This window comes from Vulpes vulpes, chromosome 13 (assembly GCF_048418805.1).
Source record: "Vulpes vulpes isolate BD-2025 chromosome 13, VulVul3, whole genome shotgun sequence".
NCBI classification, from domain to species: Eukaryota; Metazoa; Chordata; class Mammalia; order Carnivora; family Canidae; genus Vulpes; species Vulpes vulpes.
The window spans coordinates 137,320,806-138,474,238 of record NC_132792.1 but is presented as its reverse complement, the minus strand read 5'-3'; the positions used below and the strand labels follow the sequence as shown (position 1 = coordinate 138,474,238).

General features: G+C 41.4%; 4 protein-coding genes, 2 long non-coding RNA genes and 1 other non-coding gene across 11 annotated transcripts; 3 read left to right on the top strand and 4 right to left on the bottom strand.

Annotated features, from left to right (window-relative positions):
* Positions 1 to 135,665: 135,665 nt before the first annotated feature.
* LOC112921754 (protein S100-A10) lies at positions 135,666 to 136,300 on the bottom strand. Its single transcript, XM_072733677.1, has one exon. It carries the CDS (start codon positions 136,230 to 136,232, stop codon positions 135,939 to 135,941), a length of 294 nt encoding a protein of 97 aa, XP_072589778.1. The 5' UTR covers positions 136,233 to 136,300; the 3' UTR covers positions 135,666 to 135,938.
* Positions 136,301 to 375,990: 239,690 nt separating this feature from the next.
* Positions 375,991 to 439,295, top strand: LOC140594995 (uncharacterized). Its single transcript, XR_011996348.1, has 3 exons — positions 375,991 to 376,172; positions 437,025 to 437,146; positions 438,973 to 439,295. It is a non-coding gene; the product is annotated as an uncharacterized lncRNA (long non-coding RNA).
* Positions 439,296 to 442,506: 3,211 nt separating this feature from the next.
* Positions 442,507 to 565,933, bottom strand: BRINP2 (BMP/retinoic acid inducible neural specific 2). Of its 2 annotated transcripts, none has more exons than XM_026001244.2 (8): positions 565,098 to 565,933; positions 508,084 to 508,424; positions 479,246 to 479,436; positions 477,778 to 477,986; positions 467,282 to 467,387; positions 464,389 to 464,625; positions 461,355 to 461,577; positions 442,507 to 459,700 (listed from the first exon to the last, which is right to left on the bottom strand). In XM_026001244.2, the coding sequence occupies exons 2-8, from the start codon at positions 508,350 to 508,352 to the stop codon at positions 458,584 to 458,586; spliced, it is 2,352 nt and encodes a 783-aa protein (XP_025857029.2). In that variant the 5' UTR covers positions 508,353 to 508,424; positions 565,098 to 565,933; the 3' UTR covers positions 442,507 to 458,583. The 2 variants fall into 2 exon arrangements, with proteins under 2 accessions (XP_025857029.2, XP_072589196.1); XM_072733095.1 differs by lacking the exon at positions 565,098 to 565,933 and adding an exon at positions 532,939 to 533,013.
* On the top strand, positions 459,700 to 461,806 carry LOC140594996 (uncharacterized). The gene is made up of 2 exons (XR_011996349.1): positions 459,700 to 460,441; positions 461,175 to 461,806. It is a non-coding gene; the product is annotated as an uncharacterized lncRNA (long non-coding RNA).
* A 5,671-nt stretch (positions 565,934 to 571,604) lies between the features above and the next one.
* Positions 571,605 to 872,426, top strand: ASTN1 (astrotactin 1). 4 transcript variants are annotated; one of them, XM_026001246.2, is made up of 23 exons: positions 571,605 to 572,405; positions 683,149 to 683,336; positions 711,727 to 712,120; positions 713,860 to 714,006; positions 715,033 to 715,140; positions 719,434 to 719,583; positions 720,568 to 720,735; positions 728,692 to 728,776; positions 770,880 to 770,954; positions 777,514 to 777,651; positions 778,101 to 778,251; positions 787,105 to 787,271; positions 789,986 to 790,180; positions 791,698 to 791,825; positions 797,642 to 797,746; positions 799,965 to 800,153; positions 836,332 to 836,600; positions 841,524 to 841,657; positions 845,297 to 845,448; positions 846,499 to 846,634; positions 854,660 to 854,760; positions 864,724 to 864,907; positions 868,793 to 872,426. In XM_026001246.2, exons 1-23 carry the CDS (start codon positions 572,123 to 572,125, stop codon positions 869,028 to 869,030), a joined length of 3,885 nt encoding a protein of 1,294 aa, XP_025857031.1. In that variant the 5' UTR covers positions 571,605 to 572,122; the 3' UTR covers positions 869,031 to 872,426. The 4 variants fall into 4 exon arrangements, with proteins under 4 accessions (XP_025857031.1, XP_072589195.1, XP_072589194.1 ...); XM_072733094.1 differs by having other exon boundaries at positions 571,611 to 572,405; positions 778,134 to 778,251; XM_072733093.1 differs by having other exon boundaries at positions 571,680 to 572,405; positions 720,568 to 720,759; positions 778,134 to 778,251.
* A 19,212-nt stretch (positions 872,427 to 891,638) lies between these two features.
* Positions 891,639 to 1,152,050, bottom strand: PAPPA2 (pappalysin 2). The gene is made up of 22 exons (XM_026001248.2): positions 1,150,176 to 1,152,050; positions 1,116,476 to 1,117,547; positions 1,056,504 to 1,056,649; positions 1,035,768 to 1,036,061; positions 1,033,306 to 1,033,498; positions 1,029,810 to 1,029,931; positions 1,026,216 to 1,026,705; positions 1,023,102 to 1,023,230; positions 1,019,560 to 1,019,651; positions 1,015,709 to 1,015,899; positions 1,013,662 to 1,013,808; positions 988,772 to 988,907; positions 988,357 to 988,573; positions 968,767 to 968,938; positions 965,230 to 965,407; positions 963,852 to 964,065; positions 942,052 to 942,220; positions 940,513 to 940,648; positions 938,297 to 938,406; positions 926,029 to 926,100; positions 894,377 to 894,475; positions 891,639 to 891,787 (listed from the first exon to the last, which is right to left on the bottom strand). The coding sequence occupies exons 1-22, from the start codon at positions 1,151,065 to 1,151,067 to the stop codon at positions 891,713 to 891,715; spliced, it is 5,346 nt and encodes a 1,781-aa protein (XP_025857033.1). The 5' UTR covers positions 1,151,068 to 1,152,050; the 3' UTR covers positions 891,639 to 891,712.
* On the bottom strand, positions 1,051,309 to 1,051,415 carry LOC112921881 (U6 spliceosomal RNA). The gene has a single exon (XR_003235325.2). It is a non-coding gene; the product is annotated as a U6 spliceosomal RNA (small nuclear RNA).
* Positions 1,152,051 to 1,153,433: the final 1,383 nt, after the last annotated feature.

Sequence of the window (1,153,433 nt, the reverse complement as noted above, 5' to 3'; positions counted from 1 at the left end):
ATTTATCATCCCCTACAGGTTTTTATACCTTTATTCCACATACTGCATGTGTACGTTTATAAGAGCACAAAGTATTGCTTGCTCTCAAGCTCTGTATAAATTTTAGCATGGAGTGTATGTATGCCTGAAGCTTCCTTTTATTCATATATTTTGTTTTTAAGATTTATACATGTTAACATAATCAAGTTTATTTTCTTTGTTGTATGCATATTTACCTCAATTAATGTATCCATTTTCCTATTGATGAACTTTCAAGATGTTTCCAATTTTTCCTGATGACAAATAATACTACAGTAAACTTCCTGGTATATGTTTTCTTGTATACACTTGCAAGAATTTATTTCTCTAGGCTAGGGTTTCTCAAACTCAGAAAAAGGAAGAGATGCATTTTATGTTTTAATTTAGTAACATGCACATTTGCATAATCATGTACACGGATACCACAAATAAAAGTTTTATGGAAACAATACATCCTTATATCCTTGAAGCACTGTGATATACACATTGATATCTATCCCATTCTGTCATAGTCTATCCTTTCTACTTATTCCTTTTCCTATTCTATTGTGTGTGTGTGTGTGTGTGTGCACGTGCACGCATATGTGTGTCTTATAAAATTGATACCATGAAAAAACACTGTTCTGTAATATATTACCAAGAAGTGAGAACTTTGGTCATCTTGGATTTTACTTAGATATTGATAAAGTTGTTCCCCTAAATGGTATACTCTTTATTCTAAAATTTCTGGGTGTTTTGTTTTAGGTGTATCTGTTTTAAGCAATAATAGTCAGGTTTAAAACAAATTCCAATACACTATTCTTCGATGTTTTCTTGAAAGTTTAATCTGTATATACACATAGTGGTATATTTGGACTTACTTTAATGTTTTCATTTTGTGTTTTTATCATTTTTTCCCTTCCTTTTATTTTTTTTCCCTTCTTGCCTTCTGTGGATTGATCAATTTTCTTTATTTCCACCATCAACTTCTTATATTATTTCTGTTGGCTTAGAAGATTAAGACTGTGGTCCTGCTCTTTTATCATTCACTTCCTTTACCCTTTAAAAAAAAACACAGTTGACTAGAAGCATTTATAAATGATTTCAAGTTGCTAAATAATTTTATCCTTCTTTTGAACATAATATGGACCTAGTACCCTTTTCTGATGAGTACAACTCTTGTACCGTTTCATTATTGTTGTCTAAAGTGTGAATTTACCTGCTTTTTTTTTTTTTTACAGAAAAAAGTGTTATTAATGTTTATGGCCAATAGTTAATTATTGACTTAAATTATTTTCTGTTCTCATTTTTAGCTTCCCACATTGCCATGATTCTCTTCTGTGTTCATTTCTGTTCTTGTTGAAGTACATCCTTTTGTGCATTTTTTAGTAAGGAGATACATATGATATATTTTTTGCCCTTTTGTGACTAAAACTTGCCTTTGTTTTGTTTCCACTCTTGAACAGTATTTTAACTGGGTCTATAATTCTAGGCTGACATTGTTTCCTCAGCTTTTCAAAGACATAACCCCATTGTCATCTATCCTCTTTGTTGCTTGTGAGAAGTCTTCTGTCATTCTAAATGTCATTCCTTTGTAGGCAGTCTCACTTTTCTTTTGGTAGCTTTGAAGTATTTTTCTCTCTTTTCTTCCTGATGTTCTGCAGGTTTACGAGTGTTGGATATGGATTTAACTTTATTTTTCTTGCTTAGCAGTCACAGTGCAGTCTTGAGTTGGTGACTCTTGCATCACTCATTTTGGAAAATTCTTAGTTGTTATTTGTTCTGGAATAGCATTAGAAATCTCTCATTCCAGGAGGTGCCTGCTGAATGGCTCAGTTGGTTAAGCATCTGACTCTTGATTTCAGATTAGGTCAAAATTGCAGGGTTGTGAGATCCAGCCATGCGCTGGGCTCTGTGCTCAGTGGGGAGTATGCTTGGGATTCTCTCCCCCAGCCCCTGCCCCCACTCCCACATGTGTGGGCTCTCTCTTTCTAACATAAAAAATCTTTTTTTTAAAAGAAAGAATGTAGAAAACCCAAAAGACTAAACCCCAAAATTGCTAGAACTCATACAGCAATTCAGCAATGTAGGAGGATACAAAATCAATGCACAGAAATCAGTTGCATTTCTATACACCAACAATAAGACTGAAGAAAGAGAAATTAAGGAATTGACCCCATTTACAACTGCACCAAAAACATAAGTTACTTAGGAATCAATCTAACCGAAGAGGTAAAGGATCTGTACTCTAAAAACTACAGAACACTAATGAAAGATATTGAGGAAGACACAAAGAAATGGAAAAACTTTCCATGCTCATGGATTGGAAGAATAAATCCTGTTAAAATGTCTATACTACCCAGAACAATCTACATATTCAATGCAATCCCTATCAAAATACCATTGACATTTTTCACAGAGCCAGAATAAATAATCCTAAAATTGGTATGGAACCAGAAAAGACCTGAATAACCAGATGTTGTAAAAGAAAACCAAAGCTGGTAGCATCACAATGTCTGACTTCAAGCTATATTACAAAGCTATGATCATTAAGAAAGTATGGTACTGGCACAAAAACAGACACATAGATCAGTGGAACACAATAGAGAACCTAGAAACGGACCCTCAACTCTATGGTCAACTGATCTTTGACAAAGCAGGAAAGAATACCCAATGGAAAAAAGTCTTTTCAGTAAATGGTGCTGAGAAAGTTGGATAGGAACATGCAGAACAGTAAACCAAACCATTCTCTTACACCACCCACAAAGATAAACTCAAAATGGATGAAAGACCTAAATGTGAGACAGGAATCCATCAAAATCGTAGGGAACACAGGCAGCAATCTTTTTTACCTGGGCTGCAGCAACTTCTTGCAAGACATGTCTCTAAAGGCAAGGGAAACAAAAGCAAAATAAACTATTGTGACTTCATCAAGATAAAAAGCTTCTGCACAGCAAAGGAAACAGTCAACAAAACTAAAAAGCAAACTACAGAATGGGATAAGATATTTGCAAATGACATATCAGATAAAGGGCTAGTATCTGGGATCTGTAAAGAACTTACCAAACTCAATACCCAAGAAAAAAAAATCCAGTCAAGAAATGAGCAGAAGACATGAACAGACATTTCTCCCAAGAAGACATACACATGGCCAATAGACATAAATCAAAACCACAATGAGATACCACTTTGCACCAGTTAGAATGGCTAAAATTAACAAGACAGGAAACAACAAATGACGAGAACGAGGAACCCTCTTACACTGTTGGTAGGACCACAAACTAGTACAACCACTCTGAAAAACAGTATGGAGTTTCCTCAAGAAGTTAAAAATAGAGCTACCCTACAACCCAGCAATTGAAATATTGGGTATTTACCCCAAATATACAGATGTAGTGAAACTAAGGAGGCACCTGCACCCCAATGTTCATAGCAGCAATGTCCACAATAGCAAAACTGTGGAAGGAGCCAAGATGTCCTTCGACATATGAATGGATAAAGAAGATATGTGTGTGTGTGTGTGTTTGTGTGTGTGTGTGTGTGTGTGTATATATATATATATATATATATATATATATATATATATATAATGGAATATTACTCAGCCATCAGAAAGTATGATGACCTACCATTTACATCAAAGTGGATGGAACTGAGGGTATTATGCTAAGTGAAGTAAGTCTATCAGAGAAGGATAATTAAAGGACAATTACCATATGGTTTCACTCATATGTGGAATATAAGAAATAGTGCAGAGGACCATAAGGGAAGGGAGGGAAAACTGAATGGGAAGTCATCAGAGAGGGAGACAAACATTGAGAGACTCTTATCTCCAGGAAGCAGAGAGGGTTGCTGAAGTGGAGGTGGGTGGGGCGATGAGGTAATTGGGTGATGGGGCAGTAAGGGCACATGATGGGATGAGCACTGGGTGTTATACAACAACTAATGAATTATTGAAAGCTATATATGAAACTAATTGATGTACTATATGTTGGTTAATTAAATTTAATTTAAAAAAAGAGAAAGAAATCTCTCATTTCATTTTCTATATTAACTGCTTTTAAATTTAATTTTTGTTGCCAAAATAAGTCTACTTAATATCTGTCACCACACATAGTTACAAAATCTTTTTTCTTGTGATGAAAAGTTTTACTCCTTTAGAAACTTTCAAATAGGAGTGCATGGGTGGCTCAGTCAGTTACATATCTGCCTTTGACTCAGGTCATGATCCCAGAATTGAGCCCCATTTTGGGTTCCCTGATCAGTGGGGAATCTCCTTGTCCCTCTCCCTCTGCCCTACTTGTGCTGTCAAATAAATTAAAAAAATTTTTTTAAAAAGAAACTTTAGAATACATAGTTAAGTATTATTAGCTATCATCAAGCTATACATTACATTTTTAGGACTTATTTTATAACTTGAAATCTATACCTTTTGAACTTCTCATCCATTTCTCCCTTCCCCCTTATCCCCCTGCCTCTGGTGACCATCAGTCTGTTCTATGAGTTCTTTTTCTTTTTTTAAAGATTCTATATGTAAATAAGATTATACAGTATTTGTTATCCATGTTATCACAAATGGCAGGATTTCTTTCTTTTTTATGGCCAAATAATTCCATTTTATGTATATACCACATTTCTTTATCCATTTACCTGTTGATGGACACTCAGGTTGTTTTAATATTTTGGCTATTGCAAATAAAATGCAAGGAACATGGGGCTGCATATATTTTCAAATTAGTGCTTTAATTTTCTTCAGAGAAATACTCAGAAGTTGAATTATTTCCCACAGTGGTTGCATCAGTTTACATTCCCACCAATAGTGCTCAAGGGTTCTGTTTTCTCCATATCTTCATCAAAAATTATTATTCCTTATCTTTTTGATAATAGCCATTCTAATGGTTAGGCCTCACTGTGGTTTTGATTTGCATTTTCCTGATGATGAATGACGTTAAGCATCTTTTCATGTACTTGCTGGCTAATACGTATATCTTCTTTGAAAAAATGTCTCTTCAGCTGCTCTGTCCCTTTTTAAAATCAGATTATTTGCTATTGAGTTGTATGACTTTAAATAATTTGGATATCAGTCCCTCATCAGATGTATGATTTGTAAATATTTTTCCCCATTTGTAGATTGATTTTTCATTTTATTGAAAGTTTCCTTTGCTATGTAGAAACGTTTTAATTTGATGTAATCCTACTTATTTTTGTTTTTGTTGCCTTTGTTGGTGTCAAATCCAGAAAATCATGACTGTCAAGACTAATGTCAAGGAGTTTACTGCTTGTATTTTCTTGTAGAAAGTTTATGGTTTTAGGTCTTATAGTCATGTTTTTAATCCATTTTGAGTTATTTTTTTCCATATGATGTAAGACAGTGGTCTACTTTTACCCTTTGCATGTCTGTCCAGTTTTCCCAACGTCATTTATTGAAGAGATTGTCCTTTCTCTATTGTATATTCTTGGTTCCTTTGTCATAAATTAATTGACCATATATGCATGACTTTATTTCTGGACTCCCTGTTCTGTTCCATTAATCTATGTGTTTGTTTTTATGCCAATATCTTATTGTTTTTATTACTCTTTGTAATACAGTTTGAAAGCGGGGAGCATGATGCCTTTAGCTTTGTTCTTCTTTATCAAGATTGCTTTGGCTTTTTGGGGGTCTTTTATGGTTCATATTAACTTTAGTATTCAAATTATTGCTTAACACTTTGATATCATGCTCATTCCATTTGTGAAATTCTGGTATGGGCTTTATGTTACTTCTGAATGATCTGGCTTGAGAGCTTCAGGGTTCTCTTAACTCATCTAGGTTGGTGTAGTCATGTGAACTCTGTGATTTGATATGGGTCTGAATCTCTGGAGTAACCCATTCAATGGCTGTGACATCTCGGGTAAGTTACATAAATTCTACGTCTTAGTTTCCGCATGTGTAAAATGGAGATACTAACTGAACTGGTCACAAGAATTTATTGTATGGATTAAATGAGATAATATCTATGAAGTACTTACTTTAGTTTCTTGACATGGTAAGCTCTCACTAAAAAAAAATGATGGCTAAAAAATAAATAAAATAAAATAAAAAAATGATAGTTATAATAACTATTCTTCCATTTACAGATGACCCTCCACATGGTCTAGCTGGATGAGAAGATTGCTGGAGAACTGTTCTGATTATAAGATGGGGACAAGCAAAGGGCAATTGTAAGGAAACCAACAGAGTGAGGAAAATTTAGGGAAAAGAAAGTAACAAAGGGATGTCCTCTAATGCATTCATCTCCTAAATTTTACTAATTCTTCTAACATGAGAGGCTTTTTCATATTCTACAGGTAGCAGTTAATAAGAAAAAATGACATTCTAGTTCTATTAGACCAAAACGTGAAGCTTAAATCTAAAGGCAGTGGGGGATGGTGGAAAGAGCACTGTTTTTGGTAAAGAAAGATCTGGGTTTGAACCAGGCTCTACTTCTTTGGATCAATCATGTTTCATGCTACTTCTTGAAGCTTTAGTTTCCTTATCTGTAAAATGTAAATGGTAGTCCTGCTGCTTAGGGCCCTAATGAGGACAAAAAGAGATAATGTGTGGGTAAATGCAAGATAGCTAACAAGTTCTCAGTGATATTGTAAAAAGAGAAAGTAGAGTGATTGGATAACTTATGCCCAAAGCACTGCCTCCCTGGATCTCAACTTCAACTCATATTTGTATAACTCCACCTGTAGGCTGGCTCCCCTCCACTTCTCTAAAATTTCTGTTGGTAGGAACCAATATAGGGATGTTGTAAGTTGGTAAAGAAGTGTGGTAAAGGTGGAGCCCCATTTCACATCTGTATGCTGGATTCTGCTCTGTTGGAAAAATGGTGCTGCATCAGGTTTTGTGTGTTCAGAGATGGGAATGATCCATGGACATCCCAAAGACTTGTAGTCAGAGTGCTAGGGATTGAGGCATATGGTGTATCCTATTTTCTCTCTGAGGTTTTTTCTTTCCTAATGTCAAATTCGATTAGGATTCTTCTCAGTACTGTTCCTTACAGGATTTTTACCCTCCCTTCTATCTTAGCTTTCCCTCAGTTTTCTAAGTCTCCTGTTTAATTTCCTTTGCATTGAAGAGCACACAGAGGGTTGGGGAGGGGGGGATAGACCTCTGTGAACATCCAGGAAAGGGACCCTTTCATGGTCTTTGAACAGGGAGCATGCCAAGTTCTTATTCAACTATTTTCCCCTTCCATTGTATTCCTGATTCTAGTGTGTTCTCACTGCAGTATACCTGTCTGGTGCTATTTCCAAAGGGAGTTATGTGATCCTATTTCAACCCTAACCCTAGCCCTAAACTTTTTCTCAGAATCTTCAACACAGACTTTCTCTACTTATAAATAGGACATGCTATACGTGCCGGGGGTATTTAGAGGGGGATGCTAGGGAAGAGGCATCAACAGTTCAAAGGTTGGACACCATTTTGAAAGAGGATGGTTGAAGGACACGACTTTAGAAACTAAGGCATTGGGGATCCCTGGGTGGCGCAGCGGTTTAGCGCCTGCCTTTGGCCCAGGGCGCGATCCTGGAGACCTGGGATCGAATCCCACATCGGGCTCCCGGTGCATGGAGCCTGCTTCTCCCTCTGCCTGTGTCTCTGCCTCTCTCTCTCTCTCTCTGTGACTATCATACATAAATAAAAAAAAAAAATTTAGAAACTAAGGCATTCACACCTATTAATGCAAGAGAGAAATTGTCAAAATAAGTGCTTCCCCAAATCAGCTATGTATCAGAATATTCTGGGGAACTTGTTTTAGCTTCAGATTCCTGGTCCCTACTTCAGATTTACTGAATCAAAATTTCCGCGGATGGGCCCTGGTATCTGGATTAAAATGGGACATTGAGCAGGGCACAGGTGATTCTGATGCAGCCTGTGGTTGAGGAATCCTGGAATAAGTGATCCTAATATCTGTCAAAAGTGTTACACTGAATTCTCTGAGTGTACACTGAGTTTCACAGAGTCTTATTTTAAAAGTATTTTGCTCTGTTTCATTTTGGCCAAAGGAAAGGTGAGTTGGTTCATGTAATATCCTGACAGTTCACTGAAAGATAAAAATCTTAATTCTCAAATTGACTAAAACCAAAAACTAATAAAAAAAAAATCTCAATCTATCCAAAGCTAGGCGAATTGTGAGTAGAACTGGACTCTCACCCCATCGGAGAAGAGGAAAAGCCTATTGTTTGATGAGGGTAGGGAAATGGGATGATAAATTTATTTCAGACATTAGAGCAGTTATCCTCAACCTGGCTGAATATTAGAAACATTCTGCAGAGCAATTAAGTCAGAATCACTGATGTTGGAGCCCAGATGTTGTTTTTTTTTTTTTAAAGAGCACCCCCAGGCGATTCTAATATGTAACTGGGCTGAAAACCACCGCAATAGAGAAAAAGACGCGCTCCTAGGGGAAAGTAGAGAAAGACAGGTTGTTAGAGCAACACAAGTGAAATCTCCTCGGCTAAGAATAGCACCTCCTTTCTCATTTGAACAATCAAGGTGGGTGAGCTGATTCTCTGGAAACTCTGAGAGGACTAGGCAGGGACTGAGAGGCAGAAGAAATGAAACGGGACATGATTTGCACTTTAATTTGGAAGGAAGCTAGGAACGCTGGATGAGCTCCTTCTAATGCCCTAAAACGTGTCCCTGTCCTTATTCACACCCACCCCCCACCCCCACCCCAACTCCTAAGTCAACGACTCTGAAGTTTAACCCAACGTCCAAGAATCCAAAGCAGGACAATATTTATAATAATTATGCTGTGAAGCTCTTTCGATGAGGCTAACCTAAGGCCGACTGCAGGGAATATTACTGTTATATTCTGCCCCCCCCCCCCCGCAATAAAGCTTTACCATCTCCACTTGGCCCACGGCTCCGGAGAGGGTGCAGGGGGTGACACGGTGCCCGGCGGGGCAGGGAGAGGCTCGGGCAGAGAAGCCCCGGCTCCCGGCGGTGAGGCGAGGCCGGCGGGGCGGCTCCGGGCTCGCAGCCTGCGGGAGGGCGCCGGGCCGCAGCCTGAGGAGCGGCGCCGCCTCGTGCCGGAAGTGGCCGCCCGGAAGTCACCGAGCCCTCGGGGGCGCCTCGTCGCCGCCCAGCGGACGCCGCGAGGGAGCAGCGTGCGAGGCCCACAGGTGCTGGCGTCCTTCGGGTGAAGCCGGGAGCTCGCGGGCCATGGCGGTGATGCCGACGACGACGAAGCTCACGACGCCCCGCCGGCTGCTGGCGGACAAGGTGCTTCTGGAGGTTAGAGGCCGGTGGGAGGCGGGGAGAAGGGGCGGCCCTGGGCCGGCGCCCGGGTCAGGGGGAAGCCAGCGACAGGCCCAGAGGACCAGCAGCTGCTGCCTTACCCTTACTAAAAAAAAAAAAAAAAAAAAAAAAAAAAAGAAAGAAAGAAAAGAAAGAGCAAGCTAAGCAAAGTATGGAAGAACAGGGTTGGGGCTGTTGAAATAAATTTCTGATCCAAGATGGAACCGCTCCTGCCCAGGGTGCCGCCTCAGCAAATGGGAATTTCAACAACTTCCTTGTACTTACGAATGCTGGGCTGGATCAGAAACTGTGTCCAGTCGTCAATCTGCAAATACGAAGCCGACTCTGGGCCTTCTCACCCCAAACAAGGTTGGCTGTGTGACCACAGCCAATCGGATGTTTTTTACGTCTATTATTAGTCTCTTCCTTGTATTTTTTTTTCTTTCATATCCTATAAAATCTTCTTATCCCCCCCCCCCCCCAATTTTGCAGTTCTCCTCAAGGAGACTGTTCACTTCAGCAAGTGTGAAAGTTTGCATCACCTAAATTGTTTGTTTATTTATTTATGTATTTATTTTTTAAAACAGTTTTTGTCCATGAGGAATGGGATCTGAAGCTGGCTACAAATGGCATTGGGGGGACACACAGGCCAGGCGCCCCGGAACCCTTTCGGTTCACTGTTCTCTCCTTGTTACCAGGGCAGGGCTGTGGGTAAGTGGCTCTAGGATTTGAGGGCGCCCCCTTACATGATGAGAACTCTTAAGATCTACTCTCTTAGCAACTTCCAAGTGTGCATGACAGCATTATTAACTCTAGTTGCCACGCCGTGCATTATATCCCTGTGACTTACTTATTTTACAACTGGAAATTTCTACCTTTTGACCCACTTTACCCATTTCTCCCACCTCCACCCTTTGGCAATCACTAATCTCTTCATCTGTTCTCTGTATCCACATGCTTGTTTTTGATTTTATTTAAGATTCCATACACAGGTAAGATCATATGATATTTTTCTCTGTGTGACTTACTTCATTTAGCATAATGCCCTTGAGGTCCATGCATGTTGTTGTAAATGGCAAGATTTCATTCTTTTTTCATGGCTGAATAATATTCCACCATGTACATATGCCATATTTTCTTTTATCTGCTTATCTGTGATAGACACTTAGGTTGTTTCCATGTTTTGGCTATAATGCAGCAAACATGGGAGTGCATATGTCTTTTTGAGTTTGTGTTTTTTCCTTTAGCTAAATGCCCAGAAGTGGACTTAACCTAAAAATATTTAGTTTTTTTTTTTTTTTTTTTTAAAGGAACTTCCATACTGTTTCCCAGTAGTGGCTGGACCAACTTACATTCCAACCAACAGTGCACAAGGGTTCACTTTTCTCCACATTTTCACCAAAAATTTTTATTTCTTGTCTTTTTGATAATAGCCATTCTAATGGGTGTGATGTCTCATTGTAGTTTTGATTTGCATTTCCCTCATGATGAGTGATGGTTGAACATCTCATGTACCTGTTGGTCAGTATGTATGTCTTCTTTGGAAGAATGTCTCTTTGGATCCTCTGCCCTCTTTTTTAGTCAGATTGTTTATTTGCTATTGAGTTGTATGAGTTCTTTATGTAATTTGGATATTAGCCCCTCACCAGATATATGATTTGCAAATATTTTCTCCCATTCTGCCTTTTCATTCTGAGTCAATTTTTGTGGATAGTGTAAGACAATGGTCCAGTTGCATTGTTTGGCATGTGGCTGAGTTCTCTGACTCTGCTTTGGCAACAGTTCTCCATTGATCCCAGCTCTGGTCACCCACTTTAGCTGCTAATACTATTTTTTCATGAGGAAGCAGAACGGAATGTCTACCATCCTTTCTTGGCCCAGCGCGAGCCTCAGCTTCCAGGATGGCATAGCCCTCAATGAGTGTAGCAGCACCACAGGACAGCTTGATGGGAGGTGCTGATGGCACCCTTCTCTCCATTAAGCTGTAGCAAAGTAAAGCAGTGTGCTTGTGCTGGCTGGGCAGCTGTGAAACAAGTCGTAGCCTAGGTCCTCTCTCCATGTCCCTACCATATAGATGTTCTGGAGCTTCTTTCTACCTCTACCACCCCCATTGCCTCTCCTGAACTCCGTTGTATGGAGTCTACGAGTCTACGGCACACAGTTTTGTCCTGTTAAATGCTGCCTGTGGTTGTATTATGTCTTTTCCCTTCAATGGCTGTGCGTGGAGGGCAGGGAACTTGCTCCACCACCTTGTATCCGACTCAAGCTGGGCATGCTTGCTGGTGGAATGGACTTCCCACTGTTGTCCTGTCTTCATTTCTTCCTTCCAATTCTTGCTTCTGGTCTATAGTAGCAGTCTGCTGATAAAATGCTCACTTCTAGCAATGCTGTTTCAACCCAGGCTGATGAGAAGAGGTTTGACCTGAAGAACATAAAGACCTAGCTGAGGGGAGAACTTGACCAAGAAAATGTTAATTACCAGTTGAGTCACTATCACACCATTGCATTGTGACTGCATTGAGGCTCCCATTGGGGGGACTGCAGAAATAGTTTTCTTTTTGAAGGCATTGTGGGAAAGAGGGTGATGGAGCTGAGGCAGTACCCTGGGTTGGGAGCAAGCTGGTCTTTAAAGACAATGAAAGGCCAATGAGAAATACACAGGAGCATTGAAGGCTGAAACCAAAGCATCCCCTCCAAACTGGAGTTCCCTGAGTATGTCTCAGAGAAAGGCTGTGCTAGCAGGTTTGGAGAGGAAGCAAAGATGCTAATGAAGCGTGAACTGGCTGCTTTCAGCAGAGCCTTCTGGGCACCACGCCACCATCTCGCTTTCTTTCCTACCCATTTATTTATTTATATTCTTAATTAATGGAAATTTCAACTCCCATTAGATCAGGAGAAGTCAGTAATAAACAGCCACAGCTTTAAGCAGGCAGAGCTACTGGGGAAGGGCAGAGGCTTCTTTTTCTGCTCCTGGATTCTAGTCACATGGCTGGCCTGAGCTCAGGAGAGAGAATCCATATGCTAGTTCTGTGTAGGAGAGCCAGGAGCCTGTGATGGGCCACTGACCTCCATGGTTATCTATAAGGTTTTTTTTCTTCAAACATTGAGACTTTCCCTCTTAATTCCCCTTGTGGAATCAGATAGCCCAGGTTTGAATCCTGCCTCCCTTTGCAACCTTGGGCAAGTTAATTAACCTTTCTGTGTCTCAGTCTTTTCTGTTAAAGAAGGTAATAGAACCTATTTCATAGGGCAGTTGTGGGTCTTAAATGAGGGAATATGGGTGAAGCACGTGGCATAGTGCCTGGTCCATAGTGAATGCTCACTGAATGTTACCTATTTTCATCATCGTCATCCAGAACCCATATGAACACGTATGAACATTGCTTCTCTCTCACGGGCCTCAAGCAGCCCAGTAGAAGCCCCTTCCAGGAGCAGGGCTAGTGAGCACCCTCTTTCAGGAACATCCTGACACTCCCTGCTCTGAGTTCTGGCATCTGATTTGAGAATAGCATTCTGAGTCAGGCTAAAGGAGCTGGGGTGGGGGGTGGGGGGTGGGGTATGGGTTTGAATCCAAAGCCCTGAACCTCAGAATTGTTGGTACCACTTATAAGTCCTGAAAAGCTCTGCTTGGGTATAATCCAGGGCTCAAATGTTAATGTGGGTCTTAGGTATAGCCCAAAAGCCCTTGATGGGCTGAGACATGGTAGAGTGATGAGAGCTGGAAGAAATAATGAGTATCCCATAGTGAGAGGAAAGCTCCTAGCCCAGTTTTAAAGGAAGGATGCAGCAAGCTCCCAGATAGCTGGCTGAGTCTGCCGACTCAAGCCCAGGAGGGAGAGTGAGTGTCATACCTCTTTGGTTTGATCTCCATCTGATGTCATACCTCTTTGGTTTGACTCCTGGTTCCACAACTTTCTGGCTGTGGGACCTAGGACAAATCTTGTAACCTTTGTAAGCCTCAGTGTCCTGACATGAAAAATGAGCATGAGAATAGCTGTGTTCTCCTCATAGTTGTGGGTAGGATGACGTGAGATACCATATGAAGTGATTTATAGAATGCCTGGCAAGCTCTCAGAAACTGGTAGCTGTTATGATTAGATCTGTTTTATTTATCCTTGTGTTTTCAATGCCTATGATGGTGTCTGCTTATAGTGAGTACTCAAGAAATATTTGTTAAGTAGTCAAATGGAGAATGGCATACTTGGGACAACCCAGTAAACTTTTTGGGCTTGGTAGCCCTAATAGAGAGTCCTGCTGGATGGCCTTGAGTGCCATATCCAGATCCAAATACCAGGATTCGGTGCCAAGTGCACAGATGCCTTCTGGGCCTAGGATTCCTGGGCTTGAGAGTTAGTATGCTGTTTTACTTCAAGGAAAAAATTTCTCTTTTTCTTGTGAAGATGACATTACATATTGACAAAGAGCAAAGTAGCAAAGGTCCCAGTTACCGCTGGAGAGAGAAATTTAAACTTCTGAGTTTGAGTCTTAAATTACTGGCACCCTTTTGGGTAAAAAGGATCTACTAGTTATCTTGAATACACTATTGGATTTCATTTCTAGAGGGAAAGAGTAAGCCAAAAGGTGAGCAAGACATTAGCCAGCATTAAGAAAGAACCAGAGCACAATTGGAGAAGAATTGTTACTCTATTGGGTAGATTTGCACTCTCTCCTCACCTTGACTACCTCTTTCACTTTGTGGCTCACCTCATCTTAGATAGGACACAGCAGAAATAGAAAAGGTCCCCAGAAGGGCAGAACAGATGGATATGGGGGGAGGGGCGACTTCCGCACCAAGAAAGATGAAACATTTCACTCTGAAGGGAGCAGAGGAAAGGGGTGAGCACTTTCTGAGGTGGCGGTGTAATGAATGGGAGCAGTGAGCCAATTGCAGGCTCCTCTTGCCCTTTCCCCTAATAGGAGAAAGAGGCCGCACTTGACAAAATTAAAAGGGAGCAAATTTAGAACTGATGAAAGGAAATGCTCTCCTCTCAATGTGTAATTAACCTGTGAAGGAACCTAACCTGCTCACTATTAACTGAGGCAAGCCGTTATCTGGGCTTTCAGATGGCTGGAAGAATAACAGCCATTTTGGCAGTTACACTGGTTAAGCCTACATTGCCTGAGGCAATTCATCCTCAGTGCTCAGACATGACATGATGGCCAGGTTGAGAAGAGGCACATCCCCTGGGATACAAAAAAGGTGGAGGTGAGGTTGGGCCTGTAGGCAGAGAGGACATTAGCACCTAGGAGGCTGTGAGAATGATCCAGGAAAGCTGGCAGGCTTAACAGAGGTCACACAGCTGCTTTGAGGCAGAACCCTGAGCCCCAGCTTCCTGCCCTGAGCCAGCATCCTGTCCCTCATGGTGTGTGGCCCCTGGAGGGGCTTAGGGGGTCACTGTGATGACTCTTGGTCCTCCCCCGCCCGCCCTTGCTGCTTTCCACTCCTGTCTGTGCTCACTGCATGGTTAGTGGGCAGCGGCCCCCTCCTGAAAGGGATGGTCAGAATCTAGGCCTGGGAAATCAGGACCATGGATGTGGGGAGCAGGAATTCTGACCCGCTTCATGTCCATGAGACCTTGAGTCTCTTGGACAGAGCAAGCAAGACCATAGTACAGAACAGAGTAAAAGAAAGCTCGTTTTTTTTTTTTTTTTTTTTTTTTTTGTGAGGACATCAGTAATACTGGTTCAAATGTTATCTCACTTCTTCCTAGATGTGTGACTGTAGGCGACTTGCTTCATGTCCCTGAATCTCAGTCTCATTATCTTTATTTAATACTGCCTTCTTCATACACATCTGGGGCTTCACTGAAAAGCATGTGGCATGCAGTGGCACACTAACCATTCAAAAATTGGCAGGTAGAATTATTAGAACTGGAATTAGCACAAGCTGACCCATTAGGAGAAAACCTTGCTTTAATCGTTTAGATTTGTTCTCTCTCTATCCTTTAGCCTCTCATTCATTCAACTTTTTGAACACCTAGTATGCACCATGTTAGGTACTCCATATCCAGTGGTGAATGAAGTATGGTGCCTATCTTCCTGGAGTACATAACTAAGTGGAGGAGACACTCAGGCCTAAAGAAGAAAAAAACACACCAAAAGCTGCAGTGCAGTAGACACATGCTGCATTGGAGGTGGAGATTTCTGAAGCACTGTGGAGTCCTAGAAGGAGCTTTGCCCATTAGATAAATATTTATTAAGCACTAAGTGCTAAGTACTGTGATAGGCATTCATCAAGTCATTCACTTGTCAGGGAAATCCCACCCTCAGGAAAAGTGACGTCTTGGAAAGGCATTCTGTTACTTATTGGGAATTCCAGAAAACATTCCAAGAATCTGAGCTTACGCCAGACAGTGTAATCAAACATAGCTCCAAGTGAGCATTATTTATTACCCGAGGATATTCTGAATCACTCAGAAGTGGTTCCAGATACTTTTTGTTGTCTTGGTGAAAGATGCTGGTAGGAAGTCCCAGAAAATGATCAAGAGGGACCCTGTAGAATAGCCAGGCCCCTTCTCAGAAGTCTGTGCCCTATGCCCTCTTACCCATGAAGACTCACCCTCGATCTTCTCAAATATCCTAAGTCTATGATAGAATCTGAAATGCCTACACAGACCCCAGTAAATTTCTCTTTTTTTGCTATTAAATTAAAATTTTTTTTTCTAATTTTGGTTTTAAAACTGTTTATGATGGGTGAATTTTAGAAATTACATCCATATTCAAGAATTCTCATGGGATGAGGAATCTTAAATGATTTTCTAATATAATGACTTTTTTGATGAATACTAAATTGAACAATTAATGGAGTCGACATAGTATTACATCTTGTAGACATTCAATTAAACACTTAATTTCAATTTTACACTTTTTGTATTTGGAGCCACTTTTGTTTTTTTAAGGAAGGTCTGAGATATTTATAAGATATTTGGGAAGTTTTCAGACTGGAGGCTCCATTGAAGCAGCAGCAGGCATCTTCTTGCCAGCTGGTAGCTCCCACCCCTTGTTTCACCCTTGAGGACCCCTGGAGACTGCTGTTAGTGAGCCACACCATGGTAGATCTAGGTCCTGTGCCTGCGTAGAAACGTGGGTGGCAATTGTTGGTAAGGCCTTTTTTCCCCAGCTCTCAAATGGAACTGATCCTCCATTCTCTTGGTCCATTTTCCTCCCTATTTGTCCTTCCCCTGTTCTGCTGCTTTTCATCCTTTCTCTTTTACCTTCTCTCCTGCCTGTGGCTTTGTCTATGACTAGAGTAGCCAATGGGTTCCCTAGACCTGCCCCACTTTGTTGATGCCTTTGAAGTCATTTCTGATCCCAGTGAGAGCATCACAGAAGGGGAGGGTTGGCCGAAAACTCCCACACTTGCAGAATTTAAGACAATAATGGAGACACTTGGATTAAAACTGGGAATCTAAAGTACCTGCCATGTATTTCTTTACAAAACCAATGTCCAGTATCTTTTCAAAGTAGCCAGTCTGAAATGAATGGCTGAGCTTTTGTCCCTGGTAAAGTTTTACCGAGCAGAGAGACTGCTGGAATTTTCTTGTTAGACTATATCCAAAGCATCATTTGCTCTAAAGCTGTTGCCTCTGTGCAGAATGCCCTTCCCCTGTCTGCCTCATGACTCCTTTCCTCACATCTCAGCTGTAGGTCATCTCCCAGTGGGCCCATTCTTCACCTCCCTGGGATGATCTGAGTGCTCTTTCTTTGGGGTTCTACTACACTTAACAGTGTTCACACATCCATTAAAGCAGTGCCCATCTTCTATCATAATGGTTTGCTTTATTGTCATATCCGACTCCCACTGTAAACACTGTTTGTGGCCAAAGGCCCTACCTACCTCCATCTTCATACCTTCAGCTCTGAGCACAGCATTTGGCATATAGTGGATCTAGAGTAATGAGATAAATGGTTGGAACCCATGGACCCTTCTTTTTGCAGGATTATGAATCCTTTTCAACTTTGTCTAGCCAAACCAGGAAAGACTACATGCTCGCTCTGTCTTTAGGAGAAAGTCATGATGAACATCTATTCACCTTCAGTGTCCCTTCCTTCAAATGTCCCCAATTATGAATCATTAGCTCCAGGATCAACCACCACCATAGATATTTTTAAGGCTGGGATAAAGAAGCATGGGTGTAAATAGGAATAAATACCTCTGGCTGTAAAAATAAAATAAATCAATATCACTTCTCTGTGGCCAGAGTTGCTTAATACGCAAAGATTGCTGCCAGATTGTAAAAAATGTGTTTAGCAGGTGCTGAGGGCAAATTTAAGCTATAGGAATGAATAGCCCAACTGCTTTTCTCATCCTAGAATGAAATGACTTTTTATTTAGCGTTAGATGATGAATCTAAGTCTGCATCCATGGACTTGATTCTGAAAGTACTGGTTTTACTTCTAGACCTAGGCAGTGTGAGCTGCTCATGGTCATGGGCTGCTTTCAGCTGGAATTGGCGATGCCTTCCAGGTACTTTTGTTGGCCTGGGGGGCCCCAGAAATCTACTATGAGCTCCTTCAAATGCATCTTCTCACATACTGTCACCTGATTAGCATAGGATAAAGTGCCTGCTGACCCCCTTGTCTACCTTCCCAATCACCATTTCAAACTCCTTTCCAGGCATTTCCCCCTTAGGACCTCTGCTCAAGTCTCACGAGGCTGCTTGGACCTTCCCTGGATGCGCTGTGGGTATTCTTGCCCATCTACCTCTGGGTGTGTCTCTCTGTCAGCCTGGAATGTCCTCTTGCCTCACCTGAAATATGGACTTGTTCTTTGAAGCTCTACCCAAGGTCATGTTACTGTATTTCAGTGCTCTTATGGCTAGAAACCCTCTCCTTCCTGGAGGAACTGATTTCTCCTTAATCTTTGATCTTAGATGACCTTATGTATCTCTTAATTATGGCTCTTACCACATTCTGTCATAATTGATTTCTACGATGATTATAATAATTATTCCATCAACAAATCCTGTCAGCTCTACCTTCAGAATATATTCCAAGTTCGATTACTTCCCACCACATCCACCTCTACCACTCCAGTGCAGACCACGGTCATTTCTAATCATGATTACTGAGCTCTGTGTGACCTGATCTCCTTGCCTCCATGTCTGCCTAACTACAGAGTATCTTGCACGTGGAAGCTAGACAAAGATGAATTAAACTGTGTAACTCTTTGCTCACAACCATCAGTGTTTCCCATGTGTATTAGGATTCTCTAGAGAAACAGAACCAATGGGACGTGTCTGTGTATAGAAGGAGGTTCATCATAAGGGATAGCTCACATGATTATAGAGGCTGGCAAGTCCAGAATCTGCAGTGTGGGCCAGGGGCCTGGAAACTGAGGAGAGTTGATGGTACAGTTCTGGCCTGAAGGCCTGAAGCCCAGAGACCCAGGAGAGATGACAGAAGGAGTCTGAAGGCAGGCTGCTGGAGAATTCCCTCTTGCTTATGGACGCTGTTTTTTTTTTTAACCATGGATGGCATGTTCTTGCACCTCAGGCCTTCTCTCTGCTCTCAGATAGTACTAAAGGAACACTCTCCTCTCAGATAATAGCATCTGTCTTTCTCCTCTCAGATGTCTGTATTCAAAGGACACCTCCCCAGGGAGGCCTTCCCTGCTCTATTTCTGCCACATTATTAATACCCCCGCTCCACACCACTACCCTCCCCCCCTCCCCGCCCCAGTCATTCTCTAGTTTATTACTCTGTTTTATATTTCTTCATGGTTTTTATTTATCTATTCATTTTCTGTCTCTTTATCTAGAGTGTAAACTCCATGGGGGCAAGGGACTTCATCTGTTTTGGTCACTCTTTTTTTTTTTTAAAACGAGATGAGGGTTTTATTTGTTGTTGTAGTTTTTTTTTTTTTTTAAAAGATGTTATTTATTTCTTCATTCATGAGAAACACAGAGAGGAGTGAGAGAGAGGCAGAGACACACGCAGAGGGAGAAGCAGGCTCCACGCAGAGAGCCCAATGCGGGACTCGATCTTGGGTCTCCAGGATCATGCCCTGGGCTGAAGGCAGCACTAAACCCCTGAGCCACCCGGGCTGCCCTATTTTGGTCACTTTTATATCCTTAGTACCTAAACCAGCACCTGGTACATTAGAGGCAGCCAACAAACATTTGTTGAATAAATGAATGTTTTGAAAATATATTAATAGCTAACACATATTAAATGCTTACCATCTCTTTTTATGTTTATAAAAAGCTGTGGGGTAGACTCTGATCCTTGTGGAAGGATCCATGAAGCCTAGACTTTGTTGGTCTTGCTCAGTTTGTTTCCCAACAGCTAGAACAAATAATATATACTCAAAAGTAATTTGCTAAATGAATGCATGAACAAGGCAACATTTTATAGAGTGACATAACCTGTCTAAGCTACTCTGTAAGTAAGTGGAAGAACTAGGATTTCAACCTGGATAATCTAACTCCCATAGCACAACCTTTACTGCTATTTCCTGACTCAGCTTTGATCTCTATGCTGATGGTGGCTCAGCTTGTCCATCTTTATTCCCCCAGCTTGTGGTACAATGCTGATACTAAATAAATATTTGTGAATAGAATGCATTCTGGTTCTTTGATCTTCCAAGCCCTACTGTGACTGAGGTAGACCCTGAGGGCTCAGAGGGCAGAACTCCTAGAGGGTGACATTGCACTCACCCTCTCATTGAAGCCTGAGTGCCAGGGACTGGGTGATACCACCACGGGGTGGGGGTGGGGGGATGGGGGATGAAGCCCACTCCCAGCACCATGGGTGGTCCCGGGTTTGACCCTTCAGTCGGGCTCTGCAGTCCAGAGCTGGCACCGGACCAGTGCCCCACGGCCCCTGCCCCTGACCCCCTTAGCCAGCTAGCCCTGGGCCCGTGCACCTGCTAGGCCTTCTCCTGGCCCTGGCCGTCTCACCTTGTAGCCCTAGAGCTTTCTCCCAGCTCCATCCCCGGACTGTGCTCTAGTGGTTTGCTGCTGCAAGCTTCCACCCTTCACCCGGCCTCTCAATAAATTTATTATCAACGGCTAAAAAAAAAAATGCATGCATAGAAAAAATTCTCATGCATGCATAGGGGTGGAGAACTCAGACTTTGCTGTGGAACAGACATAGGTCCTTCTAGTGGTGTGATGTTGGATCTCAGGTTTTCTATCTGCACAATGGGGATAATAGTAAATGTCTACTTTCAAGGATTATTTTTAGTCTGAACCAAAATAATATATATAAATCTTTTAGCTCTCTGAGCCTTACACACTGATTGCTCAACAAATGCTAGCTGTTATTACTTGCTGACCTTCTTCCTCTGACCTTCTGCAGCACATGTCTTGTTATTTGCACCCAGTATATCACTCCTCAGATACCACAGTACATCACTGGCTGCATTATGGGCCTCTGGAACATGGAGATGGATGGAGACCATGCCTTACACTTTTGTATTTTTGAATAGAGTGGTAGTGGTGCTTTGTACCTTATGGTTGCTCCACACTTAATTTATTCCTGCAGCTTCCACAAGAGCTCTGTGTCTCCAGATCTCCATGACGCTTCCATGAAAGTCAAAGGCAAGTTTCAGCTGACAGAATTGGCAATTTTTGTCTACACCGGTATTCTAGGGAATCTTGGATTGGGCAAGAGTAGTTTAAGTGGCCTGAAAACAGAGTAAAAATGTATCCCTCAGCACATTCCTTGAAGCTCCTGTCAGGCATTTCTGTTTACTCGTGGGAAGAATCATAGTAATGCAAATGTCAAACGGAAATACTGAAAAATTCTGCTTTGACCTAATTCCCAAACACTTGAGAGAAAGAGCACCTGGTATTCCAAAGTAATCTAGACTATATTCACAAGAGGGGTGTGGATGAGAAAATAGGGAGTAATGGAGGAGAAATATTCTGTAAAATGGTCAGGGAAGGAGTCATTTGAGCAGAGATGTGATTGATATGAGAAACCAAGTTATGCAAATCTAGGGAGAGGGAGAGCAATCAGGCAGAAGGAATAGCAAATGCAAAGGATCTGAGGTATTGAATGTTAAGTATGTTTGAAGAACAGTAAAGAGGCCAGGGTGGTAGGAGCCTAGTGAGCAAAGGGATGTGGTTGGAGATTAGGAAGCTAAGAAATTAGGAGGCGAGGCCACCTAGAGCTTCACAGGCTATGGCAGGGATTTTGGATTATGGGCAGTCACTGGGGAGTTCTAAGAAGAGGAAAGACATAATATGATTTATGTTATTTACTTTTCTTAAAGAAGTCTGGCTGCTTTGTGGCTTGCAGGGAGACCAGAGTGAAAGTAGACAGACCAGGAAGCTATTACATAGTCTGGGTAGGAGACTGTGGTGGCTTGGTAGGAGTGGCAGTATTGAGAACTGGTTTGTTTTGAACTGTATTTTGAAGGTAGATCCCATAGGATTTTTGGGTGGATTTGAAGTGTGTAAAGTGATGTACAGGAAGAAAAGAGGAGAGCTTTTTCCCCCCTCCCGTGGAGCAACTGAATGATTTGATTCAATGAAATGGTGAGAACACAGGAAGGAAAAAGCTTTGGGGAGACAACAGGTGGAAACCATCAATTTTGGATATGTTAAATTTAGATATTCCCAAAGAGATATTGAATAGGAAGTTGGTTAAAGAAGCCTGAAGGTCAAGGGAGAGGACAGAGGTAATGATCTACATTTAAATCTCATTTTTGGGATTTAAAACCATAGGAGTGGATGAGATTAGAGAGTGAAAAGAAAGAAAGGAGGAGTGATAAAGCCTCATTCCTGGGGCACCAGGAATGGAAAGAGGAGGAGCCAGTGAAGGAAACTGAATAGCAGCAGTGATGTTGGAAGGAAACAGGAATGTGGTGTCAAGTTAAAAGACAAGTTAAAGTCAAGTTCTGTTAGAACTTCATTTTAAGGAGGAAGTGATTTCCGCGTCAAATGTCTCCAGGAGGTCAAGTAAGGAGAGCAATGAGAATTGACTATTGGGGTCAATACAAGAACCATACAAGAGTGCTCATAGAAGCACTGTTTATTTTTAGCAAAATATTGGAAGCATTCCCAAATGTCTATCAACAGGAGAATGAGTAAACATACTGTGCTATGTTTGCAAAGTAGAATTTTATTCTGCTGAAAAATGAATGAGAATCATGTGGATAAATCCCACAAACATGGCAGTGAGGAAAAAAGTTGAGGAATATGAGCAGTTGAATACCACTTACAAAGTTTAAAGCATGCAAAACAAACATTGCTTAGAGGAACCTACATAGTAAAAGTATAAAGAAATACATGGAAATACAATGTAGGAAATTTAGGATACTGGTTATTTTAAGAGTGGGGAAAGAGAGTGATTCAGTAGGGATGCACGGGAGACATTCAGCAACATAGGTAATATTTTGCTTTTTAAGCTGGGTGGTAGGTACACAGATAATCACTGAATTATTTATACTTTTTGCATGGTGTAAATATTGCCAAAGAAATTCTAAATGAAAAGAAAAACAATAACTTAACCACCAAATTTGTCAATATGGGAGTGATTTGTGACTAGGACAGAAGCATTTTCAGTGAAGCATTTAAAGGGCAAGCTGGTTGAAGTGGGCTTGAGAATGAAAGGGAGAGGGAAAGTGGAAATAATAAAGACAGATGACTCGAGTTCTGCTTACAAAGGGGGCAGAGAAATGGAGTGGTGGCTGGAGGAGAATGACAGATAAAAGAGGGTTTGATTGACAGAATGACTCCGGATGTAAAGTTTGCTAAGGCCAAGTAATATATGAAATTAAAATATAGTTTATGCTTAATTATCTATCCTTAGGAGATAACCCAGACCCCCTGGATTCCCTTTGGTATTTTGGCATTTGACTATCGGTGTTCATTAGCATCTTCACCAGAGGAGAAAGAACTCAGATCAGTCCCTTTGGATACTGGTGAAAATAATTTAGTAAAAGCCTCAGTTGGGGAGGAGTTGGAAACAACTCATTTAAATGAGGTTTGGGATTAGTTGTGGATTAATACAGATAGAGCACTGAATAAAAACATCACACAGAATATGAAAACTAGTTCAGGTGTTTTAGAGTGTATGGTCTCTGGAATTAGGAAGTTTGTTCAAAATGGTGTGCAAAGAAACTTAAAACCACAATTTACAAAAAGATTTCACAAAGAAGGTGGGTTTAGGGAGGCTTTTAATGTAACTGTTATTCTGCATATAAGATCTGTTACCATAGTACTGTGATGGTGGTTATTGTTATTTTTCTAGTCGCTGGTGGGGATTGATGAAGATTCTTTCACCATATATCTGGAGGCTCATTTAGATCAAGGATACCTACTAGCAAGATAATTATTATAATAACATATAAATTATACTGAATATAATTTACAGAGAACCTGTTGTGTGCCATGCACTGTTGTAGGCATTATGGATGATTTCTCAAACTCTTACAGCCTTCATGCAGAGTAGTTTTTATCTCCATGTGACAGGGAAACTGAAGGAGAACAGAGTTCCATAGGGCAGTAAGTTCTAGGGCTGGAATCAGAACTCTGGATGTCTAATTCCACAGCCTGGGCTGTCTCCATTAGGTCCTGCACACCATCAATTTAACTCCCTCTATGGGCTGCCGTTGCTGACCAAGAGGGTCAGTCTTCTTGCTTCTTGGTGTGTTGTGTTGCTACTGACCATGAGACAATTGGGTAGGAGTGACCACTGTAGGAAATAAAGCAGTACGTCAGCTGGATGTTTTGAAGATCTGCAGTGAATTGGGAATAAAACCGTGACCGTACATTTTGAGGCCTTTTACTTTGCAGAACATCCTGTGTTTCTAAAACATCCACAGTGACTGTTGTTCTATATTATTTAAATGAGCAAATGCCCTAGTTTCAGGAGAAAGAGATTTGTTTTTTTTTCATCAAATTTACTGCACATCTGTTTAAAGAATGTGGCAACAATGTGCATAAATCTCCAATCAAAATATTACAGAACAAGCCAATTTTATCATATTAAAAATGTATGGCCAGACACAATGTGCTGAAAATATGAAATTACCACGTGGTACCTTTTTTTGCTTTGCTTATATTGGACTGTTTATCCCCAAATTAAATCTTGGGCAAAAATATACCAGACAAAAGTTAAACTTGGCCCTAAACAATTATACTGATGTTATAAAAGTATATCTGTATAATATTATAATATGCCAACATTGCAAATATGTTTTTATAGCAATAGAATTTTTGTAATATCTTAGATTTTGAAACATTCAAATTATAAATGCTGTTACATGTAATGATGTTTTATGGATATTGGATAATATTATAATATAGATGAATTTTGAAACTCCTTTACTAGAAAATCTTCAAATATTTTCTAAGTAACAAGAAATTTTCCTTTGGAGGATTTCTAGTACTAATTGGTATTTTGTTTCTTTTGGGTAAATCAGCAAATCAGTGAAGATCCAGCTAGACTTTTATATAAGCAGGCTAAATAAAAACCTTCAGGTTTCAAGATAGGAATATCATCTTTTTTATTAGGTTTTTAATTTTAATTCCAGTCTAGTTAACACATGGTGTTATATTAGGTGTGCAGTAGGGACATCATATTTACCTTCTCTCATGGAATAGCACCACGACCATCGCCATCGCATCATCTCTAGATTTGTGAGGCCTTCTCGTCAGAAGTACACTATTAGTCATCCCCTATACATTTTATTCTCAAAATGGCTTTATGAGATGATCTTTATTAGCCCATTTTATAGATGGAGAAACCAAAGTGTCGAAAGTTAATTGATTGGTTCTTGGCTAGACACCAAGATTTCTGCCTTTGAGGGGCTGGCATGTCTGTAATGTTTGATGATTTACAGCTTTATTTTAGCTGTATCACTTGGATGGTTCTCACAGCAGCGCTGCTCTAGATGAGGCAGCTGAGGTATCCCCTCAGAAAAGCCAAGTGGCTCTCTCTCAAGGTCACCAGAATTTTCTGCCAAGCTTCACAGAAAACTTCACCGTGAAAAGAGAGCCTTTTATTGACTGGGTCTGTGATTGGCTCCAGGGGAGACATGATGACAGAGGTTGGGAGTGGGGGAGGGGAAAGGGCTCAAAGAAAGATCACTTTTTGTGAGGCTTTCTCTGCCAACCAGTCTTCATAGCCTTATGGCTGATTCTTATGAAGAGAGATTGCAGACAAAAAGTATAATGTGGATTTCACACAAACCCTCTGTGAAATGTTGGGAATACCCAAAAGCTCTCTTTAAAGATTACATGAGATCATGGTTCCCTGGGGTATCCTGTGAAAAGGGAAGCTGAGGAAGCAGCTCAGAGTGGTACAGGCAGAGGAATCCTGGGATAGAATCACACATGGGAAATGGCTCTGTCCCTGGGAGTGGTGTGTCAGTGCATGGTGCGTGTGACCAACCACTGTGGGCAGGATGGGGAAAGGACAGCAGACAAGGCTCTGGGCTATCCCTGGGCTATCCCTGGGCTCTTCCCGCAGAAGCTGGCATGACTCTGGGGAGGCATGGCACTGAGCTGGCTGTACAACAGTAATTCAGGACACACTCACCCACACCAACCCCTAACCCTGCCTTTGGAGGAAGAGAAAAGTGTGGTGTGTTGGAGACACAGGTGGGAAGTGAGATCAGGGTGATAAGAGGATACTAAAAATGGACAGGAACTGAGGAGGATAAGACCAGAGAGGTGGGGTGGGGTGGGGGAGGTTCTGGAATACGAGTCTCAGATGGGTGAAGTTACTTTGCTAGGCAATGGGTGTTGCTTGACAATACGTGAGCAGAGTAGTAGAGTAACCAGAGCTCAGCCTTAGGCAAATGATTAGGAATTGAGGTACTAGGTGTTTCAGAGTGGAAAGAATATTAGAATAGTATGATACTGATTAGGAGTCTTTTGATAATACAGAGATACTCCATTTGGCACAGGGCATGGGTTTCTGAAAATGGGAGTACTGACTGAATTGGTTCTACAAAGACTCAGTATAGCATGTCAGCCAAAGAGTGATTCAAGTAATGGATTACAAAGTATAGAATGCATGGGGAGTGGGGAGGAGTTGAGGCGAGATTAGTGAGGTCCATGGACTGGAAGCCCCAGGAAGGAGGAAGAAGTGGTATGATGTGAGTGAGGAACTGGATGGATGGCATGTTGTATGATTATAGGGTATAGTCTTCAGAAATAAAAGAGTTTCTGGTGGAGATAAGAAACTAGATAGAGAAGTTCTTGGGAGTTTGGAAAGTCAAAAACTTACTCAGAAGTCAGGGTGTTTGGGGCTGGTCAGGATGGTGGCAGACTTGGGGGAGGCTCTGCAGATTTCAGCAAATGAAGCACAGTGTCCATTAAGGCAGTAGGTGACCAGGCTGAGGACTGCTCAACTGCCTCAGGGGAGGGAGTCAGGCTGGATTATGCAGGAGAGTGGAATGATGGTCTGGGAGTTGCTGGTTACAGGGTTTTGGACTGGCTGCAGATCTTGAAGAAAGTGTTAGGTAAACAAGAAGACTCCACTTGAGATGGCTACAGGGGAAGTAGGGTTCTCAGGGGAACAGCATGTCTAGATAAGGGAGAAAAGGGACATGTGGTGAAGTTGCGAGTGCAAGGGTATTTAACAAATGGACAATCTAGAGACATAGGGCAAGGATTTAGGAGAAATGTGAGTGCCAGAAGTTGGATCAAGGGAGAAGAAACACCCAGCTGCTTAGAAATAAGGAAAAGAAGAGGCATAACCATCATAAGGGCCTCAACTGAGGAAGACTGAGTCATATGGCCTACATTTGCTAAGGCAAGAGGTCCTGACAGTCTTCTGGAGGTGAGGTGCAGCTTGCTCCCCAGGACTCATCTGTAGCCTGAAAGGGAGGTCCAGTCTCTGGGCAGCAATGGGTGGAGAGGCATTCAACAGGCTGGCATGCTCTGGGTACAGAGACAAAGCTGGGTGGGTGACATGCTCTGGGCATTTGAGGCAGGATACCAGGCCCTGAGATGTAGGGCTTGGCTCTGATAGGGTGATTTCACTACCCCCCCCCCAAAACATCTGTGTCACATCCGTGTACAGAACTTCTCCTTTCTTCCTAAAGTGAAAGTACTGTACCATAGTTTACAAGCCCCCCGAACATCTAGCTCTTGCCTCCCTCTAAACACTTTTGTTTTGCCTCTTCCCTCATAAAGCATGTTTCAACCATCCTGAGATGCTTATAATTTCCTGAATGTTTTCTGCAGCTTCTGACTAGAATGCTTTCCTTCCTATACACCTTCCTGTCTCCTCTGCAGGCCTATGGCTCCACAGTCTCCACTTGGAAGATTTCACTCAAGAATCTCCTCCTCCAGGAAACCTCCTGATCACCTTATGTTGGAGGAGGTGTCTCTCCTAGATCCTTTGTTATTACCAGGCCCTACTTCTTAGCTTGGTCACTGCACTTGCCACATAATGTAATCTCCTTTTTATAGAAAGCCTCATCTGACAACTCTCAACTCTGAGAAACTTTTGAGCAAGACTCATGTCTTATTCACCATCACATCCTCAGCATCTTTCATGATACCTGACACATAGGAGAGTCTCAAGTTCTCAGAGAATGACTGGGATAGCAGGGGCTGAATTCGTTTATCCAGGGGGAAGAATCAAATGAAAGCATGGATTCCAGAGTCATTCTGAAAGAGAATTGACAAGCATTAGCAAAATTTTTATTTTTATTTATTTATTTTTGTGTGTGTGTGTACACTTTTGAGTTTAGTGGAGGAGAAAAGAAGGTCTGAGAGCTGGGTCATAGGTAAGATTGCTGTACCATTAGCAGAAACAAGGAAAATGGTGGAGACAGAAGTTGGGAATGAAACTGATTTCATTCAGGATTGAGGCTCAGAGTAGCCTAGGGTGAAGGGCGATGCATACAAAGTAATGAAAATCAGGGGAGAGGAGAGACAAGAGGAGGTGGCTGATAGTGTCATGACAGAGGAGCAGTCACTGGAGATTCACCCTCTTCAGACATTTAGTAGAACAGAATACTTGTTATTATCCTTCTTAATGCTCGAATGCCACAGATTGATGTAGGCTTTTTTTTTTTAAACATAAAGCATAATCATCTCTGTTATTGTCTCTCAACCTCCCAACAATTTTATGGGGGTAGATATCCCTATTTTGCAGTTGACAATGAGACACAGGGTTATCACAGTCTCAGGAGGGGCAGAACAGACAGTAGAGTGGTCCTCCCAATTTCTAGCTCTTGCTCATTTCCCAGGACCACCCTTCTTCCCCTCAGTGGGAGGTCTTTCCTGCCCTCCCTGCAGCCTCTGTCATGGAGAGAAGTCACACCAGCTATCTGCCACTCTGGTGGCATGTGGCCATTTGTAACCACGAGGCCAGCAGCTTCACAGTTTCATCCTTGAGTTTTGTCAGACCCTGGGTGGGTGCCATCTACTCCTGGTAATTTATTTGGTTCTAAATTTGTCAGTTAAGTTTAAAGCATCTAGTGCTTTAACACCACATTTTCTTTTTTCCTAATCTCTAGGTTCTGAGAGACAATTTGTGGCTAAGACTTTCTTTAGCATATTTTTCAGTAAGTACTTTATAAGTATAGTTGGGGTTTATGTAGGCCCAAGATTCAATTTTTATTAGGTCAAAACTCAGAATATTTTATCTATTGTAGTTTATATCCAGATAGGAAGAGTGGAGATATATTCTTCTTCTGTCAAAGGTTGTGGTTGTGGTTGGGGATTGTGATGGGTGATGTTTACCCCCTTCCTCCCTTTACTCATCATCTCTGTTATCCCCGTCCTTCTACTGAAACCATTATAAAAATCTATAAATGACCTCCTGTGTATCAAACCTAAATGGCTGTGCTGGTATCTCTTTTGTTCCACTGGAGTTTTTTGTGACATTTGACACTTTTTTTTTCCCCTCCAAATCCCAGAATTCATCCTTGATTCTTTTTTCCTTTATATTTCCAATGTTGATAATCACCGGTTTTGTTTTTTTTCTTTGTTTGTTTGGTGTTTTGCTTGTTAATATGGTGGGTTGCAAAATCAATGCCCAGAAATCAGTGGCATTTCTATACACTAACAATGAGACCGAAGAAAGAGAAATTAAGAGTCAATTCCATTTACAATTGCACCCAAAAAGCATAAGATACCTAGGAATATACCTAACCAAAGAGGTAAAGGATCTATACCCTAAAAACTATAGAACACTTCTGAAAGAAATTGAGGAAGACACAAAGAGAAGGAAAAATATTCCATGCTCATGGATTGGCAGAATTAATATTGTGAAAATGTCAATGTTACCCAGGGCAATTTACACGTTTAATGCAATCCCTATCAAAATACCATGGACTTTCTTCAGAGAGTTAGAACAAATTATTTAAAGATTTGTGTGGGGGCAGCCCCGGTGGTGCAGCGGTTTAGCGCCGCCTGCAGCCCAGGGCGTGATCCTGGAGACCCGGGATCGAGTCCCACGTCCGGCTCTCTGTATGATGCCTGCTTCTTCTTCTGCCTGTGTCTCTGCCTCTCTCTCTCTGTCTCTATGAATAAATAAATAAAATCTTTAAAAATAAATAAATAAATAAATAAATAAAGATTTGTGTGGAATCAGAAAAGACCCCCAATAGCCAGGGGAATTTTAAAAAAAAAACCATATCTGGGGGCATCACAATGCCAGATTTCAGGTTGTACTACAAAGCTGTGGTCATCAAGACAGTGCGGTACTGGCACAAAAACAGACACATAGATCAATGGAACAGAATAGAGAATCCAAAAGTGGACCCTCAACTTTATGGTCAACTAATATTCGATAAAGGAGGAAAGACTATCCACTGGAAGAAAGACAGTCTCTTCAATAAATGGTGCTGGGAAAATTGGACAGCCACATGCAGAAGAATGAAACTAGACCACTCTCTTTCACCATACACAAAGATAAACTCAAAATGGATGAAAGATCTAAATGTGAGACAAGATTCCATTAAAATCCTAGAGGAGAACACAGGCAACACCCTTTTTGAACTTGGCCACAGTAACTTCTTGCAAGATACATCCATGAAGGCAAAAGAAACAAAAGCAAAAATGAACTATTGGGACTTCATCAAGATAAGAAGCTTTTGCACAGCAAAGGATACAGTCAACAAAACTAAAAGACAACCTACAGAATGGGAGAAGATATTTGCAAATGACGTATCAGATAAAGGGCTAGTTTCTAAGATCTATAAAGAACTTCTTTAACTCAACACCAAAGAAACAAACAATCCAATCATGAAATGGGCAAAAGACATGAACAGAAATCTCACAGAGGAAGACATGGACATGGCCAACATGCACATGAGAAAATGCTCTGCATCACTTGCCATCAGGGAAATACAAATCAAAACCACAATGAGATACCACCTCACACCAGTGAGAATGGGGAAAATTAACAAGGCAGGAAACATTAAATGTTGGGAGAGGATGAGGAGAAAAGGGAACCCTCTTACACTGTTGGTGGGAATGTGAACTGGTGCAGCCACTCTGGAAAACTGTGTGGAGGTTCCTCAAAGAGTTAAAAATAGACCTGCCCTACGACCCAGCAATTGCACTGTTGGGGATTTATCCCAAAGATTCAGATGCAATGAAATGCCGGGACACCTGCACCCCGATGTTTCTAGCAGCAATGTCCACAATAGCCAAACTGTGGAAGGAGCCTCAGTGTCCATCGAAAGATGAATGGATAAAGAAGATGTGGTTTATGTATACAATGGAATATTACTCAGCAATTAGAAACGACAAATACCCACCATTTGCTTCAACGTGGATGGAACTGGAGGGTATTATGCTGAGTGAAGTAAGTCAATCGGAGAAGGACAAACAGTGTATGTTCTCATTTATTTGGGGAATATAAATAACAGTGAAAGGGAATATAAGGGAAGGGAGAAGAAAAAGACTCCTAACTCTGGGAAACGAACTAGGGGTGGTGTAAGGGGAGGAGGGCGGGGGGTGGGGGTGACTGGGTGACGGGCACTGAGGGGGCACTTGATGGGATGAGCACTGGGTGTTATTCTGTATCTTGGTAAATTGAACACCAATAAAAAATTAGTTTATTTAAAAAATATGGTGGGTTGCATTGATTTTTATTTTTATTTTTATTTTTATTTAATTTTTATTTATTTTTTGATTGATTTTTAAATGTTAAATCAATATTGCATTCCAGGAATAAATTCGACCTGGTCATAATGTATTATCCTTTCTATATATTGTTAGTTTGTTAACATTTTGTTTGGAAATGTAGCATCTGTGTTCATGGGGCTGTTGGTCTGTTGTTTGCTTTTCTAGTGGTGATGCTTTGTTTGGAGTATCAGGATAACATTGTCCTCATAGCCTGAATTGAGAAATATTTCCTCCCCTTTAATTTTTTGGAGGAAATTTGTTTTAGAATTTATGTTATTTCTTTCTTCAGTGTTTGTTAGAATTTATCAGTTGAGTTATCTGAGCCTGGAATTTTCTTTGTGGGAAGGTTTTCAAGTACAAATTAAATTTCTTTATTAGAAATAGGTCTATTCAGGCTACGTATTTATTTATTTATTACCTAATTGTTTTATTTTATTGAATTATACTCCACATATTTACTCTTGAGTGATATTCTTAGTTTGTGTCTTGCAAGATATTTGACAATTTAGTCTAACTTGTTGAATTTATAGGCATATAGGTGTTGATATTATTATCCTTTTGTTATCTGTATAATCTATAATGATGTCACCTCTCATACCCAATATGGCAGTTAGTATTTTCTTTATCTTTTTTTCCTGATCAGTGTTACTAGAGGTTTATCAATGTTGCTGATTTTTTTTCAAAGAACCAGCTTTTGGTTTCATTGCTTTTTTTTTATTTTCCTGTTTCCTGTTTCATTGATTCCTGTTTTGACCTTTATTATTGACTTTATTCGCTTACTTTGGGCTTAATTTTCTCTTTTCGTTCTTGTTTATTAAATTCGAAACTGAGATCATTGATATATGACTTTTCTTTTTTCTAATATAGGTGTTTGTTTAGTGCTAGAAATATCCCCTAAGTATTATATTACTAGTATCCCACAAATTCTGGTATGTTGTGTTTTCATTTTCATTCTGTTCAAAATTCTTTCTAATTTCCCTTTTAATTTGTTATTTGACCCATGGATTGTTTAGAATTGTGTTACTTAGTATCCAAATACTTGGGGGATATTTTCCATATCTGTAATTGATTTGTAATTTAATTCCATTGTGGTCATGGAACATACTTTGTCTGATTTGAATCCCTTTAAATTTATTGAGACTTGTTTTATGGTCCCAAATGGTTTTTTAAAATCAGAAGAACTAAACTTTGGGGATCATATTTGTGATGGTCAGTCAGCAATGCCCTTGTTAGCAATTTACTGCTTTTCAGTGGGCATCATCCAATTGGGCTGCTCCTCATAAAACTCCTTTTGCTTCCTTGCTTCATCTCTTCAACCCTTTATATCCTTCAACCTATAGGACTCTTCTAGAGGAAGCATGAAATTTGCTTGCCTTATTTGATAGAGTGGGAGGGAGAAGTGTGGACTTTAGGCTGCATAAAGTCAGTCGGAAGAGAGGGAGAGAGGACAAATAAAGAAGTAATCCAAGGAAGGCTGAGCTGTGGCTATAAAGAGGCATTTTATTATTTGGTTCATAAACTGACTCTGAAGGCTGTTTCAAAAATGTTTTGAGCAATGACAACATTACTGGATTAACAATTGTAGCTTTGGAGATTACTTTGAAGGACAGTACCATTTGCTTGTATGACTTCTTCAGTGCTTTAGAAAAAATTAATCTATTATTTTTAGCTAAATATGTATTGTTTTAGTGAACATTCCAGACTCATTGCAGTATAAGCATGAAGCAATTTTCCTTTCTTTGATCATTGCTTTTGACCATATTTGTCCAACTTTCCTTTCTTAGAATGGTATCATAGATGTTTTCCTGTAGCTTTTTGGCCACTTTCAGTTATTAAGAGTCCACAGTCTTGCTTTGCTAGTCCCATTTCCTGGACTGCCCATGGTGAAGGGATGTACCGTTGAGGAAGGGAAGGTCCCTCTTCAGCATTCCTTTTATCTTCTAGCATGTTGGAAAGAGAACCAAGATGAACAAATGGACATATGTATCCTATTCAGCTATTGCTTACCGTCTTGCTCAGCCAAATTAAGTTATTTTGGTGACAATGGAGGAGAGGGCCCCAAAGAATCAATTATAGAAACTGGGGGAGTCTGTGTATGGGGAAGACTGGCATCATGTGTCCCAGGTGAATGTTTGCTTATGGTGAGTGTTATGGTCTTAATGATCTGCACTTAGGTAGAGTTAGCCCGGGTAACCTGGAAGGTCTTTTCTTTTGACCCATAGGAACCTCTCACATCCTTGGTATCACGGTGGATGTTTAGTCAGCTGAAGTCCTACTACCTCTCTCTCTGCTTTGCTGCCTCCTCGTTCATTTTTCACTTGGTCAAATAGGCAGCAAATTTGTTGCATAAGCAGATAATTTAACAGAGAAAAAGAGGCCATTCTCCTATTTTCTTCTGGTATCCTTGGTCTCTAAAAATACTTCTCTTTAAGCTCCCAATTTTGGCGTAGAGGATGATAGGAACATCAGATGGAAATGAGGAGAAAATTGTGTACTCTTTCTTCTAATGTAATAAGATGTGCTACATTCTGTTGTGGTAACAAACTCCCCTAAGCCTTGGGAGTTAAAGGCAACATGGAAAAAAATCTTGTTTAAGTTACTTCTCTATTGTTGGTAGGGAGGCTCTGTTTATCATTACTGAAAAGGAGCTACCCCCTGAATGGTGCTGGCCACTATGTCAGAGGGAGGAAAAGAAGCTCTGGGTGGCCCCACACTGAGCTAGAAGTGACACATGAGTTACACAACTAGTCCCATGGTCCTATCCTCACTGAAGGGTCAGGACCTACTGTCTTCCCTAAAGGGAGGAGAACCAGAAATGCTCCACTGATAGCACAGGTGACCACCGTGTTAGCCTCCATGCCTTGCTTCCCAGTGTTCTCTTTCTCTCTGCTCTCATACTTCCCCTCATGGTTGTCTGCTTTCATAGGCAGTTGGGAGGTGGGGGTGGCATATAGGTGGCAGAGGCAATGATTAAGGAAGGCAGAATGTTATTCTACATATTGTTACACAGACATTCATGCAACACATTCATATGCATATGAATATGAATGACAACTGTTCTAGCAAGGCAACGCTCAAGACTAGTTACAGGGATGGAATAAGTTGGGTTTGTAGATTCATTATCTAACTAAACCCTGGGCCTATTTGAATGCAGTTTCTATTATACAGTATAGGTATTTGCAAAAGGTTTTGTGGAAAACAATGTGGCCAAGGCTAAAGGGATGAAGTAGAGAAGATTCAGTTTATACTGAATACATTATACATTTTAAGACCCACATATGTTTCATGTAGGATAAGGGTCAGTGTGAATCCAGCAGCTGAGGTGAGGCTATAAAATTTGATGACATGGCAGTTCAAGAAAACTGAAATCCTTTTTACTTTTAAAATACCTGACTGGTAAATAATATGATTGCAACATCTATGTTTGTGACAGGGATTTCTATTAAGAAAAGTGGATAAAAACAAACATTAGCAAGCAGCCAGTGAAAAATCCTCAAGCCTTTTAAAATTCTGTGTCCTAAACAAGGGTGCTGTGCACCTTCTCATTTGTTGTAGTTAATATAAAACCATAATGCCATTTTTCCCTGCCAGGCATCTCCTCATACTTTGATGTCTTTGTTCCAGGACATTTTGCCCTCAGAAAGGTGGGCTCCCTATATGAATCTCCCCAGACCACTACAGCCCACTTTCATTCTTCTCCTCTTTGAACCTTTGTACTTGGGGTCATTGCCACACAGCTGTTCTCTCTGTGATCCTCAGTGGCTGAGCTCAGTAGTGATTTGAGGGCAGGGAACACACTGTATTTGAAACACTAATAGTGCAAGGATTTTATGGATATCAGAACAAGTGAAGGATAAAAGAGGATCTTTTGGGGGTGTTTGGGGCCTAACAGGATTGCTAGACAGACAGACTACTCACTGAAGCAGATTTTAGTTATAAGACAGACATTTCAATAACATTTTAGCTTTTGTTGGGAGTGGGAGAGTGACATGTTAATTTTGGAATCTGGGCTTTATTAATTTTGGAATCATGGATTTACCAGGGTGTTGAAGTCAGCTCAGGGAGCATAGATGTGAGGGTAGAGAAACTGAACAAACCTTAATCTCTTACAATTCCTATATTATAGTGTTTCAGCAAATATTTTGCCAAAGGATTTTCTGGATGAACTTCAGACTGTAAGAGGTTCACTTCGTGGCTCAAAGAGCTGTGCAAATAATTTTATTTTATTTTATTTTTTTAAGGAAATGAACATTGTTTCAACTGACATTTAAACCTCTATTCTCTTTTACTAGCCTGTCACATTGCTTCATATGTTTTGGTCAGACATGCTTCCCAGAAGAAGAAAATGATATACATAGGATTGTAGGACTGTAATATGGAATCCTGGTATCTGTCATTTTCTGCTTATATAAGAATTCTAATAATAGAACCCTGACCAGCTTCTGCCTCTCTTTTGGATTTGGTACCTCCCATGGAAGTAGCAATTTAAAAAAACTAGTAGAGTTTCAGAAGAATAACTCTACCTAGAAATCAGTTCAGTCCTATCTCCTCCTCTTGCCTGGAATTCGAGACACTAAACTCAAGGGTTGTTTGAGACTGTTTTGGTTCTTTAATCTATTCTTTTGCTCACTACAATACACTGGAATTTTTCAGGCTACACAACAAGATTTTTGGGTCTGTAAACAAAGTCTTTATAACAAAGAGTCCTTCAATGCAGCAGACTATAGCCCATGAACCAAATCCTGCCCACCACCTATTATGGTAAATAAAGTTTAATTGGAACACAGCTATGCTTGATCTTTACATACTTTCTGTGGCTGCTTTCTGGTTACAGTGGCAGAGTGGAGTACATATGTGTTCTTATGAAATGTTTATTTTTGCTTTGTGTGTATGTAATTTTAGTTTTCGAAAGAAGTATGTCTTGCATTATGTATCGCACATTTCTGACTTTTCCACTAAGAACTATTCTTTTTGATCTCTTCATGTTTGTATGTATATAAATACCTGCTACATCTAATGCTGCATGATACTACATAGTGCGCATCTCCACATTTGACATACTCTCCCAGTCATGGATGACCAAGTTCAGGCCATTGTGTATAGCCTACCAGGTTGTCACCTGTACCATTCTAGGAGTTGCCAAACAACAAATAATCCTTATAGCATATCTCTTGAACATGTCCCCTTTTGGACTTCTGTGAAAATTTCTTTTAAGTACATAATCTAGGAACAGACGTCCTAGATCATAAAATATGTACCTTTAGTTTGTGTGGATAATGCAAAACTGTTTCACCTGAAAATGGCATTGGTCTGTATACCCACCATCAATGCAAGGGAATTCCAGTATACCTGCATTCCCTGCTTCAATGCTTGGCATTATCCAGTTTTCTAATTTTTGCTAGTCTAATTGGTATAGAGTGAAATCTCAGTGTTGTTTTAATTTGCATTTTTCTGACTACTGATGAGTTTGAGCATCTCTTGATATGCTTCTCAGGTTTTGGATTTCCTCTTTATGAATTGTGTGTTTATATTAGTTGCCCATTTTTCTAATGGAGATGCTCTCATTGATGTTAATTTATAATCCTTCTAGATTCTAGATATTAATTTTGTACAGGTTTAAACCTTGAAATTATCTGTCTTCTAACTAACTTTATGGTGTCATTCGATGCACAGAAATGATGAATCTTGTTGCTGTAAAATTCATTGAGTTGTTTTAGGACTTAACCTTAGAAATTTTATTTAGAAAGTTCTACACTCTACATGACAATAATATTCAGCAGTATTTCTTCTAAGTGATACTAATCAGGGATGCAGTTTTATTTTACTCTAATGAATCAACTTCTACCAAGTGACTAAATAATTCCCTTTCTTTAATGATTTATAATACTTATTTACTGTATATTTCTATCATGTCATAGTTCTCTCAGTTTTCAGTCCCTTTGGTCTATTTACCTTTTTTTGTAATACCACAGGGAATTTTTTTTAATTTTAAGATTTATTCTCTTAGCAACTTTCAAATATTCAGGACAGTAATATTAACTATAGTTGCTATGCTCTACATAGGGTATTTATTTATTTATTACATAGGGCATTTAAAGAAATTATTATAATAATGTTTTGCAGAGAAAGTACCACCCCCCTTTTAGTCATTTCTTTTCATGATGACGTATCTATTAGTAGAGTTATTTTTCCATATCCAGTTTACAATATGCTTATTGTGTTTCACAGAAATTTAACTTAAGATTTTAATTCAGTTGTCTTAATTTATATATTAATTCAGAGATAACATCTTTAAATGGTTAAATCATTCTATCCAAGAGCGTGGAATCTTTTCACTTATTTGTTGCATGCATGGTGTATTTATTTTAGAGAGAGAGTGTGTGCGCGTGCACAAACAGTGAGAGGGGCAAGGAGCCAGAGGCAGATAAGCAGACTCTCTGCTGAGCAGGGAGCCCAATGCAGGACTTGATCTCAGGATCCTGAGATCATGACCTGAGCCAAAATCAAGAATCAGAGGCTTAACTGACTGAGCCACCTAGTTGCCCTTGTATTTTTCTCTTTTTAAAATGAAATTTTCTAAGTTAGGCTTTACTAGTATAGAGAAACTATTTTGATTTTTTTTATGTTAATATTGTATCTGGCAGCTGTTAATTGTATAAGTTCTTCTAGGTAGATTAACAAGTACATCTTCATAGAATACAATTTAAATATTTGCATTTCAATCCTTATACCTCTTTTTTTTTTTTCACTTTTTTTAATAACTGATCTCTATCCTAAGTTAAAATAGTGAGGATGAGATGCCTTGTCACTGGTGTCAAACCTTAGCAAATGTACTTTCTGTATCAGTTGGTTATTATAATTATTATATCCTTTATTGATAAACTTTTAATAATTTATGTATAGTTTCATTATTTTTCTTCATTCCAAATGTGGTAAATTATGCTGTTGGATTTTTGATTTTTGTTACATTCATGGGTAACATCATCTGAGATTGACACACACACAATATTGTTGATTCTGTTAGATACTTGGTATATTTGTATCTAAATTTATAAGTGAAATAGTTCTAGAAATGTCTCTTCTTATACTATATTTATCTGGTTTTAGGATCAAGATCATATTTTTCTTATAAAATAAATTAGGTGGGTTTTCTTATTTATTTATTTATTTATTTATTTTTAAACAGTGTTTTAAAATTGGAGTTCATCATTACTTGAGAATCTTGTAGCACTCCCCCATAAAATGGCTAGTTTGGGGGCAGGAAAATAATGCATACTGTTTCTAGCTCTTTTATATATTTGTTAGTCTCTTTAAGTTGTCAAAATCTTGTTATAAATTTTGGCACTTAAAAATTTATTTTATCAACTATATTCACTTTACAGCTATTTTTCTTAATTCTTCCCTTCTTTCCATCCTTTTTTCATGGGGAAGGCATTTAGTTTTTTTCTTTTTTTTGACCAGTCTTGCCAGAATCTTTATATTTTATTTTTATTAGGAAACAAGCAAAAAAATCTTTTAAATTTGTTACTCTTTTGTTGTTGTTCTTCATATCATTGATTTTTGCCTTACTGTTCCTATTTTTATTTCTTTGTGTTTGCTCTTTCTTCAACATAGTTGTAGGCTTAGCTAACTTATTTCTAACTTTTCTTGCATCTTGATAATTTATTTAAAACTATAAACTTACCTATGTCCCACAGATTTTGACAGGTGGTGTTTTAATTATGCAGTTTTGACTATTTCTTAATTTCCTCATCTTTTCCTGTTTAACCTAAGAAATAGTAAAAAGTGATTTCATTTCCAAATATTACTTAAGTTGTCCCTTTGTAGATAATTTCAATTTCATTTTCTATTTCATTATTGTTGAATATAGTCGGATGTTGCTCATTAGTAATTTATTGAAATTATTTTAATGATCTGTATGTGGTTTACATTCTAACAGGTGTGATAAGAACTATATCTATTGGGGCAGAATTCCCATATATATTCTTTATATGCTTGCAAGAATTTACTAATTATGTTATTTAGGGTTTTGATACCTGTGCTGTTTTCTTCTGTTTGTATATTGACTTCTAATATGTCTACCACAACTACAATTGTTGATTAATCTCTTTCTTTCTGTAGTTTAGATGATTTTCCTTTATATATTTGAAGCTGTATTCAATGCATACATGTTTATATTGGCTATGCCTTTTTAATTTCCTTCTCCCTTTTACATTTTATGAACTAGTAATGTTCTTTGTTACTTTCAAAATTATTTAGCTTTAAATTCTATCTCATCCAGATAATATCACTACTAAGCTTTCTTTTGGTTCCACGTTTTAGTAATACATCTTTTACATACTTTTATTTCTAATATGTCTGTATATTTTTTAAAAATATTTTATTTATTCATGACAGACAGGCAGAAGGAGAAGCGTCTCCCCGCAGGGAGCCTGATGCGGGCAGAACTCAATCCTAGGACCCCAGGATCACACCTGAACCAAAGGCAGATGCTCAACCACTGAGCCACCCAGGCATCTCTATCTGTGTATTTTTAAGTCTATATCTTGTAGTCAATATATTGTTGGATTAAAAAAATCAGACTGGTTCTATATTTTAATTAATGAGTTAATTTGTATTCTAATTACTATTATGTTGGAAATTAATTCTATCATCTTATTAATTTTTTCCATTTACTGTCCTTTTTTTTCTCCTTACTTTTCACTGGGTTCTTTGGTATATTTATAATTTTGATTTTGTGTTGGTTGCTTGTTAGACCCAAACCATTTATTTATCCCTATTGGTTTCCAAAGCCTTTCTTCTTCCCTTTCTCTTCTTTCACTCTTTATCTTTCCTTTCCCACTAAGTAACACAAATACATTGGCATGCTCTTACATCTTCAGTATCTTAACTCCCCTACCTCCTAGGTTGTTGTTAGGGTCAGTTGTGATAATATGTGAAAATACCTCGCACAAATTTGGTATCTGATAACATTTTTTCCCTTTCCCCTGTCAAAGAAGGAGTTTTTCTATTGTTGTCCCCAAACTAATGCCAATACCTGAAGAATTTTTTTCTGTTAAAACAATCAGTATCAATGTATTTACTGAGCTCCTGTGTGTTATACTATACAGAAAATATAAAGTGGCATGTATGCATGACATCTGAAGAACAGTATCTCTGTGCTGTTATTTAAATATGATGGGAAATTTCTATAGTAGTTCAGATGACTTGGCATATTTAAAGCATAAACATGAAAACAGGGAAGACAGAGAGAGACATGGAGCTTTAATTCCTCTTTCCCTTGGTTCTTGGGTCTTCCTCTGCTCACTCAACAATGGATAGGTAAAATCTCTTTTAAAATCCCTTGTAGTAGATCTAATGATAATTGAGATTTAAAGTTAAGTTACTGAGCTATATGTTATCTATTTTGACAAATGCATCTTCTATGGAAGATGTCTAGAGTAAGTGTCTTTTGCTTGTAGCCAAAGGATCCTAATTGATAACAGGCATTCTGGTACACATAATGGGTTTTATAGCACAAACTGTTTTGAGGTTTCTAACGCAGGTTAGAATTCTCACTTTTACTCATTATAATAGCTCCTTGGAACCATTTTAGTAACCAGGTGCTAATTTAGTCATAAGGTTTTTAACCATGAGCATTTGTGAATATCCTGTTATAAGCGTTAATCATTTACTCCTTTACAACAATCCCGTAAGGTAGATGTACAATCCCAGTAATTCAGATGGAGAAACTGAGGATCAGAGTGGTTAAGTGATTCATCCAGTCAGGTACCTAGTATGTGACAGAGGGAGGACTTGAACCTGTCTGTGATGAGGCTGGTATTGTTCTTTTTTCCATGGTACCAGAGCTGCTCCAACATGGCTTGAAAAAAAAAAAAAACAAAACTAAGGGGAAAACCCCGTACATTGCTGAATCCTCCCTTTTTTTATTTCAACCCACTGAAAGGGGCTCACTTAGATAACTTATCAAGGACACACAGGTGGCTAAAAGGTCAGCATCCATCTAACTCATTTCACTTGTGATTCAAAATCATATTGAAAATCTGATCTCCTGAGAGATGAAATGCTGGTGGGTTATTGCATTTCTTGGTTTTCTTATTTAAAAATAATTAATTTTGTCCACAACTCCTCATCTCTTTTGCTTTCCCTAGTGCTGAGGTGGTGGACTGGGCTGGGTGCCTGGGGGAAGGAACTAGGCAGGGAGGCAGGTCCATCTTTGCTTTTACTGGCGGGGAGGCCGTTAATAACATAGGGAGAATGGGCTCCCTTGCTGAACTTTGCTGCCAGCACTGCCTCTGAGAAGGCAGGGGGGTAGGGTTGAGGCATTCTGGGGCCATGCCTTAGATTGAGGGGAGAGGATGCTGGGGCAAATGATAGCAAGAGGACTCTTTCTTTCTCTTTATTACCAATGGTCCCAAAAGGTAAATGCAAGAGAAGGAGATTATTGTGGAGAAAAGTGGACAGCACAGCCTGGAGTACAGGCCCAGCTTGTCAGGGACTTTCTGTCTGTCCCAGGGAGGTTGGTGCCTTCCCTGCCTCTTGCTCCCAAAGCAGATCTTTCTGGTTCAGATCTCCCAAGAACCAAAGAGTGCAGTACATATTCCTGAAAGTCACAGTGATGGGTGGGAATGTGGCCAAATGTCCCATACCATCTATTCATCAATCCCTGTAGCAGGCTGCTGCTGTACGAGGTTCTTGTGGGCCAGCTTGTTCCAGCCAGCTCCTTAGTATCCTCACTTCCTTTAGGGAGCTGGCAGGTTTACCTTGACTGACCTTGGGCTGGGGTGGTGGAGAGTTTCCAAGGAGTTGATCAGCTTTGTCAGAGGACCTGCCTAATGTTTTATTTTTTGCTGCATGTACACAATAAGCTCATTTCATTTTCAAAGTAACTTTACTTAAAAATAGGTACAGGGATGCCTGGGTGGCTCAGCAGTTGAATGTCTGCCTTTGGCTCAGGGCATGATCCCGGGGTCCTGGGATCAAGTCCCACATCAGGCTCCCTGCACAGAGCCTGCTTCTCCCTCTGCCTGTGTCTCTGCCTCTCACTCTGTGTCTCTCCTGAAAAAATAAATAAAATCTTAAAAAAAATAGTTACAATTTCCCCTATTTTACAGAATCAAAAATCAAAGTCTAGGAAGTTAAATAATTTCTCTCTAACCCTACAACTAGTAAGTGATGAGTGGGATTCAAATTCATGTGTGGTTCCTTATTTTTTTGATGACATTGATCCCTCTCAGCTGTACTCATTACCCTAGTTGAGAGGACAACCTCTCCCTTGGCCTTTAGAAATGTGATTTATGATGATAGTGATGAACAGGGATGGTGATATTCCAGGAAGAACGAATAGACCTTCCATTGGAAGCTTTTGCTTATGTTTGAATTTCATCTTGTCTGAGTTACAGAAATTAATGAGCTAGTAGATCTGGACCTGGTGTGCTTTGATAAAAAGACTTATTTTTAGTGCCTTCGCATTTAAAAGGATCTGTTATAATTTCATGCTTAAATAACACTAAATAAGGGTCTGTGCTTGTCTAGCATAATTGGAGAAGCAAAGGAAAAGGGAAACAGATAGTTTCAAACAAATGGCATGAATGCATCTTGTGAAAAACTTGAAGATAGAGAAACCACCAAACAAAACAAACATGGTAGGTTTAATTATCTTCCTTGGAGAGTATTTCCTAAGGGTCAGAGATGGCTTTCAAGAACAGGAGGACCTGTAGGCTAGGCTGGAGATGTGTGGGGTCTCAGTGGGAGTTAGCTGCCGAGGGCAGGGTTGCCTCTGTTAAAGAGAGATCCTGTCCACCAAACAACCTACCTGAGTTGCCTGAGGAGGGGGTGAGTTTCCCTCCCTTTTCTGACTCTCTCAGGGACGATTTGTTGACTTGTCCTTTTGCCTTTAACATCATCCTCTTGGCTTCTGTGACCACCTGTCTCTAGCTCAGCCATTGAGGAAAAGTTGGCTGCAATAAAGAAGTACGGAACAAAGTAGAGCCAGTGGTATAGTAAAAGAACTGCTCTCTCAGACCTCTGGAGGGGCCCACAGTCACTGAGTCAATTTCCTTCCCAGCGCTAATTGCTTTCCCTGCCTGGGAGCCTCTTAGTGGAGCATCCTCTCATGCGCAGCACCTCTTGGCCCCGCCCTGTTCATAGCCACGCCTCTCTCCGCTCAACCTGCACCCAGTCCTGCCTCCAGCCAGCCCTTTTCTCCCACAGTAAAATTTTGCTCTCTTTGTGCATTTGCATTTCTGCTGACTGCAAGGATCAGTTTAATTTCATGGGTGTCATTTCCTTCAAGAAATCTCTCTCTAAGCAGCGGCCCATCGAATCCCCGATAAAACATATTTTCCTACAGTAATGATTTTATGGGCCCATAAGTCATGAATTTATTATGATCTCAGCCCCTGCTGCTGATTGCTGTAAAATGCAAAGTAATTAACAGCGAGCGGTAGCAGTTATTCCCACCTGGTAACGTGTTCCTTCGTTCGCTGATGGGTTTGATTAAAGTAATGACTAAAGAGTGAAGCCCGGCTGTAAAATATTAGCATGATTAATGCTGTATCCTAAATAAGAAACAAAACTAACGGGCACAGGCTGAGAAATTAAAAAAAAATACACAATCCTTCCCTTTCCACCCTCTCCCCCCTTTAAGCAATTGTTCCGGCTCATTTAGAATATGTCTTCTTTCCCATTAAATAATGTATGGATTCCAAGGCCAGGGGCTGGCTCGCAGAGCATGTCACACAGTTTCCATAACATCTTAAGTGCTAGTGTTCATTTTTTCCCCTTTCCTCTTGGATTTGCAGAATGGAGCGTATATGACAATGTACCTTGAGCTAGAGCCTAAATAGCTGCTGCAGGGCTTCTTTTGTTTCTACATGGGGCTTGGGTCTTTATGGTCCACATGGTGCATGAGTGAAAGAGGCTCTGGAGACTTTACTGGAGCTGGGAGAAAGCTGGGGGTCAGGTAAAGGATTAGTAAGACCAACCTCAATCAGAGAGGGATGATTAAAGTTGCTGACCTTCAATTCTACCCTTCACAAAGTCAGGAAAAACTTGTTTCTAGTGTCACTCTGGTCTGGGGACAAATAAGAACTCATAAAAATGCCTACAGTGGTGCTTAAATACTTAATCATCCTTATTCTGGATGCTGTGAAGACCTACAATTTTCTTGCAACCACACCTTCCCTGGAGGGCCAGGGCAGAGGCCCTCTTGACTGTAGTCTTGGAGGCAGTCCTTCGAGTGGAACTCCAGAGTGTCTTGCCCTCTCATCTCTGAGAGCACCCCACATTCCAAGAGAACCAAGAGGCTGTAAATGAGTATAGCCCTCCTGAAGTAAGCTGTCGGCAAGTAGAGATAGGCAGGGGCTGGCCTGGGCTGGTTGGAGGAGGTGGCCTGCTGAGGAGGTCCTGGAATTAATTTCACAATGACCTCTGTAGGCTGGGACAGAAAGAGACAAAGGGAGGCAAATCAGGATTCGTAGGAGTATGTGGATAGTTGGAGAATCTTCCAGTTTTGTCTCTGGAAAGATTTAGGAGGGTCTTTTTTATGAGAGGGTTGTTTGGCCAAGATTGGGGTTATGGGAAGACAGTCTCATTTCATTAATTTATTATCGGGCACCCACTGTACACCAAGCACAGGGATACAGTCTCTGCCATTAAGAAACTTCCTGGCTAGAAACTCAGAAGAGGACGAAGAAAACCTCACTGACAAAGGACAGGAGTAAAAGGAGAAATGAGAGTGCTAGGAAGGGCCTCTTGGCCATCATGGCCTTGGGGAGAGGTAAAGGTGAGGGGCTAGAGATAGAATGTCACCCTGCTACGTAGGAGACAAGTGACTCACAGAGGTGATACACTTTGCGAATTTGGAAGGCAAGAGACCACCTCTTATGGGAGCAATGGGCATCATTATTCTGGCTCATAGCCATGAAGAGCAAAGAGAACAGTGCCGTCAAGTATACATTTCTCCTTGCTTCAGGAGAGCCCATAGCATTGTAAAATGCAGCAAGATGCAGCAAATGAGACATGAATGGAACCATCTTAAGGATTCAGGGACCTAATTATGAAGAAAGAAATGACTGGTCCAGAACCTCTCATTGAGGGGTCAGACCCTGTTAACCAGTGCCCATTTGCGTAGTGGATTGTGTTTCCCATGCCACGTTTATGGAGGGTGTGCTTCCACACTGACAGTAATCTGGCTGTGTTTGGGCAAACTATAAACAATGGCAATTTGCATAACTCTCCTATCAGTCCCTGGAATGTCACCTGTGCTGCCCTGGGAATGTATCCAACAGAAAGACATCAGTTTTTTCCTGCAGCAGAAAGACAGCTGCTTTCCAGGTGGGGAGTATTCCCACATTTTCCTAACCAGGGATGAAGCAGTGATGAGGTTGAGGTTGTGGGTCAGGTGAGAGGAAATATATAAAAATATTATTTTAACTTTCCTCTTCCCTTCTTAATAAATTTGAAAAAATACTCTTGTTGCCTGAAGTTTCAGAAAAAATATAATAAACATGGGCCTTTCTGCCTTTATTCCTCCAGCCCTTGCTTCTCGCAGGGGTAGATGAAGGAAAAGTTATTGGGATCGAGGTGCTGGTACCAGGAAGATAAACGCAAAGCCCTCCCTCTCTCCACCGCTGAGCAGGTCAAAAAATGATTGCGTTGGGCATGAAGGATTTATGTCTGCCGTGAGTCAGTCAGAGTGTCGGGGTAAATCAAGGCTGACGTTTTTAGCATCTGGGAAAAAAAAAGCAATTGCATTTTATGTCTACATTTTGCTCGGCTAATCAAGGTACGGAAGAGACAGTCTGCCTGGGGAAACTTTTCCACTTTTTATTATTTAGGTAGGGTTTGGTTTTCCCCATGGAAATATGGAGAAGGTCTATAAAGGCTTAAGTTCAAAGTTGAGAAGAAAGGGAAGGCCCTCCCTGTTATATTTTATTTGGAGAGATAAGTTGGCTAAGGAAGGGGGATCTGGGGTGGGACTGGACATGGGGGTCATCTAAGCCATCTTAGAAGCAAGGAAAAATTTCTCCTGTCCATAGGTCTCCAGCAGGACCTCTGATATAACTGCACTATTAGGAAAAAACTGGTTCAATGCTTTTGACTAAATTGGCCAGCTATTAATTGACTACTAATCAGTCCTTTAACTGAAGGCACCAGCAAAATAAGTAGATCACTTAAAACTGTTGAACTAGCTGATGTATATTGACATAGTTCAAGATCAAGCCACAGTTAATGTGTACAAGGGGAAAAGAAAAATGTGCAAATTTACTAGTGATATTTCTTTTTAGCCTTCCATTTCCAAGGCTAATTATCGGTTTATCTAAGTGCTTTGCCTTAGTAAATGAGGATGTATTTGGATTTCAGAAGTCTTCTATTTTGCACCAGGGACTAGATTCGGCAAATATACTTTCTCTTTATTTATTTATTTATTTATTTATTTTTAATGATTTTATTTATTTATTAGAGCACAAGCAGGGGGAGGGACAGAGGGAGAGAACAGGCAACCCACTGAAGAGGGAGCCCAATGTGGGGCTCGATTCCAGGATCCTGGCATCATGACCTGAGCTGAAGGCAGCGGATGCTTAACCCACTGAGCCACCCAGGTGCCCCAGCAAACATACTTTCATGTATTAATGTGTAGTAATCATGATAGTTAATTTTTTGAGGGGGAGGGGCATCTGCCATCTCATTAAATTTCCAGTGCCTCAGGAGATAATTATGATCTCTGTTTTACAGACAGGGAAACATGAGGCTTGGAGATAAACCTCAGGTATATACTCCAGTACTAATATACTCTAGTTTCTGTCCCTTTTAGAAATACACTCCATGTTACATCCAGCTCTTCCTAGCCAGTAGGAGCTAGAGAAATTCTTTGAACAGAGGCAATTCGCCTTTAGGATTTTCATCCCTAACTTCTGTGCCTGCTGTTTCAGGTTTAATCAAAGCAGAGGTGCCCAGTTGTTCTAACAATGTTGAGAACAAGAGGCTCAACAGAAAATGGATTTCATGAATGACCAGATTTTTCTTTTCATGACACTGAAATAGTGTGGGAGCCAGCCACTGGTCCTGAAAGTGTGTACTTAGAATGATAATTATAGCTAAGATATACTACCACCTTGCCATGTGCCAGATGTCATGTTAAGCTTTTCTTATGTCATTATTGATAGAGGTACCACAGAGTCCTAACAGGTGTGCCTGTTATAAACCTATGTTCCAGATGAGGAAGCTGAGGGCTGGAGAAGTTTAGAAACTTTCCCATGCATTTACTTAAGAAATGACGCCAGGATAGGAAGTCAGACAGATTGACCTCAGAGCTGGTGGAGAGTGCTAGGAACAGCTTTGCCAGGCCAGATGTAGTTTTGGTGAGACTAGTATTGGCAGTGGTTAGTTCTTTGTCTGCCTTTGTGTGCATGTGTGTGTGGTGTGTGTACACCCACAGCAATGATGTGGGTGTACACAGCAGAGGTTTCTCACTTTTCTTTTAAACCCTTCCTCTTTATTTACTTTTAAAAGAATGGAGTAGGAAATAATCATCTGAAATTTCAGTCATTGCCTCTGCGCAGAGCTGTAGGACCCTTAGAAGTCCATTAGGAGGGTGATGGAGACCTTAACGTTCTCTTCAGTATGTTAACAAGGCAAACTAAAATTGACTTACTGATAACAAGGCATCAGGGTGTAACTCACATGGAATTATATTAACTCTGTGAGATAAGGTGGATTATTGAACACTGTTCTTTGATGAATAAAGATAGAGAAATAGAATATTCTTTAGTAAAGATTGTCAGACAAAAACAAAAATAAGAAACCTTGTAGGGAAAAGAAAAAAGGGGTCTTCAGTGATAGAAAACCTGGAATCCCTGATACACTGGGTTTTTTTTTTTCTTTTTTGTTCTTTATAATTTGGTTATTTGTTGAAATGTTATCAAAATATCTTCAAAGTCCAATAATTTATGTAAAGTGTTATGCGGATACTAGTTTTTTGTTATTAATATTAACAGTAATTATGGTAATGATCTTGCTTTGGAGCAGGTGATTTCAGGTAACAATTGTATAAAGACATTTATTTTAAACTTTTCATTTCCTGAGGTTAGATTGATTCTCTTCTTCACCAAATACAGCATTAGCATAGATGTACCCTCAGTGCTGTGGGCTCTGTGTGCATGCATACATGTGTATGCTGTGTGTGTGGGCATGTGCAGTGCATGCACACATGGTTGTGTGTTATGTTGCCTATGTCACCTCCTCTGTCTTGTGCAGCTGCACATTAAAAAACTCTTTGTTCAGAAAACTTGTTTGAAGGGGTGATGAAGCAATTGGGTTGTGATGTGGGTTTTTACTCCCACATTTTGCCCTTAATTAGACAAACCTCACCACCAAATCTTCTCCTACCTCTGTTGGGGCCGAAGGGTCTGTGAGAAACTAGGTTTGAAAATCTGGCTGTCATTGTTTTGGGCCTGTGCCTATGCACGTAAGGTAGTTTGAAAGTCACGAAGAGGTTGTGAAATCAGGTGTCCCCAGGTATGTCCCCAACATACCCACCTAATGCCAAAAATGGGTTTTACTTAATCTTTTCTTTTTAACTGGTTGTTTTGATGCGCTTTGGAGACAGTCTGAGTAACACTATTAATTGGGCAGAGATTAGCACATAATCAAATCACATCTTTAAAAAAAATCAGAGCCCTCTTTATTAAAATAGAAAAAAGTGTAAATTGATCTGTAGCAACCTAACTCTGTACTCGTGGTTAAAAAAAGGATATCAAGTGGAATAAGATTGGCTCTAATCTTTAATTGTTATCAATCACTTCATATTCTGCCTCTGTACTTCCTTTATAATGTTTCAAAGAAAGCCCTAAACATCCTTTTGTAATCCTGTGAGGTTTACACAGTCCATCTGTGGCTTCTCTGCCCACCTCATCCTTTCCTTCCACTGCTGCTTCATCTGGCCCAGTTCTAGGCTCACACTGCCGCAAGCCAGGGGGGCCTCCTGAGCACCCTCAGTTCATTCTCAGGGTTCATTTCTTACTCCAAATCTTTCCTCTGCTTCTCCCTTTTGCATAAACTATCTTCTGTTGGTGTGGCTTGGGTAATAATGGTCTCCTTATAACACCTAATGCGGGGAGACATCCCTCCCCACCACCCATGTGCACGTATGAGCAAGTTGTGTTTCAGCTTAGGATAGCCCCTTTCCTGTCATGCTGTGTCATTTTTTCCTTGCTTTTTAGCTCATTATTTATTATTCACTTTTACATAGACTAGGCCTCTTCTATAACACCATTTTTTCACAATGTGCCAAAGAAATTGCCAGGGACTTGAAATAATTCCACCCACATCTTATTTCCATTACTTACATTGAAGAGGGTGGTTAAAATCACAGTGTATAGTGGTTTCTCACAAAGAGAAACCTCAACCATGGCCTTCCAGGGGGCTACAGGCAGCTGTTTCATAGGTCAGGGATTGAGCTAGATGGACCCAAGTTGATTTGAATTGGTATTTTTCTTCATGGCAATCTCTGTAGATTTAGGGACCTGGGGCATACAAAGAATAAAATGGCCAAAAAGATATGCCAAGAGACCACTGCCTGTCCACTTGGCAACCTGGCTAAAGTAGGAAGGTTTTAGACTTTAGAGGATGACATGAGTTCAAATCCTGACTCCCTCATTTATTAGCTGTGTGATCACTAAGCCTCAGTTTCCTAATCCTTAACCTGAAATGATGAAACCTACCTTACAGGTGTTATGGGGAATAATGAGATGGCAAGTGTAAAGCAGTTGGCAGAACGGATAGTAGGTCCATGAATGTCATGTGCTGTAATAGATTGGCTGAGTTGGATATTCTTGGGGTATGTGAAACTTAACAGTTATTAGTGCAGTCATGCTTCAAATGAATTCTGAACACTGATGAGAATAGATAAATAGAACTGTGAGAAATAAAGTTTCTAAGGAGATCGCAGCCTTTACACTGAGCCCCTTTTTTTTGGTTGTTCGGCAATGGATGCTCAGGAGACTTTGCCCATTAGGTGGCAGTGAAGCAGGAGGGATAGAGCTATTCCACGTGAGTTCTCTGCCTTTAGGCAGTGCCTCTGGTAGGAAAGAAAGACATGACTCAAATCTTTAGAAGTTGGGAGAAGGGAACAGAAGATAAGTCTCTAGGAAGAACTGAGAGTCAGAAAGAGACTTAGAAGAACCCCAGACAAGTAACTTCATAGAAAATCAAGTGTAAAGATGTGAAGGTTGAAACATGGGGTAAAAAGAAAGATGCAAACCTAGGGAGACTGGAGGCACTGTACCTGTTGGAACTTTGGTGAAAATCAGTAAGATAATAGGAATACAGGAGAGTCTTACACTAACTTAGGATATCACTTGCAGAGGTGTGTGTGCGCGCGCACACACACACACACACACACACACACACACGGCAAGGGTGGTGATCACTCCCCTTGACAAAGGCTAGTTCCTACAGATGTGCCCTGGATCCCATTATGTCTTACCTCCACAAGGTCTACGGTTTTCTCTTCTCTTAGCATCACGGATTATTCCCTTTCTTACTGCGTTGTTCCTACTTGTTCACACATGTAATATTTTCCAAGTTAAAATCCAGTCAAAATAAAATCCTGTCTTGACCCGTATTCACATCAGCCAATGCCTTAATTCTCTGCTTCCCTTCAGAGCCAAACTTCTACAAGTTGGCGAATCATGTTGATTTTCTCTCCTCTTTTTTGTTCATTCTTCAGTCTGCTCCTTTGCCCTGCAGATGGCTTAAGCTCACTGACAGTGGCCTTGTGCTGTCCCAGGGAAACTCTTTAGTCTATATTCATGGGTCCCTAGCCACCATCTTCAGGGCTGGCCACATATCTTCTCAGTACAGCCCCCTCTTGGCTTCCATGACTCCACACATTTCCTGGTTGTCCTTTTCCCTGCTGGCTACTCACTTCAGTCTGGCCTCTCCAACTGTGGCTTAGCTCTGGGCCCTCTCATGTGCCTACATTTCCTTCCTACTTGATCTCCTCTATCCCTGTAGCTCTCCATGCCATCTATATGCTGGTGGCCTGAATGTTCATGTCTTCCATCCAGAAATCTCCTCTGAGATTCAGACTCATGTATCCACCTGGCTGCTTGACATCTTTACTTGGATGTCATCACATCCAAGATGTCTCAAAAGACACATGTTAAAATGGAATTGTTCATTCCCGCCTCCCTTACCCCTTCCTTTCCCAGAATATCCTGTTTCCATTAAAGACACCAGCCTCAATGCCATTGTTCAGGCCTGCAGCCCTCATTTCACGAGTAAGTGCTGTCACATCTTTTGCATTCATTTGTTCAATTAGCATTTATAGTCAATATTCGTTATTTGAGCGAGTTATGTTCTGTAAAGTTGTGAGAACACAGATTTAGGGAATACTACACCATTGCTCCTAGGGAAAACATGGAGTTAGGTTCTTGTGAGCCTCTGTCACTACATTTTTGTCAGCTGCTCAATAAATTTTATGTGTGTTTCTGTTAGAAGAAACCTTTAATATATATTGTTGACTCGTTAACATTGAACTCAGAGTTGGCAGCGTTATTGTACTCATTTCTGAACAAACTTTATTGAATAGATATTTTCTCTGCAAGGCCCATCATGGCCATTTGGCACTAAGGAACACTAGAAAACTCTTTAGCACTTAGGGACCCCTTGAAACAGTAGAAACACCAACAGAAAGCACAAAAATGCAAAGAATGTGGCACTAAGTATCCAGTGAAAAGGACACCTATTTATGAGGCATGAGAGCTGAAACAAAGAAGTGTTGCCTTCTTGGACCTCAGCTAGGAACTTGTGTGTTAGGCAATTATAAGTTCTTTCCTGTCTGCATGTGTGCATATCTGTGAGTGATGGCAAAAAGGCCACAAATACTGATTTTGGGATAAAGTTTAGTGAGTAGGCAAATTCACAAATATGGAATCTGTGAATAGTGAGGATTGACTGTACTATATTTCTGTGGCAGACACCATGCTAGGGAAGTTACACTGCTACACAAAACAGATGCAGTCTCTCTTCTTATGCAATACACTGAATTATAACTCAGTGTATTTTGAGTTTCTCTGCCTTTATTGGATTCTTCCCCCAAATACCCTAGTTCTTATCATTAGTATTTCTCATTTGGGCAAATACTAAGTAACCTCCTTCAGTCTTGCCCCTTTCCATTCTATTCTTCAAATATAGCCAGAGTAATCTCTTCAAACATGAATTATTCAGCTTTCTGCTTTTTATCCTTCAGGGGCTTCCTATTCTAATATTTACTGTGACAGCAGTCTCGTCTACCTCTGTGGCCTCATCTCAAAGCACAGCCTCCCTTCACCCACACTCCCACTACACTGGTGTCCTTTCCAAGTCTCGTCTGTGCCAAGTCTTTGTTGCCTCTAAGCCTTTGCATGCGCCTTTTCCTGTACCTAGAGCACTCAGTAAACTTCTATTCACCTTCAGATCTCATGTTTTAGCTAATGAATGGCTTAGAGTGTATACCAGCTTGCATCAGCTAAGGTAGAAAAGCCTCAGCATTGTCTGTATCCAAATTTATTTTGCTGTTTCATCTTTTTTTTTTTACATTTACATCAGTCTGTATTGCTCTACACATGATATTTAGTACTCAATTAAAAATAAGACACTAAAAAAACTGGGGGAAATGAACAAGTTTCAAAGCAATTAACAAAACCAGCTTCAGAGATGAAGCTAATATTATGATTATAAAATAAAAATTTCAAAATCGCCATGATTAATTATACTAAATGCCCTAGTGGAAAAGACAGACAATATGAATAGATGGAAATTTTCAGCAGAAAGATGGAAACTATATAGAATAGTCTTATTGAAATGGTGGACCTAAAAAAGAGAGTAATAAAGATGAAGAATGCTTTTGGTAATTCTTTAGGTAGACTCAAGCTAACTGAGGCAAAGAAATCAATGAATTAGATGGCAAGTCAACAAAAATGACCCAAATTGATACACACAAATTTTAAAAAAGAAATTCCTTGCTGGATATTGAATTCTTGGTTGTTAGTCTGTTTGCTTCGATACTTGAAGTATTATACTCCCCTCTCTTCTTGCTTTCATGGTTTTTAACAAGAAATTTTGTGTGATCCTTATTCTTGTTCATATATAAAATTGTGTACCCAACTCTCTTCAATTTTGTCACCTCCTTTCAAGTCATTCTCTTTGTGTTTGCTTTTCCCAAATTTGAATATGATATCTCTGTCTAGTACTTTTGATGTTTATTCTTCCTGCTGTTCTCTGAGATTTCTTGGTCTTTAGTTTGGTGTTGATCATTAATTTGTTTTTTTTATATGTATGTTTTTTTATTGGAGTTCTATTTGCCAACATATAGTATAACACCCAGTACTTATCCTGTCATCTTAAGCAGTTTTATTCTAGTTCCTTACCCTGGACTTATCATTTAGCATTTTTCTTAGATTCAGGGTCTACTAATAAACAGAACCAGGCATTTGCCACTGCAACCTACCTTCTTGACGCAGGTTTCCATGGCTCACTGTACCACCATAGCCCTATAAGGTATTCCTGATGCTCTCCTAGCTAATCAGTGCCTTTGGGGGCTCTCCCCAGGCAATCCCACGTGTTAGCACACTCATCAATATATCTAGCTTATATTAGGTCCTTACACAGATGAGCAGAAGCCATCATGTGGACCAAGTTGTCATCATTTTTTTAAAGATTTTATTTTATTTTAGAGAGGACATGCATGTGAGTTGAAAGAGGGACAGAGGGAGAGAGAGAGAATCTCAAGTAGACTCTATATCCAGCATGGAGCTTGACATGGGACTCAGTTCCACAACCCCAAGATCACAACCTGAGCAGAAACCAAGAGTCAGATGCTTAACCGACCAGACACCCCAGGGATCAAGTCTTCTAAACCACCGTCTGAAGCTAAGCTACCCTGTCAGTTGTCTGTGACACAGCCATAGGCCCTGAAATATGGAGTTGCACATAGGAGAACTGGTATCAATGGTCAGATATTTCAGAAAGTCCTGTTAAAACCCCGTATAATGAAGAACTTTTTAACATTCAGCTGACTCAAGACAAAATAGGCTGCTTGAGTGCATAGTGAGCATGCACTCCTTCAAGGTGCTAGAGGACTACTATTTGGAATGCCGCAGAGAGTATTATTATATTTGATGAGTCAATAACTTCAGAGTTTTCAGACTGTGGTCTGTGGATTACTTGCATCAGAATCACACGTGGATGCTAGTGGGGCAGAGGAATTGAGTGGTACATTGAATAATTTGCACATCCCCATGTGGAGGCCTTGGTATGCTTATAAATAAAAACATTTCCCAGACTGCACCCAGCCCTTGATATGGATGCTCCAGAAGATGAAGAATTCTGGATTATTCTCTAAAGTTATGTTCTACCTTCAGATTTCGGCCCCAGGATCCCATAATTATGTATTCAACATCCACTCAACAAATGATTATTGGAAGCTTCTAAGTATCAGTTAGTGTTCTTGGATTTAGAGGTTGTGATGGTTAACTTTATGTGTTAACCTAGCTAGACCATGGTACCTAGTTATTTAATTAAACACATACCTAGATGCTCCTCAAAGGTATTTTGTAGGTGTGATTAATTCCAGCTTAAGTAAAGGAAATTGCCTTTGATAACATGGATAGGCTGTTATCTAATCAATCGAAGGCTTTAATAGTAAAGACAGGTTTTCTGGGGAAGAAGAAATTTTGCTTCAAGACCGAAGCAAACTCTTGCTTGAGTTTCTATCCTGTTGGCCTACCCTACAGATATTGGACTTATCAGCTCTCACAATTGCATAAGCCAGTTCTTTAAATCTATATATTAATACATACATATGTGTATACATACACATGTATACATACACACTGAAAAGTAAAACATTTATATTATATAAGATATATGTAATAGATAATATATAGGTATGTATCTCTTAGTAGTCTGTTTCTCTAGAGAATCCTGTCTGATCCAGAGAGATAGCAGAGAACAAAAAAAGTCTCCTATGGAGTTTAAATTTTAGGTTCCACAGAGGGCTATTCTATTTTCAGTGGTTTAAAATTTATTGAAACTTCTTTTATGACCCAACATATGGTGTATTTTGATGAACATGCCATACACACTTAAAAGAAGAATATGTATTCTTCAGTTGTAGGTCAAGGTATTTGAAAAGTATGATTTAGCTCACCTATGTTACTACTGATTTTTGTTGTTGTCTAAAGAGTTCTATTAGTTGTTAGGAGATGAGTGTTAAAATATTCTACCATTGTAAAATTATGTTTTTCTCTTTTAATTCTGTAAATCTTTGGTTTATGTGCTTTGTAGCTCTGCTACATGTAGGTAGATGCCACATTGATGATTATTACATCCTCTTGATGAATTGAACCATTTATCACATTAAAATGTCCTTTATCTTTAATGATACTTTTTATCTTGAAGTCTGTTTTATCTGTTATTAAAATAGCCACTCTAGCCTTCTTATGTTTTGCTATTTGCTTAGTATATATATTTCCACACATTTTTCTTTCAACCTCTTTCTTTCTTCCTTTTTTTTAATTTCAAAGTTTTATCTAAATTCTAGTTAGTTAACACATAGTGTAATATTGGTTTCAGGAGTAGAATTTAGTGATTCATCAGCTACATACAGTACCCAGTGCTCCTCACAAGTGCTCTCCTTACTACCTATCACCTGTTTAGCCCATCCTCCTACCTTCCTCCCTCCAGCAACTCGGTTTGCCCTCTATAGTTAAGAATCCATTTTATGGTTTACCTCTCTCTCTCTTTTATTCCCCACTATGTTCATCTGTTTTGTTTTTTAAATTCCATAAATGAGTGAAATCATATGGTATTTGTCTTTCTCTAGTTTATTTCATTAAGCATAATTTACTAGCTCCATCCACATTTTTGCAGATGGCAAGTTTTCATTCTTTTTTATGGCTGAGTAATATTCCATTACACACACACACACACACACACACACACACACACACCACTTCTTTTTATCCATTCATAAGTTGATGGACATTTGGGCTCTTTCCATAATTTAACTAATGTTGATAATGCTGCTATAAACATTGGAGTGCATGTGCCCCTTTAAAAAATTTGTTTTTTTGGTATCCTTTGGGTAAATATCTTGTAGGGCAATTGCTGGGTCATAGGGTAGTTCTATTTTTAACTTTTTGAGGAACTTCCATACTATTTCCCAGAGTGGCTGCACCAGTTTGCATTTCCAACAACTGTGTAAGAGGGTTCCCTGTTTTTATTTAAAGTGGAATCTCTTACAGGCACCATATGGTTGGGTCTTGCTTTTTTTTTTTTTTTCTTTAGAATCTCTGACTTGTATTGGAGTGTTTAGTTCATTAACATTTAATGTGATTATTGGTATGTTTGGATTTTGGTTTGTCTTTTGTTTTCTCTTTATATACTTTCATTTTGTTTCTCTGTTTCTCCTTTCCTGCTTTTTTTTGGATCAAATACATTTTAGAATACCACATTAATTTATCTTTTAAACTATTTTTTTGCATTTTTACTGGTTATTCTAAGGACTACAATATAAATTCTTTTCATAATCAGCTAAGAGTTAATATTGTACTGATTCATGTAGAAAATTTGCAACTGTTTAGATTCATTTACCTCCTTCAACCCCAGTAAGCCATTTATGCTGTAACTGCCATATGTATTAAATCTATATAAACCCTATAAGACTATATGATATAATTATATAACCCTATAGAATTTTTCTTTTCTTTAAATATTTTATTTATTTATTCATGAGACACAGAGAGGCAGAGACATAGGCAGAGGGAGAAAGCAGGTTTCCTGTGGGGAGCCTGATGCAGGACTTGATCCCAGGACCCCAGGATCATGACCTAAGCCAAAGGCAGACACTCAACCACTGAGCCGCCCAGGTGACCTATATTATAATTTTCCTTTGGTCATATGTATTTTATAGAAATTAAAGAAAAAAAGGGCATTTTATATTTACTCATATATTTGTTATTTCGAGTATTCTTCATTCCTTCCTAAGGATATGAGTTTCTTTTTCTTTCTTTTTTTAGGATATGAGTTTCAATCTGGTATCATTTTCTTTTATCCCAAAGAGCTTCCTTTAACACTTAATATATTGCAAAAATGAATTGTCATTTTTAGAAAATACCTGAAAATGCCTTAATTTTGCCTCATTTTTGAAGAGTTATTTTGCTGGATACAGAATTCTGGATTAACAGTTTTTCTCAGCACTTTATTTATTTTTTTGTTTTAATTTATTTTTTATTGGTGTTCAATTTGCCAACATATAGAATAACACCCAGTGCTCATCCCATCAAGTGCCCCCCTCAGTGCCTGTCACCCAGTCACCACCACCCCCTGCCCACCTCCCTTTCTAGCACCCCTTGTTCGTTTCCCAGAGTTAGGAGTCTCTCATGTTCTGTCTCCCTTTCTGATATTTCCCACTCATTTTTTTCTCCTTTCCCCTTTATTCCCTTTCACTATTTTTTATATTCCCCAAATGAATGAGACTATATAATGTTTGTCCTTCTCCGACTGACTTATTTCACTCAGCATAATATCCTCCAGTTCCATCCACGTCAAAGCAAATGGTGGGTATTTGTCGTTTCTCATGGCTGAGTAATATTCCATTGTATACATAGACCACATCTTCTTTATCCATTCATCTATCGATGGACACCGAGGCTCCTTCCACAGTTTGGCTATTGTGGACATTGCTGCTAGAAACATCGGGGTGCAGGTGTCCCGGCGTTTCATTGCATCTGTATCTTTGGGGTAAATCCCCAACAGTGCAATTGCTGGGTCGTAGGGCAGATCTATTTTTAACTCTTTGAGGAACCTCCACACAGTTTTCCAGAGTGGCTGCACCAGTTCACATTCCCACCAACAGTGCAGGAGGGTTCCCCTTTCTCCACATCCTCTCCAACATTTATTGTTTCCTGCCTTGTTAATTTTCCCCATTCTCACTGGTGTGAGGTGGTATCTCATTGTGGTTTGGATTTGTATTTCCCTGATGGCAAGTGATGCGGAGCATTTTCTCATGTGCTTGTTGGCCATGTCCATGTCTTCCTCTGTGAGATTTCTGTTCATGTCTTTTGCCCATTTCATGATTGGTTGCTTGGTTCTTTGGTGTTGAGTTTAATAAGTTCTTTATAGATCTTGGAAACTAGCCCTTTATCTGATATGTCATTTGCAAATATCTTCTCCCATTCTGTAGGTTGTCTTTTAGTTTTGTTGACGGTTTCTTTTGCTGTGCAAAAGCTTCTTATCTTGATGAAGTCCCAATAGTTCATTTTTGCTTTTGTTTCTCTTGCCTTCATGGATGTATCTTGCAAGAAGTTACTGTGGCCGAGTTCAAAAAGGGTGTTGCCTGTGTTCTCCTCTAGGACTTTGATGGAATCTTGTCTCACATTAAGATCTTTCATCCATTTTGAGTTTATCTTTGTGTATGGTGAAAGAGAGTGGTCTAGTTTCATTCTTCTGCATGTGGCTGTCCAATTTTCCCAGCACCATTTATTGAAGAGACTGTCTTTCTTCCAGTGGATAGTCTTTCCTCCTTTGTCGAATATTAGTTGACCATAAAGTTGAGGGTCCACTTCTGGATTCTCTATTCTGTTCCAGTAATCTATGTTCTTACAGCACTTTAAAGATATTGTTCTATTATCTTTTGGTTTGCAAAGTTTCTAAAAAGAAGGCTATGGTAATTGTTATATTTTGTTCTTCTGTATGTAATAGGTTGTTCTCCTCTGCTTGCAAGATTTTCTCTTTTGTAATTTGATTATGATGTGCATAGTTTTCTACAGAGTTATCTTATTTACATTCCTGAGATTCTTGAATTTGTTTATCATCAAATTTGGGAAAATTTTGGTCATTATTTCTTCAAATGTTTTTTCTGCTCCATTGTCTCTCCTATTTTGGCCCTCTTGTTATGCATATATTAGATGTTTTGATACTGTCCCCTAACATTGAGGTTCCTGTCCATTTTAAAATAATCCCCCCCCCCGCAATATTCAGATTGAATAAATTGTGTTGATCTATCTTCAGGCTCTCTGACTCCTTCTTCCATCATCTCATTCTGCTGTTAGGTCTATCCCATGAGTTTTAAATTTTAGAATCTGTATTTTTTCGTTTCTGAACTTCCAGTTTTAAAAAAATAGTTCATCTTCTGAGATTTCATATCTTTTCTTCATTGTGAGCATATTTTACTTCATACTATTGAGCAGAGTTTTAATAGCTGCTTTAAAATGCTTCCCTGATAATTCTAGTCTCTGGGTCGACTTATTGTTAATCTCTGTTGATAGCTTTTTTTCTTGGTCCTTTGAATTTTCATGGTTCTTAGAATGTCAGATATTTTCTTTTATTGAAATATAGTTGACACACAGTGTTAACGTTAGTTTTAGGTGTACAACATAGAGATTTGATAACTCTGTGTGTTATACTATGCTCATCACAAGTATAGCTACTATCAGTCTTCATACATCACTTTTAGAGTATCATTTACTGTATTTCTTATACTTTGCCTTTTTTTTTGTTTTGTTTTGTTTTTGTTTTTTTTTTGTACTTTGCCTTTTATTCCTGTGACTTATTCATTTCATAACTGGATGCCTGTATCTTCTGCTACCCTTCACTCATTTTGTCCATCCTCCACCCATTCCCCTCAGGTAACCATTAGTTTGTTCCCTGTATTTATGGGTCTGTTTCTGCTTTCTGTTTGTGTGTTTTGGTTTTTAGATTCAATACATAATTGAAATCATATTGCATTTGTTTTTCCCTGTCTGACCTATTTAAAATGTCAAATATTTTTGAATTTATTCTCAATACTGTTGATTTTATTGTGGACACTCCAGATTCGGTTATATATCTTAGAAGAAGATTGACATTTTGTTTTATCAGGTAGTTAATTTGATTGGATTTAAATTGCACATCCTGTCTGGTGGCCAATAGCCAAATGTAGTTCTTTTATCCTTAGCTGAACTTCTTTTTTTTTTTTTTTAATTAATTTTTATTGGTGTTCAATTTACCAACATACAGAAAAACACCCAGTGCTCATCCCGTCAAGTGTCCACCTCAGTGCCTGTCACCCATTCCCCTCCAACACCCGCCCTCCTCCCCTTCCACCACCCCTAGTTCGTTTCCCCGAGTTAGGAGTCTTTATGTTCTGTCTCCCTTCCTGATATTTCCCAACATTTCTTTTCCCTTCCTTTATATTCCCTTTCACTATTATTCATATTCCCCAAATGAATGAGAACATACACTGTTTGTCCTTCTCCGATTGACTTATTTCACTCAGCATAATACCCTCCAGTTCCATCCACGTTGAAGCAAATGGTGGGTATTTGTCGTTTCTAATTCTTAGCTGAACTTCTTTTGAGTCCATCTGGTAGTAGCTAAAGAGTGAGCCAGAGGTTTGGACAGGGTAGTTAAAGAGTGAGTCAGAGGTTTGGGCAGGTTTGAGTTTGCACAGAATTTGGGGGACCATCTATCTAACTTTGTTTTATTTCTGTGATTTTCTCTTTCCAGTGAGTATAAATATGCCAAACTCTGTCTTGTGGTTCTTCAGGCCAGAAAGACTATGGTTTTCTGTTTTGACTACTTTAGTTTAAAGTACCCTATAAAATTCTATTTCTTTCTTAAACTTGTAAGAATAGGAAACTTACTTCATGCAAATTGCCTTCTTCAAAGTCTTGAAACCCTTCCAGAATCTACCTGTTTGGTTTTTACTCTTCAGAGTCTTTAGATTATTCTTAAAATTTTTCTTTCTGAATGTTTTTCCAGAGTTTATTATTTCTGGGAAGATTAATATGACAGGAGTATGGTGTTTACTGGGCCACAGTGGAAGTGACACTCTGAGATTTACCTTTATTTTTGAAGAGACATCATTGCAGGCCCTTGTGAAACGTGCCTCTTAGAATAGATGCAAATGAAGGACAAAGTCAGAAATCAAGGTTTCAGTGGCACCACTGCAGAAGGACAAAAGGCACTGCTGACTGTCATGCCCGCCATCCTATAGAAATTGATGAAGAGGAAAGTGTCTCTGCTTTCTGTGTGTGATGGTAATTGGGATTAGAACACTCTTGGGCTTGGCAGTGACAGTGATGCAGATCAACTCTGTGCCATAGCTCATCTGGTCTATGATGCGAAGTAGAAGTTATCTAAGATTCCTCACTGGAAAAACTGATGTAATTATACCTATCTGCAGTGGTTGTAAAGATTCAGTGGGGTAGAATGCTTCAAGGCCTCTGGTACCTACAAGGTACTAGACATACTTTCTCCCTCTTCTCTGTACTTTGGAAATGGCCTAGTTTACCTTGCAGTGCACATCTTATAGGATCTTGGGAAGAACTGAGGTTAAGCCAAGATCATTGATGATTAAAAGAAATGTTAGGAATTTATTGAGTTCTAGAATGAGTTTTTAGTAGTATTATTTTTATCATATGGTAGTTGTGCATGGACTGTGAAGTCAGACCTGGGTTTGAATCCCAGCTCTGCCAATTATACATGATATAATTTGGGCCAGTTATTCTGGCTGAGCTGCAGTTTTCTATCTATGAATAGAATGATAAAACTTGCCTCGTAGGGTTTTCTGCAGATAACATGAGAGAATGTACATAAGGTTTCTAAAGCATCCACTGGGGCCTGTTCCATGGTAGGCATCCAGTAGATGCCAGCTGTTGTTGTCATCATTGTTACTATTAAATAAAAATGGGGCTAACATAAAACTACTGATTTTTAGGCTAAGAAAGATTCACTGGGAGGAAGGGGGATCTGCAGGAAGGTGAGGGTGGGGGTAGGAGCAAGTCTGTTTCATAAGTGGAGAGAAAGTGGGGTGCATTTTGAGGGTGAGGCTAAACTATCCGTGGGAGAGAAATTAATGTGGGAAAATCCTGTGGAGTTTGGCCAGTGAAGTAAGTCAGGCCCACTCTGGACCTCAGCCTCCAGGGTTAAAGATGAGATTAAATATTTAATATCCATTCATAATTAGGTCCTTAGGAGCCCTGTGGAGCATTTCATGCCACAGTCATTTTTCTCTCTTTATTTACATTTCCAGCTCTATGGGAAAAGAGCATTGATTCTGCAGTCTGATGTGCCTGTGTACAATGAGAGTTCCCCAGCAACATCAGAGCCCAATTATTCATTTACAGGTTTAGAGGATAGAGGGTGGTTATGGTGGCCTAGGGATCTGTTTGCAGCTCAGGGCCAGGACTGGGGGGGCTTGAAGGAAGCACAGCACATTTTCAGGTTGTTGAGAAAGTGGATCTCTTTTAACCTGTGTGGCATACAGATGGCAGGAGAAACAGGAGAAGGGTCTGAAGAAAGAATCACATCTGAGAATGAGAGCACTGATAGCAGGACCAGGATGCTCCATGTCCTCATAAAGAGGAGCAAGAGATAGGGGGAAGGGGCTAAATTGGCCAAATACAGCCTTCAGGGCATATGGGCTCAGCCTTCAGCTGTCCCCATTCTAGCAAGGCCTTTGGCACATATCAAGCCTGAAGATAGCAAGTTAGCTTCAGTAGCCTCAGATTTATTAATCTATTTTGACTTATTGATAATATGTCTCTAGCTCTGGAGCCTCTGGATCTACTACCTCAAACCACTACTTGGCATATAATGTAAAATCAGAAATTCCCTTTGATAAGGATGCCAGGTCAGAAGGTTGGAGGTTTGGACCAAAACCTGGGGACACAGCCATGAATTTGCTGTGAGTCCTTGAGGAACATCCTCTTTTCATGTCATGCCTCAGCCTCTCTGCTTCTCAGTATCCTGCCTGTCCACCCTTGGGTACAGGGTGCCTGATGACCATCTGACTTCTCTGTCTCTCTCACTTCCCACAGGCACCTGATTCAACTGATAAAAGAAAAACTTAGTGTGCACTATGGACCTCTGTCTCCTCTTATGTTTTCTCTCATCAGATGGTACCACCATTCCCTTCATAGAAGCATCTTGTTTGACTCCCACTTCTCGTGTATTTTTGTTGAGTCTACCTCATGTGGATTTCTGAATTTATCTACTTTTTCTTAAATGCCACTGCTACTAACTTGATTCAGATTAGAGTCATTCCTTGTTTAGATGACAGTAGTTTCCTAATTATTTTCCTCATCTTTGCCTTGTTCCCTGTACCCCATACTCTCCCAGCCTGAGTGATCTTTCTACAATGTGAGTCTCATCTTACTGGACCTTGCTTAAAGCCTTTAGTGGTACACAGCTGCCACCAGGTTAAAATTCAAACACCTTGCATGTTAAATTCCCAAAGCCTTGGATTGGTCACCTGCTGCCACCTTGGGCCCCCTCTCTCATAATATCCTGCCTCCCTCCTGCCAGGCCCACACTGGACTCCAGTCTTGAGAAACCATTCACAAAGATCTTATTTTATGATGGTTCGTCCACCTGGACGTCTCTCCCACTCCATTTCTTTTAGCCTAACTTTTCTGTCATCTAGAAGATTTCAACTTAGGAATGACTTCCACAGGGATGTTTTTCCTGAGTTTTCAAAGCCTGCATGCAGTGCCCCTCTTACATGTGTTTACATCCTGGGCTTCTCTTGTCATTGTTGTAAGTGCTCTTGTCTCGTCTGATCTCTTCAACAAATAGTGAGCCCCTTGATGGCCGGGGCCATGTCTGCCTTGGTCATTTCCACATGTCCACCTCCTAGCACTGTGCCTGGTGCAGAAGAGGGGCCTGGTATGTATATTTAAATAAGCAATATAAAGAGTTACCCAACTGTAAGTTTATGTTTTTTTGAGGAAGCTTGTTAGTAAAGAAGAACCAGATAAGGTTATTTCATTCCAGAAGATCATTGGCATTTCTCCAATACCATGTGCCCTTTTCCAGAGTTAGGAAGGAGGCTACATTGGTCACTTACTCCTGAAAATATCATCTAGAAGGCCTGTTTCATATGATTGGCTCTATTAGTCTGTGAGGTCTAACCTTGCAGGCAGAAAATGGCTTTTGAGAAAATGCGTGGTCCAACAATTCTTTGTTTGCTTGTCTGGTAATTCTGAGAAGGAGGGTCCGGGAGAAATGGGCTTTCAGTGGACCAGAGTGATCGTTCTAGGACTGTAGGAAACTGAGCTCAGAAAGGGTCTAGTTTCCCTGACTACACCCAGGGAGCATGTGCTGAGCCTCAGAACAAGCCTGCAGCTTGGTTCCCTCTGTTCCTGGATGATGAGCCTGCACCCTCAGGCTCCTGATAGGCTGCCAATCTTATCCATAGTGTTTGAATGCTGCCCTGCTGCCAGGAGAACAGAAAACAGTGCACATCAGCATGGAGCATAGGCCCACTGGGAAGACAGGAGTGGGGACAGAAAACTTTTTATTCTGTCACCTGATGTAAAAATCAAGGTGACACGGTGAAATCATAGGAACTAGATTAAAGGAAATATCTCTGGCTCTTTTGTGTGCTGTAGAACTGGTCTAACTGTGGCGACAATATTATAAGTTTTTATAGCGCCTTTTTTCCTAGGGCACAAGGCACTTTACTGTCTATTAACAAACAGGCTTTCAATTGAATGGGTTCTCCCAGGACCTCAGTTCTGGTGTCATTTATTTACTTTGTAGCATTCATTTTTGTTTTTGTTTTTTATAGTACATGAAAAAATGGGTTGAGAAATAGTCTGTACTGGCACAAACAGAGCACTAGATTGGGGTGTGTAAATGTGTCTGTATTAAATTCACCCATTAAATATGTGGAATAGGAAGTATGTAATTAATAGGAGGGGACTAAAGAAAGAAGAACTGGGGCAGCCTGGGTGGCTCAGCGGTTTAGTGCTGCCTTTAGCCCAGGGCCTGATCCTGGAGACCAGGGATCAAGTCCCACGTTGGGCTCCCTGCATGGAACCTGCCTCTCCCTCTGCCTGTGTCTCTGCCTCTCTCTCTCTCTCTCTTTCTGTGTCTCTCATGAATGAATAAATAAAATCTTTAAAAAAAAGAAAGAAGAACTGATTTTGTACAAAAATTACAATCCATTTGGAGCATTGTTGGGAAATAGAGCCAGTTTATTCTTTGGAAATGGTAAATAATTGGAAGAGGAGTTTCTTTCTTATGTACAAAGATCATTTTATCCCCCCAGGAGAAGACCTTCCCTTATTTTTGTAAGTCATCACCAAATGTGTAAATATTAAAAAAAACCCCAAAAAACAAAAAAGAAACATGTAAAATGGACTTAGAATGAGGCCACCAAAATGTTTCAACCTTTGTTTCTGGTTCTTGAAACAAACTAAGCCAGCACCAATGATTTGCCTCTACTAAGACTTCTGTAATAATGTGAGTCACAGATGGTGGAAGCCAAGGTAAAAAGAAAAGCAGTAAGCATTCATGGTGTTTTCGTGAAACTGTTTATAACATGAAGAAAAAATTAATGAAACAGTAATATATTTAGGTGCAGACTAAGAAAGGTTGTTCAGAATAACTTGACGCCGTGCTACTGGAAGACAAAAGGACAGTCTATGGCAAATAGTCATGAAATACTTAGGGGGATGGTCCTCAGATGAGGTTCAGTAACAGTTTCAGTTCAGGTGGATCACTTCTGCTTCTGGCCAAGATGGAGTAACAGAGCCTAGATTTACCTACTCACATGAAACAGCTAAGCAGTTGGACAGTAGCATGAAACAATGGTTTATACGTAAGATGTTAGGCATCAAAGAACAGGGATAGTGATCCCTGGGAGAGAGAAAACAAATGATGTGAGTCCTCTGATTATTCCTATGTTACCAAGAGAGACTTTCCAGGCCATGGCATAGGGAGGGGAAATGCAGAAAAACCTTTGGCTTCTCCTTGATTTAAGCAGGGAGAGTTGATAGTCTAGGGAGGCCAGTGTACCTGGACTTTGCAGGGCAGATGCTCTCAGGAGAGAGCTGCATAGAGAGCAGACTTCCTTGAGTCTGCAACTGGGTACTGATCAACACGTGCTTATAAGGAAACTCTTTGAAGCTGGGAATGGAATAACTTGAGAGGATTGGAAGGGACAGTCTCAAAACTCAAACAAGACTGGGAATATATTCTATTCCTACCAGAGTGGAAAAAATCCTAAATTGTGAGACATGGGGTAGAGTAATTAGAGGGGTTCTGCTCCAGCAGTAGGTTGAAATTAGTTCTAGACAAAGCACTGCTCTGGTCCTGCCTAGCAAAGTTTAAAAGAATGGCCAAAAAGGATCAAACTGCTTCCAAGTAAATTAATGGTGAAGCAGAACAAAACTCAAGATTATTAATAGAAGTACGAAAATATCCAGCACCCAACAAGATAAAATGTACAATGTCTGGCATCCAATAAAAAATTATCAGGCAAGTAAAGAAGAAAATAGATGATCCATAATCAGGAGAAAAATCCATCACTACCAACCCAGAAATGGCATAGATGACAAAATTATTAGACAAAGACATTTCATATGCTCAAGAAGCTAGAGGGAAGATGGAGCATATTAAAGATCATATTGTAGGAAATATATTTAAAAATTCTAGAGATAAAAACTTTAATTTCTGAGATGAAAAATACACTAGGTAGGATTAATAGCAAATTAGACAATGCAGGAGAAAAGATTATTGAACATGAAAACACAGTAGAAACTATCCAAAATGAAACACAGCCTGGGGAAAATAATGAAAAGAGCCTCAGTTAACTGTGGTGTATACTTCCAGTGGCCTGAGATACATGTAATCGGGGCCCTCATAGAGAGGAGAGGAGAGAAGCAAAAAAAAAAAAAAAAAAAAAAGAAGGCATAGTGACCATTGTCCAGATTTGATAAAAACTGTATGTAGATCTATAATTTCAAGGCTCATGATTGCACAAGTAATGTGAAGAAAACCACTGGAGCACATCATAATCAACTCTGTAATAGTCAGTGATAAAGGGAAAAGTCCTAAAAGCAGCCAGAGAAAAAGGGATACATTATGTATAGAGGAACAAAGTTAAGGATGACACAGATTACTCATCAGAAACAATAGAAGAGAGTGGGTCAACATTTAAAGTACTGAGAGAAGAATAACTGTTAACTTAGAATTTTGTACCCAGTGAAAATATGTTTCAACAGCTAATGTTAAAATATTAAAAAACATGTTTTTCAGATGTACAAAAACTGAAAAAACTTGTTATCAACATATTCTTACTGTAGAATAAAAATGTCCTTTAGACAGAAGAAAAATGATACAATGGAGCTGTGAATCTATACAAAGGAATAAAGAGCATCGAACATGGCAACTATGTAGGTGAATGTAAGCCTTTAAACAATTAATTTCTTTGAAAGAAAATGATCATTGGAGTTTATAATACATAGAAGCAAAATATATGGTTAGTGGTATCATTGTAATAGCCATTGTATGGTGACAGATGGTAGCTACACCTTTGGTGGGCATAGCATAGTGTATAGAGTTGTTGAATCACTATGCTGTTTAACTGCAGTTAATGTGAAATCTTGCGTCAACTTTGCTTTAATAAAATAAATAATTAAAAATGTATGACAACAGTGTCACAAAGGTTAAGAGAGAAGAAATGAAATTTTGATTGCTGAATTCTTGAACTATATATGAAGTGGTACAATATCACTTGAGGGTAGATTGTGATAGGTTAAAGGTGTATATGTTATATAAACTTTAGAGCTACTACTGAAATAAAACTACAAAGAATTCTAGCTAAAAATTTGACAAGGTGGGTAATATGGAATCATAAGGGATACTCAACTAATCCCAAAGTAGGGGTGATGGATATTAATGTTATCTTGATTGTGATGATGATTTAACAAGTATATACATATGGCAAAGCTTATCAAATCACACACTTTAAATATGTGCATATTATTGTATGTAAATTTTACCTTAATAAAGTTTTTAAAAAAGATAAGATAGATTTAACTACTCAACATATCGAAAATATTTATTCTTTTTTTTTTTTTTAAAGATTTTTTTAAATTTTTATTTATGATAGTCACAGAGAGAGAGAGAGAGAGGCAGAGACACAGGCAGAGGGAGAAGCAGGCTCCATGCACTGGGAGCCCGACGTGGGATTCGATCCGGGGTCTCCAGGATCGTGCCCTGAGCCAAAGGCAGGCGCCAAACCGCTGTGCCACCCAGGGATCCCGAAAATATTTATTCTTATTTATTTTTTAAAAGGATTTTTATTTATTCATGAGAGACACACAGAGAGAGGCAGAGACACAGGCAGAGGGAGAAGCAAGTTCCCCGCAGGAAGCCCAGTGTGGGAATTGATCCTGGGATCAGGCCCTGAGCTGAAGGCAGATGTTCAACCACTGAGCCGCGCAGGCATCCCAAAATATTTATTTTTAAATGACAAAGTGTTTCATAGTTCAGATTAATATACTGGAAATAGAACTTCACAATTTGGAAGAATAAATTGGAATCAGAAGCATGGCATTTACAAGGGCTAGAAGGTGTCTTAAAAATCATCTAGCCCTCATTCTTCATTTTACTTCTATGAAAATGAAGGTCCAGATAAATGTGAGTTGCTCTAACTTATTATCAATCCTCTAACATGAGGGTGAACAACCATAGGAAACAAGATTTGTTTATCTTTCCATGAAACTTCCTGGGTGCAGGTCCTCCATGGGTTATAGGCAAAACCCCATCTGTCACAGTGTGTCCCAGGACAGGGACAGTTTAGTGTTTTGATTAAGATGCTGGCAACTCAGGCTTCGAGTGGAATAACGCTAGGACTAACTAATGGGAATAGCAACAGCTGAATTACGTAGTTAAACCCAAGGCAGCTGCCTTGTTACCAGTAATCATGATCTTCTTGAATTCTTTAAGTAAGCAGTGGCTTCAAAGACCAAGGGTATTAAACTTCAAAAAAGCACATTTGGGGAATTAATCAATCTAATAAATATGGTGCAGAGGGAAGACGTATTAAAATCTATAACTGGATGGAATTTTGAACACTGAATAGACACTATAATTAAAGCATAGTGGATTACAATTGCTCTGGAAAAGAAGATTGGAGATTGCTTGCTCTTTGCAAAGTGGATTTACAAAGGGTGGCTTAAAAACCTATGAGCAAAGAAAAATCTGACTTGGAAAGGAAAAGAACAGGAGGGAATCAAATGAGAATATGCAGCACAAGTTAGGGCAGCCAAAGAGCAGGGTGAATTAATGTGAGCAAATGAGAATGAGAAAGGCTTTTCTGAATAACCAGGAAAAAAACGGAGGCAAGGGAAAAGAGAGGCTGGCTGAAGGATGAAGGCGATTATAAGATTAAAGATGAATTTGAAGGCTGCTGAGGTACAGCTACATTCCCTGTCGCCCCCTCTGCCAACTCTGCTTTAACAAGACCGATGAAGGAAATAAACTCAGACAATTAACAGGCAATGAACACTCCTCCAAAGGAGTATTTGATAAAAAGCAGTGAAGGAAACATGTTACACCTTTGGCTTTCCATTAGGAAATAGACCTGCTAATCAAAACTGGAAGGCAGTTCAGGATGAGGAGCTTGCCTTAGGAGAATTTTTGGTGTTTGTATAGAATTTAAATAAACTTGGAAAAATATCAGCCTTTTGAAAAGCTAGAAGCACCTTCATAATAAATGTCTGCCAAAGCTGATGTCAGTGTTTAGCAGAATAGTGGAATTGATTTGGACATAGAAAAAAATCTATAAAAGTATAAAAATAAACATTGCCATAGTTGTTAAATAGCCTGGGAGTTTAGGTATTTAAATTAAATTAGTCATGTCATGCTTTAACTCTTAAGCAAAATTAAAAAGAGAGACTATATGGCATGAGCAGGATAAATAAAATGATATGTCATAACCTCCTTTTCTAATAGAAGTGTGAAAATAACTCTTGCTTGTCCTTTTTCATTCAAGGCTTTTAGGAATTTGGACAACAAGCCCACATAATTCTCAGGCATCTTCTACCTACTTTGCTTAATATTGGGGATCTATGAATCCCACTTCCCCTAAAGTACTTCCTTCTCCATCTGCCAGGAAGCTTGAGATTCTCCAGGTATATTTCTCATTGGATGAAAACATACTTGCAGGCTCAGTGTAGTTATATTACCTGGGAAAGTTAAATTACCTGGCAAGATACATTGCCCTTAAATACTGTTTAACAGAGAAATTGGTTTGGGTTGGTTTTCTTAAAGAATAACTAAGAGATATAAAAGCTTAAAGAAAGAAATAGTAAGAGGTAACATTTATGGAGTGTCCCAGGTCCCATGAGAAGTGATTCACATAGGATTATCTCCAATCTTCCGGTCAGTCCTTTGAAAAAAATATAATATCCCATTTTGCTGAATGAGAAAACAAAGGCATAAAGAAATTTAGACAGTTGCCTAGGATCAAACAGCTGATTTAGAAGGATAGGGGACAGGATATTATGAAGCAGAAATGGAACCTGTCAATAAAGGAGGGGACCCAAGACCAAAAATCCCACCTCTTAGAAGTGTCCTCTGATTTTCCTGCACTGGGATAGAGATTGTATGTTCCTGTGTTATGGTTATATCATATACACCTAAAATTCTATGGCTCTACAGTTCTATTAGCAGAGTCCTAGAAGAATGGGTGGATTTTGGTGGGAAGTGGGCAGGAGATTGAGGAAGTGACATAAACTGGGACAGGGTCCCTGCAATGAGAAGTCTAGAGCCCCTCAAGGGCTCTTCTTGGTGGTTTCACTCCCTTACCCATGCTGGCATGGAACTCTCTACCACTTTCTAGATAAAACTCTTTCTCACAAACATAGGAAAAGACTGTCATCACATATTTTTTCATGAAACATCAGTGTATTTTCTCTAAGGCTCTGTGCATTTATGAACCTTTCATGTTGCTGGGGCCCAGGGAGGAAGCAGGTGATGGAGGTCTGTGTGAGAGCTGAGAACAGGCTTATGTGGGCAAGACTGGGGACTCAGGTTGAGGGTGGGGACTCATGGTAAGCCAGGCATGAAGGGGCCTGTGGGAAGACATATCTGGATGGCCTAGAGGCTCTTGGTAGTGTAGGTAGAAGCTGGGTCAACCATCTGAGACCTCATTAGGAAGACCCGTTAATACCAGCAACTGATCTCTTCAGTTCTAAAGCTCTTGTGGTCCTATGGTCAACTAGATGTTCCTCAGTCCTCCTTGCCTAGTAAATTTGTTTTAAAACATTTTGAGATAGGTTCTTCTCCCCAGGATGGGAACCTGCACACTCTACTGGTTTGCCAATGATCTTCTCAAAAGAGGTCTGATTTTATTTTATGTGGCACAAGTGGTGGTTGTAGTTCTGTCCCCTTCATGGGGCTGGACAATGATGAGCTAGGTGAGCAGTACTGGGAGGGTGCCCACTGGAACCAAAGAACAGAGTGTGCAGTGGGGAGGGTACTGAGGTACCATCTGAATGTGCCTGTAGTCCTCAGCAACAGAGCAGGGATTAGTCCTGAGCTCTGAGGCAGCCTGGATGGTTCCCAGAAGAATGATCACTGAGTAACCAGGAGGAGGAATCTGAGCCAGTGCCAGGACCATAAGAATCTAGAAGCCCAGGTTATATCACTTGGGCAACAGGAATTTGAAAACAGAGGTAAGTAGGTGGGGATGCTCAGCATTGGATGCAAGAAGAAACTAGCACAGCAAACAACCCCCTAATATGTGATGCACATGCACAGACCTTGCCAGAAAGAGCTAACATTGTCCAGGGTGGGTTCAGGCATGGGCAGGCAAGGGTGTATGGTCAGGGCTGAATGTATTTAGAGAGGGTGGGGCAGGGGATGGGAAAGTGCCTGTCTACAAGGGACCAGAATGAAGCAGAAGCCAGGGTGGGTTAGGCTAAACTTGCCAGGACAGCCAGAGGAGAGGTCAGCCCTGATTGTGTGTTGGGGAAAGCCTGTGCTCTCTAGATAGGACTCTGAGATTCATTGCAGATAGTCATGGGTACAGAGAGCAGGATGTGGTGTTACCTGAGGTCAGCTAATGGAGGATCAAAAGCTCAGCAAATTCCAAGAAGGTAAAGAGGTTCAAGTCTGATTAATAATAAAATACTCAGGAGAATGCTAAAGGAGCTCTGGCTTAGACAAGGTGCCCTGCTGGGTGAGGACTACTCTTTTGGGCAGCTCTTAAAAATCCAGTTGTCCCTTACTTGGGATTTAGCAGAGGCACTAGAGGATCTCAGATGATTAGGGGAAGCTCTGTTTCTCTTGGGGAATGAGGGGAGGGAGGCATTGTTCCCATTCATCTTGATATATTGGAATCTGAATTCTGAGGGAGGGCATAATCTTTGAGTAGAGTTTATTTCTGGGGTCTTTTGGGGCTACATCCTGGAAAGGTGGTGGTTATCCTGTAGGGACTCAAATTTCTCTTTTAATATCCAGTTCTTTCCTATCTTTCTATGATACAAATAGTGACCCAGTCACATAAACTCTCAAGGAAACAGTAACATTGATTTATTGATGTATTCCTTTACTCATGCATTCAGTGAATATTTATTGAAAATGTATGAGGGTGTGGTGCTGTGGATATGATGGCCAACTAGTTGGTATAGTCCTTGCCCTCCAAGCACCTTATAGAAAAGGGGGCAAGATAGAAGTGAACAGCAATTATATTGCTGTGAGATTGGTGGGATACAACAGAGATATACATGGGTGTTGTGGGACCACAGGCAAGAGGTATCTAACTCTACATGGAGGTCAGAGAAGATTCTAGCAAGTGGTCAGTCTTGGACTCTGAAATGCTCTTGGGGCCTCTCTCCCTCACCCATTCTTGCACCAAATTCTCTACTTCTTTCTAAGTGAAACCCCGTCCCATAAACAGGCAAGAATGTTATAATCACACACATTTACCTGAAAACACATTAATGTGTTATCTCTAAGGTTCTGTGCATTTGTAAACCTTTTATCTCTAATTGTGGAATGAAAGATTATTTCTTGTTCAAAGGAATTTCAGGCTTCAGCAAATGGATATAATGGGTACTTTTTCTATATTTTGAAAAAATTGTGAGCAGGAGAGTATGCTTCATGGAAAGTGAGCACATGAAGTGTGATTATGAAGGACCCACTCAGACCAATTTCTTCTGTGGAGTCTAATACACCATCAAAATTAAAAGACAAATTCCAAACTGGAGAAAGTATTTGCAGCACATGTAGTAGACAAATTCTCTCCTAAGTGCATAAAGACTGTTTAAAAATTATTAAGGAAAAATATAAACAAGCATGTAGATATGTAGGACTTGAAAAGACAGGGTAGTCCTGCTAATTTATAGTTTTTACTTGCACAATTTTTGCACATGAGGAAAGCTCAAGAATTGTTATGGAAAATTTACAAGAAAGTTAATCTGACATGTTATAGCGATAGACATATTATTATTGTGTTGCATGATAATTAGAGTTAATTTGCATAAAGGCTGTAATTAGTATTACTTTTAGCTAGCCAAAGTTTCAGTTCCTTTTCTCACTTTTAAAGTTTCTTGGTAACTATAATTATTGTCAAAGATGTCAATTTTCCCTCAACATCCTCATGTTCTCTCTCTCTCATAGACACACCTACGTATGAAGGGAAAGTGGTAAATAGCCTGGATCAGGTTCCCCTGTCTCTGTTGGCTCTACCTCTCCCATGACTGAAGCTTCCTCTGTGACCACCTAGGCTCTACTACCTCTGGAGCTGATACTTGTTGACTAATGGGAAGTTTCCAGCTCTTTCACTCCTCCCACACTTCCAGATATCCCTTTGTTAAAGACCTCAAGGCAAAGGACTCTGTGCTTTGAGGGAGTGGATAATCTTTCTAGAGGGAAAGTGGCAGCATTGGGGGACATTTGGTGAAGGGGCACAAATAACTCAGTGAATGTGGCCCTGGGGAGGAGAGATGGAGGGACAGAAGGACTGGGCTGTGTAGACTCACGGTATTAGGATGAGAGAGGATCCTAGAAGACCAAGGAAGGGGAGGGAGCTCATCCTCTGTTTCCAGGACCAAGGGCTGCAGTACCAGAAACCAGCAATTCCAGGATTTTTTTCCCCTTAACCATTGTAGAAGAGAGCTTCTTAAGAAGCAGTGCACCTGAGAACAGCCAAGTGAGCAAGAAAGCAGAACAATCACCCTGACTCACCTGTCTCCTTTGACTTCAGCCTCTCATGTTCCTGAAGTGGTGTCGGCTCTGGATCCCCCAGGACTTAGCATGATTTGTAGGAGCCCTAGGAAGCTCCCCTCTGCCTCTACCCTGCACATGGCTTAGTTGATGCGATAAATTCCTTTCATGGCAGATAAAATCCTTAATTCTACAATTAAAGATAAGAGGCTTAAAATTACCTAGGAGAACAAATGAATTATTATGGTGTTTTATCAAGTTGTAAAAGACTTGAGGTTATGGAATCCTCTTCTGGTTTTGATGGAAGCAGTGAGAAGGCGGAAGGACAAGATGATCCTTCTCATCCCAAGACTGGGCAGATGACATTGGAAAGAACCACATTAGGGTAACTGTTATCCTGGAATCTTAACCAGTCAGCAAGCGTCTTTAAGAAATGAAAATGCCTGAGGCCCAGTGTCCTTCTGTCTCATATTATAGAAGTGATGTGTCATCAAGCCAAAGCCAGGGCAGCAGGTGAGGAGAGGTGGGGATGATAGGTAGCAGGCTACACTTACTAACAGTAAACAACTATGTCTGTGCCCCCACCCCCTTATACTCAGGATCCTCTTTCCAGGGCATCTGAAAACTCTGAAGATCAGAAGCTCGCAAGGTTGTAAGGATCTCATTGCCTTGCTTTTTTGGTGGTAGTTCTTAGCATGGTTGTTGGCTCCTGCATTTTCTGCTGAAGATAACTGGGAGGGAGTGAATGTAGATGGTTGTGGGTGGGGAACCAGCTGCCCAAGATCAGTTTTTCTGTGACTTATGTTATCATCCATATATAGCCTCCTCTTTATCTTATGCCCCCCCTTGATGTTTTATAGTCCTGTAATTACACAGGGACTGGCACACTATTTGAGTATGTGTGAGGACGTGCCCATTCTGTTATTTTAGTCTATGCAATAGTTTGTATTAAGATTATTGAATAGAAATTATCAGACCCAAGAAACAGGAACTGGAAGGTTGAAAAGGTTAATGAGAGAGCCATAAAGAAGCTGGTGGACTGTTTACAAACAGTGCTTCACACTGAGGTTATTTAGAAATTTGGAACCTATATGAGTCCCTGGAGGGAAAAGGGGATATTACATGCGCAGATATTTTATTTATTGTCTTCTCCCCAAACAGTAAGTAATAAACAGATGAAACCACAAGGTTATAGAATTGTATTACCTTTTGGCTGTGGCCAAGTAAAACTTTAATTTTCTAGCTAGAGATAACAGACAACTCCTATTACTCAGAGGCAGGGGAAGGGCTACTGTAAAATCTTCACATAAGGGGATTTGTTCTGGGCTTTAGTGGCTCCTGGGGAAAAAATGCACAGAGGACTGGATGATCTGGGGAGAGTTTCATGGATTAGGGTAAGCTCCCTTCCAGAGACAGGCTAGTCAGGTTTATACAGTGATGCCTGAACATGAACTGAGCATTCTAAATTCTGGCGGTAGACCATGGCTTATTTTCCCATTCCCACATCTTCATGTTCAGCCCTTAGCCTCACATTAAAAGTTCAAAAGGCCAGTAGACCAGTGCGTGATTTTTCTCCTACTACTCATGTCCTGCAGGATCTGAGGTTATAGCTATTCCTTGCTATACAAGAAAGGACAATGGTGGAGATTACATATGTATAAATCATGTTGGATTAAACCATGCTTCAGTAACAAACAACCCCAATATCACAGTGGTTTAACAACAAGAGTTTATATTTTGCTTCTGCAAAATCCATTGTGATTTCCTGCAACTTTCCAGGAAGCTCTCACCATCCATCCACTTACCCATCCATCCACCCATCCATCCTGCTTCAGTAATTTTGGCCCTCCCGTTGAAGTACATGGCCCCCAAACTCTCCAGCAAGGGGAAAGATGGAAGCTGGAGAATGTCACTGAGACTTTTTGCTGCCTTATCCTGAATAACTTGTCATGTGGTTTTACAAACTTCAAGGTGGCTAATTTCATGATCTTACATGTGCCCAGGAAGGAAAAGAACTGCATATTGGCAAGCACTACTGCAGTTTGCCTTGGTAATCTTCCCATGTGCCATAATTTTGAAAACTAATTTTAGGAGCTATCTATGTTATATCTGGAGTATATTATTATACTCTGTTTTTCAGAGTAGGACACTGAGATTCAGAACAGCTGAGGACTTGCCAATGAGCCACTGGGTCAACATTCAAGGCAAGTCTGCTTGACTCTCATACACAGGATGTTTGGTTTTTGCCTCAGGTAAAGGAGTGGCTTGTTCTTGTTCCTTTGTTTTTATAAAACGTGTATTCATTTGAATGGCCTATGTTCTTTTTTTTTTTTTCAATTTAGTCACAGTTTTGATTTATATATATATGTATATATGTTATATATATATATATTTATTTATTGGAGTTCAATTTGCTAACATATAGTATAATACCCAGTGCTCATCCCATCAAGTGCCCCCCCTCAGTGCCCGTCCCTCAGTCACCCCATCCCCCTGCTCACCTCCCCTTCCACTACCCCTTGTTAGTTTCCCAGAGTTAGGAGTCTCATAATACCCTCTCTAATTTTTCCCGCTTATTTTCTCTCCTTTCCCCTTTATTCCCTTTCACTATTTTTTATATTCCCCAAATGAATGAGACCATATAATGTTTGTCCTTCTCCAATTGACTTACTTCACTCAGCATAATACCCTCCAGTTCCATCCATGTCGAAGCAAATGGTAGGTATTCGTTGTTTCTAAGGGCTGAGTAATATTCCATTGTATATATATGTTATTTCAACTGTGACATGCCATCTCTCAAAATTCATCAATGACCTCTGGCAAGACCTTATAGGCATAGTGAAGGGAAGAGGGAAACAATTATTAGGTAAATGTAGTCACTTTATACAATTCAGGCAGAAGTTCCCTATTTTCCCTGCAATAGTCTGGGGTGTTTGTTTCCCTTTTAATAATGTCTCCAGTTGCCCCAATCCTATGTTTTGCCTCTGCTAGTCATAGTTAACCTAAGACAGGGTAATTAAAGAATGTTTCAGAGCCTCAGTTTTACCATCCATGAAATGAAGCCAAGAAGAGTTTCCCTGTACCACTAAGGGATGTCTTGATGTTTAATTGCTTAAGTAGGCAATCTAGAAAGAGACCCATGATTTCCTTGGAGGCTAGAGCTTTACAGATAATCCTATCATCCTTATTTTCCTTGTGACAGGTTTATAGCCTGTGGGACTCACTTGGTACCTGTCACTTACCTTCCTCTTGATCCTTTCCTACAGAGCTTTATCTGTCATTGCATCTCAGGATCAAAAGAGTGTATAAAATCGGGCTCATGGGGATGGCACTGGCAATGCATTGTTTTCTCCAGGACACTGTAGGTACTGGGCTGCCTTTGGCAGCAGGAGTCATTTTAGGAAAGGCTGAAGTTTGGTCTACTTGTGGTCATCTAACACTGTGCATTACTGTATTAGAAAATGTGAATACTTTCCCAGATAAGAGGACCTTATCTTATTTGTCTGTCTTTCTTTCCTAGCTATTGGCTTCCTTGTCCAAACTTTCTAAAATAGCACCCTCTATCACACTCAGTTGGGTCATTTTTCCCCCCTTAACACTTTCATACTACATGACATCTTATGTATATATTTATTATTTGCTATCCCTTTCCCCCACTCTACCCAACAACATAGACAACTGGAATATAAGCTTCATGAGACCAAGGATTGTTTTATTTACCTCTTTACTTCTCAGGGCTCAGAGAATGCCAGGAACATAGGATGCATTTGTTGTGTGAATGGTTGGTAGGCACTCTTGAACACTGCCTCTTCTGTGTATCTGTCCCATGAATATATGTGTGTGTGCATTGTGTGTGCAGCAGGGAGAGTATATAGAAAAGTAACACCAATACCTTGCCCTAAGTAACAGTGTAGTTAGGGAACAAGGCCACATTGCAGGAGATGGAACTCCACAGCTCTCCCAAGTGATTCTAATTATATTCATTGTACTGTGCCTTCTAAACTCCCCTTGTGCAGTATTTGTCGGCAGGCCATTTTTCTTTATTCTCTTTCTTAAATTGAGACTTTTTGCTCTAGCAGTTAACAGCTGTGGTGTTTCACCTCCAAGTTATCTGGCACCCAGTAGAGTGGTGAAGTGATCCCTGTGTTAGCTTATCTCAATATCCATTTGGTATATTTGTCTTGTGGACTAGCTCCTTCTCAGCCTGCCCCAACTATTCTTTAACCCTCTAAGTCATTTTAATCTGAGGTGCTCTGCAGATGGAAGTTATGTATGCCACATATGCCATATAAATTAATATTATGATGCTGAGACCATTCCATTTGTCTAGGGATTTGCAATGATTTACTTTTTATGAGTAAAGTTTTATTCAACTCTTAACAGTGAAACATAAAACTGTTACAATTGTAATGAAACCTATAAAAGCAGAGTGTAGTCTCCAGCAAAATATCCCAAAGGGGGGCGGTGATGATACCTCTGGGAACAGATTGAGGAAAGCTTTGGTCAGTTATTTTCAAAGGTCCCCTCGGCAGATTTTGGGTGATACAGACCAGGACCCCAAACAAATATGGTTTATAACTTTGATTCACAAACTCTAAGCAACATCAAAATTTGAAACTCTTGAGTGTTCACAGAGGGCTTAAAAATGGTTCTCAAAAAAAGATGAACTTCTTTCTAGGATAAAAAGAGTGTATAACCCTTTTGCAAAATATGGAGCAGGTCATGGCTGCAGTAGGAAATAGGTGGCAGGATTACATTAGAATAATTTTAGGAGGTTTTTACTAAAAGAATAATTTTAAATTATTGTATGGCATGGTATGATGTAGGAAAAGTAAGCAGTATACCAGAGGCTAGCAACAGTGGACTCCAGTACCACCCCACAGTCTAAGGGAGTGGGGAGACTAAGTGGCTCCTGGAGTCCTGGGATGTCCGGGGCTTCTGGGAGCATCATTTGACTATAGCCAAGATCACTGGAACACAGATAGATTTATAAGATATCTTCAGTAGGAGAACTGGGGGGAATTCCTCATTGTTCTGGTTTCCTGTCCTTACTCCTGATTGACTGAACTCCACTGGAAGCCAGAGGATAAGGGTACCCATGGATGTAGTCTACATAGGTTAGAAGTTGAAGGAGACCATGTGGAGCATAATTATAAGAGTGAATCTGTATTGCAATAGCAGGTGTGGAAAGGCCTTCTTTATGGGGAGGAAAAGGTCAGTGCAGGATCTCAGCCATTGTAGCAATGAGGATAACTTTTCAAGTCGCTCTAAACCCTGGCAAATGCACAGGTCCACTAGGTCTTCTTAGGCTAAAACCAGTTATATAATTTTTGCTTCCTGCCTGGTTTTCTGAATATGTGAGAGCAGAACAGAAGGGCAGGAGAAAGAAGAACAAGAACCCTGGGAAGGTTGGACTCTACACCTTAGGGTAAGGCTATTTGGAGATTTCACCAGTCATTAGTGTCCCAGATTTCACCATTAATTAAAGATTTTACCTTTTTACTTCCCCATAGACGTTAGAATTCCAAAGCTGTATTTTGTACTTTAGGGTTAAGGAAGTGTTTTGGCACCATGGCAGGTCTTTGATTTTTTTTTTTTGTTTTTGTTTTTTAATTTAAATTCAGTTTGCCAACATACAGTATAACACCCAGTGCTCATCCTATCAAGTGACCTCCTCAGTGCCCGTCACTCAGTTACCCCATCCCCCTACCCACCTCCCCTTCCTCAACCCTGTGTTTGTTTTCCAGAGTTAGGAGTCTCTCATGATTTATCTCCCTCTCTAATTTTTCCCACTCAGCTCCCCTCTTTTCTGTTTTAATGTCTTTCGCTATTTATTATTTTTTAAAGATTTTATTTATTTATTCATGAGAAACAGAGACAGAGAGAGGCAGAGACACAGGCAGAGGGAGAAGCAGGCTCCATGCAGGGAACCTGATGTGGGACTCGATCTCGGGTCTCCAGGTTCATGCCCTGGGCCAAAGGTGGGTCTAAACCGCTGAGCCACCCAGGCTGCCCGTCTTTCACTATTTCTTATATTCCCCATATGAGTGAAACAATATGATGGTTTTCTGATTACTACTAATTTTGAGCATGCTTCATGTATTTGGTAGCCATTTAGATTTCTTCTTTATGAATTATATGATCCAGTTGACTTACTTCACTCAGCATAATACCCTCCAATTCCATCCACGCCAAAGCACATGGTGGGCATTTGTCTTTTCTGATGGCTGAGTAATATTCCATTGTGTGTGTGTGTGTGTGTGTGTGTGTGTGTGTGTGTCCATATACACATACACACACACCACATCTTCTGGCAGGTCTTTGCAATGTTCCTGGTATGAATCATCATTTGCTTGTGTCAGTCTTCATCAGCCTCTCATAAAAAGCTGTGTACATCTTCCTAGACACTCAGAAAGGATTTAGAGAGATGAGAATAAGCAGGAGTGGGCAGGGTAGGTGCTTCTCAGGGTCTCTCGTCTTGATGAAGAAAGCGGTCCAGAAACCAAACAAGGGTGTAAACCATAAACCAAAGCCAGAATTTTCAATTTTGGTTGTTTGTTTGCTGCACATAGCTGATTTTGCCTTGCCCCACCTCATCTCTTCACTGTTTATCTCTCTTTAAAATGCCATCAGACATAGTACTTGTGGATTCCTATTTATTCATTATGAAACCTAATGGAAGGTTAAGTTATTCATACCCCTCTGTTCCAGATACATTATCACTAATCCCTGTAAGATTAGTTATTAACTCATTCATTCATTCATTCATTCATTCATTTCTTTTTACCTCATTTCCTTCTCTGTACTCGTAAGCAACCATTCTAAAGTCTAATGTGCATCCTCTTGTTTGGATATATTATCTTCAAATGTAAATTACTGTTTCATATCCATGTGTTTTCAGTTTACACAATTGTATTATATCAGCACTGTATTTTTTAGATCCATCCATGTCACTGAATATGTACATTCATCTAGGCAAAGAGTGTCATATTGATGGTACTCGCACCTTAATGGATAACATACCACAGTTTGCCTAGCCACTCTTTCATTGATGGGCACTTGGATGATCTCTGCTTACCATCTCAAGCCATACTTCAGGGAGTATCCTTGCACAGTGCTCAAGGGTTCTTAGAATCCCACACCTTTACTAACACTTTAAGCAGCTTTCTAATTCTTGCCACTTTAATTGGTATAAAGTGACATCCCATTGTTGCTTTAATTTATGGTTTTCTGATTACTACTAATTTTGAGTATGCCTTCATGTATTTGATAGCCATTTAGATTTCTTCTTTATGAATTATATGATCCTGTACTTTACACATTTGCAAACTGATGTCCCTGTATACATATTTTTAATACTGGTTTGTTATGAGTGCCTTGTATATTCCAGATAGGGTTTTTTTTTTTTTTTTTTTGGTTTGAGACATTGGGAATATATTCTACTAACCTGTTATCTCTTTATAAACTTTTCAATGCCCTTTTTAAAAAAATAGATTTTATCCATTTATTTGAGAGAGTAAGAGAGAGCAGAGGGGGTTGGGGAGGGGCAGAGGGAGAAGGAGAAGCAGACTCCCTGCCAAGCAGGGAGCCTGGGGGAGCTCGATCATAGGACCCCAGGATCATGACCTGAGTTGAAGGCAGACATCCAGCTGACTGAGCCACCCAGGTGCATCTGATGCTTTGTTGAATAGAGAAATATTTAGTTTTGTTTTTTTTCTAAGATAGCTTTTTTAGAGCAGTTTTAGGTTTATGACAGTATTGGGAGGAAGGTATGGAGATTTTCTGTATATACCTCACAACCATGCATAGCCTCCCCTACTATCAATAGCACTCATTCGAGTGACATATTTGTTACCAAGGATGAGCCTACATTGACACCCTGAAATCACCCAAAGTTCATAGTTTACCTTAGTGTTCATTCTTGGAGTTGTTCGCTCTTAGAGTTGTACATTCTATGAGTCTGACATAGATATGTCAGGTGTCATGACATAGATACGTCATCCACTGCCCTGAAAGTCCTATATGCTCTGCTTCTTCCTCCCCCTACCCAACTCCTTGAAACCATGGATCTTTTTATTATCTCCATAGTTTTGTCTTTTCCAGAATGTCATACAGTTGGAAATATATAGTACATAGCCTTTTCAGATTGCCTTCTTTCATTTAATAAAATGCATTTAAGTTTCATCCATGTCTTTTCATGACTTGATAGCTAACGAGCTTTTACTACCAAACAATATTCCATTATCTGGATGTACCACAGTTTATTATCCATTTACCTACTGAAGGACATATTGGTTGCTTTCAAGTCTTAGTAAATTATGAATAAAGCTACTATAAACATTTGTGCGCAGGTCCTTGTGTGGGCATACATTTTCAGATTCTTTACGTAAATACCAGGAAGTACAATCGCTGGATTATATGATGAGATTGTGTTTAGTAGTTTTAAGAAACTGCCAAACTGTTTTCCAAAGTAGCAGTATCATTTTTCATTTCTATCAGTAATGAATGAGAGTCCCTGTTCCATATCATCAACAGCATTTGTCAGTATTCTAAATCTGTGCCATTCTAATAGGTGTGTAGTGGTATCTCATTGTATTTTGTGGTTTTAAAATTTTTAATTTAAACTCTAGTTAGTTAACATAGAGTAGAATATTGTTTTCAGGAGTAGAGTTTAGTGATTCATCACTTATATACAACACCCAGTGCTTATCATAACAAGTGCTCTCCTTCATACCCATCACCCATCTAGCCCATCCCCCACCCACCTCCCTCTATCACTCCTCAGTTTGTTCTCTGTCATTGAGAGTCCCCCCTCCCGTATGTTCTTTCTGTTTTGTTTCTTAAATTCTACAATGAGTGAGACCGCATGGTATTTATCTTTCTCTAACTGACTTTGCTTAGTATAATATACTCTAGCTCTATCCATGTTGCAAATGGTAAGATTTCATTCTTTTTGATGGCTAAGTATTATTCCATTGTATATATACACCACATATTTATCAATTTGTTAATTGATGGTCATTTGGGCTCTTTCCATACTTTGGCTATTGTGGATAACGCTGCTATAAACATTGGGGTACATGTACCCCTTCAAATCTGTATTTTCATATCCTTTGGATAAATACCTAGTAGTGCAATTGCTGGGTTGTAGACTAGTTCCATTTTAACTTTTTGAGGAACCTCCATAATGTTTTCCAGAGTGGCTGCACCATTTTGCATTCCCACTAACAGTGGAAGAGGCTTCCCTTCTCTCCTTGCCAATATCTGTTGTTTCTTGTGTTAATTTTAGCTATTCTGATATATGTGAGGTGGTATCTCCTCATGGTTTTGATTTGTATTTCCCTAATAATGAGTGATATGGAGCACCTTTTCATGTATCTGTTAGCCATCTGAATGTCTTCTTTGGAAAAGTGTCTATTCATGTCTTCTGCCCTTTTCTTTCTTTCTAGATTATTTGTTTTTTGAGTATTGAGTTTGATAAGTTTTTTTATAGATTTTGGATACTAGCCCTTTATCTGATATATCAGTTGCAAATATCTCCTCCCATTCTGTAAGTTGCCTTTTAGTTTTGTTGTTTTCTTTCACTGTGCAGAAGCTTCTTTATCTTGATGAAGTCCCAATAGTCAGACACTTAACTGATTCTTGATTTCAGCTTAGGTCATAATCTCAGGGTTATGAGATCAAGCTCTGAGTCAGGCTCTGTACTCATCAGGGAATCTGCTAGAAATTCTACCCCCCACGCCCTTGCTTTCCCTCTGCCCCTCTGCCTCCCTCTCTCTTGCAAATAAATTAGTAATTTTTTAAACAACTTTTTTCAATGTTGACTTAAATATTTGTGGATTTTTAATTTTCCATATAAGATTTCAAATGAGTTTATGGAGTTCCAAATTCCAAATGGTATTTTGAATGAGATTTCATTGATTTTATAGATTAATCTGGGAGAGAACTGACATTTTCATGATATTAATATCCTATTGATTTTTATAAATTGATCTTGTACTTTACAAACTTGTTAAATTCCCTTTTTAATCTGTCTGCAAATAATGACATTTTATCTCTCTCTTGAAATGCTTTATTTCTCTTCTTTCTTTTTTTATTTCTTTCCTTATACTGTTGGCTAAGACTTCTAGTACTATATTAAAAAGTGGTACTGCTAATGATTACTTCCTTTTCTTGCTCCCAGTTTTACAGGGAAAACATGTAAAATTATCCATTAAATATAATGTTGCTATAGGTTCTTATGTTATGACCTTCGAAAAGTTAAGGAAGTTTATTGGATTTCTGATTTGATATGAATGTATTTTTTAAAATGTCATTATAAACAGAGGTGTTGAATCTTGTCAAATACTGTTTCTGCACCAATCGAGATAATCTTATTTTTATTCTTAAGTCTGTTACTATTGTGAATTACATTTATAGACTTCTCTGATTTTTTGAAACCACTATTTCAGTACTGGAATAACTATTCATAATCAATTTTAAATTTTTTCTTATGCAAATTAAAAGGTACAGAGAATAAGATAACCATTTCTTGTATACCCACCACCTGGGTTCAATAATTATCAATTAATAGTCCATCTATTGCCGTTTCTTGACATCCCTCAGACTGGATCATTTGAAGCAAATTCCAGACATTGTATCATTTTATTTAAAAAATGCTTCAGTGGGACACCTGGGTGGCTTAACATTTGAGCACAATTGTTTTTGTGCCAGTACCATGCTGTCTTGATGATTAGAGGTTTGTGATATAGCTTGAAGTCAGGCATTGTGATGCTACCAGCTTTGGTTTTCTTTTTCAAAATTCCTCTGGCTTGGAATGCCTGGGTGGCTCAATGGTTGATCATCTGCCTTTGGCTCAGGGCATGATCCCGGAGTCTGGGATCGATTCCCACATCGAGCTTCTTGTGGGGAGCCTGCTTCTCCCTTGGCCTATGTCTCGGCCTCTCTCTGTGTGTCTCTCATGAATAAATAAATAAAATCTTTAGAAAAAGACTTTAGATATGTATCTTTCAAAGAAAAGATCTTTAACACCGTGCAGTTAACTGTATTATTATGATGTGTTTGTTTTATCATTTAACTAGAATTTTACTTAGATTTTTTTCATCCACATTTAACATGATTAATTTCTTACATTATTTTTATTTAGTTTTATTTTTTATAAGATTTTATTTATTTATATATTTTATAGAGAGGGGGAAAGAAACGGATGGGCAGAGGGAGATGGACAGAGAGAATCTCAAGCAGACTCCCTGCTAAGCATGGAGCTGGACATGGAACTCGATCTCAGGACCCCAAGATAATGACCTGAGCCAAAATCAAGAGTCAGACACTAAACGGACTGAGATGCCACTTTTATTTGGTTTTAAGGAAAATACTGACTATTGTTGCCTCATTAAATTAGCTGGGTGTTTTTTGCTTTTTCCTTTCTCTTGAAAAGTTTGTATAACTTAAGATATAACTAATCCTTAGAATTTTGGCTAATCTTTTAGAATTCACTTCTATAACAATCTGAACTTGGGGATTATAATTTATTTTAGAAGGGATGTGTTTAGCTTAGATGTTACCTTTTAGGTATACTTAGTTGGTTATTACTCTATTTCACTTGCACTAATTTTGGCACTTCACATTTTCTGTTTTTTTAGGTCTTAAGGTTATTAATATGTAATTGACAATATTATCATTTGAATTGTTGTATTTATAGTTGATTGCTGTTTTCTCCCTGTATTTTATTTATTGGCATATTTCCAATATATTTTTGATTAGTTTTACCAGAGTTTTCTTTCTATTGCTTATTTGTTCAAAGAACCAGCTTGAACCATAAACATCAGGATATTTAACTGTGTTTACTTTATCTCTTGCAGCATTTCTACTTTTTTTCTTATTTGAATATATCCTGCAAGATTCTTCATAGTGGGGAATTTTGTATGTCAAGCCTCTTGAGTCTTTTATAGTTGAAAATATTTTTATGCTCTCATATTTGAATTATCATAACATTCAGATTTGAAATTATTTTTCCATCAATGCTTGAAAATTATACTCCATTATCTTTTTAAAAAAATTGTATTATTCTCTTGCTTTCATTGTTCTTGAAACTATTAGCCTGACTCTTGCTACTTCACAGGGGACCTTTTTTCCCTTTCATTTGGAAGCTTTAAGTGTTTTTCTGTGCTTTAATATTTTAAAATTTTATTACAATATGAATAGGTATGGATTTTTCCTTATCTGTCCTTTAAGAGCCTTTTCATTCTAAAGGGTTTTATCATTTATTAATCTGGGACTATTTATCTACATTATTTTAAAAAGTATTTTCCTTTTTCTATTTCTTTACTCCTTTCCCTCTGGGATCCTAACATCTGGATGTTAGTACTTCTGCTTCTATTCTCCATATTTCTTAGCTTTTAAATTTTTCTCTAATTATATTTTCTGTCTATTCTTTCCTGTTGTTTTTATGAAGAATTTCTCATTCTGATTCTTCAATCCACTAATTCTTTCTTTAGCTCAATTTCATACTGTTATTTTTCCCAATGACATTTTTTTATACCTAGTATTTCACTTGATTCTTTTTAAGATATTTTATTCTTACTTTACTAATATCATCCCACATCTCCTTAAGCATAGTTATCTTACTAATGCCACATTTTTCCATTTCTTGACATGGTTCTGCTTCAGAGAGTATCAGATGTTCTGTTTTTGCCTTTTTTTACTAGACTCTAGTATTTGAATTTATAAGCTTATGCTTTGCTGTGGATATCAGGTTCTCTGCCTGGTAATGTTTGTTGGAAAAGGCTCTAGTCTCTATTTTGACACATTTTATTTATTTATTTTTTAAATAATAAATTTATTTTTTTATTGGTGTTCAGTTTGCCAACATACAGAATAACACCCAATGCTCATCCCATCAAGTGCCCCCCTCAGTGCCCATCACCCAGTCACCCCCACCCCCCACCCTCCTCCCCTTCCACCACCCCTAGTTCATTTCCCAGAGTTAGGAGTCTTCATGTTCTGTCTCCCTTTCTGATATTTCCTACCCATTTCTTCTCCCTTCCCTTCTATTCCCTTTCACTATTATTTATATTCCCCAAATGAATGAGACCATATAATGTTTGTTGTTCTCCGATTGACTTATTTCACTCAACATAATACCCTCCAGTTCCATCTACATTGAAGCAAATGGTGGGTATTTGTCATTTCTATTGGCTGAGTAATATTCCATTGTATACATAGACCACATCTTCTTTATCCATTCATCTTTCGATGGACACCGAGGCTCCTTCCACAGTTTGGCTATTGTGGACATTGCTGCTATAAACATTGGGGTGCAGGTGTCCCGGCGTTTCATTGCATCTGTATCTTTGGGATAAATCCCCAGCAGTGCAATTGCTGGGTCGTAGGGCAGGTCTATTTTTAACTCTTTGAGGAACCTCCACACAGTTTTCCAGAGTGGCTGCACCAGTTCACATTCCCACCAACAGTGCAAGACGGTTCCCCTTTCTCCACATCCTCTCCAACAGTTTTGGTTTCCTGCCTTGTTAATTTTCCCCATTCTCACTGGTGTGAGGTGGTATCTCATTGTGGTTTTGATTTGTATTTCCCTGATGGCAAGTGATGTGGAGCATTTTCTCATGTGCTTGTTGGCCACGTCTATGTCTTCCTCTGTGAGATTTCTGTTCATGTCTTTTGCCCATTTCATGATTGGATTGTTTGTTTCTTTGGTGTTGAGTTTAATAAGTTCTTTATAGATCTTGGAAACTAGTCCTTTATCTGATATGTCATTTGCAAATATCTTCTCCCATTCTGTAGGTTGTCTTTTAGTTTTGTTGACTGTACCCTTTGCTGTGCAAAAGCTTCGTATCTTGATGAAGTCCCAATAGTTCATTTTTGCTTTTGTTTCTTTTGCCTTCATGGATGTATCTTGCAAGAAGTTACTGTGGCTGAGTTCAAAAAGGGTGTTGCCTGTGTTCTCCTCTAGGATTTTAATGGAATCTTGCCTCACATTTAGATCTTTCATCCATATTGAGTTTACCTTTGTGTATGGTGAAAGAGAGTGGTCTAGTTTCATTCTTCTGCATATGGCTGTCCAATTTTCCCAGCACCATTTATTGAAGAGACTGTCTTTCTTCCAGTGGATAGTCTTTCCTCCTTTGTCGAATATTAGTTTACCATAAAGTTGAGGGTCCACTTTTGGATTCTCTCTTCTGTTCCATTGATCTATGTGTCTGTTTTTGTGCCAGTACCGCACTGTCTTGATGACCACAGCTTTGTAGTACAACCTGAAATCTGGCATTGTGATGCCCCCAAATACGGTTTTCTTTTTTAAAATTCCCCTGGCTATTGGGGGTCTTTTCTGATTCCACACAAATCTTTAAATAATTTGTTCTAACTCTCTGAAGAAAGTCCATGGTATTTTGATAGGGATTGCATTAAACGTGTAAATTGCCCTGGGTAACATTGACATTTTCAGAATATTAATTCTGCCAATCCATGAGCATGGAATATTTTTCCATCTCTTTGTGTCTTCTTCAATTTCTTTCAGAAGTGTTCTATAGTTTTTAGGGTATAGATCCTTTACCTCTTTGGTTAGGTTTATTCCTAGGTATCTTATGCTTTTGGGTGCAGTTGTAAATGGGATTGACTCCTTAATTTCTCTTTCTTCAGTCTCATTGTTAGTGTATAGAAATGCCACTGACTTCTGGGGATTGATTTTGTATCCTGCCACACTGCCAAATTGCTGTATGAGTTCTAGCAATCTTGGGGTGGAGGCTTTTAGGTTTTCTATTTAGAGTATCATGTCATTGATGAAGAGGGAGAGTTTGACTTCTTTGCCAATTTGAATGCCTTTAATGTCTTTTTGTTGTCTGATTGCTGAGGCTTGGACTTCCAGTACTATGTTGAATAGCAATGGTGAGAGTGGACATCCCTGTCTTGTTCCTGATCTTAGGGAAAAGGCTCCCAGTGCTCCCCCATTGAGAATTATATTTGCTGTGGGTTTTTCATAGTTGACTTTTAAGATGTTGAGGAGTGTTCCCTCTATCCCTACACTCTGAAGAGTTTTGATCAGGAATGGATGCTGTAGTTTGTCAAATGCTTTCTCTGTATCTATTGAGAGGATCATATGGTTCTTGGTTTTTCTCTTGCTGATATGATGAATCACATTGATTGTTTTATGAGTGTTGAACCAGCCTTGTGTCCCGGGAATAAATCCTACTTGGTCATGGTGAATAATTTTCTTAATGTACTGTTGGATCCTATTGGCTAGTATCTTGTTGAGAATTTTTGCATCCATGTTCATCAGGGATATTGGTCTGTAATTCTCCTTTTTGGTGGGGTCTTTGGTTTTGGAATTAAGGTGATGCTGGCCTCATAGAACGAGTTTGGAAGCATTCCATCTCTTTCTATCTTTCCAAACAGCCTTGGTAGAATAGGTATGGTTTCTTCTTTAAACGTTTGATAGAATTCCCCTGGGAAGCCATCTGGCCCTGGACTTTTGTGTCTTGGGAGGTTTTTGATGACTGCTTCAACTTCCTCCCTGGTTATTGGCCTGTTCAGGTTTTCTATTTCTTCCTGTTCCAGTTTTGGTAATTTGTGGCTTTCCAGAAATGCATCCATTTCTTCTAGATTGCCTAATTTATTGGTGTATAGCTGTTCTTAATATGTTTTTAAAATCGTTTGTATTTCCTTGGTGTTGGTAGTGATCTCTCCTTTCTCATTCATGATTTTATTAATTTGAGTCTTCTCTCTCTTCTTTTTAATAAGGCTGGCTAATGGTTTATCTATCTTATTAATTCTTTCAAAGAACCAACTCCTCGTTATTTTGACACCTTTTAAAGAATGTGGGATGTGTTGAGCCCTAGGCCATAGCACAACAGGCACCATCAGAGCACTTCCTATCATTGCCTTTTACTGTCTCTTCCCCGGGCAACTTTCCTGGGGAGGGTTCCCCCCTTAAATTGAATTACTGGGGAGAGGCAGAACTAGGATGAATTATTCTCTGCAGATTGTAATTCCTCCAGGCATGGGAGTTTGGAGGAAGAGTAAGTCAGGGTCAGGATAGTGAAGGGCTAAGGCTGCTGCAGGTGGCTCCAGCTCATGGGAAAGTGGGAGCAAATGCTGCTGTCTACCTCCATTCCCAAGCTGTGTATTGTGGTGTGAGGCCCTGCCTATGTGGAGGCAGGGGTGCCTTTCCCTAATGCATATAGCGCCACATATACCAGCAGTGGCCTTTCAAGAGTGTCTGGTCAGCTGCCCCTGCTTTTAGCATCTCCTCCCCAAAGCATGCATTTGCATTGCTTAACTTTACCACCAATGATAATTGTTTGGAATGGAAAAGGGCTTTTGCAGGAAAGAGGCTGGTGATATTTTCTCAAAACAATCAGGAAGAAAGTTAAGAGCTACAGCAAAAAGCTTTTCTCCAGTCTACTTTCTTACTGCTACCTCTCACAGCCTTTTGTCTCAGAATACAATATACTCCCCACCTACTAGTTCAAAGCATCTTGCACCCTCCCATGAGATTCACATGCCCTTTTATTAGCTCCAAAGGGTCACATGTCTCACCTTTTTCATATACTCTACTCCAGCGTTGAATTTGAAGGAGTCAGCAAGTACTAGGTTATCGTTTCTGTAAAAATCAGAAGCTGAAATGTATCTCTTTAAAAATATTACTCTATGTGACTTTTCCTTTGAAAAAATATTTTTGGGGGCTATTTCTTGAAGACCTTTAAGGCAATTGAAAAAAACCCCTCAGTTGTCCCCAGGTGAGTGTCAGTTGGTGTATTAGTCAGGATTCTCCAGAGAATCAGAACCAAAATAAACAAATAAATAAAGGAAGAGATTTATTATGAGGAGTTGGCTCATGTAATTATGAAGGCTGGGAAGTCCCACTGTGTACTTTCTGCAAGCTGGAGACTTGGGGGCACAGGTGACATAATCCAATCTGAGCCTGATAGCCTGAGAACTGGCGGAGCAGATGTTAGGTGTAAAGCCCAGTGCAGGGGCATGAGAAGACTAGTGTCTCAACTCAGATGGGCAAGTAGGAAGCGAAAGAGGTATATTCCTCCTTTCTCCAGTTTTTGTTCATTGAGGCCCTCAATGGATTGGATGGTGTGCACCCAAACTTGGGGAGGGCAGTCTGCTTTACTGAGTCCACCAATTCAAATGCTAATCTCACCTGGAAGAAACCTCACAGACCAAGGAATAACGTTAGTTTTGGCCCAGTCAAATTGACACCTAATATTAACCATCACAATTGGGAACTATGCTGTTTGAGGTGAAATTGGGTAGAGAGAAATGGATGCTAACTGTCTGGATGACAAAACACAGAAGACCATGACTCCATTCTCACCCAGTCACTCTACCGTCATTTCTTTGTCTCTGAATTGGGAGTAAGAATACATGCCCTGTCTCCCTCACATGGTCGTTGTGCTGCTCAATGTGATAATATCTGTGGAAGGCACTCTGTACGCCACTACACACAGGAAGAGAGACAGCAGCAATATTTAACATGAACCAAAGAGCATTTGAAATGATATTAACTCTCAGGAGACAGGATGTTCTTTGGCTGGGAAGGCAGTAATCCCTCCCCTCAGCGACCTCAGTGAATTTCAGACAGATCTTCAAAGCAGATCAGGTCTCTGCAGCACAGAATGGTGAAAATATTCCAAATTCTCTGACCTCCCTGAGCTGGAGAAGGTTGGCATCAAGGACAAAAGCTTTCAATTGCATTGAACATGGCCTGGACAGGTTCCAACTAGGTAATTACTTTAAGTTTACTTAAAATTTCCCCTTCAACATCGAAGGATAGAGCATCCCTCACTTCCTGGACTCATGGGCTGTTCGGTGTTGCTAGGCATATGTTGAACAGCTGCCCCCAGTCACCCACCTCAGCCGACACCACATTTTAGTAATGAAGTCAGGGCTCAAATTGGGAAAAGACGGGAGGACATTTCTTTGATTAGTGTGCAGGACAAATGTGGCCTCTCTTTGAACGGAAGGAAGGGCATTGAGCATGTTTTTCTTTCCCATCAGAAGCAGGAGGAAACTGAGCATGATTTTGAAAGCCAGCTTTGAGAGGTGCTCTGATATGAATCAAATTAAAATATATTAATTTTGTCATGATCAATATCCACATCAGTTACTCTTTGATTATGAAGAATACATGCTCTTGAAAACTAGGGTAGAAAACAAAATTTAATGTAAAGAATGGTGTCCTCTGAACACATGTTATAAAACTGAGGATTTTTTTTTTTTTAGGCAGAGAAATATCTCCAATCTGTGGGGGTGAAGGCAGGGTCTTGGCAATGAAGGATTTCATAGGACTCCTGATCAGAAGTTTATTTTGAGTAGTCTTCAATATGCTATTCCTCTGCCTCTCTCCTACTCCTCATTTTCCCCATGTCTAGTTAACATAGTGATTTTGGTGTAGGTGCTTAACTTTTCTGGAGCAGCAGGTTGTTTCATCCACAAAACAGGGATAATATTGGTGCCTATCTTGTAGGGCTCTTGTGACAAATAAAGGAGTTTAATATTCCTGACACTTGGAAAGAGTTGAATAAATGTTAGCAATTATTACTACTATTGTTATGTTTCATCTTTCAGGTCTTAGTTTAAATATCACTTTCTTTGTTACCAATAACTTCTGCCCCTGTTCTAAGACTAGGTTAGGCCAATGGCTTTATGCTTCCACAGAACACCTTGTGTTCCTTATAAAAAGAAACAATATATTTTCTGAGTATATTCCAGGTTTTCTGCACTATTTGAATTGCTTTCCATGTATATACTACTACCCTATTTTAGAAATAAATGAACTTAGGTACTGAGAATTCATATAGCTCATGAAGGGTGGAATTTGAATGTCGATATTTTTATTTCAAAGCTCATATGCTTTACTATGACATTTATCACGTTTTTTGGTGATTGTTCTGTAATTTTCTTTTCTTTGCTAGACAGTAAGTAAGCTCTGTATGTCCACCAGCCCCTCATTCTTTCCAAAGCCACCACTAACTTATGTGTGGTATCCTTCTCTCCAAAACCCATTGATGTCCACAATTTTCTTACCTTTTGACTCCTCAGTTTCACCTCAACCAGTAACATCTTTTTCTGTGTTCTCTATTTCAAGGTCTATTACATCAATAGTGCCCTTGCTGACAACTAGATATGCTTTCATCCTTCTGACCATTTATCATACCGTGTATATCAGTAAGGAGTTTTGATTGCAAGTGATAGAAACCATCTCTGTTAATTTTAACCAGAAAAGGCATAGATTGGAAAGATATAAAGGGCTCAGAGAATTGATGAGATCAGGAATAAACTTAGAAAATTAGAAGGAACCAAGGATCCTGTTACTCTCACTGCAGTGTCCACCAGTTCTCACCTCCCTGTCTTATGTGTTCTGGATTCGAAGTCCTACATCTGATTGGCTAGCATAGGGCCTAGTGCTTCTTTTCTAGGATGGCAAAATGTGCAAGGAACTAGGATCTGGGTTCTTTCAGCTTGTAATGGAAGGTGGTAGTGAAGTCATTGTGAATCATATATACACAGGTGAAAGGATATTTCCTCACAAGGATGAATGCTTGGCAGCAAAAAAAAACTACATTTGTTCACTGCACATTTTAGCTGTTACCTGTGGTCACACCACCAAACTGGAGTTTCCCAATTCCAATTTCACAATATCAGAAAGCTTCTCAGAATTGACCCTGGGTTCACTAATATACCATGTGATCTCACTTAAGAAGCTTCCTTGTGCTGCATTCTTTGTGTCCTTTTGATACCTATACTATATGCCCTTATAGAGACCTACTTGATTCCCTAAACTGAACACAGGCCTTAAAAACTGAGGACAGAGAATGCCTTTTGGGTTGTCACAATTATCCTATCTTATTTACATTTCTCTTTTCAGAAATACCTTGGTGTCTACCTGCATCGGACCGATAGTCTTTACTTCTGTGCACTCTTATGATGATTATTTTCACTCCCCTGTCTTTGTGGTTCTAGATCTAGTTCATGAGTCTTGATGTAGCTTTACTCTGGCCAACCAGATCATCTTGAATTCTATATCCAAACCCATCTGCACCGTGTCCTGAGCCTATACATTGTCACTGCTGGCTCAATCCTTTTGGAGTTTGCAAACTTGTGTTGATTGGGTAGGAGATATTAACTTAATATGATCCTTGTAACTAGTTAGAGGCCCAAGATCAGTCATGCTTTTAAGTCCTAGCTGTCTCTCTCCCCCAAATTCTAAGAAGTGGCCTACTCTACCTCTTCCTCAAAAACTAATCTTCAGAATGAGTCTCAGTTCTAGTGTAAAGCTTTTGACTTTTATTCTCTTTGTGCCAGTTCTGTTTGGTAATACCTCATTGGTTTCCAGGACTGTGAACTTGTCTTGTGTTAGATCCTGACATTGACCTTGAGTCTTACTGGCTGTGACACACTTCTCTGGTGCCACCTACTTGTTTGTTGATTCCAAAGGCCAGTGCATTTTTAAAATGTTCTAGGAAGAAAATGGCTGCAGTTATGGATGGCTTGATAAAAATATAGCCAAATATCCTAGGATGTTGTGAAATACAGAGTTCTCTGAACTTCAGTAGTTAGAACTCTAATTCCTATCTCCTTTTCTGGAGAAAAGAGTTTGCTTCAAAGTTCCTGTTCTAGTCTCCACTGTTCAGCTTGGTCTTTACCTTTTTAATTACGTACTGAGCATTTCTCTCATATATGCTGGGATCTGATGAAACATTTCTCTGGGTTTTATTTTCCTTCGTGTCTCTACTACTCTACCATAGGAAGCACTTGGAGATACCTTTGCCTTCCCTGTCAGTATTCTTTGTTAGCCTGTCTGGGAGAAACCAGCCCAATCAGTGGAAGGTTTTATGTTATGTGTCCCTTGTATATCTGCCCTATTTTTGCTGAATACAAGGACATCGGACATAGACCATGTTCCAAGAAAGGACACTACTGCATGTTAGCTCTTCCAGATCTCCCCCACTCTACTTAAGGTTCCCACATTCACAGTCTTCTCTTGCTCTCAGCAAATGGACCTGCTTTGTGCTTTTCTGAGACCATGGAAGCCATCTGGTGGTTTCTCCTTCTCCACCTGCTCCCTCAAAGTCTCTGCCTTTATCCTTCCTGTCTTAGAGGAGGGGGAGTAGTCACCCTTTGCGAAGCTCACTTCTGGCTCCAGTAGATACTGCTGGTTTCTATCTCCTCTTTCAGAATGATGTTCTTTCTGCTTTTCCTGGGCATTTTAAATCTCTCTTCCTCTCAATGGGATCTTTCCCATCTGCCTTTAAACAAGTTTGATCTATTACTTCCAAAAGAATGGTCCCCTCTTCTCTCCTTGCCAAACTTATGAATATATGGGCTTCACCCATGGCCTGGGTTTCTTCACTACTGTATCACTCCAATGCCCTGCAATCTGGCTTCTCTTGTCACCAAATTCTGAAGTTCCTCTCTCAGAGTTCACTGTTAACCTCTTAACTGCCAAGCATAAAGTCTCATTCTCAGATTTTATATCTTCTGTTTTATCAACAACACTGGTACTGTTAAAAGTTAACCCTATCTTTCCTGATGGAAATTATTTTTTCTATATGACCACCTTATTTTTGTTGAATATTTAAATGCTATTTAGATTTTCCTATGTTACTTTTCTCTGTCTTCTTGCCAGCTAGATGTTATGTTCCTTAAGGCTGGGAGCTGTATGTTATAGATAGATATACATTATTGTTTAAGAGCACCTAACATCATGCTATGTACCTAATAGGTGTCCGACAAATATTTTCTAAAGGAAGAATAGCACTATTCAGAGTGAATTATTCATTCAGCCATTTATTTATGAACAAATTATGAACAAGCATTATTTATGAAAAAGCATTTATGAACAAATGCTTAGTATGTGCCCAACATATACAGATTGTTATATGCTATGATGTAACAACTCATAAGTCATACATAATTCCTACTTTCAGAGAACTTATAGTCCAGTGAGGAATGTATACACATAATACACAATTATAATAAAGAATGGTAAGTGTTCTGATGGGGAAATACTTAATTGGAGGAGTAGGAATCAGGGAAGGTTTCCTGGAAGAAATAATATATAAACTAAGAGTTAGGAAGACAAAAGGAGGGAAGAGGAAGCGAGTGTTTCTGGAAAAGAGAACAGTGTATTCAGAGGCTAGAGCACATGACATTTTCAAGGAACTTACTGAAGGGAAGTTAGAGCCATAGAGTATAGTGAGGGAGGAAGATGGAGCAAATAAGTAGGTGGGTTGTGTCTAAATCGAAACTGGCATTTTTTTGCCCTTCCCCATTTTTAACTATTTTATCATTGTTTACTACTCAATCTTTATAGCCTTTTGAGGAGTAGGTGACAGCTGTTTTACAGATGGAGAAACTGAGTTTTGTAGAACTGAAACTCATTAAGTCAATAGGAAGTCTGAATATATCATCAATTCTTGATGCAGCGTCCTTTTTAATTGGCCACAAACAGGATAAAATATGAAATCATAATTAAAGAAAATGCGTAAGAGCTGAAAATGCAAAGAAACCTGTGTGAGTTATATTTGAGAGGAAAGGAGAGCCATGGTTACATGTCCACTGGGAGGACAGTGGGAAAGGGAGAAATCTACCACAGACAGGGGTAAAGAGAAACCAAGCTGATTGTCCATGGATTTTTAATGACCACATAGGTGCTGGTGCAATGGTATCCCCAGTCATAGAATATGTCAGTACCGCCTGCCAACTCCATCTTGAATCTTCAGGAGGTACACAGAGAAAGAATTTCAAAGGTAGGAACTGGGCAAGAAAGCTGAGAGAAATTTCCCTGAGAAAAGGGTCTTTCCTAAGTAAAAGGTGAGAACCTTCTCCCGGTACGATGAAGTGTCCTGATGAATACTGAGGGAGGGCATCTGAACTGAACAAATCCTCCACCTAGATGCTTCGGGCCTTCCCTGAGTGCAAAGTCATGGTCCACTGAACACTGTCATAAGGGTAAGAGAATTTATGGAATTCTCTAGAAGGCTCACTAAATCTCTCACTGGCCCTTCCCCAGATGCACTAAAGATGCTCCCTGAAAGCTGGAGGAAGAGCAGCATGGGTGGAACAAAATCCCTCCTAGGCACTTCCGTTCTTTATCACTGCTACTACAGTCCTCTAAAGACTGGAAATGACATCAGAATGCAGAGTGATCTCCTAAAAGTACAGAAAGTTAGAAGTGGGCTAGAAAGGAAAGAGAACTCCCCAATGACCCAAAAGCTGGTGGCCAAGCTGCAAAGCAGAGATCACTGTTCTGAAAATTGGTGACTGCGATACAAAGTGTAAAAAAAGTCTCCAGAGTCTCCCTGGTGTTCAAATCCCAAGTTTTACTAAAAGAAGAGTTCTAATCCTGCTCTCAAAATATTTAAATTCATTTGTAAACTGAATTTAAGTAAACCTGGAACAAAGCCCAGTTTAATACAGATGGAAGTAGTAGCCTGACAAAAGAAGGGATGCACTGTTTTCTGGGAACAAATATTAACTTTTCAGTCCATTTTTTTTTTTTTACACATAGTGTCTGGCAGAGTAAAGAATTATGGGTCAGTGGAAGAAGTAAGAACATAAGACATGTAATCAAAAGAAGAAGAATGAATAAAAATAGACCTTCAGATGGCCAAAATGTTGAAATTATCAAAGAATTTTAAAGTGACTATAATAAATACATTAAAGGACCTAAAAACAAAGGTGAACAACATGCAGAAATAAATGGGGCATTTCAAGGAGGGAAGGAATCTCTAAAAAAGTGGACATACTAAATAAATAAATAAATGAATAAATAGATAGATAGAAGAATTTATTCAACCAGCATTTCAGTTATCTATTGTTGCATGACAAAGTGCCACAAGCAGCTTTAAATAATAAAAGCTTAAATTTTTCTTATTCTGCTGTCTGGGCTGGGCTCAGTTGGGCAGTTCTTCTACTCCATGTGGTTTTTGCTGGGCCTCAAATGTCCAAAATAGTTTCTTTACTCATATATTTGGTGCTCAAAATTGTGGTTCTTTCACCATTATAGTTTTCCAGAAGGGTTAGAGGCTGACTGATCTTATTTCTCTCATTCTGTCAGGCCTCTCCAAGTTGCTAACTTTGGCTTTCTCACAGAATGAAGGTCCTAGGGTAATTGGGTTTTTAATATATGGTGCCTGATTTACAAGACAGAAGATGTGGAAGCTGCAACTTCTCTGAAGGTCTGGACTTATAGGTCCTAGAACCCAATTTATGGTACATTCTTCTGTTCAGAGCAAGTCTCAAGTTCAGCCTAGATGTCCCCACTTCGTATGTGGAATAGCATGTGTGTACAGGAGAGGAAATGTTGGTGGTAGGCATCTTGGAGACCATCAATCCCATTCTTCCCTCTGGTCACAATAATTCACTTCCTCCCCATGTGAAAACTACACCACAATCCCCCTTTCAAGGTCACCAAAGTCCAATTATGACATCAGGCTCAACTCCAGCATCTCATGATCTACATCAAGTCCAGATGTAGATAAGGCTCTCAAGTGTACTTCTCAATCTGGTGAAAAAGTTACTGCCCCCATCCCTATTACTGATATAAAACAAAATAGTAATAGAATAACTGTAGTAGTCACTCCTATTTAAAAAGAAGAAAGTGGAAGGCATATAGCAGACAGTGGTCCATAGCAATTATAAAATTCAGTTGGGCTATGTCCACAGTACTCCCTGCTCTGGGGACCATGGGATATTCCATGATTAAATGCACAATTATGGTCTTTGAGATTGGTTTTCTGCAGCTTTTGGCTCTGTCTTCTGGGATCTGGGTTATGATCTCTGAGGTATCCTTAGGAAATGGTCTGATTTTTCAAGTGAGTTTTCTTAGCCTTTTTTTTTTTTATGTCCATAGGAGTTTTCTTTCTGTGCATTTTGGTCCAAACTTGTGTTGCTTTTTGTAAAATTATTTTTAAAACTTTATAAGTATTCTATGAATCTTACTGGTGGTTCATTTTTTTTTAAAGAGGAAATTTATTTTATTTTTTTATTCATTTATGACAGTCACAGAGAGAGAGAGGCAGAGACATAGGCAGAGGGAGAAGCAGGCTCCATGCACCGGGAGCCCGATGTGGGATTCGATCCCAGGTCTCCAGGATCGCGCCCTGGGCCAAAGGCAGGCGCCAAACTGCTGCGCCACCCAGGGATCCCCTTACTGGTGGTTCAATTCATTTTAGAAAGGCACCTATAAATCTCTTTGAGATAGGTCTGTTTCCAGTTTGAGCTCAAGTCAGGTGCTTTGGTATGATGTCTGAAAGATCCTTAGAAGGGTTTTTGTTTAGTTGAGGGTGTTTGAGACAATGTCATAAATCCTTCTGAACTCGGTAACAAGAAGTCTTATAGCCACTCATAATTTGATCTTTACCTTGAGGCCACATTGTACTGGCAGTGGTCTTTGCCCTGACTTTATTCTTACTTAAAGAACCTTTACCAGCTGAAAAAGAGCTGAGAACTAAAAGACCATCAGTAGAGTAAATATCTCTGTTCATTGAAATGGCTCAGAAGTAGTAATAACCCAGCATCTATGAGCACCCCTAGTACCTAGTCTGTGTTCTCTAAATACTATTCTAAATTCAAAGAAACAAGGACTCCTTGGAGAAATACTAATTCCAAGTTTAGAGCAATAAATGTACAAGATTATTTTGAGCATTGTGTTGTGCCAGAAAACTGGCAAGCTGTCCAAGACTAATTGATCACAATGGTGAGAATGTGGAGAAATTAGAGCCATTGTGCATTGCTGGTGGTAAAATAGTTCAACTGCTGTGAGAAACAACTTGGCAGTTCCTCAAAAAGTTTAACATAGAATTCCCATATGACTTATCACTTCCACCCTAAGTATACATATCCAAAAAAATAAAAAATAAGGACTTAAACAGATACATGTATGCCATTGTTTATTGCAACAATATTTACAATAGTTAAAAGATAGAAGCAATTCAAGTGTCCATTGACAGATGAATAGATAAACAAAATGCAGTCTGTACATACAATGAAACATTATTCAATCATAAAAATGAGTGAACATAGGTGGATACATGCTACAACACAGATGAATCTTGAAAACATTGTTTAGTGAACTAAACCAGACACAGAAGACAAATATTGTATGACTCCACTTATATGAAATATCTGGAATTGTCAAAATCATAGAGATTGGTTACTAGAGGCTAGGGGTATGGATGAAGAGTTATTGTTTGTTGGGTACAAAGTTTCTGTTTGGAATAATGGAAAAGTTTTTGAAATAGTGGTGATTATTGCACAATGTTGCAAATGTAATTAATATCACTGTACATGTAAAAATGCTTAAAATGGCAAAATTTATGTTATATATATTCACCACAATAAAAATATTTTTTAAAAGCTATTGGTCATGTCAAAAGAACAATGAAGTCAACTTGAGGCTTACATTGGGAAAGTTGATCATTAAAAAGAATAATAACTACATTTAGGGGATCCCTGGGTGGCGCAGCGGTTTGGCGCCTGCCTTTGGCCCAGGGCGCGATCCTGGAGACCCGGGATCGAATCCCACATCAGGCTCCCGGTGCATGGAGCCTGCTTCTCCCTCTGCCTGTGTGTCTGCCTCTCTCTCTCTCTCTCTCTCTGTGACTATCATAAATAAATAAAAATTAAAAAAAAATAACTACATTTAGTTAAAACACATGAAACACAAGAACTCATAGCTTCAAACTGATGATAAAAATGGTCACTCTTGAGCCTTTCTAGGACACAATTCATTACTGTGAAGACTGGTTAAAAAAATGGGAAAGAGGCAGTTATCTTGCCTTTCCTGTAGGAACTATATTCAGGAAAATCAAGAGCTGACAAACACAGGTCTGTCTTTACAGAATCCCAGTTAAATGCAACCTCTAATGAAACAGTGGGTCATCAATTGATCAAGTGATGCATAATTATTAGGTGAAAGATTAACAAAGAATATTATAGTGGAGGGATCCACTGACCCCATTGTTCAATCTCAGCATCACTAAAAATGAGACTCCAAATACCATGTACCTTATGAAATTATGCAATGATAGGTATACAGTCCAATATGTGAATGCTTTTCATTTAAAAAAAACCCTGAAAAAAAATTAAAAAAACCCCTGAACTTGAATCTAATCAAACTTCTAGCTTTAACCTCCAGTTTACAAGAAATATGGAGGATAGAGGAACAAGTTCAATGACACAACAAGGAAGCAATCTGCCAAATTTGGGATATAGGACATTTTAGAGAAGAACAAATGACCCAGTTTTACTGACTCTTCTGGGAAAAAGGATGGCAGTGAATAAAGTAAGGGAGGAGTGTTATAAAACTAATAACCAAATGCAATGTGTGCACCTTATTTAGAAGCCAAAAAGAAAAACCAATTGTAAACTGAGAACTTTGAGACAATCCAGGAAATGTGAATATGTTCACATTATTTGATGGTAATACACTTGTCAATTTTTAAAGGTTTAATAATGGCATAGTGGTTATATAGGCATAGATATATAGTAATATTCTTATCAGTCAGAAATACATATTAAATAATTTGCAGGTAGAATAGCATGATGTCTTGGTTTTGCTTCAAAATATTCTAGAAAAAAAAACAAATTTAGGGAGATAGATAAAACAAGATTGTCAAATAGTGACAGTTAAAGGAAAATGTGTGTGTGGATTCATTATATGCTTTTTGCTTTTGTGTTTAAACACAATAAAAAGTTTTCAAAATAGTATATCTTCTTCTTGAATAAGATAATACCGTCCAAAAATAAAGATTAGGACTGTGCTCCCACCTTGCCTGGTTTTAAAGCCAGAGTAAAAGTAATCTGAGAACCATTAGCAGGAACGACCTGTGACATGTGGAGGCTCTGCTTGGGAACACAGAAATTATTTGAGGAGCTGAGATCGAATTGAATTAAAAGACACTGCCTACATACAAACAGTTGGATCATGTCAGTGAGGACTTTATGTTCCTTTTGTGCTTCTGGCCTGCCAGTCCCTTCTTTGTGCCAACAACTCTGTCTCTCACAAGCTGGAGACCAATTCTTCATTTAGTGAGTTAATTTTAAATGAAATGAAAACCCAAGTCATAATGTTTGGTTCACTACACAGGCAACAGGCACTATCTGCCTCATTAATGATTAACACAGCAGCTGGTAATGTCTTGCAGCTGGTTGACCAGTTTAATGATGCCAAAATTTGGCTACACCCTCCTCTTGCTCTGACCAATACAGGAATCAGCTTTCTTTACGGTGGTCAAGCTTGGTGCTCAGTGGATACCTCACCTACTAATCCATATGGGTTATCAAGAAGGAGTAGTATTTCTTGTACTGGGACCAACTCAGGAACAGAGGCCATAATGTTTTTGCTGGACAGACACAAAGAATGCATGACCCAGAATGAATTTATCTAATGTTGGAAGAAGCAGGATGTTAGCTACCCTAAGAGGCAAAATTGAGTTTCAGAAAGAGTTAAGGGTCATTGTTATTATATTCTGTCTCTGGAATGTCTAGGAGGTCTCAGACAAGAAGATAATTAAGAACTTACTGTTCTAAGAGGTGCATAAAGGGTCCAGAATGGAAGGTTAAAGAATAGGTTGGGGCAGGCAAAAATTTTGAAATCCAGGCTCCAGTTAGCTGCAACAAAGATGCAGTTTCCACAACTCTGTGATATGAATACCGAAGTTACTCATATTTCTGCAAAGTCCCAGATCTGAGAAAACTGGAATCCAGAAGTGTGCATGGGGAAGTGCTTTCAGCTGACTGTGGCCAATCATGGCATCGGAAGGCAGGCAGAATGGAATGAAGATGAACAGGTAGGCTTTGACGTCAACAGCCTGAGTTGGAATCTTAGCCATTCTATTTATTATCTGCAGGACTTTGGACAGGATTCTTAACCTTTTGAGGTTCAGGTTCAGTTTCCTCATGTGTAAAATGAAGCAAAGGATCAAATAGCTAATAAATATAATAAATGGGAGCTATTATGAATATTTGGAAAATCCCAAATATTAGCTTTGTTTTTTTTTGTCACGTGTATATGTTTATGCATACCTTATCTCTTATTTATCTGGGAAAAAACCCCTAGGATAGTGATACTATTATCTTGATAGTATGGGTGAGGAAACGGAGGCTGGGGATCTGTCCTGTCACTCCCTGGAAGTAGGGACTAAGCTAGTAGTGCTTTCTGAACCTCTCACTGACAGTTCAGCCACAGCACCAATTTCTTAGCTTCTCCTAGTATGACTGTTAGCTCTGGCATCTCTGATGATCTTGACCAGATCCTCTTGGGCCACTTTGTAGAGTAGCTCATGATTTACAGCAGTGTAGCATGGCTTGCTAATCTAAGGTCCTATATCAGTGAGAACAGAGCTCCAGCGTGGGGCCATCTTTGTCCTGGCTGTTTGACTTTCTTTCTTTCTTTCTTTCTTTCTTTTTTTTTCTGTTTGACTTTCTTGATGCCCCTTATTAAGATACACTGTCGATGTTCTAGACCATGAAGACTGATTTTGAGTTAACTACTTGTGCACTTAATATGCTTTTACCTGATGCATGTTGAGACTGTGCTATGTGCCTGTTCTGTGACCTAGGCTATTTGTTTTTGAGCATTAGAGTTTGCAAAGACACAAGAAGAGAGAAGGGTTTTAGAGATCACACTTTCTGCCATCCCTGCCCCAGCCTCCTGCTCACACAGGCACACAGACAGGTGCACACATGCATATGCAAGCCTCCGCCCTCTCGTGTTGGAAGGAAGCCTTCCCGGTGCCAGAACAGACACTATTTCACTTAGAAGAAGTGTTTCATTTCTACCCTTCTGCAACCTTGTCAGGATAAGGAAAATGGAAGCTGTGACTTTGCAATGCCATCTGCTAAGTTAGATTGAGCATCAGCACCAGGGTGTGTATCTGTTGTGCTGAAACAGGCCTCTCTAGGACTGACATACCATGGGGCTATCCAGGAAAAGGGGCATTCCTGAGCCCTGCCTCACTGGGAGGAGTGTCAGGAATTAGCCACCCACTCCTGCCCCAACCATCACTGTCACCTTTTGGATGCATTCATCCTCACTGAGCCATACATGTGCTCACAGTCCCACACCACTTGCCCATGGGCCTGGCAAAGCCCTAGTTCAACTAACGAGGAGTTTTGTAATCCTTGTGCATGCCAACGTGGGGCCAGAACATCTAGGTCCTTTTTATCCAACCCCAGGCAATTTTCCTTTGTTTCCACAGTAGCACTAGTAGAACCCAGCTGATGGCAAGTCCTTGCAATGAAACCCATTATCACAGTGAAATTTGAGGATGAAGAAAGCCTTCCTCTCTGTATCCTCTAGCAAGGATGACTCATCCCTCTACAGCAGTCAGAGCTGAATGATAAAATGAACAAGTCCCCAGCCCAGGAGGAGACAACAACATCTGCCAGTGAGGCTGGCAAGGTGGCAGTGCGTGGTCACTTCAATGTCCATGTGCCCTGGGGTTCTGGAAGGAGAGGAGTGGAGGCTGTGTAAAGCCAGGCTTCCCTCTCCACCACCAGCCCTAGGCATGTTTGGCCGACTCTACAAACTTTCCCTCAGATGTGCTTCTGTGCCCCTCCTCCAGCCATGTCAGGGGCAAATGCTGCAAGCCTAGAGCTCCTGCCTATGACAAGACACAGTCTGTTGGCAGAGGCTAAGCCCAGAGCCTAATTATTGCTGAGAGAGAAGCTTTAGATGGTGTGGTGGCTTTGCAGTGTGTGGACTTGGGCAGGTAGAACTAGGTTTCCCAGAACTCCCTTCCCTGGAAGTCTGATGAAGGTAAGCCGGAGGGGAGATTCATGCAAGTGAAGGAGGGTGCAAGTGACCTAGCAGCCCTCCTGTAGCTCCTGGACACTGTCAGTTCGAAGCAGCTGCTGGCCTGCATTTGTTCCACCTTCTTGATCGCTCAGGCTTCCTGACTCTGAGGCCAGATGTGTGTGTTTGGCCTCATGATAAAGGAGCCTGGCTTCAGGAGAGCCACACCACTGAGGTCAGAGGCAAAACTGACATGCCTTTTGGTCCATCCTGTGGCTTCCAAGCTCCTACTTGTTCTTACTTTCCCCACTGTCCTGACTGCCTGCCCTGTGGTCTCCAGGCTCCAGCATCAGCTGTAAAGATGAATCCTTTTAGCCAGGTTTCACAATTGCATCAAGTCAAGTCCTTGTAACAAATTTGTCCATCTTTCCATCTGTCTGTCGGTCTGCCAGCCTGTCGATGTATCTATCAGCTCTTCTGGTGGTTCTGTGTCTTTGAACCCTGACTGATAAAGATAGGAATAGAGACATGAACCCCTATGAATTCCCTTAAGACTCCTGTCTAGGGACTTGAGGACAGTGTCCTTGTGATTGGGCACACTCAAACATGTCTTTCCATTTTCTGTCCGGGACCCCAAATCTTACACAGTCCACACATACAGAAAGTCACATTTGCTGGGGGAAAAATGTATTAATATTGCAAAAGTCTCTTCCAGGGACCTATCGAGTGTCCCCCTTGCTGTATATGGTTTCCTCCTTTTTCATCCCACTCCCTCTTCTTCATTTGAATCTTTGGGAAATTTGAGATTGTCTGGTCCTGAAACATCCTAAGCCTAAAAGACCAACTTCTCTGCAGGAGCCAGGTGGGTGGGAGACTTCAAGGAAAGGGCTCAGCTGGGAAGTTAGTGCAGCAGCCCCTGATAGCAGCCCCTCCAGCGTGGGGCAGGCAGATGAAGGAGGGAGCATCATTTGCTTTCTCCTACTGCAGTGTGGGAGCATCACAGACCTGTCGCTCAGTCCAAGATCAGAGGAAGTTCCAAACAAGAAGCCAGCTAGGTCCAACTGTTTCCCCTGGCCCCCTGCTGACTGCTGGGAGCTAGCTGGGAGATGAAGGCTGACACTTCCATCCCCTAGCCCAGGCAGCAGAAACAGCGCCTCTTCTCTCCCATCATGGAAGGTAGAGTCTGAAAACACTGCTATCTTTAATTTGCCCTAAGTCCCTTGTATAGGATATGAAGTGTGTTTTGCATTTTGAGGTTTGATGGGTAGGTCGATGCCTTCTGGTAATTTCTCAGCACAAAATAGTGACAGCTTGAATGAAATTCAACGGTTATTTTTCCCCCCAGCTCTTAGTTATTGTTTTGTGCCAGCTCATTACTTCCCCTACTTAGCACTGGTAGCAGAAACAGAAGAGGTGAAATACTACCGGGGGACTATTCCTTCAGTGTCGATAGCAGGTGTCTCCATTAGGCTTTTCCTAAGAGCCACATCCAGGTGTAGCAAATTAGTTAAGAGGGCCATGGGTTCATTTGCATGTGATCTACACATGGTTTCTGAGTACCTAGATAAACAGTGCTTGTGCATTTCAGGCAATTCTAAGTTTAAATTTTGTTGCTTTTTCCTTGGTCTTTCCCTCTTTGTCCTTTTCTCTTGTTTCCTACCCACAACTCCATGATATTTGGCTTTACACCAGAATCCTCACAATCCCATACATGGAAGGAAGTTGCAAGGGTGGAGATAGCACAGAGAGCTACACATGGAAGATGTCTATGCTGCTGTGCCCTGGGGTCTGTTAATGTAGAAGATATCAGGTGAGGAGGGAAGTCGGAATTACACACGCCTATTCTTGAAGGGTTTTCTCATCTGAAAAACCAACAATGATGAAAGTGGTGTTGATGATGATGATGTTTATGACAATAATAACCACTGAGTCTGGCATGCCCTGAAGTTCCCACCTCTCCAGGCCCAAATTACACTCAGGATTCATCCATTTGATTGCTACATTAATGTAAATACTGGTTTAAGTCACTGATCCACAGCCGGCATGGAAAAGTCAATGGCTGAAGTCAGTCAGTGCCGAGTATAATTGGGTAAAACAACACTCTGCATTCAAAGGATTCTTCTAGGATTCTTTAGGGAAAATCCAGTCATCTCTCCCACCTCCCCCGCTCTCCTATCCTCACTTTCCTATCCTTTCCTCCTTGCTACCATCAGATTCAGGGGCTGTAAAGAGGTTTATTTTCCTTGCCAACAGCCTGCGGGCTTAAAAACACAAGCTCGCTCTTTCCTTTGGCTGAGCTAAAAGAACATCTCCATCTGATTTCCTTAGGGACTCGGTACAGTTCTCTCTAACTTTTTCTTTTCTCTGTCTCTGCCTCTGTCTCTTCTACATCTGTCTTCCCTTTCTGTTACAGTTCCCATCCTCCCCGCCCCCTTTCTGCACTGTGAGCAGAATCACACAAAACTCAGTCCACCTGGCATGACAGTGATGGGGAGAGGAGCAGAGCAGAGCCGTGCTAGGGACAGCCCTGCAGTGTACAGGGCAGTGAGGGTGTCACACGTCGTGTTAAGGAAACTGGAGCCGTGGAACGATGGGCACAAAATCCTGTGATTACACACTCCATAAAACCTGCCCTGCTGCAGCTGGATTCCATGCCAGGAGGATTAAGCAAGTTTTGTTAAGACCCTTAAAGAAGCAGTGAGTGGCAGCAGTTACTGGAGCTGTAGGAGATTTGTTGGGAGTAAAGCACCATGAGGCTGCCTGGCCTGGCTGGAGGGAGGAGAGAGCCATTATCCAGACCTACATTAAAGCCTGGACCCTGGAGGGACATAGAAGCCAGGATGCCAGGGTGTGCTGGGATTAATTGACCAGTCTTCCAGTACCAGAGTGAAGCAGGCTTAATAGCAGACTCCAGGGAGTCTACAAAACAACCTTTTTGTATTTTTTTCTGTTTGACTTGTGTTTAATTTGTTCTTTCTTCAGATAGCTCAAAGTACCTTCTATACCCTACACTGTATTCAATTGATCCCATTTTATCCTGCATCTCCAGTTGAGGATGGGTGTGGAAGATGCCAGACATTCTGGATGAGGTTGTAGGAACCCATGTTTAGTTCCTGTGAAGTCATCTCTAATCCAGGTCAATTCTATATCCTCTTAGAGGAGTAGAAATGATTGGCTGCCTCATCTTATTGATAGGCAAAAACACAAAGGGGAAAAGGGACATTTGCAGAGTTCTTCTCTGGCAGAGACCTATTCTAAGAACCTGGGAGACACTTTAGTAATATAATTATATGATTATACATTTTGGCTAGTAAGGTTTTTAAAATTATTTTTATTAAAAAAAGTTTAAAAAAATTGTTTTTAACCATAATTGGTTAAGATTGCTGAATTTTTCAACTCTGTTTTACTTCCCTTATAAAGGGAATGCTGGAATGTCTCTGGGCATTTTGGAATGCTAAAGAGAGGCTGAGGTGAGACCTTTAGTTTGTGTTTAGTGGGTATGTTAATAGGTTCCTTGCATAGTTAATTATTGCCAGCTGCGCCAGTATAGAACTGGCTTCCAGGAATATTTTTGCCACCTTCTGTACCATCACCAGCCTCCAGAATTGTAAGGCTGGAAGTCTTATCACATGAAGATGTGAAGGTGTGCTATTTTGCCTAGTACTCCATGTACGTGGAGGATAAACAAATTTCGAAATGGACAGAGTTAGAAGCTAGTCTATGGAAAAATCTTTTAAATCTCTCAGATCACATGAAAGAAACTTGACAGTTTTCCCGAATTTGCCAACAATCCTAAAAATTTACATGATATTGCTAATTACAAGTATGAATCTGAAAGAAACTTCTCTAAATTATTAATAAGAAATGATCACCAACTGTAGAAGAAAGACTAAATTGTCTTTCTATTCTCTCTGTAGAAACTTATAACTGCCATATGAAGAGGTGATTATGCATTTAATAATATATGGAAAAAGAATGTAGAGATTTTTCTCTATTTATTACAATTAATAACAGTATTAGGTTATTTTCTAAAATTTGAAAAATTGTTGGTATTTGTCAGCTTTTTAAAATTTATACTTTGTTGTGATTTCTCATTCTAAACATTTACTTTTACACTCACTTAACTTTGCGTTTGTCATTTTTTCTTTGTTATTGTTGTTTATTTTTTAGTAATCTCTATATACAGTGTGGGGCTTGAACTCACAATCTCGAGATCAAAAGTTGCATACTACTGACTGGCCAGCCAGACAACTCCACCATGCGAGTCTGTCATTTTGTATTCTTTTCTAAAACAGGAATTCCCAAATTTATAAGGTTCAGGCTTGGTAATCCTGAATCTGCCCATGAGTGTTTGACTTTGGGAATCCAGGCTCTTGGGAGCTCGTCTCTTTTCTAAGGTAGGACTCTGCCTGCCTGACTGTAAGACAGGCATTAAAGCCACAGGCAGATCTAATGAATGGACCCTCTCAATCTCTTGTTTTGTACAGAATTAAAATCCCCCGAATATCTTGCCTTTCGTAAGTCTTCTCTTTCCTCTCCGTCTCCCCTAGTCGTAGTAAAAGCCTATGAGACTAAATGGAAAGATCCCTGGGATAATCTGATTCTAGTTGGAAGTCAGACACTATCTAATTGGCTGAATTTGGCCAAGTCATTGTATCTTTTTAGACCCCAATTTCCTCATCTCTCATCTGGGCATAATTATGATAGCCTAGTCTTTCTTATGGTATTATAGTAGGTGCCACTGAGATTAAATGAGAGGCTAAAATTGTCAAAAGTACAGAGTGCTTTGCAACTAGAAGGAATTATGTTTTATTTATTAGGTCAAAGCAACCATCTTCCAAACTTGAGATTTTAGATGCTTACTTTGGGATTCCACCTGAGTCAGTATTCTGCATTTGTCCTGACAGTCACAACCACTATGCATTTTATAGGTCTGCTACAGAAAGCCATGGCACCTTGGTGGTAGCATGTGGTGATGGGGCAGGGAAACATATATCTTAGATGTTGGAGGTTGTTGGAGGACTTGGTATCAGAGGGGGCTTAATTCACATCCTCAGGGGGCTGCTCCTTTGAGGTAGGCTCCTCCCCTGTGCACTGAATCCTCTGATGCTTCCAATTGCCTTGAAAGTATCTTGTCTCTCTTTTGAAATGTCACCTAGTCCTTTTCAAGTGCATTTCCAGGCAGTCAGGATCAATAACTTGTTAAGGTTAAGCATATGAGATAGAGATTGACAGACCACATATGAGTGCAGGCTTCACTCTCTGCATCAGTTCTGATATCAGATGCTGCTAAAGCCCATTCATATCTTTGAATGGATCAATGATCTAGAAGACAATGTCTTGAGAAGAGATGTAGTATAGAGTGGAGTTTATCACAGCTGGTCTTTAGGTTCAAGCTAGCTAGAGGGTTCAGGATTCAAAGTCAATTCCAATTAAACAACTTGCTGGGTCTCTGTTTTGTTCTAGACATTGTCCTGTACCTGATGAAATATAAGGAAGATCAGGCTTGTCCTTATTTGTAACGAGCTTACAGGATAGTCAGGAGTTAAGACACATATACGGCATACTCATGTTAATTGAGTAGGGCTGTAACAGCAGCAGTAGAAAAAAGGCTTTCAAGATCCAAGGTGGTAGAGAATGTCCTATCTATTTGGCCTTCATTTTTCTTTATTGGAATAATGGGAAAAACTTGAGTAAAAAGAAACTTAGGTTGAAGCATTGCAAAGTTAACCCTTTTACCAGCTTAGGCAAGAAATGAACCTATTTCTCCTCTTAAATGATCACTCGTTTTGTAATGTGTTTGTCATTGTACCAGGTCCTGCCAGGATTAAAGAATATTCACTCCATGACTTCAAGGAGAACATGGTCTGACTCTGTGGTCTTTCATAGAGGAAGATAATATGCTGGCCCTCCGGGATAGGACATAAACAGTATTGTGGAGCATTTGTGTTCATCTATGTCCACTTTCCCATTCAGTTCTTCCATGTTCACTTACTTTGGGTTGCAAGACAGTGAAACAGCTTTTGAGGGTGTGTCTGTGGACCTGGACCACCATAATCTGACCCAAATGAGAAGTGACATGCAACCTTGGCTTCCACATGTTTATGGCTCAGTCATCTGCCAAACTGTTTTCCAGAGCGGCTGTACCAGTTTGTGTTCCTACCAACAGTGTAAGAGGGTTCCCCTTTCTCCTCATCTTCACCAACATTTGTCGTTTCCTGTCTTGTTAATTTTATCCATTCTACCTGGTGTAAAGTGGTGTCTCTTTGTGGTTTTGCTGTGTATTTCCCTGATGACAAGTGATGTGGGACATTTTTTCATATGTGTATTGGCCATGTGTATGTCTTTGGAGAAATATCTGTTCATGGCTTCTGCCTATTTCTTGACTGGATTCTTTGTTTTTTTGGATTTTGAGTTTGATAAGTTCTTTATAGATTTTGGATATTAGTCCTTTATCTGATATGTCATTTGCAAATATCTTCTCCCATTCTGTAGGCTACCGTTAATTTTGTTGACTCTTTCCTTTGCTGTGCTCTTTATCTTTTTTTTTTCTGTGCTCTTTATCTTGATGAAATCCAAGTAGTTCATTTTTGCTTTTGTTTCCCTTGCTTTTGGAGAAATGCCTAACAAGAAGTACTGTGGCCAAGGTCAAAGAGGTTACTTCCAGTGTTGTCCTCTATGATTTTGATGGATTTTTGTTTCATATTTAGGTCTTTAATACATTTTGAATTTATTTTTGTGTATGGTGTAAGAAAGTGGTCTGGTTTCATTCTTCTACATGTGGCTGTCCAATTTTCCCAGCATCATTTATTGAAGAGACTGTCATTTTTCCATTGGATATTCTTTCCTGCTTTGTCAAAGATGAGTTGACCATAGAGTTGAAGGTCTGTTTCTGAGTTCTCTATTCTGTTCCATTAATCTGTGTGTTTGTTTTTGTGCCGATACCATGCTGTTTTGATGATTACAGGTTTGTGATATAGCCTGAAGTCAGGCATTGTGATGCTACCAGCTTTGGCTTTCTTTTTCAAAATTCCTCTGGCTTGGGATACCTGGGTGGCTCAATGGTTGAGCGTCTGTCTTTGGCTCAGAGTGTGATCCTGGAGTCTGGGATCAAGTCCAACATAGAGCTCCTTGCAGGGAGCCTGCTTCTCCCTCTGCCTATGTCTCTGTGTCTTAATCTCTCTCTCTCTCTCTCTGTCTGTCTCTCTCTCTTTCTCTCTGTGTCTCTCATGAATAAATAAAATCTTTAAAAAATATTCCTCTGGCTACTTGGGGTCTTTTCTGTTTTCATACAAATTTTAGGATTATTTGTTCTGGCTCCGTGAAAAATGTCGATGGTATTTTGATCGGGATTGCATTGAATGCATATATTGTTCTGGTAGCATAGACATTTTAACAGTATTTATTCTTTTAATTTATGAGCATGGAATGTTTTTTCATCTCTTTGTGTCTTCCTCAATTTCTTTCATTAGTGTTCTGTAGTTTTCAGAGTACAGATCCTTTACCTCTTTGGTTAGGCTTATTCCTAGGTATCTTATGGTTTTTGGTACAATTGTAAATGGGATGGATTCCTTAATTTCTCTTCATTCTGTCTCATTGTTAGGGTATAGAAATGCAACTGATTTCTGTGCATTGATTTCATATCCTGCCACATTCCTAGATTGCTAAATGAATTCTAGCAATTTTGGAAGGGTGAGTCTTTTGTATTTTCCACATAAAGAAAACTTATAAACTCTTTCTATGTGGCCAACATTACCTTGATCCCCAAACCAGACAAAGGCCCCATCAAAAAGGAGAATTACAAACCAATATCCCTGATGAACTTGGATGCCAAAATACTCACCAAGACACTAGCTAATAGGATCCAAATATTAAAAAGATTATTCATCACAACAAACTAGGATTTATTTCTGGACTGCAACGGTGGTTCAACATTCACAAATCAGTCAACGTGATACATCACATTAATAAAAGAAAGGACAAGAACCATATTATACTCTCAATTGATGGAGGAAAATATTTGACAAAATACAGCATCCTTTCTTGATTAAAACTCTCCAAAGTGTAGGAATAGAGGGAACACACCCCAATATCATAAAAGCCATCTACAGAAAGCCTACAGAAAATATGGTTCTCAGTAGGGAAATACTGAGAGCTTTCCCCCTAAGGTCAGGAACATGACAGGAATGTCTACTCTTACCACTGTTCAACATAGTGCTAGAAGTCCTAGTCTTAGCAATCAGACAACAAAAAGAAATAAAACGCATTCAAATTGTCAAGAAATCAAACTCTCACTCTTCACAGATGACAGAGTATTTTGTTAAAACAATTTTTATTTAGAACTTCTAAGCTTCTGAATTTTTAACAAGCTCTCAGATGATGCTGGTGTTCCTGATCCACAGACCACAGTTTGAATAATAAAGGTCTAAGGTACCCAGAAAAGGGCAGGAGACAGAGGGCAGCATGTTGAGGAAAGAGAATAGGATTGAGGATGTTTGGTTTCTGAGTATCTCTGAGGTCAGGGACACAGACTGAGGACAGTGCTGCTGGAGGCTTTGTAAGTTCCCCAAGTTTATTATTTTTTTGTAATTATGGTTAAACAACTGCCTTCCTATAGAAATATGGAAAAACAGATTAAATAAAAAGGTCACAAAGGTTGTTTTACATCGTATTGTAAGATGAGATTCCATTCTTCCTAGCAGTCAGTGCTGGAAGAGAGGAATCTTTGTCTTGTTCTAGGTATGGCATGGCAGGTCTTGAGAGGACCTGAATCTTTAGGTTCATGGAAGGAAGAAGGGGAAGGTTGTGGGAGGCCTAGGGCAGAGTAGTGATCATGTATGGATTATATTTTGTGTGATCTGTTCAGTCCCTTTGGATGGTTGCTTCCCCCAATTTAGTAGATTATAAACTTGTTGAAGAAGATGGACTTCAAGTAGAAATAATTTGTTTCCTTTTAGTACTTTCTTAATATTCATGCCACTTGTGGTATTAGAGCTTATTTAGGACCAGATATTATTTCATATAATCTGTATGGCAATTCTCAGAAATAGATGCTGCTTTATTCTAAGACTATTCTTACCATCTAACATACTTCGTTTTGCTATTTATTTTGTTTGTTGTCATCTCCCAAGCAGACTGCAGGCTCCGTGCTACTTTGTTCATTGCTTCCCAGTCCCTATTATAGCACCTCACACATAGTAGTTGCTCAATATGCACTTGTCACATAAGTGATTGAATGGGTGAGAAAAATCAAGAATTAATGAGGTTTGCCTTAGGTTACCCAGATAGTAAATGCTACAGTCCAAGCCCAAATCCTGTATAGCCAGCTCTAATGTTCTTAACCCACTCTGTTGTGCACTCTCCCTATCATTTTAGCTGCTTCCTAATCTCACTGCCATAAGCTTAGGTAGTGAATCCTATCACCAAGTTGAGTACTTGGTTGGTAAGGCCAAAATGCCAAGGGTACCACCTCAATACTTAACTATCAATCAGTGATCTCTGTGAGGCCCCAGGAGGACTGATTGGTAAGCCAGCCCTAGGTCATCTTTGCTCCCAGATAAACCAGGGGAAGATGCTTCGAGAAAGCACATACCCCAATATGCTAGCAGCCAGCTGAGTGAGGTATTCTGTAGAAGGTCCATAGCCTCTTTTTCTTTATGAGGTTTGCCACTTATTCAGCCCCAGCAGAGGATTTGATTATTCACTATTCCTTTTGGCTCCCAAGGAAAATGTTATAGGGTGCACGTTTGAGTCAGAGGGGAAGCCGTCAGGCAAGCCTCCCAAGTGACACAGATTCCACATGCAGAGTGTCCTGCTTTCCTTAGTACACACAATAGTTGGATGCTGACAGTGGTCCTTCTGTTGAACAATAGGCACTGCTTTAAGATATAATCAGAGACTTAGGATGGCAGCTTTAGCAGAACAGCAGAAAACAAAATCAACTCATTTCCTAAAGCTAAATTCTTGAGTCAAAATGGGCATCTCAGAAACTCCTGACAAAGTTACACAGAGCTAGGTGACCTTTATTGAGCAAGGCAGTCACATCCTGCCATACCACAACCTGGGGCTAAGGATCCAGAAGATTGATGCTGGCGATTCCTTCTCAACTATGCTCAGAGGTATAAAAGTGCAAGTGATTACACCTGCCACTTAACACTTTCCAGAATGCCCTTGAACATAACTGGGCACAATGGGCATGAGGCCAGAAATGGGATCCAAATTGATAGAAATGAAATGTGCTATGCCCTGAGATTGTTGTAATCAGGAAAGGAAGGAAGAAAAGGATGCTGTTCTGTGCCAGAAAACAGAAACTTTCCATTTTGGCTATTTTAAATAGCTTATTCTGTGATGGAAGCCATGATTCATGGAAAATCAACATCAGAAAATTACCTAGGCTTTTATCATGTAATCAAGACAGGACATCTTCTAATTGGTTCATTATGCCATCTACAGTGGCCCCGAATGAAATGCTCAATTTTTAATGGCTTTATCCAATGAAAAATAAGTTCTATTGTTTTTATTATGTCCTTTAACAGAAAAGCCTGTCAAATTATCCGTGTGAGAAAGTTTTGTGCCTAAGTGGCTTCATGAGTTTAGAAGAAGGACTTTCAAATTCCTATAACCCAGTCTAAAACAGTTTCCTATGGCTTAATGTCTTGATGAAGGGGTTAACTTTCAGAACCTTTCTCAATATATAGTAAATATGGAAATAAGAGCAAGGAAAAAACTCTCAAATTTTGGAAGTTCCGTGGCTCATACCTTACCTTCAGCTCATGAGTTCATTTTGTAACAAAGGGTTGAGGAATTTTGTGCTTGAGGTACATACATCACAACAATCTCCAAACCCAAATGAGGGCCTAGCTCCATCAGGAATAACGAATGTCCAGGCTTTTTCAGATCATAATTTATTTCTGTGCCCAGAGTTCATCACATGATCAGCCACTACTGCTCATTTTCTGAAAATAATTTCTCTCGGTGTCCATGGGCTTCCAGCTCTCATCACCCGGAACAGTAAAGAATAGTCACATCACCTCACATAATTTATCCCAGTGTCCACAAATCTCTCCAGGTTTTCACAAACAAAGCAGAATGCAAAATGCAGAATACAATTGTTCATCAGTGCATGGGCATGCCTCCAAGTGCATAATAGAAAATGGGAATAAAGGAGAAAATTGTGGGCTTGGGGCTTTTAACTGGTGGCTCTGATTTTACATTTGCCTCACTCTAAACTGAATGGGATTCTGGCTACAGGAAGACTCCCCTTGTTTCTAGTATGAACTCCCCATTGTAGATGGTCTAATGTAGCTTAATCTAAAATCAAACCGGTATCCTATCTCTGTTGTCATGGGAAATACAAGAGGAAGTAAACAGAGTAAGGATCATGTTGCAGACCATAAATAGGAAGTTGAGTTTAGACCTTGCAAGAAAAGTATGTCCCACAACCATCTCCATGTATGTCTGCTTCAGTGTCATTTGTATTTATGGTAGGTACCAAAGTTATAGGAAAGAGATAAAAAGCCAGGAAATAAGGGTATCACACCTTGAGTCAAGGTGATTACATCTTTTCTTTGCAGTTGCTTTTAGATAAATATTATGTTAGAGAAGCTTGAGGGGGAAAATTATAGTGGAAAATTCGCCAGAAGTATCATCAAGCAAGTCCCATGGAAGAAGTCATTCTAATGTTGCTTTTATGTTTTAGGGAAGTAAATTAGATAGAGCCAGGGAATACTGGGGAAATAACTATAATCATTATTTGGGAATTTGTTCAACAAGAACCAGTTAGGCACCAAGTTCCCACCTATACAGTTCCTTCTCCTATTTCAAGCCAGTTATAGGTCATAAGTAAAGAGTGACCATTGACTTTTTGACTGCCTCTCCTATCCCTCTACCACCACTCCATCTTTCCAACGCACCTTCTCCATCAGCCAGAGAATTTATTCATCCCTTTTGTCAGTCATGCTCTCTTGTTCTTGTCATCACCCCAAAGAGCTCACTATTTTGTAATTATAAGCACCTATCTCTCTCTCTTATTTGACTGTATATCAGTCATGTTTGCAACCCTGTGCCCAGCACACTGCTAACCACATAGCAGGAATTTATGAAAGTTTGTCAAACAGATATATTTGGAACTAGGGAGAAAATCCCATTTTCAAATATTTTTTTTCAAAGATTTTATTTATTTATACATGAGAGACACATAGAGAGAGAGGCAGAGACATAGCCAGAGGGAGAAGCAGGCTCCCCGTGAGGAGTCTGATGTGGGGACTTAATCCCAGGATCCTGGGATCACAACCTGAGCCAGAGGCAGACGCTCAACCACTGAGCCACCCAGATGCCCTCATTTTCAAATATTCTGTGCATATATTTATACTTATAGATTTTGATCTATTAAGATTAAAGATTAAGATTAATAGATAATCCCTAAACTATCTTTAATAGATTGAAATCTATAAATTAATCATTAGCTGTACACAATACACAGGACTCTTAGGTTTTTTTTTCTTGATTATAAACTTACTGTGTTTAGACAATTTTTAAAAATTATTTTTTCTTCTCATATGTTTCTATTGCAGTGCTAGCAATATGTGAATTGGAATGGAATTTAAGAACAATATTCCATCTAAAAAAGTCAAACCCATATAAACAAAGTATAGGGATCCCTGGGTGGCGCAGCGGTTTGGCGCCTGCCTTTGGCCCAGGGCGCGATCCTGGAGACCCGGGATCGAATCCCACGTCGGGCTCCCGGTGCATGGAGCCTGCTTCTCCCTCTGCCTATGTCTCTGCCTCTCTCTCTCTCTGTATGACTATCATAAAAAAAAAAAAAAAAAAAAAAAAATTAAAAAAAAAAAATAAACAAAGTATAGAACGATGGTTGCTGGCGACTGGGGAGTGGGGGAAATGGGAAGATATGGGTCAAAGAGTACAACCTGCCAGTTATAAGATGAGTAAGTTTTGGGGATCTAATGTATAGCATGGTGGTGATAGTTAACAATACTTTATCATATGCTTGAAAGTTTCTAAGAGTGTATGTAGATCTGAAATGTTTATCCCCCACCTCCCACACCCCTACAAGGTAATTATGTGAGGTGATAGAGTTGTAACCCTATTGTAGTAACCATTTCACAACATATATGTATGTCATTGTGTATTTTAAATGTATACAATGTTATATGCTAATTACATCTTAAAGCTATGGGGGTTGATAGAGGAGAAAGAAGAGTTTTTCCCTCTGGAAGTAATCTTGTTTTCTCTGTGAGTTACATTTTCTCTTTTCAAGGTGTTCAGAATACTCTCTTGCGTCCTGGAATGAACCATTTACTTAATAATGCCTTTTGCTGACAAATCCCAACTTTTCCCTAGAAAAGTATTGTTTTCTTTTTGTAAGGTGCTTATATAAAATTCTAAAAGTTCTTAAGTCAGTGAGGAACTGTGAACATTATTTGAGCAAAGGGATTCACAACAAGTTGAGGCAAAGGGATTTGTCTTAGGCCCAATTATCCACCAGTTTACCCTGGTTCTTTTCTCATGAAGCCTTGTCCTGGGCTGTCTAGAGTTATGAAGGCCTGAGGCTTAGGAGGACCTCACACCTTCAGGGAAGGTCATTGGACTTTCTTTCATTTGTGTTTCTCAAGTGTCCTAAAGCCTCTTTTCTCTTTCTTCTTTTACTTCAGGTGCCCTAGAAGAAATGAAACAAATCCCCTCCATCTTCCCTTTCTTTGACAGTGTGGACCTATTGTCTCCTGCTGCGAATCTCTCTGAAATTAAGGGGTTATAAATGTATATCTAAGCGGCCACTGCTGTGCTTTTATGATGGGTGGTAAATTAATTTCTTATCTGTTGGTGTTGTACTACCCTTTTCACATGCCAGGGATCAGAAAAATGCTGTAATTCTCTAGACTGCTGTGCTAAGTTACCTTTGTCTTTTCCTTGCTCCTTTTGTCTGTCTCCCTGACTTTGTGGTTGACCTTGAATAGAATGCTTTCTTGAGTGTTGTAGGGCTCATCATATGGGTTGCCAGTGGTCGTTGGATGAGTTGCTATCCCCAGTTCCCTTATTTCCACTTCTTTTTCACCCTCAATCTATAAAATATTATTGTTTTTTTTTTTTTTTTCAAGAGGATGAAGTGGATCACGTCTTAAGAATGGGTGCCAACACATCTGGTTAGTTTTCAGAAGATTGCTTTTGTTACGCATAGTCACTGTCCTCCTTCCTCCTGTGTGGATGTGGGAGACTCCCAAAGGTACAACCTTGGGCTGTAAGAATCTCTGTCCAGCCTTAGGGGGCTGAAGATATAGCAGTAGCAGGAAATAGAAGATTAGAGACAAGACACAATAAAGCCACATCAAGTGTTACTCTTTTCACATGATAATCTAAGACAATTTAACCCAGTTATTTTGTTAACTGTTATTTCCTTCAGGATGTATCCAGATACCATCCCCCCGCCATTGGTTTTTTTGGCCTAGAAAGAATGTAATAATAACTAATTTTGGTATAATACTTTGCAGTTCCAGTTCACTTCAGGATATTCTCTGTCATACTATTTTCAAAATAGTCCTGTAAGATAGGCAAGGCTGGTAATATTATCACTGTGTGCACACTTCCTTTGTCGTGCTTTTGCTTTCTATATTTATACATCAAAATCAAGTGAACTTTGAGCTAGCTCTTGCCATTTTGCTCCACAGGTAAGAAAACTAAGCCCAGGGAAGTGAAATGACTTGCCTAGAGTCTGTGGATGAAAGTTAAAAAAATTCAGGTCTCAAGCTCATGCTGTCCATACACTTTCTAAAAAAATTAACTATTTTATTTTGAAATGAATGTATATTCACGTGCATTTGTATAAAATAATGCACAGAGAAATATATTATCCTTCTTTATTTTTATTTATTTATTTATTTATTCATTTATTTATTTATTTATTTATATTATCCTTCTTTATCCAGTTTTCCTCAATGGTAACATCTTCCAAAACTATAGTACAGTATCACAAGCACAATATTGACAGTGATTTGGTCAAGATACAGAACATTCCATTCCCATCACCACAAAGATCTCACTTATCTCCTGCCCTTCTCCCTCCTTAACTTATTTTTAAAAGATTATTTTGTTAATTTGTTCATTTATTTATTTGAGAGGATGAGAACTTAAGAGCAGCGGATGGATCAGAGGGAGAGGGACAAGCAGACTCTGCACTGAGTGTGGAGCCCAACACAGGGCTTGATCCCACAACCCCCTGAGATCATGACCTCAACTGAAATCAACAGTCCGATACCCAGCCAACTGAGCCACTCAGGTGCCCCCCATCCTTAACTTCTGACAACCATTGATCTATTTGCCATTTTTATAATTTTGTCATTTCATAAATTGTCATGTAAACAAAATAATGTAGTATGGGACCTTTCAGGATTGGCTTTTTCACTCAGCATAATACTCTGAAGATGTATTCAGGTTAATGCATATATAGTTAGTTTGTTTCTTTTTATTGTTGGGTTCCATGATATGGAAGTACCACTGCAGTGTGTTTAACCGTTCACCCATTGAAGGACACCTGGGTTGTTTTTAGTTTGGAATATTAGTATAAAGCTGCTATAAATGTAGATAGGTTTCTGTGAACATAAGCTTTCATTTCTCTAGAACAAATGCCAAGGAATGCATTTTCTGGCTTATATGGTAGTTGCATGTTTAGTTTTTTAGGGAGGTGCCAAATTGTTTTCCAGAGCTGGGTGTACGATTTTACATTCTTGTTAACAGAGCATGAGTGATCCAGTTTTTCCACATCCTCTCAGCTTTGAGTGTCACTATTTTTTATTGAAGTCATTTTGATAGATGTATAATGATCTTCTTGTATTTTAATATGCATTTCTCTAATGACTAATGATGTTGAACATATTTTTACATGCTTATCTGCCATCTCTACATCCACTTTAATGAAATGTCTACTTATGTCTTCTGTTTATCTAATTGTATTTTTGTTTGTTTTAATTTTTTTTTACTGTTGAATTTACTTACTTGTATATTCTACATACTGGCTCTTCATTAGATATATGGTTTGCATATATTTTCTCCCAGTTTATAGCTTGTCTTTTCAGCCTCTTAACAAGATCTTTTGTTGAGCATAATTTTAAAATTTTGATCAAGTCCAATTTATTAGTTTTTCCTTATATATCATGTTTTGGTATCAAATCTAAGAACTCTTTGCCTAGCCCTGGATTCTGAAGATGTTACATTTTACATGTAAGTCTGAAGATATTTTACATTTAAGTCTGTGATATATTTTGAGTTAAGTTTTGTGGAAGGGGTAAGACCTACATCAAGGTGGGTTTTGTTGTTTATTGCTAATGGTTGTGCAATTGATCTAGTACCATTTGTTGAAAAAAACTTCCTTTCATTGAATTATTCCTGCACCTCTGTCACAAATAAATTGGGCATATTTATGTGGTCTGTATCTGGGTTTTCTTTTCTGTCCTGGTGATCCATCTGCTGAGTTTTTCACCAGTACCACAGGATATTAATTACTGTGGTTATATATTAAGTCTTAAAATCAAGTAGAATATTCTTATTATTCAAAACTGCCATTAGCTATTCTAGTTCCTTCACTTTTCCATATAAATTTTATAATAATCTTGTCTATGTCCACAAGATTTTTTAAAAATTTTTGGTAGAAAATGCATTAAACCTGTATATCAATTTGGGAAAATTGGTTATCTTTACTATGTTGAGTCTTCTGATTTATGAACATGGTATGTGTCTCCAATAATTTAGATCTTCTTTGATTTATTTCATCAGAATTTTACAGTTTTTAGTATATAAATCCTGTATATATTTTGTTAGATTTTTTGAATTATTGTAAATAGTACTGTATTTGTAATTTTAGTGTCTGCATGTTTATTGCTGGAATATAGAAATGTAATTGATTTTACATGTTTATTTGTATTTTCCAGGTTTGGTGAACTCACATTAGTTCTAGGAGTTAAAATATTTAAAAAATACTTCTTGGAAATTTATATCAATATAGTCCCATCATCTAAAAATTAGAAATAGTTATATTTCTTTCTTTCAATTAGTATGTATTTAACTTCATTTTCTTGCCTGATTGCACTGGCTAGCATTTCTTGAGCTATGCTGAATAAGAGTGATGAAAGTCATATTTGGAATAGCTAAAGCATTGCAGAGAGGGAAATTTATAGCACTAACAACACGTACATTAGAAACGAGAGTCTCAAATCAAACATCTAAACTCTCTTCTCAGGAATCTAAAGTAAGAAGAGCACATAAACCTAAAGCATGCAAAAAGAAGAAATAATAAAGAGCAGAAATCACTTCACAATTTATTTTATAAAGTTAATATTACCTTGATACCAAAACTAGACAAAGACAGTACCAAAAAAACTGCAGTCAGGCATCCTTTATGAGACTATCCTTAACAAAATATTAACAAATAAAGTTCAGCAATATAAAGAATTATATACTATGACCAAATGGAGTTTATTTTAGAGATACAAGACTGGTTTAATATTAAAATATCAATTGGTGTGATAGTTACACTTGTGGTAAACATAGCATAATGTATAGAGTTGTAAAATCACTATGTTGTACACCTGAAATTAATATAACATTGTGTGTCAACTATACATCAGTAAAAAATTTAAAAAATAAAGTATCAATTTGATACTATATTTTTGGTTATCTATATTCCTTCCCTCCCTCCCTTCCCTCACTTTCTTTCTGGTATTCCAATATTCCTTTCTTACCAGTTCTTTTGTGTTTAGAAAATTTTTTTAACGATTATTTTTAAGATAGATGTACTGGTGTCAAATCTTTAGTTTTCCTTCATCTGAAAAGTCCATGATTTTCCCTTTATTCCTGAAGGAAATTTTCACTGGATATAGGATTCTGAATGGATGGTTCTATTCTTTCAGCACTTGAAAATGTTGTGCTACTTCCTTTCACCTCTGTGGCTTTTGAAGAGATATATCATTCAGATGGTTTTTCTGTCTGTAGACAAGTTATTATTATCCTCTGGCTGCTCTCAAGATTAATTTCTTAGTTTTAATTTTCAGAATTTGACTATAACATGTCTTGCTGTAATTTTCTTTATGTTTATCCTTTGGGGGATTTACTTACTTTTTTATAATGGTGAAATATATATAATGAAATTTTCCATTTTAATTTTAAGTGAACAAGTCAGTGGCATTAATTACATTCATAGAATTACACAACCATAATTACTATCTTATTTCTAAACCTTTTTATCACCTGTCTTTCCTCCTCCTCCCACCCTCTGGTAGCTTCTAATTTACTTTTGGTTTCTATGAATTTGTCTATTCTACATATTTTATGTAAGTGGAATCATGTAATATTTGTTTTTTTATGTCTGGCTCAGTTCACTTAGCACAATGTAATCAAGGCTCATCCATCTTACAGTATTTATCAGAACTTCATTTTTTTTTCTTTTTGGCTGAATAATATTCCATTGGATGGCTAGTCCACATTTTGTTTATCTAGATTCAGTTTTTTTCATATGTGTATATCTAGTTACTCTCCAGCCCCATTTATTGAAAAAACTATCTTTTTTCCATTGTATTACTTTGTCAGATAGGTTGACTCTAATTATGTGGGTTTATTTCTGGACTCTCTGTTCTTTCTTCCTTTCTATTCTTTCACCACTGTGTTTGAATTACTATAGCTTTTTAGTAAGCTTTGAAATGGGATGGAGTCAGTCTTCCACCTTTGTTTTTGTCTTTCAATATTGTGTTGGCTATTTTGGGTCTTTTGCCTCTCCATATAAATTTTAGAATGAATTTGTCAACATCCACAAAATAACTTGCTGGGGTTTTGATTTGGATTGCATTGAATCTGTAGATCAAGTTGGGAAGAACTGACATCTTAACAATATTGAGTATTCCTATCTGTGAACATTTGTCTCTACTTAGTTTGTGTTTAGCTTCTTTCCCACCAGGGTTTTGTAGTTTTTCTTATACAAATCTTGTATATATTTTGTTAGATTTATACCTAAGTATTTCATTTTTAGGGGTGTAAGTGTAGATAGTATTGTGACTGATTGATTGATTGACTGACTGATTGAAGGGGGGGGGGGTTTGAGGGAAAGAGATAATCCATAGCAGACTCTGTGCTGAGTGGTGCATGACACAGGGCTTGATCCATGACCCCAAGATCATGACCTGAGCTGAAATCAAGCATCAGAGGATGCTTAACTGACAGAGCCACCCAGGCATCCCTATTTATCTATTTTTTAAAAAAGATTTATTTATTTATTTTAGAGAGAGTGAGAGCATGTGAACATGGGGAGGGGCAGGAGAGGGAGAGAGAGAGGCAGAGAAGTTGACTCACTGCTGAGTATGGAGCTGACACAGGGCTCCATCCCAGGACCCTGAGATCATGACCTGAGGCTGAAACCAAGAGTTGGAAACTCAACCAACCAAGTTAGCCAAGTACCCCAGTAGTATTGCATTTTAAATTTCAAATTCTGTTTGTTCATTGCTGATTTTTGGAGGACAGATAAATTTTGTGTTTTAACTTTGTATATTGCAATGTTCCAGGAATGTTTTGTTGATTTTTTAAAATATTCTACCTAGGTGATCATATTATCTGCAAAGACAGTTTTATTGCTTCCTTCCCAATCTGTATATCTTTTCTTTTTTTATTTTGCTGCATTTGCTAGGACTTCCAGTATGATATTGAAAAGCAATGGTGAGCAGGGACATCCTTATGTTATTGCTGAACTTAGTGGGAAAGCTTTGAGTTTCTCACCATTAAAATGTTATTTATAGGTTTTTAATAGATTCTCTGTATCAAGTTGAGAAAATTTCTCTCTATTCTTAGTTTACTGAGATTAAAAAAAAAATCACCAGTGGATGTTGGATTTTATGTAATTTTCCTGAACATGTTGAGACATTCCTGTGATTTTTTTTTTCTTTATGGCCTTTTGATATGTTAGATTACATTGTTTTTCAAATGTTGAACCAGCTTTACATACCTGAGATAAACCACACCTGATTGTGGTATATACTTTTTTTTTTTTACATTGGTAGATTCAATTTGCTAACATTTTTTTGAGAGTTTCTGCATCTATGTTTATGGGAGATTTTTGTGTAGTTTTGTAGTTTTCTTGTAACTTCTTTGTCTGGTTTTAGTCATAGAATAATACTGGCCTCATAGGATGAGTTAGGAAGTATTTCTCGGGATCCCTGGGTGGCGCAGCGGTTTAGCGCCTGCCTTTAGCCCAGGGCACGATCCTGGAGACCCGGGATCGAATCCCATGTCGGGCTCCCGGTGCATGGAGCCCGCTTCTCCCTCTGCCTGTGTCTCTGCCTCTCTCTCTCTCTCTCTCTCTCTCTCTCTCTCTCTGTGACTATCATAAATAAATAAAAATTAAAAAAAATATATTAAAAAAAAAAGGAAGTATTTCTCTGCTTCTGTCTTTTGAAAAATATTATACAGAATTGGTATAATTTTTTCCTTTAAATGTTTGGAGGAATTTACCAGTGAATCAGTCTGGGCCTGGTGCTTTCTATTTTGGAAAACTATTAATTATCAATTCAATATCTTTAATAGATATAGGCCTATTCAAGTAGCCTACTCCTTATGTGAGTTTTGGCAGAGTATACTTTATAAGGAATTGATCCATTTCATCTAGGTTGTCAAATTTGTGGGCATAGAGTTATTCATAGTATTCCTTGATTATCTAAATAATGTCCATGAGGTCTGTAGTGATGTCCCCTCTTTTGTTTCTGATATTAGTGATTGTGTCCACTGTCTTTTTTTCTTAGTTAGCTTGGTTGGAGGCTTACTGATTTTATTTATTTTTTTTCAAAGAATAGGTTTTAATTTCATTGTAGTTTTTTTCCGATTAGATTTCTATTTTCAATTTTATTGATTTCTGATGATTTTTATTATTTTTTTTTTTCTTTTGCTGACTTTGGATTTAATTCATTCTTCTTTTCCTATTTCCTAGGATGGATGTTGAGGTGATTAATTTTAGATCTTTTTTCTTTTCTAATATTTGCATTCAATACTATAATATCTCCCTAAGCACTGCTTTTGTTGTATACCACAGTTTGGATAAGTAGTGTTTTTATTTTCATTTAGTTCAAAATACTTAAAAAGTTCTCTTGAGATTTCTTCTTTGACCTTTGTATTATTTAGAAGTGTGTTGTTTAATCTCCAGATACTTTGGGATTTTCTAGCCATCTTCCTGTTACTGATTTCTAGTTTAATTACACTGTAGTCTGAAAGCAGACATTGTATGATTTCTATTCTTTTAAATTTGTTAAGGTGTGTTTTATGGCCTAGAATGTGCTCTGTCTTGGTGAATGTTCCATATAAGCTTAAGAAGAATGTGTGTTCTGCTGTTTTGAGATGAAATAGTCTATAGATATCCATTATATTCAGTTGATTAATGGTGCTATTGAGTTCAACTATGTCTTTACTGATTTTCTGCCTGCTGGTTCTGTCCACTTCTGATAGAGGGGTGTTGAAAATCCAACTATAATAATGGATTCATCTATTTCTCCTGGCAGTTCTATCAGTTTTTGTCTCATATATTTTGACACTCTATTCTTAGGTCCATACATGCTAAGGGTTGTTATGCCTTCTGGGCGAATTGACCTCTTAATCATTATATAATGCTCCCTCTTTATCCCTGATAACTTTCCTTGTTCTGAAATCTGCTCTTTGTGAAATTAATGTAGCTACATAGCTACTCCTGGTTTCTTTTGATTAGTGTTAGCAAGGCATATATATTCTCCATCCATTTATTTTTAATCTATATGTGTCTTTATATTTAAAGTAGATTTCTTTTAGGCAACATATAACTGGGTCTTATCTCTGATAATCTTTGTCTTTTAATTGTTACATGTAGATCATTGACATCCAAAGTGACTATTGGTAGTTATATTAATATCTGGCATAATTGTTACTATTTGTTGCTCTTGTTCTTTGTTCCTATTTTGTCTTCCACTCTTTTTTCTGATGTTCATGGTTTTAATTGAACATTTTAAATAATTTCACTTTCTTTGTTTCTTAGCATATTATTTATACTTTTTTTTAACTTTTTTAAGTAGTTGCTCTACTGTTTAAAATATACATTTACAACTAATTCAAGTCTGCTTTCAAATAATACTGCCGTATCACATGTCAGTACTTTATAGTAACAATAATCTTGATTTCCTCCTTCCTATTTCTTCTATTTTCTCTTCCATTTCTCTTATACTTAGGCATACATAATTCTCACTATATGTATTAAATATGGTAATATTTAAATATAGTAATATTAATTATGTGTATGTAAAGCACATATAATCAAATATGTTGTGGCTATTAATATTTTGAACCGACTTATCTGTTGGATCAATTAGGAATAAAAATCTTCTATTTTATAACTTGTTTTTATTTTATCACTTATTTCTTCTCTGATGCTCTTTATATGTGTAGATTTGAGTTTCTGATCCTTATCACTTTTCTTCTGATGAACTTCTTTTAATATTTCTTGCAAGGCAAGCCTGTCAACAACAAATTATCTCAATTTTTGTTTGTCTAAGAAAGTCTTTTTCACTTTTGAATGATAAATTTTCAGGGCACAGAATTCTGGGTTGGTGTTTATTTTTCCTCTCAATAGTTTAAATATTTTACTTCATTCTCTTCTTGCTTACACAGTGTCTAAGGAGAAGCCAAATACAATTCTTTGCTCTTCTGTGGGTGAGGTGCTTTCCTCCTCTGGCTTATTTGAGGATTTTGTTTAGTTTTAATTTTCTGTCATATGAAAATGATATGCTTTGGTGTATAATTTATTGTGCATGATTTTCTGTGAGCTTCTTAGATCTGTGGTTTGGTGTCTGAAATTAATTTGGGAAAATTAACAGTCACTATTGTTTCAAATATTTCTTCTGTTACTTTCTCTTTTTTCTTTTTGTAGTATTCTCATTACGTATATGTTAAACCTTTTATAGTTGTCTCACAGTTCTTGGATATTCTGTCCTGTTTTTTTTTTTCAGTCCTTTTTTTCTGTTTGCTTTTTGGTTTTGGAGGTTTGTATTGAGATATCCTTAAGCTCAGAGTTTCTTTGCCTCAGCGTGTCCAGTCTACTAAAAGCTTATCAAAGCCATTCTTCATTTCTGTTACAGTGTTTTTGATCTCTAGCATCTCTTTTTGGTTCTTCCTTAGAATGCTTCTCTCTGCTTACATTGCCTGTATGTTCTTGTATGCTCTCTGCTTTTTCTGTTGGAGCCCTTAGCATATACATCATGTTTATTTTAAATTCCTGGTCTGGGGATCCCTGGGTGGCACAGCGGTTTAGCGCCTGCCTTTGGCCCCGGGGCGTGATCCTGGAGACCCCGGATCGAATCCCACGTCGGGCTCCCGGTGCAGGGAGCCTGCTTCTCCCTCTGCCTGTGTCTCTGCCTCTCTCTCTCTCTCTCACTGTGTGCCTATCGTAAAAAAATAAATAAATAAATAAATAAAAATAAAAAAATAAATTCCTGGTCTGATAATTCCAACATCCCTGACATATATGAGTCTGGTTTTGAGGCTTGCTTTGTTTTTTCAAATTGTGTTTTTTAAAAAAATCTTTTAGTATGTCTTGTAACTTTTTTCTTGGTAGAAATGACATGACATACTAGGTAAAAGAGAGTACTGCTAACAGGCTATTAATAATGTGCTATTAGGAAGTATCCTATAGTCTTATGATTAAGTCTCAGCCTCTAGGAGAATTTTAGTTTCTCTAGACTGTAAACTGCACATGTGTTTCTCACTCTCTCCCCTCCCCCTACTGCCTTTGATTGGGATAGGGTGGTTAGAATGTGCTGGAGTTGGATACTTCCCTTTTCTCATGGGGAAGGTATGAGGGGGTGGTGTTGAGTATTTCCCTTCATCCATGTGAAAGGCTAAAAATGGCTATTTTAAAAAATATTTCTTTTTCCATGGAAGAGTTAGGCTCTGATAAAACCTCAACAGGTTAGGCTCTGGTTAAATAACTTCTTCTGAGGGCAGGCCTTGTTAAGTAGGACAGAGCCCTCAGGCATTTTCTAAAATGATTCCTTTTTCCTTCCCTTGCTGGAAGCATGAAAGGGATTTTGTCTGATATTCACGGTGAAAACCCAGTCAAGCTCCTGGAGGTAAAACTCAGAAATATGTGAGGCCTCCTAGGAATGCATCTCCCTGGAGTTTTTAGCTCTCAGGAGTTGTGCACACTGAACCTCCAGCAGTTATCAATTATAGTTTAGGCATTCCTACCTGAGCACTGGTTTCTTTGGAAGTTTAGGCTCCTGGGTATCTACTCAGATAAGTCATGATTCTCTGTATTTACCTGCCAATCTCTGCAGTTTTGAGGTCATTGATGTGTCTTCTAACCTCATTTCTCTTCAGGATGGAAGAAGAGCTATTGATTTTCTGAGTTTTTTTTCTTTTTCTTTTTTCTTTTTTCAGCTTTTTTACTTATTGTTAGGGTGCAATGGCAACCTATAAACCTATTATATATTTGACCAAAAGCTAGAAGTCAATGATGTTGTGTTCTTTTTTAACTTTCTTTTTTTTAATTGAATTTTTAATTTTAATTCCAGTACAGTTAACATACAGTGTTATGTTAGTTTCAGGGTATAATACAATGATTCAGCAATTCTGTACATTACTCAGTGCTCATCATGGTAAGTGTACTCTTAATTCTCTTCATCTATTTCACTCATCCCCCCAGCTGCCTCCCCTCTGGTAACATCACTTTGTTCTCTATCATTAAGTTTGTTTCCTGGTTTCTCTCTCTTGCTCTCATTTTTTCCCCCTTTGCTTGTTTGTCTCTTAAATTCTGCATATGAATGACTTTCTTTCTCTGACTGACTTCTCTTGTTCTATGTTCCAGTTCATTGATTCTGCTGTTAAATTTTTATTTTGCTGCCATTAAATTTTTAAATTTTGTTTTTGTGCTTTTCAGTTCTAAAATTTCCAGTTGGTTCTTCTTTATATCTTCTATTTATTTGCTGAAGATTTCTGCTGCTTTGTCTGGATTTTATATTTTTTTCATTTGTTTCTAGCATGCCTATAACTCAGAGTTGAAACATTTTTATGATGGGTGCTTTAAAATATTTGTCATATAATTCTGGCATCTCTGTTATCTCAATGATGGCATGTATCATCTTTTTTTTTTTTTTTATTCAGTTTGATATTTTGCTGCTTCTTGTCATGATGACTGATTTTCTACTTAAACCTGGACCTTGTGGGTATTATGTTATGGGACTTTATGTTATGTTAAAACTCTTAGTTTTAATTGGTGTCCTATGAAACCCCTCTGGAAGGGGAGGGAAGTTTACCAACTCATTACTGCCATATGGGGGTAGAAGTTGAGGTCTCCCGCTAAACCTCCACTGACAACAGAGCAGAAAGCTCCTTGTTAATGCTGGGCAGGGGTAGGAATTCTGCCTTCAGTCTGATACCTCTCTGGCTGCAGGAAATTAAAGCTTTTCACTCTTTATTCCCCACATGGTCTGTACTGCATAGGGAGGGTGGCCTTGTTACCACTCAACAGTGATAAAAGTCTTCACTAGGCTTCCCCTGATACTACCTTAGTGGGAAGGGGAGGTCTGCCTTGGTACCTCTGGGTAGAAGTAGAAGCCCAGGCTTCTCACCATATCTCTGATGTCCCTGTAGGTAGACAGGGTTGAGAGGAGCTCATTACCATCCAGTTGGGATGTTCTACTCATCCATCTCTGACATCCCCCCATTAGGTTAAGGTGTCTTGTGGATTAAACTGGGTTAAAGCTCAACCCACTTTAACTTGTCTAAACTTTCTACTTGACCTTTGCTAACATGGATGGAACTGCAGTTTTACCTGTTATCTTTGGCATAGAGTGATTATTATCTAGAAGTCTTATGTCTTTATAGTAGTCACCTTTCTTGGTCCTCAGTTTAGAGAGAGTTGACTTTGTGCACACTTGCTGCCATTTCCACATTGCCAGCTTCTTCAGCTTCAAGTCTGAGTTATATGAGGCAAAAAGAAGACCAGAGAATTCAGCAGTGTCATTCCTTGGGTCCCCTAGAACCTAGCAAGTCTGCCTTCTCTTCACCTTTTCTTATGAATTATTTCATAAGGATTTTTTAATGTTTATTTCATATATAATTTCTAGACTTTTTAGTTGTACTTAGTAGGAGAAATAGGGTAAAGTGCATCTTTTCTACCTTACCATAACTGTCCATATACTTTTAACAAAATTTAAACTTTTAATTACTTTGAAGTATGGTTTTCATATTCTCCTTTTCCAGACTAGTAGCTCCTTATTAAATACCTGGATCAGTACTTTTAAAACTACAAGCTGTGACCCATTAGTGAGTCATAAAATCAATTTGATAGGTCATGACCAGCATTTTAAAAAAATGAAGTAAAATAGAATAGAGTGGAAAACAAAGTACCTCATACATAGCAAGGGAAATGTTGCCTCACATTTTTGATCATTGTGTGTATGTGTTAATACTGGGTTGCAAAGTAACATGTATTTCTTATCTGTGGGTTACATTCAACAGAGTTTGAAAGCCAGTCACTGGGATGGCAAAGAATGGTGAGAGGGAGAGAAGAGAAGAATTATTTAAGCTGCTTTAGAGAAAACCTCCTGCCCCCGTAGGCACTGGCTGGGTTGGGGGATTGTATGTTAGCTACGTACAGATTGGACAGAGGGTCATGTTTGCTATTTGAAAGTACTCTCTGGCCCAGAAGGACTTGCTTTAGGTTGAAAGGAAGAGAACTCCGTGTCACTGCTAGCTGTGGACCTGCTTTCCTTCTAGCCCCTGAGCTTGGCAGCAAGTAGGTTCTTACAGAGAATATTTGGAGGAGACGAGACATCTTTGTCCTCCAGACATGGATTATTCCAAGCAGATTCTTTTTTTTGTTTTGTTTTTTTTGTTTTTTTGTTTTTTTGTTTTTTTTTCCAAGCAGATTCTTTTAGGAAGGGAAAGTAGATTAGTGCCATCCACTGCAGTCTCAGACACCTGCCTCTCTAGTTAAAAGCAAAGCCTTACTGGGTACTCCTTGTGTTCTGTTGGCACTGAGTGAGACAGAGGCAGTAGGGAGAGACAGGAAACCAGAACTCTGGTGGAGAATCCACAGGGCTGTTCCTTGGTGGAGAGAATAAAAGTAAAATGTCTCAAAACAAAATACTAGCAAGTTGAACTGCAAGACCTATATTACTGAAGGATAAGCACAGGAGGTTGGGTGTAAATCAGGTAAATCTTAAATGGCCAGAATATCTTAACTTGTCATGGAGTTCTCCATATTATTTCGCTTTGGGTTACTCAGTGTAAATTATCAACTCGTGTGATCTCATGCTAGATGCATTGTGCATGCCCTGGAGATTCTAATAAGAGAATTTTGGTTGCCTATTTTGGGCTGGCTCAATGCTAGGCACATCTACATGGGTACCGTACTGACTTCTAAGAATTACCCTGTGAACAAGTATGATTAGCCCTGGTTCACAGATGAAGGTGTTGAGACTCAGAAAAGTTAAGTAAATTTGTCCAAAATTAGAGTTTGAAAGTGTCAGAGTCAGGATTTAGGGCCTGATGAACAGAGCCGAGGTCCAGCATGTGTTTGACTGTGCCACATTTGCTTTTGTGAAATGAGGCTGTGAGAGAATGCAGGCAGCCTCCCTGAGAACGATGTTTTAAAGGTCTGCAGGACCCACTGTTAATATGTAGGCCAGTGAGGAGGCTTCGTGATATAGGACTCTTTCTGCAGTTTGACTATTTAAAGAAAATGTATCATCTTCCCTAAAACAAATTTTACTGGTTAAAAAGAGATCACCATGAAATCTACCAAAGCATAAAACAAAATGTGAAAATGTGAAATATGACAGGAGATGTAAGCTATTTCATCTAATACTGAATGGTGCATTTTCAGAAACAGCTGTAAATTAAATAAAGGAGCACATATTTGAAACTGTTTAAACCTTTAACAAATATTTGGGACAGTGAAACTGTTATGGAAACTTACTGTTGGTGATAAAAGAACCAGAAGAGATAAATTCTGGTTAATAAATCCTGTCATTTTGTCAATGGAGTAGAATGTACTTTCAATAAGAGGTTCATGATGCAGGACACATCCCAGTAACCCTCTCTTCAACATCTGGACTAGGTGGCATGGTTTAAACCCCAAAATAAGCCTGCTGCTACCATTTCTCTTCTCCTCCAATGTTAAACAACCAAAGAAAACCCAAGCGGTACCTGAACCGTCCCTACCCCAGCATCAGAAATAGCAAAGTGGTTCCTGAGCAGATTAATAGGGACAGTACTAAGGTGTAAAGTGCAGACTGAGCAATACAGGTAGGAACCTCAGTAATTGACTCTATGTCAGCTCTGAGTCACTATAAAGGATTCTTTGGGGACGGTGTTTTATAAGGCAACACAATTGCTTGAATCAGCTAGACTGACTCTCTTAGCTGAGGTGGTGATGGGGGGGTGGTGTTGGGGGAAGATTTGAATGTCTAAATCAGGTGCGTTATTCACTGTGCAGAAGTTTAATTAAAAAGGAAAAAAATCACATGCTGTAACCTTATGTAGTAAAAATGACTTTTTTTAAAACCATCATTCCAATGACACCTGGATCATTACAGCAAAGAAGAATTTAGAATCTAATTACCTACAGGGTGTTTACATATGTTATCTCAGGAGCTTGGAGAGCAAATCAAGATAGACCTAGGTGCTTTTTACTTAACCTGCAGCCAGTCTTGTCTTTTCAGTTCCTCAGATGCAAATACAATATCATTATGGAGGTAACTCAATTTACATAGATGTATTCCTGAAAACCAGATGTGCTGTGTGAAAGCCAAATTGTTGTGGATCAAATTATGTTTTATATCCTAAGGGAACTTGTTATTTAAGCATCTGTGATGCTTGCTATGACTTAAAGCATTGGCATTTATAGGCCAAATGGTTGGCTCTGTGCTAAGATGGTGTGTCTGTGTTGTAGTCAGGGTCATGTTAGGCTGTGCTGTGGGGATAAAAAGTGCCATTGACATAACACAACAAAAAATTATTTCTTGTTTTTATCAGAATATGATGCAGATTGGATTGTTCCCACTCCTGGCTCCATGCTGCTGTCTTCCAGGGACCCAGCACTCAGCAGCTCAGACTTTCATTTTCTTAACTCTGATATTTCAGTTTCATTTGATCACAAATAAATGTACAGAGGCAGAAAGATAGTAAAGTGAGTGTCCAGTAAGTTGAAAATGGTTTGGTGACCACGGTCTGCCACCCTGGTATTAATCACTGTGATTGCTTCTGTGGTTTTTGGGAACATTGGTGGGCCTTTCTGGAATAACCAATTGATGTTCAGAGCTCTTGGTATATTACACATTCAATAATATTCTTTGTATACAAATATAACGTCATTAAGATAACGATAAAGACGATCTCTTTGAAAGAATATATTGGCCATCAGATTCAGGAACCAGAGGAAGAGAATCTGTGAGAAAGGGGTACAGGCCCTCAAATGCTGGCACAAAATGCTGTCTGTGTAGTATCATCAGTCATGCAGTGCATGCTTTCTAGTTTCCTTTACCTTGGTTTCATAGTAACCACTTAGATTAGTCTTAGATTGCTCTTCTGACTCTAGTCCTCCTGTGTACTTGTGCTTTCCTGCATATTTCTGACATGACCTCCAACCTCAACCTACAGCCCTGGTCGTTACCTTCATTCTACATCCATGGTTTGTAACTTGCTTATGTGGCCTTGCCAATCAATATCTGACTATTGTCCATATTCTCCCATAATACTGTTCCCGTGTAACATATGCTACTATATTACTGAAAGCCTGCTTGAAGATATCACTCTGGCAATTCTCCGCTTCTCTTCCATCACCAAATTCCTCCTCTCTCCTGAACATCCTCTGTCTACTGCATTTTCCTAAAAGAAGGAAAACCCCTGTCAAACTCTATTCCCATTCGAGTAACTACTATCTCCTTCTCATTACTTCAAAGCATCTTACATTTTAAAAATTAATCTCTCTTCCTATTTTCATTTTTTTAAATTTTTATTTATTTATTTATTTATGATAGTCACATAGAGAGAGAGGCAGAGACACAGGCAGAGGGAGAAGCAGGCTCCATGCACCGGGAGCCTGACGTGGGATTTGATCCCGGGTCTCCAGGATCGTGCCCTGGGCCAAAGGCAGGCGCCAAACCTCTGCGCCACCCAGGGATCCCCTCTCTTCCTATTTTCACTTGAAACTACCCCATTCAGGCCCTCGCTACCACTATCCTCCTGAAACTATACTTGTCAAGGTCACCCTTGATTTCCATGTTGCTGAATCCAGTGGTGATTTTCAGTCTTCATCTTACTTAAAATCTCAACAGCACTTGACACACAGCTGTTCACTCTCTTCTCTTTGAAACTCTTTCTCTTTTTGGCTTCCAAGATAAACATACTTGCCTAGTTTTCCTCCTAGCTTTATAAATGCTTTTTTTGTCTTTTTGTTTTCCCTGTCCCTACCCTCCATTATTTCCTAATCTAAATATTGGAATACTACAGTGCTCAGTCCCTGGATCTCTTCATTTTTATCCATTGTTACTCTGTACATGATCTAGTCTAGATTTATGGCTTTATTTTTTTTTTTTTTTGAGGAACTAAAAAAGGAATTTGTTTATTGAGGGTAAGAGGATGCAATAAGCAATATAAAAATCAAAAGCTTATCTGGCTTTCTTTTACTGACTTTTCTTTCTCTGCTTCTCAAATGGGGGTTGGATTTCATTTGTACATTTTCTGAGGGTCCTGATCTGCTCATGGAATCCTTTATACAGGGGGAAGCTGTGGGACAGATTCCTTGAGACCCTTTGGGACACCTCACTCCGGGCGGAGTGTTGCTCAGTGGTGCCTATTTCTTGCCCTTCTGCTTCATGTGTATTACAAAATAGTCATTGCATGCAATGGTGAGCCCAGCAATTAGTGAAAAGAAGCTCTGGAAGCCCACTTTGCCATCTCGGCACTGGTCGAGGTCCTTCATTATTTTGTCCACGGCCAGAGGGTCTTTTTGATTTTCCAAAAATCCTGGGAATTCTTTTTCCATGAGTACTCTCAGGTCTTCCTTTGTCAAGTATCCTTTATCCCCAGCAAACTTGTGAAACGTGAACATCATGGTTTCCATGGCATGTTCCATTTGAGATGGCATCTTGGTGAGGTCTGTTGAAACCTTGGCGTGAGGCGCGGCGGGCACGCTCAGCTGGCGGGGACCCTCGGCCAGTCGATTTATGGCTTTAAATAGCATCTCAGTATTGATATTATCCAAATTATTCAACCCAATTGTCTTCTCTGATAAGACCCATATATCCTACTGCTTACTTGACATCTACACTTGGATGTCTGATAGAAATTGCAAATTTAACATCTACAAAGCTAAGGTCTGAATCTTTCTCCAAACCAGGTTTTCTTACCTTTTTCTCCATTTTCAGTTAATGGAACTTCATCCTTTAAATTGCTAGGATAAAACAATCTTGATACTTAGCCTTCATACTCTTAACTCTTCCCTTTCTGTTGCATCCTTTATTGATCTGTCAGAGAATTTTGGCAAATTCTTCTAAAATTTGGCTGCTTCTCATAACTCTCATCATGTCTCACCTATGTTATCACATAACTTCCTACCTGATGTCTTGCCTCTGTGTTTGTTCTCCATACCTCCCCTCAATCTATTCTTATCAAAGCATCCAAAGCAACCCTATGAAAATATAAATCAGGTCATATCACTCTTCTGCTTATTACTGTCATTGGATTCTCATGTCATCAGACTGAAACCCAAAGTCCTCATGCTCACCTATGGAGCTCTGTGTGACCTGGCTCTTCCCACTTCAGCCATCCTGCATCACTGCTGCCTTTGAACATACCAGGCAGTCTTCCCCTTCTAGCCCTTGACCTTGATGTTTCCTCTGCCAGGCATACTCTTTTCTCAGCTTTTCACATGGCTCACTTATTCACTTCTCTCATATTTTTACTCCAGTCCATCATCTCTGTGAGGCCATCTCTGATCACCTATTAAAAAATTGCAACTAATTCCCTGATATTTTCTATCCCTCTACCATGATTTATTTCCCCCATACCATTATCACTTCAAACATACCATATTTTTAAACTTATTTCATCTTTATTTTTTAAAGATTTTATTTATTGAGAGGGAGAGAGAGAGAGAGAGAGAGAGAGAGAGAGATGGAGTGATCGAGCACACACACAGGGAGAGGGAGAAGCAGACTTCCTACTGAGTAGAGAGCCTGACATGGGGTTCGATCCCAGGACCCCAAGATCATGATCTGAGCTGAAGGCAGACACCTAACTGACTGAGCTACCCAGGCACCTCTTATTTCATATTTTAATTTTATCTTCCCCATTGTAGCATAAGCTCCATGAATGTAAAATATCTGACTTATATGCTTACTGTTATATCTCTCCTAACTCAAATAATGCCTGAGATATAGTAAGTGCTCAAGACTCATTTGTTGAATGAAAAAACAAATTAGTGATAGGATTGTGTTCTCACAGGTAATTTGAAATTCTGCTATTGAGAACACTATTCATATTTTCTCACAGAAATAATGAGATTCATGGTAAGTAAGTTCTGTACCATTGGGTCAAAATTTAAGTTCTCCAGTATGGTTAAAACTGGGGTCATTAGTTGAGATATCATACAATGTTCCCTAGCTAGCTGTTGCCAGTGAGACATACTTGGAAACAATTGATCACAATATATCATTGTGAGGGCCATAAAAGAGGAATCACAGAATCCAATGGAAAGCTCAGAAGGAGTGATTTTGTAATTATTTCACAGAAGAAATGAGTTTGTAAGAATGAATGAAAGTTTGCTGCAGAGAGGAAAGGAAGGATATTTAATAGGCAGAAGATATCAGATGTCACAAGAATAGAAGTATATGAAACATTCATAAAAAGGAGAACAAATTTTGTGCAACTAGAATATTGGTGAGAGAGGTAGATGGGTAAAGTTGTGGAAAATGCCATGAGCCATGTTAGGGAGCTGAGATGTAATCTGTAAATGCTAAGAAAGATTTCTGGATTGAATGGAGATTTGGAGACTGGTAAAGAAGCAAAGCTCATTGCCTCTCTTAGAAATTGTCTTAGCATTTTATGGCTTATTAGTTGTTGGGTTCTCAAATTTCCTTTGGTTACTAAGTAATTAAAATGACGGATTGGGCTACTTCAGAGTTTAGGTCATTACTAGCATCTAATATTTTATGTACTTTTATTCATTGTAATAAGTAATATGCTCACTTACACCTTATTTTCAGAATGTCTGACTTCTGGAAGTCCAAATAGAAATTTCTCAAGTTTTACCCAGACATTATCTTTATAATATCCACATGCATGGTGCTTAAATACTGGTATGTTGGGCACCCTTGGTGGCTCAGTTGGTTAAGCATCTGACTCTTGATTTCAGCTTGGGTCATGATCCCAGGGTCGTGAGATGGAGCCCCACATTGGGCTCTGTGATCACCATGGAGTCTGCTTGAGATTCTCCCTGTCCCTCTGTCCTTTCCCCTGCATGCGCTCTCTCTCTCTCTCTCTCTCTCTCTCTCTCTCTCTCTCTGTCTCTAAATAAGTAGATCTTTAAAAAATACTGGCATGTTATCTTTATAGTGATAGCTACTCAATAAAGTCAAATTTGATCTTTAGGAAGAGACTGGTGACATGGATAAAGGCACAGGAGGTTTGCCTATCAAAAATACAGGTGCTAGAGTCCTGGGAGAGATAGCCAAGGCAAAAGATGAAGGAATAAAGATTCAAACTTATCTTGAGCCTGAATGCTGAGGGCTGAGTCTATACCAAGTAGAAAAAAATTAAATACAGAAAGCTTAATGTCCTGAGTTTAGGTGCAGAAATTTAATTATGTGAGTTAAGACTGGGAAGGCTTGAGCTGGCAGCTGATAGGAATCTAAGTACCAGAGCTCTGTGCAAATTAAATAATTTAATCCTAACAGCATCCCTATGAGGTAAGGGCAATTATTCTTCCCATTCTACAGGCACCAATATTTTCCCAATATCATATAATCATCAAATGGTAGAAGTAGGATTTGGACTAATAGTGGTTACTAGGCTATACTCCAAGGCAACAGTTTGTGTGAAAATTGTACTCCGTTTTTTTTTGTGTTTGTGTGTGAAAATGATAGAATATTAGGGCTTGAAGGAAACTGAGAGATCAGAATGTTCATAGATTCTTCCAGTTTTCTGGGCAATGCCTTAGGAGTGCCCTTCAAGAACAGTGGGGTGAGTAACTGAGTGGGCAGGGATCCAATGGGGCAGGCAAAACCAGCACTCTTCCATTGGTTCTTTTTCCATGTTGGTGATATAAATATGGTCTCATTTGAAGTAAGAGTTCATGCAACTTCTTTAAAAAGTGCCTTTGATCTTGTAGCCTAAGTACTTGTTTTGTTGATGAGGGTGCCATGGCCACAGTGATGAGTATGATATGAGCTAACAGTGAAGTGGGGCATCTGGAACATAAAGCCCATTCTTCTTTTTAGTATGATTCTATTTTAAAAAATTATTATGATAAGGACACTTAATGTGAGATCTAACCTCTTAAATTTTTAATGGTTCGTTATTGTTGACAATAGGTACAGTGTTACACAGAAGATCTTAAGAGCTTATTCATCTTGCTTAACTGAATCTTTATGCCTATTGACTAGTATACTCCCTCTTCTCCATACTCTTCTCCCATAGATACCACCTTTCCACTCTTTGATTCTATGAATTTGGCTATTTTACATAACCCAAGAGAATTATGTAGTATTTGTCTTTCTGTGATGGGCTTATTTTACTTAGCGTAATGTCCTGAAGGTTCATCTGTGTTGTCACATATGGCAGAATTTCCTTCTTTTTTTAAAGGTGGAATAGTATTCCATTGTATGTGTATACCTAATTTTCTTTATCCATTTATTTGTCAATGGGCATTTGGGTTTTTTCCATGTCTTGGTGATTACAAGTAATGCTGCAGTGAGCATAGTGGTGCTATTATCTTTTTGAGATCCTGATTTCAATTATTTTAGATAAATATCCAGAAGTAGGATTGGTGGATCATATGGTAGTTCTATTTTTAACTTTTTGAGGACCTTCCATATTATTTAGCAAAAATCTGCATGATTTGTGTTCCATCTGACAGTGCACCAAAATTCCAGGTTCTTCACATACTTGCTAATGCTTATTGCCTTTTTAAAATAATAACCATTCTGACAGGTGTGAAGTAATATCTTATTGTGGTTTTTATTTGCATTTGCCTCATGATTAGTGACAGTGAGCATTTTTTTTTTATACCTGTTGGTCATTTGTATAAATCTTCTTTGGAGAAATGTCTATTCAAGTCTTTGGTGACCTTAAAAAGGGCATTGTCTCCCATCTACTAGGGAGGGAGACACCATTTTTGGTATACTGTACTTAATCAGGGGCTACATTTAACTCACCTAAAAAGTGATTCTGAGGAAGGCAATTAGGATGCTCTGGGGTCTGGAAACATACATGGAGTGACTGAAGTAAGGATGTCTAGCCTGGAAGAGAAGTTAAGGAGAAGGCTGATAGTTGTTTCAAATAAGAAGGGACATTTTATTCAAGAAGGATAAGTTTTAGGATTTAAAAACTTTGGTTTCAAAATAAACATAAGTGTGTGCTTTAATAATAGAATTCCAGAAATGAAAAAGGCATCCTCTGAGGTAGTTAGGTCCCTGTCATGAGATATATTCAAGCCAGGTGTGAGCACTGTATGAATGCTGCAGAAAGTGGTTCCTTCAACAGTTGGGAGGTTTGACAAGTTAGCTTCTGAGAACACTTTAAACTGTAAGAATATATGAGTCTAAGAGGTCCTTAGTCCAAAGGGTAAGCCGTTAAATCTTTACACTCCATTTGATGTTACAAATACCATTTTAGATTATATTCTTTATCCAAGGTCATTTACCATAACCCTTTATATAAATCAATAGATGATGTGATTTTAGCAATTCCCCGCTGATCTAACAATATATCAATTCTAAACATAGAATACACATTAGATTTGGTTCACAGATCAAAGAGTTTTAGAGCTATGAGCTATGAGGTCCTTAGAGATTGTCTGATCAAATCCTTTTATTGTAGGATGACAAAATTGAAACTAAGAGGCAGTGTGTCTGCTCCTGCCTTACCTAGCTCTTTACAGGGGCATAAGGAATGAACAGGCTCAATTCTTCCCATTTCTAAGCCAGTATGAACTAGGTCAGGACACTTAGTAACAGCCTTTGGTGCTCATCTGGGAAGGCATAGAATTTGTTGAATAATGATAGCCGCGGTTTATTAAGTGCCAACTCTGCACCAAACACTATTATGAGTGTTTTGTAAACAATATGAAACTTGATTCTGAGAGCAGGGTTATCATTTTTATATTACAGATGAGGAAAGTGAGGCTATGTCATACAGCTGGTAGGCTGGCCAATTTCAGATTCAGGTACACAAATGTTTGACCCTAAAGTCTGTGCCCTTAACCACTTCACATTGCCATTCAGTCATAGCCCATACCTGCCCACTTCACCTGGGGCACTATCTTTGTCCACCAGGTTGGATCTTCCTAGTGTAGGCATTCTTCTGGATCATGCCTGATCTCATTGCTCTTTTTGCATGTAGTATAACCATCAGCCTGCTCCTCAGGACCAATCTTGGCAGCCAGGCCATCACCCTACCTTTGAGGTTGTGATTTTTACATAGTTTTCACCTTGAGTTAGGTAGGACAAGTGAAGTAACTTACTCAAGGATACAGACAATATAAGAGAGATCTGGGTCATGGACCCCATAATTCTGTTACCCAGCATGGTGTATATTCCTCTGTCCTTCATTCTATTTTCCCAAAGAGCTGTAAATAAGATATATACTTTGTAATTTTTAATTCAAGTTTCACAGTAAAAAGTAAAAAAGTAAAAAAAAGCCATGAGTCATGCTCCATTGTCTTCTGGCACTGACTGTTGCTGTGAAGCTATCCAGGATAATGTGGTTCGTTTCTAATATCCTTGTAGAAAACTCAATATTTTTCTCCTTGTATAAGGTCAGTCTGTAGGTTCAAGCATTTTCTCACTAATGAAAGATTTTAAAGTATTTATTCTGGACCATTTGGTATATTCTATTTGTTATAAATGATGAATCATGTATATGGTTGATCTCCTTTGTCTTCCATAGCTATCAGCTTCTCTTGAAGCATTTTTATAAAAGATTTCTATTCATTTCTTCATTTATATTTTGAAACTACTTAAAACAATTATAGAGTGTTGAAGTTTTAACTTCAGTTGTGTGTTTGTCTATTTCTCCTTTCAGTTCTGTCAGTTGCTACTACAGAAATTTTGAAATTCCGTTACTAGATGCATGCACATTTGATTGTTCTCTCTTATTGAGCTCTTCAGATTAAAAATGTCCCTCCTAATTCATAATAATGGTCATTGTTCTGAAGTCCCCTCTTCTGATATTAATATAGCTACTTTAGATATTTTATTCTAACTGATGCATATCCCTTTTCATTGTTTTACTTTTAACCAATTCATCCAGTTTACTTTTTGTTTAACATTAGCATTCTGTATCTTTTTATATTCTCTTATTTTTGAGATATCTGTGGTGTTATTTTTTTAAAAAGTTTATTTATTTATTTATTTATTTATTTATTTATTTATTTATTTATTTATTTGAGAGAGAGCATGAGTGGGGGGTGGGGCATAGAAAGAATGAGAAGTAGACTCCTCACTGAACAGGGAGCCTGATGCAGAGCACCCAGGTGTCCCTGTTTCATTGTGTTTAAAGTGAGTTTCTTGGGGCACCTGGGTGGCTCAGTCAGTGAAGTGTCTGCCTTCATCTCAGATCATGATTCCAGGGTCCTGGGACTGAGCCCTGCATCAGACTCCCTGCTCAGCAGGGAGCCTGCATCTTCCTCTCTCTGCCCACCCATGCTCTCTCTTGCTGTCTCTCTCTCTCAAATAAATAAAATCTGAAAAAAAAAATAAACTTAGTTTCTTATAGACAACCATAGTTGGGAAATTTTTTAATAAATTTACTCTGTCCATTTCAATCTTGTAATTAGTGTACTCAAATCACTTATCTTTACATTATTTATATATTGGACTAAGTCTGCTCTCTTATTATATTTTCCTGGTTGTTTCTTCTGTTATTTTTTGAAGTTTTATTTAAATTCCAGTTAGTTAACATACAGTGTAATATTAGTTTCAGGTGTACAATATTGTGATTCAATGCTTCCACATAATCCCCAGTGCTCATCATAGCAAGTGCACTCCTATCACCTATTTCACCCATCCCTACGGCCACCTGCCCTCTGGTAATCATCAGTCTATTCTCTGTAGTTAGAGTCTATTTCTTGGTTTGCCTCTCTCTTTTTTTCCCCTTTGCTCATTTGTTTTGTTTTCTAAATGCCACATATGAGTGAAACCATATGGTATTTGTCTTTCTTTGACTTATTTCACACCTAGCATAATTCTCTTTAATTCCATCCACATTGTTGCAAATGGCAAGATTTCATTCTTTTTTATGACTGAGTAATATTCCATTGTATTTACACACCACATCTTCCTTATCCATTCATCAGTTGATGGACACTTGGGTTGCTTCCATAATTTGCCTATTGTGGATAATGCTGCTATAAACATCAGGATGCATGTATTTATTTGAATTAGCATTTCATATTCTTTGGATAAATATCCAGTAGTGCAAATGCTGGATTATAGGGTGGTTAAATTTTTAACTTTTTGAGGAAGCTGCATACTGTTTTCCAGAGTGGTTGCACCAGTTTACATTCCCACCAATGGTGCAAGAGGGTTCCCTTTTCTCTACATTCTTGCCAACATCTGTTGTTTTTTGTGGTGTTGACTTCAGCCATTCTGACAGGTGTGAAATGATATATCGTTAATAGTTTTGATTTGTATTTCCCTGATGATCAGTAATAGTGAGAGTCTTTTCAGATGTCTGTTAGCCTTCTGGATGCCTTCTTTGGAAAAGTGTCTCTTCATGTCTTCCACCCATATTTATTGGATTATTTAGTTTTTGGGTGTTGAGTTATAGAAGTTCTTTATATATTTTAGGTACTAACCTTTTATCAGACATGTCATTTGCAAATACCTTCTCCCATTCCATGGGTTGCCTTTTAGTTTTGTTGAATGTTTCCTTTGCTGTGCAGAAGCTTTTATTTAATGTAGTCCCAATAGTTTATTTCCTCTTTTGTTTCCCTTGCCTCTGTTTCTTATAGTGAGTTGGAATGTTCTGCAGATAACAGATCAAGATGGTTGTTAGGATACCTCATGTCTTCATTGACTTTTTATTTTTTCTGTGCTTTCTGGAGTCCCTTATGTATTCTCCTTTGCATTTGCATGTGAATTTTGGAGTCATTTATTACATTCCTTGGAAGACTGCTGACTTTTAGCTGAGATTGCATGAATTTACATATGAAATGTAGGACAACTGATTTTTCACATTAGAGAGTATCTGTAACTATGAATATGATATACATTTCCATTTATGTAGTTCTTTTTATTGTCTTCCTCTTTTGGTTTATACTTTCTCCATAAAAACATTGCCCATAATTTGATATGTTTATATTCAGGTATTTTAAAAATTTTTATGGTACTTCAAATATTTAAAAATATTTTGTTTATTCCTGCTGTATAGAAGTACAATATTTGTATATGAATTTTAGTCTAGCAACTGCTATATTTTCTTATTAATTCTAGTAATTTGTCTGCAAAACCATTTGGATTTTCTTTTCTTTTCTTTTCTTTTTTTATAGTCACACAGAGAGAGAGAGAGAGAGAGGCAGAGACACAGGCAGAGGGAGAAGCAGGCTCCATGCACCGGGAGCCCAATGTGGGACTCGATCCCGGGTCTCCAGGATCACGCCCTGGGCCAAAGGCAGGCGCTAAACTGCTGCGCCACCCAGGGATCCCCCCATTTGGATTTTCTAAACAGATCATCATATCTCCTTTTCGTATCATCCTAATATTTATAGCTTTTATTTTCTTTAATACTATTATATGGTTGGGCTCTCTAGTGCTAAATAGGAGTTCTTTTATTAGGAAACTTTATTATATTACTAATTCTATAGAAAATAATTCTAACAATTCTCTATTGAGATGATGTTTCTTGTAGGTTTTTGGTAAGATGCCATTTACTAGGTTTAGGAAGATATAGTATACACATACTGTTCATGTCTGTTTTCAAAATTGAGTTAATACCAATCCAATAATATGAACTGAGTCTATTCTATGCCAGAAATTGCTCTAGAGATTCGAGATATAGCACAGAACAAAACAGATAAAAATCTTTGCCTTTATGTTTCTTATATTTTGTTGTCCTTTAACTGGACCTATTGAAATGGTTTTCTAATTTGATTATCTTTTTTTTTTCTACTGTGATTAATTTATTCTTTTTACATTATTGTAAAGCTTCTTATATTTATGTATCAGTGTTCCTTCCTGATTTTAATTCCCTTCCTTGAGGAATTGTTACTTTATCAAGTTACCTCTCCTTCCCATTTGTTCAGTTTGGTTTGCCTTCCATAAGGTAATAGGCTTTCTGTGTATATCTGATAATCTTTGGTTGTATATCAATGATTGAGAGCTAGAGCTGAAAAATGTATTTGGAAGCTCTCAGCATTTGGTGGGGTTTTCAACTTTGAGTATTACTATGGGCCAAATAGTAGGAGCTGTCTGTTGGGGGAATATATTTGTAATAACCTTGTTTCTATTTTCATAATTTTTCTCTGTTAATTATTTTCTTATATTTTATTTGGGTCTATTCTCTTGTGTTTTCCTCCTTCAGTTCATACGTTGTTTGCTTACCTTATTAGGTTTCATCTTTTCCTCTTTCCTAAGTATTTAAACATAAAATTTTTTCTAAGCATCATTTTGCCTATGTTCTACAAAGTTTGATGAATGGCAGTAGATTCTTTGCTATTCAGTTCTAAATATTCTATAATTTCCTGGATGCCTTTGTCGCACAATCAGGTAAGCATCGGACACATGGTTTTGGCTCAGGTCGTGATCTCCAGGTTGTGAGACTGAGCTCCACATCTGGCTCCACACTCATTCTGGAGTCTGCTTGACTCACTCCCCCTCTCCCTCTGCACATGCCTTCACTCTCCTATCTCTCAAATAAATAAATATCTTTTTTTTTTTGAAAAAATATATTTATTTATTCATGAGAGACACAGAGAGAGAGGGCGGGAGAGGCAGAGACAAAGGCAGAGGGAGAAGCAGGCTCAATGCAGGGAGCCTGACATGGGACTCGATCCTGGGTCTCCAGGATCATGCCCTGGGCCAAAGGTAGCACAAACCGCTGAGCCACCCAGGCTGCCCTCAAATAAATAAATCTTTAAAAAATATTTTATAACTTCCAGAATATTTTATAACATTTTACCCACAAATAATTTAGAATCTTGTATGTGTACACACACACATGGGCACACCCTGTTTTCCATTCATATGTTTGCTTTTTGAATGGCATTGTGTTCAGAAACATCTGGTCTTTGTGATAGTAATTATTGAAAATAGTTGGATATTGCTTTATAGCTTCGTAAATGATGGATTTTCATAAATATCCCCTGTATATTTGTGAAAAATAGTTATCAAATTGTTGGTTGCAAATCCCATATGTCTTATACAACCCAATATATGTTTTTTTAATAAATTAATTTTTTATTGGTGTTCAATTTACCAACATACAGAATAACACCCAGTGCTCATCCCGTCAAGTGTCCCCCTCAGTGCCCATCATCCATTCACCCCCACTCCCCGCCCTGCTCCCCTTCCACCACCCCTAGTTCGTTTCCCAGAGTTAGGAGTCTTTATGTTCTGTCTCCCTTTCTGATATTTCCCACACATTTCTTCTCCCTTTCCTTCTATTCCCTTTCACTATTATTTATATTCCCCAAATGAATGAGAACATACACTGTTTGTCCTTCTCCGATTGACTTACTTCACTCAGCATAATACCCTCCAGTTCCATCCACGTTGAAGCAAATGGTGGATATTTGTCGTTTCTCATGGCTGAGTAATATTCCATCGTATACATAAACCACATCTTCTTTATCCATTCATCTTTCGATGGACACCGAGGCTCCTTCCACAGTTTGGCTATTGTGGACATTGCTGCTATAAACATCGGGGTGCAGGTGTCCCGGCGTTTCATTGCATCTGAATCGTTGGGGTCAATCCCCAACAGTGCAATTGCTGGGTCATAGGGCAGGTCTATTTTTAACTCTTTGAGGAACCTCCACACAGTTTTCCAGAGTGGCTGCACCAGTTCACATTCCCACCAACAGTGCAAGAGGGTTCCCCTTTCTCCACATCCTCTCCCAACATTTAATGTTTCCTGCCTTGTTAATTTTCCCCATTCTCACTGGTGTGAGGTGGTATCTCATTGTGGTTTTGATTTGTATTTCCCTGATGGCAAGTGATGCAGAGCATTTTCTCATGTGCATGTTGGCCATGAATATGTCTTTGTCTGTGAGATTTCTGTTCATGTCTTTTGCCCATTTCATCATTGGATTGTTTGTTTCTTTGGTATTGAGTTTAATAAGTTCTTTATAGATCTTGGAAACTAGCCCTTTATCTGATACGTCATTTGCAAATATCTTCTCCCATTCTGTAGGTTGTCTTTTAGTTTTCTTGACTGTATCCTTTGCTGTGCAAAAGCTTCTTATTTTGATGAAGTCCCAATAGTTCATTTTTGCTTTTGTTTCTTTTGCCTTCGTGGATGAATCTTGCAAGAAGTTACTGTGCTGAGTTCAAAAAGGGTGTTGCCTGTGTTCTCCTCTAGGATTTTGATGGACTCTTGTCTCACATTTAGATCTTTCATCCATTTTGAGTTTATCTTTGTGTATGCTGAAAGATAGTGGTCTAGTTTCATTCTTCTGCATGTGGATGTCCAATTTTCCCAGCACCATCTATTGAAGAGACTGTCTTTCTTCCAGTGGATAGTCTTTCCTCCTTTATTGAATATTAGTTGACCATAAAGTTCAGGGTCCACTTCTGGGTTCTCTATTCTGTTCCATTGATCTATGTGTCTGTTTTTTTTGTGCCAGTACCACACTGTCTTGATGACCACAGCTTTGTAGTACAACCTGAAATCTGGCATTGTGATGCCCCCAGCTATGGTTTTCTTTTTTAAAATTCCCCTGGCTATTCGGGGTCTTTTCTGATTCCACACAAATCTTTAAATAATTTGTTCTAACTCTCTGAAGAAAGTCCATGGTATTTTGATAGGGATTGCATTAAACATGTAAATTGCCCTGGGTAACATTGACATTTTCACAATATTAATTCTGCCAATCCATGAGCATGGAATATTTTTCCATCTCTTTGTGTCTTCCTCAATTTCTTTCAGAAGTGTTCTATAGGTTTTAGGGTATAGATCCTTTATCTCTTTGGTTAGGTTTATTCCTAGGTATCTTATGCTTTTGGGTGCAATTGTAAATGGGATTGACTCCTTAATTTCTCTTTCTTCAGTCTCATTGTTAGTGTATAGAAATGCCATTGATTTCTGGGCATTGATTTTGTATCCTGCCACGCTACCAAATTGCTGTATGAGTTCTAGCAATCTTGGGGTGGAGGCTTTTGGGTTTTCTATGTAGAGTATCATGTCATCGGCGAAGAGGGAGAGTTTGACTTCTTCTTTGCCAATTTGAATGCCTTTAATGTCTTTTTGTTGTCTGATTGCTGAGGCTAGGACTTCCAATACTATGTTGAATAGCAGTGGTGAGAGTGGACATCCCTGTCTTGTTCCTGATCTTAGGGGAAAGGCTCCTAGTGCTTCCCCATTGAGAATGATATTTGCTGTGGGCTTTTCGTAAATGGCTTTTAAGATGTCGAGGAAAGTTCCCTCTATCCCTACACTCTGAAGAGTTTTGATCAGGAATGGATGCTGTATTTTGTCAAATGCTTTCTCTGCATCTAATGAGAGGATCATATGGTTCTTGGTTTTTCTCTTGCTGATATGATGATTCACATTGATTGTTTTATGAGTGTTGAACCAGCCTTGTGTCCTGGGGATAAATCCTACTTGGTCATGGCAAATAATTTTCTTAATGTATTGTTGGAATCTATTGGCTAGTATCTTGTTGAGAATTTTTGCATCCATGTTCATCAGGGATATTGGTCTGTAATTCTCCTTTTTGGTGGGATCTTTGTCTGGTTTTGGAATTAAGGTGATGCCGGCCTCATAGAACGAATTTGGAAGTACTCCATCTCTTTCTATCTTTCCAAACAGCTTTAGTAGAATAGGTATGATTTCTTCTTTAAACGTTTGATAGAATTCTCCTGGGAAGCCTTCTGGCCCTGGACTCTTGTGTCTTGGGAGGTTTTTGATGACTGCTTCAATTTCCTCCCTGGTTATTGGCCTGTTCAGGTTTTCTATTTCTTCCTGCTCCAGTTTTGGTAGTTTGTGGCTTTCCAGGAATGCGTCCATTTTTTCTAGATTTCCTAATTTATTGGCGTAGAGCTGTTCATAATATGTTTTAAATCGTTTGTATTTCCTTGGTGTTGGTAGTGATCTCTCCTTTCTCATTCATGATTTTATTAATTTGAGTCTTCTCTCTCTTCTTTTTAATAAGGTTGGCTAATGGTTTATCTATCTTATTAATTCTTTCAAAGAACCAACTCCTGGTTCTGTTGATCTGTTCCACAGTTCTTTTGGTCTCGATTTCATTTAGTTCTGCTCGAATTTTAATTAACTGTCTTCTTCTGCTGGGGGTGGGGTCCATTTGTTGCTTTTTCTCTAGTTCCTTTATGTGTAAGGTGAGCTTTTGAATTTTAGTTCTTTCCAGTTTTTGAATGGAGGCTTGTATTGCGATGTATTTCCCCCTTAGGACTGCTTTTGCTGCATCCCAAAGATTTTGAACGGTTGTATCTTCATTCTCATTAGTTTCCATGAATCTTTTTAATTCTTCCTTAATTTCCTGGTTGACCCTTTCATCTTTTAGCAGGATGGCCCTTAACCTCCATGTGTTTGTGGTCCTTCCAAACTTCTTGTTGTGATTAAGTTCTAATTTCAAGGCATTATGGTCTGAGAATATACAGGGGACTATCCCGATCTTTTGGTATCGGTTCAGACCCGATTTGTGACCCAGTATGTGGTCTATTCTGGAGAAAGTTCCATGTGCACTTGAGAAGAATGTGTATTCAGTTGAGTTTGGATGTAAAGTTCTGTAGATATCTGTGAAATCCATCTGGTCCAGTGTATCATTTAAAGCTCTCGTTTCTTTGGATATGTTGTGCTTAGAAGACCTATCTAGTATAGAAAGAGCTAGATTGAAGTCACCAAGTATAAGTGTATTATTATCAAAGTATTTCTTCAGTTTGGTTATTAATTGGTTTAAATATTTGGCAGCTCCCACATTCGGGGCATATATATTGAGGATTGTTAAGTCCTCTTGTTGGATAGATCCTTTGAGTATGAGATAGTGTCCCTCTTCATCTCTCACTATAGTCTTCAGGGTAAATTTTAATTTATCTGATATAAGGATGGCTACCCCTGCTTTCTTTTGAGGACCATTTGAATGGTAAATGGTTCTCCAACCTTTTATTTTCAGGTTGTAGGTGTCCTTCTGTCTAAAATGAGTCTCTTGTAGACAGCAAATAGATGGGTCCTGCTTTTTTATCCAGTCTGAAACCCTGCGCCTTTTGATGGGGTCATTAAGCCCATTCACGTTCAGAGTTACTATTGACAGATATGAGTTTAGTGTCATCATGATATCTATTCAGTCCTTGTTTTTGTGGATTGTTCCACTGAACTTATTCTTAAAGGGGAATTTTAAGAGTTCCCCTTAAAATTTCTTGCAGAGCTGGTTTGGAGGTTACATATTCTTTCAGTTCCTGCCTGTCTTGGAAGCTCTTTATCTCTCCTTCCATTTTGAATGAGAGTCTTGCTGGATAAAGTATTCTTGGTTGCATGTTCTTCTCAATTAGGACCCTGAATATATCCTGCCAGCCCTTTCTGGCCTGCCAGGTCTCTGTGGAGAGGTCTGCTGTTACCCTAATATTCCTCCCCATAAAAGTCAGGGACTTTTTTTCTCTTGCTGCTTTAAGGATCTTCTCCTTATCTTTGGAATTTGCAAGCTTCACTATTAAATGTCGAGGTGTTGAACGGTTTTTGTTGATTTTCGGGGGGGATCTCTCTATTTCCTGGATCTGAATGCCTGTTTCCCTTCCCAGATTAGGAAAGTTTTCAGCTAGGATTTGTTCAAATACATATTCTGGCCCTCTGTCCCTTTCAGCGCCCTCGGGAACCCCAATTAAACGTAGATTTTTCTTCCTCAGGCTGTCATTTATTTCCCTTAATCTATCCTCATGATCTTTTAATTGCCTGTCTCTTTTTTCCTCAGTTTCCCTCTTTGCCATCAACTTGTCTTCTATGTCACTCACGCGTTCTTCCACCTCGTTAAGCCTCGTCGTTAGGACTTCTAGCTTGGATTGCATCTCATTTAATTGATATTTAATTTCTGCCTGATTGGATCTAAATTCTGCAGTCATGAAGTCTCTTGAGTCCTTTATAGTTTTTTCTAGAGCCACCAGTAGCTGTATAATAGTGCTTCTGAATTGGCTTTCTGACATTGAATTGTAATCCAGATTTTGTAACTCTGTGGGAGAGAGGGCTGTTTCTGATTCTTTTTTTTTGAGGTGAGGTTTTTCTTCTAGTCATTTTGCTCAATGCCGAGTGGCCAAAAACAAGTTGTATTGGGAAAAGGAGAAAAAGAGAGAGAAGGAAAGAAAAGAGAAAAAGAAAAAAGAGAAAGAAGAAAAAAAAGGGGAAAAAGAGAAAGAAAAAGAAAGAAAGGAGGAAAAAAGGGGGTGGGGTGGAGGAAGCAATCAGAAATCAAGAAGAAAGAAAGAAAAAATGCACAAAACAAAACAAAAACAAAAAAAACAAAAACAAAAAAACACGGGGGAGTATCTTCTGATTCTGTATACTTTAAGTCCCTTGACTTACCCTGGAACTTGTCCGTCTAGCTGGTCTTCTGGGGGAGGGGCCTGTTCTGCTGATTTTCAGGTGTTAGGAATTGGGGGAGGTGCTCTGCCCCCTGCCTGGTGCAGGGCTCAGTGGGGGTTGTTTACCCCGTGAGGCCCCTGGAGGAACAACCCCAGTGGCAGAGGCCAGCTCTGGAGCCCTGGAGTCAGCTCCCGCAGTAACTCCGGGGCTCTCCGTCTGCAGGGCCTGGGGGCTCCGGGGCAGGGCCGCTGATCTGCTCAGCTCGGGGCAGGAGCGTCCTTGCTGTCCTGGGCCCTCCCGGCCTCTGCCTGTCCTGGGGGGAGGCCGGATCCTGGGCTGTGTCCAGGCGCCCTGTGCTCCGGGGTCTGCGCTGTTGGATTCGTGCTCCCGGCGGTGCAGCCCCCTCCGCGGAGCCGCCGCCCGAGCCCCTCAGAGCTGCTCCGGGTCCCGCCGTGTGCGCTGTAGCCCTTAGGGAGCTCGGCGCACTCTCCCGGGGTGCAGCTGCCTGTTAGTGTCCCAGGGAGCCCGAGGGCATCCCCGCCCTCCTGGGTCCTGCTCCAACTCCCTGCGGGCCCCTTTCCGCCCGGGAAGGTTGGTGCAGCTCCTGCTCCTCCGGGACGGGGCTCTCCTGTCCTGGGGACACTCGCCCCGGCCTCAGCCCGGCTCCTCGCGGGGCCCCTCCCCCTTGGAGGCCTTTTGTTTCTTTATTTCTTTTTCCCCGTCTTCATACCTTGATAGAAGCACGAACTCTTCTCACTGTAGCATTCCAGCTGGTCTCTCTTTAAATCTCAGGCCGAATTCGTAGATTTTCAGGATGATTTGAAAGTTTTCTAGGTAATTTGGTGGGGACAGGTGATTTGGAGACCCTACTCTTCCGCCGTCTTGCCCCTCCTCCCAATATATGTTAACTATATTGTCCAAATATTTCATACCCTTACTATCAATTTCTGAGAGAGGTGTGTTAAAATTTCACAATACCATTGTAGATGTTCTTTCTCCTAGTAGTTCTTTAATTTTTTGCTGTGTGCATTTTTAACTATTTTTGGGTATATTCACATGTAAAATTTTATCTTTTTGAAGAAGTGAATACTTTTGTCATTATGAAATTATTCCCTATTTCTAGTAATGCTTTTGCTTTAAAGTCTGTTTTTGTCTTATTTGAACAGAGCTATATGATTTTTCTTTTCGTTTGTTTACATGTTATATAATTTTTCCTAATTTTTACTTTAATTCTTTTGTGTATGTTTTAGGTATATCTCTTATAAACACTGCATAGCAAAAATCCTTTTTGATAATTTATGCCTTTTAACCAGAGTTTATTTTTGTTTATTATAATTATTGATATATTTAGCTTTATTTCTTCTATTTTATAATTCCTTTTTGTTTTGCTCTTGCTGTGTTTTTTCCTCCTTTTTTGCCTTTATTTGAATTGAAGCAAGTATCTTTTTTTTTCTTTACTGCTTTTGCAGATATTTTTATTTCAATTCTTTAAGTTGGCTACCTTTGGAATTTTTAAAATAAAATTTACCTTCCTCCTCCAAAATATAAGACTTTGGAATGCTTTAATTCTAGTCATCTCTCCCAGTGTCTAGATGTCCACCCTTTTAGCTCTCTATTTTTTATTAGATCATAAATTAGATACTTTATTATTCTTTTATAGAGTCACCTTTTATATAAATTTATATATTTACTTTTTATTTCAGTATATATGCTGCTGAAGTGAGCACAATATATTTACTTTTTATTTCAATCATAGTCCTCCTTGTATGGTAGAACTACTTTTGCTATTTTCTTTCTTTTTGAGACACATACTTTAAAATTTTCTTTAGCATGGGTTTTAATAGTGGTTAAGTTAAAGTTAAAGGTCTTTATTTCATCTCTTTCCTGAGATGTAGTTCATATAAATGTACAATTTTAGGATGGTGCAGTAAAATTCAAACAAAATGCAATAAGCATGAGCCCAAATACTCATTTTTATAAAATGCAGGGTCACATTATTTTAAGGTTGAGATAATTTATATGAACCTATCTGGCTTTGAGTTCCCAAGTTCTATGTAAATCTCAGAATTATTTAGACACAATCTGGTGGCTGGATGTTTACTTCAGCTTAAATATTGATGGAGTAATTCTGGGTCCCATGGCAGGTTGAGATTTCCAAGAGAGTAACAGTGATTGTAAGGATCTCTTAGTTGGGGAAATTGGGAATCCTCTTTTTTCCACTTTTCTCACCTCTTTAACCATTAATCTGTACATGGTAAGAACTGGAGCCAGTGAAGGAGCCTATCTTCAATTGTATTATATATGTATCTACTTTATTAAGAGATGCATTATTAGGGAAGATTGCAATATTATATTGTCTTGTGACTCCACTGCTGCTGTTGTGATATTAGCTATCAAGTTAATTATTATGACTATGCAAGTAATCTCTCTTATCTCTGGTTGCTTTTGAGGTCTTTGTTTTTGGCATTCTGTAGTTTTACTCTGATGCATCTTGGAATTGTTGAGATTTCTAAAATGAGATTTCATGTCTTTCAAGTTCTGGAGAATTTTCACCCATTGGTTTTTGAATATTGTCTCTTTTTTTGCCTTCTAGTCTGTGTCCCTGTGAATGTTGGACTCATTAAATCTGTGTTTGGTCTTCTGACTCTGTACTCCTGAATTTATTCATTTCTACTTAATGTTTGCTATTTTAATAATATATCCTAACAGCATTTTGCATTTTTCTTATTCTCTAATTTTCTCCTGGATGTATTTATTTTGTTTAATCCTTTCAATGAGATTCTTTTTAACGGAAGTGTGTTTAACATACAATGAAATGCACGGTTCTTGTGTATTTATTGACGGATTCAGGCAATGTATGTACTCATGTAACAACTACCCATAACAAAATAGAAAATCTCACAATTACCCATAAGGTTTCTCAGTCTCTATCTAGTCACTGTTGTTGAACTTCCCAGTCATTTAATTGCTAATTTCAAGAAGTTATATTTAGTTGTTTTTTAAATCTCCCTGGTTATATTTGATAGTCTGTTTCTCTTATTTTATAAATTCCTTTCTCTAATTCTTTAAACATACTACAAATAGTTATTTTATAATTCTCTATCTGATAATTCCAATATCTAGAGTCTGTATGATTATTGTCACTATTGTTCCTAGCTGATTTTCACAAGTGGTGGCTTTTTTACCCTGAGTTTTGTGAGTTTTATTGTGAACTTATATTTATTGGAACACACTCTGTGGGGGGTTTATGGGCCTGAGTTGAAGGAATTTTGCCAGCACACTCCCTACCCCCCAGGGCATTTTGTGTTTGCTTTTATTGTTTTATAATATTCTGTCAAACTCTTATTTTTCTCCTTTGAATGTATGCTTCAATTTTTTTAAATTATTATTTAGTAAGAGAGATATCAGTCGTATATAAGTTTTTGAAGATAAGAATGGCATTTTCTCTCTTTTGGTGATTTCTTTTCAAATGTATACTGTAATTTTCATGTGTTTCTGTTTGTATTCCTTTACTTAATTCTTTATTTTGGTCTGGGGGGTCATAGCTGCCCATAGTTTTCAGCCCATAGTTGCCCATAGTTTTCAGCTTTTAAGATGTTGGTTCAACTCAGAGTAAAGTCTCAGAAATTACAGGCTTTCTGTCTTGTGATTTGGTATCCACAATCATGGTGTCTTCCTCACCAGTTTCACTCCAGTGACATTCTGGGCAGGAGTTAGGGTCAGAGCCAATAAAGTAGGATGTAAGTTTTGTTTTTCCTTAAATGTCCCCTCTCTTGAGTACCATCCTGTTCATCTGCTTCTCTCAAACATTTCTTTTTCTCATTTTATTAATTTTTTATTTTAAGTTTTAATTTTAACTCCAGTTAATTAACCTACAGTGTTAATTATATGTGTACAATATAGTGGTTCAACAGTTTGGTTCATTACTCACTGCTCATCAGGATAAGTGCGCTCTTACTTAATCCCCTTCATCTGTTTCACTCATCCCGCAACCCACCACCCCTCTGGCAACCATCAGTTTGTTCTCTATAATTAACAGTCTGTTTCTTAATTTGTTTCTCTCTCTCTTCCCTTTTCTCATTTGTTTTGTTTCTTAAATTCCACATGTGAGTGAAACCATATGATATTTGTTTTTTTTCTGACTTATTTCACTTTGTATAAGTGAAGCTTATATGTAGTTCCATCCATGTCATTGCAAATGGCAAGATTTCATTCTTTTATATTCTGAAAAATATTCCTGTGTGTGTGTGTGTGTGTGTGTGTATACATATATATACCACATATTCTTTATCTGTTTCATCAGCGGATGGACATTTTGAGTTAATGTTTTCATATTCTTTGGGTAAATACCCAGTAGTGCAATTACTGGATCATAGGGTAGTTCTACTTCTAACTTTTAAAAAATGTAATATGCTACTTTTGTAAAATGTAATCTGTACCTTTTTAAAAATGTAATTTTAAATTTAGTTTAATTAACTTATAGTATATTATTAGTTTCAGAGATAGAATTTAGTGATTCATCAGTTTCATTTAACACCCAGTGTTCATTACATCACCTGCCCTCCATAATGCCCATCACTTGGTTACCCCATTCCCTCACCACCTCCCTCCAGCAAGCTTGTTTCTTATAGTTAAGAGTCTCTTATGGCTTGTCTCCCTTTCTGTTTTTACCTCATTTTTCCTTCCCTTCCCCTATGTTCATATGCTTTGTTTCTTAAATTCCTCATGAGTGAAATCATATGGTATTTGTCTTTCTCTGACTTATTCTGCTTAGCATAATATCCTCTAGTTCCATCCATGTTGTTGGAAATGGCAAGATTTCATTCTTTTTTGATGGCTGAGGAGTATTCCATTATATACATATATTATATACACATATACACCGCGTCTTCTTTATCCATTCATCTGATGATGTCTGGGATTTTTCCATGTTTTAGCTACTGTGGATGTTGCTGCTATAAACATTGGGGTGCATGTGCCTCTTTGAATTACTGTTTATATCCTTTGGATGAATACCTAATAGTGCAATTGCTGGGTCACAGGGAAGCTCTACTTTTAATTTCTTGAGGAATCTCCATACTGTTTCCAGAGTGGCTGCATCTATTTTTAACTTTTTAAGAAACCTCCATACTGCTTTTCAGAGTGTCTTTACCAGTTTGCATTCCTGCAACAGTACAAGAGGGTTCCTTTTACTTCACATCTTTGCCAACACTTGTTGTTTCTTGTGATTTTGATTTTAGCCATTCTGGCAGGTGTGCTATGATGTTACACTGTAGTTTTGATTTATATTTCCCTGATGGTAAGTGATGATGAAAATCTTTACATGTGTCTTTCAGCCATCTGGATGCTTTCTTTGGAGAAATGCCTGTTTATGTCTTCTACCCATTTTTAATTGGATTATTTAGTTTTTGGATGTTGTTTTTGGATGTTGAGTTGTAGAAATTCTTTATGTATCTTGTATACTAACTCTTTATCAGAGATATTATTTGCAAATATCTTCTCCCATTTAATAGGTTACCTTTTAATTTTGTTGATTGTTTCCTTTGCTGTGCAGAAAATTTTTATTTTGAAGTAGTCTTGGTAGTTTATTTTTGCTTTTGTTTTCCTTGCCTCAGGTTTCCCAAATATTTTTTATCACTAGCTTATTAATTAGTCTTTCCTGGATAACTACTTCTAAGGATCTTATTGAGGAACTGAGGAACTGCGCTAGCTTTTAGAATCCTCCTTCATCTTGGTCTGCCTTTCTCAGTATTTGGAACATATGCCTTATTGTTTATAGTTGTTTTCTTATTTCACAAAGTTAAAAAAAATTGTTGTTGTTCAGTTTAAAAGGAAATTTATGGAGTAAAAAATGCCCTTACTTTTCCAGCTTTACATGAAAATCCCCTTATGATGTTTACTAGCTTAACAATTTATCAAAATTAAGTAACCAGTTTGGGAATAGGCACTGTGGGAAAAGCCAAATGATTAAAGTATGTTGGGTACTTTAATATTGTTTTACCTCTTTTCTGGAGTCACTTATCTCTTCACTAACACAAAATAACACTTGGACCACTATATTTATAGCCTGGCTATATAAGGGTTATATAAGGGTTATAGCTATAAGTTGGATCATCCTGGTTTGCTTTGGTATCTATTTCTGTGGTGGAGATGGCAGATTAACCCAAAAGTCATGTTTGTCCTTCCATTGTGGTAAATTGTATATCATTGTAAAACTGGAGCATTTCCAGAAATTATATTTCCCCATTCCTCTGCACCCAGTAAGGTCATTTACCTAATTCTCACCAATGGAATAGAAACAAAAATAATGCCACTTCAAGACCAAGGATATTAAAAAGAGGTGTGACTTTTCTACCTTCTATTTTTCCATCTGCCAGAGTGGAACAGATTATTTCCAGGCCCTAGAGGAATAACAAAGGTACAAGGTGTTTTATGGAATGTGGGTCTCTTTCAATCACCAAAAGGAGAAAAGCAGCTTATCTATCAAAAACTCCTATGTTGGAGTTGATATTTAAGTGAGAAATGTGCTTTTATTTTGTAAGGGTACCAAAGTTTTGGAGTTGGTTTGTTATAGCTGTGTGCATTACCCTAATTTACATAATCTAGGTATTCATTTTGAGAGTCCTATTCCCATTTTTTTATATTGGTGGTCAGAAATATTAGGAAATCATCCTAGATGATCTGTGTTATGTGATTCTAAGCATATCAAGACATTCCATCATCTTTAATGCTCATCCAGTTTTTGAGTCCTTAATGAAGTTGCCTTTTGACACATGACTTTATATAATGACATGAATCTCTTTATGATTTTATTTTATTTGTTTAGTATATTCCCTGGGATATGTTTTCCTAATATAGTAATTAAGAAAGTGCATTCTTAGTCCAGAACATTTTTATGGAAGGGCAGAAATGCATCTTATCTCTCTCTTGAAACATTTTATAAAATCCTTTTTTAAAATCCCAGAAATTTTACATGTTTTATGTCTGCTATATTTTTCTGTACCAAGAGTTGTTTTTATTTAATTTCTTCCTAAGACTTGATACATGGTCTAAGGCTATGATTTTGAACCCTGTAATATTCCTTTTCAAGGGTTTTGATGAAATGTTATGTCCTTCTCACTTTTTTCCTGATTCTGAAGTGAGAGCACAGTGGGTCCCTGGCAGAGATTTCCCTATCCATACAACAGTCACTTATCATGATAATTTTAGGAGAGGATAGTCAGTTGTGGACTCTTATCATAATTGGATATAAACATAGGGTTTCATTGACTTGATCAGATTCCAGGCTCACAAGTTCGTGCAAGTAGGAGGGAAGAGGAGTTAGAAATCTTACTAGCTGTTTTGAAGTGGGAGGGCTGCTGGACTCTGTTTCTCTGACATTCAGAACTCTTCCTGCAGTCACTGTTCACAGCAGGCTGAATGTCCTGAGAAGATGAACAGGAGAATGGATTGGGTGACAGCAGCCAGGAATTTTCTTATATGCCTTTATGCAGTGACTGAGTGGGTGTGAGATACTGTTCCTGGCACTGAGACTTAGCAGGTGCAATAAGACAAAAGGGGGAAATTTGTCCTAGGAATGATAGAGGGCACTGACAAAACTTGGCACAAACAGACTTAGAAGAGACTAGTTCTGCTTGTGCCCTGGCAGTTCGTATAGTCTTTATGAGTCTCTCTGGAGCAGCTAACATGACCCACATGCTCCCTAGAACTGGTACAAAGGAAGTTCATGCTCTATTCTGCCTCCTTCAGGATTATGAAGGGGCCACCCATTCTTCCCTTTTAAAATTTCATGTGTTTGATTCGTGAATCTCTCATCTTAAAGCATTTCCTACTGAGTTGACAAAGCACAGGGGTTAATTAAAGCTGCAGAAAGAGGCAGGCTGTTTGGTTCATTCTTACAGCTAGGCTGGGAGGCTACTACAGTCTGGCTGTTTTGAGCACAAAGTTGGAGGGCCTCCCAACTGGAAGGGAATCAAAGACTTCTGTGGCTTCAGGTTTGTTTACTTTTGGCATTATCCAATGTTTTCTGGCCCTCTGGTTCCTAGGCAAGAGGTTCTGAATGGCCCTGACCTAGAGTCCTAAAGTTTAGCACTGGGAAGAATTAATGCAATTGAGACTAGCAACATCCTGGTTGTTTACCCTGAAACACATAGGGGGTGAGGGCTGGGCCAGCTGTCTGAGACATCCCCTGGAACTCCCAGTGCAGCTGGATGTTCCCCTCCCTTGTGCCAAGCAGACCTATCATTATTAGATCACATTGCTCTGGGCCATGTGACAAGCATACTATGGGGCAAATAATACAGTAAAGAAGAATGGAAAAGGAACTGCATTTGTTTTCTTTCATTCTCTTTGCATAAAGCCTGCAAGTGTTATGCTAAAATCTGTGTATTGATTTGGGTATAAATAGACCCCTTTTTCTAATCCAGATGCGACCATGTGCCCCTCTCTTCAGGGTTGGTGATTCTGTGTTGTGTCTTGGGAGTAATAAGAAGATTCCACTGGAAAGAATGCAGGCAAATCAGCCCAGCTGAGATTACATAAAGGGAGAAGGAAAATTGGAGAAACTATGTAATAAACCTCAGTATCTAGTTGAGTGTGATTTTTAACAAAAGGCTCTTACATTTAGCTCAATGACTTAAGATCTTTAGATAGTAACTAAATACATTTTATTCAAACTTTTCCAGCCCTGAGCAGGAGCCATTTCAGTAGGCAAGGTAATTCTACTGGAAAGGCATAAGCTGCTAAAATCAGAGGCTTAGGGGTAGATTTCAGCTCCTTGGTGATTTGTATTTAGAACTTCAGAGCCTTGGGCCCTGCTAATGAGCAGCTAGGCATCTTATGGGGAAGTTCTACTTCCCAGATCTAGGAGAGAGGCCTCTTGTCTCAAAAGATCTGGTAAATCTTTGATTCATCCTTATATTTTTACTCTTCTATAGCTCTGCTATTTTTGGACTCCTATGGCAGCCTTTTTTTTTTTTTTAATCTTAGCCTCTGCTTTACTTCTCCAGTGCTACCCATAGCTCTTTTTCTCCTGTCCTTAGATATTTTGGCCTTGTAGAAAAGCATTTTCCAACATGTTCTCATCAGATCTATGAGACTGCACAATAAAAGGCTTTATGGTTAGTTTAGATTGAGAAATTATGCATACCTCACAACTCTTTTGGAAATTTATAATGCATTTTGTAAAAAGCCACTGAAGGAAAATTGCTTTTAATTTGTTTATATGAATATATGTATATTTACTTATTTAACATCAAAGTTCTACTAGCTTCCTAAGAATTACTAGTTTTTAGAATTTGCTTTCAGAATGTGACACTATAATACCCATAGGCCGAACAATCCGTCTAGACCAGTAAAAATGCAAGTTACTGAGAAGTGGCCATGGATCATCAAACCTCTGAAAAAGCTTACTTTTAAAGGCAAAGGATGATAATTGACTAATCATGTACATAGAAATGAAAGGAATCAGGGATGCCTGGGTGGCTCAGTAGTTGAGTGTCTATGTCTTTTTTTTTTTAAATATAACAAGACGTGATGTGTGTTATCTTATTGGCCAAGACCTTAACAAGTTCTCTGTTCTGTCTGCCATCAAGACATATGCAGCAGAGGAACCCATTTAACACCAGGAATCTGGGTCCTTGAACTATTGTAGTCAATATGCCTAACACTGACCAGGAACATCTACTGTGATTCTTACATGAATGAGAAATATACTTGCATTGGAATAAGCCACTAAAATGTTGGGGTTTATTATTAAAGTGGCTAGTAAGGCTTTTTAGTTCAGGTTGTGATCCTGGAGTCCTGGGATTCAGTACCATATCAGGCTCCTCTCAGGGAACCTGCTTCTCCCTCTGCCTATGTCTCTGCCTCTCTATCTCTGTCTCTCATGAATAAATAAATAAAATCTTAAAACAAAAAAATAAATGAAAGGAATCAAATGTTCAGTAAAGCAGACTAGCTAAAGTAAGCCAGGTTGGCTGCTGTCCATTAAGGAGGTGCTGAAACAGGGATACTCTTGGTCTTTTTTTTTTTAAAGACTTTAGTCATTCATTCATTCATTCATGAGAGATACACAGAGGGAGAGGCAGAGACACGGGCAGAGGGAGAAGCAGGCTCCATGCAGGGAGCTCGATGTGGGACTCGATCCCAGAACTCCAGGATCACACCCTGAGCTGAAGGCAGATGCTCAACTGCTGAGCCATCCAGGCGTCCCACTCTTGGTCTTGATAAAAATGAATCCCTGACAGAGCTCTTAAAAAAGAACTACTTGGAGAGTGAATTCTCCATGCTACATGGAACATGTAGTTACAAAAACGATGTTATATTAAGTATACAAGAGACAATATGGGGTAGAAGAGGCACATACTGGATAGATAATTAAAAGGCATGGAGATTTGATCTTACTTCTCCTGCTAATTAGATATGTGAGCTGGGGCAAACCATTCAATTTCCCCAAGCCTTATTGTCAAATAAAATGACTAGACAGGATTCCAGTTCACTCCAAGCTCTAAAAGTCATAATATATAATGACTCTCCAAGTTGATCTTTATGTAAGCATTGTGGAAATCAAACTGGTACATACTAGCCCCAGGTCCCTGGGCTTCTCTGGTCCCCTTTTATTCTTGGGAGAAGAGATACATCTCAGCCATATGAGTTGCACTAATTGGTAAGAATATTCCATTCTGAGTCAGTAACAAATCACAAGTTTGGGAAGGAGAGAGTGCCTGAGATAAGAATGTTATAAGCAAATTTCAGTTACCTCTATTGAGAAGAAAGTTCTCCTTCTGCAGTCTAAAAGGAGGCATTTTAAAAAATAATGTGTATAGCAAATATTTAATTAATAGATACCTATTATGTACCAGGCTCTGTTCTACATACTTGGGGGTGCTGTGTGTGTCAAAAAACCCCAAAATGTCCTATTTCATGGAGCTTATATCTTAGTGAAGGGAGACAGATAATAAACAATATACCCAATAAGTAAGTAAAATATATAGCAAAAAGTAAATTCTAGACTATGTTAAAAGTTACTAAATTCTGTGGACAAAGGTAAGGGGGAATGAAAGGTTGTAATTAGAAATATTAGGGTAATTCTCATTGAGAAAGAGACTTTCAAGCTAACATCTGAAGGAGGTGAAGAAGTGAAAAATGCCTATCTGAGGAAGAAGGATGCCGGCAGCAGAAACAGTGCAGAGGCAAGAGTGTGCCTGACAGGTTCTAGGAATAGCAACACAGCCTATGAAGTTGGAGAGGTGTGAGTAGGCAGGTATGTTGAAAAGGAGGAATCTAGGATGGTTGGTCTGGCTGGATAAAATACCACTGAGCCTACTAGAGCAACTTCCATACCCAACAGCAGCATAACCTGGCCTCAGACTTCTTGTAGAAAGCCTTGTCGGAGTCTCAGGAATGGGACTTCCTGCCTGGCCTGAGATACCGAGTTAGCAGAATATCAATCCTCTCCCCAGCAAAAAAGCATTGAGCCTTTGCATCTGTAACAGTCTTCCCTGTAATTTATGCATTCTATGGTGAGTTTAAATGCTGACTCTATCATTATCTGAGTTTATTACCATTGCCATTTGCGTATGTTTGATGAGGGGCGGGGAGGAGGCAGGAAACCTCTGGACAGATTCCAAGTTGAAAGTCTGTATCTCTCTTTGCTCTTACTTCTCCCCTGGTCCTCTGCCTTCCCCAAGGCCTGGACCGTGGCCAGCTGTATATAATGCTATGAAATAGGCAAGTGTTCTCAGTGGCCCTGTTACCCTCTTCTGTGTCTGCCTTCTTTTTTTTCCCTACCATGCCTCTCCCAGTGTCCCTGACTTCTAAGAACCCAGTGTGGTATGGTGTATCTGCCCCTTTCTCCACCCTCATGAAACATCAATACTGACTTTCAACCAGGAACTGATAAATTTGCTCATATTAACATAAGCCTGGTGATTATCTCTTGGGGTTCTGATTTTTGACAGGGAATAAAAAAATTACTCTTTCATTTTACCATTTCATATGTCAGCAAGTTAGAATGGAGAGGATATGGGGGTGATAGGGAGGCTTTACAGCATCCTGAAACCCTGAAAATTATTACCAAATGGTAGGCAGCCACCTACTCAGAGAACTGCCCACTTACCTCCAGCTCAGCACTACCTGCTTTCAATAAATCACCTTTCTCCAGGATTTCACTGCCTTTTTTTCCTTTTTTTGGCTAAGAAACCTTCTGTAGATAGTAAGATATATAGTGAAGTGTTTGTGTGAGCCTCTGAATTACTCTTCCTCTTGGGAGCCAGGAAGCTGCTCAAGCCCTAAGGGAGGGGTGGAAGGAACTGTTGCCCAATGACCAGCAACCTGGTTTATTTCATAAGCTTATGTTTTCCATGTTCCTTCCAGTGTGAAATAGTGTGCACAGGTGCCCCCATTTGATTCAATTTCAACTCTCCTCATGATTGATAGTCCCACCTGATCATAGCCAGATCACTTTGCTGTTCACCCCTGTCTGCTGTGCTGCAGTCTGTGAGTGGGGAGTCAAAGCCAGACATTTTAAGGGCTCAGGATGAACAATCATGTTTGTCTCTCCCTTCTCTCCAAATGTTCACCTATTTAGATATTTTTATTCAATCAACAAAAGTCTAACCCACATTTCTTCGAAAAGAGGCACTGTCAGAGCACAGAGAGTATTAAACTGAATGGAGGAGTTAAAAGTGTTAGACATGCAAAACCCCTGGAAGAGCTAAATGAGTAAGAGGGCATTTTATGACCCATCTATGACCTTGTGTCCCCATGTTCACACCGTCAGTTATCAATTTGGCATCGTCATCAGTTAACACAATAGCCATCAGTTGTTGAGTATTTATCATGTCACTTTTACAAGTATGAGAATAGAGTATGTTTTTTAATTCAGTGTTTTTTTTAAAGGTTTATTTATTCATTCAGAGAGAGTGAGAGAGAGGCAGAGACACAGGCAGAGGGAGAAGCAGGCTCCATGCAGGAAGCCCAATGTGGGACTCGATCCCGGGTCTCCAGGATCACTCCCCGGGCTGCAGGCGGTGCTAAACAGCAGCACCACCAGGGCTGCCCCGAGAATAGAGTCTTTAAATTGTCTTGAAATTATCTTAAAAAGTCACTCTTATCCCCCACATCTCAGATGATGAAACTCAAGTTTTAGAGAGGTTTAGTAACTTGCACTATGTCTAAGCCAAGCACGTAGACGGGGATCCCTGGGTGGCGCAGTGGTTTGGCGCCTGCCTTTGGCCCAGGGCGCGATCCTGGAGACCGGGGATCAAATCCCACATCGGGCTCCCAGTGCATGGAGCCTGCTTCTCCCTCTGCCTGTGTCTCTGCCTCTCTCTCTCTCTCTCTGTGACTATCATAAATAAATTAAAAAAAAAAAAAAGCCAAGCACGTAGGCAAAAGTCTCAATAACTAAATAGTTAAAATGTGTGTATATATAAATGTAGACATATTTGTAGGTAGTAATACACCTTAGCAAGATTCTAAAGAGCTTCTTTACATAGGAATGTTTCCTGATGCCCTAAGATTGGATTCTATCACACATTGCTCAGGAACATATCTCTCCTGCTCAAATAAGCCACCACTGCATCCCTCTTGGCCCAATGCCTCCTCTTTCTTTGTTGGATCTCTTTCTCTGTTATTTGCTTTTGTTGTTTTTTTTTCTTTTTCTAACCCAGTGGTCACATTTGGCTACTCCAGGGAAGGTGCCTGTGAACAAAGGATGCAAAGACTTCTTTGTTAGTCTAAATACCACCTCCTCCGAGAAGCCTCCCTATCACCAAGGCATAGATCTCCTTCCTCTGTTCTTGCAAAGCACTTTGTTTCTTGTTCTGTTAGTAAGACTGTTCCTATTATTAATACTATGTTCTATGCAATGCTTGCACAGCTCTTCCTGGTAAGTGCCAAGCTTTGTTCTAAGACTTCAACATGTACTGACCCATCCTCCCAATAACCCTACAAGGCTGGTATTATTGCTCTGATACAGATGAGAAACTGAGGTACAGAGAGATCAGTAACTTGTTCAAGGTCATCTAGCTAGTAAGTGGCAGGGTCAGAATTATGGAGGTAGGCAGTTTGGCGCCAGCAACTGGGTCTTAATCACATTCCCTTTCCATGTTGGGCCTGTTCACAAGGATGTTGTCCTAATTCGACTGCAGCCTCAGAGGCAGGGAGCATCTCTTTGTCCTCAGCTCTGGGCACATCGCCTGGCACCTAGGAGCACCTGGAAGTTATTTGCTATGTGATTGGGTGAAGGAAGGGTTGTCCTGGAGAAGGACTGAGAGGCAGCCAGGGTGAATCACCCAGGTTTGTCTCTGCTTTAAAACACTAAATCGCTGCCTGAACCCTTAGTTTCAGGACAGAGAAAATAAGAGGCAGGGGAGGTATTGAAGAACAAGCCTTGTTTGACTCAGACCTTCTCTGACACTGTCCATTCTTGCCTGTCTTCTGTTTGCTTCTAAAAACCTACTCCGGTTTTTCCCCACATGGCCTGCATTTACCTCATTGTCCTTTGTCCTGTTAGTTGTCTCTCCATGTGGCACCTGTTATGCCTTGTCTCAACAATCTCTGTGTGTCTGTTGCTCCTTCTTCCCCACCACCCTGACAATGAACTCCTTGAGGGTATGACCTTGTCTTCATCAGCTTGTACCCAGTGACTGGTGCAGAGTCTGGCCCACCACAGACCTTCAAGGCATGATATCTACATGAAATGTTTAGCCATTGCTAGACCTGGTACAGGTGGGTCAAGAAAGTATAAGAAGGAAGGGATTGTTACCCATTTGAAAAAAAAGTAATCTCTGGCCCAAGAAATGGAGAATCATTTACTTTTTTTCATCTTTCCTCTTTCCTTCTAGCTCTTGTCTTTTGATAAGCAATGCGGACAAATTCTTCTCTTAAGACTGGTTAAGAGAGGATGGAAAGGTGGTTGGATTGGGAGGGGGAGGTAGGGAGTTAGAGGAAACATAAAACAATAAAGATGATTTAATTTATATCTGATCACAGCAACCAGCTGGCTATGCCATCAATTATTACACCCCAGAAGTTATTAAAGAGCACCTCTGTCATAGGTACCTTATTAGCTAGGGATTTATGGAGCACAGAGCCACAGTAGGAAATATTGATATTTCTCTCACAACGTCACTCATGGATATCTGGGTTGTTTGTCTCTCAGCCCTATCTCTTCTCATGTATACTCATGCTTAGGCCCTATAGAGTCAGGCTCAAATCCCAGAATGTTTTGCTCCTAAACCATATGTGATGGGAAAAACAATCTCACTTGTGCTTCAATTCATTTTGTGTGTTTCACACTTGTGGCTATTATATTCCTGTGAAATATTCCTGAGCTCATTCATACTTCTAGAGTTTTCTGTGTCATAAGTCACCTCCTTTGTTAGGATCTCTGGTTTCAATCTATTTTTAAGAGAAAAAAAAACTAGACATCAGATCTCACTTTATATGCCATGGCGTGAATCCCAGAACCCAAGCCCTTAGTTTCCTTGGCCTTTGCTCTGTCTTCCTTGAGGCTCCAATACAAGGGGTCTCAGACTTCACCTAAGGAAATTTCCAGGTTCCTTACTCAGGTCTCCATACTTAATATAAATAAATAAGTTGCCTTGACATAAAAGGCACATTTCTTTTTAACACAATTAGATGCTTTTCTCATCCCTAGAAGCAATTTATTCCTAATTATAACCAATTATTATGTGTGATATTAGAAAAAAATCCACCAAATTGCATTTTAAAATTTGGAACCTGGGTAGGGAAGAATAACAATATGGAGTCATTCATGTCAGTTCAAGTCAGTTGTGGAATTTTTCCTTTGAAGATAACATTTTTAAGAACTGAAAGAGTTTCCACATTTTGATCTTTTGAAGTACCAAAGTGACAACACAGGCAGGAAGAGATGACACAAGAAAAGTAGCAATTTAGTTATTTACCCAGAAATGCAGAGTTGGGTATTATTAATGAGTGGCTAGATCACACTTGACATTTTACAAAGTGACTTACAATCACACCTGTGCGTGTGGGTGCATATACACACACACATGCACGGACTAAAATATATGCACCATATGTGGAATAGAATAAGAGGACAAAACTGGGTCTTCTTCCCTAGATGCAGAATCAACTATAAATAGTGCCCATTTTGGCAAGATGGGATAGGAAAAGTGCATGCATGAAATGGAGACTCAGGAATGAAATCCATGAATGATGAACACTAGCTTGGCTAGCTTAATATGCGTACACATCAGTCATTCTGTTTATACAAGTGTATGCATTTATATCCTTTTACAAGTCCTCACTGGGTCTAGATTACTATTGCTCTAGTAATAGGGTTGAAGGAATCAAGCTCTCATCTTAGGGTTGAAAGAATCAAGCTGTTCATGGGAATGATGTCCAAAGTAGTATTAGATGTTAGAGCTCCAGATATTTATGCTTTTGCTCAGTTGCTTAGCTCATGGTGCCTTAAACATCAGCAAGGTGAAGTGGGTAGTGGGTTCATCTCTTTATTATTTTTTCCAACTTTATTGAAGTATAACTGACAGATAAAATTTGTATATTTTTAAGATGTATAACATAATTTTATGTACAGTAGTCCCCCTTTATCTACAGGAGATAAATTCCAAGACCTCCAGCAGATGTCAGAGGCCATGGATAGCACTGAACTCTATGTATATTATGTTTTTTCCTATATATACATGGCTACAATGAAGTTTAATTTATAAATTAGGCACAGTAAGGGATTAACAACAATAACTAATACCAAAGTAGAACAAATATAACAATAGACTGTAATTGAAGTTATATGAATGTGGTCTCTCTCTCTAAATAGATTAATGGACTTACCTTTCTTCTTTTTGTGATGATGTAAGATGATAAAATGCCTACCTGATGAGGTAAACTAAGGCAGATGACCTAGGCATTGTGACATAGTATTAAGCTACTACTGATCTGATGATATGTCAAAGAAAGATCATCTGTTCCTGGACCATGGGTAAGTAAACCTGCAGAAGTGAAGCCATGGAGAGGGAGGGAACTACTGTACATGTAAATTATGAAATTATACCACAGTGAAACTAATCAACATGCCCATCATCTCACATAGTTACCTTTTGTGTGTGTGTGTGTGTGTGTGTGTGTGTGTGAAAGTACATAAGATCTATTTTCTCAGCAGATTTCAAGTATACAGTACAGTATGCTACAGTCACCATGCTGTACATAGATTCCCCAGAACTTATTCTAGTATTTCATTGAGTATTTTTGCATTTATGTTCATCAGTGATGTTGGTCTATACTTTTCTTATGGTGTTCTTAATTGGTTTTGTGTGAAGGTGATCTTGGCCTCTTAAAATGAGTTTGGAAGTGTTTCCTCCTCTTGAATTTTTTGGAAAAGTTTGAGAAGGATTGGCATCATTTCTTTGAATGTTTGGTAGAATTCACCAGGGAAGGTATCTTGTCCTGGTGTTTTCTTTTTGGGAGGTTTTTGATTACTGACTCAATCTCTTTACTCGTAATTGGTCTGTTCTTTTTGGGAGGTTTTTGATTACTGACTCAATCTCTTTACTAGTAATTGGTCTGTTCAGATTTTCTGTTTTATCATGATTCAGTCTTGGTAGGTTGTATGTTGTTAGGAATTTGTCCATTTTTTTCAAGGTTTGTCCAATTAGGTGGTGTATAATTGTTTCTAGCAGTTTCTTATGTATTTCTGTGCTATCAGCTATCTCTTTATTAATGACTCTTGAGACTCCTAGGTGTGATCCTTTCACAAAACAAGTGACCAAATGTATTAAAGCCAAAAGGCTCTGGGTCTAATTCTCTCCTTTTAAAAAGAGGAAAATTGGGTCATAGGGGAGCCAGATCTGTTTATGGTCTTGTAACTTCTCAGTGCCCGAATTCAGACCTCCCTATCATTGCACGGTACTTTCTAGGCTTTCAGGGCTTATCACTCTCTGTCAGTTTCTCCATCCTGGCCATGGCCATCAGTTATGTTGGTTGAAATCAACATCATTACATAGTTCCTCTTATTTCAAAGCAGTCAGATGCACTGCACTCCCTTAATAGATCAAGAATTGTATATACCTGTACCCTGAGTACACAATACACTATAGAGCCCCCAAAATGGAACTCTCATCCATTCAGGAAATATTTGTTGAGTTCCTACTCTGTACCAGGCTCCTTTCATGTATTATAAATGCAGCAGGGCATATATGAGACAACGTCTCCACCCTCGTGGAACTAATTTTATCATTAGGGAGACAGAATTCACAGCAGTCACTGGCTGTAGATGAGCAGCTGCTCATTTTAGGGAGGTGTGTTGCCCCTGTGTTTCACTGTAGCTCTTGGCATTCATTTGAGACATCGGTATGTCCTAATACCTACTGGCTAATCTTATTTCAGTTTTTTGCTTGGCCTCTGATTTTTAAATTTCAGATTTTAAGTTTAAACCCCCGTGTTACAACTTTACCTTCATAGAGTAAGGACCTGATGACTTTCAACAGTAAAAACAAGCATGATTTCAAGTTCCCAAACCTCATCCAGCTGGGTTCAGTATCTGGATGTTAGAGGATGAAATAAATCAGGCCTGTGATCAGGACAGATGCATGAGGAGACAAATTTAGACTAAGCAGGGGATACCTTAAGTCACAACTGAGGGACGTCAGAGGTGTGGATGCTGGTAGAGAAGGGAGGGCAACTTTAATCAGAGAGAGTGATTATGGAATCTAATTAGCCTCTCATTTTCATTTGCAGAAGGAACATTCAATTCACTTAACAACGCCACTCCACAGATCCTTCTACTCTCATCTTTACCCAGGGGAAAACAAATTCCAATGTAATAGAGCATTTGGACAGCAGCAGACTCTAGCAGAGAGAGTGTGTAGCTGAAAATGAGGGGGCCTGGGTTTCAGTCTTGGCTCTACTGCTAGTAGCTTTGTGACCCTGAGCACAGTGCCTCACCCCGAGGGGACCCAAGGCCCATCTGCTCGGTATGGAAATTGGATTAAAACATTTTAAAGGTCTCTTTAGCTGCAAAATGCTATACCTGTTTTTTCATTGCATATCTCCATACTCTGGCCTAGTAAAGCATGCACTTACCATTTTGGAATGACTCATAATAGTTCTGTTGATAAGAGCTTGAGCTTTGGAATCAGGCAAACCTGAAGTCCAGTGCTGACCCTGTCCACTTAGCTTTGGACCAGTTACTTAGTCTTTCTAATCTTCAGTTTATAGAACCAGAATAACAATACTTGTTTTATAGAATTGTTCTATGAATCAAACAGGCTAAAGCATTTCAAAGCACTTTGAACCATGCTCCGGGCATAGTAAGATTCAATAATTGCTTAGCTGGTTAACTAAAAGTTTTAGAATAACTTGGTTATTTTATCTAATTTTTTAAAAAATATATGGGGCGGGTCTCTTAAAAAAAATTGATGATATGGCTGGGGAGATTTAATGGTGGGTAAGCTAAGTAATGGAGTGAGACAGAAATAGCGCCACAGAAATAAAGCATTTAATGTGGGAATAAATGAAGTTGCCACCCAGAACTAACAGCCAGAGTCCTGGATGGGCTGTAATTAATGAATACGATGACCAAGATTTATAAGGATATTTTAAGAAGTAACTGCATTGCATGGAGCCCTGGGTTTTATACCTGGGCTGAAGTAAGATCAATGGGAAATCCATTCAGTTCACGATTTAATGGGTAGGAATGAGGCTTTGTCCCCAGAGTGGGGGCTTTGTGCATAGTGGCTACCTGGGATGTTTTCTCTGGCTGGAGGACAAAGGATTGTGAAAAAAACTTGTTGATTACTTGGAGCCAGGAGAGAAAAAATGATAGCCCACACCTCTTTCCCTGTTTGAAAACACAGAGAAGCAACCCCCAACACAAATTTTCCCAGAAGGCCTTCTCTTTTAATACCTTTGATATATCCCAGCTAGAAAGTAGGATGTTTCCCCTACCTTTTTTCTTGAGGAAGACTTCAGACAGAACCTCACCAGGTACAGTGTACCTCCCATTGCCAGAAGCTTGGGCATCCCAGGGAGGAAATGCTGAATCCTTGAGATGGCAGAAAGCAGACCACAGGTCTCTGCAGATGGCTTTGCTATTGGCAGGGACAGCCAATGCTTGTCCAAAGTTCATTCCAGGTGGCCATTTGCACCACAGGGTCCTACAGTAAGCTGGGATTTTGTAACTTGCCTCATTTTTTTAGGAGCAAAGAAAGGTAGCTCATAATGTCCTTCTAAGACTTCTCCAGTGGAATTTAGGGGTAAAAATGTACATATCTTTTCAGTTCCCCTTTCACTTTGTGCTCAAGGAGGACTAAAGAACCAGAGTACAGCTTGATGAATCTCCCTGGACTTTACTTCTGAGTATACAAGGCCAGAGAAATGTCTAATTTAGGCTCAACCCTGGGAAGGTGATTTTCCATATTCTCTTGGTCCATGCTGAGCACTTTTTTGCTGTACCAGCTATGTTCATGTGGTTCCTTCTGTCTTCATGTTCTTCTCCTAGGAGCCCAGCTCAGCTCCTTTAAGGATCCTCTCCTGGGCTAGCAGTGACCTTGGCTGAAGATAAACCTACACATTTTGTTCTTATTGTTCATGGATTTAATACCTAGCTCCCTGCATGTCACTTGCTTGCAATTTTTTGTAGCTTCATAGCCTTTTCTTTTTTTTTTTTTTTTTTTTTTTTTAGGTTTGTAACCACAGTTTATTAATTTTGATTTTTACGATTATTGCATTTGTTATTGGGAGAGTAAGGTAAATTTTTTTTTAAATTAATTTTTATTGGTGTTCAATTTACCAACATACAGAAAAACACCCAGTGCTCATCCCGTCAAGTGTCCACCTCAGTGCCCGTCACCCATTCCCCTCCAACACCCGCCCTCCTCCCCCCTTCCACCACCCCTAGTTCGTTTCCCCGAGTTAGGAGTCTTTATGTTCTGTCTCCCTTCCTGATATTTCCCAACATTTCTTCTCCCTTCCTTTATATTCCCTTTCACTATTATTTATATTCCCCAAATGAATGAGAACATACACTGCTTGTCCTTCTCCGATTGACTTATTTCACTCAGCATAATACCCTCCAGTTCCATCCACGTTGAAGCAAATGGTGGGTATTTGTCGTTTCTAATCGCTGAGTAATATTCCATTGTATACATAAACCACATCTTCTTTATCCATTCATCTTTCGATGGACACCGAGGCTCCTTCCACAGTTTGGCTATTGTGGACATTGCTGATAGAAACATCGGGGTGCAGGTGTCCCGACGTTTCGTTGCATCTGAATCTTTGGGGTAAATCCCCAACAGTGCAATTGCTGGGTCGTAGGGCAGGTCTATTTTTAACTCTTTGAGGAACCTCCACACAGTTTTCCAGAGTGGCTGCACCAGTTCACATTCCCACCAACAGTGTAAGAGGGTTCCCTTTTCTCCGCATCCTCTCCAACATTTGTTGTTTCCTGCCTTGTTAATTTTCCCCATTCTCACTGGTGTGAGGTGGTATCTCATTGTGGTTTTGATTTGTATTTCCCTGATGGCAAGTGATGCAGAGCATTTTCTCATGTGCATGTTGGCCATGTCCATGTCTTCCTCTGTGAGATTTCTCTTCATGTCTTTTGCCCATTTCATGATTGGATTGTTTGTTTCTTTGGTATTGAGTTTAATAAGTTCTTTATAGATTTTGGAAACTAGCCCTTTATCTGATATGTCGTTTGCAAATATCCTCTCCCATTCTGTAGGTTGTCTTTTAGTTTTTTTGACTATATCCTTTGCTGTGCAAAAGCTTCTTATCTTGATGAAGTCCCAATAGTTCATTTTTGCTTTTGTTTCTTTTGCCTTTGTGGATGTATCTTGCAAGAAGTTACTGTGGCCGAGTTCAAAAAGGGTGTTGCCTGTGTTCTCCTCTAGGATTTTGATGGACTCTTGTCTCACATTTAGATCTCTCATCCATTTTGAGTTTATCTTTGTGTATGGTGAAAGAGAGTGGTCCAGTTTCATTCTTCTGCATGTAGATGTCCAATTTTCCCAACACCATTTATTGAAGAGACTGTCTTTCTTCCAATGGATAGTCTTTCCTCCTTTATCGAATATTAGATGACCATACATTTCAGGGTCCACTTCTGGGTTCTCTATTCTGTTCCATTGATCTATGTGTCTATTTTTGTGCCAGTACCACACTGTCTTGATGACCACAGCTTTGTAGTACAACCTGAAATCTGGCATTGTGATGCCCCCAGCTATGGTTTTCTTTTTTAAAATTCCCCTGGCTATTCGGGGTCTTTTCTGATTCCACACAAATCTTAAAATAATTTGTTCTAACTCTCTGAAGAAAGTCCATGGTATTTTGATAGGGATTGCATTAAACGTGTAAATTGCCCTGGGTAACATGGACATTTTCACAATATTAATTCTGCCAATCCATGAGCATGGAATATTTTTCCATCTCTTTGTGTCTTCCTCAATTTCTTTCAGAAGTGTTCTATAGTTTTTAGGGTATAGATCCTTCACCTCCTTGGTAAGGTTTATTCCTAGGTATCTTATGGTTTTGGGTGCAATTGTAAATGGGATTGACTCCTTAATTTCTCTTTCTTCAGTCTCATTGTTAGTGTATAGAAATGCCATTGATTTCTGGGCATTGATTTTGTATCCTGCCACGCTACCAAATTGCTGTATGAGTTCTAGCAATCTTGGGGTGGAGGCTTTTGGGTTTTCTATGTAGAGTATCATGTCATCGGCGAAGAGGGAGAGTTTGACTTCTTCTTTGCCAATTTGAATGCCTTTAATGTCTTTTTGTTGTCTGATTGCTGAGGCGAGGACTTCCAGAACTATGTTGAACAGCAGTGGTGAGAGTGGACATCCCTGTCTTGTTCCTGATCTTAGGGGAAAGGCTCCCAGTGCTTCCCCATTGAGAATGATATTTGCTGTGGGCTTTTCGTAAATGGCTTTTAAGATGTCAAGGAAAGTTCCCTCTATCCCAACACTCTGAAGTGTTTTGATCAGGAATGGATGCTGTATTTTGTCAAATGCTTTCTCTGCATCCAATGAGAGGATCATATGGTTCTTGGTTTTTCTCTTGCTGATATGATGAATCACATTGATGGTTTTACGAGTGTTGAACCAGCCTTGTGTCCCAGGGATAAATCCTACTTGGTCATGGTGAATAATTTTCTTAATGTGTTGTTGGATCCTATTGGCTAGTATCTTGTTGAGAATTTTTGCATCCATGTTCATCAGGGATATTGGTCTGTAATTCTCCTTTTTGGTGGGGTCTTTGTCTGGTTTCGGAATTAAGGTGATGCTGGCCTCATAGAACGAATTTGGAAGTACTCCATCTCTTTCTATCTTTCCAAACAGCTTTAGTAGAATAGGTATGATTTCTTCTTTAAACGTTTGATAGAATTCCCCTGGGAAGCCATCTGGCCCTGGAGTCTTGTTTCTCGGGAGGTTTTTGATGACTGCTTCAATTTCCTCCCTGGTTATTGGCCTGTTCAGGTTTTCTATTTCTTCCTGCTCCAGTTTTGGTAGTTTGTGGCTTTCCAGGAATGCATCCATTTCTTCTAGATTTCCTAATTTATTGGCATACAGCTGTTCATAATATGTTTTTAGAATCGTTTGTATTTCCTTGGTGTTGGTAGTGATCTCTCCTTTCTCATTCATGATTTTATTAATTTGAGTCTTCTCTCTCTTCTTTTTAATAAGGTTCGCTAATGGTTTATCTATCTTATTAATTCTTTCAAAGAACCAACTCCTGGTTCTGTTGATCTGTTCCACAGTTCTTTTGGTCTCGATATCATTTAGTTCTGCTCGAATTTTAATTAACTGTCTTCTTCTTCTGGGGGTGGGGTCCATTTGTTGCCTTTTCTCTAGTTCCTTTATGTGTAAGGTGAGCTTTTGAATTTGAGTTCTTTCCAGTTTTTGAATGGATGCTTGTATTGCGATGTATTTCCCCCTCAGGACTGCTTTTGCTGCGTCCCAAAGATTTTGAACGGTTGTATCTTCATTCTCATTAGTTTCCATGAATCTTCTCAATTCTTCCTTAATTTCCTGGTTGACCTTTTCATCTTTTAGCAGGATGGCCCTTAACCTCCATGTGTTTGTGGTCCTTCCAAACTTCTTGTTTTGATTAAGTTCTAATTTCAAGGCATTATGGTCTGAGAATATACAGGGGACTATCCCGATCTTTTGGTATCGGTTCAGACCCGATTTGTGACCCAGTATGTGGTCTATTCTGGAGAAAGTTCCATGTGCACTTGAGAAGAATGTGTATTCAGTTGAGTTTGGATGTAAAGTTCTGTAGATATCTGTGAAATCCATCTGGTCCAGTGTATCATTTAAAGCTCTCGTTTCTTTGGATATGTTGTGCTTAGAAGACCTATCTAGAATAGAAAGAGCTAGATTGAAATCACCAAGTATAAGTGTATTATTATCAAAGTATTTCTTCAGTTTGGTTATTAATTGGTTTAAATATTTGGCAGCTCCCACATTTGGGGCATATATATTGAGAATTGTTAAGTCTTCTTGTTGGATAGATCCTTTGAGTATGAGATAGTGTCCCTCTTCATCTCTCACTATAGTCTTCAGGGTAAATTTTAATTTATCTGATATAAGGATGGCTACCCCTGCTTTCTTTTGAGGACCATTTGAATGGTAAATGGTTCTCCAACCTTTTATTTTCAGGTTGTAGGTGTCCTTCTGTCTAAAATGAGTCTCTTGTAGACAGCAAATAGATGGGTCCTGCTTTTTAATCCAGTCTGAAACCCTGCGCCTTTTGATGGGGTCATTAAGCCCATTCACGTTCAGAGTTACTATTGATAGACATGAGTTTAGTGTCATCATATCTATTCAGTCCTTGTTTTTGTGGATTGTTCCACTGAACTTCTTCTTAAAGGGGAGTTTTAAGAGTCCCCCTTAAAATTTCTTGCAGAGCTGGTTTGGAGGTTACATATTCTTTCAGTTCCTGCCTGTCTTGGAAGCTCTTTATCTCTCCTTCCATTTTGAATGAAAGCCTTGCTGGATAGAGTATTCTTGGTTGCATGTTCTTCTCATTTAGGACCCTGAATATATCCTGCCAGCCCTTTCTGGCCTGCCAGGTCTCTGTGGAGAGGTCTGCTGTTACCCTAATATTCCTCCCCATAAAAGTCAGGGACTTTTTTTCTCTTGCTGCTTTAAGGATCTTCTCCTTATCTTTGGAGTTTGCAAGCTTCACTATTAAATGTCGAGGTGTTGATCGGGTTTTGTTGATTTTAGGGGGGGATCTCTCTATTTCCTGGATCTGAATGCCTCTTTCCCTTCCCAGATTCGGAAAGTTTTCAGCTAGGATTTGTTCAAATACATATTCTGGCCCTCTGTCCCTTTCGGCGCCCTCGGGAACCCCAATTAAACGTAGGTTTTTCTTCCTCAGGCTGTCATTTATTTCCCTTAATCTATCCTCATGGTCTTTTAATTGCCTGTCTCTTTTTTCCTCAGTTTCCCTCTTTGCCATCAGCTTGTCTTCTATGTCACTCACTCGTTCTTCCACCTCGTCAAGCCTCGTCGTTAGGACTTCTAGCTTGGATTGTATCTCATTTAATTGATTTTTAATTTCTGCCTGATTGGATCTCAATTCTGCAGTCATGAAGTCTCTTGAGTCCTTTATGGTTTTTTCTAGAGCCACCAGTAGCTGTATAATAGTGCTTCTGAATTGGCTTTCTGACATTGAATTGTAATCCATATTTTGTAACTCTGTGGGAGAGACGGCTGTTTCTGATTCTTTTTTTTGAGGTGAGGTTTTCCTTCTAGTCATTTTGCTCAGTGCAGAGTGGCCAAAACCAAGTTGTATTGGGAAAAGGAGAAAAAGAGAGAGAAGGAAAGAAAAGAGAAAAAGAAAAAAGAGAAAGAAGAAAAAAAAGGGGGGGGAAAAGAGAAGAAAAAGAAAGAAAGGAGAAAAAAGAAAAAAAGGGGGGGGTGGGGGACGCAATCAGAAATCAAGAAGAAAGAGAGAAAAGAAAAAAAAGCACAAAACAAAACAAAACAAAAAACAAAACAAAAAAAACACGGGGGAGTATCTTCCGATTCTGTGTTCTTTAAGTCCCTTGACTTCCCTTGGAACTTGTCCCTCTAGCTGGTCTTCTGGGGGAGGGGCCTGCTGTGCTGATTCTCAGGTGTTAGCACTTGGGGGAGCTGCTCTGCCCCTGCCTGGTGCAGGGCTCAGTGGGGGTTGTTCACCCCGTGAGGCCCCGGGAGGAAGCCACAGTGGCGGGGGCAGCTCTGGGACCCTGAAGTCAGCCCCCGCAGTAGCTCCAGGGCTCTCTGTCTGCAGGGCCTGGAGGCTCCCAGGCGGGGCCGCTGATCTGCTCAGTTCCAGGCAGGAGCGTCCTCGCTGTCCTGGGCCCTCCCGGCCTCTGCCTGTCCCGGGGGGAGGCCGGATCCTGTGCTGTGTCCCGGCGCCCTGTGCTCCGGGGCCTGCGCTGTTGGATTCGCGCTCCCGGCGGTGCAGCCTCCTCCGCGGAGCCGCCGCCCGAGCCCCTCCGAGCTGTTCCCGGAGTCGCGCCGCCCCCTCCGGGCTGAGGTTCTTCCTCCGCCCGAGCCGCCGCTGCCGAGCTGTTCCCGGAGCCGCGCCGCCCCCTCCGCGGAGCTTCTTCCTCCGCCCGAGCCGCCGCCGCTGAGCTGTTCCCGGAGCCGCGCCGCCCCCTCCGCGGAGCTTCTTCCTCCGCCCGAGCCGCCGCCGCTGAGCTGTTCCCGGAGCCGCGCAGCCCCCTCCGCGGAGCCGCCGCCCGAGCCCCTCCGAGCTGCTCCGGGGCCCGCCGAGCGCTGCAGCCCCTAGGGAGCTCGGCGCACTCTCCCGGGCGCAGTTCCTCTGTTACTGTCCCAGGGAGCCCGAGGGCATCCCCGCCTTTCTGGGGATCCTGCTCCAATTCCCCGGGAGGCCTTTCCCCCGGGAAGGTCGGTGCAGCTCCTGCTCCTCCGGGACGGGGCTCTCCTGTCCTGGGGACACTCGCCCCGGCCTCAGCCCGGCTCCTCGCGGGGCCCCTCCCCCTTGGAGGTCTTTTGTGTCTTTATTTCTTCTTCCCCGTCTTCCTACCTTGATAGAAGCGTGAACTCTTCTCACTGTAGCGTTCCAGCTGGTCTCTCTTTAAATCTCAGGCTGAATTCGTAGATTTTCAGGATGATTTGAATGTTTTCTAGGTAATTTGTTGAGGACAAGTGACTTGGAGACCCTGCTCTGCCGCCATCTTGCCCCTCCTCCTTCATAGCCTTTTCTTTTTCATAGTTCACCCTATTCTTTAATCCTGCCTCTTACAAAAATACCTTCTTTCTGAAATACTCATCAACTACTTCCAAGTTTGAATTACAGATCTTTAGTTTTGTTTTCCAAATATGATTCTTACATTTCTTTCTCAGTTACTCCATGAGCAGAGCACCTAGTGATGATATTTAGCCTTCCCTTAGTCCCAAGGATATACTCCATGGATTTATATGGAATTTTACATTTTATTAGTAATTTAAAAATGTAGCTCATATTCAAAATCAAAATTTGGCCTCAAATTTTGGCCACAATACTATAAAGTAACTATCATTATCCCACTTTTACAGATGAAGAAAAAAAGAAGCCCAGGAAAGTTAGGTAACTTGCCTAAAGTCATCCAATTAGAAAATAGGAAATTAAGACTTGATTGAATATGAGTCTTTTGATTTTAAGTTCAATTTCTAATCTATTGCATCATGAAGCTGGCCTAAGAGATTGAGGCTCCTGTGTGTTTTTCTCATCTTCTATGACCTGTAATCTCTGGCTTTAATTTTTATATCAATTTCAGTTCCGTTTTTTTACTGTTTCTTCATCTCCTTGCTGAGATGCCACAGGTTCAGGCTACAGAGCCTTTGCCTTTCTCATGAAAAGTCAGGCAAAAAGTGTGGACTTATCCTAGAGATAGGGCATCTAAATAGATTCCATCCCAATCAGTTCTCTCTGCTTGGTATCAAGAAGACAACTGAGTAGAATTGTCTTACTAACAAATGCAACGAATAATCTCCGTAAAGAACAGATAGTCTTTATGTCTGATAGGTTAGGAAATTACCCAGTGAACCAGCATTTACTTTGATGAGCAGTATTTATTACATATCCACTGAACACCTAAGTATTAGGTACCATTGGACAAGGGCGCAAAGAAATAACTATAAATAGTTGTTGAGGCTCCTGGAACTTGTCTTATTGAATCATAGTCAGTGATGGAGGAGGAGATTAAAGGAGATAAATACCTATTAAATGTTATTACATAGTGTGTGTAGTGTATATACATATACATCTTGGAAAGGTGTATTTGAAGGGCAAGTCTGTCTGTTCATCCCTCTCTCCCCAGTGCCTAGCATGGTGCATGGCACATAGATGCTCTCCCCAGCTCTTCTGAGAGCAAAGGAATAGGACCATGGAAGTAGAGAAGAGAATGATTTCCTTGGAGATGTGTGGAGAAAGGGGATCAGAAAAAGACTTTGTACACAAGGTGATAGTTAAAGTGGGTCTCTACAAATAAGTAGGAATTTATTTTGGGAAGAAGGGTGAAGAGAGGGGAATGTGGGTTCTGAAAGAAGAGGACATGAGAGATGTGACTAGAAAGGGAGTTGGGGCCAGGCAATGAAGGGCCTTGGGTATCATGCTGAAGGATTTGATTCTGCTTACTAAGTGCTGGGAAGCAGAGAATGTGTTAAGGCTGGGAAGTGACAGGATTAGGCCTGTGTTCATAGAGAGGCAGAGACTGAAGGCAGGTCTCCATGAAGGCACCATGGGCTTCTTCACTGAAGCCTTGTGGGTGTTTCCAGGACAGCACAGGATAAAGCATGATTGATGAAGATGCTATTAACTGAGGTGGGAAATTTAGAGTAAAGAAGGGTTGTGAACATGGAAGCAAGGGAAAGTAGGATGGAGGTCATGAATTTCAAATATATCATGCTGAATTCAAGATACCTTTGGGAAATCCAAGGGGATGTATTCAGGAGACAAGTTGTGACAAAAGACTGGATTTATGGAAAAAAGTGGGATCTAGGAATTTATATGTAAAAGCTATCAGCATATAGGAATTATGTACTACTGGTATGAATGAAGTCATCTTTGGGAAGAGCATTAAGAGGGATCAGTAAATGCTTCTTGGCATTAGCCATCTCTTAGACTGATAAAGCAGTCCAGAGTATTGAGTCCTCTTTGTCTAGAAGCATCTTTTCTGATAAAATTAAAAAGACCCATTTTTATCTCTGACTCAGTGAGGTAGAAAATCTTGAGATTATGAACTTTATAAGGAGTCTCTTATTCAGTTCTTCATCCTCACTAATACCATGCAAGTTAATTCAACACCCTGGCCAAGCCGTATTTTATGAGAGTCACTGTATTAGGTATTGTACGGTTTTCAAAAGGAGTGAACCCTCTCTTCAAGGAATGTCTAACTTCTAGAGAACAGTAAGCAAATTATTATTATTATAAGCAAGTTTGTTATATTAAACTGAATGCTCTGAGTATTCAAAGATGAAAGGATTCATATGTTTGCAGAGGTCAGGAAATGTTTCATAGGGCAGGTGGTCTTGAAGAATGAACAGATTAATGATCAGCAGATAGTAGAGATTAGTGGTAGAAGAAACAATAAAATCAAAGCAACAGAGGATGAAGTTCAGCTGGTTTGTAGGAAATGTTGGGCAGTAAACCTGAGAAGGTGGATTAAGATCTTGAATGCCAGGGTAAAGGGATTGTATTTGATTTCATAGTTCGAAGAACTCAAACTCTTTCAACAACATTTCAGAAGTCAGTGGTAGGACTTCCCCAGTTTCTGAACAAATGAGTCTTAGAAGAACTCTTTTTTCAAGGAGAAACTTAATTGATTGGTATCACAAAGTCATCATACCTGGTCAACCAAAATTGAAAGCCACTTCTGAAGACAGATACTGTTTGTTTAGGATTAAGCCACAGACCCAATTCCCATTCCTTTAGATCCAGATCTGTATTTTCTTAGCACACGATTCCCTTGAGGGGACTGTTCTTCTTTTTCTCGTGAGTCATTTGTTATCTTAAATATTGGCATCTGTGAGATAAGAGTTTTCTAAATCACATTTACAGAATGCTTGTAAACACTTCTCATGTTTAGAACAGGTTTCTTCATTGACCTTGTGCCATTGATGTGCTTGAAGCTATTTCAGGGCATTAAATTCTCCAAAGCTTTACCATGGAAACATACTCCCAGGTCATAACTCTTTCCTCTGGCTGGGTGTGGGCCCCAAACGTTTATGTGGCAGCTCACATAACCAATCCAACAGGATTTGCAGTAAAACCTGAGCTGCCATAGGGATACAATATTTCTTTTCCTAATTGCTCATCATTTCATCCTATTTCTTCTAACAGCAATTGAAGATGACATTACACTCCCTTTTATGTCAGTTGATAATGCATAATTCTCTCCTAGAACAGCCAACGACTGTATTTACTAACATATTAAAAAACATTGATGTGTATTCAGGCCATAGCCATTTTTACACCAGTATTTTATGTGTGCATCAAATGGTGGAATTTTGAAAAGCGGCTTCATTCTTATAAAAAAAACATCTACCCTTGCAGACAGAATGTACAGCTGAAGGCCTGTGAATAAACAGATGTACTGGTTATTCTCTGTGCCATCCCCCACTGATTCTCACCCTAACCCAACTCCATTTTCTGTCCTTCTCTGCCTGGATCCGTCCTTGGGAAGTTGTCCACTACAGACATCACCAGACCTCCCTGCCTACTGGCCCCTGATTGGGTTTGGCCGGTGGGAGGCTCCAGCAAAACATCAGAGGACCAAAGGAGAGAGATTATGGTATTTCTTTCTTGCTCTCTCCCTGTTTTAGTGCAGTGTTTCTGGCATTAGCTATCCCCTGCCAGGACTTCAGCCATCCTTGGGTTTTGGGTTACAATAATTCTTCCCCTTGTCCCTTCTGCCCTGGGAGCATAACAGCTTTCATTAGTTGCCTCAGTATCCCCATCCATCACTATAGGTAACCCCATCACATACATCTCTTTATTTGAGCCATTTGGGATATATTGCATTTTCCATTGAGATTCTGATGGAAATACCAGATATTACAGTTTCCAAATAAATTATTTGGCAGATAAGCTCTCTGTTCACCTTGCCCATATCCTGTCTGGACCTTTCTTTCATGGCCATCAAGGAGCCCACTATGGAAATATCAAAAGTAATTAATTATAGAAAATTGAAGCTTACTTCTAAAAAGTGGGGCCTGAATATTCTTCTTTGAATGAAGATACTATACTGCAGGTTTTATACATAACTTATGGGAGCAGATAAGATGATAAAGTTTTGATGTGAATGATGTGTTCACTAATGAAAAAAGGTCAGAGGAAGAGGCATAGTAGATCAACTCCATGTGATTCAGCAGAAACAGATTTTTAAGTGCGAAAAGAAAAGGTAGGGTAGATGGGACTTTGAAAAATGCCAAAAGCTTTTCCTACATTTACTGGTTCCTGATAAAGGGTTGCTATTACTGATCTGTGTGATTAGTGTAGGATGGAATGCTATGAAATTACACCCAATTCCTAGTGCTCTTTCGTAAGAAAGCATAGATGCTCAATGTGAGAATTCTGGAGATCTAGATACATTCTCAGTTCTACTGCTCTGAGGACTTCACCATGTCATTGAGCCTCAATTTGACCATGGACAAATTGGGATAATTATAACCATTTTAGCTATTGCACAGGATTGCTGGTAATTATAGACATGAAAGCACTGGAGTATACACACATGCTATCCACTACTAAAATAAGATCTTAATATATTTTATCTTATTAGAAATTAAGCCTAAATGTTTTTCTTCCTTTAATGTGAAAAATTTAAATGATTTGGAAGCCAGCCTTGTTGTTTGAGGCTATATCTCATGGGGCTCAGTAGGACCCAGAGCTCCAGATGTAAAACCTGAAACCATTTTGCCTGTTTGATGTCCTATACACAGAAGAGGCTCAATACCTGTTTGTGAATTATATTTATTTTAGCTAGATTGGTCTGGGTGCAATGAACATTTTAATGACTACAATGGCATAGATCTAGGTGACTCTTCCTACAACACCTTAATTTTGATTGGATTACAGCTAAATTAGTGGGCATGTTCTCATTTTCAGCATAAGCACTGAGAGATAGTTCTCACTGGGCTTCCATATGATTAACAATACAAAAAGTGCTGGAAACTGTTGTGTTCAGTGACTCTGTACAGCAGCTCATGGGGCAGTATGAGGAAAATTCTGAATTTGGTAGAAACAATAGGTTTTTTTTTTTTTTTTTTTACAATAGGCTTTTAAAAAAGAAAAATGAATATAATTGAGGTAATCTCTCCTTATCAAAAATGAGAAAAGAGAATATTTACCATAAGAGAAACATTATAAAAATCATTGAAATAGCATGATCTCTGGTATCAGAAAAGTCTTTATCACTAACTGCTTGACCTTGGAGCAGCTTTTTTGTAAACCTCTATGAGTCTCAATTTCCCCATTTGTAAACTGAATTTAGAATGCCAAGGATGATATATATTAGTGCTGTCATAGATAAAGTGCTGAACACAGTACCTGGGATAGAGAAGATCTTTCATAGCAATTATTATCAGTGAAAACAATAATCTGACTTCAATTTGCCATCTTTTCCCCAGAGTGTATTCATCAGTATATGTAACAGAGTATGAATACTCTGTTAAAGAAATAAACTTTAAACTATCTGCGGCTTAACATGAGAAAGTTTTATTTATTTGTTGCCCATATCATATTCTGACATGGATTAGGTGTTTCTCCTTTAGGAGGCGATTCGGGGATCTGGGGTTCTTCCATCATGGTATTTATGTCAACTAGGACCCATGGTTTCAATGGAAAGAGAAGCAAGAGATGGAAAATACTGGCATGTGGCTTTTAAGGGCCAGGACTGGAAGTGGCTTTACATATCTCCCATCTACTTTTCATTGGCCAAAACAAAGTTGCATGGCCTCTGACCTAATTGTAAGAAAGGCTAGAAAATTTAGTTTTAATATGTCCCTAAAAAACTAAAGATGATGTATCTCTGCTACACATGGGAGGTATAGATTCACTGATCCTAAGAAAATGTATTGATAAAATATTTCTTTTGTATATTTGATAATTTTTCCAATTTTTTATATTACTATATATCAGGACTATGGTTTGTAAAACCCCTAGCCCTTGAAAAGGATCAAGCATGTTCTAGTCTGGCATGAAAAGTATAGTGTGAAAATTACTGAGGCTTGAACTTCTTCCTGCCTCTGCCCTAGACAAGCAATGGTAGAAAAAGTAGTGAAGGTTATCAGCCTGGATAATGGGGAACATGTGGCAAGCAGTTTGGCTTTAAGGATCTGCCAGGAAGCACAGATGATGTAAAGCTGCTTTAGGCTTTAGCAGATGAAGCAGGAGGCCAAGAAGATCCTCAGGGATTAAGAAGAAAAAAGATGTCTCAGTGATCAGGGGTTATCATGGAAGCTAAAGGAAGAGAAGCTGTCAGGGCCCCTTGTCGAGGGTGGGGCTCTACTGACAAGGTAGTGTCAGAGTCATGACTAATAGTAAAAATCTCAGAAAATAGCCATTCTGAAACCCATGAAGAGTCTTTAACTTAGAAAAAAAAAAACTTTAATTGTCCTGTACCTTTTAAAAAATTATGTTGGCCCAAATATATTTTACAACTTTTTAATTATTTTTACTACCAATAATGTTTACATTTGAGACATTACTGGTGATAGGAAGATCTCTACTTTATATTTGACATTTTATTAATGATACAATTTTCATGTAAAGTGGAAAATTTGGGTCTCAAACTCATAAGCATTGCTTACTCCTATCTATGCATTTGTGTATTCCAATCTTTCTTAAGCCTCTAGCTCAAGTGCTGCCTCTTCTAAAGCCTTCTCTGGGGATTCCTGTCAACAAGGTCTATGGGTAACGAACTAACTTCCATGTGGTATTTCCAGACATTTAGTCACACATTACCTTGTAAATTTATTGGTTTGTTTCATGTTATTTAATTCTAGGATTATTATTGAGCTTCTATTGTGATCCTGTCTAGACTCTGCAACCTGAGCCCCCAGTGCAAAGCACATAGTAGGTGTTCCATAAATGCATGCTGTGTTGATGAATATGTGCCACAACCAGACAAGTTAGAGGTAGAGGCTGAATTATGTAGCAGAAAATGAAAACATGCTCCCAAGCAGAATTGCCTTTGTAAGAGTTCAGATTTGGGAATGTGGTATTGGAGTTCTCTGTGGGTACTTTTATGCATCATTGAGAGGAGAGATGCTGTTCACAGATGCATCATCCTTTCTTCTTTTGGTAAGTGAAGTGGCAGGGAATTAAGCTGGAGCCTCATCAAGCACATCTAGAAACACCCAGTTGTCAATCTCCTATTGGGAGAATGAATCATACTCTGTACTTTGTGATTTTATGAGGAAATTAACTCTATAGACATATATTATTTTTTCTGTGGTGGTTGTTATTATTCTTAGGATAAATATAAATGGATTTTCACTCTCATGAGTAATAGGATTTTCTGGGGACACCTGGAGATTGGATAAAGAGAAAGCTTGTGGGGTAGGCAGGCATCTATCTACCTATGTAACAGCTCAGGTTTCTCCAGTGCCCACTGGGTTTAAAATCCTGCAGCTGACTGTGGCAGGCCTGGTGCAGTCCCAATGCTCACTCACTTCTCAAAGCAGCAGCTCTCTTTAGGCTCTGATCAGCATCAGAGGGAGCAACCTGGCCAGCCACCCACAACTTCCGACTCCTCTGCTTTTAGTTGGATTGAATAAAAATATATTGGGCACCAAGTGCATGCCAGGTACTGGGGGAAGAGAGCTAATTTGGGCCCCAGTGAAAAGGCACATCAGAGAACATTAGTAAAATCACAGTTTTTAGAGTCAGAGCTAAGCCTCAGAATCCTAGAGCTTTACGTTCTATTTGCTATTTATTATGAACAGTTCTTTTCTCGAGTACTTACTATGCATTGGACACTATGCTAAATTACATTTATTGTCTCATTTAATAAATACAGTATTCTTATTCTTCTTACTCATTTATTCAACAAATATATATTGAGCACGTATCACATGCCCAGTGATGTTCTAGGCCAGGAGTACTATAGTGTTTCTTATAGAAAAAAATATCACCTCATATTGTCCCTACATTCTGGTAGTTGAAACAGGTAATAAGCTAAATAAATAAGTAAGTAAGTGTGAGATGTTCATAAGGTTTAAGGAAAAATAAATTAGTCAGGGAAGGACAAGATGGCCAGGAAGTCTTCAGAGAGAAGGTGAATGTTGAATAAAGACCTGGAGAGAGAGAGCGAGCCATGTAAGTATTTGTGGAAAGGAAGATTGCAGAGAGAGGAAGCCTAAAGTGCAAAGCCCCAGAGAGCAGCAAAGAGGCCCTGTGGCTATAGTGGAAAGAGCAGAGAGCAGAATACCTGGAGACAAGATCGTGATGCCTTATAGGCAGCCATAAGGAATCTGGCATTTATAGTGAGTGAGGTGGGAAACCATCAGATGATTTGAGTTAAGTGAGAGATGCAATCTGACTCACTGCTAATGGCTTGACTGAAGGTGTGGCAGAGACCATTGGGAAACCCATAGAGTAGTCTGCATGAGATGATGATGGCTTAGACAAGGACTTTAGGATTAGGCTTGGTGAAAAGAAGCTGTGTTTAGAATATATTTTAAAGGTAAAGCACATTGAATATGAGGTATGAAAGAAAGATGATAAGAATGTTTTAGGTCTGATCAGTTGAAAGATGAAGATGCTAGGTAATTAGATCAGAAAAGAGGATGGGAGGAGCAAATTTAGGGGAATATCCTATGTAAATAGGTTCAGTTTTAGGTTCTGGTGAGATATCCAAGTATAGATGTGGAATAGAAGATGTAGAAATAGGGCAGTCCGGGTGGCTCAGCGGTTTAGCACTGCCTTCAGCCCAGGGTGTGATCCTAGAGACCTGGGATCGAGTCCTACATTGGGCTCCCTCATGGAGCCTGCTTCTCCCTCTGCCTCTGTCTCTGCCTCTCTCTCTCTGTGTCTCTCATGAATAAATAAATAAAATCTTAAAAAAAAAGAGAGAAGATGTACAAATAATGAGTTCAAGGAAGAAGTTCATGTTAGAAATACAAATTTTGGCATCATTAGTATGTGGATGGTGTTTAAAGCCCTGAGCTTAGATAAGATAGCCAAGGAAATAAAAATAATCATAATTATAAAAAAGAAGAAGGATCATGTAGCAATGGCAGATCAGGATTTCAGTCTGCATCTATGTGACCACCAAGCCTGTGCCCTTCACCAGTGGCATATCCTGGCTTCTTTGATGGCTGGATAAAGTTTTGATGTGAATGATGTGTTCACTAATGAAAAAAGGTCAGAGGAAGAGGCATAGTAGATCAATTCCATGAATTCTCTGAACTCGACCAACTGGAGAGTGGGGAATGATGGCAGAAAAGAATGATCTATTGGAATTGGAAGAGTTCAACATTGAAAAACCAGAAAGACTTCTGCTCCTTCCCCACTTCTCCTGAACATATTAGCGCTAATACCTTGCATGTAAAAAATACTTATAGTATATTATACTAACAATCCTCAGTCTTTACTCCTTCTTGTACCTATGCCCTTTGCCTTGGAACATTTCAGTTTCACCCACCACAGAGGCAGATCATGCTCTTCACCCCTTCAGGTTCATTTATTTTGGCCAATGGAATGCTGATGGGCATGATATGAGCAAAGGCTTGTGTGACTGGACTTGCTCTCTTATGGCCATTACATGGTCAAGGGAAGAACATGCCTGGGCTAGCCTGCTGATTTCAGGAAAAGGATGAGAAACATATGGACCAGAGTTGGTCTGCCTCTCTAGGCCCTGACTAGACCATTCGACTCCAATCTGACCACAAGACACATGAGTGAAGACAGCTAAAATTATGAAAGCTGCTCAGTCAAGCCTGCTGAACTCAGTCTGGATCAGCTAACCCACATGTCAGAGAGAAGAAACTAATTCTTTAAGTCATTGAGTTCGGGAGTGTTTTGTTATGTTGTACATTTTTTTTTTTTTTTTTTTTTTTTTTTGGCAATAGCTAGCTGATACAGCACTTTAACAAGCATGTCCATGGACGCTGCCTCATGTAAACTCATGGTAATTTTGTGAGGTAGAAATGATTTCCCCCTTTATACCTCTGGAGGAAGCTTAGACTAAGAGATGTCTTCTGACTTGCCTTACAGTATGTAGCTAGTAATTGGGAGAGCAAGAATACAAGCAAGGATCAGCATCTGGTAAAGTCTCCTGTCCCCTTGAGTTCACTACTTTGTCTTCTTATTTGCCAATCAGAGAGCCTGGAGCTGACCATTTGGGAAAACACTTTGCTTTGATGAGATCCTGGAAGAAGCATCTTCCTTGTCAATCTAGAATTCCTGTTTTATATAACTAATTCTTGATTTATTCTACTGGTTCTTGGTGACTCACACATGTAGGCACCAGTGTGTGCACATACCTGCTTGCTTGTGCTCATTCACTCACTGGGTGAACCAAATCCTGGTCTTCTCTTAATGGCTTAGGTGACTATCCAGGGCAATGACAAGGCGGAGAAAGCATCTGAGCCCTAAACTCAAGGAAGATTCTACCCCATTCTCAAAACCCCATGACTGAAAGCTTTATTTTATTTCCATGGGCTCTGCTCCTACACATCCCACAGAGCTTGCATCTAAGTCCAAAGACCTCTATGTTTCCCAAAGCAGTTCTCCTGGGGAACATACTGAATTCTGGGAAGACACTTTGGTAAATGGCACAGTGGTTTGTCCATCTCATGATCCACTGTCTGAAAATTAAAGTCATCCTTGAATGTCCTGCCAATGAAAAGTGGCTAATATATTGTTCAGGGCAGCCTTTATTCTTATTTGTGTTCATTCATAGGATGCTCCAAGTCAGAATATGATGTATGACTTCAGACAAATGAAAATGGTTCCTCCTGACAAAAATATGGGAGTTATTAATAGATGTTAAGAGTAACATCAGCTCTCTGTGGCTGCAGCAGTGGGTGCTGGGTGGGGCTGGGGCTTATCCTCATACCCTGGAAGACAAGGCACCTTTTCAGCTTCAATTCCCACTTTCCTACAAAACAAAACCCCACTCCTGCCAAGTGAGCCTCCTTACTGCCTCCCTTCCTACCACACCTGGTGGTTTCCCACCTTTATGATTTTGTTCACACTGTTCTCCTGCCCCAGCACTCTTTCCCACCCCAGTTATGGGCCAGGCACTGTTTTAGGTGTCGCACAAAAATAAAATAGTCAAGAACCTCTTCCTTTATTTAGCTTACATTTAAGTAAGTAGAAACTTCTTATAAGTAAGTAATATGTCAGTGATTAGAGGTGATAAGAGGAGGTGATTAGAGTTACAGAGAAAGATAACACAGAGATAGGTAGTAGAGAGCTGTTGGGGAGGGGGCTGCCCTGAGAAGATGCCATTTGAGCAATGACCTGAAGGAGGTAAGGGTGAGCCAGGCAGTCATCTGAGAACTCCAAGAGTGTCTCAGGTTTTTTTGGAGAATATTAAGAGCCTCAGTGTGATTGAAACAGAGTGAATGAAGGGGGATGGGGTAGGAAAGTAGTAGTAGATGAAGGCAGAGGGCCAGATCACGTGAGCATTGTAGGGTACTTATAAGGATGAAGACAAGAAGCCAGAAGAGTGACATGTCTGACTTAAGTTTTAATTGGACCTTCCTGATTACTGTATGGAAGATAATCTGTAGTAAGGGAAAGCCCAAAAGTGGAGAGACTAATTAAGAGGCAATTATAGTTGTTATCCAGGTGGGAGATGATGTATTTGGCCAAGAGGTAGCAATGGACATAGGAAGAAGTAGTCAGGTTCTATACCTATTCTGAAGGTAGAGCTAGTAGAATTTGGATGGGAGTATAAAACAATAAAGAGTCAGGGATGACCCCAAGATGTACAGATCTGCAAAGTGATATCTGTCCTCCTTCAAGGGCTAGCTCCACTTGCCACTACTCTAGGAAGACTTTGTTGAGCACTTCAGAGATCTCTCTACTAAACAAATATCATTTATGGGCCATTTATCAAACAGTGTTTTGAACCAAGAGCTTTTTCTTTTTAACGTTTATTCTTATGTCTCCTCTTCCCAAAGAGTTTGTAACCTGTTAAAGAGTGTCTGATGCTTCTTAGCACCTCCCAAAGTTCAACAAACAGTGCCTTCTAATTATGAATTGCTATAAAGTTATGGAGTGTTAGTATTCCTATCCTACAGACTTGTCACAGCCACAGGAATGGAAGTGTGTGGGTGTGCAGAATCCAGGGACCAGACATAAATGGAGGGGACTCAGGGTAGTACAGGCACACCAGCTCTCATAGGAGAAGCTATGACAGCCTTTTCCTATCCGATTGCACTTGGCTGTGGTCCGTGTGCTATTATTAAAGGGAGAACTTTTCAGCAGTGGTAAATAAAGAGAAAAAATACAAAAACAAAACAAAATGGCTCCAAGCAAGGGCTAGAGTGATCTCTAGTTGGTCTTAGTTTTAATTCTCAGAGTGGTTCAAAAGTTATATTTGCATTAAATGAGTCCTCTAAAACTTTGGGTTCCCAACCATTTTTTTAGAGTTACTATTTATTATCTTGAAACCTTGTGAAATGTGTGTGTGTGTGTGTGTGTAGTTAGGCTTCAAGAATGACTGGTCATTTCTCATCTGCCACCAGTTCTAAATAGCCAGATAAGGAGGCAGATGGATGAGGCTCCAGGAGGTGAGAGACATGTGACTGCTCAGTCAGTATTTGTCCATAGGTTGTTAAATGACCCTCAGGACTAGGAAGTGCGATCCCATTCTCAAACTCAGTTGAGAGACTTAGAAAAGGAGGAACCTCCTTGTGGGCTATTCAGCTTCAGACCAGTGTTTTTTATCCTCTGGATTGAGATATATTAGTGGATTATGAGATCAATTTAGTGGGCTGCAACAAGCATTTTTTAAAAACGGAATACAACAGACTATAAAATACCAAAGTGTCTTCATGAATGATGGTTTTATTTTGGCAAACTTTGTTTCAGTATTGTTTATTTATGGATGTGTATGTGAATGCCCTAAATAATGATGTAAAATCTATTTCAAAGAAGTTTAAAATAAAATTTAAAGAAGAAAAACCACTATTCAGGACAATTGGGAGGCAAGTGAAATATCGAATTGAGAGGAAGATGCTTCACTCCTGTAGCCCACTCCCCAAATGAGAAACACAGTGAGTCCTGAGTTTTCCAGGAGATAGCCAGCCACATGGGCCCTGCTCCCATATGTATCTCTTAAAGAGAATGACTGCTTGCTACAGTCACAGGCGATAAACACACATGTGCCAGCACCTAGGCACACCTTCACTTGGAAGAGTTCTCTCCACCCTGGGAGATATCCTGAAGTCCTGGTAGATTCTCAGAAGTCAGGGTTCATCCAAGGATAACATTCAAGAAAGGGACTGTCGGTTTCTTTACTGAAGCTGCCCGTAGAGCTTGATTAAAAAGGTCTCTTCTTGGAATTCCTGAGTGGCTCAGAGGTTTGGCACCTGCCTTCGGCCTTGGGTGTGATCTTGGAGTCCCGGGATCGAGTCCCACGTCAGGCTCCCTGCATGGAGCCTGCTTTTCCCTCTGCCTGTGTCTCTGCCTTTCTCTCTGTGTGTCTCTCATGGATGAATGAATAAAATCTTAAAAAAAAAAAAAAAATCTCTTCTCTTCCCTCCCTGCACATGCTACTGTTTCCTGGAACCATGCACGAGCCCTTATTAAGCATGCACTTCTAAGCAAGGAGCATTGACTTCCTCTTAATTGAGGCATAATAATTAGAGCATTAGCACATTAGGAGGGTGAGACAGCATGTTTAGCTTTTGTGATTAATTATCTGAGGATTGTAATAAGTTGTTAAGACATTAATTACGCTGGCATGTTTACTGCTCTAGGTTGCACAGGCAATGCTTTGCCATGGCAAGTTGTAACATGTCTAAGGAGGTAGCCGTGATGGGCGGTACGGGCGGGTTGGGTCACATAAGTGTGTCTGTGGAGCACCACAGCCCTGTCTCAGAGAGCTGGAGTCAATGCCTGCTGCTTTTCTTCCTGGCCATGTGTGGACTCAGGATGTAGCAGAATTTGCTTTTCTTTTAATGTTGACTCAGTGAAACGAAGACACTGAGCTCTCCAAATTCAAAGCTTTTTTGACCTTAGAGATCAGTTAAAATGTGAAACGTCACACTATAGACAGGTACAGGCTTGTGAGTCTTCCCCTCAGGCACAAGGGTACATCTGTCTTGTATGGGCTTAGGGCAAAGGAAGATAGTGGGGAGAAGCCTGGACTCCTAAACTGGGCAGGAGCAAGAAGGGAGGGCCTGGAACTTCTGGACAGAAGCATGAGGAAGAAGGCACTCTTTGAGCTATTTCCAATGTCACGGGGTAGAGCCACATGTGCTGGAAGGTGTAACCATAAGCTGGGTGTGCAGAATGTGATGGAGGCAGATGACAGTCCTTGTAACTTAGAAATAACAGAAACTTATTACCAAGGGAGAAGAGCAGTGTGGGGAGCCTACCCCTGGAGAGATCCCTTACTAATCGTTTTAGGCTCTTTGTATAGACTTCCTTGGGAAGTGGCTACATTCTTGCTGACAGGGGAGGTCAGGAACAGAAGCCCAAGAGGTGCATGGAATTCACATTTTGGCCTAATGTTGAATAAAGGCACCACCAGGTTATAAAACTATGCTCATGCTCAGCTTAAGTGAGTGGACAAGTAGGAAGCATAGCCTCAAAGAAAGTAACTAAATAGCCAATACATTTCTTCCAGATTATTTTGTTTAATGTTATAAATGCAAGAATTTTTTAAAAATTAGAGAAGATTAGAAATACAATTTTATGTAATCTCTATTACTCTGCCTTGAATGGTTATTTATATTGTAATAAACATCTGTAGTTGTGGGTGGGAGGATGTAGTGCTCTTCCTAAAATGGTCCAGATAATACACTCATATTAACTCTCCATTAATTTTCTCATTTTCCCATTTATTTAGCAATTTGGAAGTTCTAAATAATTAGTTTTGTTCTTAAAATTAACAGCTTTCACAATCACCATTAATTTTTGAAGCATTTTACCCTTGTGGTAACGAATGTACATTTAAACCATGACTGGCTGGTAGATTCAACACATAAAGTACATAAGGAGATACTCATTTCAAAGTCCATGTGCAGTGCTTTATTGTATTTGAAAGTAAATATTCAGATGTTCACAGTAAATTCAAATGGCATATTTTTTTTTAACTCAAGGGATTATCTTGACCAGAATAGCTGATGAACGAGGTGATTATACAATCATTGATCACACATGCATCAGGGAGCCTGGAAATTGAAGCGGGCCTTTGGTTACTTAGTCTTTCCATGGCCCTGGTCGAACAGAATAGCAGATTCTGGCTAAGTGCCAAGTTCTGAGGCTGATTTGGGTACATCCCAATCTCCTTTGTAAAAATGCAGTGGCAGCTTCTCTATACGATGAATTACCTTTATCAGGAATTTGGGGTCAGTGTCTTTAGGGCAGGGTTGAGAAAGCATCATTTAAACTGAGAGAACTGGACATCTGGATGGCTCAATGGTTGAGCACCTGCCTTTGGCTCAGGGCATGATCCCCGGGTCCTGGGATCGAGTCCCGCATTGGGCTCCCCAGAAGGGAGCCTGCTTCTCCCTCTGCCTGTGTCTCTGCCTCTCTCCGTGTGTTTCTCATGAATAAATAAATAAAATCTTAAAAAAAAAACTGAGAGGACTGATATCCAAGACCACACCAGGAGTTAGGGGTAGAACCTGGACTTGAGCTGCTCACCCCAGCTGCAATCTTGCTGTATAGACAAGGGAAAGGCTCTTTATCCAGCATAGTCTGGCCTGGGGAAGGAAGCAGAGGAAGGTGATCTGTCAGCCTGAGCTGGAACTGGTGGGTATCACCAGCCTTCAGAGCCCTCAGAAGGCCTGTAGCATGGAGATGTGGGGAGGAATGAGGTGGTTCTTGTACCTCCTCACCACAGAAAGTGTCCTTCTCATCTCTTCTTAAGAATGTTCTAAATGCAGAGTGAGTCTTTCTGAGCCAGTTTACCTTGGGGTTATGAAAGTCTGCCCTGCTAGGCTAGGTCAGAGAGAGATCTTTTAGACCACAGAATACATCTCTGATTTGCAGGTGGAGGCCTAATGGGTCTCAGATCCTACAGAGCATATATTTTTTTCTCAGCTCAAGGCTTTCCCCCTCACTTTCCTGTTCTTTCTCATTGCCTTATTCTACTCAGAGCATTAAATGTGCTATAGTCTGCTTATATCCCACTATACTACCACTAGAGCTTGGAAGGTGGAAGTTATTGTTACTAAATACATTTCAAGTCTTCCACACATATCTGAGCATAGCAAACATTAAAAATTAATGCCTCTAATAATAAAACTCAGAATAAAAATGCTGTTATTACTAACTGTAATTTATTGCAAACTGGTAGTGTGTTAAGTGCTCTGAAGAACATAAAGGTAAAAAACAGCCTTCTCTGAATAGGTGAGTGGGATGAATGATTTCCTCACTTCTGAGATTCCCTGTACAATGATAGTTGCAGAGCTATCTTCAGGAACACCTTCATGGTTATAGGCCAGGTCTGCCTCTTAACAGTGTGGGAAGAAGAAGGAGATCTTTGAACCATTTAAAGGGGTGATGGTAGCCATTCCATCCTGTGGTCCATGAGGCTATTATTCACATGGCTGGTGTCAGTTGGCATTTGATATTATTAGTTATCTTTTCATATATGCTGTAAATTTCTCTACTTAAGTAAAGTGTCACTTGAAATTTAGACTGTTTTATATCTTCCAGTGACTGTTACAGTGTCTTAATATGCATTATTATAAGTGCTCTTCAAAGGAATTGTGTGTGTGCCCCTACTAAACTGTAATCTCTTTGAGGTTAAAGACAATGTCTTTCATCTTTGTATTCACTATTTTTAGCAGTATCCTATCTTCTCTACCAACAAATATTAATTGGTCATATATTAAGCTATGTTAACTTTTCTCATAGCTCTGATATTCTTAAACATTAGACATGTGATTCTCATTCATGTGTTCGTTTATCAAACACAAATTTTGCATTATACTAAGGACTATGCTACAAGGCTATAGAGGCAAATCAGTCCCAAGTACCTCTTGGGACTTATTTTCTGATAGGACAGACGATAATCAAATAAGCATGTGAACAGGCAGGATAACTTCCAACCACAGTAAATGCTGGTAGGCAAGTTGTGAATCAGGGGCAAGGAGAAGTGGGGGAGGAGGCTACTTCAGAGAAAGCAGTCACAGAATGAAGAAGGAACCCAGACTGTGGCTCACTTGGTATCTGCTCAGCTCCTGGCCCAGGGCCACTGTGTACTCAGCCCTCAGGGACCATCTGTGCAACTGCATTGAATGGAAAGGGTGGAATGGAAGCCGCAGAGAGGAAAGAAAGCGGGAGGACAGGCAGAGAGCAGAAGTCACTGCAAACTTGAACAGTTTAATGCTTTAAATAGGGCTCTGGTCAGGGACTGTACAACAGCCTCGTTCTTCATTTGAATTTACTCCCTGCAGAATTAATTGCTGAAGTCCTTCAGAAAGCAGCAGGGAAGTATTACTTGCCCAGAAAACATTCTGATTTAGTGAAGTTTGTGCTTATGACATATTTCTGAAAGGAGGAACCTGATTTTTTAGCCTTAATATTTCTTGCAGAGCCTATTAAAGTACTTAATTTAGACACACACAATACCCACGTGTGTGTGTGTGTGTGTGTGTGTGTGTGTATTTGGTTGTTTGATTGACTTCAGGTCTAGAACCAAAGAAGGAAAAGGATTTTTGGTTTCTAAAAGGCTGTACTTTCTGTCCCCTAAAAGAAGATGTGCTGCAAGAATGTCAAAAGACAGTTTAAAAGGAGAAATGCAGGATTATGTGTTCCTTCTGGTTATTGCATATAAATTGCTTCTTTTCCTGAAAGATCATGTTCCGTGGGGACCAGCAAGTGACTGCCTTAATATTGTTGGTCCCTGTGCCACAGAGTGAATTGAGTCCTTCTCCCCAATAGTAGGATGATTGTGTCTAGAATACCAAGCACAGGAGGTGGGCATTAATTAGGGCTAACAGCCCATAATTGGAGTTGCCTTTATTCCTCCTTCCATTCTCAAGCCTGAGACTGTCAGAAGGCTCGTTTTCACTGAAGCGTCATAATTAACGCAGAGCCTAATGTGAAAGGCAGATGAGGTTGAAGCCTAAAATAGCTCAGAGCTACCCAAGGGTATATGTGTGCAGAGCTGTGGGGAGCAGGCATGGGAAAAGAGGAGACTGGCATGTAGGTTGACCTCCAAATGTTTTCCCTTCAGAGAGGGGGCTTGGGTGTCAACACTGCAATCTCCCTTTTAACATTCGTAAAAGAACTCTAAAGTAATGAAATGTTCACTGATAGACTAGGATTTCAGAATCCTGGACTCCAGAAGTTGCAAGAACCACACCTGGTGGGTCTCAAAAACTCTGCTTTGCTTTTTTCTTGTTTGTAAGGGAAGATTTCCTCCCTTGTGGGGCTGACATCATTTTGGGGTGGAAGCACTGAGACCTGGGAGGTTTGGTAAATGTAATAATGTCCACAAAGCCATTGGAGTGCCTTGAAAGAAAATTCAAGGTATTTCTCTTATTAATGCTGGTCTTCCAATTCCCCTGAACTCTGAGAACCCATTTAAGTGATTACTTCATGAGGAGGCTAGTAGAAAAAGCAAGACTAATACATTTCTTCACCTGCAGCTCCCACACAGCAAAGGACCCTAAGTGCACTTACAATCACTATCATATTCTACTCTTTCCCCCTTGGTTCTGCTTAGAACATAATGAACTAAACACCTGCAATTTATCTCATAAGAACAGCAGATTTTATGAACTTTCCAGCAGGTGGCTTGTAGCACCCCTTGCACACATTTACACATATTTACTTAATTCCATGCCATTGGAGAGCTGGGAGAAAGGTAGGATGGCAAGGAGTGCCTCTGTCACATTCCTACTCCAGGTCCCCAGGTAGGAAAGAAGGACAGTGGTCTGGGTTCTCTACATCAGACTTCCTTGGAGGTTTCAGACAAAAAGTCATTGGCTTAATTTCCATCCTGAGCAGTTTATTAGAAGGGTATTCCTAAGTGTATTCAGTTCTCCTCTTCCCATTGAGGGGGGAGGGACCAGAGGAGTGTCACATGATGGTAGATGCAAAGAAAAAAAGATCATGTTTGCTAACTTGAGTTGGGAATTATTGGCATGTTGGGGATATTGTCCTAGTGTACTCACTGCTGTGAGGTGACTGGGAACCTCAAGCCATGCAGCTCCTCTAGTGAAGATGGGAAATGAGACCCAGATTATTCACAGCCAGCTGCAGATTCACAAATGCTGGAGGCACCCACATGTAGAAACCAGCTGCTTTGTTTCTATAGAGTGCTTGTTTGCCCTAGTGGGCTTTAAAAAAAAATCCTTTCTCTTAGGCAGTAATCTACTAAATCATTACATTGCTTTATCAATAGAATTCTCTGGATTATTTGGGTTTTTATTCTAATGCTTGCCCATATTGGCAAAATTAGGGATAAATCACTTCCCCCATCTCAGAGTAATCAGGACCTGAATTATTACAGACATTGTTTTCTGATTTTTCAAACTTCCACTGACATTTAGTAATTTACCTGGGCTGAGATGCTTGCAAGTACAAATAATATGAGCCAAAGCCAGCCAATGTAAATTTCTTAACATAACTTGGGAAAAAGTCACTGAGTAACTGTGATTGTGAGCTTTGGAGCTGACTGGGGATATGCAGCCAGGTGGAGGAATGGTGTTTAGCTGGCACACATTGGCAGATGTGGCCATACTGAATGTCTTCTGGTGAGTGGGTACCTGACATAATAGTTGTTTCATTGCTTGAATATTATATCTGCATGCAGTCTGCCCTGGTTTTGACAGTGACACCAAGGTATTTTGAAGGAAAGGTGGTACTGCTGTCCGTATACTGAACCTTAAAAGGCTGGAGAGATGTGCCTTAAATATATACAATTTTTGTGGTTTTTTTTTTTTTTAACTCTGAGTATAAAGCTCCAGATCTCTCTGATTTCTCTGTGGTAAGTCTTTTTTTTTTTTTTTTTTCTGTGGTAAGTCTTTAGTAGGCTAGCATTATTCACTATTTTTTCCCCCAACTTTTCTAAAATGTTAGAAGCTAGAGAAGCATGAGAAAACAGGCGGTTTTCAGGAAATCACAGGTTTTAGACAACTGGAGACCAAAAAGACACATGGGAAGAGATTAGCAGATTGATTGGGCAGTTAGTAGGCCAATTGTGCAGGGTACTGAATATTGTGCTATAGTTGAATGGGAAAGAATACCAAGGACGTGAGTTAAAGTGTAGGCTCCATTTGTTGTCCGTGTGACTCTGGAAAAATCACATCAGCTCTCCATTCTCAGCTCTTAATCTGTCAGATGAGGAGAAGACCTCACTGAAAAGACCCAGGTTCTTTCCATAGTTCCGTTCTGTATCCTCAGACTACCAGATTATCTCTTCTCATGGTTACAGTAGGGCTGAGATGCAGCTCCTAGCATCACAGAATCATACACAAATGTCTGAAGGCAAACACAGAGCCTGCTGTATTCCACAGATTCTAAGGTGTCGTTGGCTGTAAGATGCACCATTGTTTTATATAGCACCACAAAAGAAACAACACTGCCAATTAGATTATGACGGGCTATTTATTGTGAAATGCATCCTGAGTTATCCAATCGATGAAATACAATATACAATACGTTTTCCTTGTGTCTCTAAGAATATCCCTAAAAACTCTTGCCTTACCACTTCCCCTCTATCAGCAGATGTTCCACATGCCAGCCCTGAAACCAGTCCCTGGAAGTTCCACTGTAGCTTCCTTGTTTTGTATTTGTCCTCTTGTTTTCTTGCCTCCTGGGCCCTTGGATATTTGCTGCCATGGCAGGACCCTGGTCAGTCCATGTAAGCCCATGCCATTTTTTTTAAGTCTCTGGCTTCTCCTTATGGGCCAAGCTCTTAATCCGTGGGAGCCAGAGATTGGGAGTATGTAGATGTTCTGCCTGTGATGGCCTGTTCTGGAAGCACAGGTTTTGGTGTAGCTTGTCTGGAGACATCTGGAGTGCTTCAGTAATTTTGTGTCTCTTTGTGAAATGGTGACCAACCCAGAAGCATCAACTTTTAGTCACTTCCCTTCTTCCCTGCGTCACTTCCCTCTTCCTTCACCCCTTATGCACTGGTATCATACCTCCCAATAACATGTTCACGCTTAAGCCTTGCCTCATAGCTTGTTTCTGGGGAAACAGGATGATAAAACCACCACCATTTACCTCCCACCAGTCAGGACTAGTTCTAGCTGCTTGGAAGAGGAGTGGACTTCAGAAGAAAACTAGGGCTTTCCCACATGGAACAGAAATTACATGCTTATAGGGTGAACAACTAAAAGTGTTGGATTATTGTCTGCCCTGCTTTACTGAGTTAAGACTTAAATGAGATAATGAGTTGTGAAGCATTCAGTCAACCATAAAGTAACAGAAAAATGTAGAGCTGTCATTAGACTTATGAGTCTTCACAACTTCTAAAGAATTACTATTAATTTGCTCATTTAACAAAAATTGTCCAAGGAACACCTACTATTTGCCAGTGGCTGGCATAGATAATACCAGAGCTTCTGCCCTACAGGAGTGTCTTGCCTATAGGGGAAATGAGCAAATAAATTACATGTGATTACAGTTTTCTAGAGGGAAGTAGGAGTGTTGTAAGTACTCAGCTTGGGGGAATCAGATGGAGCTTCTGGGGAAAAAATGGCACATTAGCTAAGAACTAGAGGATGACTAGGGGATGGGTGGTTGAGGGTGGAGAGATGTTAGAGGTAGAAGGAAAACCATATACAAAGGGGGAAGAAGTCAGAGAGGGCTTGCTATTATTCTTTTTGGCTAAAATGGTAAATGCTGGTTTATAAAGCCTGGATACCAGCAAGTTTATATTGAATCATGAAGGCAATGATGAACCACTGAATTTTTTTAAAGATTTTATTTATTTATTCATGATAGAGAGAGACACAGAGAAAGGCAGAGACACAGGCAGAGGGAGAAGCAGGCTCTATGCAGGGAGCCCGTTGTGGGACTCGATTCTGGGACTCCAGGATCACACCCTGGGCTGAAGGCAGGCGCTAAACCAGCGAGCCACTCAGGGATCCCGAACCACTGAAATTTTGAAGAAGAGTGATTTTAGGAAACTCTCCTCAATAATGGTAGAATGATTGGACTTTTGATGGGGAGGGGAGGCAGGATAGGAAGCAAGGAAGTAGAGATACCACTATGTAATGTGGTGTTTCCTTTTATTTGTTTAAATAAATTTTGAGGAGTTTTTCTTACTATGAATGTTTTTCATAATTTAGGATTTCTTGAATATTATAGACCCCACATAAGTCCTTAATATCCCCATATATTTCTCCTAAAGGAGAGGTTAACATTTTCAAGTAAAGGGAAGGGATCTTTGTGACCTTTACCCCAGATAGTCATCTGCTTAATGGATCTTTTTCATTTGTGCTGTTAGTTCTGATTAGACTGAGGGGTACTGAGGAGTGCAAGGTCAATAATGTGACTCCCCAGGAGAGCCAGTTATGCCTGCAGAGAGAAGAACCACACAGTGGATTCTGTTTGTGGCTGATCATCTGCAGCTCTGAGCCATTGGTTACAAAGTGTACAAGGGACATATCATCCCTACTTTTATTTATTCATTTATTTGTTTATTCCTTACTTCCTGTCTTAGCTCAGCCTTCCATAACAAAATACTATTATTGAGGGGCTTAAGCAGCATACATTTATTTTCCTACTGCTCTGGAGGCTGGAAGTCCAAGATCAGGGTGCTGAATCAGTTCCAGGTGAGGGCTCTCTTCCCAGCTTGTAGATAACTACCTGTGTGCTTGTATGGCCTCTCCTCAGCACACATGGAGAGAGTGAGCACGCTCTCTGTTGTCTCCTTATAAGGACACTAATCGCATCAAGGGGGCCCCACTCTCATGATCTCATCTAACCCTAATTCTCAAAGTACCATTTCCAGATATAACATCTTGGTTAGGGCTTCAACATGTGCATTTTAGGGGCATATAAACATTCAATGCATAGCACGTCTTTTTTGATTTCCTTTTTTCTTTCCTTTTTCCTTCATTTTTTTTCATTTAAACTGCATGTATTAAATATCTTCTATGGGTTAGCTACACTGTTAGGCACTATTGGCACAAAAATAAATTAGCAGAGACCTTGCTTCAAAGAGGTCTAGTGGGGAAAGAGAAGTGAAAAAAAAACCAAAGGTGCCAGTGTGGTGTGAGAGCTATACAAGAGTGATACATGAAGTGCTATGAAAGTACAGAGAGTAAATATAAATATATATTCATAAACATAACTTTCATGGTGGGAGGAGCAGAGAAATGGAAGGAAGAGTATGAGGCAGCATAGTACTGAGGAGAGAGCATTAGGAAGGAAATTGAAAGAGGAGAGATGCTTGAGCACAGTGTTAAAGCAAAGGAGGTATCATCAGCCTGGCTGGGGTGTTGGAGGTGGGGCTGGGTTTGGTGCTCTAGCTAGAGGGATCCCTCAGGAAGAGTATTAAAGTATGACAGCATGACGTGTGCAGGGAACAGCAAGCTTCCCATGGAAGGAGAGCCCTGAGTGATTGTGGGGACAGTCAGCAGATGAAGCCAGAAAAGTGGGCAAAAAGTAGATCATGAGTGTTCCTCTATGGCATGGTATAAAGTTTAAATTTATCCTGAAGTTAAGAAGCTCTGAAGGTTTTAAACAGGAGAGTGCCATAAACATTTGCATTTTTGGAATGTGGGTGAATTTAGGAATGCGGAGGGTACTTGGGCAAGGTGGAAAGGAAAGAATTACAGTGGTACTCATCCATGAATCTACTCTGGGTGTTGTTGGTCTTATTAGTGGAGGATCAGTAGCAGTATTGGTTTTGCCCATGCAGGATGTTACATAGAGATGGAGGATTGAAACTGCTGGGGTTTAGATAAAATAATGTATACAGACAATGTTAAAGAGAAGATGATCGCTATATGTAGGGGGTAGTTTGTAGAAGGCTTGATGACTGTAGAAATTTATAGATTCTCTAGTGATGTTCACCCCCGGGGTGCCTGGATGGCTCAGTGGTTGAGCGTCTGCCTTGGGCTCAGGTGTGATCCTAGGGTCCTGGGATTTAGTCCTGCATCAGGCTCCCTTCTTTCCCTCTATGTCTCTGCCTCTCTCTGTGTCTCTCATGAATAAATAAATAAAATCTTAAAAAAAAGTTCACCTTTTAAACACTTCATTATTTAGCATATGTTTTTTCCCCCTCTAGTTGCCAAAATCAGGAATATCAAGAATTCTGAAAGAATGCTATATCTAGGTTTGAGAAAGGACCTATCTCCCTATGTCAGAGAGAACATAGCTTATCACAATAGATGGTGACTAATATATTAGGAGGTCAGAACTGTGAGTGATGGTGATGACATGGTCATAAAAGTTTTCTTCTGACCTTGAATTGTGGAACTGAAGAATAAATGAGCATATTATTAGATTTTCCAAAATTCCTGAACAAGTTTCTATTTTGGATTCACAAAATTAATGTGACATAACTCAAAGCTTCCTATTTTTCAAGTGAACATTTACTCAATGGGATTTACTACCATATAGATAGGTAAAATTCCAGTGAATGATATTTCCTTTCATGTTGTTCAGAAAAAAAAAGTACTGTCCACTCATCCCACCCTCCCTGAATGAGGAAGAACATTTAATCTACATGTCATTTTCATTTGCCAGAAGTCAGTAACCTCTAGTATTTTTAGCTCCTTTGAGAGTCCATTAGTAATGTTGCTTTTTTTTTCTTTTTTTTCTCTTTTTTTTTGAGACCTCTCCTGCCTTATGTACTGACATCAGCATATTTCTGACATTCTGCTTGGGCCTGTGGGAGAGTGTCTGGGATTGTTCCTCTTTCATTTAACTTCCTGTTCATAAACACTGACTAGACTTTCTTAAGTCTCTTCCTGTCTTTCTGATTTTTATTCATTAGTTCCTGTTCTCATCTTAATCCTTTCTTAATGGTAGAGTTGTTTCTAGAATGTACATCTTTCTAAATAGACACCCACAGATGTCTCAGATTCAGGCTCTCACACCTGTTTCTCTTCACTAATTGTGTGACCACCTCGTAGAGGTGGGATGAGAGGGCTGTGTGGATTCATAATGCACTGATATCCAGAACTTGTAGGCACACAGTGATGAATGCTGTATTCAAAAGAGCTATAATTCTGCTCGACAGAGTGTGATTGCCTGATTTAAAATCCAGACAGATTATAGGGTGAAAACAACTTCTGGTGGCAATGTCTTAATAGTTTATTTATTAAGCACTTAAGGGGAACTTAAAAACTTAATATAGAACAAGTGGTGCCAATTCGATTTGCTTCATCAGTTGAAATTGGGGTTTACTGTTTGTGGTGTGAGGTCAGAGAGAAGCAAATAAACAGAATGGTTCTCACTCTCCTAACTGTTCGATCTGCTGTGTTATCTGCAAGAGAGATGATGCCCATTAGGTGCAAGCATAACGCACATATATTGGCATTAAAGAGTTAAAGAGCAAAGCCCTAGTAATACATCAATAAAGTGAATTAAGGCTACATTTTATCATATGTAATGGCTTTTGACTTCAGTCTGTAGCTGAGGACATTTATTATGTGAGGCAGGAATAGCCAAAGATGATCAGGTATTGCAGTAATGAGAATTTTTCCAGGCAGTCCAGAAAATATTTATTCCTCATCTAGAATCATGCAAGACTTAAAGTGAAACAAAACAAAACTACTCTCTTGTGGAGGAGGAGGAGTAAGCATTTGATGAATTATACAGGTAAGTCAGGTGTCCTATTAGCCTGCATTGCCAGTATCTGGACAGTAGCAAGCAAGAGGTAGAATTAGGAGAAGAGTATTGGAAGTAGACATGGCACTTCTGCGTGAGCTGATGAAGTAGCTGCCTTCAGATGGAGGGGATTATCAGTGCACTACAGTTTCAGTACTAGAGGGCTTTTTTCTTTCTTTTTCAAAGACCGACTTCATTATCTCATTCAAAATATATGATACATTTTAGATGATTCACTGATATACAAATATTAGGATGAAAACTTGTTGCAAAGAAATGTTAATTTTAAGGAATTATTTGCTTTGTAAAATTTTTCTAGTGTAGCTTTATTCTATTTGATGAAGCAGAATTTACATAATGTGAGATTTACAAATTTTCAGCATTCATTTTACTGAATTTTGGTAAATATTTACAACATCACAGTCAATACGTAGAACATTTTCATCACCCACAAAATTTTCTCATGACGAGTCTAGTCAGTTCCCACATCCAACTGGCAACCAGCAACCTGATTCTATTACCAAAGCTTAGTCTTGCCTGCTCTTGAGTACCATATAAGTGGAATCACACATGAGGGTCACTCTTTTCTTTCTGGCTTCTTCTACACAAGGCAATTTTTTGGATTTGTTTTGTTTTTAAGTTAAATTCGACTAATGATTTAGTATATGTTAGCTAATGTTTTAATATTTATCCATTTTGTGTGTTTCAGTAGTTTGTATTTTTAGCAATGAGTAGTATTCCATTATGTGGATAAATTAAAATACTTTTATTTATTCTCTTGCTTAAGGATATTGAGATTTTTCTTTTTAATTTTTGGTTTTTGTGAATAAAGCCACAATAAGCATTCTTATACAAGTCTTTTTGTGAACATATGTTTTCATTTATTTTGGTTACATGTGTAACATTGAAATTATTAGATGTGGGTATGTGCATATATAAATTTGTAAGGAACGGGCAAACATTTTTCTTGAAGTGATTGACTATTTTGTACTTCTCCTAGCAACAGTGCATGAGAATTCCAGTTGCTCCACATTTTCAGCAACATTTGGTGTTGTTTTTTTAATTTTAGCTCTTTTTGTTGGTTTGAAATAGTAAGTGGTATTCCATTGTCCTTTTAACTTGCACTTCTCTGATAAAGAATGGTTTTGAATACCTATTTACATGCTATGTGCTATTTATGTGTTATATGGTTTCCTCATACCTTTTTTTGTGTTTGTATGACATACCTGTTCAAGTCTGCAGTCTACTTTGTAGTGGGGTTGTTTATCTCTATTATTAATTAATTTATATTTTTTAAAATATTTTTTTATTTAAGTTCAATTTGCCAACATACAGCATGACACCGAGTACTCATCAAGACAGTGTGATACTGGCACAAAAACAGACATATAGATCAATGGAACAGAATAGAGAACCCAGAAGGGCCCTCAACTCTATGGTCAACTAATATTTGACAAAGCAGGAAAGACTATCCCCTGGAAAAAGGACAGTCGCTTCAATAAATTGTGCTGGGAAAATTGGGCAGCCACATGCTGAAGAATGAAGCTAGACCATTCTCTTACACCATACACAAAGATAAACTCAAAATGGATGAAAGATCTAAATGTGAGACAAGAATCAACCAAAATCCTAGAGAAGGCAACATCCTTTTTGAACTTTTATTATTAATTTATAGAAATTCTTTATATATTCTGAATACAAATTCTTTGTCAGATCTATGTATTGCAGATATTTTCTACCAGATTATGACATGCCTTTTTATTTTCTTAACAGTTCTTATATATGAATTTTTTTTCTTATACATGATTCTTGACAGTACTAGTGCGTTATTTTGTTCTCTGTAAGAAATATTTGGCAACCACAAATTTGTGAAAATATTCTCATGTCCCTACTTCTAGGAGTAACAGACACAAACATAATATAATAAATATTATTATAATATAATAAATATTATTATAATATAATAAATATATATAAATATGTATATATATATATAAATCTTCTTGAATTGCGTTTTTGTTTATAGTATGAGGTAGGGGTTGAAATGTTAGTTTTTCTTAGATATTATCCAGCTGATCCCGCCATGTTTGCTGAAAACACTTTTCTTCAAATTATCTTGGCGTTTTTGTCAAAATCAGTTGGAGCTATCATGGAGTTTCTCTTAGTTCTTCTCCATCCTGACACTTCAGCAGCCCTTCTCACCTGCCCCTCAGAGGGTTTCTTCTCTCCTGCTCTGACCTCAGTCTTTCTCAGAATTACTCGTAAAGGCCCATAGAAAAGGTCGAGGATGAGTCCAGACTCTTCTTGAGTCTGAGGCTTCCAGGAAGCATCATTTGCCATGCCAGCCCACACTTGAGTTTTAAAAATATAAATTCGGCTATTTTCTTCTTTCTCTTTTGACAGCAGCTGCCTCTTCCTGCTACTTCTCCAGAAGAATGCAAGCAACTCTGGGTTCCTTCTGAGATCTTACAACCCTTTGGACTTTATTTTACTATATTTTTAATGACTTCAATTTTGATTTTGTGGATTATGTGGCAGAAGCCACACTCCCAGTAAATTATTTATTTCAGATACTTTACCATTCGAGTATGTTCTCTAGATTTTCTATTTGATTTTTAGATTTTATTTCTATGCTGAGATGTCCCCCTTGGTTCACATATTAATTCCATCTTTCCTTAATATCATTGAGCATAATGTTAGCAGCTGTTTTAAGGTCTTTTTATACAATTTCCAGCATCTGTTGCTATTGACTGCTTTGTCTCTAGATTAGTCACATTTTCCTGCTTGTTCATATGTCTAATGATTTTAAATTTTGATGTAATTTTGATTTGTATTTTTGTGATACAAATTTACCATATTTTACATCTAACCTATTTCTGTCCTTATATTTAAAGTGGAATTCTTGTATACAACATGTAGTTGGGTCTTACTTTTTTATCCAATTTGACAATTATAGTGTTTAGACCATTTACACTTAATGACAATTGATACAATTGGGTTTAAGTCTGCTGTGTTGCTATTTGTGTATTCCATCTGTTTCTTGTTCTTTTTTTCTTCTTTTACTCATTTCTTCTAGATTAATTCAGTAATATTTATAATTCCGTGTTAGCTCCTTATTTTTTTTGGTTTGGTTGATTAGCTGTAATTCTTTTCTTTTGTAGTCATGGCTTTAGGGTTTATAGTATGCATTTTTAAGTACTTTCAAGTAATATTGTTCCTGATCTCATATAGTGTAAGAGCCTTATAAAGTATTATAGTTCCATTCCCCTCCCCCATCCTTTTGATATTATTTTCATATATTTTAGTTCTACATATGTTATAAACTCAACACCCTCCTCTTATTTTTGCCTATTAAATAGTCCATTATCATTTAACAGGATTTTAAAATTAAGAAAAAGTCTTTTTGTATTTATCCATACATTTACCATTTCTAGAAATCTTCTTTCCATTGTATACATGCTGATTTCCATCTGGTATTTTCTTTCTGATTGAAGGGCTATCAAGCTTTCTTAGGTGGCACCAGAGAATTTTTATCTAGGCATAACTTTCACCATTCCTACAGCAGTACTCTTGTGAATTATGAAGTTTTTCTACTCTGGCATTGGGAACATGACTTATTTCTGACCATGAGTGAGCTCTGAGATTTTTTTCCCTCTGTTTCTTGTGGATGTTTCTTTTCCCAGCCTTGAGTCATTTCTTTACATGCATACTCTGAGAGTACTCAGCTGAACACAGGGCAGTTCTCCCTCTTTTAGTGAAGATCCTCTTCAGTACATTGTCATTTTGAACCCTGGTCACATTAGCCTTCCTGGTATCTCCCATTTGTATCTCTTCAACTCAGGGAAACTACTGGGCTTGGGCTTTGGGCTTGGTTCCCCCTCCCTTGCCCTGTATCTTAGAAGCTAACTCCAGGCAGTAAAGTGGGAGAATTGTGATTCTCCCCTGATTTATCTCCTTTTTCTCATGCACCATTGTCTTCTACTGCCTGATATTCTATGTTCGAAAACCATTGTTTTATGTATTTTGCACATTTAAAAAATAATTTCAGGTGAGAGGGTGGATCCAATCCCTGTTACAGAAAAGTTCTAGAAATACTTTAAGGTATTTTCATGTACCTTTTACTCATTTCCACCAATCATTTATATTTTACCATTTGCTTACATATTCTCTCTCTCTCTCTCTCTCTCTCTTTCTCTTTTTTCCTGGAAAAAATTTTGAGAGCAAGATCAAGACATCACGTCCCTTTATGCTTAAACATGTCAGGGTGCATGTAGTAAGAACAAGGACATCTTCTTACATAACTAGATTAGAGTTATAAAAACCAGGAAATTTGATATTAATACAATAATGTCATCTCATCCTTTTTATCAATTGTTCCAATAATACCCTGAATAGTAACTGTTCCCAGTCCAGGATCAAATCCAGGATCCTGAATTACATTCAGTTGTCACGTCCCTTTAGTGTCTAATTTAGAACAGCTCTTCAGCCTTTCTTTGTGCTTTTTGACCTTGATATTTTAAAGACTTTAAGCCATCTGCTTTGTAGAATGTTCCTCAGTTTTGATTTGTCTGATGTTTCTTCATGATTAGATTCAGGATATGCATTTTTGGCAAGAAGACTACTGAAGTGATAGTGTATTCTCCTCAGTGAATCTTATTAGGAGGCACATAATGTCAGTTTGCTCCCAAATTGGCTGTGTTAGCTTTGATGGCTTGGATAAAATGGTGTTTTCTAAGTTTCTCTACTTAAAAAATTTCCTCTTTGTAATTAATAAGTAACTTTAGTGAAATATTTTAAAAATGTATAAATATACAGCTATCATCAAAAACTTTTACCCACCAGTTTTAGCACCCAATGATAATTTCTAACTCCATCAATTTCTCTATATTTATCGGTTGGATTTTACTATAAGGTAAAACATTCTTTGGTCTCCTATTTGTATGTTTTTATTGATGGCAGACTCATGGATTTTTAGATTTTATTAATGGATTTGTCACATTATATTCTTTATTTACTTAGATATTAGAATCATCCAGATTTGAGGAGTGGAGAATCCATCTATCTTATTGTTATCTTTTAATAGGTCTTTATATTTCTTTGAGTATTTTTTCAATTTTTTTCCCAATGAGATACTCCAGACTTTGCTTATACCTTCCCTGTATTAGCTTTGGAATCATCACTTCTTTCTTCTTTTCCTTTCTTCCTTCCTTCCTTCCTTCCTTCCTTCCTTCCTTCCTTCCTTCCTTCCTTCCATTATTTTAAAGTAGGGCAGCCCTGGTGGCTCAGCAGTTTAGTGTCTCCCTCAGCCCAGGACATGATCCTGGAAACCCGAGATCTAGTCACACATCGGGCTCCCTGCATGGAGTCTGCTTCTCCCTCTACCTGTGCCTCTCTCTCTCTCTCTCTCTCTGTGTCTTTCATGATTAAATAAATAAAATCTTAAAAAAAAAGATTTTAAAGTAGAAGACAATGGTGCATGAGAAAAAGGAGACAAATCAGGTATTATGTATATATGTATGTAGATTGCAAATGGGATAGGGTCAGAGGGAGAGAATCTCAAGTAGACTCTCGCTGAGTCAAAGGCCAAAGTGGGGCTCAGTCTCATGACCCTGAGATCATGACCTGAGCCCAAATCAAGAGTCAGAAGCTTAACTGATTGAGCCACCAAGGCATCTCTGGAATCATTTTGGAATCATCATTTCTTTATGAGGTTTTTGGTTCATAGTAAGGATAATAATATTTAAAAACCAAGATATGGGCACAGTGTGTGCTCATTGTTACCAGTGTGCCATCACTTGTAGGCCCGCCAAGTGACATAGTTTGGAAAACAATACATACACACACATTCTTAATTCTACTTTTATCTATTAAAAAGCATGAGTTTATTATTACACTTTCAATTCAAATCAAATGCCACAGGATAGATCTTATTTTTCCTTTTTTTCATTTTAAATCTATTCTCCAACAATGGGAAACTTGGTTCCAATATCTTCAATATATTCATTAGTAATATACAGGCAAATGTTTAACAAATTGTTCTTCAAAAACAAAACAAAACAGATTTATAACATTTGCTTATTTTCATAGTGTGAATACTTTTCCCATGGCTAAATTCAATCAACTAACATGACTGTATCAGCGAATATAGAATTGGGAAAAGATGTTCACAGTTGAGAACCTAAGCAACCTAGGCAAAACCTAAACAACATAGTGTACAAGAAGTGGTATTATAATCGCAAACCCATACATATGTAAAAAGCAACTATATTAAGAAGAGTTCAATATTTTATAACTTTTTGAAAATGTACATATAATGAAATAAACCTTATATCTACAATGTCAATGAGTTTTCATATGTAACTAATATATATGTTAAGAAACAAAACATTTTTATCACTCTAAAATGTTTTCTGATGCCTTTTCCTGGTCAAATTTCTGGTTCTAATTTTTTTCATCATAGATCAGCTTTGACTGTTCTAGTTCTTCACTATAAATAAATGATATGATGTATACCTTTTAAAATCTGGATTTTTTTTCACTCAGAAAAATACATTTTGGATTCATCCCTATTGATGCATATGTAAGCAGTTTTTTATGTTAGTAGGTAGTATTTAATTTTTTAAATATACAATAATTTGTTAATCCATTTTCCAGTGATGAGTATTGGTATTCTTTTTACTTTTTTTGTTTTTATAAGAAAAGTTGCTATACATGTTTCCATATAATTCACTTTGTAAATAAGTGTTTTTCTTTCTCTTTGACATATATCTAAAAATGAAATTACTGGTTCATAGGGTAGATGTTTAATTTTATGTGAAGTAAATAATTTTTTTAATGGTCTGTAACATATACAGTCCCATCAGCAAAATCTAAAATTTTGGGCCAAAGTTCATTCAGTTTTTGCAGACTTTTTATTTTAGCAACTCCAGTGGGTGAATAGTAGTATCTTCTGGATTTATTTTGCATTTTACTAACTACTAGTGATGTTGTGGACTTTATATGTTCTCATTGACCACTGCATGTATCATTTAAGTTTTTTTTTTTTTAATTTTTATTTATTTATGATAGTCACAGAGAGAGAGAGAGAGGCACAGACACAGGCGGAGGAAGAAGCAGGCTCCATGCACCGGGAGCCCGATGTGGGATTCGATCCAGGGTCTCCAGGATCGCACCCTGGGCCAAAGGCAGGCGCCAAACCGCTGCGCCACCCAGGGATCCCCATTTAAGTTTTTAGAAATGTAGTGCTATAATGTATTTTTCATAATATTTTCTTAACTTCTTTTTAATATTTCTAGTAGCTATAGTCATATCGATTTTTCATTATTTCTATCGGTAATAAATTATTTTAGCTGCTTATTTCTGCAAAGGCTATTATCTGTTAGTTTTTAAAAGATATTTTGCTAGATTTTGAGTTTCTAGTTTTACAGCAATATTGTTTCACTATAAAGATTTACTCCATTGTAAGATGACTTGCATTATTTCTGACAAAAAATTTCTTTGGTAATTCTTTTATGTTTGCTATATATGTCTTTTAAAAACAATTCCAGTAAAGTTACCATACACTATTATATTAGTTTCAAGTCTCTTATATTATATAAGAGATTCAATACTTCCGTGCAACACCTGGTGCTCATCATGGCAACTGCACTCCTTAATCTGCATCACCTGTATAACTCATCTCCCCACTCACCTACCCTCTGGTAACCATCGTTTTGTTCTCTATTGCTAAGAGTATGTTTCTTGGTTTGTCTATCTCCTTTTGCTTTTGCTCATTTTTGTTGTTGTTCTCAAATTCTACATATTAGTGAAATTACAGTATATCTCTTTCTCTGATTTATTTCGCTTAGCATTATACTCTCTAGCCCCATCCATGTCATTGCATATGGCAAAATTTTGTCCTTTTTTATGGATGAATAATATTCCATTGTGTATATATACCACAACTTTTTATTCACTCATCTATCAATGGATACTTGAACTACTTTATAGTTTTGCTGTTGTATATAATAGTTCTATAAACATAGGGGTTCATGTATCTCTTTGCATTAATGTTTTGTATTTGTTTAGTAAATACCCAGTAGTGGGAATACTGGATCATAGGGTATTTTTACTTTTAGTTTTTTTTGAACTACCTCCATACTGGTTAGCATAGTGGCTGCTCCATTTTGCATTCCCACCAATAGTGCACAAGGGTTCCTTTTTCTTCACATCCTTGACAACACTTGTTGTTTCTTGTGTTTTTGATTTTAGCATAAGTGTGACATGATATCTCAATGTAGTTTTGATATGTATTTCCCTGATGACATGTGATATTGTGCATCCTTTTATGTGTTTGTTGGTCATCTGGGTGTCTTCTTTGGAGAAATGTCTGTTCATGTCTTCTGCCCATTTTTAAATTAGATTATTTGTCTTTTGGGTGTTGAGTTGTATAAGTTCTTTATTTTAGATACTAATCGTATATTGGACTATGTTTGTTAGCATTTTGTTGAGGATTTTTGCACCTATGTTTATCAGAGATATTAGCATTATAGCAGAGATATATATAGCAGAGATATTAGCATGTAGTTTTTTTTGTGGTGTCTTTTTCTGATTTTGGTATCACGGTGATACCTCATAGAATGAATTTGGAAGTTGTCCTTCTTTTATTTTTTGGGATAGTTTGAGTAGAATTGGTATTAATTCTTCTTCAGGTGTTTGGTAGAATTCATCTTTGAAGTTATCTGGTCCTAGACTTCTCTTTGGTGGCAGTTTTTTGATTACTGATTCAACTCCTTGTTTAAAATCAGTCTAATCACAAGAGTCCAGGGCCAGATGGCTTCCCAGGGGAATTCTATCAAACGTTTAAAGAAGAAATCATACCTATTCTACTAAAGCTGTTTGGAAAGATAGAAAGAGATGGAGTACTTCCAAATTCGTTCTATGAGGCCAGCATCACCTTAATTCCGAAACCAGACAAAGACCCCACCAAAAAGGAGAATTACAGACCAATATCCCTGATGAACATGGATGCAAAAATTCTCAACAAGATACTAGCCAATAGGATCCAACAACACATTAAGAAAATTATTCACCATGACCAAGTAGGATTTATCCCTGGGACACAAGGCTGGTTCAACACTCGTAAAACCATCAATGTGATTCATCATATCAGCAAGAGAAAAACCAAGAACCATATGATACTCTCATTAGATGCAGAGAAAGCATTTGACAAAATACAGCATCCATTCCTGATCAAAACCCTTCAGAGTGTTGGGATAGAGGGAACTTTCCTCGACATCTTAAAGGCCATTTACGAAAAGCCCACAGCAAATATCATTCTCAATGGGGAAGCACTGGGAGCCTTTCCCCTAAGATCAGGAACAAGACAGGGATGTCCACTCTCACCACTGCTGTTCAACATAGTTCTGGAAGTCCTCGCCTCAGCAATCAGACAACAAAAAGACATTAAAGGCATTCAAATTGGCAAAGAAGAAGTCAAACTCTCCCTCTTCGCCGATGACATGATACTCTACATAGAAAACCCAAAAGCCTCCACCCCAAGATTGCTAGAACTCATACAGCAATTTGGTAGCGTGGCAGGATACAAAATCAATGCCCAGAAATCAATGGCATTTCTATACACTAACAATGAGACTGAAGAAAGAGAAATTAAGGAGTCAATCCCATTTACAATTGCACCCAAAAGCATAAGATACCTAGGAATAAACCTAACCAAAGAGGTAAAAGATCTATACCCTAAAAACTATAGAACACTTCTGAAAGAAATTGAGGAAGACACAAAGAGATGGAAAAATATTCCATGCTCATGGATTGGCAGAATTAATATTGTAAAAATGTCAATGTTACCCAGGGCAATTTACACGTTTAATGCAATCCCTATCAAAATACCATGGACTTTCTTCAGAGAGTTAGAACAAATTATTTTAAGATTTGTGTGGAATCAGAAAAGACCCCGAATAGCCAGGGGAATTTTAAAAAAGAAAACCATAGCTGGGGGCATCACAATGCCAGATTTCAGGTTGTACTACAAAGCTGTGGTCATCAAGACAGTGTGGTACTGGCACAAAAATAGACACATAGATCAATGGAACAGAATAGAGAACCCAGAAGTGGACCCTGAAATGTACGGTCATCTAATATTTGATAAAGGAGGAAAGACTATCCACTGGAAGAAAGACAGTCTCTTCAATAAATGGTGCTGGGAAAATTGGACATCCACATGCAGAAGAATGAAACTGGACCACTCTCTTTCACCATACACAAAGATAAACTCAAAATGGATGAGAGATCTAAATGTGAGACAAGATTCCATCAAAATCCTAGAGGAGAACACAGGCAACACCCTTTTTGAACTTGGCCACAGTAACTTCTTCCAAGATACATCCACAAAGGCAAAAGAAACAAAAGCAAAAATGAACTATTGGGACTTCATCAAGATAAGAAGCTTTTGCACAGCAAAGGATACAGTCAACAAAACTAAAAGACAACCTACAGAATGGGAGAAGATATTTGCAAATGACATATCAGATAAAGGGGTAGTTTCCAAAATCTATAAAGAACTTATTAAACTCAACACCAAAGAAACAAACAATCCAATCATGAAATGGGCAAAAGACATGAAGAGAAATCTCACAGAGGAAGACATGGACATGGCCAACAAGCACATGAGAAAATGCTCTGCATCACTTGCCATCAGGGAAATACAAATCCAAACCACAATGAGATACCACCTCACACCAGTGAGAATGGGGAAAATTAACAAGGCAGGAAACAACAAATGTTGGAGAGGATGCGGAGAAAAGGGAACCCTCTTACACTGTTGGTGGGAATGTGAACTGGTGCAGCCACTCTGGAAATCTGTGTGGAGGTTCCTCAAAGAGTTAAAAATAGACCTGCCCTACGACCCAGCAATTGCACTGTTGGGGATTTACCCCAAAGATTCAGATGCAATGAAACGTCGGGACACCTGCACCCCGATGTTTCTATCAGCAATGGCCACAATAGCCAAACTGTGGAAGGAGCCTCGGTGTCCATCGAAAGATGAATGGATAAAGAAGATGTGGTTTATGTATACAATGGAATATTACTCAGCAATTAGAAACGACAAATACCCACCATTTGCTTCAACGTGGATGGAACTGGAGGGTATTATGCTGAGTGAAATAAGTCAATCGGAGAAGGAAAAACAGTTTATGTTCTCATTCATTTGGGGAATATGAATAATAGTGAAAGGGAATATAAAGGAAGGGAAAAGAAATGTTGGGAAATATCAGGAAGGGAGACAGAACATAAAGACTCCTAACTCGGGGAAACGAACTAGGGGTGGTGGAAGGGGAGGAGGGCGGGTGTTGGAGGGGAATGGGTGATGGGCACTGAGGTGGACACTTGACGGGATGAGCACTGGGTGTTTTTCTGTATGTTGGTAAATTGAACACCAATAAAAATTAATTAAAAAAAAAAAGGGGAAAGATAACCTACAAAATGGGAAAAAAAAAATAAAATAAAATCAGTCTAATCAAAATATCTGCTTCTTCTTGTTTCCATTTTGATAGGTTATGTTTCTAGGAAGTTATACATTTCTTCTATGTTGTCTAAGTTGTTGGTGTATAGTTTTTCATATTCTCTTATAATTGTATTTATGTGGTGGTGACTGTTATTTCTCCACTTCTATTGGTGATTTTGTTTATTTGTGTCCTTTTTATTCCTGCCTTTATCCCTTCCCTCCTTCCTTTTTTATGAATATAGGTAGAGATTTATCCATTTTGTTGATCTTTTCAAAGAGCCAGCTCCTAGTTTCATTGATCTGTTCTATTTTTGTTGTTTTATTTTAGTTTCTATATCATTTATTTCAGCTCTAATCCTTATTATTTCCTTCCTTCTTCTGGCTTTGGGTTATGTTTGCTGTTCTTGTAGAGCTCCTTTAGGTGTAAGGTTAGGTTGCTTACTTGAGCTTTTTCTTGTTTCTTTATGTAGGCCTGTATTGCTATAAAGTTCCCTCTTAGAACTACTTTTGCTGCATCCCAAAGGTTGTGGGCCATTGTGTTTTCATTTTCATTTGTTTCCTTGTAATTTTTAATTTCTTCTCTGATTTTCTTGGTTGACTCATTCGTTGTTTAATAGCATGTTACTTAACCTCCATGTATTTGTGATATTTCTAGTTTTTTTCTAGTAGTTGATTTCTAATTTCATAGTATTGTGGTCAGAAAAGATGCATGGTATGACTTCAATCTTTTTGAATTTGTTGAGACTTGTTTTATGGCCTAATATGTGACTATTCTGCAGAATATTCCATATGCACTTGAAAAGAACATGTATTTTGCTATTTTAGGATGGAATGTTCTGAATATATCTGTTAAATCCATTTGGCCCAGTATGTCATTCAATATCACTATTTCCTTGTTGATGTTCTGTTTTGGGTAATCTGTCCTTTGATGTAAGTATGTAAGTGGGGTATTAATGTTACCTACTGTTATTATGCTATTATCGATTAGTTCTTTCATGTTTGTTGTTAACTGTTTCATGTATTTAGGTGCTCCTATCCTGGATGCATAAATATTTACAAATGTTCTATCTTCTTGTTGGATTGTCCCTGTATTATTATATAGTGTTCTTCTTTGTCTCTTTTTACAGACTTTGTTTTAGTCTATCTTGTCCAATAAAGGTATTACTACTCTGGCTTTTTCTTGGCATCCATTTGCATGGTGAGTGTTTCTCTGTCCTCTCACTTTTAATCTGCAGGTGTCTTTAGGTCTGAAATGAGTCTCTTATAAAGACAGCATGTAGATGAGTCTTGTTTTTTTACATGTACTGTCACTCTATGTCTTTTGATTGGAACACTTAGTCCATTTACATTCAAAGTAACTCTTGATAGATATGTATTTATTGCCCTTTTGTTACTTGTTTTGTGATTGTTTTATAGTCTTTCTCTCATTCTTTCTTCTCTTGCTCTCTTTCATGGTTTGCTGGTTTTCTTTAGCATATACATGGGTTCCTTACTCTCTATTTTTTTTGCTTATTTATTACTGATTTTTTAATTTGTAGTTACCATTCAGTTTATATGTATTATCTCCTGCATATAGCATAAGCTGATGGTCACTTATTTTTGAATCATTCTTTACTCCTCTCCCCTTCATATTTCAGATATTTGGTATCATCTTTTACTTCCTTTTACTTTGTACATCCTGTTTTTCTTACTTTTAGTTATGGTTTTTGTTTTTTACTCACAGAATTCCCCTTAACATTTCTTGAAGGGCTGGTTTAGTGGTCATAAATATTATTTTAAGATTATTTATTTTAGAGAGAGATAGAGTGTGTGCAAGGGGAGAGGCAAAGGGAAAAGGAAAGAAGCTGACTCCCCACTAAGCATGGAGCCTGACATGGAGCACAGTCTCACAACCCCAAGATCATGACCTGAGCTAAAATTAAGAGTTAGACAATTAACTGACTGGGCCATCCATGCAGTCTGGTTATGAATTCTTTTAACTTTTGTATGGGAAACTGGGAAACTATCTCTCCTCCTATTCTGAATGATAGCCTTGCTGGGTAAAGTATTCTTGGCTGCGGATTTTTCTCTTTCAGCACTTTGAAGCCATCATGGCACACCCTTCTGGCCTACAAAGTTTCTGCTGAAAAATCAACTGATAGCCTTATGGAATTTCCTTTGTATGTAACTGTGTTCTTTTCTCCCACTCTCTTGAAAATTCTTTCTTTGTCACTGTTTTTTGCCATTTTAATTATTATGTGTCTTGGTGTGAACCTCCTTGAGTTGAATTTGTTGGGTAATCTCTATGTCTCTTGAATCTAGTTCTGTTTCCCTTCCCAGGTTTGGGAAGTTTTCAGCTATTATTTCTTCAAATACATTTTCTGCCCCCCTTTCTCTCTCTTCTTCTGAGATACCTATAATGTGAAATAAATTCACTTGACAGGGTCTCTGAGTTCTCTAAGTCTATTCTCCTTGTGTCATATTTGTCTCTCAACTGTTCAGCCTGATTGTTTTCCGTTGCTATCCTCCAGGTCACTGATACATTTCTCTGCTTCTGTAGCCTACTATTTTTCTATCTGTTGTATTTTTTTTATACAAATATTTTATTTATTTATTTATTTATTTATTTATTTATGAGAGACACAGAGAGTCAGAGACATAGGAAGAAGGAGGAGAAGCAGGATCCATACAGGGAGCCCAATGTGGGACTCAATCCAGGAACTCCAGGATCATGCCCTGAGCCAAAGGCAGACACTCAACCACTGAGCCACTCAGGCATCCCCTGTTGTATTTTTAATTTCATTTATTGAGTTCTGCATCTCTGATATATTATTTTTACCTCTTTGTCAAGGATGTAAATGTTATCCTCTAGACCCTTCTCTGAAGTCCAGTGAGCATTTTTATGATCATTATTTTAAATTTTGTAACAGGCATATTGCTTATTTCTCTTTCATTTAGATCTCCTGCTGTGATTTTTTTTCCATGTTCTTTCATTTGGGACATATTTACGTCTCCTTATTTTGTCTACCTCTCTGTGTCTGTTTCTCTATGTTAGGAAAGTTAGCTATGTCTTGTGCTCTTTACTAGTGGCTTTATGAAGAAGAGGTCTTGTAGTGCCCTATAGCGCAGTGTTTCCTGGTCCCCAGAACCTGGCACTGCAGGGGATTTTCCTATGCATGTATATTGCATCCTGCTATTGTGTTCAAGTTGCTTTTTTCTCAGTCCAGATGTATGCACTAACTCTTTGCCTCTTGTGGTCTGTGCTTGCTCTCTGCAATGTTAGTGAGATCCAGTCAGGCTGGCTCTCAAGGGCCTGACAGTAGAAATGCTCAGTGGCAGGGTGGTGCTATTAGCAGAATTTGCACTGAGCTGCTAGTCCTGGGCTGATCCTCTGAAGCATGGTGGCTGTGGAGGCATGGCAATGCAGAGGTATTAGCTCTGCTGGGCACACACGGTATTAAGAAAAAATAAAAAGAAATAAGTAATAAAAAAAAATAAAGAAAAATTGCACTGAGCCCAGGGCTGAGGCCAGCGGGCTTGGAGTGGGAAAATCCTCGGGAGAACTCCTGGGCAGTTTGTACTGCTAGCAGGTTAGATAGCAAATGTTTATGCAGTGTCACCTCCTGCAAGTGGCTCTGTGTATGTTGTGGAATTGGAGAGAAAAATGGTGCCTACCAGATCCTTTGTTCCTAAAGAAGTCCCCCAGTACACTTCAAATACAGTGTAAACATATCTCCCTCCCATTGTGCAAGCTATTGCTTCTATACTGCCTCTCCTCGGGCAACAGCTCTCTTCAAGAGTAGAGACCTAGCTATCACTTGCTCTCCTTGCTCATTCAGGGATGAGTCAGATGACTCTTACACCTCCATGCTCCAAGTCCTGCTGGTTATACGAACTCATAAAATTTAGCCCCTTTGGTCTTCAAGGCCAGATATTATGGGAATTCATTTTCCTCTGTGGGCTCCCTGTCGTTTTATTTTCTTTGCACACATAGCTCCCTCCTTCCTGCAGGCAGCTCCTGGCCACTGTTTCTACCCTTCCTAATCTCTCTGATACAGCTTCTTTTCTATATTTAGTAGTGGAGTTTGTTCTACCAGTCTTCATGTCCAGTTTATTGACTTGGACATGAGTGATAACTAGTTGTGAACATGGACAGGGTGAGCTTAGGGTCCTCCTACTCTACCATCTTCTGGCACATCTTATTTAATGTCTTTTAGTCTCTGGATGCCTTTAAGACACTTTCTGTATCACTGATTTTGAAAACTTTGATTATAATGTACTTTTTTGTAGTTTTCTTTTTTGTGTGCTTAGTATTCATTGAGATGCTTGAATTTATGGGCTTATATCACTTTTATCAAATGTGAACAAATTTCAGTATGATTTATTTTAAATTTTTTTCTGTCCTTGTTTCCATTGAGGACTCCATTTCTGTATATCATAGGATGCTTGAAGTTTTCCCACAGCTTACAAATGATCTGTTCATTTATTTCTATTTCTAATAGTTTTTATAGCTATGCCTTTAAGTTTACTAATATTTTCTTCCATGTTGTCTAATATGCCATTATTCATATCTAGGGTATTTTCCATCTCACATATGTTAGGTTTAATTTCTATAATTTTGATTAAGCTTCATAAAACATCTTCCAAGCCTAGAGTAAACATTTGAATTTTTCCTCTAGCTTCTTAAATATGGGGCATAGAATTATAATAACTGCTTAAAACACATTATCTGCTAATTCTGTCATCTGTATCTTTTGGGGAGATAGTTTGGATTGATTGTTTTACTTTTTTTTTATTGCCACCAGTCTTCCACCTACCACTCTGCTCCTTGCATAGTTCTAATATTTGATTGGTTTTCATACATTGTAAACTTTACTATTATAAGTACTATTGAGATTTTTTTTCTGACACCATTAGTTTACTTTTAAGTCTTGACTTTAGTTTCTGTCATTGTCGGAATAGGACAGTGTTTAGTCTTGGGCTGATTTTGCTCTACTATTGAGGCAACACAATTCTTATAATTCTACCCAATGCTCACTGGATTATGAGGTATTTACACTTTGGCAAGTAAAACTATCATCAGACCTAAGTCAGCTCTGGGGACTATTTTCCTAGGTGCTTCTTTCCCTAACCTTGACATGAATGTTAGGATATACATTCTGAATATTTGGGAGAGCCCTCTCACTCTTGTTCTCTCTCTTTCAGGTCTCTTCTTTGCGATATTCTGACCTACGAACTCTAGCTATTCTTGACCGCCCCCCCCCCCCCCACCTCCAGCTTTGTCTCATCAATTCTCAATTCAGAAAGACCAATAGGTTCTGTCTAGGTTCTTTATTCTTCTTACCCACAAACCAGGAAACTCTCTCCAGGCACTTGGCTTAAGATTTCATAGGGTTTACTTCATTTGTTTCCATTATCTCAAGGATCTCTTCTAGTCACTGTTTTATATCCAGTGTCTAGAAAAACATTGTTTCATATATTTCCTCAGGTTTTTAGTTGTTTTTAGTTGTTTTAGGAAAGCAATTGTATCTTGGGTGAAAATAGACACTTTGTGTCTTTTAAAAATTTAAAGTGAGAAGTAAAATGGTAGAGTAAGTAAATCCAGAAGTCTATTGTTCCAAAAAAATCAATGAAAAAAAACCTTAAAAATTGTCTGGATCAACATTTTAGGAGCTCTGGAAACTAACTAAAAGCTTGCATAAACCAGGGAGTACTTACTCAAGAAAACCCAACTTGATCTAAATAAGTACAGTGAGCTTTGTGATATTTTAAACTATTCTCTACCTCAGTGGTACCCTTGAAAATAACATTCTGAATTCTGGCACCACAGGGAGCAGAATGGACTTTATTAGCAAAAAGTTGTAATGCTTTTGATCTATCTGTTGCCTCCTTGGTAGGTCAGTTTAAAAGGCTTTCCTTTATCTTGCTAACACAGGATTATCTGTAGAGATTACCCAGGGTGCATTTGTCAAAAATGTTTATAGGCAAAGATACTTAGTATTGCTGCCAGAAACAATAGGTAACAGTTAAGTTAATCAATATAATTAAAAACAGTTGGGAGGAGAGATTTAGAAATGAGATGTTTTGGAGAATAAGAAATCAGAAAAACTCTGACATATTGTTGAAAATACACATGCTCAGTTCTATGCATACACTCAAAAAAGACCTGAGGAGGTTCTGAGCTCTCAGTTCTGTTTATTTTTCTGGCTTGGTTCAAAAAGGAAGGGAAGGTTAAGGAAGAGTTGTAAATTATGTGGTTGAATGTGGAAGACACACACATAGTTGCTGCTGCACAAGACTGGGTGGTTTTCTAGGCTCCACACCTTTAGGAAAATCCATGTCCCATCACTAGCTGGCTACAAAGCTAATGGAACAGAGACTTTAGTGGCCACATATGACAAAACTTACAGATTTTACAAAGTTAACTCAAAAAGTCACTAAACAAGCAACTAGCAATAACTACAAAAAGCAGCAGATGCAAATCTATGGAAAGAGGGGGTGAAAATCTGATTACCAGAGTTGCTGTATCATAGTATTCAAAATGTCCAGTGTTCAATAACTAGAAGTCATGCAAAGAAATGAGAAAGTTTTACTCATACAAAGAAAAAGAAAGTTGATCATCAGAAACTGTTTTTGAAGAAGTACAGACATTGGACTGACTAGGCAAAGACTTGAAATCAGGTATTTTAAATTATGTTTAGCTTAAGGAAACCATTTGCAAAGAACTAAAGGAAATTATGAGAATGATATCTCAAATAGAATATATTAGTAAATGGAAAAATTTTTAAGGAAGAAAATAAGTGTTTTGGTATAGAAAATTAGAGTAACTGAAGTGAAAAACTCACTAGAGGGGCTCAACAACAGATTATATCAGCTAGACGGAAGGATCAGTGAACTTAATGATAGGTCAATTGAAATTGTCCAGTCTGAGGAATAGAAAGAAAAAAGAAGAAAAAAAAATGGTCAGAACCTAAAAGACCTATGAGATACTATCAAGCATAACAACATATGCATAGTAGGAGGCCTAAAAGGAGAGGAAAGAAAGGGGAAGAGAGAGTATTTGAAGAAATAATGAGTAAAATCATCCTAGAATTGATGATAAATTTGAATCTGCAATCTGAGACTCTCAGTGAACTCCAAGTAGATCCACACTAAGATGCATTATAATGAAACTGTGGAAAGGCAAAGCATATTGAAAACAGCAAGAGAAGTGACTCATTATAAATCAAAAGGCTCCTTAATAAGATTAGCATCTAATTTCTTATCAGAAACTATAGAGGCTAGAAGACATCAATATGATATATTCAAAGTGCTGGAAAAAAAGTGTCAACCAAAAATTACATCCAGCAAAATTATCTTTCAAAGATGGGCAATTAAGACATTTCAAGGTAAATAAAAACTGAGAGTTCATTGCTAGTATACAGTAACTTGACGGGAGACTAAGAAACAAAGAATACTAGTAATGGTAACTACACGTGAAATTATAAAAGTTGTATTAACGTATTTTTGTTTGTACTCCATTTTTCCTTATATATAAATGATAGCTACATGAAATTATTATTATAAATCTATGTCAATGTTCTCACAATGTATAAGGATATAATTTGTGACAAGAATAACATAAGGAGGGGACGGAACTATATAGGAGGAAGTTTTTGTAGTAGGTATTGAATTTTAAGTTAAGATTGTAATAAAGTAATATTGTTATAAAGATGTTAATTATAATACCTAGAGCATCTACTAAGAAAATAACTCAGAAATATGTAATAAAAGAAATAAAAATGTAATTTAAATGATACACTAGAAAATATTTGACAGAACATAAGACAGTGTTGGAGGAATTGAGGAACAAAACTGATATGACATATAGAAAACAAATAGCAAAATGCAGAAGTCCTTATCAGGAATGATGTTAAATGCAAATGGATTAAACTCTCCAATTAAAAGGTAGAGATGAGTAAATGGATTAAAAAAATCATGTTTCAACTGCATGCTGCCTTTAAGAGATGCACTTTAGATTTAGATATACAAATAGGCTGCAAATAAAAGTATGGAAAATACACTTATGAAAACAGTGTCTAAAAGTCATCTGGAGTAGCTATACTAATATCATACAAATGACTTTAAGTCAGAAATTTAAGTCATTTAAGTCAGAAATGAGGGACAAAGAAGGATATTAGATAATGGTAAGGGGGCAATTCATCAAAAAGATACAACAGTTATAAACAATTAGGAAGCTAACAACAGAGCTACAAAATATCTGAAGTCAAAACTGACAAAATTGCAGGGAGTAATAGTTTACCAATAATAGTTGGAGGCTTCAGTATTCAATTTTCAATAATGGATGGAACAACTTGACAAAGTCAGCAAGAAAATAACAAGGTAAATGAACCACATTATAAACCTACTAGACCCCAACAGACATTCAGACATGCTTCTGAAGTACACATGGAACTTTGTATATACACAAGATAATTGAAAACATATATTCACATAAAACTTGTACATGAATGTTCAGTATTATTATATAGCATAATCAAAAAGTGGAACCACCCAAATATCTATAAATTGATCAATGGATAAACAAATAGTAGTACATTTATACAATGGAATATTATTTGTCCATAAAAAGGAGTGAAGTACTACTAAATGCTACAACATGGATGAATCTTGAAAATATTATGCTGTGTGAAAGAATCCAGACATAAAAATCCACAGTATATGATTCCATTTATATGAAATGTCCTGAAAAGGCATATCCATAGGGACAGAGAGTATATTAGTGGTTGTCACAGGCAACTGTAGGAACAAATGGGATGGCAAACTTAAAAAAAGTTTCTCTTGGGGGGTGACAAAAATATGAAAATACACAGTAGTGATGGTTGTATATCACTGTGAAAAACCTCCAAAGATTATACTCTATAATGGCTAAATGTGAATATTATGTTCTTATGAATTTTATCTCAACAAAAAATTAATTTAAAAACTTAAGCAAAAAAAAGAATAATCTTTTATATTTGCATTTTTTGATGGTTATTATCTCTTTGTGTAGATCTGAGTTTCTGACTGTTTTCATTTCCCGTTTTCCTGAGGAATGTTTTTATTCTCTAGTACAGTTCTGCTGGAGATGAACTAACTTAAGAACTTTAAAAAATATTTTGTCATCATATTTGAAGGACGTTTTCATTGGATTTAAGATTCTGGGATAACAATGTGAATTCAGCATTTTAAAGCTATTATCTGGTCTTTATTTTTCTAATATGAAGCTAGCTGTAATTTATTTTGCTCTTTTTTTCTGGATATTATGTATCTTTTTTCCCAAGACTATTTTTAAGATTGTATCTTTATTTTTTGTTTTCACTGGTATGATTATGATATGCCTAGATAAGTTTCTCTTTGTGTTTACCCTTTTTGGGATTTTGGAGGTTCTTGGTTCTGTTACTTATTTTTCCTAAACTTGACAGATTTTTGGCTATTATTTTTCAGGTATATATTCTTAGCATTTTATATTTCTTATCCTTCTGAGACTTTAATAAAGAGAATTAAGCAGATGACTGTTTTTCTACATTTCACTTAACATGTTTGTTTATATCAAATTCTTTCTGTTCTTCCTACTAGATTATTTGTATTGATACATCTTTAAATTAACTGACTTTTTCTTCTTTTCCCAATATGCTAGTAAGAATTTCCATTAGATTTTTCATTTCAATGATCATACACTTTAATTCTGGTATTTTCACTTTAATCTTTTTAATGGTTTCCATTTCTCTGCTGAGATTGCTTACATGAACGTTTATCTCATATACTTTTAAGTCCTGAACATCTTTTTTTTTTTTTTTTTTCTGAACATCTTTTATTCAGTTGATTTAAAATCCCTATTGGCTGTTTATACCATTTGATTCTTTTGAATATCTGTTTCTTTTTTTTTTTTAAGATTTTATTTATTTATTCATGAGAGACACAGAGAGAAAAAGAGAGAGGGAGAGAGAGGCAGAAACACAGCTAGAGGGAGAAGCAGGCTCCGTGCAGGGAGCCTGATGTGGGACTTGATCCCGGGACTCCAGGATCAGGCCCTGGGCCAAAGGCGGCACTAAACTGCTGAGCCACCCGGGCTGCCCCTGAATATCTGTTTCTATTGAATGCTTCCTCTCTTGACTCTAGGCATATTTTTTTTGTTGTTTCTTTTTAAGTCTAGTAATATTTTATTCTAAATTGAACATTGTGTATATGATGTTTTAGAGAATTTGAATTCTGCTATTTTCCTCTGTTGAGTGCTGATTTTTGTTCTAGCCACTTCATTGGGCTGGATTTAAACTCCAGTTTATTCCATGTTGTGTTCAACTAGTAAAATATCCTTTCAGACTTTTTAAGTTCTGTTTTTAACAAGTCTCTTGATGTTTTCCCCATGAATGTGTATTCCAATGAGTATTGGTCAAACTTTATATTCAGATATAGGTGCTTACCCCACTCTGTGGTGCCATTCTTCATATAATTTTCTTCCTAACACTTCCAGGGGTTTTGCCAGCCCTAGTTTCTTCCTCTGATTCCTCAATCTATAAGACTACAACTTTCTTCTACTCTATACCATATATACTGACAAATGGCCTTGAGTGAAAACTCACATATACAAATCTACCCTAGTGGATGTTGCTCTCCAAGAGTCAATTCCTAAAAAGTTTCTGGCTGCTCTTGATTACTTTATTAGTTTTTCAAGGATGCTGTAATGAAGTACCATAAACTGGGTGGCTTAACCAATAGAAATATATTGTTTCATAGTTCTGGAGGCTAGAAGTGTGAGATCAATGTGTTAGCAGGGTTTGTTCCTTCTGAGGGATGTAAGGAAGAATCTCTTCCATGCTTCCCTCCCAGCTTCTGGTGGTTTGCTGGCAATATATGGCATTGCTTGGCTTGTGGGTGAATCAAACTATGCCTTTATCTTAATATGGTGTTCTCCCTTTGTGTGGGTCTCTGTCCAAATTTCTGGCTTTTGTAAGGACACCAACGAGTCCTATAGGATTAGGGTCTATCTTTATGACCTCATATTAACTTGATTATCTCTTAAGGTAATGTAACTAGCATAGGGTTACCTCCTGAGATATTGGGGGTTCAGGACTTCAAATAATCATTTTTGGGGGAGGCACAATTCAGCTCATAACAGTCACTCTCCATTGCCTTCTACTAGTTGTTTTTAAGATGTTTTGTCCAGGTTTTATAATTATTTTTTCCCCCATTTTTGAAATCTCTTCACCCCCCTCCTCTTTGGTGAACATTAGTTTATTAGTACATTTTTTCTGTTGTTTGGTTGGTCAGTTGGTTGTTTTTTTTTTAATTTCACATATAAATAAAATCATATGGTATTTGTTTTTCTCTGACTTATTTCACTTAGCATAATATCCTCTAGGTCCATACAGGTTGTTGCAAATAGCAAGATCTCATTCCTTTTTTGGCTGAGTAATATTCCATGGTATGTATGTATATGTATGTATATATACACACACACCACATTTTCTTTGTCCATTCACCTATCATTGGACACTTGGGTTGCTTCCATGTCTTAACTATTGTAAATAATACTGCAGTAAACATAGGGGTGCATATGCCTTTTCAAATTAGTGTTTTCATTTTCTTTTTATAAATATCCAGTAATAGAATTACTGGATCATATGATATTTCTATTTTTAATTTTTTGAGGAACATTCATACTAGTTAGCATAGTGGCTGTACCAGTTTTCAGTCCCACCAACAGTGCACGAGGGTTTCTTTTACTACACATCCTCTCTAGCACTTGTTTCTTGAGTTTTTTATTCTAACCATTCTGACAGGTATAATATTATATCTTATGGTTTTCATTTGTACTTCCCATATGATGAGTGATGTTAAGCATCTTTTCATGTGTCTATCGGCCATTCATATATCTTCTTTGGAAAAATATCTATTAAGGTACTCTGCCCATTTTTAAAATTGGATTATTGTTGGAGTATTTTTTTTTTGGTAGTGAGTTGTGTACACTCTTTATTTTGGATATTAATCCCTTCCTGAGTATATAATTTTCAAATATCCCTTTCCATTCAATAGTTTAACTTTTCATTTTGTTGTTGATGGTTTCTTTTGCTGTCGGGTTTTATAATTGCTCTCTGGGGATAGTTTGCCATTATTGGAAATGAGAACTGTGTGAAAATTTTTGTTGGTAGGTAGACATTGTGGATGGCATATGTTAGACAGTTTAGTTTATCTTGTCTTCGTTTATACAGTGCTAGTTTTGTTTTGGCAGACAGTTAACTACTGACTGTCCTTAAAACTTTCAGATTTGGTTTTATACATTTCTGGATAGGACTCTCTCTAATTTGTTCTTATGGTAGGCCATGGCCCTTAATGTAGGCAAAGGGTCTGTAGATTGTGGCTCATGGGGCTAATCTGACCCGGAAAACTTTTTTTGAAAGGCCCATAGCTAAATGTTTTTTACATTTTTAAGGAGTTGAAGAAGGAGGAGGAGAAGAAACAAAGATGACTGTATGTAGCCTGCAATCTCTAAAATATTTAGTATCTAATTCTTTACAGAAAATATTTGACCCCTGCTCTAAGGCTTGCTCCTTGCTTCTAAATTATAGACTTTTTAGAGTCACAAATAAATAAAGAGTGCTCAGTGAGGTCTCTCCACCTAGGTTGGGTTGAAACTTCATCTCCCAGTACCATATCACCTTGGTTTCTCCCTTCAACTTTTTTTTCCTGTAGCAGCCACTTTGAGAGGTCTCATGGAATCTCACATTGTGCAAGCTCAGTCCAGCTTTGACTAAGAACTAGAGGGGAGCCTCCCTCCAGATTTTGGGGCTGCATTATCTGTACAATTTGTTCCCCCTTTATAACCTTGCCTGCAAATTCAAGCTACTGCAACTGCCATAAACTCTCATCTCTACTTCCTCAGCTGTAAGACCTTTGTTCTGCTTTGACTCTACTTCGTACATATTCACCTGACAACTGTTGTGAATATAGGCCCAACTAAAGTGTTTCCCCTCCTTCAAGGTTCACAGTTCTATTCTGCCTATTGTTTGTACCCGTAAACAGTTGCTTCTTATATTTTGTTGAGTTTTATAGTTCTTTAGGATGGAATGGTAAGACCATTTCAATTCTACCTTGACCTCCTACAATAAAATCTCAGGTATTAATTTTTAATATTTATGAAGGTACAAAAGATGAAACTTTGAACCTAAAAGAGGCAAATAACTGGGACTAACAGTCCTTGTCTGAACATACACAAACACATATAAAGTAGGAAGTTTGAAATGGTATAACCTTAGTGAAAATGTACAATATAAAAACAATCTCCCTAGGATCACAGGGAGATGATAAGTACATATGTATGGCTCAGCTTGGCTTCTGGATGCTAAAAAGTCCTATCTGATTTATCTTAAGCCTGGGCCAATGAATCATAGGGGTGGTGCTTTGAATTTATAGGAGGTTCTTGTCCTGAGAGATGCCAAATTAAGAAATTAACATAAAGTTCAGTCCTGTGCTATTGATATTCTGGATATGACTAAGAGAATCCAATGTAAAACCATTCTTAAGATTTCTGGGAAGATGGTGGAGTAGGAGGATTCTAAGTTCATCTCATCCCATGTATACACCTAGATAACAGCCACATCAATGAAACCAATCCATTGAAAACTGGCAGAACAGACTTTCCAGTTAATCATAGAGAAGAGGCCATATCGAAAAAACTACAAGAGAGTAGAGACATCCTAGGGAGTCAAACTCTCTGTGAGACTAGCCACCAAAGAGAGGAACACCACAAGCATGGAGAAGGGATAGAAGCAGACTACACACCAGTCACTTCAGGCACAAGGGACCTGCACTGAGATGAGTCCCCATAACATTTGGTTTCGAAAACCAGTGGGGTTAACTTTGTGAGTATTTACAACCATTGGTGCTTAACTCTAGGTACTTTAAAAATCAGTGGGCTTGACTTGGGAGAGCCAGAGGGCAATAGGAAACTGAGTCTATGCCATTAGAGAAACAATCCTACTAATATATAGCATAGAAGTAGAAGTTTGAAAAGCACCTGGCATATATGTTAAGGAGATTTATTAATCTCAGAAGATATTCTAGAGGTGGGGAGATCTTTAGGAGACTTCTGCAAGAACAAAAGAACTGGTGGCAGCCATTTCTCTCCCCCCTCCTCCCAAGGCTAAATAGTTAGACACCTGTGGAATCTAGTGCAAACACCCCCCGCCTGTCTTGCTAATAACACCACATATCCCACCCCTATATTCTCCTACAGATTCACTGCATCCAACTTGCCCCACTTGGCAGGAGTCTCTCCAAAGCAGCTCCTGCCATGTTGCATCATGCCAGCAGACCTGACAGGGACCAGCTCCACTTCAAATGACTCCTGGGTAGAGGGGAAGATAATCACACACACCAGGTTCACTGCAGCCCCAGAAGCTTGACCATATAACCAGTAGTGCAGAGAGAATGTCCTGCCTATCATTATACCTGCAGCCCTAGCACATGGATTGCAGGCAGGTATCTGATCTGACTGCCAGCCTTACCACTAACACCAGCCTCTCAAGGGACAACACACAGAAAGCCCTCTGTAGCTAAATGCAACTATAGCTCCAGCAAATGGGTCAAGGGCAAGCATTTGACCACTTACACTGCCCAACTACAAGCTCATAGTGACCCCATACTGACAGGGATCAAACCTGCTCACAATAGGCAAAGTGGGCCTTTGTAGTCAAATGGGCTGAATACAAACAAGGGTCAGTCCAATAATAGAGCACATGCAACCCACATAGGAAACTTGAAGCTTCTGGTTTTGATGAATAGGAGACATTGTGCTAGAGTGCACTACAGGAATTCTTTATAAGGCCATTACTTTCAAGAACAGAAGACATAACTGACAACTGACTTTCCTGATATATAGGAACAAACACAGAGAGGTAAACAAAATGAAGAGACAGGGGAATATATCTCAAATTGGAGAAAAAAAGGACAAAACCATAGCCAAAGCCTTAAATGAAATGTAGATAAGCAATATGCCTGATAAAGAATTCAAAGAAATCATTATAAAGATACTAGACTTGAGAAAAGAGTGGAGGACCTCAGTGAGACCTTCAACAAAGAAAGAAAATTTAAAAAGAACTAGTCAGATATGAAAAACTCAATAGCTGAAATTAAACGTATACTAAAAGGAATCCATAGTAGATTAGAGGAGGTGGAAGGAAGGATCAGTGAACTGGAAAACAGTAATGAAAAGAAGCCAAGGTGAACAGCAAAACTAAAAAGAGAATAATAAAAAATGGGAATAGTTTAAGGGACCTTACTGACACAATCAAGCCAGGAAGCACAGAAAGCTCCCAAAAAAATCAATCCAAGCAGGTCCACACCAACACATATAATAATTAGAATAGCAAATATATATATCTCTCTAAAATAAATAAATAAATCTTTAAACTCTATATATAATGCATAAATAAATCTTATAAATCTTTAAAAAGCAGGGGCATCTGGGTGGCTTAGTCAGTTAAGTGTCTGATTCTTGATTTTGGCTCAGATCATGACCTCAGGATTGTGGGATCAAGCCCTGCATTAGGTTCCATTGCTCAGCAGGGAGTCTGCTGGAGATCCCCCTTCTCCCTTTCCCTTTGCCCTCCCCCTTTCTAAAATAAATAAATCTTTAAAAAGTAAAATAGCAAAAAGTGATAATGAGAGAATTTTAAAAACATCAAGAGAAAAGAAAATGGTTGCATATAAGGGAAACTCCATAAGGCTGTCAGCTGATTTTTTAGCAGAAACTTTGCAGACCAGAAGAAAGTGACATGCTAAAAGGAAAAAGTACTCAGCAAGGCTGTCATTCAGAATAGATATAGAGTTTCCCAGACAAACTGAAGTTAAAGAAGTTCATCACCACCAAACCAGCCTTACAAGAAACATTAAAATAAATTCTTTGAGTAAAAGGAAAGGCCATAATTAGGAGTAAGAAAATTGTGAAAGGAAAAAAATTTACAAGTAAATACAAACATAATGAAAATAATACATTAATAACTTATAAAACTAGACAGAGGTTAAATCACAAAAGCAGTAAAATCAGTTATATCTATAAACATCAGTCAAGGGATTCACAAAATAAAAGGATGTCAAGTATGACATCATATGCATAAAAAGTGTGTAGGAGAGTAAAAACTTAGTACTTTTAGAATGGGCTCAAACTTAAGGAACCATCAGCATACACAACACAGTGGTCCAAAATCTTCAGATTGCAGCAAAAGCTGTTCTGGGATAAGATTACAGAATACAGGCCTACCTCAAGAAGCAAGAAAAATGACAACTAAACAGCCTAATCTTACACCTAAAGGAACTAGAGAAAGAAAAAGAAAACCCAAAGCCAGCAGAATGAAGGAAATAATAAAGATTAGAGCAAAAGTAAATGAAATCGAAACTAACAAAATAATAGAACAGATCAATGAAACCAGGAGCTAGTTCTTTGAAAAGATCAAGAAAATTGATAGACCTTTAGCCAAACTCATCAAAGAGAGGGGGAGAGAGAGAGTAAAAGAGGACTCAAGAAAAAAAATCAGAAATGAAGAAGGAGAAATAATAATCCACACCACAGAAATAAGATTATAAAAAAATATTATGAAAGATTATATGCCAGCAAATTGGACAGCCTACAAGAAATGGATAAATTCCTAGAACATGTAATCTAAAACTAAATCAGGAAGAAATAGAAAATTTGACAGATTAATGACTAGCAATGAAATTGAATCAGTAATCAAAAGACTCCCAATTAACAAAAGTCCAGGATCATATGGCTTCACAGGTGAATCCAACCAAACATTTATTTTTTATTTTTTTTAAGATTTATTTATTTATTCATGAGTGACACAGAGAGAGAGGCAGAAACACAGGCAGAGGGAGAAGCAGGCTCCATGAAGGGAGCCTGATGCCAACTCAATCCCAGGACTCCAGGATCATGCCCTGGGCCGAAGGCAGGTGCTAAACTGCTGAGCCACTCAGGGATCCCCCCAACCAAACATTTAAAGAAGAGTTACTATTCCTCTCAAACTGTTCCAAATAAATAAATGATTAAATAAGAAAAGTTTCCAAAGTCATTCTATGAGGCCAGCATTACCCTGATACCAAAAATCAGATAAAGACACTACAAAAAAAAAAAAAAAGAAAGAAAAAGAAAAAAGAAAAGAAAAGGAAAAAGAAAGAAAAGAAAAGAGAAAAGAAAAGGAAAGAAGGAAAACTACAGGCTAGCATTTCTGATGAACATAGATGTAAGAATCCTCAAAAAAATTAACAAATTGAATCCAACAATACATTTTTAAAGTGATTCACCACAATCAATTAGGATTTGTTCTTGGCATGCAAGAGTAGTTCAATATTTGCAAATTAATCACATCACATTAATAAGAGAAAGGATAAAAACCATAAGATCATCTGCATAGATGCATCTGACAAAGTACTACATCCATTCATAAAAACTTCAACAAAGTAGGATTAAAGGGCCCAACATAATAAAGCCATTTATGAAAAACCCATAGCTGAGAGTTTTTCCTTTAAAATCAGGAATAAGAAAAAAGATATCCACTCTCATGACTTCTTTTTAACCTAATACCAGATGTCCTACCCATAGCAATCAGACAATTAAAAGATACAAAAGCCATCCCTATTGGTAAGGAAGTAAAATTTTCACTGTTTGCAGATGACATGATACTATACATAGAGAATCCTAAAGACTACCAAAAAACTATGAGAACAGATAAATGGATTTAGTAAAGTCACAGGATACAAAACTTGTGTACATAAATCTGTTGCATTTATATGCACTAATAATGAAGATGAAACAAAACTTGTGTACATAAATCTGTTGCATTTATATGCACTAATAATGAAGATGAACTAATAATGAAGTAGCAATAATAATGAAGTAGCAGAAAGAGAAATTAAGAAAACAATTCCATTTATAATTGCACTAAAAAGAATAAAATACCTGGGGCACCTGGGTGGCTCGGTTGGTTAAACCTCTGCCTTCAGCTCAGGTCATGATCTCAGAGTCCTAGGACTGAGCCCTGCATTGAACACTACTCAGCAGGGAGTCTGCTTTTCTTCCTCTTCCTCTCCCTCTATGTTCTCACTCACACTATTTCTCAAATCAATCAATCAATCAATTTTAAAGAAAGAATAAAATACCTAGGAATAAACTTAACCAAGGAGATGAAAGATCTATACTCTGAAACTATAAAACATTGATGAGACAAATTGAAGAAAACACAAACTAAAGGAAAGATATTCCATGTTTATGGATTTGAAGAACCAGTATTGTTAAAATGTCCATACTACCCAAAGCAGTCTACAGATCTAATGTAATCCCTATCACAATACCAACGGCATTCTCACAGAATGAGAACAATTAATCCTAACATTTGTTTGGAATCACAAAAGAAAAAGGTTCTTAAGGAATAGATCTTTAACCTTGGCTGCATTGTATTTCCACAGTTAAGAGTCTATTGAAAATTAAATAAAATTTTAAATTATATAATACAGGGGAGCATTCCATCATATGCACAAGTCAGCAAATACAGCAAACATCAGGGAAATGGGTTGTTAAGAATTTCAGATTATTGAGTGAACTGAGAGGTATATGTCTACAATGGTTAAATAAATGAAAGGAGAAAATAAAACATAGAAGAGCAAGATGCTATAAAAAAGACTAAGCAGTTTCAAAAAGAAAGTGATTAAAACTTACATATAAAGCTAGTTATATAAGATAAAACTTAATTGTTCTGTTAAATAACTATATCCTGCTCAGCTGAAAAGATAATTAGTGAAATTAGAAAAAAAGCTTCTCAGTGGGATATAAAATTTGGAAAATATGACAAGTCAAGAGATGTAGCAAAGAGAGTATTCTGTTAAAAATTATAGAGCCAACATTCCTGAAATAAAACAATTACAGTAAGTAAAATTTTTAAAATGCTAAGTCCAAAAGAACAAACAACTGGGGAGGAGATGGTTGGTAAAGAGAAATAGCAGCACAGCTAGGAAGAATAAAGATGAATGAGTATTAGCTAATATAGAACACTGGAGAAAGACAATGTGTCCTAATGCAGTTGCCATAAGTGAAGAAGAAGGAAGATTATTGACACTACAGAACCTAAGAAAGTCTTTGGAATTGAAAGTATCAAATACATCTGAAGGCCACATGGGGATATGGAGTGGTAACTAGGAAGAGATTGCAGTCCAGAAAGACTGGACTCAGAAACAAAGTACTGCTTATAGGGTGTTAGTGGTATGCACATGGTTACTCAGTCAAGTCTTACATAGTGAATGATGAGGTTTCTACCTCACTGGCCAAAGCACTGGCAGTTGGGGTTTTATGCTATAAAGAAATACAGTTCATGAGCCTGGTGCCCCTGATCCTCAGCAATTTGGTCAGTGGAGACTTCTAGATGTATATCTCTGTGTCATCTCTTAGTACTCTCAGCTATTTTAGCTTCCCCTAAATGAGTCAAGCTGTAGCACCTCCTCCAACATGGCAGGAGTCAAGGCAATTCCAGCACACAGTCCCAATTCAACCCAACTCAGAAAGACCATCTACAAAGTCTCCACTAAGTTTCTGGCTCTTCCAAAACCTCTTGCCTGGTATGGTAGTAGATCAGGTTATTGTAGGGATGAGACAGTTGGGCGACCTACTATGGTTGTGCTTAACTTACATGATGAATAGTAGTTGAGCCCTGGTGAGCAGAAAGAAAGGGAAATTCATGTTATGAATAAAGCTGCTATGAATCATCTTATACATTATTTTGAAGGGGCATAGGTTTTTGTTCTTCTGTTCATTTGTTCTTCCTAGGAGTGGAATTTCTTGTCTATAAGGTAGATGTATATTTGCTTTTATAATAAGCTGCCAGGTCTTTTCCCAAGGTGGTTGAATCACTCAGTATTTCCACTGCAATGTGTATGAGTTCTAGGTTGCCACCATTGAGTATTGTCTATTTTTTTAAATATTCTTTTTTTTAAGATTATTTATTTATTCATGAGACAGAGAGAGAGAGAGAGAGAGAGAGAGAGAGGCAGAGAGAGAAGCAGGCTCCATGCAGGGAGCCCAATGCAGGACTTGATCCTGGGACTCCAGGATCACACCCTAGGCTAAAGGCAGGTGCTCAACCGCTGAGCCACCCAGGCATCCCGAGTATTGTCTATTTCTTAATACTGTGATAGCATTGTTTTGTGATATTCTGTGTATTGTGATAGCTCTATTTGTAGTAAGCATGGCATATATAATATATATATATATATATATATATTGCATCAGTATGTTATATACCTGAAACTAACGTAACATTGGTAACTATCATCAAATAAAAAAATTTAAAGAAACTTCTGTCTACATACAGAAAGAAAATAGTTAATATCATCATTGTATCTATTTTTTCTTGATTGTGTTTTTTTATGGATGAGCAGTTTTTAATTTTGAGGAAGCCCAATTTATAAATTCTTCTTTTTTTCAAAATATTTTATTTATTTATTCATGAGAAACAGAGAGAGACAGAGAGAAAGGCAGAGACACAGGCAGAGAGAGAAGCAGGCTCCATGCAGGGAGCCCGACGTGGGACTCGATCCCGGGTCTCCAGGATCACGCCCTGGACCGAAGGCAGCACCAAAGCACTGAGCCACCCAGGCTGCCCAAATTCTTTCTTTAATGGTTATTAATGTCTATATTCAGTCTAAGAAAACTTTGCTTACCTCTAAATTGCAATGCTACTAATAGTATAAAAAGTAATAATGATTAATAGTTTTAGCTTTTACTTTGGTATTAGGAGTCACAGTAAATTAATGTTTGTGTATTATGTGAAATACGCATTGCTTCTCATTTTTTCCATGTTTGTATATTTAGTTATTCATAGTTTATTAACTTATTGACTCCAGTGCCATTGCCATGTTTTTTGTACATGGTCTTTATAAATCTGAAATCATGTGGTGCGAATTGTGTAACATTATTCTTTTAAAATATTATTTTGGATAGTTAAGTCTTTTGTATATCAATAGACATTTTAGAATCCAATTATCAATTTCTAGAAATAACTTGACTGAGATTATGATTGAAATTGCATTCAAGCAATTTGTAGGGTATTTTGGAGATTAAACTGTGCAGAATTGGTAATTTTACATATTTAGTCTTGCAATCCATGAACATGGTATATCTTTCTACTTGTTAGGTCTCAAATTTCTCTGCATTGTTTTCTAGTTTTCACTTTGCCTCTATTCCTAAATTTATTCTTAAGTATTTTATGATTTTTGATGATATGAGGAAGAGAGTTATTTTTCATTGAATTTTATAGTTGCTATTACAATGCAAAATACCATTGATTTGTTTTATATTACTTTTAAATACTACAGTTTTGCTAAATCCACGTATTTGTTCTAATACATGTTTTGCAAATTCCTGTGTTAATCTTGATATAATTTGCAAATAGACAGTTTTACTTCTTATTTTTATGTGTTTTATATCCTTTTCTTCACTTATTGTCTGGGCCATCACCTCCAATAAAATGTTGAAGAGGAATTATGAGAATGGACATCTATGTCTTCTTGATAATCTTATGAAAAAAAAAGTGTTAAATTATTTATCACAAAGTATTACAATATGTTTTGTTTTTCATAGATATCTTTTATCAGATCAATGAATTTCTATTCTATTTCTAGTTGGGGAGCTTTTAAAAAAATCATGAGTTGGCATTAAAATTTGTCAATCTTTTTTCCTATATCATGATTATATTTATATATCAGTGAATCCATTTTAGTTAACATTTTTAGTTTACATTTTGCAATTTAGTTTACATTTTACATTTTAGTCAGTAATTCTTGTTCTTTTTGTCTCTCTTTTTGTAGTGTCTGTGTCAGGTTCTGCTATTAGCATTATTCTTGACACACAAATTTGGTTGGAAAATTTTCTCTTTTTTTCTTAAAGAGGTTGTTAATGTTTGGTTTTATTTCTTCCTTATATGTCTGACAGAATTCACCTGGTGTTTTCATTGTGGAAAAGTTGGGTTTTTTTAAATAATAAATTGAATTTCTCTAGCAGATATATGGGTTTTCCAGTTTTGTTTTATCTTAGTTTAGTAATGTGTGTTTTTTGAGGAATTTGTCCACTTTGTTTAAGCTATAGAATTTCTTAGCATAAGATTTATAATAGTCCCCTATTATCCTTTTAAATGTGTGTGCAGGGTAGCCCCGGTGGTGCAGCGGTTTAGCGCCACCTGCAGCCCGGGGCGTGACCCTGGAGACCCTGGATGGGGTCCCACGTTGGGCTCTCTGCGTGGAGCCTGCTTCTCCCTCTGCCTGTATCTCTGCCTCTCTCTCTCTGTGTGTCTCTATGAATAAATAAATAAAGTTTAAAAAAAATAAATGTGTGTGCAATCTTTAGGGAAATCTACTTTTTTGTTCCTGATACTGGGAATTTGTGTTATGAACTTTTTTTTCTTGAGGAGTATATCCAGGTTTTTATCAACTTTATTTTTAAAATTTTCTGTTCTAATTTTTATTATTTCCTTTTATCTTAACCTTATAAGCAAGTTTCCTTAACTTTACTATTATAAATTAGAAATAGGTATACCTCAAAAAATTTTACAAAAATTAAATGAGAAAAAATTTTTGGCACATAATACTAAATTAGTGGTATTTATTATAATAATCATAGAGACTTCCCTGGTACTTTAGGTGAGTTTTCTCTAAATTTCTAGTTAGCAATGATTGATATTAACTATTTTCTTTCTGTATGTAGACAGGAGAAATTTCTTTAAATTTTTTTTTAATTTGAGGATAGTTAACAGACAATGTTATGTTAGTTTCAGGTATATAACATACCTGAATACTGATTCAGTCTCTCTCTATGTTATGCTCACCAAAAATAGAGCTATCATTTGTCACTATACAATGCTATTACATCCTCACTGACTATATTCCTCATGTGGTTGGTCCTTTTATTCCCATGATTTATTTATTCATTCCATAACAGGTATCCTGTATCTCCCACTCCCCTTCATCTATTTTTTTCCATCCTCCCATCCCCCTTTCCTCTGGTAACCATAAGTTTGTTCTCTGTATTTATAGGTCTGATTCTGCTTTTTGTTTGTTTATTAATTTGTTTTTTCAGACTCCACGTGAGTGCAATCGTATGGTATTTGTCTTCATCAGTCTGACTTATATACATCTAGATCCATCCATATTGTCACAAATGGCAAGATCACATCCTTTTTAATGGTTGGTTGTGTAATATTCCTGTGTGTGTGTGTGTGTGTGTGTGTGTGTACATACACTACATCTTCTTTACTTATTTGTCTGTCAGTGGACATGTAGGTTGCTTCCATATCTTGACTATTATAAATAATGCCTCAGTAAACATAGGGTGCATATATCTTTTTGAATTAGTGTTTTCATTTTCTTTTGGTAAATACCCAGGAGTGAAATTATTGGATTATATTCTATTTCTATTTTTCTTCTTTTGAGGAACCTTCATACTGCTTTCCACAGCAGCTGTACCTCTATATTCCTATCAACAGTTCATAAGAGCTTCTCTTTCTCCACATCCTTGCCAATGCTTAGCTCTGGTCTTTTTTATTTTAGCCATTCTGACAGGCTAAAGGTTATATCTCATTGTGGTTTTGATTGGCATTTCCCTGATGATTAGTGATGTTGAACATCTCTTCATGTATCTGTTGGACATCTGTTTGTTTTGGAAAAATGCCTATTCAAGTCCTCTGCCTATTGTAAAAACCAGATATTTTTTTGATGTGGAGTTGTATAGGTTCTTTATATATTTTGGGTATTAACCTCTTATCAGATATGTCATTTTACAGTACTGTACTGTTTTGATTACTACGTATTTGTAGCCTATCTTGAAATCTGGAATTGTGATACCTACAGCTTTTTTTCTTTCTCAAGATTGTTGTGACTATTCAGGGTCTCTCATGATTCCATAAAAATTTTAGTATTATTTGTTCTAGTTCTGTGAAAAATGTCATTGGTATTTTGACAGAGATTGCACTGAATCTGTGGATTGCTTTAGGTGGTATGGACATTTTAACCATATTAATTTTTTCAATCCACAAGCATAGAATATCTTTCCATTTGTTTGTGTTGTCTTCAATTTCTTTCATTAGTGTTTTACATTTTTCAGAGTATGGGCCTTTTACTTCCTTGGTTAAGTTTATTCCTAAGTATTTTTTTCCTTCTTGATGTATAGATGGAATTGTTTTCTTAATTATTGTCTTATTAGTATATAGAAATGCTACTGATTTCTAGGTATCAATTTTGTATCTTGTAGCTTCACTGAATTCATTGATTCAAGTAGTTTTTTTGATAGTCTTTAGGATTTTCTTTTTTTTAAAGATTTTTTATTTATTTGAGAGAGAGAGAGAACATGAGCAAGGGGAAGGAGCAGAAGGAGAAGCATGCTGAGCAGGGAGATAGACATGAGGCTTGATCCCAGGACCCCTGGATCATGACCTGAGCTGAAGGCAGATGCTTAACTGACTGAGCCACGTAGGTGCCCCAGGATTTTCTATGTATAGTATCATAGCATCTAAAAAATAGTGATAGTTTAACTTCTTCTTCACCAGTATGGATGCCTCTTATTTCTTTTTGTTGTCTGATTGCTATAGCTAGGACTTCTAGTAGTATGTTGAATAAAAGTGGTGAGAGTGGACATCATTTACACAGGAGAAATTTTAACCAGGTGGAGCACAACAGTCTAATTGTTTGAGATCTTTACTGAATAAAGTCATTAACATTTATAAGACTGTTATGTCCTTCAAAATGAAAAAATAGGGACTGTTCCTACCTGAGTAAGATGATCTTCTCTTAAACTATGGCCTTAATTGCTTACTATCTGATGAAATTTTTATAGAACTATGCTGAGTCAGCATGCCATTTATGTACCTTGAATGAGATCAGCCTTCTTGGAAAAGAGGTAGGGATTTATAGAACCTGGTATCTATGGCAGCCTTGAATGGAGGAAAAAAATTCATAGAAGATTGGAAAGTCAAGAACAGGGAGGTGGAATGGAACTATTTCTAGTTAAAACCCAACTGTGTTGATGGGCCCATGCTAGGACTTTATATGTATTTTATCACTGATACTTCTAATATTATGTGATGTAGATTATCATCTAATTTTAGAAATGAGTATATCCAAGGTTTTGTGAGCTATAAAATGGGATTCTAATTTAGGATTGTAGACCAAAACACCTATTTCTTAACACTGCATAAAGCTTATACATAGCCTTCCAAAGTAAATAAAAAGCCATACACTTATTCAGTCATTGGTGTGGTATCAAATAGTGGTATCAACCAGAGTACTGATTAAGCATAGTTGTTAATATATGGCATGATACAAAGTGAGAAAAAAGGCCTACAGAATCTCAAAAAAGAAAGAAGAAAGAAAGAAAGAAAGAAAGAAAGAAAGAAAGAAAGAAAGAAAAAGAAAGGAGGATGCAGGAGGAGGTGTATACAGTAAAACAACTATAGGCCTTTATGCACTGGATGCATTAAGTTGAATATAAAGCTAATGTTTGTACATCAAATCTCTTTTGACATAATTTTGATATTTTACTCCTGTTAGAAAACACAGTCACTTAAATTCAAGGTCTTGAATACAAGAACTAATAAAAGCAACTCATAAACATTCTAACATTTACCTCAGAAAAGCATTTTATTTCTGACAGTATGTAGTCTACGGTACATTTAATTCTCTGAGGAAACAAACTCCTGTGAGCAATTGGCTAAATTGTTAATCCAACTGATCTTGCCTAGTTCCATTAAAGTATTGTTTCAAGAACACAGACACTGCCTCCCACAATGGAGATTGCAGGGAAGATGGCAAGCAAAAGCTCCCATCACTGGGGCATGCTTTCCGACCTCACTTTCCTTTATGGTATGAATGTCAGGAAGATGGCAAAAGACAACCAATTTGCTCCTCTACATGATGAGTCTTCTGTTTTAAATCACGTGCTGCCTTGCATACCAACTCCTCATTGCATACCAACTCCTCAGTGGTTTTGTCTCTTAATTTCTCTCTTACTTTCTTTTCCTCTTCCTCCTGTGTTTCCCCCCTACCCCCCACAAGGCTACCTTTGATCATTTTGATGAGAGTTCTCAATAAATGACATTAGATATATCTTGACTGTGTTGGTTATAATCTTACTCCAGAACCAGTTCCCAAAGATCTTAGAAACTGAAAATGCTATAAGATGCTGATAAAGGCTTTCTGTTTTAGAGATAGATTGAGCCATAACTCTTATTCATTCATTCAACAAATAATTTATTTCATATCAGTCACTGTTCTAGATTTTGCAACAGGGCAGTAAAAATAAAAGGAAGGAGAGGCACCTAGGTGATGCAGTCCATTAAGCCTCTGACTCTTGGTTTTGGCTTGGGTCATAATCTCAGGATCATGAGATAGAACAACAGGCAGGTATCTGTGCTCAGTGTGGAATCTGCTTGAGACTCTCTTTCCCTCTCCCACTGCCCTTCCCCATTGCATCGTCTCTCTCTCTCTCTCTCTAAAATAATTAAATAAATCTTTAATTAAAAAGGAAGGAACAAATGTATACCTACAGAGATTTATTCTTGACAGGGGATAGAGAGATAAATAATTAAAAAATAAATTATGGGAGTGCCTAGATGGCTCACTTTGTGAAGTGTCCAACTCTTGATTATGGTTCAGGTCATGATCTGAGGGGTGAGGGAGCCCCTGTGTGGGGCTTCATGCTCAGGGCAGAGTTTGCTTGAGATTCTCTCTCTCTCCCTCTGCCTCTGCAACCTCGCCCCACTTGCTCACACATGCTCTCCAAAAATAAGTAAGTAAGTAAATAAATAAATAAAATCTTTTTAAAAATTATGTAATATGTTGAAGATGGTAAGTGCTATGGGAAAATGGGGGAAGGTATGAAGGATGGAAGTGCTGTAAGGTTAGTTTTAAAGAAATGTTTTAGGATTGGCTTTGCTGAGTTGGTAACATTTGAACAAAACTTGATGGAAGAGGAGGTGAAGGAGTAAACTGTGTTTTTGTCTGGGAAGATTTGTAGAGGAAACAGCCACTGAGAGAAGAGTACTATTAAAGTATTTGGTAGAAAGCAAGGATATCCATAGAGTTGGAATAGAGTAAACAGGTCTGAATTTCCCAGTAAAGTTGCTATTGAACTTTTGTGTGTAATTTCTTGGGTGTTTAATAAGCATTTGTTGATACTAAAGACTGATTAATTGATTTTAAAAATGAGCTCTTACAAGTTCAGAAAGTACATAGGTAGCTAAAACCAGAAGGGGCATTTGACAGGTTGTTGGAATATCATTGAAGGTTTAGGGAGGTGAAAATATGAGGCTGATTACAACCACTTTATCAAATGTTTGCACATTAGCTCTTTTGAAGCAGGCTGCATACCTCTAGTAGGTGAAAAGCAGGAAAACAGCTAGACTTATCAAGATCAAGAACACATTTTCTATATTTTATACCTTGTTTTCTTCCTTCTCAGACTTTTCTCTCAGCAAATACCTCTAATGTTTTTGAAAAGGTCATGGCTCTATGATCTTAGCTTCCTCACCTTTACCTCCATCTAGACTGGTTCCAGTAGGTCTTTTTTTCCTTCTTACAAGCATACTCTCTATGCCTCCCTTACCCCAGCCTTTTTTGGTGTTGATCTCAAACTTCCTACTCTCCATAGAAATGGCAGATTTCCCCATTTGATGAAATCCTTTCCTCTGCTTTCATATGGTAGGAATTTGTTTGTGTTGCTTGCTATTGGATACTCAGAACCTGGCACTTCCTGGTATCAAGTACACATCCCATAAATATTTGTGAGTGAAAAGAATGATAGTTCTTTCTTGTCTTAAAGAAAATCTTAATCTGCTTCCAGAGATAGTGAGAGGCAGATGTGGTTATGGATGAGAAGTTTCCCTTCCTCTTTCCATCTGTCTCCTGACCTCCACTTTCTCTAAAGAGCAAACCTTCCTGGTGCCCTATACCTCAAAGTTGCACATGTGTCAAAGTTACCCATGTCTTGTTTTCCTCAACCAAAACCTCTGTTCCCTCAATGGAGGACATTTTCCAAGAAGAAAGGAGGGAAGTAATCTGATTAAAGTAATTCACTTTGATGTTCCAATAGTTACACCAAAGCCTTCTTGGGAATATTTGAATTTTCAAAAGAGGAGGCTTGTTGATCTACATGCTATTTTTATCTTAAAAATATGAAAAACTACAAGTGAGTTTTAAAAGATGTCAGGTAGTTTGGAAAAATTATTGCCCTGAGAGATATTTCCTTAGGATTTTTTAAATCTTTGTTTTCTTTTTTGTATGTGAACCTGCCTTTTTTCCTTCAAAAGATTTTAAATGCTCTGTCTGTGGGTCTCATCATGGTTATTTTCAAACATCCATTTAGAGATATCTTTTTTGTGGCTGAGCATTTCTGAGTGACATTTCCTATCAGGTCTGCAGGTGCATCTGACCAGCCTCTGTGATTGTCCCACATCCGTGCCATGAGGGCCAATAAGGCTCTGTGATTGTGGAGTAGCAGGCAATCCAAGCCAGTGGGCTAGCTCTATTTCACTCAGCATGCTCTTCAGCTAGAAACTCCTATTTTAAGGGTTACTCAAGGGGCAAAGGATATTGGGACAAAAGTGTAGCTTGGCAAATCAGCAGTTCCATTATTTGGTAGAGAACCATTTCCAGTGGTTTGGGAATCACGGCAAGATATATCTATCCTGAAAGGCCTGACATGACTGAAGTAACTGCAATGGCTCTCTAAATAGTAGAAACATTCACAGAATAAGGCCATGTATACAGGAAATATAGACACTTTGAAATTACTTTAACTTCTCTGGTTTCCTGCCAGATTGATTTCTTTCATTAGGGGAAGTTACTACCATCTACATACCATTCTAGCCTCAGGAGGTAGGAGACTGATTTAGTGGTCTTAATTTAGGAGTGTCCTGAATTTTCAGGAATTTATTGTTTAATATTTGAATGCCCATATGTGACATTTGGATTAATTGACTTGATTTGGGTATAAGTCTTTTGTGAGTTACGCCTCAAGTTGAATTTGAAACACAGTTTCCAATTAGTGGTGCCACCATCTTGGACATCAAGCCTAGAGGTAACAGATTTGAACACTACTTTCAGCACAATCCCCATTTAAGACCAATAGTAGCTTTTTATTTCCTATTTTCTCTGTCTTAATTTCCTTAGTTTCACATCAGGACCCTAGAATAAAGGTTGTCTGACCTCTTTTCTGACCTCATCTCTCTTAACTCTGCTTCAATAGCGGCATTACCACTCCCTACCTATCTCCAGGTAGAGATTTGGAAGTATGGGGGAATATTAAGTCACTATGACTTGGGGGCAGGACCAGCACTTGATGGGTGGAGTTTAGAGATGCTGAAAGTCCTGTGGTGTGTGGCAGTCCTATAAATGAATAATTGTTTCCAATACCAAAGGCTACTCATTGATAAACACTACTTGCCTAATTATTGCTTCTTTCAGTAGCTTTATCAGGATCTCATTGCCCTTACTTGTGTTCTTTGTCCTCATTCCCTATTTGTATCAGTGTTACCCTCTCTTTTTATTTTTTTTTAAGATTTTTAAAATTTACTTATTCATGAGAAACACACAGAGAGAGAGAGAGAGAGAGAGAGAGAGAGAGGGAGAGAGGGACAGGCAGAGGGAGAAGCAGGCTCCAGGCAGGGAGCCCAACGTGGGACTTGATCCCAGGACTCCAAGATCACGCCCTGGGCCAAAGGCAGGCTCTAAACCGCTGAGCCACCCAGGGGTCCCACCCTCTCTTCTTTACATAAACCTATCCCACCAAGATATATACTCATACTGTCTGCCTCCTAACCATCTTTAAAGGCTCAGCATTATTTTCACATATCTTAAAACCTTTCCTAATCATGCCACCCTGAATAACCTTTCAATGCCATGAGTCCCTTTTCACCTTTTTATGCTTCACTTTCAGGATAATCAGGCACATTCTGTTGTTTGTTTTTAAACCTTTCATGTGTGGTTGTCCTTCCTCCCTAAGCTCCTGGAGAGCAGTCTTTTGTCTTTCCCATCTTTGATTTAGTCTATTTCTCTAACCCTTTGCTCTAGCCAAATAGGTTGACTTTCCTTTTCCTAAATACAATGTGGCAGAAACTGCTGTGTGTTTATCACCACTCAATTCTTTGTCTTCCCTTGCAGTTAGGTGTGGTGTTGGGATGGAGTTCTAGCCAATGGAATGTGTGTAGAAGTGAAGGATATCTCTTCTAGGCCTGCCTGTGAAAAATTGCCATGTACAGTCCATTCTCTTTACTCTTTTTCCTACCCACCAAGTAAAGAGAGAGGACTCTGTAGACCTAGCAGAGGACAGAGCCACAAGATGAAAAGAGTTGTGTCCTTAAATGACCTATCCTGTGGGAACATCTAAATTAGACTCTATAAGAACAAGAAATAAATTGTTAATTTTATTTAGCCATTGAGATTGTTACATTTTTGTTGTGGTAACAAGTATTACTAACCTACATGCCATTTACTTTCTCATCTACATGAACTTACTTGCATTGTTCCCATTACCCTGAATTTCCTTTTCACAATGCTTAAATTTTATGTTTCATCTAATATCTAGATCAATTCCTACCTCCTTCATGAAATTTTCTATAGTTTCACCAATCCAGGATGATTTCTTCCTCCCAAAATTCTCAAAAACCACACTGCTTTACCACTCAATCAGCAAATATCATGCTGCACATATTTTTATTTAGCTCTAATGTGTATATTCTATCTTCTCTGGTAAATGTTAAGACCTTTCAAAGCAGTGCTTTTTGTCTTCTTCACAATATTAAGGATGTTGTAGGTGCTTGGGGAATAATTGATTTTAAAATGAATAAATTGACTTATTTTACTCAGGCCCTTTTTTACATCTCATCTTTTCCATTTGACACAGATTATACTGTAATATTTTGCCCTTAGATGGATAGTTTTAATGACACTTCTTGCTTTTTTGTTTACTTCTCAGTTAGAAATATTGATGGAAGAAAATTACACCTTCCAATATACCTCCTTATTCATCCTAATTTACTTCAGTGCTACCTACTTGTGTAGTACATGTTAGTTGAATAAACAAATCAAATTCTTTCCTCTGAATATAGGAAAGAATATAGGTAAAGCATCCTGAACCTCCTGTGTTTAGAGATATCAAAGAACTGTATCAGATTTCTTTATTTGCTTTGTTATTATGTGGGTAATCACATATAGGCAGCTAACTATTGTGAATGAGGTGAAGCATTACTGTATCAACTTTTGCCTAACAAAAGAAATAATTCTTGGGTCTGTTACTGTAATGTGATCCTCAGTTTTGTTGGTTTCATCTTTCGGAGTTAATATATTCTCATGGATACGCATTTTTCAAGTTGGTAGGGTAATCTGGTGAGACTTTGCTTACAGGGATTTGTTTGTAGGAAAGCCTACTGAGGCAAAGGCTTTGCCAAGAAATCAAGGTTAACTCCGCTCTCCTTTCCCCCCCAACTGAACCTTGAGGCTTCAGTCAATAATCAGTAGTGACCATACAAGGGAGATACACTGGTCAAGTGTTGGGAGACCTGACCTCTTATTCCAACAGTTTGATCCTCAGCAGCCCACTTCTTTCTATATCACTCTGTCCCCAGAAAAGTGGGTAAGTATATTTCTCACTTCCTTTTTGGTTCTTATTAAAGTCAGTGTGGCAATATTAAGAATCATATAAGTAACTTTTGACTAATGGAGAGATAGTAAGCAGAAAGTCCCATAATATGTTGGCATTAGAATCTTTTTGAATCACTATTAAACAGATGGCTTAAGTCTCTAACTAGTCTCAGTTACTTGGATGTATTACATTGTGGTTCTAATAACAGATCTGCTTTCTTTGCTAACATCTCTGAGTTTCTTTCAACCCTGAAGTGGGCAGATATTAGTATGGAAGGGAGAAGTCCAGTGAATGAGAAATTCCTGAGCAGCCAAATGAGAAGGCTCTTTCAGTGAGGAAGTGAGCAAGGAGTTAAGCCAGGGCTCCAGTGGTTGTTCCTGTCAGGGAGAGTCATGGAGGAAGGAGACATTTGTGGCAGAGCATAGGAACAGTGATGGGGGTAGGAAACATCCAGCGTCTCAGGACAAAGCCATACAAATTTATTAACTAATTAGAGTTTTAATTTAAAGACTGCCTGTACTTTTCTATAAATTGTCTCATTTACTAATTATTTTAATATGTCTATTCAATTTAAATATCTGCTTATTATGGACAAGAACTAGACTTGTTTAAGTCAACATTGTGTGTATTATGATGTCAACACAGGGGAAAATGTTTTGTACACATCTGCCAGCGGATTGCTACCTGGTCTTTTTTTTTTTATTTTTTATTTTTTTTTGCTACCTGGTCTTTGTTTCTGTTTGCTCCATTCTCTTTTGGTTCAGATTCTGGGACATATTTTCACGGCTACATTTAGGTATTGATTCCCTTATTCATTCAGTGGTTTTGTATTAAATGCCAGTAAGAGCTAGAGATATAGACAAAGTTCATACCCTCACAGAGTTTACATTCTTGGGCAAGGAGAAAGTCTGTGTGTGTATACATATGATGTATATATGTGATATTTAAGCAGAGTCCTGAAGGAAGTGAGGGAGGAAGCTATGCAGACTTCTAGAGGGAAAGAATTCCAGGCAAAATGATTGCTTAGTGCCAGAGGGAAGGTATGTGCTTGCTGTGTTGGAGGAGTAGCAAGGAGGTTATTGTGACCAAAGTGTAATGGCAAGGGAGAAAGATATAGGAAATGAGATCAAAGACTTAGATTGAGGCCAGATTATTTAGTATTCTTGGGCAATGATAAGGACTAGGATTTATTCCAGATGAAATGGAAAGACATTGAATGGCTTTGAGTAAGGGAGGGAGCTAATTTGATTTCCTTCTCAAAAGGATTATTCTGGTTGCAGTGTAGAATACAGACATAAGGGGACAAGGGTGCAAAGGGCTTCTTGCTTTGGTCTAGAGAGAAATGATGGTAGCCTGGAGTAGGGGATAGCAGTGGAGGTGGCCTTCTCCATAGTCACTCCCAATCACTGTCAGGGTAGAAAGATCTATTTCACAAATGTGAGTGCCTGGTCTAAATACCATATTGAGAATACAGCATCCTGGATTTTGCTTTTGAAATTGTGATCTTGTTATTTCTAGGGCTTCAGATCCTGATCAGAGCTGGATCTGGAATCTAGGAGTACAAAGGAAGTAAGTAAGAAAAGTTGAAGAAGCAGAAATGGAGAAAGAGGAATAGTGGGATCTGGTTTCTGGCTACGGGGACCCCTGACAATGACCTGTCAGCCCTGAGGACATAATCCAAAATGGACGCTGGAGGCTGTATTGTCACATTCTATTCCCTTCTCAACCCATCGGCTTCCACACCCTTCAGTGTGTTAGATGCCTGCTTTGCCATGTCAGCAGTAATGTCTACATGGGCATTCAACATTGCATTTCATTTATCACCTTCCTTGACTCTGCAGCACTGGGCACTATGTCCTCTCCTGGTTTCCAGAACACCACACTCTGCCATTCTGCCTTCTACTCCCCGCTTTCTCCCTCTCCTTTGTAAGTTCTGTCTCTAGCTTTTCAGTATTGCTGTTTCTTAGGAGTTTGTTCTCTGACCTTTTATTGTCTCACTCTTTCCACTGCCCATGGGACTCCCATCCAGTTCTGGGGCTTAAACTATTGAATATGTGCACATGCCTCCTTTTCCCCCATGTTTATTCCTAGATCTAACTTCTGAATTGAACTTCAGACTGCTATATGGGCTGCCAGCTGGTCACTGCTATTTATCTGTCCCAGCGTCACCTAAAATTGAGTATTTCTAAACTGACTTTGTAGTCTCAACCAGATTCTCTAGGCTTGGTGTGCTTTTCTCCTCTTATCTTGCTTCTTGGTTTGTGGAGCCATCCTGCATCCCTTCTCCTTTCTATCCAGACCCTTCCTCTATCTGTCATTCACCCGATCTGGGTGAGTTTTACTCCTTCCCTGCGCCTCCTTTCCTGCAGGCACTACCCTAGCTGAGGCTCTCATTATGTCTTTCCTGGGCTCCTACCTGATCTCCTCGCTCCACATCCATTGTCATAACTCCCTCAGGGATCTGCCTATCCTGCCACCTGATCCTGTTACTCCTTTGTCGTGAACTCCAAAGGGCTCTTGTCACATGTAGTGTACTGTCCATTTCCTCGACCAGGCAGGGTTGATCACCTGATCCTTGCCCGTCCTCCAGCAGGATACCCTGCACACCTATCCCCATCTTCCACTATCTTGTATGCTCTTGATCATTGTATCATGGCAATACTTCTTTTTTTTTTTTTTAAGATTTTATTTATTTATTCATGAGAGACAGAGAGACAGAGAGAGAGAGAGAGAGAGAGAGAGATGCACAGACACAGGCAGAGGGAGAAACAGGCTCCATGCAAGGAGCCTGACATGGAACTCAATCCCAGGTCTCCAGGATCACACCCTGGGCTGAAGGCGGTGCTAAATCTCTAGGCCATCAGGGCTGCCCTCATGGCAATACTTCTTACCACTCTCCAGGCACATCAGGTTTCAGGCCGGTGCTCATGCTACATCCTCTGCCTAATAAGCGCTTCCTCCTCCTTTCCACCTGGATAGTTCTGAGTCTTTAAAACTCCATTCAGTGACACACATTGAAGGGGATGCCTTCTTTAGTCTCCCCAGGATAGGTTCTATGCCTTTCCTTCATGTCCCTGATGCCCTCATAGCATCCTGTCCTCATAATTATAGCATCAACAATCATAGTGATATGTTTATATGTGTCTGTTTCCCTTTCTGAGCCTTCATTTCCTCATCGTAAAATGAGGATAATAATAGCACCTATCTCAGAATATCATATGAAAGGTTAAATAAGGTCATCCATGCCATGAATTTAGAATAGCAACTGGCGGATAGAAAACCTGTTTATTAATAGTTATAATGATAATCATATTATCAACAACTATACTATTATGCAATAATTAAAATAATCAAATAATTAATATTATTGATAATAAAATTAGCACCTTATTGATGAAAAGGAACCCCCAACAGCACTTCTCTAACATACTGTTAGGCAATTTAAGAGTGATATCACAAAGTGGACATACCTGAAATAATGTGAGTTTTTCTTTTTTCTAAAGTCAGCTGTGAAGAGTTTTACTTACGGGAGAACATGAAGAATAGGTAGAGATGAAAAAACAGAATGCTTCCAGCCCCTGGCTGCAACACAAAGCTCTTGGCCCAGTAATGGGAAAGGCCATAGTTTTCAAATCATGTTTCTAGTTCCTGAGAACAACATCACAACAAGTTAAACAGGTATCAGAACCAACTAAATTACTGACCCTGAAGGTCTTGGTGTCCTAGGAATAAATGCATATAAGAATTAAGTCTCATACCAGAAACTATGCTTGACTAGGAAAAAATGGAGGAAGGGAAGATGTAATGACTATTATGTACTAAGTATTTTATATATATTTGTCCATTTAATAATCACAGTTCCATGAATCAACTAATATTACTCTGCTTACTGATGAGACACAGGGAGGCTTATAAGTTGTCCTGCATTATAAAGCTAATTTTGTGATGCTGAGTGAACCACTTGGCTTCAGTGGTCAGCCTCTCTCTGCTTTCCTCCTTTGTCCAAATTCTTCAAGATGTTTAAGTCCTTCCTCAGGAAATTTCCAAACTTGGCCATATACACTGTTATAATTGTATCCTGAGCTTGTAGCTTTTATCATTCTGTAATTTAGTGTGACTGACTATTCTGCTCGGTTTATAAACCCCATAAGGGTGGGTAGGGGCTGTATCTCTCTGGTTCACACCTTTGGGACCAAGAATTAGTACAGCACCTGACTTGTAGTAGATGCTCAGTAGATGCTTGTTTAGCTTTCTCATCTTTTAAAAGAGGTATGTGGAGAATGTGACCCATGAAGTTCCCTCCAGTTCTGTGTTTCTAGTGCTAATGTTCAGACCTACCAAAGCAGAGACCTGAATAAGACTTTGTGTCCCGAGGCAGCTGATACTATGCCGCAGGAAGGGGCATGACCACTGATGCTATGGGCTTCAGTTCTTGTCAAAATTTCCACCTAGGTTTATTTGCTTCTAAGCAGGTGCTGCAGGTGACTCTTCATCTTTTTTCTCCTTCATGGAGAGCCTAGAGACAGCCTACATTTGCTTTCCTCTTTAGCACTCTTGCTGCTCACTCCATCCTTGACATCCTTCTCTCCTCAGATCTGGGTCGGAAGTGGGGTGTAGTCTTCCTGCAGAGACACATACAGCGCCTCTCACTGTACAGAGTTTTACATGAACTGGCACAAAGGCACAGTTGGGAGTACTGAAATAGTAAATATAGGGAAGTTATAAAGCTTAAAATAACCTTTGTTAATTATCAAGACATAATTCTTGGTTTCTAGCTCTTGCCTATGACTGGCCGCTCTGGGCTGTTTGTCATCTGGTCCTAAGACTGCCTGGTTCTAGCTCTTGGAACCTCAGTTCCTCATCTTTAGAATGGGGGTAATGGCATCTAGTAGATTGAGAAATACAAATTGCCGTTTTGGTAGGTCAAAAGGGTCAAATATTGACAATTTCATAAAGCTCAACATAATACATCATAGGATTGTTGTAGGTGAAATGAATAATGGATGTAGAGTACTTATCATAATGCCTGTCACAAAAGTACTCAATACATGCAAGCTATGATGATCCTAATGATTTTTATCTGAGACAGTGACTGAAGTCTTATTGGACTTCTGCCCTCAGTTCAATTTTTCTAAGTGGCACCATCCAAATAAATGCCTGGCTCTATCTCATCATTGCCAAAAGAGCAAGCAGGCAGCCCTCGAAGGCACTTTTCCCAGTATATTGCCCTGTATATGATACTGGAAAAGAATGGCAAGAGTCTCATGTCCCAATCTCATGTTCAATCTCATGTTCAATCTCATGTTCAATCTCATGTTCAATCTGCAAAGCCCTCTATAGTGAAAACAAACAATTCCCTGAGCATCTCTATACACTGAATGGTCACCTCAAAGGCATTTCCTCACACTGCCCACTTAATATTGCTGTGACCCCAACTGAGTCACTTAATATTTGAATGATAGATCATTCATTTTCATTTTCAAATATATATTATTTGCCTGATTTCAGGTAATGCCATGCTGCTTTTACGAACAGAAATTTATCCTCATAGTAATATTGTCACTCATTTCTCATCCATTCCACAAATATTTATTGAGCATCTATTAAATGTCAAGGCTTATAATGATAGATAATGGATAAAAAAGTTAATGAAATTAAATATAGTTTCTGGGAGCTACTCTGGGAGTAGAGATAGTCTACTAGAAAGGATAGACACTAAAACATAATCTTATGCAAGTAAATATAAAATAGAAATTGTGGGAAGTATTATGAATGAGAATATATGGTATTATGGCAGCAAGAAATAGAGTTTTGACCTAATTTGGGGATATAGGATAAGCTTCTAACTCACACCACACTTTTTGTTTGTTTGCTTTTAAAAGACTTTATTTATTTATTCATGAGAGACACGTAGAGAGAGAGGCAGAGACATAGGCAAAGGGAGAAGCAAGCTCCATGAAGGGAGCCCAATGTGGGACTCAATCCTAGGACTCCAGGATCACACCCTGAGCCAAAGGCAGGCACTTAACTGCTGAACCACCCAGGTGTCTCTCACATCACACTTTTGAGAGAATTAGATAAAGATGTCCTAGGAGATGCAGGTCTGTGTCAGAATATAGGGATTGTGAGTTGAGTATGACTCAACATCCACCCATTACCTGCCCCTTAGCCAGTGCTCTTGTGTGGGGAAACCTGCACAAATGTACACAGTAGCTTGAGTTGGGGAGCTTCTTTGAGGAAGTGATGTTGGAAGTCTTATTTTTGGAAAAGGGTAAACTAGTTATAAATAAATGAAGATGCATACTTGTAGTTGGTATAGTTGAGAGTTGGAGTAATGCTCCAGACAAAGAAAACTGTGTGTAAAGGCCCTGTGGCAAGAAAAAGGGATCCATTTGAAAACCAGAAGATACCCAATGAAACTGGAGTTCAGAGGAATAGAGAGCAAAATGGGAAAGGAAGCGGAAAAATAAGAATGGATTAGAATTTGTGGGTCTTGGAAGGGATTTTTGTCACCATCATGGGAGCAATGAAGAATCCCTTAACTGTAGTAGATGACAGTAACAGAACTAAATTTTTGTTTGTCAAGATCACTTTGGATGTTAGGAGGAAAATGGATTTGAAAAGAAGTGGCAAAAATGAATGCAGGCAGACCAGTTGGATGTCAAAGGTGAGAAATGATGATACTTTGTAATAGTGTGATATCCAAGGAGATGGAGAAAAGGAGATGGAGTGCATATTCAATCAATATTAGGAGATAAACTTGATAGAGCTGCTGATGGATTGAATATTGTGGATAAGGAGAAGAAGCAGTCAAGAATAATATGGAAGTTTTTGGCTTGTGGAATGACCTGGGTGGCAAACCCACAGCCTGAGACAGAGAAGGCTGGGAGAGGGCCATGTGAGGTGGTGGAGGGACTGCACTGGGGTTTCATTTGCAGCGTCCAAGTGGAGTTGCCAGGTTGGCAGTAGCACACATAGATCAGTAAATCAGAGGAGAAATCTGTGTCGAGGAGAGAAATCTATGAAGTATCTGTGCAGAGATGATGTTGGAAGCCATCAATGTGCTTGAGACCACCAAGGAAGGAAATGTAAATAAGACAGGAAGGCTTAGAAATGAGCCTGTAAGAATCTTAAATATACTGGCCAGATAGAAAAGTAAACCTGCAAAGTTGTTTTTATATCCATTTTCTAGAAACCAAGAAGGCTCAGGGGAGTCGAATAATTTGCCAAGGCAAATAGCTAGCAAATGGTAAAGGTGGAACTTAAGTCTGGATCTTTTATATTCTAGAATTCTCACTTTCCTACCATGTCACATTTTTCAGTCTTAAACAATTCGTTTAAAAAAAAAACTTCAAAGAATACTGCCATTATTTCATTTAGCATTGAATAACTCTATATTCTTCAATACAACTATTTTTTTAATACCCTAAGAGATCCACACAACTGAAGGTTGAGAAGAGAAAGGCAAAGTGGGTGCTATAAGGAAGGATAAAAAACAGAAACTCACCAGCCCGTGGGAGCCTGGAGTTCACCAACTTGACATAATTAGCTGTTCACTTAACACTCAGGAATTAAATGACTTTACACCAGCTTCTTTATGAGAGAAAAAATTAGTGTGAAGTGCAGCAGACACCTTCAGGCTCTTTCACAAAACCGGTCTTCATTACTGGGTTCAGGCTGGCTCCAGCAGAGCTACTAACTACACTGTCACACCTCTATGGAGCACACAGGCACTCCTCTCTCCGCATCTCAGGCCAAAGAGCTGAGAAACGGGTCCCAGCAAGTTCTGGGAATGAGGTACTGAACCTCTGCTGGGTCTGTGGCCTGCAGTCACTTCTTTCACTAAAGCAGATTCCCCTGGCAGTCAACAGTGTGAGAGTTAAATCCAGAGTTCTGTGAAATAAACTGGGACCTATAAAATTCTGGAAGGAGATTTCTAAATCTACACTGTCCTCAGATAACTGGATGACCTTGAGTATGTCTTACAGATTCCTTCAGATTTCTCCCCCTTCTTTGTAATTAAATGTCAGAAAAGGATTCTGGCTTGGAAACAGCACAAAAAGGAAAAAAAAAAAAAAGAAAGGGGCTTAAATTACATGGTTCCATACAACCACAGGCCTAAACAGGCTGAAAATTTCACTTTACTTTCTTTAGGGCAGGAAAATGATTTCAATAAGTGCCAGGTAAATCCAAACAAGTTATTCTCACCTACCCACCCACTCAGACAAACAGCAAACTAGATTTTAAAATTTCTTACCTAGAAATAGAATACTTGAAAAGAGTCCAAGTTGGGCAAAATTGGGGCTTCACAGAAATTGCAGACAAAGGTGTCCCCTGGGATAGCTACTTGGCATTCCTTGCTTTGCAGCAGTTCTAATTAATATTTAATCACCATGGAACTGTCCTCTTCTCCCAAGAGCTCACTGGGAATCTGAAACTACTTCTGCCTAAAATGACTAATTTTCATTTGGTAATGATAACTTTGGTTGGCTTGCCACAAAAACATTAGATCTCAGAACATGGAAGTGACTAGGAACATTAGGCTGTTCATTGCCTTTAGGTTCTTTTAGCATCTGTCAGTGGCACTAATATGGTGATGTGGGTGGGATGCAGTGATGAAGAAAATGCTAGGTGTGGAGGTCAAGGACTTTAAATTTTAGTCCTTGTCCCACTATTTTCCAGCTGTATGACCTTGGCTAAGTCATTCAGTTCAGTTAACCAAATATGAATTGAGTGTGACTAGGGAGCTTGACCACAGCTAAATAATGGGGCCTTACAGGCTATTTTGTTAAGGAATTTGGTTTTTTTTTAAAGGACAATGGAGCCAGAGGACCATCTTGAGCTGGAGAATGACATGATCAGATGTATACACTAGAAAGATCTCCATAGTGTTGGTGTCTAAGATGGATTGGACAAAGATAAGGACAGACACAGGAAACCAACCAGAAAACTTCTGCAGTTATCTAAGCAAAAGTTGTGAATGTAAAAACTGGGGAAATGATAACAAGCATGCAAAGAACGTGATAGATATAAGGTGTGTTAAGAAAGTAGAAAAGGGAACACATTGTGAAAGTTGAATATGAAGTTAAAGCAGAAGTAGAGGATGATTTACAGATTATTGGTATGGGCTACTCCATAGATATGGCTAGCTTCATTAAGTTAATAAATAAAGGAGAAGGACCAGATTTTATGGTTGGTTATAATGAATTTGGTTTGGAGAACACTCAGTTTGAGGTTTCTATAGAGGATTCTAGATGGAAATATATGGTGAACAGCTTTGGTAGAAATCAGGAGAAAGTCTGAGTAAGAGGTGAAGATTTTGAAGCCATGTATTTATACATAGTAGATGAAATTGTGAACACAGAAAACCTCATGCAGAGAGGGTGTACAGAATGAAAAGAGAAGAAGACTGAGAACAAAACCCTCTGGGAACATTAAGCATTTATGAGGCAGATGGTGGAGGAAGAGCTATGAAGTATAATAAGGAGCTATCAAAGTAGGTGAAGGAGAATCAGAAGGGGTAATAAAGAATCCCAGAGAAGAAAGAGCTTCAAGGAGAGCATGGCTAACAGTGTCAAAGTCACCAAGAATTCATGTGTGATAAGAACTTAGAAATGGGTGCCTGAGATGGGTTGACAAGAAGAAATGCGAAGTATGTGGAGATATTTTATAAGTTCACTTGTGGAAAAAAAAAAAAAGACAGATTATGTGATAGTAATTACTAATGAATGAAGGGATAAGATATTTTTATTCAGATAGAAGAGACTCTAGCCTACTCATATCCTCATATACTAGTAAGAAATAGCCAATGAAGGAGGATTTGGATAGAAGAGTCTATTGATGGGGGTGGAGTCATTAGGCTGGAACCTTGTTTAAGGAGGAAGGATGAGCTTTAAGCAGGTCTCTTTCTTCCTCTAAGACCAATGAGAGAAAGAGATGAGAATGGTTGTAGATTTAATTATCTGTAACAGGGTAGGTAAAAATTCATGGGAAATGTTACCCAGTGACCACTATTGTCCTTATCATGAGGATGGGAAGTAAAGTCAGTTTCAGAGTGTATAGGGGAAAAGGGTAGATTAGGAGTGCAAAGAATGTGGCAGTTTGTAGTAGCTATGAATTGGACAGGCCCAAAGAAGAAAATGCACAAAGATTAAAGTATATCAGTGAAGATTCAGCAGGGGTGATGGCAGAGGTGGCATCAATCCAGAGAATAGTGGATTTTCTCCATGAGCACCATCTGCTGGAGTCTGAATATGCAAAATGTGGATCTTTAGATGGACCTATTTAGGGGATTTTCTTTAAGGTAGATAGCTAAAGAACCAAGGTAGAAGGAATTCAAGTTACAAGCCAACAAGGTGTTGATTGATGAACCAAACAATGTACAGGCTCTATGTGAAAGGACAGAAGTTCACAGACCTAGGGGACCTGGTAGACCTGGAGAGAAGCGATGTATCAAGAGGTAGGATATAACCCATGATATTGGAGGATAAGGATAATGGGAAAAGGAAAGCTGGGCATTTTGAAAGTCGAGGTTAAAAAGGGTGGAATTTAAAATTTGGCATGGAGCATAGCAGGGTGTGCCACAGCAGAGCAGTAGGAATGGGTTGTTAAGTAGAGTGAAAGAGATGGCTCTTAGAGTTAAAGGGATCAAGGAAATCTGGAGCAAGGTTACTGAGTTGATGGTCCATAACTAGAGGAATATAGGATCATGGAGGGACATGGAGATGAAGAGAGGGATTGCTGAGATGCCACATGGAGATGGGGGTATCACCTTCAAATAACTGAGTTATAGTATTAGGAGTTTAATGGGACCCCATAATATCATCATTTGTTCAGTCTAAGTTGAAAACCAATTAAGAAAGAGATAAGAATTAAAACAGCAATAAAGAGTCTATCTTTATCACTATTCATAGATTTAATTTTGGATAATATGGCTTAAATCTGCAGATACATCTACTCTGTAATATGGACCATAGGCTTAGCCACCCAGGCTTAGGAAGCTGTGGACCCCTGAAGACTTCTGGGGAGTCACAGGAAGATTATCAGAAATTTCAGATTATGAGAAAAAGGAAAGAAGATGTGCTCTTTGAAGAGAGGTCAGCTTCTAAAAGGAAGACAGGAAGAGACAAATATATGCATGCCTACATCCACAGACAGACTCATAAATCACTTAGATCACCCCACCTCAGGCAGAAGAAAAAAAGAATCTAGGTGTATAAAGCTAGTAATACTTTCTCTGCATGAAAAAGTATAAGGATTAAGGACAAAGACTTTTTCCCTTCTAAAATCTTGAATCAGAAAAACAGAAATAGTTCTAGGCATTCCAAGTAGAAAGACTTTTTTCTTTAAATTGAGGTCATATTTATATACAGTAGACATGCAGAATAGGAATCTTGGAAATAATAGCAAACTTCTTTGCCATGTAAAAAGGGATAACAATGATGGTGAATTACAATAGATAATTCAGCACATCCCCCTCTTAGTATATAGCAACAAGAAAGTGATGCATATAGTGGTTGGTTTATATGTCAAAAGAAAGTTCTGTGGTGAGGGGGAAACACTAAAGTGGTACAAGGGAGCTTGGGAGAATGACGATTCCTTCTTATGGCCTTATGGCACTTATGATACAAGAGTGAGTCCTTTCTTCCTTGAATAAACTGAAAATGATAACATGGCTTTCAGAGACAGCCTTATTTCCATTTAGTAAGAAATAGAGCAGTTTAAAAAGTAGAGATTTTAATTTTCCACAAAATACAGGTTCCAGGGTACAGAGTTGAAAGAGCTGACTGGGAAGAAGGACAGTGGAGGGAGTATATGTCAGTGAAAAATGATGGAGGATGGAATGGAGATAATGTGTTTAGCTTCTATCACAAGACAGGATGATCAAAGTTGGTCCAGCTTGATCTACCCAACTAGTGGGTCCTTGCAGAGCATCAGTGTGGCCCCACTAAAGGGGGAATCTAAATAATTTTTGTCAGGGATATCTTGGTAATAAGAAATAGAAACCCTCTGAAACTACTTGAGAGAAAGAGATCAGAGAAAGCTTACAAAATTCAGGGGCAAAAAGGAAAGCTAGGTCCCAGGAACTAGAAAAATTGAAGCCTAGGCTTCTCTGTCCATCTCTCTGCAACAAGTATTCCCACCCCCACTTCAGTCAGCACATTTGCCTTGTTCTTTTCAAAGAGATAAGGTCTCTTTGCTTTGGCATATATGAGGTTGGAAGTGGATTTCATGGCTATAGTTTCTACTTGACCTTTCAGATTCTATGCCCCCCATCTTCTTTAATTTTTATTTTTTATTTTCATTTACCCACCATATTTTTAATTTTTATTTTTTATTTTCATTTACCCACCATATTTTAACTAGGTTCTCAATGTCCCAACTTCAAATTCCTAGGAGAGATAATATGGCTGGCTCATTCTGGGTCAATAATCTATTCAAGATTTAGTCAGCTGTGTCGTGGGACAGAGGAAGGGTCACTTGGTCCCACCCCTGAGGTGGGGTGATCTAAGTGATTTATGAGTCTGTCTGTGGTTGTAGGCATGCATATATTTGTCTCTTCCTGTCTTCCTTTTAGAAGCTGACCTCTCTTCAAAGAGCACATTTTCTTTCCTTTCCATGGAAGGTTGGTTCACACTTCAGCAGGGTTGATGGGTCATGGACAGTCCTCAGAGAAAATAGCAAGAGCTAGACATGAGTCCAAGAAGTCTCTGTAACACAAAGTCTAAAAGAAAAGTATATATAGATCCTGGGGCAGGATGGACACAGGAAAAATAAGAGATATGGTCATAGAACCTATCTATCTACTTAGTTATCTCTGAATTCTAGGATGAATTTATCAGTCTTCTGTTTAGGGTTGTTTTGAGAATTCTGTAAGAGAAGTAATATGAAAGTGGGACATAAGTATAAGGTTATCTTTTAAGACTCGATTACGTGATTCTCTTTTTTTTAATAAATTAATTTTTATTGGTGTTCAATTTACCAACATATAAAAAAACACCCAGTGCTCATCCCGTCAAGTGTCCCCCTCATTGCCCGTCACCCATTCCCCCCCACTCCCGCCCTCCTCCCCTTCCACCACCCCTAGTTCCTTTCCCAGAGTTAGGAGTCTTTATGTTCTGTCTCCCTTCCTGATATTTCCCACACATTTCTTCTCCCTTCCCTTACATTCCCTTTCACTATTATTTATATTCCCCAAATGAATGAGAACATACACTGTTTGTCCTTCTCCGATTGACTTGCTGCACTCAGCATAATACCCTCCAGTTCCATCCACGTTGAAGCAAATGGTGGGTATTTGTCATTTCTAATGGCTGAGTAATATTCCATTGTATACATAAACCACATCTTCTTTATCCATTCATCTTTCGATGGACACCGAGGCTCCTTCTCAATCCAGAAAATCTGAAGTCATCTAGCTGTGTTCTAGCCTCAGTTGTTCTTGGGTTTCCAGTCTCTTTCTTGGCCTCAAGTATTGAGAATCTTTTGGAGTCACATATTTTACCTCCTAATCAGTATTTTTTGTCTTTGTCTTCTTGATAAATGTATCTGTATTGTTATACTCTATCTTTGTGGGTGGGGTTGGGTGGGTGAGTGTGGGTGTGTGTGTATTTCCAGGCTCAGATCAGATTCTTACTTAGAGCCATTAACCAAGACCTTTCCAGTACTCTGGGAATGGCAGGATCCCTTTTTTCTCTGCCACCAGATGGAAGTGATCCTCAATACCCCCATTGGCCTCATAGTAGACCTTATGCTTTGAGAGTCTTCTGCACATAGTCTATAGTCCTAACAATGTAGTGATTCACAGAGTGAGGCCACTGATGATCACCATGTTCCCCCACCAGTCCCATGCCTGACAGAAACCCCCATGGTGATTAGTGCCCTTCCCTATTCCTGAATATGATCATTCCCGTCTTCTCACTGCATATATTAGAACTCTGATAGAAGTTCAGGCAACACTTTTCATGAAGAATGCACTGAGACAGTGCAGAACAAGAGTACCTAGAATCCACTAACTTGTTATCTCACTAACTTGTTCTTGTATACACAGGGGCTGGGGGACCGCTGCCTCATAGTTTAGGACTTTGGAAGAGATCCACATGAGTATACCCTCTCTCCTGACATCTCTTTACTTCCTCAGTCCCCTCTTGTCTTCTTTATGCTTCACTCTTCAATGTTTTTTCCCTAAATGTGGGGTTGCCAATCTGCTCTTTCAGAAAACCCATGAGAAAAGCCTCTATGTCTGCTTGCATTTTGGAAATATTGATAGTCCAGATTTCAAGTGGATACAAAGTAGATTCTTTCCTCTGCCTTGGGGTTTGTTGACTCAGTTGGGACAGACTGGCGCTTTGAACAGTGATGGTGAGCAAGATGCTTTGATTCCAGTTCTACACTGCTGAGGATTGGGATTGTTTTCTTCCTGAGATTCCCAAATTTAAACATTTCTTGGTACAGTAAGTTGAAGACAGTTTAGTCCCTGAAAGCATATTTTTCCCATTGACTTAACTTTAAGTCTACATCTTCAGAAATAAAAAGCCTAATAATATTGTGTAAGGAGCATTGTGTAGGACTCCTTTTATAGCCTATTTTTATTACAAAGAACCATCACATTAATGGAAGGTGACATCATATAGGACACAGATGAAAATGGCACTCCCAAGTAGATTTTTCTTGGCCTCTAAAGTTTTGATTTCATAGAAGAAAGCCTACATTAAAACTCATTCTTTTGGAATATCCTGTGTCTCCTGTATATGTGTGATTGTCATCAAATCCCCCAACAGGTGAATCTTCCTGTGTGGGGCCCTACCTTTTGGCTTTGTTGCTAGCCCTCATGAATGAAGCTGTGGCTAGGTCCTGAAGAAAGTTCAATCCTTCAACATTACTCTAGCTGATATAGTTTCCCTCACATTCTGTCCCTATTCCTTTTGTGGGTAAATAGTGTAAATGTGCTCAATCTCAGTAGTGTCTGGAATCTTCTTCAGTCTGCTGGAATGATCTAATGGATGGATGAAAGATATGAGAAGAGAAGAAAAAAAGAGAAGAAAAAGGAAAGAAAATTAAAGAGCTCAGAGTTTGAGTTAATTTGTCAATAGGAATTACATTCAAATTGAAAGAAATCCAATGCAGTTTAAAGTAATGGATCAAATGAATATTCAATTCAAAATACACTGATGATATGCCTCATTGCAGAAAGAATAAAGTTTGTCTATTATGACCTGAACATTTTATGGGAAGGACAGGTATTTGAGGAGAGTCAAACTCTGCCCATAACCATGTTAAATAGTATCAGGATTGAAAAATAAAATAGGTAACTCAGTTCTGGTCCTAAAGGAATGTAATTCTTGAGATTGTATTCATGAAAGGAACATATAGAAAATAGCATGAGTGAGTCATGTTAAGCTTTATGTAAACAAGAGCCAAAATGTAGACTATAAACTGTGGGATAACAGGAGGGAGCAAGGTGGGTGGCCCTTTGGTTTTTTTCCTTAAGATGAAAGATATATATCATTGGAGAAATACACTTCTGGGTTCAGCTGTGAGTTTCTGGATTCTATCCGTGGGCCAGCAGTTTTGTCTTTGTTGTATCAATGGCTGCCACTGTCACAGAGATGGTGGCCAATACTCATGGGTAATTCCTTCTCTGTAAACTCTACTTTTGGCAAAATGCTGTGTTTCTTATCCTTTTCTTTCTTTCTTTTTCTTTTCTTCCTTTTTTTTCTTTCTTTCTTTTCTTTTTTTTACTAACTTGCTTGCTGTATACCTTCAGCCATTTCAACTTCTTGTTCTTTTTTGTTCTTGAGCTATTCACTCTAGGGCTTATGATCAGCAGGATAATACTGAAAGAAAGAATAAGAAAGAAAAAGAGAGAAAGCTAAAGTTTGCTTATAAGCTTTTGCTTATAAGCTCCTACATGCAGTTCTAGGGTATTTAGAATATTCTGCACAGTGTGTTATGGTAATTGATAATGGTGAAGCTGTACAGTAGCTTTAAATGGATGTCAGTAGAATAAGAAGATACTATCTGCTCCCTGTTTAGTTTCTAATTCTCTATCATTCCTGCTTTTTTGGTTGCTCCAAAGCTGCTGTCTCCTCCAGGTGATGTTTAAGCCTGTCCCTCTCCTCCTCTCCCATACATTATGAAAAATGGTTGTGCCATCTGCAGCTGTCAGGAGGCTGTGGAGTAGGGAGTATGGCTCAATGAATATACAAATGTGCAGCTGGACCACAGCCCCTTCCAGAAGGCAGCTGGAATATAAATCACAGTTAGCTCACACTTCTCAAGTAGCAGGATGGCATTGGGGGGCTGCCATGCATAAGGGACTGGAGAAAAATAAAAGAATGTGAGATAGGTCTCAGTGGAAATAGGCCCTGCAATATGTGGAGAGGTTGGCTGGAAAGACAGAGCCAAAAGTAGCATGTTCTGAAAAATCTAATTGCTTGGGCTCATGCAGATCATAGAACAAAGCTAAGCACAACATGGGGTTTATTGAGTTTTAGTATATTTGCTTCCCTTTGCGCTGATGGAGTCTCTTAGAATCTCTTCCTTCTTCCCTCACCCTTGCCTCTCTCAGCACTTCCCATTTGCCAGCACTGTGCAAGGTTCTGGAGCCAAAGTTGTGGTTTTTCAATCAAACAAAATCTCTGCCTAATTCTTAATGGTGGAGGTGCATGGGGGTTAGCAGTGGTGATGGGGAAACAGACTTTATACTGATGACAGATATAATTAATCAAAATGCAATGTGATGAATTATAATGGAAATAGATACCAGAATCTGTGAGATGTCAAGGGGCAGAATAGGTAAGTCTGCTTTGGATTGTTTTTTTCAGAGGTGACATTTGAATGAAATCTCCCAGCTTGGGTAGACATTCCTTAGGAAAATCCAGATGCAGCAGAGAAACAGTGGATGGCTAGGGGCAGGAAAGAATGTGCATTGACTCTCTTTTGTGGCCAAAATTTTAATCAGTCCATATTATTGAATGTTTTTCTTCAAGTCTTTCTTATTAAAGTCAGTGCAAATAAATTCTACTTGTGGACTTGTCTTTTACACAACTGGCTTCACCGAAACACATCTGGTCCATGTACTCCTGGCTCCCCATGAAAATAAACCAAATAAATATAAATTTAACTACTTTTCTTCCTCTCTCTCTCTCTCTCTCTATATATATATATATATATATATATACATATATATATATATCTTTCTCTTTATATATATAAATATATATAATTTCTTTATATATATAATTTCTTTATATATATAAATATATATATAAGATGCACACACACAGACACACACACACACAGACATACATACCAAGGAATGTGGGCAGCATCTAGAGATGGAAAAATCAGAAATTAAACAAAACAGATTCTCCTTAGAGTCTTCAAAAAGGAACGCAGCCCTGCTGACACAAAAAACTTGACTTTAAACCCAGTAAGACCCATTTCAAACTTCAGACATATTGAGCTGTAAGATAGTAACTTTCTGTTGTTGTAAACCATGCAGGCTTTTGTAATTTGTTGCAGCAGCAATAGAAAATTAATACAAACAGTATCTGGAAGTGATGTGCTACTATAACAAATAAAAGTGGAGAACTGGCTTCTGAATCAGGCAATAGAGGCTAGGATAATAAAGTTTTTAGTAATAAAAATGTGTATATTAATGATTCTGTTAGTGATGGCTCAGAAAGAAGTGAGGAGTATGGTAGGAAAGGCATATCTAAATTGTTATGAAAAGACTATTGGTAGAAATATGGGTATTGAAGTCACTGTCAAGGGAAGGAGGACTGGAAAGCAAAGTGTACAAGCAGTAAACTTGAATGTTCAACTAAGGAGATATCAAAGCAAAGTGTTGAAAGCATGATCTGATTATGTTGCTGCTTAAATAGCAAAATATGAAGGCAAAGAGATAGATTGAGGGAATAATTATTAAACAAGAAGGTGGTGGGCCTTGATAATTTGGGAAATTCTCAGCCTATCGGGATTATAAAAGGCAGTGAAATTCAGTGATTCATTGTCAGGAGGTATGTTCTTAGAGAGAAAACTTTTGTCTATGCCTCTGAAGGTGAGAGTATCTGTTTACACCAAGGGCTCTTCCAAGAGATTAGGTATGTGAATCCCTTCAGCCATCTCAGGAGAAGCCAGGAATATAAATGAAATCATCTAGGAAAGATTTGTGAGGGAACCCTTTGTTTAATGGAGTGAGTTCTTATGACATATACAGGAGCTACACCAAATATTTGAGAATTTTATGCAGAAGCACTGCTACCTTGGACTGAAAAGAGCAGAGGGGGTACAGAATGAAAGAACGTCATTGTATTCCCAGAATTCTGCAGGCGAGAAACTGGCTGGTAAAATTACTTGGCCGTAAGTCCATGCTACCTTTCATGAAGATGGAGGGAAGACTGAGAGGGTAGAGCCTTAAGGCCAAAGGACAGAGCTGGCAGTCACCATGGATTATTCCCAGGTCGTGAAACCAACGGAGGTTTCCTGCTTGGATTTTGAAATTTCTTAGGAATGGCAATTCCTTTTTTTTTTTTCTTCTTCTTCTTCTTCATTTCCTTCCTTTTTTGCAAGTAAATGCCTGTAACTGTCATCTTGTGCCTTTCCCAACATTGTCTTTTAGGAGCAGGTAACTTGTTACTTGAATTTCACAAGATGATGGATGGATTATACTCTGACCTTTCATTCATACCTGATTCTGATGAATTAGGATCAGTGTTTGGTTTCACTGGTTTTTGTTTGTGCTGTTTTCAATTTCATTGGTTTCTGCTTCAGTTTTTGTTATCTTATCCTTCTGTTAGCTTTACGCTTCAATACTCTTCTCTATTTTCCTAAGGTGGAGGCTCAGGTTATTGATTTTAGATCTCTTTTCTAATACACACCATTAATGCTACAATTTTTCCTGTATATGCTGCTTTCTCTTCATCTCACAAATTTTGGTAAGTTGTATTTTCATTTAGTTAAAAATATTTTTAGTTAGGTTTCTTCTTTGACCCATGTGTTATGTTGGAGTATGTAGTTAAATTTCCAAATATTTGGGGATTTTCCAGCTATCTTTCTTTTTTCTTTTCTTTAAGATTTTATTTATTTATTCATGAGAAACACACACACACACACACGAGAGAGAGAGAGGCAGACACATAGGCAGAAGGAGAAGCAGGCTCTACTCAGGGAGCCTGATGTGGGACTCAATCCTGGGACTCCAGGATCATGCCCTGGGCCGAAGGGAGGCACTCAACCACTGAGCCACCCAGGCGTCCCTCCAGCTATCTTTCTGTTGCAGATTTCTAGTTAAATTTCATTGTAATCTGAGAACATACTTTGTAAGATTTCTCATCTTTTAAATTTGCAAAGTTATGCTTTATGACTGAGAATGTGGTCTATCTTGGTCTATCTGTGTCAATGTGTATAAAATGTATATTCTGCTGTTGTTGGATAGCATACTCTATAAATGGCAATTATCAAGTTGATTTATAATGCTGTTTAGGTCAACTATATCTTTACTTATTACCTGCTGGCTTAATTTCTCAAATGCTGAAAGAGGAATGTTCAAGTCTCCAACTATAATAGTGAATTTGCTTACTTCTTTCTTTAGTGATGTCAGCATTTGACACTCTGTTGTTATGTGTGTATACATTTAGGATTGCTCTGTCTTCTCAGACAATTGACTCTTTTTCATTATAAGATGCTTTTCTTTATCCCTGATAATTTTTCTTGTTGTAAAATCCAATTTAACTCATACTGAAGTAACTATTCCATTTTCTTTTGATTATTGTTAGCATGGTATATCTTTTTTTTCCATTAAGAAAGACTATACGGGTATTTATATTTAAAATGTGTTTCTTGTAAACAACATATAGTTGTTTGGGTCTCTGTCTTTCTCTCTCTCTCTCTTAAATCCTTTCTGACAATCTCTGTCTTTTCATTAATAAATTTAATTCATTCACATTTAAAATTACTGATTTAGTTGAATTAATATCTATCATATTTGTAACTCTTCTCTATAAGTTGCATTTGTTGTTTTTTCTCTTTATCTGCTTCCCTAGTTTTAACTGAACATTTAAAATGATTCTTGGTATATCAATTATACTTATGTAAAAAAAAAAAAATAATGGTCATCCTAGACTTTGCAGTATACATTTTTAACTAATCTAAGTAGATTTTCAAATAGTGCTATGCTATTTCACATGTAGTATAACTTCCTTATGACAGACTCTTCTCAATTCCCTCCCCTATCCACTATAACATTGTTGTCATTTATTTCACTCTATATGCTATGATCACCCAATATGTTATTAATATTATTACTTTGAACCACTAACTTTTCCATCAATTAAGAACAAAAAGAATGTAAGATGTTATTTTTATTTTATTCCCTTTTTAATACTTTTCATTGCATTATGTAAATGTGTGTTTTGATGTATATTATTTTCCTTCTCCTTGAAGAACTTTAAAAACTTCTTTTAGGCAAGATGTGCCAAAGGTATATTTTCTTAATTTTTGTTTGTTTAAGGAAGTTTCTATTTCTGATTCACTTTTGAAGGATATTTTCACTGGCTATTGGATATTGGGTTGGTATCTGTTTCGTTTTTTAACACTTTAAATATGTCAGTTTACTCTCTTCTCACTTGCCTGGTTTCTGTTAAGTCCACTGTAGTTCTTAGGGAAGGTGATATTCTGATTTCTTTTGAGATTTCTTCTTTGTCTTTGGCTTACAGATGTTTGAATATGACATGCTTCAGTCTAGTGTTTTTGTTATTGTTCTTATTATTTATCTTGCTTGGTATGTTCTGAGATCACTGAACCTATCATGCAGTGTCTTTACTTAATTTTGGTAAGTTCATTATTTCTTCAAGTATTTCTTCTGCTTTTTTTTCTCCTTTTTCTCAGCTTCTGGTATTCTCATTACTTATATGCTGCATATTCTGAAATTGTCCCACAACTCTTGAATGTTATATTATAGGTTTGTTGTTCTTTTTCTTTTCTTTGCTTTGTAGTTTGGGAAGTTTTTATTGACCTATCTTCAACCTTACTGATTTTTTTCTTTAGTTGTATAGTTTACTTATGAGCCCATCAAAGGCATTCTTTATTTATATTACATTGTTTTTGATTTGTCACATTGCCTTTGGATTTTTTCTTAGTGTTTCCATCTCTCTGTTCATATTACCCATCTGTTCTTGCATACTGTTTACTTTTACATTTGAGCCCTTACTGTATTAATCATAGTTGTATTAAATTCCCTATATTAAATTACCTATTTGATATTTCTGACATTTGTGTCATATCTGAGTCTGGTTCTAATGCTTGCTTTGTTTCTTCAAAGTTATGTCTTTTTTTTTTTCATGCTTTATATATTTTTTGCTGCAAACTGGACACGTTGTATCAAGTAACCTACTATTGAGGTATATAGGCCACTAGTGAGAACATTTATGTTAATCTGACTATAAGTTAGTCTGTGCTCAGTATTTTCTGTAGCTATAGGTGCCTTGAGACTTCAGATTCCTCAAGTGTCCTTGTTATTATTTCTCCTCTTGATTTTGGAATGCCTTAAGTACTCCTCTTGAGAGAGAGTCTACATCTTGCAATTCTTTTCAGCTGTAAACTACTGTTCTCTGGATCCCCATTGTGTGTCAGTCTGATACTGGGGAAAAGAAGCTTTCTACAATCTCACAACTAAATTTGAGTCTTTTACTAGGCTTGTGGCTCTGGATTGTGACTATCACAAGTGTTTTTTTCCTGTGGTAAATATTTGATTTTTTTTTTTTTTTTTTTTTTACCCCTAAAGTGAGACAGGAAGGCTAGAAAGGGCTAGGGTGGGAAGAATGCTCTCTCCCAGCTGCGATAAGGCTTTGGTTAAATATTTCCCTGGATTGTAGGTCTTCATTATAGAGAACACTCAGGGTGCATTTCACAGTGATTTTCTCCTCTCTCCACCCCTATAAGACCCACAAGTGTATTTTTCTTGGCTCTTCACTGTAAGAACCTGGAACGATGCTTGCAAGTAAAACCCATGAACATATGGAGAACCCCTTAGACTGTGAACTCTAGGATTTTCTCATTCCCATGCTAATCCACACTCAACTATCAACAATTCATCAAAATTACCATTTAAATGTTCCTATCAGTTGCTCCAGCAGTTTCTGCCTCAGGTAAACAGATCTTGGATGTGTCTCTGAATGAGCCTGTGTATGCAGACTGTGGGGTGGCAGCCCCACAAAATCAGTTCTTTGCTGGTTTTAGGAAAAGTCATTGATTTTCAGTTTGTCAGACTTTTTCTATTCATAAGGACAAGTGGGACAACTCAACTTTTTACATGTTGGAGCTGAAAGGGGAGGTTGTTACTGTTATTTTCATTGCCATTTTTATCCCAACTCTTACTATAAGGTATATTAGTTTAAGGGAGATGAAGCTGCTACTCTATATTTCTCCGGTCAAATTTATTTTTGCCTTTAGTGTGCCAAAAAGAAAAGATCAGGTTTTGATCATTCATTCCCCTTATAAGTCTCACTTTGAACTTGATTTATCATCAGAATGACTATGCACACATTGAAAAAGTTATAGTTTTGGGGGATTTTTCTGTTTGTTTGTTTGTTTGTTTTTGCCTTTCTGGAAGTCAGCTGCCTAGCAATCCCATCTCTTTGGAGTGCAATTGAAAAACCAGAAAATAAGCAAAAAGTCTCCTAAATAGTTAATGTCACAAGTACAGGTACTGAATTTCTTAAAATATAATTTTGATAGAAGCAAAACTATATGCAGTGCATATATACATTATGAAGCATAATAATATACTCGTCAACTGTGACTCTACCACCTGTCATAAAAGCTAGAGCATTAACAATACTCCGAAAGCTCTCTTTTATCTTCAGGATTGCTAACCTCCTGGAGATGACTACTCTCCAAAGTTTAGGTATATAATTCATCTATTCTTTGGAAAACATTTTCTTAAATATATATTCCAAAACAATGTAATCCTGAGTGTTGTTTGGTTTTTAGTTTTATTAAAATAACATATCATGCTATATGTAGTCTCCTAGATTTGTATTTTTTCATTTAATTAATTAATTTTTTCATTTAATTTAATTCTGTGCTCAGTGTCCATGTCTGCAAAATGGAGGTAAAAATAGTAGCTATCTCACTGTATTTTTATAAGAATTAAGTAATAATATTTGTAAATCACATAGAACAGTACTCGGCATGTAGATCATGCTTTATATGTTTGTTAAAGAAGATCTACAGATATTCATTTATACTGTTGATGTATTTAGAGCTTATCCATTTTTATTGCTATATAATATTTTACATATACCATCATTTATTAATCCATTCTTATATTGATTGGCATTTCAATGATAATCCAGCTTTCTGCTGTGGTGAATAATACCAATTTGAACTTTTTTTTTTAAAGATTTTATTTATTTATTCATGAGAGACAGAGAGAGAGAGAGGCAGAGACACAGGCAGAGGGAGAGCAGGCTCCCTTCAGGGAGCCCGACCTGGGACTCGATCCGGGGTCTCCAGGATCATGCCGTGGGCTGAAGGCAGTGCTAAATTGCTGAGCCACCCAGGCTTCCCCAATTTGAACATTTTTATTCATGTGTTGTCATATGTCTCTATGAGAGTTTCTCTAAGAATGTATTGACAATAGAATTGCCATGTCATAGGTTTTGAACATATTAAGCTTGACAAAATAACACTTTAGTGATTGTATACTTTTGCACCTCTGTTAGAAAATAAGAGATCTTGCTATTCCATATCCTTGCTATCCCTTGGTATTATCAAATTTAGTAGATTTTGCACTCTGGATGGGGTAAAACATGATTTATTTTGTGTATTTTCAGAATTTCTAATGATATTGAGCATTTTCAAATGTTTGTCCTTCAAGTTTCTTCTGTAAAAGAAGTATGTTGTTTGACCACTTTTCTACCATGATTTTACCCGTGATTTTTTATATTTTATATATCTTTATATTTTTCTTTTGTCAGGTAAATATGTTGCAATAATCTCATAGTCCATGCTTTGTGTTTTTACTTGCTTAGCAATTTATTTTAAAGATAAGGTGTTAATTGTAAAGTGGTCAGATATTTTTCACATGCTTACCGCTTTTTATATCTTCATCAGAAAACTCTTTTTAGCCCAAGTTAGAAATACATTCTCCTGTATTCTAAAATGTTTAAAATTTGGGGTTTCATATTGAAGTCTTTGTAATTCATGTTGTAAATGGTATAAGGTATAGATACAATTTTAATATTTTCTGGTGAATATGCTTGTATCCTAATATCCCTCATTCCTGTCTTTTGAACCATTCATTTTTTTCCATTGATTTGCAGTGACACCCAAGTCATATTCAAAGCTTTCATATTTGCAAAGGTCTATTTTTGAGTCCTATATTCTCTTCCTTTGGTTAAATTGTCATTTTTTAAAACATTTTATTTTTTAAAGTAATCTCTACACCTAACATGGAACTCCAATTTACAACCTTGAGATCAGGAGTCATATACTCTACTGACTGAGTCAGTCAGGTGCCCCTGAATTATCAGTTTCAACATCAGTACCACACTAACTTAATTACATAAGTTTTAAACATATCTTGATATTTGTATTATTCTCTTTTACAGGAGTGCTTTGGCTATTCTTCCCTTTCCCATACTTGTTCTTCCATACGAATTTTAGAATAGGCTTTCTAAGAACTTCTGTATTTTATTGGAATTACATTGAATATAAAGAGTTAGAAACTTAACCCAACTGAGCCACCCAGGTGTCCTGTCTTAATGCTGGTATCTCAAGTTGAGCTCCCTCTCTTCCAAGCTCCATACCTTGCAGCACATTCTAGCTGCAGCCTCATGGTTTTAGGCTGTTATTGGCATTTGTCACCACGATACATCTGAATTTGCAATTGGCTTCTGTTCACCAGTTGAATTTCAGTGCTCCCACCTCCCCCGGCCCCTTACTTCTATAAAAGCCCAGCAATGCTTTTAAAATAATATTACAGTTTATATACAGTATACTTCTCTCATAGTAGAAGGGCTTTCAGGGTGTCTAGGCATAGCATTAATACAGTCATTACCTTTTATTCATTTTACTCATGGCAGAGGCCTTAGACCCTTATTTTGCACTCATTTTTTAATATTTTATGCTTAATTGTATGATTTTCTAAACATCAGCTGATTCAAAGCATTAATAAAGGAAGGACAGTTTCTAGAAGCAAGCTAACAGGGAATATAGCACCTAAACTTGTAAGAGAAAACAAAAAAATAGGAAAAATAACAAAAAATCAGAATAAGAACTCAATAATGACAGAGATTTGGGACTATTTGGTAAGAGAATGAATAACGCACAGGTATAAATGCAGAAGAGGTAGGATGGCATGGATTGGGCCACACATGGGCAGGGCCCGTACCCTGTCTTAACATGCCCCTGTGTCCAGCCCCTATCCTGAATTTTCCTGAAATACAAGAGGAAAATATTGAACTTGTTGGAGATATCATAGAAAATCAGTGATACAAATTGTGAAACACAGGTGATGATTACCTCTTTATGGGATTATTAAAAATCACATTTTTATAAAGGTAAAGAGCAAAATCCTGGGTGTCATCTTTTGAGGGAGAACAACAGCTCATACCACTCTGGTTTCTCTCTGTAGACCTCACTATTACCTTGAAGTCTTCATGTGACTATAGCACAGTGTGATCATTTTATGTCTGCTTTATGATCCTGAAGAAAGGTTAAATCATGTTCTGTGCATTCTGCTAAAGGAAAAGGAAAGTGCATAATGGCTTTTAGAAAAATTTCTGCCCAAGATAGCAAAAACAGGCAACCCTTACAAATTTTTTTCTGGAAAATTCGGAAAATTTTTTTTCTGGATGATATACTTCTGTAGGAATTCTAAATAATGATTTTATTATGCACTTTTTTCCAATCACCTTTCTATCAGTTTTTGCAGGATAACACGCTACCTTAAAATTTAGTGGCTTTAAACAACTGTCTTTGTTTTTGTATTTTTTCAGTTTACAACTTGGGGCTAGGGTCAGCTGAGAGTTTCTGCTGGTCTCAACTGGCTTCTTGTGCTTCACCTGGCAGTTAGTGCCTCACTTACGTTGTCTGGTGATTGGCTTGTGGTAAACCGAGGTAGCAGGCCATTTGTCTCTTGTCCAGCAGGTTAGCTGACCTGGTTCATGTGGTAATGATTTCAAGGTTCCCAAGGGCTCCTGAAGCTCAGGCTCAGAACTCAGGCAGCATCACTTTTAGTCAAAGCAAGTCACAAGACCAGCCAGATTCAAGGGTTAGGGAAATAGACATCTTTTTATGGGAGGAGTCACAAAGTCTCGTGGCCAGTTTTACAACCTAGCAGTAGCAGAACAGAACCCTCTACCTAACCGTAGGCTCTGCAGTCTATCATGGGTCCTTCATCAGGGCTCTTCACATTGCCTCTGCTACTGCACTCCCACCCTTATAAACACTGGCTCATGTGGAGCCTTAAGGTTAACTCTGGTGGTAGTTCTAGGTGTGTAAGGGGAGGAGTTCAGACAGCTGGACCTGATTGCAAAAACTACTGGCTCTTCAGAATTTTCTCTTGATCTGGAGGTAGACGCTCTTTGATTTGAGATCACTACATCCTCTGTAGGTTGAGTGTTAGTAGTTCCAGGGGAGAGCTAAGGGGTGCATTGTGTATAATAAGTTCATTTATCTGAAAAAAAAAGGTTCATTTATCCGAATAGGAACAACATGCTGTACAGCAGAGGTGAGGGGTGGTGGGGGAGGGGAGGAAGGAAGTGTAAGGACATAACCTCCCTACTTCCGGGCCTGCTTGCATTCTGCCTCTTTAGATTACTTTCCCTCCTTCCCCACTCTGGGTAGTACCACATGGTGGGAAATCACAACTTGTCACTTCTTTGAGTGTGATAGCAAAATCTTGATTCCTTGAATAGAACAGTTTAATGTTAATTTGCAGTCAAAGAGGAACTGTAGATGTGTGTGTGTGTGTGTGTGTGTGTGTACTCACACGTGCATGTGCGCAAATGTTTCTGGGGGTGGAGGTTGATGTTCCTGAGACTGGATTCCAACTAAATCATGCTGCATCTCTGCTAGAAGAGACATTCACCTAAAATCTTCCCAAATCCTCTTCCCATAGGATAAGCACAAACAGACCATCATCCCCCACTCCCAGCACTGGCCTTGAATTTCTTCCCTCTCCAACTAAAATCCAGAGAGATCCTCTTCAAATTTCCTCAGGCAAATCCACCCCCACAACGCAACTCTGATTTTCTCTAGTTACAGTTAGCAAACTCTGCCCTCGATTTCTTTACTTTTCCCCTCTTTCTAACCACCTTGAATCTCAACTTTCTTTTTCTTATTCTGTGTACATTGTGATCATTTTTTTTTCCTGTAATACACTTCTAAATAAACAAACAACAACGGAAGATGGAAGAAATAGCAAAATGCTAAGCAATATTTTTGACAGGTTTTTGTTCCTTATCAGAGCATTAAGAATCTAGCTATAGGCAGTTCTGTTGTAGGTAATGTACAAAGCAAGTTACACAGATATGATCCCCGGTACTAGAAATTTAATTCTTCTAAGGTATGTTCTCCTTGTATATCTCCTAAATTCAGAGTAGCTTATGGGCAGTTATTTTATTAGATTGAATTGTGTGAAATTGCTGGTGTTCAACAATTATTGACATTACAACAATGGCAATTTCATATGGTTCAAACTATTTTGCTAGTCCACTAATATTTTTGATCAGTTATTTGGTGAGGCATTCTTCTGCTCAGTCTAGATTAAACCAGAAAAGAGATCACTTCTTTTTCCATCTTGTCTCTTCTATTGCAATAGCTTCCTATATGGTTTCTTTGCTTCTGTCTGAACCCCTGACCACCTTCTAATCAAATCACTGCCCTCATTAAAAGCATCAATGATACCTCAGGATAAAAACTAAGTATTTATCCTGGCATACATGCCTCTTCTTGTATGAGGCCCCAATCTGCTTCTGCAGCCTCTTATGCTATCGCTCCGTTCTATATACCTTTGACTTTAGCTACAGTTCTCCAAGAACAGATGGAACACATCAAGGCTGCCCCATATCCGTGAATTTGTTTGTGGCTCCTTCTGCCAGAGTTCTTACTCATTGTCTTCTTGAGAAACCCCTACTTACCTCAGGAAGCCTCACTTCTAACTTCACCTACTTTTCTCTCCTTCCTTGACCTACCCCAGAGTGGATTAATTACTCCTTTCCCTAGATTCCCATTATATGGTACTCTTAAAACTGTTATACTATATTCCCATCATATTACACATATTTGTGAGTATATATGCTTTGATGGTTTTAGGTCTTCTAAAGACTTGGCCTGTATTTTAATCCTCTTGCATTGCTTGGCATATGGCAAATGCCCCATCAGTGTTGGTGAAATGGATTCCTTGTCTGCAAAAAAATCATCAATATTTTCTTTCCTGTTCAGTATGGAGAAGGGGACTCGGAGGCAAGCAAGTTGCTAATATTAAAGTTAATGAGCTTGCAAACATTCCATTTAAGTTTGGATAGAGAAAATACTTAGGGCAGTTTTGTTTTCCCTAAACCTTTACCTATCCCAGCTGTGATTAGTTATTCTAGAAAAGATTAATATATCTTTAATCCAGTGACATCACATATTTCTCACTTATTTTAAGCAGCAGAGGACACCTTTCAGGTTTAATGTTGAAACACAATAATTTCTATTTAAACATCACTTTATAAGCAATGAATTTTTGTTTTCTCCATTAATCAAATTTAACTTAATCCTCACAGTACCTCAAGGGAATGTAGCTGGCTGAGAATATAGTGGTTTGTTTAGGTGATGAAACTCCTGCTTAGTTCTGAGAGAATGAGATTTTTAAATTCAAATTCAAATTCAGTTTGGTTTAGAGCTAACCCAAAATGTTAAACCCTGAATCTTAGGGCTCTTTTGCTTTCTTTGACTGCTGAGTCTTAGCAAGTGCCCGAGAAAGCTATCTGTTTCAAAGTTGGAAGAGTTCAGCCACAGGAGGGACCTAAGCCAGTAAGACTGTGGCTAAACTTCCCATGGCCCTGCCAAGGGCACTTAGAAGCCCTGGGACCTGGGATGCAGAAAAGCAAGGGTCTGACCCAGTGGGATGCTACAGACTGATTCTCCATCTTTTTCAGAGAAGGCTGGAGGATAGTTTGGGGGTGTGGGCACATGGTGGGAGATCAGAACAGCTGCCTGCAGGCTAGAGCTGCCAACAACAGCAGCCATAGCAGCGAGACTGGTGGGGGGAGCGCCATTGCCAGCAGCTCTGAGCTAACGATGCCCTCCTCTCCCCACTCAGCACTAGCTCAGAGGCAGAAAGCAACAGAACAAGTGTCCCAAAAGGGATCTGTGTGACTGCTCATTTTATGCAGTGTTTTTCCATTCTGCCCAATATATTTTTATTAAAAGAGTATAGAAACTAGTATTCAGGCTGTGGCTCTGGGACCATTTGTGGGGGAGATCTGCCCCACCCTACCCAGTATTCCCCCTCATTTCTCACTTCAAATCATCTGGATCATCTCTTGTAGAAGAAGAGCAGAGGAAGAGAGTGAGTGTTGGAAGTTGCATTGATGATAGGGTTTCTAAAGCTTGGAGATTTAGACCAACTGGTATACTGGGCTTGCCTGAGGGACCTGGACATCATTGTGTTTCTAAAAATTTGCTTAAGAATTACAAACTCTTAAGTCCATGCTTCAAATGTGCCAAAATATAATCTATTTTTTGTAACTTAGGTTAATTATATCATATTTTCACTGATAAAGAAATTTAATATTGAACAATTCAAGATAAACTCAGTCAGTCTAGAGTTTCTGCCCCTTCTACCTCTCTCCTTGGGGCATATAAGCTTCCAGGAGCCCACATAATATCAGCATAGTTGGGGTTGTGTCTGACCTTTGGTCTTTGCCACATTTTCCCGGCATCCACTGAGAATTTTGCATGTTCACATGATCTGGGATAAGTGCTACACTTGGATCATTCTGTCCCTTCTCATGGAAACTAGAAGGCTGCTGAAATTCACTGGTCCCTTGTGAGCTACTTTCTCAGGTCTCTTAACCTGAAAAAATTCCATATGCTTCTCCAAAGATACTTCAAGGATGGGGAAATCAGGACAGGGTGGGGGGCACTACTTCAGGACCTTCCTTTCTATGCACTCACATTCATTTCTACCCTGATGCTGCTGTGTCTAGGATCTCTGATACCTTAGCACTTTCCTGGGTTCTATCTGGCCTATAAGGCACAGGTCCTCACTGATCTTAGACTCCCAAACTCTTCTGGATTTTTTAATCCACCTCTTCATGGAAACATGGCATAGGGTACAGGCCAGGACTTTTTCTTAGCAAGCCCTTAGCGTCTAAACTCATTTATTCCCCTTTTTTGATTATCTCTTCCCACCCCCAGTGATGGGGTAGTATGGTCTGATCTTTCATTTGCTCTCTCCAAACCTGTATTTGTATGGAAAAAACTTCAGTCTCAGAATCTTTCAGAACTTTGGTTTTTATACTTGAAAGCCAAGCTTTTGGAACATAAAAGTATTTTCTCAAACAGTTGACTCTGGTAATCATTTCGAAACATTGTTTGAGACTCAAAAGCTATGCTGTCCTTTAGTATTTCTGTTGTAACAATCTGCCCTTAATGTGAATGTGTATTTCTACTAAATGGAGGAGGGACTGGGCAATAAGGTCATTGGAGGTGCAGGGGAAGCACAGATAATAGCTCAAATTGTTATTTTGTCACACTTGTATTAAGTTCTCTCTATGTGTTTATGAGAGCTACAGTGAAAAATCACTCTTCTGGATTCAACTTCTGAGATGGTCTAGGAAGCATTATACACTGTTGTAGTAATCACAGGGAATAGGATCATGGAGGATCAGGTCTCTCACAAGAATGACTTCTCATTTCAAGCAATGGGATGTAAATATTGCTTGTTTTTATGAGTTTCCACATTGCATTTGACTCACTACCTTGCTCTCAAAGTAGACACCAGAAGAAGCTAAAGTATAGCTTCAAGAAGAGCCATTATCATCCTACCCATCACTAGAGCTTCATGAGACAATGATCAGGAACTTATCACTGGGGGTGAGTGTTCAGGCCACTACTTCTGTATTCATTATCTCCTAATAAATATATAGTTCACAAAGAAGTTTATATTAAAAGAGACAAATTAGATAAGAAGAATTGGGAAAAGCCATTTCCTGTATGCATGCATTTTACCACCTGTGACAGGAAATAATGAGAAGGGAGTTGGTGATTGGAACGAATGACCAGAAAGAATATGTACAATGAGAGGAGAGCAGGACCAAGGATGGAATGCCAGCAGTGATAATATTTAAAAGGAAGAAAGATCTAGAAGTGTCTATGAGAGGAATCCAAAAATGGAAAAAGAGAGCCAGAACAAAAGATCTGCTACAAATATCAAAGAATACATTTCAAGATGGAACAAGCGACCCACTTGTTAAATGCCTCAAATGAGTCAAGCAAAAGGACTGTGGGTATAATTACTGATCTTACAGCATCAATAGAATGCTGATGTTGGGAATGAAACTATTGAGGAGTAAAGAATAGGGAAGGGACAGGTGAATGTAAGTCAATATTTCCCAAAGCATGTACTTTGCTATTATTGTGCCAAGCAGTTTTCCATGAGAAGAGGGGTTCTGTTTGGTTTTGAATGTCTTTAATTGTAGCATACATTCAAATGTTGGCTTCCTCATATAGCTACATTTACAAGTTCTTCAGAGACCGACCACTGTCTCATTGCCAACCTGCCTAAATATTCCCACCGGTCACTTTTAATTCTTTCTCAGCCTCAATGACAAATCTAACTTCTGGTAACCCACCCACTATGCTTCTGTTTATTGAGGTCACTTCATTTTCCTAGTTTGGTTGAATTTTTGCGTGAACTTTCAGGTTCAGCTTCTTCCCACAGGGCAGATGTGGTCCTTGAACAACATAACATCTTTCTCTGATGACAGTGGCTCCCTTTGGAGGGCTCTCTCCTTGCTCTGTGGGAAGAGGAAGTACCAGTTTGCCTTTTGGCTTTACCAGGAAAACTCTAATCAGGATTAGGGCTTCAATGGTTCAAGCAGTCTGGCAGGACTCTGGGACTCATAAGACTGAGTAGATAACCTGAAACAGAATCCTAGTCAGATTGACAGATGTGTATGTGTGTGTGTGTGTGTGTGTGTGTGTGTGTGTGTGTGTGTATCTTTTTAAAAGATATTTATTTATTTATTTATTTATTTATTTATTTATTTATTATTATTATTATTTTTCTTACTTGAGACAGGGAGTGCATGCACACGCATGAGCAGGTGGGGGAGGGACAGAGTAGACTCCCTGCTGAGCAGGGAGCCCAAAAAGGGGCTTGATCCCAGGACCTTGGGATCATGACCTGAGCTGAAGGCAGCTGCTTAACCAACTGAGCCACCCAGGTCCCCCATGTGTGTGTCTTGGCCAAATTGTTAATCCTGACATGTTAACATGACAGAAGATGTGTGTGTATGTGGTGTGTGTGTGTGTGCGTGTGTGTGTCTCTCAGTCAAATTACTAACTAGAACATTTGTGGTGCCAACATCTTTTGGTAGTTTTCTTTGTATTCAGTTGACCAAATCATTTATCCCAACCATATACAAAAGATCCTGGCTTTTGTGATCACGTTTCCATAGTCAGAGAAATCTAAGCCTGGAAGTTAGCTGTAGATTTTTATGCTGGTGGCTGTCCATAATAATTTTGTAGCACATTCTCCATCTTTGGATTTTGAATCTCCCAAAGTATTAATTGTGACATTTATTTGCTTGTTGCTATTGTGCCCTAAAATTTCTACTTCTCTAGATCATCATGGTTTGAAGTATCTTCCTCAAATCAAAATGGAGAATTACAAATCTATGAGAAGTGTGTGCTACTGGCATTTATAGTCTTTCTTCTAGTAAAGATACTCACCAAAATAGCCCTTTTATTGGCCACAAAGCATTTGAAAGATATTTTATTTTTTATCACCATACACTAACTGCTTTTTAAAAGTCTGACATCTTCTTATCTTGAATTTTACATCCAGGTGTATGTGTATTTACCCAACTGTACTTTTATTCCTTGTTTTGAGTTTCTGGAGAGTTTTCTGGGTTCAGGAGTTTAGAAGTTGTGAGAGTATCATTCATCTATGCCTAAAATGTGCAGAATGTTCCTTCTGCAGCCTTCTTCTGGGCTTTGTCCTTCCTCTTCACTTTTCCTTTCCCAGAAGCCAGGACATACCACAAAGAAGCACTTCTCACTGTGAACCTCATGATCTGCTGATCCGTTTATGCACCCTCTCACCCTGACTGTAGGCTTCATGAGGATGAATAGCTCGTCATAGTAATTTTTTTTAATTTTCTGTATCAAACGAAAGGCCTGACATATAGTAGGTGTTCACTGAATGCTTTACTAAGGGATTGGATTTCATGTTGGTGGCCCAGTGTCAGGGCTTAGATTGCAAATACTCCCATGGCTAAGGACCACTTGGAGTTTCCACTTATAGATTGTCATAGAGAATGGTGTGGTGTTTGTGTGTGTGTGTGTGTGTGTGTGTGTGTGTGTGTGTGTGTGTTGGGAGAAGTGTTATTTTTGAGAAGGGACTAAGGGGAGAATTAAAGAGAAAAGAGAATAAAATTCATTGGCCTTCCTTATAAATTGAACTGAGAAGAACATGAACTTTCTCCCTACTCTGAACTCCCTCTGCACCTGCTGCTGTACCACTCATCTTAGTACTTAATTAGCACATTGCCTTAAATTAAAGTTGCCCAGGATCATAGAAGGGTCTAATCTGCATAGTTACCTTAGGAATTCTGTGATGTCATAGCAGGTTACATGGGGTTCTGTTTTCACCAAGGCTCCTAAGTCACTGGGGAAAAGCTGTGATGGGAACTTTGGAGACCCCAGGAAAGAAGAGCAGGACAAGGTCTGCACTCCATTCCCTTGGAAAGATGTCCCAGGAAGTCAGAAAATGTATCCCAGTGTGGGAAAAATAAGAGGACTGTGCTGGCCCTCAGTTCTCACAGTGAGGAGCAAATGAGCAAGGATCCTGGTAGATTTCTCTGGGATTGTACCAACTCATCCCTGTCCAGCCCGTATCAGAAATCAATGGATTTACAAACATTTAGCAATTGAGCCTGGCTGCAAAAGCCATTCCCCTGGGTGGGAAAACCTCCTTTTCTCTTGGGAAAGGAGACACAGGCATCTTTAGCAGACACAGATAGAGGGAGTCTCCAGGGGACAGGAACAGCAGTGTAGGTGGTGTGGGTGGGCCCCAGAGCCAAGGTAAACAGGCTGGCTGAAGCCTGGAGACCACCACTTTGCTTTTACTTCTTTCATTAAGTTGATCTGACTGAAAGAGGTGGGTACACTAAGGCCCTTTTTAACCTGAAGGCCACCAGTGGTGCTACTAAGTGAGCCAAGGGAATTCTTGATATAAGCTTGAGTCAACTCCCTCAGTCTGAAATGGACTGAAAAATTAAGGTGACAGTTCTTACTTAACCAGTTCCTTTAATAAGTCTAGAAACTGTAAAATAACAACCCAAACCAGCATTTTAGTGAAGTCATCAGGACCTAAATCCTAAGCCTGAGCTTTTCTGTGTTGTTCTGTTGTGATTATTATCATCATTATCTTTCTTGGGCTTTCTCTGAGCAAGTGACTCTACCACTTGAATTTTTAAAAACCCCAATATAACTGATATATATTAAACAGTTACATCTTTTAACCAACACGTATAATTAAACATACAAAACACTCCCTCACACTGGTTTGCCAAGGCAGTTGCTGGGATGCAAATTACTGCCCAACACATCTTCTATCTATTTCCCTCCAGAAGCTTGTCCTGCTTGTGTTGCCTGCTATTGCATCTTCTCCTTCCTTTTGCTTCCCACAGCCATGGTGGGGAGTAGTGCATGTATAATTTTCAGATAATCTACTACTTCTGATTATCTGCACCATTGTTTCCCAACCTTAGCATGTATACTCAAGCATTGACTTGTATTTGTCCATTGTGCCTCCTCAGTTAAGTTCACAAAGGGCAGAGGCACTATCTGATCTGTTGAGCACCTAGGATGGTGTGGAGCCAATCATGGTTGCCTGGTACATGTTACTTGGATGCCAGACTGAATGCCAGATGGCAGCTCTTTGATTTGGCACCTCCCAAGTCTATTTAATCACATTTCACTTCCATTGGGATTTAGATCCCATTTTATAACCCACATTGAAGAATCTGATCTTGGTGTGAAGAATGTGCTGGAACCATTCTTGACTATGATCCACATTAATATTAAGAGCCTCTAACAGTGGACAGAGGCAGAGATGAGCTAGGATTTTCCATTCCTGGGCATGAGGACAGTTCAAGTGTATTAGTCTATTTCCTGTCTCACTTGTGACTATGATGTCCCCCCCCCCCACTAATGTGCCAGTCTTTTTCTTTCTGGAATGTTATATTTTCGAAATGTAAATACCCCTGATAGGTAACACAGTAAGTAGTTATTAGTTCCTTTGTGTAAATCGGCTGAAGTACCAAACTCAAATGGTATTTTTAAGATGAGAACTTAGGTGGAAATTAAATGTTTGAATATCTATGGCCTAAAGCCCCATTCTACATGAAGTGGAGACCAAGAGACATGAAGGCCACTCATTGTGGAAGGCCACTTGTCGTCTTTAGGGACGAACATGGTCCAAGTTTTAACTAAAGGGTAGTCAGTCTAAGTAGATGTTGTGGGAGGTCCAACTTCAAAAATAAAAACAAGGAACAGAAATCAAATGTTTTCAGTTACCATCTTAAGGGGAGCCATAACTATAGCCTAGAGACTAATGCTGTAGAAACTTTGAAGGATTTCTTAAGATGTAACTTCACTGTATTTATTGTCAGTGTTAGTTTTTGGTTGTTTTTTTTTAGTAGTTATTAAAAATAAACTCTTAAAACCAAAACCACGATATGGTTATCATGGGGAAAACAAGGAAGGGGAAATAGCTGAGCAGACTGTTTTACACACCACTGCCAGATCTTTGGGAGAAAAAAAAAAAACAGATTATCCATAGAATGAAAAGAACAGAAAGGGAAGCAGACGAAGCAGACAGAAGCCTAAGAAAACTGGGCTTAACAGTAGAAGGTCCCATTTGGGGGCAGAAACCAAAGCTTTCTACATCCTCCGGAAGCTAGAACAAAGCCATGTTGAAGAGCAGGTACCGAAGTGAAGGGGGAAGTCTAGGCTGGCAGAAAAAAACTAGCCAGGAGCTAGGGAGCTACCCTTTCCCATGCTGCTCAGTTGAAGGCCGGCCTCCAATAAAGCACAGGGGAGTAACTTCCCATGAGGTCCAGGGGCCTCCAGAGTGGAAAGAAAGCTCTTGGTTTCAATTCCAGGCATGTACTTTTCTTCTTGAAATAAGTTTAAATCACATTTCAGCAAGTGTCCTCCTGCAGAGAAAGGTCTTCATGTTAAAAATAAAGTTCACTGGAGACACACTTGATATTTCCAGTGGCATTTCTACCTGTCCAGCCTAGGGAGGTCTTAGCTCCATTGTCCATCACTGCCTCACCACACTCCCTCATGCAATTCAAGTCGCTGGGTTTAATCTATAAAGTTTTAACAGTGTGGAGCCTAATTGTTTCTGAGGTCACCCCTGACACTGTGCATCCCCAGCTGGATGGAACCACATCCCAGTGCTGATTTGAACTTGAGAAGAATAGAGCTGGAATGTTTTTGATGTGGGGTGAGAGGATGATGGGTGGGGGGTGAAGAAGTATCTTTCAACACCCTTTTCTTCCCCATATGTTCAAATTCCTGATGTGCTACAGACACATTGCTTGTTCTTAGGCAGCGAGGTCAGGAGCTTGGTATCTCAGTTTATCTGCTTTGCTATAGGATTCACGACAAGTTGGGGTTTTTTGTTTTGTTTTTAAGAAAACTGAATAGAGTGAAAATATGGTTTAGTTGCCTCATATCAGACTTCTATATAGCTGATTGGATATGCATTTTTCAGTTATCTGTTGGTAGGCACAAATGTTCCCCAGCAACTTTTGATAAATATAATTCACTTTAACCTGGGTTGAATATTTTGGACTTCCATGCTAAAACAAAATCATAACCAATAAGTACTTTAAACATGCATACTTCCCAAATTTTTCAATGAACTTTGGATTTTTATAAAATGTGATATATTAGCACAGACTGTAAAAATAAATGTGAGTATAGTGAATGCCATTCATAGAATTCCATCCTTTTGAAACTGAGTGGCACTACAGTGTTCCACTTTATTTCTTCCTGGAGGCATCTTTTGAGAATATCTTGGGGATGGCTGCCCTTGATTGGATTGAGGGCAGATTTGGACATGCACAGATCCTGTGAAGGATACAGATGCTCAACTGCCCCACCTCTTGGGATGGGAACTGAAACTTGTAAGATCTGCCTAAAATGGCAGCAAACTAATTAAATGGAGAGGCAGAGTTACACAATAAATCTTGCCTGGTACAAAGGAGGCTATGTGTAGGAGGGAGCGGGGGAGCCCTGTGGAGGGGTGGAGAGACAGTCAGGCCAATTTAGCAGAGATGGCACCATGGCAAATTTGATGAAGATGCTCTCAGAAGTAATTGTCTCTGTCGTTTTTGAACCCTATGAAAAAATAACCTGCAGCACCAAGAGAAATGAATTTTCCCTAAAGTCACTAAGTGAAGAAATCCTCAAAATGATGATTTTATTCCTCACAGTGGAAGAGAGAGAAAAAAAGAAAAAGAATAGGAAAGAAAGTATTTTGCTTTCTTCTGCTTAGGAGTTTGAATAATGAGACCCACAGGCAGGAAGGGAAAGTAACCAGGTAGTGGGGATAGACCAAAGAAGGAACTCAGATACTCAGATGGGCCAATATCTGGAGTGATCTCACTCTAATTTTCTACATGAGTGAGAATACCACACAGGACCATCAATCACAGTCACAACCAGCTCAGAATGCCACCTTTCGCTGCCACTACTCTCACCTCCTCCTTCCCATCCTCCTCCCGCTTTGAAAAGCAGGTGTATTATGTATGACTAGAAATTTGACCTGCTATTTTGATGCTATGTAATTTATTTTTTGTTGTGGTAGTGTTTTCTTTAAACTAGTCTTACGTTGCAGCTCACCTGGGTATTTCTACTTCTTTCCCTTGAATCTCAACACAGAATTCTTGCAGACTCACTCACAAACATGAATTGAGCAAGAACTATACTGCTCTATTAAAACCTGCTTATAAATCCTTCTTACTGAGGTCTAAGTGGCCACTTGCTTAAAATGCCACTTCTTGGAGATATCTGCATTTTCAAAGAGTTTGAGGACTTGACTTATGCTACAGTCTGAGAGAACAGAGACTTCCAGGGGCAATTTTTGCTGGGTAGAGTATTTGAGGTCAGGATTCTCCCTCAACTTCCAGAATGGCAGAAAAATAGCCTCTGTCTGCTCCCTAGGGGAGGAGTTGGGGAATAATGAGACTGCACTGTGGCAGGAAAGCAAATTCCTTGTCTAAGACCAACTGACTGGGGTTTTACTTTTTAAGTCACTGCTTCATTAGTACATCCCTGTCTGTCTCTCTGATTTTATATTTCAGTTTCTGGCAGGTTCATCAAGATGCTATAGCTAAATCATCTGTGGTCCATGGGACACTGGCCACTTTCAGACACATGGCCGTGCATGAGAGCTCTTTGGCTGCACTAGTTATATTCTGCCCTGGTGGCCATCTCCCACAGCCCCGCAGCTGCTGGTTACCATGATCACCTCCCTTTGGTTTTGTTCTCAGAATGTCACAGTGACCAGCTTGCAGGTGGCATCCTGCTATAGATGCTGGCACAGATTTTCAGCCATTATGCTGCCTGTACTGATTTTTTCCTAGTATTTGTTGCCAATGAGAGTCATTTTGATCTACCTCTCCCTCCTCCTTTTCCCTTTCCCCAAGCATTGGGCTCCTTTGGAGTCACTCAGGCTCAGTAACTAGAGAAAGAAACACTTCCTTTAATGCTAATCCTAAAATTTTTAGATTTCTCCAGACTCAAATTCTACAATGAGCAGCCTGGGCCCCACTGCATCTTGCTGACCCCTTCCTCCCTCTGTCCCTAAGCCCATGCCCTGTTCCCCATCCCCAGTCTTCCTTGCATCATGCTCAGTACAGACATGATTTTTAGTGCTTCTCTGCTGCTGAATCTTCTAGATGTGAAAATCACATGGATCCCACTGATATCAGATCTTGGGCTGTAATACTCCAGAGCCACAAACCCCTGAACAGTCCCATGGTCCTTACTTCTCTTGCTGCATTTCATCAGGAACAAGTTGATTGCATGTTGAATAAATGGGTTTTGCAGGTGTTGCAAATAACACTTGTCTGTCAGTGGGAATATGAGTGTGGAATGGAGTTGAAAAGGACTTGTTTAGATTTGGGGGCACATTCAAGGCTCTGTAAGGAATGAATATGATTTCCTATGAGAAATAGTGCAACAAAATGAGTCCTTCAGAAGTCCCAAGAAAATTCTCTGGGCCATGTGGGAAGGATGTAACTTAGGTTCTAAGAGTGAACATCAATGAAGTAGTGAGGAAGTGATGGACAAGCAGGATAAGAGATATATTCATCCAATAGTTGAGAGTTACTTTGTGCAATACTCATTCTAGCAACAATAGAACATGAATACAGCCAACATTTACTGGGCACTTACTGTAAGGCAGTGTTCTAAATATTAATGCATGCTTTGTCATTTAATTCTATAGCCATGCTACAGTGGAATACTGTAATATCTCTATTTAAAGAAAAAGAGCCCCTTATCTAAGATGATATAGCTAGTGAGTGTTGAAACCAAACTTTGAACCCAGATGGTCCATTTCCAGACTTTCATTTTTAACCTATGTTAATTCCATTTAATGACAACACTTCTATCTCCGTGCCTTTTCTAATGCTAGCATATAGTATGTTCAATGCATATTTGCTGGAAGAAAATATTTTCTTGAAAAAGAAAATAAAGCCAGTTCAATCTTATCAGAGGAGGGAGTGAAGGATACAAAATGCTGTCAGCAGTGACTTTGTCTCCCTGGGATTATAGTGTTAGCTGGGCAGGGTGCTAGGGGTCAGGATTACACAGCACTGTGGAAGGGATCAAGATGTCCCCTCCATGTTTCAAAGGGTCACAATCTCAAAGTTAGGACACAGCTTCTCCACTCTAAACACCTCAAACCTAATACTATTATTTCTTGGCCACACCATGCATAGTCACCCCTCTACATACTGGCCTTTGTCTCCATTCCTTGCATTGCACTCTCCTTTTTTCTCCACAGGACAAACTCTTGATCATTGTCTAAAGATCACCACTTCTCTGTCATCTTCTCTGACTCCTGCTTCACCCTCTTGATTCAGTAGTAGCTAACTTTTGACATTTCAGGTTCTATAATTGTTTGTATCTGGCCTCATCATCTTCCCATATAACTGTTTGTTTACAATCTGTTTTTCCCACTCAGATGAGTTCTTTACAGGCAGAGTCATATTGCATTCACCAATGTAGTCACAGTACCAAGAATATCTGTGATACCAAGCATAGTGCTGGATACATACTGTGTATTTATTAATACATTTAACACTGAATTGGGTTTCTTCTTTGCTGTGCTTTTCTCTAGTACTCCAAAAGCTTAGCATGCATGCATGGGTACTCAGTACCAGAACAATTACAGGAACCTCTTGTCTTAACTGGTCATCAGCTACTTGCTCCATGGGAAGGTCAACTTGATTTAAAGGTATAGGATTGAGTGGACAACAGGTACATGAAAAGATACTCAACATTGCTGATCATCGAGAAGATGCAAATAAAAATGACAATGATCTATCACCTCACACCTGTTAGAATGGCTATCATCAAGAAGACAGGATTCAATAGGTACTGGCAAAGATGTGAAAAGAAAACCCTTATATACTGTTGATAGTAATGTCAGTTAGTCCAACCACTATGGAAAACACTATGGAGATTCCTCAAAAAAAGGAAGAGTCCAAATGTCCATCAACTGGTGAACGGATAAAGAAGAGGTAGGGTGTGTATGTATGTGTGCTTATGTATATATATGTATACACATGTATGTATACATACACACAATAGAATGTTACTCAGCCATCAAAAAGAATGAATTCTTGTCATTTGCAATGACATGGATGGAGCCAAAGTGTATTATACTAAGTGAAGTGAGCTAGTCAGGGAAAGACAAATACAATATGATTTCACTCATATATGGAATTTAAGAAACAAACCAGATGAAGACAAGGAAAGGGGAAAAGAAAGAGAGGGAAGCAAACCATAATATTCTTTTAACTATAGAGACCAAATTGAGGGTTGCTAGAGGGAGGTGGATAGGGTATGGGCTAAATGGGTGATGGGCATTAAGGAGGGCACTTGTTGAGATGAACACTAGTGTTATATGTAAGTGATGAATCACTAAATTCTGCTGGAACCAGTATTACCCTATATGTTAACTAACTAGAATTTAAATAAAAACTTGAAACAAACAAAAAAAACATAGATCTGCCGTATACTCCAGCAATTCCACTTCTAGGTATACACCCAAAGGAAATAAAAACAGGATTTCACCAAGATATATCCATAGCCACATTTATTGCAACATTATTTATAATATCCAAGTTTTGGAAACAACCCAAATGCCCATCAATGATGAATGGATAAAAGAGATGTGATACATATACATAATGGAATATTATTCAACCATGAGAAAGGAGAGTATCCTACCATCTATGACTACATGGATAGACCTGAGCACATGATGCTAAACAAGCTAAGAGAAAGACAAGTACTCTATGTTGTCACTTACAAGTGGACTCTAACCAAGTCAAACCTGTAAAAAAACAAAAAAAGCCAGAGTAAAATGATGGTTACCAGGGGATGTAGGATTAGGGGGTGGGTAAGACTGATGGTGCTAACAGGTGGTACAAACTTGTAACAAGTGTAAGTAAGCCATAGAGATCTAATACATAGTTGTAATGAATATAGACAATAATGTAGCATAATGATGTGATAAGTATTGCTTCAATGGCAGTCATATTACAATATCTAAATTATCAAAGTAATACATTGTAAACCTTAAATTTACAAAATGTAGCATATCAAATTTATTAAATACCAAAAAATAAAGGTGCAGGATCGAGGGAGAATATGTCATGAATTGGACTGAATGATTTTCTTAACCAGTGTCGGCCCATTGAAATGTCCCTTAAATTTTAACTGTTCCATCAAGCAAACAGCTTACTCAGCTTTTCAGGGGCCTATTACTTGATCTGAAAACACTGGCAACATTTTGACCTCCAGTTTGACTTTAAGCCTGTTATAGATAATGCATTTTCTCAGGATTAGGTGACGTGTGTTGGTTGTATTGGAGAAACATCAGTTATGTCTATGTCTTGGCTAGTATCAGCCAGAATTGGGAGTGTGCCAGCTTCCACTTCATTGCTAACAGACTCCCTAATTAACCTGCTAAATCTAGTGCACGATTCACTGTTGTTTTAGAAGTGACATGCATAATATATACACTTTTTCTTCCTCTACACTTTTTTTTTATTTGTTCAGGTTATTAGATAGTCAAAATTCTCTTGGGTTGTGTATTAAATCTTCTCAAAAGAAGTGAAGATTTGAGAAACACCCAACGGGGTTTGGTTTCTTTTGACATATCTTGCTGTTGCTACAACCACCCCTTGATAATAGAGTTCTTCTTTGCCCTAATATTTAAATACATCAACTAACTTAATCTCAGGTATCTCCTTTCCTTGTAAAGTCCCCATTCTTATAAACTACTATTTGTAAAATAAAAGGCTGGAGAAGCCCTTTGGGACGGTTTTCCTTTAAAAGACATTTGTATAGTGAGAGTAGAGGCCATGGCTTTTCATGGTTCTTGGGCTTTGCATATGCATGCTTCCCCTTTGTCATGCCTGAAATAAATTTGCTTCCTGTGTTTTTACTTCATGCTTTGCACATAGTGTCCCAAATTGCTACTCCTTGGGAGGCTAAGCCAAGGACGCTGTGTTCCATTTTCATGATGAAATGCAGATTTCCCATTGAACCTAATCAACCTTCATTTCAGAAGGTTGACAAGGCAGATACTTAAAGAATTCAGTTGGTTAAATTTATGGTACTGAAAAAGAGTCCATTCCAAGAATATTCTCTGATTCCTAAGCTATGGAATTTTTATTTGATTGTGAATTAAATTACATTTTTATTCACTTCAAGTCCTTGCTTCACAATTTTGTGTCCCTCAAAGAGAGACAAACTTGTTGACAGTCATCGATGGTCTCTGTAACATTCTGTTCCAGATTGAAAAGATCTATAGTTGGGCAGTCATGCTTCTCACTGGTTGATTTTTATACCAGCTAATGGAACTGAGATTTTCGCATAAGAGAGCATCATATCTTTATAGTCAGGAAGGAGAACGACATACCTTGTGTTATTAACCATGTGCCAGGGACTGTGCTAGATTCTAATATGTGCTAAATCATTTTCTAGCAACTCTGTGTGGGGGTGCTATTATTCCAGTTTCACAAATAAAGGTATCTGGACTCAGAGAGCCTTTTAAGTTCTTTGCCTGAAGCAGATACTTAGTGGAAGAGTCAGCATTCAAACCTAGACTTTTCTTTTTACAAAGCAGTTGCTTTTTCTTCATACTACCAAACTCTTCCTTGAAAATCCTTGTTAGGTTGGGCAGCCCAGCAGCACAGAATAACAAAGGAGACAAAGCTTTTACCTGATTACCCTTGATGTGACTTCAGAACCTCTTATAACACGGAATCTAAGTAGCCACTACCAACCAATTAGTGTTAGTATTGCACATTGAGTTATTTGTCATTCATATCTCGAAAGTTATCTCTAAAGTGTGCAGGTATGGACTTTATTTCTACACTATAGGATCATAACCCTAACCCACTCTACCAGAGAAGCAGCTCTAATGAAAAGGGGATGCTAATGTGGAGACACAAATTATGAAGCCACATTGACCTAGGGAAGCAGAGTGGATGTCAGCAAAAGGCAACAATGACATAAACAAGTGACACACAAGAAAATCATGTTGTCATTCAGCCAATTTTGAGCTCCTTCTAGTAAGAGGTTGATTAACTTTGGAACTCTCAGAAAGGCATATCAATCAGACTTTTCTCCCAGTCTAATTTATTCTTTCAGGTTAAATATGATATATAATCATTTACCCATATCAATCATACATGATTGCATGTTTTTCATATTGTTTGCCCATGCTTCTTGATACCACTGTATATTTGGTTACCCATCCCGGATCCATTTTCTCTTTTTTAGATCATGTCAGCGTCCCTTGCTCACCTCTCCCTCTAGTGACATCAGCATCCTAGTCACAAAACTTGTGCATTGGGTCTTTCACTAGCATGAAAGGCTTATCCAGGAGTTTAGCAACCAGGATATTTTAGACTGTGGGTGGCTTATATATGGCTTGATTCCCAAGGCCAAATAACATGGTTTATGGATAACATGAAGAATAAAAATATACATGCCTTTCTCCTCCACACACACACTTCTAGAACTCTTGACAAACTGTATCTGCATAACAAGAAGGTTTATTTCTCGCATAACTCAGACTGCTTCCAAGTAGGGTTAATACTGTCAACAGCAAGGCCTTGGTTTTTCTGAAGTGTAGAATAGGCGTGGTTATGTGAAGCTGAGGGTACAGTCCTGGAGCCAAGCAGAATTGCTTTGCATAATGAAAGAGAAAGAAAGTTGAAGTTTCTGGGGCAAAGAAAAATGCAGGAGTACATGACAGGCAAAAGGGCAGTTGTGGAATCATAGGCAGAGAAACCTTCAGGATTAACATGGCTAAGAAGGAAATTTGAGCTACAGACATGTTCCAGTGGGGACATTTAAGAAGTTTACAATAAGATATTACATGTAAAACTCCTTTTTTCATCATTTGTTAATGCCAGCTCCTATTTCAGGGGGATTGGGATTTTTGGTGGAATTTAGAAAGCTGCTGAGTTCTAAATCGAGGATAAGGCAAAAACAGAGGGAGTAGGTTTGTGTGAAGGAGCTGTAGGAATTGAGGAAGGGAGGGCTCAAACGATCAAAGAGACACATTTTAGAGTTTGTATGGGATTGTTTGAATCAGGATATTTATTATCAGGTACAGCCTTTTCCAATCTAACTTTCCTTGCCTAAAGCATAGAAGGCAGAAAATGATTTTAGGAAGTTTTTTTCTAAGGTTTGTATGAGTAGTATTATTTTAAATCCCTTGTGGATGCTTTGGGCAAGATTTGTCAAAGTAGTACTTTGACAAGGTACCACATTTAGCCTACTTCCCATTCTTGCAACAGAATCCCTTCCATTTGTTTATATGTTGTCTATGACAGCATTCATGCTACAATAGTTAAGAGTTGCGTGTTTGAACAGAGAATCTATGGCTCATTGTTTTGTGTTCCTTCATGAGATGGTCAGGTACTGCCACAACAGGAGCCACATGAGAAAGACAGCAGGGTGGGTGGTAAAGAGGCTGGAGACGGGGGAGGGTGGAATGCGTAGGTCACTGCCTTATTATGTTTTCTGCTGGAAAGGCAGAGCAGAGTGAACAGTTTAGGATTAGCTAGTTTGAATAATTTCAGTGGGCTTCGTGCTGTTGGGTTAGTCTCTAATTGTCTGCTTCCTGGACATGAGATGATTAAAGCAGAAACAAATTGTCTCTTGGGGAGTGCTGGCCAGATAGAGGAAATATGGCTCTGGAGTGCTTGGTTTACATGGCAAAAGCATGTTCCCAGTTGGGCCCTTTGCTTTCTCGAAGAATTGGCTCTCTCTCTATCAAGAAAGGCTTTTAAAGAAGTGAAAACACTATAATATTGGAGAAAATTAAAAATATATACAATACACCAACAAAATCTAAATTATGCTCTATCTTTCTCTGATGAGAAACTTTGTCATCACATGCTTTAGGGCAGTAAGTCTTCATTACATCTTAATTTTTTCCTGAACCCCAGTTGAGGAAGGCTGACCTTGTATAACCAGTAGCATCTTAGATGAAATAACCAACTTAGAATTGAGATGGGAATGTGTCCTCCCCAAGAATGCCAAGATACATACTACCAGGGAGTAATTATTATCTATGCAGAGAATGCTGACCATCTCCAAATACAATTATTGACACTTAGTCATATCTGAAAGAATCTAGACCAAAAAGAGGGAAAGATCATGGTTGCATCTTTGCCAGGATTTTGCTCAATTTTGCCCTGACTTGTGAATTTAAACTCAGCTGAGAAAAGAACTCCCTTGAAGGAGTCCGTCATGGTGGTAGGTTTATCAGAGCTGAGGGAAGCTCAAATATACATGTAACCCCCTTTCTCAGAAAGATAGGGTTCATTTTCCAAGTGTATACAGATGTGGTGGTAGCAGTCCCAAGCATCAGTTTTATTTGAGATTCCTTTTTATCCATCTGGCATAAACAAAACCCTTTATTTTGCCTTTTCCCATTGGAGCCTTTGTATCTGGTGCCTATGGACAAAGTTGGGTATGGGCTCTGTTTAGAGATCTAACCTCACTGGGGCTTCATGTGCAGATACTTATCATTCCTGGGCCTCAGCGGCTCCACTGATGCCTTTCTCTGGGGTTTTGTTTAATCCTAAGAAATTGTTTTTTTAAGGAAGGTTTTCACCCTTGCCCTAGTATCCCTTTTAGCTAGAGCATTACCCCTGGAAAACTAAACTGAAAGTTGTAGTTGTCATTTCTGAAGTCCGTGCCCCTAAGCGTATCTGCCATGTGATTCTTATTCTTCCTCTGCATTTGGATGTTACAGGCCTTAAGTAATGTTTCTTTCTCTCATAATTTTTTTTCTGCAATAATGGGATATGCCTCCAGTGCTTCCTTTTCCTTGCTAGTTCCCCTGTGCCTTAGAAAGTCCTCACTAAGGCTTTGACAGTCTAGCCTTCTTCTTTAGTGAGTTTCTTTCCTTCTCTATCACATGCAAGGCTGGTGAGATTTACTGGGTGGAGCATGCTCTTTCCTCTCCTTTTTGATTTCTGGCCTAAACAGGAACAATACTCAAATATTCAACCTTCAGTATAGCACAGGCACCAACCAATCAAAAGAGATGCTGGCTGAATGAGGCATAAGGGTGGGTTGTTATATACCAGTGCATTGTTGCTAAACAATCAGCCCAGCCCTAGACATAGGCTTTTAAAAAATTTATGCTTGTATGTTTTTTTCTTTTGGGAGCCCTTACAGTGAAACATGAAAAGTCTGTGTGTTCTAGACAATTAGATCGTCTATTTTCAAGCGAATTATCATTCAGCTTCTTAACCCTGAGTTGATTAAACTCACTTAGGAAGTATTATCACAGCAGACCAATATCTGAAGCAGTCCAGGACTCAGTCTTGTCTTTTCTAGGTCCCTGTTCGTATGTTTTATTTGTTCCTCTCATTTCCTTAGAGGCCAAATGTCACACAGTTTTGAGTCGACTCCAAAAACTGCCGGCCCTCAGTGGTGTGCTGGAGCTGGCTCACACAGGCTCACCAGAAGTTTGATTGTGCACATCTCTTCCCAAATCCATGTTCAGTGATATTGTATTGAGTGCTTGAAATCAGCCATGGAGGGAGCATTCAGAAATTGGCAAACACTACAAATGAGGCCTTGTTATTTTTTTTCTGCAGGGTGTGTTGTTAAACATTAACCATCACAGTACTGCATCCCCATCTACAATAACTGAGTGACATTAAACTGACTCCCAGTTAATGTTGTACTTATGCTGGTATTAATTAAATTTGTCTTTTTTTTCCTGAAATCCTTTGTATAACTGTCTCAAGAGTCTCCAGTTGCTCTTACAAGTAGAGACTGTCTTGGACTGAGCAGTGAAAGTGAGCATTTTCTGTATCTAGATTTCCTTTAGGGAAACCCTACAGGAAGGGCTGTGCACTTGTTCTCTTGCTCTATGGAATTTCTTTGGACTAGAACAACCTTTGTGTGATGAGAACATTCTTTTCCCTTTTATAATCATCTCTTTTTGAGCCGCTTGATCCAGGAACATCTCTTTTTCCCTTTTATATCTATTAATTGCCCCCAAGATTTTATTTTCATATTTGGATTGGTGTAGGTAGTCCTCTAAGATCTCCTAAGGAATCTTTTCTTTCTTTCTCCTAGAGCTTCTGATATCATAATAAAATGATGCATATTTTTAAAGCAAACTAAATTTCTTTCCTGAGCAAACTTGATTTCTTGGAACTATTCAGACACAGGCCTTTTTTTGAGATTTTTTCCCCCAATTCCTAAATGTAAGAAGATTATCCTTTATGAAATAAAAATGTCCATTGATAAAATCTACCAACTGGGGAATCTAATGTATAGCCTGGTGATTATAGTTAATAATACTGTATCACATATTCAAAAGTTGCTAAGAAAATAGATCTTAAATGTTCCTATTACAATTAGGAAATGGTAATTATGTGACCTGATAGAGATGTTAGTTAGCACTATGGTGGTAAACATTTTGCAATATATCTAGTGTACCAAATCAATGCACCATATAACTTAAACTTACACAATGTTATATATCAATTATATTTCAATAGAGCTGGAAAAAATCCATTGTCCCTCTGGGTGAAGGCAAAGTTTGGGTCTTTAAAATCTGAAGCCATGGTCAAAAATTATATATTTAATAAATCTGGAGCCAAACCAATATCATGACACAGAAGTTAACCATTGAAAATATATAAGCCTGCTGTATAATCGAGAAGGTGATCCCTCCTCACTTATCATACTTGGCTCTGAATACCATTCAAAATAATATAAAAGAGCCAGTTTCAAGGGGTAGTGGAAGGGAGATGGGCAGGGGGTTGGGGTGGCTGGGTGATGGGCACTGAGGAAGGCACTTGATGGGATGGGCTCTGGGTGTTATGCTATATGTTGGCAAATCGAACTCCAATAAAAAAAAATATACAAAAAAGAAGAGCTAGTTTCTAGAATGCACATTCACCTCTTTTCTTCGAATCACCTTTCAAGTTTAAGCTCAAATATCACCTCTAAAAGACTTCTCTGACTCCCCTGCCAGAGTCTTCCCTGTGTACTTTGTCCATTCTATTTTATTATACTTGTTATCATTTAATAACTCTTTCTTTCATTCTTCTACAATACTAAGAAGTCATCTTAGATCAGATACATTTTATTCTTCTTTATATTCCCAGGACTTAGGACAAGTCCCAGGCTGGAACTTCATAAAGTTTGATTAATGACAGAATGCAACATTTTTTTTCTAGTATTTATAAAGTTTACATGAAATTTAAGTGTCATGGAAAACTAAAGTCATTGGATTTAGTGTTCCATTTGAGAGCTGCTGGTCCTTTTGTCTGATCCAGAGTAGAACAAACTAAAGATAGTTGTGCTAATATTGAGATGAATCTTTTGGTTGTCTTGTCCCTCTGTAGTGGGTCAAACACGTATTTTGAGTTTTACAACCCTGGTTGTGGTGGTGGATAGGTACAGAGTAGCATCTTGCTTTGGTGATCCAGTGCTTTAGCCTAAGTGCTTAGAATACCCATGCTTTTCTTTTTCTTTTTCTTCCTTTTTTTCTATATAGTTTATTGGAGTTTGATTTGCCAACATATAGCATAACACCCAGTGCTCATCCCGTCAAGTGCCCCTCTCAGTGCCCGTCACCCAGTCACCCCAACCCCTCACCCACCTCCCCTTTCACTACCCCTTGTTCATTTCCCGGAGTTAGGAGTCTCTCATGTTCTGTCACCCTGATATTTCCCACTCATTTTCTCTCCTTTCCCCTTTAATACCTTTCCCTATTTTTTATGTTCCCCAAATGAATGAAAGCATATAATGTTTATCCTTCTCCTATTGACGTACTTCACTCAGCATAAAACCCTCCAGTTCTATCCATTCTATCCATGTTGAAGCAAATGGTGGGTATTCATCGTTTCTAATGGCTGAGTAATATTCCATTGTTACATAAATCACATCTTCTTTATCCATTCGTCTTTCGATGGGCACCGAGGCTCCTTCCACAGTTTGGCTATTGTGGACATTGCTGCTATAAACATTGGGGTGCAGGTGTACTACCATTTCACTGCATCAATATCTTTGGGGTAAATCCCCAGCAGTGCAATTGCTGGGTCGTAGGGCAGGTCTATTTTTAACTCTTTGAGGAACCTCCACACAGTTTTCCAGAGTGGTTGCACCAGTTCACATTCCCACCAACAGTGCAGAGGGTTCCCCTTTCTGCACATCCTCTCCAACATTTATAGTTTCCTGTCTTGTTAATTTTCACCATTCTCACTGGTGTGAGATGATATCTCATTGTGGTTTTGACTTGTATTTCCCTGATGGCAAGTGATGCAGAGCATTTTCTCATGTGCTTGTTGGCCATGTCTATGTCTTCCTTGGTGAAATCTCTGTTCATGTCTTTTGCCCATTTCATGATTGGATTGTTTGTTTCTTTACTGTTGAGTTTAATAACTTCTTTATAGATCTTTATAGATAACTAGCCCTTTATCTTATATGTCATTTGCAAATATCTTCTCCCATTCTGTAAGTTGTCTTTTAGTTTTGTTGACTGTTTATTTTGCTGTGCAGAAGCTTTTTATCTTGATGAAGTCCCAATAGTTCATTTTTGCTTTTGTTTCCCTTGCCTTCATGGATGTATCTTGCAAGAAGTTGCTGTGGCCAAGTTCAAAAAGGGTATTACCTGTGTTCTCCTCTACGATTTTGATGGATTTTTGTCTCACATTTAGATATTTCATCCATTTTGAGTTTATCTTTGTGTATGGTATAAGACAATGGCCTAGTTTCATTCTTCTGCATGTGGCTGTCCAATTTTCCCAGCACCATTTATTGAAGAGACTCCTTTTTCCAGTGGATAGGCTTTCCTGCTTTGTCGAATATTAGTTGACCATAGAGTTGAGGGTCCATTTCTGGCTTCTCTATTCTGTTCCACTGATCTATGTGTCTGTTTTTGTGCCACTGCCACACTGTCTTAATGACCACAGCTTTGTAGAACAACCTGAAATCTGGCATTGTGATGCCCCCGGCTCTGGTTTTCTTTTTTAATATTCCCCTGGCTATTCGGAGTCTTTTCTGATTCCACACATATCTTAAGATGATTTTTTCCAACTCTCTGAAAAAAGTCCATGGTATTTTGATAGGGATTGCATTGAATGTGTAAATTGCCCTGGGTAGCATTGACATTTTCACGATATTAATTCATCCAATCCATGAGCATGGAATATTTTGCCTTCTCTCTGTGTCTTCCTCAATTTATTTCAGAAGTGTTATGTAGTTTTTAGGGTATAGATCCTTTACCTCTTTGGTTAGGTTTATTCCTAGGTATCTTATGGTTTGCAGTGCAATTGTAAATGGAATTGATTCCTTAATTTCTCTTTCTTCAGTCTCATTGTTAGTGTATAGAAGTGCCACTGATTTCTGGGCATTGATTTTGTATCCTGCCACATTGTTGAATTGCTGTATGAGTTCTGGCAATCTTGGGGTGGAGGCTTTTGAGTTTTCTGTGTAGAGTATCATGTCATCTGTGAAGAGGGTGAGTTTGACTTCTTTGCCAATTTGAATGCCTTTTATTTCTTTTTGTGGTCTGATTGCTGAGGCTAGGGCTTCTAGTACTATGGTGAATAGCAGTGGTGAGAGTGGACATCCCTGAGGTGTTCCTGATCTTAGGGGAAAGGCTCTCAGTGTTTCCCCATTGAGAATCATATTAGCTGTGGGCTTTTCGTAGATGGCTTTTAAGATGCTGAGGAATGTTCCCTCTATCCCTACACTCTGAAGAGTTTTGATCAGGAATGGATGCTGTATTTTGTCAAATGCTTTCCCTACATCTATTGAGAGAATCATATGGTTCTTGGTTTTTCTTTTGTTGATATGATCTAACACCTTGATTGTTTTACGAGTGTTGAACCAACCTTGCATCCCAGGGATAAATCCCACTTGGTCATGGCGAATAAGCTTCTTAATGTATTGTTGAATCCTATTGGCTAGTATCTTGTTGAGAATTTTTGCATCTGTGTTCATCAGGGATATTGGTCTATAATTCTCCTTTTTGGTGGGAATTTTGTCTGGTTTTGGAATTAAGGTGATGCTGGTCTCATAGAACGAGTTGGGAAGTATTCCATCCCTTTCCATCTTTCAGAAGAGCTTCAGTAGAATAGGTATTGTTTCTTCTTTAAAAGTTTGATAGAATTCCCCTGGGAAGCCATATGGCCCTGGACTTTTGTGTCTTGGGAGGTTTGATGACTGCTTCAATTTCATCCCTGGTTATTGGCCTGTTCAGGTTGTCTGTTTCTTCCTATTCCAATTAGTAGTTTGTAGTTTTCCAGAAATATGTCCATTTCTTCTAGATTGCCTAATTTATTGGCGTATAGCTGCTCATAGTATGTTTTTAAAATCATTTGTATTTCTTTGGTATTGGTTGTGATCTCTCCTTTTTCATTCATGATTTTATTAATTTGAGTATTTTTTTCTTTTTAATAAGGCTGGCTAATGGTTTATCTATCTTATTAATTCCTTCAAAGAACCAACTCCTGGTTTTGTTGATCTGTTCTTAGAGTCCCCCTTACTATTTCTTGCAGAACTGGTTTGGTGGTCACATATTCTTTCAGTTTCTTCTTATCTTGGAAGCTCTTTATCTCTCCTTCTATTCTGAATGAGACCCTTGCTGGATATAGTATTCTTATTTGCATGTTCTTCTCATTTGGTATCCTGAATATAACCTGCCATCCCTTTCTGGCCTGCCAGGTCTCTGTGGAGAGGTCTGCTGTTAATCTAATATTTCTCCCCATATAAGTTAGGGATCTCTTGTCTCTTGTTGCTTTAAAGATTTTCTCTTTATCTTTGGAATTTGCAGAGGTGAGGTGTTGAGTGGTTTTTATTGATTGGGGCGGGGGGGGATCCTCTCAATCTCCTGGATCTGAATGCCTGTTTCCCTCCCCAAATTAGGGAAGTTCTCAGCTATGATTTGTTCATATATGCTTTCTGGCCCTCCAGCCCTCTCGATGCTCTCTGGAACCCCAATTATTCATAGATTTTTCCTTCTGAGGCTTTCATCTAGTTTCCTTAACCTTTCCTCATGGTCTTTTGTTCTTCTCTTTTTTCCTCAGCTTCCTTCCTTGCCATCAACTTGTCTCTCATTCTTTCTTCTACCTCATTAACCCTCGTTGTTAGGACCTCCAGTTTGGATTGCATCTCATTTAATTGATTTTTAATTTCAGCCTGTTTAGATATATATTCTGAAGTCATCAAGTTTCTTGATTCCTTTATGCTTTTTTCTGGAGCCACCAGTAGCTTTATAATTGTGGTTCTGAATTGGCTTTATGACATCAAATTGTAATCCAAATTCTGTAACTCTGTGGCAGAGAGTACTGTTTCTGATTCTTTCTTTTGTGGTGAGTTCTTCTTTCTAGTCATTTTGCTCAGTGCAGAGTGGCTGTATGAGCAGGCTGTCAAGAATATGAACCACGACCTAAGTAAATTTCACTCTAGATGATTCTGCTGAGGTCAGAAGCCAGAAACTGAAAACAAATATCGGAATGAAATAAAACAAAAGGACCACTAAAGTGAAAAACAAATTTTAAAACAAAGTAAAAAATAAAAGGCCAAGAATCCCAAAGAAGAAGAGAAAAAAAAGAAAAAAGAAAAAAAGAAGAAGAAAAAAAGGGGGGTACTGGGAGGTGGTGGTGGTGATGAAGTTGTAGTGGAGGGAGAATGTAGTCTACCTGAGGGGTTCTAGAGGGTGATCTTCTTGGTTCTGGGTATATTAAGTTCTGTATGTTAGAAGATGCTCAGTCCCGAATTTATATAAACCAGAAATACTTATAGAAGGCCCCAACATTGACCACCAAAACATAAATTAGATAAAAGAGGGGGGCAGAATGGGAATGAGGAATCTCACAGAATGAACCAGCACGGTATACCAGTTGGTTCTGGGTGCATGCCGGTCATGTTTTAGAAGGCATTAACCCCTGCCATTGTAGAACAAAATGAGGCAGAGAAAAACAAAACAAAACACAAAACAACAAAAAAACCACATATCTTGTATATCTCCCAAAATAGTTGAGTATGTTGAAGGGAATCTAGAAGTGGAAAATATATCTAGGACCTGTAATTGTAGAAATATGAAAGTCAAAAAGGTAGAATCTTAAAAATGAAGAGGTGGTAAAATATTGTAGTTAAGGTGGGAAAAGAGAAAAAAATTGGAAATTTACAGTCTGATATAAAAACGAGTTGTACCGGAAAAAGGAAGAAAAAAATAGGAGGGGTACCCTCTGGTTCTATATACTGTAAATCCCTCGACTTCCCCTGGAGCTTTCTAGCGCTGCTCAGTCAAGAACTAGCTCTTCCCCTGTCCTTCCAGCGGGTCTTCTGGGGGGAGGGGACTGCTGTGCTGATTCTCAGGTGTGTGCACCTGCGGGAGCTCCCCCACCCCCTGCTAGGTGCCGGGCTCAGTGGGAGCTGTTTACCCCGTGAGGCCCCTGTTCCCTAGCGGCCCCACCCCTCCCAGGAACAGGGTGACACAAGAGGAACAAACACACGGGTGGGCCAGCTCTCCAGCCCTGGCGTCAGCTCCCACAGTAACTACCACAGCTCCCAGTCCACACTGGCCTAGGTGTTCCCAGGCGGCAGGGGCGCTGCTCTGCACAGCTCCGGGGCGCCCGGGGACAGGAGCTTCTCGCTGTCTTGTGTCCTCCCCGCCTCCACCTGTCCCTGGGGGAGCGCAGGATCCTGGGCTGTGCCCCCTGGTGCCCTGGGATCCGGGGCCTGCACCGCTGGAATCGTGCTCCCGGGGCAGCGACTCCCGAAGGCAGCAGGGCGCAGCCCCCTCTGCCAGGAGCCTCCGGCTGACCCCCCGGCTTCTCCCGAGGCCCCACCGGGGGCTCTAGCCCTGTACTGAGCTGGGCCCGCAGTGTGGTGTGCTCTCTCTCCCCCGGGTGCACTTCCTCTCCTAGTGACCCCGGGAGACTGGAGGCTCCACTGCCCTCCTGCGGTTCTGACCAATTTCCCTGCTGAGTGCCTTTCCCTCTGGGAAGAATCCAGTGCGGATTTTTAAAGTTCCTGCTTCTCCAGAGCTGGGCTTTCCTGTCCCAGGGGCTCTCGCCTGGGCTTTAGCCGGGTTCCTCGCAGGGCCCCTCCCCCACTTGATTCTTTTTTATTTTTTTCCATCTTCCTACCTTGTTAGAAGCGAAAATCCTTCTCTCTGTAGTGGTCCGGCTGTTCTCTTTTTAAATCTCAGGTTGAATTCGTAGGTTTTCAGGATGGTTTGAAAGTTATCTAGGTAAGTTGGAGGGACCAGGTGACTTGGGAACCCTACCCCTCCACCAGCTTGTCGCGCCCCCTCCATACCCATGCTTTTCTGGCCTATTGAAAAGAGTTTGCAATTTCAGTAAGTCTGGGTTTTCTCTCTTGGCTGTGCCAATTAACATTTATATGTTCTTAATGCAAGTTGTCAAATTTTGGTGAGTCTCTGGATCCTTATTCCTAAAATAGGCTTAATAATATCCATATCCATGAGTTAATTTGAGGATCATACAGGAGACCTTGTAAACATTTATTCTCTAAAAATCAGTGTTTTTATATGACTGAGTCCTGTTAGGGTCAGCTAGAGTTAACTGTAGATGTGGATTCTGAGCAATACAGAAACTCTATGTAATTATGAGCCGTGTGCCATTTCTCCTCTGACATTTCAGGATATTCATCTTTCTCATCACACAAAAAGAGTTAACCTGGAAATGGCCATGCTTCATGGCTCATCCTGAAGTGAGTTATTTTTTTTTTCTTTTTCAAAAGTTTGAACTGATACAATATCACCAGCTTTTCTGCCTCTAAGACCACACAGGCTTTTTGTTTTTTTCTCCCTCCAAGTCCCCCTTCAAATAAAACACTTCAATCTCTTTCTTGTGATTGTGTAACTCAGAAATGTCTAAAGCTATAAGCTTCAATCTTGGCAGGGTTGTCATCTTCACTATGAAAGAAAAAACAAGGAAAATTTGAAGGAGAAGATTTTCACTGTATTTTTTTTCTTTTCAGTTAGTTAAATGTAAAAAATAACGTGGAGTTGTTATTTACATGTTTTCATTCTCCTTGCTAATAACATCATTGTATTGCCTGAGGAGATTTCAACATCACCATCCTATTGACAAATAGAATAGAGACATAGTCCTATTCTAATCAGGGATAGTATATAAAGCTTATTCTAGTCTTGCAAGCAGTAAGTGTTTCTCATCTTCTGTTAGACTAATTTTTACTCAGGTCTAATATCAAAGTCAATTATGGTAAGTAAAAGAGGTGATTGTCTTCAGGGTACCACCCCACCCCAGAATCCTCCCCTACTTTTAGCAAAAATGAAATTCTAACTCCAGAATTTCCCTTATCTAGACAGCTATATTTTTTGCAAAGAGGCAAATGGCAGTTATTATCTGTGGACCGCTCTGAACTAATAAAGAATCTGAAAATAATTTTGACGGGAGTTGGATGAAGTTGTGTATATAGACTATGTGTCTGAGGATTAGCAAGAGGGGGCTCAGAAGGTAGAACAAAGAGGATGAAGCTGTTACCATTGAATTGACCTACTTTATAGATGAAGGAAGGGACATACTCAAATGTAATTCACTTATATGGAAGGAGAACTCCAGAGGGCACTCTCAAAAGCATAGGGTCTTCCCTATGCTTATGTAAGAGAGTCTGGTCAAGAGTCTGGCATAGATAAAGCAACATGGAATGTGAGATAAAGAACAAAGAGATGTCCAGTAGATTTACGTCTTTGTCTTTGTCCAGGAGTGACACACATGTGAGGCATGGCAAGTTTGGCTGGCTGAGGTTTCCTACAGAATTATGCTTAGTGTCTTTAGGAGATTGAATCAGTAGCCAGACCTCCATGTGTTGAAGACAGAGGAGATGGAGGTCCAGGTGACTAGCTAACCTCCAGGTTAGTCTTTTCTTAGATTTCCTCATCAGGAGCAATTCACAATTTGTATTTGCTAGAAAGAAACAAAACAAGAGAGAAATTTAAAAACAGATAAAGTGCAATTGCTGGGTCATAGGGCAGATCTATTTTTAATTCTTTGAGGAACCTCCACACAGTTTTCCAGAGTGGCTATACCAGTTCATTCATTTGGGGAATATAAAAAATAGTGAAAAGGAATAAAGGGGAAAGGAGAAAAATGAGTGGGAAATATCAGGGAGGGAGACAGAACATGAGAGACCTAACTCTGGGAAACCAACTAGGGGTGGTGAAAGGGGAGGTGGGCGGGGGGGTGGGAGTGACTGGGTGATGGGTGCTGAGGGGGGCACTTGATGGGATGAGCACTGGGTGTTATTCTATATGTTGGCAAATTTAACACCAATAAAAAATAAATTTATTTTAAAAAAAGAAAAAAAAACAGATAAAGTGTTGCAAAAGACATGACTTACAAATTCTGGAATTCTAGAATTTTATATATGGGGGACTTATAGTTGAAAAAGAGCATTGGGTACCTGGGCTACAGGAAACTTGCTCAAGTTGTCTTAGTAGTGGAAATTTCTTGAAAGGGCACACATGGCAGTAGAGAAGACAGTATGCTCGTGGGAACCTAGGTACATCGATTACCCATGTTCCTAGATAGTGCTGAGCACTAGAGTCATCTCTGTTCCCCTAGGAGCAAGAATCTATAGATCTGCACTCTGACACCATTAACAAGTCTCTGTTACTCTCTGTTTATGCCTCCCCTTGTGTCTTTTTCTCATTGCTTGTCAACTCTTTGGAGATCCACAGTGACAAGACAGACTCTGGAGTTAAAATACCCCATTTCAAATACTGACTCTATTCCTAACTGTGCATGTTACCTAATCTCAGTCTTCTCATCAGTAAAGTGGGGATAATGGTGGTACTTACCTCACTGATTGTTTTGATAATGAATGAGTTCACATATGTAAAGCCCTATTGCTAATATATTTTTTCAGGTTCCCCCGGTTTTAACTCTCGAGAAAGATACTAGATGTCTTAGAAAATTATATTACCTCTATCATTTAGAGTTTTTCTTGCAAGAGTATTAGATGGATGGTGACCCAGTGACTGACCACATTTGGGTCAGATTTCTGTGAAGCTCAATTCATGGCCAACCCTTGTTTGTAAAAGACCATGAGGCTATTTGCCTTAGGAAAAGGCTGTGGGGAGACAGTTTTCCTTAAAAGAGGTGGTGAATGTGGCAAACTCTGACTGGCAAGCCCATTCTGGAGGGATTAGTGTAAAGAGGATGCTTTATCTAATTAACTAAATTCATCCATCATGCTGCTATTACAATCTCTGACCCTTCTTTCTTTCTCATTTAACTCATGTAATTACTTCAATTATGCACTCCTTCAATTATTATAATTATGTATTTTTTATTGAAGATGTTCTTAGATGGTATGATGTTGGCAAGATGATCTCTAAGCTTTCTTTCTGTCTTGATATTCAATTAGGATGCCTTTACAATGATTCCTGTTAGTTTGGAGGACAAGGTCCCTGTCTTCTTGTTTGCAGCTATATTCCTAGCATTAGAATAGTGCCTGACATGTGATAAGTGCTCAATAAATATTAGTTGAATGAATGAATAAAAAGATTTGGAAGAGGGAAATGGTCAGAGTGATTCTGGGCATACATTTTATGGTCTTTCTCTAATGTTTAATGTCTGATGTTTTTCTATTATAAGAGAAAATTATCCATCACTCATATTTTACTGGTGTAGTTTTCTTACTGGACCAAAATAAACCCTCTGGAGGTCAGTGCAATGAGCCAAGGCAGGCACTGAACAGGCAGGAATAGGGGATGGAGATGTTTACACCCAGACGTTGAACTGGCATATTGCTGATAACTAGAAAAAGCATCACCAAAGTCACTCTGCAGTTGCCATGGATACTATCTTGGGTGCTCTGAGGTGTCATTACACAGTGGAAAGAGTCATGCAGAGTTGGGCTCAAATCCCAAGTCTGCTCTTCTTTGGCTTTGTGTCCTTGCAAGGTTATCTAAACTCTAGAGCCTCAGTTTTCTTATTTAGAAAATGCATAGTTGGATTAAAGATGATAATGGCACTTACCTAAACATTTCCATGGTAAAAATAGTAACATTTTCCATTACCCAGCACTAAGCCTTCTCAATTATTCTGTGCAGTAGGTGTTATTATTCCTATTGGCAGATGAGACAACCAAGGTTTAGAGAGGCAAACTGATTTGTCAAAGTCATACTACTGATAAGAGGTGGAGCTAAGTTTTAAACCCAGATTTGGCTTGAATCTCATATCTTGAATACAGATAATTTATGTAAAGTGCCTGGCACATGCAGACATTTAATAAGTGGAAATGTTAAGATTATTTCTCAATGTATACTGCCATGAGGACTTTCTCATCCTCATCATTTCTTCCCAAGTCAGAGAGCTTTAAATACCCTCCTTTCCACCCCAACCTATTTCTGTACACAAACTCATGAACTTCCAAAGATCTTGTAAAATGAAGTAAGACAACAATGAACACAACTGGCTACTTTCTAGACAGTGTTAGGAAAGGACAATCCATTTCCTAGGTTTGAGGATCATTTAGGGATTAATATATACCTTATACTGACATGCTTAGATCCCTGACAGCTGGGTAAAAATGGGTCAGGTGGGCTTTTCTACCTAAGTAAACACAAAAAAGTGGGTGTTCAAACCTTTCTCCCACTCACCGTCATGCATCAGTATTGCTTTTTTTTTTTTTTTTAATGTTCTGAGCTATAGCCATGAGAGATTCTTTATAAAACCAAATTTGATTCTGTTCTCTAGATCAAAGAAATGATTACACCCTGGAGGGCTAAAACTATTATACAAGAAGAAAAAGAAGAAGAGGGTAAACGCTGAGATGGGGAATAATTACTGCCAAAGGTGAAGGAGATTGACTGGGAGCATGATACCTGTATAATTGAGGCAAAGTGAATATAAAAATCTGTGCTTGCTTCCAGCATGCACATTCAGAGGTCCTTGGCGACTGGTGTGTACAGCAGGTGGGGTGCTTAAATGTTTGCTTCTCTTGGATCTTTGCTTTTATAATCTGCTTTTACAAGGCCTATTTAAGGAGTCCACTTTACTGCTAGCAGGGGAGTGGAGCACAATAAAGCTATATTTAAAAACAATCCCAGTTATCTTAAATTTCTTATGACATTCTTTGAGTGTTAAATCTGCAGATGAAGGTAATGGCAACTCTCCTGTCCTTAAAAAAAAATTTCTTGTAATTGTTGAGTTTCCCAGCATAAGCTCAGATAGTGGGATGAGTGGAGTGGGAAACCAGAGAACCTGACCTGGACCTACATACATAATTTCCTGCCTCTTTGGGTTCTGTTCTTTATTAGAAGCTGGAGGTTTGTTTTTTCTGATTTTCCTAGGAACTTATTTCAGGGTCTCTTTCTGAACTCTAAGGGAGTTACATCCCAGCCAACAAGCTGTATTAGACAAATAAGAGGCAGGCCAGGGTTGTAGTTAAGGAAATTCTACCTCAGATCTTGGCTTCCTCACCTGCCTCCATTCTCTAGATTGCCAATTTCATTTCCATGGTGAGACTAAGCTCAGTCTGGATGTAATATGGTTTATTAAAGGGAGTATGCTGCGCTTCTTGAAGTTCTGAGCTCAGCCTGGTTTTCCCTGACCAAATTTCCTCCTCTCTTCCTCTATCTGGCAGCCCTGCTCCTCCTTCTCTTCATCTACTTCCCCCTCTTTCTCTTTTTCCCCTTCTTTCTTTGGTGTCCCTGTCTACACTTTCATTTTTCATCTATTCTACTTTCTCTGCTTTGTATTTTACTTTGTTTCTCTTCCTCCACATTTCAAACCTAACTCATCGTTTATAGCTTTGTCCTGCATGTATCTTCCTTCCCCCTCTATGATATTTTCCATTTTTTTCAAAGTAATATTGTTTATCACCTTTTCAAAAGAACGTGCATCGTTAATGGTCATGAAACCCCTGGGGGACTGAAGTGAAAATGAAAAGCTCTGTTCCTCAATACCCAGATGGACTGACAGGAGGGAGGATATACCGCACGAAAGACTAGCTCCAGGGGCCCAGACAAATTAGTCTGGGCTGAATTCTGCCTACTTTTCTCTGGATGGCTCTCCTCTGTTGGTTCCACTCAACAGGAGACCATTTTATAAACTGTCTGACCCTTTATACCAAAACTTTCAATTTATTTATCTGTTGGTTTTTGTTCCCACCCCCAATAAGTCTGCAATTATTTGCTTTTGAAGACAAACATTAATACTGTTAAAAGCCTCCCATAGGTGCCTATCCATTCACCATGCTCAGAAACATAACTGGAGTGGCAGCAGAGATAACATTGCAGATCATTGTTAAGGAAAGCTTTGATTCTGAGAAAAGCAGAAAATCAGTAGTGAGAGCTAAACAAAATATCTGAGCACTAGTCAGCAAAGGAAGAAAACAGCATTGGGTGCAGACCCTGTGAAAAGTACCATGGAATGTACTCCAGCCAGAATGAGCAAAAAGACAGGAGCGAAGTCCGTGCGGGTGTTGAGGGACTGACACAGATGGGCAAAGCAGGAAGGGAAAGACTGGTGGGCAAGAGGGCTGAGTTTATGATATACTTAGGGAGAGCTATGATATACTTAGAAATGTACTCCCCAGACTTTCTTCAAAGAAGAAATTGTTGCCTCGGCTTCAGGGAATGCTCTTTCTGCAGTCTTCAGCTCTAGATTCATTAGAATCTAGAGATTGAATCAGCTGCAGACAGCTTCTTGTCAAAGGCCGCATCTTTCTGAAATGTCCTATATCTAATGATTGGTAGATTTGCAAGTTAAAGGCTCAGCCACTTCATGCCAATTCAAGACAACTCTGTTGGGACACTTTAGGCCTAGTTCCCCATGGGATTGGCCAAGGCTATCTTGTGTTTATGTTGTAGCTTACCTTCTCCCACTACCCAGTCTTTCTTTTTTCTCCCACAGATGCTTCCCCAATGAGTATCCTCCATGCTAACCTCCATCTTAGTCTGTTTTCCCAGAAAACTCAGCTAGTGACAGTTGATATCCAGTGGTCTAAGAAAGCAAGGATTAAGATGGAATTTTGGAGCCAGCTGACTTATTTCCCACTTGGTAAGGAGCATTCCATCAATAAAGAGCACAGATAGCTTCTGGCACAAGGAGGAAGTTCAGTTATTAAAGCTTTGAGCAGGATTGGATGGTGTACCAGTGGAAAGAAATGCCAGGTACTAAGGATTGGAGAAATTGTAACTAGAAAAACAAGGGAATTGAGTGGCTATTGCTGAGCTCAGTGGATCCACTAAACTATGGGGTAGCAAACCATGACTCATGGGTGAAATTCTGCCCATTGCCTGTTTTTATAAATAAAGTTTGATTGGAATACAGTCACACTCATCATTTATATATTGTTTATAACTGCGCTTTTACTATAAAGGTAAGTTAAGTAGTTTTGATAGCAATTTTATGGCCTCAGAGCCTAAAATGTTTAGTGCTATGTACTGTATAGCCCTATGAAGATAGTTTCCTGACACTGCATTAAAAAAGAGAGAGAGAGATAGAGATAAAGAGTTGGAGTGACTAATAAGCAATTGCAAAACCAAACATAAAACCCAGAAAGCCTTTTTGACAGACTACAAAGGTTTCATCCCTGGTAGTGGGAGAGCAGAGAATGCTATGGAGCTAAACCAGAACTTAATGTAGTAGCTGAGCTCCAAAGAAGGTTAAACTCCTAGCCAAGGGAGGTATTTTATACTAAGGTCAGGGCTCTGGTTAAGAAAGAAGGAAACACTAACACATTGGATAGGGACATCTGGATATCAATATAATAATAATAATATTGAATTTTCAGATTCTTCTGAACTCTTTGAGCCTATTGAAGTAGGCCAACAATCCTTCATTAAAAACAAACACACTCCTTTTCTTGCTTGAAGAAAATGCAAAGACCTCTCCCTTGAGAAACAACATGTACTCCCTTCAGGATCTGCCCCATCTTCCCTTTTAGCCACTAAACCTATAACTAGCAGCCAGAAGTATGCAAGGCCTGCAAGGGAAGGAGAGACTATGCTTTAAGGGAGTGCAGAATCAGCCAGCACGTACTGGCAGAAGCAGGGAGGATGTTTGTGGGCCTGGATTCCTGGGGTGCTTGAACAAAATATATGGTTAGATATGGTTAGATAATTTATTGAATTAGGAGTATTATTCTGAGACACAGGATTTAATACTGTATCAAAGACTCAGCGATATGGCAGACTTGTCACAAAGTCTGGAAGCTGAAAAATGAGTAGCCCACACTGAGTGAGGCTGAAATGCCAGAATCTGCATGGAAGAAGATGGAGGAAATTATTTAAAGACCCAGGGAAATAGCATGCTAAAGTGGCTGAACTATGTAAAGCCAAAGACATATGCTTTCCATATGCATATCCACCAGATGCTTATGTTCCACTGGAGGACCCAGGAAATATACCACTTACCAAGCCCCCAAGGAAAGGTTGATGAGATGGTCAACAGCATCAAAAAGTCCTCTGAGGCCTCTCCTTTATAGGCCGTAGAGAATGATAGGAGAAACCATTACAGAACAAAGTTCACTGACAACAATGGTCTGATTGGACTCCTAACCCAATTGAGGCCAGGTAGCAGCACTTAACAGTCAGAAACCAGGTGTATGTAATTTTCATGAAGAACAGCAAGGTTGAAACGGCAGACAAAAGATGTGATCTACATAGAGTTGTGAATTGTTAAGAGACTGTAATATCCCTAGGAGTAGAATAGATGTATATGCACCAAGGATTATTCAACTTGTTGAATGATGATCCAAGGTTGGATTTTTAAGAGGATGTGAACAGTCACCCCAATAAAAAGTCATGGTTCTTGCCCATTTTCTGGGCCAGAACCAGTTTTTAAATCCCAAACTTATTTAAAGAAGAAACAGAGTCTCTGGGACAAAAGACTACAACACCATGACAACATATGCAGTAATGATTCTTCCCGTTCTTCCCAAAAAAGATATATAGCAATATACTCAGGGCATTGTGAAAAGATGATACCCAAATATTTCAAGGACTGTTAGACACATTGTAAGTTAACACTGATGCCTGAAGACTTGAAATATTTGCATAGTTCTTTTATTAAAATAGAGATTTATGAGGCCCAGATAATGTGGACTTTGACAGAAGTCTAGCTGATTGTATGTCTTGGGTTTGTGAATCACCCTGTACTAATTTCCCCAGTCTCCAAAAGTGTAATTGGACTAGAAATACCTGGTAATTGGTGCAGTCTCCTCAATTATGGTTCTGGCCAGTGAGGAAAGAGCTATCGGTAATAATGAGGAAGGTCAAGTACAAGTGCCTAAACTTCCCTACCTCTGACAAGATAGTAAGAATGTAAAAAATTTACATTCTAGGGGATCCCTGGGTGGCGCAGCGGTTTGGCGCCTGCCTTTGGCCCGGGGCGCGATCCTGGAGACCCGGGATCGAATCCCACGTCAGGCTCCCGGTGCATGGAGCCTGCTTCTCCCTCTGCCTGTGTCTCTGCCTCTCTCTCTCTCTCTCTGTGACTATCATAAATAAATAAAAATTAAAAAAAAATTTACATTCCAGGAGTGAGGGGAACAGAAGTTAGTGCTACTCTTAATAATATAAAGGAATCAGGAGTGGTGGTCCCTATCATATCTTCATTTACATTCCTAGTCTGATACCTGTAGGAAAAATAGACTGATCCTACCAAAATTCAACCAATTTGTAACCTTGTGGTATGCATGCAACATGCCAAATGAGGTATTGCTTTTTAAGAGGTTACCATGGCCTCAGGTGCATGGAATATGTCCATCAATCTGATGAATGTTTGCATTCCTATCCTTGTTTAGAAAAGAGAATCAGACATTGTTTGCATTTCAGTGGATTAGATAGCAATATGTATTTGCATTTTAATTCTAGGACCATTTCTATTTTATGTCATAATACAAACCAAAGAGATTTAGGTTATCTGGTTACCTCAAAGAACATCATATTGCTATACTATATCAAAGACAGTAAGCTAATTGGATTGAATAAGCAAGAAGTGGCTAGCACGTTGGAGATCTTGATAAGACACATGCTTTCAAGAAGGTGAAAGATAAACTCTTTGAAGAGTCAGGAACCTGCAATATTAGTGAAATTTGTAGGAGTCCAATGATCAGGGGCATTTTAGGGCACTCCTTCCAAAATTAATGCAAATTATTGCATCTTGCTCCTCCTATCTCAAAGAAGGAAACAAAGGGCTTTAAGCCTTTAATGATTCTGGAATAAGCATATTTCACACCTGAGAATACTGTTTCATTCATAGAGCAGGTGATACAAAGGCTGCCTGACAACTTTGAATAGGGCCCAGCATAGAAAGGGGCTCTTCAGCAGGTCCAGGCTATGAGCCGAGCAACATGCCACCTAGGTCATATAATACAGCTGACTTTATGATATTAGAGATATCAGTGGTAAGAAAAGATGCCATGTGGAATTTATGGCGAAATGCAATAGGAGAATCACAATATAATTTGGAGTTCTGGATTTAGGACCATGCTATCTGCATGGTAAAGAATTATAAAAAGTAAAGAGTTATACTACTTCTAAGAAACAACATCTAATGTGCTTTCACCTTAAAAAGCTAGAAAAAGAAGAGCAAACTAAACAGAAAGAAAGAAAGAATAAAGGCTAGAGTAGAAATAAATAAAATAGAGAACAGAAAAACAATAGAGAATCAATACAATAGAAATTTGGTTATTGGAAAGATCAAGAAAACCAATGAAACTGACTTAAGAACAAATAGAAAATATGAATAGACATAAAATAGAGAGAATAAATTAGTAAGACAACAACAACAACAACAACGAAAACCCACAATTAAAGCCCAGGCCCACGTGGTTTCACTGGTGAATTCTAAAAAGTCTTGAAAGAAGAATTAACGCTAAACCTTCACAAGATCTTCCAAAAAAATTAGAGGAAGCAGGGGTACTTCTCAACTCATTCTATGAAGCCAGAATAACTTAATACAAAAATTATCTCAAAATGGAGGAAATACCCACATGTAAGAACTAAAACTATAAAACTCTTAGAGGGAAACAGATGTCACTCAGCATGACTTTGGATTAGGCAATGGTATCTAAAACATGACACCAAACAAAAGCTACAAAAAAAAAAAAAGATAAAGCGACTTCATTAAAATTAAACAAAACAAAATGTTTGTGCTTTAAAGGACATCATTGAGAAAGTGAAAAGACAACCCATATAATTGGAGAAAATATCTGCATATCATATATCTGGTAAGGTTCTAGTCTAGAATATATGAAGAACTTTTACAATTCAACAATAAAAAAAAATACGTTTTAAAAATGGGCAAGAATTTGAGTAGAAATTTCACCAGTGAGGATCTATAGATGATCTATAGGTACATGGAATGCTGCTCAACATCATTAGTCATAGGCAAATGCAAAATGATACCACAGTTGGATACCACTACACATAGACTGGGATGGTTATAATAAAAGATGGACCATAACAAGTGTTGGTGAGAATGTGGAAAAATTGAAACCCTTATATTGCTCTTGAAAATGTAAAATGGTGCAACATCTTTGGAATATAATCTGATGGCTCCTCATAAAGCTAAATTTGGAGTTACAAAATGACCCAGAAATTCCACTCATAGTTTCAATAAAAATTAAAACATGCATCTTCACAAATACTAAAAACACAAAAACTAAACACCACTGAGATGTTCACTTTGAAAGGTTGAATTTTGTGGTGTGTGGATTATAAATTAGTAAAGCTGTCCAAAAACAAAAGAATGAGGCACCTAGGGTACAAATTTAAGGAGGCACTTATTCATGTGCAAGTACCCCCTTAAATTTTGTGCCCTAGTTGTCTTGCTTGCCTCACCTGAATCTGCCATTAAGCTTCAGTTCTAAGTTTCCCACAGGACAGAATTCCCATTGAAATGCTAGAGAAGCTATTCCACAAAGGTATATGCAAAAGCTGACCCAAGTGATAGAAGGGGTGGACTATACTGGAGTTGGATATATGCCTTCCAGTTTTCTCAGAGGAGTGTCCTGTTGTTGCACTAGTAGCGAGTACTATGAGAAGCTTCAAGTGTCTGCCTCTTCAGAGATTGCCTGAGCTTCAGAAAGCCACTTTTCTCAAGGCAGTGCACTTCCTGAGGTGTTCCACACTCAGTAATTGTAGAAGAAACCATCTAAAGGCTCAGCCATTCCGATTCAATGTGGGATATGCTAATGGGTCATTCTAGCTGTACAACACCCCTGCAGAGTAGGCTGACGTGGTGGTTCAGGCCACTGTCAGAGCTCAATTTCTCTCTCTCCTGATCCAGCTTGCTTCCCTCTTTCCACTGTGATTATCCCAAGGGCACTTCCTAATGAACATGCTGCACACTAAATTCTATCTCAAAGTTTTCTTTCCTGAGAACCTAAGCTATAACAGGGTTTAGGGAAATTATAAGCAAACAATTAATGCATGGCGAACACACAGAATTCACTAGAGTGAATTCACTGTCTTTTTCTTCAGGGTTGTGATACCATTTATAATGGTACCACACCCAAAAATTAGAGGATCATAACTCCTCAGTTTTTAACAACTATTCATAGAAATGATCTAAATTCCTTTTCAGAATTAAATGAGGGAAGAAGGCAATAATAAGTGATAATAAATGAATACAGATATTCAAGTGTAGCCACAGATATTGGCAGGGTTGGTGGAGCATGTGGTGTAAGTGACCAAGAAAGGGTACACCATCTTTCCTGTCCTTCTGAAGGAACTCCCAATCTAATCTATATAATCATAAATGTCAGTACAGGGTTAATGATTATAGTCATTATAATCATTTTCTTTTTCTTAGAGTTTTTCAGCTTCCTCTTCCTGTTTCTTCTCTCCTTCCTTCCTCCTCTACTCACTCTCTTACTCTGGAGCCCCTGGTTCCTGCTGCACCTATGTTTGCCCTGGGGGTCAGGAAAGCCTCCCAGCAGATCTGCCAAGCAGACCACTGTGGCATGGACTTGGATGCAGGCTCTGGGAGAAATCTATCTGTGATGAGAAGCTGAGAGTTTTTGATGAGCAGGCCATGGACCTTCGGGCATCAGCCAAGACCCCTAATCAACATATTAATGTGGTTTTATAAAGAGTTTCCAACATCTCTTATTCAATGAACATTGCTTATAGAATAACTCTTAACTACAGATGCAGTCAGAGTCTAGAATCTATTGCCATTCTGCCTCTAACTAGCCCTGGCCAGCCATAGGTATAGAGGGAGAGACAGTAGTCTCAATGGTGCTGTTGGGGGATTTAGAGAGGTCCTCTTGTCTATATTCTAGCTCCATGGTTAGTAATGCTTTTCTTTTAGGTTTAAGGTTTTGCTTGCCTAGCCAAACATAATCTTTTGAAAAATAACATGGAAAAAAATTTAAATCTAAATTAAAATTCTACTGCTTATTATTTATATGATACTAGCAGCTACAAAACTTCTGTGACCTGAAGTTTTCTCAGATAAAAGATTAAATGAGAGGGGCCCCCTAGGTGGCTCAATCAGTTAAGCATCTGACTCTTGATTTCAGCTCAGGTCATGATCTCAGGGTCTTTGGGCTCCATTCTGGGCATGGAGTCTTCTTGAGATTTTCTCTCCCTTGCCCTCTGCCCACCACCCCTGCTCACACACATACGTGCTCAATATTTTTTTTCTAAAGATAAAATGATAGTAACTGTGGTCCACCTCACAGGGATTATTAGAAAGATAAAGGTAACAATGGTGAGAGTTTCATATATTTCAAGTAGTATATATAAGGGGTTATTGTTTTTAGCTGTTCCCATTTCATCGCAAATACTATAAATGATATTACTTAGTTTTCTCTCTTTATCTGGAGACATTGAAAATGGGAGTTTTATGTTTTTTTTTAAAGATTTTATTTAATTAATGAAAGGAATAAAGGGGAAAGGAGAAAAAAATAAGTGGGAAATATCAGAAAGGGAGACAGAACATGAAAGACTCCTAACTCTGGAAAACGAACTAGGGGTGGTGGAAGGGGAGGTGGGTGGGGGTGACTGGGTGGCGGGCGCTGAGGTGGGCCCTTGACGGGATGAGCACTGGGTGTTATTCTGTATGTTGACAAATTGAACACCAATAAAAATAAATTTATTTTAAAAATAAATAAATAAATAAATATTTTATTTATTCATGAGAGACACACAGAGAGAGGCAGTGACACAGGCAGAGGAAGAAGCAGGCTCCCTGTGAGGAGCCTGATGCGAGACTCGATCCCAGGACCCCAGGATCACACCCTGAACTGAAGGCAGACACTCAACCACTGAGCCACCCAGGCATCCTGAAAAATGGAGTTCTAAAGACAAAGAAGGAAGGAGTGATTTGGGAGAAGTTACATGATGTACTTGTCAATGGTAAGTCTGGGCATGTGTCTCATTGAAAGGCAAAATGTACTGAATAAACTGAAGAGAGTGAATTGGTGGTGGGGAATTGCTGGCAAAAATTAATCACCTTGCAGTTTTCCAAGAGTGAGCCCTTGACCACATAATATCTAAAGAAAGCCAAGTACAGATAACTTTATTTATTCATTCATTCATTCACCTATTGAAAAAACAATTAGCCAACTTTCACTTTGTGCTTGACACCAAGCAAGTCAAACAAAATAGCGGCACAGAGTGGTGGCAGAGACAGGCTAATAGATCATCCCTTTCAGCATAATGTGGCAAAGCCATGACAGCAGTTGCAAGGCTAAGAGAGAATCACAGAGGAGGAGCATCTATATCAGATTAGGAAGCTCAAGAAAGGTTTCTTGGAAGAGGTGATGCTCGGTCTGAATTTAGAAGGATGAGTAAGTCTTAGATGACGTGGGGGTGGAGAGAGTGTTTTCCTAGAAGAGGGAACGATATGTGCAAAGATTTGGAAACGGAAAGCAGCCTGTCATATTTTAAGGAACCACAAGTAGTCTCAAATGACTGTTTTGAAGGTGTGTGGGGTGGGTGGGTGGGAGGAAGCGAGGCGCATGTGGAGGTGGGAGAACAGAGAAATAGGGCAGGGCAGAGCCAAAATATCTGAACTTGATCCTGAGAGTTATGTGGGACCCAAGCTTGGGGGGACAGTGACACAGTCAGAATTGCATTTTAGAAAGAGTAAAACTGCTAGGAAGGGATTAAGCACAGAGGCAGGATGCTCAGGATTCTGCACAGCAGCCATGGGGCCATGTAGTGGGCAGTAGCCTGGCCTTGAGGGTGGAGAGAAGGGAGTAGAGCCAACAGAGTCTGCTGAAGTTGATGAAAGCACAGAGTGACAAGTTTGAATGGCTCTTAGAAGCTGAAACGTACAGAGAATTTGGGTTTGGTCACTTGACACTTTCTAAAAACCTTCCCAGCCCATTGGGAGTATAGGTATCTGCTGATGGTCTACCTACTTTCAGATTCTGGGAGGAGGACCAAGCATCCAGATCTTTTCACTTAAATAGCGGACTGATCTCACCCCAAGTCATGCCCAGTCCGTTATTTACTCTAAGAAATCGAGCTCATTTAAAGCAGACTTGCACAGAATGGAGTCTCCAATTTCCCACATGCCCTGCAAGACCCCAGATTCCCTGCCCTGCTTTCCCCACAGAGCAGTGCATGTTGACCCAGAGCAGTCCCTCCCTAAGGCCCTCTTCTCCAGCTTATGCTCCCTCACCCAACATAGACACCATATTCTGTCGGGAGTGACAGAGGACTATTTTGGTTGTGGGATTTCCTCTTCGGAGTGTGTCTGTCACTTCTCTAGTCTGTGATAAATGCATTCTAAAGAACTTAAAGGCTGTTTGACTGGGGCTGAGGCATCTATTTTAGGTTAAAATTGCTGACATTCCAGGAGCATTTTTTTTTAAATAGAAAAAAAGAGTATTAGAAAGCAGTGCTCTGCTCTCTTTTACATAGCAAGACTTCTGTGCTACCTAGTGATGTGGGATGGTGTGGCGTGTTTGAGAATCCATAAATTGTGACCTGGGGTGATTATCAAAATGACCAGTGTCCTCCCAGTATCCATGCCATTTCAGTGTGACTTGATATTTTCTCCCATTAAGGGGAGAAAAGTCTCTCTCTTTCTCAGGACATTGAAAGAATTGGAGTTTTTTTGTTTGTATGTATATACCTATCTATTTATTTAACGTAGAGCACAAGCTGGGGGAGCAGCAGGCAGAGGGAGAGGGAGAAGCAGGCTCCTTGCTAAGCAGGGAGCCCAATGCGGGGCTTGATCCCGGGACCCTGAGATCATGACCTGAGCAGAAGACAGACGCTTAACTGACTGAGCCACTCACATGTCCTGAGAATGGGAGTTTTAAAGGGAAAGAAGAAAGGGAAAATTAGGGAGAAGTTGTGTGATTAACTTTGACTGCACTCAGCAAAGGTATGTCTGGGTGTATGTCTAACTGGGAGGCAGAATGTACTGGCTCACAGTACACTAAGAGACAGGGAGCATTGGGGGTTGCTGGGGAAGATAAATGAATTGCTTTACAGTTCTCTAAGAGAGAGCCCTGTGCAAAACAGTGTTCAAAAAGAGTCAAGTGCAGTTTACTTCATTTATTTATCCATTAATTCATTAACTCAATCTATTCATTTAAAAACACCTATCAGCTTTCAGTTTGTGTCTCTCAGATACTGTGAGAAGTGAGGCTGAGTGTAATAGGGCAACTCTAGCTGCAATGTAGTGAGCCCATGCCAGTCTTGGCCAAAAAAAACACCTGGGAGTATCATGAGGTAAATAATCTCTAGATGTTGGTGTGGTTGAGTGCAGCAAAAGCTAAAGCATGATCTAGAACTAAAGGATACATACTTTGGTCTTCATCTTCCTAGAAACTTCCTTAGACCTCACTTAAAAATGGATGATGCCAGATTTTAAAGTCAAAATGTCCTGTGCCATAGAGTAGAACAAGAAAATTTCATGAAAGCAGAAGAAAATTGTTGGACCATCACTGGAATGTAGACTACAACCAGGATTAATTTTTAAGGGTATGCAAAGAAGGCTAGACCTCAATAACCTTTAGAATTTAGAAGCTTATAAATGTAATTAAAGATATTGCTTTAATTTTTTTATTGCCCCAGGTAATAATTGATTTGGTGATTTTTTTTCTATTGCCTTTTTATTAAACATTTTTAGCTCATAAAATCCTTACACTAAGCTTATTTATCACAGAAAAAATTACCTCTCCATTTCTTCTGGGTCATCTGCAAATTTTATTCACTTTACCAGAATGAAGCATGTGATACCCTAGGACAGTATGAATCTTTCAAAGATTCTCTTTGAGAATAGTAATATGAGAATAAAATATCATCTAATTATTATAAATTTACTATGGACCAGGTACTCTGCTTATGTTTCTGCATTCATTATCTCGTTCAATCATTTCATCTGCATATGAGGTAGAAACTACCCTCATTAGTGATTCCACTTATGAGGTTAACTGAGGCTCAGAGCCCGCACTGGGAGGAAGTTAGCAGGAAGCAGCTGTGGCATCTAAGGGTGCTGTGTTGTAGATGCTCTAGTCCTAGTCATCACTTTGTACTGCTGTGTTGGGACTGAACCCACACTCTGCCGTTGTTCTCCATTATTATTCTTGGGCCAGCCCTCCAAATTCTGTGCACTTCAAATTTCTTCATCTACAACATTCAGGTAACAATATACAGAAGCAGAAACTGAGGGCTGAAATATTTTATATTAGGGTAGTAGTAGATAGGGAAGCCCTCTGAGGATGTACAGTAACATCTTGCACACAGTAGGAAACTTATTTTTGTCACTACAGAGATGGTCATGCAACTAGAGTCTTGATCTTAACAGGTCTCCCCATTTTTCTCTCTTCCTTCTTTCTCCACACATTATTTGAATGAAGGATATTTCATAAAAATGAGTGTTTTTGAGAGGTTCCCGGTTCTGGTCCGCTAGAGTGAGCCATTTTTGACATTTAGACAGACCCCTTGTGTAGAAGCTCAGGGACACTGAATGATTTGTCATTGTCCTTTGAGAAGTATAGAAACTGATAGCAACAAGGCTGTCCAATGAGTGACAGCAGAGGCAAAGTGTCTGTGAAGATAAATGATGCTTACTGAGTGGGAAGATTTAGGAAACTCACAAATGTGGCCAGTGTATCCAGCAGGAGTTAGCTATTCCCTTTGTGCCTCCTGAACAATGTTAACCTGTCTACAGGTGCATAGTGGATGAATGGGATGGGAGCTTAAAGGAAATAGAATGTTTTTAATCTGGGACTGGGATTTGCCCCTGTGTGGTTTTAAGTAGTCCCAACCACTTAGACACACAAACATACAAATGCATGCACGCCCACATGTGCATGCACACACATACACACTCTCTCACATAGATGCATAGAACACAGATCCATGCATGCATACATCACAAAAGATGCACTTAAGCAGAATTCCTCTATTTTTTTTATATTTAGTGTATATGGCCAAAGGAAAAGAAAATCAATAGATAATACAAGATAAAATGAATGCCCAATTCCTTAACAAGGAGGAAGGGAAAATGTATAAAATGTTGACATCAGCCTCAAGGCCAGTGATGAGGGTTGCCCCTCTGGTCTCTTAAATTCTGCCTAACAAGACAGAGATTACCAGTCATAAAGCATCTCATTCTCACATGGTGTCATTTCCATAAATGCAGTATATAAAGAACACAATGATGAGTGCTAACTCAGATCACTGGGGAAAAGACAAATGTTCATAAAGGAGCTTTTGTTGTCAAAGTGAGGTTTTAGAACTTGTCTCAAAAGGATGTCCCAAAACTGCTATGAAGAAATAAACACACATTCATGTGTGTGTGTGTGTGTGTATGAATAATTATTTTTTCTTTAGTATTTCCCCATCGGCAGAAATCTGGACTGCTGAGTAAGGAGGCCAAAGGGACCTGACCCTTGCATTCACAGCAGCATTAACTGTCCTTTTTCCCATATGTATGTACTAAATAATGTCACCAATATGCTCTTTACCAGTCTATACCCCAGGACTGCTGGAATGCAGTTCAGGCTTCTTTGAGGATTTCTGCCCAGGTCACTGAAGCCACCTTCTGGCTAACAGTGGTTTTTCTAATTAAGAGAACTTCCATCACTCTGTGCCCCATGAACAAGAGGGAGACTCTCTAAGAGGCAGTGAAGCCACACTTACCTGTTATCTCCTAGTGTTTGACTCCTTGCCACCTGAGACAGCTCCTAATATCCTAGATTTATTTCTGATCCTGTGGGGTATTCATAACTTTGAGCAGCTCCTGATTCTCTCAAAACCAGAAATCCTAGGAGTGTGGAAACAGCTCCATTAAACTGCTTCTGCCTCACCTCCAGAAGGCTGACAGCTGACCCCCTCCCCCGCCATAGGCAGCTACAGAATCATGCAGATCATACAAAGAACAAGTGTTTTTTTAAGGAGGTTTTTCCTATAGGAAGAAACACCTCTCTTTCACCCCACCTTCCAAAACAAAACAAAAAAATTACTGCCTACTTAACTTTTCTACCTGTCCACCTAATCTGTCTTTTTTCTTATGTCTTATGGCAAGAGCAGACACTTAACTATGGGGCACAGGTTAAGCTTCATATTACCTAAGCATTCCTTAAGATAGTTGTGGTGGGGTTATAACTAAACTTGGGTACCCAGGGCATTTGGCAGCAGAACTGAATCCTTCTTCACTTAAAACTGTGTCCCCTCCCTTCCCCACAACAACTCTCCCTGCCCACCCCCAGCCCCCATCTGCCATCACACACAAACAATACACACAGAGCACAAGGACAACTAGGTGACCTGGGTTTCAATAAGGGTGTCAGAGAACTGGGACTATACACATTCATTTGTTCATTTGCTCATCCAGTGCAAAGTATTCCAGGCACTTTGCTGGATGCTGTGACGTTTCAAACATAAAGATGAAATGTCTCTGCCGTCAATGAGCTTTAAACTCTGATAGTGACTTGGGATTACATTATACCTGAACTTTCCATGATAATGTTTTCAGGGGCTCATTAAAAGGGGAAAAACTCATTAAAAGGGACCACTGATTTAAAGGAGGACAGATAAAATTGAAGGATCAGGAAATAGGAACTATTAGGGAAAGCTAGAGGAAGCACTATTATTTAGCACAGAAGGAAAATCCTGAAGTGATGACTTAATAAGAGTATTTAAGTGTATGGAGGATGGACTCCATTATGGATCTATCATCCATGAATTTATCTAAAACCCTTTTTGAATCAGATTATCTTTTTTTTAAGTCTGTGCTATCTCTAAGGGTAATGATTTCCTTATGTGGACTGCCTGCTGTGTGAAATAACATATCCTTTTGCTCTCAAATTTCTTCCTTGAAGCTTATAGGAACTCCCCTAATTCTGGGTTCCCAGGATTTGGTTAGCAGTCCTCATGTGGTGTGCCCTCCCTGAACCTGGCATGATTTTGCAGGCTTCTTTTATATCTTCCCTGTTTTCCTGAAGAGGCCTTGTTTTCCTTCATAGAGAAGACCCTCAAGATTTGTTATCAAATTAGCTACACAATTTCCTGTGATTTCTTTAACTCGTGTGTGTCTTTTTAGGGGCATGCTAAAAACAACTAACGTATTATTTATCTAAAACACATTTCCCCCTACATCTTAACATCTCTAAAATCAAGACATGTTCTACAATCAATGTTAAGAAAGAAAAGTGTCAAAGTTTAATTGGCATCATTTTCTTCCTTTTTTTAAAAAAATTATTTATTCATGAGAGACACAGAGAGAGGCAGAGACACAGACAGAGGGAGAAGCAGGCTCCATGCAGGGAGCCTGATGCAGAACTCAATCCTGAGACTCCGGGATCACACCCTGAGCCAAAGGCAGACATTCAACCACTGAGCCACTCAGGCATCCCAGCATTATTTTTCCCTTAATGGTAAGGGAAAATAATAATGTACCTTGACACCCCACCTTCAATCATGAAATATGGCATACTGTTAATTTTTGTGGGACCATAAATGATAGGGCACAATGGTAATATTTATGAGATGCCTCTTAGATTGTGCAGGATTCAGTTGATTTGTGTATTTGTTCAGTGTTTATTCAGGTGCTTTTTTTTTCCTACCAACATCTTTTTTGTCTCAAAGGCCAAGCCAACTCTCTGTTATTTAAAACTTGGTATAACACCACATACCCATCAGGACCTAAATGATGCTAACCAATAAGACGGGTGAGGAAGCACCAGGAACCTGGCTTCAATTCCTAACATGGCTCTCCAGGTAAACCCTGCAGGATATTTCCCCCCCATTGGTTTGTCTAGAAGTATATAGGGAGAGTCTTTTACCCCTCATCCTCCCAGCTGGGTTTGAATATAAAAGACAAGAGAATGTCAGGATGGAGCTCTGAGTTCCTTGGGAAAAGGAATTGTAGGAAACAGCATGATATCATTATTATTATCGTGTTGACCATGTCCCTTGAAATCTCAGCCATTCTGGAGAATGGATTTTCAACTAAAGTGCAGCTCTATAATCGGAGCTTAATTGGAGGCAGAGTCTGTTCAGCAAGCTTCTCGGCATGATTCTCCTTTCTAAGGCAGATTGTATTTCACTTTGCATAATGAGGCAATCTTTCTATTTACTGATTATTTCCTTATATAACTTGATCACTGAAAAGAAGTCACTGCCAAGACGTCAAACAACTGACTAATAAACATATTCCCAATTCCTGATGTGCAGAGCACTGAAAAATCCCTCTTTTGCTTGCAGATTAAAGTTTGTGCACACTATATGTCAGAGGACACATTTTGCTAGAAGGCAAAGTTTATATTCCTGGCATTTTATATATAAAGCCAGGAGGAAAAGAACAGGGTAATGTCTACATGGCTGGCATCTTGAAGGTATGAGATAGGATGTGAAATTTTTAAAGTTGACCTAATGATCATACAACTAACATTTGCAAAGCATTTTATAATTTCATGTTAATTTATTCCCTACACCACCATGATAGAAATAAGCAAAACATGTATTATCCCACTTTGATTATGAGAAAAGCAATAATTGAAGCAGTTAACTTGTCCAAAAATATAGTTAACAATTGGCAGAACCAAGAATTGAGTCCAGGTGTTTTGATTCAGAACCCTGGGTATCATGCTGTCACCCCATGAAAGCTGACTGTATTCCAGGCCTTACCCCAGCCTTCCTGACAGCCACAGTGGCATCTACCAGTACTGTGTCCTTAATGTTGCAGATAAGGGAGCCAGCAGACTTGTACCAGTTTCCTTAGATAATTTCCTCAATCATCCAATTTGTTTTATAGCATAGGGCAGAAATGCTACCTTTCTCCATTGCTCCTATAGCATCTCTTGTTTGTTTGAATAGAGCTTATCCTAATCTATCTGTATTAATATGTCTACTTATTGTCTGTCTCCCCTATAGGATGTTAGGTTCATGTGGGCATATGTTGTTACCTACAGGGCTCAGCACAGTGCCTGACATACTAAGCATCCAACAGATATTTGTGAATGAATGAATGAATGAATAAAAGATGCTTGAAATGTCTAAATTTCCCAATCAACAATCAACACTAAGGTTAACAGCTTGGACTTTTTAAGTGAGCCATTTTACTATAGATTTTATTTCCTTGAACGACAAATCTGTGTTCAAGGTGGCCACTGTATTTTGTAGTGTCCACCCAGCATCTGGAATCGTTCTGCCAGGAACACCATATCATCTGCATTTAATTATACATTTACTGTATTATAAACCTTGGTTATCTCATTACAACTGGAGGGAAATTAAAAGGAATGCCAAATAGCACACTAGGGACCACTATAGTGATATAGTCTAGACTTCAGAATAGCAGTGGCTATATTTATGGTCTTCTTTCTGGGTTCAAGTACTTTCATAATTCTTGATATTAACTCAACAAACCCTCCAATTTCCCCAAACTTATGTAAGCAACATTGGTAATGTGGTAAGAAAAGGAAAAAAACCTATATTCAATGTAGCATGTATCTTGTACATTCAGCAAACCTAGCTCTCTCCTATGCCCATAAACCATCTCTTGTAAAGCTCAGCAAAGCTTCAGGAAAAATCTGTATTCTCTCCCAATAGCATCAGATCCCTCTGTGCAGACATTGTGCTGTGTTGGTCGATGTGCTTGTTAAATTGACCCAGTGCTTATGTTTTAGTTAGAACTGATGACAGTTACATAAGTCAATATTACTTATCACTGTCCTTGATCTGCTGCTTCTCAGGATAGGAACTGCATGTATTTGCTTCCAACAGGTTGGGTGAACATCGGTAGTAAATAATGCATTATAAATATAGGTCACCTGCTGATTGGTGGCAGCCACTGACAACTATAAGCTTGCTTCCTGGACATCTGAACCAATAATATTTCCTTCCTCCATCCTTCCAAGCCAACCCCCTTTACAAATTTGTTTTTAAAGAATATTACTTATCACTGTAAATACATAAAATCTAAATTTAACCCCATCTGCCCTCCAAAATATGATCCCTAATGTGAGACATATTGGAGCATATAGACATATTTTTGCTAAAAAATAAAATGGCTTAGTGTCCTCAAGTTACATGAATAAACAAGAATTTATGAATCAACAAAAATGAAATAATGTGCTTGTCTTTAAAATCATAGTGTATTTGAGGAGTAGAAAGGAATAGAATAGATCATGGATCATGATCATCCATCTGATCTAATAATCCAGTGGCCTCTCATTATGGATGAGGAAAAGGAGACCCAAAGAAGTGAAGTAGCTTGTCCAAGGTCATGTGGTTACTTAAAGACAGTAGCAGGGTTTTTTAATGTCCAATTCAAAGTGATTTGTGGATGCTAGAGAATGGGATTTGTAGACTTGTCAGTCTTTGGCTTGTTCTACTAACTAGGATTAGTATTTCTAACATTTGTTTCTGAGTAGCCATTCTCCATTCTTCGTTTTTGTGAGACTGTGGCTCACTTGATAATTCTTGATGTAGCATGTTATCTTGTAGAGACTGCTTGTTCTTCCTCCAGCTGTGTTACTAGAACAGACACGAAGAAGAATCTGTTCAATATAGCTTCTGCATGGCCTGACTCAGGAATATGAATGGCTTAATAGGAAACACCTGCCTATTATGTGCTCCTTCAATTTCAGGTTAATTGCTGAGGCTTCACCTGCTGGTCAGTGCCCTGATTTCAAAAAGCAGCTGCTCTCTGTGAGGAAAAAAAAATTTTTAGACACATCCCCTGCATAATTTGGGTAAATTCTGAGATCGTTCTTGAGAATTGAATGAAAGACACCATTCCCCATATTTATTACACATTTATAATGAAAAAAAAAGTTTAAAAAGATATTATTTATTATAGTCACATGGTAGGTCACCAGAAAAATTAAATTTCAGTTTCCTGTTAGAGATTACTCTCATTTTTAGCTTTGAGGGCAAGGCAGCAGTAGAAGGAAGATAGATGAGGAAATTGAAGGGAGATACTTCTGCACTTTGATTGGTTCATCTCCACCTGACTCTGGTCTTACTTCCTCAGAGGAATATGCCTGCAGTACTTGATGCTTCTGGAATTTAAGCTCTTCTATCTGATTCACATCCTGAGCCACTTTACAGTATAATGTGCCAGTGGGCTGAGCTGCATCATTAATTCTCTGAAGTTTCTTTAAAGCTGAGCATCTAGTGACTTTGGGGATAATTATCAGCATGCACTGATAAAACTTGGTGCAATCAATGTGTGAATCTTCTTAAAACAAAAAGAGAGAGAGAGCGAAAGAAGAAAGGAAGAAAGAAAGAAAGAGAGAGAAAGAAAGAAAGAGAAAGAAAGAGAGAGAGAGAAAGAAAGAAAGAAAGAAAGAAAGAAAGAAAGAAAGAAAGAAAGAAAGAAAAAAGAAATGACTATCTAAATGTAGCAAAATTCCAAACTGAGGTTATGCTGAGAAGTCACCAATTAGTATGTATATATGAAAGGTCAAGAACTTACCCAATCCAAATAAATCCAGAATTTCACAGGGTTACTTTGTTGGTGATGAACGTCTAGGATGTGATGAACTGCTTTAGGGATACCTTTCACTGTGTCAGTGGAGACCAACTAGGCTTTGGTAGCCCTGGGATGATCCCAGTAGACATCCAGTATAGGTGGATTTTGGAAAGAAAGTGTAGCAAAATGGCCAAGAGCTTGGGCAGAGACAAAGCTGCCTGCATATGAAAAGGGAGCCACTGCTTATTAGATATATAACCTTAGACAAGTTGGTTATGCCTCAAATTTCTCACTTACTGTCCATAAAACAGGAATAATACCACTAGCCTCATGGGATGCTGAAATAATCAAAAGTACTAATACATGTAAAGCACTAGAATAATTCTTGGTACATGGTAGGTGCCCAAAATGTTAGTATTTTTTAAATAAATTTATCTTTATTGGTGTTCAATTTGCCAGCGTACAGAATAACACCCAGTGCTCATCCTGTCAAGTGCCCACCTCAGTGCCCGCCACCCAGTCCCCCCCCCCCTCCTCCCCTTCCACCACCCCTAGTTCGTTTCCCAGGGCTCGGAGTCTTCCATGTTCTGTCTCCCTTTCTGATATTTCCCACTTATTTTTTCTCCTTTCCCCTTTATTCCCTTTCACTATCAAAATGTTAGTATTAATGATAATTAGATCAGCCTGTTTATCTAATAGCAATGTTAAGGAGGAAGCAAACCATGAACATTCATCAATGTCTTGCCCTTCATGAAAACTCCACAAGTACAGTGGAAACATTGATTTAGAAATTATTCCCAGCTGTGCTATCTTGGGCTCATTACCTCTCTGAGATCCAGTTTCTTATCTATAAAATGGAGTAATAATATCTACTTCATAAGATTGTTATAAGGGCTAAATAATATCATGTAGAGGAAACATTGTGCCTGATACAAAGTAATGGTCGATGCCTATCACTTCCCTTCCTTTACCATGACCAACACCACTACCAATCCCCTACAACCAAATTGAGTCCCCAGGAAAAGATTGCAGTTTTTGAGTTACAGTCTTCAAAATGAGAAGAAAATTCATTTAGTTATTAATCTAGTGAATATTTATTGATGACCTGCCATGTAAAAAAAAAGAAAGAAAGAAAGAAAAAAGCTAACCTGCCATGTGCCAGGTCCTGTGCTGGGCATTTGAGATAGAATGAACAATGAGCCCAGCTTTCCTGGAGTTTGCATTGTTACTGGAAATGGCCAGCCTTAGTGGATGAGAGACCACCACTTTGATATTCAAGGTACAGAAGGAAACATTGCTGATCATTCTCTCTTATAAAATATCCAAGGAGGGGTGCCTGGGGTGCTCAATTGGGTAAACATCTGCCTTCGGCTCAGGTCATGATCTTGGAGGCCCAGGATCTAGCCCTGTGTCGAGCTCCCTGCTCTGTGGGAAGTCTGCTTCTCCCTCTCCCTCTGCTCCTCCCCTGGCTTATGCTATCTCTCTCGTTCCTCACTATCTCAAATAAATAAATAAATAAATAAATAAATAAATAAATAAATAAATAAATAAATAAAATCTTTTAAAAAACTATCCAAGGAAATTTTTGTTTGAAGAGGAAGTCATCTTTGGATTCTTCTCTTTCTTTGATTTGTACTGCCAAGCTCCATCACACCACAGCCCCTGAGCTGGTGCTTCACTCTCCACGAAGAAAATAGAAGTCGAAGGGAACTGCATGTCATTGATTAGGCTAACTTCAGTGTCCCATCTGTCTTTATGGCTCAAGATCTTCAGTTGCAGTTCCAAAATCCTTCAGAACCCAAGACCAAATATTGGTTCTCACTAAGAGCTTACTGGCTGATATAGCAGAAATTTGAAAAAGTGGCTGCATGCCATAGTGTTTTATAGAGCTCAAAATCACGAAGTTCTTCCCCTAGGAATTTAAAGTTTAACTTTGTCAAAGCTATCTCAAACCAAATGAGGAATTTAGAAGTAGAAAAACTGATCTGTGGGAAGGAGGAGTGTGGTAATGTGAAAGAAGTGTGACCTTTGAATTGGATGAATAGGGAATCAGAAGAGAACGTTTAGAGGTTGGAAATATCTTGGTTCCATTATCTTACTAGCTGTGTGACTCTGAGGATGTTACTGAACCATTCTGTGCATTTGTTTCTTGGTCTACAACATGGAAATAATAACATTAATGACTTCATCAGCTACTGGAAAGACATAGTCTAATGAAGATCCGCTTGAAAATGTTTAAGGGAAGAGCAGGGAGGTGCTGTTCCAGGATCCTGCTAGGCAGTACAAGTGGGGAAGGTGCTGCAGGCAGGGGGAAGCCATGTGTTTATTGAATATCTGATATGTGTTATGTCCTTTGCTATGTGCTGGGAAAAGAGGAGGTACAGGGAAAAAAGAAACATGAGCTGATTATCTGAGTACCCAATAACCTCCTACACATTATTTAATTAAATCTTCATAACATCCTTAATAGATGGTAACTTATATAATCTGTAGTTTGCCGATGAGGAAACAGAGATTCCAAAAGTTTATACAGTCAATAAGTGACAGAGCTAAAACTCAAACACAGAGGAACATAGTCCCAAAATCTACACTTTGCCCACTCTTCAGAACTAGATATGTTTTTTTTAATGGTTCTCATGGTTTTATTTTTTTAATAATAAATTTATTTTTATTGGTGTTCAATTTGCCAACATACTCATCCTGTCAAGTGCCCCCCTCAGTGCCCGTCACCCATTAATTCACCCCCACCGCCCGCCCTCCTCCCCTTCCACCACCCCTAGTTCATTTCCCAGAGTTAGGAGTCTCTATGTTCTGCCTCCCTTTCTGATATTTCCTACCCATTTCTTCTCCCTTCCCTTCTCTTCCCTTTCACTATTATTTATATTCCCCAAATGAATGAGAACATATAATGTTTGTCCTTCTCCAATTGACTTATTTCACTCAGCATAATACCCTCCAGTTCCATCCACGTTGAAGCAAATGGTGGGTATTTGCCATTTCTAATGGCTGAGTAATATTCCATTGTATACATAAACCACATCTTCTTTATCCATTCGTCTTTCGATGGACACCGAGGCTCCTTCCACAGTTTGGCTATTGTGGACATTGCTGCTAGAAACATCGGGGTGCAGGTATCCCAGCGTTTCATTGCATGTGTATCTTTGGGGTAAATCCCCAACAGTGCAATTGCTGGGTCGTAGGGCAGGTCTATTTTTAACTCTTTGAGAAACCTCCACACAGTTTTCCAGAGTGGCTGCACCAGTTCACATTCCCACCAACAGTACAAGAGGGTTCCCTTTTCTCCACATCCTCTCCAACATTTGTGGTTTCCTGCCTTGTTAATTTTCCCCATTCTCACTGGTGTGAGGTGGTATCTCATTGTGGTTTGGATTTGTATTTCCCTGATGGCAAGTGATGCAGAGCATTTTCTCATGTGCATGTTGGCCATGTCCATGTCTTCCTCTGTGAGATTTCTGTTCATGTCTTTTGCCCATTTCATGATTGGATTGTTTGTTTCTTTGCTGTTGAGTTTAATAAGTTCTTTATAGATCTTGGAAACTAGCCCTTTATCTGATACGTCATTTGCAAATATCTTCTCCCATTCTGTAGGTTGTCTTTTAGTTTTGTTGACTGTATCCTTTGCTGTGCAAAAGCTTCTTATCTTGATGAAGTCCCAATAGTTCATTTTTGCTTTTGTTTCTTTTGCCTTCGTGGATGTATCTTGTAAGAAGTTACTGTGGCCAAGTTCAAAAAGGGTGTTGCCTGTGTTCTCCTCTAGGATTTTGATGGAATTTTGTCTCACATTTAGATCTTTCATCCATTTTGAGTTTATGTGTTAAACAAGAACAAATATTTTTTCCAAGGTGCTCATTGTCCAATATATTAAAAAAACAATGATAATGTAGATGGCATGGATTTCGTAATTGCCAACTCTAGTGTGAAAATGAAACTTTATTTCCTTGTATCTGAATTTACCTGAAATCTTAAATCTGAAATTCCACCAATGGGAGGAATTTTAATCTTACCTGTTTAAGGTAAAGTCTCTTGTACCATTTTCCCCAAGTTTGTGTTTTTTAAAAAATAAATATTCAATCAATTTAGGATTTTTTTTCTTCTTTCCTTTAACCCAAAGGTGGTCTAAATTCCAAACAAATAATGTTTTGGTATTTTTGTCTGTGGTCATTCTCTGACATTGTTCACCTTTGCTGAGGAGAATTTTCATTCATCTCTGTAACCACTGCCCCTCTGCTGATGCTCACAGTCCCATCATGGTCTAAGCTCCATCCTCCCATCTTGACAACCAATCTCCTTGACATTTACACAAATGCCCTTTTCTCATTAGACTTTTCAACACATTGCAGCTCTTCAGGAAAATATGGAATTCCTCACATAGGATAGCTGATGATTAGGTGTATAAATTATCAGTCTCTAAGTTGTGACTTTGGATTTCACTTGAAAAACTGAGAGCTCTTCTTACGTTTATATCAAAGAGTCATTTTACTGTCTTGTCACACTTAGTGAATAGCATGAGATTTATCTCATATCTTGGTCTCCCCTACAAAGAGAAAGAGTCTTCAGGTCAAGAATTTTGAGAATGTGGCACCCAGCTCAATGCCTGGTACATAGTGAGTGTTCAATAAATGCCAGTTTTAAAACAATATATCAATGAATTCATAAATACTGAAAAATACTTAAAATTATAGATAGATCTTTCTGGACAGATATTAATGATATCCAAGAATTCTTTAGTGATGTTATTTTTACTTTGCTCACCTCGAATAAGAGAACACAAGGACCAAATTAAGGAAGAAAGATAGAAATCATAATTGGGGAGATTAATTGGGGAATTAATTAAATTAATTGGGGAATTAAAGAGACCAATATTGAGCACTAACTATGTGTGAGACCTGGTGTTAATGCATCTGCATTAACTGCAAAGAAGGCTTTGCCTGTGCTGATCAAGTTTTGATTAAAAAAAAATATAGCTGAATTTTTTCCTCTTAGCTCAAACAAGATTATTTTGGACTTTTATTTTTTTTTTTTTTTATTTATGATAGTCACAGAGAGAGAGAGAGAGGCAGAGACACAGGCAGAGGGAGAAGCAGGCTCCATGCACCGGGAGCCCGACGTGGGATTCGATCCCGGGTCTCCAGGATCGCGCCCTGGGCCAAAGGCAGGCGCCAAACCGCTGCACCACCCAGGGATCCCTATTTTGGACTTTTAAAAAACACCTTTAACTAAAACTCAAGGGAAAACTTCATGACAAACAATCTCACCTAAGTAAGAATACAAATTTTCCAGAATGTAGGTATTAAATCTGAATCTGGATGAAATCTAGCTACAAACTAGCTTTGATGTGAATATTTCCAAGTTACTGAACTTTTAATCAAATTCACTAAATTCTGAAGCCCAAAGAATTACTTCTGGTTGGTGTTTCTCTGGTGAATTGTGACTCTGGTAGGAAATCATGTATCATGTTTGAACACTAAGTAAAGAGCAGATAGTATATCCAGGAAAAAGGAGAAAAGAATAATGTGTATCTGGTTCCTATTAAGAACCGGCGGGCATCTTAAATCATTTCATTCTTACCATATCTTTATAAGATGGGTATTATTAAACCCATTTTACAAATGAGGAAAATAAAGTTCAGAGAGTTTAGGAAACTTGCTCATTTAGTAAGTAGCAAAGCCAAGTTTTGCACCTATGGTCTTGTGTCAAGGGTTAGGATATAGTGGGGGTGGGGGCATTGCGAAGGCTGGGAATTTGAGTTGGAAAGGCAAGCTTAATGTTCAAAAGGCCCAGTTGGACAGAAAGCACAGACAGAAATGTGACCAAAGAAGACCTCAATATCCAGGATCAGAATGTGTGTACAGGTGAAACCTGATAAGGCTTCAGGCTAAGCACAAGGAAAAGCCAAAATCCAAACTACCAGCTTGGAATAGAGTGTTTCAGGGCTTATCACACTCCATAGCAGTATCTATTTTTTTTTCATAGCAGTATCTATTACACTGAGTATTGATCCTGGGGTATGGACTGTCTGCCTTACACCTGGGTTTGAAGCTGCCTTCTTGGCATGAACAAAGAAGGCAAGTAGGTGGATAAGGCATGGATCTATAGATGCCCTTCCTCTGAGGAGACTTCAGACTCTTTTGGGTGATGCAAAAATGACTTTGATGATATATAGTAGCTTAAGCATTAGAAATTAAAAAAAAAATAAATGAAAACAACAACAACAAAAAAGAAATTGAAATTTGGGTAAAAGTTTTTCTCCAAGATGGAAAACAGAAATGTGGAGGTCAGGAGCAGAGCTGGGTCCATGAATCTGCCTAATATTGGGTGATGAGAAAGCATTAGGCAGTGACAGAACTCTTGATCTGAATTTGGAATTTTTGAAAAGTTCAGTGAGAGTAGAGTATACGATCTAATGCACCTGTCAGGTAACTGATAAAAGGGGACATCTATGTCCTGGATTTTAAGGTATCCTTCATAGCACCTATAAAAGCCAATAACTTCTATGATTTCTCAAGGGTTGGTGGCTAAATAAAATGAGCTACCAGCTTTAGTTGTGAACTAGCTATAATTTGGTGGAGAGTATTATGATATGGATCACTCACTATAGAGATAGGGTATGGAAAAGACTAGGTTATGGGTCCAGATGCAGAAAGGAATTTTCTCTTCACTCTATGACATTGAGAAGCCTTTAATTTGAGAATGACCTAGTTTTTATAGAAGTCTGAATTCCCCAACTTCACCTAGGGCAGTTCCTAAGGTTTCTCATTCGAGAAATGAGATGGTGCTACCTTTTTCTATATCCAACAGATGAAAAAGAAGCCCATCCACTAGATCATTTATTAAAGCCACAACACATCAGGCCACACAGGCTTACTTGTTACCTCCTACACTTGTCAATGTTAGCTTGAGTCTTCCATTAATGGCAGCAAAGCCATCCTCTGAAGAACATACCTTGGCCTGGGATTGGGATTTTCAATTTTCTGTGAAATACCCAACTCACAGTCCAGTTTCTTCCTGATATTTGGACTATTGATATTGGTTTGACTAGAGAGGTGGCATACTCAGGTGGTGTTTAGAACCACTGTACTGCCGTATTGAATGTCAGCCAGAGCTGCAAGTCCCTGCTCTGATTTTTTTACACATCTACCACCGACATCAGGTTTTATTAACAGGGGAGACAGCTTTCTAATGAAATATGGCCCTTAACTTCCTTTTATATTTGGTAATATCCTGAACTCTTTATCCAAATGAAGCATAAAGCACTTACAACTGTGTTTTGCCATTGCACTGACCGAGGAATATATTCATTTGCAGTAACATGGGATTCAATGGAGTGGAAAATAAGCTCTGAAAATTGCTCTTGCCACGAAATTGTATCAATAAATAGGAAAAGCCCATTTAGATTTCACTGACCAATCTCCCCCCTGTGACAAAAATTAATATGGTCAAGTGGTGTGTATTGAAGGTAAGAGGCAGTAGGCTCCAGAGGCTGAGCAAGCCGTGTGTCAAGGTCTGCCTGGTAAAGCTAACATATTTTTCTGTTCACAGAAATAACTGAGGGTGCCTTGTAGATGTGGGGAGAGCAATGAGTGGGAGATAGATATAAGCCTCCAGGGGATGAAGCAGGAAGAAAGATACTGGAAGCAGCCACCTATAGGTCATTGACCACATTCTTACTATTGTATCTCTGAGTGTGCACAGACTGAAACCTTTCCCCAAAGTCATCTTAGCCCAAGTTAAGAAAATGCAAAGCAGGCTCATATTGTACTTTTTTGAGTCAGTGTGGCTTCTGGCTGTTAATTTCAATACACCATATTCTCATAATAAAATTCTAACAGACACATCCGAAAATAAGCACATGCTTGATCTGTGGTTTATCCATGTGGAGATGAATAAAACATCAAGTTCAGGTGTAAAATAGTCAATTATGGTGTTAAAATTTTGTGGAAAAAATAAAGACTCATGATTGATGATATGGAAGTAAAGTTAAAGTAAGAGTCAGAACTGACAGTTTCTGCAAAATTTGGGGCAAACCAAAAAATCTCTTGAACCCAGTTGCTGTATTTGTAAAATGGACTTCATAATGGCTTTGCTGCTTGCTTCTCAGAGTCACAATTGAGTGAGGTTGTGTGTGAGTATCTGTAAACATTTAAGATACTCTTTTTACTCTCTACCATCAGCACTAATGTTGAAGAACAGTAATCATGAAGGTAAACCATACTTTCAGAACTACTCCTTTGTGCCACTAGGGGCTAAATTTTATGGTTTAAGATGATGGACCTGGGAATCTGAGAAGCTAGATTGCAATACTACCTCTTCCACTATAACATAGTGAGCCCTTGGGCAGCTACCTTAACATCTCCCATTTTCCTATCTGTAAATTGAGATGGCTGTATTGGATTACCTCTGAAATTCCTTTCCAACACTAAATTTTGTATGCCTTTGGTTAACGAGGTAGCATACTGGAACCTAGATCATAAGCTAAGAATTAAAGAGCATATGTTGTAATTTCTAAAACAAAAAGATCACAGTTCACTTTTAATTTGATGTTAAAGGATAAGGTCATGGAAGAAATTCTGGACAGGTTTTAGAGAGCTGTACTCTCTAGAGTAAACTTGTCTTGAACCAAAATCACATTACTTGCACTATTATCTGAAACCTTCAGATTTCTGTTTTTAATCCCCCTTTTGAATCATCGGTCCAATGTCAGTGAAGCTTGCTAGAGGTGGGAGACTCCTCCCCTTTCCAGATACCCACTGAGATTCTTATGTCTTGGCAAAGATGTAAAAACTATGCTTTCATATGCCCATTGCCACGCTGATGGAAGTGGACTATATTGCTACTTCACCTTGCTGGTAGAGGTGCTTTGAGGACCTTCTATTATTCTGGATTTGCACAATAACATGCAGGAGAGTATTCCAAGCCTCTTGCATGTTGACTAAGCCCCCTCTCAGCCCTCTAAATGTTTGTCAGGAAGCCCTGACAAGTGGTAGCTCCATGTGGCACTCAGCATGGCCGACCAAGGCTCTCTTCTCCCTCTGTATGCTCTTGCCAGACTGCCCATTCCACCCAGGGTTGGTTTCTGCAGGGTTTCTGGTGCTCTCATTAGAGTCTAGCAGATGATCACACAGACTTGTAGCAGGGGGAACATGGAGGGGAACAATGACTTCTAGTCTGTGTCCTATTAGCAGCAACGTGGGTGAAGAGTCTGTGCTGTGTTCTGTGGCTCCACTTGCCAGTTATTCTCCTGGAGAAAGTGCAATTCCTCAGTCAAACTTTGACAAGCTTTATCAGTGTAGGATCACTGATCCCCAGCTCAGTATGGTGGTCAGTGTTGAGGTTCCAACTTTGGCTGCCCTGGTTAAACCATCCCTGATATCTCTATAATCAATATTCTTTTGAATTAATAAATGAAATATATGAAAACATTCTCTCTACAAAAACCCAAACAATATATACAAAACTAAAGCCCATTTACCACTGCCCATCATCCCTTGTCCCTACCCAGAAGAGAACACTCTCAGTTAGTTTTTATGAACATATAGCTGTATGTAACAGGTTGATGAATGGGAGTGCAGCTGAGAAGTCTTTGGGAATCTCCCTGCAGGATTCTCTAAGAAACAGTAGAACTGACTGTGTTACCATCACCCTATAGGTCTCTCCACCAGATGTGTAAGAAAGGAAGTGAGGATGTGATTTGTTGATTTAGAGAGACAGTACTGTAGGTTTCCCTTTCATCTCTGTGGGGCATCAGAAGAGGTGCTTTAGCCTAACCCTCAAGCCAAAGAAGGAAGTCTCCAAGACAATCACTTTTTTATTTGAAGAATGTCAGCAAGAAGAAGAAACTGGCCTCTAATGTCCTAGTTGGACATCTGCTTAAGGAGTGGATTTGCTGTTCTTCACTCAACACCTCTTTGAGCAGGCTGAAAGGAGAAATGGATAGAGAGGGAAAAATGAAGCAGCTACATGTTGCGTGGTTTGGCAAGGTTAAAGGAGTTTTCTGTGCCTCAAGTGGACATGGAAGAAGGTAGCTTGAACATTCTTGTTGTTACCCTGACTTCCATGGCTGACTTCCACAAGAGGAGATGCTGTCAGCTAGGAAATGGGGTTTGAACCTCGAAAGTGGGCCAAGGGGTGTCACATTGGAGCTTTTCATCTGTTTCAGGAAGAATCCTCAAAAAAGATGCCTGCCAGCTTAAAGGCATCAAAGGCCAGACAGTGTCAACCAAGAGAGGACCTCGAAGACAGAGAGACTCCAGTTCCACCTCTCTACTCCTGATTACTGCAGGGGAGAGACAGACCTAGAAGATGAAGGAGGAAGACAGGCAGCAAAAGAACAAGCAGTCATCCTCCCCATTGCAGGTCCCTCCAGCTCGAGTCAGGCTGAACTAGGTGGGAGGAAGAGTGTGAGATAGATTATGTAAACCAGGATGAATGGAGAAGATTGGACTGGACTGTTTAATATGTGAAAGTAATTGGAAAGCTATGGGATCTGTCCTATACATCATTTAAGAGTTAGAAAGGGGGAGATTCAGCACAGTTAAAGGTAGTGACTGAAGAAATAACAAAGCAATTCCATATCTGTATTGCAATGAATCAGATTTTTCAATAAACCAGTTATGTGAAAGATATAGTGTCATTTGTGTTTTTTAACATTAATAATGTATATATCATTCTGTAACATGCCTTTTCTAATGCAGCAATATGTCTCAAAGATCTTTATGTGTCAATACACTTGGATTTTGTTGTTATTTATAACTGCTGCATAGACTTCCACAGTAAAACATTCCTAGAGTTTATTTAGCCATTCTGTGGCTGTGGGTTTTTAGCTGCTATGGAACATACTGTAAGAGAGGCCAGGGTTTGGCATAGATCTCTAAAGTAGAGCCATAGCCATACCTTCTGAACTGATTAAGAACTTGTCTAGGATTTCTGAATCCTTAAGGTGGGGTTCTAAGTTCTCAGAGATTTGTGAAAGTGGTAGAACAGATTACCTAGGGGTAGAATGATCTTCGCTTCATCCTCCCACTTACTGTTCTTCAAAGCCCCCATCTTACTGAGGGAAAAGCAAAGCCAGAAATTTCAGGTCAACACTTATTTCCTCGCCTAAAAATTGAATTCATTCCTTTGCCTTCCAATTTTGGTTTTGTGGGCAATTAACTGATAATGTCAGAAAAGTACTTTGAAAATCATGAAACAGAGATTCATTACAAACTCAAGGACTTATTAAAACAAATTCCCTTATCAGTTGGAAATAATATTTCATATACAATTGTCAGATATATATTTTTAATCTCTAATTTATGTTTTTAAAGTAATACATACTCATAATAGTAGAATATTTTTCTGGTAATACTTTGCCTCATTGCCAGTAATTACTGAACAGATGTAAGGGTGTCCAAATAACTATATGCAGTATTAAACCTACAATGCTGAGGACAGAATATGTTAATGATTTCATATTTTGTAGAACACTAATAATCATGGTCAAACATCCATAAATACATCTGAAAATTTGGTGAGCTCCTCCTCCTAATGCTAAGAATTTTGTTTTTTATTGGCCTTTTACAGCCTCCCTCATGAAGCTTTAAAATGTAAACATAGCATAACTTATAAACTTGTCAAATCATTATGTTGTACACCTGAAATAATGTGGCATGGTGTGCCAACTATACTCAAATTTAAAATTTAAAAATAAAATAACAAAAATATGCTAAACGAAATAAGCCAGAGAAAGACAAATACCATATGATTTCACTCATATGTGAAACTTAAGAAACAAAACAGATGAATATAGGAGAAGGGAAGGAAAAATAAAATAAGACAAAAACAGAGAGGGAGGCAAACCATAAGGGACTCTTAACTCTAGGAAACAAACTGAGGGTTGCTGGAGGGGAGGTCGGTGGGAGGATGGGGTAATTGAGTGATGGGCATCAAGGAGGGCACTTGGAGTAATGAGCACTGGGTATTGTATGCAACTGATGAATCACTGAACTCTACCTCTGAAACTAGTAGTACAGTTTATGTTGCTTATATTGAATTTAAATTAAAAATTAATTAATTAGTTAATTAATTAATTAAAATGAAATTGTCACACTTCTACCCAATGGAACTCTGTCTCTAAAATATATCTTCTTCTCTGTTTTCTCCTTTCTCCTAAGAATAGAAGAATCTAGCATTGTCCTCCTCCCTCTATGAGTTTGGGCTATTTTGATTTTTCCCATTGTCTTTTGCATTTGGTTCTGTTCACCTTACAAAATTTTAGTGTTAAATTTTCAGCAACAAATACTTTATTATTATCATGTACCAACTTAGGATACCTGATGGCATGAGTGTGTTTCTAGTCAATGTTAGGAGAAACAGCCACTGCAGATATGTTCTTTTGACTTATAATTCTATTCTTGGTTCTCATTTGCAGATGTACATCAAGTCCACAGAATGGCCACTGGGAATTTATAAAGTGAGGAGAGGCCTTCTTTCTTCTGAAAGCTTGGACCTCAGATGAGCCACCTGTCAGTGATTTTAGCTTTTTTTCTCCTCAGAGGAAAAACAAATACAAATCACTTGATATAGTTGACAGCCTTCAATTAGAAGGATTTATAGAATCATGCAGTCAAAAGGGAAACTGAGAGCCCATAGAGTTCATTGCCCTGTCAATAATTGACATTCCAAGTAGACTAGCTCTCTTTTTAGAGCTTTTCAGAGAAAAAGATTACATTCTCACTCTGGATGAATAATACTGATATTTAATAATCCTTATTGTAGGATGCTCCTCTTTTAACCTAAATAGTAGAGTTGGAAACTATTGGCTCCTTGTCGGTATAGATCTATAGCCTCTGGCTGAGACTTGACATTGATAGGTAAGATAATTTGCCACATTTGAAGATAGTGTCTTTTTTGATGCAAATATGTGCTTCTTTTAAATCATTTTGTGATTTTCTTTGATACTTTCTCCAGGTGCCCAGGATCAGATCCAGAAAGCTACCCCTGCCGTGTTCCCATGGGCAGAGCCAGCCAAATGCTAAGATGACTCTCAAGATTCCCTATAATAGGTATGTGTGGAAAATATAGATCGCTTCCTTTGTTTCCAAAAGATTCCCACTGACTGAACATCTGTGAGAGGAGTGGAAGGTATTTACTTTAAGATCCTGTTTATATCAGTAGGAGATCAAATGTTAACTTTTGAACAGTTTTGAAGGCAGATAGTAAGTCTCTTACTTCATTTGGCTTTCCAGCCACCATTTCCCTCACAGCTTGATATTAGGCAGAGCTTGCTCTCTTGTTACATCCTTTGTGATGAGACCAGCCACCTAAAGCTAGTTAGCCAGAGGACGCAGGTCAGGCCAAGAAAACATCCTGGCAGGATTACATGGCCTGTGTCCTGGGGGTGTATGCCACAGTAGAAGGTGTGACCTTTTTGATATTTTAGCCCCTCACTTCCATCTGTTCATCTTGGGGAAGCAATCCTAGAATTGATATATAATGAGTGATTAAGCAGAGTTTCATTCTTTTCTTTTTACTATGAATAATATGTATTATTAGTATTAGGGTTGCTTATGCCCTCCCATTTGGATTTATTCCTAATAACAAGGTAACTGGGCACAGGAATATGAAGTTGCTCAGAAAGCTTAGTAAAAAAGGACTTGAAAAGTTTTACAGGATATGTCACATACTCTACAAAAGACCAGATTTTTTTTTAATTGAGCATATTTCTATTGAGCCATTATTACGGGCCACACATGACATGGTACCTACCTTCTAGTCACAGGGATCCTTTATAATATGTGATACATAATGTTAAATAATGCTATGGGAAGATGTTCCAGATCAAGTATGTCTGACCTGAGTCTGGAAAAATGAGCAGAATCCAGTTTGGTAAAAGAGAAGATATAGGCCAGGACAGATGGTGAAGAGTGAGTAGCTTCTCCAGGAAACAGCAAATTGTCCATGATGGTAGAAGGTACAGTGCAAGGAGGAGAATGATAAGATGAGGTTGAGGGGATACATTGTGCAGGACACTAGACAGTTTATAAAGCATTTGGGAGTTAGCCTGAAGGCAGTAGTGAGTCATTGCAGGACAAGGACATCATCCTATTTGTGGTTTTAAAAGTCATTTAGATGGCAGGGGAAGAGATTTGAAGAAGACTGCCTTAATGGAGGCAAAGTTGGAGGCAAGCAAACCATTTAGAAGACCGTTGAAGTAATTCATGAGATAGGCCTGAATCAAGTAGTGGCATTTGTGATGGAGAGATCCATATTGGAGATGGAGTTTAAATCCTATTAGAGAAGAAGAATTAATAGAATTTGATTGATTGGTTATGGCAGGTAAGGAAGAAGGAACTCCAAGTTTTGGTCATGAAGGAGAAGGCACTGAATTGAGGTTAGATTTATAAATTGTGAGATGTCTATGGAATATCTGGACCTCCCAGCAGGTGTGGTTCTCGATTTGAGAGTCACCAGCATGTTTCTGTAACTGAAGTCATAAGATTGGGTGAAATTGCCCAGGAAATGTGCAGGGAATACATTACGCTTGCTTTTTCCTAGAACACAGCTCTTAAGGTACTGAATATGGGGTTCAACATTGACAGTGTCATTTCATTTTGGATAGTGGTGCACACTCTATTCTGCTTTCCAGACTCTACCAACTGTCGCCTTCTATTATTACAATTTCATCAATATTCCATGATCCTTTCTAGTTTCCAGGCTAATATGGACAATTGTCATCTTCTTGACAGCATAAATAGATGTCTTGATTTGGATATTAGCCATGCTCATACACCACAGTAATATGAGATTAAAGAAAAGCCCTTCCACTGTATATTGATGCCTCTGAGGCAGCTTCTCCAGTGACAATTCTTTGCCTTGTTACTAGAAGTGGAGGTGGTTGTTTTACTTTTAATTCTGTTCCTTGACTACCAGAACAAGATTCTGAAACCTTTGTCACTGTGTTGGTTTCTACCGAATCATCTATATAGCTATTCATCCCTGACCACTTGTGAATTGTTATGAATGTTTACAGAAATGGGGATGGGGAGTGGAGGGGCTCTCAAATCTTGATTTTCTAAGGCCCAACAAAAGAGTAAATATTTTTAGATTAAAAAACCGTCAACATTTCAGAGTGACAAATAAATGTATCTCAGTGTTCTGATGATTTGAATGTTCTAAATGAGGAAGCACTGGAGCAGCATCTGTGCCTGTCTCTTCGCCACAGCTCTCATTCCCTTTGAGGCACTAGGAAGTAAGATGACTCTGAGCACCAATTGCTTGCAAATTTCTTCTTCTCTTCTGAAATAAATTTGTGCTAGCAGGTCTCCCAATATGCAGATGCTGCCTTGTTGAGTCAAAAGAACATTTTAAGTAGAAGCATTTGCATTCTGGGGACTAGCTTCTGCACTTCTAAAATGAGACCCTATTGAGAAGCCAGATATTTTTCCCAAATCTATTAGGATGGATACCATCTGATTCCATTCCCATTTTTATGCTGTTTTACTTGTGTTTGATTGGAGATCCTGTTGGAGATACATGCCTGGTTATGAGAGAAGAGCTTTGCCCTGATGATCTAAATGATTATACCAGTTCTCTGCATTTTTTGGCTAACAAAGAATAGGCACAGTTCTGTCTGCACATGTGGGGGATGTGAGAGCAGAATGGAGTTGTGGATTTGAGCTGGACTCTTGTGACTCACCCCTGGCTAGTTTGACTTTGAGGGCATGGCTTCACTGCTGCCAATCACAGTGTTATATTGAAGCATTCAGTACATTGTGTCCAGAATAGTCTTTATTTAGATGGCAAAAGTGTCAGAAGAAAAAACACAATCCGAGTCTAATGGGCTGATTGAGCTCAAGGGAGAGGTAGCAGGTGGGGAGGTGGAGGGCAAAAGAGCAGTTTCTAAACAGAAATATAGCAGCAAAGACAAGTTCTGGGGATGGACCAGCCATTTATCATAGCAAAAGAAGGTCATATGAGCTCATTTTGGAGTTCAGAGTGGTCCTGGAAACAGAAATTAAAGAACTGTAAAAATGGCTCAAAGTTTGGTAGCATGTATCTGGTTTGGTACTTATACCCAAAGAGTTTACTGCCTAGGTTAAGAAATGGCTAACTCTCTACAACCAAAGAGGAAGATGATTTATCTAGAAGCTTGGCATTAATGATGGCATCAGTACCAGTGAAGATGTCAGGTGGCTTTCTGGGCATTGGCATTGCCAAAGGCATGGTTGGTACATATCTGCATAGATTTTTGTGTAAGTTATAGTTGCAGCAGGTTAAGTGCAGTGACCTGAAAGCTAAGATAGTCCCAATGAATAACTGTCTTTCCTGACGTCACTCCCAGGCTCAGCCTGGCATATTATTTTTTACTTTATGTTAACTACACTATGGTTATATGCACTGCTATGGCAGAGAATGTTTCACATTCTTTCTCGCTCGCTCTTACTCTCGCTCTCACTCTCTCATACATACACATCACTGCAGGTCACATGGCTTTGTTTGGAGGATCTCCAACTTCTCTGAATGACCCAGAATTTTGCTGCTGTAGGTTGCCACAAAGTATGAGGTAGTATGTCGTAGACTATGACCATCTAAATGGAAGTTAGGGGTCTGGAACACCTTTGACCCTGGTGAACCAAGAAAGGTGAGCTTAAGTGGGAAGATCACTTCATAAACCAGGACAGGGTGCAAAGTAATTCTGGGAGCCAGAGTCAGAAATGGTAGGAAAACTGCTACAACTCTTTTACTTCTGAACTGTATCTTTTATCACAGCCCTCTGGGCCAGGTATTATTCTCTGTCTTGGATTAGGTTTCCTAAAAGCAGAGCCCAAGTCAGGGATTTGAGTAAATCATTTCCTCATGATTTATAGAGGGAATGCTCTCAGGAGAAAGGGAATGAGGGAAGTAAGATAGGGCAGGGGAAAGAGCTACACAAGCATTTGACCTCAGCTGGATTTCACAGGAACTCTGGAATATGTATTGCACTGTGGAGTTATTCTACTTTGAAGGAAAGGTGCTGGGGTTTTGTTTGTTTGTTTGTTTGCTGCTCTCACTTCCATCGCTGTCTGCACCTCCAGAGTAGGGGTGGGTGTGACTTGCCATCTTGGTGGCTTTTGAGGGCTGTTCTCCAGAGAGTCTCGCCAGGTAACACCTAAAGCTGCCAGGAAAGAGTACTATAACCCAGGGCAGAGGATCTACCCTTTATTTTATAGGTGGGGTAACTGAGACTCAGATATAAGCCTTTGCTTTCAGCAATCCAGCCCATTTATAGCAAAGCATGGACTCAAACAGAGTTAGTAAAGGTAGGCTGCAGGATAGTGGTTCACTGATATTGGCTCTATTCTGTTGTGTCTGTGCATGTGATCCTGGGTCCGCAGCTAGTATACACACCAAAAACAGAAATTCAGTCCCTACATGAATCCTGGCTCTGGCCGAGGCCTTTAAACAGAGGGGCCAAAATTATATTTTATGTTATCAGGATACAGTTCTCCATAAATCTCTTGCATTTTCATACATGTTGTGAACTGACTGCCTTTGTTTCTATCTCTTTTTCTTTTCCTTCCTTCCTTCCTTCCTTTCTTTCTTTCTTTCTTTCTTTTTTTTTTTTTTTTTTTTAGAGAAAGGGTGGGGAGGGGAAGAGAGAGAGAGACAGAATCTTTTTTTTTAATAATAAATTTATTTTTTATTGGTGTTCAATTTCCCAACATACAGAATAACACCCAGTGGAGAGACAGAATCTTAAGCAGGCTGCAGCACACCCAGTGCAAAGCATGGCACGGGACTTGATCTCACAATCCTGAGATCATGACCTGGGAGGAAATCAAGAGTCAGATGCCTAACTGACAGAGCCACCCAGGTGCCCTTATTTCTAATTATTTTTTTCAGTAATGTTGTAGCCAAAGCCTCCAAGATGGACATAGTGTCTCTTTCCATAGCCAAGGAAGGCATGCTTCCTAACTATTTTATAATATTTGGATTTTTTAAGCTCAATTTTCCTTTCTAGTAATGCAACACACTGAATACACAGGTGTCACTTTACCTCTAAGCATTGCTTTATGGCAATTGGCCTCAGGGAACTGATGCAAAAATGATGATGCTCTAGTTGCTGCTCTTGCTGTGAGTAATAAAATGTCTTTTGTTTTTGACCTGGCAGTTCCATGTCTTCTGCCAGTATCCATGAAACTATGGCAGGCTAATTTGTTAGCATGCAAATAGAGCAAAATCTTAGATCTATCAAGTTATTGACCAATGTATTAGCACCTCTGGCTTTATATAGAGAGATTTAACTTTGTGATTGGTGATTTGACTTTCTAGGAAAGCTTTGGAATTTTTTTTGCCCAGAAGTATTTATGTCGGTGCCAAACAATGGTATGTCTGTGATGTGCTTTTAAAATAATTATTTGCTCTCACAGAGATGAAGAGCCTTTTCATTAGATTAGTCAATTGGATTAATGCAATTAGGTAGATTACATTAATGGCCCCAGTTCTTCATCCTTTTGGTCAATGAGATAGCAGATGTAACTCAAGCAGAGCCTCAAAAATGCTTGCATAATTGGGCTTGCGCTTCTACCTTTGCCATCTCCGTGAGGTGAACAGGACTAGGTTATCCTTCTAGTTCTAGGATGATGGTTAGAGACATGTGGAGTAGACATTCTCAGCCTTACCTAGCCTATGTCAGCTGACTTCTACCTGGCCACAAGCATATAAGGGAGCCAAGCTAAGACTAGCTAAACATCTCTACTAAGCCCAATCTAGATCCGTCAACCTATAAACTGGATAGCTAGATAAATGGTTGCTTGGATATTTTAAGCTGTTAATATTGGGAGTAGCAAAAAATTTTACACAGCAAAAGCTAATTGTCAGAGCTGCCCAAGAGAATAGATTGCTTTCATTTCTTCATTTTAACGGACTTGTGAGAAGGGTGCTCAGAGTAAGCCACCACAGCCCAAACTCTACATCTCAACTCTCAGAGTGACAGGAGTTCTGCTGTCTCTTTATATGTATTATATAGGCAGACTAGTAGGTTGTCTGCCTATCCACCTTTGTTCTCTCCCTTCTCTCATTTGTTGGTTAATTTATTAAAGATTAATAAGCTCTTCTAGTGGACAGGTGCTATGTATACAAAGATAAAAGTTCATAAACTAATGCAGACATACATGAAGGAAAATATTACAGTAGATATAAGTGCTAATGGAGATGTGTGCAGTATGTTGAGAACACAAGAGACAAATCAACTGCCTCTGAGGAATGGGCATGGGTAGCTTCACTGAAGAGGCATGGTTTTAAGAGTATTGTGTAGGCACTGCCATAGTTATTCCACAGCTCATGCTAGTGCATTCAACAAGGATTTTCCCACTCTGGAAACCTACTCTATGCTATGTACTTTACTAAGCACAAGGGATATGAAAACTAATTAAATTTAGTTCCTTCAAGGAGTTTATATTTTTAGCTTAGCTCCAGTAGCTTGATACTCCCCTCCACCTTATTTATAAGATACAGCTATCTCTAAGAGGAATTGTATTTAATCTGATAGCGATATTTTAACCTTATTGTATCTGCCTGCCAGCCTTCCACCTTTTCTTCCTTCCTTCATTCTTTCCTTCCTTCCTTCTACCTTTCCTTCCTTCCTTCCTTCCTTCCTTCCTTCCTTCCTTCCTTCCAACTGTTGACAGAAAGGGTCAGACTGTATTGTTGCACAATGGTTACCGCCCCCCCCCCCCCCCCCCCCGCCATACTGGGGAAAGGCAGGAGCCCAGAGACTAGACTGATTCCCTGGGCCTAAGTAGTAACCAGAAAAGGCCTCCATTGTGAACTGGAAGATCTGTTTCTAACTCCTTTCTCTTCTGAATGTTCAAGATGATATAAATACACTCTACTTTATCTTATTAAGTTGGTCCCTATAACCAAGAAAATGACCTTCATTCCCAACCCTAAGATACTGTGAGATGGTATCTCAGGAACTCATTGTCCTGATAGCCAGTTCTTTGGCAGATATGTGTAACCTCAGCTCACAGACTACTACTTAACATGTTCTGTGCCCATTAGTAAGGCTACCTAAGGCTGTATCCACAGCAGCTATTCTCAGACTTCCTGTTCTGCCTCAGCCAATCACTGACTCCAGTACTCTCTATACCTTATTTACTAGCTTTTGAAGGAATGATTATATCATGTGCACAGAATTACCAATTTCCTTTAGTTGTGAGCGATAGAATTATTTAAAACAAACAAACAAAAGGTTTATTTTCTCATACAACTAAATCATGACGTGATAGCTCACGCCTTAGGAGAAACTAGAACCAGAGCTGCCAGGTACGTGCACACATGTTGTGCACAGCACAGGTCCCAGGGTGCAAGTATGAGCTGGAATCCTGTCCTTTCTCCATTCCCAAAGCTGTGTTCTCTGAATTGAGGTTATGTCCAATCAAAGGTACCTTCTGTTCACCTTCAGGGCTGGGTCCTCCCTGAGGCAGTACGTTTATCTAATTGGTCTGCTGAGAGGAGATACCTATATTCTCCCTTTTCTTTCCTTATCCTTTGCTATTCTATCTCAATAAAAATCTCCCTATGGATTTTTGGATCCACTCTATGGATGGGGGAAAGGAGAAAGAAGATTATGAATATAGAAGATAGATAGCAGCAGCTTTACCAGATAATTAAAAATGCTTCTTTTAGAACCAAACCATTGGAACAAGATCAAATTAGGAAAGATATTATTGGAAATGTTTCTTGAATTGAGAAGAGATCTCACATTGGAATGACTAAAATTGCTCACTTTTTAGGTAAAATTAATAAAATGATTCCAACATCTAGATACAGTCAGGCACAATTTTTGAATTATAAAGAGGAAAGAGAGTCTTATGAGTACCTCTGACAAAAGGAATGAAACAAATGAGGAGCTTAACTACAGAAGCATTATTATTAGACTGGTGACAACTTATTTTCTTCAGTAATAAATGCTAGCAGACAATGGAACAATACCTGGAATTTTGGTAGGCATGAGAAGAAAGATTATTAGCCCAGATTTTATATCTAACCAAACAGTTACTCAAAACATTTTCATATTCACTAGTAAATATACTACCCACTAATTCTTTTTTAAGAAGTTAGTTGAAAACATTCTCCAAATGACTAGTGAATTTTTTAATACTTACATGAAAAGTCATCATTAAAAAAATCGGAGAGGGAGATAAACCATGAGAGACTCTTAACTATAAGGAAATAAACTGAAGTCCCTGGAGGGAAGGTTGGTGGGGGGATGGGATAACTGGGTGATGGGCATTAAGGAGGATGCATGATGTGATGAGCACTGGGTGTTATATGCAATTGATGAATTATTGAAAACATCTGAAACTAATGATGTAATATGTTGGCTAATTGAGTTTAAATAAAAATTTTTAAAAAAGAAATCATCATGAAAATACAAATCTAGCTTACATTTTTAAGGTTCACTTTGTCTGCTATAAGAATGGGGTAGTAGAGGCCAAAAATGGAATTTGTGTTCCAGGTGAAAGATGATGATATCCATGTGACAGGTAGAAGAATGGCATATAAAAGGGTAGTATCAATAGAAAAAGAGATCAAGTGTTCTAGCTTGAGACATGTCAAATCTGAGATGTTTGTGAGGTATTCAGATGGAGATATCCATCTGAGGGTTTGGCAATGCAATTGCTGAGGTTAGAGAAGTTTAAGATTTGTCAAGTACAACATATAGTTTAGGAACATCAGCCTATAGATGATGTTTGAAACCATGAAAATGGATGATGTCATTGGGAGGCAGGGAGAGAGTGTGGAGAGAGAAAAAGACCAGAATTAAATACTGAGTACCACTCAAAAATAGGGCAAGCAGTTAGCTAGCAACCACACTAGGCTTGTCAGAGCGTCAGACCTTGGGGGAGAAGATACTCTTGGATGCAGGCACTGTAGCAGATATTCAAGTTCGTTGTGTGTTACAGTATAGGGCAAGACCAGAAATTTAGCAGGGTAAATACTGGACTCTAGCACTTGGGCTATGGGACTTTTAAATTATCTGGCTGAGAAAGAATTGACCTGTCACCTGACACAATCAGTGGCCTTTATTCAGTAATGTGTGAATGGTGGAACTTTGCTCTAGTCTGATTCTGCTAGTTCAGTTTATGGTTGATAAAGCGCTAGCCTCATCTGATATGGACACGTTAACTGAGATCTCAACCTTGACTGATTGAAACCTGGTTTACAGCAATTTTCCATGGATCTTTGCTGGAGTCCTACAGAAAATGCTCTCAATCTGCTTTCTAACTCCAAACATGGTGTTTATGTACTACAGCCCACTGTCAGAAACCTGTACCATTTCAGTCCTGAAAGCTGTGAGACTAGTCACCAACATCACTTTAGGAGACACTGGAAGATGATTAGTAATGGTCAGTTGAATAGGTGAGGGACTTCTTCTTCTGGAAGTATCTTTACTGTTTGTCCCACACTTGGGGCCAGTCATCTTGGCAGGGGCCTTGGAATCAGCTTATCACCTCCATGCTTCTCCAACACCATTATGTTCTGATTGTTGAAAGCATACATTTTCAATGGAATATTACTTAGCCATTAGAAATGACATACACCCACCATTTGCTTCAACGTGGATGGAACTAGAGGGTATTATGCTGAGTGAAGTAAGTCAGTCGGAGAAGACAAACATTATATGGTCTCATTCATTTGGGAATATAAAAAACAGTGAAAGGGAGTAAAGAGGAAAGGAGAGAAAATGAGTGGGAAAAATGAGAGGGTGATAGAACATGAGAGACTCCTAACTCTGGGAAATGAACAAGGAGTGGTGGAAGGGGAGGTGGGCGGGGGGTTGGGGTGATTGGGTGACAGGCACTGAGGGGGGCACTTGATGGAATGAGCACTGGGTGTTATGCTATATGTTGGCAAATCAAACTCCAATAAAAAAATATACAAAAAAAGAAAGCATACTTTGCACTCAAGATGAATAAAGCTGCACAGCGTACATGGGAAGCGCATGGTGAGGTCTCTGGGTCCAGATGTTCCTTAACACATGGGGGAAAATAAAAGCAATGTGGGTTCTCTTGAGTCACTTGATCAGCTGGACTATAAATAACCAGTCAAGAGAAAGACTCTATTGTGTCTGCCCACTCCTTAGTACAGCAAGTAGTCTGGAGGGAATCTGGGTAGTCAGAGCAGTGCCCCTAATTAGCAGAATCTAATTTGAAATTTTTAAGTAAGTCTGAAAAATGTTATGTTAGGCTTTATATCCTTAAACAGAGCAAAGAACTGAGAATGGCTGCAGAGGTACAAAGTTTAATAAATAACACTTGGTACAGTCCGTCCTTTTGGAATCTCAGGGTCCAAATACATCTTTCTTTCCATATTTAGCTTCTAAACAACAATATCAGTCACTCACCCACCTACCAGCATGCATTTATGTATTGCACAAATAAAAAGTTACTCTTTCTCTCCTCCCAAAAAGGTACATATGAAATCTCATGTGTCCATGTATGGAGGATAGTCATTCCTTTCCCAACATAGCCAAAATTCCCTTTGATATTCTGTAATCTAAAGACTAAACAATAATGCTACCAATATACTGTATATCAGATAGCAAGGAAAGGAGAGAGTCATGAAGGCAGCATAAGTCATTTGTGCTCACATTCTGTTGGCCAGAACTTAGATGCAAGTAGCTGGGTGGGCTGTACCCAGGAGAAAGATGAAAATTGTTCAGTGAACTATCACATTGCCTCTGCCATACCAAAAAAGCAAAGTGCTTAGGAAAGAGGGACTTCTTTTTAAAAAATTTTTTATTTTAAAGATTTTATTTATTTATTTATTCATGAGAGACACACACAAAGAGAGAGAGAGAGAGAGAGAGGCAGAGGGGACTCGATCCTGGGTCTCCAGGATCAGGCCCTGGACTGAAGGCTACGCTAAACCGCTGAGCCACCCAGGCTGCCCAGAAAGAGGGACTTCTGATTAAGCATACATATTTATTTCTTATTTCCCCTAACCCTGGAATGATCCTCTAAAATGACAATAAAGGAGTAAAACAGGTTAAGAAAAACAAAGAAAATGAGAGAGTGAAAGACATTGAAAGAGAGATGTTAAAATTTTGAACATGAACATCGCATGAATCGATGGAAAAGTGGTAACTTTGAAAAGAAGATGACTGAGAAAATAGGTGATATTCCCACCCTCCCCCAGCCTCTGGAAAACCTTATGTTTCAGAGGGACAGGGGCATTGACTAGCTATAGTCATAAAAGTAAAGTGTGGCAATCATAAAATCCCAGGGGCATACAGTAACCTTTTGTTTTTCCCACCTTTGAAGATTAACAGGTGCCCTCCTGTGTTTGTTGGTCAGCTGGGGGCTTTTCTCAGTCAGGCTGAGTTTGGCGAGGGCACCCCAGCAGGGGCAGCTCTGCTCCAGAAGTCCCTCATCCCCTCCCCAAGGCCAGTGTACTAGGATGCCTGTGCCTTTCTCATAGGACAGAGACATAGGAGCACCAGTGAAAATTTCTAGACCTCTTTAGGTCCAGACTCAGAGTTGGCACACTGTGTTGTTCACGCCTCATTGTATTGGCCAAAGCAAGTCACATAATCAAGGCTAAATTTCAGGGGTGGGAATAGGCTCTGGGTCTTAAGAGAAAGGAGCTGCAGTCACATGCCAAAGGGCATGGATGAAGGGAGAGATGAAGAATTAGGTCTATTTATACAGGACCATAGCAGGGCAGAGAGGATGGGCTGGAAATGAAACTGCTGCATTCAGGTCCTGTGAAAAGCAACTAGAATCCTGGATTTCTCTCCTATCCATGAACAGCAGAGGTGGGGAGATGATTGCTAAAACCAGCGGAATAAGTACAAGCCTGCATTTTGAAAAGTAGAGCACCAGCCTCCTTTCCTCATTTATCCCCCAGAACTCCAGCAGGTCTGGAGAAGAAACTGGTAGTCCTTTCTGGGGAAGCTGGAGAATGATCCCGGAGAGAAGAGCTACCGATAATGTTCCCTGGGGGCTGAAGCTGTGAGGGATTTGGAAAATGAAGCAAGGTTTCAAAACAAGCAATTATTAATTATATATGTAATTTACCAACACATGTAATTAAGTAAATAATAAATAAGATAGGAATTAATACCAAATAGAAAATTATATATACAAACATCTTAAAATAGTAATGGATTAGAGATGGGAGTGGCATCAGCCAGGAAAGACAATTCTTTCAGGAGGTAAAGATGAGAAATCAGATGATAGAGCAATGTGTGGCTTTAACTACTATTTTTAAAATCCATTTTATGATGCAGAAGAGACAGGGCATAACTGAAGGCTCACAATCTTCAAGAAGCTAGGGATCTGATATCTACTAGAACACAGGTAGCTCTGGAGACTTCAGAAGGTTCAGGAGCGTGTGTCTCTGTTGAGGAACTTGGAGATTCTTAAGTTTCTTTTTGTTACGCTGCAACATTGTGGACTTATCTCAAGACACAGATAGACAAAGCCTGAAATCAACATATGAAATGCTAATAATTACTATATTTGAGGTGGGATAGGTGATTTTGCTCACTATGCTTTTCTGCACTTTCCAGATTTTACATAATAAACGTGTTAATTTCAAATCTAGGGGAAATGTTATGTATCTATCCATCGTTCTCCTTATTTATTTCCTTCAGTTGTTCCTGGAAGGGCAGGTAGACCACTAAGGACGTGGTACTTTAACTAAGTTGACACAATTTAAAACACCCTGTCTTTTTAGGAATAATTTTGCCTGAGGGGATGAATGGATGGTGGAGCAGCATCCTGAAAAGAACCATCCCTGTCTCTTCCCTTCTTCAGCTCCTCTCTCACTCCCTGCATCCTGCCCTTTCTTCCGCACATCACAGTTGTCTCAGCCTCCCTCTAGCTGTTTCACATGTTTTGTCTCTCACTCCCTCAGGCTATTTTCAGATCACCCCCTCCCACTGCTGATCTATTTTCATGTAAGGAACATGATTTCTGAGAGTCCTACTTCATTTTTTCTCGTCCCCCTGTGGACTGGCCTGAATGCACACTGTCAGAGAATTATGTTGCACGGACTGCAGGGAAGGAATTAAATTACTAATAGACCATTCTCTCTCAGGACAAAGGGGGAAAAATGCAAATAAACATTGTGTCGCTTCAACTCCCTGCTATTGTACTTGGTACGCTGGGACCCCAGAATCTCTGATTCTCAGGCTCTCTGGCCTCCTTCTTAGTCTCAAACCCAATGGACATGGGTTAGAAACCCCGCCCCTGACTAACCAGGTGACTTTGGGGACACTCTTAATGGCCCTAAGCCTAGGAGCTCTTCTCCTTAAGATGGCAGTGATAACACCCCCACCACTGAATGTAAGGCAGGAAAACAGCTGCCCCAGCCAGAGGAGGAGCCCAGCACACAGCCTTTTCCAGCCTGCACTTCTGACTTGAGCTTCTTCCTACTTCTTCTGTTCCAATTTAACTAGCAAACTACAGGACTCCTGTCACAACATAAGGGATGTCCCGCCCTCATTTCCACAGTCCTATCTAGGCTAAGCTCAGATGCAAGTGGAGACAGACACTGATAATCTTAGCTATAAGAGAATGAGAGTTGCAGGATTCTCTGTTGAGGAAACCTTTCTCAATTAAAACAAACAAACAAACATATAATAACCTTCCCAACTCCCACACTTCCCTGGATGATCGTGGGTATTTATTCTAGCCCAGATACTGTGATGGGTTCTTTTTATTTTAATCTTATTTAAGCCTCAAGAAACCCTGTGAGAAATTATCATACTGGTATTATAGAAAAGAAACTGAAGCTCGGAGAGGTTGCTCAAGGTCAATTGCTGGTAAGTACGGGAGACAGGATTTGAACCTACAAGAAATCTGTACTCTTTGTAAGCTCTTAAGTAGATTCCCTGCCATAATTTTACTGTAATTTCCTGTCCCTTTTGCAAGTAGGGACACAATAGGAAACTGAATGTAAAAGCACTAATTAATCCCAAACACTGACAACTCTTTAGTTATTACACTATTCTCTTTGAAAAGGCTCTTTCCCCTCCTTGTTTCTTGTTACCTTCTTCTTAACTTGTGACTCAGTAGATTGGCTTTTGGAATTGCCGAGGGATTCATTCATTCATTTGTTCATAGCTTATACATCTAGCAACCTATGGTATGCTGGGACCTGTTTAAGACACTAAAGAGATACAGATATCAATGAAGTTACAGTCCGTGGAGAGAGAAATGTGAATGTGCTGTGACAAAGTCCTATGGGAGGGGGGCATCAAGGAATGCAAAATCTCTAGGCAAGTCAGAGTAGATGCATGAAGTAGGAGGTGTAGGTTGCAAGTACCAGCAAACTCAATACAGAATTTATTATATCACAAAACACAGTGTCCAAGTCATGGTGGTAAAAGTTACAGTGTGGCCTGGGCACCAGCTCCATTGTTCTGCTCCTCTCAGCTCTGCCTCTTCTGTGGGCTGAATTTGATCTCAGGTTCCCTAATGGCTGCAAGATGATGGCCAGCAGCTTCCTAGTTTGTGGCTGAGAGGAGACACAGAAACCTCTGTTCAGACTGGAAGAAAATTTCTTCCCTTCAGTCACTTCAGGTCGTGTGCCCACTCCTAGGACAATAACACCACCTGAGACATTGTAAAGGAAGGAGTTTCTTATGATGGACTTCACCAAAAAAAGACCTTTTCCTTGAAATAAACTTCTCTTGAGTAATATGTGTGGTATGGGAAGTGATATAAAGGAAGAAGAGACTGGATGCTGGATGGGTAGCTAACAAGGTCCACAGCTGTAGGATTCAGAGGGGAAATGACATTTAAGCTGGTATTGATGGATGAATAAGAGCTCACCAGAAAAAGGTCAAAATGCGTTTCCAGCAAAGGAGTCAGCTTGTATCTTTGCTCTTGCACCAAGGACCTGGAGTGGTGATTTCACAGCAGATAAGTGGAAGAGGCAAAGAGGGTTTTAAAAAAGTCGGGGCAAACTAGGAAGGGTCTTGTATCCCTTGTAGAGCATTTGTTTTTCATCTGCAGACAGATTTTTATTATACAGTAGGGAATGTGGATAAAATTTCTCTTCGGATATTTAGCTCCATAAACTAGAGTGTAGGGAGTGGAGAGGCTAGTAGGACGAAGACAGCTACAAAGTTTTAGGTGAGAGGTGCCAAGTTTCTGGATAAATCAAACTGGACATGGATGCAGAGCTAGGGAGGTAGAGGGGGTCTTTAGGAAGTTACATTAGCTTCTTTCAGGGTCACTGCTACATGGGAATAAATCCGTATGGGAGAGTGAGGCTAGTAGAGTGCACTTCCAACCCTCCGCCAGAGGGCCAAGGGCCAGAAATCCCAAGTTGCATTCAGCTTCCCTACTCCAGGGTTTATCTGGGTCTGCAGTGTTTTTATCCTTTGCACAGAGGCTTCTAAGTTAATAATCTGAGACTTATGATCTCAAGAAGAGAGCCTCAGCACCCACCCAGTGGAGCATGGCATTCCTCTTTGGTTCATGCTTGGATGTTTCTTCTCTTCACTTTCACTTGACACTGGCAGATTGCTGATGTTACCAGGGGCTGTCATTGCAGTTGCTGAGGCTCCTCTAACAGGTAGTCAGGAGGTGTCTGGGGCTTGGAGATGGGGCCAATTAGAATATTTCTCAGGCACAACCACTAACAACAGTTAACAAAGGTGGTGTCTAATCTACTCCTGGCCCATGGTCTAGAAGTATAAACACTGGAGTATGTCTTCCTGGGTGGTCTATTATTTTAGAATTCTAAATCTTCTGGAGCAAAATTTTTCCACCTCAATAAATCACTAATCACTTCCCACAACTCTTCTCTCAGATGGAAATTTAGCTTAGTCACAGAGAATTTATTAATGGGGGTAGAAGTGCTGGGTGGGAACAGCGTCCCATCCATGGCATAGCATCAGGCGGGGGAGTGCTCCTTCATGAATTTCTCTTCCATAATGGCTCCTTCCTGCCAGGATACAAACATGCTGCAGTGTCTCGTGTAGTAAAAAAACAACCACCTCAACTAAGACCCCGTAGACCTCTTGTACTCTGCAAGTGCTGTTCCATTTCTCCCCTCTTTAGGAAAGCAATTCCAAAAAGCTGTCCAAACTCTCTTTTTCCTTCCTTGCCTCCCATTCTCTCTTTAATCTGCCTACCCAGATTTCCATCTTCACCAGAGTGTGGGAACTACTCTTACCAAGATGGCAACCATCAGTGGTCAGTTCTCAATCTTCATTACTTAGCCCCTCGAAACCTTTGACACATTTGGTCACTCCTCCTTTTTGAAAACCTTGTCACTTGCTGGTCAGTATACATTTCTGGTCATCTGCCTATATCACTGGCATTTCTTGATATCCTCGGTGAAATCCTGTTCCTTTAAGTGGTGCCTAGAAGTTGGAGTATTCCAAATCTCAGCCCTTGAAACTCTTTCCTTCTCATATCTGCTCACTCCCTGAACAAGCTAATCTAGTTCATGGCTTTAAATGCCAATCATATGCCGAGGACTCAAAAATGCGATCCTTTGGTTCTGGGCATTGTGTTTGTTTATTCAACTACCTGCAAGATACCTCCATGTGGATATCTACTGGGCAACTGGTGATATTGTTTATCATCTGCTTTGTAATATTGTAATAAAGACAGTGTGCTCCAAAAGTGTGTATTAGTTACTTCAAGCTACAGATAGTTGTTCTAATCAGGAATTTGCACCACAGCTGGCTTCATTGCAGAAAGGCCATTCTCCAGAGGCAGCTACTACAAGCACTTCAGCTATCTTTAACTCTGATCAACACCAGACATTTTGCTAATTAGCATGCTGAAGTCAAAAATGAGTTTTCATTTGTGAAATTAGTGGCTTGTTAATCAGCATAATGGATGTTAGAAATGGGCTTTCATAGGTCAAATTAGAGGTAATCAAGATATGGGAATTGGCTAAAATATTTTAGGGACATTCCCTATCTGCATAAAAACAGGGTATAAGAATCTAGCAAGGCTAATGGGCTATACATTTAAGGATAGTACCTGAAACTTGATTCTTAAACAGTTCTGTTTCTAGCCATTAGAACAATGGATTTCTGGATGTCTGACCCTGCTTTGGAATATGATCTTCTGCTGAATAGACTTCTTATGCAGTGCAGTGTTTGGAGTACTGGAAGGCCAGTGTGTTGGGACTACATCAGGCTTATAGAGCAGGTGTATAAATTGCTTTGTGCCTACTTGTTAATGACATTATGTCTGTATATGTGGTAAAATCTGATCTGAGACTTGCTTTCATTATAACTTGGTAATGAGGTTGTAGGGGCAGTAACTGATTCACCCATTTTCGACTTTTTCTGTGGCTGTAGTTGTATACCACAGTGAACCTAAGAGTTGTGCATTATCAAACTGGCTATGTCAGTTTTCATTACAGTTCAAACATAACATGGCTAAAATAGAGGTCTCTTTTCACCATCCTCCAAACTGCTCTGCCCAGGCTTTGCCTTCATAGAAAATAGCACCTACATTCACCCCCAGTCTCAGGCCTGAACTTAGCTCCTTGCCTGAACTTTTCTTCACACCCGCAGCCTATCCACCAACAAATTGTCTTGATTCTATCTCAAAGGCTATCAATTTGTACATTTTTCTCTATGTCCACAGTTCATCTCTCATCTCTGCTACTACAGTGGCCTCCTAATAGGCCTTCCTATATCCACTGTTACCTCTAGTTAGTTCCCATAGAGCTGTCAGAGAGTCTGTCTACAATGTCAATGAGATCATATCGCTCTCCTGCTTTAACCCCTACAAAGTTTCCTCTTACACTTAGAATAAAATTTCAGTCTGTTGCCATGTCCTCTAAGATCTCCTGTGATCAAGCCCCTGACCACCTCTCCAATCCCATCTTCTCCTTCTTGTATCACCCCACTCTTACAGTCTTCAGTCCTCTGTTCAAGCTCTCAAACTCCTTCCTGTTTCAGGGTCTTTACACTTACTGCTCCCTCATCAGAAATACTCTTTGCACCTTGGGTCACATGTCACATCTTCAAAAAGTTCTTCCTTACCAGCCACCTGCTCTAATAGAGACCCCTTCTCCCATTCTCTATCCTGTTGCCTGATCTACTTTTCATCTTAACATAGATCTTGTCATAATACATCTTTATTTGTTAAATATATTGTAATTTATTTCCATCATGAAGACAAAAGCTCCATGAGGATAGAGACTTGAATCTTGTTAGCTACTGTATCCCCAGGGAGGACAACAGTGCTAGGCACGTAGTAAATAAACACTCATTAAATATTTGTGGAATGAATGAATCATTCCAATATTCTTACATATTTCTGTTTCTCCCGTGTTGTGATGTCAAACGCATTGCAATTGGAAAGCCAACTAGAGTGAGCTATCTCTTTGTGAGATGTGCTTATAGCTATCCATTCATTCATGTAACTCATCTTTCTTGCTATGCTTTCTGTCCATCAAACCCTGTAGTACGTGAAGATGTAACTGTGAGCAAGCCAGATAGGTTTTCTTTTCTCATGGAATTTACCATCCAGTTGGAGCCATAAACATTAAATAGTAAGCAAATGATTACAAATTATTATGAGATACATAAGGAAAAAATCCATTAGAGTACCGAGATAGAGGGAACATTATAGAAGCTTCTTAGAGGCAGCATCTGTAAAGAGATGACCTTATGTTGAGGCACAAAGGATGAGAAAGAACAGGACTTGTAAAGAAGATGGCAAGTGCAAAGATCCTGAGGCAGGAAAGAAATTAGCCAGTTGATAGGCCTGAAAGATGTACATGGCTCAGAGCTGGGGCGGGGGCGGGACACATTGGACATTGAAAAGAAAAACAGAAACTGAGCCACTAGGGAAAATGGATTGGATATGTATTTGGAGTCAACATGAAAGCAAGAACACCAGTTAGAAGACAGTCGTCATGGTTGAGCAGACTTGATGGAAGCTTGAGCTAATGTGATAATAGGGAAAAGGGAAAGACATAGCCACATTAGAAATATATTTTGAAGGTAGAATCAGTAACAACTGGAGAAGGATAGAATGTGGGTAGCCAGGGCTATATACATGACAGATCTCCAATAAATAAGTGATTATGTTGTATCATGGCAGGGAAGGATGAGAAATAAGAATATTTCCTAGATTTTTTTGGTATTTGCAATGGAGGGAAGTACATCATTGTTTTCTAAGAACATGGGGGAAGACTGAGTGAAACAGCTTTGAGAAGGAAATTTACTTCTGATTTGAGCCTATTAAGTGTGAGATGGCTGCAGCACATCAGCTGAATGTGCAAGACCAGAGGAGATAGGACTAGACTGGAGATAGATAGCAATTTTGTATCTGTGGAGATACATATGGTATGTAGAGCAATGGGAATGGAGAATGTCGCCCAGGAGAGACTGATAAAGAGGATGTATCCCAGAAGGTCCCAGAAAGTGTGACAATCTCAGTCAATTAGAAGGTGAGGGACTTAGGAGGAAATTTGACAGACGCAAATAAAAGGAAATCCAGGATAGTGTGGTATCCTGGGGACAAAAGAGGAAAGTGTTTCTAGTAGGAACTTTGTCAGGTTGCAGGCTGGTGAAACACTCAGAAAGATGAGGAGAGAACAGAACAGTGTCGATTGCATTTAGCAACATGGAGGTTGTTAACTTTGACAAGAGCACTTTTCAGTTGAGTAATGGAGGTGGAAGTCAGACGTTGGGTGAAGAGTAAATTGGAGGCACAGAGAATGGAGACAGCTTGTGTAGAAAACCCTTTTAGGAGGTTTGACTGTGAAGAGGAGCAGAAAAATATTGCAATAACTAGAGAAGTTGGTGGGGTTGAAGGCAACTTACTGGTATTTATTAAAGATGAGAGATTATATGACGTGTTTGTTACTGATAGGACTATTTCAGTCAAGGGAGAGGGAGATTGTGCAGAAAAGAAAGGCAGGTTGCCATTAAGTCAAAAGGGAGTGGAATCCACAGAAGCAGAGATTGATTGCCTTTTGATAGGAGGGGAGTTTTTATTTTATGGAGCTCAGGATATAAATAATACTTTTCCTATTTCTTTGTTCAGATGCAAATGTTGAGAATAATAGATGGTGAGTATTCCTGCACTTTCAAATGAGGCACAGCATCATTTATGCAGGACTTAGAAAGAGGTGAATCAAAACCTGTTTTTGCCCCCCTGTTCCATCATCCAACTCCAGGCAACATAGGAGAAGCTGGTAGGCTGGTAGTAACTCATTCATGGTGTGTTCCCCAAGACATGTGAGGACATGGAGGTGCTTTCCCCTCCACTTCAAACCACTATGGGAAAGGCTTCATGTAACCAGTTGGGAAGCTTGATTTGTATCCCCTGGAGCTTGGGGCACTCAAGCATCCACACTTGAAAAAGTCTACAGATGAAGGGCTGTGTGAAATGATGGGAGTAACAGAGCAGAGAGAGGTTCAGTGATAATGGCCTACATTTCCAAAGTTACCAGGTTTGCATCAGGGAACTGCAGGTGGGGAGATGTGGGAAGGGCCCAGAAAAGCAACTTATTATGTTGAGGCTTTAGACACACAAAAGGCTCCAGTGCTGTCATGCAATCGCACCAGCATTGTCTCTGATTGCTCATCTCCTGAGCCCAGCTCAAGAGGATCATAAACAGGACTTAGTGGGAAAGAGGCCAAGAAGGAAAACAAAGGTAGGATTGGACAAAGAGGGAAGAAACCATTTCATCCTCCTGTATTCCAGACACCTGGGCATATATAAGTCTCTAGCTGACATGAGTGACGGGGGCAGTGCCTTGATATATGACTGGACTACATATTACAAGCCATATATTTCATTAATGCCTGAGAGTGATGGGGAAAATGAGGGTATGCCCCCCACAATGTCCAACAGTGAAGAAGAACAATTCCACAGAGGGAGTATAAAGAGTCAGTGGTGAGAAAGAATAAAGTTGCCTCCTGCGTGCCTTTTTCTCATTCCAGCTGTTCAATAAACTGCTTATAGTTTACATTTGTTTCTATCTTAAAACATTGTGATGTTTGTACTATTGCAGTCCAAATAAAACCTGTGTATGACAGTTTATAAGTACTGCCATATTTCCTGTTCTATCATATTTGAGACCAGGTTTGTGCATTGAAAAGCATCTAAAAACCTAGCAGGTAACAAAAATGAATGACACAAGTCAGGAGTAATACAGTAGAGAGGAATAGGGACTAGGGAATGCATGACTTCTTAATATTTTAGAAATCCTCTACTGGTCAAACAGCATAGAAATGGAGACTACTAGTTACGGCTTTTGTGTTAGGCATTAGATACCATTCTTCCCCTACCCTGGACATCACAGGCCTATACTGCAGAGTGTGGCCATAGGATGGGGGCAGGGGACAGGGCCATGTGACATGCCCCTATCTCACATTCATACATTCTAAGCCATTTACTAGATAAATACAGAAATATTCTGAGATTTCCCAAGTCTATAATTTATAATTTCTTGTCAAAATTCTTGGTACAAATAGGAAAGCATCAACCTGTCATCTTAACATTAACAGGAGGATAGATGAAGGAAGAAACAGAAAATGTGCTTCACAAAAATCCTTTCTCCATCCTGTGCCAGATCCTGGTAATGAGCACCAATGCAAGCCATTTGCTTTAGCTAGGAAACCACATCTTAAAAGGCTTCCGTCCCATTCATTAAATATTTACTGAGTGCCTACTATGTGCAAGAAAATAATCACAGGTCAGCTTTGACCTGAAGGATCTGAACTCTCTGGTGTATAATCTTGTCATTTGGAATTGTGCCTGAGTAGCAATATGCTAGCCTTAAGCAAAATATCCTGTCAGCAAAATAAGAGCTTCCTCAACCCAAAACAAAACATATGAGAGAAATATAAAAACAGAATTTCAGAATGAGAATAGTCATATGCTAGAGAAAAATAAATGTAATTGTACCTCATTAAATGTTTGCTTCAAAGTAATTCCCTAAAAAGGAACCCAGGATTTGCTACTTTACATTATGTTTGAAAATACCACAGAAGCTTAGGTGTTAGGAGGGTACTCAAAGGCCATTCATACCATGGTTCTATGTGAGGCAGGTATCCTCCTTAGAGTAGAGTCGCTTCTATATGGTTCATTCCACCTAAGTGTGGCCACTCATGGCAATCATAATCAGGGTCTGGCACTGTGAGTTTTCTTAGACTAGATGCAAGCAAGTACTAGAACTGAGAAACATCTGTAGTTCTGGACAAAGGTAAAGGTTCTGGTTGCACAAGACAGATGAATGTGGGTCTGAGTTGGTCCCTAACCAGGAAGTACCACAGTTATAATGACGGGTAAAAAGCACATCAGAGGTGAGGTCAACAGCAGAGGACCAACACATTGCTGGTCATAAAGACTGACAGCAAGAGTTAGAATCTAGGGCAGCCCAGGTGGCTTGGCGGTTTAGTGCCGCCTTCAGCCCAGGGTGTGATCCTGGAGACCCGGGATCAAGTCCCACATCAGGCTCCCTGCATGGAGCCTGCTTCTCCCTCTGCCTGTGTCTCTGCGTGTCTCTCTCTCTCTCTCTCTCTCTCTCTTTCTCTCTCTATGTCTCTCATGAATAAACAAAATCTTAAACAAAACAAAACAAGTGTCAGAATCTAACTAGAAGAGAGAGAGAGAGAGTCCTACACTAAGCAAGAAAAAATTCCTGAGGACCTGAGAATAGGACACCCAGTATTAGGGAAAGAGGTCTTCTAAAGCACAGTAATATCTTTAACAAGACTTCCAGAAGTCAAACCTTGAGCAACCAGTAAACATCTCCCTGTCCCTTCTTCAGCATCCTCTTTGCCTGGGTCATCTTTGCCTGTTGGTGGGGTTCAGTTGTCATCCTTAAATTTTTCTTAAATGCAGTGACTTATTCTTTAAATATTTTATTCTTTTGATTTTTATTATTCCATCTTTTCCTAGTTTTTATTCTATCTTTTAGCCCTCATTTTTAATGACTCTGCCTCTTTTAATTGATCTCTGAGTATCGATCTCATAAGGCTCAATTTTGAGGTCTCCCTTATTTCTTTCTATCCCTAGTCCTATGGCTCATGTCCCACCTATATGTTGACAACTGTGGATCTTTGTTTCTCCAGCCATGACCTCTTTCCTGAGCTCTAGCCTCATGTAGCTATTCCTATATGATTTATCCACTTATAAGTCAAATAGGGGTTTCAATAATTATACCCAAAACAAAACTCATAATCCCCTCTATTGTCCACAGCCTGCTCCTCCCAGTCTTTCCCCATCTTGATAAATGGCAATACAGGCCAACTGAAGCATTTAGTCAAAAACCCAAGAGTCATCCTTAATTTTCCCCTTTCCTCTCTGCTTCCCAACTTAACATCCACTTCATCAGCAACCCTTGCCATTTCTGTTTATAAAATGTTTCTGGAATCCATCCATTTCTAACTACAGCATTACCACCCAGCTCCAAGCTCCCATTTCTTGGCCCCTGAACTTCTGCTATAGCAATAACTCCCCTATACTCCATTCTATGCCCAATAGCCAGAGGGATCTTTTAAAGAATAATTAATATAACTTTGTTGCCTGAAAAAAATCCTATCCAAAACTTACACAAGAGTCACCCATTCCACTAGGCATAAAACCCAAAGAGGTTTTGTGTGAGCTTCCACTGTCAACCCATCTGACTTCATCTGATACCCCATTTGCTTTCCTTTAGCCACATTGGCCTGCCTTCTTATCTTTAATAGCCCAGTCTCAGTCCTGAGTTATGGCTTTTTCATTGGATTTTCACCCCCCAGAAGGCTCTTCCTAAGACTGGCTGCTTGTTGTCATTCTGATCTCAAAATATCACCTCCTTCAAAGGGAAGGTCTTCCCCAGTACCCAATGTAGTGAGCTCTTCCTCCACCCTTGTGCCCTTCCTCTTCACCATGCACTATCTTTTTGTACTGTACTCTTTTCTTCAGCATACTTATCAGTATCTGAAGTCACTTATCTTGTGGATTGTCTATCTCCCCATTACTAGAATATAAACTTCAGGAGAACAGGAACCATATTTTGTCCCTCATTAGATCCCTATATCTGTACCTGGAATGCTGCCTACTAAACATAAGTTCTCAATAATTAGTTACTGAGTAAATGTGAACTCTATCTGCATATAGCTTCTACTCATTGATCTGCTGGAGATACGTTTAATAAGTCTGCCATTATTCTATTATTCTATTTGATGGCCCTTTAAATATTTGAAGGAGGTCTTTATTATCATGCAACTATATCTGTGTGTGTGTGTGTGTGTGTGTGTGTCTGTGTGTGTATGTGTATGTGTCTGGTGTATGTGTTTCTCCTGGATATTTAAATCAATCTTTATATGAAAGGATTTCCACATACTTCACTATCCAGATCACCTTCTCCTGGATGTACTCCAAGAGAAGATTCTCCAAAGTTAATTCCACTGGTGACTAAAAATAAACTGAATGACACCAAAAATAGCAAAAAGAAAAAATGCATTCAGGCTGAGATTAACAGCCAACTCCTATCTTGGTCTAAAGTATTTTTCCGTAATGTAGAATTTAAGGCATAGACAATCTTAAAAGATTTTCTTTATTCTTCTTTCCTATAGCAAATAGCTCTCCCCCAGGGCCTCCAAGCACTCAGCCTTAAACATGTATTATTTACTTTCTTGCTTACTACTTCCCAAGCTCTGATCTAAGAGAAGAGAACCAGAAGACAAAGTCTTTGATTGATTTCTAGCCCTAGCTTCTCCTCTGACTTGAGACTTGTGCATTCAGTATCCCATACAGTTACTCCCCCCAGTTGTCCCATAGGCACCTCAACTTCAATACATATTGGGGACTTCTCTTCCTACTGCTAACCTTTTCTCTTTTATTTCCAGTGCCTTTAAGTGAGACCACCATGCCTATTGGTATCCAAGTCTCAAATGATCAAGAATCATTTTAGATTCTTTATTTTTAAATATTCACTTCCAATCAATTTCCAGCTCTGCAACTGTACCCTTCCCATCCCTTTTATTTTCACAGCCCTACCCCAGGCCTTCACAACCTCTTGGTTGTGGCCTCCTGAACTTGGCTTCTCATTTTCCCACCTCTGTCTTACTCCATGTAACCCCATCCATCTCCTGCACTGCTAGAAGTCATGGTGACTTTCAGTGCGTCTCTTTTACGATGGCACCTAAACCTCCTAACATGGGGCCCAAGGCTTCCTTAGTCCTGACCTGTCTGCCTAGCCAGCGACATCCACCATTTTCTGAATTGTGCTTAATTCTAAAAATCTAAACTAAGAATTCCCCCTACACACCACACACTTCTATTCCCCATGCCTTTTCTTTTCCCTCTACCTGAACTTCCTTTTACACCTTTCTTCATGTAATACGAACCTTCAAGGCCGAGAGAAGCAGCTGCTTCTTCAGGGAGCCTTTCAAACCCTCTGCTGGGCTATCTATATCCTGGACCATTCTTCTAGCATAGTATACCATGTGATTCTCTGCCTAAGCACTCAACATTAGTTATAGAAATCATCTGCGTTTATACCCCCGCATGGGCTGATAGCTCCTTAAAGGCAGGAAATGTCTTAATTATTTTGGTACCTATTCCCTAAGACCCAGGAGAGTCATCATCACACAGTAGGCATTCCACAAATGTTTACTGATCTGAAAGCCCCTTTGAGGTTGAAATATTATAAGAGGTCTCAATGTAGCACTCGTAGACCTAAAATACCATTGGAATACTCTTACATTACAAAATGAAAGTGTTTGTAGTTCTCTATCATTCCTAGCTCCTGATATTTCAAACCTTGTATTCAAAAATACTTCTAATATGATATCCCATGGCACGGCAGCAGGATTCAGGGGCCTTAGAGTGGCTAGTGCTGCACTGATATGTGATCTTTTTTTACCTTGTTATCTGTGGCTAAACCATATTAAATAAGATAGATGGTAAGATACGTGTCTAAGGCCAATGCAATGAAATTTCATGTGATCTAACAGTAGACAGTTATTAAACAATAGAGTCCGGGATGCTATTGTTATTTATGTATATATCTTAGTCCTCACTACAACATTTCCACCTGGAAGACAAGGCTTAGGACTCATTTATCCTTGAAACTCTGAGAGTCTCTATCACAGTGTCCCACACAAAAAATGACCTCCATAAATGTACATGGAATTGAATTGAGGCTGCTAAATGGAACGAAGCTGCTTTGAGGCACCACTTTTGTTTGCGATAGTCCTAGGAATATATGTAGTGACCACCTCTTCCTCCTTACAATGAATTTCCTTGTCAAATGCCTCTTTAAAAGGCAGGTGAAGATAATTGCAAGTCAGCTGGAAGTGCTGCCAAGATACAACCTCCGGGAAGGCCTGGAGACAAGTGGTATTGTGCAGTGCTGCTAACATGCAATGTCTATCTGATTCAAATAAAGAATCAATTTGAAATTAAGATGAGTAACGACATCAAGCACTTATAGTCATAGCAGAGGGCTTTGTTACCAGGCCCTGTGAGAGGTGGGGATGCCTCTCCTCCCTGCTCAGCCTTCCCTTATCCTGTCAGACTCCAGCTAGTTGGAATCATAAATGCTCAGCTCTTAAAGGCTGTGATCCTCCACAAGTATTTGCTAAGCAAAGCACAGCACCTCTGCTCCCTTTTGAATTCAACAATACAGTTTTCCCCAACATTCATTCATTCACCTGGTCAAAAATCATCCATCAAACACAAGTCACAAGTGACAATTTAAGGAATTTACAGCTAATATTCTCCATGGTATTTCCCATGGATTTTCTGCAGGCACATTAAAACACAGAAGTGAAGATGCTAGTCCAAGGGACATGGCATACAGTTACATGAGGGGAAAAGGGACTCTTAGTTCAGAAAGTTCTCATTTTTCCAAAGTCTGCAGAATCTCCTATAGAGCTCTTGAAAAATAAATTTGTAGAAACTGTGAATGTTAATTTGTTCGTGCCTTCATATAAGGAATTTGTGCCACAAATAAAAGAGAAAGAGTGATGATTCTGGATAACAGAGCAAAACAGGAATTCTCAAACTAGTAAAATCCTTTCTCTATGGAAGTTGACTTATAGGCACTGCTTCTAGAAAACATAAGAATCATATCTTTCTTCTCCTCCTGTCTCTAGTGGTAATAAACACTGTTGTGTTGCTGTAATATAATTGAAACAGAGACAGATATGGAACCCAAAGCCCTGATTTTCATACTTCTTTTGTTACTTAAAAGCTGACATTAAAAATATTATTTAACTTCTCCTAACCTCAGTTTCTTGTCTATAAAGCAGGATTATAGAATGTACCTTACCGGATAGCTATGAGGATCAAATTAATGAAAAAATACTTGCTTGATATTGAATCCTTGTTTGATCTAATTATCAGTAAGACTTGTTAAGATATAATGTTTGGGGGCACCTGGGTGGCTCAATTAAGAGTCTGCCTTCAGGTAGGGTCATGATCCCAGGGTCCTGGGATGGAGGCCTACATCAGACTCCCTGCTCAGCAGAGAGTCTGCTTCTCCCTCTCCCTCTTCCCTTCCCTCCCTGCTCATGCTTGCTCACTCTCTCTCTCTCAAATAAATAAAATCTTTTTTTAACAGAAAAAAATATGTAATGTTGGAAATTCACAACATCTTTTCTTTTTCTTTTTCCTTTTTTGCCAATTCATGATATTTGAACCAAAAAAAAAATGGACTGAAAATATCTGGAATTTCTATAAAACTGTTAGTCCACAAAAAGCTACTTTAAAAAATCTTCACTTCCACACAGATGAATCAGAGTTCAAGCAATCAAGTGAAGGGAAGCCCTGTGCTGCCACAGGTTCTGTGGTTTCTCAAAGCAAACAACATAGTTGCACCGAACATCTAATCAGGATGTCCTCTGTGCTGGGCACTAGGCTGTGCACTTGATATGCATCTTCCCTTCTAATCCTCAGTATAACCCAAGAATATTGAGCTCCTCAGCACAGCACCACGGCCCCCAGTGGAGTCTGCACATATGGCTAAGGCAGACCACAGACAGCCTGCTCTAAGAAGGAAGGCTTGTTATCCCAAGTCTGAACCCTGAAGGATGCTAATTAAGCAAGCAACCTATGTTCCTAGCTACCTTGCTTCCTTTTTCCTTTGTTCTCTCTCTTGCTCTATTGTGACTTCATATGGGGCCTTGTGGTCACCTGCTTCTCTCTCTTGGTTGCCTCTTCCACAGGTGCCACAGTGATCTTCAGAACCTGAGCTTTTGGCCTTTCACCCTCTGAGAATCCAGGGTACTCGGCAAATAACACTGCTTGCTTTCATGAGTTCTCTCTCAGGAGAATGAGAGAGCCTGGAAGATGGGAGCTACTCCTCATCTATACCCCTCATCATATCTGCTGGGTTGCATGGAACAGAGGTTTTCCTTTCCCCTCACTTTCTATTGGGTGATTCTTGGCCCCTGCATGCACATTTACAATTACGTGGAGAGTGTTTAAAAATACCCATGCCCAGTCTGAATCCAATGCGATCAGAATTTCTGGGTTCGGGAACTGAGTCTCAGTTTTGCTAAATTTCCCAAATGGCCCTAAAGGCATGGCTGAGAGCCAGAGTATTTGTGTTTATGTCCTAGTGTTTCTCTGTTGTCCCTTCACTCATCTCACTGAGTATAAGAAGAGTGGCCTCCTCTTCCCTGGGTCTTCTGAACTGCAGAGCTTGCCTGCTCTGCTTCTGGCCAGGCCTTGAAATAAATAGTCAGTGCTCTGCCCTTGAGATCAAGGCCTGTAGTCCTCTAGTGCTGCCTGCGTCTCCGCAGGTAGACTTATTTAATTCTGGAGCCCATTGTTTGGAAACCCACTCTTACCCCAACCTAATACTGGATACAAATTCATTTTCAATATAGTGAATTTGACATTTATATCTCCATTTGCCTGACAATATCCCATCAATTGATTTAGAATTTAGGAAGGAAAGATATTTGTTATCTCCTTCAAGTCAACAGCATCCTCTTTTTCTTGCCTGGTGCCCAGGCCATATAGATGCTTAATAAATATTTGTTGAATGAGTCAATTCCCTATGCACTTCCAGTAATATCCATTCTCTAAATTTCAGTCTTACTTCTCTCTCTCTCTCATCCTCCACAAGCTACAGATGGTATAAATGCTGCAGTCCTTGTGAAGACTGAAAAAGCAGTCAGACAGATGTGTTGTTCATAGCTCCCTAGTCAGGCATAACTAAACATTTACATTTATTACCAATTAGAGGGGAAACAGACTGTAGTTTTATGCACTGTATGTGGCTGGATATATTTCTTTCTGGGATCTCACTAAAAACTTCAAATGTATCATTGGATCTCACTCTCTTACCAGCTCGAACCTCATTGAAAATGCCATTTAAATAGAGGTCTATCAATGACAGCACAAATCTACTCATCATTCTTTCACCCACCCATGGAATGCCATAGAGGGGGGAAAAGCAATGTCACAGAAGGGCAGCTGACCCAGTGTAATTGAATTGAATCCACTCTACTGAGAGTCTGTAGCATGTGCAGAATTGATGGAGTTATGGTAGTCTTTGTTGAAGGCGATGCATGTAAAATTGTTGATAGTACACAGTATACAACAATATGTGTGAGCCCATAGAATTCTGCTGTGTTTACAGCCCTTTTTCCATTGAAGATAAAATAGAATGAGTGAAAATAGTACTAGCAGTGACTTTGGAGTCATTTCCACAAAGCATCAGACTCAATGCCGAAGAATTCACTGAGTTCCAGCTAATTTACAGTACATCTCCCATATAAAGTACTGACCCAACCTCATCAGAAAAATCAAAGGAAAGCACTGGCTGAAGTATAGGTAATGCAAATTCTGGTCTCAGCTCCTGTTAACTTAGCTTTTTGACCTGCAAAGTCAGATGAGTGCCCCAGGAACTTTCACTAAGAAAATAATGAGATTTAAATTAAAGATTTAAATAAGGATTTCATCACAAGTTATTTATAATAGAGACAGTTTCAAAACCAAATGCCAACAGGGCAGGGACTGGTAAATATATAATAGAAAACCAAATGTCATTTAAAAATTGTGGTTTTACCATAATGAGGTATCACTTCATACTCACTGTAATGCATGACTATCACAGAAAAAAAATGCTGGTGAAAATGTGGAAGAATTGGAACTCTCATGCATTGATACTGGTAGAGATGTAAAATGATCCCAAAGCTATAGAAAACAATTTAATACTTCCTTAAAAAGTAAAACATAAAATTAACCATATGCCTCTGTAATTCCTCTTTGGTATATTCCCAAAAGAACTGAAAACAGGGGGTCCCGGGAGACTCAGTCAGCTGAGCATCCAACTCTTGATTACAGCTCAAGTCATGATCTCAGGGTCCTGGGATTGAGCCCTATATCAGGCTCTGTGCTTGGCAGGGAGTCTGCTTGAGATTCTCTCTCTCCCTATGATCCTCCTCCTGCTCTGGCTCTCTCTCTCTCTTTCTCAAATAAATCTTAAAAAAAACCAAAACTGAAAACAGGTAGTCAAAGAAGTACATGTACACATATGTTCACAGTGTCAGTATTCATAATAGCCTGAAGGTAGAAACAGTCCCAATGCCCATTAATGGATGAATGGCCAAACAAATTGTGGCAAATACATACAGTGGAGCCTTTCTCATCCATAAAGAATGAAGTACTGGCACATACTGCAACATGGATGAACCCTGAAAACATTATGCTAAGTGAAGGAAGCCAGACACAAAAGATCACATATTGTATGATTCCATACATAGGAAATATCCAGAAGAGAGAAATTCATAAAGACAGAATGTAGATCATAGTTTCCAAGCATTGGGTTGGGGGGCGAGGGGCACGAGGAAAGAAAGGGTAAATACTATTTAATGAGTTTGAGGCTTTTTCTAGGAGTGACAGAAAGATTTTGGACCTAGATGGAATTGGTGGACACAAAATATGAATGTCCTAAATGCCATTGAATTGTTCATTTTTAGTTGAACTTTTTTTTTAAGATTTTATTTATTTATTCATAGAGATGCAGAGAGAGAGAGAGGCAGAGGGAGAAGCAGGCTCCATGCAGGGAGCCTGACGTGGGACTCCATTCAGGGTCTCTAGGATCATGCCCTGGGCTGCAGGCGTGATCCTGGCTAAACCGCTGCGCCACCGGGGCTGCCCTAGATGAACAATTTTATGTTATGTGAATTTTACCTCAATAAGTTATTTTTTTAGTTGTGATTTTTGTTTGTTTTGTTTTAAAGATTTTATTTATTTATTCTTGAGAGACATAGAGAAGAAGAGACATAGGCAGAGGGAGAAGCAGGCTCCATGCAGGGAGCCTGATGTGGGACTCAATCCCGGGACCCCAGGATCACGCCCTGGGCTGAAGGCTATACTAAACCCCTGAGCCACCAGGGCTGCCCCTAATTGTGATTTTTGAAAGATATTTACTGACATGGGAAAATTCACATTATGTACATATTTTTTGTTTTGTTTTTCTTCTTTTTAAAGATGTATTTATCCATGAGAGACAGAGATGGGAGGGAGGCAGAGGGAGAAGCAGGCTCCGCAAGGAGCAGTCAGCCTCGTGCAGGACTCTACCCTAGGAACCTGGATCATGACCTGAGCCAAAGGCAGGCAGACGCTTTACCAACTGAGCCACCCAGGTACCCTACGTACATATTGTTCAAAACTGGACTTATAATCCCACTTTTGTAAGCTTAAAAATGTATGTGTCTATGTATGCATATGTATATATGTATATATATAAACTCACATATATATTCACCCGTATATATATTTATTCATATATACCATCTTTGCCCCACCAAAAAACTGAAAAGAAATTCAGAACTCTGATAATTGAATTATAGACTATTATTTCATTTTCAGAATATTTTGCATACTCCTTAAAATGAGCACATGCCAATTTTATAATGTGAGGGAAAAGAATATTATTGAATAAGAACTGGGTTACAAGTCTATCACTAAGGTTTCTCCAGCTCCACGGTTCTAGCGGTCTAAATGTGTTACATTTACTTGATTGCCTGTTAGATGTTGGGCAGGACCAGATGAGCCTTTTGGGTAGGCATCTAGGAAATGGTGATTTAAGGCAGGCAGGCAAGAGCGTAGCATAGAGACATTCAATATACAAACAGTTGCATAGGCAATTTGCATGCACAATTTCAGTCCTCATCACGTTGTTCATAAGTGGTGCTGCTAGAAGGACATACTTATCTGTTATCCAGCTCCAGAGCCCATTGTCTCTGAAGGCTCCTTTAAGAGTTATGGTAACATTCATGGCTCTCATGTGGACTCTTTCCATAATATGTGCATCTGAAAATAAAATAAATGTTCCCATCCTGCACAGCTACCCTAGCTGAATTCCTACTAACAGAAACTGAGTTGCTTGACTTTTTCTTTTTATTATTATTATTATTTTTATAAATTTATTTTTTATTGGTGTCCCATTTGCCAACATATAGAAAAACACCCAGTGCTCATCCCGTCAAGTGCCCACCTCAGTGCCCGTCACCCAGTCACCCCCACCCCCCACAGACTGGATAAAAAAGCAGGACCCATCTATTTGCTGTGTGCAAGAGACTCATTTTAGACATAAGGACACCTACAGCCTGAAAATAAAAGGTTGGAGAACCATTTACCATTCAAATCGTCCTCAAAAGAAAGCAGGGGTAGCCATCCTTATATCAGATAAACTAAAATTTATCCCGAAGTCTTTTTATTATTTTTTAAAGATAGCATACATTATTGATGAATCCCAATGGGTGGTATCCTAAAATGATCATCTCATGTTTGACTTGTCACTCATTGTGGGATCCTGAACTTCTTGCTATTCTCAATTCAACCTAACTCCTTTTCTTCCTATATCTCAGTGTCAGCGTAACTTCGCAAGAACGCTGAGTTAAAAAGGAGAGTTGGAGTTAATGCTCACATAGTCTGAACATTTTACTTCATATTCACAGATTTGTTTGTTTTTGATTTTTACCACTGTATCATCTTTAGTGATTTTCCCCCAAATCCTAATTATCTTTGTGGATTAAGAATTCTTACTCTTCATCTGACTAATGTGGGTCAGTAGGTATAATAAAGGAGCTGGACCATTAAAATATTTGTGCTAAGATGATACTAGAAGGTTTATTTCTGCTGGTGGAAAATTCCTTCTATGGGAGGAGCATGTACTTGGGCCTGTGAGAAGTATAAAATCTCCTTTAGTGTTTCCAACAGAGAAAAGATTCATAAAGAAAATGAAGTCAGGTGATCCTTCAGAAAGATTGAGTCAAAATGCATGAAGTAATTCATAACAGAAGATACAGAAGGTTGAGAGTATGTTCACCAAATCCTGAAAGCATAGATGCTGAAGAATCATTGACTATTCTCATATCCACAAAAGAAGAGTTTCAGGAGAGTTTTGTCAACAGAACTTAGGGATGTAACTAAGCTGAGTTTTGAGAGAATGGAAGGTGAATCATTTCGAGCTCCACTAAGAACTGGTTCTATAAAACTGTGGCAGAATGGAGTTGGATTCTTCTGCTACTAAGAAGGCTGAGACATTGCTCTAGATTCCACCTACAGAAAAACCTGGAAGAAGTGGAGGGGTGATTCAATACCTGCCAAGTGTCACCTTCATGTGTGCCAGCCCGCAATGGAGACTAAGACTCATTATTTACCATTATAGACCTTTATAGAGTTGTACCTCAAATAAGGTCCACAAAGGACAATGGTGTATGCCTTCTGAATGTCTGTATGCATGCTGTCTGAAAGTTGGTGTTGAGGGGGTGTTTGTGGATAAAGGAAAAGTCTGGGGAAGTCTACATCCCTATCTAAGTCCTGCTTTTTGTTGTTGTTGCTGAATTGTAAACTGTGAGCCCTCAATTGATAACCTGACACACTGATTACTGGTTTTCTAGCTCTTTCTTTGAAAGGACACTAATCCAGCCCCAGGCAAAATGAATAGCACTGGGATTAACCAACAAAAGATCTCCTTTCCTCTACCTTGACCTAGATCTTAAGAAGAGGTCAGTATTTATCAAGAGGCTGCTATGGCATCCTAGCCAGCCAAGCAGATCATTCACCAGGCTTGCCTGACCCCTCCTGGAGCTGTTGGTTCCATTTAACACACACACACTGGGCTCACTCCATGGATTCCTTGCCCCAAGACAACATTTCACAATTGTCTACATTAAATCATACTGTGTTCTCCACCCTCAAGTCATTCTGAAGAAAACGTTTTAAGGTCCCTCAGGATCCAACACATGGGACCTAATTAGTTGCTCTGTCCGCCAAGTTTAGTTGATCAAGAGGAAGATCTGATACTCCAGAGCTGATATGTTCCTCTAGCATCATCACCGTGTAGAGGTTTTGTGAGCTGCTGTGCTACAAAAATGGCATATCTTGTGCTTTAAGCAATCTGAAAATCGGTCCCTGTTGTCACTTGTAGTGCCGCATATGTATGCTTCTCCCGTGCACTACTCGGGGAGCCTTCACTTGATACCTGGAAACTCATTATTAAGGTGAAGAGACAGGAAGCAATGTCAGGTGTGACAGCTTTGAATGGACATCATCTCAATGCTAACAAAAACCTCTCGCTTCCCAGGATTTCTCTGTGTTAGTAACACCAGGATATATTCCTCCCGTGGTGCTATCTTTACATTTCAAAGAATTAGTTGAGGGCAAAGAATAAAGAAATACGAGATTTGCTTTCCCCCAAAGTGTCTTGATTTTAGAAAATGCATTGGGCTGCCCCTCACATAAAAACAGGATTCCACTGACTCTACATACAGCGTGTGTTTTGCTCTGTTTTTCTAACAGTCAGGTTGGATTTATGTAGAGCCAAATACACACACTCTCCTGATCTCCCTGTGGCCAGTGCTCTAAGATAGCTGGTTGGAATTAGAATCTGAGTTTGCTATCATCAGAAGAAACAGAAGCTGCTGTGTCCAGCATTATGCAGAACTAAGATCCACACTGGGACATCCAGATTCGCCCAGGAGAACCAGAAAGACTTGAATTCATTTAATGATCCTAAAAGCAAGGTCAAATGGCGAGAGGTCACTGGGAATGCTGAGACAAACCAACTCGATCTGTGGAGGTAAGATGAGCAAGAACAGGGGAAAAAAAAGGGGGCAAAGAGCTGGGACTCTGGGAGACAGGACCTAAGAAGATCCCAATGGTTCTACCCCACAGCATCTCCTTGGCCTGGCTTAATTTTTAATGGGCTGAGTACAATTTAGCTACTGATGACTTTTCTACCTCAGACATGTTCCTGAAAGCCAGAGTGGCTGGGGAATTGATTGCAGCAGTCAGCGTGGGGTCCTGACTTTCAGATTTGTGACTCTCAGCCTGGGCTCTGATACAGGGTTGAGGGGAGAAGGGCCAGAGTCGAGCTGCTTCTCTGGGAGAAGGTAGCATATCAAAGCTCTTGGGATCTGGGGGGATCAGTTCTCTCTATTCCCCAGCTCTGGAGGACCTGTACCTCTGTCCTCTTCCGCATAGGGAGAATGCTCAGGAAGGCTGGTGTTGGGGGCAGCAGTGTCCTTCAGAAGCACCCTGAGGGGCCAAGGGAGAAATGGCTGGACGCATTTATCTCCACTGTGCAGCAGAAACCAAGCATTCAAGACCCTCCCTCAGACCCTCTCTGAGCCACTTCCCACCAGTACCTGCCTTTCTTCTCTCCCTGGCTGCCCTCTCCATTCCTCCACCCCCCACGCCCCCCCCACACACACCCTCTTCTTTCTGTTGATTCCTAGACCCACTTCAGCTCTACACTTATCTTTGGATTTTAGTATTATCATAACCTTGCATCTTTTAACCTCTACATTTTAATCTCTCACCCTGATAGCTCTGAGCTTCTTTTTGTTTTCTCACCATTTTGCTCTGCCTTATGTTTTAATCCTTAATCATGTGAAATGTTTAGCCTAAATTTTAACTCTTTCCTTTGTCTATTGCTTTGCATTGTCTATAACTCAATTTAAAGTTTCTGGTCTTTTATTTTCTAGTCTGTATTTTATCTGTTTTCTAGATACCCTTTGCTCCCTCCCACTTTTTTTTGTTTTAAAAATAGACCTGCCCTACGACCCAGCAATTGCACTGTTTTAATTTTCATCTTATGTTTTACCATGTACTATAATGACTCAACAATATACTAGTCCAGTGGTATGCACGATATTGAGAGCCCACATTCCTGAAGAGGAAACAAGAAGGCTTTGTTACTCCCATCTCTTGCCAGCTGCCTATATATACATATATATATGTCTTTTCCATTTCTCTCAGTAGATTTCCTAGCTTAGCGGAAGATGACTTAGCAAAGAATCTTGCCTTCGGAGACTTATGGATAGAATCTCCTAAGAGCCAAAATCTTACTGTTCAGATAGCATGTTTTACTTGCTGAGTATTAGTTATTTACAGCTCACACTATCCAGGCATTTTCAGAAAAGTCATGCGTTTTAAAATCTATGTTCTCCAAAGTTTGTATCATTGGCGTGTGAGTAAATCATCCAAATGGTTTGCCCTCGGTGGTTGGGAATGGAGCTGAGTGTTGCCTTCCAGACTATGCTTCTGGTCTGACTTGGTAAAGAGCCAGGTAGCGCTGAGTGGGGAGAATAAGGGTGGGACTCTGGTACCTCACTGACTCCTCACTGGGCTATTTCCCTCTCTGTCCCATCTGGAGTTAGTCACAGAAGAGGTGCTTTATTTGAATGTGCTACCCCCCACCACCTTGTTTCCTGTATCAGGAGAATAAGAAGTCTATAGCAGGGGTGATTCTGAATAGGATTTCTAAGTGGGGGCACATTCACCCCTGCTAGGTACTTCTTTGAAACCAGCTGGCCCTGTAACCAGAACAGAGACCCACCAGAAAGCCTTCATCCATGGCTCCTCTCACTTTCTGATGTGGCTAGGTTTCCCAGCCCTCACCACTTCGAATCTCAGGAGGTCCACAGCATACAAAAGAATACCGGTGTGGGCCAGTCAGAATGGCTAAAATTAACTCAGGAAACAAAAGATATTAGTGAGGACATGGTGAAAGGGGGAATTCTCTTACACTGTTGGTAGGAAGGCAAACTGATGTGGCCACTCTGGAAAACAGTATGGAGTTTCCTCAAAAAGTTAAGAATAGAACTACCCTTTGACCCAGCAATTGTGCTACTATGCATCTACCTAAAGGATACAAACATAGTGTTTGGAAGGTACACATGCACCCCAATGATTATAGCAGTATTATCAACAATAGCCAAAATACAGAAAGAACCCAGATGTCCATCCACAGATGAATGGATAAAGAAGATGTGAGCTATATCTATATATAACTCAGCCATCAAAAAGAATGAAATCTTGCCATTTGGAACAACATGTATAGAACTAGAGGGTATTATGCTAAGCAAAATAAGCCAGTCAGAGAAAGACAAGTACCATATGATTTCATTCTTATGTGGAATTTAAGAAACAAAACAGATGAACATAGAAGAAGGGAAGGAAAAATAAGGTAAGACAAAAACAGAAGGAGACAAACCATAAGAAACTCTTAACTATAAAGAAACAAACTGAGGGTTGCTGAAGGGGAGGTGGGTGAGGGGATGGGGTTACTGGGTGATGGGTAATTAAGGAGGGCTCATGATGTAATGAGCACTGGGTGTTATATGTAACTGATGAATCACTAACTGTATTGAATTTAAATTAAAAAAAATCCTGGGGCACAGGGGAATCTCCTTTTTTTTTTTTATTTTAAAGATTTATTTATTCAGTCAGAGCGAGAGAGAGGCAGAGACACAGGCAGAGGGAGAAGCAGGCTCCACGCAGGAAGCCCAATGCGGGACGCGATCCCAGGTCTCCAGGATCACACCCTGGGCTGCAGGCAGCGCTAAACCGCTGCGCCACCAGGGCTGCCCAGGAATCTCCTTTTTTTACTAGGCTATCTGAGGGAGAAAGGATGATAGAACTTCCCCTTTTGTCAACTAAACCAAGTGGGCCAGGAGATATCCCACCTGAGGGCTAGTGCTTTTTCTCAGAATTGGATGGCTGCAGTACTTCAAAATAGGATTCTCTAAAAGAGCAACCAGTAGATACTGAGTAACTGCTATAAACAGGTCTTAGTATCAGGTACCAAGGAAGCAACGTGGTATGTAAGGTTTAGTCCATCTTCAGGGACCTCTTGATGTAGTTGGTGATACAAGAAATAGGCATGAAATCATTACATGGCAAACAAAACACTCACATCTGTAGGTGCTTCCCTCCTTCCACCTGCATCTTACCCAAGACCTATTGGTCCATAGGCCAAACTTCAAGGTTACTTTCTTGAGGAAATCTTCCTTTTCTGAGTTAGGTAATTCTCTTAATGGCTTTCACCAAAGCCTTTTCTGACCTTTACTTTTTCACTTTGTGGTTTCCTTCATTTCCACCCGTTTTCATCATTAGACAATAAGCTCTTTAAGAGCAGAGCCTGAGTGTCAAACTGTTTAATTAGCAGCATGGAGAGATGCTATTTATTTATTTATTTATTTATTTTTAATAAAGTTTTCTCCAATGGTTTATTTATTAGAGAAACACACACACACATACACACACACACAAACAGAGAGAGAGAGAGAGGCAGAGACACAGGCTCCATGCAGGGAGCCCAATGCGGAACTCGATCCCGGGTCTCCAGGATCACGCCCTGGGCCAAAGGTGGCGCTAAACCTCTGAGCCACCGGGGCTGCCCTCAACAAGTATTTTTAAATGAATGAATGAACAGTAAGAGGCAGCGTGTGTTACATGTAGAAAGCATAGAGGAGACAGCATAATTTGAATTGAAAAGGAAATGGGGAAAGGGATTCCCTGAGTACTGTAGTACGATCATGTTGCCAGTGCAGTATGAGTGATCTCGCAATTTTTGTGACCCTAGGTACCTGGTTGCCGGCACAGTCACTTCTCATCTGGTGTCATCTTAAGTTTTAGAGTTCCTTGATCACAAGAAAGTTGATGTGGGTTGATTAATACCCTGTGGAAGAGGAGGCATTATGATTCTAACTGAGCTCTACTTCCACATCTGTGTGTGACAGTAACAACTGGGTCGGATGACCTCTTTTAGCCAGCCTCTGTCATAACGCTTCCTGAAAGCCACTGCATGTAGCAGTCTGTGGTGTGAGAGAAAGGACCTAATTACCACAACCTTCCAGCTTATGTTCTGATGGGAGAGCTTGGGCATACATAAAATATATATATATGTACAGAAATACCTCTGACCATAAGTGACACCCTCACAGAAACATTCACAAACAAGCACAGTGCAAAAAGGACACAGATATGAAAACAACCAGTCGGCAGCTGGCTCAGGCCAAATAAATAAATCACATGGAAGTAGGGGAAAGAAATGCCTGCAGATGTAAGGACCTTGTAAGCCACATAACTATTTTGTGCATATTTCTTGTATCACTAGCTGTATCATAAGGTCCCCAAGGGCAGGGACCAAAACACACACCATGTCTCTTTCTTGGCACTTAATACTACAAGCTGTCCATAACAGGCATTCAGTACCCATCCGCTGCTGCTGAAGAGAATCCCATTTTGAAATGGACTACATGGAAGAAGATATGGTGAGAGTGTCTAGTGGACCCCTCCTCCTGGGTGGCCCTACAGGAGAAAAGGGCCTGGTTTGCTGAAGGAGAGCACAGATGGTGGTTGTGTGGGGGCAATGGCAGGTATATTGGGGAAAGCACAAAGGCTAGTGGGAGAATGTGTGTGGGATTGTTAGATAAGGAAAGTGGGTGAAAGTGGGAAGCAAGAGACAGCTGCTGGTAGACAAGAAGGGAGAAAAAGGTTAGTATGACGAATGTGTGAGCACCCTGCTAGAGGTGCTGCATATATCAAATGTCAGGGAATAGATTCGATGGAATCCGTGCACGTAAGGTTTGGCTGGGGATTTGTGAACTTGTGTGTCAAACAGAGAAGGGAAGTTGGAAGAGTGGTTGTTTCATAGGGTTCAATATGATTCTTCTAGTTTAATAAGTTCGTATTGAAGATCTAGTGGGGACTTGGTAGATAATGGTGACGGACATAGTCCCACCCTGGCCAAGGGGCTCAGTAAGGGTAAAAAGGGCTGCATTAAGAGATTCAGACTTCGGGCACCTGGGTGGCTCAGTTGGTTAAACATCTGTCTGCAGTTCAGATCATGATCTTGGGGTCCTGGGATTGAGCTCTACCTCAGGCTCCCTGCTCAGCGGGGAGTCAGCTTCTCCCTCTTCCTCTGTGCTCTCTCTCTGTCTCTCTCTCGCTCTCGCTCTCGGTCTCTCTCTGTCTCTTGCTCTCTGGCTCTCTGTCAAGTAATTAAGTAAAATCTTAAAACAAGAGTTTCAAACTTTATGAAGGGAGCTTTTAGGAAAAGAAGCAATCAGAGGCTTTTTAAAGTATCTGAGACAGGCAATCACCTGCTTACATGATGCTTGAGAAAGATGATTTAGCATGAGAGTCCAGATTGGAGGTGGGGGGTGGACTTGAGCAAGGAGCCTGGCCAAATGCTGCCAGAGCTTCAGAAAAGAGAAGTAGCATCTGGCCTTGAGAGAGGGTAGAGATGAGAAGTGACTGCAGAAATGTTTCCAGTTCTGCTCTGATGTGGTGACACTGAATGATGAAAATAGAGAAGGGAGAAAGACAACCACATATCTTCCATATTTACAACACTGATCTGCTCAGGAGGCCTTTTAGGAACTGCTTCATGGAAGGAGCACAGGCCAGGAGTCTGAAACATGCCTCTAGTCCTGTCTGTTGGACCTTGGGAGAAATTATTTTATGTCAAATTTGGCTTATTTATCTAAGATTAGGCCATTTCAGCCTTAAAAGGCCTATGATTTACAACAGTACTTTGGTGGTAAAAGTGTGTAATGGATGACATAAATTATTAATATGCTAAATTACACTGTGGGTGGCAATAATGACTGAGATTTGTACACGGATTTACACTTTATGAAGTATTTTTTGCATTTTCAAACTTCCCACGACCACTCAGGTAAATGTAATTATTTCATTCAGATTTTACAAGTGAGGAAACAGAGATCTGGAGCTTTGTCCTAAGGTCATAAGGGTGGTATGTGGGACTTAACCCCCCCCAAATCATAGCCTACTGTACTATATGGGAGCCTGGAATTATTGCTTATTCATTTAACATCGGCTATGAATTCTTACTGCATGGAAGCCAGCATTAGATATTATTACTGTTGTTGTCATCTTGGAACATTTTTTATTCACTGAACCACCCATCTAGTCATTATCATATGTTTACTGATCACCTACTATGTGACAGGCACAGAACTAGGCACTAATGGTACAACAAAGAATAGAGCACAGTACCTACTCAGGAGGACTGAGTCTAGAGAAGGAGTTGGGCAGCTATGGTAAGGAAATAAATATTTACAATATAGTGCTCTCAGTCCTTATTGCTGGAGCATGTGTGGAGGGCATGTGATAGTGTATATGCAGGTCTGTTTCATGTGGACCTGGCACCGTCTCATTCTTCTCACAGACCAAATCTCTTAACAAATGGCTCAAGAGGCCTTCCCTTGGTCAAGGTTCCTCTGGCTTCAGGTCACCATAGTCTGCTCTTCTCAGAACACTGCCACACCTGCTACTACCATTTAGTCTGTGGTGCCTCATAGTTCATTTTCCATTCATTTATGTCTTGTTCACTACATGTTTTCCTTTGTCCTTCTGGAGAAGGCTCTGTGGTATACACAGTGGTTTTTGCAGGTGAGTGCCATAGGTAACATTTGTTACTCAGTCACAGCACTAGGTCTGAACATGGTAGCCAATCAATAAACATTTGTTTGATTGATTAAGATTCCCAGTTTGAGAATCCATATGGCAGAAAGGTGCCAAAATGAATTCCCTAAAAGGGCAGTATGCCATTGAACCAAGAGAATGAAGTTCAGAGCAGCTGTACTGCTGTCCAGGAGCATTTTTATGTGATGACTGTAGCCGGCAAGCCCACCTTTGACCTCCACCAGTCTATGCATCAGGGGCTTAAACAACTGCATTCAGAGTGTGTAACCTCACTGTGACAGGGAGAAAGAGAGACTTTGGCCCTTTAAAGTCAATTTTGTGAAATAGATCTCAATCCAGCAGAGATGATGTTAAGAAGCAATTAAAAAAATTATTGTTGTTATTTTTACCTGCATCCTGTTTCTGGCTGTGCCACTATCGTGTGAAGGGGTCTTGGCACATATGCTGTTTTTGAGTGCCAGTTTTCCCATCTGTAAGATAATCCCTGTCCTTGATCCTCAGCTCACAGGGGTGTTTAGAAGCACAGGGAGGTGATGTTTATGCTGTGCTTGCAGTATCCCAGACAAAAGGAGCTGTATAAATAAAGGTGATCACTCCTATTATAGTATATACAGCAGTTCAGGAATATGTTTAATGCCCTGTCCCCTTTCCTCCTCTCTCTTGCCCTGAAGTCTCCCCTCTGTTTGTACCGGGGAGCACAACCGTTCTGATCTAGCTGTAGTCAGATTAATTGAACAGGAGCCTTTGAAAACCCATCTAGTTTACCCAGCTTGCTTATCTTTCAGGCCTTTAACAAGCTCTTCTCTATTTTGCGAAAGGAGAAAGAAAAAGACATCACTTGGAATGTCAACTGCTTGGTTCCTTTATCAGCTCAGCTTTTTTCCTGAAGGTTCCCCTGCCTCTCAAGTGATCTCATCCGAAATTCCCCCCACACTGTGATGGCTGGATGCAGGACTCTCTGGTTCAGTTGCCTTGGCAACAACTTCTGGTTGTTGCAGGTTCTGTTTAGTGTTGGGTCCTAATCATTGTTTTCCCCTCTGCATCACGGTCCAAGAGGGGCAATAAACTCTGAATTAGGTGAAACAGAGGAAACAGTCCAACAGACAGGAGGGAAAGGGAAGAACAGGCAGAGAAAACCTCTAGAGGGGCCACTGTTGGGTCTTTGGAACTACCAGGTAGTTACAGATTTAACAAAAACTTAAAGTCAGGAAGCTGATAAAGGCAGGTAGATAGAGACTTTGACATGATGAGACTTCTCACATAATTCCAGTGAGAATCATAAGAACAGAGAACTTCATAAGTAGAGCTGAATATCTCTTCCAGGTAGACTAAAGGACCATGCCTGATATATTTTCTCACCCTCAGTGAACTTCGACTTTAGGAATCCACTGACATTGACTGAGGGCCTGCTCAGAACCAGGCTCTGTATTTAACAGTATGATCCAGAAAAAACCCTTCCGTAGTGTCCACCTGGGACACATGTCCTTAAAGCACAAACACAGTATTCAAGTGGTTTTACTTACTCTTAGCTTGTTATTTATTTCTGTTTTTATGATATCTCTTCATTTGGAAGACTTGGCATAGTTGTTTGAAAAAAAGCAAGTCTAAGACTTGTGAGTTTGAGATAGAGGAACATTCTGACACATCTTAACTGCTGAGCTTCAGACGCTATATATGTAAGGGACTATTTATTTATGTTGGCACCAAGCACAACTCTTATATTTACCTTTAAGAGCAAGGTGTATTGAATAGGGATGGATTAGTTTGAATGACAACTATACATTTAAAAAAATTCACAGACTTCATCTTTGTATTCATTCACCAAATATTTATTGGATTCTGATTATTTGCCAGGCACTGTAATAGGCACTAGAAGTATAGTAGTAAAGAAAACAATAGAACATCTCTGTCTTCAGAGATGCCATGTTCTATCTCGGTCCCATAATCAATATTGGTGTTCACATAAGTGATTCTGCATTAGCAGAGAGATTAAATGGAGGATCTAGTGTTGCCACACCCAAAGTTTACCACAAAATTCATAATCTCAAGGTTGAAGGCCCCTCTAGGGAACTTTATCTCCCTCCAACTCCCCATTTACAGGAATCCCTGTTTCAAGCATCCCTTGGAAGTAGGCCCTACCTTCCAGACACTCCCTCATATGTCCCTTCTTCTAGCAGCACCTCCACTACCAGAACTTTCCTAAATCTGTCTGCCACATCTCACCTGTCTCAATCAGTAGTGTTCTAGAAGGTAACCATGTTTCCATTCTCCTCCCTAATTCATTCTCCACACAGCTGACAAAGCGGTCTTTCAAAAACGGAATTCAAACCATGTCTTCTCAACTTAAAATCCTCCAGAGGCCCTCTTTGCACTTAGTTTAAAATATCTACTCTCCACCCTGTTCCAGCTAGCGTCTCTGACCTCACTCTCCTGGTTTCCAGACAATAGCAGGTACCTCTACCTGAAACACAGTGGTTTGACTGCTTACATCCTAGTACTATCCCCAAGTCCCTACACACCACAACACACACTAAAAACTAAGCTCCTTGGCAGCCTTCACTTGGATTTGTTCACCTCTATTTACAAATGTGTCTCACATAGTAGGCATTTATAATTATTTATTGAATTTTTAAAAATCTAGCTTCCTTAACACCTTTCTAAGGGTGTCTGGGTGGCTCAGTCAGGTAAGTGTCTGCCTTCGGCTCAGGTCATGATCCCAGGGTTTTGGGATCAGACCCTGCATTGGGCTCCCTACTCAGTGGGAAGTCTACTTTTCCCTCTTCTTTTGCCCCTACCCTCTGCTCGTTCTCTCTCTCTCTCTCTGCATTTCTCAAATAAATAAAATATTTTTTAAAAAATTTAAAAGGTGCGACACCTTTCTAAGAGTGACAAGGGAATATCTGTAGAAGTGTCTCAAGTGTATATATGATTTTAAAAGTTTATTTTTTCTTATATTGTACAAAATTTCTTAGGATCAAGAAACTTGATCCAATATTATAAAATGTTTATCGATCACTTTCATGAAACTGGTTTAATGTCTGACCAATTAAACTTAATTGAAGCCTCTCCTCTGCCAAGCCAACTACACCTTCCACTGAATTTTGAGCAATGACTTGATGTACATATCAGTGGGAAGAGTTGAAACTAATTCTCTGTTCTTAATTGCTCCTAATACATGCTGGTCTGTAATAAATATGATATCAAAATAATTATAATAAGATTATATGGAATCTAATACATGGTAATTAATGAAGAAATATTTGAACTGTCAGTGGTGTCTTGAGCCCTAAAGGGAAAAATAATAACCTGACAATATAAGTGAAATATGAGATCAACCAATTAATTAGGGGAATAATTTAATATGGTGCTCTGAAAGTAGGCCAATTAAAATGTACTGTTATTATTTAACATTAAGGTGCTAGATCCTGAACACAGTTTGAAAGTAGACCTTATATTCTTGCCCTCAGGGAACTTAAAGCTGATTTAATAGTTGTATATAAAAGGACAAAGAAGCAGGAGGGGCGGTGTTGATTTGATTTATGTACTGGAGCTCCTTCCTCTGGCATTAGGCTGGAGCAAGGGAGAGCTGTTACCACCACTACACTATTCAGAACTTGTCCCTTCTCCTCACTCCTTCTAGCCTTCATTGGAGGGTGAGAGGGATCAGTTTGAGGTCAATAGAGGACAGAAGAAATGGGTTTTTAAAAAAAGGCTTTCCAGAAAATAGTAAGTTTGCTATAATAGAGCTAGTTAGTGGAAAACAAGAACCCAGATATCATTAGTGCCTTTGATAATCCATTAGGAATAATTAATTGGCTACTAATGAAACAATAACAATAATAAATACAAAACTGGAACCATTCTGCCTTCTAACATACTTAAGGGAATGCGTGTTATCTACCCTCAAATTTAATGATAATGCAAAAGATAAACTACAAGGTAGCCCACTAACTGCTCATTTAACTTTAATGAATGAGGATTTCTGAAATAAATAATAATAAGTGTATTTATAATTTGCTAAAATTTCTTTAAACTTTCTAAAGTCTTCTTGTGAAATACTGAAGTTTCATGGTCTCGCCTTCAATATCTTGTTTACAGCATAGGATGATTAATATTTTGATGTCCTAACACTGTCCCTGAAAAGGGAATCCTCCATTTCTTCTCACTAGAAGGAAACACAGAAGGCCCTCCTCTCTCTCTCTCTCCTGGAATATCCGATTCTCATTGGGGTGCCCTTTGAACTGCTTTTGTAGCAATTCAGGTATATTGTGTTGAAATATTCATCCTTCTCTCTTCTCCTTGGACACCATTGACATTCATGTAGAAGATATTGGGGAGAACTGCCTGTGGCTGGATACCATCCATGGCTCTCTGTTTCAAAAGAGACTTACCTTAAAGTTTAGGGCTGGCAAACATCATGCTTTCATTAACACATTTGGCAACATAATACACCAAAATGGATGACAGTTTGCCAAAATGTGTTGCAGGTTGTCCAAGCACATTAAATTATTGTGCTTAAGCACAGAAGAGCTCTGAACTCATTGGCTAAGACTATTACCGATTCGCAAAGCAACATTCACCAACATCCAACATCTATCTATATTCCACCTATGTATCATGACTCTAGGTTAAGAAGTACAGGGATTAAAAAAAAAAAAAAGTACAGGGATTTGCCTAAACTAATAGCACTGTCCACAGCTTGACTTGATTTCTTGGTGCATATTTACATGAGAACAGAATGCTGATACTAATAAAAACTATGAGTAATTGTGCTCTTACTAAAGTTTACTAAAGCTAAGTGCTTTCCATGCATTATTTCATTATATCCTCACCACCTATGAAGTAGACATCATAATTAATTCCCATTTTATAGAAATAAAGAAATTAAAGCCTAAAAATTAAATAACATGGTGATTGGCAGAAGAAAAAACTCAAACCCAAGTCTTTCCAGTATGCATTTATCTTCTTTAAGACTCTGTGCCCTAACACCCCTTTGTAAATAACATGCCAGTGTATGAAGGCTATAATCATTGCTGGGGCATACATGATTATGATAACTTACACATCATTGCTCTCCCTAATGTACACATCAATATACTTAGTCCTTTTGTCTACTGAGTTAATCTCTCCTTATAATCCTAACATGCACTGTAGGCATACTGATTATAACAATTTTACAATGAATTACTGAAACCCAAGGGTGTCGAGCATCTCCACTGTGTCCATGGTCACATTTGTACTACATTCCCGGTCATCTAATTAACTGAGATTAGTTATTTAATATTTTACATTATTTTCCCCATCAGCTCACTCTGAAGCAGCAATTTGTACCTATACCTCTGCTCAAAAGGAAGAAATAGAAAAGAAAATGGAGTAGTTATTTTTTTCTTTTTTGGCAGTTGCAATGTATCACTTTCTTTGTCCTGAGGGCTAAAATAATGTTTGAAATTGCAGCAAATTGGGATCTCAGGGCCAAATCTATCTTCCTCTGTAGAGTTTTCTACTCTTCCTTGGAATTTCTTGGTTTTCCATTTATTTAGTATTGCAAATTTAAAGTCTGAGCCCTCCAAGTAAACTGTTCAAAAGCTCCTTTCTACCTCAGTTCCCCAATCCAGCAACCACAGACCAGACACCCCCAGGGAAGTTTCGCTTGGTTTTCATCTGATGCTCTTGAATTTAATATTTCTTACCACTCAAACAGGAAAGTCTAGGGCACAAATGACATAGAACATGGAGGACATAACCTGTTTGTTCCTTGGACTAGTGAGGTAACAATATATTCAGATAATGGATGAATTATCCATTTCCTACTTCTGTTCTCTGACACCATTGGTAGAGACAAATTATAGATAAATTATGAAAGAATAATCAGAAAGCTTTGATGACTGAGGAAATGTGGAAGACAAGGGAGAAAGAGGAATCCAAGGTGATAGAAACAAATTGCACCTTGATAACTTGGAGAATGATGATGCCATTAAGTGAAGTGGAAAGTCAGAAGGAGGAGCCACAAGGGATGAAGGGAGGAGGGAAAAGAAATGATGAATTCAGCTATAAAGTTGTTGAGCGAGGCGATGTTGGAAAATTAAATACCATGTATCCGGTGGGCAGTTTGAACAGTAGAAGCAGAGTTTGTGGAAAAGGTTCAGGTAGGAGATAAAAATGTGAAGGTTGTGTGTATAAAAACGAGTGATGTCTCTGGGGTAGAGAAGAGGAATGAGGTTTCAACCTGAGAAATACCCTTAAACAAGCAGCCAACACAGAAAATCCAGTTAGGAAGTTAGAAAAAGAATGGACCATGCATGGGAAAATAAATAGGATGGTGCCATGTGTCGGAAGCTAAGGAATGATAATGGGTTGTTTGCTGATAAGGCTGTGAGGACTCAATCAGATTAAATATTTTGAAGCAGTTCATATGTATCAAATGTTATGCCTGTTTTTACCTGTAAAATGTTCTTTAAAACCAACATTTGAGGAGGAAATAGAATGTTTTAAAAGGAATCAGCATTGGAACCTCTACAACCTCTCTAACCCCCTATACCCACTGGACCCTTTTACAAGAAAGACACCTACTCCAGCAAAACAGACACCTTATAACCGAATTGAACCATATAAAATGACCATTTATTTTGTCAAAGAAAAATTATCTTTTCATATTTTCCATCCAACTTAAGCATGGTTTCCCAAACCCACCCTGATAAGCTTGGCCACCTTTGAGCTTTAGGGAGTGGTTTTACCATCTGACCCAGATTTCTTTCCCTTGACCCTCAGCCTAGTTCCTCTGGTCATTCTACCTGGGGTCTTTTGAGGGCTGGAGTGGGACATGAAGGCCTAGATCAAAAACCTATTCTAACCCTGTCTTGTTCACTGTTTTGATATCTCTTCTGTACCCTTTTCTCTGAGCTAAGTGAGCATATTCCAGGATTGAAGGCTATGGAAAGTGATGACTGACTCTGTCTTTCCCTGATCTGAACACAGGGGAAGAATTCTCAATTGATCTACATTGGGCACACCCTTCCCACCACAGAGCAGGGAACCAGATTACCTGAAAGTGCAACTGGAGCAGAGAAAGGCTTAAAATGTGTTGTCATACTGATTGACATGCGACCCTCCTCCGTGGTCTGGTGAGTTTTATGGTTAGAGTAAAGCAAAACACAGAGAATTACTTCAGTTATATAAATCAAAGACTCAATCAAGAATTTCCTTTTGTACATAGAGTCCCAGCATTTGCATGCTTGGTCAGTTGTTCAAATGACCAAATTTTACTTGGTCTCATTAACATGTAATCCTTAAAATGCATATTCACTCAGCTAATGTAAAGCTTGGTCTCTGCATAGGGAATTCTTCCCAAATATGCAAGACTCTGAGTACTTTAAAAAGTTCTGAAAGTGGGCAGTCTGGATGGCCCAGGGGTTTAGCGCCGCCTTCAGCCCAGGGAGTGATCCTGGAGACCCGGGATCAGCAGAGTCCCGTGTCGGGCTCCCTGCGTGGAGCCTGCTTCTCTCTCTGCCTGTGTCTCTGCCTCTCTCTCTCTCTCTCTCTCTCTCTGTGTGTGTGTGTGTGTGTCTCTCATGAATAAATAAACAAAATCTTTAAAAAAAAAGTTCTAAAAGCACAGTTAATATCTTATACAAAAAGCCTGTTGATCATGAATAGAAGTTCTACAAAATGGAAGTCAGCAGAGAGAACCATTAAAGCGCAAACCGAGCAATTAGGGACTGCCAGCCTGACTCTCCCTGTCACTCCACAGGACTCCTGCCCCTTTGCCAACTCTATGGCAGTTAGAGGAAGCTGACATACGTTCTTGATTCTCTGGTGTAGTTTCAGGGAAGGGAGATACTCCAAACCACATTTCTATATCCAGAACAACACATAAGACATTAAGATAATGCTTGATTATTTAAAAAGTTAAGTCTACCCTGATATTTGCCCTTGAAATCATCATTGGGTTCTGACTTTATTATTGCCTCCTCACTTTGGTTTCTTGTAATATTCTCCCCTCCCCTCACTTCTCCTCCTTGGTTACTTTACATAAATGCAATTTCATGATGAAAATTTGAAAATAATGTGGCAGTGGTTGATTGCCAGGGAAGGCAGTTGCCTCTGCCTTTCTTTTCTCAGACACATTAATAGAACACCTGTGAGCGGTTTCATTTTAAATAACCAGAGAGAAAGATGCATATGTAGAGAGATTGCTATAATGTCAGATATATAGTATAAAATTATCATACCATAGTTATATTAAAAACTGTATATAGTTTAAATTTATATACATTTAATAGAGATGGTGCCTATTTTATTTAAAGATACAGTACTAGGAAAACACAGCAATATATTTTAGAAAATTGAATGTTAATTTTTAAAAAGCCCATAACTTCTGCACCAATGGGATACTTCAGAAAGTTAATTTTCTCCACAGACTGTGGTAATTTTAACAAGAATATCCTAATATGTCTCAGATGCTCAGGAACAACTTCCATGTATTGAAAATTGGGTTTGAAATAGGATTTTAAGCTGTCATTTTCATCAATGAGATTATATTTTGTGCATGTAGTCCCATTTTTAATAATTTCTAAATCTGAAATTAATAAAAAACTCCACTGAAAAAATTTTTTTTCAGCAAAAAGGCACTGTTTACCTTCCTCTAATTGCTTCACTCCAGAAAACCCCCTTAGGGTTTCATCTAGGCATTGCATTTTTTCAGTCTTATTGCTATTATTTTGTTAATATATTTTATAAAGGCAACAAAACTAAGTATATAGATTTGCCAAGGGCGAGAAGCTGCTTAGCAAGTTTTTCTGGCAAGTCATAGCTTGTTTCTAAAACCATCGTAATTATTCTTTGTGGGATATTGAGAGTTTGCTTTGCCTGCATGTTTATTAACAATTTGAACTTTTTACAATTAGATATTTATTTGGGGGGGTGGTTGGATGGCGATCACTATATTGCTAGGACAGTAGATGGATGTTCTCTGTTCCTGAATGTCAAGGTAGACATGCCTCCATGTCAGTCACTGCTACAAGTGAAACAAGGATGCATCGAAGGTAATGACCAGGCTCAAGGAAGAGAACATTTTTATAGGATTAGTTTCTCTGTCTTTACCATAACCTCTCACCTTTATTTCTATGATGTATGTGAAATAAAGTGGCCAGCATAGAAGACCTATAAAATATGTGTTGTTTCTTCCTTCCTCTCTACTTCAAAATTGCTCTGATGATCTTCTCTCAGGACGGTTTAAGGTCTTCCCAGGTTCTGGGCATGCATACTATTAGATGCATCACCTAAAATCAAATTAAAGTTGCTTATATACTATGTATGTATTTCATGCACCCATATCCCACATTAAGTCACATTTATTCACAATTATAGAAGACTTGATTTGAATTATGGCTGCTATTTGATAGAACAACTTTTGTAGATATTTAAGCATATATTATTTCAGCCTTTCACCTTTGTTTTCAAATTTTGGAGGTGTTCTTTGTTTTGTTTTTATTTTTGGGTCTCCAGCATTTTTGAAGTAATTGAGAAGCCTCTAGATCCTAGATACTGAGCCTAGAGGTCTTCGCTTCTGTCCTGTCTTAGAAGAAAAGTATCATTCCTACTAAGCAAAACTAGCCCCTTCTCTTACGCCTTTAATACTAGTTGTGGCACCCACCACCAGGCATTTAAAGAATGTCTACCATGTGGCCAAATGACTAGAAGCACTGAGACTGAGACTGATAATATAAACTGAGACTTCCTATAAGAAGTGCAAGAACAGGACTTTTTTTTTTTAAGATTTTATTTATTTATTCATGAGACACACAGAGAGAGAGAGAGAGAGAGAGAGAGAGAGAGAGAGAGAGGCAGAGACACAGGCAGAGGGAGAAGCAGGCTCCATGCAGGGAGCCTGACGTGGGACTCGGTCCTGAGTCTCCAGGATCACACCCCAGGCTTCAGGCAGCGCTAAACCGCTGTGCCACCAGGGCTGCTCCAGGACTATCTTTTCTTAGGAAATGGCTTAGGGTGACTTCACAGAGGAGGCAACTGAGCCTCATGGATGAATTGGAATTGGCTAGATGGAGGTGGGTGGGCATTCCCGACAACCCATATTGGCAAAAAACACAGCTTTCTCTAAGATCTTAGTCTATAAAATATCTGCACTGTCTTGATTTTCAAGCACACTAGAGATATGGGGACAATTTTATTTTCTTTCTACCTTTCAGACTATTCTTCTCTGGATACCATTTTACTCCAAACCCCATGAAATTAGATGCTGCCCTCAAGGGACTATTCTTGTCTCTTTTCTTTCTCTTTATGCTCTCCTTTAGTAATCTGAAACTTTCTCCAGACTATCAACCATTACCTCAGGTAGGACTCTCTGCTTCCCAATCTCCAGAACCAAAATTTGTTCCAAATAAAGAGATTTTGTTTTTTTGTTTTGTTTTGTTTTGTTTTGTTTTTCATTTGCATTGTGGCTATCTCCATGCATCCCAAATTAGGCATATCATTTCTTCCAGAAAAGTCTGCCCTTTGTTCTGTGTTCCTTATTCAGATTACTATGAGATTTTCTTAGGCATTTAGATCTAAAATTCTGAGTCATCTTTGACCCCCTTCCTCCTTGGCCCACCACAATCCAATCAGTTAATTGTTCTTTGGCTAACTCCCCTTGGTCTTTTATTCCCTTCCCATCCTACTCCCTCCCCACTAGTTGATTATTGATTCTCCTCTCACCTAGATTATCACCTAGCCTCCTAAATGGTGTCTCTGAATCTATTCCCACTAGCACGGGCTACATACCTAAGTTACAAAATGTACATTTCTGATCACATCTCTCTTCTACTAAGGATGTTAAGGACATCCACTATATAACAAGATTTGAAATGCTCAGGTCATATTTAAGGTCTCTATTATATACCATTCCAATGTTAAATAAAATATTCATTTTTATATATTCTTTGCTCCATCAAAACAGACCGTTTGCTGCTTCCCACAGGCACAAAGAAATTTTTGATCTCCATCTTTTGGTCTAGAAACCTTTGCATCCCCCAATTCGAACTCTGATTTTTCCTTTAAGACTCCACCAGACAGCTACCTCTTTCATAGAGCTTCTCTTTATGCTATGCTGTCCTTCCTGTTATTTATTTCCCCTCTCCTCCAAGCCTACATTATATTAGTAGGGATTTCTTAGTGTTTTGAATTTATGCTTAATTTTTTAATTAACAAACTTCACTGTACTTTTCTGTTTATAATCCTACAACATTTTACTCATAACTATAAGGGCAATTATTGCACTCTGCATTGATTCTGGAGACAGTCTTCTATAAATATCTGGTGGATGAATGAGTATAGCCTTTATAGATTTTTTCCTCTCTAACAAGTCTGCCTTCACATCTCTAAGTCAATTGAAAGAATATTATACAGGGAGCGAATTTATGTATACTTGCAACAAGTTATTTTAAAGGATAATTTGAAAGGGTGCTTATTTCTGGTATGGAATTTCAGTTTTTTATATATGATGATAAAAGAGAAATTAAACTGGTGATTGGATATTTTGTGATATCCTCCTACAGAATATTTGAGTTAAAATTTTCTATAATAGGGGCACCTGGGTGGCTCAGTCAATTAAGCGTCTGCCTTCGGCTCAAGTCATGATCTCAGGGTCCTGGGGCTGAACCCCACATCAGGCTCTCTGCTCAGTAGGGAGTCTGCTTCTCCCTCTCCCTCTGCCTGCCCCTGCTGTCTTGCTCTCTCTCTCTCTCTCAAATAAATAAATAAAAATTTTTAAAAATAAAATAAAATTTTGTGTAATATAAAAGGGAACAAGTCAAGGGAAATTGGCAGCAATCATAATGATAATTAAATAACTTATTTATCAAAAACCAAATATGGGCTACATACTGGTCCATATATGTATATTATTATAGACTTCCGTATGTATATACATAATTTCTATCCCTTACATTTTACATATTTTTAAATTGAAGCTCAGAGAAATAAACTTTAATTATCTAAGAACTCAAGATTACTATTTAAAATCCACAGTTAGGTCTTATTCTTTGGATCATAATCTACTCCTCATAATATTTCTAGTTACTTAAACATCATACACTTCCAAGTACCTCGCCTTTTCTCTAGTAAGCCCTATTCCATTTTTGGTCAACCTACAGTTTGCCTCTCCTGTATTAGGGTGAAGTCAGTTTCTCCTGACTTGCATTTGTGTTGTGGTTGTTACCAAAGACCTGAAAATATGAAGTTATCAGTGTATGAACAGTAAGAGCTGTTCCTCATGGTGGTTCACCATATGATACAATTTAGCATTACCTGTGTCTGAAAGTAATGTGCATTTTCCCACAGATCTAGGCACCAGACACAACTTTTTCTTCAATATTGTCATAATATTGTCTAAAATATTAAATCTAAGAAAGTTGGCCGTTGTAAAAAAAAAAAAAAAAAGTTGCACTGATCTGTTGCAACAGTGGAAACTCCCACCATTGGGTCCACTTGGAGTTATGGAAGTTCACTATTATGTTACAAGAGCTTATTGAAACAAGTCCCGCAGTGGTAGTGAGAGTAATGAGCATTGGCTTCAAATCTGGGCTCTACTGCTTTAGAGCTCTGTGTCTGCCTCAGTTTCCCTATTTCTGTAATGAGTGGGAAAGGGGACAGGAGGGGAGATAATGCCATGTTAAAGAGCAGTATGAGGATTGGGAAAAATCTGTAAATCTGGTGGAGCTGAAGCATTCAACAGATGGTAGTCATTACTGTTATTGGTCTCGCAGGACATTCCAACTCCCTAGCAGAAGGAAGGGTCCTGTATCAGTTTCCTGTGGCAGCTATAACAAATTACCATAAACTAGGTGGTTTAAAACAACACAATTTATTCTCTCACAGCTCTGGAAGCCAGAGTCCAAAAACAAGGTGTTGGCAGGGCCATACTACCTCCAGATGCCTTAGGGGAAATTCATTCTTGGCTCATCCAGCTTCTGGTAGCTACTGGCATTTTTTTATTTATGGCCACATCACTCAAATCCCTGCCCCTTTGGTCACATTTTCTCCTCTTCTGTCTGTGTAATCTTCTTCTACCTTCCCCTTGGTAGGATACTTGTCATTAGGTTTAGGGCCTACCTGGATAACCCAGAATGATCTCATCTCAGCTTCTTTAACTTAATTACATCTATAAAGATCCTTTTTCTGAGTAAGATGGCATTTGTATCATTCACTAGTTCCAGGGATTAGGACACGAACATATCTGTAGGGCCACCATTCCATGCACTACAGGTCCTGAAGGAGTGGATAAGGTACTGGGCTTATTTTCTTTTGGCAGGTGAAATATGCATGGGGCACAGAATGCTTCCTGCGAAGGGTGCTACTGCTGACAGCCAGGCAGCAGCAGAAGAGGCTGAAACAGCTTCTCATAGGGGAGGAGAAGGCACACAGGGAAGCAGCCTAGAACAATGGGAGCTGGAGGAGGCCCAGACATCGGGAAAGCTAGCTCCAGGTCGAGTCTTGTCCCCAACTTATAGTATAGCAGAGGGCAGGACACTTCTCTGTGTGCCTCCCATTGCCTCATATTTAAAATGAAAGAATATCAGACCAGATCAGAGATTTTAAATAGAATACATATAGGTTGAATACAGTCATGTCTTTTAAAACTCTGAATAGTTAAAAATAATTGACAGACATCATGTAAAAATTAGTATAGCTTCTTTTAAAAATCAGCCATGGCAGCAATAGGGCATTCAGTCTTCTTTAGGCCAAGTGAGTTGTAGGAAGTGTGGCCCCACCATTAGAATGAGCCATCTGGCCTGCCACCTCTCCCACCACACTCAAGTGGCTTCTGACACTGACATTGAGTGCAAGTGGCCCTTTATCATCTTCTCACACTGCAAATTTCCTGATGGTACAAAAATATTTGTCTTTATCCATGTTTCCATCAGTGGTGAGATCCAGATGGTTTCTTCTATACCTGGCTGGATGCACTCACTTATATGGCCTGCCTGGGCCCCCTACAATTTGCTTTTGTGATGGCTGTGTCAGAAGACTGAGATCACTGCTCATTTCTATGACACTAATGATCCAGAGGCCAGAAGGAAAGGCTAGGGGTGCCAGACAGTGACCTGACCTCTGACTGCAAGCAAGCCCTCCAGGCTCTTCCAGGCACCAATCCACCTTCTTCTGGGACCTGTTCACAGCTCATAGGATGAGGTTCTTGGCCCCCCACCCCCTCAGTGCTCCTTATAACCAGATCCCTGCACCTGTGTTCTCAGTCCTCAGATTTCTCTTCCTTGTCTTCCTACACACTTCCATGACTCCTGCTGCAAGACTTTTAGCCTTCAGGTCCTGCCAATGAGCACCCTTGCTGTAGCTTTTTGGGAAACTACTACAGTGGCTTCTCCTTCATCTGGACTTTACTGTGCTCTCCTGCACAATTCATTGTTTAGTTCTGCAAAGCATTTTTAGAGTCTTGTTTGCAATGAGAGAGAACTAGGGAAACAAAGCAGCATATTGTCTTCAATCTGGTCCCTCTCATAAGGGGGCTAGTTAATTTTTAAAATTGTAATCCTCCAGTAATGGACCATCTGAAAAGACAGTCACACTCTCAGTTGGAGCCTCCTGTGACTTCAGAAGGACTCCTGTGCCCTGCTGTCACAGCTGAGCCTGCCTGGCCACCTTTCAGGGAAGCTGCCTCCTCCTCCACTCCCCCCACCCCCCATTCCTCCCACTCCCGTCTCACAGTTTCCCTGTTACCCTCCCTTTCTGGGGGTCCCTGACTGAAGTGGGAGAGTGATGTCATCTCACCTGCCCCCATCCCTAACAAAGTTTTTTAAACTACCAGGGGCTAACAGCTTGCCTGGAAGGCTGGTTCCAATGACAGTGTCAGATGAATAAACTAAACATGGAGAGGGGCATAGTCTCCCATAAGCAAAAGAAACCATTGCTTTGATTTTTATTTCTATTTATCTTTGGTATTTCCAAACTTCTTTAACAGGTATCAAGCTAAGAAAGTTTTAGACACTACAAAAACTACAGGTGAGCTTTCTCTCTTGTGGATCTTTAAGTTACATCTTGTTCAAGTCAGCAAACCGCTGGGGTGTCTCCTTCGTGCCTTGGCTGTGCTTGTGTTTAGTTTGGAGGCAACAAAATGTGGCACTAGGGTTGACTTTATAGAAAGGGTACACAAGATGGGCAGGGAGAAAAACGAAGCTTGGAAAGCAGGACACAAGGAAAAATTTGGCAACACAGAGAGAAGGCAGATTGATGTTGAGGCAGAAATGAAGATTGAGGCATGAAATAATGTTCCTGGTAGTTGGATCTGCAGGCGATAGCAGACCAAAAGCATTTGCAGACTCTGCAGACAGGAACTGTTTCTTGAAGACTCATGTGGTTCCCTCAACAGTGTGTACTCATTTCAAATCATGTCCTCTCAACCTCACTCCAATTTTCTCTCTTCTTTGGGTTAATGGTGCCACTCTTCACCCAGCTGTTCAAGCTGGAAACTCAGCTTCCTCCTGACTCCCACTCTCTTGTCACTCCCTTACCTTCCCCAGTCCCCAACTCAATCATTTCTAAGTGTTGAATCCACCTACTTCTCTTCCACTGTCCTGCCGGAACTATCCAGGACCTTCCTAACTCACCTCTGCCTCTAGTCTTATCCCTTCTCAGCTCTCCTTCATTTTGCCATAACTGCCAATTTGAGCCCATTGGTAATCTGCCTGAAATCTTAAGAAACAAAACAAAATGAAAACAATAAGACCTCCAGGATCCTCCAGGACAAAATACCCAATCCTGAGCTGGCACACAGTTCTGATATTCTGGCCTTATCTCTTCTATCCTTTGATCTATAGTCACAGTTTGGGGCATGCTAGATTTTGAACCTTCCTGAGCATGCCACGCTGTTTATTCATCAGCACCTTTATACTCTGCATGCCCTGTCCTGGAGCGCCCCTTCCTTTGTGCGTGCACATTCTAGTAGCATTTATGCCTGGCAAATTCAACTCATTCCTAAAGACTCACTCAAACATCCCCCTCTCTGTGATGCCTCCCATAAGTTGCTTGCTACTTAGCTCAATACAGGGCACCCCTGCACCAGCTTTCTTCTCACATCACTATACAGCAAGCTCCCACATCAGATGCATGAATTTCTGGTCCTTAATTACCTGTGCTCTAATCAGTTGCATACAACTCTGATTCTAACACCCACCTAAAGAAACTAAAGGAACCTAAAGGAACTAAAGAAAGAGTAGAAGTGTCATTTATTTTCTTCTCTCTAGCCTTTAACAGTGGGTCTAGAGCATTATTAAACATTCATCAAATTTACTTGTACACTGAACAGATACTTCCAAATCATCTATTATGCATTAGGCATTATTAGCAGTAGTGGAGATGTAGCAGGAAAAGACTGTGGACAAAACTCTGCCCTCATGGAGTGTACATTGTGGCTGGGGAGCCAGAAGGAGAATAAGATAAATGGTAAAAACATTTCACTAGGAGGTTCCAAGGAGAAAACTGAATCCCACCCAAAGGAAGAGTCTAAAAGAAATGTCTGTTGAATGATTGAGCCATTCTTTCTCCTTAGTTGGGGATTTTATAAAATTCCAGGGTGAGGGAAAGGAGGGATACACTTGAGATGAATAAATATGAGAGAAAGCAAGAAATCTAGATACCACATGTTAACTTTTAAAAAATAGGTTTTGACCATCCACTGGGTTAATCCCCTCTAAGGATTAAGAAGAACCTATGGTCTATGAGCGATAGGGTCTGAACAGATGTTTATCTGTATAAAAGAAATGATTTTACAAACTGACTTCAATGTCACGTTCTTGTAGCTTCTATCTGAATATTAACACCTAAGGTCTGTGCATTGCTTTCCATCTCTGGGACGACAGGCATTTTTTTGGCTCTGCTCCTTTCACACAAACCCATGGAACCCTCTTATCACAAGGCTGCTTATCGCCCTCCTTCCCTTCTCACCAGTAATTGGTGGTAAAGACATAATGTCACTCCAGCAACCTGTCTGATGTCATGGTCCTTCCCAGCCCCATACTCTCTCACACACACATAACCTCACTCACACACACACACACACACACACACACACACACACATTCATACACACTCTCACAACCCACACTCTCACAACCATTCTAACACACACATTCACACACTCACACAAAATCTCTTACACTGACCCTCAAATGTGCCCTCACATACTCAAATCCACACACACTTTCACTTACACTCACACATAATCTCTTACCTCCTCACACAGTTGCATACTCTCACACACCCTCACACATACTCTCACAAACCCATACATACACTTACATACACTTCTACACCCTTACATCCTCACACACTCTAACACATTTCCACACACTCACAATGATCACGCACTGTCACACACTCACATCCACCCTCACATTCTTGCACACCTTCATGTACACTCACACACACTGAAATTCCTGTAATAGAGCTTCAGATGCTTTGCAACTTGAAATTAGCCCTTGAAGAAGGTCCTCTGAAGGAGTCACTTTACGTAATCAGCCATTGATAACCTTTTCCTACTCTCAAGTATTCACCTTGTAGTAAGGACTGAACTCAGATCACAAGTCAATTTTCATGAAGCCATCTTCAGGCTCTTTCTGCTAGCTCTGCCCGATGAGAACTCTAGCCTTCCTCATTCAGATGTCCATGGGAAACATTACCCCTTTCTCATCTATGGCTGTCTGACCTAATCCACTGATCTCTTCTCTCATGGTGGTTCCCCTGTTAGTGCCCTTCTTCTAAGGAGAATAAATTCATATCATATGGAATTTCCACAACCTGTGATTGGAGGGCAGCTCTCCATCATGGCCTCATGAAGACTTCCAAGTGTGCCTTTGGTCTCTGACACAGGAATGGTTCTCTTCTCTTTGAGTGGTATACTTATTTCCAGGATCTCTCTTCATGCCCCTCCAAGAGGGTAAGAACTTAGTTGGTCTGGTAAGAGGGGCCCCACCTGGTATTTTCCAGTGAAGCTTCACTTCATTGGAAACATTATTGTCCAGTCAAGGAAGAAATGAAATTACTCTGAAGCCAGAAATTGAATTAATTAAAAACAATTACTGCTATCATCCCCAAGAATGAGATAGGGTTGTTAGGTAAGACTGTAATTTTTTCTCTGCTGGATGAAAGAAAGAATGTCCTTTTTTTTATTCCCATTTTTGAGCCTCAATAAATAGAAAAGTAGCAGCACATTTCAGGAGAGGATTGGAAAATGAAAAAGAATGATAATTCATTATTCAGTAATCAATTCCTCCTGCAAAAGCAGCAGAGTTTGCAGAGAACATAGGGCTGTGAGGAAAGGCAAACCCAGCCCCCACCTAACTTGTACCTCTGGGGCGAATGTTCTCCACAGAGATCTTATTAAGAACAGAAAGACAGGGAACCAGCATGGGGTACCACTGTTCACAGCCTCTGTACCTTTGTACAGCACATTAACATGCAGAGTCATTGTTTTATGGGCCAGCACTCCCTTCTCTTCAAACTCTACTCTCAGATTAAGAAACTACCATATAATTATCTGCCTTAAGGTTCCAGAATGGATCCCACTCCTCTGGGGCTTCTGAGTACAGAGAAAGATAAAACCTTTGCAAGAGGATGTACCTGTGAGGTAGCCTCTGTTTTTCAGTTTGCTCCTGCTCTGTGCACTTATGCTAGACAGAATGAAAGATGCTTCCTAAGATCCCCATTCTCAGGTGTGCACACATCTCCTCCTCCGTGTTCAAGCAAACACTAATGTAGGTGCTGCTGTAAAGGGATCTTGCAGATCTAATTAAGATCCCAAATCTGTTGACTCTAAGAGAAGGAGGGTGTCTTGGATAAGTCTGACCTAATCAGTGGAACACTTAAAAGGGACTGTGCTCCTCCTAAAGAGCTTGGAGTGTGAGAGAGACTTAACACCAGGGAGACTGTTCATTGCTGGCTTTGAAGGTGGAGGGCCCAAAGTGGTGAGGAATGTGGGTGATGCCTAGGAGCTGAGGTCAGCCACTGGGTGATAACCAACAAGAAAATAGAGGCCTTAGTCCTACAACCACAACAAACTGAATTGTACAACAACTGTTACTTGAGCCTGAAAGAAGACCCTGAACTCCAGGTGAGAAAGTAGCCTGGTTGACACCTTGGCCTTAGCTTTGGGGGACTCTGAGCAGAGAAGCCAGCCACGGTGCACCATGAGCTAATAAAACGGGTTTCTTTTAGGACACTGAGTTTGTGCTATGCAGTATGAGTAAACTAATACAGCTCTCAGGGACCCCTACAGCACTCTGCTGGCAGAGCTGAACCACTTACATGGTTCACTCTGTACGGCATTTGCAGGCATGCAGCTGTGCTCTGGCTCCCCTAGGCTGGAAGCCCCTCAAAGGCAGGGACTACACATGCCTCTCCTATAACAGGAAGTATTGTGCAGTAGTTATGAGCACACTGAAATCAAATAGACCCTATCAGAATAGCTGTCCTACCAGCTATCTGGGGCAAATTCACCTCCCCTGAACCTCAGTTTTGCCATTTCTGAGATGAGGCTAATGACATCTGTCTCTTATGATTGTGAGAATTAAATGAAACAATCCCTATAAAACACTTAATGCCATGCTCCCGTGATATAAATGATCAATAAATTTATGGCAACTGTTATTATTTGCTTTTAATCCATAAACATATTTGCAATAGCTACTTTGTTCCCTGCTAGGTGCTATACTAGGTTTGAGGGATACAATGACAACACCACTCTCTGGCCTTCAAGTATCTTAATCAACCTAGTCCCCACAGTGTCTTGGGTAAAATTCTGTCCATACAAGGAATTCATATCTTGGAGGTGACTAGCATTAGGGAGTGGTCTGTGAGTGAATCTAGGGCATGCCTAGAGTCACTCAAGTGGCACCACAGAAGAATCCAGATACTTTTTTTTATAATTCCAAGTGCATCCTGGAAAATCATGCTATCAGAACAGAGCCAGTATGTCAATTCTCAAAGTTTTTTGGTAATATAAATCTCCTGAAGGGCCTTATGACAATATAGATCCAGGGCCTCACTCAAGACAGAGGAGGTGCTTGGTCTCTATCTATTCCATAGGCACCCCACACACAGATCCTATTTCAGTCATCTATTGCCATGTAACAAACTACTCTGAAACTTACAGGCTCAAAATAACAATCATTTTATTATATGTTTGTATCAGGAATTTGTGAATCAGGAATTTAAGCAGGGCTTGACTGAAAAATTCTTTTCTCTGCAGTGCTGAGGTCACTTAGTGATACTCAGTTAGGAGATGAGCCAGTCTGAAGATTCCACAATGGCTTTGCTTCACATGTCTGTCACCTTTCTAGAGATGCAACTCGAGGTTCCCCGAGAGATTGTCCAAAAAGACCAATTTCTCAAGATCTGGGACCCAACACTGGCTTAGTATACCACCCCCAGTATTCTACTGGACAAAGCAGTCACAAAGCCTACCCAGAATCAAGGGGTCAGGCCACAGACCCACTTGTCAATGGGAAGAATGTAAAAAAAAGTGTGGCCACATTTAATCCACCCCATAGCCTAAGCAGAGTTGGGAAACACTGTTTTACAGAATATTAAATGGCAAAAGCCTCCAATACAGACAGTTCTGGGTGTTCTAGAACAGAAGTCAGCAAACTATTTCTGTAAAGGGCCAGATAATAAATATTATGGTTGTGAGCCGCATATGATCTGTCACATATTCTTCTTGTTTTGTTTATAATTACTTGAAAATGTAAAAATCAGTTTTAGCTTATAGGATATACAAAAACAGGCTATAGGCCCTATATGGCCCATGGACTACAATTGGCACACTTCTATTCTAGAATAACTTTCCATCGCACTGAGTCTGGCTGAACTTGAGTATAGTGACACCTTCTACCCATTGTGTCCCCTGAGTAGCAGTAATTTAGAAAATCTTAGGTTGGGAATCACCTGCTCCAATCCACCCATTCTGAAGATGTGGAAACTTAGGTCCGGAATGGTTCAGAGACAGGCACAACCATGGTTTATTAATAGTAGACCCCCAGAGTCCCCTTGGCCTCCTCTCCACTAATCCAGTGCTCTTCGCATTGCATCAGACTGTGTCTCAATTGCTGTTTTTCTAGTCAGCAGAAATAACAGAGATTTAGCGTAAGGGTTGGACATAGCAGCAATGAAATATGCTTGCACCCTAGGACCTTGGAGCATGTAGGCCCCTGGCTGTAGTCCAGGTTACAAGTGGAGGCCAATCTTGGCGGCAATGCTGCTTGGCCTGTCTCTGGCTACTGACTGGAAAACCAGAGTGCAATCTGTCACTCCTGTCAGGATGGATCACTGGTGTGGTAAGGATGCAGAACACATAAGAAAGAGAATATGGAGAGGTTACACATGGATCTGCAAGAGGTTGGCTGGAGTACCCATGCTTCCCACTGGAGAAAAGCAATCAGGGCTTTATGAATAACTTCTCACCTCCTTAGTGCGAGATGCTATTTACGGGAGATTCTCACTTTGCCAAGTTCCTCAAGAACTCTCCGATTTACTAGTAGTTGCCTGCATGCACACCATACTTCCTCCTGTCTCTGTGTTTGCTGTCTCTTCTGTCTGAGAGGCTTGCAGCCCTATACGCTTTTTGGGAAAACTTCAATATTATCTCCTTTGAAAAGGCTCCCCTGACTCCTAGGAAGATTAAGACACTTGTTCTGGGCTCTCACTCCTTTCTTGTTTCATGTAAATGATATAAATAATCTGACTCTAAGTCATCCAGTAAGCTTGACACAAATCATTTCTGGTATGCATCTGTTTTTTATAGGTATTATCTAATTGTGTTGGTTTTTTTTTTTTTTTCATGTCTGTTTCCTTATTCAGTTGGAAGTTCATTGATGGCAGGGATCATGCCTTTTGACGGGGAGGAGGGGTCTCTCCAGCCCCTACTCTAAAGCCTAGCACAAAGTAGATCTTTAAATGAATGTTTGCTGAATAAAAGAATGTGTGAATTTATGAAAGTGAGTCTATCCACAGTTAGTAGTAATATGTTCCTTCTGGGTTAGGGTGCTGGACAACTCTGCCTGCTTGGTAGTTCATGCCAATATTTTCTTCATTACCGGCTCTGAAGAGTTAGAATCAATTGAAATAGTTACCATGAAGAGCTTCTGAAGTATTCTCCTTTGGGTCTTAAATGTCAGAATCACTTCTATGAAGAGTTGCTTAGGCATAATTTTGTTCAGGTGGCCTTGCAAGGCCTCTCTTTCATGTTGTGGTGTGAGTATGTTCATCTTTCCCCCGCAACAGTCTAGACACTGGGCATCCAGGCTGATCATATGTTCTAGCTCTTTCTAAAGGAAAGCACACAAGGTCAACAGTTGACTTTTGCTAGCTTGGTTCATGAAACATTTGAGAACCTTTGCTTAACATATAACTCATACTTTAAAGGAATGTACTTAGAAACAGCTACTGAGGTCCTCTCAGATGTGTCTTGTCAGTGCCTGATGCTCTTCTGTGATCATGGGTTTTGATTCAGAGTAACTAGACACTGGCTGATCATTATCCCTTTACACATATCAATTTTATTTTTTATATTGATTCTTGCCTTTTGCCCACATAATACAAGCTTTTATTAAATCCGTCCTGACCTCTTTGCAATTGCAATGCAGAGTGGCAAGGCATTATTGTTTGCCCAACAGTTCTGGGAAACTCGACCAATTGTTTAATACTGATATGGATTCTAGGCCCCTGGAGGAATGAGTTCTCTGTGCAAAGGAAGAATGCTTTGCTTGTCTGCTTGCAGGGAAAAGGGATGTTGGGTGATTGGTACAGCCCTTTGCAGCTGCCCATCCCTGCAGTGATGCTGCTGTTGTTTTTGCTGTGGTTAAAAATAACTAGTTGGAGGGACAATGTTGCCTTGCAGTGATAGCAGACTATGTAGAGAGATTTAAAATGCTGTGGACATATTTAGACATTCACTAACTCTCAGGAACCACCCCTCGCTGATTTTTTTTTTTTTTTTTTGTAGGTGTGGCTCATGCAGCAGGGAGCATAGGTCACGGGGAAGAATAATGCCAGAGCAGGGGCTAAGACTTTACATTTTCACTTACAACATGTACTTCTCTGTAATGCTGTGGTTTTGCTTATTTTAGATCTGATCTCTAATTCCCCCCACCCCACCACCCCCAACCCTCAGAACCTGGAGGTGGAAGTGGAGATGCTTAGAATATGACATTAATGTAGCAGTGCAGTTGCGTTTTGGCAAACCTCAGGGCCATAGAAACCCAAGAATGCCCACTGAGAGCCAAAAAAAAAAAAATTCATCCTCACAAAGGACTTTTGTAATAGAGACAAAGGCCAGTAATAGAAGTCTTTCGGATGTTCAGCTACAGCTGGATCTCACGTTCCAGTTGTGGACATATTACTTCCTGACTTTGAACCTCAGTGCCCCTCTCTGTAAATTGGGGGTAATATGACACTTTGGCCCCTTACATATCATCTAGCTCTGGTGAGTGCTTACAGCCTGCACAAGTCAGGGTTGGCTTGAGGCAAAACCGTACCCCAGATAATGTTCATATGTGGCACCCTTGGAGTCCCACTTCTAGTTACAATGCTGTGCTCATTGGGTAGAAGACTGACAGACAGAGATGCAGCCAACTTCCCAATGTCTCCCTTTTGCCTACAGCACGAAAATGCAGAGTGAATATCAAAGTGCACTCTGGGTCCCCCAGCAGGAAATCAGTACTGGGGGGTGGGTGGGTAGTAGTATCTATCCTTTGTGACACTCTGGCCAGGGGCTGAAGTGACTGACAATGGCCCCTTCCCCTCCACACATTCCCCAAAGGGTCGATTCTGGTTGTATTGTAGGGACATGTGGAAATATCACCCATGCTAAGGCACCAGTTACATTCCCTCCCAGCTCCTGAATGGGAACAAGGAGTTCTCGTCATCTGTAGATGAGCAGAAGCAACTTCTTTGATGAGGGTGTCCACAAAGGCAAGTCCTCAGTGGCATTTTCCGGAGGAAATAAGAGAAATCTTCCCTCTGAAAACCACCACCACCATAAACAAAATACAGATTCCCTGTTACAGAGAGTATCTGGCCTCTGTATGGGAGGTGGGGCAGGCGGGTGGTGGGAGGTGCAGAGAGGAGAGAGAGAGAGGTGGGCAGGGGCAGAGGAGAAGGCAGGGCAGGGAGGGACTCACAGAGTCAGGGAATATCTGCCGTAAAACAGTCTAAAGCATGAGCTGTGAACTACTGCCTGGGAGCCAGTTCCAGTCTGTTGCCTGTTTTTGTATAGTCCACAAGCTACGAATGGTTTCTGCATATTTAAATGGCTGGGAAAAAAACCCAAAAGCAGAATAATATTTTGTACCATGTGAAAATTATATGAATTTCAAATGTCAGTGTCCATAAATAAAGTTTTATTGGAACACAGCTATGCCGGTTGGTTATTGCCTGCCACTGCTTTCGCGCTTCAACGGCAGGGTTGAGCAGGTGCGACAGAGACCATATGGCCCCCAAAGCCAAAAAGAAATTTACTATCTGCTCTTTTACTGGCAGATTTACTATCTGCTGACCCCTGCACTAGAGAGTGTCTTAAGCGCTGGCCTGTCAATTCGATTTAGTAGTCTAAATTTCCCCAACAAGAAGCGCTTAGCAATTATTTGTTATTGTGTCTTTTCTGGTCAATCGAGGGCCACCACCGCAGAAGTAGGTGGAGAACAGCATTCCCTGTTCTCTCTCCAGAACGGCTCTGCCCTTCAGCCGCCTGCACAGCACTTTGCACGGCTCATGCTGCTCTTTTTGGAAGCCAGCCTGCCAGTGAAACTCAATGTACACGAGATTTTCATTTGAGCAATCACATGGGGACTACATCCAACTTTTTGAAATATCACAGAAAAAAAAGTTATATATGGAAATATGTGTGGAACGTGTTACAATGATTTCCATTTCTTACAAAGAATCTATAAGCACAGCACGGCCGTGTTTGAATAGTCAACTGTGTATTAATCACAGCGTGACATGTGATGTTATTAAGCTTCATCCCAATAGCGAATGCTCTTTATCATATGGTATAGATTGTCTTTGGCTAATAAATCACACTTGCAGCATATATTTTGCATTGGTGCAGTGAACACTGCTGTATTTGACACAGTTGCTGTACCTCGTGGAGCACATATTAGGTATTCACGGATTCATGTTTTCCCCAATGGCATTTTTTGATCCAGTTAATGTTTGCAGAATGGCTGTTGGACAAGAAACTAACATTACCCAGCCTAGAGTTGCCTTTATTCTCCCTACTTGCCACCAACTAGATCTTTCTTTAATTAGGTTCCTGTGTAAACTGGCCATTTTTTTAAATAGTTTTTTTTTTTTTTTTCCAGTTTGCTTTACTTCTAAGTGACAAGCTGAATCTTCATGTATCCCCTAAGGAACTTGTTACATAATCCAGAGTTAGGTTTTTTAACTCAGAGGAATCTAGTTCAGTTAGAAGGACAAGAATATATTGAAAGAGAGACAGAGCAATAACATATTATAAAACTGCCTCATGTGGGAGCCCCTGTGAGTGCAGGGCTGGGGCGGGTGGGGGGTGATGTTGATGTGGCCTCTGGGAGGTGGACAGAGATGAGCAGTTGGGAGGGCTGGGTTGGGAGAAGGGGAGAAACAGCAGAAATGTTTTTTTCTGGAACACTCTGAGACAGGAAGATGGGAGCAGGTTTAAGTTCAGAGGGACAAAATGGCAAGTGAATGTGTTTGGAAAGAATGTGGATGGAAAGCAGAAAGAGGCTGTGGCTACAGCTGTGATCTGAGAGTGAGCATGTGGTCCAGCGTGTGAATATACATCTCTCCTGCACGTTGTACTCCAAGGGAGCCATTGCACAAGGGAGTGTGTGCAAGACAGTGGGTAGGGGTCAGAGAAAGAGCCTTTGAGAGAGAGCATTTCAGTGAAGGCAAGAGTTGGAGTTGGGCTTGTGCGCATGTGTTGTGTGGGTGTTGGGAAGGAGAGAAAATAGGACAGGGCAATGGACAAAGCATTAATTGCTTCCCGCCTATTTCTGTAACCTGACCATAAACACAGTTTCCCCATCAGGCTTTTTAATGGACCGCTGAGGTGAACGTGTGGCTCTGTGCCCTGTCAGGAGTGATGGTATTGAGGCGGACAGCCCTGGGGCTCTGCTTCCCCCCTGCAGTTCATCATGTCTGAATTAAAAAAAGAATTGTTTGGACAAGCCTGTTAAGTGAATGTTTTTCTAGCATTAGTGGGAGAGCTTAAGGAGCTCCCATTGGATGGAAACAGCATCTAACCACCTCGGGCAGTGCTGGGAGAGAAATTTATATAACAACGTGCACATAGCATCTTTCCTATGGTTCCTTGGCTTCCTGTATGCAGGTTGGTCTAAGGCATCTGTCCAGATTCCTGCCCTGGTTGAACATACCCAGTATCTGCCTCTTAAATTGTCCAAAAACCATACCAACCAGCAGCTGAGCTGTTTGCATGCTCAGCTTTGGTCTGTTTTAACAGGATTCTGAGCGAGCATGTGTTTACCTGTGTGTGTGTGTGTGTGCGTGCGTGCATGCGTGCATGCACAAGGGTGTAGCACTGAAGAAAAAGGATCCCTGGTTATGGAAAACCTCCAAGCAGCCATTGCTATGAGAAAGAGTTTAAGCAAAATTCTCTGCAGGAGTTTTGTGCTTCTCTCTGTAGGAGCTACACCAAGCCACAGGAATCCCAGCTCCTGGGGTATTCTTAGTTATTCCATACCCCAGCTGTTTCCAGCAGAATGCACCAGGGGAAGCCAAAAAAAAAGTAAGAATTGTCCAAGCTCATGTAATTTAGAAAGAAAAAGGTCTTAAATAGTTTGGGGTCTGTGTATCGGGAAGGGGAAGAAGAAGCTAATAGGGAAGGAGGTGAGCCAGCTGCTTCACTAAGGGGAAAGCGTGCTGGGGTTCTTTTGGCCTTGGCGCAGGCGCCCCTGATGCTGCCTGGCCTGGGACCTCTGCATACCTGAGCAGCAGAGAGGTCTGGAAAGAGAAGCTGCCACAGAGCCGGAGAGAAACCTACTCTGACAGTAGAGAAGGTGGGGCCGAAGAGGAGAGAAATCGTTGCTGTGGCTGAAAGCATTCCTGGGTTCTGCTTGCTCCATTAACTCTGCGGAGGGAGAGTCTCGGTCCCAGCCAGTGCAGGTGTGAACACTCAAGTCATCGCTTGGAAAATTGGGCCCCGGAGGCAGGGGCTGCCAGCTGCTCAGTGATGGGCTTCAGTGCCTTCCAAGTCTGGGCTGTGCCCAGCATCCCTACCCCTGCTCCCCTTTCCCGGCAGTGTACTTGGCCCCCCGCCGCTGGCCCCCTCCCTCCAATCCTTTGCAGCTTCCCATGTAATTTGCTTGTAACAAGCCTCATAAAGTTTGATCGTGCTTGCTAGGACTGCAGACGGACGAGTGGAATGAGCTCATGTTTCTGGCAGTGGAGCACGAGGGTTAATGCGAGTCCCGGAGGGAACTGCCTGCCCGGGCTTTTTCAGGAATTGGGAGGCAATTTAACAACCTTCAGACTTTCAAAGTGTCAGGAAAGTAAAACCTGACATGCTCTTGGTAGGTTATATATCCCTGCTCTCTGAATTCTTATGGTTAATCAGCAACCTTTTATAAGTCCAACCCCCTCTGTCCTCTGCCGCCATCTCCTGGGACCCTCACATCGTCATAAAACAAAACCTCTCATGTCACCTACTGCCCTTGAACCATTGTGCCCATCCAGTGTCTATTTGGTCACTCTCCACCTCTCAACCTCCTCCACATGCCTCCCCACAGTTGTTGCCACACTCCTCTGCTATCTTTCCCAGGACTCCTTACCTCCTTCTCCCTCTTCCTCCTCCTCCTCCTCCTCCTCCTCCTCCTCCTCCTCCTCCTCCTCCCCCTCCTTCCCCCTTCCTCTCTTTTCCTTTCTCTCTCTCATCCTCTATACTTTTCTGAACCTCTGCCATATGGCTTATTGACTTGACATCGCACTGCTACTTGGACAAATGGACAGGTACCAGAGAGATTTCCCAAGGTAAACTAAAAGGCTTTGCTCTTGATTTTTCCAATCTACCCAAGGCACCTATGAACTGAACAGACCCGTTTAGAGCACCAGTATGCACAGCCACCATGTTAAACACCAGGGCTCTCTCCACTGTATACCTTGGAACCTGATACCGCAGCCATTGTTTTACTGATATTATCACCCAACGATCCTTCGCAAATAGGAATATTATTTAAAAAATGCATTTGCAAGCTTCTTAAATGACTCCCCATATAATATTCATTCAAATAAACACATGTCTTTTGAGTACCTTCTTTTTTTTTAAATAAATTAATTTTTATTGGTGTTCAATTTACCATCATACAGAATAACACCCAGTGCTCATCAAGTGTCCCCCTCAGTGCCCGTCACCCATTACCCCCCACCCCCCACCCTCCTCCCCTTCCACCACCCCTAGTTCGTTTCCCAGAGTTAGGAGTCTTTATGTTCTGTCTCCCTTCCTGATATTTCCCACACATTTCTTCTCCCTTCCTTTATATTCCCTTTCACTATTATTCATATTCCCCAAATGAATTAGAACATACACTGTCCTTCTCCGATTGACTTACTGCTTGAGTAACTTCTGTGTGTCAGTCATTATGTCAATCATTGGGGATATCTGGTGTCTTTCATGGGACTTACAAAAATGGACAGCTCAGAATTTTTTTGTTTTGTTTTTGTTTTGGTTAGAGCTAATACGTTTTAGCAGAGCTTTTTGAACTTGGTTGTAAGTTGGAATCACTTGGGAAACTAAAATATACTGATGTCTGAGTCCCATTCCCAGAGCTTCTGATTTCATTTAAATAGGGTAGGGCCTGGGCTCAAGATTTTTAAAAGTTCCCCCAAGTGATTCTAATACACAGTAAAGAACCACTGTCTAGAGCACTTTGTAAACTGTACTGTGTTCTGTTGTCTTCATGCTTGTTTGTGCACAAATGAACCTTGTTTCCTCCATGAAGCTGTAAACAGCTTGAATGTGCAACTGAGTCTCCTATATTGTCTGTATGGCCATAGACTTAGCACTATGCTGAATGCACCATAAAGAGACCTCAGCTGCTGGTTGGATTACTACAACTATTATAATACATTAGAGGGTAGAGTTTTGGTGGCAGAAAAGACCAGCGAAGAAGTTCCTAATCCTTCACCTACTGGCAGTGGGCTTGAGGCATTTTCTCCTAAAAACACCACATAACAAAATACCTCCCCTTTAAACTTCAAACAAGCTCCTTTATGTGTCCTCTCTCTCAATTCTCCCCACTTTTACCTCTTACAGGATTCTTTTCCCCAGCAGATTTCTCTCTGCATTTAAAATTTTCTATTTTCCAAACTGCAAACGGATGCCAAGTTGGCTTTCCAGAACCCTCTCCTCTTTCCAGAGCTGAACCCTAGAAGCCAGGCTTTACTACCAGCACCGGGAGGCTCCAGGCCTTCTGCCCTTCTACTTTTATGCCCATGCTGCAGACAAAGGGCCTCCATGTCATGGAAGCACAGTTGTGAGCAGACCTCAAAGCCTTCAAAGGCAGGTGGCCAAGCCAGTTGCTCCCACACTGTGTGAGCACTCTCCAGAATGACCTTTCACAGTTCTTTCCTGGCAATATCGGCTCTTTCTAGCAAGCACCTCAAAACTCTTCCAGCCTGTACTCATTACCCAGTTCCAAAGCCACTTCCATATTTTTAAGTATTTGTTATGGCACCCCATAATCAGTACTTATTTCTGTTTTAATCTGCTTGGGCAGCTATAACAGGATACCACAGCCTGAGTAGCTTAAACAATGGACATTTATTTCTTATAATTCTGAGGCTGGAAAGTCTGAGATCAAAGTGCTAGCTGATTCTGTTTGCTGAGGACTCTCTGATGGATGGGCTGCCTTCTCTCTGTATCCTCACATGGTAAAGAAAGATCTTGTGTCTCCTCCTCTTTTGTAAGGGTACAAATCCCATCATGAGGGCTCCATTGCTATGTCCTAATCTGACCCTAATATATCTTACCATCAATACTATCACACTGGGAGCCAGTTTCAACATAGAATGTGGGGGGGGGCACAAATATTCTGTAGGGGGGGTGGGATTAGAGTAGTTAGCTCAGATAAACTGAGAGGATCATCTGTTAGCAGTGTTCCTCACCCCAAATATCTCTTAGGTCTAGGAAAATGTAAAGTACGAGAGCTCCATCTCCCAAAAATGTGGAATATTGAGAGAGAGAGAGAGAGAGGACGGTGGGATTTTCACTTATAAGAAGCTGCTGGAAGGATTCATTCATTCATTCAATTAATCAGCCAGTCGGTTAACATTTACTGAGTTCTTTTGAACAAGTGCTAGTTTTGGGAACAGAGATGAATATGCATATACTACTTTTTAAAGGAACTCCCAGTTTATTTTTAAGATTTTATTTATTTATGAGATAACACAGAGAGGAGAGAGAGAGAGAGAGAGAGAGGCAGAGACACAGGCAGAGGGAGAAGCAGGCTCCACTCAGGGAGCCCGACATGGGACTCGATTGCGGGTCTCCAGGATCACGCGCTGGGCCAAAGGCAGGCACTAAACCACTGAGCCACCCGGGCTGCCTGGAACTCCCAGTTTAATGGGGAAAAAACATGCATATGAGCAAACACAGCTGTGAGTGAAGCATGATGGCAGAGCACCCAGGAGAGGTTCTCATGCACTTCGAGGACTGGGAAGTGGGGTGATCAGGGAGGACTTCCAGGAGAAAGTGAGGTGGAAGTTTAGATGTAAAAGAAAAGGAAGATTGGCCAAGTGGGTGGGTGCGGGGGGGGCAGAAGGTGTCTTACGTGAGCACCCAGAACCACATTGGATGAACCCGTGGCAGAGGGGTGGGGTGGGCAAGACAGAGAGGCCTCAGGTGTTACTCTGGGGAGTGTGAGCCCAGACTCTGGGAAGTGACTGGCCAGCCTGTGCCTCGAGGTGTCTTCTGTCACTCACTCAACATTCAGGATACGGTGGTGGTTTCAGAACACCTGCCCAGGTACTCAGTTGATTCTCAATGCTCCCACCTTCTACAAACACTGTCAGGTTGAAGTTGCAAGGACATCCCCCCCATTGTGTAGAGCTTGTTTGCAATGAAAGAAAATAGTAGGCAATTTCTAGTTGTGGGTTATATTCTCATTGAGAACTGCAACCAACATTTTTTTACACAAGGTCTTCCCTCCAAAAAAAGAAAACCTGAAGGCACCTGCTCTCTATTGATATTAGAGATTTTTATGGACAAAATGTTCCATAGCTTTATTTCTTAAAGTCCCACCCAAATCATGGGTCAGTTGTCCTCCCACATGACACTGCAGCTTCCGCAAGCCAAGACTTCCCCAAGTCCCTTCTGATGAGTGCCAAAAATATTCCAGACCCAAGGCCAGAAAAGACCCCATGAATACACCTTTGTTAGCTTTTTTAGCATCATTACAGGAGCCTCTGGAAACTCCATGTGTTCTGTTTGCTGAAGGGTCTTGAGTGCTCAATAAAGCTGAGTTTGCAGAAACCCCAGGGAATTTTGTGTCCCTTGCCACAGACCCAGGTATAGGCACTGCTGTCTCATTTCTGGATATATAGTTTAATGAGAACTCTGATTAGCTTTCAGAGAAAGTAAAAAACTTATTTCTGTTCATCCTGGGTAATCTTTCTACTAACCTGGTTTTTGCCAAATACAATGGACCTGTCAGTGTCTGTCACAAGACAGTCATTTCCCATTGTAGGAGAAGGAGGAAGAGAGGTAGGAAGAACCAGGCTCCTTTAAGGAAGCAGAGACTTACAGGTTTTTTCTTCATGACGACCAAGGAGGCAGGTTAGAGCATCCCTATTTCACATATGAGGCTATAGAAACTCAGGTTATTTGAATAATTTGCCCAGGATCACAGAGGTGGGAAGAAGCAGAAGTGGCTTCAATAGGTCTGCACACAGGGCAGCCTCCTAATTAATATCTGTGGATTTGAGAGCCCATGTGCAAAATTAGCTGGGAGAAGAGAAGGTCTTCTCTGATTAATTTGGGAGAGTGATTAATGAGGAATGTAAAATTTGATAAAAAGAATATGCCATCAGATTTGTAAAGTGCTTTTCTACCTTACAAAACCTTCTGCAGTATCTCTTCAGGATAGAAGGACCGAGTGAAATATGGAGTTTCAGGCAAGGAAGCTACTGCTCAACAGGGTTACTTGATGACTTAGCAGTGGATTCCAGGGTAGGAGTGGGGGAGTGCGGGCTCCTGGCACCTAAGTCAGAGGCCTTAACACTACATCTATGTACCTCATTCATATGCTTCCAAATCAAAACAGATTTTCAGATGCCACCCCAAATCCACCGTATGACCATTTCTGGAAAGGGGTCATGGGATCCATATTTTAAACTCTCAGATGATTTTTCCTGACACTAGAAAGTTTGTGAACACTTGTACTAAAATTTTCAGTTACTAGACTTTGTGAGTTAGAAGACCTGGTCCCTCCCTTGCACTGAGGCAAAACTTCTAGTCTATTGATCTCTTTTAATCTAAAAAACTGTTCTAGAAGGGAGACAAGAAAATACCCTACGTTCTCTCTCATTTTTAATAAGCCTCACTGTTAGCTAGTTCTTCCTTGGATCTAACTATAGCTTTTCTTTATTCAGTTTTTCCCCCTTTCTCATCATTAGGAATAGAGAACATTGGATGGCCATCCCTCGTGCAATGATGATCCCTATAATTGAAAGCAACTCATATGTCTTTCTTCAGAATCCTGTACCTCAGACTGAATGCTCTGTCCTTTTAGCATCAGAATTATGAAATATTTTTAGACTGAGGCAGTTCTGAGTTATGGACCCTAAGGAGAGCGTCACAGAGAAGCTGCAAAGATAGGCTTTTTCCAATGTGACATATTTTGAATAAATATTATTTAAGAATCCAACTGATTTCACTTAAGAATGAAAACATACATTTTCAATTTCCTCTTGTTGCCCTACATTTTATCTATATTAAAAAAACCTAACCTAAAGTTATAAAGCATATAAAAATTGGAACAAAAATTTTTTAAATCACTAATCGTAATGACACACTATTTATGCAAATCAATAAAAGTGATTGAATTTCTCTTATCCGTTGCTAGTTAAGATTTATAACTTTCCATTATCTTGGGAAAGGTTGATCAGATAAGCTCACATTTTTCCCACCTTTCTGTAGCTTTTTTTTTTTTTTTTCCTTATAAGAGGAAGTATCAGTAAAAGGCGCATGGCGGTTGGGTGAGGGGGAACACTCTCTTCCCCTGATCCTTGCCCCTCCCTCCCAACAACAAAAAAATCTGAAATTAGTTTTTTCCAAATCACTGGGGGGTAATTCCAGTTTGGACTTAAAAATACAATTCATGTGTATATTTTCTCATAACACAAAAAATCATAGAAAGGCCCTAGGGGAAGAAAAAACTGTTTGGGAGATATGACAAGGTCAACAGGAAAGAGCAGAGGTCTCCATACACAGTCAAGTCACTTTGACAAGATGCTCCTCTTCTAGCACGTGGCTAATGTTTGTGTCCACTTATTCTGTGATACTTCCGGTATCCTAGGGGGCTTGGGACTTTCTTGGCTAGATTGTATTCTAAAAAGTTTGCAGTAGGGCTAGATTCAATACCCAGTCAAATTCTGAATACTGAATCCAGTTTAAAAAATAAAAAGAATAGGTAGCTACTGCTTATTTTCTTTTTGTTCTACCTTTTTGTTTTGCTTCTTAGAAAAATTTAAACATTTAGAAATAGCCAACTAAAAAATAAAATCATCTGGAAAGGGGGCTCCTGGGTGACTCAGTGGTTGAGTGTCTGTCTTTGGCTCAGGTTGTGATCCCGGGGTCCTAGGATCGAGTCATGCATCAGACTCCTTGCAGGGAGCCTGCTTCTCCCTCTGCCTGTGTCTCTGCCTCTCTCTGGGTCTCTCATGAATAAATAAATAAAATTTTTAAAGGAAAATCGTTTGGAAAGGTGTTGTGGTCAGGGCACTCTTCCTGCATACCGCTACCAAACGACCTTCCCCTGGTAGAATTATTCAGCAAAAAGGCCTGGACAGCCCATGGAGGAGGAAGTACTGACATTAACACATGGGATTGGCATGCAGAGGAAGTGCCTGCCGGCAGGAAATATGTACAAACATGGTGCTTTATGACCCGTAGATGCCACTCTTCCCAACGCCAGCCAACTTTATCTGGAAAGACCACTCTGCCTGATGTCCTAAATGTCAGATACAAAAGAGCTTTTTTGTTCCTAAAGGATCATTTCCTTACTCAAGGCTTTTGGCTGCCAATGCATAAAATCTACAAAGAAAAACAACAAACCGTGCCTGGGAAAGACATCACTGGCAACACCTTCCTGTGGCTCAGGGGATCGGGGCAGTAAAGGAAGACAAGACAGAGATAGCTAGCCCCTTTCTATCACAGCCAAAAAACAAATGTGGTTTGCAGATGCCTTGGACAGCAATGGCCATTTGGCTCAGAATTGCCTACATCCATTTCTGAATCAACCCCACGTATACTCTGATGGAAATACTCAAATGCTCTCTTGCCCTATCCTGACCTGAGCACATATGTACTTAGAAAACTCTACACACACACATTCAGCTGAGCAGGTTGGACATTCCACCCCCTACCATAGGAAACTTCTTGAAGGGAAAATGTTCAAATGTCCCTTCGACCCAGTAAGCCCTCTTGGAGAACCATGGTTATAATTTGTCTACAGGAAGAGATGGATAATTGCAAAATGGTTTCTTCAAAATAAAACGTCACTATTCCACTGGGGTCTAGAATGCCAAATCAGATCAGGACAACACAGAGAGAGTCTTTGACTCCTTTACATTGTGAACTGATGTGGTGTTGGTATTATTTTGTGGTATCTCCTGCCTGCAGAAATGCAACATCTTGAATCTACACATGCACATGTCCTCACAGAAATGTACAGAAGAGGCTTTCCTGGAGGTTGTCCTGATAACAGTGTTTTCCATGGCTTCCTTGCTTCCCTTTTTTTGGTCCCCCTACTTTCCTGTCTTTCCCACCTTCTTTGTTGTTGCTCTCCAGGAGCTGACTCTCCCTCCTTATCCCTGACCTTCATATGATCTTAAGGAGATGCCTGTGGGGATCTGACTTTCCTCTTGTTTTTTCACCAGCCTAATTGGAATGGAGTTAGCGATGGCATTTATTCTTTAAAAGCTTTTGTTGATGTTCACAATCTGAAGAAATGTCATTGGTGGTCACACCAAATATGGGGTTAGGCTGATGGGAGCCCCCATGCATATGGTGGTCAGTGGTTCTCATCTCTACAATGACTTCTGGAGACTAAGGATTTTTTTTCCCAGAAGATGGTCCCTGTGTGCAATTCCTCCTCTCAGTCCAATTCAGCAAATGTTTTGCAAGTGGTGAGACAACCATGTGCTTGTGTATCACTGACCTGGGTACGGAGAAACTAAAGAAATATGCCTCATTTTTCCAGAGGTACCTACCTATTGCTGCAAATGAGATACACCTACACACAAAGTAGTCACAAACAGCAGAATAGTGCTCATTATAGGGCACTGCATTCTGCTGCAGAGCTAACAAATAACACTTGAGTTCAAAGAAGGCTGAACCACGGTGGATGGCTGTTCTGGAGGGTTGCGCAGGCAGAAAGGGAAGGCCACTCAAGGGACGGAAAATGTGCTCCGCCGTGGTAACAATCAGAGCTAACCTACAGCTGGTGCTCCTAGCCATCTCTACGGACTAGGTGAAAGGCCACCTCTTTTGAATTTTGTTTTGCCCCTTGGGAAGGCTCCCAAGGTGAAGGTGTGGTAGGGTGCCATCTGCCCGTGTGCAGGCAATTCAAGCAGACAGTGCTGGTGATCTTAAAGCCTGCTTCTCTAGGTGTAGCATGAGTAAATATCTGTCAAAAATTGGGGAAGTGAAACATTTGCAAATGATCAAGTGTCAAGGGTCCAGTCCTGGGTAGGCCAGTTAGCTTTGCCTATTTCACTACATGGGTTTATGTTATTAACCCTGGGCCAACTGTTCCATGTTAGTCATAAGAAGCCTGGACAAAAACATAAATGGATTATGATAAATCTGCCACCACCATTAAAAAAAAAATCCCGTTTATTACTGGCTGTGTCTACTGATGTTATGTTGGCAATTTCAAAGGTTTTTTTTCTTTGTCTGTTTGTTTTTGTTTTTATAGAACGTATCATTAAAATATACTCATGGTAGCAATATAGCATAGTGGCTGAGGGTAGGCACTAGAGTCATATTGTCTGGGTTAAAATCGTAGCTCTACTCTTTTCATTGTATGACTTTGGACAAGCTACTTAATATCACTGTGCCTCAGATTTTTTTTTAATGTGAAAAATGGGGAAGATGATAATACTACTATTTCAATAGGATTTTTTTTTTTTGATGACCAAATGAGATAGCACACATCAAAGGAATAGAAGAGTGCCCTGGGCATGCAATAAATATCAAGTCATCATTATGACAATGGGCATTATTGGTCCAGAATGGATCTTCGAGAGCATCTAGTTAAATACTACAGCTTTGCAAATAAGGACACTGAATTCTCAAGAGGTAAAGGGACTTGCCGAAGGTCATTAGTAGAATGGATACTAGTACCCTTGGCTCCCAACTCATAATAGAAAAATTTACATTTATGTATTACCTTAACGATTAACAAAGCACATTCACACACATTATCCCCCAAATTCTTTCCTGTTATACTGTGTTGCCTCTCCAAACCGAATTGCAGAAACATTTTTCAGGCACCCAAGTATAAGAGTTCCACAGGGAACGATTCTCAGTGAGTTCCAGAAAGAGGCGCTTGTGTAATGAGATGAGGGAAGGGCATAGGGAGGGCACGTCCCAAAAGTGCAGCAGACGAATGCGAGGCATTCAGTGCTGTGGCAAAGTTACATTCCATTATTAATTTGATGCTGTGTTAAATTAGCCATTTTTATGAACAGCAGAGAGAATTCCTTCAGGGGGAGCTGCACTATATTCCATGAGCCCAACTGTCCCAACAGGCTGTCAAGACCGTGCCTGTTTCTCCCCAAAGATTAGGAGCAGATGACTATAATGATACTAGGCTTGCTGCATTTCTTCTTTCTTGAAGAATTTAATCTGGCTTTTGGGAAATAATATCTGCTCATCTTTGGTCACGTGACGCCTACCTCCCTGTGTACATTTGTCCATGCCTGCATCGGCCTAAACTCCATCAATAACTAACAAACGGGTGTGTCACAGTGCTTAACTGGGGGTGCCTTTGGGCTGGGTGTCCCTGTGTTACACAGGCATCAGATTCCTTTAATGATGCTTTCCTTTCCTGAAGCAAGATGGAGAGAAGTATGTTTTACTAGAATTTCTCTGACGGAGACCACTGTATGCTGCTTGATAGATCACGTGGTTTGGTAGGGAGAGTCCTCAAATTTCATTTAAGATTATATGAAATAGCGATAGCCTAATTAGGACAGATTAGAAGCAGAATGACTTGAGACAATAGAGGAATAATCAAGACTGACTTTGAGTATAGGAATTCCGTGTGAGAACCATAATAGGAGTACAGCAGAGTTCTGTCTGATAAGAAGACTTGAAGTATTTTGCTCTGGAGTGTACAGTATAAACTCTCCTTTCTGTTTTTCTCAGGATTCTTCAGTAAAATCCATAAACAAACCATGAACTGGATTTAAAAAAATAAAACAGGGGCACCTGAGTGGCTCAGTAGTTGAGCACCTGCCTTTGGCTTAGGTCATGATCCTGGAGTCCAGGATGGAGTCCGACATCAGGCTCCCCGAAAGGAGCTTGTTTCTCCCTCTACCTATGTCTCTGCCTCTTTCTCTGTGTCTTTCATGAATAAATAAGGTCTTAAAAAAACAAAAACAGTGAAGGAGTCAGTAATAAGATATAATCTGGGAGAGGGCAAAAGGATTTTTAAAAACTGTGCTGAGGTCCCCCAGTGATGACCTGAACAAGAGAGCAAGCCCTCTTTCTACCAATACCTAGCTAATACCTAGCTATGAATGGCCAATCTTCAATATCCTTAGTTTTGGAAACACTTTTCTGCTTTTTATTTACTAGATGTGTGCTATGGACTGAATAGTGTCCTTCCAAAATGCATTGGTTGTAGTCCTAGCCCCCAGCGCTCCTGTCTGGGAAAATAGGGACTTGGAGAGGTAAAAAATTAAGCTATAAGCATGGGGCCCTAATTCAATAAGATTGGTGTCTTTATAAGAAAACTTAGAGACACCAAAGAGTTCTCTGTCTCTTGGAGGCCCACAGAGGAAGGACCATGTGAGGCACAGTGAGATGACAGCTGCATACAGGCCAGAAAGAGAGGCCTCTTCCTGAAACCAACCCTACTGGAGGCTTCATCTTGCACTTCAGCCTCCAAAACTATGAGAAAATAAGTTTTTCTTATTTAAGCCACACAGTCTGTGCATTTTGTTTTATGACAGCCCAAGCAGACTAATACGGTATGTTGTTCCACTAAAAGAACCCCGCTTCCTGCCTGTTGGACATGGCTTTGTATTAATTTTTCCTGCTTTTTCCTTTGCCTAGAATGCTGTACCAATCAGTGTCCCCTCCTGTCCTGGAAAGGCAACTCCTTACATAAGCATATTTAGCTGGTGGACAGGGCTGGTGTTCAGATGTGCAATGGTTCTACTGCTCCTGTGTTTGTATCAAAGAGTAACCAGAGAAGCAAAAGCAGTAGGAAAAGGGTGTGTGTGTGTGTGTGTGTGTGTGTGTGTGTGTGTGTGTGTGGTGTGATTTACTACAAGGAACAGGCTTATGCGGTTGTAGGAGCTGGCTCCATAATCCTACAGTCCACAGGGCAGACAGTCAGGAAGGAAAGAGAGAGCCAGTGCAGCCCCAGCTGCTGCTTCATGCCAGTGAGGTGAGTCAGCAGATCTACAACAATGAGGTGAGTATACAGAGCTCATACGTAGAAATAGTTTACAGTTCACCTTCTCCTCTATTGCTTAGAATCTTTTATATTCCAGGAGGGCTTAGTCTCCCTTTAAAGAGTTTCTACCCGATTTAAGTCAGGCCCATCCAGAATAACCTCTTTTGATTAACTCAAAATCAACTGATTTGGAATTTTAATTGCATCAAAAATACTTCACTGTAGCATCTAGACTAATGTTTAATTAAAAAAACTGCAAGAATGTGTGTGTATGTATTACAAAATGGCTCCCTTCTCACTTTGAAGCTCTAATTTTCCTGAAAGAACCACCTGGGTAGCCCCCCATAATCAAAACATACTAGAAAGGGAGTTTGGAGGAACATAGGTTAGCTTAGCCAGGCTGACATCCCAGACTCATCACAGTGTTCAGGGCTCACGCATGTGCTTCTGTGTCACTCTCATATTCTTATCCTATAACACATCTAGGGCTGGTCTATCAAAAGAATCTTCCCTGAATCCCACGGATAAGACTACCAGGCTTTAGAAAGACACTCTCAGGCAGTCCAGGTGGCTCAACGGTTTAGTGCTGTCTTCAGCCCAGGGCGTGATCTTGGAGACCGAGTATCGAGTCCCACGTCAGGCTCCCTACATGGAGCCTGCTTCTCCCTCTGCCTCTCTCTGTCTCTGTGTCTCTCATGAATAAATAAATAAAATCTTAAAAAAAAAAAAAGAAAGATACACTCTCTTCTTCTGTTCTTCCTTTGCTTCCTTTGCTTGTCTTCTTTGGTTTTAAATCCTGTCCAGTCTCACCACGGCAGTCTTTGGCTCTGTTTGCTGGAATGTCCTAGGAAGGAAGGATTTATACTCTCATCCTAGTGGTTTGCGTTTTTGTAGTCCTTCCAATTATAAACTGGGGTTGAATAATGTCTTTACTACTTACAAGCTGTGTGAAGTTGGGCCAATCCCTTACTTCTCCAGGGCTTAAAAAATTATCATCTCTTAGAGTAGTTCTGTAACTTGACCAAATAAAAGTAAAACACTATGTGTTGCCTACACATGGTAGAAGTTTGATAAATGATAACATATCATAAGCATTATCCTCTCAATATTATTTTTTATTTTCTCAAAATCTTTGAAGACAAGCATAGAATAAGTTCTTTACCCAAACCCAGAGCTGAGAATTTATATCAGCTGGTTTGCTGTTCACACAGCAGCAAATAGGCATCTCAAGTTTCTAGTTACTTTAAGACATTTACTCACAGGGGCTTCTAATTGACATCAGCCCTTCATCATTTTCTCAGAAAAATTGCCAACAGCATTAGCAGCAGCAATGATAAATATAATAATGATAATTCCACAAAACCTCAATGTGTGCTGAAGGATCCAATGACAATCTGAACAGCAGGAGAGAAAGTTTCTTCCTTCCAATTAATGGGAAGCCAAGTCTAATTTGCCACCTGCACCACACTTTTGAACCTGTCAGGGAAAAAGGAAACCAGTGAACCTTCATCTTGTCACTAGTCTTCTTAGGGACTACTCTCTAAAGCAAATGAAAATAGTGTTCATTTGAGTAAAAAATAGAAAGTCTATGTCAGCCCCCTATGTTCTCTTCTTGGCTAGAAGTAAAGTCCATCACTGTCAGTGAGGAGGTGGCTCTGAAAAGCCCACTGGACTTATGTGCTCATCTGATGTTGGAGAATGAATATTCCCTTAAATGCTTTAGAAAAGTTGAAAGTGTTAAGTCATTAGTTCTCCTGTGACTTATGAGTCAAGGGACATTAGAATCATAGAAAAAGAGTTTCACTGTTTCAGAGTCCTAAATCTGAGAAAATGTCCCAAAGGTCAAGATAAATTCTAAGTAAAGAAGATAGAACTTCTGAAATGGGTTTTCTTTGGCTCTCCTGAATCATCGAGAGTAACAATACAAACATTTATAAACTCTATGGTTAGTGTATTCCCTATTAAAACAAACAAACAAACAAACAAGCACAAAACAAATCCACAAACCCTTTCCCAGTAGTACTTACTAACACTTCAAAACTGTTAAATTTCTTTTCATTTGGCACTTGGCTTACAAATAGGGATGCAGCCTCTAGATGAAAATGTGTAATATAAGACCATGTGGTTAAAAATATGGATTATACCTTATTCATTCAGTATTTCATTAATTTGGCATATGTTAGTAGACATACTATGTGCCAGGAACGTTGCAAGGCAAAACTATTTACATCCTGGCAATTTTTCCTTAGAAGAAAATAAACATATATTTATTGCAACTTTTATATGGAAACTTTATACTATCAACTTGTAATTTATTGATGATGCACCTAATCAGAAAGAACAAGCTCTTATAGAATATTTCTCACAAATTATGGTAATCTAATTCTTGTCTTATCCTCATACCTTGATTAAAATTACCTTCTTCCTTTGTTATGAACTCCAAATCCCCTCGTGGTACTGCTCTTCTAAACTACCACATTACTCCGCATCCTTTTTGCTACACCAGCCCTCTGAAGGGCTCTCCTCAGCCGCCAGAGACCCAGGAACTTTTTTTTCCTTTGCCTGCATTATTATGGATCTATTCTTGCTGTTTGGGGTTTAGAGCTAGGTGCTAGGCTCAGGAGCAATGTGGTGCTCTCTTTACTTCTTCTACCCTGACTCACTGCTGTCTCATAGTGAAGATGGGATGATAAAAAAATAAAATAAAATAAAATAAATAAAAATAACAATAACAATAAAATAAAAAAAAGAAGATGGGATGATATAAATGGACCACAGTCAAAGATATTAACTGAGGCAATATCAGAGACATTCCCTTAACTCTGGAGATGATATTTCTTCTGAGGTCCTCTTTTTCATAGCATGCACTTAGAATCTCGTGAGGCTCTGAGAAGGCCTAGAGCATGGGGTTATACCAGTTCCAGGTTAGACACTAGGGGTACCTAGAATCTCACTCTTTGGAAGTTTCACAGAGCAGAGTGGGTGAGAAAGGGCAGACCACTGAGTCCTGGTTGCGTCTCTTGCTGTTTATTACCAGCTACACAATTTCTTTTGAATTAAAGGGACAGGTTTTACCTGTCCTTGGCTCTATTGTTTCTGATGCCCCTGTGTCTTCTCTCTTATAGGCGAGGCTGACACAGAACGAGTGAGAAAACCCATGTAACAGAGCCTTAGACTGCTTCCCCCACGATTACAATAATTCTCTCTCACACACGCACACACATTTTTTTCTTGAGAAGTCCTTCAAGTTTCTGTCTTTCTGATCAATACTTTATTCACAATCAGGGACTTAGGTTGCCTCTAGCAACAGCTTTGGCTTAAGCATATCATCAGACATACTTTCTCCTTTCAAGATTTGTTTTCCATAAGCATGTATTTCTCACCACTGAACATTTTCTAACAGCATGTATTTCTCACCACTGAACATTTATAACCAGGAGACAATGAGTCCTAATAAATGGGAACAAAGCATTTTTTTTCAGGTCAAGCTGTCATGACAGGGATATTTTATTGGACCTAGGCAATTATTATATGAGTCTCTCTTTCTCTGTATCTACCTACATATGTGCACATACCACATACATATATATGTACATATTATATGAATATGTACACATATAACACATAAGACAATATAAATATTGTTTTTACCTGTCTATAATATTTGACATAATAAAAATATGCTCTGCTCATATATTAGGATGGAGAAATTAAAAAATTAAGGTTAAAAAGGGGGAAAAAGATCAATGAATGTATTTATCTTGCTACATATTTTTCCAAGTGTAGAGCATGAATGCAGCCAGAAATTCAGGACTTTCTTGTGCTACCTGGGCATCACTAGATGTACTATGTGGGCCCATTTGTATATTAAATAGAATACTCTTTCTATACAAGCACCTGTTTAAGCCTCTGTGTTTCCCAGGTCCAGGGAAGCCCAGGGTAAGCAGGATAAGAATTTCCTGAAATCTGGAAAAGTCTACTGTGAAAGCAGTCTGTCCCCAGACCACTTTTCTTAGGAAGGAAAGATCAAAGAAAACACTCAAATTAAGTATATTCTAATTTGGAACATTGCTTGCAATTGGATATATAATTTTCTATTTTCAAAGACCATTTACAGCTCTGCCTTAAATAGGTTTCATATATATATTCATGAGTATATTCATGTATATGTATATATATATATAGCTCTGATTCATAGGCAGAAGGCTTTTAAGACAATGAGTCATAATGGGTAAAACCTTTATAAACCTTCTATCTCACACTAGGTCTGGAAAAGTCTAAGAATGACTTTGAACTACCTAAGGACCTTACAGGTCAATTATAGTTGGGCCAAACTCAAATCTCATGAGAACTAAGCCTCCCATGATTTGCTGTGTCCCTTGTCCTTGTCCTGGCAAGACAATCTAAGACAGATGGTCACAGAGATTTCTGGCTCCAGAGGGAGCCCTTTGACCTTATTAGTACCTTCCAACTCCAGAGTTTCATTCAGTCCTTCAGGACATAACATAAAATGTTCCCAGAGCTATGGTTAAAAATTCTAGGGAAGCCATCTAGACTGTGGATGAAGACTATTTCTGTTAAAATAGAAGTGTAATATCTTCATGATTTTTTAAAATCTTTGAAGATATACAGATATTAATTTTTAAATGCAAGTGCTATGAATCTATGAAGGAGAAAGCCCAGGGGGGAGAGTATCCTCAAATTGAAGAAAGAGTTGAGAAACAGCAGTATTGATTCCCTTTGGTCAAAGAGACAGAGTAGACACAAGAACAAAGGAGCGAAATGGGGAAAAATAAAAAGACATAGATTTGAATGGAATGGCATGCATGGCAAATAATAAATTGTGGCTGGATTGTGTAGAGGCCAAGTACAATCTCCAGGAGGACTCATGTGGCAGGTAGCTAAGTCAGAGAATGTCCCTGGCAAGAACCAAGGACACATGCTAGCCTGGGAAGCCCCAGTGCTATCAACATATCATCGACCAGAGGCTGGCTGGTGTACTGATGAAACAGAGGAAATGGGATCCCCGAAGGAGTATTACTTGTTGAACTATTTACCAATATTAGTGACAGAGCTATTCCATGGTTTAACACTTCAACATGTAGAAAACATGAACTTCTTTTGTAGAAACCACTAACTTCACTAATTGATCCAACAAATAGTTAAGGACTGGTTATATGCAAGCCATTATGGTGGGTACTGGAGACACAATTTAGAACAAAATAAAACTCTTGTCCCATCAGATAGAGAAAATATAATACAATAAATCCATAAATATGTAAGAATATATGTTGTAATTAGTGCCATAAGTGCAAGAAGTAAGGAGCCATGACTGAGAGAAGCCAGCTGAGATAACTCCCACTGTAGTTAAAGGGATCTGGGAAGACCTCATTGAGAGAATTGAAAGGTAAGCAATCATTCAGGAAAAGAGTTGTAAAAAGGGAGTTCCAGCCAGTAAATGCGGAGGAGACAGCAGGCCCAGAGGCTGAAACAGTTTGGTATGTTCTAGGAACCAACAGCGGACAGTCTGGTGGGAGATGGGCAATACTGCTGTGGTATGAGGAGGTAATGGGCAGTCAGAGATCAAAATGGCAGCTTTATTGCTGAAAAGAGCTAGATCAGAGGGTGGGTCTTAGATCTATGGTTAGGGATCCCATGAATGCACCTCACAATTAAACCTCCCTGCCCAGGCCTAGCCAGAAGATACCAGCCTAGTTTGCCCCATGGAGAAACTGAGAATAGGAGTCTTCCCAGTGAGCAGGCTACCACCCTGGAAAGAGAGAAAGGAGGGACTCAATTCTTTCTCCCAAACCCGTCAATAAGAAGCTGTTCATTTCCGCAGGAAAGCTCAGGCCAGGAGGCTTAATCAAATGACAGTCCCTCCTTTTGAAAGGTTGAAGCCAGAGAAAGAGGTTCCTCTGCAACAGCCATTTTAGGTTTGCACCTACCTGTGTGTTTCCACTGGGGAAGGCAGAAGGCAAGGAAGATGATATCCACAGTGGACTGGAAAGGACTGTGTCTTTTGGTGGGAGAAATGCTCCCACATATATGTATACAATGGAATATCACTCAGCCATTAGAAACGACAAATACCCACCATTTGCTTTGACGTGGATGGAACTGGAGGGTATTATGCTGAGTGAAGTAAGTCAATCGGAGAAGGACAAACATTATATGGTCTCATTCATTTGGGGAATATAAAAAATAGTGAAAGGGAATAAAGGGGAAAGGAGAAAAAATGAGTGGGAAAAATCAGAAAGGGAGACAGAACATGAGAGACTCCTAACTCTGGGAAACGAACTAGGGGTGGTAGAAAGGGAGGTGGACGGGGGCGGGGGGGTGACTGGGTGATGGGCACTGAGGGGAGCACTTGATGGGATGAGCACTGGGTGTTATTCTATATATTGGCAAATTGAACAACAATAAAAAATAAATATATATAAAAAAAGAAATGCCCCCACAATCTTTACTATTTTTTTTCCTTTGGATGGTGCCAACCAACAGCACCCATCAGAGACTGTGGCAGAGACAGGTAAAGGAGAGTTCTGTTTTGGTTTTGATCGCAGTATGGCTAAGCCAGATCTAACAAGGAAATGCTTAAATTCTACAGGATTTAAGTTAAGTTCAGGTCTTAGCTAATCCTTAGTTCTTTTAACTCAGGCTCTCGTGGTCATACGAATGCAGGTATGTGCCTGGACCATGTGCATCCCCCATCCCTTCCATTAGTATGTATACCTCATTGGCTGCTTTCATATCTGTCCACAATGCCTGGCTGCCATTACAGAAGCTCAAGTTTTGCTGTTTGACTTACTGATTAGTAAGGAACAGAGCTATTCAACGTTGCTTCAGGCCAATAAGGAAAGTTACCTCTTTCCTATTTCATCCAAAATCTCTATCTCCTTTCCCTAAACATCACTGTCGCTGGAAAACAACCTGCACAGAAGAGGAAAAATCCTAGTTAGAGTGAAAAGAGCCCTTCATCCTTTGGGAAAGCAGACTGAGCCCCGTCTGATTCACACACAGTGAAATCCTGCTTATCCCAGTGTTTCCTGTTGTGTCCCCTAGGATCCATTAGCAGTGGATTTCTTGGCATTTGCGCCTGGTAGAAACGAGATCACCCAGGCCCGACCAGCTCCAGCTCAGGGAGCGTTGAATTTCAGCACTAGCAGGCTGAGTGCCCTTCTCAGTAACTGGTTAGGAACAGCTCTCACATGAAGGAGCTGTAGGAGTGCACGCAGAAATGACCCTCTGGTGTCCGCTGCATATTGCCTTCAGTAAGGCAGTTATATCTCTTTTTTAAATAATTATTTTTGACAAGATGTACATAGTTCAAAAAGCTCAAAAGATTCTAAGTAGTTTACAACAGAACCCTCTGTCCCCACCCCAGATGCTGACTCCAAAGAGGTGGGCACTTTCAATCATTTCATCCTTCTTCGGAAGTTACCTCAATAAGTTTAAATAACAAGCTTATACTGCTAGATTTTCAATTTTAGTCATAATCTATCGATTTCCCTGCTATATAAAATTAAAATTTGGGTCTCTGATGCATGCATATTCATGTGCACATGTACACACACACACACACACACACACACACCTTCCCATTCCCTCCTTCTCCTGCTATAGTTATAGCACGATTTTTCACTGGATCAATAGGCATTGTTTACATTTCTATGAAGTTATCACTAAGATGTTTGCATTGCTGAGTCATATGGAGCACTGTGATTTTTTTTTATCTTGTACAATTTTGCCCCTGAAATGAATAACTTGCCTAAATTTTCTTTACACTCAGTTATACATACAACTATCTTTAATTTGTTCCCAAATCAGATCTCCTCTAAAGGGCTTCAGACACATGGAGTCAGACACCTAATCTATAGGTGTCACTCCTTTTCTTGGAAACATCCCTCCTGGAGCCTTCATCCCCTCCTGCCATTTGACAGTTGCTACTTGGGTCTACTTCCAGCTGCCCTCCTGTCTTCTTTAGCATCCAGGACACTCAAGGGTTATACCCTTCTATGTTGAGGCCCCTGATTCCCTAGATTCCATTCTGCCCTCTTTCTTGATTTACTCTCCACTCTACCAGTAGCTTTCCAAAAGGGTGCATACATTGGAGATATATTTTAGTTAACTTTTGTATCTTAAAAAAATCTTTATTCTCCCTAATAGATTGAGCATAGAAAGGCTTTCCCTCCAAACATTGAAGTTACCTACCCATTGTCTTCTCATTTTCCATATGACTATTGAAGAAGTCTGATTGTTTTTATCCCAACTTTTTAATGGTTTATCTATTTTTTTCCTCTATGAAAACACTTAGGATTTTATAATTCTCCCAGCATCCTAAAATGTCGTAATGCTGTGTCTGTATATCTTTTTTCATTTTAGCAGATACTTTCATTCTAGAAACTTGAGGCTTTTAGTTTGGGGAAATTTTCTTGAATTACTTCTCTAGTCATTTCCTCCCCCTCACATTCTCTTTTCTTTTTCTCAATCTTTTATTAAATTACTTTATTTTATTATTATTATTTTTTTTTTTTTGGTGGACCTGCTGGACCGATCCTATAGATTTTTGTGCAGGGAAGTATGGGGGATGGGGTTGTTTGTTTTACATATTCTTTCCTATTCTCTCTATTTCTCTCTGTGTGTTTTGCTTTCTGGAAAATTTCCTCAACTTTATTTTTCAGTAGTGGACGTTTCATTTCTGCAATTGTAGTTTTAGTTCCAGGCAACCCAGAATGTTCCTTTTAGTGGCCTCTTGCTCAATTTAGAATAGCATAGCTTGCGTGGCAGTTGAGCGTATAAACAGAGGAGATGGATGGTGTACAGATTGCAATTCAGCAGTTCAACCAGCTTTGTGATGTTGGACCATAGACTTCAAACCTCTGCAGCTCAGTTTCCTCAACTGGAAACTGAGGATAATAACAACACAGGCTTCTTGTAGAGTTATTTTGTGAGGACTCAGTAAGTTACTAACAAAGCAATTGGAGCAGTGCTTAGCACATAGCAGGTCAACTCTTACTATTCTGTCTGTGATATGTTTTCTTATCTTTCTGAAGCTATTAATTCCAGAGGATTTTCTTGAAAATCTTTTTTTTGCTTCCTGCTTTGTCTCTGCATTTTTTTGTTTGTTTGTTTGCTTCTGTTTGCTTTGGTCTCTTTCTTTCAGGAGGCTTTCCTCAAACATTTCATGATATCTTAATACTGAGGAATTTAAATGCTAATTAGATACTCTGTGTGTTTGCATCTGGCTTATACACTGGTGGGCTTCACTGTAGGGAATCTGCTGGACATTTCATTGTACAGCCTCCAAGGAGTGTAGGTCTTGGACTGCTATAGTCTCTTGCCTGGGGGTCTAAATCTGACAGCCTGAGTTCTTGGAACTGAGCCAGATAAGGGGCCCAGTCCTCCAGCACACTATGCCAACCTTCCCTTCAGCCCACTGCTTTCTGCACATGCAGCTGCCTCTACTGGGTCTCATGTCCCTGAGCCTGAAACCCTTCTTCAGAATCTCCACATCTGGCCTTCCACTGGGGTTAGGGCCAACAGCCGCCTAGTTTTGCAGAAAAATACAGGGGATCTGGGAATCTATCTGCTTCTCACGTAGACATTTAACAAATAATTTGTCAGCCATGCCTGCACTCCCACTTCCAGAGGTTATCATTGCTCACAATTCCTGGGCTTGGCTGGGTTTCCAGGATACAGACCTGCTTGCTTTTCTCAATGCCACCTTAGGGGCCACCTTCTCTAGCATGCTGAGTTTACTACCACTTGTTCAGCTCATCTCTAGCACTAAAATTTTGTGGCCATGTTCCCCATTGGCTTTTTTCTTAACCCCGATGACTATATGCAGTCTTAAAAATAGCTTTTCATTGTCCCAATTGTGGAATTTCAGGAGGATGCAGATTATATTTATCTGCCACTGTTTACAATTATACTTCTTAATCCATTTCTTGTGATTCTGGGTTATACTCTATGAACCACAAATAATGAGGGCCACAATCCAGATAATTAATAAATAGCTTTTCTTAGTCTGTGAAGATGCTGCCATAAGTCATCAGTAAGGAATTTGAGCTTTGGATCTTGAGAGGGAGTTTCCCTGATTTGCCAATAGGCTCTCTTCGTGATCAACAAATCATATTGGTGGACCAGGCAGCAAGGCTCAGGTGAGCAGTGTGTTTTTCCCATGTCTACCATTCGTCAGCCATACAACTTTGGCCAATTAAATCTCTGATTTCAGTCCCTTCCCTTGTGAAGAAAATGTATCTCTATTTCTAAGTTTTCTGTCAGGCTTAGATATTATACACTGAAAAGTTCTGTACAAATAATGAGAAACATTAAATTTTAGCTGCTCCCACTTCTCAGCTCCCAAACATTTCAGTCTGTGCCCATTTATTTTGCAGGATATACTACCCTAGGGTTAAACTGATATTTTCTGAGTTTTCTCCCATTTTAGACTGAGTGGCTTGTAGGCAGGTATATTGGCCATGATTTGCTCGGCTTGGTGCCATCAAGTCATAACACCAGGCATGGAACAAAATAGGTGTTCACTAAAATGGTGGCTGGACAAAGAGGAAGAAGAGCTATCTGGCACTGGAAATGAGCCCATGATCTTGACCTCTTTAGTTGTTACTTCTAATCAACTACATATACCATTAAGAAAACTCACTTCCATAACTGAGAAGGCCCATTCTTCTTAGGCTCTGAGCAGCTATAGGCTGGTTGACACTACTGGCCTTTAATACCTGGGGGCAGACCTGAAAAATGATACCTTTGCTATGCCTGACTCCATGTCCTATTATCCATCCCTTGAGCCATATGTTTAGCAACTTATATTTAATAAATACAGCAGCAGAATCTGATTATAGTGAGCCCAGTGATAGTTAAACTCAATTGCCAGGGAAATAGAGTTAGAATCCTGAATTGTTTTATGTATTGCAATGGGCGATTGGAATGCCTGTTCCATATGGCGCTGACTCTGTCTGTAGATTGCACAGCCCATTCCCTGTCAGATGGTCCCATTTTGGGTCAGTGATGATGGCAGGGAACAATGTGTAGAGACAGGTGATCCCCAAGGGGGTCCATTAGATTTCAATTTTTTCCCGTTGATCGCTATCCCATGGCAGACCAATGGATTTTGGCACAGTTGGGCTTGCATCCTTACATTTTTAATGGGCACATTGGTATTTATGATGCTAGCTCTGTCCAGGGCTTCAGAAAGACAGAGACAATGGTGGGAAGAGAGCAAATGGCTTATATAAAGGTTAGCAGAGATTGTTTTCCTGCTTCCAGAGGTAGGGATGGGTTCTTTTATCTGTACCAATTCACCTGTTCCTAGCTGTCACAGTTCTGAGGAGTATGCACAAAGCTGCTGAGTGCTCAGCCAGAGGGGAGGGTGTTGCCTGCTGCTCAGCCTTCAGAATGACATTTCCCTTCTCTGACCACCCTGCCAACCCCCAGAATGCATTCTCCTTCCTTCTGGAGGCTTCCTGGGGAGGGTTTGCTATTCTTTGCCCTGGCAGGAAGAAGTGGCTCCCTCTTCCACCTATGAAGGGGAATTATACATACCTCCGTAAAGATGTTCCCCTCTGGCTCACCTGTTTAGCTTATTAATAAAGCAATTCTGCAGCTTACAGAACAGCAGGGGTTGGGGAGCAGGGGGGTAACCTGGTATGAACCTGAGGTCACTTTTTGATACAAGAATTCCATTCAGATCCCAAGAAGAGACACCCACACCTCTTTCTACACCTCTCGATAGGGCTTTTGTGAGCGCTTTTAGTCTATTACAGAAGGCTGGCTTTGGCACATTATGAATATCAATAGAGTTCCCATCACCATTCTCCCTACATAAAGGAGCGTTCATATAGTGTTCACCGGCATGGTAGAGACAATAAGTCTGCTTCCCTCCTCGGCGCCTTTCCTTTCCTTGTCAAGAGGAAATCAGCTCAGTGAGAAGCATGCAGCCTAGCTTTAAGTAATTGCTCTGAAGCCTGGCCTCTTGAGCCAGCAGCCACTTTTTTCTGTCACATGTCCCTTGTGGGTTCTGTCTTCTCTAAACATTCTTTCCATCTTGCAGCTATCTTTCTTGCTTATTCTCTGTGGTTTTTTTTCCTGTGAATTTATAGCAAGGCTAACTCATACAGGGGTTCTTGAAATGTCATGGTGACCCCCTTGCTCAGATACCAGGACACCAAGTCTTTTGCCTTCTACAGAAAGGTTGAATACCTTCCAGCTGGAGTTTATAAATGTCTTGAAGTCATAGAACCTTCTTATTTAAAAATAAAATTAAGCCTCCTTGCTTGAGCGGTAAAGTCTTAATGGCCTACATAAGGCAAATGGCAATAAAGCAAAACAAGTGCTGCTTTATAGCCAACCATTCATGTGAAAGAGGTGTGTAAAATAATGATAATAGTCATAACAACAAGTAGATATTAGGGAAGGAAGGCTGGAAATGGGGGCTGTAATAAAATTTATCTTCCCCATTATTGTGATTCTTTATGTCACTTCTACAAAACAAGAGTCTCAGGCATTTCCTTCCTGGGTCGAGGATACCTGCACTGACCTTGTGCCTCCTTTTCTGACTTGGTCCTTGAATATACAGAGCCAAATGGTGAGAATGAGACTCTCATCAGAAGAAGTGAGAGGAAGAAGTGAGTCTCCTTGCCCTCTCTAGTGTGTATGCAATGCCACTGTAGTCAGATGCCATGACTCTGCTGAGGCCTGTAGTCCTTGTCCAAGTCTTAGTCATTGCAGAAAGGCCATCTCAGACAGAAACCTTGCTCAGAGGAGCCTTGCTTTCTAGAGAGAAGTCTAGAGGCATTTCATTATGCTTTAGTGTGTTGGGGTTTATAGATGGTTTTGGCCATATGGCAGTGGTTAGGAGGTAGGCAAGACCATATCCCTGTAATGGACCCCAATGGACCCACCCCAAAAAGTCCTTTGGCAGCAAGATCATCCAGTTTTACATTCACATCCCATTGGCTTTCCTCTTTTGTTATCCCTAGCCTTTAGGAAAGTCTTATTTAAGTATTCCCCTGGTCTTAGCTATACTACAGAGTTGGCAGGACAGGATCCTGGCTCATCTTCGGCCAGAACATTAACTAGGAGCAGCTCTGTCCCCAGATGAGCAGTGGTAGCCCTAGTAATTAACAAAAGATTTCCCTCAGGCAGCATTTTCCAAAGTGGGTTGCATCTAATATGAGTTCTGTTTGGATATTAATAAAACTTATGGGCAAAAAGATGCCATGGTCAACCAAGTTTGGGGAATATTGGGTTAAACATCTTAAAGGAGTTGATTCTTAGCAAAACTCCTCAAGGCCTTCTTACTGATTTCCTGTGGCTGCTATAACAAATTACTGCAAACTCGGTGGCTTGCCTCCTCGCACAGTTTGGGAGCCCAGAGATCTAAGTCAGTATCACTGGGCTGAACAAGCTCTAGGAGAGAACCGGTTCCTTGCCTCTTTCAGCTTCTGGTGGCTGTCCACATTTCTTCACTTGTGTCCATCACTCCAAACCTCAAAGACAGCATCTTCAAATCTCTCCCTGCTCCAACTTCATATCATATCTTCCTGTGTGCGTGTGTATGTGTGTGTGTGTGTGTGTGTGTGTGTGTGTGTGTATGAAACCTCCCCCTGCTTCCCTCTTATAAGGACACATGTGATTGCATTTAGAGGCCACCTAGTTAATCCAGGATAAACTCCTCTTGAGATCTTCAAGTTAATCACATCTTTTGCCATAATAGGTAATATTCACAGGCTGCAAGGATAAGAGAGTGAATATACAAAAAAAAAGAGAGAGAGAGAGTGAATATATCTTTTTGTGGGGTCACCATTTAACCCACTGTAATTATACATTATGTTAATACATTATGATCATTGTGCCTCCCTAGGATAAGTAAGAGTTGTGGAGTGTTTCTCAAACCTCAGTGACAAAGCAACCCTAATTTCAGGAAACTTTTGTAGGATTAGTGTTCTGAGGAACATACTTTGGGAAATTTCATCAAGGGAAAATGAATCGTAGGAGAAAAAAACAAAGTCAAACAGTGCAGCTGCCCTTCTCCCTGTAGTTTTGGGTTTTATTTCACTAAGGAAGATGGCACTTTCCTCGCCTCAGGAGATAATATTATTACACAGATAAAGAATGAAAAAATATCAGCAATTTCATGGGGACATTTAAGCCACACTCCACAGATGATGTATCTCAAGGGAATAGTTAAAATAGCATTGTATTCAGAATTTCAAAACCTAGTTGTATTCCTGGCTCTCTTACATACAAGCTAAATGATGCTGAGGAAGTAATTAAACTTTTCTAAGCCTTCATTCTCTCATTTATAAAATAAGGATAATAACCACACTTACGTTGTTGTATCATGTGAATGCCATGTGTAAAAGCACTTTAGTAGATAAAAAAACTTAACACAATCTAAGGAATTACTTTTATTCTGTGAAAGTCAAATTTAGAAAAAAGAGAAAATGGTGGGAGTAGATTTCTACTGGTCTTCTCCAGAGCTCAAGTTCTTTTTGCTCAGTGAGAGAGCATAGCCACAGTTCTATTCACTGTTCTATTTCCAATAGTTGGCATTCAGTTCATACTCAGTAAATGTGTGATGAATGAATTCTCCTTGTCTAGATCACCTCTCCCTAGCGTCTGTTCCCCAGAATCATGAGATTCCAGGGCTGGAAGGGCCCTTAAGATATCATCTACAATAGTAGTTCTCAAATGCGGATCTAAGGACTAGCAAAGGCTGGCTACATGAGAATCAGATAGGAGCTCATTAAATGCAGTTGCCACACACCACCCTGGAGACTGATTCAGTAGATCTGAAGTGGCACCTGGGAATCTGTATTTTTAGCAAGTTCCAAGGATATGTGATACAGCTGATATAATTGGGGTACATTGATCTAGCCTTTCCCACTGTCTTTGTACAAAACCACCCCTGAAGCGTTACATGAAATGAACTATTTCTTTTTAAAGACTTCCATGGAAGTTTTTCAACTTCCTTCACTAGAGATGCTCTTTGTACTAAGTAGTCATGTGACACAACTCAGTACATCTTGGTACATTAATTCTCTCATTCATTCATCGATCTATTCAAACAAATATTTATTGTGCCCCTACTATGTGCTGTGCTAATTCATAATTTATTCCACTGCGCTGCACTTCTTCTCAAGAGATCCCTTGTCACTGCAAATCCCATGATGTAAAGCCTCTCATTTCACCTTTTTGGCCTTGAATAAGTAGAGATATAGAAAGATTCACCTTTCTGCTTTACTATTTGCTTTTCTCTTTTCCAGGGATTATCTCTATAGTATGAAGGAAGCTTTTCTGCCCTTAACTGATGAGTCCTTGGATGCCCCAGAATCATGGATCATATAGTTGGGAGGAGCCTTAAGAGACCTAACTAGTCCTCAAAAATGTAAGTTGCATTATCCTTATTTCCCCATTTACAAGTAAACTACATAAAAAGCAGGAACATTAAACGTGTAAATTGCCCTGGGTAACCACGGACATTTTTACAATATTAATTCTGCCAATCCATGAGCATGGAGTATTTTTCCATCTCTTTGTGTCTTCCTCAATTTCTTTCAGAAGTGTTCTATAGTTTTTAGGGTATAGATCCTTCACCTCCATAGCCAACATGCACATGAGAAAATGCTCTGCATCACTTGCCATCAGGGAAATACAAATCAAAACCACAATGAGATACCACCTCACACCAGTGAGAATGGGGAAAATTAACAAGGCAGGAAACAACAAATGTTGGAGAGGATGTGGAGAAAGGGGAACCCTCTTACACTGTTGGTGGGAATGTGAACTGGTGCAGCCACTCTGGAAAACTGTGTGGAGGTTCCTCAAAGAGTTAAAAATAGACCTGCCCTACGACCCAGCAATTGCACTGTTGGGGATTTACCCCAAAGATTCAGATGCAATGAAACGTCGGACACCTGCACCCCGATGTTTCTATCAGCAATGGCCACAATAGCCAAACTGTGGAAGGAGCCTCGGTGTCCATCGAAAGATGAATGGATAAAGAAGATGTGGTTTATGTATACAATGGAATATTACTCAGCCATGAGAAACGACAAATACCCACCATTTGCTTCAATGTGGATGGAACTGGAGGGTATTATGCTGAGTGAAGTAAGTCAATCGGAGAAGGACAAACAGTGTATGTTCTCATTCATTTGGGGAATATAAATAATAGTGAAAGGGAATATAAAGGAAGGGAAAGGAAATGTTGGGAAATATCAGGAAGGAAGACAGAACATAAAGACTCCTAACTCGGGGAAATGAACTAGGGGTGGAGGAAGGGGAGGAGGGCGGGTGTTGGAGGCGAATGGGTGACGGGCACTGAGGTGGACACTTGACGGGATGAGCACTGGGTGTTTTTCTGTATGTTGGTAAATTGAACACCAATAAAAATTAATAATAAAAAGAAAAAGCAGGAACATTAAGTGCCTTACCCAGCATCAGAATCAGGAAACGTAGGGCTTAGATCTACTATCTCTCCCCTTTTATTTCTTAAAATAATGTTTATTCAGACTCTTTTATTCTAAAATAATGTATGTGAGAGCAATATTCTCCCATTTAAAAAATACTACCTTTCAAATATTCATCTGGCTGGTTTGAGAAATGGGCCTTTTCTTCTTCTGCCGGGCTCATAATTACTTATTGACATCTTCTGATATTCACTAGTGTATGCTTATAATAAATATCACATGCCCCCAAACTGAGCCAGCCAACATCTATTAAATGGCGAATGAGTGAAATGTTGTTAGCTGCACTTTATTTTCCTAGGCTGCAGTGGGGCCTTGAGGTTTCTTTCCCAGTTTCTCTAGCCCTGGAGAGCAAAAGTGTTCCACCCCATCAAGCCCTGCTTCTCCTGTCTCTACTGTGTCTCTGTTCCAGGGATGCTCTATTCATTCGTCACTAGCAGTCTCTAATGTTCATGTGGGGCAGGTCTCCAGGCAGTCCCCAAAGCTGTCCTAGGAACTACTGGAGTAAGAGTGCAACAGCCGGGAGCCCCTCAATCCCCTTTCTCCTATACTTGCCTCAAACTTCACAGGGTCCAGGATGCTGCTGCCCTCCTGTGGCAAATCACATCCTGTGGGGGGTGGGGAAGATATAAGGCCAGGGGGACCCATTTTCCTGACCTGTGTGGCAAAGGATCAGGCTAATCACAGAATTTATATTTCTCATCTTAAAGTCCTACCACATCTTATTGAGTTCTTCTTTTTAAAGTTTTGAGGTAGAGGAGCTGCCTTCCTTTGTTCACATCTATCCAGAAGTCAATGGAAGGGATGTGGAGGCACCAGAGAAGACCTTAGGGACAACAGCTGGGCACTGAAGTCCTGGGATGGATCATGGAAAGAGGATTGTGATGGTCTTCATAGGGTTATGGGAAGCCTGAGATTGGCTGGATTTTCTGAGCCAAATAAAATTAGATGCCTGGTGATCTCAAGAAAAGAGCAAGATGCTCCATCTTTTTTTGTTTGTTGGTTTGTCTATGTGCCTAGCACGCAGAGGAGACTCTTGATTTGCTGAAGCTGGTGGTCTCTTTTTTCCCTTTTCCTTTCTTTCTTTTAAATACTTTTATATACAATTAAGATTATAAATTTTCACCCCATTTACTGGGAATGTGATCATTCGGAATAGCCCCTTATGCTGTTAGCAGTGAAATATGAAGTTCAGAGGATCTAAAGAAATTAACTGAAAGTCAACAAACAGTACTAATTATGAAATTTATGAAATTTCTGCCTTTTTCTCTCCTCCCACTCTCTCACTTTGTGTAGTTGGTCCAGATCACTTGAAAAGTAATAAAATTCTTTTGTGTACAATTATGCAATGTCTTCCTTTTCTCCCTCACCCCAACCTACTGCCATGCCCTACCACCTCCTTTATCCCAGGAGAGCCTCAATTGGCTCTATTTGCAGAACTGTGAATTTGGGAACAGCCTGGTAGCAGACCTGACTGTTGGCACTTGTCCCCCGAGTGTTCAAAGGGATATTTGCATGTTTCCTGAGGAGGTGAGTAGGAAGCCCCAGTGTCAGCTGCCATGGCCACCCTTCTGGAATAACTGGAGTGGAAGGACATGCCTCATTGTGTCTCAGCTTCGGATTTATTTTGATGCTGGGAAATGGGGGGGAGGGGGAGTGGAAAGGCAAAGTGTAGGGCAAAAGGAAGACAGATGAATGGTTAATGGAGGCTGAAGTGGCAGATTGAGAGAGAACACAAACACAATGGGCAGACCGATGGATTGATAGATTGGACCCAGAGATGTAAATAGGATAGTTTATCTAAGCTGCTTAGAGTCTCTCCTTCCTATCTATCCATCTATTTATCTATCTGCCATAAGCAGGAACTGATAAGGAGACAGACAGATTCCTGAGTAGGATGGATTAGCAGCAGGCACAGAAGCCTCCTGGCATTCCAGACTTCAGAAGGAAGGGCTTTGGGACCTGGGGACAGATTACAGGTGCTTCCCTGGAGGGCTTCCTGCCCCTTCTATGCCCTGGATGAAAACATGATCAGCACCCAGGCAGAGAAGGTTGCTCAGGCCTCAGAGTAGCCACTCACCTGCCTTCCTGTTTCAGACCCCTCCTCTGACAATTTGCAGGTGTTTTGTTCTCAGACCCCAGAAAGTGGACAGCTGCCAATCGGAGAAGGAAGCTGAGGGAGCAGGGCTTGGTGCTAGCATACATTTTTATCCCAAAGCCTTGCTTTAAATTCCAGTCAGGCTTCCAGTCTTGCAACAACAGGGGAAAGGAAGAGGAGAAAAAAATGTGAAGGAAAGCTAACCGTGCTCCTGCTGTTCTGGAAAGCTGTCAGCTGTCAGGTCTGCTTAACTGACAGTCTGGTCTCCAGAGCTCTGGGAGCCCAGCCCCAGGAGAGGTGAGGGCTGGCCTGGGGTGGGGTGGTGGGGTTGTTGCAGGCTGCCACACTACCTAACCCCAGCCTGCCTAGGCCTGGCAGGGGCACAGCCCTGGGCTAATCAGCAAGCCTGGGGAGGGGCACAGGGAGTTAGAATATCATGTTCTCTGTTTTACCAACCTTCCTGGGGAAGAAGGGGGATGGGATAAAAGGGCAGCTGTGTTGTAGAGAAGTCAGGCTATCTCAGGACCCCTGATAAGCGAGATTCCTTGGGGCCTGGGGTGGGGGCCAAGGTGGGGAAATTTAAGAGAATTCCAGAACTCACTTCAGGCCCACTGGTACAGGGGAAGCTACCTTTGCCCCTGTCACATAGGGATTGAGTAGCAGTTGAGGACTAGCTGGCTCTTCCCTCTTCTCTACATGAGCTGGCTTCCAGGGCCCTCTTCCTTTTTCCTCCTTCCTTTCTTTCTGCTGAGCCTATATCCCTAGGTATGAAATTCCTGTGAATCTCAAGATCACCCTTGCAGGGCAAACTCTTGTGCAAGTCGAAAGGGATTGCTGGGCTCCATTCTAATCCCCACTACTTACTCTGCGAACTTGATTCCTATCCCCACTACCTACCTAGCTACATGACCTTGATTCCACTCCCTACTGCTTTCTCACTCCCTACTTAGATGTGATTTGGAGCAAATAAGCCTTATCTCTAAAAAGGAGATCATCTTTAATCCACTGATCAAACAAAAAATGCGCATATGGAGACATTTCATAAACTATAGGAATCTTTCTATAAGACATTATTCTTTCCTGATTTATCTTTGTTTCCTTGACAGGCCCTAACACAAAGACTTACAGAGAGTAGGCACTCAATAATAGTCAAACGAAGACTAAACAAATGGGTGAAGGGATGGAGTAGAGGACTGTTTGTCTAAATTTGATCACAGAACATCTGGGCCCCATTGCAAATCTACAGAATCAGAAACTCTGGGATGGGCCCCAGGAATCTTTGACTTCCACTGGCTGGCAGGTAGTCAGCATTTCAAAACTGGGATGTTTCTGTTTGAAGTAGGGAAGCAGAGGGCATAAAACAAGTTTTTGCGATGATTTTTAAGGCCATAGACTATGTTGTTGTTGAATTACCCAACACATAGCACAGTGCCTGATAAACAGCAATACTTCAGGACAAAGTTTTATTTCTTGAGTGTCACAAACAACATTTTAGTAGAAAACAGGCTGCTGGAGTTTCGCCAATGAATAAAGCATAATCCTTATTCTCAAAAAAAATCACATGCAAGATAATTTTAAGACATTGCTGAAGTGCAGCCACAGATTATCACAGGGACATGAGATGAAGAGGCACCTGGGATACCAAATTTAAGGAGGTGCTACTCTCAGGTTTGTCGAAGCATCTGCTTAAATTTTGTATTATAGGGACTCTGCTTATCTTACCCTAGTCCTGGCTTTTGGGTGAGGGGGATGGGTAGAGAAGGTTTCTGGAAGTAGTTAACAAATCTGAAAAGATCAACAGGAAGGAACTTTCCAGGAGACTCTTAGGGAGAAAGGCATTCCAGGTAGAGGGAAGAGCAAAAGCAGAAGTGAGCAAAGCAGAGGTCCTAGAAACATTGTGGTATAAGTGAGGAAATTAAATGTGGAGACTCAGGAGACCTGGGCAGATGAGGGACATAAGATAGAATAACTTGCCAGCCGTATTAAGGACCTTGAGATTTGTCCTATTGGCTATGGGAAGCAGGAGGTGTCATGGTCAGTTTGTGCTTCTAACAGAACATTCTGGTCAGTCTCTAGACACTGCACTGAGTCATAGATATTGTAAGCTACAAAGGCAAGCCATATGTGTAGCTTTAAATTTCCTAGTAGCCACATAGAAAAGAAAAGGAAAAGAAAAACTTATTTGGATAATATGTTTTATTTGACTTATAGCCAAATATAAGCATTATGATCATTTCAACATGTAATCAATATTAAACAATATTAATAAGATATTTTATATTCTTTATTATTGTACTAAGTCTTCAAAATCTGGTGTATAATTTGCATTTCTAGAACACCCCGATTTGGTCTGGCCACATTTTAAGTGCTCAGTAGCCACGTATGGCTGATGGCTATAATATTGAACAACACATGTCTAGAGAAAGGAATCTCATTGCTAAAAGACAGAGGCTGGTTTTTACAAGGTCAGAGGAAGATGTTACATTTCTTTTCTTTTTTTAAGATGATACATTTCTAATGCAGGGTGTTGGCAATTAGAACAGAGAAAAAGAAGGTAATAGACTGTCAGTGACTGAGCTCCTCCCAACCTCTTTGTTTGTGAAGTGGAGATACAGTATTTACCTTCCTAGATGATGTAAAGATTCTCTGAGATCACGTATGTAAAGCACCAGTTCAGGCTAAGCAGAGAATGTATGTTCAGCAGGCATCCTCCCCACTACCCAAGCTGTCCACCATCTCCAGGAACAAGAATTGACATCCCACTTGCATAAGGTGGTATTCAAAGCCCTGGAATGGTATAGTACCAGGTATACACTGCAGACACCAAAAGAAATCACTGCTCAATCTCCCCAGTGCACCTTCCCAGGTGTCTCTCCATCCCCCAACTGAAGGGAAATTAGTAGCTGACTGTCACAGAAAGGCTGGAAGAAAGGGTATAGTAAAGCCAGTCCAGGAGAGGCAAAAAAGCAGAATTGCTGACTTTCTGGGCAGCAGCCACTCTGACTATCAGCAGCCAGCAGTTGGCAGCAGCTCCAGATGATTGAGAACTGAACAGCTTAATTGGAGGAGTGTGAACATTGTGGAGTGCCAGGCTGGCATAGTTAAGTGCAAAAATGTTTCCCTAGAGCCCACATTTCTTGCCCTAGGTTGATGTGCCCACGCTGTCTTGGGGAATGCCCATAGCCAAACCCCTGTGCACAGATCAACAGCTTCTTTCTTGGAAGAAAAAGAAAATTCATTTCTGAGTAGATGCAGGATACAGCCCTCTAGACAGAGTAGTTCATGCTGTGGAGAGAAGCTGCGGATGAGGTGGAGAAAAGATAGGTCATTCTCTACCTAATGAGAACTCCATGCAGAGTGTCCAAAGAGTAACAGATGACACATAGCTGCAATAAGACCCTTCTGATCATAGGGAATTTCTGACTCTTATTTCCACCAAGGTGACATTCAAATATTTATTTATTTTCAAAATGATTGTTTTGGTTAGCTGAAGTCACTGGGTGGATGCTGAGAATCTAAAACAACAACAACAACAACAACAACAACAACAAAAAACACAAGCAATTAGTGCCTGGAGCTGATAAAAAGCACAACTCAGGTTCCCTTGGGTTCCCTCTGACTCACATGAATTTGCTATCCCTGTATTAGAGTAAGCAACTACTGTAACAAACAACCCCAAAATTCCACTGGAATAACAACAAATGGTTATTTGTGTAACAGTCTGATTTGGAGGAACAGCTCCCCTGGACAGCTTTATTCCAAGCAGACATCCAAAGACCCTCATACTTTACAAGTTAAGCCTCCAATCTTCACTCCTCAAAGCCTTCCCTGTCCTCTCACAGGAGAGGAAAGAAGGAGGAGAATTGCATGTGGGAGCATCCATAGGTCAGGTCTGGGAGTGGGTATATGATCTCTGTCCACTTCTTCTGTCCAGAGATCAGTCACATGGCTGCACTTAACTTCAAGAGAACAGCAAATACAGATTATGGGTCAAGGAGAAATAGGGAAAAGGCTGTTGAACATCTAGTCAGCCCCTGCCACAATCTCTCTCTCTCTCTCTGTCTCTCAACTAAGATAGACTGGGGCTCTGACTTGACCCTGGAGGCTTGGGAGTCAGGAGACTGCAGGCAAGGGGCAACATTAATTAGAGGGTGATGCCCTGGAGTTTCAAGGTGATTATTAATCAGGACAATGTCATGGTCAAGAAGTTATAATGCCAAACTAAATTTTTCTCTCTTGTATTCCAAACTTATTTTGTCAGTTTGCAAACTAAAGGAAGGAAAGATTCTGCAGCCAGAATACCAATAGACCAGAGGGCTAGGCGAGGCTGCCCATTGCTAAGTGGCACCAGGTTATCATCCATGGCCCCCACTTGCCAGCCAAACTTAGTGGATCCTGTGCCATGGTACTATAGGGTAGAGTGTTTTCTTTTTGCTTTAAAAAGCAACTTTGAATCCAGAATAAGCAACATTGTCTGCAAAGGTGTGGAAATTCCAGTCTGGTAAGACACTGTGAAAGACAGGCAGTGGTCCTAGAGGGTGATAATAGAGATGGTTATTGTGAAGGATGTTGTGGTTTGCAACAGCACCCCCTCTTTGGGACTGATACACAAAGGCTCTGGCTTCTTGGAATATCGACTGCAGACTGCTCACAGTTCACAATGGCGCCTGTCAGTAGGAACAGCTGTGCCCAAGGTTAGGCCTTCCCCTTTGCACAACTCCCAGGTAGCCCATGGGCAGTGACCACCTGCTTGGAGATTTAAAAGCCTAACCCTCTTGCGTCAATCTGGGACAACTCTGTGAAGGTCTGTTCAGGCTCCAGAACTCCCCATAGAATTTGCTTAGCTCTCAGTTACAATCTCATTACAAGTCAGCTTCTCCTTCTGCCCAAATTTGCCTTCTTCACTGCCTTACAAATGCCAACCTCAAGAACTATCTCCAGTAAACTTTCTGCAGGCTGATTCTCACCTACCAATTAGTTAATACAAAAAGGGTTTTAGGAAGCTGACTTTCAAAATGAGGCTTTGGAGAAGGGTCAGTCATTGGTCTCTGGAAGTGCAGACCTCAACACTGGTCATAGGTGGAATAGAACTAGCCCCTGAGATATTGTATCAGTGCAGTTGTTGAAAGCAGGGAAACTTCCATGCAACTGTTAAAACTTCATCAGCAGTAGACTGATAAGGGATATCTATAAAAAGGGATACATGGCCTAGTGCAGTGTTTCTTATGATTGAGAGGGATAAGGGAGATGATAATTATAAGGACCACAGAATTGGGTGACTGTTGCTGAGCACCATTGATTTTTGAAAGATAAATAATGACAGGCTCAGATGATTGATCACCATTTCAATGCAAAATATGAAAGCTAGAGGGCCTTCCTAGCAGCACTTGGGAAATCCTAATCTCCTGCAGCCAGAGTACCAGGAGAATAAAAAACAAGGCTCAGGACTTAAACATTAAAGTAGTAGAGCTTCAGATAAGATTGAATTCTCAAACTCAGTTAGTCTCTTATAACAAGTTCAGGTCCCTAATGGGGAAGGCATAGGGTGCTGAGACTTGGGATAGGGCAATTGAAGTAGATGCAGCTAAGTACCTTGACCTGCTGGGCCCTCAGAAGTCCCTTTCGCCCCTCTGCCTTGTTAGATCATCACCCTCCCCTTCCTTGAAGATGGTGCAGAGAGCTCAAATAAAGAATTCACTTTACCAAACAATGCTTTCCTGCTTCAGGATCTATCCCGTACCTCTGCCCCAGGTAAGCAATCCAGTAAGGAAGATCAAATTCCAGTACAAACAGACTAGAGATGCACTGAACCTTTTATGGAAGGAGAGAGAGTATACACCAAAGTTTCTGCAAGGCATGGCTAACATATCTCTGTACTAGCTGGTAGCATATGCATGAGGCTGAATCCTGGAGGACTTGATCAAGAGGAGCAGAACATAAGATTGGATAATCAAGAGTTTATCAATATGGGAATAGTCTCCTTTTTATACGATTTAGTGCCTTTGCAAGGGTCCTGGAGATAATTGTTCCTAGAAGGGCTGTTAGGATCCAGAAAATGCAAAGGCCCACACTATGTGAAGTAGAAATGCAAGAACTGCCATTGGTGGATGGTGAAGTAAGAGATAAAACAGCTCAAAGAAGTGGGCACACTAGAGAACATATACAATATCAGCCCAGAATCCCACCAGTATGTATATGTTTCATGGGAAGACCTAAAGGACATGCCAAGTGTCACACTAATAAGGAATACCTGGTGAACATGGGATCAGCCCAGTGATGGCTATTCTCTATAGGCTAACCAAGGCTGACGATAGGACAGGCTAATACAGAACTGGGTTTTCTAATAGCCTTATTAGATCCTCAAACAATAAAGGTCCAGGTGGTGGCACTCAACCCTCGGAAAACAGGGTAATTGCAATTATTGTAATGAAGCAAGTTGGCCATAGGTATCACAATATGTGGCAAAATTCAAGTGGTATTTGGATTTGACTAGCATGTTACCTTGCTAAGTTTCCAAACTTGAGTCAGTCCTTAGACCCAGAACACTGGGAGCAGAAAGAGATGCCGGATTCCTATAAAAAAAATCCTGCAACTCCATAGCAATTGTATTCAGTTGAAAATTTTCTAGTCCTTTTCCCAATGAACTATAGCCATTCACTCAAGTGACAGTCCATTTTGGAAAAGGGAATACCCAAACTCTTCAATGATTGTTGGACACGGAGTCAGAACTGACATTGATATCTGACATGGGTCTCAATATGCTATAGTAATCCTCCTCTTAAAGTTGAATCTTGAAGATCAGTTTGGGCGAGTATTGCCAGTGGGGCAGTATCAAGTTTGGCAGAAACCCTTAGAGTTGGTATTGGTTCCTTAACCTGTACAGTAGGAAATTTAGTAGGGAAAGCCAAATGAAAACCTCTGCAACAATGGCTCCACCCCAAGCCAAAATAGTAAATAACAAGATAACATTGCAACCTGGTAAGAATAGTAGACATTAGTGTTGCATTCAAAGATATAATGAATACAAAGTGATGGTCTATAACAAATTCCCATTTAATTCTCCAGCATAGACCCTATAAAAATGGAATGAATCATGACTGATTGATTCACAACTGTAAATTTAATCAGTGTCCCCAGTTGTAGCTGCAGCGCCAGATGTGATTTTACTAAGGTAGATGAATATAGCCTCCAACACATATTAAATGGACACTGATATAGTGAGCGCATTCTTTTCCATCGCTATAAGAAAAGAGGATCCAAAACAGTTCATATTCATGTGAGATGGACAAGAGTATATAATTATGGTCTTTTCTTAGGTTCTGCTAATGATTTGGCCCTCTGTCATAATATGGCTAGAAAGGAGATGGAGTGTCTGACATCCCACAGAACATCATATTGGTCCCTTATATTGACAAGGCCATCCTAATTAGACCAGATAAATAAGAGGTGGCTAGTATGTTGGAAGCCTTGGCAAAATACATGTGTTTCAAAGGATGGATATTAAAGCTTCAGGACCCTCATACATTAGTGAACTTTTTAGGGATCTCAAGTCCTAGAGAATGCTGGAATATCCCTTCCAAATAAAACAACAAAGAATTGTATTTTACACCTCCTACTACTAAGAAAGTAGCATAAATTTTAATAGCCTCTTTAAGTTCCAGAGGCAGCATGTTCTGTACCTGGGAATACTGCTCTCACCCATTTGCTGGGTGACATTAAAAGCTATGAACTTTGAGTAATATCCAGAGCAGGAAAAGAGCTCAGCAGAGGGACCAGGTTAGGTTGTGAGAAAGTGGTCTGACACTTGAGCCATATGACCCAGGAGACCTTGTTGTACTAGAGGCATCTATGATGAGAGAAAATAGTGTGCAGAGTTAATGGAAAGTCTCAATAGACGAATCACAGTGTAGACTTCTAGGGTTCTAGAGAAAGTCCCTGCCATCTAAAACAGAGGACAATAACCATAAAAAAAATGAAATTACCTATGTGCTACTTGCCCGTGGTAAATACAGAGCTTCTAACCATGAGATAAAAGGACCTCTCCACCATGAACTGGTTAAGTCATAGCTCACAAGTCACAAGGTGGGGCCAGTTCTGTGGCAATGCATTCTTAGTGGATATGGCACATCCAAGGTTGGGAAGAAGAGCTGGAGAGCACAAGTAAGCCAATTAAGCAGGTACCCAGAGCCCCATGCTATCAATCAGTTTACACTAGGGTATCTCCCATAGCTCACAACTGTGGCTTAATGGAAGGGCCTTTATGATGAGATAGCAGAGAAGCAGAAAGCTGAAGCTTTATTTATAGGTAGCTGTGGTGCATAGTGATGAGGGGAAATCCTCTCAGCAGAGTTTTGATGTTAAGTGCAATTAGTCATCAAATTTGTGGAGAGGGAGAACTGACCTGAGGTAAAAATATAGATGAAGTTGGACAATGGTGAATGACATGGTTGGTTGGTTGGTCAGTTATTTGGTTGGTCAAGGGCCTGAAAGGAGAAATATTAGAAGATCAGAGATGAGTAGGTCTGTGAAAAAGGCAAGTGGGTGGATCCATGGAAGTAGACAAGAAGCATGAAGGTTTTTGAACTACATGTTAATAACCAGCAGAGAACATCCACCATAAGAGAGGGACTAAACAACTAAACAGAATGACTTGATCACCTGCTAAAAACCAGTCTCTGTCATTGGCAATCCTAGTGATGGCACAATGGATGCATGGCCTAAGGAGCTATGGGTGTGAGTATGGAGGCTGCTCATGGTTGCCATCCATTAAAGCTGATTCAATTACTGCTACTGTTGAATGGAGGCAGTTAAGAACTTTGGGAATGGGCTAAGAACTTTGAACAAACACCATGGATTATTGATTATTCTTACCTTTTCGTCATGTTAGCTTTTGAATGTCTTTGTGTGCCCACAGATAGTGCTGAGAATGATATATTTTTCTGTAGGCCAATCTGTCTCTGCAATAAATTTCTCAGATGTTTCCAGTAAGAGCATAAAGAAGAAGTTCTCCTGCTCCCACAGGAGGCAGCAGAACAAGAATGCATTGGCTGAAGAAGAGTCATTATGAATAAAGTGTATAGTAAAACTACATTTGGAGATGATATGCTCTTGTATATAGAAAATTCTAAGGAACCCCCCCACACACACACACACACATACACAACTATTAGAACTAATAAGCAAGTTCAACAAGATGGCAGGATACAAGATCAATGTATGAAAATCAGTTGTAGCTCTGTACACAATGAACAATCCAAAAATAAAATTGAGAAAACAATTCCATTTACAACGGCATCAAAAGGAATAAAATACTTAGGAATAAATTTAACAAAAGAAGTGTAAGACTTTTAAGACCCAAACCCATAAAATATCATCAAAAGAAATTAAAGATTTAAATAGAAAGATGTTTCATATTTACAGATCAGAACACTTAATATTGTTAAGATGATGATACTCCCCAAATGGATCCACGTAATTAACACAATTCCTATCAAATCCCAGCTGCCTTTTTTAAAAAAAATTTTTTTTTAATTTTATGATAGTCACAGAGAGAGAGAGAGAGAGAGAGAGAGAGAGAGAGGCAGAGACACAGGCAGAGGGAGAAGCAGGCTGCATGCACGGGGAGCCCGACGTGGGACTCGATCCCGGATCTCCAGGATCGCGCCCCGGGCCAAAGGCAAGCGCCAAACCGCTGCGCCACCCAGGGATCCCTGCCCTTTTTTTTAATAGGAAATGACAAACTGAACCTCAAAACTCATATGGAAATGAAAGAGACAGAATAGTCGTAACATCTTGACAAAGAAAAAGTTGGAGGATACACATTTCTTAATTTCAAAATTTACCACAAAACTACAATTATAAATACATTGTGTTACTCACATAAAGTTAGATATATAGATCAATTGAATGGCATTAACAGTTCAGATCATACCATACATTTATGGCCAATCAATTTTTGACACACGTGTCAATACAATTCTATGGGGGGAAGGAAAGTCTTTCAACAAATGATGCCAAGAAAACTGGATATTCAAATGCAAAAGAATGAAGTTGGATCCCTCTGTCACACCACATACACAAATTAACTCAAAATGGATCAGAGGCCTAAGTGTAAGAGCTAAAACTTCAGATTCTTAGAAGAAAACATAGACATAAATGTATGTCACCTTAGATTAGGAGTTTTAGATAGGACATCTAAAGAATAAGCAACAAAAGAAACAATAGATAAATTGGACTTCATCAAAATTTTATACCTTTGTACTTCAAAGAACACTATCAAGAAAGTGCAAAGAAAATCCACATAATGGGAGAAAATACTGGTATTTGTAAACTATATGATGCTCATGTGTCATACATATTGTATGATTTCATTTGTACAAAAATTTTCAGAATAGGCAAGTCCACAGAGATAGAAAATAGATGAGCAGTTGCCAAGAGCTGGGGGTTGGGGAGGAATGGAGAGTGACTGCTACTAGGTACAGGATTCTTCCTTGGGTGATGTAAATGATCCGGAATTAGATAATGGTGATCAGTGCACAACTTTTTAAATAAAAACTACCAAATTGTGCCCTTTGAGGGGTAATCCTTATCATATATGAATTGTGTCTCAATAGAGCTATTTTTAAAAGAAGAAAAAAATTAAGAGCATTGCACCATGAGGCTGGATGGGGAACATGAACATTAGGCTGACTCATCATTGTGTCTATGAATATGTGCCTAGACACGTGCTGCTCCTGCTTCTTAGAACATTTTCCCCACCTTTATTTCTGCTAATCCACATCTTGTATTTCTAACATAACTGGAACATAAACTCTGCCTTCCCCGTGTCAGTATCTAAAAACCTTATGGCAGTACTACACCCTGGTTCCCCATCAAAGGATTCAGCCAGGAATTAACTGCCGCCCGTACTTGCTAAAAGTGCACTTATGATGTGCTATTTGAAAAAGACAGGCTAATGGGTATGTTAACTAGCCATTCTCTTCGATACTCCCAAGCTTTATCACTGTAATGGCTTATATCATTAGAAACAAGGTACCTGGGCCACGTGACCAAGCCAGGCACAGGCATACTGGTGATGAGTGATGTTATAATATTATATTCTCTGCTTTTATAGAGGGTCTATATAAGAAATACCCATTTGAATGGCTTATCTATGTCTGCCACAGAACTGTAATCGAAGACTTTCCGTTATATTACCCAATGACCCTTAGGTAAGGGCCCAGATGATAAATTTCTCTTAGTTTCCAAGAAAGAGTTTGCTTCTGCAGGTGAGTAACCTGGATGTTTCTTTTTCCTTTCCTTTGCTTTTCTTCCCCTTCTTTTCCTTTTCCTTAGACACAGAAACTATCTAATGTAATAAAAGCAACCCACACTTGGGGCACCTGGGTGGCTCAGTGGTTGAGCATCTGCTTTTGGCTCAAGTCATGATTCCGGGGTCCTGGGATCAAGTCCTCCAACAGGCTCTCCACAGGGAGGCTGCTTCTCCCTCCGCCTCTCTCTCTGTGTCTCTCATGAATAAATAAATAAAATCTTTAAGAAAAAAAAAAAAAACCCACACATGTACTACGAGCCTGCTCCTGTCCTTTATATGCTTTCTTTCTCTGGACCATCACAACATCCTATTGCCCTTTACGAATGTGCAAACTGATGCTACAAGAGATTAAATGACATAGCCCGCCCCTCCCCACTGGCAAGGGGCAGAGATGGGATTTGAACGGAGGCAGCCTGACTCCAGGAAGCACGCTAAGTCCAGCTTCTAGCTGTATGGCCTCTCTGCAGGGTTTATTTCCTAAGTCATCTGAAAAAAAAAATGCTTGAATTAAGAGGGTGTACATACTAAATACATGTTTGCTTTATTCCCCACATCTCCTAGCTGAAAATGCTCAATAAATAACATTGATTGATTTATTTTCTCCAAGTGCTGAGATCCTTGGAAGAGTGACCCCACATAAATTCTGGTGGCTGTTTTTATTAATGATGCAAGGGTAGTAATCACACAGGCTGGAGGAGAGGAGGACAGAACGAAAATGGAAATAATTCATTTTCTTTCTTAGGTGAAATGCCTAGAAGTTGCATGGCACCTTAGCAGTCTAAAGTCTGGGCCTCTGGGTGCGGGCACACTGCTGGTAGGGATTTAATCATCTTATCTGATGTATGTTTCCACGGAGTGACAGGTACTCCCTGTCCCACTTCGGAACAGATTTACTCTGTCTGATAGGCTTGGGGGAAAGACCTTTACTCAACCAGCATGATTCAGCTGGTCTGTGGTGCTGCTTATCTGTAAACACATTCATAAGCAAGCTAGCTCTCAGCTTGCAGAATTTTGATTTAGTTAAGTTTCCTTTCTTTCCTCTTGCCTCCCTTTTCTTCCCTGCCTCGTATCTGTAGGCTCCTATGTGGTGGAGAAACTACAGAGCACCAAGATGTTTGTAAGTGAGGACCTCACCTCCTAGCCAGACACTACTGACCTTTTGGTTTCTTAGCCCCTCTGATTGCTGGTAGACTCCCATTTTAGAGTCCCAAGTGCTGCAGAGAAATGACAGACATACTCTGTGGGAACTGGCTCCTCCAAGTGTGGTCTCTGGACCAGCTGTCACAGCATCACCTGGGAACTATGAGATGTGCAGAATCTGGGGCCTCTCTTGGGCCTGCTGAATCCAAATCTTCAGGTGAATCATATGCACATTAATGTTGGCGAAGCACTGGTTTCAGAATACTGCCCTCTCAAGGAGTGGAGCCCGCCACTGTACCACATGGATGCCCCCTGAGTGTGCCTTGGAGGCGAGAATAAGGTGCTGATGTGGTTGCTCAGGAGTCACAAGTGGAGCACCAACCAGATGTAGTGTGGACCTTCGGGGGCTCTGTTGCTGCTGTCGGTCGTTTCTACTCTCTAAGAAGGGGCGCGCACATTGTATGTTAGGTCTTTCCCTCCACTGACTGTAAAACATCTGGAGACCTGGGACATTGCTTGCATAGTTATTAGAAGTTTCACAGCAGATTAGTGCCTCCCAGGGAGTCATTGTCTCCCTTTCTGTATACTATCAATGCTTTGCACATCTCTACTAGAGAATGCACCACCCTGACTTGTTTCTGCTTCTCCATCTCCCCACATCCTGTGGTACAATTCTTCATGGTCCAGAAATGATTATTCTGCACATACCCTAGTGCCTAGCACTTACCACTAAGAGGGAGGAAAGGGAAAGAGAAGCAAGTAAAGGAGAGGAAGGAGACGTGGGAGGAAAGGAGGAGGGAAGAAGGAAAGTGGGAAGGAAGAAAGGAAAGAGCTTGGAAGAAATGGGATTGAGTTTTAGGGAATTGAAGGTATATATGTATTCTGGAAGTTGGGAAAGATTGGGCAAAATTGTGCAGAGAGTGAGTGTTCAGAAAGAGAAGGGAAAGAAAAATCTTAGGGAAATCTTAGGGGATGAAGCATCCAAGTGACAAGTAAGGGGATAAATCAAGAATTAAGATGAGTGTGGAGCCAACATGCAAATTCAGGGCTGCGTGATCAATGGCCCACGCCATCTCCTATGCCACACTGCCTTTAGCAGCATAAACAGACAGCAGTAGAAGGACCCCTAATATCTGCATAAGAAATCTAATTCCTTTATCCCCGGTGGGGGGTGCAAAATGGGGCCCAGAGAAGTGGATTGACTTGCTCAGTTACAGAGCTGGCTGGTGGCAGGTGGCAGACGCAGAATAAGGAACTAATAAAAGGGAGTGTATCTATAGCTGGCTGGTCATATAACTTGAATTTTTCAACCTATCCTTCCAGGCCAGGAGCCAGTGTGTCTCCATGGCTCCTTTGGTCCCTATTCTCACTCCACTGCTGGGCGGAGCAAGCACTCTTCATGCAGCCCAGAGTGCCGGCTCATTACTATTCTCTGCCGGGGCTCTAGACCTAGGTTATGTGTGTGCCACAGGGACTGCACGGTCCTGCATCTTCTGCGTGTTGTTAGTAACCAGACCTCTCTAGCCTTCACAGCAAAGATGGTTTGCAGAAGTTATCAGATTTGTAATGGCATTCAAATTCTAATTGGCGGTAGAGAAAACAGCAAGAAATTGGAGGCACGATGTTGTGATTAAAAATCATTGAGCTGATAGAGTTATCAGGAAACCAGCAAGTTGCTCCCTGTATCTCCAGCCTAGATGGAAACATGTCTACTCCGTGCTTAAAGCTTCTCGGGGGAGAGACCTTAGTTTTTTCTTTTCAGTTAACAGCCGATTACTTTTGCTAGAACCACTCCCAAGAAAGGATGTGAGGATCCTCCTGCCTCTCAGCAGCCCTCTTCTTCCCAGAGACGTGTCATCCCTTCCCTGCCCTCTCACTCCCAAGTCCTGTCATCTCCCAGGACCCAGATGTCATTTTCTGGCGGAGAGAGGTAGGGAAGGAAGACTGCTCTTCCTCCACTGCTGATAGATAGAACCTCAGGCAAGTTCTCTAACCTCTTCTCCCTCATGTCAGAAACAGGTAGACTGGCTGGCCTCTAAAAACCTTCCAACTCCAAAAATCTAATACTCTATTTTGCCAGCGGGTTAACTTCCAAGACTTATTTCTTCCTAAGGGCATTTTAATTTTCATACAAAATATAATGGCAAAAAAAAAAGGGATCTCTCTTCTATGCAAGAGAACAGACTTACACAATGAAATTACAGGTTTCAAAGGTGATTTTTTGGGGGCAGGACATTATGGAGACAATATATTCCATCTACTCAAAAGGCAGTTCTGCCCATCCCGATGACTATTTTCATATTTGTGAAAAGAAGCCAAGAATTGGATCTGAACTATTTGTGATACCCTGTACTTGAAGAGATGTTCATTTATTTTTTTGGCTGTGGATGCATGAATATGCTTGCAGAGCAAAGCATTATATTATTAGCAGGGGGCATTAAATGTGTTATTTAGTATTAGAGGTATTAGTCTTGAGCATTAGGGCAGATTAGCATTTGATGTATTCGTTCTTCGGGGTTACAATTAAGGCTTGGATTCCTGATTGTTATATCCAATAACTGAATTGTGATTTGGCTCTTAATTCTACATTGAGTTCACCAACATTGACAGCTCAGTCCTAATTAATTAATGACAATTCTTTATTTTCAGCCTTGTATAAGAATAGGTTGTTCACATATTCTGATTATTATAGACTTCCAAGGTGACAATTTTGACTAGGGATAGCCTTTTCATATTGTGACATTTCATAGCCTAGTTTTCTGAGAAACTCTATACTGAATTCATGGTTTCAAGCCTTTAGAAACCTCTTAAGGAATCTTGCCCATCCTTTACCCCCACCACATCTCTCACTTGCTTTCTAGAAGCAAAGTGCTCCCATCTCTCACTTGCTTTCTAGAAGCAAAATCTTTGGTCTGTTGCTTTGACCCAAGCTCTGGTACACCGGAAACCTGTTCATCACTGTCTCAGAACAGAAGAGTCAAGCATCCATCACAGGTAACAGATTGGTAGGTCAAATATGAACATTCCTTCTGCTGTGTTAATTAATAATGTCTTTTAGGCCTTCTATCATATAGTACTTGCATCTGGGCTCACAAGGGCACTCCTAAATATTTACTAATGTGTGATAGTGTTTTTAAATGGAGTTGATACACCCAGCTTAATGGTTTAAACCTTTGAGCAGGCAAGAAGTAGAAATCCTTATAACTGAGTGCATATATTTCTAAAACCTTAATACATCACACCTTCATCTTCCCAGGGCCTTCCTAAGACATGGAGTCTGAGATAACGAGACACAACCCCCTACTTAAGATAAAGTGCAACTCTATAGGTACACTTTGCCCCAGCGTGGTGTGATTCAGAGATTGACAACACCACCCCACGGTGACACCAGCCCAGGGAAGACGGGAGCCCTCGGGCACTGACTCACTCCTTGCCGGGGCAACTACCGTCACGCCACTGAAGGTGCGCTCTGCTGACCTTGCACACAACACATTCTCAATTGCTTTCCACCTCATTCTGAATATTGCTGCGCATGCTGGGCCTTTAATTCACGGGTGACAGCCTGTGCCCACCCAATCCTACAGCATGTAGACCTGCACAGCCAGTGCTAAAATCAGCCTCTAATATCTGTCTTGCACCTCTCAAACCCCACCGTTGAAAAGTGTCAATTCCTTCCTACCACAACCCCCTTTCCCAACAGAAGCACACTCCTCTGACACATCTGTACCCCACTGACCAGGACGACATCTGCTGGCTCCATCTTCCACAGATGGCTTGGTATAAATTCCCCAAAGCAAGCAGTGGCCGAGTAGAAATAGACAGCCAATACCTGTGTCCACCCCTCGATTCTCCCATCGCTCTGGATTTCTACCCTAGAAGGCTCCAGGGAAATTGTGAAGAAAGAAATGCTGGAGGCTGCTGATCTACCAAGGATTTCAGGTCCTTGTGGGTTGAAATATGGTGCCATGCTTAAATATAATGCTGAATTCTTCTCTATGCAAAAATAAACATGGAAGGCTCTTGGGCACATAGACATGACCATCCTTTCGGTCTCCCAGTTCATTTTGTACCAGCTGAGATACAGCCCAGGTAGGGGATCGAGTACTGAGTATGTATGTGGTGACTTTTGCCTGAAGAAAGTGCAGGTCATCATGCCTCCTCATCGTACTTGGACCCTGTGGAGAATAGACAGGGAAGTGACTCTCCAAGAGATATGCTCTGAAATGCTTCTCTGACCACCTGGGGGAGGCACTGTGGTGAGAATGATGCCTTATTCTGTGTGGTGTATGTCCAACCTGCTCTTTAGGCTGGGAAGGTGGTAATCACACAGGATGGAGAAAAGCCAATGCCATGTCTGCATCCTTCCCAGTTTCCTCAAATGGAGATCGTGGACCATAAGATGCAGAGAGCATGGGAGACTCTCCTGATGTCCGCGGCAGTGTTGGCAAAGAGGAGTACCCATTAGCAGACACTTGCCCAACACGCAGCCTGGGGGCCCCCTTGTGAGCAGGGACTTTGACACTACTCTCCTGATAGTGGGAAATCCTGGCTGAAGGGCCTGCATTAGTTCTCGCGCCTGGGAAAAGAGGTGCAGGGGCGGGGTGGGGGGGACTGGTAGCCAGATACCCCCACATAAACACACACACTCACACACACAACCAGCCAAGCCTGACATGCATTCACTTGTGAAAGCATACACGAATCACCCAGCCTCCCCCGCGGCAATAGCCACCATCCATGAATGCCCACGTATCACACACAGAGCAATTAAAAAAAAAAAAAAATCCAGGCAGCCCAAGGAGCTATACTCTTTTTTTTTTTTCTCTTTTCTCTCTCATTTTTCCCCTAAAAAAGGCCTTTTAAGAAAATATATTAAATCAGGTAAACTTTTACTCATATGTTCATGTGGCTGGAGCAGATTGACAAAGAAAACAATCACAAAATAAATATTTTTGTTTTGTTTTTGTTTCGTTTTTAAAAAAGAACATTTCCCTATACATTGTCTCTTTCTAACTTGACAGAGCTGCTTTCTTGGGCAGAATGGGTGCTGTTGGAAGAGGAGCTCCGGCTGGACCACGAGGGTACACGGAGCAAAGTGGGGAGGCCGAGGAAGCAGGGGGGCCGGAGGGAGGGAGGAGTGGGGAGCAGAGCAAGCCTGCCTGCCCGCCTTACGGTCCTCTGTTGGTATCACCTTGAGTTTCTCAGGGGAGCCGGCTTGAGAGGCAGTCAGTGTCTGGAGGGCGCAGACGAGGCAGCGTACAAAAAAGTAAGAACCAACGTGGGGAATCACGAAACAACGCCATTTTAAGAAATCTGGTTAAAAAGAATACAAAAGTGACTCCACGGAGAGGGAGGAGGAGCTGCTCCCACTCCTACCGCTGTGCCCCCTCTTGCCTTCTTGAATGATAAGAATCACTTTTAAGGATTTATTTTTTCATGGTTTGGCTGGTTCTTTTTCTTAATCTCTCCCTTGGCTCCTCTCTTTCAACTGCATTCATTTGAAAGCACCGACTTTACAGATTTGAGGCTGCTCAGGGGTAGCCTCCCTGTGTGAGTGAGAGTGTGTGTTTGCACGCGTGTGTGTGTGCTCGCACATGCACATGGTGAGCGTGTGCGCGTGTGCAGTAGCGCTTCCTTTCTCTCCTGCCTGCTTCAGTCCAAGCCCTGAGGTCCTGTCTGCTGGGTGCTGAAAGTCTCAAGGGAGAACCCTGTTGGCACTAAGGTGAGGGCTTGGATGATCTTCGCACCCTGGATTTCATGGATCACCCTGGATCACCTCCCTGCCCAGCACTGGAGGGGGCCCCCCATTAGCTACAGAGTTTGCCTGTCTCATACTCCACGGGGTTTGGCAGCTTGGAATTGAAAGCCCTCAGGGAGGACTGGATCCTGCCCACCTCGTTGTTGGCCAGCTTGAGCCGATGCCGGAGCAGGCAGGAGAAAAGGTCAAGCCGGACCTTGCCGGGTGGAGAAAGCTGGTTTACCCGGTCCCTAAGCTCTATGAGCTGCAAGAGGGCAGAGTCCTGGGAACCTTGAGTGTATGGGTAGTCTAACTGGAGAATTAAGTCCCGGATAGCATCCGGGTCAAAAGGTAGGCTGTAGCCAAAGACCTGCAAGGTGTTGATTTTCATGTATCCTAAGTTCTTGGAGGGATCGGTCATCTCCAGGGGCTCGTAGTAGATTGTCTCATTGGAGTTGTCATCCAGGGACTTGATTCGGCTCCGGAGGTAAACGTGGACAGTCTCAAAGAAGGTCTTCCACCTGTTTCCCAAGGTGATCGTCCAGTTTCGGCACTGGGCGGCTGCATCCACGTTAGTCCTCTCCCAGTCGGGGAAGCTGCCCTCATTCACAGGCATGAACCAGCTCTCAGAGTGGCTGCCCCCAAAAGGGTTGACATAGATGGCCATGACAGGCTCCAGGGTGCTGTTCTTGGTGAGGCAGATCTGCAGGGACAGGGCCAGCATCACGTGCACTAGCCCAGGCTTGTATTTGTTGCTCTTCAGGGTGAGCAGCATGCGCTTCCTCCAGGAAGGGTCGAACCAGCTGCCCAGACGCATGTCGTTGCTGATAAAGATGGAGTGCACCTCAATGCGGCTGTCCCGCTTCTGCAGCAGGTACTTCAGCTCCAGGTCCTGCAGGTCTGTCTCTAACCCCAGAAAGTTCTCCAGGGACTCAGCCACCTCTGGCCGGCACAAGCCCTGGGCTAGCACATAGCCTGGGTTACAGCCCCCACAACGCGTGCTGTTGTCCGGAGCACAGTGGGCACACGCTGGCCCCTCCCCCAAGGCACACGGGATGGGGCCCTGGCAGGAGGACTGGTCATAGGGGCAGGTGCAGCTGTGGCTCTGCTCCAGGAAGGTGCCAGGGAACGTGCTCTCTCCACAGTAGAGCAGGGACTGGACTCGATTCCACCAGTAGGACAAAGACCTTTGGGAAGGAGGTAAAAATGAATAAGGAGTCCTAGGAACACATCGCCATCACCCCCTACCCCAAAGGTAGGAGGGGGTTGACCAATAGGTGGGAAAGGTAATGAGAAAGATGAAGCCTCAGGTTCTCTGAATGATGGAAACCCTACTGCACCACTTCTGGAATGACTAAGGCCCAGAGCTCAATGTCTGATGGATCAACACCAGCAACACTTGACATCACGCTTGTACTGGAAGCAGCCAGGCTCATCCCTCCCTGGTACCACCTCCCTCGCTTACTCAACAGCCTACAGAAGATCTCCCACGTGTCTGTATGGAAACCTCCTGTGTGGCTTTCAGCCTTCTAGAGAAGACTGTCCAGCAACCGGCTCTCCCAGCTTGCTGGCATCCCATCCGTTTCTGTCCTACTTCACCATCCCTGTCCTTTCTATTCCCTCTGCTTCTGTCTCTCTTCCACCCAGAGCAGGAATCTTCTATAGCTGGCTTCCTCTTCAGGCTTCTATTTCAGCTCCTCTGATAGCTCCTCCAAGAGGTCTTCCATGACACCCTTTTCAAAAGAACCGCTCCTCCGCTCTCTAGCACACTGCTCTGTTTTATGTCATCCACAGCAAGGACCAGGATGGGAACTGATTGTTTATTGTCTCCTTGTTCACAGATGGCCTCTCTGCAGATGCCACGAAAGCAAGGACACTGCCTAATCCGCCAACATATTCTCAGATACCGGGATTGTTCCTGGTGCCTGGTAAGCACTTAAGAGTGATTAGTTGAAAACACAAAAAGGAACCCCTTCTGGAAGCCTTGGCTGGCCTGAGTTCTCCACTCGGGCTTCCCTTTTACCAGCGCCTCAGTCAGAGCCACAGCTCTGGGTTGCAGGGTAGCTTCCCTACCCCGCAAGGCCCCATCTCAGCGCACCATTCCCATCTCTCCCACACAATCTGGCCCAGACTTCCTTCTCCAAGGTGGCTTTTCTCTCCAGCTCTTGCTTTTACTAAACTGCACCTCTGATTTATGGTCTACCAACATGAATTTAAGTGGCTCCCGCATAGTTAAAATTTTATAGTTTTTCTGTTGCTGTATATTTATTATATCTTCTCAATGAACAAATACCGCCCCCCCGACACACTGCTTAAAATCAGGATATGCTGTGTGCACTTATTAAGTAAGTGGGCGCACGACGGGGTGGATGAGGGAGTGTCTCTGACTGGACAGCCCCGCTCTGCTCCCAAGGCAGCAGGGCCTGGCTTCCTCTCCTTCTGTGGCCGAGAGCAGTCACTCATTTGAAGAAAGCTGATGTGTGTATTCTCACCATATGCAATTGGAGTGTGAGCTCCAACTCCACCCCTTTCTTTCCTAAAAAACGTCTTAAAACCGAGATGAGTGAGAATTGGAGTATGATTAGAATAACATTTGAATCCACTACAATTTATAGAGAAGTAAAATTAGCCTCTCTCTGTTTTCTCTCTCTCTCACTTCAGGCACTAGTCAGAATCGAGAATGACACACGGGGAGGTGACAGCAGGGGGATCTCAAAGGCCTCACGTGGGTCACCACTGCCAGATCTCCCAGTTGGACAGAGAGCCTTCTACCCCCGCCCCCCCGGCCCCTGCAGCCCTGGGGATGGGCCCGCCCTGGGCCCTGGCGGCTGGGGCGCTCACCTCTCCTTGGGCAGGCGGAAGCGAGGCTGCCGGTGGCAGCGCTTGCAGAGGTTGAAGAGCCGGCGGACAATGCGATGTGTCTTCTTGACCAGCAGCTTCAGGCTGGCTCCCAGCTGTTGGTAGCGGTGCTGAAGGCTGGTGTCCACGGCCCAGAACTGGGAGATGGCTGTGGAGTTCAGGAACCTGTCGTCAGGCAGCCTCTTCAGCAGGGCCTGGAATTCCTCTGTGGGCAAGAACACGGAGCTGAGCTCAGGGGGCGGGGGGCAGGGGGTGTCATGCAGACCCTGGGGGTTGGGGAGCAGGAGGGCACCGCCCCCCCCAGACCCAGCCAGCCCTTGCAAGCACGCCCCCATGTAACAAAGGAGGCTTCATAGCCACTCTCCCAGCCCTTTTTTATATATTTCTTTTTCAACAGCTTTATATGGAAAATAATTAACATACCATAAAATAGAGCTTTAGGATTCTTTTCTCTCTTTCTTGTCCCTAATATGCTTCTGAATTTCAAAACAGATTTCTGTCACTGCCCAAGCAAGCCAGAGGGACTGCTTTTGCCAATGACCTTGGGACACACCACTTTCTCCCTTGGTAACCCCTTATACATCATTCGTGACACCGTCCATCACAGGCTGTCTTCTTTGTCGCACCACAAACACACTGTGGGAGATGTAGGGCAGTCCCAAAGGGGAGAGTGGACAGCTGGCAAATGTGGACACCGGGAGACTAGAGTGCCCAGCTCAGAAAACTTCTTAGAAACCTTCCAGTCCCCAAGCCCAGCCTCTCCCGTCCATATCCTTCTCTCTGACTCTGGAACGCTTTCAAGCTTCAGCTCTTGGCAGATAGCCCTTCTTTCTTCTAGCTAATCCAGAAGGAAGATGCTCTCTGGTTCTGGGGGCCTACTGCAAATCTGAGTTCTCAGAGCTTCGTAGGCACAACACGTTTGCTGAACTCATGCTCAGATCTGCTTTTACTTGGGACCTGCAGCCACTGTCTCCTGGTGGGGGTCCAGATAGCCCTCATTTACTCAGTAGCAGTAACTAACTCATGGAGGTGGAGCCCAACATCCTATTCCACAATAAGCATCAGTGAACATGTGCCAGCATCACTATTCCAGCGTAGCTGGGATTGTGAGGACTGGAATATTCTCCTTAGCAGTTAACTGCCATGTCTGGGGCTTGAAATCGCAATGCCTGGGGCCTCAGCTCATTCTGGTTTCTCAAGCACTTAGTTATTCGTTCCCTCTTCCCCAATGGTTGGAGAATCATACTTAGTGATGACGTTAACAACTAGCTTCTACGTTCTTCTTTTCTGGTTTTTTTAGAGACAGAAAGAAGCAGAAAGAGAATCTTAAGCAGGCTGCATGCCCAGTGCAGAGCCCAACGCAGGGTTTGATCTCATGACCCTGAGACCATGACCTGAGCCCTGAAATCAAGAGTCAGACGCTTAACCAATGGAGCCACCCAGGCACTCCTCATAGTTCTTTTGCTAAAACGTTTAAGCTCACAAAACAGCACAGGGAATAAGAGGATAAACCCCCTGTGCCCACCACCAAGATTTAGCCATTTTGCTGTATCGACTTCATTCAGTCTTTTGTTCTGTTTTGTTTTTGAGAAATAAGACAATGAAAATATGTAATCGAAGGCTCTGAACTTCCCCTCCAACTCCACCTCAATGTAACCACTCTCTTAGATGTTTTATCATTACCATATATTTCTTAATGTTTTCTGCAAATATATTTACCTGTAAAAAATATTAAGTATTGGCTAGTATTTTTTTTTAGATTTTATTTATTTATTCATGGAGACACAGGGAGAGAGAGGCAGAGACATAGACAGAAGGAGAGGCAGGCTCCTCGCTGGAAGCCCGATGAGGGACTTGATCCCAGGACCCCAGGATCACACCCTGAGCCAAAGGCAGATGCTCAACCACTGAGCCACCCAGGCATCCCATGTTTTTAAGCATTATATAAATAGTACTAAATACATATTATATTTAATACATATTATTATAGTATTATGTTTATATAGTAGTATATATAATACATAACCTTTTTCATTTTTCCTTGTTTTACCAACATTGTGTTTCTGAAATACATCCACATAACTTAACTATCATTTAGTGTTGAAATGTATGAATGTACCAGACAGAGTTATTTATACATTAGTTTTATCTGCATTATCCCATATGAGCCTTCCATCCACCTATCAATATCACTTTCCCTCTTTTACAGAAGAGAAAATGGGGATATGGCGAAGCTGTATGGCTCACATAAGCTCATAAAACTGGTTACTAACAGAGTGCCTTAGTCTTTGGAGGCTGCTTTCAGAAGATGCCACAGACTGGGTGGTTGAGAAACAACAAAAAATTTATTTCTCATAGTTCAAGAAAGTGGGAGTCCAAGATCAGGATGCCAGCTCGGTCAGGTCCTGGAGAAGGCCCTCTTCTGGGTCACATATGGCTAACTTTTCACTGTGTCTTCACATGGCAGAAGGGAAGTGGGATCTTTCTGGTGCCTCCTTTGTAAGAGCACTAATGCCCCATCACCTCCCAAAGGCCCCATTTCTCTGGACATCATATTTCCAACATAGGAATTTTGGGGGATGCAAACATTCAAACCATCACCAAAAACAAGGCCTCGAAACCAAGTCCTGAATCTAGATCTCAAGGTAACACAGATACTAGTTGTCCCTGTGATAAGCCATACTCAGCATGTGCTGGGTGCCTCCCAGAACCATTCTATGTACATCACGATTCAACAGACATTCCTTCTGCACCGTATCTGCAGACACGCCCTCAAATCTAGTCACCTGAACTTAGGAAGTCCTCAAAATACATCTCCTTGGTAGGAGTTATGTCCATTTGCACAGACAACAAAAGATAATCCCTTGAGACTTGAGGTGGTGATATAACCTCCTAGGCTCCCAGAGACAGCAAGTGGGTGAGCCAGGATCCAAGCTGAGTTCCCCACATGCTGGGCCTGTACCTCACATCCATTTTCCACTGACAGGGAGGAAATGTGGGCCAGCTGACTGCTCACCTGACTCCTCAAACTGCCGGTTGTGGGTCACCCAAGAGTCCTGGATCTGCAGCAGGCTGTCCTCCATGGCCTGGATGTCAGCATCGGGACAGTTGCATTCCGGGAAGGTGGGGCTGCATTTGCACCAACAGTCATTGCCCTTGCAGACGAGCTCGCCTTCAGAGCTGCACGTGATGTAGCTGAGGGCCGCGGCCACAAAGCGCTCACGCAGGTACTCGGGTAGCAGCACCTGCAGGCCTAGGGAAAGGACGTGTCCGGGAATTGTGGGGCAGGACCACAAGGGACTCGGTTTCCCACACTCGAGGCTTCTTGGAGTTCTGCTGACTTGTGCATCATTCTGGGCCCAAGAATGGTCAGTCACCCCGGGGCCTGACCCTATGGAGCTGGTGGGGTGGAAGGGCTACCACTGCCCCTGTGACAGGTGGGAGAGGATCTGAAAATGCAGATGAGGACCATCAAAGTCCAAGGCTTAGTCGAACCCCTCACATCAGCCAAATTGAGAGCGTGCATATCACATGAATGGCCTTATTGGCTATGTATCAGCATTTGCAGGATGGGAATGGGACGATGTTTCAGATAAAAGAAGAGCTTATAGCCCTCCTGGGGAGGAATCAAGGCTTGATGGGCTTTTTGCTCTGCTTTCGACAGCCATCCTGTTTCTGGCTTCACTGAGGTGAGCAGCAGCCAACCTAAGATGTTATGCTGACCCTCCGGGGTCTCCCACCCCAGCCCTGATGACAAAGGAGGCTGCTCTGGTTAGGAAGTAGGGACAGGTTTTGCTGGTAATGTAGTGGCCAGACACCATACCCAGTACTTTTCATATATGATCACAAGTAACACCCTGGGCAGAGTGAGGCCAAGATGTTTCTTCTTATAGGTGAGGAAATCTGAGCTCTGTGGCCACAGTGACCTGCCCAAGTCACAGGGCTGGTAAAGGTGGCTTGGTGTCAGACCCTACCCTTGCACCATCAGGTCATACTGCATAACTGGGTCTGGCTGCCCCTGTCTCAATATGCTTTAACTCTTAAGATTTGAAAGTTAGATGGTGGTAGGCATCCTAAGTTCGGTCAAGCCTGAGTAGATATGAATGGCTCTCAGCTCTCTTTTCTAATTAGCTGCCTCTGATCTTGGATAGAATCCACTAAATTGCTCCAAGCTTCAGTTTTCCTACCCATCTGTGGTGGATATTAGTTTACCAGTAACAGAATATATTCCTATTCAGCTTCAAGCCACACAGGGTGGCTGTTGGAAGCATATCAAGAGATGAATGAAGGACGGGTTCTTCTTTGGATGCTGCTGGGCCAGGCTCGAGGTCAGACCTTCAAGAGGCCACCCCAGTGGGGGCATTGTGAGAGATTTTGCCCAGAGGATGAGGAACAGGAGAAACTTCTGGATGCGGTGAGCTCCCCTCTTCTCAAATATCTGCCAGCTCTTTATTGTCACACCCTTGACCTCGTCCTTGGCAGGAAATCACAGAGCCCAAAGTAGGTATCCTAGTCTCAGCAGACCTCAAAACAGGACTTAGAAATGCAGCAGCAATGGATATCCGTTGTTCCTGTTTGAGATCCGGCTCCTATTCTGAACTGCTCCTAAATCTTTCCTCCTTGATGTTGCACCCACACTGGCACTTGAGCACCCTACCCTGCACACCTTGTCCATGCGCTTGCTTCCAACACACACCCTCCCAAGTCCTTTTCTCTCCACCTCCCAACTACCTCCCTTCTCCTCACCATAACATTTCCCATTGCTATAAAATAAGTGCCCCGAGCAATGTCTGCATGAGTGATGGGCTATAAAATTAAATGGCATAAACTATTCCAGATGAACCACCAGACATTCTGAACTTCACTCATCGCTAATTTCTAGACACAAACCCAGCCCATCTAGGGACACCAGAGAAGAGGGATGCTAATTGCATTAGGTGGCTCTTTTTTTTTTTTTTTTTTTTTTTTTGCATTAGGTGGCTCTAAATAAAGGAGTCTTTTACTCCTTTTTATTATATATTCCTTGATTCCGAAAGCACTGATGGGTTGCATCTGGCTCAGGTTGCCTGGAATTTGTAATCGTAGATCCTGGGTGAGGGTTATTGATTTTATAATACCAAGATAATAATATCCTAAACAGAGTCCAGTTCAGTTAGGCCTTAAGAAAAATGAACTTTTCCCATTGCCAAACAGCTCTGTCTGAATCGGTTTGCGTAGCCCTGTCCCAGGATGCTCGGGGAACAGGCAGCGGGAGCTGAGCACCTCCCTCTACCTCCCAGGCTCCAGACCTAGTGTCATCCCCAGTCTTTTTGCTGGCCTGTTTGCAAGCCTGTCTTGTCCAGCTCTGTCTCCAGTGGAGGCTCCCACGCCTCTCAAACTGTTCTCCTGGCTCCAGTCTCCCATGGGAGAGACTATAGATTACTCACAGAAAGTAGAGACCACTCAGGGTAGCCAATGGTCCCACAGTTTGGAAAGCTCTTAGTTGAGCTAGAGATGGTGGCCCCATAACCACTCTGCAAAGGCTAGCTGTTCCCTAAGGTGTCCTTAGGACAAAGCAACAAAGGAGATCATCAGACTGGGCCAAGGTATGGATGTGGTCTTGCTGTAGACAACAGTCTTGGGGAGGACTAGAATGTGGGAGGGTGTGGGCATCGTGTGGTATGAACAATGGTCTCGGGTGCAGGTAAACCATATAGGAAGTTTTCTCAAAAGAATGGGGGAAAAAACAAAAAAACAAAACAAAAAAAACCAAACAAACAAAAAGAATGAGGGAAAGTGATGCCATACAGGTCCCAGAACTCCTAGTGGTTCTGGTCTCAGGAAGGTTTTGGCCAAAGGAAGCACATGGGACTCCTTTCTGCTCCTCAGGGACCCAGACCTAACACCCACCCCATCACAGGATAGCTTACCGAGCAGCTGCACTTTGTTCTCCGGACTCTGCACCAGGACCGAGCTCACGGAGTCCAGATTGTCGTAGTTGCTGCAGCCCAAGGGGCCAGTCCTGGTTTCCGTGACCTAAAGAAGCAGGGTGTCGTGTGGATTGAGACACCAAGTGGAGACCATCCCTCCACACATCCCTCCCCTGCCACCCGACCTCAGGCCCCGCAGCCTATCCTTAAGTGGCCCGAGAGTGGCAGGTGTCTTCCTGGCCCAGGAGCATAAAGCCACTCTCCTTCCTGTTCTAACACAGTGAGTGTCAGGGGCAGAGGGCTGGCGGTGGCAGTTGTACCCAGTGGGGGTCTTTCCGAGGGAGCCAAAGGGAATTTGCCTCTGGGAAGAGAAAATTCAACGTGGGCAGAGGAAGCTGGACCTCTGAGCTCAAGTCCCCCCTTCTCCTGCCCCAGAGGGAGACAGGAGGCCAGATGTGGATGCTGTCAGCCGGCTGGTGCGCCCAGCTGCATCCACTTGACGTGGTGCTCACAGGCTTTAGGGATCCCGAAGATGAAAAGCACTAGAGAAATATGAGTTATGAGTATGATTATTAGTATTAAACATTTAAGTCCCACCTCGGCACTGAGACGTCCTCAGAGAAAATCAGCCATGGGCTTCCTGCATATTTTAATAAGTATATTAAATATACATAAACTCTTACAGCCATGTAATATTCCAAAACACCACAGAATCATTTTGAAATATTATAAAGTTGGACTATCCGTTTTTCCCTGATGTTTTTAAAGTAGAAGATGAAGAATGGGAGTCCTTAAATGCACTGAAATAATTCCCTAATAAGAATGATGGGGACCCGCGGCCCTTTCTTCTCAGGATCTCCGAAAGCTCTGCCAACAATCAATCAACCAATCAACGAGTATTTATTGAGCAGCCACTGTTCAATTCTGTACAATTCATCAAACATTCACAGAGCGCCTCTCCTGGATTTCTTCAAGGAGTCAACCCTGATACCTCTGGTCTCTCCTGGCTCCAGGCACCTCCGCTCTGCAGCAGGCACAGATGCTGCACTTGCTCATCCTTTCCCATGAGTACGTGGTTAGAGTCTGGGTCCTCCACACACTAAAGGCTCCACAGGAGTAAGCTCATCATTGTTTCATTCACCATGTTGTCAACAACAATTAACACAGTGCCTGGCACACAGTAGATGCTCAATAACTTAGAGCGTGTTCTAAATTATTAGAATATGTTCTAATATGTTCCAGGCTTTGCAGGGTAGAGAGGTGAGCAGAGAGATGCCCAAGTTATGTGCTGTGTCTTCCGGGAAATCACACCCCGTGGGTGAGGCAGGTGTATCTTCAACTGACAGACATGCATCCGAGTGGAGCAGAAGCCATGCGTCAATGAGCACAGAAGAAAACACAGCTCCAGACAAAGGGAGCACAGAGGAAACAGCAGCAGAGGAGACTCAACTGAGCTGGTCCTTAAAAATAAGTAGAAGTCTGTTGAATCACTGTATTGTACACTGTATGCCAACTCTACTGGAATTAAAATAAAATAAACTGAAATAAGTAATAATAAAGGAAAGTAGAAGGGGAAAGGAAGGTACTCTGAGAACAGGGAGAAGGGGCAGCGTGAGCTACAACACACAGGCTGGGCTGCATGCAGTGAAAATGTCTAGCACCCTTCAAGTGACCAGGGTGAAGTCACCAAGTAAAGAGCCAAGTATAAATGACACTTTTAAAGGGAATCTAAAAATAAAAAATAAATAAATAAATAAAGGGAATCTAGTATTTTTAGTCTTAAAAATTATTCATGGAACAGAGTAATTAAATGAAGGATGATTTGATACTGACTAGAAATACAGTAGGGAGATGGGAGAGATCCTTGGGACTTAAAGTAGTCTGAGAGGGCTTCATGGAGGAGGTGAACCACGAAGGATAAATAGGAATGGAGGGAAAGGAGGAGGGAACTAGGAGAGAGATAATTACAGACAAAGACAGAGGGGCAGCCACAGTGCAAGAAAAGCAACAGAACCCAGCCCGCATCAAGAATAGGACCAAGACCATTGACAGGGGCAGTGATGACTTCTCTACAGTTGCGAGTTCATCCTCCAATATCATCCCATTTAACTTCACAAAAACTCTGGGACAGTCTCACTGCCATCACTCTCCAAAGAAGGAAACCAAGGTTCACAGAGTTATGAGGCCCAAGGCCACAGAGCTGTGAGTAGCTAAAACAGGATTTTAATGTGGGGATCCTCAGGCCCATCAGTGTTCCTCCTGTCTCCTGTGAGGATGCGTCAAAGGATCACAGAAAATAGTGAATTAACCCCCTTTGGATGACATCACTTCTCAAAACAGGTATAAAGAGAGCAGTTCATCCCAAATAGTTTAGTGATCTGCCCTCTGTTCAGAATGTGAACACAGGGCAAAGCAAATTATATAGACTTGAGTCCACAGTCTCCTAATATTACAGATGAGGAAACCATGGCCAGATGAGTTAAATGATTTACTCAAAGTCACACATCTAGTTAACCTGCACGGCTAGGATTCATTCAATGCATTCATACATCCTTTCACTCACTCATTTATTCAATGTAACAAATATGCAAGGAGCATCAGAACTCAGTGTAAGGCAAGTCACTGCCATAAGGAGTTTACAGACAAGTGGAAACATGTTTCTCTAATCCCAGCATTCGGGCTGTTACACTTGGGCCTGCGTCCCTCCACAGGTGGGCGCTCGGTGCCAGGTAATGGCTCTGTATTGATGGGTGACTGGCTGTCAAACCTCAGGGGGAAGGCAAAACCAGGCTTCTTTCAAGGTGAGTTCATCTCTATGGTGTAAGAATCCCTGTGAAAAGAGCCCTGGCTGAGGACTGGCCCAGCTCTTCTGGAGTGGGATGGACTGAAGGGCAGTGGGGAATGGTGGGGTAGATGGTGGGTGGGTGTGGTATTTAGGACACTTGTGTTTCCCCGCCTCCAGGTAAGCTGGCCACCACACGGTCACTGAGCTCTGCACTGGCTCTTCCATCCACCCACCCCTAAGTTGGTTGCTCACCAGCCTCAAGTCTAGGCAGGGAGGGAGCTACATGCCTTCTGTAGGAGTAGGATGACCAGCCAAGGAGGAGAACAGCGAGCAGCCGCTCCCCTCGCCTCTCTCCCCCCACAATCCCCACCTACATAGATCCATCTGCTTCCCCACCACTGCCACCATCTCACACAGCATGCCGGTCTGGCTCTGACGCTGATTTCTGACCTTCACTTTGCTATTCCCAAAGGTCAGCTCCACAAGAGGACAATCAGGTAAATCATTGAAAAGATCTGGGTAGCTTCCCTTTGTTCATCTTAGCTCAAGGACAGGAATGAGGAAGAGACAAAGGCTATGATTCCCACGCTCATTTCCTTCGAGGGAAGGAGCCAAGCCAGATCTCCGAGAGGGAAGAAGGCCCACTCAGATCATGCTAGATCCTAAAGTCATTGCTCTTTCCACTGCTGTTCTACCTTGAGCCACCTCTGTCCTTCTTAGAGACCTAAGGAGATGGGAAGGAGAAAGGGAGCTGGGGAGGGTCCTCTTACAGCTATTCCCTGGGCACTGACTTGATAAGCAGGACACCTAAAGACCCCTTTCCCCAAGTGTTTGGAGTTCCAGAGACTCTGGACAGTCAGTCCAGAGAACTGTGCTTTCTCTGTAGCAGAGGCAGCCAGCTGTGGCAGGTTACAAACAAGGCCCATAGAAGTAATGGAAAGTGCAGTTCACTCAGGTACACGCGTTCAAAGAGCATCTCAGATAAGCTTTCAGAAAGGGAAAATAATTGTGTGCTAATTGGTCTGTTGACAGAGACTGTCCTGCCTTCAGAAAGCCCTGATGGATCTCAGGTTCATTAGCACATCCAATTTTCCATAAATACCAGATTGTGCAAACCCTCTTTCCCGCCAGCCCCCTCTCCTCGCCTTGCCCTTTCTTCCCCACCGCTCTTGTCCTACCGGGGGAGACACCGGTAAAGCTAGAGTGTCTAAAATGGGCTTCTAACTGTGAACTATAGGGCTGGGCAGGCCGAGCACAGCTGATGGTGTTTGTGCTTAAAAGAGCTGCAAATTGAATCCCAGGCTGTGGCGCCCAGGAATTCAGACAAACCTTTTTAAGGATGCTTTGCGAGAACGCATCCTTCTTGCTATCCTGGGACCCAGATGAAGTTCTGTGTGGGCTCTTTTCAGTGAGCTCTGGAACATATCAAACCAATCCTTCCCCAACCTTTGAGTAAGTAGAGGGTAAGCTGCAGCGGAGAAGCAGGCTCCTCTGCTTAACGGCTCTGATCCCTTCCAGGGGTTGCGCACAGCACGTACAGTGCACGGCATTCAGCCCTTTACAGTGTGCAAAGTGTTTGCATGAACTATGTCATTGGGTGTCACCCCAACCTTATGGCAGAGAAAGGGGTGATATTCACAATATCAGCAGGTAAGACCGGAGTGCGCAGACTAATCAGAAAAAGTACAGCGGCGGTACCAAAGTAGCATTCTGGAGGCCTCCTGAGGTCCATTCACCCATAGGGGAGATCTGGGGGCTTTAGGTGAGAGAAGAAGGTGGTTAGGATGGCACCCAGCGGCTGGGCGAAGACTGTTTACCCAGCTGTCATGGAAGTGGCTTGATATTCTAATAACTGGTACAGCCTTATCAGCTGAGTGTAAGCCCTGGGTACAGGTGAGTCAGATAATTGGTAATGCCATGTCCTGGAGTACGCTGACTTCTCAAGGTCATAGAAATGGTGAGCCCCAAGGCTGAAACTCAATCCCAATTCTCCTCACTTGGACAAGTGTTTCCCACTAAGCCGGGGAGCCTGCTTTCACCTACCAAGCATTTTATTGAGGGTTTCACCACATGCCAGCTGCTGTGAAGGGACCTGGAACTGTGTGCATGCTACAGAGTCCCTGCTGCTCTAAGCCCTCCTGCCACACTTGTGGCTTTGGGGAAGTGACAGTGGGGGTGTCAGCAGTTGCAATATAAGGTGACAAATCCTGTAACAGAGGTGTGCACTAATCAGGGTAAACCTTGCAACAGAGTGGGATGTTCTATCAAGTGAGCAGACTGGTGGGATAGGCTGCCAAGAACCTTCCTTTGCTCCTTTGTTCAGCAGTGCGTGCTTAGATCACAGGGTTCCCTAGACCTCACTACGCTATATGAGGAGGAGAACCTAGAGGAATGGAAGGTGGAGAAAACACTAGATGATCCTTGTTTTCTTACTGCTTCTCCGAACTGCCTCCCATGGGGAGAGCACATTGCAGTCCTCAACAGAGAAAACACCAGGCTGATCAACCCAGCAGAGGATAAATTATGATCTCACACTCCATGTGTAATTGGAGGAATTCTCCAAAAAGAGCCTTCCAAGGATGGTGGCCTCACTTTTGCAGAGATGGACAGTGACTCTAGTTCTGGAAAATGCATCATCCACAGACCCTACATACTAGATGTGGCTTTGGGTGCCTTCCGATCTCTCTACCACCTGCAGGCTCTGCCAAAGAGATGAGTCCAGTCAGCCACATTGGAGACTATGTATTAGACTCTTTGTGTTGGACTAATGTGGACCTTGAACCAGATTTTTCCTCAGGGGACTTTAGAACTGTGATACTGAGAGAAGAAATGTAAGGGGTGGTGGTGGACACCCTTAAAATTTAGAATAAACAATTATCAAGCAATTATTATGTGCCAGGCCCTGAGTGAGACTCCAGCAATGAACAAGCGTGGTCCCTGCCCGGATGGGATTGCTTGAGAGAGAAAACAGAAGGGGAGTATTCATTGTGGGCCAGAGGCAGCTCCAGAGCAAGGCAGAGTTAAATGTAAGCTGAAGTCATGGGTATACAGAAAGTCTAGAAAAAACAACAACAAAGAACTTGGACAAGAGAAGCCAGAAGATGAAACAGATGAAAAAAACACATGGCGTACGTTTCACTAAGAAACAGAGATGTAGCCTCGGCATCTCACTGTCCTACAAGACCTGGAATGCATTTCGTGTCTTGTCCTTGGAGATCTGTGATACTCTTCACCACAGTCCTCTAATTAAATCACCTTTATGCTCAAGTGACCTTGAGTGGCTTTGTCTCTTTTCAGCTAAACATGCTTCTGTGCCCTTGTACACACACTGAGAAGAACATAACCTATGTGGGAAACATGGTCAGAGACACAGTTGCTCATTCAATCAGTCAACAAATCTTCACTCATTACCCATAATGTGGCGAGCTCTGTACACTCAGTGGGAACCAAAGATGACTAAGCCCCTCCCCCAAGGACCTCGTGGTCTCAGAGGTCATCATGTTAGCTAGCGACTAGAATTCAAATGTTGAGCCCTACAAAAGAGGTTTGTGCTTGAGACACTGCAGAGGAGCATTTTAACCCCCTCGGGAGTCAGGAACGACTTCACAGAGAAGCAACCCTGTTGACTCACACAAAGAAGTGTGAGGAAGAGCCACGTAGGTAAACAGGCAAAACACACAGCAGGTGCCCAGGAAGTATGTTTGAATAAAGAAAACTGGTCAGACAGGACTGGGTGATGTGATAGAAATGGTGAAGCAAGGGCTGAGGCGGGAAACAGGGCATTGAGAAGAGACAAAAGAACAGTCAGGACAGACCTTCCATGGCCTTGGTTTTGTTAAGAACAGTTACTCTTTTTCAAGCTCCAATTGTGCTGTGGCTCACGTATTCCATATATTTTCTTATTTGAGCCTCCTAGAAATCCATTGAGGTAAAAAATATTCTTTTTTCAATAGTTTTGAGGACGAGAAAAGTAAGGTTCAGAGTAGTTTGGTAACTTGCTCATAGCCTGCCAGGAGCAGTGGCACAGCAAAGACTCGGGTGTGGTCCTATGTCCTTTCCATTGCGTCCCATCCCCACCATGGCTGGAGTGCAGTGGTTTAAGCAGGGTGCATGATGATTTGCACATATGCAGGTGGCAGAGAGGGTGAGTCTGGGAGAAGAGCTGAGAATGGAAGCTAGTTCAAAAGACAATGTGAGAAAATCGGGCAAGAGTTGACCCGTTCCTGAATTAAGGGGATGGCATGCGCCTGAGGAGGCAGCAAAGGGCAAATTGAAAATCTATCCATGGGCCATGGAGTCTAAGGCAAACAGGCAAATGAGGCCATGATAGAAAGTGAAAAGTTGGCCACATCAAAGGATAGGAAGGAACATTCATGGGACCTTTGAATTATTGATCCAAGTCTACCTTTCATTTCTAGACAAGATCAATTCTTCTCCATCTTGGTCTCAGCCCACTCGCTACCGAACTAAAGGGGGCATGGGGTGTCCCCAGAGTTCTATCTTCTTGGTAAAACCCACTCTGTGCCACTGACAGTTTCTTTTATCATTTTAAACTGCCCAAGAGACCAGCCTCCCAAATGTACCCTACATCCCTGTTAACCTCAGCCCTTATCCTATCTCAGATTCTCACTCTAGACACTGTACATCCCCTGATCCGACCTCTTTTCTTCAGGTAACTTCCAAAGTGCTCTCTCAGTCCCATGATCAGTCTTCAGCAAGAACCTCTATAATCTCAATCTCTTCTCGAGAGTCCACTTCATCTTTTTGTATTAATCACAGCCCAGCAGACGCTGAAGACAGGGGATCCTGAGCAACCTTCCCTAGGGGTAACCCACTGCTTTCCCACGCCTCTCACCGCTGGGCAAAGGAGTGATAAAACTCACAGCTATGCTGACCAGTCCCATGTTATAATTATGACCATGGGTATCAAATGGGCCTGCAGAGCTGCCCAACAATCCACAACATCGATCTTGTAGTTGAAACACCTAACTCCCAGTCTTCTGGAACCATCTCCTACATTCTTTCCTCAACAATTCCTTCTCTTCCCTTTTAGCCAAGGGCTCCAATTCTTGGCAAATAAGGAATTGGATCAATCACAAGAGGACAACCACATCCTCCCACCACATCTGCATCCTACTGCATGGTGTCCTGTGCACTTGAATGCCTCCTGCACAAAGGATGGGATGTTTATGCCTCTATGTAAGACTCACTCCTCCATGGAATATCAGCCTCTCCTGCCTACCTAACTGCCCTTGCAATTGCCCCCTGTTGCTCCTGCATCATTTTTTCCCTCTCTTCTGAATCATTTCAATCAACTTGCCAAGATTCGAGTATCTTCTATCTTGAAAACGAAAACTCCACCACTCTTGACCTTCCACCAGCTATCACCCATTTTTTTCTGTTTGCTTTTACAGCAAAAACTTTAGAGAACTGTCTCTACTCCTCTGATTCCTCACTTTGCTTTCTCTCTTGAACCTTCTATACTCAGTCTTTTGTACCTGTCATGTCACAGAAACCACTCTTCTCCAGATTGCTAGTTACCTCCATGTTACCAGATTGAAGGTCCATTCTCTGACTGCTCCACAGCATACAACATCGTTGTCTGCTCCTTATTTTGTGAAACACTTGCTTCATAAGGTCTTGTGATTTGACTTTGGTTCTTTTCATACCTTTCTGCCTGGTCTCAGCCTCCACTATTGGATCCTCCTCCTCTTCTCCACTTCTGAATATTGATATGCTGCACAACTCAACCCTACATCTGCTTTACCACTACTCAAGTGATCTCATCTCACTCTTTCCCACGGTATTAAATACCAACTACACATGTGTATATATGTGTATGCCAAATGATATCTCCAATCATGACCTTTCTCTTGAAATCTTAGTGTTTATATCCAATTGCCTGTTATATATCTCCTCTTGGATGTCTAATAGGAATGTCAAATTCAATGTGTCTAAAACCAAGCTCTTGATTTGCTTCTTTCAGTTTGGCATTTCCCCCAGCATTGTCCCTCTCAGTAAATGGAATCACTCACTGTTCATCTGGTTCCTCATGCCAAAAATCTTGCAGTTAATCTTGATTCCTTTCTTCTAATTTATTAGCTAATCCTATAGGTTCTACCATCAAAATATATCCTGCATCTGCCAACTTCTCACTGCCTCTGTACAGCCAGCTTTGTCTGAGCAAGCCACCATTATTTCCTTCCTTGACCACTGCAATAGTTGCGGCACTGGTCTCCATGACCCCTCTTTCTCCTCTCTTCCCTAATCAGTAATGCCCTCATGATCTTAACATCCTTTATTGATCTCTGTCTCAGGCAATATACCACCAGGGGGGAGATAAAATTTTCTCTGTAGGCTCATCTCCCACTTCACCCCTCTTTTGACTGCATTCCAGCTACATGACACAATGTTTCTGGACCCTAACACGTATTACCCCCCACACACTTCAGGACAACTGTATCTGCTCTCAGTCAATATACTCATATGGCTCCTTCCCTCCCTTCATTCAGATCTCTCCTTAAATGGTATTTCTTCAAAAAGGTCTTCCCCAAAGTTCTATGTCCCCATCATTCTCTTTCCTTTACCCTGGCTCCATTTCTTCATATCATCAATCCCACCTGACATTATATATTTAATTAATTATGTCTCCATTACAAGAATTTAAACTTCACGAGGGCAGAGATTTTATATGTTTTGTTCATTCTGGGGTTCTCAGTACCCCGAGCAGTGCCTGACACATAATAGGTGTTCGATAAATATATACTGAATGAGTAAATAAATGAACAAAACTTCCTTCAAATTTTAGGTGTGATAAAAGCAGCATATAGTACAAGACTGACCAGCACTCACCACCCTAACTCTATATTTAGAATAAAATAATCCAGCATTCTCAAGTATTGTCATTGGTCTTCCCTTCCCCCAAAACAACTTGAACTTTCCTAGAAATCTCCTAGATATAAGTAGAAAAGATGGGATGAAGGTTATAATCATTACTGTTATAGTAACTATTGATCATTTTCCAATATGCATGAGAACATATCACTCCTCTGATTAGAACTCTCTGGTTGTTTTTCATTGTATTTTGACATATTAAAATTCTATATCATGGTCATGTGACCTGGTTCCAGTCTACATCTGAACCCCATCTCATATCAGTGTCTTCCTGTTTACCTTACCACAGTCACAGCAGTCTTCTCTGTGTTCTAAGGCACCAATCTGGTTCCTGCCCCAAAGCCTTAGCACTTACCCGTTCTCACGTCTGAATACTCTTCCTTCAGGTCATTCAGATGTCAGCCTCAAAGTCTAAATCCAAAGTGCCCTCCCTGGACCAATCTGGCTAATATTAGCTGCTCCCTTCTCTCACCCCAGGAAATCTGTACCTTCTGACTCTATCCTTTCTTTATATCTTTATCTAAAATGACTTTGCTTTTACTTGTTTGATATCCTCACCTCTCACCAGAATATAACCTCTGCAGAATAAGGACTTTGTCTACCCTTCACAATAGGCTGTTTGGCTAGTGACTGCCCCAGAGTAGAAGCTACACGATTATTTGTTATGCAGTGAAGACCTGGGCCTCTCGTAGAGCTGATTGTGCTTTCCCATGTCCAGCAGTCAGGCCTGGCTGCCTCAGAGCCAGTTCTAACTCCAGCCTCCCTTTGGCTTCCCTCTGCCTGTCTCCCCCCTCTCCCAGTGCTTCTCGGCTGTTACCTTGATGGCGCCTGTGGCTATCTGGATATGGTGCAGCCGCCTCAGTGTGCTCTCTCTGTCGATGAAGTAGGAGGCTGCCAGCTGGTGCAGGGTCTCCAGGGACACAGCAGAGCTGTTTCCACTGCCCCCGACCACAGGCACACTTCCTGCTGTCTCTGTCTTGCGGCTCAGTTTTCGCTTGTCCACAAAAATGGTCAGAGACTCCTCTCCTATCACAAACAACACAGGTTCATTGGTGAGGCTTTTTGCTCCTTAGTCCCCTACCAATTAGAACACGAAACCCTTGGCTAGAATAGTCGGGAGTTCAGAAGGAGTGCATTGGCCTTGCAGACGACCTCTTACCCATCACTGTCTTTAGAATGGTCTCCTCAGACAGTACACGAGGTAACAGGCATCACCGCTCCAGAGGCCCTCCTCCCTTTCCCTTCATTCTTTAACTATTCCATAGCTTATTCCCTCCCCTCCAGCTTATCCATTTAACATCCTTTATTGATCTCCCTCTCAGGCAATCTACCTCCATGGGGGAGATAAAATTTTCTCTCTCAAGTTGTTTATAAGAAGTCACCATGGATATTTCTGCTCCCTCAGAAAGGGCAAAAGCCTTGAAGTTCAACCTGCCTCCTCCCCATCAAACACTCAACACCTACCACATGCTGACAGCTGGCCTGAACCCTTGGAGAGATCCTTTTGGTCCATCAGTGAGCTAAATGTTATAATAAATCCTGCTTTCTGGGATGCCTGGGTTGCTCAGTGCTTGAGCATCCACCTTCGGCCCAGGGCGTGATCCTGGAGTCCCGAGAGTCCCATGTTGTCAGGCTCCCTGCATGGAGCCTGCTTCTTCCTCTGCCTGCGTCTCTGCCTCTCTCTCTCTGTGTCTCTCATGAATAAATAAATAAAATCTTTAAAAAAAATCCTGCTTTCTTCTTCCCAGGGCAGAGAGAACTCTGCCTCTTCAGAGCTTTTGATTTGGCCACAGGTTGCACTATCCCCACTCCCAAGCCAGCCCAGAACCATTGGAATTTGTTTAGCCAGTTACCAATCTTCAGGGAGGCAAGTAGGGATCAGGGACTCAATGGACATTTACTTCTTTGCCTCTGGGTCTGATAACTAGAGCCACAGCAAACATTAGATGTGGAGAAGCTGCTGGGTTAGAAGGCTCTGTTAAAAGAAAACTGGGAGCGCCCCCTGCTGGCAAGTAGTTAGTAGGAGCCTGTCAGTCCCCCCAACCTCCTTACCCCACACCCCCTCCTCAGGAGGATGCTTATAAGCAAATAGCAATGTTCTGGGGGTGAATCTGGTTATCAAGAGATCATACCATTCTCAAAGGCACCGGAAAGAAAACGTTTCTCAGGCAATAACAGGCCAGGAAGAACCAAAACCCAGGAAGGCTCAAGCTATACTCAATGGGTCTTAAATCTATTTTCTATTTTCTGGCAGCCAGTTAGTGTAGGATCATGATGTTGCTTACCTCCAAGGGTGGCAGAAAGTAAGAAATGAGTGCCGTACTTTTTGATCAGGTTTTCGGTAACCTGTTGTAGGTTGGGTCTCCTTCCGAGGAGGCGAATGTTCCGGATAAATTCTGGCGCAAGAGGCAATGGCAAACTGAAGAAGTCCTTCCTTTCCAGAGCCAAGTTGTTTACTTTCCAACGGGCAAACTCCCTGGAGGAGAGATCAAGGGATAAAGAAAAACTCAATGTATTTAAGAAGAAGAAACATAAATTCTGAAGTAGGTAATGCTCTTTCTCCACTTGCACCATGCTCACTTCCCCTCAACACACACCTCTCCACATAGAGGCCCCCAGTGACAGAAAAAGGTCCTCTGTCCTCCCACCCAGCCTCCCCTTCCCAGGCTGTGAGAAAGACTTTCATCAGAACTTTTTCTATTCAGCTTTCTCACTGGAGAGTAGCTAATCAGCTTATTCATATAAAGTTAGTCATATAGTATAGTGTAGTATGGGGAGAAATATGCAAACAATGAAAATATGAGAACAGTGGTTTGCAGAGATCTGATCTAGTTACAGTTGCTACTCAGTGGATGAGTCACACCACATATCGTGACTTCAGTTACCCATTTGTAAAGTCAAGAGTTTGATCTACAGCAACATTTCTCAAACCTTTTGGTCTCAGGACCCCTTCAAACTTTAAAAAATGATTGAGTCCCCCATATTGATGTCGCTTATGGCTATTGAGGATTACCACTTTAAAAATTAAAACTGAAAAAACCAAAATTTGTTATTTTATTTAAAGATAACATCAGTAAATTACATATAACATAAATAACATATTTTTTATTACAATAACCATATGTCCTAAAACAAAACCAATGTAGCAAGAAGAGTGGTATCACTTTGCATTTTTGCAAGTCTCTTCAATATTTGGCTTAGTAGAAGAGAGCTATACTGTCATACTTGTTTCTGCATTCAAACTGTTGTGATAATTGTGGATATTCTTCTTTGTGGATATTTGTTGTTCACTCAACAAATGTCATTCCTTAAAGGTTAGCTAGAGCCTGGAATCTGAAACCAAATCAATGCATCTTTATAACTCTGCTACATTAAAATCCAGTGTTCTATACTGTACTTTGAATGTGTCCTCTTAACCTTCATGATTTTGAAACATCATGCACCGGTCATCTAAAAAATATGAGATCACTAAATTATTCAGATCTTCCACATTGTGACACTTTTTATTATATAATATCAAAACACCATATTTGTTAATATCACAAATCTCATGAGTAAAGTTGTTAAATATTAGAACTGCTACCAAGCTCATAATGACAAATAAGAGTTTTCCAAAATTCTAATTTTCATTTGAAAGCTTAAATTTTATCATTGGCAACAAATACTGTTAGTCATTTTCCTTGAAGAGGTAGGTTTATTTCATTTCCTTTTTTTTCAAGAAAATGTTTGCCAGACACTAAAGTATAAATAACAATAGTTTGTCTGTTGGTTGTTCTTTCAAGAAAAATTCAGTTCCAATGAAAAAGCAGCTACTTCGTTCACAGTTCAATCACAAAAGCATTTTTCCCTGAGACAATCATTCTTCAATAGCCTCAGATGTGCTTTAGGTGTACTTTCCAATTCATCATACAAAATATTAAAAAGACATGTACTCAAGGGTCAGGATCCAATAAAATTAATAAACTTGACTACTTCAAGGACATTCTTATAAGAATCTAGCATTTGTGTGTGTGTGTGTGTGTTGTGTGTGTGTGTGTGTGTGTGTGTTTAGGTGCACGTATGTAATGATAAGGAATACATGAATACTCGTGTCATTTGGTGAGACTGCCTTAATTCAAATTAAGATGATTTATTTTCACACCATTAGTGTAGATGTCAACATGGATATCCCAAAAAGGCCTAAGAGGGTCCATCTTTTGAGAAGCCCTATTCCACAGGATGGCAAGGATTCCTTTCTAGTCCCATCTAGACTTTTAATCTCCATGCTTTGTTCCTCACTGAAATGTCTGCATTTTAAAGGGGACACATTTCCAAGAGGAATCTGTCCTGGGATGAAATTTAAAAGACCATGTCCATTAGTAAGAAAAGATTCTTCTGTGGTCTTTCACATTATATTCACAAGGGCCTGCTCTGCTGCCTTAGGAAACAACAAAAGGCAAAGTCTTATCAACCTTCTCACCCATCCCAACTGTGTTCTTCACAACAGTACTAAAGCTCGCTCTAACTTTCTCCCCAAATCCATGGACTACAAATTATAGGGCAGTAGAAAAAGAAAAGAATTCCAAAATAAGTGAATAAAAGTCCATGCCCAATTTAAGGCTATAGAATTCTCCCATCTAACTCCAGGGACTAAGAGAGGAGGGGCATGTGCCAAATATTACCAGGGAAACAAAAGAAAAGAGATGACTAATAATTCAAGGTTCCAACAAACTCTTTTAAAATTCCCATTGTGTGGCTTTATTTATCTAAGCAGGCAAGTTCATAATAATACATTATCATTTATTTCCTTTGTACAGGAAATGTTAAACTTTAATTAAAGTAGAAGGTATTTGTCAAAGTGTTTTCTATCCCAAATCCCACTGCAGCATGAAGAACAATTGCTTGATCCCATGTCTAATTGGCCAAATGACCAATCAAAAGACATAATGTGACTTAATAGACTTTTTTAAAGACTCAACTATATGCTGCCTATAAGAGATTCACTTCAGTGTTAAGGACACCTATACCGAAAATGAAGGGAGGGAAAAAAGAAACTTAGGGTAGTTATATTTGTATCAGTTAAGGTAGACTTTAAGCCAGACTATAACAAGAGACAAAGAAGGGCATTCTATAAGGACAAAGGGATCAATTCATCAAGAAGATACAACATTTGTAAATGTCTATGCACCCAACATAGGAGCACCTAAACATATCAAGCAAATATTAACAGATCTGAAAGGAGAAATAGACCACGCTTCAACAATAGAGGGAGACTTCAATACCTCACTTTCAACAAGGAAGAGACCACCCAAATAGAAAATCAACAAGGGAATATTGGCCTTACACTACATATTAGACCACATGGACATAACAGATATTTGCAGAACATTTCATTCAACAGCAGCTAAAAACACATTCTTCTCAAGCACACATGGAACATTCTTCAGGGTAGATCACATGTTAAGTCATAAAACAAATTTTAATAATTTAAGAAGACTGAAATCATATCATGCATCTTTTTCAACCACAACTGTATGAAACTAGAAATTTCAAGAAGTGGAAAATTCACAAATAAGTAGAGATTAAACAACATGCTCCTGTAAAACCAATAGGTCAAAGGAGAAATCAAAAAGAATCTTGAGACAAATGGAAATGGAAACACAAATACCAAAACTTATGGGATGCAGCAAAAGTAGTTCTAAGTGAGATGTTTACAGTGATAAATGCCTACACTAAGAAAAAGTAAAGATCTTAAATAACGACCTAATCACACCTCAAGAAAAGGAATAACAAATTAAGCCCAAAATTAGTCGAAGGACGAAAATAACAATGATCAAAGTGGAAATGAATGGCATAGAGACTAAAGAAACAATAGAAGAGATCAATGAAAATAAAAGCTGGTTTTTGGAAAAGATTTTTAAAAATACACAAATCATTAGGTAGACTAACCAAGAAAAAAAAAGGAAAGAAAATAAATAAATAAAACTGGTAATGAAAGAAGAGACATTACAACTGATACCACCGACATAGAAAGGATCACAAGAGACTACAATGAATAATTATATACCAATAAATTGGACAAACTATGAGAAATGGTTAAATTCCTAGAAACATATAACCTACCAACACTGAATCATGAATAAATAGAAAATCTAAATAGACCAACTACTAGAAAGAAGATTGAATCAGTAATTAAAAAAAAAAAAAAAACTCCTAATAAACAGAAATCCAGAATCAGATGGTTTCACTGGTGAATCCTACCAGACATTTAAAGGAGAATTTTTACCAATGATTCCCAAATATTTCCAAAAATCAGGAGAGGAGGAAAACTTCCAAACTTATTTTATGAGGCCAGTGTTACCCTGATACCAAAACCAGACAAGGACACTATAAGAAAAGAAAATTATAGGTCAGTATTCCTGATAAACATATATGCAAAAATCCCCAACAAAATATTGGCAAACTGAATTCAACAGTACATGAAAAGAATTATATACTATAATCAAGTCAGATTTATTCCAGGAATGAAAGGATGGTTCAACATTTGCAAATCAATCAATGTGATACACCACACTAATAAAACTGAATATAAAAATGATATGATCATCTCAATAGATGTAGGAAAAGCATTTGACAAAATTCAGCATTGATTTATGATTTTTAAAAAACCCTCAATAAAAAATGTATAGAGGGTATACAACATAATACATACCATATATGACAAGACTGGAGCTAACATTATACTCAATGGTGAAAAGCTGCAAGCTTTTTCTCTAAGGTTGGAACAAGACAAGGTTGCCCACTCCTGCCAATATTCGACATAGTACAAGCAGTCCTAGCCAGAGCAATTACTCAAGAAAAAGAATTAAAAAGCATCCAACTCAGAAAGAAGTAAAATTGTCAATTTGCAAATGACATGGTTTTATATATAGAAAACCGTAAAGACTCCACCAAAACAAAAACAAAAACAAAAACAAAAACCAAAAAACAACCATGTTAGAATTAAAAAAATCTAGCAATGTTGCAAGATACAAAATCGGAACATAAAAATCAGTTGCATTTCTATAAACTAATAACAAAAAACCAGAAAGAGAAATTAAGAAAATAATCCTATTTAAAATACATCAAAAAGAATAAAATATCTAGGAATAAATTTAACCATGAATATAAAAGGTCTCTACACTGAAAACTGATACATTGATGAAAGAAATCGAAGAAGACACAAATAAATGGAAAGATAGTCTATGCTCATGGAGTGGAAGAAGCAATATTGTAATATCCATACTATTCAAAGCAATCTACAGATCCATTGTAATCCCTATAAAACTTCCCATGGCATTTTCCATAAAATAGAAAAAACAGGGGCAGCCCCGGTGGCACAGCGGTTTAGCGACGCCTGCAGCCTGGGGTGTGATCCTGGAGAGCCGGGATAGAGTCCCACATCGGGCTCCCTGCATGGAGCCTGCTTCTCCCTCTGCCTGTGTCTCTGTCTTTCTCTTCGCTCTCTCTGAATGAATGAATAAATAAATCTTTAAAAAAAAAAGAAAAAAAGAAAAAGAAAAAACAATCACAAAATTTGTATGGACCCACAAAAGACTCCAAATAGCCAGAGCAATCTTGAGAAAAAAGAACAAAGGTGGAGGCATCACACTTCCTAATTTGAAACTATATTACAAAGCTATAGTATTCAAATCAGTATGGCATTGGCATTTAAAACAGACACATTGGCATCTATGCTAAGTGAAATAAATCAGTCAGAGAAAAACAAATACCATATGATTTCACTTATAGGTGGAATTTAAGAAACAAAACAGATGAACATATGGGAAGGGAAGGAAAATTAAAATAAGATGAAAACAGAGAGGGAGACAAAACATAAGAGGCTTTTAATCATAGAAACAAACAGGGTTGCTGGAGGAGAATTGGATGGGGGTGGGGTAACTGGGTGATGGGCATTAAGGAGGGCACGTGACATAATGAGCACTGGGTGTCATATGCAACTGATGAATCACTGAATTCTACCTCTGAAACTAAAACAAAACAAAAACAAAAACAAAATCAGGCACATTGCTAGTGGAGCAGAACAAAGAACCCAGAAACAAACTCACACATACATGGTCAATTAATTTGTGACAAAAGTGCCAAAAATACATAATCAAGAAACAACAGTCTCTTCAGTAAATGGTAATGAGAAAACTGAATAACCACATGCCAAAGAATTAAACGGGACCCCTATCCTCCACCATACACAAAGACCAACTCAAAATGAATTAAGACCTGAAACCATAAACCTCTTAGAAGAGAGCTTAGACAGGAAGCTTGACATGGGTGTTGGGGATAGTGTTTTGAATCTGACACCAAACCCAGCTTCACCGCTTTGTGGTAGGCCACACACAGATTTCATCAACTAATAAAGAATTCCTATTCTATCATTTAGATTGCTAGGAGAAATAAAAGGCAGGCATTCTTCCATTTTTCATAATTTCTTACAATGGTCAAAATCCCTCACCAAAAGGAAAGATCATCTTACTATAGAGGTGACTCCCACTTTAATTGAATTTAATAAATAAAAAGTGGTGGTCATGTTGTGTGCTTAGTCTCTTCAATCAGGACTGCTAAAAAGTACCTCCCACAAGAAGCTGTCCTTGACCATCCCATCCAAAAGAGCACCCTCTCTCTCTCTCATTCTCTGTCCCCAAGCTCTGCTTTCTGTATCTTTTTTTTTTTTTTAACACTTATCATTACCCAGTATAATACATTTTTTAATTCTCTTTCTCTCCCAGTAAAAGATAAACTCTATGAAGGCAAGAGTGATTCTTTGGTTTCATTCAACAGCAATAGAACAATGCTGGAAGTTCTAACCTGTCATATTGTTAGAAGATACCTTTGTTGAATGATTGGGATATTCCCTCATTTGTTTTATTTATGTAGAATAAATAATTTGCTTTATATCATAGCTCTCCTAATCCTTTAATCGTTGGAAAATTATTGATGACTAGATAAAAAAAGTTACAAGATGAGCATACATAGAAGCAACTACCTATTAGCAATTGATCTGAAATGAAAACAAAGCACCCTAAAGGTGTATGCATATCAAGGAGAGACTTAGATTTGACTATAAAATGTAACTGACAGGCATGGTTTTGTGCATTTTTTATATGTAAATCAAGGCACAGATGGCATTTTCTCATGCTTTGGTAAACTGAATCTGGGCCCTCTTCCATCGTCTTCAGTGGACACAGACAACTTCCACACCATAGGGCACATTCTGAACCCATGGTCCACACTCTAAAGTCCCACGAGTACAGAGCCCCCATCCAGACTCTGTGCTTTATGTGCAATGTTAATGATCAGCAGCTCCAACCTCCTACAATGGGTCTAACAACAATTTCTGCTACACTCATGATGTTTAAGGTCACCAAAAGAAGCAACTATTTTGGAGTTATGCACTTTTCCTCAGTTCTCTCTCTCTTTTTTAAGATTTTATTTATTTATGATGAGAGACAGAGAGAATGAGAGAGAGAGAGAGAGGCAGAGACACAGGCAGAGGGAGAAGCAGGCTCCATGCAGGGAGCCAGATGTGGGACTCCATCCCAGGACTCCAGGATCACACCCTAAGCCGAAGGCAGGTGCTAAACTGCTGAGCCACTCAGGTGTCCCAACTTTTCCTCAGTTCTTATCTCTCTTTGTCCAACATCAGATTTGGAAAATCATATATTTTATCCAAATCAAAAAGAGTTTTGAGCATATATTAGTGAAATGAATGAGGCTACAGAAGTTTAGAAAGCTAAGTAATTTGCCTGATGTCACACAACTCAGGGCTGTTTGAATTAGAAGAAACACTTTAGTACTATTTGCCAATCTTTCTCACATTATCATGTACATTGAAGATTCTCTATAACTAAATGGTATCAACACTGGGATCAGAACTGAGGAGATAAGCACAGGAAGTCCAGACTTTGCCCAGTTGCCCCAAAGCTAAGACATCTTTGCTCATTTACCCCAGGCTTTGCCCAGTTGCCCGAAGAGCTAAAAGGGTTAATATGGACATACCTGTCCATACCCATACCTATCCGTATCCATTTGCAGTGCCAGCATGCATACCAGCTGAGAAGGCCTATTCCATTCCTCTTTTGTTATGAGAAAGCCTTGAAATGGAGAGGGAAGGGATTGGCTGAAACAATATAACCAATTGGTACCAGAACCAGAACAAAAAGCTACTGTCCTGACCCTCCCCCAGTGCTATTAACAACTATGATGGTGGTGACAACAGTGAGACTCTGAGAGGTTAAGAAAGTCATTTGCATGAAGTTACATAGTAAGCGGCAGAGCTGAGATTAAACCCAAGTCAGTATCATACTGCTGTTTCTATAACACAATTTTCTCCTGTGGAGATTAAGTGTATTTTATGGTATCCTAATTATTTTTAAATGTTTGCCATCTTTTAACAAAATCATTCCATTTAGTTATCTACATAAACATGAATTTATCATATATCCAAAACGCAGTGTAGCATATACACCAAAGCAAAACCTTTCTGAACTAAGGTGGTTCCAATACACCCATTTGCAGAAGGAGAAATTGAGACCTAATTAAAAATCAAGTCCATACACAGGTACCATGGGAGAAATCAAAGATAAAGGCTTGATTCCAACTCCTATGGCTGCTCAGGAAATCATAACACAGAATAACAAATGACTTAGAAAAATGAATGATACTGTCTTAGGAAGCATTTTATGAGCAAATAATAAAAAATAATGGTTAACATTTAATGAATTCTGAGTATGTGCCAGGCATCCCAAGCATCTTACAAGTATTAACCAATACAATATCCAAAACAGCCCTATCAGGGGGAAAATACCATTATCTTCATTTTATGGATGAGGACATGAGGCACAAATAAGTTAATTTGCCTAGTGGGTAACACCCTGTAGGTGGCAGAGTCAGGATTTAAACACAGGATGTGTGGTTTCACAGTCCACAGTTTTTACCACCATGCTATTTCACCTACCCTGTGAAACTCAAAAAGAATAATCACGATTTTGTGAGTGGAAGAGAGTGTATGTGAGAGAGAGACAGAGAGGAAGAGGGAATTTTATTGGAGAAAGAATAGATACATAAGGATGGAAACTATATTTGAACCTCCCTCCCCCCCTCAAAAAAAAAACCCACAAAAGCCACTTCTGTGAACTGTACTGGGGTGTCAATCCAGAACCAGGCATAGGCCTCACCTGCCAGCAGGACAGTTCAGGCTCTGGGGGTGCCCAGTGGCTTTCTCTTCTACTTCACTAAGTTTCTTCCCCACCCTTTGGGGCTCTTCATTGAATCAAAATAATGGTGGAAACATCTGTGAAAGGAGTTTGAGCCAGAAAGTGGTAAAAATGTACTTACAGAGCTTATTAACCTGGTTCTTTCCAGCATCTGCAAACCTCAGAAGGCAATACTGGAAGGCAGCCTGAGCTATTCAGAGAATAAACGTTCATTTCCGATTTCTCGTTTAGCAGGGTTTTTTTCCAGTAATAAAATAATCAAGGTTCTTTTTTTTTCCCTAGGAAAAGGATGTTTTCTATATATCAATTATATTAACACACACTACTTCAATTAAGCCATCATCTTTGTTTCAATTAAGACATCAAGTAAATCTCCATTTCAATTTAGCCATTTCTCTTAAAATCTTCTCCCACTGTGTTTGTTACACAGTAAACAGTCTGAGAGAGCAAACATCTCAAACAGTAGTGAAGCCCCCGTGGAAAATGCCTTTAGATCAGCAGAGACCACTAAGGGGCTCATAGGTTAAGCCAAAGGGTGATCAGAACTCTCTAGCATGGACTCCACCTGCAAAGGTGTCCATATGGCACTATAATCAACAGAAGTCTACTCCATTTTCCATCATGCTTTACGTTAGCCCACAGCGAACAACACACACTCCTATCAAAGGGTTAACATACCCATAAAATCATTAATAACAATCAAAACAAAATTTAGGAAACGTATGATCCAGGTTGGAAGGTCAAACCAATGTGTGATCAATCACTGCTATACACACCAACACAGAGAATGTGGTAGGCATAATCCAAAAATCTCTCTATACATTCTGAAATGATCATAGTCATCTTTGTCCCAAACTGCTCAACACTAATGTTCCAGATTGCCAACAAATGATGCTTCTGGTTGTACATGAATTTAGGGATTTCCCCAGAACCCCAAAAGGCCTGCAATAGGAGAGCCACAGCCTTACCAAGCTCTGGAAACAGGAGCTCTGGCAGGACTCAGGGACAGGACCAGCTCTGGGATGGAAGCTAGAAGACCTCTGATGATGTTCCTAATTTGAAAGATGTAAATAAAGACCACCTCCAAGTTGCAGCTACTAACTCTCATGTCACCAGGCACACTGCAGCACTGGGTTCTTCCAAGTTATACGAAGTCAACAAGAATTGTGCCAGCAAGTGTGCCCCCCTGCAGGGTCCCCCACTCCTGGCCATGAAAAACTCAGAAAGAGCACAGCTGGGGTCTTCCATCCCGGGGGCTGTTTCTAGCAGCTCAGCGCTGAAGCACCACTTTTCTGGCTTGTAAACTGAGAACATTGATCCAGCTCCCATGAAGAGATATTACCTATGAAACCTCCCTCCCTGGGAAGCCTTAAGAGAGAGTATTTTAGAAAGAATTCCACAGTTTAAAAACAAAAACAAAACTATGCCTCCTTGAGGCTGCAATCTGGTGACAATGAATACCGCGATCTGCAATACATGTGCTTCTGCTGAGACCTTGGGCTAATAGCCAGATTAATTGTTACCCATTTTCCAATAGACCTATATTTCCATTTCTGTGTGGGATGCATGTTTGGGCACATTTCCAAGGCCACCAGTATGGCTGTCATTTAGAATGTCACATTTTCTATACCCTGAGTATGCAGCCCCTCTCCCGTGGCACCCCTGCAGGCTTGGCATCCCCCCATTCCAGTGGCAGTGCATCCGAGAGTGCTAGAAGCCCATGTGTTCCTCCTGAGTTAGACCCCAGGCTGGGGTTCCTGGGGAGACAATTAGTGCTGTTTCCAGCAGAGCCAACCAATCATCACCTGCTCAGTCAGGCAGCAGTTCTCAGAATAGGTTCTGGGACTCCCAGTGAGATTGGGGGGAAGCCTTATGGCAGCTATGGAACCCAGGAAGCCCACCTCCAAGCACCACTTTGCAAACAATGGCAGAAAGAGTAGGCTGTCGTGATAGGAAATACCGCCCTTCTTTCTTCTTCGGCTTCCTGATCCACTTCCAGTAACCTATTTTGGGGCATACCCTCCTCCAACCTTGAGTTTTCAAAGGGTCTGCCACGCGGAAAGGGACTGAGTTATCATTCTCTAAGAGGCTGTTTGGGGTAGGAACCAAGCTTGTAAGAAAAAGAATATGTATGACTGGCTTTTCCATTTTCCTTGAAAAATGATGGAAGACACAGGACAGGTCATTAAATAAAATATTTAAGAAGTTTGGAGCCAAAAAAGATTGGCCTTAGCCAAAGACACAAATAGTTTTCTCATCATTTTTCCTGTGACTTGACTTTGTCTATGTAAACTGTCAACCAATGACCCTGGGAAATGTTCTCACATACAGAGTTCTGGATAAACCCAAAGGTCTTTGAGCCCAACTTTGTCTCAGAGAGTTGACTTTCCCCAGCTACCTTGAGACTTGCCAGTTTGACACAGGAGTCTCAATAACACCACTGATTTTCCTAAACAGTCCCAGACACAAGGAAGTCTTCTCTTTCTTCATCCTTCTGCCAAACATACCTCTTATCAGGGGCTACTGCTCCCACCACAGAACTCAATCCACCAATGAGCGATTTACCTCAGTGAGTCAGCTAATATGGCTTCACACACTTTAGCTGGACATTTTAGGGGCTGAGGGATATATCGTGCGTTGGCTCCTGTACAGAAGGCAGTATTTCTAGACACATCACATCATCAGGAGATTTCTATCTCAACAACAGATTACTGTAATGTACTTAGTTATTAGAGCCTTTACTGCTATAATGAATAAGACATGATTAATCTGAGCTATAAAAAGAAATTATAATAAAAACCATAATCTCCTACATGGGTGTAGAGCTTTCTTTTCATTAAAAAAAATCGTACACAATTTTCACATAAGTTCAACTATTTTACCTATTCAAGAAAGAATCTTGGGAAAGAGGAAACAGAACCATCATTAGCGACTACTCACCTTTTCCAGGTTAAAGACAAAGAGACAGAGAAACTGCAAAAAGTGACACAAGTCTCATTCGATCAGGAGTGGAGGCTGACAAGAACCTGGACTCTGCTCTGAAGGACTTTTCTACCTGGGCTCAAGCTCAGGAGCCACCATAGCCCTCTGTCCTATTTCCCAGGAAATTTTTTTTTTAAGATTTTATTTATTTATTCATGAGAGACATAGAGAGGGGCAGAGACATAGGCAAAGGGAGAAGCAGGCAGGACTCAATCCCAGGACCCTGGGATCAGCTGAGCCAAAGGCAGAAGCTCAACCATTGATCCATCCAGGTGTCCCTCCCAGGAAATTCTTTGGCCTTGTATTCACCAAGGAGAAATTCCAAGGTGGGAAGCCTTCAATCTGGGAACTCTTTGGTTAAATCCTATCTTGGTCCCTATAACTCCAGGAGGAGGAGCAAGAGCAGAGATGAGGCTGGCCCACCCCCAAAGCCCCTGCGCCCCTGCATCTTCCCCTATTCTGGGAGAATTCAAGCAGCCTGGCATGTAGGTAATTTAGCAGCCTGCTGTGTTCTCAAACAACGGCCCGTAAACAATGATTGGCCAATTTCATTCTAATCTTCCCAATTTTGCTCTAATTAAAATCAAGCTGTAGCTTTCAAACAGTTTAATTAAGGCTGATTGGGAGAAATGGGGAGGGGAGACTCAAGCTTAGAGGAGGACGAGGTCACTGCTGGTCGAATTTCACCCTGTCCAGTTGGGGCTCCAGGGCTTGGAGAGAGCACTGAAGGCAGTGTGTTTGTAGGATCTCCAGGAAATACAACACACTCCTTGGAATGAAGGGCCAGTGAATCTATGAGACCAGAATGAACTGAAGGGGGAGCTAAGATCTGTGTTTTCCCAGGCACAGAAAGCTCAGCCCTGCCCTGACCTCCTGACCTGCTCCCCACAGCAAATCTGTTCAGCTGTAGAGAAAAAGGCTCAGGTCACCACTCTTTGCCTCCTGCTATGCTTGTCCTTGCTCAGCAAGCTAACAGCCGGGGCCTTGCTTCTCCACAGCAAATGTCTGTGGGCTTCCCATTATCTACTTAACTCTTAAGAGAATCCTCCACCCCCGACTGGCAGCTCCTTCCATTATTCTACAAGTTTATTCCTTTGTGATGAGAAAGCCTTTCCAGAATTTGGGTGCATTTGCTTTTTTATATGAGCCACTCTTCTTTGGACTAAATATTTTCTGTTCCTTCAATAGTTTCTAGATTCCCAGGCCTTTATGCTAAACCTTCTCCACTTGCAATCTAGCTTGTTAATGTGTTTCTTTTTAAAGATGGCAACCAAAATTAAACACAATTCAGTAGCTGTGTTCTGAGCCATGGAGAGTACAGGATACAATTTCTGAACACATCATTATCATCAACATTATAACTATCCTCATTGTGTCTATCTACTGAGCCCCTGTGCTACCAGTCATGGTACTGGGTGTTTTACATATTTTTAAATCATCACCACAATCTTATAAATGCCAGTGCGGTAGACTGAATCCTCATTCCCATGTGGATTAGAAAGAAAGCCTTTTGCTATGTGACTTCGCACTATCAGTCACTCCTATGGATGGACCTCATTTCCCTCCCCCAGTGACACTGGGCGTAGCTACGTGACTTCACTCTGGACAAATGAATGTGGACAGAAGTGACAGGGTGCCAGTCCCTGGCCAAGATCTAAAGAGGCATTGCATTTTTCCCCTCTTCTTCCTGCCTGCCTGCCCTGGCCATGAGAATTGCTTCTCCTTCTGCCTGAGACCCATGATAAACGTGACCGGAGAAAACACCAAATGGCCTCCTCGCAGACCTGTAGCCTGAAGCACACTAAACCCAGCCAACCTACAGATGCATGAATGAGAAAAATTATTATTGTTTTAAAATGAGTTTGGGGGTTACTTTTATGTCCATAAGTATGGCAACAGTTAACTAATACCTGACACATACCACGAGTTTAGTCTTATTTTATAGCTGAGCTAGCTGAGGCTCAGATAAGTATCTTCGTCAAGGACACAGAGCTAATCAAAAGTGAAGACAGTTTATGATCTTTCATACATATATATGATCTTTCATATATGTATGAAATCTATTTCCTTTATTAACACTCCTGAATATTGCATTCCTTTTTAATATTTATATAGTAAATTTATTTAAATTCTCCCACTTGTTTTATTAAAGTATTGTTAACACATTTACATTCCTTTTTTTTTTTTTTTCAAGACAAAAATATTCTTGGCTAACAGTAATCTCATAGTCAACCAGAACCCCTCATTTCTTTCCAATCCCAGATTCGTTTTTTGTTTTTGTTTTTGTTTTTGTTTTTGTTTTTGTTTTAATGGCTGAGCCAGTCCATGTCTTTCCTGAATTAGTGAAGTTGGCATTCTGAACTTAAATCTAGGGCTTTGCTCTTTACCACCTTCTTGCATTCCATCCTTCTTGGCAAAGACTGAAAAGTGTTCTCAAAACCATTTCTACCTTCCCCTTGGGATCAGAGATACACAAATTTCCCCCAGCTTCCCCTGTGTTTAAATGTAGTCATGAAAAAAAAATATAGTCATGTGGGGCACCTGGGTGGCTCAGTAGTTGAGCGTCTCCCTTCAGTTCATGTCGTGATCCCAGGGTCCTGGGATTGAGTCCCACATCGGGCTCCCCGGAGGGAGCCTACTTCTCGCCCTGTGTCTCTGTCTCTCTCTGTGTGTTTCTCATGAATAAATAAATAAAATCTTTAAAATAAACAAATAAATATAGTCATGTGACTGGGTTCTGGCCAGTGGAATGAGAACCCAGACCAAGCCCATAAAGACTTCCCATGAAACCCTTCCTGCTCCCTCTCTTTCCTTGTTTACCAGGACGCTGGGGGAGGACAGAGTGTGACTAAATGGACGGAATGTTGGTCTTGAATGATTTCATGAAACAATCTCCTTTTAACCATCTCATAAATTGCACCAGACATGAGCAATAAGTAAATAATTAAATAAACTTGTACTAAGTCACCGAGATTTGGAGACTGTCTATTCCAGCAGTTAGCCCACTCTAATACCTCGATCGTGTCAATCTCCTGTTCCAGCCTGGCAAAATCATCTTCACTCTTGATTTTATGGCCTATCTTCATAAGGGTCTCTTTCAATTACCTGATTTTATTGTCTATGTAGTCAAGCATCCATGCTCCCATTTCTCCTCAGCTCAGTAACATTCTCATATGGGGTCTCTTTCTCTTGCTTTCTGAGTCTAGATGGAAATGGTGTTAGTTTTGAGCCGCTTGATTTTTATGCTGGAGAATCACAGTGTGTGAGTCCTGCTCTAAGGGAAAAGTACCTGTCACTGTGAAGGATTTACGGTGAACTATCTATAACTATAAAATCAATGAATAGATTAACTGAGGCTACAGTTAGGGAGAACAGAATGTGGATTTTAAGTGATAAATCTGATTAATGTATGGAGATTAAAGTAGAAAGAATTTGATATAGTAGGAATGCTCCTGCTTTCTTTCCTCTTCCTCAATTAAACTCTTTGCATTTTCTCTTCTTCCCTCTTCTCAAGATTTCCCACTCTATTTTGTTCCATATCTATTCTCAGGAGACCCCCTCATAAAAAGAATAACGCACTTATCTTGAAATAAACCCAATTGTACTTTTAGTTATCACCAAATAGTCCTAATAAAGAAAGTCCTATTATTCTACCCATTTTACTGATGAGGAAAATGAAGCTCAGATGCAAAACAACTTGTACGAGTTCACCCAACTAGAAGTAACAGAACTGCAATTTACACCTACACAGTATGATTCTAGAGCCTGGAGCCTCAACCACTTGTTTTCTCCTTCCATCTAATTCAGTCCCAGAACATCCTACTCACACTGAGGGATTTCATTCTCTTATTATATCCTTAACATGTGGCAGACATGGTACTGGGAACTAGAGATAAAAAGATGAAATAAAACGTGTTCGTTGCCTGAAGGAGGTCAGAGCCGAGAGAAGAACAAATAAAGACAGGTAAGTAAATAAATACACAAAATAAATTCTATAGCAGAAATATGAACATATTGATGGGAAATCATAAGTAGAAATAACCAACCCTCTTGCAGGAGCCAAAGAAGATTCCACAGGATGCTGATCTTTAAGTGGGTTTGAAAGGTGAGCAGGAGTCTGGCTGGCAGAGAAAATGGAAGGATCTATTCAGGAAGTGGGAATGGGACATGGAAAGACACACGGGATCTAAAGGAGCCGTCTGTATCTGGGTGAATCTGGAGATGTTTAGTGAGACTGGAACAAAGGATAGCAGGAATAAATGGTGGGGTACAGTCAGCAGCACAGGGTCAGTGTTCATTGGATATTTGTTGAAATAGTGAATGGATGGATTTGGAAGGGACTCTCATGTCAAGAGAATGCATTCAAGTTTTATCCTTTGGGCACAGAGGAACCTGCAGAGGATATCAGGCAGGTTGGATCGGACAAAGTACCAGTGGTAAACAGCGAAGCCAGGAGAAGAGAGAAGAGACTGACTTTGAAAGACAGCTCCGAGATGGAAGCCACACAACTCAAATGGGGGAAGAGGATGGGGAAGAGGCAGGAGTCAGTAGGCGGTGGCTGTACCATTACAGTTCCCAGACCATGAAGCACAGCAAAGGATACAGGAGACCTAAGTGTAGTAGGAAACATGAGTGCCATTCTGGTTATGATTTTACCACAGAAACTACATCTAGGTGTCCCCAAATCAAATCAAATGGGAAGTGGATCCAATGCCTTGAAGAGCTGAAGAAAAAATTAGGAAACCCCCTCCCCACCACACATTTAACTTGAATGAAAAACCTGTATTCTCCTACCATAAGCACAGCACATATTTCCAACTTTTCCTGAAGCAATGGTGCTTCAGTTCCAGAGTAAAGTCACATCTTCTGAGGCATACCTGTGACCTAGAATCACCACCACTAACCTTCCAGAACTGCCTGGAACACAGGAAGTCAAAGAAGTCTGTAGGCAGGAAAATGCCTGATCCGAGGAAAGTCCATAATGTTGAACTACTACTGATCCGTGACAGAAGCCTTGAGTTCTCTGAAAGATGAGCAAGCCAGCAAGCTCTCTAGGAGCCAGAATTGGAAGAAAATGTCACGACAAAGTAAATTTCTGGAATTTTCCTTATGCAGAAAGATGAAAAGGGAGAGTCGGGCAAAAGAAACAAGGACAGTTTGAGAGAGAATGGGAGGAGGGGAAGGAGAGAGAGAAGAACTTCTGGAGGGAAGCCACACAGTACCAACAAGTCAAAGAATCAGGGAGGATAAAAGTCTCCAAGAATCTAAAGACCTGACATGGAAAAGAGGCATTTAGACTTATTGTCAGGAAATAAAACAAGAAAGCAGAGTCAGGACCAGTAAGTGGAATTATGGGAAGAAAGACTAATTCTGTTTCAGAAAGATCTTTCTAGTGTTTGGGGCTGTTGCATGGGAATTGGCCTCAGTGAACACCCAGGACTGGAAGCACTCAAGCTAAGGCTGGTTGACCACCTCTGTGGGGATTTGTAGGGTGGTTGTCTACACTGGCAAGGAAACAGGTGATTTTCAAGTTTCCTTCTAATTCACAGATCTAAGCATCACTGGGTACCCTCCTGCCACCCCATGCCATCAGGCCTCTTCCAGTCACTGCCTTGGCAGCTTCAGCCTTGTGAAATCACCAAATCCATGGTTCCCAGATTTAGTTTACCGACCTCCAGGCACTAATGTGGACACAGCCCTACTTAGTGGTAACAGAAGGCAAACATGTATTATCTGCCTCTGGGGCCATGTTTCTTCTTCCTTTTTTTTTTTTTAAGGATTCATTTATTTATTTCAGAGATTGAGAAAGAGTGCAGTGGGGAGGGGCAGCAAGAAAGGGAGAGAGTTCCAAGCAGACTGCACACTCAGTGTGGAGCCCAACATGGGGCTCGTTCTCATGACCCTGAGATCACAACCTGAGCCAAAATCAAGAGTCAGATGCTCAGCGGACTGTGTCACCCAGGCACCCCAACAGCCACATGTCTTCTATCAAGTTCCATTTGAGCATGAATTCCCAGATGACCAAGGCTGACATTCAGGGACGAGCACAGCCTCCTTCCTCTCCATCTTTACAGACTCACAGCCTAGAACATATAGAGAAGCAGCCAAGTCAAGGCCAGCTTACTGTGCTATGTACAGTTTACCCTGGTCCTTGGGAACCAACAATGTTAAGGGACCATCACATGAGGGTGTTTACGTGCTTCTGCGGATCCAGAACTCACTCCCTGAAGAGTCTCCCTTCCTGTCCCTGCTCTGTCATTAGCCTGTCTCCAGGTAAGGTACAGGCTCTCCTGGCACACAAGGACAATGAGAATTCTCTCAGGCACTGGGGCTGATAATGAAGGGTTTGGTGTGGTGCTGGTTCTGGCTATCACATTTTTCTCCCAACTGGGGCTATCTACCTGGCCAGTGAGACTTTTTGTCCACCCTGACCCATTGTGACACCAGAGTTTGTTTTGTCTTTGTAGTGGGATCGAAAAAGAGGCACATTTCTGGGCTTAGGGACAACCAGGGAGCATTAAAAAAAGTGCAAAGTGTGGGTATTGGGATAAACATCCAACTCTTGACTTCAGCACAGGTCATGATCTCAGGGTCATGAGGTCGAGTCCTGTGTAGGACTCTGCGCTCAGTGCAGAGTCTGCTTGTCCTTCTTCCTCTGCTCTTCCTCCCCTTACTCATGCTCTCTTTCAAATAAATAAATAAAATGCTGAAAAAAAAAGCAGATACAGAGGGAAAAACACAGCAGGCAGAGGGAGCTGTGCTAGACTCCTCCACCTTCCCCAAACCATGTCCCAGGTGTAACAGCCCTGATCTGCTCCCACCTATACCTGCAAATCCCACAACTAGCTGTGAAGCCCCAGCCTCCATCTGATCCCATGGTGTGCTGTGGACTGCAAAGGGAAGGGAGAGTGACCCAAAGCATATGTCACTTGTGTCAACGTAAGGAACTGGCAATTTAAGAAGTATCCTAATAAGCAGAGGTTATTTGCATCACCAAAGGGTTTTTCTGGCTTTATGAAAATATCCTTTGAAACATAAGACATCTCTAAATGTGTAGCTTATAAATCAGAAGATACCTGATCCTAAAGGCAGGAGTTACAGATTTACTTAACACTGAATTTTTATAAGCCATTGCCAGGCAAAAAAAATAAGATACTGCATTTTGGAATGGCATTAAGTGTCCCTCTAGTAGAGGATTCGATTTACAGAAATTCAATTTACACTGCACCCTTACAGAAATATACCAGCAATGTAAAGCCGACACACACAGAATTTGCTGTGGGTGAATTGTTTCAGGAAGATTCATCTGTAGCTTCCTCCCACAAAGGGTTCCCCAGAGCCCAAGCACAGATGGAGAACTTTGGTGGAAACAGAGGACTACAGGATCTCTGAGTGAGATGAGCCTGCTGAGCCCCTGAGGCCCTTCTTCTGAGTCCCAAAGACCTGCTGGAATGCCATAAGGAAGAGCAGGAGGGACAGAGAGCACAGGTGGCTACAACTAAAGGCACCATCTCTCTGGGAACATTAAGAATCCCAGGCTCAAATTATGTATCTGATTCAATAAGCACTTAACAGTCAGATCCTCTATTGTATGGATTGAGGGCTGGCTCTTCCTCTTACCAGATGTATGACATTCTCTAAAACTCAGTGTCTTCATCTGTCATATGTATACAGAGAGCTCCCTTGTAAGTTTCTCATTATGATAATTGTAGTGTGTGTGTGTAAGTGTGTGTGTGTGATACATATGATATAGATCACTTAGTAAATGTGGGGCATGTAATGAACACTCAATATATAGTTATTATTATTTATTAATATTACTAATATTTAATAGTGGAGGGAATACTTTGCTTTCTTTCCCGGGTTAAAGAGAAATTGTGGCCAATGTATCTGCCCTCTCGGAACAACCTATTTTCTTTGCCCCCTACTCCTTCATCCCATGGGAAAATCAGGGAGGTTGGTAGGAGGCATCTGTCTTGTGGTTCATGCTCAATACTGTGTGATCGATGCACTGAGATCCCTGCTTATGAAACGTTCTTATCTCTCAAACCGCCATGCCCTCCAGCAGACTGTCCCTCTGAGAGTGTCCCCCTCCTCACAGCCCTTGGGGGGCTCCACCTGAGGCCACCTACCTGGCCCATCCATAGCATTGAGCAATGCCTTCTCTAGAGGCTTCACTTAGGATGGGGCAAATCAGTCAGGTGCACCAGCAGGCTCCAGTTGTCTCTGATTTGAGTCTGGGATGGATTGTGGGGAGAGGAACCCTGTCTGGGACTCGGGTCCAAGCCTTCACCTCTAGCCCACCTTGGTGGTAATAAATGTGTTCTGCTTGCCCTCAGCACCTTGTGAGTGCACTCACCTGCTCCCATCCTGGAGGAGGAGATGGATGGTAGGCGTGGGGACCAAACTCCCCAGGCGGCAACCTGGACCACTGCACAGACCTCCCCACCTCCGACCACCTGCTCCGGGGAATCTTCCTGGAGGGCAGAGGCCCCTGAGTCCTGGCCATGTCTCCTTCACCACTGTGTCCCCAGCACTTGTGGAGTGGCCGGTGCACTCACGTGCTCCATCAGTACGTGCTGAATGAAGAAATGCCCCGCCACGTGCCACTCACTGTTCTAAGCAACACGGACTGAAATAATTTTCTTGTGGGAGACGTGGGAAGCCCTGAGGTGGGATAAATGTGGCAGAAGCGGAATAAAGAAAAAAAAATGAGAATCCCTGACCCAGAAAAAGCTCTTCTCTTGAGGAGAAAAAAAAGGAAAAGGAAAAGACCACATGACTAGCCAGTGTCCCTGTCTGCCGGCATCTGTGTTGTGATGGTTTCTAGACGGAGCCTACCTCACTCGTCTCTCCATGTACACAGCTCTAAGTAGCAATTCATTCATGAATAAAATTAATTATTTCTGGAAGCAAAAATTAATCCTCTTTTTCTCTGCACGACCGACTCAAGATCTTGCTACTAAATCTCATCTGAAAACAAAGCTAATCTTGCTTTCCTCCCCTCGGTCATCCTAGATCTTCCCCGCATTTCTTGCACATTTTTAGTTTTACATTTTTCTCTTCACAGACCATCTTTGTAATCCTATTTTAAGCCAGGGTGGACAACCTGGATATAGCCCCCAAGGACATAAGAAAATTTGGGCAAGAGTCATTTTGTCCTGGGGGAACCTGGTACTGGCTTCCTGAGAGCTGATTCTGACGTGGCATCCGGGTCATGGACAAATCCATCCATCACTCACTGCAAACGTACTAAGTGTCTTCTCCCCAGCCTTTGAGATGCTACATTCCCATGTGTTTTCCAGTATGTGGACTGTCACTCAAACTGGACTGCTGAGCCCCCAGAAACCTGCAGAAGCCTGTTTTCTCTCTTTTGTAGTTTGCTGTAGTGCCCAGAATCATACCTGTAAGAGGGCCAAGTGAGCAAATACACAGTGTGCTAAGTCTACCCTGTATCTGATTTTTTAAGCATAAAAGGTGCTGGATTTTCAGATAAACCAGTGACTTTCTTGGGCCTTACAGCACCGAGTACCATTTTCTCACCAGCCAAAAGTTCACATCCCATTTTTCTCAGGTAGAAACAGAAGGAATAGCCTTTGGCTCTACCTTCACCAGATACACAATTATTTTTGCTTCATTCTACTCATCGTTAACATAGGAAAATGACATGCCCCTCCAGGTGAGAGTGTTTTGAGACTGTACCTTGGCAGAAAGCAGTGTCTAAGGGGCCCTTTTGGGATTTTGGAGGGTCAAGGTATAGCAGAAATGACACAGTGGGACAGAGCAGCTGAAGGACGGACAGGGTCATGTGTTTCATTTTTTTAAAAAAAATATGCATTTTTATTTATTCATGAGAGACACAGAGAAAGAGAGAGAGAGAGAGAGAGAGAGAGAGGCACAGAGACACAGGCAGAGGGAGAAGCAGGCTCCATGCAGGGAGCCTGACGTGGGACTCGATCCTGGGACTCCATGAACATGCCCTGGGCCGAAGGCAGGCGCTAAACCACTGAGCAACCCAGGGATCCCCTGGGTCATGTGTTTCTTGACATTTACACTAAACACATGGGGTTGGCTGCTCAGTGTACTCCCATCCCTGTGGCTACCACACCATTCCCCAGATCTCCAATTGGACACTTTCTACTCATCCATCAGGGTCTCGTCTATTCTTCCCCTTTGATTCCAGCCTTCCTTGACCTTTCTGTACAGAGATCTCCAAATGTATTTATCTGCAAGTTCCATCAGATCAAGAACTGTGACTTCCTTGTTCCTGGCTTTTATCAGACTCTTGTAGAAGCATAACCAAAGAGTTGGCCCTCAAAAATGCTGGTTGAATGGGACACCTGGGTGGCTCAGTGGTTGAGTGTCTGCCTTTGGCTCAGGTCGTGATCCTGCAGTTCTGGGATTGAGTCCCTCATTGGGCTCCCCGCAGGGAGCCTGCTTCTCCCTTTGCCTATGTTTCTGCCTCTCTGTCTCTCTGTGCCTCTCATGAATAAATAAATAAAACCTTTAAAAAAAAGCTAGTTGAATGAATATTGCTCTGTTTATGCTCTTACACTGCAATTGTTTGTTTATGTGTTATTTCTTCTTGTTCTAAGAGAGCAGAACACTTTCTCATTCAGTTATTTTTACACAATGGGAAGCTTCAAAGGGGTCTGTTGCATTGTGTGTTTCTATGTCAGAGATGGAGATAGGATTCTACATAAGGATGAGACTAGGCAAGGCACCATTCAAGGGCCTTCCAGACATTTCTAAAATGAAATTCTTTGGGTGAAGATCTTATGCTGGGCCCATAGCCTAGATTAGATATTATATGTCAGAGGTGCTGTGCATTTAACTAGCACCAAACTCTTGATTAAATTCTCAACATGTTGTTCTGTCCCTCTCCTACCTTCTCACCTGTGGACAGAAAAATACTGCCTGTGACCAGAACTGCAGCCTCATCATTGCCACCTTGCCTCTAATTTTGCTCTAATTTCTTTTTTTTTTTTTTTTACACCATTCATTTTCCCCTTCTAGCCCGACAAACTCCCTTGTTGTCGAAATACAGATCCAGTGAGAAGTTCAGAGATCAACAAATTCACTTGGGTGAGGCCATTTCTCCAGAAGAGCTCATCTTCCTCCTGCCTGTCCCACCCCCCTGAGAACGACAGCCCCTGCTGTGGTGCCCTGCAGCTGCGTGATAACACACCCTTCCTCGACCTCAGTTGCTGTACTGCACGCCTAGGAAATCACTGGGATTTACCCAGGCAGACTCAGGTTGCCTTTGGTTGTCGTTTATTTATGTGGATTGTGATCTCTTAATTGGAGATGGTGCCTCTCCCAGGGTTCACTGTTTATCCAAATCAGTATTTGTTAGTCCGTGAGACGTGGTCCGGATGCTAAATCAGCTCTGGAGCTCCTCCTGTGTGATTGCTTCCACAGCTGCTCTTCGATTCCTCACCTCTCTATCTCCCCGGAGGCACCCACAGGCTGGTTCTAGGCCCTCCAGCCTTTTCTGCTTTTAAACTTTTCTCCCAGCTGCTGGATCTATCCTTATGAGTTCACGTGCCTTGATGCTAGTAACTCCTGAATTTCACCTCCCTTGACGACTATTCTAATTTCATTTGTAACATCTCCTGTAAATATTCCCATGATCTCAGATGCATCCTGGGGGATGCCTTCCTTCCATCTTTCTCCTCCCTCGTCAATCCTGCTCTCCCCTCTACCTCCCAACACTTAGGGTAATCGAGTAGAGTACTTCTCAAGCTTTCGTGTCCCACTGTTCATCTGGGGCTCTTGTTAAAATGCTCTGTAGGTCTGGGGTGAGGCATTGGGTCCAGTAATGATTAAGAGCTCTCAAGGAACACCGATGCCACTGATGCACAACCACACTTGGAGTAGTATGGGTCAAATATTTGTTTGTTCCCATTTCTCGCTTAGCTCAAATGTGAGCTATTACCCAATCTTGATGAACTGCACAAAGACTGTGTTTTTCAGAGGGTTATTGCCTGGGGCCTACTGAAAGGTCCTTTTGCCCTAACTGCCTTCATTCACCACATCACCGGACTCTATACCTGCTCGCCCTATTGGATGTTTCCAGATGCACTTGCTAAAACACATTGCTGCCTCAATCTACATACTTTTGGGTATCACTCCAGCCCCTTGTTTTTCAGTTTTGTCCTACTTTGGTTCTCAAAATTTTCCCAAAATATGATCAAAATATAATATCCTTTTTTGTCAAGGAAGATACCTATTTAATTTCTCTTTTGGTTTGTTTTCCTCCCAAAAGGCTTCTAATGTATCCCCAGACCCTTCCTTTCTAAAAAAGAAGCAGATAGAAATGGGGGTAATAATTTGAAATTATACCTAGCTTTGCTTTTCTCCTAACCACCATATTATGCTCATTGTTCTGTATGATTTCTAACTTTTCTCTCTTAATTTTAATTTATTCTTTCCGAGTTTCAAGCGTTTCATCATAGTGGCTTGGATTTTTTCCAATACCATGATTATCTCTCTATTAAAGCTTTAATACAAAAAGAAATAAAAAAAACAGACTGCTCATTACTTTGATTTGTAGCAAGAAGAGAATGGAACATTACCGCTAGAGTGTTTCGAGAAACCATATTTACATTTGCATCAGTTCAATTTAGGTGCCTGATTAGGTTGCGTGGTATGATGAAGATGCACTTACCAGTCAGAGGGAAGTGGCATGGTCTAGAGTAATGAGCAGGAGACCTGAAGTTAGGAGCCCGGAGTGCTATTTCTGGCTGTGAGTGGCTACCTCTCCGACCTTGACCAAGTCAATCTCATTGCCTTGGATCTTAAGAGCCCCCACCTGCCTCATGGCACTGCTGTGAGAGGTAAGCACTTAAGTGTCTGTCCTGGTATGGGCTATGGAGTCAAACAAGGGAGAGGGCATTGAGGTCACAAATGGAATCAGAGACAAGATCTCTGTTCTTATAGCTCTTACAACTAGGCTGTTAAGAGACAAAGTCTGAGAAGTGGGCTGATTGTTCAGATCTTGGCCACCAGGGCTTGAGGACACGGTGAGAGATGGGTTGATGGGATTTAAAAACTCGCCCGAAGTTGAGTAAGATAGTCAAGCCCATCCTGTTATTTAGGAAGGCTTAACAAGAGTGCATGTTGTCTTTCTTCTCACAACAATGCCATCCTGAGATTGTTCATTTCATCCCCAAAGACAGGAAGCAGGCAGTGACTGGCTTCTGGAGTATGTCCAAAGAAGGCTTGCTCAGTTAGCAATCCTTGAATTTAGGAGAAAGATTTTTACCTGTAGTGACCAGTAAGTGTGTGCCAGAGAGAATTCATTTATCCTTTGGTTAGCTTTCTCTCCCAAAGAGAGACAGATTGAGGGGTAAACGTGCTTTGAAAAGGAAAGCAAAAGAATGATTTTTTTTCTCCTTGCCATGTAGTCTGTCGATGTGAAGCCCTCAACGGACATTATCACAAAGGTAGCACCCATGGTTCTCATCTCAATACCACTCTTTCATTGGCTAATATTTGTTGAGGACAATTCAATAATAATTATTATTTATTAAACACTGTGCTTAACATCAATTCACTGATTTAATTTTCACGTCAATCCATTAGGTAAGCAATTATTATTTTCCTGATTTTACAAACAAGGGCGTTGGAGAACACAGCAATTAAGTAATTTGCCCAACAAAATACAGCTAGTAAGCTGCAGCTCCAGGATTAGAATTCAGGTCATTAGGCTCCAGAAGCTTCACTCTAAAGCACACTGAAGTTTCAGCACAAACTTGACATGGACATCAACAGAGCAGCAATCTCCAGGGGCCTGCAGTTGGAGGCCAAAGCTATTCTAGAACAACCAATCATCTTCCCAAAGTAAGAGCACATTCTGATAGGTGGGATTCAGAGCTTAACCTTAGAACCTTACTATATGCTAGTTATGACCTGTTCACACACAAGAAGAGGAGAGCCCCTCTCCTCCTGTGTGAGAGACCTTCATGTGCTTCTGCACCACATATTCTAGACCCACTGGGATATCTTAATCTTCCCTCACCACAGTTCACCTCTTTTCCTCTATGGAAGGCACATGTGGATACCATCTGATTTCTATGTTCAGAAAGCTCTCTTAAAGAAACAAGTGAAAGACAAATGCTGTCTGAAATCCAGAGTTGATGTTCTCTGTAAGCTTTTCCTCCCTGTGGCCTTCCAGAACAAATGCCCTCTGGTCATTGGGGATGACCTTCAATGTATATTTTGCCAGTTGTCTGTGACCACTTTCATCTGAGCAAGCAAGGTCTTAAAGTTGCCAGAGAGAATTGCCACTAGAAACAGAAGAGGATGGGATATAAATGAATTCCCACAGGGGTAATATAGAGCCCTACATCAATATCCATGGACCCACCATTTTGCTTAATAACTAAAGGCAAAACTCCCAGAATGCTCCTGGAGCAGCCGTGTGTGACCACTCTCTCTTCGCCCCACCAAAGGGTCACACATCAGAACGCTGCATTCCTGTCAGAATGACTGGTTACTGTTTCCCCAAGTACAGGTTCATGTGCAATAACTGACCCCAGAGAAACAGAATGGCACAGTGTAAGAGCTTGTCACATTAAATGATCAGAAAACCATTACCAACTGATAGAACGGTTGATGGTGCAGAAGTGATTACAGACACTCCCCATGGGCCAGCTCTGAGCTGCCGCCCAGGCATTCAGTGGCTGCCAGGCTTAGGGCTGGGTCTCCATACGGAGAAAAATCTATTAAGGGAGAAGAAAAGTGATGGCTTATTCCCTCTAGTTTCTATAGCCCTCTGAGTGGATGGCGGCGTTGGGATCCCAGGCCTGACATTTAGTTCCAATATACTTAAAATATATACATATATATTTGGTGATGATCATGCTTCTCAAAGATTGGGATGAACTGAAAAGGTCTAAGGTAAATTAAATCTGGTTTTCCTGGACCAGGGGGATTTGCAGCTTAAATATATGCTAGGGTGGATTTTCTCTCTTTTTCTCTCTCTGTCTCTCTCTCATGATGGGAAAAGAAATTGTTTAATAAAGAGAAGCATCATTTTGAATTTACCTTATAAGAAATTTGTGTGTGGGGGGGTACAGGTCCAGTTTCTTATAAATTTACTGAAAGTCGAGTCAATCTCTTCTGCTCACTTAGCTTCAATTGAGCTAAGTCTGCCTCTCCCAGCCTGGGTTGCCTGCATGCTGCCTCAGTGGCCCAAGAGAATTTCTTCTGTAGTCTTTAGAGGATGGCAAAGACTAGAGCCCCTGAAGCAGGGTGCGAACTGCAATCTCTTCCAAGACCAGACTGGATTCAAGCACAGCAGAAGAGAAATGGTTTGAAAGGAGAGCTGGGCAGTTGCTACTGAGAGCAGGATTTTATCCCTATATATGTCTGTACCCATGAAGTGTGCCAGACTCTCAAACATCTCATCTTGTCCTTTATCTGCATCCATGTGTGGGAACCATGTACCAGGAGAACAGCCTGTAAATGGCTTCTCTTCCCATTAGGGGGTCTTCTAGTGATGAATACCCTAAGACCTTATTTCTGATACCCTATAATAGCCTAAATAGACTGCATGGTTATTGCAGAAGTTTAAAAAAAAACTCTCAGAAACAACAACAAAACGTCTCCAAATATAGTTTAAGAACTCAGAACTACTTGGAAGAACTACTTGGAAGCTAATCCTTCCTCCACCCTTTAATAGCTGTGTGGGCTTCGGCAATTTACTTAACTTCTCTGGATGTCATTGAACTCATCTGTAAAAAGAGAATAATAATTGTTCTTCCAACATAGGCTTGTTGTAAGGATTAAATGAGCCAATGTGTATAAGGCATGTAAAGTGCTAGATCCAGCAAGAGGGCCAGAAACTCCAGTATGCTCATATGACTAGAAATGCATGTGCCAAAAGGTTAACAGTATCAACCTCTAGTTGCTAAAGGAACAGGTGATTTTTCTGGTTTTGTTTCTTTTTGTGCTTTTTTTTTTTTTTTTTTTTTTTGTATTTTCTCTCTTTTTGTTGCATTAGAAACTCATTTGTAATTGGAAAATAAATGTCTTTGATAAAAGGAAAAAATTTCAGCAAAGCTCTCAGGGTTGTCTGAAGACCACGGGCAAGGTGAAGAGGACAAAAGAGCCATGACAACAGGGCGAGTGGGCAGAGGGATGAAGGGGAAGTTTTTATTCAGAGATGCACTCCTGGGAGCCCTGAGGCTCACTGGGTCACTGGAGGTGAGGATTTCGAGAAACCCTCTCCTTTTGAAGTACTGGCCCAGCAGCCTGGAATATGTTCCTGGTTCATCCCTCATCAGATGGCCCTGGCCAGTCTCATGTCTGACTTTCAGCTCTGATGCTCCCAAGGATAGGTCTAAAGGGCCAAGAAGGTACAGCCCTTTGCCATGAGCAAGGTCAGCGGAGGCGGTGGTGGGGATGAGGGGCAGTGCAGGCGTGCCCCTGACCGGAAAGGTCTCCCCAGACCACCATTCAGCAGGAGCTGGAGCTGCCCTTCCTTCATTTGCATGTCTAGGTAATTACAACTCATAAAAGTATCTAAACCCATTAGTTAAAACCCGGCCCCAGCGTTTGACTCTGACCTCCTGCAGCAGCGCAGGCCACACGCTGACTCCAAGCCGCCTGATTTGTCCTCAATTTATAAGCAGCACAACCTATAAATAGAAACCCTTTTGCTAAGTTCCCCAGGAGGCATCAGCAGGTTTTCCAGCTTGTATGTATTTTCTCTCTCTCTCTCTCTCTCTCTCTCTCTCTCTCTCTCTCTTTTTCTTTTTAAACCAACACGGTAGGCTGGTTATCCCTGCCGGGCCGCTGCCCCACCTGTTCTCTTCTGGTTGGGCCTGGGCGCGCTGGGAGCCGGCTGGGCCCTCCACCCCGGGGAAGCCCCCCGCTGCGCTCACCTGTAGATCCTGTACCTGGTGGTGAAACCCTGCCGGTAGCGCTCCATGAAGTCAGCGTACTCCTGGGCGCGGTGGAAGGGGCCGCGGTCGGTGAGCAGCCAGTCCAGGGGCGGCTGGCCGGCGGGGGGGGCATGCTGCTCGGGGGGCGCCGCGGCGGCCGAGGCCGAGACCGCCAGCACCCAGCCCGGGAGGCCGAGCGCCAGCAGGGTTGCCCATGGGGCCGCCGCCCGCCCGAGCCCTCTAAACCGAGTGCCGCACTGCCACCTCATGCTTCTCCCGGCCGGTTGGTGTCTTCATTCTCTCGCCACGCTCTCCGCCTCTGTGCCTCTCCTCCAGGGCTCCTGGAACGAGAAAAGTCCAACAGGCACCTGTCAGTGGGACGCCCTGGTCTCGACCCCGCGGCCCGTGCGCCTCCGACATGGGTGGCCAGGGCGCGCTCCGGGAGGTGCTGATGCGGACAGCGCCCGGCGCGAGGCACCCAGCAGGGTGCTTGATGTGCATTCCCTTCCATTCTTAAAACGATCCTAGAGGAAACACCACTGTCACCATTTTACAGATGTGAAGGTGGGGTTTAGGAAGAGGAAGAAGAGTTGCTGAAGTTCATGCAGCTTTTAGGTGAAGAAACCAGAATTTTGAACTCTGGTCATCTGACCAACCTTTAGGGTAGATTGCTTCTACCTCTCTCCTATGTGGACTCCGTGCCATCTGCTGCTTCTGTCTTCCTCGCCCAAAGTGTTCACTCTGTATCTATCAGTAATAGCCCCACGGAGGTGAGCACTGCCTCTAGAAGCCTGAGGGAAGGGGAACTTGACCCTACTTCTCAGGTGGCAGATTGTGGGGCTTAGAAGTAGTGAGGTCCCATCGCTGCCATGAAGCTGGGCAAACTCGAGCAAATCACATCCCTTCTCCGGGTTTCGTTTTCTCTTATGAAACAAAGAGGCTTGACTACATCCTATCTAAGAATCCTTCCAGCTTCCAATATCTGATCCCTTCTTTTACAGAAGGTCAGGCAGGAATGGAGTTAGAACAGGAAGTCAGGGACGCCCCGGGTGGCTCAGCGGTTGGGCACCTGCCTTTGGCCCAGGGCGTGATCCTGGAGACCTGGGATTGAGTCCCACATCGGGCTCCCTGCATGGAGCCTAATTCTCTCTCTGCCTATGTCTCTGCCTCTGTGTGTGTGTGTGTCTCTCATGAATAAATAAATAAAATCTTTAAAAAAAAAAAAAAAGAATGGGAAGTCAGATCGCCTATGGCCATCATCAGAGAGCAGACCCGTGTATGCACGATCCTGGTAGTTCTGTCTCTGTGTGCCACCTGGAAGCTCCCTGATGGCAGGGCTGTGTGGCCTTCTATCCTAGCTCCTGAGACCCTTCTTGAAGGAGTGAATGAGTATATCCCATATTCTCAGAGTAGAGGGGAAGGTGCCAAGAAAGAAGATTCTGGCCTGCAAAATTCTTGGCTGCCTTGTGACTCCTCACAGGCCTTTGATTCCCAGTGTGTCTGCACTGTGCCTAAGAAGAACTAGCCATCTATATATAAATCTTTAGGCAGATATAGGGGACTCATTCAATACTCTGGGGGGGGGGTCCTTACAATTGCATTCACTCCTTTGATCTTTAACTGCACGTGCTGTCAGTGTCTCACCTATCTGCCCTCACCAACAGCACTGCAGTGCTAAAATGTGCTAGAATGACTTCCAACCCCCAGTGCCTATCACTTGTGGCTTTGAGGACTTTCTCTGGCTGCCAAAACCAAAGATAGGCTACCTGCAGAGGAATCAAGGGGTATTAATTCTCTGGCACTTCCAGGGTCCTGTACGGGCAGGCCAAGTGAGCTTCAGAGTTTGAGTCACACCTCCTTCTAGAGCCCCCTGTGTGCTCTGAAATGGCTCCAGTTCAACAAAACCACCAGACTTCCCTTGGACCAGTATGAGTTCTGAGAAGCTGCCTGGAGGTGGGGCAAAGTATTAACCCTGGATACTCCCAGCCCAAAGGCTGGCCTGAGCCTGAAGACCCCAGGCTCAGTGTTTGTGCTTTCAAACAGGTTATGGTCCCTGCTCATAAGGATGAAGGGACAGAAGCATGAGCATCTGCACCTTTAGAATCACTCCTCCACTCCAGCCAGGAGGCACTGACCACCTGGGTGGGTGATTCTTAGAAGCTGTCCCAGTTAATTCTCACAGTAAATTTGTTACATGGGTGCTATTATTATAGGTTTGCTGCTCACTGGGACAGTGAGCTGGAGTTGAGCTAGGAAGACACAGAGGTAGAATATGAACCTAGATCTGGCTCTATGTCCAGACCTTACCAAATAAGGCTGGGCTACCTAAATTGCTGGAGCAGCCGCAAGACAGACCTTTGATTCATGACCTGGTTGAGAGAGAGGTCCAAAGGGATAATTCAGTGACGCTTGCCCTACTGGGTCTTAGAACGTATTATAACATTCTAATCATTAAAATAGGTAATACTGGCACACAAATTAAATGGGCAGATCAATGATATAGAACAATTAGCTCAAAAAGAGAGCTTATTATAAACAAGAACTTAGAATGTACACACACATATAAAAACATTACAGCCTAATTGAGTGGGGGATGGAATATTTTAAACATCATGTTGGGAAATTAGTTCCAGATGGATTAAAAAGTTAAATATAAAAAAATATAGGAAATATAGGAGGAAGAAAAGTCCCCAAGAGTTTTTTTTTTAAGATTTTATTTATTTATTCATGATAGACACAGAGAGAGAGAGAGGCAGAGACACAGGCAGAGGGAGAAGTAGGCTCAATGCAGGGAGCCCAATGTGGCATTTGATCCCGGGTCTCCGGGATCACGCCCTGAGCTGAAGGTGGCGCTAAACTGCTGAGCCACCCGGGCTGCCCTCCCCAAGAGTTTTATAATAAGCATGTATTGCTCCTAAATCAGGGGGAAAGTGATATAAAGGAGTCAGTCCTGCACATGAGGTTTAGGAATTTTTTATAGGATGTAATCTGATGAGGATGCCCAAAATGTTTCTCATTTAATCATTCACACATTCATTTACTGGGAAACATAAATTGGGAACTTAGTCCTAAGTGCCAGACACTATGTTAAGTGTTGATAATACAAAAGCGAGGGCTGCATTATCTGAAACTCTGTTGGTGACTAATTCCTCTTATAGAATATTGTTCTGTTTTTGGTGATGGAGGGGAAGGGGTAGGTTCATTATGAAGACTGGGGCTACTTAATGCCACAGGCCAAGGCAGCAAACAGAGTAAAGTGGAAATGAACCAAGAGAGAACACTGCAGAAGGCAGGATGTTAAAACAGCCCCCAAGACTCCCATGCCCTTCTGTGCATGCCTTGCCTAATCTCCTTTGGAGTGTGGGCAAGACCTGTGAATATGGTGGGATACTACTCCCAGGATCAGGTTACTGATCAGTTAACTCCAAGTTCTTTAAAAGGAAAAAATATCCTTGGTGGGCCTGACCTAATCAGGAGAATGAGCCACCCTAACCCCCCCCCACCCCCGCCAAAAAGAAAGTCAAGTGTAGAGAGACAAGCTTAAAGAAAACAAATTCTACGAACAGCCACATGAGCCTGGAAGATACCGTTGAGCCCCAGGTAAGAACTGCCTCCCCGACTGACACCTTGATTTCAGTCTGGTGAGACCTTGAGCAGAGAACCCAGCTAACCCATACCCAGATTCCTAACCTACAGAAACCACAAGATTGGAAATTTGTATTGTTTGCTGCCACGAAGTTTGTGGTAATCCATTCCACAGCAACAGAAAAATAATACAGACAACGTAAAAGATGGTGATATCCCTCTCGCATTCTGCACACAGCCTGATCTGGTGAAGGGTTTCCACGCTCCCTGAGGAAGACTAGCTGTTGTTCTCAGCATGTGAAAAAGATGGCATGGCAGTTTGCCAACGAGGAGTGATGTGCTCACCTCCACACTGCCCTGTCTAGATTACAGATCCCTCCAGGTCAGAGGTGAGATGTTTGTATTCCAGCCCTCATACATAGTCAATCCTCAGATATACGGAATGAAGCAATCCCGTTCATTCTATAGAGGGATCACGGTGAGCCAGTGACAACCCATGGCCTTGGCCCGGCCCCTGAACTTGTGCCCTATGCTAGCACACCTACCAATCAAGAGTTTTCTAAGGACAGGTGTGAAAAGCTGTGCGCTCTTTGAAAAAAATGAGATATTTTAAGTCAATGTGTGCTTCTTGTCATTCTTTGTTTATAATTATGCTTTTTCAGAGCTCACAATGTGCTGGAACCTGCCTGGGTATAGGAGTATCAGCTTTACAATCAAATGGTTTTGATTGCCGAGCCAAGTCTGCTGAGTGCAGCAAGAACGCCTGAATTCAGTGCTGACTGCTCTCTGATACACTTGGCCTTGGAATCAGATGGTTTCCGCTGCATTGCTTTTCCTCAGGATCTGAAGACGTTTTGACTTAAAAAAAAAAAAAATCTCTTTTAAGGAAAAGCAGTTTTAAACTGGTTTCAAAACTTTCTTTAAAAAAAAATGCCTCTAGAATGTGTTCCTTCACCTTTAAAAAATAAAAGATACAATAATTGCTGCATTGACAGTTGGGAGAAAATCAGGCTCTAAGGGGAACAGCTTTGGGCCATTTCCTGTTTATGTAATTATTCCTGTAAATAATAGCACTAGAAATTTGGTAACAGCAAATGTCCAGCAAATTTTATCTATACATTCTCATGGCTTCTGGTGGTATGGCTAATAATCAGCAGGTTAAAACAATTCGTACCTTCCCTGTGGTGTGTCCAAGGACTGTCTTGCTGAAGCTGACGTATCTACAAGTAAACCTCTGTGTTACATGTGAGTGTATTAAAGTCATGACTGAGCTAGCTCCTTGAGGAAAAAATTATAAATTTACTTGTGAAAGCCAAATAATTCCATTTACTTACACTATAGTTAAGACAGAGTTTTACACCTACACAAATAATAAATTAGCTTTGGACAAAAGGCACAAGTAAAATAAGTTCATTGAGCCGTGAATGAAATGGATTACAGTTTTGCCAATAGAGAAAAACCAAGTACAGACGAAGTCACTTGAGAAGTAGTCATTGCAGCCTTCAAGGTGGGAGAGCTTATGAGAATCATAGCTCCGCCACTCTGAGACTGTCACCCGGCTGAGGACTCGTGGGGGCTGTGTTGTGTCCTCCCAGAGGACTCAATCTCCATATATGCTGAGTGTGTCAATATGCAGAGCAGTTAGGATGTGGGGCATCTGTCACTTACATTGCTAAACCTTGGCGAGTGAGATTGAAGCAGAGTTTCCTCTTTGAAAATCATTTAGGGACACCCGGGTGGCTCGGTGGTTGAGCATCTGCCTTTGGCTCAGGTTGTGATCCCGGGTCCTGGGATCGAGTTCTGCATCAGGCTCCCTGCAGGGAGCCAGCTTCTCCCTCTGCCTATGTCACTGGCTCTCTCTCTCTCTGCATCTCTCATGAATAAATAAATAAAATCTTAAAAAAAAATCATTTAGAGGAGAGGTCACCTATTAGAGGAATTGAGGGTACGGTCAAGCTAAGCTATTGTTAGAAGCCAGAAGAGAAGGAGAAAGAGATGGGAAATTATTATTATAATTAACAAAATCACTAATGTTGTTAACAGGTATTGCTAATAAGTGCCAGCGTGTTATCAGTTAATATTTGGTTACTGCTATGATGGTTACTGCTCATGAAGCACAGATGACAAAATTTAACACTTGAACTTCATCTTCCAGATTTTATGTTCCTGTTTTAACAGATGAAAACACTGAGGCCAGGAATGGATCCATGAACTGCAAAAGTAAATCATGTGTTTTGGTGGCAGATCCAGGTCCACCTACTCCAGATCCTGTAGTATTTACACCTCACTGCATCACGTGTGTGATTTGCAGCTATAAAACTACATAGGCTTTGCCACTTACAGGTTGGTTGCCCTTGGGAGCAAGTCACTTCCCTCTGGGAGCCTCCTTTTGGTCATCAGTGAAATGATATTAAGAGGTAAGATGATCCCTAGGGTCCTGCCCAATGCTGAAATCCCATAATTCTCTGCAAACATAAGGGGCACACATATAAGGGGAGAGGCGTTAAGATTTTAGTTCTCTTTGGGAGGAAACCTTGCTTCAGAAAGGGAGGATAGCACACATGAGAAGTGAGGTAGAAAGCTGAAATTCTTGCCCGTTGGAGCAGTGACATTTAATAAAATGATTAGGCAGTGACATTAAATAAATTTTCAAGCCATTTGAGTGGTTAATTGGCCAATTCTATTGAGGAGCTGTTTTCTTGAATAAATCTGAGGGTGTCTACGGTAAAAACCTCACAGAAAGTGTTATTTGTTCTTGTCCTCCCCAGCCTCTTGGCATGAAACCTCCCCTTTGACTGGAAAGGGAGGACAGACAAGAAGAATGACAGGACGTTGGAGGTGGGGATGCCTCCAGGGGAAGGTGGGTGCCCCCACCCCCCCACACTGTCACTTCCCATCATTGCCTTGCATTCTCCCCTCTTGTTGGGATGATGTGCTGGCCTCCACAGAGACTAACCCTGATCCTGTGCTCCTGGTTGTACTCCTGAGAGCAGTCCTGGCCACCACTCCCCACGTGAGCCCAGGCAGGTGGCACCCCCCAACTGGCATGTCCTCTCCAGACTCCATGCTAGAAGCTTTGGGTTCCCCCCCAGAACTGGCCCAGCCCTGGGCCAGCTGCCTTTGCTGCATTTCCCAACTGCTGGTCAGGAAAAGACCTAAAATAGGTGAGGCATATGGAGAGCCGCCCGGCGTAAGATCAGGTGAGCAAGATTAATGGTTATTTGTGCAAAGGTAAGCGTTAATTATAATGGCTATTTCCTAAATGCTCTCACATTCATTTGAGACCTCCGAGGGCTGAGGTTAAGAGAGGGGAAGGGCCTGGCTGGAGGTCACTCCACAGGGAAGCAAAAGGGAACTCAGACATTCTGACTCCAAGACCCATAACTCAGCTGGCCTCACCCTCACCTGCTTCTGTCCACTGGTTGGCTATGAAGCAATTCCTATGCACAAGGAATGTACTAGGTAAAAGGAATAGCACGAAGTCTGATGAACAGACCCAGCACTTGCTCTCTTGGAGGAGGAACCAACTCTGCAGAACTTGGGGATCCTGAATTGAGTTGAAAATGATACACATACATACACACATGTGCACACGCATACACACGCACCTACACTACTTTAATGGCACTAGACCTTGTGGGATCCATCCCCTCAGAGCTCCAAATTTACAGGTTTCTGCTGTAAAATAGCCAGACCTTCAGTTATCAAGGACAGACTCATTTGTCAGTTGCAGAGGCTTCAGACTTGCCTGGCAGATGTCCTTGGCACTTTTCTTGGAGAAGCAAGCTGACCGGCAGACTTGCCCACAGTTTCATGTGATAGAGCCCGGGTCACAGTGTGTAGACCAGGGAGGCTCCTCTGCCCCAGAGCTCCCCTGGAAGTCATGGGGGTTCTCCAGAAAAGGGGAAAAAGGCACTGCTGAGCAATCAAAACCTCTATGTGAAAAGTGGCCCATTCCAAAGCCTGTAAAACCCAATCTCCATGCAGATTAGCCTTCCTCAAGGCCATTGCCATTATACCCCTTCTTGATGAAAGGACAGCAGCTCCTTGTGGCCCTGAGCACAAATCTGCCCTCCTCTACTACTCGCTGAGACCCCCGACTGCCGCCCCATCGTGGAGGGGCTACAAGCATAGATTATGGAGTCAGAATGCCTGGGTTCTCATGCTGGCTCCCACTCTCCTGCCTCAGCTTCCTCATCTGTTATATAGATAATCTACTATATATATATATATATATATATATATATATATATATATATATATATATATATCCTTTTCCTCCTCCCCAGGCCCTTGATAGTTAATGACCATGGGAGGGGGCAGTCCTTTGGCCTGTCTCTGTGGCCTCTGTCACCTGGCTCTTTATTCTCTGGCTGTGACCCCCACCACTCTCTACATATCTGCCTTCCTTTCCTCTCCATGAGTCTATGTTTGTCCATCACATCTTTTAGACTCATTTTCTCCACGCAACTTTTCAAATCTAGGCTCTGTGTTGTTAACTTGGTTACTTTTCCTTCCTAGTGTCTTTTATTCCCTGATCAACTTCCAACCCATCATGTCATGGAACTGGGTGGACAAGGATGAGATCCTGGAAATTACCTGGAAATTACCCAGTGGTTCTTGGCAGCCTGGAGTATGTGTGGTATATGTGTCTTGGTGGGAATGAGGGTGTAGAGAGACAAAGAGAGAGGAAAAGAGGAAAATAATTGATGTCCTAGGTTGGGGTATATATTGAAATATTTTGCAAATCCCTCAAAGAAATTTTGATACAACTCTCCAGTGCAAGCCAGTGATGGAATCCCTTTCATAATGGACAACAAACGAGAAAATATAGGGCCACAGAGGTGTGGTGAGTTATTCAAAGTCACACTGATGATTTGAAGAAAATCAGAACATGAGCCTGGTCTCCCAACACTAAGCCTAGAGCCTATTCTGTCTATTTCACATATGTCAGTGATAAGTTAAAATTTTTGGAAGTCAAGTACTCTTGAGTACTATACTCGTGGAACCCACGAGTTCTAGAGCTATCATCATCATCATCATCATCCTCACAATTATTGTGTAGATATTGATCACTCTGTGCCAAACAGTGGTCTAAACACTTTTATAGGCACCTGGGTGGCTCAGTGGTTGAGTGTCTGCCTTTGGCTCAGGTGGTGATCCCGGGGTTCTGGGGTCAAGTCCCACATCGGGCTCACTGCAAAGAACCTGCTTCTCCTTCTGCCTGTGTCTCTGCTTCTCTGTCTCTCATGAGACAGGATCACAACCTGGGCTGAAGGTGGCGCTAAACTGCTGAGCCACCTGGGCTGTGCAATAAATAAAAGCTTAAAAAAAAAAAAAAAAAACAACTACTTTCCGTTCATTGACTAATTTAGTTCTCATAAAACCTTATGAAGCTAATGCTATCATTTTACACACGGGAGAACTCGAGAATGGAGAAGCCAATGATATTCTTCTGAGAAAGTCCTTAGTATGGTCAAAATGACCTAACACCTAAGATCCATAGACTTCACTCTGATAAAGGAGCTGTAGTTATCCTAGATGCTTCTAGGTCGTTCTCATTTAAGAAATTGTGATAGACTGACAAAAAAAGTCTAAAATCTTAGAGTTTAAAAGTAAGACTCGCCACAAATCATTTTCCTGGCTTAAAGACATTCAAGTCTTCTGCTTTGGGGGAAGCTCTGTGGCTCCCGTTCAGATGACCTTTCAGCATAGCCTTATGAGAAGGCAGTTATATTTCACTTGTAAAGTCTTAAAAATCATAAGTTCAGACATGTGTCCCAACCTGGGCCCAGACGGACAACCTACAGTTGCTAGTTTCCTGCATGTCCCTGAGTTACCATGCTCTTCCCTCAGACCCCCCAACCAACTGGGTCTGTGCCTACTCCCCATCCCCTCCTCTCTACCCAATCTTTGTCTGTGCATCACAGGTATAAGGCGCCTATGCCCTTCCTAGCTCCTACACCACCACCCCCCGGCTCCCCTACTTGCTGTTGTAGGAGACAGACCTCCAGGAATTGCCTACTGTTTTGCCTAATTCTGAATTGCCCCCCCCCCCCCGCCCTGCCAAGCTCTTTCTGGGTTCCTCCTTATGTGTGTTGGCCAAAGGCTGGTCCTCCTGCTACCAAAATCACACCAATTGGTGATTTGGGGTACCTCTGGGTATGCCCAGCCACCTTTCCGGGGTCCAGCTACTGAGTCATTCACTCCAACCCCTAAAAGAGAACTAGTTCCATCCCCCAGGGAGGAAATCTTCTCTGTCCCTGCCTCCTTCCCACCAGCCTAGCTTCTGCTGCTCAAGCCCCAGCTCACTTCCCAGCAGAGCCAGCCTCTGTATACACACAGGACAGTTTCAGGATTTCTTTCAGGCTTGAGAAGCCAAAATAAACCAAAGCCAATGACACAGAAATTGCTCACCACTGTGCAGTAGGCTCAACTGAGGTGGGCTGATGAGCAGCTCTCCTCCATTCTGACCCTGGGCCCTCAATGTTACTCTTGCTCTTGGCTTTCTGCCAGGCCTGTCACTGAATCTGAACTTTTGGCCCAAGCTCTGCCCTATTTGGGCCTTGGCACAGACCAGAATGTAAAATGATAATGCCCTGAGCTGTGCCAAACAGCACAGAGCTCCTGAGATGTTACAGATGCAGCTGTGCCCAGCAAACACATTGTTTCCGGGATGGTGTTTGTAAATATATGAGTTGCCCGACAGCTTGTGGAATTAAATATAGATGCTACATCACAAACTCCAGCTAAAATAAACTATATGCTGCTCAATGAATGTCAATAAGTACACTGAGAAAGAATCATTATCCCTTTTTGTAGCACAGTCCAAGAAACCCATCCCTAAGTGGGCTTTTTGGTTTGCTTTTTGATGAAGGCAACGTTTCCCGCCCGCCATGGGCTTTTGACTGGTACTGGTGGGCAGATGGGGGAGGATGGAATGAGGTGACAAAGTGGGTACGATCAGTAAGGTTGCTATGTTGGTTGTGGTATGTATGGAGTGGTGGCAAGAGCCAACCCAAGGTTTCCAGATCCACTAGGCAATCACAGTCACCCTTGGGACTGCTGGGCCCTGAAAAATCATTTCTAAAAGCATGGATTAGAAAGATCTGATGGAAAGCAAGCTTATCCATCACCGCGAGTCCTCTCCTCAGTTCTTGAGCCAAATGACTTCCCTTCCCTTACATTCATTTCTACTGGTTGCTTGTGTATCAGCAATATCTTAAATGACTAACGGCAGATTACCAGAATTGGTGTTCATCCTGAAACAGGTTCCTGAGCACTCTCATACAGTCTCCGGCTGAGAAGCCTCATTGCCATGCAATCCTGGGCATTATGCAGAGCCCACACAGCTCTGCCCAGAGTGCCAGGACCCCACTCTAGGAGGTGGTGGAAAAACCAAAGGTGCTTTGAATTCAGGGCAACTTCAGTGTTGTCCGGACAAGAGAAGGTTTTGCTTGAGTGGATTATTTTGAATTTATGCAATTGCCAGTTTGTTGCCAACTCAATTTATCTGTTTATTTGTGTTCCTCTCCAATTCTTTAACACCAGGTTCTTTCTCTATTGCAAAGTGGAGCTGTAGAGTTAGGTAGCTTGCAGCATTCTAGGCACTGTCTGGGTCCTGTGCAAAAAGGTTTCAAGAGCTTCCAAGGGAAGAGCTACAGTAATTCTCTAAAAATCTCCATTCAGACCTCATTCTGGCTCACACTGCCACTGACTACCCTAAACTATTTTTGACAAATTAAACCCTTTGTAAGATGTGGTAATAAGTTTTCCCACTTCCTTCCTTTTAGGAAAGCTAATAAATAGCTACTCATTCATCCAACTAATGTTTATTGGACAAAGAACATTTAGCCAGAATATAAAATGCATGAAGGGGATGGTGGAAAGGCTAGAAGGTAATGCTCGGATTTCTCTGAAAGAAAGGTGAGTGTAAATCCTTCTAATAATTCTTATGGCAAGCCTTATTAGCCAAAGCCACATAGGAAGATTCTGTGCTGACTAGGATTTGCAGGTGTCCACATTTCAGTGATAACTGAGGTTTGATTTCACAGCTTCTGATTCAAAGCTAAGATTATTTTCAGCCTAATTTTGAATTATAGCATTGATTTTTCAGTCCAAAGCTTTGGAAAAATAGTACAGAGGAACTCTTAAAAATTTTTAAAACTTAAATCAAATGTTCCATTCCTCAAACATGGTAACAGAACACAGTTAAGACAGAGTCAACCCAGAACATGAGAGACTCCAACTCTGGGAAATGAACAAGGAGTGGTGGAAGGGGAGGTGGGTGGGGGGTTGGGGTGATTGGGTGACAGGCACTGAGGGGGGCACTTGATGGGATGAGCACTGGGTGTTATGCTATATGTTGGCAAATCGAACTCCAATAAAAAAATATACAAAAAAAAGAAAAAGACAGAGTCAACCATTTATTCGGGTGAGTCTCCAGTGTGTGTGTGTGTGTGTGTGTGTGTGTGTGTGTGTGTGTGTGTGAGATTCTGCCCCCATGAGACCTTTTTTAATTTCTAGAGGAATATTTGGTTGAAACCACTTGGAGGGGGTGCCTTCTTTACTGCATAAGGTCAGGTGGCTGTTAAGCATCCTATAATGCACAAGACAGCTCCCCCCAACAAATAATCCCTGGACCCCAAATGTCACTAGTGCTGAGGTTGAGAAGCTCTGACTTATACCAACAAATTCTAATGACCCCAGACTTGTAAAGTACCTCTGAATAATGGAAAACCAGCTTTTTCAGGGAAGTTTTTCATGCATATCTAGTTTGCCAACATATGCTATGGTGGCGAAGACCAAAATTACTTATCCTCACAATCCCTCTGTCTGGGCCTCCTGTTCATGCTTAATTGGTCCTTGACAAGAACAATAACAACAGTTAAAAATCCTATTACTGATTGCTTATTTCCTCCTGAGCACTGTGCTAAGCACTTTTCTATCAACAAAGTAAGTATTACTAATCCAGGACCAACTAATATAAAGAAAATGAGATTCTAGGAGATTTAGAAACTTGTACAACTTCCTTCCTTCCTTCCTTCCTTCCTCCCTTCCTTCCTTCCTTCCTTCCTTCCTTCCTTCCTTCCTTCCAGTTCAATAAAAAAACCGATAGGCAGGCCTGTGCAGGTGGGTGAACTAGGAAGCATCTGAATCCACGTAAGGTAGGTGGTTGAGTGGGACAGCAGCCCATTGGAGACAGGAAATTGGTTACATACAGAGAGATTTAGCCAATAAGTAAATATATTGAGGAGAACAGGAGCAAAATTTCTCATGGTCAAAGAGGGAAATTATAAACATGGAAAGAACAAAAGCTATAATAAACCCTCTGGTGTGGCCTTAAGATTAGAAGTATGAACTCATTTTTCCTAATATACATAGAGAAATAGAAGGACAGAGAGACACAGAAATGGAGCAGTTGACAGATGAACAGATAGGGAGATACATGTTTGATAGATATAAAAGAATGTGTGTGTACTAAATATAATATGATACTCTAGATTGGATTCTGGAATAGAAAAAAGGATATTAGTAGAAAAACTGATGTAGGGGATCCCTGGGTGACTCAGCAGTTTGACACTTGCATTTGGCCCAGGACGTGATCTTGGGGTCCCAGGATCAAGTCCCATGTCGGGCTCCCTGCATGGAGCCTGCTTCTCCCTCTGCCTGTGTCTCTGTCTCTCTGTGTCTCTCATGAATAAATAAATAAAATCTTTTTAAAAAAAGAAAGAAAGAAAGAAAAACTGATGTAATCTGAATAAAGTTTGTGGTTTAATTAACAGTGTTGCTCCTATGTTAATTTCTTAATTTTGACAAATGTACTATTGTTACAAGATATTAAAATTAGGGGAAGCTGGGTGAAGGATACACAGGAAGCCTGTGCTCTAACTTTTCTATAAATCTAAAATTATTCCAAAATAAAATGCTTATTTAAAATTGAAGTGTAAAAAAATAAAATAAAATAAAATAAAATAAAATAAAATAAAATTGAAGTGTATATATGCATATGTACACACACAAACACACACATAAACACACTAATACATTCCCTTGTGTATGACACATATACATACACACAAGCCATCTCTCCCAGTTCTGTCTACTGCAAGTATGTCCAGTAGGGCTCATCTCACTTTAAGATCTTGGTTTCTAAGTCCTGTTCTCCACCAAAAGGAATCAGGGATTCTTGGAGAAATGGATGATTACGGCATATGGCTGTTAAGGTGTAACATGAAGTTGGAACCTCTTTTTATGATAGAAACATTCGTGTCCTGGCAAATTTTTAACAGTCAAACTAGCATTTGCCAGTTTCCATGGTGTAAATATTCACAACATGCCTATTCCAGGCTACCAACTTGACCTTAATGACATACAATTCCTGAAAAATTTGTAATGGTTCCTACAAGCAATGTAATCCAGCTCCAGCAAACCACTGGATTAATATAAAAATGTATATATCTCTAAAGAAGGATGGATACATGTTAAAAGAACATAGAGCCAGCTTGAGAAAGGTTCCTCTCATCAATTATGGGACAATGAACATCAGAATAAATATTGGTAATAATGGATTATATTTCTTTGAGTAAATAGTCTATGAGGCCACACTATTTGCACACACACATACACCAATACTGGGGGGGGGGGGGGTGAAGCTTTTTCCTGAATAAAATGCCAACTAATAAATGCAGGGAAAAAATGATGGAATTAGAAAATTATCATTTAGAAATTATCGAGTGATAATACGTTCAACTGAGAAACAAATCAGTGCTAAACTATGAAATAACCCATTTTTCATCAAAGGAGAATACTTCACAGTCTCACAATATCTTCCTTGAAATAATTATTAATTACACAGGGAGGAAAATAACTTTACAGTGGACAAACCTGACAGCCACCATCTTATCCTAGTGATCCAAGTTCATGTCACCAGAGGTTAGATGAAAAATCATGTGAGATCACATCACTTCTCTCATACTTCAGGCAAAAAAATCCTAACTTGAATTCAACTTGAGGAAATATCACACAACCTAAATTGAGAGATATCCTACAAAATAATGAACCTGTAATCTTCAAAAATGTTAAGGTCACAAAGGCCAGAGAATGACTGAGGACCTAATTGTTCTAGTTTGAAGGGCACTGAAGAAAGACATGGCAACTCTAAGCAATGTACAATCCGGGTTTGGATCTTTTGTTATAAAAGACATTCTTGGGTCAGTTATGAAACTTCAATGGGGTCTCTGGATAAAGGGCATATGGGAGTTCTTTGTATTCCTGTATGACTTTTTTATGAGATTGAAATTATTTCCTTGTACAAAGGGAAAAGGAAAAAAGAAAAAGAAATTTATACATGATCACACAGCTCATGCAGCCAACATTGAAACCACGGTTGTTCTAATTCTGACACCTGTGCTATTTACCAATCCATGATTCAAAAACGTTTGTCCATTGAATTAAAGAGAGATATGTAAGGTAGGGACAGATCCCTGTTAAGACAGACAGACCCTGACTCTTCACATCTTAGAAGATACAACCAGAGACTTGCCAACATGTGGCTGTATCCAGCATTGTCCAATAAAAATATAATGCAAACTACACAGATACTATAAATTTATTATCAGCTACATTAAAAAGGTAAAATGAAGTAGAAAAATTAATTTTAATAATATATTTTATTTAACCTACCAAATCCAAGATATTGTCATTTGAAATAACTTTGTATGGTGACAGGTAGTAACTATACTTTTCATTATAAGCATTTCATAATGTGTATAATTGTCAAATCACTACGTCACACACCTGAGACTAACTTATATTAGTACAGCAACTACACCTTAACTTAAAAAATAAAACAAAAACACAACATTTTGTCATTTGAACATGTAATTTAAGAAAATTATTACCAAGATAGCTTATGTTTTTTCACACTGAGTCTGAAATCTAGGGTATATTTACATTTATAGCACATGTCAAAGTCTAATTTTTCATCAGAAATACTTGATTCGGGGCAGCCCGGGTGGCTCAGAGGTTTAGCGCCGCCTTCCCCACAGGTGTGGTCCTGGAAACCCAGGACTGAGTCCCACGTCAGACTCCCTGCATGGAATGGAGCCTGCTTCTCCCTCCGCCTGTGTCTCTGCCTCTCTCACCCTCCCTCTCTCTCTCTCTCTCTCTCTGTGTCTTTCATGAATAAATAAATAAAATCTTTTTTTAAAAAAAAAGAAAGAAATACTTGATTCTTTGTTTAGATTTGAAATAATCTGCAGTTGGAAAAAGAAATCACATATCCAGCATATTCTAAGTATATTTAATTTTTTTCTGATACTCGAAATAAGTTTTGAAATTTAAATTAATTAAAACTAGGGATCCCTGGGTGGCGCAGCAGTTTGGCGCCTGCCTTTGGCCCGGGGCACGATCCTGGAGACCCAGGATCGAATCCCACGTTGGGCTCCCGGTGCATGGAGCCTGCTTCTCCCTCTGCCTGTGTCTCTGCCTCTCTCTCTCTCTCTCTCTCTCTCTCTCACTCTCTCTCATAAATAAATAAATAAATAAATAAATAAATAAATAAATAAATCTATCTTAAAAAAAAAAAAGAAATAATAAAAAGATGCACTAGTCTCTTCACACCAACCCTCACACACCTGCCCTGAAAAATGAATTAGAAAGTATCTGCAAAGCTGTGCTCTCCTGAGAGAAAAGTGTTGCAAGTAAATTTAGATTGGTAATTGTTGCCAAGTGCTGCAATCAGGATCCATTTTCATTTCTTTGTTATGATTTTATGTATTTCTAAATTTTCTACAAAACAATGCATTATTTTGTAATCAGGAAAAAAAAAAAACCTTTTTCTAATTAGAAAATAATTTAAAATACGAGGAGTCCTGTTCTCTCTTTTTCCCATCATCTATATGACTGGGCAAGACTCAAGTCAGCCATTCTGGCCAGAGAGCTTCAGCCACCAGTTCCAACAGGTGGTCAGATAATCCTTCCATTTCCAACCATCTCAGCTGCTCTCACTTGGTTGCCCCACTTGTGTGAGGAGGAGCTGGGGTGTAGTGGAAACAAACAGAAACAATTCATCACACTCATTCATAAAACATCGCTCCTTCAGGCTCCTCCAGTTCTCTGCCTGCCCCGCCATCCTTGACATTTTGCCAATGCTCGCGCCTCCTGCCTGTTCGGGCCTTGGCCAGGCTGCCCCAGGCTTGGGAGGGGGGGCTGCAGGCAGATTCTGGAACTGGCACTGGTGGTTCCACAGGACGGGGCTCTCTGGCTTAAGGCTAAAACTGCCCTCCTGACATCGCAGCTGCCATGGAACGACCTGGGCAGCAATCACCCAGATGCTCTCTGGGCTTGTTGTCTCCTGAAGTTTCAATTAAAGATGCTCTCAGTTCCTGTGCTTTGTTTTTTCTCATCCCAACTCAGAACCCTCCCCTCCCGTCTAGGGGCGACTGCATGCCATGGTTCAGATTGTCCCTGCAAACACCAAGTCGCACCATGTCGTCCAAGGGCATGGCTTCCTGCGTGGTGGAGCAGAACGCAACCTGTGCCATCATATCTGAGGCCCTGCCAGGTCCTCCATTTTCTCTTAACCTCCACGATGACAATGAGGTCACCTTGTTGGTGACGCAGCACCATCAACACACCCTGAGGTGGCCTGACAGGCTTACAACATTTGAGGCCGTGATCCAAATAGGGGATTTCAGGGAAGAGGGGCTGCAGAATAGTGCACACGGTTTATAGTCATAGGACCTGGGAGCTCTTGCTCCGGAGGGCTGTTATCAAGAGTTAGCAGGTTGCAACTGCCTCCACAACAGTCATGGAGGGAATGGTAAGCATACTGCTTAAAATACTTATTTTCCCATTGTCCAGTTTTGGTTCATTCATAGACACAAAGCGATTCTCCTCTGTCCCCTAAAATAAACCTCTCAACATTGTTCTGGAAACTACCCTCACATAGCCCCACCCCCCATTCCATGAACATCCCCAAGTTTGGCTTCTGCAAAACCCACAGCAACTGACTACTCTCCAGACCGGAGGGACGTCCCAGTACCCGTAGCTAACACTCACGGAGTAGTCACGGGTCCAGCCAACGTTCTCACTGCTTCACATACAGTGTCTCACTGTGAGCATTGTGTTCTACTCTTATTTTATGTTTATGGATGAAGAAATGAGGAGCTAAAGAGATTAAGTAGTTTGTCCAGGTCCCAGCATGTTATGGCCGGGGCGGGTTGTCTGGATCCAGAGCCAGGTTGTAGCCACTTGGTTCTACCCTTCACAACCCAATTTTCCTTCATCACACTCTGGCTTCTTCACACCTTTGGTCACCTCCAGACTCTCTCGGCTCGCTTCTCCCTCCCTTTGCTTCTATGTGTCTGCCTTCTCTTGCTTTTTCTTTTTCTTTTTTTTTTTTAAGATTTTATTTACTTATTCATGAGAGAGAAGCAGAGACACAGGCAGAGGGAGAAGCAGGCTCCATGTGGGGAGCCCAATGTGGGACTCGATCCCAGGACCCCTGGATCACAACTTGAGCCGAAGATAGATGCTCAACCAATGAGCCACCCAGGGACCCCCTTCTCTTGCTTTTGCTGCTTCCCCTCTAAAGGCAGCTTCCTGGTCCACCCCCGCCACGCTCATATGGTCCTCCACCCGTTCAGCACAGGCCTGTTCTCCCTTGGTTCTCAGGGAAAGGAACCAACCAAAAAAACCTGCAATGATGGTGATCAAAAAAACTGGAAGATGGCCAGGAAGATGGCCACCATGTCAGCAGCTGACACCTGGAATTCTAGACTTGTAGAAAGGCCCCTGTTTCATAGAGGAAGAACTGGAGTCCAGAGTGTGGTTACAAGGTTGAGGCTTAAAAAAAAAAAAAAAAAAAAAACAAGGTTGAGGCTTATGTGGCCAGTTAATGATGACCTGTGATTAGAATCTAGGCAGGTTTTTGCCACCCAGCCCTGAGACCCTTCACTGAACCCCACTCTCTTGACAAGACTATGGTTCTAACAAAGACCCGAGGGACCCATTATCCACACAGGATTTCTACCTGCCCACCCTGATGTATCCAGCTCCCAGGGCAACATTTATCTTCAGCAGCTCTTCTTCCCCCTTGGAAGCCTCTTTGCATCCCACATTTCTACCCTCCCTTTGTCTTAGGCTCTGAGTTTTCTCTGGGCCTGCCTTCCGTCTACCTGCCCACCTACGATCTTGATTTTTCCAAGCTGTTAGCCCTCTGGCTCTCAGTAACATCCTTCTTCTCCTGTAGGGTTGTTTTCAGCAGGATACAAAGGCCATTAGTAAATCAATAACCCTTGATTTAGAAAAGGGGGGTGGTGGTGGTGGAGGAAGGGACCTGGAGTTTTTAATTCAGATCTAGCAACTCCTGGGGCATTGTCAGGAGCATTCTAAAATTAGGCCTTTGAAACGCATGATGCTGCAGCTGTTGGAACTTGATAGCTTCCTGCCCATAAACACGAGCAGCTTGCTATGGGTGGGATCATTAACCGAATTCTCCCTCTCCTGCAGTCGGTATGGCTTCCTCTGACTCTGATGCCATATGTATCATCTCTTGCTTTGGAGCTCTTTGTTTTATTCTTGTCTCCTTTGCCTCCTCTCCATTCATCACTTTCGTGGGCTCCACATGTGGCCTTTTTCTTCTTTCTAGGAATCTTTCCATTTCCATGTATCAATGCGTTTCCATCCAATGCAGCAAATACTTCTGCCAGTACATAGTCTCATTTATCAACAGAGCCATGTTGAGCATCCATCCATAAGCACGTGCCTTTCTGATATGTTTACAAAGATGATCCTCCAAAAGTCAGCACATGCCCTAGGACCCATTATGCTACCTACTGACCTTTGAGGACTCCTCTCATTCTACTGTCCTTACTCCTATTCCAACCTGTATACAGAGTGGGAAACAGAGAGCTCCAGACAAGTGTGTGAAGGGGGCAAGAGAAGTGATGGCATGAACACACACTCTAAGACCAACGTCATGATGTCTAAAATAACACACTTAAGATTTAACCATATAACATTGGAATTCTGCATTTCCTTTGATCTAGCAAGTCTATATCTGGACAATTATTTTGGAGTTGTACACAAAGCTTCAGCTACAAGGATGTTTACTGATTGACAACATGGGAGAGAAAAACTGAGAGCTATTTATGTTTCCAAGGTATTTTAGTTACCTATTACTGTGTAACAAATCTTAGTGGCTGAAAATAATAAAAATTACTATCTCACACAATTTCTGTGGGTCAGGAATTTGGATGGTTCTGGCTCTGGGTTTCTTAGGAGGTGGCAGTCATTATGTTGGCTAGGGCTCCAGGCATCTGAAGATGTGGGGATAGAAGAACCATGTCTAAGTTGGTTCACTCTCAAGGCTGGGAGGTGGGTGCTGGCTCTCAGAAGGAGGTCTCCACTCCTCTTCACATGGACCTCTTCAAAGGACAGCGCGAGTATCCTCACAACATGGAACAGTGAGTGCTCCCAAAGACAGCAAAGCAGAAGCAATAATGACTTTCATGACCGAGCCATGGAAGCCACATACCACGATTTCCACTGTATTTATTGCTTATGTAGACCTGATACTCTGAGGAGGGGACTACCCAAGAATCATTGAAGGCCATCTTGAAGGCTGGCTACCTACCACATATGGGGAAGACTTCACCAAGAGAAGAGGCTGGGTTCTCTCTCCTCACCAAGAACTCTTTGCACTGTGAGTTTGAGAGAAAAACAAAGCTAGTCTGGCCCTGTTAGTTTTAGAGTTCTTTGTTTTTGCCAGCTGTCTGCACGCAGCAGATATGCATTCGCCTGCTTTCTGTCATCCAATAAACCCTGCACAGCAGGCTCTGCTTCTGTGGCCCAGCAGTCAGCTTGGAGGGGTAGTGATGGGAGGGCCTGTGTATCTACGCCCAATTTAGTTCCAGATCTAGGTCACATCTTCATCTCTTTCAAAAATGAAGCTCATCTTTACATGTGTCTTATTCCTCAATTGATTCACAAGTTCTGAGTGTTTTTACTGACCCATCACATTCCCAATTGGGTTTTACATGTTAAAATGTGATCCTTATAACAGAGGAAAAAGTTCAAAACATCTAAATGATGTAAAATAGATTGTTTGAGCAAATTATGGTATATCCATATAATTCAGGCTAATGCAATCATTTAAAAGTATGCTATATAAGAATATTTAATGATACAGAAAACTGGTTAGGCTATATTACAAATATAGGATATAAAATAGCATACAAGTTATTGTTCTATTAAAAACAATATGTATATCCTTAAAAGACTTCTACTATAGGGACGCCTGGGTGGCTCAGTGGTTGAGCATCTGCCTTCAGCCCCAGGGCATGATCCTGAAGTCCCGGGATCAAGTCCCACATCAGGCTCCCTGCATGGAGCCTGCCTCTTTCTGTGTGTATCTCTCATAAATAAAATATTGGAAAAAAAAAGACTTCTACTATATATAGATAGATAGATAGATCTCTATCTATCTATCTATCTATCTATCTATCTATCTATCTATCTATCTATATAGTTGGTAGGTTTATGGGGTAAAGATTCCTTTCTTTTGGCTAATCTGTTTTTCCTAAATTTCCTATATTTTACATTCATTACCTCTGTAGTGAGAAAAAAAGGAGAAGAAGTTTGTGGTTGCTAGTTCAGGGGTTCAATTAAAAGTAACTAGAGTTTTCTAGCATCTTTTATTGGAGAGTCGAGTATTTGAGTGACTCCCAGTCCACTTCCATAAGTTCATTTGACACCACTAATGCTTCTTTCATAAACACTCTCTTCTCTTGGCTTCCTAGTGCACACACCCTTTCTGTTTTTCTGGGGTTTTTTCCTGCTTTTCTGTGGCCACTCCTTGCAGATCCATACTCCTATACCAAGTCATTAAATGTGGAATTTCTCAAAGCTCAGTTCCAGGCCTTTACCCCTTTTTGCTATATGCTGTACCCTGGGTGGCCTCACCCACATTCACGGCTACACAAGGCAGCTGCCCATAGATAAGAAATTCATGCCTCAAGCCCAGTCTTCCCTCGTGAGCTCATATGATTTGTTTTTTTACAACCTGAGTATTTTAGCTGATGTTTCAAACTTTCTCAAGTCAGTAAGTCCAGAATCAGCCTCATGTTCTTAAGTGGTTGCTTACCAAAGTGAAGGGCAAAATAATCCATCTCTTCTTGGGGTTCTCAGTCTTGGCTGGATATTGGAATCACCTGGAAAGCCTTTTAAAAAATACCAACACCTGAACCCCCCATAGGTTCTGTTTTAAAAACATGGGGTCAGGCCCTGGAGTGAGTATTTTTTTTAAAGTCCCTTCAAAGGATTTTAATGAGTAGACAGTGTTAAGTGCCACCAATCTACTTATTCAATAGAAAACTAGTAATTTTGATATCTTCCTTTTTCTTGTCCCTAAAGTATAACCTATCACTAATTCTATCAATTTGACTTCTAAAATATGCTCAAAGTTAATCATAAGTCTTTGTCCTCCCTGCCACCACCTTAATCTAAACTATCATTTCTCATCTGGACTTTCAGTGCATTCTGCATAATGCATCAGATCTGAACATGTCATCTCTTTTCCTTCCTGTGGTGACACACCCCAAATTGGCCCCCAGTGAGTCAGAGCCTTGTGTAATTCTCTCCTCTTGAGTGCAGAAAGAACCTGTAGCTTGCTTCTAACCAACAGAATGCAGCAAGTGATGGGATGTCACTGTCACTGTCATGATTACATTATATTATGGAAGACTTCGTTTTAGCCGACCGGAGAGAGTCTTCTGCTGGCCTTGAGGAAATGAATGGCCAGTCTGTGAACTACCTATGCAGAAGGGCCATGTGGCAGTGGCCTGTGGTCAGCCTCCAGGACCTGAGGCCAACCTCCAGCCAGAACAAAGCTGGGGCCCTCAGACCATTAACTGTAAGGAAATGTATTCTTCCACAAGCTGCAGGTTCTTAAAAGTGGTTTCTTTCTTAATTGAGCTTCCAGTGACAATGTAGCTTGGCCAACAGGCTACTGCAGCCAAGTGGGGCCCTGAGCAAAGGATCTAGCTAAGCTGTGGATTCCTGAATCATGGGAACTGTGAGATAATTGATGTGAGTTGGTTTAAGTCACTAGATTTGTGCTAATCTGTTATGCAGCTATAAAAAATGAATAGACCTCTGTATTATCAACTCCCAAACACATCAATCATTCAAGGGCTTCCCATCACTCTTTACATGAATGATCTGGTTTCTCCCACCTGCTCTGTGTACCAGCTGTGTAGACGTTGGATGAGTCTAATACCCTTCAACCACAGGGCATTTGCTTCTAATGTTGCCTCTGTGGGAGCAAATGTTCTTGAGGGCATCTATCTCTTACTCAACCCACCTCTTTAAGGAAGCTTTCCTTGAATCTCCGTGTTAGGGTCAAATTCTTGATTTTAGCCACCTGTAACACTGTCTCTGTTTTACCCATACAACTTGCCAACTATAATTTTATATATTTGTTTGGATCATTATTTGATCAAAGCATGTCTCTCTTCCTAGTCTGTAAGTTCCATGAAGGTTGAATTATCACTTGTTTTGGCTTCTCATTTTCTCAATAATTCTCATTTTAATCCCAATACTTAACATATTACCTAATGTTTAAAATGTTCCTTGAATGAATGAATGAATGAATGAATGAATAAAAAGTGACATGGATATGGCTCTTATTCCCACTTCACCCCAGTGCATTACGATTAGAGCCAGTGCTCTAATATAATCTCACTTCACCTCAATGGATCCAAGTTAAATGAAAGTTTATAAGCTTAGGATTCAGGAAAAACCATCAGCCAAATATTCAACAACTTTTACTCTTCAAGCAAAGTATTTTTAACGGCAACCAACTATATGTAAGGCTATGTGTTAATTATATATGGGCTGCCAAGAGGTACAATGCAAAATCTCTGGCTTTCTATAACAAGCAAGGATGAGTGGTAGGGTCTCAAGAGAAAACTAAAGAAACCTCTTTTATTCAAGAAATAGTCCTTCGTGATACAGTTGAGGAAGCTGAAATTGCCAGAAGACTCTTATTCAAGCCCATCCTAAAAAAATTAAGGACAAGTTAGGAGAATTAATTTAGGGCATAGATATTCCATCATAAGTTTAAGCTTCTATAACTCTTGAATGCCCAAATTCAATTCAGCACCTGTTTCATAAAGTATGAGTCACAATAAATCCTATTTTTATACCTTACATTTATTCCATAAAATATTGACTAATTTCTACATGCTAAGCACTAGTCAACTATTTCTTTAATTTACATTCTAGTGGGATAGAGCACAGACAGCAAACATATCAATAATTAAATATATAATATATCAGGTGGTAGTAGTTCCATGAAGAAGAATATAGCAAGCAGAGGGAATAGAGAGCAATAGTGTGGGGGGGGGGGTGCTGTTTTATATCAAGTATTCAAGTAATAGGTACATTTGAGTGAGATGGTTACATTAAGAGGGCATTTGGAGGATAAAAGCACACTAGGCTGAGGGAGGAGTGTGTGTAGGCAGGAGCTTGCTTTGTCAACTAGAGGAATGGCAAAGAGGCTGGCATGGCAGCGGAGTCATGAGGGAGTGAGGGGGTAGGAAAAAGTGGGGTCAGGTAGGTAGCAGGCAACCAGATTCTGTAAGATCCTATGGGGTATGAGCTTTACTTGAGTGCAACGTTATGCTGTAGTAGGTTTGCTCAGGCTGCTCTGTTGACACAAGAATCTATCTGGAATGCCAAGGGTGGAGGAGAGACTGGGTCAGGTCAGAAGTCAGACAACAGACCACGTAAAAGATGAGGGTGCCTCGGACTAGGGAGGTGGCTATGGAGATGGTGAACAATAGTCAAATTCTCTCTGCATATCACAAGTAGAGCATCTGCTGAGGCATTGGCTGGCGGCCAATGGACAAGTTGACCATCTCCTAGAATTCAGCACATTTTTTTTTTAAGATTTTATTTATTTGTTCATTAGAGACAGGGAGAGAGAGGCAGAGGGAGAAACAGGCTCCATGCAGGGAGCTCGACGTGGGACTCGATCCTGAGACTCAGGATCACACCCGGGACTGAAGGCGGCACTAAACCACTGAGCCACCCCGGCTGCCCATGCGCATTTTATTTTTAAAGAAGACACCCTTCAGTCTCTTTCCTGCCCTGCTTTCATACATCATCATCAACAAAACAATTCTGGGATATGCCTGAATCCCAAATCACTCAACCTAAATACAATTTTAAGAATTAGAATGCTAAGAAGCACTTTTTTACCGTGAATATGCTGTCCTTTTTTTGTATCTTCACTGAGGAAAGATGAGAGGAAAGTGCTTCAGCTGGAACATGAGGTCCACTTGGAGACAAAGGGAAATCCAGATCAGATGCTATGAGTAAGTAAAAATGAGTCCTTAAAATAACCATCAATTCCAGTCTGCCTGGGACATTTGGGGGGAGGGTTGGTGGCCCTCCAGGTTCCTCTTGTCTCTGTGATTTGGGCCTCAGAAGGAGCTGATGATCAAAATTATCAGATAATCCTCCTCCTTCTCCAGAGCAAGCTGGGCTCATGCTGTGCAAAGTTGCCCTTAAAAAGTCAAACAAAAACTGCTCCAGTACATGTGGCCAATGTTGGAAATCCAAACCACCACCCTGCTGCAAATAGATCACTGATTTTCTGCAAGTTTGGCCTCCAGCTGCTGTCTGTAAGGAAATTATCATGCTGCCCAGTTTAAAAGTTTATAACTTCAACCATTTGGAAGCAATAAGGTATAATGGTGGAAGATCTTTACATATGCTTACCTGACCCTCCATACCCATCTTGCGATGAGGAAAATATCTAAGGGTGATATTTTCAGGGATGAAAATAGAATAAAACATCTATGTCTATGTGAAGCTTGTGTGTATGGTGTGTGATTGTGTTATCTACAAGAATCTGTGTTTTTAGGATTAGGATGGGCAACGTCAGATAAATGACAGAGAGAAGAAAATAAAATTCATCTTTCTCTTGACTCTTATAATCTCCTAACTGCCAAATTTAAAGGGATCCTTGAAGGGCTAACTTGACTTTTCTAGCAGCGTGTGCCATGGATGGAGGTCATTCTTCTTGCTAAAACATATCCTTTCGTTCTCCAGCTGTTGGATGGCTGAGCACCTACTACATGTCAGGAAGGACTAGGGTACAAAGAGGGATGAAGGATCTGCTTCTTCAGATCAGGGGCTCTCTTCCAGTGTCCTTTTGAGGCTAGTCCCTCATGCTCTTACACTTCCCTTGCCCTCTGAACACAGGAGGCTCCAGCCTGCCATTCTTGGAGGACTTCTTTTCCTCATTACCAAGGTTCCCAGACTTCCACACTTTTCCCTGTTACCCATACAGCCATGCCACCCAAATTTACAAATCTGAGCTCCAGACCTGCATATATGCATGCACGTGCATGCAATACATGCATGTATGATCATTATTGGGTTTGTTAAAAGATTAAAGTCATTGCATGCTGTCTGCAACAAGGAAAATAATACAGAGGTCTGAAGAAGACATTCACTCTACCTTCTCCAGTTCCACTGCTCTGAATAAGAAACGTTAACATCTTAGTGCACATCTTCAACAAACTTCTCCCATCCATGCTCATATAAATCTATATGCAAGTCTGTTTATATGTTTTATATATATACACATACATTTGTATATTTCTATATCCATTTTCTTATGTAAATTTTCTACAGACATCTTAATCTCAGTGCATCTTATATTTAGACTTTAGACCCAAATTTCCACGACCTAAGTTCATGTTTCCTTTGCTTCGAACTGGAAACAAGCAATAGTTTCCTAACTCATCAATCTACCTGCCCCCCATCACCATATCCATATCCATATCCATATCCATATCCATATCCATATCCATCCTTTTCTCCCCTAATAGTGACCATTCTAACATGCAAATCTGATCTGCTCAATATCTTTCAGTGCCTTCTCACTGCTTGCACGAGATTTCCTAACACCTTTCCCTTGTCGAAAGGGCCTTTGGGATCCAACTTCAATCCTTGTAGCTTTAGTTTTTGTCACATCTCACACTCCATTGTGTGCCCCTCATCCAACACCATATTCCCCCATCCTATTCATCTATGCTTCAGGCATATTCCATACTTTCTTCTGTCTCTGTTCCCCTGCATATGCTCTGCTCTCTTCCTGGATGAGGGTAGGCATTAGTTAGCTAGGTACACTTTAACAAAATGTCACAGAGTGGATGGGTTAAACAACAGAAATTTATTTTTGCCCACTTTGGGAGACTGGAAGTCTGAGATCAGGGTACCAGCATAGTTAGTTGTGTTCTATTGAGAACTCCCTTCCTGACTTACAGATGGCCAAGTTCTTGCTGTGTCACCACATGTGGGGGGGGGGGGGGTGCAGGGAGAGAGAGAGATAGCTTTGTCTCTTTCCTCTTTCTCTTCTTTTAAGGACACAGCTCTACAGTATAGAGGCTCCACTCTTATGATTTCATTTAATCTTAATTAGCTCCTAAGGATCCCATCTCCACATACAGTCACATTGGACTTCACCATACGAATTGGGTGAAGATTCTGCTTTCTTCTCAGCACAAGAGTTAAGAGAGGGTGCTTTGAGCTAGACTGCCTAGGTCTGAATCCTCCTCTGCCAATTGGTCTCTGAGTGACTTTGAGCAGGTTACTTAATTAACCTACCTGTGCTTTAGATATATGAGAATCAGAATCATCCAAAGGGCTTACTAAAACACAGGCTCCTTCGGAGTCAGCAGGTCTGGGGAGTGGGGAGCTGAGAACTTGCATTTGTAACAAGGTCCCTAGTGACAATGCCATTGCCTCTGGAGGCACTGCATTTGGAGAGCTATCTCCCTACAATAAGATGGGGCTGGTAGTACCCTCCTAAGTTTGTCATTGGAATGATTAGAGGAGTTACAGGGTAAAGTGTTCAGAGCAGTGCCTGTTTATGCTAATTGTCCAATGGATGTCAGCTATCACTGCTGTTCTCTCCCTGGCAAAACTGTACATTTTCCATCATTCATATTACATTTTACATTTGCCAAAAAGCCTTCTTGATGTTTCGTATAATCTGTAGTCTTATACCTATATTCTCCCTACCCTACTATAGAACTTAACACACAAAATTGTAACTACTTACACCAGACACACATAGCTTAAGAATGGGAACTTTGTCTGATTTACCTTTGAATTCCCAGGATATGAAGGCCAGAGAACAGCTGCCCAATGACTATATTTTGATTGAAGAGATTAATGCAGCGTCTCCAGCATCTACAGGTATACATATAGGAGACTCAGGAAGAATAGGTGTCCAGTCATCATTTAGATGCTCGCCTAAATGCTAACATATGAGTTTTCTCTTCTGGCAGTGGTTCTCAGTTCTGACCACATTAGAATCATCTTTTACACCAAGCCGATACCTGGGCCCCTCCCCAGCATAATCAGTGCAGTATCTCTGGGTCTAGGGCCCGGGCACTAAGTTTTTCAAATGTATCCGGTGATTCTAATGTATAACTAGGGCTGAAAACAAGAGGGCCAGCAGAAAGCAATCTATTAAAATGTGCATTTCCTTCAACATTAGCAGCCTTCTACTTCGGACCATACATTTGTTTCTCTTATCCCAATATAAATTGCCAGCTTTGAACAGTCATGAAAAGGGGTAAATAGAGAAATTAGCATTTGTAGAGCACTTTACAGTGTTCAAAGCACTTTCATACTCAGTGTGTCATCAAAATCTTAAAATAACCCAGTGAGGAAGGTATCATTATTCTTTACAAATGCTTTGAGGCAACAGCCCCGCGAGGGGGGGTACACACCAAACCCTCTTAAAAGAAACAACAAATCAGCAAAATGCCATCTGCCTGGTTTTTTGCTCTTAGCCTATCTGTTAACGACAATGCTACCTATAGGCCATCTTCGCTACTCATCCAAGATTTGGATTCCAAACATTTTTTTTTCCATTTGGCTTTTGGCATACCATATTCCATGGCTGGTCAATGACTTCTGCTTTGTCCCTAGGTTGGTTTGGCTCTTGGCCAGCTGCTTTTTAAGAGCTGATTCCCTCTTTCTCACAGACATTGGTGCTGGTTTGATTTCACTCTGCCCACTGGGAGATCCTACATTTTTCTCAATCTTATGGTTAAGAAGACTTCAGTCCAGAGGAGTGAGTCACACAGTCAGTGAATGGCAGGACCAGGAATCAAACCAAGATAAAGTAAGAAACAACCCAGGAGGACTAAGTGCTCTGAGGTAGGAGTGGACAGGAAACAGGAAGAAAGACTCAGGGAAGAAAGAGAGGGCCCTGGGCATGTGCTTTGCCCAACACAAGCCTGTCTGTCCTAGGCTGCTTCTGAGCTCAGGGGCATAAGATTCGGACTACAAAAGAGCAACAACATTGTTTAAAAATGGGTGAATGGAGTCAAAGGGTAAAAAACAAGAGAGAAGTGAATTAGTTTGATGCCTAGCATAATAAAAGAATCACAATTAGAACTGATAGAGCTTGTAAGTCCTTAAATGAGAAAATACCATCAGCCCAGAAATAAATATAGTACAGAAACAGGTGAAAAGCAGAAAGAAAAAAGTCCTCAAGGTGCATTGACAACATTGTTTCCACTTCAAAATCAATAACAGTGTTAAAACAGAGCAGCAAAAACGTAAAAATAAAAATAAATAAAAACACATGGAATAAAGCTGTTGTTAAAAGTAGTACCTGCAGGGGGGCATCTCAGTTGGTTAAGCTTCCAAATCCTGATCTCCACTCAGATCTTTTTTTTTTTTAAGATTTTATTTATTCATTTGCAAGAGAGAGAGAGAGGGCTCATGTGCACCAGTGCGGGGAGTGGTAGAAGGAGAATGAGAAGCAGGCTCCCTACTGAGCAGGGAGCCCTATGCGGGGCTTGATCCTAGGACCCTGAGAACATGACCAGAGCCAAAGTCAAACTTAACAGACTGAGCCACCCAGGTGGTCTCCCAGCTCAGGTCTTAATCTCAGGGTTGTGAGTTCAAGCCCTGTCCTGGGCTCCACACTGGTTGTGGCGCCTAGTTAAACAACAACAACAAAAAAAAAGTGGTATCTGCTGGCTAGAATGCTATAATTCTATTACATTGTGTTTAGGAGAAGGTTTAAACACATGTGATTAAAAAATAATAAAATGACAGTGTCAAATAGAGGGCCTTACCTGGACCATGAACTGAGTTATTGGGTTATAGTAGCGTTTTTTTTTGTTTGTTGTTTTTTGTTTTTTGTTTTTTGTTTTTTGTTTTTTTAAGGAAACTATTAGAGACCAGCCCTCTTTGGAAGGGTGAGTGTTGCTTTGTGATCTGTTGGAGTCAGTCTTGCACACATGTAAGGACACTTAAGCCTGTGAAGTTCATTCCATAGGGTGGGAACACACACAAAAAAGCATGAAAACCAATGATGTAAATGGGTATTTAAAGACATGAAATAGGGTTTAAAAAATAGCAACAATAGTTTGCTAAATATACTGGAACTTAAATCTCCTAAAAAAGTATGTTGCTCATCAAAGAGGTCCCTTGGGTACACTGTTTTATTCCAGGGATGTGACAATGACCCAAAAATATTTTCGGAAGTGCCTCCAAAACCTGAAGCACATTTTTGTAAATATAATTAATGGTGGCAAATATTTGTCCTTTGAGGGAATAATGCACGTTTAGATTAAAAGTCAGAACCAAGTATGATGAATAAGAAAGAAGTCCAATGGTGAGCATTTTTAAATTTTGCATATGCAGGCTTTGCCTTTCTGCTTGACATAAGTGACCAATAGATGTTGGATGAAACAATGAGCAAATGAACCAATGAGTGGAAAGTATTTTGCTATGAGGCCTAGAAAGTGATATTTTTAAGACATCCCAAAATACTCTAATGAGTTAGGGTATCACTGGAGAGAGGTTTAAGCCTCTCAGGGAAGACTGGAGGCTAATTTTGGGTCGACTCTTATTGGATAATGCAGGTGCTGATACCCTGCATTATCCTGAAGAGATATGCTTCATACCCTCCCACGTACGTGTAAGCACACGCACACACACACACTCATCAATTTATAGTCCTACCTTTTCTATCCATATGCAAATATGTACAAGGCATCCCTATATGTATGGAAAGAAAGTTAAATCTTCTTAGTCATGGGTAGCTGTTCAGGAGAGAGGGAAAAATGAAGGCTTATTAAAATCAAAAGAGGATAGAAAGAGATTTGATACACTAAACGGTTAGACACAAGGTTTTGCCTGCAAACTAAGAATGTATCTCATCTCTAGTTCCTGATACCAGGAAAATGAATATTTCTCATCTTTGTGATCCTGTCCTTTCAAACACTGGATATCCTGGGGAGGTGGAGTCCAGGACCCGGCACAATGTCCTCCGTCCAGACCTGGATTCTCAGAAGCATATTATTGGAGGGACAGAACCCCACCATCTATCCTCTTTGAGTTTTGGGTGACCAAAAATTGGCAAAGTAAAATATTCTGTTTATGGAAAGAAGTAGGCCTGAGATCATACTATAGAGACAGATTTTTAAATTTTTGAGAAGAATAGAAAATTTGCTTTCCTACCAGTTAGTTTAAAAATGTTTTGGGGGAGAAAACAAAAAATTCTCCTATGCCTCTCCTACTGAATAATGTTGGGACATAAAGAATGCAGTGTTGCTCTTTTCTGTGTGACACAAACAATAAGGTACGCAGTTAAACATCTCATAAATGTCATTAGCATCCTCTCCACATGCCAGCCTCGGTCTAGTCCTAACACCAGCATTTCTATTGCAACAAGAACATGTAAAAAGCCAGGTCATGGACTGGGAAGAAATGGGATCCCAGTTACAGTTTCAGTCCTTGCCAAGGACTAGCTCTGTGACCTTGGACAAGTTACCTCTAAGTTTTGGTTGCCTCCCACATAAAACGAAGTGATTGGAATGACTGATGTGAGATGATTGGATCTCCTTCCATTGCTTGCAGGCTGATACTTTGAAAATATAGTTTCACCAGGTGATGGGAAAGACAAGCCTAGAACAATACAATTCAATTCTGTAAGTGTCCCCAACAATGTCTGCTGAAAAGACCTCACCTTTGTTGAGGGTACATATTGGACATGGCAGGGTTCTCACAGTTAAACCCTCACTGAGGCATGCTTTGGTGGCATGGCTCAAGTTCAAGAAGGACATACTTTTAACTCCTCCTTCCCCATGAAAAGAGAGACGGATAAATAAAGATTTTGTTAAATTGCCCAACAAGGGGAAAACTAAGAATTTCATGCAATTATATGGTTCCTGAATGTTCTACTAATTGAATTACCATAGGCGCCTGTTGGGCATTCCTGGCCATGTCCCCTATAATTCCATTAGTATTACCTCTGTGGATCCTATAAATGCCATTAACATAAGGCAGATATTTGCTTTCAATAAGATAACACAGATGATTTTGTCTAATTGTCTCCCTAATCCCTCCCCCTCACAGCCTGGGAAATCACTTGCAATTGCTCAAATCCAGGCATTTGTTATTGCTGATCAAAACTGCTTTGGAAACATGACAGTGCTATAGAGGCGGTTTGGCTCCTTCCCTTCACCCATCACATGCTCTTGTCTTCTGACCGTACTTGGGTCTTCCAGCAGGATGAAATGAACCATGTGTCCTGAGAGCTCTACACTGGAATCTCTCGGGAGGAAGGATAAAAGTGAACAGAGCCCGTCCTGGTCCTCACTATGCCACCTGTGAACACAGGACAGGTCCCTTGAGCAGTTTGTGCCTCATCGCTCAAGTGGGTTTCCTCTTCCAAGTTTCTTCTACCCTACACAGGCAGGGGTTTGCTGTTGGTTAGGTAGTTACATCCACTGGAACAGGCTCATCCAGCGGCCCCTGTCTGCTGGCTCTTACCATTCAGTCAAATTTGTTATTCTTGGGCTATTCAATCTTGGATATCCCTAAATCTGGTCTGTTTTTAAGTTATTCAGGGTTTTTGCTTTTTTACCTTATGTTTTCGACTGCCTGATTACTTATTCATTTCTGCATATTGGCTGAGCAGGGTAAAACCTGATTTCTTTTGCCCTTGCTCATTGCTCCAATGAGATATTTATAGGAAAGCTTGGGTGAAATAAGTTTTAAGTGTTCTGTGGATTGCATTTATTCATGTTCCAACCCTCCACTATAAATAATCCAAAGTTGAACCTAAGGTCAGCCCGTGGTCAGTGGTAGTATAAAACTTGAAAATCAGTTGTACCAGGGAGATGACTGATGTTCTTAATAAGAATAGAGCTTGGATGGGCTCATTTCCTCTCCACAAATCAACACATATATATAGACCCAGGCAGTGTAGCCAGGGGAAAAAAATAAGTTAGCCTGAGTTTGGGACCAGACGGCTTTCACAGTGGGCCTCCGTAATCTCAGTTATATTTCTGCAAATCACTTCCCTCTCAGACTAATCCTTTGATAATTACCAGGCCCATCCACCTACAGTCAAAGTGAGCATGCATGGGTACATAGAGAGGCATGATGACATGTACAGCTGGCTGTCAATTAAAGATTCCAGGTCTCTTGTTTCAGCTGCAAAAGGTTTACCCTTTCCATGTTAAAGGAGATTCAAATCAAAGCAGTCTTAACTTTATGAGATTGGTGAGGAATCTCCATCAAAGATGGGGAGTAATGAGAGGAAATGAGACCCCTATTATCTCTGCTCATAGCAGAGCAATTATTAGAATAATTGTTCCACTAGTGATCACAAATCCCACACTTAAACTTGTTCCTCCATTATTTTCATTATTCCAATTGATCGATGCCACTTTTAAACCTATTTTAAAGAAATATGGTCTTTCACTATAATCTCTTATTTTTTAATGTAAGATTAAACCAAGATATGTATCAAAGAAAGTATAAGAAATATACATTTTATGTAACATAGAAAATAGATCTGGTCTTTGTAAGGGCTATCCACTATAAATTTTTAGTTACAAAATATGCAGCTAGACAACTGCAGATTTTTTTGTGTTTCCAATCTGAGTTTCCTCTGTATACATTATAGGTGAAAGACACATGAATCAAATGAACCGGCTTTGGAAAGGGACTGCCAGGCCATTAAGTCCTATGTCCCCAAGGGCTACTGTAGTTTGTTCCCATCCTCGTACTCTCCAGAGTTTTATCCAGTTTCGTTTGAAATGTCTTAAGCAATGCATTTCCCGGAGGAAAAGGTCTAGGGAACAAAGCTTGCTGTTAGAAAGCCTTCCTGACATAAGCCCTGGCTGCTCTTTGAAATTCAGCCCCAGAAATGCACTATGTGCAAATTACTGCTTGTTCAATTAGGACACAAGTTTTGATAGGACTTTTTAGTGATGAGACTCTGGATTAGCAAACTAGTGCTCTGTGGCTAAGAAGCCAATGGAGACATTGTACTTTCGTGGAGAAATAATGCTCTCTGGACACATAATGACACAGCCAGGACTCTGCAATATGAAACCGTTGGGTCTTCTCTTGACTGTTGAGGGAAACATTGGGCTTTTGCTTATTGGCTTGGGATGATATCATAATAAGAGCTAACATTTCTGGGCTAAGCAACTGTGCTAAACTCTGGATTACTACACTCACTTAATCTTCACCATAGCCCCGTGAGGGAGATGCAGTGGTCATCAACATTGTCTATATGAAGAAGCTTAGATCTGGTAAGTGACTCACGCATGGTCACATAACTACTAGAGCCCAGAACTGAAACCAGGCTATCTAACCCCAGAGTTCTAACTACATCCTGGGTTCAAGCAGACAGACTAGTATCCCAAAGCTCACATCCCATCCCATAAAACCACTGCTCGTTAGTGAAGAAGGAACCATCAGATGGTCCAGTCTGCCTCTAGCTGCTTCAGAGGGGATCCACATGCTTTTCCTGACTGACTCCCACCAGGGGAAGAAAGAGAAGAGAGAACGGGAGCCTGCCAACCTCGACAGATGGCGTGTAGGCTGTTCTGGAGATGGGAAGAGAGAGATTTTTGCTGGCTGACAAAGAACAAGGGAAAAAGATTGGAGAGAAGTGTGACATAAGCAGAAAGAGCTAAACTTGAAATACATGTGGTAGAGAAGATTGAGGGATAGAGACTGATCTAGGAGACAGATGGGTAAATAGACTTAAAAGGACATTATTTTAAATGCCACATAACTCCAGTCTAGTGAGGAAAAGTGAGCGAGGAGACACAATCAGAAATGAGAGAAATAACCTCCCCTCCATGGGGTTTCTGTGATCTCTCAATGGAAATATTCAAAAGACCTGTGATCCATCCCCTCCACCCACAAGCAGTTAAAGATCCATATTCACATCCAAAGGACCTGCCCTAGTCATTCCAGTTTGGACTCAGCCTTGCAGAAGAGTAAAAAGACGAGAACTTTCTGAGGATGCTTAGAATTGTATCAGTTCTATTCATTGTCAACTGAGTTCCAGAGAGGGGACATGAAAATGTAACTGAATTTCTGTTCAGTTGAAACTTACGGGTGAACCACCTGTTACCAAGCTCCAAGGAGCCCTCCTGAATCTTGACTGAGGGAACACTGATGATGTGATCACTGTCCCACATACTCTTGTTTTCCCTAAGAAGCCTCGCTTAAGTTATTTATGCACATGACTAACGTTAAGATGGTTTATTCATGAGATTGCCTTAGGAGACAGGAGATAGACAACCTGCTTTTGTGAGGGTCTTTCTGGAGATTGGCAGTTACACAATGTGTTACTCCATCAGGCTCTATGAGGACAAAACATCTCAATGGAGGGGCCTCTGTTTAAAATAATGATCAGTGTTGTGTAGGTCCCAATTTGAGAAGCATTTATATTGCTAGAGTTGCTTGAAAAAAAAAAAAAAGTCCAAAGATTCTTCAGCACCAGACAGGGCAGGTCTGCCTTAAGGAGGACAGATCAGTATCTTTGTCTGTTGGATCTGCAACAAGCCTGAAGGTAATTTACCATCCTTGGCTGTGGTTCTTCTCAGGAAGACATCAGGGGCAACCAAATTAATCATTCTGCAATCTCTCTATACCATTCACTGGGACAGGTGCTTGACCAGAGGCAGAACTGTCTTGGATCCTATTCTGGAAGGTTTGGTTACTGAAGAACCTGATTACCAAATGGACCTTGGGAGATAACTCCACTGCAGAAAATCTTACAGATTGCATCATAAAGAAAATTACTTTTTTCAGGTATCTTTTTTTTAGCTTCCTTAGAAGTTCTGGTCATTTGTTTGGATTTGTGGAATCAAATTTAACTGGGAACTACTGCTTTCAACTAAGGTCACATACTATGTAACTGCAATTCTTAATTTGCATTAAGACTTTTAAAATGTTTTGTCACAGGACTACACTGAACATCAGTCCTGTCTATCCCTTGTCCTCCTACACCACAGCCTTTTTCACCTCCTCAGAATTTCCTCTGAGCTACAGATTTCTCCAATTAATTTGTGGTTTGTCTTGAGTTAGCATAATTGAAAACATCAAACTAATAAAACTTAGAAAAGAATGTCTTATAAAGGTACAGGTAAGGACACCCAGGTGGCTCAGTCGGTTAGGAGTCTGACTCTTGGTTTCAGCTCAGGCCATGATCTCAGGGTCCTGGAATCAAGCTCTGTGTCAGGGTTCCTGATCGGTGGGGAGCCTCCTTCTTCTCCCTCTGCTTCTCCCCCAGCTAGTGTGTGCATGCATGCGTGCACACCCTCTCTCTCAAATCAATCAATCAATCTTTTAAAAAAAGGTACAGGTAAAGGGGGTGAGTTTGTTGTAAACCTAGATGCTGCAGTTTCTTCTTTTATAAAAAAAGGGGGGGGGACTCTCAGGAAAGACAGGTGTGGCTTTATTTTTTATAAACAATTACTGAGTTCTAACCTATGCATAATACTGAGTAGGGAGCTCTGGGATTTAGCACAAATGTAACCAATAGTATGTTCCCTAAGCTCTTGAGGAGTCTATCATGGGATAAAACATACTTCCAATACTTTGGAAGTTAAGAACTGGTATAAGAGTTAAAAAGGTCTCAGGGATCCCTGGGTAGCTCAGTAGTTTAGCACCTGCCTTTGGCCCAGGGCGTGATCCTGGAGTCCCGGGATCAAGTCCCATGTCAGGCTCCCAGCATGAAGCCTGCTTCTCCCTCCTCCTGTGTCTCTGCCTCTCTCTTTCTCTATGTCTATCATAAATAAATAAATCTTTAAAAAATAAAAAGAGTTAAAAAGGTCTCAAAGAGCAATGTAACAAAATATATTGATTTCCCACTGTGGGGAAAATTGTTCTGATAGTCACGTGACTCACTTATCCACCTTCTTGTGGTCTTTGCTCAAATGTTACCTTGTCACTGAGTCCTGCCCTGACCATCCCATCCATGTAATTGTGCAACCGTCCTCCTCTGTTCCAATCTCCCCTGCTATATTTTTTTCTCATAGCACTTACTACCTTCCAACAAAAAAATACAACTCGCTTATTCATAATGACTCTTGGTTATTTTCTTTCTCCTCCCACAAAAATATAAGCTCCATAAGGGCTGGGATATTATTTTTTGTCTATTTTCTTCACTGCTGTATCTCTGGCTCCTAGAAAATGCCTGGCACCTTGGAGAAGCTCAATAAATATTTGTTACTCTCGTTATATGAACTTGGAATTGAACTAGATAGAATGAATAGGAAGCTCAATAAGGTACAGTACCTGCTGTAAGGAACTCACAAAATGACACTAACAACAAAGATAAACAATAATATAGCAACAAAGATAGTTATTCATTGAGCAATTTTTATGGGCCTGTCACTGTACTAAGTTCATTGTTTCACCATTTCATTTATTTTCTATAATAATCCTTTTAGACAGATATTATTTCCATTATATGGGTAAGAAAACAAAGGCTCAGAAAATTTAAAACACTGGTCCCAGATAACACAGCAAGAGAGATGTGGTGCTAGAACTTCTGCTCAAGATTCTCTCTCCAAATCCATGATTTATTTTATCCCTTTAATTATAGAACTTTCCCAAACATACACAAAAGTGGAAAAGAATCATGTTATGAACCTCTCTGTATCCTCCCCAGTTTCAACCAACAATGATGAATCCATGGCCAACCTTCCTAGAATTCATGACCTTCACTGCTTGCTATAGGATCAAATAAGTGGAATAGTAATTTTACTCTTATGAGCAAAAGAGAGAGGCTTTCCATGAGGGAGTGCTTTGGAAAGCCTTCATGAGGTCTGTTTTGGTTAAACTCCTCTCCTTCTCCTTTTCCTCCTCCTCCTCACAGTTGATTATCCAGGCTTCATGTGAAGCACCTCCCCCTACGGCCTCACCTCAAAGATGGAATGCTCAGTCTCTGCTCTGGTTCTGATCCTGTGCTCAGTATGTCTGAGACCAGATCCAAAGAAAATCCCATGAGAACTCATTTTGGTGAGTGGTACATGCTCAGTTTGGGAGGGAGGACCTTTCCACTGAGCTCATTACTGCCAAGGGGTTGCAGAGTCCACAGGAATGCACTTAGAAACAGAGATCTTGTAACACCTGGGTGGCTCAGCAGCTGAGCACTGCCTTTGGCTCAGGATGTGATCCTAGAGTTCCAGGATCAAGTCTCACATTGGGCTCCCTGCATGGAGCCTGCTTCTCCCTCTGCCTGTGTCTCTGCCTCTCTCTGTGTGTCTGTCATGAATAGATAAATAAAAATATTTAAAAAAGAAAGAAAAAAGAAAGAGAGACCTTGGAAGTAGCCAACAAGGAAGACCAGCTCTCTCTATGAGCTCCTGGAGCTGGTGCCCGATGGCAGGTTATTAGCCCAGGAACACAAAGCATTTTCTGCTAAGGGATAGATGTGAAATACTGTAGCAGGAAACGGATGATTTAGGAGAGCCACAGAATTTGGGGTGGAAGAGGGATGCTAGGAAGGTTTATTTCCAAGGATCCTGATGTGATGGTGGGCAGTTCCTTCCATGTTTCTGTTACTAAGGAGCCAGTCCCCAGTTGTCCCTCCTGCCTTCTCTTCTCTCCACCTCTCCCACCTGGTTGAGAGGAAGAATCAGGGATGTAGGAAAGGCGGATCTGACCTGGGTTCAGACTCTACTTCTCCCACCTGTGTGACCTCAGGCTAACAACAGACCTGACTAAATTTCAGCTTTCCTGATCTTACACAGGGCAACTGTATAATTTACCTTTGTAGGGTGTCTAAAAGTATGCTCAGCACATGTTAGTTCTTTGGAAATCGGGCTGGGAAATGCCCTATTGTCATGTGACACTTCTCCAGCTTTCATTAACTAAGAAGACACCAAGTTCCCCAGTGGCACATGTCTCTGACTAGTATTATTCATATTTTTACAAAGATGGAAATTAAAGTAACCCAAACTCCTGGCTGGATTGTAAGTCTCAGTGACCCACATCCCACATACGTTTTGGAAGAGATCCAGGATCTGGGAGCCATAATGTATCTTTCTCAATTCCCTCTCTCTCTCCAGGACCATACCTTTGACCTCCTGTAAGCTCCTCATTACCACCTTTGAAGGAGCTGACAAGAAAGGTCTACTCCTACCATTGTGTCATCTTCAGGCCCTGATGGTACAAAAGGTTGAAGACAACCCTCTCTGTGTCAAGCACTAGGATAAAGCACTATGTATATAAATACATATGCACACACACATACCTATACACATATATGTGTGTGTATAATACATACACATATATACTAATTCATTCCTTACGACAATGCAGATTATCTTTAGCCTGCTTTCTCTTTTCAAATGAAGATTCGGAAACAGAAGGCCAAAGAGGTGAAGTAACTGGCCAAAAGCCGAAATTGGAATTGTGTCACCCAGCCCGGCTTGCCCCATCAGGGACTCCTCCAATGCTCAGGAACATGAAGGGGTTGCGACTAGGCTAGAGTGACAAGGGCCAGGCTATGGCATTCCATATCAAGGTGTCAGCAGGACGGCCAGATCATCAGCCCCCTCCGTTCTTTGGTAGGCACAGGATTCTGCACCTAATTGCTCTCCATGAATCATCCTTGTCAGGTTGTTTTGCTAAGCATATTTTGTGTTTAAGTACAGCAAAATCTTTCAGAGGTTCAGACGGTCATTATAATAAATTCTCTGATGAATAAGGGGCAATGATCCCAGGCCCTCATGCAGGAAGAGAATCCCGAAGCATTGAGGTATAGCTGGAGCTGTCATTCCTCCCTGGCAGAAATTTCCAGAACCTTGCTACTGCAGGGGAGCCTGTCTGATAGAGCCGATAACAGGACAGGCTCTTGAGGCAGACTGCCTGGGTTCAGATCACACTCTCTGATACTTGGGCAAATATTAGCCTCTCAGTTTCATCCCCAGTGAAATGGGGATTAAGTGTCTGACTCATGGGGTTTTTTTGAGAAGTAAATGAGCTAATACATATTAACAATGTAGAACAGTACATGGTGGATACTGAATGCTTAATAAATGATGGCTATTATAATGAACACTTCACTTACCCAGACTAACACCACTTCCCACAGCCAGTGGGTCCCACAATCCCACACTCATTTTGTTCATTTTCTCCTCTAGAATGCTGGTTAATAGTAGAGCTGGGTGCAGGATCACCGTCATCCAGTACATGCTGCTCACTCCCTCAATGACAAAGCTTTCCATACAGAATTCATCCAAATTGAATACGTTTTTAGCCGTAAAATTAAAGAATTAAAAGTTTTGAGGTCAAGACATATTGGAAATATTTGGCTAAAAAACATGCAAGTGTGTTTCTTTATTTCAGGGCTTTTCAGAACCTCTAACCTGCTAAGTGTATTGTGAACCTCCAACTGTGTATGAGAAGGTGGGTGGAAAGACAAATACCATGTCCCCAACTCTTCCAGGCATAGACCTTATTTTCTTCATGACACCCATTAACTAGTTAAGGGACACTAATAACCTACCAAACTGAATTGGGTGACATTTGATTCAGTTTTGCCTCAAATGGTGCTTCCCAAAGTGTGATCTTTATACCATCTACTTATTAAAATGCAGTTTTCTGAATTTTAAACAAGACCTATAGAATCAGACTCTCTGAAGGAGGAGCTGAAAATTCTGCATTTTAACAAGCTCCCCGGGTGTACATTAAATTTTGTGAGCCACTGCATTAAAGAAAACTTTCCTTGATTTTGGAATTCCATACATTTGAAATCCTGCATACTAAACTTTCTGTACTAGGAAGGATACTTACTTGTTAACTTCCCAGAAAACCATATTTGATTTAATGAAAAGTGGATGCTGGGGGGTGGGTAAATGGTGAGGTCCATTTAACTGCATAACCATTCAAAGTTTTCCTTGTGCTAGAGGGAAGACTCAGATCCTGGCTATTAAGTATTTATAGTTTATAACTAAGAGACAACCAGGGACATGGCTCAGTTTCTTAGATGCAGTCACCTTAGTAGTCAAGTTGACATGGAATATAGGGGCTCCTTCTGGGAATCAAAGCAGGAAGTGGAAGGATTAATTTATCTTCTAAATGCCTCGGCACAAATGAACCACCAAGATATTATTTTGTTTTTGATATCCAGAAAGAAATGGAGGAGACAATAGGACAAAAAAGTCAGATAAAGCAAAGGATGAGAGTCAGAAATAGGGAGGGGAAACCTAACAGCCAGATGAATTATGGGAAGAAAAAAAAAAAAAACGAACCCTGCTGACTCTGTTCAGTTTAAGGTGAGAAATAACAGGATTAGAATGTCAAATTGCTGAGTGTTGCAGACCTGAACCATAAACCTTCTCTAAGCTGTTCAGCTTTTTCCCTCCGCAGTCACTAATTAAATATTGCCTTGAAAGAAATAAAATTAAATAAAATAAAATTTTTTTTAAAAGCCAAAGGCTTTTTTTTTGAGTCAGAGAAAGCATGTCATTTGCCTATCATGGGGCTGGGTATCATGGTACCTGGCTGGCCTACACTAGAAGGGGAAAAGTGGGGAATCTATGAGAAGGACATCAAGATAATAGAGAGCTTGGGACACCTGGGTGGCTCAGTGGTTAAGTATCTGCCTTTGGCTCAGGTTGTGATCCCAGGTCCGGTCCTGCATCAGGCTCCCTGCGGGGAGCCTCCTTCTCCCTCTGTCTATGTCTCTGCCTCACTCTGTGTGTCTCTCATGAATAAATGAATAAATAATCTTTTTTAAAAAGAAAGATAACAGAGAGCTTGCCTCCATCTTAAACTTTTCATGATCACTTTTCATGTGCAACCTCTGTAGTGTCTTATTTTCCCATGTAATCTCTTTGCCCTAACTAGTTGTAATGGAAAATATGTGACAGCTGGAGCTGAAGTGTGACTTATGCAGAGCTATAAGCCAGGGGATGCTAAGGGGTGCCGTAAGTAGTGGCTGAAGTCCAGAAAGCATCCGTGTGTGCAGCAGGAGAAATGACCAGGCAAAGCTCACCAAATCAGGGTGGCCAAGCAACTCAGTGTCCTTTGCACTGTTCTCGCCTTTTGTCCAAATAATACCTTTATAAGCTGTTTGTTTTCTCGCACATAAAGCTTGCTATATAGGTAAATTCCCAAGTCCGTTCCTGCTCATTTCATGAAAACACAGTGTATGTGTTCTAAGCATGGTGGTTGGTATCTTTTATGATAAAATATCTGACTCTAGCACCTGAGGCCACAGGGAGTCTATTTGTCATTTCACTCTCCTATATGGAACAGGGCTGCTACCAAATAAGGATTTAAGCAACTAAAGCCCTAACAGAGATATCACTGGCCCTGTGTTCTGCTGTTTGCCTGAGCAAAATCTATCATTGCTCTATATGCATATGGCATGTGTCAACTGTTTTAAAATTAGCCAATTTTCCTAAGCATAAAAATGGATTTTTGTCATATCACATGAACCATATATCACAGAAACAAACCAGTTTTTGTTGTGGCTTTTTTTTTTCTTTTCAAAATGCATTAAGTCTTTTTAAGTCACTGCCAAATCCATTTTGCTCACTGCATTTGTGAGATACATTTAAAGAAACCAAGCAGAGTCAAAAAAAAAAAAAAAAAAACCCCACCTCAAAAACCCCATGCAGTGCTGTCACCTGGAAAGAAATCTAGTTCGTTACCAAACCAACCACACCTAGGAGGCTGGATTGCTTCACCAGCTTCTAAATAATAAATACGGTGTTTGTATGCTGCCCTGCCCCGAATGTTTGAGATAGAGCAAAAATGATAAAAATAAAAATAAGATGATTAAGAAAAAGAGCTGTCATCTACTGGGCACTCTGTATACACCAGACATTATAGGAAGTGCTAATCCTCCATTATTTCATTTCAGACTCAAAACAATCCCGTGACATGAGTATTACTATATCCATTTTACAGGTGTATAAACTGAGGTTCGTGTGGGTCATTTGGCACAGTTGCACAGCTAGCACAGAGCAGAGCCCGCCAAACGTGCGAACCCAAGTGAATCATCCTCGAGTCTGTTCTCTTGAAGACTAGATCATGTCATGAGAGTGAAAGCCCCTTAGACATAATAGTGAGACATCGGTGGGCATCTGTGTCAACTCCTGCATGCCAGACTTCTCCTCGTATTGAAGATTATAGGGGTGTTGTTGTAGATTGGGCTATACAGGCCCCCCCCCCCCCCCCCGCCCTTGGCTGGGGAAGAGGAGGCAGGAGAGACAGGATCTCCTATGTGTGCCCGCCCACCAGCACAAAGCACTGCTTTTAAGGATTGTGGATGATAGCAGGCCTTCTTTGGGAAATTCTGCTTGAGCGCCTGCACAATGCCCCCAGCATTGCTAAGAGCAGGGGCAACAGAGCATAGGTACCGAAGAGGCAGCTGTCTGTAGGATGCCTTTTGAGGGGCCTACGGTTTCCATCCTCCAAAGGGAAAAACACAAGTCTCCTACTTGGGTTAAAATATGTGAATTTGTCTCTCTAAGTGCTCAAGTGTTAATTGAGAGGGCAGCACATTCAATCATTATTAGTCATTAATACTTCAGTACAAATTAGTCAATCAGGTGACTGAGAGGTGTGAAGGGCCGCCAGGGAAAGGTACTATTCTGATGGAGGTGGTGGGGAGTTGCGGGGAGGGCTGGCCGGTTGCTGCAGGGGCTGGGAGGAGCCGTCAGCAGGAGGCGCTGGCGTTCAAGGGGAGAAGGGGGGCAGGGGGGACGGCGCGGGGGCACGGGGCAGCTGCTCCCACCGCCTCCCCACCCCACCTCGACACACGCACACGACCCCCCACCCGCCCGCCTTCGCCCCTTTGGAGGCTGCGGGACTGTCCTTCCCCGCCTGTCGTCGGAGCGAGGGCCGGAGCCCCTGCCTGCGCCTCCGTGGCCGGGGGCCTGTAATGCAACCTTTTGCCTCTAGGGGTCCCCAGTGCCCCGAGGCTTCGGGAGGATGCTGACCTTGCTCCGTTATCCCGCAGGGCTCAGATCCCAAAGGACAAAGATAGCGGATGGGGAAAGAGGCGCGTGCCGGGAGCCCCCGGGACCCCATCCCCCACGCCCCACCGGAACAGTGCTCACCCACCTCCCCTTGCTGCTGCCTGATGGCTTATTTATAGCTCATTCTAAATGGCTGAACATCAGTGAGGGGGAGGCAGAAATTAACTGCCCCCGCTTTCCTTACTGAGCGCCTAAGCGTTCCCATACCTCAAGGGTATTCCAAGGCCTTCCTTCCACAGCCCCCTCCCCACGCTCTTCCAGTAAGCCCCAGCTCCAGGCTCCTAGCCTACAGCTGAGCAGGAATCCCCACACCCCCTCAGCCCAGCAGCCTGGTGCTCCCCAAGTTGCAGGAGGCCTGCCAGGGAGGTAGGGAGCAGAGCCCTCCTAATCACCAAGGTCCCCCCTGCCACTGGGGCTGACCCTGATGGCCAGACCCTCCCTGAGGCTGGGGATGAGGAAGGAAAGGGCTTGTGAGGGAGGACCACAGCTTGGGTCCCGGGAGACCTCAGTGCACTATGAAAGCAGAGTTATTGAAGGCCAGAGGGTCCAGAGAGAGGTTTTCCATAAAATCTCACAACTGAGGAGTATTGGAAAAAGTTTTTAAAAAATTGAGAGAGATAGAGAGGCAGTATTACTCTTAATCCATGCTCGAGGGATCCCTGGGTGGCGCAGCGGTTTGGCGCCTGCCTTTGGCCCAGGGCGCGATCCTGGAGACTCGGGATCGAATCCCACGTCGGGCTCCCGGTGCATGGAGCCTGCTTCTCCCTCTGTCTGTGTCTCTTCCTCTCTCTCTCTCTCTGTGTGTGACTATCATAAATAAATAAAAAATAAATAAATAAAGTTAAAAAAAAATCCATGCTCGAAGAGGCTGCAGGGGTTGCTGGCAATAATCTGGCTTTCTAATCCATTCTATGACTTGAGTTTGAAGCCCAACTCGACTACTCACTACCTGTGAGATCCTGGATAATTGACTTAACCTGTCTGTACTTAATTTTTCTCATCTTCAAAATGGAAATAGTATCTACTTTGTAGGAATTTTTCAAAATTAACTATGCTCTGGTAGTCAGCAATACAGTATCTAGTACTGTGCCTGACACATAGCAGGCATTTTATTCACACACACTGACTTTCATGCATCTGCAATGGAGAACAAGAATGGCAACAGTCATTTGTCCCAGGCTCACTGGAATTCACAGGTGTGTTGGGACTGGTGAGAGTCTCATATTTTAAAATCAATTTCAATATGTCACCTATTATTTTAAATGAATCAAAAGTCTTGCTTTTTGAAGGAATTCTGTAGTATGGTGGTTTTCAGTGCTTTGAACAGACTTTAGATTCCAAGGAGGTGCCTCAGGGACCACTTGTGGTTGAGAAAGGAAGAGTGACAGGTGAGGGAGCTCCAGGTCCCCAGGCCTGCTCCAAGTAGGGAAGTCTGCTTTTATCTGTTTCATATAATGGGGTTCTAGGTAAGGGTTTATTTGATTAGAGTCTTATTTATTTATTTAAAGATTTTATTTATTTATTTATTTATTTATTTATTTATTTATTTATTTATTTATTGAGAGAGAAAGAAAGCTGGGGGAGAGGGCAAAGGGAGAGGGAGAGGGAGAAGCAGACTTCCCACTGAGTAGGGAGCCTAATGCCTCCTACTCAGTCTTGGGACTCCAGGATCATGACCTGAGCTGAAAGCAGACACTTAACTAACTGAGCCACCCAGGCACCCCTTCTACTCCTTTTTTAAAGGTTAAAAACCACTGAGAATATATCCTTGTATAAATCAGGGAAGGGGATCCCTGGGTGGCTTAGCGGTTCAGCACCTGCCTTTGGCTCAGGGTGTGATCCTGGAGTCCTGGGATCGAGTCCCACATCAGGCTCCTGGCATGGAGCCTGCTTCTCCCTCTGCCTGTGTCTCTGCCTTTCTCTCTCTCTCTCTCTCTCTCTCTCTCTCTGTCTATTGTGAATAAATAAATAAAATGTTTTTAAAAAAATAAATAAATCAGAGAAAACTTCCTCTAAACCTAAGGATACTCAACTCATTTTACATGCTTTAAAACCTGCTCTTTGGGGGATCCCTGGGTGGCTCAGCAGTTTTAGCGTCTGCCTTTGGCCCAGGGCGTGATCCTGGGGTCCCAGGATCGAGTCCCAATCAGGCTCCCCGCATGGAGCTTGCTTTTCACTCTGCCTGTGTCTCTGCCTCTGTGTGTGTGTCTCTCATGAATAAATAAATAAAATCTTAAAAACAAAACAAAACAAAACACCTGCTCTTTTAAAAACGGAGCCTACCTCTATCCAGAAACAGAGGTACTCGAAAGATTCAGCCCACACATACAAAATGCCCACTACGTGTAAGGCATTGCTACTTGAAACCTGGCAGCATTTTTGAACACACATGAACTCCCTTGGCCTGCCCCACAAATCCCCTGAAGGCTCAACAGTGCTTCCATCTGACTCCTGACTGACTGAGCCCAGGCCCTGGAGCAGTTACCCTCACCTTGAAACAAAGGTGCCCTTTTCCCGGGACATGACCTAAGACAGTGTCAACTTTGCAAAGCCCAAAGGTGAAGAGCCTGAGCTCTGGAATCTGACAGACCTGGATTCGAATCTGCGCTCTGCCATTTCCAGGATGTGTAACCCTGGATTACCTGCTTCGTCTCTCTGAACCTCAATTTCCTCCTCTGCAAACAGATGAGAACAACCCTTCTCAGAGGCTTGTTAGATGATTAAATGAGACAGTGCCTGGAAAGCATTTAGCACGGTGCCTGGCATATGGTACTATTGCCAGGAAGCTCCTGACTCACTGGGTATCTATCGGCACGTACTGGAGCTACTAGCCGACTCTCACTGACCGCAGCTAAATGCCATCACTGTTCTCCATGAGAGTCGATGTCTGATGAGCTTTAATAATACTTCGGGATGCAGACACCGTAGCTGTCATTTTTTGAATGCTCACTGTGTGGCAGGCACTTTGTTGACACTTGTCAATCATTATCTTGAATCATCATGATGTTTGTGTAAGAAAAGGGGTTTATCGTCACCATTGTACTAGATGGGGATACTGAGGCTCAGAGAGGTTATATAAGGGACCTAAGCTCACACAGCTAGTGAGTGACCAAGATTAGACTGAAGCCCAAGTCTGTCTGACCCAGGAATCGGGGGCCTTTTCTCCCCACCTTGCTGACTCTTAGAGCTCTCCTGCATGGAAGGTACAGGATAGTGTGGGGAGCAAGAACCCTGGGTCTCAATGGCAACCTCTGTGCTTCATCTTCCTTAATTTCAGTCTGTAAACAGGAATGATACTTACTCATAAAGGCTGCGATAAAAATTAAATGCGACAATATAAGTAAAAACAAGCCTAGTAGAATGTTTATCATAAAGTAGGCTCTGGATGTATATTAAATAGGTATGAACTTGTCCCATCCATTTTTTTTAGTCTTATTATGAGAAATATTTTTTTAAAGATTTTATTTGTTCATGAGAGACACACAGAGAGAGAGAGAGAGAGAGGCAGAGACACAAGCAGAGGGAGAAGCAGGCTCCGTGCAGGGAGCCTGACATGGGACTCGATCCCGTCTCTGGGGACCAGGCCCTGGGCTGAAGGCAGCACCAAACCGCCGAGCCACCCGGGCTGCCCAACGAGAAATATTCATAAAGAAGATACACATGTATGTGTATGCATATATGTGGTGTGTTATGTGTGAATTTGGGGGTGTGAATGTGTTTATGTATATAAGTGTGTTTACATGTATAGGGATATACATACATATGAAAAATCATAGCACAAACTACCCCCCAGGTGAGAAAACAGAGTACCCCCCACTCCTCAGGCCCCTCCCTGATCAAATTCCCTTTTGTCCCTCCGGTCCAAGTCACTTTTCGTCTTGTTAGAAAATAATTTTCTTTTCCCCTTTTGCTCCTGCCTCTGGGTTGTCTCCAGCCTTTTTCTGTGCCTTTGCCTGTCACTTCACTGAGGCTCTGAGTGACACGTCATTCACAGGAGAGGAGTGAAATAAAGTGGTTCAGCAGAGCAGGGATGCGTGTGCGCGTGCACGTGTGTGTATGCCCCTGTACCTTCTACCTTTCTGAAGAGCAACAAACCAGATGTCTTGTGAGATAGGTCTTAAACCAAAAGAACAGAAGGGACAAGTGGACTGATGACAGAGGGTTTGGGGCACATTTGGACAATTTGTTGCTCTCTGAGATCACTCAGGATTGTCTACCACCAGCAGGGGACATCACAGCAGCTGGAGCCCGGGTTACATACAGCATACAATTTCTCTTCTCTCAGATTCGTCCCTATCCTGGATTTCTACCTTCCTCATTTGACAATCAGGTCTCAATTTAAATGTTCCCTCCTCGAAGAGATGAGACATTACCTGACCACCACCTCACTCACTCAATCTCTTAGAATACTCTTCATTTTGGGACCCCTGAGTGGTTCAGCAGTTGAGCTCCTGCCTTCCGCTCGGGTTGTGATCCTATCCTGGGATCGAGTCCCACATCAGGCTCTGTGCAGGGAGCCTGCTTCTCCCTCCACCTGTGTCTCTGCCTCTCTCTCCCCCCCCACTCTCTGAGTGTGTGTGTGTGTCTCTCGTGGAGACAAAAAAGAGAGAATACTCTTTTTAAAAAAGATTTTATTTATTTATTCACAAGAGACACACACACAGAGAGAGAGAGAGAGAGAGAGAGAGAGAGAGAGAGAGGCAGAGACACACAGGCAGAGGGAGAAGCAGGCTCCACGTGGGGAGCCCAATGCGGGACTTGATCCTGGGTCTCCAGGATCAGGCCCTGGGCTGAAGGTGGCGCTAAACCACTGAGCCACCTGGGCTATCCCAGAATACTCTATTTTAATAATCTTCATTACCAGCACCTAAAATGATCTCATTAATTTGCTTCCATGTTTATTGTTTTCTGAATCCCATAGTAATCAGTAATATCAGTTCAGAACCTAACCTGAGTTAGAATACCAGCTACCCCATTTACTAACTGTGTGGATAAGCTGCATAACCTCACTGGGCCTCCAAGTCGTCATCTATAAAATGGGACTGTAGGATTTATTAAAAAGGGAATTATAGGATCATTAGGTGAAGTAAATGAGTTAATGTATGTCAAGCCTTCAGCAAAGCCTGACACATAGGTGCTATTAAACTGTTAGTTATTATCAGCAATCTTAATAATAATCATTATTATGATTATCACCCTATCTTCCCTCTAGAATGTAAGCAACTTGATGGCAGAGTTTTTATCTGTTGTTCACGGCTGAATCCCCAGTGCCTAAGGAGATTACCTGGCACATACAGCTAATAATACACTGAATATATATTTCCTGAGAACCATGTCTTTGAAGCCCAATCCCAACCCTACCTTTGAGTGCAGGAGATAGCCATAAACAAATCATTACAGGTTGGTAGGTACAGTGCAAAAACAGAGTCTGAGTGAGGTGTGTAGGAGTACAGAGGAGGAGGCAATTAATTCCTTCTTAGAGTCTCAGGGAAGTGTTCACAGAGGGGATCATCTTTACAGAGGCTTAAAGGTCTGTAACCCTGGAGAAGCAGGACAGGGAAGAGGAAACAACACCTCACACCTAACAGCCCAGAGCATGGAGGGAGCTGTCCATTGTTTCAGGCAGCTGGAGTGCAAAGGGGGACATGAAGAGGGGTCTGGGGAGGCTGCTACAGGGGCTGATGAAGGGTCTTCTGTTTGTCATGCTGAGATGTCGGAGTTTTATTCTGACAGTAGTGGGGAGTCATTGGAGAATTACAATAAGTGGAGAAGCATATTTGAGTTTACCATTTTGAAGGATTGCCCTAGCTGCAGGGAGGATCCCAGATGGGCTAGGCTTTAAGAGAGGAAACAAAGAGACAGGAGCTCTGGGACAATCCAGGTGAGAGGGCTGAGCACCTGCCTGCTAAAAGAGTAGAAGTGGCAGTGGGGGGCGGGGGGGGAGGGGTTGGGAGTGTGTGTTGGCTGGGGGTGGGGGTGGGGGGGAGAGTTGGGAGTGTGTGTTGGGTGGGGAAAGGTTGGCTTTGTGAAACCCTGAAGAGGTAGACTTCACCAGGCCTTGCGGGGACTGGGTGAGAGAAAGTGGAGCCCAAGACAGCCTATATTTCTTAATTACACCACTGGGGGTTTGGGTGAGCCTTTAATCAAAGCAGAGAATTTAGGGAGGAGAATCATTTTATGTGTAAAACTGGTAAACAATGAGTTTACCTTTGGACATTTTAATCTTGGCATATCAAAGTGAAGAGCTTTGGTAGGAAAGGATGTTGACCTTTATTGAGCATCTCCCATGTGACTGGAACTGTGTTTGGAACCTTATATAGTTTATCGCGTCTAACATTCAGAACAACACTTTGAGAGATGGGGCATTATTACTTTTTATTTTCTAGATGAGGAAGCTGAGGCTCAGAGAGGTAATATGCCCTACTTTACATAGTTAACAATGGAGAACAGTAAGTAGACCAGTTTGAGTAAGCACGACAGAAAGAAATGCCTACAAGAAAAGGATTAGAAAATAAAGTCATGGGATTCCTGGGTGGCGCAGCGGTTTGGCGCCTGCCTTTGGCCCAGGGCGCGATCCTGGAGACCCCGGATCGAATCCCACGTCGGGCTCCCGGTGCATGGAGCCTGCTTCTCCCTCTGCCTATGTCTCTGCCTCTCTCTCTCTCTCTGTGACTATCATAAATAAATAAAAAAAAATCCTCTAATGGCTCCCCATTTCACTAAGAGCAGAATTCCAAGTCCTTACAGTGATCTCTAAACCTACAAAATTGTGATCTCTAAACCTACAAAATCTGGTAGCTCATTAAAAAAAAAAAAGAAAAGAAAAGAAAGTCATGTAGGGACACCTGGGTGGCTCAGCGGTTTGGCACCTGCCTTTGGCCCTGCCTTCGGCCCAGGGCGTGATCCTGGAGACCTGGGATCGAGTCCCACATCGGGCTCCCTGCATGGAGCCTGCTTCTCCCTCTGCCTCTGTCTCTGCCTCTCTCTCTGTCTCTGTGTCTCTTGTGAATAAATAAGTAAAATCATTTAAAAAAGAAAAGAAAAGAAAGTCATGTAGATAATTTGGGGGCAGATCATGGAAAACTTTAAGTGGAAATAATAACCACCCCACAGGGCTCTGATGAGAATCAGGTGAGAGAAAGCTTGTAAAACATTTTGTAAACTCTAATATGCTGAGCAATTATGAGGAGTTCAAGTTGTGGCCAAACCGCATTGCAATGAATAAGATAATAATAGTGAGTGAATGATAATGTTCAAATCTGTAATTATTAAACAAAATTCAATCATGATGCCCTCCCCCCATTCTTCTTACCGATAGGTCCACAAAAGAATCTTTAACACAGAGCAGTGACTTTTCTTTCTCCCCACCATACTAGCAACATGTCTGGTTTGAAGGAAAACTCTCACAAGGAAAGATGATAATGTGGTAGAGATGAGAAGGAAGAAAGAGATTTGAAAATCAAACATACCTAGCTGGTCTCAACTGCTCTGTCCTCACACTTTAGAGTGAAACCCTAAAGATAATCTCATTGGTTAATTCCACTGTCAACCAGAAACTCAAAAATATTAGGAAAAGGGGTGCTCAGCAGTTAAGTGTCTGCCTTCAGCTCAGGGCGTGATCCTGGAGTTGATCCTGGACTGATCCCATAGTAATCAGTAATATCAGTTCAGAACCTAACCTGAGTTAGAATACCAGCTACCCCATTTACTAACTGTGTGGATAGGCTGCATAACTTCACTGGGCCTCCAAGTCATCATCTATAAAATGGGACTGTCTGGGATCCCTGTCACTTCACTGAGGCTCTGAGTGACACGTCTGGGATCAAGTCCCAAGTCTTCTGCTCCCTGCATGGAGTCTGCTTCTCCCTCTGCCTATGTCTCTGTCTCTCCTTTTCTGTGTCCCTCATGAATAAATAAATAAAACATTTTTTAAAATATTAAGATAAAATGACCAGGGCTCTCATTTGCAGATTGTTTGCATGTGAACCAAGAGTTGCAATGCTCTGTAAATGCTTTGAGCGGGCTGAGTCACTGCGGATGAGGTGCTCCTCAAATGTAAATCAAAGTAATCTATGTGTGCCCTCCTTGACATTAGATTCCAGAAATACATACCCAGAGGCTCCCTGGGCTGCTTCGCATCACTCCCTCCATGTTCTTTCTCTTCAGGTCTCTAGCTTCTCTTATCTCATGTCTCTGCCCTTTGTCTACATTACCTGTCACAACTCTACAGCCCCTGGACCAGCACTGTCCAGAAGAAACACAACATGAGTCACAAACATAATTTCAACTGTTCTGATAGCCACACAAAAACATAAAAAGAATGGAGTGAAACTAATCTTAATATATTTTACTTAACCCAAAATATCCAGAATGTTACCATTTTAGCACATAACCAATATTAAAAATTATTGATGAAATGTTTTGCAGTCTTTCTTTTCAACCAAGTTTTCAAAATACAGTGTTCATTTTATACTTAGAACCTGCATTTCAAGCACTCAGGAGTCACTTGTGGTGGGTGGCTACTGTGCTGGGAGGACAGTGGAGATTAAAGTGCACTCCCGTGAGGTATCAAATTCCCCACTCCTTTGCTCAACCCTGCATTCCAGACATATTTGCATTCCAGGTGGGTTCCAGGGAAAGGAATAGTAGAACTGAATGTTGAAGATTCCATGCTGTAGTGATGTTATTCAATTTTATCTCCATCTGCATGACAGAGTAAAGATTTGAAAAGAGATCAACCTATATCCTAATTGACCAGATGATGCCCATCCATTGCAGCCCCCAGTGGGAAGCATAACTGAGTGGCCTCTCTTCACCCCCAAAGGGAAAAGGCTTTAACCCACAGCTACTCACCACATGCCCGTGGGCCTGGACGTGGCAGTGGATACTTCTAAACAGAAAAAAAGGAAGGCATCGGCCCCACTGTCCAGCTGCATTTTTGTTTAACACAGAAAACAAAGGCAACAAGGAGGCCTGAGGGAGTATTCCTGGCAAAAAGGAAATGTCCCTTAGGACCATCATCCCCAGAGTGAACTCTTAGGGCTAAGGAATCAAACTGGATTGTGGGGATATTCCTCTTGACCCAGAGCAATTAGGGTGTGACTTTAGGCAAATCATTTTACTTTCAGTGCCAGACAGGAACTGCCGCCATGTTGGAACAGGGCCACCCAAGCAACCAGTGACATGCAGGGTGAACAGAGGTCTCAAATCAAGTGAAGACGGATGAATGGTGTGGTTATTCTCTCACAGAATCTATGGTTTACCTGGGCTTTTTCTCTAGGACAGAGGGCTCCCTCCTGGAACAAATTGTGTGGCTGAGCAGTCACAGCCATCTCCTGGGGGTTTGTAGCCCATGGCCCTTCCTTGAAGCTGGCCGGGCTGGCGGCCTGCCTCTCCCATCTCCTGCTCAGCTGAGCAGCCACAGTACCCCATGGTACAGCTGCTGGCAGTACCGTGCCCCACCCTCCTGCTTTTTGTGGCCTCCTCCTTTGTGACGGCTACAGCATATGTTTTATTAAAAGGGAAAGAGGGGGGAAGGCAAGAGGTTATATACATGGGCATGCTCAAGAATCTTAAGATTGAAAATCTTCTGCTCAATGCTAAATGCCTAAGGGCTTCCGTGTTTTGCTGGTTCCAACTAAACCCCAATAGGGACATGTGGGCAGGGAAACTGGAAATGGAGAGAAATCAAGACTCTCTTAGGAGATTCTGATTCTAAAATATGAGAAGATTTTCTCACGTCCTCTTGAAATCTGCCTGATTTTCCCCAATAGCTTCCTCCAAAATGTTTGATACAATGTTGATAAGCTCCTTGACCTTGAGCACTATTTTTCTCATAATATATGGATTAGACCTGAGGGTGAGTGGGAGGCTAGGTAAATTTCAATGCCTAATGAGATGTCCACGGCTGAACAGTAGCTTCCTCTAGGCCAATATAGGCCTCAAATGATTAACCCAGGTGTATGGTAATCCAGGATTCGAGGGGAGAAGTGACCCAGGGTAAACCCCAAGGAAACATGCAAGCCTTGAAATTTCCAGCACCATCAAGGATGCTGCAGTTGGCATCTCTGTCAGCCGTTATCCTTTCTCCAATTCTTCCTCTCCAAACAAATCCCACCCCATTCCCCATGGCAGAACTCAAATTCTCCCTCCTTAGAATACTGATAGCTCTTGTTATCTGAACAAATCAATCGTGGATTAATTAGGTCAGCCTTGTGAATCTCTTGTATTGAACTGCTGTTGAAACTGTATATTGTCATTTCTCTTTTTCCTAGATGTAAACCTCTTTTCCTAACTAGACTGTAAGATCACTGAGGGCAAAGGCAAGGTCTTCTAAGACTTTTATCCCCCATGCCTTCGGGTCCGGGCCAGAGGAAAAGCTCTATGTCACTACAACCTCTCAGTCCTGTAAAGCACAGAACAATTCAATGACATCTCGGTTACTAAGATGAAACCATTCCTTTGGAGAAGTTGGTGGAGTCTGGGGTTGGTCCAGGAGTGCTGAGCCCCTCACCCCACTCCATGGGACCTCAGCTACAGCAGCTCATCTTCCCAAGGTTCTCTGTCCTCTCTTTTCCAAGAAGGAGCCTAAAACCATTCCAGTGCCACTTCTTAGGGTAATCAAAGACAAATGAGACAATAAGCTGTGAGAGGATTAATTAGATGAGCTCCCTGAAATGCTCTCAGCCCATTGGAAAAGGATGCCATTACAAAATGTATACAAGGTCTTCTTATTTAAGAGAAAGAGTTGAATCGCCAAAAATACACTGCGCGGTGGGGAAAACAAAACACAAACCAGGAAACCTCGACACTAAGCATCCCAGTCAGCAGAAAGTGCCCACGCAGCTGTCTCAAGTCCCTCCAGATTACCTCTTGTTTGTGAGCTGGGGAGGGATTCTGGAGCACCATCTCAGAAGGGATCTTTCTTATGTGGTGCTCCCCGGTGGCCAGCCTGTGCCTGGGGAAAGGCGGTCAGAAGGAGTTGATGACGCAGGGATGTTCTCTGCCCTCTGGCCTTGCTCAGTAAACAACCTGTTAGTAGGCCAGAAGGGAACACCCAGAGGATGATCTGCCCCCATCCTTGAGCCTGGCCCAGTGCTGGCAGAGCAGGATCTCTCCTCCCTCCCCAGTCCTTCCTTCCTCTCCTCCTTCCTGGTGCCCACACTGCAGTGCACATCACTCCATTCTGGGAGACAAAGCCAGACCCATTTTTGGAGAGGAGGGAAAAGAAAGAGTCAAGGATGCTTCTGTCTTCTCCAGGGCTGCTGCCCAGCTGTCAAACCCTTTAGATCCAGGCGCTCCCCAGCCGAGAAGACTACAGTCTGACATTTGCTTCCTTTCCCTCAAACATTTCACAGTATCTGTGCTCTGCGCCTCCTCAGATCACATCCTTTCTCAAAAAAAGCAAAGCATGCATCCTTTCCCAGAGTAAGCAGCAGCTATGATATTGATAAGATTTCAGGATCATTGTGGCAGCCTTGCCTGGTCATGTCCCAAGGGCTTCAAAGCAACTTACTGTGAGTGAGAGGGAACTCCAGAGGGTCTTGCTTTAAACAACACGCACACACACACACACACACACACACACACACAACTGTGTGAAACCAAGGGGGTGGGAAAACACACAAACTCCAGCAGCACTTTGCCATTGCCTGATGTCATCAGACTGCCCCCCAGGGGATTCTGTAAAATATTTTAGCTGCTTGGTGAATACTGGCATTATATGTATTCTAGAGAACACGGTTAGAAAGAGTGTGCCTTCTGCAGACACATGTCTAGCGAAGGACAGTGGCAGAAATACTTATAATAAACCTTTTATCCTCCTGATTGGTTGACGCTGACATATCATTATTCCTGCTGAATAAGGCCCAGATTATCCAGCCATAAGCATCGCTTGTTATAATTGCCATCCTTTTAAGAAAACATTTGTTCCTGCTCAGGGCACCCAGCTCCCAGGGCTAGGAAGAGCACACACACGGTTCTTTACAGAGGGGTCTGTTCAATCATGTTACAGTGCATTAGCTTGATTATTAGTTAATATTTGGCTTAGGTCTATATACCCTGGATAAATATGTACCATGCAGAGGGACGGCTGGGTGAGGAGAAGACTCCTCTGGGCTGGAACAACAGCTCCCAAGTTCATGTTCCTACTAGGAAGGAACACTCCAGGAGCCTAGGCAGGGAGCCGCACCTGCATGGTCCCTTGGTAGGCAGCCTGCTTCCTGCATACAGCTGTGAGCACAGGCACACACATACACACATACACACACACACACACCCCATAGGCAGCATCAGACTGTGGACCCAGATGATCACAGAACCAGGGAGAGGGATTGCTGTAGGATCTCAGCATGCCCCTCCTTCCAGCACAGCCCGGTTCTCCCCAGTGTCTCCAGCATGCTGCCAAGCTCAACTCAATCAATGGGGCCAATCACCCTGGGGAGCCTATTTGCAACCTACAGGGTCCACTCTCCAGAAATTTTTTTCTTGGCTGCATATGCCTGGGAGAAAGAGACAGGCCTCTACAGAGATGCCACGGAGCTCCAGGAGCATGCGAACGCAGCTCTATGGACACGTAAATAGGAATGTATCCTGTATCACACCCTCAGCTCTTTGGGGCCCTTCCCAAACAGAGCAAAGCGCCTCCAGTTCCGGCCAGCAGCCGCCCAAGCAGACAGAAGTCCTCCTCATCTTCTGCAATTACCCAGCCCGATTGGATTTTTCTGAAGCTAATGGGAGTTGCACTAACTTTGAGGACTTACACCAGGCAAAAGCAATATATAGGCCAGGCAGAGTGCCCAAGCCGTGTGACAACCATGCAACCCCGGCAGGCAGTAACAGGGGATCTCTCGCCAGCCAAACCCCAAAGTCCCCTGCTCAGCTCCACAAGACAGGAGCTAAGAGGTGGGCTCATTTCCCTCTGCCTGCAACTGCCAGGCACCTGAGCAGGAGGGTTGGGAGGGGCGGGGGGGGGGGGCGCAATGAGCCCCTTCCCAAGGGACACCCCAAAGGACGGCGAGAGCGGGAGAGGGAAATCTCACCCCAACCCTGCCCCGTTACCTTGAATCCTTGCAAGAGCCCTCCTTGCCGTATCAGCTGCTCCCCAAACCTCCACCGACTGGGAGGAGACTCCTACAACATTCCAGGTTTTTGTGCAACATCTCCAGTGGCAGCTTTCCAAAGTTTTTACTTCATGGTTTCTTGTGGCTCTTTCCCATTTGGGGGAACGCGAATGCCTCCCCCTCAGCCGGTGAGAGGGAGCGGATGTCTCTTTTCAAATTCTCTCGCTCCGGGCTTCGCTGCCGCCGCCGCCGCCGCCGCCGCTAGACCACTTGCCTGCTGCCTTCCCGCGGAGCCGCGAGGGGCCCCGTCCCCCAAAGCATGCTCCAAGTGGGGCCTCGGCGCCAGGCCGGGCGCACGCGGGAGACACGGGAGGAAAGTGCAAAGCCCCGGCGGGGGAGTCCCCCGTCCCTCCGCGGAAGAGAAACCCAAGATCCTGCTTTCCTTCCAACTCCAGAGACTCACCCGCCCTCCCGCCCTCCCTCCCTCTGTCTCTCTCCCAAATTACTGCCTGGCACTTGGGCGAGGACAGCTCCTCCGGCTTCGCTGCTCGCGCGGCCGCCTGCAGACCTGCCCCCGAGCTCGCAGCGCCCGGCAGGTGCACGTCCCCGGGCAGGTGCCACCGGGAACCTCGGAGCTCAGCGGAGGCGCGGCCGGAGCAGCCGCCAGCAGCTTCCGAGGCAGGCGGATCCCGTCCCAGCGCTGCAGCCCGGCGCGTCCCCGCTCCGACTCGGCGCTCCGCACCTAAGCAGTGTCACCTGCAGACTCAGACACCGGACGAGCGTCTTAGGATAACAATGCTGCCCTGCCAGCCTCTCTCTTTCTTTCTTATGCACGTAGGTTGGCGGCCAATGGGGCGCAGCGCCACACTCCCCGCGGGCGCCCATTGGCGGGGCGGCTGGGCAGGGGCGGGCCCGGGTCCCCCCGGCTGTCTCCCTGGGCTCGCGGGCAGGCTGGGGTACCGGCTCGGTTAACCCTCCCGGCTTTGCAGCAGGGACTTTCTGGTGTGGCTTACGGAGCCGGGCATAAATCCACCGCTGGGGACTTGGAGGGGGTGAGCAGGCTGATGAACAGGGGGAAGCTGGGAGCTAATTACATTTTCTTCTAATCTTCCCGAGTTACAATAATCGTTTGTCCCAGACCATTTTGCTTGCTTGCTTAACTAGAACTCCCCGAGATAGGGACCCATTTGAGCCATTTTCCTTCTAATTTGAGGTTTTATTCGGTTGTTTTGTGCATTTTAGCCTCTTGGTCTCGAATTGCTTAATTAGAAATGAGCCCCCAAGTGAGGAATACTTACCTCACAGTGCGCGCGCGCGTGCACACACACACACACACACACGCACACACACCCCAGAGATACAGGAGGGGGAGGAAAAAGATAGCAGGGACTCAGTAAGAAGAGAGAAAGAGAGAGAGAGAGAGACTCTGATCAGCTAAATCAAGAAACGTTCTGTCCCCAAAACCAGGATTGGGAAGACAAACGCACAGAGAACTTCGGGTTTCTGGGGAGAGATTAAAGGGAAAAAATGTCCTGCTTCCAAAAAAGGGAATTGTTTTGCCTTTGGTGCTGTCTTTCTGTGTGTCTCTTTTTGCTTTGGTGTGTGTCAGGAAGAGGACTGGTGCTCTCCGTTTGGTTTTTAAGGGAAGACTAGAGAAATCAGAACAGGACCAGCCTTGTTTCTGTGAAGCAGATGCTGTTGCTGAGCCTGTGAATTGGGGGGTGTGTAGAGGGGGAAAGAGTAAGGAAAAAAATTATTAACTTTGCATCAAAGAGTGTGGAATATATTCTTGATGTCCTAATGAGGTTGCACAGCTGAATTGCGTCCAGCTAACTAACATACTACACTCAATTTGGGCAAGAGCACCGGAGAGTAATAGTTGAAGAAAAATCCAATTCAACAGAAGAGCTAGGCACTGGAGCTGGCAAAGGAATTTGGGGAGTTCACACCCAGTTGTGTGGTGGGAGAAAATATGGGGAGAAGAAATACATAGAAAAGGAGAGCAGTGTTTTGATTTAGCTTTCTTGAATGGAGAGCAAAATAAAAAATTATTATTTTGTAAAAAAAAAAAAAAAAAAAAAGGAAAGAAAAGAAAACCTGGAAAAAATAAAAGAAAGCAGAAGTTTAATGAATACCCAAGTAGTATGTATCAAGATTAGCTAAAAAAGCATGAAGGAGCCAGATGTTCTGAATGAATGAGAAAAAATTAGAACCACTTCTCACATACACACCCTTAGCCCCACCCATCCATCACTTTCACCTCCTCTGTATCTTATTATGCAGATTTGACCTTCCTTCTCCATACTGTAGGTATGGAGTTCTCAGCCATGTTAAAAAAAAATTAATGAGGTATAATATACATGAAAAATTCCACAAGTGTATAGTTTGATGAATTTTTGCCTGTATATGCCTCCATGTAACCACTGTCCACATCATTTCCAGCTCCCCAGAAGCTCATCTGCTTTTCTCAGTCCAAATTCCCTACTCTCCAGAGATAGCTGCTATTCTGACTTCCATCATCAAAGATTAATGTTACCTGTTCTTGAATTGCATAAATAGAAGCTGAGCATAAACACACTTTTGTGTCTGTTTTCTTTTGCTTATCATTATGTCTGTCTGTGAGGTTCATCCATGTGGCTGCATGTTTTTTTATTGCTATGTAGTATTCCATTGTGTGACTACAAATCATTTATAGATTTTCCTAGTGATGCATTTTTGGATTTTTTTGGTCTATTCAAAGTAAACCTGCTATGAACATTCTTACATATTTCTTTTGGTGAACACATGCAGTATTTATCCTTGGTATACACCAAGGAGTTTAAATTACTTAATTTGCTTTTGGCTACTACAAGGGAGGCAATCTCACGAAGGAGATTCTGAAGCCTACTTCCTATCTGAAATAATTGAATAAAGGGATAATGTCAAAGGCTATCACTACTGAACCCAAAACCAATGCCTAAAATATGTCCAATCTTTTCCATACATAGTCTCACTTTCTTCTCACAAGTACTCTAAAAAGTATGTATAATCATTTCTATTCTACAAATTAAGAATCTCAAAGGCAGGGATCCCTGGGTGGCGCAGCGGTTTGGCGCCTGCCTTTGGCCCAGGGCGTGATCCTGGAGACCCTGGATCGAATCCCACGTCAGGCTCCCGGTGCATGGAGCCTGCTTCTCCCTCTGCCTATGCCTCTGCCTCTCTCTCTCTCTCTGTGTGTGTGTGACTATCATAAATAAATAAAAATTAAAAAAAAAAAGAATCTCAAATGCAAGACATAGTGTTAAGAGGTGGCCCTTGGAGTGCAAAGTGGAGTGTGCGTGTATATAAGTGCTCTGTGAGGGGGGCTATAAGACAAGGATGTGATAGAGGGACCCACCATGTAGATGAGGTTGGAGACTGGTCTGTGGCAATGGGACAACCTGGAAAACACAGATCAATGCATTCCACGTGGACAGAAGGGCATGGGAGGACTGGAAATGGGAAATGGGCTTGAATTTGATTGGAATGTGTATCTGTGTTGTCAGAGGAGAGGGGATAGATTAGAGATAACAGAACCTGCCATTCGACAGCATCTCAGTGAATGTAAGTACTAGCACCTATCTGTGGCCCATGGGGTGGGCAGAGATCACAGACTCCATTTCACTGATGAGGATACTGAAGATAAGAATGGCCTAATCTCAGGGTGTCTGGGTAGCTCAGTGAGCTGAGTGTCTGACTCTTGATTTTGGCCCAGGTCATGATCTGAGAGTCCTGATATTGAGCCCCACGTGGGGCTCCACTCTGTGTGTAGAGCCTGCTTAAGATTCTCCCTCCCTCTTCTCCCATTGCCCCTCCAAGTGCAAGCTCTCTCTCGAAAAAAAAAAAAAATTAAAATAAAAAATTCTCTAATCTCATTTCCAGGGAAGCCTGGTTGGCTTGGCGGTTGAGTGCATGCCTTTGGCTCAGGTCATGATCCCGGAGTCCTGGGATGGAGTCCCGCATTGGGTTCCCTGCATGGAGCCTGCTTCTCCCTCTGTCTGTGTCTCTGCCTCTCTCTAAGTGTCTCTCATGAATAAATAAATATTTTTTAAAATCTCATTTCCAAATAAGCCAATTAAAGAGTTGAGACTTGAACCCAAACCTGTTGTTTCACTGCATCAGGTTGCCTATACCAAAGGTAATGGTTGGGATGCATACAAATTTATCCCAGTTCCATTTAAATGCAAAACATCACACAGTACAGATGCTCTAGCTTCTGTGAACTTCAACCTTTCCCTCTTCTTCCTTTTTAAAAAATATTTTATTTATTTATTCATGAGAGACACACAGAGAGAGACACACACAGAGAGAGAGGCAGAGACACAGGCAGAGGGAGAAGCAGGCTCCATGCAGAGAGCCCAATGTGGGACTCGATCCAGGGTCTCCAGGATCATGCCCTGGGCTAAAGGCAACACTAAACTGCTGAGCCACCCAGGCTGCCCCTTTCCCTCCTCTCTAGGTATTTAATTCCCTGAGAGGAGGCCATGAGACATTGTATCTATGTTTACAGGACTCCTGTGCCCTGGCAATATGTGACGTCTTTTTATTTGTACAGTTCTTTTGTCTGACGTTCCCATAGAGAAAGAGGTCTATAAAGACTTGAGACAACAACTTTCAACTATTTCCAATTCAATATACATTTTTCAGTGACCATTAAATCTATTCTTTTTTTCCTTGTAAATGTGTATAGGAAAGCATGCAAAGATGACTACAGATAGGTAAAGAATACTAGATATTGATTTATTGGAATATCAACCCCAAATGGTTTGCTTGGGTTTTCTAAAATGACTCACCACTTTAGAAGATCAAAGATTTCAAAATAATTGCAGATTATACGCTACTCAAAAGCAGGAGTATTTTTCCTGTCCATGCCTGACCTAATGCCCGGCATATGGTAGGTAACCAAATGTTTACTGGATGAATGAATGTGATCCATAAAGTCTGAGGATAATCCATGGATGCACCTAAAGGTAGTCTGTGGAGTGGAAAGGCCATTAGGCAAAGAAGTCTTATTTGCAGTCTTAGCTCTACCCCTTCTTAGCAGATTGATCTTGGGTAAATCACCTCACTATTTCATTGGACTTAATTTCATCATCTGTTAAATCCATCTGAAAGATTGGACTAATAGATGATCTGGTGAGTCACGTGCCATTTCTTGCATTCTACGATTAAGTGTGCTTTCCTGGCATCTACTCTAATCTTTCAATGGTAAACTCTGCATAACTAAGTTTAATACTGCTTTTTAAGCTAGGGAGAGTAGGAAAAAAAAGATTTCCTGGGGTCTTTCTCTCCCTCGGTACCTCCTAAGGGAGAAACGAAAATAAGAATGAATTTTAGGAAGGTCATCAGCTAATAAATCTTTTTTGCAGGAGGTGTGTAATCTACCTCTGGATTAGTTCTCAGGTACAGCAGTTTCAAAACACAACTTGTAATGAAGCATTTTTGTTCTTATTTTCATATTTAACAGGTCTTTCAGCCCTTAAATACGGCTCATCTTCTCTATTCTCATCCATGGACTTGAGTAACCTTGTGAAATACATGGCAATATATGGACTTTCCCTTTAAAGGACATATATACCTGTAAATTAACACCAGATACCATGAGAATGAAATGGTTTCTAAAATGGAAAGTCCTCCTTGGAAAGTGTGGTGCACTAAATTCCTAGAGAGTAGCAACTACCTATATGAGACTTACAGCACCTAGTATTTAAATCAGCATTGAATAAATGATGTTGGAAGGCAAACTTTTAAAATAAGTTATTGGTTATCACGGGAGAGAAAGTTCAGTAAAACATCAGATTCCAGCACACACAAACCACTTTTCTACCATGGTTTATTGCATATTGTCATCCTTTTGTTGAGGCAACACTGCCCAGCACTAGTGGAAATAAAATTTATATGGGGTTATTTTTGTTATCTATGTGTTCTACTTCTGATGGGGCTGGTACTGACTTGGCCCACATTCAAGGATACTCTTTCATTTATTTCCAATTTGTTAGCGGTGCTTAGACACTTCAGGTTGTCCCCCCCCCCCCATTTTCTTCCAGCTCTGTTATATTGACGGGATTCTCTATGACTAAAGGCTCTAGATTTCTTTTAGCTGGTTCTACTTTTTTTTTTAAATTAACTTTATATTGGTTATCATAGATAACATTTGTCACAGAAATGAAACAAAGAACTGAAAAAAGTTGCCAATAAAACTTCTGACCTCCTGCTTCACTGTGCACAGTGCATTGCCTTTGTTTTGTTGTTCACAACTACCTCTTGAGCTAACTGTATCTAGAAGCCACATATTTCCTCTAAATATTTCTGCAAAGTTAGTGCTGCGTAAAAATATATATACATCCATTTTTCTCCGCACCCGTTTCTCCAACACACGAATGCAAAATTAGTGGGTAAAAAAATGGCAAGAATGGGGTCACCCAATCCACAAAATATCCGGGGGAGAGGGGGCTCATTTGCATCTAGAGAGGACCCCCCCCCCCCCGCACCTGCTCTCAGGAAGCGCCTTTTAAGGTGTGTGTGCCTGTGTGCCCTTCCCAAGCCATCTGGATGGTGATGCGTGGGGGAAGATCTTGCATTGCAAAGACTAATTTTTCAAAAAATGCTGTGCAGGTAGTTCCCAGCCAAGAGCGTGCTCGGGCCAGGGGAGGCGAAGGAGGAGAAAGGCGGCAGCGCCGGCAGCCTGCTGGGGGCTGACCTGATTCCCTAGAATCCTCAGCTCCCTTCCTCTCTCCTCCGACGTCCTTCCTTCCCTTCTCTCCTCCTTCCCCCCCTTCCCTTCCCTTCCCCAGCCGAGCAGCTGCGAGGAACAAAGACCGCGGGCGCTCCGGGAAGCACCGCGCAAGCCCCGCGCCGTGCGCGCGGCGTCTGGCTCCGCGGAGCGGGGCTCTCCGGGCTCCACGTCCCTCCGCAGCCTCCCCCGCCTCCCGCGCTCGCTCGCTCCCGCCCGCTCGCCGCCTCCCCCACCTTCGCGGCGCCGGAGGAAGGCGGCCGGGGCTCAAGATGGCTTTAGCCGGGCTGTGCGCCCTGATCGCCTGCTGCTGGGCGCCGGCAGCGGTGCTGGCCACGGCCGCCGGCGACGTGGACGCGTCCAAGGAGCTGGAGTGCAAGCTCAAGAGCATCACGGTGTCGGCGCTGCCCTTCCTGCGCGAGAACGACCTGAGCATCATGCACAGCCCCTCGGCCTCCGAGCCCAAGCTCCTCTTCTCGGTGCGCAACGACTTCCCGGGAGAAATGGTCGTGGTGGACGACCTGGAAAACACGGAGCTGCCCTACTTCGTGCTGGGTGAGTCCCGGGGGAGGTCGAGGCGGCCCGGCGGCCCCCCACCCCCTCCCCGGCGGGCTCCACACACCCACTCGCCGCCGGCCTCCCCTCCCCCACTCCGACCTCCCCGGACCCGCCCCGCGCCCGGCCCGCCCTGCGCACCCACCTGCCGGCCGGCGCCCGGCCGCCCCCGACTTCTGCCCAGATCCGCCGTGGACGCTGGGCCTTCCAGCTCGCAGCCGCCCTCCCTCACAGGGGCGGGTTGCAGAAGCCGCTCCGAAACCGTTCCGGGGCCTTGACCTCCCCGCTTGCCTTCGGGAGCACATTGACAGAGCGACTCCCACGAGCTCCCCTCCCCACTCCCTGGCCACATGCCTCACACCCCCTGGACACCCAGTCCCACGGCGTTTCCCGGGGGCCTAAACAGGTATCCACCCCGCCCTCCCCGCGGCCGGTGTGTGCAGGCCACACTGCACCGGCTGGATCTGTAGCGGGCACTCTCCGAGGGGGCTCTTTTATCTGTCACCAGGTTACTGACACTCTCTCGGGCCTTCCTGCACTGCACTCAAGTTTTCTCTACCCCTGCTGTCCACCCTGGCCAGTCCCACCTTCCCGCCTGCATGCAACAATGTCCTCATCCAGACACCTCCACATGCCCAGGTCCCATCACAGTTCCTTAGATAAAGAAATCACCCAACTGTAGTGTGTCGATGTTGGTATCTCTGTCCCCAACGCCACCATAGGCAGGCATAGGCATTCCTGCACACAGTTATCTCCCTGGGGGAAGAGGCTCCCCCTTCCTTCCTTCCTTTGTTTACATTTCTCTCTCAGTACCCCTATATTAATTTTCTTAGGCCACAAAACTCCCTCAGGTCCTGGAACCTCTACATCACTTCTAATCTGCCTCTCTGTGTCACTACCAGGCTGCAAACATACTGTGGTCCTGCTCCAGCCTCTTGCAGAGCAGCACAGCTTCCTTTGACTTGGTTCACCAGAATTTCCCTCACTTCCCCCCACCCCCAGATGTCTCCGTCTCCCTGCTGTGCATGCCCACCATGCAGTCTATTTCTTTAGTGATGCTTTAAATCATCCTTATGTTGACCACAAGAGAATTCAAAGGTGACCCAATTCAGAGGTACTCTCTAGATCCCCAAACTGAGAAACCATGAAACTGTTGAGGAGGCTATTGTACCTATTGAATGTCCTGCCAGCTGGAGTTCACTCTGTAGGAACATGGCTTCCTGATGGCCATCCATAGGTTAGAACCACATGTGGAAGGTCCTCTAACATCTCCCTTTATCCACAAGACATTTCTTCACGTTGAAAACATTAAGAAGTGGGTGAGTAAACCCCTACTCTCCAATCCCTACGAACAAGCAATTTCAATTCCTTGGTCCTTTGAAAAGTTGGTATTCGGTTCCTGGAGTGCAGCTTAGTTGGCCGTGTTAAGTCCAGCCTACACTCTTGATGGCATTACTTATTTTTGCATTAAAAACAGACCAATAACATAATAAAAACTGGGGGCTGGCTGGGAATGGGGACACTGTGGATATGCTGCTCATTAAAATGTGCAATTGCTGGGTTATTCAGTGGATGTAAATTTTGTGTGGAAGTCATGCTGATGTGCAAGTACAATCTGTTCATCATAATTTACAAGAATGAGTATAGGGAATTATGTGTTTATAAAGAGCCTGTTTTGGGTTTTACATGCAGTGTTTACTGTGCACAAGGAGGGCTGTGTGTAGTGCATGAAGAAAGGGAAATTGGACTAGCAGGTCTTCAAAATCCCACCTCCTTTTTCTCAGACTCCCAAAGCCAGGGCCTAAAGCTGTGATGTGCCTGCTAGGATCCAGTGTGCACAGCAAAAGACCAGATGTTAAAGAATGGGGTTTCTGCACCTCTGTGCAAAGCTGCCCACTGCAGCACCCTGCTGGAGTTGCTATGGTAACCTCCTGCAACTTGGCATTTACATACAGGAACAGACACACTCTCACTTCAGGGCCGGGTGCATTTCCTAAATGCATTGATTGTGTCCTTGCCACCACCACCCCCCAGTCAATGGGAGCATGTTCAGAAGAAGAGATGTACTGTTGCCTGTCTCTTCTGACCCAGTATTTCCAGGGGGAATAGGAGTCACTATCAGCTTGGGTGAGGAAGCAGAACTAGGCAGAAAGGGATAGTCCAAGTTCATGGAGGGTCAACCCAAGTGTATATAGTTGCTCTCCAAGTTAAGTTCTGTGGTCTTGGTTTCTGTCACTCATGGCCAGTAGTAAAGGCTGTAGTGACTTTGGTTTAGAGCTTTCCTTACTCTTACCTCTGGAGCTTAGTTGGCTGAAGCCATCCCTTGGAGGAATATGAACCTACCACTCCTGGGAAATTATTGATCATTGACTTGCTCAGCACTCGTAGGTACCATTAGGATAGAGAAGTTAAAAAAAAAACAAAGGCCCCTGCCCTTGGGTTTTCTCTAGTCCATGGAAACACAGACTGAAATACTTGGAAGAATTGTAAGTAGTAACCCTTGAGTGTGTGGTAGGGATGGTAAGGGGTGTAGGAATACTGAGGAAGGAACTAGTTGCATATGGTGAGAGCAGACTCCATGGATAACGTGGGCTTCACTAGGGACCTTGACCCAAATCAGGTCCTTTGGTTTCCTTTTGTCTCCAGGATCAAGTCCTCTTACTTCAGTGAAGCAAACAGGTACCTTATCCTTCTGACTACAGCCAACTTCTCCAGCCTCATATCCCTGCAAGCCTGCCGTAGCCTTTCAGGATGTTTTTCAAGACTTTGCACATGCTGTTTCCTCCACCTAGAATGCTCCTTTCCCCTTCTCCACTTGGCAGCCTTCTAGTCTTCCTTCTATATCCTGTACACATCACCTCTCTAGTAAGCCTTCCCTATCCTCCCAAGGCGTAGAAGTTAATCCCACTCCTGTGTTCTTCGAATGGATTTAAAAAATCAAAACACAAATGAATGAAATTAAAGATGGATTCAATTTGGCTTGATAAAGGGAAGGTGAAGTCATTTGAAGGCATGCACCAAAGATAAGCAGTCAGTGGTGGTGAGAGTGAGTATGGGATGGTGTGTGTATGATGCAGTACAGAGATTGGCCTATGGTTGGAGAGTGGTCAGGACAGTGCCTGGCTCTGTAGAGTAGAGCATGGTTCTCCACTTAGAAGCCAGGCAGTGGAGGGCTGACTTGACAAAGAAAGCCGTGGAGCCTGATTTCCAGAAACTACCTCAGCCATCAGTGCTGTGGATTTTGCTTGGTGGATAACCCTGCAGGGCAGTGAAGGGGGTGGGGATATCTCCTGTTTTCAGTGAGTTTGCAAATTGTTTGGCAATGGCCACATGTAACTTTCAGTTGTGTTTTGTTTGGCTACATGTAATTTTTAAATGTTTTAAATTTAAATGTTTTTAGAGGGCTGCCATCTCTAGGTTGTCATCTTTCCCTTTTCTTTATGGTATTTATCTGACAACTCTAAGCCAGGTAATCCAAACCTGCTTTCAGAAGTGTTGTAGAACTCTACAATATCCCAAATTAATGGCAATTTTTAGTTTAAGATATTTAAATTCGTAGACCTGTGGACCAAAAAGAAGAGGCTATAAATGCAACCATAGGTATTTTTTTGGGGGGGGGGGGGTCTTAGTGATTGCAATCCAGGAGACACAGAGTCGATGGAAAAAGAAAATCTGCTCAAATTGCAAGCAGAGTGTACAGGTCAATAAAAGCAAAACCCACAAGGTAACAGAACTTGTTCGGAAAGAATTATGATTAGAGCTGGTCGAGTTAAACTGGAGACTACAGAATTGGCTATTTAGCTAACAGGTGTTACATTGGATTTCAGTCCAAAGTAGAAAGATATGTTCTAGGAGCTGGTAAAGCTGCAGTTGACAAGTTACAATTGATGACCTCAAAAGTTCATGGTGGGAATTGAAACGGAAGTTCATGGGCTCTGCTTCTTCAGTGTCTTCCCCAACCTATTCTGAACTACTCTCTTAGCAATGTTTATTTCTCTTTGGAATTTTCCTTAAAAGGCCTACTACCATCCCAGGAACATATAAAAGCTTCCTAATTCGCCAATGGAAACATCCTATCTCAACAAAACCTTTGTATCTCAGCTTTCAAAACAGTAGACATTCTTGCTTTGGAGGCATATTTGATGTTGACACAATTGGTTAACCTGAAAGGTAGCTTCTGCACTGAAGTGTGGTTTCCTGTGCTGTGAACAGATTAATCAGACTCACTACTATTTGAAAGGGCTGCTCCTCTGTTTCAAATCCAACTATTGAGCTTGTGCATGTGTAAAACTTAGTGAAGAAAGCGGTTTCTCTTGAGCCTTGGTGTTTAGTTTTAACCATCATGGCTCTTGATTGAAGAAGGTACTCCCGAAGGTAAATCAATCAGCCTGCAAAGATGTAGTGAGTTCCTACCTGCAAGGTGCTGTTTTTAAACTGTCTAGAGCAGTCCAGTGTGGTGATTAAAAGAATAGGCTTTGAAGACTGATCTGGTGTCAATTCCTGGCTTTCCACTTATTCCAACAGTGGAGAAAAGTAAGGATCAGAGAGGTTAAATAACTTGTTCATGGTCACATAGCTAACAATTGATGGATCCATCACTCGAACTCAAGTCAATATAGCATTTAAACCTTTCTGTTAGTTACTATTTCGTGCCTTAACATTTTTAAAAATCTGCTCTTTTTCATGGTTGGCTAAAAGAAGCCCTGACAATGGTTAGAATAGGGAAAGTATAGTAACCTAGCTTGTACAGAAGAATCTTTTATGATTTCTACATAAATGTCTTTTGAATAGCCTTGCCCATTGAGTGATTTCCCAGGCAAGGCTTAATGAGAAGAGTGAACTTCATCAAGAAACATTTGCCCAGGGATCCCTCGGTGGCGCAGTGGTTTAGCGCCTGCCTTTGGCCCAGGGCGCGATCCTGGAGACGCGGGATCAAGTCCCACATCGGGCTCCCGGTGCATGGAGCCTGCTTCTCCCTCTGCCTGTGTCTCTGTCTCTCTCTCTCTCTCTCACTGTGTGCCTATCATAAATAAATAAATAAAAATTAAAAAAAAAAAAAAAAAAAAAGAAACATTTGCCTGGGGCAGCCCCGGTGGCTCAGTGGTTTAGCGCCACCTTCAGCCCAGGGCATGATCCTGGAGACCCGGGATCGAGTCCCATGTTGGACTCCTTGCATGGAGCCTGTTTCTCCCTCTGCCTATGTCTCTGCCGCTCTCTCTCTCTGTATCTCTCATTAATAAATAAATAAAATCTTAAAAAAAAAAAAAAAGAAAAAGAAACATTTGCCTGAGTAGGTGTTCTTACCTAAACAGAATTGGGGAATTCTTATAGTGTTCAGATTTCTGTAGCCATGTTCCTTGGTGTGTTATGGCACCCACCATCTTGATGAACAATGTGGGGGTACCTGAGGATGAAGATACATGTCCAGTGCTCTTCTTAGAAAGACCTCACCGAAATGCAAACTGGGAATCCCAGAAGAAGGTTCCACTGTTGAGTGAAGCCATCCATAAGATCCAGAAGATGCTGTGGTTTTAGCTCCTTGTCCAAGGCCACCACCTTTTGTATTAAGTAGTCCTGTGCTTACAATCCACTGTCAGAGCCCAGTGGAGTTGCTTGAATAGCAGTTTCTCAACTTTTTAATTGGCTTCCAATGTAAAACTGGGCATAATTTTTCTACCTTTCTGCAAAAGGTGAGCTTTTGCCTAATGGGAAATAGCCCTAATGTTTTTTAATATGTCTCTCCATCTCCCCATTTGAGAAGAAACTTTAAAATTTATTTCTTTTCCTTCCTACTCTCTGCTACAGTGAGCTGCTTAGATTAACAGTAAACAGATTTGTATGGAGCGGCAACCCATCCAAGACACGGGAGGATGAATGGTAGCAATCTTAAAGTAGGGTCTTCTACACTTATAACTCACAGTAGCAGAATGCACTAATTTATAGTATTGAGAGGTTTATTATTTACTGTTTGTCTACAGAAATGTAGATTTTTTACATCAAAGGCATTTTGAATGCAAGAGTGATGAAATTTACAACACTTCAAATGCTCTTCTAGATATACTGATAGGTTTGAATTCAAGTCATTGGAATTTTTGAAGGAAAAATAAAATACAAGCTTAATTTCTTTATTTTTCTTTGTGGAGTAAAGATTGAGATCTTTTTTACAGAAAAAAGTGTATATAACACATTTCATATATTTGTATTTGTGATGGTTTTTTTAGGGATATGATGAAACCCAAAAGGCTAGTAGTTTCTCAGATTAAGGCCAGTTTATGGATACAGAACTTGGCATCCTTTCAGCAGGAACATGCTGGGTCTTTATTTCTCCACTTTTACACCAAGTTCAAATATATGCACACAGATGGTAGAAAAAGCTCTATTTTGAGAAAGTTAATCCCTCAGGACATGGTAAAGCCTATGGTAATTTCTAATGTACCACAATTTGGCATCTATCCTCATTTTTTAATTTTTATTGTAAATATGTAGTAGTTATTATTTTGTATTTTAATCACATACAATTTAAAACTTTGAAGAAACAAATGAAGTGCCTCTGTTGATTCCTGGGTTTCCAAGGAACAAAATTTGTACAAATTAAATTGTTGCTGATGGTAATCTAAATTGATATGTGACAACCTTTATAAAATAGTTTGATATTACACAGTAAAGTTGATAACATGCATGCCTCATGACCTAGCGATTCCATGTTTAGGTATTTATCACACAGGAATTTTTATATGTATATGTTGTTAACCTTAAAAATGAAAGTTATTTTATCAGCAAAAAAGTGTTTATTTGGGAGTGGCATAGAACTGCATTTGAGGATGTGCAAGTGGTGGCAAAACCATGGGCAAGTCTAACAAACAAAAGAGAGAAATGTTATTCTATGGAGAAGAAGGAAGAAGTTGAGGGAGGTTGTTTGAATGAAAGTCCAATGGAAAAAAGCAAGAATTCAGGGTGATAATAATTTGTCATCAGTTGAGTTGCAAGGCTAGTTGGCTTCTTGGAGAAGATTCAATGTACATCTTCCTGCTAGGACTTGATCATTCTTTCCTCTGGATGATTCTTCTGTTGGAGTTTGTAATTGACACTTCTCCCTGTGATTGACAGTGAGTGGTAGGGCTCCCCCTTCCAGCCTCCCTGCTTCACTTTAGGGAGATTTTCTGTCATTAATTTTCACAACACACGTGGATATTTGTAGTAGTGATATTAGTCATGGCAAAACCTGGAAACAACCCAATGTCCATCAACAGGAGGCTAGAAGTATAGGAGGTGTTACAGTCATCCAATGGAATGTTATCCGGCCAGAAGAATAGATGATTTAGAGCCACATGTAGGAACACGGACACATGTTAAGTGAAAATAAGTAACTAGCTGAAAAATACATACAACGTGGTTTCATTTATATAAAATTCAAAATAACACGTTTGAAGATATATAAAGATGTAAATTTTTATGAAAAACAAAGGAACACAAAATAAAGGATGGGTGTTACCTCTGGTGGAAAGGGAAGATAATGAAAAGGAAGAGGGGGGAAAAAAAGGGCTTCAGACATCCTGGTGGTATTTCATTTTTGTTTTTCTTCCTCTTTTTAAAAAAAAAACTTTAATTTCTTATAACAGTTTTAGGTTTACAGAAAAACTAAAGAAAGTACAGAGTTCTCATACCCCACACCCATTTTCTCCTGTTAGTAACATCTTATGTTGGTATGATACATTTATTACAATTTGTTACATATATAATTTATTACAATTAACTAACATTGATCTACTACTATTAACTAAGGTCCATCCTTTATTTAGATTTCTTTAGTTTTCCTTAGTTTTTACACAATATCTTTTTCTCTTTTCCAAGATCCTACCTTACTTATTACCACATTACATTGAGACATCAAGTCTCCTTAGACTGCTCTTGACTGTGGCAGTTTTCTCAGATTTGTTTTTGATGACCTTAACAATTTGGAGGAGTATTGATCAGGTATTTTGCAGGATATCCCTCAACTGGGTTTTTTGTATTTTCCTTGTGATGAGACTGGGGCTTTGTGTTTGGGGGAGGAAGCCATTTTCATCACTTGTCAAGGGTACATTCTGTCAATATGACTTTTAACATTGTAACTATTGACTTTGACCACCTGGCTGAAGTAGAAATTGTCAGATTTTTCTACTGTAAGTTACTCTCTTTTTCCCTTTCCCTGCTGTTCTCTTGGAAGGAAGACACTATGTGTAGTCTATTCTAAAGGGATGGTGAGCTCTGGTCCACCATTTAGAAAGCTGAGTACGTAAATTAGTTTGAATTATTGTACATGAGACAGTTGTCTCTTGTATCTCTCATTAATGCATGTATTTAATCATTTATTTATATCATAGGGACTCACAAATACTTGCTTTATACTTTGAGTTATAATCCAATACTACTTTATTGATTTTATTGCTGAAATTGTTCCAGCTTTGGCTAATGGGGAAGCTCTTTGAGTTGGCTTCTGTGTCCCTTTGACATACTCTCATCAGTGTGGGTGTTTGTTTTGGTTTTGGTTTTGAACGTTTTGTTACTTTCTGCCACTTTCTGCTCCAGCTTATTTTGTATATTGCCTACCCACCGCGCCCCCAGAGTTCTAGAATCAGCTTTTTCCAGTTAGCCCTGATTCTTTTCACTGAAGAATGATATTAGAAACCAAGATCTAGGCACTGTGTATATTTATTTATACTGGGGTGTTGTTGCTTCTAGCCTCTCTGCGCTGGCAGAGCAAGGAAATACATGTGTGTATACTAACTCACATGTACACACATCTTATAAATATTTCTATAAGTAACCATCTGTATCTTATTAAGCTAGGCATGAGTTCATGCTAATGTATCTGGCTGTAATCCATTATCTAATTATCATGATCTAATCCAGTATCTAAGCCATGGATCATTCTAGCCTCCTCCCTTTGTTCATCCTATTTCCAGCAGTGAGAAATCTGGTTCTCCCTATCTTCCGTCCATTTATTTAGTTGTCCAATTCCACTATGCATCTATAACAGTATCAGAATTGTTTATCCATACGCCAGTGGGGGAAAACTTGATTAATTAGAGGATAATTCTTACATACAGCATCTTTTATCTTTAGTCTTAAAAGACCAACCAAAGTTATTTAGTCCTCCAATCTCCAGTGAAGTTGTTTCAGACATTTTTGATACAATTAGTATTTTGTCTCACTCTGTGTTCCATCTTAGGATCACCTAGCTTCAATTGGCTCTTTGTGCTCTAAAGTTCTATGTTTTTGTTTTTTTTTCCCCCTATGGGTTTTTAACAAATGAAATGCATAGTGTCAAATACCTACAATTATAGCATCACACAATGGTTTTACTGCCCTAAAAATCTCCAGCCAGGCAGCCCCGGTGGCTTAGGGGTTCAGCCCAGGGTGTGATCCTGGAGCCCTGGGATGGAGTCCCATGTCGGGCTCCCTGCATGGAGCCTGCTTCTCTCTCTGCCTGTGTCTCTGCCTCTCTCTCTTTGTGTCTTTCATGAATAAATAAATAAAATCTTAAAAAAAAAATATCCAGCCACTTCCCTCATTTCACCCTCCCCTCATTACATCCAAACTCTGGCAGCCACAGATTTTTACTGTTGCTGTAATTCTACATTTTTTAGAATGTTATATTATTAGAATCCTACAGTATGTACCCTTTTCAGACTTGCCTCTTTTCACCCAGCGTTAGGCATTCAAGATTCATCCACCCCTCTGTCTCTGTCTCTGTCTCTGTCTCTGTTTCTCTCCCCGCTCCCCCTGGCTTGATAGTTCTTTTTTTTTTTTATTACTGAATAATATTCCATTGTATGAATATACCACAGTTTGTTTATTCATTCACCTGCTGAAGAACATTTGATTACTTTCAAGTTTTGGCAATTATGCTATAAATATTAGCATATGGGTTTTTATGTGCTCTCTTGTTTTATTTATGTAATTTCAGTGCAGAGGTTTGAGTTAATCGTACTCTCAATGCACAATACATTTTGTCATAGGCCTATGAAAACCTGCCTCCTTCCAATGGTTCATGTATTTGGCTGTATCTCTTTACTACTACTCCCAGCTCCCACCCACCCTTTCCCATAGACAGACACTCTAATTTTCCTAATATTTATCTTTTTTGGGATGGTATGTGTTCCTGCAAAAAATGAAGAGTTTTGTGTTCATGTATTTTTAACCTAACTAGTGATGTTAATATAAAATATAATATAAATATAAAATATAAGTAAATATAATATAAATATGATAAATATAAAATAGAATATAAATAGAATATAAAATGTAACATATTGATTCTTCTTTTCAATCAGCACTATATTTTTAAGACCTACTCATGTTACTAGGTATGGATAGAGCTCAACACTTCCTGAGTTTTCTGTAATGATGACAATGCTCTGCCTCTGCCTTATGCAGTGTGATAGTCCCTAGGCACATGTGGCTCTTCAGCACTTGAAATGTAGCTAGTGTAACTGAGGAGCTGAATTTTTTACTTTTTAAAAAAATTTAACTAATTCGCATTTAAGTAACCTCATGTGGCTGGTGACTACCATATTGAATAGTACATATGTAGAACGTTTCCATCATCATTGCAGAAAGGTTTATTGGGTATTACAGGTATAGCCTATTGATTCTGATTGCTAAAGAGGACTCCATGATTAGCATCCACCACATTTACCAGTCCTTTCAATGATGGTTACCAGGTCATCTCCAGCTCCTCATCACTATAAACAATGCTGCAATAATCATCTTTGTGTATATTTCCTTGGGGACTATTGTTAAAATTTCTCTGGTATATATAAGGAGTAGAACTGCTACTTCATAAAGGTTACATATATTTAATTTGACTAATACTGTCAAATTGTGCTCCAAATGGCTCTACCAATGTGCATGCTCATCAGTAGTATTTGAGGGTCACTATATCCTCATACCCCATCAACACTTCATCCAGGGTTCTCATATTTGTCGGCTAGCTAAGTGTAAGGTGATATCTCATTGTTATTTCATATTTTCAGAAGCACTTTAAATACTAAGGAGATTATCTCTTTCACTGTAATAGGAGTTACAAATAAAAATAAAATTTCCCCCCAGATTACTATATTTCTCTTGATTTTACCCAGGTTTCTGTGTAATTGATTGGTTTTCCAAAAGCGTTGGAATTTCCTGAAAGTTAGTACTTATTTTTGGCTTCCATACTTTAAGTCTCAGTTGGAAAATTCTTCCTCACTTTAAGATTATAAAAGGATTAATCATTTTTTCTTCTTATAGTCTAATGGTTTCATTCTTTGCATTTAAATATTTGATATATTTTGAAGATTTTGGCATAGTCTATGAGATAAAACTTCATCCAGATGTACTGGAGGAAGTACCAACTTTAGCTCTCCAGATGGTTACTCAAATGTCTCCGTGCCATTTATTAAATAGTTTTTGATTTCCCTTTTGATTAAAGGTGTTAAGTTTATCACATACTGAATTCCTTAATACATTTAGATCTATCTAAACTTCTGTTCTAGTACTATATATAGTCATCTGTCTATCCACATTGCTTTAATTATTGAAGCTCAACTCTATGTTGTAGTATTAAGTTTTAATATTTGATAGGACTAGTCACCGTCTGCTACTGTTCTTTTTCAAGGTTCTCCTAGCCATTTTTTTCAGATAAACTTTCAAAGAAGCTTGTCCATTTCTTAAAAAGAAAGAAAGAAAAAAGAAAACCAGAACAAAATAACAAAAGCTAGATGTTTTTGTTTAAAACCTTGTTAAAATTTTTAAATAACTTAGGGAGAATTAAATCCTTATGATGTCGAGTTTTTCTACTTAATAACTTAGTATGTTGGGATGCCTGGGTGGCTTCCCAGGTGAGCCTCTGACTTCAGCTCAGGGTGTGATCCTGAAGTCCCAAGATAGAGTCCCACATCGGGCTCCCTGCAGGGAGCCTACTTCTCCCTCTGCCTGTGTCTCTGCCTCTCTCTGTGTCTCTCATGAATAAATAAATAAAATCTTAAAAAAAAAAAAAAAGAACTTGGTGTGTTTGTGTTTATTTAGGCTTCTAGTCTACCCTTTAGCTTTAATGTTTCTTCTTTCTCATAAAGTTCTTGTGCATTTCTCGCTGGATTTACTTCCAGGTATTTTGTGATTCTGTACTTTTGTAAAAGGTGTATTATATATACACATATGTAGCATATATAGTATATATTTTATATGTATGTATATATATCCTAAATGATTGCAGTTTGTGTATATCAAAGATATTGATATTGATGTGTTAATTTTCAGCTGCCACTACCTAAATAAATTCTTTAGTTATTGTTATGTTTCAGTTGGTTCTTATGGATATTTTAATTATGCATACATATCTTAGGCAAATATTGATCATTTATATTGTCTCCTCAAATTTTTATTTTTATTTTTAGTTTTTAAAGATTTTATTATTTATTCACAGACAGAGAGAGAGAGAGAGGCAGAGACACAGGCAGAGGGAGAAGCAGGCTCCATGTAGGGAGCCCGATGTGGGACTCGATCCCGGGTCTCCAGGATCACACCCCAGGCTGCAGGCGGCACCAAACCGCTGCGCCACCGGGGCTGCCCTCAAATTTTTATTTCTTTGATTTTATTTTCTTGTCTTATTACACTGGTAGTAACTACAGTATGACGTCAAAAATATAATGTGATTTCTTGTCTTTTCTTGACTCTAATGGTAGCAACACTATTGTCTTGCCATTATAATTGCTTTGTGTTAATATTGATAAACCGTATCATGTTAAGGAATAATTGTTTCCTTTTTTTTTACATTTTTTAAAATTTAAATTCAATTTGCCAACATATAGTACAATACCCAGTGCTCATCCCATCAAATGCCCTCTTCATTGCCTGTCACCTAGTTACCCCAATACCCCCACCTCCCCTTCTGCAACCCTTTGTTTGTTTCCCAGAGTTAGGAGTCTCTCATGGTTTGTCACCCTCTCTAATTTTTCCCATTCAGTTCCCTTCCTTTGAGTGTTTCTTTCTTTATCAAGAATTATTTTTTTTTAAGATTTTGTTTATTTATTCTAGAGAGAGAGTGAGCACATGAACAGGGGAGGAGCAAAGGGAGAGGGATAGGGATGGAGAAAGAGTTTCAAGCAGACTCTGTGTAGAGCATGGAGCCCCATATGGGGCTCAATCTCCCGACCCTGAGATCATGACTCGAGCTAAAACCAAGAGTCCAACACTTAAGTGACTAAGCCACTCAGGCCACATCATCAAGAATGAATTTTTTTTAAATACTGAAAAATTTTTAGTATCTATAATCATGTGATTTTTCTTCTTAGATTTTTTTTTAAGATTTTATTTATTTATTCATAAGAGACAGAGAGAGGGACAGAGGCAGAGGGAGAAGTAGGATCCCCTCAGGGAGCCCAAAGTGGCACTTGGTCCCAAGACCCTGGGATCATGACCCAAGCCAAAGGCAGATGCTCAACCCCTGAACTACCCAGGTGCCCCTCTGCTTAGATTTATTAAAAGGATAAATTATATAAGTGGATTTTCTACTATTAAACTATCCTTGCATTCCTGAAACAACCCTCACTTGGTAAAGAGTGAGAGTTATTCCTTTTTTTTTTTTTTTTTTTTTTTTTTTTGAGAGTTATTCCTTTAATGTGTTTCTGGATTCTGTTTGCTATTATTTTATTAAGGATATTTTGCGACACAGTGTTCCTATGTAAAGTTAGCCTCAGATTTTCCTTCTCTGTATGTATAATCTTTGTCAGAATTTGGTATCAGTTTTACATTTACTTTACAGAATAAGTTTTAAGATTTTTTTTTTGTTTGCTCAAGAGCAATTTATATAGCATTGAAATGATCTATAAACCAAAATGTGTGAGAGGAAATGCAGTATAGAAATATATAAGCACCATCTTTGGGACCTATGTCAAAAGTTGACAGCCTTTATTAAAGGGGGCATGAAGCTAGGGATATAAACATAGAAATGCCCAATGAGACTCTTTCACTGTTGCCAGTTTCTAGGTGGCTTTTATAACTCTCAGTAGTGAGGGAATACTTTCAGTGAATGTGCCACACTACATAGCTCCAGAAGGCAGCATCCCCAATAACACTTGTATACATATAGCATCATCTGGAGGTATATAGGACAAGTTTGGGCACATCTAGTGGCCCTGATTGATGGCTTCAGATTGGCTTGTTTTCCTTGTATATCTACTTTCCCCTCAAAATTTGGAAGTTAAAATTCACTCACTTTTCCCCATTATAATCTTATCCTGTGCCTGGACCTCATTCTCTTTCCTATATCCCCTCTCCTGTGTTACCCAGTGTCCTCTGGATGTTTTTTTTTTTCCCCAGTCTAGTACTAATCAGAATATGACCTGAATGGGTACAATGGCAAAAGGTGGACAAATTTATTGAGAAGTGTCCTCTGAATACTTTCTCAGAATGTTCTCTAAGCATATAGGAGGGGTGGTCATTCTCTCTTTTCTTTACTGATGCTTTCATACCAAGTGTTCTTAGCATCAGCATCATGAATGGGCTCCCAAGTCCATTAAGTATAAAATTTGTGTGTAAGTGCAATTTCCTGGAAGGAGAGTGCATAGCTTAATCAGATTTTTAAAGGGGTACTGTAAGTAGGAAAGAGGTTTATCTTCTGGAACAATGAGACCTTTAAAAATAGCTTAAAGAAGAAAAGTTTATTCTCTTTCAGATGACAGTTCCAAGGGGAGGGGTTCAGTCTGGAAGAGCAGCTCCATGCACTTCTTTAGAAACCCAAGGCCCTTCCATCTTGCTGCTCTGCTGCCCCCTCCTCCCCCAAGTCATCCTCCTCTCCTGCCTGGACAAGCAGATTGACCAGAATATATTTCTGCTTACAGGAAGGAGAAGGGCAGAAGTACAGGGTGACGATATTCTTTTCATTTAAGCAAGTGACACAACATTGCCCATATCTCATCTACTCTCATGTCCATGATGAGAACTTTGTCCTAAGTCCAGGGAAATGATGCTCTTCAGTCTTAGCTGAGTGGCCATGTGCTCAACTTAAATTCTAGTCAGAAAGAAAAAGGGAATATGGAGTGACTGGGTGGCACAGTCAGTTAAGCATCTGACTCTTGGTTTTGGCTCAGGTCATGATCTCAGAGTCCTGGGATAGAGCCTCATGTCAGGCTCTGCTCTCAGTCAAGTCTGCTTGAGGATTCTTTGTCTCCCTCTCCCTCTTCTCCTCCCCCTGTTCACATGCTCTTTCTTTCTCTCTCTCAAATAAATAAATCTTTAAAAAAAAAGAGAAAGAAAGAGAAGTTAGGTTTTTTGGGAAAAGAGTAGTCTCTGTCACAGGGACTTCAAAAAAATTAAGAACCATCCTTCTAGACCCATACAGTTCTACTCTCCTTCCAGAAGACACTTCCTTTTTGGAAGTACACATCATAAGCTCTATCACCTTCTGCACCTCCTTGTCTTTACTCTTGGTACTGGTCCTCTGTTTTTTTCTGTCTCATCTCCTGCCTTTCCCAAGCACATTTCTTTAACTATGCAGACCTTGGTCAAAACACCTATTCTTAAAGGGCAAGATACTGGATACATTAGGTTTTCCGGGATGTATGGTCTCTGTTGTAGCGACCTAACTATATCATTTTCATGGAAAAGCAGCCATAGACAATATGAAAATAAATTGGTGTGGCTGTTCCATTAACACTTCATTTTCACAAATAGGCAGGTGGCCCACATGTCACCATTTGTCAACCCTTGATGTAGACAATATATCCCATTCCTTATTTTATAAATTCCTTGCTTCCCAGCACTTCATTGACTTTCAAAACCCCGGTTCATTCACCGGTAACTGTGATCACAACGCCTCATCTCTGAAAGTCTTCTACCTCTGAAACTGGTCTGGTCATACCACAGATTGTTCTTTCCAGCTCTTTCCTGCTCTCCCTTATATTCTGACTGATATTTGACCCTTGAAATTTACCATTTCATTGATCCTTTTATTTATCCCTTTGTCTTTTAGAATGCTTCTGGCAACTCTTCCTTTGTACCTTTTTATTAGGATCCTCAATTTCATTGCTTCTTGTTGCCATACAGCATCTACTAGTAAATGTCCAATTTTGGATCAGTTCCTCCATATCACATGCTTTACCTTGTTTGGACTGGTGGTACCATAAATATAATGGTTCTAATCTCAGTTTGGCCCTAAACATAACTTACTATTTTTTTTTTATTGTTCTTGATCAACCTGTCTTCTCATTGCCCTAAGTGACTATTTCAAAGCTTTAGTAGATAGCTATGCTCCCAGTTTAATTTCTGTTATCTCTTCATGTAGTTTAAGACCTTGCCTCATAACTTATCTAAAAATTGAGGCTGATTATCAGGCACAGTTTCTGTACGCCCCCATGTCTCAAAGCTTGTAGACATACTTCCACATTCATCCTCAACTTCTCATTTCCAACTGCCAATATCTTTTTAGCAGCTGCTAGGTATTGGTTAGATTCCTAGGCTCTCAGGATGTAGTGAAAAATAAAAAAGATTCTGTATTCACAGAACAAAGAATTCTGTCTTTTTGGGGGCCTCACTGTATCTATGATTCCTCTCTTCTAGATCTTCCCTTTATCTTGCCCGTTCCTTTTCTTAAATCTTTCCCTTCAGCCTATAGTCATGTGTCTCCTGTCTTAAAAATAAAATTGCCCATTTACTAGTATATCCTCTTAGCAAGCTCCTGAACAGTCTCTCCCTGTGCAGAATGGCTTTTAGCTTCCTGACTGTTTCATGGTGCCAAGGTGCCATGGGAAAACCCAGGGAACACTCTTCTGTCCTCGTCTTAATGGTCCCAGTGTTGCATTGCCACCGCTGATCTTCCTTGAAATTGTCTCCTCCTTTTCTTGGGTAACACAAAGGTATGAAGATACTTTGTAAAACTAGAAGAAAGCCAGAATGGCCAGAGCAGGAAAACAAGAGAGTCCTTTCCATATCAGCTGGTGGCACCTTCAAAAGCTTTATTATTTTCCAGCTTATGATACCATATTGACTCCCCCAGGACCTGCTGGAAAATGCTTGGGATTCTTAGCAAGGCGTTAAAGGACTCCAGGATTTGGCTTCTGCCTGTCTCATACTGTATTGGATTGACCTCATATTAGTTTGGAATTTTTCCATGTTGCGTAAGAGAAAACTCAACCTGAACTGAAGTAAATGATAAGCGTGATATGTTGCTTCAGGTCAGTGAAAGTGGTAATCAGGCTCACTGTTGTTATCAGGGCTCCAACTTGCATCTCCTCAGTTCTCACAACATTGGCCTCCTCTGTGAGTGGTCTGCATCCTCAGACAGGTCCTCAAACAGCTCTAGCAGTTGTAGGCAGGATGGAGTGTGTCCAGAGGAAGCATCAGGATTGCTTCTGAGAGCTTACATGAGAGGAAGAAGGCTGCTCTCTCCCAGCAGCCCTGCAAACCACTCCTTGCAATTCATCAGCGTGAGTTGACTTAGGGCTGCCCATCCCTGGACCAATTTCTGTGTCAAGAGGGATGCAATAACTGCTCTGCTTCAACCAATTGGCCCATTTTGGAGCAGAGGTCATACTCCCAGACTGCATGGGGAGAGGGAGGGAGAGTGAGGAGGAAACTTCGGAGTCACTTCAGCCCCTTCTGCTTCATACATCATGAATACTGACCTATTATTCTCTCTCCTCACCCCCCAATTCCTTTTGTCCTTCCATATACATCTTAGGTACAACCTCCTCTTCTGAGGGTTCTTTGTCTTCTCCGTTATCATAGCACTCTATGCATACTTCCCTAGTAATACTCTGTAAATCTAAAATTATCTTCTTTTTCATTTGCCTATCCCTTGAAAGCATAAGTTCCTCCAAGGCAGACAATTTCTTTTCTTTCCTTTTTTTTAAAAAGATTTATTTATTTGAGAGAGAGAGAGAGAGAGAGTTACTGTGCATGCACATGAACTGGGGAGGGGGGGCAGAGGGAGAGGGAGAGAGAATGCCAAGCAGACTCCCTGCAGAATGAGGAGCCCAATGTGGGGCTTGATCTCACAACCCTGAGATCATTACCTGAGCCAAAACCAAGAGTCAGACACTTAACTGACCAAGCTACCCAGGGGCTCCAAAGGCAGATAGTTTCTTAATCATCTCATTATCCTCAGTTTCTAGTACCAGGCTTGCTTGTTTGACATGGAGCATGTATTTCATGAAGACATATTGAGCTTGGTCTCCCTGACCTTCACCAGGCTGATTCCTGAGGAACTTTGGCGTTTAGCTCAGTGGTTCCTCTTTTTTTTTTTTTTTTTTAAGATTTTATTTATTGGGCAGCCCTGGTGGCTTAGCGGTTTAGCACCACCTTTGGCCCTGGGGTGTGATTCTGGGGACCCGGGATCGAGTCTCGCATTGGGCTCCTTGAATGGAGCTTGCTTCTCCCTCTGCCTGTGTCTCTGCCTCAGTCTCTCTCTCTCTCTCTCTCTCTCTGTGTCTCTCATGAATAAATAAATAAAATCCTTTTTAAAAAATAAGATTTTGTTTATTCATGAGAGGAACATAGAGAAAGGCAGAGGCATAGACAAAGAGAGAAGCAAGCTCCCTGTGGAAGCCCAATGTGGGACTCGATACCAGGGTCCTGGGATCACGATCTGAGCCAAAGGCAGATGCTCAACCATTGAGCCTTCCAGTTGCCCCAGCTCAGTAGTTCTTAAAGTGTCCCACAAACCCCTCCCATAGGCTCTTTGAAGTGAAAACAATTTTCATAATATTAAGATTTTATTTGCCTTTTTCACTGAGTTGATATTTGCACTGATGCAAAAGCAGTGGTGGGAAAAGCTGCAGGTTACTTAGCAGGAATTCATGCAGTGACACAAACCATACTGGTAGCCATTCAGCTTTGCACCACATCCACAGTTGTTTCACAAACCCGGTTTTACTTGAGGGATATCCTAGCTGCAGCAATACAATTACTACTTATTTAAATGTTGGCCCTTGAATGCACATGTCTTCTTAATATTCTAACTGACAGAATGGAAAGCACACGTATAACTTCTATACAAGCCAAAGTGTGAGTGTTTGAGTTGCAAGCTCAACTATCTGCTTTTGTCGTATACCACAGTTTTTGCTTGATGGAACAAATGAACTGTATTTATTCAGGCTTGGGAATTTGGCCGACATTTTCTTGAAAATGAACAAAGTGAGCTTGGAAAATAACTGACAACATTTGTAGCCAACGATAAAACACAAGCTTTCAAGAGAAAAAAAAAAAAGAATATTATAACAACTTGTGAATGCCACAGTGAGCTTGACAGCTTTTCAATACTTATAGACTTGACTCATAAGACCAGTAATGCTATTCATGAATGAGAGTTTTTGCAGTTGCATAATGAACTGTGCCAACATTTGGAAGATCTGTGGAAATCCATGAGCCACTATTTTCGAAACGACCAGTACATGACGTTTTAAAACTGTGCATGAGGGATCCCTGGGTGGCTCAGCGGTTTAATGCCTGCCTTTGGCCCAGGGCATGATCCTGGAGTCCCGGGATCAAGTCCCACATCAGGCTCCCTTCATGGAGCCTGCTTCTCCCTCTGCCTGTGTCTTTGCTTCTTTCTCTCTATGTCTCTCTCGTGAATGAATAAATAAAATCTTTAAAAAAATAAAAAATAAAAAAATAAAACTGTGCATGAGTGGGATGCCTGGGTGGCTCAGTGGTTGAGCGTCTGCCTTCGGCCCAGGGCGTGATCCTGGAGTCTCCGGATCAAGTCCCACATCAGGCTTCCTGCATGGAGCCTGCTTCTCCCTCTGCCTGTGTCTCTGCCTCTCTCTTTCTCTGTGTCTCTCATGAATAAATAAATAAAAATCTTAAAAAAAATAAAACTGCATGAGTAAAAATGTACATTCAGATTTCAGCATGGATGATAGATTTCAACATGGATACAGAATATTCCATGTATGGTTTCTATTTCCACGTTGCCATTCACCTTTAGGTAGCTAATACTTACTGAGCTTTGGTGTAGTAACAAAAACAGTATCCACAATTTTCTGAACTAGCTATTAAAAGATTGCTCCCTTTTCTATTTTTTTTAAAGATTTTATTTATTTATTCATGAGAAACACACAGAGAAAGGCAGAGACACAGGCAGAGGGAGAAGCAGGCTCCCTACAGGGAGCCCGATGTGGGACTCGATCCCAGGACCCCGGGATCATGACCCGAGCCAAAGGCAGACGCTCAACCACTGAGCCACCCAGGCGCCCTCTTCCTTTCTAAATGCATCACTCTGTGAGGCAAGATGTTCTTCATCTACTTCAGCCAAAGTATTCTGCAGTATGTTTAATGCAGAAGCAGGGAGGAGAATCCAACTGTCTTTTATTAGCTGGATATTTATTTTTAAAAAGATGTATATTTAAATTAAGAGTTTTGAAAAATGTTAGATGATATCACTCCTCTCAGTGTTTTTTTTAATAATAATAATACTGTTTTTTCACCATAAAATACACAGTTTTGTTAACATGTAATGGGTTCTTTATTACAGTTTTTAGATGAATTAATAATTATTTCTCAGTCTGGGCTTCATATATGGTAAAATTGATAAAGACATAGCCCATGTAGAACCACAAAAGCTTGTGGTTCCCATAATTTTTAAGAAGGAAAATGGTTGCCGATACCAAGAAGTTTGGGAATGGCTGACCTAGCCCACATGACACCTCAGCCAGGAGCTGACCCTGTTACCCAGGGAGAGTTAATTATCCTGGGTGTGAATTGTGTAGGTCTTGGTTTCTATCTCTGTCACAACACTTCCCACAGAGCAACATATTGGTTTGTATGCCTGTTGTTTCTAGCCTGTGGTCCTAGTGTTGCTGCTGCATATCTGATACACAGCACCCAGTGAATGAACAGAAGAATGAATGAGCAAGTGAATAAATGGAGGTTCCAAGGGCTCCTCATTCCACTCTAGCTCTGTTTTTACTTTATCGAATTATAATGAGTATTCTATGGTTCCTTTGGAGGACAGAGCCTTATATACACACATGATAAAAAGCTCTACCAAGTAGATGGATGGCTGTGTTGAGCCCCCATGCCCTTCAGCCATGTGGGGAATTTCTAACAGTCAGAAAGAAAAAGTGGTTGATTAAGAATCTCATAGTCATGGTGCTTGAAGGTACTGGTGTACAGAGGTGCTTTTCTTTAGTTCACTTTCTTCAGAACTTTGGATATACTATACAGTGAGCCTGGAAGGCACACTGTTATCATTACTTAAAGGTCATGGGAGAGGCCCATTGAGAAACTATGACATTTAAAGCAATTTTGGCTTATTTCCTAGGGGTTTTGAGAGTATAGGCAAGGGGTATGGCTATTGTTCTAGACTCACTTGGAAGAGCTTGAGCTACTTTAAGACAGAAACTCTAAATCCAAGGCATATTCTCCTTCATTGACCACCAGAGGAATAGAGCTGAAAGCTGACTTCTCCAAAGTTACAGGTAAAAGGAGTCTAAGTGAATAATCAGAGTTTCTCAAATCTTGGTCATGGACTACGCGTTTCTGGGGATTAGACACTGTGGGATTTGAGGATATAAGACACTTGGAAGCTTCAAGGCCAGTACTTCACAAACATTTTCCTGGCAGGAGACGTCTAAAAGTGATGATCTTTCTGGGTCTCCCTGGAGCACATGACATGTCTTCTCATTGGAGGTGATGGGTTTAGTGACTGTGGCTTGCACCAGTCCCATCCGTTACCCCAGGGGTTTGAGAGTAACATCGTGGCATATCTGCAATTCATTTGCAGCATGCCTATAAGCTATGGTATACCAACTGGGAATGTCTTTTCTAATTTAAGGTGTCTTTGTGGGAGGGAGCTGTGGAGTCCTGTGTACAGTGAGAGATCAGAAATAACCTTCCTAAGCATCTGAAAACTGTGGCACCTTCAATTATACCAGATTGCCTCTACACCATTGGGGTTGTTAAACCAGCTCGGAGATAACACCAAACCATTAGGCTCCTCTCCCTGCCCCTGACCTGCTTTGATCTTAGCTTTAGGTACTATTCATATTTAGTCCAATTATCTCACATTGAAAACACATTCCAGAATTCCTGATGGCATCATCAACAAGTTAAGTCTGTGGAAACAAGTAATAACCATAATTTCCACAGAGACTTGATAAAGTCCTAGCTAAACCTAACAGTGGAGAAACTTGACATTTTGTTTACCTGTGGGATCTGATTCAATGATATTATTGCCCAATAAATGGTAACGTATTTTTTGAAATAACGCTGACCTTACAGAAACGTTGCAAAAATAGTGCAGATCATCCCCCTGTACCCTTCACCCAACTTTTCCTCATTAACATTTTTCCCAAATGTGATGAATGACCCAAACTAAGAAATGAACAGTGGTATGAGAATATTTCTAGGTAGCACATAGACTGTCATTTGAAAAAATATCAGATTTAAACATGTATTAGAAAATAATAGGGATACCAAATTAATTTCATTGATTTTTGTCATTAAGATTCAGATTAGGGGGATCCTTGGGTGGCTCAGTGGTTTAGCGCCTGCCTTGGGTCCAGGGCATGATCCTGGAGTCCCAGGATCGGGTCCCACATCAGGCTCCCTGCATGGAACCTGCTTCTCCCTCTGCCTGTGTCTCTGCCTCTCTCTCTCTCTCTCTCATGAATAAATAAAAAACAAAATCTTAAAAAAAAAATAAGATTCAGATTAGGTGGGGCACCTGGGTGGCTCAGTATTGAACGTCAGCCGTTGGCCCAGGTCATGATCCCAGGGTCCTGGGATCGAGTCCCCACATCAGGCTCCCTACAGCGAGCCTGCTTCTCCCTCTGCCTTGTGTCTCTGCCTCTCTCTGTGTTTCTCTCATGAATAAATAAATAAAATCTTAAAAAATAAGATTCAGATTAGGCAAAAATTGATTTAAAGTGAAGTAAAATTTCAGATGGCATGTGGACACGGCAAAATTAAATAATGAAGGTAGGACTTGGATGAGTGACATTTGGGAATCTCTGTCAGAGTAAATGCATAATTTGGAAATGTTAAGAATTTACCTTCTTCTCCTTTCTACTTTGGTCGATGCTCCTCGGATGCTGGTTTCCTAGGACAGGCCTTACTGCTCCAGAGTGCCACCCTTGAATGATTTGCATTCTCCATTCAGTACCTTGATGATGGTCCAGCCTAGAATAACGTCCCTGCTCCTGTCCATGGTAAAGTTGACTTCCCTGTAATCCTCACATTACCACATAGATTGATGATTATGGTGGCAATGATGGAAGTTAATGTTCTCCCTCAGACTGGACATTGACAAAAACTTGGAAATGTGCGTACTAAAGGGAGGTTTGAGAGGGAAATGTAAATTATCCAGTTAATGGGTTTTCCCCAATATAAATGCAAAAAACCACTTTCAACTTCAGGTCACCACGTAAATCACACTGCTGCTTGGCAGTTTTACTTTCTGCCAGGTTCTGTGCGGAGGTGATTACTGAGAACTCTGGAGCAGGGTAGCTATTTGAGGAGTTTAGATAGCCATGAGGGGGGTGCAGAAGGCCAGGAAGACCTGAGTTTCATCCGGAAGGGAATTTGCTGACCACATCTGTCTTGTGAAGTTCAGCTTTTCTTCCTCCCTCAGGAGTCAAATTCACTTTAAATAATTTGTGACTCTTCAAACTCAGCCTTCCTTTTTGTATTTCTTACCTCTTTTCTCCTGGCTCAGAGAATCCCGATTTCCTGTTTCCTCCACACGTTTTCATTGTTAGTGAGTGAAAACTTGGTGATATGTAGGCCTTAAGTTAAGGTCCCCCAGTTTCATTGTCCTCATAGATGTTAGGAATTTGCTAAATTAAGATAATGACCAAGGTCTCCTTGCTTGTGCATGCACACTCACTCTCAAATAAATAAATAAAATATTTAAAAGAAAAAAAAGTCAGGAATTTGCTAGATTACAATAATGACCATCACATAGAGCAAAAGTGCTTTTTGTTACAACGTATGCTTAAAAAAAATCTTTTTTTTAACCTGACTTAGATTAAAATTATAATTATAAAATTATAATTTCTCAGTCCCACTGACTTTCAGATGCTCTTATTATCCTTGTTTTATTCTTTACATAAAATCGTGGACATGAAGAATGACAATAATGTATCAAGGGCTATTGGATTGGTAGGTGCAACTTGACAGTCTTCTTCTGTATTTTTCCTAATATTTGCCTGGCTTTCCAGACTATTCCATGTTGTCTGGTATTGCAAAGTAATACCAAATCCTGAGGTGCTCTGGAGTAACAGAAGGATTCCGATTTTTAAATGTCAAGCGCATGAACTGTAGTTAAACTAAATCCTTTATTTTTTCATCAGCTTTTGTTTTCAATTTGCTTTTTTGTTCTTTTATTTAATTTCCTGTGTTTATCATGTAACAACTGCTGGCACTACAAGCATTATTTTATTTTATATTATTTTTCATTTTTTAAAAAAGATTTTATTCATGAGAGACACACACAGGGAGAGAGAAAGAGAAAGGAGAGAGAGAGAGAGAGAGAGAGAGAGAGAGAGAGAGGCAGAGACATAGGCATAGGAAGAAGCAGGCTCCATGCAGGAAGCCTGATGTGGGACTAGATCCTGGGACTCCGGGACCATGCCCTGAGCCTAAGGCAGACGCTCAACTGCTGAGCCACGCAGGTGTCCCTATTTTTCATTTTTTAAAAGAGATTTTATTTGAGAGAGAGAGCATGAATGGGAGGGAGGGGCAGGAGAGAGGGAGAAGCAGGCCCCCCGCTAGCAGAGAACCCAACCCTGGGGGTGGGGCTCAATTCCAGGACTCCAGGATTATAACCTGAGCAAAAGGCAGATGCTTAACCAGCTGAGCCACCCGGATGCCTCACAAGCATAATTAAAAAAAATACAACACTAATGTGGCCATGAACCACGTGCCCACCATCTTGCGTACAATAGATACATTTGCTGTCAGTGTGTAATTATTTTTATTACTTCAAACAATAATAACTGTAGAATAAATATGACCAAAGAGAGCTGTCACTGAATATGTGTACATAACCACTAGAGCTGTGGTTCATGGTATCATGTTGCACATAGTCAGTCCTGTGGCCCTTGTTATACTGGTAGACACTAATACTGCCCCCTGGTTACATGAAGAGCATCCAGCAAATTGGCTCCTATGTTCATGCTAACTTGGCAGGCAGGAGCCGCTACACTCATGTGCACTGTAATGTCCTGTGAACCACTGATACTGATACAAACTAACCTGACTTCATATAGTCAAGTGAGACAAGTAGAGCACACAGCGATGCTTTGGTCTTGCCCCACACCCTATTTATGAAATACTTACTGTTGAGGTTGAGTGACCCTAATGGATGTCACCCAAGTTCAGGACCAATTGAGAGGCAGAGACAAGAGATAGTTTGAAATGAGACTATCACCTTTGTTACTGATAAAACTATGCTGGGAGGCATGGCTTAGCTGTGGTCAAAAGGCTTGCCTACCATTCTTTTTAACTAAATGTCATACCTCCTAGGAAAGAGATGTGGCCCTGTTAAGCCCCCACTGAGTATAGAGAGCAGAGTAGAAGGTCCACTTCCTCCAGGCATGCAGACATCAAAAACACAGAGAGAGGAGGGGAGAGTCTGAGCTGGCCAGCTCAGATCTTTCCCTCCACTCACCACTCAGCTCTGTTTCCCCTTTTCCCACAAGGAGTACAAGGGCAGAGAGACCAACACTGCTATCCTAGTAGAGACTTCTTACCTATGGAAGCCTGAACAGGGGAAAGGAGGTTCCTAACCGTGCCCAACACACCGTGTGCCAGGTCCTGTGCTAAGTATTCCACCTCCACGATCTCAAGCACCACAGCTGTTCTGTGAAGTAAGCTCTTTGTATTACTGTAGAAACTAAGGTTTCATAAGGCAGGTGGTTTCCTCAGGATCATACGACTAGAAAGGGAGTGAACAAAATTCATTCTTCAGTCTACCTGACCCCAAAGCCTGTGCTCTTAATCAGAGTTTTGTGAAGTCTCACATATTTTGCATTCATAGTTTTTACCTTGGCCTGCACCTGGACCTGGTGCCACATCTCGATTTCTTGGTTTTGTTATCTTCTCAATGGCGAGAGCTGTCCTGACTCAGAGGAGAGAGCTCTTATAAGGAATGGATCGTAAAGAATTGTTGTAAATTATAGTTAAAGGACACACGCGTAGATTCCTATTGAATTCACGTACAGGTGAGGGCTGCACATTTTCAATGGGGGATAATAGGGTGTGCCCAGGCTCTTTTCAAAATCTTTATTTGTGAGTTGATCGTTCTTGCTGGGTGAAGGAGGTTAGCCTTGTTTCCCAGAAAGTGGTCAGTTGGGTCACATTGTGCTAGAGATATTCTTTCATGTCAATAAAACACATGTAAGGTTAGGGACACCGGGGTGGCTCAGTGGTTGAGCATCTGTCTTCGGCTCTGAGAGTAATCCCAGGGTTCTGGGATCGAGTTCCCCATCGGGCTCCCTGCACGGAGCCTGCCTCTCCCTCCACCTATGTCTTTGCCTCTCTCTCTGGGTCTCTCATGAATAAATAAATAAAATCTTCAAAACAAAAACCACATAAGGTATCCACAGCAGGAGGCTTGGGGCTGAATTAGGAGAATGCTTGGAGGGGCCTAATAATGCTTACGTGATCCAGGAGTAGGAGGTCCTATACCTGCTCATCAAGGGGAAGGTATATGTCTGCTCAGCCTGGGTAGATTCTTTTTTTTTAAATTTTTTTAAAAAATGTATTTATGATAGTCACACACAGAGAGAGAGAGAGGCAGAGACACGGGCAGAGGGAGAAGCAGGCTCCATGCACCGGGAGCCCGACGTGGGATTCGATCCTGGGTCTCCAGGATCGCGCCCTGGGGCAAAGGCAGGCGCTAAACCACTGCACCACCCAGGGATCCCAGCCTGGGTAGATTCTTGACAGATGTTTTCTGCTAGTGTCGCTTTCATTCTTCTCAAACACAATTCCATTGACTTGACTGCTAAAAGTAAAACACTGTTTATTTTCCTCTGTTCACAATACTGTGGACACTGGATGTGTGTAGGGGGAGGAGTTCTTACACCAACCAATCCTCTAACTCTCTGTGCACTAACTGGATGTTTTCCAATTTAACTCCCTGGAGTTAGTGCAGACTCCAGAGGTTAAGGACTTGGTCCTATAAGAGTGACCTTCCCCCTCCCCCACTTTAGATGCCAGTTACAGGTCCCGGGTTGTCACTCATACTTCTGACCTACCAGCTATCAATTGGGCTATCCACAAGCTCCTTCTCAGATTTGAGAATTTGTTATAACAGCTCACAGAACTCACAGAAACACATTCATCTGTTTATTGTAGAGGATATAATAAAGGAAAGACATGAGCAGCCAGATGAAGAGTACACATAGGGTGAGGTGTGGAAGGGTCCCAAGCATAGGAGTCTATTCCTGTGTAGTTGGGGAATGCCACCCTCCTAGCACATGTGGATGTGTTCACTAGCCCAGAGGCTCTCCAAATCTCCTAGTTTAGGGATGTTTTATGGAGGATTCATCGCATAGGCATGATTGATTCCTGACTCAATGTCCCGGCTTCCTCCCTGTCCTGAGGATGGGATTGAGGCTAAAAGTTAATCATGGCGTGGTCTTTCTGGTGACCAATTCCCATACAGGAGCCTCATTAGAGCAAAAGATGCCCCATCCAGGAAAATCCAAGGGATTTAAGACCTGTGTGTAAGGCACTCCTATTATCCTTATCACTCAGAAATTACAGGACTTTTAGGAGCTCTTTGTTAAAAACCAGGAGCAGAGACCAAATGTATGTTTCTTACTATGTCACAACTGCCTATAGCATCACCACAATGATAGAATTTATTCATTCATTCAGTTGTGTGCTTGAAGGGGACTGAGAAGCCATGGGCTTATTTCTCAAGACTCTCCCTGATTGGAGCCAATTGGAAAAAAAAATTTTGAGCTCAAAATGGCAGTGTTTTAAGGATGCTCTCATTTGATGGTTAGGGAGATCTGACTTACTTATGAGGGTAGTGTCTTCTTTCTATGCCAATGCACACATCTCTCAACCATATATGGAAAATTTTCCTAAAGTGATTTATTTTGTAGATGATAAAAATACCTTGATAAAGAAAGAAGTGATAGTGCATGGGCTAGTTAGATGGAACAAAGGTCTGTGACTCATCCTGTTGGGAACATTTTCTCAGAGGGGCCCCTGGAAGGAAACAAGAGGATGAGTGGAAGTTTTCCTGACTGTGTCATACCCTATCACTGCTCTCTGTGTAGGCAGTCACTGGATTTCTGTTTACTTTGAGTTTTCTTGTAAAATCAGAATAATAATTACTGTCAGATAAATCCTAGGCTCTTCCCTCATTTCTTTTCTTTCTTTCTTTTTTTTTTTTTAACATTTTATTTATTCATGAGAGACAGAGAGAGAGAGAGGTGGGGACATAGGCAGAGAGAGAAGCAGGCTCCCCTTTGAGCAGGATGTGGAATTCCATCCCAGGACCCCAGGATCATGACCTGAGCCAAAGGCAGATGCTCAATCACTGAGCCACCCAGGTACACCTCTTCTCTCATTTCTAATAGATTTCCTGACCTTCAAGATTTGTGATCATTTCCATAATATCTCTGTTCCAGCAAGTCTGTCTTCATCATCGCATCCAGAGTGCCCTCTTGATTCAAGCTATAAGCTTCTGTTTAGGGCAGATGCATCGGTCTTGATTTGGTTCATATCATGTCTTTCTTTTCCCCTTTTCTACCTCCTGAAGTACCAGTCATTCTGTAGAGAGCAGCATGAGTTCCTCTCTTTGATAAAGTCCTCCCATAATAGCACTGCCTCATGTAGATATTCCCTATCTCCAAATCCCACAGTTCCTGGTATCTAACTACAATTTTTCTATTACTTAATTGTCCACTCATGTATGGAAAGCACTATTTCTTATGTGTCTTTCGTTGAAGTCCTTGTCCTTGTTAGAGCCCAGAACAATGCCGGAGCTCATCACAGATGCTCAATAAATACATAGTTACAGAATAAATGCACAATCCTCATCTGCTGAGATTTACTACATCCTGAGCTCCCTTGTTCACTCACACCAGGAAGGGCTTTTCAATGGATTGTTGTTTTCTTCCTAGCTCTTCTGTGTGGCAGAGTGGAAAGCTTGAACTTTTGGTGTCAGAGAATCCACCACTTACACATTAAATGACCACAGCCAAGTTTTGTTCAAAGCCCTGAAACATCGGCTGTCTCATCTGCATGGGAGAGATAATACTTCTCTCCTAAGAGGGCAGGAAATCACTTTCGTGGAGAAGCTGGCACAGTGTTTGGCACTGTGGAGATGCCTCTTCTTGCTACCCTCTTGGACTCCACCCAGGCTGCACCTTCTTCACCGCCTTCAATCAGGTAGCTCCCAAGTGCCTGTTCTGTTCAGTGACATCCTGATTAATGAAAGCTTCCTAAGGAAGCTCAGCTTGGTGCAAACAAATTCACAAAAACCTCCCCTAAATCTTGTGAAGCAGAGCTGTCTGGTTGCATTAGCATGACAAAACCACCTCAGGACATAGCTATTTGTCCCAGTCCAGTTGAAGAGGGAGCTATGTTGGCTCAGCAAAATGCCCAAGTGCTTTAAATATATCTGGATTCACACCTTCTTCTCTCTGTACTCTCCTTCTTCTTCCCCCTCCTCAGCAACCAGATTCTTCAATAGCTTTGCCTCTTCTCTGCCACAAAAACTATGAAGGATCTGACATAATTAGTACTCTTTGATTAACCGGTTGTAGTTGAATGTGAATGAGCTCCAGTTAGTGTGTTACCCTAACACTCTGGTGGTATAAGAAACTTTGTCCTGTGAGGAGACATCTCCAGCACCAGCAAGCAGAGAGCTTTCCTGGAGCAGAATTCTGCAATCCCAATCTGTTGGCTCTGAGGTCAACCTTTGAGGTATACCAAATTTTGCATCTTTAAGGTGATAGGGTATGTTGACACAGAAGCAGCATCTTTCTTCTTCCCTGATGGCTTGGCCTCCACCTTTTCTGGGGATAGTTGACTGGACTGGGTTCTGGACCTAGTTCTGGTGGCTGGCAGGGACTAAATGGAGAAATGAGTACTGAAGGCCACTTCCAGTCTCTGGAGGAATTCTATTCCTTGTTGTTGGGACCCTGGAAGTTAGCTCCCATCTTCCTTGAGTGATGGCATCTTAAGCTCATGCTAAACTCTATCCCCCTTGTTTTCTATTCTGAGACCCAGGGATGCACATTTTAACCTCCACGTATTTATGGTCTTCCCAAATTTTTCTTGTGGTTGACTTCAAGTTTCATAGCATTGGGGTCTGAAAGTATGCATGGTATGATCTCAGTATTTGTGTACTGGTTGAGACCTGATTTGTGCCCTAGTATGTGATCTATTCTGGAGAATGTTCCATGTGCACTCAAAAAGAATGTGTTTTCTGCTGCTTTAGGATGAAATGATTTGAATATATCTGTAAAGTCCACCTGATCCAATGTGTCATTCAGAGCCATTGTTTCCTTGTTGATTTTCCACTTAGGTGATCTGTCCATTGTTGTGAGTAGGTATTAAAATCCCCTATTGTATTATTATCAATGAGTTTCTCTCAATTTGTTCTTAATTAATTTATGTTTGGCTGCTTCCAAGTTGGAGGCATCAATATTTACAATTGTTGTATCTTCTTGTTGGATAGACCCCCTTTATTATGATATAGTGCCCTTCTTCACTCTTATTATAGTCTGGTTTAAAATCTAGTTTGTCTGATATAAGTAGGGCTATTTCAGCTTTCTTTTGATGTCCACTAGCATGATAGATGGTTATCCACTCCCTCACTTTCAATCTAGAGATGTCTTTGGGTCTAAAATGAATCTCTCGTAAGCAGCTATTGATAGGTCTTATTTTTTCATCCATTCTGATATCCAGGGATGCACATTTTATCTTTTAAATTTTGTTTATTTATTTTTTAAGATTTTTATTTATTTATTCATGAGAGACACAGAGAGAGAGGCAGAGATATAGGTGGAAGGAGAAGCAGGCAGGCTCCATGAAGGGAGCCCAATGTGGGACTCGATCCCAGAACTCCAAGATCATGCCCTGAGCCGAAGGCAGGCACTTAACCACTGAGCCACCCAGGTGTCCCTAATTTTATGTTTTTTAAGGTTTTATTTATTTATTTGAGAGAGAGAGAACATGAATACGAGGAGGAGAGGAATAGAGAGAATCTCAAGCAGACTTCACACTAAGCATGGAGCCTGACATAGGGCTCGATCCCAGAACCCTGAGATCATGACCTGAGCTGAAACCAAGAGTCGGATGCTTAACCGACTGCATCACCCAGATGCTTCCATATTTTATATTTTTCATGTACTAGATGCCATTTTAATTGGCTTTTCATTACCAGATTTTCCACACTCTAAATATCTTTGTAAGTCACGACAGGCAGAGTGGCATAGTAGAATAAGTATTAGGTCAAGAGAAAGGAGACCCAGGTTCAGTTTTATCTTTGGTCCTTAATATCCTCCAGGCCCAGCTCTGGGTGCTGGGAGCCAAAGACCGTGAACACAGAGCATGAGCCTTTACAACCATTGAAGGTTTGTGTTCCAGCTCTGACTCTAGGTAGCTATAACCTTTGATGAGTGCATTTACTTCTCTGCCTTGTGTATAGAATGATGGCACTGAAGTGTGTGAATCTAACCCTCATCCCAACTGTAGATCTTATGAATCCATATATAGCACACCTGCCTCTGAGAGTTAATGCTTCAAAGTGATATTTCCATCCTATAAGCCCCTCTAGTCTAGCTTTTCTTTGTTTCTCATATGATTTCCATCTCAGTTAGTAATGTCTACAGCTGAGGAGCAGCCTGTGGTCAGGACCTCTGCTCTTCAGTAAGAGATGTTTGCTGGAACTGGAGGTAGCCTGGCCTCATTGGCTTCCCCTCTCTGAACCATGGACCTCTTCTGAGTCTTCCATCTTCACCAGCCCTTTGACTTACATGTGTTATTAATACCTCTTTGTTTATTTCACCCAGTAATATAACCGCTGAGCATTTATGCTGTGGCTCTTTTGAATCGCATTTCCATAGACTTCTTCCTTAGGCTTTCCTGGTTGTCCACACAAAGGTTTTCTAAACCAGTGGTTTTCAACCAGCAGTGATTTGAGCCCCGCTTCCTAAGGAAGGTTTGGCAATGTCTTAAGTCATTCTGCTCACCACCACCGAGTGCTGATTGCTGCAGGCATCTGATGAGTCCTGCCCAACATCTCCCAGTGCCTCGGGAAGCCCCCACAACAACCAGCTGCTAAGTCCAAAACGTTTGTAGGGCTGACATGAAAAACCCTTGTGTAATCATTTTTAATTCCTTAGGTGAAGAAACCAAATGTGGCTATCTCCATGTGAATAGCATGCAGTACAGTACTATATAACAAGAAAGAGAGGAGCTATTTATTTTTGTTTGACTAACAAACCCCCCTGGGTTGGTGAACAGAGCCACAATGACTGTATATTTCCTCATGTTACCGTCTTACAAGCACATCCAGGAAGGGAGGTCTGCTTAAAAACCACAGTTTGATACTTCATATAATACTTTGAAACATCTACAGACTATTCTATTGGGATGCTTAACCAAGTGCAGGAAGAGTAAAGGCCCTCAGGCAATCCAGTTGAGCGGTGTTCAAAAGCAGACACTTGGCATGAGAACAGCCACAAGGACCGCAGCGATGGCTTCTGAGGCCCGGGGTGCCTGCCGTGAGCCGAAACTGTGAGCAAAAACCTCGGTAGAATGAGATTTAATTTGATGACAAATTTGAGCCCTCTCAATGGGCAGCAGCGATGCATTCTTCGAGAGGAGAGGTCATCTAGTCTGGCTTTTGTTTTGCTTTATTTTGTAATTCTCAAGTTAGAATTGATGATTCTCTCTAAGCCTGTGATAAAATATTCTAAAACAATGCTTGTAAAACTTTAATGTGCATCTGGATCACCTGAGGATAGCATTAAAATCTGGACTTTCTGTAAGTACTTCTGGGGTAGAGACCAAGAGGCCACATTTCTAACAAGCTGTAGGTGAGGCTGTATACAGATACAGGTGCTGCTGGGCCACGGGCATACTTGGAATGACAAAGTTGGAGAATGTTAAAACTGGGAGTGTTTTAAAGGTCATTCAGTCCAGGCCTGTACTTCACCAATGATGGAAGCAAGACCTGGGGGCCCTAGAGAAGTATGGTGACCAGACGTCTATGCCCAGCTGAGCCCCCACTCCCTTTCTCACTCTGGCCTCACTGCACAACCTTTGGCAAATTACATACTGTCACTGGGTCTTGGGTTTCTCTTTTTAGAAACAAGTGGGCTGTGGTCCCTGTGAATCTTGCTGGAGCTGCCTTTTCTTCCATGCCTCTGTCCTTTGGATGCTGATGGTCACTACTGCTCATATCCCTCTGTTCCTGTTGCCTGCCGCCTCTGGGGAAGGAATCTAGACAAGAGTTGGATAGATAGAAGATTGCTGGGGAATTGGTGGGGAATGGGCAGGGTACACAGGTGGTACCTCCATTTGATGAGTGACCCTCCTTGAGATGGGCTCTGACCTTGGCCACACATGAATCCCAGCACCCATCAAGCTGGCGCAGAGCCACTGCTGATGTGATGAGATGCACAGAGCTTAATGTGAACTGGCAGTCCTTGCTTCTGAGACATGAGCAACAAAGTGAAATCAGCATCCTGTGGCAGTAAGCACATCTACCTGCCCCTCTGCATGTAGCAGACGTTTTCATAGAATCCCACGAGTGGTACTTCTATTAATAATTGCACTGGAGGGCAACAAAGACAGGGGAAGAGAGAGGACAGAGACCTTCCCCTTGGTTCACTTGAACCCCTTCATTATCCATCTGCTGTAATGTCTTCCCTGGCATCTTGTTGCTTTTCAGGTCATCGTTATAACTAACCACTGTGGTTAGCTCTGGACATCCCTCTGGGAATTCTCCTAAGGCATTTCTCACAGTTCATTCAAAAATAATGATCCTTCTTCTCATGGATGGTGATTGTTGCTAAAGTTTCCTCTCTCTCTTGTAGTCATTCTTAACACTTCCTCTTTGCATTCCATAGTAGCAGCAAGGGAAGACATTTTTAAAACTTAAGGGAAAAAAATCAATATTTTAAGCAATAAAAATCCATTGTTTCTTGCAGGATTTTTATTTGAGGATTTTTGCAGACATCAGACAATAAATCTCCTTTGGATCCTTTTTAAATTATTAAGGAAGGTAGCTCTTTTCATTCGGTTTTGAATAATAGCAAGACTGAAACGTAGCAATTTGGTGTTGGCCTAAATTCACTCCTGTGGGGGCTGGTGGGAAGTGGACCCACTTCCAGAATAGAATCAGGTTGTCTGGTTGAAATCCAGACACCTTGTGATTCTCCACTCCAGTGGGGCTGTTCCCAGTAGTATATTAGGCAGGATTCCAGGGGTGGGAGACCAGTGTTCTCTAACAAGATCAGAACTGTAAGAGCTGATTAGACCCGTGAGATGGAGCAGGAGTGGATAATGAGTAGTAGAGAGGTCAGTTAGGTGCTACTGCTTTCCCGGGCCTGTGTTTCGGAAGCAAGAAGGCACTCAGTGAAATGAAAATGTAACCCATTTAGTGTTGATGAAATGACATTCTTATGTTTGCAATCCATTACTAATCTATGGATCTCTGTGCTCCTTGGAGGTACAGAGGCCAGCTACGTACATGGAATGATGAATTTTGTAGATGTTAGTGCAGTAGATTGGGCTTTGTGGATCCAAAGATCGGTGCCCTCCTTTCTGCCACCGTTACCTGCAGTCAGTATGTGCTTCCAGCACATGCTATGGGCACAGTGTGGTCTGAGGTACAGATGATTTTGTCTTCCTAGCACCTGATACGTAACAAGTACTCAGAATAACTGTGTCAAATGGGCCAATGTATGAATGAATGAACATATACGCGAAGGCAAATGAGACGTGTTTCTTGTCTTCATCAGCTACTAGAAGCATGTAGTCCGTAGCAAATCAGTCATGTACCTGTGCCTCATTTTCTCCACTTCAAAAATGAAAATAAACTAGACATTTATAGGGCCAACCTGGGAACTCCTCCATCCTCATCCTTTTGGAGAAGTAGAAATGCTTGCCTACAAATTGCTGGGAAATATTTTAGTCTTTTCATTAGCTGGACTTGGTAGAAACAGGGCCTCTTTTTGTTCTGATAGTATTCAATGGGCAAGTAATGTTAACTACAAAATATAGCCCCATTCCTCTGCAATCGTTATGCTTTGATTGTCTCTATTCTTGCTGTACTCATCACCAATTAGAGGGAAGAGAAAGGCAATGATGAGGAATTTGGGATTATAGGGCATTTATGCTTACATGGCACATGGGATTTTGTGCCATGTGTTTTGTGAGGTACAGGAGGATTGATTCAGTCTCAAAAAAATCCTAATACATTTTTGAGGGAACAGAATGTGGTGGAAAGAAAAGAGATTGGGCTTTGTATCCAGATAGACCCACTTAAAAAAAAAAGATTTTATTTATTTATTTGACACAGAGAGAGAGCATAAGCAGGGGGAGCAGCAGAGGGAGAGGGAGAAGCAGAAGCACACTCTCTGCTGGGCAGGGATCCCAATGTGAGGCTCGGTCCCAGGACCCTGGGATCGTGACCTGAGCTGAAAGCAGATGCTTGATGGACTGAGCACTCCCAGTTCCCCAGACAGACCCTCTTTTGAATTCTATCTCTGGGTGATTGCAATCCAGTTACTTAACTTCTCTGAGCATAGGTTTTCTTTTGACCACAGGGAAATCTAGCCACAGCAGAGTGCCTAGCACATAATCATGGATTAATAATAACTTATCCTATTCTATTATTTAGGTCAGTGCTTAGAGGTATCTTTGCACAAACCTCAGTTGACAGCTAAGGTAGTATGTGTGATAAAACAATATCCAACATATGTTCATAACTCTAGGTCATTAGGGCCACTTTAGAAGCTATCTTTAAAGATATATTGTGTGATCATTTGTGCTAACCTAAAGGGATTCTTTTCCTGGAGAATCTGACCCAAGTCAGGTGACACAGAGCAGTAGACCAGCGACACTGAGCATCTCCTTTGTCTTCTTACCCCTTTCTCATTCTGGGTCTGAATATCTACTAACACCATAATCCTACTTGGGATCTGCATCAACAAATGTATGTGATTCCAGGTCTTCAGTGAACAGCTTTGCCGGTGTCATAGCGCATTATACCTGTTAAAACACCGGCAGTTTGTGAAGCAAGTACTAGAACATGTACCAATGCAGAGGAGTAGGCAGAGAGGAATTACGTTAGCTTTGTTTTTCCATCGGGGTCTTTAGAGTCTAAGGACCCAGCTGTGTCCCAGCTTGAATTCATGCGCTGGCAGGAATCTGGATTCTTGCTTCCAGACTACTGTTTGGGATGTTCTGTTGAAAGTACGATTTTAATGAAGAACTGAGCCCCTGCTGCTGAGGTATCTGTGCTTTCCTCCTGGTGAGTGGCCTTAGGGAGGTGATGGGGTCAGGAGGACATGCTGGGCTTTTGCCCCAGAGTCACAAAGCCATCTGGTTGAAGCTGTAGGATGGGGAAGGCAGACCATCACCTTTCCTCTTCGGAAACTTTCTTTGCTCTCTCCTCTTCTCCGCTTGGTGATTATTAAGTCCTGATGGAAGGTAGTGACTGGTAGCCTGAAAGGCAGAAGTGCTCTTTGTAGCCAAGGTAAGAATCACTTTTCCTACTCAGGGAGAAAGGAGTGGGATGGACTGTGTTTATCTTCATTTGTTCACATGTTTTCAGAAGTATGATTCCTTCCCCACTTCTTTCAATTATAAGAGTAATACATGTTTACAGTGTTTGTGTCAGAAAAAAATAGGAAAGCATCAAGAAGAAAAAAAATCACTCAACTTCCAACAACGAGAGGTAACCCTGTTGACATGTAGGTATATTTCCTTCTTTTTGAGCATAGTTTTTACCTACTTGAAATACTATTGTATATATAATTTCAGACCTTGGGCTTTCACTTGAAATTTTAATATAAACAAATACCCATATTCTCAGAATCTAAAAGCAATTTTATAAACTCTGAGAAGGCAGTGGATGGGTGTCGATGGTTTACTATTAAATTCTCAGTGCCTAGCAAATAAATATTTGTTGACGAAAACAAACAGTGGTATTCTAACTTATGGATGTTCAATATTCTACTGAATTATATTGACATTTCCAATTTATTTACGTTTATACATAATATGTCAGCAATCATCTATGGTCTAACAAAATTCTTTTATCCTTCTGATTATTTTCTTCTGGTGGATTCCCAGAAGTATAATTACGTACTCAGTCAAAGAAGTACGAGCATTTTTAAAGTTCTTGGAACATAGAGCCAAATTACTTTCCAGAAAGGTTGTGTTAATTTATACTTCCACAAGAGGTGTGTGAGAGGCACATTTCACTGTTCCCCAGGCAGATTAGTGAGGTCACAAAGACATCGAGGGCCACTTGGGCAGCTCCATCCATCTGGAGGATGGACAAGGATAACTTCTGGTGAATTGAGGGGAATGTGTTTTTTAATAGGATCTGAAGAGTGAAAAGTGCCATGTACTTTAATTTAAAATTCCAATAAGTGCAAACTGGGGCTCAGAGTAGAGAAAAGAACCCTTTTAGGGAAACTAAAATATAAAGCTTTCTCCTGCTCAAGGGACCTAATGGCCAGCCCCCAAAAGCCTCAAAGAGGAGCCTCCATGCTAGGAGCCAGCAGTAACCTTGTCTGCCTTCACCACTCAGTGTCAAACACTTTAACGTGAGCCAGACTCATGCCAAACTCTCTGGCTGACACTAATCCCTGATTTAATTACCCTTGACAGTGTGTGATGGGCCTTAATGAGCGAGGGTCCCTAATGAGCTACATCTTGGGGTTGTAGAGCATCACCTGGAGGGCGTGGCCCCTCTCTCGGCTAGCTCTGGTGGAGGCAGAAAACCAGTTTCCAGCCCAGGGACCTCAGTGCTAGTGACAGGGCATTTGGTGACCTGCAGATTATGCTTCTAAGTGGCAAAATGACATATGATATATCCCTGGCCCTAAAGCATTAGAAAGTAAGAACTGCAAGGATGATTTTAAGAGTGTCAGCATGATGGGGGTGCCCTGCAACTTTCTCTGCCACTCAGTCATCTTCCTGGGAACAAGGACTATTTTTGCTTTTATGCTATTCATTTAAAGGCTCTTTCTTCCCACACCATGGGGCTGGGGTAGGAGGGTGTGCTTGTCAAGTACTCTAGAGGGATGTCCTAGCTTTATAACCAGGGTTTCACAGACCACCCTGTCCAACCTTGGGCAATATTTATCCTTCATCTGCTCTGTTAAATGAGGTGAGATTACTGTTTGGAATAAGGGACTTCAATAAGACTAGACAGTAGAAAAAACAGGAGATCCAATGGATCTGAAAAAGTAGGTGAATTTATAAAGTCAGCTTTAGTCGTAAGATCATCTATTCACAAGCTCTGTAACCTTGGAACAAGTTGGTTAACCTCTATGATTCTCTTTCCTCATTTGTGGAATGCAGGTAATAGTGCTCACACTGTAGGACTCTTGCTAATATTAAGAGACAGAATGCTCAGAGACTAGAACACAGCCTTCAGCGTCTCCTTAGGGCTCCAGAAAAGGCAGGTGCTGTGTTGGTATTGTTAGGTTCTTATTATTTTCCTCTTCTTTTCTATATTCCACTTTTTCCTTGCGTGTACACTTTACAGAGACGTTCTGACTCCCAGGCTATAGAATATACGGGTTGACAGTGCTTCCAAATCTGGTAGTAGCTTAGATTCTTACCACCTGCTTCCTCCTAGATGGGTTCCACAGGTCCTACAAAAGCTTTTCTTGAGTCTTATTTCTGCACGTTCTACCTCCCTAAACTAGTCTTATGTCCTTAAACTGATTTTAGTTTGACCTTGACGCTATAATTATCTTCAGCCATTCATGTCTGGTCCTTAACACCTGGGATAAGGATTTCTTACTTGGAATTCAGATCAGCTTGTTCTGGGCACTTAATGATTCGACAGCCCTGGAATTTATACCTTTATCCCTTGTACATGTTTACTGAGAGTTTTTTACACTGTCTGAAGCTTATTCATCACTCTGTTTCCCACATAAGATTAATCCCACCATTTGATGAAACCTGGCATCTACTGGTCTAGTTGAGCGCATTGACCTGGGCTTAAAGCCCAAGTGATCCTCATGATGGCACCATCTTTCCTTGGAGCTCATGTGCACCTTTGAGAATCAGAGGTTGATTTTCTAATCTTAAAAGCATACTTCTTTTTTTTTTTTTTTGACTATTTATCATACTCCTATTTCATGCTGATGCTGATAAGAAATTCCAGCATATACTATTCAGAGCAGAGATAAGTGGTTGCTATGTCCCAAGGCCAGCAGCTGATCCAGAGTTTGCTGGGCTGAGTCGCTAGTTCTGCCTACTTCTCCAGTTTCTCTTCAATCTGTTGGATAAAATTAAACAACTCCATCCCTCAGGTGCCCCCATAGGGGATTAGTCTTTTAGATTCTCGTCTAATACCCAAAGAGTGTAAGCACATGATTGAAATCACAGAAGAGAAGTCATTTTATTACAGATGTTTCTTCCAGATTTCAGTTTGGGAGTTGCTTATAGAGCTCACATTTGGTGCATGTGCACCCAGATGGCATGTAAAACTTCAGAAATAGTCGTACTGTGAGTTCCCCAAACTGAGGGCAAAGATATTTTTAAAAATTGTGTACTTTTTCAAAAGGAACTTGTTTGGGTTTTGAAGACAAATGTATGGAGAATATGAGGGTAAACATTTGAACTTTCCAATAATCTTAGGCTTTTAGAATTTTGATTAAATCAAGCAAACCTTGATTCTTTGAATCACCATAGAAAGGCTGGTTCTAGGTGTAGAATCCTTCTTACATGTAGTGAGAAGTCTTGGGGTGACTATAGCCTACATGGTAAGAAAGAATCTCCACAGAGGTTGTGAAAAGAGTGAAATGGGTGCCTTCCTATTTTCTTTTTTCATAGAATTCCAAGTTATGACTGCTCTTTAGAAAGGTATTTTTTGCTCAGATTCATCTAATGACAGGAACTATTGTGAATAATCTTAAAGTCCATGTAGGATTATAACTAAGAAATGATAAAGGCCCCTAAACTGTCTCTGCTGTTCAGTGGAAACTTATGTTTACATTTTTGTTATTGTTGTTATTGTTATTATTATTATTATTATTATTATTATTATTATTATTTTATCAAAACCTGCTGATGGCTTCACTGGGGCATTACGGGTTACTCTTTGTAAGGAAATTGCATCTTTCTGGAAACAAAGTCATTTCCTGTTGGTGCATAAGTTGACATGAAAAATTACATCTACAGCAAACATTTATGTTTTGAATCATATGCGTACAGGATGTGGTTGACCTGACAAACTGTTTAAATAAATCATCAAAATGGAATGCCATCCATCCAGCAGTTTTGAGAGAACTTGAGAGTGAAATTATAAAAATGAGGGCCAGATGTGTCAGATGGCTCCTGAAGGAGGAATAGGATTCAGCAGAAAGGCCTGTTAACTGTCAGAGATGCCCAGGGAAATGCAGAAGGGACCTCTAGACCCTCATATCACTCTTCCATTGCCAGAAAGAGATAGAGAGTTACATGTTAAGAGAGAGTCCTGAAAAGTCTACAAAGCCACAGGCAAAGTTGAAGGATGGTATAGTGGTTAGGAACTTGGGCTTCGAACCCAGACACAGTGGGTCAGACATGCTAAAACTGAATGTGGAGAAGGTACTGGTTGTGGGCAGAATGGCAGAAAATGCAGTGACATGGGTGAAGACCAGGCTTAGATGTCAAGGAAAGCGATAAATGGGTTCTTCTCGGAATAAAAAGCATTAACCTAAGAGTCTTCTAGAAACCACTACTTCAAAGATTTTAATTTAACATTTTAATATTTTTATAGAAGAGAGAGACCATAATGAAATTTCTTTAGTGTGCAATCGACATTAAAGTCTTCCACGTACAGGAATGTCAGGCCAATAGAAATAAATTTCAGAAATATTGCAGAAGATTAGATGAGGGAGTTGAAAGATAACTTTTGTAAAAAAATTAAAGCTTCATTCTTTGCCACCCAGGTGATCACGGCCTACCTGGACAAAGCTTGTCTGATAGTCCAGTGGTTGTTTACCCCTTTTAATGCCTTTGTTGCATGTTGTTTGTGTTATTTATTTGGCATGGAACATATTTTAGCTTTAAAATATTATTTACCCTTTCCATTTATATATCGGATCTTCAGTCATGTTGTCTTTTTTATTCTGGTATCACTAGATCCTTAATAAACCTCTAATGCTATTCTTGATAATTACCTTAGCCCAGGTTCCCTGGAAATCAAGACCTAAGGAATAAGTTTTGATGATTTCTTTGTAAGACATGGATCACAAAAGTAAGGAGAAAGGGCAGTGAGCGTGAAGGATGAGAAGAGTTACGTGATGATGGATTATGATAATGGCCTTGCTTCATGACACCCACAAGAAGATCCAGCAGGTCACTTGATACCCACATTTGGCTCTTTCCCATTTGGGATAATGGCCTTGCTTCATGACACCCACAAGAAGATCCAGCAGGTCACCTGATACCCACATTTGGCTCTTTCCCATTTGGGAAATCTGTGGACAGAGCTGTACCACACCTTGGAGTAGTCCATGGAAGTGGGGAAGGACAGATCATTTATCTGCCTGGCAGCTTTCGTTCTCCTGTTTCCCCTTGGTCAAAGTCTGCACCAGAGAAGTTTATCCCTCTGTGCTTCTGGATTGTGTTAACTGGCCCCTACAGTGGCCACTCAGTGAGTCAGTCACCCTAAAGTGTGATGCTACATCAGATCCTAAGGTTGCAGGTGAAGCCAAGTCTCCAGGAGTACAGCTAATTGTCCTGGTTGCATGCCCCCAGCCAAGAGGGAGGGTCTATCACTCCCAGGCAGTAATTGGTTAGCCCCATGAAGGCTTAGGGTCATTTCATCAGTCGCAGAGACAGCCAAGGTAGAGCCAAGGGTCTTGGAGGCAGAGACCAAGGGAATCAGACAAAGCTCAGAAGATATATCTGATAGGGGGAGGGGGACGGGGAAGGTATTTAAGAAGCACTGCCAGCAAGAAACGGAGCCAGCAAAGCATCTGCAGGAGGTCATCAAGAATCAACAACGAAGAGAGGAAATTTTCATGTAAGGATAGATTTGACACTCTTTAAAGAGGTGAAGGCCAAGAGATTTGTTCACAACATCTTGGAGTATTAGAAATAAGGAGCATCCTTTGAAGCTTGAAGGAGAGACTTGATTTGGGAGAAAGGAAAGGAGGTATTATTATTATTACTTTATATAGTGGGTAGTAAACATACAGAATGTATTACCCTCAAAGGTGATACTGTCAGAAAATACAAATTGGTTGAAGAATAATTGAGGTAAGTTTATATTTTATGGAGCCATAACCGGCTACTAGGAGGAAATTAGGGTGTTTGGGGTACTAACCCCAACCCTTTAAGATTGAGATCACAAAAGACCGTAATGCCCTTCCTTTAATATACTTAGCGTCATTTTCAATGACCGAAGCCTGCTCCGTATGGATCATTGGTCTACGCCGATATAGAGTGTTTTGCATGCCTATTTTTATCATTAATATCTCTGGTAATTTTAGGCACTTTATTTCTTGAGGGAGGTGGGGAGGTGGGGAGGGTCATCAGAATGGTTTTCTCCAAATCTGTGTGAGCGCCCTGCCTTCCTGTAAAGAGACTGTGTTCACTGTTAGGATTTCTCTGACTTTGGCAGTATGCAGTCTGTTAGCATTAAATTCTGCTCTCCACACCAGCGGGGAATTAAATGGGCAATCAATCCACTTGATCTTTGCATAGTCATTTGAAACACAAATATAGTGAGATACATTAGTTTCTTCATCCTCATTCAGAACTCTCATTCTTTGCCTTAGTTAATCTCTATACTTGGGTTTCCTTCTGTCTCTATTTATCCAGATCCATGCACTGAAAGGCTTAGGCCACTTCCTGTTTCTCTATAAAACCTTCTCTGACCACTTCATTCCTCGTGGCCTTTTTCACTGCTCTAAATAGTTTGACATTTATTGTCTCTGCCATAAATACTCAGCTCTATGCCACCTCGAATCGGTTGCTAATCACTTTGTTTGTACATAGATCATGTCGCTCTAACTAGATTTTAAACCCCTTGAAGCCCCGGAGTGTGATCCCCTAGTACTGTCAGGTTCCCCAGCATGTAGCATAATGCCAGGCGCCTGGGTGATGCTGGACCAATGGTGCTGGGTGACAGGTCGGCCAGAGGGAGGAATGCACGTATGCTCTGCCATCTACCATCCAGACTCAGGACAACAGGTGGCTCTTCACAGCCCCCAGTGAAAATGCTTCTTCGTTGCTGTTGGATAATGAAAGCAGGCCTTAATTTTCACTGAGAGTAATAAAAGTTACTGCCCCTTTTTAGCGGTGCTGTCTCCCACTCCTCCTCCTCCTCTATCAAAACATGCTGGTGAATCCTAAAGACCTCCTAATTGATAATAAAGAGAACTTAATCTCCTACCTGATTTGCCCTCCCTATCTTTGTCCTCTCATTCCTCTGGGCAGTGGCTTCTGTGGTAGCTGTTAGCAAAATGCTGCAGGCGATATACATCAGATATGGAAATCTATCATTACTACACCCCAAGCTCAAGTGTGAGATGATGCAGCAGAGTTCAGCTAAAGCAACATCCACCTCCCACTCACACCCTCACCAAACCTGTGGTAGGGTCTCCAGGGTCTTTGTTTTCTCTCTCCTGGAGAGAATTTTCAGAGAAAGGATTCGTTGGCAGTAGGAGGCAGAAAAAAAAGACTTGGAACAAGAATGACTTGAACAATTTGGCCTGGAACATGCTCCCAAACTTCTATCAGCCTCCCAGCTGCTTCTTGTGAGGGTGAAGGGAGCTGAAAGCACAGAAACGCATGGGCGAGGGAGGGGGGTTGGGGTCCCATTGCTCCCTGCTCTAAGCGAGTACCTTCATCAGAGCAGGAAAAGGATGCTGAACGCATGCCCTGTGCTTCTTAGAAAGAGGACTGTGCTGTGCGTGGAAGGGAGAGGCCAGCCCCTGGTGGGAAGCGGCTCCCGAAGCCCTGCCATAATCAGATGTGCAGCTGAAAGGCTTCCTCGAAAACATCTCCATCGGAGAGAACAGAATTAAATGCCCTTAAATCAAACCTTTTACACAATGGACCTGTCCTTTCCTAGGCAGGATAGAAATAGACTTGCAACTCTGGGGCTTAATTCTTTTACTTCTCTTCGCTGATCAGCCACTGAACTCGGCTCCCTGCCTGGGGTGAGCTCACGAGTGGATCTCAAGGCCTCCCAAAGGCTCGGCTGTGCCAATTGCTTGCTGCACCACCGGCCAAGATGTAATCAGCTCACAGAGCCAGAGTGGGGAAGATGCAGCTGGAAACGAATAACTCTTGTCTGTCGAGAAAATCTGCTTTGGAGAACCCTGAACCCCTCTCAGAAAGAAAGGAGCCCATGGGCCACCTGGAGCCCATGGGAATAGGATAAAGGTGGGAAGTAGAGCGAGAAATGAGGGGCTACGTTTTGTGATGGCCATTTTGGGGAAGTTAGCTTATGGTTATATATTTTGGAGTCTCGGTTGTCCACCTCATCTGTAAAAAGGGGAAAAGAGTACCCCCTACTTCTTCCATGGGGGTTCTGAAGAGAAGCAGCTGCCCTGGTGCATTTGCAGGAAACTCAGTAAACCACCAAAGATGTTGGGCAGTTGTTGGTCTTAATTGTCATTAGTAGAAATAAAGGTCCAGTAATGATTATTATCTGGTTAATTTTTCCTTTTTTAAATGAATGCTTTGGAAATGTTTGTGCTTATTTGTGTTGAGCTTCCATTTTTCCCATTGATTGTTGGAATGGAGCCAGACCCTATACTGGGAGGGCCCACTACTCATGGATTCTACCCAGCATTTACTGCTTTCCCAGACTTCCTCTCTGAAACCTCGCAGAAGATTGTACTTCTTCACTCCTGACTGGTAGCCAACTCTGTGGTCAAGTCCGGCTGCATGTGGCTTATGTTCCCTGCAGTGTTGAGAGGTGCCCTGGCCTTAAGCTGGTTGCTCCAGGGGGTTGCTTTTTTTTTTTAAGATTTTATTTTTTATTTATTCATGAGAGACACCGAGCGAGAGAGAGGCAGAGGCACAGGCAGAAGGAGAAGCAGGCTCCATGCAGGGAGCCCGATGTGGGAATCGATCCCCGGTCTCCAGGATCACCCAGTGCCCCAGGCTGCAGGTGGCGCTAAACCGCTGTGCCACCGGGGCTTCCCCAGGGAGTTACTTTGGCCATGATCATCCCCAGAGGGAAGAAGGGTCCAGAAGTGACTGTGCAATCTAGTGTTCTGAGTCTAGCTCACTACCTCAGGGGATCTTCTCTCTCAACTTTTCCCATAATTTACTGCAAGTGGCCCAGAAGGCCTCTTAGATCTTGGGCATTTCTGCCTCCAGTTCTTTGAATTAAGGAGGGTAATTCCTGTCACCTCCCTTGCGGGAATGCAGTGAGTTTGATGAGTTAGGTAATGTCTGGACAGGACTCTGGCCACTGTGAAGTAAGAAGAGTAGGGTGGCCAAATGTAAATCCCTAAGCAGTGACATGGGTGGTCACATCAGCAGATGGAGAGTGTAGGCCTAGCTTTGCCAGCAGGAATCTGAGCTGGGTGTGGGGCCCTGGGGTGGTTAAGGAGGGTGGACAGAGAAGAGAGAAATGGGAGCATCCCTAGTTTGCTCCTTAAAAGTCTTCTCACTAGCATCCTTGGCCTTGCAGGTTGAGCCCCTGTCCTGCTGCCACATGCCAGCACCAATCACATACTTGTGAGCTGTCATGGCTCAGTGTACATGTCCCCAGATATTATGACTAATCAGGTTGACAGGAAGCAAAGGCAGTTCCACTCTCCGAATTCTGTTTTGGTGGCATCGTGCTCTGCCTCTTGAAGAGCAGGGGAGACGTGGCTCCCGTGACTTCTGGTCCTGTCGCCCTGCTGCCCCAAGCCTCTGGCTGTCCAATGCTACTGCACTGGGCTTTGTCTCTGTTCCTCAGTAGCACAGGGCTTACCCTCACTACCTCCTTGTTGCAACTCATTTTAAAAACCACTTTGGCAGGAGGAGAATGGGATTTGGCAGGTAACAGTAGGGTCTCCATCGATCTCTCTTTTTAACCTGATAACCCCAACGTGTTCCAGGTAGCTGCAGTACTTCCTTCCCTCCGCGTCTATGCCTCTGCTTGAGCCAAGACCCGAAGCTGTCACTCTGTGCTAAGTGGGTCAAGAGGGCCTCTCATTTGCTTGCATCTGGTTTGACCCTTTGACAGTACCCCTGAGTGTTTTCTTCCACCATCAGGCCACCCATCTGGTTCTTTCACCAGTATGCCTCTTGCTTCAACTCTTGACACATTCAGCCTACCCCCAGGGTCAAATCCAGGTCTTCACCATGAAACCCAGGCAAGAGCATGGGGCACACAAAGACCCCCCAGAAGCCTGTCTTCTTCCTCATTTTGGGACCTCTTAGATCAGTGAGTCATGTGTAGTGTGAGAGCTCCTAAAAGTCTGAAGGAATTGATAGAAGGAAAGGAGGTAGAGGTAGAAAAGCTAACTTTTACAGGTCACTTTTTGTACGCAGAGAGTAGTAAAATGCTGTCTCCCTTCATTTTCAGCCCAAACTCCAAAAAGTATAAGAGTGGGTAGATGAAAAACTTGAGGCTGGGCGAAGTCTTGCCCACCATCACACACCGTCAACAGGCAGGGCTGCTAAGGGCACAGCCTGCTCCGTCTGCTCTCAAGGTACCTCCACAAATGCCCTCTTCCTGCCTTAAAGTCCACCTGATCCATCCTTCCCTTTCCCTGCTGAGCAAACAGAATGTGCATCATTTGTTGAGCATCAGTGGTCTGTTTTCTGGGGCTATAGATTTCCCAGTCTTTTACTCGATATCCTTCCTATAAGGCACCCAGCACTCTCTTCACCCCTTGAGAGTGTGATGATGTCTCGTGGCCCAGTCTCTGAGTCCCAGTCAACATTTGAAACCATTTATCCTCCTAAAGCTCATGTGTAGTTTACATAGTGCGTGAGGTCAGCTTGGATGTTCTGGCCCTGCCAAGGGTGCTCCTTACATGAAGAAAGCAGCAGCAGCAATCAGAAATCAAAGGAGAAATGGAGTTTTAAAAATCACAAGTCTTGGGGCAGCTGGGTGGCTCAGTGGTTGAGCATCTGCTTTTGGCTCAGGTCGTGATCCGGGGGTCCTGGGATTGAGTCCTACATCGGGCTCAGGGAGCCTGCTTCTCCCTCTGCCTATGTCTCTGCTTCTCTCTCTGTGTCTCTCTCTGTGTCTCTCATGAATAAATAAATAAAATATTAAAAAAATAAATAAATAAAATAAAATAAAATAAAAATCACAAGTCTTTAGATTCTTCTGGGAAGAAAATGCTCCACTGCAAGCCACCTCCATTCCTGAAGCTCAGTGGACAGCCGTGTGATGCACAGGCAGTGGGATGGCCAGAGGACACCTTGACATTAGATCTCCTGATCTCAATTCAGAAGAGATAGAGGCCCTTGCTCGGAATCCCATAGACACAGGCAGGACCCTGTGCTGGGAGGCATCCTTCATCTGACCAACTGAAGGCCTCTTGCTCTGTCTGGATTTGCAGGGAAGCGGAGGCAGATCCCAACTCGGTCAGAAAAACTAAGACACAACACAGCCTGTGTACGTGAGATAGGAAAGGCAAAACTCATTACAGAAGAAAAGCACTGTCTTTTTGCAGTGGAGGACCCTCCTTGTGTCTGGCAGTCATGAATATTGCATCAAAAACAGCAGCTTATTTAAAAAAAGGAAAAGGAAATTCTCCCAGAAGCTGGGAGAATTAAATAACTCCTGGGAACTAGCCTCAGGAAGGTCTTTTTCAGTTTGATTGTGGAAGTAGGTTTCTGTAGGTTTTGCCTTGGATTTGGAGTCTTGTGTGAATCCAGATGAAGAAAAGCCCTTTGGGATGCCTGAGGAGATGGGGAAGCCCTTGGTGAAAAGACGGTGGCCCGAGAGTCCTGCACCCACAGGTCTCAGGGGCCCACCAGCTCCTCCCTCCTCGCTTTCTGTACTCTTTTTGTGTAAAAGTTCCCCATGTTTAAGTCTCCCCAGTGTAGTGGAGGGTGTTGTCCGTGGAGTCTCCTTGTTGCCTCTCTGCATTTTAATACTTTAGTGAAATAGCACACAATCACACAAACCGATTTCGAGGGGGCTTTCCGGCCCGAGATGGAACAGGAGCTCCTTTGCTGTCTGTTTTCCAGCGCTGAGGCCACTTTGCTGCTCTTTGTGTGTCGAGTACAGCAAATGACCCTCCACAAAACGTTACTGCTTTCTGGTGCCACACAGAACAGCGGGGAAGAAGCTGTTTCCTGGATTATTTATTAGGAGTTTGACCGCGACTCTCTGGTGGGCCGTGCAAGAAGGCACCTGGCTCTTTTGAGGGGTGGACAGGGGGAGATAGGGCGGGGGATGAGGGAGAGGGACAGGCTCTTCCAGCAGCTTCCCCCGCATCTGCCCTATTTCTTTCCTTGCTATTTTAGGGCCGAGGGAAGTCTTCTGTTCCTTGACAGTCATCAAGAAAAGGCAGGTTGCTCAGGGAGATGCTTGGGGCATTTCTCTGTGATCCTGAGAATGAGGCAAAGTGAAGGGAGGAGCAATAATAACAACAAAAGTCAAAAAGAAAAGCCAAGAGGGCCGTAAAAAGAGTTCAGAGCTAAATCCACATTGCTCAGCGCAGTGCTGGCAAGGCCATTCCAGGAATATCTGGAATTCTAGGGGAACTGGCTCCCAGAGCTCAGTGGGTGTCAGCGTTCACGGGTGTCAGTGTTCACGTTGCTCAAAGGAGTGAAAGGTTCGGGAGAAAAGAAGGAGAGGAGGCGGAAGGCAAAACACCCATTGCATTTCTGTAGCTTCTTTTGAGTTGGGAAGGACTCTTTAGCCAGAGCCTCCATCCAGAACCTTGTTTCCATAGCAACCCCTTGGAGCCTGCAAAGCTGTGACGGCCCATTCTGGAGCTAGTGTTGCTGAACCAGAAAATGGAATAGGAGAAGTTTTGTTTCCTGGATTATTAGCATTAGCTAGATGCACAGAGAGGTATGTAGGAATCTGTGTTGAGTAGCAAGTGTGGTTTTTCTCCTTTCACCTTAAACACGAATTCTGTGCATTTATTTAGCATGTACTGTGCACTGGCACCAGTTAGGTTCTGGGGATATAAGAGGTGAATGTGACCTAGTCTTTGACATTGTGAGGCTTCTGGCTTGGGGGGGGGTGGTGGTTACTGCACCATGCGATGGATGCCACAGAGCATTTCTGTGCTGGGTGTTTCACTGGGGCAGGAGGAGGGGGTGGCTAGCTTTGATAGAAGTTAAGAAGACTTCCCAACAAAGATGACATTAAAGAATTGAAAAAAAGGAATGAGTGGGAGTTTCCCAGGTGGGGAATGTGAGGAGCAGGGAATCCCCATGGGAATAACATCTATTAAGCGGGAAATAAAGCAAATTATAATTCTGTTTCTTGACATGTTCCTGAGACGCCCCGCCCCCAAGTAGATTCTGCTATTTCTGGAGCTTCGGCCCACCAGCTGCTGAACGCTCTGGCTGCAGCATTGCCAACTCCGAGTTGATTTTAAAGTCTGGGGACTGACAATACTACCCCAGCCCTCCTGGGACTTTCACCTGCACACTTGCTTTAAGATGCATATGCATTTCTAACATTATGTGGAAATCCAATACTGGCAAATCAAATGCCAGGGTTGGGGGGATGGAGCTCAGAGGTTGGTCAGGGCTGATTTTTAAAGCTTATAATTAAATATATGAAAAATCTTTTGTTTGGGGATTAGCATACCTTCTTCCTAAGACATCTCCACCATTAGTTTGAGTCTCTGTGTAATTTTTTTGAAGAGGGATATACCTGTTCCAAAATACATAAGTGGCCTTTACTTTAGCTAGCTGACTTCTTTCTGCTCCTAGGGATATACTAATTTGCATATTGACACCAAGAATATAAAGATAAATTACTTCTTTCAGAGCACTAGAGAGCAAGGCCCACCTCAGTAATGTTCCACAGAGCCCCATAGGATCAGTGCCAGTCAATCCTGTGAACACTCCATGCATATTAATTGGTGATAATTGAAAAATAACACCCATCATCCTGAAAAAAGAAAATTGCCTCAACTGATTGCACTTTTATACAAAAATTATTCTTATTACCTAGATTCACTAAATAATCAGATTGTCATTATCACACTCAATATTACTACTAACATACGGTCTTTTATTCGTTCGATATGCCATGTTCAAAGCAATGTGGTAGGTATATAAATATGAAAAAAAACTTACAATTTACTGTCATGGAAGAGAAGGTGGAGAGGTATATCAATAAATACGATACAGAGCAGAATGGAAGAATTGCTGTGTTTGTGTGTGTATGTGTGTTCCTAGCACTGTGCTTCACACATAACACATTTTGTAAGTGTAAAATGATTGATAGGACAAATAAACATGCTGTAAAGATGCATAGAAGAAATGATTCATTTTGATGGGTGTCCAGGGTTTTCAGGACAGAAAAGCTTTATAGAGGAAGTAACATTTATGTAGAAATTTCAGAGTGAGTGATATTTTGTAGATAAAGAGGAGAAAGGCAGTACAGGTTGGGGACGCAGTCTAAGCAAGGCTGGGAGGTGTGACCGCATGCAGTGTGCTTGGCAGATGGTGAATGGCCCAGTGAGGAAGGGTACAGTGTGAGACCCTCAGAAATCAGACACTTGCTTTTGGATCTCAGACATTATCATGCTTGGAAGTTTGGATTTTACTTTTATGGGGAGGAGGGTGAGAAATGAATAGCCAGCAAAGACTTGAGGAGCACATTGACGTTATTATGTTTGTTGCTCTACACGGGAAGACTTGTCTACTTTGTTCACTCATCCCAAGGGCTTGACCTGGTGTCTGGCACACAGTAGATTCTCAGTAGGTGACTGTTGAACGGGATTCTATGAGGGCTTTAGGAGTCTTTTTCTGGGGATGGTATGAAATTAAGGAAATAAGGATTTCAGGGAGGGAATTCAAGGTGTAGAAAGTTTTTCCAGAAGCTTGAAAGAATACCCATGACACTGCAGTTGAGAAATTCCAAGAAAGGAAAACAGGATGTGGGAGGGCTGAGGGTCAGATATGTCCCCCATACATTGAAAAACCAGTGACTGGTGGGTGTTGCCACCAACCAAGTCTCAGACCTTTGAGGTTAGAGGTTGCCTCTGGTTGGGGTCAGGGTAGGGGTCAGCTGAGCAGAAGGAGATAATGGCATTGCTGTAGAGCCGTTGAGCAGTTAAGCGTCTGCCTTTGACTCGCGGCGTGATCCTGGAGTCCTGGGATTAAGTCCCACATCAGGCTTCCTGTATGGAGCCTGCTTCTCCCTCCGCTTGTGTCTCTGCCTCTCTTTCTCTGTGTGTGTCTCTCATGAATAAATAAATAAATTCTTAAAAAAAGGCGGGGGGGGGGGGGGGGAGGCAGCTTGCCTGGCTCAGCGGTTTAGCTCCACCTTCAGCCCAGGGTGTGATCCTGGAGACCCAGGATCGAGTCCCACGTTGGGCTCCCTGCGTGGAGCCTTCTTCTCCTCTGCCTGTGTCTCTGCCTCTTTTTCTGTGTGTGCCTCATGAATAAATAAATAAAACCTTAAAATAAAAAGGAAAGGTTGAATTTGAGGCGACCTTGGGGAATTCATGTGGATGCTATGGGAGTGGAGATCCTTATGGGACAGGAGGACTGGAGCAAAAGATGTGGGAGGCCTTAGGATATAGGTCCTAAGGGAAGTGCAGGGAGTAGGCACCCGTGCTTCTGAGGAGAGATCAGAGAGCAAGCTTGCATTTAATGTGAAGGAAAGTCAAAAGCTTGAGAATTTGTGGGGAAGTTAGAGCTAAAATTAGGAAAGCAAAGGGTCAAAGAAGATTAATGATGTGAGCAAAGAGCTCAGTTTGGTCGACAACCAAGCAGAGGGGAAGGCCAGGAAGAGCCCACTGGATTGGACAGCCAAGAGTACTAGTAATTAAAAAAAAAAGGACTAGTAATTTCAGTGGAATGGTGGAGGCAGAAAACACTACAGGAAGTTAAAAATGTTGGATGAGAAAATGAAGCACAAATGTAGACAGCTTTTTTAAGAAGTCTGGCAGCAAAGGGAAAGAAGGAACAGGGTTTAGTTTCAGGGGAAATCAGAGTTGCTGAAAGACATTGTATTTTTTATGAAGGGAAGTATGTTTGGGAGCCAGTGGGAAGGAAGCTGTTAGGTAAAGATTTAACAATCAACTCTTGGTTGTTTCCATAATACAGGGAAAGTATTTTGATTCAGAGAAAAGAGAAGACATGTGCTTTCATCTACCCGTAAAATAATACATCTGAGCACAATTTTAATATGATCATGTCAAACACAATATGTAAAAATGATGTTTAGTCTTTCTAATAATGATCATCTTGGCAGCCTCCGTTTTTTTTTTCTACAGAAAGAGGGCTGCTTTCTGTAAATGCTGTGAGGTTGAAGAGGTGGTGACATCACCATGTCTGTGCCCATGTCACTGTTGCCTGGTGATGGCTATGTAGTATAAGAGGAATGAAGAGGCCTAGGAAATGTTGGGAATCCTAGTTGTTGAGGTACTTGGGAAGGTTACTGGATCTTTTACTTTGTTCTGTAGAAGATTCCCATGAAATATATTCTAGAATTAAAATGTCCTGCCCAGGAATCCCTGGGTAGCACAGCAGTTTAGTGCCTGCCTTTGGCCCAGGGCGCGATCCTGGAGACCCGGGATCGAATCCCACGTCAGGCTCCCGGTGCATGGTGCCTGCTTCTCCCTCTGCCTATGTCTCTGCCTCTCTCTCTCTCTCTCTCTCTCTGTGACTATCATAAAAAAAAATTTTTTTTTAATGTCCTGCCCATGTTAATGTGCCTGGAACCTACCTACTGTGGTAGTGGTATCAATCCATATGAGAAAGGATCTCCTGGAATTTGATGTGATTGTTCTTTGTTTGGGCTATCTAGGGAGTAAAGTTGGCATAGAAACAAATGGGGAAACATTTATTTTTCTTAACTGAATAATACAGCCAAACACAAGCAAGTAAATTTTTTTTAGCCCCTTCCTAAAAGTTGAAGCACTTTGTCCTGTGTTGTCAGAGTACTGAGATAAAACTACTATTCTAGAAACATGGAGTTGGCTGAAACGTGAGCAGAGGACTGTGTACATTTCAGGGCCTTCCTCAGTCCAGAATCTAGAGTCCACTGTGTTACATTGAGAAATAGAAGTGGATAAAATCTCTAATGGCAGGGAAGTGGATGAATAAACCATGGTATGTCTCTAAATTCATCCTATGCTGTGATTTAGCATATTCAAAAATATGGTGGAAACCCAGTAACATGTTCAAGGGAAAATCCAGGATACAAATCTCTGTGTAGTGTGATACAAAGTTTTGTAAAATTAAATGTGGCCCAGATTGATACATTTGCATAGGAAAGAAATAGAGGGAATATTATACCCCAGAAATATTACAGGTGATGAGATTATGAGTGATTATTATTTTTCTTTTTATATTTCTACATACTTAAGTCTTATGTAATGACTATACTTTATTTTTATAATTGTAAAAGTTATCTGAGCCTGGACTTAAATATCACAAAAGTGTAATTGCACATGTGTTTCCTCATATGTGTCTTTCTGTTTAAGTTTCAACCTGAATAGGGTCTAGGCTTGGGGGACCTCATTTATTTTTATTTTTTTAAAGATTTTTATTTATTCATGAGACACACAACACACACACAGAGGCAGAGATATAGGCAGAGGGAGAAGCAGGCTCCATGCAGGGACCCCAATGTGGGACTCCATCCCAAGACCCCAGGATCATGCCCTGGGCCCAAGGCAGACACTCAACCACTGAGCCACCCAGGCGTCCCCGGGACCTAATTTAATAACTTCTGTGGGCTTGTGTTTACAACCAAACCTCAGTATGAATCAGAACAGGTGCTGTTTAGAGTAAATCAGAACTAACCTATTTGCCAGAAATTTCCCTGTGGGTGAAATGGGTGGGCACCAAGATTGGGGAGATGATGGTGCTACTCCTGGTCTGTTGGACATACAAGGCACTTCCACAACTCCCACCCCTCCTTCTCCTCTCCTTCCTCCTCCTCCTGTTCCTGTTCCTCACCCTCATCCCCCTACTTCTCTGCCCTTCCCCTTATTCCGTCCTCTCTTCTCCTGCTTCCTCCTCCTTCTCCTCACCCCCTTCCTTCTCCTCCTGCTCACTCTTCTCCTCCTCTGCTCTTCTTTCTTCTTCTTCCTTCCTCTTCTTCCCTGCTGCCTCTTTCTGCCCTCCTTCCTCCTGCTCCCTCTACTCCGCCTCCTCCTCTTTTCATCATCACTGCTTCTCTGATGGTCGGGTGCTCTATTTCTGTGCTTGAACCACATGCACTGGAGGATGAAGAGCTGGCTCAGAAAAAGTTCATGCACATTACTGGTAAGATGCACCAGGAGCCAGAAGAAAGGCAAAATGAGCATTATGACTCTGGCCACCCAAATGAGGCTGTTTAAAAAATTGATTTAAAAAACGAGTATGTTTGTGGCATGTTGTGTAGCTTGACTCTGGGGGTGGATACACGAGGCTACACATGCAATAAAACTGCCTAAGATTGGGACGCCTGGGTCGCCCAGCGGTTGAGCATCTCCCTGTAGCTCAGGGCATGATCCTGGAGTGCTAGGAACGAGTCCCACATCAGGCTCCCTACATGGAGCCTGCTTCTCCTCTGCCTATGTTTCTGCCTCTCTCTGTGTGTCTCTCATGAATAAATAAATAAAATCTTTAAAAACAAAACAAAACAAAACAAAAACTGCCTAAGATAAAAACATGCATGCATACACACAAATGAGTATAAGTTAAGAATTCTAAATAAGACTAGTCATTCTAGTGTCAATATCCTGTCTATGATATTGGATATTGTACTATAGTTTTGCAAAATGTTACCATTGGGGACACTGAGTAAAGAGCACATGCTATCTCTCTGTAATACTATGTTTTTTTACAACAGCATGTGAATCTACAATTATCTCAAAATAAAACTCTAATCAGAAAATAAAAAGTATAGATGAGCCATGCATGTCATGAAGATCCATTGCTTATGTAGTTCAGGATTCTGCTCTGATAGTAAAAATAAAGATTTCAAGCAAATATCAATTAAAAAATGACTATGTATCAGGCACTAAGCTAACTAGGCACTTTATATGCATTATTCTCTTTCAGTCAGGTCATCAACCTCAGGATGGGTGTTGCTGTCCTCATATGACATATAAGGAAACTGAGGCTCAGAAAAGTTAAAATGACTTGTTCACACTCTCCCAGCTAGTAATTGCAAAGTAAGGAACCAACCTAGGCAGTCTGACTCCAAAGTGTGCACACCTAAATCACTAAGCTACACTCCCTCTGTGTTCCGTCAGGTAACATGTTTGCCTTGAATGATATTTAACTCAGGGTAGGGGTGTCTTCTTTCCTCCCAGGCATAATTTTTTTTGCATTGATCCTTTGGGGCTCATTCCCTGATGGGTTTATCTAAATTCTTATTACACTTATTTACATGACCAATTTTACTATCTCTAGTTTACTACCTCAGTTTTATTATCAATCAAGTTTATGCACTGCTATATAGATATGTCTTTTTAAATTGAACTCTTTCTCTTAGGTTTCTGTGAGAAACGTACTCACCTCCCTTTCTACCTGCAAATTATTTACCGAGACTAGGTGGGGTTTGTATGTCATCTACTAGTGCAAGGCATGTGATCAGATACATCTGAATTCGGTAGCTGGAACTGGGAGAATGTGGCAAATTTAGGAGGACCTGAAAACTGATGTCAGGGCAGAGTCCAGCTTCTAGAACCAGGGCACTGGTTGAGCCCATGTCAGTGAGAGCAAAGAACTGAAATTAAAACAAGTAGGTGCACTAGAAGGGAAAAGATAGAAAAATGAGGACCAAAATACCTCTGGAATTGGCATATCCCAAGGAAACGAGACGGTAGTAGGTGAAGGTAAGGAAGAGAACAAATCTAAAGTCAAAAGGATGAGAGTACTGAGAAGTCTTTTTCCCCAGCTGGAATTGTCACATATGCTTCCCACCAGGAACAGCCAGCTCCAGGACATGGACAGCAACAGGTGCCACCCAGCTGTCTCTGGCTCTGAATTGCTGTAAGACTTTAATAACTGGCCCTTGAATGTCCTAACATGATATGTGATGTTTTTTAGTTCAGAGGGGGAAATGGCCTCTTTTCTGCCATGTAGAAGCTGGAAACAACCTTAGGTGTTTATGGCCTGGTTTGGAGCAAGTGTAGGGGTTATGAGTTATTGTCTCCTACGGTGAATTGACGGCCCCATGCTGCTCTGAGCCTGGACTCCTTGTGATAAAGAGGCAGTTTCCAGGTGATCACGGGAACATGTGCAGAGAAGGCTGGAGTGTGGGGAAGGCTGCTGGCCTCATGCATGCCGCTTCTGTGCTTGCTTGCCTGTTTTCACAGGATGCTTTGTACAGGATTGAGAAAGAATTGGTTGGCTAGTTAAAGTTAGCTGTACAAAGATTGCCTTACAGGGAAAATGAAAGAGAACCTTCACAACCACTAACAGGGAAGAGAGGTCATTGCAGAGGGAGGAGCAGGAGATGATGTAGGGAAAAAAAATTAATGAGAAAAGCACTGGGCATGATAACAGACTGGCTCAAAAAAGGGAAAAGAGAAAAGGATTCCACCCCAGGATTAGTTAAGCTGTGTGAAATGTAGAGATTTGTTACCTTTTGGTAGCACAGCCATCTTCTTGGAATTGGGAGATGTCTGCACCTCATGCTCTTCTCCTCTATCACTCTTCCCAGGCCAAATCTCAAACCATTAGGGATGGGAAGAGCATTATGGATGAGAGATGAAGAAAATAGAGATGCTTGGGAGGGAGTGAAATCCACTCATTATGTCAATATTGATCAAGCATGGTTTGGGGCCATTTCTCCCCACTGAGCCTCATTACCCACATCTGTCTTTGAGTCAATGTCCCAATCTGGTTCTTGCTGGGGTAGCACTCACCCCTGTTGGACATGGGCTGAATGTAGAGTGTACTTCAGGTACTTGTTCTTGGTGAGCAGGACCTCAGCTGGCCTGCAGAAGATGTGTGGTGGATAGGAGTGAGCAGTTCTGGAAACAACTAGTGTGAGTGCTGTAGGAGAGCAAATTTTGTCAACCCAAGATAGGCCTCTTTGGTAAATTATTTTAAGCTGGCTATTTTTAAGAAACAGCAGACACAAAAGAAGCTCTTAAAACCAAGTAGAAATTTCCCTTCTGTAAGAGACTTTTACATGAATAAGGGAAGTTTCCATGTGTAAGGACGTCTCCCTCCCTATACTGGAAAGAGGGGGATAAGTAGGTCGCTAGAAATTCTTATCAGTGAGGAAGGTAATGAACTTAAATGTGTATAACAGAGGTGCCTAGGTGGTTCAGTTGGTTCAACCTCTGCCTTTGGCTCATGTCATGACCCCGGGGTCTTGGAATTGAGCCCCACATTGGGCGCTCCCTGCTTGGGAGAGTCTGCTTCTCCATCCATTCCATTCCCAAACTTGTGCGTGTACAAGCTTATTCTGTCTCTCTCTCAAATAAATAAATAAAATCTTACAACAACAACAACAAAAAACCTTTAAGAAAACCTGCCCAACAGCCTTATTTGAATTTCCTGTGTTTTTCCTGGTAACTTCCTATTACTGACTCTCAACCCCAATATCCTTTCTTTTTAGCTAAAGATGATATTCAAGACTTCAGGATTTTCTCAGTTTTCCTGGCTTTCCCATGTATACAGGAAGCATACATGTTAGTAAACTTTTGTTTGATTTTTCTCCTGTTAATTTGTCACATGTTAACTTGATTCTTAAAAAAAAAAAAAAAAAAAAAAAAAGATTCTATTTATTTGAGAGAGAGAATGACCGAGGAGGAGAGGCAGAGGAAGAGAGAGAAGCAGACTCCCTTCTTAGCAGGGAGCCCAACACAGGGCTAAATCCCAGAACCTTGAGATCGTGACCTGAGCCAAAGGCAAACACTTAACCAATTGACTCAGACTCTCCTCAATTTGATTCTTACTGCTAGAAGAATCTTGAGGGGTAGAGGAAAAATTTTCCTCCCCAACAGTGCTACAGCGTATTTCTTCTTCCTTTGATGTGAAGGATTCCATACACAAAAGCCACTGTCAGCTGCAAGAACATGGTAACAAGTATCTTTTTTTCCTGCTAAAATAAAACAGTTACCACAGACTATGCAAACACTTGAGTGACCCCAGTGGCAGCCAGAGCAATTTGCTGTGAAGTTGGTTTCCACTGAAATAGCAAAACATTCCATGGAAGTCAACCTTGACTCCAGGTTGCAGACATGGAGGAGGGTCACTAGCCATTCAGCTTCTATGAGGAGACTGTCTGAAACATCAGAGGGAGAGAAAGGGAGCTGGGGAGCGGGGAGTGAAATGAAAAGCAGTACAGTGAAATGCGGCAGAGTTGTGAGGCAACTTTGCACCACACACCTCCAAGTTGCCTGGAGATGTTTGGCTCCTCCCCTCGCTGAGTGCTGCCATCCCTATGGATGTGGAACTGCCAGATGACATTGTGACCACTTGAGAACTGGTGCAGCCTCCAGAGTTCTCCCTCACAAGTGAAGACTACTTACCACTGCTGTAGAATCCTTCTTCTGATGAGCAGTTGTCCAAATGTTTGCAGAACTGAAGTGAGGGCTTGGGGTAATGCACACACAGTGACCTAACAACCATCCCCCATCTCAGTCTCTTACATGCCATGCCCTCAATCTCTAGCCTAGCAGCTGTAGCAGAGAAAATTACCATCCCATGACTTAAAGCAATTATTGAATATTTTAGAAAGTAAGGTTTCCACTGAAGCCATCTAGCAGAAGAGTGCCATGTTTAGGTACATACTTGTGGGGTTTGCTCTGTAATACTTAGATCATTCTACTCTTAAGAGTGGTCTGCAGGCCAGCAGCTGTCAGCATCACCTGGGAGCTTATTAGAAATGCAGAATATAAGACTCCACCCTAGACCTAGTGAATCAGACATGTGTTTTAACAAGATCCCAGGTGATTCATGTGCACATTAAAGTCTGAGAGGTACTGCCTTAGATGTGAGCTGCTGCTCACAAAGGCATTACTGTGGAGCAACATTGTCTTAGAATTAGCTTTAGATCCAGATCTTGACTCTGTTACCTAGTGATGTTGATCAAGAAATGGAACTTTTCTGAGACTCAATTTCCCCAGTATAATATCATAAGAGATGGTTGTGACAGTTCAATGAGCTAATGCCCATCAAGTGCCTGGCAATAAGAATGAATAAACTCGCACTCTTCCTACTCCTACATCTTCTTGTTAAAGGGTCTTTAAATAAAATACCTTACCCCTAGTCCCTAAAAAGCTAGCTTTTAAAGAAACTGGTGTTTTCAAGTGTTGTAAGAGGGTATAAAGAATTTCACTTTGCTTGATCGATCTTACCTCTCTTAAACTCAGCCAGGCTTTCATGGCAATCTTTTTCTAAATCATGTCTACTTCATAATTAAAGGCAAGATATCGGCTTATTTCCTGGTCTGTTGAGCCTATATTAGAAGCAACCTGGAATTGAGCACCTTTCACATTTCCTTTTCTCTAAAGTTGATTGTGGTACAACTGCCCAGGCTTTGTGCTTCAACAATCTTGGGTCCAGATTCTAGCAGTGCCCCTTACCAGTGTATGACCTGGAGGAGCTAGCTAATCCCTGTCAACCTTTGCTTCCTTGTGCAGAATATGGAGCTGATGAGTCTTTATCTCATAGGATCATTGTGAAGAGTAAGTGAAAAGTCATAGGCAGCTAAAGGTCAGAACCTTCCATGTCGTAGGTGTTCCCTGTACATCTATTTCCTCCTTTTTTTGTACCTAGAAATAACTCTTCATTTTTTCGCATAATGAAACTAATATTTGTTCTAAACATCACTGGAAAAGGAAGTTTGAGTGTCAGGGATCCATGCAATAATTTCTTATTCTCTTTTACTCATTGGCCACTTTAGCATCAGAACTAATTTTGTGTTAGACACTGTAGCCCAAATGGTATAGTGATGCATTGGTCTTATGACATTTTTTAATAAATTAACTTTGGAATGTTACCTATTTTTATAGTTAAAAGCTCATTCTACCTTAGTCTTCGTTTGATCTTTTTTTTTTTAAAGATTTTATTTATTTATTCATGAGAGACACACACAGAGAGAGAGAGAGTCAGAGACACAGGCAGAGAGAGAAGCAGGCTCCATGCAGGGAGCCCAACATGGGACTCGATCCCAGGTCTCCAGGATCAAGCCCTGGGCTGAAGGCGGCGCTAAACTGCTGAGCCACCCAGGCTGCCCTCTCGTTTGACCTTTGTAACTTCTTTTAAAAGTCTCTTTGTAGGCTATCTTTCCTCTGTAAATCTTGTGATGGCCTTTGGCCAAAAGCTATAAAATTCTGACCTTGTAAAATCTCTATTAATCACTTTTGTACATGCCATGTATGGCTCATATTTACCCACCAATTTTGAGTTCTCAAAACACTATATTTCAGTGACAAAGAATTGGATATTACTGTGTTTTATAGGTAGATAAATAAGGTAGGGAAAAGATAGAGAAGGGAGGGCAGATAAGTGAATGATAATAAGTAATATAAGAGGAAAATATTCAGAAGTGTAATTAAAGATGAAAGATGCCTTCAGCTGAGCTTTTCAAGGAAGTAGAAAAGTCAGTGAGTCTCAGAAACTTGGCTGGGCAATCTATTCTAGTAGATTGGAAATTGGAAAGATGAAAGCTCTTCTACCCAAAGCAGTGAAACAGTAGAGAGAATCATATAATATTATTATGAAAGGAGGGACCCATGAGGAATCTTCCAGTCTGTTGTCTTAGTCTGGAGGCATGTTCACACTTAGACAGTTTCAGACATTTAAGAACCCATTTTTGCTTTTAAACAATGCTAGGAAAATATTCCATGGTCTCTCAGTTACAATCAAATCTAACATTTTTAAATGTTTGTAACAATTTCCAGTCATAGAGAGCTTGTCCTGAAATCTAAATTACATCTTATGTTTCTTGCTCAACAATGATTTTTATAGGTAGTGTATTGCTAAGGGCTGGAGTTTAAAAATGCCATTCTAGAGCATTCACACATCCCATGCAGTAAAGTTGTCTGTCTCTTTGGATATTGTCTGGGTGTGTGTGTGTGTGTGAGAGAGAGAGACAGAGACAGAGACAGAGACAGAGACAGAGACAGACAGACAGGTTTCTCTTTGCTAAACCACATTGAAAGCTTTATCAGCTGTATCTCCACATCTAACAGTTTGTCACAAATGTAACATCAGTGATTTAAACCCACCTTCCTAGTATATATTTTCCTCTACTATTTCTTGAACAAATGGCTTTCTTAGATTTACTACTCATTTTCTGCAAGCTTCAGATAGATAGTTTTAAATGTAGCATACTATATTTGAAAAATCAATATTCATAATTTAATGAATTTCAATTTTATCTACTCTCAATCTTAGTTTTTACCAAACTGATGAGGCACGACATTCCCCATCTATTCCAGAAGTTCTTCGGAATCAAATAACCACACGCTCTGTTGAATTTCCTTCTATTTTTCTGCATGTTCTGCCTCGTTTTCTAGCTCATCCTCCTCCCCCTCACCACAAAAATCGAAGTTCTTCAAGACTCAGCTCTTTGCCTTCTGCTTTATGCTCTGCTTTTTCCCCATTGGTGATATCATTCACTCTCTTGATTTCCATTGCAACCTCAGTGCCTACGACTGGTAAAGCTATACTTCCAGCCCACATGTTTTCCTGAGCTCAAGATCCATTTGTATATTTATGTACTGTATTTATGTATCTCCCAGTTGCTGAAAGTTAACATTCCTCAAACCGGATCCACATTTCTCCCTTTACCCTCCATATCTCTTCTTTCTGCTTTCTCAACCATAGTAAATGACATCACTTATAATTCACAATAGCCAAAAGTGCCAAAGGTGAAAACAACCCAAGTACCCATCAGTAGATGAATGGATAAACAAAATGTGATATCTTCATCCAATGGAGTATCACTCATTTTTAAAGAGGAAGGAAATTCTGACACATGACACAACAATGGATAAACCTTGAGAGCATTGTGCTAAGTGAAATAAGCCAGACACAAAAGGACAAATACTGTGTGATTCCACTTATGTGTGGTACCTGGAACAGTCAGAATATAAAGGCAGAAAGTAGAGCGGTGGATGCCAGGGGTGAAGAGGATGAGGGGAAGGGTATGGGAAATTACTGTTTAATGGGCATGGTGGGTCAGTTGGGGAAGATGAAAAAGGTTCTAGAAATGGATGGTGGTGATGACTACGCACTATCAGGAAAGTACTTAATGCCATTGAACTGCTTCCCACTTCAAAATAGTTAGGATGGTAAACTTCATGGTATATACCTTACCACAATTTTCAAAGACAAAGAAGGTAAGGGAGCATGTGAAAAGACACCGCAGAGACCAATCAGCCAATCCAGAATGTGGAACATACTATGGGTTCATGCTACAGGCCAAGTTTCTCTAAAAAAATCAAAGGCATGAAATAAATGGAGAGGAGGGAGAGTCCACTGTGGAATAAAGGAGACCTAAGGGACAGAAATTAACTAATTAATTTAAAAAATGAGCAAATAACACCACTTTCCACCTAGGCTCTTAAGCCAGAAACTGAAAGTCATGCTTGAATCCCCTTGCCCTGAATGTGTTTGTACATGGACTTGGCTTACAGGAAACACCCTGCTTCTGACTTAGAAGCAAGCAAGCTCCAGAGGGGCTGGGTAAGGGAGAAATTTTTGCTTTAAAGTTGCAGGAAAGACTTTACAGAAAATGTGGGCCTGTAAGGGCTTTGAAGGCTGGGTGATACGGGGTGACAGGTGGTTGAGGAAGAAGATTCTAGATAGAGGGACGAAGTGAGGATGTGGTAGACAGAAGCTTGACGCATGAGTGGCGGTGATGAATGGGGAGCTGTAAGGAAGGCTTTTTATGTGCCCAGTCTGGTTGTGCTAACTTTTGGTAGAAGTGGGCCCTCTGGAGTGGCAGGTGCCACATTCCTTGGTTGGAGTCACATTTTTATTTTGTAGGTAGACTGATGCATGGGCATGCTTCGTGTTCTGTGACATAAGGAGGTCAGAAAGAAATCTGATCAGATGTAGTTCTGGAGGTTTCTGGAAAAGAGAGGTCATGCTTTGCAAAGGCATGGGGAATCTGACTAGGTTGATTGTGAAAGGATAGATCTGACAGGGAAACCAGTGAGTTATCTAATCAACTTTACACTTTAAGGGAGTGGAAAAGAAGGAGAGGGGACATTTGCAGGAGATGTCTTATCTTCTCGGCTGTTTTGTGGTTGCCAGCCAGAGGAGCACCTACGGGACATTGGTGTCACAAGACACATCTGGTATACACTGGATAAGTGGAGAATCTGGATTAAAATACAGCAGAAATAACATTCTGAGGATTAGGATTTCTTAACAGATGAAGGGTAAACGTCTCTTTAGAACAAGTTCAGAGCTTTCCTATGTTTACCATCTAAGTGTGATGAGGCGTGAGTCCCTTGGTTAAATTGGTTGCAGCCTCTTTCTCCTGGCTTATTCTTTGTTTTAAATCTCCTCCCCTATGATAGATTATTGCTTTCCATTCTCCTTTCTTTCTTTGAACCAACAGCTTTTGTCTAGATCCATCAATCAACGTCCCAGCAGAAAACAGGTTATATACTCCAACTGAGTTTTGTAGAATTTAGCGAGGGATTACTAAAATGGTGCAGGAGGGAATCACGCAGTGTGCAGAGGCTGATGTCAGCAAGGTGTGGTCACCAGCCATAGGCCTGAGGGGGAGGAGAAGGGGCGGTTCCTGGAACCCAGAGACCTTGAGAGCTGTTCAAAAGGAGTGTGACCCCCACAGAGGGACACAGCCAGCCTGAAGCCAGCCCACGGGGAGTCTCACTCCTCTTTCCCCTTCTGCTCTCATTCAGGTCAGCCTCCCTGGGCATAGAGCAGGATGAAGGAAAGTGGAGGCGGATCAAAGCCGTGGATAGAATCTCCCTATCAGGTTTCCATGTAGATCTCTTGCTGTCTCTGCTGTGGGGTTACTGCATTTATCCTGAGTTTTTTTTTTTTTTAAGATTTTGTTCATTTATTTGAAAGAGACAGAGAGAGAGCATGAGCAGGGGGAGGGGCAGAGGGTGAAGCAGGTTCCCCACTGAGCAGGGAGCCCCACACGGTGCTCAATTCCAGGACCCCAGGATCATGACCTGACCCCAAGGCAGATGCTTTAACCGACTGAGCCATTCAGATGTCCCCTCAGTACGGTTTTTAAAAAAAATATTTCCCTTTCCTTGTTTTGCTTTTTGTATTGTCATATATACTGACTTATTCATTTGAATTTTTAAAATGGAATTAATTTGGGGTGCCTGGGTGGAGCAGTGGGTTAAGCACCAGACTCTTGGTTTTGGCTCAGGTCATGATCTCAGGGTCATGATGTAGAGCCCTGTGTTCCACTCTGATCTCAATGTGGAGTTTGCTTGGGTATCTCTCTCCGCCACCCATCCGTGCACGTGCGTGGGCACGCATGTGGGCACACACGTGCACTCTCTCTCTCTCTGTAAAATAAAGAAATAAATCTAAAAAAAAAAAAATGGAGTTAGTTTTATAGCCAGATCAGGCCTGCCAATGTTCACCTGAGTGAGGAACCCTCTGCCAGAACCTCTCCATACATAGTGCACTCGGGAGAAGTCAGCTCTGGGGAATGGCCTGAGTCTTCATTTCTAATGCTCCCCAGCGATGCCCATGCAGCTGGTCCATGGGCCACATTTGGAAGAGCAAGGCTCTGCACAATTTGAAAATGATCTCCAGAGAAACTGCCAGCTGCCCCAAATTAGCTAGGTGAGGCAATGGGAGGGTCCGCCTTTCTGCTGATGGCCTGCCATCTGCTACTTCATTATTTCCTGGCTTTGCCACTAGTTCGTGGGATTCAGGTGTACCCTGTACTTCCCCGAGCCTCAAAATCTCTGCCTTCTTTATGGGATTTAATGCTACTCTTCTTCCTGGACTTGTCAAGGAGCAATGACAGCAAATTGCTATGATGATCTTCTGGGAATGGTGTCTTGGAAGTCCTGTGATCTGCCTCATGTTGCTGCCATTTATCTGAACACCAGGCTGCGCGGTGCTTACCTGAGCCCAGTAAGCTGACGATGTGTTGGCGATTGGATCAGTGAGTTGCCGGAAATGAGGAGCCTGTAATCCTAGGGGCTTCCCTTTAACAGGACCATGTATCAGAGACTAAAATTCGAGGGTATCTTAACATATTCCTGGCCCTATTGGTCAAAGGAATTTCAGCAAAACTTATAAACAGAACTTATAAAACAAGTACCCCATTCATCAGAGACTGAGGATCTACAAATAGGGGACAGGGGATGGGCTCATTCCTCTGAACTTGATTTCAGACGGGAAGCTGATGTATCATTAAGCAGAATTTGGAAAGCCAAGTCCTAGGGGAAGGTACAAGCTGGGATACAAAGGAAGTTCACTCTCTGAGATGACTGTGGATGCCACTGGGCATTGTGTCCATGGGCTGAGGCAGCAGCAGGGCCAATGGAGTAAAAATTATGGGAAGTTAAGATAGAGAAGAGAAATATAAAGGATCAATTATGTTATAACTGGGAAAATCAACAACCTTTAAGAAAACAACTCTTTTAACCTAAATCACATAAAAATACTGTTTACTTATAATGTGGCTATACATAATCTTTCAGATTATCATGCCAATGCTGAAGAATAGCATAATTCAGGGCCCAGACTCTAAATTGCCTGGGTTTAAATCTGGTGTGCACCAGTTCCTGGAAATGTGGTATTATGAAGCTTTTACCTCCCTTCGCTGTGTGATCTTTTTCCAGTGAAATGGACATGAAAATAGTAACAGTATCCTAGGGTTGTCTTGAGGGATAAAGGACGCCACAAATGAAAATTACTGAGAACAATGCTGGCACAGACGGGTTTCTCGATCGATGCTAAAAATAATTATTATCATGTAATCAAGTTCGATTTCCTGCTGAACTGTGAGCTCTTCCCATGAAGCCATGTTGCTTCTTCCAGCTTGGTGCAAATGCAGTGCATGATAGGATGACCAAGTTAGTCATGGCAGAGGGGAAGTCCTAATGGTGTCAAAATACCCCCAAGATATTTTCCCTTTATGTTTATGGCACCAAGAGCATCTATCTAGAAAGGAATATGGGGGAAATGATTTGAGGCTATAAAACGCAGTGGTCATGATTCTTTAGTGATTTGTGGGAGCTGCGATGAAGGAAATCCATGCTCACAGTGGTGTATCAAGGCTCTCAGTATTTGGCTCGTGTTTTTTTTTTTTTTTTTTTCAGGGGGTGGGGGATTGTAAGGAATTAGAATCTTTTAAGGAAGCAGTTAGCCCTTGAATTTGTAAGGTATTTCAGGTGAGTTCTGTGAGACTCAGAAGGTAATTATTACCGAGTATCCAGTGTAGCATCAAGTGTTGGCTAAGTCCCATACAAGCATACTATTTAATCCCCTCTCTCTCTTTGGTGGCAGCCGAGTACAGTCACATAATCCCCCATCAGTGAGGAAATGATGGACCTAGAATCCCTAAGTGATTCCCTGTTCAAGGGCAAACGGCAAATCAGAGAGAGAACCATGGCTTGACTCCAGAGCCTGTGGGTCCCCATTCTGCCTGTTAACTGTGAGCCAGGCTAAGCAGTCAAAGAGGAATGCCCATATGGGAAAAAAGGAAACTCATTTCAAAATGATGCTTGACGAAAGGTAGTGGTGATCAAGAAGGGATAAAGATAAGGCCCAGAGGAGTGCTATTTCACAGCTGTAAAGCTGAGGAGACGGGGGCATCATCTCATCTCAATCTTTTCATCTCGCAGATGAAGAAGAAAGGGTCTAGACCTCAAGGTCACTTGCATTCAGTGTCAGTGCAGAGACAAGAACCCCTTCCTGGACTGACATTCGTTCTCCGCTCTGACTTTCTCCACAGAGGGCAGTTGCTTTAGGTGGGAATGAAAGGCGGGGAGTAGAAGTGTCTGTGGTGTTCCTTCAGTAGGAACTAGTTAGACTGGGAAAACACTTTTTAATTATTGAAATCATTTATTGATGCTGGGACACTGTTTGTTTGGTGAACATATGTGGAGAATATTAATGGATATTATATATTACCAAAGCTTCCCTTTCCTGACTTCTGCGTCACAACATAAACACGCATTCCCCAATAAAACATGACTTTGTCTTAATAGCATTATAAATAAATTATTAAGGGCTTTTTTTCCCTCCTGCGGTAATTTTGCTAGTTTGAATTTTTTTTTAAACAAACCTTCCATAGGACTGTAATTAAAAGTAAAGGAATGTGCAGAAGTTTTTATCCATAATCCTCCGGAGATTGATAAGGAACCGTCAAAGCTCAGACCGTAGAATACGTTCTGCTTGCTGGGGGGCTCCTTGAGCATGGTGTGCAGTGGAGGGTGCGACCTCCGTTGCATACATCTCTCACTGCCTGTGGCTGGGGTCTGTGCTGCGGAGAACTGGCTCAGGATGGCTGCTGTGCCAGGCTTGTGGGATGTCCGTGAGTAGTGCCAAGGCCGGGGAGCGCACCCTGCCTGGCTTACACAGGGCTGCCCCAGGGCAGACCCTCTTCAAATGCTTGTTGGATGAGTTCTTGCACTCTGGCCATGCCCTCTAACTCCAGAGCCATAGTGTGGTTTGCATTTCTTCCTGCGGTGGCTTAGGGATCTGCTCAGAGCTCGTATACACTGTGAATAACTGTGACCGGAGACAGGAGGTCCCCGTTTAATGAGCAAGGGCTCTCATGTCAGCCAGACCTATATTTTAGTGATGGCTTCACTGTCTTAGGCAAGTTACTTTGTCACTCCGACCCTCATTTCTTTAAAAATGACAATACCCACTCTTTGGGGGCTGGTGTGAGGGCTGTGTGATAAACAAGTAAAATGACCTAACTCAGGATCTGGGAGGCTGTGATTAGTCACTCTGCTTGCCACCAGATGGAAGCCTCAGAGGAGAGTCACCTGATGGTGAGCTAGCTATTAAATTCGATTTATCTATTGTTTGGCTATTTTTGCAAAATAGCAACCGTTAAGGATCTGCTGCCCCATCTCTGGAGTTCGGTGCATCCTCCTCTCTGTTCTCATGGTCATTCAGTTTTAGCTCCTAGTATCTGTGACTGCTCTCTGTTGACCAGCCCTCCAGTGCCCAGGCCTGCTGATGCTGCTAGAGAGAGTTCAGAGAACAAATGTCCAACCTGTGATTTTGCATGCAGAGGGCAGGACTTACTGGAGAACTCTAGTCTGGCAAATTTCACTCTGATTTTTTTGTTTCTAGCTTTTTGATCCATTCAGTAGTCCCTAAACATAATTCCACATCATCTATTTGCCTTAGTGTCATGTCTCATTATGAGTTAGAAAGTTGCTCTCAAACCTCTGTCGGGAGCTGTGAACATGTGCATCTGGGCAAGACCACCACCAGTGTGCATTGCTCAAGGCTCCCTGCACTGGTGGTTACTTGGTTCTTGGCACTTACATGGTGCTTCTTTCTGCAGACATCGGCTGGTTCTTTGAATGCCCTGGAGGGCATTGTTACGAATTGTTATGATTCCTCTGCAGGGTGTAGGATCTAAGGCATAAAGGGTTAGATGCCTTTTCTAGATCATTGCAGCAACCCTGATGGTCAGGAAATAGTTTTCCCAGGAGGCCAGATTCCAGCCTGAGTTCCGATACCTGAGAACAGGTGTATGGTTTCGCTGAAGGCTTTTCGGCAAGCACCATTAGGTTTTTCTTCTTTGGATGTTGAGCAGTTCTGTAGCACTGGAAATGGTTCCTTCTGGGGTCTAAGAGAAGTTAGATGCACAGAATGTGGACATTCACTCTTTTGAGGCCTACGTTTTGGAAGATCTCTCACCGACCACCCCTTGGAGACCATCATGTATGAAAGAATATTAGGCTGGATTGAGAAAATGGTCAGACCCAGTGATGACAGTTATTATAATCTTGGACACTCACTACCCCAGCCATTTAAGGTTTTTCTTTTTCAGGCAGAAGAGTGATTGTGCTTTTCCTTGCACTTGGAATAATCCTTGATACAAGGATACAATTGAAGCAGAGTTGAAAAGAACCCTTTGGTTCTTTTCTTTAGGGAATGCAGCCATTTTATCAAAGGGCTGTTGACCTCTATGGAAGCTATGTGATATAGAAGGAGCCTGATGAGTCAGTGGTTCCAAATCTGAATCTTTCTTCCTTCCCTTAGTAGCCATACAATTTGCATAAGGTTTGTCTTCTCTGACTTTGTTTCCTCCTCTGTAAAATGAGTCTAGTAGTAGCTGGCTTTGAAAGCTGTTGTGAGGATTACATAAACGTTCAATACCACATTGAGTCACGATAGGTCCTTAACCATTTATTCCTATCCTTCCTCTCTTTATTAAGACCGGAAGACAGACCTCTGTGTTCTCTCAATAGACCTTACAGATGGAGCACAAACGACAAATGCCCAATTAGTCCATGTCCCCAAATGATGTATATTCCCCAAATGTATCCGACTTCTATTTGTAATTAGTGGGACACATCTCAGATACCACACAGTGCCAGCAATCGACTTGAAATGACAGATGTGAACTCACTCATTATCCTAATAGGTCCATTTTTAGTATATGAAAACTGAGACCCAGTGTTGCCTAGGGGCAAAAAGAAGTGAGTACCTTGGTTCCTGCATAAGAATGTGACATTTATACATTTGTGTTCCTCATTTGCAGCCTGGTGACCAGTTTCATAAGCAATGATAAGGGAAGAGCTGGGCAAGGGAGGAAAGGCTGCCTGTGGGGACAGTCATTCTTTATCTTATTGACAGGACATCTCTTCTATTAATTTGTCATTCTTGCCTTTATCATGTTTTTATGAGAAAAGTTTTAGGACTTCAGATTTTTTAAATGACATGTAGGCATATAGGTCAATGCTTTTCAACAAAGATAGCAACCTGTATAACTAGATTCCTGATCAAGAAACAAAATAGCATCATGTTTCTTCTCCTTCATCCCCAAAACAGTCCTCCTTGTGCCCCTTCCGGTCACCGCCACCCCTGGGGGAAGGACAAACTTGATTATTTTGACCACTTGCAAATTTTATATTTAAAAATCATACAGTGCAAACTTTTTATACATGTAGTTTCTTTTCCTCTATATGCTTTTTTGGTGGAAGTTTGTTCATGTTATTAGAGTAGCTGGAGCTCACTCATTAGCCCTGCAAGATGGTATTCCATTGTGGGAATCTATCACAATGTATTTACCCATTCTACCATTGATGGCCTTTAGGTAGTTTCCATTTAGGAAACTATTTCCTATTTTAAACAGGGCTGCAAAGAAATCCTTGCGTCTGTCTTTGACTCACATATAAATGCACTTTAGGTAGGTGTCTATCTCTGAGTGGAATTTCTGGCGTATAGTAGATGGCAGAGCCTAGCTTTCAGAGCTATTGACAAATAGTCCTCCAAAGCTAGGTCTTTGACTTTTAAAAGACACGCTCATGTTTTTGGAAAGATTGGGAAAAGACCCCCAAACCAGGCTTGCTAGGTAATCAACTGATCTTTTGCTCAGTAATGGAATCCACTTCCTCTAGTTGTAGGTTATGTGCTACTCACAAATGGAGTTTTAATATCCAGGTTCTATCACAGTAGTTAGTATTACCTGATGGTAATAGTTTTCTCTCATCCTGAACTCCTGAAGGCGAAACATTTTCCATGGAGGTACTAACCTTTCTCTGGATGTGAAAACCTCAGCTTGTTCGTTTTTATGGTACAATAAAAGCCCACTTTTTAAAATTGGCCAGCAGGGGATTAGGGTATCAGTAGAAAAATTCTACGTGTATGCAGTTTCTAAGCTGTCCTTATCCAGCTTGTTCTGTTCTGGAAATGTATTACTAGGAGCTGTCACTTGTTTTAAATGTTTTAATGAATGATATTTAGTTGCCTATGGCTTTTTTTTTTTTAAGTAAAGTACATAGATTTTTTTTTAAGTGCAGAGAGAGATGGGAAATAATAGATGTTCTTTCTGCCTTAACAAAAGCATTACCAAATGCCAACTAACTGACCTCATTTCCCTGTTTCCAGCACAGTGAAATTTCATTATCATCATCATCTGCATTTACTAATTTTTATTATCTGTCCATAAAGTACTAAAGGGTTTATAGTAGGGTGCAGTGAAATGAGACACGTGTTGGAACTGGAATCAGGTGCCTGAGAACAAGTCTGTCTGCCATTTACTAGTTTGGTACCTTTGGAATAATCCCAGTTCTTTCACCTCAGCTTCCACTATTTGTAAAAAGGAGAGTTCAGATTCCATGATGTGTAAGACTCTTTCCAGCTTTATAAATCCTGTGGTTTGAATTTTAAGCAATTTGGATATGTTGCATATAACCAAATTTTCCTCTTAATAAAATATATGCTTTAAAAAAATATTCAGGGATGCCTAGGTGGCTTAGTGGTTGAGCATCTGCCTTCGGCTCAGGGCATAATCCTGAAGTCCTGGGATGGAGTCTCACATCAGGCTCCCCACAGGGAGCCTGCTTCTCCCTCTGCCTATGTCTCTGCCTCTATCTGTATCTCTCATGAATAAATAAATAAAATCTTTAAAAATATATTCATAGTTGAAGAAGATAAATGCCCACTTCTCTGAGATCAAGGACCTTTTTAATGGACTTTTTAAAATAAACAAGAAGAAAATGCTTCTCCTGGGTGTATTAAGGCCGATAATGAAGACCCTCTTAGTTCCTAGCGGTACTTTCCAGACTTTAGATTGCTCTTTCTTTTTTTAGCTAAGAGAGAAGTAGAGTAGATAGGGGAAAATCCACTAAGAAACCATATTGGCAAAATACTGAATTACCCTAACCTCAAATATCCTCTTAGTTTTTATTTTTAATATTAATATTTATTAAATGGTAAATATTAATGTTTACCTATTAAACATTAAAATTTATTTCAGAAAATATCCATTAAGGACCAAATATGTTAGGGAATTAGGATTTCAAAATTGACTTGCAGAAACCCACATAGTCAATGCAAGTCTCTTGTGTCTAAAAAACACACCCAATCAGGTACTTTTTAAAAAATACTTTATTTCTTTATTTTGAGAAAGAGAGAGAGTGTGTGTGCATGGGGTGGGGGGGAGACAGATTGAGAGAGAGAGAGAGAATCTTAAGCAGACTCCATACCCAACATGGAGCCTGGCTTGGGGCTTGATCTCATGACCCTGAGATCATGACCTGAGCTGAAATCAAGAGTCGGATGCCTAACCAACAAGCCACCCAGGCGCCCCCCCCCCAATCTGGTATTTTATGTGATTTAATGGTCTGAAATAAAAGTAAAATAGTCTATGTTCATTGTAGAAAACTTCAGACTTGTGTTTTTTTTTTTTAATAGTCTATTCTGATTGTAAAATATAAGTTAGGACTTTAAAGAAAGATTATATGTTGATTTATTCTTTTATGCCTGCCTGTTTTCCCTGGAATATAATTATATTGAGAAGCTGGTAAGAATGATGTTTTTGGAGGAAAAAAGAGAGTACATAAAAATCAGCTTTGGAGTTTCTTCAACATAATACTTCGTGTTTAATTTTTAATTATAGCAGTACAAGAGATTATATCCAGTGTGTTGAGAATTGATGTTGCTTAATGGGAATGTATATTCTCCCCTAGTAGTATATGTATTATTCATAGAAGAAATGGTCTTTCATGAAAGGGCAGCTGGTCCTTTAAGATACAGGAACCTCCTGAGTTGGAGTAGCCGCTAACAGTGGTTTTGATTTGCTGCCCGAAGTGCACTTACAGGCTCATTTAACATTAATAGAAGGTGATCTGGGTTCCTTCATGACCTCTTGGAACCTAAATTACAGCCTGGGTCATTTAAGAGACTTGGGATGAGAAGACAGTCAGTGAGCAACAGGTCACGGAGTGAGTATTCTCACCTTTATTTCCCTCGTGGATCTATGCAGTGATCCTTACTTCCTCATCCTGGGGCTGAGAGAGAGGATGGAGATTGGTTTATCACAAGAGATTATGAAAAGTGATGTTTAAAAATCACTCTTCTACTTTGTCCTGTTTCTTCATTGCTTTCTCTCCTGTATTTCTTTTTATTTATTTATTTATTTGCGAGAGAGTGTGCATTCGTGCCCAAGTGCAGGGGGAGGGGCAGAGGGAGAAGCAGACTCCCCCCTGAGCAGAGAGCTCCATGCAGGTTTGGGTCTCAGGACCCCAGGATCATAACCTGAGCCCAAGGCAGATGCTGAGCCACCACCTGAGCCACCCAGGCACCCTTTCTCTTCTGTATTTCTTGTTTCTTTTTTAAGATTTTATTTATTTATTCATGAGAAACACACACACACACACAGAGGCAGAGACACAGGCAGAGGGAGAAGCAGGCTCCATGCAGGGAGCCCGATGTGGGACTCAATCCCCGGTCTCCAGGATCACATCCTGGGCTGAAGGTGGCGCTAAACCGCTGAGCCACCGGGGCTGTCCCTCTTTCGTATTTCTAATGTTTCTCCTTGTTTCCTTCTTTTTTTTTTTTTTTAAATAATAAATTTATTTTTTTTGGTGTTCAATTTGCCAACATACAGAATAACACCCAGTGCTCATCCCGTCAAGTGCCCCCCTCAGTGCCCGTCACCCATTCACCCCTACCCCCTGCCCTCCTCCCCTTCTCCTTGTTTCCTTCTTCTCAGATGTTTGCTTACTCGACATTGAGCAGCACACCACCTAATACCATGTAAGGAAAAGTCATATTATTACTGTACAGAGAGAGATTGTGACAACAAACTTAACTGATCCAGACAGTCCAGAGGATAATAATAAATAACAGCTACTGTGTGGGCTTTGTGAGGTGTCAGGCACTGTATTTTTTTATTTCATCTTTATGACAAACCTTTGATATAAGTATTATTGTAGCTACTTTTGGATGAGGAAATCAAGACTTAGATTGTGAAGAGACATATAGCTGGTAGATGATGGGGTTAGAATTTGAACCAGGTTCTAACCCCAAAGGTGGTGTTTGTGGGTGTTCCAGTTGTGAGGCTGAATCTATATTGAGAAATTTCTGTAGGAAATAAGATGAAGGTATTTGGCATTTGGGGAAAGGAATAATAATGAGACTTTTCTCTGAAAATACCGCAGCATTTTCCTAGTGGTGCTGATCACTGAAAAAAATGATAGTGATGAGTAAAGTCTTTGTTAAGACTGGGGAAGATCTGAGGAAACCATTTAAGATCTCTGTATGGGCTGTTTGAAACTGGATTTACTCTTGGAAGTTAGCTATCTTGGACTTGAGGTGTTCAAACAGACTTTGGTTATCTGAGATTCATGCTTCTGAGTGACCGCTCAAAACCCTCTGCCTCCTTTCCTGTCAAAGCTAATGTCCAAAGAGCGAGGGGGTCATAGACCTGCAGAGATTCCTGCTGTGATATAGTTAATGGGCTGATCTGCAAGAAGCAACAAGATTAAGAACCATCATTGAACTGTGTTCTCTTTCTCAGGATTGTTTTGCCAATTCAGAATCCTTATGGTTCCACTTAAATTTTAGGATGTTCGTTCTATTTCTGCAGAATACCCTATTGGAATTTTCATGCACTGAACCTGTAGATCAGTTTAGGTAGTGTGAACACTTTAAAAATATTAAGTCTTTTAGTCCATGCACAGGGGATGGGTTTCCATTTTAACTTCAGAACATAGTACAAAATTGTGATAAGCAAAACAGTATGGTATTGGCATTAAAGACAGACACACAGATAAATGGAACCAAATAGAGCTCAGAAATAAACTCCGGCATGCACGATCAAATGATCTTTGACAAAGTTGTCAAGACTACACATGGGGAAAGAAGAGTTTCTTCAACAAATAATGTTGGGAAAACTGTTTTTCGATGTGTAAAAGAAAGAAAGAGTTTGGACCCTTATCTTACACCATACACAAACATCAACTCAAAATGGATTGAAGACTTAAATGTAAGACCTGAAATTATAAAACTGCTGGAAGAAAATATAGAGGAAACGCTTCATAATATTGGTCTTGGCAGTCAATGACATCAAAAACCTAGGCACCAAAACAAGAAATAGGTAAGTAGAACTACTACATCAAACTAAAAAGCTTTTGCACAGTAAAGGAAGCAATCAATAGTGAAAAGGCAAGCCACAGAATGAGAAAAGAATATTTGTAAATAATTTGATAAGGGGTCAATATCCATAATATATAAGGAACTCCAATAACTCAATAGTAAAAGCTAAATATCATATCTTAAAAACGAGCTAAGGAATTGAATAGAAACTTCTCCAAATAAGACATATATGTGGTCAACAGGTTTAGGAAAGATGCTCAACAGAACTCATCATCAGTAGAGTGCAAATTACAGTAAGATATCACCTCATAACTGTTAGGGTGGCCATTATAAAAATAAATAAGTAATGAGCGTTGGCAAGGCTGTGGAGAAATTAGAACATTTGTACACTGTTGGTGGGGATGTAGAATGGTGCGGCTACTATGGGAAAATATGAAGTTTTCTCAGAAATTTGAAAGTAGAACTACTGCAATCCCATTTCTGGATATTTATGCCCCTCCACCCCCCAAACTACAAAACAGGATCTCAAAGAGATATTAGCATTCCCATGTTCATTGTGGCCTTATTAGCAATCACTAAGATATGGGAATGATCTAAATGCTCACTGATAAATGAATGGCTAAAGAAAAATATAAACGTATTATTTAGCCTTAAAAAAGGAAGAAAATTTGGTCAGACACTACAACATGGGTAAACGTTGAGGACATTATCTTAAATGACATAATTCACCACAGAAAGACAAATGGTGCATAACTCTGCTTACATAAGGTATCCAAAGTGGTAAAACTCATAGAAGCAGAAAGTAGAACGGTGGTTGCCAAGGACTGGAGGGAGAAGGAAAGAGGGGAATTGCTGTTCAACAGGTATAGAGCTTCAGTTATACAAGATGAAAAAGTTCTAGAGTTTTGCTGCACAACAATGTATATATAGTTAACAATATTGTACTGTACCCTTAAATATCTGTGAGGAAGGTGTTCTTTACCACACTCCCCCCACACACACACATACACAAGCACACAAGTACACATTGAGAATAGAAGTATAAATTGAGAATGTGAGAAAGGTAAAATGAAAATGAGGCAATGGGCTTGAGATTATGTGCATGTGAACTGGCCAAGTCCAGGGCAGCAAACTGGGGAAAGAGAAGCAGTTGGATTATACTCAGGAAGCAATCATGCACACAGGCAGTCTCTCTTCATTTAAAACCACCCTATGCATGTTCCTGGAGCATTATATTGTCTTGAGAGGCAGGATACACAATGGCTTAGGACATGTAGGTTGGTATCGGACAGACCTGGGTTGGAATCTTGGCTCCTCTGAATATGAGTTGAAAATTTTCTTTTTTTAAATTTTTACTTTTACTTGAATTCCAGGAGAGTTAACATACAGAGTTGTTTGATTGAAAAGATTACATTGAAAAAGACTAAATGAGATAATTTGTGTAGCAATCTCAAAAGAAAATGCTGATGGCTGTTTGTTAATGTGGAGGTAGCATTGGTACGTGAAGCTGGAGTGATTGGATTATAGGAGTTGTGTGAAAGTTCCTGAAATTTCAGGCAAGGATTTTTCTCCAAGGCAGGCTTTCTTGGGAACCAATGTCAGTACCAGTGTTTTTGTGTAGATCTGCACCCTAAATGTAAAGCCCAAAATGTAAACGTTAAGAAAACTTCAGAGACCTGAATGGCCTGTACAAAACACACAGCTGAAAAGTCAGCTGTCACATACTATTAAGAAAAAAACCCTGAACTTTGGAAAAACAAAACTCTGTTAGCCATTCATCAATGGGAAGTGATTGAAATCTTTCCTTCTCTGTTGATTTTTCCTTCATCTGTTGATGAGATTTGTTCCTGTGTCATTTTCCAACCACCCAGCTTCTGTTTAGAGGCAAGAGGAACCCTGTGAAAGAGCCAATCTTGAGGGAGTGTGCAGGGTCATCTTTTGCTTATTTTCTATTGTTGCTTCCTGGGCTTGCTCTTTGCCAAAGGTCAAATGTGACCTCTAAGAGTGTTAGCTCACCACGTGGAGGTTCTGTTCTCCTTTTTCTCTTGAGCTGCTGAATGATACGAGTGTGGTTCCCCTAGGATTTTGCAGTTCTTCTAAATTTGTAATATTGGTTTTAGGGGGGTAGGTAATAGAGGATTTCTGTCTTAAATTACCAAGTGGCAACCTGCCCGTGCCAGGAATGGTCAAAGTCATTATTCTTTTGGTGATTCTAAGGTGATGGATATTACATCCAGTATCTTGCAGTGAGGGTTCAAATAAGTGTTCTTTAAAATGTCAGCAAGAGGGGCACCTGGGTGGTTCAGTGGTTGAGTGTCTGCTTTTGGCTCAGGTCATGATTCCAGGGTCCTGGGATGGAGTCCTGCATCGGGTTCCCCACAGGGAGCCTGCTTCTCCCTCTGCCTATGTCTCTGCCTCTCTCTCTGCCTCTCTCACGAATAAATAAATAAAATTTAAAAATAAAATAAAATATCCGCAAGGGGTACACCTGTAGTTGGACCCTTCATACCATATGCAAAAATTAACTAATACGGATCTAATCTCTAAATGTAAGGGCTAAAACTGTAAAACTCTTGAAGAAAACATATGTATATGTCTTTGTGATCTTGGCTTAGGCAGTGGGTCTTAAATGTGACAGCAAAAGCACAAGCAACAAAGGGGAAAATAGAGAAACTGGACTTATTCAAAATTTTGTATATCAAAAAATACCATCAGGGGCAGCCCCGATGGCCCAGCTGTTTGGAGCCACCTTCAGCCCAGGGTATGATCCTGGAGACCCGGAATCGAGTCCCACGTTGGGCTCCCTGAGTGGAGCCTGCTTCTCCCTCTGCCTATGTTTCTGCCACTCTCTCTCTGTGTCTGTCATGAATAAATAAATAAAATCTCTAAACAAACAAACAAACAAAAAACAAAAAATACCATCAGGAAAGTGAAAATGCAATCTATATAATAGTAAATATTTCCAAATCATGTATCTGATAAAGAGTTCATATCCAGAATATATTTTTAAAAACTCCTATAACTCAACCCATTTAAAAAGACAATCCAACTAAAACTGAGGCAAAGATTTAAGTAGACATTTCTCCTAATAGGCAAATGGCCTATAAGCCCATGAAAAGATGCTCAACATCATTAGTCATTAGGTGGCTACAAATAAAAACCGCAATGGAATACCGTTTCATAGCCACCAGGATGGCTATAATCAGAAAGACAAACAAGAATACATGTTAACAAGGATGTAAGGAAATTGGAACTCTCATACATTACTGGTAGGAATGCAAAATGGTTCAGCTGATGTGGAACACAATTTGGCATTTTTTCAAAAAGTTAAGCATAGAGTTACCATATGACCCAGACATTTCACTTTTATGCATATTTTCAAGAGAATTGAAAACATCTGTCTGCACAAAAACTTACTTATAAGTGTTTATAGCAGCCTTATTCATAATATTCAAAAAATGGAAACATCCAGGTATACATTGATTGATGAATCAACAAACAAAATGTGCTCTATCCTTACAATATACTATTATTTGGCCATAAAAATGAATGAAGTATTGATGTATGTTACAACATGTATGAATCCTAAAAACATTATGTATGCTAAGTGAAGGAAAGCAGACACAAAAGGCTGCATATTGTATGAGTCCATTTATATGGGATGTCCACAATAGACAAATCCATAGAGACAGAAAGTGAATTAGTGATTGCCAGAGGATGGAGGGAAGAGGCGTGAGGACTGCTAATGGGAATAGTTTCTTTTTGGCATGATAAAAATTTTCTGGATTAGATAGTGATGCCTGCACAACTTTGTGAATATATTAAAAATCACTGTGCAATCTTTCTAAAGACTTATTTATTTCAGATAGAGAGCGAGCCAGTGGGAGGGGGACAGAGGGAGAGAAAGAATCTCAAGCAGACTCCCCGCTGAGCACAGAGCTCAATGCAGAACTCGAACCCAGGACCCTGAGATCATGACGTGAGCTGAAATCAAGAGTCGACACTTAACCAACTGAGCCATCCAAGCACCCCTAAAAATCACTGTATAATTTAGAAGAGTGAACTTTATGGTATGCAAATCATATGTCAATAAAAAAGACATGCTTATCATAATTGTAGGTTATGTGAAACTAGCAAAGGGAATATTTACATTGGACAAAAGCAGAAAAGTAATTACTCAGACAAACCTTGAAGGATTGTATGGCTGAGCTGAATCTGACAGGGTGAAATTTAGTAGGAACAAGCAGATAATCCTAAAACTGCATTCAAGAAACAACTAATAACAGCCCCATAAAAATAATTCCAGGCTTTAGTTCCCAGGGAGCCTGATATGAGTCAACAGAATGTCATATACTTTTAAAAATGTAACATTTTCAGCATTAATACAAGTATGGTTACTCCAATGAGGAATGAACATCATTTTTTTTGAAAGCTGGTCAAATGGCACCCAGACTTTTGAGGTCAGTACCTGTTGCCATGTTTCAGGAAGCATGTAGTTCATGGGTGAATCTAGTCTAAATACACACTCTATTTGGCTTTCACAAAGTCTGTTTTCTCATTTGGAGGAATTTTGGTAAGACACTCCTCTGCCATCACTATCAGCCCCATCACTCCTTCATTGCCTTGAGCAGGGCCAGGCTCACACACAGGTAGGCTACCTACTTGCTCCTTACTAACGTTTGAGGGTAGCTCCCCTCTCTACCCAACCTCAAAAACAAAGAATGTAAAAAGAATGGCAAAGGGGTCCCAAGACATGTTGAAAGGATAAGGAACAATGGAATGAACTAGTTATGTTTGATCAAAAAAAGACCACGGGAACAGACTTCAAATATTTGAAGATCTTTCATGCAGATGTGGAGAAGACAAATGAGTACAGCTGGGGATTAATGGGTTGAAGCTTCAGAGGAGATGCTTTGATTTTGTGTAGAGAGCGGTTCAACCAAGCTCCCTGTAGATAGGTGGTTTTTATCCAAAGGTGGAGCGTAGGTTGAGCTTCATTGGCACAAGCTGATGACCATTTAGATGGAATTTATGATCAGATGGATATCTGTGTAGATGAGTTTGGTAACCTCTTCAGGTTTTAGGACTTCATCACGATGCTATTTGTCTACCCAGCTACTCTGCCAGTCTATCTACTAGACACTGCACCAGGGACCAGAAACATAAGACTCTAATGGATCTTGTCCTTTAGGAAGCTCACAGTATAAAAAGAATAATAATACCAACGCCATGGAGTTATTTTGAGGATTAAGTGACATAATGCTTGTAAGGTAATGTCTGTGTCTCACACTTAGTGTATACTCAATTAATGTTAGTGAACTTTATTAGGGAAATTAGGGAAGACAGAAAAGTTAAATAAATATAGTAAGTGTGACATATATGTATAGCACATGGACAGAGTGCTGTTGTGTGGGTTACTAGTTGTTGGGACTGTGCATTCCCTCCATCTAGAGCATTGTCACATGGTAATGGCTGGATTCTATGATGAAAATGAATAGCTGAGATGGTCAATTTAACTATATAGAAGCCCTAACTATCTTGTCGGGGCCTCTGTATGGTGATGCATGGCACTGGTGACAGTGATGGTGATTGAGGGGTGTGGTATACATGTGTTTTTACAAGTGTGTACATTTATGCTCAGGTATGCAAGGCTAAACTAATATATGGGCAACTAATGCTTTTGGTATCAGAAGTGAAGAGGAGGCCCTATTTGTATTAAACAATGTAAAAGCCTCCCTCAGCCACTGCTGATAACACCCTAGGAAAGATGACCATTTTCAATGACTTCTAATTTTTATTTTAGCATCTGATTTCAAACCCTTTGCTAAGGGTCCATTTTGATGAGGTTTGTAGGGTTGTGGAAGAACCCCAGAGGGCCCACTATTTTGACGGTGCTGGGGGAAGGCCATAGGGTGAGTGAGAATCAAGGCAGAACAAGCCTTCCTGCATGCACTTTGTTTGAGTAGTGAGTGTGTATGGGAGATGGTGGTGCAAGTGCATCGGGATGTGTCTCCTGAGGGGCATCAGATGTGCTTCCCAGTGTTTTGTGAACTGGACTCTGAGAATCGAGGAGTACTTGTCTTGGTTGGTTTTATTTGTCTCAAACATTTTCAGAGTATGGTGCTGTCTCTCTCTCTCTCTCTCTCTCTCTCATTCTCTCTCCTGCTCCTTCCCATCATAGCTCTGGATCAAAGATTAACACATTGACCGAAGTATAACAGATGGCTTTAACTTCCCTCCATAGGTGCATTTGTGATTGGAAGGGTCACATCTGGCTGCATTTAGAAGCAATCTAGAAACTCCCATGGGACCTTCAAGGACCATTGGTGGTACGAATTTTCCACTGAGCAGGAAGACTTTTGACATCAGATAAATCACAGAGCTGGGGAAGCTCCATGCTTCCTCATTGATGAGATGAAGCCATGGGCTGCTGGGTCACCTCTTCTGCTTTTGAGGAGAAGGACTGGCTGGTTACTTAAACCAAGAAAATCAGCAGTGTGCCCCTCTTCCTTGCTCACTGTCCATGTGTCTGCCTAGTGCCCTTCCCGCGAAAGGCAGGTTAGTGTTGAAGGGGAAAGGGAGAAGAAACACATGTAGTGTTTGAATCGAGTGAAGTGGTGCTTGACCAATGAGTGTTACAGTCTTCTAAACCTTAATGGAAGCATTTTGCTATTTTTAGTACCCTTTTCATCGAGGGACGGAGGAAGGAAGAAAAGAAGGCAGGCAAGAAAGGAGAGAGGGGAGAAGAGCTCCACAAGCATGTGTATCTATTCATATGAGCTTGGAGAAGGATGTGAAAAGATATATTTTGAACTTTAATATTAAGTTATTTCCGGGAGCAAGGTCTCAAGGCAGAAGTTTTGTTTCAAAAACCTTTGGGTTCTTTGATTTTTTAGAATAAGCACGTTACATTTTTAATTTTATATATTTTTAAGGATTTTATTTATTTATTCATGAGAGAGAGAGAGAGGGAGAGAGAGAGAGAGAGAGGCAGAGACACAGACAGAGACAGAAGCAGGCTCCATGCAGGGAGCCTGACGTGGGACTCGATCCCAGGTCTCCAGGATTACGCCCTGGACTGAAGGCGGCGCCAAACCGCTGAGCCACCGGGGCTGCCCGCACGTTACATTTTTAAAATAAAATGTTTAAAATCACTTTTAAGCTAGTGTGATACCAGTAGAGTGTAGGATTTCTCCCCTCCCCAAACTAAAGCAGCATCTCTTGGTTTGTTGGTAACTCCCCCAAAACATGGATTTTCCCCCTTGAGACTGTCCTGCCTGCCTTCTCCACTTTTCTGGTGGTGACACTGGCCACATTCAGCCGGATATCTGAGCAGGTGCACGGTGAGAATGTTGCTGCAGTTCCAGCCTCTCTGTGTCTTTGGCTTACTGGCCTGATTCTCAGGCTCAAGGGAACCGCCTCCATTTCCCCCCTTGAGAAATGAGGAGCACTGAGAAAGCGTGGCTGGGCGCTTAGGGGTGACTGCTGTTCGTCTCTGGCAGTGGAACTTTGTCTCGTCTTCTCGTGCTGGCGGAAGTGGCAGGCTGATGTCTCCATGTGTAGCAGTAGGGAAGCCTTCCATTTTCTCTTTAGGTACTTAAGTAGATTTCCAGTCCGGTTCTGTCACAGCTGAGGGGTACAGATATATTTTCAACCTCCAAGCCTTTGGGCTGGTACTAAACTACAACTCTGAGGCATGTGAGCTTGGTTCGTCATCACTATTACTAGACCTGGAGATAGAAAAAGATGGGGTGATAATAACACCTTACAGGTATACAACTTCTTTAATCCAGGACTCTTTGCAAACAGCTCAGGAAACCCCAGGACCAGGATGTTCTTGGTCCTGCAGGGGTGCTGCAGTGCAGCCCTGCCCTGAACGAAGCCACCTCCAGCATCAACCAGCCACCTTCAGAGAGACCTTAACTCCGGACCTCACTTGGTGAGGTGAAAATGAAGCCCGGATCTAACAGCAGCAGCAGGGATGCTTTTCTGAGGCAAAATGTAATTACTAGAGTAGGAGCTGGCCTGGCAAGTGGGGATTAACACTCCCCAGATCCTACAGGCACCTTGGGCTCTCTGAATGGCTTCAGCAAGATCTGGGGTTTTATGCTTCCGTCCAAAAGTTGGCTCCATGTAGAGGACTAGCACACTACAGGGACATTGATTCATCCCAACTAGGGGAAGGGATTTACTAGTATTTCTAGTGAACCTAGGCAGCCTGAAGTTTGGGGGGTAGGGGGGTGGGAGGAGACCCACAAAGTATGAAGATAGTAAAAGAGGCCATCACCACTTGCAAATAATAAATAACGTCCAGGCTCCTGCTGAACCGGCATCAGGCTTGCTGAGCACACTGTTGAGGATGGCTGACTCTTCCTGGTCAACATCGCAGGTCCTGTTCCTGGTCTGGGATCCCAAGAACATCACTGAAAGATGCTTTCCTCTGTTAGGCAAGGCCCTAAAGAAACTGGTACTGGTATAGGAGTCTGGAAATCCGGGTTTTCTCTTTGCCCTGGTCAGGAAGCAGGATGACTTTATGCAAGTCACTGCCCCTCTTGGAGCCACATGAAGAGGTTGGACCAAATCAGGATCTTTACAGATTCTCAGTGTCCCAGAGATTTCATTAACATGCCTCAACTGCCAACAGCAGGGTGGGAAGATGGGGATGATGGGGCTCTGGGCCCATTATCCCTGCTAGGATGAGAAGCACTTTTCTTTTATCTTTGTTGACATAGTAAGCATCTCTTTAAGGTTTCTTTTGAAGAAAGAGTTTTGCTGTAAAAAAAAAAAAAGTTTGATAATAGATGCTATTTTATGTTTCTCTCTAGCTATAATAGTCTATGCCCTGCAAATAGCTTTGGCAGTTTTACAAACAAAACACCTAGAGTATGCATATTAGTTACCCTTGAAGATACTCAACAAACCATGGTATCAAAATAAAAACCATTATTTTCTTTTCATTAAAAGCTATTTCTTAATCATATAAAAATTAGAAGAAGCACACACACGAAAAAAAACATAAAGAAATTTAAAATCATAACCCTACTCCCCAGGGATGAACTGTAAACATGAGTCGCATCTTCTGCCAATTTTCTATTCATATGAAGTTTCTTTTGTAGAAAACTGAGCTAACATTTTACACAGTTTTTAAAAAGTTAAAAAAAATTATTTGACCTTATATTGTGACTTGTTATGTCATCAGATGTTCTCGGAAACATGATGGTTCATGGCATTTAGTATTAACTAGTATTCCTTTGTACTGTCCGTATCATTATTTATCCATCCCTTCTTCGAGTGCTGAGCATCTAGATGGATTCCAGTGTCTGGGAGTTAGATTGCAAGGGGAACATTTCTGGAATGATTTTTTTTCTACCACACATATACAGTACACTTGAAGTCTAATTGTTGATGTTGTTTTGTTTATTTCTTTGCTTAGTTTCAGGGTTATGGCTGTTTTTCCCCTTCCTGAAAATTTGCATTTATGCCTAGAAGTAGTTGACATAAGAAGAAAGCTGAATATGGAGAAAAGAATTGCTTGATTGGATTTGTGAGGCTCCAGAGAAGGTACCACTAGATAGGAGAAGGAGGAAGGAAAAACACTAGGGGAAGCTCTGTGCTGGGGGAACAGGAGGGGCTGATTTCTCTGCCATCATAAAAGACCAGGGCATCTGACAGCCTCAATAATACAGAGAAGTCCTTGTGTCAGACCATAATTATTGACTTTGAGAAGATAGCCCCTTTTGGAGGAACACAAAATTATCTGTGTAGATTCCCTCAAGAAGCATTGTGAGGGGTTTCAGTAAGAACCACACAAACAGTACAACAACCTGGTTGCTAATGTTGACATTGCCGCTCACAAACCCCATAAATTTGTGGCAAAACTGTCACTTCATTGAATAATGAGGAGGTTCCACTAGGACAGTCATTTCTCACGAAGGACATCAGCCTACCTGGGAGCTATTGAGTGGCTAAATGGTGTCTATGAGGTACTTACAGTATTTGTTAGGAATCTGATAGAAACTGTGCTGTTGCTATTGAAGAAGGTAGAAGGAGAAAACCAAGGAAACTCACATTTATCCCATGGCTTCCCTGTGCCAACCATTGTGTGAAACAGGCTCTTTATCTCAACCACCTGTCACAAAAATCCTGGGAGGCGGGGATTTTGTAAGTGCACTTTATTGCCTTCGCTGCATTTTACAGGTGAGGAATCTGAGGCTCAGATCAGTTGAGGAGACTGTCCAGGGTCATATGGCTAGTAAGTAGCAAAGTGGGATTTACATTCATCCTGCCTGGCTTCAAAAACCATGATCTTGTCACTGGGCCATATGGCCCCAGTCCAACGTACCTGTGAATAAATGAACAAGTCTCCAAGTGAGATAAAAGAAAAGAAAAAGATGCTTTATAAATCTGGGACTATTTCATCTCTAATTTCTACTTCAGCATACACAACCAAATGCTTTTCCTTTGTGTCTTTTAGATGCCAAGGAGTATGAGAAATCCTTTAGTCCAATCATTTTGTTTTTTACATAAGAAACTAGGGTCCAGAAAGAGGTAACTGACTTATTTGCTATCATTTAGATAGTTTGGAGCAGAAATGAAGTAGGAACCAAAGTGATCTACAATCAAGGAGTATGAGCAACACCGAACAAAGTGCCTGGCATGGATTAGTACTGGACTGGGGCATAGCTTATGTTTACCCTCTCCAATTCCATCCCTCTCATGTATTTGTTCCTTCATTCATTCAGCATTCACTTGCTGGGCCCACACCATGTTTTCAAGTGACTCTTGATCCAGTTAGAAGTTCATAATGTCCCATGCCAGTGCTCTTCTGCTCACACCCTGTATCATGAAGAGTGGGTTTAGGAGCAGGTGGGAGAATAAGTAGAGGAAATAAATTCACAGGCTCAATTTTTTGAAGGGTTTGGCAATGAATTAGAGTAAAAAAGGCAGTAAGAAAAGTCAAAATCAAAAAAAAAAAAAAAGAAAAGTCAAAATCAAGGTCAAAAATTTTTTTTTGAGGAGATGGAAGTGAAAATGATCTTTAGCCTTATTTTATTTATTTGTTTATTTGTAGTTTTTTTGTTTTGTTTTGTTTTTAGTCTTCTTTTAGACCAAAGAGGAGGAAATACTGGAAAGACAGATTGAAGGTAAAAGGGATATTAGGGCTAGATCTTCAGGGCTAGCGTATGTTGGAGAGGTTGAAGAGCCTTGAAGTCCCCAAGTAGAGGGGTTGAACTTTGGGAAGAAATAGAGTAATTTTCAGGACACCTGGGTGGCTCAGTGGGTTAAGCATCTGCCTTTGGCTCAGGTCATGGTCGCAGGGTCCTGGGATCAAGCCCCGCATCAGGCTCCCTGCTCAGCAGGGATTTTGCTTCTCCCTCTCCCTCTGCCCCTCCCCTGCCACTTGCTCTGACTCTCTCTCTCTCTCTGTCTCTCAAATAAATAAATGAAAAATCCTTAAGCCTCCCTTACAGAGCTGTATTTAATTTATAATCCTGATAACCAGACCCCAGGTGTTTGTGGCTGGAAGTGGTCCATTTAGGAGACTGTGTTGACAATTGAGGATTTGGGGAAGAGTTTCACCAAAAAAGGGGGGGAGAGGGGAGAAAAGAACTCTTCCATTGCTTTCCTGATATGTAATGGGTCTTTTCAAGAGGCAAGTATTTTATTCCAGGGACAGAAACCTAATGCCTAGTATAGCTTTGTACAGGAAAGCCTCATGTACTGCGTTTTTATTCATTTCTGACTTTATACTTGGAATTCCTAATTTCCAATACCTAAAAACAATTTTTCTTGTTAAAGATGAGAGGAAGCTTTTTTTTTTTCCTCGAGGACACATGACCTGATTTGGCGCAGAGAAAAGAATGATGCTTTTGGATCTGCAAATTACCTTCAAGAACTATAGAAAATCTGGAGGGCTGCTGCGTCCTGAAACTGGGTGGGGCCAGAAAGAGGGTGATAGATCAGTAGTGTTGAATTTGTATGTGATGAGCAATACATTTTATACTCTGACCAGACAACCAAAAACATATGGCCCTGGACTTGCATAATCGGGAAAATATACTCATCCGTGGCCAGTTGTTGTCATCAGGTCACTAAACCTATTTCCCAGGATATAAAATGAGACTCTCTTGCCTCTCAGTACAAATGTAATAAAATCTAGTAATGCAGCCATGAAAATAAGCACTGGCCCATAACCCAAGGGCTTAAGAAGTCAAGGCTAATGAGAAACGGGCAGTATACAAAAAATAAATTGAATTTCCTCCTCTTTATCTTGGGTTTAACAGGAATTTGGGTGTATTTTCCACAGAGTGTCTACATGTGCCTCATGTAGACGGGATGCAGAAAAATAGGAAATATTGTGCATTGGTAGGAGGAAGAGGGGGTAAAATTATAATTGGGGGGATGGCCAGTGAAAATGTTATGGTACCAATAATTCTTAAATCTACTAGTAGGTAATGAAATGCCGATACCTTAGGCACAATTTGTGGTGGTGGAGCTCCCTCCAGTATAAGGAGAGAGAGTACTGGGGGAAGCCGGGAGTATTTAATGCCGGGTGCCCGTGTTGTTTTTCTGCTGTGGATCAAAAACACCTCCCCTGAACAGAGGAGTGGGAGGGAAATCCATGCTCTTGCAGTGTCTTTGAAGGCATGGGAAGGGCCATGTCCTGGCACGGAGACCTATCCTGATTCTCGCTTGCCTTTGCTTCTTCATCTGTAAAGTCTCCCTGCTGTACTCTTTGTATGCATGCCCTTACGACAGAAGGATCAAGGGGCCACTTCAGAGGAGCTTAAGCTTCAAACAGCCTTTTCCAAAAATAACAAAGGTAGAAAAAAGAAAAGAGAGCCGTTTGTGAGTGAAAGCCTGAGCCAAATAAAAAAGCCTGAAATGAGACCCTGTAGAGGAGAAAGTAACCTGAGAGAGCGCAGAAGCCCATCCCTCTCACTTAACAGAAGAGGAAACTGAGTCCCAGTGAAGTCTATCCCTCTCAGGAAAGGCTCAGTATTGTCTTAGCATCATCCTGGGCCCCAAACCTTGACACAGCCGTAGATGAATTCATCGGTTCCCAGGGCTCCAGCTTACCATAACTCCTGCCTGACCAAGGAGAAGTTTCCTCTTGCTTCTGATGTGTGCATTTTCATACCTATAGGATGCACCTGCCCAGAGGTGCAAAGTGTACTTGACTCAGCACGTGAGACACGTGGGAAGCTCTACTCTCTCACCCAGACCTCCTGCCCACCCTGTGTGTCCACTGTGGGGGAGCCTCCCACTAGCATTTTGGGGCTATCCATACACCTTCCCTGCCCATCTGAGCAGTGACTCACCCTTAATTCCTCACCTTCTATTGCTTCTGCCTTTGCTCTCTTTGGCCCCTAGTACAAGCCACTGACCCGTCTTCATTCCACTTTTCCATAGTTGGTCTCCTTGTTAGTGATCCCAGCTCTTCCGGTCTTTCTATTCCACAGCCAGCTTTTTAAAGGCACAAATCAGGCCTTGCCTTTCACTCCCTTTTGCCAGAGAATAAAATTCTGACCCTTTAGCATGGCGCCTGGTGTCTTCTGCACCTTGGCCTCCAGTGAGCACTTCTGCTTGGTAGAGGCTGCCAGCCACCATCTCCGTGTTCTCAGAGGGTGATCTGCTGTTACCATAGGTTACAGCGTGGCCAGGGTCTTCCCTGTGCCATGTGTGCTCTGCTCAGATAACCACCTTTATCTTTAACTTCATGCAAAGATCGCCTCTTCTTTCAAACCTCCCTGATTCTCTCCCTCGGATGCCTAATACGGAGAACAAACTGGTAGTTGCCAAAGGGGAGGGAGGTGGGGGAATGGGCAAAATGGGAGAAGGGGATTAAGCGGCACAAAGTTCCAGTTACAAAATAAGGAAGTCACGGGGATGGAAAGTACAGCATAAGGAATATAGGCAATGATCCTTTAACATACTTACTGTGGTGAGCACTTTGTAATGTATATAATTCTTGGATCACAATGTGACACACCTGAAACTAATTTATAACTAATTTAATATTTAATAATTTTAACTAATTGGGTAGTCTATGTCAGCTGTATTGCAATTAAAAGTGTTGAGGAAATGTCGGATTTTAGGCAGGATGGTCAATGGTGTTGTAATAGTGTTGCATGGTGACAGACGGCTCACTGTGGTGAGCATAGCACAACCTGTGGTCTGTGAATCACTGTGTTGTACACTTGGGTCAACAAGTGTTTTAACAGCGTCAACTAAGCTTCAATTAAAACAGTTTAGGGAGGAGTAAACCACAATGTTAGATGTTGTTGAATGATCAAAGATGTGAAAGTGGTCAAAAAAATTTTAAAAAACGGCAGGCTGTATCCTGCTCTCTCCTATGCATATCCCTCCCACAGCCCCTTTATGGCATTCCTAGTTGTTGGGCCTGCCCATTCTAGAATGTAAACTTAGGGACCAGCTCATTCATATTTTTAACCTATAGTATTTTGGCATGAAGATAGGACTCAGGAGAATACTTTTAAAGAAAAGAATGAATGGATGGGTGAGTGAAACTTCGTATGGTCTGCTAATGACCCAGTCAGTCAAGAGATCCTTGGTTTTCTGTCTCCCTGTTCATGTGTTCCCTACTCCATGTTGTCCAGTGAGAAGACTTAGGCATTTCAAATGGTGCCATGAGGGGCACTTGGCTGGCTCAGTCAATAGAGAGTGTAACTCTTGATCTTGGGGTTGGGAGTTTGAGCCTTATATTTGGGGTAGAGATTAAATTAATTAATTAAAAATCAAAAGTGTTAGAGTGGCTTAGTCTGTTGAATATTTGACTCTTGATTTTAGCTCAGATCATGATCTCAGGGTCCCAGGATTGAGCCTCGCATTGGGCTCCCAGCTCAGTGGGAAGTCTGCTTGAGATTCTCTCTCTCTCTCTCTCTCTCTCTCTCTGTCTCCCCTTCCCCTGGTCAGTCTCTCTCTCTCTCTCTCTCTCTCTCTCTCTCTCAAAATATAAATAAATCTTTAAAAAATAAATTAAAAAATATAATTATACCCTCAGTGTATTTTCTGTACACAATTTATCTTTTTTTCAAGTTGAAGTATGGAACTCACCAGCTAATTGGAAATAAGTGAGGACAGGTCTCCAGTTTCTGGTTTGTTATCTCTCTTGTGGCTCAATTATATTTTAATTGTCCAAGAAAAAAATACAGACAGGAAGGATACATACATGTATTGAGTGCCTGCTATACACTTGACGCATGGTCTCGTTTAATGGCACACACACCCTGTGAAGTGTGCCTTATTATGTACATTTTTCAAATGAAGACACAGAGGCTCTGAGGTTATGTAACTTGCCTGGGATCCTATGACCAGCCAATGGCCAAGTTGGGAGTCTAACCACGTCTGTCTGATTCTAAAGTCCATTCTCTTTCCCCTTCACTACACTTCCTCCCTAGGGAAACAGAACTGAATTAGGGACATAAAAATCTCAAGAAGTTTCACTAAAAGACATTCCTCTGTGACTCCAATAACAAATTGGACTGAAGAGGCAGGCGCTGTGAACCCTAACTCTAATCCTGTTGCATGACATGATTTCAAGAAAGTCAATTAACCTCTTATTTTCCATTGCCTTGTATTCACAAGTAAGGTATCCGAAGACTTTTCCTCAATCAATTAATGAAAAAGAGTTACTTCATAAATTGGTTTGTGTTATTTGCTACAGAAATGCATTCGCTGTGATTACTCACCATAAAAGTGACCTTACTTCTATAAGAAATTAGTATTGGTCTGAAGGAAATGACAGCTGGTCTAGTGAAAAATTAAGCCATTCGATCCAAAATTGATTCCCTTTTTATTTCACTTTATGTAACATCTCTTTTGAGGTGTGTGATGTCTGTATTCTTTTACTCCTGGTGATAGGGCAAAAAAATGGAGGAATGAAGAAATGTTGAGAGGAGACAAAGGACAGTTAGGAGTGGGGCTGTCGAACATTTTACATGTCAAATTGATTTTTTTCCCCTAGGGTCTAATAACTCCAGGGTGGAAATGGATATTTTTCCTTGATCATTAAACACATAACATTCACAGCACTCATTGGAACTCAACAGTTGCCAGCTGTTTACAGAACTTGAATGTTGACAGTGCAGGGTCTAAGATTAAATATACGGGACAGAGCAATGGAGAAAATATTCAAAGTAGAAGCATTTCAGAATGTAAAAATTATAGTTTCAATTTTTTTCTTTCTGGATTCTGAGAGGCAGTATAACAGAAAGAGCCTTAGCCTGGATGTCTTAGGAACTAATGCTCCGTGTGACCTTGGCAAAATATTTAACTCTCTGAGCTTTTGTAATAGTTTAAATAGAGGTTATGGAGTTTCTGCTATTGAGGGGTTGGGCATCTGTGAGAGGAGGACAGTATCTTTGAGTTCCTTCATAGCACTTCTGTCCTTTGGTTTTGTGGTGGCTGTGTTACCCTTACCCTGTTTGGTCGCCAGCTACCTTTCGGACATGCCTGATGAAGTAGCAGCAGGTCAGCAGGAGAAGGGAATGTTAGCAGGTGCAGATAATGGGAAATAATGGGAAAATAGTGATTGAGTTTTCCCTGTGACGTCATAGTATGTCTTTCAAAATAAAGACCTAAAGAAATGGTTTTTTAAATTGGAAGGAGGAATTAACCCCAGCTTCTAAGGCTGACTAAAGGATGAAACTCCTCGACACATTTTTATAGTAACCGTGTGGTTAAGAGGCAGGAGGCCAGGGGAAACTGAGTTTGTCCCCAAAACTGGGCCTTACTTTGTACTCTTCCCCAAACCCCTCCCCTATGCCATCATACTTCTGGGACCTGGGATTGTACTCCCCAAACCCCTCCCCTATGCCATCATACTTCTGGGACCTGGGAAAGACACCAGCTCCTTCACCAAGGGTCTGTCATTTTGCCAGTCAGAATATGCTTTCAGACATTCAATCCACTCTTTCTTTGTTTTATAAAAAGTCCAACCTTTATACACCTAATATGATTTAGTCCTGGTTTAATTTCCTGAATCTTTGTGCTGCTTTTTCTTCCTGGCTCTCGTGTTCAGTGTTGCCAGTTTCTCTGCCCCTGCAGGTGCAGACAAATTAGCATAAAGAGTAAGTTGCAGAATTGGAGAACAGCAAATTTGATTTCAAAAGCCATTTCAGATTGAGGTCCATTTGGTGGCATTAGGAGCAAAACTAATAAACAAACCAGATTTTTTTCTGTACTCAAATTGTTTTTTTTTTTACTTGACAGTATCCCTTTAGAAGTAGAATATTTTATCAAATTCTGATTTTAGCTGTCACGTACAGTGTATTTTTTTTGTTTCCTTTCTCATGATTGCTGACTGTTAAGTTATATGGGTTGGCAAAGGAAAATCTTTTCTTTTATAATAAAGAAAAATGCATTGCCTTTCCAGCATTATGATCTACCTGCATGTTTCACGACCTTACAGGCTGTGGTTTGATGTTGTTTGCACTAGCGCGACTCCCATTTTACAGATGGGAAAAAAAATTAGAAAGAGACATTCAGGGCCATACCTAGACTTGAAAAGATACAATTCTGAAGAAACTCGGCTCTAGTTTCGGCTCACTGACTCAGCAAACATTGTTTGTGACTTCTCTCATCAAGAGCGGTATGGGTTTATTGACCTGTTGTTCTGGGGACTGGGGGTGCAAGGAGAGTCTGCTGTAAGCTGGACAGATGGATCAGAGGAGGCCTGTGCTGTGTCCTGATCAAGGTCACCCAGTTGAGGGAGCAGAGTACAGAATTCGCTGAGCATTTTGGATCTTCTGAAGGGTGTCCACATCTTGGTCGGTAGGCCTCTGTGATTATACGGTATGTGGCCTCGATTCCTCAGTGAGGAGGAAGCCTCATGAGGAAGCCTCCTCATGTCAGCAGGAGGCAGTGACCTTACAGGACTTACACTCCCACTGGGCCTCAGGACACATGGACCCAGATCTGGGGTGGCTCTCAGGGCTCTGCAGAGGGCTTTGGGGGTATTTCCTGTGTTATTCTGGGGCGCCTCAGCTTCTGCTCATCCGTCTGCCATCTTGCTAGCGTCTCCCTCTCTGTTCCCTGTCTTTTCTCTACCTCAGAGCTTTGCTTACTCATGTTTTTTTCTATTTCCTCATTTCTCCAGCTTGAAGTAGCCCTTATGGCACAGACTCCCCATCTGTGCATTTACTGTGTGGCTCTCTGAGCTCTGCTTCTGCTGATTTTTGCCTGGTATGTTCCATATTCCCCATTTCAGATTCCAAAGAGTAAGAATCTGATTAGCTCATCTGGTTCTGGGGCATGTCATGGGTCACTGCCCGGTCTGTCGCCAGGCTGCCTTTGGTGGTGCCCACCTGAGAGGGTCATGTGGGAAGAAGTACCCAAGGAAGGGCCTGTGGGAGGAGGGGCAGCGTGTGCTCTGGCCTACTGTTCTCTTCATAAACCTTCCTCATGCTATTCCTCACCCTGAAGTAGTCTGCCAGCCTCTGAGGAATAATTTCCAGGAGCTAAAATATTTTCAAGGTCAGAAAAGGAGAAATCATTAAAGTGACCGTAGCTGCAAGACACTGTATTAAGAGCTTTACATTTATTACTTCATTTCCTGCTTACAACAACTTTATAAAGTAGATGTAATCCTTTTTGGGCTTAAATAACCTGTTTAAGACAAACCAGTAGTAAGTAGGAAGGTTGACATGCAAGCGCAGCCTGCCAGACTCCAGAATCATGCCTGCAAATGATACTCCTTCCGCATCTAACTAGGTAGGTATCTTTAACTACCATTTTCTCTACCTGAGTCAAATTAAGCATCTATGAAATAATTGAATGGGGATGGTAGCCGTGATGGAGGAGCATCGGAAACCAGTGCTGGGATGGAGGGGGGCAGCGTGGGGTGGTGATAGAGGTCTCTCCTCACAAAGCGGGACTCCCTCGTGTCAGCGCTGTGGATACCAGTGCCTCTCGCGGTCATCTTACCCCCAACGAACGTGAATGTGCCATGTGGCAGCCTTCTGTGACTTGTATTAACACAGATCCATCATTAATATGACAAATATGCACACCTGCAGACTTAATTGCCTCAATTTTCTTGAGTCACTGATAGGTTTATGGCCTGCCTCAATTCCAGTAAAACTGAAGCAATCTAGATTGGACAAAAAAGTGTCTTACTCCAATCAATCTCTTGAACGGGCCCAGACTCCAGCCTTGATGACAGACTTTCTTTCTAGACAGGGTAATTAAAGAGGCAGAGCCAGCTCCTTTTTAAAGTCCCTTCATCTTAGTTTTATCATCTATAATACAATCTTAGAAACTCTAGACGGGAAACATCTTTTCTTCTCCCGTCCCTCCCCAAATGATTGGCCCTCCCTCTTGGCAGACTCTTCCCCCTCCATCTATCTTACTGCAGAGGCCAGTCAGCATAGCCTTTCTGGTTTGCTCCTGAGGAGATAGTGGATGTGTTGAGGGGTTTCTCTTGTAGTTTGGGGGTCCCTCACTTAAGATTGAAAGGTTTGCCCCCAAAAACAAAAGCCATCTTTAGACAAGAAGCTTTTTTCCCACCAAATCCAGATTTGGCTGTGCACACAAAACCAAAGGTAACACAAAGTGGGATATCACTTATATATCACTTATTCCTTACACTATTGAGGAAACCTCTAGTAAGGAGACCAAAAAAGCTACCTAGTGCATGCTGTGTACCAGTGGAATCTTTTAAATACTGAAATTTAAAAAGAAGGATTTGGGAAACTTTAATAGATTATTAAATGACTCTGTAGAAAATAATGTACGTTAAGTAGAAATTAATTGACCAAAAATTATTATTTTGGTAACTATCCGGGGTGTAAAGAGATCCTCCCACAAGATATAAAGAAATGGTGCCAGTCAGAAAACCCTCAAATTCTTTAATGATTGTGGGAAGGGAGAAATGAGAAAAGTAACTGATGGAATGACTTTTCTCAATTGTTATTTCGGAATTTGTGAAGTTTCAACAGACATCTTACCTTCTGAAAATTTTTTTGTTGGAGTTTAATTTGCCAACATATAGCATAACACCTGGTGCTCATCCCACCAAGTGCCCCCCTCAGTGCCCATCACTCAGTCCCCCCAACCCCCTACCCACCTCCCTTTCCACTACCCTTTGTTCGTTTCCCAGAGTTAGGTGTCTCTCATGTTTTGTCACCCTCACTGATATTTTCACTCATTTTCTCTCCTTTCCTCTTTATTCCCTTTCACTAATTTTTATAAATAAGTCAATTGGAGAAGGACAAACATTATATGGTCTCATTCATTTAGGAAGTATAAAAATTACCTTCTGAAATTTAAGTACTAAAACAAGTAATAGGTAGCACCATTGACCCTTGAAAAACATGGGGTTTGGAGCACTGACGCCCTGTACAGTTGAAAAATCTGTGTATAACTTTTGACTTACCCAAAACGTAATAGCCTACTGTTGCTTGGAAGCCATACTGCTAACATAAACAGTTGATTAGTGCATATCTTATGTATTATATGTATGAGAGACTGTATTTTTACAACAAAATAGGCTAGAGAAAAGAAAATGTTATTAAGAAAATCATAAGGAAGAAAAATACATTTACAGTGCTGAACTGTATTTATCAAAAATATCCATGTGTAAGTGGACCTGTGCAGTTCTAACCCATGTTGTTCAAGGATTGGCTATACTAAGGAGTCCCCAAACCATGTAATGAGAATAGTTAAGTTACTGATGCAGCAAAAGATACAGCCATGCATCCTGAAGAATTTCAGAAATGAAGTTGGGGCAAATGGTGTTGAAGTAACTGATTCAACCTAACCTGGCAGACCATCCCTGTTTGCAAGAATTCAGCCCTTAATGGGGGCAAACCACCAAAGATGAAAATGATGGTTGAAGTCTGTAAATACTTCAAAATGAACCGAACCTACTGTGAATGTAAGTAGTGGGCACAAGTGGTGAGGGTCATGGTAACACTGGGCGTCTATAGAGGGAATCAAGTCTGAGTGTCACCAGTACAGGGATGTGCCATACGTGCTCATCAAGGGAATCTACTTGGAGTTGCAAAAAGATTTTCCAGGTTCTACCTTTAAAATCTACTTTTTTTTTAGGTGGTAAGTTACAAGCATATTTATTGGTGATGGAGCCTCCGTTACGAAAGCAGTATAATTGACAGTCTTCACACATGATTTAGATGATACTAAACTTTATATGCTAAAAAGCCAAGTTGATAAGACAGTCTGTAAGGAGATCATTAGAATCCATGTCAGAGGACAGAAAAGAGGGAGGTGATTTTCATGCCATCAATGTCAAGGCAATGCCCTCCCAGATACAGGGTCTAGTTATAGTTATAAAATAAAAGGCTGCATGTCACGTCGTTAATGATTCAGAAAAATAACCTAGAATTCATTAATATCATTTGCTGAAAACATGGACCCGATATTCTATCTTGGCTTAAATGGGGGAACAAAATGTCTTCATGAGGGTCATGGGAAACCCAACAGAGATATAGTATCTTTTTCATTCTTGAAAGATATAGTTGCTAAGAAGCTGAGATTGACCTTGGCTTTTGCTTTTTAAAGATTTTATTTTTAAGTAATCACTACACCCAGTGTGGGCCTCGAACTTACAATCCTGAGATCAAGGGTCACATGCTCTACCAAGTGAGCCAACAAGGCACCCCAAGATTGATCTTAACTTTAAAACCAATGTCCAAGAGGATGTGAGCCTCTTGACACAAAATTGCCTTCCAGCTCTGTGCCTTTCTGGCCACAGAGTGAGAACTGGATGAAGAAGCTATCAGCAGTCCTTAAGTTCTAGTTTTTGTGTCCTGACTTGTTTCATAACCAGCTCATTTCAACTGCCATCACTTGTGTTCTCAATCTAATGGCTTGATTAGTTCATGAAACTATGAAATTTATAGCTGTATTTCTTTGGAATGTGCTCGTACACCTGAGAAGGTACACCCAGCACCTTTTTTTTTTCCATTTTGCAAAACTCAACTAACATTGTTTTAGTTACAGTCCCTAATTAATGGGTCAGTGCTACTAAGTAGGGAATGGAAATATCAGTGTCACTTCGACCTGCTAATTTCCTGATCTTTGGTACTAATATGCCAGGACCAGCTAAGAAGGAAAACTAACCATGGGAGGTCATCTTGCAGTGGAAATGTGGGTGGAATGTTACTGAAAACTAAAAGTGAAACTCCAGAAGAAATGTAATGCCAGTTAAAATATAAGAATAGTAACAAGGCTGTGACAGAAAGTCAGGAGGAAAGGGGCAAGGAAGATACAGTGAGTAAATAGATGAGCTATAAATTAGTCTTATAACAGCACGTATATCTATATCTATATATAGTATGTATATATATGTATACATACATATACATATACATATGCATATATCGTGTGTGTATGTGTGTGTGTATATGTGTGTGTGTGTGTGTATGTGTGTGTGGTTCAGAACTTAGACTCTGGAGCTAGATATCTTGTTTGAATCCAGTCTCCTCCACTTGCTAAGTGTATGATGCTAGGCAAGCTATAACCTCTCTGACCCTTAGCCCTCTCACCTGTAGTATTTTCCACCTCATGCAGTGGCTGTGAAGATGAAGGGAGTCAAAATATTCAAAAGCCCTTAGATAGAGCCTGTTGTAAATACTGCATAAGCATTAGCCATTGTTCTGAATTGGCCTCTAATACTGTATGTGCTGGGGCTCATGACACACCCATATAGTGCCTTCCTATTGTTGACTTGATCAAAGGAGGAGAATAGATAGCTAGATTAGCAGGTCCAGTTTGAGTCTCACCTCTCCCCATTCTCATGGCCATGGCAGCTGGTTCCAAGGAATCTGCCTGACTGATCTCACCACAGCCTCTTCCTTGGTCACTGGTGGCAAGAGGTGAAGTCAGCTTGTTGGCCTGGGTGCTGATGATCCCTCACCGGATCTGTCACTTAGAATGGGTGAGTGGACAGTGTGAGGCTTCAGGAAGAGAGTGTTCCTTTTCTGGAGTCATGGTATCAAAGTCCTGTGACCTAGGTTACCTAGCCTCTTTGCACCTCACCTCTGACGCCCTGTACATCTATCCTATAGTAGTAATCCTATAGCAATAGTAGTACCTATCTTATGAGCTGTCGAGTAACTTAAAGAGCACGTATGTGTTTAGCTCAATATTAGTTAGGTGTTGTGAAAAATAGTAATAATTATTGACTGTCCTACTTCATTTTTGGCAGATTCAGCATGATCATACATATATAATCCAGCACTTTATGAATACTAGGCCCGTGTAGAGCATGGTGCCATGAAGTATATATAAAATCTCTGGGGCATGTCAGAGATTCAGACATGCCCCACAGAGCAGTCACCAGCAACAATAAAAGAGAAGAACAAAGTAGGCATGAGGATTGGTGCCTCTGATGAGTGCAAAATGGTGGACAGATGTTGCCTGTTTTCTACAATAAGTCTTTCATGAACAGTGCCTGACTCCTTATTTCTCACCATTGCCCCCTTAGTGTGTGTTTTGTGTAGAGGGCCTCAGGAGGAGGGGAGAGCTTCAGCATTAAGACAGAATATAGAGAGGGTTATAATAAAGAGGAGAAGAAAAGTGGAAAGATGTCAGCAACTGGTCCTGTCAATGTCTTTTATTCCTGTTTAAGCAGCAACATATTGGAGCGATCAAGGGACCTCGTATTCCTTTAAACCATGATCACTGGGACTAGATGGGTGGATCCATAGTTCCATGGGGAGATCTGTCTGTCAGGTCACTTAAAGGTCATCTTGACCCCTATTGTAATGAACACTGACACAAATTAGCCTGTAAAAATGGGCTCAAGGCAGGGTCAAGAGAGTCTGTAGACCCGTAACTGAAAGAGAGGAAGAAGCAGACCCGATCCTCCAAGGGAGTCTGTCACAGGGGAATCACATCAGATTGCCGTGTGATTTGTACACTAGTGAGAATTGGTTAATAACTCAATTTCATTCCCAGGTTTCCGAGCCCAAACTCTTCAAACTCCTGACAGTGTTTACTATTGATGTATATCTTCTGTATATCTAATTCATTAAGCTGAAATACAAGCACAGTGGTTCATGATTTCGCAGTATAAATAAACATCGCTCTGGTAGACAGCCCCGTTTGGTAGAAGAGCACTGAGCTCTGAGTCAGAAGGCTGGATGCGAGCCCTGTTATCTCCGTCTCATTAGCTCTAACCCTTGAGATCGTCACTCACCCTCTTTGGCCTTCTGATTCTATTTCTGTAAAACCTACCACACAGGATTGATGAATGAAAAGGGAGGGGGGCTTTATAAGAAAGAGCTTTTCGCATTGTAACACAGCGATTATAATAACGAATTTTTCACATGCTTGAGTCTTTGTAGAATTCCCTCCCACTCTTCCTTTCTCGGGCTGAAAAACACAGCAGAGATACAGAAGATTATTACCATTTTTCATCTTCGTTCTGTAGAAACCTAAGGTTCAGCTCCCAGTATGGCAATTGTAGATCACAGGAAGATGAAAAATAAAATCAGGGAATCTTAGAGTGAGAAGAGGCTTTAGAAGCCACCTGACCCCCACCTTCTATAGGAGGAAATGGTTTAGAGGGAAGACCCTAAAGAGATGCCTATCTGCCCAGCCATATATATGCAAGAAAGCAATGTTCATGATCAGCAAGATGAGCCCATAAGTCTGTAGGAATGAGCTAGAAAGCTTTGTTCTTCAGGGTTTAGATGAGAATGGAAAGTTCCACTTAAGTTGCAATACTTCTTGGCATTTATGATAACAAGCACCAGTGTAATTACACTGGTGAGTCTACAGAAGAGGACTCAGTTTACCACTGTTAAGTTTTTTTTAAAAAATATTTTATTTATTTTATTTGTGAGAGAAAGAGAGAAGAGGGGCAGAGGTAAAGGGAGAAAATCCCAAGCAGACTCCAAGCATGACCTGAGCTGAAACCAAGGGTCAGATGCTTAATCCATTGAGCCACCGAAGGTGCCCCTACCACCGTTAGTTTAACACTACCTCCATTTGGTCCTTCTGGTTTCCTGGACCACAGTCACCACTCCCACACACCTCTGGGGAGACCTGCCTGAATTCAGGAGTATCTTGCCTCGTGCCTGTTGCAGCCTCATTGGAGCCAGCCTCGCATGCCTGCCTTGAATGGACATGGGTAGCACAACCTCCCTCTGTGAGTATCTCCATGGCTGGATCCTAATGCCCAGGTATGTGAGTAGGGGTTCTGTGAGAGATATCTAAAGAGTGTTCCATTTGCCAGTAGGCGTGAGAGAAATGTACACAAATGACCTGAACCAGGTTCCTCATTGGACCTGAGCTGTTTCCCGGACTTGGGGTTCCCAGACTTATAAAAACTCTTAAGCAGCTGGAGTCATTTAAAAGTACCATTTACTTGACTCTGTCAAGCATTACTAGTCAATTCTGGAATTTATGTGAGTGATTCTAATAGTGACAACGACAAACAGTATGAAACAAGTGAAGACGTTGATGTTGACTAGTGTTCATCAGACGTCAGATACTGCTAAGTACTTTACTTTTATTATTCTGTGGTTAAGATTTGGAGAGTGAAAGAGTGGGAATTGAAATTGTGGAAAGGAACAGTACTCTTGAAGCCAAAGGGCCTAGGAATTTTTCTCCTAATTAGTATTTACGAACTGGGTGAACTTGGTCAAAGAGATTGACTTTTCTGTAACTCTTCATCTGTAAAATGGAAATATAAATACCCACATTAAAAGGTCATTAGGGGGCACCTGGGTGGCTCAGTGGTTGAGCGTCTGCCTTTGGCTCAGGTCATGGTCCCTGGGTCCTGGGATCGAGTGCCCCATCGGGCTCCCTGTGGGGAGCCTGCTTCTCCCTCTGCCTGTGTCTCTGCCTCTCTGTGTCTTTTATGAGTATATAAATAAAATCTTAAAAAAAATTTAAAGGGTCATTGAGGATTAACGTAGCTCATGAATGTTGAAAGGGCTTCTTAGCCAGTGCATAATAGAAACATCATTAGTCGTCGAGTTAAATCACAGATGATAAGAACAGAAATACAAGTGGATGAGTACTAATTAGAAATGGAGATGAATCAAGACAGTTGAGGACAAGCAGTGGGCTTTTCTCCTTTTTCAGCCGTGTACAGGTGATCTTTTGTCATTCTCATTTTCTCTTCCCATCCCTTTCATAAGGTGAGAACTATAGAGGGGGCACCTCATTGAAATAGTTCAGGATCAGAATTAAAGCAAATACTAAACTCTTTGTTCACGAAAGACTAAAAGTACAAGAGAGAGGATTCCAAAGGAGCAGAGCTTTCACTGGGTCTGAGAGAGCAGTATCCTTGCAATCACTCTGCATCCATCTAGTGCCCTGGCTTTCCAAAACCCAGGCATCCATATTGCTTCCAATGCCACACTGCAGGGAAGTGGCCCCCAAGGACTTGCAAAGCTCAAATCAGAATTCCAATCATGAAACCTCAAGCTTCAAAATGACTTATTCTCATTACAATGTATGAAATGATCCGTAAATACATATTTTAACATTACGGAGTTTAAATATTATTACACATCTTACTTGATGTCAGATTTTGTTAAATGCGTGCCGTTATCTCAATTTACAAAGGTCAGTCAGGTGGCAGTGGAGAATAGAGCTGGATATATTTAAAATTTTTCTTACCAGTACATCTGCGGCTCAGATAACCCTGCCTTTTTCAAAGAGCTTTGGGCTTTTTTTTTCCCTTTCAAATGAGACTTTAATGAGTATCATGTGGATAAACTCTTTGCAGAGGTTTGAAAAGATCCAGAGAAACACTGTAGTAGGAACAAGCAAACCATTTTGGGTGAAATCATAAGCCATTTGAATGCTTCCTCATCTCTCTGGTTGTGTCAGAACCTTTTGGCTGCATTTTTCCACCACAGGAATGTTTTCATCTCCATGGCTAGGTAAATAGAATGTTCGTGTAGTTGCTCGATTGCTATTCAAGCCAGCACAGAGTAGCAGAGAGTGACCTACTTCCAGCAGTACCCATAGAAAGCTTTGCTGCTTTCCATCACGTCTGATTTTAAAATCCACCTTCTGTTTTTTTGCATCATCTGCCCCCACTCAGCCCCGGAGACAACATACCACAGACTGTCAAGTGTCCTTATTTCTTTCTCTGATCACTCTTGGTTTCTGTGTGGATTCACTTTAGCCCATTTTAAATCTCTTCTGGAAAAAGAGAGGTGGAGTTCTGGCTAGCCTTAAAGGAAGTGGACATTTCTGATTTTTAGAGTACAGCTCTCTAAAGTCGAGAGGATCAGATGAAGTTTTCTTATTGAGAATACCGTTGTCCACATAAACATAAAAGGTAGATAACTCATCGGAAACCATTTGGAAGCATCTATATGTGGATGGTTCTTTCATGTTGGGAACCACTAACTGGGGTTCCCAGAAGTCATTATCATTAATTTCCATACAGCCAATCCTTACTCTATAAGTTGACAGAATAGACTGAGCTAGAAGTATCCCAGGCTCCAAGAGCAAAGTCTGATTTGAAACATCCACAGAGAGTTATCCAGTTGGCATGCAGAAATATACTTAGTCTGCACCTGATTTGGGGTATAACTAGAACTAAGTGTCATGTGTGGTTTTGGGTCATGGAATACCATGGTCACAGCTGGGAAGTCCTTAGAGACCCTCTGGTCCCATCATTTGAGGTTGAGAAAAGTAAGCTCCAGAGAGATCACAGCAGCTTTCTTCTCCCAGCTCCACCATCCAGTGCTCTGTTCAACCTGCCATGCTGTTTCTCATCACTGAATCATTACTGCTTTGAGGCACTCTTGGTTTTTTTTTGAGAGTAAATGTCAGCAAACAGAGGAAATAGAAATTCAGTTTTCCTTCTAGTCACAGGTGGAACTTCTCTTCCATATCTGCAAGTCAGGAAGGTTCTAGTTACTTGAAAAAGAGGTTCTTGAAATGTTCAGCCATTTTGCTACAAAGTGTTTGCTTGTGTAGCTCTATGGCCATGGCTCAAGCCACGAGGTGGTAAGAAACCAGCCCCATGGCAGACAGTGAGTTGAACAGAAGAAGCACAATGAGAGTCCCATTCCCCGTTGGACTCTGAATATCTGAACAAAAGAATTTCTTGGCTTCATTGTCTCCCATTTTGTCGTTTGCCAAGCTAGGCCTCCATAGGCTCCATGGACTTCAGGCAAGCAATTGGTGTTTCTGGCATCTGTGCTGGTTGAATCAGGCCCAGCAGGGCACCTTATCTTATGTGTTTCCCACTCTGGGCTGTGGGATCATATCACTTCAGAACTCCATTCCAGATGGTCCCTGTGGCAAAGGGGTATAGAGGCCCGGCCAACACAGCCTGAGGGACCTCGCTTCTCTGACTAGTCTCCTTTTCTTACTTCTCTTGACTTTGTCCTTTCTGCATTCTTCTCCTTTGTCTGCTCTTCATCTGTCCCTTATCTTTCTTCACAGATGGCCAGGACACTAATGTGCTGCTGTCATTATGTTACAGAACAAGTTGGGGTCTTTAGAGGCTGTCGTTCCAGAGACATTAAAGACTTGGGTCACGTTTGATACCAGGGAAAAGATTCGCAGGATAATTAGTGATCCTCTACTGTTATTAACCCCTGACTTAAGCAGGTTATTTTCCTACCAAGGTGTTGAAAGTTAATACCACTGTTAATCGTTTCAGTTGGAAGACCATAATGAAACCATGTGGGAACTATGCCTACCATCAATATCTTTCAGACTCCAAACTTGGGCAGGTGGTGGCGGGTAGGATGGGAAGGAAGGTGAAAGAGAATGGAAGAGAGGGGTAATCATATCACTGGCTTACCTATGGTTGCCTTCATGGTAGTCACTGATGGACAAGCCCCATTCGTTATTCTTAGTTTGGGACAGTTGGCTCATCACTGCTAAAGTCCTGAGCTTCATTCAGTTCCATCACACAGGGAAACTGAGGACACCCTGATGTAGCTCAGGGTGGAGGGAAGGCTAGATTCCATTTTTAGAGATGATCCCTTTCCCTTGTAATTTTTTCATAAGGAATATGGGGTTATTCACAATATCACACTTAAGAGAATTGAGAAACAACCAAGCAAAACTGATAATGCATAGATTACCTCCCTGACAGCAGAGAGTTTCGTGGTAGTGCATTTTATTTGTCTTCCAGTTGATTGAGTTCTTCCCCGAGCTCTGCTCTGGGAAACCCCCTCAGAAGCTGGGTGAGATTGGGTTTTGGGGAAGAGTTTCTAAGATTAACAAAGAGTTTGAAAATCCTGATCTAAACAGGGTCTTCTGAGAGTCAGTAAGGGCCATCAGGGGTGTCACCCTTGAAAGATTGCAGGGTCATTATATCTGGTTCTCCGACATGAGACTGAGAATTGACAAGCTAATTCTTCCTTCTGGCTTGACCTCACCACCTGAGCAAACTCATTAAGGCCCAGCTGGGTTCAGTTTGAAACCCAAACTTGCCAGGAGTGAAAAAAGGGCCTAAAAAGCCAGGATTACCCTAAGTCATTCCGAGTTATTCTGTTAATTAAGGGATTTTTGAGAATTTCTCCATTTCAGGTCCACATTTGGCTTAAATTTCCCAAATTCTTTGAAAGAGGGCATCATGTATCTGGCATTCAATGAAGTTGTCTTTTGAGGAAATTCTGATGCTACCAACCATGCTATGTTGTCTTAGCAGCTCAGTTCAGGGATGTGCCACATGGTGGGGGGAACACCTAAAGAAGAGACGGGGTACCTGGATGAGATGAGGAAGTTGTTATGTCTGGTAAAGGAATTTTGGTAGCAAGCATTGGGTATCCTAAGCTAACCCCACAAAAAGCACTACAAGTTCACAGCACACAAGCTAACATTAGATCAATGACTCAGGGGGCCCCTGGGTGGCTCAGTCAGTTAGGTGTCCAGTGCTTGATTTTGGCTCAGGTTGTGATCTCAGGGTCATGGGATTGAGCCCTGTGTTGTACTCAGTGGGGAGTCTGCTCAAGATTCTCTTTCATTCTCCCTCTGCACCCTGCACCCATGTGCACTTGTATGCATGCATGTGCTCTCTCTCTCTCTCTTTAAAATAAATAAGTGAATAAATAAATCCTAAAAAGAACAATGACAAAGGCTAATTTTAAATTTTTTTATTTTTTAATTTTATTTTATTTTTATTTATTTATGATAGTCACAGAGAGAGAGAGAGGCAGAGACACAGGCGGAGGAAGAAGCAGGCTCCATGCACCGGGAGCCCGATGTGGGATTCGATCCCGGGTCTCCAGGATCGCGCCCTGGGCCAAAGGCAGGCGCCAAACCGCTGCGCCACCCAGGGATCCCGACAAAGGCTAATTTTAAAGTGACTTTATCTCATTCTCCTCTGTGCCTTTCCCCATCCCAGATTATTCTCTAGTATGTTTGCTCTGCTCCCACCATCCTGGTTCCCTATTACATGCAGAAGCTCTAAGATTTCTTCCTTAGAGACCACCTATCTGCAACCAACATGAATGAGAACCTTTCTCAACAGTCTGAGGTTCAGTCTGGAAATGGGCCTGGCTCTTAAAGGCTCTGATGAAATCAGCCCAAACCCTTCCACCCTGTGCTCAGAGGGAAAGGGGAGGTGGAATGCCATTGAGCCCTGAGAGAAGACTGGACGTTGTCTGGCACATTGAAATGATCATTTGTCTATGTGGTCATGTGAAACACACTGTTCTGGACTTAGAATCATGGAATGTCAAGTTACAGAAGGGTCTTGAAATTCATCTATCCAGCTCCCTCTCCTACAGATGAGAAAACTCAAAGCTAGGCAGCTCATTCAAGGTTAGCCCAGAGCCAGGCCTTCTTGAATTCCAGTTCAGCATTTTGGTCACTGCAGAATATAGGATCAGAGTTACTGTGAGACTGGGATGAGTCCAGTTGGTCTGCTTCTCTCTTTCTGGGTCTTCTTGATCTTTCTAAATTGTGGCCTCATTTGCTTCTCTGCTTAATAAAACCATGGGTGACTTTCCATTAGCTCAGAACTCCTTAAACTAGCATTCACACCTTTCACAGTTGATATCAATCTACATTTCTAGCCTCAGTGGGTCCTCTGTGATTCCTCTGCACAAACTCCACCATTCTGCCAATAGGCATCATCCTGCTGTTTCTTTGTGCACATTGTTCTCCTCCTCTGGAGTCGCCTCCAGCCTCTCTTCCCATTATAGCCCTTCCTATGGGTTTATGTCCAGCTGGGTGCCACCCCCTCAACTCAGCACTGCTAATGCTGCTTAGAGTACTTAGTCATGGCCATGTCTTCAGTTGCTTGCTAAATCAGAGGCTCCTTTAAAACAGGGACCATTTGGCACAGTTTGCTGAATGTGGCAAATAGAGTGTGCTCCAAAAATCTTCGTTGTATACAAGAATAAATGGCATCCTGGTGTTTGTGTATTCCAGGCAGTCCCAGAATTTGGGAGGTGCTGGGAGACGTGAAACCTATTGTATAGGGGAAGAATGGACACGCTAAAAGTAAGGACAGCCTTACCTTTCTGGAGATCTCAGTCCCATAGTGTGATGGTGGCTGTGGCTCCCGTCCCACTCATGGTATCTTGAAATGGTTGTGAAGATTTCTGTTGGTACTTGATTTTTTAGCACATAGTAGCAAAGGCTCTGTGTGCGCCTTATCTGTAGACCTCATGAAGCCTTGTGCTAGAGTAACTGTCACCTCCCGTCTGTGCTTCTTGGAAGTCTCAGGGAAGGCTTGGAAAAGCAATTTCTGAGCATTGCTTCTTGAGATATTCTGTGAACATCTAGACCATCGTGATTATGATGATGTTTCAAGCTCTGATCTCAGCCCCTTTGGCGATGCAATTCACAAAACATTTACTGCGTCCTGTGGTTTTTCATTGGTTGACCTAGGGCAGATACGGCATAAGTAAATAAGTTCCTGGTGTAGCATTTTAGCCCTCCCGTCAGATCCTGCCAGGTCAGGGAAAAAAGCCAAAGAAGAAGCTATCATTCTGTAATAATCTTTTTTTAATATTTTATTTATTTATTCATGAGAGACACAGAGCATGAGAGAGAGAGAGGCAGAGACACAGCAGAGGGAAAAGCAGGCTCCATGCAGGGAGCCCGGCTTGGGACTTGATCCTGGGTCTCCAGAATCAGGCCCTGGGCTGCAGGCGGTGCTAAACTGCTGAGCTACCTGGGCTGCCCGATTCTGTAATCATCTTGAATTTCAAAAATGACAGGTGCCCTCCTGGACAGGCATTGTGCCCTCCTTCCTTCACCCTTTACCCTCTACAACGAGTGTGGCCTGGGCTGAACCTGGATATTACTGTCCATGGGGATGGGCATGAATAACTCACAAAGAGATTCAGAACACTGGCCTGGAAGCCAAAGTCAGAGAGATTCTGTGCTCTCAGCACACCTCCCCAAGGGAGCATTTTGTCAATACCCCCAACACACCTGTTCTTTCCTTGGTACCAACACTCCTAGAACCCAAGAGTAGAACGCCTTCCTCCTCAGAAATTATCCTGGACTGCCAGTAGGCATGGGTTTCCCTCTGGGCTGATGAAGATATTCTGGAATTAGAGTGGTGACAGCTGCACAACTTTGTGAATATACAAATATATTTTGAAAGGGCGAATGCTATGGTACGTGAGTTCTATCTCAATTTAAAAAGAAGTCATGGAATGCTAAGACTTTGCACAACAAATTAAAATATTGCAGCACAGAAACTCCTAGAAGACCACACGGACTCCATACTCAAGTGCTTTTTCTCTCTGTGCCTGCGTATGGGTCATGCCATCTGGTGTGGGTTGGGGGGGAGGGGATCTGATAAGTTTTTCCCCTGTTTTGTATCACGCTGGCATAACCTTGGTCTGAGTGTTGACTCATCCTTGCTTCCACAGTTAAAACGGAGATAATGAGCCTGGCCTTTTTGATGAGGGTCTCTCGGGAAATTAAAAAAAAATCAGTTTAAGCGCTTTAGAGTTATGAGGTGCTAGATTCCTTCTAGAGAGTTACAGGAAGGGCTGAAGTGGCACCCACCCAACGTGTGTGGAATTAATTCTGGGCTGGCGAAGAGCAGGTGTGGGTAGGAGGCTGAACACGTGTTGCCCTGGGTGATTTAATTAGGGTGTTTGGTGCTCTATTAGGAGCTGTTAGTGCTCATGATTACTGTCTGTGGTGAGGAGACTGGTTTCCACTGCAGTGAAGGGAAGGGACTTGGGGGAGGGGTGTGTTTCCCAGGAGGAACCTTCTTGGTGCTCAGAAGTGAAGGCTTGACTGGGCGTTGGGAAGGGCTTGTGATGGGAACTTGTAGTGACTGTGCCTGGACTGCTGGGAGGCCCACCTGGGGGTTTCTTTTCACCTCCTTAGGGGGAAGGCCTGTGTCACCTACCGCCTCACTCAAAAGATGGGGCTGTGCCTATGGAAGAACTAAGACCCAGATGCAGGGGAGCTTCACTTCTCACACCCTCCACCCATGGCAACTTCCTGGCTGCCTGTACCGGTCACTTCCCAGCATGTGGACAGCCTGCCCTCCCACTGGGATGCCTGAGCGTTCCAGGTGATTGGGTGAGGGGCCGAGGATGAAAGGGAGCTCTGACCATCTTGTCCCCTTGTCATCCTACTCATGCTCATTTACTCTTCTCCCTGGGCTGGAGGTTGGAAGAGGTAGGGAATACTATCCGTGTCTTTCAGGGATAGGCTAAGGATCTGTGGCTCATATGAATTCTTGACACTGACTTTACCCTGAGAAGACCAACCAGTATTCTTCTTTTTCCTCCTCCTTCTAGTTCTCATATCAGTGTCTGAATGTCTTCTTGCCACTTCTCTACCGTTAAAAGGAAATCCACTCACCCTTCCAGGCCCAATGCCAGTATTTTCTTCTGAAAGGCTACTTTCCCTTGGTGGCTCAGTGATTGAGCATCTGCCTTTGGCTCAGGTCATGATCCCAGGGTCCTGGAGTAGAGTCCCACATTAGGCTTCCCTCAGGGAGCCTGCTTCTCCCTCTGCCTATGTCTCTGCCTCTCTCTGTCTCTCATGAATAAATAAATAAAAAATCTTGAAAGGCTACTTTCTTCCCTTTCTTCCACCCTCAACACAGGCAAGCCCACTCTTTCCTTCTGCATTTCCACATGGTGTCATTATGCACACGATGTAACACCTCCCACATTCACATTCACTCAGGGTGGGTTGCTTTGGAGAACTTGTTGAGGGACTCATTTAATTAGTATCACAGTGCCTAGAACAGTGCCTGGTGCATAATACATGCCCAATGTGTATCTGTTAAGTAAATTAATGAATAAATACATAAGTAAATAAATAAAGTAGAACATAATTTGTGCCCTCCTACAAATAGTGAAAGATATTTATAAACTCCATAAATATTTAAAATTGCTTCCCTCTTTATGGTGTGGTACTTGATGAGAATACTATTCTAAATGTGTCTTATTAAATCTTTTTTATATCTATGGAATTATTTTTTTGGTCAAAGGTGATAAATTTTGGGATAAGACGACATGCCTTTTAAAAAACGAAGTTTTATAAAGCAATGCATTGCCAAAGTGTGTTCAGCAGAATATTAGTTCCCTAGGGTGGTAACAGTTGTTAAGGAAAAAAAATGATATGGGGGACAAATGAAGTTTAGGAGAGGCTAGGTTAATCGGGTCTCTCTGTGGTGGGATGTCTCAAAGCTCCAATATGATATTGCTTAGGAATGTTAGCAAGAGAGACTCTTAATAGCAGGCTTCTGTAACAGCAGCTTAGCACCTTAGCACAGTGTGAAGTATGTAGTAGGGTTTGGTCTTTGTTATTAATTGTTGATGATAGTCTAGTGCCTGGATCTAGAGCCCTGAGAGCAGGTGAGTGCTTGTGTCTGTGATAAGGACCCACTTCTTCACCACCTCCTCCCCGTGTACCGCCTCTGCTCTGCAAAGATGAGAGAAAAATTAAAGGGAATTAAAACATTACCTGCCACAGCAAGTATCACACATCTCCAGTGGGCTCTGCAGCAAATGATTGTGGTTTTAGAAATATCCTGTCAGCCCCAGTGGCTCGGCAGTAACCTCAGGACTGCTCCGGACGTGCCCAGTTCTCTGCACAGTAATTACCAACTCTCTCCTTGGTAGATTCACTGGTGTCTAGGAGTAATTGCTAGGGAACTCACATTTTCAAATTTATAAGAGGCAAACAACCTTGTACTTACTCGAGGGGTTATCAGGGTATTCCAACTGTGCTAGGTAAAGGATGCTATTGATCCTAGAAATATGGGGAAGAATTTGAATTTTCACCTTGGTGTTTTTCTCAATGGGTGAGAGCCTAGCTCACTAGCTTATGGTGCAAAGACCCATGGGGGATAATTCTCTTTTGCTCAGGGCCTCTTCCCTTCCTTGAGATTTGAAACAGCAGTAAACCTGACCTAACTATAGCTGAAACCCTTTATCGTCTTTAACTGCAGCTGGCAAATTGGTACCATTGTCTAGGAAGAAGAGGAATAAGACTCAGAGTGGTCCAGTCAGAAGTCTGACCTGTGCCTTTGGTGTTTGTCCTCTAGAGATCTCAGGGAACACAGAAGACATCCCTCTGGTGCGCTGGAGGCAGCAGTGGCTGGAGAATGGCACTTTGCTTTTTCACATTCATCACCAAGATGGTGCCCCCAGCCTTCCTGGACAAGACCCAACTGAAGAACCCCAGCATGAGTCAGCAGAAGAGGAACTGAGGATCCTGCACATCTCTGTCATGGTAAGAGCAGCGTGGCTCTAGCCTCTCAGGCCATGTCTTATGTTATCCTGCCATTAAGAGCCTTAGAGCCATAGACACAGCTCTACAAAACCCACTGCACAATGATCATTGATCATGTTAATAAGTAAATTTCCCATTTGTGGAAAATGTCTCCGCCTATGGTGAAGTAAAAGTTGCAATTATTTCTATACCATTACCCAGCTGTTCTCTTTGGGAACATGCCTAGACATGGAGTGACTTTTACAAACAAGAGACAATATCAGATGGGGGTAGTGGATTGTCTTAGAAAGGGGTTATTCAACTAACATATAAGAATATCTTAGAACAGTTGCTCCATAAATGTCTGCTGAATGATTAAATTGCCCAGCTGCTCTCTGCTACCAAGCCCTCTTCTCTCTTTTCCCGGCTGAGAGAAGGTCAGCATTTGGCTTTCTCACCTCTTACAACAAAGGGCATGTCAGTACATACTTGCCCTTCTCTGTAGACTAGATCAGAATGTCACCATCAGCATCTCTTCCCCTATTCGGAAATTTGAGGCCATGAGAAAATTAGAAGATTCTTCCTAAAATTCTAGGAACTTATGTTTTAGAATCTCACTCAAAAATAAGTGCTACAATGACAGGCAAGGGTTTTGTTTGGTGGTGCTTTGTTCACTAACATATTCTTAGCACTTAATGTATTCACATAGTTAAGGCTTAATAAATATTTGTGGAAGAAATGAATGAATTTCCTGGTCGAGATAGAAAATGCCTGTTTCACTTGTGGTGTGTATTTTATATATTAGTATTATATTAGTAAAACCAATACATCATTTGCTTCTAGAGTAGGCTGGAGAGGTTGGCCTGATACTTCATGGGACATATGTACCAGAAGGCGTGGGTTGCTTCATGTTTATGAAACTCTACAGAACACCAATCTAGGTCTTGGTCTAAACTTTATCTATTACTTTGGTACCAGTGCTACATGCTATTTAGTTTTGTGTGTATCAGATTGAGAGAATCTGAGCACATTTTAGATATATAAAAATTTCCATCACCCAAATATTTTGGCATTGGAACTCTCTCCATAAAATCTCTGACAAAATCTCAGAATGTAAGTCTTCCACTGCTTCCTCAACTGGTGTTCCTGTGAATAACTGGCTTGATAGATTACCCACATATACACAAGCTACTTTATTTTTAAACTACATGGTCGAGAAAAGAGTCCTTGAAGAGCAAATGGTAAGTCTGTGTGTAGATGTGTTAGAAGGCAGGCAGGTAAGTGAGATTGTTATGCCTCACATTTACAAATGAATTGAGGTTTATAATAAGGCAGTTACACTACTTGTACATCCTTAATTAAAAACTAGCATTTCCTCTCTCAGGAACATTGTCTTCTTTAATGTAGCTTGTAGTTTCCAGAGAGTGGTAAGACCAGGCAAATCAGCCGAATTAATGCTGGCATTGACTGGAGTGACAGGCTTCGAGGTCACGTTGTCTTCACATTTATGATATGGTCTGATTGAAAAGACAGGCACAGCAGTGGACTTCTCACTAGCCATTCACATCTCCCCGTCATTGCGGAAAACAGTCATTGTCGTGGATGGTTTTTGTTTTGTTTTGTTTCTTTTGGTCTAAGACCATTTCAAAGAATGAGTCATCACACCAAAGAAATGTTTAGGGTTTAGAAAAGTGTATAGAGATTCCCAGGAACTAATATTGGGTGCCATTGTGTCTGAAAGAAAGACCCTGAATACAGGTGGTTAAGACAGTCAATGTGTCAGAAGGTGTGTTGGTGGGAGCTGGGGGAGTAGTGTGAAGATCCATGGAAAGATAGCCTAAAGCTGGTCCTAGTTGCCACCTCACATCTTACTGTAGCAAGGATCCTACTTTCTGTCCCCAGAATGATGTACTCCAGTAAGTTTTCTGGAGAAGTATATGTGTGTGCATGTTTGATATATATGTGCATATGTGCATGCATGTGCGTGTGTATTCACACATGCATGCATGTTTGTGGGGGTGGGTGGCCATGAAGATAGAAATGCACCAATCAAGGATGCTGAAGGATTTGAGGACATAGTCTGTGCCCTTAAAATATAACAACCCCTTTGAGAATCCCTATGTTACTAAAGCTTTTTTTTTTTTTTTGAGGCCCTCCTGGGCAAGGATTAATGGACCATGGGCACTGAAATGGAAAGAGAACAAAAGTCAGCCTTCAACCTGTCTCTGAAATCTTTCCTTCATATGCTGCTGGTCACCCATGGCAGACCAACAATGATGTTCTGTTTTCCAAGTAAAATGGAAGAGATTATTCCTTCAGTTGTACTTTAGTTTATTCTGTTATATTCACTAAGCTAGAGGGGAGAGAGGTTAAAAGTGCATGGGCAAAGGCTAGGTGTAGGCAAGTCTGGTGTTTGTCTGTGGTTTGACCTCTTCTATGTGGATAGGCCCACATCTCCATGAAAAATTCAGGAAGGCCTTTGATTTCTGTAAGAAAACAGGAATACCAAGGTAAAGTGAAGATATAAATACTCCCTCCCATCCTTGTCAAAGACAATGTGGTCAGTGGAGTCTCCTCCAGCCCGGCTTGCCACCTTCCCTTGCTCCATTCTCATTCCATGCCAGACACCCTCACACATCACCTCTCCTATCCTTAGCATTCTATTGTAGATACATTTCAAAAGTCTGAAATTGTGTGTCTGCCCTCAGCTTAGAAATCAAGCCTAAGGGTATCCTGTTTGAAGACGTCGCTCCTAGAATCTCTGATGACTTCTTCTTAAGAGACTGAGGGACTGGTAGACTTTATCTGATACCCTTTATACTATATCCTTTGGAGGTAAAGTAGGCAGCCATTTGAGGCATCGGGAAAGAGAGCATTATAAATGTCAGAAGATTTTGCAGTCCTTTGACTAGTAACACTGTTGGGCAGCAGAATGCACTTACATGAAATTTTATTACCCAAACCCTGTTAGTTATGAAATGACAATAGCAGAGCTATTTTTCATTAACTCTAACGATCGATACTGATGCGGTTTTCTGTTTGGATCCAAATAACATAATTTGAAAAAGAGAAAAGTTAAAGTGATTATCAAAACATGAATACACCCAACCTTTTTCTCTCTTGTTGAGAAAATGTATATTTAAAAGCTTAACTGGTAATTCTAAATATTTCCAATATGTGCAGAGGGAATTAATGGTTCTGTGAAAACCTTCAGGTTTACATTCCTCTCATTTTGTATTTACACTTTTCTCATCCATATTGCCTCAATACAGGGACCACTGTTTATTTTTATATTTTGCATTTACCAAGTTTAGTTTTAAACACAAAATATAAGTAATGAGAGACTGAAAGGCAAAGGAAAACCGTTTTTGTATCCATATGACACTCCATGAATGAGAATTGGTGAGTCCTCTCTTACACTGTGCCCACTATAAATATACCATCAGCAAAATTGTGGGCTTGCAGAAAACCAATACCTCAGTTGGGAACTTGGCAATTTGAAACTTTGAAAACCTTTTGCTTTTCTTATTTTTCAATCACATCCTAAAATTTTTGAATTATTTTTTCCAAAGAGGTACTTTTTCCCTCCTGAAATCTTATATTATTGCTTTGAGGGTCAAACAATGTGTTTTAACCTCCTGCACGATTCAAACTAGGCTGAAGAGATTTATTTTGAATTTTGCAAGATAATTGACATTTAAAACTACTGAGGTACACAGGGATACTCTTTTGCAAACTCTTGAACAAGTGAAAGCAAAGTCATCAAAAGAAAATTGATGTGTGAATTTCAATCCAGAAGTCAAAGAATTTTTCAGCTATAAGCAAACTGTTTACCGCATAGAAGATCAGGTTTTAATACAACTTTACATTAGATATTCAGACTCTGTGGATTTAAATTTCCATATTGTACTTTTGCTAATTTACCATATGATCCACATTTTTCTTCTTAAAGTATGCAAAAGAATTGAATGGTGCATAATAGCATTTTAATGTATTATCTATATATTTCATCTTTGTAATTAAAGATGGCAGTGTTAATAGACTTCCTCGATGCATATAGGTTGGTTAAATACATTTCTCACAGTGAGTAACCTTTCAAAAATGCTTCAGTTTGATGTATATATTTTGCAGTCATAACTCCCACCAGTAGATAATCTTTCATAGTTCAACCCTTCTTAGGCACAATTCACAATTGTGGAAGAAAAAGAATCTCTGAGTGTTTGTCAATCTCCCCGATGACTAGAGCCCTTCACTGAAGGCTGAGTGCTGCTCAAGACCACCCGCCCCGGCTGTGTAGAGCCTATTGACCAGTGTCTGCAGGTTCCTGTGGCCCTTGACTACTGGCACTCTGGGTGTTTCCAGGTCCCTTGTTTTTGGGAGCCCCAGCTGAGCACTCAACACAGTTTTCTTTTGGGAGAAACAAAAAGCAGAAAACAGGTTCAGAGGCAGAAGAGGCCACAGGAGTGGCTACATGGGAGGATTCCCAGTGTCCAGGAAGTAGGAGAACTGCAGAGAGGTTCCTTTCTGGGGATGTAACACTTGGGCCGAGTCAGTACAAAACCTGAGGAACATACTTGTGGGAGCCTCTGGGATTGTGTTTCTGGGACCATAGACAATTTTGTGCTAGAGGCCCCATCCTTGCTCTCACCTGTGCATCCTTTCTCAGGTTCTGTTCAGCTGCCTGCACATCACCTGTGACTTTGCTTAAAGTGATCTTTGCTGCACTCCTCAAGCTCTATGTCTATGGGCAGGGAAGGGCAGTGCTAAGCACAGTCATTGCTCTGTGCCACCAAGGCCGTCAGTTAATTAAGTGTCTATGGGCACAGGAGAGCTTGGTGCTTTTTCTGTCCATTTCTTTTGCCTTCAGCTGATCTGTTACAAAGGTTCATTAGCAAATTCATTAATGGGGGTCACTTTTACATCTTTATTGTCAATTTTTATTATTTGCTTAGTTCAACTGAGGATGCCCTGATTTATCAGGGCCAATCTTTCTGATCTTCAGAAGGAAATGGAACAATTGAAACATCTCTTGTATTACCACAAAGGCTAGAACTAGAGTAATAATCGATTCAGTCTAAAGAACTTTCCTATAGCAATTCAAGCCATCCATCATGGGGCAGGACTGACTTATTGGCCACCACCCCCCCTTTCCAAAGCCATGGCTGTGTACTTGGCTTTCCATTACAAAAATGATGGGCAGTTCCTAAAATAATCAGCAAGATCCCTACAAACGAAACCTCCTTGCTCTTGGATTGTTTCTGGCAGACTGATGCGCAAAAGATGACCTGCTGGGGCCCATTTGGGGTCTCTCCCAAGTGCTGAGGGAAGGTTGGTTTATAAACCTCCCCACCTGGCACCACGGTTTGGCACATGAGGAACATGTGAGTCCATCAACCATTCCAGTCGTTCAGCTTTTTGCAAGGTCTGGCTGCCCTCCCATATTCCTGTGGAGTGGGAGCTGAGGTGTGCAGGAAAGAAACAGTGGGCTTCGGTTTGGAAGATGAACTCTAGAACCTGGCTTTAACACTTCAGGTAATCCGCTGACCTTTCTGGAAGCTTTCTACTTAATCTGTGAAATGGATACATTCACTGCTTAGACTTTTTAGTTTCAGAGAATGGAAATCCACTCGGGCCTTCTCTGTGATGGAGTCTGACTGTAAAAATTCACATGGAGGTAAGATAGACACGAATCGTCTTGATTAAAAAAAGAAAAAGTCCCCAGAGCAGAATTTCACAAAGCCTGGAGCTGGAAGGTTGTGTGGGGGATCCAAATCATCTGTCAGCCCCCAGCCTTAGCAGTTTGTGGTTTGGCTCTTTGGAGTCCATTTTCATTGCTCCTGTTGCCGTGAATTAGCTCCTTTGTCCAGTCTATTCTATATATCTCATTCCCATGTTGATGCTCTTAAATGTTTGTACTGTCCATTTACTCATCAAATCACCTCACTTAGGACCCCCCCCCCCCGATCCTTGCAGCTTTACAGTGTTTCCAGCTTTGTGTGAAGCAGCCAGATTCCCTGCTTTCCTCCACTTAATTCTGACTCCTTAGGGAGACAAGCAGAGGGACCAGCTAGTGACTGTAGTTCCTGTTTGTTCAGAGCTCTTCCTAATCAAGTTATCCCATAGGAGGATATAACCCTAACCTTCTCCTATTGACTATAGTTATGGGGAGGTTGGCTTAGGTGCACAGCACATGACTAGCTCTGCTCCAGTCCTAGTTCAGAACCACTTTCTTTAGCAGAGTCTGAGAAGCCATGATTCCATGATTTACTTATTCAATACAATAGGCATATACTTGTAGAGAAGCGTGGAGGAGTGAAATATGCTGTTGTCATCGTCATCATCATCATCATCATCATCATCACCATATCACCACCACCATCTTCAGCATTGTAGTTTTATTTATTTTGTATGTACCAAGTGCCAAACACTACTCTAAGTACTTTCAGTATATATCACCTTATTTTTTGTTCTCGTCATAGCACCATGAGGTAGGGCTTGTTATGATCCCATTTTACACATGATAGGACCGAGGGCCAGACAAGCAAAGTAACTCACCTAAAATTAAACAGTTATTTTATAGATCCAGGGTCTAAATTGAGGTAGTTGGTGGAGTCTAGACTCTATATGCCAAGAAGCACCCGGCTCATATTTTGGACAATACTGAGTGCCCAGTGTGTATTTATTACATGTCCTCTTACCAGCTTCTGTTGTGTTGTCCATTTTTGACTGCTGAGACTCCTCTGACACTTTTCCCCATTGCTGCTTCCAGACTAATAACTCTATGAGCACTAGGACTCACAACCAAGGTAGAATGTAGATCATTCTTCCTGTGGCTACATCAGGTAGCTAAGCCCAGAAGCTCAGAATCCGTTCAACTTGGCTACACCCACCTGCTAACCTTGGCTTCAGCCACACCACCTCACAGCTGGCAGCAGCAGGCTTATTGGCAGGGAAGGGAAGAAAGCAGTTAGGTAGGGACTTCCCACTCTCAAATTGTGAAAGTCATAGAATAATAAACTTAGGCTTCTTCATATACATACTTTCACAATTTTGCAGTAAGTTTTTAGAAACAACAACAAAAAAATTTTAAAAGCATTATTGACCTATCATTGATTTAAAAGGGTCATTAACTCATTCATTCATTTAACTATTAATTATTTACCAGCATCTCTCAAGCTCCAGGTACACACACACACACACACACACACACACACACACACACACCTCCTTAGATTTATATATAGATATAGAGACATTCTATCTACTAAAGAGTAGAAAATTAATAAGACAACATTCTGCTTTCAAGGAATATTTAATCATATTATTAACACTTAATATTTGAGGATGGCCTTTGGCAGAACTGGGGGCTGGGTGGAGTGTTCTTTTCCATTTCTCTACATTTTTTACATCCTCTTTACAATTTTGTTCTTCTCTTTCCTGAAGCTCATAGGGGCCTTAAAGTTGCCCCCATTTCTCCAGACAGCAAGAAAAATAGCTAAGAGGCCACATTTTCACAAGGATACTATTTTTTAACAACATGATGTAATACTCTGTTCAGCAATTTAGCTCACTTGATATAGAAGCCAACAAATTACTTTTAAGTACTTACTTCCAAAAGTCCCTGAAGATCCTTTTGGAAGCAAGAGTTATAATCTCTGTTAGGTTTAAATCGATCTGAAGAACTGGTAAAACTCATAGTAATGAAGCTCATACTTCACCTACTATGTCCCAGACTATGAATGGGATCATTGTTGTGCATCATATCAATCAACTCCCATAATAACCTTGTGAAATAGATACCCACTTTTCAGATGTGAACACTGAGACTTAGAGAAAGTAAATCACCAATCCAAGGTCATACAGATGAAACCAGGATTCAAGGCAAGTGTATCTGACTCCAGACTGCATTCTGCTAGGACTATGTTGCTGGGTGGCATCAGGGTCAACCAGTTTCTCCAGTTTTCCAGGCTATGGAATAATTTTGCTTCTTTTAGCTGGCACAGTAGAAACCCCTTCACTTGATGAAAATTAGGAAAGCATAGAGAACTGGGCAAAGTATCATCATGGTGGAATCTCTGAGCCACTTCAAAAGGTGAAGATTTGTACTGATCAAAGGGATTAAGCATTGCAAAGAAGCCTGGGGTTGGCTCTGAACAAAGGTCATTGAGAAGCCAAGAAGCCAGTGAAGACTGTAAATCCCGTGATATTGAACTATAGGACGGGAGTTTATAGCAAGGCTTCGATGTTAGAGAGACCAGCTTAAGTCCTAGCTCTACCACTTACCAGATTTTCTAGTGTCCTTGGGCAAATTGTTTAAATCTCACTAAACTCACTTTGCTTATTTATACAGTAAGAATGATAATAGATTCTGGAAGCTGTTTTGATGATTAAATGAGATGATTCTTACTAAGCACTTCCTATGGTGCTTGACCCATGGGAAGGACCCAGTAAATATTCACCAGGTAAACTCTTGGGGTGTCATGCAAGCTGCCTGTAACAATTCTGTGTGCAGTGTGTTACCCGGGGGCCCACTGCCTTAGAGAGCCAGAAAAGCAGCTGGGATCATAGCAACCTTTTACAGGAGTCCTAGAGGAGTCGTGCTCAGGGACAGGACTGAGGCAATTAAAGACCTCAGGGCAACAGAGCAGGCCAGTGACGAAACTGGGACGTGGTCCTGTACATCTAGGGCATTGTAAAGCCACTTTTGTTTCATTGTTTACAGGGTTTCCTAGCAACTCTCCTATGGTTTGGGATGCTAATCCCAGCTCCAAACTTCCCTGGAAGAACTTCACTAATTTATTTATTTTTTTAATTAAACCAAATGATGTCATTATGGGAATTATTTTTCTGCTCAGGTATCTACACATACAAAGATGGTTGTTGCATTCACGACAGGGAGAAGGAGGCTTAGACTGGTAGGTGACATTCACAGCCACGATCGGTGGAGAGACTCAGAGTTCTTATTCCGAAAGCTTAGTGAAGACAGAGTAGCATTGGGTGTAGTAGATGTTGTCAGCCATGTGCCCACAGAGCCATGTGCCCATGGATAATGGCAGGAAGTTAGGCCGGGGGTCTGTGAAGGGCCAAATGATAAATATTTCAGCTTTGTAAGCCATATGAACTCTGTTGCAACTACCCAACTCTTGCCATTGTAGTGCCCAGGTAGCCATTTACAGTAAGTAAATGGATACATGTGTCTGTGTTCCAATAAAGCTTTATTTACAAAACAAGCAGTGGGCCCCATTTGGCCTATAGGCCATCATTTGCTGATCCTGATCTAGTACATTTCTTTTACCTACAGATCTTAAACAGAGACTTAAATCTTAACAACTTGGCAGAAGTGATAAGGCCCCATTCGCAGAGTGAAAGATAATAGTCTGCTAGTTTAAGTCAGTCTCCTATAGATTGATTATAATTGTCACTTAAAGCAGGCATTGACAAAGATTGTTGCTACAAATTCAAGGCACAAATTCAGGTGAAATGCAAGCATAGTTGCCTCTCCTGAGAGTATCGATGGGTTTAGCAAAGACAAAGTTGATGAAAACAAAAATATGCTTAGACTTGACAAGAGAATTATAAACAAGATACCGATTAGGAAGTGTGCAATTTTTTTTCTTCCCTGTGAAGCTGATGGCTCCTGCTTGGTTTCGATTTTGACATACACAGCAGACTTTTGTGAAATGTTTAGCTGTGTTAAAACAGCCCCTTAGACCGAAATACCTAATTTAAGTGTACACGCACGCAGAGAAGTAGATTATGCTTCCAGACATGTCACGATACATTTGGTTTGTGATATGTAAGGACTTTAAGAGTTAGTGGTGGCTGCCTGCCTTGCTTATGAGGCTGAAGGTGGACGAGGCATTTTAAGACCTCATGTCATAAAACCGCCTTATTGCATACCCTGTCAAGTACATGCTCAAGTTCATTGGAAGTCTTGCCTCCACGAGAGGCGGATGTCAGAAGCTCTCCTGCAGGCTGCACAGGAGTCTCCATGGCACATCTGAGGAGGTCAGGAGGCTTCCTGCTGCTGCCTTGCTATTTATGATCCTCCCGATACCTCTGTCACTGCTGCTGACATCCGTGAATAGCAAGAGATGAGTCAAGTAGCCTTCTAACTTGGGAGAATCAGATGCTCAGTTAATTGATATATTGAACTGTGGCTGACAGCAGTGGGTGCTTCATGGAGCGGTATCTGGGACTTCTGGGCATGGCTTCCAATGCTAAAGTTTGCTTAAGGTGAACTTAAGGGGTGTTCTGCTGCTCCCAAAACCACCATAAAGAAGACATAGGATCAGACACCAGGTGTTTGATAAAGGGCTCAACTCTTTGTTTCCTCCCTTCTTATATCTTGTCTGAGCAAGAAGATGAAAGGCTTGGGGCTAATACATATGAGCATTTGGGACGTATAAGAGCGAGCATGTCAGAATCTGACATTTCTGGAACTGAGACACATCCTTACGAAGGGAGGTAAGCTGCCACACAGAGCAAACGCAGGAGGGTTCTGCATCCCAACAGTGAGGTTAAAGCATTCCATTTGATTCTTTTTATTCTCTTTATTCCATTTTAAATGTCATGGAGCCAGGTCACCGTCCCTGGGCTTTGAGCTGGCTGCATCTGGGGTCTGCTGACCAGAGCCAGTGGCCTCAGCACCTGAGAGCTCCAGCCTGTCCTGGGCACGACTGCCTCCCTTGGACTTCACCTGTGGTGGGGATGGGCAGCACCAACATGTCCCAGCCAGGGCTCTGCTCACAATTTCCGGAGCACAGTGATTCAACTGGGCTGCACTCATCCAGGCTGCATTTCCTCTTCTTCCCTTAACGGTGATAAATACTGGGCCAGGGAGACAAGGAGAGCACTGGATTAGGAGTCAGGAGGCTTTTGTGATAGGCCTTTTCCCCACAAAAGTCTGTAAAACGGCAGAGAAACGTCTTCACCTTCCAGAATGTTTCCTCAACTGTGAATGAGCATTCTCAAAACTTTAGGCATTCTACTTATGCCATATTTTTTTTTCCAAACTCTACTTGTATTTTCTGAATATTTTTATTTACATTGACGCTTTTCCAGTTTGAACTCATTTTATGAAAATGCCAATAAAATCATGGGTTTGACATTACCATTAATTATTACAGTACAGGTTAGGAAAAAATATTATTTTATACAATAATAAAATTTTAAAAACCCCTACTTTTACCAGCCATTGGTTGGCGTGACATCAGCCAGGAGCAGGGATGGGCTGTGGGCACTGTGCCTTGGGAACCCCAGGCTGGATGAACTTGCGAGTTGCCTCCAGCTCTGACATTCCAGGAATATGAAAGTGAAGGACGTGTGGGACACTAGCAACTCCTGGTTAAAACCGACTTCAGAGAAATATGCAGAGAAACTCTATTCTGTCCCCTGCAGCAACTCTGCTTTCCTTTTTTCCCTTCATGAACATGAGATGATGGTCTGTGGGGACAATGGTGGGCTTGTGTGCCTATAGGCAGGGTTGAACGGAGGCCGTTCTGTCCTGGGAGAGAGCTGTCCCTTCCCACCATGCTGACCCGCTGAAAGGAGTTTGGTGGCTGTGAGCCTTTTCCTGTGGCCCAGGGGGGCCTCTTATCAGGTACCCTGGGATTTGCCAAGCTGCTGGCCCAGGCTTGTCCTCAGCCAGCTCTGCTCCTCACAGTCTCCATGGAGCCCCCCGGGACATGCCCCCACCTGAGCCATCGGAAGTGCCCAGGAGCCTCCTGGGGTTGGCCACAGGGTGGAGTGGCCCCTGGACCACATGAGGGAGCATATCCTGTGAAGGGCCCATCACCTTCAGCTTGGGGGATTCGGTGCCTCTGTACCATCACCTCTGGAACACTTTGAGCAGTCTAAGAGGACGTTCCTCCTTCTACCCAAAATGAATGACTGCAGTGGAGCTGGAGGTGGAGTGATTCTGGCAAGTGCAGCCGAATCTGTGGCTTTACATATCCTCCTTACCTGATTGCTTCAGTTGCCCTGTGTCCTGTGTTCTCAGGATAGTTGTTGTGTCTTAGAGAGAAAGGTCTGCTTGGGAAGGAAAATTCTTACCAGGATAGTGGGGTCTACCTTGCTCCAAATAACAGTTCCAGGACCTTCAGGGTACCTGGCAAACTTGGCTTCCACGTGGGCCCTGCCACTTCTCAGGATGGCATCTGGACAAGGGTGAGGACAGGTCAGCACTATTTGTCTCCAGGGAATGAAAGGTCGTCTCTGATCTCCGAGGTACCACAGACTCGCTGTCTTCCTCTCCTTGCTTCCTCTTCTGCATGCCCTTTGTGGGTTCCGTTGCCTCTTTGACCAGACTTGCATCTGATGTTCATTTTCACCTGATTTCATCTAATGAAAAAAGTTGGAGTGGGAAGTGGGCTGTATAACTATTCCTGTGTGATACTTTGAGTGCCTTTAAAGGGCTGTTTCTCCATCCAGAAATTTTTACTAGTGGCTGTGTCAAATGCTGCTTCACCCAGCTGATAGCCTTCCAGATCACTAGGGTTGCAGAGAAAGAGCAGCCAAAAGGCAAAAAATAGTTATTTTACTGGAGAATCATCTACACAAATAGTGCATTGTATTATTTGGGGGCAGAAGGATCTCAGTTTTCCTAGTCATGCTTATTGGGCCAGATCCTCTTTTCTGTGCTCACTTACTCACTGTCCCTGTACCTGCCATGACTCTGGCATTGTCCTCTTCTGTCCCCCTCCTCTCCTCCATGTGTATGCATTCAAGTCTTACCTCTCTTTCAGGTCCTATTTCAGATGTGTCCACCTGGCCCCCTCTTTGCATCTTTCCTCTAGAGACCATGCCTTCCCCTTGGTTTCCTGTGGCCTCTTCTCTGAACCTCTCTTATGGGTAGCATCTGTTTCCATCCAAAAGCAATTCTGATGAGTCTTTTCTTCCCTACTAGACTCCAGATTCCTAAATGGCAGGATCTGGTTTGAGTCTGATTCATCTTTATATTTCTTACAGCTACCAGCACCACACTTCACACATGGAACATCCCCAGTTGGTGTTTGTGAAATGAGTAGAATTTGTTTGTATCATGTTTTTTTCACTTGGTCCTTATAACTGTCTCTGTCCTCAGCCTTGGCATCTCTCCCACCAGCTTCTGACATACATATCTGTCTGGGTGTTCCACGTGCACTTCAAACAAGATGGTCAAGTGAAATGCATCATCTGTCTTCCCCACTGCCCTGACCACCTCTTACTACCTACCGTGGTGCAAAGACCACCAACGCCATGTCCCAGGCTAAGTCCCCTCTCCTCCCTCTCTCCTCACAAATTCAGTCCAGCCCCAACTTATGCTAATTTTATTTTCCCAATGTCACTGGAATCCCTCTGTGCTTCCCCCCAACCCCTGACTGCTCCTGGCAGGAGAGGCCCCTATCTTCTCTCACCCATCCACATGGCCTGTTCCTCTCAGAACTTCTCTCCCACCTCCTCCAGGCTGTTCCTGATCAAGTGCAGCTTGGACAGTCTCATCTTGCTGGTGAAATGCCAGCTCTGAAGGGTCTGCTCACAGTTAAACCTCTCATGACCTGCCCTCATCTCCCACCACAGCTGAATTTCCACTCTGTCCTATCCACGCTGACCAGCCAAGCCAGCTTGCTCAGATCCATCTCCCTTGCTGTGTCAGACTTCTATGATTTCATGAATGTTTTACTTCTGGCATAAAATGTCTTTCTTCCCCTCTGAGTGGGGTCACTTCCAATTACTCTGTGACATTTGCCTGTGACATCCCTGGGAGATGTCCTGACCCTCTCCCCTCTAGGCAGGGTTGACTGGTGCTGCACCGTCCCGGGCTCATGCTCCCGCCGTGGTCCTCATCATCTGTGGTGAGGACGTCACTCTCTCCAAGTGTGAACTTCCTGCTGGAGGGTAGGGGAACAGGCGGGATGTTCCACATCTCTGTATCCAAGTGGAGCGTCTGGCCTTTGCTGGGAGGCCAGAAGGGATTTTGGGAGTGAATGGCCAACTGTGTGAGGAAGACTAAGTGAGAGCTTTTCTGACAAAGAGAAAGCTGAGGCTTGAAGGGTTGGTGCAAAGGCTAAATGACTGGTAAGTGGCACTATCGGGGACAGGAGCTGGTGGGTGGTCAGCACACCTGCACTTGGCTTGCAAGAACTTCAGGGGAATGTTTTATTCAAGTCTCTTCTCTGATTGTTGTAGCTTCTTCCACCCACTAAACCATCACTTCCCTTATTTCTTTCACATAATGCTGGAGCAGGAAGCTTAGAGAAGACTCTTCTTCCACCCACCAGAGTTGCCCGGGTCACATGGCCATCTCTGTCTATCAGTCATCATCTACTGAATCTTTTAAGATTGGGTTTTAAGGGGCGCCTAGGTGGCTCAGTGGGTTAAGCATCTGCCTTCGACTCAGGTTATGATGCCCGGTTATGATCCCATGATGTCCTGGGATCGAGCCCCACATTGGGCTTCCTGCTTCTCTCTCTCCCTCTGCCTGCTGCCTTGCCTGCATGGGCTTTCTCTCTCTGTGTCGAATAAATTAAAAATCCCCCCCCCAAAAAAAAACACAGAAAAAAGATTGGTTTTTAATTGATACTGAGCAGAATCACCGTGAATAATTTTGAGTGAGGACTTCAGTTTTGAGTGTTCTTAGCACTGCTTAAAGACTGGGGTGGTGCCCCCTAGTGTTAGAAATTTAGAGGGCCCCTTCCAGGACCAGACCCTGCCTCTGGGAAAAGCAAAGGGCTCCTTGTCTTTCTTGCCCTGGGTGTCTGGGTTCACACCTCTGCCATTCTAGGCCACAGAGCCATGTCCCATCAACTGTAAAGTGTGGCAACTGAATTTGATGCTAATAATAGATAAAGTGCCGAAATTTAGAACTGGTTTCATTTTCTCCATCAGAGTGGAGTCTGCATTATAAATGCCCCATAATAAGGTCATTCTCACTCAGCTTGCTGTCTGGTCTTGTTTCTTGACGGAGAGAAAAAACCCTAGAGTTACAGCTGGTGCTGGATGTGCCTGTGGGGTCTACACAGTTTGTAGCCTGCATTTTCATGGTGTGGTGGCAGAGAAAACTAACTGTTGGGATGTACTGGTCCTGATAGTGTGTATTTCCCTCTTGCTAAGTTGGATGTAGTTTCTGAACTACAGAATGGAATTAACGAGAGTTTCTCCATCTTACCTGCAGTCACTCTGCAGAAACAGAAATATAAATGTAAATATATGTGCATACATAAATACAGATAACGCATATATTAACAAAAACAAAAATTAAAGCGTTCTTTTCCAGGAGAAGGGACTTTGCTTTACGCCATTCCCTTTGTAAAGCACGTAGCATGGGTTCTTCCGATGGTCAGGATAGATGTTTTATAACTGGACTTAATGTGGTGATCATTTTCCGGTATATACAAAAATCATTATGTTTTACACCTGAAACTAATATAATGTTGTATGTCAAGTTATCTCAGTAACAAAAAAACATGTAGTGGCAAATTTCTTCAACTTCTCTGGTGATGAGACTCTATTCATGAGGAGTTCTGTGGAGTTCAGCAAGAAAGTCAGATACAAAATACAGGCCAGTTAGTCTTACCAGAAAAAAAATCCCTGTCGATGTAAGTGAGGCCCCTGGCATCTCACAGCATCTTGCTAATGGTGCAAAGAGGTACGAGCAGGAACGAGTTTGGATAAGTATGAGCCATCGTGCTTTCTGAAAGCACAGCTAATATCCTCTGAGTGATGGATCTGTAGCATGGACCTCCCATCTGAACATCCTTGTGGGTAAGGAAGCTGACATCCTGCTGTAGTTAGCTTCTTCCTAGGAGGCTCTGCAGACGAGGGAACATCTCAGGACTGGCTGCGGAGTCTGCGGACAGGACTGAAGATGGGTTTCCCAATGGAGACCTTAAGTCTGAGCCCACAAACAGCACGGAAGGCGTGCTATTTGGGCTTTATCAACCCGGCCACGCCAGCTGCATGTGTTTTATCAACCTGGCCAAGCCAGCCTCCCTATAATTAATCAAGCAGTGCACTGTCTATGCTGAGGCCGAGTCTGTAAAAGTTTTTAAACCCGAGTCTTTACCTGTAAGTGTAGTCAGAGCTGTGATAGAGGACACAGCAGAATTACGGATTAAAGATTAATTAAGAAATGCCCACATGTGCTTTAGGAGTGGAAGAAAACAACATATCTGAGCATTGGAAACCAGAGTTGATTTCGGGAAGGAGAGGGACTTCTGGTGGGGCTCAGGCAGAGGTAGGGTGAGGGAGGGCGTGTGAGGGGAAGGAGAGGGCAAAGGCCCAGGGAGAGGCGTAGACACCCCTTGTTACCCCAGGCCTATCTCCCCTTTCTCCCTTCCTCTCCTCCTTCATCCTCTCCACCCTCCCCTTTCTCTCTCTCTCTCCCTCTCTCTCTTACAATAACACTGAATCTTAAGAATAGAAAAAATAAATCACCTCTATTAAAAAGTAGAAAAATGAAATCCCCTGAACGCTGTGATCTGAATTAAATCATAATGATGCTGCTGGTTGACTGGGAATGGCCCTCATGGGGTCAGCAACACATGCCCGCCCCAGGTACAGAATAATGCATTGTCTGGAAGGATGATGTCTGTCTCATCAGTTGCCTTGGAAGCAAGAACGACTGACTGTCTTTGTATCCTGAGAGTCTCTGGCCAGATCAAGCTGACCTGCAGATTCACACTGTCTGATCCAGCCACTGATCAGTAAATCAAAACTGGAGCAGAGTTGAGCATTTTGTTACTTTGCCCGGGGAGAAGGGAGGAGGGCGGGGGTGGCTGGAATTCAGGCCCATCTTTGGCTGGTGAGCCCACAGGTCCTGTGGCTGTGACTAGCATCCGGCCAGGAACAAAGTCTGCCGTAGACAGCTAGTGACGAAATCGAGTTACAGGTGCCAGGTTCTCTAGTCAACCTCATCACCTCCTCCTCAAAACCCGAGTACAGGAGAGAAATTGTGGAAAACCAGAAGAACAAAGCTGACATCGTGTGGACTGGGTGGGTGGGATGCCAGGGAGGAAGGAGGCAGAACAGGGCAACTTTTTTTTTTTTTTTAATTAAGGATGGGAAGCATTTGAAGACTTTACAATGGCTTTGCCTGCAAAAATGTAATTAGCCAAAGACAATATGCTGCTGATGTTGGAGCTGGTAGTTGAAGGAAGCCTGCCCTAATGAGAACGTCAGCGTCTCACTCAGAGATTGCCCTCACTGACCAGGCCTCTTCTCCAGATTTTGTGCTTGATTACTTCCAGAAAAAAATAATTGAATTATAATAATTTTTTAAGAGGGAGAAATAAGAGCCATGGCACTTAGTACAGGGCCCGAGAGGAGACTCTTGACTTCCAGTCTTCGCTTTCCCTGTCTTCCTTGATACCAGACAAAGCTTGTTGGCAAGAGTGGGGGGCTTGGAAGACATCTTGGCATTGGATACGCTAATTGTGCTTATACATCAGCGTTTCTGTTCTCCTTAATCCCTTCCCCTGTTCCCTTTGCTACAATTCTTCAGCTTTAATATGCTTCTTGCTTGGGTGCCAGGATTGAGTCACAGCTGGAGTGTCACAACAGCTGCCACAACCGTGGGCATCTGTTGTTCCCCTCCACGTGGTGGGTCAAGTAAGTTACAAGCATGAGATCCTTCATAAGCGGAAATGTGTCTAGGGGTTTTGCTAACTCCTGCATTTGCCTAGCTTTGAATGCCTTGCATGGGAAATGACCATTATCATCGTTGTGTTCTAACGCAAGACATGACCTGCAGGGCTTCTCATATCTTCTCCAGATCTGTTGGCCAGCCATCTTTTAGGTGACCTGACTATTCCTAGCTTCTCTGAAAGTGAAGGAATACTTTCTTCCCAGTCTGTTTTCTCCATGTGCTGTTATGTTGTGGAAAATATCCACTGCTCCTCTTAGGTCTCTGCACGCAGAATAAGGGCTTACAGGTGGCAAAGACACCAAAGTCTGTGGGCATGGGTAGCAGACTGTTCTCAAGGACATAATCTAGCATCTGTACCTGCCAACCCTGAAGACAGTCGATTTCACTTAGGAAACCTCTACCCAAGAAGAGATATCTCCATAGATTTTCCCTGCCCATCTCAAATTGCCAGCCTGATAAATTGGCCATCATTGGCACATTAAATTATTGCTCAAAATTATGCATCTGATTAACCCAGTGATAAAGCTTAACTGAAGAAGATGAGGAGCATCCAGGGCAGACTGTGTAGACAGTACTCAGTATAGATATTTGGGAATCCTTACTTGTGTAGCGCTGAGAGTTATGTGTAAGTGCAAGGCCATTCAGGGTTTAATTTAAAGAAGATGGAGATTAGGGGATTGGGGCCGGGGTCCAGGCCCAGTGGTGGGTCCCTTTCTACTCAACCAGCTCATAAAACATCATTAAGATCAGTGGTTGAGTCTTGATTTGGATTCATACTAACTACCACATAACCTGAGCAAGTTACTTAATGCCTCTGATCCTCCTGGGTTTTTTTTTCCTCTAAAAATGGAAACAGTCATTTCTACTATTTCTATTTACTGATAGGATTAAATAAAATAATGTAATTCACTGTGTGCTATATTTGGCACATAGTAAATACTTTACACATGGTAGATATTATTCCTCCTTTGTTGCTTCCAAGATTGTAGGAATAAGGCAACATGTCTGTAGAATTACAAAATAAGGCAGGAATTTAGGGGGGAATTAAGCATGGGTAATGGGATTGCTATAAGAAAGTGAGAAATGCTCTCATAGTGGTTTGTAGCCTTTGGGATCCTCACAAAACAAACCCTCAGCTAGGTAGTGGTGTCACCTCTCCCAGTACAGACATTGCACTGGTGGAGGTTCTACTGTAGGAGGAGGCTGAGCCCGGCTCCTGAAGATTTGACTAGACCTCGGCACACCAGACCTCATGGCAATTATGATGATAAAGTCGTGCCTTTCTGTGTGAGACAGGAATATGATCAGGGCTCACCCCCTACGCGAAGGGTCTTCTATTTGTCCCCTAACAGGCATCTCAGAATAGCACAGCCTCTAAAGATCCAGCTCATTTTTTTTCCTGGGGAGGAAACAAAGCTTTTGAATTTCCACTGGTTCAGAAGGTGTCATGTACCTTGTCTGAAGGAGAAATTTTGACAACTTGATTCTCTCACCCTTCTATCCCCCACTTGTTTCTCATCTGAAGTCATCGGAGTCCCGACAGGTCACCGGAATCCCCATAGGTACCTTGCATAGGGTCTGCCCTCAGGGACTAGTCTTTAATGTTTTCATTTGTTCAGGCCCAGCTGCTGTGCACAGAGCTGAGGTCTTTGAGACCTCTCACCTCCCCTTGGGCTGGGGGCTGCCTGACTTTTGGGAGATGGGGGGGTAGAGGGGTTGAACAGTGTCATTATCTTCAGAGAGAAGGAGGGTTAAAGTCTAATGATCATTAGCATATCCTGTGCCAGCTGCTTCTTCTGTTACTTGTTCAATAATTCCCTTAATGTTTGGTCCTAATGGAGCAGATTATTGTTATTATTTTATTTCATCAAGATCACCTACTGCATAAAAACAAAGAGGAAAGGAGGAAAGGAACGTGGCCAAGAATAAGCACTGAGCATTATCCAGCTGGAGATATTTATTTATTGGCTTCATGCTTGGCTTGTGAAGCTTTGAAGGGCTGGTGTGCATAGCCCATGGAGGGAGCCTGTCTCACGCGGCTCTGCCCAGGGATTGCTGAGACAGCGACGTGGAGTGCTTTTGCTTCTCCATGAACCCTTTTATCTCCACCTGTCTGTCGTGCACAGTGCATACATTTGTGCACGTGCACGCACACACACGCACAAGCACGAGTTACATGTGGGGCCAGCCTCTTAACCGTAACACTGATTCGGGATCCCATCTGAAATGTCTGCCTAGGCAGCATCACCACTTAGACCGCTCCACCTACCTCTAGCATGATGGGAGGACCTCAGCTTTGCCTGGTAGACTGATTCCTCCTGGCACTCCCACTCTGCAGAGATCTAGGCAAGTCTTTGGAATTTTGGGATCCATTAGGGTAGCCTTGGACAGGGAAAACCCCGCCCACAGCAAGCTGCTTCTGTCCCCCCTCCTGCTTCACCCAGATGCACCAGCCTTGGCATTTTCATTAAGGCAAACAATAGGCGCCTGAAGCCACTGAGAATCAGAGAGCTCTGAGCTCCTTATGAACAAATGCACTCTCTCTTTTCTTTGGGACAGCAAAGTCAAGGTTCTGAGGCAAGAAAAACTCCTAAGAACCAAAAAGGCAGCTCTATAAAAAGAGCCTGAAAGAGGACAACTTGAAATAGCCCAGGCCGGCTCCAGCATGCCAGCCTCCAGCCACTCTCCCTGGAGGGCTTCAGGCTCTCATTAATGAAACTCCTGAAGGCTCATAAAGAAATTGGAGACAAAGTTCCTGGATGAAAGACGAAAGATGGTGATCAAACTTCACAGAATTAAAACTTTTAGAGCTGGGAAAAACCAAAAAATTTAAAAAGCCGTAAAGTCGAATCTCCTCCTGCAGGGAACTTCATACCTAGCATCTTCAGGTGGGAAGGGCCTTCAGTTGCGAACCTGCCAAATCTAGAAAGTTCTCAGTCTGAGAGTTTGTCTCTTGTCTATGGAAGGCTGTCTTTGCCCCCTAAAGTGGCATTTTAATGAGAGAAGATCTTGGGCAGCATCTTACTTCTTCCCTGAGCTTTAAGAAACATGGGGAAGGCGTCTCAAAGTATCTCATGGCGGCAGGCTGACATGGTATCATGCCCCAACGAGAGGCTGACAAGGCAGGCCAGGCAGGTCTGTCCCCTGCCAGTGGGATGTGCAATTCACGTCAGAAGCCCCAGAGGACATATTGAGGCCTCTTAATTAACGTGGTGGCCCGTGGCAACTGGAAAGCATTTCCACACGATTAAAGACTTCAGAAAACCCCCAAGGGGAGGTAATGTTCCTAATAATTTATAAATTGAACTCACTACTTAATATGCTTAACATGTTTCTCTTGTCTTCCATTTGGGAAGGAGATGGCCAGGGGATAACGGATTTCTATTTACCATACACCACAGAAAGGAAGATGCATCAGAAGAGCACACCAAGGGGCTTTCTCTTCTAGTTTCGGTGACTCCTTCTGGCAGTAAAGGGATCCTCAAGGTCAAGAACATGTTACCACAATTTTGATGACATTACCTCATTTCAAAGACCTTATTTTGCCTGTGGAACTCCCCACCAGAGACTCCACTGGCTACACAGCATCGATACCCTGCCTCTGAAGGATCTCCATTACTTCCTCAGGCTGGAGTTACTGGCTTCACTGCAGGAAGAGCTCAGACCATTCTCTCCACCAGTAGCTTACCAGTTTAGAGCTGTTTCCACTTTGACAGGGATCAGTGTTAACAATCAGAAAATTTTCAAGTTGGAAGAGTCAGTTCATTTCTTTCAATCACTTCATTTGCTCGATGAAAGCCTGGGGAAGGTTTGATCAAGTTAACCAACTTGAGAGGTGCCAGGGTGGCTCAGAAGGTGAAAGTGTTAGCCTTTAGCTCAGGTCATGATCTCAGGGTCTTGGGATCGAGCCCTGAGTCAGGCTCCCTGCTCAGTGGAAAGTCTGCTTGTCCCTCTCCTTCTGCCCCTCCCTCCACTCTGCTTGGGTGTGCATGCATACATGCTCTTTCTCTCTCTCTCTCTCTCTCTCTCTCTCTCTCTCTCTCTCTGTGTGTGTGTGTGTGTGTGTGTGTGTATCTCTCAAATAAATAAATAAAATCTTTTTTTAAAAAAGTTATGCAACTTGCACAGAGTCTTTCTGCTTGTTAGCCCTGCTGTTTTATTGGTGACCTCCATGCTATTAGTAACTTAGGTCCAGTTTTCTTGGGCTCAGAAACCCAGGGTCAGACAAGATCTCGAAATGTCATCTGTTTATCTCACCTGTTTTCTGCCCCTGGAACATTTGGATCTAGATTAGAGTGTGACCTGCAATGCCATGTGGACTTGCACAGTTTTTCTCTTCTTGGTCTGTCTCCCTTGAAAGATAGAAATAAATGTAAGTGATCAGAGATAAATGTAAGTGATCACTCTCCTATATGAAAGAGGGCCTTTGCCCCAGACCCTTGGGCATTGTTATTGGGCGAAAACAGGAGACATGGACCACCAAACGTGTCTTATTTCATTCTTATTTTCTAGCCACTATTTAATTCCTTGAGGAATATGATTTGAATTCAGTGTGTCCAGTTGCCTTGAGGGATAATTAATTATGTCTCAGACTCAGTCTTCTGGTTACTCCTAGGGTGAAATGAAGCTTTGAAATGTGAGCTGATTGATTGGCTGCAGTCCCTTGACAGATGGTAGCTGGAAACATAATCTCAGCTTTTCCATTTCTCTGCCAAGGGTTCACAAAACCCAGGTGACTCCCTAAACTTTGGTGACATTTGATAGAGTGAGATTCATGATTCTGGGGTTTACTGATCATATGACACTGATATGGGATGAGAGAAGGCTTCCATGGCCACTGATGTATTCCCTAGAGTATCACCTCCAGTCCAAAATCTCTCTAGCTACGACAGTTTCTTCTGTTACGGGGAGGAATGACATTTCCAGCCCTTATGATCTGTTTTCATCTTCTATTTGTGTGTGCATTTACCTTTAAAACCAAATTGTACAGATTATTTTCTCTAACTTGAATATAAAGTCCATGAGATCAGGGACTATCCCCGTGTTACTCACTGCAGTATCTCCATCACAGGGATCACTAGAAAAATGCCTTACCAAAGTGAGTATATACTTGAATGATTGAGTAATGAATGAAATGAGTGAGTAGCGTAAGCAACTGTCTTGAATAAGCTTTGCTTGCAAGCACATCGAAGACGTCTATATTGAAATACATCCAAAGCTGACCTCTCCTCTCTCCCTCCCTCCCTTCCTTCTATAATTATTGAACACCTTTATGCCATGCACCATGCTTAGCCCTGGAGCTCAGTGGCCCCCGCTTTTATGAAGTCTGTAACCCAGTAGATGACATGGACAAATAAATCAAAGGTAAAATAGTTGCGGTAAGAGTTATGTGGAGGGTTCTGTGGGAAGTTCAGTGAACGGTTATGTCACTGAACTGACTTGGAAGGACAAGTAGGAGTTGGCTCAGGGAGGAAGGTGTGACCTAGACCCCGGATGAATACATAGGTTAGTCTGTGGTTAGTCTGCATGATTGGGATGAGCATAAAAGGGAGATCCACCTAGAACTTTCTGTCCCTGGGCAATCACCATCAGTGTTATATAAAACATTATTATACAAAGATTTCAAAATCTGCATATGATCTGACAAACTTCATACTCTCCTCTCAGGTAAGTGCTGAAAATGTCAATTTTGTAATAAAATAAAAGCTGATTTCATTTGTTTGATCTCTGTTAGAGCCAGTAGAAATGATTTATTGATTTTTTAAAGAAAAATATATGCTTAAATGCCACTTATTTTTGCATGCAACTTGTTAATAGATGTGGAGTTCTCGTATACCCCAAACGTGCTTCTAGTTGTAAAATGTTAAGTTTTGAGGAAAATCAATAGAATAATCAGAAAACTCAGGAAAAGATGAATATAGAACAAAACAATTGCATACCTTGCAGTAATTTTTTTTTTTTTGGAATATTCAGAGTTTGCAATTTGTTACTTGTCATTTGGGTCCAGAGGTACCTTAATGATTTTGTTTTGTTTTGTTTTGTTTTGTTTTGTTTTGAATGCCATAAAAATTGAAGCTAACACCCATAAATGAAGAACACCCTCTGAGTACCACTCAGGTAATACAGAATTGCAAAGCCAGGAGTGCAAGTGTGAACTTCTGCGTGCTTTCTGTAAAGCCTTGTGTGCGGACGTTGCCGTTATGCTTGTCCGTGTGCTCATGCACACGCCCTGGCTGGAAGTCTGTCTGGAGTTGTATGCATGGAGGAAGTTAGTTCCTCCCATTAAACTTTATTCTGACAGACAAGAAGATGTGTGCAGCTTGCCTTTCCCTTTATGACTTGGTTATCAGGAAGCTCCTAGCTCCTGGTTCAAGTGCTCTTTCCATTTCATCTGCCACCTCTTTGTTCCATTAGATTATTTGAAAGAAAAATCGTAGAGCCTCTCTGACTTAACGTGAAGCTGTGTAAGATTCTCTGTGGAAGTAGAGTGGTTAAAAATAATGCTAATATCACAACTGTGGTTTATCACAGGAATGCAAAAGCAAATAGAATGTGAGCAGTCGATTTCCATGTCGTCGTTGTAGAAGAAAAGTTGTCAAGGCAAGACATCCATGCCTTCTCCTCGTATAGTGGAGGGTCTCTCCCTAGTCCTTCCTGTCTGGGACCTTCTTGCTGGACAGAGCAGATAAGCAGTTCAGAGGAATTTGTGTGGAGTGATCTTACAAATTATTATTATTATATTATTATTATTATATTATTATTATTACAAAATGTTATTATTAAATTATATTACATGTTTTTTTTTTAAATTTTATTTATTTATGTATTATAGTCACAGAGAGAGAGAGAGAGAGAGGCAGAGACACAGGCAGAGGGAGAAGCAGGCTCCATGCACCGGGAGCCCGATGTGGGATTCGATCCTGGGTCTCCAGGATCGCGCCCTGGGCCAAAGGCAGGCGCTAAATCGCTGCGCCACCCAGGGATCCCTATATTACATGTTAATATCATGTAACATCATTATGTGATTACCTATGTAATAGTCCACAATTAGTAAATCATTGCCAAGCGTTGTGACATCTGCCACCGGGTTTGGATTATAGAAGCACATCCCAATTTGAGTACCCGAGAATCATCCTTTTTCCTATGCCTATGCTGAGCTTCGCCTCGTGGCTGGCACTCATTCCTAGTAACTGATTAAGAGAAACCTAAGGTCATTGGGAGTCACTGACTCTAAGCAGGGGAAACACTTTGATAAAGTGAGGTTAGATATGCTAAATACACTGGTTTAGCCAATCGAAAACTTGTGTTCTAGCTCCCCGTAAGTTGTTATTTTAATATATATATTAAATATATATGGGGACCCCTGGGGGGCTTAGCGGTTGAGCTTCTGCCTTTGGCTCAGGGCGTGATCCCAGAGTCCCGGGATCAAGTCCCACATCAGGTTTCCTGCATGGAGCCTGCTTCTGCCTATGTCTCTGCCTCTCTCTCTCTCTCTCTCTCTCTCTCCCCTCTGTGTCTCTCATGAATAAATAAATAAAATCTTTGAAGAAAAATAAATAAATTAATATATGTACATATTTGTATATATGTACACGTATACAATATATACAATATTGTGTGTATATGTGTACATATATACAATGGTTTAACCAATAGAAAACTTGTGTCTTAGCTCTCATAAGTTGTTATTTTAATATATATATTAAATATATATGTACATGTATATATAGGTACACATATGAAATATATACAATATTGTGTGTATATGTACATATATACAATATATGTGTGTGTGTGTGTATATATATATATATATATATATAAAATATTCCTAATGGAGTGTCTAGGGCCAGACAATAGTAAAGGAATTTTAGATGAACCTAACAGAGTAGTGCCATGAAGAGGATCATGTCTAGAACCACTTTGGCACTATCTACTTTTGTAGTTTCTCTTGGTCTTAATTTCTTCATCAGGAGATGTGGGGGGCCGAACCTAGAGATTTTCAATGGGTCTCACAGTTGAAAGAGAAAACAAATTTCTTAGTGGAAATTTAACTAAATTGAGATCTAATGGTATCCTCCAGGCATGTAATGATGTGTGATGCACATTGTCTTATTTTAGCACAGAGACCTTGAAATATGAGTGTTGTCTTTCCACTACCAATTAATCTTGGCTTCGGACACTTAGTGGGTGCTCAGTGAAAGGTCCTTTGTTTATGATGGTGCCTCTTTTGACTCACCATCAGCTAGATGTGCACTTTAAACAGTTTCTGTTTTTCCTTTGAGAAGTGGGGATAGACCTAAGTGGGCTCATACACACACACACACACACACACACACACACACACACACACACCCCGCATGGTACCCACTGGAGATTTATGAGATACAGCGCTCTCATGGGTGAGCCAGCACCAGGTGGGGTAACTGTAGCCTGGTGGTTAGGAATGCCCCTGCCATGGGGGCATTTTGTTCCCACTGTGGAACTACTGTTGATATGCTGTGTGTCCTCCAACAAGTTACTTAACCTCTGTGCCTTAGCCTTTTCAAATATAACATGAGGAAAGAGTTGACCCTACCTGGCGGAGTTAGAAGTGAGGGGCAGTGAGAACACGTGTCTGATACATAGTAACAGCCCCATACTGGACAGCTGTTCTTGCTTTACTGCTGCTTCATACAGGGAACGAGCCTTCAGCCTGCATCCTGTCATAACCCTGTTGTGATCATCTGAAAGCAGAAATCGAGCGGAAGCCTGGAGGGGCCCCTGAATACCTCTGTGTGAGCTGAAAGTTGGTGTTTCAGCTGTTCCTCAGAGATTGATGTTTATACTGCTCTTATAGCTCTTTAGGGAATAAAATTACCTCTCGCTTTCACTAGCCTAATTCAATGTCTGACAACTTCTCTCACTCGGGAAGTTATTCTTTCTGTGTGGCTTAATTGCCTATTGTTGCAGTTTCAATTTGGGGTGAAGGAAAGGATGGCGAGTCTGACTCTGAGATAAAGGGCCTGCCGAAAAACTACTGGGTTGGACTCCTGCATGGGCTCTGAGCAAACTGGTACCCGGCTGGGCTAGGCTCAGCTGCAACACTGGAGGGTGGGGGGTGGGGGGGAGGGGAGGCGCATCTGCAGGGCTGCGTGGAGGGACAATGGGCTGCCTGCAGGGTTGCAGCCAGCCAGGACCTGGAATACTTGCCCCTGCACGCCCATCCATGCTGCAACCGAGGCTTCACATTTACGCTTTCTGTATATTTGCATGAGAGATTTCACCAGGAGAAAGGGTTCCACAAATAAAAGAAAAATCTGAAAAACCTGGAGGCCAGTGGAGGCCCCAAAAATGCCACCTGACATGACCTGTCATTTGGCAACTGACTCTGTTGCTTCTTGTCTCAGCTGCTCTGTGCCTGTTGAAAGCAGCAACATTGTATGTGTGTGTGCTCAGCTGCTTTGCTCACAGTGATGGTGGGGAAGGGAAGGTAAATGGGAAGGATTATCGGGAGAGCAACTTTATATAATTTCAAGATATAATTATCACAAGACTGTTCATGTGCTGGAGGGAATAATCTTGACCAAGCCTTGTGTGGGTGGGTCCCCTGGGAATTATAGGGGGTTTTCATCTCTAGCCTATATGATGGGGTGGCAGTGACTGAAGCTCAAGTTGAGAGCAGAACCACTTGACAGACCCCCCACCTAATGAAATAGGTTTGGGGGATATTGACCAAAATAAGGAGAATGAATACAGATCACGCCCTGGAAGATTTATGCTCACTGGGCGGCTGTGGAACTACGGGCGTGCCAGGCCTTCCCTCTAAACCCTGCTGCCATGGTTGTCAAGGTGAGGTGCTCAGTGTCACTGAGCATGACATCCTGCCTCTGCTAGACAACTGAGTGGAGTTCTGACATTTAGGGAATGGCCTGGGAGCATGAGAAGGTTCAGAAGGAAATTCCTTTGCCAGTCTGACTCCAGGACATGGGTCTCAATCTCTCCCTCAAGCAAGAATGGGAGATCACTCAGGACTGTGAGTGGGAATAAGCTGTCCCTGAAAGCCACAGTGATCCAGAAAGTCATGTTCAAATGGTTAGGGTCCTCCATACACTTGCCTGTAAATCCCTAATGGACATAAACTTCTCTCTGGATTGATTGAGGGTCTTCTCCTACCATGATGGAGACATTTAAGGTCAGGCCGAGGACATTCCTGATTCCATGTGACACACTCCATTAGCCACTGTGCATGGTTCCCTAACTTAGCCCTTACCACCACTTTCCCAGGCTAAGCGGCATGTTCTGCATTATACAGATTAGGAATCTGAGGTTTCAAATTTGGAGGACTCGCTGATCATTGATGTAGCCAGAGTTAGAATCTATACGTGGCTGGTTTTAAGATGTGAGACAGGAAGAAACTAAATGCCATTCTGCTGCTAAAACTTGGCTGGGAACCAGCTTTATGTGTAACAGATTTGCCTTAACAAACTAACCCTCTCCCCTGTTTCTACAACTGAAATCACACACACATACACACAGACTTGCCTTTCAAATTGTTTGCTAAGCCAAAAGCAACTGTGAATCACTTAAATGATGCACTGGTCATCCCAGTTCCATTTTTCTCCATTTTCCTTAAACGCCCATCACTGCAGACTGTCCCTTTGCTGCTGAGTGATGCTTGATCTAAGTGCTTACTGCACCTGAATGAATGAGTGAGTGAGTGAGTGATGGATAGTAGGGGGGAGGGGCGATGCCTCTTTGTGGGATGAGCTCACCCATCTTCCTTGGTATTGTCCTTTCTTCCAGGGTGGCATGATTGCTCTCCTGCTGTCCATCTTGTGCCTGGTCATGATCCTCTACACTCGCCGGCGCTGGTGCAAGCGCCGCCGGGTCCCCCAGCCCCAGAAGAGCGCCAGTGCTGAGGCAGCCAATGAGATTCACTACATTCCCTCTGTGCTGATCGGCGGGCATGGACGGGAGAGTTTGCGCAATGCCCGCGTGCAAGGCCACAACTCCAGTGGCACCCTGAGCATCCGGGAGACCCCCATCCTGGACGGCTATGAGTACGACATCACGGACCTGCGCCACCACCTGCAGAGGGAGTGCATGAATGGAGGGGAGGACTTTGCCAGCCAGGTCACCCGCACCCTGGACTCCCTGCAGGGCTGCAACGAGAAGGCGGGGATGGACCTCACTCCAGGTGGGCAAGTCAGTCCTGCTCTTGGGGAACTAGGGAGGGAGTAGAGACTGGCTAATCTTGGGGCTGGTTATCATGCATAGTGGCATGTGCCTGTGCCCTTTCCCAGGTGGGCAAGAGGATAGACTTTTCTCTGAGACAATGGGAGCTGTCTTCTAATAGGGAAAGTCAGAAGAACAAGTATATATTGAATCTCTCTCCACTTCCACTTTGCATTGGAAGCAGAGATACCTTTACATCCCACAGAAGAGTGGGACCTAAATTCTACTGTTCATGTAGCTTAATAAATAAAAGCAAGGCACTGAAAATGCCTAAATGAGTCATAAGACCCCATAAACACAATGGGTTCGATAGAGCCTTTTTCATATCTGATAGAGATATGGGGACTCCCAGGGAAATAAGCTGTCAAGAGATCAACATGTATGTATCAAATTTTTGCATGTAGCATGTTTGCTTAAGGGATTTAATTATCCATTGAAGTGGAAGAGACAAAGATATCCGTTCTATTCTATGACTCTGGAGACTTCAGTCTGGGGTGGGAGTAGTTAGTTGTGTTGTCTTGCCCTTGCCTCTATGGTCTTTATACAGATCGTACTTCTTCAAAAAAGATTAGGAATACAATCATGCTGTCTGACCTGATGCCTTGTATTTCTACAAGATGCTGGGTGGAAAAGACTTGGACCTAATCGGGGTGAACCAAATCAGGGTGAACAAAATGTGGAGAGGAAACGACTGCACTTTCCTTTTACCGTGCCCCCCACCCCCGTCTGTCTCTGAAACTTCCATGAATTAGCAACTCCTCGTAGATAAAACCCCAAGACAGTGATTCCTCAAAAACCTGCTCACTTATCTTTAAAGAAGGCATTTTTCATACTGGATATTGCATATAGACTCCCAGTGGGGCTTGAAAAGAGGGAAATCACATCATGGAAGTCTCCATTCTGGGACACCTGGGTGGCTTAGTCGCTTTAGCATCTGACTCTTGGTTTTGACTCAGATCTTGATTACTGGATCGAGTCCTACATTTGGCCACGCTCAGCAGGGAGTCTGCTTGACAATTCTCTCCTTCTGCCTCTCCCCCTCAAGTAAATAAATACATCTTATAAAAAAGAAGTGTCCATTCTGCTTGGTATCTAGAAGAGATCCTAAATGAATAGCCACTTCTTAATGAGATTTAAAGTCTGGGAACTCCTTGAGGATAGGAGACGTGTCATGAATGCCTCATGGTCCCCATAGCACCTGGCATGGTGCAAAGCCTACCACGGAGCCATACTCAGGGGTTACAAACTCTGTGTGTTCAGGGGATGGTGGGTAGTGCAAATAAGTGCAGTAGCTGGGTGTCAGACAGCAGGGGATGGTGCAGCCTGGGACAGAAGATAGAGAGGGCACGTTCCACCTGGGTGCACTCAAACTCAGATGCGTTTAAAACTCTGTGCCGCCCCCAGAGAAGGGAATCTGTTGTCTGTGTCTAGCCTGGGGGGCCACATGTGGTGACCCTAATCAATACAGAATCCGTTGGCTTTGGATTTTCAGTTGTCATCTCTCCTCTTCTCTCCACCTTCCATTCTGTAGACCTGCAGAAATCAAGAGAGGGAGCATTCAATCTCTGCCAGTCCCTCACTTTAAAGGTTCTTTCTTTCAATTCTGTGAAACTCCCATTTCCTTGGTTCATGCAGCGTGCCTTGCTCTCTCTTTTTGGCCTTTTCTCCGAAAGATCTTTGTCTTGACTCTTCCTTCTCCAGGAAGTGACAATGCCAAGCTGTCATTGATGAACAAGTACAAGGATAACATCATTGCCACCAGCCCCGTGGACTCAAACCACCAGCAGGCCACTCTGCTCTCGCATACCTCCAGCAGCCAGAGGAAGCGGATCAACAACAAGGCAAGAGGTATCTGTGTCTGAGGCAAGGGCTTGCAGGTGACAGATTCCTTAATACCGGGAGAGGCAGGACCATTAATATCCTGGACCCCTGGACTCTCAGGCATGGCCAGAGGGTGTGTGTTTTGGCACAGTCTTCCTGGAGGCCTGCTTGGTGTTACTTCACCAAAAAACTGGACTACACAACCCTTCTGACCAACTGATTTCATAAACAAGAATTTATCCTTAGGAAATAATTGGACAAGTGCGCAAAGATGTGTATAAAAGGCTGTTCATCACAACATTGTTTAAAAGAGCGAAAAATTGGAAATAGCTTAAGTGTCCATCAATAGGGAATCGGTTAACTACCTGCACATCTGTCTACCGTCCAGCGGCCTACTGCGCAGCCATTTAGGATGATAAGATAGATCCATATTTGTTCATATGGAAAGTTGCCTGCCCATTTATTAAATGGGGAAAAAAATGAGGCTATAAAATTGAAGGTACAGCAAAATGCCATTTTTAAGGGGAGATTAAAAAGCCTTTATCTGCTTTCTGTATCAGAAAAAGACAGCATATACATCAGGTGTTAACAGAGGTTTTCTCTGATCAACAGGATTTAGAGGACCTCAGGGTTGTCCCCTTCATGCGTTTCTATGCATTTTCTTTATTATTCTTTCCCTCTTTTTCATATTGAATGTGTATGAATTCTAGGACCAGAGAAAAGGAAAAATAAAAGATCCTAACTTCCCTTCCTTCCTTCCTTTCCCACCCACCATCCATGAAGGTCCTCTCTGGCATTGCTGCCAGGAAGGGTCCAACCCTGGGGGAGCCAGGGTTGGGTGGAGGTGAGGCCCATGACTGCTGACATGGAAAGGTCCACTTCTCCAATAAATCTTTGTATCAGGAAGCTCCAGTGTCCATGGCTACTCCTCCCAAATTGTCAGTCAACCTGCTCTTGTTTTTATCGATTTTTCTCTCGAACTTGCCCAGTGAGTTGGTTTCATGGAGAAAAACACTGAAGATGTTGCCTTTGCTGTGGTTCTTTTCATTACAGCTGGTTCCGCCTTCCTGAACCCTGAAGGCGATTCTGGCACAGAGACAGAGAATGACCCCCAGCTGACCTTCTACACCGACCCCTCGCGGAGCCGGAGGCGCAGCCGAGGTGGGAAGGCCGGAGGGGCAAGGCGGGTGGCAGGGCTCTGGCCGGGAGGCAGGGGGCTACAGAGGTGTGGGGTCGGGCTGGGGTTTGTGTGGATCAGAGCCAGTTTCTACAGGACCACAGCTGGCGTTTCCTCCTAAGGAAGAAAGAAGAGCCTAGAGTGAATTTCCGAGAATCATCTCTCCCAGATAATGGCACTCTCAAACAAGTTTTCAAGTTGTTTGAAAGGCTATTTCTTGGTCAGAAGACTCTCAATTCCTTCTGGAAGCCTCAGGAGTCCTATTTTGTTGTTTAGACACAGGAACTAAAGTTGATGTAGTGTGTTGTACGTGAAAATGTGGACAGTGTATGGACCCTTGCTTACCCCCAGCCACGCCGGCCTTGGGATTGGGCGAGGCAGCGATTCAGGGGGTGGGGTTGTTGAAGAATGATCTAGGGCCTGAGTTACCTGTGTAATGGTATTTGACCTTTAATCCCTGCCTGGTAGAATGACAGGACCCCAAGCCCCCGAGTCCTCTCCTTTCTCCTGGTGGGGTCCCAGTTAGTTCGTCCACTCTCCTCAGCCCAGATCAGGTTGTCCTGCTATGCAGCCACAAATCTGTGCCACTTGGGTTATGGCTGTTGCAGATGTGATGCCACTGCCTGTGACGTTGCTGATAGCATTGTTGTCACTGAGGGAGGTCTGCATTCCATAGGCTTCCCTGGACATGCTGTGTGATGAGAACAACAGCATCTCTGAGCCTGTGTCTTCATAAATGGAGCGTGTTAACAATACCTCACACCCAGGGCTACCGTCAGGATTAAATTATATTAAAATGTGCTTTTTTGGTGACTGGCAGAGCACTGTGCAGTCCCCATTGCCATTGCCCCGAGACCTCTCCACAGTGCAGACCTCAGCCTTGTACAGCACTCCGCGTTGGGCAGGAACCCTTTGAGATTGAGCAGAGGATGTTTGAGTGGCAGCTCCTTGTGTTATATGCAATGACATTTCCCTCAATCAGTAACCAACCAATGCGGCCCCAAAAAAGACATTTATATTTTGGCTCTCTCCTACCTCCACTTGAGTCCCTTCCACACTGAGGGCTTTCTTCCCAGAGAATGGAAGCAGGGCTTTTAATTCCTCAGTTCCAGTTTCCATAAGCTTTGCTACTGTCTGGACAAACATCCTTCCCACCATTTTTCCCAGGAGATCAGTGGGGCTCTGGGCCACCTAACGCCTGATGCCTCAGAATCCCTGAGGTGAGAATGTGGATCCCTTGATCCTCTTTACATATTTATATACAGCAGATAGTCGACCTTGGCCCATCCAACCCAGAGCAGGGTGTGTTCTGCTTTAATAAAATCCTGTTTAAGAAAATCCATAGTAATGAATTAGAATGAGTTTCTTTGCAGCGTAAAACTGTTCCTTTAAAGTACCAAGCTCTCCTAGTACATCAACTGTTTATTGCTATTAACTAGACTGTAAGCTTCTTAGGGATGGGCATGTCTAATTTATTTTTCCAAAGTGCCTAGTGAAGGATTTTGCCTATAATAGAAGCTTATAAGTGTTTGTTGAATTGAACTGAATACATCAATCAGGCCAGCAAGAAATTTTATAACTCACCTGCCATAGGTCAGGCTTTGTGATTGGAAGTAGAAACACGAAAACATGGCACAATGATAAGGCTTAATTTAATATTGTAAATAAAGTAAAATGAATACTAAGAAGACAGAACAGGTCATTCTACCTGGCAGCAATAGGAGGCAAAGAAGGAGAAAATAATTAGACCCAGGTTTAATACAACGTATAGAATTTCTTGTAAAAGGAGAATCTAGGGTAAGGGCATCCTAGTAAGGAGAATAGCATATATAAAGCCTTGAAGGAACATGGTATTTTTAAGCAAGTAAAAGTAGTTCAGTATGGCAGGTGTAAGAACATAAGCACTCGGGGTAGAAGGGATGCGGCTGGATAACAGGCCAGCCACCAAAAGATTACACCTGTGCCGTGAGTCTGCCCTTGGCTCTGTAGGTTATGGGGAACCACTGGAAATTTTGAAACCTGGTAGAGATGTTAGGTGATGGGTTGATGATATAGAAGGACCAGGGAGTCAAGAAGATGAGTAGCAGGTTACTGCAATCACATGAGTGCAGCGGCAAGTGCCTGTAAACAGTGACAATGCTGTGTGATAAAAGCTTTAACAGCAGGGTGCACCCGGGTGAGGGGAACAGCGAGGAATGAGTGAGAATCTGCTCTTAAAGGTTTCAGGGAAGTGTTTACAAGGAGATGTTGTTGGAGCCGAGACTTGAAGAGTAGGTGTATACCAGGCTGACAAGGTGACAAAATGGCATTCTGCGGAGGAGGAAATGATATGTGCAAAGTCACAGAGACATAAACGATAATGGTCTAGTCGGAGAGTGGTAAAGAGTTTACTAGAATGAAGCGTACGGTCCAGGTTTGAGGTGTGCTTAGGAAATAAGGCTGGATGATCGGGAGACAGCACACGCCTTGACTGGAGGACTCAGACCTAACGCTTCAGTTGGCATCACTGGAGGTTTTTCAAGAGTATCGCCCTGGTCTGCTCGGCTTCATGAAGGAGGCCTGTGGGCTCCTCATGGAGGTTAGGCAACGGTGGGGGAGGTTGAGGCAGGGAGACCGGGCCCATGACTAGTGTTGCAGTCGAGGTGTGCGATGCCAGGTAGTGGGACAGGATAGAGAGAATGGAGGCAAGAGAAACTTTAGACACAAGATGATGGAAATGGGAAGATAAGGATGAATCCAGTTTCTCATTTGAGTGCCTGTGGTAAATCTGCTGCTCAGGCCTGGTTTGAGCCAGGGGTAGAGATTTGTAAGGGTCGGGGAAATAGACCCCATGTTGAAAGGCTACTAACATGAATAGAATATCTCTAGGTAGCAAGGAACAGAGGATCCAGCGGCTGCCTGCCACCCTGCGGTCTCTCATCCCAGCTCCTGCCAGCATGCCCACTCAGGGAACCTGCTCCCATAAAGGGTGGATGCCCCCATGGACCCAGATGTTCCCTGCGATCCTGAGAACAGTGGTTCCAAAGGCTCCCCTGGGTCCAAAGATTGAGTGGTGGCCTGTCTGGGGCCTGCCACCTCAGCTGGACCTCTGCCTTGATCCTAGCTCCTTGGTAGCTGCTCAATCCTGGATGTGCCCTATAGCTTCTCTGATTGTCCCTATGTGGGAGCCGCCTCATCAGACTGTGGTCATCTTTGAATGATATGAGCCAGATACCCCCGCACACTGGCTCCTGACACATAATTACACTTCATAAGTCTTAACTATCACTGTGGGGTTAATCTCTTTGAGACTTATTTTCCTTACCTGTCAAGTGGGCAGTTACTGTTCAGACTCCTAGATTTATTCTAAGAAAACAAGTAACAGAAATAAAATAATGTACGCAAAGCACTTTGTCCACTGTCTGACATAACAGATGCCTCTTATTTCTAACAGTAATAAATGCCAACAGAGGCCAGACCCTCAGAAAATGACAAAGGACATATTTTGTTGGCAACCTGCCTTCTTTCTTACTTTCCCACATCTGTTCTGCCTCCATGTGAAAGGTCCCTCTTGTTACTACCATTGTATCTGCTCCACAAAAAACAAAACCAAACAGAGGCACACCAAGAAAATCTTCCTTCCTACTCCTGTCCGCACTGCCTGGAAGCGTCTTCTCAGGATCATTATTTGCTCACTAAGCTGACATGTATAATTTCACCCCAATGACCAGTGCAGGACTCAGGGGGCCCTTCAGGCATGACAACATCCTCTACACATACAGAGGAAACTTTCCTCCTTGCTAGAGGAGAAGAGTCAGCTGTAGTACTCCCACCCGTAGAGCTTGAGAAGTCCCTCAAGAGATTCGAGAAGTAGTTTGAGCCCAGGGAGTAAAGGAACTGGTTTGTGAGAGTGCCCTCTGTGAGAAGCAGTGGAAAGTGCAGACAGTTCTAGCATGTGGTGGAAGCGTCCCTGGAGTTCAGCCAGGCAAGTAGAGGGGCAGAAAGCCCTCCTTCATGATTTCTTTTTGAACCTGTCCCAGGAAGAGTGTAGAGAACTTGCACACAACTGACTGTTGACCCAGAGGGCCAACAGTAGGCTAAGCGCCTCTGACTCTAGCTGCCAACATGGTGTTCCATGAGGATGAAGCTCACTGGGGTCATGAGCCGGAACATTCCTCTCCTGGGCTATGTTTGCCCACTGCCTCCCCTGTTTGCTGGGTTGGGCAGCAGAAGGCCAGACTGGCCTCCCACTGCCACGATTCTTACCGCCATGTGTCTTGCTTGTATCTTGCTTCCAGTGGGCTCTCCCCGAAGTCCTGTGAATAAGACCACTTTGACGCTGATCAGCATCACCAGCTGTGTGATTGGCCTCGTGTGCTCCTCCCACGTCAGCTGCCCTCTCGTTGTCAAAATCACCCTGCACGTCCCTGAGCACCTGATCGCTGATGGTGAGCTCACTTCCTCACCAAAGGGGAAGTTTTTGTGTTGGGCCAGGAAGATAGAGAAGCCAGGGGTCACTGTTATTTTTTACTTATTCCTGTGGGGGAAAAAAATAAACCCAGATAAGTAAGACTTAGGACAAATTTGGATTGTCCATAGATGAAACCAGAAAGGAGGTTAAAAAAAAAAAAAACCCACAAGATTGAACAGATTACCTCCTCTTCTCTATGCCCACTCCAATTTCTCATTTCTGTTTGCTTTAAAATAAGCCCTTGTCTTTGTAGAAAAATACAGAGCATGCTGGATGCAAGTAGATGGACACTGAGATTTCTGGCTTTTGGGAAAGGGAGAAGCTAAGTGGAGCAGTGGAGGTGATTAAGAATAAGCCATGCTTTGGTTTGGGATGCTCGGATGAGAAATTCCTAATTGCAGTAACTTGCTAAAAGCCTAGAACTCTGAAGCAATAATTTCCTTTCATCCAGGGGGACCCCAATATAATGAGGCGATAGTACGGGTTCTGGAGACCCTGAATTTGTTAAGCCCAGAGCACCTAATTGACTTGTTAATGTCTCTTCTCTCTGCTGCTAGAAGGCTGAAAATAGGTGAGGACCGTCTGTGCTATTAGACGGTCTGCTATTTCATGGCAAATGGGGACCAGGCAGCAGGTCCCTGCTCCTTGGGTGAATGCCAGTGCCTGTGGCTGGGTCTGATGGAGCCATGCCGTGGCCATCACAGATCTGCTCTGTCCCAGTATTCCCTAGGTGCACCCTGATAGAGATGGGCTGGAGCAAGGACAGCAGGAGGTTCAAGTGGTGGCCGAGCCTCCATCTGCTGATCCCTTGCTTGGGGGATCATGACAAGCCAGGGCTGGTGAGAGTAATGACCTCGGATTGGGCTAAGCTGTGAAGCATCCCTTACTCTGTCTTGAGTTGATGTGTGTGTGTGTGTGTGTGTGTGCACGCACAGGCATGCCTCCTCTCTCTTTCCTGCAGGGAGCCGCTTCATCCTGCTGGAGGGGAGCCAGCTGGATGCCAGTGACTGGCTGAACCCAGCTCAAGTGGTGCTCTTCTCTCAGCAGAACTCCAGTGGGCCCTGGGCCATGGACCTCTGTGCCCGACGGCTCCTGGACCCCTGTGAACACCAATGCGACCCCGAAACTGGTAGGCAGGAGCACCGGGCAGCGGGTAACTGTCAGAGTTCATGCCTCTTGCAATCACCCTCCCTGGAAACCCATACCGTCTCTCCTGATTTTTCCATTGCCTTTGGGAGCCTAGACCATGCTAGCTGCCAGTGTGTGGTTGGGCCCCTGAGCATGTTGGCTTAAAATCTGTCATCTTCGGACAGAAGCCTTGGACGTTTCCTATCTATAGTCCCTTCTCTGTTCCCCAGGAACACTAGTTCAGGATGACCTCCACAATCCATTTGCCATCACACCAGTGGATGTCAGCTACTGACTTTTATGCATATTTATTAAAGAAAATTTAGGAAAGCTTATAGAAGAAAATGATAATCATCTATAATTCTATCTCCTGGAGAAATCATTTTAAAATCATAATGTCCTCCCTTCCGATCTTTTATCTGTGCATGATTTTTAGAGACTTACACACACACACCAAGTCCAGCAGTGTTTTCTTGATTTTTTTCACTTCACATCCTATCATGAAATTTTCTCAGAACCATTAAACAATCCTCAATAACATAATTTTAATGGCTATTTGGTATTCCATTGTACCTCCATATCATAGCTCATTTAAATAGTTCCCTATTATTTGACATTTAGGATGCTTTAAATTTTTAATTTTTACAAATACTACCAAAATGAATATCTTTCCACATAAATGCAGGGCACATCTGAAGTTATTTTCTTCAGATAAATCCCAGGAGAGAGATTACTGGGGCAAAGGAGAGAGATGTTATTAGGCCATCATGTTATCAGACGTGGCTGAGACTTCCCTGAGAGGGTCCACACTGAGACACGGCAGGCATGGGGGGCACTCCAGAGTGTGGCGATCTCCCAGATACCGAAGAGTGTGGGCCCCTCCTTCCAGGTTGCTGTCCACTCTCCTTGTAGAAGGGGTTCATCTGCAATAGTCTTCATCAAGACCTGATTCCAGTAGATTCAGTATCACAGGTAGGTCCTTCCCAGAGAAGGAATGTGATGCCTTAGAATGAAGGAAGGGGTGTAATGATAGCTAAGACCCCCAAGGGAAATGTCGGGAGTTGGGGGCCAACTCTTCCAACTCTCTGTACCTCATGTACAGCCCCTTCTCCTTCACCACACACACACATGCACACACACAATGCACACACATGCATAGGTGCATGCATACATATATATGCACACCTGCACATGTACACACATATGCATATATAACATATAGATATACACACATGCATGTGCACACATATACATACTACACAGGTATACACACTCTTACAGAGGCATTTTTGTCAGATGCTGGGGTGGAGGGATATTGGTAGAGACTGATTCCAAGAGATAGAGCCTTACTTCTGTTATAATGCATTACTCTATGTCTTTGGGAGAGTAACAGGTGGCTGCAACATCAAAAGTTCACCTTCTTAGGTCTAAGAGTTGTTTTCACCTGGGCCCATCGTAGGGATTCCAGGGCCCCATATGGAAGAGAAAGTATAGCATTTTAAGCATCTGATGTCTAAGACTGTGCTTACTTACTGCTCTTCCCACGCTGTCAGGCAAACACCAAATCAAACAGATGGGCTGTGCACCATGCCCAAAAGCCAGTGTGCTCAGGAGAAAGGAAAAAGGGCTCATCTCCAAGGAGGGGCCTCTCCATGTAGCAAAGCTGTTCTCTGGTCCCCCCTCCAGTACCTCCTGCTGACCTGGATTGGGAGATGCTGGGACAAGCTCAGTGCTTAAACTCACTTCTGAAAGAAGCCTGATCTCCAGAGGGCCTTAGATGGTTCTACTGAGGTTTTCAAGAACAGGAAGCACTTCCAAATGCATGTGGGGAGAAGGGATTGGTGTTTTGAGCATGGAGGGGTCTTCGAGAGAAATGACCTCCTTGCTTGAGATCAATGTGTGAATTCCCCAAGAAGGTACATAATGCTCCCAAAGCCCCATGTCTTCCTAAGGCATAGTCTGAGTTCCATCCATCATGAAGTCAGAGAGGATGTGGGATTATCAAGGGTTTCTTGATTTCCTAAGCCACGTCAGGTCCAACAGATTTGTTGTTGGAAACTATGTGAGCAGCCATCAATACTGAGCAAGCTCCCCAAGCCAGGAGACAGGGCGGCTGCTTATCCACAGTGACCCGCTTATCAACATCACCTGCCTCTTCTGTCTTCCTGGACATATCATTTCTAATTCTTGCCTCAAATGACTTTGGGAAGCCCCCCTCTGCCAGTGGCTCCCAGTATCTTTGACAATGAATATCCCACTGGAAAACCAGGAGGGAGACCACAGAGAGGAATCCAAATCCCACACCAGAGAGCGAAGGTGCAACATCTTCATTTGGAGGAGCAGCTGAGACCTGCTGCTGTGGAGACTTTTATTTTCATTAATGCTGGAAATGGAAGCCCTCCCCCTTCCCGCCCTGCTTCTTCCCGCACATGGGATGATGTGGTCAACCCACACACTCATCAGTAAGAAACTTTATCGCCTCCCACACTCCATCCTAGAGCCTTTCTCCAAAGAGCTGAGTGTGGGAATTGGCTGCAAGTCAAGTCGACGTTATTTTTGCAATCCTCCAGCTAACTCACTTGGAAATGTCATAGTGTTGGGACATGTGCTTTCCCAGCCATGCTGAGGGGTCTGCCCATATGGAGATGTGGAACTGTGCAAGTGCACGTGTGTACTCTTTCACACACGCGCGCACAAACACACAAACACACATGCTCAGTCACTGCAAAGGGGCATCCTCTGGGGCCTAGAGCTCTCCTCAGGCAACCTTCCAGAGTGTTCCAAAGTTAAGCCTGTGTTTACTCATCACCTGCAGTCGTCCAGAGTAGCAGCTGTGGTGGACAGAATATTGGGCCTCTGAAGACATTCCCCTCCTCATCCCCAGAACCTGTGAATGAGTTATGTTACATGGCAAAGATGAATTAAGGTTGCTAAACAACTGGCTTTAAAATGAGAAGATTAGGGTCTCCCGGGTGGCTCAGTTAAGCATCTGCTCTTGATTGTGGCTCAAGTCATGATCTCAGAGTGATGAGATCAGATCGAGCCCCACATAGCTCCCTCCCTCCTCAGCAGGGAGTCTGTTTGAGATCCTCTTTCTCTCCCTCTGCCCTTCATCCTGCTCACTCTAGCACACACACTCTCAAATAAATAAATCTTAAAAAATAAAAAAATAAAATAAAATAAAATAAAATAAAATAAAATAAAATAAGGAAAGTATCCTAGATCAACCAGGTGGGGCCCAGTGCAATCATGAGGTCCTTTTAAGAGGAAGAGGGAGGCAGAAGAGGAGGCCAGAGTCCTACGACACGACACGAGAAGGACTCCACCAGCAACTGGCAGCTTTGAAGCCAGGGGAATGGGGTGCGGGGTAAGGAATTTGGGTGGCTTCCAGAAGGTGGAAAAGGCAAGGAAACTAGATTCTCTCCTTGAGGCTCCGGAAAGGAATGTAGCCCTACAGATACCTTGTGTTTAGCCTAGTGAGGCTTATGTTAGACTTCTGACCTACAAAACTGTAAGATAATAAATTAGTGTTGTTTAAACCACAAGTTTGTGATCGTTGTCATGGCACCTGTAGACACAGAAGGAAGAAAAGGGCAGAGAAATAACAGGCATCCTTCTGCTACTCTACACCCCTCTCCCCTTGTAGAGAGGTGACTTCATAGACCTTCCAGAGACGTGTCGGGAGGCTACAGAAGAACCAGAGCTGGAGGAAGCTTGCTGATCTGCTTTCCATTACAGCCTTCCTTCTACGTTCTAGCAACACACTATTTGGGAGGGGCATAATGTGCCCCCAACTGTTAGCCTGGTGCTTGGAAACCCTTGGCCAACTGCACACTGACATTCTTCCCTAGATCCTCCCAACTTTGTGACCAGGGGTGTGTCTCCAGCCTAGGTGGGCTAACAGCACACCCCCAAGGGTGAATGGCTTGCCCTGACCGGATCCAGCCAGAGGTTGACTTTTCCTACACCTTCTAAAGGTTGTTGTTATGGTTGTATGTTTGCTTGCTTGCTTGTTTTTTGATGGAAACACAGGCTAACTGGTTTCAGCAACTTTTCTCACCCCTCCATTCCCGGCCTTTGTTCTGCCAGTTGGGCAGCTGTGGGGGGGCTTCACGCACCTGCTTGATTTCATTGCCACCATCAGTTCTGGCCACAGACCCTCACTGCCCTTTGCAAGATATGTAGCAAGGAGCACAGGGGGTCTGCAAGGAGCACAGGCTTCCAAGCTAAATCAAATTTTAATTGCCACCCAAGATTGCCATCCACAGAAATTCCTTCTACCCCAGATCTTTCTAGAAGCCAGTCCTAACTACAGAGAAATATGTAAAATCTGGTGAGGGGCTTTGGGCCAGTTTTCCAGACTCAATCTAGCCCTCCTCCCCTTTCCTTGCTCTGAGCCACTGCCTCTCTCTCGAGCCCAATTTGGCAGGGTAGCACCATTCCCATTTTGTTTCTGCCACGTGGATTGCCCACTCTTTCCAAATTCCCTTTTGTGGCTCAATTAAAGCACCTTCCTGCCGGATGTACTTTGGCATATTTCCCTCTGTCTGCCCTCCCAGAGTCACGCGGGGCTCTTTGACTCTGGACCTGCCTCTTGCCTGATGTCTCCACGGGGAGGAGGCCAGGCAGTTAGATATTATCCAAGTCCAGATGGCTTACAGAGATTTCCCTTTTTAGGTGGAGCATACCACCCAATTCCACTTAATAAAAGCCAACAGCTACCTGAAAGATAGGTGACTCAGGGCTTTGGGCTCTGTCAAGTCCAGAGGAGCCTGAGCTTCAAGGTCTTTCGTTAATCCTTTGATGAGATGTGCACCTCAGCCCTTCACCTGTAGAATGGGAAATGAGAGGAGGCCTGGGCACCATACGAGCTCCTTCAAGGCATCTGACCTCAGGGTCCCAAGCAGGAGTCAAGGGTAGTCATCTCCAGGCCCTCTCCAGATCGCCCCCTGGTGGGTTCTTCCTGTCAGGCAGCATGGTTGCCTTTGCATGCCCCCTGCAGGGCACACACCATCCCGGTTGGGCACTTCTCTGTGGCCATGACACATCTCTCCATTGGATTGCTGTGAACACCACCGCAGAGTCGGCACGTCATGTGTTCCCCGCCATCTGTCACAGCAGATGCAGAGACTGTAACACTTCTAGCTTAGGAGGGCATCCAACACCCTTGTGGGGTCTTTAAAATTCACAGCTAACAGTCGGAGCTTGTGCTTGCACGAAACCCCTCTTAAAGTCAAGATTTAGCATTTGGTTGCCATAGCAACTTTCCTCCTTGAGTCTGAACTCCTCTCAGTGTAGATGGCCAAACTGGTTTTGAGGAGGCATGCAGAAGGGGGAAGTTTGGTGGGTTCCGGAAATGAGGATCATTTGAGAGGCAAATTTTGGATATCCTCAAACTCTAGCCTGATACATTTGAAAATGTCTCTGTTGCTCTGACTTTGGGCTGCATGTGACATTATTCAGAGGAAAGCTTTCTCTGTTGTCGGCAGTGTCCCCACATAGCTATGAGTGATGAAACCTCATAAGGAGATAATGACTCTGAAGGCAATTTGGGAAAGGTAAATGTGCTCTACAAATGGTACGTATTGCCATCATTAGGAAAATCAGGCTATGCTTGAACTCTGAGCTGTCAGTGCATTTATTTTTACATGTTTTGTGGTAATTAGATACCAAACGTGGAAGGACTCCCTTTTCTGGTCAATCCTTCATTCTAGGGCAAGGCCTCCAGCCAAGATCCTTGTGAGAGTCAGTGTGATGGGTTTGACAACCTCTTGAGGTTACTTCCTGTTTTTTAATATCATGCCCATGCCTGACATCTACAAGGACAGTCAGGAGATGATCTTCTGAAGGGAGAAGCATGTCTGTGCCTTGCACACATTAATTACCTTCAATCTCTGTATCTTGAGAGTGGTGGTAATGGTGTTATCTATAAATTTAGGCCAAAATCTTAAGCAAATTAATTAATTTTCCATTACACACTATGTATAAAATCCCTACTCATGCAGAAAAACTATTATGTTCCTGCCCTTATGTAGCTTATAGTCTACAGCCCCTACATTCCTTGAAATTGGTAAAATATGAAGCCCAGTTCCTTAGTGATTTTCTTCTTTATGATCCTCTGGTACTTGCCTTCTTTATCTTTCCTTCTCCCAGAGAAACATCCTTTATCTGAAAGTTTTCTTATCATCTACTTAATTTCAAACTTTGTTTTCCTGTGTTCCACCCCTAGCTCCCTGACTATTCCTAGTTACAGCTCAGCTGAAGCCAGTAAATTTGAGACTTCTGTGAATCTTGCTCATGTGGAAGCCTGAGCGTCATATATAGGAGCCAAAGTACTGACCTCATACTCTGTGTTGAGCCCCTACAAACTAAGAAGTTGCTCATTTTCACTCCACTCCTCAGCACCTCATGTTAAACAGGAGTGAGGGAAAAAAATGAGCATTCTTTGGTAGTGGGGCTCTGATGGGGAATAGTTTAAAGGTCCATCTTGAAAGGAATGGTTAAGCTTAGATCTTAACAAAAAACTTGCTTTAGAACCTCCCCAGTCCCTTCCCTCATAACTGTGGGGCCCCTTTGCTTCATTTTTATTGGCTTTTGTCTTTGAAAATAGAAAATACCTCTCAATGCTATGGTTCTATATATATCCTTTTTTAAGTGTCTCTTCCTAGAAAGATGAAAAAACTGTATGCCCCTTGTCTCTTTCGGGCATGCCACTTTTGTTATGTACAGATTATAGGAAGTCACAGCCTGTTCTTTGACTACCTACAAATTAACCAGCCAGTGAACAAGTGAACACTAGTGCTTTAGGGGGACTGGTCTCCTCAGTTTAGGGATTCATAACATTATTTAAGGAATTATTAATATAAGGGAACAAGAGCAATTTTTTTAAAGATCAGTAGTAAGTCAGGCAATGATTCTTAATCTTTGGAGGTCTTAAGGTTGCTTGTAAATCAGATGAATGTTCTGGAATCCTGCCGTGGGAAGACGTATGCACATGCATGGTTTTGCGTGCAATTCCAGAAGGGTTGAGAACCCCTTGGTATATTAGTGGAGTAACTAATGGTAATGAAGCATAGTAATATCCTAAACAAATAGAGAATAGTGGATGGTTCATCTGCTTAACAGCTCCAAAATCATCAGCCATTTTCATTTAAATTAACGATGAAACGCAGGAGGGCTCTGTATGGAGTAAGGGTATTTTTGCCAGATCCCCAGTCACCCTTTCTCTTTGTGACTTTTGCTTCCCCTCAAGTACACATGACTGGGATCAAAGTTTACCTTGTCTTGGCTTTTTATTTTATTTTTTTACATTACCAAAAACCCAGAGCTCCTGTAAAACTGTAACAGGTGTAAGTGGCCTCCTCTGACTATATATAATTGTTCTGTGAGCTAACAGCATGGGATGGTGGGAATAAAGGTCCAGAGTCAGGTAGTCACAGATTCAAATATTAACTCTGCTGCTTATAAGCTGTCTCCAAATCCCTTAATTTTTCTGAGACTTGGTTTCCCCCTATCAGTATAGCAGAGCCAATAAAACCTACTTTTCAAGCTACTTAGAAATATATGATGAAATAAGTCACTTATGTGCTCTTTACACACTTCCCAATCACCTAATATCTGCCTTGCAGTAGACTAGGCACTGAGCAAATAAGGTTGAAAAAGTCCTTTTGCTCGAAAGGGTCTCAGCCTTTGTTTTTACAGAACACATACAGTGGATTCTTTGTAAACACGAGGTTCCTCCACTAGTGAAATTTAGCACTTAGTGGAAAATGCAGAGATTGAGGGTGTGTTCGTGCACGTGGGCGGTAGAGATGGGGATGTGTGACATAATGGGGTTTATTGTTTCATCCCCACTGCTATTAGAATCAGAATTTAATCTGATCATCTCATATTCATTTTCTCAAACAGACATGTTAATCAATTGCTTCATGTTTCTTCTTCCTACCCTGCTTCTAAGGGGAATGCCTCTGCTACGAAGGGTACATGAAGGATCCAGTACACAAGCACCTTTGCATTCGGAACGAATGGGGCACAAACCAGGGGTAAGTGCTGGGATGGCAAATGAGCCAGTTCCCAGATGTCACCCTTCTTCCTGCAGACAAGATGGAGCAACTGCATGTAGAGGAACGGAGCTAAAGGGTGGTTATATTCTGAATAGCGAATGGGTAAAAATGTCACCGTGCATTTCCATATTTATACCATTCCAGTGACGTTCATGTCATCTTTTTCTCCATTTACGAGTTCAGAGATGATGCCTCTGACTCGCAGCCCTCCAGCCTCCAGCTGGGATCTGAAAATCAAGCTGTCCCTCTCTGCTTTTTCACTCTACCGCCAGCCGCCAGGATTCCACAGGCAGAACTTAGCTGATGATTTTGTTGGAGACACATGAAGCCACACAGACTCCCGTGTAGCTCTCCCAGAGCCCGAGGAGTTTTGTGAGACTGACAGGAGAAACTTGTTTTCCCCACCACCGTCAGCAAGGGTGAAACGCAGGAGGGCTCTGTATGGAGTAAGGGTATTTTTGCCAGATCCCCAGTCACCCTTTCTCTTTGTGACTTTTGCTTCCCCTCAAGCACACATGACTGGGATAAAAGTTTACCTTGTCTTGGCTTTTTATTTTATTTTTTTACATTAAAAAAATCATTGTCATAAAATCCACATCACATAAAATTTACCATTTTAATCATTTCAAAGTGTACAATTCAGTGGCATGAAGAACATTCACGTTGGTGTGTAACCATCGGCACTGTGCACAGGTATTGCTTTTTAGAAGCAACTTTCTACTCTGTTTTGGGTGCTGATAGTTTGCTTTCTGCATTGGCTCAATCGTGGGGCAGGGTGGGAAGAGAAAGGAATCAATAAACACTAACTAATAATAGCAGTTGATGGAACGGGGGAAAACTAGAAAGAAATCAGGGCACAAGCCATCTGAGAGTGATTGCTTTTGTGCAGGTTGGAAATGTGTTTGCAGCCTGACAAGGTAGAAAAAAGGCACCACCGTCATTTCACACATTGCTATGGAGGACTCCCATCCCCGAGGCTGATGATCAGCCCCCTCTGGGGGATTCTGATGAGCCCAAGCCTAGAATAGTGGATGTAGTTCTGGACTCTGAAAGCAATAAATATGGAGACAAATGGGTGAGAGTTTGGAGAAGAGCAATAAAAATGATTGAAGAGCCCAAGGGAGTGATTTATGATGAAGGATAGAAGAACTCAACTTGGAGAACTGGCCAGCTGATGACTAAGTCAAAGCATGATAGATGCCCCTCGACGTTAGAAGAGGGCAAATGTTCTGGAACGGGTTGAGGTTGAGGAATAAGGACAAGAGAGAATGAAGTTAGGGGAAGAAAATCTGAGCCACAGGTCAGAAAACTTGAGGAAGTCAAAATGCCATGAAATTTTCCTGTTGGTGAAAATGAAGGATTACATGGTTTCCACTGAACTTGAGGTCGTATCCGAGAGGCAGTCCCCCAGATGTGGAGGAAAGTGTTTGTAGAAGAGTAAATACACATGAGGTGGCGTGTTGTTGAATGATGGGCGGGGAGGGCCGAGGACTTGGTTCATAGATGTTAAGCGGGGTATGACTACAGAGTGCCATTCCCTGTGTAAAGTCACCTTAGTCCCCCCACTCTCTGACCCCTAAAACGTTTGCATCATGGATGGGAAGCTAGGATTTGAGCATACACGATGGCTGAGCATCTCAGTTGGCTATGATTCTTACTGAGTAAAATGTTTTAAAGAGTGATGGATAACCAGCTCTCTATCTCTTAGCCTGCAAACTTGCTGCAGAAGAAAAAAAAGACAAAATATCATTTTGCTTTTTGCCCTGGATGATCCAGGCTGGCCCTCTGCAGTGATTGGATTTGGTGGCTAATCGCTCAAGCCTCCACATCCCTCGCCTTGCAGACAGATCATAGGAGGACGGGCCTGGCTTCACTTGGTAATTGCACAAGGGTTCGTCATCCCCTCTGGCTGCGTTGTAGAGGCAGTCTTAGGATGTAGACAAGAGCCTCCAGGGACCTGGTGGAGGCCCCACGTTGGTGTCATTTAAAATAAGACAGGCTAAAGCACCAAGTTGCAGACTGACAGGGACATTAGCCCCAGGAAACAGACAAGGAGACCTAATCTGTCATTTCCATCTCTAATTTCCATTATTCTCTGATCATCACTGTCTGCGAGGTCTCGTTTTGGACACTAATAAAATAATGGAGCAACTGTTAGGAGGGAAAAAAAGTGACTATCTTGGGGATAATGGAACCAGGAGTGATAAGCAGCATGGGTTTATATGTATATAAAAAAATGCCAGACAAAAGACTGCATTTTCCTCGTAAAATGACAAGATAAATGAAAAGTGGAGGATACCATACATCTTGATTTAAATCAGGGTCCTGATGCCACGTTTTCCTAAATGATTCTTACAAAATTAATCGAAATTGATTTGAACGTGAAGTCTGTCACTTGAATTGAAACTGGCCTGACAGATTGCCAACTAATGATACATATTGGGGTATTATGGAAAAATCGATGGTGGGACTGATTTCCCTGAATATTTAATGTTCCAGAAGGTGAAGGTAAGCAGCATGTGTGGGTATTTATATTTTTCACCTAGAATCTTGTATTGCATACATTAAAATAGCTGAACATTCTTTTGAAGTAGAACAAGCAAATCCCAGGCTGGTGATATTTAAAATGAATTCCCCTGTGAAAAATCTAGGTTAAGTATGAGGAGAAAAGTAGCAATAAGCATTCATGACTTTCAGACGAGGAAGAAAATTGATTAAGGACATCAATACGAAATTTTACACCTGCAACTTTACCCAGCCTCTGCCTGGTGCTCCAGTTTACCTAGACTCGCATGTGTGCACGCATGTGCCTTTGTACACATGTGTGTGGTGTACATGTGTACATGATATGTGCATGTATGGTGTTTGCATGAGCATATGTGTGAGTGAGCTGGTTTGTTCATACAAATCCTCTCACCACTGCACACCATCATTTATGCTCTCACTCATTCATGTTTTCAACAAATATTCACTCCATTACCTGTTGTACTAGGATAAGCTAGATTGCTAATTATAAGAAGATGTGGTCTCTGCTCTGTAAGAACTAATAGTCTAGGTAGATAATGGGCACATAACAAAAAAATTAAAATGAATTCTAAAACCTATTAAAAGAAAGGTATGAGCAGAGGTCTATGTGATTACAGTTTAATGGGTGACTTATGTGACATCTAAGAACCTAGAATGGGACATCGTGGAGAAGTTAGATTTTGAACTATTCTATTTAATGGGTGACAAAGGTAATTCTAAGCAAACGGAACAGCATATGCCAAGGCCTGGAGACATAAGAAGCATAGCTTCTCCAGGACAAGCAAGTAAATAGCCTAGTGTAGCTTAAAAGTGCCACTTACAGAGACAGGAGAAGAAGCTGATTAAGTGGGTAGAGACTAGCTTTGGGGGACCTCTTGCTTTCTAAGGCTTTGGACCCTAAACTTCCATGTATGTGTCCCTAAAATTGTTAGCAGGAAGAAGTTCCAAAGCATCTGTGTATTTGATGGGATAGTCCCTCATTATCATTCAAAATAAATTAAAACAACCCTAAAAAGAAAACAAACCCACACAAAACCTCTTGAGACTAGCTAAATTTGTATTTATCTGGATTCTGTAAGTATAACATAGTCCTAAAATTATTCTGCAGATAAAAGCTTTTAAGACCAAACAGCAAAGAATGACAGAATCAGGAACCATACATGTAAGGCATGTGAGTCAAGGGAGTTGCAGCCATTTTTTTTTTTTTTTTTTTTTTTTTGTGACTCTGATTTTGCCAGAAATGCCCAAGGAGAAGTAAGGCATGTTGAGAATTTTGTGAAAGGTTCTGGGAGGTGAAGCCAGGCACTGTGGTGTACCCAGGTGAGGGGATCGGGCCACCAGTTGTAAAACCACTGAACTTACACAAGAAGCTCCTATTCACTAAAAGTAAAAATAGCTTCAAAAAGATTTAAACAAAGTCATTGGTGACAGATTTCTAATGAGTTATTAAAAGAACACGGGATATTTGAGATTATATTTTTGGTCTTCGAGGCTGGCCACAAAATCGATCATTTCCTGCCACAGAATCCCTGGTGACACGGTTGTCCCACAGAGGGCCCAGGACATAAAAGGGGGCTTTACCAGCATGGGGCTGTACCAGGTCTTGTGTCTGACCTGACATGAATTCACTAGAAACTCCTCAGCCTCCTATCCCTGTGGCTTTATAGACACAGCCAGGGACCAGTAGAATATGTGTCTAGTATTTGTTTGCCAGGACAACAAGTACAAATTGAAAATTTTCACAGAAAAGAAACGAAACCACCAAATGAGGGTGGAGGAGGCAAGAAAGATTGATTTACATGAACCTATTAGAGGAGAAAAAACAAATTTTTTTCACTAGTTTGGAGCTTATTAAGAAAGGCTATCAGAAGTTTTTTGTTGTGGTGGTTAAATTAGAAGTGTGCCCAAGGGCTTCTAGCTACATTTTTCAGAACACTACATTACATAAAATTCATGCATTTCAAGATCCCCTCTAAATAATAGTCTGATTTCTTATTCTGGTATCTCAGGTACAGCAGGCGACACCAAGGAGATTTCCCACTGAAGACCTCTCACATATCCCTAGATGTCAGTGCGGAAGGGTGGTGATCAAGTGATAATTCATGGGATGGGAAGAGCCGGCTGTGGGAAATGAACAGGTGTTTCTCTAAGGCTTCAGAAGCTGTTGTCAGGAATCAGAACCTTCTTTCACTGCCTACTCAGGAGGCAACACATTTGCCATGGTAGCCCCAGATAAGTACACATGTGTGCATGCATGCGCATGCCCACGTTGTCGCTCTCACACACAGCCCACGCCACTTTAATCTGTCCTTTCCATTGTGCCAGGTGCTTACTGTTCTCTCCTTCTATTTCTACCACTTCTCCCTGCTGCATCCTCCCAAGAGTGACTGCCTGGGGACTCTAAATCCATATAAGGAGCAAGTGTCCCACCTCATAGAATCCGGTTTCCTTTTCAAGCCAAGAATGAGGACCGTGTCTGTCATGATTGGCCTCAGCCTCTCTATTGTGCTCAAACTACATCCTTGACGGTGGTGGTTTTATTTGGGCTTGCCTGAATGATGCCATTCGTACCATTTCCCTGGAGACAACACTCAGTACGATGACCAGAGCCCAGTGGAGACGATACATCCGCCTCTGGCTTCTAGGTATTGAGCAGAGACCAGACTTCCCTTGATTACTCAAAATGAATCCCAAGCCCATTCTCACCTCCTGGTTACCTACAACTGAGCAAAGACCTCCTTTCAGTTCCCTGACAATCAGAGGGCAAATGTCCAGCCATCAGAGGGCAGTGACTGTAATGCTGGGGTGCGTCTCTGATCCCACGTCCGGGTCTTGGGCAGTGTTTGGCCTTCTTTGACCTGCCCAAAGTCTCTTCAGAAGTGACTCAGCTGGACTCAGACAGTTCTGGATGACATATGACATTTCCTGACTTTTCCTTTGTCCATTTCTAGCTCATTGTCTGGCTTTTATTTCCCCACCCACGTGTCTCCGATTTCTGTGTCACCGATGCCTCAGTCACCTTCCCCCAACCCCTCAGACAAGATTTGTAGGCCAGCCTGGCACTGTTCTTTTTATCTCTGGGTGCCCTCCCCCCTGCCCTCCAGCCCCGACGGCATTGTCTGTGCCAGCTCCTGTCATTGCCATGCCATGCACAAATGGGATTATCTTCCCATTAGCTCTCTTTTTGTTCTCCTTTCCTCTGTTTTCCTATCTGTGTGTGTATGTATGTGTGTGTCATTCTTTCTAATTACTCCTCACTTACTCACATATTCCTAACAAGGGTTCCCAGTGTATTTGTTTGGCTCCTTATTTCTCATTTATTTTTTTCTCCCCTCCTTTTTTCTTTGCTTCCATTTCCTCCTCTTCCCTCAGGAGTCGATGCCAACGTGGCTGTCCTTTCTCCTATCCATTTCAATGTCAGACAGATCTTCATCTTAGCTCTTCGAATTAAGCCTGAAGTTCTAGTTTCCTCTCTCTTTAGAAGCCCCACTCTAACCTGATTCCAGCTGAAATATTGTCCAGTGGAAGGATAACTGACCCCTCTCTGGACGATCAGGCAGGAACTGGGGGGGTCGCACGTGGATCTCCACCAGCCTCACACAGGTGTAATGGGATCAGTTCCCCCACTTGGCTTGGGAAACTCTGCAGCTTGTTCTTAGGCATTTTCTCAAGTGAGAACATGTTGACTTGATGCATTTTCACAAAAAAAATGTGTGGTCAGCTGAGTACAGTGCTAGACCTTGTATGTTACACATCTGGCTAGGAGAGGAGCTGAGGGCTGAACCCTAGCCTGTGCTTGCCAAAGCAAGCAAACGCTGAGACAAAGGGTTTGTTTATCCAGATGGGCACCTTTTTCTAATTTGCACGGAGGCACTTAATGAGCTGTGCTGACCCTGAGTGTGGTCATTTCGGTGGTGCCCTTTGCTCCCCTCTTAGAAGCAGCTGTAACCTTCTTGGTTACTCGAGATGATACAAGAGCTAAATATACCATTAGTAATTGACTCCCTGATGCCTGTGCACAGAGCAGATACTTAAGAGTCATCTGGGGAGCTTATTTAAAATATGGATTTCTGATTTCTACCTCCAGAAATTATAATTTCGTAGGTCTGGGAGAAGGTCCAGAATCTGTACCTACAAAATGTTTCCCCAAATGATTCTGAAGCATAGCCAGACTTAAGAACCCTTCCTGAGCGGACACGGAGGCTCTAGACCCCTTGGGTGGGCACCCTGTTACCACTGCACCATCCCTGTGGTGAAAATAAGAACAGGTTCATAGACTGTGGCTGAGTGCATCCTAAAGGATCCTTGCATTCTATTGATTTGGAAATAGAGGGCCAGAGAGGTGAAGAAACTTGCTTAAGGTCACAGAGCTGGTGACCATGCTTGACAGTGATGAGTGGGTTTTGGAGCTAAATCAGTCAGGTAAATACAGATTTTAAAGAGGGTGCAATGTGAAGAGCATACAACACTCTGAAAATCAGTTACCATCTGTAGATGAGAGGTGGATGTTCTGTGGTCCCCACCTGCCTCCTCTCTGCATCTTCCTTCCCCCAGGACCAAGGGGCCTGCCCATCCCACCCTTCCGCAGCCCCCCTACTCTACTGCCTCCCCCCTGGAGGAGGGTGAAGCTACCACAGTGTTCTCTCTGACTAGTCCAGTCACGGCACCAAGAGACTTATTTTAAACAGTGCCGGAGGCGGGAACACTCATATTTCCTCCAACATGACCACCAGGGTGAAAAAAAAATCAACCTCAATTTACCCTCCCATCTGCTCAAGAATGGAAGATAAATTGTTTCAATTTTATAGAAATGAATGTTTTATGTCTTGCCCATGCTTTCCAGATAGTGTCCTGAATTTATATATTCTACTGAATGCATGGATATTTTCCACTAGGAATGCTCGCTGGACCTTCAGCTTCCTTGGGTTTCGGTCTAAGAATACTAGGTTTGAGAGTACTGTCATTTTCCCTGGCTTTGAAGATCTTGGCTATTTATCTTTTTTTTCTTTAAAATAAATAGGAAAAAAAATCCACTCATTATCCCATGCTCAGAGAAAACTACCATTACCATTTTGGCACATTTCCTCCCAATTTCTTTTGCTGTGCATCAAAAAAATTTGCTTCCCCCCCCCCCAATTCTGCGTACATTTTTGTTCTCTTTCATAATTTAACAATAAGCATGTATGACTTTTATAATCACAAAATTTGGAGGAAAAAAGATAAGGAAGGAAGCTTTAGAAGTATCTTTGTGGTACATTATTTTTCTCAAAACTTTTTCCACGGGAAAGTTATTCTTCATGTTTCACTAAATCCTCAATTTTAACCTGATTATGGAGAAAAGAAGAAAGTGGTTCAGGGTCTAGCATTCAGGTCAAACTCTAATAAAACATCTCTGTTAAGTCTGGATAGCAAATGGCTGGAGGAATCGTAAGCAGTGACCCTCACATTCAGCACAGTGTTTAATGCTGTACAACTTCAATGTCACTGGAGACTTTGGCCAGTCCCTCATCTAATGCTGATTAATAGCTGTCATTCATTAAGTATGTAGTGCTGGACTCAGTCTTTTGTTTTTTTTTTTTTAAATATCACTAATCTTGATAAAAATCCTATGAATTGGTTAAGAGGTGAGTAGTTAGTAGTGTTTCTTCTACCTACAGTTTCTGTGAAAACAATTTTAGTAAAAATAATCTTAAGGTTTTCATTTCTAGGTTAAGTATTTTGGATTCTTGTGCAAACATTCATGCTGTAATTATTTTTTTGAAATTTTAACCTCATATAATTTCGGAAATTGGAGGGCAAACATTTTGTCACTACACATTTGTTTTTTACTTTATTTTTTTTTCCTTTTTATAAAAGGAATGCATATAACTGGTAAAAAATCTAGGGGAAAAAAACACACACACATACACACAGAGAGCAGTAAAAAGAAGAAAACCTAAGCCACCTGAAATACCATTCCCTGGAGGGAACTCAGTCTGACCTTTTGTTTTGTTTATTTAGGTATAATCCTTTTTTTAACAAAAATTGCATCATATTGTTTGTTATAGCTCTTGCTCTGTTTTATACAGACACATGCATGCACACACATATGCATATACATATGTATGTATAAAAAGGACAATGCCGGGGATCCCTGGGTGGCTCAGCGGTTTGGCGCCTGCCTTTGGCCCAGGGCACGATCCTGGAGTCCCGGGGTCGAGTCCCGCGTCGGGCCCCCGGCAGGGAGCCTGCTTCTCCCTCCTCTGCCTCTTTCTCTCTCTCTCTCTGACTATCATAAATATAAATAAATAAATATTTTTAAAAAAATAAGGACAATGCCTATTATTATTTGAGGCTCAGTAGTATGGTGGCCGTAGTCACAGAGTTGTGAACGGAACTTGTTCTTGTTGCCTGATGCCGACATCTAGGTTCTTATTAAACCATGATGTAGCTCAACAATAGGAATAGTCTTTTTCCTCCTATGGTCTCCTTTCCACCAAGCTTATTAACCTTTCTCCAAGGTTTTCCACATCAAGAGTAGCCTTGTTTGCTTGAGGAGATACAGCCCAAACCAGGCTTTCTAGTCAAGATTGCCCTTTGGACCTAAGACCCAGATTTCAGTTGTGCAGGACCTTGGACAGCGCTCAAAGCCCCAGGGCCAGGCTAGCCTAATTAGCTCTAGAGGTGGAGGATCCCATGGGGCTGCCCAGACCGCAGTTCTCAGCATGAACTTCCTTCCAGGGACTCCCTTGTTTATAACCTCAGGAGAAGGGTGACTTTAAATGGAGTGAGTGCTCACTATTTTGAGATAGTCAAAAATGGGAACATAGTCTACAATGAAAGCCTACCTTGAATAGAATTAACGGCAGTGTGATGAGCCATAGTACTTTGCATGCCTAGTATTATAGCACTCCCCACATGGTGCCCTTCAAGTGCTGTGGTAATAATACTGATATTAGTGTTAGTAATAATAATAACTGACACTGACATAGCTCTTGTGATGCACCAGCCACTCTCCTCGATATTTTTCATGTATCAACACATGTAATTCTCATTTCAATACTACAAAGTAGAAACTATTATTCATGGCCCCATTTTACAGGTGAATCTCTTGAATGCTGCAGCAATATTGAGAGTCTCAGAGACAAGAAAAGAGACTCTTGGGGTCCATTAAGAGAACTTTCTTGTGTCCAATCCCTCAAGGGCTAAAGAGTCTCTAAATGAAATGGAAACTGGAGAGAAGCCGCAGTTCAGCTTTGTGGCTCTGGGGGCAGGGAATCCATGAGTTGATGCCTGGATTAAAACAATGACATGTTATGTAGTCTGTAGTTAAGCATCTCTTTCAGAATGATGGAGAGTCCTAGGGAAAGCGGCAAGTCACTAGAGGGACCTTGCTGGGGACCTAAATGCAGTAAATGCCATTGGCTGCTGCACAATCCAGGTTTGAATAAAAGCACTCCCAACACATTATGAGGGCCCCAAGCTGGTATCTGTCTGACAGGGGCAGACGTCTGCTACTGGCTGCTCTGTGCTGTGGCCAGTGTGGAACCATGGCCATGTACTCAAGTCCAGATGGCCCATTACTGTAGCAGGGGGCATGGCACAGACTAGATCATGGACTCTACACATGGATTGCATTTACTCATCTCCAGCACAATCGTGGGAGAATAAAACACCTAGTCAGATCCTTATTGTTGACAAAGACTTCAGAACTTTTACCCAATGTATTAGGAGTGGCATTTTCATGTTTGAGGGATGGGTCCATCCATCTTCACCAAGCTACTTGGCCTAGGAAAAAGGTTGTCTGGAATATGTTCAAAGGTTTTTCTTTCCAGGGATAGGCTTGGGTATCATTAACTGGACTTCACTTAATAGTCTTGGTTGAACCATTTCATCTGAGCTGGGAGGATATGGATACCTCACCTCCAGGAGGATTAATGTTCACCTGCTCACATTTTTATCTGTATAGGGGGCAACAGAGCATAATAGGAAGAGCATATTGTTGGACTCAGACAGATTTGGGCTTAAATCTCATTTCTTCTATTTAAAAGCACTGTATTTGGGGCTGACTTCCTAACTTTTTTGAGCTTTAACTTACTCATCAGTAAAAACAGGAATAACAGTACCTACTTCATAGAGTTGTTGTAAGGTTTATGAGGAAAACATAAGTATAATATGTTGTACTCAATAATGTCAAATAAAATATGTAAGCTCTCAATAAGTGGTGGCGCTGAGTTTTGCATTGGTCATGGCCTCATGTATGTTCTTTGAACTACCACCAAATGATGTGATCTTAGTGTCAATTTGGCAATTTGGGTTTAGAATAACCTACTGTTAGAATGGAAGTTTCACTAGGGTACAAACAGTGCCTTGTATTTCATTATATCATCATATGCTAACACACTGGATCTATTACCTTGTTTAAATATAATGCATAATATTCACTGAGCGCTTTCTATGTGAAGGCATTATTTGTAAATGCTCTGTGAGTGTTCAGATCATTTCTTTCTCACATGATGCAGACAAGGAAACCATGGCACAAAGGGCCCAATGACATGCTTATGAGGATATGGCAGGAATGGATGGCAGGAGATGGAATGACCCCAGCAGTCTGTCTGATCCTGTGTCCAGGCTCTCAGTGTGATGGATGAGGACAAGTATGGCCACAGTGTGGCCTCTCAGGATAAGGCCTTCCCAGCACTCAAGGCCCCCACATTTGTTTCCAACCTGATTGAATTGCTTGCCTTCTGACCATACTTCTATTTTACCTCACACCCTCCCTACTTTTACTCAGGACCCATCCTCCCTTCCAGTTACTCCCACTATCACCCTCCTAGTTAACTCTATCCACTCTACAAGGCCCTGCCCAAATATCTGCTCCTCCATAAAACCTTCCCTCATTCCCCACTTGGAAGCCGTCTCTTACTCCTTTGGGCTGCCTCAAAACTTGTGGCAATTGCCACATTGTGCCTTGTTATTTCTACCCCTAGATTGGTCTTGACCTCTTTTAGACCATCAGACCTTTGAAGCAAGGGCTAAATTTTGAGCCTCAGTCTCAAATACACAACTTTCTTGCATACAGTAGGTACTCAATAAGAATGGAATAGCTACTGGTGCGATTTCAAGCATTATGAGAAATGGACTAACAGGGAAATTTATGTTGGGGGCAGGCAGGAGAGAAGGTCTTGATACCACTCACAGCACATCACTTACACTGAGGACTTCCTCTGTACCAAACACTCTGTCCAGTCTTCACAACAATTCTATAAGGTGCAGCCCACTAGGAGCTTAAATATGAGAAGAACTGAGTCCATCAAGCATTGATTAGGACTGTACAAGCAGATCCCCTAAATCCCTACCCACTTCCCTTGGGCAAATTACTTAAACTGTCTGTGCTGTAACTTCTACTCCTGTGAAATGGGGATGATAATAGTAATACCTACCTCATAAGGTACAGAGAAGTAAATGAGAATCCTGGAAAGTGTGAATATCTAATGCATGGGAGTCAGCATCAGGCATCATGATACCTGCCAGGGAGATGGTTTTCAGGAGGGATGTCTTGCTTCCATTATTTAAAATCTCTCCATTTTGCCCACTGACCAGCAGTTCCTGCTCAGCCTGGGTTGTTTGTTTGTTTGTTTGTTTGTTTGTTTGATTTGGTTTTAACCCACCTACCCCCCCCACCCCCTCAGGCTCACCTTTATCAGCATCAAAGCAGTTATCCTGAAGACACACCCTGCTTTTCAAAAGCGTTGTCTCTCCCTTTCACAAATCGTGTTTTTTAGTGGGCAGGGGAGGGTGCTGTTGGACATACAAGCCTACACTCAAGCCTCTTCCTAATTACACTGCAGTCAGATTTTCCACGCAAGCCCCTAGCGTGGCAGGATGCCCTCTTTGAAGTCATTAGTCTTCACAGCAGGGAGAACACATCATCAAAGACTCCGTTTCCCAGCAACCCCTGCTGTGCCCTTGTGCACCAGAGGATTGCAGAGGGAGAGAGCAGAGCCTACAAGTGCATTAAGTCTGCTCTTCTCTCCTCTGGCCCTGAACTGCGATTCCTTTGAACTGAAGCCCAGGGAGAGGGCTGGTGATGCTATCGCAGAACCTTTCCCCATTCTTTCAGTTTCAACCAGTTTAGCAATTAAACTTATGAGGGCCAGGGATATGGAATGTAGGACATGGTTAAAGTTCCAGTTGGTAATCTAAGGCACCGTGGGATGGGGGTTGGGAAGGGAGACAGTGGCTGTGAGGCTCCAGATATTGAAAATGTACTTGATAATGACTATGAGGAATCTGTGGTGAAGTTAAAATTCTGTGTGTGTATGTGTGTGTGCGCGCACTCACACGCGCAGAAAAAACAGCAAGAGAGTGAAAGAGAGGAGGAACAAGAGACCCTCCATCCACTTTGATCAGACAAATCTGGATTTTTATCCTGGCTTTGCCTCTTACCTGCCTGTTTCTGACTTACAGCTTCTTGATCCCTTCGAAGTTCAGTGCCTATTGCCACTGAAATAATATTTAACAAAAAAACACGGACTTAGACCTAGATTTTAGGTTTCAGCAGGAACCTGGGCCTTATTTCAGCAGTGATGTCCAAGGACTCTGCCTGGACTCACCTATCTTTGGAAGATCAGGTGGTGGAGCCCCATCATGGATTCCTTTTTTTTTTTTTTTAAGATTTTATTTATTTATTCATGAGAGAAACAGAGAGAGAGAGAGAGAGAGGCAGAGACACAGGCAGAGGGAGAAGCAGGCTCCATGCAGGGAGCCTTGATGTGGGACTGGATCCAGAATCTCCAGGATCATGCCCTGGGGCTGAAGGCGGCACTAAGCTGCTGAGCCACCCAGGCTGCCCCCCCATCATGGATTCTTAACTGGTGGAGGGGACTATTTGAGTCTGGATCTTCGGGGGCCATGCAGAGGATGATGGAGGGATGCCTCAGTGGGCTCCAGCGGTGAGTGTCTCCCCCTCACCACCCTGATGTTTATCACACTGCCAGTGTCTCAAGCCAGCTCTTCATCCTTCACCTGTGTCACCACCACAGGCTTCTCACCTGGCTCCCTACTTCCAGACTTGTCCTCAAATTGGTCCTCTTTAGCCACCAAAAGATCTACCCAGAGGAGCTATTCACTTTATACACAGTCCCAAAACTTACCAGTGAAACCTGTGGCCCTACAGAATAAATTTGGGGCTTTCTGAGTTGACCCTCAACCCTTTTTGACCTGGTTCCGGTCAACTCCATCAGTCCTATCATCCAGTATCTCTCTGCTGGCTTATTATGTTCCAATGACATTGAATCTACTGTACAGCCTGTGTGTGCACCACGCTTATCACATGTCTGGGCCTTTGCTATGGGGTGTGCTGTGCCTGGTGTGGCTTTTCCCACTCCCTTCCCAAACCCACTCCCAAACTTTCCTGGCTATTCCCCCACTTACCCTTTAGGTCTGCATCCGGATAGCCCCCTCTAAGATATCTAACTGGTGCTACCCAGCTTTTACAGAAGGTTCTTCTTCTGTGACCCTGGGACTCCCCATGCATATCTCTGCCATTGTTTTCATGCCATAAAATAATGATCTGATCATTCTAATAATCTGCTTTGCTAATCTGCCTTGGCCCTTGCTACGCTGCCTTGCAAGTTCCTCAAGTTCAGGCCTATGTCTTATTCATCATTGTAACCCTGTGGTGTTTCCTGTCACATTCAGATTAAGCACCAAAAACTTGTTTGTTGAATGAATAAGTGAATGGTTGCCTGTAAGGTTATATATGCAAATTCTGTGTAAACCTCTACATGATTTTCTCAGTGCATTTCTTGGCGCTTAAGTCTCTTTATCCACAAAAGAGAAATCAGCTTATTTATATTTAATATTTGGCATGGTGTTCTCTTCTGAGTTAATTCATTTTTCTTCCAAGCACCACTAAAAGCGGTGCATGTTCATGATTCATTCATTTGAAAAACATTTATCAGTGACTTTCCATGTCTCAAGGATCATGTTAGGTGCCTGAAAATAAAGGAGATGAATAATCATAGCCAACAGTCATGTCGGGTTTATTATGTGGGAGGCACTGTTCAAAATACTTAACATCAACTCATTTAATCTTTACACCAGCTTTATGAAGGAGATACTATTGCTATCTACCCTCATTTTACAGTTAAAGACATTGAAGAACATAGCCTGTCCTAGCCTGAGTACTCCCAAAATGAAGCTTCAATATGAAGGCTTTGTAGGAAAGATCAATCCCAAGTGAGCAGAGTGAGGAGGGGAGAGATAATTGAGACAGGAAGGAGGAGAATCCGTGCCAGGTGTGACATTGGTAAGCTGGCCACAGTTTTACAAGAAGCCAATTTTGGACACACGGGATGTAGTATAGATAGATCTTGTGGAAATTTGTATCTCTAGACAGCCCATGAGGGTGGAGGATAGGCAGGATGGGCAAGAAGTATATCTGCTAGTTCTTTCCAGTTTCTTGGTTCTCACAGGGGTACTAATTTCTGTGAGCATCCACAATGTTAAAATGAATGGAACCCATGCTCTTCACTTTCTTCTCACCTCCCTTCCACCACATACACATAGGTTGCCACCCAGGTGAGTCTCTAATGGAGGTCAGCCTCCAGTGAGGAAGTGAGAGATCTCCATCAGAATTATGAAAATTAAAAAAAAAAAGAATTATGAAAATTCACATTTGACATAAATCAATGTACAAAGTGTAGGAGGTATAGGATACGAGAGAGTTGCATTTAAGAAAGTTGAAAGCTGACTGTAAATACAGTCTATGGAATGAATGACTGAATGATGAGCACGTTGAGATGAATCAAAGAATAAGAAGGCAGCATCCCAAAGACTGAGAACAGAGTGGTCCTGATGTGGCTCCACTAATAACCAGGGTGCTGATGTGAGTCGCGTCAGCAAGATGACAAGCTGGAGAGTCCACACTGACCCGGGTCAGGCCACCCAGTGCACACACATGAGACAGATGCACCCAGACTTTATAGCAGGGGTTTTCTGGAAGGAGAGTGTTTCTGGGAGAGCTCCTAGTTCTTTTGGCGACAGGGGTGGACAGTGTTGAAGGATAAATACCTTGTTGCTATTTACCCCTAACAACTGTTCCAAAAACCCATCCCAGGACCTTCTTGGTTTTGCTCTGTTCCTAGTTTTTGCCACAGTGGATTTAAAAGACTTTTCCCTTGGGTTTCCTTGCACTTGCACAAAGGCACATGAGAGCTCAATTTGGTGCCATGTGGCATTCTTGTCTGTTTTCCTACTGGACTGGACAGTGGTGGGAAACTCCTTGAGGACACAGACTGTACCTCTTATTGGCTCTGTGTTGGATCTTTTTGTGTTTGCAATGCCTCAATCTCTTACTCATACAGTAGGTATGGTTCAATAAACATCTAATCAGTGCCTGAATTAATGAATAAATAGTACCAGGTGGTTGATAGTTAAACCCTGGTCATTTTTCAAGAAGGAAAAGTAATAAATTTTTCTTGCCTTTCTGAGCCTCCTTCTTTTCCCGAACCTGCCACCAAAGTAATAAGGGATGAGAGAGATTGCAGCAAAGATCATCTTAAAAGAGATACTAAATCTTATTGGAAAGAGAGGAAGGGAGACAAAGGTTTCTTTTGCTATTTCATTCTAGACAGTTAAGAAGGATCCTTTCTGATCCTCATCTAGTCTGCCTTTTCTTGGCAGAAGCCATAGGGTCCTTAATGAATTTGGATGTGGAATTCTCATTCTCTCAGCTGGTATTTGTGACTCATTCACAATATTCAAGGCATATGTTTTTCCTAAAGACAGGGTTCAACCCAGGAGTCACTTCTCTGGTTATCTTTCAACTCCTGCAAGCTGTATTTAATTGTATAGAGAAGAAAATGAATCTGTTTGGGATCTACTTCAATTCACTTGTTTAGGTCCAGGTTAAATGCTGGGGGAGTGATCTGATTGGTACAAAGAACAGCTGTCATTTCTCTGCCTGCCAAGGACCTTACCTACCCTTTACTTTCTTGGCTCCTAGTGACATACAGGGCGATGTGGGACACCATAGCAATCTTTCAGGGGTTCCACGAGATGTTTTAAATTGTTAGAGGAAACAGGAATGCCTGTCAAATACCCTACTTTCTATTTTCAATATAGGGGTTTTTTTTTTTCAAATCACCGTTGAGTTGTTATGATGTTAATAATAATAATAATAATAATAATAATAATAATAATACTTAAGTTGTTTGGACCTAACTACTTAATAAATGAAAATAGTAGCTATTTCTTTGGACCTGGAGTTGCTGTGAAACTACGATGCCACTTTGGGTCTGAGGAGCCCAGCAAATTTGGGAGCCTCTCCTTACTTCCTACAATGTCCTTAGTAAGGCAGGCATTATTTTCTCAAGTTTAGCTCTGAGGATAGATACTAAGGATCAGAGGAATTAAGTAAATCACTACAGGGTCAAATAGCTTGTAAGTGGTCAAGTCAAGATTTGAACCCAAGACTGCCAGATGCTGAAGTCTGCGAGCCTCCACCAAGGCACTGTGGTACAAAGTTCATGAAGACCAGATTTTAAACTGACCGAGTTCATATGGGCTTTGGCAATAATTCAGCCCAGTTTACGACCTGCCCAGAGCACATCACTGATTAGTAAGAGGAGTCCGTCTAAGCGGCATCTGGCCTCCTCACTCTGACTTAGTTCTGCATTATTTCCTCTCGCTATACACTTCTCCCTCTTCCCAGCCTTGGCCAGCCACACATTCTTACTCTCCAGTGTTCATGATTGAGACGATGAAGGTGCTTTATCACCTGAAGCACAGAGAAGTGAGGTGCTTTGGGGAGGAGTGCCCTGACTAATTATGGCCATGAAGGGTTTGGTTTACAGGGAGAGATGAAAAGAACAATCATGCACTGTGTAATTTGGATAAAGCAAACGCAAATGGGATGTGGCGTCATCTGTTAATATCTAAGCGGTATAAATGTCAGAGGAAAGGGCAGGGAAGTTATTTAGGGGATGTAACTAGGAAATGCCATAAGAGGGAGAAAGAAGTTAGGCTGAAAATGGGATGTTGATATTTATTTATTGGCCAGTGCGAGGAGGGGCGGTGGAGGGCTCTGCATTGCAAGCTTTATGCAAAGTTGGATTGGACAGAGCACTCTGGAAATACCTGGTGACACTGTCCCCCCTAGGGATTTCCTAGATAATTTTCTCTATTTGGAATCTTCATGGTTCTTTAACGACCATAGTTCTTCATTTGTCTTCCACTGTGTTCTTTGCCTTTTCTCTGTTTTCCCTTCCTGTCCATTTATATCCATTCCAGGCTCTTCTTCCCATTTTTCTTTTCCTTTTTCCTTCTTACTGCCTTCTGTCCCCTCATCCTCACAGTCACTTTTGATTTGTCTTTTCTCCCCCCTCTGGTTATTCGCACCCGCCCATCTTCCTCCGCGTCTTTCTCTGGTACCTGGCGTGTTCCAGGTTTCCGGGCCATTGCTCTTCCTCTCTCTTCTTCCAAAATAGAAGACGAAATTTGCCACTCTGACAAAGAGAACAAAAGCAGCGAGTCCCTGCCCAAGTTACAAGGACAGCATTTTCTCTTTTTAGGGGGTTTTAATTTTAAAAGGAAAAAAAAATGCAGCCTCTTCTCCCTCCCCCTGCTGTGCATTCACTGCTTTCTGGGCTGGGAGCATCAGCTGAGGGACAGCCAGATAAAAAGCCACTCCTCGGTTCTGATCATTTCTGCTCTCGTGTTTCCTTCCAGCCTCAGCTCCTTTTTAGTGCATTTTTTTTGGAAATCCAGGCAGAAACTGGTAGCATTAGCATTTTTAATAAAGGACGCTGGAGAAGAGAGAGGCAGCTCAAGGAAGCTGAAGCAGGGAAGATGAAGCCCAAATCCACTGACAGTCGATACTGCCTTTTGGAGCTAGGGTGCTCTGGGCGGGGGCCGGGGAAGGCGGACAAGGGAAGTGGTCGTCTTAGGAGAAGCATTCAGGCTGATATAATTGGAGCTTTGAGCACAAGCGGTCACAGTTGGGAGGTGGGAAATTGCTGTGCTAGATTGAGTTTGGCTCAACTTGATACTGAGGCCCGGCATTGTGAAATGTTTTCTAATTTAGCTCATTTTCCCTGTCTTCCTGGAATGAGCCATTATTCGTCCATTACCGGTGAAAATCATGGTCCTGGCTAACCCCTTGTCTTCTTTTCTCTTCTTCTTCCTCCCCCTGTGCTCCATAGGAAGGGAGAAGAAATAAACAGGAGGGAAGGGGCTGCACCTATTCTTGCTTTAGAAAAAGCTTGGAGACCCAGAGTGGCTGACATCATCTTTACCTATTTCATTTTTCCAGGGATACGAATGCAAAAGTTTAATGGAGTTGCTAGGTTTATGTTTTGTCTGGTAGACCATTGTACCTCTGCAGGATGAAGCTTAATTGGCTCTTTTGCTACCATTGAAAAGGAGAAAAAAATGTCTCCTTGCAGAGGTTACTGTTCTGTAAAGAAAGTGCCAGTGATTAGATCTAATGCCTTTGACAGCTGGATAAAAAGTTGCTAAATAAGAGTAGATTGGATGCATAAACCTGGAGTCAATCAGAAGGTAATACAAATCCCAAACACCAAAATGAACTGTCTTACCACAGTATTCTTCTCCTGCCACACTTAACAACCCTATGCAAGTATAATAGTGGCAAATCTACTTTACTTTCCCAAATCCAGTGCCATCGAGGGCCAGGACGAAGTCAAAATTGGGGCACTACCCCTTGCTATTCCTGGGTTTCAGCCAATGAAATGCTTAAGACTCTCTGTTGGTCAAGCATCAACTCTGATGATTGTAGACATTGCGTATTCCCGAATGTTCAAAGCCCCACAATTCCAACAGAAGACGGACTGTCACAGCCAATGTCCCTTAGACATGAGATCAATCGTTTTAGCCTCGTCCAAACAGACAAAAGAACGTGTGTATTTGTATAAACAGTTAGTTGCATCTGGGCTCTGCATCATAATGCTGAATCTTGATTTCCTTCATCAGTGAGTTATTCCTCTTGCCTTTGCAGATAGCCATGGTGCGGTATTGGTGCCAGGCGTATGAATATACATATAATTATTAACTACAACTCTGAAAAATTGCCAACCTCTTTAAACCGGAGTATCTTTGGAGAGCGCAAAGAGGCAAATGGAATTGTATTTCTTAAATTCCTTCAAGGAATAAGTGCTGCCTCCAGTCCTCATATCCAAGGGTAGAATTAACATCCGTCGGAGACGCTCAAAAACATTTCAGTTTGGATGGAATGTAGGCTTATACCCAGAGCCAAGTTTTCTTGAAGGAGTCAGGAATTAATTTGGAAATTGCTTTGTGACTACACCTAGGGAAAAGAGGTTCTGTTTTTGTTTCTTTAATGTCCCTTAATTTGCAAATAACCTCAAATGAGACCGACCTTGGTCTCCAGCTTTGCCCACATTAAAACCATCCTGGACAAAGGTCAGACATTTAAGCATCTGAAAGAGGTTTTTTTTTTTTTTTTTTTTTTTTTTTTTTCCCCAGTAGCATCCTCTGCAATTCCTACCCCTTCCTGGAGCTTTTGGCAGGGTCTTTGATTCCCTTCTGTTACTAGACTGACTGTTTTCCCTGGGTGATCTCCCCCTCTCCCAGAGAATCAGACATGATCTGTATGCTTGTGTTTTCTAAATCTGTATCTAGCTTGAATCTCTTTCCTTGGTTTCAGGCTCCATTTCCAACCACCTTCTGGTTATTTGCTCATGGATTTCCTACGAGTATCTCAAATTAACTTGTCCAGCATTGAACCTGAAACCCACACCTGCCCTGCTACCTGCTCTCACTCCCACAATTCTCGTGTGAAGAATTGTATAAATGGCATCAACAATCACTCAGTCTCCCAGATGAGAAACTTGGAGGTTGTTCTCCATGACCCTCCTCCCACAATTACCTTCTGCTTTCTCTCTTTCACACACACCCTGTGAGCCCCAAATCCTCTTTGTTCATCTCAGAAATATCTCTTAAACCCAGCCGTTCCTCTCTATTCCCAAAGCTACAGCCTTCCTCCAGGACGATCCATTACCTTTGACAATTGCTAACATCTTACTAACTGCTCGCACTGCCATTAGGCACCTGTTGAGAGGGAGGGCAGATGAGAAGGAAACAACCTGCAAATTAGAGGATGTGCATGATAGGCAAGCTCCTCTGGGTAGTGGATCTGTTGGGAGAGGCACAGAGGAAAAGAGTGAAAGGTAGGCAGGGGCCAGAATGCTTTGAATTGCAAATGAGGGGTCTTGATCTTACTTAGTAGAAAATGAGAAGCCCGTGGAATATATTTTGAGCAGGAGAGGGGATGATGCAGATGATATTTCAGGAAGGCACAGAAGGCATTAATGCAGGGAGCTGCAGACTATCATCCTCAAGCCAAAGCTGGCCTGCCACCTATTTTTGTAAATAAAGTTTTATTGGAACATGGTTGTACTCATTTGGTTGTGTATTGCCCATGGCTGCTTTCCTGCTACAAAGGCAGAGTGGAGTACAAATGCAGTAAGAGACCATACGGCTGCAAAGCCAAAAATATTTTTTATCTGGCCCTTCACAAACAAGTTTGAGGACTCCTACAAAAGATCAAGGTTTCTTACACTTAGCACTATGACATTTTAGGCTGACAGTTTCTTGTGGGAGCTGAGGGTTGTCCTATGTGTTATAGGATATTTAATAATGTCCCTGACCTCCACCAACCCCCTAGTTGGGACAATCAAAGGAGTTTCCAGACACTGCCCCATCCGGAGAGGAGGTTGACATGCCGCCCACCCCATTAGATTACGGTGTGACCAGCAGTGTAGGAAGCAGTTTAGGAGGCCAGTCAGCAGGTAAGGGTGATGACAGGGATACTAGCAAACACTTTCAGAGTGCTTAGCATATGGACTTTACGTTTATTAACTCCTTTAATCTTTCAACAATCCTATGAGGTCGGTACTGTTTTATCATTAGTATCCTGTAAGGTGAATACAATTGTTATCATTGTTTTATATCTGAGGGAAGGAGACCCAAAGGTAAAGTGATTTTTCTCAAGGACACCCAGGGAATAAGGGGTAGAGCTAGGTTTGAACTCAGGTCGTCTGTCTCCTGAATCCTCACGCTTAGCCGTGAGATCTTACTGAGTGATGTGAGCAAAAGACTTGATGTGCCCTGGTAGCTTAATGAATATAGGAATGGTTAAAAGACAAACATTCTGAGCTCCCTCCTCCTCTCCACTTCCAAACCATTTACTTCCCTCTGACCTCAAACAGCTAGAGAATCTCTTGAGGTTTCTTTGCACCTTGAAGTTGCTACACCCAACTACCATCCTATTCTCACCCGCCCCCCCGCCGTGCACCCCCCACATACATAGATGTACATGTCAGGCACAGGACACCTTCCTTTGGACTGTCCATATCATCATGGTCACGTTCTCTGCGTGTTGCTATTCATCATTCTATCTTCCCTCCTAAGTAGTGATTTTGTATTCATTCTTACGAAGAGATCACAACCCCTTTCCTGTGGTTCGTCACCATCTTCAGCTTTATTTCCCGTTTGGACCTTGGCAGCAGTTCTGTGACCCTCCCGATCATTCTGTCCACAGAGAGCACACATGTTGTGAAGGCAAATGGGCGGGAGGAGAGTCTGGGAAAATTAAATAAGCTGGAAGGTGTTCATAAAGGGAGACGATCCTTCTAGGGACAAAAGAGCAGGCTTGAGTCTCAGCTTCAGAGGCGGTACTAGGAGCCGGGTCTCAGCTGCTGTCCCTGGAAACCTGTCAACTAATCCTCCCTGCTCACAAGCCTGCTGAGTTTATCCGGGCTTGCTTCAAGGTGAAGGTTGGGGTTGGCCATCTCTGCAGTGAGAAGAGGAAATTCCCTGTCTTCCTCAGGCATGGCAGGTCCTCTTTTGTTCAGAAGATAGCACGGATGGAGAGAGAAAGAGAGAGAGTGTGTGTGTGTGGGGTGTGTGTGTGGGGTGTGTGTGTGTGTGTGTGTGTGTGTGTGTGTGTGTATTTGAGAGAGGGAAGCAATAAAAAGGCTGGACTCAAGATTAGGATTTGGAAGTAAATTAGCCCAACTAATGAAGAAGGGTCTAGTAGGTAGTAGGTATACCCTAAAGGGATAGGATGGAGTGGTTGGTACTCATCCAAGTAGGGAGCCTGGTGGCACCCAGAGTTTTGGGCAGAGAACTGAGGTGCTTGGGAGGAACGGGTGTCTGCTAGCTGCTCCCTGGCTTGGGGCAGATCCCAGGGAGCTGCCACGTGCAACGGCAGTAGCAAGGAATGGCCGAAGCAGGAGCTCAGACTTCAGGTCTGCTAGTCCACTCAGCCAAGCCCAGACTCCTTGTTCTTTTGGGACTGCCAAGTGTGTGAGGGTGCAGTGACTGTCAGGAGCAGGGGTCATACAGCAGAAGTAGGAAGCTGCAGTGGTTTTGAGACCTGGGAAGAGGGGGACCAAGGAGGGGTTGAGGGAAGAAAAGCATGACAAACCAGGGGTGGTGGGGCAGCCCAGGGCACAACAGGGCTGGAGGACGACAGCACACAACAGTGGGGAACAGAGAGAGGACTCTGCAGGGTAATGGAGGGGCTCTGGGTCCTCCTTGCTGAGATCTCCTTGCCCCGGGAAAAGGCTTTTCACGTGATCTACACTTTGTTTTCCTCCTAGGAGGGGAGAGGGAGTGAGGGCCTTGGGTGTGCACAGGACAGGTGGTTTCTCCAGGCTGGGCAGGTGTCAGCAGGGCAGAAGTCCCCAGGTGTGAGGCAGCAAGTGAGAGCTTAGGAAGGCAGGGCCACACTGTTCCTTCCTCACCATTGCACGAAAGCTGGACTTGAGGGCTATGTGAGAGGGAGCCCTCCACCACCCCAGGACACTGGCCAAGGCTGGATTTCTGTCCGGGGGAGTTACTGGGAAGAGTTCTCCCCAGGAACAACAACTATGAGGGAATGAAAGAAGCAGATTGGGCAGAGGGAGATGCTCACCTGCCAGGCGGTGACAATAGAGGTCTTGCCAGTCCTTCAGGAGCTGGGACAGCCCTTTAGAGATGTCCCGAATTGAGGCAAGGGGATTGGACTTTTGATCCCCACGGGGCCAGTCCCTGGATGGGAGCCTACCCAGAAAAGGAGGCCTACCTGAGACCAAGAAGCTCCCTTCAGCTGAGGGCACTGCCCAGAATGGTGTCAGGCATGGTCCATCGGCAGGCACACTCCCAGTGCTTAGGGGGTGAGTACCCAGGTCCTGAAGCAGGTGTCTGGGTGGTGGCCCAGTCGTGCACAGCAGTAGGTAGAGTGGTAAGACACCAGCATTCGCGTCGGCATCTGCCCTAGGTGCCAGACTCATGAGGAGTCTCTAAGCTGGGTCTAAGGTGGCCTGGCTCTGAACTGGTGGGATCAGCGTGTGCAGGAAAGGCTGAGGCTGTCAGGAGGCTGGGGGAATTCTGCTCCATGGTGTGTTGGTCTGCTCAGCCCCAGCTTGCAGGGTTTAGGATTGGGCTGTTCAGTGACGAACTGGACAGGGTCCAAATGAGAGTGACCAGAGATTGCTCAGTCATTTGGCAGGCCTGAGAAAAGCGCCTGGAGGCGTTCAGTGTAGAGAAGAAGTGAAGGGAGGACACGCTAATAACTGTAGCAAGAGAGTTAGCCTTGCTCAGTTTCGCCCCAGAAAGCCAGACTCAGGACTAATAGGTACGAATTAGAAAGAAGAAGATTTTAATTCACATAAGAAAAGTGTTGAATGCTTAACACCCTCTCAAAATAGAATGCTCTGCCGGAGGAGGCAGCGAGGATCCTGTCTTCTGAAATCTCTTGAAATTTGGTTGCTGGGGCCTACAGTGATTCAGTGGGTTTGCAGTGAGGGACGTGGTCTCCCAGTACTGGATTTTGTGATCACCTAAAACCCAGTTTTTCCCCAAAGTCTGTGATCATCTCAATATTCCCCAAAGGCTCCAGCCCGTCAGCCTCCAGCACGATGGCAGCCTCACTACCGGGCAACGATTCTCATTTCTGGATGGTTCTAATGGAGGTAAAGGCCTTCCATTTCCTTTTCCCCAGAGCAATGCTTACCATCCCCCATCACTTAAATTGGAGAGAGAGAAAATCAAAAGCCAAATGCTGCAGAATGGCACTTTCAAACACTCCATTCTCCTTGCTGTCTGTGCTGAACAATGACCGAGCCCAGCCTTTGTTCCTGGCTGCTGCACCAGCAGTGTGGAGGGAGAATAAAGACCCCATCTTGGAGAATGCTGAAAGACCCCAGAAATCGCAGAGCTTTCACGGTATCAATGAGGCACGGAGGACAGCCCCCATCTGCCGTTGTGTCTTTCTCTCTCTTGCCTCTGGCTGGGCTGTTACAATCGCTGGACTTCCTCAAGTCTCCACTGGCAGTCAGCTTGACAGAATGGATTACGCTGCGACTGGAACATTCTACAGGGGCGCAATTCAACGGGGGCAGGCCCAGCAGCTGTCATTTGTATGAGTGGATTTGAGGCTGGTAGGAAATGCAGGAGGGACAGCCACAGGGATCTGAAACCTTTTGTTAGTCCCTAGGCCTGAGGCTGCCCAACCACTGTGCCCAAGTCCAAGGTCAGAGCAAATACTTTCCAGGCTTGAGCGCGCGCGTGAGAAAGGCCTGTGTGTGCCGCACAGGGGCACTCAGATGCAAAATGTAGGAAACGTATCTTGAGTTGAGTGAGTTGCCTTCAGCAAAACCTGGCCCGGGCAAGGAAATATTCCCAAAGCCCAAATCAGAAAAAGTTTTGGGAGAGAACAACAACAAAAATCTGTGAATTTTAACCGTGTCTGTGAATGTTTTTCATAGGAAAGATAAAGCCTGTGAGTGCAGAATGAGTTAATGCTGCCAAACGGATTAAGAGGAATAAAAATGGTGTTTACAAATATACCAGGGAAAAGAAGCACTTGGGAAAAATAGGTCCATAAATAAGTAAAGGGGATTGAAATCTACTGCGAGTCTAACAAGACCAAGGCGCCGAATTGCTTTTTCCTATCTGTCTTTTACATGAAAAATAACAAGGAAAAACAGGGGGCTGTGATGATTTTCAGTGGGGAAACTCTAACTGCGAGACAGGGAAGGGAGCCCAGTGGGGATGCCAGGGGCACTGGAGGCAGTTCTCTAGGGGCTCTCCATGACCCCTGGCCTAGCCTGAGTGCTACTCCCTGACCTGCCACCTGCCACCTGCCAGCCTGGCCAGCCTTGCTCCAGGCTTGAGCTTCCACGTCCCTGGTGCATCAGCCACATTGAACCACTTGCATTATCCAGCAGAGTGCCTTCTCAGGCTCTTTCCCATTCCTGGACTGGAGCACACACCCCCACCCCCAGCCCCTGACATCACTACTTCCTCCTCCGCCACTTTGCCATCTTGGAAGGGTCCAACCTTTCTTCTCTTCCAGTCTCCTTTCCAAATCCCACCTCCTCCTCCTCAACTCTGTAGCTTTTCCTGCTTGCCCTCAGTTTCACCCTGGCACTTTTCCAAACCTCTGTTGCTCACCTTCCTGTCATAAATATATGCATACGGATAATTCTCCCTCTAGATCGTGAACTCCTTATGACCTAGGCCAAATCTCTGCACTTGGTGTTCTGGGCATCTATCTCAGCGCAGGCACAAAGCAATGCTATTGTTCTCTATCCAGGCTGCAAATTAGAATCTCCTTGGATGTACTGAAACGTATCCATGGCCGCACCCCATATCAGACCTATTAAATCAGACCTCTCTTGGGGTTGAACCTGGCCGTGGTATGGTTGGTTGCAAGCTCCCAAGGTGATTCTGATGCCCAGGGAGGCTTAACACCACTAGCACAGGTTCTCCCAAGTGTGATTCCTAGACCAGCAGTATTAGCCTCTCCTGAAAACTTTTAGAAATGCACATTATCCAGCCTAAACCCAGACCTCCTGAATCAGAAGCTCTGAGGCGGGGCCCAGCAATTCGAATTTTAGCAAGCCCTCTAGGGGATTCTGATGCACGCCGCAGTTGAGAGCAGCTGCTGTACTGGATGCATGCTGATCAGCAGTCACTGGATGGGATGGTAAAAGAAGTCACCCTGATTTATCTGCCCTCACTTTACATGGTTGTCATTACTTCCCAGAATACATGCAGCTGATGAAGGCATCGGTTTTGGAATCTTGTTCTCTGTCTTCCACCTATTGCTTCTTCTTAGGAATCAATTAACCCATTGATTTATCTGGTCCCTTCGTTGACTGTAGGTTCTTGAGGAGAGGGGCGATGTCTTACCTGACTTTGCTTCCACAGTGATGAGTGCGGCGTTGGACACATAGTAAACCCTCAGGAGTTCTGTGCTGACTGCATGAATGAAGAAACACACACATTAATTGTCCTTCTAACTGACGTCTCGCTTTGCTGGTATCTTCCATTTCTTCTCAGTTTTAGGTGATAAACTGTAAGGCCACTCCTTGATGGCAGTCTATTTTAAAAGCATCTCACCATTAAGCTTTTGAACTCTGGAGTTCTTCACAGCCTCCCTGGTGTGTGCTTCCCCCCTTCCATCCTCCCCAAGAGTCTACCCTTTGACTTCATTATTCAATATCCACCGAATCCCCCATTGTCTCTTTCCTGGCTTATATGCCCTCCCGCACCAGCCAACGTAGACCTCACATGAGGCCATTTATGAAAGTACATTCACAGTCACCCCTAATTCCTTGCCACTTTTTGCCCCTGCCACTCCTGCCTGGCCCATTCCAAGTCCCATGATGGCTTTCTGCTTGCTTCTGTGCTGCTCTGTGACTTCCTCAGGATGGAGAGAATCGAGCAACATCACAACCATCTTACTCATCTCTCCTCATGGGCCAGAACCTTTTCCCTTTCCTCAGGCACCCAGTTCCATCCTGGCTCTGATTCTCAGGCCGTAGCCTCAGATCTAATGGAGCAAAGTCAGAGAGGCCTTACCTTCATTATGTCTGCTTGTACCATGTCCTTTTCTTTGCCCTCTCACTCCTGTGTTGGAGTGGGTGTGTCGTCAGTGCCACCAAGCTACAACTCCTTGCCCCAATTTGTCCTTCGAACTCACTCAATTTCCATAGAATCTTGCCCCCTGGCCAACTCTCTTTTGTGTCTTCTGTTATACCTGACCACCTTCTAACCCTTATTCAAACGTCAGGTGATCACTTGACCCGATTATCTCTCCCTATCATTTTTTCTCATTTACTTTGCTGCCTACATTTCTTGAGAGTATCTACCTATTTTGTCTCTGCTTTCATTATCAGTTAATGATGTTGCTATCATTATTACCTTGAACCTTTAAACTCAGTCTGGCAATTGCTGTCTCTAGTCCTCCCTCATATCTCTCTCTCACATACGCACAAACACCGCTCACGGAGACATTGCTCTTTCTAATGTCACACGCATTTGCTTACTTGTAGTCATCCAATCATTCATTAATTTCCTGCACCCTCTCCCCACACACCGCGAAGGTTTGGCTGTCTTAGGCTCTACCACTGGCTGTAGAAACCATGGGGAAGAGGGGAGCTCCTGCCCTCGAGAGATGCATGCTCTGGTGGGGAAGGCACTGGGAGAAGCAAGAAAACAAACACATCCCAGAATACATGCAGAGAAGTATGAAGAGGGAAACACAGAGCTAATCAATGGTGGCTGAAGGGAGGGCAGGGCAGAGTCACTTGAAATCTGGAGCCTTGGAGGCTGTATTGGTGTCAAAACTGAGTTCTGGGAAGGTGCCAGCTAGAGCAGGAAGGAGGGCCAGGCTCTCCAGGGCTAGCGCACCCCGGATCGTCCTGGCCCATTGTGGGGATCTTTGACACTCTGATAAGCGTAATTAGCAGGGAAGTGGAGGCTGCTGATGAAATTGGCAAGTCAGAGTTGGGGTGGGGGTGGGCGGCAGGCCACGCAAGGGAACCTTGAGGGCCAGGGCTTAACCTTCTCCTTCTCTGACAGGCTGTCCTTGACCACACACCTTCAAGGATCACATTCCTTCCTTCAGAGCTTTCTCCTCAGCCGTGATTTTATATTCATGAGTGTGAACTCCATGAAGCAGAACCTCACCATCTTTGCTTTTGTTCGCATCGGTATCCCCAGAACACAGAGCTTGGCCCCTGCCAGCTGCTGAATACATACTTGGTGAATAAATGGATGGACGAATGAGTGAATGATCTTACCTCCTTTACCTTCTGTATGGTTTTTGGCAATGTAACGTCTCTGAGCCTCAGTGATCTTATCTCTGAAATAGAGATGGATGGGGATAGTAAAGGATTGATCAGCGGCCATGTGGCTGTTCCTGCTCGTCTGCTCCCCTGGTCTCTTATTTCTACTCCCCTCTCTATGAAAGGCCAGCCCTGCTTGTCTAGCTACCCAATACCCATCTTGCCATAGCTCGTGGTTAAAACTCAGCCTTTTCCATCCTGCCTTCTTACGTCTGCCGGGAAATATAGATGTGGATTAGCCCTTCCAGCCAGGGTTGCTCAGTGCAGGGTGGAGATGATACATCGAGGTCACAGCAGAGGCTGTGGTACCTGAGGGCACCATGCTCACGCCCTGGCTTTGCCGTGTGTTAGCTGTGAGAGTTTGGCTAATATTATTGAACCTTCCTGAGCCTTGCTTTCCCCATCTGTGAAATGGGATGAATATAATGCCTATGCCTCTGGGTTTTTATGAGAATTACATGAAATAATAAATATAAACCGCTCGGCTCAGTGGCTGCTGGCAAATGCATGATAAATAATGGCTTTTACTTGATCTGTCATCAAAATTGACAAACCAAATGCCATAGATTGTTTACTTGTCATTCTTATCAGATCGTGATTTGGGACAGGGACCCAGCCTTTGATCTGTGTGTCCCAGTACACTCTATTGTGTCTGGCTCATCAGAGGTGCATAATAACTGCTTGAGGATTGACTCGCTACATTAATGAAGCCCTGGATGACAGAGAATGTGTATTAATCATTTCTGTGTCCCTTGATGGTGTTTAACAAACTATTTTTCACATGGCACTTGGTTAATTATTATTTTTTCGAGGAAATAAATAAATGAATATGTGAATGAGGAATTGAATTACTAGCGAAACTTGCTAAATATATGTTGAACTGAGACAAATTAGTAGATAGGAAAGGACTTTGGGGAAGAGGTACAAGCTCTACACTAAATACAGGTCCTTGATGGGTATTGTGATTCTTCCCTGGTTCATTTACACTATCAGTTTCCTTTGACATAAAATCATAAGAATGTAGGAAGCTGCCCCTTCTCCTGCACATCCTCTACCTCTTATCTTTTCTTTTGTGTTCAAGCTGTTGGCTCCCCTACCTCATCACTGGAACTGAATGTGCATGTCTGTGGAGGAGTAAGAAACCCCAGGCCTGTACCCTCCTTTATACAGGGAGGTCACACTCAGCAGTGAATAGATGTTGAACTGTTTTCCTCGCAGAGATAGATTTGCACGATCCATTACCAAGCTCAGATCCAATTCATCTGTGAGCAAAGATGGGTGTCTAGGGACACGTGACCCAGGCCGTGCCCATAGACAGTAGTAGTAAGTGAGACTAACAAGCTTTCTGGAGGATTGAACTCGAGACCCTGGCTGCACTAGCCCAGAGTAAAAATCAACTAACCCTTTAGATTGAGAGTCCAGAGAGAAGTGGAAGAAGGAAACTTCCATTTAGAAAGTGACAACTGTATTTCAGTCATTGTAACTGAAATTATAAATTTATTCATTCATTTAATCTGCTTATAGCCTTGTAAGTAACAGACAACTATTATCATCACCATTGAACAAAAAAAGAAAGAGAGGTTTGGAAAGGTTAAATGTCTGGTCAGTTTTGCAGGGCTGACAAGGAACTCAAATCTCTGCCTTGCACTCACGTGGAAATCTGTCTGACTCCAGAGCCCAGCCACAGATTCTGGGCCATGGGGTGATTTGTGTGAATGATGGAAGGCCTGATGGTGATTTACTTTATAAGGGACCCTGCCCTCCAGGATTCTGTTCTGCAGAACAGCTTTCAGTGTCCAGAGCCAGGAGGTAAAGAGAGGAGGAGCAGAGCCATTTCGAGTCCTGGCAGACATCTGACTTCCTTACCCCCAAAGGAATTGTTGAAGCTGGCTGGAGCAAAGTGTGTGATTTTGTGAACATGTGTGCATGTGAAGCAGGGACACATGTATGTGGGGGAGGGCATCTGTCCCTGTAAATGCATTTATGAATGCATGAAAATCTCAATGCTGTATAATATTCTTTTAATGGAAACATTGATCCAGTGAAGTCAAAATGACTTGACAGTTAAAAAAACAAACAAACAAATGTACATCTTATATAATTGTAATGAGATTTGGAATATCTTAATTCATCAATAAAAGAGCTCAATATGCCTCATCTCTCATTATTATTCAGAAATTTAAGAATGAGTTCCAGTGAATTCTTAGGCTAGGTTGCAATTTCTGTTTTTATGGCAGTCATATTTTGTAGAATGCCGGACTCATTCATAAAGATTGGCTGGGAGTAGGAGCGGGTACCTATTAGGGCAGTGATTCTCAACCTATTGTGTGCTTTACCATCACCCACCTGACTTTTTAAAAATATTGATACTTAGCTTCACCCTAAATTTTTGAAAGGAGAGCAACTAAAGTTTGAGAACCATGATGCTTATCTGTGAGGGTGAATTTGAGGTACCCCAAAGCTTGAGAGCCATTTGCTAACTGTTATTTATAAAAGATGCAAGCATAAAGGAGCTTCAGTGGCTGGGTCAGTGAGAGAACATTTAAAGAGGAAGACAGATAAGCAAGAGGCTTTAAGACCACTTGGTGTATGCCAGAGCTTCCCTACAAAAACACAGGCAAGGGAGCAGGTCATTCCTCCTGTGCACTATAGACAGTGTCTGCCCCTCCCGTCACTGTACCTGTAAGGCAGTGATGGGCAAGCCTGCCCAATAGGCAGGTGGCATCCCTGCCTGTGGACCCAGTCCTCTCTTGGCACATTTTCTCGAGCATTCCTATACCTCCGATGGTGAGAAGGGGGAGTAGGGTGCAGGAGAAGGTATAGGCTGTGCCATCCATGATAACATGCACCTGTGCCCCTGACTGGCTGTGTGACCTTGCACAACTTACTTAACCCTGCTGAGCCTGTGTGCACATTTGCAACATGGGGATAATCACTGTATGGCTAGATAGGTCTCTGGGTGGTTGTGAAATGATTGATGGGTGTGTGGCACCTGAGCATAGTGCCTGCCTGGCATGTGGCAGCAGTTTAATAAATGGCAGTTACTGTTAGCAGCGTTTTCTGACCCATTCAAGATTTCTTCCTTTTACTTTATATAATCTTCAATCCCAGAATATACAAGGGAACTGCAAGTCTGCACCAATTTTCTCCATCTGAGGGCAGATGGACTGTGCATCTGCCCTCTGTGACGACCCCGAGTCACAGAAGCAGGCATTTATCTTTCTCTCCATAAGGTACCTGGTCAGGGTCAAAGTACTGATGTCTCCTGCATGACTTAGAGCCCCTGCTCATGTCTCCTCACTTCCCTCACTCCCTGAAATGCTTTGTGTTGACAAAAAGATTAAGCATGGATTCTATAGTTGTGTATGTATATGTGTTTATATGTGTGCATTCAGCACTCTATGGAGAGACAGAACCAATAGTCTCTAGATGCAAATATAGAAAAAGATTTATTATAAGGAACTGGCTCATGTGATTATGGAGGCTGACAAGTCCCAAGATCTGTAGTCAGCAAGCTGGAAACCCAGGAGAGCCGGTAGTGTAATTCTGGTCTGAATCCAAAGGCCTGAGACCTAGGATAATTGATGGTGTAGCTCCAGTTTGAAGGCCAGCAGGCTTAAAACCCAAAAAAAGGGAATGTTTCAGTTTAATTCGAAAGGCAGGAAAAAAACTGATGTCTCAGTTTCAAAGTCCATCAAGCAAGTGGAGCTGTTTCTAACTCAAACGAAGATTAGCTTTTTTGTTCTCTTCAGGCCCTCAACTGATTGGGCGAGGCCCACCCACACATGGGAGGATGATCTGTTTTACTTAGTCTACTGATTGTGATGTTAATCTCCTCTAAACTACCCTCCTAGAAACACCTAAAATAATGATTGACCTGCTCTGGCTCTCTGGGCACTCTGTGGCCCAATCAAGGGTGGGTCCAATCAAGGCCCAATCAATTTTCTGTTGACACAGAAAATTAACCATCATAGTGTGCATTTGACTTTATTCCCACTTCTTCTGCAATGTCATATCCTTGAATTCCAAAACTGGAGGAAAAGGTCTTAACATCTTTTTTTCATTATTGTCATTTTCAGAGTCATTTTATATATTTCTAAAATTTCTTCGGGAAAAACCCTTTTCAACATTTAGAACCAGCATTCCTAGTCAAATGTGAATAGTAACAGCTAGCATCTATTCAGAACCGACCTTGTAACAAAGATTCTTGCACGTATTTTAGATCATTAATCTTATGCAGTTGGTGAGGTAGGTATTATTATGATCCCATTTTATAGATCAGGAAACTGAGCCCCACAGAGGCAGGAATTGGGCCAGCTTTTCACTGTTTTATCTTTCATTGAGATTCATTTCTGTAAAGTGGACACATGCATATACACACAACACAATAGAATAAAAACTTCAAAAAAACTGATTTAAAATGAATAATCAAAGATTATCATGATCTGAGGTTTATTTATACACACTTTGTTCAACAATGTAAAATTCGTATGGAATATGCTCTACTTTATGATTCTCATTCTACATATCAAGAAGTTGAGACTTTAGGGCACATTTATTTGCTTGAGGCCATACTAGCAGAAGGGAGTTTGGATTTGTAACTTCTACCTGGGGCTCCTTCCCTTATGTTTCCATTGTCTATAAGATCTCAAAGGATTATTTGGAATAGCAGCATGCTAGGTGGAACACAAACTGTTCCTGCCTAATTACTGGAAGAAGGGCCAAGTAATAGGCAAGAGGCAGGTAGGTGGTGGGTGGATGTGGTGGTGAAAGCTTTTAATCTGATTGCCTCTGTTTTCTCAATTATGTAGGAAGCAGAGCGTTAGCCAAGGGTAAGGATGGGGGAGGAGGTGTTGGAGGTTTTGAGGAGAAAGAAGAAGGTTTGAAATATGATCTAGAGAGGAGGAGAGTGAACAGACAAGGAAGGACAACGTAGTGTGATGTAGGCAGTATTCAGAGCCCACTCAAGATCAGTGGTGTGGGATTCAGAACGGGGCCAATCAGCATAGTTGCCAACTGCATTCATGTGTGGAAGGACAGAACTCTAGAGCCACAGGATCATTGAGTTTAACCAGTAATGGAGTGTTTTAGACAAGTATGATGAAGCGGTGGAGGGATGAGAGAGTTGAGGTTACATGAAAGGGTGTGAATTTTATGGGCCACAGAATTTAATCTAAGTAAGGAGTGTGGAGAATACATGAGGTTGGTGAGGGTCAATAGAACAGTGGTTAAATGAATGGATTTTAAGTCTCAGGAGGCCGTAGAAAATTCTGGCGTTAAGAGGAATGATCTGGGAAGGTGGGACATGAAGGTCAGATATTGGGATTCTTGAAATTAGGACCAAGGAAGGGTTGCAGACATTGGTAGTCTAGGCTTTACCATGGGAGTGGGGGTGGATGACAGGGTCATTTAAGAAGAAAAGTCAAGGTGCTGAGTGGTTTGAGAATTGAAAGGATCATTTTAGTGGCTACTGAAGTCAGCAAAAATTAAGGAGGATTGTTGGAGAGGACAGTGAGCCAGACTTTGAAATGTGGGGGGAAAGTTGGGGATGAGTTGGTGTTAGCATGACTGGAGCAAGTGGACAGAATGGTCTGATGGTAGGAATTAATGACCTTAGCCAAAGGCACAGGGTTAATCGGTGGTAGAGCCAAGTTTAAACCTACTCAGTCTGGCACCAGAGCCACACTCCTGGCTGCTTTGCTACTTACTGACAAATATGGTGTTCTGCTGCTTAAATACTTCTAAATAATAGACGTTAAGTAATGAATAAAGTCATGTCAATATTTCATTTGTCTTTACATGAGATTTACATGCTTAAAGATAACATGAGTTTATAAAATATACATGATCATCATGGTTTATTTATTTATATTTGAGAGAGAGGAGAAAAGGGGCAGAGGAAGAGGGAGAGAGAGAGAGACCCTTAAGCAGGCTCCACGCCCAGCACAGAGCCCATGTGGGGCTCAGTCTTACAACCCTGAGGTCATGACCTGAGCCGAAATCAAGAGTCAGACGCTTAACTGACTGAGCTACCCAGACGCCCCCATCACAGTTTATTTTTAAAATGTAATGTTAGAAATGTGTTTTCTATTCATCACATGGTAATGTTAGTTATAATGACAGTAATATTTGTTGGCTTCTTCCATGTGGCAGGCACTGTGCTAGTATACGCACACTCATTTATATACAATTCTAGGTACTGTTTTTTCCACATTTTATAGATGAATATACTGAGGTTGAGGGAAAGTAAGTGCCTTGCCTGAGGTTGTGGACTATGGGGGACTATCTCCTCCAGGACTCAGAGCCGGGTTCAGCCTCATTTGTCACATAGTCTAGTTCTTTCTTGAGCACCCGCTCCATGAGGGTGCTGTGCTAGACAGTGAAGGGAGAGCAGAGATGATAGCAGAGCTCTTTATATCTGATGAAGGGAAATATCAACTGAATATATAATAAATTGATTTGATGTGTAGGTTTTATAAAGGAAAATGCTTTATATAACAAGAGATATAACCTAGTCTTGGCACGCCAGGGAAGGTCTATTTTGGAAAGTAATTTTTAAGCCAGACTTAACAGAATAGTATAAGTTATCCATGTCAATGGGAGGGGAGAAATTCTAGGTAAAGAAACAACATCAGGGCACCTGGGTAGCTCAGTCGGTTAAGCGTCCAACTCTTGGTTTTGGCTCAGGTCATGATCTCAGGGTTGTGAGATTGAACCCAGGGCCCAGTTCTGGGCTGAGCATGGAGTCTTCTTAAGATTCTCTCTCTCTCTCTCTCTCTCCCTTGGGGCAACTGGGTGGCTCAGTCCGTTAATCATCTGCCTTCAGGCTCTGAGATCAGATGGCTGGAGATGCTCTCTGTTTCCTTCTGCCCTTCCCCTCCTTTCTAAAATAAAATAGATACATTTTTAAGGTCTTTATTTTTTATAAATATTTTATTTATTTGAGAGAGAGACAGAGCACAAGTAGGGGGGGCAGAGGGAGAGGGGCAGAGGGAGAGGGAGAAGGAGACTCCCCGCTGAGCAGAGAACCTGACTTGGGGCTCCATCCCAAGACCCCAAGATCATGAACTGAGCCAAAGGCAGACACTTAACCCACTGAGCAACCCAGGTGCCCCTTAAAATCTTTTTAAAAAAGAGATAAAAGAAAGAAAAGAACATCTGCAAAGGTCCCCAGACTTAAAGGATCCTATAGGAACATCGGGCCTCATTATCCTTATTATTTAACTTCTGACAAAGCCACGGGTTTAGCAGATAATCTAGGCATCAGCCGTTCCGGTATGTACTCCTCCCAGAACTGGTACTGATTGTAAAGACAGTGGCACATAATAATCTCCCCTTCTTATCATTAGGATAAATGGAGGCATGGAAAGTCTTAGCCAACAGTGTAGCTGGAAAAGTCATTTTTATCATTTTTCCCTTCATCTTCTTTCCTGAGTATCTTGCAAACTACCTTTCTCCAGAAGTATTTTTTAATGAACCTCTGTTCTTTCTTTGTTTCACTGTTCCCTGCTTGCAAATGCATTTACCTCACTAAGGAAAGGAACATTTGCTCAAAAGCTGTCACATTACATATGGATATGATATCCTCAACCAGGACCCCATGGTGTAGCCCTAGCTCGGCTGGAACTTCGAAGACTGTGCTTCCATCAGAAACTTAGCCGAATGTGGGCCAGAGGCAAGCTTTAAAGGATTTGCTTTTCTTTAACTATGGAACAAATTATTTTCCTTTGAAAAACACTCTAGTGACAGGTAGAGATATATATAAGTTCAAAAGAGGCTCCTGGTTTCTGTAAGCTCATCATGATGTGCCTTACTCGTCAATGCCTGCATCTGAGACATTCTCTTTCTCCACACTGAGCTGTATACACACCCCCACATACATATATTCATGTCTTCTCTCTCTCTTTCCCCTCTGCCTATTTTTTTCCTTCCTTCTTCCCCTCTTCCTCCCTCCTATCCATCCATCCATCCATCCATCCATCCATCCATCCATCCATCTCTTCCCCCTCCCCCTTCCAGGCAATGAGTCTTGAGCCCATCACCAGACATGCTGACCAAAATCTTTCAAGCTCCATATTGAGGTGCCACTATTAGGTGGAAAGTTGCACTTATTCAAAAAACAGAGTTTGAAATGCTCTTGTCCACAGAAAAAGTGGTCTCTTCCTGAACTGTGAGAGCTAGTGTGAAGGGATTATCCAGTTAAGGCTGACCATGCAGAGTGTTCACTCACTCACTTATGTCTAGGTTACATAGTGGAAGAAATGCCCAAAGATCCAGTCAAGTCAAGTCAAGGCCACAACCAACTTCTGGCCCAGCCAACACCCAAAACCAAGGGGAAAATCAGTGACTGCTGATATGTCTTGGGAAAAAGGAAGAAGAGTTGAGGAGAGAAGCTCAAAGCTTGGGAGTTGCTTGTGCTTAGGAAAGATTCTGCATAAACTGTGGATATTGTGTGGATGGGGAGAGAGGAAAAGGCAAATAAACGATTACTAATAGTTCTCAGCATCCCCAGTTTGCATGTGTGTCCTTCTGGCTGCTCCGTGTCCATTGCTGTGGGGCTTCTCTGTAGCAGAGATTATGCTCCTGCTTGAGGCAGTGGATCCCATGCGGTTGTCATGCTGACCCTGTGAAGGCCCCTGAGTCTAGGCCATCTGTAGCTGCCCACACGGAAGGACAGTCTTCAGGGTCTTGATTTGTCAGGATGAAGAAATTAACAAACAGATAAACTCTTTCCTGACTTCTGACTCTGCCAATTTTCCTAAACCAGCAAGATGTGACTGGCTTGGCCAATACAGGGCAGAGAATATTGCAGGCCACCTACTAAGTGGGAGTCAAGACACTGAAGTATCCTTCCGACCTCAGGGTTCAAGCTGCCCCACATCCGGCCTGATGCTATCCTATCCTTGGGCAGCTCTGTGGCCTTGCGCTCCTTCTACAAAGCTGACATTGGCACAGTCTGTTCAGTAATGCCACCCACCCCTGATGGAGGCAGTGCTTTTGCCCCACAAGCAGATAGAAGCTAAGGTGGAAATTATTATTCTGTTTAGCATTCACCCTCCTCCCATCTTGAGCCCTGGAATCCAAATGGGAGTTGCCTCTGTTCAGATGCCTCTCCTTCACAGGCTGCAGAGACTGGTCCCGTTTACTCATCTGATTCAGGACACGTCAAGCAGTCCCTCCATGGGTTATTTTTTCCTAGTGCAGAGGGGGAGCATCCCCTCTGCGGTCTGACCCTTGGAAGCAGAGCTGCAGCCGCTGGCAGGCAAAGTCTCTACCATGTGCTTTAGCCACTTGGAAAGCATAAAACCTGAAGACTGAAAACAAAGCAAAGAGAGGAGAGGGACAATTTGAGGGCCAGAGACCCTGATTCCAAGCATCCCCAAGGCAATCTCTGTTTCAGGCTGGATATAGGACTCACCGATGGGCTTCTTTTGGGTGAAACCAGTTCTTCCTTAGACTCCTATGCAGACAGCCTTGCCACAGAGGCCTTTCCTTGGTCAGGTGGTCACGGCTAACTCAGCTCCGAAGTGTTTTTGGTACTTTTAGGTTCAGTTCTTCATTGTGTTCCGTTGCCTTTTCCCATGTGGCCCCCTGTAGCCTCTCCGCTCAGGGGCACCCAGCTCTCCATTGCTATGGCTTCACACACCGCCATCCCCCAGACTTCCCAGCTCCCAGGACGTGCTCTACCCCTGTGCCACCACTTAGCCTACCTCCTGTTGGGCTCCATTCACCTCCCCGTTTCCCTATTCTCTTCGTCCTGACATACATATGTTTCTTCAGAAAGACTAGATTCCTTTGAGGGCAAGAATCTCTTTATCCCAACTCCTTTGCCTCATATCACAATTCAGCCGCAATAGGCCCTCCATAAATATTTGCTAAATAAATCAAATAGGAATCCCCATTTCTTTGATGGATCATCCTTGACTAGTGGGGAAAAAAATGAATAAATTCTTTTTTATTCCTTTGCTGGAGCAGTCTACAACTCTCACCATTTCAGAGGACATTATTCCCCCCTCTCTGGGTATTTAATGTCAACACGTGTAGTCACTGTCCTGTGAAGTGTTCGCCAGGTGGAGTTTTGGTGTTCCTGTATTCATCATTACCTCCTCTCCAGGCAACACACATACCTGGACAACCTGAGTTAAAGCCTGGTGTTGCTGCTGCATTTGCACCACGGGGAAAGACACCTCCTCCTATATAGAAATTAGGGAATCTCCTTCCTAGAGTATTTATATTTGATTCCGGTAACCAATAAAACCAATAAATTTAACTTTTTTTTAGCAAATGCTTGCAGGGCACTCATTAAATGCCAGACACAGTTCTGAACGCTTCAGCTATATTAAATCGTGCTTCCTCATAACAACATTGCCAAGTAGATATAATTGTTACCATCAACCTCATTTTGCAGGTGAGGAAATGGGGACATAATGATTAAGGAACTTGCTCAAGATCACACAGTGATTGGTGGCTGAGCTGGATTAAAGTGGGCAGGCTGGCTCCAGAACCCATGTACTAATTGCCGTACCCTGCTGCCTCTCATTGTGATCTGGGCAAGGTCTACCCTGTACATCTGCGCCCTTGGAATCTGAGTTGTCTTTCTCAATCTCCGGGTCCCTCGAGAACAGGAAGGCTCTTTGGTCTGACCTACCTAGCAACATGCTGATGTGTGCTTAATCAGTGTGCTCATTGATTTATTACCTGTGGCTTGAATACAGGCTTATTTATGTTATTCTACGGAGTTAATTGTTCACATTGTAATCAATGCCAGTCCTAAAATTTGGCTCCTTGAAATATATTTTCAAACAACCTAGGAACCAAGCCAAGAATTAACTCTAATTACACATTATACCAGTTTTGAGTACTGGAGATGACTCGAAGGCAAAATGTTTGTGATTTAAAATTATTAATCTGATAGTAAATAAAATGTGATTTTGCCCAGCAGAGAGATAAAGTTACATGGCACTCTTTTTGCATTGCCCTTTCTAGGTGTCAAGGATCATGTAGGACTTTTTCTCCTAATGATTTCTAGACCTTTTCTTGAATTGATATATGATTTTTAGCTGCCCAAACCCACCACTTGCTGTTCAGCAAAAAAAAGAATCATATTCAAACCCCTCTCTGTGGGTTCACCTCCAACAAACAGAGCAAACAGGAAAAACACATGGGGAGAACTGTTTATTTGATGCAGGGGTTATTCATAATACAGTGTGGGACACATTTTGGAGCCAATTCTAGTTGCTTCAGGGTATTTCTAAATTGAATTCCAGGAATAAAGTGTTTATAAATAGTAAGCATAAAAAAAAGAATGCATTCATCCCAGCCACTTCCTTATGTAGTTCCAATGGCTCCCCTTGCAACTATGAACTCCTTTGGCTAGTTAATTGCTTAACTACTTAAGTTGGTGGTGCTCAACCCCATCAGACACAGCACCCTGTTTTATAATAAATATTTTTAGCCCCTTTAATAATCCTTACATGAAATTCATAAATAATGAAATCTACACATGGAAGATTTGAACAATAAATATAATGCCTTAACAATGATTAAAAGAGGGGCACCAGGGTGGCTCAGTGGTTAAGCATCTGCCTTCGGTTAAGGTCTTGATCCTAGGGTCCTGGGATCAAGTCCAGCATCAGGCTCCCTGTGGGGAGCCTGCTTCTCCCTCTGCCTGTGTCTCTGCATCTCTCTATGTGTCTCTCATAAATAAATTAATAAATAAATAAATCATCTTTTTTTAATAAAAACTTCAATGATTAAAAGAGAAAAAGAAAATAATTTATGATGATAGTATAACCAATTTAATGTGGAAATGCTGTGGTACTATTGTGATAAGAGAAATAATAAAGTCAAAAGACATTTGAACCTGATGTAGATTCACCATAACATATGAAGTAATATATGATATCTAAAATATGTAAGAGCAATGTAGACTGATCCAGATGTGCTATATAGATGATTTAAAGATGGTGACAATGATATGATTTAGCAAACTTATGAACAAATCTTGGTAAAATTTCTAATACTGTATAATCTTCCCTCGATTTACATGGTAGTTACACAAGCAGAAAATTTACTATATATATAAACAAGCTGCTTTATGCTTATACGTAAATACGGTTAGCATCTTGGCTCAGGTTACAATAGGCAAGTTTTCACCTATGTTAAATGTTGGTAAGGCATTCAGTAGTTCACAGGACATATGGAAATGCTTTGCTGTGCAGAGCTATCCTGAGCACTGTACTGCCTTTCTAGCCCTGCCCTCTAAATGCCAGCAGTGTCCTCCACACACCGTGTTATCGAAGAGCAACCATGAATGTCCCCAAATGCACTCTATTGGATGATATCACCCACGTTGACAAGCACCAGGTTACTAGCATTAGCCCCTAATCATAATTATGTCAGTTTATTCGGCTGACTTTTTCTAGTTCTTGAAGACATGCAAGTTTTACCACATGTCTACAGTAAAATCTTTAATAATTGGATTATTTGTGAGACTGAGTTCCATGGAAAGAGTTCATCCAGTACACATGATGTCTAGTACCCAAGAGAGTCCCAGGCTCTGCTAATCTAGCTCAAATGAGTAAATAGTTTTTGAGTTAGACATTTGGGCTCATCAAAAGATATGTACTATTTAAATCAAATAGTTTTGTTACTTTCCAGTATAAGTGGCAAAACCTGGAAGCTCACAAGGGAGACTTGTAGTTAAGAATTATTTTAAAAACACCATTCCAAGTGTTTCTGCTTGAATGAATGACATTAAAATGTTTGAAAACATCTGGAACCTGTCAAAGATTCAGAATCTTCATGTCATTTTGAGTAAGGAAGGGGAACATGTCGAGGACTCTGTATGAGCTGTGGCTTTGGCCTGAGGAGATTTGCTTAATCTTCATAGTGGTCCGGAGGCAGCCTTTAACTAACCCTGTTTTTATCAGAAAGACTCAATAAGGAGATAACCTGCCCACAGTAAGTCATTTGGATTGACAGCAAACGGGGTTTGAACCCAGACCTGTCTGATTCCAGAGGCTTTGTCTTTCCCAAGAAATCAACGCTGCTCCTCCTTTGTGAAGTGAGGCAAAGCTAAGCGTGTATCTGTTAAATCTACCTCGGAAGGACCATGAATAACAGCTTTGTGAGATCCACCTGAATATAACTTTACACTATATGTGGTTGTGGCTGTCATGTCTATTCCATTCCACTCTCCTACTGGTTCAGTGATTTTTATGTTGATCCTGTTCTTGATCTGGATCCAGCATTGAGGGGCTCATGCCAGCTGCCATTGAGGGAGTCTGGAGGGCTGGGACAAGGCCCTCTCCATCTCTGGGTCTCCAGGACCCAGCACCTCACACAAAGTGGATGCTCAGGCAGTATTTGTGGGGTTGACTTTAATCGAATGATGTTTCTCCTTTTAGGCCTTGGCCTTACACGATATTTCAGCGGGGCTTTGACCTGGTTTTGGGAGAACAGCCTTCTGATAAAATATTCAGGTAAGTGGCTGTCTAGGGACTCGCTTGTGTATGTCTACAAGCCCCACGTCCCACTTCCCACTAAACTTTCTTTCCGAGAGATAACGTGTAACCTGGGAAGCACATTTAGCTGTTCCACCCTCCCCACACTCTCTCCTGGGGATGCCGTGGAGCACGTTGAGGGCACACAGCTCTGTGTGGGTCCTGGCATCCTTCTCTGCCTGCTCTGTGAACCCCAGGAATTTACTTAGCCTCCTGTAGCCTCTAGTTTCTGTGTCTGTTAAGTGGGGCTCCATCATACTCCCGGTTCTGTTGCTGTGGGGAATGTATGAGATAATGCGGGGAAAGCCCCTGGCACTGAAACTGCACAGAGCAGGCAATTAATGTCGGTTTCTGCCTCTCCACTTTGCATCTAATTTGCACCTTTTTTATAAAATCTTGTTCGAAATGAATCTGTCCCACCCCTGCCTCCTCCTTTTCTCAGTTCTCCTTCGTTATTATTTTCTTCTCGCTACTTCCCTCCTAATCAAGTTGGGTGTCTCTGGCCCCTCTCAAATTTCTACTGCCATACCTGGAATAGCACATGCTGGAAAAGCCAATGAGCCGAGGAAGGATTTGGGTGCCGCCATGAACTATTGGATTTTCATAAAGTTTAATTTACACCAGGCTTTAGCTGGAACACGTGTTTATCTCCACACTAAGATCTGATCGTCCATTTATTCTTTCAATCTATCCTTCACTCAGTGTGTGTCTTACTACCAGCTAAGTGTCTGACGTTGTGTGTGGCCTAGCAGCATGGACTTGAATGCATCTCCTTCAACATGCACGCCCCCAAGTAGAGGAAGTAAATGGCCCTGCAGGAGGGTCCGATGTCAAAGGATGCATTAAGCCAGAGCGAGGTACTATGGAAGGAATGGGGAACAGTGGGGAGCAGATGGGAAGCTTGTTTCCTTTTCTCTGCACTCCTCCAATGTGTTGAGTCTCATGTATTCACTGCTCCCCTTCCAGGCCCTTCCCCAGACCCTCCATGTTAGCCAGTCCTAGGTGTTCCATTTTGCTCCTGAATGTGCTCCCTGGAGCTGGCTCCTCTGCCCCAGCTTCTCCTGGCCCTCCTCCCTGCTGGCTCTAGGAGGACTGGGTTTGCCCCTACAGTGTTCTCCTAAGGCATGCTCTTAGCAAGAGTGCAGATTTACAGAATCACTTGCTCCCAGAGCCTCCCCCTGCCTTTTTCCCTCCTGAGTGTCTCTCCCAGGGAAGGCTAGGTCACATTAATGGCATAGGCCACAGGCTGCTTTTGAGGATTTGTGCTGCCCAAGATGTCAGCGATATTCCTTAGACTATGATTTGGGCTTTTAAACTTTCCAACCGTGATTTATCATTTGGCTGACTTTGTTCTCTCTCATTCTGCTGCTGGTCTGCTAGGACCTTCAAAGGGTGATAAAGATAAGGCAGATGGAGAGCCTGGTGGAGTTTGGCTGATTAACGCAGATAAGTTTCCTCTCCCCTAAAAGTCAACAACTAACACTTTGAAAAACTGGGGCCTTAATGAAATTGCTATTAGAGCAGAACCTGCACGAAACCTGTGTTTCCATCCCCACAAGCACCATTTATTCTTTTCAAGTTTGTTAGCTGCCAACTGGAGGTGATAGCCAAGCACTACCAGAGGGGTCAGTTGCATGGTTCGACTCTTGCAGTCAACTATTTCAGGAGCCAGTGGGGTGGTCAGTCATCTTGGTGCTTGTGACAATAACTAGTCTCCCTGACACACGCAGTGGGTCATGATTTACCTGTTTCAGGTATTCAGAACTTTAATTGAAACCACTCTAGGATAGGAGTAAACCAACTGCCAGTGACTATTCTGGAAAATTCTGTGACCTAGTTGGTTAATGACTGTAATCTCTTAAAGAAGCTAAAGACTGTTTACTTGCCATTCTGCACACCTATGATTTAGTGTCCTGATGAATTCCAAGCCACTGCACATTTCTGACATTTGAGTCTTTGAGTAGTTGAATTCCAGTTTGTAAGTCTGTATTATAAACTGCTCTTCTCCTATGGAACCTTCCATTCTTAGTCAAATCTATTCCCTACCTGATCCACTGTCCCCAGCAACTTGAACATTTCCTACTCTGTGCTTTTGCCCATCCTCTTTCCTCTAGCAAGAATATATATTCTCCTCCTCATATAAACCCTACCTATTTTTGTGGTCTGGACCATTGCAAGAAACTGGTTTAAATGCTGTCCATTGACCAAACAAATATGACTGACACAGTCCCTGACTTCAAGGAATTTACAGTCTCATCTAAGAATTGTCCTCCAGGAGAGTCCCAGGGTGCTTCAGAAATGACCATGATCTTACCTGGCACAAACCAATTAATTGAAAAGTTCTGAGATGTGGGATTAGGCCATGAGTGTTTTTTCAAAGCACCATGGTAATTCTACTCTCTACCCAGGATTGAGAAACACTGCTCTAAAGCTTCTCCAATCCACTTTTCCTCCTCCAAATATCTGTAACACACTGACTGTAGTATTTATTTGTCAATTATTTTATCTCGTGTTTATTTTTATTTGCCTATTTATTTCCCCAGTGAAATGGTTCTCTTCTTGAGGGAAAGAGTAGTACCTGACATGGTTTTAAATATTTAACATCTAACACACAATTTTGAACACAGTAGATCTGTAGCTGACCATTTCAAGTATTTCCTAAGGACTTGAAACCAGATTAATAAAAGACCTTGATACCCAACCTAACCTTGTTAATCTGCAATCCCAACAGAGCTGGAAAGGGCCTAAGCTAGTCTCTAAGGGTCCCAGGAAGCTGAACCTTCAGCTGAGTCTTCTCAGCAAACCCAGAGTGTGGCCCCAGAGACTTCCTTTCCATTGTGGCTAGGATCCTGCAATTCCACTAGACCCTCTGGTGCCAGGATTGGTGCACACCAGATTTCTTTCTCAGAAACCTCCCTTCCACATGTGTACCTGTGTCACCAGAAACAACACCTCATCCTAGAATGGCCTGCTCTGGGAAAGAGTGGAGATGCCAGCCCCAGAGCTGTTCATCCATTTCCTCCCATTCTCTTTCATCTCAAGCCACGGTGAGAGTACAGGCTTCTGTCCAGTCCTCGCTGGCAAGTGTTTGCCTCTGAGCAGAAGTTTTAAGTACTAGTTCAGCAGTGTCGTGGGCAGGACTCAGCCTACAGCTGAGCCATCAACTGCAGTGGTCACCACCAGCTGTCATGAGAGAAGGCCCAACTTGGGAAAGCAATCCAGATGCTTTCCCAATTTCTCTTTGGTGGCTTTTTGAAGTCATCCCTGCCAAATCTGTATGAATGAGGGACAGATGAGATTTCAGGACACAGCTTTTTTCTCTGACAGTTTGTTCTATATTTGGTTTTTGGAGTTACTCAGTAAATTTTGCAGAGAAAAGAAAACTTTAGAATTTCATAGGCAGGAGCCAGTATGGGCTGGAAAGCTGCTGTGAGCCATACTGAGTATCACACCAACCCCCACCTTTCCCACTTATGGAGAAGGTGACCTTGGAGTGGTTGCTTAACTCCTCCCAATCTTAGTTGACAAATCAGTAAAATGGAGCCAAGAGACCAACCTCACTGGTGAGGATAAATGGAGCAGCTCTACAAAGCCCCTGCCACATTGAGAGTTCTCAAGTGAGGTTACTCTCAGCCACACCTGGCTGCTTCCTCTGCAGGGTTTCACCTTGTTCCTACCAGGGATTGAAGATTACACTGTTTTTTTCTTGTTAATGTGGTACCGTGTTGTGTCTCAGAAACTACTATGCACTTTAGAAGTTCCTCACAACGTGAAACCCAGAATCATCTTGACCATTAAATCCATTCAAACCCAGAGATTAACACATATCCTGCTCTAAATGAAGGATAATTTTCATCATCTCTTCTACTTTTAAAGTTGAAAGTGGAGATTAAATACCCCTGTAGCCTATGCAAACCAGAGAACATAACTAAATCTCCTTATTGATCAATCAACAAGTATGTATGGAGTGACCCCCCCACTTTGGGCCAAAAATTTGTGTTAGACTGGGAGAAACAAAGATAGCAAAGATCCTCTACCATCCAGTAGAGCACATTCTCCTGAGTGGTGACAGACACAGGAAAAGACGGGGCAAATTCAGCATCTCCGGGGCAGCCAGGGACCATGTATGTACACAGAGGAGCGTCCCCTGCTCAGCCTGAGGTTAAGTCTCAAGATCCTGGAGGGTTTTCCAGAAGGGGTGGGAATTTTAACAGTCTTAAAATGACTGGAATCCAGCAAGGAAGAAAGGGAAGCAAATTTAGAAAAGACTTAAGAGCAAAGGCAAAAAGGTGAGAAAATTAAGGTGACTTTAGGAACTACAATTGGTTGCCCCGTAGAAGCAGGAAGTGTGAGGCAGGGTTTGCTGAAAGGAGAAGCTCAAGAAGTGGGTGAGAATGACATCTTTGGAGATACAGACTTTGTTCTGTGGGTCTAAGGCACTGTCGAGTTTTAGTTGCAGAAAAGTGTGGCTTCCTCCTCCCCTCGAACTGTTGCTGCCTGCGGAGGAAGGGAGAACTGAAATGGAGGGACACAGAACCCTCTTCCAAAAGGAAAATTAACTGTCAGAAATATGCTGGAACTGCCAACTGTTTCCTAAAATCTGTTTCATAAATTATAAGCTACAGGTCCCAGATTTGTTGCTCTGCCTCAGTGCAAACTTATAATTTTATAACCAAAATAGAAAACAAAAATTCACCTCTATGTCCAAATAAACAAATACACTGCTTCCTCCCGGTACCATCCAAACTTGTTTATGTGCTCTCTGAAATAATAGATTATTTATAATACTCGTGGTGCTCTCAGCCCGGCCTGCCTGTTATAACGTTGCCCTCAAGAATGTCCATGCTGACATGCAGCGTCAGAGTAACTGCTTGCATGCTGTTGCCTTCGACTCACTTCATCCCTCAGTTCCAAATTCCAGGCTCTTTGGGGCAATCCCTTGCCCTGAACTGGCTCCTTAGTCTTGCCAGGTGAGGGTGTGTGTGTGTGTGTGTGTGTGTGTGTGTGTGTGTGTGTGTGAGAAGGGGCTGGCATGCCTTCAATTTTACAGCTGCCTCACAGAAGAATGAAGTGGCAGGTGTCCTCTTCTGTCCCCTACAAACGGGCCTCCCTCACCTGGTGTAGACCCTTCCCCGCACCCTGGCACAGACCCAGCCCCAACGATGGCTTTCTGTCCCCAGGAGTGGGAAGAGTGGAGTGCCTCATTCAGAGCAAGAAGCATCTCTGCTACCTCAGTGCTGCTTAATGCAGAGCTTGCCCAGCAGGTCAGAGTGAGGCTGGGAAAGAGAGGACAATCTCCCAAATCCTGGCTGCATCCCACTTGCTCAGCGGTTTTGCCTCTGGCCCGGGCACTTGCCTTCTCTCCTTCCAGCTGTTCTGGCTCCGAGGGCTGTCATTCTGGGAGTGGGTGAAAAATCGCATGAGCCTCGGTCAGTGGGTATTCTCTGTGGCCAGCATTTCAGAGGGCTACGTTTCTCCTAAAACATTGCGCACCCATCCGTCTGGTTTCCCAGCCTCTCAGACAACCCCAGGGAGTGGAGAAGGGAGTGCGTGGGTTAAGGGAGAGGTAGGAGCAGGATTCTAAAGTGGTGCTCTGTGACCGGCATGCAGATCAAGCCAGGGCTGGGTTCTTTTTAATCGTATGCATTCTTCAATTGTTCCTCCCTCCACATTAAGTTGGAAGGGGCCGCCAGACTGCCACAGCCTTGTGATATCCCACCCACACTGGCTTTTATCCCATAGACTATTTTTGACTGTGAACACAGAGTATTTGAATGCCTTTGAAATAAAATGAATGAATAAATAAACAAATAATCTTTCATGGTTTCCTTAAGCTCTCCCTTGAAATGCTGATTGATTCTTTTATTCCTTTTAGCCCCAGTTATAAGAATAATAATAACAACAACAAAAAAAAAAACCCACAATCTCCTCTGTCTCCAGAGGGTTACTGCCATTAGCTGAGGGTGTAGGTAGGAGTGCGGAGAATATATCCAGGCTTGTTTCTGTTCATCCTCTTCGCTTCTCCCTGGGGCTCCTGGCTTTGGTCCTTTGTGTGTGCATCGCACAACAACGGAAAAGGGGGGGCTTCTCTCTTCCTTTCCCTTGGTAGCGTTTCCCCGGGCACAGAGAGAAGCCATCGCTACCACTGTGAGCCTGCAATCCGAGGGATGGGGTGGTGGGAGGCCAGCCTGTCTCTTCAATTAAAGTGCTTCCAATTATATCTGACTCTGGATAGAGGAAGCCCAGCTTCACATCTGAAGGAAACTGGAATTCGATTTCTGAGGGCTTGATAAAAACCACTTGCAACAGCTGCTGAGTGGGTGCCATCATCAGCTCTCCCTGCAGGCTGGACGTGTGCACAGGAGTGGGCCTCTCTGCCTCCCTCGGACTCCTCATCTGGTCCGCAGCGTGGCAGGCAGCTCCCCTTCCTGAAGAGGCGGCGAGGGCTGGGGAGCAAGCCCCTGGCGGCGGGAGGCCGGGCCCTGCAGCCGGGGTGGCGGTTCCTCCGGTGACCACGTGCGGTTGGCTGTCCCCGCAGATTCACCTACACCCTTGGGGAGGGCATGTGGCTGCCCCTCAGCAAGAGCTTCGTGATCCCACCAGCCGAACTGGCCATTAACCCTTCAGCCAAGTGCAAGACGGACATGACAGTGATGGAGGACGCCGTGGAGGTCAGGTGAGCCTGGGCCCAGGCCGGGAGGCCGCCGGGTGAGGAGCCGGGAGGCGAGGCTGGCAGCCGCCTTCCATTCCCAGGCGGCGGTGCAGGATCCCGTCTGCGTGGGTCAGTGTCCACACCCCAAGGCTCATGCTCTGGAGCGGCCATAAAGTCAGAGTTTGTAAGCACTTCCCACATCCCCTAGGGACTGAGCAATAAAATGTTAATTTCCTTGCCCGAGCTTAGACCTCCTTCTCTGACCAGGCATTACAGCCTTGGCTCCCTTCCCAGACCTAGAGAGTGTCCATAATTTGTTAGTCCAGGGCTCCGAGTGTGGGTGATCTTTACTTTTGGTGAGCGGGAGCGAGAGGCGCGCCGCGGTTGGCTAGGTAGGCCCTGGGGCTGTGATGCTCCCGCCGGCACCCAGAGTCCCCTTGACTCCTCGCCCGTCCCCCCGTGTCTCCCCACAGAGAGGAGTTGATGACCTCGTCCTCCTTTGACAGCCTGGAGGTTCTGCTGGACTCCTTCGGGCCGGTGCGCGACTGCAGCAGGGACAACGGGGGCTGCAGCAAGAACTTCCGCTGCATCTCAGACCGCAAGCTCGACTCCACGGGTTGCGTGGTAGGTCGGTCGGTCCCATCAGGTGGGGTGGGTGATGGTGGGGGCACTGGAGGGGGGCACGCGGTTAGACATAAGGCAAATGCACAGATGGAAATACTCCGTGAATAAGAGAGAAGGCGCCTGGCTGACTCAGTGGAGCATGAGACTCTTAATCTCCGGGTTGTGGAGTTCGAGCCTCACACACTGGGTGTAGAGATTACTTAGAAATAAAAATCTTAAAAAAAAAAAAAAAAAACAAAAAACGAGAGAGAAGATCAAAAAATGACCCCTCCCTGGTTGTCACTACTGTCTAATCTAAATTATGAATTTTCTCAAGGGCACCTGGTTGGCTGTCAGTTAAGCCACCGACTTTTGTTTTCGGCTTAGTTCGTGCATGGTCTCAGTGTTGTGAGATTGAACCCAGGGCCCAGCCCTGTGCTAGGCATGGAATCTGCTTAAGATTCTCTCTCTCTCCCTTGGGACACCTGGATGGCTTAGTCTGTTAAGCATCTGCCTTCAACTCAGGTCATGATCCCCGCGTCCTGGAATGGAGCCCTACATGGGATCCCTGTTCAGCGGGGAATCCGCTTCTCCCTCTACCTCTACACTTCTCACTGCTTATGTTCTCTCTCACTCTATCTCTCTCTCAAATAAATCTTATTTAATAAAATCTTAAAAAAAAAAAAAACACAGATTCTCTCTCTCTCTTCTGCCCCTCCCCCCACCTCCCTCTCTAAAAAAAATTAAAAATAAAGGGCACCTGCGTGATTCAGTTGGTTAAGTGTCTGCCTTTGGTTCAGGTCATGATCCCAGGGTCCTGGGATGGAGGCCCGAGTCAGGCTTCACACTCAGCAGGGAGTCTGCTTCTCCCCCATCTCTGCCCCTACCCCCTGCTTCTGCTTGCCCACTCACTCTCTCTCTCCCTCAAATAAATGAATAAGTCTTTTAAAATAAAATAAATAAATAATAAAAAATAAATTGTGAATTTTCTCTTGACAGAGATGTGAAGCTAATCACCAGTCAGCTAATCACAAAATATTCATGGAGCACCTACTATGTGTACTATCACTATCCAAGGGAAATGTCATGAATTACATAGCAGGATCCTTTGTTTCCAGTCTTACAATCTAATTGGTGAGGGATACCCCCAAACAGTTTGAGAATTAGCTGCTTGTTAGTATGATATCAACTCTGATAAGTATTTGACTATGTTGACTGTCATAGGAAACTCTACTCTTGTCTTGGGTCAGATGACATTAAGAGGAGATTTTAGGAGAAACCTAAATGATGAAAGAATGATGAAAGAAGTAAGTCATGCCAGGAATGGTAGATAAAAGTAAAAATACATCCCCTTTGAGACCATGACAACGAACTCCTACTCTGCCACCAAAGGTAGTTTTCTACTTTGTCATCATCTATGGGTACTTTGGCTACGTGTATAATATGTGATGCTAGAACCTAGAGAGGCCATTTGGTCGAGAGTGTGCTAAGATCGCTCCTGCACTGGGATGAAGAGTGGTTCAACCATGCAGGTAAAGGGAGGCAGGAGCAGATGAAGCCCTCAGCTGCCGGTGCCTCTGTATTGGCGTGTTTGTGGCCATCAACACTGTTGTGTACTGCCAGCCCTCCTTTCTTTTAAGGGCAGAATGGTGCAATCCTCACAGAGAGGAGAGGACAAAGAAGGAAGGCAGTGAAGCCAGACATCAAGTGGGCCTAAAGGAGAGGGAGCGCTGGTTCATCGAGACACGTAGCTCTGCAGTGTTTCTGGGGCAAGGCCAGGAGCCCCCAGCTTAGGGAGAACACGGTGCCTCATCCTGCTTCCCTGTCTGACAGTGCTCCAGTAAGGGGACCTGGAGCAGGGCAAGCTAGGAGGAGGTCAGTCCGTCTCTCATGCATCCCCTTCCCGGTCTCTGAGCACCTGCTCGGTTCCCCGAGCTGTGCTCCATCAAAGATGGGTGTTTGTCTGGGATCCAGGGTGGGATTCTCTCAGCCCTGAGGCCTTCCCAGACTTTCACAGATTAGACAGCAGCTGGAGGGAGCCTGATTCATCTGAGGGAAAGAAAGTGAAGAAAATAATAGAAGAGAGAGGAGGGGCAGGTAGGTGGGGACCTGGCCAGTCCATCAAAGGAAAGGAAGCAGAACAGAGGACCATCAGGAAAGGACAAAGAAAAATGTTCTGTAGGCTCTGTCTTCCAGAAGCAGCCAGTAGGTAAGGTGAGGTCCAGGTTCTGTCTTCCAGAAGCAGCCAGTAGGTAAGGTGAGGTCCCACAGCACTCCCCTCCCTTTGGCTGGTCCACTTTCAGATGTCTTAAGCAAGGAGCTTCCCAACTGGGTCCCTCAAGAGACAATTTCACTGTTTAATGGAGCTCCCAGCTGAGATGCATTTTCCCCTTCTATTCAACCTGCATTTCTTCATTCAGATTTCTGCGTTTCAGTCCTCACTATACACTTGGGTCATTCTGAATATTGAAACACTATGTGTGCACATGCGTGGATCCCTGTCTCCACCCCATCCCTATCCCAGCCAGTCCCGGATGAATTTGAGTGTGCTCACACCTTCATACACATGCACATGATATGCTCTCCACCTCCTCCCACCTCTCTGCCCCTTTCCCGAGCCCCGAAGGGTTGCCTGTCAAGTGCCTTCTGTTGGTGATCCTCACCCCTTTTATTTGGCATGTAGCCTTGCTGGTATATTTTTGTACTTTTAACACTGTAATCCGTGAGACAGAGCTAGCAGGAATAGTTCCAATGAATATGCATTTGCAATAAGGCCTCTGCGTTTTAGAATCAGAGCCACTGCAGAAAGTCACCCAATTATACCAGGGCTTGGGATTAGCATAACACTTTGAAGTCACTGGTCCACGGTGGCTGCTGGGGGGAGGACAGGCCAGCTGACTGACTGGCAGGCCATTCAATAGACTGTTCTTCCTTGACCATAGAACACATGATCCCTGAGACAGGAGGACTGCTGGAGTGAGAGCTGATAAACCGTATCATGACTCTTGGGATCATACTGAGAAGTAGATCAGGGACTTTACCCTGAGCTGAGCTGGACATCAGTACAGTCCCAGAACCAACCAGAGTCGTCTAGAGGTAGACTGGGCACAGAGAACCTGGCACCAAACTGCAGTTTGGGAGAATTGAGCTATTGTCTATGTAACCCTGACATTCAGTTCTCTGGGAGCTGCTGAAAGCCTTCTCAGGAAAGGCATGTTTAATGAAAGGAGAAAGAGATGAGGAACTCAGAATACACTGGCCCTTAAAGGAACCTGCTAGATGTGGGACAAGAGGAGGCACCCGTGTATTTTTCTGATTGGACGCCAGCCAGACAGGTGGGGCTGGTGTGCAATGGCCGCTCAATCTTCATTCTTTCTAGGAAGGCAGGGCATGTTTCTCAGTTATGCATGATCTCCCACAGGGTTAATTGCTACCCAGCTAATTGCTCTATTGTTTATGTTGTCTCTGAGGACAGGAAACAAATGCCCCGTGAAAGACACAGACCTGTAGAAACCATAATCACTCTGTTCCAAACCAGACCAGTATCCCAAGGCAGGAATTGTTGAACCTTCGGGAGGGTTCCCAGAGCCGAGGTCAGCCACTCACTTCTGAGAGCTTGGGTCTTACTTCTACCCATTGTCCTTACTGTGCCAAGGTGGGAGCAGTAGTCCCTCCCTGGGAAGCACAATAAGCAGTGAGTCTGTGTCCTGTGAAGTTCCAGAGGTCCTGCAAAGTTCTGTATTCATGTCCTATTGCTGCTGTAACAATTGACCACAAGTTTAGTGGCTTAAAACAATACTCATTTATTATCTTACTGCTCTGTAGGTGAGAATCCAACATGGAGCTCACCGGGCTAAAATCAAGTATTGGCAGGGATGTATTCCTTTCTGGAGGCTCCAGGGGAGAATCCATTGCCTTGTCTTTTCTAGCTTCTAGAGTCTGCCCTTGGATTTTGGCTCACGGGCCCCTTCTTGCATCTTTAAAGCCAGCCACATTGAATTTTTCTGGCCATTCTTCTGTAGCACATGCTCTCTGATCTTCCTCCCTCATCCACTTTTAAGGATTCTTATGATTACGTTGGGTCCACCTGGATAATCCAGGATAATCTCCCCATCTCAACTTGACCTGCACAACCCCTTCTGTCACATAAGGTGATCTGTTCACAGCCTTGGGAGGTCATACTGCTGACATCTTGGGGGCCACGAGTGGGAGAAGGCTGTGGGATCAGGGCAGACTCGATAGGCAGGAAGTCGGTTCCCACTCCCAGCTTGAATGAGAGCATCCTCATTCTCATCAAGCCTGTTATTGAGGTTTAAGTTAAAACTTGGAAAGTCTGAAAATTATTTCCAATTCTATAAAATAATGGAAAGCCCGTGCTCTACTGCTCCTTCTTCATCTTCACACTCATCCTGAAAGTGGCCAAAAGATGCCTTTGCTTTGTGTGCTATCTGCATGTGCTTAGGTGAGCAGATTGTGGCCTTGGAAGGTAAGGGGTTGGCTTTCCCGCGTTCTCGTGTAATGAACACATGACCTTCCCCACCAGAGCAATATGCTCTAATGAGCTTTGAATTACCCAGTGACCGTGCCGCCCTTCTGTCCACACGCTGTCCACAATGGTTTCCCACGAAATGTGTCATTTCACCTCTACTGGAGCGCAGACGTGTGGAGACCATTACAGATGACCATATCTCTTTCTCTCTGTAGGACAGTAAGCAGAAGCGTATGCTTCAGAGGCTTTCAGAAAAATGGGGACAGGAAGCTGGAACATAAATTTAATTCCATCAAACTTTCCCCCTGGGAGAAGTCCTGTGTGGTCAGAGCCCGTCAAAAAGTCAGGGAAATCATTATTGTGAAAGGGAGATCGCCATGTAGTAAAAGGGAGCTTGTTTTGAGTAAGTACTCTGGTTGAATATCTTCTGAATCATCCAGGTAAGGCAAAGGTAGGCTCAGCTGCCGGAAAGTGCTCCTCTTCTTCCTGGGACCCGAAACATGCTCAAGTGTCCATCACTCCTATTCATCTGCCAACAGAATGTCTGCCCCATAATCTGGAACTGAAGGGTGTGTGTCTCAGGCTTAGTGAGATTTGACTAGACTCCTATGTAATCAATCAACCAAAAATCATTGGAAGCAAAAGAGAGGAGAGATAGTAAAGAAGAGGAGTTGAATGGGGGAAAATCATTTTAATCTCATTAGCACATGATGCCTTAGACCAGTAATAAGTCAAGAAGCCATGAGCATCTCATGAAAGATGACTAACCTTGTATATTTTAGGGGGGGCACAAAAATATGAGCTCATTTATTAGACCTTCTCGATGGGGGAGGGTTGTTGCTATAATAAATCGAAGTTTCTTTTTAAGTCCATAGTTTATAAAGTCTCTGGGACTACAAAAAGTAACCTATGCAAAGGGGTTAATGTATGACCTTGGGGCTCAATCCTGAGCAAACAGTTTTCTCTTAAGGAACAAGCACAGAAATTGTCCACAAGTCAGAAGACAAGAATGGCCAACATTTGCAAAGAGAAAAGACCAGCTCTTCCTGGAGGCAGGATTTTTCTCCTGACAACTGGGCTCTGGCTGCAAATACTTTTAAGAAGAAGGCCTGGTTTGGAACCTGTATTTCTTTGTATTTAGATTCAGATTTTGAGGAGTCCAGAATGTGAATACAACCATACAAGGACCATGTAGGCGAAAACGAAGACAAACTTATACGTGGGAAATTTGATTGATCAGACTCCTTGGAGAAGGAGTGTTCTGGTTCAGTCAGGGTTATGAAGAAAACTCTATTTTCAGTTTCAGCCTTTTTTTTTCCTGGAAATCTTTCAAAAATATTTTTCTCTGAACTGCAGACCAAGTAAGTTACAGTGCAGTGAAGATAATTGCCTCTTTTTTCAGTGATTGAGGATCTTGTCTTGCCTTCAGGGTCATCGCTCTGGACATTTTGAGTGTTTTTGCCTTATAAATATATGCACCTCTTGTGTGTGTGAAAGATAAGGGGGAGTGAGACACAGAAAGAAAGAAAGAGAAACGGAGAATTTTAGACTAAACCTACAATCCATAATTGATCCCAGGACATACTCTGGGAGTTGCTCAAAACAATCAAACCAGCAAACAACAGATCTACAGGATTGCTTTACCTGTTGGTGTATCAAATTGACTCTATTTCTGTAGGGATTCCAATGAATCCACATCTTCTCATACCTGAGATGCTGCACAGCAAAGTAAAAGAGACAGACGTGAACTTTGGGATCAAATAAATCTAGGTCCAAAATCTGATTTTGTCATTTTCCACCTCTGTGACCTTAAACCAACGTCCTACTTAAGCTAAGTTTACTCCTCTGTAAAATGAGGTGAAAAAAGTCTATCTGTGTTGTGGCAATTGAAGATAATACCTATAGATTATCCTGCACATAGAATTGCTTAATTCCCGACAGCTGTTATTATTGTTCTAGCTTTGCTTGTAGGAACAACAACAACAAAAATGCATCTTGGGCAAGGCAGCTAACTATCTTCTCTCCAAATCTCCTGAGAGAGTGTAAATATCAGGTGGTCCAATTTGGCATCGCATTGGGCATCTAGATATCAGGGCCAGGCAAGATGCGGCTATGCCAAGCTTTGGAATTCTGGAACAAAGCCTGCTTGGGTTTCATTTGGTGAAGTCTTTGTCAGAAATCATGCTTGCTGGAGCACTGTGAAAAAAAGCAGGTGGTTGGGAAGTTGGGAGTCCTGGCTGGCGAGCTAACTGATGCAAGGGTTGAAACCACAGGAAGTGGGAGGACCGCCTTGGTCTCTACTTTGATGGCTTTTCTCAAGCTTTATAGAAGTGAAAAAAAAAAAAAAAAACTTATGGCAACCAGTGCAGCCCATTTAATTCCAATCAGACTTCTACATCCGTGCCTGGGCAGCCTCACAGTAGTGAAGCCAGCTTCCTTCTGGTGGCACATCTGGCCTAACAGCTGGACAGCCAAGGAAGGGGCTAGATGGGGGTGCTAACAAAACATGGGGTGCTTTCCTCAGCTGGCTCATTTGCTTGTTTACCATCCTCTGGAACATCTGGGTTTGCACTGCATGGGGCAGCCCTTGGAAGCGACTTTTAAAGCCCTCACCTTCCAGCATTCCAGCTGCTTCATGAGGAGGACGGGGGTGGACCAGCCTGGGAGCCTGACGGGCCGCAGAGGGGCCATTTGTTTGGGAAATTGCAGAATTAGTGTCAGCAAACAGTGCATATCCTGCTGTGATCTTGGGGTGGGGGTGGGTTTTCCAGAACACACCTGCAGCGGCTCTAGGCTACTAGGCAAAAGTGCTTGGCAGTCAAGAGAAAGAAGCAGCCAAGCAGCAGGGCCAGGAGTGTGTGTGGGGTGGGGGGGATCACTGTTCCACCAACTTTTGAAAGTTGTTTTGTTTTGGGTTGGGTTTGGGTTTTGGAGGAGTGTGTTAGCTGACAGTATGTTTATAGCACAGTCATTAGAAGCAGGTCAGATCTAGACAGACCCCCAGCTCTGCCCCATACTAGCTGCTTGACCCTGGGCAAGTTATTAGACCTCTTCCAGCCTGTGTGAAAGGATCAGCTGTAGACCAAATGCGCAGGATCTACTGAACAGACAGGAGAACCAGGAAGTCAAAAAATATTCATTGACCCTTTCAGTGGACTCCCATGCAGTGAAATCCTGCATTAATCAGCGATGTTGATGGTTTCCCCATTTATTAAATGAGGCTAATATAGGGTGCTGAGAGATGAAATACTCAGAGTGTCAGCCTAAAGCTCCTAGTAAGTAAGTGTTCAGTTAACAGTGAGTGTTGTGTGTGAGACTGATGGTGGTGTGAGCTAATGATGGGCCAGCTGAGTCATGGGCCTCATAGCCAGCCTGCCAAGTTTCGGGTATATTCCTGTTGTGATCAGCAGTGGGACTTTCAGAAAGTTAAGTTTTCTGTGCCCATGGTTTCTTTACATGCCAAATGGGACTGATCATACTACATACCTCAAGGGGGTGTCTCAAGGGCTGAATGAGTAAGACAATGAGTTAGACCCAGCCTGGTGCACAGTGGGCACTACAGGAGCGCTCCCGCTGCTCACCAAGCCCCTTGGACTTCCCCAGATTCCAGCTGACATCTCTTCCTGAACTGTCTAATTTGCTGGCACTCCTGGGGAGTTTACTGAAGACATAGCAGCTCAGAGAAGCTAATTGTTTCACAATAAGAGTGTCAAGGACACTGGGATAAGCCCAAACCCAAGTACAGCACCCATGGATGCTCATGTAGCAGATGCCCTTGTCTTGCATCTTCTGCGCAGCGTCCTTGAGGCAGGGAGGTCATGATAATGGCCACTTCTACCAAGAGAACAAGCAACCCCCCCACAAGGTCACAGAGAAAGCCCACTTCCTCCTTCCAGCAGGAAGCCCTGGCTCTGTCCATTCTCTCCAACACTGTTGGCTATCTGGTACCAACATTGGCAACATGTTTGCATGTAAACAAAACAAAACAAAAAAACTTTTCACACTAAACACAAACAGCAGCACTCCCTTCCTCTAGCCCAAAGAAGCCTCTGTTGATGCTGGTCAATTCTGGCCCACAGCTTCCACCCAAGTGGGAGGCTGGCACACCTCACTCTGTCATATGACATTCCCTTCCAGCCTGTTTGGAGGAATTGACTTTAATGCAAATGCCTGTGATCTGTACCCAGAGCGAAGAAGCAAGATGTCAAAAAGGCCACTTGCTTTTAAAGGGAGTCCAGCATAGTGAGAAATTCGTGCACTACTTGCCAATGTGAATGGTTTCAAGGCTGAGTGCTAAAAATAGGCATCAGTGGTTACACTCCGGTTCCCTGAGAACCCGGTCTCCTGATTCACCTCCCTGTGTGGATGCTTTTTGATTGTTCCAGTGCCCGTCGGGACTGAGTCCCATGAAGGACAGCTCTGGCTGCTATGACCGCCACATTGGGGTGGACTGCTCAGATGGCTTCAATGGCGGCTGCGAGCAGCTGTGCCTCCAGCAGATGGCCCCCTTCCCGGATGACCCAACCTTGTACAACATCCTCATGTTCTGCGGGTGAGTTGAGCTGCCGGAAAGGCTAGTCAGCTTGCTGGCTTGCTGGACACTCAGTGTTAAAACCAGGAAAGTAAATCTAAGAGAACCATCACCCTAGGCTAGCCCTTGGGCTCTGAGGAAAGAGCCTGCAGGACTGGAAGAGCAGCACTTTTAACATCAGAGTTGGGAGGACCTTCAGGGAAAGTCTAGTCCCATCCCCATGGGGGAGGCCCCTGAGCACAGTCACTGCCTACACACTAGAATTTTCCAGTCTGTGTTCTGTGGAACTGTGTTAATGTGTTTTGTGACAAAAGGATTCCATGGTCCAAAGGTTGGGAACGATCGTGTAAAACTAATTAATTATCCAAGAAGGGGAGGGGGCGATCTTTGGAGGAGTGGAAAACCTAAAATTCTGCCCCTGAAGTCCCACCATTTTGTGTAGCCACCCTCCCCCAGACGTGATCCCCCAGACGTGATCCCCCAGACTGAACTTCTTCAGTGCAGTTCCTCTGCAGTGAGGTTGAGTGGCTCCCTCACGAGTGGGACTTGGTAAGTGGAAAGATTAATATTAGAATTCAGGCCCTCTCTGGTGTTTTAAAACTTCTGTGGTTTCCTCAAAATTTAAATGTACACCACTGACTTATATTTAAAAGCCGTTTCATGTTATATTTATAAAGTAAAGAACAGTTTGGCCCATTCTTATACCTTCATAGTTTGCTTGTCTGTCCTTCTTCCTGTCTCTCCCTGTCTCCCCACTCCTTCCCTGGTCGCCCCCCACCACCCCCTCCCCATCTTCCTGCCTATCAGGGAGGGTGCACACTTCATGCCACACACCATGTTAGTCACTAGGCAGCACAGATGAATGAATGACGTATAGTTCTTGCTCTCAAGGATCTCATGCTCTAAGAGGCTTGCGATTAAAACCAATGTTTATAATAATTATATAGAATATATAACATAGCTATGCTATTTTAGCTCTGTCACCAGAAGTCTTTGCCTACTGAATAATCATGACAAGACTATTGGATGGAATGGGGATGTTATTTTATTATATTTCATTTCTTTTCAAATGAAAGTTTTTTTACCTTCAGCTTCTTGTAAATCCCATTCCATAAATGGAAGCTTGATCTAAATTATAATGCCTCTATAATGTTATTGTTATGGTTGACCCACTTCAAGTAATAGAGATAAATCCATAAATTATTTAATATACACTGGAGCATCTGGTTTGTGCAGAGAATCTAGTTAGGTGTTAGATACAGGAGAGACAGCAGGAGGGGAGACTGGCCTCTGCCCTCAAAGGAGTTCAGAGTGGGACACACACATGGCGGAGGTAGGTCAGTCTGGAAGGGGAAGCTGTAGACTCTCCAGCCACTCAGCTTGGAGTGACTTTCCAAGCCACTGTAGGGAGCCTGCCAAAAAAGTTCCTTGACTTCACGTTTTTACGTAAAGACTAAACAGCATGCACTTATAATTGAAGAGCTATAGTCACACCTGTTAACACAAACATGTAAATGGTAAACGGGGACTACAGTAACAGATGCGGTAATGTGGACCTCAGTGGTCCCTCTGCTGGTAACAGCGATAGGAGGATTTGATGCATATTTGCTGTTTGCTGGGGACGTTGTTAGTTAAGTTCGTTGTTTCACTTGATCTTCTCAACAACACTGTAAAGCAGCTTTTCCTCCACCTTTTACAGATGTGGAAGCTGAAACTCAGAGAGTTTAATCAGCTGACCTGAATTCACCCAGTAAAGGGCAACATCACTGCTTTTCACCACTTAACACTATGATTATTTGTTCCTCCATATGAAGAGAGGTCTTTATCTCGTTACAACAATTACCATAGATAGTAATAAATGATGTGTTTTAATGTCATGAGCATCTATAAATTCTAAATCTAGTATATTCTAAGGAGAGACCCACATTAAATTAATATGCTTTTTAAGTGACAGGTTTATCAAAGTAGTTCTTGAACTAACAAATTATATTCTTTTCAGTATAACTACAAATAAGGTCCAATTAATGACTTATGGGTCATTGAGCCATGTTTACCAACATCAGTATTGCTCTTCCATTAGAGTAACTGTACATGTTTAATGGGGAGGGACACCAAGGAGGTGTTCACACGGCGTGCCCTAGCGTCTGTTTAGTTCAGGAGGGCTACTCTGAATGGAGGGGGAGTTAATATGGATGATCCTGTGTTTGGATACATTCAAACAGAACACAGTCAGAAGATGATCAATCTCTCTAATTTCTTAGTTGACTTGTCACAGGACCAGATTAGAAGGTTATTAATTTCTTAAGCACAGTGTCATTTTTTTTTGCGGCCTAATTACCCTCCAAACAAATGCAGGGTCTGGCCACATAGATGGTCCTGGAGAAAGGTTCTAGAATACCTCAGATTTAAATGTGGTAACTCACTTACAAATTTACCTCCAGTGACTCTAACCCTGACCTATCTAGGAGAGGATCCACTTAAAGGAGGAAGTACTCTAAAGCTCTGTAAGCACTTATCTGGAAAGGAAAGGCGAGAGGTTCTGTATGGTCACATAATGGAAGGAGGCTTGTAGGTTTAAGAAACTGAGTTATAAAGGAGACACAACAAATTGGAATACTCATAATCTTTGCCACCCAACACTCTCCCAAAGGTGTTTCTTCCCAATCTGTTAGGTTGAATTGACTGCATAGCTCATTGATGGAACAAATTTTATCTTGAGTTTCCTACCATGTTAGGTGCATCGAGGATTACAAGCTTGGTGTGGATGGTCGTTCTTGCCAACTCATCACGGAGACCTGCCCAGAGGGAGGAGACTGTGGGGAAAGCAGGGAGGTTCCCATGAACCAGACCCTCTTTGGAGAGATGTTCTTTGGTTACAACAACCATTCCAAGGAAGTGGCTGCAGGACAAGTGTTGAAAGGAACATTCAGGTGAATCTCATGTCTATAGAACTGATTATTCAGAGCTATTGGTGCATCTTCCCTGAAGAGCTTTAAAGTCAGCATAAAGTTTTGTGCTTTGGAGCAAGGTGAGCATGATCCTAAAAGGACAGGTTGTGTTCTCTCCCATGGTCTTCTCCTCTTTCCAGAATCCGGGAACCACGCTTCCTCTGGGTGAACAGTCAAGTATTAAATACAATTCTATGGGGCAGCCCTGGTGGCTCAGCGGTTTAGTGCCGCCTTCAGCCCAGGACCTGATCCTGAAGACCTGGGATCGAGTCCCATGTCGGGCTCCCTGCATGGAGCCTGCTTCTCCCTCTGCCTGTGTCTCTGCCTCTGTCTCTCTGTGTCTTTCATGAATAAATAAATAAAATCTTAAAAAAAAAAATACAGTTCTATCTTGCCCAGGCAGGGACTGAAAGATTTTCCATGGAAGCCACCAGAGAATGCTCAGGTTCTGTTTTGCTCTGAGTGGAAGAATCAGTCTAGAATAGCAGTCCTCAAGAATGGCCCATGGATCCCAAGGGTCCCTGAGATCTTTTAAGGGGATCCTTGGGCCATACAGATACAGAAAGTAACCGTATCTTTTCCAGTTACAGAAAGGCTGGATTTTCTTCATTCATATCAACCCAGACAATATATTGCAATAAGTTGTATGCAGATGTGAGAATCCAACTGTATCTATTAAGTCAGACATTTTAAAAATTCGCAAAAAATATTTTTAAAATGCCAACCCCTCATCATTTTTCATGCTATGTTCAGATTTAATGGACTGATTATTGTCATTTTAAATGCATTAATATGTATTTCTAAAATCTCTCTTTCAATTTCTAATATAGTAAATATTGATAGATATAATCCATACAAAGAAAAAGCTACTTGGAGTGTTCATTTATCTTTAAAACTATAAAGGGGTCCTGAGAACAAAATGTTGAAACCATTGATTTAAAATATCTCTTGGAGATTTTCCATTTGACCCCTGTTCCTATTCTCTCTTAGGCTATTAGAGTACATCTTCCTCAGAGCTCATGCTTACCAGGAGATAATGATGATGAGGGCAAGGAGAAAGCAAGGGGGGGGGGGGGAGGAGGAGGATGTCATAATATGGACCAGCAATTTATAGCAACCTAGGACTGGAATCCTATGAGCAAACTGATAATAAGTATGTGGTGGCTGGAGTTTTCTCTGTAGTCTAGAAATGAGACTACATCTGCCTAGATCTTGTGGAGGTTGGGATCAGGGACTAGGGTTTGGGATGGAAAGGAGGGAAGAATGTTCTAGATCTTCTGACTAGACCTTTTCAGCTGATATTTTTCTCATCTCTCCTAGCCCTCGCCCTACCTGTCACACCTTTTCCTACTCCAGACATGTCCATCAAGTGGGGTTCAGTGAGAGGGGAACCTTTTGGTCCAGGAAGAATTTTTTATTATAGGTTGAGATACAGATTGCCCATCAAGGAATGGGGTTCACCTTTACACTCAGAAATGAAAATCTGCTAACATTTCCAGGCAAAACAACTTTGCTCGAGGTTTAGATCAGCAACTGCCAGATGGTCTTGTGGTGGCCACTGTTCCCCTGGAGAATCAGTGCCTGGAGGAAATCTCGGAGCCCACCCCCGACCCTGAGTTCCTGACTGGTGAGTGTGCCACCTGCCCTTACTCAACTGACAAAAACCAGGCAGCTCCCAACAGTTTCACAAGATCAAAACTCTTGACCTCACTTATTTTTGTTTTGAAGCTAGTGATTTTCTTGATACACAATAAAAGCTCAATTCTAAAACACTATAGTAAGATTATTTGTCAGTGAAATTGCCAAGATTAGTATATAATCATCGGCAAAATGGTCTAATAATACCTTTCCCTGCTAGTCTTATTGAGATCTTTGAAAATAGATGGCATAATAGATGGGTAAAAGTTCAGAGGTCTCAGTGGATTAGAGGGAGTAGAGACAGAGAGAAGGTGGATGTCTATCATCACCTACACGTCTGTCACTGGGGCCATTGTGTTCTCTGGAAAGTACTTATGGACCAGTGTGAGAGAGGAGGAAATGCTTCTCATTTCTGGGCCTCTGAAGACCACCCCACCCATTAACACCTCATGGACCAAAGAAGACACTTCAAAAGGGGGAGACAACCAGGAACTCAGCATCATGTGCTAGAAAGTTGGATGTGAGCTCAGTTCTACTGCTGGTTTGCTCATTTCCCATTATTTTTCTCCCTTCCGCGTTCTATGTCTCCCTTATCCTCTACCTTTCTGTCCTTTTCCTTTCCTTTTCAGAAGAACAGGTTGTGCTGAGGGCAAGCCTTTTCAAGATATAAAGTTATGTTTAAACTTTATTTTAGACATGAACCAGATTAGAAATAGGTCTGTCTACGGGAGTATTGTGTAGCGATTAATCGCATAGACTCTGGGGCCTGATAGCTCAGCTCAACTCTTCACTAGCTGTGTGATCTTGGACAAGTTGTCTACCTTCTCTACCCATGAAAATGGATATAAAACTATCCTCCATGTAGGATGAATACAAGGAATAAATAAATTAATATTTCTAAAGTTTTTAGAATGGTTCCTAATGCATGGTGAGATGTACATTTGTTGAATAAATAAGTATATCAAGGAAGAAAAAGAATATGAACATTCAGAGTACCAAATAGTATTTTCCCTATAGAAACAGAAGGAGTAAGGGAGAAAACAATTTAAATATAAGCTGGACCAGGAATAAATGCCATCAAAATCTAAAAGATGACACACTCACACAGACACACACACTAAACTGAAAAAATTAAAAAAGCATCCTTTGGACATATGTCTAAAGCTGACATCTCTAGTGTTCGAGAATCTAGTTTCCTTGTTTCCACCACTTTTGCTGAGAAACACTTCCTGTGTGTATGCAAAATGCATGTGAAGGGAAGTGTGAGATGATACACACAAATAGAACAGGTTCCACATTAGAGATACATGTCTTCTGTTTAAAGCTCCACCAAGATCTCACATGTAATAATGTATTGTGGAAGTGAGGAGATTATACTTCAGGCGCTAGGCTGGGAAGACATAGAGTAGTCCTAGATGCTACCTGAGGCTTTTTTTGGAGGAGTGTGTGGCTAAATCTGAGAAATATCAGAAGAACATATTTGAATCTACATCTTTGGAAATAAGGGACAAATCCAAACTTGGTCCTCATCCACAGCACCCTTGGACCTCTCCTAATTTGGCATATTTGAGGTAAAAGGAGTAAAAGGGTATCCATATGGATCACTTCCATTTTTCATGGCCTTGAAAGAGTAAAGTCTAACATTTGATGTACAAAGTTTCAGTCTTATTTTTTAAAGCCCAGAATGACTAGAAGAATTAAAGAGATGGTTGACCAAATTTCTCCCATATTAACTTTCTAGTTCTGGTAACATTTTAATTGTATCTTTCCTGAGAATCACATAGAGAATATCGTATCATGCTGCACTAGGTGCTATTATAGGTCATAATCCCCATAAACCTACAAGCTGAGAAGATTTTAGAGCTAAAGTGATCTTCAGAATCTTCAATCTCAGCATTTACAATTTACAAGCATGGTGATGTTTTTTTTTTTTTCTCCCCCCCCCCCCCCCCATGGAAAGCCAGTGCTCCACTAATAAATAGGTTCTTTATTTAAATACATTTGGAAAAACTATAGTATCTACTTCTCAGCAATTTGTAACACCTTAGCCTAGAGAGACAAGTCCCAAGAAGCCCTGGAGTGAAGAAATCCCTTCTACTTCACTTAACCCAGCAATTCCCAAACCTATTTAACTAGAGAATCCTTTTACACATAATAACTATTTCCATCTTTCAGAATTATTGGTTTGAAGAAAACATACTGGAAAATATTGATTTATGTGTGTTATCTTGCTGAGTGCTTCCCTCTTCATCAAAATAAGAGTTAAGAACTCTGAGCTTCACCAGCCTTTTTGGGGTTAGAAGTTGTGTGGAAATAAATGAAGAGCCGCCAAATTAAAACAGGTGAAGACTATTTATTCAGAGCTTGCTAGAGCATGGGATTCCGCCACCACCACTTGCATTTTGGCCAAGACTGAAGGCAGGCAGAGGAATAGGAAAAGGAGTAGGAAAGCTTTAGAGGAAAGAAGCAAGTGCTTCAGGTGGTCTCTGGTTGGAGGCTATTAGCATGTAGGTGGGCCAACTGGCTAGGAGTGAGGCATTCTAGGTAGATGTTTAGATATTTGTCTGGTTGGACCTAAGTTGAAAGCAAGAACAAAAACTAGGAAAGTTGTCAGTTATCAATCAAGTCCTGGTTATGTTGGGCCAATTTTTACAGAGCATATTGTTTGGCTTCCTGGACTGATTGCTGGAGATAGTGGCCTGACTTCTCTAAGTGATTTGTAGACAGTAAACTAGCTTCTTGGGCTGGTTACTGTAGATAATAGGTTGGTTTCCTGGGCTTTTTGTGGCAGATTATGGGTCAGAGTTCTATTTTTTATATGCAATCTGGCTGTTGTCTATTTGTATTTTAAGTCTCTCAGCTGAGAGAAAGAAGAATCTGGAGGCAGACCAAGGAGAGAGAGGAAGCTGCTGGCCACATTCATAGGCCAATGGATGCCATCATTACTAAATTTGTGTGAAGATTTAGAGCTCTGATCTCTCTGGAACTTCAGGCTCATCTGAAGAAAACAGACTTTTAAAACTTTTGGGCATAATACATTATGACATTTCAAATGAAATAACAGAAGAGAGCAATCCTCCCTCCTTCTCTCTATCTCTCTCTCTCCCCCTCCATCCCTCCTTCTTCCTTTCTTTATTGCACAGAACTCTATTCAGTCATTCTATTTTCCAAGCATAGTTAGGGGAAAGTATGTTCCTTCTCGAGAAAACATAGAGATATTTTGTTCAAAAATAAAAAAAGAGTCATTGAGAAATGTATTCCCAAATAATAATAAAATAAAATAAAATACTAGAGCTGACTATATGTCAAGGGCACCCTGAGAAAGAATCCTATGACACAGTCTATGACAACATATACTTTAAAATACCCCTTTCTAACTAATGGACATATTATTGGTATGCAGGCACAGAACAAACACCTCCACTGTTTCCCTGACTATGGCGGAGCCGAGATGCACGCAGTAGGATTATTGTTCAGGGGCTAAGTGATGGGGCTCAGATGCTTGGCTCATCGTGGATGAACATGGGACACTGCTATCCCTTCCTACCCCTGACATCCTGCGTTCTTTCTTTCTTCTTCACTCTGTTGCTCTGAACTAAAGCCTAGGAATTTATAATAAAAGCATCTATGAAGAAATGGCCGGTTTACACAATTAGCGGTGATGAGGCAGATGATAATGAGAGAAGCCATGCATGTATATGATGCTTTATTATTTCTCAACATACTTTTATGCTTATAACTTTATTGGGCTCTGGCAGCCTACCGGTGAAGCAGGTAAGATGAATTCCAGTATCGCCACTTTTCAGATAGGAAAGTGGGAACATATGAGTTGCCTTGTCCAAAGTCACAGAGCTGGTCAGAATCTCAGGTTTGAAGAGGAAGCAAGAGGTGACCTCAGCTAAGCCTCTCGCATGGCAGATGACAACAGCACTGGCAATAAAAAGTTCCCCCAGCCAGGTAGCCAGAGAGGAACTCAGCCAGCGACTGGCAGCAGAGACCCGACCCCTCCAGCAACACTGCTGGTGTTAGAACTCCAGCTTCCTGATTTCCTGCCCGTCTCTTTTCCCGCTAGGAAACAACTCTATTAAAGGGAATGTTTTCCAATACACTGAAAAGTCTTCATTGACTGGATTTGCTACTCTTTTTTTTTTTTTATTAATAAACTTCTTGAAATCACAGCAAGCTGGTGAGCTGATGTAACTAGAGAATGCATGTTATGTAGAATAGTTCTATGAAGCACGCACATTTTATGCTCTAATGAGGAGTGTTAATCCTGTAAGGTTGGAATTTCATTTATATGCTTTTAAAATTAACTGAAAGGTTAAAAGCCAGAGCATGGGATAGTATGACTGTTGTCACAAAGCCTAATGCCCTGAAAGAACATTTGAAAGAAGAAAAGTACTGAAAACCTTCTTTTAGTTTCAAGCAACTTATCTTTGATTGCCTGAGATAAAGTGTAAGCAATTGATTCATGAAGCACCTCTTCTGACCTTTTTGCTTTTTGCCTCACCAACAATTATTCCTGTATGATTCACATGGAAATGGAAATTTGGCAGTTACTCGGCTAATTTGATCAGAGCTGACAAGCAGCTAATTAATCCACCCCCTCTTCATCCAGTTTATGTATTAAATTAGTTGATTTAGCCTGAAGAAATCATGGGTCAAAATGGCAGGATAATTTAGTATGTATGTATTATCACCATTGTATTTATACATATTATACATATAATATTTATACATATTTATACACCATTGTATTTATACATATTATACATATAATATTTATACATAAAGTTTCTATACATGTTGCCATTATAATTACATATAAATATATATGCACATACACACATGCATACATATATATTTATTTCTATAACTTACACAGCAAATGTTAGGCGTAGAGATGAAGCTAAAATTGGTTTTCTAAACTTAGCAAGGTGATTTTTTTATTTCTTGTAGTCTAATTATTTTGTTTCTGTAGCATTTTATATTTATGGTAATGACTAGAATTCAAATTGGATGCCACTCTTTTTCCACGATGCTCAAGCAAGAACAGCCCATTTTCGCATGTCTAAGCGGCTACAAGGATATGCTTATTGAGAATGACTTTGGGCAAGTACCTTGGCTTCTCAGAGCCTCAGTTCTCTCATTGTTAAAACAAAGACCACAAATAAAGTGTCTGTTATAGTGTCTGGCACTCCATACAGGGCCACCCTGCTCCTTAATGACTGAGTCACGCTGACCCTGTCCCTCCTGGTGAAGAAGAAATAAGCATTATCAGCTTCAGAGTAATTAAAACTTAAATACTGAACACAAATCAGTTAAATGGGACAGAAAACTCAATATCAGGTACGTGAGCTGAGTCAATTACTACAGCTATTAAAGAGAGTAAAACTTGCGTATGTTACAGTAAGCCTAGAGTTTCATATAAATTTGCTAAGGGAATATTACAGTAGAATGGTTGAGAACCCCGCCCTGTCTCAGATAGATCTGGAACTCCATCTGGCCCCGCCTCATGGCTGAGGGCCCATAACACCCTCTTTGGGCCTCTGTTTCCCCATTTACGAACTGCAGATGATAACACCTACCTCGCAATGATCGAATGACTTTATATGCAGAGAGCTTAGCGAAATGTCTGCCACAGAGTAAGGCTCAATACATGAGAGCTGTTGTCACTGTGATTCCAGAAATTCTCTCCATCAAAAAATGCTTTCTCGTTTTCTCACAATGACACCTGCTAACCCAGTAGGCTTGGGACCTGAGAATCAATCGCACACACTGAGCCTGCGTCTCCTCTGTCCCTAGGGATGGTGAACTTCAGTGAGGTGTCTGGATACCCTGTGTTGCAGCACTGGAAGGTCCGGTCTGTGATGTACCACATCAAACTCAACCAAGTGGCCGTCTCTCAGGGTGAGCACAGCAGCAAGCCGTCCCTCCTATTTGCTCCTGGGGCGTGGAGTTCCTTTCCAAGGGCACAAGCCTTTGATCCCATTGTTGCAAATACAGCCTAAAATGGAGCCACTTTGTGAGATACATAACCTATTCACTCAGATTCACCCCTTAAGGGCAAACACCCAGAATCCAATCGTTGTCTAAGGATAGATTAAATTGCAAGTTTTATCTTGGACTATAGAAGAGATGGAAAGGGCAAGGCGGGGCTGCTGAGGATAAACACCTACTTTATCATTCTTCCTGGGGTCACACAGTGTACAAAGAGGATATGCAAAAGTAGACTTTTTTATAAATTGACAGAATAAAAACCTTCCAAATGCAAAGAACATCCTTTAGAATTTTCATACAGGAAAGAAATAGGAAAAAAAGAGCAAAAATGAGGCAGGGGTCGGGGAGAGGGAATAGAAAACAATGTTTATGGTCCCTAAACAGCAAGTGAGGAAAGATAGATAGATGATAGATAAGAGAGATAGATACCTAATAAGTTAAGGAGCAGTGAATTCCAAAAACGAGGACAAATTGATCCATAACAGAACAGTGAGGCGCCTTGTAAAGAACAAGTATTCTTCACATTTGAGCGATAAATGCCTTGAATCAAGTTTTTCCTCGCACTGAAGCAATCCTAATGTGCAATCTGCAGATGGGAAAGTTGCTACAACTAAGGCCTTAATATAGGTACACATCTCCATCCCACCTCATCCCCTTGGACTAGGACAGCCTTTCTCAGCTCCTTCCTCCTTCCACCTAAAGAATGTAGCAGACGGGAGGGTTACACCGAGCATCTGGTTTCTCTGTGTTGGATGAGAAGGTAACCAGAACCAGATGATATTGTTGGCGTGGGATGGCAAGACAAGGAGAAGGATCTTCGGGTCAGCAATCGGGAGGCAGAGCCTTAGAGCCAACGGAAGAGAGAACAAAGGTAGGGGACAAAATTATAGAGAGGAAGTGAGACCTATACTCACAAAAGGTAAATTTTATGCATCGGGAAAGAAAATGCATTAAGGATGTAGAATATTTCCATAGGACACAGGGGGGACTCAGAACTCTGTTTAATTTCACCTGAAAGGGTTCTTGGCAAGAAGGGCCCAGGGTCGGAAATCTTACTGAAGTCAACCCTGCTGGTACAGAAAAACCTTGAAAGAACTAAGCTACTCCTCATTCTAGAAAAACGCAGCAGTAGAGACTGTCCTGTTCACATGCAGCACGGGTGATGGGCACACTGGGGCTTAACAAGGGGATAGCACTGCTGCCATGTGCCTTTCAAAGCCACACGTGGCATCACAGGTGAAATGGACTTCCGCACTTGGGGTCTCATGCCAGGGCCAAGCGTTGCCTTGTCCTGATAGGACACAGGTGTGTACAGAGGAAGATTGCCTGAAGCCGGCCTGGTTAAGAGGTATTAGATTTGGAAAACTGGTCATGGGAATTACCAGTGTAATTTTCCTAAATGGGAAAAATGAATTCCTGGAGATTTGTCTGGGGAGGCGGGAGGGGGGCAAACAGATCCCTTCCTCCATCTGCCGTCTCCCTGCCCATATACTTGTGATTTTCTGAAATAAATATAAGCGGTATATTAATGACTTTTCTCACTCCTCTTCTTCCATTATCTTCCCATTACCAGTGTCTATGTCTGGAGGCAATTCTGGCTCCAAAAACTCTTTTGGTCACTACCCACAGTTAGAATCCACTTTTAACACTGTGACCTTGAGATATGCACACTCCCACATAAGCACAACAGAAATTTCGTGAAGCAGTACTTCATTTTACCATGTGAAATGTTCCTTGCTGGTATTTGTGTTTCTATTTTAGGCTATGCTATTCTTTTTTTTTTTTTTTTTTTGAAACGCTATTATTTGAGCTCACTAAATTGATTTAATGTCATGACTTATGATTTGAAAAAAGAAAAAACAACATCGACTTAAGCAGGGAGTTAGATGTGGCAATGTTCTGCCTGCGTGAAGTTAACAACGTAACCAACGGGCCTGAGAGATACTCACTTAGGAACTAAACTGTCTGAGTTAGCTAACTGGAAACGCTCACCTGATGGCTCCAGCCAGCTCTCTGACGTCACTTTGGGCCATCCAGGCACTTCTGCTTTTGAGGCTGAATGGCCTGGGAATCCGGATACCCAAGGTGTGAGTCCTCACTCTTACTCTGGGGTGGTGTCTCTCCATAGCCCTCAGCAACGCGCTCCACTCCCTGGACGGGGCTACGTCTCGCGGGGATTTTGTGGCCTTGTTGGACCAGTTTGGCAACCATTACATCCAGGAAGCAATCTATGGCTTTGAGGAGTCCTGTTCCATCTGGTACCCAAACAAGCAGGTCCAGCGGCGACTCTGGCTGGAATATGAAGACATCAGCAAAGGTGAGTGATGTCCCTAGATCATCAGCAGATTCTACTCCCCATGTAGGTACGGCGGTCTAGGTGCGAATCATAAGACCAAACCAAAGGAGTCTGTTGGCAAGGGACTAATTCAGATGATGCTCTGTGCCCATCCCTAAAGTTGCCGAGGTTGGAGTGTTTCAGGAAACTTTATGTGCAGGAAGGGGTCAAAAGTGTATGGTCACTGTGTTAGATATCATGGCCAGAGTCCTCTAACTACCTGTCCCCATGCATTCTGCTGTCATAGCAAGGGCTAGGTATTCAACTGTTTTTATGGACTGGGGGAGAAGCAAGAGAGTGTTGCAGTCTCCCCCACTACTTCCTACCACCAGCAGTACTGCCTCCACCCTCCATGGCTGGCAACCCTTTCCAATAACCACAGAGAAAACTCTTCTTACTCCATCCTGCCCTGTGTTTAGGCTTATTTTCCTACTGATGTGTGCAAAGAGGAAATCTCCATAGGCTCAAGTGTTTATACAGCTCTGGATAACAGCCTTACAAATAAATGTTTGTCCACTGTTTGATAGCTAGTTAGTATTCAGTCCAAGTATAAGAAATTGGAATTATTCAAACCTTGTGAATTCACCTTCTGGTATGGGAGGAGTACTGGCTGGCAAATACGTATTCTAATCAACCAAAACTGAGGTAGAATTGCCATTCATGGAATTTCTTCTGAGCTTATCCTCATGGCATTCTGATGAGGGCACGTTATGGATGTGTGAGTTGCAAAAGGGCAAGCGATGAAATTAGCGCAATGGAAACTGAAGAAGTAGGTCATCTTAACATTTAATGATCAAGAGTCCCTCTGCAATGAGGGACCCTGTGTGTCAGCAATGCTGTGGTAGAAAATGTGCCTCCATGCTGAGATGCTCTTGACTTTCTGAGCTCCACACACATTTTTATTTTGTCTTGCTCAATAGGTAGCAGAGGCATGAGGGCCTCTCTTCTGGCTGGGCATTTTCTTGCAGAAGAAGCAAAAGGCTTGTGTCTGGGCTCCAATTGTTACAGGCATTTCCCCCCAAGCCCTGATTCCTCTAAACTCAAAGACACAATCACAGGCTTCTAGCATCCTTTCAAACTTCAGTCTCTTAAAATTGTTCCGATTCCAGTTTGCCAAGAAAGGAGTGTCATGTAAGCAAATGTAGATAAGACCAGTTTCAGCTGGCACAGCTTTCTTACATTTCTGTGCCAGAGCTTAGTGATTGAACCAAAAGGCTAATTCCTCCCGTTTCTGTTTGCCAATGGTTCAGGGATGGCGAGGTTCTGGGACTGCTGGGAAATGAGTCTGACCTTCCCCAAAACTCCTGGTTCTATTCCTTGCTTCTGTCCTGAGCATTGCAGTGTCCTTGAAGTTAAACACTGAGCCCAGGGAGGAGATGTATCTATGACCTTGGCACTGTGTCCCACCTATCTTGATCCCAAGCCATTCTTACCATGTAGGAGTTCATTTTGTCACACTCCAACTGGTGACTTTAGTTCTCTTAGGTATTCTGTATACAATCCCTTGCCTGTTATTGATCTTGAAAGATATTCAAACATTTTAGTATGTCTGCTTAGATCTCTTTCAGTTGTCCAAGTATATTACCCCACCCCCCGTCTTACTCTGCATCATAGACTTTATATCTTCTGTTGTTTGGTCTGCATATTACTCTTAAATGTTTTTCTCCTCCCTAGGCACTAATTTCTTTTTCTTCCAAAAGCATGAAGTATGCTGATGATGAAGACTTACAAATACGTAAAACAAAGGAAGATTTTCTTCCACTCGTCTGCACTCTGAAGGGATTGCTCCAGAATGGGATTTATATGCTAGTGGTGACAAGTATTCTGAGAGGGCTATACCGCCCATGACATAAAAGTGACATCTTGTTGGACTCAAGTCTTTTGATTATATGTTCTTGCCTGCTTCAGCTTTCAAAACCTCCTAGTAAAAAGGGTTCCTCTGTTGTTTACTTTTGCACCTGTGATCAGATACCTAAAATTGCTCACCGAATGAAAAGGAAAGGAGGTTGATTAGGGGTGAAATGAAATGGAAAATGCACAGGACTTACGGGTTGGGTATCTAGCACCTGTCAGGTGACTTTTGCTTAGTTCACTGTTGGAATCTTGCTATAATGCCATCTTGCGTTTCTTTCCAGCTCTCATAGTTTATGGATCCTTATAAGTCCCTCTTTATGTGAGCAGTTTTCCCAGGTCAGGTATTAGGGTCAAGATTGCCCTCTCCTCTCTATAAGTCCCTACAAAATCTCTCAAAGGTAGGGTTAATGCCTTAGTCAACTTTAAATTCCCAGAGTCTAACACAGAGCAGGGCACATGGTGAGCCCCCAACAATTGTTTATTGTGGTTATTGGTGGTGGTGGTAGAAGGGGTGGCGGCAGCTGTGGTAGGAAGAGCCCTTCTGGTGTGGCAGGTTTCCAAGTGGGTTTTATTATAGACATGCAAAGTGCTCTAGTTCTGCCTGACTGACGAAAACTCACAGATGGATATTTTTGGCCAGATCCTCAGAAGGCAGCCTTCCATTCATCATGCACTTATTTGTCATACTACCACTATATGGTTTGGCCATACCAATATTTAGGAACATCTGTCTTTTGGTAAGTTTGACTGAAGCCTACAAAAAATAAACTTCTATTTCTCATTGCTTAAGATTAGCCTCTCCTTTTTTTTTTTTTTTAACAGAGCAGATAAGATCTATTAGCATTGAAATTTCCCAGCCTCCCCTCTCTACTGCTAAACTGACTTTTATACCTTCTCTCATTGTTCTTTGCCCTCCTGCCTCAGAAAGTGTAATGAATTCTTCTTTAGGCTAAACTCTCCACCTGTGCAGCAGTACCCATCCCCCTCTGCTTCCTCTTAGACCCCATTCATTCAATAGTGTCTTCATCTTTTTTTTTAAGATTTTATTTATTTATTTATTTATTTATTTATTTATTTATTTATGAGACACACACACACACAGAGAGAGAGAGAGAGAGAGAGAGAGAGAGAGAGAGAGGCAGAGACACAGGCAGAGGGAGAAGCAGACTCCATGCAGGGAGCACGATGTGGGACTCGATCCCAGGACTCCAGGATCACACCCTGGGCCAAAAGCAAGCGCTAAACCATTGAGCCACCCAAGGATCCCTAGTGTCTTCATCTTTACAATCCTTCAGCCACTTGAATTGTTCCTCCCTCAGCCTTCTGTCTCCCCACAAAAAATAATAATTTCATAAACATACAACTCTTTTACCACTATTTCCTTTCAACATATTACCACCAAACTTACTGAGTGAGTGGTTTATACATCTTCTCTCTACTTCCTCAACTTCTTTTCACTTTTCAAATTATTATTATTCGCTCTCAACCCCTTTCACTCTACAGAAACAGCTCTGGAGAAGGGAATCAAAGGCTACTTAATCAGAGGTTCACTTTTCCATCCGATGATTATTTTATCTATGCCTGCTGAAGAATTTGTCCCTCTTGACCAGGTCTGCCTTCTCAAAAATTCTGTCTTCCCTTGGTGTCCCTGATTCTATTCTCTTGCAGATTCTCTTTATAATTCTTGGTCTTTATTTCTCATTCTTTTTTTTTCCCTTACACCTCTAAAGAAATCATTACATTTTGCTTTGTTTCCAGAATTTCCTCTGTAATATCCAGCTTCACTGTTGCTGTGGGATTCTCTTCAATTCCACCTCAACCTACATCTCCAATTCTTCGCTTCTCCCAGACATTCTAGACCTCATCTGCCCTTGAGGATTGAGCATTTCTACCTGGATATTCTGTGGGGATCTAAGTGGTCACCGACTCTTTTCTCTGTATCCACTAGTACATTTTTCCACTATGCTGTGGGATCGTGATACAAAGTGAGGGGTCACTTTGTGACTCCTCCATCCTCCATCCACCATATTCACCCATTTACAAAGTGCTATTCTTTTTTACCACCTAAATATTTCTCCAACAGGTGTCTCTTCCTGTCCATTTCCCGAAGTTGTATGAGTTTACAGTATCAGCTCTCATGAGAACTGAGGCTGCTTCCTCACGTGGCTCCTTTTCTTCAGTTTCCTGCCTCTCTGGTCTAGTCCACGTGACAACTATCTTCTTAAAACACCACTTAACCACATGACTCCTTGGCCTGAAGTCCTTCACTAACTTCTAGCTGCCTTCCCAACATGAGCGTGACCTTGCTCCCTGTATTAGTTTCCTAGGGTTGTTGTGACAAATCACCACAAACTGGGTGGCTTAAAACCACATAAATTTATTCCCTGACTGTTCTGGGGCCAGAGGTTCAAACTCAGCTTCAGTGGCTAAACTCCAGGTATAGTAAGGTAGCTCCTTCTAGAGGCTCTAGGGCAGAGTCCCTTCCTTGCCCCTTCCAGCTTCTCAAGGGCATCTGTGTTCCTTGGTTTGTGGCCGTCTCCATGTTTAAGGTGTTTAAGGTGTGTCACTCTGATCTCTGAGTCACCTGGCTCTCTGCCAGGACTCTTCTTGCCTCCTCTTTCTTATAAGGACCCTTTGGATTGCACGGGGCCTGCCCAGATAATCCAGGATAATCTCCCCATCTCAGGAGTCCTCATTTAAACTTCTCGGGGAAAGTTCCTTTTGCCATTCACAGGTGACCATCACAGATTCCAGAGATCAGGCCCTAGGCATCTTTGGGAGCCTTTATTCAGCCTGCCACACCTCTGCCTTCCCCAGCTGCTGCGTCACTGGCCACTCCCTACACCAAGTGTCCTCCCCTTGGATACAAGGCTGCTTGCTCTCAATCCCAACCCTTGCATTTGCTTGCAGACAGTGGAAGACCTCAGAGGGATCCCTGCCCCAGTCTAAGGCCATAGATATGCTTATTGAGGTCTCCACCAATGAGTTTCTGTCTCAGAAATTTCTTCTTGGATCCCTGTCCCTTTTCCTCTTGGGGTTCGCTGTGTTTCTCCTTTCCCAGATGTCTCTGTTCAGTTGCCTAATTTCTGGGAGGATCTTCCCCTTTCCGTAGCCGCTTAAGATTAGCAAAGTAGTCTTCCTGGCTACAATTTCTGTTTCTTACTTTCATTTTTTAATTGCCCTCTTCAGCTGTATAAATTGCCGTTTGCAATTAAATGATACCTGTCCCAATGTCAGGCCCCAACTCTGGGTCCAGGATCAAGATTTGGAAGAGGGCTTTGATACTTTGCCACACTTCACACTTTCATACACACACTATGTGTATGTGCTGCCTTGTCCTGTGTTCTGCCTCCATTCTACGGAGCCGTCCTTCCTGATCTTCCAGATGAGGGAAGCTCATATGCCACCACTCCTAACACCTCTCTTGATGCTCTGGGCAGAGTTGTTTGCTGCCTCTTATGGCTCCTTGTACGTATCCCTTGGTGATGCTCTTCACATTTCCCCTCTTGTCATTCCCTTGTATGACTGTCTCCCATGGTAATAGATTTGACAGCACTTACCATAGTTCTTTCCTCTTTTTTATTTTAAAAAGATTATTTATTTAAAAATTCAAAATGTATAAAACAGAGTAAAGTGAAAAATAAATCTTCCTCCCACTCTTATTTCCCTGTGATCAAGTTCTACTCTCCAGAGGCAGCCAGGCAACCATCGCTACCAGTTTCCTGTGTATCCATCCAGACATATTCTATTCCTTGCCATTGGGAAATGAACAAACCAAATTGCAGAAGAGTTCATTGGGAAATGAACAAGAGCAAATTGCAAATTGCAGAAGAGATATATTAGGGTCTCATCTGTTTTAAAAATTATATATGTAAATATGTGCCAATACACATACATATAAATATATATATAATCTTCTAGTCTCTCACTAAAAATATGCTTATGGATGTGTGTATACAGTATGTATATGTATGTATACATATCTATATAGAGAGAAACATATGTGTATAATCTCAAAATAGCTTTATTTGTGTATATATGAGAACAAATTGTCTGTTTGCTCCAAGATGAGGGCTATGGGGTAGAGACTTTTATTTTTGTACTAAAAATTTCTGTATTGGTTTTCCCACAATAAACATGTGCCATGTTTACAATCAAACTCTTGTAACACATTGAAAAAATATATTCTGAAAAGTTTGCGTTACCTTGAGTGAAGGCTTACAAAGTTAACCTAAAATAACCAAAACAAAATGTATAATTGCTATCTACAGAGAGCTGAACTTTGGATAGAAATCTGGGAGGAAGTGCAAAACAATATCGTGTCTTATTAGTATTTGAGTCTTCATCCCTGACACAGTGCCTGGCATATAATTAGCATCCACTGTTTTGGAAGGAATGAATCCTTTATTTTGTTCTTACTTCAGAAGAAACCAATAAAGAGCTATAGATCCGTAGATTCCAGAGAAGTGACCAAAAAAGAAAAAAAACATTGAATCTTCTTCAAATAAGAACTTCCAAAGGCTTAATTTTAATCCACCACCTGACAAGCTAAGCATAGTACATTTTCTTTCTTTCTTTCTTTCTTTCTTTCTTTCTTTCTTTCTTTCTTTCTTTCTTTCAATATTCCATTCAGGAGTGGATTTCCTTGGGGCTTTCTTCCTTTCCTTTTCCAATACCACTTTCATTGTTACTTTAGATCTGACCTTTGTCATTATCTCTCCTTGCCATTGCCTTTGGTACACACCAGTGAGGTTATGTGGGTTGACAAGTGGCAATAAGAAAACTCTTCTGCTGCACTTTCTCGTCCCATAATCCACTGGGCTTTTGTTTGTTTGTTTGTTTGTTTGTTTGTTGCTAATCTGTTGCCTCGTTTCTGTGGGGAAAGTTAAGAAGAACAGCTTCTTCTTCCATGATACAAAGCTGAGGGCTTTTTCCATTAGGTGACCCTCTAGCTCCAAGAAGTCTTAAGTTAGATTAGAGTCAAAGGAGGAAGTATACCACCTAGGTGGCATTGTATTTCCACCACACAGGATGCCATGTTTTCCATTTTCCATTGACTTGTTTTTTTCCACTTTCCATGGATTTGTTTTTGGGTGGATAGAGCCTTAGACAGACTCAGTTGGTCCCTCTCCCCAGAATAATGAATAAATTTCTGCTATGGCTGAAGCAAAAACAATAGCTGTATTGGCAGTCAGCCTTCTGATCCTGGTCTCTGAGTGCTGGTCAGCAGAGACCCACTCTTGTGCATTTGATGCTGGTGCAGTTTGTAGGCTAACTTACATAATTGTGGTAAATGGCATAAAAATCTGATTAAGTTCAGGACACAATATAGAAATCCAACAAAGAGTGATAACGTAAGTTTCTATAATGCTTTATGTTTTACAAGCCTAGGGTTGCAAACCAGCTCCAAAGGCTCTTTTTATGCACATTTACAACAATGAAGTTAGCACTCTAGTGGCAAAGCAATTATGGCATATAGCTATTTTCTTTAAATGATTAATTAATTCATTCCTCAAACATTTGCTGCAGTCCTGCTATATGCAAAGCCCTGTAGTGAGCAGAGAGGGGATTTGGGTTTAGAGGAGACAGCTGTTCTATGGCTTTCCCAGGCAGACAGGCCTGGTGAAGGTGCTGCTGAAGCTGAGCCTGGTGGTATCATAAACAGAGGCTTTGAAAAGGAGCTAAGCTTTCCTAACATATGGGTGAGGTTTAATTTTTGAGTCTTCAAGTCCCTAGGCTCTGATGCAGAGTCCAGAGTTAACTGGATCTGTAGGCTGAAGGAAGACATCATCATGAATAATATAACCAAACAGCATGTTATAGACTTTTCTTATTTAATCCTGAAGTCTTACCCTCCCCCATTTTATAGATAAGGAAATCGAGTCTCAGAAAGTGTAAATAACTCGCAAGTGGTCACATAACTAGTCCGTGGGAGAGCCAGGACAAGAAGAATGCCTTGCCTTCCTGAGATAGATTGCAGGTGGCCGCATGCCGTTTTGCCTGCCAATGGCACAAGAAGAGATTACAGTAGGAAGGTTAGTGAACAAAATGGAGGTGGGACTAGGACACAATTGAAGCCAGGCCATTGGTCTAAGACGAATGCAACAAGGCCAGATGTCAACCCTGGTTAGACTTCACAGTGGATCCACTGCCTTTTACCTTGAGTTTCCAGGATTTTTGATTGTTGTGGGATTTGGGGGCCATGATTAGTGATGATGGCACAGTTGCTGGAGTAGTTTTCGCTTTCTTCTATGGCAGTGTTCCTCAAAATTAATTGTGCATACATAACACCTGGGATCTTGTTAACTTGGAAATTCTGATCCAGTAAGTCTGGGTGGAGCCTGACATTCTGTATGCCTAACAAGCTCTCACTTGATGCCAATGCTGCCAGTCCAAGGACCTTTGAACAGCTAGGTGATAGACCTGTCTCAAAGATGAACAGAGAATGGGTTCCCTCATCATCTTTGTTCGTCCTGTCCAATGCAGGAACTTTAATGCGGGAGCCATGGCACAGTGGCCTCCGGGGGTATGTCCTGATGTCATCCCCACAGAGGAGTGTCACAGATAAGAGGACTAGACTGAATGGTTTTCACTTTGGACCAGGACTTTTCTCTGATTAAGCCATTGATCGGTAGGCTTGTGTGCAGAATTGAACAGTCTTAAGCCCTTAGGCACTGAAGGGAATTGGAAACAGGCCAGCAATCAGGACTAAAGGTGATAAGGTGATTTTTCTAAACTTTGTACTGTAGGCAACATTGTCTTCATCTTCCTTTCTCAAGCATTCTCTAGGTTTTGTTTTGTTTTGTTTTGTTTTTAATTATTATATCAAGAGGACCCCATTTTTTTTTCTTGTAGAAACCACTAATGGTTATAGAGTTTCATATTAACATAGGTGCTAGCATTTTAGTTAATGGGACAAATGTGGTAGTGATGTCAAATTGCCATCATATAATTATGGGCCTGACAATAGTGACATATCATGTATACATACAATTTAGTAGTTAATTATAGTATTCTGGATTATTTTCTACCCCAGACATGTAAGCTTTGCCCTCACAACTTGATTGATTGCTTCTTGGAAGAGAGCTTACCCATTCATTTAGTTAACACCTTCTATATCTAAACATTGGTCTAGGCACTAAGCATTTAATGATGAATGACACAAAAGGTTTCCTGCTTTTATGGAGCTTATATACTAGTGAAGAGAGACAGTGGCAGGTAACAAATAAATGAAAGCAGTAATTCCAGATAGTGAGAGATACTGTGAAGAAACTGAAACCAAGTGATGTGATAGAAGTTGGATTGAGAGCTGATTAAGATGGTGGCCACAGAGAGGCTCAGCGATGGTGATAAGGAGATAGGGTTTAGCTAAGACCTGGAAAAGACAAGAAGGAACTGGGACAGAACCATCCAGATGGAGGAAATAGCAAATGCAAAGGCGTATGATTTTTTAAAATTCTCATCGCTTCTAGCATAATGCTTCTAGTAGAGCCTATAAAGTTACTTGGTAAGTATCAGTCTGATACCCAATATAACTGTGATGAAGAGAGGAGCCTGGATCTCTGATAGAAGATGAAGAGAAGAAAGCCTACTTCCAGCCAAATTTGTTGTTTCCTAGATTCAACAAGCTGAGATTAGGACCTGTGTGTTTAGCCCATCTTCTTTTTTTAAAACTTTTATTTCCAGTAGAGTCAACATATAGTGTTATATTAGCCCATTGTCTCTTATCCAACCTATAGATCAGTGCTCAGGTGGGATGGCTGTGGTGATAATAGACCCAAGAGAAATCAGCAGAAGGCACAATACATATATCTACCAGCACTTTTATCTCTGATTGTAAGTTATATGCTCCACTCCACAACTAATAGCTTATTTTTGAAAAAAAAAAAAGTTGGATATAAATTTGCAAGATAGATGGTGATGCAAGGGCATATTCCACATCAAATGTGAAAATCTGAACTTGACATCACTTGGGTTTTCATTCTTCGGGGATGAGTGGCTTGTTTCTTTCTTTTTCTTTTAAGATTTTATTTATTTATTCATGAGAGACACAGAGAGAGGCAGAGACACAGGCAGAGGAAGAAGCAGGCTCCATTCAGGGAGTCCTTCGATCCCAAGTCCCCAGGATCACGCCCCGAGCCGAAGGCAGACGCTGAACCGCTAAGCCATCCAGGCGTTCCAAGTGGCTTGTTTCTTAAGTAGTAATATGTCTCTTCTGCCCGTCCTACTCTAAGGTGGCATGTGGCAGGAAAAAGCACTGGTGGGGAATCAAGAGATCTGTGTTCTTGATCTCAGTTGAGCCATTAGCCACCTGGCCTGGGGCAAGTTACTTAACCCTCTTGAAAATAATCTCACCTGTATAATAACTAACCTGAATTATGTGATACTTAGAATTTCTTCTACTTCTAATGTTCTGTGACTCTATGTACTCTGCCAGTGATTTCTACTTCTAATAACAGAATGCAACATTTAAAAATGCCTGACTCATGGCTGAACAGGTTAACTCAACTGATGTTGCAGTAGAAGAAGTTTAGAGTAGTTGTTTGTAACAAGTGTTTAAAGTCAAGCAATTTTGCATAAAAATTTTTATTAGCTTTGGCTCTTGAGAAGTTTCCTTAATGGCTGTGAGCCTCAATTTCCATGCCCTGTAAAACAGGGCTATTAGTACTTATCTTACAAGTGAGGATTGGATAAGGATTGAATACAGTAATTATATGTGAAGCACAATGTCTAGCATTCTGTAAGTGTTCAATGCATTGTGAGTCTTCATATTATTATTACTATGTTATTAGAATTATTTGAATAAATTTTCAGCTCAGCTTATTATTTTTTGGACAAAAGAATAACTGATAAAAATATCAAAGGGATATCAATAAAACTTACCCTAGGTAATATCGCTCTTCACAGAAACACTAGTGTATATTTTACAAGTCACAAAACACCTACTAATTAGGCTAATGGAACAGAAAACCCAAATCTTCATTCCAAAAATCAGGGTCAACATCTCATCCTTTCGCAACCATTTTCAGTTCCAGTTGTGGTCTCTTTGCTGGGAAAAGATCAGGAAATAAGCACAATTTCTCCTGCCCATATGAGAGTTTTTTTTTTTGGTTGGGGTAGGACATGAGGGATATCGGAATGTGCTCTCTATGGAAAAGGATCCCCAGGGTAGCCTTTTTGATAAGCAGCCTGGGTGTTTCTGCCTTTTAAGTGCAAAGGAGCTGCCAGGTGCCTTCCACAAAGGGGGAAAAAATTCATGAATGTGTCCAGCTGTACCAGCCTCCTTTTTTACCTGTGATTCAAAACCTTTGCTGTCTGGCTCCACTGCCTGCATCTTTATGCTGATTCCTCTGGTGACCCAGAGGTGGAACCCTGGCCCTATTTACAGCTAAAGCTTCAACAGAAGTGGATGTTGGGACCAAGAGAGAACTTGTTAGCAGTTTTCTGTTTTTGTTAGACCCCTGTCTAACAAAGTAGAGCCTGCTGTAGAGAAACCTCAGCTAATCTCTGGGTTCACTACCCACACCCACCACATCTCCAGCAATGTGTAACACCATGCACAGCATCTAGCCATCAGTCGGTCAATACTGATGGAATGAGTACATGAGTCAATGCCATACTCTATCTCTTCCTCAACCCTTCCCAAGAGAAGTGACAGTATATGTCTAAGATAGCATCTCCTTGAACACCTTGCCCCCAGAGCCTCTGGCACCAGCCTACCCTTTCATCACCCCTCATCCCCATCTCCAGATTTGATTGTTTTGTGGGTATGGGGAGGAAAGGTGGGGGTGATATGTCAGGAAGTCTGGCATTAGAAGAATAGGCTAGACCTTAAAGCCCAGTGATTGGCACCAGGTAGGACTAGGATTAAAAACCTGGAATGGAGTAAATCCACATGTGGACCTCCCATTTGTGGTAGTCATTCCAAATTACTGGCTACCCCTTGATGTTCTAGGAGCCAATACCAGCCTTTCTTTTACCACTTTTCCTGAAATTACCTTTCTTTTATAAAGCAAATTGGAAAGTTTTCTTGGTGGAGTGGGGTGGAATATAAGATAGTAGGATATGTATCAGGTATAACACATGACTTGTGTTTAAACTGAAACACAAAACATAAAACCATTTGACTTAAACCATCAAATCAACAAACCCTGTTCATTTAAGCTGATCTGTTTAGCCACTCACCATTTCTGGTTCATTCCTAATTCCCATTCCTCTGTTGTCAGAGACAGTCTTCCTGAATCTCATGGAACTCTTGGGAAGTTGGTTCAATTATTAGAAGATTATAAATTAAAGAGAAAAATTAAAAATACATAAGAAAAACTAATGTCAAAGAAATCAGCAAGAAATGGATCAGGTAAGTAATTAATTTCGAAAAAATGAGAGTAGTTGACACCATTTTCAAACCTGGCCCCAAGTGCCAGCTATACTATAAAGGGTAGATGATTAATGCCACAAAAGTCAGAGGCTCCAGAATATGTCATTTCTATCTCTGTTACCAATGAGGGGAAGATAGTTCCCTGATCAGATCAACTTTCCACTCTTAAAAAATTGCCAAGTGCACTTTGACTTTACTGCTAAGTTGCTGCCAGCAGATTCAGTGACATGCAGACCTCAGGCAACAGCAGCTTGAGGGAAGGCTGAGTTCCTTTGCAAGGTAATGATGTTGTGCATTCATTCCGAAATGTGCGTTGAGTGTTTGTTGTACATCAGGCACAGTGCTAGGCATCAGGAGTATGGTGCGTCGTAAAAGAGGGCTCCTAACCCACTGTGGAATTCTGGATGTTGAAGTAGAGCCTGACTGCTTCATCCTCCAGCCTTACTTTACCTCTTCTTTCCTTGCAATTAGCTAGTCAGTATCTATGGGACAGCATGGTTGAGCCCTCAGGGGGACCCACAGAAGAGACAGAGGAAGCCACTGCAAGATCCTGAAGATACTTTCCACCATAAACTCTTGAGAGTTTATCCCATTCCTTGGACAGTTTCTCGGGGGCAGGCTTAGTGCACGTTCTGTCAACTACCAAAGAATCTGTGCTGGTGGCAGCTGCTCGCAGGAGTAGTCTGGGACATGCTCAAGGAGGGAAGCAAAGGGACATGTGTGGAGAGCTTTAAAGGAGAGACTCCTCTGGTAACATAAAGCATTTCTGGGGAGAGATGCTGTTGGGCTAGGCGGGGACACTCAGGATGCCCAGACCTTGCAGCTTTGGGAAGGACGTCTGTAGACCGCTCTGTGGCATGCTGACTGCCAACTGAAGCCAAGAGGGGGCAGTACTTACCTAAACAGGCTTCCCCCAAAGCCCAGGGTGACTGGAAAGGAGTAGACGGCTCGGCTAAAGTCCTAACAACACAAGACCCATCAACTTGATTCAGTCCAGCCAGGGACAGTATTCACTGCACTTAGAATGTGATGCCACAGGAGCCCTCTGTCTAAGGCAATCGCAAAATCAAGCAGGTTCAAAAAAGACCTTAAAACATTTTGTTTTTGCTGATTAAAAAAAAAAAAACAATAACAAAGTGAAAAAAAGAGAAGCAGAAAGAAGCATTTCTTTAGCTAAATTTCTCAGTAAATCTGCCAGTTAAAATATGTGCTTGGTAGTTGAAATGTGAGTGCCAGTGACAGGGAAAAACAACCTAATCTGGTAAACCAACAGCCCAGACTCCCTTGACATTTTTCTGCTTCCTTGGGGTTTTTCTGTAGTCAGGTTGATTCCACAGGGGCAGCTTATAAAGTCACCCTGTGAGTGCGCTTCCACCGGCTGCGCTGACTGCCAGGACCTCTCCTGTCAATTTATTACAAATCCAGTCGATTACTGTGGTAATTGGTTCTATATATATTGATGTGTTGGGGGCATTTATGGCTTTATGTATTTTTATTTGGTTGGCTTTGCCTCCTCCCTCAGAGAGCAGGGACTCGGCCCACTTCTTTGTAACTCCCCACAGATGTTGCTGTAGCTTCTGCTCACAGTGGGTTCACATTCAATATTGATCACAGTAATGTGGATGAGGATATCAGGAGACACCAGCCTCCCAGCTCTACTGGCCCCTGCATTCTTTTACAGGGCTGAATAGAAAGGAGATGCTATTCCTTCAAACCATCCACCATCTCTCTCTTCAAGGGTAATTAACACATTGGGACCTGTATAGGTCACGTATCCTGCATTTGCCAGGTGGGCTCAGGTCATTCATGATCAACAGCTAAACACCAAAGCAGACTGAAACCACAGAAAATCTCCCCTATAATTCCATCAGCTTTTTTTTTTTAACACTTTAGTGATTTTTTTTTCATCATTATTGAATCTCTCCTTTGTGCAGGTATTGGGCAAACAACACTGTAGAAGTTGCAGAGGACCTGCTCTCATGGAGGAGACTATAAACAAGCAAATGAAGAATGAACAAAATATTAGGAACTCTGGCTGCTATGTGGGGGGGTGAAGAAGGTGCTCTGACAGCAGGTGCCAGAGGCAGTGCCTACTTTAGAGAGAGCCGTCAGGGCAGGTGTGAGTGGCACTTTGGCTGAGACGTGGCAGAGGAGCTGATGGAAAGATCACAAAGTGGGAATGGCCAATGCAAAGGCCTGAGGTGGGGAAGCACAGTGGGGTCAGAGCCACCTGAGCAAGGAAGCTGTTGCCTGGCTGGAGGCCGGAAAGGCTGAGGTTAGCTAAATAGAATCACAAAAACCCCAGCGAGGCTGCTAGAAAGGAAGCCACTGAGGCAAATGCCGCGGTCACATGTAATATGCTCGAAGTCCTCCTGCACCTCAAGAGGCAAATCTGTGAGTCCGCAGAATTCAGCCGGTGTCTAAAGCTTTGGGATGGACGAGCTCACCTAGGGAGGATGACAGAGGAGAGGATCAGGCCCAGGATGAAGGCCTGAATGGCTCACAGGTAGAGATGGGGTCAAGGTGGCAGGTGGAGGGGAACTCAGCAGAGGGGGCTTTGAGGAGGCACCAAGAGGTGCAGGGATCAGAGGGAGACTGTGGCAAAGAAGTGTGTGTCTTGTCCTGCTGGGCAGGGAGGGAGACTAGCAGGGCAAACATCATTGCCTCATTCCCTTGGAGAATCATAACGTATTATAACCACAAAGGCCCCGAGAAATCATTATGACGGTAACTTCCAATGATTAGTATTTCACGTACACCATATTTCTCAGCACTTTATGAAGGGAAGAGGTAGGTTACATGTTATGACCCTGTTTCGTGAAGGGCCTTTTGTGAACTGTTCTCAGGCACTCTGAATTGTAAAACCACGAAAGGCACCTTGCAAACCGGAGCTGTGTCCCTCGGGGTACTGCATGGTGAATGCATCATCCCTGACCCTCGGGGTGCTGAGCAGAGGAAGCATTCCGCATTGGGGACATCTGCCTGCAGACCATGTGCCCTTACAGTAGGACTCTCTCACCATCCTCCTTGCCCACTGGCAGTCCAGCACCGCTAATCCCAGAAGGGGGTGCTTGGGACCCATGATGTGAAGACACTCGGCTGTGGTCACAGCTGTGGTCACCAAGTGCAGAACCCAGACTCGGCCACTGATTGTCCCACTCTCACAAAGCCATGCATCTGTTCTTCCATGTGCTGATACCCACCAGGGCTCTGGGCCCTTGTTTCTACTCTCCTGGTGCCTCTCTTTATATTTCTGATCTGTCCATATTGCTGACCCAGGATTAGCACTCGATAAGGATGCCAGATCTGACATGATGTGAGCTCCTTTTAACAGTTCCATTATTGCTAGGCATTATTAGCATAATGGCAAACAAGATAAAATTTTCACTCTGCCGAGTTCTTAGCTGGAAAGAGAGATTCCAGCCTACAAGTTAGCAAGCACTTGATACCTACTGCTAAAAATGTATTGACTGCCAGGCCCTAGCTAAGTGTCCAGAATATATTGATGAATAAGAGCCAGGCCCTGACTGTTTATAGTCATTATGAAGTTATTCATAAACTATAGGGAAGAGTGTCCAGTAATCAGAAATTATAATAGTATGATAAGACTTATGAGACCTGAGAAGAGGAAGGACCAAAGAGGGGCTCCTAGTCCAGACAGGGGCAGGATTGAGAAAACCTTCCCAGAGGAACTGGTGCCTGGCCAGAGAATTGGCCGCCAACCGGGGGGCGGTGTGTGGGAGTGGACGTTAGTGGGTAGCCTCTGGGGCAAGGACTGTCTCAGTAGGAGTGAAGCAGACACAAGAATCCCAAGGGTGCAGGAAATGCAGGGGAGGTAGGGGTAGAGGCAGACCAGGAACAGGTGTAGAGGGCCTGCTGGCCATGCCCAGTTCCCTTAGTTGTACCTTAAAGTCATTTGAGAATGACTAACAGATTTTGACAGAGAAAAGGCATTGTCCTCATTATCCTCATTGTGGTTTAGAACTCATCCATTCTGGAGGGCACCTGGTGGCTCAGGCAGGTGAGCATCTGCCTTTGGTTCAGGTCATGATCTGAGGGTCCTGGGATGGAACCCCTTGTTGGGCTCCCTGCTTGGCAGGGAGTCTGCTTCTCCCTCTGCCCCTAACCCTGCTTGTACTTTACTTTGTCTCTCTCTCTAGTAAATAAATAAAATCTTAAACACACACACACACACACACACACACACACACAGAAACAAACAAAGAAGCATATACTCAGTAAGTGCGGTGGGTAATTGGGAGACATAAAATCTAGAGACAGATTGACCATCAGGAAAATTTCGGAGGAGAGCAGTGGGAAGTGTTGAAAGTCTGGACTAAGAAGAAGAAATATCAAGTGTAGTGTGGCTTTGACAATAATTTGGGAAATGTCCCCCAAATGGTGACTCTTGGGATGTAGAAGGTGAGGATGGGGTGAGCCATGCAAGACTTGCCCACAGCAATCTCCTAGGTGGACACAAGTGGAGCCTGTGGGTCCTGGGATGACTTCCTTCATTGTGGAACAGCAAGAATTGAAAGCTCTTCAGCTCACAGGTTGAACCAGACTGACATGGATTTCTGAGTAGGAGAATTTTTGCTTTTTGTGGTAGTATAATCTGCTTCTTGATCCTGACAAGGCTGGGGATCCAGAGGCCACAAACCCACCTTTCTGAAATGCCCATCCTCCCTAGCCAGATCTCACTTTTGGCCAGGGGTAAGGGGGCCACCTGACCTGCAACCACACCTTACTGAGATATAAGGGAGAAGTGGGGAACCTACACGTTCACCTGCATTCTTACCTCACAAACAACTTGGGCTGTGGCAGAAACCCCAAGGAGAAACATCTTGAACCCAGACCAATCGTCTGGCACTAGTGCAGGGGAAGAAAGTTGGCAGTGATCTTTATGGTCTCAGGTCTTCAGATACACACGAGTCCATCCACCCTATTAAACATCACAGCAGTTTTTCCTGGGAAGGCCATCCGGGTGGAAATGAACTACGGATGTTGGCGAAGACAGAGAATTTGCGGGGTGGGTGGTAGGTGGAGAGATTCAGGCTTGTAAAACCTACTAATGCTTCCCTGCAGTCGCTAGAGGTCATAGTTCTGTAAATACTCTGATTCTTGTCATTCGGAGCATATGTCTCCTTGTTATCTTTTAATTGGTTTTTATTCTAAATTTGACACTAAACAGTTTGTGCTGGTAGTGGCTGTGAGCACTGGTGTGGTGCATGTTAATTCATGACGTCAGGACTTATCTGTGCCCTCCCTCTCCTCCCCACGTCACACCAGCCTGCAGTAAGGAGCTGGAGATTGCTCATTTATAGATGTCAGGTTCATGAAAACAGAGGGAGGAGAGTCATCTAAAATCTGAATGACACCAGAAGCTCCGCGTAACAGCAGGTGAATGCCGATAGATCGGAAGCTGGTAGCTACAGGCCCATGATGCATGAAATCTTGCATCCCAGGAAAGGTCTTCAGAGGTTGTAGAAAACAACCCAGCAAAATGCAGTCACTGGGGTGTTCTGGAGCAAGCCAGAGAAATCTGAGTTGGAAGACCTCATCTAACTATGATGTGGAAGGAAACACAGTGCAAAGTGGGGGAGGAAACGATTGGGCTGCGTAATATTAAAACAAATGGCCTCAAAGCCTCTGAACCTTGGTGTCCTCATCTTCGAAGTGGGACGATGCAATGATGAGACTATTGCAGTGTTGCAAGGACTGAGTCTTGAGGCCATTAGAACCTCTGCTCCATAGAAGGTCCTCAATAGTGTTAACTACTAGGTTCTGTTCCAAAATGGGCGAGAAGCACACCAGTCCAGCAAGATACCCTGCAAGAAATGAATTCCATGTTCAAATTACGTTGTGGCAACACTGCACACAACATATCTTTTTTGGTGATTTGTAATACATATTAGAATTCTAAATAAAGCCTTTTTGAAGATTTACAAGAAAACCCGCTTAACTTTCACTTGGGTTGTTCGCATTAAAGCTTGAGCATCTTTTTTATTTGTCTCTCTATTTGTTATTTTTAATAATGCTATTAGCAGATCCGAAAAACAAAACTTCTGTGAAACCTACTTAGGAAAATCATGAGTTTTTATTACACAGCTTCTAATAAGGTGAAAGCTTTCTCTTTAACCTCCTCTCTCCAGATGAGGCACCAGATCTCTGTATTTCTTCTGCAAATTCCCTTGGTTTGCCCCACTTGATGGTCATCCCAATCTGGGCACAGACTGCCAGGCCTGCCTTGTTACTACAGCCTCCTGGCTGGTCCCTTTGGCTTCCAGGTTCCCGTTTATTCAAGCGTTGGTTTATAAGTCAGTCTGGCAAAGGCTTGCCCCTGGCTGCTGCATCAAGCCTAAGACTCCAGGTCTGGTTCTTCAGGGGCCCATTCTGTGTGGCCCTATGAGACCGATGTCACTTTATTTAAAAGTCGGTGTCAGAGTGAAACTCTCTCAAGACCCTTTGGCCACCTTCACCTCAGTTTTTTTAGCCTTGTTGCCATTGCCCTGAGGATCCACATTGTCCCTGACAAACCTCATCAGCTCCTGCCCGTTCTTAAAATGTGGCCTTCCAGGAAGCCTTCCAGGACTTTTCTGACCCTCCAGACTCCTGTAATGCTGACCATCTCAACCACACCATGTGGGACTGATCATGCACCTAGAGTCAGACAGGCCCAGGTATGCATTCCACCTCTTCCACTTAGAGCTCTGTGGTCTTAGGCAAAGTGATTTCCCTCTCTGTTGCTCTGTTCTGTCATCAAAGAGGTAGGGACAGTTTCAGCACAAGCTATTAAGGTCGATAAGAATCTTAGCTGGACATGAAGAAATCCAGTCATTTTTCACATTCTGGACAACAGCTTTTCACAAAGAACAACCCTTCCCCATAAGATGATGGTAAGACTCATGGTCACCCCCTTTATTTGGGAGGAGGCCAGATACAGACTCTGGAATCCCCATTCTTTTGCTTTATAAAGGGTTATCTAAACTGCTTGTTCCCACTGGTTGATCAGAACGAAATGCTTGCTTATCAGGCTTTGGTTACACCTCTGACATTTGGCCCACAGACAGCCTGAATGAGCATATGCCTCTCCTGAGAATAGGCTAGTTTCACACCTCTTCCCACAGCTGATTCTTTCTAGCTTTGTTTGCTGCTTGCTGTAAAAGAAAAACTCCTTTTGCCTGAGTTGTGAGATGCTTGCAGACCTCACCAGAGCGTTCTCCCTACTGTAACGATCCCCTCTTCGTATACAGCAGTATCCCCCCTCCCATCTACTTTGCAATAACGCTTTTGAATAATACGCCCTTACTAAGTCTGGATTTGTTTTTTGCTGGACTAGATATAGACAAAGTGCTTAGTAGAGTGCCAAGATGTCTGATGAAGGACAGCTATTATTAATATTACTATTATTATGTTTGTTATCCCAGATAGATTGCAAATTCCTGGAGGTCAGTATTTAAACTCTCCACAGTCCGTAACAGTCTGTAGCATTGTGCTGAGCACACAACAGATTTTTTTTTAAGACTTTATTTATTCATGAGAGAGAGAGGCAGAGACACAGGCAGAGGGAGAAGCAGGCTCATGCAGGGAGCCCGACATGGGACTCGATCCCGGGGTCTCCAGGATCAGGCCCTGGGCTGAAGGCAGCGCTAAATTGCTGAGCCACCTGGGCTGCCCCCACAACAGATCTTTAATAGGTGAGTACTGTCTCATGAAGCTGTCGGCATTGAATCTGGAAGCCAACAACCCAGTACAATCTGCAGATAGTGTAAAAGGCATTTGGCTCTTTTAGAAAAGGAAGGTGATGGAAGAAGGTTTGAGACCACCCCCTGATATCATCCTAACAAGCATTGGGAGAACGTGGCAACTCCTGTTTTCCTTCCATCTTCTCTAGCACATCAAATTGCTTTTAAACAGGAGATGGTAGAGAAGCCATGTGAGAGAGAATCATTGCTCAGAATGGTGAGCAGAGAAGTTAGCAACTTTGAGAGAATCATATCTGCAAGCATACACATTACACACAGGGACTAGCAAGACCTTCCACACTTGGGTTCTGGGCAGCCATGGGGGAAGGGGAACTGAGAGGTTGGAACAAATGCTAGAAGGCTGTTCTTTTTCCTTCAAATATGGGAGACTATTATATTCTGGAGAGTAGAAGTTATCAAACACTGAATCCACCCCCTGCATGACTTGTAAGAGAGAGAACATGATGATAACAGATATCTAAAATGAGTTCACTGTGAGCAAGCCATGATAGCAAACCCTGTATTTGTTAAAAGAGTTTTTAGATTTTGGAATGCCCCTGGCTGAAGAAAACCTATTAATTCCACCATTCCCCATAAGCTCCTTACCATTACTGGGAGGTCATGTGGCCTAGTGATTCAAAGCAGTCTTTGAAATCTGTATGACCTAAACCCCCTGAGCTCCACTTCGATATCTGGGAAATGGACTGATAACATCTACCCCTCAAAACAGGTGTAAGAATTCGATGAGATCACATATCATAAAGCATTGTATTTATAGTGAGAATTCAGGAGATGAGGGGTCAGCAAACTATGACCCACATCTAAGAATGGTTTCTGCCTCCACAAATACTTGAAAAAAATAAGGGTAAGAAGGGAAATGACTTTTTATGATAGGTGAAAATTATATAAAATTTAAATTTCAGTATCTGTCAATAAAATTATATCAGAACAAGACAATGCCCATTTGCTTAGGTGGTGTCTGTGGCTGCTTTTGCACTGCAAAGGCATAGTTGAATTGTTGTTTCAGAGATCGCTTGAGCCACAGGGCCTAAAATATTTACTATCTGGCCCTTTACAGGGAGAGTTGCCAACTCCTACCATAAGTGGTAGCTCTTGTTATTAAGGACACTCTCATCCCTCATAGCCTAGCCTAGTAGCTCCCTCCTCAAGGAAGCTTTTTTGGTCTAATCATCCAGATATCATCTAGCCCTTATCTGATCCTTTAAAAAAAAAATGGCCCTTAAATTCCGTATATGTCTTATCTTTTCTACAAGATAATACAGCCTTTGAATGTAGGGATTACACATAATCCATTTTTGTATATTCAAAAGACCTGCATAGTACCTTGTAAATAGACATTCAATAACTTAGTATTTGCTCTGTCAAATTGAATTGAGTTCCAGTTTGGGTCTTTTGACTTTTGCTTGATGTCAGCCAACTTTTGATGAAAGGAAAGTCCTGAGAGGCTGAAGACAGAAGCACAAGAAGGATCTAAAAAGACTTGAACTCAAAAAAATAAGCAATGGAAACAACCTTGAGATGAGTACTTACCTCTACACACACAAAAGTTCAGCATTGGTTGCTTGTTGACAATATTCACTTCCTACTGTTTCTGAAAGCACAGTAGATGTGCCTCAGGGACTTGGAAATATTAATGATGAATTTTCTTATCAACCATTTTAAAGGAATCCCTTTTTCCCAGCTTCCTTGACATCACTTAAGTTCCTGGCACTGGGGGAAGATTGCGTTTTGTTAGAGGTCTGTGCATGTACACACACATGCACACAGGGGCAGACATCCATTTCACTGTGTGGCTTTATTTTGTTTGACATTAGACTAGAATAAAGACAATAGTTGAATTGTCCTCCAGTAGACTTGTTACCATAGGAATGAAAATTAAATCCAAGATCCTATAGCTACAAGCCTCAGAAGAAGATAGGATTCATGACTTAATATATCTGAAGTGGCTTATTTTCTGTATTTCTCAGTGGGTTTTTGATTCCAGATTGATATAAGGGAAAGATACCCTGGGGTCTTGCTGATACCTAGGAGGGATTTGCTTTTTCTCCTTCCTGTGAAAATAAAAAAGAATCTAGAAATCCTAGCACTCAATTAGTACTAACCCTTAAATATTATAAATCATTATTCAAGACGTGGGATGAAGGTCCTTAAATGCTGCCATTTATGTGCCACCCACCCGTGCAAGTACCATCCAAGTAGCACTGCATTTCAGGGAGAAACATTTTGTAACTGGAAAGGTCAGATTGGGGGATCAAAAGTTAATCTTATTCCACTAGTGTTGCATTTTTATTTGAAATAGTTAAAGCTCAGCGTGGTCAACAGCATCTTTTCTACCAAATTGCCCCCTAGTATTAATGAAAAGGTTGCCCAACTACTGGAGACATGGGTTGCCAGCCTTGAGGGTCACTTTGGGACCATGCGGACCATGTCATTCTGAATAAGCATGCTACCAAAAGGACGCTTGAGAGGCCACCATTAGGCAAACCAGCTACATCTTTTGATTGATCATCATGCATCAAAGTTATACATGGAAACAGATTGTCACAAACTAATTATGAATTTAGCATCATCTTCTCCTTCCCTCTGTCTCATCCCCATGAGACTATCAGGGACTTTGTGTCTCCAATACTAAAGCCAGTGGGTCAGCCACATTCTGGTGCTCCTTCTTCCTGCCATCTCAGCGCTGGCAGCTCAGTACTGTCAGGCCCAGACTAAGGCATGACTTCCTCAGTGGAGCCCTTCCTCATTCCTAGTTTTGTTTCTCCACAATGAGGGGGACTTCTGATCCCTTATCTATATGGTAACTGACCTCCTGGCAGCCTTGGTGGGTTAATTCCTGCAGATTCAAAGCCTGAAAGTTTAGTCCTCATTTACTACTGAGTATTTTTGTTCCATCTCTGGCTCCTGAAGATCCTTATTTTGTTTTTGAGCATTGATGTTTGTGTATTTGTTTTTCATTCATTTTTGTATGAACTGAGTACCTCCCAGGTACCAAGACCATGCTAGATAATGGTAATATAATAGTGAACAATGGCTACCATTGAGAGCTAAGATATTGGAAGCCAGGCCAATAGTTTTATGTGTATTGTCCCATTTAACTCCCAGAATCATCCTGTGAGATAAGTTATTAACCAATTTAACACACAAGGAAACTAGCCCAATAACTTAAGCATCTTACCAAATGTCCCTGAGCTCTGGATTTGAACCGAGCCCTAATTGCCTTCTCTCATGAGATAAGGAATTCCAGGTGAAGACGGTCTTTGCCAGCTGAAGTGATGGCCTGGGATACAATATGCTTACAGTGTCCATCTCAACTGCTTACCCCTGAGACAGACAGGCCTGCTGCACTCTTCTCTGGCCTTCCCTTAAATTTCAAGACCAGATATCTGCTTTTCTTTCATTGGTCCAATATCAAAGGTCCCAGAGAGAGAGGCCTCCTTATAGACCATGTCCTCACACACTATTGGGTCTGGGAGCTTCTGCTGGCTCAGGGGCAGAACAAGGCCATTTCTGGCTGGCTGGGTGGCTGGCTGTTTGCTGCTGCTCTCCATCAATCATTAGTTTCTCTACTAACAGAAGGAATTGAATGTGTGCACAAGAGAGAAGTAGACTTTAAGGGAGACCATGGTGTCAGGGGCTTTAATGGCCAAAGTGACAGGATGGGGGGTCTGGGTGGCTCAGTCAGTTAAGCATCTAACTCTTGATTTCAGCTCAGGTCATGACCTCAGGATCATGAGATGAAGCCCTGCTTCAGCTGGGCTCTGTGCTAGGTGTGGAGGCTACTTACGATTCTCTCTCTCCCTCTTCCTCTGCACCTCCCCCCCCCCCATGCTTGCTTGTCTTTCAAAACAAAAAAGACCAAAGTGACAAGATGGCCATCTTTACAGATGATGACAGTTGGGCCCTGCTACATGAAAGCCTCTTTCTTCCTTGATAGGGACTAGTTAGGAACCGCACTGGCCATTTTAATACTTGTCATTGTTTTAATATCTACTTTTGCTACAAGTATGCAAGGAAATAAGGTAAAATCATAGCATCACCTTGGTTGAACAAAATGATAAGTTTCTCTTTATGATATTTGAATGAGATGAGTTAATAATGGAAAGCGTTAATACATACACACCTCTATACAACTGCTTGAAGGAGAGCCTTAGATTTGGCTTCTGCATCTACTCCTCACTCTATTGTCTGCACCCCCCCACCACACACACACACAGAAATGTCTACAGGGGTGTTGCCTTCTTCTCACATTTCCATGAATTCCTTTCTTTATGAGATGAACTTGCGTGATTGAATAGATCCATTCTTGGTCAAGAGGATAAGTTTTCTGGCTTTCATTATTATCACCCAAGTAGGAGTGACCACACAGGGCTTTTGGTCTGGCAAAATCCAGGAAGCAGACTCCATAGATGACGAATGATAGAATCTGCTGCTGGTGGCATTATCCTTCTCAGGTCAGTACGTGGTCCTCTCGGTGGGGGAGCACACTTGGTTACTCCTGGAACAGTTCAGGCCAATGTCATTAGATTCTGAGTCAGTAGTTTTCAAATTAGGCTGCTTGTACCCTGAAGCTCTGAGTAGATGCTTGAATGACTCGGTAAACAATAGAGCTGCTTATGTTTACCAAACAGTAGTGATGCCACATGCCTAGCAGTGTATTCCCCACTTTTATTTATTTTTACATGTTTGGTTACTTGAAGAATTTTTAAGAAGTATTCTAACAATATTTGTAAAATAAATTATTCTTGTTTAGGGTGGCACATCCCAACACGGTATCTGAGGACTGGCATGTTATCCAAAGTCAGACTCATTTGTTCAAAGGCACATCCCCAGACTGCCTCTCCACTGATTTAGGGGAAGACTGAAACGATGAGGTCACAGAGTAATAGAAGTTTAATATTTGGCTATTGAAAGGGACTCAGAGCCCTTCTGAAGCACTCCCCCTACTGTGAAGTCCCTGACAGTGACTGTCTGGCTTCCGCTGGCTTCCATGTGACCATTTCCACTAGCCCAGAACCTACCATCTCCAAGTCTGCCCGTCTCACTTTGTATCAGTTGTAAGTTATTATAAAGCTTGTCCCTGAAGGAATCAAGTGTCTTTCTTCAGTCTTCCCCAGTCCAGCGAAGTGGATTTCAAAACTTCCTCGTAGGTATGCCCAGAGCCCATCTCCACTGCCTCTCTTCTCATTTCTCATCATATCAGTTTCTATTTTTCTAACCACTCCTCTACCTCGCACACTGAAAAATGAGCTTTGAAAAAGATGTATCTGTGTACATTAGCATTGAGTACTGTATCTGACACAGTAGGCGCTCAATGAAAATTTACGATCCAGTAAACTCATTCCCTCTCATTTCCTTCCTTGGATCTTAATTCTACCCCCTGAAATGCACAGAATTTATGTGATCCCACCTCCGTGTGACATCCCTTCCAATATTTGGAGAGAGACAGACTTCCCAAGCCTGTGTTCAGGTCTTGTCATATCCATTCCAAACTCCACCAGCTGCTTCAACTATTGTTGATATGACACTGTGTCATACCAACATGAGGTCCTGGAATCCTGACTGCCCTCCCTAGCGTCAGAGTGTCTCTCCACTTGAATTACCCAGAAGTGAACCAATTCGTGTGGCTTGCTATGGTGCTGTTTCTGTCCCTCACCTTGGTTACCACACTCTCTTAAATACAACCTGAGTTTCCATCCTTGTGCGACTCATTGCCAGCCTCTTCATCTTGTAACTCTTGCTTGCCTGAGTATCTGGTTGTTTCTGCCACTTGCAGCCAGGCTGAGTCACTGAGTCTCCCTCGCAGACCAGTGTGGGTCACAGCTCTGGGTGAAAGCACATCCCGTAAGGAGAGTTTGATTAAGGCTGGATGGGCAGCTGCAGAGACCATAGTGTCTGAGAATAGAGCACAGGTTACCGAGAGGTGAAAAAGGCCTGGTCCACTCAGCACATTTTAAACTCAAGAGATGAGGACCAAGATGTAAGGGACTTAAGCAGAATCCAAATCACCACCAGGAGCCACAATCTATTTGAGCTGGTGGCTCCAACGGGCAGAAAAGCGGCATAAATTTCAGTGAGGCAAAGCTAAGTGGTAACGGACTTTAAGTTCTGTCATATACAGTTAATTTGCAGAATAAATTGGTCAGGGCAGCAAAAGGATTTAACATCCAAAATCATTTGAAAAACAGAAGCTAGATGAGTATCAAGAGGAAAATGGAGACCGTTACAACATTCCCTGCTGGTTGGAGTAGTATTATTATTGAATAATATTTTTATTAAAAATTTCTAGACCGTTTGGTAGTTAAAGATATTTATAAGCCAGACTTCACAGTATCTCAGCAAGGCATTGAATCTCTTGCTGTGGAGCCACATAAACCCTGAGAGGCTCCCACCTATGTGTAACTCATGTGTGCATCCTGGCCACACACACACACACACACACACACACACTGTGTGCAGCCAGGTTCTTGTCATGTGGAGCCATGGCAGGTACTGATCACATGTGATTTCTACCCATTTCAGAATTGTCATGGAGTTTCTCTCAGTTGCGCTCGTCTTGTCCAGATTTGAAGCCAGAAAGAAAAGAGATGATGAGGCCTGAGCTGGTGCAGAGAGGGCAGGAAACCAAGTAAATGGAGGAAGAAGTATAAGGAGTCACATTGAGAATGTCCCGAGGGGATGGTTCTGGCAAAGCTTACAGGCACCCCATAGTTGGGAAATAATGCTGCCTTGTAAATAGAAGAAAACATCACTAATTCCGTCCTGGATCACACTAGAAGCCCAGCGAGGTCCCTAGTGGAGCATTTAACGTTAGCAGAGGCCCACGCTGCTGCTGAGAGCTCTGTTTCTCTCTGGTCCTGCTTCCTCGTTCTACTTGTGCCTGGGCTACTCCCTGGAGCCGTGCTGGCTCCTTCTGGGGGAGGACCCCAGGCAGGGGTGGGGGGGAACCTTCTGCTCTTGAGTGGTCTGAGATGCACGCTTGGCTTCTTAGCTCAGCTTCCCAGACAAGAAACACAAGACTGGAGGAAAAAAGCCTTAATCTCCAGACGAGTGCATGGGAGGCTCTTTAACGGGAGCCCGCTGAGCGTGCCCACTCACTCACGTGGTCTCTCTGCTAATGGAGATTTGCAAAGAGCCATCCCGCAGGTGTTCCTCATTTTCACCTCTCTCTAAGCCTGGCCCTCCCCGGCCCTCCCCATGCCACTCTGTCTGGTGAATCAGCAGGGATAATCCCATGCAGCTCTGCACATCCGGAAGGCTGTGACTCTGAATCTCTATGTCAGGTTTATTTTGATGTTGACAAGAAGCTGCACACAGCTGCAGCGGGGCCTTGGGATGCTGAGGGAGCCAGAAACTTTTTCCCTCGTCCTGCTGCCTGGTGCCCTGGGAGGAAATCCAGCGGGTGATTGGCCAGCTCCCAAGGGGCCAGCAAATGAATCGTCCCTGGCCGTGGGTCAGCAGAGGGCTCACCGGGTGATGTCACAGTGTTCAAGGCCCTTGAACTGCAGAGGGTTGAGACGTGTCCCCCTAAAATTCATGCCCACCTGGAACCTCAGAATGTGACCTTATTTGGAAACAGGTTCTCTGCCCATATAATTAAAATGAGGTTATCTTGGACTTAGGGTGGACCCTAAATCCAATGACTGGTGTTCTTAGAAGGGAGAAGGAGATTTGGACACACAGGGGAAAGCCACAAAACAATGGAGGCCAAGACTAGACCAATGCATCTGCAAGCCGAGAGTCTCCAAGAAATGCCATAAGCCACTAGAAGCTGGAAGAGGCAAGGAAGGATTCTTCCTGAGAGCCTGCAGGGGGTGTGTGGCCCTGCTGACACCTCGATATTGGGCTTTCTGCCGCCAGAACCAGAGGAATAAATTGATGTTGTTGGAAGCCACTCCACAGGTGGTGATCTGTCTTGGCAGCCCCGGGAAATGGAAGGGGGAGGGACATGACAAAAACGAAAATGTGGGGAACTTCTCAGAGCCCCATGAAAGGCATTTGGTGAAAAAAGAATGGGACTATGAGAGGCAAATGAACAAAATGGCATCATGTCAACATTAAAAAGGGGGGTGTTCGACAGTGTACACATACATTTATGACACTCCAGCCAAGGCCGAGGTAGCATCCACGGAATATCGGGTGCTGGGCTCTGGGGACACATGAATGAGTGAGGCCCTGTCCTGGAGGTGCGTGGGACAGACAAGACATAACACCAAACCCTGTCTGACACAGTGCTGGGTGTTCCTCTGGACACAGGCTCCAGGTACCAGGGGAATTACTTCTAGTAGGAATGATGGGGGCAGAGAGGCACTTGGTAAACATATAGGGAAAGATGGAGGGAAAGAGGGAAGAGAGAAAGACAGACGCTTTAGCTGGGAGGGGAACAGTGATACCAGCCCAGTCTCCTGTACTCATCCCACGTGTGCACCAAGGAAATGCTTCCAGAACCCCCTGAGCCCTCTCAGGTTTCCTGGCCTGGCCCTTGTGCTGAATCCCAGTGAGGCTTTGTGGTGCAGACTTGAGGAGTTGCAGGCAACAAGAGACCAGAAAGAGCTAAACTTCATTTGCTTCTTGCCATCTCTAGGGATTTGTTGGATGCTTATCCAATGCCAGGCATTGGGTGAGAACCATGACAGTCCAACAAAAACCATAAGGCAGCTTCTTGCCCACCGGGGACTCGAAGTCTGGCTGATTAGAAGGGTTCATTTCTGAAGTAAAAGCTTTAGGGCTTCCTAGGAATTCTTGGATTTTATTTTTGATCCTCTTTAAACACATGGACTGTGTAGAAATGGGTCCCTGTGCATCTTCAAAGTGGTGGCTCACCAAACTATCTTCATTTTTCCCTCTTTACACGAAGTTTAAGATTAAAAGGGGTGCAGTGGGAGTCCGGGCTAGGCAAGACTAGCTGTGTGTTTTTATCAATCCCTTGGCAGATGCTGCTATGGCATTCTTTGGACCCAACCTCTCCTCCTAAATGGACCATCACTATCACTGACCAAAAAAGAGGCTGACAGAGGCTTTGGTGAGTTCTGGTCAGAGGTTTGGTCAGTTTGTTATTGAGTTAACTGTTCCCATGCCAAAGAGGACCAACAACTTTTGCAAGGACAAGGCACCGCACCGACACGGAAACCTCAGTTTCACACGAACTTAATTATCCCGGAACCTCAACCAGGCAATTATTTGTTTGACAACATGCCCATTAAGGAGAGGGGGGGGGCAATCTTAAGAAAATGTAACCTTGTGTTATCGATCAAGTTTTAAAAGCCTTCTGGAGTATATATACCATTTTATTTCTGTCTCCTACAGCTTCCAAATCTGCATAGTCATAATTGATGAGCAAAATGATCACCTGGAGGTGCCTTGGGAAAAGGTTTAATTCTGTTTGGTAGGCAATGCTTCACGAGGCAGGCAGAAAATTGGAAAACTGCATTTTTAGAGAAGAAAAATGTCAACAAGAATTGGAGGAAAAGTAAGCATTTTCTGGCTAAGTATCAATTAAACAAAAAATTCAATTTTCCAGAAGACACCTTTTCCTCAACCTCCCAGTTAATGATGCTTTGCTAAGGTGCCCAGTGGATATTTGATGACTGCTAATTATTTACACTGGACCTTACCACACCCAGAGCTGTTGCTCATGTTTATAACAAAGACCATTTGTGATTTCCAGAAACTTCCCAAAGAAATACCAGAGAGCTAGATCTGAAGTTTCAGAAACTTTAATTTTAGAATAAAAAGTAAAGACTAGATTCTGACAAAAGGGTGTCTAAAAAAATTGTAAATTCATTTGTAGGAAAGGACAGGAATATAAACGCTATGGAGTTGGAACTGTTTCTGAATATGTTGGACAATAGTGAACCAATAGTTTTCCAGTATTGATCCCAAAAGCACATCCCCAAAGATGTGCTTCCTCTGAGCTAATGAGTAATGATGAATGTGTGGCTGGAAGCTTTGGTGGGCTCCTATGTACAGGCTGAGATGGTGCAAAGTAGGAAAACTGCTGTAAGACACGGGTTTTCGTGTTTCATCCTGAGGATCATTCTTGTAGTCTGGAATGTCCGCCCACTCGGGCTGTTACAACCACTGTTTTTTTTTTTTTTTTCTGGTGAAGTGGAATATATGATATACGATGCTGAATCCTGGTACAAGTGCCGTCACTCAGCTTCCAGAGCTGCCTACACCCCCACAGCGATATGCTTTCCACCTCAGCTACTATTTGGTGCCCGTGGCCCAGGACACCAACCACATCCTTTGGCCCCTTTGTGACATTAGTGGCTACAGCTTTCCCACACTGACCAGTCACAGGAGAACCACTGTCTGCTCCTTGGTGCCACAGTTGGCTGCTCCTTTTCTTAAGCTTAACTCAATGTACATCAGTAACCTTTGGGATGCCTATGTGTGTTTTTATGCAATTTGCAAGATGTACTTTGGCAGTATTTTCTTAAATCTTTGTGACCAGATCATCTCAGGCCAGTTCACATTTGTACCCGAAAGGAGTGGAACTTGCTCTGGATTGATGTCCTCTCTGCAGGAGGAAACTAGAAAAACCTCAAAAGAACCCAGGACAGCAAGAAGGGAAGTGAATTGAAACCCAGCCAGTCTAGTTAGCACCTAGTCATTTTGTCTACAAGTCATTATAAATGACTTATTAATTCGACAAACATTTGTAGGCATTCAATAAATATTTGCTTAATGAATTGTCAAATGCATTAGCTACTTGTTAGGCACTGTGGGATATTACAGTTTTGCTGTTCAAGGAGCCCGTTTGATGGTGTGGCTGGTGGGCAGGGCAGACAAGTAGACAGGCATTGTGAGAATAATTAATTTTAGAGAGTACTCACTCCATCCCAGGCACTGTGAAACTCTCTTCGTGAATTGTACCAATGCTCTTTACCACAGCTTTACTAAATCAGGTCAGTTAGTATCTCCTTTTTATATGAGAAAACTCAGGCACAGAAAGGTCAAGCAACTCACCCCCAGATTGTACAGCTAGCAAGTGATAAGGACAGAAATCAATCCCAGGGTGTTTGACTCAATCTCACACTTCCAACTGCTGTGCCCCTGAGGCAGCCGTGGGCAAGCAGAGGAGTGGACAGTTAGGAGATGTAAAGAATGTGAAGACTGGGTGGTTGGTTGAGAGGGCAAGGGAAAACAAACAACAGAGCCAAGGCTTCCATGTAGAGCAATGAGGAAGCCGGTGCCATTTGCTGAGCTAGCACCTTGCGGGAGGAGCAGATTGCTGGGGAGAGTGTGGAGGAATGGCCACAACGGTTGGGGACACATCAAATTTGAGGTGCCCATTGGCCATTTAGGTGGACTCCCAAGCAAGCTATTAATGAAGCTGTGTTACACTCGTGGAAGAGGTCCTGGCTAGAGACAGAGAGTTGGCTGTTGCTGAAATACTGCTTTGTTCTTGCCACTTGATTGTTTAAAGTTTAGTTAAGGGGCTAGCTGTTTACAAATGATTTGTTTTTATTCTTTATGTTTAACTTGTTTTTAAATTTTAAATCTGTGATCATGAGTTATTGTATTCAGCCCCTTTACTCTTCCCCAAAAAACCTATATCCATGGATATATGTCTATCTAACTGTATTTATTGAGAGAGAAAGAGAGAGAGACAGAGACAGAGACAGAGACAGAGACAGAAGATGGCTATGGATACACCTGAACTAGGTAAAGGAGTTTCCAAGATAAAAACAGTTACTGGCCCCAAGCACTCATTGTCTCATACAGAGGAGTAGAGAGAAGTGGCCAGTTTACGCCCTCTCCTCTTTCCCTTGATTATTAATCCATCACATTGTACTTTATTCAGATTTTAGAGACTGTCTTATGGCAAGTCTAGGAGTTCAATTTAAGTCATTCAGGGTGACTTGAACCTCTGTCCAAAGATGTGACCAGACATCCTGAGAGACTAATCTGAGCTAGAGTGCATGGACGGAAGTATGAATTCAGATAACTCCAGGACACCCAGTGTGAACAGGAACTGGCTGGAGAGGGATGGAATGCAGGGTGCCCGTGAGCTCCAGGGCGCAGTTGACCATGGCTGTGTTTCATTTGCCCCATGTCTTCTTTCCCATAGATCCTAAGCTGTCTCCAAGAGCCAGGATCTAATTAGTTTGCATTTGGTTTTTTTGCTGCCTAATGAACTACCTCTGTAGTTCTAGCTGTGATGTCATTAGCATCTCATTGCCTTGGGCACCAACACAGGAGAGAGATTCCTAAGCCGTCCCAGAATCCTAGAGGAATTGTACCAATTTACTTCATAACAACTAATCCACCTCCATGACCTGTCAGTTCCTACCAGCAGAGCAGACCCTGCATGAGGATGGGTCAGTCACTTTTATCATCCTTGCATGGTTCCAGAGTCTAGGTGGGTCAGTATGTACACACCTAAGGCCATGGGCTCATCCACAATGAGATTCTGAATATCGAGGATGCCAATATTCTCGTTCCACAATATTCTATTGGGGAAATTCATCCACTGTGTGCTGTAGGATACAGATTTAGCCTAAAGCAAATGGCATTTATTTATAGCAAACTGTATTTGCAAAATGCTTTGCAGTTTTGGGGTTGTTAACTACATTCCAGGTTGGCTGTTCTTCTACTTATAAGAAAGCTAAGTGTCATGGCTGGACTCCAAAGCCTCCCTGAGAGCAACGAGATGAATTCTGCAAACAGGGATAAGAGCGGGCCACACCTCGGTGTTCTTGATCACCTTTGCCAATTATAATCTTTTAAGACCTTAACTGTAGCTTCTTTCTTATGTCCAGAGACTCTGTAACTTTTGAAATTGTATATCCATTTTATCAAGAGACAGGGTCTTAAAGTTCTAGAGCATTTCCACCCAGGATCTAGAGGGCAGAAGAGGCAAGAAATACTTATGGACTGTAATTAGAGTAAGCAGTGGAGGGGGGAGTCATTGAACCCTAAGGAAAGAAGGTGGGGTCTCCTCCCTGTGACTCTCTACACAGACCTCTCTATTGCCCACTCTACCTCTGAGGGGGAGTTAAAAGCAAATGTCAAAGATCAGACTCTCCTGAAGCTTTTGGGATTTGAGCTACTCTTTCACTTGCCACAGACATGATGGTTATAGGTGCTCTATAGGGCAAAGGGAGATTTATCTGGGCTTTCACCACCGGACTCCATCATTTTAAGGAGTATTTCCCAATTGTGTCTTTAACTGCCCATGGAAAATGCATTTCCTCTTTGAAAAATCTCTTTCTCACACACATCTCTATTCTTTGCTGGAGCCTGAATAGATGGCTTTGGGAGTTCACTGCTCATCACTTCTGTATAAATCCAGCTCTTCTCTAGACAGTTCTGTGCTGCCTGATAATGGGACTTGGAGGGGCCTTCAGAAGGCCCACTTTCTACGGACCTGAAGATTTTCAGGAGAAGGAAAATAGGATTCAGGCTTAACACGAGAGTTTGGTGGTCTGCCACCATCTATCTTCTTTTGCATCCTCCTCTGCACGCCTCTCTCCTCCCGAGCCTTGCACCTACCCAGAGCTGGAGCATATTGAGAGGGATTCGCTGAATCCTGATTTTAATTGGGAGAGTCAGAAGACAGCGGCCAGGGAACAGCCCCTCCAATGTTTACAGCAATTACAAGCGGTGCTGATGGAGTGCTGGAGGGCCGGGAGGTGGTCACTGAGCAACCCTGTGTTTGGGGGCGCAGTGCCCTCTAGTGGCCGCATCCGACTCTCAGAACGGTGCATCCTACCCAAGCACGTGTATGGGGTGTGCGGTGGGGAGGGAGGGGGTGGACTTCCTGGGTATTTGGGGATTAAACGTGAGAGAAAAGGAATTTGATGGAGTCTTATTTCCTCTTGCAAATGTTACTCCATCGAAGGGGATTTTAATTTTCTGTCTCTGAGCTCTGTCTCAATTATGTTTCTCCTTAGGATGCATCTTATGGAAGTGTGTTGCTCATTCACTTTTTTACTATTTCATAGAAAAAAATGGTACCACTACAAACTTTTTCAAGTAGCCAGGTGTGACTTTTCCATACGTTTGTTTTCTGTGGTGCCAAAGTGGCCACGCAGAACTCATCACAGATTTTTCCTCTCTCAGAAGTCATTTTAGACTTGATATCACCACCTAGCGGTCATTTCGTGGGAACTCTTTCCCAGCCTCTGTTGAAGACTTTCTCACCGAGGAGGGCTGTGGGTGGGTTGATGAAATGCATCTGACCTGCAAGGGCCACAGGGCCCTCCAAGAGACCTGCAAGCTCTCTGGCATGGTTTGCATAGCAAAATTTTTTAAACTTTGTCTTGAAAAGGAGCACCATGTCTTTCCTGATCTTGTTTTTAAATTTCATTCACTTTCCCAAAAATGAAGGCCTGTTTTTTTCTAGAAATCATATCAAGAATCCATTCACCTCATTTATCTCTGCCTGGTTCCTGTAGCCTGTTGAAGATTGATGCCTGGGTGAGGAGACTCCTGCTAGATTGTGCTCACTTTACAAATACTCCCAGCCTCAGGATCGACTGAGTGGCATAAACCTGAATGTCAATCAGGATTGACAAGTGGTTCCGAGTGACTCTGGGGCTGGCTGGTGTGGGCTCCTGGGCCTCCCTGCTTGATAACATCATTCTCAGTTTTGGTGTGTGCAGTTATGTGCTTCTAGGAGCCAGGAAAGGCTTTGGTTCAACTCTGGGTTTGCTATTAGATCAATTGCAAATGTGAAATAAATTATATCCCACGTTTATAGTCACTGAGTGAGTCCTTTGCTTTCACGTGCAGGAGGAGTCCCATGCCACTGAAGCTTCTGGATGAAGATGCCTCAGCCTCATAATGAGGTTGTTCATCTGGAGAACAACAGTGTTGATATGTCTCATGACATTTCCAAATGGGTTCATATTACATAGCAAACACGGGGGAGGAGAGCAGAGAGCTCCCCGGACCCCATGAGAGAGAACCCTATTAGAAAGTCAATGAGCTGTAGCTCACAGTCACCTTCTGGAACCCCTTTGCAAACCCTTCCAGCCATGCCCCCCAAATATCTGACCTATCAAGTACCACATTCCTGAGAGGTCCAAGATGCCCAGGGTGAATGTTCTCTATCTGCCCCTGGCTTCTAAAAGCCTAGTGGTCTCCATGAAATTGTTTGATGTTCAAACCTGCAACTGTATCACAAAGACTTTGGAATCTCTTACAGAGCCCAGGGCTTTTGGTCAGTGTACTGTACTTCCATCTTCATCTAGCATGAATAAGTTAAATGGGAAATCACAAAGGCTTGGAAGACAAATACCAAGCAGTGCTTTCTTCTATAGGGAACAAAGTAGTATTTATTTTCAGGTAGGCATTTCTCATCTTTGTCACCAAAAATAAACCAAGAATTTCTCTATCTTTCACTCATCATTCAAGGGCAATATAAATCCATCTCTCTGGATTGCACATCTTTATGAAAAAGCCCAAATCCCGTCTTTAATATGTTGATGAATAATGAAGCAGAAATATCCTCTTCCTCCCCAATGACCTGAGGGCTTTGGAATTTGACCAAACTACATTCAAATCCTAGTGCTTACAGACTAGCTGTGTGATCCTGAGGCTCTTGGCTTTGCTTCCTTCATCCATATAATGGGTACAATGGTAGAACTCCTTGCAGAGAGTTCTCTTAAGGGTTAAAGGAGGTCCGGAACAGATCTCACTTCATAGTTTAGGTAAACCTTACCTCTAGTTATACTTAAAACTGTTAGGATGATGATTGGACATCAATAGCCACTGTGTTATGTGCTTTAAAAACATGTTGCCGTTTATTCGTCACACAATGCTAGAGGTAGGTACGATCAATATCTTCATTTTATGATGATACTGAGTCCTAGAATAATCACTGTTGTTACTGTTTGTATTACTGACAATAGTCGTAGGTCCTGCACAGACACTGCAGATGCATCCCCCTGAGGGGATCGATCAGTGGAGCTGAGGATTCTCCAGAGGGAAACCACCTGATCTCACATTTGGGAGGCTCTCCAACTCTAATAGGTTCCTGGGAGGACGGGTTCCCCGCATTGAATGGGCCATCAGAATCACATCCTGTAACATGTCAGTGATTTTTTGTGACCTTCCTAGGATTTGATTCCAGCACTCAAGGGCCATGAGATCACGCAAGACCTTGCTCTTTTGCCTGCTTCATCATTCCTCTTCATTTTGTGTCTGGCAGGCAACTCCCCATCTGACGAGTCAGAGGAGCGGGAAAGAGACCCTAAGGTGCTGACATTCCCAGAATACATCGCCAGCCTGTCGGAGTCTGGCACCAAGCGCATGGCGGCTGGAGTCCGCATGGAATGCCAAAGCAAGGGACGATGCCCCTCATCCTGCCCCCTGTGTCATGTGACATCCAGCCCTGACACTCCTGCTGAGCCAGTTATGCTGGAGGTGACCAGAGCAGCCCCCATCTATGAACTGGTGACCAATAACCAGACCCAGAGGGTAAGAGGCCTGGGACTCTTGACTCAGGGAAGCATCAGCAACAACAGAGGGTTTTCCAAATGGCCTGGGGACGTGACAGGGTATAGTTGAGCTCTGTGCTAGAATATGGATGGTGAGACTTTTTGTTTAGCTAATCCAGGCACATAATTTGCTTAGATTTGCATGTTTGCATATTAAATCAAATCAGCGCATCCACAACACCCATGGTAATGACTCAGGAGTCACAACTCAGCATTTGTGTAGATTCTTGAGCAACAAGGGCTGGAGAAAGAAGGTAGATCAGGAGACATGGCATTCTTAGTCACCAAAGTCATTGTTCAGGAAGCCTGGGGGACAGTCATGGGAAGAGGCTCTGCTGTCCTAACAGATCCCAGGCCTGAATTGGCTGCAATGAGGCTAGAAGGAGTGCTTCAGGCACAGGTCTCAAAGCGAAGAGTCTGGTCTTAGTCTGGGGTGGGTGGGGATGGTTTCCTGCCCGTGGCTCACCATAAAAAAAACACCTCCTTGCAAATCTTCTGCCTTATGTTATGCTGCTAGGTCATGACATTTCCCAGCCACTCCTCCTTTCCCTCTGTGGCTCCCTTTCCAAAGGTGCTATGAGAAAATGAATGGGTCCAAAAGGATAAGTTGGAGAAATGTGGCAGAGACAGTGGCTTAGCTCATTTCCTAGCTCTCTGATCTCCTCAAGGACAGAAAGAACAGAGTGGGTCACAGCACACACAACAGCAACGATGATGACGATGACAAGAATAAAAACATGAAAGCTCAGGGTGTGGGACTTCTGAGACTATAGGCAAAGGTGACCTTGAGGGACAAGACATAGTCAGAGCAGAGAGCTGCTTCCCTGCCCAAGAGCTGTGCCCATCCAGGCAGGGTGATAATTGCTTTCTCTTTCCTCTTTTAAGGGACACCTGGTGTGTCACAGTTGTTTCATAGGTGATGCTCAGACCAGCAAGGAGGGATTTTGCACGTGTGTGCTGCTCTCACCTTTCTGTTTCTGCCACTGATAGTTCACTGAGTGTTTTAAAACAAGGTCTCTCATGGGAACAAAAGGATAAATGGTTCCTTTGGCCTATGAATTCCTCTTCATTCTAGTAGAAGTGACTGGGGAGGAGGAGCTGTGGAAAAGAAACTAGGGGGCTGGCAAGGATGGATTGGTGTCACCATGGAGACCCAAAGCTTTGGTGGCTTGAATCCAGTGCCCTTACCTCAGTGCTTGCCCCACATCAGCAGAGGTAGGGAGCACCTCATAGCACTGCCCTGTGGGACAAGGCATGCAGATCTATGGAGTAGGGGAGAGCTGGGTGGGAGGAGAGCAGAGACTCCCAGCTTCCCGCAGGAGCATCATGGGCAAAATGGGGAAGCTGAAGGAAATTTTGTCTTTAGCATCACCCTGTCTGGAACTCCTACTTGCCAGACCTTAGCCCTTCCCTGTCTCCCTGCACTGGTTTTAAGAGAGGACTTGGGAGAGATCATCCACCTGGCCATATCTGAACGTTTAATTTCTGAACATGTAGGCAAGGTGGCCCTGAGCTGCTTCAGTCGCCATCCCACATTTCTTCTCTCTTATTCCTTAAATATATTCCATCTCCTCTGTTCATTCTCTCTGCTCCTCTGCTTTCCCTTCTTACTTCCCCTTTCTCACAAAGAGTGGAGATACAGAGTAAAGTAGTAAAGGAAGAGAAGTGTTAAGTCATGACACCAGTAATTCGGTATGTATTCTTACCTCTACTCCTCTGGTATGTCTGGGGCCAATTTTCTTTTTTTTAAAGATTTTATTTATTTATTCATGAGAGAGAGAGAGAGGCAGAGACACAGGCAGAGGGAGAAGCAGGCTCCATGCAGGGAGCCCGACACGGGACTCGATCCCGGGTCTCCAGGATCAGGCCCTGAGCTGAAGGCGGCGCTAAACCGCTGAGCCACCTCGGATGCCATGGGACCAATTTTCTAACCTCTGTTGGCCTCCTGGACCTCCTTCTATGGGACTAGATCATTTATGATGCCATATTTCAGTCTAGTGATTAGAAACAGTCTAGAAACCAGTAGGTCAAACCATAGAACCCACCAGGTGTCTCAAACCCAACAAACTTGAACTCTCTATTTTCCACCCTAAACAGTTACCATTGTGTTTTAATCCCAGTGAATGAGATTCTTTTCTACCAAGTTGTCCAAACCTGAGGCCAGGTATGCTTCCCTAACTTTTCTTGTCACTCCCTAACATCTATCTATCACCAGGAACACAGATACCTTGAATCCATCCTCCCAATACATCAGATCCTATTGCAGCAAGAAAATTCAGCAAGAAAATCTGTTAAATGCAATCTAAAATCCTTAGCATATCATTATAAGGGCAGTTCATTGTCCAATTTGGTCCTCGCTTACCTGGTTAGGTTGCACTCTCTCTATACTTTATATCCTATTCTCTAAATTTTAACCTCTGGTACCCCCTTAAACACAATATATTTTCTGTTGTACATCTGACCCTTCAGACTGTCACTCTCTCTCCCGGGAACAGCCTCTCCTACATTTCTGCCACTGGCAAACTCCTGCTGTTACAGTACTTCCAGTTTTCAACTCAAGCATCACCAGCTATGACAAACCCTTCCTTATTCTCCCAGGCCCACCCCTGTTCCTGCAGGTAGCCCCCACTGTCTATGTCCCTACACCTTCTACAGCACCTGCTATCATGAGTGCACACGTATCTGTTTACTTTTTGTAGACTATGAGAAGCTCTCACTCTTCTATAGAATCCCAGTGCCTACCAGTAGTTGACACTCTGCTGAATAAATGAATGAAATAAATCAATGGAGGAATGGATGGATGGATGAACTTGGCTTAAAGTTCAGCTACTTTCCTTAAAGCCAAATAATAACATAAATGGGAAAATCCTATTTCTTTTCTGGACTTGGGATTAAATCTAGTAACAAATGAGGATGCAATGCTTAACAATTGTAGATACCAAGAAAAATGTAATCTTTTTTCTCTTCCTGTCCAAAAGGGCTCCCTCTTGATTCTCCTCTTCTACCCTATCCTACATTCTTCAGCTACCAATAGCCCAGGATTCAGGGAGTAGGAACTCGTGGAATTTCCACTCAGAGGTGGAAAGTTAGAACTTTTGAAGAAATGTTTGTCATCATAAGTGTTGGTCCTTACTCCTTTGGGTTGAAGATCGGATCATGTTGCTCCTCTCTTTAAAACACTTTAATGGCAGGGAACCTGGGTGGCTCAGTGGTTGAGCATCTGCCTTCTGTTCAGGGCATGATCTGGGACTAAGTCCCACATTGGGCTCCCCGCGGGGAGCCTGCTTCTCCCTCTACCTATGTCTCTGCCTCTCTCTGTGTGTCTCACATGAATAAGTAAATAAAATTTTTTAAAAAATAAATAAAACACTTTAATAGCTTTCCCCTGCCCTTAGAATGTGACACTGCCCCTTACCAGGCCCATTTGGCATCTGTAACAGGCTCCGCCCCCTCCCACCTGCTGAGCACCTCCGTGCTCTTCACTTGGTCTCTTACAGCCTGAGGAGCCTTTTCTCAGTTGATTTTAGAGGTCAAGTTTCATCCAGGCTGAAGTCCTCTTAATACTAGTTTTTCTGCCTGGAACACTTCCCCATCTTCTGTGACCAGAGAACTCTTGATCTGTCCCTCCAAGTTCAGATAAAAACACACCTCCTCCAGGAGGCCTTTCCAAACCCCTCTGTGAGATTGCCCTCCTTTCTTGTCCCTCCTGTCCCATTTCACCCCTTTCCTTTGGAGCCCATACCGCCAGTCCTAGTTATTTGTTCACTTATGTAACTTTGGTTTGTTCACTTATTTGTTATTTGGCTGCAAGAGTTATGTGGGCAGGAGCCGTATGTGTCTTACACACCACTGCATTCTTAATGCTTAGCCCAAGAAATAGGCCTGTATAGGTGTTTAGCTAGTGATTGATTGAAGACTACACGGGCAGCCACAGTTCCCTCTTTATTCTGTCTCTCTCAATGAAAAGCCTATTTTCCTAGTTTAAAAAAGTAGACTTTTTTTTTTCTTTTAAATCTTTAATCTTAACCCTTGAAATCTTAAAGATTTGGTCATTGTTTTTCAGCATTTATTTGGCAAGTTATTTACACTTAGCACAATCTTTTTTTTTCTTTTTTTTTTTTAATTTAAAAAAGTAGACTTTTGACATGAATTTGGTTCAGTCAGGCAAAGCATGAAGTGAGGAAGTGACCTAATCCCTTTGACTCTTAAGCATCCTCTGCTATAAATCCGGTTTATCATAGAGCTCAAACCAAGTTCATCTAATTTGCCCCAGGTCACATGGTGGCGATTGGCAGAGCCTAAGTCCTCACCCAGGGCACACTGCTCTAGAGCACAGTTCGCAGCCCAAATGAATGCCTCACTCTTTCTACCTTCTACCAGGAAAGGGAGGCCTCACACACAATCACAACCCAAGGCAGATCTGTACAGATATTGTACTTGAGGTACAAGGCATGCTGAAGGAATCCAGTAGTGCTGGGCAGGGTGCAGAGGGCAAGGGAGGATACCAGAGAGGCATTTGAGAAAGGCCAAGTGCCACAGGGCAGAAGGAAGAGAGGTCGGGACAGTTGGTGGTAAAGAGGTTATGGTTATAAGGGCCTCAGATGTGGGTTGACAGAAGGAGAAGGAGGGAGAAGTAAGACTTGCTTCCAAGGTGACAGCCCTCAACCACAGGGGTGAACTGTTACATTGAGAGAGAACGGCGCCCAAGAAGTCCTACGAGGTCTAGCTTCCCAGAAATGGTCTCCTGGGGTAGGAATCTTTGATCAGAAAATGGTGAAGCAGTGCCACAGCCTATTGGCTGGGCGTTATCTAGGACCAAGTAAAGCTTTGATTTTGTCTCTTGCCTGTGGTGATTCCGCCCTGGCTTCTGGACACTCACTCTTTCCTCTGTCCTCTTTTGCAGCTCTTACAGGAGGCCACCATGAGCTCCCTCTGGTGCTCAGGGACCGGAGATGTCATCGAGGACTGGTGTCGATGCGACTCCACCGCTTTTGGAGCTGATGGACTCCCCACCTGTGCGCCCCTCCCGCAGCCAGTGTATGATTCCCCTTCTCTGACTCTCATTCGTGTGCACACCTCCACTTGATTCTGCAAAATATATTACTGAGTGTCCAGTCATTGCAAAGCAGTAGGCTCAGTGCTAGGTAACAGGAAGAAAAGCACGAGGCAGCGCCTGGACTCAGCGAGCTTTCAATCTCAGGGGAGGCAGGCACACAGAGTGTAATAGTAGAAGATATGGTCTGCTAAGAGTTAGAAGAGACATTTCAGTCAAGTGTGAAAGGGAATGGTCAAGTCTGAATTTGGGGAATGGTGAAGGCTTCACAAAAGAAATGGCACTTGAATTTCTTCCTGAGGGTGAAGAGGGTAGGACAGCATGGCCAGAAGATCAGAGGGGTAAAGTGACGTTGCAGTGGAGAAAGTGAGACATCTGCAGGGAGACTCTGCTAGTCCAACAACACATTTCCTGGGTGGTAATACTGTGTGGAGCCATCCAGGACCGTTACCACTTCCATTTAAGAAACAAAGAAATGCATTCAGATAGACTGAATGACCTTCCCAAGGTCATCAAGCAGGAAGCAGAGCCACCACTGCTAAGAAGCCATGATCTCAGGCATGATAATGTGGAGAGGACACAACAGAGAGATGACTTTAGGTAGAACCAACAGGGGGTTATGGGTAACTGCTGGTGTGGGAGGGAGAAGTAGAGAATGGACCTATGACTTCTGCCCTAGTAGCTGGGAAGATAAATAGGCCACAGCTGAGAAAAGAAGCATCAGAGGATATACAGATTGGAGAGAGAAGCTGTGTTCAGTTGGACCTATATTGGAGACATAGCAAGGCAGTCCTACTGAGACATTCAGTGGTCAGAGGGAAAGATGGTCTGGAAGATAGATACTAGAGATAAGAAGACTTAAATCAACCCCAAAGAAATAAGAAATGGAACCACAGCAATGAGAAAGGATGTTCCCAACTAAGTATCAACTCAGAAGAAGAGTGGGTCAGAGATGCACATTAGGGGCCCTCTGCATTTGAGGGGTGAACAGAGTACAAAGGACTGCTAAGATGGTTCAGGATGAACATGTCCAATTCCCTTGCCCTCAAGGGAAGGCTGAAAAGAGCTGGCCAGATTCCTGTAAATCCTGACAGTTAAGGCCTGAGCAGGAACCCTGTTAGCCTCTACTATGGCATCTGACCTGGGAATGAAGCACAGACATATGGTATCTACTAAAGAGTGCTGGCAGGAACAGCTGGAATGGCATGGCCCCATGGGCTGGCAAGGCAAAGAAAGCCCAAAGGGAGGATCAGGACCTGTGGGAGTAAGAGGGCTGAGTCAGCAGGAATGAACCAGCAGGAGGACACCAGTAAGTGAGAGACTGGTCCTATGGATGCTGCCCTCCAACTTGTTGCATGGAAATATGGGTAGGCGTCAAAGAGCCAAGGGTCAGCAGGAAGAGAACAGAGAAAGATGAGAACACAACAGTAGCTATCAGCACAAACCAGTGTCTTCTCTTGTCTACATGCCCTCTCTCTATGGATAGTTTTAGATACACCAGCACTTGGCTTCTTGCTCTTTACAGCCATGACTTGTACCTCTTGAGTCAAAAGAGAATCAAGTTCATTATCAGTAAAAGTCCTTTCTTTTGGTATAAAGGGAGCCAATAGGAGCAGATGGTGCTTCTAGATGGATTCACCAACTAAGAAAACTACCTGCATTTTGTCACACTGAAGCCACTAAACAGTTATCATCGGGTGGACACAAGATGCAACCATTGGTAGCCTAGGGCTGATTTCCTTTCTATATGTCATTGCTAAAGATCATTGCTATATGTCATTGCTAAAGATCAAATTGGGCTAAATTTCCATAAGCAGGAACATCTATTAAGGACTTCACTTCTCTTGTCAATTTTAATCACTCCTTTTAGTAGCAGACCTTCGTTTCTTAAATGTTTATTGGTAATTGGACATAGAAGTGCTCTCTGGTTTTACACCAGGCCCTGTAAATCATGCATGCTGCTGTTTCTCAGTAGAGGCCGGCTTTAGTCCACATTTTCACAGAATCTGACTTCTCAGAAAGGCTTAGTTACTTACTTAAGCTTCCTAATGCTTTTTTCTTCAAAATAGCACTCTGCATATGACTCTAATTAATGAATTTGTCAATATCCGCACTGTTTTGGGTCTAATCCATCTTTAATGTCATATGCAAACTATGCACTCCTTCATAGTAAGCCACTAAAGAGCATGTGTTTTGTATTATTTTCCCACTGGTTGAATTCCTTGCTATTGCTCCCACAGCCTCCCGTGATTTCTTCTTAAAGTCCTTATCACACATTATTATAATCATGTGTATAATTGCATGTTTGTCTGTTGAGCACTCCATAAAAGAAAGGACTGGAGCTGGCTTGTGCACCACTGCGTCTTTAGCACCAAGCACGTTCTTATGAGTAATAGGTGCTCAACAAACATTTGCTGAATTGAAATCGACCATTGCTTTGGTGTGCTCCATCCATAGTACCTGTCACAGTGAGACCAGCGACAGGCAGCTGTGAACTGAGTAGAGACCAGAGGACAGTGACTTTGAGAGGTTGTGAGATATGGGGACCAAGGATGAGGGTGAATGGCAGGGACATGTGTGATGGAGGGAGACTGGAGTCAGCAGGAAGGAGCTGGGAAAATCCCCAGAAGTCCGTGGTCTAGAAAGAAACTGGCAACTGGAAGCCAGTAAGAAACCTGAGATACACATATGAAGTCACAACAAGGCAGCAAATTGAAACCACTTGAACCATTAGGGGATCCATACCACTGAATGTCAATAATGTTTATTGAATCTCTGCAAGATACAAGGAGGTATGAGATGGCAAGGCAAAAAAGTGGTCAGAAGGGACAATTTGCATGGAAGGAGACTATGAGTTGGAAAAATCAAAGAAAGTCTGGAGTCAGGAATTGGGGTATTCAAAGAAACCCAAGAGCAAAGAAAGAAACCAAAATCAGAGCCTGAGTTTGTAGACACAGGACATCACCCTGAGGAGAACTTGACATGTGGTCAACTTTCTCTTGCCCAGTGCAGCCCCCCATGAGCATAGCCTCAAACCAAGCCTGCTGCAAGGCCCAGCCAGCAGAAAGTGTCAGGAAGGAAATATGTTAGTACTCGTAGCAAGAGGGAAAGCCAGGGTTCCCCCCACAGAGCAGATCCTGGCAATGCTATGGAAACTGAGCTGATCTTGGCCTTGTTGATACAGGGCTTTCCCAGAAACCATCTCAGTAAGCTTTGGCATGAGCTTTATAGGAACATTCTCCTATTTTCGAGAGCAAATCCAGAAGTTTACATTTCCAAGCCCTGTAAAGGGCCACCCTGAATGCTGTATCCATTGACCCTATATGATGTAGGTGTTCATTCATCTTTGATTCACCTACTTTTTTATTTATTCGCAAACATCTGTTGAGTTCCTGATATGTAACAGGCACTTAGAGTAATAAAATATAGATTCCAGGGGTCTTCAAGAACCGTTCCTCTCTAGTGAAGGAGACAGGCACTCAGAGAGATCATTGTAGTGACTGGTGAAGAAAGGTTAGAAGGAGAACTCGAATGGAAAGCATTTGAGAAGGGGACTGGTATCAGAAGAGCGTCAAAGAACTAACATGGTCTCCATGTCTTGTTTCTCCCTTTCTTGCACTCAGGCTGAGACTCTCCACGGTCCATGAGCCCAGCAGCACTCTGGTAGTCCTGGAGTGGGAACACTCAGAGCCTCCAATCGGGGTGCAGATTGTAGATTACCTCATCCGCCAAGAAAAGGTCACTGACAGGATGGACCACTCCAAAGTGGAGACAGGTGAGCATCTCTGACTTCATGAGCTCATCTTAACCCATTGGTAAAAAGAAAAGAGAAATGCCCTGCCTCCTGGCCTTTACTCCAGGCCTCCAGCGTCCCAGGGCAGTGGAGGAGGAGCGAGGGACAATCAAGAACAGCCATCTTGTCCATTTAAGAGTTTTTGCATGGTGAGCATCTGACAAAGTCTTGTTTTGATTTTGTTTTTCTTTTTGTTTATTAAAGAGGTGTCCATTTCATTGCCTCTAGGCACACTCACAAAGAAACAACAATAGAGTACACTAGTTATCCTAGCCCACAATTAGGAAACAATTCTGTGCTAACCACTGCCATGATTACAGAAAAAAAAAAAAATTCCTTTGCTAATAGCCCCCCTCCGGGCAAAAGCATGTGCAAACAGATGTGCTTACCCCATGTCTTGTCCTAAAGCAAACTCTGCATTGCCAGGTCCAGCTAGAAGAGGGAAGTCTTCAAGAAGTGGAAACACCCCATGAAAAATGTTCCATGCCTTAGTATTTTGCTGCCTACATGTAGGGAAAGGTCAACATAAATCATCCCTAAAACCTACGCATGAGTGTGGTCCGCCACAGGATGGTGGCATCCACAGTCTGATGCAGGGTAAATAAGCTCTACTGAAATGATGAGCGAGGCTGGGAGATGTACGCACGGCCTTCAGGCAGGGAGAGCTGTCTCCTGCTTCCTCCGAGGCCCTTTCCCAGATGCACACAGGTACTGCAAAGGGCTGGCAGTGACCACTGCCCGCAGCAGCTGCTCCCTGCCCTTGCCAAGAACATTTCACAAAAGAACTCACAGATGTGGTGTGTACATCTTGCTGTAGTTGTTTCTGAACTCACTCTGGACAAATGGCCCTAAATTGATTAAACATGAAACAGAGAAGACAATTCTTTGTAGGTCTTTTTTCTCTACCAGGAATTTGAGATGACTGGAGATGAAGCGGCTCTGATGTTAAGTTCTCATTGAACTGATGCCATCTCCTCATTGTTTGGCCAGCGCTGTTTCTCATGGCCTTTTCCATTCCTTCCCCCTGGGCAGAAACGGTGCTGAGCTTTGTGGACGACATCATCTCTGGAGCAAAGTCTCCTTGTGCCATGCCCTCTCAGGTGCCAGACAAGCAGCTCACCACCATCTCTCTGATCATCCGATGTCTGGAACCGGACACCATCTATATGTGAGTGACACATACCTGCCTGGCTATTCCATACCTTGACCCTCCTAAGGCTCTGAGCATATTCCTTTTTTGTTGCCTGAGTTCCCTTCAGAAACTCGGGAAAATCTTTTGAATTTCTCAAGTCTTATCCTGATCAGTGTTATAGAGAATGTTCTAGGGACTGAAAGGGAGGATTGAGAAAGACAATAGAGCCCCAGCCTTCAGAGAGTTTGCAACTCAGATAGAAAATGTACAAACAGGGATCCCTGGGTGGCGCAGTGGTTTAGCGCCTGCCTTTGGCCCAGGGCACGATCCTGGAGACCCGGGATCGAATCCCATGTCGGGCTCCCAGGCTCCCGGTGCATGGAGCCTGCTTCTCCCTCTGCCTATGTCTCTGCCTCTCTCTCTCTCTGTGTGTGTGACTATCATAAATAAATAAAAATTTAAAAAAAGAAAAAATGTACAAACAACTAACTTTAACATCAGGTAAGAAGAAATAGAAGCTAGATGGAAGACAAGGAACATGTTGCAGAAGAGAAAAGAAAGGAGTGGTTAATACTTTTTCTTTTAAGATTTTATTTATGTATTTATGAGAGACACAGAGAGGGAGGTATAGACACAGGCAGAGGGAGAAGCAGACTCCCTGCGGGGAGCCTGATGCGGGACTCGATCCCAGGACCGCAGGATCACCCCCTGAGCCGAAGGCAGATGCTCAACCACTGAGCTACTCAGGTCCCCCAGGAGTGGTTAATTCTAACTAGAGTGGACATCACCTCACTGGGATCTTGTAGAATTTCAGTAGGTAGAGTGATGTTGGAAAAGGCACTGCAGGCGGAGGAGCCAGCAAGGGCAAAAGCAAAGAGGCATGAAGGTGAGTGGCAAGTTGTCCAATGAAGCAGAAGCAGATGGTGAGTAAAAGGGACTGGAAGAAAGTAGTTCTGGGGGAAAAAAAATAGAGTGAATGCTATAAGTCAGGGAGGGTAATTTTTTTTTTTTAAGCAAAAGGAGTAGAATAGCAAGAACACTGCTTTAGAAAGCAAGCACCAGTGACTTAGAAGTAGTTTATAGAGGTAGAGATGGTCAGCATTTTTCTTCAAAGGAAATACGGTGGACTCCTATCTCCTGGCACTTGGAACAGCCCTCTTCTCTCTGGGAGCGCCTGCTCGCTTCCTCATTTCTCCCTGTGCTCCTGGAACAACAGCAAAATAGTTGTGAAGCAGCGACATAAAAGACACCAAAGGAGGACAGCGATTGATGGGCTCTAAGTCATGATGGGAAAATTGAGGGAGGCCAAAGCAGAGTCCCTGGTGACGTAGTTCCGGGACCTTTTGACCCCATCAGTATGAAAAACATTTTACAGTTTATAGATGAGGTCACAAAATGGAGGCAAAGTAGCCAGAATAAATCCTCAGCATTTCCACAGTTAAAGAATTCAAAGGTGAAAAGCACTAGAAATATGAGTGGCCTTGATTGCAAGAGGAACTTAGACTGAACACCCTCCGTCTAGGAGGGAGAGATGTAAAGGGGGCCCTACTAGTAAGACACATAAGGACAGGGGTGCCTGGCTGGCTTAGGGGCTGGGTGTCTGCCTTCAGGGGCAGTCATGACCCCGGGGTCCCGGGATCGAGTCCCACATCGGGCTCCCTGCAAGGAGCCTGCTTGTCCCTCTGCCTGTGTCTCTGCCTCTCTCTCTCCCTCTGTGTCCCTCATTAATAAATAAATAAAATATTAAAAAAGAAAGACACATAAGGATAAGGAATATTCCAGAGGAGCTGGGAAGTGCAGAGGCAGAAAGGAGGATACTAGGACAGGGGAAAGCTGGCCTGCAGATGACTCTGACCTGCTCTCTTAATCTTGGGCAGCTGTGGCCCTTTATTAGGGGAGCGGGCAAAAGGAGCAAAGGTTAGGGACAGTACAGTAAAATACCTCAAACTCCGTGAAGCCAGAATTCTCGTTTATGACAAGAGCTCAGTAATTCCCGTCACTACGTCACAACGGTAAGCAGGAATTTGGAAATTCCTGGGGCCCGCCTTCACCCGTCTTGGGACCCTCCTCAGGTTGGCCTGACTTGGCCACGTTTCCTGATCGAAGGCCTGAGACTGGTGCCTTCTGGCCCTCTGCGGTCTTGGGTGATGTTCCCGGGTCGCGCTCTTAGGTCTGGTACCAAGGGCCTGTGGGGAGGATTGAAGTCAGGGGCTGAGGGAGACGCGCGGCCGGCGGGGCTGAGGGAGACGCGCGGGCCGGCGGCCTCCACTAGGTGGCGCTGCAGGTCACGCGAAGAGGGCCGCGGAGCGCCGGGGTGGGGGAGGGCGGGTCCTCCCCGCAGGTCCAAGCCTGACTCCTGGGGCCTGGGGCCTGGGGCCTGGGGCCTGGGGCCTGGGGCCGCGGAGGGCCCGGGTTCACGGTCGGAAGCGCCTGGCCTCACGCCTGCGTCTGCTTCCGAGGCACGCACCGGGCAGCTGTCAGCAGGACTGCAGGGAGGTTTTCTTATCGTTACCGTGGAGAGCTCACTGGGGGGGGGGGGGGGGGGGGGGGGGGGGCTTACTCTGCGCGCCGGCCTCTCGGGGACCCTCGGGGACCCTCGGGGACCCTGCGAGGTTGGGCTTTTGCTCCCACTTTAGCGTTGAGCCAGCCGAAGGTCAGCCGCACCCGAGCCCCTTCCGCAGAATCGCGGGCTGGTTGCGTGCCCAGCGGGTGTGGCGGTGGCTTGAACGGAGTCGGGTTTGCACCCCGGGCGCGGCCGCCTCTTCCCCGGTCCGGTCCCAGGCCCAAGCGCCCCGGCAAAGCGGGCACCCCGGCAGCCTGGGCATTTTAATGCGTTTAAAAAACATTGTTCTGAGAATTCCGGGTCTGCAGAACGAGAACTTTAAGAATCCCCGGTTGAAAGGGATCCTGAAGTGTGTCTGGTTCCAGGTCTTCAGGTTACAGAAGGGGAAGCTGAGGCCAGAGTGGGGAGGTGACTCCCCTTGCAGCCCACCCTCCCGCCACAGCCTGCGCCCACAACAGCTGCCTCTGGGGGTAGCTCGGAAAGCGGGCGAGGATCCGGAGCCGCCGGCAGAAACCGCCACACCTAGCCCAGGACGCGTCAGCCCCGCACCCCAGGGTGCTCCATGGAGCTTCAGGAGCAGAGCCAGGCTGCGTCGGGCAGTTCTCACTCACACTCTCTCACACACACCCACACACTCCCTCACCCACCCACTCTCTCTCACCACCCCCCCACACACACTCACACTCCCACATGCTCTCTCACACCCCATGCACATACTCTCACACACACTCACCCACCCACACACTCTCTCACCCACCCACTCTCTCACCCACCCACTCTCTCTCATCCACCCCTCTACACACACACACACTCACACACTCACACCCCACATGCTCTCTCACACCCCATGCACTTACTCTCACACACACTCACCCACCCACACACTCACCCACCTACCCCCACACACACTCTCACCCACCCACTCTCTCTCACCACCCCCCCACACACACACACACTCACACACTCACACCCCACATGCTCTCTCACACCCCATGCACATACTCTCACACACACTCACCCACCCACACTCTCTCACCCACCTACCCCCACACACACTCTCACCCACCCACACTCTCTCACCCCCCACACACACACTCTCTCTCACCCACCCACTCTCTCTCACCACCCCCCCCACACACACACTCACACACTCACACCCCACATGCTCTCTCACACCCCATGCACATACTCACACACACTCACCCACCCACACACTCTCTCACCCACCTACCCCCACACACACTCTCACCCACCCACACTCTCTCACCCCCCCACACACACTCTCTCACCCACCCACTCTCTCTCATCCACCCCTCCACACACACACACACTCACACACTCACACCCCACATGCTCTCTCACACCCCATGCACATACTCTCACACACACTCACCCACCCACACACTCTCTCACCCACCTACCCCCACACACACTCTCACCCACCCACACTCTCTCACCCCCCCCACACACACTCTCTCACCCACCCACTCTCTCTCATCCACCCCTCCACACACACACACACACACTCACACACTCACACCCACATGCTCTCTCACATCCCATGCACATACTCTCACACACACACTCTCACCCACCCACACTCTCTCACCCCCCCCCGCACACACACTCTCTCACCCACCCACTCTCTCTCATCCACCCCTCCACACACACACACACTCACACACTCACACCCCACATGCTCTCTCACACCCCATGCACATACTCTCACACACACTCACCCACCCCCCCCACACACACACACTCTCACACACTCACACCCCACATGCTCTCTCACACCCCATGCGCATACTCTCACACACACTCACCCACCCACCCTCACACACTCACACCCACATGCTCTCTCACATCCCATGCACATACTCTCACACACACACTCTCACATACCCACACACTTTCACACCCACACACTCCCTCACACACACACACACACTCACATACCCACACACCCCACACACTTTCACACCCACACACTCCCTCACACCCACACACACACACACACACACACCCTACACACTCTCACCACCCCACCCCACCCACATACACACACCATATAGGTGTCATCCCACAGACTCTAACAACAGGCTGAACAACCCAGCCAGGTGTCAGTGGAAAGGGCCCAGAAGCCTCGAGCTAGCATTAAATGTCCTTCCACATTAGCCCTCCAGCTTAGGGGTAGGCCTCGTCTCTTCCGCCCAGTCATTGCAGCTAGCCTTCTTGCTGTCCTACCAGTGCTCGATGGTGGAAACTATAATGCTGACAAGGAACGGAGCAGCCCTTCTGGAAGGGATGGCACATGCCTCTTTCCCCGTGGAAGTATGTAAAGTGCTCCCTGGGTTTTTATAGTAAAAGTCAGCTGGCTGCCATCAGCGTCCCTCCAGGACCTACAGAGCCAGCCCACCAAGGAATGGCCCTTAGGATAAGCAGCATCTCTACTTAGAAGGTTATGGGAAGCATTTTCTTTCCTGATACCTTGCTTTGCTACTCAAGGTACCAAGGGCTCAGGACCCTACATTTTGTACTAATTGCCCCATCAGAGTACTGCAAGAATTCACTTAAGTACCGGCGTTTTCGTGCCAGCTCATGATCCGATAGAGTTAGTGGGGAGCTTACAGTGAGGAGGGTCCAGAGGGGTCCAGAGGGGTGCGAGCAACTGGGGTGTGGGGACGGCTCATCCCGTCCCAGGCCCTGGGGCAGAGGGTCCCTCTGATAGCCAGTTTGGTGCCTGACTCTTAGAACATTTCTCGTCACAGACCAGGGACTCTGCTAATGTAGTGGCTGGAACCCGGCCACAGACTGTCTAGGGCAGGGGATGTTAGACATACAGGTAGGCAGCATCACATGAGGTTCCAGTCCTGGCTGTGCTCAGGAGCCTTCTGGAAGGTGGAGAGGAAAAGTGAGGCAGAGCCATCTCACAGGGCATAGGCCACCAGGCAGGCCGACTCTCAGCCCAGGGCGGGGGCTCAGGGGCGCAGGGGTGCAGGGGCACCTGAGCGGGGCTCCGACATGTGGCAGGGGAGGAGTGAAGGAAGAGAACCAGGGGTGAGATGGGGCACGGGGCTGGCCAGCTAGCAGCTCTGTGCCTGGGGTGGGGCCCAGGAGAGAACAGGGCTTGCTGTCTCCCGACTCTGATGAGAACTGCCTGCCGGAAGCAGAGTCAGGACATGGTCTGCAACAAAGGTCAAGTGGCCCGCCTCTGAGCGGGGAGACAGACTTCCTCCACATCAGGGTCTCCTGTGAGAGAAGGGGGCTCACTCAGACCCCGGGGGCAGGCTCAGCAAGGCTTGCAGGACAGTGGCCATCCTTGGACGCTCCCCCAGCACTCCAGCTTCTTGGAGGGGGCACGGGTGTGGGAGGGGGAACTTGGCCCATGCGTGAGAATCCCAGACTGCATGCGCAGGTGTGCGGCCTGCCCTGGGTGCCCCTGGGCCCGTTCCTGAGAACCTAAGCTGCAGACAGCCTGGAGTAGGTGGGCAGAGGAGGGAGTTAGACCTGAGCTGAGACCTGGGTTGTAGGACGGATCTCAGAAGCAAAGCAGGGTCCAGACAGGTGGATCGGATGCCCCAGGTTCAGGTTTGGTGGCCTCCATCACAGTTCTAGAAACAGTACAGGCTGCTCAGGTGTGCGAATGTGCCAGATAATAAGACACTTCGAGGGCTGCCACTGCCAGGGGTCCAGGCAGCCCCTGGGAAGCTGTGTGGGGCTGCTATGCTACAGAGCCCACTCAGACCTAGGAGGAGAGAGGTGGTGGGAGAGGAAAGTAGCAGGGGGTGGAATTTGGACCAAGGTCACGGGTGGGAGGGAGGGTTAGTACCAGGCAAGAAGGTCAATCTGAACTAAGGAGCAGAGGCCAGTGGATTGGACTGAGCCACCTTGTGTAGGTAGGAGGGCAAGCCCAGCACTGGCCCTGCCTTGACTGACAGCCAAGAGGCCAGGCAGTCCTGTGGTGTCCCCAGGTGTGGTCCTAGCCCTGCCCCCAGGCAGGCCATCACATTCTCAGTTCCTGTGGGAGGCCGCCTGCCTGTAGGAGGTGCCTGAGATTGCAGCTTGAGGACTGGGGATGCCAGGGGGTGGGATGGCGGTGCACAGATCTTTGGACCCAGCCTCCTCTGGCCTTCTCCACGGGGAGGGAATTGTAGATGCACTTTTCTCTGCTAACAGAGACTCACAAGGCAATTTCCGAGTCTTTTCTATCTCATTCAAGCCGCCGGTCTGAGGCTTAGCCAACACTGACCCTGGCCACTTCATCTCTGGGCACCTCTCTTGCTGACATCTGTCTTCCTCCCTGGAGCTCTGCCACAAGGAAAAAAAATCCAGACTTGCCAATAAATGCAGCCTCCCGTGGCCATACCATAAGAGAGACAGGGACAAGAGAAGCAGCAGTAGTGATTTTCTGTAGAGTCTTAGAGTCCTTAGAGTTCTTAGAGTCCCCGGGGCACCGGGCTGGAGATTATTGCATGGTTATCGTCAAATTCCTCTGTGAGTAGCAGAACCTGGAATTCTGTCTTTCCCTCCATCCAGCTCCGTCACCCAAGGGCACATGCCATGTGCAAAAGCCAGGTCTTTATCCTCCTCCCGGGAGGGCTCCTCTCAATGGCAGGGGTGGCATAGCATTCCGTCTCGGGGCTCCTGGTCCTGGAACAAGCTGCATGTGGGAAGCAAAGCCCCCGGCCACAGGCAAGTCAGGACCCCTCAAGGCAGGCTCTTTGGCCTCTGACTTTTTCTTTTTTTACATTCGTTTTTGTTTAAGTTCGATTTGCCAACATACCCAGGTCTCTGACTTTCAAGGAGAACATGGCCCTCAGTCCTCTGTGTCAATATGTCAGCTGAGCACAAAGCAGGACAGAACAGAATCAGTATGTTTTATTGGGTTCCAGGTACTGAACTAGGTCTTTCTGTACATGAGTATCTCATTTCAGCTTCACAGTGACCTGCAAATGGTTTATGATCATCCCGTGTCACAGATAAGGGAGAAGAGAGCTCAGAGGAGTTAGCTGTAACTCCACATGGCCGGGAGTGGGGCGTGAGACCCAACCCAAACTTCTGACCCAAGTTGCTACAGATCCGTACTCCTTCCCTCGGCTCAGGTGCTATCAGGGTGCAAGTGGCATCAGACTCACCTAGAAGGCTTATTAGAACACCTCTAGAGTTTCAGGTTCGGTAGGTCTGGGGATGGGCCTGAGAATTTTCATTGCTACCAAGTACCCAGGTGATGCTGATACTGCCTGTCTGAGGACCCCATTTTGAGAACCACTGCTCTGTGCTCTGATGCTTGCCACCAGAGATATCAGGTTACAGCCCAGGACCCACCAGAAAGCTGTGAGAGGCTCCAGGCTGCACACGTTATGACCCGAGTGGTGGCAGCAAGCACTCGGAAAGTTGCAAGAGTGGCCAGGGGCAGATCAGCCCCAGCACAGCGTGGCTGCAGCCAGGGCCTCAGCTTCTCTCTGCTAATGACGCCCCCCCACCCCCTCTGCCAGGTTCACACTGTGGGGAGTCGACAACACCGGACGGCGCTCCAGGCCCAGTGATGTCATCGTGAAGACCCCTTGCCCTGTGGTGGATGATGTCAAAGCCCAAGGTAAGTGACACTGAGGCCAGCAGAGTCTGCAAAGGGATGTCCCAGGGACTTCCCCTCGCCTTGATGAAAGCAGGAGCAAGGGAATCAGAACAAGCTGGGTTTCAGCGGGAAGCAAGGAAAACTCAAGACCCAGCCCCGGAGTGGCACGTGTCGGGGATACTCCTCTACCTCTGCCTCTGGTGGAGATCCTCACCCTACCCCATCATTTCACACAGTCTGTGAGTCAGGGGGCTGGGAGGACTCACTGACGAAAGCCCCTGCCACACGCGGTAACACACCAGGCACTGAGCTTCATGGTGGAGCACTTGTGACCTCTGCCCTCAGGATTCTGATCAGGTCACTTACCCTCTTCATATGTGTGTGCGTACGTCAGAAAAGTTATTTTGAATTAAAACGTAGAAAGGGCTACAGATTTGATATTCATTACTATATCCCTCCCTACCGAAGATGTGCCCAAATCCTTTTTTTTTTTAAGGTTGTATTTATTTATTCATGAGAGACACAAAGAGAGAGAGGCAGAGACATAGGCAGAGGGAGAAGCAGCACCACCCCCCCAAGAGAGCCCAATGCGGGACTCGATCCCGGGACTCCAGGATCAGGCCCCGAGCCAAAGGCAGATGCTCAACCACTGAGCCACCCAGGTGCCCCAGGTGCCCAAATGCTTAATTCTGTATTTCCAAGTTACTGAGGACCAGTTTCTTGGTAAAGAATTGTCCCTCTTCGGTCCTTGTCACTTCAGAAGTTTGTCTTCCGTCAACATCTGTTGCATAAACAGCAGCTGGAGCTCCTTTCCTCACGATGCCCCCTGGTATGTCTTGATAGTGTCCTCTGCTCTGAAGCTCGTTACATGCCCTCCACGGCCAGGATGCAGCTGTCCCAGGCACCCCCTCTGCAGGGCTCTCACACCAAGTACGGTGCTCCCACCAACCACTGCTGGGTCTCCAGGGGAATGGGGCTGATTTGCCCATGAACAGAAACATCTGGCTGATGCTGGGAACTCAGGCTGTGCAAATTTCAGGAAGGGAAATGGTGTGGCCAAGCTGATTGCTGGCCCCTCAGGTCGCCTTTTACCTGGCTCCTGACTCCAGGTGTATTGGGCTGACCATGAGGGGTGCAAGCCCATAGTACTCAAGGGGTATGCGTGGCAATGCAAAAGCATGTTGACCATGCTCTCAGGAATAATAGTGACCAGGAATAATAGTGCCCTACCTGATTCTAGTACATGTCAACAGGGGGAAGAGTCATCAGGACCTACGTTACTTAAAATCACTGATGCTGTAGCACTTTACAGCTTCTGGAAGGATTCCCACATTTAGCGCCTCCTTTAACATGCATGGCACTGTTATTTTCAACTCTGGAATCTGATCATGTTAAGTCCCCTACTTAAAACTCTTTAATGGATTGCCGTTCTTGTGACAAAGACTAAAATACTTAACCTTCACATTATGACCTAAATGATGTGACCCTCACCCACTTTTCCAGCCTCTTCTTGTTCACTCTCCCCATCGATCTCTTCGTTTCAGCCTCACTGCCTCTCTCAGGCCCTCCTCACCATTCCCAGTCCTACTGGCCCTTTGCATATGCCTGTCTCACTACCTCAAATGCCCTTTACCCCCACTCCTGATTAACTGATCAGTTCCTCTCAGCCTACAGAATTGGGGTCAAGTGTCCCTTCCTTTGTACAGTCAAGAGGTCTCAGGCCACTGCTAGATGTCCTCACAGTATCATGTTACTTTCCTTCAGAACATTCATCTGTTATTGTAACCATGTGTCCAATATCTACCTCACTGGACAGCGAGCTCCAGGAGAGCAGAGTCTGGTTCGATTTACTCACTGTACTGTCCCTAGCACTTAGAAGGAAGGCAGCGTGGTGACTGACAGGTCACAGATAAACTTAGGCTCTGGAGTCAGACCATCCAGCTTCAGATTCCTGCTCTGCTATGTACTTGAGCAGCTTACTTCACCTCATGCCTCAGTTTACCACTCTGTAAAATGGGAGAAGGAATAATAGTGCCCTACCTGATTCTAGTAAGAATTAAATGAGTGAATGTAATTGAAGTATTTCTTTTTAAGTGCCCATCCCATAGTAACTGTTCAGTAAATGCTAGGGAATATACATTCTAAGATTGTGGCCTTCATGGTCAACCTGATAGAACCGGGGTTAGGGGCCATAAATGAGGTGATTCAAGGGTGCCAGTGATCTATTCAGCCACAGTATTTCCCTTATTAAAACCGGCTCAGCGTAGAATTCCAGCATCAGTGTCTCTGTTAATTTGAAAACGCTGCCCTTAACCAGACAGAGTCTACTTTCTAGTAGACCCAATAAGGATTTACTGAGTGGATAGAATACTGCCCCCATTTTGCAGATGCAGAAATTGAGATTCAGAGCCGAGTGAACAGCTGACCAGGATTATAAAGTGAGTGTTGAACGGAGTCACCATTCAGACTCATTATTTGACATTAATTTGCATTTTGCCTACAATGTTAAATTGATATTTAGAAGGTCATTGTGTAAAAGAGTGACACCCTTTCTTTGTCTCTGAATGAAGAAAAGACATACATTTAAAAGAAAGAAAAAAAAAGAGTGTTCAAGTCAGGTAGCAAAAAAATAATAATAATAATTCTCCCTTCCAGGATTGTTAGAATCCACTGGGATATTCCAGTGGAATGGAGACCTTTATTGTAAGACAGATGTGCTTCTCTCCAGAGTGAGTGCTGTCTGGCTTATAGGGTATAGACCAAATGACTTTTGAAGGTCTCGAAATCCCTTGATGATGAAAGCAGAGTGTGGGCTTGAAAACCCTCGGATGAGAGGCTGTCTGGAGAGGCCCAGGGGCACCCTCCTGTCATCATCTGTTGATTCCCTACTCCATGCCAGAGAGGAGCAGGTGATGAGAAGGTGCCCCAGCTATTTCTGTTTTGGACAATCTGCTTATGTCCTTGTCGGTGGCAGTGGGCATCTTGGACTTGCTTGCTACATAAGCAGCCGGCTGATGGGGCATCAGGGAGATGATTAGCAGGTAGATTTGCGGCACCGTGCTACCTGCAGAAATGGATGGACAGGCAGCGGCTCTGGAGTAATGAGTGACCAACATAGAGTAGCCTGCCTGGGACAGGCCACTATTCTATTTCTCTACAGAGAAATTACCCCCTTTGGGTTAATTCCAGCCCCCAACGTGCATCATGATGTGCTTCTGCCCACGTGGGCTCCCCAACAAAGAAGAGTGTCTGAAATCCCAGCAGAGCAGGAAAGTCAATTTAATGCTGAGAGAATGAGGTAGCATCCGCAGGTGCTTTCACTCTTCAGCCAGGAGGGAGTCCTGGACGGGCAAACATGCAGATTAATGAGGCGGACTATGTGAGGGGATCCTCACAAATTAATATAGTTCTAGCAGCTCTGCCGAAAAACCAGATGCTTTGCCTCCTTCAAACCCAGATGGTGATCATAAATATAACTCACTGGGGTCTGAGTTTAAACCTAATAACAAACGGGAATTAGCTCTTAAGTGACCCAGAACATGACCTCAGCTCCTAATTATCCAGCAGGAAGTCAGACTATTCCTTATATGAACACTTTTCCTAAACCAGATACTTCCTGTGAAGAATTTTACTACATCGTGACACCAAAGCCACTGAGCAAGTGAGTTTCTACCAGTGTTCTACTGAAAGCACCCTTCCCCGGGGAGAACAAGCTAGCGTCAGTGCTCAGACCAGCCTCGTCTCCAGGCTGGGGCATGGCGTTGTGAGAGTTCCCTGTGAAGCTTCACTAAATGAAGGCTAGCTCTCATCCATCACTCCCCCCACATCCATCTTTCTTTCCTGATGCCAAACATAAGTTCTTGTCCCTTCCTTCCTTTGCCGTTTGTTGAGCCCTGGGATAAGATTCTACAGAAAGAGCCATAATTAGACTCAGAATTTAGTTTCAACAATTGTGTAATGAGATTCCATAAATGCGTCAAATCATACAACATATGTTAAGCCCCAACTAAATACATGGTCTAGGTATTAGGGGACAAAACCCCTACCTTCCAGTTTCGGGTTTCAGTAAAGGTGACAAACTCCAGAAGACAGTAAAACAAATATTTCAGGTGGTGATGTGTGTTATGGAGACTGAGCAGCAGGGAAATGGGATACATAGTGCAGAGGGCAGAGTCTTAACTGGGAAGAGAGTAAAGGAGGCAGACATTCAGATACCTGGGGAGAAGATCATTCCAGATAGAGAAGCAGCAAGACAGAGAGGCCTGGTGTGTTTGAAGGTGAGAAAGGAAGTCCCTGTGGTGGAGAGGGATGGGGAGGAGAGAAGGTGAAGAGGAGCTCCCAAGGGCCATGGGGCGGATCATGTGGGACCCCAGTACAGGGATGGGGATTCCACGTGGGATGAAGAAGGGAAGCCCTGGAGCACTTCAAGCAGAAGAGGTACAAGATGAGCTTAGCATTTCACAGGATCATTCATCAGCTGTGCTGTGAGCCTGGACTCCAAGGAACAGATCTGAGATGGAAGTGGGGAGCCAAGGCTATGGCAGTGGCAGAGGTGAGAGGATGCTCATGAGAGAGGTGGTGAGAAGTGGTCTGGTTCTAAATTATTTTTCTGGTAGAACCAAAAGGATTCGTTGATGCCTTGGAGCAGGAGAGAAAGAAGTCACCCCCAAGGCAGCCCAAGCAGAACCACCCAGTTCAATGGCTTGTGACTATCCCCCGGCAGACCCCAACATCCTATATGAAGACAGAGAAGAGGCAAATGATGGAGGAAGTTGGGTGAGGGCCCAGGCCATGGGCGGTGTGGATTATGTCAGGTAGAGAAGGATGTCTATAGAGAGCTGATGCCTGGAGGTGGAGCTAGAAGACGTGGGGGCTGAAGGATAGATCTGATGGCAGGAAGAAGTACAGGAGGCTTGAAAGGAGGCTGTGTTCATGGTATGTAATACGGATATTTACCATTTCAAAGCTGGAGAAGGTCTCAGACGTGATGATTGACTCTTGGCGGCTGTTGCAGTGGGCGGCAGGGTGTCCCCTAGTCTTAAAGGGGTCTTTCATGTGGACAGTGAAGTGACTCAAAATGGTGATAAGAAATAAAGTGGAGAAGATGAACCAGATGCCAGAATTTTCCATGGATGAAGAATGGTCAGGAAGCGAGCAGAGGAAAATAGGAAGAGGCAGGTGAGTTTTTAAGGCAACAGGACTTTTCCACTTATATAGAAAGACAGTGAACTGCTTGCAGGAGGTCCTGAGGGGCTGAGAGCCTGGGGCATGGGAGGATTCCTCTGTGTGGGCAAACGCTGCAGGCAGGTGTCGGCCAACACAGGAACACGGAGAAAAGGAAGAGTGTTTGCAAAGGTCAAGGGTAAAAAGGGAGAGTTGTTTGCTATGTTGCTGGTCCCAGAGGAAGCAAGGAAAGTCTTGAGAGAAGAATTAGCGTAGAGCAGTGGCTCTCAAAGTGTGATCCAGACCAGCATTGGAACATGTTAGACAAATTCTCAGGTTCCACCTGAGATCTACTGGATCAGGAACTCTGGAGCAAGCCAACAATCCGTGCTTTCACAGGCCTTCCACGTGGAGAATCACGTTTGATTCCCGAGGCTGAGAGTCCTGGGTGTGAAGGCAGCACAGAGCAGCCTGGGGAGGGGCTGCCTGGGAAAGGGGTGGGCAGAGTCGGGGTCGGGTGGGGAGTGACCTCACTGTGTGGACAGCGCCAAGAGTGACAAGGAGAGAAGCCAGGTGGGATTCATTGCCCTCAGGTTTTCATAGGGAATTCTGTGGTCAGTTACTTCAGTTGGGGACACACTGAGGTTTCAGCCCTGTCCCAGCACTGATGAAAATGCTGACTTAGGACTTCCGTTTGGGGGAAGCTTTTGTCATAGCATCAAAGCCTTTAGAAGGCGTAGATACCTTCCAGGATTCTTAATTTCATAGTAGAAAGGGCAGCTGCTGCTGGGGCATAGAAAAGCTCACATCTGCCCCAAGAGTCACTCTTCTTATTCAAATCAGACTATCTGCCCGGTCTCTTGGACTCCTGTGTTTCAAGGTCTCTCTCTTGGCATTGGGGAAAGCATGATCTCGTGGAGAACCAGTAATAATTCATCATTGTCATAAATAATAATAATAATAATAATAATAATAATAATGAACATCTCCTGTTGTCTGGCTCGCCTCTCAACTCATCTTACTCCAAATTCTGTGGCTTATTTGCTCTTTTCAAATGTGCTGCCCATAGGCCGGGAGCTCTCTGCTGGCCTTGCTTCTCTCTGGCGTGCTCTTCCCCACATAGCCCTGCAGCTCATCTCCTCCCCTCTTCCAGCTTTTGGCCCCAGGGTCTTCTTTTCAATGATACCATCACGGCCACCCTGTTTAAAGTCCCAGTGCCCTGCACAACACTCCCATGCTCCCTTCTCCTGCCTGCCTTTCTCTCACCTCCTTACAGACCAGTATTTTACTGGTGATGTATATTGCTTGCTGAAATGCCTCCTACCCCTAGACTGTAAGTGCCTCCAGGTGAGGAATTTTGTCAGTTTCTCCCTGACGTAGCCCAAAGGCCTAGAAAAATGTCAAGCTCATGGTAAGCGCTCAGGAAAAATTGTATTGAGTGAATGAATAAATGGATGCTTATTGGGTCCAGACATTGTGCTAAAGAAAGGCTTTACTTTAATATCACTTTTAGTCTCACAATAATCTTGGAGGGTGTATATTATTCACCATCATTGAACAGGAAAGGAAACTAAGACCCAGAGAGGTTAAGTAACTGCCCAAAGCCACACAGCTAGTGTGGTGGAGCCCACCTTCATATGACGCCATGGTGCGGGTTCTTGACCATACCTCTGGGTCTGAGGGCTTCAGTGCCCACCCTGTTGGTTTATTCTGCTGCCTGAGAGGTACTGGTTCCTTTCTAATAACTAATAATTCAGCTTCCCTTTTCTGTAATGAAGCTACGCCTGTAGACTCCCTGCCATCCCTCCATTTACATTTTCACTATTCCTGTCATGTATTTTAAAGACAGGGAAGACAGATCCCTATTTTGGGTAGCCCAACACTTCTGTGAAGCTGAAAACTGGGTAAAATGAAAACTAAAAATACCTTGTATCCTGTTCCATTCTTTGAGTTAGTGACTTCTTGAGATGCTGTGAAAGCTAATGAAATGATATCTCTACATTTTTTCAGTGGAAATAGGAAGAACCAGAAATACTCATGCACTAGGAACCCAGCATATATCCTTCTGAATGTAGCATCCCATTTACTGATACAGGCTTATAAGCACACCCTGGAGTTAGATTATCTTGGTTTTAGGAGATTTACGGTGGCACCCAGGCCTTTCCCACCTGGTCACAGACACATGTGCTGCTGCCAGTGGGAAGCATCAGCCTTGGCTCTAGCTAGATATTACTAGATATTACAACAGCGTTATGAGATTAGTAAATACACCAGAAAACACCTTCTCAGCGGTCTTCACTCCTCTATGGTGATGGTTATAACCAGGGCCTGGGGTCTGGGATGCTACTTCCCACACTAGAAATAAGAACAGAGAGGTATCAACAAAAAAGACTGGGGCGGGGGGGGTAAGGAATCCCAGAATTTCCTATCTGGGCTCTGATCTGATAACCCACGTCTTTACTCCCCTGGTCTTTTATCTCTCAGTACATGTTCCCCTCCTCCCACTGAAAACAACACAGCTCTTAGATTAGTTCCCCAGCTTCTGACTCCAGAAACAACGAGGCCCCTGCATAGTTACCAGGACTCCCTCTTACTTGGCATCATCTATGGGCCAATTTAGGACAAGTCCTCTGCGAGAAACAGTTACTCCAGATTTGCATCTCCCAAGACTCTGCCTCTTGTATCTTAAATTGGCAAAACACTACCATCCCCTGAGCATTGGTACTAAAGAGCGATGGAGGGTAGGCCAGGTGGCTCAGCGGTTTAGCGCCGCCTTCAGTCCAGGGCCTGATCCCGGAGACCTGGGAACAAGTCCCACATCCTGCTTCTCCCTCTGCCTATGTCTGCCTCTCTCTCTCTCTCTCTCTCTCTCTCTCTCTCTGTCTCTCATGAATAAATAAATCAAATATTTTTAAAAAAAGAGCGATGGAAGATAGACATGGTTTTCGATCTTGACTCCAACTCACACTGGCTATACAGGTAGGTGACCTGGTCTCTCTCTGAACGTCCTCGTCTATAGGATAGGGACATTCTTTTCCATCTTGCAGCATTGGTTTGAGGACTGGAGTTCATATATGTAAGGTTCTTGCCAATTATTAAGCCATTAATAAGTAACTGAGTATCTTCATGTTCTACGGCACTGTCCACTTTATCTCTTGATTCCTTTTTAACAACCTAAGAATTTTAAAATCCTGAAAATCTAAATGAATTTCAAGGCTGAAGTTATTTATAATGTAGTTAAGGTGCTGGCTACAAGAGTTTGGTTGCTAAAGGACTGATATAGCTTGGGATGGAGAGTTATCCCTGGAAAGATCATGAATTAAAGATTCATTTAACTAACATTTTTTTTTAAATCTACTATGTTGTTTGGCCCTATGCTAGCCACTGAGAACATAGAAGAAGTAAGGTCTGGCTCCTGTCCTCATAGGCAATGGGCAAGATAGAAAAGCACAGAAATCATTGCAAGGTCTAGACAGAGTAGAGGTGGAAATTTTCTTCATTCCGACCCAGAAAACCCCTTCAACAATGACTTTATCATTACCAAGAGCCCTGAACTTGCTTGGAATTGTGACAGGGAATCAGGTTGCCATGCCTTTTGGCTAACAGGGGGTCTAGTGGGCAAAGCTCTGGCTTAGAAACCAATAGACTTAGTTTCTTCATCCCCAGATTTAACACTGGATTGGAGACAACGTTCTGCTCTCCAGATCTCAGTTCCCAGCTGTTGAGGAAGGAAATGTGAACAAATCTCCTTTCTGACAGGTTTAATATGAAAACATTTAATGATAAAGTGCTTCAAGCTCCATAGGAAAAAATGCCAAGGCTATACAAATTCATTGCCACTTTGCCACATCACCAAGTTCAGTCTTAGCAATGTATGCCTTGGAGGAGAAATATAAGAGTTATAAATTAAACTGAAAGATTACTCATTTGGAGTTGCAAGATGTACTGGATTCAGCTTCTGTGCTACCACAAATCTGCAAGCTTGTCTTCACATCTGGTTTGGGCAGCCCTAGTAAAGGCTCTGCACTCCTGCAGTCATGGGGCCAGGTGGCTTTTGGGACTGTGGCCACTCCCTGTTCTTCATGTTGCTCAGACATCACCTGACAGTCCTTCACTTCATCTCTGAGCCAAATTTCTGGCCCTTGCTGCCCAGGGCTTCCCTGTGTTTTTGCAGGACCCACTTGGTACCCAAGCATATATAACCTGGAAGTGCAGAGGAGCTAATGCCCCATGACGGCCGACATGAAAAGTCCCCACCAAGCAGTCAGAGATGGGAGCTGAGGATAAAGTCTGCCATTCTCCCTCTGGATGCACTGGTGGGGGAATCCAGTAGCTTCCCCTCCTGCAAAACATACCACCTGCTCCTCAGCACACTCCCTACATTCACTCAGCCTCGTTTCTCACCTCATTTCCTCTGTCCTCCCTCCAGCCTTCCCGGGATTGCACTTGCAATAAAGGATGAATCTGAGATTTTTTTGCCCCAGGCACTGTATTTTCAGGAAACATGGGTAGAGACAAAGAATATTATAACTGAAGTTGACCTCAGAGATATTCTATTTGAAGGTTTTTGTTTTATAGAAAAGAAAACCACAAGCGATGGGGCTGAAATAAAGTGAATTACTCAAACCACAGTCTCCAGGCTGCCAGTTCATGATACTTTAAGGAACATCACACACACACACACACACACACACACACACACACACATACATGTAAATACATATATATACACACATCAACATACATATACACACATATACGTTGCGTGTATACATACGTGTATTTAAAATGTTGTTTATTTGCCTTTTCTGCCCCCTTCAGAAATAGCAGACAAGATCTACAATCTCTTCAATGGCTATACCAGTGGGAAGGAGCAACAGACGGCCTATAACACCCTCCTGGATCTGGGTTCCCCCACCCTGCATCGAGTCCTCTACCATTATAACCAGCACTATGAGAGTTTTGGAGAATTCACCTGGAGGTGTGAGGATGAATTAGGTCCCAGGTAACCAAGAAACTCCATTGCTTCTTTTAAAGACCTCAGTTCTTTGAAATCCTGTACCTCCTCCACTATAATGCTGCACCATGAATTCACAAAGATTTCCCGGTGAGCTTAGGTGCTTCAAGAAGTAAGCCCTATGCTTTTACACAGCTCAGCTCATATAGATTAGTTTTGGATAAGCTGTATTTAAGTAGGGAAGTCATGAATACATTTCCTGAACTCTGAAAAAAGTCTTTGCCCTTGACCTGTTTTACCCACCTCTTTATCATGCTGACACAGCATTCTAAACTCTAAAAAATGGTAGGAGCTGGAGGCCTAGTCTCTTGTGAGAGGAAATTAGGAATTTTATTGAAGAGATTATCCAAAAATATTTATTGTGAATGAGCTTTGCATATACAATATGCACTATACAGACATATTTTCAGCTGAAGTGCACATCCTTTTGAAAGACAACATGGTGGTGGCAAGACCCACCTTGACATCTACCTTGGCCGAAGTAAGGACAGTATAGTGTTTGCCAGTGTCCCCTGGCCCTGAGGCTACAGCTTTTCAATACTCAGTGCCTACTGATTTTTGGTTCTACAACACAGCATTCTTGGAAGGAGAGGCACGAAGAATGTGTACAGACACCAAATTCATTTTGTTCCATTCATCATGGCTATATACTCCTGCTCCGAGAAGAACAGATTTCGGGGGAAATTTTGGAATTTTCAGATAGACTCAGAGAAAGAAACTTTTCACATGGAATGTTGGTGCCTATATATTCTTGAATTATTTAGAAATTCATAAAGAAAAAAAGGGGGGGAATACAAGCACTATTTTTAGAAAGAAGGAAAGAAAATGGAGAATCAACAAAATGGAATTCTCTGGCACTTAAAGAATTCTTACCCTCCTGCCAACAGGCTGCATGAAAGTATCACCCCAAAGCTGTCCCATCCATCTGAACTCTGATCAAACTGGTGGGAGACCCAGGATCAGTGAGGCTCTGATGACCTCTCCAAGAAGACCGTTGTTCAGGACATTCCCTCTTATTCTCTTACTGTTGAAAAAAGACGAAGTTTAGGATTATCTCCCAAAATACAGTGATTTCAAGTATAAGTTTAGGAAGAATCTTTCTGCATTCTATAAATTATTTCCTGCAGTTTATAAAGGTTGGTAGTCCTCGGGCAAACAGATGCCATAGCTATGGATGAAAACATAGCAGGAAATATATAAGGGACTTAGCATTTGTTTTGTCTCAGTTTCAGGGAAAAGCAAACCCCGTCTTAAAAAGTAGGTACCTATTAAGATATGTCCTCTGTGCCCTATATTGTATTACTCCTGTCCTCATTATTACTTAATGCCTAATATTATCCCCTCTCTCTGCCTCTCCCCCCGCCCCAGCTCCCTTCCCGCCTCGCTCTCCTCTCTCCCTGTTCCCTGCTCCCTGCTGCCCCTCTTCCCTTGCCTCCCTCCTTCTGACATTTATTGAGTATATATATACAGTTCTTGGTTAGGGAACATAAATGTCACAATTTGAATAGCACTAACATTGCATATATCATCTTGATTTCCAAGGGCATTAGGATCGCTTTTAAAATTTCTCTCTTGTAACTCAAGAGTCAGAAGGAAAATTGGTTAATAAAGAAAGTGAGCAGGGGAAGAAGTGTGGATCCCCCTGTAAAGTAAGGCAGGCTGCTGACTTGACATTCTCTTCCCAGAGTCTCCTCCCTGGAGGCCCTTTCATGTGTGATGGTGGTTTTTCTAGGCTGTATATTAGAAGACAGTGTGTAATTTCATTAGCTTCTGGAAGTCAAGTTTTACTTTCCAGTGTCATGGATCTCAGGGAGAACCACAGGAAAGGGTCAAGAAGCATCAACCCACTTTGGAGCTGGTCCTGAGAGTGAGCAGAAGAGAGTCTGTGGGCTATGGATTCCCCTCAGGCAGGCAGAAACGACCCCCCTCAGTTCAGTTATATCCATCCCCCTAATTTCATGGAGGCCTCCTGATGGACTTGAGGGTTGAAATACTTTGAGAACAACATTGGTTGTGTTGCTGCTAAGAAAGAAGCAGTCCACAGGCTGGGGGATGATCAAGGGTAACCCCAAATTAATTATTATTAAAACAGGCAAACAAACAAATAAAAGTGAGCTATGAAAGCAGCCACAAAATGTCCATGGGCTAATGGAATTCTTTCTTTTCCGGTGTCCTTGTTTGAGGATGATGCACATGCTGCCCTCATCCGCCCTTCACTCCCTCTCCCTTCACCTTCCAAGAATTTGTCAACACTCATGACATGCAGTGGGATAAATTAGGAGGAAGGGCCACCAAAGTCCCTGTTGCTGACGACTTTTGGAAGCCTGCGTGGCCAAACCGCAGAGGCCAACAGGCAGAGGAGGGGCCAGCTGCATGAGATACTGGGGGTGGGGGACGGGAGCAGGGTGAGTGTTTGACTTCCTGTGACATACCATTGGACTGGGAGAAAATGCGACTGCCCTCCCCTGACCTCACCCTCTTTCAGCCCGTGGAAGCTGCTGCTGAAGTTCCACACCTTTCCTCCAGCATCATCCCTGCGCCTCTCAGCACGTCCTCTCAGGAATGCAATGAGGTCACCCCTCCGGGTGGTCATGGCCAGACGGAAGGGGAGGAATGAAACGAATGTGCTTATTGTTCTTTAAAAGGTCATTCTCAGCCGAGTGCAGCAATTTCCATTTTCTGGAAAGAAATGTTGATTGAATTAGGAAAGAGTTGGTTCTTCACATGAGAAGCTATCCTCGCAGCTGATAAATGGCACAAGGATGCTGTTCACTGAGCTTCTCAGAATGGCATTTTACAACCTCCCCAGGGCTCCTTCAAAGAAGAGACACTCTGTGGGTCTCAGGGCGCTTATGGGTTTGAAGAACAAGAGGAACACAGCCGAGTAGGGGGTACACTGCTCCACCAACTCCTCCTAAGGGCCCAGCACCAGAGCCCGCCAGGCTGGCTGACAGTGTCCCTGCCTCTGACACCAGAAGTGGGCACGGGTGACAAGGCTGTGCACCCAGCAAGACGATTGCAGTGACAGTCCGAGGCCATCGGGCTCTCGTGCAGGCCCCAGCGTGTGCAAACTCGGAGCGACCTCGCTCTCCACTGCTCCTTTTTTCTCCCTGGAGGCCCGCGATGGCCCTCCTCTCCCCCTCCTCTTGATCAGGTCTCAGCAGCCTTGGCCTCCTGGCTTTCCAGAGGTGAAGGCCGAGTGGAGCCGGAGCTCACCTGGAGGCCAGTGAGGTCACGTGTGCCTCCAAGAGTCTGCACGTCCCCCCAGGAGCGGCCCCGCGTCAGCGTGCAGGGAGGGCATGCTGTCCTCACCCTTTTCACCGACACTCCATCCACACGGGCAGAATTAGTTACATTTGATACCCTCCAAAGTTCAATATATCAGCTGTTTCTGCTTAGTTGTTCTAAAATAGCCTTGAGAAGGGAAATATTCACTCAAACACGTTATTTGTCATTTAATGATGGTAAATTGCTGGCTGTAAAGAAAATGGATTTGATTTGTCTTTCAAAACTGCCAACTCTTTGATTTTAAAAGGGCATCCATTCCCACTAAAATATGAGTTCTTTTCTTTATTTTTCCTTATGGCATTTTGTTTCTTTCCTTCATTTCCATGCCTGTCCCACTTTGCACAGCCAGCCTATTCTTCTATCCATCCATCTGCCCATCCATCCATCCATCCATCCATCCATCCAACCATCCATTTGCTTGACAGATATTTATGGAAGACCCTCTGTTCTGAGTGCCCATGATAGAACAGGAAGCAGGGCACACCAGACTGCGCCCTCGGGGAGTTTAGAGTCTCACTCTAACAGTGCCTGTTTGCCCGCCTTCTCTTCTTGCTAATGTCAATGTCCTCCATGCTCAATCCATAGGAAAGCTGGCCTCATCCTTTCCCAGTTGGGGGATCTCAGCAGTTGGTGCAATGGCCTCCTCCAGGAACCCAAGATAAGCTTGCGACGTGGCTCCCTTAAGTACCTGGGCTGCCGCTACAGCGAGATCAAGCCCTACGGACTGGACTGGTCAGAGCTCAACCGAGACCTCAGGAAGACATGCGAGGAGCAGACCCTGAGCGTCCCTTACAACGACTATGGGGACAGCAAAGATATCTAGCGCCATGATGCCAGACGGTGGCTGCCAAAAGGAAGCAGGAAGAGAGGAGAGGAACATCTGGGTTGGTCTGTGGATTTTTAATATTTTTTAATGGAACATTAAAACCTCTAAACCAGGGAGAGACAATATCTAAACCAGGGAGAAATTGACCCTCGCTCCCTGTAGAACTTCTTTGGTATGACATTCTCCATCTGCATGATCAGTAGACCTGCCAACCAGCAGCCTCATGCAGTGCCATTTCTCTTTAGGGGATTATTTGGGGGCTTGTTTGACAGTTGATTTGTTTCATTTTTTTTCTCCCCAAGAGATTCATCACAATGCTCAAGAGTTCTCTCATGCTTCCCATGAAAGGTCTATCAGGTTGAGGCATCCTGGGCTCAACTGAGTCCCTTACAACTGGGGACAGAAATGAGGTCAGAAAGCCACCAGACTGGCCTCAGGCCCCAGCCTCAAGCATTCCTCAGGAAGCATCTCACTCTGGGAGCCTAAGCTCTGCTCACAGAGAAAGATGACCACGGGAAAATTGGGAGGGTGACCTCTGTTAGGCCTCATGGCTACCCCCAGGCCTTTCTGTTGCTCAATTCACACCTCACAGATGAACCAAGCCTCGGATATGGGTCCCAGCTGGCCTTTGGGATTTTTAGGTCCTCACCCATTTTAAGACAGGATTGGGATGAAATCTCCCTCTGGCAGATCTCTGCCTCTCCTCCAAACAGTATGATATCTTTAGGAGGCAACAAAACTCTACCTGTCAGATGCACCTTCAAAACAGTCTACTGGGAAACTAGGGAGTTAGCAGTCACATTCTAGAAAAGAAGTAGAGTTGATTGTTCTAAAAACTCCCGTGCCTCAAGATGATGTTCTCCAGACCACCAGTGTACATGGCATTCCTGGATTCTCTTTAGTGCCCACATCACTCACCCTGGACAGTGAAGGCTTGGCCGATGCCTCCTCCGGTCCAGGAGGAGCTGATATGAGACCTCCGTGTCAGTGTTTCAGTGAACTAAAGCTATTACTGATCACAAAACACTAGTGTCCATTTCTCCCTTGCTAAATTTGCTTAATTATGTTGCTAGTTTTGCACATCCTTTCTCTGGATGGCCATCCACAGGAGAATGCCTCTGTTTTCACCTCCCGTCTAGCTGCCAGAAGTAGCAGAGGTTCTGTGTGGGCAAGCCCCCTGACCACAAGTAGGGTCTGGGCCCTTGCTTCCGCCCACCATCCCAGTGCCATTGCCATGGCTGTAAGTGGTGGCCCAGCTGATAGGAAGCCCAGCCTTCCCACAAGAGCTCTGAGGGCCATGTGGCCCAGCAACGGCCTTAGCTGTCCTCACACACCTCAGAGGACTGAACACACACTCTCAGCCACCCTGCCTTTGACCAGGGCTCCTCGTTTGGCAGCACGAGAGAAAGGTCAGGAAAGAGAGGCAGGATCTATATTGAACTATATTGATTATGTTCTAAACAGTCATGACAGATCACATGTACCAGACGCTACTCTGAGCACTTCACAGGTCACCCATGACAGTCCTCACAACAGCACCCCCGCACCCCCGCCACCAAGGAAGTGCTATTCTTGGCTCCACTTCAGTGATGGGGAACCTGAGGCAAGGAGCGGTCACACAGCTTGCCCAAATGCCTCCTCTACCCCCATCTGGGCCTCAATACGAATTCAGGCTGTTGGACTCTGGAGTTATCTGCCTCGAGCCTATGCCAGTGTGCCTGTAGCATGCCGCTGTCCCATCTCTGAGCTCCACAGGGACCTGGCTAGGCAGCTGTCCCTGCGCCAGGCCCGCCTTGGACAGAGGTGCCCACAGTACATCCCTATCCCCACAGCTAGAGCACCCTTTGGGACTGCCAGGTCTGATGGGTGAGCAGCCCCCCCAGGGGCCAGGGAGCAGAGCCTGGGGAAGACTGCAAGTCCAGGTCGCCTGGCTCCCCTCCCTGCTCCTTTCCATAGACAGCCTGGAAGATTCATCTGGCATTCTGGAATGGACCTGCCTCCGAAATGCCTCCACTTCCAGAGCGAAAGCCCACAGAGACCTCGGCCTTCCCACCGCGGTGAGTGCAGGGCCTCGGGTAAAAGGCCTAAAGGGACATCCCTGACCGGCAGCGTAGAGGCCCTGCCACAGGCAGCAGGAGCCCAGGCAGCGGGCCAGGCCGAGGGAAGCACGGTCTATGCTGCTGCTGTCTTGGCCCCGCCGCCCCCGTTTTCAGATCTGCCCAGAACACCTGCTCCATGGTGCACAGAGGGAGGCTGTGCTGCCTTCCTGCCCTCTCCTGCAGAGCGAGGACAGAGAGTGGCGTCAGGGTCACCCTTCTTCATCCCCTCCTTCCCTTTTATTAACATAAAGGAGGCTCATTCTCTCCCAGTCTCCTCTCTGTCCCCCAAGCCCCTCCAGCTTTTCATCCATTTTATCTCTTTCTTCTCCGGGCCCACCCTTCCTCCTTCATCCTTTCCTTCTCCATGACTCTCTTCCTCCCTGCCTGTCCCCTGTGTCCCCTCATGGCACATGTGCCTGCATGCACACACCTGCATTATACACAACACACACATTATACACATACATACATATACACACTATACACACGTTGTACACACACAACATACACATACACATTGCACACACATATCCACATTCACTATGCACACAGCAACCTACACTGTACACCTACATCACACACACATTATATACACACACTGTACACACTATACACACATGCATTATACACACACTACATACACATACACTGTAACACGGTACACACATACTATACACACAGCCTCTATGGCTGGGTCCCGTGGACTGTCAGTACTTACTTTTCAAGTAAGGCCAATATGAGTGAGGCAGGAGTCAGTGTTTTAAGTTCCTTTGAGGATTTAACTGCAGGATTTGGCCCTGGGAAGACACCATTGGTCACACCCTGATGACAGTTCCCAGAGCTTGCCTGGAGGGACCTATCCTGACTAAAAAAGGTGACAGTACTAGACCAGTATTAAACCTCAAACCTCCAAGCTGCCAAACAGGTCTTAGGGAGTCACTTATACCCACCACATGCACCCAGCTCTGGGCTCCCCACAAGACCACGGTGTTTCCTCTTGAACATATGTGACCTCCCCGGAATAGCATTAGACCTTTAACTGAGTATGTGACTATTTTCCACAGTTTGGTCCATTTGTTATTTTTAGTTAAGCACACTTCTTGATACTCAAATGTTCTATTAAAAAAAAACTGAGCGTGAAGAAACCCCACTTTCTGACCATAGAAGGAAGAACAGATATAATGTGACCAATTTCAGGTGTAACAGTATTGTTTCAAAGAGAATTATTCTACGAGTATAAAAACAAAAACATGGAATAATCAACTAAATAATAAACAAAGCTGTTAGTAAGTGTCAGGTGTGTGGATGTTACTGTGTGTCTTCTGAGAATTCAAATGATCTGGTTGGACTCATGGGATGGGGACAGTACCAGTCTAAATGGTCAGATGCCAGATAGGCTTATAGCCTGTCATCCTAACTAAAAAAAAAAAAAAAAAAAAAAATGCAAATTCTAAACATGTTGTTAGTAGTAATGGTTCTCATCCTCTCTATCACCATCCAGACAATTAGCGATGAAATGTATTGAGTGCGTATCTGCTGTATTTCCCACACAATGTGCAGTGCCAAGGGTATGCCAGTGAGTCAGACAAGCTCATTCTTCATCACAGAACCTGGCATTTTACAGGGAAAGGGAGACATCAAGTGCATCATTACGAGGGTGAAGAGAACCAAGGCAGAGAAGCACAGGTCAATGGGAGTCACTAAAATTGATCTTTGGGCGTCTCAGGCAAATGTTGCAGAAGGCCCCCCCTGACACCTTCCTGTCTTGTACTCCGTAGAGGCATTTGGGTTAGGCTGGCTCTTGTGAAATGCTTCGTGCTGGGCAGCCCAAGCATTCAACCACTTTTGTCCTCTCTACCATGTGACTTGAAATAGAGGTTCTCTCTGCTGCCACCAAAACATGTGAGTCCCTTTATCCTCAAAACCCAGAGATGAAGTACCTGCACGCTCAGTGGGCCTTCTTGCAAAGTAATGATGAGAGTACTTTTCCCCACGCAAGCAGGGACTACTCAAAGGTGAGCACTGTGACGGTCTTAAAATGTGACCACAAATTCTTTGAAACCCTTCCCCTCTAGAAGTGTGTTCTACTGTCTCTCCCCTTGAATCTGGGCAGGGCAGTGACTATTTTAAACCAATAAATGGTGATGGAAGTGACACTATGTGACTTCCCAGTCTGAGTCCAGAAGGCCTTGGGGCTTCTGCCTCCTTCCCTGGAACTCTTGCTCTCAGAGCTCTGAGCCATCACAGAAGAAATCTGAGGCCACCATGCTGGAGAGGTCACATGTCAGCCCTGTGGTCCACAGTTCCAGCTGAGGCAGCCTTCTAGACATTCCTGCTGAGGCACCAGACACGTGACTGAAGCTGTTGGACCCTCAAGAGTAGTCTCTCTGCCAGCTGCATACCACCCAGCAACTTCTATCAATGTCACATGGAAGAGAAGAATCACCCTGCCAAGGCTTGACTGAATTCCTGACCCCGGAATTATGCAACATAATAAAACAGTTATTGTTTTAAGCCGCTAAGGGGGTCTGCTAAATAAAGGGGATCTGATCAGGGCCAAAAAAGTCTACTCCGTCCAGCCAGTGATGGAACATCAAGGTTGCCCTGCCCTAGGCCTGAACTCACCATGAAGAGGAGAGGAAAATGTATGCAGGGTGGGCTGCACATGCATAACATGCCTCTCGGCAGTAAAGTGAGTCTCTGCTCCAACAGAGGGGAGCAAAAAGGAGGGTGGCCTCTTCATCCCAATACATCTGAGCAGGCGAACCTCAGGAACTTCCCCGAAAACCCCAGTCAAGTTGCAGGGGAGGGGCTGGGGGGGGGGTGCAGGGAAAGGACGATTGTTCCAGGGCCAGCGTGAGAAAGAGAAGGAGGAAGACAATTTGGAATAAAAAAGAAACCTTGGAAGGGAGGGTTTCTTCCAATGACTTTGTTTTTCTGTCCCTTTGCATTTGGAACTTCCTGGATGTGATGTGCACACTCCACACTTGATGTGTGCCAGGCATTTGTGCTAAACGCTTAACTGCATAATACTCTTCAGTCTTTGCTGCAATCTGGTGAAATTAATACACTTAAGTAGGAGGAAGCAGTCCCAGAGACTTGCTATGACCTGCCCAAGGCCACAGCTAAGTGGAAAGACGGGCATTTCCACTGAAGGCTGTCTGACTCTAACCGTGGCCCCACACTGCCACTGCTCCCCATGAGTTTGTTTCTCACTGAGTTTCCTAGAAACGGAAAAACTCCTCCCGTTGAGACTTTTGCAGATCACCGGCCTGTCACCCTATCTCGGGCAACAGGAGAGAACGTGGCTGGATGCTGGACCGGTACACACTTACCACTACCATTAAGAAAACAACTCTGAGTGTTTTCTTGTTTTCACAAGCCAAGCACATTGTTCCTTTTTGTTTGTTCTTGGCTTGGTTTTATGTCTGTCACGAGTGTAATGCAGAGCTCAAAAATGGTGACTCTTGCTCCGTATGTTTAGTGTAGCCCTTTATTGGGCTTTAGTGGGACCTTGGCCTGTCCTCCTCGGTGCTCTGCACACATCCAATACTTGAGGGAGCACTTGGGGAAATAGCCTCCTGCCCTTCAGGGCAGTGTGGATTGACTTGATTCAGGCACAGCCTCCAACCCTGCTCCCATCATCATTTCAGCTGGATCAGTGAATGAGCAGTTTAGTGTGAGAGGGAACCTCAGCATTCTCTAGCATAGCGGACAGTTTCTCTATAGATACATGGGGGACTCTAGAACTCGGCTCATGTTTGCACTTTTCCAAAGCGAGCGGGGAAGATCCTCCTTGTTCTGGGGCTTTGCAGCATAAGCTATAATTGGATTGATTCCCAGAAGAAATGGACAGGTCTTGACATTACATTTCTTCACCAAAACTGCCCTTTGTTGGAGTTTATGAATAGGCCTGTTCACCCAGGGCTATGAGTCAATGTAAATCCCTTACTACCTTTCCCAGTAGGAGAACCTCAGCCATGTTCTGTGCTCAATAATTAGGAGCAACTTCTTTTGTTTAGAAGGATTCAGATGCCAAGTGGCCCTGAGGCTATTGCTGCCTGATGGATCTGACGGTGCTCTGAGACCTACCCACAGAGAGATGAAACCACCTCACACAATGCCCTGGTGATGTCGCAGGACCTAAGTGCCCAAGAGTAAGACGGATTGGACATACTTAATTGCATTTGTCCTGGTGACTATTGAGTATAACATGGAAATATCTACACTCCTCAAAAGCCAACTGCCTGTTTGTCCTCAGATCCATTTCTCAAACTTCTGCTGTTCTGCTCAGTGTCATATGGAGTTGACTCTTATAAACTACATTTCCCAGACTTCCTTGTCAGTAGGCTTCCAATCCAATGAGATAATGGAGGCACTTAGGGAAGAAGACAAACCAAGATGCTTCCCCTTTCTGACTTGGATAGTGTCTCTAGTGTCTCCTTCATGATCCCAGATACCTGTCTGGGCTCAGACTTCCTCCAGCAAACTCCTGCTATGCTTTCAGCTCCCGTCAGGTGGCTCTGACTCCTGAACTTCAGCAACACTATCTCCTTAAAGTAGGAGCTGCTTCCTGCTGCTGCTCATCTTGGATTGCCCCACGATTCTCTATATGCCTTTTCTTTTATTCCAAAACCTTTCTAATTTGAATTTCCTCTACTGAGTTACCTAAAATGTGTGTTGCTTTCCTGACTGGGTCTTAACTAATACATACTTCAAACTAAAAATTGCATATCCTTTGGTACAGGAATTTTGTGACTTTTTAGAGTTTGAATGATGATCTGGAAGATGAAATGTTGATGCTGAAAGTGAAGATATTTCTGTGAACTCTAAAATTGATTACAGGGTCAGAAAATAGGTTTCTACTTGAGTGCTAGATTTGGTCAAGTGGTAGTGGCTGCCTGTGATTTGAAAAGGATTCTGACGATGGATCTGTATCTGGCCAAAAAGAGTGGTGACATGGGTATGGAAATGGTGAATAGCAAGATGCACGCCATGCATCTGTTCTCCCTGATTGGTAGGAACAGAATAGGCACAGTTCTGAAATCAGAACTATCTAGGAAAATCTATTATGTATACATCATATATGTATATATGACATAACGCATATGTATATATGTATATATGAAAATTATGATATATCTGAAAGTGAATTTGTTCATTGTGCATTGATAATGGAAATAGAGTGAGAATAGAAAACACATTTCTGAGACTTTCTGGCCCCATTACTTTCTGGATAGGCTTTCTGGCCCCTAGCATTTCATTTGCCTTTTCTGAATTGTCATTTTCATTTCTAAATCTGTATGTTAAGATAGTCTTAATGGTATTAATTTTGTATCTCAAGTGGTGTAAAACAAAGGATTCCAAAGTCTTCATCATTTCAAAGTTTCTGCCGCTTGAGCAGTGTATCAGTTAAGATCCAGTTAAGATATCAACAGAGAGGGATCCCTGGGTGGCGCAGCGGTTTGGCGCTTGCCTTTGGCCCAGGGCGCGATCCTGGAGACCCGGGATCAAATCCCACGTCGGGCTCCCGGTGCATGGAGCCTGCTTCTCCCTCTGCCTATGTCTCTGCCTCTCTCTCTCTTTCTCTGTGTGTGACTATCATAAATAATAAATAAATGAAAAAAAAAGATATCAACAGAGAGAATTTAATATAGGGTTTTTTAAAAAAGATATTGGAGTATCAGAAAAGCAAAAATACTTGAAACTCCAAGATAACACAGAGGTATTAATAATAACTATAGGAAGTGGCCTTTCCTCTTGGGCTAGAAGAACAAAGGAGTGAAGTTGATTTAATAGAAATTGTATGCCCTCAAGGAGGAGACGCTATTTGCCCAGTGCTGGAACTTGCATGTGGGATCATAATGAGGCTGGTTCCTTAAGCAGGCAAAGATAATGGAAAGTGGAACCAGGGGCTGTTGCCACGGGAAGGTGGCATAGACACAAAGAGCAAGCAGACGGGAAACAACCAGTCCCTTCTCCCTCCGCCTTCCTTCCAGTGTCCTGTACTGTCCCCTGGACAAAACCTAACATGGAGTTGAGGGACAGAAAGGAAGCCTTCCAACAGCGGCATTACAAAGCTGAATACAAAGGGTGGGTTGAGCTGAGATGGGATAGCTTAATAGCTGCACAAGCAGCCTGAGGCTTGATGGAGATGATGCTTTTGAAAGCACTTAGCACAACACCTGGAGCTCACCCAGTAAGCAACACCAGCGACGCTCCCGGGCCCTCTTCAGTGCTCCTTAGATGCTGAAATGGAGCCACATTTGCTCCCGATATTATACTTTCCCAGTAGCTCTCTCTTGACGACATCGGCAAAATAGAGTAGCAAGAAAACATGTTCCATGTTCATATTATGCTTGCTTTTTTAGGTGACAAAGATCCTTCCATATATTTGAAATGGAACTTCCTCTAAGAGGTTTTATCATTTTAAGTGAGATTTCCTTGGTTGCCAAAGGTGCTGTTGTTTTTAACAGCAGGTAACATGTATTTGTTGCTTATTATGTGCCAGGCACCATCTGAGCACCTTGATACGGCTTCTCTTATCTCACCACCGCCGCCCCCCCCAAAGCAGCCCCAAGCACAGATACTGCCACGGTCTACATTGAACTCTGAGGTCTTGAGTGAGTTGCCCAAGGCCACACAGCAGGTGAGTACGGGAGCCCCAGTGTGTGTTTCCTCCCACTCTCCAGTGCTGCCAGGCGGCACACTTGAGGTCACCCTCCCTTAGCCCTGGAATATTCTAGGTCACCATGCTGAGTGAACTGAATTAGCAGCAAAACTGGACCCTTTTTCTGTCTGTCTGTTGTTTTGTTTTGCCGATGTGGGGGGAGCGGTGCTCTTGCATCCACCGAAATTGACAGACAAGACACAGCGATATTTACATGTCCCTCGTGCTGCTTCACTCTGATCATCGGCACAGGGTCAGTCCCTGTCACCCTGTGACAGTGGTGCTGGGTCTGTGCACTTTCAAGGCTCCTTGTGACATGAGTTTATTGGCATTCGTAGAAATGAACTCCTCCCATCTCTGAGCTCACTGGGTTTTGCTCTAACTGGTGTAAGATGTAAGCCTCACCCCCACTCTCTAGCCTGGTGGTGTTCTCAGACAGACAACTCAGCTGTTCAGATGTCTATACAGTCACAAAACAGAAGCATTCTGCTACACCCTGTATCCCTGGCGTGTTATCTGTTGTGTCTACACCATGGTCATCCCTGACTGAAAGATGGTTCTAATGCACTTTAGGCCTCTGTCTCACTCGTGGGTATCAGGTAAAGGAAGATGTTTTGATCCTCACCCTGTAGCCTCTATGTCCCTTGGCAACAGGGGAGGGATGTGAGGAGGCCACGATAGAGGTGTTGGTGATGGAGCCGAGTGAGGAAGGAGGAGCATAAAGGAAGGGCATTTGGTTGCCATGGCAACGCCAGCAAACACTCACAAGAGCGGTGCGGTCCAGGATTTAACGAAGTGCCACTGGGTTTGAGCAGCAACTGGAATGTCTGAGTGTAGCTGCATTCCTCCCCACCGAGCCTGGGGCCCGGCCACCAGCAAGGACTGCCTGTACCTCTCAGGAATGCTCAGGATGAAGACAGGCATGGAAAAGAGAAGCAGGCCTCCCAGGTGTGGGTTTTCCTACCCCAGCCACAGAATGGGGGCCTTCCAGTAGAAATTTGGAAAACTCCACAAAGAGCCAAAAGAGACTTGATCTACAATTTTTTTTTCCCCAAAAAATACTCTGAGGCTGACATTCTTCAGGGTATGAGCAGGCACTTTGAAAGTTTTTCCCCGCAAAAAATCACTTCTGTCTTTTCTTTTGCTGCCTCTCCTTTCCTTCCAAAGTGGTGTTCCCACTGTGGACAGGGACTTGGGGTCTCAAACCTTCACAGTTTGATCAAACAGAAAAGGGATTGTGGGGGCAAGGTGAGCAACGGGAATGTGGGTGATGTTGGGTTGAAGGGGCAAGTCTAGAGAGATGGAGGAGAGACAAGATTGAAAGGATGAGGCGGGTAGGACGTGAAGAGTGGATTTAGAGTTATGTGAAAGCCTGAGGTCAAGGCAGGGTCTTGTGTCCAAGGCCCAGTGTTTAGATGAGGCTTTCACTAGCCTGGGGATTCTTAGAAAACCTGATAAGAATGTGACAGTGAGTTCAATGGCTGGCCAAGTTGTCTATGAAGAAGAATCCCTGGAGCTCCCATTAAAGCCTGGAAAACAGATATTGCCAGACTCTGACCTTGCTTTCACCTCAGGCTCTTGCTAGACTGAACTCTTCCCTTCTCCAGATTCAATTCTTTTCTGTCCTATTTCTTCTTTTCCTATGTCTTCACCAGCTTAGAGGAAACTCCCATCTAAAGATTGGCACAAATGGAAACTAGAGACAAGTGGTGAGATTTTAAGAGTATCTGAAAGGCTAAGAGGGTGATATTGGGCACTTCCTTGACAAAGAAAGAAGGAAAGTCATTCATTGTAAATATTTATTAGTAGTAATTATTTATTGAACTCTGGGTAAATTGGCTCTTTGTTACATACTTTATATTCATTATAGTAAATCTACAAAAAAATTTCTTTAGGTTGATGATCAGCATTCCATTTTATTTTTTTTATTTTTATTTTTTAAGATTTATTTATTTATTTATTTATTTATTTATTTATTTATTTATGATAGACAGAGAGAGAGAGAGAGAGAGAGGCAGAGACACAGGAGGAGGGAGAAGCAGGCTCCATGCCGGGAGCCCGACACGGGACTCTATCCCGGGACTCCAGGATCGTGCCCTGGGCCAAAGGCAGGTGCTACACTGCTGAGCCACCCAGGGATCCCCCAGCATTCCATTTTACAGATGGGAAGATTAAATTTTAAGTCACAAACTTGCTTAAGATCACTCAGCTTCATCTCAGGTCAAGTTTTTATGGTATAGGAAAGGAATTCACATAGAGCACTTTACATGCCAGGCGCTTTCAAGAATTACAGATGTTACCCAATCAAATGCACACAACTCCACAAATATAAAGTTATCCCCTACTTTGCAAATGGCCTTGAAAGACTCAGTCATCTATCCAAGTTCTCCATGAGCTGGGAGCCCACACTGGGTCTTGAGTCTGAAGTTCTATACTCTGAATGAACTAGCATGAATAGCTAAGTGCCTAGAATGTCTACCGGAGTTCACTTTGAGAGAGTCAAGGTTTAAAATCTACGGATGCCTTGGTACCTCCAGGAGCTTCATTTATACCAAGAAGGATACTTGCTACTCTCCTCAAGCCATGACTATTGCCTGGGGCACTCTTTACTTCATGAAGGTAAATTGTCTAACTCTAAAATTATTATGGGTGGATACAGATTGCTCATTAATGAGCATGATGCCCAGGCAGAGCTCTGGGACATGCTTTGGCATTAGCACTACCCTGTGAAATTGCAGATAAATTACATTGTCTTGCTGACATCGTTTTTTAAAAAATTTTTCCTTCCCTTAATACTTGGAATCAGGTCACATTCTAACTATTTAATCTGGGCCTCAAACTGGCATACAGCATAACTTTAAATGAAATTATATTTAAAACCTAGCCAAAGGTTCATAGAACACTTAATTGCATGTGAGTATATGTGTGCGTGTGTGAGAGTGGTGGGGAAGAGAAAGAAAGAGAGAGAGGAGAAGAAAAGAGGAGAGAGAGAGAGAAAGGGAGAGAGAGACACAGAAACACACCAACACTAATCAACTTACATCTGGGCCAGAAGGTGCATGGAAATTCAAAAGCCAGCCAATCATTATCCTCAGTACTCTGCTTCTTCTGGTCACTTGTGTACCAGGGACACTTCTGTTTACCTTAAGTAACGATACAACAACCATATATAATATAAAATGCCGGTTCCATGGTATGTACTTTATGTTCATTATTGTAAATCTGCATAAATTTTTTTTTTTGCAAAAAATTCTTTAAGTTGGGAACTTATTAAACTCAACAGCAAAGAAACAAACAATCCAATCATGAAATGGGCAAAAGACATGAAGAGAAATCTCACAGAGGAAGACATGGACATGGCCAACAAGCACATGAGAAAATGCTCCGCATCACTTGCCATCAGGGAAATACAAATCAAAACCACAATGAGATACCACCTCACACCAGTGAGAATGGGGAAAATTAACAAGGCAGGAAACCACAAATGTTGGAGAGGATGCGGAGAAAAGGGAACCCTCTTACACTGTTGGTGGGAATGTGAACTGGTGCAGCCACTCTGGAAAACTGTGTGGAGGTTCCTCAAAGAGTTAAAAATAGACCTGCCCTACGACCCAGCAATTGCACTGTTGGGGATTTACCCCAAAGATACACATGCAATGAAATGCAGGGACACCTGCACCCCGATGTTTCTAGCAGCAATGTCCACAATAGCCAAACTGTGGAAGGAGCCTCGGTGTCCATCGAAAGATGAATGGATAAAGAAGATGTGGTTTATGTATACAATGGAATATTACTCAGCCATTAGAAACGACAAATACCCACCATTTACTTCGACGTGGATGGACCTGGAGGGTATTATGCTGAGTGAAATAAGTCAGTCAGAAAAGGACAAACATTATATGGTCTCATTCATTTGGGGAATATAAAAATTAGTGAAAAGGAATAAAAGGAAAGGAGAGAAAATGAGTGAAAATATCAGTGAGAGTGACAAAACATGAGAGACTCCTAACTCTGGGAAAAGAACAGGGGTAGTGGAGGGGAGGTGGGCGGGGGGTTGGGGTGACTGGGTGATGGACACTGAGGGGGGCACTTGGCGGGATGAGCACGGGGTGTTATGCTATATGTTGGCAAATTGAACACCAATAAAATTTTTTTGAAAAATTCTTTAAGTTGGAAATTATTATTCCATTTTACAGATAGGAAAATTGAATCTCCAGCCATTAAGTAAGTTGCTCAAGATCACTCAAATTCATCTCATGTCAGGTTGCCTCTTAGATTCTTTATCTTACTTGATCAGTAGTTACTGCTTCTTCCCAATCCTCGTGGCCTACACATCTAAAACTGAAATGTGCATATCTGTTAGCTGGGCTAAAGCATTCCTCAACATAAAACTGATTGACAAACCCTGAATTCAACAGTCAACTTGAAAATGAGTCTTTTTGATACAATGCCCTCACAATCTAGACTTCTATGCTGCCCTTGTATCAACACCATTTTTTGGACTTATTGCTCAAGAACCAATCAAACCATAAAGTTCAAGTGTCCACAAGCCACTCCGACTCCAAACACAACATCCTCTTTTCTTTTGATCCTCACGTCCATAAAAATCAGGGTTGAGTTCAATTTAGCAAATTTTGAGGTTTTATTCAGGCAGGACACTGTGCAAAGCAGTACCTGAAACCCAAAGCTGAGTCAGACAGTGCTTCCAGGGCCACCATGTAGAGGTGTGAAGTTGTGTGTGGCTCAGAGTTCCTTGATACCAGCAGTGAATGTGGCCAGAAATCAAGCCTGGCCCACCTTTTCCAGCCATGGTCTCTGATGCTGATTTGCTTTCACTCAGAAGAAGTGATGATGTTTTCTACTCACAGAATACATCGAATGACCTAGAAGAGCTAAGTTCACTTGCCTTCAAAGAATTTATAGTTGATTTGGGCAAAAGACAGGAACATGGCCAAGGCCAACAGAACACCAGTCATCCAGATTGACTGTCTTAAGAGAGGACAATAAGGGGTCATGGATTCAATACACCTCATCAAAGAGGTGAATGAAGCAGAGCATCAGGAAATTGGAGAATGGGATAAAGGACTAAGGAAATGAAGTTTGGGGCAGGAGGAGACAGAGGAAAGGTATTTCAGGGCAGGGAATAGCATGAGCAAAAGCAGGAGGCTCTGAGGCTGAAGAGGGATTGTCTTTGACAAAGGGAATTATTCTTGGTTCAGAAACAGTCGGAGGTCAGGGCAATGGGTAGCCTGGGCTGAGACCAGTTTGACCATTAAGGACATGCAGAGCCTGTGAAGTCGTTTCCATGAGTCATGGGTGACATGAGGAGAATTGAAGAATGATGTGGACTCTGTACCAGCGGACTAGGGGAAGAGGCCTGAGAGGGGATGCCTGGTGACATCACCATAGTCTGTTGAGGAGGTGTCAGCAGCCAGGGGGGAGACAGGGCCAGTGGGAAGGAAGATGAGAGGTGTGAGAGTTACAAAGGAGATGGGATGGATTACATGCAAGCACAGAGAAGCCTGTGTGGGAAACCCTTTGCCTCTGAGGACTAGCCAGGGCCAATATTGTGGCCAAGGAGGCTCTCCATGACCCTTTCCAATGCCCCCACCTCTCTCCCTCATTTTGTCCTGGCCATGTTGGCCTCAGTGCTCTTCTGCAAACACACTGGGTTCCATCCCAGCTCACAACCACTGCTCCCTGTGTAGGCTGCGTCTTCCCCAGGTGTTCAGTGGGCTTCCTCTCTTACCTCCACATGCCTCCGAGAAGCAAACTCTGGCCTTCCCCACATGAACAAACACCTCCTTGCCCCTGGCCACTCCTTGCCACCTGACCACACTTTGGTTTCTTTTGTGACAGTCCTTACCAGGAGGCATGTCTGTTTCTGGCTATCCTGTCTCTCTCCCACTTCTTTCCAAACTCCATAAGGACAGAGACTGTTTTGTTCTCTACTATATCCCTACTGCCTGACACAGAATAGGTGTTCAATCAATATTTACCAAATAAGGCAATACCATCAGCTATAGGAGAATTCTTTGCTTCACTAAGGTCACAGCAGTCCAGATCTAAAATGTACAGCCCTAGGAGATAGTTCTTTAATAATAGACTGATTCATGACCAGGCAAGATAACTCATGGAAGAAAATGCTAGAGTGCATGATCAGTCTTTTGGAGACCCATTCATGTCTGAGCCCCTACAAAACTAAATATTATGCTTTATGAGTGTGGTTTCCAGAAAAGGGGTGTGCTTTTAGAGCAGAGTGGATTAATGCACACAGCTTAGCTCCAGACTCTCAAGGTCCAAATCCTGACTCTGCCATTTGTTAGCTATGCTGCCTTGGGCCTCTCTGTACCTCTCTGAATACCTCCCATGTCTTATTTTTGTTGTTTCCCTGCTCCTAATCACCGTCTGATTTCCCAAAGTGGAGGTCCCAGTGGCTTTATGGGAACTATCTACCCATAAGAGACCTTTTTTTTTTTTTTTTAAGATTTTATTTATTCATTCATGAGAGACTCGGGGGGGGGGGGGGCAGAGACACAGGCAGAGGGAGCAGCACACTCCATGCAGGGAGCCGGACATGGGACTCCATCCCGGGTCTCCAGGATCACACCCCAGACCGAAGACCACGCCAAACCACTGAACCACGAGGGCTGCCCAGAGACCTTTTTATTTGCTTTTTATTTCTGGTCCAAAGTTTCTGGATATATAAATTTGTAGATGATTTATTAAATTTACATTTTCCTAAAGTAGAATAATATAATCCAAATACTCAGCTGAGCATGATGTACCTTGACTTCAACCATGGGACATAAGTTTAATGATAAAAAAAATGTCCAAAGCATATTTTAAAAGTAAATGTGAGTAATCTGTCTGCGTGATATTCTAGAGCTGTGCTATCCAGTATGGAGTCCACCACATGTAGCTATTTACATTTAAATCATTAGACTTGAGTAAAATCTAAAATTTAATTCTTCAGTCATCCTGGTCACACTTCAGGTGCTCAATAGCAACACATGACTAGTGGCTACTACATTGAACAATGCAGATAGAGAATGTTTCCATCATTCTTGAAAGTTGCATTTAATTGTGTTAACAGTACTCTTCTACAAACTCAATACATTCAGAAATTCAATGATTTTTTGAAGAAATAGCCAGTGTTCCACGTAGCTAGTGAAACTTTCCAGAGATATTTCAAATATCTGGAGCTTTCCAGCATTTTTGCCAACTCCAGAAATTTCCCCTTAACCCACTTTGTTTTGCTCAATGTCATGCTCTACCACCATCACCCTACAATCCATTTTGCTTCTTTCTGAATTGATAGGGTAGAACATGACAGCTGAACCACACAGGATTATCTTATCTGCCCTGTCAGAATACAGTAATCAGGGATCCCTGGGTGGCGCAGCGGTTTGGCGCCTGCCTTTGGCCCAGGGCGCGATCCTGGAGACCCGGGATCGAATCCCACGTCGGGCTCCCGGTGCATGGGGCCTGCTTCTCCCTCTGCCTGTGTCTCTGCCTCTCTCTCTCTCTGTAACTATCATAAATAAATAAAATTAAAAAAAAAAAAAAAAGAATACAGTAATCATGGCACATATGTCAGAGACCCTCAAATATCTGAGTATCATAGTGTTTGAAGATTTGGAGGGTCTTTACAAGCCATTCAAAGGCAGTTCCTTCCTCTTCTCCATTGGTAAACTTCTTGTTGGAGGAGTCTATATGTACACATTGCTTCTATCAATCATCCCTTAACTTCTTTCTGTCTACATTGCCAAGACATTGTGCTGGGCATTCTGTACAAAGGTAGATATTTAGGAAATTGAGGTTCAGAGAGGTTAAGTAACTAGATGACAGATCTAGTGAGTGGTAAAGTCATAATTTGAATTCATATTTGTCAGGCTCAAAAGCTTGTACCCCTTGCGGGTCACCATGCTGCTGCCCATAGATTATGAGTCATTAATGCATCATATGTATTGCTTTTCATGGTCCAGGCTCAGTCATCCATGCTCTCAGCCTCCCTGTAGCAGATCACCAAAGTGAAGGAAGCATTAGCAGCACTGAGTTAATAAGCCGTATTTCCCAGAGTGGAGGCTACTTGGACACTTTAAGAAGCTATGAGATCTCTCTTACAAATCATTCTCAAGGTTATTGATTCACCACCAACAAAACCATTCCTTGGAAGTCACTTGTGTTCTGACACAGCTTGCCTTACTATTTAGAAAGCACTCTGACCTGTGTATATGGAGTTGTGGTATAGGGAGTCAACATTCTCCCTTTATATGCCCATCATATTTTTTTTTTTGCATTGAATAAATAACTTTCATGGGGACAAAGACAAAGAAAAGGAAGCTTGTCTAAATCAATTATCCTTAGAAGGAAATTTGATGCAAAGAATGTGAGCAAATTGTAATTACCCTGGACTAACTTTCAGGGTTTAGAAATGTTTTTATTATACCGATTTGAGATGTTCACCAGACTTGTGGATTCTCTTAAGGATGCACCCTGACATTGTCACACCAGTTCTCACTAGTACTAGTACAGGCAATATGACCTGAACATCTAGTCGTAGGATCAAGAGGAAGAAATCAAAAGGATTATTGGGAAGTTGCTGAATGCAGCCGATCACATACACTTTCCAGTGAGTTGACCACTAGACTGGATTCTGACCAGAAAATGTGCATTCAAGCCCAAGTAGACTCAGACTGTGGCAGATTGAAAATTACTACCTATTCTCTAAACTGGTCTTACCTTGTTCCAGACCTAAATACCCAAGGAGTAGGTAGGTTTTATGGGTGTGGACTATTAAGAGATATAAGATTCTCTCCACCACATTCTTTTTTCCAAGCTAACCATTGGGAAATCTGAAATGCTACAGATCCAGAATCAGTGGTCTTCCTGGGGGGACATAGAAAGAGACCCAAAGCCAGCTCTGGAGATGTCATGGAGCTATTTATAAATGCAGAACCTTCTCATTACCCTCCTCCCCATGCTAAGCCCCTTGTCGTCTGGTTGGCCTGAATCAAGAGTAGTGAGTCTTCCCGCTGATGGGTGACTCATCATGTCATTTAAGTTTGTCAGTCAATGGAAACCAGAGCTCCAAAGTCTCTCTCCAGGACTATCCCTGGGGAAGCTATTAGGGAGAAGGCAGCCTTGCCAGATGTCTCAGTCCAGCTGGCCTAACTGGCATGTGCAGGGCATCTGCTTATACTCAGGGCCTGGCATGAGGTGGGAGGCCTGGAAGGGTATGCTAGAAGCTTTGCTCTCAGTTTTCCTACCATCAGCTACTAACAAAGCCACAAGGAAACCAATGAGTACCTTGAAACATAAACAGGTAAAAAGACATTTAACTCTCCCATTTCAACTGAGTATGGGTTCACTCTGGGCCTAGTGGGCTGAACATCATGGAGTGGAAAGAAAACTTGGATTCCCATCCCAAGCTGACCTTAGTTATATGAACTTAAAGTTTTCAATGAGCTCTCTCACACTCAGTGTCTTCATCTGTAAAATGGAAACAGACAAAGCTGGTTTTGCTGTGCCTAGCCCACAGGTAGCAAGAAAGCATAAGAAAGCAATTTGTGAACCGCAAAGAAAATGTCAGGTTTTTTTTTACCCTCAAATGTTTATTTCTCATCACAAGCCTCTCCCCTAAATTCCAAACATACATTTCCACCTATCTATTCCATAGGCCTTACCAAATGGCTAGCAGGTTTGTTGGAGAACCACCCAGCCCTTCAGGCCACCAGATGATGCCCAGCATGACCAGAGACATTGCCAAGCTGCCCACAGATGTGGAGGTCTCCTCCCAGTGTGCTAAACACTACTTCATAGGAAACTTCCAACTAAGATCTATCGGCCCTCAAACTGATTTTATCAATAGCAAATATATGCTCTTTCTTCAAAAGGCTTTCCTTTTCTTCAGTGATGACGATCTTCATGGGTGTTTAGGCTTAATGCAGAGACCTTGTCTTTGACATTTCTCTCCACTTCTCCCCCTTCCCTTTCACATCCCATTAAACACCATTTTTCTTTTCCTTCTTGCATCTTGATGTCTCACAGAATCAGGACTAAGACCAGTCATATGAAACTCAAGGAACTTTCCTCATTGGACTGACACTTGCTATCCTTATCTATGAAATGAGAATATGGAAGTTGCAGTTTTGTTGTGAGCATTAAATAAGATTATCTTTGCCAAATGCATAGCACGTTAGCTAAGTTCTACCTTCTAGTAAACTGGATGCCTCAGTGATGTCCAATATCATTCAGGCTTTCCCCAAACCTATCTCCACATCTTCATTCCTGTTCTTTACTTTGCCTGGACTATCCTCTTCCTCTTTCCCATTTCTGTCTACCAAACTGATATGACTCCTTCTCAGACCATCCTTCAAATGCTATGTATCTTTGGCATCCAGGAGTGACACCTACTTCCTCTGAACCACTAATGATTCTTGGGCCTTATGTCTACAACTCACGAGACACCTGACATCACTACTGTGTGCTCTGCTTTGGTACATGTCATCTCTTCTCATAAACTTTCATGTTTATTTTCTCTGCACATGCCATTTACTTAACAAATCACTTATAAATGACTGAAAGAAATGATCAATCAACTAATTGATGATGATGATGTCTGGCACCAGCAAATGGAAAGCAATTTGGAAGTGATGGTTGATTTACACAAAGAATAAGACACCAAAAGCACTTCATATTTTCTGTGCTGATTTTTTAATGAACATCTTATAATCTTACAAAATAACTGGCTGTAGCTGTTTTACATTACAATACAGTAGATCAGCTCCTTTCACTGTGTTCCCAATCAAGCCATCTCCCTTCGGGTGCTAACTGATGCACTCAATAGTGATCTCACAGAGTAGAGGAAGTGCCAAGTCCAATGCTTTGTAATGCAGGGAAGGAAAGGAGAGAATCAAGAATAACTCTTCACTTTCACGTGCAGATTTGCCAGCTGCCCATTCTTCTTACTCTGTCCTCTCATCTCTCTGGTTGGAGACTGTCACGCTAACCATTAGTCAGCTAGTCCTAGGCAACTTGGACACCAGAGCCCTTAATTACTAGGGAAAAAAGAGCAGTGATTTTTGGAACAAAGAAGGGATTGTGGGAGAGGTCCTCCATGACTCCATGGATGGGTAAAAGCAGCCAAATGTAGACCACCACATGGAGTGAGTTTGAGTTGATATCTCCTGGGGATCTGTGATCATGGTGTCTCAGGCCTTCCACTTTCTTAGTGACATGAGAGCTCAACACACTAGGCCCCAGGGGTAAGGGCTGGAAGAGCCTGCCATCTCTGAATGGCCAGAGCTGATGAGGGCCGGGCAACCTTCAGCCAGAAGGGCTTTCCACACACCACACAAATTGCCCTCCTGCCTTCTCAGGGCAGCCGCAGATTGCAGATGTCGCCAATGGAGAATACAAATTTGTAAACAACAGTGCAACAGAGAAATGTTCTCACTGTTCCTTCTGTGAAGAGATTGTGCACAGACCCACACTGGCATGAAGCACAGGCTCATGACCCCATGGGGGAGCTGTAGACCTCCTGAGCAGGGCAATGATCCCTATTCTGCTGCCTCAGTCTCAGACAAGGCAGGATTGCCTGACACAGAGCTTGATGCACTTCCAAGAATTTGGATAATATCCCCAAGAAAACAATTTTACAACCTTGTAAAAAAAAAAAAAAGTAGAGGATCTAGAAACTTTTTCACTGTCCTTTCCATACTGAAACCTACTACAATCCTAGAAATATTTATTCTCTTCTTGGGGTACCAAATGTGAACCCAGACAATGAACAGTAGGTATCTAGGTTTCTTTATGGCTAGAAACATAGAGGACAAGAACTTTTTGGATGGGAAATCTCTGCTTTTTCCTTTCCCCAGTGATGGTGCTACCCTCATTAAATATCCCTAGAGATAAATATGTGTATCCTTCCTTTTATCCCATTCCAGATTATTATTCTTTCCCCCATGAAGTCTGGCTCAAGATAATGGTGGGGAATATTTCTTCTTCCTATTTGCAAAGCCATTGCTTCAGTGTTGGTGGGAAGAGTAGAAAACTTGTGACCAGACCAAGGAGCAGATGATTCAGAGAGACCAAGGTTGCACTCTAATGTTGGCCTGTTCTTTGCTCCCACTGGAGAGGAAGCTTTGAGGGAAGAAAGCCTCCCAGCCCTTCTTGAGATAACAAACGGAAGTGCTGAGCAAGAAGTTAACTTTTTTCCCCAGGCCTAATCCAGAAATTGTTACCAAAAACAACTGCAATAGACCATGTGAAAAAGACCATAAGCCTGGGATGTAAGGAAAGGCAAGTTAATGTGGTCATTTTACCCACAGTCCATCTATTGAACAAGAAAGGATAACAACGAAATGCACCCTATATAGTTGAAATTCTTCTCTCTTCCCACAGAGTGTCACCCTTGCTCCACGTGTTTCCATAGCTTGTTCAAATCGAAATCTCTAGGTCATGGATTTGATAGGTTGTACTTGAATCAATTTTATTTCAGATTCTGCATTGCCTGAAGAAGTCCCCTCTGCCCTGTTTTGGATGTCTTGGCCTTGTTCCAAGTCTCTTTGACTCATTTCATCCTCCTGCCCGGGGCTCTGATTTACCCCTGACCTCTCCCATCTCTATGGCCTCCCTTGGCTCCTCCATCTCTGCCTGTTCTTCCATCTCCTCCCACTTTTCCCCTATGTCATGTCCATAACATTTTTTCCTCAGAAAATCAACAACTGATCATGTGTCTGTGAATGATAGCCAGGTCTGGGGACCTAGAACGAGAGAGATCAAAGGCCATGAGGCCAAGAGGAATGTGTGAGTTCCTATCCATCCTAGCAATCAGAAAACAAGCCCTGGTACAAACTTGTTCACTGACTGGCCGGTAAGAGCCACACTTGGAACAGGCACGTGTGGAAGTGTAGAGACTCCTGGGTCTCACCAACTCCAACTAAGAGTTCTGAGAAGTGAAAAGTAGTGAGTATATTCTTTTTGGATATACACAAGAACCACCGTCTGGTTCTTCTGGACCCAGCAACAATGGGTACTCCCACCCAAATTGCCATGCCTCTTAACGTTATCATTCCAACCCTCATCAAGCTGGGCCTAGCTTCCTACTCGTGAAAAGATGATTTGCTGATAGGTTAGGATCAAGAACTCCATCTAATTTTTTTCTCTCTCTCCTTTACCACTTCCCTTTCAACCTGCCAACCCCCATCCACAGAACGATGGCAGAACCACTGGTCTTTCTGTACTCCAACCCTCGGTATTCATTTTGGATGTGAACTTCACAGCAGCATGTGTGGCACAATGTATAATTTTTAGCTTAGTAGACAGCAAAAAATATAATATATATAATATATTTATATAATTATGTTTAAATACTTATAAAGAATTAATGACTAACCTCATTATTACTAAAGGAGACTACACAAAAGAAAGGGAGCCAGTTTAAAGTAGATGAACCCCAAAGGATGGCAATTCATTCAAAATGGGTGTTTTACAGAGTGTCCCTGGCAACTTCTCTTCTAGTATTTTGGTATTGGTGTACAAGTTGGGTGGGGCTGAATGGCTGACAGGGTGCAGAGTGGGGAACAGGGCAAGAGTTGAGGATGGGGTTGAATAGAATATAAATGGGGGAGGAGGGTCCTTGTATATCTATCATATTTCTCCTTCCACTTTTAATTAACTGCCTCTTTGAAGAAACTTTTGCCTGTGATTCTTCCCTACATGGGCTACTTGATGCAACAGTTGGCACCTATAAACATCCTCCTGCATGTCTATAAGATCCTCATGCTCTTCTTTCTTCCTTTATTTCACAATCTTTCTTCCTCATTCATCTTTTATTTCCTTTTGTGGAGGCCTCTCTTTCTTACTGCCTCCAGGGCAGTGGAAGCAGAGGCTTGATCCCACAGTTACTGATTTTCTTCAGCCTTGGGGTCTCGGCAGGTGCATTCATCCAGGTCACAGTCAGCAGCAAATGGAATGACCTAAGGGAAATCAAAGAGAAGTTGAAATAACCATTTTCTTGCCAAGCTTCATACTTTTCAACCAGCTTTTGCTTTTCTCACTTGGTCCCAGAGGAAGTGTAGGATTACTGTTAATATCACAGAACTGAAATTAACACCCAGTTCTTTCACTTACACATCATGTCTCTTTGGGCAAGGTAAATCTTCCTTACTTCGCTTTTATATAAAGTGGAAGGACAACAGTAATTACCCCAGGAGATGTCAGTGTGATTTAAATAAAATGATGGATATAAAACACACATTTCCAGGCACCTATAACACATGTTACTACTACTTCTAATATAATCACTGATGTCAAAAACCACTATTAATGTTTTCGTTGCCATTATTCTGTTCACAAAACCTCTGTAAAGTAGGTTAGATGAATGCTAGCATTTTCTTTTTAGAGGGAAGACTAAAAGAGATTGAATGACTTAACTCAAGGTCATGACACCACTATCTGGAAAACCAAGGCTCTACAGCGTAGCTGTATGACTCCTACTTCTTGGTGCTCTTGGAGCCATAAGATCATCTTTGCCATCTTTTTTTTTTTCTTCTTTTTTAGATTTTATTTATTTATTCATGAGAGACAGAGAAAAAGAGAGGCAAAGATACAAGCAGAGGGAGAAGCAGGCTCCATGCAGGGAGCCTGATGTGGGACTTGAATCCAGGTCTCCAGAATCATGCCCTGGGCCAAAGGCCGGCACTAAATTGTTGAGCCACCCAGGGATCCCCTCATTTTGCCCTCTTAAAAGCATGAAGTTTTGCCCACCTTGAACCCAGGATGTACTCTGACTTGGTGAAACGATGTATCTCTCTACCCATTGTTTGTGGCTGGATTGCCTTCCTGTTATATAATCAGCCCTACTCTGTGCCAAAAATGATCTGGCAAACGTTGATCTCTACCTGTTTGGACTACAGCACCAACAGACAACATTCTTATTGAGTGTCCATAACCAGCTCCAGAGATAACTGGGCATTTTGGGGGACATGATGTAAAAAGTGGCAAAGATGCTGCTGCCCTTTGGGCATGGACAATCAAGTGAGGTAAGAATGGATAAGCACAGCATTTAATACCTCAAGTATACTGAAGAGATGAGCTTGGTGATTGAACAAGGGGGTTGGAGAATGGGTGGTGTTATTTGGGAGAATTTTCCAGCATATTTTCACATGTGAGGTAAAATGTGATTTAGGGGGATAAAATGCCTTTTCTTTTAAAAAAAATATTTTATTTATTTATTTGAGAGAGAGAGAGAGAGCAGGCAAGCAGAGGGAAGGGGCAGAGGAAGAGGAAGAGAGAGATATTGTCCGCAAGACTCCATGCTGAGTGGGGAGCCAATGTGGGGCTTAATCCCACAACCCTGAGGTCATGACCTGAGCTGAAATCAAGAATTGGATGGTCAACTGACTGAGCCACCCAGGTGCCCCATGAAGTGCTTTTTCAATCCTGATTCGAGTACATGCCGGCTATAGGCACTGAAATCCATTAAAGACAAACCCTAAATTTACTGAGTGTGAGATGGAGATGGGGCAAGAATTGCTTGCTTCCTTCTGAAGTAGTCATATCTTCCTGTATAGAGATGGGATCATTGACCAGTTATTTTCTGCAAGTAAGAAAAATAACTAGTTGACATAATTTCTGACCTGTTATCCAAACTCTTGATCTGTTTTTCTTGGTTTGGGATTTATTGTTTTTTAGAGCAAAAGAGGGCCAAATTGAACAGTGATCCAATGAGCCCCTGAGCATTCTGCATTAAATAAGTTAATTCATAGAAGTGGTGAGAACAGTGTCTGGCATATATCAGTAATATCGGTCATTAGGTGCCATAATATTCAGGTCTGTGTAGAGGTGATCACATAGGTGTGACCTCTTGGGAGACATGTACAAGGAAGGAAATACTTACTCTCACTTGCATATTTCTGATTCATCAAATTGACCAGCTAGCATCAAATATCTTTGAAGCACTTGGCTTTTTATCCATATTATAGCAAAATTTCAGCCTATTCAATTTCACAGTTTTAGCATAAGCGTATCTGCCAATTTAATAGAGCCCAGAAAATTAGAGATAAAAGGAACTGAGAAAAAGACTACTGCTTGGATGTGGTCTAAGGAATGCTCCAGGTAGCTTGTGGTGGCCACTTAGCAGAAACTTGAAGTATGCTTATAATAAACCATATAGGATTATTAACTTAATTACAAAGATTAATAACTAGATACCACTTCATTGGTAAATCTGCCTCCCTAGGGGGTAGAGACCATAGTTCCCTGCCAAAAGAGGTATATCTTGGACATGATAAGCAGACATGAGTCTCTGAGTAGCAAAAGCCATGGCTTTTCTGAAGAGTTCCAGGACCAACCATTAGGGAACTAGTGTTTTCTAACAACCTCACCTAAAATCACTGCCCTTAATCCTGTCACCATTGAAGCTTAAACATTTGTTCATTATAACTCCCTCTTGACTACTGAATAAAAACCAATTATGACAGGGAATGAAGGAGAACCAGCCAAAGCCCCTGCCTTTATTTCTGGCACCCATGCCCCGCCTGTTACCTGCAGGTGCCCTCACTTACCTTCTTGGAAGAGAGCGTGGAAGAACAGCAGTCTCCCCCATCATAGTGGCAGTAGGCCCGATTGTTGATGGTGTCACACCACCCATCTGCTTGGAAAGGCTGGTGAGGATATGAGAGGTCAGTGTCTAAGAACAGCTTCACTGGACTTTGTACTACTCTCCCACCCATCCCCACCATAATCCATGGAACTCAAGAGATATTATGGGACACTCCCAAGGCGCAGGATACAAACTGACCTAACATGCTCAAGAAATTGAAAAGTCTCAAGACCAAGGACCCAAGGATTTGTCGCATTTCACCTGCAACATCTGCTTCTGACCAACCCTAGGATCCAGAATGGTTCACTTAAACTCCTTGATCAACTTTTTCACCTTTTTGTAATTAGTGATAGGTCTTTATATAAAATAGGTAACAAAATATTTTCATACATTTTAACTCTGTTGATCATCAGGAAAAGCTGTGCTGCAGGCAAGGTTGGCTTTAATGGAGATGCATAGAAATGACAAAAACTTCTCCGGGGTCGCATAGCTATCATCAGGCAGACTTTGGGATTAGAAGTTATGCATCCTGACTTTCTGCTGCTTCTCCCAGAGTAAGAGCCATAATTCCACCCACCCCCCCCGCACCCCCCTCTCCTAATACTTGTATTTAGAAACCCTGGTAGTCCTGGTATGCTATGAAAACTCAAATGATGTCTGTCCAGAATGCAGGTGTCCTAGGGTTTGGGACACCAGTGCTGGAACAGAAATAAACTTACATGTACAGCTACCTACTGCATAGCAGCTAGACACAGGGTGAGAGCAGAGAAAGCTCAACTGTTCCCATTCATTCCTGTTACTGCTACAAGTTAACAGAAACCAAAATGGGAAAAGGGCCCAGGCCAAACCAGAGTTAATGGAGTGTTTCTCCCCAAAAGGGAATATATGATAAGAAAAACAACAAGCGGTTAAAAAAATAGCCCAGGAGCCCCATGCATTGTTACCCTAGAACCACTCCTGGAGAAAAACAGTGTCCCACTGCATCCTGGGGAGCATACCAGCCAGCCCACCTACTCAATCACATTGGCTGCTTCTCATCCTGAGTGGATGCCCAATTGCGAAGCCTCAGGAAACATCTTGTGGTCAAACTCTTTGGACCACAATATAGTAGACTTTCGAGTTCTGAGGTCACCTTCCAGTTGACACATTTAAATCACTTTCTCTCCCCCCACCCTCTTTAAATGTCAAATAGAGGGACTGTTCCCTACTTCATTGTGCTTTGATGAGATAGATCACTTAACTTAAAAAAAAAAAAAAGCCATTAAATAATTTTCAGCAATTGAATTACATCAGAACGAGCTCATCCAAATTATTACTTCAATGTTTTGATTTATTCTATGGGATCCTGAGGTCATTTGAACATCATTCCAGATGTATACCAGTTTTCCAATCCCTGAAAAGTTGCTACTTGTGGGGTGGAACTCCACAGCTGTTGCACAGCTGTACAGCAAAGTCATTTGAGAGCAGGAAGTAAAAATGAATTCTGTTTTCAACATGGGCCTCAATGGGATAAAGGACAGAGATTTTGAGATGAGCATTTGTCTTTAACACTGGAGTGCATGGCTCTGCAGAACAATCAGGACTTGAGGCTACAACTGCAGTCAAATAATAAGAGTCGAAATATAGCTAGCTACATCCTTAGCATTCAGAAATGCTCTTGGGTCCTCCCAGGAGGACCAGATACATCTACTGAGATTCCCCTCTAGAGTTTTCTTTTCCTTTTTTCAAGTGTTTGGTGGAGTATATTTTCCTCATCTAACACTGCATCTGTTACTTTTTCTCCAACCCTGACTGACTCATTGGCAAAACTTAATCTGTTCCTTCTTTATTTTTCATGTTATTGTCTATAAAAAATCCAAAGAGCACCCAAAATACTCTTCTTACATATAAAAGTATGGTCTTGGGTATGGAGGACTAAAGGGAGATCTTCCTTTTTGTAAGAACAACTTAAACTTTTGAATGAATTAATAAAGGATCCAGGGGGATCTTTCTTTCCAAAGTCTTCTCCAGGGATGGCTTCTCATCTTAGGGACACTAGGGAAGAGAGGCTGAAAAGTGCAAAAATAGTCTAGGTGACCTTCTTTAGCTCCCAATGGGTGTCTACTGCTATAGCCCAAGCATGATTTCTAGAAACTGCTTCTTTTCTGCTCTTAAAGGGCCATCTGGGAAAAAATAAAGGGAATTTATAAAAAGGGGCAGAAAATCAGAGAAAAGGTTGGAAAGACCCAAGTATTTAATTTACTATATACCTATTAGAATTAATTGTTCCTCCCCCAAGCTGCCAAAAACAACTACTCCACCCTAAACAAACAGAGTCTCCTATGGCAACATGTGCCTGGGAAGCTTGACAGCTTGAATCCAAAGTTACAATGGAAAAAATGGGAAGGGAAAAATGACTCATTGATCCAAAGTTTTTAAAGCATCTGAAGACTGAATATAGATTAGATCAAAATCTCAATAATGCAAAGGTATCAGACTGGGGACATCACTCCTTGCTGTAGGGAAACTTCCCCTAAGGGAGGGGGCTAGGCTTGGTTTCTCTGCACGGCATGTCCATAGATGAATTTTTACTACCTATACAGATACCTCATTTATCCTATAACATCAGCAAATGAAGTGCTTCACATAAGTGAATTTTTCAAATACCTGTAGCCTATTTCCTTAGGAGACACTTTTTCATTTTCAATTTTAACCATTTTGTCAGAAGAAAAACAAACAAACAAACATTCCTATTATCCTGACTGTTAATAAGTTTAATAGAATACAAAGTCATTAACATGAACATTTTTCATTTTCATTTACAGGAAGACTCTCTGTGTTGGGCTACTTACCCTTTCACTAAGTGAGCAGCCTCTAAAACTCTCTCTCTTTATGAGTCAAGCTTCTTAGAATTATACCTCAACTAAATACCTAGACCTGAGAGAGACATGAGGTTTCTCTTCTTATGATGAGCTTGATAATATCTACGGCCAGCTAGTTGTGTTCCAGGAAGATGAGGCAGCCATATAAACGTCTATCAGTGAGTGATGAAATTGGAAGGGCTGTCAGCCTGTATGCTTCTAAGACTATGGAAACTGTACAACTTCAGAAACTTCTCAAAAGTAAATTTCTTCTTTATGTTATCTATATTCTTCATGTTATGTTATTTTCTGTTTAAGATTGTTTGGAAAGTTAGGCATGGGGATGGTAGCCTTATTCATTGTCTATGGATATAGTAATTCATTCAGTCATTCAACATCCTTTATCCCATACCTCTATGTGCCACACATTGTTATGGGGATACAAAGATAAATCAAACATGGTTCCAGTCCTTGATAGAATCCATCATAAACAAGTATAGCTTATGATGATAAGTGCTCCAAAGGGGTGTAGGCAAGAGAGAAGTACCTAATCCAGATTTTGGTTGGGGATATTTGTAAGAGCTTTCAGGGGCTGGCTCTGCTCTAACCAGCTCTGTGGTGGAGAGGTTGGGACTGGATGATTCAGAGGGGAAGCCTGAGAAAACTTATAAGGGAAGAAAATAGGGTGAGACAGGTGGTCCCAGACTGCCTACCACATACCCATCCTCAGAAAGCACTCTATAAATGCTTACTGACTGGCTGATAACACTTCTATTATTTGAATTATATGAAGAACATTTTTCTCTATAGCTTGCAACAGAATTCCTGACCACACTGATATTTTAGAAAGGTTAATTTTGAACTTGAGATGTTCTGCTCTGCTAACCTATAACTTAGACCTCAGCCAAAAGTGACTACTATACCCCTACAGGTAAGACATGGAGCAGAATCCTGATTTATCATCTTGAGGAATGTTTCAGACCAGGAGAAGATGCTAATCACCATTCATGCCTAATGCTTAACACTATTTTCTTTTTCCCATGTCATTTCCCATCAAAACCCTCTTGGTATGTGGGTCTGACAAATCAGACCCACATCCATTTCTTATTGTTGAGGCTACATCAGGGCCAAAAGAAGCCCTTTTCCAGGGAAGCTGTGGTGCCATGCCCAGTGGAGTCCTTGCAATAGACGGAAACTCTCATAAATATATACAAGAATGTGTGCCAAGTTTCTCTTTTTTTTTTTTCTGGCTTTTCAATGAATGCTTGGCCTGAGTCTCCAGTCTCATTCTCATTCTCCTTTTATCCCATGTCCACAATGCCTAGGCTTTACTGCAAGGTTGCTCTTAGAATTTCACAAGTGAAAATTGTGAAGTCTTTGAGGCCTCTCAAGAACCCTTCATGACCAGAACACTACTTGCTTTCTGGTTGTTGTTGTTGTTGTTGTTGTTTTTAAAGGATCATAGATTACATGAAGTTCTAAGGTTGGAACTTTTGTTTTACAAATGATGAAACGGAGCCTTAGAAAAGGAGAAATGTCTTGTTGGTAAGACTAGTGGTGGCAATCCTGGGAATAAGATAGGGTCTCTGGATTCTTGATCTGATGTCCTTTCTACTATAACATGCTACCACTATCTGAAAATTTCACTAATTTTTTAATTTATTGGGAATACAGGGTAATTTAAATTCCTTTGGCACCTCTATAAAAAAAGGCTTAGGTACAGGAAAATTAATAATTAAGTGAACCTAATGATCCAATATACAAGCAAAAAAAGGGCTGTATATGTATTAATTCCCCTGAACCCCAATAACTTCACTTCTGCTCTTCTCAGTTGCAGATCAACGTTTATCCCAAATAAGCTACCTGGCACTATCACTCCTTTTGGCCTCAGGGCTTGGTCAGCACATATTTTCCTAGAGGCTGATTTCCCCAGGAGGAAGTAGCACTATGCTCCCATCCCATCAGCAGATGCCTGCAACCCAGAAACATTTATTTCTGGGTCCCAGAATGCTAAAGCCAGATATTTTTCTGCTCACTGCAGTCATCTGACGGAAAGAGGAAATGGAGCTGTTCCCCTCCTCCAGTGTTCACCCCTTGGGGTGGGAGGGTGCCAATGATCTCACATTTGTGGGTTTGCAACAATCTTCCTGGAAAATGTAAAATTAAAATAGATACCCTGAGATGGATTCTGCAGGAAGAGTTTCTTCCATACAACCTCCTCTGGAAAATCTCATCTGGCTTCCTGGACCCAGAGAGTCCTCCCTGCCTTTGCATTACCGTGGTATATTTTATCCAAATATGATTCTTTGGGACTTAACACTCTGTATTATCAAGGGCTCAGAGTCTAACTAACCATCTTTATAGTACCAGCTGCTAGTTCAATGTCTGATGCCACATAAGATTCTCAATAAATGAATAAATATGAGGGTAGCTAACTAAATTTCCTTAGCTTATTTTGTGACCAGATCCCTCCTTTTCATTATTCCTCTCCTACTATGTACAGAGCATTGGTATACATTTATCTACAAGTGGGCAGAGACAGCAGAATGCACCATCTGAAAGTTCTCCTTCTATAAACAATCTAAACATGTTGGATAAAATTTAATGATATCCTCTTAACTCCAGAGCTGGGATAATAAGAAAAGAAGAAAAATTACCAGAGGCCAAAGCCAAAAAGCATCTGAAAACCAAAGCAGAAAGAAGGTAGTGAAAGCATGGCTGTCTTAGGAATGTTTGCAAATATCTGTAATCAAGTGGTTTGGTTTTAACAGCTGATTGGGAATAGGGGCCCAGGTCTTAGGTCTTTGCAAGGAGGGTAATTTATAAGTGATGCTGTTAGTATTTTAACGAGAAGGCTGTGTTTGTGAGGACTGATATGGAATGACACAGTCATCCAGCAATGCAGCACAGGTAACTTGGCTCCCTTGGCACTGGTAGATCTGTTCCTGCCTACCAGTCCTGAAGACTAGATGATGCAAATCCACTGATCACTAAGATATTAAGGATCTGCTAAGCTACCAGACAGTAGTTGAAACTGCAAATAGTACCTCTTGGACAATAGACAAGCAAGATGTAATTCAAAGAAAGGCAGTGAAGACACATGTTCTGTTGGATGGGCAGAGAGAAGCCCCCCGTTGGTTGGCCAAGAGAGTGATCAGGAGTTGGGTTGTAGTCCTGTGGTCTACTGTATTTTACTGGTCCATGTAAAGTCATGGAGCTTCTGTGTAGGGCTTCAAATCTCTCTGCCTGTGCAATCTACCAGACCCTCAAAAAAGGAAAAGCAAATGTGGCATTTTATAGGGTCCAAAAGAAAAGCCAGATTATAAACAGTTTATCTCTGTCTGACACCAAAACTAAAGCACAGTCCTGGAATAGAAATAATCAAATAGTGCAAAAATCAATTCTTCTGAAAGAAATAGTTGGGATAAATTGAGATGGAAAAAGAAAAGCAAACAAAGTAAGTCAAATGACTTCTTTCTCCTGTAAGATTTTCATTGGCTTGAAGGTACAAAGGGCTTAATACCTCCTGCTCTGGAAAATGATCAAGGCTGTACAGTCCGGTGATTAAGAGCATGGGATATGGTGTTAGATAAACCTGTGCCCAGATCCCAGTTGTGCTCCTTACCAGCTCTTAGATTGGAGCAAATTACTGGATTTTTAAATCAGCAGTATCCTTGCTGGTGAGTGAGAATAACACCTACCTCATAGATTGTTGTAAGGAGTCAATGAGCAAATGGAGGTGAGATACTTAACACGGTCCCTGGTCCACAGTAAGTACTCGGGGATCCTAGTTTTATGAAGGTGGCAGGAACACTACCATTGCTTTTACTGCTGTGGGTTTGGTGTCTGAGTTCCCTCCACAGAGACTCTGGTCAGAAAAACTCCAAGATTGTACCAGCGACAATTTACAGTCAAAGCCATGGATGCTCTCATCCCTGCACCTCCTGCCCCATTCACTTTCACCACAAATGCACCATCTGAGTCACGAAGGAGTCAGGTGACAAGGGAAATGGGTCTGGAAATTATAAAAACAGAGTGGGAGAGGCGACTGGCTTCTGGAAACCAGGGCTCTCCTCAAAACCATAGTGGTGACTGGAGTATCTTAGCCTCTGAAAAACCCCAAACATCACAGACACCTCTTCCCTGACGTGCACCACAGGAAAACAGGAAAGTGAGAAGACTCTCTGTGACTTACTTTTCAGCCAAAAATAACCTCCTAGCAGCCCCTTTCATTTCACTGCAAATAAAGACCCAGCGCTGCAGACTCTTCTACCTCACTTACAAACATACACCAGCCTGCTTTCCCACTAGCCTCCCCTCTGGGCCCGACAGAGCCAGGTGCTTCTCACCCACCCCAAGGCGGGGGCAGGGTAGGAGCCCCAAGTTCCGAAGACAAGGCAGGGGTGCACTCAGGTAGAGTCTGCATTTATCTGTGCCAGAGAAACAGTGGCTCAGAATTAGAGCTCTACTACCCAAGAGATAGAGACAGAAGAGACCATCCCTCCACAGGTCCTCGTCACACTGTCTTAGAGGGTCAAGGACTGAACAAGGCAGCCCTCCTGACATTTGTGGTCTGCCCCATCTGTTGGGAAATGCCATGGTTGTGAGCCACTGCTACTGGCAAAAGTCAACCTGGAGGCCACACGCATGCTAAGAAGCTCTGTGCCTTTGGCCCTTACCCCCATGGCCCTTCTACCAAACTGCACAAGACCATGACAGTGCCCAGCGCTCTGCTCCAGGCCACCGTCCCTACTCCTTCTTCACATCTCCATAATCACAAGGTCACTGTCAGGCCCCTCTATGCCATAGCTTGTCTCCATGTCCCAAAAAAAGAAACCTCCAAACCTTTCTTCTTCTCCAATAGTCTGACTCCTGTCCCCCACGCTTGCCTTTGTCTCTGGAGCAGCTGGTCCAGATTTTGTATCAGTGACTCCTAATCCTGTGCTTGTTGCCCTCCCTCCTTCTCCAACCACACAGTAATGCTTCCCAAGATGCAGTTCTCCGGAGTCCTGGTATCTGTGATGTAACAGTGGCTGTGGCCGGCCACTCGCTGGGCTGCAGGGCGGCCACCCCCGGGAGTGGAGCATCCTCCCTTCCAGAGCCCACCCAGGGGCTCTGGGAGGCCTAGGACACCTGAAGCCAGGGGTGGAGAACCTGCAGCTGGGAGAAAGCGCTGGAGAAGCACCTGGAAGAAAGCCCAGGGCAGACTGCCGGGGTGCGGCTCTGCCTTTGAGCCTCTCCTTCCCTCTGTCCCTGTCTTCTGGTTCCTTGGCCAGCCTGCAGTTCACGGGAGGTTGAGGCCCGCCCGGGCTGGCCAGGGGATCGTTCCACCGCAGCCCGCCACGCGTGCTGGCCCCCGCGCCCCGCCACCCACGTGCCCGTGCCAGGCAGCCGGCATGTCTTGGCTCCCCACGCCTGCCTGTGGAAGATGACCGGGAATGCAGACTGTGGGAGGAAATGACAATATTCATTGTTTGGATTAAATATTTTTTTTGGCCCTCCTGCTGTTTGCTGAGCGTCTTATTATTTTTTTTCTTTCCCCATTCTCTCATTCCTTCTCTCCTCCCTCCCTCACCACCCCCCCCCCGCCCCCCAGCTCTCTCCTCAGCAATCAAGCACACTGGGAGAAATTTCGAGGAGAAAGCAGACACTCCTAGGATGCAAAGAGCTGTTTGAAGAAATCAGAGCAGTTGACCAACAAGCCTTTTGCCATCCAGCTCTTCACGAAGAGGATGCACTTTGGGGCAAATCTAAATCACAGGATTTTGAGCGTTCACAAGTGCTCCTGGGATATAACTCACAGCATTTGTTTTCTCTCTGATTCTCTTTCTTTCATATATGTGTATATATGCTTGATTACATACATGTAATCTACACATACATTCCACAGTGTATATACATGCATACACATAAGTACGGTACATATGATACGTACAGTATTCATGTATAAGACATGTCATAATAATATATAATATGTATATTATAGATATATAACATTAAAATATGTGTTTTATTATATGCACACAGACATATACAGTTTCTCTAAAAGCTCTTGGCAAAAAGAAGGAGTCTAGAGCCTCCTAGAGGTGAAAATATTTTTATAAACTATAAGCCATAATATAGAAACCAGATACTATTTTTATCTTATACATGGCATTTTCTGTGATAAGTCACTGTGCTACAAGGATTGTACACATGATCTACTGAACACTCACAACTCAGTAAGGTAGGTATTATTATTATTCCCATTTCACCAATTAAAACACCAGGAACTTAAGCCATTAAGGAACCCGTCTGAAGAAAAGATGCGGAGCCACTATATAGCAGGCCCGTGCTATAATCATCTTGACACGTTCACACCGCCTCCAGTGTTGTTATCAAACAATAATGATGCACCACACTCCACTTCTCAGTACTGAACATAGTCTAATCTCTCACCACAACAATGAGCATGCAAAGCCACTCTCTGAGGAAAAGTCAATGCCATACAAATCCATGCAAAATGTATCATCTAGGATATTTAGTTCAAAACATAGACCCTGAGCCAGGCATGAGGTTAGCTGCTGAAATCCCGGAATATCTAATCAATACATACTTAGTGTGTCTTCTAGGTACAAGATTCCACAGTAGGTTCTGTGGATGACAAAGTCTACATTAAAGAAGCTTTGGTGTCATCAGCACTGAATAAGGGCAGAATCTGAATAGGATCTGAGACAGTAGGGAAGAAATCACAGGCCAGTGGAGGATTAATTCCTAAAGTAATTAATGGCACCAATAAGAGCTATAAGTTTCAGAATAGGTCAGGGGCTGGGATATTTCAGAAAAGCTTTATGGAGCATATAGGATTAGATTTAATTTTTGAGCACAGATAGGATTTGGGCAGAGATATGGGGAGAGAAATCCCAGCAGGTGGGAAAATATAAGCCAAGATTTCAGATTAAAAAAAAAAAAAGGATGTATCTGTGGCTTTCTGCCTCAAGTATTAATGGCCCACATTTGGAACTAGGTCAAAATCTCCATTCAGAGGAATCTAGGTAGTCACTATCCTGAAGACAACAGGGAGCCCTGGAAAGTCGGCTTTATTTTTTGTTTTGTTTGAAGAACACGATAAAAGTCAGGTTTCAAAGGTTGGTACAGAAGTGGAAGGATTCAGAGCAGATAGAAGTTTACCTCAAACAGATAAGAACTAAGAACAGAACTGGCTGGTTGTAATATAGAACCAAAAAAAACAAAACAAAACAAAACAAAACTCCTGAGGTATCACGAAGAAAATTGCCAAGATTTGGCAAATGGTTGTATTTGAGTAGAAGGCCGATGGAGATGAGAGTTTTTCTATGACATTTTGACTACTCAAATCATGCTAAACTTTTCTCAAAAAAAAAATTTTTGCTCCTTGAAAAAGCAGCTAGAAAGAATCCTTACTAAATCTAAGGACTGCGTCTTAAGAAATAGAGCCTGATCAGTCAGCAAACCCTGTCCTAGCTCACAGTGAGAAGCTCTACATGTTTTCTTTTTCCATATAAACACAGGCCTAGAGGGTCCCAGCCCATTTTCTCTCCTGCCCGATTTCTGCCAGGCTGTCTCCACAACTTAGACATGACTATTTTATCACTCCCTGAAACACTCAGGTCCAGCTGAGTTGAGGAATGGCAGGAGGGAGGTGTCATATTTATTCTAGAATATTTTCTTGCCAATAGTCTTGTTTCTTTTAGCCCTGGTCTAATGTTTAGTTCCTGTGTCTGTGAACAGCTCAATTTGTGTGGCTGATTACCGTGATTCTCGAGCTCACCCTGTCACGCCATCCCACGTTGTCAATCTGGCTATTCTATTCTCCTGCTAATTGGTGGATGCATCCAGTCTCCCATTCCTCCATATGGAACCTATTCTCTGCGCAAGGGTCTTGTTTATATTCCCTTTATCTTGGGGATGCTTGTCTGTGTATCTTATTCACTCATCCACTGATCAGCTATTTCACATGTTCTCCACGCTCATTTCCCTGGTCTCTGCTCCTCACTCTACAGGGTTCAGTGGCATGCCACCTCTTCCTCCAGCCTAAAGCTTGCAAAGCCTGGGGAGGCGTCCCAACAGGTGGCCAGCACCCCGTGTTCATCTCTTAGCTGAGTCTTCCACAAGTCCTATGTTCCTAGTGTATGTGTTGTTTATTTGTTTTTAATTTTCCTACCAGTTAAGAACACAGAATCTAGAATCAGACGGCCTGGGTTCATGCATTTATCCCACATCTGCCACCTCTGGAGCTTTGGAAAGGCAACTGAATTCTCAGCCCCTCACTTTCCTGTTTACTGAACAGGAATGATAATAAGGGTAATGATTCCTTGGTACTCACCTGGTATACAACAAACACTAATTAATGTTATTAAATACACTATGCAACCAGGGGCTATTGTCTGTTTTCTGAGTGCAACGAGCCCAGATGCTTTTCTATGTGGGAAGGTTAAGAGTAGCCCTCCCAAAGGTGGCTACTAGATAACCTGGTCATTCTCTCTTTTAACTATGGCCTGTAATCCCGGGGATCTTATATATACCTTGTCCAACTATGGGCGCACACACACACACACACACACACAAAACATATATTTAATATATATTAATTATAAATATATATATTATATATAATAATATGGCCTTAAGGTAAGAAAAATATCTAAGTCAGGTTAACTGATACTAATCCTCTCTCTTACATTCTACTGAAGACAGTGGAGGTACTTCAGCAATGCTGTGTCAAAGTCTTCCTTTAGTCCCTAGTCTCTTTATTCCCCTCATCATCTCCATTTCCATGCTGGACCCTGCTTGCTCTGACAACCCCCATGATCAATGTATCCATCCCTACCATAGTATCTGCATATTCTCCTACCCTTCTGGAAAGCAGCTGACATATTAGGGGTCAATGACAAATAAGTATCTGCAACTAGATACAATAGAAAATATCGAGGCAAAAAATTACTTCAATTTTAGAAAGTTTGAGACTTTGTGAGTCATATGTGGGAAACAAATATTTGAGGAAGAAATAGAAGCATATATATCTCCCCTAAAATCACATAATGTAGGTAGCCGCCTATTAAAGAAAATTGGGAAACTTAGTTCTACATGTCAGAACACCTTCTGCTTAGGTGAAGTGCACACATGAACAATGCTATTAGGAACAGCAATGCTGTTTCTCCAAAATGCGTATGTTTCAGCCCCAACTCCCAATATGATGGGATCTGGAAGTGGGGCTTCTGACAGGTAATTAGGTTTAGGTGATATCAAGATAGGATCAATTCTCTTAAAGAAGACAGACCAACACTTCCTTTCTCTCTCCCTCCCTTGTGAAGATGTAGCAAGAAGGCAGCCATCAGCACAAAAGAAAGAGAGCCTTCACCAGGAAACTGAATCAGCCAGTACCTTAATCTAGGACTTCCCAGCCTCCAGAACTCTGAGAAATAAATGTTTGTTGTATAGGCCAGCCATTCTTTGGATTTTGGTACAGCAGCCAAGCAGACCAACACTCATGCCTTATTTAGTGAATTTATTAATTTAGCTATGTTTACTTATTTGTCAACACTAAGAATTTTCAGAGATCTTGTCTGAAAAAGGGGTGAATGAAAAGAAAGTAAGACAGGTCAGGCAGGAAGCAGCTCCCAGAGAGAGCCCAAAGAATAAAAAGATCACTGGCTACTATTTAGTCACTAGGCAATTTGGATGGATCTGGCCATCGGGCTGGGCACACAGGGCATGGAAACAGGACAGGTAGTATGGCCAACAAGCCAGGCAGGCTGCAGGTACTCGTGACTCAGCTACCGTGTCATTAGGGTCATAGCCAGTTCCAAGGCCAGAGAGTGTTCCCAGAAATCTAACAGCATTGCAGACATGCACCACCAAGTTTAATATTTCTCACATTAGAAAGACTTCAGTTGAATCTAATCTCATTTTTAATTAGTCCTCACATCGCCTGGTGAGACAGATTAATATGATTATCCATATTCCACTGATGGGGAAAATGAGACAAAAGGCCATGCCCCAAGGTCACTTGGGGAATGAGCAATAGAGGTGAAAATTAAACTTAAGCATTTTAAACTTTCAAGCCAGCACACAAGGGAGAGGACATTGGGGAGTAACTTTCAGCTCCATTTGTTTGGGATCTTTCACATCTGGATAATATATATTCAATTTATACTTGGTTTCTCTAATTAAAAAATAAAATGCTAATTCCAGTTCCGAACCCCAATATTCTATATTCAATGCATAAGGAATTTACCAAATAATATGTGCCAGGGAAAGCCAAAGAAGAGAATAAAATGAGTATTATTAACAACATGAGAATATTTATTGACTATTATGGATGTTTAATAATAAACTACAGTGTGTGTAGGAGGTGGATATAAACACAGAGGAATGAAATATGCCCCTTTCCCTCTAGAAGCTGGTTTAACTGGATATTCAAAATTGATACACCAACAAAAACACAAATAGTATATATCTCCAACCGCATAGGCAGGAACCAAGTTTTTCCTTGTTCCCCACAGTAGACATTAAGCATTATATGTTGGTAAACTGTTAGCTGAGCTTTTCTGAGAACAAACTGAGATATCAGTATAAGAGGCAAACTCACAGAATAATCATCCACCACCTCTTCCAACCCAATTAACTTCATCTTCAACTCCTCTCTATTCATGTCCAGCATCCAAATGTTTGCCATTCTACTGCAGAAATAGTTTTTGTATCCAGCCCCTTGTCTTTCTTCTCTTTCTACTTCCTCAAGTTCAGTGAGGAGGCTGTTACATTAGCTCAGGTTAGAGATGATAAGGTGCTGACTTCCATGGTCATGGTATGCCACCATGACTTTCTACCTAAGGTATAAGTCCTATCATCTCTTCTCTGTAACAGAGATTTTTAATGCTCACCTGATATCCATGTATTTCCCTGTGTTTCTCTGACTTTTTTGAGGTGGGCTTGAGGCCATATAACCATGAACTGATATATGAGAAGGCAAACAGAAATGATGTATCACTTCTGGTCCAAGGGACTCAAGAGTTACTGGCCACTCAGTTTCTTTTTCATCTCTCTGGAGACAACCATGGAGACCACATTTTGAGATAATAGAGGAATAAGACGGTAGAGATGAATAGGTGCTTTAAAGATTTAAGACTTAACCTCAAAGACCAAATCAAGGGGTGGATCTGTACAGCATTTGTTAAGACTTTTAATTGGATTAAAGTGGTACCTAGGGGATTCTTGCAACTGAACAAAATGCTTCATCGAGAACAGACTAAGGACTTTGTCCCAGGGAAGCCTCCTAAACTCAGAATACCTTTAATTCCTCTTTAATTCCTATCCCCCAAAAGTTGCTTTTTTGCAACTTTTCTCAGAGGGATTTCAGAATTGTGGTGGGTCAGTAATTGTTATGTGCCTCTCATTACTCTCCTCATAAGGGGAGGTTTACTGTAGGTGTCTTGTCTCTCTGTTCCACTGTGTCCTTCAGGTGTGGAAGGCAGAGAATTTGTGATTTTAGTACACCAGGCTCTAGATTAAGAGAAGCATATTGTAACCTGATAATAAATCATGGCAGTCTAGATTTTCAAGCCTGATGCTATGACTGGGTAATACTTTTGCAGTATCTTGGGATCAGGTGGGATGAATGGGAACATAACAAGTGTTTGTGACTATACAACTGGCAGATGACAATATATGTCTACGGTTCCTTTCACTATTTGTCCCTTTGCTATGACTTCACTATCAACAGAGTATAATTCCTCTTCCCACTAATTTTGAATCTATCTATGTGGGTTGTCTTGACCAATGTAATGTATGTGTAACATATGCTACATTTGACCAGAGGCTTTCAATGTACTGGCCCTTTGGTACCCATGCTATCCACCTAGAGCAGAACATACCCTGTGTAGTAGCTGCTGACCCTGAAACCCAAAGTCCTTGAGTGAGAGACACATGGAGTATACCTGAGCCCAAACCACAATCTAAAAGCAGGACTGCTTTAGTCTATCTGCAGATGCACAAGTGAGAAATAAATTTTGTTATTAAAAAACATTGATGTTTGGGGGTTATTCATTATGCAGCATTATTACAGACAAGTTTGATGACTGCAAGGTACCACTTCCTTTCACATCTTTGCCTTTCCATATGCTTCTCTTTATCCTTCAAAAGGTTACCCTCTATAAGATTTCCATGTGATCTGGACAAGCTATTTGCTTTATTCTCTGTGTTTCCATGTGACTTTGTTCAAATCTTTGTATTATTACTCATTAAGTAGCAACTGATCTTTTACCTCCATTGCACAGACTATGTTAGGAACTTACTTTTGTAATCTCAGCAAATAACAGGCACTCGGAAATATTATTTTAACGGAAGAAATTAATAAATGGGTGTGAAGTTGTGGTTATAGTTTAATGGCCATGATATAAGTTGAGAGAGGATGCTATGACTCTTCTGCAAATCCTAGCCATTGGGGGGAGCAGCAAGCTTTTAGATTGAGAAATGGTATGAGGCTCATACAAAAAAGCTGGATGGCTTTGTTTTTTTTCATGCGTTGGAATTTGGAGCCCTAGATTCTGTAGCTAAGCTTGGAGAGGTGGGAAGATGCTTCCCATGCATGAAGTATTGTACATTCCTGGGTTAGAACATGTTTTCTTTGGGGGTTGTTGTGGTTTCTTTCTTTTTTCTCTTTTCTTTTCTTTTTCTTTTTTTCCCCCAGCTTTGGAAGCATCTAATGTTTGCAATAACAATAACAACAACAAAAATATGAGGTTGGCCCAGTATGAATCAGGAGAGAATTTGTACATGCAGCAGACGTAGGGGGTGGAAAAGGGGGTGGAAGGTGGAGGGAGGGGAGAAGAAAGGAAAAACACAATTGCCAGGAGCCTAAAAGACAAAAATGCCATGCCTGACACGTGGCTGGCACAGTGGGCAGCAACATCTGTTCTCGATGAGGATCCCCGGTGTGTGCTGCTATGTGTGCACGTGTGTGTGCATGTGCGTGTGTAAGGAAACACCCAGGCTCTGTGCTTCAGGAAGTCTGCTTGTGGCTCCAGTCTCACTGAGTCTGAAATGCTGCCCTCAGTGGTGGCCTCTTACCGTGGGTTAGATCTGCAGCCAACTTATTCTTGCAAAGTATGTTGCAGGCTAGAATGGGCTGTGGAAAACAAGCCCGAGAAAAGCCACAAGGGCCTCCTGACCCATTTGAATTTTTCTCCTGCCAAGTTCTCATTACTGATCTTAAATAGGAAGGAAAACAATGTATAAGGCTGAAGAGGCTATGGAGAATTTATGGGGGGAGATGGGCTGACTTAGGACCACTGGGCTAGGGGTGCCGAGACAAGGAAGAGGTAATAAGTCTGTTTTCAAAATAGGTATATGGTTTTGTTTTGCCTTTTTTTTTTTTCATTTTGGTTATGCATTCAGAGACTCATTTTTCTCTCTTATTCTCATTACTCTGTTCAATGGAACAGAAGAAAAATCAGGTGGAGGTTTTGTATCCTCTATGGACTGTAGGCACACTCTAACAGGGGAGCTTCTGAAGGAAACGCCCCCAGCTGTTGGGCTGGAGGGCGCTGCAAGCCTTAGATCTCAGCTGTTGTCAGCCCCTCACACAAGGTTCTGAGGCCCACATTGAGTGCCTACACTTGGAAAGGTACATCCAAAGAGACGCAAAATCTAGTTTAAAATTGTAGGCCTTGTTCCTGAAAGGAATCAGACTGAATCAAAAGGAGGGAAGCAGAGGCTCTGTTTCTCCATACCAGTTCTTTGCGGCTGCGTTATGTGCACACCTGCTAGCAGACATTCAACTCCCTCGGGCAGGACCTCTGGTGCAGGTGATTCAGACCAGCCTTACTTCAGAAAACTTCTCACATGGGGCTGAGAATACTACTGATAACCCTGTGGTGGCATTTTAGTGTCTACCCATGCTTCCACAAACGTCATCTTATTTGAGAGCCAGAAGAACTTTTAAGTCAACCAAGGAACATAGTATTTTCCCATAGGAGTCAAATGACTTTGGCTGAAGTCACATGACCAAAGAGAAGAAAGGTGATGTGGAACCAAGTTTCTTCTCCCCAGGGTGCACAAACAGCCTTCAGAGAGCTGAAAGGACCCTGGGAATCCAAATTTCATCCATCTCCAAGTCCCAGGACACGGCCATACTAACCAGAGACTTAACACCAAAAAGCATTCAGTAGAGAAGACTTCTAAAGGACTAAACTCAGGGTCTCTTGGCAATCTTCTCATTCTTCACAAGTTAGTAAAATACTCCTTTTCCTCAAAGTAATCAAGTTGCTTAAGGCTGTTATCCCACCACCAGTTCTCTCCCAAACCTGTAGCTGCCCTTAACTCCCTACCTCATTTCACCCACACAAAAGATATTTATTGAGCATTTGCCATGTGCCAGTCACTGTACCACTTTATTAAGGACCTGAGATATCAACAGTGAATAAAATAAATAAAAGTCCTGCCCTGTGAAGCTTGAATCCCAGTGAGGAAAATAGATATAAAATATAACAAATAATTATTTAGTGAATTATTTAGTGAATTTTAAAAAATAGGGCGATGTCAGGGAAGCAGGAGTACAATGTGTTAAGCAATGGGCAGAGAATGAGGGAGTAAGGATAATTCTAATTTTCAATCAAATGATCAGAGAGAGAATATTTGGTGGGTTGTATAAGCCAGTGTAAGGACTCTGGGTTTTACTTTGAGTGAAAGGAGGATGGTTGGAGGGCTTTAGCAGAGGAGTGCTTAGCTTTAACCTACATTTTACCAATACCCTTTGGCTGCTGAGCTGGGAATAAGCCATGGGGTGGCAGTGTGACCAGCCAGGAGGCTGTTGTACCAACACAGGTATCAGATAAGGATAGCTCAAGCCAGAGTAGCAGCAGCTGGGACAGTGAAAAGTGGCTGGATTGTGAATATGTTTTAAAGAGTGAGCTATCAGGATTCCATCATGAATTGGATGTGGAGGGGGAAAGAAAGAGAGGAATTAAGATGACATCAAAGATTTTTGTCATGAGCAACTAGAAGCATGAAGTTGCCATCAAGTAACGGGAAAGTCTGCACAGAGAAATGAGAAACTGTTATATATGAAATCCCTGGATTCTTAAATTCCATCTGTCACCCTACAAACTTTGTCTTTAGTCATTGCTACTTCCTTGTCACCTGACTCAGAGCCAACAGTATTTGTAATCCCTTCTAGCTTCTCTTTACCTTGGATCTCCAGAATCTCAACCAGATTATTACTCACAGGCCAATAAATATAGTCAGGTCTCATCCACATCAAAAGTCTTTCTGTGGACATTGTTTTCCACTTAAATGACTGCTCGTCCCACTTCTACTGGTCAACTTTTGGAAACGATATTTTTTATTTGCTGCATCAACCTTCTTATCTATTTCTCAACCTATCACCTTCTCCCTCACTCCACTGTTACCTCTGTGTAAGTGCTTAAATCATAAATGTAGTTATCTCTTGCCAGTACTCAACTTGTTTGTCTAGTCTGTGGCAGTTAGTGCTATTCACATCTCTCTCCCCAGAAGTGTCTTCTTTTGTGGTTTTCCTGAGACCACTCTCTCCTTCATTTCCTTCTACTTTCAACTATTCTCTATCTCCTTGACTAGCTTTACTTCCTGTTATTCTCTTATATCACTTGCCTCCTACCAGGTCTTTTCCTCTCTTCTCCCCATTCACATGCCATGGATGACCTCATCTACTAGCTACCTTCAAACATCATCCTTATTTCTCATCATCTGTCCTCATTTCTCAACCTAAGTCACCAAGTGAGATTTTGTTCCTGAACTTCTATTTGCAATTTCACTAAATTCACCCAGTCTAAAGCCTAGCCCATTATCTCCTCCTATAAGCCTACTTCTTTTTCTTTACAGAGGTTAATGGCACCCACTATCCATCGGAGCACCAGTGAGCACCCATCATCCCCATGGGATGTGATTCTAGAATCAATTTGATATCCTAAAAGAAAACTCCTCAATGGTTACTTCTTTCCCTCTTTACTGGCAGGGGTCAAGTCTGGGATCTCACCTCTTCTCTTAAAATATAGACATAATATCCTAACCATTAAGGCAGACAGGGTGGCTAAGTGGTTTAGAGCCACCTTCAGCCCAGGGCATGATCCTGGGTCCCCAGGATGGAGTCCTGTGTCTGGCTCCCTGCATGGAGCCTGCTTCTCCCTCTGCCTGTATCTCTGCCTCTCTCTCTGTGTCTCTCATGAATAAATAAATAAAATCTTAAAAAATATATCCTAACCATTATACTGATCACTGTCTCTTCTCCATGGGCTTCATCTCCCACAGTGTATCAACTTGATCTTGTTATTTCCAGTAAAAAAAAAAAAAAAAATGTGAGGCTCCTCAATGCCTCTAGAATCAAGCTTATATCCCAGGTATGGCAGGATTGAAGGCTCTTTCTAATCTAGTCCAGGCCTCTCTAACCTCTCCTGTAGTCTCCACATGCCCTGTCCTCTGGTGGTTCTCCAGACATCCTATGCATTTTCAAACCCCTGCACCTTATGCTCTTACTATCCTCTCTGCCCATTGGGCTTTCCTTTATCTCTAACTTTATATCTAACTAACTATCTCTATCTCTGTGTGGAATTATGTTCTCCAAGGCTCCACATGAGTGCCACTTTGCTATAAAACTTTTTCCGAATTTGATATCCCACACCTACTTCTTGACTGCTCTGTAAACAAACATAATCACTTTCTTTTCACTGTTCCCACAGCACTTTGAGCACTCCTCTCCCCCAAATCAGACTGAGGGGAGAATCTGTGGGAGACAGGAGCCTTGTCATGTTTCCCTTCACATTTCTAGAGTCTCCTACTATCTTTTCCAGGAAAAAGTGCTTCTCTATCTAAAATTTACACTTTCAGGAGCTCGCTACATGAAGAGATTTTTGCTTGGCTTTAGACTGAAATAAGAAGTTAGAAATGACAATGGAAGGGAAAAAAATACCAAAATAAGGTATGTGGTCTCTGTCCAGTGCCTCTTTTTTCTTCCATACAGGCGTATGCTCTGTTGATGGAAGTGTTAATAACAGTAGACTGCTAACTGAGCAGGTACTATGTCCCAGGCTCAATACTGGTAAAACATAGGAACTGAATTTATCTTTATACCTGTTCCCTCTATGAACCCCACTAAAATGACTATAAAGTAGTAAAAAAGGGTATGCAATCAAAAGAGAAAAGACAATATGCGAGACAAAGACAGCCAACAAAGAATTCAACATGGATGGTAGAAAGGATGAATAAGTAACAACTGACAGAAAATTCGAGAAAATGGAAACCTAAGTATCTGAAATGCCACAGCACCCCAGAAAACTCAGGGACTCTGTCAGGTGCTTCTATACGCAGCGGTACAGGTGTATGTGTATGTATATGTGAATGAGTGAATCAGTGATGGTATCAGAGAGCTCACACCCCATCTTCTACACTAGGAAGTCAGTAAATAATTTTTAAATGAAAAAAAAATCAAGATTAGCAGAAGAATAATTAATAGATCTGTGTGTATAGATGCAGATATTTATAGATGTAATTTCCAGAAGATATAAAAGAAGTGACAGTAGAAGCAAAGAAGATGTGAACATATCTCCTCAGCCCAGAGAGCCTGAGGTTAGATAGCAGAGGGGCAGCTCATCTTCCAAGGAAACCTACAGGTGCCAACTGGTTTTCTAAACTAGGTACATGTATTACTTTTATAGAATTAAAAATCAGTTTAAAAAACATTATACAAAAATATAACCAGTAAGGGTGGGGCTGAGATTTAAATCGATTAGTCTGGGGTTGAAACATGTAGCCTTTCTTCTATACTTCTTGTTTGCTGCAATTTGCAGATAATCACAATCCACTTGGGAGCGTCACCCTCTTCCTTGTCATCACTCACTGCTGGGTTGGTCGGAAGAACAGACACACAAACATACACCCATACACACAATATTTATAATCTGTACCTCAGAGACTAAAAAATAAGGTAAAAGTTTTAATAGTGTACCTTGCTACCACTCACTCATTCTAGTAAAGTATATAGTCCAATCATTCCACTTAAAGAAATATCAACTTTAGTGGAATGAACGAGCAATGACTCAAACTATGTGAACTTTCTGAAAGAGCTTGCCACTATGACTATTTAATAAAGGCATTGTGCCAAATATGGTGTAAATAGTATAGTAACCAATGCTCTAGAGATTTGTGAACAGTCTTGGTGAATGTACCTGAGTTGTGCTTAAATGTATTTAAAACACATTTTAGAAGTTATTTAGATGCTGTAGGGGAGCAATGTCCCTGTGAAAAGAGAAAAGGGGTTGAGTTAGAACCTGATTGTATTTGCTCCCTGCTAATTCTAACCTCAGTATAATCATAGGGAAGCACCTGGAAGGTCAGGCAGGTTGAAGAAAAGTAGGTAGCAGTTCTGTGATGCTGACTTTGTAGGCGGGTAATATTTAAATTGTCTTCAAGCCAAGGCTAGAAATTATAAAGAAAAAGAACAGAAAAATAAGGAAAGCACAGAGTAATCAGCAAAAGGGTGTGGTGGGAGGAGAAAAAGGGACAACCCATGTCATAAAGAAAATTAGCAGAGTGAGAAAGTGGCCCACCCAGGAAGCTGAGAAGACAAAGAAAGCCAAATGCAGCCAGTTAGAAGGCCCACAAGGATGCACAGCGTGGCTCCACGGGAGTTTAAGAGAGGCATAAATTCTCATGAATGTTGTTAATCTAGATGAGGTTTTACAATTTGCATGGTCGTGCTTTCAGTGTTTCACTTTTTTAAAAAGTTAGGGGGAAAAAACACAATGGTTTTAGCTTTCAAAATGAAAACCTAGTCCTAATTAACATTTGGAGTTTGATTTTCAGAGATTCCAGCTGGAGGATCTAAAGTAGAGCCCTGAACCCAATGGGACTCTGGACAAGCCGAAAGACATGCCCGGATTTTCAGCTTGGTGCAGAGATTGCACAAAACTGGCAGCGAAATTCACAAACAAATCTCGAGGGGACTGGAATTTGGCAGTCAGTGAGCCTGGAAGACAGCTCCAACTTAAACTAATTTTCCATTTTTCTCTGGATTTCTAACACGGCTAACACATATTTAGATTTAGATTTAGATTTGTAAGAACCTACACTACCCCTACCAGAAGTAGAGTAGCTGTTCCCGTTATTGGCATCTGGGATGTTATTATTCCTACTGTAATTAGCATTTTTATGGCCCCTTTTCACCCATAGATCCTAAAGAACTTGGCAAGAATGTAAAAGAAAAGTAAGCCCATATGATCTGTCCTCTGAGAATCAGCAGGGAAGGAATGGTTATTATATCTGATCTGTAAACAGCTAAAATATGGCAAAGCGAAGTTTAATTGCTGGCTATTATTTAAATGACAAAATATAAATAGAAAGGGAACAAGAAGTTAAACCACCTCACAATTACACAGCGCACAAGTGATAAAGTTGGAATAGAACATTTGGTTTTCCAAATACAGATATCATAAAAAGGATTCATTTTTCTCTTTTTGCTAAGGAACTTACAAAGACATACTCAGGTGAGAGGTTTTGGGGTTTTTTTGTTTTTTTGTTTTTTTGTTTTTTGTTTTTTTTGTGAAGAGCCAGTCGCAATCCCACCTAGTCACATTTTGAAGTTCAAGCCTTGGGCATTAAAAGTAATCTGTGACTATCTGGGAATGGAAGGGTGTTTCTCAAGCATAATTGTAGAGATAAATCTTAAGGGTAGAAATGAGAAAAGACTAGAGGAAAGAATGGCTGGACAGGTTTCACTATGAAGCTGAGGGGAGAGAAAGGAGAGATCTGGAGTCAGACATGGGATCTTCATATTGATGCATTCTTCAAGTTCCTGACAACTATCACTATAGAGTTAATCATGTCCCCTATAAAGGTCATTATGGAGCTTTTTCCTTCCAGCTCTGGAGACCAGGAGATCTCAAACCCAGGAGTGCACTGGAACCACACTGGAGGACCTACACCACTAGGTGCGACCCCTGTACCCTCCATCTGGTGCATCTGACTCAGAAGCCCAGAGTGGGACCTGAGAATCCACATTTCTAACAGGTGGCCAGGTGCTGCTGCTGTGCGGTCAGGGCCCTCCGCTTTCATGGGGGCTTCTGGAATTCTGCAGGTGCTGGTCCAAGTACCACTACTCTCACTTGAGTCTCAGACAGCCCTGGGGGTGAAATACAACACTGTCTGATTCACTTCGGTCTTCAAATATTTCACTTGGGAGAAAATGTTCCTTACTGCTTTCCCGGAGGGGGACCAGCCAGTTTAGCTGCCACAGGGAATGTGGGAATTTTGTACTGGAGTCTCCCAGATGCTCACACATTGCATTTCACCTTTAAGAATAAAAGTCCCTCAAATTTGTGATTGTGTTGACTGGTTTTGCCGCCCTGGAGTGGAGCTTCACATGGTCAGATATGAAGAACTATAACACTTTTAGTTAAACACACGCGTACACACACACATGCACACCCTGCTAGCCTGCTCCCTTCCCTGACCTCAGATCATCTCATGCAGATCTGTATACAGTCTGTGCCCCAGAAGAAGGCACGTCCCTCAGAAAAGGACTTTTTGGTCTGGTTCTAGCACCTCTCTCTTGGCACAAACTCTGGGCAAGAAAAAACAGTACAATAAAAATTTGATTTTTGTGCCATCATTTCCACCTCATGAATTATATACCAGCCTCTGTATGCCACAGACTTACAGCAGTAAACCAAGGCAGTGCCCATGAGTGATCAAGAGGCACAGCTAACAGGGCTACCATCTGGAATATAAATAATAAAAAGGAGGCAGAGACAGGTCCAAGACAACACAGAAGAAAGAATCCAAGGAATGGTGCAACAGATGGAACACATTAGTGATGGGAGCATTGTTGGTATCAACTACTAAAAGTGTAAAAAAAATACAACTGCCCACCTACATTTAAGTAAATGCAGCCACTCTACTGAAGCTAAATTTGTCCCCAACTCCTCCTCACCTGGTTTTTCCACCCCCCGATTCCCTCCTATACAACATTCCTATTAAGGGAGTATTCCTATGGCAAGGATTTGTAAAAATATCTCTACCAGTTGCTTTAAGAAAACACAAATATATTTACATTTAAATCCATGGCATGTTAGATCTACAGGGAAAGAGAATATCAAAACAGTTTCTGTGTTTGAGGCAGAAAATGTTTAACCATGGCAGAGAGAGGACAATACATATCCCCTTAAAATGCTCCAAAGGCTAATATGCCTTTTAAATACACCTCTTTAAAACTTTGTAGACAGTCTAACATTGCCAGGATATTTCACAGATTTAAATAGTTGATTCGTTTTTAAGCCCATTATTTTCTGTTCTGTTCTTAGTAGGGGATGGTGACTGCTAACTCTTCCATAGGTAAAATATTTACAGCATGAAAATACTTACTACAATAATCTTCATCCTTCTTTGGCTTAAAAATCACAGATGCTTTTGATTTTTGACCCCAAAGGAATTATCATTAAGCTTTGATATTATTTTTGTTACTTTCAACATGTTCTGTATTTTCTAATAGCTACAGAAGTTAGATCTAAAGAGAAAATAAGATCAGACCAGTGTTGAGAAGAATGAAACACAATGAAACACTCAGGTTTTCTGTTTGTCCCATATCCATTCATTACCATGTAGTTTGTTGTTTTAAGAAGAGTCATGCTGCTGTTTACCCATGATGAAATGTAATTTAAAAAATTTTCACTATAATTTTAAAACAATCCACTGTTTTCTGGCTTCTAAAAATTTTATTATTACCACTCTCTGCCAGATATTTCTACCTCTGTCCTTGACCTTTATGAATTGTATTCAATTTCAGGTGATATCTTCATTTTTTCAAGAACTATTATTAGAAGGTGGATTCTTTTCTCCCAACATGCAAGGTGCTGCTGTGCATCACTATCTATGAGTGTATTAATTGATCCTTGCCCAGTGTTTCTCAAGTTGCAGTTGAGGACCATGTGCATTGGAAGCACCCTAACACATATTCTTGGACCTCATACCAGACTTGATATGTGAGAATGGAGAAGAACCTATGAACCTGTATTTTAAAAATAAGAACCCCAAGGATGCCTGGTGGCTCAGTTGGTTTAGTGTTTGACTCTTGATTTCAGCTTAGGTCATGGTCTAGGGGTTGTGAGATCAAGTCCCACATTGGCTCCATGCTCACTTGGAGTCTGCTTGAGATTCTCTCTTTCCCCTGTTCATACTCTATCTCTCTCAAATTAATAAAATCTTTAAAAATAAAAAGAGCCCCAGGCACTTCTTAAGCACACTTTTTATAAAAATGACCTGCCAACTCCTTTGCCTCTGTGAAAGGAGTAAGGATTGGGATGTGGCCAGAACCAGTCTTGAGTGTTCTCCTGGATGGACCACCCCGTTTTGCACAATATACAGTAACAATCTACACCGCATGGTCAAACCCCTTAGCTGTCATCTTAAATGGGGGTTCTCTCATTTGGACTAGAATGGCACACCTGCTAAGTTTAAGAAGTGACTTCTCCTTTGTCTCTCTGACCAATCATTCTGTCACAGAACATGGCTATGGCAAGAGAGGGCATGTTCCTTATAAGTACAGGACTCGGACTTAAAGAAAACTGTCCTAGAACTGTTTCTAGTAGAAAAACCAAACTAGTAAGAATGTAGACATTATTGTTCCACCCCATGTGCCTCTAATGTGGTATATACTGCACAGCTTCCCTCTGGTCTTCTGAGGGCTCCTCATTCCTTCAAGAACATCAGAATGGATTAGATAAGGCATGAGAGTCATCCTGAGCAATCCTTTATCAAATCTCCCTCCAGATCGGGCCTGGCCTCTTAACCCCTTGGAGGATACACATAGAAATGTGTATTGCTCCTCACTGTCAGTTGAGGATAAATAGTGGTGAGAAACACAACTTTTGTTTTGAAACAGAAGCCACTCAGTATTGCCGATAAATGAAATTCAATTAATGTTTATCACATGCTTAACTAATGTGTAATGAGCATTCATACAAGAGGTGCTTGCATGTTCTTTATCGTGTTCTGACTCTCATTATCTATCCTATCGTAGTCTGAGTTTTCTCTTGCCAGCTAGTACCAGGATGGAAGCTGTAAAACCAAAAGCTGGACTGGTTTTGAACAGATGCCAAGAAAGGACAGTGCCAACAGATTTCCAAAATGCAATCCATCCGGTGACTAAGAAATCAAGGCTAACCAAGAAGGCCACACATCTGAACAGTGGCCCTTTCAGGGAAGGACCCATGAATGAAGATCACAATCTAATCAAAATCTTAATCTTTTGATTAAGATAAAAAATCTCCAGATATAAGGGAGGTTTGCAGCTATTCCTGAAAAATTAGCCTGACCCACACTTTACTGGAGTGTGACTTCTCCGAAGGCTCCAAACCATATCCCCATGGGTGTGTCTCCATAGCTTTCTGAAACTGGTTATCTGAACCAACACCAACATGTTTAAAAGATAAATCATATCCACCCAATTAAAAGCTGAGGGAACTTAACTTCAGAGAAGTTAACTGACTTGCCCAAGGAATCATGTGATAAAGGTTGGAAGTGAGGTTCAAGCCTGTGGCTATGCCCCAGACAGCTTTTCTTCTGCTTTTCCACATGGCCCTCACTGTATCTGTTGCTAGGCCTTCTGATTCTGTGCATGACAGAGTTTTTACTCTTTACTTCTCCTATTCCTTCACTGCATTTATTTCCACTGTACTGCTTCTCAGAAGACTGACCCAATCTTTTTTCAATTTAAGACTCTCAAAGTTCTACCTTCAATTCTCTGTCCCTGCCTATAGGGGAATAGAAACAGGTGTCACTCAAGAATTAGGCTATGTTTTTCAGAGGGATACAGAAACAAATAAAACACACATCTGACACTTGGAAGCTTGCAGCCTGTTGGAAGGACAGTAGGTGAGGTGATAGGGATTTGTATGGGTATGTATACGAATTTATAGGAGAAATGGCAGCTAATCCCCATAGAGACTTACTTGAAATTCCCACAAAATCTTAAAAGGTTTTCTAGGTTTTACTGGAAACTGGAAGAACATCAATTAACCATGGCTACCTATACTATAAGCACTCATGAAGATATAAACTGGGTATAAGTTGACTATTTTTTGATTCTTAATATATATATAACTGTTTCATAAGGCCCTATCCCCACATGGTGAACAAGTGAGGAGTCAGCATTTGATCCTAATTATTTTAACATCATTCCGCCTCTGTCCTCCTTCACAGCTCCCACTTTTGAAAAAGGAAGGGCACAACTCTACACAGAACAGCAAAGGGGAGAAGAGAGAATTTCAGAAACTATAATCCAAAACGGATGTTGCTGAGAAGGACGCAATAAACTTGCAAGAAATATACGTTCACAGAAAAAGTAGAGCCAAACCCTAGGTCAATAGGCACTCCATTTTAATCATCCGGCGGGAAGGAAATTAATCTTTTCTATCCGAAAGGAGGCCATAAGTGTGGTCTTTATTCCCAGCTGCATTCCCCGGAGAACAAGGTGTTCTTTTTTTTTTTTTTTTTTTTTAATTTATTTATGATAGTCACACAGAGAGAGAGAGAGAGAGAGACAGACAGAGACAGAGGCAAAGACAGCACCGGGAGCCCGACGTGGGATTTGATCCCTGGTCTCCAGGATCGCGCCCTGGGCCAAAGGCAGGTGCTAAATCGCTGCGCCACCCAGGGATTCCCCAAGGTGTTCTTAATTTAGGTGGAAACTAGGGCTGTGGACTTTGGCAGAATTAATAAATATGACTTAATGAAAAGAGAAGGAAAGGAGAAAAGGAAGGCACAGAGGGAAAAAAGCCAGAGAGCGTAACACATGTGATCTGACAATATCATGGTGTTCATAGATGGAGTGAACACTCACTTCAATTATTGTCCCACAAAACGAAGACGCTCCCTTGCCTCTCTTTCTCTTGCCATGCTGGGAAAAGAGTACTTTATTGGGCAAGCATTTGGCAGAATAGGTGTTTGTCCTCTGCATTGTTATCCTAGACTAATTGTATACTCGTCTATAATTTTAATGAGCACAGGTCTGGGAGTAGGAAGTATAATTAGGAAACTAATGCAGCAGTCCAGGTGGGAAGTGTTGAGGCCCCAGGAAGGGACTTGAGAGTAGGAATGGGGAGAGCTACTCATGTAATGGTCTGGTGTCTGACTGGCCTCATGACTGACTGGACATGGCAGCTGTGTCCAAGAGATCTGTGAATTATGGATCTTAGGGGACTTCCATGGGAATGGCCTGTTTCGCCTTTCTTCTCTTGTTCTCTTCCTTTTCCAATCCTTAGAGTTTGCACCTGCTCACCTTGACACTATAACAGCAGCTCTGCCTCCTGCCTTCTGCTTTCCTCACTCAGCATTTACAAAGTGGCTATGGTACACCATGAACACCACTACTTTATTCCCGTCAACTATGGGCCAGACATGGCATGGTGCTTAAACACTTCTTGTACATTATCATATTTAATCCTTGATACACTCCTTAAAATAGCTGTGTTGTCCCCACTTCCCAGTACAGATTAAGATACTAGAAGGCTCACACCATCAGTTGGACTAGGATTTGAATTTACATCTGCAGGACTCTAAAACCTTTCCACCAACCAAGCTACCATTCCCTGCCCATCTGCAACTTACAAAAGAAGTAGAGAATATGAGGAGGGTCAGGTCAAGAAAAACATGAGAGTCGGTTTAAGTTTTGAGAAACAACTAGAAAGATAGAATTTAATGTATGAACAAGTTTGAATCGCAGATATGTGGCATGCATATATTCTTGCAAACAATGGGAACATAGCTGAGGATGAGAAGATGGCATTATCTACACAAGATGCTGTAGAGAAAACCTTAGAGCTGTCTCTTAAAGAATGCAAGAGGCAGAGAATGTTGGAGAATTGAAGGTGAAAGCTCTGTGGCAAAGGGGGTATGACACTAAGGAGTGAAAGTGACAGGAAGCGGGACATGGATGGAGGATAGTGAGGTGATGGATTCACTGTCTTGAGCTCACTGAGAGACAGGAAGAATGAGGTACTTCACTTTTACAAGGCTGGATGTCTCACGGGGACATCTTAGAGTTATATTCAGTACTGGAAAGCAAAAAAAGAAAACTCCTTTTAGATACTGGGGAACAAATGTCTAAGTTGAGCTCAGATTTCTGTGCAGCACTTTTAAAACTTCCTCTCATCCATGGAGCCCTCTTTGGTTTATCTTGCCTCTAGGTCTGTTTTTCCTCCTTATGCCTTTGATGCTCTTCAGTTGCCCCTAATATATTTAGCCGACTTTTTCCAGTAAAGAATTAGGTGTCTGCCAAGTAGCCAGTTCCAGCCTCTCTTTCCTTTCTTTCTCAGGCTCACCCCTCTCAGCATTTCTTACTACTTATGTCTTCAGAGTTGCTTCTCCCTCCCCTCCCCTGTCTGATTCCTTTCCTTTCTGGTGGGTATGGCTGCTCCTTTTTCCTTGCTTCTTGCTTCCACCCCTTACATGTTCTGTTGTTGTTGTTGTGATTGTTGTTTACCTCCTCCTAGCCTCTGCTGAGAAATCAGAAGCAACATCCTGGCCTTTCAAACTTTGTCCTCCCCAGAGTCTCAGGAAATACTGCAGAATAATTGGAATGGAACTAATATTGGCTAGAATTACTACTGGGCAAAGAAAGCTTCAAATTGGGGTTCCACATGGTGGGAACCTTCTCGTCTGCTCCCAGGGTGGCCAGAGCAGTGACTCTCAAATTTCAAATTTCAGTGGTCTTCAGAAACACCTGAAGGCCTTGTTAAAAACACAGATTGCTGGGCCTTGCACCTAGAGTCTCTGATTTAATAGGTCTAGGATGGGGCCTGAGAATGTGTATTTCTAACAAGTTCCCAGGAGATGCCTATTGTGCTGGTCCAGGGGCCACACTTTTGGGAACCACTGGAGTGGGAGTACCAACAGCCATCAGGTGGTCCAGGCTCAGCTGTGCATGGCAGCAGTTGGGCAGGGGAGTCAGAGGAGGCAGTGGAGCTTTGTTCCTTATCACATCAACAAACCTAGGAAGCTCTGGTTAAGGGATCCAGAGGATGTGCTGGGGGTGCGCTGAGGAGGGGAGGACACGTGGTGAAAGCTCTGTGTTGTAACCTTCTGGGAAACACGGAAGCCAGCTCCAAGCCCTGTCACCCAACCCTCCCTCTTACCATCACGCATAGAAGCAGCAGAAGGGAACTCTCAGGATCCCTTTGATCCATTCCCAGTTCTGAGTCTTCTGTCTGTTTATCTCCCTCCTTCCCTGGCCTCCTCTTCCCTCTTTTTACCCCCTGCCCAGTGGATGAGTCACTGCCCCTCCTCCCCACCCCGCTACCATCTGTTTTTCTAATGATGGCAGAAGATGAGCTGTTTTGTTGGCCCACGCTGTAACAAAGCATACTCCATGCTAGCATTTTTCCTGATGGACTCTCGGAACGCTATTTTATTGGTGTCATTTCCCACACCCAGTTTTCTCTTTGTCTCAAACCCCACCCTTTCCCCCTCTTTGGCCTCATGTAGATCCCAGTTTCCCAGAATTAGATAAAGAGAAACAGGGATACAGAAGAACTGAGGGACTGACAGGCATGTGCGTTGGGTGTGTGTTGGGGGGAGGGTGTTGGAAATCAGTGGCAGAGCAACAACTCTCACTAGCACACAAGGAACAGCCAGAATTACCCAAGTGTCACTGTTAAGTGGCTTAATGACTTGCAGCAAGAGATTTGGATGGCAAAACCTATTGTGACTGAGTGGCCATCCCCAGGGTGAGAGGGCTTAAATTGTGTGCGTGCATGCGTGTATGTGTGGGGGCGAGGGGGAGTGTGAGATGTGTCCCCTTCCTCCATGGCAGGATTCCTGGGTCACTCTCCCACAGTAAGCCTCTGCCTCATTCTTGACTCTCCTTCACAGTAACTCCTGTTAATCTAGCTAAGGAATTCACAGCGTGCTAAATCCCCTACGAGAAGGGAATCCCCTGTGTGAAGAAGTACATAAGATTCCCTGAGGAAGTCAAGGTCTGGTTTGAGTTCATCAACAGTGGATTATAGGTCTATTTCAGAGGTTGAAAACATCGATGTCTGCATGACCTAGGCATTTGATATCAATGAGGGATGCTCATTAGGGTAAGAAGCCACAGGGAGAGGAGAGCATCTTGTTGACCCAGAGAGCAGCTGCTCTTCTGGGCTTGTAGCTGTTACTCAGATCCAGCTCATTGTTGCCATGGTTGCCAGATAGTCTTGTTTTTCAAGAGGCAAATCTGCACAAAGTGTTTGATATTGATTTTTATTTGGAGTTATGTGTGTACATGTGCATGTAATGTTATATATACATAGACGAATTTTATGTGAAAGCCCAATTTTTAAATATTGGCAACCAAACCAAAATTGTTTTCAGACACAGTGCTGGCCAAATAGGCCTGTCTGTAGGCCATTGGTCCACAAAGCCCCGATCTAACTAAGCTCATGTCCAGTGACAAAAATCCCAAAACCATAAAAAATTCTGATTCGCTTTTAACTTGTTTTTTATTAGCTCATTTAAAATGAGACCCTGGAGATTTTGCTAAAAAAAAAAAGAAGGAAGGGGAGGGGGGTGGAGGAGAAGAAAAGAAAAAGAAATCCTAGTATCTGTAATCTGGGGATTGGAAAACTAAATTTAAGAGATTAAACAAAGGGCATAGGGGCAAGATCTTGAGTTAGGAAGACTCAAGTCCCTGTGAGTTAAGCAGACCAGAGAACTCTGGTCTGGTCTGGTCTGGGGAGGGGAGGCAGCTTACCTCACACGACTGAATGCAGTGGACCAGGAAAGGGTCTGGGTGCCATTGACGTCGCCCAGTGCACACGATGCTCTGAAGGGGAAGATGAAACAACAGAAAACAAAGAGCCCTGGTCAGTAAGAGAAGAGGCAAATCCTGAGCTCACCCTACCAGCCTAACCCCACTGCCTGAGGAGTGAGACCCTGGCTGTGCCCCATAAAGAGGGCCAAGGCCAGCTGGTCTTTACTGCAGAACTGCTAATCCTGCCAGCTGGCATCAAAGTGGAACTCTCATGCTCTTCATCCTCCTCTGCCCTCCTCAAGGTATCTAAATTTCCACAGGGGTGTAGGTGTAATTTTGGAAACTGTCCTCAATGTTGTAATGAGTTAATTTGGTTCTAGGCATAATATTGCTTCCATTTGTTTTGAAATTTTCAATAACATTACAAAAAGTTGTAAGTCATCCAGGTTGACCAGGAAGCACTGTGGATTTTTAAGGAGTAAGAAATATAGCTTCACAAGAAGAAAAAAATGGATCTCAAGAATCCTAGATGATAAGATGTGAGTGCTAAGCAAGGACTGGAGGATAATTGCACAATCTGTATCTCTTGTTAGTAATATTTATCCCTTTCTCCTGAGAAATAAAAGGTCTATGCATTGGTCAAATAAGGTTAACATGACACCAATGGGGCTCAAAATGGTACCTGCATCAAGCTGGTGAGAGCCAAAACATGCTCATATTAAATATGGTGATGGTCTCTGTCCCAAAGGCCATTTCAGATGTGCATTTAAACAGTCATCAGGTGCCTGGGTGGCTCAGTCAGTTAAGGGCTTTGCCTTCAGTTCAGGTCATGATCCTGGAGTCCTGGGATGAGTCCCCCATAGGGCTCCCTGCTCAGCAGGGAGTCTACTATCCCTCCCCCCTACTCATGCTCTTTCTTTCTCAAGTAAATAAAATCTTAAAAAAAAAAGTCATCTACTCTTTGTTGAACAATAATTACAACCCATTTTCACTGAGCTTTTTCCTTTTAATTTTTGTATTTTAAAATTTCAAAAGTTATACTTCAGGAAAAGAGAGTCCCATAGGAAGCTTCAGGGAGAAAAGGAGATTCTCTCCGTAGCCTGTTATCAACCCAGCCATTTGTAGACGTTCACTGTCACATTTTAATTCAGTGTGAGAGGAATACAGTGCGATCAGAAGAAAAATAATACATTGTGAGATACGAGCTTTACACAAGATAGCACTTCCATTAATTGGAAATTATACATTCTAGAATGTTAAGACTGCGCAGTCATCAGACTGGATATATTTGCATATATTAATATGTAGATATATGGATATATACCTATATTTGCATATATTAATAGACATTTAATAGATATTTGCATGCATTAATATGTCGGTATATGGATATATACCTCATAGGTAGTTATTAGAATGGGAATCTGCAAGATTTTCCTGGAGTTGTAATAGTATAAACTAAAACTCCTCTTTCACAGCTTCCCTAAAGGGAATATAATACCATATATCCTAACAAATTCTGATATTCAAAATTCCACATTGTAATAACATAGTAAGTGACTTGCTTTTAAGTTTTCATTGCACTGGAAAAAAAAAAAGACTGTCAAATCTTTTTAGGATTATACAAATTTCTAAGGTAAACACAATAGGGGTATTCAGCATAAGGAAAAACTGAGGTATTCCGCACTAACAGCCACTGAAGCAGACTATTTGCATATAAACAATGGCTCTGCTACCTAAAAAGATTTTTGTTTGTTTTAAAACCAGTATCTGGGATCCTTGGGTGGCTCAGCGGTTTAGTGCCTGCCTTTGGCCTGAGACATGGTCCTGGGGTCCTGGAATCCAGTCCCATGTCGGGCTCCCTGCATGGAGCCTGCTCCTTCCTCTGCCTGTGTCTCTGCCTCTCTGTGTGTCTCTCATGAATAAATAAAATCAATCAATCAATCAATCAATCAAACCAGTATCACTGGGACTCTACTTAGCTAGCGTTGTTCTCATTGTTCTCGCTTCTATTATTTAAAATATCAACGTTTTAGGCTTCCTTGCTGTCACCAGATAATGGTACTAGCATAAAACAGGAAGCTGTACCCTTGAGATGTAAATACATAGCAATCTTATTCCTTCTCACAGCACCGCCTTCCCTAAGGATCCTCACCCCCCATCCTTGTCAGTCAGACTTTCAAATGCGCACAGGCTTCACTCACTGTGAGCCAGATTCCCCAGTCAGCAAGAGGGGTCTGAAGATCCAAAAATCTAGCTGCTGCCCTCAAAGAGGTCACAGTCTGGGGGGGGAGGGATTTGGAAGAATGTCAATTCTTCCGCATAAGGAGACACTTAACCTTGGCATCCTCACATGATGTCCATGACCAGAACGCTCCAGAACACTCTGAACTGTCCCAGCTTCTTTTATGCTCTCTAAATCTTGTACCTCATTCACCTCTTTTATAAATGCAGGAGCGTGGGTTTGTTAATCTATTAGAAATTCTAAGGATATATTGCCAAGAAAAAGAGTCTGTCTTTACTTTTGACTTGGTTTCTTTGCCCTTCTGACCTGTTATCTCCAACTGATGTTTTCCATCTTTGTCTTTTATATAACTTATTACCCTGTAATATAGATTCACAAACTATAAAAGGTATAAAAGGTGCACAATCTCCCTCCTACTCTTGACCCCCAACCACCCAAGTTCCTCCATTTAATTTTCTGTATTTTGTATCATCGCAGAGATATTCTATGCATATGCATACATCTATGTATGAAATGATTTCATCACACAAGACACCAAAATTTTACTTTGTACTTTGATCTGTTGTTTGTTTGTCTTTATTTCACTTCACAGTGTTTCTTGTGGTTCTGTTCATTTTATGGTATCTGGAATGTTGTATTCTATTGATTGCATAGTATCTCATTGTGTGTATGAATGAACCCTCATTTACTTAACCAGACCCATACTAATGGATATTTAGGTTACAGTCTTTTGCTCTAATAAACAATGCTATGTATAAATCATTTCACACATATGCAGCTATATCTGTAGAATACATTCATGATAGTAGAATTGGGAATACTCATCTCAATGGTTCTTTAATGTTCTGTAATTCAGACATGAGATGAATTCAAACTGGCATCCTTCCTTAATCTCTATAAAATTGCAACAGCTTCTGGTACCTGGGTCATTTGCCTTCCTAGATTGTGAAATCCTTGAGAATAGGGACTGTCTCCCACTCATATATCTTATCTCAGTGATTTAGAGACGATGTTTTATAAGCATTTGTCAAACACTAAGTATGATGTTGGAGTTCCAGGATTCTCCACCATCTCCTGGCCTGTAAATGTCATTCACCCCATAGAAAAGATACGTGTATGTCATTAATTGAACTACTACTTATTGATCAAAACTGGAGGAGAATTTCAAATGTACTTCAGGACACATTTGTGGTGGTGAGGTTAAAGAGGGGAGTGAAACAGGAAGAAAAGCAATGAGAAGGGCTAGCTACTGGTGAGATGAGTTTAAATTAATTCAACAGGGAGGCCATTAGACTGAGGTAACTCTGATCCATGGTAGCCTACGGAAGCAACCCAACATCTAAGCCTGTAAATGGTTCAAGGTTATGAAACTGAAAACTATGGACAATCAATCACAAAGAATCAAGCAGGCTTTATGCTAGAGCTAGTCAATAATGTCCTTATTTTCTTTCCATTTTTTTTTCCTCTACTAGAGTCCCTCCTGACCTCCTCTTGGTGGAGCACTCCTAACCACTTCTGGTTTGATGCTGTCTGCCTCAAATAGATTTTTGCTCAAATACACTCTTAAAAGTTTTATTTTTTTCACTCTTAAAAGTTTTAATCTGCCTCAATTTATCTTGTAAGATTTCACTATAATTTTCTTATTTTCTGGAATATTTTTTGACAAATTATGATAGTATATATATTACATTTGAAAAGTTATAGGAAATCATTGAAAGAACAACCTTATATCCTCTGCCCAGCTTTATCAAATCTTAACAATTTGATGTATCTGCTTCCAGAATTTAAGTCACTAGAGATTCCATTAACATCCCCTATATGTACCCCTCCCACTTCTCCCTCCTTCCTTCCTCCCTACTGGTAACAACTATTCTGAATTTTTAAATTATTATTTCTATACATTTTTATATGATTACAACTATTGCTATTATACTATTAGCAAGCCACTTCTCAGGTGAATTGATTGTGAATAAAGATTTGTTTTTGAACTTTCCAAAAGGAAAACATTCATGAGAAAACCAGTTTAAAGATGTCATTTTGATTGGGTCATTTAAAATTTTTTAAATGTAAAAGGAAAGAAAGGAAGAACAAAGGGAAGGTGGAAGGGGGAGAGGGATTGGGAGAGAGTGAGGCAAAAGGGAGGGAGGCGATTAAGGGAAGGTCATAAGGCAATTGAAGGCTATTGCTTGGTTGAATGTCTCACTAAAGGTCACAAGACTGATGGTTAGCCAACATTAAGGTCTAACACAGAATTGCTCAATTGTTTTTTTAATCAGGAATAGTTACTTGACAGAATGGGCTGCTAATCACAACAGATCACAAAGTTCTGCTGTTGCCTGGTTTGTGACAATTCCCTTATTACTACATATGTATGCAACCCTAAGTAAAATACAGCACTGTTTGTGCATATTTATTTGGACAGTAGCACAGGACCCTATAGTTTGCTCTTCAGTTCTTCTTCCCCCATCCTCCAAGACTATCTTGGACTTGATGCCTTGAGATTTATTCAAACCAAAAGCAGACTTCCATACTTAAAACTGATGAAAAAGAAGGTTTTTTCATGACTCATGTCTGAGGGATTTGTTCTCCCACTGATGTGTATGTGGCAAGTGTCACTGGAGCTGTTACGCAACTGTGCCCATCAAGAGGACACTCTGAGGGATGAGGGCTAGGATCAGGAGATGAGAAGACAGATGGAAGGGTGAGACCAGCAAGTCGGACACTATGGCTCCTGGAGGGCACGGTCTTCTTTTTCTCTTCCTGCTTTCTCTCTTCCTCTTAAAACATTTTGTTTTTGTTTAAGGAATTATTAATCCTCTGGGGACCAATTTGGGAAAACAAAGTCAGAAATTACAAGATTTGTTTTGACTGAGCAATTCTGGTGAAGAGCTGGGGAGCTGAGGGAGGGATTCCCTGCAGTGTTGAGAATCTTTACAAATCTTACATGTGTAGCCACAGGAAAATCTCATTAGTTTGGACTTCACTAATTCCTAATTGTGATATACTAAAAAAAGAAAAGAAAAGCATTGTTCGGTCTGTGAAAAATGAAGTTATGAAGCAAACTAACAGAGGAAATGGGATGCTATGATGGATGCTTTTGTACTTCAGAACAGAACACTTTCAAGTATAATTTAGAAAACTCATTTACATGCAAACAATTGCCACATTATGTATGAAAAAAATCATCTCCCCATGAAATCACATTCTTGAAGGACCACTTCTTTCCAACATAAGTCAAAATGTTAATTTTCCTATTTTAAATGGTAAATCTCAAGATATAATAAAAAACCCTTTCAACACAGTGGTTAAGGACAGTCATAAAAATTCAAGCTTGCATGGGCTTTTGGAAAAATCAAAAGGTTTGCCTTGAGAAAGAGCTCTGTGGAGGCAAGAGCCACTCTCTTCTATGGGCTCTGGTTTCACAGGGCAACTCCGTTCTGAGCAGGGGATGAACTGAGCCATATGCTGAGGAGATTTGGGGATGAAAATAAGACATTAACCCTACCCTCAAGAATCTTCCAGTTTAAGGGGCAGAATGACAGAAAAGAAGAAAAAGGAAGAAAAATCAAAGATGAGGAAAACCAGGGATGAGAATAGCACAAAGTGCTCCCAGCAAAAATCTGAGCGGAGCTCCTCCCACAGCCTCAGCTCAGGCTCCCCAGACCATCCGGTGACTAGGCACTGCCAGAGAGGAGTGGAAGGCTGAGGAGCAAAAGCTATTGTTTCTGGGTGTGAGCAATGGTACTGATGAGCATTTGGCATCTCCTGCATCCCAAACTTCCAGATTCCACTGTTCAGTCCCCTTGACTGGTAGGCCTTTTTTGACTGCCAATAAGCTTTTTCTGGGGACATCCTCTCTTTCTGCCAGATATTGCCCTGCTGATGTCATCACCAGAGAAAGTTCTAGAGCCCTGTGTATAGTAAGTAGGTAAAGGAGGAAGAAGCCATTACAAAAACAAAAGGCCCAGAAAGTCCATATGACCATTTCAAATCCTTATGTCTTGTTTCCCACAATCAGCATGCCACTGAGCCATTAAAAATAATAGTCATTTTCATCCTTATTCTCAGTCTTGCAATCGAAGTTGTCAGAAGTTGCTTCTTTAGTCAGTGTTCAAATAGGAAACACTGAATGGCCATCAATCCTCTTCCCAGCCCCATTTGTAAAAGGGACAGAAAAAAGAAACATATGATCTACATGTTTCTGGCTACACACACACACACACACACACACACACGTGCGCACAAATAAGCAAAGTATAGAACTTAGAGAATGGTACATTCCCTGGTGATATCTGTTCAGAGAGGAAGGAAACTTCCCAAGGTAATATTTGTACTAAGTGAACTGAAATTTCATTTTTACTCACTTTAGAACTATATGCCAACAACCACGTAAGACATTTCAAAAGTGTTATTTTTGATTTTTACAATAGTTCTGCAAGATAGATAATATCATCCTCCCCCTTGATTATGAATAGACAGAGGTTACCGAGGGGCAAGTATGTGAACCAAGAGGGACCTTATTCTTCTTTATGCCAGCTGCTATTAAGAGATGTTTTTCATTAAAACCCCAGGTTACCTAAGTCCTCAGAAATTCTTCCTTTAATGGAAAGTATATTATTCTAGAAGTCAGGTGTTATTTGCAGGATACAAACCAGTAGAGTCCCCAGAGGAAGGCAAATAAACTTTGTGGGCATCTCAAAAGTATAGCTGATTGTTCTTTAAAAATACTCTCTTTCAAAAAAATTAAAAATAAAATAAGAATAATCTCTTTCACAATAAGGACAAGTAGTATCACAGGGAAATCTCTAAATTATTTTTGTTAGGGAAAGAAAGAAGGAATAAAGAGAAGTGTAGGAAAGAGGGGGTTCTCATGGTTGAGAGTAGTGACTTCTTTTCTATTTGATGAGCAAGATAATCCAAACACACACTTGAGAGGAAGAAATGACTATAGCAAACAGGGTAATTCAGGAGGGATCACATTGGACTTGGAATCAGACAAGTTGATTGCACTTCTTTCTCTACTTCCTGTTAGCTGTGCAAGCTTGGACAGATCATCCAAAATCAACTTTATTGGTAAAAACAAGGATAATAAAATCCTGCTTTCCTAGTTTATTGGTTTGTGGTAAGATTAAAATGAAATTATAAATATATAAAAATATATATTTTACATATACAACTTTGAAAACAATGAAGTGTTATCCAACTGTAGGATATCATTTTTATTACAAAGAATGAAGTCATTGGAAGCGGACTAGAGGAAATGATGCAACCTAATCCATTTGCTCTGTAGTCATGCCAGATATGAAGGTATTTGAAGTATGGGAGATAGGGATTTGCACGAAAAAAAGGAAATCACCATTTACTAAACAAATGAGCCAGACTTCAAATAGGCGTGCTTGTACATAAAATATTTATGTTGCCAGTATTTATTTTGTAATAGCAGTGTCTCTCAAAGCATTACAGTGGAATTACCTGGTGTGCTTCATGGCACTGCCAGACTAACTGAAGGGTAGAACCCAGGTCTGTCCATCCCTCTTACAAATTGTCCAAGTGATTCTTAAGGACACCAAAATTTAAGATTGAGTACAATATGGAAAGACCCCCTCCCCAAAGATAAATCAATGTAAGTTATAAGGATTTGACTCGATGAGGAGTTTTATTTAACACAACTGCTTTGGTTTATAAAGCATTTCCTCTTATTTATGAGGACAAGGTTATATTTCCCACTGTTCAGGAGCTGCTGGGTACAAAATAGCAGGCATCATGAAATCATCTATGGCTAGTGTATCATCTTATCTCTGAGGACTTGGGAACATAAGAACAACCTCATCACTGTTCCCACTGCATCCACTGACTTCTTCCTTTTGTTTTCTGTTATAATAAAGTTTTGATTTCCTAAAAGCAAAGCATCCCATGGAAGCTTTTTTGGTAAGCAATACACCTTTATTTCATTATATCTATGAAATTGTTGAGAGACGCACAGAAGACAGCTTCTTTGGCCACTCTATGATAATTCATGTTAACTACTGGATTAACATTGGGTTTTCTTCTGGTAAAAAGAATATTGATTTGGGGGTTCAGGAGCAAATGTTATCAATTATGTATTCAACTTTTAAAATTCTGACCTTTGGATGTTTTCTCAGGAACAAATTACTCTTACAAGGCAAGGATGAGGCTCGTTTTGTGAGTTATCTCAATTCTTCCTCCACATTATGAGAAGAAGCTAATTACCTCACTTTGTTTTCATGCAGAAATAGGACACAAGTCTTAAAAGCTCCACTAAGGTGATAGTGCTTCTAACAATATGCAAATTGTGATCAGTATAGCTATCCTCCCAGATTACAAAGAAGGGCAGTATGATCACAGATGGGAAGAGCTGGCAGAGATTAGGAAAAGCAACCCGTTTGCAGTAAGAATGACAAATAATGGAGAAAGACTGTTCTTCAAGCACAAAGTTAATTTCTAGCCGTGTTTCTCATATGATGCTCATGTCAACCTTACAAAATAGGTACTGTGTCTATTTTACAGATGAGGAAATGGAGGCACAGAACAGTAAAATTGTTTAAAATTATGCACCTGATGAATTACAGAAATAATGAGTGAAAACTCAGTGTTTTGGTTTTTGACACATTTTTGATTCTAAGGTCTACAACCATTCTGTGATGCTATCATCCTCAAAATCATGCCTGGATAACCTGTTTCAAAACCTGGATTTACTGACTAGACCACTGTCATGACACACGCAAGGATACAGACCATAACATTTGATGTTTGGCTTAAGGAGAAAAAAGTACTCTGAATTTTCTCTCTGGGATGGGCAACTGAAAATGACAAGGATGTGATTACACACAGTCACACAGAGCTGCCAAAATGATCCAGTTTGATGAAAAAGTAGACATTTACTCCCAAAGTAGAAAATGGTGAGGCATCTGGGTGGCTCAGTTGGTTAAGCATCTGCCTTTGGTTCAGGTCATGATCCCAGGGTCCTGGGATCAAGCCCTGTGTCTGGGATCCTTGGTCAGCAGGAGGTCTGCTTCTCCCTCTCCCCCTCTCTGCTCATACTCTCTCCCTCTCAAATAAATAAATAAAATCTTAAAAAAAAAAGGTAGAAAATGGTGCTGCAATTTTTTGGGTCACTCAACCAATATTTATAAGACACCTACAAGGGTCCCAGCACTGGAAAAGTCACTAGGTATATAAATGTAAATAAAAAGCTATGGAATTAGAGTAAATAAATAATAATGAGTTCCCTGGAGGACAGTTAAGAAGAAAGAAGCTTTTGGAAAATAGAGAATATTGTTTTCTAGTTTGGAGACAGTCAAGTCTCTGTAATTGGTACCCCTGCTATCTTCATGGAGACATCCAAACTGCTTTTCTTTGAATGTTCCAGTTGGAAAGCAGAAGTGGGAGACCCCCAATCACTGGAAGGCCTGCACTCTGGCCTTCCATACCCTATATCCACCGACTGTTCCCACTGGATGGCTTTACAGTGATGTGGGTAGAGAAGCATTCCTTAAGCAATTGATTTCTCAAGAGGAAGAAAGGGTCTGAGACATCCTAAGCCTTTCTCCCTTTAGCTACTAATGGAGAAAGAGAAGTCTTTCCCCAGGGAGAAGTTGAATTCAAGATCTAGACCATCTAGCGCTTCATGAAACAGGAGGCAGGAGCTCTTCCTTCAGGCGCTGTAATTCCAATTAGACCTTCACAGCAGGCTATGGGGAGTAGGACAGGAAGTCTAGAAGGCCCAGGATGGGAGAACCAGGCAAGGTGTTTCTCTGACTTTTTCCTCCCCACCCCAATCCAGTCTTCACACTGCCCTTAGGCTCCTGGTTTGCTCCACTCTATCCAGTGTTGTCCTTAAGTTCTACATCCTAAAAAGGCATGGCCTGCCCTGAGGGATCTTGCCCATTTGTTTCTCCCCATCTCATCCTTCTAGTACCCATCTTCCCTCTCCCTAGGCATCACACAGACCCTCGTTTCAGCCACAGAGAACTTCTTACCATTCCTATCCTCTAGAACATTGCTCTCGATCATAGTTTATGACCCAGAGGAAAAGCCTTGTGGTCCTTTGATCCTTCTTGAAGCTCCTGAGCAGAATTAGTTGCTTCCTCTTGGGTGTTGCTGTTGCATTTCTACCATAACCAAGCCATTTCCTGTGTTGCATTATTATAAATGTCTGTTTTCATGGCCAGATTATAAATTTTGTAAATAGAAGGACTATCATTTTTTTCATCTCCAGATTCCCAGCAGTTAGACCAGTTCCAGGGCACATAGTAAGTCCCAACAAATGTATGTTCAATGAATAACTAACTGACTGAATTAATAGGAGTATGCTACTCCTGTTCCCCTCTCCCGAATCATGCTTAGGGTATTTTTTCTTAATCCTCCTGCTTTGACACAAATTCCTGTGCTGATAATATAGCAAAACTAGCCTGTGAGGGGAAAAAAAGCAATCTGAGGATGGTTTCCAAATTAAATGTGGTACAGCTCTAGACTCCATCTCTTGGTGACTCTATGACAAAGGATTTTCTTTGTTAGACAGTCTAATAAAGCAAACAAGCTCCCAGGCTCTTTGTCATCCTCTCCCTCCCCATTCTAAGAAGAAATAACTAACATACCATAAGATCTTCTCCATCCAGATCTTGTATAGCTTTCTCACCCTCTTTTTCATCTATTCACTTCTTAAATATTTATTGAGCACTTTCTACATACTAGGCACTGTTCTAAGATCTGGGGAGATAGTAGTGAATGGAACAGATAATATTCCTTCATTGAGCTTTTTATTCCAGCAGCAGAAAGGGATACTAAATAAGATAAATAAAATGTATAATATGCCTGGTAATGGTAAGTCCTAAGGAGAAAAAGTTTTAAAAAGGGAAAGGGGGACAAAGTTTTAGGGAGTTAAAATTTTAGATAGACAAAGAGGGCACCTGACATTTGAGTAAAATTCTAAAGAAAGTCAAGGAGCAAGACATGAAGACACATGGGAGAAGAGCATTCTAGGCAGAGGGAACCACAGAGCAAAGGTACTATGGTGGGAGTGTGCCTAGTATGCTCAAGAATCAGTCAAGAAGCCACTATGGGAAGATCAGAATGTGCCAAGAAAGTCATAAAAGGGACGAAGTCAGAAAGGCAAAGAACAGGAGGAAAGGAGGTCATGGAACTGAGAACCCAGGTTTTTGAAGGATCAAGTATGTGATATTGAAATCAATGAGTTCTGCAGAAGTATCAGCTAAGGCAACCATGACCCAGGAGCTAAAGTGTTAAAGACATAAGGGAAGGGGGTCCAAAGATGACAGAAGATGAGGGCAGTGAGTGGATTGCTCTGTTAGCATTAGATTCAAATGTGGGGGAACTCCAGGGAGGAGAAGGGGAGAATGATTTGGAAGTGGCACCTAGGAGAGCAGGTGCCCCTCTCCCAGGCCCAGGGGAGAAAGTCCGCAGGGTTTCAACTGAGAATGCAAACACATGGAGAGCCCAGAGAAGAGGCCATGTATATAGTGGGTCCTGCCCACAACGGATTGGATTCCAGAGCACCCAGGGAGAAGATCTCAGGTTTCAGAAAGGATGGGAATGGAGACAGGAAAGGCAGCTCCCTCTCTTACTCCTTTGGGCATCATTTCTCTGCTTTCAGTTTCATCTTCCTCTTTTCTAAACCATCTTTCCCTCTCTATCCTTTCAACTTTCTTCATTCCTTTGGTTCCTTCTAAGATTTTCTGTCCTATTTTTAATTAGTGGTAATCTTCTCTTTCCATTCCCTTCCTGAATTACCATTCTTTATATCTCCAAGTCCTCCTTCTAGATTATCTTTTAAACTATCCTCTGGATAGGGGCCATCTTTTTTCTCACGTTTCCTCTTTTCTTTTCCCAATGTTGAATTCTTCTCTTTAGGAAGGATCCATGTGGTTGTTTGCTTTAAGGATGCCCTGAAAGCCTCAGAAATTACTCCAGGGAATATGCTGTCAGTTGAGAATTCTCCAGTGGTCTTACATTCTTGGCACATAAAAATGCCCCTTTCCTCACCTGGACTTTGACAGGTTCCATCCAGTGCTCCAGCGTGTCAGCAGTGATGTTCTCAGGCAGAATTACAGGATCGCTAGGGGGAATTACACACGATGGGGAACACACTGCACCTGAAGGACAGAAATTTACAGCAGAGACTTGAACTTCTTAGATCTCTGTCTTTTTCATCCTGGGATCAATAGCTTTGATTTTTTAAGAGCAATTACTTTCTACGTTATGGATCACCACATTTTTGAGGTTATAGGCAGGGCTGATACTCATCTACAATGCCCCTGTAGGGATATGTCTACACTAATCGCTAAAGAGCCACTGCCTCCAAGTTAACTCTCCTTGATGCCATGCCCATACCTTCTTCTGGTCCAGTATAGCCCCTTCTCTGGAATCTCTGAATCTCTGCATGATCCAGCAATTACAAGTTTAACTCTTGGTCCTGTAGACCTCCAAGGCCCCACTCTAGGACTCTGGCCAGCCAAAGACTAAGCTGATTGGCTGACGCCTTTTAAGTACATTTAGTATCATTCCTGCTTATATGATCTCTGGAAGGCTTATAATTATAGCAGTCACTACCTAAGAAATTTGCTAGCTAGAGGAAAAAAAATGGCCCAGAAAGTATGAAGGCAGATTTATAATGTCTGTTGCTCCATTGAAGATCATTATGCTGGCAGCCAAGAAACCTATGTGATTAAAAGAGGAAGCAACAGGGAATTAGAAGCAGAGACTTGGGTCATGTGTTGGCCTCCTGAAGGAAAATCTTGCTCCATTCCCTTGTATGTAGAGCGCAAGTGTCTTCTAAAACTCTGTTCAAAGATGGCACACTCCCAGGGTTCTGTTTCCTCATCTATAGATTTGCTCCTCTCCAAGCTTCTTTTTAGATCTATCTCTATTTCTATGTTTTTTGCAAACTTGTGAAATAACTCAAAATGTTGCATGACTCTTAAGAGCTCTATCTATGTAACTGCATGACACTTGAATGCAGAAATTAGAGATGGGGAGATGAGACTTTGCTCATGAAACACCACTTAAGAGGCCCAGTCTGAGCACCCCACCACACCATGCCTGGTCATGAGATTTCTTGGTGCAAAGAGTAACCTAAATATGGTAGAGAGCCATCTCAGAAACTAGTGAACTTTCTTATTTACTCAAATTATACTCATTGGCATTACACAATTAGAATGACACAAAATTATCCATGCTTGGGGTGTCTCAGTTAAGTGTCTGACTCTTGGTTTTGGCTTATATCATGATCGAGATCAAGTCTCCCAGTGGCCTGTGTGTTCAGTGTGGAGTCTGCTTGAGATTCTCTGCCTCTCCCTCTGCTCATGTGTTCTCTCTCTCTCTCAAATAAATAAATAAAATCTTAAAAAATAAATTTCCTGGGGATCCCTGGGTGGCTCAGCAGTTCAGCGCCTGCCTTTGGCCCAGGGAGGAATCCTGGAGTCCCGGGATCGAGTCCTGCATCGGGCTCCCATCATGGAGCCTGCTTCTCCCTCTGCCTGTGTCTCTGCCTCTCTCTCTCTCTCTCTCTCTATGTCTATCATGAATAAACAAATAAATAAATAAATAAATAAATAAATAAATAAATAAATAAACAAATAAATAAAATTTACTCAGAACTCAGGTTTTCCACAAGTAGCATCTCTTTTCTATGATGCTTAGATCCAGCCAGGGTAAAGTTCAATCAACATTACTATAAATCAGCTCTGACCACAGAGACCTTTAGTTGCAATTACTTGATTAAGAAGTTGCCTATAGGTTCTGGAGCCTGGTCTCCTCTAGAGAAAGAATGGCTGAAGAGCAACACAAGCAAATGCCATCTCAATTCGTCCCTTTCAGGAACTCTCTGCTCCAGGAAAAACTGCAGAAAGAATTGGAGAAGGGGCCCAGCACATGTATGGTGTATGGCTACATATTCCCATCTTCCCTCTTGGACTACAACTCTACTCCTGCCACAATCTAATCCACTCTCTGTCTGCAGCAAAGTGGGTAACATGACCAGACACTGCAAATAGTTCAGCAGCCACACCAATGTTACACGGGCACGTGGAAGGGTAAAAAGAATGAGTTTGCCATAAATTTCATTTTTACTGAACCAGCTAGAAGTCAGCTTACATTTCCATCTATTCCTCAGGGAGAACAATGGATCAGACTCAAAATCCAGCCAGGCCTAATAAAAGGATTACTTGGGAGCCAAATTTAGCATCTCTTTTCAAACTTACCAATCCCGTATCCCTGTTCGCACTTGTACTCCACAGAATTCAGCTCCGAGGGGGGTGGTGGGCACTCCCCCTGCAGGTGTTCACACAAGGTGAACTCCTCAGTCCACAGTCCCTCCTTAGTGCAGAGGATGGGGCGCTACAATATCAAAAGCAAACATTTCCATTCTTATTTTGTTAAGTTCATTTAGAGCAAGGAAAAAGTGGTCTGATGAAACGGTAGTGTGTTCCAACTTTTGGAACCTGGACTAAAGATACTATTGAAATAATAAACCATTCATTACTGACCAAAAAATAAAAACAAAAAATAAGAAGAGTCAAGACAATGTTTTGCCATTTTGATGTGAAGAAATCATAAACAATTTTGTCATTAATGAAATTTATTAACAATGTGTTTTTCTTTGGATATAAGGATTCAGTGAGCTGTTAACTGTAGCCCACATATTTGGAGATATTTTTGGAATTTTTTTCACAGATGGTGTTGTTTTGCATGGATTCATCCATACTATCACACAAATGCTGCTTGTAGCAAATGTCATATTTTTTTTCAAGAGGAGTGAGATCCAGGGAAACCAATTCATTATTTTTCCAAAGGTATTTTTGCCTTTCTGCTTGAATGGACACATCATAGTTGCTTTTGATCTCATCAAAGTTTCATTCCCTTTCTCTATATGTATGCTGGTTTGTTTAACTTTTGGCTCCACACCCTCAATAATCACAAAGTGTACTATATGCAGATCACAGAGAAAATAGCACTAACTCACAAAACCCAAGAAAGCAAGATTTTAGAATTGTAGATAACTCTCCCTTCATCCAGGGCCAACTCCTTGAGGCCTTAGACAATCAGTGTAAACGGATGTATTTGATTTCTCAGGAGTCTCATTTCACAGCATTTTCTTTGCACATCTGTCCAGCAGTGCTTACCTTGGAGTGTTGGACACTGAGATACACATGTGCCAGGAGAGCAGTCAAGGTCATTGATCTCTGCCTAGGAAGTCTGCTTAACTTCCTGTCTCATGTGTGTGTGTGACTTGAAAAGAGTCAAAACTAAAATTGACATAACCATGATAAGACTGTGGTTTTCATCTGAGACCTCTAAAGCCAAAATCCTAGGGAGAATGGCAGTCCAGTAGCACTTTCAGCTTTGCCTCTGCTGAAAAATTTGTGTTCCTGTTCAGGGATCTGTTCTATGGAAAAATATGATACCAGCTTTCATAGCCAGGTTAGGTTAGTGGCCATACATGGGAGGAAATCACACTGCCAAATCAAAATCCCAGAGTTTTTTGGAATTTACCCAGGTACCCAACCCATCAGATTTTTCTTTTATCCAAGAGGAAGTTCTAAACTCAGGAAAAACTATTCCAAGAATGTGGTTATCTTCTGAATTTTCTATCAAATCATATTAACACTGCTGGTTAGAATCCCAACTTAGTAAGGCCCAGCCTGTTGGGATTCATTTAGATCATTTCTAGTCAACATTCTTGAATTGGTCATCAAGATTAGAGCACAGTCTGATCCAAAACCAAGTTCAAGTCATCTTACCTTTTCACTTTCCTGGTTACAGTTGAGCGCACACTGGCTGTTGAGTTCAAAGCCATTGGTACATTCATACATGCCTTCAAAGACAGGAGAAGGGGGCTCGCACACCACTGGGACACAGCTGCCTTGCTCCCAGATTCCACCCTCCAGGCACTGTATCTTCAGGAAATTGCTGATGAGACATGAAACAAAATAGCCCATTAGACTCCCTCAAGGAGGTCATGGGAGAAGACTGGACTCTAAGTAATATGGGATAAGGAGTAGCAAATAGGCAGTCACAATTGGATCTTGTTAGCTAAAGGTCCTACCTCATCAGTCTAATTTCTAAGTCAGAGAATCAAAAAAGAGTCAAATGAATTTGCATATAAAACTCATGTTTATACTAATATAGCCTATTAAATGTACAATAGCATTATGTCTGAAAAAAACAGTGAAAGCTTAATCATGTCTAGATTTTTATTTAAAGTGAGAGATACGTGACTCTTCCTTTTACTCACTTAGAGAATACTGTAGTGTTACTAATTGGCTTAATTCCAGTTTTGTTGTTTCTCAGGGAATGTAGAGGCCCAAGGAGAGGAAGAGAGATGGGTGAACAGCCCGTCAGAGAAGCAGTCAGAACACATACAACATTTATCGATTAAGGTTGCTGTCATATGGGTATGGTTCATGGTATCCTAAAATGATTATAATAGTATCCTAAAATGATTATAATAATAACATCAAAGATCACTAATCACAGATCATCATAACAAATACAATAATAATGAAAAAGTCTGAGATAGTGCCAGAATTGCCAAAACATGATGCAGAGACTTGAGGTGAGTAAATGCTGTTGGATAAAACAGTACCAAAAAACTTGCTCAGTGCTGGGTTGCCACAAACCTTTGATTTGTAAAAACTGCAATATCTTCAAAGTACTATAAAGTGAAACACAATAAAACAAGGTATGCCTGTAATATTTGCTATGAAACTCTCAAGAGAGCTTGATAAATATCAGCACAAGGTCTAGATTGTTTACAGTTGGGTTTTGTTTAAGCCTTTCATCTTGGAGAAGCCTCACACCTAAGTGCACTGGGAAATGCCAGGTAGGATGAAGGAAAGAAAAAGTTACCCCACACTCAGGGGACCTCCCAGAAGTGATGTTGGGATCATCAGGGTTCATATGGTAATATAATTTATGAAGTTGCCAATATTTCTTAGTTCTCCAGACAGGGAAGAAGATGCAGCATATGGATTTTCTTTCAGAACAGAGACTCTAAGCCTGAATTTCAGAAGGGCAAGAACCTCACTAGAGATATTATGGCCATTTTGTTTGTTTACAAGTCCATCTTTTCTTGGAAAGCACTCATAGCTTCTGTCAGCATCTCCAAGGCTGACTCCAAGTAGGCATGACTCAACACTGTCTTCAAAGAACTGCTCTTCCTCCTCGTGCACGAACATGGCCTCCAACCAGAGAAATTGCTTCGAGGCAGACAGCAGTCAATAGAATTAGGTCTTGATGCTGTGAATTCCATTCCATGCTCCTTCTGGCTCACTGTCAATTTGAAGGTGCTTCCCATGCTGCTGTTTTAATGCATCCACTTCTGATCCAGAGCAATCCTGGTTACAAGCTTGTGATTCTAAAACACAAATAATTTCTTGGCCATTGACTCAACCATATGGTAGCCTTAAATTGTCATTTTCTGGGTTCATGATGCTCTTTTTAAATTTAAATATGATCACAACTTTTAATGACTGTTGCACTATTATAGAATGAGCTTCTCCAGTATTCTCATATCACACTAGTAAAATATTTATCACATTGTTTTATGAACGTGCACATGTCTCTTTTCCAGTAAGATGGAAACTTTCTGAAGGCAAGCATTGTATCTTATTCTTGTTTTTAATTCCTCATAATAATTTCTAAATAATATCGGGCTTACATCAGGCATTGTTAAGTATCTTCCAAGTTGAATAATTTAACCAAAATTCACAGTGTATTAGGCATATTGCAGAGCACATTATACATGGTGACAAACTGAATGATCAGCATACTCATGATGAAATTGTATTATTATTATTCTTATTTCATAAAGAAACACACTCAGAAGTGTGAAATAATTTGCCCTAGATCCTAGCACAGAATTATTTGATTTCAAATAATTTAAATAAATTTTAATAATTTAACATAATTTGAACAATCTCCACTTAGAAATAAGTGAAAGAGTGTTTGTTAGTTTTTATTGAGGTAAAATTGTTATGTAACATTAGTTTCAGATATGCAACATGATAATTTGATATTTGTATATACCATAAAGTGATCATCGTAAATCTAGTTACCATCAATCAGCATGTGACGGACCTCCTTCACTCGCTTCCTCTGCTCCCAACTCCCTTCCCCTCTGATAACCATCTATCTGTTCTTTGTGTCCATGAGTTTTCTTATATTTGTTCATTCATTTTGGGTTTCTTGATTCAATGGATAAGTAGAATATATGGTAATTATCTTTCCCTATTGACCTATTTCACTTAGCTTACTACCCTTAAGATCTATCCATGTTGTCACAAATGGTAAAATTTCCTTCTTTTTAATGGCTGAGTAGTATTTCATCATGTATATACACTACATTTTCTTTTTTTTTTTCACTACACTTTCTTTATCCATTCATCCTTTGATAGACACTTGGTTGTTTCCATATCTCAGCTATTGTAAACAATGCTGCAATGAACACAGGAGTGCAATATATCCTTTCAAATTAGTGTTTTTATTTTTATTTTTTGGATAAACTCCCAGAAATAGAATTACTGGATCATACTATAGTTCTATTCTTGATTTTTCTGAGGATCCTCCATACTGTTTTCCATAGTGGCTGCTCTAATTTACATTCACAACAACAGTATACAAGGGTTTCCTTTTCTCCACATCTTCTTCAACACTTGTTATTTCGTATCTTTTTAATAACAGCCATTTTAACAGGTTTGAAAGGATATCTCTCTGTGGTTTTGATCTGCATTTCCCTGATAATTGGTGATTTTGAACATCTTAGCATGTGTCTGTTGGCCATCTGTAGGTCTTCTTTGGAAAAATGTCTATTTAGACCCTTTGCCAATTTTTTAATGGGGTTGTTTGTTTTTTTGCTATTGAGTTGTCTAAGTTCTTTATATGTTTTGGATATTAACCCCTTATTGGTTATATGATTTGCAAACATTTTCTGCCATTCAGTAGGTTGCCTTTTCATTTTGTTGATGGTTTCCTTCACTGTGAAGAAGTTTTTAGTTTGATGTAGTCCACTTGTTCATTTTTGCTTTTGTTGTCTTTGATTTTGTAATCAAATCCAAAAATTCAATGACCAATGACCAGTGCTGAAGAGTTCACCTCCTATGTTTTCTTCTAGGAGTTTTATGGTTTCAGGTCTTACATTCATGGTCTTACATTCATTACATTTGATCATGTCTACCATTTTGTGTAGAGTGTAAAGCAATGGTCTAGTTTCACTGTTTTACATGGGGCCAACCAGTTTTTCCCAACACCATTTATTGAAGAGACTGTCTTTTCCCCATTGAATATTTTTGGCTCTTTTGTTGTAACTTATTGATCATATATGTATGGGTTTATTGCTGGCTCTGTATTTCATTTCATTGATCAATATGTCTCTTTTTATAACAATATCATATTGTTTTGATTATTATAGCTTTGTAGTATAGTTTGAAATCAGGGAGTATGATACCTCTAGCTTTGTTTTTCCTTCTCAAGATTCCTTTGGCTATCAACGGTCTTTTGTGACCCTATGCAAATATTAGAACTGTTTGTTCTAGTTCTGTGAAAACACCATTGGGATTTTAATAGGGAATGCAGTCAATTTAGAGATTGCTTTGGGTAGTATGGGTAGTTTAACAATATTCATTCTTCCAATCTAGAAGTATGGAGTATCTTTCCATTTATTTTTGTCTTCTTCAATTTCTTTCATCAATGTCTTTGTTTTCAGTATGCAGGTATTTTATCTCCTTGGTTAAATTTATTTCCAGGAATTTTATTCCTTTTGATGCAATTGTACATGGGGTTGTTTTCTTAATTTCTGTAGTAGTTTGTTAAGAGTATATAGAAACAATTTTACTGAATTCACTTAGTAATTCTTCACTGAACTAATCCATACAACTTGACTGAATTCATTCATTAGTTCTAATGATTTTTTTGTATGTGGAATCTTTGGCGTTTTCTCCATATAGTATCATATAATCTGCAGATTGTGACAGTGTTGTTTTCTTTCCAGTTTGGAGGGTTTTTATTTCTTCTTCTTGACTAATTGCTATGGCTAGGACTTCCAATACTATGTTGAATAAAAGCAGCAAGAGTGAGCATCTTTGTCTTGTTCTTAATATTAGAAGAAAAGCTTTCAACTTCTATTTAGTATGATGTTAAATAGTTATTGATATTCATATCTTTATTATCAAGAATATTGTAGGGTAGAAATCTGATTTTATGACTGATTTTATGACTGGAATACATCATTTCACTGAATCCTCCAAATGGCAGTTCAGTTAAGTATATTATTATCCACATAGAGAAGGGACCTGAGCCTGAGAGAGATTTCAAGCTAGCTCAAAGATCTACAGTAAAAGGTATATTAGGACCTGGACCAAGGTGAGTTGCTGCCAAAGCCTGTGGTCCTTCCACTGTGTCAGGTTTAACTGCTCCTTTTATGCTCTACAGCCCACTTTGAATATTAATAGCATCTCTATCCTATTCAAAATCTTGGAGGCCGTTTACCATGATGCCACATTTATAAGGGTGGCAAAATAAGACCATTCATTTTAAACTTCTGTATTGACTAATAAATTACATATGGAATATTACACAAATCTTAGTATACAGCTCAAGGAATTTTTACATGTGAATACACCTGGGTAATCACTCAGATCAAGATACAGAGCATTTCCAGTGCCCAGTATCCCAGAATTCCCCTGGTGTTCCTTATAGTTAAACCTTCCCACACCCTGGCAATCCACACTATTCTGACTTTCATCAACATAGATTAGGTTTGCCTGTTCTTGAACTTTCATAAATGAAATCACATACTATGTAATATTGTGTATATGGCTTCTTTCCCTAAAGGAAGATTCCACCCAAAAATGTCTTTCCGAATCTATTTCAATGAAAGATTTGTAGTTCTTTTGATGATAACGAAACTCCTTTTTGTCCTTCTTGTAGACTGGATATTCTACTCTTCTTTTACACTACAGAGTTTATATTCTCCCAGGGACTCTCTTCTTTCTACAACCTCCCACAGATGAAATCCTTTCCCTACCTCTGCTGAACTGACATCCTCCAGCTGGAGAGAGCAGGCAATACCACTGACACCAGGGGAGAGTCAAGGCTGTAAAACTTTGCATGTCAGCATGGTTATAAAGGAAAACCCTTTCTTGGCCAAGACGATAATATTTTGACTTCATGTGGTATTTTTCTCTGAATTGGTTGGAACTCTTCAACATGGAAATAGTCCTCCCTTTTCTTGCCCAGTGTGAAGAGCCATTCAAGAATGCAGATTTCATATCTTTCCTTGCCAGTTTAATAATCCCAGTGGTGAAGGTAGATAGATCAAACTTGCATGGGGAAGAGTGAGTAGGTCATTGCAGGTGGTAGCTGAACAACATGACAGGCCCTGTGATGCAAGCCACCAGTAATATCAGTAAAATATATAGAGAGGGAAGACTTGAAGGTAGAAATAAAAGCAGCACAGTTCCCACCAGGACCCCCTGAACTCCACCAGAAGCCACTACAGGCAGGAGTGAGAGGAGTTTGGGAGAGAGATCTGATTCCCTAGGAAATGGCATTTCCTTTCTATAGGGGTCCCTATGCCCCCTCAACCTCATGGATTCTCCTTCCCAGGTTCTTCTCCCTTGTATGAGGAGTGCCTCCTCTGGCCTTCTCTCCATACACTTCTCACAAATTCTGCATGGCACTCTATGAGATGACCTAGTTCAGGTTCTGCCTTCAGAATTCTCACACTGCGTTTGATTGGTCAGTTCCTCAAAGCCCAGTAGCAAGCCCTGTCTCAATGGCTCCATGTCAATGCCTGTCAATCCCTGTTTTGGGCACTAACCTTGAGATCCCATGGTATGGAGCCTAGCACTTGAGTGCCACAAGCTGGTTCTGGCTGTAGGAGACTGTGATTGTAGAAAGAATTCAGTGTCCTGGATTCCTCCTAGCTCCAGGAAACCTAGCTTCCACAAAGGACCCTTGAAGGAGACTAAAGTCTATAGCAATGGCAAGACTTTGATCTCTAGTGGTGCCATAGCTCCCTTTTCTGAGTTTAGTGTTGAGGAGTGACCTCTGAGCCTTTTAAAATCATAAATGAAAAAAAACTGGTTTATTCACAGTTCAACTCCTTCCCATAAAGTGCTATGAATCAAGAGTCACTTGAAATCATGAAGCGGGTAGTTTGCATTTTAAGGAATGATAGCATTGGATGTTAGATCAATGCACACAGGCAGACCCTCACCAGGACAGGGATTCTAAATTTCGATAGTCTAGTCCAAATGTCCTTCACATGAAACATTCTACCCACTGACTATTAGCTGTCTATATTTTCTTCATTCCAGTGGAATAAGTGAGGCTAAACTATGACATTAGGAACCATTAAGTGATTTGCCTAATGCCACATTGCAAGCAATTCACCAGCAAAAGAAAAAACAGACTCCAGGGTTTTCAAATCATAATATAACACCCCAATCCTCAGACCAATGGCTTCCAAATGACATCTGTAGACCAATCATTTAGAAGACATTTTAAAACCTAGATTGACAGGCTTACTAAATCAAGTATCCTGGGATTGTCCTAGCATTCTATATTTTTTAACTGGCTAGCAGTTTTTATATGTAGCCAGGTTGGCAAAACACTAAAATTATGTTTATTTTCGTATTGCAAAAATTAACCTTAAGTGTAGAAATCAGAGAGCCAATCACCTACCTAACAACCCTGATTAAAAAGACTGGATGCTTAGCAAAGACCAAACAGTTACAGCCAGACAACTTACTCTGTAAATGGTATCATGAGCAGTTGGGGCTAGGGGTAGGTCTGTATTTATTTTCCTTCTAACTACTCCAGACAAATCACCACAATTTCCAAGTTAGAAGACGCTTTTTCCAATTTCCAGAACTTGTGGTATCCACCTAGTGCTGAAAATCCAGCTGTGCTCTTTCTGCTTTTTACACCATTGCCAGAAAGAAAGATCTTGTAATCAAAACTTGGCTGAAAGTTTGATTGATGTTGCTTGAGGCACACATGAGTCTACCCTACCCCATTCTTCTATCACCACTGCAGGGTTTTCAAGAGTAATATTTATTTTTCACTGGAGAAAATAAAAATAAGATTGTTGAGTCCAAGAGAATGATCATGTCTTTACTGATCAAGGGCATCTAGTGTCTCCAATGGGTAGTCCCTTGTGAATAATAACAACAGAAAAACAATCAAATATTGAGCACTTACGTGCTAGGGATTGTGTGAAAGAATATATATCTATATCATTTTATCCTTAAATCCCCCTGTGTGATAAGGACTATTAGTTATGTGAGTTCTTGATGGCCTTATCTTTGTACATGTTCCTCCTCAACCACCCCTATACTATCATCCATCCTGTTGCCCAAGTTTGAAACTTAAAAGACATCTTTGATTCTAATTTTTCTCTCAATCTTACTTTTTTCCCCACCCCCCATCTGATCTTATTCAATCCATCAGCAAGTACTCTCAGTTTTTTCTCCTAAATATCTCTGGAATCTGTCCCCATACCTCTTGCACTGTCTTGAGTGCTAGCCCATGTTCTACCTCTTACCTCCTAACCGGACACCACACTTCTCTGGATCCCTTCCTATCCAGTTGGCAAACACCAGCCAGAGAGATGTCTTATAAAATAAATAAATACATTACATCATGCTTTTTTTTTTTTTTTAGGATATTTCAATTGCCTCCACTTGCATGGAAAAAAAATCCAAATTTTCTCACTTCTTAATCACAACGTCCTGCATAATCTCATCCCATTTTCTCTAACCTCATCCTATGCTCCATTCACCTTCTTTGTTTTTTTCTGTTTTAAAAGATTTTATTTATTTATTCATGAGAGATGCAGAGAGAGAGTCAGAGACATAGGCAGAGGGAGAAGCAGGCTCCATGCAAGGATCCCAACGTGGGACTCAATCCTGGGACTCTGGGATCACACCCTGAGCTGAAGACAGATGCTCAACCACTAAGCCACCCAGATGTCCCTCCATTCACCTTCTTTTATGTACTTTGTCCACATTTGACTTAGAATCCCAAGTACTACCAAGTTGTTTCCTGCCAAAGGACTTTGGTACTATTCTCTCTGCTTGTGTTTTTCTTTTTGCTCTTCTGATGGGCTCTTCTTCCTATCTAAAAATAATTTTTGTCACCCCAGAGCAACCTTATTTTACATCTTTATTGTTTTTGGCTTTTAATCAAAGCAACTGTCTATCTTTCAAGGAATATATACTCTAATTATTTTGTTTGGGGGGCTTTAGTAATTTATTTCCTGTCTCCCCCACTGTAATATAAGCTTGGTGAGAGCAATATTTTATTTACTATATCTTCTGTCTCCAGCACAATGTCTGATACATAATAGGCACCAATAGACATTGGTTCAATGAATGCATAAATGTTTATGTTTTAGATGAGGTAAGTAAGGTTTAGAAAAGTAAGATAACTTACCTGAAATTACCTAACTAGTTAATGGAAGAGAAGGGATTAGTACCATGATCCATATAATGTCAATGCCTAAATCATAATATGGAAGCACCATTATTCCTAGAAACGGAACTGCATATAAAATATCTCCCTTTATCTAGTACATTTGTACTGAATGTCACAAAATCCTACCACAAAGAACGTCCCTAAAAAGAGGGTGTAAAAGCAGGGAGTAACTGCATCATTTCCATAACACAGATTAGGAATCTGAAGCATTAATTGGATAAGTGGTTTTTTTGTGGCACATGGTCAGCTTCTGAATTGAAATTAGAAGCGTCTTTACTCAGAATACAATTTAGCCCCTTACCACTTACAGTGTGGTCCCAGAACAGCAGCATTAGAATTATCCGGGAGTTTGTTAGCAAGGTAGAATTTGGGGCTCCACCAGAGAATGACTCAATCAGAATCCATATTTTAATAAGATCCCCAAGTGATTCCTGTGCACAGTCAAGTTTGAGAAGTACTACTCTAGACTATGTTAAAAGACACAGTCCCCGCAGGGAGCCTGCTTCTCCCTCTGTCTATGTCTCTGCCTCTCTCTCTGCATCTCTCATGAATAAATAAATAAAATCTTTAAAGAGAGAGAGAGAGAGAGAGAGAGAGAGAGAGAGATGGTCCTCTACCCTATACCAGAGAGCGCCATCAGCACTTCCAATCTCCATCCTCTCAGACGACTGCAGACTTGGTTTCTCAAGCCAATATCCTAAATGAAGGGCAGGGAGACTCAGTCCTAGCCAGCCCAAAGGCCATCAGGGATTCCACCCTCTGTACAGCAGGCCCTCTGATACCTAGTCCCAGTCCACTCTACTGAACAAGAAAAAGTTTCAGCAGGACCATCCCTCGAGACACACTGGCTTTGGCTTTTCATTCTTCCCTGACTCTAAAAAAAATGCCCCCTACAAAGCTCTTCTTCCATGTGAAATAGAGCCTCTCTGTCAGAATAAGCAGTGTGCTAAGTCCTAAGAGTACATAGATAGTGCTACTTCTAAGTTCCACCCCTCACTTCTATCTTTGAACTTTCTGCTACTAGTCATAGGTCTCAAAACTGGCAGATGCAATAATGCCCCGCCCCAGGTCTGAACACCTAATTCAAGTCTGGGGCCCCTTCTCCACTGTTCACTGCCCCTGCCTTAGTTGTCCAACCCTCAGGCTCTCTCATTTTCATACCTCCCGCTTAATCTCTTTTGCATTAGCCTCTTGGCCCTTCACATAATCCTCCATAAAGCTAACAGGGTTATCTTCTTATGAAATCTGCTCAGGTTAAACCCAAACATATATGACACAATTAACATCACTGCAGAATTCTAATATTCATTCCTCTCAGTCTGTATTCAAGGACCTGGTGATTACACTGAAGTGAACTGGTTCCAAAACAAAAAAATATTAAATAGGAATCTCTTGCCTTCACCATCTTTCATTCTTTAGTTATCTAGTTATCTGTTCATTCATACAAGCAGTCAACAAATATTCATGAGCTTCTAGTATGGGCGCATGCATTACATTAGGTTCCACAGTTGTAGAAACAAATATTAATACCATAATACAACTGACCTCTGGGAGTCCAAAAAGGGAGCCTCAGCACTGCGAGGACATGAAGGATATCAGGAAAGAAACACTCTGAGATGGGTTCATTAGGTAGAGAAGGAGAAGGGAATACTTGCCAGGAGATCGATGCATCCCAGAATGCAGAGGCATGAAAGGTAGAGTCTATTTGAAATCTCAGCCAAAAGTATAAATGGGAAAAGTATGCATATCTGTGCCCATCCTAATTTTTGAAGTATGTTCAGCTTTATCTTGTTCTATCTTGTGGTGAGGAAAAGGCAGGGCAAGAGAAGAGCCTGTGGGAAGGCAGGTAGGACAAAATTCTGGCAGAAAGGGGCCACAAATTGTATGAATTCAATTTCAGAGGGCAAGTTCTCTCATTCAAGAAATCCTTTGTCTATCCTCACAAAGCTTTCAGCGTGTGAATTCCTCCAGGTATTATTATATCTCTGTTCCTGGTCAGTCCAATTCACAGACAGGTCTGATAGAAAGTGCTCACAGTATAAACACGTATCCAAACCCTCACCTTGGAATTAACTATTCAATCACTGCATGTCATTGTCCCTCTTTCAGAAAGCAAAGCTCTTTACATGGCCCCTTGTCCAGAAGTCGGAGCAATGATAAAACCTGAACCCGCTAAGGAGTTATTAGAATTTCTAGAAGGTTGCGATGTACCTAAGGACTTTGGACTTTACAAAGGGGAATCCCATGTTTGCAGTGCTCCTGATAGCTCAGCCTTCTGATGTGGGCTAGAATGAAAAGGCTGGTTAACATTCTCCTTGAAATTTTCCTGGACTAAAGACAGAGCCAGAGGTCTCAGTAGCCTTCAGCAAGCTTTTAGTGGCTGCATCAGGTGATTCTCATCAGGATTACAGCATGACTGAGTAGTGAAGAGCAGATGATTTGGAATCAGGAGACTAACACTTGAACTCCAGATGTGGCTCTAAATAAATCTCGGGCTTTTAAAATTACTTAGCTTTCTTGCCTCAGCTTTCCTATCTGAAAATTGGGGTTAATAATAGCTTCCTTACAGGCTTATTAGAAGATTATAAAATTTAGTGTATATACATGTAGTACAATGAATGGCACATACAATTCCCAAAGAGCAGCAGAAATTATTAGCTCTGATACTCGAAAGAGCTACTCAGCCATACTCTCTGTCCCTCCCTCTCTTATCTTTCACCCTGTGTGTGTGATGTTCTGTGGTAACATTCTACTCAGCCTTCCAAACCTTCTCAGTTCTTCAGATATTTGTGCCATCCAGAAACCTTCAGGAGGTAGTTTGTAAATCAGTTGGGCCAGACCTGACTCCATCATAGACAGCAAAAGCAAGGTCAAAATCAAAATGTTCACCCACTAGGACCAAAGAAGGGATTAGCAGGAGAGGATGGAGTAGGAGAAAAAAAAGGCAAAGGGCATCAGAAAGACAAAGTATGGATTGAAGAAAGCCCTGTTGGGGTGTGTGTGTGTGTGTGTGTGTGTGTGTGTGTGTGTGTGTGTGTGTGTGTATGTGTGTGAAATCCAGTGCTTACTCATATAAGATTTTAAAAATTATTCTTCTTGATTAATAGAGAAATCAGCAGTCAATATAATATCAAAAGAGGAAGGATAGTTTTACGATCAGATGCTCCCTTGCTTGAGATTGAAGGTCACAGGGAAATTTACGAGTTCAACAAATGCTGTGTTTGAAGTAAAGGCCTGCATGCCAATCGCTGGAGCCCTGGGAAGCCTGCGGCAGGGAGCTGGCCTGCACCCAGGTGTGCATACGAGTGGCCAAGGCTTGGAGAAGAGGTTTAGTCACTTTGATGCCAAAAGAGGCTGTAATCAATTAGCCTAAAGCTCACATTATCCTACAATGGCAAGAGAATTGAGGATTCCAAGAATAAACTTTGAATGTATTTACTATAAACAATAATTATAAAGCCAGACAATGTCTTAATGGAAAGAAAACAAATTTCTATTTTTCACAGATGCATGAGTGTACACAGAGATTATAGTGTGTCCCTTCATTGGCAAATCATAGATAACACATGTGTCTCTGTCTATATATATAGGTTTAACATCTGTTCATATATGCACAATGTTAGGACAGAATTTAAAAATTATGTAGATTGTTTTACTGACTTTTTAAAAATCACAAATCCAGAATATTTAAGAAGTTTAGCATTTGTCTTCACTACACATTTCCATTTCACTAGCCAAGTCTTTCTTTCCCTTCCTATGGTATGATAAAATCAGTTGAACCTCAGAGTTTCAAGCTACAGTTCAAAAATATCAAGAGTCTAAAAAACCAGGTAACATCTCTAGGACATGCCCTTCCTTTCTGTTCCCACACCAGTCTGACCTCATTTGTTTGTCCCAATTGTTGAAGTATGTTCAGTTCTATCTTGCTGTCTATTTCATTTCCATTTCTTTCTCCTTATATCCCTCTTTTCCCTTTTCATGGTCTACTGGAAGCCACTGTAGTATTTGGATACTGAGTTGAAGCATCTGGAGAGGGTTCTGCTTGGGGTAGGCAACTGCATATATATTTTTTTAATTTAATGAACTTTCTGTTTTGGTGTGTGTGTGTGTGTGTGTGTGTGTGTGTGTTATAGGCAAAGGAAGTGCACTCCCCTACTGGACCTGGTAATGAACACCTGCACCTCCTACCTGAAATGCCAGCTTCAGTCATCCTATTCCTATGCAGTTTTTCAGCAGATAGGCACCAACCATGGATGGGAGACAACAGCCATGGATAAAAATGTAGGTGAGTGTATTCCTTGTTAAAGAAGAAGTTTACACACCAAAAGCAACAGCCATTTTGCAAGGGGCATTAACCTGATGATCATGATGATGATGATGATGATGATAAAATACCAGCTACTTACAACCTAGAGTTTTATATGACTAAGAACTGTGCTCACTTCTTTACATCTATTATCTAACTTACTCCTTTTAAGAAGCTATAAGTATTTCTATTTCCTAATATCCATTTTGTAAATGAAAACAGTGATGTTCAGTATAGATCAGTAGCCCAAGGTCTAAGAGTTAATAAGTGACAGAGTTAAGATTCAAAGTCAGATCTCACTAATCCCAGGGCCTATGTATTAAGCCAAGAGAAAAATCTTGGATGAAGGAATACCTTCCTAGCATTCTGATTAAATTTTCTTCTCTAGGGAAATTTCAGAGAAGTACTTAATCTTCAGACTCAATTCTAGAGATCTTAAAAATGGACCCATCTACTGGATTCAAGGGATACCTAGATCTATTCCTCTTGGGTGTGGATGGAGAACAATTCACCAAAACCTATTGAAAAGAAGAGAATAAAACCTGGACTGTTTACTCAGACCAGAAGTTCCCCAAGTATTACCATAAGTACTGCCGACTAAGATTGTGCCCTGTGCAGTAATATATCACTGTTTCTCTGGCTTTTCCTAGTGGCAATAAATTGTTATGTATCACTTCTCTCAATAGTATTATGCCAAAGTGCTAACTCTTCTCATTGATTCTACTGAGATGGAAAATAAAATATAGACTCTTAGAGCTGGAAGTTTCTCAAGATTTCCCCTTATTTTACAAATGGAGGGGGGGGGGGGGGAAAGGCCCAGAGAGATGTAGTGATTTATTCAATATTGAAAGTCTTGTTAGCCAAGAGCATGGGCTTTGGAGTCAGAATGGTTTAACACCATATATCCCCTGAGTGATTGTGCGAAGGCTACTAATGATACTCTGAGTCTCAGTTTCTTCATCTGTCTAATAAGATATTGAAGTATATTATTATTATAGTATATCAAGTTATGCATTACTATATCATAGCATACCATATTATACTATCATCTTATTATATCATCAATTCAATAGAACAGATCCAAGGCCTTATGCTTTTTAACTCTCTGTCATACCAAATGATCTTTCTGCATGTAGAGATGGGTCAAGTCCACATGTATAGTCCACAGCCATCCCAAGCCTTCCTCTCAAGTCAGAAGAGACAAAATCCATTAAAGAGGTTTACCAACCAAACATTTGTTAAACACTAAATAGTCTTAATGTGAGGTCTATTTTTTTCCATCTTTACCTACATTTGTGTTTATAGAAATTAAATAAATATGTATTCTTTGGAAAAATTGATACCACAATGACTCTCAGAAAGTACGGCTGTTTATAATCTCTCTAAGAAAGATCTGACTACTACAGCACCCTTCACATGGCATCTTGGCGCATGACTTATAGAGGGAGAGGGTGTCTAAGTAAACTTAGAAGATTGGAGTAATTTATAAGTTAAATTAATTATGGGCCCTAATGAGGTTAGCCTAACCTTCGCACATAAAGATAACACCTAATGAGAAAAAGGTAATCGCGGGAGTGAAAGATAAGGGGAGAATATAATATGGTCTTTTTGATAAATATAAGCCAAACACACTTATTTTAGCTTTGTGGGACATCAAGTTAATAAAACAAGAGAGGAGTGATAAACAATGATATGTATGTGGAAGTAAATTGTGGGGGAGGAAAAGAAAATAGCTTAAAGGAGCCTGTGTACATGTTGTAAAATATTAATAAGAAAGGACTCATGATACTACATAAACTTTACAATTTCTTTGGAGTTACAATTGTTTGTAATTTTTTTGATTAACTCCAAATATAAATAAGCCTCAAAGAGACATGTAAAAATCTGGCGTGCAAAAGTGCTGTTATACTAATTTTGAAAAAAGAAAACATTACTCTGGATATTTTTTAGACAAGTCAAAATCCCATGACTGATACTGTTCTTACAGAAACAAAGGTTTCCCTAAACTTGTGCTTCTTGATTTTGGCTGTATATTGGAACAACTTGGGAAGCTTGGCAAAACGCTAATGCCTGGATGCCACTTGCACATTCTCATGTAATTGGTTTAGGGTATGAGCTGAACATTAAGATGTTTTAAATCTCCCCAAATGATACTAATGTGCACCAGGTATGAGAACTGTTGTTCTGGTGAGCTTGTTGAGAGGTCTAATCCTTTTGTGGTACTATTAACTTGTACAGAGTTGTGCTAATCAAGCTTACATATGTGTTGAATAGATAAAAGTAAACAGTCTTTGGAGAAGATGATTCCTTCCATGTTACCGAGACAATTGCTAGAAGAAAAACATACACATATATTCTTGGAGTTCTTCCATTCTAAAGCCCTTAAAACAGAGATCTCCGCTCCCTCATAAGAAACCGCTCCCTTTCCTTCGCCATTTATTAGTATCAAATTCAAATCAAATTCCTATTAAGGCCTTTCTAATAAATGTATTTTCATTCATTCATAAAGTATTTATTGAGTACCTACCAATAAATGTAGTAGCCATTGGGCACACAAAGCTAAACAAATGTTCATGGTCTGTTAGAGAATATAGACAAATAACCAGACCATTTCTACTCAGCTAAATGATGTTATCAGGGAAGTTCTGTGTGCAGTGTAATCCTGGGAAGGACAGTTCTTAAAGACTGGGGAGATTTGGTAGTCTTCCTAGATAAAACTGTATCTATGCTAAAAATAGGAGAGTAAGAATCAGCTAAGGCAAAGGTCACTGCTGGGGAGAGCTCTGACCCAGAGGTATGTTAGCTTTGGCTTAGATAAAGAAGTAGAATAAATCCAATGGTATATGAGAGCCTAGAGAAGAAGGGAGAAAATCAGGGAGTGAAAAAGAACAGTTGGAAGGAAGTGGTCTCCCAGGGAAGAAAGTAAGCAATGAACCTGTAGAAGTAGGCAAATCCAGCTAGATTGTATAAGACATTAAAACTATTTTAAGCTTTTTTTGTTTTTACTTTCCTAGTGAAATGGCTGCCACTCAATTTTATGTAGGGGAAAACTATAATTGGAATTCTGTTTTTGAAGATCATTTTTGCTGAAAGTAGTGAATGTATTAAAGGGAGAAAGACTAGTCAGAAAGACCAGGTCAGAAGTGAAAAAGGATAGTGGCCTGCTATAGAGAAGTGGAGAAATGGGCATATCTGAAACTCAGTAAGATGATACTTGATGAAAGTTGATGACTGGTTTGACTTGGGGTGAAGGAGACTGAAGTTTGTGCAGGTTCTTGGCCTGACCGACCACATGAAACACAGAAGGATGTAAAGATTTGAAAGAGATCGGGGCACCTGGGTAGCTCAGTTGGTTAAGCATCTGCCTTTGGCTCAGGTCATGGTCTCGGGGTCCTGGGATTGAGCCCCACATCGGGCTCTCTGCTCAACAAGGAATCTACTTCTCCCTCTCCCTCTGTATTCTCTCTCACTCTCTCTCAAATAGATAAATAAAATATTTTTAAAAATACTTGAAAGAGATTATAATAGGCTCTGTTTTATATAGTAAGAGTTTAAAATGCAGATGGGATATCCCAGTGGCTATATCCATAGGCAGTTGTTCTAATGGTCCTTATTAGAAGAGACTAGAGTAGAAGGTATTGATTTAGGAAGCATCAGCATGTGGATGATGGTTGAGGCTACAGGGTAAATAAGCTTTATCCCAGACAAGTGTGCAGAACAAGAGAGAAAAGTGAACTCAGAGAAACATCTACATTGAATAAATGGGCAGAGGGGGTAAAGCTAGAAAACAAAATTGAGAAGAGATAGAGAAGAAGGAGGAAAATCAGGGAGTGAAAAAAGAATAGAAAAAAGGAAGAAGTTTCAAGCAGACTGCAGCCAATTAAAAATGGAGTCTAACTCCATTTTTAATGTTTGTTGACAGCTTTCAAGCCCCAGCATCTCTCACACCTGAGCAAGCCTATCAGAAAGCTGTATGCTTCCTCTTTTGGCCTCAGCAGAAAGTTCAAACCACACAGGTTCTATTCACCTGCAGAAACCCTAAGCCCCACACCCAAAGCACCATAAAACTCCAGGCCCTCTCCTTTCCCTGATTTCCCTGGCCACTGAAAGATCAACCTGGGATCCTCCCCTTCTCTTTCCAGAAGGCCTCATTATGTGAGTAATACATCTTTTCAAAGTCTGTTGGTCTATGTGTAGTATCATCAATTTCAACATCACACCAAATTATGGGCAGAAGGATCCATCCTATCTCTCATGGTGACCACTACATAAACCAAATATTCTCAAGTAACCTGAGGACCAAGAAGAGTCACTGTATTTGGCAGCAGAAAGATCCATGGCAATCACAGCTCTAGTGAAGAGACAGAAATAAAAACATGAATGTCAAACTATGAAGGAGGGAAAAGATGGCAAGATAGAGATAGGAAGTACAAACAACTCTTACAAGTTTCATTGTAAAAAGGAGAGACAAAAATAGAGTGGTAGCTGGGGATGGGGGCACGAGATCAAGAAAAGGCTCTGCTTGTTTGAATTGTACTATGGGAGAAACCCGAGCACCATGAAAGAGAAGTAACCGGGCAAGAGGGAAGGAGAAGCCTCAGATGGAGGAAAGAAGTTAAATGGGTTGAGAGAAATCCCCAAGAAGGGGACAGCATCCACAGCAAAGGTGGTGAACTTCATTTTAGACAGCAGGTAGGGAGGAGTGCATGTTTGGGGTATAGATTAGTTTGCACACCTGTGGGCAGACTCTTCACTCTGGGGATGGAGGTGATAGCTGGAAGTTTGGGAAGAGGTGTTGAGACTGGAGGAAAAAAGGTGTGGAGTGGTCTTCAAGATTAAAGACATGGGGCACCTGGGTGGCTCAGTGGCTGAGCGTCTGCCTTCAGCTCAAGTCATGATCCCAGAGTCCTGGGATTGAGTCCCACGTTGGACTCCCTGGCAGGGAGCCTGCTTCTCCCTCTGCCTATGTCTCTGCCTCTCTCTGTGTGTCTCTTATGAATGAATAAATACAATCTTAAAAAAAAAGAATAAAGACATGCTTGTCCTCAAAACATAGAAGGCTTTGGGCACAGGGTTGAAAGCTCATGTACCTTTCTTCTTGCCATCTTGGAGTGCCAGTCTCTTCTGGGTTCCCTATTTTGGAAGATCTGCCTGGTTTTCCTTTTTTTTTTTACTCTCTGCCTCCACAAATTGCTATAATCTACTTTTAATAGCTCACTTCATTTTGTTTTTAAACTGTTTATCCATTTATCTCATAAAATCTAGAAAATTTAGCAAATATAAGTAAGCAGAAAAAGAAAAGATATAATAATCTCTAGGTAGTAGGATTATAAAGAATATCTTTTCTTTTTCTGCTTTTTTATCATTTTTATAGTAACTAGAAATGTTTATGATATTAGTAATTATAATCTCTAGGTAGTAGAATTATAGAGAATAATTACTAATATCATAAACATTTCTAGTTACTATAAAAATGATAAAAATATTCTTTTAATATGAAAAATAGAAATTGTATCATTTTTAACAATTATTTTCTTGCTTTTATCCACTTGACATTGTATATTGTGAATGTCTTCCCTTGTCTTTAATGTTCTTCCAAACACTTTGATAGTACCAGGCTATTTCATGATATGGCTGTACCATTGTATAGCTGTATTATATAATGGAGATTAATTTTTAATTGATTTTTTGCTTCCCCAACATCCATTTACCCTCCTTATCAATTTCCCTCTGTAGAATCCACTGGACTTGAGTGATGCTGACTCCAGCCATGACTTTAAGGTGACAGTCCCTGACCCAGGCCTAAGCCATTGCATTTCCCATTCTCAGGAACTAGATCCGGTGTGGGCAGTGCTACTTTCTAATCCTGTGAAGAAGGGGCCAGGAATCCAGGAGCCATGTGAAAGTGCCCCTCTTGGAGCTGTCTCCTTCTCTGCTATACTTCATGGAAAAATAAAGCACATGAGAGAGGGAGTGTGGAGGCTGTGTGCTCCCTGAGGTTAGAGTGTAGGTCCTCCTCATGCATGTTTCCTCAGACTGGCATAGAGCATGAAGGTGATGAACTCGCCAATTGCGGCTATGCCCGCCCTGCAGCCTCTGAGCAGAATGGGACAAAACTTAAATGGGTTAATCCCAAGAGAAAAGCCAGATCCAGTACTTGTCTTTCTTTTCTCTTGAAACAATGTTCAAAAGACTTGAGAAGAGCAGGAAGGGAATGTACTTGGCTGATTTTCTTGTAGTTGTTGCCTTGTTTTAAAAAGAAATGAACAAAAAGGAATACCTGGTGCTTACATTGAACGTCATAGCTGATAAAATGCTTTCAGGACGTTACCTACTTTCAGCCTTCAAACAACACTGTTGGATAGAAATTACTCTACCCCTCACATTATGGATGCAAAAATTGAGACACATGGATATTGAGTCTGTTGTTCAGAGTCATGCAAACAACAAGCTATGAATCTGACCATCAAGTGGGTTTTTTCCACAACTCGCACTTCATAAAATTAGCATGTGCCCACTCTGTCTGGATTGCTCTCCCTGACTGCTTTTCTCAATCTTTTCTTCTCCTGCTTGCACATCCAAGGAAGAAGTGTAGAGCCCCATTTGTATGGCTCTGGGCTCTTTCCACCAAGCAAGGAACAAGGCTGACATAGTCCGTTGAGTAAACAGAAGTGGTAAGTGACAGTGATTTGCGCCTGACTTACAAACTTCTGATTACCAATCCACCGCCTGTATGTAAACAGGTGTAAACTAAGATTGAAATCAGTTTACACAGTGTGGTAAATAATTTAATCTTTTCTTAGCATGGTGTTTGTGAATGTAAGTGTTTATGCCAAAACTGATGCCGATGTTGCAAGCTTCCAGTTTCTCAACCAGAAAAGCTGTACCAATAAATAGCTGCTGTGTGCCCCTGCCCTGGTGGGGGAAACAGGCCCAGGGTAGGGGAGAAAGCCCACAGTTCTGGGGGGGGATGCCTCATTCGCAACACAGAGCTCAGTCATGGGCCAAGGGAGCTAGAAATAATCCTTCCACCCTTAATTCTTCGGGTTCCTGAGACTTTTCACTCCCCCTCAATTATTCTCTGCACCACTCTGCAGACACCTGGAGTCAGCTGCAGGTCTGTGTAAAGGGAGGCAAGAAATGAGAGGGAAAAAGCCACCTTCTCAACAGCCACCTTCAGAGGAGCTATGCTAGGATTCGCACTTAAGATGGCCTGGGTCCTCACTGCCTGTCAATGCATGCCTATGCAAATAGATCTAGACCCTATGAAAATCACATGCAAATGTGTTTTCAGTTGTCAAAAACTGTTGACTATACCTGCTAGAGTCCACTGAACCAGAGTGTTGCCTCTTATGAATATTTCATCAGTATTATTCATATTCTCATCAGCCTGGCCCTCGTCCAACTTGCTCCCCCCTCCCACATAGAAGCCTGTGCTTTCTCTGGAGTGGAAGGCTCTGGGCAAAGTCAGAGCCATCTACTCCTAGTAAGATGGTGGGGGTGAAGGGCAAATGCGAGCCAGAGGGCAAGTTTGCTGATATTCTTCTGTCCCCTTAGAGAATTCTCGCTTATAAGCAAAGCTTGTATGTCTCAGCATAGCTAAGGTCTTGTTAGTTCAAAAAACAAAAACAAAAACCAGCTTTTAAAAAAAACAACCTACAATGGTCAGGCTTTTAATTAAGTCCTGGGTAAGAAATGAACTGGATTTTCTCCTACACTGACATAATTCACTATAGGGAAAAAACAGCTACTATTTACTGAGTACAAGGAATTTCTTTTCCTGAAAGCTTTTTGTTTGTTCAGAAAATTTCTTTTTCTGAAATCATTTATTGAGCAATTGGCACAAGGCAGGCACTGGGTTGGATGTGCATCATCTCATTTCATCTTCAGTTCAACACTCTGATGTGGGCATTATCCTCAACTTACAAAGGAGACTGAGACCCAAAGAGTTAAGTAACTTGCCTGAGGTTACTCAGCTGATAAAAAGGGGAGATGGCTGAGATTTGGAGCCCAGCATGACTCTCTTTAAAGCCTTTTCTCTTAAATGATTCTGCAAAGCTTTTATTCTTTCTGATCAGAAGAAAGGCACTCCTGGCTTCTGGGTCCAGGAGTATGCACACAGAAAGTCCAGGAGGGAGAAAGCAGAGAAACTACCATAATGTTAATGGCTAATATGTTTTATGTGTTAAAAATAAATTGACCAAACCTTATATTGTATTAATTCATTAATGTATTTAGTCCCCACACCAGCCCTATCAGGTAGATATTATTATTATTATCGTTGTTATACAAATAAGAAGACTGAGGCAGAGAAAGAAACCTTCCCAGCATCACACAGGCAATAAATGGCTGGAATGGGGACCAGCCCAGGCTGTCTCTTCCAGAGCCACAATTGTTAAGTTCCCAACTGTCCTGATGAGGATGTTCCACCCATGACAATACCCTGAGAAGCTTCCAACACAGACTTTCAAAGACAACAATAATTAGAGCAGGGATTCTTTGAAAATCCCCTAGGTTAGGCCTGGAATCTCCCATGGGCAGGAGAATCTTTCCAGAAAGCACACCTGGTCAACCTACCCTCGTGACTAGGGAATATACCCATGCAGGTGAAGAGAGATTATATAGAAAAACAAACCAAGACAAGTGGTGGACAACCCAGAAGGTCTTAATATTATTTCCAAAGTAACAGTCTGAGATTTAGAAATGAGAGTATGAGGGTAGAGAGAAGTGCAAAAATCCAGGAACAAGCCTGCTCACCTCCTGACTTTATTCTCTGCACTCGGCACTGCGTAGTAGCCTGGTTTGCATTCATATCTGCACACGGAGCCCACGTCGTGGTTGCCCTGGAGGCAGTGAGGCACGAGCAAGCCGGCATTTGGGATAACAGGGGGAGCGTCACACTCCAACTTGCAGTAGGCTTCGGGGAGAGACCAGAGCCCATCTTCCAGACAGGTCAGCCATGGGTTCCGTCCTGACCCCAGGAAAAAAGCACGGATGCTCAGAGCAGAGTCCAGAAATCAACTTTATAGCCAAAAAGAACAAAAACCTGTCAAGCTGCCGGCATTCTCAGGAAGTCACACGACTCTTTGTTGAGTAGCTTCTCTGATATCTCAGGTCCAGTGCTCATCCTGTCTCTTTCTACCCACTGAGTACCCACTGTGATGTCTTACATAGAATTGGGGTCAGATAAATTAGTCCCTGACCAGAATAAAAGATCGGCTACCAAAAACGTCATTATTTCACTTCCCAACTACAAATAATAAAAATATAGTTGTGAGAGTGTCATGGAAAGCATAGTAATAATGATAGATAACCCATTTATGGTGCTTTTTATGTGCCAGGCACTGTTCGAAGCGTTTTACAATACTTGTGTAAACTTCACATCTCAAGCAAGTCACTGCAAGAGATTCCATCGTTATCTCTTATTTTGCAGGTAAGGAAATTGAGTTCAAGGCACCTGCCTGAGCTATTGAGGGGCAGATGCAGGGTTTGAGCTTGGGCAGTTGTGATGTGGACTTCTGTACTCAAACACCGCACTATATGCCTCAGTGTTATTCATGGTTCCTCCAAACACAGTCCGTGGACGTCCCCCAGTTGCATCACCAACCCACCTCAGCCCCACTAAATCAGGCTCTGTCAGCATTAGGCTCAGGAGGCTGCATTTGTATCAAGCCTCCGGAGTCACTGACAGTCCCACCAAAGTCTGAGGAGAGGTGAAAGGCAAGGTATGGGGTCAGAGCAGGCTCTACCCTATTTTCATCCCTTACTAGCAGTATAGCCAGTGACAACTCACATAACTGTTCCCACCTATAAAATAGAACTAAAAGCACCTTTTAAAATGTGCATGATAAAATGCTTCTTGATTATTAATATGATAAGGCAACTGTTAGGTGAGGCTGCTGGATTCCAGAGGATGTACAATCAAAAACAGGGAAGTCTAAGTATCTCCTTGCATGTATGTCATTGGCACAAAGAATGGCGGCACCCTTTTGGACTTTGGTGATGTTATCAGAAGAGGGTGGCACAGCACAGCAAATGGGAAGAGTACTAGGGTAAAGAAAAGATCCCTAAAGTACCCCAAAGAGAGAGGGGCTGAGGAGAGCTTCGCATTCAGTTCCTGGTTGGCTGACAATACCTTGAAGCTTGGCTGGTGGGATACAGGAGATTGAACAGCGTTTCAGAAAGTCTGTTCCCTCTGAGCAGGAGAAGGTCGCATGGTTCACCAAAGATGGGTCAGGAACACCACAATCAAGGGGCATGCAGCTCACAGCCCGGTCCCAGTGCCCAGAGGAACATGTGAGCAGGATTTCCGTCTAGAAACAGAGAATTTTCCTCCATCAAGGTCACATGAAAAGGCTTATCAAAGCAGATTCTAGGCTTTGGAAGAGTCCTGGTGATTATTTGTACAAACCTTCAAAACAGATTTTGATTTTGCCTTGCTGCCTCCTGATGCCCTATTGGCTTGATATACGGTCTCATAACATCTGGGCAGGCTGCTGCTGACCGCCCCTGTTGGTGTAGGAGAATCAGGAAATGGGAGACACTCCTCCAGACCACTCTTGGCTGCCTCCCATGTGCTCCTGGATCCATTCTATGCCTTTCCCCACCATGCACTGTGCCTCTGTGGGGTTGTGCTTGGATCCAGGACCCAGGGCACACTGGCTGGAGATCGCTAAGCCAGGAGGGAAAGGGCAGTCAGGGTACTTATTCTTCTTACTCCTTCCACAGGAGGTTACTGCTGTTTGGCTTCGTCCTTTGGCTGTCCTTTCCACCTTCTCCTGTACTCTCTCCCTGTGGGTTCTCCTAACTGTCAACTCTTCAGACCTGTGGGTGATGTCACCCCTTGACCCTGGGATTCTGTGCCATCTCCTTGTAATTTCCCTGTATCCTGCTTCCACCTTCACAAGCAGTCCCTGTATCAAATTTTCTCAAACTTCCCACTTTGGAGCATGTTATCTGTTTCCTGCTGGGACCCTGATGATAAACCAACTGATAGCACTACTAAACATAATTACCTCCACTGAGAATGGTGCATGGTACCTAAGAGCAGCTGAGAATTAATGCATACAAGGCACCTTCCAAATTGCATGGTTAAATTGGTGAGATTCCAGCCACTTCCCTGAGCCTGGCATTTTTGTGGAGTAGGCCTACGTTCCTCATCACTAAATAAACAAAGAGACATTTATCGAGCACCCAGGAGAGCCAGGTTCTGTCTAGGTTTGGAGAAACAACACATCCTCAAGGAGCTAGCCTCTACCAGCAGAACAAATCACAGGTGGAAATGATGGCTCAGAAAACTGAAGGGAGAAGAATGGAAAGGAGAAAGAGGGAGGAGGAAGAGGGGGAGAGGAAATAAAGAAGGAAAATGCAGAACTGTATTGTTATTTATCACAGCCTACTCCTTTCTGTAATGATTTGCAAGAATACAATACAAAGAATGGAAATGATAAAAGGAAAGAAGTAAGAAATTAGGACCAAGAAGAAAGAAAATATAAAAATGTAGCAAGAGACAGCAATGTCGTATCTCGGTGCTTGCTTTGTGAGACAGCGGGGCAGGGGCTAGCGGAGGAGCTGCCCTTCCACAAGCAGGAGGCAAGTGTCTGCAGGGTGGTTCACAGAAAAAGTGGCACCAGACCCGGCCTGTGAAGGATGAGCAGGACTTCCCAGCAACAGATGGGAAGGGGGGAAGAAAGTGTCCAGAGGGAGGCAGAAAGAAAGGGAGAGACCTGGAAGCTCATAGGTTCTTAGGGAAAGAGCACAGCCATCAGTCCAGCCCGTGTGTTACCACAGGTCAAAAAGGGTGTAGGGAGATTCTGAGGCTCAGCAGCCATCCCACCATGAGACCACAGTGGCAGTGAAGCCAAAGGTAAAATGACTGGTGAAAGCACCTGTCACCCCTGACACCCACTCCTGGCCAGCCACTCCTCCCTCTTCCCAATGTTTCCCTGTTGTCTGCCAGAAGGACCCAAGTCAAAGCCAGACACATTTTTCTGTTTAGTTTCAGTTCTTGTGTCAACAAAAAGCAAATATCCCCACTGTCTTGTGATCATGAGCCGGGATTGTATAATTTCCTCATTGGGGCCAGCTTGGGGTGACAGAAGCAGTCCACTGGAGAGCTGTGTTTGCTAACTCCACCAGATGGTTGGCAAAGGGTGAGCTCGCACCTTCCTCTTCTCAACCCAGACTGCCCTTACACACTTATCACAGTGTAGAAGTCTGCCTCAAACCACAACGATAGCCTCCACAATCTGTCTCCAGCTCTGCATATATTGCCTGATTTTTCTCCTGGCTTCATTAAGTATTGTCCATTTTGTCTTGACTGTGCTCCTAATTTTAATGCACTGCAAACACTGTCTTTTCTTCCCTCCCCCTCTTTACCTATCACACAAATGTATTCAGTCCCTATTTTTTTTTCATTCTTCCTAACTCTTTTTCTAATGTGAGTTAAGCTGGGTAAAGGATAGGTGACAAGAACTCTGCCTTTCTGATCAAAGTATCACAGACCAAGGAGTTGGTGTCTCCAGGTATATCAAAACAGTTTCTCTCTATGCAGAACCTAAACCACCTGAAACCAACAATTGTGTCTTTAAGTTCAGACCATCTCTAAGCAAGTGAAATGTTTTCATGAATCTATAACTTGCTAAGTAGTCAGTTAGTACAAAATGCAAGATTCCAATCTCTTGCACCACTGATACCTGACCATAAGGCATGCATACATTCTTTCCTCATCACACCATGTCTTTCTGGTTCTCTCCTCAAGGACCATTATCTCTTCCCTAATGTATTCTTTCTCTGTCTCATATTACAGTCACATTTTCTAATGGTTGACTTCAAGTTTAAAGGTCCTCTATAGAGTTTTGAAAGCTCTCTAAAGGAAAGATGTAAAACAGAAGTTTTAGTTGAGAATACATTATCATGCTTATAGTAATGGCAGCTCAACGGAGTGCTATGTGCCATTTACTAGAAGCTTTTAAGTTATTTCCAATCAGTCAACATTATGATTCAGTGACATAAATACTTCTGTCCTCATTATTTCACAAATATGGGAGAACATTTAAGGAGATTAGTTTCTTTTGCTTGTTTTTACCTAAAATTATACAAGAGTGGAGCCGAAATTTCATTCCACGTTTGTTACCTGAACTATGCTCTTAACTCATATATTCTACTACCTCCAAAGCTGGTACTGGTGCTGCAGTAGCTTGGAGAAATGTGGAAAATTAGGCAAAAGCTAGAATCATGAAAGAAGCAACACCTCAGTAACAGAGGGAAGAAAATCTGACTCTTTCTTCAGCCTTCTTCTGGGGGTCAAACCATGAGCCACAGACAAGGCGATCACAACCCATCTTGCTTACAAATTGTGGACAAGTCTAAACCGTGGCATTCTCATCTTGAAGGCCAAAGGCGGGATCATAATCTCTGATAGGGAAAGGAGGAGGAGAAGAAGATAAGCATCCCTACCTACCGTTAATTAACCCTAGTTAATGGGAACTGCATGTGCTTTTATATACCTTGTGTTTCTGCGAAGCTATGCTCTCCTTACCTGTGGGAGTCCTCATCTTTCCTTCCAAGTGATTTAAAAATACCTGCCCTTTCCTGATTCAGCCAGGAGAGGAGCATAAGTACCTTCCCTCCCTAGGAGCTTGGTCTTAATGATCACAGGTTTCCAACTCACCTGCACCGGCCTCAGGTACTGCCCATTGCTGGCCTGAAGGGCAAACCCCCTTTGACAGGTGATAGCACACTTCATGTGACCTGGGCCATCAGAGGTACAGTTCACCATATCTGCATGATCAAGCAGCAATGGCGCACAGCTGCCCTGCTCCCCGCAGGGTTGATGGACAGAGCTGAGGATGACAGAAACAAAAGCATCTTAGACTGACTCCAGATCAGCAGGCAGCAGCAAGGACTTGGCATCTTCCTCTGGAAAGTGCCCCTAAACCAAAGAGAATTATTTTTCTCCAAAACCTACATTGAATCCATCACTTCCTTCTATATCACCTGGAACCATGTGACATGAAATAAACAGGAAGGATATCAGCTAACAAGTAGTGAATGGTTAACTGACTTTCCACGGCTTTTTCAGAACAAAATGGTGACAGGACAAGGTGGGAAATGTCCCAAGAGCTCTGGATGGCATCAGAAATGGCTGGATCAGAGAGCAATCCTTGAAATGTTTAACAACCAATAATTTTGGGTCCCAAATAATCAGAGCAGACTCAGGTCAAGAGTTAATCCTGGGGGGGGCGGGGGGGGGGGCCTGACTGGGTCAGGCACCAACCTTTTAGTTGTTTGATCCCAGATGGCCCGGCTGAAGGCTCTGGGTATCTGAGACGGCAGAAAAAGCAACATTTATTTACTGGTTGGTCTGGAATTATTTTTGACAATTGTCACCATAGCACTACAAACCACTGGAAATCAGCACTGGCTAATCAGAAATTGAGCCCATGACAAGAAAAGGAAACTTGCATATAATAAACCCCTGCCATGTGCCTGATGCTTTGGACAGTAAAGCTAGATGCTTTCAGGACATCATCTGAGCAAAGGAGGGCCACTGCTGGAGCTCTAGGGTTAATTATCAAGGAATGGGAGAGAAAGTTAAACTCCCTAAGCTCAAGGTGACTCTGTAGACCATAACAACAACAAAGATGCAACAGAGCAAAAAGAGCATTACCCTCTTCCCATGGCAAAACCATAGAAATGAAAAATTAGGGCACTAGCCCCATGCTGTCTGACTTTGAATCTTGGATCCATCATTTACTACCTGTGTGATTTGGCTGAGTTACTCACTCTACAGTGTTTCAGCTCCTTCCCCCATACGAAGAGGATAATAACAGTACATATCCTGCAGCGTTATTATTGTTCCAGGGGTAATTCCCTCTACTGCTTCCCTGCAAATGGCCCAAGTCCCACCCTCAGTGCTTGTTTTCTGTTAGCCATCCATTCTTTCTGGTTTTCCCATTTCTATACCTTTGTTCAATTTGTTGAGATTTCTAAAAGGCCTTTCTTCTCTAAGCCCCTCAAGATATTTCCCTCCTTTGAGCCTCCCAGGGAAATTTTTAAAATATTTTCCTTCTAACATTTCTATTTCTCTATCCTAGATGATAGTCATGTGTGCATCTGCTTGTTCTTTAGTTTATTCACCCTTTGATCTATAAGGCAATTAGTATCTGAGTATCTCCTAAGTGCTGAAACGCCCAATTAGATTATGAACTTCTTGAAGACAAATACAGGCTCTTACCCACTTTTACATTCACCATTTAGCTTGCTGTAGTAAACACAATAAAGTTTGCTGAATTAAATTTGCTTATACAGCAAAGTATGTCGATGGCTATTAAAATGGGTAATTTAATTCTACAGTGACAGATGGGAATCTGAAGCACAAAAATATTATCATCAAACCATTGATTCAACCATCTTGCTCTACTCATTCATTCACTAATAAACATCTACTGAGCACTTACTCTTAGCAAGGCATTGGTGTGAGTACTGGGGGTACAATAAGTATCATGCCCTTAAGGAAATCATAATCTGGTGGGGGAGACCAATGAGATATTTTCTTATATTTTCTTGCTCATGATGTTGCCAGTGGTGCTAAATATTAGCCAAAATGGCTAATGTAAATCTCATCATAATTATTTGCCCTAGTTGCACTAGTATTGTGCTAGCAGTGATTTCATTAAAAAGCTGGACAACAATACAAGAAAGCAAAAAATAAAATGTCATTGAATATGCACATACCACCTTGAAATAATTGAGAATTGATTTTAAAAGCACTAATCTAGAAAGGATGGATTTGACCTGAATATGCTGAAGTTGCTGCCTGTTATCTTGTACCCATAGGATTTAAGTCATATGTCAGTGACATTCTCATTCTTTCATCTATGCTTAGCTACAGGATAGAGGTGTTGGAATTGAGTAGCATGAAAGAAACTCTTTTACTCCTTTGAATTCTGATTATTCCCTTCAATGGTATGGAATGCCTCAGGTTAATTCTATGGAGCTTGGTGGAGGGAAGAATATATGAATTGCGGGGTAGGGGCTGTTAATTGTCAACACAAACTCTCCTAATCCAATGCTAATAATTGGGTATGTAACACAGGGAATGAATCGTCTCTTGAGTCTTTATTGAACCTATCTGGATAAGGGATCTGAAACCTGACTATCCTTCATGAGATGAGATCAGTACACCTCATTAATGATGCCTAAAGAACTCTAAGTTTCATAGGCACTGCATTTCTTAATGTCCACAAAAAGTATTATTTCTTCAGCATGCTATGCACAGCGTACTAGAAAACATAATCATTAACAGTTCTGGTTCATGTCAGCTTGTCGCCAAGAAATTAACGTGAAATAGCATGTGCTGTTTTTCAGTGACTCCATCCAATTAATTAATCCATGTCATCATTGAGGACAAATACGTGCTAAGATAAGACACAGAACAAATACTCTGAATGAGCCTCCTTCCATCAAGATGGGGTTCCATTAATTGCTGTTGCTATGGCTACCAGTGTAAAGAAGTGCTTCCAGCATTGGCAGCAATGGAGGAGGAGTGAGACAGGGGAGCATGGAAGAGGGGGAAGTGGCATGAAATAAGACCAAGGGAAAAAAAAAAAAAAAGGCACCAAACCCAGACCTGTTTATGAAGTGAGAAATGGTTTTAGGACAGCTGCTGCAAATTCTTTCACTAGCTTACATTTCCATTTGCTTCCTTTTTAAGGAATTTGTTTTATGAGGACGGTGTTTGTCAGGTTATTAGCTTCTGATGGCATCTGGTACCAATTGTGGAATTCTCTCTCCTGCACCCCAACCCCCCATTTGTGCTTCTCTTCCAACACAAACCTCGCTTTTCTGAGTGCCCTATGTCCTCCATTCTCTTCCCCTCCCCAAACATTCTCCTCTTATCCAGTGCTGCAGGAGCTCTCTTATCAGAACGATAATGTTAATAGTAAAAACAGTCTTAAAACTTCTCACAAGCTTTCTTCTTATAGTCTTTAAACAAATGGTAATGAAAGTGGCAGCAGTGAGGTCTTACAATGCCCCAGAGAGGTGGGAAGTTAGGTATTTATCTTGGTTTGACATACAAGGAAACTGAAGCTGCTTGGAGACTGGCTGGAGGCCACACAGTGAGAGTCAGAGGAAAATCCTTGGGCTGGGGCTCAGAGCCCTCACTCTCGGGCCAGCCTAGACCACAAGGCCACCTCCTCAGGGGGATGAGGCTGCTCTCTTGTTTTCTTCTCAGTTCAGGAGCTCGCAGTATAGGCCAGGGAGAGCCCAGAAGCTCCTGACCTCAGCAGGGCAGTCACAGGGAAATATAGAATTTGTCATAGTCTGTCTTAGCTTCAAGCAATTTTCTTTTAAATGACAGCGAATCAAATTGTCAGTGTTTGTCCAGGTGCCACTGTCTGCAAGATGTGCTGATTAGTATGTTTCCTCCTTTGGCAACAGCTCCTCAGCCTTCCACCCACTTTTTCCAGATCTTTCCCCACACCCCATCACAATGTATTGTCAGGTAAGGATATGATGGATCTAGTCAGATGTGATTCACATCCGAGTTACAGGGACAATGTTTAAAACCAAAGGAATAAGTTTTTCATGATGGAATTTTAAGTCTACAGGCTCTTAAAAATCACACTCTGTAGATGGCCACCTACCCATAATTCTAGCTTTGTTGTCTCTCCAATTCTCTGCCAAGCCTCTACTCTGTCTCTTCTGGTCCTCACTCCCCAAGGTCATTATGTTGGAGGATTTTAAAAAATGCTTTCAAAGAGGAATCTCTATACAAAATATTACGTTCACCCCAGGCTTTCTTCCTCTTGTACATAACCTGCTCATGGGCACCCAGGCACAATCCTAATGCCATCCTACCATAATGATGTATGTGTGTCCTTTTTTGGTTGGGTCTGTAAGTGACACCTATATTTGGAAAACCTCTGTTGGCACAGTTTCCACAAAAGAATGACCCTCATGAGGCAGGCTTTCTTAATCATAGTTGTGTATTAAACTCACTTAAGCAGCTTTTAAAAAATATAGATACCCAGGCTTTGCCCCCTGGAGATTTTGATTTTGAAGGCTTGTGGTAGGATTTTAGCATCTGTGACTTTATAGGTTTCAAAGTGTTTGGTGTTCGCCAGGAACAAAACCCAGACCCGTGAAGGTCTGGTATGTATAACCTGAAATATATGTCAATAAATTCCATAGGCCAAGACTATAAAATAACAAGGTCGATTCCAGAAGGATAACCTGGCCCTACTGCCTCATTGTTACATGTCAATGTATTAAGTCATATTATCACATAGAAGTCATAAGAGAGATCAAGTGTACATTTTTCCTGTTCTGAAGAAGCTTTCACTATAGCTGCAAAGAGAATAATGAAATCATGCATTACTGATTATAAATTCATGGCTGTTTCAGAGACAGTTTTAACATTGGGTATGACTTGACCTCAGTGAATGAGCAGAAATTGTAAAGGCAAAAAAGATACCCTGGAAAGTAACCTCTGATACTCCACAGACAGAACACAGGTAAGATGACATTCTTAACACTTTGACAATATTACCATTTCCTCTTCCTCCCCACCACTGAGAACTGAAGAAAATTCATTATGTGTGGGTCTCTTAAATTATGACTAACAAATGTAGAGAACCTATACTGCCAGGAGCCCACAACCATATTTGAAGACAGGCTGACAGGTAAGTTCCCAAAGCTTTCCTCTGCCTAAAAGTGGTTGGTGAAGAACAGGGTAATGCTGACCCCAGAGAGTAGATATCATTCTCTGCAGAGGAAGCAGACAAACCCACTAACAAACTTGTCATGAGCTGTCTCCCAGAGCACACCAAATGAGGCATCTCTTTTCCATCTTCCATTTCTTGAGGCCACTAGAAGGAAATTGGCTTACTTCCCAGCCAAGGTCTACATTTGGGAAGCTGGGTAGTTTCTGACAAATAGGCGAAGTCCTGGGTGTTCTGTCCACAGCTTCCCCACAGCTTTGGTTCAAGGATCCTCTGAGAGTCTGAGTTATCTGAAGGAATTTCAGGAGACGATAACACTATTCCAAATGCAATCAGAATTCATGGTGAAGAGGCATCTGAGTAGCTGAGTCAGTTGAGCATCCAACTCTTGATTCTGGCGCAGGCCATAATCTCAGGGTCATGAGATCAAGCCCCACACTGAGCCCTGCATTGAGCCCAGAGCTGGGCTCCATGCTCAGCATGGAGTCTGCTCGTGATTCTTTCTCTCTCTCCTTCTGCCTCTCCTCACCCCCACTCACATGTGCTAAATAAACAAATAAATAAATAAAACCTTAAAAAGAAAAAGGGAATCCATAGTGAAACCCTGCTTCTCCCATGTGAGGACTGATGGAAGAATATATGCTAAAGATCACATTTCCTTGAACATGAATTCTGGGGAAGGGGTGGGATAGGGGTGACCATTAACAATGATCTTAGAGGAACCATAGCTTGTTAAAAGTAAAATGGACCTTAAAGATAATTCAACTCAAACTTATTTTAGAGATAAGGAAAATGAGCCCAGAAGAAATGATGGGATATTCCAGAACACTAAGACTACAATATAATAACAAAGAAACATTTAATTAAGCTTTGGCTCAAACTCAAAATCAGGATGACATCAGCTCATGTACTTTTCTCAAGTCAACATCCCACCCTCCCTTAACAGCCAGAAAAAGCTGACCACAATTTGATATCTGGAATCTAGGTTAGTTTAGGAGAGACTGTCTGGCATCTGTACCACACATTTTGACAAACAGCATGGTGTAATAGAGAAAGTAGCCAATCAAGGCCAATGTGACCTGGGTTCAGGTCTTGGCTTGTCCCTGCTTACATCTATGACCTTAGGTAAGTCTCTTAACTACTCTGGCCCTCTGTCTGCAAATTTGTAAATTGATGGGTTTGAACTAGGTTCTCTTAAAGGTCCCTTCCAGCTCTAACATGATATTTAATTTCCTAGATGAGGTGATGGTGGTATTGAGGTGGGAGTACAGAAAACCCATGAATAGGCAGGATGTGGCGGAGAACCCAAGAAAGAGTTTCTCACAATCTTTCTTGCCCAGCGTAAGTTTTTGCTTAATATCCCAACTTTTCAGTTGCTTGGTTAAACAAAATATTGCAATCCATTTATTCAAGAAGTGCCACCATTGACCAAATAGCAATCCCAGTGGTTTCTGCAGAAACAGCTCTTTTAAGGTTAAATAGTAAGGGGATCAAATTTCTGGCCATTCCCCTACTGCATTTTATTGATTCTTATTGAAATAAGAGGGTGTGGGCTAAGAAGGAATGTATGCTCTGGATTTGGCAGCAGATGGAAGTAGAATGTACAGAATGTAGAGTGGACTGGAAGAAACAGAATTCTCATTAATCTTGCCACCACCAACAGCAAAACCAAATAATAATAATAGCATCCATCTTTAGAGAGCTTTGCTGTTTCTCTAAACCAATACAAAAAGATATGGTCTCTACTCTGGCTCCTCATTCTACCTCCTCCTCACTCTGGCTCCATCTTTGCGTCATAGGACAGGAACCAGACTAAATGTCAAGTATATTTCCATCAGCCTTCTTGGGCAAAACAATGCTGGTACTTTGAGGGGTTTTACTGAAGTATCCGGCCAACCAGGAAGGGAAAATTCATTCAAGTTCTTCTCCTCTGAAGATCCTCATCTGAGAGAAACAGAGGAATCTCAGTAGCAATTCTGTTTCTTTCCTCATGACAGACAAATGATGAATTATTGCATGAAGCAGACTTCTTCCATTCCTGTATGCTGGGAAAGCAGAGGTTCTCTCTATCGAAGGTTTTGTCCTGAAGTCAGCCCCTTGGGATAAGGCCATCTCTTCCTAGAATGTGACCTATTTGTAAGTTCAGGACTGGACTCTGGTGGCCCCAGTACTGGGTAATTTGCTTCACTCATTTCTAATTCTGGGCACAGTTTTTACCACGCCTGGCTGTAATACTAGAAGTCCCATCCAAATGCCCCCTGTCCTTCTAAAGAGAAACAGATTTACATCACACAGCCAAAAGTGCTCCCTTTCAAAATCCCTGCCTCACTGAGTCTCAGAACCCATGATTTTAATGTAGATTATAAAATATGTGGATTACCAAAGGAAGAGTCAAAATAATTGATGGCTAATTGGCAGGGGATATGCTTCCTAGCACAGCATCAGGGAAGCAGAATCACCTATCAGAAACAACAGCGGTGCTGGCTGGCTTAGTTGGTAAAGCATGCAACTCTTGGTCTCAGGGTTGTGAGTTTGAGCTCCACATTGGGTGTAGAGATTACTTAAAAAAAAAAAAAGAATAGACATGTGTGTATATACATAAACTGTAAAAACATAAATTATATACATATAAAATATTTTTTTTCCAGTTTGCAAAGGCAGTAACCATCTCCATGTGGGGCATTTCCTAATGAGGAGTGATCTCTGGAGACCCCAAATGATTGTACTGTTGACTCCTGTCCTACTTACTATTCATCCCGGATACCAATTAAACTATTAATCTGGGAGTGACACTTCCCTAGCCACATTCATTGGCCCAGCCTGAGGAATTGTGAAATGCATGTAGTTAAGTGAAGGAACAGTACAGTCCTGTGAATGAAGTTTAGTGAGTATGAGTTTCTATCTGTGTCATTCCTAGAACAGTTCCGACAGGGCAGGAGGAAGTGGTAGCATGACTTCTCTGTGGCGATTCAGAAGCTGTGTAAACTCAGGTCTTGAGGATTTGCAAGCCAAGACTTCAATGAGTCTTAAACTGACACACAGAAGTTAAATAGGTGTTCTGAAACCAGTTCCAATATATGTGTGTGGGAGGATGTGGTTTCCCACACTTATAACCAAGCAATTCTTGGACACTAGCAGGGTGTCTGAGAATTTAACTCAGTCCTGACACTGTGTGTCCAGAGAATGCACCAGTTTCCACAGGTTAAGAGATCAGTTCTACCAGACTGTGCCTGTCCCCAACTCAGGCACCAGTCACAAAGCCAAGTTGATACAGATACTTCTGACTGGCTATAAATCAAGACCTCTTCCTCAGATTTGATAAATTTGCTAGAGGTGCTCAGAGAACTCAGAGAAACATTTTACTTACTGGTTATCAGTTTATTATAAAATAATAAGTAGAACTCTGGAACAGCTGGATGGAAGAGATGCCCAAGGCGAGGCATGGGGAAAGGACACAGAGCTTCCATGCCCCCTCCAGATGCACCACCGTCCCCAATCTCTATGTGTGAACACAGCCTTTTGGATTTTTATGGAAGCTTCAGTACATAGGCTTGATTGACTGATTCAACCTTCGGCCTCTCCCTGCTCTCTGTAGGACTCAAACTTCTAACCTTCTAATCATGTGTTTGGCTCTACTGACAATCAGTCTCATCCTTAAGTACTTTCCAAAAGTCACCTCATTCACATAACAAAAGATACCTTTATCACTCTCAACACTTAGGAAATTCCAAGGTTTGGGGAGCTGTGAGCCAAGAACAACAGACAAGACCAAATATCACAATGTTGCAGAAGTAGAACATAAAACACATGCTGGGCCCCTTTGGGAATCTCCCTCTCCCCATCGGCTTCTTTTCCCCCGAAAGTTTTGGGACTCCCCAACAGAAGCTTCCCATTGTTCCCATAATCTCATAATCCAGGGATTTGTCAGTCCTTGGTTGACATCAGATTTAGAATATTCCTCCCTTCTGTTCTTTTGTTCCATCAGCTGTCCCAAGCCTTGCAACATCCATGGCTCATTTGCTTATGGAGAAATGAAGGCCCAAAGAAGGGAGGGAGGGGACTGTCCTGAAATCATGTGGTGAGACTGATGATGTAGCCAACAGCAGGAGACAGGGGTCTGGACATCGGGCTTCCTGCCACTTCAATCCCCAGACTTCCTCTGCCTCCACGGTTATGGCTACATAGAACCAGACAGGGCCTGAGAGTCATTCCAACCAGAACTTATGGTCAAATCCGTCAACAGTGTCTGTCTACTTGGCAGGCTGGCAAAATGACAGAATCCTGGAAATATTGGTTTGTTTTTATTTTCTGTGCTAGCTCTACCAGCTGCTATGAATACAGACCATAAGGACAGGGCCAGCCCTGAGCAAAATTGAGAAGCAGGTGACATTTTAAACTCATCTCCCTTTTCAGTATCACTTTTTCTGTTTCTGGTACTCCCCTAAACTTCCAGATGCTGCTACTAGGTTGACTTTTAGTGGGGCCCTGGTCTATTTTTGAATTGTCAAGGTCCATAAGACAATAGTTCTGCTATAAAGTGTTGATAACAACTTATGACATTTCTCCTTCTATTAGTATTTACTATTTTAAAGAGACCCTTTGAGATAGCCAAGACTTGAAGAAAATAATTCCTAATGGTGAATTTCAGACACCATGATAAGACATAGAGGAGTCCTTATTTCAAAGCTCTTGCTTTGAAACTAGCCTATTCCTTAGAGGGAGACTCCAACTCCCAGTCTTCATAAGTTGTTTGTGTTCTATTCCTAGCTTTCGACCAAAATCCGCCACCTAACCAGTTCTCAGAATGCATCCCACTAAAAATCATCTCAGACAAGGTAATATTTTAATAAAGGCTATTTCTAGAATAGTCTAGCGATGCACCAATAAACCCCTCAATGAGACCAAGTCTGTGACCTTTTAATTTTTCTTCTATAACCCCTTGAGTTCTTAAGAAATTGTTGAACCAACTCAAACAGCTAATTATGCCTCCCAAAGCAGACCTGTTGTTCACCAGGCCATCCATCATTGGCCAGAAGAATCAGAATCCTCTCCAGTGATTCTCCTCCTTCCCTCTTATTTTATGGACAAATCATTCTGGGAAACGGAAGTTAGGGAACAATTGAGCAGCTATAATTCTTTCTTTGCTTAAGAAACAAAAACAGATTCAATGTTAATTTGCTAGGCTGCTTTGGGGAAGAAGATAATCAAATGAGTAGAAATGCAATACATATTTCATTTCTATAGTGCCTTTCCCAGCAAAAGAGAACACTTCCCATCAGTATTAAAAGCAAACCCTCTGCTAAAAACAAAAGAAGAGGAGCCAAAACAAATGCTTTAACCTGTAGCCCCTAGAGAAAGAAAGGAAGGAACACTTCACTTTGTGAGGCTATCAAAAGGGAGGTGATGTGAATGGCTGTACATAGAAATAAGCAGGGAAAGGAGAGGCCTGGTACAGTCTAGAGGCCCAATCCAGGCAGAGAAGGAAGGGAAAGGGTTGGCGTTTCAAATCTGAGCTCCAAATAATTGAAGCACAATAGGAATTGGTAAAGCAGCAGCAATGAGGGTTCCAGGGAATAATGAAGCATGAAGCAGAATGATGGATAATAGAGATGGAATGATCCTATTACCAAGAGCAGGCTCACAAACTGATTACAGTGGGGATGGAATGCCAAGGCCCTGAGCTGTGCTCTGGCTGCAGGCCCCTGGACTGATCTTTGGAGACCTTATAATCTAGCCCCAGCTCTGCCCCAAATCTACAGTATAACCAAGAAATATTTTGACACCCGAGTCTCAACATCTCCCAAATGGAAAACACAGCCACTTTCTTCCAGAAATTCTCTGGAGATTTTCAAATCATAAAAGCTTTTCAATGGAAATGCTGTTCTAACTTTCTACTACATCCCTCCACACCCAACCAAAATTTCGTGTCTACAGTGAATTCTCTAAAAACTATGGACAGTGGCCCAAAAATCTTCTGTACTTGACTCACTGATGCCAGCTCTATCTTTTTGGTCAAGAGATCCACCTTTCCAAGAAGAACTTTCTAAGGCTAAAGACATCTTTTTATCACAGCACAGGGGTGCCACTGAAAGGAGGGGGTCAAAAGAGATGAGACAGCTAGGGTAATTCAGCCTGAGATATAGCATTAGCCCAGCATGCTACCAAAGTTCATAAATTGCAAACAGGAAACCATGAGTTTTTTCGTGATAGCTATGATTTTTCTCCCTGGATTATTTAGTTCTGTAGTCCCTGCTTCAGGAAACAGAATCTGAAGAATAGAGGCTGCCTGGAGACAACAGGTGACTGAAGTAGTACACATGTCCCTAAATTTGAAGGTGTCACTGCATCCTGAAGCATTCCCAACCAAACCAGATACACAGAATTCTTTGATTACTCCATTTGAAAATGACCTGATTCTGGTCTTTACACAAGCATGGTTGATAAAACATGGAAAATATGTTAATTAAGTAAATACATTTCTATGTTAAGTATATGAGAGTCAGAGGCTGAACTTCAGCTGATAACCACAATAACAGCCTAAAAGTAAATGTTTTTAATGCAAAAGGTAAATTCTAAGAGCTGTGTCTTTGAATACAGAGTCATACAGGAGCACAATGTGTGTGTTCGTTATGTTTTCTTGACTCAGACTTTATGTATGCAGGCTTAGTTTGCTTTAAGTAAACAGAAAATGCAAATTAATGCAGAAAAGAGAAGAGGATAGAAAGGAGAAAATCTAGGGATGACACTGCTTTTTACAAAACATTTATTTTCTACTTAAAAAATAAAACCCTTTTGAATGGCACAATTGTTTAAAAAGCTAAATCATTTTAAAATGTAGTTATTTAGGGCACCTGAGTGGCTCAGTCATGATCCCAGGGTCCTGGGATCCCAGGGTCCTCCATCCTGGGATGGAGTCCCCCATAAGGCTTTCTGCAGGGAGCCTGCTTCTCCCTCTGCCTTTGTCTCTGCCTCTCTCTGTGTGTCTCTCATGAATAAATAAAATCTTTTAAAAAATAAAATAAAATGTAGTTACATAATTCATTACACATTAACCTTTTCCAAGACTGCCTTACATAAAGTGAACACACAAACACAACCACATTACTAGAACAAAATTGCTAAAACAATTAACTCTCAATTATCCAACCTTATGAAAAGAATCAGAATAGAAATTCTTTAAATAGTCACGTTTTTATTTTTAGATTTTTATATAATTTTATGATTTTCCAAGAAACAAGCTGATATTACTGATTAAATTTCACTCTAATGAATAATAATTACAGTTGAGCCATGGAGAAGGTCACTCTGAGCGTGACTCAGGCTTGAAATAAGGGAGAATGGACTTGGGAATAGAACATGGATGGATATGGATCATTGCTAAAATGGATATGGTATAACTGGATAATGGAAATTGGAGGGGATATTCTCTGGTAAGAGAATTGCTTAGATAATCCACCTACCAAGACTAGGGAACTTCTACGAGAAGACCTTGCTCTTAGAATCATTGTTCTTCTGTTACGCTTTTTTCCCAAATAAAGTTTGAGGGAGGGCAGCAGGGTTTCTTGGATGGTAGTAGACATGAGTATATTTCTGAAACACTTTCCATTCTTATAATGGAACTTTACTAAAAACAAATTTCTTGGATTCTAGTCTTAGTTTTGCTAATCTCAAATAATGTGAATTTGTACACTCTGAGTCCCAGTTTCCTTAACTAAAGAATGATTCCAAAAAAAAAAAATTAAAAAAAAATAAAAAAAAAAGAATGATTCCTGGCATATTGTAGGCACTTACTAAATATTTTTGAATGATGAATAGTCCATCCCTTTCTATACACAGATATACATGCATGCACACTCATGCGCGCGCGCACACATACACACACACACCCCATGTAGAATAATTGGATTTACAAATCAATTTACATTAAACCTTTCAAAACCTTTCTTTTACTTGAAGCAAAATACAGCAAAGCATACACAAGGTGTATGTACTCACACTCTCACACACATATCCATTGTATTAGACCTGTTACATGAATCTACTCAATTATCCTCAATGAAAAAAGTATCAAAGCATGACTACATATAGTTAATGAGAAAGAATGGGAGTGAGAACAAGAGAGAGAAGAAAGAACTTAGGTTTCTAATGGATATTCATTTGAAATGATTAATATCCCATTCAATTTTAGATTTGAATACTTGGCATTGATAAACTATAGTTTAAGGTAAACCTCAGAACCCACTATAATTTTATATTTATGAATATCTATTACTTGTTTTCCATCTCAATCAGAATGTGTATTTATACTGAATAAGTTAATGAGGTATTTATACTTCATGTTTGCCTTGGACTTAAAATAAGTTCAAAATATTAAAAAAAGAAAATATGCATTTCTAGTTAAGTCAAAACTATTTAGAAGTTGTACTGAAAAGCGGTCTGAGGATTAAAGCCAGGAACTTAAAGGAAATCTTAACTGAAACATAAAAGGCAAAAAAGCAAAAAGGGATTTCTTCTGGATTCTTTGACAAGATCTTTCCTGTCACTTTGTCATCCTAGAGATACACCATGTAAATATTGTTCTTTTTCCAGTTAGTGTGATGTCATGTTTTCCTAGTAGACATAACTGGAGAGACTTCCAGGAAGAGGAGGCATCTCTTCCTGATTCTCATGTGCTTTCTTTCTTCTCCTGGCTTCTACAGCACTTGACATCCGACAGAGCTTCTGTCCAGTGGTGCTTACTCCATAAGGGGTAAGTGACACCATACACATTTCAGCGAGTTCCACCAGCTGGCTCTCCAGCAAATCCCAAAAGTGCCCCAGTGACTTTCCAGAGAGTTTCACCAGCGCCCAGCAGGTGACCTCCCAAAAAGTGTCAGCAGCACCCCAATGGCAGCTTTCTAGAAGTCCAGCAGTGGCTAAGCAGGCAGCTTCCTAATAAGCTTTGATCAGTACCCTAGGAGGTAGTGTCCTGATTGCTGGCCCCAGCCAGTAAAACCTCCACAAACTTCTGTGCCATCCAGTGTGCCATCGCTGAACCTACTCTAATGAGATCCAAATTACAGCCTTCAGTAGGGAGACTTCCATGTCAGTTCCTTCCTCTGATACTCTTCCCTCACCCCTCAATGGAATGAGTGCTCCCTTTATCCAGCATTCTTCTATTCACTAGGGTTCTCTTTACCTCAAAGTAGTTAATCCTTTGCAGTTCCCCTAAGTAGTTTAATAGTTATTTATATTAAACTCTCCCTATTCTAATTATAATGTCCTGACTGGACCTTGACTGGCATAGAGTGGAAATGTAAGTGGTACCAGGAGACAGATTCATAGACGTAGGATTTAGGGGTCAGTTTGTTTGCAATCTCAAACTTGAGTACAATGTGGAGGTCCTTGTCAGTGGGAAACGGGATGCTGGCAATCTACCACCTGCGGTGGGAAAAATAAGCATCACCTTTGTTAGATGGTAATGCACAGCCAACTGGAAAGAGGTACCCTGGGAACCCAAGCGGCTGCCAGACTTAACGGACTCTGTTGTCTACATTGCTACTGACCATGTCACAGCAGCGGAAGAGAAGAAAGCACCCTGAAGCCAGGAAGAGAGCCTTTATCTAGCAGTATCCCTCCATAACCCTCCACTGACAAAACTGCTGAACATTGTGTCAGCAAGCAAAGGCTGTATATTAATAAAATCCTGTTCTAGTATTACCCATTCACACGCTGGGAGTGGATGCAGAGCTGAGAAGCAAGAAACTGATAAGTGACATACCTTGTGAAAGGAGAAATGGAGAAAAACAAAGATGAGGAATGGTATGAAAGCTGCCATGGGCGGGGCTCCTGCAGGGTGCTAGAGTGTGCTACGGACTCCATGTGGATGCTTTTCCGTTCATCTCACAAGAATGCTATGAGGTAATGCTTCCCTGCTTCCCACTTAAATTCCAATGATACAGAAGAAATATGAAAACTCTTATCAATATCAAAAACCAAGACAGAGAGCTGGAATCTGTGAGGATTTCCTCCTGATTTCAAAATGTATTGGAGTTGAATTGAGAAACATCATGGGAAGCCAGAGCATGCATTTTTTTTTTCTGGAAAAAAAGCAAATAAAGAATAAAGCCATACTGAAAGAAGAGAGGGAGAGGGGTCATTCTTTCTTCATTCTCTGGCTTCACTCGGGACCAGCAAACTCAGCGCGGTTTTTCAAGGGTCACAGATCTGTTTTTTATCCTTCAGTCCTCATCAGTACCACCTTTTCTTTACTGCCTGCAAGACTTCAGGTCAGGAAGTATAAAGGTCTTGGTCTGGTGGGGTGAGTGAGGGTTGAGGGAGAACCACTGGCAAAGGCCATGGAATCCTAGAAGATAAACGTCCCAAAGGTAAAAATACTACAGTGTCCTAAAGATACCAGAGGCTTGAGGATCATGAAATAAATTTTCAGAATAAACAGTGCCATGTAGCAATATGCCCTGGGCTCATTGGCAACGAAGGTAGCGAAATGTTAAAAATAAATGAAAGGCAAGTATTTACCAAATAAATACAAACAAAAGGAAAGCAGAGATGGAAATTTAAATTCCAGACAAAGTAGAATACAAAGCCAAAAGCATTTAATGGAGCAAAAGGACTGGCACAAGGTATGATCCTAATGAAGATAAAAGAGTCACAAGCAGTTACGCACCTAATTCTGTAACATCAAATTATAAAAAGCCAGAACTGTTTGAAATACAAGGAAAAGTTAAGGACGCAATTGTTTGGGAGATTGCACTGCAACCTTTTATAGAGAAAGTAGATGGGAAAATCAATAAGACACACAGTGCAAGTGTTGCAAAGAAAGGAGTGGTCAGGAGTTTCAACCACTGTAATCAGCCCATGCCCTGGAGAAGGAGACGATGTTCATCTTCAGAAGATTCAGTGCTGGGGGATCTGATACATCTATCATCAGGTAGAGGCAGAGAAGTCACAATCAATGTTTCCATTAGATTATGATCATGTAACTAGAAGAACAAAATTCTGTTGTAGCAGAAACCACATGCCCATCATTCTTGCCTCTTAGTAAATTCTTCTAGACCTGATTGTATGAAGTTCCAAAGTAGATAATAAAGTTCTGATTAAATCAGTTCTGATTATCTGGAAGCTAATTCACTAATTTAGGCAAAATACTATTAGTGCTTGGATTATATCTCTGACACACTCAAAATCCCATTGTATTAATCACAAAAGTGGTTCCCACTTCCCCAAGCCATCAACACAATCCTGCTATGGTTGTGTGTCTGCCTGATTCTCCAACTCACGGGATGCTGTGGCAGTGATGCAGGATCTTTCTCTAAAATGGCCAAAGCTAGGGATCCCTGGGTGGCGCAGTGGTTTAGCGCCTGCCTTTAGCCCAGGGCGTGATCCTGGAGACCCAGGATCGAATCCCACGTTGGGCTCCCAGTGCATGGAGCCTGCTTATGTCTCTGCCTTTGTCTCTCTCTATGACTATCATAAATAAATAAAAATTTTTTAAAAAATAAAATAAAATGGCCAAAGCTAGAAACAGCCAGAGAGTAGGAGGGAACTGAGCTTTAACTGAGCACCAGTGGCCTAAACCAGGAACACTAACTCAGTTTTCAAGACTAATGGTTCATTTTTAGTAGACTAAACCCAAGGGGTCATAAACTGGTAACTGTCATAGCAGAACGATAAACAAGATGGAGAGAGGGATCAAAGCTAGGGGGTCCAAGGTAAGGATGATAAACATCACTGGATTGCCAGACAGGTTTATTGTCCTGAGATTCTATGGGCCGGTTGGGCTGGTTTAAAGATGCAGAGTTGTAGGCGGGACAGGACATTGGTCATTAATGGTTAAATAGAAAAATGGATAATACATCCTCTACTTCCAGGCATCTGTCAGCTTTCCCTTGCCCATTTCAGTATTAATGGAATTCAGGTCACAAGGAGTAAGAACGAGGCAGCCAGGAATCCCTCTCACTATGTCCAGAATGTGAGGGTTTCATATTAAGATCTATCCATATCTACAACTGGGATTGATATAAAGATATAAAAAAACTCCTATTTTTTGAGAGTACACAAGGATTCAGATTTTAAATATGTTCAGAAAGAAAATATATGAAATCTATTAGGTTCCTTGTGTATCAAAATTTACTATAATGCACTGACTTGCTGGCTGAGAAGGGAAGCCAATTTGCATGGCTCCTGTCAGTCACATGTGGTTTGGAAATGCTTGTGCATTCCAGATACACTCTGTGTAAACTGGAGAATCATATCCTATTTCTACTGGTTTGCATGCATGCATATAAAACTTGTTTTTCCCATAGTGCCAAATGAAAATAAGTGAACGAGCAGCAGTGATCACAATTAATCAACATTTTTGTCAGAACTTCACAGCTGTGACAGTGAGGGGAGTTCTTATCCCTCAGGTCCAGAGAAGCTCTAACTTCTCCATTTTCTGACTTTCTTGTTCAGTTCTGTTCCATACAGCATTTAGAGAGAAGGTCTGTTACAATCATTCAACAGGGTTTCTGACACCTACTATGTGTCAGGCCCTCTGCTAGATACTGAAAGATGCTGCATGGAATTTCCACTAGAGAGAGCTCAGAGTTTAGTGGAAAAGAGCAACAGGTAAACAAATAGTTACCACTCAGTGTGATAGCTGTTTCTGCAGAGTGTGGGTTATGTACAATGCCCTATGGAAATAGGCAAGGAGTTTGCCAAGATTTCACAGAAGAAGGTGAATCCTGATGGTGCAGTGTGAGTTGAAGTGAAGAAGGGTTGGAAGGCATTCAAGAAAGTAGGAACATAATGTGCAAAGACATGAAGCTCATCAAGAACACATGTCTCAGGGACCTGAAAGATTCTGTATGTTTTGAAGCCAGAGGTAGAGCCAGTACAGAAAATAATTTGAAAAACCATAGGAGAGAGAGGGGCAATAATTCTAGTAAACAATGTTATTTTAATAATCTGCATTCCTGTGTTAATATTTGAAGCTGTTGGCTCAATAAGAATACTTAAGAGTTGCAGATGAACTAATGTTACAATGTCCAACATCCAGATTCTATCCATTATTGCTTTTCTCATTCTAGCAATACCTGGCACACAATGAGTATTCAATTAACATAAACCATTATTACTATATGGTAGATGGCCTCTAACATGGCTCCTGGTGATTCACGCCCTGATGCAAACCCTTCCCCTTGAATATAGGCTGGACTTATTGACTCATATCTAATGAAAAGAATATGCCAGAAGTAATGGATTATCACTTCCAATATTATGATATAAAAAGACCGCAGCTTTTGGGTGGTCTCCTATGTATTCACCCTCTCTGTCTCATTTTCTCTCTTGGATCATTAGCTGCTGTATGCTATGATGCTCAGGCAGCCTATGGAGAAGCCCATGTGGTAAGGAACTGAGCCATGTCTATGTGAGCATGCTTATTGCTAGTACCTATGTGAGTGAGCCTGGATGCAGATCTTTTGAGGCCTGCCAATCACCACAGTGGTGAGCTTGGAAGTGAAATTTCCAGCTCCACTTGAGCCTAAGGTTACTGTAGCTTTGGCCAACAGCTCAATGGCAATCTAGGCCAGAAGTACCCAGCTAAGTTGCATCCAAATTCCTCACTCATAGAAACTGTGATAAGCCACTAAATTTTGCTATAGTTTGCTATACAGCAAAGATAACAGATATACTATATGCCACTGTCTATTACTAATCCCTAATCAAAGCTGGGTTTCTGGTATACCTAGTTTGGGCATGGTGGTATCAGAGCTCCTATTTGGTAATGGAGCACTTTCTAGAAGTTTTTGTGACTGGGATCCCAATTGCCTGACAGCTCACTCCTTGAGGGAATGAGCTCCATTATCTATAGGCCCACTCAACTGATGACACCACTCATAGAATGAGTCCATTCCAGCTGCAGCACAGACCATCATATGGCATGCTCCCTCTCACTTTTGGGCCATCTTGGGCACACCAACATTGTAAAGTACAGTCCCTCTAGTAGCTGAGGCAGAGTGTTCAGGAAACCTCTATCTAGATGGTGACAATCACAGATGTCCACAGAAACACCTATGTAGATAATATATTCCTGATTTCCATATGTAACTCCAATTGATTATATGACATGCCTTGAAAACTAATTGTTAAACTTGCTGTACACACTGTCTAGGTGGGAACAAGTGGAAAAATATACATTGCTCAGGGAACAATGAGTTTTTGGCAGAGAATTTCTGGCAGTTTATATAACAATGTTGATTTGAAGGCAGTGGTTTTTTATGTAAAAAAGATTTTAAGACCCTGTAAAGATGTTAAATATTTACATAAAAAAATATGCTCAGCTAAGAAAAGAAGAGCAAAATATAAAACCCAAGTGTGCCTTCTAAATTGTTCTTTACTTGTTTCTTATGTCTTTTTGGTGGTTTTTAGACCCACTTTTTAGTTAGTGATTAAGCACCCACTGAAAACAAAATGCTATATATGAAAATGATGGTAGTACATCACAACCACAAGGAAAAGAAAGAAGACAAGGGAGAAAGTGGACTCTGTACCTCTGTCCCTGATGATTTTGCCCCTCATGCTCTGGGATGCACTTATTGAGAGTTGAAGGACTTATGTGGGAGGATGTCCTTAGAGCCACCGCTGAGATGCCCACCAGTGGGGATGAGAAATTGAGCAGCACTGAGGTGGTACGGTGGGAGAGGAAATCCAGGTGATGGGTCACATTGATAACCAGGGGGTTATGCTGGCATGACAGCTCGTGGGTTCCTGAAAAGAAACAAGGAGATGAATAATACTGTAAGCCATTCATACAGTACCAGGTTCCTATATCTAGCATTCCTTCTATCTTAATAGCTGTGTACTGTAGGCAAGGTCCCAAACAATATTGGACACAGGCGCCAGGTTGACTCCAAGGTCTACTGGCTTCTCCTCTGGTGGCCCTGAAGGGATCACTGTCACACTCACCAAGAGAGTGGTTGGTCCCAGTGACATCAGTCAGCTCAACAGTCATGGTCGGCCGCTGACCTTCTCCAAGGACTGGGCCATCAGACGTCAAGAAAATGAAAATTGCCGTAGCCACTCCTGGTCTACTGAAACACACCTAAGTAGAAGCACATATATTTGTGTATGTCATTTGCACTGGGCTATCAAGGCAGAGGTCACACTATTTTTACACTCCCCATTTTTTTTTAAGATTTTATTTATTTGAGAGAGAGAGAGAGACAGAGAGAGAGAGAGAAAGAGAGAGAGCACGCTCATGAGCAGAGGAAGAGGGAGAAGCAGACTCTCCCACCAAGCAGGGAGCCCGATTCAGGGCTCGATCCCGGGACTCCACGATCATGACCAGAGCTGAACACCCAACCAAATGAGCCACCCAGGTGCCCCTACACTTCCCATTTTTAAAGTAAGAGCTCCCAGGAATCTCTGGATGGCTTAGCGGTTTGGCTCCTGCCTTTGGCCCAGGGCCCAATCCTGGAGTCTCGGGATCGAGTCCCACGTCCGGCTCCCGGCATGGGGCCTGCCTCTCCCTCTGCCTGTGTCTCTGCCTCTCTCTCTCTCTCTCTGTGTATCATAAATAAATAAAAAGAAATCTTAAAAAAAAAAAAAGGAAACAGCTTAGAGATTGGGAGATGACCTGGAGAACAGATTTCCCACACTGAAATTATCTCATGTACTAATTCTGGTTTTGTTTAACATTCTTCAGGTCACTATTAGTCTTCACTTCTGTTGAGAGTAACTCTCTACCTAACCTGGTATTACATGCTTGCTACGTTGCAAGATTCTGGTGCTGGACCTTACAATGTTCTGTGTGCCTTTCTGTAGCTTTTTATCTGGTTCTGAGGGTGATAAGGCTCCAAGAAAACTATCCTCAGGGTGAAAGAAGGGTATATCTAATGGCAGGGGCCTCTTCTAAAAATGGGGCAGAGAAGAGTAAAACATGTTTTCCATTTCACCAAGAATTCTCCCTTGTGTGCAGGCTGATTTTCCCTGTGTCTTGGTGGTGTGTTTATAGAGTGTCCATTTGCACTGCTGGCTGAATTAGGGGGATTTTATGATATGCAGTGGTCAATGCAACACAGCTCGCCCTTCTTCCTTTCCTTTGAGGGAAAGACCAGCCACTCTCTCTTTTTACAGTGTCCTTTCTCCCCCTTTTCATTCCCTCTCTTTGAAGGAATAAATATTCCTTTATAACTCAAGAAATACCCAGACCCATAGGTTACAGCTTGCAATACGAGGTCCTTTGTCCCCGACTGGATGAGGGCTAGACATGAAACATGCCATCAAGTAACCAAGAGCCTAACTCAAAGCCCTCAACCAGAGCAGCGAAGGACATCAAAGTCCCCTGGGAACTCCCACAACCTCTTCCTTTTTCTACACCACAAAAAGAGACCTGAGTACTGGAAGAAAGTTATGGGTCATTTCCTGAGCCAGGAACAGACAGAGTCCAAACAAGTACATGGTGGCTTCACCCAAGTAGGCCTCCCACTCAAAGCCAGGGGTGGCTTCAATGAGGAACAGGAAGGCTCAGTCTTCTTACCTCCTGCGGGGTCCCCAAGTAGACACCACCCGCCTGAAACTAATTAGTAGGGGTCAGTCTTATGGTGTGGATTTCTCTGTCCTGAAGGCCCACACCCAAAACCTCTGGCTCATTTTGCATCTCCTGGCAGCAGGCCTCCTTGCTCTAAGGGTCTTTGAACCAAACCACTTTGAACCCTAGAGCCCTGCTCCTGGTAGCAGTGTATCCGTGCCATGATCTATGGGAAAGGCAATGCCAGGACCTCTAGGCCATGGCTTAAGCAGGTAAGACTCCCAGAGGAAACAAAGGTACACAAAGCAAAAAAAGACAAAGGTTTGATCAAGGTACAGGATACCAAGTCTGTGGCATTTCTTCTCACAGTGACATGGGAGAAGTAACTGAACTTTGTTCTCATCTGAACACTGCATATGCCCCACAACAGCAACCAGACGCGAAAGAAGTATGGACTCTCCTATGACTACCAGAGCCTCTGAAGCAGAGACCAGTTTGAATTCACACATCTGTGCCTAGCCAATCTGAGCCAGGGTAAAAAGAACCAAGTAAGTTCACCATTCTGGAGAGAAGGTTGGCCAGGCAGAAAACTGTTATCTCTACTAGCTGGTTAAATCTGAGCAATCCATCTCTCCTCTCGGAGTCTAGGGTCCTTCTTTCATACATCCAAAGCACAGACATACTACCTATTTCACGAAGCTATTATGAGGATTAAATGAAATCATGGAAAACACATAGGACAGTACCTGTCATCTAGTAAGAGCTCAATGTTCATAAATCAATTTGCAAAATAATTCTTCTTTCAAAGGAGAAATATATTTTTTATTTTGTTTACACTTTAGGAAAACAAGGGTAAAGAATAAAATTTTAAAACTAAACACATGACTATATATCTTGGTTTATAGAGAATTATGCTGTTCTAAAATCTACAGGCGGGCAGCCCCAGTGGCTCAGTGGTTTAGCGCCGCTTTTGGTCCGGGGTGTGATCCTGGGGGCCTGGGATCAAGTCCTGCGTCGGGCTCCCTGCATGGGGCCTGCTTCTCCCTCTGCCTGTGTCTCTGTCTCTCTCTCAATTTCTGTGTCTCTAAATAAACAAATAAAATCTTAAAAAAATAAAACCTATAGGATAATAAATTTCATATATGCTATTTTAAATCGGCATTTGTAGAAATGTGAACTGGTATTCTAGGTTCTACTGGTAGAGACACTGGCAGTATCCAAAGCTTTTGGTATAGAATATATCACTAGTTTACAAATGGAATCTATGAAAATTATATTTTATATACATAACTCTTTTATTTTTTTTTAATTTTATTTATTTATGATAGGCACACAGTGAGAGAGAGAGAAGCAGAGACATAGGCAGAGGGAGAAGCAGGCTCCATGCACCGGGAGCCCGACGTGGGATTCAATCCCGGGTCTCCAGGATCGCGCCCCGGGCCAAAGGCAGGCGCCAAACCGCTGCGCCACCCAGGGATCCCCATAACTCTTTTAGTAGACTTTTCAGAAAACTCAGTTCAGTATGTGTTTATCAAAAACCTACTTTTGCTATATAAATATATAGACAAAGAAACTTCCAAAGTTATTAGAATACTAAGAATGTATTATTTTTAAAAAAGGTGATTATTTTTATTGAAGTATAATTAAGTGTCACATTAGTTTCAAGTGTACAACTTAATTCAATTCTATACATTACTCAGTGCTCACCACATTCAGTGTAGTCATTATCTGTCACCAAATGTTTTTACTATCCCCCCCCTTTTTTTTTTTTTTACTATCCTATTGACTACATCCCCTGTTCTGTACTTTTCATCTCTGACTATGGAAGTGGAAGTTTGTACCTCCTACTGCGCTTTATCTATTTTACCTGCCTCCTCACTCACTACCCCCTCTGGCAACTCTCTGTTCACTGTATTTAAGAGTCTGGGTTTTTAGTTTGTCTATTTTTCTTTCTTTGTTCATTTGTTTTGTTTCTTAAATTCCACAAATGGTATTTGTCTTTCTCTTACTGGCTTATTTCACTTAAACATTAAATCTTCGGGGATCCCTGGGTGGCTCAGCGGTTTAGCGCCTGCCTTTGGCCCAGGGTGTGATCCTGGAGTCCCAGGATCGAGTCCCTCGTCAGGCTCCCGGCATGGAGCCTGCTTCTCCCTCCTCCTGTGTCTCTGCCTCTCTCCCTCTCTCTCTCTCTATCTCTTTCTCTCTCTCTATGTCTATCATAAAATAAATAAATAAAACTTAAAAAAAAATAAAGCTCCTTCCATGTTGTTGCAAATGGCAAGATTTCATTCTTTTTACGACTGAGTAGTATTCCATTGTCTATCTTTATCTATCTATCATCTATCTATCTATCTACCTACCTACCTACCTACCTACCTACCTACCACATCTTCTTTGCCCATTAGTCTACTGACGGATGCTTGAGTTGCTTCCATGTCTTGGCTCTTATAAACAATGCTGCAATAAACATAGGGGTGCATGTATTTTTTGAACTAGTATTTTCATTTCCTTTGGGTAAATATCCAATAGTGGAATTACTGAGTTGTATGATGTTTCTAGTTTTAATTTTTTGAGGAGCTTGCATACTGCTTTCCACAGTGTCTGAATCAATTTGCATTCCTGCCAACAGTGCAAGAGGGTTCCTTTTTCTCCACATCCTTCCCACCATTTGTTATTTTTTGTCTTTTTAATTCTAGTCATTCTGAGAGGCGTAAGGTGATACCTTGTTGTGTTTTTGATTTGCTTTTTCCCTGATGACTAGTGATGTTGACCATCAAAGATGATATTTTATTTTATTTTATTTTATTTTATTTATTTTTTAAAGATTTTATTTATTTATTCATAGAGACAGAGAGAGAGAGGCAGAGACACAGGCAGAGGAAGAAGCAGGCATCATACAGAGAGCTTGACGTGGGACTCGATCCAGGGTCTCCAGGATCATGCCCTGGGCTGCAGGCGGCGCTAAACCGCTGCGCCACCGGGGCTGCCCAAAGATGATATTTTTAAAGGTTACTCTTCCCACGGCTAAATCACAGCTATTTTAATATAATATTCTAGCCCACATTATTTTCACTTTATACAAAATACACAATGAATTTTATGTTCCTAGACATAAAAGACAGTTATTGGCTAGAACAGAGACTTTGGCAACATGAGGTTCTACTTTTTCTACCACCATCCCCCCCATGGTACTTTTACCACTTCAGTGTGACACTTCTCTAATCACCACACCAGATGCATTATGTGAATAGCTTCCCCTTCAGGACAAAGGGCACCAAATGCATCTCCTGGAGGAATTCCTCAGATCTGAAATGAGCACCAGGCATGCCCCGAGAGAAAAATCCAAGAAGCTAAGAAGTCAAGGAAGGGGATTGTTAGCTTCATCTTATTTGTTTTAACAAAGATATTGCATTCATGTATTACATTGGCAATATAAAATTAATTTGAACTTGGCTCTTATGAAGAAAAACTATAGCTAGATGTTAGAAAGGAGACAGAATCTTTTAGAAAAGCGAGTGATTCTCAGGACTGAGGAATGGTCTCAAGAGAGAGGATTGCCAGTGAAATTAGCTCAGTGAATCCATCGCAACATATTTTGAAACAGAGAAACACAAATTAGAGAAATAGATAGATAGATAGATAGATAGATAGATAGACAGACAGATACTGACATACAGATGTGGAAAACCAGTCGACCACATTCAGTGGCTTTCTCATCCAAAGCCTGCACATTAACTACTGGATGGAACTTCTGACCACTGGTGAGGGGTACGATTGAAAGAATGTTTCCCTAGTGAAGAGCTGTTTGGGCTTAAGAAATCCCTCTTCAATCTGTCTCCTGGGTACAGACACACTCACTCAATATATTCCCAAGCCAAGCATTTCAACTTCCAGGTCATCCTTTGTGGTGGTCACTGGATAGCAGATCCTGAAACTATACCACAAACTTGAAAAGAATCTTCTCTGAGGTTTTTAAATGCTTTTGGTTAGTTGCTAGGTTGTTATTTTTTCTGTGCCTTTCCATTTTCACTCATCTATGGCACATCCTGATTCCAGAGAGAAAGGGGAGGTCCTTGAACAGCAGAAAGTGGGCGAACACTATATTCTCTTTGTATAGCACTTTACAGTGTGCCAAGCATGGAGCCTCCACAAATTTCCTTGGATTTTTATTCCTATTTGAGATTTTTGTACTCCAGGATTCAAAGGTTATATTGTAGAAGTGGAAAGTAGGTTCTGAAGAGCTTAAGTGACTTTCTTCAGCAAAATGCTAGAGAGGTAGGAAATTGGGGTTTCCAGCTTCAAGTTGTGTAAATTTTCTTCTACCCAACGGTTCTTAATTTGGGGTGAGCAGGAAGTCACAGATTCCTTAGAAAATTTGTTGACACTCATAACCTCTATTTCCCCCAAGATTAAGTCACATAAATGCTTACACATAAAAGTTTCATACAATTGCTAGGAGCTAAAAGAACTCTGAAAAAGCCATTTGTAGTTCAATCAGAGGTCAGCAGAAATCAAATTAAGAATGCTTGTACTACTAGGGTATCTGGGTGGCTCAGTTGGTCAAGCATCCCACTCTTGATTTCAACTCAGGTCATGAACTCAGAGTCCTGGGATCCAGCCTCATGTTAGGCTCCACACTCAGCAGGGAGTCTGCTTGAGGATTCTTTCTCTCCCTCTCCCTCTGCCTCTCTCCACCCTCTACTCTCTGTCTCTCTCAAATAAATAAATAAATAAATAAATCTTTAAAAAAAAGAATGTTGGCACTATTGTTGAACCATATCCCTTTTGTGGGTGAAAAATTATCAAATATTGGTAGTTTCATATGGCTCACCTAATAATATTGTTATCTCTGTAGACTTCAGAAATTTGACAAGGCAGAGATTAATTCTCAGAGTTTCAGGGGATCTTACCTGATGTTCAAATCTAATGAAGGAAGGGAGGCTGTAAGGCAGTTAGCCTCTTGCCACTGAGTTGTCTTGGTAGTCTCCTTCTCACATTTAAGGATGTGAGTCAATATGGGGAAGGAGTTTTGAACCTGATTTTACTTCCCGTCTCCCTTGGTCCTAGTCAAAATCCAGCTGATATCCTATATTATATTCCTCATAGTACAAGTAAGACTCTAAACACCATGAGTTTATATAATTCTCTTTTTGGGAGAATTAAGTCAAGTTGTCATTTTGTGAAATGAAGAGGGAACCACCACTACGACCCCCACCATCCAGGGAGAGGCATCTGAAAATGTATGACTTGGCAAGTCAGTGGAAGGACTCAGATCAGAATCAGCTTGTTGTCTTCATTCCTTCTAACAGCATTTTCTCATCTGTGATTTTAGACACTAGAGACTGAGTTAGAAGAGCTTGTGGGACTCAACAGAGGGCTTAAAAAGAGGCAAGTCGGGGATCCCTGGGTGGCTCAGCAGTTTAGCGCCTGCCTTCGGCCCAGGGCATGATCCTGGAGTCCCGGGATCGAGTCCCACATCGGGCTCCCTGCGAGAAGCCTGCTTCTCCCTCTGCCTGTGCCTCTCTCTCTCTCTCTCTCTCTGTCTCTCATGAATAAATAAATAAAATCTTAAAAAAAAAAAAGACCTGGGAGACATTGTGAGACTTCCTCCTTCATGACTGAGCACTCAGCTCACAGCAAGGTCTCTGTCTGGAAACTGCTCTCTGAGGAAGAAAGACTCCAGAAGCTCATGCCACTTCTCCAGAGAAACCCATATCCAGCAGCCTTTTGATAGGAGTGAGTGGGGTATAAGGTAGAACTCGGAGGGCCATTCCAGCTCCCTGTGGGATGTTGATGCCTTCATGTGGCTATCTCATGGCCCTTCTCTCTGAGTACTCCCCTGTTTCTTTCACTCCCTCACAGGTGTTGATCTTAGGGAAAAATCCTCAATAAACTTTCAGCATGCAAATCTTCATCTCAGAGATGGAATCCTGGGGACACTCCACACAAGACAAACTGAGAACAAGGAAAGGTATTATGGAATATATATGGAGAAGGCTTTCTTGGGAACAAGAATGCATAAAGGAGGGGATGAAGGAGCACACTGCAGAGCCAAGCAAGCTTTCCCCACCTCTGGTTGAAAAACATTGCCATCCCAATTATTCATGAAACTTAGAGTTGGCTAAGATGTTATATCTAGAGCCTGCAAAAGTTTCCATGTAAAATAAAAAAGTTACATTAGTAGCCATAAGATAGGAAAGTGGAAAATGAGTGACATCCTCTCTGGGGATAAAGTGTTGAGCCACTGGGAGATGGAATTCTTCTTCTAATGCATTAGGCTATTTTTTGGTGGAAATGAAAATCATATATACATAGTCACTTTCACTTTTGCAGGCTTCCCAGGGAATGCAGGGATCCACATAGGTTAATTTTCTAAACAGAAGATTTTCTTTTGAAAGGTAAGAACTTTTTAGAAATTTCAGTAATGTACAGAAATAATTCCAATACCTATTAAAAATATTCCTGCCCTCCTAACCAGAGAATCCTGTACTTAACTGAATTTTTGCTTGGTAAATTGGAGGCATCATTTTGAATACCAGGTATTTTCCTGAATGCTAAGATAACAATCATCTAAGGCAGCGCTCTTTAAACTTTAATGTACATACAAACTACCTGAGGGTCTTGTTAAAATGACAATTCTGATTTAGTAGAGCTGAGATTCTGCATTCCTACCTAGCTTTCAGGTGATGCTGATGCTTTTGAATGCCAACCATATTTTGAGTAGCAAGGCTCTAAAGGCATCAGTAGATATAGTTATCTTTGCCCTTAGCATTTGATAGCCTAAGACTGTAGTTCTTTATTATTCATATTTATTATCTCATTCTTTTTTAAATTCACCATCAAGCTGAAATTATAATAAATAACTGAAAGGAATCATCTAGTCCAAATACCTCATTTTGAAGGCAAGAAAATTGATATTCAAGAAGGTTATATGATTTATATAAGGGCATTAGACTGATTAATGGTAAAAATAGGGCTTATAATACTGTTCCTGTGAGTATAGGTCTTCTCCCAGTTTCTATATCCCCTACTAATTTGCTGCTCCTTTTCTACAGTAGACTGAAAATTCAGATCATTAATATTTTAGGTAAAGTAAATAGACTTTAACAAAGGGTCCTGTCAACTTTCCTATGAACAAAGTCAAAGAATGCAAAGTAATGATTGCACCTTCTATCTATGAGCTTTTTCTTTTTTGCTAAATTATGAAATCTATACAGTTTTCTGGATGGTTGAAGTCATCTCTGAATAGAGGATTAGTATCCAACTGATTAAATAAAAAAAGAATTATATTAATGATCTGAAAAAAAGGGTTTTGTAAGTGTTTGTATATAAAGAAAAATAAAGACAGAAGACATAGTAAAAGTGGTAGATACTTTTGGACCAACTAATGGAAAGCATGTATTTCTAATACAGATTGGACCTTAATTTCTGAATGAATAAGGCTCTTTCTTTAAGTGCTTCCTAATAAAACATAGGGCCAAAAGAAGAAAAAAAAACCCTCTAATAATGACAGAGCTGGCACAATAAAAGTTACTATCTTCTGAAAAATCAGTGGTAGAAATAAACAAAATGCTACTAAAAGAAGTTATGAATTATTACAAAACAGGGCAGACTTGATGATGAAAGCTCTATATGTGAACATTTATTGGCTACCATCAAAGCAGTACCTAGAGGGAAAAAATATGGAAGAGTGAAAACAAATTATCCAAGTGCTTGACACAAGAAGCTAAAGAGGAGCATCAGTATGAATCCAGAGAAATAGGAAGGGATGAAATATTAAAGATAAAGATAGAAATCAGAGAATTGGAGAACCATGACTAGAATGAAGAGAAAAATGAACAAAAGTAGAAATTGCAAAACAAAACAAAACAAAACAAAAAAAAAGTAGAAATTGCTCTTTGAAGAAACCTAGATATTAGTAATCAAGAAAAAGAGGAGAAATCAGAAGGCTTAAAAACATACTATATAAAGGGAGTGATAACTATAGTTGAAATAGAGATGAGACAAAGTAAAAATACATTATGAATAACTATCAGCACTAAATTTGAATATGTGGAAGAAATTAGTAAATTTATGGAAATAGCCAAGAGTCCAAAATTGGAAAGGAGAAATTAAACATATTAATAAAAATCAAAGAAAGTTAAATGACAAACATAAGTCTTTCTTCAAGCAACCCCCAAACCCAGTTGGTTTTATAGGTGGGTTCTGCTAAATTTTGAAGGAACCAATAATCTTTATTTTATACAATTTGTTTCAGAAAATATGAGGAAAAACTGCCCTTTCAACTTTATGAGGCTTCTGTAATCTGAATATTCAAAAAAGGAATATATAAACTAATTCCATGTATGAATACAAACACAAAAATCCAAAGCAAAAAGATTAACCAATAAAATCCAAGAGCATATTTAAAATGTAATATATAATAAACAAGTAGCTTCATGCCACAAAGGCAAAATGATTTTATATCTAAAAAAATCTATCAATATGATTCAACATAATCATGGATCAAAGGAGAAAAATCATAAGATCATATCAGTTGACACAAATCAAGTGTTTAAGTTCAGTTCACATATACCAGTATGTTTTTCAAGAGGCAGAAGAAATGACCTAAAGCTTATCCTAAGATTTATATGGAAAATAAGTGTTCACGAATAATGAATAGCTAACTCAATTTTTTAAATGTGCAAAAAAGTGGAAGATGGTGGGGACATGCCCTACCAGATATGTTTACGTAGAAGTTGTAGTACTAAAAACAATGTATTGCTGGTGTAAGGAACATGAAAATAGGTCAGTGAAATAGAGTGTTAAAAAAGCAGACTCAAGTCTATTCCAGAAATTAGTATATAATCAATGTGGCATTGGGAATCATCAGAGCAAGGACGGAATGTTTTAACGGTTGAGATTAGAAATTGATTTATCATATTTAAGGGGAAAAAAGTGGAACCCTACCTTATTCTATATACGAAAACAAATTTCAATTATATTAAACACTAAACTTCAAAAGGCAAAACTATAAAACTAATACAAGAAAGTAAAAAATATTTTTGTAATCTTAAAAAAGCTAATAAATTTGTCTATGTTATGATTAAATAAAAAAGGAATACTAAGTGCCTGATAATTATTTTTGTAAAGGGGATGCTCTACCTCACTAACAATCAAAGAAAAAACGCACAATATAACAATGAGATATCACTTTGTTCCCGTTAGATTTATTAATTTTAGGTAACTGAATAACATTAGGCTCATGCAATGATATGTAGAAATGGGTGCACCATTCTCATTTGTCTTTAAAGTATTAAGTCTAATTTCAAGTCCAAATGTCTAGATATATGTCTTTATCTTTGGGTATATTTCTGGGCCATCTTGGTCTACTGATCTGTCTTTTCATTGATTTTTTTAACCATTATAATTCTGTGATATATTTTGATATTTGACAGAATCAAGCCTCCTTCATCACTAAATTTTTGCAGAACTTCCATTAAAAACATTGAAATCAACTTTGTAATTCTTTGAAAGTTTTTTTTGTTAGAATTTTTATTGGGATTATGTGAAGTTTAAGATTTAGGGGGAATGGACCCTCCTATGATACCGAGTCTTTCTATTCAAGACCAGTTTGTGCCTATTTATTCAAGCCTTCATTGTATCTTCATAGAGATCTTTAAGTTTTCTTTTTTTACATTGATTCCTAGACATTTTACTACTTTGACTACTATTATAAATGAACTATTTTCTCTAATCATATTTTCTCATTGATTGTTGTTTAAAATTAAAGAGCATACTTGCCTTCATCTTAATTTTGTACTAAACCATGATACTAAACAAAATGATCTTCAGGTTGTTTTCTCTTTTCAGATGTCAATTCAATTTATGATAAAATAATTTGAGTTTTACTTCTCTTACATTTTATGTTTCATTTCTTTTATAATGCATAAAGTATAGAATTCAAAGTCTAGCACTGGCTGCTATTTCCAGAGAAAGTAAAGTAATAGTGATGATATAAGAGTTTCTTCTACTTTACTAATTTCTTCTCTTCTCTGTTATTTCTTTTATACTTTTACTGTGACTTTAATCTTTTCCTAATTAAGGTGGAAACTGTGATTATTGATTTTATACTGCTTATTTTCCAAATATAGACATTTAAAGCTATAAATTTCCCTGGAAGAACCGTTTTAATCATATCCCATAAATTTTGAAATGTTGTTTCATTATCTTTTAGCTCAAAATGTTTTCTAATTTCTCCCATAAAACCTTCTTTGATCTATGGGTCATTTAGAAATGTACTGCTTGATTACCAAAAAATTGGAGATTTCCTAGACATGCTGTTATTCATTTCTTATTTAGTACTGTTAATGTCAGAGAACGCACTCTATCATTGCAATCATTACAAATTCATTAAAACTCGTTTTATGGTCTAGTATATAATCTATCTTGGTGAATGTACCATATGCATTCTGCATATGTAGTATTTCTACAAATGTCAAGTAGGTCAAGATACTTGATAATGTTCTTCAAATCTTGCATACTTATCCTAATTTTTTTGTCTACTTGCTATATCAATGACTTAGAGATGATAAAAATCTCCAATTATGATTGTTTGTCTATTAGTTCTATCAATTTTTAATTCATTTGTTTTGAGACTCTATTGTTAGGTGCTTCAATTTCATAACAATTAAGATTGTTCATTATTTTTGATAAACTAACCCACTTATCATTATGAAACATCCCTCTTTATCTCAGGTAATATTCTATTTTGTCAGAATTAACATAGCATGGCAATTTACTTATGCTTAGACTTTATACAAATGACATATAATTTTTCACTTTGACTTTCATTCTGCATGCCTTTATATTTAAAGGGTGTTTTCACAAATAGTAGATAATTGATTCTTTTCATCTCATGTATACTGACAATCTCTGCCTTTTACATGGCATTATTAGATAATGTGTATTTAATGTAATCAATAATACAGTTGATTTTAAGTCTACCATCTTGGTATTTGCTTTTTATTTTTTGTTTCCTAGTTCTTTTCCTGCCTTCTTTTGAGTGACTCATTTATTTTATTATTCTATTACTTTTTTCTTTTAACTTTCTACCTATAGCTATTTGTGTATATGTGTATTTTTAAATGATTGTTCTGGAGATTATATTTAATTTTTATTGGTGTTCAATTTACCAACATACAGAAAAACACCCAGTGCTCATCCCGTCAAGTGTCCACCTCAGTGCCCGTCACCCATTCCCCTCCAACACCCGCCCTCCTCCCCCCTTCCACCACCCCTAGTTCGTTTCCCCGAGTTAGGAGGCTTTATGTTCTGTCCCAACATTTCTTCTCTCTTCCTTTATATTCCCTTTCACTATTATTTATATTCCCCAAATGAATGAGAACATACACTGCTTGTCCTTAATATGTATGTCTCACTACAATCTACATTCAAATAATATTACTATCTCATAGTATAAGACATTACAGCAGTATTACTCCACTGACCACTTGTCTCTTGTGATAATATGTCTTATTTCTTTACAGGAGAAGTCAGTCAAGCTGTCATTGAAGTTGCTCAACTTCCCATTTCACCCATTCATGCTTCCTTTCCTTCTTTTCCACAGATGTTGGTACCCAGCCCACTCCTTCATAAACATCTTGCATACTAAGTTTCATCTTAATTTTAGTATATGTACTGCCAAAGTGAGCACCAGAGTTGCATTTCAGAATCTACGTCCTAGAGAATCCAACCTGCCACAACCAAAGAAAATGATGAAATCTCCCCCATCTTTGAAGAACACCTTTAAATGTGGTTTCCAATAAAACTACAGTCCTTCTTGTATAAAGTTTTGCAGAAAGAGGTAGTTTGCCTCTGTTTGTGGCCTCTGTCTACCTCCCTTTTCAATCTAGCCCAGCCCACAGTCCTCTTTATCCACCTCTGTGCTGTGTCATTAGTACAGTAGTCCTCCCTATGCACAGGGGATACATTGCCGTGGATCCCTAGTGGACACCTAAAACCACAGATAGTACTAAACCCTACAATATATACTATGCATTTTCCTATATATACATACCTATGATAATAGTTAATTTATAAATTTGGCACAGTAAGAAATTAACAACACTGATAATAAAATAGAACAATTATAACAATGTGCTGTAATAAAAATGATGTGTATAACTCTGCTTCAAAATATCACTGTACTTCTTGTGATGATATGAAATGATAAAATACCTTTGTGATGAGATGAAGTGAGGCAAATGACCCAGGCATTGTGACATAGTATTCAGCTACTATTGACCTTGTGACAATTTGTTAGAGGAGGGTCATCTGCTCTTCAACCATAGTTGGCCATAGTAACTAAAACTGCAAAAGTGAAATCACGATAACTACTATATTATCAATATGCTCCCAAATTGCCATGGCTAAGACCTAACATCCCATCATTGATTCATGCAATCACTAAACATTTTGACATTACAACAGGGAGGTTCTGTGCTCAATGTTTGACATACAACCATAACTACATGTGGTTTCTGCCCACAAGACCCTTAGAGTTCATTGGATGAAGAGGGAGAAACAAAAGCAGCAAAGTATACAAATACTATGATAGAAGAGTCTCTTGAGAAGGCATATATGAAGAAGTTATCAATTATACTAAGAGGGGCTTGGGAAATGAATTCAGGAAAGGCTGGACTTTATAAAAGAAATAATCCTCAGCACTTGTCAGCCTTTTGACTAAGATCAAGCATAGTATCTATTCTTATCAGTATGAAAGAAATAATTCTTGAGCCCAATCTTAGAAGATGAATATGTATATCTTGGAGAGATAAAATGGAGAAAGCATTACAGACAAAGAAAAACATAAGTTCCCTACCTGAAAGTTTAGGGAGATACGAAAACCTTGGAGTATTCCAGCACCAAAAGCAATCTGTTATGACTAAATTGACTAAGCCGTAGAATGTGTGAGTGTGTGTGTGTGTGTGTGTGTGTGTTTAGAGGAGTAGTGTGGAAGGTGGGATAAATGGTGGAATTCAATGAGATAAGGTTTATCTCTATTTCTCTATGTCCAGTCACCAGGTCCTTCTGAGTCTGTTTTGTACTTTACTGTATATGTAGTGTATGACATGACATTCTGTCTTGTAGAATATTTGTGTAAACATGCCCATTGCATTGTATGTACCTTAAGTGTAAAGATGGTGACTCATGCAGCTTTGAACCCCTCTATAGCACAAAATTTTGTTCATTTTAGGCAATCAAAATTGGCACTGTTACGATGTGGAAATAAACTAAATTTCTATCAATATCTTGAGTATTAAATGGACACATGATACAGAACAGAGGTCAGCATGCTATAGCCCATGGGCCAAATCTGGCCCGCTGCCTGGTTTTATATGGTCTGTGAGCTAAGAATGGTTTTTGCATTTTCATATGGTTGAAAAAATCAAAGAAAAATAATGTGAATAATATGAAAATTATATGAATTAAAATTTTAGTGTTCATAAATATAATTTTATTAGAACATAGCTATACTTGATCATTTACATACTGTCTATGGCTGCTTTCATTCTACAGTAGCAGTGTTAATTAGTTATAACAGAGACTGTATGGCCCGTTAACCCTAAAATAATTATTTTTCTCTTTATAGAAAATGTTTCCTAACTCCTGGTATAGAGGAAGGACCATGGGTTTTGTAATAAGCTAAATTTGAATTAGAATCTTATCTGTATCTCTACTAGCTATGTTATCTCAAATGTTTAACATCTCTGAGTTTTTAGATAATAGTTTTTAGAATCAGAAAAATTCTATCTCTGATAGAGCGCTTATATGAGAATTAATAAGATACCTGGAACAGAGCAAATCTCAATAAATGTGTTTCTCCACACCCTACCCCGCAGAGTCTGGTGTTACCGACTCTTATCTTTGAAATACAATCAATTAAATATGCATTGCATTTTCTGTTAAAAATTCATATGTAGTGTTTGGCTAGTTGAACCCAAACAAAGAAAAGAAGGAAATTATGGTTTACAGGCTTTAGGTTTTACGTAGCAAAGGTTTCCAGCAGTGGTATCTAATTTATAACTGATGTTTTCAATATTGTATTTAAAATACTATAAGCATGTGGAGGTTTTTGTTAGAATTTCTAATCAGTCCAGTCTGAATGAGACCATTCCAAATTGGGGACATTTTACAACAGTCATGAAAATAAACATGAGCATATGACTTTGCATATGTTGATGGGCTCCCTGTGAAACCAAACAACAGATACTTATTGGATGTCTACTTCTCAAATTGCTTCATTTGTTGTTTATATTGCTGAGATTCAAAGCACTTTCTGGGAGGAATCATGTCTTCTGTTTCTTTCTCTATCCCCCAGTGGCACCTAGTGTTACAATATGCGCTTTATAAATCCTATGAACTAGATCGATAGATTTTTTGTCTTTGAAGAATTTAGAAGAAACCCAACAAAAGAAGACAAGAAGTCTTTCTTTCTAATTCCACATATGTTTTAATTTGCTTTCTTGCTCATGTCATATTCTCATGTTTATCCCCAGTGTTCAATTCTGAATTTGGCCTATCACAGGTGCATAATGAAGGCTGATTGGATTAGGCAACATAGTGTAAATGAATAAACATGGGATTAGAGTCAAGAAGCATGACTTTGATATTCAGGTTTAGCACTTTTTTCTTGAGTTATGTAGAAAAAGCATCTTGAGACTGATTCTTATTTTTCTTAACTACTAAACAAGAAAACACCTACTTTAGCCAAACCTGAAGACTACTGAAGGGATGAAATTAAAAACTATATTAGAATATACTTTGTAAACTACAAATGGCTTTTTAAATGTGCTTATTGGGATCCCTGGGTGGCTCAGCAGTTTAGCACCTGCCTTTGGCCCAGGGCATGATCCTGGAGTCCTGGGATCGAGTCCCATATTGGGCTCCTAGCATGGAGCCTGCTTCTCCCTCTGCCTGTGTCTCTGCTTCTCTCCTTCTCTCTGTGTCTCTCATGAATAAATAAATAAGATGTTTAAATAAAATAAAATAAAATAAAATAAAATAAAATAAAATGTGCTCATTATGGGGCACTGGGTGGCTCAGTTAGTTAAGCATCCAGCCCTTGGTTTCAGCTCAGGTCATTATCTCAGGGTCCTGGGATCAAGCCCTGTGTCAGGTTCCACACTCAGTGGGAAGTCTGCTTGATGATTTCTCTCCCTCTCCCCCTCCCCACTCTCAAATAAATAGATAGATAGATAGATAGATAGATAGATAGATAAATAAATAAATCTTTTTAAAAAATAAAATAAAATGTGATTATTGTAAATAATAAAAATCTACATTTTATGCCATGTAAGAGAAAGTTCTTACATTTTGGTCTATTGGATCAAGATCAGATAAAATCAAGAAAAACTAAGAAAGGCAAATTACCCCAGTAAAGAACTGAGGATAAAGTGAGAATTTGCTGGGCAAGTAGCATTTTAGCAAATGAAGGATTTTGGAAAGATATTTTCAAGGCTAATGTTTTTCAGTATAGTTGTTTCCCACTTGTGCAATAAATTTGTCTCTGATCCACTGCATATACATCATCTGTGTGTATCAGATAAAGATCAAACTAAAAAAAATAATAAAAAATCAGAAATACTACAGTCTTCAGAAAACTTGGGGAAACACCAATGAGCTGATTTTTAGAAATCACTCTCTAATTTATCTGGTATTATGCGGATTTGTGAAAACTAAATTTTATTAAAGGTTCAATATTAACTTACCTTTCAATTACATTAGTGATGTTTTTTCTTATACAAGCACTATTATCCCTACATCACTTATAGTAAGAATAGGGTATATACCTAAAATATATATGGTAGCTAAATGACATACATTAAAAGAATTCCAGTTGTGATACTTCTGCTTCTAGTTGTGAGGAAGTAGCTTGTAATAGGACAAATACTCCTAACACAAATAATTATAAAATATAGATGAAGTAAAAAGAAAAATATTTGAAAACATGTGAGAGCAATCATAGCAGTCAGGACTGAAGACATTTGAAAAGCAAAAAACCACATTAAAGGGAATCTCACATTCTGTTCCACTTTTGCCACTGAGGTGTTTTTCAGATTCTAAGCTCTGCAGGAAAAGAATATAAGAAACCAGGCAGAAATTGGTGGGTGAGAAGCTAAAAAGCTAAGCACTTTTTAGTAGACACATACTGCTGAGGAAATAGAAACTGTACTTCAGAGGATATCAAGATGGAGGGCCTAATAAAAGCTTTTAGTTGAGACCCCTGAAAGGCTAGGGCTTCATAAAAAAGAGGGAAAATGAACTCTATCAGAGTTCACTAATACAGAAGCATAAGCTTGAGTCATCTTAATCACTGATTGGATTGATATGCTATTTCCCAAATCTTATTATATGTTTTTTTTAAGTTAAAAAGTAAATGATTTTGAAAGGAAGATATAATTAGCCATAATCTCCATAATCTCTACAATAATATTTAGTTGAAACATTATTCAGGATGAAAGTAGACGAGACTAAATGAATGAAAACAAAGAGAAGAAATAGTCAACATAAACAGACCTCAGTCACCAAGATACTGATAGTATCAGACAGACTTTACAAGTACAGTGGTTAATATATTTAAAAAATAAACTATAGAATAGAGAATTCCAGACAAAGTGAGAATCTACAGAAAAAGTTAAATAGTAATTCTAGAATTAAAAATACAATAATTGAAATTAATAATTTAATAAACAGCTTAACAGCCATTGGAGTAAAAGTTATGATTAATGCAACAGCAGATATGTTAGGATAAAATAACTAGACTTCAGTATGAAGAAAAAGGAGAAAAGATATACAGTAAAAAGGTCTAATGTATGCATATCTGGTATCAAAGAAAAGGAAGAAAGTGTAAATGGGCAAGTAAAGACATTAAGTCACAGATCCAAAAAACTTGATAAAGCCTTAGCCAGATATATACAAAGAAAAAACAGGCCTTGGAACATCATAGTGAAAGTGCTGAAGACAACACACAAGGAGAATATACTAAGAGCATCATAGTGAAAGTGCTGAAGACAACACACAAGGAGAATATACTAAGAGAATAAAAGATTACTTACTACTTACTTCAAAGTAATATATATCAGATGTATAGCTAACTCTCCAAAAAAAAGTATGAAAGTGAAAAGACACTTGAATAACATTTTTAGGTTGATGAAAGAAAACAACTGGACACTTAGTATTCTATACCAAGCAAAGATACCCTTTGAAAATGAATATCAAATAAAGATATTTTCAGCCACACAAAAACAATTCATTTCCAGCACACTCACACAAAAAGAAATAATAAATGGGATTTCTTCAAGCTAAATAAAAATGAGGGAAATACAGAAATGTAGAAAGGCCTGAGGAGCACTGGATAGGGTAAATGTTAGCTATTTTTAAATCATATTAACTTTAAAAAGCCAGGAAGCAGGAAATGGAGGTAGAGTATTCTAAGGGAGTCATTGCTTATGAAATTATGAGAGCTCTAATTCATAGCAGACTCTAACCAGCTAAAGATACATGCTGCAGTCTCTAGAATAATCACTTAGAGAATAAAGTAAAAGCATAACTAACAAACTAATAAAATGGAAAAAACAAATAAAAATCCTCTTTTAATCTAAAAAAATAAGAAATAGAAAAGCACAAAGGACATATAGATTAAGTGAGTAACAAATAGTATGTTGGTGGATTTAAAACTAAACATCATTAATTACATGCATTCAATGTAATTAGATTTAAATACTCCAATGGAAAATTTAGCCTGAAAAATAATGGTATATTGATGTCAAACAAATTATGATAAATATAATTACACAGAAAGATAAAAAGTAATAGGATGATAAAAGACACAATATTCAAACATAAACAAAAGGTATAGCTATACTAATATCATGCAAGGTTTACAATAAAGCAGGAATATTCTTAGAGATAAAGAGACTTTTTCAAGATTTTATTTATTTCTTCATGACACAGAGAGAGAGAGAGAGAGAGAGAGAGAGAGAGAGAGAGGCAGTAACATAGACAGAGGGAGAAGCAGGCTACTCACAGGGAGCCCGATGCAGGGCTCAATCCCAGACTCGGGATCACACCCAGAGCCTAAGGCAGACGCTCAACCAACCCAGGTGTCCCAAAAAGAGGCATTTTTAAAATAAAGTTAAAAGGGATAACAAGAAAGTTATAGAAACTCTAAAATTATATATTGACAGTCCTCACTTTATATATGCACAAGTTCCCATATGCACAAATATCAATTATCACAATTTAGTTATAGAACACCAGAGTCCCAATGATATGATCTAAATTTCAGTTAGCACAATATATTAATTGAAAGTGCAAGAAGTACAAACTTCACTAATGGTCTTTCAATCCACAGATCACTATGATCAGTGACCAATCAGTTCTTTCAAAGTCTGTCACTGACTAGTCATGATGTATCTGTTATTCAGTTCATGCAGAGATGAAAAAGTGTGTAGTTGTGTTGCTTCTTTGCTTCTCAGCAATAAACCTACATGGCATTTTACAAAAATGGATCATTGAAAGAGAGAATTGGCTAAAAAGGATGAAAGTGTCAAAAAGAAACAAAAAGTGATAACGCTGGAGAAGAAATGTGAATTAAAGGTAAATAGAATTCTAGAAGAAAAAGCTGATGGTGGGAATTCCAATCCTGCTGCCAATTTGAGGGATATCCTTTAGATATGCAGCCAAAGGAACTTACTGAAAGTGAAATTATCAACATAAATGAGAAAAGTGGTTGTGACAAATAGGATGAAGACGTCCTGGAGGAAGTGATGCCAAGAAAAATTCACATTAAGAGAACTCTCAGAGATATTTCATAACATTGAAAGTGCAAAGGATAAAATGTTGGAAACTGACCCAAACTTAGAAAGGAATATGACAATTCGCAAAGTCAAAGGCATAGAAAAACTGCTTGCTTCATAATGTAAGTCATGTGATAAAAAAAAAAAAGGCAAATGCTGTTCAAACTACTGTTGGTAACATTTTTACAATGAAAGGAAAAACTTTAATTCTCTATGTTTCTAATGTTTTATATTATAATGAACTAAATAAATATCAGTTTACTATTTGCAAATTTCCCTCAGTTTCGTTCAATATTGTGACAAAAACTTTGAGTTCAGGTAACAAATTATAATTTTTCCTCATTGATTATTAAGTTTACTTTGCATAATTTCAGTGTGCAGGGTCATTTTGTGGTTTCACACTACAATATAAAGTGAGAATTGTGGGTATATTAATAATACAGCCTTAAAATGTATAAATAAAAAACTGATAAAAATAAAGGAGAAACACAAGCCAAGATTACAGTGAGAGTTTCTAAAACATATAACTTATTAGCTGATAGAAACAGTGCACAGAATATCAATAAAATATATGTATATATACTATATATGTGATATAGAAACTTTCAACACAATGATGAGTGAGTTTATCTTAAATATATAGAATGCTCTATCCAATAATTTCAGAGTGCACATCCCTTTCAAAGTACATGTAATATTTACCAGTATTGACCATATGCTGGTCCATACTTCAAGCTCAACAAATTACAAAAGACTAAAGCCATACGGGATATACTCTTTAACCACAGAATACTGTAGCTAAGAATCAAAAACAAGAAGACAACTGGAAAATGTTATCTACATTTGTATATAACTATAAATGTTTAGAAGTTAAACAGCACACTTATATGTAATGTAGTGGTACAAAAAAAAAAAAAAGAAAGAAAAGAAAAGAAAAGCAATCAAATGAAAATTAGAAAAAAATGTTTGAACTAATTGATAACAGAAACTAGGTGTCCAAAGCTTGTAGGATGTCACCAAAGTCACACTTAGAAGGAAATAGATAGCCTTAATGCATACATTAAAAAAGAAAAGACCAAAAAATAATTATCTAAGCATATCAAGTTACTAGAAAAAGAAGAACAAATTAAATACAAACTTAAAAGGAAGGAAATAATGAAAATAAGAGCACACAAGTATGTTCTTTTTTTCATTATTTCCTTCCTTTTAGGTTTATACATATACATTTCTGTTATCTCTATATACATACATATATATATATGTGTGCATATAGAATGTGTATATTTTCTTTGGCTAGTTCTATAAAAAGGTTAATAAAACTAATAAACCTTTAGCAAGACTGATCAACAAATAAATAAAGAAGAGAAGCCAAAATTTAACAATAGCATGAGTGAAAAAAATTTCTAGAGGTAGAAACATTACAAAGTAGATAAGAGAACATTATAGAAAACTTAATGCCAATAAACTCAAATTTTTAGGAAAAAAATGCACAAATTACTTGAAAACCCCAATTTAACAGAACTGACCAAGAAGTAATAGAAAACCCAAATTCTTCTACATTTGTTTTAAATTTTTAATTTTTTTTATTTATTTATTTTTATTTATGATAGTCACAGACAGAGAGAGAGAGGCAGAGACACAGGCAGAAGGAGAAGCAGGCTCCATGCACCGGGAGCCTGACGTGGGATTCGATCCCGGGCCTCCAGGATCGCGCCCTGGGCCAAAGGCAGGCGCCAAACTGTTGCGCCACCCAGGGATCCCTGTTTTAAATTTTTAATTCGTAATTTAAACTTTTTTCTCAAAGAAAACACAGGATCAGATAGTTTCACTGATGAATAACTCCAAAATTAACACCAACCTTACATAACATATTCCATAGAACTAGGAGAAAAGAAACTTATTTTAGAAGTTGAACCTAGCCTTCATCATAAAACCTGATAAAACAGTAAAATAAAATTTAAAAAATAGGAGCCAAGCTCTAATGAGCAAAGGTGAAAAAAATACTTAACAGATTCACAGAATCCAAAACTATTGACAAAGGATAATATATCAACTCCAAGTTGTTATTCTTTTCCAGGTATGTAAGCTTAGTTTGACATTTAGAAGTTTATCAAAGTAAGCCAAGACTTTGACAGAACAGAAGACAACATAACATGATCAACTCAATAGATGTAGAAAAAGCATTTGATAAATTTTAACTCCCTTGTCTCAGAAAACTATGAAATGCCATGAGAACTTAAGGAAGATCTAAGTCATTGAAGGAATGTTAGAAGACTCAATATTTTAAAGAAAAACTCTTCCCAAATTGACTTAAAGATTCAATGAAATCCCAATCAAAATTACATCAGGGTTTTTTTTCCATATGTGGAAATGGAAGCTGATTCCAAAGTTTATATAAAAATTCAAAGGGCTAAGAACACCTAATGCAATCTGGAACAAAAGGAACAAAGTTTTAGGACTTATATTATCCAATTTTAAGACTCCCCAAAAATGTACCATAAGTAAGAGTATAATACTGAAGCAAGAATATACAGACCAGTAAAACAAAATATAGAATCAATAAGCAGACCACAAAGATATTGCTAGTTGACTTATAACAAAGGTGCACATTGCAATACAGTGGGGAAAAGAAAATTTTAGTTTGAATAAGAGTGGTTCTGGGCAGCCAGGGGGGCTCAGCAGTTTAGCGCCACCTTCAGTCCAGGGTGTGATCCTGGAGTCCTGGGATGGAGGCCCACATCGGGCTCCCTGCATGAAACCTGCTTCTCCCTCTGCCTCCCTCTCTCTCTTTCTCTCTCTCTCTCTGTCTCTCATGAATAAATACATAAAAAATAAAATAAAATAAAAGAGTAGTTCTATATATATTGCCTATCTATAGGGGAAAAATTCTTGATCTCTACCTCATACAATACATAAAGATTTCAGATGGTTTGTAGACCTACATATGGAAGGTAAAATAATAACATGTCTAAAAGATAATATAGGAAAGTATATCTTTGTGACAGGCAAAGATTTCTTAATAACGTGCATGAAAAGCACTTAACCATAAAGGGAAAGAACGATAAACTGAATTTTTGTAAAACTTAGAAATTCTATTTATCTAAACATACCATAAAAAGTATGAAAAAGTAAGCCATGGTATTGGAACATACTAAATAACATAGAACAACAAAAAGATTACATTCAGAAACTTGTAAAGAAATCATATACATGAAGAAGAGAATGACAGATAACCCAATACAAAATTGGGCAAAAGATTTGAATATGCCCTCCAGAAAAGAAAAGAAGAGAAGAGAAAAAGAATATACAAATAGCCAGTATACATTTAAAAGACCTTCCAAATTATTAGTCAACATGTAAATGTAACTGATGCCACAGAGAGTACATTTTTATATGCCCAACAGAATGGCTATAATTAAGACTTGAAATATCAAGTATTGGTGAAAATGTGAAGCATTTGGAATACTCATAAGCCTCTGGTGGGAGTTTTTTTTTTAAAAGCTTTTATTTATTTATTCACAAGAGACACGGAGAAGGAGGCAGAGGCATAGGCAGAGGGAGAAACAGTCTCTATGTGGGGACCCCAATGGGACTCATCCCAGGACTCTGGGATCACGACCTGAGCTGCAAGCAGACACTCAACCACTGAGCCACCTAGGTGTCCTTGGCAGGAGTTTAAATTAGTACAACCACTGTGGAAGCTTATTTGGAATTCTCTAGTAAAGCTTGTCATCTGCCTAACAATGATCTAACAGTTCCAAATATACCCAACTGTTTATGTACGTTCACAAAAAAAAAAAAAAAGTACAGAAACGTTTATAGCAGAACTATGTATAATACCACAGAAAAAGACTGGAAATAACCCAAATGTCCATCAATATGGATAAATAAATTGTGGTGATTTCAAACACTGGAATGCTACACAGCCATGGAAATGAACTCTACTGCTAAATGCAGTGGCATTCTCACAAACAAAACATTGATAAGAAAGAATGACACACAGAAGTACACATTAAAGTTTTTCACATAAAGTTCAAAACAGGCAATCTCTGGTGATAGAACTAAAGAGTAGATGCTTCTGTGGTTTCATAACCAAGAAGAGCAATGAGAATATGACAGTGCTTTATGGGGTAAGTCACTGCTCTGTTTCTTGATCTGTGTGTTGGTTAGAGAGGATGTGAACTCTGTAAAAATGTGTTGATCTGTGCATTTCTGATGTTTATGCTTTTCTGGGTGGGTGTTACACTTTGAGAGATGGATTTGCTTACACAGAAAGAAGTCCAAAATTGAAAAAGAGGTGAAAATAAATTCAAAATGTTAAAGACTGATAAAAAGAAAATTTCCCAACAAGGCATTCCAATGTATCACTTTACACAGACACACACACACATGCGCGTGCACGTACGTATGCAAGCACATGCACGCATACACACGTGCATATGCTCTATCCATAGTCTTCACAAAAAACCTTTTGGGTCACTTACTTTGAGCCAAATCTCATCCTCTCTCTCCAGGCTCCCTTCCGTCTGCTCACTTCTTTTATCCTGCGGTCTATGTCCACTGGTGACACAGGGAAACCAGCCAGTAAGGGGATGGTGCTTTGGTGAACTTGGATGGTATGATGTGCAAATCTGAAATACAATTTCAATCAAAAATTAAAGGTGGAGGGTGAGAGATAAGACAATGAAACTCTGTAGCTCAAAACCAAAGTTTTCCTCTGAGTGTTTGATTATTACTGGCAGAAAACTTTTCTCAGTGTCAAAGAATACTGCTAGCCTTAGGATATAACTTATCTGAGTAGAAAAACACACATGATAACTCTCAGCCCACCATCACCCCAGAGATCCTTCCCAAAGAACAGTCCTGGCACATTTCAGGCAACTGCCCCAGAATTAGCCATAGATGTCTGTCCAGGATAATGGTTGTATCCTTACCAGGCAGGATCCACCAGTCTTGAGAGTGAGGCTACTGAGTCAGGGAACCACTAAGCATTCAGCTGGGTTTAGAAGCCAAGGAACAGAAACTCCAGAAAATTTCTCCCATTTTACTTAAGGAAGACAGACAAGCTACAAGCCACTTCAGAGAGCTGTTACTCAGAATCTTCCAATTTCCCTGGCTTCCTGTCCTTGGGCATCAAGCGCTCTTGAGAAAGAGGCCAGATTTCACTGAAGAAGTGTGGCAGAGACAGCTACTTGCCTCCCCCATATCCATTTCCCCTTACTTTCTTATTAACAAACTCCAATTTTGTTCAAGATGGCAGTGAATCCAGTTATAAATGCTCATCTCCTCAGAGTTCTTTAAAACTAAGGGTAATGAAGTGACCTGGATGTGACCAATGAGATGTTGGTGGAAGTCTGTAGTGTTAAACTTCCAGAAAAGCTGTCTTGATTTTCCCAATAAAAAGAGAAAGAATCAGCTAGTATATACCTATTTCCCTGTGAACTTCCTCCATTTTCCTGCCTGAAATGCTGACTTCATGCCTGGAGGAGTCATCTTATGAGGAGGAGGAAGGAAGCTGCAAGCCAAGGATGGAAACTCTAGAAGATGTCTTTAGACATCTCTAGAAGATGTCTAGGTCCCTGAGCTTCTTGAACTAGAGCACCAGCCCTGGCTGGTTCTTCAATTTCCTGGGGGTGTCTGCTTAAGTATAAAATCTAGTGATTTCATCCCGGCCTAAGATACCTAGAGAGCTTACTCTCACTTCCACTGAAAGGACAGTATTGCTTATTGGTATGATGAATGAAGAGTTTAGTTGGCAATGGATGCATCTGGAATAATACTCCAAAGCCAAAGCCTTTAATCTTCTTTTCAGTATTCAACTATAATTCACAGAAGTCACTCCTTCAAGTCCTCAGAGGATCTCCTATTTATTTAGGTGGAGATTCATGGAAAATTATATATCTAAGGATTTGTTGTTAGTACTAATTCCAGAATTTCTTCAAGAATAACAATTCTTTAAATTGTTTTATACTTTGATCTATAATACATTTTATATTCCATTTGATCCTTATAATAAACCATTGAGTTAAATGCAAAAGTTATTACTATGACCCATTTTACATATGAGAAAATTGGGGCCCAGAGAGGTTAAGTGACAATTCACTTCATATTAATTATAGTAAAACCAGTGAATTCAGTATTGTAATCCAGGCATTCTGACTCTTTACTACTTCTTTTTATTCTTTTAAAATAAATCCTTCCATACACAATGGCCAAGTGTAATTTTTTATATTTGTACATCTGAGGTTAATTTTGAGATGCTCTGTATCCCTTGGAATCAGCTACTGCATAGCCAAAGTCTCCTAGATGAAAACTAGTTTGAGTAAGTGGCGTAAGGGGGTGGGAGTGGGGGTGAGACTTGATTGCCAACCTAGAAGTGTTTTATTTAATGTTACCTTATTTTGAGTTCAGTAGGAACTAAATCTGATGTCAAAGACAGGAGAGAAATGTAAGACCCCATAAAGCATCTCAGAGAGAGAGTCACTTGACAATTCTGCTCAGCCTTAACTCAATGCTTCTGGCTTGATTTACCATGGAATGAGGTTCTCCAGTTACTAAGGAAGCAGGACACTTCTTGTCTTCATGAGACGAGTAAGCTTGGGTGGCCCACTGATCCAGGTATCCTTCAGGAGTATGGAGGCCACAGTCCATAATGCTGGTTTCCTTCTCAAAAGGTTCACATATCCCATCTCCCTCATATATGTAACATAGGCTTGGCTCCCCTGCCAAGAAAATTGTGTAATGTTTGAAAAGTGTTGGTATATATGTCATGTAAAAATCATCACATTTTTTCTCTAGTCCGTGAAAAAGACTCCTGCTATTGCCAGCTAATCAGTCTAATGCTGACCCCAAACATGCAGACCACACACACACACACACACACACACACACACACACACACACACACCCTTAAGGAAGAAGGATTCTTTTTCGTGGGGAGAGGAGTAGAATCCATCTATATAATAAAAGGTATAGAAAGGGGTGGGATTTGTGAACAAAGAATAGGGAGAAAAAAGTAGGCTGGAGGTAGAAAGAAATTTTAAGGCATCACTGAGCAAGATCCTAACGGAAGGAGATAAAAGAGCAGTGAGTAAAAGAAAGAGAAATTAAAGAAACAATATGACATGTCAGGCACTGGATCCCCCTCATGATCTTTGAAATATTGAAGTACTTTTTTAAAGATTATATTTATTTGTTCATGAAAGACACACAGAGAGAGGCAGAGACATAGGCAGAGGAAGAAGCAGGCTCCCTGCAGGGAGCCTGATGCGGGACTCGATCCCGGGTCCCTGGGATCAGGCCCAGAGCCAAAGGCAGATGCTCAACCACTGAGCCACCCAGATATCCCAAAATATACTTGAGGGATTTGCTTCCAATTACTCTTTGTGGCTGAACTGTTTCTTCAATTAACTGTGCCACTGCTCTGAAACAGACAATATGGGTCCTGGGTTTCCAAGGCTCATTCCAAGGTCTTCTTTCCTTTAGTCTTAACAACAACCATGTGGGGGGTGCATTTTTTGCTTGTGTCACACATGGGAAACATTTTGTGAAAGGTCCCTTGATACATAAGCAATAGCACTTGGATTTGAGCCAGGTCCACTGAAGGCAGGTTCGGTAGGGTCTCTATCAAGCTGAGGCAGAGGCACTGTCTTCAAGAGCAATCAAGTGAGGCATGAGTCTACACACAAACCTGCTGGAGTACTGGGAAGTGAGCTGATATTCCCTGGACAAGTCCCACACGTGCTCAGAGGCTAACTCCTCCTAAGTGAACAGTACCAACTATAGATATGTAACTAGCTTTCTTCAAGGCTGGAAAGCTAAGGTGCAGTCAGAAACCCACTATTAAGTCCTACTGTGATGTAGGATAATTAACCTTCATAGTACCTATCCCTACTTAAAATAATAGGACATAAAAATAATAGCAAGATTTGAAAGTCAATCAACATATAGGTACATATTCAGTACTGTCATTACTAAAATGTACTATTACTATACCATTCTTGTTATTTTTCTTTCTTCACAATACCACAGCGATGTTGAAGCAATTTTTCTGTGGCTCATCAACATGTAGCTACTAATTATTTTCCTTCATAATTTCTTCCAGCCTAAGATGCTTCCGTGGTATAAATCTGTCTCTACTTGCCAAGAATAAGCCGAAGATCCTAGGACTTGGTTCTAAGCCTATTTTGGGTTTTAAACTCCTACAGTCCACAGACCTGTGGCCTTCCCAAATCATTTCCCTAAAGTTAATATATATGTATTTGGAATGACTTTTTTTCTCTCTCTTATACATATGCACATGTATGTATATATACATGTACATAAATATGTGTGTTTTATATGTGTTTGCATGTATATATATACATATATTTTATAATGTGGATATATATTTTTTGTTTCTCTATAAACATGAATATTTCTTCTTGCTTCTTCTATTTGTTTTTTTACCATGGACTTAAAATTTTTGCCTCTGTTTTTTCACATTCATCTAAAAATAACAGACAACTTTTACAACACATTTCCCAAAGTTTCCTTTAAACCTAATCTTTTTTTAAGTTTACTTATTTGTTTTAGAGAGAGAGAGAGAGCATACATGAGCTAGGGGAGGCACAAGGGGTGAGGGAGAGAGAGAGAGAAGCAGACTCCCTGCTGAGGGTGGAGCCCAATGAGGGACTTGATCTTACAACCCTGAGGTCATAACCTAAGCCAAAATCAAGAGTCAGATGGTTAACTGACTGAGCCACACAGACACCCTTCTAATCTTTTGAGAAATAATGAAATATATGTTTAGCGTACTAGTAGCTTATTATACAATGAAACAGAGGTCTAACTGTGGAATAGGTCATTTTAGTCTTATCCTGTAAAATTAAAATAATTTAGATATAGTCTTACTGGATTTGGAGGCTAAGGAAATATGAGCCAAATTTAATGGAATCAAAGTGTTAGAAACAAAGCAAGGTGTGCTCTTAAGTTAAATGAGGCTTGAGATATACTGGAGAAAACACAGCATTTGGAGAATATATGTGTGCATGTATATGTGTGTGTATTCAACATGAGTCCATTATGTTAGCAAAACAACAACAACTCAGTGCAAACAGAGATAGCATTAACAAATACTTGTGTACAGAGGAGGGGAGTTAATCAGTTCAGTGCATTCTGTACAGCCAGACCACATCTGGAGTATTGAATTCCTTTCTGGGCATTGACCACACGAAACATGCCAGGTTAGGGTAAATAGGAAAGGGTCTGAAACCTAATCACACGAGGGGATGTTTGGATTGGAAAGGAGAATAATGGGGAGGCATTTCAAATATCTGAATGGTAGTCAAATAAAACAGGGAAAAGAATTATCCTCTGTAGTTTCATAGCAAGGAAAAAGCGCTTGATTAAGCATTAGGAAGCTGAGCTCCAGCTCTGGCCTTGCAGAGCTTTGTTGTATGCCCGTGGATGAGTCACTACAATGATTTAAGCCTCAATTTCCAAACTAGAAAAGAGGGGAAGAATTTTATAACAGATAAAACCATTTTTAAGTAGAATTGTGCATTTCAACATATGTCCTTCATTGCTAGAAGTATGTAAGCAGAAGCTAGAAGCCCCTCTCTCAAGAACTGGCAGAAGAAATTTCTATATGGGAAGGAAGCTAGACTCCAAATCGCTGGTAGACTGTACATGTGAAGGGTTCAGGGTGTCTTTCAGACTCATGGTACATGGCAAGTACTGAATATGTTTTATCAGATGGATGGATAGAAGACTACTAAGATTCTATAATTTTATGATTCTGCTCTAGATAGCAGGGCCTTTGTGTGCTACATATAGTATTTAACACCTTAATAAATTATATATAATTATAATCCCATCCTATTTTACTTGAGATTTAGAGGCATTAAAATCTTTTTCAATGCACTGCTCTTTAAAATAACTTTGGCGAATGGTTATGTTCTACAGAAACACTGCAATGTATGCAGATGGTAATTAAAAAAACAATCTACATGTAAGAAGCCTACTGATGATGTCTTTAACCAGAATTGGGAGAAGTGTTCTGGACAGCTTTCCTGTGTGACAAGAATCTAAAGGCAAAGCCACCTAGTGATAATTTATTACTAGTGATTTTCCAGGATTAAGCAGTGTTAGGACCCTCTGTCATCTGTCATGATCTTATCTATTAAACACAGCCACCAAGAGATACCTTGCACTCCCTTTGGCTTCGAATGCTTCCTATGCTGATTTTTTATGTAGAACCTCTACGATTGTGTAGACACATCAAACATCATTGTGATTAGCATCCCATTATGTGTTTATAGGATATCAAAAGCTCATGGAAAGAAGACACAGAGACACCTGCAGAAACAGGACCTAAGCCTAGAGGGCGCTCCTCAATGCACCTGCACAGTGGAAGCCTTCCTCTAGCTGGCAAGCCCTTGAGCAGCCATCTCCGCTCAGAAGGTCCCCATCATCACACTCTTCTCCCAGGCTCCTGGAAGGAAAAAATATACATTCTTATATGCATACATATATGAAATAATTTGTCTTGTTTAGTTACCATTATTTTAAATTCTTAAAATTCCCAATTGTATATTAAGAAGTACAAGTTGGAGAAAAGCAAGAGTTCAAAAAAATGCTTTTACAGAAGAAGTAGCTCATGGCTTAGAAACATCTAGGAGATTCATGAGGGTCCTGCCAGTGCTTCTGGTAGATGGCATTAAGGTAGAAAACATATACCAGCCCTACGATGAGTGAGCTGCTTTGGTGAGGATAAAGCTACCTGTCTATGCGGGATTCTGTTTTCTATTCATGTTTACTGTTTTCACTGCTTTATTCTATCTAGATGTGGTTGTTGTTGAAGTTAGGGTTTTGTAGCTCCTATTTTATATACCAAGGAATCAGCAGCCTGATTGTTGCTTGGTCTCAGTCCTGAGCAAAACTAAGGCTTGTTCCTGGTCCTCACTCCCTACCACTACATGGTGGCAGCTATCACATATTGCAGGAGAGAAATAAATAGTGGGAGAAGAAAATGGTCATTGTTTTGTTTTGAACCTCAAATCCTGACACAGCTGATGACTAATTGGATTGGGGTGAGAGAGTCACTTTAGACCAAGGACTACAGGAAGCATGTTATGGGAACAAAATCGATAATAGATGTGGCTGATGTAAAATGGATTGAGGGTTGGAGTGGCCCAGTTGGTTGAGCATCTGACTATTGATTTCACCTCAGGTCTTGATCTCTGGGTCATGGGAACAAGCCCTGGGTTGGGTTTCATGCTCAGCAGAGAGTCTACTGGAGACCCTCTCCCTCTCCTTCTCCCCTTCTACTGCTCACACTCGAGCACTCTCTCTTTCTCTCTCTCAAATAAACAAATCTTTTTTAAAAATGGGTTTATGGTTACCATTTTTTTCTTCTTGACATTGCACCATGTCCAAAATGGACACATATTTTAACTCAAGTAGATAAAGACCTAGGAAATACTAATAGCTCTAACCACTGTTTAAAGTATACCTCTTCACAGGGATGGAGTAAAGATTAAGTAATTACATATGAAGATGCTTTAAAATGAATTAAAAGCATGCTATAAATGTAATTACATAATAATATTTTAAATGGTAGGATGGAGAAAAGATAACAGAGATATGAAAAACATGAGTGAAGAAATTAAGGATACTTCAAATTCATTTTTATTTTGAAGATAATCTTAACAGCAAATATAAGCATGTTTTATATTATCTCATGCACAGCTGCCCAGTAGAAACATGAGAGCAATGCATATCATTTTTAATTTTCTAGTAGTCACATTTAAAAGAAAAACAGGTGAAGTTAGTTTTAATAATACATTTCATCTAACCCAATGCACCTAAAATATTGTCATTTTAGTATGTAATCAGTATAAAAATTATTAGTGAAGCATGTCACATTCTTTTTTATGCATCCTACATCTTTGAAACCTGCTGTAAAAAAAAAAGAAAACTGATGTGTTTTTTCACTTACAACACATGAGTTTAAACACTTGATCTGTATTTAGATTCACCTACTAAAGTTGTTCTAAAAATACTTAAAAGTTTTCTGATAACTGAATCAAGTTTTTAAATTGAATTTAAATTACTTAAAATTAAATAAAATTCAGTTTCTAAGCTGCACTTGCCACATTTCAAAGGCCTGACAGCACATGTGGCGGAGACATCCCACACTGGACAGATTGAGATGATCACTTCCTCGTGAACATAACTCCCCAGTTCAGGGTCTCCTACCATGTTTGTTTTGATAGCCTTATTATAGTGTTACCCAACATGACAAAAAAAAATTATTAAAACTAGAGTCTCAGCATGACTTCTTCGGGATTTGAGATTCCCTTAGATTTAATCTATATGTTTCTCAAGTTTAAAACAGTAGATTAAACAATTCATATCTCTCTTTGTATGTATAATGGAGGGCCTCCAGCTGAGCAAAGCTGCAATTCATAGATCCCTTCCCACTGGATGACAGAACCAAGTATGGCACTTTGCAGAGAGGGAATATAGGCAGAAGTATAAAGGAGTGCTTGAAGGAGGAATCTTGTGAGGCCCAGTAGCCAAGCAGCTGCTGCTTCAGGTGAAGCTGTTTCAAGGCACAGGAGAAAACGTGCTAGAGCAACTTAGGAAGACAGCTCTTCAGCCTTTGCTGCCCCAGACCTCCAAGCGAGATGGCATCCTGGGGCCTCAAGGAAGCCACCAACAGAGAAGTGCTGTAAGAGATACTGTAACATGGGGCAGAGTGTTTTGCTCAAGGAGGGCTCTGGCTGGGTAGTAATGGTAACCAAGCCCCACAGACACTGTAAGTTGCAGCTTGCAGACTTAGAATGAGGCAACTGGAGCAAAGACAGCACCAACAGCAGCCAGAGTTATTCTGTGTGCCTGGGAGGCACCCCCAATTGAATGAGGGGACTGGAAAGCTGAGCCTGCGTTAGGGAGAAGTTGGAAGCCAACTAGCCAGGTCTGGGTGTTAACAAGGTTTGGCTTAAACCACAAGTTAAAAATCTTAGAAGATCAAGAGACTCAGCAGTGTTTATTGATTGTTAAGTGATGGAGGGGAATCCCAAGAAAGGCTACAGAATTCTTTCTTTTGGGGCTTCAGGATACTATGCATTTTCACCTAGTCTGGGAAATCAAAAGTATGCCATCTTATTAGGATGCAGAATCGAAGATAATTAGCATGCCTGGCCATCCAGCCTCCTATCCCCACAGCTCTATATAACTAATGTATTAGGAGAGATGAGCATTCAGGATAGATGAGTATAGGGTAACTGGTGGGACATGGGAGTTTTCAGGGCTAGATTTGGGAAAGTCCCAGATAAACCAGAGTGAATTAGTCGCCTAGGCTGATAGCACAAAGGGCAACAGAAAAAGGGAACATGGTATGTTCAAAAGCCAAAGTAGTGATTTCATCTTTACCTTGGTGGTTTTACAGAATGGATGTAAATTCCATCACAGTCAGGTCTTCCAGGGGCCACATGAGCCAGTGAAGCTCAGAAAGCTATACTGGCTTTCCTCAGGTCACACAGTGTTAGTAGCATAAGATAGGCCACTGATCCAAAAGATGCTCTCCTATCGTCCTTATCATCATTTGACAAGTAACCTTCTCCCCTATAAACTCCTTCCCTTAATCACTGCCCAGCAGTTGTTGTTCTCTGAAACTTTAAGAGCCGCCCCCTACCCTGAATCAGCCCCAATATCTCAATACTCTGTGGTGAGCTCTAAATAAAAGTGAGCTTCTCCTTAACTAAGATGTGCGTGACCTCTCAAGATCACTACCTGGTCCTAGATTTTGTTTAATGCTAGAATCACACAATGCCTCCCAATTTCCCAAACAAGTCAAATTAAAACTCAAGATTAACACTCCTGGTCAGAGCAGGGCAGGGCATTCTTGCTCACACATTCCCATGCACCTGATACTCACCCCGACACCTTCCCATCTCCACAATAAGGAGCTCCATGGATGTGGTTCAGCGGAGGTGAAGCTTCTCCTAGTTCTGTTCCAGCTACAGCTTGAACTTGGTATCGATACATCTGCCCAGGTGTGACCTCCCTGTGGAAACCAATGAGCCATGAGCACCACATCCAGAAAGCGAGATGTTGCCCTGGGTCCTTTGCAGATGGCTTGCAGGAGTTTAAAAGATATTTATGGGGAACATAAATGTTAAACATATGCCACGTATTGTGAAACAAAGATCAGGGCACAGTCTGACACAGCAGCAAAATGTCTGAAAGCCTATTGGTCTCCATGTTCCTAGTACATTCCACGGAGTGATTGTGCCATAAATACTGGCTGAAGTACCACTGAATTAATGAACAGTCCTGAACAATCTAGGAGGACTGCATGTCAAGTATACCTTTATTGTGTTAAAAAGAACAACAAGTAGCGATTGGAAAACTGGTCTTCTGTATCTTTGAAGTAATCAAAGAAATTGAAGAAGAAAGCTTCAGGGTTTGGGCACAGCAAAGCCCTTCCTGGGTCTGCGGATCACAGTTTTCTTGTCTCTCAAGAGAATTCTTACCTTAAAGAACTTAGAGGGAAGGATGAATGCTCTCCCAGAAGGAGGTGAGAACATCTTCCACCATCATTTTGGGGTGGGGTGCCAGAAATCCTATAGCTAGAAATAGGTTAGAGTGTTCCCCACCTCTAAGGCTGCCAAAATGCATCAGTGCCAGGAGTGGAGTTTTACTGGTTGACATTAGAGATGGAAGGAGTTTATCAGACTCCCTCAAGAACCCAAGTGTACTGATCAGGTGGAGAGCAGGAAAGAATGGACATTTAGGTGGGGTCAGGGGCTCAAGAGGGGAGCTGCTGTGGCCAAAAACAGATTCTGTCCCCTTCCCCTCATCTGGTGCCTGCCCTTATTGGAAAACAATCGGCAAAGTCAAGTTAGAATGGAGGTGACTTAGGAGGACAGGATCTCAAAGGGTTTCGGGGACTGCCCTGATGGCCACAAGAAATCTCCTGCTCCCATCCTCTCTTCTTCAACAGATTCTTCAACTCAGCCACAAAGCCTGCACCCCTCTCGCTTGATGCTGCAACCGGCAAATGGGAAATATCATGGGGCTTCAAAAACATCTTCAAAAATCTCTGTACTGGCCTTTGTTATTTTAATAGGAAAGGCACCTAAATATTAATTAAAGACTTTCATATTTCCATATCAGCTTTCTTTTGGAAAGCAATCTTTTCACAAGAGTGCCAGATTGTTTCAAAAGTAAAACAAATTTTATATCCCAATCAGTTCTGATGGCTTCCCTCTGCAGGGTGGTTTCTATAGACTTCTCATCCAGCCACACACAAAAGTCTTACACTGCCCTGCGGCTGGGAAAGGATTGGACAGTAGTGTCAAAATGTGTTGACGCTTCTTGTGGAGAAAACTCAGCAGCAGGCAGCTCCAACCTTCAATGATCTGGGTTTATAAAAGGAAATTGGATTTTAATCTTGTGTCCTCCACGACTAGCACTGTTCAACCAAATTAAGATTAACCCTTAGTTTTCTCATCCATAACATGAGATATTATTGACCTTAAATATTCTGTGTATGTGTCTGAGAGATATGTGGATAGCATGTTAGATGCCAAATATCATTTTAACTGCCTTATTAGAGAAGCTTGAAAACTAATTTTTACTTTTAAATCTGTCCTGTGATCTCTCCTTTCACTTGCATTAGCTTTGCATCCATTTCATTGTCTTCTAGATCTAGTGCAGAGAGCAAGTATGAAAAGAAAAATGTAGTAAAGCTCAAGGTGAACAATGTCCTCTACTTGCGAGTTGCTGCGGTAGACTCCCCGGTTTCACGCCCCTCGGCAATGTGACTTTGCTGCTCCTCCCATCAAGAGATGGAGTCCATTTTGTTACCCATTCAATTGGGAATCGGCTGCGTGCCTTGCTTTGGCTAGTGGAACATCATCATGAGTAAGGTAATGCCTTCCCTGCTGCTGGAGCCCTGCCACCACTACAGGAACCAGAACAAGCCCACCCTGGAAGATCCAAGAAGGGTGTTGGTGTGAAGCCTACCAGGGAATGAGAAGTCATCTGGAAAGAAGCCTTCATCTTCCCAGTCACTCCAGCCATGTACCCTAGTGTGTACATGAGCTTGCCCTGGCCATATCAGTCCAGATGAGAGCACCTAGCCAGTCCACAGAATCATTTAAAAAAAAAAAAAACTGTTTGTTAGTTTAGCCCACTTCATTTTGTGATGATTTCCAATGCAGCAAAAACTAATACTGTCCTGCCGATAAAACTTATCCCAAGTTGTGCCCTCCATCTTATCCCAAGTTGTGCCTCCATCTTATCCCAAGTTGTGCCCTCAGGGCAGTCTCTGAAACTTTTGAAGCGGGAGTAATTTGCTTTTGGGGATACCAACCTCCTATGTTACACCTGGAACTCTTTTGAGCCAGTGATCTTACCTTAGTCTGTATCCCCACCACCAAGCACACAGAGTCAAGAACACAGCGGAACTCACAACGTGGGGAAGGAACAGAAGAAAGAAAGAGAAAGAGGAGGGTTGGAAGAGAGAGAGAGGGAAAGAGGCAGGAGAAAAGGAGGGAAGTGTGAAACACACAAAAGGAATGAGTCTCAAAATGAAGAAGTGTCTGCAGGAGTCTTGGCTTCCTTGCATAGCTACAGAAGACTCAACTACAATCTTCAAATGTTAGAGGAGCTGTGGCAGATTATCCAAAAGTTACAGCAAGGAATCAAAATTTAAACTGTTTCATCAGATAGAAATGGACTATGACCAACTTATTTGTGGCAAATATTTTCAGTCCAGCAAAAGCACTCATGTAAGAACCTCTTTTTTTTTCCATAATCCTAATGATGGCAACATGAGTCAGAACACCCACTGGCCCCTTTCTGGGGAATATTTTTCTTCATCTCAGATATGCTGCCTTAGAATAAAAAATCTTCTCTGAGATTCTGAACATTTCTCTAACTAAAGGCATGTCAGAATGAAAAAAAGTGAGAAAAGGGAAAGCATAACCCACTCCCAGAACCCCAGGAAGCCCCATGGTTTAAAGAGCTCTACTGCCCAACTCACACATCCATGAACTTCCTGTGAGGATTTGTCACCACCATGGGTAAGCCATTGGCAAATGGGGGCTCACGAAGAACCTGGTACTTCACAGGCCTGCATCCAGAACACAAGGGACTATGGGGCTGGGAAGTCAGCAGAGCTGCATCAATTTCCATCCGCTCATCAAAGGTGTAGACCTTCACCCCCGAGACCTTCCCATCAACATGCAGTTTGATAGTGAGTGGGGTGTCACAGAAAGTATCTAAGGGGCCCAGGTGCACAGAATCCTGGTGTTCCAGCAAGATCTCTGTGTCAAAAAGTGCCTGGGAGGAGTCCATGGAGAGGTAGGTGACCCAGAGGGTAAGGGTGTCAGCTTGGACTGGGTGCTGGAAGAGCAGCTCCAGGCTACAGCCTTCCGCAGGGCAGGGCACCGTCATGTTCATGTGGTACAGGTGGAGCTCTGGACTCCAGGCCTGCAAGCTTGGCTCACAGGGCTGGTCCACATCTGGAGGCCCTGGAGGAGAGCAAAGAAAGAAAGATACATTAGGAGCTGCCATTAAGTCTGAAAATGAGTAGCTCATATGAGCCACCAGAAAGAAGAATGAGGCAGAGAGCTTTGAGCTAATGCCTACAGAAGTTGGTCAACTTAGTGGGCTAGATCTTAAGGACTACTGAGGACAAAGTTATAATGATGCAAAAGTACTATGTATATGCTCCATAGCCCCTCCACATGATGCCTTTAACAAGAGAAGTCCAGCAAGGCATTGAGAATGGAGTGGGAAAAAGAGAGAGAGAGAGAGAGAGAGAGAGAGGGAGGGAGGGAGAGAGAGAGAATGGAGTGGCCCAGATCCCTTGGGGAAACATGAGGCTGCTGCAAGAGAAGGTAGGCCATGTCCTTCAAGAGTCCTTGAGCAGAGGAGAATTATTTCTATTTAGTTTATCAATAATTTATGATAAACTCATGCTTCTGAAACCCCGTTTTACTTATTCATAAGGCCAATGTTGGTTTCAGTGTGTCACTGCGTTCTATTTAACTAGGTTCTTGGTACAACTCTTTTAATTCCCTAAGTGATCTTAGCAGTCCTTCCAACTGATTGTTATCCAAATTTTAAAACCATATGTTGAAATTTCCCTGTTCAGGTATGTGTGAGCAGTTAGGTCACTGCACAGAGGAAACTGCAGGTAGAACATAGAGACATGTATTCTTGAGCGGGGGGGGGGGGGGGGGGGGAATGGACACTCAGTAGCTAAGTAAAAATGGGATGGTAAAAAATCAAATATTGCAACAATATTAAGGTCAATTCCGTGGAAATATATATAAGTGGTCTTCTTTCATACTACATAAGGGGAATTTGAGAAAGAAGTGATGAATTAGGAATCAGCAGAATTACACTCTAATCGGTGTTGTGCGATTATACTGTGTGACCTTGGCAAATCTTTATAAAGCCTTGATTTCCTCACTTATGAAATAAGCACTATTTAACCCATGGCTTACTAGGTTAGTATAGAAGATCTATACAAATGCCCTGGGAACATTTGCAAACTACATTTGCAAAAGTAGAATTATTTAGCCCTTTCGAATTTGGAAAATAAAGAATGTTTCAAAGCCCAGAGGAAACAAGTTCAAATGTGCGTGTACGTGTGTATATGTGTATTACATCTGGCCTTATCATCTGCCTATACTGCAAATCTATTCATTTATTTATATTCATCCATTCAACAAAACCTGACTGTGTAACTCTTTCGCACCTAGCACTGACCTAGGTATTGGATATAGGGTAGCAAACAAGAAAGATAAAGGTCCCACCATTATAATGCTTATGGTAGGGTGATAGATACAAAACTAAATAGATAAAGTGGTAATGGCATCTTTAAAGAAAAATGAAGAAGGATAAAAGACTAGAGAATGATGGGGTGGGGCTAGGGACTCTTTTGGATTATAGAGATAGGGAAGTTCTCTCCAGAAAGATGATATTTATGCAGGGAATGTGTCTGGTTCAATTTCCTATTCCTCATAGCATTTTAGAAAGTAGTTGGTGTTAATTGTCATTAAGCATATGTTGACCATATCTGTAAATCTATGTGTTTGTGCACACTCTGCTGGGGATTCAATCATTTTCATTGTGTATATTTTAAATGACTAGGTTCTCCATCTTTCCAAAGCAAAGGAAGACTAGTATTTCTTAGCAGTATTTTCCAATAGTCATCTCCAAAACTAGAGTAAAAACCCTTGGAAGCCAACTCTACTGTGGTGCTGTCTCAGAAAGTTTTTATCACAATCTCACATTAAGACATGAAGCAGAGGCCTAGGATGTTGACTAGTTTGCCTCAAGATTCAAGAATTAGAACCCAGAACTTCTAATTCCTTTCACCTCTACCACATAACTTTAAATTTTGCCAAGAATTAAAAAGAGAAGTGTAGGGCCAGGGAGTTGAATGGGCATTAAAACTAGCACAAGGCAATTTGTTTGCCACAGAAATGACATTTTATGTAATGTCGACCTCTACATGAGTCCAACATAATACCAATGTGAATTTTATAGTCATTTTACATTCTTCCTTGAAAACTCTCATTTGAATAAAGTTCCATCTGGTCTATCAAAATCAAGTACATTGTCTCTCTCCCAATTTCTCCTTTAGGCTCCTGTCATTTGAGTAAGTGGGAGCTCAAGGGGACATTTTATAGACACTGTTGACTCTAAAACCAATGTCCTCCCTTTTTTTGGTCAGAGTCAGGACTGCAAACTAACTCAAATACGACTGTGTCCAACACACCTAAGTAGTTTTTAGGATCTTAATACAAGAAAAAGATGATAACTACGTAAACATTAAAGATGGTGGTGATGGAAGAAACTAAGCCATTCAACAGAAGGTACTAAAACTCATCAACAGTATTTTCTGGACTTGAACCGGAATGACATTCAGCTACAATTTGTTCTAGAAGCCTCGATTTACATATGAGGAAATATTAAATGAGAAGTAGGGTGAGGAACAGGGAAAGGGACAGCTAAAAACATTTTCCCCCTCCTAGAGCCTAACTAAGATCATATCCAAAGCACAACCAGTACTCGTGATTAAGAGACTCATAAAATAACATAAATGAGAACGATGAGTCTGGAACACCTAGTCCACCCCACCCCCATCCAGACCAGTTTGGGCTGTGTGTGCATCAGCGTTCCCTGCAATGTGTTCTCTATTACTCTCCCGATAGAGATCAGCTTACATTGTTATGTGGCAAGGCTGCTCCATGGGCTGGTAGGTGTGTGTAACACTGAAGGTCTGAACTCTCACCCTGAAGCCACCCCCTGAACTCTGCTGTCTTCTCCATCCCTCTGTCCTCTATGCTGACCTCTGCTTCACCACAGCCATTGGGCCTCCATGCTAATCACATGTGGGACATACAAGGGTACCAGGCAGAGTCTTTTCCAGGCCCCTGGAGATATCCAGCAAATCTCTCTCCTCTCTCCTTCTCTCCCTCTCTCCCTCTCCCTCTTTCTGTCATACACACACACACACACAAACCACTTCTTTCTCACCGTGCCACCATTCCGCCCTTTACTCCCACCCCCATTCTCAGCAGCCAATAAGTATAAACAAAAAAAAACTCTGGTCCTTTACCCACAGCCTCCTCTGGAGTCCAGTAACCTGAGGAGTCACACACACGCCGGGAGGAAGCTGTGTGTACATACTGACGGAACGTTCCATCTTCAGTGCAGGCACCACACACACTGCCTGGGACCCTGGAAAGATAAAGGGGGAGGGGAAGTAAGGAGAAGCAGTAGGATGAACAGGGTTCATGAAATTCAGAAGGCCTCTAGTGGTGGGGAGTGGTGATAGGTAGAAAGGCCCTAGGGGACCTGGGAACAGCTATTTCTCAACTCATTTCCCTCTTGTGTAGACCTCATCTTTTAAAAATTCACAGTGACATGAAAATCTCAAGGTTATGAAGCAGAAGAATTTAACTAAGTCATAAAGGCAGCCTGTGGAGATGAAAGTGGGCAGCTTCTATCCTAGGAACATTCAACACAAAATAATTATAATCTGAATCTTTCAACACAAAACTCCTTACTAGGCTGATTTTCATTAAGTCATCCAAAGGCCCCTCATGTTCCCCCAACTAAAACAGACAGCAATTTTAAGAGTAGACTTATTAGCTATGTGGTCTTATGTTTTAAACTCCCTACTTTAAATTATATATATATAAAATAAAAGTTGTATGAAATGTGATGCCCCTTGGCTCTTCATCACCTATGGGGAATACATCCAAATTTCTTATTGTGATCCAAGGTTCTTCACTAGCTAACTCCAGCCTCACTTATTTGAGCTCGTCTATGAATTTATGTTCCCAGCACAATGAACTAATCACCATTCCTCAGATACATCAAACCCTTCTCACAGCGCGCTGAAACATGCTCTTTTCTCTCCTGACAAATAACCTTTTCAAGTCTCTCTGCTTAGCAAACTCTTACTCATCCCTCAGAGCCTATTTAAGTGTAACCTTTGTAGTGGCACTTAGTTTTACTCCTCTGCAGGGCAGGCACACTGTCCTCTATGCACCCACTGCAGCCTCTGGCTCCTGTCTTCAGGCATTGCTCTGTAGTATTGAAAATCCCACTCCCATTCTCTCCTTTGCCTGTATGCAGGTCCAGACCAAGCTCTATTCTTTCTATGCCCAGCAGTTAGCACAGGGACTGGCCTCAGCAATTTCTCTGTGAGAGTTTGTTTCATGAGCATCCCTGAGACTATTAGCACAGCATACAAAGAGCCCTTTAACCACTAAATAACAAGGGACAGCACTTGATGAGGCTCATCTCTGATATGTAGAATATTTTTAGAAGCCCAATTGTGAATGATGCATCTGAAAATGAAGACATCAAGTCAAGGCCTCTCACAGAGAGAGAGAAAATGAGTATCTTATAATACACTAGGAAAATAATATACTTGTTAAATAGAGGTAATAATTATGTTACCAGCTCCCTTTTTTTCCCAGTTCCCATTTCTCGGCACCTTATATGTCTGGCATTGTGTAACTAGGTGCTTTTCATAAATCATTTCTAATCCCTACAAGAACTCTGTGGTTACAAATGAGGACACTCAGGCTCAGAGAGATTAAGTCAATTGCCTAAGGTCACAGCAAGTTCCTTAATTCCTTTGAGCAAGCTCCCCCAAACCATCAAGCGTCCAGTACTTTGGCAATGAAAAGGTGCAGTTAACTCCAACCTCTGACTCTGGTCAGCACCCACTTCTAGTGTGGACACAACTCCAAACCACATTTCCTTGATGTACTTGGCCTCTCTGGGGCTGCTGCTGAGTGCGTGGTTGGGCTCCTCTCTGACATAAGAATTCCAAACACCTACTAGGGAGGAGTAAACATAACTCTAAGCATGACTCAAATCGCTGGGTACGTGACGTGAGTCTCCCTGACACACACGTTGGGAGGCCTCCATACTGTGGCCCACCTAGCTGAGAAAAGGAAGCAAATTACAGCCTTTTCTGCCAACAGACTTGCAGCATGCCAGTACTGATGTCTGCTTTATCGTAACGTTTGTACCAGAGGGAGAACTGAAAGATTAAATTGTTTACATGTGTTACATAAACTGATATAAAACTCCAGTCTGCACATGCCCACAGAAGACTTACTGTTCAGCCAGTCTGACCATAGCCACACAGGGTCACACTTGCAGGAAGAAGATTCTTAAACACATCACAACATCACATTTGTTGACTCACAGATGGATCCTATGAAAGCTTGGGCGCTGATGACAATCAAAAATGCTTTCTAGGATTGTTAAGTTCTAAGCGATGCTGCGCATTAAGTGTACGTCGGGTATTGAGGACAGGTACCAAGATGCAGAAGGCTGGGAGCACCACTTTGAAAAATGATTCACTTGCTTCCTCCCATCCCTGTGTCCCCCTGTCTTCTCTCCCAGGCTTTCAGGAAAGATGTAGGACATGGAAACATGCTCCAGGGACATCCAGCTCCATGGCTGGGGCCTGATACCCGGTGGGGAAGTGTGACACTTAGAAGAGGGGTTACCTGCCTGCTGAACACGAAAGCTCGAAATGCAAAGAAATAATTTATTCTAGGTTCCCCATTTCTGAAATTCCAGTGGATGCCCCACATTCACCTCTACTCAGTTGTGGGGTCTTGGGCTTGCCACCGTCTACGTTTCTGTGCTTTGGATTTCTCACTCACAGCAGGAGTTGTGTGTGCTTACCTCAAGCACTGAATAACACAGCTTCAAGGAACAGATCTGGCCCAGCGCTTCCCACAAAGGTGGCCCCATATATAAGAGCTGCTGTTGTTATCTAAAATACAGTGGAGCTTCAAAGTGGAGAGCCTGCACGGGCCACAGGGATGGAGTTCTGGCCCTGCTCGGATAAACCACATTCCCCCATCCTCCCACCAACTGTCAGATGAAATGCTTTTCCCGTCTTCTCTCCTTTTTACAAAAATTTCCCCAGTATTCATTTATACCAATACACAAAGAGTAAAGAAAAGCTTGTTTTAGATAGAATGATTCCCTTAAAAAAATAAAAAAGTATCAGGCGTCCGAAAATACACAGATAATGATGGTTCCACAGAGCAGTAGCCATAAGCAGGAGAGTTACCAGGTACAACAGGAAGAAGAGAAGGCATTAGAAACACCACAGAAGCTGGTGAAGGCCCTGCGCATAGCCTGCCACCCCACCCCACCCTGCCCAGAACTGCCTGAAGGAACGCACCTTACCTCCTTCCCCCAACACCACTGTGCAAGTAGCAAGGCTCTGCTCCACTCTCACACCAGGCAGCAATGACTGACCTGGACAGGTAGCAAATGCCACCTCTTCATGGCTCCTAGAAGCCTGCCAGATAGGACATTCTGAAGGAAACACATGACAGGCCCCTCACCAAGGAGTGAGCACATACGATGAGCCATGGGCTTACTCGAGAGCCCTTTGAGCTCTGCTAAGGAGGTGAGGGCTGAGCAGGATGGCAGGGCAGCCCTGAGCAGCGGTGTACCTGTTTATCATTCCAAACTGGGGCTCCCCTCACTTCATGCTCTTCCCCTTGTGCATAAGAAATGCCACAGAGAACACAGAGCAGCACGTCTGTGGCAAGCGCCTCTCTCACCTGTCATACACAACCCCACTAATTGGAGGAAGCCAGTGGATGGTGAGGGATGTGTGGGTCTGCCCGATGACCATGGGTGGGATGGGAATGGGGGTGGGCTTCTGACTTTGAGTCCACTGCTGATACACAAGATCCAAATAGCAATGCATCCGGGCCACTTGGTTAGGGGTGAAGCTGTCGGTGCAGTCATCATCTGTGGAGATAAAATTTTAAAAAAGGAAGAAACAGAAAGATATAGGTCAAAGACCACCAAGGCAGGGTTGAAGTCTGCCTTGCTTGCACCCTAAGCTACTAGCACCCAACACAATGCCTCACATTTACTGGCTTCCATAAAGTCTTGTCAAATGAATAAATGCATTCTGTTCCGGAGAGTATCTAAGTTGCAAGGGCAAAGTGAAGGCAGAGAATAGCGCTTGCTTATCCCTAAAGCAGTACCGTTACCTGGCTATTGGGCTGAGCCAGGGTGAGACTCACACCCCGGGGTAGATTGCTTGGAACTGATGGTTACTTATTCAGGAAACCACAAGATGGCAGTGTTTCAGCATATGGCCTTTTTATTCATGAACTTTTCTGGAGTTGCAGACACCTGCTTTATGCCCAGTGACTCTGCCAAGATTAGGGAGGATTCAGTGGAGATGCTCAAAAAAAGAGTGAGCCAAAACATTAAGGATGCAGTACAACTGGGAATAGAGGTCCCAACCTTATTCTTGGAGCCTGCCACATCTCCCTGTTAGACACAATTTTCATAAAGCTGGAAAAGGAGTTATCCTAGATTCAGAGCCTTTTTAAATGAAAGCACACCAGTCAAACACTGTCCCCTATTTCTTAGATGTTTTCTCTGCCCACTTCAAAGCTAGTAATTAAAGAGCTCTGTCCTCTACACCCCATTGTCTGGTCTCCCCTGGCAAGGGCCACTGGGATGCTGGTCCTTATGAATTCAATGCACCTGAATTACATACCAAAATGAGACATGGATGGAAATATATTGATAAGTCACAACGGGACCAGCTCATCACTCTTTTCTTCCCTTCAGATTGAGGCATAACCAGGGTCTTGTGTTTTATTGGTTTTGGGGTTTTTGTTTTTTTTGGTTTTTGAGGGTTTTTTTTGTTTTGTTTTGTTTTGTTTTGTTTTGTTTTGTTTTGTTTTGTTTTGGCTAGTCCTAGAATTTATCACCAAACAAGCCTTTGGACCTTACAGAAAAATCATCTCCTTCCTTCTCCCTAGAAAAATCATCAAATCAAATCAGTCCTTACTTTTAGAGATAAATTTGAGTCCCTTATCAAGAGACTATGATTAGTACTACTTTTTGCCAGAAATGAGGAAGGTAAAAGAGGACAAGGAAGAGGCATAATCCAGGATAACGACCAGTGTAATAGGGTTGTTCTCAGAGTCAGGAAAGTAGTACCATTTTTTTAAATCAGACAGGATCTTTTTTCTTTTTTCTCTCTCTATCTTTTTTTTTTTTTTTTTTTTTTTTTTTTTTTTTTGTAGGCAATCTAAGAATCAGCCCTTGGCTAGTGTTTTAGAGTTTTTTTTTTAAGATTTTATTTATTTATTCATGAGAGACACAGAGATAGAGCGAGGCAGAGACTCAGGCAGAGGGAGAAGCAGGCTCCATGCAGAGAGCCCAATGTGGGACTCGATCCTGGGACTCTGGAATCACGCCCTGAGCTGAAGGCAGATGCCCAACCACTGAGCCACTCAGGTGTCCCAGCCCTTGGCAAAGGTTGGAAGAAACAAATATGATACCTTAAAAAAATAACAAAATAAAAAGGAATCCTAAGCTTGAGCTTAAAATTAACCAGGTCCACCTTCCTGACCAACTTAAAAACAGCACAGAGCCACCTTAACTCAGAAATTTCTTCCCCATCACTGTTGGAGTCTGCTTCAAAATGAATGCCTAAGAACATGGGCAAGAACAAGAATAACCAAGTTCTAAAGGTCAAAAGAATCTCAGGAGACCTTTTGGTTTTGTCTCCTTTTTAAACTTTCCAAGATAAGGGATGCCTGGGTGGCTCAGTGTTGAGTATCTGCCTTCGGCTGTCAGGATCCTGGAGTCCTGGGATCAAGTCTTGCATTGGGCTCCCCTAGGAGAGCCTGCTTCTCCCTCTGCCTATGTCTCTGCCTCTCTGTGTGTGTGTATGTGTGTGTGTGTCTCATGAATAAATAAATAAAATATTTTTAAAAAATAAAATAAGCTATCCAAGATAAAACTGTATTTTTCTTTTGACCTCTAGCAGAGATTCCAGTCCACAAGACCCCTTAATATCTTCATAATTCTTTAAGTTATTCAAAGATACAAGAAAAAAGAACATACCATGATAAATACACTTCAGCGTCCTGGTATGAATGACTGCATAGGCCTCTCTACCTCCCACACCTCCATGCCCCACCCCAGCCACAAAGGGCCCCTCATATAATCTTAATAGAAAATATTCACATCGAGACTGTTGTGGTACCTGTATAGCTCATGTAGTTACTGAATGGAGCCCCTGGGAAGTGGGTGAAGCCACAGGTATCATTGGTAGGCTCTGGGTCCTGGCACAGCTTACTCTTGGGAGTAGGGGCAGTGTCGGCACAGAGGTCCCCCGTATCCATGGATGGCACTGTCTCCCTACAGGGGTCATCACAGGATTCCCTCTCACTGACCCCTTTGAAGACATGGTAGAGTCCCAGGACATGTCCCACCTCATGGATCATAATGTTGGTATGGCCAGGCATGCCGTAATAGGCTGGGTTGAGGACAACGCCACCTGCAACGGAAGGTTTGGAAAACATCTCTAAGCATGTAATGAATAGCAGCCCTCTGGTCCTTAATTATGTCTTCTGGTAAACATCGTGTTCATTTCAGCCTCTAAGGGAACACTTTATAACTTCTAGTGGCATCCAGTCCCTGCTCTTCCATTTGGTCACAAACACCCTCTAAACTAATCAATAAACATGTCTAGAACCTCTAACATAGATGAGTGCTGTACTAGAAAACAGGGATAGCAATAAAGACAACATGACATGACAGAGGGCCAGGATTCTCAGACCTGGCTACATATTAACTTCACTTAGTGAAGTTAAAAAACACAAATGTCCTAAACACCTAAATGTGAGACCTAAAACTATAAAAATCCTAGAAGAGAGCACAAGCAGTAATATCTCTGACATTGGCAGTAGCAACATTTTTCTAGATAGGTCTCCCGAGGCAAGGGAAATGAAAGCAAAAATAAACTATTGGGACTACATCAAAATAAAAAGCTTCTGCATAGTGGAGGAAGCAATCAATCAAATTAAAAGACAACCTACTGAATGGGAGAAGATATTTGCAAATGATATATCTGATAAAGCATTAATATCCAAAATATATGAAGAACTTATACAAATCAACACCAAAACCAAATAATCCAATTTAAAAATGGGCAGAAGAAATGACCAAACATTTATCCAAAGACATCCAGATGACCAACAGATACATGAAAAGATGCTCAACATCACTTATCATCAGGGAAATGCAAATCAAAACTTAGAAACTTAGGTATCACCTCACACCTGTCAGAATGGCTAAAATCAAAAACACAAGAAACAGTGACTATTGGTAAGGGTGTGGAGAAACTAGAACCCTCTTGCACTGTTGGTGGGAATGCAAACTGGTGCAGACAAACAGTATGGAGTGTCCTTAGAAAGTTAAAAATAGAACTACTCCACTATTCAGGAATTGTATCACTGGGTATTTACCCCCAACATACAGAAATACTAATTCAAAGGAGCATGTGCACCCTGATGTTTATAGCAGCATGATCTATCTTAGCTAAATTATGGTAGCCTAAGTGTCCATTGATAGATGAATGAATAAAGAAGAGACAGCATATACATATATTTACAATGGAATATTATTCAGCCTTTAAAAAGAATGAAATCTTGCCATTTGCAATGACATGAAGGCAGCTAGGGAGTATAATGCTAAGTGAAATAGGTCAGTCAGAAAAAGGCAAATCTCATATGATTTCACTCATACATGGAACTTAAGAAAAAAAATGAGCAAAGGACAAAAAAAGAGAGAGGGAGATAAGCCAAGAAACGGACTCTTAACTATAGAGAACAAATTTGTTGGTTACCAGAGGAGAGGTAGCAATGGATGAAATAAATATGTGATGGAGATTAAGGAAGGCACTTATTGCAATGAGCACTGGGTGATGTATGGAATTGTTTAATCACTGTATTATACAGCCGAAACTAATATAACACTGTATATTAACTATACTGGAATTAAAATAAAATAAAACAAAAAATTAAAAATCTATTACACTGTTGGTAGAAATGTAAATTGGTACAATTATGGAAAAGAGAATGGATGTTCCTCAATCTATGTTTTTAAATTATAATTAATTCATTTCAAAGAAATAAGCTTATATGCAGAAGCAAAAACAAAAAACACAGATGTCCAAATGCTAGCCCAGATGAAATGAATTCAAATATTCAAAGAGGAGGATATACACCTCAGTATCTTTTGAGACTTCTCCAGTTGAGAGCCATTGATCTGGGTGAAAGCACACAGTGTTTAGAGCCAAGAAGTCTGGGTCTGAATCCTGTTTCTCCGCTATCAGCTCTGAGTCCTTGAATAGCTATTTGACCTTCTGGAATATTAGTTTTATTTTCTGTAAAGTGGAGATGGCGGCACCTACTTCTTGGGTTTTGTGATTTCTAAAGCCTTTGACACACCATTGGAGTTTAATACATGACAGTTGTGTGTTCTTCTGATTTCATAACCCCTATCCAAAAGGAGCCAACAACCATTGAGACAAAAGACAAATCCAACTAAACTGTGCAATTCAGAATGTCAGAGGCCCTATAGATATATGCCCTTCCCACCTAGCTCCCCAAAATCTCTCTGACAACACCAAGGGAGGTGTTTCAGAGAAGAGTTCATTGGATCCAATCTGGGTTTTGATGAAAGTCACGGTAACATTTTAATCTCACAAAAGGAAAGGCTAAAGACCTCCAAGTGCTCCAACTTCTATGTGTTTAGTTTCCCAATCCCATCTTTCCAATCCCAGATTCCCAATCCCTGCTTCCCTCCTCTTCCCATGTTTAAAATCACTTGACCTTCCTTCTTCATCTCCAAAAATTGTCAGTATCAGGTCTCATCCTAATCTCTAGGACCTGAAACAGGTCATGTCAATAGCTCTGGACCAACACTCTGGTTGTGTTTCCAGGCTGCCCCTGCCCCTCTGTCTCAGGTCTGATCTCAATTCCCTAGACTTGCTTCATGCATCCTATCTGAGCCCTCTCTCTATCAATAGTCTACTGAGTATAACAGTTCCTCCAAAAGAATAGCCCTGCCTTTCTTTCACAAGATTGTATTCCAAGGATTATGTCTCATTCTTGAATTCTAGGTGATGCCCTATAGATAACTACATAAATGATTCTATGTGCAGAACAGAATCATAGGATATGTGTTGCCATGCTCACTGGTTTCTGCAATGAGCAACTCAATCTGCCCATTTAGTGACAACCTTACTGCAAATGGCAGTTTCTAAATTCAAGTCCCAGCTTCTACTGTCTACTCAGACATGCTGATATTAACCAAAGCATGCCAAGACCCGTCCTGAAATATGTCCACTCTCACCTCTAAAACAGAGCTAGATCTTATCTCTCTTGTTTATCATTTCTATTACTTCCAGTAAAAGTTCTTATTCTCTAACATTAACCTTTTTTTCTTATATAAAATTATTTCCTGTATATTTCTTTCATTCATGCATCATTATGTCAACATAAAGTAATTTGAAAACAGATTTCAGTAACAGCCAGCATGCCCAGTATTTGAATAAAGACAGCAAAATACAGTATTTCCACATTTCAAGATGCAGACTCCTTCATGCTTACCTCTGTTGCAGTAGGAATCATCATCATTCATACACCAGGATGCTCTCAGCTCTCCTTCATTCATATCAGCAAAGGTGCTCTAAGAGCACAGGGTTTGTAAATGCCTTCACTGCCTTATAGCTTCCTCCACCACACCCCTACCCCCTATAGACTTAACCTCTTTCTCTCCTCCTTTCCTTCCCCCACCTCTAAGCAAGGTTTGGATTCAAAAAACCAATCTGACAGAAACAGGACTTTGAAAGGCTATAATTCACCTATAAAGTTGAAGTATCCACACTGAGTTCTTCCTAAACCCTGTGGTATCCCATGGTTAAGTACACCCACCTACTGCAGATTTACACCTCCCTGGGAATCTGCCCTCAAAAGCCCTACAGCAGTTCTGTTTAACCCTTTACTTCCCAAACTCATTTGAACACAGATTCTGTTTGAGGTAGAATACCTTTTGATATATGGAATACTAGATTCCTTAGAGCACAATTCATGGAACACTAACAAGGACAAAGGAAGCTCCCAATCAATAGTCATTTTCTACCCATTGGTATGGTCGGTCCATCCCAAATCCTCTTGGGATCTCCTCCAGTGGTAGAAGAAAAGGGTTACAGCTGAACAGAAATAAGATTAGGGGAGAAGGGATGGCAAAAATAGGAAGATATAGAAGTTTGTACCTCAACCCCAAATGAGATATTTCCAAATCTAGGATATTCTCTTTCAGTAAACCACCTCATGTATAAGGAGATGAGGAAGAATAAAAATGCAAGTCCTCAACACATCCAGCAAATCTCCTCCACACCAATGACAGTTGGCTTTTCTTCCATAGCACTCTTAAAATGTACATTCCCCAAACAGGAGAATATAGATTTAACCACATATCACTTAAGTTTTAATTAAAAACATAAACCTTTAACACGCTTACTGTTAAATAGTTTTTTTTCCAGGAAGATGGGATTTTTGCCTCCAAATCATTGTATGGAACACAGAATAGTGAGCTTAGTTGCTATGTGTGTGTTAGATAGAATATTGCATGTTCTATTTTAGAAATAAGTAGTCTCTGTACACTAATACATGTTGAGGAAAAAGCCTAAGGTCCTCTTATAGTAATTCTTCTGGCTAGAGCCCAAGTGATTATGGAATCACACTGGAGTGGAACTTCAGGAACTTGGAACATGGTCTTGACCCTAACTAGCTGTACGACTTGGCTCTGCTCTTTCACCTTTCCCTAGGTTATCTGCAAAATAAGGGTAGTAGCCAGGCTTATCCCTAAGATTCCTTCCTATTCTCATCCTCTGCCTTTAAAAGCTAACATTTCGGACTGTGTGAGACGATCATAAATATCATGTGAAGAAAAACTTGTATTATCGTGGACTGTCATCCCCTGGCCCTGTAACTTGTATTCCATGACCCCCACCTCTCAAGAGCCTGAAGGGAAGGGAAATGCTGGACAAGAGCAGACGCAGGCATTCTACCCTTAGATCTACAAGAATTTCAAGTGATCCAGATTCACTGCCTGCTGGTCCTCAGTCCCTCCCCTTCCTCTCTCTTGTGCATGGGGTCTCATGAGGTTCTTCTAATCACTCTTTATTCCAACTAAACAAACTTGTGAAATTATTAAGGGAGTGGGTTTTAATCACACACATACTTATATACCCATGTGGGTAGGAGAGGAGAAACATTAATTTATTTCATGGTTTAGTTTATAAAAGTTCTTTAACGTTTTAATAAAAATCACACACACACACACACACACACACACACACACACACACACACACATTCACCTCAAAGCCTGAGTGAAGCATAAAGACTTGCTGCCCAAAATCCAAAAAGAAGAATGTGAGAACTTCTTTTCATTAAGAAGGAATAAGACCTGATTAAAAAAAAATAAGTAAAAACGGAGTCTCCAGAATAACAACCCCCCTCCTGCCCTCTCTATTATTTGGGTCTGACCAAGGAGGTTCTGAGGAACTGTGATGAATTCCCACCTACTGAGGGAAATGTGCAATTCTTTTCCAGCAGTAACTTAATAGGAATAATAATAAAAAAAATAGTACAAAATGCTACTTTCCAGTTCCTATTCTATTTTAATATCCAAACAAAGCAGCAATACCTTTTGATGCTGATACCTATGCCCCACGCTTTCTTCCATTTCCATTACTAGCATGAGTAAGACTCTGAGTGGTTACAGTGGGTCCTTACAGAACTTCACAGAAGCCTCTCACATAAGATGACCTTTGAAGTGACATGGGCTCCTTCTTTGGCTGTGGACACTCACTGGAAATTTATTGATCCCTATCCTTGGGAATATTCCTTAAAAGCCCTCAAGGCTATTTACTGATCTGTTTCATGGTAATATGAGAGTTCCTACCTTAAAGGGTTATTATGGAGATTGAAACAGTGATGTAGACAAATAATTACTTAGCTTGTTTTCTGGAATAAAGTAACCCCAAATGTGTACTAGACCATTTGTCAATATTACTATAATTATATAATGTAGCCTGGCCACACAGGCTCATTTGCCCCCATCCCTGGTTGGCTTCCTCCTTACCATCTTCGTTCATCAGGAAAATGGGAAGGCTAGGGTCTGACCACAAACAGGGCAGACTTTCCAGAGTGAAACCAGGCATTGTTAGGCAAAGGAGACAAACACCTCTACATGAGGAGCTCTGATTTGCCCTTAGGCTGCTCACATTTTATTTCCATGTTATTCTGCTCCTGAAACCCATGGGCACCCAGAAGACAGACAAGACTTGGACAGAGTTACATACAGAGAAGTACCCATTCAATCCATAAACAACATACTGATATTCAAAAATTATTTGTGATAGCTTAAAATTAGTGATTGTATATGGAAAGGAATACTTATAAGATTGAACTGTTAGTTCAATTCTTCACAGACCTTGCTGGTAGGTCAGATTTACACAAGACACCTTTTTTTCCTGTAATGCTAATAATATTTTCCTCCTACTTTTCTAGTTATAGAGAATATAATTATCATTTCTTATACTCAAAACCACTGTTCATTTTTGTTTCTCCTCATCTTAGAGAATAAAACTAAAACACAAATAAGGAATTAAATATAGTGGTAGAATGGGGGGATGAGATTCCCTTCCCTACAATTGAATCCCTTTCTTTATGTTCTCTGCTTTTACTTGCTACATTGAAACATATGCCAATATATGTTTTCAACATTATCTTCATTCCTCAATCTTCACTCTAAGAAACTACCAGATACTACCTTCATTCACCTCCCCAACACCTGTCCAACAAGGCTGCCTAGGAACTGATGACAAAATCCAGGAGTGCCTACTCAGGGGAAACTTTGAAGCAATACTGTGAATGGAGGGCAACATTTTGAAAATACTCACATTTTATCCCAGTGGCTCCTGGCCCATTACCCCATTGCCAATTCAGAAGCCAGGTTCTTCTGTATTCACCCATTAGCTCACTAGGGGGTACAAGATGAAGTGAAAAGCAAAAAAATGAAGCCATTTTCTGACTTTGAGATTTCCAAAGTCTATGCCATTTAGGCCCTAAGGAGATGCAGAGTTTAGCTAGCATGTTAGGTGAATGAAAGGCAGTGATCCTTGCCTCACATTACCAATGCCATCATCACATCTTAGCCTGGAACAATTTCTTCTAAGCTGGAGGAAGAGAAAAGAGATAAAAGGGAAATAATGGGAATATACAGATGGTGGTGGGTCCAGATGAAGTGCACTGTATTCTGTATTTCAATACTCCAGTAAAAGGATTTAAAATAGGTACATGTGATCCGATAGCAGGGGGATCTTGCCTCATTCCAGTAATGGATTCCTGAGTAAGAGTCCTTGGTTTAGAGAAGATGGCTACAAGGGAAGAGAGACAGAGCTTCCCAGAGATTCCCTGAAGGTGGGACCCTGTGATAGAAACAATGGCCATCTCATATGACAGCATCCCTGACAATTAAGGACAAAATTAATCTTTTCCCTTATGACCTTGGCATTCATAAGCCATCTCTGGAGTTAGATATAGCCCTGGGCAAAAGAAGCTAATAGTAAATGTCTACTGTCCAGCTAAGTAGGGGCTCAAAACAGAAATTAAATTCAATTACAGAAGGATAAATAAAAGCTATATTTCTTGCATACCTGAATGTATATGCTGAGACTTAAAGTCAGTACCACTAACTTGCACATAGTACATAATATGAGTGGGGCTCCTGGATGCAGCAACTGGTGGCCACATGTGGCACAGCTGTTGCTTAATGGATTGACAGGGAAAGAACAAATACAATCTTAGAAGACCTTTTAGCCTTGATTATAAGGGACAAGCTAAAAAATAGGATAGGGTTGCTGTGTGGTCTAGGAGATGGTACAGGGGAAGAAATAAAAGAGAAGTTGCTGATTAAAAGATGAAATCTCAGTAGCAGAGAACCAAAGTCCCAAGGTGATGCTGCATTCCCATGTTGCAATTGGCTTTTCCCAGCTTTAGTACAAGACCGCCAAAGTGGCACACAGTAAAAAGAATGACTCCCAAAGCTACTTTTATTTTAAAAGAAGAAAAAAACAACAAAGGTAGTTTGAGGAAATGACACTAGTTGAATGACTTTAAAATAGTTCTGTAAAATTTTTAGGGCTGAATGTTATGTGGCCATAAAACAAGGAGGTTGAGGGCTGGTCTGCAGGTGCCTACATAATTACTTCCAGTTACTGGTTAAAACACTCTTCTAAACATACTCTCCACAATGAAGGGACAAACCTAACAAAGTATGCGTAGGGACTCAAGGTAAGGGAAGAAAGTACAGAGGTAGACTGACAGCCAAGGGGAGAGAAAGAAATAGAGAAGATTTTTAAAAAGAAGAGGTCACAGGAGCTAGAAAATGAAGCAGGCTTTTAACAAAACTAGCCCAGAACCCATTCATCAACTCTTGTATCGGTTTCTTAGTTTTACAGCCTGTGCTCTCATAGAAGGAAGTCCTTGTTCTGAACAAGGCTGAACCAAGACAAGAATGCATAGAGGGTGAAGAGTTTACAGTCCGATGTCATTTTCTGTCTTCTTTTATACTCTCTCAGCCACTCCTGTTGTCAAGTATCAAGCACTCAGGGTTCTCTAGCCACCCCCACACATGAGAAAAATAATCCCATTAATAAAACTGGAAGATGTTATTCCTGTTATTATTCTGGGCATCAGAGACAATATGTTAATCCTTTCTTGCTGTGGATGAGGGTAATGCTACACACACACACACACAGACACACACACACACTGGTACCAGACTTTTAGGCAACAAAGAGTTATGAATGGAAAATATATTTTAAAAATTCATTAATAAATGAATAAATCAGCACTTCCAGAACATCTATTCAATGTCAGGTACTATTCTAGGCTCCAAGGATTCAATAATTACTGGGACATATTTTAAAAGAGGAGATCTTTGGGGACGTCTAGGTGGTTCAGTGGTTAAGCATCTGCCTTTGGCTCAGGTCATGATCCCAGGGATCGAGTCCCACGTCAGGCTCCCCACAGGGAGCCTGCTTCTCCCTCTGCCTATGTCTCTGCCTCTCTCTGTGTGTCTCTCATGAATAAATAAAGTCTTTTAAAAATATAAAAATAAAAGAGGAGTTCTTTGGGGTGCCTGGGTGGCTTAGTTTGTGAAGCATCTGACTCTTCATTTTAGCTCAGGTCATGACCTCAGGGTCATAAGATCAAGCCCCACACTGGGCTTTGCACTGAACATGGAGCCTGCTTGGGATTTTCTCTCTCCCTCTCCCTCTGCCCTTTCTCCCCCACCTCACCCCCTACTCAGACGCTGTCTCTAAAAGAATATAAATAAATAAATAAATAAATAAATAAATAAATAAATAAATGAATGAATGAATGTCTTTCGGGCAGCCCGGGTGGCTCAGTGGTTTAGCACCGCCTTCAGTCCAAGGCATGATCCTGGAGACCTGGTTGTCGAGCCCTGGGTCAGGCTCCCTGCATGGAGCCTGCTTCTCCCTCTGCCTGCATCTCTGACTCTCTCTCTCTCTCTCTGTCTCATGAATAAATAAATAAATAAATCTTAAAAAAAATAGAGATCTTTCAAGTCATCATATAAAAGGTGACTACTTCCCCTATTTACAAATTCATGAACCTACCTTTGGAGCACTTCAATTTCAGAGTATGAAATTCACATCCTAAGACAAATTTTGTCTAAAGTTTTCAAAATCCAAGAGTGCTCCTTATATGTTCAAAACCGCAAGACACCCAGAATAACTCTATTTGCTAAATATCATCTTCTGACAATGTAATAATCTATAATAGGAGCTAGTGGGTATTCCCAATCCTCATCTTGTTCATCATGTAGCTTGTCTCATGAAGGATTCTATAAATCCTCCTATTTACATGTGCTCTCCAGTTTATACATCTCATTCACTCCTTATTTCCTGGGAGAATCATCCTGCTTTGGCATAGTAAAGAGAAGAGCAGGGGACTGGGGACAAAATCTATGTCACTTTACTCCAGCCATCTAATGACCACTTGTACCAGAGTGCTCCTTGTCACCTTCCAGTAGATTCTTCCACCTATCCCATTCTGGAGTCTAACCCTGCACTCCACAGAAACAATCTAGCTGAGATTATCAAAGACTTCCCACATGTCATATCCATTTCTCAGCACTTGCCACCTTAGCCACCTTGCACATGAATATGTCACCCTAATGTCAACATCCACAGTTTGGTTGGGAGGAAGCTGAATTTTTCCCTGAGGGACTCCTACAAAAGTTCTGGTTGGGGGAGAGATATCTTACCTCTGCGTAAATTTTGCTGCTTTCATCTTCCCTTGCCCCCTACAGTGCTACTCCTTTGTGTTCCCCCAGATACCTGCCACAGCTGCATCACCCTGTGCTAGTTCTCTCCTCCCGTCCACTGAGTTCCAAAGGAGCCAATATCTTCCCTGGGTACAAAAAATCTCCAGGTTGAAGGTAAAGTGGTAGGCTGAGGGCACAACCAGGAAGGTTAAACACAGACACATGGTATTTGAAGCTTCTACTACTTTTTCTGCTACTACTAATGGAGCTGATATTTATTGATGTCCTAATATGTGCCAGTTCTCTTCCTTGTGCTTATTATCGCTATTTTATATATGGGAAAGTAAGGCTCAGAGAGGTGATTTGCTCAAGATTCTATTTGTTCATATCCAAGGGAAACCCTAACCCACTCTATAATTCAAAGACTTATTTTCCTAAAATGGTCACATATCTGGACCTCTTGAAGACCCTATATGTTTAAACCCCCATATGATCCAGGTTCAAGTCCCTTCCCACACAGTTCTTGGGACCTTCCTTGAACACTGGGACATGTTGTTAGTGATCTAATCAAGATCTCTGAATGTTCTTTGGTAGTACACACCTATTCCCTAGAACAACTGGGAAGCTGATTGGCCCAGAAAACTCTTAAGTGCCTAAGTTCTGTGCCCAGGAGTGACAGACTCTCTTCTCTAACCTAGCCAACATGACTTGTACTGACTTCATCTCTCTGCAGCAGCTGCATATGTGGGCCACAGGTGAGTTTCTCAAAATTCTCTCTCTCTCAGTGTATTTCTAAAAATTCTCTCTTCCCTCAATCCTGTTCCTCCTCCTTTTGTGAAAGTCCCTACATAGATTGTAGAGATCCCAAACTCAACATATCCAAACCAAACCAGGTCCCCATTTGCTCCTCCTTTTCCTGTATTTTCTACCTTGGCACCACTATTCAGGCAAATAGAATTCCATATTTTCCCATCTACTTATTTATGTGAACAAATTTCTCAGCACTCAGAGCTATGGAAGGGAAAAAAAAGCAACATAATTGATGCTAAATCCTGTTTCAATGTAGCAATAATTACATTCATCCACAAAGAACTAATTTGGGGAAGAAAAGCCACACTTATCTCATTAAAATATGCATTTCTCATTTTTTTTTACTATTTATTAATCAACATTTTAAAACAGTGTTTTGATCAATTTTGGACAAGCAGCCATTTGAAAAGATAACTCATAGAGAAGAAATCTTCTAACACTTTAAAACTTATGATCAGTATCAATATCCTGGTCTTGATATTGTACTACAGTTTTGCTGATGTTACCATTGGAGGACAGGAGGTAAAGGGTATGTAGAATTTTTAGTATTATCTCTTAGAATTATATGTGGATATGCAATTATCTCAAGATTAAAAGCTTAATTAAAAATTATCACAAAAGAAAAAAATTATCACAAAAGAGTTATTTAAAATATGTTTTTGGCAGAAAAATAAATAACTAAAGACTTTAAAAATATGCATATGTTACATTAATATAAAGTTCTACAGGAGAAATAGAATGGAAACACAAATTTAAACAGAAAAAGATGCAATGAATAATTTCCCAATGTTAAAAAAGTGCGTGGTCATTAATTTGTGAATGATGGTGGTTATATGACAGTGTTACTGAAGATTCTATTTAGGAGAGTAGATCAAAAATTTATTTTAAAATGTCAATCATTTAAAATAATACATAATTATATTCTTTGCCACTATTTTAGATGTTGCTCTTAGAATGTATGAAGGGGTTCAGAGTTTTTCAAATGGTTTGGGGATACAAGAGTAAAAATATGTTTGCAAAGCATGACACTAGCTATTCCAAGTACCTCCCACTTCTAAGCATGCCCAGGTTTTTAACAGCCTGAATCTTGGCATCTATCAGTCCTTCTACTCTGGAATGCTGTTTCATTGTCTGCCAAGCCAACTTCTGCTTATCTTTCAACTCTCCTCTCCCGCCTCTGCCCCTCTGGGAATCCTTCTCTGATGCTTTGAGCACAATTAGGCACTTTCTCTTCATGTTCCTACCTGACTTCATGGGCAGTATCATCACACAGTAGTGAAAGTGTATATTTGCATATCTGCCTCGCAGTTACATTGTGGAAACATTTAGGGTAATCTCATTTTATTACTGTATCTCCAGTATTACCACAAACAGATTCAACTACTTTTCTTTGAATGAATGATTAGGAGCATGGTATCAATAGCTTATGAAAAGGCTGGTTTACTGCAAATTTAAGTCTTCTGCCTTTGAAGATACATTTTCAGTTTAAGTGCAGCGTCCTAAGGCTAAAGATGTTCAAACAGCTAAACAGTAGAGCTCAAGGGGAACTCATTCATTCATTTACTTATTAAAAAAAATTCTACCCTGCATTACCATAGTATTAAAAGTACAAAAACATGTTGAAAGTCAGAAATGATGTGGTTGGAAAAGCACAACTGTGAATTACACCAGTCTTTCTGTGTACTGATTTAAGCCATTGGTAGTCAGAAATTGGATTCAATCTTCAATCTCTCAGGTTAGTGTACTTATCTGCTGGGTCCCTCAGCTGACCCTCAAAATGATGGGATTCTTCAATGTTGACACAAATAGATAATCTTAATCTTGAGTCTTAAAAATACTCTATTTAGAAAATCCTCAATGTCTTCCTCTGTCATGTTATGCCAGCTGTCTGTACTACTCTACATGTGATGTAGGTCAATATGGTTCCTTTGTTCAGTCACAATCATGACTGAACAAGAAGAAATAAATAAGAACACAAGCAATTTCACACTGAGCCAGATCTTTCAGCTGCTCAGGCTAGTCTGCTACTTTTGAAAAGTATATTAAGGAACATGTTATAGGAAAACAGTTATTCCTAAGAGGCTTAAGGATAAAATATAAATATACCTAGTCTCTTTTGCAATTCATTATGAGTCAGTGACTCATGAGATAATTTAAACATTTCTTGAAACCATTTAAATTTAATACTCCATTCATTTATTCATTCATCCCTTCATTCAGTGATATTCATGGAATATCTACTAGATGTGGCATACTCTGCTTATGCATAAAGGTCACAGTCCTTATTCAGATTTCACTAGTTTTTACATATACTCCTGTGTGTGTGTGTGTGTGTGTGTGTTTTACAGTTCCATGCAATTTTATCACATGTATACCTTTGTATAACTACTGCCACAATCAAGATACTGAGCTGTTCCATCGCCATTGAGATCTCTCTCCTGCTATCCTTCATGTCACATTCATACTATATCCCTCCCCCATACTCCAATTCTGACTTCAGGCAACCACTAGCTTGTTCTTTGTCTATCATTACCTCATTTTGAGACTACTACATAGAATTTTGAAAATACTACATAAACTCACAGCATGTAACTTGTGAGTTTTTTTTCATTCAACATAACACACTTGAGATCCATCTAAGTTGTTTAATGCTTTCATAATTTGTTCCTTTTTACTTCTGGGTAGCATTCCATTGTGTGGATGTAGCACACTTTGTTTAAACAGCTAGCATGGAAGGATGCTTCTGTCATTTCCAGTTCTTAGACTCTTACAAATGAAGCTGCTATGAAAACTGATGTATAGGTTTTTGAGTAGACATATGTTTTAATTTCTTGGGGATAAACATCTAAGAGTTCAGCTGCTGGATCTAGGTTTAGTTTTAGAAGAAACTATGAAAGTATTCTCCAAAGTGGCTGCTATTTTACTTTCCCACCAGCAATGAGAGATCTGGTTTCTCTGCATCCCCGCTGGCATTTAGTATCGTCACGGTTCTTTATTTTAGCTCTTCTAAAAAGTGTGTTATAATATCTCATGGTGGTTTTAATTTGTATTTCCCCAATGGCTAATGATACTGAACATCTTTTCATGTGCTTATTTTCTTTGTTAAAATGTCTATTCATGTCTTTGCCCATTTTCTAACTGAAACATTTGTCTCACTGTTGAATTTTGAAATTCTTTATATATTCCAGATACATATCTTTTATGAGATGTATGGTCCACAAGTATTTCTTCCAGGTCTGCCATTTCTTTGTTCATGTTAAAAAGTGTTTCTCAGAGGAAATGCTTTAAATTTTTTATCAAGTCCAATTTGTCATTTTTATTTTTATGGACCACGCTTTGAGGGTCATATATAAGCACTCTTCATCTAGCCCTGCTCTGCCCTGAAGATTTTCTCTTATATTTTCTTTTGAAAGTTCTATAGGTTTACTTTAGGAGGGGGAGTTGTTTCTTTTCTTATTATTTAAATTCAATTAATTAACATATATTATTAGTTTTGGAAGTAGAGGTCAGTAATTCATCAGTCTTATAAAATACCCAGTGCTCATTACATCCCATGCCCTTCTTAATGCCCATCACCCAGTTACACCATCCCCCCACCCACCTCCCCTCCAGCAACCCTCAGTTTGTTTCCTATGATTAAGAGTTTCTTATGGTTTGTATCCCTCTCTGATTTTGTCTTGTTTTATTTTTCCCAGGTTTGTTTCTTTTAGTAACCAGAATCATGCTGTATTATTCTTTGATGTGCTTATTGGGGATGTTCTCAGTTTAGCACATTCCTTTTATCCTTTATATATTCCACAGAATTAGTGTCACTATGTGGGTTGCTTCATTCTTCTGCTACAATTATGTCCACTTTTGTGCACAAACTAGAGCACAGGGGTTGGAATTTGATAGGGAAGAGTGTCAGTTTGAGTCCTTGTCAATCCAAGGTAAAGGCGTGTTGACTTGGCAATGAGCAGATGGCAGGTAGTGCATGCTGACTCAGGGAGGAGGACAACTGGACTGTGGATTTGGGACTCACAGGCTGATGGCATTGTGTGTGACGTGGGCATGACTGGTTTTGCTCCTGGTCATGAATTCCTTTAACTTTTGTTTTTCTGGGAAATTCTCTCTTTCTATGCTGAATGAAAGCCTTCCTGGATAGAGTATTCTTGGCTGCAGGCTTTTCTTTTCTTTCTTTTTTTTTTTTTTTTTTTTTCCTTTTAGCACTTTGAATATATCATGATGCTCCTTCAGGCCTGCAAAGTTTCTGCTGAAAAATCCACTGATAGCCTTATGGAGTTTCCCTTATATGTAACTGCTTTCCTTTCTCTTCTGCTTTTAAAATTCTCTCTCTTGGGCATCCCGGGTGGCTAAGTGCTGCCTTTGGCCCAGGGCGTGATCCTGGGGACCCTGGATCAACTCCCACATCAGGCTCCCTGCATGGAGCCTGCTTCTCCCTCTGCCTCTGTCTGTGCCTCTTTCTCTCTCTGTGTTTCTCATGAATAAATAAATAAAAATCTTTAAAAAAATAAAATAAAATTCTCTCTATCACTACTTTTGGCCATCTTATTTACTTTGTATAAAAATATGGAACACTTCACATATTTACATGTCATCCTGATGCAGGGGCCATGCTAATCTTCTCTGTATTATTACAATTTTAGTATATGTGCTGCCGAAGCAAGCACTAGGTATACTTTTTATATTTAAATCTCTGATCTATGTTGAGTTAATTTTTTTACAAGGTATGAAATTCATATCGAAATTCATTTTCTTTAATCTATGGATGTGTAATTACTATAACATCATTTGTTGAAAATAGTTATGGCTATTAATGTCTGTAGTATATATAAAAAATATTACTCCTTTCATTTCTCATAGTGGCTATGTATTCTTTCTCATTTCCATTTCTTTTTTTTAATAAATTTATTTTTTATTGGTGTTCAATTTACCAACATACAGAATAACACTCAGTGCTCATCCCGTCAAGTGCCCCCCTCAGTGCCCGTCACCCATTCACCCCCACCCCCCGCCCTCCTCCCCTTCAATTTTTCTGGGGATTTATCAATTCTTTGCCCCTCCCCCCCAAAACTGAACTCTGTTAATTTTTTTTCTAATTAATGTTTAATTTCTATTTTATTTCTTTTCTTATTTTTATTATTTCCTTCTGTCATCATTTTTTTAATTTAATATATTATTCTTTGCTACTCTCTTGAGATGGATTCCTAGCTCAGACATTTTCTTTTTTAACATATAAAGCTATAGATTTCACTCTACTTAGAACTTCTTGTATATACCATAAATTTTGATAGGCCCTATTGTCATAGTCATTTCATTTAAAATATGTTCTATTTCCATTGCAATTTATTCCTTGAGCCATGAGGTAATTAGAAGTATATCACAGTTTCCAAATATTTGGGGATTTCTCAGTTTTTTGTTGTTTTTTTATTGTTATTGACTTCTATACCTTATTTCCAATGATTTGAGAGAGCAAAGACTTCCTGAATGCAATCCTTTGTAGTTTACTCTTTGGCCCAGAACTCTCAGCAAATTTTCTATGGTACATAGGAACGATGTATATTCTTTACTGTTTAGGCATATTAATTTTGTTAATTAAGCCATAAATTAAATTCTTTAACTTCATTTACTTTCTTTTCCATCTTTTGTGCAACTGTTTTCATATTTTAATTATACATATATTTTAAACCAAAAAAAATTACTGTTATTACTTTTAATATTTTTATCCTTTCTTCTATCATTCATTTCTTTTTGCATGTCTCTTCTTCTCATCTGGGGTTATTTTATTTCTGTTAACTTTCTTCAGTATTATTTTACCGCTGATGTTAAATTATCTCAGATTTATAGGCCTGAAAATATTTTTAATTTTTCTTTATTTTAAAAGATATTTTTGCTGAGTATAGTATTCTAAGTTGACAATTATTTTCTTTTTGCATTTAAAAAATTATATCTGTTGTCTTATGACTTCTATAGTTTCTGTAGAAAAGTGAGCATATGAATCTCATTGTTTGTCCTTTTAGTGTAATGTACTACTACTCAGCCATCAAAAAAAAAAAAAAAGAAATCTTGCCATTTGAAATGATGTGGGTAGAACTAAAGGATATTATGCTAAGTGAAATAAATCAATCAGAGAAAGACAACTATATGATATCACTATGTGAGAATTTATGAAACAAAAAACGGGATCATAGGAGAAGAGAGGAAAAAATAAAACAAGATAGAATCAGAGAAGGAGACAAACCATAAGAGATTCTTCATCATAGGAAACAAACTGAAGTTTGCTGGGGGGGATGGGGAAAGGGGATGGAGTAAGTGGGTGATGGACATTAAAGAGGGCACGAGATGTAATGAGCACTGGGTATTATATAAGACTGATGAATCACTGACTTCTACCTCTGAAACCAATAATATATTATATGCTAATTAATTGAATTTAAATATAATTAAAAATTAAAAAATTAAAAACAAAATTATGTACCTTTTCCCTCTAGCTACTTATAAGTATTTTTTTCTTTGTCTATAGTTTTTAAGTACTTTTGCTATAATGGACCTAGTTGTGGTTGTCTTTCTATTTTATCTTTCCTGGGGTTTGTAAAACATTTTGAATCTGTTGTTTGATATCTTTTGTCACTTACAAGTCTTAGCCATTATCTCCCTGCTATTTTTTTCTGCCCCAATATCTTTTTCTTCTTCTAGAACTCTAATTTACATTAGAAAATTTTCATCAGGTCTTAAATGTCTCAAGTTATTTTCTATATTTTTCCAACACTTTTTCTCTCTGAGTTTCAATACGAATGTTTTCTACAATTTTTTAGTTATTTAATCCTCTCCTCTGATCATAAACTTATCTATTAATTTCCTAATTTCACCTGTATTTTTTGTTCTAACATTTCCATTTAATTTATTATTATAAATTCTAGTTCTCAGAAGATACTCTGCATTTTAATATATATTTTATAGCATATTAATCATAATTATCTTGGATCCCTGGGTGGCTCAACGGTTTAGCGCCTGCCTTTGGCCCAGGGCGCGATCCTGGAGTCCCGGGATCGAGTCCAACGTCAGGCTCCCGGCATGGAGCCTGCTTCTCCCTCTGCCTGTGTCTCTGCCTCTCTCTCTCTCTCTCTCTCTCTGTCTGTCTATCATAAATAAATAAATAAATAAATAAATAAATAAATAAATAAATCTTTTTTAAAAAATCATAGTTATCTTAAAGCCAATATTCAATACTCCAATATCTGGGTAATCTGTGAGTCTGTATTTATTAATGACTGCTTATTTCTTTATTTAGCTAAGTTCGTAATCATTTGTCCCTGTTTTTTGGCATAACTGATAATTCTTTAATGATTGCTGGATATCATGCATGACAACTTGTAGAGGCTTTTCATGATGCTATCTTCCTCCAGAGGAAGGAAGAAAATACCAGTTTCCTCTTGTTCGCAGTTAAATGTAGGCAAATGACTTTCTTTCACACAGGGAATGAAGAGACAGGATTTCAGGCTTTGTGTAATCTGGACTATTTCTGTTTGCTATATCACACAAGGTGTCTCAGCCCCACCCCACGCCCACCCCTTGATAGGGCCTCAACTCCAATTTTTTCTTCCCTCTACTATAAGACTCCTGAAACTATTATTTGACTTTTTAATCTCTCACAAGTTATTTTATACTTGTTTTCTTGGCTGATGGCCCTGGGAATGTATGGATTAGTAGTTAGCAAATATCTTAAAAGAAAATCATGAGCAAAATATCACTCTTTATGGGGTATTTCTATTTCTATGTGAGTCTTGGATAACTTGGACGGCCTGACTTCTAATTTTTGTCTCTCCATTAGTGAGACTTCAGCGGGCTCTAGAATGCTCTCTACTCTGCCTGTATTCCTCTCACTGAGAACTTGGCAATTTTCCTGAATGGAAAAAAACAACTGAGTTATATTTAGAGCTCACTTCAATGGATTTTTCTTATCACTGGGATTGGGCCCTCAAATCCTTGTTGTTTTGGCTGTTGTCTAATGTCTTCAAATAGCTTTTTTTTCCTGGTATTTTATCCATTTTTTATAGTTAAATGAATCTTATCAGTGGCCCAGCTCCAATAAAGTTAGAAAACATTCAGTGGTCTGCTCTCAGCTCAGTAATTCTTATCAGGAGGCCAAAACTTGTCTTCATAATGACCAGGTAGATCATTTCTAAAGGTTTTCAAACACAGATTCAGTTCCTAATGATAGACCTGGGACTCATGAAAACCACTGCTTGATAAATCTTGCTGTCAGGACTCCCTCACATATATACCAAAAATGTTACTGTCACCAAGTTAGGTGCACGCTAATTTAGAGATACTTTTTTGCCGTGCTATATGCTCTTCTGCTACCGTCGTTTTTAATGAGGATAAGGCAAGACACTGAAATTCACTATTAAATGGATTATTGGAATATGACCATCTAGCCTACCATGAAGGCTGGAATGACACATTTGCTTTCATCTAGAAAGCACCACTAACCTCACAAATTTCTGATTTCTCACATACTCCAAGCTGAAAATACAAAATTTAATGATAAAAGGACTGCAGAGCCCTAAAACTGTATCACATACTATAGAGCCAATGAAACCCAGCATACTAGCAAAACATTCTGTTTAGATCACCACATGTTCAATTTTTTAATGTTTCCTTCTTTGCTTAAGATATATACCCCTTCTAAATGTTGACCTGATTCATTCCAGAAATTTTCATATTCTGGTTTCCTCCTCAACAGCAGTAATATATTTTCATCTATCACTAACTACTGCTCATACTCCTTTTTCTCTAATCCACAATACTAGCTGTCCTTTGGAAATTTGCCTGTATTTTCTTTAATTATCAATGTAACATGTTGTGGACTCCACTTCACAATGACCCCATTATACATGGGTTTGACACATATAGCATTATGTGATCTTTCTTCAATTTATGTCTTTCTGCTTCATATTTGATTACTGAGAAGATTAACTTTGTATAGCCTCTTTTAAATCATTTATAAAGTGATTTCCAGTCTCTATAATCATTCTGTTTCCAACATGAAAATTCCTCCCGATTATGGTAATTCAGTTTTAAAATAAATTTTGGTAAAATCCCAGTCAAGATTCTTTGAAAGCACATAAAAATTATATTGAATAATTACTCCTTATCCACATTAACTGATTTAATGGCTTTTTAGTTGACCAGTAATATCTCCTTTCCAATAACAATAACAAATTACAAAAGGAATTATCTTTCTTAAGAATGTAGACGTTCTGCTCAGTATTAAGTTGTCACCTTTTTCCTAAGTAAGCAGGGAAACCCCACCTGCCTGAACTTCCCAGGATTTCTTCAGAAGCCCAATCCTAGATCCATGGATCCTGAGGAGCCATGCACAAAGCCCACAAGTCTTCTGTCACATTGATTACCATAAACCAGGTTTCATAGCCCAGCTGCCTTCTTTGCTAATTTCCCCCTTGACAAGACACAAAATGAGGCTCTCCAAGACACAAAATGGATCTTATTACTCATCAGCAATTCGTTTACATCTAGTTCACATATTTGTCTAGAACATCCTGAGCTCTAATACCTCTTTCTTGTCTATATTGAAACATTTTGACAGATTCTCCCCAAAGGCCATTCCCAGCCCAAGGCAGTTAATTCATTGAGTAAAATTTTTCTCTTTCTTTCTATTTCCCTCAAACTCACTTCTCATAATCATTTGGGGCCTGCTCAATTTTTCTACCATATTTGGTCTTCATTTCACTTACCCAGGTGACTAATGGCTTCCTTGTCCCAAGGCCAGGTGGCAGCACCAGCAAGGTCTTCCCGCACTGAGCTAGCAAAGTAGACATTGAGGAAGTGCGTACTATTGAGCTGCAGTGCCTCCTTCAGCTCCTTCACACTCATGTATGCCCTGGAGAGCACACAAGAGAAGAAAATGTCACACCAAAGGATCAGGACATAGAAAATAGAACCAGACCTGGTCAGACTGACACTCCAGCCAGCATTGCCCTTTAGAGGGGCAGAGAGACAGAGACCAGGCTGTCTTGAAGATAACAAAAAAGGCACTAGTACACATTTAAGATATTTTATTCCAAGATAAATAATATGTTAACTTTTAGCACTGTATTATTTATATGAATAGTCAGTGTTTGATGTCATACTCAATTCCCACTCTACATCTAGATTATTTCCTCAAGATAAATTCAATGATACTCCTAATTATTTGCTCTAAGTATTAACCCCAGGCTATGGTGAAGAAGGCCTTCCAACTGTCAGTTCCTGGTTCCTTCTATCACACTTAATGAACATTACTATGATCAGAGGACCAACTGAATCTCTATTTCAGTATATGCTTGCTTTAAGCATTATTTTTAAAAAACCAGTGGCTAGGAAACAAAGTAAAAAGAAAGAAAACAGATGAGTTATAGGTAGAAGAAAATATCATAAAATTATTACAAAGATATTTTTCTTTCTAGTCCCTTAATCCATAGAAACTACTCCAACTACCTTATGCTACTTACCAAGTATCTTTACTGGTGGCCTTCAAAGTACTAGGAACTATTATGTTTGTACTTATGCACAGAATTAAAGGTTTATTAAAAACACATGCCATATGGCCCATAAAAAAGGGAAATGAGCATTTTATCTCTTTTTTTAAAAGATTTATTTATTTATTTATTTATTTATTTATTTATTTATTTATTCACGACAGAGAGAGAGAGAGAAGCAGCAACACAGGCAGAGGGAGAAGCAGGCTCCATGCAGGGAGCCTGACGTGGGACTTGATCCCAGGACTCCAGGATCACACCCTGGGCTGGAGGCGGCACTAAACCACTGGGCCACTGGGGCTGCCCTACCTTTTATCTCTTTATAAGCTCATATATAGTCAAAGACTTCCTTCTTCCTGGCATCAGTGAAAGTTTAAACTTACCATAAGCAAAGAGACTCACTCAACAGTCTCACTGAAGAGCTATTTTAAGAACAAACAACTAAGGCGGAGCTAGTGGCCCTTTGCATTTATTGGATACATCATCCCATAGTGACCATAGTCTGCCACTCAAAAAGAGGAATGTTCTACCACAGCTTCAAGTCAGCAGACATCTCCTTCAACATTAGTTGGAAATTTCCTTTATAGATCATGCATCATTATTGCTGTTCTGATAGACAAGCTGAAATCCAGAAGCTCGTGTTAGGACAGCATGACCCTTCTTTTCTTGCATGTTCTGCCTCCCAACCACACTCATGATGCAATCTATTTAATCCACACGTAGGATATACTGGCAAGGAGTACCCAAGAATTGGATCCCAAAGAAGATTGTTTTTGTATTCTTTGGAACAGAACCAAAAAGAGGAATACAAATTAAGAAACAAAAAATATTCTGCTTTAGAACTAAAATACTTGGGAGAAAAGATATTTAAAAATACTTTTTCATATTGACTTGTAATATCTTGGAAAAATAGTTCTAAGCCCCAAGAAATCATCCAAATTCCATGAGGTGATGTCAGATGTGATCAGAGGGATATTCCTTCTGCTTTCCTGGAGACACAATGTTTTTTGGACTGTTGCCTGCTTTTCTCTGGATATTGGTCACATTCTCTTTCTCTTTCTCCTTAATTAAAAATAATTACAATTTCCTGTATTGACAAATTGATGGTTTGGAGCTGTGATGACATCAAGTCATTCTTCAACATAGAGATGTAGGCCAGAAGAAAAGAGCAGAGAAAAGGTGAATGGGAAAAGAGAGAAAAGGAAAGGAATGGAAAGGACAAATAAGGGCAGAGAGAATTAGAGACTGAGCCTACACACAGCTCAGGATACCAAGGAAGACAAGTCACACCCTTTTTCTGTTCCTATTCCAGAGTTCCCATTAAAACTGGGAGTTGGTAACTTGACAGTTTCTCTCTTTTCTCCTCCCTCATTCTCCCTCAAATCCCCCTATTCCTGGCACGGTTTACTTGGGCTATCTGTGTGTTACTGGCTTCTCCATCTGCCATTTACCAGTCTTGGCTGCTATCCTTGTCCTCCCTCAACCCAGCAGTTCCACTAATTTCCCTTGAGCACACTCCAAGAGGCCTCCTCCTCCACCACCAACCTCATTAGCTGGTTCTACTCATCTCCCTTTTCCTTCTTGGCCCCACCCTCCCTCCAGTCATAAATTACCCTTCCAGATGAAAGTATTTATGTCATGCTGGTGGCAAACTGGGTGTGGTTGCTCCAACTCCTGCACTACACAGAGATATATGTAGACAGAAGTCGGCAAGTATAAGGAGGAGAACACATTTTTAAAAGCTAGAGACAGTTGGAAAGAGTCATTAATCGAATTGATAAAAGAAAACCTTATTTTATTGGAAACAAAGATTTTTTTCTAGATTATTTCCTTAATCTACAAAGGGTAAAACTATAGATATCAGTGTTTCTGCTTTGCATGCTGAATGCTCTACCTATTATAACCTATACACCTTTTCACAAGTTAATCAGAGCTGACATAAACATTTTATTAATGCGACCAGAGTTGGCTTAGACCTTAGGTGTAGAAAAATGAATATTACTCTTAAATTCAGAGCTAAAGGTAATTATTTCTAAAGAAATGATTTATGAAGAGATAGACTTGACATCCAAAAATAACTTAATATTCAAAGAAAGGTCAAATAATATGCATAAATGTCATAAAAAAGCACAAGTGTCTTGAACTGACCAGAACTGTATATGAAAAGGAAGATGAACTACATTAATCTGCTTAATTTCTGCCAGAATCTCCTTTTGCTCATACTCTCCATTCTCCAGACTGAAGTACTCACTTTTTCCTGAGGACTCAGAGTGACCAAAGCAAAGTTGTGTTTTGATTTTTGTAAAAATTGCCTCAGAATCAAGCTCTGCCTGAGACTGACATGTTAAGTTCTTCTGCCCAGCGCTCAAGTCTGTTATTTCTGACATGGTCCCTAGAAGAATGCACATCTCCCTCACCACTTTACGACTGTGGCCCACTGGGATTAACCATTGCCTGATACCCAGTGCCTGTGTTTCTTTGTCTTTTAGACTTAATGCACTCATTTTGATCCATGCCATGCTTCCTGACTGCTGATCCCCAACCACACTCTAGTGTCTAGATGTACATGCAAGCCCCAACTTTTGCTTAGTTTCTAAGCAAAAGTGAAAAAATACTTCAGAAAGCCTATTTGTGCTCTAGCTTAATAGTCAGCTGAGTAAGTAACTCCTTTATAGACTGATAGAAACAATTGCAAGAAGAAAGCCAGAAAGAAGGAAAAGATCATGAGCTGTCTGAAGGACATTGAACTGTATCAAAAATTGGCATGTTGAAAAACAAGACATAAAAAAAAAGAAAAAAAAAAAGAAAAACAAGACATAAAGGATACATGTGTGTCTTGAGATCTCCAGAGGAAGACCCTGACTGCATTTACAGGGTAAAGCAGCACTCCTTGACAACAAAACCAGATGCCCCCAGAACCCTCAGTCAATTAGCCTCAAGGAAACAACTCTTTAGTCTGCAGAGTACCAACTAGTGCTCTCCCAGTGCCCAGAGCAACTCTAAAAACTTAGTTTTTCTCCTTCTCTCAAATTCCTCCTGCTCTTAGATGCCTGGTACTCTACTACATCACCATACACTTTACTCTTCTTTTTATTTTCCCACCTCCTGGTTAGTCCATACACATCAGGGATTCAGTGCCTTGCCCACAGCCCTCTCCTTCCCCACCTCCTATCATCCATTACTCAGGAAATTTCAATATCTATGTGAAATATCACTGCTAACAGTCTTCTCTTTGACTTTTTCACCTCCAATTGGCCCCACACCATATATTCATGGTCACCCTTACTCAGAGTGGTTTTTATGCCTGATCTCTCATAGATCTTTAATTCTACTTGTTTAAACTTTCACTTGAACTCCAATAAAAAAGAATATACAAAAAAAACCTTTCACTTGTTTATGGTTACCTCCTCTCCAGGAATGATTTGAGATCATCATTCTTTTCTTGTGCTTCCTCTTCCACCAATCTCAATCTTTTATTCCTCTCTTAGTAAATGATCATACTTCCTTCTTCAATGATGGATTTGAAGCCATTCATCATGCACTCTTAATATATACACACACATTTTCTTCCTTACCTATTTTTATTCTCTTATCTCTGGTCCCACAGGATGAGGTTTCTGAGCAAATCATAGCTAACACCCTGTCTTTTTCCTTCTCCCTTTCCAATTCAAACTTCTTGAAAGAATAATTTCCTGATCTCCTATTCATTTATTTCTTCCATATACCCCCAAATCCCACTGTAACCTGGATTTCATAAGCATCACTTTATCAGAACTGTTTTTGTTAAAGTCGTCAGTGACCTCCAAACTGTCCCTCCCCACAAAATGAAAAAAATTCAGTCACCTTCTTATGACTGAATTTTTATATTTTTATATTTAGTTACTTCCTGCTTCTTAAAGGAAGTGCTTCTAAAGCACTTCCTGAACTTTTTTTGCACTGTTCCTTCCTGGTTATATTCTTGCTTTTAAGACCACTCTCTAAAGAGTTCCTCTTTCCCCTTCTGATTCTTAGAAGTTATTCCCCAGAATCCTTTGGTCTTGTTTCTATTATATTCTTTTGTCATGCTCCTTGTTTACTATTGGAAACTCTTCTACTCCTAAACTTTGAAGCATCAATTAGTCCTTTGGTAATTCATATATATATATATATATATATATATATATATATGTACATATATATATACACACATATACATATATATACACATATCATATATATGATATATACACATATATTAGTGTGTATATATACACTATATTATATATATATATAACTATAGATTAGATTGTTTCTCCTTTATAGTAGGACATCTCTACCTAGATCATATACAGACATCTTGAGATCAAAATGTCAATTAAATGTGTGATTCTACCTAAGCAAAAAGAAATTCAGACACAATTTTCCCAGCACCATTTATTGAAGAGACTGTCTTTTTTCCAGTGGATAGTCTTTCCTCCTTTGTCGAATATTAGTTGACCATAAAGTCGAGGGACCACTTCTGGATTCTCTATCCTGCTCCATTGATCTATAGGTCTGTTTTTGTGCCAGTACTACACTGTCTTGATGACCACAGCTTTGTAGTACAACCTGAAATCTGGCATTGTGATGCCCCCATCTATGGTTTTCTTTTTTAATATTCCCCTGGCTATTCGGGGTCTTTTCTGATTCCACACAAATCTTAAGATGATTTATTCCAACTCTCTGAAGAAAGTCCATGGTATTTTGATAGGGATTGCATTAAATGTGTAAATTTCCCTGGGTAGCATTGACACTTTCACAATATTAATTCTTCCAATCCATGAGCATGGAATATTTTTCCATCTCTTAGTGTCTTCCTCAATTTCTTTCAGAAGTATTCTGAGTTTTTAGGGTATAGATCCTTTACCCCTTTGGTTAGGTTTATTCCTAGGTATCTTATGCTTTTGGGTACAATTGTAAATGGGATTGACTCCTTAATTTCTCTTTCTTCAGTCTCATTGTTAGTGTATAGAAATGCCACTGACTTCTGGGCATTGGTTTTGTATCCTGCCACACTGCCAAATTGCTGTATGAGTTCTAGCAATCTTGAGGTGGAGTCTTTTGGGTTTTCTATGACCCAGCAATTGCACTGCTGGGGATTTATCCCAAAGATACAGATGCAGTGAAACGCCAGGACACCTGCACCCTGATGTTTATAGCAGCAATGTCCACAATAGCCAAACTGGAAGGAGCCTCAGTGTCCATCGAAAGATGAATGGATAAAGAAGATGTGGTCTATGTATACAATGGAATATTACTCAGCCATTAGAAATGACAAATACCCACCATTTGCTTTGACGTGGATGGAACTGGAGGGTATTATGCTGAGTGAAATAAGTCAATCGGTGAAGGACAAACATTATATGGTCTCATTCATTTGGGGAATATAAAAAATAGTGAAAGGGAATAAAGGGGAAAGGAGAGAAAATGAGTGGGAAATATCAGAGAGGGAGACAGAATATGAGAGATTCCTAATTCTGGGAAACAAACAAGGGGTGGTGGAAAGGGAGGTGGGTGGGGGGTGGGGGTGACTGGGTGATGGGCACTGAGGGGGGCACTTGATGGGATGAGCACTGGGTGTTATGCTATATGTTGGCAAATTGAACTCCAATAAAAAATTATAAAATATATAAATAAATAAAAATTTAAAAAAGGAATGAAAAAAAAAAGAAATTCAGACACAGTGAATTTTGGTGATTCTGAAATAGTGGTCTAACCAAAGAATCTGTGGACATCTTCTCCATAGGTAAATATGCAGGAAGGGTTGAGTTCTGGTTAAACACAGAAGAAGTATGTATCTATGTCCACAGAAAGATAAAAAGGCAAGTACAAGTGAAAGATCACAATAATATTTTGTCCCCTACTTAATTATACAGACTGGATTTTGGGTTCCTCAGGGGGAAAAAAAAAACACTCTTTTCATAAAAATTAGTGCCACCCAGGATACACAAATAATGCTTTGAGGCCTAAAAACAAAATGAAGCACCAGTTGAGGATAGGGGACACCCTCTCCATCTCTGGAAAGAATTAAGGGATGTCAGCACCATTCTGGCTCTGAGAGTTTTACAACTTTGGGTTGTATTAGAAGCCAGCTCTCTCCAGAGGCCAGCTTGTCCCTAGAGAAACAGTGAGGGCAAGAGCATCAGTTGGAAATGCTGAATGTCAGCAGAGAAGGTAAACATCACAGCCAGTGTTCAATGGCAAACAGCAGAAGAACAACAGAAACTGGTGGTCATGAGTTTTTAAGGCACATCCTTGTGAAGACTCCCAAAAATACTAGAAAAAGGAGATATTGTAGGAGGGTAAGATTTTGGTTATATAATGAACTAATGTAATTTTATTGTTAATGGTAATATGAGCTCATTCATACCCATAGGGCTATGTGGACTGGATTTGTCTCTGACACTAAACTCAGTCTTTTTCTGCACAGCTACTTTTCCAGCGTCCCTCTCTGAATTGGGGCTACTCCTATTATCCTCTCCATGACACAAGTAGAAAAACCAGGATTCCCTCTCATTCCTCCCTCCCCTCTCCTCCACTCTCCTCAATATAATGAAGATTATATTAACAATGAATCTTTTCTAGGCACAAACTATAGCCAACCTTGTCAGGCAAGGGATAATTTTGATTTCTCCCAGAACAGTTTCCAAAATTGACACAAAATAAAAATACAGGGATGATCCAATACTTCAGATGAGACTCTCTGCCAAAAGGCTGACTGTGCTAATAATAATTGCAGCACTTCAGATAAATTCTTTCCCTGACTTCCTGATAATCTCTCCCAAAAAGTTCAGGAAACAACAAAGAGATACAATAGTTTGATTTAAATTCTTACTAATAGAAGAAAAGTATCTGGTGACATGGCGGTGGATGAGTTCCTTAAATGAAAGAAACATTTTACTTTTTGCAACAGTTGAGGCTGATAACAAGGACTTGAGCTTTAGGCAAACAGATTTCTAAAAGAGGGGAATGATTCCTTAACCTAAGATTTTCAAGGGGAAAATGGCCTTTTGGAAGTAGAAGTAAATAAACCTTGAAAATGCATTGAATTCTAGATTGTCCCAATAAAGGTGAAAGGAGATATGAAACATCAGAAAGAACCAGGTTTGATAAAGGAACTATGTGCTAAGCTAAAATTTTTTTTAAAAAATACATGCAGATTTTGGAAAGAAGAAGAAGAAGAAAAGAAGAAGAAGAAGAAAGAAGAAAGAAGAAAGAAGAAGAAGAAGAAGAAGAAGAAGAAGAAGAAGAAGAAAGAAGAAAGAAGAAGAAGAAAGAAGGAGAAGGAGGAGGAGGAGGAGAAGGAGAAGGAGAAGAAGAGGAGGAGGAGGAGGAGAAGGAGAAGGAGAAGAAGAGGAGGAGGAGGAGGAGGAGGAGGAGGAGGAGGAGGAGGAAGAAGAAGGTGGCCAAAGAAGATAAAGTTGAGTACAACCATAAATATGAAAAAATGCAGTGATAAATTTTGCAAAGTGAAAATTTCCATTTTTCAGAATAATAAGTAAAATAGTGTAATGACACAGAAGGGGTAAAAAAGCTGAACTCTTAAAGGCTGCCTTGCTACCAAGATAAATAATCGTGAAAGCGCAAATCTATTCAATAATTCATTAACCTGGCAGTCTTTCATGTACTCTAATAATAATGGTGATCAAAATTAATTGAGTCCCAACTGTATGACAGATGCTTCATATATGTTTTCTCATGTAAAGTTCACAACAATCTTGTAAAGTTAGTGTATTTATTTCCCTTTACATATAAGAAATTCAAGTTTACAGAATTAAAGTTCCTGGCTCCAAACCACACAGCTTGTAAGTCTTGGAGGCAAGTTTTAAACTCAAGTTTCTCTAACTCCAAAGCACACATCCTTTCTTCTATTCTTAAATTGGTTTCCCTAGCATTGGTGAGTCACTGTGTTAGGCCTTGGCAATAAAAATATACATAATATATGATTCTTATTTTCAAGAAACTCAGTCTTGCATAATGGTAATGCAAGGTGACAGGCACCAATAGTAGCAGTACACACAAAATTACGCTTATCATGATGAGCCCAGAGTAATGTACAGAATTATCAAATCACTATACTATACACCTGGAACTAACACAACACTGTATGTTAGCTATACTGGGATTAAATTCTTTTTTTAGTTACATGCAAGAACAGAGGAGGAAGTAAAAAATTGACAATAAGGCACTGTAAACTTTGTGGCAGACATTGTGAATTGGTTTGTGTGGATTATTCTACCCTCCTTCTTGTGCATTCTTGTTCTGGAGAACAGAGAAGTTAAATTCTGCATCCTTCCAGTTCTCTTATACCTAGGGATCTGGATGTGATTTCGAGTCTGCCAATCAGTTGTGCTCTAGTTGGAAGATGGCAGTGAGATGAAGACCTTACTGCTTTTTCTTCCTTCACCTGCAAGCATGGCAGGGTGAGAGTATACGTTCTAGGGTGTGGAGGAGCAGGCCCTGGGCCAACACTTGTTCCCGGGGCGGATCTAGTAGGCATAGCATGACTGCAATGGTGGCACGTCAATGATTTCCTGATCTCCCTCCAGCAGCTACACACTGTGTTCCTGAAACCAACAGGGACCTAAGGATTCCCCACCTTCCTGTCAGTGGCAAGGGGGTGGCAGCTCCACTTGCAGACCTGTTCTTCAGTGCTGCTCTAAGACATATTCCTGGATGCCCAACCTAAATCTACTACTCCAGCCCTTATAAAAGCTTTATAAGCACTAAAATCCTGTGTATTTAATCCTTTTTGGTTAAAATGGCAACAATGCTTTGTGGTTTTGGCAACTAAATACTGATTGATTCAGAGATGCTATTCCAGCTGTGTTTTCCACATTTGATTTTAGTTCTCAAGGTAGAAAAGTCAGGAAAGACGTAGTCAAGCCAAATATATACAGATGACCAAAAGAAACTAGAAGTCTTAATAGATGGAAGAATTGTTTTTGGAATGAATTTATCTTGGGAATGATAAAATTGTACCCTAAAATCCCCCAAAGGACATGTTGGGGTAGCTACATAACAACGAATCTTTGTGAGTAATGATGAGGTGCATGGCAGCCAAAGACTGAAAGATATTTCAAGTTCCTTCAGAAGAAGGAGATGGGGGATACCTGAGTGGCTCGGTGGTTGAGTGTCTGCCTTTGGCTCGGATCATATCCTGAGGTCCTGGGATCAAGTCCCGCATCAGGCTCCCTGCATGGAGCCTGCCTCTCCCTCTGCCTGTTTCTCTGCCTCTCTGTGTGTGTGTGTCTCTCATGAATAAATAAAATCTTAAAGAAGAAGGAGGAGGAAGTGGAGGAGGTGGATGAGGAGAAGGAGGAAGAGGAGGAGGAGAGGGATGCCTGGGTGGCTCAGTGATTGAGTGTGGGCCTTCAGCTCAGGGCATGATCTCAGGGTCCTGGGATTGAGTCTCGCATCTGGCTCCCTGCGGGGAGCCTTCTTCTCCCTCTACCTATGTCTCTGCCTCTCTCTGTGTGTCTCTCATTACTAAATAAAATATTTTTAAAAAAGGAGAGACTTGGAAACTAAATATCAGTGAGCTCAGTGTCAAGTCCCAGAAATATTTCCAATGTGCTATTAAACAGGCAAATCTGTACTACCCATGTAAGAAAAAGGTAATTACAGAAACTACCATGGGCTCACTTAAGAAAAAAAAAATCATACAAAAGTATTCACACTTCTTTTGTTGTTGCTTTGGGTGTTTTGCTGAATTTGCTAAAGTAGATGATCCCTTAGAAAAGTATACCTTGGTTTAATAGGTTATGTGATACCTTGCTCACAAGATCTTCATAAGAAGGATGGAGAAACGTGCACAGTTATGCATTCATAACAACCTGCACCAAATGTAGGGGCAGCCTGCAGGGAGGTTCTTAATATCTTAGCCCAGGTGTCTGTAGTTGCCCCTATTTCATTGGCTTATATCATCAATGTCTTGCAACAATTCACTTGCAACGGCACAGTGTAGGTTTATCATGTTTACAAATGACATTAACTGAAGAGAGATCATATTCTGGGTAGCACAATAAAGATTCAAATAAGTCTCGCAAAGCAATAATTATAGGGGGACACTCAAAGGGTAAAATTCAAAAGTTTCAAGTGTAAATCCAAAGTTAAAAACAAATAAAGAACACAATTGCTAAAATATAATATTAAGGACTCTGGGTTTGGCACCAATTAATAGGACAAAAAGAGTCCTATAGATTTTAGTTGCCAACAAATTTCCATCATTCCCTAAGGGAAAATGTATAGCCCCCTGGGACTCAGTGCTGAGCACAAAGTGCACTGCCCTGAACAGACGTGTGCTTGACGAGCCTATCCTTCTTTAAGGACATTGGAACCTGAGACATGCCCAGAAGAGGGAGACTAAAAAGGAAGGAGATCTGACAAAAATGTCCTATGAGGAATGGCAGAAGAAATGGGGCATATTTAATCTAGATGGCAGGGGTGGGAGGGCAGCCTGAAAACTGGTTAAAGATCTGCTATTCAATGATGTATAAGCACCTTGCTCTGTATAAGTCCAGAGGAAAGGACTAGAGCCAAAGAACAAAATTATGAGGTCTCTTTTTGCCTCAATATACTTTAAAAACTTAATAAATTTTAATTGTTAAAAAAATAATTCCCTATCACTAGAAATATCCAAGCAAAAGCTAAAGAATCACTTTGCAGAGGTGTTGAAGAGATGAGTCGTAAAACAGAATATAAAACCAAACTACTCCTTACAACTCCAAATTGTCACAATGTTGAAGATCTAATGCATTCTCGTTGCAATGATGATCTTAATACAACTGATTTCTACATCTATTTCTTCCTCTTTTCAATTTTCTCACTTTTTAAAAAAAGATTTTATTTGTTTTACTTGAGGGAAAGACAGAGACAGAGAGAGAGAGAGAGAGAGAGAGAGAGAGAGCAAGTAGAGGGAAGGGCAGAGAGAGAAAGAGAAGCAGGGCTCCATCCCAGGATTCCAGGATCATGACCTGAGCCTAAGGCAGACACTTAAGCAACTGAGCCTCAATTTTCTCACACTTTTTGACCATTTCTACCAGGATAGCCCTTGTTGTGGGCTGAACTGTGTGTCCCCAAAAGACATTGGAGTCCTAACCAGCACCTGTGAGTGTGACTTTATTGTGAAAGATGGTCTATGCAGATGATTGAATTGAGATCATTAGGGTGAGCCCTAATCCAATATGATTGTGTCCTTGTAAAAAGCAGAATGAACATAGAGGGCAGACAGTGTGAAGAAACAGGGAACACGCAGCTTATAAACCAAGGAATGCTTGAGGCTACCAGGGGCTGGGAGAGAGGCCTGGAACAGATTCTCTTTCACATCCCACAGAAGGAACCCACCCTGCTAATACTTTGATCTCAGACCTCCAGCCTCCAGAACTGTGTAAGATGATACATTTCTGCTGTTTAAGCCACCCAGTGTGGAATACTCTGTAATGGCAGTGCAAGGAAACGAATACAGCCCTCATCACTGCAAAGTTATCCATCTCACTGATTTAATACTGTCACCTGTCCCAGATAACCCAGTGCTAATTTAACTTTCTCTTCTATTCATGCTGTAATAATGCCACTGTCGCTATCTGGTTGGAATAGGTCCTTTTTACTTTATTTGCCATGTAGACTAAGATGTCCTCTTACTTTTCTCCTCTAGTAGCCAACTCCAGTCCTCCCTGTGCAACATCAATGCTGATTTTCCCTGTTCACTGTTGGTTCCCTGTGGCCTACACAATGGTCTTTTAAAATCCTTTAAATTGGGGATCCCTGGGTGGCGCAGCGGTTTAGCGCCTGCCTTTGGCCCAGGGCGCGATCCTGGAGACCCGGGATCGAATCCCACATCAGGCTCCCGGTGCATGGAGCCTGCTTCTCCCTCTGCCTGTGTCTCTGCCTCTCTCTCTCTCTCTCACTGTGTGCCTATCATAAATAAATAAATAAATAAATTAAAAAAAAATAATAAAAAAAAAATAAAAAAAAAATAAAATCCTTTAAATTGCCACTCAAAGCCCGGTAATCTAACCCCAGCCTATCCTCCAGGCTTGCACTAGTACCACTACATCATTGATTGAGCTACATTGATTTACCCCTTGATACCACACATGCTTCTGATTTTCTTTTTTGCCTCCCTGCTTTGCTTAGGTAGTTATCCCATTACATATATAATTATCAAAACTGTAACTGACATCCAAGTCCCCTTTTCTATCTCATTTCTATAAAGCCCACCCTGGTTACCCCAGCGTGAAATGAGCCCCTAACTCTGAATCTCTACCTCATTCAGTCTAGTCTACAACACACAACAGCAATTATAATATGTAAACCTGCTTTGGCAATATTTGCCAACAGTAGAAATCCTACCTTTAGATATTTAACTTAAAAAGGTATTTGTATGAGTTTCAAATATGCACAAATAAGAATAGTATAATAGCAACATAAAAAATATAAGAAGATAATATAACATCATTGTATATTATGCTAATAGAATACTATAATAGCAAATAAAAGTATAATAACAAAATATAAATAATGTAAATTTCTATTAACATGGATCTGACAAGATAAATTAAAAGTATATAATATTTGTATCATGAATGCATTAAAAATGATCCAGATCTATATAGAAAAGTGACCCCAAAATAGTATTGATTGAAGAAGTAAGCTGTGCAATGGTAAGTGTAATATAATTCTATTTATCTGAAACCATATACATGTCAATCTAGATATCTAGAAGAGGATGAAATAGGTAGTAAGATTTAAACTAATTTTCTTTGTATTCTTCTGTATTGATATTATACACACACATACATATATATAATACAGCCTTCTTTTTAATTTTTTTAAGATTTTATTTATTTATTCATGAGAGAGAGAGAGAGAGAGAGAGAGAGAATGAGAGGCAGAGACACAGGCAGAGAGAGAAGCAGGCCCCATGCAGGGAGCCCTGATGCAGGACTCAATCCTGGGACTCCAGAATCATGCCCTGGGCCAAAGACAGGTGCTAAACTGCTGAGCCATCCAGGGATCCCATACAGCATTCTTTTTAATGAGTAATGTTTTATTAAATAAAATTTTAAAGTAAGTGCATATTTTCTCAGCACATGTTGAGATGGGGTTGTAAAGTTTACAAGGTATTTCCATAAGTTATTGCCTGGGTAAAGTTTAGTCTAGCAGCAGGTGAAAAACTGGTGAGACTCTGAACAATATATTATTAACTCAACAGCAAAACACTGATAATATCATATATTTATATTGTTATAGTTATGTTAAAAAAACTAGCATTTATAAAATAGAGCCTTTTTTATTTCAATATTCAATATTCTTTACTTTGTTATCTAGATAAAGTTCCCAGAAGTACCATGTCTTTCTCAATGTGAGAGCAACTTAGTATATCATCCTTCATATTGTCAAGTGCTTATTTAATATTAGTTGAGTATATCAATGGTAGAGACAGTCAGAATTAGAATATGAACCAAAGAACATTCTATTCTTCCCCCCTCACAAGTATGCCAATATTGCCATGCTGCAGACTCTTCCACAGAGATACAGTTACCTCTAAAAAGCCTAACTTCAAGAAGTAACATAGGACTTGTTGCCTCCAATGGAGAGCAAGAGACAAAATTTCACCCAAAGACAAAGCTTAAAGACAAAAATGTGCTCTCTTTGACAACTCTTTGCTGGTGACTAAAGACAGAGCAGGTTCTTGGCAAAAACAGAGTGTAACGATAATACTCTCTGGGTCTGGGTAGGAATGGGCAATGTAATTCCACAGGCATTACACAGGGTTTAAAAATAGGAAGCTGTTCCCGGGAGGAGTGGTCCTTGTGGGTAACAAGGGAGCGGACACAATATGTTTCAACTAGTGGTAAAAATCCATGAAGTCATCCAGTATTTTAGTTACTCTTTTGTGTTTCTTTTCTCTTTTCCTCCATTCCTCCTTCTTCCATTGCTTTAGAACATTTTAAAAGCTTTCCTTCAAATCCAATTTTTAAGCAAATCATTCTTTCCGTAATATGTCATACACATTCATGTATGCACACACCCCAGCACTACAGAAGTCAGTCCTTTCTGACAATGTACATGCACCAAACTGAACTCTTCACTTTCTATTCTACTGAATAGTGAGGAAGGTGAGTGACTCCTGTAATAGGATTATGATGATGGAAAATCTTTCATACTTTGACTTTGGAAGGCAGGATGACACACTCATGAAATTGCACTGAGGTCAGACTCTAGCTGAGGCTACCTGTTTGCTCAGCCCCTTCCCCTGCCTTATCCTACTTCCCTCATCTCTTTCTTCTAAAAGAAACTCTCAGTAAACCACGAATACCGAAATTCCTGTCTGAGGCACCACTTCTTGGGAATCTCCTCAAAGACAAAGAGGAACTTATGCCCATGCAAGAGAAAAGGAGGAGGGAAGGGAGGTAGAAATGCAAATGATTTTGAGGGTTGATGGTATTACAGTGAGAGACCACTTCTCTAGTTTATCCTGCTTTCCTAATAAAGGAGAAGGTGAGGTGATAAGTCCAGAAATTTCAGAAGATTTAGAAAGTGTGAAATACTCACTACGGAAGGACAGAGAACAGGAAACCACTTACTAGGGAGATACAGGGGGATGGGTTAGATAGGGTCTCTGAACAAATACTCCCATGCTCATCTTCTTCCAAATCTAGTTAGTTATAATTTCTACTTGGAAGCAATCAAGGAGAAGGAAAAAGAGGAACTTTTCTATTGCTACTAGTGATTGCAAAGTAAATGATTCTTCCCTAGATATGGAATTCATAAATGTTACATAATAAATTCTGTTGATTATAAATTGGACTTAAAGATGTTCTACTTTCATCCTCAACATTCTTTGTAGAATTGTCACCTGCAAGGTCACCAATAACCTCCCAGTGGCTCTATCCAGTGGACACCTTTCTGTCCTTATCTTCTTGACCTCTTTGAAGCATGTGACACCATTGACCACTTTCTTTTTGCGACTTCCTCTTCACTTGCCTTTGGTAAGTCAACACTCATCTAGTTTACCTCCTACTCTATAGACCCTCCTCATATTCTCATGGGTCCTTCTTTCTCTCCCTCTCTCCTAGGCACTGTTTCCCCTGGGCCCATCCTTTGCTTTCTTACTTCTCACTCTTTATATCTCCAAGAATGAACACATTCACTCCTGCAGCTTTTTCTGCAGTGATTAACTCCAAAATGTATCTCTAGGTTAGATTTGTCTCCTCAGTTACAGGTAAATATATCAAATTGTTTAATGAATATCATCCTCTAAATGTCCCTCAGAGACCTTACATTCAACAAGTCCAAAACTCAACTCATCCTCCCTTTTAATTTCCACTTCTTGCATTTCCCCATGATGGGAGACAAGTCTCACCATTACTCTATATCCAACACAGAACCCTAGAAAGGATTTATCCTAAACTCTTTTCCAATTTCACATCCAAATAATCACCAAGTACAGTAGGTTCTAATCTCTCCCACCCACCATCCATGTCATTGCTTGAAGCCACCATAGTTTCTCTTCCGTGAGCAAAATCTTTATTGGCTAGGTAATCTTCATTCTTCCCCCATCTTCTTCCATTTTCCTTATGGAAATCTGAGCAACCCATTCCTCTGCTTAAAACATTCCAATGGTGTCCGATGTGTTTGAGACAAAATCCAAATGCCTTAATATAATTTCGAAGCCTTTCATGATCTGGACCCTTGCTACCTGCCTGGCTTCATCTCTGGCTATTATTTCTCTTTTCTGAATTCCCAAAGTACTCATAGCTCTGCACTTGTGTTATGGTCTCTCTTGGTTTCATAAAATTGCACAAATATTTCTTCTACCTAGAATGCTCTTTTTTTCTGTGTATTTTTTTTTTTTTGCTAATAACTACCCATTATCAAAATTAGTATAGACATCACCTCTTACAGGCAGGTTTCCCTGGTATCCATCCCAACTGCTGAGTCCAGAGTTGGTTCCTGGCCTAGGTACTACCTCAGTATACTCTGTCCCTCCAGCATAGATAGCACTAATGGCATTATGCTGGTGACTGGTGGAAAGCTGAAACTTCATCAAATATCCTTCTGATTCCAGGTATGGTCCAGTACTGCTTCTAATGATAGCTGGAATATTTCTCAATATTGAGTTCCCGAAAGGAATTAAACTCTACTGTGGGATATACATATTGTAATATAGAAAATAGCCATGTTTGTATCATATTTGGCTTTTGATGAAACAGTTCAGTGGAAACGGCAGCTCGATAATAAAATAAGCATTTAAAAGACATCCTCTCACTCATAGACTCCAGGACAAGTGTTATTGGTCGTAAGGAGGTACAGAATAGGAAGGTCCAAATTCAGCAAAGCTTTCTGAGCCCCTCTAATGGTACTCGCAACTTCTCCAGAAGTTGCATGGATCTACAGCCAAGGATGATCATGCCTCAGGAGACAGAGGGCTCCAAATTCTACCTTCTCACTCAGGAAGTTCTCATAAGCCCCCAGATGCCAATCAGATGTCAGTATACCTGCCTCCTGATGAAGAGTCTCCTGATGGGAGAATTTTTCTTTGCTTTTTTGCATTATCATGTGTAAACTTTGATTTCAGAAAGTGGCCAGATCACTGAAACCACTGCAGTTGTCCATCTGTCCATTTGACTGAGGAAAGAAAACTCTGTGTGTGTGTGTGTGTGTATATATATATACATATACACACACATACACATACACACACACACACACAGATGCAGTCTCCCTTCCCTCCCTTCTCCACTCACCCTTCTGGGCTTGGCCCTCACTTTTCCTCTCCTCTGAGAGCTGAGGCTCAAAAAGACACACCTTTTCCATTGCTCTATTTATTATACTGCCTTTTCTAGATGGACAAGTCCATCTTTTATATAAAGAGCACATTTTCCCTCCTCAATCTCTGTCTCTTACCACAGACATTAATGATTTGAAGCCATCTGAGGATCTTTTGTTGGCTGAGTGATCACATTCAGACTATGGCCTAGCAATGACTCACACTCTTGTGGTCTCCTTGTGTTTACCATGGATATTCTATTCCAGCTGGATTTCCCTTTCCCCAGGAAACCTAGAGCTAAGCAATTTCTCCATTTTTCTCCTTCGACTGCAGCATCTCTATATGACCCTTTCACCACCAATGTCTTCTTAAAGGGGTGTGTGTGTACTCCAGACTGTGAATCAGCGACTATGGACTGCAGAGCAAATCCAGTATGTGGTCAGATTTTGTATGGCCTATGAACTAATAATGGTTTTTCCATTTTTAAGGAGTTGTAAAAAAAAGAAAGAAGAGAAGAAAATGCAAGAAAGACCATGCATGGCCTGAAAGCTTAAATATTTACTATCTAGCCGTTTAACAGAAAAAGTGTGTCAACTCCTATTCTATACTAACATATGTTTCTAAAAAATGAATCAGAATTCAGATAGACATGGACTTAGAGTCCAGCACTGCCACTTATCAACTCTGTGACCCTGGACACATTATTTACCCTCCGTTTTCTCATCTGTAGCATAAAGTAATAATTAATTCTAATCACTATGTGAAAGCAAAATGGCATGTGACACAAAGCACGATAGTGGCCACTCATAAGAAGAGCAAAATAAACAGTAGCTATTTTTTGCTATTGTTACTCTTTTTGATTCAGTGAAGTCTATTACATTTTTTATATTCACATAAGAAAGGCTGACACACAAGAAAGGCAATACATTTTCAGACCAATATGTGAACCAAATCACTTAACTACCCTGTGATTGCATCCCTTCACTCTCAAAAAAAGGAAGTGTCATAGCCATTGTTTTATGAAGATTAGAAGTAAGACAATACTTTATATATATGACTCAAAATGTCTTAATGGGATCTCAGAGCTACATTTTCTATTCTTTTTCACCTAGGCAGAAACCTGAGAGCAAGCCTTTCTCCCTCATATTCATTCTTACCCCTAATATCCACTCAGTCACTGAGACTTACCTAATTTATCTATTAATTATTCCCAACTGCAACTCCTTCACTCTAATGTCACTGTCATGGGCTCTCATTATCTCTTGCTAAACTATAGCAGAGGTCTTCTATCTTCTTGCCTACCATTTTACCTCCCCTAAGCTGTTAGGGACTTACCTACCTAAGCCACGAATCTGTCTAAACTCTCACATTGCTTACAACTACCTCATCTCTTGTCATTATCTGGCTCATGCTTCACGTTCCAACAACACCAAACCACTTACAGTTCCCCACCCATACCCAATGATACTGTTTAGTGCATCTCTTCTTTTGCTTGTGTTATTCCTTCTTTTTTAAATTATAAAAATACTACATGCATGTTATATATAATTTTGAATGCAAAAAAGAATTATAAGAAAATTATATATCATCAAAATTCTAATTCCTCAGAGATAACTACCATTTGATATATTTGTTTCCATTGTTTTTCTATGCATATAACACAATAAGTTACCCTATTGGGGACATGCTTTCTCTTTGAATTTTGAGCTTTTGCTATTACACCATTATTTGTTCCGACCCATACAAATTTATTTTGTTCAACTAAATATGCAGTCAAGTATCCTTGGCAATTGTTGTTATTTAAACTGTAATAAACCATAGAAAATTCACAATTGTGCCTTTCTCGGCCACTTATCCTTCAGGGCAAAACTTTTCCATCTCAATCAGAGGTATTTCTGTAAGAGAAAGAACAGCTTGGGCACTGCCCAGAAAAATGGAGCATTATCTTTCACTGAAGCATGGAATAAAAAAGAAATTCTGGGAGCATGAACCTTTCTGCCATGTCATTTTATCTAAGTTTATTTATAGAGACAAGTAGAAATTGGTTATAGAGTCAAGTGGCCTTTCTGGGAGTATGCAGTTATTTGAGCTGACCTTGATGTAAAATTGCACATACTAACTTAGACCTTCCTGACTTATGTCACTGCTCCTGCAAACACTTGCATGAGTCTCAGTAACACCTCCGTTACAGAGAAGCCCTTAAGACCAACATGATGATTCTGACTCAGACTAGATAGATCAACAGAAACAAAGGCTCCTTAGGTAGCACAAAAACAATACCATAGTGAAAGGGAGCAAGGGAGCAAGGGAGGGAGCAAGGGAGGGAGCGAGGGAGGGGGAAAGGGGGAGAGGGAGAGAAAGAGAGAGAGAAAGAGAGAGAGAGAGAGAGGAATGTACTCCATACTTTATTCTAAATGCAGATTATTAAATATTCTGAGACCTCCTGCACTAAATAAAATAAAATCTGTTTAAATTCCTAGGGGATGTCATGAGTAGTAATACAGACTGTAGCTTTGAATTAAGATGGCCCAGGTTAACTTGGGTATAGCCATTTTCTTGTTGTATGACTTGGGGCATTATATATCACTAAGCCTGGATTTCATTATTTAAAAACTGATTGCGATTATCTTAAAAATGAACATAAAGTAATATAAAAACTGAGGATAATAATAGTAGTTGCCTCCTAAAATTGCCACACAGGTTAAGTGAAATCATATACGTAAAGTGCATGGCAAAATACCAAGGATACAGAAAGTAAATGTTATTCCACTCATCATTCCTCAAACACATTTGAAAATGGCACACTTTTTATTGTTTTTCAAATCATATCTATTTAAAAACCAATGGAGCATATTTTCACAAACTGGTCTAAACTCAGAATCAGGCTCCTTTTCAAAAGTTGTGGAAAGGTAGAAGGTAGTAATCAGGGAAAATGGAGCAAAGGCAGAACTTAGAATTCCTGCTTTACTGTTTGAAATTTTATAAGGAGAATGTATTATTTTATTTTTTTTAATTTTTTTAATTTATTTATGATAGTCACACAGAGAGAGAGAGAGAGAGGCAGAGACACAGGCAGAGGGAGAAGCAGGCTCCATGCACCAGGAGCCCGACGTGGGATTCGATCCCAGGTCTCCAGGATCGCGCCCTGGGCCAAAGGCAGGCGCCAAACCGCTGCACCACCCAGGGATCCCAGAATGTATTATTTTAGAGGAGAAACTCAATTTCTAAAGGTTAAAAGGGCAAATTAGACCTTAGAATACTCACTCTATACCATGCAATATTTTTAGGTGGTATAAAAGAAGCAACTTTATGATTAAAAGGCCAGCACAGACAAGGTAATGAATCAGACCCCGCACATGACAGTAAGTGGGCAACACTTGTCCATGTAAGAGAACTCTTCCCTTAGCAGAGTTTGGGCTATTTAGTCTCTATTCTTCTAATTCTACTTCAGTATTTGAAAACAAAAAGAGAGGTCAACTAACAACAATTAACAAAGAAAATAGAGACATAGAGAAAGGACCAAGTGAGTTCATTCTTTTTTCACCTGGTATTTCTCCCTAAGACACATTTGACAAGCTTAAAAGGAGGATGGATGGGTCATCTGTTTACCCTCATCCTTTATTTAAAAAGCAAAAAGTCAGCATTTCCAACTCCAGGATCTATTAACAAAGTATTTTCAACATTCAGCATTCTCCATTTGTCTTCCTGCGCTCCCCCCCCCCCCCCACATGCTCACACTCACGCACATACACACACACACATCACACACAAGATTTCTTAAAACCCAAGTTTATTTTTAGACTAGAGAGATTGGGCGTTCCAGATCAGGGCCCTGTGCTCCTGAGCAGACATTCTAAAAACGTTTCACTGCCAGATATAAAAAGGCCGCTGTATAATTTATTAGAGGAACTTTCACAGGGCTCTGATTACTTTTTAACCAGAAAGTGAACAAAATATCCAAGAATCCTGATCAGATCCAGTATTGCGCTTGGCACATGGGAATCTGTAGGGGCTAGGAATTCTCAGCAATCCCCAGCTCTCCAGCCTGTTCATCCACAACACACCATGAAGGAGGGTTCGATTAGCTGGCATTCAGTCTTCTCTCTTCCCCAAGACTGTGCAAGTCTGTTTCCCTAAATAATAGAGGAGATTGGGCCAAAGAAAACTCAAAACAATACACTCGTTTAATAGCTCTAATGGTTCTGCTGAGGCCTGCCAATGAAAACGCTGGCTAAATTGTTCCAGAGAGGCTTCTACCGGAGCTAAACAAAACCTGCCAACTTTCTACCCACCATCTCCTCCTCACTGCCACTCAATTTTTGTTTCTTTTCTTTTTTTTTTTTTCATGTTGGCTTTTTTCAAGAGGAGTATGTAAAATGCCCAAAGAATGTTCTCTTTTCAATATGTATTATGTTTGGGGTACAGATTCATGTTTACTTTTCATGGGTATGTGAGCATATTTTGAAACCCAAATCAAGATGTGGTTTTATAGAATAAGGGCACTTTACAAAACAGTAGAAAAGAATATTTGAAATCATGACTGTCCTGAAAAATCCTAGTAGGGTCAACCTCCATTATTAAGCATCTACACATTCAGATATTGTGTGTTGTATTTTCTTTCAAAAATAATTTTTGGGGGCACCTGGGTGGCTCAGTAGTTGAGCATCTGACTTTGGCTCAGGTTGTGACCCTGGAGTCACAGGATTGAGTCCCACGTCGGGTTCCCCATAGGGAGCCTGCTTCTCCCTCTGCCTATGTCTCTGCCTCTCTCTCTGTGTCTCTCATGAATAAATAAAATCTTTAAGAAATTATTTTGTGGAAACTTGCCATTTCTTAGCACTGTACAAGGCACTTGGGATGACACAGACATAATTCAACTAAAAAGAAAAGGTCTCCACCCGAGATAATAACCAACAAATAACCTCCACCCCTTCTTTCTCAAGGAAAAGGGTCATGGTGACCCTCTCGGGCAGACCTAAAGAAGAGATTGTCAGTCGGGAGAAAAGAATGAAAAATGACAAAGAAGAAAAATTGGGATCAGAATCTTAAAAAAAAAAAAAAGGCAAAAGAGTATAGTCTTAGGGAAAAGAAAATAAAGATGTTCCTAATAAGGCAAGGCCACCAACAATGGAATCAAGAGCCACCGCTGCACATCAAGACAATTCTTGTTCACTTGTGTATAAGAAAAGCAATTAAAAGTAGACAGATGGCATTAGATCCCATGCCTCTCACCTTCAAATACCAAAAGGAAGTCATCAAATTCTTTCAAAGTCCTTCAAAAGAGTGTAATGCTATCACTAGGATTTGGAATTTTTCACTAGGATTTAGATTTTCTTAACCAATACAATTCCTACTAAAACCACAAGAGTCCCCTATTTTTACTACAGTTCATGTGGCACAAAAAAACTATGGTGCCACTTTTGACTGATTCCATACTGACTTCACCGCAAGTACTTTGGCTTCAAAGTACTGATTCCATGATTCAGAAAGCAGGGAATGAACATGTGAAGAATGTTGCTATGAACGTTGTTACAGAGGAGAGACTGGGCAAGCAATGGGGAGGTTTCTTCCTGAAGCAGCGCAGTAAATGGTATAACACACCGGTATAAACCCAGGTTATCTCCCTTCCAGTCCATCCTACACTCCGCTGCAAATTAATTTTTCAAGGAATAATAGATGCTGGTCATGACAGTCTCAAAAACCAACCATGGCTCTTCACTGCCCAATAATTAGTTTCAAAATCCCTAGTTTTGTGTTGAAGATCTTTTATGTTTTTGCTCTGTAGTCTTTTCTTTCCCTATCTTTCTGCGAGTGCCCTGATCCAATTCAATGACATTGCTCTGCATTCCCTCAATACAGCTAGAAATTTTCTCCAAACTTTGACTCATGCTATCCTCATTGTCTAAAATCCCAAATCTCCACCAATCCAACAATATCCAAATGAACTTTTATCTCCTTTACAAGTAGGACCTAATTCCTACATCCTCACTCTTATACTGTATCTACAATGAAACCCATGCCCTATTTCAACTTGTATTTTACCTTGTTTTATGTTTATATTTCTATTTGCTCCATGCCACTGGTCGTTCCTTAAATATATATTACTTCTTTTTGTTTCCCATGAAGAGGTGGATTTTTATAGAATGCATTCAACAATTATTTTCTAGGTCTTTATGTGCCAAAAATGTGTCACAAATTCACTGAGAATTTCCAAACATTTCTGTGCATCACAACCACTGCTGAGATTCATGAAAATATTTAAGTCCAGACATCAGAATTTCTAAAAAGCTAATGATTCTGATGTACAATAAAACTTATGAGGCCACAGTCTATAACATTTTAATAATTGAAACCATTTTGAGACAATGATCCTAAATATTTAAGGTCCACTTAGAAGTTAAGATCAGTCCATCAATTCTACCAATGTTCCCACCTGTAAGCCATGATAAAATCATATTTGCTTGCCCAAAGTTCCCCCTCTGACCTTTTCTCTAATTGGCTACCCTAAGTGACTAACAAGTACAATAGACCCTTGAACAACACGGATTTGAACTGCGCAGGTTCACTTACATGTGGGATCTTTGATAGTACAGAACTATACATTTTCTCTTATAATTTTCTTAACAATGTCTTCTTTTCTCTAGCTTACTTCATTATAATAATACAGTATGTAACACATATAACAGACAAAATATGTGTTGACCATCTATGGTACAGGTAAGGCTAATTTAGAGCTTATGCAAGTTCCAATACTGACAAACGCTTCTAGTCAACAACCAGCTATTAGCAGTTACATTTTTGGAGAGTCAAAAGTTATACGTGGATTTTTGACTGCATGGGGTTTGGCACCTCTAACCCCCACATTGTAAAAGAAGCAAATGTGTAGCCAACCTTCTGGGAAAGCATTTGTTCAGATAGATTTGCTAGCTATTTAAATTTAGAACTTACCCAATTCTAATGCTGAATTCTAGTCCTGGCTGGCTAGATTAGTAGCTGGGTAATCATAGTTTAAACCATTTAAATCCTCAAGCCTTGTTTTCCCTGATCAAAATATGGAAACAAAGAAATAGGCAACGTCAATACTTTTTTTAAAAAAAATCTGTAATTACCCCTGAAAAATAGGGAAGCTCCAATAAAAGTTCTACACTACTGTACATGACTGTTGTTTGATAGTTGTGTTTACTGATAGTGTCCCTTTCATTGTCCCTATAGCAGAGTGCATCAGTAGGAAGCCACTTTATGGAGGTGCCACAGAGAGGAAAGAGCATTGAGGCAAAGCTGTTTCCTGTTATTTACTCTAATTCCCTGGTTTCAGAATTGATGACAAACTTCATTTGGCATTCCTAGATCTGTGGGTTCTGGGTCTCCAGGATTCATCCTGGTAATGTCAGGTTAACTCGGGGCATTTGGCAGCACCATATAAGGTGCTATGAGTAACATCAGTTTTGCAACCTCATTTGTCATATAATTAAATTATTATATAATGAAAACTCTGTACCACACAATAAAATGTTTATTCTCCTACTGTGGTACAGTATACTTAAGCATAAAACAGCCACAAGGGAAGATTGGAAATGACATGGAAAGGTCAGCCTTAAAATTATTTTAATTCATTTATAAAAAAAAAAAACAATAAAAAGAACAAACCCAGGAAGAATTAATTTCCAAACCAAAGGGACCAAGGAAAGTTGAGTGGAAAACAGGAAATTAAAGGAGGAGAAAACAAATACTGGGACAGGGGAATAGAAAGAGAGTGGGCCATAGAGATGAGACTTGTCACAATTTCTCATGATAAATTATAGAGGGTTGCCACTGGGAGTCATTAATATTTGCTATTATTCTAAGATGACTGGCCAAACTTGAGAATTCATAGCATCAGCATGTCATCGTGGTACCCTGAAGCTTTGAGAGTGGCTATAGGGCAATGTTTCCAAACATTGGATTGTGACCCATTATTAAGTTATAAAATAAATTCAGTGGGTTATTAACCAACATATATTTAAAGAAAGAAGAAGAGAAGGGAAAATACCAGCATGCATTATATGCTGTTAACAGTAAATACTGTATTTGGAAACTTTGGGGTTGTACAAGACATAAATATGCACACACTCATTCTGGATTGCCATGCAAAATGTTTTTCTAACTAGGAGTCAGGATTTTAAAAAGTGAAAGCTTCTGCTATAAGAGTAGATTGTTCTGCTTTTTAAATCATAATCTATCTTATTAGAGAGGCCCTCTTTTGCTCCCTGTCCTCTGATATGTGAGAACTCCCCAAAATTTAGTCCTCAGTCCTTAGCTCCATTGTAGTCCTATGCTACTCCCTTGGAAATTTTAACTACATCTACCAATTCTATTTATATGAAATCTCTTAAATTCATCTCCTTCCAGACTACAAATAACTAGCTTCAGTCACCTACTGGGTTGTCACTCCCAAAATCAATGTATCTAAAGTCAAATTACCTGGGTCCAAGTCCCGATACCATCATCTACTGACTGTGTCCCTTAGGGAAAATTATCTAATCTCTGAAGCCTTCAATTTCTTCACCTGTCAAATGTGGATAATAGCATTTTCTTATGTTAAAGACAATAATGTATATTACGGTTAGTAGCTCTAGGGATACTTTAGGTGTTTCATAATACCTAATATTTCCCTAATCCCTAAAACTAAATTCCTCATAAGATTTCCAAATTTTTACAAGACTCAACATTTCTCCAAGACTTGAATTATTTGAATAATTCTTGACTTCTTGCTCTCCTTTCATCCCCATCACTCACTAAGTCCTGTTAATCTGTCAGGTCCAACCAGCTCCCAAATCTCAGCGTCCCTCAATTTCCTCATGAGTTGGCATCACTTGATTCCCAGACTGAACCTCTATAACCCTTGGTTTTGGCTCAAGGCAGGAAAGTTTACCAGCAAACCATTCATCTCAGAGATGAGCATTATTAAGTCACTCTCATGAAGTACTCCTGCTGCTGCTCCCCATACTAGCCAGGTGCCCTTCAGCAAATGATCTACCTCTGTCTTCTTTCATGTCTTTGTCTGTAAAAATAGGGACATAGCTTTTCTTAACCTGTTTGCTTATTATGAGGATTAGATACAAAGCTCTTAGACCAGTGCCTGCAATAAAGTAAGTGCCCAGGAAGAATTTCTTCTTCTTTCTCCTTCCTCTTCTCTCTTCTCCCCACTGCCCATCTTCATCTTGTTCTGTTTACTGCTGCTATTGTTGTTGTTGCTGCTGCTGTTGTTGTTAAGATTGTTACGCTCTTATATCTTGTTTCTAACTTACTTCATTAAGTTCTCCAGAGATGAGGGGTTTTCAAACCTCATTCTAAGAGCCCCAGGACCCTAAGAGGCTGCTCAGGAACTGCTGCAGAAGGAAACAGCTGAGACATGTGTGGACAGGTCACAAACAGAGAAGCACTGTTTGTTCCTTTTGGGGGCTATTTATTACACTGATTTAATTAAGAAAAATAGCTCTCTTGCTAAAATAAAATTTGAATAATCCTAAGAGCACTATCAGTACCCTCTGACTTAACGTCTTACCCCAATGTTATCCATCATGTTAGTCATTCATCTTGACAGTTCTCTGATTTCCTTTACAAACAGTACCCCCACCACACACAACCTCCACCAAATTTCAATGTTGAATCAGTCACAGCACTTGTTCTTCTTTCCAGGTTCCTAACAGCTGATTTAAAAAATAAATACACATAACTCCAAAGATTGGTGTCACTATATAATTCTTGGTCTTCAACCTCAACTAAATGCTCATTGCTGCATATCAACCCAACGTGTTTCTAGCAAGTTCATTCCTCTATTAACTTCATTACTGAAAAACCTTACTCCTGTGGGACCCAGGAAATTGAACAAAATCTCCTACCCCTGGACAAGCAGAGCAGGACTGACTCTATTTTGGGCTGCACCCGCCTTGTGCTGACCTGCGTTATTACTTAGGGCACTGCTTCGCCCTAGTCAAAGACCAGGACACACCCTAATCGCAAATCCGGCTCAGCGGACCAGCATGACTGTGCAACTGTCTGCGTATTCCATTGGCCACTGGCCCCTATAAAGTTGCTAAGCCTCTTAGTCTCGGGGTCCAAGTCCCTGCTCCGCTGAGTCGGGTGTACTTGGACCCAGGCTCGAGCTTGTAAATAAGGCCTCGTATGTGTTTGTATCGGTGTTGGCTCCTTGGCGGTTTCTCGGATTCGCGATCTTGGGCACAACACTCCTTCCCCCAACCATCTCCCAAGCTAAATCCCACTCAATCTTGGAATATCTGCTTCCCAACTTCATGAGAAAATAGAAGCTACATGGTAAAATTTCATTTAATTTGCTCCCTCCCAACTACAAAGGCCATATACATCTTCTCTCCACTTTTACTGTCACTGCCTTCTTGTCATTCAAGCATTTGTCAGTTCTTTTGAGAATTACCAAAATAACCTCCATGATGTCCCCACCCAATCCAATCTCCCCATGTTTCTACAAAATGTTAATCTTGTCACATTATCCATTTAAATAATCTTCAGTAGTTCCCCAAAACTTAGCTCAGGAAGTTCTTCATTATCTGCTCCTTGCCTAATTCTCTGGCATCAAGAGCCTTTCCCCCAATATACTCTTTCCTTCCACTTCACACTCCTTGAATGCCATGTCACATATGTAAGCTTTTATAAAATTTCTTATTTGGCCTAGAATAGGAAATAAACATTTTATATAAGAAATAAACATTTTATATAAATATGTAAAATATACTTTGATAGGTAAAGGCAGAAATAAATATATTAACACATGTCTTAATAACCTTTACCTCCAACAACTTTCCTAGCTTACGGAAGCTTTCTCTAACATTCCTGTCTGAGGTAGATAACTCACTGGTATTGGTTAAACATTGATCACAGTAGACTGTAAGCTTTTGAAGGCAGGGCCTACCTCGCCTTTAATTTTGTATCCCTCAAGTGCTTAACACATTGTTTGGCATGTTTGACCTCCAATAATGTTTTAAGAATCTTATAGCCTACACTTTCCAAGAAGTTTTTTCTCTTTTTCTCCCCAGTCTTTTTTGGATGATACACCCAAGTGCTTCTAGAATATAATTGACATACTCTGTCATAATACTAGTCACATTGCATAATAAATTTTGCATTTGTTCTTCATATCCTAAGGGTCTTTACCAATGCCTGGCATTTAGATGTTCAGTAAATGCTTAATTAAAGAATTATCAGTGAGAATTAATACATTAATGAAAGTCTTCCTCATAAGACCCAGTCTCTGCCATATGTCCCAGTTCTAATCATTGAACTTGCACCTGTGTCATTGTCTCTAGATTTATTTCCTTCATTACCTGCTGAGTAGCCGAAATCCACACAGAATTGGGCCCCAGCCTACTTCATACATAGGTCCCTTTCATAGTCTGAAATTCTAAAATCCATCTTGATATCAGAGGTTCTGACAGTCTCATCAGCCTATCTGCATGTCTGGACTTCCAGTGACTCACACATACACACTGAAATTTTCTCCATGATCACTCACTTGAATGTCCAATTATTTAATGTTCTGATCTATCATTAAGTGACAAAGTTATATTTCTTTTTAACAGGGGATAAATTCTTATTTGGTTGATATTATGAAAATGATGTTCTACTTCTATAATTTCAGGCATTATCAGCTGATGGAACATCTTTCTGATGGACTGGTTTTCTCCTAAAGACTCTGAATTCATATCTCTTGTGTGTCTGCCTATTCAAAAGGAGGCTGGCTCTGATACTGTGTGTAACTTTCTGTTAATATCAGAGTGTACTGTGTGTAACTTTCTGTTAATATCAGAGGGAGTTATTGGAGTAAATGTCTCTCTCTGGGAATATACTATAAACCACAACAGATGGGGGTCAGGTTGGTCTGTTTACACCAATTCTTGATTGCTTTTCCACTGCTGAGGAAGACCTTAAGTTTTATGGGTAGCATAAATCGCAACTATAGTCTAGGATTCCATATTCAGCTCCTAACATAAAAGACCTGTCAAATGCAATACATCTTGTGAAGAGCAGAACCAGAAAGGGAAACTGAATTTTATCTGTAAGCAAGCTCTTTAAAAATTGGAGACTGTAAATCCTTATTTAATACTGAGAGTTTCGATTCCAGATGATAAACCAAATGAAAAGGCAAATACAAGATTATCTTTTCAAAAGAAACTTTAAAAGCCAGCCCACACAGGCACATTGTATCTACTTCCATTCTGTTTGTGTTTATCAACCAGAGATCAGTCTCTACTTGTTTACGTTCAAGAGAAAGCATTCATTCAAAGAAAGTATCCAATAGTGGCATTATAAAAACATACAAACACAAAAGTCTTTTGCTCCCTATTATGTTTTTTTTTTTAACACCATGTTCTATTTATCAGTTTGATTGACCTCAAGTGGGCCCTTATTTTGTCCAGATCCTACTATATTTTCCTGGTCTATTTATTCTCTTGTTCACCTAATAACTATTTCATCTCTGCTCTGCTCAAATGTTCAACATCTTTTCCACATATTACTCTCAGTTAATGACCTTAATGCCTCTTTCACAAGGAAACAGAACTGAGAACATTCAGACAGATTCTGGCCATATCTAATCTACCTATCCCACCAGACTTTCTGCTCTGCTTCTCCAGTGAGTGAACTGGGCAAGCTCTAACCCATAACCAGTCCTCCTAATGCTCCCTAGATTCTATCCCATTGACATTCTCTAGGATATCTTTCAGAAGTTCTCCTTAAAACAGATTAAATTTTAAAATGACATGCTTCTAAGAGTACCTTCCCCTATCTTCCCCTTTGTTTTCCTTAGTGAAAAGATAATTTACACTATGAAAATGGATACTTAAGTATTTTTAAGAATAACAAAAACAACACGTATGTCTAGGCTCTTTTAAAAATAACATCAAAATAAAATTCAGTTTATACATGCCAACCAGATTAAATCAAAACCTGATGGTAAGGGAATGCTTTGGAGTGGGTCTAGAGGCCTGTGTCTAGTCCTTGTTCTTTGGGAAATTCACTGAACATCTCTCAGCCTTAAAGGATTAGACTTAGAGATTTCTATGGTCCCATCCACTTCTCAGATTCTTCTCTAGTACCTGCATTCTTTCAGACATAACTCTTTTGAAAGCAATTTATGGGTAACAAATTTTTTACTTAATCCAACTACTTGTTTTCAGAATACCTAGAGGGTTTTTTTTTTTTACCTTTTTAAAAAGTTTGTGTCTTAATCCCAGTACAGTTAACAGTGTTATATAAATTTCAGGTGTACAGTATAGTCAGTGATTTCATACATCATCCAGTGCTCATTAAGACAAGTGTACTCCTAATCCTCATCACCTGTTTCACCCACTACCCCCACCTACCTCTCCTCTGGTTTGTTCTCTACAATTAAGATTCTGTTTCTTGGTTTGCTTCTCTCTCTCCTTTTTTTCCCTTTGCTCATTTGTTTTGTTTCTTCAATGCCACATATGAGTGAAATCATATGTAGAATACCTGGTTATTTGATAGTATTTTGTATTCGATGCCAAACCAGTGGATACTTAGAGACATAGTTGTAGATCAGATCTATACAGCTGAAGGTATTAAGTAATTAACAGGTAATACACCCTTCTGGTAGCTGAATCCCTCAGAAAACAGGGCCAACCTTTCCTCTTGGTGCCCAATAGGTCTGCATATACAAGCCTGATCACTAAGGAAATAGGAAGAAATAAAGAAAGCTCCTCAGATACAAGAGGAAAAACAGGTGTGATCTGAAGGCTACCCATGTATCCAATCTTACCGCCAAAAAAAAATAGAGCATTTCATTTTCTGAGCACCTAGCCCAGAAATGTAGTGAGATTGCTCATCAGCCTCTACTGTCTGGACAGGAAGCTTCCAGCTGTCCTTCTTAAACCTCATTGTAATTACACACATTCTTCTTTTCCTATCCTTCAAATGCACTCACTTTTGATCTCCATGTGAAATCAATTTGGGTATATCACCAATGATAGGAATTTCTAAAACACCATCTAGGTTTTAATTTTCTAAATTCAATGATATATCTGATAGAGGGTTAGTATCCAAAATATATAAAGAAATTTTAAAACTTAACACTCAAAAACCCAGTGAAAATGGGCAGAAGACATGAATTGACATTGTTCCAATTTTATTTTAAATGGCCACTATCATAAATCCTTTTGTTAAATGAAAAGCCATCCTCAGTATTTGTCAGTTTTGCTTTCTTGAAACAGGGACACAAGTACACATTACAAATCATTCAGACATTTGCACCCAAAGAGTAGAAGGCAGGCATGTTCTTTAGTCATCTCAGCAACAGAAATGTTAAAAAGAAAAATCTCAAAATAAATTAGCATAATCTTATGAGTATAATGTTTAGCAGAATAAGCAAGTGTCACACAGATGCATGTAGGATGTTATCATTTAAATAAAGTTCAAAACGAGGCAAACTAAATGTATATTTTAGGAGTACATGCATAGATGATAAAACTATAAAGAAAAGTTGAGAAATTATTATTACAAAAATTAAATCACAAAAAAAGGGAAGGGAGAGAGAAAGTGATACCAGGGATGGAAGGGTGAACACAGAGCTTTTTTAAGGTTCTAACAATCTATAGCTCACATGTGTGGCGGATGCCAACTCTGTAATTATTCTTTAAATCAAACATGTATGCTTCATATACTCTGTATAATATTTTTATAATAAAGAATAAATTAACACCAACTTTAGTTTTGAAATAAATCTGACTTCTTATATTTTTCAGTTTGGGAAAACAGTAGGAAAAGAACATGGAAAAGAGACTCATACTTGAACAACTATGAAGTGTATCACTAATGGATTAGTTTAGTATTCTTACACAACTGGTGGTAGACTGTGTATATGAGTATGCATTTTACAAGGGATGGGGACTATTCACTTATCTATCAATTCATTGCTTCAATCAATATTTATTTAGAACCCATCACATATGAGGCAGTAGAGATACAAAGATGAACAAGACATGAGCTCTAATCTAGAAGAGTGTATAATCTAGTGTTAGAAGACTAGTACCTTTCTAACTTGCCAAAATGATAGCCCTTCCCTTCCTTCCCCACTCTTCCCAGTTGGAACTTCCAATGCCTGTTGTTTTACTCTCTAATTTCCAAGCCAATCATCTGGACAGGATTTCTATTGGTGGCCTCAGGATCCATCACTTGGTAGAGAGTAGAACTGATAATGCTATCAGACCCAGTGTTCATCAGGGCAGAGTAAGCCCTGGGCTTCTGACTCCTACAATATTAACTAAGCCTACTAAACAGTTTCTCTTCCTAGCACTAGCCTTGAACTCCTCCTGCCAGTTGGGTTGCCCACTCTCCACAGCCCCACACTGATTTGAGTGATTTCTCAAGCACATCATTCCCTGTATGGTATCCTGAAAGGGTCAGTGTCCTCAGCTGCAGTGTCCACTAACTGAGATACCTATTGCTGATACCCACACACTCGCCCACCAAACAGCCTCCTGCCTGACTTCATGGGGCTCATCCTGCAACCTGGCTAAGTCCCCCAGTCCCAGCCGGCCAAGTGCTCACTCTCTCTGCCTTTCTCCTGAGCAGTCTCCCTAGGCTTTGCTCCAAAACAGCCTAAAATGACAACAATGTAATAAATATAATAGAGGTATCTACAGAGTGATTCAAAAGCAGAGAGGAGGGATTGGGGTGGGGATGGGAGTAAAGGAAACAAATAATCTGAATCTTAATAAGAAGTGTACCAAATGAAAGAACAAAGAAACTTTCCAGCAAGGAGGAACAGATTCTTCAAAGGCATAAATATGGGAATGAATCTGACATGCTTGGAAAACAAGTTTTATGCATTCAAGGAATGATGATAGAATAGAACAGTAGATAAGGGGAAAAAGAAGAAAGATCTTAAAGTCTTACCAACAAAAATGTACCCTATTTGGCATGCACTTAATTTATTCTTGTCACAGTAACGATGACATAATGAGGTAATGCATTGTGTTATGGGGAGATTAGTGTGGGCTCACTCATTCTCAAAATTTATAAGGCTTAGCATTCAAGGAACTCTGAGCTTCTTTAGTATGACTGCAATCATCCACATGTTTCCTCAGATAGGTGACAGAAGCAGGTACAGCACCTACCCAGATTCAGTGATTTTTAATGGACTTATGTAAGGTCACAGAGAGAAGGAAGGAGCCCAGGAGATGCTCAGCAAAGTAGTGGTGATATATATTTAAGTTGAATCAAACAGAAACTTGATCCTTGGAGAAATCTCCTCAGAATTCTGTACACTCAATGCTATTTCTTTGAGTGCCAGGACAGCTCTCTTTCCTGTCCCCTTGTATAAAAGGCAGCTGTTCAGGGAAGGAGGTCTTCAACAGGGACAGTCCCAGGTGAAATGAGGACTGGCTGTTTTTCTATCCCAACCATAATGAAGGTTGGCTTTAACTCTTCCTGGCATTGCTGGAGTTTACACTATTCATTTCAATGGCCTTCTGGCTGCCAGAACCTCTTTACTGCCCAGTGATCTACACGGCCAATAGTGAATCATCAGACACACATTGACTTGTTCACCTCTCTGAATTAGAGACACGCTAACTCAACCGGCCAAGACGACTTTGTTTTGAGTAGAATGCAAAAGGATAAAACATCAGGCCAGAGAGTTGGAATCAAAATGGAAGTTCTTGAAATATATGTAAAATGGTTGTAATGATAATAAAGGGAGCAAAATATCTCAAGCTATTAATTTGGTCAACAACTTCCCTTATCATTTGACCCATTTTTATTGCTCTTGGACATAGGTAGGCAGAGCTGGAGTTGATAAGAGCAGATGATTTTGGAAATTCTATTATATTGGACAGAGTATACTATCATGTCCTTCCAAATCTGTACCTCAGCTGTACTCAACCTCAAAACTCCGACCTCAAAAGGAATCTTGCATTCTTATGGCTTACCATAATCAAGTTTGTTAGTAATGGCACTTGCTTCAAGACCCCTTGGTAGCAAAAAGATAAAAGGAAAAAGGATTGATAAATGACTTTTAGGGACAATACTTGGCCTAAGGTCATTATTCTACAGCCCATTAGATCTTTAGAGATCACCCTTGGCCTCCTTAGATCAGTCTGTATATTTATACCTTCAACAAACTTATTTAGCACAAATTTATTAAGTGCCTATGACGTTCTTGATGCAAGATTATACAAGTCAAACTGTGTGAAATTCTGGTTGTTTCATCTATGAAATGAGGATAATATGCACCTCTCAGAATGAGAATTAAAAATATAATAAATTCAAAATACTTACCTCAGTGCCTGACACAAAATCAGGGCTTAATAGTTACTTCGTCCAATTACGGCAGCACAAAGACAAATTGGTATACTTCCATCAAGGAACTCACAGTGTAGATTGTGCCTAAATTCCCCCAGTGTCCTAGAATTACTATAAACCTGAGATAAGTTATAGCTACTTGATCCTTCACAGGCTCTGTGGGCAGAACCAATTCAAGACTAACCTTAATTCTCAGTGTTCTGAGCAGAGGATCCCATGGAGCTTTCTCCTACATGAATTCTAGATCCTAATTCTACCATTCCATTTAGCTGCTACATGAAAAGAAAACCATGGAATATTTTATCATTTAAATATAATTGATTAATGAAGCCATCAGGAAGGTGCTGTCAAGTGACAATGAACATGAATAATATCTCTGGCCTAAGACCCTTCACAATTTGTAGAAAGTATTCTCAATTACAATTTTCTAAAGAGAGAAAGAGAGAGTAATGTTTCCTGGCATGAGATGGTGTTGTATTCACTAGAGGCAGTTATTGCAAGAAACATGCCGTAGATCCTTATATTGAGTCCTCAGAGCAACTGAGTCACAGGAATCACCCATGTCAGAGAAAAATCATTGCCATCAACTGGTCTTTCCTGGAATTTTAGTCTTGACTCCTATGAAATTGGCTTTGCCAAAAACAACTACCATTGCTTGCTTGCTCTCTCTCTCCTTTTTATTTTTCAGGATGTACTTTAAGATAAAACCTGGTATGCAGAATTACTCAGAATTACTTGAAAAAGTGAAGTCTGATTAGGAAGTACAGATGAAAACTTGCATTGGTCATTGCAGACACTGAGTTGGGGAGCAAGGTACCAGAAATGATGACTGTGAGAAAAGCAATTTGACTTCCAGGTTTCGAAATGACCCCACTCTGTCCATTACTGTACCCAAGGCCTCATTTGGGTTTGTACGTGAGCCTATTACATTATTCCAAATTTCAGGCTTGTCATCTTCTATTACAATGTATGCTTGCTGACTGTATTTTTTTTTAAGATTTTTTATTTATTTATTCATAGAGACAGAGAGAGAGAGAGAGAGAGAGAGAGAGAGAGAGAGAGAGAAGCAGAGACACAGGCAGAGGGAGAAGCAGAGGGAGAAGCAGGCATCATACAGAGAGCCTGATGTGGGACTCCATCCAGGGTCTCCAGGATCACGCCCTGGGCTGCAGGCAGCGCTAAACCACTGCGCCACCAGGGCTGCCCTCTTGCTGACTTTAAAAACAAAGTGACTATTCAATCTGGAGACATCTCAGAAGACCCCAAGTAGCTTTCAGATCAATAACCTACCAGTTGTCTTCAACCTCAGAAGGATAGATTCAATTATTAGTATATTTATAAAGTGACATTTTCCCCTCATACGAATATATTAATGATGTATTCTAGTCTTTCAACGACTCTTTATACTTTGGGGATTTCTGTTCCTTTGTCAACCCTGAAATAAGAGCTACTTTGCTGCCCTACCAACTTTCCTCCCTCTTCATCTCCCTCTGTGGCATCTATCTCTTTGCTGGTATCTCTATATCTGAAGGTAGTATGTATCTTTAGTATAGAATGGGTAAGGGTATTATTAGGAATATCTGTATTTTCCTAATGAAGAAAAAATATGGAAAATAGGATGGATTAAGTAATATCTATCTTGGGACAATGTACATTAATCTTCAATGCAAATACAACTTTATTTTACTTTTGTACTCAATCCCTTATAAGAGTATTTGCTTATAGAGTAAATTTCTATAAATTGAGTCTCACTTGAAATGTTTTTCCACTAACTTCTATTATCTAAAGAAATATGATAGTGCCAAACAGTAACCTGACATCTTGAAAATTGAGTAAATATGTTCCCAAGAGCCACTCCTTTACCAAAAGAGGTATTAACAGAAATAGAGCAATAGAAGTCTTCCAGGAACATATGCTTAGCATGTGCCTTTGTGATGACTGTCAGGAAGTATTTTCATTGAGTAAACTGGCTCTCAGTATACATTACTGTATGTACATGGCCCTTTCTGGGAATGGCAATAAAGTCTCAAAGTGTCTATTAGTTTATTTCTCTCTCTTTTGAGATAAGCAACTTCACACCAGTTTTTTTATGCTTTGCAAAACCATCTGCTTAGATTGAATTATTCTATTATGCTGGCCATAATTGAGTGGATCAGGAATTAGTGCATTAATTGAAAACCAACAAATAAAAATGTTCCATATTGGATTATGACCCATTGACCCAACTAGATCTTCTCTGTTCAAAGAAGGTAAAGGTAGAAGAGGAGGATCAAACAGAATTTCTAGGGCCACTTTTAGTACCAGTGGAGCAACAGTTACATTCTTACACTAACCCACATTACTTGAGGTCACCGGGACACCTGAAAGAGCTAAGCTCAAATAGCCCTCATTATTAATCCATTTTTTTCATAAAGCTCTAAAAATTGCCTAATGAGGATCATTATAATGGAGTACGATAGACATCATCAATGATGATTTCCAGTGATCCTTGGCACCCGGTATTCATACCCTTGTATTATCCCCTCCTCTGGAGTGTGGATGGGTTTCATGACTCATTTCTAATAGAATAGAGACGGATAAACTTCCAAGATTAGGCTATAAAAAGTCTGCAGCTTCCATCTTGGGTTTTCTTTCTACTCATCTGCTCTATGGAAAGCCATGTGGTAGAGCAGCCTTATGGAAAGGCCCACATATGAGGAACTGACACCTCTTGCCAACAACCATATGACTGAGCTTAAAAATAGATACAGTCAAGTGACAAATTACTACAGCCCAGTCTAATATCTTAATTGTAGCTTCTTGAGACAACCTTAGCTAGAACCACCAACCAAGCCAGCCATTCCCTGATACCTAACCCTCAAAAATTGGGAGGTAATAAAGGTTTGCCATTATTTAAGTTCCTATGTTTTGGAGTAATTTGTTAGTCAGCAATAGATATTATTTGGAGGGATATATTTATACATGGGTTGGCAAACAAGAGCCTGTAGGCCACCGACTGTTTTTGTAAATGAAGGTTTATTAGAACAGAGTCATATCCATTAATTTACATATTGTCTGTGACTGCTTTCACACTACAACAATAGTGTTGAGTGGTTGAGACAAAGACTGTATGGTCTGCAAAGCCTTAAGTGTTTATAGTATTTGCCTTTCTTAGAAAAACGTTGCCAATCCCAGGACTTAGAATGAATTTGATTTCAAATGACCAAATAATACTTCTCTGGAAGTGGAACCACAAGTACTGATCTAACTTCTTCTTTTTGAAGATTAATATAACTATTGCTGTAACAGGTAAATGATCTGTTTAGCATCATATAACCAATAGCAAAGCTGAACAAAAGATCAAAGCTTCCTAGCTCCCATTCCAGTAGTTCCTTCAATATACCATAATACACCTCCCTCAGATAAGCCACCACAACAGCATGTTGTTTTATCATGAGTTTCCTATGTTACTTAATAAATCACTATAGGTCCCACTACATTATTTCCTAATAGCACAGGAACATTCACTAATGTGTCTCAAAGTCTTAGCAGATGACCTTATCCCCTGATATAACTAAGATAATTCAAATATATATGAAAAAGGAAAATGACAGATTATAGAAAGACTCATTGAAAATAGCTATTCAGTTTAATTTCATTACAGTTGACCCTTGAACAACATGAGTTTGAACTTTCCAGGTCAATTTACATGCAGATTTTTTTCAATAAATACAGTGCAATTCTGTAAAGGTATTTTCTCTTCCTTTTGATTTTCTCAATAATATTTTCTTTTCTCTAGCTTGATTATTATAATACAGTATATGATACATATAACATACCAAATATGTATTAATTGACTTATTGATAAGACTTCCAGTTAATGGTAGGCTATTAGTAGTTAAGTACTTAGGGAGTTAAAAGTTATATACGGATTTTCAATGGGGATGTGGCACCCCTCATCCCAATGATATTCAAGGGTCAACTATATTTTTACTCTTGCCAAGGGATTGTGCAGCTGAAAGTGGTAAGCTAATGATGTATACTTACTGTCAAAAGTTACCTGCTGGATTTAGGTATATAAATCCTTTCATGAGAGAAAGCAAATAAGCACCACGAATTTGACTTTCTTATGACCAGAGCAGACACTGATAATCAAATACAGCATCCTTTCCCACTAAACCTTGCTATAGTCTCAATAACCCTCTTCTACAGCATGCTGCAGAAACTCACCAGCATTCAGTTAAAGTTGCCACCTGGGTTAAAACTCACGTACCTTCTCTGACAGACAACAATGCTACAGTCTCTATACGGAACATACTGATAAAGTTCATTTCAGACATATTTTAAAGTAATTAGTGACCAAGGGAGCTTAATTACTGTCTATTTAATGCTAAGACAGCTACAAGACACACATGTGAAGAACAGAGCTAATGGTGCAATGTATATGAGGGAGGATATGTGACTGTGGCCAAATGCACATCAGGGTCCAGCTGCACAGCTACTTTCTCCATAAATCTTTCCCTGATATGCAACAATATGTCCTGGCTTACCTGGGCAGTCCCAGGTTGTTTCTCTTATTCTACCATAATCATCATCATTATACAAAGAAGGTATTTGTTGAATTAATGAATGTCTGAGATCATAAAATATCTAACAGCTAAAAAAACTATCCCTTATTCACCTCAGTAAATCTCACAGATAAACAGTACTTTGGACATCACACATGCTTTACAAATATTGTTTGAATAAATGAATAAACAAATGCATGAATGCTTACAATAGTTTCTTGACCTCATTGGTCAACTTTGCTCAGTATGTTTGTTCTTCAAAACATTTTGGATGGAAATACTGATAAAAATTCACTTATTGAAATATCAACTAATATGTACCAAACAAGAGCAGCATATGCAACAGGGAGAATTCTTTATTTCCTGATGCATTTAAGTGGTTTACTAAAATATGGTGAAGTCTCCTTATCTGGTCATGTTGGTATGGTTAGTAATAAACATGGGGTCAGTAATGGCCCATCTCTGAAGATATGGCATGGATCTGATGACCTCTGAAGGTCTAGGTGACTCATCTTGAAAAGCTATTTTGACAAAATCGGTCTCAGAATATGAACCATTGAACCATGAGCAGAGGCCATCAAATAGTCTATAGAAGTCAAGGAGTAAAAGGTTTTGCTTAATATTAAAATATATCAAATTCCAAAATGGAGGAACTGAAAATAAGAGTCTATGGAAATCAGTACTTATTAGTATCAGAAATGTCTTCAGATTTCTGAAGTCATGACATAACTTAGCTACATTTCTCAAATTCTAGCTTGTGATCTAGCACTCCAAGCATCAATATCACAGCTCCAAAACCATTACTTTTAAGTCTTAAAACTATGACAGCACTTTTTAGATCAGTTCCAATCTTCAGACTAGTCATTATAATAAATGAGATGCTCTGATTTGCTAAAGAAGGATTGCCTCTTCAATCTCCCATAGAGTTAACGTTGACTTGAAGGCTTTTCCACACTTCTGTGGAGTTTACATAGAAAAGGACCTAATCATTGTCTTAAAACCCCATTTAGACACAATGTGAAGATTCTAGATGCCTGAGGAGGACCTTGCATGAAACTTGACAGAAAGGAAATCAAGAAACTAATATAATCTCAAAGGATTTATTTAGTTTCTGGCCAGCCTTTGAAGTTTTCATATGTAATAACAGAGCTCATTCAACAGGCTTCATGTAGGTCTGACCTAACAGCAGATCCTGCTATGGTATAATACATGGCCCAGTTAATAGAACTTCTGTACCTTTAAGAAAGTGGCTAAGGCAGACTCCATGTGGCAACTGGACATCTGATCTCCATCTGACTCTCACTAAAGCCTGGTAAATTAAGAATTTCAAGCTCATAATGGAAGAAAATAAGGTCAAGGTGCCTCTATATTCTTCCCTCCCTCCACTCATCCTTTTCTTTTCCTTCTCCATGAACCTCTTTACCTCCTTTGCCCTCCCTCCTTATCCCCCACCCTGAGTTGGGTTAATGGTTATTCACTCCTCAAAGAAGAATCCTGCCTGATCTGGTAAGATGATATGGCCTTCTTAGCTTATCCATCACTGCAGTGTTCCTTTATTTCCCAACCTCTCCTACAGCAACTGAAATGAGGCATGGGCATGTGGCTATTTGTTCTTTTAAAATTGGAACTTACATGCTGCTCTCAGTGTTGGCTGCTTGGTCACCCAGAAGCAGACACTCAGGGTGCCCGGCCATAGACACCACAGAGTCAGCCCAGTATAATTTCCTGGAAGTCACATTACTCATAATAATGGGCAGCCCTGGGCTTTATTCCCATTCTGAACTTGACTTCATATCTTTTTTTGATCATCCTTCTCATTTTTCTCCTCTAGAATCATCTACTTTATCAATGATTTTTTTTTTATTTATGATAGTCACAGAGAGAGGGAGAGAGAGGCAGAGACACAGGCAGAGGGAGAAGCAGGCTCCAGGCACCGGGAGCCCGACATGGGATTCGATCCCAGGTCTCCAGGATCGCGCCCTGGGCCAAAGGCAGGCGCCAAACTGCTGCGCCAACCAGGGATCCCCTATCAATGATTTTATTAAGTGAAACCAGTAGGTCTGATAAGCCCATGGCCACCTAGGCAAGGGAGTCTGCTAAATTAGATCTGTGATATCAAACTCCTTCTGAACTCCAGAGTATAATTTTGAGGCTATGGAGTGAATCAGAGGCAGAGAATGAAATGGGGGAAGTTAGAGGCTTAAATGTAGTCCTCTCTCTCTCCCTCTTTCCCCTCCCCCTGCTTGTGCTTTCTCTAAGATAAATAAATCTTTTTTTTCTTAAGTGCATCATTGGATTGATTGTATTGTTTCATGGAAATTTTACTTGAGACCCATCCCTTCCCCCAGCATACACAAAAGTAGTTGTGTTAAGTAAATGCATATATGTTTACTTTATCTTAAGGCCTATCATAAGGATGCACATAGGATCTGAAAGGCTCACTTGAAACCCATACTGCATTCATTATGAGTATTTTATCTTAACATTAGAAAGTACAAGGGCCAACCCAGCTTTCAAATTATGTCTAAACAGAAATGGTACAAAGAGAAATCAAAATATAAAAGATTTATACCCCTGCATGTGTGGAGTCCCATGGCAAGTCATGTGTACCTCATTATTATTCCTTTTGACCTCCAAAGAGAATGAGCATCACCAATAAAGACAAACCTATATCAAAAAAAAAAAAAAAAAAAGCTGTCCTAGCAGCTTGGACAGTTAGACACAGTTGAAGAAACAACTGGGAGTCAGACAATCTCCCCTAGGGTTAGTCAATCAATTCAATCAATCCATTGGTTTTGTGACTTAAGGCAAGTTTCTTTATCCATACCATAAAAAAGCAGGGTTAAATTAAATGACCTCCAAGATCTAGTTATGATGTTCCATGACTTTGAATACCAGTAGGTTCATATGTCTTTCAGAATTTACCTTGGTTCCTACCCTTAGAGATTCACAGAAGTTATTTTCAGAATCCCTTTCTTTCACAGTTCATGAAAGAAGAAGATGAGGTGAGATTCATAGGTCTCCTTCCCATTTCAGCACATGAAGACTGACTGAATAGAGGCCACTATGATGTTCCTCAAGCCCCTGTCATCAATTCTCTCCTTCTCCTCCTTCATCAAGAAGATCAAAGCTACCAAGCAAAGCCTCTCTCAAACCACTGCCTGCCTGCCTACAACTCATGTATCAGTATCCACTCTCACCGCCTTCCCTCCAGTCTCAGAGAAGGATATGTGTCCTTTCTTCAGTTCATGGCTGCCACTGTCGCCTGAGCTCTGAACCCCTTCTTCTGCTACCTCCACAGAAGGGTTATTCCCTTGATTATTCATCTTCAAAACTATTCCAAGATAAAATTATTCCAACCATTCTCTAAAAGATGGTAATTGAGGTCATAAAATTACCTTTGTTTGCGTGTAGTATGGAGGACCCAGTAATGATTCTTCAAGAGAATGCTAGTTTTTGCATAAGGCCATTGTAGGGAAGGTTCTCATTGCACTACACAGTTTTCTCCACATGGGTCCCCAGGAGAAATTTCTGTCCAGTCTGATTACCTAACCAGCTATTATCTTGAGTGGCTGTTTGTTTTCATCTTATAAATAGGGTGAGCCATGTAACTTATCCTTCTTTTACCAATTCTGGGAAGTTCAGAGCTAAATCTGCATTCTAACTCTAGCATTCTAATATATATGCACTCATTTTGCATACTAAATTCACCACTGACTTTATCTTTTCTTATCTGTCCTCATTTTCCCTTCTTTTCTCCTTTTTTTAATCCATGTGTTTCTTATTTTAAGTTGTTGTATCATATGAAAATATAATTACACATCAAGTTCTGTCTGCAGTAAGGCATGGTATAACTATCCCCTACACAGAAAAATAAACATTTCTTCCAGAGATTTCTTATTTAGAAATATGTATGCAAAATGTATAAGAATTTCTCTTGCCATGGAAATGAAGTCAATATACACAAGAAAGCAAAACTTAGAAAAGTATTTGAATAAGCATTAGAAAAGGATTCCTTGGATTTGAGTTTTAGTACTGGCCACCATAAATTATTGAAATGAGGTGATCCACTTAAATTAACTACATAAGGATGCTGTGACAGATACCCCACGAGTTCTAAAGATAGGACAGACCACTACTGCACAGGTCGTCTTCACTTTGTGTCCTTTTCAAAACTACCTGTGATGGATGAGGGTTCTAAAAAAAGAAAGAAAATGTGATTTTATCTAATTGCTGACCAGGAATCTATGATCATGCAGGAAGGTCATTGAATGGAAAAATTAGAGATGACAATTTTTTTCCATTATACTAAAACCTATGGAAAAGGAGTAAAGCAAACTACTAAACAGAAGTTAGATATAATTACAAAATGTACTAACAGAAAGTATTATGCTCCACATGAAGTCAATCTGAATAATTGTCCTTCTAATATTAGACTGTGAATGCCCCATAATGCTGCCCTATTTTCACTTAATGGTTAGGCCATTGAATAAAATGGTAATTACTATTATAGTTATTATCCTAAATCTCCTTATACTATATGACAGGTGCCAATTCTCTGTTGACCTTAATCCCCAGCCTAATATACTCTCCCTTCTGGTCTCTACTACGCATCTTTCAAGGACAACTTCAAATCTCATCTCTCCACCCCTCAATGAGTCCTTCCAGTTGGGAAGAACCAAACATTTAAATGATTCTTAGAATGATTTTTCTGATAACAGTTTACAGAGTTAATTTTGAGGTTAGGAGGAAGACTAAAGTAGAAGGACAAGTTGGTTAGTTTCTGTAGAAACTCAGACTTGGGGGGCCAAAGATGATTAGAGATAGCACTTGGCTTTATCCCACTCAATATTTGCAATTATATTCATATATGTCTCTCCTCCAACTTGAACTCTTTGAATATAAGGATTACATCCCTAGTACCCACTACTGTGTATAAAACACGGCAGGCATCCAATAAATGTTTGTTAGAAACTAAATGGATTAATGAATGAGTAGATAAATGAATAGAATGGGTGAGATGCAAAAGAGGGCACTGTGATTTTTAAAAAATTTCTTCATACTGGCTCTTTGATCAAGTAAGGAGAAATAAAAAATCCATACTTGATGATGAACAGGCTATTTTACCATCTTGTTCATCACCACTCTCCTCCCCAAACTTTGGATGGGCTCCAGGCTGTTGACGTTCCTCATAAAACCTGCTGCCCAGAACTGAGCACAGGCTCCAGACAGAGCCTGATCAAAACTATGTCTAGAAGGAGCATCTCTTCCAGCCATCAAGAACTCTATCCCTTTTTAACAGAGCCCAAAACTGTTGGCCTATTTTTAATGGCCATATCATGCTTTTGCTTCATATAAAGCTTATGCTCCTGATTATTTTCACATGGAATGCTGCAAACACAAGTATCCAGCAGCTTGGTTTCTGCATTTTTTATAGTCTAAAATCTAAATTCATCCCTGTACATTTTCATGCTGTGGTATTTACCCCAGCATTTAATACCTTAAATTTTTACATGAAATATTTTTCAATCCCTAATTGACCCAAATGCTATCATTCCCTAACTTTGTAGCATTCATGCAGTAGGTAATTCTGAGAATCTACTGGGCACTGAAAACAGAGGGTAGACATGGGCTTTCCTGAACATAAATTTTACTGAAAGCATAGTAGATAGAAGATGCTTATGATACTCAGCTTTGCATTTTCTGTACTTATGTGAGAAAGAAGCCTGCAAGAGGAGACAGGGCACAGATTACATCTGGGTCAAGGTAATTCATGTCTCTGCTTCCTGGTTCATGAGGACTTATTATTAATATATAAGGTATGATTTTGCCCCTGTAAATTCCACGCTGAGATGAATGCTTCTTTCACATCTCCTTTTCAATCTTCTACCCGATATCTCCTTAAGGATGTCCATCTCTTCAAACTCACTGAACCCAGTGCAAACTCACTCTCTTCAAACCCACTGAACCCAGTGCAATGTCTCACCAGATGTTTATGAAGTATTTTTAGTTTACAAAGCACTTTCAGCAAGTATTATCTCATCTGAACTTCATAATATCCCTTTGTAACAGAACAATTAGGCACTTCTCTCTACCTTCTCCATTAATATCATTCTACTGCTCAAGCTTTCCTGCAGCTTCTCAGCTTATCAAAAGTAAAAGTTAAAATCCATACAATGTCTCCACCTACTAATCTCTGTTTAATTGATTCTACTCCAACTATAGTAGCTCTGTGCTATTTCCTTCTATCTGAAATAATCTTCCAGATTCCATGTGGCTCACCCCCTACTTCCTTCAGATATCTGTTCAAATGTCACCTTGACCTTCCCTGCTTCTACAGCAAATTCTCCATTTCCCTTATTCTGATGAATCTCTTTCCACTCCAGTCATCACCATTTGACATATCATGTGTTCACTTGTCGTACACTGTGTGTTTTCTCACATGAAACTATAAGCTCTAGAAGGAAAGGGATATTTTTCCTTCACCACAGTATCCACAATGCCCAAGAGGGTGTCTGGGCTAGACTAGGTGTGCAATTAACATTTGTTGAATTGAATATTCAACATATTCAATATTCATATTCATATTCAATATATTGTTGAATATTAATAAATATGAATATGAATGAACAAATAATCAAATTATGTGGCTAGGTTGGAGGGTGCTTTGGTGGTCAGTTAAGTGTCTGACTCTTAATTTCTGCTCAGGTCATGATTTCAGGGTAGTGAGATCGAACCCCATCTCTGGCTCTGCCTTGAGCATGGAGCCTGCTTAAGATACTCTCTCCCTTCCCCTCTGCCTCTCCCCCATCCCTCCCTTAAAAATAAAATTATGTGACTAGGCTGGAGCTAGAGCTAAAACCCAGTTCTGCTCATTTCTGGTTTCCTAGTTCTTTCCACTATACCACAATAATTTCCCTAATCATTTTCAACCTGTTACCCTTGCATGGCTAGAATACTACAGGAGTTTAGAGGGTCATATTCCTGCCTCCAATCTTCCTGGATCGTAACACTGATTCTACATGCTACTTCCAGGTTAGTTTTCTGAAGAATTACTTCTGTTTCTGGTTATAAAGAGTTTAGAAGCCCTGCTCATCCCTCCACTGAAAACAACTAAAACTTCTTAATAAAATGCAAAAATAAATTTTAAATGAATTACAAAGCTAAAGGAAATTAAGCTATCTTCAGAACCCACATATAAAGTAAAACTAAGGATCTAGACAAGTAAACATTCTCTGAAGCCACTGGCTTCTCTGAGGCTTTGCCCATTCCTAGTGCCCTTGAATTTCAGTTTGATAGCCTTGTGAAAATATTGCATAGGAAACAAAATTTAGCCAAGGGTTTAGCCAAGGTGGGGAGTTTTATGGGAGAGCCCCACATAAAGCCAAAGCCAAAGCTTTCAAGGACTGTACCATCAATAAAGCAGAGTACCAAAAAATTTTTACAGCCCGCTTCATCAAGGGAAACAGCAAGGAAACTTACATCCCCTGAACTTGATCCAATATGGAAGGTGAAGATCTCCCCTGGGGAGTAACCACAGTTAACCCTCAGGTTTGCTCCCCAAACTCATAACACTCTATGGTCTAAAAAACCTCATGCCAATCATATAAACTTAAAGTAGTTTCATGTTAGTAGTACCCCCAGGCAATTGGTAGAAGTAAAAAGAATATCTTTAATCCAAGCCTGAAAGAAATATGACAAGTTTTAAAGAAAATGGGATAAAAAAATCATTAATAAACACAAAGGAAACAAGGTGCCATAAGCAAGAGCTAGCAGGAATAACAGAATCAGACTAGCTGATATAAAATGTAAAAGAAGTATGTTCAATATGATTTTAATTAAATATCTTATTTTGAAATAATTGTGTATTTACATGCACTTTTAGAAACATTACAGTATAAAACTAAGTACCTGTCACCCAGTTTCTCTCAATGATGACATCCTGTAAAACTATAGTATAATATCACAACCAGGATATTGACTTTGATATAACCCACCAATCTTGTTCAGATTTTCCCAGTTTTACTCATGCTAATTTATATGTATATTTAATTCTATGCAATTTTATCACCTATATAAATTCGTGTATCCATCACTTTAATAGGTTTTTAAAAATAAAAGAAAATATCCAAAGTATGAATAAATAACAGAAACTGATTTTTAAGTGACTAAGCAGATATGAAAAAGAACTAAATAGAACTTAGGAAGATGAAAATTATGCTAATAAAAATTAAAAATTTATTGGTGGATTCTAAAAGCAAGTTAGCCAAACCTGAAGAAAGGGTCAGTGGGTCAATAAATCTAAAAATAGTTGCACAAAATGCAATACAGAAAGGCAAAGATTGAAAAATTGAAAAGATGTTAAGAGATGTGGAGTACAGAGTAAAAAGGAATAATAAGTATTTAATAGGAAATACAGAAGGAGATAATAGAGAAATTATTAAAAGAATGTATTTGAAAAAATATGACTAATTTCCCTAATTGATGATGACATGAGTTTAGATTCAGAAACGATAATAAATCTCAAATGCAATAACAAAGTAAAATCTACAACAAACAAATCACAGTGAAACATATCACAGTGCACAACACTGAAGACAAAATCCTCAAAAACATCCAGAATAAAGCCAGAATAACTACAAATGAATGGCAATGGATAGTTAACTTTTCAACAGAAGTAATGGAAACCAAGAAACTCTGTTTTAATATCTTGATAAGGAAAAACAGCCAATCTAAAATTACATACTCAGCAAAGTTATCTTTTAAAAAGTTTGGTAAAATATATTTTCACAGAAATGAAAATTAAGAAAACATATGACTAGCAAACATTTAATAAAAGAAATCCCCAAAACCATCTTTCAGGGATGAGCCAACTGAACTTCAGAAGGAAGATCTAAAATTCAAGAGAGATTGGAGCTATTAAAACATATATATAGGGCAGCTCCGGTGGCGCAGCGGTTTGGCGCCGCCTGCAGCCTGGGGTGTGATCCTGGAGACCCGGGATCGAGTCCCGCATTGGGCTCCCTGCATTGGAGCCTGCTTCTCCCTCTCCCTCTGCCTGTGTCTCTGCTTCTCTCTCTGTGTCTATGAATAAATAAATAAAATCTTAAAAAGAAAAATAAATAAATAAAACATATATATATTTAAACATATTTATCTATCTATTGATCAGTTGATCAATGGATTGATCAATATCTCTATATACAATGCATGGCTCCTATTTCCTTACTGTTCAAATCCGTTAGCCCATCTAAGGGCTTCCCAATATAACTTTAACAATTGTTAAAATTTAACAATTTCTTACTCTTCCCTACGAAGTTTTCCCTCCTTTCAAGATTTTTTTAAATATTTATTATTCAGGGTGGGGGAAGAGCAGAGGAAGAAGGAGAGAGAAAGAATCTCAAGCAGAGCAGACTCTCAGCTGATTTCAGAACCTGGCACAGAGCTACATCTCATGACCCTGAGATCATGACCTGAGCCAAAATCAAGAGTCAGATGCTTAATTGACTGAGCCATCTAGGTGTCCCTCAAGATGTTCTTTTTATAGTGGCCAAAATATATTTGCAAATGACTATCTCTACATTGGTTCATATGTTTGCCTTTACTGTACTAACTCTTCCACCTGTGCTTCACTATTCATATTTTAAATGATCCATCTTTTATATAACATCTTTCCTAAGAATAAGCCCACAATGGTTTGTTTCCTTTCCCTCATCTTTTAAAGCATACATTTTCTGAGATAATTGTCATACAATTAAAATAACCAAATATTTACTCTATACTCACTATGAACTATGTACCTTGTTAAGCATGTAAAACTTATCCCTGACACAAAATATAGAATGGTGGTTAATAACACAGGCTCTGAAGTTAGAGTTTAATCCCCCCTTCTGCCACTACATGATGATAGTTAAGCATCTCAAGTTGTTGTTTTTTTTTTAATATATGAAAAGGAGATAAAAATGTCTAGTTCCTGGAGCTATTGTGAGCTTTTAACAAGATAATTCATACAAACTATTCATACATATTAATTCATATAAAGTGCCTTGTTCACCTGTAAGATAGATATATGATAGAAGAAAGAAAGAAGAAAGAAAGAAAGAAAGAAAGAAAAAAGAAGAAAGAAAGAAAGAAAGAAAGAAAGAAGAAAGAAAGAAAGAAAGAAAGAAAGAAAGAAAGAAAGAAAGAAAGAAAGAAAGAAAGAAGTTACTATGAACTAGGTAGTTACCTGGATTATCCTGACATATTTGAGTTTTGAATTCTAAACCAAAGAATCATAGAAATAAAATTGGCATTAAAAGTCCATGGGTATGACCTTACTAGGAATACCAATGTACCAACATCTAAGGAAAAGGACAGTACCAGGAATTATGACTGCAGACATTTTATTTCCAAGAAGTAAAGAAAAAACCAGCTCATTCTACCCAGATTGTTGGCACCAGCTGGGAGAGGTCTGCTGCTTAGAATCCTAAGGAGGCTTCTCTGCTGTCCACAATTGCTTGAACTCAAGGCTGGCCAGAAACCTATGACTTCTGGCCTCACATGCAAAGACTAGTTGGGCCAGTTCACACTGGTCATTTCCAGAATTTGAACCAAAGTACTGCAAAAAAACTGAGACCGTTAGCAATGGGATATGGATCTAAAGAATTAATAAGATGAAGGAGAAGCTACAGCAAGCCGAGTTTAGTTGTAAACTAATGCTATAAGGGCACAGAATTCTTATTAAAATTTAGCAGACTGGTAACAAATATACAAATGCACTAAGATACAGAGATGCTTGCAGCTTTTGCCTGAGTACCTGAACCTGCCTCATCCCTAGCAGCCTCCAAGCTCCACTTCTAGCCTGAATGCCACTGTATAACAAATCTTTTGTTTGGTCTTGTTTTGTTTTGTTTTATTTTAGTTTAGTTTACTTGAGTGAGCCTCTGTTCTTTACAACCACAAAAGCCCAACTAAAATGTATGGCAAGAATCTTGGCTAATCTGTGACATCATTTCAAGCAGGCTTTATCTGATTAGAGGGCCTGAACAGGGGTCCCCCCCCCCTTATTAGAAGAGGACACATTCCAAGAACCCCAGTAGATGCCTGAAACCATGGACAGTACCAAACCCTAGGCTAATCTGTGACATCATTTCAAGCAGGCTTTATCTGATTAGAGGGCCTGAACAGGGGTCCCCCCCCCCTTATTAGAAGAGGACACATTCCAAGAACCCCAGTAGATGCCTGAAACCATGGACAGTACCAAACCCTAGGCATATTATGCTTTTGTCCTATACATACATACATATCTCCAATAAAGTATAATCTACAAATTAGACACAGTAAGAGATTAACAACTAATAATTAAATAGAACAATGAGGACAACATATGTAATAAAAGCTATGTGAATGTGATCTCTATCTCTCTAAAAATATCTTATTGTATTTTACCCTCCCTTCTTGTGATGATGTGAGATGAAAAAATGCCTACATGATGAGAAGTAAAGTGAACATCACAGCCTTTGTGATAAAACATTTGGTTATTACTGACCTTCTGACGATATGTCAGAAGGAGGATTGTCTGCTTCTAGACCACAGTTAACCACAGATAACTGAAACCACAGAAAACAAAGCTATAAATAGAGGGCAACTGCTGTATCCCTTGTGAGGAGTCTGTTCTTTCCCCCAATCACTGTCTCCCAGCTAATAAGGATTCATCCTACTTCCTGACTATTGTAGTTGACTGCTTCTCTGATTGTCAAGATTTACTCCATGTTTCATACTCTCAGAGCCATCTGGGAGCTCTGCTACTCAAGTAATGAGATAATGAATAAAATGGCTTACAGCCTTTTCCTTCCTCAGCTAACATTTTCACACTTTCATGGGTATCTTTAGTTATTTTTACTTACTTCTGTATATGGTAATTCTATCACAGTAATGAGACCAGTAGGAGGGATTACTAAAGTGTGTATTCTGGCTACCCTTCTTTTTTTAATATGGAGTAGCATACTGTGCTGTCCCCAAACTCTTGCCCAACACTGTCATTTTCCCCATGTCATTCATTTTTCATTTATATACATGCTAATTCATTTTAAAAATATGAACTGAGTACTATCTATGTTACAAGAACTATGAACAAAGAGCCTAAAGTCTTCTGCAAGAGACAGACAACAATGGATACTTAATTACAATACAGCATGGTAAGTTTGTACTTGGGCAAAGGTTGACAAACTTTTTTATAAAGGGCAATAGTAAATATTTTTTATTTTGTAGGCCACATAATCTGTTGTAACTACACAACTCTGCCACATGAAAGCAGCCATAAACAATAGTAAATAAGTAGTTGGGCTGCATTCCAACAAAATTTCATTTACAAAAACAGGTGATAGGCTAATGTGGCCCACAGGCCATAGTTTGTCAACCATTATCCTAAGGTGACAACATTCTTTTATTCAACAATTATTTTATTGAACACTTCTTAGTCTAGTTCTTTTGCTCTTCTATGTGCTAGGGTAAAATAGTAACCCAAACATACAAAAACCCCTTCTCTAATGGAAGTTAGAGAAGTGGAGAAGATGGATGTTAATCAAAATTTTATATATGTATAATATACGTGTATATATATGTGTATATTATATGTATATTATACATATATATGTGTTAGTGATAAATTCTAAAAAGAGAAAACAGGAAAGAAACCATGAAGAGTCAGAGGAGTGTGTGAAATTTTAGATGACGTCACCAGGGATGACTTTGCCTAGAAGGTGACTTTGAAAAAAGACTGAAAGAAAATGGGAAAACCGACCATGTAGAAATATAGAGGAAGTAGATTTTAGCAGAGTGAAATGCCACTGAACAGCTCATGTGGTAGGAGTCAAGCCCAGAGACAATGAGAAGGCCAGTGTGGCTGGAACAGAGTAAACAAGGGAAGCATGGTAGGAGATGAAGCCACAGAAATAACTGGTGCCAGATCAGATAGGGTACTGCAGGTTACAGTACTACAACTGGCTTTGACTCTGAATGAGCTGGGAAGCTGCTGGAGAATTCTAAGCAGAGGAATGACTTGATCTGAGCTATACTAATAGGATTACTCTGGTTGCTATGTTAAAAACAGACTGGGAATGGGGAGGCATGAGCAAAAGGGGTGAGACCAGTTAGAAGGCTACTGTAATAATACAAGTCAGAGACCAGGGGGCCAGAGCAGAGTGGTGGCAGTAGGGGGAATGAGAAGTGATACAAAGGAGACAGCTAATTGTTATTTGAGGATGAAGGAATGGTCTCAAGAAGGAGGAAGTAACATCAACTGAGACTTGAAGGATAAGTAGCAATCGCTCAAGCATCAAGCTTTGTGATAGAGTCAGACCCCTGGCTGTAGACAGAGTCCTGGTGAGAAGTGAGAGATGCATTAGTGTTCAAGGGATTAATGAGTCAGCAGCTTCCTCCAGGGGACAATACTAATGAAACACAGCCTCAGAAGACCCCTCCAGTGCTCATATGCTCCATCCTCTCTCCAACCTACTTCTCTGGACTAGGAGGAAGACCCACCAACAATATTTGACTTTCTTCTAGTCACTAAAATGACATCCAAACAGGGTTCCCAGAGAAAAAGGAAAAGAAAACATTTGTAAGTGTGCAGCCATCTTTGAAATTCCTAGGCTTAAATTCTAGGAAGGGATCCCTAAGTAAAATCATCTGGGACAGACTGGCTTCCGACCAGGGTACCAGGGCCGGCACCCCAACTCCTAGGAAAATACCCAAGTATCTTAAACAACTGAATGTAGCTGGAGATGAGGATCTCTCCTAAAAAATCTCTATGACGAAATATTTTTAGCCCAGACATACCACATGGCTCTTTCCCAAGTCTGTCTATTTGGCTAGGAAATAACCACAAAAAGGAGAAAAACAACCTCTTCCCACTTACCTGGAGAGAAAAGTTTATTGAGCCAGGTGAACAGAAAAATTGTAGACTTCATTTACTCTATAAAAGGGTACCTACTGGGACTAGAGAGAAACTGGATTACAAGAAAACAAACAAGATATTTCTATGTGTACCCAAACTTTTTAAGCTTACCTGAAGTGTTTTATATCTTTCCTCCTATTCTCTTTTGCCGGGTGAAATGAGTAAATGAGTAGAAGGTGAGACTTTTCTCATGAGAATTTACACTGCATGTACATTTTGAAGAGGAGAGATTGAGAGGTTTCCTTGTTTGATTTTATTTTTTTTTTCCTTGTTTGATTTTAAAGTTTCTCCCCTATTTGTTTTCTCTCTACCCTCTTCTATTCCTCATGCTTATTTTCCTTGTGTGTGTGTATGGCTTTTTTTTTCTCTAGGGAACTTTGAATCCCAACTTCAAAAGGAACCTATAACAAAGCCTGGCTGATGTTTAACAGATCCACCACGGCAGGGGCCCAGCCCAACCATTCTTTTGGCTCAACAGCCAAGAGTGTGGGTGAGCAAAGCACAGCTAATCCTGAGCATCCAAGTCTGTGCAGCACTGATTTCTCCACCTGTTCTCTTTGATGGCACATGCATCCGGCCCCCTGCCCCTGGATACAAAGATTGTAGTGTACCTGCAGACACCACTCTCAGCCATGTCCGTATAGGGCATCTTCCAGTCTACCCTCCTGAAGATCCTTATAGAGTGAAGTGGGCCATGTCCTAGCACTGCCATGTACAGGAGTCCTTCTGCCCTCAAACTCCCCAATACCAAAATCAGGGAATGAGGCAGAGAGGAGACAGTGAGTCACCAACACACAGAGACCTTAGCCTACCACAGGCTTCAGAAAACAAATGTACAGCATCCCATTATCTGCTTCAGAGCATGGTCTGAAACTAGGTGACTGACTGCATCCTTAAAATGTGCCCAGCCATTTGTTTTTATTTGGTGATGTTTCTCCCCCATGATAATGATATTATGAGATCTAACACATAGAATCCAAAATGGAGAGGTAAGCACACTGTTCCAAATCTGATTGGATACTAAGCTTAATGATGATGTGAAAAGGAGAGAAATAACAAGGGATAGAAAGTAGTTTCAGTAAGAAGAGCCCTTCATCTATGAGATATAATCTTAGAGAGAAAAATAACAGAAACAAATCATGACCAAAAAGAAGCTGAAGCCTGCAATGGTCAGGGAAGCTTGAGTTTCCATTAAGGTATGGAGAGTCCCTTGGCGTGGCTTCCTAGGATACACCATAGAGAGGAGTCAACATTATGATTTTATTAGGTGGACTCAACCCCCTTCCTTCTCTCAGCTCTTGTAGATGCTGTTCCAGGGTGGCTGCTATGTACAAAGAGACATCTGGCCACATATCCTTCCCTACCCATGAGCCAAGTTCCTCTATCTTGATAATTCTGTTCAACTGGCTGGATAATGTATCTATAATTCATATCTCCTTCTGACCAGCACAAGTCTGATAAATACTCTCCATTTGATAGGCCCATCTGTGTTACAGATGTTTGATGCTGGATTCCTCAGGGTCTCTGCTCCTCACAGAGCCTTTGGGAGAGGAACTTCTTTGGGCTAGATTTCTTGCTGAAAGTGGGAAAAGGGAGAATGTTGAGTGGGATTGGAAAAATGAGATGGATTACTTACATGCCAATCATTGTACTTGCATGTTTATAATCTATGTGTAGATGTGTCCTCACTTCCTACCCATCCTTCACTGACCTGTAAGCTCCTGAGTGGACTCTGTCCCTGGCACACTCTGCTCAAAAATGTCTGGCATAGCATTCACTGAAGTTGAATTCCTTCAGAGTCACAGTATGATAGAATTGTAAGTTTGATTCTGTGATTTAATTGGAATATTGGGACACCACATACAAATAATTTAGTTCCAAGACAACCATTAACTCAACCAATTCAGATTCTTACAGAAATCCAGAGATCTATGTCTCTATGAATCCAAACCCCTTTCAAACAACCCAAGCCATACCACAGAAAAGCAGTCTGCATTCCATATTCTCCTTTTAGTGCCTTGGCTTGTATTTAATTTTGATAAAATAAATCCAGGAAATTCTGAATTACTAAAAACCTCCACAAAGTTGTTAGCACCTACTCTTTATATATTCTTTATATTTGTCCCTCTGCTTTGCTCACTGTTTCTAGCACAACAGGACCTTGATAAATACCTGTTTTTCAAAATATGATTCTTGCCAGTAAGAGTTATGAAAAACATTCAATATTTTTAATTATAAACATTCAGCATAAGGAATATAGGCAGAGGACAGAGAGGGGGGAAAGTCTATAATTGAAATAAATATAAAGGAGTTGGGAAACAGAAAAGTTCTCCTCTCCACCATGCAGATTTCTTCCTCCAAAAGAAGATATTCAGTTAATTATCCTTTTTTAGATCATGATAAGTAGAGATCCACAAGTTTATTTCCTATTGTGAACAAGTGCTTGATATTTGAGGAAATCTACCAGCATGAAAGACAGATAAAAACTAAGGAGGGGAAAGGGAAGAAATAAAAGTTGACTACAGATGGGTCAGGTATAGTGCACAGTGGGAAAAATCAGAATATATCTTATTTTTAGCCTAAAAAATTTTTTCATCCTTAAAGTAAAAATAGATTAATATGGAAAGTCAAAAAATAAGTAGGTCTTAAAAATATGATTGCTAAAATTAAAAATTCAGTAGAAGATAAACTCAAAGAAATCTCGGAAGGAAGGAAGGAAGGAAGGAGGAAGGAAGGAAGGAAGGAAAAGAGAGAGAGAAAGAGAGAAAGAAAGAAGAGATACAAACATATGAGAGAGAAAAGAATAAGTTCAGGATATCTATCCTCAGGAGCTTCAAGAGGAAAAAAATAGGACAGAGAAAACTGAACAAAGAAGTATCAAAGTAATAATTTTTAAGACAATTTGCCAGAGGTAAGGGCATGAGTATCCAAATAAAAAAGACCACCGAGTGCTCAACAAAAGAAAAATAAAATGCCAACCTTAAAAAAAATCATCATAAAATCTCTAAAGTAACAAGGTTAAGATTCTAACCAACTTTTAATTTTTTTAAGATTTTAATTTTACACCACAACAAATTATCAACTTTGTGTAAAGGCTAAACAAAAACATTTCAAGAAATGTTTTTCAGAAAAAGTTACCTACCACATTCTTAGAAAGTTACTTAAGGATATCTTCCAGTAAAATAAGATTGTAAATTAAATGTCCAGTAAGGTAAGGCAATAAAAACAAAACAAAACAAAACAAAACAAAACAAAACAGAGAATCATGTAGTTTGGGACACAGTAGCTCCAATCCAAAAAACAGTAAGAATTTCTTGGAGGACAACTGTGCAGCAGACCTAGGTAACTGGTCAAAACCCACCCTAGGAGGGGTGCCTGGGTGGCTTAGTCAGTTAAGTGTTGACTCTTGATTTCAGCTGACGTCATGATCTCAGGGTTGTGAGATCAAGCCCCACATCAGGCTCCTGCTAAGCATGGAGCTTGCTTAAGATTCTCTCCCTCTCCCCCTGCCTCTGCCAACCCCTCCCCCCAACACACACACACACACACACACACACACACACACACACATGCATGAGCATGGTTATTCTCTCTGGGGGAAAAAAACAAAAGGTTGGAAGAGGAGAGAAAAATAGAATGGAGTAGAAGGAAGCTCTCCAGAGAATGAAAAAAAAAAAAGAGAGAGAGAGAGACATTCCACAAATTAGCTGATAGGATAAAAACAATTGAGTATATTAAAAATAATGGAAGGATAAGGAAAGGAGGGAGGGGAAAAAATAGAGACTCAAAGAGTATGGTAGGGGATGGGAGGAAGCTACACCAGAAAGGAAATATAATAATAGAATCATAATTTGTTCTGCAGGGAAAAAAAAACATAGCCATGATGTAAATATATATAGCTGATTTAACTAAAATAAATTAACTAAAATAGTCAAATAACTATATTGGAAAGATAGAGCTTGAGAAGAGGGAGACAACATAAAAGTTAAATTTTCTTTATCACAAGAGCAAGACAATGCATAGTGTTTAAAATCAATTAATTAAGTAATATAAATATAATGTTTGAAGATATGGCAATAATTGCCAAAAGAGACAGGTAAAATAATCAAATATGGGAGGCAAGGCAAGAGGGTGGACAAGGATAGGAAAAGTTAGACTGGGGACTACCATTCTTCCTGATTTCTTTTGGCCCAGTTTGATATTTGTAACCATGAGCATTTATGACTTTGATGACATATGACATTTTTAATTATTAAAAAAAGCATAAATAGTTCACTTTTATTCTACAAAGTGAATGTTGCATGTTGGGGTAATGAAGTTTGAAACACAACTGAATCCAGTGGTAGAAAGGAGTAGTTGCCACGGCAATTCTGCAGCAGTAAAAGGAATAAATTATAAACACCTAGTTAAGGGTAGAAGCTGTAAGTATTTAGAGACATAAAGGGCCACTCTAAGAGGAATGACACCTAGGTACCTGGAGTGATCGCTCTCTCCATCATGGCAGTGAGTTGCTATAATCACTGAGGAGAAAAATAAGAACTACTGGGATCTCCCTGTCTCCCCAGAGAGTTGGCAACCACTGCTGTTAGTGAGGTTTAGCTTCTGCTTAAGGTTATCAAAATCTAAAAACCAAACCCAAACAGAATCTTCCTCGTGTGAATATTTCTGGGAATGTGATCAATTCCCCCTTATTACTATTATATAAACAAAGGCTTCCCATCTGTCAGATCTAATAATGACAATGATAGCTAATGTTAGTTTAGGACAATTTTTTTACATTGAGAACTTCAGTCCCCAAGCACTTTTCTATCCCTTATTTCATCTGATTCTCACACACACACACACACACACACACACACACACACCAGATATGAGTAATGCAAAGTATTACTGCAATGACTCTCTTCTGACAGAAAGGACATATGAATTTTAGAAAGTGACTTGCCCAGTTTATCTAGCTAGTTAAGTAGTAGCCAGGACTCCAAAATTCAACTGTGTCCTGAATCCAAATTTTACACTTAGTCTTTGACATCATATGCCTGAACTACAAGCCGACCTATTAATTAGTGTTAAATGACTGCCCACACACAGGGATACCATGAATTACTATACAAATTGTGGCCAACAAACACAAAGGCACCCATCCAGGTATTGGGTGGGAGCTGAGATCCAGGCTTCCCACCTCCTGCCAACACTACACCCTAGCTCAGATGTGATCCTTTTTATAATTCATACAAAGGTACCAGTTATGTGATGAAGAAGCTTTGCTCACACACACAAAATAACAAGTTTACCACCCACCTCTCTCCTTTCTTACCTCCCTCTAACACTCCCAACCTCCACATGGACCATAATGAAAATTCTCTTACTGGCTTCTCTCTCATGACAGAAGACACATCAGATCCATTAATTCATTAAAATAAACATGAGATAAATAACTATATGTCAGGGCTGTTCAAGCCACTAGGTATGTAATGGTTAACAAGGGCCCTGATCTTGTGGAATGATATTTCAGGCAGGAGAAAGACAAATTAATGTACAAGAAAAACATTAGAAAGGATGAGTGTTAAACAGAAATTTTAAACTAGTTGACAAAATAGTGATTGAGTAGCTTACTTAAATTAGGGGAAATCAGGAAAGGCCTCTTCAGGAGGTGACATTTCAGTCAATATGGAAATGACAAGAGAAAACCCATCAAGAGAAGATCAAGGCAAAGAGGTTTCCAAGAAAATGAAACAGTTATTACAGAGCCCTAGGGCAAGAACAAGCCTGATCTGCTTCATTGGAACAGGAGAAAGGTAGCATGGCTATGCAGTGAGGGTACGAGAGTGGTTGCGGGAAGAAACTGAGGCAGTAGGCAGGGGTCAGCTTGCAGCACAGTGGATGAGCCAGATGGGGGACGTGGCTTCTATTCTAAGTGGGGAGAGAGAAAGTGAGAAAGAGAGGAACAGGTTCCGATTTACCTTTAACAAAGGATCTTTCTGGATGCTGTGCACAGAATGGAATCTAACGGGGTGAAAAGGAAGACTGTGGTTGCCTTAAGGAGACATTGAATTAGTTGTAGAAGCTCTTGTGTTCCTGAAGCCACTGAACTGCCCAAACTGCACCAGAGGCTACACACACATGAGGCCTCTTCATGGATTTGCGTTACTTTGTGGGGAACCTGTGACTATGGGAAGAACACTCATGTATAATTGGTGCTGATTGGTTTATGCTCATGTTTAGCTCATCTGCTCTCTGAAACCCCTGGCTTCCTCTGACAGACTAAGCTGTTTGGCTTTCCTGTGCCTCAAACACCTGGCATACACATCTTCAGGTGAACTTCACGCCACATACACGTTGTCTGCTCCACAGAAAACACATTGTGTGAGGACTGTCCCTTGTCTTCGCCATCCCTGTGTCCCTAATTACCTAACACCTAGTACTTCACAAAAGCTCAATAACGTCTGGTGGGATGCATGAACATTTTATTTGTGGGCTGTGTGAACCCTCTTTTCTCTCCAGAAACCAAAAACATAAAATGATGCAAGAAATGCATCCTACAGGCAGGACACCCCAAGCCCCAGCCCCTTACCTCTTGGGTGAGTCAGGGTCGAAGCAGGTCTTGTGCACATCGGCTACCTCGGGGTCGCAGCAGTCCCCATCGTCAAAGTCGTTCAGCATGTTGTTGCACTCCACGTGGCAGAGCCCGTCCCTGCGGTTCCAGGAGTAGCACCGGCCATGCAGGCGGCAGTCGCCCCCATCATAGCCCGTGAGTGGGTGCTCACACTCAGGGTCACAGTGGTCATTACCAATCTTGCTGGGCTCACAGTTCACAAGCACAACCCGGTGGCGCAGGGTGGAGTTGTGGACATGGTGGACGCTCAGCTGCCAACTGATATTGTAGCGGCTAAAAGCATGGTTCAGTGCCTTGTGCTGCCGGCCAATCTGCTCCTCGCTCACGGTGGGGTTCAGGCCCTCATCGTCACAGATGTTCACCACTTGGTAGCGGATCACCTTCTCTCCCTGGAGGGGCTGATGTCCATTGTAGTGGGAGATCAGCTCCACATTGTCACAAGCTGTCCGCCCACAGAGTGGGGGCTGCAAAGGTGACAGAATTTCAGGCTGGGGCTCAAAGCCCTGCAGAACCTCTCGCCGTGGGTACTCCCCATCTCTAAAGGGGGCCCACTGTGCTTCCAAGGGCTCAAAGTTTGCTGTCAGGATCAGGGTGGTCAATTCTCCCACTCCAGTTGGATGCTGAGGACTGTGTTGGAGGTGGCTTTGTGGAAGGGCAGTCGACCAGAAGACCAGTGTGCCCAGGTGCCCACGAAAATAGTGGCCATTCTCAGAGCTATCCCCCCCCAGAAGCAAAGAGCGGCAAGACGCCATGAAGGGGCTGTTCAGGGGACCAGACTGCTCTAGACTACTGGCCACCCGAGTGCCATCCACATACAGAGCCATACGCTGTCCATCATAAGTGGCTGCCACGTGTGTCCATGTGCCTGGTTGGTATCGGCTGTGGCCACTCACAATGGTGGCTTTCTTCACACGGTCGGTTCGAAGGGAGAAGAAGAAGCGAGCGTCTCGCCTTCCCATGTCCTTCCCTGAGCGGATGCCTAGGGCCCAGCCCTTGTCACTGACAGTGTGGGAGCAGTTATCAAACACACCTGGGAAAGAAGGAAGAATCGAGGGAAGAAATACCAGATACAAAGGGGATGGAGAAAGGGAGAAGAAAACCCATATAAATTGCAGGAATATAGGTTTTTAATGGGAAAAAATAAGTGGTACAGATTCCCCACCTGAACTGCCTGTCCAGTACCCCATATGGGGCCATTCTGGCAACATCTATCCCCAAAAGGAATCTGATTTGAGATTCCATCCAATTTAACTCACTCTGGTATTTTTCAATAATCAAAATGGAAGCTAAAAAGGGGATGTCTAGTTCGAGTGACAACCATCCTCTAGAGTTTGTCACAAAAGTTCCACGTCTTCTCCCCGCCTTCATCAGAAGCAATGGCGGAAATCACAGTTTTTAGAAAAGGCAGTCATCTCCTAGTGCCTCAAATAGTCCCTTTTCCTCATTTGAATATTGAAATGATTATTCTTATGGGGGAAAACAAGGAGTTGGTGAAACAGGAAGTCCCTCAGAGCAGACAGTAATGGACATTTTTCCCAGCCCACTATTCCCTCCACTGCAAGGATACCCATCCACAGCCAGAGTAAGCAAAATGGCAGCACATCATGGTCCTAGATGAAAAAAATAGTCAAGCCAGTTGGAAAAATAGTTGTTCTATAATCAATGATGCCCACCACAGTATAAAAGTGAAACTCTACCAGAGAAGCAAAGCTGAAGCTCCTCACCACATGCTATCTTACCTCTTTACTCAGTGGGCACAGTGGGCACTATTAAGTCCAACTGAATAAACAAAGGGGGTCTACTTATAGATAACTAGATCATTAATGTTTGCAGCAGGAAGAGGGTGTCAGATATAACACAACCACAGTTTAAACAGGAATCATAAAGGAGATCTGGAGGCCTCGAATGTTCCCAGAAACCCATCTGCAGTTACAAACCCACCAACTCTCTGGCACCTCTTCTGATAGTATATAAATAGAGTCTCGGGAGCAGATATTACCTGTAAATTACATAGAGGCATTACATTCACAGAGGAAATGTGTAATAAGCACTGCTTTAAATAATGAATGAATGAGGGAGATGTCTGCTAGCCTTTGAATCATATATCTGAGGCTAACATCAAAGTTGTTCTCTCCCCAGCCTGTTATATAAGAATCGTATTTATGCCCCTGAGCTCCTAGACAATCCACCCAAACAGTAGTTTTCTATGGAGAGTCAGGACTCAAAAGTCATGAGGCCTCCTGCTGTGATTGCAGTCAAGTGTTTTAAAAGTCATTATTTTTTCATAAATGACAGAATATTTTTTCTTCAGTCTCTAGCATAAATTAGTAACTTATGATTTAAAAAAATTTTTTTTAAAAAGCAACTCTAACAATTAGATTTGAAGTACTGGTGAGGACTAGGTATAATGCAATGGTGATGTTTCCGTTTTGTTCGTTTAGGTGGGGGGTACGTTTTTACACTGAGGTCTGTCTCATTAGGGAGCATAAAAACTCCTGCTTTAACAAATTCTTGTATAGGGCAGGCTTTCAAAATGGCAGATAAATCTAGTGAGATGAACAGTAAGTTCCCTGAGTCAGAGTTTCAATTTGGTTAACTTATTGTGATAAGTACATCTAGCCTTAATTCTATCCATCTGCTGACCTATGAAGAAATGTACTACAGCATTTAATATCAGGACCATGAAGTTATTAAGCTCTCAGCTAGTAAATATCTGCTAGTTTTTAAGACTCATGATGGCATTACCTCCTGATTAACCTATCATAAGTTGAAAATACATTGAATGAATATACCTACCCTACTGAACATCACAGCTTAGCTTAGCCTACCATATATGTCTCAGAACACTTACGGTAGCCTACAGTTGAGCAAAATCACCTAACACAAAGACTATTTTATCATAATGTGTTGAATGTCTCATGTAACTCATCAAATACTGTCTTGTAAGTAAAACACAGAATGGTTATATGGGTATAGAATGGTTGGAAGGGTATCAATTGTCTACCCTTTGATCATATGGCTCACTGGAGCTGCATCACTGCTGCCCAGCATGAGAGCATACTGGACCATATACTGCTAGCCCAAGAAAAGATCCAAATTCAGAAATCAAAGTACAATTTCTACTGAATGTGAATCACTTTCACACCATAATAAAGTCAAGTAATCAGAAATTGAACCAGTATAAGTCAGAGTCTGTCTATATGTGAGTTGAGGTATAAATTATTACACTTCACATCTAAAATACCAGATAATTAACTTGTTACCTACTAGGCATCTAGTTGCAATTTTGAACACTTTTACTTACTGTTCTTAGAACTTCCCATTAATATCAATAAAATAATTGTTTCTACTTATTTATCTCATAGGAAGCTATAAAATTATTGATAGTGTGTCTAAAAAGATATTTCTAACTTCTTGAGACAATGCGTAGAGATGTAATTTTATCATACTAGTCTAGTTCTGATTAAACTAAGCTTTAGTAATTACATTAGAAAGAATTTATTAGTCATATAGTCATTTTAGTTGGGAGTTGTAACAAGTATGATAGAAATACTACTTTTTAAATGATTACCAAAGTAATTATTCTTTGCTCTCTAATTTAATAAGATGTCCAAGTAGCATATGAGAAATTTCATGAAGTACTTAGGCAACTGCATTTTATTTGCTGTATTACCATTGTTCATCCATAGAAAGAGAATAGTTTTTGAAGTACTGCCCTGCGCTCATTCCATGCCAAAAGAATAAATAAATAAAAACATATTTAAAAAAGAATTCTCTAAACCAATTATTGTGGACTGAATATTTGTATCTCCCTAGAATTCATATGTTGAAACATATTTCCTATTGTGATGATATTTGGAAGTGGAGCCTGTACGAGGAAATTGGTCTCCATGAGGATGGAGCCCCATGATGAGATTAGTGTCCTTTTAAGAAGAGGAAGAGAGGGGCACCTGTGTGGCTTAGTAGGTGAGCATCTGCCTTTGGCTCAGGTTGTGATCCCGGGGTGCTAGATGGAGTCCCACATCAAGCTCCCTGCAGGGAGCCTGCTTCTCCCTCTGCCTATGTCTCTGCCTCTCTCTGTCTCTCACGAATAAATAAATAAAATCTAAAAAAAAGAAAAAAAGAAGGAGAAGAAGAAGAGGAAGAGAGCTAATCCTTTTTGCTCTCTGCCAATGTGATGATACAAGAAGAGGGTCATCTCCAAACCAGGAAGAGGATTCTCACCATCTTGGTCTTAGACCTCCCAACCTCCAGAACTGTGAGAAAAAAACTGCTTTTGTTTAAGCCACCTAGTCATGGTATATTTGTTACAGCAGCCCAAACTAAGACACCAATGTTATCATCTAGCTGTGGATCAGAATTGCATGTGAAACTTTCACCAATACAGGTTCTTGTGAAACCATGTTGAGAGCTGCTGATACACCATATTTACAAAAGAAATCACTCTTCACTACTGCTTAGTGGGTGGAAATACAGTTAACAGAATTTGGGAGTCATAGTATTTTCCAATAAGTGAAGAAGAATTAGAAAGATTGTGATCAGTGGTAAGTTACATCAGACATGAAAGTGGAAAGCTCATCTGAAATTGCTTCACACCATTTGTTTAAAAATCACATCTGATCAGGCATTCTAGTACAACCTATGTAACCATCATATATACTTGTTCATTAATTCACCCAACTAATGAAATGAGATGTAGTTAAAAGAAATATGGGCCTGTTATGAATAGTACACAGACATGATGCTGTTAGAGAATGTGGCTGATCGTCTAAGAACTGATAATAGGGGCTTTTTATTATCTGTAATAAAACTAATATTTAAGACAACTAAAATGAAAATAAATATCCTCCATCCCCACTGAAAGATCTATTATTCCGAAAGTGGAAACTGAGACAATGAAGCATGGTATGGCTCATGTCTCCCTGATAATCACTGCCATCAGCCCCAACATCTTTCATGAAATCTTGAGTACAACCTTAAGAGGATTTTCAAATTTTTGAAAGACAGAATAAGTAAATATTTCTATACTCCTGCATCTTTTATAGTCTCTACTAGTAATCATCCCTTCCTCCAATCTGGTGGATGTGGATAGAAAATTATGATTCTCTGGTGCCTGGGTGGCTCCGTTGATTAAGCATCTGCCTTTGGCTCAGGTCATGATCCCAGGGTGCTGGGATCGAGCCCCATGTTGGCCTCAAGTGGGGAGCTTGTTTCTCCCCCTCTTGCTCCCCCTGTTTGTGATAATTCTCTCTCTCTCTCAAATAAATAAATCTTTAAAAAAAAAAAAGAAAACTATGATTCTCTTCTCTCTTGAGACTGAATAAACCAATACAGTGATGCTAAAATTGCAGCCTCTCTGAAACATAGATGTAGTTCCAATATTCAGCCTTCAGCCCAAGCTGGTAGGAAGAGGATCATGCTTGGTCATTTGAAGGGCTGTCACCCTACTAAACCACAAAAGGTTCACATTTCATCTCACTGTCTTGCTCCTTTTGGAAAACGAAATTTTACTTGGAATTAGTCATTTTGATTCATCAAACATTTACTGAACATCCCATTCATGCCAGACACTGAAATTCATTTCAGCTTTGGAAGAAAAAGCAGTCTTTGCCCTTGAGGAGTTATATTCTCATGAGTGAGTGGAAACATGAAGAGATAATTTCAATACATCAGAATTTAAAATCAAGGAATACATAGGTAAGTGAAAACAGAGCCAAATCTCAACCCATATAATTTGGAGAGAATTTCCTAAGGGGATAAGACTCAAACACACGCTTAAAAAGTGAGTAAGAGTTGGCCAGGCAAAAGAATTATGGATCACTCCACGTAGTGGGGACAGCAAGATGGCAGGCATCATGGGTGGAAACAGGTCAAAGTAGGTCTTGCATAACACAGTAAGGGGCTTGGACCAAATAAGGAATAGCTGGAGGTTCTCCTACTGTTGCCAAATGCCTCTGATATCCCGACAACACACAGAGGAACTGCAGCATGAAACATCCCATGGCTGGCCTTGCCCTGCACACTTGATATAACTGTAATTAAGGAACTTTCCAAAGCTTGGAGACAACTGTGGCACGAGAAATACACAGACACTACAAGAGTTCCGTGTAGTTAGTCCACCCACGTACTTACTCAGTAGATATTTATGAAGCAGTACTAGCTGCCAATCTTAGTATTTGTGCTGGGTATTTCTAGTGATCAAATGGTTATTTGACATCATGGAGAGTTTGGTACAGTGCAGAAAATAAGCCTTAAATAAGCAGCTACAATCAGATATGCTGACAGCGAGAAGTATAAATAGCTATGTGAGCAGCAAAAGAACCTCTTTATTAAACATGGAGATAATATAGCAGAAATTCTCCCTAAAGTTACTAACTGCCAGCTTTCTAGCACTGATCTATCTTGTTAATATTTTTACTCTATCCAAAAATGCCCATGAAATAAGGGCTACCTTGATCACCAGTCAAATTGTCTGAAAAGGTTGGGGAGACCCAAAGCCAAGGAACTCCAAGATGTAAGTTCAAACATTTCCAGATCAAATGTCCAGAAACATTTACTGTAAAATTCCTTATATCAAAAACCCAATTCAGCTGAATCTTTTAGATGGAGATGTGGTGTTCATTTTGTGAATATTTTCCCCTTAATTCTTATCATGGAAAGATATCTCCCATTTATATGATACTTAGGATTCCCAAAGCAATCTTGTATAACTATCATTTAAAGGATAAAACCATCCTGTAGAGCTAGGCAGGATGATTATCACCAGTCTCACTGTATAGATGAAGACACTGAGACTCTGAAAGGTTGGATGTCAGGCTGGTTGCAGACAGTACACTTGAGTTGAAGTGTCATGAGTCAGAGCCCAGGATAAATTTCTATGCTGGGGAAACCACAGAGCATGGGGGTTCCAAGTATGAGCCAGTGGAAGTTTCAGTCTCCAGCCTGCTACTTAATATGACATGTGACCTCAGAAAAATTACATCACCTTACTGAGCCTCAGTTTACTTATTTGCAAATTGTACCTATAAAACAAAATCTGTCCCTCACTGGTCCTCTCCTCAGCATCCGTCAACCACATCCTGAGATCACAGACCTACCTCCTGAGGTTGTTGAGAGAATTAAATACAAGAACAACTCAGTGCAGTGCCTAACTCATACAAAGTGATAAACAAACATTAGCTATATTGAGGAGGAGTTTGATGATGAGACAACAAAAAGAAGAATAAATCAGATACAAAACCAATGTTATACTGGTAAATATTTAACAACTGGTCCTCTGAAGACAAGAAAAGAAGAAAAAAATACAAGCCCTTATTTGTAGCATGTGCCAATTTTTGTAGTATAAATATTCCCACAATGGCCAATTTTAAGTTACCAGTATAATGACACTGAGCATGGAGTTGGGAAGAGATGTATACAGTTGGTTCTGATGAGCCTGTCTGAGCCAATTCCATCACAATAAAGACTGAAAAAGAAAACAGACGCAAGCTGCCAAGTGTCTCCTTCTCCCTCTATTAGTGGATGTGTGTGCTTTGCTGGTGAGTTGATTTTTTATCATTTAAAAGAAGTAAATGTCATGTTAGGCTTATCATAAAACTACAATAATCAAGACAGTGTGGTATTGGTGAAAGTGTAGACAATGAAACAGGACAGAGAGCCCAGAAATAGACCCACATAAATAGAGCCAACTGATCTTTGACCAGGAGCAAAAGCAATACAATAGAGCAAAGACAGCCTCTTCAACAGATGGTGCTGGGTCAATGACATCCACAAACAAGACAATAAAGCTAGGCATAGGCCTTACACTACTCACCAAAATTAACTCAGAATGGATTACAGACCTAAATGCAAGATGTAAAACTACAAAAATCCTAGATGATAAGACTGGAGAAAATCTAGATGACTTTGGGTTTGGTTATGACTTTTTTTAGCTACAATACCAAGAGATGATCCATGAAAGATGTAATTTATGAGTTAGACTCATTAAAAATAAAAACCAGTGCTCTGTTAAAACAGTATCAAGACAACTAGAAAAAAGCCACAGACTGGGAATGAATATTTGCAAAAGACACATCTGGAAAAGGATTATCATCTGGAATACCCAAAAAACGCTTAAAGCTTAACAGTAAGAAAAGAAACAACCAATTTAAAAATGGGCCAAAGACCATAAGAGATAACTCACCAAAGATATACAAATGGTAAATAGGCATATGAAAAGATACTCTACATCATATGTCATCTGGGAAATGCAAATTAAAATGGGATACCACTACACATGTATCAGAATGGCCAAAATTCCAAACACTAACACTAAATGTTAGTGAAGATATGGAACAAACTCTTAAATATAGCTGGTGAGAATGCAAAATGGGACAGCCACTTTGGAGGACAGTTTGGTGGTTTCTTGAAAAATTAAACATACTCTTAACCATATGACCAAGCAATCACACTCCTGGATATTTACCCAAAGGGGATGAAAACTCTGTTTACACAAGAACCTGCACACAGATGATTTTTGGGGTTTTGGAGAGTTTTTTTTAAGATTTTATTTATTCATGAGAGACCCAGAGAGAAAGGCAGAGACATAGGCAGAAGGAGAAGCAGGCTCTGCCACCACCACCCCCTCCCCCTGGGAAGCCTAATGTGGGATTTGATCCCAGGATCCAGGGATCAGGACCTGAGCCAAAGGCAGATGCTCAACCACTGAGCTACCCAAGCATCCTGCACACAATGCTTGTAGCAACTTTATTCATAATTGTCAAATTTTGAAAGCAACGAAGATGTCCCTGAGCATATAAATTAACTGTAGTATATTAGACAATGGGATGTTATTCGGCACTAAAAAGAAATGAGCTACCTAGCCATGAAAAATCATAGAAGAAACATAAATGTATACTACTAAGTCAAAGAAGCCAATTCAAAAAGTCGACATACAGTATGGTTACAACTATACGGCATTCTAGAAAAGCAAAGCTATGAAGAAAAAGATCAGTGATTGCCAGGAATGAGAAGAAAAAGATGAACAGGTGAGCACAAAGCATTTTCAGGGCAGTGAAAATAATCTGTATGATATTATAATGATGGATACATGTCATTTTACTTTGGTCCAAACCCACAGAATGTACAACACCAAGAGTGACCCTTGAGGAAACTATGGGCTTTGGTAATTATCATGTGTCAGTGTAGGTTCACTCTTGGTAAAAAAATAAATGTACCATTCTGATGAGTGACACTGATCATGGCAAAGGCTATGCATGTGCAGAGGCAGGAGATATATGGGAAATCACTGTACCTTCCTCTAAATTTTATTATAAATCTGAAACTTATCTTTAAAATAATTAAGCCTTTAAAAAAAGAGTAAAGGGTACATGTTGCCTCCACTTTGGATTTGAGCCTTAAAATGGCTACCCATTTTAAGCACCCAATGACCAACTATGCCAATTAAACAAAATTCGTCCATCCTAGACCTGCTGTTCAGCCATCAACCACAAAATGGGATCACAGAGCAACCTGCAAAGCTCATCTACACATTCTCAAGAGGAACACCCATCCTGCTTTCTGTCCTGCTTTCTTTTTTTTTTAAGATTATTTATTTATTGATTCATGAGAGACAGAGAGAGAGGCAGAGACACAGGTAGAAGGAGAAGCAGGCTCCCTGTGGGGAGCCCGATGCAGGACTCGATCCCAGGACCCGGAGATCACGACCTGAGCCAAAGGCAGATGCTTAACCACTGAGCCATCAGGCATCTCCCGTCCTGCTTTCTTGACTCCATCAAGTAGGAGCAAGATGGACTTTGATTTAAAAGAAAACTTACCAAGTGCCCATTTAAGAGACTTCTCAGTCTAACAAAGTAGAAGCTGACAAAACCAGGGCAATCTAAGCCAACACACTATATGCGGTGAAACCCTGAGCTTGTGCAACATTGGGATTTTTCAACTTTGGATGTATATGTGATAAAAGCAAATGTGTTATAACTATTGTTTACTCATCAAAGTCACATTCTTGAGAGGAACAGAGGAGCCAAATCATCAATATGATTCATGAAATCACTCAACACTAAACTGAACTATGATAGCCTATGGGTTGAAAAAATGAGATTGAATGATGTAACTTGAAAAATGGTGGTGGTACTGAAGCCAAACATTTGGACCATGTCGTCTTAATATTTTAAGAATCACTCGTCTAGCTCTTGCTTGGAACTGGGCTTCCATTATGTATCAGTGCTAACTAAATTTAAAATTGTTCAAACACCTTGCCTTGTATTTAATCTAAGTTTTGAGAAAAAGAGAAGTAAATTGAAGGATTAGATCCTATTTATTGTGTTCCTGCTCCCAACTCCAAAACTCATTTTACAGACTCTGAGTATCATAACAGAGCCATATACTCATATGGATCTTCAAGAAAAATCATTTGCTCCAGTTCTCTACTATTATTCATTGCATTTGGAACTAACAGAGTCAATTACCATCAAGGAGAAAAGCCTTCTTCAAACTGAGATCCAGTCTGCCTGAGAGATTCTGACAGTAGTAAACATCATGGCTAAAGAGCTACAGACAACTATTTAATAAGTACATTTGTAAATGAGGCCTCTGTAGAGGAATAACCCTGTTTTTTTCCACTTCTTGGGTTTTTTTCTTCGCACTCAGAAAACTGCTCATCACATTTGTAAATGAGGCCTCTGTAGAGGAATAACCCTGCTTTTTTCCACTTCTTGGGTTTTTTTCTTTGCACTCAGAAAACTGCTCGTCACAAAAAGAAACAAAGGGATCTAAACTACCTTTTATTAAATGTCTACTATGCTCCAGACACTGGATATGTGCCACCCTCATCAACCCCATCACAAATGTACGTGCTGATTTTGTTATCCTCATTTACAGACCAAAAACTGAGGATCATAGAAGTTAAGCAATTCATCCATAGTCTTACATCGAGTAAGGGCCAGACACAGGGATCAAATCCATGTCTGTTTCACCAAAAAGCTATTACTTTTTCTACTACACTAAAATATTTCAAATACTAAAAAGGAAGTGTTTAGTTATTGTTTTGAAACAAGAAGAGCAATACAGGATGGTAAGTGTAGCATTAACAAATATGTGGGCCACTCCTAGAAGATGACTGGGATCTGACTCTTTGAAACCTGTGGAAGCTAACATCAACCCCCCAGAAATAGTTTGGAGAGCAGAACAGACTGCCTGGCTGGTTAATATGTCCATCTTGCCCAACTGATAGGCTGACTTGCTGAACATTTGGTAAAATTTCTAGGTGGTCCTGCAGGGTTTTCTGTGACATGTACAACTCAGTAATTAATTCTGCGGGACCCTGAGGCACAGGGAGAGCTTCTCATCCCAAAGCCAGGACCACAACTGAAGGCTGAAGAAGGGAAGCCAATGTCAAGAACACTCAACTGAAAACTCCCTTCCAGGCCAGTGGCTTCCACCTCTACTTTCTTTTCTTGGTTTCCTCCCTAGGTATGTAACTAGTGGAGGGTACCCTGTATTAGAAAAATGTAATAAAACAGAGGAGTGGGTGGTCCAGGTCAGAGCTGCCCCTACCTCTCAACCAATCCAGTCAAACTGCTCTACCCACTCTCTGTGGGGGAAGGATTCACCAGAAATCTTCCCTCTCCCCTGCTAGGATCTTCTGTCAGGTTTTTTTTGACAGAATGAAGTCCCTGACCACAAGCCCAGACAGAGGGAGTGATGCTTCAACAGTGCTCCTGGCGTCATAATTATGAGAAAAGTGTCATCCACACCAGGAGTAATAAAAGTCAATATAGAATGAGAAAAAAGAAAAAAAAAAGAATCTTCTGAGAACTGTCAAGAATCAACCTGTCCTTGGCATTCTTATTTTATGGTAATGACAAAGGAGGAAAGGGGCATCACATACCCTTTTCCTCAAAACAGAGGAGTGCCTGTGTTTAAGGAACATTGTGTGAATTTATTTCAGAGTGTTGAAATAAATGGAAAAAAAAAAAAAAGTCCCTGTCTGAGAGGCTATGTAGGCCCAATGCCAGGAATGCACAGAGATTCATTCTCTTACACCTCCCCAATTAAATCCTGCTCTCCAGTCAACACACCACCCTTTATCATCAATATCCTAGCCCCATTGATAATGTCCTACTGTTCCCTTTGTCTGAAACGCCTTCCACGTGTGGGCATGTCCTGAAGTCAGCCCAAGGCCTATCTTATCTGTAAGCCTTCCCTGACTGTGCTCATCAGAGTGGTCCTTGCTGAGCTGCATGGTATTACTGCTACCTTCCTTATTCCATCAAGCAACAGGAGAGCGCCATGAGGACAAAAACCTCAGACACCTATGAATTTCCCACGAGGTCAAGAGAGGAAGGGGTTTTAGTTCCTGCATGGTATCCACTCTGTTCCAGAAGTCAAACCAAGTCATGAGACTTGACTCAGAGGAGACATATTCCTCACCACTCTAGGGGCGGGGGAACAGATGGTACTGCTCCAAAGCCCTGCAATTGCATCTGACCCAGAGGAATGATGCAAGGAGGACCAAGCATTCTGTTCACTGTATAATCATGAGTGCTTAGACTTTCCTGTGATGTTAGACATGCTTTTCCCCAGCCCTCACATAATAAGCTGCTTCCTTCCTACAGAGCTGGATTACAGCACATGTGGTAAAACCTGTTGAGAGTTTTTCTTGGGCAAAGCCCCATTGTGGAGAGAGCCCCTGTCCATGGCAGAGCCCCACCAAAGAGACCATTTAACTATAATACAAGCCAAGGTGGTAGAAGATAAAGGTCCAGACAGAAATACTGTCCTTGGCACTGAGATGGCCATAAAATGTCACTTCCAGGAAAGCCCCATGGCAGAGTCCTTTATGCACTTCTGGGAGAATAAAAGTTGGAAGTGACAGTCCTGCTTCTCCAAGAAGGCCCATCAGCTTCCAGGAAGGTGAGGTTCTATTCAACAAAACAAAGGAGTCATACACGGTGTCATCAGCTCTGGTAACTAAAAAAACATGCTGTATGGTGCAAGCTTGTTTTTATGAGAAAAATGAGCAAAAAAACAGAGCCAGGTTAGGTCATGACCATAAATCAATCTGATACAAGGCAAGGTCTTTTCTCAGGATGTTATGCCTGTGGCCCCTGCACACGTCTATCTACTGCCTTCTGCAGAACTACTTACCCAACACCCTGCCCCCAAGAGAGGCCATGAGAGGAACTGAAAGGACCAAGAAGGAGGAGGAGATAGGCCATCCATCAAAGACCACACAAACTGGCAGACAGCTGGGCCATGTCAGCAGGAAGAGGAGAAAGTAAAAAGAGAGGCCCAGGGAGGTATTTTTCAGCTGCTCTAGATAACTTTCCATCCAGACAGGATTAGGCTCAGCTTTTTACCTAGGAGTCCAAGCTTCTATAAATTAGAGCACAGAATGGGAAAGTCCTCCTGGGAACGTTTCACTAACATCTTCCCAGCAAATTTTTCAAGCTCTCTTCCTAGTCCACTCTTTGTTTTAGTCACACCCTCACTATGCACAAAGATGATCGGAACCAGGATGAGGGCTTCCCCGGATTTCTGTCAGGTACTTGGGCAGGGGTAAGGGTCCATGTGACAGCTTGGAAGGGAGAGGAGACAGCAGGAAAATACAGAATGAGGTGGGCAGAGACAAGAATCTAAAGGCACTACAACCTCAGAAACCATGGCCCGCACAGGACAACCACAGAAAGTAGTTAGCAAGATTCCTGATACGGGCCATCAATAAATGTTAGCTACTTTGAGAGTTAGTTTTGTTCCTGATTGAGGGGTGGGAGATGTGGGAGCTAAATCCAAACACCACCAGCTTTTACCTTTAATCAGCAGTGCCGCCTAAGTGTTCAGGCTGCAAGAGCCCACAGATCCCCTACAAGGCCCACAGTAGGGCCAGAGCTGTTCAGATTCTACTGTGGGTATAAGCACCCCCCAGGACTCTGAGTAAATGCATATTCTGATTCACTAGGATTCGAGCAGCACCTGAAATTCTGGGTTTCCCCCAATCTTCCAGGTGAAGCCAATACTTCAGACCACAGGCCTTCAGACCACACTTTGAATAGCAGGCCTCTAAATGAGAGCAGATCAGGATCTGGGTCTTTGAGAAGGGGCCTCTGTCGACAGTGGGTAAGAAACAGAGCTCCATTCGTGACTTTTTTTTTTTAAGATTTTATTTATTTATTCATGAGAGACAGAGAGAGAGGCAGAGATACAGGCAGAAGGAGAAGCAGGCTCCATGCAGGGAGCCAAAGGCAGGCGCTCAACCGCTGAGCCACTCGGGCAACCCCACTAGTGACTTAAATACATAAATCGCCACTCCCATCATCATCCATTTTCTGCAGACACACACACACACACACACACACACACACGCATGTGCACACACATGCTCACACACAGAGGTACCACAGACACGTCTGCCTCATGACCTTTTGTGTCACTTCCCTCTGCTTTCATATCACTGGCACAATAGTATTAGGTGACAATAGGAAACAGAGGCATGGGGGGTATAAAAATATGAGTGTAAAAACTCAAAAAAGAAGAAATGAGAATTTTCAATGTTCAGTCTCAAAGATGTAAATTAAGACAAAGTAAAAATTTTTGTCTCTCAGGTTGGTAAAGATGAACGATGATAGTCTCTAGAATTGGTGACACAGTGGAAAAGCATGCACACTCATGCACTGCTGTGTTGAGAGAAGATAAACCATCCTGGAGAACATTTTGGCAACCATTGGCCAAAAATACTCCTTTCTTACAACCTTGTAATTTCATTTCTGGGTATCATAATAAGGAAATAATTAAGAGGTATATTATTATACCCCCCCCAAGAGCAGTTTTTATGATAGAAAGACAGTCCAGTCCACCCAAACAAAACACCAAACAACTCTGCCTTTAAAAATAACATTTTGGGGAGGGTGGGGAGTTGGGTGAAAGGGATCAAAAGGTACAAATTTCCACGTATAAGCTAAACAAGTACTGGGAAAATAATGTACAACATGACTATAGTTTACACTACTGTGTGGTATATTTGAAAGTCGGGGCACCTGAGTGGCTCAGTGGTTGAGTGTCTGCCTTTGGCTCAGGTCGTGATCCCAGGGACCTGGGATCGAATCCTACAGCAGGCTCCCTACAGGGAGCCTGCTTCTCCCTCTGCCTATGTCTCTCTCTCTCGTTCATGAATAAATAAATAAAATCTTTTTTTAAAAAAAAAAAGAATGAACGAAAGAAAGTCACAAAGAGTAAATCTTAAAAGTTACCATCACAAGGAAAAAAAAACTATTCTTTTTTCCTTTTTTTTGTATCTATATGAGGTGATGGAAATTAAACGTATTGTAGTAATCCTTTGAAAATATGTAAGTGAAGTCATTATGTCACATACCTTAAACCTACACCGTGTTATATGTCAATTAACAGTAAAATGGAAAGATAAACAAATGAGTAAATAATAAATAGAATTTTAAAAGATAAAATAGCTGGAGGTAAAACTCAACAAACATCCATGATGGCAACATATGAAGATCCTGAATTCTCTTCCTCCCACAGACACACTAGGTCTACAGCTACTTGTAGAACAATTCCTTCTTTTACAAACCCAAGGTCTGGCTGAGTGATGACTACGCACGGGTAGGAGAGGCTGGGACACAGTCTCACCATGAACTCCAGCCTCAGCATAGCGAACCACAACAGGGAACTCAAGCCCCACAGTTTCTTCCTGATGAGGGGGAAGGGTTCCAACCTCTCACTGGGCATCCCAAGTTTTAAGACACACACTTAAGAGACAAGCCCCCAAAACATCTAACTTTGAAAATTAACAGAGTTCATGTCCCGACAAGACTAGCCATCTGAGAACTCACCCATACAGAGCTGGTGCGCCCTGACTCACCTGCCCAGGGCCCAGCTCTGAGGCTGCCCATGGCACCCAGACTTCACGTGAAGGAGGCTTACCTGCTGATATTCAAGTGCTGACCCAAGGGGCAGGTGTCCAAAGTACCGCACACATATTAGCTGGCCAGAACGTGTTCTAGGGATGCAGACGGGCGGGTGCTATCTTGGCTGTCCCTAAGCACTGGTAGCTCCCAGGAAGGAGTTTTTTATACACATCTGGTGTTGGCGTCCTGATTTGTGCAGGTGCTGCCTAGGGGGATGCCTCTTGATCACCTGGCTCTAGGCCAGGGGAGTTTGTCCCTCATCCCATGGGACTGTAGTAATTGGTGTCACCCAGAAAGAAACACATACCCCAGTCTAGTGTACCGATTTCTGCCACTGTTACCAGGGAACACCTCCACATCATCTGGCTTTGGTAGCCAATGGATTTACGCTCATGAGTCCCACAGATCTGTCCCAATGAACCAAGGGTTCTTAAACAGGTACCACCTCTAGGACAAAGCAAGAGGCAGCAAACCCAGAGCTCTTTCTGTGGAGGAGGTCTATTAGCTAGCCATCATGACCTGCCGAGGGGCAGGCTTCTAATTTAAACATGCATCTTGGGGCTGACTAAAATCCTTTCCAGAGACCACTAAATGTTAGATACTATCTTCACATTCACCCTCTGCCACACTTGAGAGTGCCAGGGTCTGGAGGAGAGCTTTATATGCATCTGGTGCCCTGGCTTTTATTCCAGTGGAATGGGGCGAGGAGGGCTCACATTCCTGGGATCCATGGGACTGTGGCAATCAGGGAGATAGTCCTTGGCAGGTGGTTTCCACCCCCAGGGCACTACAGACAGCATACAGTGTCCAGTCTTTCTATGAAGAAGGCCTCTTCATTCGTGTTGGAGTTTTGGCCAGAGGGTCAGGCCTCAGGTTTTGACACACCTTTAGAAGCCTACAGAGCTGCTCTCAACAAACAGAAGCTGTGGACATCATCGTAGAGCACCCTTTGCCTTGCTCCGTATCTCCAGGATGACCCAGGAAAGAGCCTGTACACTCACCTGGAGCCCCAGTTTCCATGACTGCCAGTCAGGCTTGTGAGAGGTTGTGCCAACATCATCTGTGACCTCAGTACATTTCAGCACGTTTAAATTTTTTTCCCAACACAAGAAAATAAATAAATAATCAAAGTGTAAGAAGTGTTAAAATGTTCTTTATATCCACTCATTCCACACAAAAAAACAAACAAACAAAAAAAAAAAAACAGCCTCCTAATTAGTAATTAAGCACATGGATTTCTTCTTGGGGAGCAGGGATGTCATTTCAACCATTTTTAATAACCTTTGAGAATGAACAGTATGAAATTTCCTGAGCATTCACACACTCTGCTGGTCCTGCTGACTTAACGTTCCGTAAACAGCCCATCAAAGCTCAAATGAGAAAAGGCTGGTGTGCATAATGAGCTTGTGGGTTGGGCTCCTTTTCCACAGTAAAAGTGGAGAGCTGCCTGCAGGTTTTTCTTCCTATCAACCTGATCTGCCACCTAAACTAAAATAGAGAAGCAGGTCCTTGGAATTTCAACAACACAACAGAAAGGACAAAACCCCCAAATACAGAAGGTCAGTGGTATGAATGATAATAAGTCCCACCTTAGACAGCCTGGATATTTTGCATCTCTTTATCCTTGAGAAGACACCTTAGTACCCAGTACAGGCCAGTCCTGGGAGAGACACAGACACTGTGGTACCCTCAGCTGGGGGCGTCAGCCCTCCTTTTGCCACCTTATCCCATTTATATCAAGGTCTCTCTGAGAACTCTTAAAATTCCAGCTGAGCAGCTCCCGACACCAATTTCCTGTTTTTCCCATTCCTCCGCCAAATAAATAATTTTGAGATCTCTCTTAAAAATTTGCTTTGGCATTTCATTTGCCAGGTACAGTCTACAGAATCAATGCTGCCCTAAGAAGTAGTGTTTAAATAGTGTTAAATATATACTTGATGATTCAGAGGCATTGCAGGAGTCTTTATTTAAAGGAAGCTTGGAGCAGATCCTCATGCAATGAAAGTAACCTCCCAACTTAGGTTAGATGATTGCATATCAGGCTTTCAGAAAATGAGACATCACAGTACTTTCAGAGCATTCGGATTTGTCCAACGTGTCTCATATTCACTCAGTAAACATGTACTGCCTGTGTTTACTTAATAATATCTGAACATTTTTGCCTCTGCCATGTGGTCATGAATAACCCACAGAGACTCTGGCAGCTTTCTAGGAAGCCAGTTCTATTCAGGGACCACACAAACCCAATAGTAGTTGGCTACTATGCCAATCAGAACCTAAAGCCCCTTTTCCAATAGTTTAAAAGCCTAAAAAAGCAGAGGATAGGAAGTGTGTGTTCTCAAATTAAACCCAGGTGAGTCTTCAGAGCCCTATGTGCAAAGAGAACACTTAAAGCCAACCTATGGGTCAACCCCTGCTGTAAAACAGCTTTAGCTGCCTGGCCTCAGTGTGAGGAAGAGAAGGAACAAGGAAAATATGTGATTAAATGACATTTCAGATTAAATGACGGCTAAAGTCATTTTGTTTTCCTTTTCATATGTATTGGAAGTCTTTCTAAAATGTTTTCTTCTGCCTTCCGGTCAGATATTTAAATTAACCAAAAGCAACCTGGAAGAGTTGAAGTAACACCAAACTGGGAACCAAGAAACTTGGAATAACTTGGAATGTGACCCCTATCCTGCCGCTGTGTGATGTCTGGAAAGTGCCTTTCCGTCTCTGGGCCTCATGCTCCCTTTTGTGAAAGAGAGGCTGGGCTGGGTTGTCACTAGGCCCCTGTTGTTCTGAGTGTCCAAGTCTGGGATGTCTAGGCTCATCCTGAAGGTTCTCATCCTTCTCATCCTTTCCCACTGTCAGACATCCTGTGATGGGGGCCACAGAAGGTGGAAAGGATGGAGCTGACCCCACACCTCATGAATAGCTTTTGTTTCTATTGGATCTGTCTTTTGAACTCATCTTGTAATCATGTCCCTCTGTATCCTAAAAAGTGGAATAACTAAAATATCAACTAAAATATCGTAGTTGAGAATACTAGTGAGTTAGAATCCAGTGCCTCGAGTGCCTACAAATAATCCCATGCTAATTGTGTCACATAGATATACATGCATATCTATGCACAGGAGCTCAGAAGAAAAGAGAATTTTCAGGGACAAAAATGGGCAGAGGACGCCTTGGGGGATCAGCCCTGGCCTGAGCAGCAGGCAGTGTCTCGAAATCAAGGCTCTGGGTCCTTCCTGTGCCACCACATCACCATGAAACGATGAAAACAGCAACCTGCATCAACACACTATGACCCAGGCATAGCTCTAAGCACATGATGTGTATCAATCTATTTAATTATTCCAACAATTGTATGAAACAGAAATAGCTATCACGCTAATTTTTACAAATGAGGGGACTTTAGTTGCCAAGTTCACACAGAGTAAAGGGCTTAAACCCAGAACACCTGGCTCCCCATACTGAATTCCTCATCACTACATTAAGTAAAGAATTTAGATGCGAGAAGAGAGTGAGGTCGGACATTTCAGGTGAGGAGACAGTCTGTGCCAAGGCCAGGAGCTAGTAACAGGTGGGTCATGGGGAGAGGAAAGATTTCCCTGACTTGGGAATGTGGTTGACTCTGGGGAGCGAGGAGATATCAGGTTCTATGTGTGGAAAGGGGCCAGATCATTCCCCATCAACTCATTCAACTCGGACTGCCCACTCCACTCCAGGCCCCATCTTGGCTGCTGGGGAGACACACACATGATCAAGATCCATCAAAGCCCCCAGAAGCCTGCAGGCAATCAGATGGCTCCCATTGCTGAGCCAAGTAGCTTGAACTTGACGAGGGGGCCCCATGGTGCTGGACTAGAGAAAAGGAAGGCTGCAGTCTAGTGGGAGGCAGGGCCAGAGGCGAGATGGTGACAGAAGTAACAGAAACCGTAAGGTAAGCAGGAGACTTTCTCTTTCCTACCTGGCTTTCTGTGGCCCAGCAGCATAAGGCATGGCTCTCCTAGTTCCCAAATCTAGCCCTAGGCAGAAAGCCAGAGGGGTGGGGCCACCTGCTTGCACCCTCCCCCTCCACTGCCATGGCTGTTCCTGGCTAAGGTCAGGCCTGTGACACTCTGCACCACTGTCCAAGGGTGCAGTAAAGCCACCACACCCAAGGAGCGAGGTGTGCCCAAGATTACCTCCATCCACAGGATGCATGCCACAGGCTAGATTATAAGGATTATAAGGACATTCTATTGTGCAATTATTTCATATTGTTAATGTCCCTTGAAATAATGTCTAAAATAGATTTCTGCTGTTTATTATTATTCTGCATAAAGTCAGAACTTATTTCAAAAATGGGTCTTGAATACCTACTTTGTGTTCAACAAAATCTACTGAATAAATAAATTAGTGAGTGAATAGATTAAAAATTATTGAGCGAGGTACTGCCTACATTTTATGTTAAACAATTCACCCCCTAAAAAAGACCTTTGTGATAACTGCAGATTTTGAGAGGACCAGAGAGGGAGCAAAGGCTAGGACCAAGGAAAGTTTCCAGGTCCGTTGCTCGCTTCTCCCACAGATGAACAAGATTAACCTCTTCTAGGTACAGTCTCCCTTCCTTCCCCTAATGTGAACAGAAACACAAAAGTTCTAAGAAGAGAATAAGAAAGAGATCCTACGTATAAATCAGAAGCAAATAAATAGAATGGATAATTTCTGAAAATTTAGAAATAATCATAGCTAAAAACCAAGTTGCGATCATATCCAATTTTTCTGGAAGACTAGATCCTGATCAATGTTTATCAAAGATTAATAGACTTAGGGGGCTGAGGAATCTGAAGCAGAAGAGAATAATCACTCCTTCTAGTCACTATTGAGTGAATTTAAAACCTTTTAGCCATCTTCCAAACCAAGAGGACTTAAAGATCACCACGTCTTCCTGTGCATACTTCCAAACAGAGTAATTCACTCCAGTTTGTCAGAATAAATCCAGCACTTTGCTTACTCACACATTCATTCATCCTCTTGTTGAATATTTGTTGGGTGAGCTTTATTTTTTTTTAAGATTTTATTCATTTGTTTATGAGAGACACAGAGAGAGGCAGAGACATAGGCAGAGGGAGAAGCAGTCTCCCCACGGAGCCTGATGCAGAACTTGATCCCAGGATCCTGGAATTACAATCTGAGCAAAAGGCAGATGCCCAACCACTGAGCCATCCAGGTGCCCCAGCTTTATTTATTGTTAACATATTAGGTACTGCAGATGAACCAAGCAGCTGACAGCCCAGTGGAGAGGCTAGACTAGAAGAGAAATGGCACAGGAGAGCAGGGCCATGCAAGTTCATTTAACATCAGCCCCCAAGCACAGTGCCTGGTACACAGTAAGAACTCAGCAAGTATCTGCTGAATAAATAAAAAGTGGGGTGGGAATCATGATAAGCTGATCTGAGTGTTCATAAGGCTGACTACAGGGTACCAGAAGGACCCAGAAGAGAACAAACCTACATTAGCAAGACCAAGGAATATTTCCCAGAAGAGATCATTCTAACTAAAAAGCCAGGGAGTAACTTAAGAATAAATCAGATGAATGTGGGTTTGTGGGAGTGGTTTTCTATTGGGAGAAAAAGTGCAAAGGCCAGAGGCCAGAGGCCTGGGAAAGAGTGGTATATCTGTGTCACTGCTCATGGTTTGGTGCCACTAGAAATTAACTCTGTGATGTAGTGTGTGTGTGTGTGTGTGTGTGTGTGTGTGTGTGTGTGTGTGACTGTGTGAGGAAGCAGTAACCATTCATGTGTGAGTGTGCATGTACACAGGTGCATACAAGTGTACATATAAGAATGGGTGTGTGAGCATGCAGTGGGGTCATCCAAGGGTTTACTCAGGAAAGTGACTTGAGCTACTTTGTACTTGAGAAAGCTCCCTTTGGTGTAGCTGAATGAATTCATCTCTTAAGTGAGAGACGTTCAGAATCACTGTGGCCAAAAGGAAGGTAGTAGCTGTGGGATGAATAGGACAGGTCCAAAAGATACTGTCAAAGTAGAATAGCCATCAACAGACACATGAAAAAAATGCTCAACATCTCTCGCCATCAGGGAAATACAAAACAAAACCACAATAAGATACCACCTCACACCAGTCAGAATGGCTAAAAGTTAAGCCAAGAAAAAACAGATGTTGGCAAGTATATGGAGAAAGGGGAACCCTCTTGCACTGTTCTCTAGAGAACAGTGTAGAGAATCCTCAGAAAGCTGAAAATGGACCTACCCTATTATCCAGCAATTGCACTACTAGGGATTTACCCCAAGTATACAAATGCAATGATCCGAAGGGGCACCTGCACCCCAATGTTCATAGCAGCAATATCCACAATAACCAAACTATGGAAAGAACTCAGATGTTTATCAATAGATGAATGGGTAAAAAATACGTGATATATATATAATGGAATATCACTCAGCAATCAAAAAGAATGAAATCTTGCCATCTGCAACAACATGGATGGAATTAGAGGGTATTATGCTAAGTGAAATAAGTCAATCAGAAAAAGACAATTGTCATATGATCTAATTCATATGTGGAATTTAAGAAACAGAGGGTCATAGGGGAAGGGAAGGAAAGTTAAAACAAGATGAAATCAGAGAGGGAAACAAACCATAAGAGACTCTTAATCATTGGAAACAAACTGAGGGTCACTAGAGGGGAGGGGTTGGGGATATGGGATAACTGGCTGATATACTATATGTTAATTAATTGAATTTAGATTTTAAAAATAAACATTAAAAAAAGTAGTGTTTTTTGGTGACTGATTCCTATCATATGTAATCTATTTTGAGGGAGGTGGTGGCAAAGGGTCTCCATGTGGGACAGGAACTCTAAGTGCTGACCTATGTCAGAGGCCTTTGCTGAGAGGAATTAGAAAAAACAAAAATACAACAAAACAAAACAGGAGGCATGGATTGAGATGGAACGGTCAAGATAGGCCAGGATCTATCGCTCCTTACTGTTCCTGCCATAAAAGTTAAGAGGCAGCTTCACACAGTAGGTAAGAGCATGTTGTCTAGGAAGAGCACGCACATTTGAGGTCCAGGCTTGTGACCTCAGGCAGCGTCCTATCCTGCTCCAGCTTCTCCACCTATTTCCTCCACTTATTCTTAGGAGCACATGTGTTCATGCTTGTGCAGTGAACACAGTATGGCCTGGAACAAAGTACCACACGAGCTATTTGTCAAATACAAATTTCTTCAGTAACGTCTTGAGATGATTGAGCTTGCATTTGCAATGCTTTACATTTCTGTTACTTCATCTTCCATGATCTTCCTGTGTGTTGATGCTGTCTCCTGCTTTGATCATCAGCATATTATCACAAGGCCTTGAGACTCGGATCTCTCTTACCTTGAAATAACCCTGTCTGAATCTGTCTGCTTCTGACATCATCTCCTCCCCAAGAGCAGAGTTTCTGTGCAGGGCACACAAGACCCTACTCTCTGTCTTCACTCTCTGACCATTCATTCATATCTCCACTCACTGTAATGGAGCATCTGCCCCTTCAGACCCCCAATTCTGGAGTGAAACTGCTCTCTCTCAAGCCACCAGTGATATCCTAACTGCTGGATCCACTGAGTCCTCCTCAAGCCTGCTGGATGGCTGGACACCACTGCACCGTCTGACATGTTCAAAGTCCTATCCGTTTCTCTTTTCCCCAATTCTGTTGTTTCCCAGGCCTCCTTCTGTCTCCATGGTTAACCACTCTCCTTCCCTAGCCTCAAGGAGCTCTCAGACTCATCTAGGCAAGACAAGACCCTCCCAGTGGCTAGGCAGTAATAACTGGTTACAGGTCTGCTCCCACTAGGGAGCAAGGTCTTGCCCATTTTTGATTCTCCAGCACATGGTTAAATGCCTGAAACTTCACCTGCTAGAAGCTCAATATGTTGGATAAGTGAATAAATTAATGGAGGAATGAACAAGTAAAATCCAACTACTTTACTTCTTCCCTATCCTTTCCAAAATGTATAGCAATTATTTATATGAAAATTAGCAAATGATGAGTAACCAAGTGAATGGTTGACTAACTGATTGACTTTCAAACTCTGTGACTTCCCCTCTGATTAGTAACTGGGCTTCTAATCCAGAAATGAGACATAATTACTGGTCTTGACAGCACAACTGGTTGCCATGGCAACCTCAAATGTTTGAGATTTGGGGTTCTAGGGACCCTATGTGTATAGTTGGGAAACAATCACTTTTTTTTTGCCACTCATTGCTGACTCATAAAGAGAACTGGGATGTTTTTGTTTTGCCCCCTGTTGCTTTATTTCCTGGATGTTCTCTTTTTCAAAAAATTCAAAGAGTAGGATTATTTTAAAGTAGGTAGTGAGCATGAGAAACAGAGGATGCTGTTATTTCTTAGACACAAACATAGCATACAACATGCTTTCTGGAAGGGGCCCACGTCATGATGTATATGATACGAGCATAAGGGATTTGACAAGCCCCTAGGGTAATCTAATTCCATGTATTGGAGTGCAGAAGCATGGAGTTTATGGACTTGTTTATGGCATCAGGACCTGAATCTAAGAGATGTTCAGGGTATGTAGGCTCAGAATCCAAACGAAGGTACAGTCTCCCTCTCCTATTCATTTGGCCTCCTTGAGGCATTGACAAGGATGGAAACAAGAAGGAGCCAGGGACACATATTCCAGGTGCACATATTCTGAATGACTCAGATGAGCAGTCCAGAGGAGCAAATAAAGAAGAGCATGAAGGAGGGATCAGGGAGGACAAAGCATTGCAGGCAACCAGCAATGGTCAAATTTATTCGGGCTGCCAAAGGTGATCCCTGGTTTCCAGCCCTGTCCCTGACACTCCTGAACATTTCCAACCCGACAACCTGGGCTCCACCCAAGAACTATGCCAAGAATGCCTAAGGGCATTCCTTGAGGATGGGAGAGGACACACCACTAACAGAGGATGGAGAGAGAGCAGCTAGTGGCACCACCCAGGTTGGTCCTCCCCATGGCATTGAATCCCTGAGATGGTGAAAGAATCCCGAATTCTCGGATTCTTCTTCTTGAATCCCAAGAAGAGAGGCAGTAACTGAAGGCTGGGGGCGAGGATGGGAAGGGCAATAATAAGCATCAGGCACTGAAGCTGGGGTGTGACTAGGAAGATGCCCATGGTTATGTGCAGAAGACACACACACAGAGGGGACTCTCTGTGCTACCACCCAGAGGGGACTCTCCTTCTCCCATCCACCCACAGACACCTGGATGACTCCTAAGTCCCACATCTAGCCCTTGGGAGTCAGATACCAGGTCCTAATCTGAGTGGCTCACAGGGAGACAGCAATGCACCCAAAGCTGGAACCCAGAAGAAGGTTGAGGGCATTGATAAGGGAGCTGCATGAGCTTTATTTCCTTCCTCATCTCTGTCTCTCTCCTTCTTTCTTTCCTGAAGGTACTGCCCCAACACAGTCTGATGCACTGTAACTTCTGAGGGCCCAAATATTCTCCATTGGATATCTTTTAGGGCTCATATGTGCAGAAAGTAATAGAAAGTGATGCAATTCCAGCCAAAGGGGAACTCCTTCCATGAAGAGCTGGAGTCAGGAGAGAAAGGGCTGTTTTAGAATGCCTTTGAGAAGCTGGGGGAAGAAGCTTGAGGGTAGCATCCATTTCAACCATCAAGGGCTCCCTGTGATTACAGAGGCCTCAGGACTGGGGTCCAGGTGTCTCTATTTCCTGCACCAGACAACAGCACATTTCTCAAAGACCAGGTGCTATCGGATGTTAGCAATGGTAGGGCCCTAGTCATTAGTGTGGTCAAGGAGCCCTTCCCATGTTGAGGGTAGGAAATATAAAACCAACCCTCATGCATTGCTTGGGATTGCAAAGTGCTGCAGCTACTTCAGAAAATGGTCTGGCAGTGCCTCAAAATGTTAGAGAGACCCAACAATTCCACTCCTAGGTAGAGACCCCAAAGAAATGAAAACCCGGGGATCCATAGGTGGCTCAGCAGTTTAGCACCTGCCTTTGGCCCGGGGCATGATCCTGGAGTCCCGGGATCGAGTCCCACATCAGGCTCCCTGCATGGAGCCTGCTTCTCCCTCTGCTTGTGTCTCTGCCTCTCTCTCTCTCTCTCTCTCTCTCTCTCTCATGAATAAATAAATAAATATTAAAAAAAAAAAGAAATGAAAACCCAAGTCCACTTGTACACAATGCTCACAGTAGCTGTATTCACCGTGGCCAAAAAGTGGAAGCCACCACAATGTCCATCAACTGAAGAATGAATAAACTAAATGTGATATATCTATGGAATATTACTCAGCAATAAAAAGAAATGGAGCTCTGGTACATGTTAAACATGATGAACTAACCTCCAGTGAAAGAAGCCAGATTCAAATATGAAATGTCCAGAAGAGGCCAATCTATCGAGGCTGAAAAGAAATTAGTGGTGGTCTCTCACGGTGGTGGATGCAGGAAGGTGAGGAGGGAAATGGAAATGGGGAGTGGCTGCTGATGGCTTCAGCATCTCTTTTGGATCAAATGAAACCTTTTAAAATCAGATTCATAAAAGTTTCACAATTCTTAAAAAAAAAAAAAAAGGACGGCTGGGTGTCTCAGTGGTTAAGCATCTGCCTTCAGCTCAGGTCGAAATCTTGGGGTCCTGCGATCAAGTCCTGAATTAGGATCTCCACAGGGAGCCTGCTTCTCCCTCTGCCTATGTCTCTGCCTCTCTCTGGTGGTCTCTCATGAATAAATAAATAAAATCTTAAAAAAAAAAAAAAACATTGATTGTAGAGTGTGAACACATGACTCGATGGTATGTAAGTTATAGCTCATGCTATTTTTTTAAGTAAATAAACAAATATAAACTCCACCTGGAATGCTCAAACCAAAAAAGTAGCAAGACTTGTTTCCTGCAGGAAATCTCTGGAAGTTTCAATTTTTACTTGAACAGACAGCGTTTTCCCACCACGGATACTGCCAAGGCCTCTCTGCGGGTAGTATCGTGGGGAGCACAGGGCTAGGAAGCGAGGCAAGAGAGGGCTGTGGGAGAAGAATGGCACACGGGAAGTACCCTTCAGACCACAGGCTAGCAAACTATAGCCATGGGCAAAATCTGGCTTGCTGGGCAGCCCGGGTGGCTCAGCGGTTTAGCGCTGCCTTCAGCCCAGGGCGTGATCCTGGAGATCTAAGATTGAGTACCGCATTGGGCTCCCTGCATGGAGCCTGCTTCTCCCTCTGCCTGTGTCTCTGCTTCTCTCTCTCTCTATCTCTCTCTCTCTCTCTCTCTCTGTCTCTCATGAATAATTAATAAATAAAATCTTTAAAAAAAAAAATCTGGCTTGCTGCCTATGCTTATAAATAAAGTTTTACTGAGACACAGACGCACTCATCCGTTTACATGTTGTCCGCGGCTGCTCCATGCACTCTAAAGACAGAATAGCTGCAACAGAGACTATATGGCCTGCAAAGCCTGAGTCATTTACTATTGTGCCTTTACAGAAAAAGTTTGCTGACCCCTGCTCTAGACTCACAAGCCTAGAGTCTTGCTACTTCAATATGGTCCACACAATAGCACAACTTCCGAGAAGTCTGTTAGAAACGCAGAATCTCCGGCTGCCCCAGACCTGCTGAATCAGAATCTGTACTGTGTTACTTAGTTGTGTTAGTGCAAAAAAGCAGATGCCAAGACTGGATTCATGTACAAAACTTCATTAGGGGAGACAACTCGGAGAAAGAATAGGGTGGGCGGGTGCCTGGAAAGGCTGGGATAGCCATCGGTCCGTGCTGTCAGTCTGACCTTGAAGGAAGGAAAGAGGGAGCAGAGGTACAGCGGAAGCTGTTCAGACACAGGAATGTTCTGCAAGCCCTTTGAGAGTCTTGAAGCCAGAGTTGGCTGTCAGAGATGCCCTGATGCTCAGGAACTGGTTTGCTTTATCCTCACCACACCAAAGTGTGTGTGGCCTCAGTGCAAATGTCGTGATGAATTCAGAGCATAGCTCCTGGGGTCTCTGGTCAGTGAAACAGCCAGTAGTTGGAGGCCTGTGAGGCTTATCCTCAGTACAACCACTGCAAGGCATGTGCCAATGGCAGCCATTGCATTTTAAGAATCCCGAGTGATCTCTATCAATATTTAAGATGAGAAGCAATGCTCTAGAGCATGAGTTGGCAAACTTTTTCTTTTCCCCACAAAGAGCCTCCAGTGCAGAAAGTTCCTCTCACCATTTTTCTCATCCCTAATGGGCATCCAGCAATCTAAATTTCTATTTTATGTCTCCTACAAATGTAACTGAGAGCCTAACACTGTGCTAGGTATTTTAAGATGACAAAAGTGAATCAGATATGCATCTGGCTCCTGGGGAACTTTGAGTAGATAGAAATGAGACATGTACAGAACTGATAAGGCAGGAAGCAACACGCACCCCAGAAACCACCTGTGAAGGGCTGTGGAAGCCATGTGAGCTCACCCTCACATAGGAAGCTGGGAAGGCTGTACAGTCAAGGGGCTCAGCTGTTAGCCTGGAAAGGGGCAGAGTGACAGGTTTCACTTCTAACAGTAGACATTGTTCCCCTTCTGGAGGGGCATACAGGCACAAGATCAAAACCCCTCATGTGCAGATGCTAACTTACAACCATCAGGGCACATGGCTTGTCTACACAAGCATGTGCATGCATCTCGTTCTCACCACAGAGGGCAAACCCACCCCCCCAGAGACCAACATCGGCCCTCACATCCATAGTTCTTTCATGCAAAGAGTAAGGGTGCTATAGCTTTGTTGCACACCTGGGCCCTGGTCAGGGAGCAGAGCTGTAATGTGGAATGAAATGCGTAATTTGCCAGGGTGCCATGAGGGCAGACACTGCGACTTTGATCATTGCTACGACATAGGAAGAGGTAGCTGAGGAGGATGGTCACAGAATCCTCATCCTGAAGAGCTCTGTAACAGGTATGTACGTGGCTCTTCTGCTCCCATTAAGACTGGATAAAGTGGGAGAGAGCACACATGGTCCTTCTGTTCAATTCTCCTCACATCTACGCTGACACTTCTGAGTGCAGGATCTGTCTTCTGAAGCTCCATGTCCACACTACTGAAACTTCTTACCCTGAGTACACAGCTCCCTTGTTGGGAGAAGGGGATGTCTTGACATCCCATAAAATTGCATTTTTCAGATGTCATTCAAAACATACCCAAAAAAGCCATCAAAGTGCTCTAAACAAGAGGTTTTAAACCCATGGCAGTAGACACTGGCCATTAAGCAAATCCAAAAAGCTCTGAAAGTTATGTAAACTATGTGAATATGTACATTTCTCTGGGGAGTAAGCATAGCTTTCATCAGATTTTCAAAAGAGTTTGTGATGCCAAAAAAGCTTTAGTGCCATTGTCCAATTTATTCAAAATAGTACTGCTCAGGGTAAAAAGAACACATGATTTTTTAAAAATTGAATTCTTTTAGGCATCTGATTCTACAGTGTTCTCAATCATCTTGAAACCATCTCGTGAAAAATCCTATTTACCATCATTCCTATTTCACAGATTACCTAACTAAATTCCTAAGAAATTGAAATGAATATTCTGGCCTAAGGAAAAATGATAGGTTCTGGGTAGAATCAAAGATAAGTAGGGTAACACCCACTGCTCTTAGTGATGACTGTCTCCCGCTGTTAATACCACGTCGTACATAAGTACCACGAGCCAAGCCCTGTGTTGGGCACTTTGCATATGTGACTTATTTAAACACCATAATGATTCTGTAAAGACCTTATCTCATTCCTCGATCTGAGGAATCCAAGGTTCAGAAAAGTTCAATGGGTGGCCAAAGATCAGAGCCCTAATAAGTGTCTGAGATGAGATCTGATTCCAGGTCTGCCTGACTTCTCAGTTCTGTACTGGGATATGCTCTGAAACTTGGATCCTCAGAAGAGAACTGGTCTTCAAGTTAGGGACAGTTTCTTAGACATCTTTGTATTCCCCACGGTGCCTTGCAGGCTTTGTATGGCAAGGCACTCAGTAAATATTTGTTGAATGAAGAAACACGGACTTGGGCTCTAATCCTGCCATGGACTTAGTCTCCTGCAACTTGGAGCTGCAGGTGGTTACTCAGCTGGGCAACTGCAGGGAACATTTGAAATCAATTACGGGTGAGGAGGAACCCATTAAAAGTTCCTCTTCTGTGTATGTTGGGGTTGAAGGAGGGGAAAGGAAGCTGAGAAGGAGGGAACAGGATGGTTTCAGGGTTGGGTGCTGGAGCTTAAGGATTTCCCATCAGGATGGGACAGAATTTGGCTTCTGTCCACTGCTGAGTTCCAACAGCCCAACCAAATAGGCTGGTGACCTCAGGCTACTCCTCCACGGCCCCACCTCCCTAAATTGCCAGGTCCCTGCATCCTTACTTTCATGGAGGCCCGTATGCCAGAGCAGTCCTACACAGTCCACTCCCACCTCCTACTGCCCTGCTCCAGAGAACAGGCAATAGGCAACTTTGGAAGGCCTAAGCCTGGGGTGGTGGGGGACACCATCACACCCCCTCTAGGGGCCAGAAAAAACCTCAGCACCTAAAGTCTGTGAGGCCTGCATTGTTCCTGGCCCTGAATAAAAGGATTCCAGCAATCCATTCTGGAATCTAACTTCTTATTTTGGAAGAATGTGGGAGTTTAGGGTGGAGGGAGGAAGTAACTAGTTTATTTTGTTTTACTAGTTCCTGCAAGTGCAAGTTAGTTACAACCCCCAATACCACTTTAGCCCTTTCACATAGGCCCTGCAAAAAGACCTGTATGAAGCCAACCCTAAGGGATGCCTACCAACAACACTCTGGGAGGGGATGATAAAATACAGTCCAGAGGCCAGGACAGGGACGGCATTCCAAGAAACCAGACACATTCCCCACTACGTGGCTTCCAAAGAGTCACCTACTCTCTTGTGCATGAAGCAACACTGCCACCTAGTGCCCCCTGTGAGAAGTATTCCCTGAGGCCCCACATCACAGGGGGGTTCCCTCACAGTGGCCAGTAGAATTGAATTGCTTAAGGTATCTTCTGAAGGCAAAATGCCCCAAGTTTGGGACATTGAGAACTGAGATGCTGAGTCTAAGGAGATAGAAGCTGAGGTTGGAGGGCCATTGGAAAAGAGTTTAGGGTCCAGTCTTGCAGCATCTCAGATAATTCTCATTGGAGCAACAGAACTTCAAAGGCTGGATTAGGTTTAGCTCCCAGGAACATGATCCAGTTGTTATTTTGCACAGGTGAAGGCCCAGCAGCACAGGAACAGGCAGTGACCAGCTACAGGACCAGGGCTGGGTAAGAGAGGGCAGATGGACTGGTCTGTTGATAAGAGTGAGTAAATTCATGTAAATCAGAGACTTTTAAACCTGAGGGGGACTGCCTTTGGCCACCTCACAGCTCTAAGCCATGGGACCCATGGGCGAAGTAAGGACATGAAGCACAGTGAGTAAACGAAGACTTATGCCCTTGGGAGCCCGGCCACTAAAATCCTGAAGAATGAAGGCTTTGTTCTCAGCCCCCATCTTTCCCAGACTTTTACCCTAGATCTTTCCTGAATATGTTCTGATGTGTTCAAGCCTAAGGTAAGCTACAGGAAGTTAGGTGGAGAGGAGCTGGACCTGGGTATTCCCCACCCTCGGCGTTCCTGGTGTGGACCTAAGGGGGAAATACCAGTACACCACAGGGGCCACTTTGATTTGAAGAGAAAGAAGCCTCAGAGGCTAGACTTTCGGCAAAAGACTTCCTGCCTAATTTTACATGCTTCTAGAGGCAAGAGAGTTCAGAGGGGCACTCTGGAGAAGGATCTGAGCGTGTGCACTGTGGCCAGGGCCGGTAGGAGGGGGGCCAGGTGACTGGGGAAGGACAAGTGGGGCAAGGGACAGAGATGTGGGTAGGGGGTGGGGAGGCAGGTGAGGCACAACAAGCAATGCTATAACTGGAATCAGCTCTCAATGCTATTCTGGAGAGCGCAAGATGAGACATGGAAGGTATAGGACAGAAGTCAGGTACCCACTGTCCTGAATTTGTTCCCTCAGGTTTGGGTTTTAATAACTGAGAGCCTCTAAGAACTTCGCTCATATATTCCTGTTGGATCCTTCTCTGATTCTTCACAGCCAGGGAACTGATCCCAGGTCCCTCTGTTGCTACTGCAGGAGGAGGGGTGAGTGGAGCCGTGGGTCTTGGTCTAGACTGCAAGCACACAGTCTCCCTGGCAGATGGGTACTAGGAAGCGAGATTAGGCAGCAAGAAGATGTCATCTGGGAAAAGCTGTGAAGCTGCCAACTCTGATCAGATAATCATCTCATTATTTCTTCCATTTGGCCCCAGAATAAGGATTTCCTTCTACTTTTTCTCTGCCCCCACCTATCTTACAGCCCAGCCCCTTCTCTCTCCCCTCCCCTCACGCCCTCTCTCCCACCCAAAAATAAAATAAAGCAAAACCACAAGACTCTAGAGTGCTCAGTGTCTGGGAATCCCAGCTTCCAAAGGAGAAATCACAGCCAAAGAGGGGGAGACAGTGTGTCCAGGAGGGATGTTCCAGCAACACCCCATTGAAAGAGGCTCCCTCCTTCCAGATTTCTTTCTCCAGTCTGAAACTTATTTGCAGGCATCCAGCAACCTGAGAAGTTTTTCATTTGGGGAGTTGTCAAGCACTTCAGGAGCTCTAGGGTTCCATTCCCACTTGGCCTCTGGCACACTTCTCATTGGTTTTGGTTTCCCAACCAATGTAAATGGGACTGGCAAACATCAAAGGGCATTGTAGATAATACAAATTAATGAGATTGAGATAGATCTACAACATGCCTAGCCTTGTGTGAGGTTCTATCATGGGGGGAATCCAAAGGGATAATGAGACAGTAAGCAATGACCTGTCATGTCTAACCCGCGGCCCTTGCTTGAAACCAACCCCCCCCCCCCCGCCCCCATAAGGCAAGGGAGATAATTATTCCTAATGCTATCCTTTTCTTTGTCCTTCTGGGTGACTTTCCTTGAAAGCCAAGATCTGGGTACAGCAGAAAACACTATAGGTAATGTTCTGGGATATTAGCTGTGATCAGAACCAGAGTTACACACGGTTCCCTTTTAGGTCCTTCGTGCAGAAGCCAGGGCTAGACACCAGGATCCTGGCTTGTGAGTGCCCATCTTTCCCAGCAGACGATGCTGTTCTTAGGCTAGATACATGATTGTTAGGACCAGTAAAGGGACCCCAGGACCTGGGCCAGAGAGTAGCTTTCTGCTAAGTTCCAGGGCTGCTCAAAGAAGAGAGAACCACCAGGGCTTAAGGCTGTGCACCTGGAAGCCCTGTTCTCCCATGGCCTGGCCCCACCCATGCCTGGTTCACTGTGTAAGTCCTGGTCCCGACATGTAGTGTCAAAGTTGCCCGGGTCTCTCAGACTGAACTACGAGAAATGGAGCATGACACCTTTTCCCCACTGACAACAAACCAGAGATCTTTCCCTTTAAAGAGGGGTAAGGATCGAGCTGAAGGTCTCCTAAGTGCAAGCAAGACATATAGAACCACATGAGATCAATACTCATTGGGACAAATGCTCTTGTGGTTAGAGAGTCATTATCGTAGTTGATGTCTGGAGTCCGGCTGTGCTGATGAATAAAGGCCCTTCCCCCCTCCCTCCCTGGCCAGCACCTCCTGGCTCTCCTGCCCCTGTCCCCTTCCTCTCCTCGGCCCCCTATGTCTAATCCAGGCAAATGTAAAGCCAGCTGTACCCCCAAGGACCACAGAAAGCCCAGGAGTGGGCCATTACCTGCAATGATGGCTGGATTGTTCTGTCCTCCCTCTGGTCTCACCCAGGCTTCCACTGTGAACGCCTCCCGGGGAATCGCAGCCAGCACTTCTGGACGCAGCAGCAGCCGCCCCCGCCTCCCCGAGAAGTACAAGACAGGCAATCCTCCGTGGGGGTTAAAGGTCTCTGCTTCCCGGGAGGGGTCCCCTCCATTCTTCTGGATGCTGTCCTCGGCCAGACTGGTCCTGACACCATGTACAAGGGGATGCTTAGGCCAAGACTGGAAATGCCAGGGAGAGACACCGGGGTCTCCCAGCACGCCCCCAGCTTGCCCCTTCACCACCTGGCGACGATGCCTGGTCTTGGCTCGGCCTTTCCTTCGGCTCTCAGGTTGGGGTTCCTTTGGGCCACGAATGGTGGCATCCATGGCTGAGCGCTCCTGAGTCTCAGCCTCACCTGGAATCTCCTTGGATCTTCTATCGCCAAGATAAGTGTCATTGTCTCCCTGCAGCTCGGACCACCTATTAGAACCATGCTGGGCCCACAGGGTAGCTGGCTGCTCAGCTTCACCCCTCAGCCCTACGCTTCCAGCTGGGCTCACAGCCATGCCCCCTGTGGCATCTGGCTTACTGTGTCCTGCCTGGGGGCTTCCCTGCCCCCCCACAGGGTAGGGCCTCAGGTGGTCCCCAGGCCTGCTGGGGTAGACCCCAAAGAGGTGATTCTGGGGAGCAGCTCTGGGTCTTCGCAGCTTGGCCCCTAGCCAACAGCGTTCTCCTTCTGACAGCACCTGGCTCAGGTGTCCCCTCTGAGCCAGGGATCTCTTGCGCGTCCAGCCCGGCTCCAAGCTGGCAGTACTGAGTGCCCACCCAGCCAGAATCACCAGGCTTATTCTCAAGATCTTTAGGCACATCATACCTCCACCAGCTCTTTATATGGAACCAGAAGTCAACTTCTGGGTACCACACAGGAATGATGGGGAGAAGAGAAAGACGGCTAGCAGTGAATTCGCAGTCACCAGGGAAACTGTTTTGTTCAGGGACCAAACTTTTAGGAGCAGCCCCAAAAGAGTGCCTCTTCTGGCTACCGATGATGAGTGCTGTGCTTCCCTCTCCCTTCTCCCTTGACCTGGCTCTCCTGGCTCTAGTTTTGTCTTTGCAGAACAAAGTTCATTTCTCTGGGTTCCTTGGAACCTCCTCCCAAAGAGCTCAGGTTTCTTTCTTTCTTTCCTTTTTTCTTTTGGTCCCTTCTTCAATAGCCCCTCCCCCCGCTGGTACTAGAAGAGGGACACACAGACAGCAGCCAAATCCTCCCAAACACGCACTCCCTCACAAACCGGTACCACTCCCTACCTGAAGTCATTAAAGAGACACTTATCTTCTAATTTTCATTTCTTCCTCCCTTTTCCTGCCCTAGGGGTTCAGTTCTTTCTGGAGCCCTCCACCTAAGATACCTCCACCTTCAAACAAATCACTGAAAGAACTTGCATACAGAGACACCGAATCTGATGCTTAGATCTCAAATTGCAAAGGGAACGTGAGGGACACAGAAATCCAAGCTGGTACTTAGCTTTTGCTCTCCAGAGGTCCTCCTCAGCCAGATCCCCATCCAGCTGCCAGTGTGCCTGCTCAGGTCACAGTGTTTCCCTCAGCCTGGTGCTTGGGCTTTGGAGCGCGGCGGGTTTTTTAATCTCCTTCCAACTTGTTGGTATGTTGCAAGTCTCCGTAAAGTTCTCCTTGGGGATGCCAGTCTGGTGTCCTAATAACCTTATAAGTCTGAGAGCCCTTGACTTCACCTTCGGGGTGTCTTGTGGGTCCCTGGGAAGATGGGAAAGAGAGTGAGAAGAGCATGTACTTCGGGGGACCTGTTCTCTCAGCGCCTCCTGCTTTCCTCTCTCCCTCTCTCTCTGCCTGTAATTATCTTCTTGTTTGTTTCATTTAAAGACAATGATGATGTCAAAGCTAATAAGTTCGGTGCATCACTCCACCTACTCCCTGTCCCCTCCTTCCTCCTGAAAACCTCCCCACCTCACCGAGGCACAGGGGACAGACGCTACTTCTGGTTTCCCCAGTAAAACATCTCGGGCTTTCTCCTTCAGCAGCCGCAGCCTACACAATCAATAGCAATCAATACTGTCTTGGAGCACTCTTTTCGGTGTGTATTCTCTCTCTCTCTCTCTCTCTCAGACACACACACACTTGCACATGTGTTGTGAACAGATCTGCTTACTGTCGAATAAACCCCCACCAGCCATTCAGGGAACACTTGCTTCTCTTTCTTTGTTTTGCCACAAGCCTCCTGTATTTTCCCCCTCTTTCAATCATTTGGGATTCAAAAGAACAATACCCCAAATTCACTTTACACTGGACATTGGGAGAAAGGAAAAATCAATTAGCCCGCCTTAAGAAGCATTATGTGGGAATGCTATGAATTCGCACTACACAGTCTCTTTTATTCACTCTGAAGTTTCTCACTCAGAAGTTACTAAAAGTCACCATATGCTGAGTGAGCAAATAAACAAATGAGATGCTCAAAATAAGTAGTTTACAAAAGTGAACAGCTATACACAAGCAATGATTTTTTCAATTGATTTGAAATGAATGGAGAGGATGGGGAAGTAAATAACATGACTCCAGCCTCTGCAATGTTTGCCCAGAGGCAGGCTATGTCTGAGTCCCACCCCCTGAACACACGGACGTGTACATACACTCACGAACGTATGCACACACAGAGAGCATGCTTCTGAATTCTCGACACAGGTGAGGATGTTTGACCACAGGTGGGCACATATAACAGGTAGAGAAATACATCGGGTCCTTCCTTACTAGGAAAAATTACTCACGGTTCTAAAATCCCTGCTTGTGCTGCCCACACCTAAAACATGCAGCCCAATACTCTGGAGTGAGATCGCAGTGCCCCTTGTGCCTCAAGACTTCCCCTCGTCTTCTCAACTCCTCCAGCCCTGACTGGTCTGCTTCTGACATACTGTGCCCTAATCACCCGCTCCCTGGCATGCCCAGCTTCCCTCTGCAGCATCCACTGGAGCCTCAAAGCAAGTCCCCAAAGAGGAGATCGATTCAGGCACGTGGACATTACTAAACAGAAAAGCCCTCGATCCTAGACTGTCCTCTTCCCTTGTTTTCTTATCTCCCTTCACTCCTTCTGACTTAGTCCTTTCTTTTTCTTTTTCTTTTTTTTTCCTCCCCTCTGAAGCAGCTCAAAAGAGTTTGAGGCTTTGGAAGGGAGTAGAGGGAGAGGTAGAAAAGACAGAGAAGGGGGGGC

What these genes read in the sequence shown, in the direction of transcription:
- LOC112921754 (XM_072733677.1), bottom strand. Translation starts at nt 136,232, where the DNA reads ATGCCATCTCAAATGGAACATGCCATGGAAACCATGATGTTCACGTTT.
- BRINP2 (XM_026001244.2), bottom strand. Translation starts at nt 508,352, where the DNA reads ATGAGGTGGCAGTGCGGCACTCGGTTTAGAGGGCTCGGGCGGGCGGCG. An exon ending in ACCAGGTACAGGATCTACAG is followed by an intron (nt 479,437 to 508,083) that starts GTGAGCGCAGCG and finishes TCTCTCCTCCAG; the next exon opens with GGAGTTTGCCCGTTGGAAAG. An exon ending in TTCCGCCTGCCCAAGGAGAG is followed by an intron (nt 459,701 to 461,354) that starts GTGAGCGCCCCA and finishes TCCTTCCCAAAG; the next exon opens with GTCTTTGTCCTACTGGTGGA.
- ASTN1 (XM_026001245.2), top strand. Translation starts at nt 572,123, where the DNA reads ATGGCTTTAGCCGGGCTGTGCGCCCTGATCGCCTGCTGCTGGGCGCCG. An exon ending in ATATGAAGACATCAGCAAAG is followed by an intron (nt 800,154 to 836,331) that starts GTGAGTGATGTC and finishes TGTGTCTGGCAG; the next exon opens with GCAACTCCCCATCTGACGAG. An exon ending in GAACCGGACACCATCTATAT is followed by an intron (nt 846,635 to 854,659) that starts GTGAGTGACACA and finishes CCCCTCTGCCAG; the next exon opens with GTTCACACTGTGGGGAGTCG.
- PAPPA2 (XM_026001248.2), bottom strand. Translation starts at nt 1,151,067, where the DNA reads ATGATGTGCCTAAAGATCTTGAGAATAAGCCTGGTGATTCTGGCTGGG. An exon ending in CACAGGAAGTTCATGGATGT is followed by an intron (nt 1,023,231 to 1,026,215) that starts GTGAGTTGGGCA and finishes TGGTTTCCACAG; the next exon opens with GGAGGTCACACCTGGGCAGA. An exon ending in CGAACAGGGATACGGGATTG is followed by an intron (nt 938,407 to 940,512) that starts GTAAGTTTGAAA and finishes TCTGTCCTTCAG; the next exon opens with GTGCAGTGTGTTCCCCATCG.